Source organism: Phocoena phocoena, chromosome 11 (genome assembly GCF_963924675.1).
Source record: "Phocoena phocoena chromosome 11, mPhoPho1.1, whole genome shotgun sequence".
Taxonomy (NCBI): Eukaryota; Metazoa; Chordata; class Mammalia; order Artiodactyla; family Phocoenidae; genus Phocoena; species Phocoena phocoena.
Window position 1 is genome coordinate 38,976,164 of NC_089229.1, and position 1,153,433 is coordinate 40,129,596.

The following is a 1,153,433-nucleotide window of genomic DNA, read 5'->3' on the forward strand; positions in this document are numbered from 1 at the left end:
AGCAGGCAAAGGCTGGCGGCTCACCCACCGTGTGCCACCTAGGCAAAACAGGTACTAAGTAGGAAGAAAGAGTTATGTTAGGTAAGAATGTGACTCAGGGCTCGCCTACTTTTTGCAAAATGGTGACCAGGCATTTGTACCCTATGACAGTGATGTGCCCTGGCGTTACTCGGATACAGTGACGTCTGTCTGCTCAAGTGCTTGACAGCGGCAGTCCACCCAGCCCTGATCCAGAAATCGGAGATGACTTGCCTCTGAAGATAAGATTTACCCTATGGCGTGTCAAGGGTAGAAGAATAGAGACAATCACCGCCCCAGCTCATATCAAATCAGCCTCAATGCAGCTTTAGGACTTTGGTAGGGAGTTTTGCTGCTAAATTCCCTGTAAAGAGGAGGTGTAGAGACAGGGTTAAGAGGAAACTCCAAGTAGGACTGGGATCGCCAACACAATACATTTTAAAATGAGCTTTAAAAATTTTCCCTGCAAGCCTAAGATAACAGTAAAGCCTTGATAATACACGTACAGTTGAAGTCTCTCCTTTCAGGCGACACGTTCACCTGAGACCACAGACTTAGAAGGAGGTGCCTGGGTTTCAGCCCTTTCCACTCTCCTGCTTGCCACCCCAGTACATCTGAAAAGGGGGCAGCGACTAGGAAAAGGGACGCGAGAGTATTTTTCCATCCTAGCTAGTCAGGCCCTGAATCATGCACTTTCCCCCTCAGCCAGCAGTATTTGAGATTTTCCCTGGAAGAATATGTCTTGTACTTAAAAGGAAGAGTGGTGGGAGACTGGAGAGGCGGAGAAGAGGAACGGGGAGAAGGGCGTGGAGGGCGGTTCACGCTCCAGCGTCGGAGGCGCCGGCAGGTCGGCCGCCGCGAGGTTGCGCGCCCAGGAATGTGCGGTCGCATCTGCTGGCGCGGGACTGGCGGCAGCAGCGGGCTGGACGCGGCGCCGCGCACCTGAGCGCCGGGGGCGGGGCGTCGGCGGGCCCCGCTGCCCCCACTGCGCGCCGCGCCCCTAGCGCGCGGTCTCGGTCCTTTCCGCCGGCGCTTCGGCGCTGCTCGGCTCCCCTCGTTCCCTTCCCTCCCCTCCCTCATTCCCTCCCACCCTCCCTCCCTCCCTCCTTCCTAGCCCGGGAGTGCCGCGGGCTCAGGACGGAGAGCTGGCCGCTGGTCCTTCCGCGCGGCTGCTTCGGTTCACCTGGGCGCCAGCACCCAGTCCCGCTCCTCGTCCCCCCAACTCCTCCCAGGTAAGGGGCCGCCCGGTCGGTCCGCGCTCCACACGCGCACCCGTCCCCCTGGACTCGGCTGGACTGCTGGGTCGGGAGGCGTCCCGCCTCCTCCGCGAGTCGGTTAGGGGACTCCGCGCCTCGTCCCGGGAATGAGTGTGTCGGTCGCGGGGACCCCGGACCGGAGCGAGGGTTGGCCATGCGACGGGTCGACAGGTGGGGGGTCTGGTCCGGGTCCCCCGACCGCCGCAGGCTCGGACCCCGGCGAGGATGGGGCGGGCGGGCGGGCAGGCGGGCCGGGGGTGGGGACCGTGCCTCTCTCCACCCCTCGAGGGGCGGTGATCGTCCGGGCCAGCCGTGTAGGTGCGTCGGAGAAACTTTGCAGGGTGGGGACTCTGCAGCTCCTCGCCTGCGGGGCTGAGTGGGCGCGCTCTCTGTGGGACTCCGAGGGGCGCGGCCGCGGGGCAGACCCTCGGGCCGGGCGAGGATCTTACGCTTCCCTTCTCCGCCCCCTTTTGTGTTTCCCTGCAGACCAGCCGGTCCCTGGGGGAGCCGCGGCCACCCCCGCGCCCGGGGGTCGTTCCCTCGCCTCCTCCGGGTGGCGGGAAGGAAGAGGGGGCGGCGGCCGGAGTCGGGGCGGGCGGCCTGAGGTGAGAGCCCGGCCGGCCCCGCTGGGAATATGGCGACCGGTGGCTACCGGACCGGCGGCGGCAGCGGCGGCAGCACCACAGACTTCCTGGAGGAGTGGAAGGCGAAGCGCGAGAAGATGCGCGCCAAGCAGAATCCCCCGGGCCCGGCCGCCGCCGGTGGGGGCACGGGCGACGCGGCCGGGAAGCTCCCGCCGGGGCCCCTGGGTACTTCGGCCGCCGCTTCGGCCAACGAGCTGAACAACAACCTCCCAGGCGGCGCCGCCGCACCTGCCGCCCCCGGCCCCGGGGGCGTGAACTGCGCTGTGGGCCCTGCGCAGCTGAGTCGCGCCGCACCCGGCCCGCGGCGGCCGGAGGATGAGTCCTCAGCCGCCGCCGCCGCCGCCGCCGCCGCTTCGGGGGCAGCCCCCGCACGGGACGGCGAGGAGGAGCGGGACGGCGCCCTGGAGAAGGGCAAGAGCTCGGGCCCCAGCGCCAGGAAAGGCAAGGGGCAGATCGAGAAGAGGAAGCTGCGGGAGAAGCGGCGCTCCACCGGCGTGGTCAACATCCCTGCCGCAGAGGTGAGCTGGGCGGGGGCCGCGGCCGGACCCTGGAGGGCTGCCGCCTCCTGGTGTCTTCTCTCCAGGGCCCAGAGCTTTCCCCCTCGAGCCTGCACTTCTTAGCCTTTCACTGAGTTAGGCAGGCAGGGGGTGATGGAGTTTTACTCTCAACAAATGCTTGCTGGGAAGTTCCCCAAATCCAAAGTCGGACGCGTGCTTTTCAGGCTTCCCGGCTAAGATCTCAGACCCAGGATCCTTCTTTTCAGTGTTGGAAAGACAACTCGGGGCTCCAGAACTTGCCCACCTAGCCTTGTTTGTTTATGCTTGATCAGTTAGAAAAATTGATTAATGGTGATGACCACGTACTTTAGTTTCCCACGTGCCCGTCTCAAATTATCAGATAGTTTATCTCTTCTTCTCTCTTAACAGTGTTTAATAGCACCTGTAAAGAAAACGTGGCTTTAGCACTATCCCAGACAGCTTTATCTTTCAGTGAACCCAAGATAAGTATATCCAGTTGAGCATATGCTCTATTTCATATATAAACCAGCTTTTGGAAATAGTGCTCCCCAGCACACACACACACACACACACACACACACACGCACACAAGTTTTTTTCTGAGTGGTATTGTGGACATTAGGAACGCTGTAGCAACCCTCAATTCTTTTTGCTAAAATGCTCTCTCCCTGTATTTAAGTATTTGGCTCTGTGTATTCTGGAAAACATTTGTGGTAGGGTTGGGAATTTTTTGTTTTTTGGGTTGTTGTTGGGTTTTTTTTTTGGTATTTTTGAGCAGTCTCAAAAACCATTATGCAGGCAGCAGCATCTTCCCATTACAGAGTTACTGGTGAAACATTTCTACTTGGGGTATAACTGCACCCTCAACAAAACAAAACAATCCTCTAACAAGTATTTGGTTACTTTAATAGTAACTCACCGGTTTGGGGAAGTGATTCAATAACCTTGTTTCACCCAAAGTAGTTGCATCTTTTTCTCATTGGTTCTAGGTTTTACCTTTTTTTCTTGGCCTTCTAATTTATTCAACTTTGACACACAGTAAATAAATAGTAAGAATTCACCAACTTTAATTGTGCTTCAAGTAAAAGCATTTACAGTAAGTTAGGGTGTATATCAAACATACCCCAATTTTTAAGTCTTAATATAATTTCCATACCTGGAAAATCAGAGTTTGTGTTTGAAGGGTATATTTTTATGAGTGTTTCAGAGAGATTTTTATCAGCCAGCAAAACTGTCCTCTGTGGTTTCCTACTTGCACAAAAGATCTGTTACTCATTAAATTGCTTTAAAAGGAATTCATAAGAGTGGTAATCAAATTTCTAGGGTTTTTTTTTTTTAAGTTAAAAATATGAAGATTAGGGAGAAACTGAAGAGAAGGCTTTGGAAAAGCTACATTCCTCAACTTTCTTTTTAAAAGTAGCTGATGGTCCAAATAAAAGAATTTGTCATTTGCAATCTTTTCCTCATTGTTCATTTGACAGGGGTCTTATTTTGGGAAATATCTTGGCAGATGTTAAACTTCATTTTTTGTCTGTATGCTTGTGCTAAAATTGTTATTTCTCAAGTACCTTTTTGTTTTTGGTTTTTAAACAAGGGTAATGTTTACCGGTGGTAAATAAGTATGGTGTATCTTGTGAGATCCTAAGAAGCATCCTTTGTTAATATTCCTGTTTTGGGTAAGGGAACGTAGTGCTGAGAATGTAGATGACTCCCCACTACAATTGAGTCTGATACTCCGGAATGTTTTTCGTTTGGGTGTTGGCAACTCCTAAATTTAATCTTCCTTAAAAACAAACAACCCAGGGTACCATTTTTTTGACTGTGGAATTTGAACCTTTTTTATTGAATAGGGAATTGTGTACGGCTTTCTTTTTGTGGTAACTCCGGCTCTATCTGTTTAATGCTGTAGGACCCAACAAAACATGGTAATGTTTTACCACAGTATCTAATTAGCAGGCATATTTCTTGAGTGCCTCCTCCCCATATTTTCAGTTTTTAAAAAAAATTTATTTGTTTATTTTTTTGGCTGCCTTGGGTCTTTGTTGCTGCTCACGAGCTTTCTCTAGTTGCGGCGAGCTGGGGCCACTCTTTGTTGCGGTTCGCGGGCTTCTCATTGGGTGGCTTCTCTTGTTGCAGAGCACGGGCCTTAGGCGCGTGGGCTTCAGTAGTTGTGGCAGTCGGGCTCAGTAGTTGTGGCTCACGGGCTCTAGAGCGCAGGCTGTGTAGTTGTGGCGCACGGACGGGCTTAGTTGCTCCGCGGCATGTGGGATCTTCCCGGACCAGGGCTCGAACCCGGGTTCCCTGCACTGGTAGGCGAATTCTTAACCACTGCACCACCAGGGAAGTCCCCATATTTTCAGATTTTTAAAAACAACGTAAGTCTTTCAGATTGTTAATAGTGGTACACGTATGACACAAACCTTTTAAGGTGAATCATTTTCATATCTTTAAATTGTTTTTTTTTTAGAATTGTGTGCCATTCATTTCTCTTAGTAGTTTCAACATTGCGAATGCCAGTTGCTGTGGAGTTTCTTGTGTAATACAGCTTAGCACTCCTATTTTTAAAAGTCATATACTATTTAATAGAATTTTCAGGTATGAAAATACTATAAAAGCAGAAAATCATCAGTCTGTCAATACTCACAATTAGACTTGTATTATATATAGTGTTGAATAAGACTCTTATTTTCAGACAGTATTCCCATCTAAATTTATATTAGAAATTAGCATGTAACTTGTATGCAAAGAGTCTATTTTAGTGGTTGATAAACATTGTTTCTTCAAGACGTATTTATTAAGCATGTGTGACACATTTGTTGTGACCTTCATTAACTTATTTTACTAATTACAGAGTATTGTAAAGTTGTTACAAAAGAATATGACAGCAGCTAAAGATACCACTAGCAACTGGAAGATAGTTTTAGTAAGGAAGCAGTTCAGAATCTTAAAGTGGTGGATGATGATGGGATACTGCATGTGATGGCTGTAATAAATGCAAATATATAGATGCTCATTAATGAGATAAACTTTAGTTGTTCTTATTTACTAAGTTAGAGGTTTTTTTAAACTTTTTTCTGAATTTTTACTTTTTCTGTTTTTTGAGTCATAGCCCAAGTTGGTTAATTTGGATGCGACATACTTCCTGCTGATAATTTTTGTATGCATTTATTAGATGAGCCACATGTTTATTACATGTTGGTGTTCAAGACACTATCATAAGCACTGTGGAGAAAACAAGAAGAATAAGGCAGTGTATATTTTCAAGGAGCAAGACTGTAATCTAGGAAGAAGGCTAAGGCATAATTACATGAAGAAACTTAAGTACTGTACTGAGTTAACAGTTTAAAAACCATCTTAACGCAGCATGTAACTAATTGTTTATTAACAGTGTTGTCTGTTTAAAGGAAAGAGATGATGGGGCTAGGAGTAGCTGTGAGGTTGAGGGTCTTGAGCTGAGACTTATATTTCTTTACCTATATATTTTATATATTCACACACGTATACATACCTGTTTGTATAGTATTTTAAATGTCAGAGTGCAGTGGTTCTTAACTGTGGCAGCACACTAACATCACGTGAGGATATTAAAAAAATGCTCCCCCCTTGCTGATTACTTGTCTTCTACCTCCCTGACCTCCTTAGACTTAATGGGTCTGGGATGGATCCCAGGCATTAATATTTTGATAACCTCCCCTTGTGAGTCAGGGTTTAGAACTATTGGGTTTCAGTCTCGGGATACAGAAATGAATAATAGGACACAGGGCTTGCCCACAAGGGGCTCTCAAGTAATATAGGGAACTGTGTTAAGTAGTACAGTGCTAAGTACAGGCTATTTCCTGAGCAGGGTACCTAACTCAGGAGGAGGGGGCTATAACTTCCTCGACTGTTAATATCCACATTTTCAGAGTGCTTGTGAAGTTATTGCCATTGGGTAGGTGTGCATGAATGGGTTAACAGAGATGGTTTTCATAGAAAATAAAATCTTTCAATAGATAGAGGTCAAATGATGCTAAAGTTTGGATTTATATATAGAAGTTAACATTTATTGAAACTTAACTGTTTTCATAGTGGTTGGCTAAAGTGTTTTATGTGTTGTCTTGATTAATGCTCACAGCAATCCCATATGGTAGTTATAGTTACTCTTTTTATCCCCATTTCCAGAGGAGAAGGTGGAGGCTTGGAGAGTTTAAATGACTCAGGATCACATGGAAAGTGAATAAGTGGTAGAGTAGTATTTTAAAAGTATTTGTTTTTTTGTGTACATTTGTGTCTAGGGAAAGTGGAGTTTTTAATCTATGTTGCATTATTTAGCTTACATCCCTGGATTTTTTTCAATAACTTTTTATTAGAGGTTATCTTAAATGATTTGAACATCTGAATGGGGAAAACAATGAAAGTATGGAATTGAATAGAAATTAAGGTCAAATTTGTAGGCTCAGAGATTGCTTCTGAGCTTCTAGTCTGTAGCTTGCTTGGCAAAATTTTGAACACCAGATCATCAACAAATTATTAATCTGCTTTTGGCTAGCAGTCAGGAAATGTGGATCTTCGATTTTACTTAAGTGATATGTTGTTTTTCAGTCAAGATGGGGTTATAACACCTACTACATACTTTGAAGGAATATTTGATATATACAAACACTTTTAAGTGAACACAGTTTAAGTCATAATTATTTAGCATATTTTTTGACCATTATATAGGACAAGTTCCACTTAGTAAATCTTATAAATCCAGATAGATTAAGAAATGCCTTTTAGTATGCCAGTTATATTCCAGACTGTCTACCTTTCTTTGTGATGAGTCAGGAGAAGAACTAATAGTGATTCAGAGTTGGAGAAAATTGGACTTGTGAATAGGGTAGAAACAGCATAAACACCTAGGTTCCTTAATAATATTTTAGTCGCAGCTTTCCTAAATTGATAAAGAAAATTGAAATTTTAATATTATCAGGATTTGTAATGAGTTTTCTAAGCTGAGAGGCCTTTTTACATAAAAATAATTTTTATGTAATTAAAGTAGATGATATTTATGGTGTGTTTATTAAGTGCCAGGCACTGACTTAAGCACCTTACGTATATTGGTGCATTTAATTCTCTCTACAACCCTATGGGAAAATGGGGCAGAAAGGATAAGTTACTTGCCAGAGGCCATATATGTGGTAAGAAGCAAAGTAGTCTGTCTTCAAAGCCTGGTGCTTAATAACCATCTTATTATATTTCAGTGTATTACATACTATATACCTAGTTTAAGAAATACAAAGATTATTTTATAGGATGCTAATAAATTACTATAGAATTTGAAAATAACCCTGTTATAAAAGGCAGATGAAGTGGGACTTTAGTGGAAGAATTTGAGAGCAAATAAATATATAAACAGTGGTATTACAATTCTTGTTTAAAATCTTTGTCAAGCTAGCAGCCTTATTTATGCTCTTTATTATTTCTGCACTGGTTTTCAGCATCTGTGATATAGGCCAGAAAATAATTATGCTGTTTAATAGTAATGCTGATATAATGTCTTATAAATTTAAAATTACTGGAAAATACTAGTTTGAAATTTTCTAAGAGTTTTTTTCTTTTTAAAAAGTGAGATATAATTTACGTACCATAAAACTCACCCTTTCAAAGTGTACAGTTCAGTGGTTTTCAGTGTATTCACAAAGTTGTGCTCTAAGTGCTTTTACATTTTCATCTTAATGTTTTTATTATGTTCCTAGAACCTGTGGTACCTAAGTTTTAGCTCCCTACTCAGTAAAGTGCAACAGTATTCAAACCATGAGAAGCTATTAAGTTAATATAATTTAATTTCAGCTTTTCCTGCATTTCACAGAGAAATGAAATGGTAGAATCTCCTCAGTTTTAAGTTTCTTAAAAAACTTAGACATCTACTACCACTTGTTTTTACTGGAATTTAGTATAAGAGGTACTTAATTTAATTGAGTGTAATATTTTCAACTTGTTTAAAATTTTACATATCTTTCATGAGATCTGTAAAGCTCTACCATCTAAACTTTTGGGAACTTTGATTCAGAGTAAAAATGGAGTTTTATGCCATTAATGGCTTTAGTCATACATTACTTAAATCAGGGTCCTAAAAGATGTGGCTGGGTTGGGGTGGGGGGAACCACCTGTACCAGTATCACCTGTGTTATTTATTTAAAATGCAGATTTCTGGGATCCACTTTAGTCTGCGGGTGGGAAGGAGTTACTTAAGACATCATTTTAACATGTTCTTGAGTGATTCTTGTACATACTAAAGTTTGAGAAGAACTGACTTAAATGCTCTATACTGGTTTACTGATCTGTGAAATGAAATTGATACTGATTATTTAATTCATATAATAATCCTGTGAGATAACGTTTCTGAAAATGTTCTAAGAATGACCAAATTATAAATTATAGTTACTGTGTAGGTTACATTGAAAGGTGGTTGTTGATGTCTAGTGGAAATTTCTTACTGGGATATTAAACATTCTTATTTTTCCCTTTTAATTAAGAACTTTATAGATATTTTAACAGAGACAACTTGAGGTACTTGGAAATTCAGAGTATCTTAAACATTTATGTAATGTCATATATTTAGTACAAAATGTTGTCTGCCTTGCTTCTTGCAGAAGCCTAGCCTACAGAAGAAACCTCTAATACTTCTAGTGTAATTTGAACTGTACTTTTACTCATTTTTCTTTTCTATATTCTTTAAGGGAAAGTGTATGTTTGTAAATATGTTTAATAATTAGTTCATACTCTTAAAACAGGTTTTGTCTGTCTTGTCAAAATAGTCTCAAGTGAAGACTTTTCTCCTTTTGTTTACTACTCTTACATATTAGACCTGTCGGTGTCCTTAGCTAGCCAGTTGATTCTTAACATAATTGCTTATTGCTGAGGCAACTTTTGGTGTAAGTCTTATCCATTTTTTAAAAAAAATTATTTAATTATTTTTGGCTGAGTTGGGTCTCCGTTGCTGTGCGCGGGCTCTCTCCAGTTGCGGTGAGTGGGGGCCACTCTTTGCTGCGGTGCGGCGGCCTCCCCTGTTGTGTGGAGCATGGGCTCTAGGTGCGCGGGCTTCAGTAGTTGTGGCACACGTGCTCAGTAGTTGTGGCTTGCAGGCTCCAGAGCGCAGGCCCAGCAGCCGTGGCGCGTGGGCCCAGCTGCTCCACAGCATGTGGGATCCTCCCAGACCAGGGCTCGAACCCGTGTCCCCCACAATGGCAGGCAGATTCCCAACCACTGTGCCACCAGGGAAGCCCAAGTCTTGTGCAGTTTTGTTTATAGCTGTGTACATACTGGTGTTAGAATTGAGCCTCAGCTATTTATTACATTCTCCTTGGGTTGCTTAAAAATATGCCAGGCACCATGTCTGAATAAAATTATAACAATATTTAATTTCTAAAAGCAGCAAAATTATATACATAAAGGGCAAAAACAGCTCCAGTGAGTTCAAAACTAAGCATGTGAATTGGCTAATAAACGTTTATTTGGTGATAGTCTTTAGAAATTTCCTTCACCAAATTTTTATAGGTTACAATGTGGTTTTCAATAATAGTTTCATTTGCTTTATAAGTTGAATTTAAAGAAAAAGGGCTGTTGTGTTCTGAAAGTGAGTATTTTATTAGAATTTTGCTGAAATGAACAGATAGGTGAGAATTTATGTTGTAGATTACAATTCTGTGACAGCTAAAATTTTGTTTGCAGGCTCTTTTTATAAACTGTTAAGAGACTAATTGAATAATAAATAAAAATAATAAAATACAGTTTGAAAAACATCTGATAAAAACATGTTTTGTAATAAAATTAACTTTAAAAGATACCTTTTAATATTCAGCTTATCTATGGGCATGTAAGTGAACTACTTAATCTTATTTGAGAAATTTTCAGATTATATGAAGTATGAAATGATTTTCTATTACTTTTGGAATTCCTTGCAGAATACTTTTAGTAGTATTTAAAAAGAATGGAAATCTGAGTTATGAAGAACAAAATGAACATTCAGAAGATGGTACCTGAGGAATATGAATAGAAAGTATTTTAGCTGAAATAGTCAAAGAAGTTACTTTAGGTCTCAAATTCTTGACAAGACCTCTTGATATTCTGTAATGCCAGCAAAAGTTGATCCAAATCAAATTTATATCTTAAATATTTTTTTTCTGCTGGTAAAAATGTGTTAAAACAGTAATGTATTCATTGTAGTTCCCTTGTGTAAATACAAAAAAAAGATAGAGAAACCAATCATCTGTTATACATATTAATATTTGTTGTAGTCCTTTTTCTATCTACATAAAAAATGGAACCACACTATACAGATTTGTGTGTATATTTAGTCATTCATTATGAATATTTTTATGGTGTTGTTCTTCAAAAATAGGGGTGGATTTTTAAAAAAAATTTTTTTAAATTTTTGGTTGCATTGGGTCTTGCGCGGGCTTCTCATTGCGGTGGCTTCTCTTGTTGCAGAGCACGGGCTCTAGGTGCATGGGCTTCAGTAGTTGTGGCACACGGGCTCAGTAGTTGTGGCACTCGAGCTCAGTAGTTGTGGCTCGCGGGCTCTAGAGTGCAGGCTCAGTAGTTGTGGCGCACAGGCTTAGTTGCTCCCTGGCATGTGGGATCTTCCCGGACCAGGGCTTGAACCCGTGTCCCCTGCATTGGCAGGCACATTCTTAACCACTGCACCACCAGGGAAGCCCGAGGGTTGGATTTTGTTTTTTAATCATGGTAAAATACCCATACATAAGATCTTAACCATTTTTAAGTGTACCTTCAGTGGTATTAAACACATTCACATTGTTGTGCAGAAATCACCACTACCATCCCCATAACTCTTTTCATCTTGTAAAACTGAAACTATATACCTATTAAACAATAACTCTCCATTCTACCCTCCCTCCAGCCCCTGATAACCACCAGTATACTCTCTGTCTTTAGGGATGGATATATTTGTGTTTTTTGATGTTACAACATTTCAACATTGCTTTATTGGCCCTACTGCTAAACAGCTATTTATTCCTTTTCATATATTGTGTTTCCTGAACCATTCAAGAAATGTGTTTGGGTCATTCAAAGCATCTTATAGGTACTGGGACCTTCAGATAATTATGAAGGATGCCCAGAGTTTTTTTTTTTTACCTCCTCTGTTGCCTTTGATTTTGGTGGGAAATTCGTGATTAGAGCTGCAGTAATTATAAGTGTGTGTAAGCTATAACTCAACATACAAGTTCATAAAACTCAACATGGTATGCAAAAGTCACATGATTAAAAACCCCAGGGTGTATGGAAAAATGGAGTTTAGGGGCAGAACACTCAAAAACTTTGTCAGTGACATGTGAAAAGACAGAAACCTAACGAAGGCTAGCACAATTTTATACATGTTAAATGGTTAAATATAGAAGTACTGCAATAAATATGACACTTTACCTTGTAAAAGGCCTGAAGTTTGCTTACAGCAGTGGGTGTCAAAAGGGTTGCAACTTGTGAAGCGGTGGAAGAAGGGCTATCTGAAATTGGATTGAAAGTTCAACACCAGATATGGATGGGTATAGCTCATAACACATGCAGTGAGTGAACTGAGCTACCTGGCAGAACTTGTGGTGTGTGCGTTTTGTGTGTTTCTGTGTGGCTGGGTAGTGTTTTCTCTGCTCACCTAGTGTTTCTTGCAGTTGCACAGAAGCAAATGTGAAATTTGTGTTATGCTCAACTTGCTCCCTAACATATTAGTTACTTTGGAACAAATACAGTTTTCTAAACAAATGCTAGAGTGTATATGTATATGCCCATACATACATACATATCTATGTATCTATCTATATCTGTATTCATATCCACATCCATATATCCAAAATATGTAAAACAGTGGCATGGGAAGATCAATCCAAGTAGTGAGGTAGAGAAAGATCTAGGGAGCAGACAGTGACTAGAGCTGAGAATACTCATTTAACCGTATACTAATACTGATTGCTAGGGCAGTGCTGGTAGAAAAGGAAAGCAGTGGATGGATTTTAGAAGGTTTTTCTTTGGTATTAGAAAATTACATAACTGGGTGTTTTGAACTGGAAAAGTCTTTAGAGATCATCTAGTCCATTATAAAAAAGTGTTAACTTGGTTTTCCCAGACTACTTTTATCTCAGAATTTAAGTTGTATTTCGGCCTCAGCCTTCTTCCCTCTAGCTGAGTGTTGCAGTCCTGCCTCTCCCCCACCACGCCCCCACCAGGCTAACTCTCCTGATTACTATCTGGAATCTCGCTTATTTTATTCCTTCTTAAATACTCAGCCTTTCTCTGTTGGTTCATCTTGCCATGAAGGAATGTTCCCTTAATTCTGCTTCACCTTCAACTTACTTTTCTTTCCTTAATTGCTCAACTTAAAGGCATTGTTTTCACCTGCTAACTCCCATTTCACTGCTCAGTCCCATTACTTTATTAAAATTGATCTTGCTAAGTTTGCTTATGGCCTCATAATTGCCAACGTGACAGCTTCTTTTCTATTTTCATCCTACCTGACCTTCTTTAGCATTTGCCCTTGTCACTCTTCTCCTTTGGGTGCTTGCGACAGCACTTTTGGTAGATTCTTTTTTAGTTGGTTTACTCAAAAACATTTGAGTGCCTTCTCTGTGCCCCAGGCCCAGTGTGCTCCGTGATACAATGAGTTACATTATCAGCAGTCTTTAAGGAACTTAAGGTTTTCTCTTAGAGAAAAAAATAATGTCTTGGTTTAGGCAGCTATAACAGAATATCATAAACTGGGTGGTATATAAACAACAGAAATTTATTTCTCAAAATTCTCGAGGCTGTGATCTTGGACTCCCAAGATCAAGACAGCAGCAGAATCTGTGTTTGGTGAGAGCCTGCTTCCTGGTTCACTCTGTCCTCACATGGTGGAAGGGGTTGAGAGAGATCTCTGGGGTCTCTTTTATCAGAGCACTAATCCCATTCATGAGGACTCCACCTTCATGACCTAATCTCCGCCCAAAGGCCCCATCTTCTAATATTATCACATTGCGGTTTATGATCTCAACATAGGAATTTTCTTTTTTTTTAGCCTGTTATTTTTTTAACATCTTTATTGGAGTATAATTGCTTTACATGGTGTGTTAGTTTCTGCTTTATAACAAAGTGAATCAGCTATACATATACATATATCCCCATATCTCTTCCCTCTTGCGTCTCCCTCCCTCCCACCCTTCCTATTCCACCCTTCTAGGTGGTCACACAGCATTGAGCTGATCTCCCTGTGCTATGCGGCTGCTTCCCACTAGCTATCTATTTTACATTTGGTAGTATATATATGTCCATGCCACTCTCTCACTTCGTCCCAGCTTACCCTTCCCACTCCCCATGGCCTCAAGTCCATTCTCTAGAAGGTCTGCGTCTTTATGTCCTGCCCCTAGGTTCTTCGTGACCTTTTTTTTTTAGATTCCATATATATGTGTTAGCATACGGTATTTGTTTTTCTCTTTCTGACTTACTTCACTCTGTATGACGACTCTAGGTCCATCCACCTCACTACAAATAACTCAATTTCGTTTCTTTTTATGGCTGAGTAATATTCCATTGTATATACGTGCCACATCTTCTTTATCCATTCATCTGTCAATGGACACTTAGGTTGCTTCCATGTCCTGGCTATTGTAAATAGAGCTGCAAGGAACATTGTCGTACATGACTCTTTTTGAATTATCAACATAGAAATTTTGGAGAAACACAAATATTCAGTCCATAACAGATAACAAATAATTATAATTTGATGTTATAAAAACTGCAATATAGAAAAGAACAAAGTACTGAACTAGCTCAGAAAAGGGAGCCACCAGTTACATGAGGGAGTCAAAGAGAGCTTTATACTTGATGAAGTGGTATTAAGCCCTGAGACTTGACTGATGAAGACTTCCCTAGTGCAGAGGGGGACACAGTAACATTCTAGATAAGGGAAGGCACAGAACCAAGAGCTAATAGCATTACATTGCATGCCTACTGTGTGCACAACACTGTGCTGGGAACTTTCTGTGCATTATTTCTGATCTTCACAGTAACTCACAAGGTAGATTTTTTTTTATTTCTCATTTTACAAGATGAGGAAGTTGAGCTTCATAGAAGTTGTGACTTGCCCAAAGCTATACTGGCAAACTTGGACTCCACATTTGTTTAGGTGCCAGTGCTCACACGTTGGTTATCATTGTTGGAAAGAGGGAGGGATATGTTCTTACAGAGGAAACTGACATGCAGAGAATTCATGATTGGGAGTGAATGGAGAACAGCTAGATAGGAATGATACGGACCAATTGTGATGGATCTGAATGTCATGCCAGGGAATTCAGACTTTATTCTGCTGTTCTTTGTTAGTATTATTGGCTAAGCATTTCCTTCCTTTGTCCATACCTATTTATACAATAACTCTGACAGCTTCCAGAATGGAATAAGTTTTGCCTGCCTAATTTGAAGTCATTAAGGGAATTTTCTTCTTCAGAGACAGGTACCTATTCAAGAATGTTAAACAATATAAAATCCTGTAAAAATAATATGCATATAATAGAATAAATAAATCCAGATTTTCACATGGGTTAAAAAGAAACGAGAGGATAGGCCCTAAGCAAAGTTATACCAAAAATAATTATGTACTGAAGATTTAGGGGTGACTTTTTAGGGGAACGGGATGGAGTGGAGGTGGGGGCTCTGGTGATATTAAATTGTCAGATTCTCTTCTGAGTGTAATCAAGAAGAGGTGTATAGCTTAATTTTGTCCCTGGGTTTAGACTTTTTCCTGTATTTGATATGAAAACAGGTGTTAATTCCACTCCCAGATTCTTTTAGTTCATCTTGGAATACAGATGCTTGGAATACAGGTGCTAAAGGATAGGCATTGCCTTTGACTCTTTTCCTGCCTTTATTCATTCAGCTTCTACAGATGTTCCCTTCCTCCCTTCCTGTCTCCCTTCCTTCTGCCCTCTCTTACTTAGAGGAAGTTAAGTGCTTCTCCAAATCACGTATTAGGAATAGTGTTTATTTTTGATGATTTAAAGGCAGTGCTTTCTCATTGCAGAAAATTTGAAATTAAACAGCCAAAACAGGATTGTGCAAACATCAGCTATAGATTACTGCTATCGATTTGACATACATTCTTTCATTTTTATTAATTGGGATTATATTCTATGTACATTTTTATAGCCTATCTTTATTTTTTAAAATTTTATTTATTTACTTTTTTTGGGCTGCGTTGGTCTTTGTTGCTGCTCATGGGCTTTCTCGAGTTGTGGCGAGCAGAGTCTACCCTTCGGTGCAGTGTGCGGGCTTCTCATTGCAGTGGCTTCTCTTGTTGCAAAGCACGGGCTCTAGGCATGCAGGCTTCAGTAGTTGTGGCTCGCGGGCTCAGAGCGCACGCTCAGTAGTTGTGGTGCACGGGCTTAGTTGCTCTGCGGCATGTGGGATCTTCCCAGACCAGGACACCAGGGGGTGTCCCCTGCATTGGCAGGCGGATTCTTAACCACTGCGCCACCAGGGAAGCCCCTATAACCTATCTTTAAGCTTGATATTATATCATGAATATTTTTTCCTTTTAAACTTTTTTTGAAAGTGGAGATGTTAATTTTTTGGTTTCATAAATGTAATTCCCACTGTCCAATGATAACTATTACTTTTTAGTTTTAGTGTACAATTTTTGAGGATATTTTTGGGCATACACCTAAAATAAATATATAAGTCCAGAAATTTAGTCATTCTACAAATATTATAATCTTTTTGCTCTTACTATCTTATGATCATCTTTATATGTCAGTGAATATATATATAGCTGTGTTGTTATTCCTTTTTTTTTTTTTTTTTTTTTGCGGTACACGAGCCTCTCACTGCCGTGGCCTCTCCCGCACAGGCTCCGGACGCACAGGCTCAGCAGCCATGACTCACCGGCCCAGCCGCTCCGCGGCATGTGGGATCTTCCCGGACCGGGGCACGAACCCGTGTCCCCTGCATCGGCAGGCGGACTGTCAACCACTGCGCCACCAGGGAAGCCCCTGTGTTGTTATTCTTAATGGCTATAGAATATTTAATAATTTAGATGTTCCAGTAAAGCTACAACACATTTGCTACCTTCTTAGTATATATTGCATATTAGACACTGAATTAGGCCTTTTGGGCATCTGAGTTGCTATGTCTGTTGTTACCAGCATTGCCAGGATTTGGACAAACTCTAATTCATGTTTTTTTCCTTGAGCAATTTAAAATCTAATTTGGAGAAGTAAGATAATTTTGAAACATTTTAAAAAAATGTGTAATAAAGTGGTAAATAATGCCATACTCTTAGTACAGAGAAGTGAGAGTTCCGTAGAGGACTGAATAGTCCAGGAAGTTTCACGGAGGGAGTGTGAGATTTGAGCTGATCTTGAAGGACTGATAAGAAATGGGCAGGTGAAGAGGAGAGTCATATTTCAGACTGAGAGAGAGCAGAGTGGGCAGTGGTACAAAGGTGGGAGTTAGCAACCTGATTGAGATACAGGGATTATTTATTTATTTATTTATTGGCTGCACCGCTGGCTTGTGGTATCTTATTTCCCCAACCAGGGATAGAACCCAGGCCCCTGGCAGTGAGAGCGCCGAGTCCTAACCACTGGACTGCCAGGGAATTCCTGGGTTAGAGGGTTTATATTAGGAGATATACCTCAGCTCTGAAACCCATAGAGTAGAAGGATACAGGTATTACAATTGGTAGTTTGCTTTGATGCTACCTTCAGAGCTCTACTCTGTAGATCATTTGAAGCACTCAAATTTGTTCATAGTAATATTTCTTTTTAATTTATAGGCATACCTCAGAGATGTTGTAGATTTTGTTCTAGATCACTATAATAAAGTGAACATTGCAATGAAGCAAGTAACATGCACTTTTTGGTTTTCTAGTGCATATAAAAGTTACGTTTGCACTATACTGTTGTCTATTAGCGTTATATCTAAAAAAATGTACATACCTTAATTAAAGAATACTTAATTGCTAACCATCTGAGCTTCCAGCAAGTCATAATTTTTTTTGCTGGTGGAGGGTCTTGCTGGATGCCTGCTGACTGATCAGGGTGCTGGTTGCTGAAGGCTGGGGTGGCAGTGGCAATTCCTTAAGATAAGACAATGAAGTTTGCTGCATCAGGTAACAACTCTTCCTTTCACCAGTGATTGCTCTGTAGCATGCAAAGCTGTTTGATAGCATGTTACCCACAGTGGAATTTCTTTCAAAATTGGAGTCAGTCCTCTCAAACCGTGCCACTGCTTTATCAACTAAGTTTATGTAATATTCTAAATCCTTTGCTGTCATTTCAACAATCTTCACAGCATCTTCAGCAGGAGCAGATTCCATCTCAAGAAACCACCTTCTTTTCTCAACCATAAGAAGCAGCTCATCTGCTCAAGTTTTATCATGAACTTGCAGCATCTCAGTCACATCTTCAGATTCCACTTCTAATTCTAGTTCTCTTGCTGTTTATACCACCTCTGCAGTTACTTCCTCTACTGAAATCTTCCATGGGGGTTGGGATCACCTTCTTCCAAACTCCTGTTAATGATGATATTTTGACCTCTCCCCATGAATCATGAATGTTCTTTTTTTTTTTTCATGAATGTTCTTAATGGCATCTAGAATGGTGACTCCTTTCCAGAAGATTTTGAAATTACTTTGCCCAAATCCATCAGAGAAATCACTGTCTATGGCAGCTATAGCCTTACACAGTGTATTTCTTAAATAATAAGACTTGAAAGTTGAAATTACTCCTTGATCCATGGATTGCAGAATGAATGTTGTATTGGCAGGCAAGGAAACAACATGAATCTCATTGTACATCTCCATCAGAGCTCTTGGGTGACCAGGTGCATTGTCAGTGAGCAGTAATATTTTGAAAGGAATCTTTTCTGAGCAGTAGGTCTCAGCAGTGGGCCAGCTATGTTGTAAACAGATGTGCTGATATCCAGGCTTTGTTATTCTTTTTATGGAGCACAAGGGCCCTAGGATTTTCAAAATGGTAAGTGAGCATTGGTTTTAACTTCAAATCACCATCTGCATTAGCTCCTAACTGACAAGAGAGTCAGACTGTCCTTTGAAGCCAGGCATTGAATCTCTGCTTTCTAGTTGTGCAAGTCCTTGATGGCACCTTCTTCCAATATAATGCTATTTTTTTTCTATCAGTACACTGAAAATCTGTTTTTTTAGTGTAGCCACCTTCGTTAATGATCTTAGCTAGATCTTCTGGATAACTTGCTGCAGCTTCTACATCAGCACTTGCTGCTTCACCTTGTACTTCTATGTTATGGAGATGGCTTCTTTCCTTAAACTTCATGAGCCCACCCATGCTAGCTTTAAACTTTTCTTCTGCAACTTCCTCACCTCTCCTAGCCTTCATAGAATTGAAGAGAGTTAGGACCTTTTTCTGAATTAGGGTTTGGATTACTGGAATATTGTGGCCTGGTTTGATTATCTATCCAGACCACTAAAACTCTCTCCATATTAGCAGTAGGGCTATTTTGCTTTCTTATCATTGAGTTCACTGGAGTAGCACTTTCAGTTTCCTTCAGGAACTTTTCCTTTGCATTCACAACTTGGCTAACTGTTTAGTGCAAGAAGGCTAGCTTCGAGCCTGTCTTGGCTTTCAACATGCCTTCCTCACTAAACTTAATCCTTTCTAGGTTTTGATTTAAAGTGAGAGACTTGGGACTCTTCCTTTTGCTTAAACACTTAGAAACCATTGTAGGGTAATAAATTGGCCTAATTTCAATATTGTTGTGTCTTAGGGAATAGGTAGGCCTGAGGAGAGGGAGAGAGATAGGGGAACAGCCGGTCAGTGGAGCAGTCAAAACACAGACATTTATCAGTTAAGTTGGCTGTCTTATGTGGTTGCCATTTGTGCCACCCCAAAACAATTGCAATAGTGACATTAAAGATCATTGATCACAGATTACCATGACAAATAAAATAATGAAAAAGTTTGAACTATTGCAAAAATTACCAAAATCTAACTCAGAGACAGGAAGTGAGCAAATGCTATTGGCAAAAATGATTCTGAAAGACTTGCTCCATGCGGGTTTATAAAAAATGCAATATCTGCAAAGTGAGATAAAGCAAAGCACGATAAAACGAGGTGTGCCTGTAAAAGACTTTGTTAGAGTTGCTTTAGTTTGTAGAGAAATTGAGTAGAAAGTAGAGAGTTCTCATATACTCCCTTACTCCCTAGTTTCCCCCATTATTAACATCTTGCATTGGTGTGGTACATTTGTTACAATTGATGAACTAGTATTTATGAACCAATATTAAGTAAAATCTGTAGTTTACATTAGGGTTCATTCTGTGTTGTACAGTTTAAAAAAAATTTTGTTGAATGCATAATGTCACTGTATCTACCGTTACAGTATCGTAGGGAATAGTTTCACTGCCCTAAAAAATTCCCTATGCTTCACCTATTCATACCTCCTCTCCTTCCCCTGGCAACCACTGATCTTTCCACTGTCTCTATAGTTTTACCTTTCCCAAATGTCATAGAGTTGGAATTCTCCTATGCAGTCTTTTCAGACTGGCTTCTTTGATTTTAGCAACATGCATTTAAGGTTCTAAGATTTCATTTTTTTAAAATCAGATAATAATGGTATTAATTAACCTAATCACCTAAGTTTCCCCAGATGACCTGGGATGATTTTTTTTCAAAGCATCATTATCTACCCTCAGATGACAAACATTTGTTACCAGTAAGGAGTTATAGCATAAATGAGGTGTTGAATCAATGTTTATCGAATGAACAGTTGTTCAGAAGAGTATGCCAAAGCTTTAATGGAAATATCAAAAGAGGAGCACTAAAAAATATTTTGGTTAATGATACTTTCATAAAGTGTGTACAACTTCATAAGGTGTATAGAAAGCCTTGAGAAGGTCCTATTGCTTATTTGATCATGTCAGTTAGAATATGTTTTATGTTAAAATATTAATCACATTACTTTCTAGTCCACATTTGTAGTTTTTTATGTGGTTTTCCACCAAATATCTGATCCTGTGTTTGCACAAAGAAACAAATAAAAATCTATCTTTGACTTTCCAAAGATCCTTAGAATTCATTTTTTATGAATTCTAATGATCCTTTAATTAATTTTTTTATTGATTCAGTGAAATGTCAGAAGGGTAAACATCTAGAGCTTAAGTGCTTTCTTTATGCCTGGCTTCATTTCTAGATGGCAATATATTTGAATTCAGAGAAGTTACTTCCACCTTCAGTATATAGAACTTAAGGCCTGTGTTTCTAGCCTGCTGATTAAAACCTTTCCTGCGTCAATGAAATCTATCCACAGACTTCTCCCAGAGAAGGGACTCAATCTTGAGATTGGTGGAATATTTAGATGGTAAGTTGATTAGAGACAAGGAACTTTAATTACATTCCTCAAATTTTTATTTTGTTGAATTCAAGGTTAAAAGGGTGAATGCAAAACAACTTTAAGCTATACCTGGTTCTGAAATAATTATTAGAATGTAATGTTTTCCTTTTTTAAGCTTAGCTTTCCTTGAGACTCCACTTAATATCCTCAACACTTAGCTCATTGCTTGCTATGCAGAATTAAGACTGTATTGAGAATGTGGCAAATGTGGCAAATCTGAGTAAATGATTTCATTTCTAAATTATATTTTCTCCTAGGTTCCTGCTCTAAAATCACAAAATCTTGAAGTTGACTTAAAATTGGAGTTAAACTTATGATATCTCCTTTTTATTGTGAACTGCAGTTGGTAATATGGTTATCTACTCCAGTGAATAGTTGAGGATAACAAATACTAGAAAACATCTGCCAAAAAATTTGTGTGGGCATAAGAAAGAGTCAGTTACAGTAACTGCTGTTATTTTGTAAATTACTCCCTTTGCAATACTTGTGTCTCAGGAAACATCTTTTTTTTTTTTTAATGTCATGGAATTTTTTAGAATGAAACTGTATGAGAGACATTTTTAGCATTTTGTAACCCACTGATTTTTCTATGAAGAATTTTCAGTGTTACTGACTGGAATTTTTTGTTCAAGAAAAAATTTGTAATAGTAACACATAAGATGGGCATGATAATGGTAAAATGTTTTGCCCATTTAATTTTATTTTGGCTCCAGAAACAGATTTGACAGTTTTCTTTTTTAATAGACCTCAAGAGCAGTTTTAGGGTCACAGCAAAATTGAGTGTAAGTTGTAGAGATTCCCCACATCTCTCCTCCCTCTACATTGTGCATAGCTTCCCCCATCATCAACATCCCCTACCAGAGTGGTATATTTGTTAGAACTGATGAACCTACACAGACACCCAAAGTCCATGGTTTACATCATGGTTTACTCTTAGTGTTGTACATTCTGTGGGTTTGGACAAATGTATAATGACATATATCTATCAATATAGTACTGTACAGAGTAGTTTCACCACCCTAAAGATCCTCTGTGCTCTACCTATGCAGGCTTCCTCCTAACCCCTGGCAACCACTGATCTTTTTACCGTCTCCATAGTTTTGCCTTTTCTAGAACATCATATAATAGCAATCATACAGTAGGTAGTCTTTTCATATTGGCTTCTTTCGCTTAGTAATATGCATTTAAGGTTCTTCCATATCTTTTCATGGCTTGATAGCTCATATCTTTTTAGTGCTGAATGATATTCCATTGTCTGGATATACCAATTTATTTATCCATTCATCTACTAAAGGGCATCTTGGTTGCTTCCACGTTTTGGCAGTTACGAATAAAGCTGCTATAAACATCCACGTGTAGGTTTTTGTGTAAACATAGTTTTCAGATCCTTTCGGTGAATACCAAGGAGCATGATCAACGAATTATATGGTAAGAGTGTGTTTAGTTTTGTAAGAAACTGTCAAACTGTCTTCCAAAGTGGCTGTACTATTCCCACCAGCAATGAATGAAAGTTTCTGTTGCTCCATATCTTTGGCAGCATTTGGGGTTTTCATTGTTCCTGATTTTGGCCATTCTAATAGATATGTGGTGATACCTTGTTTGTTTTTTTAAAAATAAATTTATTTATTTATTTACTTTTTGGCTGTGTTGGGTCTTCGTTGCTGTGTGCCGCCTTTCTCTAGTTGCAGCGAGTGGGGGCTACTCTTCGTTGCGGTGCATGGGCTTCTCATTGCGGTGGCTTCTCTTTGTTGCGGAGCACAGGTTGTAGGCATGCAGGCTCTACAGCGCAGGCTCACTAGTTGTGGCGCACGGGCCTAGTTGCTCTGCGGCATGTGGGATCTTTCCGGACCAGGGCTCGAACCTGTGTCCCCTGCATCGGCAGGTGGATTCTTTTTTTTTTAAAATACTGCTTTTTATTTATTTAATTTTATTTTTATTTATTTATTTTTGGCTGCGTTGGGTCTTCCTTGCTGCCAGCAGGCTTTCTCTAGTTGCAGTGAGCGGGTGCCACTGTTGGTTGCAGTGCGCGGGCTTCTCGTTGCAGTGGCTTCTCTTGTTGCAGAGCATGGGCTCCTGGTGTTCAGGCTTCAGTAGTTGTGGCACGAGGGCTCAGTAGTTGTGGCTTGTGGGCTCTAGAGTACAGGCTCAGTAGTTGTAGCGCACGGGCTTAGTTGCTCCACAGCATGTGTGATCTTCCCAGACCAGGGCTTGAACCCATGTCCCCTGCCTTGGCAGGCAGATTCTTAACCACTGTGCCACCAGGGAAGTCCTGTGGTAGTACCTTGTTTTAATTTGCATTTCCCTGATGACACATAATATGGAGCATCTTTTTATATGCTTATTTGCCATTTGTATATCTTCCCTGATGAAGTGGTTATTAATAGGTCTTTGGCTCATTTTTAAATTGGGTTGTTCATTTTCTTTTTGTTGGGTTTTAAGAGTTCTTTGGATATTTTGGCTAATAGTCCTTTTTCAGATCTGTCTTTTGTAAATATTTTTTCCCAGACTCTGTTTTGTCTTCTGGTTCATCAACTATTTCTCTTCATGGATTGTACCTTTGGTGTTGTACCTAAAAAGTCATTGCCAAACCCAAGGTCATCTAGGTTTTCTCCTATGTTAGTTATCTTTAAAAAAAAAAAAATTATTTATTTGGTTGCATGGGGTCTTAGTCGCGGCAGGCGGGCTCCTTAGGTTCGGCAGGCGGGCTCCTTAGTCGCAGCACGTGGGCTCCTTAGTTGTGGCATGTGAACTCTTAGTTGCGGTGTGCATGTGGGATCTCGTTCCCTGACCGGGGATTGAACCGAGGCCCCCTGCGTTGGGAGCGAGGAGTCTTTATCTGGGCACCACCAGGGAAGTCCCAGTTATCTTCTATGAGTTTCATAGTTTTAGGTTTTCTATTTAGGTCTGTGATCCATTTTGAGTTAATTTCTGTGAAAGTTATAAGCGCTGTGTCTAGTTTCATTTCTTTGCATGTGGATGTCCAGTTGTTCCACCACCATTTGTTGAAAAGACTATCTTTGCTCCATTGTATCGTCTTTGCTCCTTTGTTAGTTAACTGTATTTATGTGGATCTATTTCTGGGCTCACTGTCTGTTTCATTGCTCCTATTGGACTGTTCTTTCACCAGCACCACAGCATCTTAATTACTGTAGCTTTATAGTAAGTCTTGAAGTTGGATAGTGTCAGTCCTCCAACTTTGGTCTTCTCCTTCAATATTGTGTTGGCTATTCTGGGTCTTTTGCCTCTTATATAAATTTTAGAATCAGTTTGTCGATGTCTGCAAAATAACTTGCTGGAACTTTGATTGTGCTCTCATTGAATCTGTAGATCAAGTTGGAAAGAACTGAAATCTTGACAGTGTTGAATTTTTCTAACTGTGAACTCAGAATATCCCTTTATTTATTTAGTTCTTCTGATATCTTTTCATCAGAGTTTTCTTGTTTTCCTTATATAGATGTTGTACATATTTTGTTAGATTTATACCTAAGTATTTAATTTTGGGGGGAGCTATTGTGTTTTTAATTTCAAATTCCACTTGTTCATTGCTGTTATATAGGAAACTTATTGATTTTTAAAATACTAATCATATATTCTGCAACCTTGCTATAATTCCTTATTAGTTCTGGAGGTTTTTGTTGATTCTTTCAGGTTTTCTACGTAGATGATCATGTCATCTGTGAACAGTATCATTTCTTCCTTCCCAATCTGTATACATTTTATTTCCTTTTCTTATTGCATTAACTGGGATGATAGTTTCATTTTTTAAGTTTAAATTACCTGATTCCGTGGTAAACTTTGAGAATAGTTTTGAAAACAAATAGTAAAACCCTTTTGTAATTTGTTAACTTTCCATGCATTTTTCTTTTTTAGACCTTGCTTACATACTGTCATTGAGTTCTTTAAAATTTGTTGTTAAAACTGTTTACATTGTTAAAATGGGGAAAAATAATAGAAATTTGCTCTGGTGCAAGGAGTGAAACAGTGTGATTAACAACTTTTATTTCTTTCTTATTTAAAACCAACACCTATCTTTAGCTTTTTATGTACCCATAAGTTAAAAATATTGATGTTTTTTTCTCAGAAAAGTAATCCATTAAAAACAAAGAATAACTGGTATTCATAGAGTATAACTTACCAGTTTCAATATACTTTTCCATTTATTATCTGATTTTTTTTAAAAGAACACTTGAGAGTTACTCAGCTAAGGATAGATTATCAAGATGTTTGTTAGAGTTGCTTCTTTTGGAGGACTTGAAAATGAAGCATAATTTAAGATGATTATTAGATGGGGAGATGTTATTTAAATATGTTTCTTAGTTATTTAAGTTCCATGGATATGATGACTGTATTTTGCAAACCAGTAATCAGGATACAAGACCTGACGACAAGATAGGATATTTGAAATTTGGATGATCCTGGAAAAATAGACATGGCCCTACTCTATGACATGGCTTACTCTTTCTTATCATGTGGGGAAAGTTTTGAGATTTGTGTGATTCATAAATCTGTTATGCAAGTTACTTAAAATTCTGTTAAAATCATAGTACAAGAAACCCTCAGTGTAAGGTTATTGGTTTTATATCCTTGATCTTTACATAGCCTCATTGGGTGGGGAATCTCATCTGTAGCCCAAGCCAGTAACTTTTAGGGCTAGTCTTTCAACACCTCCAGGAAAACCAAAATGTGAAGACTAATCAAAGTCCATATCTGAAATAGAAAAAGACAGGAGTGAACTTATTTTAACGTGCACTCATTCTTTCCTTCCCATGGCTCTGTTTTGAACTTTTTCTTCATTTCAGGGTCTCGGCTATAGCACACAATCAGAAATGCATGTGTGTAAGCATGCTGGTATTTGTTCTATTGGGATGAGACTATATCCTTCTAGTGTGAAGTTTCCAACTTGCTATACTGATTCCTCTCTTTATGTTTGTCCTCTCTATAACCTTCCTTTCTTACCAGTTGTCCTTTTTGTTTTTGCTTTTGTTTTGATACTCTTGGAGGCGAAGGGTTCAGAAATAAAACGCTGGAAAACCAAAGACATACTGTTCAGGGCTGTCTTCTGAAGCAGAAACCGCACATCAGGCAGTTTAATGGGAAGAAATACTGGTTATAATAGCCTTTGGCTTAAGAGTAAATGATAATGATTCAGCTTACCTACAGAAATAAATTTTTTCCTAACTTGAATCATTAAAAAACAACTACCTTTATTATGGAAAAATCAAATGAACAAAGGTGAACAAAATAGTATGATGAACCCTATGTATAAATGTATTTTATTACCCAGGTTCAATAATATTTCATCTCTTTTCCCCAATTCCCATTATTTTGAGGTAATTCTAGAATCATGTCATTTCATTGTAAATAGTATAAATTTATAAAGATAAGGACTCTTTAAAGATAACCACAATACCACTATTACACGTAAATAATAATTCCTTAATATCAAATATCCAGTGTTCAGATTTCCATGATTATCTCATGCATGTTTTTATATTTGCCCAAATAAAGTCTATACACTGCAGTTGGTTGCTGTGTCTCTTAAGTTGCTTTTAGTCTTCACATTCTTCCTCTTTTATTCTTTTGCAGTTTATTTTTTGAATAAAGTTGATTGTCCTGTAGTATTCTCTACAGGCTGGATTTTACTGATTGCATTCCTATGGCGTTGTTTAGTGTAATCCTCTGAACGTTGTATTTCCTGTAAATAGGTAGATTTTTATTTAAACTAGATGTTTGATCAGATTCATGTTCAATTTTATTTTCTCACGAATACTTCATAGGTGATATTTTGTATTTCCATCAGGAGGATTAAAACTCCGGTCGACTCTTTTTCTGTGATGTTAGCAGATGCTGATGAATTGCCTAGATCAGCTGTCCCCAGGCTTTTTAGTTTCAGGACCCCTTTATATTCTTAAAAATTATTAAAGACCTAAAGACCTTTTGTTTATGTGTAAATGATATTATATCTATTGGTGTTTACCTTATTAAAAATTAAAACTAAAAAAATTCAGAAATATCTGTTATTTATTTGGAAATAACAAAGATAAACCCATTGCATGTTTAAATAAATAACATTTTTGTGAAAACTATTTTCCAAAACAGAAACTTAGTGAGAAGAGTGGCTTTGTTTTACATTTTTGTAAATCTCTTTATTGTCTGGCTTAAAAGAAGACAGCTGGATTCTCATCTGCTTTATCGTTTAGTTTGTTGTAATATCACGTGTCAGGTAGCCTCTGAAAACTTCACGTACACTCATGAGAGCGTGAGGGGGAAAAAGCGAGTAACATCTTAGTATTATTGTAAAATACTTTTGACTCTGCAGATTCTCTGAAAGAGTTTTGGGAACCCACCCACAGGGGTTCCTTGGACCATGCTTTGGGGTCTGTTGGTCTAGCTCCATTTTGTTAAGGGTTGCAAAATGGGATACTCTAATTCTGTCATTCCCTTGTAATTTATTAGCTGGAGTATTTTATAAAGAGAACTTTTATCAACTATTTAGTTACCTTAAGATATGGCCTGTACAAATAAGGTAGGCTAAATGCTTGGTTCTTTCCCTTTAGAGAGATAGAAGCTTTATTGCATTTGTTTTGCCATGTGAGAAAGAGAAAGAGAGGGCCATGAAGCCCACTTTGTACTAATTGAAACCATGTCTTCCAGTTAGAGTCTCCTAGAAGGGAAGGGAAGTCTCCTCTGCTAATACATTTGAGTTGCCTTCCTAAATTATTAAAGTGCAGTTTGTATCTTACAGGTTGCTTATTTAGTAGTATATCATATAACATTATAATCTCTTTAAGAAACTACTTGGAGAGTCTAAAAAGGATTGAAAAGCTTCCAAGGTATCTGGTGCTTTTACCTATCTGCTTCCTTATAGAAATTTTGTAAAGATTAACAAGATAATGTCTGTGAATAGTTTAAAGCTCTTGTATATTGTGAGATGTATTACTGTTAACTCCATAGAAGGAAGAATATAGGCTCTCTTATGGGATGTTAAGTTTTGCTGCAGTTTGATTTTAGAAAACTGAACTTTCTAATCTACTTCCAGAATTGCTTCCAAAATTTGAGCACTCTTGAAGCAAGACTGGGAGTTGTAAGCTGTCATAAATGATAAAATCCAGAAACTAAAACTTGGAATGGAATGAAGTTTGGAGAGAGGAGATGTGTGTCAGAGAAGTATAAGCAGTAGATTAATTAGGCATAATAAAACTTAATTTCTTGTTCTTAAAAACAAATGAAAGGGGAAGGTCGTCCTAGTTTCTTACTCTTGTGTACTTGAGATGAAATGTAGACTCAGTTTTCCTGTACTTAACAATTTTTATTTTAATTGACTTTTGGAATTTTTATGATACAATAGAAATATGTTGAGATGAGTTTATTGAGCCAGCCATCTATAGATCTTAAAATATTTGGCAGTTTAAATAGTTATTTAATGTGGGTTAGAAGTGAGAAAGGATGTGAGTTGAAGGATGGAAAGAAACTGAACCAAATAGAATAATGTCAGCAAAATAAATCTTTTCCAGTTGGACTTAATCTCTTGTTGTTTTTGGACCTGGTGAAAATTATTTTAGAGATTAGAACTTAATAGCATAGTTTTGGCTTGAAGGTATCTATTTTAGCTTTATTTGTAGACTATAAGAAAATTTTTAAAATTTGAATAATTTTTGCATTTATAAAATTTCTTTGAAAAAAGTTACAATTTTGGAGAATCTTTTGAATACCCACCATCATTCCATGGAAAAATATCTGTTTGGAGAAGAAATTAAATCTTTTATTGTTTTAATCTTTTTTTCTCATACATATTGGGGGTATTATCAAACCTCTTCACAGTTGAAGCCCATAATGTAAGTATTGATTCTTCGAAAAATATTTGGTTAACTGTCCCTCCTTCCTGGAAATTGAAGAAGAGTTTTCTAGTTGTTAATGAAGAATGCAGTGACTGAATGTTCACTACGAAGTTAAAAAATTTTTTGGTTTACTTAAGGTAGTGATAGATGCATATTTACTATGTTTATACAATTATCAGTATGTGTTTTGTTCTCATTCTTTTTTTTTAAAGTATAAACTTTGGAGCTTTATGAAAAAAATGCTTACTTTGACCTTGAAATAGTTTGGTATTGCACTTAGGACTTTAAAAAAATTATTTATTTTATTTATTTTTGGCTGCGTTGGGTCTTTGTTGCTGTGCACGGGGTTTCTCTAGTTGTGGCGAACGGGGCGGTGGCTTCTCTTGTTGCAGAGCACGGGCTCTAGGTGCGCGGGCTCTGGAATGCAGGCTTAGTAGTTGTGGTGCATGGGCTTAGTTGCTCCGCGGCATGTGGGATCTTCCCAGCCCAGGGCTCGAACCCATGTCCCCTGCGTTGGCAGGTGGATTCTTAACCACTGTGCCACCAGGGAAGCCCAGGACTTTCTTTTTACTATTACATTCAAAAGCATTGACTTTCTGAAAAACAATATATGACCCAAAACAAGCTAATTCATGGGTTTAAAAACATAAATAAAATATACTTTCAGGGTGTGTTCCAGTAAATATAGATTTAGTGTAAAAACTTGCTATTATAGTTTAGGATAATTGATGATATAAAAGCACGACATGACCGTAAAGGGCCAAGATTTAGAGAAGACTCTTAAGGCAGTAAAGAAACCTTCTTTTTGAGTTTTTAATTTAAAATTATATAATTAAACATTTTTATATTTATTTATTTTTGGCTGCGTTGGGTCTTCATTGCAGTGCGCGGGCTTCTTGTTGTGGAGCGTGGGCTCTAGGCACGTGGGCATCAGTAGTTGTGGCTCTCGGGCTCCAGAGCTCAGGCTCAGTAGTTGTGGTGCACAGGCTTAGTTGTTTCGTGGCGTGTGGGATCTTCCCGGACCAGGGATCAAACCCATGTTCCCTGCTTTGGCAGATGGATTCTTAACCACTGCACCACCAGGGAAGTCCTGAAATTATATAATCTTTTTCTTATCGGGGGAGGGTTTTGCAGAGGTGTAGTGAAAGAGTAGGATCATTCTGGTCTTCCTTTTATAAAATCTCTATATCCTTTTGAGTAATGAAAAGTCACTTCAAAAAAAATTGGGGACTAGTTAACAGCCCCAAACCTTTGAAGTGGTAGCCTCTAGTGACTACTTTAAGGACTGTTGTTCGCTTTGTACAACTTTTATGAAAATAATCATTTATGTATAATAGGTAAATAGTCCTACTAAATTTCCTACCAGGTCTAGTTATTTTTAATAGGCAATTTTTTGTTTAGAATGTAAAATAAACTACCTTATTGTAAGCTGCTATTGACCGAATGTTTATGTCCCCCCTCAAATTTTTATGTTGAAACCTAATCCCCAGTGTTTTGGTATTTGGAGGAGGGGTCTTTGGGAGGTGATTAGGTCATGAGGTCAGAGCCCTCATGAATGGGGTTAGGGCCCCTATAAAAGAGGTCCAAGTGAGTTACCTTGCTCCTTCCACCATGAAAGAAAAGCAGAGAACTCCATCTTTGAACCAGGAAGTGGCTCTCACCAGAATACCCAATCTGCCAGTGCCTTAATCTTGGACTTCTAGCCTCCAGAACGATGAGAAATAAATTTCTGTTGTTTGTAAGCTACCCAGTCTATAGTATTTTGTTTATAGCAGCCTGAAGAGACTAAGACATGAGCTATTAACTCCCTTTGACAATTTCATATTTACCAAGACTTAGTACTTTTTCTGGAATGTATATTTTGCATGTGCTTTGTAGTTGGATTTATTTTTATTTATCTTTATTTATTACATTACAAACACATAGCCTAGTTAATTGCTACATATAGTGTAACTTTAAATGTATTTCGTTTGTTGGTTGCTGTGTCAAAAGTTCACACTAGCCTATTTAAAACAAATTTATAAAACTTTATTTGCCAGAGAATTACTAAGGGAGATTTAGTAAGTCTAGGATAGGACCCATGAGTCTGCATTTTAAAGATTTCACCAGATAATTTTGATGAATGTGGACCATCAACAATACCTTTGAGAAATATTGATTTACAGAATTTATTAATAGCTTCATGTTAGCTAAAACAGATTACTCAATTTAAATCTGTGGTTTATTTTTTCTTGGCTTTCATTTTAGAAGTCCTACTTTTTTGAAGATTTCGTAGAGTTATTAAACATTTGGTATTTTGCCTGTAAAGGTAGAGTAAGGAAGCATTGAGAAAATGCTATTTAAAAAATGCTAAGCCCTAATCATAAGGAAATAATGAAAATGATACTGTGTTGTCATTGTAAATAAAAATAGCTACCACTGGGCTTCCCTGGTGGCGCAGTGGTTGAGAGTCCGCCTGCCGATGCAGGGGACTCGGGTTCTTGCCCCAGTCCGGGAAGGTCCCACATGCCGCGGAGCGGCTGGGCCCGTGAGCCATGGCCGCTGAGCCTGCGCGTCCGGAGCCTGTGCTCCGCAACGGGAGAGGCCACAACGGTGAGAGGCCCGCGTACCGCAAAAAAAAAAAAAAAAAAAAAAAAAAAAGCTACCACTTATTTGAGGACTTTTACTTGACAGATATTTTAGATAAACACATTTAATTTATTTAATCCTGAATTTGGAGATAGGCTAGTCAATCTCCATTTTATTCATGAGAACTCTGCACCTGCTCAATTTTACACAAGTAATAACTGATGTCACCGAGATTAAAATCTAGGTGTATCTCACCCCTGAATCCATCCTTCTTAACCATTAACATCATTATTAATTAACAATATTCAATAATACTTATTAAGAATTAATATGAAGAATAAATGTTAGGAATTAATAATTCTTAAAGATCAACATTACATTAACAATAATTTGTATAATGGGAAAATGATGAGTGGATAGTTGTTTCGTAATGTGAGGCTTGCTGTCTTGGAGCACTGATCACTTACTCTGTATTTACCATGTATTTCACATGGGGTATGGAAATCTGCTGAGATTCTTCTTGGTGCCCTGCCCATTATTCCTGTCGCTCTCATGATTTTAAGTGTTGATTCACACATTTTAGAATTTATCTTCTGTCCTCTAGGAATAGACTTGATGGGAATGGGTGCCATTTTATGACTTGAAGTTTGCAGATGCATAAATGGGCTTAATGTGATTTGGTGTAAGCCTTTGTGGATTTCTTACTCTGGAATCTGTTAAGAGCTGGGTTCTTGCTTTGGTCTTTATGTGTGAATGATGCTTTTGCTTTGCAAGAAAGGATAAAGGGAAAGAAGCTGAACTGAATTCTAGTTTGCTTTGACAAAGTGGTAGGTCCATTAGTGAATGGGCCAGAATGAGGATGTGAATGGAAATAAGAGTTTAGTAATCCCAGGCTATCTAGATTTACCCATGTGGAGACACAGAAGAAAGGACTAGATGCATTAGAAAGATACAGGGTAAAGACTAAAATATTTTTTACTTCTACAGCTTTTACCTAACTTCTCTCATCTTTGATTTCTTTATTTGTTAGAATACATCTTAACGTAGTTGTTCTAATATCACAGCCTATTTACAGGACTATTGTGAGATTCAAATGAGAGGTTATCTATAAAAACTGTTTTGTGGAATGTGAAGTATTATCCCTACAAATGTTTTTTTATCACTCTCTCCTGTCTCAGATATCTGGATTTTTTAAAGCTCTACTGTACATATTGACTGAGATTTTTCTATATTTCAGGTAACATTTACTGCATTTCAGCTTCTTTTGAGAAGGCTGTTTTTTAGTTTGAGAATCTTTTCTAGCATTTTTTTCAAGTGGCAACATTTGGGTTTTCATTTGAGATCTTTTTATTTGTTTTTACTTTTTATTGCTTTCCCATTTTACTTTCTGAATATGATTAAGCAGGCTATAACCCTCCTACATTATAATTCCCTGAATCCTGTCACCTCTGAGCCCTGCTTAAGGTGGTGTGGCCCTGTTTGATCATATTATTTTTGTTTACTGATGACACATGGCTTTTCACAGGTTCTTAGTGAAAAAAATGTTTATGGAGATAAAGGGAACACGATGAAGGGAGGGGCCTTTGGTTTAATGTAACATAATGATGCAAAGGCAGCATCAAACTTCACAAATTTCCTAGTTCTAATAGGGCTTTAAATTCAAGTGTTACTAATATAAGAATTTTTTTAGAAAGTAAATAAGGAAACTATCTTCTTATAACTAAAAGTGAAATATTACCTTAAATGTAATATATTAATTTTTAAAAGTTATATGCCCATGATAAAATTTCAAATGGTACAGGCAGCCACTGTTATTTTTTTGTGTACCTTCCAGAGATATTCTCTACTTTTGCCAACAAATATGTATGGATATCCCCAGAGATTCTTTCTTTCAAGGCTGGTGATGAACACTGTCATGAATTTGAAATCTTTTGTTAGTAACTTTCTTGTTAGAAATATTATGGCTAAGAGTTTGAAATACAACAAGTTCTTAAGGACAGATTTTTTTCCTTAGCTGTGAGTATATAGTTACTATTTATATTCTCCAGTTTGTATGATTTCATCTTTTTTCAAAGTTCAATAAAATACTTTTTGACAATCTTACTAGACTGTGTCTGGATTTTAGGGAAGAGGTCTGGCCTAGAGATAACAATTTGGAGCTAGTCAGTCTGTGGCAGTGGTTCTCAAGTTTTAGTGTACATCATCACTTGGAGGACTTGTTATACACACGCTACTGATGTCCACCCAGTGTCCAATTCAGTAGGTCTGGGTTGGTGTCCAAGAATTGCACTTCTTACTTGTTCTCAAGTGATACTGATGCTACTCTGATTCCACACTTTGAGAACCAGAGATCTGTGCTGTTCAAACCTATGAGAGTAGATAGATTGAGTTAGCTTGGGTGTGAAAGAGCAGACAGAATTCTGAGGGCTGGGTACCTTTAATTAATGGAGGCAAGGGGTGGGGTGAGGTAGGGTGAGGTCCTGCCAGGAGAAGGAGAAAAGTTCAGGTAGTTAAATAAATTTGGAAGATCTTTTATGTTGCGTCACTCTCTTGAAAGTTTCAGAATACACACAAACATGGTAAAGGACTTAAATTCCTGAGGAGAGAATTACAGGTTTTTTTTTCCTTTTATTTTTATTAGGGCTTTCCAGTGGTTGGTTGGTAGGGGGCAAACATTTCCAACATGTTTTAAAACAGTGCTTTATGGGTTTTCATTTAGTGCTGACAAAGGATGGACACAAAGCAATAAGATGTCTTAACAGAGGTCGATCAGCAAATCAGCAACAACTTCAGGACTGGGACACTTATCTTGATTTACAATCTGTTTAGTCTACTCCATTCTCTTGATCACTTTTTTTTTTCCATTTTATTTTATTATTTAAAAAATTTTTTATTGGAGTACAGTTGCTTTACAATGTTGTGTTAGTTTCTACTGTACAGCAAAGTGAATCAGCTATATGTATACGTATATCCCCTCTTTTGGATTTCCTTCCCATTTAGGTTACCACAGAGCATTGAGTAGAGTTCCCTGTGCTATACAGTAGGTTCTCATTAGTTATCTATTGATACATAATATCAGTAGTGTATATATGTCAATCCCAGTCTTCCAATTCATCCCGCCCCCCCTCTCTTTCCCCCTTGGTATCCATACGTTTGTTCTCTATGTCTGTGTCTGTATTTCTGCTTTGTAAATAAGATCGTCTATACCAGTTTTTTCAGATTCCACATATATGCGTTAATATATATTTGTTTTTCTCTTTCTGACTTCACTCTGTATGACAATCTCTGGGTCCATCCATGTCTCTACAGATGACCCAATTTCATTCCTTTTTATGGCTGAGTAATATTTCATTTTATATATGTACCACATCTTCTTTATCCATTCCTCTGTTGGTGGACATTTAGGTTGTTTCCTGGCTATTGTAAATAGCATTGCAGTGAACACTGGGGTGCATGTGTCTTTCTGAATTATGGTTTTCTACATGTTTTAAAGAACAGTTCTGTATATCTGCCTTGGGGGCAGAAGGAAAGGGTTGCAGTAGAGACAGTTTACCATTTCCCGGCTGGCGGGGGTGGGGTGCGGGGGGAGGTGGGTGTGGCATGGAAGCTGGGGAGGTATCAGCAGTTACCAAAAGGAAAGTCATCCAGGTTTATTACAGAGAGGATGTGGTACCAGCAAAAAGGCCCTAGAGGAGTTTCCTAATTCTGAAGTCAGTTTGCCTGTGTTTGAATTCCAGCCACGTTTGAGAATCACTGACTGATCCTATTTGTATTTTTTTTTAAGATTTATTTATTATTTATTTATTTAATTAATTTTTGGCTGCACTGGGTCTTAGTTGCTATGCGCAGGCTTCTCTCTAGTTGTGGTGCACAGGCTCCAGGGCGCGTGGGCTGTGTAGTTTGCGGCACTTGGTCTCTCTAGTTGAGGCGCGTGAGCTCAGTGGTTGTGGCGTGCAGGCTTAGTTGCCCCGTGGCATGTGGGGTCCTAGTTCCTTGACCAGGGATTGAACCAGCGTCGCCTGCATTGCAAGGCAGATTCTTTACCACTGGACCACCAGGGAAGTCCCTTGTATTTTTTTATAGATTAATGTTACACACAGTAGGTACTCAATTAATAAATTTTAACTTTCACCAAATGGTCTTTTTTGGTTTCTGGTTTGTTGATATAGCATAGAATGTTTTCAGTTTTGCTAGTGCAGAGATTTATACTTTTTGTACTTATTATGTTGAATTACTCATACCTTTTTTCATTAAATTTCACAGTTGTATTCTGATATATAGTAAAAGGAGAGGAAATAAATAAAGTTTTTCTCTTTTAGTTGCTTTAGCAGATTAGGTAGGCATGAATGTCAGGAATTTGTAGCCTTCAGGCCAGGGAAATTCTTTTTTTTGTCACCATATATGGTTTCCCTATCCAGAACAGAGTCACTACCACAGGTGGCTGTTGAGCTCCTGAAATGTGACTAGCCTGAGTTGAGATGTGCTGTGAGTATAAAATACATACATACTGGATTTTGAAGACTTTGTTTGAAAAAATGTAAATATTAAATCATTAAAATATTAACCATTCATATATAATGTTTTACATGAATTACATATTGAAATGATACTTTTTTGAGTTATTGGATTAAATAAAATATATTTTTAAAATTAATTTTACCTGTTTCTTTTTCCTTTTTTAAATGTGGCTACTAGAACATTTAAAATTACATGTGGCTTACATTTTATTTCTATTGGACAGCATGGATATGGGGGAAGAAAATTAAAATAGGAACATCCAACTTTTAATACTCTGGCATTTGTCAGTGGATGAAAGGGAAGGGAAGAGATGAACTAGATAGTGAATCATATAATGTTATGAAAAGATTAACACACATCTGTTATCTTTAAATTGCTTGGCAATATCAATTTGCATATGTATTCTAAAGATAAGGTGGTAGAGAATCTTCTATAAATGTTAATTATAAAAATGACTTTGGAGAGAGAAAACTATTTGTTACATGTGCCCTTTCCTCAAGGAGGTGGGCCATAGTTTTTAAAAAACAAAGCAGACATTAATACTAATTTATATAGATAGGGCTTAACAGTTTGAAGAAAATGAATTATCTGATTTGATCATATTGACCTCATTTTTGGTAATTGTACAAACAGATTTAATGTTATGCTACTAATAGGTTTACATTACAAACTGGTGTACTCAGACTGCCATCAAATGACTCGGGTAGGAGAGGACATGGTTTATATCCCAAGGGGCTCGAGTTGTACTAGTATGGTTGCCCAGTTCTTTGACGTCTTCTGTACTGTTCTGTACTATTTAACTTTTCCCCCAATCTTTGAATACATTTAGTACTTTAGGAATAGGTCATATATTAACTATGCCTCTGCATATGAGGGTGTGTGTATTTCCAGGAAGGGTATATGTACCCTAAAATGAGAAACACAGCTTCAAAGAAAGTGGAACTACATCAGATCAAGTATTTCTTGAAGGCCTCTTTTATGAGTTCTGGATATAATATAGGAGAAGATGATGCCTCTGCTTTCTTTTCTCTTTTACACTACCTTTCTAACTATTCTTAATTGGAGGTTAATTCTGTTAAACAGTGTCTCTGCCCACCCCCACCACATTTACAAAATCTTTTCCTGTAAACGAGAAGACTGAAAACTATAAGGTTTATAAATCGCAACTTTTAAAAACAAAATTTTAGTTAACAGTACTTTGAGTATAGATAAAATAACCAAATACACAAAGTACTTAAATAGTTATAGTAATTACAGATCCCAGGACTTAATCTCTTTTAGCTTCAATTTCCTTACTTGTAAAATGGGACTAATATTCATCTTGGTGTTGATATATGGATTAGTAGTAATAATGGTGATGATGATAATGACAATAGAAGCTAGGTTTTATTGCTAGACACTCTTCCAAGCCCTTATGTGGTTGGTATTATTATTATTACTCCTGTTTAATAAAAGAAGAAATTGGCTTTATTTGGAATTCAGATCCATGCACTACTGTGTTCACTGAGTTTACACATTAATGCCCTTGACCACCATGTTATTTAGCACACGGGGAACTCATTAAATGGTAGGTTAAAAATAAGCACAAAACAAGACAGCTATAACAAAAAAACTGACGGAATGGAAAAAATAACAGTTAAGCAAGAGGCTCAAAGGCCAAAATATTTGCCCAAGGCCATTCTACTCGGAGGTGAGGTGGGAAAAACTGAGATTTGAGCCTAGGTCCATCTGACTCTAAAGGCAAATGATTTCATCACTTACAGCCTAGTTTACTTATCTCTGAAATGTAGAGAATATTATCTGGAGTGGTTGAGTAAATGTAACTGCCTAGTGTTAGTGTCTGACTCATAGATACTTAATGAATTTTAGTGATGATGATTAAGATTATAGATATCTAATGGTGGTATATCCATAACATATTCTCTTCTCCACTTGAATTTATCACTCTTGCTGTTTAAAAATACCATCTTTTTAATGATATAAAATACTCATTGATTTTTCTTCTTTTACTTCTAACTTTTTTGCTTTTTCTGCCCTTGTCAAATTTCTTTGGCTTATGACCTCCCTATGAAATTAGATTGATGGCCAGTTACTGCCGTTCTCATTAAGACTTGGGCAGTTCTTGTAGCAAATACTTGGACATTTATACTGTGCTTTTGTTTTCTGTGTCTTCATACTTTTCTCTTTCAATCTCCCTCCCCGCCGCCATTCACTACATTCCGTGTTTTTCACAATGGTCTTTATTCAGTGAGCAGTATTTGGAGACTATGATGTATTTGGCGTTGTGCTAGGTGATAGGAATACAGTGATGACAGTGATGGGTTTAACAGAGTCTTTCCCCCACTCCAGATGATAGGTATTAATTAAATAAGTGAACATGAGTGGGTTGAGTCTTACCAAAGGGTAAGTATAGGGCAGTGCTTCTTAAAGTGTGGTTTTTGGGTCTAGCTTTATCATCACCTGGGACCTTGTGAGAGATGCAGATTCTTGGGCTTCATCCCAGACCTGCTGTTGTAGCAAGCGCTCCAGGTAATGCTGCTGCGTTGTAGCCTAAGTATGAAGGTTATTCCCATGAAGCGTTTTTTAAGTTCTGTTTTCTTTCATTCTTCTCCTCTTTTTTCCTTTTTTCAATGCCTGCTCCCAGCACTTCTGCTGCTTGTTTTTATGTCTGTCATCTTGAATTGTCCTGTGGTACTTAATAACGACTTTCATTCCCTGTTCCTAACATGGTCAGTTGATCAGGAAAGGACCAGATTCCTGTCAATGCCACACTGAAGTTTACCCTAGGAAAAAGCATTTTATCTTTGCTGTTTCCTGTTTCCTTCATTTCATTTCCTCTGGCTACTCCTGACTAGGATAAATTGATCAGAGGCTGCTCACCACAGCTGATTGCAGAACTCCAGGTACTTGCATTTATAACCCAGTATGTCTGTGGTGGATTTGCTTTTAATGTCTAGCTGTGTCTCCCAAACTGTTATGGGCCTGGCACTAAACGTAATGAGCTATTGTCTTCAGGTTTGTTTTTTTTAAACTATATTTGTTGCAGCCGTGTCTAATAAAATAGTTGGTTAAGAAGAGTGAATCTTTTCTTTCTATGCCCACCCCCGAACCCCTGCCTTTACTCTCTCTTCTTTTGCACAATTTGTAAAACTGCTTGTGGGGAGTAATGTAGTCTTTTAAACCCAAATATTTTCTTTTGTTAAATATCAGAAAAGAAAAAAAAAAAAAGGAAACAGCATGGGCCGCAGACAAAATCCTTTCTAAATATCACAGAAAATAATTCTTTAGAACTTCTAATGTTCTGTCTTTCATTGGTAAGTTTTTTTTAATGAATGTCTGGTCTCAAGCTACTATAGGTTATTTTCTTCCTCTTAAATTATATGTTATATAAGAATGTAATTGATGTTCTGAATGATTACAGATAGAAATGTGCATAGTTGTAAAATGGGATTTACTGTGAAAAAATTTTTTTAACTAAAGACGGATTTCCTCTATAATTCTTTCGTTTTTCTTTTTTTTTAAAGGCGAATTTAAAAAATTTTATTTAGTTTTTGGTTGTGTTGGGTCTTTGTTGCTGCACACGGGCTTTCTCTAGTTGCAGCATGCAGGGGCTACTCTTTGTTGCGGTGCACGGGCTTCTCATTGTGGCTTCTCTTGTGGAGCACGGGCTCTAGGCGCATGGGCTGCAGTAGTTGTGGCACGCGGGCTCAGTAGTTCAGTGTTTTTAATTTTTTATAAAGATTTTAATTAAGCTTCATAGTCATAAGCAGTTTTTAAACTTAGGCTTCGTGATCCTTTTGACTTCGTGCTTTCAAATAGAATGATTATCTTCAAAACATGACAAATTTCAGAATCCATTAAAAATTATTTTATTCAAATTATGTTTTCCAAAAGAGAGGGTTCTGTGCTAGTCGTCTTTGAAAGTTTTCGTACCATTTCAGAACCACATTTGCCAGGATGAACATTTCAGATGGACTTGGTGTCATCTGGGCCTGAGAGACAGCCAATGATGAAGCAAAATTGTAGAAGTTGTCTAACATCTTTTGTGTGAACTGAGTGAGTCAACTGAAGACACAGCAGCATTACCTACAGGAGTCTGCTGAGCCAGACTGTCCAATAATTCCACTGAAATTCCAATCTGAGCAACAGATGGATTTCGGACAATATTCATGGCTCCAAAAGGGTGCTGGCTTCCTTCTCCAGATTTAAGACCTGAAATTTTGAAGATGGCACTTGGTTTCCCATTTGTGACAAATCCTAGGAGTTGCCATACTGGCATTCCATTTGAATCAGGATAGGAAAAGTAGATAGGCTCTAGAGTGCAGGCTTGGTAGTTGTGGCACACGGGCTTAGTTGCTCCGTGGCATGTGGGATCTTCCCGGACCAGGGATTGAACCCGTGTCCCCTGCATTGGCAGGCAGATTCTTAACCACTGCGCCACCAGGGAAGTCCCACTGTGAAATTTTTTTAACATTTTAGTCTTATTTAGGGATTGGTTGGTCTGGACAATATTGTGAACTAGTGGGCTTTCTCCAGACATTTATTACTACTGTACAAATGGAAATGAAGCTAGTAAGATGAGGTAGAGAGCAGGGGAAGTGTTTTTAATGACAAGAACAAAGTCCGCCTCTGTTTGTGAATGATACACGTATTTGGCCTTCTACATTGGCCTATTTTATCCAATATCTAAAACGCCCCTGCTGCAAAATATTACAGAGATTTTTAGCTTGAGTTTAGATTTTTAAAAGTATGTTGATAGTCAAGAGATGTAACAGATTGAATTTACTAAATATTCTGAAATGAAACAAAAAAAGTTATAAAATATTCTATCTCTGTAAAAATTTAAAAGAAGCAATTAAACATAATTACTTTTTGGTATTATTTATTTTGAAGGATGACTAGTTTGGTCTCTTGGAATTTTAGTGTTATATAACATAGATAAATATGCATTTGTTTTGAAGATTGTTCACTTAATTTAATTTACTGAATTAAATCCTTATGTGTGCTGATGATGTGCATCTGTATGTAAACATAAATTTTTATTCTGACATGAGGCAAAAAAAATCTTGTTCTTCTTGGTTGGCTGATAGGAAGAACATAAATAACCCTATTACTCATTAAAAAAGAAAAACTGAAAGAATTTCAAGTATTTAGTTTCCTATTAAATTTAGATGGGAAGATAGGCCTCCAAGTTGGACTTTCACTCATGCTTAATGAGTATATGCATTAATTACTGTTAGCTTGATTCTGATTTGATTTCCTTTAAAGACTCAATTAAGGACAGTTAATTACTGTTGTTTATATTGAATGTAGCATATTAGTTAGGAGGGTGCCAGTGCCAGATGAAAAATAATCTATTAGTATCTAGGATTCATGGTTTTTCTTAACTGTCAAGCCTTAAATAATTTTTTTACTATATTTCTTAGTCTTTCTAGTTAAAATAACAAATTATTGGATCAAGGATGACTGTCTTGGTGCTCCTTCTCCTACACCATGCCTACCTCATAATATTCTTCTCTTTTGTACATTGAACATTTTTTAGGCTTTATCTTAATTTGACATAGATTGCTCTTTCCTTTAAAGACTTCTTGAGGGAAAACTCTTTTTCCTTTGCTTCAATTATGCTACACTCTGCAAGTTTTTCCTCTAATTCTTTGAAAACTCCTTCACAATCTCTCTGCTTTATTACTTCTTTAAATGTTGGTATCCTTTATGACCCTTTCCTAGGCCTTCTTCTCAATCTGTGTATAATTGCTCAGCAACCGCAACCACCCTCATAACTTCAGGTTCTGTGTATATGCTGATAGTTAAAATTTTTTTTTATTGAGATAGATTGACATATGATAAACTACATAAATTTGAAATGTGCAATTTGACAAGTTTTGACATGTGTGTACACCCATGAAACCATCACAACAACCAAGATATTGAATATATCCATCACCCTCAAAAGTTTACCCGTGATCCTTTGTAATTTCTCCCCCATCCAAGGCAACCACTGACCTGCTCTCTGTCACAATAGGTTACTTGGCGTTTTCTAGGATTTTATATAAAGGTAATCATATAGTGCGTACTCCTTAAAATCTGGCTTCATTGAGCACAGTCATTCTTCTTGTATCAGTTTCCCTCTAATCCTTTCAGATGCATTAGCCTTGGGGTGCTTCCTCTGTGCCTCCACTGGTCCATGCTTAGCTTAAATCTAGAGAGGGGGCCCTTTCAGATCTCTGGATATTTTTGTGCAGCTTTCTTCTCTTCAGAATTCGGTCCTGCATACTCTAGCTACCTTGGCCTTGCTGGGCTCCCATATCCACTTCCTCAATTCAGGGAGATTGCTGGTCTCTGCCCAGGTTCTTTCTCACTGTGCTGCTGTCTGGAAACTCTCTCTAGGAAGTAATTGCAGAGTTTTTAGTTTTCTGTCTCTCAGGATTCATTACTGTGTGCTGATAGTTATTGTCTGAAAACCATTATTCCATGCATTTTATGTATTTGTTGTTGTTTCAAGCAGGCAGGTAAATCTGGTCCCTCTTTCTCCAACTTGGCCAGAAGTGGGTGTTACTACTGTTAATTTACGAATATGTATTTCCAGTGCCTATTTTCCTCTTGAGCTTAAGACTTGTGTGCCAGTCTGTCTACTGAACATTTCTGTTTTTTTCTAAAAATTTAGTCTTTTCTGCTAAACCTTATTGCTCTGGTGTTCCCTAACTTGTGAGTAGTATGGCCGTCTGCTTAGTTTTTCCAAGTTATTGATATGAATGTCCTGACTTACATGAGTATCTGGCATATTTCCCTGCCCCACCTCCATGTCACATCTATTCATTCACCACATGTTGTCAACTTTAGTTCCTAGATACCGTTCAGATTCATCTACTTCCCTCATATCCTCATTACTACTATACTATTTCAGGCCACCGTTATCATTCATTTGGCTCACTACAGTAGCTCCTAATTAATTTATCTGCCTCCAGTATATTATTCATCTTGTTACAGCTAGATTTCAAAACACAAATCTATTCATACAATTTTCCTCTTGGAAAAGGAGTTAGGAAGTCCAAACTCTTTAGTTAGTTCAACACTTTCTCCATTATCAGAAGTATATTCAGATTTTGAGTTGCTTTCATTTTCCATTCTCAAGTTTTAAAATGTTTGGAAAGTAGTGATACGCAGTTAGGCATGGGGTTAGTTGGGGATGTCAGCCTGTCAGGTGTGGCACTTTAGACCAGGACACCTCAGACTTAAATCTGTATACAAATCACCTGAGGCTTTTGTAAAATGCAGATTTTTTTGAAGGATCTGGGGTGAGGCCTGAGATTGTGCATTTTAGCAAGATTAAATGCATTAGGAAACTAGTAGAGATGTTAAGGAACTTTAATGAAAACAGACGTGTACTTCCTTTTACTTCCTTGATTTCCCCTCAGAGTATAGTAGCAGTACTTCACAAGCTGAAATGATTCCTTGATTGTTACCGAACGGAAAAGAAAGGGCATTTAAATACTGCAGTCCCCAGTTCCCAGGTGGTAATTCCCCCACCCAAGGGGTGGTAAAGCATCACCAGAACTAGGCTTTTTGAGCAGCTTTCCATCTGCAAACTCTCCCAGAGCCTTCCTTAGTTGGTTGATTTATGGGAAAGAGGAACACTTTCCTTTTGCACAGAGGGACATGAAGGCTGTCTTTTGAGCCATTGTCTTAGAATTATTGCCAAGCTTTGTCTGTTAAATGGGACCATATCCTCTCTTTTTAATATGTTGATTACAGGTACTACCTTATTACTATTACTGTTGTTATTATTTTTGGCCATATTATAACTATTGGATTGGCTAGTCCATGTCTTCCCCCTCTGCACACACCTTCTTTGCTGGTGCTTTAGTGGAATAGTATTTGTAATTAAGATAAAATTTAAATGTAGTCATATTTAACCAAACATTATTTATGCAAATAGTGGGTGCTGCTGTTATGGGTAGACTTTCATCCATTATTTTAATCCCTATTGTTGTGCCAGTAAGAATGTTATTTCCCTGAGTCATAGGACTGGAAGATTCTTCCAGCATTATCACAAGGATGTTTTTGGTTTTCCCCATTTCTATTCTTTAAGGACTGTCAATTTATTTTTGCTGATCTTTTCTTCTTGTTCTCTCAGGTTTATTGCAGCTATTCAACATGTTTGACTACTTAAATTAAGCTTATTTGACAATTTGGCTCTTACAGGAAGAGTGCGTATCATTCACATAGTACCTCTAGTAGTACTTGCGTTTCTGTGATTTACACTACATATAAGGATCCTTTAGAACAGTTTGAGTTTTTAGGCCTAAACTAAAAGTTGCAGAATTAAATTAAGTGCCTGTTATCTACAATTAAAATAATTTGTCAAACTAACATTTTAAAAAATAAACTAGAATTTGAAATTTAGAAAAAGATAGAGTGATTTTTTTAAAATAAGCACGGTTATATTCAAGTGTAAAGTGTTTAAGGAGATTGAAATTGCATCAATTAAAAAAATTATCCTACTTTCTGGTAGAGAACTCTTGTTCTTCGAAGTAGATCAGTTAAGAGTTTTTAAATGATGCAATTGAAACAGGATTTCCTGCCTTTGGAATATTTAATTTAGTTCCTTTTTTGCTTAAAGCAGAAATGTGATTTCAAATACTGTACTGTGGTGGACAGATAAAGCTAACACAATAATGAGTAGAAAACTACCAAAGGATAATTTTAATTGAAATTCTTTGTTATTTTGTGTCTTTGCTAATAATGGAGGAAATAAATGTGAAAACTCATGATAGAACATTTTAAGTTCCTCAGAAAAGAAACTCTTTGTCAAATCCTAAATCCAATTCTTTGCTTTTAAGCCAGGTTTCCGTCCCTCACAAACTAATTTAAATCCTCCCAGGAATGCACAGTGTCCCTGCCAAAGGTTTTCACATGGTGATTGATGAAAAGATTTGCTGCATTCTTTGTAAATACATTTCAGGAACAGGTTAATATAGAGGTTGGAAAATGAAGTAAGCGCATGATGGTCCATATTTTTGTCTTCTTTTATGATTGAACTCTTTCCAAAGAGCTTTTGAAAAGACATTCCCTACAGAATCACAAATCTGAAACTATTTTATATAAAAGATTTAAAGTGACTCCTATTGAAAGTCTTTCTTTAATCCGCTCAAATATTCACATTCGTCAGGTTGTGGTCTGTATTACAAGGTATATTTAGCCAATGAGTATCTGTATTACTTAATAAATTAAATATTTAAATACCACTAATGCTCTTGAAAGGTTTTCAGGGTCTTAGCTGTTGTGAGCTTAATTGTTTTTATCATTCCTTTCCCTTTTTTTTATTGTGGTAAAATATACATAACATAAAATTTACCATGTTAACTATCTTAAAATGTACAGTTCAGTGCATTAAGTACATTTACATTGTTGTGCAACCACTTTTCATATTCCCAAACTGAAACTCCATTAATGTAACTCCCTATTTCCCCTGCCTCCCTGCCCCCCACTCCTACCAGCCACCATTCTACTTTCTGTTTCTGAATTTGAGTATTTCAGGTACCTCATAGAAGGAGATTCATACTATATTTGTCCTTTTGTTACTGGCTTATTTCATTTAGCATAGTATCTTCAAAGGTTCATCCGTATTGTAGTGTGTGTCAGAAGTTCCTTATTAAGGCTGAATAGTATTCCACTGCTTACGTATACCACTTTTTGTTTATCCATTCATGGGTTGAATGACATTGGGTTGCTTCCTTTTCTTTCCTTTTATAGCATAAATTCAAAATACTGATCTTGGGACTTCTCTGTCAGTCCAGTGGTTAAGACTCCACGCTTCCACTGCAAGGCGCTTGGGTTCCATCCCTGGTCGGGGAACTAAGATCCTGAATGCCCCGAGGTGCGGCCAAAAAAATTTAAAAATAAACTAAAAAAAATACTGATCTTATCAGTCCCTTTTAGTGTTTACAAAAATGGTTTAGAAATCCAGTATAAAAGGGGACTGAGGGACTTAAGCCTTGGGACTGACTATCCCTTCCTCCTTGATTTTTATTATTGTCACTTGAGTCTTTGTTTTGTTAGTCCAGCCTGGATATGAGAATAGCCTGATCCTCTAGCCAGATCTAAGCTGAGATACCACATGAGACAGCTACATTGAGAGACTGAGCTGAGATAAGGAAGACAGATCTGGGAGCCAGGATTCAGGCCTGGAAGGGAAAGCTTTAAATGCAAATTATATATGTGCCGAAATTTCTGTAACCAGTTCTCTTTTGGTTGTAATTTGCTTTTCTTTGAGAATTGTACATGTTTACTTACTTACATACTGAGTGTTTATGTTTTCCGAATTGCCTGTTCATGTTTATGGTGTATATTCTATGCAGTCACTTAGTGTAAAAATTTAAGTGTGAAGAAAGAAAACTACTTTAAATTTCAGAAATGTATTTTGCTTTACTTTAAAATTTTATTTCTTATGATTATGCTTTATTCATTTCCTAGGCACCTAAGTTTCTCTGTTCAAGGTCATTTACTCCAGTATCCAAATAGATTTATTGATTGCAGATTCATTACTGTAAAATGTGTTTGTATAGGATTGTTTCTTCCCATGCCATACTGGCCTTTTTCACACTGCTGTGCAGTAATACAAGGAAGGATTGCTGTGACATTAAAGTTTGGATTGGGTCTCACAAGCTATCCTTCCCTGAGAGCACTGGTAATGTATTATAACTTGCAAATTGAATGTTTGCATAATCAAAATGGAAAGTATGGAGTATAAAAATAAGCTTTTTGTAGTGCCCAAGCTAGAGAACAACATCTAAGCCTGTTGACTAGTTTAGCTAAATCTTAACTCTGGCTATGGACTCAGTTGGAAACACAGTAAAAAGGAATGGATGTTGATAATGTTTAAAGTATTAGTTCAACCCTTGAGTTTAATGTGAAGGGATAATTGAGATAATATGATCTCCCATTGCTCTATGTAACAAGGAGATTTTTAAAGTTAAATTGGATTGGCTTCCAGTTAGGGAAGAATGCTCATCTAGAGCCAGTGGTATTTACCAACTGCGCCTGTGAAAACATTCCTTTTTACCCTCAGATGCTCACTCAGCCTTCTGTTTTCCAAGTGACATTATTATAGCCTTTAGTAGTCAGAAAAATTAAGAGCACATTTTAAAAGCATGAATAGCAGAGTCTCCCTTCAGTTTTACAAAATTACTGCTTTTTATGATAATGTAAATATGGGACGATTTCTGAAAACTTAAGAGAAGTTTTTTAACTGCTAAGCATTCTTTGACATTTTTTTTTTTTTTTTTTTGCGGTATGCGGGCCTCTCACTGCTGTGGCCCCTCCCGTCGTGGAGCACAGGCCCTGGAGCGCAGGCCCAGCCGCTCCACAGCATGTGGGATCCTCCCGGACCGGGGCACGAACCCGTGTCCCCTGCATCGGCAGGCGGACTCTCAACCACTGCGCCACCAGGGAAGCCCCATTCTTTGACATTTTAAGGACACAGATCATAGAATTATAAAGCATATGGCAGTTATTTTTGTTGTTGTTTGGTTGGGCTGCTCAGTAACGTCTGACTTCGTTTAACTGAATATTGGAAATGGGACCATTTAAGAAGTTTTGGGCATTTTTTTTGCTATGTCTCTTCTTTGGCTGAACCAGCAATGTAATTAAGTCCTCAGCTAGGGTAAGATGCACATGATGAATCTACTCTATCAAATTGAAGTTTTTTTCCTGGGTACAGTATCTCTGTGGAATACATCTAATTTATTGGCCATTTGTTTAACCACTAGTTTTTAGTCGTTTACTTTGTGGATTTTTATAAGGATTTCCGAATGTTAGGAATGTGGAAAACTATAGTATTGGGAATTTAATTGTGATACTTAGTTGATTATCAAAGATTTTTCTTCCCTTATGTCACACTTTTTCCCCTTCAGCTACCCCTCTTTCCCCCAACTGGGACCATAAGTAAATTACTTAACTTCTGAGTCTTAGAATTTTAACCTGTAAAAGGGAGTTGTGTAAAGACTTCCTGTTTTGATTGGCTAACTCAGTGCCTAGTACACCGTAGAAGCTCAATAGATGGTAGTTTCTATTAATATAATTTATAATTCTCCTCTACCTTGTCTAACTGTTCTTATTCATCTAATCTATTATTCTATTTTTAGAACTTTAAATTACTATTGCTCAAAGAATACTTTTTACCTAATGTTGTATCTTGGGAAAATGTTTCTGAAAAAGCATCTCTTTGGTCAACCTACATTATGTCAATATATATCCAGAAAACATTTGTTTCCTAAAGTATGTCTATTAAAAATATTCCTAGAATCAGAATTGAAGGGATCCTTGGAGTTTGAAGTAATTTTCGTTTACCTGGCCTTAACTTTACCATCCAATTTAGTTATCGTCTCTGCAGTAGTTTGCCTCAAAGTTTAGACATTTACATACTACTGCCATTTCTGCAAAATACCTGTGTTAATATTTTCTTAATATTTTTTAAACTTAGCCTTAGCTAAGCAATACTAATTTTGAAATTATAGGTTCAGTAAACTAGCTATATTGTTTCTAATGTATATTAAAATAACTGCATGACATTTTGTGTACTGTTAAAAATTGTATTGAATTACCTCTTTATTCATTGCCTAAAGCTTCCCTGACAAGATGGTCATCTAGCCTCTAAATATCATTCCCATTCTTTCTTGTTTTTCTCCCTTTCTATATAAACTTGAACTTAATAAATCTTTTTTTTAATAGTGAAATACGGCTTTTTGGTGAACAGGAACCATTATAAATAGCTACTATATATAGCTATCTCTTAAGTCTGAAAATATGGGGAATGTTTAGTATCTAAACTTTTTTCATTTTGATGTTTTGAGATGCACTTGGGGAAGAGGACTGGAAATACCACTGTTTTATACATAGACGTTCACTCCTTGTTTCAGTATGATCCTTCCTCACCTCCACCCTTGACTATTACTGGTGTCTCAGAGTCCAGCACTTCTTTGGTTCAGTATTTGTAGAGAGTAAACCTTGTCCATGGGGATAAGATAGTTGCCTGACTGAGGAGGGTAGGGAGTGAGGTGTCCTAACTTCCTCTTTTTTTTTTTTTTTTTTGTGGTACGCGGGTCTCTTGCTGTTGTGGCCTCTCCCGTTGCGGAGCACAGGCTCCGGACGCAGAGGCTCAGCGGCCATGGCTCACGGGCCCAGCCGCTCTGAGGCATGTGGGATCTTCCCGGACCAGGGCACGAACCCGTGTCCCCTGCATCGGCAGGTGGACTCCCAACCACTGCACCACCAGGGAAGCCCCTAACTTCCTCTTATGTAGACTTTTCACCATTCCTCCTGTTTTTGCCCACTCCTCTCCCTTGCCATTAGGCACTTGTGAACTTTCGGTTCCTAAGCCTCTTCCCCAATTCTTTGGTATAATTTTTTCCCCCTTTTTTTGCTTGACGTGTAGATTTCAGCTTTCTTTGCACTGCAAAATCTGCAATTGTTCATCTACTCTTTTTTTTTTAAGTTAATTAATTTATTTTTGGCTGAGTTCCATCGTCGTTGCCACGCCGGCTTTCTCTAGTTGTGGTGAGCGGGGGCTACTCTTCGTTGTGGTGCGCGGGCTTCTCATTGCAGTGGCCTCTCTTGTTGCGGAGCACGGGCTCTAGGCGCACAGGCCTCAGTAGTTGTGGCACGCAGGCTCAGTAGTTGTGGTGCACGGGCTTAGTTGCTCTGTGGCATGTGGGATCCTCCTGGACCAGGGCTTGAACCCATGTCCCCTGCATTGGCAGGCGGATTCTTAACCACTGCGCCACCAGGCAAGCCCCCATCTACTTTTTATAGACAGAATTTAGCTGTCATCTCTCACTCTTCTGTCTCAAGTTTTGTTGATATGTGCTAATATCTTTTTAACATGTCTTCGTTGTCATTTTAGTGGAAGGGAGCTGAGATTAAATACATTAATTATTTCCCAACTAGAATCTAAGTTCCATGAGGAGAGGGTTTTTTTGTCTTGTTTTTTGCTCTGTCGCTATTTGCTCATACGGTGCTTTGCATGTATATATTTGGAAGAATGATGGATCCATTTGTTTGTATAATAAGTAATATGTTATGAAGTGCTTAATAAGCATAATTTCATTTGAACATTCCTAAATATTGTTATATAAATAAATGACCCTATTTATGGTTGAGGAGACCATAAATAGGTCAGGAGGTAGAGGGACTTGCTTAAAGTTAACGGTAGCGGAACTTGACTGCTACCCACTTGTTCTTAATTGAGATCCTGCGCTTGGTACTACTGAAAGCTCTTTGAATTGCTATAACTAGATCAACATGGAGCTGACTTCGTGTGCCTTCACATTATACAGAGAAGCACTATTGTTGGCATAACGAGGATATTGATATTTCAGGATATGGCTCTGAAAGTATTTTGGAGAATTTTGTATAATATTAATATTGGTACTGTATATATATATATATATATATATATATATATATATATATATATATATATATATATAGTTACCAAGACTCATGAGAATTTGTTGAAGAAGTTTGGCCTTTATCATAAGAATGCTATGTAGCTCTCTTTCCTAAGTATGGAAAAAGGAAGATGAATTTGTGCCAGCCCAAATGAGGACTGAGGAGTATTTTACCCCAGAGACAGCTGAAGAGGGACTAGACTTTAGGTAAGAGCTGGACTTCAGTTAAACAAGAGGGAGGGGTGGAGAATGTTCTTTGAAAAGGTGATGACTTCAGACATTTGTAAATAGAGTTATTAGAGCCTACACAGTAACTTTTATATATGGTCTTTTGAGGATAATGTAGTCACTTAATGTTTCGTTAAGTTTAGTAACAGTCCCAGTGGCATTTCATTTTATACTCTTATCAAAAGGTTCCCAAACTTTCTCAATTCACCACACCCTTAGTGTGCCAGTAATTCCTTCATGATGCCCTTCGATCCAAAGAAATACCAAATAACTCCATTTACTTAGGTCTAAACGACTTAAGTATTTATGTTCTAACAACTTGAATAAATAACACATATGAATTCTTTGACTTTCTTTTTTAAAATAAATTTATTTATTTATTTTTGGCTGTGTTGGGTCTTCGTTGCTGTGCGCGGACTTTCTCTAGTTGTGGTGAGCAGGGACTACTCTTGGTTGTGGTGCGCGGGCTTCTCATTGCAGTGGCTTCTCTTGTTGCGGAGCACGGGCCCTATGCGGACGGGCTTCAGTAGTTGTGGCATGTGGGCTCAGTAGTTGTGGCTCGCAGGCTCAATAGTTTTGGTGCATGGGTTTAGTTGCTCCGCGGCATGTGGGATCTTCCCGGACCAGGGCTTGAACCCGTGTCCCCTGCATTGGCAGGTGGATTCTTAACCACTGTGCCACCAGGGAAGTCCCTTTGACTTTCTTCTTTGAAGAAATTTTTTTTTTTTTGGCTACCCCACGCCACATGTGGAATCTTAGTTTCCTGAGCAGAGGTCGAACACATGCCCCCTCCAGTGGAAGCGCATAGTCCTAACCACTGGACTGCCAGGGAATTCCCCAAGAAATATTTTATTCTTAAGTAGCTACAATTTTTTTCTAATGGGATGTGTACAGTTTATACTATGCAACTTCATAAAACTTGGAATGGAATCAGATGGGAACTTCTACTCTTCATTATGTATTCCACATTTATGTTTTGTTTTGGCCATTTTTTTTTCTTGTTTTGAAAATTTTAAAATTTAGTTGCAGAGACTTAGTCTTGCGAAGATAATGAGTGCGTATAAAGGAATGCAGTAGGATCTGATTTTGAAACTGAACTGCCTTGAGCCTAGTGGCTCATGCAGTGTTCCACAGATATAAAAAATTATTTGTTTCCGTTGGAGGAGCCTCTGAGTTCACTCTACCTTGGTGTACTGTTTGGAAACCATCATCCTTATTTAAGAACTATTAGGGATAGAATGTATAAACTCAAATTTATTTGAAATGTAAGTTTCAATTTGAAATCCTAGTTTCAGTTTAGACTTCACATAAGTTGTATTTTCTTTACCTTAGGTTTCTGGTCGTTAAAGGGAAAATATATTTACAGATAAAAATAACAAAAATACAAAGCTTCCTCTCTTTGCTCACAAAACGTGAATCATTGTTGTAGGTAAAAGTTGTTTTTTTAAACTTTCTGAAGAAGGGCAGTATTGAAATACCAGTTATTTGATAAAGGGAATAAGAAAACAACTAAGGCAAGGAGAAATGGAATTTTTGTTACCTAGTGTCCTATTTAAATCTCTTATGTAAGTGATTTGGTCAATAATAAATGCATTCTGAACACTGAAGGAAGGTATGTAAATGAATACTTTATGCTTGTAATTGTTAGGCATATAATTTGATCTGAATTATGTAATGGGAAAGGCATATTATTATCATTCTTTAAAAGGCTTTGAAAAGTAGGCTACACAAGAGCATTTTTCAGTAAATGAGAATTAAGACAAAATGAACTTATTGTTTACTATAGACATTTTGTTTTCTCTCTCATTATAAAAGTCTTGTTCATTTCTTCTGACATATGAGATCAAGAACTTTGGATCCTTTTAAAATAAACTGAAACTCAATGATATGTGATTTTGGCAATTTAAACATATGTTAAATTTCAATTATAAAGAAAAGAAACCATATACATGTTTGTACTGAAGGAATGTTTTCCTTTCTAAATAATAAGTAACTATTGTTTGTTAATGTTCATTAATTCAGATGTGTCAAATTAAAGTAGTGTTATTACCTTAACATCTGCTTTCATACTCAATGGTCTAAATTTATAGAGAAGCGTGGACACATCAAATAGTAGACCAAAAATGGTCCACCTTTGTTTATGTTATCTGTTATTCAGTCCAGTGCGATTGAAATATTTTTCATATGGTTAAGACCGCAATGAAATATTTAAATATTGCTTTCCTTTTTTGTTCTTTTTTTGCGGTATGCGGGTCTCTCACCGCTGTGGCCTCTCCCGTTTGCGGAGCACAGGCTCCGGACGCGCAGGCCCAGCGGTCATGGCTCACGGGCCCAGACGCTCCGCGGCATGTGGGATCCTTCCGGACCGGGGCACGAACCCGCGTCTGCTGCATCGGCAGATGGACTCTCAACCACTGCGCCACCAGGGAAGCCCCTTGCTTTCCTTTTGATATTCCTTGACAGTTGAAATAGCAGAATATTTAAGAATATTTCTTTCATATAGATCTAGCTTACTCTATGCTTCCACTTCTCCCTTGTAGATTTGGAGCCACAAGAGAATGTAGATGATAAATACTAAATGAGTTGACTACTCAGTGGATGGTTTCTGAATATCTGGGGTTTAGAGTAGGTATTATATGTAAATGCTGTGTTTTATGAAGGCCTTTTTTTGGGGGGGGATAAAATGTAAAAATTTCTTGTTGAAACTGTAGAATCAGCTGACTTCAAAAGCCAGCTTTTGAACTAGTAGACTTCCTGGCAATTACATAGGCCCATGAGCTCTGAAAGGTCTTTTGAACTGTGTCTGTTTCTGCTTTCAGATAGCATTTAAACGCTCATTCGGGGGGGCTGGACATTGTTCGTAAGATTTGCTTGCTTTCTACTTTTATGAACTGTGACATGAAGCTAAGAATCAGCTGAAGTCTGTGATAGACCTTAAACTTGCTGTTATCTTTATACGTTTCTTGAATGTTAAGCATTTTGGTTCAAGGAATCTGGAGGGTACAAAACTGAAAGCAGATAAGAGTTTAGAGTACTGTACCCTAAATTGATAATTATCTAACTTACTTTCTTCCTTCTTTCCTTCTACTCTTCCTACCTCTGGTATTTGTTGAGTCGCTACTATATGCTAGGCACTTTGTAAGGTGCCAGTGAGTCAAAGGTAAATAGTGGCTCTAATTCTTAAGTAATATAGAGAATAGTGTGCAAAAATTGCCTGAAAGCAAGACCTTCCTTTGTAATATAAAATGTGAATTGATTCTAATACAAGAATGTAGCAAAAACCAAAAGTAAGGACACTTTATGGAGCTTAAACAATTTTCTAAAATCCCATAGAGTAAATTATTTTAGTCTCAAATGAAGAGCTCTTCTGTTTGTTTGTTTGAGTTGTTGATCCTAATGCAGAAATAACTTGTGTTGAGTACTATTACCTCAGTAGTGTCTTGCTATAACAGATATGATGTTTTGTATTCCAGGGATGGATCCCACTAAGATCAGCTATTATATGTTGTTAAGGACTGAATTTTGTATCCCCCTCACAAATTCGTACGTTGAAGCTCTAACCCCCAATATGACTGTATTTGGAGATAGGACCTTTAAGGATGTAATTAAGGTTGAATGAGATTGTTAGAGTGAGGTGTTAATCCAGTATGTTTGGTGTCCTTCTAAGAAGAGAAAGAGACACTAGGGCTGAAAACACACAGAGAAAAGGCCATGAGAGGACACAGTGAGAATGCAGCTGTCTGCAAACCAAAGAGAGAGGGCTCAGTAGAAACCAAACCTGCTGATACCTTGTTCTTGGACTTCCAGCCTCCAGAACTGTGAGAAAATAAATTGCTGTTGTTTAAGCTACCCAGTCTGTGGTGTTTTATTATGGCAGCCCCAACAAACTAATACATATGCCCTGACCTAAGCATATGTTTGGTAAACCAGTTTATCATGTTGTCCTGATGTTCTCTACAACCACAACTTAAGCTCTAATCATATGTTGTTCTCATGTTTTTAAGTTCTTCCAAATATGTGGATTCCCAGAATGATACAGCAGATTTCAAGAAATGCTAATAGTCTTTTACATGGTCTCATCTTTTATGCAACCATGTATTAAAAGTGCCCTTGATAAGTGACTGTAGTTCATTGGCTTAGTTATACTTTGTTCACTTTTTATTTAAGGGTATGTTTTAAACTAATGGTGTATTATAGTTTGGCAGAATTTTCTTTCTCAGTGGCACATAAAATAATGGTATGTTTTCAGTCAATGGCATCTTTAGATTCAATGAAATATATTTTTCTGATTATCTGCCCCCAACCCTAGATTCGCCCTGTAGCATCTGAGGTAAATGAATGTTTATGATTCCTTAAAATGCTCAGGAAAGGAGTTGTTTTGCAGATTCCCTTGGTAAATCATTAGGCTTTCTTAATCCTGTTAATAAGCATTGTATAAAATATCTGCTGTATTTGAGACCTTTTTTTTTTTTTTTTAACAGTGAAAGTAGAGAACAAGCTAAGTCACCCCAGAATGGTAAATATAGCCTAGTGGTTAAGAGCCTAGACTCTGCAGCCAGATTGTCTGAGTTTAAATAACAGTTCCATCACTTTTTAGGTGTGTGACTTTAGGCAGGTTGCTTAACTGCTTCCAAATTTGTAAGGTGAGGATAATAATAGTGCCTATCTCATAGGGTGGTTGTGTAGGTTAAAAGAATTTTGCTCTGAAAAGAATTAGAACAGTGCCTGGCACATAAGTGCCGTATAATTGTTAGTGTTCTTGTCATTATTATATTTGAATTAATATCAATAGTATTCTCTCTAAAAACATTTTTAAATTTTTGGTTAACTTCCTTTGTATAATCAGTAAACCTGAGAATTAAGGGTACAAATAGAGTTCATTATATAATGAAAGTTAAAGCAAAATGAACCCATCATTTAAAGATGGGTGTTATATGGTACTTAGACAAAATTGAAATTACATTTTTTGTTCTCTTTTTACTATCTTTATCTAGCCACTGCCAGTACAATTTAGTTATTTCCCCTAACCTCACTCTTAGATGCACATACACATAATACTTACAAACTCTCATTCAAGAGTCCCACCCATCAAACCATTCCAGGATTGATTTTCTTTAAGCTGCATTCCTGTCCTCCCAGCTGATCAGTTCTCTCCTAGTTCCTTTCTCTTCTTCATACCCAAAATGTGTATACCCAAAGTATTAAAGAGCTTGAGAAGTTGGAATTTTGTGGTCGTACAGGTTGGATTGCTTACTTGGCTCATTTTATGATTGGAAGCCTGGGATAAAGGGAGAAGGTACAGCGTGTAATAGAACTGAGTCCTTGATTCTTGGGCCAAGGGACAGGAGAGAAGTGAAAGATTTAAGACTAAGGGAGTGCTACGGAAAGACCCTTGTTGGGTGTGGAGCATGCTATGCTCAAGCAGATTAATTAGTTTACTTGTTAAGTTGTTCATTCATTTATTTAATATTCAGGCATTGGTAGTGTGCCAGCCTCTGTGTTAAGTGCTAGCTTACATTCAAGATCGGTTTTAATTTTTTTTTTTAATATAGACAAAACTTTTTATTTTTCTGTGAGAGGAACTGTTCTTAAAAATGGAAGTATATATTAGTATGAATGATTTGTATGATAAGTTTAAATTAAATTACTTTCAGATTGACTATCTGGGGGATGAGAGGATATGCACAGGGGACGAGGAAATTTAAACAGAAATGTAAAGCTTCTTGAGAGGGGCTAGACAAATGTTCCTAAGAGGGAAAGAGGACTGAAAATGAAGTTTACAGACATTAGACCAGAAAGGTATGTCGTCCTTAGGACCTCTACAGAGCTTTAGCTGTGCGTGTGGACACCTTAGCAAAATTATGAGTCTCCACATAGTCTTCTCCAGGATCCCTTTTCCTATATAACCTTTCCTTATTTAGTTATTTCTTTTTAGTACTACTTGACCATTGGTGAAAGGAGACAGAGAAGCTGTTTGGTGGTTTTGTTTCTCTAAGCGTAAAAGAGATTCCAGGATAATTGCTCATTTTCAAAGGATTCGGTGCTATCATTCTTTTTGTTCAAGTATGTATACAAATTATTCTGTCATTATGTTTATCCAAATATTTCTGAATTCTCAGAAAATGTGTGTTACATTGGGGAAATCTCAACGTGTGGTAGATTGCCTTCTGTTCTATAATCTTCTCTCTCCCTGCTGCCTAAAATCTCAATAGGTGGTTTGACTATAGGAAATTCTGAGTGTTTTTATAAATAAACATTTCCACAAAAACTGGTAAGATAACTTATTTTAAAAGTTTCAGGGCTTCTGCCTGCAATCCTTTTAGACTTGACTTAGTTTCAGGTCCTCTGAATTTATTAATTACTGCTTTTCATTCTTTCAGGGGAGGGGTTTGAGGCTGAAAGTGATCCACATTCATTATATAAGAGGGAAGTTTTGCTTGTTTATTGCTGAAGAAACGAGGCTTTACTGCATTTATATAGTGTTTCTTAAAGCATGCTGTGTATGAGAGTTCTTGAAAATCCTGTATTTCTTGTTAGAATCTATAATGAAATTGACTGGGATAAAATGGGAGGTAGTTACCAGAAATTATTTCTGTGTACATGAGGATTTTTCAAACTGTATTTTTTAAGCAGAAGGAATGTTTTTGAATAAATATGCTGTTAAAATGATTTAAAATTTATATAGGACAGTCAGGAAATATCAAATTAGGGAATTTGCATGTGTTTATTAAGTTCCCATTGTGTAGATGTTACTGACAAGAAACTGAAGGATCCAGAAATAATACTGGATGAGGTTTCTGCCTTTGGGAACCTTGAAACCTAATTAAGTAGATAGAATTTGCAACATAAAAGAAGGGACCAGGGACTTCCCTGGTGACACAGTGGTCAAGAATCAGCCTGCCAATGCAGGGGGCATGGGTTGGAGCCTTGGTCCGGGAAGATCCCACATGCCACGGAGCAACTAAGCCTGTGCACCACAACTACTGAGCCTGTGTTCTAGAGCCTGCAAGCCACAGCTACTGAGCCAACGTGCCTAGAGCCTGTGCTCCACAAGAAGAGAAGCCACCGCAAGGAGAAGCCCATGCACTGCAACGAAGAATAGCCCCTGCTCGCTGCAACTAGAGAAAGCCTGCAAGCAGCAACAAAGACCCAACGCAGCCATAAAGGAAGGAAGGAAGGAAGAGAAAGAAAGAAAGAAACGGAAGAAAAGGGACCAGTGCTATATAATATGTAATCAAGAACTGGAATGAGTTAAAAATTAAGAAATGGAGAATTTATAATCTCATTTTTTACATTTGGAATAATCAGACAAGGTTTCATTCAATTAATAAATATTCAGTAAATACAAAGTGCCTACTCAGTGGAAGAATTGGATACTTGTGGTTGGATTAGCACAGAGGAGTAAGGAGAAAGCAATTCCAGTTGAAACAGCATTGACCAAAGGAATCTATACTAGTACCTACCTGTGAGGATTAAATGAAATGATCCAAATATAGTATTAGAATAATGCCTAGTACGTTGTGTCTGGTAAAAGTTAGCTGATGTTATTATTAGCATGTTTACTTGTACATCTGAGTGTTCATTGATGGGAGTTATAATGATGATAATAAGTTGCTGTGTGCATCACTGTTCTTAGCTTTTTGCATACATGGTTTCCTTTAATCCTTAAAATTTTATGGGACATATTATTGCTGTCATCCCCATTTTACGGATTTAAAAAAAACCCTGAAGCATAGAGCAGTTACATATATTGCCCAAACATCTAGGAAGTTGAAGAATAACAATCATGGGATTAGATTTGCATCATTGGATGTAGTTGAAGAAAGGCTGTGAATACTGGATTGTTTAAATCTGATAATGGTTGAAAGCTAAATATAGGTATTTTGGGTTGTTTTCTTTGATTACTCATTGAGTCTCTAGGAGTATAATCAATAATTTGTGAGCCGTTAAGCTTAGGAGTGTGATGTTTATTTTTCCACCCTCAGCACTATGCTTATTTAAGAGCCATCATTGATACATCTAAGATGCAATATATTTTACACATTTGTCTCTTGGTAGTTCCTTCTGAAGATAGTCTGTTTCCTTACACTAGTGCCTAGTTTGTTTCCCTAGCATTGTTTGTGTGACTCACGTTGAGGAATTTTTATGTTGTAAATACCCAAGCCTAGTACTTGGGATTGCTAAGCATTAAAACAAGTATAATTAGGTTGAGACCTGGGCTGTAGATAATAAAAGAAAGTATAATATAAAACCATAGAAAGAATTTTCATCTAAAATCAGTGTGGTTCTGGAGTCTAGTGGGGGAAAGTCAGATATTGATGGAAAATGATAATTAACAAAGTTTTTTTTTTTTTTTTTTTGCGGTATGCGGGCCTCTCACTGTTGTGGCCTCTCCCGTTGCGGAGCACAGGTTCCATACACGCAGGCTCAGCGGCCATGGCTCACTGGCCCAGCCGCTCCACGGCATGTGGGATCTTCCCGGACCGGGGCACGAACCCGTGTCCCCTGCATCAGCAGGCAGACTCTCAACCACTGCGCCACCAGGGAAGCCCTAACAAAGTTTTTATGTTCAAGTATAATTGCACAATTAATATCCCGCTGGTGAAGACTTGCTTCTGAGTTACCTGTTTGAACAATTAGGGATATGGGGAGACCCTCCTCCTTACTCATTCCAAAAATAATTAGACAACTTGCTGAAAATATTTATAAATAAGTTTCTCTACTAGAGTTGGACTCATAGCAGTAATGAGCTTTAAATTAATAACAGCTGATATTGGTGCCATTTTGAAGTCTTAGGGTTTTCCTTCTGAGCTGGACCCTCAGCACTTGTCTGGAAATCCTTTACATACTTTTATTTTCACTCAGTTTCATATTTCCTACAAATATGTATTCTAAACTTTTAATCAACCTACACCCCACTACCTTATCCTAAACTTTTACCCATGTTTGTCAGCAAAAAAGCACAGTTACTTCTCAGAGAAGTTCGAGAACCCTCTGTCAGAGTTCTCTCAATTTTTGTTTGCCTGTGTCGTCTAACTTACCTACATTTAGAGCCATCTTGAGAGTTTTACTAGAAAAGGTTTAGCCTTTGATCTCTACCTTGGTCCTTCCTTTCCTTGAATTATTTGTTTATATCACACAAGTATTCCAAATACTCAACACCAAAGACCTCATTGTTTCTCCTCTCTTTAAATTATCTGCATGCAAGAATGATACCATGAACTAGAAAACTAAGAGTCATCTTGTTACTGCTGCTTACTGCTTTTGACTCTCTCAGTCCGTTCAGATTCCACTGCTGTTTGCTATGGCTGTCCACAGTCCATATCTACTTTCATTTCCTTAGTTCTAACTTATTGCACAACCTTGTTATGTGGGTACTGCTGTTCCCATTTTACAAGATCACACAGCTAATTAATGTTGTCGGTAGTCTTCTCCAAATAATTTATACATTAATTCAAATGTATTGAAATAATTATTCCATTGTACCAGGAGAATTTGTTGTCTGGGAATAGCCAAGAGAGTTGAATAATGAATAATAATGAAGGAAACTGTTAGATACCACTAGATACTATTAACTTTTAATGATAAAAATAATATGATTTGAGCATTAATGTAAATAGATCAATGGAACAGAATAGAAAGCTAAAACATAGCCATATATAAAAATATAAAGATGGCATTTTGAATCAGTGGTGAGGAGATAGGGGTTGCTTAAGAGTCCCTAGGTGTGAACCTGGAGGGGGTGCTGAGCTCCTCCCAGGGCTGTTACTCATACAGCCTCCCGCCAGTGTTGCAGTTCTGGGTTAGTCCATTTCTGTGGCTAGAACAATGGCTTACCCTAAAAAAATCATTAGATTCCAAACTCACTCCCTATACAAGAAATTAAATATGAGATGAGTTAAAAAAAGTGAGATGGTAAAAGTTAGAAAGTATGTGTGTTTATTAGATTTTTAAAAAATAGGAATATCCACGAATTCCAGAATTCATGAACTTTGGAATTCATGGACTTTTTTGTTTGGCTGCACCGAGCGGCATGTGGGATCTTAGTTTCCCCACCAGGGATCGAACGTGCGCCTCCTGCAATGGAAGTGCAGAGTCTTAACCGCTGGGCCACCAGGGAAGTCCTTGTTTATTAGATCTTAAAGTAAGAAAAACATTTTCTTAACATAAAACCACAGGGAGTAAATCTCAGAAGGAAAACTTAAACAGAATTAAAAGGTGAGCTAGAAAAAAAAATTGACAATAAAGGTTACCATCTTACTATATGAAGAGCTTTTGGACATACTAAGGAAATAAATAAACCAGTATAAAAATTGAGAGAGGATATCAGTGAAGAAAGTGAAGATACATAAAGAAATACATAAAGCCAATAAAAAGAGAGCACAAGTTCATCCTGCTCACCTAGGATTCAGTGAAACCATTATTTGCCTAATATGTTCGGAGAGGGTTAAAACAATAATAAGGGTGAGACAACATTAACCTTCTTGGATGAAAATTTGGCAGCATGTTTATAGAGCCATAAAAATTAGAGATAGGCACACAAATTTATATGAAAGGCTATTTAGCTTATATGTCCTACAACGTAGATCTGATTAAACAAATCTAGTATCATACTATGCAACTACTAAAATTTTTGTTGAAAATGAAGAGGCCATATAAATAGATCTCAAAACAGGATGCCTACAATTATATGGATTTAAAAAAAAAGAAAGAAAAAGTTGTACTAGAATGATTTGTACCAAAGTGATGACAGTTGTTTATTTTAAGATAAAGGATGATTTTTAATTTCTTCTTTTCTCTATTTTAAAAGTTTTCTTGTACATTAATTTTGTAATTAGGAAAATCTCATTTTCTGTTTAAATAAAAAGTACCCAACTGTAGTTTTTAAGTTATTGTTGTTGTTGAGATTGCTGAAAGTGAGAATGCTGCCTGCCTCTCTAATCATGAATATTGTTGCTCTTTAGAGAACTTGACACTGCTTAGCCCTGAGATCTGATGGGATCCCAGCACGAGGTTGGATTGTCCATGGCTGAGTCATATCTGATAGTATTGGTGTAGAATTTAAGGTGGGGAAGGTACTTTAAAATTATGGAAGGATGAAATTCTGTTTTCATTTCCTGTTTTTTTGGAGTGTTATATTTTCAGATTCTTTACAGATAAGGTTTCATTTTTGTCTAAAATGCTAACCTTCGTGCAAACTCAGCTTTTAAATCCATGAACTCAAATTAGTATCAATATATTAGCAAGTTGTTAGCCTAATTCAGTATGATAGATGAAATTCATTGCTAATTTACAAAGTTAATCAGGATGTTTAATAATTAGTCTGGAAAATTCATACATTCTATTTTATTTTTAAAATAAATTACTTATTTATTCATTTATTTAATTTTTGGCTGCATTGGGTCTTTGCTGCTGCAGGCGGGTTTTCTATAGTTGCTCAGAGTGGGGGCTACTCTTTGTTGTGTTGCACGGGCTTCTCATTGCGTTGGCTTCTCGTTGCGGAGCATGGTCTCTAGAGTGCAGGCTTCAGTAGTTGTGGCGCATGGGCTTAGTTGCTCCGTGGCATGTGGGATCTTCCTGGACCAGGGCTCGAACCCTTGTCCCCTGCATTGGCAGGCGGATTCTTAACCACTGCGCCACCAGGGAAGCCCCATACATTATAATTTATCCCACTTAGTTCCCAAACTTTCTAGCTTAAGGCTGTGTGTGTGTGGCAGTTTTTAAGCATTGTGTTATATGTGTGGCTTTTTCAGCTATCTAATGAGAGGAGAGCAGTCATTTGTTTATTTTGCTCAGTTCTTTTCACATAAAGATGCTTATTAATTTGATCTTACTCTTCTTTTTGTTAATGTTGTAAAGTTCCTTTTGTTTAACCATTTCAAAAGAAACCTCTTGGCTTAGGAACAGGGAGGGAAGGTAAGGAGTAGCTTGGCAGAGGTTGAATGATGACAGAGTGGTATATGCTAGATAAAGGACTAATGGAGGATGAAAAGGGGTATTACCAGAGGGGGAGGCAGATAAAGCAGCAGTAGTACTGATAGGATGGCATGGTCTCTCTGAAGAAAACGAGTGGAATCTAGCTTAACTCCCCTAATACCTTTCACGGACACAGTAACTTTTCATTTTGCAAAGTACAGGCACTTATCCACATTCATGGTTTGTAACTATGTGATCCCAAATACAGACTTTTTTTCCCTCTCCTGGAGCTGTATAGTTTTTTTTCTCTTCCCTAAAAGCCTTGCTAAGATTGCTTAAAATGCAAAGGGACATCAGCATGCTTTTAGAGCCACATTTATATGATTTATTGTACATAAATACAATTAAACTTACTTGGCTGTTTAGTTTTATTGTAATTCTGTTCCTCATTTTGATTCATATGTTGAAAATATTGTGCTATTCCCTAGTGTTAGAGTTTTATAGAGAAGTAATTATACTTTGCAAAAATTTACTGAAAAACTGAAACACCTAAGGAATTTGTGTGGATTCCTTATATTAAAATCAGGTGTTCATAGGTTACAGAGACAGGCATTTGGGAAGAAGAACATGATATTACACTTTTGGGGAGGGATTCTGAAAATTAAGGGGACTAGTATTTTTGAATGGATTTTATGAACTATTGTTAATAGTGTTTGGAGATGAATGAATTGTTTAATTCATTTGTAAGACTCCTCACTTATGAAAGGGAACACATGTGAAAAAAGAAAAAGGAATGTGAAGCAATGTCTAGCTGAGCTCTTCCAAGAACTAGATAGTATACCACACAATTTATTCTAGTTATGAAAGTGTCAAAACTTGGCTTCAGCATGTATTTTATTAAAAATTATTTTTAACAATTTTTAATGCATTTGAACTATTTTTAAAAATTGTATTTTCTTTAGTTGTGTGTGCATAGTTTCAGGTAAATAGTAGTTGTGAGTGATGATTGTCTGTTGAGGCTTACTTACTGTCGAAGAATTCTTACTACGTAAAAAGTTCTATGGAATATGCTCTTCTCCATATATTAGAAGCATTTAAAAATGTTAATACAAGTTGTGTTTAAAGTAGGCAAATGGGATGTTGGTTGCTTTTTCTGGATTCCTGAATTTTGTGGAGTTCTGCTTTTTCAAATTAATAGGGAAAAGCTACCATGAAATGGATCCTGTTTAGTTATTTTAGTCTATGAACTTATAAAATGTTGATTATTAAAAACCTTTTTTTGGACTGATAAAAGTGTGCTTTATTAGTGAGTCAAATACCACAAATAGTTTTGCTGTCAGTGACCTTTTCCAAAATGTTGAGCAACTTAAAAAAAATAAGGCTACTAACAAATGAAATATCATGTTCTCTGGATTTAAAGGGTAGTTGTCTTCCTGGAAAAATCTGTATGTATTTTAAAACTCTGGAACCTCCACTCCCCCATCCCCCTGCCCCCCCGCACCACCACCCCGTAAAATATGTTTAGACTCAGATAATTATAAATAGATTTTTCACCTGCATGACTTTTTGGTATTACATTTTACATTTGGATGGGACGTGGGTCAGTTCTGTCTTAGAGGGACTAATTTTTCAAATGCAAGGTATCCATTTCATGCTTCCAATCCATAAACAAGTAATATTTCTTAGTCATCAATATGACCAAAAATGCCACCACAAAATTCCATGCCTTGTAGGGAGTGGTATTGACTGAATAAGAATCATTGGCCTAGAGCATTGTGGCCAAAGGAGATACTTGCTCCAGAGAGGTAGTCAGAGAATACACTAATCCTACCACCAGGCCCAAAAGTATGAAAGAACTTCAAAAACAAATAGCTTCCAGTTGAGTGAGCTACAGGGGAAAGGGCTTTTTCAGGGAGCCAACTAGGTTTCATCCTGTAGCTGAGGAAAGCAAAATGTTAATCAGCAGGAATTCCAGAGGGCACACAGAGGAGTGATTTGGAAGGGAGAGGAGGGACACAGGATTGGGTCAGATTAGGGACCGTACAGAGTGGTATGGAAATGAGAGTCTGTACAAGTGAATGGGTGAGACCTGGGGAAGTTTGGTCTGCTGTCAGTGACTGAAATAAACATGGAAATGAGACCTGGTAGAACCTAACAGTCCCTTTAAAAATGGGGGAAAAATATTAACATAGAGCTAATACAGAGTAAATGAACCCCCCCTTATATAACTGTCATCCAGCTACAACAATAGTGAACTCCTAACCACTCTTTTTTTTCCTGTAACTTCCAGTAATTCTGTGTTCTGCAAAGTGATCCAGGACCCTCACGAGATAATGTGAAACCAAAGTTTCACAGAAAAGTGCTCACTGATATTTTCTGTTCTGTTCCTTTTCTTTTTCTTCAAATAAACTCTGGGTTGCAGAGCACTAAATGGATTTCGTGACAGATGAATAGGTTACCAACTGGTAGTTGGAAAATTGAGGTTGAGGTTTGCAGTTAGGCTGCTTGGGTTGGAGTTCTGACTGTACCCCTCAACAACTTTGTGTCCTGTTACTTAATTCTAATCCTCACATCCCTCTTATATAAAGTAGTACCCACCTCCTAAGGTTTTTGTGAAAATTACCTGTATTTGAAATACTAGATATTAGAGCTTAACAGTGCTCTACACACCTAGAAAATATTCAGTTACTAGTAGATGCTATTACTATTTTAATTGACCAACCTGGGATTTGAATCTAGGTCTCTCTGATTCTAAAATCTGAGTTCTTATATTTTTTAATCTAAAATATAACTTATAGACAGTTATAAATTTAAAAAAAGAAAATCTAGAGATAATGTATATTTTTCTTTTTATCATTCATCATAGTATTTTTTCCCACTCTACATTAAATTGCAAACATTTCCATTTCTTTGAAAACAGTTTTCAAATAATATTCCACCATTTTGTTCTCTAGAGGCAGAAGTGTTATGCTGCATAGGAAAGATACTTACCTAGTTCTAGTTACTTAGTCAGTGCACAGTCAAATTTTATTGCTACTTTTAGAACTTTATTGTGAGAATTTTGGTCAAATATAAAAGTCATGAGAATGGTGCAGTGAAGTCCCCCATGTCCACATCCTTCAGCTTCAACAGTGATCAACTCCTGACCAGTTTTGTCTTACCTATACCACCACACACTACCCATTCTATCCCTATGTTATTTTCAAGCAAATCTCAGATGACTTATTATTTTATTCTTAAAGATTTCAGCATGTCTCTAAAATATAAGGAATCTTTTTAAAACAAAACAATATCACTGTCAAACCTTAAATATAGTTCCTTAATCTCATGAAACTCCTTAGACGTAATTTCAGATTTCATCATTGTTCAAACTGTCTCTTAAATGATTATTTTAAAAATAGTTTCTTTGAGTAAGGATGCAAATGAGGTCAATATATTGATATTCATTCATATGTCCTTTGAATTTCAAATTTGTGGCTCTCTTCTTTTCCCTCTCTCTTCCCTTCTTACAATTTATTAGTTGTAAGAACTGGTCATTTGTATTTTATAGTTATAACAGGGATCAGCAGAGGCTTATTTCTATATGATGGAGAGCTGAGAATGGTTTTTAAAGTGTTTTTTTAAAGCAACAAACCTTATGTAGCCCCAGATGACTGTTTGCTCTGTGGTCTTCTATATTCCCACAATCTGGATTTTCATGATTGCATCTCCATGGTGTTGTCTAATATACTGTTCTATTCCCTCTATTTCCTTTAGTTGGTAGTTGGATCTAGAGTCTTAATCAGATTTAGGTTCAGTTTTTTTAAAAACTCATTTTATTTGTTCAGTACCTCCATGATATTTCTTTCTTTGTTAAGTCATATTTATTAAGGTGTCTTTTACATATAATAATATGCTACTGTCTTAAGAGTGTGATTTGATGAATTTTGACAAATATACACAACTGGGCAAACCACCATGAGAATCAGGTTGTAGAACACTTCCATCATTCATTCTGCCCCTTTCTAGTCAGCCCGCTCCCCTGTGTCAGGCACAGCTTCTGACAACCACTGATCTGCTTTCTGTTACTATGACTTTGGTTTCTCTAGAATTTTACAGAAATTGAATCACACAGCATATAGTCCTCATTTCCTGGTGTCTTAGCATAATTCTTTTGTTACTGAGTATATTCTGTTGCATGGCTGTACTACTCTTGGTTATCTGTTCACCAGTTGATGTGCATTTGGACTATTTCCAGTTTTGGGCTATTATGAAAACTGATTTTTATTTTATTTTATTTTTTATTTTATTTTTTTTGTGGTACGCGGGGCTCTCACTGCTGTGGCCTCTCCCGTTGCAGAGCACAGGTCCCGGACGCACAGGCTCAGCGGCCATGGCTCACGGGCCCAGCCGCTCCGCGGCATGTGGGATCTTCCCAGACCAGGGCACGAACCCACGTCCCCTGCATCAGCAGGCGGACTCTCAACCACTGCGCCACCAGGGAAGCTCTTATTTTTTTTTTGTTCCAAGTTTTTGTTTAAGGTTTGAGTGAATATGTTTTCATTTCTCTTCGTAACTAACTAGGAGTAGAATTGTTGGGTCATATGGTAAGTGTATATTTAAATTTATAAGAAACTGCCAAGCGTTTCCCTGTATGACTACGCCACTGTTCGTTCCTACCAGCAATATAGGAGACATTCGGTTGTTTCAAATCCTCATTAACACTTTAATTTTAGTCGATATTTAATTTTATTATTCCAGTAGGTATGTAGTGATAGCCCATTGTGGTTTTCATTTGCATTTCCCTAATAAGTACTGATATTGAGCCTTTTTTTCATGTATTTGTCACCCCTATATTTTCTTTGGCAGAGTGTCCAAATTTTTGCTCTTTTTTTTTTTTTTTTTTTTTTCCGCGGTACGCGGGCCTCTCACTGTTGCGGACTCCTGTTGAGGAGCACAGGCTCCGGATGCACAGGCCCAGCATGGCCGTTGGGCTCAGGGGCCCAGCCGCTCTGCGGCATGTGAGATCTTCCCGGACCAGGCAAGAACCTGTGTCCCCTGCATCGTCAGGCGGATTCTCAAGCACTGCGCCACCAGGGAAGCCCTTGCTCATTTTTAATGATGTACTGGAATTTATCCTAGTATGTGGAATAAATCCAATTTCACATTAAAAAATATATAGTTATCCAGTTATCCCCAAACCATATGTTTTAAAAAAAGCCCATTCTTTCCCACCAGTAAGAGTTTCTACTTTTATTGTAAACACAATTTGTCTATTTAGATCTATTTCTGAACTTTCTGTTGTGCTCCTATGAAGTACAGTTTTTTGAATCCTAACTAATAGGACTTAATAAAAAATCCGTTTTCTTTTTGTTTGGTTACTTTGTCAGATCTAAGCAATAATCTTACATGTTATAAAAAATTATTCAAAGTAGCTTCTTTTTTTTTTCAGTGTTGATACTTTGTTATTAGCAATGAAAATCATACATTTCCTTTTTTGTTCTGAGGTTTTATTTGCTAAAATATTAACACTCTAAATGTACCTTTGGGAAGAGCAAAGAGCTTGATGAGAATTAGTGATGCTTATTATTATCATTTCATAAAATCTGACTTTTTGGTTTGTTTCAAATAATTGTTAACTCAGTTCCCATGCAACTTCCTCTCTAATCTGTGTGAAAGGAGAGATTAACTTTTACATGTTTACATTTATCTATAAGTGAGAGCTGAGAAGAGAGGTAGGAGATTCAGTCCCACATTACTGTTGTAAGTATACTATAAAATCAGTAGCTATTTTCTTCTCATCTTTTTATAAAAAGCTTATAATTCATAGAAAGAAGCTTTAAAAAATATTTAGGGTTCTTTTTGGTTTTATTTTTGCTAGTACTTATTTAAAGACCAACTCTCTCTCTCTCCCTTGAGGATACCAGCCAGCTTCTGTGCTTAGAAAATTATTAATCTTTACAAGAAATAGAATAGGAGATGTCTTTACCCACCTTTGTCAATTAACTCAGTTCCTTTTTGCTTTCAGTTTTTTCTTATTTCTCACCATTTCTACCAAATGGTTCCTCCAGGTGTAGTTATCCCCCGTTAAGTAAGATAGTTTAAGGAATTTGTAAGATGCTTGTTGCTAAAAGAACTATACTGGTTTCTAGAAGAACTTTGGAGGGAAATTGTGATTCATCAAGTAATCCCTATTCTAAAAGCTTCCTGGAAAGTAAGATGTACACACTCTCCACAGAGATAGTATGTGTGATAAATAGGTTCCCAGGTCAGTGGGTAAGAGTGTTGCCAAGAAAAAGAACATTCAGAATTTTAACTTGGGATGCAACAGTCCATCTCCCTAATTTGTCTCATCTTGGTAACTCATTTATCAAACATTTACTGAAGTTTATTTTTTCTGCTTTCTTTTAATGCTGGTGAGTCTGTGTTACTCTATGATTTAAGAATTCATGCTACTGACATTTGATCCTATGGTCAGGGATTTTTACAGCCCAGGTACCAGAGAATGATTGCTTTCACAGAGTAGAAGGCTAGATGAGACCACTTTTTATTCTTTCTAGGTCTTATAGTCTTGCTGACTCTTGTCTCAGTACTATGTATTGAAGAATTTCTGTACTCCATTCTCTTTTCTGTTCTAGTATCTTTATCACATAGTTTTCGGTGTTGTGGTTTTATACATTTTAATGTTAGTTAGAGTGAGTGTTCTGTCCTAACTCTCTCTTTAAAAAGTAATTTTTCTGGGTGTCTTATGTAATTATGCATCCAGATGATCCACCCTTACTTTCCAAGTAAATTCAACTTATGAACTGATTTACAGATTATTGACACCTTCAGTATTAGTTTTTTTTCTTAAGAAGAGATCTTAATTTATACCACTCAGTAAAGTTTTATAGTTTTTTCATAAAGTTTTTTTAGTTTATTTTTATAGTTACTCTTAAAATTATATAATCTAACTAGCTGTTGATGTTACTCTGAGAAGCTAGCTATTTCTGTGTGCTTAATGAAAAACCATCTTAAGGAACTGTAGTAATTCTAAAATATTTTTGACAAATTTGTATCATTTGAAATGATGAAAATTTGCCTTTCTGATGCTGAAATCTCTTATTCTTCTTCCCTAGTTTTACCAAATAGTACTTCCAGAGTGATGGTAACCACCCTGTTGATAGTGGACATCAGTGTCTTAAGTCTGGCTTTGCTTCTAAATTTTGTTGATATTTTGGCGTAAAACATGATACTGTCTATTGGTTTGAGAAAGTCTTTTTAAAAGTCCTAAGAGAGATTCGTTTTCTAATCAGGACTAATTTCTTAAACTTTGGCACCCTTTACTAGATTCCTTTTATTGATTCTGTTTCCACCTAAGATACATCTTTTTTTTTTTTGGAGTGGGGGGCATGCTGAGAGGCTTGAGGGATCTTAGTTCCCCGACCAAGGACCAAACCCAGGCCCCGGCAGCAAAAGTGCTGAGTCCTAACCACTGGACTGCCAGGGAATTCCCAGATACATCATTTTTCATAGGATCCCATTGCCTACTATGTTGTTTAGTCTCTCCACTTTTGGTCCCTGTTAATCAGAACTCTGAATTGCTGTATACAGGTTCCTTTCCCCAAATCAGTTTTGATCATGTTTTACTTATATTCCAGGGAATTGTAGCACTATAACATGTTTCAATGTTACGTAATGAAAAGTCTAGACTTCTTAGGCTATTTATTATCTGTATTTCTTTGTGATCAGAGCTTATGCCTTTCCAATACTCACCTCTGTCAAGGACTTTGAAGGATCTGAGATCTTACCCTGCTTACAAGCTAACGAGTTAGCCTGCTATGGTTTCATGGATCCTGGCAGAAGACACTAGTCTCCTGGGAGTCAAGAACAGTTTGTTACTCACAGCAAAGCAGTAGCCACAGTGTTATCATTTTTCTTGCACCAGTTACCTAAGCCCCAGTTCCCACAGGGTGAGAAGAGGGCCAGGTGACACCTGTACACATAGTTAGTTGCATTACAGGAGAGACCCTAAACATTCTCTGGAATCTCAGCCTACTTGTTTCTTTAATTCATCCCTTCCATTCTGTCCCCCAGCTTTCCCTCCACATCATCCTGATTTAAGACTCTATATCAAACAGATGCTTTCTTCCATACCCCCTCCCCCCCGCTATGGACCTTGTGTCTTTGAATGTGCTGCTTATTTTCTGTGTTCTCCTATTTCAGATACTCCAGTGATCCTTCTTGGTTTGCACAGTGGCTTCAGCCTTTCTTTTCTCTTTGCACAATTTGTAAATACTATTGTCTTTCCTGCTATTCTGTGCTTTGGTCAGTGTCTTAGTGTTTACAAAGTGCCTGAAGAGATATTATTTATTTTTTGTCTCTTACAAAACACACACAGGCAGTGTATTGGTTAAGAATGTGTTCAGTTACAAGGAACAGTTGACCTATTTTACAGTGGGTGTAATGGATAGAGTTTAGTTTCTGTTTATGGGTTGTTGGTTTTGTTTTTTTTTATTAATGTAAAAAGTCTGGATAGATAACACAGGTGGTGTTATCGGTTTTTTAAACAGCACCCTTTCATGTAAGCTTTTCCATATGCTCTTCCCATCATCTGAAATTCTTTTTTTAATATCTGCAATTCCAAATTAAACACATTTGTTAAATTGTAAATTCTTCTACAGAGTGTTTGTAGAAGACTTACTCCCTAGGTGAAGATACTTATAGGCTACTAAGGTAGAAAATGGCCTTTAACGTTAAGTTATGTGCGCACGTACACACACACACACACACACACACACACACACACACACACACACACACACACACACACACACACCCCTTCAGTGGCTTTTATTATTAAGTTATCTGCACATGTACACAACACACCCCTTCCCGTTAGACTCTATATTCCATGTCTGTGTGGTGTGTCTTTTGTTACCTTCCAAAAAGTGCTTTAAGGTAGTCCATTTACTTGAAGATTGAATGATGAAGAAAGAGTGAACCCTACCTTTAAGCAAACCTTGTCACTGGTAGTTAGAGCCTAGAGCCTAGAAAGATGTTCACAAGGGTGTGAATGTGGAGGTTTGGGTTTTAAGCAGATAATTTAGTTTATAGGAATTAAATGTACCAATTGTTGAAAGGAACACTTTTATTGTGTAGTTTCTGAATGCTTAGTATTTCTTAATGCTATCAAATGTATCTTCACGTACTATCAAAACATTTTATTAATATTATATAGAAGTAAAATGGAAACTATTCTTTCTTTCAGTGCTTAGATGAATATGAAGATGATGAAGCTGGACAGAAAGAGCGGAAACGAGAAGATGCAATTACACAACAGAACACGATGCAAAATGAGGCTGTAAGCTTATTAGATCCAGGAAGTTCCTATCTGTTACAAGTGAGTATTTAAAAATTCTAGAATGTCACTAGCTATTTTAACAATTTTTAAGTTACTGTTAATAATTTTTCCAGTTTCATTTTGGTTGCATCAACTCCATTTAAGTACTTTCAATGGATTTAACCAGTGATTTTCCTTATATCTAAATACTTTTTGACGTAAGCAGTATTTGGTCCTTAGTTCCTGATCAGTGAATATTTACTGACTAAGCAGGTTTAAACAGTATCTGTTGTAAAAATAAGCAGGAAAAATAATTACCCTTTTGCTCTTAAAAAAGTAAGGATTAGTGAGTTTTAAGTGAGTGGAGAGTTCTGTTCTAGGCTGATATTTGCATTAGAATTATGTAGCAAATAAAGAGTTGAATAACAAGTGTCTACCGAGTCAAATGTTTCAACATAATAATAAAACACAACATGTAGTATTGTGAATTGCCAGAAACACCCATATTTCTGTGTAATTATAAAATACTTTTTAAAACAAAATTTAAGTCAGTTTCCAATTAGCTGTTATCTTGGCTTCTTGTAGCACAGAAAATTGGGAGTTGTTGGCATTGGGGTGCCTGAGTTTAAAGCAAATCACTCTTCAGAATCATTCCATATAAACTGTACTTTAGGAATTATCTTGATATATCTAATCTTAAATTAATTTGATGGCATTTTGAGATCGTAAACTACTGTGTTGTCTTTTCAGAGTTCCAGCTTTGACTTTGTAAGTGCATTTTATTATGATACTACTCTAAAAGGAGTTTCCGAGCAGTACACATATCTCCCTGTTTTACTGATCAAAAAAATGAAATGTCAACTTGTCTATTAATTTGCAAGGTTATGATAGAAGGCATTTGGCAGAGAGAGGCAAAATATTTTGAAATGGTTTGGATGTGAATGCAAAACTTCTTTTTCCTCTGCTCTTTGAGGCAGATACATTGATGCGAAGAATGGTAATGGGGGTTTGTCTGTGCCCCTGTACTGCAGTTGCTACTGCTAGAATACCCTGTTATAACATAGTGTAAGCTAAGCAGCAGTGCTTCTCTCAGCACCTCTGACTGTTCATAATCTAAAGTATCTTTGTATCCTTTGTTTTTGTGTATTACAGCAAAGTTGAAATTAAATCTGTGCCTATTCCAGGTGAAGAAATAGGCTTAATTTATTGGGATAGAGACAATATAGCATTTTGATTGAGTCTAGAACTGGTTTCAGTTCTTGGTCATGTCACTTAACATCAGGCAGCAGCTTTTGGAAAGAGGGCTGATTTCTTTCTGTTCCTTACCCAGTCAAAGCTGAGGAGCCTAGTGTTTAGTTTATTTCCAAGTTTATACCCAGATATGTAGCAGTCTCTGCTGATCCGGGCTCTCTGAGGAGCTTTCTGCCTTATCCAGTTTATCTTCTTTCCTGTAGCTTTTCTAATCTCTTCCTAGGTCTGCCCTTCATTTCTCTCATTTTTGTTTATTTGTTTGTTTCATTAGCAATTAGGATGTAACTCACTGATGATCTTGGTTTTAAGTATGTATATTCCAGGCTATGTGCTTAGGATGAAAGTGAGGCAAAAACTCTCCCGTGGATCCCAGATTGCCACATTGAAGTTGGAATGGGAACAGGAACTTTTCTGTCTACATAGTTGACCTCTCTCTGAGTTACTACCTAAACTCACATATTCTATTACTCAGATAAGATATAGACTTTATTTATAACTCCAACTTCAAAAACAACAAAAAGAAAATATTGGCATCATTGATTGTTTTAAGGCTTTTCTTGAATAGGACAGAGAGATTTTGTTTTTTAGCATTATGTATGTGAATCAGTTAAACAAATTTTTTTAAATGAAGAATGAAATGGGAACATGAATTTGGCATAACAGTAAGCTCTGTGAAAGGTTAGAGTGTTTTAAGTTTCTGTTTGGCATTTTTCAAATAATATGGAGTAGTGGTAATAAAAAAGGAGCCTTTATATTTTTTTCTTATATTTTTAGCTATGATTTTACACATTTTTAACCATGTTTTTTTCCTAGATAATATGCCAGTTTTTAAAGTAATATATTAATTCTCTGATTAAATAATACATGATCAATTAGAAAATTTGAAAAAAATGAAAATGTAAAAGACAGGGGAAATTACCTAGTTTGGTCTCCTTATGTATTTTATGAACTGTTTATTAAATTTTAAACTTTAGGCTTAACTAATTTTAAAAGAAGCATACAGTCACATGCTAAAAAATGGAAAAAGCATAAGAAGGTGTATGGTAAAAAGTCTTCCTCAGCTACCTGGTTACCTTCTTTGGAGGCAACTAGTGCTTTCTTTTCTTGCACATCCTTCTAGATCCTTCTTCAGGTAGTCCATAAACAAATTTATGTCTATATGTGTGTATATATATGTCTATATATGTATTCACTAATTTTTAGCACACTGTTTTGCATCCTGTTCATTTCATTTAATATTGTGGAGTACATAAAGAGCTTCCCTATTATTTTTTTGTAAACACAGAATATTCTATTTTATATATGTATCATAATTTTTCTAACTAATTTCTGTTGATGGTCATTTAGGTTATATACAGTTTTTGCTTTTACAAACAATGTGGTGGTGAAAACCTTTTAATATATGTTCTTTTGCATATGTGTGTGTAAATCAGTAGGATAAAACCCTAGCACTAGAATTGCTGGGTGAAAAGGAATGTGCATTTGTAATTTTGATGGTATTGCCAAAATTCTCTTTGTAGGTGTTATAGCATGAACATTGTTTTCCATGTTATTCAAAATTCTTTGTGTATTATTTTCAGTGGCAAAGAATTTTCTTTTTTAATGTGTGTAATAGGTGACACAAATTTCCCATTAATACAAATCCTCAGTGGTTAAACGTTTTTACTATTGTAAGTCATACTGGAATTAACATCTGTGGAGATTAAATAAGCTTTTTGTGTTTTGAATTATTTTCTTTGGCCAGATTACCAGAGATGAACTTATTGGGCCAAAAGCCATAAAGCATTTTAAAATTTTTTATTTATTTATTTTTTGGCCGCATCTTGCAGCTTAAAGGATCTTAGTTCCCCCAGGGATCGAACCTGTGCCCCCTGCAGTGAAAGCACAGAGTCCTAACCACTGGACCGCCAGGGAATTCCCCATAATGCATTTTAAAGATTTTAAAAATTTCTGATACATATTGCCTAAAGTACTTATGAAGAAAAGTTTATCAGTTTATGTAAACAATGGCATTTTGTGAGAGGACATTTATGAGTTTTATTTTTCTCCTTTCTTTGATTATTTTTTGATTTGCCTTTTAAAACAATCTCAAGTTTACTGAAAAGTTGCAAGTACTGTACAGAGAATTTTTTTCCCTTAAAATGTTTGAGGGTAAGTTACTAACTTGATGGCCTATTACCCCCAATACTACACTGTGTGTTTTCTACAAACAAGATCTCCTACATAACCACAACACAGCTCTTAAAAATAGGAAATTAAAATTGACACATTCTTTTACCATCTAACATATTCAGCCATCATCAAGTTTTGCCAGTTGTCCCAGTCATGTCCTAAATTATAGCAAGAGGGTCTAATTCAGAATCACATGTTCTATTTAGTCACTATATCTCTTTAGTTTCTTTCAATCTGATACAGTCTTTCCTTAACTTTCTTAATCTTAACACTTTTTAAGATTATAGGTCATTTATTTTGTGATGTGACCTTCAGTTTGGGTTATCTAATATTTACTTATAATTAGATTCAGGTTGTATGTCTTTGTCAGGAATATCACAGAATTGGTGCTATGTTTTTCTCATTGTGTATCCTATCAGGTGACACATGATTTTAGTTTGTTCCATTGCTGATGATGATCACTTTGGTCGTGTGACGAAGGTGGTATTTGCCAGGCTTCACTGCCTCTTCTTAATAAGTATTTTGTGGATAAGTGCTTTGAACCATGTAGATATCTTAATCTCCATCAAACTTTCTATTTATCTCTGTCCATTTATCTATCATCTATTTATATCTGTATATCTGTATCAACTCACTATTACCTATTTTATCTGATGGGTTTTACTTACCATCAGTATTAGTTTTCTATTGCTGCTATAACAAATTACCACAAATTTGGGATCTTAAAATGACACAAAATTATCAACTTACACTTCTGTAAGTTGGAAGTCTCATTGGACTAATAAAATCATGGACTGAAATCAAAGGCTAAAATCAGGGCTACATTCCTTTCTGGAGGCTGTAGGGGAGAATCAGTTTCCTTGCCTTTTCCAGCTCCTAGCGGCTACCTGTATTCCTTGTCCCTCTTCCTCCTTCAAAGTCAGCATTGTGACCTTTCTTCTTTGCCATATCTCCCTCTGACCTTCTTCTGCCTCTCTTCCACTTTCAGTGACCCTTGTGATTACACTGGGCCCATTAGATAACCCAGTATAATCTCCCTATTTAGTGGCGTTGATTAGCAACCTTAATTTCCCTTTGCCATGTAGCCTAATATATTTGAAGATTACAGAGATTAGAATGTGAACATCTTTTGAGGGTCATTATTCTGCCTACCACAGCATCATTATTTATTTTAATAGTCACATTATCCCAAATTTGGCCAGTGAGAGCCCCTTTAACCTTTTGTATCCTTTGCTACATCTCCATCATTCTTGGAATACTTCTTTGTTTTCTGGCATAATAAGATAATGCAGACTCATCTTGAGCTTCTTACTCCAGTCTTGGAAGCTAGCAGCTACTTCTCTAAGGAGCCCTGATTCCTTTTACTGGAAAATGATATTGTGAAGCCAAGATCTGGGCTGTAGTTAGTTCATGTTATTGAGATGTCACCATTTGTAGTCCCTCTCTATGTACAGACCTACTGTGTGTGTCTCTATGTACATGCATACGTATACATATCTGTTTGTCTGCTGCCTGCCTACCTACCTAGGTAACTACGTCTATCTGTGTAGATACTGAAACTAATTTATACCAATATGGCCAATTCTAATCTAATATCACAAGGCTTAAATCTAGTATTTGTAACTCCCTTTTGTGACACTGAGGAACCTGTTTCCCGTTATCCGTAATGTGCTTTCTTATTTAGTCAATTCCCCTATATGTAACCTATTTCCCATTGCCACTCCTTCCCCACACTTATGCCCTCCGTACCGCGAGTGGGTTCTGACATCATACGTTGGCTTTACCTTGTGCATGAACACTCTCCTCAGTTTCTTCAGGCTTGGGCATACCTTGTGAAGCTGCAGGTTGCCCTCTTTACCCTGCTTGAGTTGTGACTCCTCACACCAGTTCACCCCCTCTGTGGATTCCGTCCTTACCCTGCTTAGCTTCTCCATCCTGTGACAGGCTGCTCTTCCTTAGGGTCTTCCTTTGTTCCTGCTCAGACTGAGACCTCATGCTGGATTACTCCTCCATGGGGACCCCTTATCACCTGATTGGGTTTTGACACCTCCAGGCCAGGCTGCCACTCTGTGGACACTCTCTTCATCCTATTTGGGCTCCAGCACATCAGCCCTGCTCATGCCCTACAGAGATGCTCTCCACACCTTGCAAGGGCTGTGAATTCTTCATGCCAGGCTGCCTTTTTTTTTTTTTTTGCGGTACGCGGGCCTCTCAATGCTATAGCCCCTCCCGTTGCGGAGCACAGGCTCCGGACGCACAGGCCCAGCGGCCATGGCTCACAGGCCCACTGCTCCGCAGCATGTGGGATCCTCCCAGACCGGGGCACGAACCTGCGTCCCCTGCACCGGCAGGCGGACTCTCAACCACTGCGCCACCAGGGAAGCCCCAGGCTGCCTTTTTTGAGGGAACATCTTCTTTACCCTTCTGGGGCTCTAAATCCCCATTTTGGGCCCCCCTTATGAATGGATGACCATCACACCCTGCTTGGGGCTCTCAGTATCCCTTCCTGGGACTCCCTTTCTGACCTTGCCTCAGGCCTGATAACCTAACTTCCCTTTCATGCTTTGTAGACCCCCTCCTCATTCTGCTCAGGCTCTGATTTCTCATGCCAGGCTAAGTCCCCCTGCTGTATGGATGCTGTCCTCAGTTTTCTTGGACTCTGATTCTTTTTGCCAAGCAGCTCTTCTTCATGGAGTGTTCCAGTATTCTGATACCCTGGTTGGGGCCACCTTGTTTCCTCCCCACCTTGCTCTGCCCCACCTGATGGCTTTAGGACTGAGACATTCAGGAAAGGAGGGGAATAATGAGCTTTTCCTTTTTTTTTTTTTTTAATTGAAGTACAGTTGCTATACAATACTATACAAGTTACAGGTATACAATATAGTGATTCACAATTTTTAAAGGTTATACTTCATTTATAGTTACAAATATTGGTTATTATTCAGTTTTTCCTTTTAAAATCTTTGTTAATTTGATAATGTCCTTATTTTATTCTCATTTTTAAAGTTACTTTTATCAATTGTACATTACAGATATTCTGTTCTGCATTCATCTTCAACATTGTATCTTAGTATATTATATATACCAGTATAGGTATTTTAAAGTTAGTCCTGAGGGCCAGTTACCATGGTATGCCATAGTTTACCAAGGGCTATACTGAAGTTATTCAAGTTTATTTGAATAACTTCAGTATTATTTTACTATATTCTACTGGGCCTGTATTTGTCTGATCTTATTTCACATATGCTTTTATATTCGTTTATACTTTACAAGTGCTGATCTGCCACTGCACCTGTAAAGACAATGTTCGTGGAATTTCCTTATTGACCATTCTAAGATTGAATGAAGCAGAATGTTTTATTTAAACTCACATAAAACAGTTCGTGCTTTGCCAGCATTTTCTAAGCTCTACATAGGTCTTTCCCCCTCCCTTTTGTAATATAAACCATCCCATTACAAGAAAGATTATTTCAGGAAAAGTATATTTTAAATCAGTTGTATAATAAACTTTAGGGTTATTGGAAGGTCTAATTACATAGTCTTTGAAACTTTTAAGACCAATATAGTCTTAGCATTCATATTTTTTACAAGCAATTTCAGTGATACTGAAGGTATTTCTTCTCCCCCCACACACTTAGAATGGAATTTTCAACTTTCACAGTTATAGTAATTATGAAGTTATCACTCTTTGCTTGGAAGTCTTTGCGGTCACAGAAATATAGAGGCTTCTAGTTAACAAATCTAAGGTTTATATTTGTGTAGAATTTTGTATTAATGTAACAAGAATTTTCCTCCTTAAAGTTATAAGGGACTCTTTTACTGCACTATAGGGGCTGATTTTTTTTTTTTTCTATCTAACATTTCAGTTTCCTCTTTTTGGCAGGGCATAAATTCCATCTGTAAATGTGAGTCTTGAATACACATGAGAAGCAGGCTACCACCCCTCCCAATCTCTGCTAATATTAATATAGTCTATCCAATTTGGGGAACATTCCATTGTTAAGCAATGGAATTTTTTATATATATATATACATTTATTTTTTATTTATTTATATTTGGCTGCATTGAGTCTCCGTTGCTGCACGTAGGCTTTCTCTAGTTGTGGTGTGCGGCCTTCTCATTGCGGTGGCTTCTCTTGTTGTGGAGCACGGGCTCTAGGTGTGCGGGCTTCAGTAGTTGTGGTACGCAGCCTCAGTAGTTGTGGCTCGCAGGCTGTAGAGTGCAGGCTCAGTAGTTGTGACGCACGGGCTTAGTTGCTCTGCGGCATGTGGGATCTTCCTGGACCAGGGCTTGAACCTGTGTCGCCTGCATTGGCAGGCAGATTCCCAACCACTGCACCACCAGGGAAGTCCCTAAGCAATAGAATTTGATTACTAGAGTCACTGTGAAATAACATTTTAGTTACAAAATGTATAATCTAATAAAACTGTATTCAAATCTGACCAATAAACAGTAAGCTTAAGTGTTGTCTAATAAAAAGCATATTCACATCTAACCAATAAACAATAAGCTTAAGAGTTGTTGGTCTGCTTTAGAATCTTAGCTCTTGAATATTAGTTATACAGAAATAGGCTTAAATCTAATTGTTTATACATCTTGGACATGAGCATGGAATAATTTGATCAAGTATGTCCGAGTTGTAATTTGATCAATTGCACCAAACTAGCTGTAGAGAAAATACCGTAAAAGTTGACATATGTTTTAAGTCACTAGTTGTTTAAAAAAAAAAGCTGCGAGAAACGTAGAAAACAGATATTATACAACTTATTAGTATACTTAAATGGAAACTTACCTGATAACTGACTTTAAGTCATTTATAGTTGGGTCAAAGTATAACATTAGTATAATGTCACGATAGTGTAGTGTTGCTGAAAACATCCTCCATTTCACCTTTCTGTATTTATTAAAATTCTACTCTAAATGTGTATTACTCTTAAGTTTTATCATGTTAGGGGAAAATGCCTACTTTAAGCCTCAGAAATATTATTTATTGCCAGGTTGTTTCTACCATTACAATCAATATATCAGTTACCCACAAATCAGTAAACGCAACAAGGGCTATTCTTATTTAGCAATTTTGCCTATTTCATTGCAGCAAGAGATAGTCTGGATAATCAAGCTGATGTCATATTTTGAAATATTTCATTTATAACCGAAGTGAGAGAGGTGTTATGTTTTGGAACTTAAGGCATTATTAGCATTTTTTCTAATGCATATTAGACAGATATCATTCAAGGTCTGTGCCTTAAGTTTTAGTTCATATAGAATAAGATTAGGGACTTTTATGAAAGAAAACCTTGATAAAATGTTAGTTGGAGTACTGTTTGTGAAACTTAAGGGGAAAAGTTCCATATGGAATCATTATTATCTACATTCAATAAAATGTACTTTGAGTGCATACACATAACCTTAGTATTTCTTTCTGCTTTATCTAAATAACCAGTGATTAAACATTTAAATCTAGTTCCTGTGGTTTCAAAAATAGTTTTAAAGGGACTTCCCTGATGGCGCAGTGGTTAAGAATCCTCCTGCTAATGAGGGGGACACGGGTTTGAGCCCTGGTTCGGGAAGATCCCACATGCCGCAGAACACCTAAGCCTGTCCGCCACAGCTACTGAGCCTGCGCTATAGAGCCTGCGAGCCACAACTACTGAGCCTGCATACCACAACTATTTAAGCCTGTGCGCCTAGAGCCCGTGCTCCACAACAAGAGAAGCCACTGCAGTGAGAAGCCCGCACACCACAACAAAGAGTAGCCCCCGCTTGCTGCAACTAGAGGAAGCCTGCAAGCAGCAATGAAGACCCAGTGCAGCCAAAGATAAATAAGTAAAAATAAATAAATCTATAAAATAATTATTTAAAAAAAAACAATGGTAATTGTTCCAATATTCTCTGTCAGTAGTTTTATGGAATACGGAATTGTGTGCTTATACACATACCCAAACTGATATGTCATTTTTTTTTTTTTACTTTACAGGAGCCATCTAGAACAGTTTCAGGCAGGTACAAAAGGTAAGAATCCTTAAGTTATGACTAACAACATATCGTAGACATAAGTATAATGTCTTCCTGACTGTGGCTTAACTAACTAGAACTGTTTCAAGCAGCTGTTTGAAAAGTAAGAAACCTTAATATTGTGCTCTTAAAAAGAAATTACATCGTAGGCAGGAGTGTAATGTATTTCTGACCATGACTTATTCTGACATACTCTGCAGTCTTTGAATACTGCATACACCATGAATTTGTAAGGGTTTGATGAACTAGCAAAAGAAAAACTGAGTCATTTTCCCTTGTGTATTTAAACACTGAAAATACAGATATACCATCTGTATTAGTCAGCTTGGGATACCATAACAAAATACCATAGACACGATGGCTAGAGCAGAAATTTATTTTCTTACAGTTCTGGAGGCTGTAAAGTCCAAGATCACAGTGTCAGCATGGTCTGGTTCTGATGAGGCTTCTCTTCCTGACTTGCAGAGAGCTGCCTTCTTACTTTGTCCTCAAATGGTGGAGAGAGAAGGGGTGGCTTCCCTGGTGTCTCTTTTGATAAAGACACTAATCCCATCATGAGGGCCCCACCCTCATGACCTCATCTAAACCTAGTTACCTCCCAAATGCCCTGCTTCCAAATATACCATCACATCGGGGTTAGTGCTTTCAGCATATGAATTTTGGGAGTATCCAATTCATTCTGATCTTAGTTCATTCAGGCCACTATAACAAAATATCACAGACAACAGAAATTTATTTCTCACAGTTCTGGAGCGTGGAAGTCAGAGATCAGAGAGCCAGCAGGGTCAGGTTCTGGTTGGTGAAAGCCCTCTTGCCATTTGCAGACTAACAGCTTCTCACTGTGTGCTCACATGGTGGAAGGGGCTAGAGAGCTCTGTGGGATTTCTATTATAAGAGCACTAACTCCATTCATGAGGACTCCACCATTGTGACCTAGGCACCTCCCAAAGCCTCACCTCCTATTACCCTTACATTGGACATTAGGATTTCAACAGAATTTTGGGGGGGGACACAAACATTCAGACCCTAGCAAGTCCATAGCACCAGCTATACACAAGGAGTAATGCTTTTATCAGAAAATGTGTTTGAGTGTGTGTGCACGTGTATAGGAGGAAAATCACAATTAAGTATAAGTTGTTTAATGGAGATGACTGAGATATTAGCTTCTTTCCCTGTTGAAGCCATGAAGGTTGCAGAAGGTGTGGTCATGCTTGTGCTAATAATTAGTGGAATAATGGTAAATCTTATCAAGTGCTTATAATGTCCAAGAAGCTTTACATAGAGATCTCATTCAATTCTCAAAGTTATCTTGTAAGGTAGGTACTGTAGGTATAATATTTACTTTTATTTTATAGATGAGTGAAGTGGGATAAAGAGGTAGAATCATTTCACTATGCTTACAAAGCTAGTGAACAGAAGAGTCTGGATTTTAACTCGGGCAACCTGACTCCAGAACCCACATGCTTGCACAAGACAATCTACCTAGATTTATACATATAAAACCTCTGTCTTCCCCTACTTTTATGTGTTAAAGTTTAAAATATTTGGTTAAAAGTTGTGTTTATTATAATTTATCTAAAATAAAGCATTGATTAAGAAGAGCTCTAATTTTTTTTTTTTTTTTTTTTGCGGTACGTGGGCCTCTCACTGTCGTGGCCTCTCCCGTTGCGGAGCACAGGCTCCGGACGCGCAGGCTCAGCGGCCATGGCTCACGGGCCCAGCCGCTCCGCGGCATGTGGGATCTTCCCAGACCGGGGCACGAACCCACGTCCCCTGCATCGGCAGGCGGACTCTCAACCACTGCGCCACCAGGGAAGCCCAAGAGCTCTAATTTTAATACTAAGTTATTATATAGATAAAACTCAATGTTTAACTTTTTAAAAAATAAATAAATTTATTTATTTATTTTTGGCCACGTTGGGTCTTCGTTGCAGTGTGTGGGCTTCTCATTGCGGTGGCTTCTCTTGTTGCAGAGCGTGGGCTCTAGGTGCGTGGGCTTCAGTAGTTGTGGCGCAAGGGCTTAGCTGCTCCATGGCATGTGGGATCTTCCTAGACCCAGGCTCGAACCCATGTCACCTGCATTGGCAGGTGGATTCTTAACCACTGCGGCACCAGGGAAGTCCCAGTGTTTACCTTTTAAAAGAGATAAGAAGGCCAAGGTAATCAACAATTGACTAAGTAGGTCTGATATGTTTGCCACTGCTGCTGCTCTTATTTTCATTTCTGAGTAATTTCGATGTAGATATAATGAAACTTGTGCTTGGTAATTTTTACTTAACATGAATAGTTTAAACTGGAAAGACTCTTTTTTCTTTTGCTAGCAAGCATTGCCAATCAAATAGCTTTGATTTGGCCTATTTCCAGGCCACATTTTCAAACCAAAAGAGTTTTTATCATCAGTTTTTGGTTTGGGGAATAAAAATAAACTTCAGTAACTTACCAAGTTTGCTGTATCATTCATACATATTTAATCCTTATTAAATTATAAATTAAATTATAATTGGCACTTTTCAGATTTGCATTCTTTAATTAGAATCATTAGGGGAATAACTTACAAATCCTCATCAAAAGCTTTATTTACATATTGTGTTAAATTAGGTAGAAAATTGATTTCACATGATGTATGTTTTTATTTTTAAGCTTTTTTTATTGGAGTATAATTACTTTACAATGTTATATAAGTTTCTGCTATACAGTGAAGTTAGTTAGCTATATGTATACATATATCCCCTCCCTCTTGGATCTCCCTCCCTTCCCCATCCCACCCATTTTTTAGACCATTATTTTACTTGTGACCTGTTCATATACTTGTTACTTCTTTTATTTTCATAGCCTAAATCACATGGTTTGTTACTTTTCAGCTCTCAAAGGTTTAGCCATGTTTAATACTGTTATAAAACAAACAACAAAAAAATTTTTTTTTAAAGTTTCTAGTCATTATTCATGGACTCATAGCAACTCGTAGTTGAACACACACCAAATAAAAACAAACACAAAATCTAGATCTGAAATTATCAATTCCTTATCTAGAGGAATTTGTTACATTGTATATCAACAGTTCATTACTTTCATTAATCTGTCAGCAAGTTGTAGCAAAGACTGGAGAATGTATGTTTTTTGGAGAAGGGTGTCTGCTGATTAATGGGGGTGAAAAAAGGAGGAATGGGCTAAAGGATAGAAATTTGGCATTATATGTTAGAAAATATTTTCAGCAAACCAAATAACTTATGATATATATACGACTAGACAAACTTAAAAAGTCATTAGAGGGTACAAGCCACCCACAAGACTAGTTTGTGTGCTCTTGTAAATTGTGGATTAAATATTAATTTTTTTCTTACAAATATCAAGGATGTACTTTTTAAGCATTGAGTTTGTTAAGCAGTCATTGTAGTTGAGCTGTATTTCATTGAATCAACTCCTGTTTACCTAGAACGTCTCTTAACATAGTCACTGAACTCCTTTTTAAAACATGTTTAAATAACTTTGGATAATTATTTGGAGGGGGGAGTCTTGAAATTTTTGAAACTCAAGGTTTAAGAAGGATGGATCAGTGGTTATGTATTTTTGGGGTTTTTTTCCCCCCCAATGTGTAATTTTCTTAGTGGAATGTTTACTTGGTTAAGTTTATAGTGATTTCTTTAGGATAATTCATTATACTTAACACACCAGAAATGAACAAGTATGATAGCCCCTAACTGGAGAAACTTAAATTTCTAACAATGAGATAGGTTATAAGCTATAGCATATTAATATAAAGTTACAATACAGGCATTAAACTGATTCTTTAGAAAACCGTTAATTATAGGAATTAATAATTATAGGAAAATTATTACCTATTTATGTTAAATGGAGAGAGGGAAAGCATATTACGAAGAGTATGATATAAAACAACATCTGTCATAATATATATAAGCGTTCTTAACTTGAACTCTTGATAAGCTGCTAAAATTCTCTGTAAAAGAATATCATGGTTATCTGGGAGAAGAGCTATATTTTTCATCAGATTTTCAAAGAGATCTGCAATACAAAAAGGTTATGAACTACTAATATGTTGTAGAATATAACAGCCGTTATCTCTGGGTTGGTGGAGTTACTGGAGATATTGATTCATGTTATCTGTTTCCCACAGTGAATATGTATCACAATTTTAATAAAGAGTCTGAGAGATGATTTTGATCTTTAGTTGTTGCTGTGTGTGTGTGTGTGTGTGTGTGTGTGTGTGTGTGTGTGTGTGTTTAAAGGGAGAAGAGAGAGAAGACCTACCCAGAGTGAGGGACTGTTTGGGACAGTGGTGGTGGAATTGAATAAGGTAGTGAAACATTAAAAATATGGAGACCAGTCATGTACTTCTTGGTTATTTAGTAATTCCCCGACTTACCTAATACTTCTAAATATTTGGTATCCATTCTAAAACTAGGATTTGACTCATGGGTCTTGTATTTCTTCTAATTGCTAAGGTTTAAAATATCTATTTTAGTGGAAAATTCCTTTAGCTGTAATCTCATAATGCTGCCAATCTTGTTCTCGTGATAGTTTTATCCCCCAACACAACACCTTCTAGTCTTTCCACAGAAAGTACGAAAATTCCCAGAGGGGGAAATTTTTGGTAAATGGTGGTATTTATCTTTGATGATACTGTTTATTCTTTTTCCTTTTCTGCACATTATGGTTAATACTTTGTAGCTAAAGGCAAAGGGGGATTCTTTTTGGAATTGTATTGGTTAGAGATTTGTGTTAACATTTCTGAATAGAACGTTACAATCTTTTTGGAGTTAATAAAACAGTCTTTTATTCTGGGTATTTTGCGCTGTACATATCCAGCCCTCAAAAATAGGTTAAAAACATTTCTGTTTTTATTTATTTTTTATTTTTTTGTGGTACGCGGGCCTCTCAGTGTTGTGGCCTCTCCCGTTGCGGAGCACAAGCTCCGGACGCGCAGGGTCAGTGGCCATGGCTCATGGGCCCAGCCGCTCCGCGGCATGTGGGATCTTCCCGGACCGGGACACGAACCTGTGTCCCCTGCATCGGCAGGCGGACTCTCAACCACTGCGCCACCAGGGAAGCCCCTGTTTTTAAAATAAACAGAGCTAAATTTGGTAATAAGATCAAGTTAACACAGTTATTCACAATTATGACAGTGTTCTTTACAGACCTAATACCTAATGGGGATAAATCACTGATTATGTTTTTTCAGTAATAATTATTCCTTGTTTTGAGTTTGGATGATATTATCACTTGTGTATTGACAGGCCTAATTGGAAGGATTTTTAAAATTGTTAATAGGTTAAACTTTTTGAAAGGCTGTTTTAAGCTTGTACATCAAGCAAACAAACATATTAAGGGATATCCACATTTTTAGGTTTTCGTTTGTAGTTGTCAGTGTTGTGGTTTCTACTTGAATAATCTGTGGTTGATGCAGATAAGTGGACTTGTTTTTAAGTGAAAAGAGGTCCTTTAAAATGATTCTAATGCTCTTTTATAACATGATAGATAATGGCTTACCCTCTTGATTTTCTTCCTACCACTTTGCCAATATTTCCCAGTTTTTATTTGTAGTTCGTCCTTTCCTGTACTTACCCTTTATGTGTTGATGTTACTCAGCTCTTTGTCTTAGACTTTATTCTCTTTTTTTCTGTGTATTTGTTCTAGAAATTTCTTTCACTCTGGTGACTTTGGTTACTGTATATACCTACGTTGATGATTCTAAATCATTAGCTCTATATCTGTATAACCAACAACTTTCAAATATCTACTTTTAGATATCATAGAAGCATCTTAAACTCAGCATGTTCAAAAGTAAACTTGTGAAACTTAGTGGATTTCAGTAGTTGGTATCAAAATACATTCTTGCTCAAGTCAGAAATCTGGACACTGCTTTTGACTCTTTCTTTCTTCCTTCCTTCCTTCCTTCCTTCCTTCCTTCCTTCCTTCCTTCCTTCCTTCCTCCCTTTCTTCCTTTCCTTTCCTTTCCTTTCCTTTCCTTTCCTTTCCTTTCCTTTCCTTTCCTTTCCTTTCCTTTCCTTTCCTTTCCTTTTCTTTCCTTCCCTTCCGTCCCCTCCCCTCCCCTTTCTTCACAACCTCACTTAAATTCAGTCATTGTAGCTCCAGTGCCAACCCACCAATCTAGGACACCATCATCTCTTTTTTTAAATAAATAAATAAATTTATTATATATAAATATTTATAAATATAATTAATTAATTTTTGGCTGCGTTAGGTTTTCGTTGCTGCATGTGGACTTTGTCTATTTGTGGCGAGCAGGGGCTACTCTTCGTTGTGGTGCCCGGGCTTCTCATTGTGGTGGCTTCTATTGTTGCGGAGCACAGGCTCTATGTGTGTGGGCTTCAGTAGTTGTGGTGCACGGGCTTAGTTGCTCCGCGGCATGTGGGATCTTCCCAGACCAAAGATCGAACCCTTGTTCCCTGCATTGGCAGGTGGATTCTTAACCAGTGCGCCACCAGGGAAGTCCAGGGACACCATCATCTCTTACATAGATGATTACAATATCCTTCAAACTGGTCTCGCTGCCTTCAGTTTTGCTCATTTCCAGTGCATTTTATTAAAATGATTGTCACTTTCCCTGCTTTAATGACTTCCTTTTACCTTTAAATGAGTCTAAACTGGTCTCCAAGGCAGGGTGATGCACAAGATAATGTTAGGATGCAGGAGGGAAATATTAGATCTTCTGTTTGTATTTACCTTTTAATCTAAAAGACAGTAAGACATTTACAGTCATCCCTTGATATTCACGGAAGGGGGATTGGGTCCAGGACCCTGAGGATACCAAAATCTGTGGATGCTCAAGTCTCTTATATAAAATGGTGTATTTGTGTATAATCTATGCACATCCTCTTGTATACTTAAATTATCTCTAGAATGCTTATAGTACCTAATACAGTGTGAGTGCTATATAAATATGTTTGGCTTTTTGGAAATTTCTAGCATTTTTCCCCCCTGAATATTTTCAGTGTGGGTTGGTTCAGTCTGTGGATGTGGAACCCACAGATTCGTAGGGCCCACTGTATACTTAATAGCTAGCACTATGTACTTGTTATTTATTCCCTTGTTCTATGTATCAGATGATTATTTAGTATTTGAGGTATCCTGAGGAAAGTGTGCTTTGTTCACTTTCTAAATGTTGCACAATAGTGTAATTTGAATGGTTAGATGGATTTATGAATTATTATGTTGTTTAACTAATACAAAATGGATAGGTCGGGGGGGAATTTACGGAGAATATAAAAACAAGTATATAAACGCAAAGGTGACCATGTGGTTGTTCAGTTGGCAAGATACATAAAATCAGATCTGTTATTATAAATTAGGAAAAAATTTTGATGCTTGCTTTGGAGTTTTAAGTGAAAATGTAAAAAACTTTAAATTCTTACTATGAGACATCTCTTTCTGCTGTTACAGACATTAAAAATCAAATATGCATGCTCATTTTAGAACTACACCTTCAAATCTCTATATATCCCAAAGAGTTAAAATAAGTTCCTCAGAAGTAAATCATATTCAAATTATACTTGCATTAAAAATACTATAGTCGGGTTTCCCTGGTGGCGCAGTGGTTGAGAGTCTGTCTGCCGATTCAGGGGACACGGGTTCGTGCCCCGGTCCGGGAAGATCCCACATGCCGCGGAGCGGCTGGGCCTGTGAGCCATGGCCGCTGAGCCTGCACATCCCTGGTCCGGGAAGATCCCACATGCCATGGAGCAACTAAGCCCATGTGCCACAGCTACTGAGCCTGCCCTTTAGAGCCCATGAGCCACAACTACTGAGGCTGTGCACCACAACTACTGAAGCCTGCCCGCCTAGAGCCTGTGCTCCACAACAAGAGAAGCCACTGCAATGAGAAGCCCGTGCACCGCAACGAAGAGTAGCTCCCGTTCGCCGCAACTAGAGAAAGCCTGCGCACAACAACAAAGACCCAACGCAGCCAAAAAAAACAAAGATGTACATTTAAAATTCTTTTCACCCCTTTATGTTATATATTTTGTGATACAGATAATATTTTAACAATATCGTATTATAAATCATATTATTTGATTTACATATATGTTTGTATAATAAAGTATATATGAATATGTAATATATAACCAAAGATAATGATATTGTAAATCGATTATAAAGATAGTAGATAAATATACATACCAATGTGTATATAATGAATAAATTTGGAGACCATTAGTTGAAATTCTTCATAAAAGAGCTTTCAGGTCTCCTGCTTGCTTTTCCAGTGTCATATCTTGCTTTCAGGTCTCCTGCTTGCTTTTCCAGTGTCATATCTTATCACCCCTATATTTACCTTTCATGCTTTAGCCATATTGGATTTTTCTGTTTCTCAAAGGGCCACGTACTCTTTGTTTCTAGATATTTACACATTCTTATTCCTCTTTTAAGTCTGAGTTTAAACATTCTTTAGTATAATGCTGCTCAAAGTGTGGTCCTTGAACTGTTTGTAAGTAATCCATGACAAGGTAAGAATAAAACTTGAGAGTAAATGTTTAGAAGCCTGAATTGCATTTTAACATTGTCATCATCACACCTAAGTGCATGATAAGCAGAATCCTTTCAGAACAGGATATCGACTAGTTCAGGTGCTGTGGTACATACGTAATTTTTTTTTTTAATTCAAGTTTTTAGCGCAAAATTGAGGGAAAGGTACAGAGATTTCCCATATAAACCTGTCCCCACATACGGATAGCCTCCCCATTATCAACATTCCTCAATAGGGAGGCACATTTGTTACAATTGATGAACTTACACTGACACATCATAACCACCCAAAGTCCATAGTTTACATTATGGTTCACTCTTGGTGTTGTACATTTTGTGAGTTTGGACAAATGTATAATGACATGTATCCATCACTATGGTAGCATTTTAGTCTCTCATCTTTCTATTCTCTCCATAGTTTTGCCTTTTCCACAATGTCATATAACTGAAACCATACAGTATATAGCCTTCTCAGATTGGCTTCTTTCACTTAGTAATATGCATTTAAGTTTCCTTCATATCATTTCATGGCTTGATAGCTTATTTCTTTTTAGTGCTGAATAATATTCCATTTTCTGTAGTTTATTTGTCTATTCACCTTGAAAGGACATCGTGGTTGCTCCCAAGTTTTGGCAGTTGTGAATAAAGCTGCTATAAACACTCACGTGCTGGTTTTTGGGTAGACATATGTTTTCAGCTCCTTTAGGTCAATACCAAGGAGCATGATTGGTGGCAAGAGTATATTTAGTTTTATAAGAAACCACGAAACTGTTGCTGAAGCGGCTGTATCATTTTACATTCCCACCAGCAGTGAATAAGGGTTCATGTTACTCCACATCTTCACCAGCATTGATCCTGATTTTAGCCATTTTAATATGTGTACAGTGGTATCTCATTTTAGTTTGTATTTCCCTGATGATATATGATATGGAGCATCTTCTCATATGCTTATTTGCCATCTGTATATCTTCTTTGCTGAGGTGTCTATTAAGTTCTTTGGCCTATTTTTCAATCGGGTGGTTTGTTATTGTTGAATTGTAGAGTTCTTTGTATATTTTGGATAACAGTTCTTTATCAGATGTGTCTTTTGTAAATATTTTCTCCCAGGCTGGCTTGTCTTCTTGTTCTCTTAACATTGTCTTTCACAGAGCAGAAATTTTTAATTTTAATGAAGTCCAGCTATCAGTTTCTTTCATGGATTGTGCCTTTGGTGTTTTATTTAAGAAGTCATCAGCATATCCAGGGACTTCTACATTTTCTCCTATGTTAGTTATCTTCTAGGAAATTTTTTAGTTTTGCGTTTTTCATTTAGGTCTGTGATCCATTTTGAAGTAACTTTTGTGAAGGGTATACGGTCTTTGCCTTATTTTTCATTTTTTTGCATGCGGATGTCCAGTGTCTTATTTTTCATTTTTTGCATGCGGATGTCCAGTTGTTCCAGCATCATTTGTTGAAAAGACTGTTTTGTTCCATTGTATTGCCTGTGCTCCTTTGTCAAAGATCACTTGTGGGTTATTTATGTGAGTCTCTTTCTGCTTCCATTGCTGTTCCATTGCTCTATTTGTCTCTTCTTTCACGAGTATTGCACTGCTTGATTACTGTAGCTTTATAGTAAGCCTTGAAGTTGGGTAGCGTTAGCCCTCCAACATTGTTCATTAATATTGTGTTGGCTATTCTGGATCTTGCCTCTCCATGTAAACTTTAGAATTAGTTTGTCAATAGCCACAAAATAACTTGCTAAGATTTTGATTCGGCTTGCATTCAGCCAGTAGATCAGTGGGAAATCAAAGTTGGGAAGAAGTGACATCTTGCCAATATTGACTCTTCCTATCCATTAACAGGGATTATTTCTCTATTTAGTTCTTCTTTGGTATCTTTTATTTGAGTTTTGTTGTTTTCCTCACGTAGGTGTTGTACATATTTAGTTAGATTTATACCTAAGTATCTCATTTTGGAGAGAGCTAATGTAAATGTATTGCGTTTTTAATTTCAAATTCCACTTGTTGAGTGCTGGCATTTAGGAAGGGGATTGACTTTTGTATGTTAACCTTGTATCTTGCAGCCTTGCTATAATTGCTTATTAGTTCCAGGAATTTTTTGGTGTGGATTCTTTCACATTTTCTCCATAGATGATCTTATCATTTGTGAACAAAGACAGTTTTATTTCTTCCTTCCCAGCCTGTATTACTTTTATTTCCTTCTCTTGTCTTATTGCAATACCTAGGACTTCCAGTAAGATGCTGAAAAGGAATAGTGGGGGGGGGGGGGGGGGGACATTCTTGCCTTGCTCCTGATCTTAGCAGGAAAGTTTTTGAGTGTCTTACCATTTCGTATGATGTAGGTTTTTTGTAGTTATTCTTTATCAAGTCAAGGAAGTTCCCATCTGTGCTTAGTTTGTCCAGTTTTTATCATGAATAGATGTTCGATTTTATCAAATGCTTTTTCTGAATTTATGTGTGATCATGTGATTTTATTTAGCCTGTTACTGTGATAGATTACATTAATTGATTTTTTAACTGTTGAACCAGCCTTGAATAAATCCTACTTGATTTTGGTGTATAATTCTTTTTATACATTCTCGAATTTGATTTGCAGATATTTTGTTGAGGATTTTTGCATCAATGTTCATGAGACATCTTAGTGTTTAGTTTTCTTTTCTTGCGATATCTTTGGTTTTGGTATTAGGGTAATGCTGGCCTCATAAAATGAGTTAGGAAATATTCCCTCTGCTTTTATCTTCTGGAAGAGATTTTAGAGAATGTGTATAATTTATTCCTTAAATGTTTGGTGGGATTCATTAGGGAATCCATCTGAGCCTGGTGCTTTCTTTCTGTCTTGCAAGGTTATTAATTACTGATTCAATTTCTTTAATACATACAGGCCTATTCAGATTGTTTGTTTCTTGGCAGATTGTATCTTTCAAGGAATTGATCTGTTTCATCTAGGTGATCAAATTTGTGGTCAGAGTTGTTCACAGTATTCCTTTATTATCATTTTAATGTCCATGGTATCTTTAGTGATAGTCCCTCTTTCATTTCTGACGTTAGTCGTCTGTGTCCTCTCTTTTTCTTAGTTAACTTGGCTAGAGGCCTATTGCTTATATTGATATTTTCAAAGAAATAGCTTTTGGTTTCATTGATTATTCTGTGTTGGTTTCCTGTTTTCAATTTCATTCATTTCTGCTCTGGTTCTTGTTATTTTTTTATTCTGCTTACTTTAGATTTAATTTGCTCTTTCTTTTCTAGTTTCCTAAGGTAGAAACTTAGACTATTCATTTTAGATCTATCTTCTTTTCTAATATATGCGTTCATTGCTATAAATTTCCCTCTAAGCACTGCTTTTACTGCATTCCACAAGTTATAAGTTGTGGGTTCATTTTCGTTTTGTTCAAAATATTTTAAAATTTCTCTTGAGATTTCTTCTTTGACCTATGTGTTATTTAGAAGTGCACTGTTTAATCTGCATGTTATTTTGGGGCTTTCCAGTTATCTTTCTGTTACTGGTTCTAGCCTAGTTCTGTTGTGGCCTAAGAGCAGATATTATATGGTTTCTGTTCTTTTAAATTTGTGAAAGTGTGTTTTATGGCTCAGAATATGGTTTATCTTGGTTAGTATACCATGCAAGCTAGAGAAGAATGTGTATTCTGCTCTACCTGTGTTATTTTTATGTTAGTCATTTGTAACCCAAGATGTGTAAGAATTGAAGAAGGATTTATTTACCTTAAAAATCATGTGTTAAATTTAATCAGGCATATTCTTGTTTCATAAGTAAAATAATTAAAAAGTAAATATATAATAGTTAAATCAAAATAAAACAAAAAATCTTTTTTATTCTTTTCAATTTCTGCTTTTGTTAGTATTACCTAAATCTAGGAAGTAAAATTTTTTTTTTTTTTTTTGTGGTACGCGGGCCTCTCACTGTTGTGGCCTCTCCCATTGCGGAGCACAGGCTCCGGACGTGCAGGCTCAGCAGCCATGGCTCATGGGCCTAGCTGCTCCGCGGCATGTGGGATCTTCCCGGACCGGGACACGAATCCGTGTCCCCTGCATCGACAGACGGACTCTCAACCACTGCGCCACCAGGGAAGCCCTAAAATTTATATTCTTTATTTTCAATCTTAATTTACTTATGATAAAAGAAGCTTTCCTAGATTATTTTTTTAATAAAAAAGATACATCTTTTCTGAATGTGACAGTAATACTAAACCAAATGATGACGATGGAAGTAATTTCAAAGAGGTACAGACCAAAAGAGTTTGTACTAGTTTTGTTGGGAAGTATCCTCCCTCCTATATTGAGTTCAGTTTTTAGCCATTATTGATGGGAAGTGCTAAAACCACTGTGGGTTATTTGCAGTGATGTACTGGCTGCTAAAACAATAAAACCATCAAAATTTAAGTGACATTTACATGCATGACATAATTAAATTCACAACCACAAATGCCTTATTTGAAAGAAGAACTATTACAGTTAAGCTGACAGAAGAGATCTTCAGGATTTCATATGTATTCAGGATTTCATTAGTATTTTGTGAGTTTCTTTTACAGTCTGACTTCAGGTTGCTAACATTAAAAAACTACACACAAATGACAAGACAAAGATGTTTGCTGGAAGGTGTTGGATGAATCTGTAGCAAAGAAGGTAGTTCATGTAATACTTCCCAGCAACACTCATAGCTTGGTATATTTAGGGACAGTTTTAGTCATACAGAAGACCAACTCTTAGACAAATCAGGATAGCAAAGGAATTTTTGTGACAATATGATCAACACATTGATTTTGCTCACATGACAGTAATGTGAAGGAAGAATTTATTTTTCAGCTTCCTTGCTGACAAACAACAGCTTGTCTGAAGTATATAAAGCTTTGAAGAGTTACCAAGTCAACAAGTGTGGTTTGGTGTTTTGCTTTGCTTTGCAGGAGTATGTTCTGTATTATATAGACAGTGACAGGGAAAAAATGTTGAAACTTGTGCCAGAATGTAAATCAACTTCCTGCTTGTTTCATTGAGAAAGTCTTGTTATGTCAGCTGAACTAAATAGTGTACTTGGTATATCAACTAAATTAACAGTTCACTAAAAGTGTGAATTACTTAAACACTAACACATTAAATTTGAGGTTTTAAAAAAAACTAAGTGATAGTTTGGAAGCTGAGCCAATCAGCTGTTACCATATGCTGAGGTATACAATAATTTTTAAAGGGAAATTTTCAGGCAAAGTATTTGACCTTTGGCATGAACACTTCATGTTTTTACAAGATAAAAAATCAGGTTTTGTAAATCAGCTATACTTCAATTTTTTAAAAAAAGAAACTAGTTTAGTCCCCAGCTTTTGAAATATGTGAATTAAGGTTATTTGTCTGATAGCATCATTCTTTTTTAAAAAATGATCTTAATTAGCCTTTCGTGCAAGAAAGAGATATCAAATGTTTTCAGTGTTACATAAGGTCAAAGGACAAAAATGAAAGTTAGAAATTTGGGGGAAAAGATTCTTCAAATTGTTATGATGGGTTCCACAATTTATCAGTAAGTAGGTGATGATTTTAATATTGCACTGTTGCAAAATGTTATAATCATATACCTTACAAGTTTGATAAGACTTTGAATTTTATTTTCCATCAAAAGAAAACCCATGCATAGGAAATTAATAGATCAAGAATCTATTATTTTTCATCAAAAGTTATTTTAGATTTAACTATACTTTTGATGGATAAATTTTTGGAACTGGCTACCAATAAAGAATTGAGGACAAATTTTGAAAAGTGTCATTTTCTGCATATTGGGTAAAAGTTAAAACTGAATATCCTGAGCTTGCTAAAATTGCTTCAAAGTCTCTTCCCCTGTTTTGGTCAATATACATCTGTGAAACTAATTTCTCTGTTGTGAGTGCTACTGAAACAAATCATAGAGGTAGTTTAGATATACCTTACCCCTTGTGATCAGCATTGTCATCAGTCCAACCTAGATTCGGTAGATTAGCAAGAATGATGCCAGCCTCCAAAAGAGCCCCCAGGAAGCTCTACCTCCTGGTATTTTCACCTTGTGTAATCCCCTTCCACATTCAACATGGGGTTGATGTGATAGTATGTCACTTCTGAGTTTAGGTTGTAACAGAGACTGCAGTGTCTGTCTTGGTTGTTGTGTCGCTTTCTCTCTGGAAGCCAGCTGCCTTGTCGTGAGCAGCCCAGTAGAGAGGCCCTCATACTGAGGAATTGAGGCTTTTGGCCAACAACCAGTGAGAAGCTGATGAGGCCTTTTACCATCAGCTCTGTGAGGCAAATTCTCCAGTCCAGACAAGCCTTCAGATGACTGTAGCCCTGACCAACATCTTGACTAAAACCTCAGAAGAGACCCTGAATCATGAACACCCAGCTAATCTGCTTCCAGATTCCTGACCAACAGAAATTGTCAGATAATAACTGTGTTGTTATGTTTTGGCATATTTTTTTATGCAGTAATAGATAACTAATGCAAAAGCAAGAAGCAAGCTTATTTGTTATATTAAAAACTTTAAATATTGACATATGCTATTAGTTCAGAATGTGTGAATTGGTGTTTAATATGAAGAATGGCTATTTCAGTGATAACTTTTGGTTAAATAAGAATTATGAAATGACAAAAGTTGCTAGTGCGATAGCTGTTTTCTATAATTACCTATATGCATACTTCCAGTGAAAATTACGCAGTTTTATGTAATTCTTTTCTTTTTTGTTTATCCTGTTTTTGAAATATAACCACATTATGGGTCTGAATCTAATAAAACATTTAGGCTTGTATTTTGTATGGCCTTTTTTACTTTTTATTTTTCCAGTTCATTTTTGTTTGATCTTACAAAAGTATTGGTCCATGGGGACTTCCCTGGTGGCACAGTGGGTAAGAATCCACCTGCTAATGCAGGGGACACGGGTTTGAGCCCTGGTCCGGGAAGATCCCACATGCCGCGGAGCAACTACTGTGTGCCACAACTACTGAGCCTGTGCTCTAGAGCCCACGAGCCACAACTACTGAGCTCGTGTGCTGCAGTTACTGAAGCCTGTGTGCCTAGAGCCTGTGCTCCGCCACAAGAGAAGCCACCTCAATGAGAAGCCCGTGCACCACAATGAAGAGTAGCCCCTGCTCGATGCAACTAGAGAAAGCCTGTGTGCAGCAGTGAAGACCCAGCACAGCCAAAAAAAAAAAAAAAAAAAAGAGTGTTGGTCCATGATGGAATGGAATTTAAAAATAAAAGGAGAAAGAAAGTGGTTCTTCACTACAGATAGGCTACATTAGGTCCACTCATAGTTCTCTGAGTACCTTACACTTACCTTATTGTGATAGTTGTCTTGCTTTATTGTCATTGGTTATATTCCTGTACACTGAGAGCTCTATGAAAGTCAGAGTCCATGTTTGCACATCTGTGTTTCCTGTTCCATCTTCAGTACTCATAGCAGTGTCTGGTACTTAGCAGCTACTCAGGAGATACTGGTCAAAAGAATTAATTAAAAAAAATTTTTTTTTATTGTGTTGGAATAATGATTAACTTCCATAATTATAAATAAGTTGGCTATTATAACCATGTGTCCTCAGGGGAATGATAATTGTTTAGGGTGAATAGAAAATACTCTTGGCACTCTTCTTGCTGAATATTAGGTATCTTTAAAAATTTGGGGGGCTTCCCTGGTGGCGCAGTGGTTGAGAATCTGCCTACTAATGCAGGGGACACGGGTTCGAGCCCTGGTCTGGGAGGATCCCACATGTCCCGGAGCAACTAGGCCCGTGAGCCACAACTACTGAGCCTCTGCATCTGGAGCCTGTGCTCCGCAACAAGAGAGGCCGCGATAGTGAGAGGCCCGCGCACCACAATGAAGAGTGGCCCCTGCTTGCCACAACTAGAGAAAGCCCTCGTACAGAAACGAAGACCCAACACAGCAAAAATAAATTAATTAATAAATTCCTACCCCCAACATCTAAAAATTTTTGTATCTTTTTTATTTCCATAGCACAACCACTGCCTCTGAAGAAGATGTCTCAAGTAGATTTTCCCGAACAGACAGAAGTGGGTTCAGCAGGTATAACAGGGATGCAAATGCTTCAGGTAATTTGGTCTCAAGTAGCACATTGGAAAAGAAAATTGAAGATCTTGAAAAGGTATGAATTACAAATTATTTAAGATTTATGAAATTAATATACCATTGGGATTCCTTTTTCACTTTCATAGCAGCAGAGAGAAAAATTGAAATGTGTAAGGAAGAGACAGTGACAAAAAAGGGAAAAGAATGAGGGGCACTAATGGAAGATACCATTAGCGTTAATCGGTACTTCCATGTGTAGTCAAATAAAAGCTTTGAATCACTCTTAATTATATATTTTCTAGATGCATAATGGCTAAGCATTTTCTGATTTCCTTAATACTTTTCTATCGAGTTCTGTTGATGTTAAAACTTTTAGAAATGGAGCCAGCTCTTGAATTGGTTAATATTTAATGGATACTCTCATTTTGCCAAGTGTTATCTTTAATATATTGAAAATAGTCTTTGCCTTTGAAATGGTTAGAAGTCTCTGCTAGCAGTATGTACTACTGTGTGTTTATTATATTATCTGTACAGATTGTAGACTTTCTTCTGGGTTGTGAGTTAGAGCCTAGAGCCACTGTGGTGTTTGAAACAATTTAAAGCATAAACAATTTTAAGGAGTATCTTTGAGAACATCTCAAATGAATATTGGCATTAATTTATTAACCATGGGGTCTCAACTTTGTTCTGTAAACATTAAATCCCTAAAATTGATAATGGTGCTGAATTACTTTCTGATTGTTGAAAATGTGTTTTATTTTGCTGAACTGAAACTATTCCTTGTGATATAAAAATTGTTTTAAGTAGAGATTGAATTTTAAAAATTGTTTCTTTTTATAATATTATGATTATTTTTAGTTCACATTTGAACTTTAACCCTAGTTTCTGTGAGTTTAAATTAAAAACTTTAAGGAATACATAGTATAATAGTTTTCAAGGGGGTTCTTCAGAAGGGCTTTTAAAGTTCCACAAGAGTTTGGATTGAGTTCCTAGCAGTTGGCAGCAGCTGATTAATGAGGCCGGCTGGCTGCTTTCCTCTGAGGGTGAGTAAGAAAGAAGCCAAATTCTATGTGAGACCTTTTCAGTTCTGCTTCACTTTTGCCCCCAAGGTGGCTGACCCAGCATAAAGTCCTGGCTTCTGATAAGATTTCTTTGGAAAAGGTGTTGCATTGTTTAAAGAAAAAAAAAGTTTAAAAACCAGTAAACGGTTTCAGTTCCTTCATTTTATCCATTGTCAGTTAACTGGCAGAGCCGTAAGTAAAATGGAGGATCATTATTTTTCTGTTTAGAGTTTTCCATAGAGCCATCTCCTTTTCTTAAACTTTGTATTTTTTATTAAAATTTTGAATTTTCTTCAACAGGGTATTAGTCATTAAATGTTAAGATATTTTATTACTAATGGTGGTGATCAACTAAAGAGCTAAAGTCATTGAGTATTGGTATTTGTTAAAAACTTGGGTAAACATAGATTTAATCAGAAGTATATTTTACAACTCCTGTATTCCTCTCATTCTCTGGTTCTTTTCTGGGATGGGGTCCTCCTTTCCTTACCAAGTGACTTAAGAAATTCATTGGAAATCTTCATGTATCTAAGGTACTTCACCAGACTTAGCAGATGTATGCTATTTAAGATTATAAACAACTTGTTACTTCCCAATTAATACTTTGTAATTATATCTACCAGGAAGTGGTAAGAGAAAGACAAGAAAACTTAAGACTTGTGAGACTAATGCAAGATAAAGAGGAAATGATTGGAAAACTCAAAGAAGAAATTGATTTGTTAAATCGAGTGAGTATTCACATATTTCAGTTTAATGGTTTCCTTTTTTTCTGTCAACTGGATGAAAATACATAAATATGAAGAAATTATTTAATTTTATTAAATAATAATATGAACTAAATAGTTCATTCTTTTGTTAATGCGATAGTAATTTGTGGTAGCCAGAACCGTCATTTCATTCCATAAACTGATTTCCTCTGGCCAATTACCAGTCAGTTGTATTTACTTAATATTGTTCTTTTGGGGATGGGCCAGTGAATGGATTTGTTCTGTGTTTTGTTAGAGTCTGGAGGTAAGAGGCAGCTTGGTCAGCGCCACACATAAAATGGTACTGGTACAGAGTTGCCCCACTGAAGAACTAAAATTGCTACTGTCTTGCCATAAGAAACTCCATATGTCCTTGTCTTTGTGGTATTTTCACCACTTTTTTTTCTTCAGTTATACATATGCATCCCCAGCTTTAGGTTTAGCCTAAACCTAAGGTCTCTCTTTTTTTTTTTTTTTTTCTCTTTCAGCCCTAGAATTTACTCCCTGCTTAAGAAGCAGGTATTAATGCTAGGCCATACTTAGGTAATGGTAATGAGGAGAGATTTCATAGTTTCCCTTTTTCGAAGGCTTTACATAAGATGGAGGAAAGAAATAAACTTGCTTCAGGGAAAAACGGAACAAATTCCTAATCCAATCTTAACTCTAATTCTAAAAGAAGAGAAAATGGAAAGCTTCATTATGTGCAGACTCATTCTAATACAGCTCTACAGCATTAACTGCAGGGTGTGGATGAGGACACTGAAACTCAGAGTTTAACTTGCTCAAGGTCATATGTAGTAATCACATAGTTATCTGCTGAGCCAGTATTTGACCCTCAGGTATTCAATAGTTTTAGTTCTAAGTAAGCTCTTCCATTCTTATAGACTGCCTTTCATCTTGGTTTGGAACACGGGCATTCCTCTTTTGGTTCTAGAATATGATTTAATAAAATCTGGAAATATTTTTATGTCTGTGATGTATTCGCACTGTCTTAGGCAGTGTGTTCATTAAAAAGAATAATAAAACACCTGCCCTTACAGAGTTTGTAACCTAGTAAACGATATGTGAATGTATTTTATTATTTAATTCTAAATCTTAGGTAGGTCTCAGTTGTAGTGATTTTAGGAATCCTGTATCTTTATTATTGTTAGTTTCAACAAATTAGTTTCCTAATATCATTAATTTAGTTTGTGAGTAAAATACAAATTCTGTGTTTGTACATTTAAAACTCATTTACCTAATTGTTCAAAGACAGTATACTAAATGTTTCAGAATTTTGCTATCCAGTAGTACACTTAGAATTCAAATTGATTTCTCCAAGTTTAGTATTTTGAATTGCAAGGATAAAGCTCTAAATGTTTTCTTTTCCAACCATCAGTAAATAGTCTACCTTGAAATAGTCTTTCTTCAAACTAAGACTTATAGTGGATTGCCTTTGTATTTACCAACTGGTGTTTATATGGTACTAAGATTAATATAGGGAACATAGAGCTAGAATCAGATAACTTTAAAGCACCTAGTTTAGTGGCTTTCACATTGTTTTAAGCTCGAAACCTTTCCTTTAAACAAAATGTCGTAGAGAAGCCTAACATAAATTGAACCAGATCAACTCTGTAAGCCCCAGACCTCCTTTTCTGTATACCTCAGTTCTATCACCTCCCCAAATTCTACCCCCCTGCAACATGCATACTTGTCAAAGATCACCAAGGTGGTAGGGGTACATCTAGAACTTGTACCTGGATCTTTTTGATGCCTAATTTGACACAGGGTTGCAATCCAAGGCCCCAAACCTCATATTGACTGCATATGTATTTAGCCCTCAGTTTGGGGAAGGAGGGATTTGTTTTTAACTAAAAACTTAAATTATTTATAGTGATTAAAAATTGGAAGATTCACAATAAAGAATTCTGATTTCTGGCTTCTCTTTAAAAACTGAAAGATCTGGCAAGAGCTGGCCTGCATTATCATGATACCAGTGAGGAGTCTAAGTAGTGGATGCTGCCTTTAGGTGGGGCATATTCCTTCCAAAGTTGTTTTCAGAACTAGCCCTCGTTTGCAGACTAATTGCTTGTATGAATTATCTTTGAATGTATATTTTTGAAATTTTTTTTATCACCTTCAGAATACTTTTAAGTGTTTTAAAAACTTACGTATTATTTTCCTTTTTGTTTCCTTAAGGACCTAGATGACATAGAAGATGAAAATGAACAACTAAAGCAGGAGAATAAAACTCTTTTGAAAGTTGTTGGGCAGCTAACAAGGTAGAAGATTCAAGGCTCAGTGTGGAAAAATATTTTAAAACTACTGATTGAATGTTTTGGGCACTAGGACAGTATTCCTATGCTGTAATACATTAAACTAACTAAGTGTGTATATTTATTTCTAGAAAACAGTGGATGTTTATTTTCAAAATATTTCTTTTTCATTATCAGTTTCAAAAAGTATCAACCTTTTAGTTCACAAATAAGTAACATCTTTTAGTTATTAAACTGGTAGGTTATGCCTCTTTCGGTTTTGTGTGGTATTCAAATAATATATGGTTTAAAGTCACAACCATCTGAATATATTTCATCTGTGGTAGTGTATTTTCTCCCTAAAAGAATATACATAGTCTTTGTTTACATGAATTCAAATACTTTTTAGGGAGTTACCTGCAAATGCCTTATTACTGATGTGTGCAACCTTTTATATGTTGATGATTTACTCCTAAAGGTCTTTATCTACTGTCATTTGTTCTCTCAACTTATTCTAAGCAATTTAGAGGAACATAGAGTCACACTCTTTTGTATAACAGTCATCTTTAAAAAAGGAAAGCTATTATAAAAAGTCAGTTAATATCATATACTAGTTGGCTAAATATAAAATTTAAGAGAATACTTGAATTATGCTATAGTAAATTAAAATGTACTATTTTGTATTCAAATATTGAAATAAATTTAAAATCACTTTGACTTCAGAAAAACATACAATTGTAATTTTAATGTAAAATTTCTTATGTAGGTACTACTTTTTTTTTATTATTATTCCAAGGTTTATAAGTGAACATGGGGTATTTTAAAAGTTGTTTTATTCATCAAGCCTAGAGAGTGTATACAATTTCAGTGTAGAAGGGAAAAAAAAATCCATATTTTTAATTATCATATGCATTAAAATCAAAACCAAAATATTCACATTTAAAACATTTGTACTTACTGTAACAAAACAGTACATAAACAGAAATAGTACTGAAATACTTTGCTTAATTTCTAACTTGGAGGATAACACTGTGACACAGTTGTTCCCATATGAGAGAATTATTCCCCTACCTCAAATTTAAGGGATTGTCTTCCTAACATTGGATTTATAAAAACAATTATTTTGAAGAATTATACAAATTTTCTCTTTTATTAAGTAACAATATTTAGAATTATTTTATATTATTACATTCTCATGTTGAGTAAGGAAACCTTCTCCTTTAAAATACATTAAGAAATATCTGTCTGAAGTTGAATCTCAAACAGTATACTGGTACCCTTTTATCCAATTAATGTACGTAAATGGCTTGAACATAGTAAAAACCCATTTTGGGTACCCTACTGATTCTTTTCCTTTTATGTACTAAGCCACTTCATTATTCACTGTTAGAAAAATAGGGAAGGTGAGACAACTGGGAAAAAATGCAGAGTAAATGATAAATATCAATGTTGAATTCTAAAACTCTGCAATTTTCTAGATCGTGCCCTCTCCCCTCCCCCATGCCCCCAATTCAGAAGTTTCAACCTTGACTAATCATCAGAATCATTTGGGTTGCTTAAAAAGAATTCTTGGGTTATAGCTTCTAGATAGGTTTAGGTTGAGACCCTGCATAGAATTTTTAAAGCTCAACATCTAATGATTCTGATCATAACTTAGATTTGGAAACAGCTACCCTTGCCTCTTTCCTCCTATATCTTCCATTGAAAACCCTGAAATTAACATAATTTTAGCTATTAGCATTTTTTCACCGTTTAGTTTATTTAATAATTAACTTGGTCACTGAAGAAGTTCACATATGTCCATATATATATTTAGCAAAAAGTTCAATGTTAGATTACCAAACTTGATAAAGTTGTAGAATTACTGCATAAGGGCATCCTTTTTGGAGAATAATCCCAGCATGGGAACAGTGATCTGCTGCCCACATGTCAAAGTGGTATGCCAGGCTCAGTCACCATCTTTGGGGGTGAAGTCCTCATCTCCCTTTGTTTACCCTTAGGCATATGGCAGAAATATCGGTGTTGCCTAGTTTCCCATCCATACTTTGGATGTTGTGAAAATGGTGTTAGTATCCAGCCTTAAAATGTATTAGTGTACTCGTTTTTCAATAAGAGAAGTATTTTGAATTTTCTGTGTAATCCATTTGGAAGTAAAGGAATATTTCATTTCCCCCTTTAAAATTATACCAGGTATTAATGCTTTTAAAGACTAAGCTGTTTTAAAGTTTTTCCTTTATTTCAGTTTATCAGGAGCATTTCCAACAATGATCTTTTACATAACGGTACCTAGTGCAAATATGCAGGAGCCTGACAACTTAGGCAAAGCAGTTCATTTGCAGTCCTCCCTCCTGTCCTTAAAATGTATATTTATATCACATATAGATTTTTACACTGAATATTGAAAAATAAAGTAGAATCTGCTACAGTTTCCCTTTAAATTTTATAAAAAGCACGAGATTTTAAAAAGGTTACTTAAATACATGTGCATGACCTTAAAAAACTTGGCTATTGTCAATAAAGTGCTAGTATTTGTGAAATTATTAGTCCCGTTCAGAAATAATATTTCTTATATCTCTTGGGAATTTGTGGCATAATAAAGCATATCCAAAGTTCTAATGTGTTTATGATATTATTTTCAAAACAGTAAGTTTATCATCTTTAAAATGAATGTGACTCTCCTCCTTGATTTCTGACATGCATAAACTTTTGAATTACTGTAGTAATATCTGTTTCATCTTTCTAGAATTGTTACTAATTTTATTGCACTATAGTTACCTTTAGAGAGGAAGAGGAAGGCTTTAGGGTGTGTATTTCTAAGGGAATTTATTAAATATAGTAGATTAACACTGTAATACTTGCTCAAGTAGTTTATAACAGAAGGTTAAGTATCAGGAGCAGATATCTGAAACAATGTGTTTTTAAAAATAACTTTCTAGTTGCAGTAGAAAGCAATGTATTCTTAAGGTAAAAAACCTACCTCAGTTACATGTGGTTTCTGTTTTCTGGATTACTCTGGATTTTTATAATTAGAAATTAAAATGCAAGTTTTTGAGTCCACTAATACTTTGTGGAAAATAATGCAAGTCAATGTAGTAGCACGTCCGTATGTTCAACACCAAAAGACAAAATAGGAAGGACCTTGGGTTTGATGATTAATCTGATGTCCTACACAGTATTCATATGTATAGTGATAGTTATCTTTCATCTTTTTTGTAGTTCTTTGACCTTGACTCAGTACCTAGTAAGTTCATGCAATGTTGGCACTTATTTAATAACTATTCATAATGTTGTTAATAACCTGTTATAAGATTCAGGCATATATTTTCATCTTATAATACGAAAAACCAAACACATCAGCTTTTCACTGGGGAGAATATATTAAGTGAGAAGGAACTAACATTCAGGAATCAGAACTTTAAAATAACATGTTAAAGTCAGTGGTAAATGTTCTCTTATTATATCTAAACCATTCCTAATATGTAACAGTAAACTTGACTTCTTTTGCATTGGAACTATGCTCTCATAAATAAAGGACATCCCATTGATTAGGATTGTAACTTGTACGACTTATCTGAGAACTAGTGACACTTTTATTGTTTCGATAAACTGAAAACATAGTACTAATAAGACAAACATTTTGCTCATCAGGTCCATCAACAAAGGCACTTCCCCCCATCCTGTTAGGTTTTCTCATTGATGTATAGAAGTTGGTCGTTTCATTCTCAGTGTAGACTTGAATCATAGTCCAAGAAAACCTGAGCCCACGTTGTTTTTTTAGTTTACTTAGCTAGAATCTCACAGCATATTAAAGTCATATCCCCATCCTACCCCCCCAAAATAATTATATGTGAGAAAAATATGGTTGAGGGGGTTATGTTAAATTTTCATACTTATTCTTTTAGCAAGTATTTATTAATCAACTGGGTATACAATTCTAGATATTACAGAAGTTTCCAAAAAATGGACATGGACCAGCCCTTCTATCTAGCATTATACAATCTGTATAGTGTGTGTCAGTGCTATCTTAAGAGTGCTATATCTTAAGTAGCATTAGCCAGTCTAATCTGAATAGTTCATTCAAAAGTATTCTTTTTGTATTTATTATCCAGCCATTGTATTTTAGGTCTGGTTAATAGGTACTGTTTAATTGCTGCAGCATTTACTAAATGGTGGATGAAAGACCTGATGCATTTTGGGAAGTATCTTACCATGTTTCTTTAAGATAATTATGTATTATGAAAAGAACATTTTAAAGGCATTTGTAGCAGTGGTAAAGTAAAAAGAATTCAGTTTATGTCAGATACACCAAACTGTTAATGGTATTCAAATGTAATTTTAAGTTAGTTTTTCTGTATACATTATTGATTACTGGTTTGTTTTAGGTATTTAAGTCTAATAAACAGTTCACATATTGGCAGTCACTTTGGTAATAATAGAATGTTAGTGATGATCACTTGATGGACATTTATTACATGCCTGTTTTGTTTTGTTTTGTTTCCCCCTCTGGATACCTAATAGATGTATATTACCTTTTTTTGGTGAACTTGTTTCTTGAAAGTTTTGACTGTGCTATTCAGGGTTTTTATTATTATGCTTTTCTGCTAAATTTAAGTATCAGATGTCTGCTGTTACCAGTAAAGACCATATGAAAGCTAAAATTACTGTTTTGTTGAAAAATCAGCTAATTCAGGTAATGCAAATTTGTAGAGAAACATCTGGATCATTTATTGATCACATTAGTATTGTGTAGACAGCTTTCATAATTCCCATTGCGTAGGTTTTCACTGGGGTAGTCAACGTGATATAGATTCACTTTTAATATGCTTTGCATGTAAAGTAATAAACACCCAATAAAAAGTAAATTTTTGTTTAATTTTTAACACTGGTTAATTATTTTTTTCCTTCCTGTACTATCGGTGAAACCCTGACCATGAGTTTTATTTTCGAAGTTAAAGGACAATGTTAATATTCTCATTATGTGCCTCTTACTGAAACAGTATGCAGTACTTTAAAATCTTTATTAGTATATTATTGTAGAAGGAATTGTATTTTAAAAAACAAAAATATGGTATTGATAAGATCTGAATACATTCGTGGTGGGGCTTTTTGAATGAGGAAGTGTACATGTTCAACCTGACTAAAAATTTTAATTGTTTTTGTGTTTTGAAACTGCACAAATAATTTCTTAATCCAAAATTGGCTCTATCATCCACTAAATCTGATGGTGGTCAAAGAATTTCAGGTCCCTCATACTTAGAAAAGATAAGTAGAGGTCTGGGAATGTAAAAATCCAGTCTGTGTTTTTTTAGTAAATGGTTTACTTAACCTCTTGCCTAATGTGTCATTCTTCATACACCTGCACAGGCTAATCAGTCTTCTTTACTTCTAGAACTCTAAATCTTCTCAGTAATGTCATACATGTCTAACAAGTGAACAAGCATCTTTCAGTCAGACTGTTTAGATAAAGTCTCAAGTCATTATGTAAGAATGTACTCCATTTACAAGTTTATTGAAAAAATTTGCAAGGTCTCCTAGTCTCAACTGGAACTGGATCTCTTTATCTTAGACTTCATCAAATCCCTATTTTTTTTTCTCCTTCTAGATTCACTCTGTGCGTGCACACAATTCTATGAGTAGCTATAAACTACCCATATGATTTTTTAATCTCATGCCTCTAGTTTTCTCTTTTCACCTCTACAAGAGGTTACATTTTACTCCCGGTCAGCTTCTTGGAAAGAATTATGTAATATTAGACCTTCATGTTAAAGAGGTAGGGCTGGTTATAATACCCTTTACAAACCTTTTTTTTTAATGTCTAACGATGTAAGGTTAAAAAGAAAGCAAAACACTTCTCTCTTAATTCTGGACCAAATGCACAATTCAATTCTCACTTAAAAAAAACTGCTCTGACTGAATAAAGATGCTTTTAATAAAGGAGAATGCTACTTGGTGTCAGATAGTTGAGCAGTATGAAAAAAAATTAATATGAGCTAGTTAGGAAAGGTAGATTGGACTTTGACTTTATACATGTGAAAGAAAAACGAAATAAGGGTTTTGACTGCTAGGTATGTTTTTTCATGTTGAAGTATGAAAAATTATTCAGGATAAATTATTGTCTTAATCCATATATGATCAGCAGCTATACCTGCTTAGATATACTACGGGACATGAAATTTACAGTCTATATTACATTACAGGCTTTTATCCAGGGAAATGTTTTCATTCCTTTGAAATGTAAACTATTTACTGTGGTTAAACAAAGGTAGATGATGTCATCAGTGGACATTTTAGCTTTATGGAAGCAAAGTTGTAGGAAAAGTAATAGAAAGGTATCTGACTCCTTTTATTATTCTTGTAGTGCAAAAGTGTAAACAAAGCTATCAGTCAAAGGCATAGGAAATTCCATTTGAAGAACCTGCAAAACAGTTTTGGTAAGAATGCATTCATTTGATACAGTGTTAAGAAAAGTAGGAAAATTATTAGCCTTCTATAGCAGATTGAAAGTTTCATGAATGGATAATTCAGGATAGTAAACAACATCACTAATCTAAAGTAAAATTATGCCAGTAATTTTCATATTAACTGTATTCTTTATTATGTAAAGTAAATCAGTTAATCAGTGAAAATTGTAATTGGATGAATAAATGTACACTTCAGAATGGTAATTAATGATCATAAGAAGACTAAAAGTACCTCTTGTTTCTTGTAACTCTTTTGAGATCAATATATCTCAAGTTCAGTTAAGCATAGTGACTCAGTTAACAGTATGAACATAACTTTAACCTTAATTTCGTATAGCGTAAAAGCATTCAATAATTAATAATTCAGTAACCACATATGCCAGGTATTGTGTTAAGTGCTTTAAATATTGTTTTTATTTGATTCCTTAAAACCTATGCAAGGTACAGATTGGGAGGTTAATTTGCCCAAGGTCACAAAGCAATACTTTGTGCCTTTTGCTATGACATACTCACTTTCATGACATAATTATTGTCCTATTAAATATTTTCCCAGTGGTTCTCAAAGTGTGGTCCCCGCACTAGTATCATTGGCTTCACTTAGAAACCTGTTAGAAATACAAATTCGTGGGCCCCACCCAACAACAGAATGAGGCGAGGCCCAACAATCTGTGTTTTAACAAGCCCTTCAGATGATTCTGATGCAAGTCAAAGCTTGCAAATTTGCATTATGCACTTCTATTTTTAAGCAAAGATCTTGGTCCTCCTTTTGTCTTTGGACATTATATAAGTAATATAACATGAACTTGTAAAAAAAAAAAGTGATATTTTCATTGTTGCTTACATTGCAAAAGATTGTATCAGGAAAAGCCTCAGCATGGACACTGGCAGCTTGACATGACCCCATTAGTTTAGTATTATCTCTGGAACTCAAATGAATTCTTAAGTCCAAGAGTCTGTGGAATGAAATCTTTGTTTTTCTGTGTTAAGGTCGATCTCTGTTGTTGCCTGAAGGTTTTTGGTAACAGAAATGCATTTTTGTCAAATCTTAAACCTTGATGGGAACAAATAAATGTATGTTTCATCAGAGTTATAGTTTTGTTTTCATTTTTTTGTATGTATAGACACTGTGGGGTGGTCCATGGGGAGACTGAATTTTCAGTTTACTCTCTGTGCACTCAGAAATTCAATAGCATTTTCTAGCTAATTGACCGGTGAGGATAAAGCCACAAAGTTGCATCCCAGTGAGTAAAGAAAAACATTAAAGTCTATTTGGGATCATTATTTTCTTATATGATGAGATAGTTAAATAATCTATTGTTTTGTGTTTTTTTACTTTTTAAAAACTTTGGAGCAAGTTTCTATTACAGAATTATTATGAAGATGGTACAGAGAGTACTCGAATACCCCACACCCAGTTTCCCCTGTTATTAATGTCTTACATTAATGTGGTGCGTTTGTGATAATTAGTGGATCAATATTGGTACATTATTATTTACTGAAGTTCCTACTTGGTTCATGTAGCCTCACTTTTTCCCAAATGTCCTTTCTCTGTTCCAGGATCCACTCTACGATACTGCATGATGCTTAGTTGTCATATCTCTTTACACCCTTCTTAGCTGTGAGTTTCTTAGACCTCCCTTGTTTTTGATGACCTCGACAGTTTTGAGGATTATTGGTCAGGTATTTCTCACATCTTACTATGGATGTTTTCAGATATACACAAAAGAAGATAAATTACCCATATTTTCCCAATCTTAATTTATCCCCCATTTGCTCATTTTTTGCTGAGGTATTTTTACAGTTAAATTTCAGTCATCCTATCGTTTTACCTGTAAATACCTGAGTATGTGTCTCTAATAGATAAGGCTCAAAAAATAATCACAATATTAGCATCCCCAACTCATTTAATGCTAATTTCTTGATATCATCTGTTTAGTTTGGGTTCTGGCAGGCCCGCAAGAGATCTACGGGGGGAAAACACATGTGAGGAAAAATGGGGCAGGAGCTAGGGCAGGTTGGGAAACCTCAGCATAGACCTGACTGCTGTGAAGCAGAGAGGGAAGGAGGATGATTGAGCGGGAAGTCTTAGTCCACAGTGCAGTCTGAAGAAAGTCTTAGCAAGTCTGTAAAAGTCCTCATGCCAAAGATGCCCATTCATCAGAGTAGTCCCACATCTTGCAGGAATGGGCTCGCCTTTGTACTCCTGCTATGCTCCTTTGTTGGCAGGGAGTAGCCAGCAGGAAGCAGGGCCTTAGCTGTACACCATGGCAGATTCAAATCACAGCAGCTGTCAGTTAACTACCCACCCCACAGTAGGAGCATGGAGAAGCCCGTTTTCATGGCTGCCGCATCCTGTAATACTTCGTGTTCAAATTTCCCGACACCTCAAAAAATGTCCTTTTACTGTTTATTCAAATAAAGATCCAAATGAGAGTCATTCATTGCATTTGGTTACTATGTCTCTTAAGCCTTTTTTAACCTATAAATTACACCACCCCCCCCCCCAATTTTTATGCCTTTTTTCAAATTGAAGAAATTAGATCATTTGTGCTGTAGAATTTCCCACATTCTGGATTTGGCTGATTCTATCTTTAAGATGCTGTTTAACTTGTCCCTCTATCCCCCCTATTTTCTATAAATTGTTAATTAGATGAAGAGACTTTACTAGATTCAATATATGTGTACCTTTTGGGCAGTAATTTATAAGTGTTGTGTATTTCTGTTGAATCACATCAGAAGGTGCATAATGTCTCACTTTTAATGATGTTAAGATAGGTCAGTAAATTCAGATGTTATTAGTTTGATTGCTCTATTTAAAAGTTCCACATCAACCTTTTATGTAATGGTTTTAGCAAATATTGATAATTATTGCCCAGATCTATTATATCATTAGGTATTGCAGTGATAATTTTCAAGTTCTATCATTCTGTTTACATTAGTAGTTGGAATTCTTTAAAGAGAAGCTCTTCATCAATTACTTGGTTTCCCTAAAATATAAGGAAGATAAGATCACATTCTTTTCCTTTATTTACCAGTTTTACGGTAATGGGCCAGAGCCCAGGCTGCCTCCAAAGGTAAGTCATATGTTTGTTTTATATGGTTAAAGTGTTTTAATCCATTGCAGTCATTATTTTTTTATGTCCAGATTATCTCATATGTGGCCAGTGGGTGCCCCTTCCAAGTTAGCTCCTGTGTCCTTTTGGTCATGGATAGCCTCCTTGTTTTCTGGCATTAGGTGTTCCAGTCTCATCTTGTACATTGCCTTTTCAAGACCTGGAATTAAGAGCTACCTTTCTTTGTAGAAAATGAAATCCTTGATAACCATCTAAATTATCAGATGAAATAAAAACCAGAGAGCACTTACAGAGTTCTTCTTAACTATAAAAGCTGTAAGGACTTGAAACATTTTCCAACTCGTACTTTTACTAGAAAATCTTAAAAAGATGACAGAAAGCTGCTGTTGCTTTGTGATTTCTCATTCTCTCACTCATTTTCTGTGCAAATAAATGGTAAGCAGATCTTACATATCTTGATTTGAAAAAAATGTTAATCTATTCATGCCTGTTGAGAACCTCAGGAGATTGACCATAAAAGTCAAGATTTTTTCTTTTTTTTTTTAGTAGTTAAATCACAGTAAAGTGGTGTTCAAATTAGAATGCAGCACAGAACTAACGTCAACATGTATAGATAGACGTTCATTGAGTTGGATGTGAAAAGACATCAGAGAGCTTATATAATTTAATTAAGCTAATAAAACCATAATTAAAAAGTGGTGCACAAATTCTCATTCCTCACCCCATTAAAATTTGATGCAAACTCGGAGTAGGGGTTTTAATAGATGCTAGACACTTCCGTCTCTAGTCACATATGAATGAGGGTCTATGTAGAGGTGCCAGCCAAGCAAGTTTTCACAGCTGGTTGTGGGGCAGTCCTGGTGAGTAGGAGGTGGAGTGTTGGATGACAGCTAGAGGCAGGTTGTGAAGTCGCCCTGTGACTGAGCCACCACGAGTTCTTGTGGTGCTTAGAATAAAGCCTGGTTGCTGGCAGCCATCGACTAGGGGACCACCTGATAATTAACATTGACAAAACCTTTCTTCTCTTCCTGCCAATATCTCCATCCAGAAAGAAGGATCCCCTCTTTTCTTCCAGAACATGGAAACCAGCTGTAGCCTAGAATTCTTGTGTTTTGCATCTTGCATTAGTTCACAAATACTCCTTGTATACTACTTTGTGCTAGGCTCTGGTTCTAGGTACTTGGTATATCACAGTGAACGAAAAGACAAATCCTAGCCAACACCATTTTATTCTCTGTTGCCCTAAAAAGAGTGTTGGCACAGGGTGGTTGCTTCTCAGAATGTCCTTTGGAACTTCCCAAAAGATGAGAATTGAAATTCACTTCTCTTTTGACAGAGAGAGTAGCTTCATGGCCATAGTTTGTGTAGCCATATAGTAGTGTCATGGGCTATAGTTTGTGTCATAAGCATGCTGATAGGTCTAATGTTTGGAAAAGGCAGATTTATTCCCCTAATCTTGAGAAATTGGGCATTTAGAGCATAAATTTGTATTTCCATTCATTTAATTTGTTACATGGATTTTATTTTTGCCCCCAAATCATGTCCTTAATGGCCAAGGCTAGTAAGTTCTTAGTGGAGGTCAGGATTCCACATTTTCTAGTACATTCTGATCATCTGAAAGATCTGTAATTATTTACCATTTCTCTGCTTAATTTTATAATGGATTCCCAAATATGGATCTATGGATCTATAGCTCATAAAGTTCCCAAAGTCACCCATGGTTAAATAAAACTTATTTCTCTGTGTGTTTTTCTTTCCTTCTGAGCTCTGCAATTGAGGTGGAACTAAGTACAGTGTACTTTACAAGCTTTTGGTGTCTAGTTACTTGAGAAACACTCCCCCTATGGTGAAATCATCATCCATTTACTTTTTTTTTTTTTTTTTTTTTGTAATTGAGTGGTCAGGACACTTTATCCTTTTCCTGTGAGTTACCTAAAGATTTATTTCTTTGGGGAAGAACATATGTGGGGGAATTAGAACCAGTTTTGAGGATTTACCCCTGATTCACTTATGAACTTAGGATAGCCCTTTCCCTTTTATACTTAGATTATTTTAAACTCTTAAAAGTAACTTAAATTGGTAAGAATTATTTCCCCTCCCCAGGGTACTTGAGAAGTTTCTCTTATTTGGTCTCAAATAGGCTTATAACATCTTCATAACTTAAAAAAGCTGAATATCTCTGCGTTGATGGGGAAATAAGACCGAGAGGAGTGTTTTATTTACCCTGAGGTCACATAGTGATGTAAACAGAATCAGATATCTTACTAGTACCTGAAAATGGAGGTGTCTGACCACTAATAAGATTAGTCGGCAACACTGACCTGTTTAGAGAAAGGTCAGAGATTAAACAATACTATAAAACCATAAGATATAGGAAATCATAAAAATTATTTGAGTGGAGGGAGAGTGGAAATTAACTTTTATTTTGTTCGTGTCTCTTTAGAACATGATTTCAATCCAAAGTCACAAAGAGCTGGAGGCAGTGTTTCTTTAAGTGTGGTAGTCCCTCTACCCCTGCCTCAGAATCACCTGGAGTCCATAGGGACACCCAAATGAATCAGACTGTCTGTTTGTTCTCAAAATGCATATACATGGTTAAGGATTAGACAGGATGTGCACAAAAAAGAGGAGGGGGAGATTAATTCCTTAAAGGACTGAGGAGACACCTTTAGGACCTAGAATTTGAGGCAAGTTTGAAGGAACTGGGGAGGGAGGGCTGGTGTCAGTCATAGTCAGGAATATTTAGGAAAATAATACTCAATGTCTGATGAGCCATGGTATTGCACCCGAGAGTTGCAGCTAAGGTTCTTCATACACACACCACCTCATGAAGTGCTGGCTTCCAAGTTAGACCTACTCAAATTCAGAGCCTGGCTGTACCACTACTAGCTGAGTGACCTTGGACAAGTTGCTTTATAATTTCATCTGCACCCAGGACAAAATAGTGCCTAACTTGGTTGGCTCATTGTGAAGGATAAATGAAAATGTGACGCCATGCCTGTTCATAGCTATGATGGGAGAAGAATTTAAATGAAGTACCTTTTCTCGTGTGAGTTTTACCAGTGAAGAAGTTGAGAAGATAATGATTGTCCTCCCCAAAATTAAACAAAAAGTAATCAGGAAGCTCTGAGTAATAAAACTGCCCTCTGGTCTTAAATATCTGCTTTGCTAGGGAGACTGTCCTCAGAAGTCCAATTGAAGCAAGTCTGAGCTCTGTCCGGAAAGAGGATGCGCTATGTGTTGATATTAATGTAACATAATCTCTATAGCCCCTGGAAAATTGTGGCTACCCAAGAAACACTGAGCAAAATCTTGGTTGAAGGCAAACATATTTTAGAAAGAAAGAGCTTCTTGATTTAGTTTACTTGAGAAGCTCAGAGTATTTCTCAGTTAGCTTTCTCTTCCTTTCAAATCCCCAGGCTCAACCTGGGCCTGTTTTCCTACTGAGAAATGTCTCTGCCCGGACTCCTGAACAAATGTATTCCAGAGCAGTATCATTAACCGGGCTGATACGGGAACTAAACAAACAGGGTGAATCAGCTTGAATTCATGAAGGCTGGCAACGAGTCAGTTTCTTTCTCTACTTCTCCACTTGTTTTTTCAGTGTACCTGATTACTAGAGACTGGTATGTCCTGATAGCAGAAAACAGGAAGCATATCAAAGCAAGAGGTGGTTTGTCTCCTGACCTGCTCCTGTACAACAAGAAGCAGTTTCTGTTGACCTGGATACACGTGCTATATTAGGCAGCAAAGCAGAGGATGGCAGTTACAGGTGTCAGTACTAGGGATGATTTTTTTTTTTTTTTTTTTTATCACTGAGGCAGGGTACCCCAGTGGCAATTGAAAGGGCTAGGACTTGTTTTTTCCCCTCCTGAATTGTACAAGTTTAAAAGTAATGTTCGTCTTCTGACCTAGAAAAAGAATCTTAACTGGAATGTGGACATTTTATTTGTCCAGTTATATGTATTAATTTGAAGTTGTACACACAGTGTATCTCCTTTTGTTGTATTTTCTCCTGAGATATCTTAGATCTTACACTTGTCCATTCTTAGACCTTACATATGCATATCGCTCTAGTAGGAAAATACTCTGCTCAGCTTAAACATGTGTATTTTACTTGTTATATGAAATTTGTGGAGTATAAGAAAGTTTAATCTCTGTTTTAATTAAGTTCAGAAATAGTAGGAATGTTTTTTTTCCCATGAGTGAGATTGATGAGAAAAATTAAAGCAAGCGATAGACTCTTTTTCAACCAAAAATATTTGGAACTTCAGTTTAAATTGGTGGAGGTTATGAAAGGTAGTATGGATTTAAAGAGAGAGATGGATTTTCTTAACATTTAAAAGATAGCTGACTAAGCTGCTAAACAGAAAAAAATGTGAAAAAGGCATCTTTAAAAAATACAATTCCCAATGAAAAAAATTAATGTACAAAGAAAAAGCCTATTTCTAAAATCGTGCAGTGCTTCTATCTCCTAGAAATAAAACTAGGACATCCCTTCTCTCTTCTTTCTTGCACCGTTTCTGATGGCTACTCCAGGACTACGCTGGTGGGGATAACGTTTTCCAGGACTGTCAGCTAACAGTACGGAAATGATTGGCATTTGGCGTCTGTGTCCATTTTCCTTTCAAAGGCCCACCCGTAGGAGGTTTTCAGTTACCAGTTAAATAAGTGAATACAAGAATGAATGAATGAGTAAATGGGAGACCTTGGTTGCTACTTTAGCCTAAGCCTGACCCTTATTTATTATGTTTTGTGACCTTTAGCAGGTTACTTTACTCATGGCTCTGTATCTGTAAAGTCGAGTGAATGACACCTACCATGTAAGTACTTAATAAATGTTTATTGAATATTTGAATTAATCACTAGATTCAATTCAGATATACTAGATCCAATTTTCTGGAGTCTGGCGTCTGGGGATTTGCCCCTTTAACAAAATCTGGTGGTGGTACTTTATGCAGCCAAAGTTTGAAAACCACTCTTTTAAACTCTACTGTTTACTGGGCAGGGCACTGTGGTATATGCTGAAGGCAGTAGTAAAATAAATCAGACTGTCCCTGTCTTCAGTAGGTTTACATATAGTTAAAGGATAGATATAATGTGAACAAGCACAGAGGAAGGAGAGATTGCTTTGAAGGACTAGTGAAACTCCTTAGGGATCTAGCAATTTTTAAGGGATTAAGATTTTTTTTTTAAATGCCTAAATCAATATGTATTACATGGTAAATGCAGAACTATTAGTATTGTTATTTCTTACTAACCTGTTAAGGACAGGGTCTGTATTTTTCAGTAGCTCTTCTCCAGCCAATTTATACCTTCTTTGGGTGACTAGATTACCTTTTCTGAAAGATTTTTGTGATTTTTTACAATTTTGTCCTATGATAGAGATCTCACAGGCGTTTTTCTCTTTCTGTAGGCCAACTTATGCATTTTCTTACTTTTAAAAAAATATTTATTTTATTTTATTTTTTGGTTGCGTTGGGTCTTAGTTGCAGCATGTGGGCTCTTCTTGAAGCACGCGGGCTTCTCTTTAGATGAGGCATGCGGGTTTTCTCTCTCAAGTTGTGGTGTGTGGGCTCCAGAGCATATGGGCTCTGTAGTTTGCGGCACGGCGGGCTCTGTCGTTGATGCACGCGAGCTCAGTAGTTGTGGCATGCGGACTTAGTTGCCCCGTGGCATGTGGGATCTTAGGTCCCTGACTAGGGATCGAACCCGCGTGCCCTGCATCGGAAGAGAATCTCTACCACTGGGCCACCAGGGAAGTCCCTGTGCATTTTCTTATTTCCATTTTGTGACTCTGAAAATTTTTTCATGAAAATAAAATTCTAATACAAACTCACATTGTAGCCTGCTGAATCCTTGGACTCATTATATGATTTAAGAAAGCTCACTTTTGGGCTTCCCTGGTGGTGCAGTGGTTGAGAGTCCGCCTGCCGATGCAGGGGACACGGGTTCGTGCCCCGGTCCGGGAAGATCCCACATACCGCAGAGCGGCTGGGCCCGTGAGCCATGGCCACTGAGCCTGCGCGTCCGGAGCCTGTGCTCCGCAACGGTAGAGGCCACAGCAGTGAGAGGCCTGCGTACCAAAAAAAAAAAAAGAAAGAACGAAAACTCACTTTCTAAACTGTAGAAAAGAAATCCATTTAGTTAACTCTCGTTCAGTCAGGTTTTTCTGGCTTGTGGATTATTCAGATTCTTTGCTCCACATTTACAGCTTGCTTTTTATCTGTTGTTTTGCTTGTTAGGCATGAATAGAGAAAGAGAAAGAAGCAGATCTGGTAAGATTTAGCATGGGAACTGATGGCTAAACTAAGGCTCAGCTTAGAGAGTTCTGTTGAATTCTGTCGAAGAGTTCTGTCACAGTTTTATCTTATTAGCAGAGGTGTGACCTAGTGATCCTGGCACGTTAGGATATCAGGCAGAGATTTTGACCTTTGATCCTCCTACTCACTTACTGTGTACCTTGTGCAAACCAATCAGTCTAATCGTGTAATAGGGAAAATGCCTACATAATTTTGGATTCATGGTCCAAAGGGATGTCCGTAAAAGGAATTTAAAGAATTCACTGATTGTGATTACAATATTCTAGATACTAAACAAGAAACCTCAAAAAAATGTACTTTCTCTCCTAAGATATTGCTGAGCTGAAACTGGAAATGGGCTTTTTTCTCTCCCTTTTCAGAATTCATGTAACAGTAACACTAGGTACTATATAAAATATTTTAGAATTAATGATTTTGTTCTTCTTATAAATTTAAAGGACACTTTTTATACACATTTTATAGTGTGTAAAACTGTCACAGAACTTGACATAGAGGATTAATTAGCTAAATAATGCTGAAATGAGGACTAAAAGTTTTTCTGATTTCCTGTTCACCAAAATGACATGCTCTAAATAAGAGCATTTTTGTTCTATTTATGGAAGTCTGATATACCTATAGTCTACTGTTATCATGTGTTTAATTTTTGTTTTTAATTCAAATGGGGCAGATGGTATGTTGTTAAACAAAACTAAGCAGGAAACTTCTGAATCTTAAGGAGGAATTCTTGATGTGTTTGTAGCATAACAGAGTCCCACTTGCTAGCACAAACAGCCAAAAGTTTAAATTTTAAACTAAACTTAAATTGAGGAAAAGTAGAAAAGCACACTGATCAGATAGTCTTAAGATTTGGATTCACCACCTACTAAGTGACTTTGGATGTGTCATTTCCCCTACTTTAGCCTCCACTTCTTAATCTACAAAATACACTATTACATAGTAATACCTCTCCTATTACATGAGAGTGATTTTGAGGGTCAAAAATATGGTGGAAGTTTGTAACATGAGCTATAACAATATTAGTGATTTATCACTATTATAAAGCCATATGTAGCTGCTATACTATTAGCTCTTATATTGTTAGCAAATGAAATTGACTTTATCTTTTAGAGGTAAAACTTGACTTCAAAAGGAGGTTTAAAAATAAGGTCTAAAATCCTTGAGATTAAAAGAATCCAAAAGTCATTTCTTGCCAGAATCAAAAGGGAAGTTTTTAATTCAGCTTCTAAATTATCAAAAGATAGAAGCAGGTAAAACATGAAGCTTCTGTTCACAGATTTCACAATACACGGAAGGAATACTGAAGACAGAGGGGAGACAGGCTTTAGTGCAGACCTGGACACCTGGAAAAGCAAATAGTCTCCTGAAGTCTCTTCTACTATTGTAAGGTCCATGAGTATACAGGGTCTGATTGTATAATAAATGCTCAATAAATATTTGTCGAATAAGTGGATGAACGAATGATAAGTAAATACAAATGCATCTACTTCTCCCTTGGCTGCTTCTCCTGTTGGAAGGCTTAATCTTTTAACATTGGAATTCCACAAGAAACATCTTAACCAAGTCATGTGTTTGGGCCAATCTGTTTCCAGGCTTGTTTGTGTTTTTCACATTCTTTTTTTGGCCTGCAATATTATTCTGTGACCTCTTTCTAGTAGGTCATTCAGTTGGGCCCCAAGGAAGTTAGTAAATTAAACTTGATTTGGAATGGAATACTTATAGGGTGTGTGGCTTGGATTGGAATCAAATTAGGTCTGGCTAATCTTATTTTGGTTTAATCTATGTGGGAAAGAATAGAAATAGAGGAAAAACAAACAGAAAATAGTGGAAACTATTCTTGTATAATGATAAGCAGTTTTCGTAAGGAATAGTTCCGAGGGCCAAAACCTAAATTATTTTTATGAAAAGTTTGGGGACGAGATTCAGCAACGGAAAGATTAAGTTCGCCAGTCGTCATAGTTGGTGTTTACTTTTCTAGCTTTCCCAAGCCAGAGAATCTCTAGGCTTTTAAAATGTGGATACTCCATACACAAGGCATGTTACTTAATATAGTGCATGCTTTTTAATCTTCTCCAGGGCTCTGGAAATGGAAAAGCCCAATCTTTGGGAAACCTCAGCTACTAGGGAGGCAAAAAAAGTTTCTAGTCAAATCATCCAGACTCAATCTTGAGTCTCTTATGCAATTCTATGGTGAAGAAATGTTGAGAAAGTGCTCTCAATTCCTGCACTAATAATTTCTTTAAAGCTGACTTTTCCCCCTTCAGTCACTTCCAACTTGCAATATATTGGACCACAGAAGACTTAACCTTGGCGCTCAGAGTTCAGGAAATCCCCTTTCCGAACTGGCTGAGAGCATTTGAAAAAAATGGGAAACTTCTTCAAAGCTACCTGGGAAGGGGGAAAGCAGCAAGGAGCAAGTGAAACCTTCAGAGTGAGAACCCTTTTGTTTGGAGTTCTGACTGGGGCCTGGGGAGTCTGAATGGGATCGTTTCTTGAAGAGAATTTCATGTGATTGCCTAATAGGTTCTTACAAAGGAGAGAATCAAGATTTACCATTTGGAGTTTCTGGACTGTAATAATATTTGTTCCTGACAATTGAATTTCCCCTCCCATGGAAGTCAGTATTTTGTTCATTTAATAAAGCAAATTAAGTTTTCACTTTAAAAAGTGGGAAGAGTGACTACATTATTTCTAACTTTTCATATTTGACCTGCAGATTAAAGGGGTGAGTTAAGGTACTGAAACATGGGGGAGATGATATGGAATTTTTTCAGTGCTTGCTACAGGGTTTTAAGTACCCTGTCTCCCCACTTAGTTGCCTGATGTTGTTGAAGGTTTCACTTGCCTGAGTAGAGGGTAATAATAATGGGTTTTTTCTGTCTAAAGGAGACGACCAGACCAAATGATTTTATACAGTTCTTTTAAGAACTCATAAATGATTCCAAAGCAGCAAATGAATTTTGGTTTTGGTTAATTTTCCAGGAGCAAATCTAGTTAGTGGCAATCTTCTAAAAGTATAAAGGACTTTTGGCTGCTTCAGAAATACTTAAGTATTTTAAAAATTATTTTGTTATGTGGTATTTTCTGCATGTAAAATTATGCATATATGTTATGTACAATTATTCCCACACCTGTAAAATACATATTATACACTGTTGATATAGGTTTGAAGATAAGAAAATGAAGATGCCAGTACATACAGACCAGCTAAAGCAATAATATATTCTGTACTTTTTTTCTGGAGTTACAGAGGTTTTAGAGTAAATGCTGTCCCCCCAGAAAGGACACCATGATTTCATTTTTTGTTTTAGGAAAAAAGAGAGGGTTACCATTTCATTTGTTCAGTTCTGATTCTCCCTAATAACTAGCTTTTTTGTTTTTGCTTTTAGATGTTGCATCTTAGAAATGTAAACTTACTAGCTCAGGCACTGTTGACAACGTTTTGCTTAAAGTAGTTGTTGCTAATGGTTAAATATGCTAATTCTAATAAATGATCTTTTTTAAAGGGTTTATAAAAATATGGACAGACATGCAAATGCCTTAAATCTTTTTTGAAACAAGGCGATGTATGAATAAATAAGATTTTAAAGTGCTCACTTAAAGTTTAAAAGGGAGAAATATACAGTTGCATATCTAGTATAATCACAACTACTTATCATGGCAGGAAGAAGAATTAAACATTTGTCCATATCTCTGGGTGGTATAATTCTCTTTCCTCTTTTCACTGTCATATTTTCCAAACTTTGAGCATATTTGTTCTTATAATGGAAAAGTCTCTTTTACTTTTATGAAAATAAATCGATTGTTGCTGCAGTTTCCATGATGCCCAAGAGCTTATTCTAGTTGCATTTCTAGTATGCTGCTGCCACCTTGTGCTTTCTGCAACCCATTACAGTGAACAGAGAAGAAAGGAAAATCCTTAGGAAGGTGGGTATTTCCTCGGAGATGAATTTTCATAGTGTAGGAAGATGAGAGGGAAACATGTTTCAGATACATGAAAGATACATTGTGTGTGTGTGAGAGAGAGAGCGAGAGAGCTTTCTAAAGGTTTGGGGGATTGTTTACTAGATGATATCTATTAAAATTATATTTTATGACTAGGACTTGCAACCTGGCAAAGGAGAAGAGGAAGGACCTTGGTTTCAGTGCTGATAACAATAAACCCCTTAGTAAGGGTTTAAAATACATTTTGATACTTTCTATCCTTGCCTGGTTTTTAAAATGTATTCCCTTAACTTGTGCCTAGAAAGCTCTAGGTGGCTTGTTCAATGTGCTTCTTTAAATTAAATCTCCTGCTGTGTTTACATGACTGTTTTTCTGTTTTCACATTATCATTCCAGACGACATTCCATTTGTTCAGTGCCTCAAACTATTTATATGGTCTGCTGCCCTGGAGTTATGCTGAGCTCCTGAAAGGGGTGTCTTACCTGGAACTTTGGCCTTCCTGTTGGAGCGTAAACAAGCCCAATTTGGTAACTTGTCTGAGGAGCTCTCAGATCTTTCTTTTTAGGAATTTATTTAAATACATTTGATTTTGAAATGGTCTTTACAGAGCCTGGATCCAGATGACTTACGTTTGTCATTTGGGCAAGCACCTATTTCTAGGATGATAGCGGAACAGTGTTTCCCAGCTCTCTTAAATACTGCCAGCACCAGGCCTAAGGCAGACTTTTTTTTTTTACCCTTTGGACTCCCACTTTGCCTTGAAGAATTATGACTGTGACTGAAACCACAGTTACAATCTCAGAGGGCTTGAAAGGTACAGAAAACAAGTTTATTGAGCACCCACTACAGGGCAGGCCTGGTACAAGGCTTTTTTTAACCTATATAGTCACATATAGCCGTGAGTAAAAACTGTGAGGTATGTACTATACCCCTCACCCCACATTTGAGGAAACTGAGATCAGAGATGAAACAGCTACCCAGGGTCAGGCAGCTTGGAAACGGCAGAGCAGGCATTGAACTCAGGTGTCTCTGCGTCCCAGCTCCGTAGCGGATGCAGAGCAGACTGTCTTTCCAGGGCAGGTGGTCAGGCTCTTTATGGTCGGGGTGGTCTGAAAAGCGAAGGCAAGTCTGGCCCGCAGCAGAAGTAGGGCCTCCCTGCAGGGAGGCACGCCGCCGGCAGGCTCAGCCCCGCCTCTTCAGGAGACCGCATCTCCGCTAGGGTTGGCAGGGCATTCCAGGGAGCCTGGAAGCCCTTCCCCAGTACCTTCCAATTCTCCCTACACGGTCAGTTGTGACTTGTCTCAGTGCAGTAACCTCCTGACTAATCTCCCCGCCTCCATCCTTGCTCTATCTCCAACCTGCTCTGCACTCGGCATTTGGAACAGCCTTTCTGAAGAACACATCAGATCTTGGTGCCCCTGAGCTTTAACTCTTTCAAAGGTTTCCTGTTATAATTTGGACAAAGTCCAAATTCCTTACCTTGGCTGGTTAGCCCCTTCTACCCCAAACCTCATGTCTCTCTACTGCCCACCACAAACGCTGCTTCAGCTCACGGGGCAATTCACTGTTTACCCAACTGTGCCGTGCTTTCTCCCCTCAGCACCCAGCTGTTCCTCTGGTCCTTGAGCGTTGCTCACTCTTTCTCCTCTGTCCCTCTTCCTACTTATCCTTTTTTTTTTTTTTTTTTTTTTGCGGTACGCGGACCTCTCACTGTTGTGGCCTCTCCCGTTGCGGAGCACAGGCTCCGGACGCACAGGCTCAGCGGCCATGGCTCACGGGCCCAGCCGCTCCACGGCATGTGGGATCTTCCCGGACCGGGGCACAAACCCGCGTCCCCTGCATCGGCAGGCGGACTCTCAACCACTGCGCCATCAGGGAAGCCCCTTATTTATCTTTTATGGTCTCTGCTTAAAAGTTACTTCTTTCAGAAAGCGTTCATCAGACTGCCTTATAATTACTTCATTTTATTGAGATATAATTCACACCCCATAAAATTCACCCTTTTAAAGTGTATACAGTTCAGAGGCAGTCATCACCACTACCTAATTTCAGAACATTTTCATCACCCCAGAAAACAGCCCCACACCCTCTGAGCCCCTCACTCCCCTCCTCCCCCATCCACTGGCAACTACTAGTCTAAATTCTATCTCTGGGGATTTGTCTCTTCTAGGCTTTTCATGTAAATGAAATCATACAATATTTGTCCTCTGGCGTCTGGCTTCTTTCACTCGGCATAACGTGTTCAAGCTTCATACACGTCGTAGCATGTATCAGCACTTCGTTCCTTTTTATGGCCGAACATTATTCCATTGTTTGGATACACTACATTTGTTTGTTCATTCATCAGTTAATGAACATTTGCATTGTTTTCTCTTTTTGGTCGTTATGAATAATGCTTCTATGAACATTTCTGTACAAGTTTTTGCCTGATCATGTTTTCAGTTTTCTTGGATATGTACCTAGGAGGGGAATTGCTGGGTCATATGGTAACTCTGTTTTCCACAGTAGCTGTACTGTTTTACATTCCCACCAACAGTGTATGAACATTCTAAATTCTCCAAAGTTTCGCTAGCACTTGTTATTTTCTGGTTTTGTTTTGTTTTGTTTTCAGTGGTGACAGCCACGCTTGTGGGTGTGAAGTTATAATTGACTTTTAACTGGCTTGTTTCCCTCATGACTAAACTCTGTGAAGGCAGTCTAGGCTAGATCTTGTTTATTTATTTATTTTTTAAAAATTATTGATTTATTTCATTTTATTTTTTGGCTGCATCGGGTCTTAGTTGCACGAGATCTTCGTTGTGGTGCGCAGGCTTCTCTCTAATTGTGGCCCGCGGGCTCCCGAGCGGGTGGGCTCTGTAGTTGCAGCAACGCAGGCTCTCCAGTTGCTCTCGCATGCTCGTTTGCAGCGAAAGGGCTTAGTTGCCCCGTGGCACGTGGGATCTTAGTTCCCCGACCAGGGATTGAACCCCCATCTCCTGCACTGGAAGGTGGATTCTTAACCACTGGACCGCCAGGGAACTCCCTAGATCTTGTACTCCAGTGCCTAACACATCGAACAGTTGCTCAATTAATATCTGCAAAGCGGGTGAGAGGACCTAAATCTTACCTACTTTCTTTGCTTCTATAAATTCAGGAAAGATAGGGGCTGGAATGGGAAAAGATGTTCTGGCTGCCAGTCCACACACTCTTCACAAGGGTGCTGTGGGATTTTAATAGCCACACTAAGTAGATGACTCCATGGCTCTAATAGTCTTACCTGAGAAGCTCCCCACATGGAGAACGGCATGAGTGCTCATTTCACCAGCTCAGAATGGGGAAGAACATACTCAACTCTGCTGGCATTTTAATCTGTGATTCCGGGGAGTCTTTCTACTCCAAACACATTTTCTGAGGGCATGTGAACGTTGCCTAATGAGAAAGCCATTCTTTCCAAGTGAAAGTGGAGAATAAAAAAGCAGAACACAAGTTACTTTCCTGGAAACAGGACACATCGATTATACATTCAGAATAATATAGATTGAAGCCCAGTTGTCATGTTCTGAAACAACTCTATTTAGCCAAGTTACAGCTGGGATCTCACCTACCGTTTATCCTTTCCTAGCTATCTGTTGTTGTTGTTTTTTTTTTTTGTCCCCAAATCTTGGACTTGTAAAGGTGAGCTGAAAGCAAAGAAGTGCTTGTTCCCTGATTTCCTGGGGTGGGCAACATCTTGTAAAGAAGGTACCTGTAAGAGAAAAGGCCATGATGCCTCCTTGGTAATGTTCATGGGGTGTGTGGGTGATGAGGGCCACAGGTGCCACCTGTAAAACTCTTAAATCCATCTCCACCCTTTGTCAACATTCTACCTAGTTAGGTTTTGCTCCATTTTCTTCTATCTTTGTTTTTATGTGCTTTTTTTCTCTATTTGCCTGCTGTGAAACACAACGTGGGCCCAACCCTGGGAGCTTCCTGTTGAAATGTCATCTTTAAATTTTGGGACTAGTTTTCAGCTCCCATCTTCCCTTCAGTGCACGTGGATTTGCGGAGTTACAATCCCCACCTGACTCATTTCAATAAACTTCTCTATTTTATTTTTCCCCTCAAAAGCATAATATGGACTCATGATCCTTTGAGGGAAAAGAATAGGAAAAGAGAAGGGAGACCTTTGAGAAAGTCTTAGGTAAATAGTACTGACCTTGTGTAAAGAGTGTTAATGTTATTATATAGCAGTGAAAACAAAAGATAGGGAAAAAAACATAGCAATCTTTGTCCAAATATGGCCCACTTGAACTCTGGATGGTATTTCAGCATGGTAGGAAAATTCCAGATATCCCTCTGGCTGCAAATGTTTCACCTTATCTGCCTTTGCTGATAAACTGAAGATGAGTTTGATATCAGGAGGTACTGGTTGTCTAAGGAAGTACAGCACCAATGTTGGGGCAGCGATATCCATGCCCATGTTCTAGCCCTTACCTGATTCCTTTAATACTCCCTGATTTATCATTTCACCCAGACCTTCAGTCAGTGGGTTAGTTTGCATGGCTTCTTCAAATACTAATCTCGGAGAAGTCAGATACAAGCCTGTCCCCTGGGCCTGGGAGCACTAGTGGAACTCACAGGAAGGGGAATTCTGCCAAAAACGCCCAAAGCTTCTAGCAACTTTGTGTTTTTGGCACATTAACTAGGACCAGATCTACTGGGTCCCAGTTCATACTCCCAGTGCCTCCAGCAGAGAGTAACGTGTGGCTCCTGGTCCCCATGTTTGCACACACGACTAAGCTACTAATCACTTCTGACCAGTTGGGCAACCTTGCTTTCTGAGCAAACCAAACACTTGTAACTTGAACATGGAAACAAAACAGAGTTTTGTAAAAAAAAAAAAAAAGGCTGTGCAGGATCCTTCAACTGTTCATTCCTTTGAAAAGTTCCTTTTGCTCCTGAGGGCAGCATATGAGAGAAATTCCAGAATTCAGGCAGAAATTCAGAAGGACGAAAATGCACGTTTAAGCTCGGGCTTTTGACCTGTGCTACAGTTGAGCAAGACTGTTACAGATAGACCGGAAGCTTTGGCCCAGGCAGCTCATGCTGTGCTGTGCTGTGCATCTGGATGGATCCACCCCGAGGTTGTTTATTTACAATGAGAGTGGAAGGAAAAGTTCTGAAACATCCTGTCACAGGATGTGTGCCTGGGCCTGCCTGAACACTGCAGCCAGAGGAAACCGGGAGCCGTTTTCAGGGGATCAGTGACGACACTGCCCTCTAGTGGTGTGTCTGAGGCATAGCTGAATAAACTGCAGGTGTACCCAGTTCTCCGGAAGATTTACCCCAATAAACTCTCAGGTGGTGTGTGGGAAAGAGAAAGGAGGTGGAGGGAGAGAAAGAGACCAGAAAGGGAGAGGATTTTTGCCGACGGAGCTCATCTCTGAGGCTCTAGTGACTGGGCTACTGAGGTACACTTAGGGCCTCAGTGAAAACTTTTTCTCCCAGGGGTTCCAGCAAGTGATACTAGCGAAAAATCTTGATTAAAATTTTATATTAGGGCCCTGGGTTCCTTTCCAGCCTCCAAAGCTTTGCACCAGCTTCTGCTGGCCCACGTTCCTTTACAAGGTAAGTCCCTAACCAGGCTGAGCCGGGAACCAAGGTGCTGCAAATTCTCCTCTAGACCAAGCTCCCTCTCTGGCACCCTCCACCCTCTCGTGTGTGTGTGTGTGTGTGTCTGTCTGTCTGTCTGTCTGTCTCTCTCTCTCTCTCTCTGTGTCTGTCTAAGGCCTCCCTGTCGTCCTCCCAAATACTTTGGCTGCCCTGTGCACTTAGCTTCCTTCTGCCTTCCCACAGAACTGCGGCCCCATTCCTCAGGTGCCTTTGGGCGGGAATGTTTAGAGAGCTGTCGCAGCCCTTGGGGAATGCCAGGAATGCTGAGAATTTCAGGCATTTCACTTTTCAGACCCACGGGAAAGAAAGTTTAGCCTCAGAGGGAGGGGGAGGGGCTTTCTCGAAAACACCTCGGATCACAATGACTTCAGGCTAGGGAACTGGTTCTGAAGTCAGAGTCTCCTCTTGGAGTCTTTTCATGGACCTGGGAACTGATACCTCGGGGCAAGGTGGTGACCTAAGCGCAGCAAAGGGCGCTGGGATGTGAGAGAACAAAGATCCCCATCCCACCCTCCAGCATTTAAGATTACTGGGTTTTCTAGGGGTGTGGGCAATAGAAGGAAGAAGACCTTTGAATAGAAAATGATTGTAAACTAAAATGAGCACTACTGAGTCTTAAGATTTCAATGACGCTTTTAATAAATTGGGAGTGACACAAGGTATGGAATTGGGCTGAGACGCCATTAAGAGCGCTTACAGGGACTTCCCTGGCCGTCCAGTGGTTAAGGCGAGCGTTTACAATTCCGATGTAGGAATGGAAGCTGGCAATGCCTCCTCTTACCTGCCTGCTTCTGGTGAGGAGGTCTGTACTCACCTCTCCTTTCTGTAGGTTGTGGCAGCTTATCTGGCCAACACTGATTGCCCTTTGCTGTCTGAATGCAGTTTCTCTCTTGGGGCACATGTGCTGGTTCCTCAGTGGGCTTTCCAGGCTACCCCTGGCCATGCTCCAAGTGGAGATCTCTCTCAGGTGCAGTGTTCTCGTTTAGACCATGGTATGCTTAGCTGCCTGGGAAAGCGTGACGGCTAAAGCCCAGTCACCTTCCTTGGATTCTGTCAGAGCCAAGTGGAACCCTTGTCTTCTTGCTGCTCCAAAGAGGGCAACACAGCCCGCCTTCTAGTGCTTCCCGTCAGCTTCAGCATCTCTCTTCTGCTCCCCCCTCCACTCTTGCAAGGATCAGGTGCTGTGCCAGACCAGTGACTTGCCAACTGTCAGTCCAGAGCCCATCCCCAGTCCTCAACTTAGCGGTAGTGGTAGGAAGCGACATTTCGGCCTCAGTTTTATCGTGCGGGGATCCCAGCTTGAAAACTAACCTTCTAAACAGTGAGGGGCGATGGCAGGGATGGTTGCCACTCTGCAGAATGCGTTCCTCCCAGAGGTACCCCCTGTCTCTCTCCCCTTCTCTCTCTTGCGTCAAAGAAGTGGGTCTGCTGGCAGGTTGACTGTCTCCAGTTCCTGCATGAAGGCATCTGTCCCCTACACCCGTGACCTCTTCAGACATGGAATATGGGTGGGATTTTGTTCATAGCTATAGAACTTCCTCAACAATTCTTGAGATCTAGCGGCGACAGCTGTCTATTATACAGTCATATCCTGGTTCTCAGCTCTGGCTTCATACTAGATTCAATCAGTCTGGAAGTGGGACCTGGGTCTTGATAGTTAAAAAGAAAGAAACCAAAAAATCTAGTTCACAGTGAGGGATAGGAACTTGACATGACCAGTGGAGGGCAGAACAGGATCCTGAAGGGACAGCATGTAGAATTAATTCTCAATTGAGAGAGGGTAGTATAGGAAAAATATAGTTCTTGAGCTGCAGCTAAAGAAAGCAGACTTTTGTAGAAGAAAGCAGGCTTGGGCTTCCCTGGTGGCGCAGTGGTTAAGAATCCGCCAATGCAGGGAACACGGGTTCGAGCCCTGGTCCAGGAAGATCCCACATGCCGCAGAGCAACTAAGCCCAGGAGCCACAACTACCGAGCCTGCGCTCTAGAGCCTGTGTGCCACAACTGCTGAGTCCGTGTGCCATGACTACTGAAGCCCGCGTGCCGCAACAAGCAAAGCCACCGCAATGAGAAGCCCTCGCACCACAACGAAGAGTAGCCCCTGCTCACTGCAACTAGAGAAAGCCCACGCGCAGCAACGAAGACCCAATGCAGCCAAAAATAAATAAATACAATAAATAACTAAAAAAAAAAAGAAGAAAGCAGGCTTGAGGAATGAAGAATTTGGGGGAGGGGATCCTAGCATAGCACTAGTTCACCCCAAATCTTTCTTTCTAATCATTTTGTTTTTCTCACCATCAAATACCCAATCTCACTCCTTGAAAAAGATTTATTTTTTAAAATAAATTTATTTGTTTTTATTTTGGGCTGTGTTGGGTCTTTGTTGCTGTGCGCGGGCTTTCTCTAGTTGCGGCGAGCGGGGGCTACTCTTCATTGCGGTGCACAGGCTTCTCATTGTCGTAGCTTCTCTTGTTGCGGAGCACAGGCTCTAGGCAGGCACGCGGGCTCAGTAGTTGTGGCGCACGGGCTTAGTCGCTCCGCGGCATGTGGGATCTTCCAAGACCAGAGATCGAACCCGTGTCCCCTGCCTTGGCAGGCGGATTCTTAACCACTGCGTCACCAGGGAAGCCCGATTTATTGGGTTTTTTGCTCTTGAACTTTTTCTGAGCACTGTTGATTGGGCTATACAAGGCACTGTGCCTGAGGCCTTGTCCTAGACATGGTCCTTGCCCTAATACAGCAGAGAGTAGGGATAGAAGAGATTTCTGCAAATAGTTAACAGACAAAGCAGCCAGCCTCTTAGAAGTGGCTCAGCTCCTGCCTGTAGGAAGAACGATTGCTATTTTCTACTATGGTATTTCAAGTCTCTCTACTCAGATATCTAGCTTTTTCTTTTTTCTGGGCCTTCTTTTTCATCTGCTAAAATAGGGCCTAGTGCTTTATAGTAAGCCCACTGGGTAGGTGTTTGACCCCAATGTCCAGAGGAGGAGTGGGAATACCTCTTTTTTGTTTCTCCTTTTTAGGAGTGAGAAAACTTTCTGCTTCTTTCCATGTCTCAGAGACCAAGATTGGCTCCTGTGTCCATTTTAAACCAATGACAGGCATGGGATTCTTGTGGGCGGATAGACTATTCATGTGGAGTAGAGACGATATTGGAGAGTCCACCACCAAGAGCACTTCACTCTGCTTATCTCTCTTACAGTACTTTTCACACCATTTTTGTAGTATTCTCTTCACTTGTCTGTTTTCTCTAATAGGTCAAGGACCTTGTCTTGTTGATCTTTTTCTTTCCATATTCTCCTGGAGTTTATAATCTGGTTAGAAATATAATACCCACCCACACATGAAGCACACACACATAGACATTTTGAGTACGTTCATACCACACGTAGTGGCACAGTTTTTTTCCCTGAACTTGGGCACCCTAAAGGAATCAGCATTATAAACGGCTGTTATAGCAAAGTCCACTGGAAATGCATTTCCACTTGGTAGATTGGCAGTCGATTTTCCAGTCTCTTCAGATCCCCTGAAGTTCTGTTGGGTCTCCAGCAGCTGTATTTTCCTTTAGCTGCATAGTCGTGCGATGGTTGGTCAATCCGCCATAGACGCAGTAATGTTGATGAGGATGTTCGTAAAGTCAGAGGACTTCTGAGTCTCTCACTGACTAAGGAACTTCATTGTCTGTTTCCTTGGAGGTGCCTGGAGCTGCAATAAAGCAGGCATTTGAGGGTCTCCTGTGCTGCTCTTTCTTGCTCCATTTGGCAGGTACAGCACCGTCATCTGAACAGCTTTTCTCTGGTGTTATTGATCAGATCTGTTTGCCAGAGCACAGAATCAACAGAGAGAGACCACACTGGAATAAACAAGACACTGAACTCAGGGCAGCATGGTGGAGTTCTCAGTGGCTGAGCGAGTGTAGTGTACCTGCAGCATTCAGGGCAGAGGGGGAAATATGCAGCTATAAATTATGTGGAAGACATAGAAACACTTATTTATAAAATGCTTTTGGAAAGTAATGCAGACAAGTGGGCTTAAAGGGAGTAGATGTAGATGCTACATGGAATGACATTAAATAAGTTAACTGTGTCCTAATATACCAAATGGTAGCATAATTAACTAGTTTGGGGTGCCTGGTCCATTCATATCCCCTTTTTTTCAGATGTAAACCTATAGCCCTGCTGAAAGGATGGTTTAGGTGGCCAGGTTTGTACCATGGAACCCACACACCTGTCCCCCAAAGGTTGTTCCAGGGGTGTGGAAACCTGATCTAAGCTGAAGTAATTAGATTTTCTTAGTTTCCTAATGACCCCAAAACAATGGTCAGGTGATGTTGAGTTAGGTCCAGTGTCCCAACTGGGTTTGGCTTTGAGGAGTAGAAAGCAAAAATTATAATTCCTTAACAAGATAGAAATTCACTTTTTCCTCACATAAATGTAGGCAGTCCAGGGCTCCCATGGCAAGGTATTTCATTACCATCAGGGACTCAGGCTTCTTTTGTCCTATTGCTCTGACATCTTCAACACACACTTCTTTCTATCCAATGGTGTGCTGGTAAACTGATCCTCAGGGCTGGGGGTGATGAGTGGGAGTGGAAAGGCTTGATTTGTAACATTTGCCTGATTCCTATGTTGGAAACCTTCCCAGCGTGGCCAATTTCAAGCTACCAGTGCTTTAATCACTAGTTTGCAAAATTCCTGAAGGTTCAACAATCTGCTCCCCTGAGCCTGTGAGCCAGTTCTAGCATACCACTGCTTCTTCCTCATGGTCCGAAATGGCTGCCTCATTTCCAGCCATTAGTACTGCATTTCAACCAGTAGGAATGAAGAAATCAAAAGGGAAGAGCAAACTCCCTCACTCTTAAGATATCTTCCAGAAGTTGTGCATAGTCCTTCCTCTTAAATCCCCTTGGACAGAACTTAATCACATGACCACATCTACTTGGGAAATATATTCTTTATTCTGGGTTTCCATGTACTCAGCTGAAATTTGGGTGTTCTGTTACTAAGGATGAAGAGGGGAATAAATCTGGGGGAAAATTAGCAGTCTCTGTCACTAATGGCAACATCCAGTTCCACATAAATTTCTAAGTTAATGAGGAGCCAGAAGCTCAAATAAAAAAGAAGTTCATTTTCAGAGGGAGAAGAATTGGAGTGGATTTACAGCAAGGATGATAAATATGTAGCTCCAGTTAGAGAATTGCTTCTCCTTATTTAGATTGTTATAGGGTGACCAGTGATAATACCCTTTTCTTTCTCGCCTGAGTTGGAACCAGCTGATGGTCAGATAAATAAGGCAGCTGGAAATAAAAGTGTCACCTTAATCTGTTTGGGTTGATTTCCAACTTCAACCCTGCAGTAACAAGGGGCTCACTAACTTCACCCCAAAGTAAACTTACCCACCTAGTCCAAGCAGAGTTGGAAAACTGCAGTGCTGCCCACCTCCCTGCCCTGGGCACCTGCCCTTGAACGCTCCCTACAGAAGCCTGCCTCCCCCCACAAAAAAGGAGAATAAGGGGCTACACTGAGCGTGTACTTCCTTCTCCCAAAGTCACCAGTCAGACAGTTAACTGAGATTGATTGAGGGGTAGGGAGAGAGGACAGGATATGTCCATGCATATTAAAACGTGAGGAATAAGTGTCCCTGTCTACTACTTGTGACCTTTCACACCTGTTGAGGTTTAGCTAATCATCCTGCAATTGGGTTACATGAAATCTCTCTAAATCCTTACAGCTATCTCCGTTTATTGAAACAAGCACAGATGGTTTCTCTTACAACAAAACAGTCCCTAACTAAGAAGTGTAATTAAAGGCTATCTTGTATGGGTCAGGCACTGAATGCTATAGGAGTTCACAAGAAAGTTTATAAGAGATGGTTGGAGTGGACAAGGGATTTTTCATGGAAGTGGTAAAACTTGAACTTGTTCTTAAAGTCTGGGAAGGATTTTAATAGGCTGAGGGAATGGAAGTGTTTCAGTTAAGGGGAATTTATTGGAAGAAATGAACAAAGGGGAAGAGGCATAGTATGGTCAAGACACGGGGGTGAGGGGTGGAATATTAGCCATAAAAAAGAATGAAATGATGCCATTTGCAGCAATGTGGGTGGACATAGAGATGATCATACTAAGTGAAGTAAGTCAGACAGAGAAAGACAAATATCATATGATATCACTTATATATGGAATCTAAAATATGATACAAATGAACTTATTTACAAAACAGAAATAGACTCACAGACATAGAAAACAAACTTATGGTTACCAAAGGTGATAGTGGTGGGGGGAAGGGGAGATAAATTAGGAGTTTGGGATTAACATATACACACTACTATATATAAAATAGGTAATCAACAAGGATCTACTATATAGCACAGGGAACTATACTCTTGTATAGTATACTCTTGTATACTCTTGTATATATCTTGTAATAGCCTATAATGGAAAAGAATCTGAAATAGAATGTGTATATATATGTATATATAAACTGAATCCCTTTTGATGTACACTTGAAACTAACCCAACATTGTAAATTAACTCTCCTTCAATTAAAAAAAAGACACGGGAAAACCATAAAGTTTCTAGCAGCGGTACCTGTTGGAGAGCAGTGGGAAATCAAGTTAGACAGATAGCTTGGGACCATGGTATGGACAACCCTAACAGAGGAGTAGCTGATGAAGATGGAAATTTGCAGCCGTTGAAGAAAAGCAAAACATGGTGTTTTCCCCAGATTATTCTAGAGGAGGAATTACTCCTTGAACTTTCAAAATTATTTATTTATTATTTTTTTAAATTCTAGTTTTGGCTGCGTTGGGTCTTCATTGCTGCCCGTGGGCTTTCTCTAGTTGTGGTGAGCGGGGGGCTTCTCTCGTGGAGCATGGGCTCTAGGCACACGGGCTCATTTGCTCCGTGGCATGTGGGATCTTCCCGGACCAGGGCTCAAACCCATGTCCCCTGCATTGGCAGGTGGATTCTTAACCACTGCACCACCAGGGAAGTCCCCTACTTGAACTTTTTAGTTGCATAGATGAACAGATTTCCTTTTTTGTTTAATCCAGTTAAAATAAATAGCCCTAATACATTCCACTTACAGGATATAGGGAAGTGACTCTCAAACTTTTGTGTGCCTGGAAGACTTGGTAACATACAGGTTGCTGGATCCTACCCCCCACAGTTTCTGACGCAGTAGATTTGTGGTGGGGCTCAAGAATTTTCATTTTTAGAGGGTCCCAGGTGATGCTGCTGCTGCTGGTCCTGGGGTTACACTTTGAGAATCACTGGGATGAATGCTGGGCTGGGATGAAACCTGTCTGGTTTTGAATGAGTGAATGAATGAATTCCCTAAATCATAAAATGAGAGCTTAGATGACAGGATCTCTGATGTTTTTTGAGTCTATGCTTCTTCTAAACTACAGGATACCCCCATTCATATTTTTTTCCCATATAGTAAAAATTTCAGTGTTTATCAAGATTACTTTTATCCTGTGTGTGAATTCATTTTACATTCTACATGAAGGCTCATATCATTATATAGGTGGGAATCTGAAGGCATGTGACTGGACCTGAGATGCCTTCTCCAGAGAGGATACCCGCTTAACACGGGCTTCCGACACTTTCACACTCAAGAAAAGGTAAAAGGAAAAATAAAGTAGCAGCTATCTCAAATAGTGTCCATACAACTTTAACAGGTAAAAAGGGAAGGGATGAGACTTTTTCTCTAAATGAAAATTGCCTTTGACCCAGAACCTGAAGCTTTGAAGAGCATTCACTCAAACTGCTAAAAATGTTCAGCCTTATGAAAATATTTACCTGATTCGTAATTGTCCAAAACAACCAGCTGGATGTCTGGCCCAAGGGGTCAGAGGCTTCCTAGCTCAAACTCAACACAAAAGACCATGGCAGGCTGATCCAGCCACAGGTGGAGGGACATTTGTCAACATGTGCAGCAGCAGCAAAGCTCTCCCTGCTCTAAGTGGCGTTGGCTGAGTGAAGGTGGCCTGAGCAGTGACAGCTGTGGGCAGCCATAGGGCGGACACTACCCAGACTGGGGGATTTCCAGAGTTGCACTGTGAGTGATCTTTACATGCAGCCCCACATCAGGGAGATGAGGGAGGTGATGTGTCCAAGGCAACCAGATGACGGGAGCATGCAGCCCTTGACAGAAGAGGCAAGATTCTGAGGGGTCAGCAGGATGTTGAAGTTTCTTCTCTTTTACAAGTAAGATGGGATTTGTGGTTCCAGTAAATGAGGAAGTGGTTACCCTCTTTGCTGAGAACTGCCTCACGTGATATTAGCTGTGGGTGAATTTTCCCGTGATCAGGAATTTTTCCATGATAAGTTAGTAAATGTAGAAAATTTAAAAACCCTTGAGTCTCCTCCCTGAGCCGGGAGAACCTGACCTTTGTTGAGTGGGGTTTATCAGCAAATTGGAAACATGAAGGTGGGGCAGAAGACAGTCACGCCTACCCACTCAGTCTCCTCTCACTCAGGCAGGACTTGGCAACATTGACTTAGCCACTGGATAGTACTTTTATCTTATTTTTAAATTTTTATTTATTTATTTTGGATAGGATTTTAAATGATCTATGCACCGTGACTTCCGTTTTGGGAGCTGGGCTAACTTTATAGCTGGCTTACTTTACAGCCAGTTCACGCTCCACTCTCTCTTCTTAGTCTTTATTCTCTTATGTTCTGTGCATCCATTTCTATTTCCGTCCATTGTATTGTGAATTGCCTTGTGGTCGGGCTGTTTCTTACTATTCATTATATTCTACACAGTGAATTGTCCATCACGAATGTTCTCAGTCCATATATATATTCTAAATCTGAGCACTGGGGCTTGTCAGCAGAGTTTCTAATCCCTAAGGTCAGGGTTTTCCAAAGGGGAGAGAGAGGTAAGTTAGAAACCAAGCTGCCAATAGAATGCTTTCAATCCCCCCCTACCCCCCGACCCCTTACTCATTTTGATCCATTGCTTTACAACGTCCTTTAACCTCGACTGCTGACAGATTCTTATTTATCCTTGAGAACCAAGCTCAGTCATTGCCTCCTTTGTGAAACTTTCTCTTTTTTTTGGGTATCAATCTGTCCTTTAAATAATCTTGTAATTATTTCATGAATGAAAATGAATTGTTTGCATGTTGGTGAACTATGAACTAATTGAAGGAAGGGCTTAGTTTTGAAGTTTTGAAGTGAATTTATTTAATCACACAGTAGGCTAAGCTGGCAGCTGCTGTCTGTACAATTTCATGGGTTCAGGAGAAACTCCTCATCTCCCTACATGTTCTCTTGTTCTTGAAAACATAGTCTAATTCAAAGCTTTGATCCCTATTTGTAGGTCCTGGAGAAAGGTCATTCTGGAAGCTTCTAGCAGAGGTTTATTTTAGTGCTAAGGAATTCAGATCTCTTCTTTAGAGGCTGTTTTGATAAGGAAAGAACTTGAGAGCAAAACAGGGACAGAAGCGTGGGGGAGTGTGGAGATGAAGTGTTTATCTTGGGTCACCAAAGATAAACTCTGCCTAGTTTCTGATTTCACTAAGGGTTGAAGCCTTCTAATGAGTTAGTCCAATGAAAAACCCAGTGTAAAGTGGAGCCCAAATTTGACTTCTTGAAGCTGGAGAAGGGGCAATTGATATTATTACCATCAATCATAGATTAAAACTCAGTCTGAAATGGCTTTAAAATCTTTAGATGGCAAAGTGGTGGAAGCCTTGTAGCTGTTTATGTTGAGTGTCGCTCTGTTACCAGAAACCATGTTAAGTTTTGATGCTTTGGAGACCGCAAGTTGCAGTGTATTAAATCCTAAGAAAAGTTAAAATATTTCTAGACTTTTCTGGGAGAGATGATTAACTTCCTTTCTGCACCTGTTCTCCTGGAAGCTGGGCCAATTCGACATTGATTAGGTCTTGATTTGATGTTGCTCATAACAATTGGCAGCTTCATGAAGGATCTTTTCCCCTAGGCAAGGCTTGAGAGATACCAGTTAGTGAAAAACATTCTTTTCCTTTTAAGAAAAGTCAGTGCTGCCTCTGCTAGTTTCCATGGCTGCATTCTATGCATCTGGATATAGGAAATCATTTGCTTTTAATCGTCTCATTTCGGGGTCTGACCAGAATGAACTTTGTGTTATGTATTTGTAATTTTTATACACGTCATGGTGTCTACTGACAGAGATGCATCATTTAGAAAAGAACATTGCTGAACAGTTGCAAACCTGCAATGGAAATAAAAGAGGTGGGAAGATGGGCAAGAAAGCAAGTAAATCATCAAACATTGATAGGCCCGGGATTCATATTTAATTTTTGGAGATTAACATATCGAATCTAAATAAGAATAAAACACACTTCATTATTCTGATGTTCTGTGCATGTTCTTACAGGCTGTACTCTTGATGGCCTAGTTTCCCCAGCTTTCTCAGTCGTCACGTAGGTGACACACCTATCCTGAGTTGCCTGCCTTCCCCGTTTTTCCACAGAGTGGAGCTGTAACTGCACCGAGATGAAGCAAGCAGAATTCCAAAGATCAAAGACTGAGTGAATGATAGTAAGAAAGACCACAAGTGTCTGTTTATCAGTTGACAGGCGAGGGGAAAAAACTCATCAGGTTTCGTTTGAAGATCTCAGGGTGTGGAAATTAGACTTTTAGAACTTAATCTAGTGAGAATGAAAGACAAACTACCTCTAGTGTCTGCTCATGACAAGTCATTTCTCTACTCTGGATACGAATCTTATCCACAGTGGTCTGCAATATTCCTTTCAAAGAGATAAGTTGTTTGTTTTTCAAACGACGGCACCTCACAGGTGTGCTCATTCTCGCCAGACGCTAGCATGTGGTACGTGGAAAAGAAGATCCTTTTTTCGGTGGTACTCAGTTAGTTGGCAAATATTTATTGATGCACGCTTTGTGCCAGGAAATGTTCTAGTCCATGTGGGTAGAGCAGAGAACGTAAACAGATGAGTCCCTGACCTTAAGGAGCTTCCAACTTTAGTGGAAGGAGACAGATAATAAAATCTAACCTTGAAAGAATAAAATAGGGTCATGGGTTAGAGAGTGGCTTAAATTGGTCAGGAAAGATGTCGATTGGTCAAAGATGTCAAATTGGTCATGACATCTGAACTGAGGTCTGAATGTTGGGAAGAAAGCAGCCATTTGACAATTTTGAGGGAGTAGGGGCTGAGCTCAGCATGTTGGGTAGAAACGAGGCCAGTGGATTGGGACGTGATGAACGAGGGAGAAGGGAGGATGAGATGGGAGAGGGAGGCAGGGGCTGGGTATGAAAAGCTTTAGAGGCCACGGTGAGAAGTTTGGAGTTTACTCACGGTGCAGTGAGAAGTCATTGAGTGTTTGATGCAGGAAAGGGATGTGGGCTAATGTAATTAGAATAGACAGTTTGGCTGCTGTGGAGAGGATGGACAAACGGGACAAGTGTGGTGGAGATGGAGACCTGTCAGTGGGCTTACAGTCGGGTGGTAGCAGTGGGGGGAGGGAAGATGGTCAGTTTAGAGTTATTTATATATTATAGTCAGAGCTATCAGGGCCTATAGACGGACTGGCTGTAGAGTGTCAGAGAGAAGAATCACAGGCGGCTGCTAAGTTTTTGACCTGCGCAGTGAGTAGTAAGTGGTAGTGCTGTTGGCTAAGCCTTCTGGTGGTGTTGGGGAAGAGGGGGATTTGACAGAGAAATGATTCTCTACAGAGTTCTTTTCAGATCTGTGTAAAAGAATTAGTCATTTTTTGCCAAGCTACTCCATTGATGTAATGAGAGAGCTGCATCAATACTTCTAGCCTATAGGGGGCGCTTTTAGGTGTTAGGTTGTTTCCTAGTACTCAGTGGCCTACGATGTATGGCCTGGGTGAAGCATCAATACCGGTAACATGTGATTTCTGTAGTTAGGTTTTTCCCCCCAGTCTAAAATGGTACTAAGGAAGTGAGCTGGAACTCTAATTAATTCTTTAGGCAATAGAGGACTACCTTACAAGTTTATTTTCAATCAAATGGTTTGCTTATTGACTCCAGGGGCTTTTGGAATGTTAAATGAGTGATAAAAATTAGCCTTGAGGATAAGACAGTAAATACAAGTAAATTCCTCACATTCTTGGGGCCAAAAACTCCCACTGAAAAGAGCAACCAGAACTAAAATGCCCGGTTTTGTTGGGCTATCAGATAGAGATAATAGATAGATAGATAATCTTTTTTTACTGTGCATATTTCCTGTGGGGGGGAAAATATATATATAATACACCTATATTCACAGGAAAAAAATTTATCTATCTGTCTCCTCCCCTGCCCCCTTCCTGTGAATATGAGATAGCAGAAACAGTCACAATTTTGAATCAAAACAACTGAACAGAATCTTGTAAGAATGTCTCATTCTTCCACTTGTTTCTTCTTTCACTTTTTCAGTTTTTCCGTCAGTCAACAAGCATCTACTGTATTCTAAGGATTCTCTTAGCCTCTGTGGATACAAAGACATAGTCTGTTGTTACTTACTATCAGTTACTATGCACGCTTGATGGATCCAAGATGGAGAATTTTGTTCCAGATCCTGAAAGGGGGGTAGACAGCATGTTAAGGGGGTTATCTTGAAGGCAGTGGGAACCATTGAAGGCTTCTACATGTGGGAGAGACTTGATCTAGCTTTGCAGATTAGAAATATTGCTATAGCAACAGTACAAAGATGAAAAGTAAATGAGTAGGTATATCCATCAACTGCCCCCAGATCTTTGCCCTCCCTCCCAGGTCACTCCATGTATATAGGCTTGTGACTTTCCACCATTAATTAGTGTATTCTGTGCCTCTTAGGAAAGACAGATTCAAAGTATGTGCCTACTTGAAATTCTCTGCTTTCAAAGGAGCTTACTGCATTGCAGTGGTTCCCGTGGTGTCAATAAATGTATCAGTAGAGTTAAATCCAATATAATAACCAGCAGTGGTTTGAAACACTCTTTTGAAATGTCCTGGGGCTGGAATACATAATGAATCATTATTATGAAGTGGTAGGTCCCTGGGGAGTATGACCTTTGGACCAGCCAGAGATGGGATGAAAGGCATTTCTGGTTACTGTGGCTGTGTGAGGAGACAGCACCTGTAATAATCCAGCCACATCTCAGCGTCCGCGACAGGGGACAGAGCTGCTGCCTCTCCGATGTATACTGTACATTCCCAGTTCTTAGTTACTATGCTGTGTATCATCTAAACCCTACTGAGTTTTCCTCTTTGGCTCTAATGAACATTTTTCTCCAAAAGTTGTTGACCACTGTCCCTCCCACAGAGTTGTTAACAAATCTTACAAGTTCAAGGCCAGGAATGACAAACCATTTTTCAAGCAGAGCTGAAAAAAATATTAGAGTCAAGTGACCATGAGTTCGCAATATTTTTGTTTTTGTTAACCTTCAAAACATCATGGCACGCTTGCAGCCTATTGGGATACTAGAGGACTAAGATCTTAGCTTTTGGAAGCTGGGAGGTAAGCTTTAGTATTGAAGGGAACTGTTCAGATTTCAGGTCTGGAAAAATCTAGAGAATTCAGAGAGACCTCACCAAGAGAATTTTTAAAAAAATAGGCTGGGGGCTTCCCTGGTGGCGCAGTGGTTGAGAGTCCCCCTGCTGATGCAGGGGACACGGGTTCGTGCCCCGGTCTGGGAAGATCCCACATGTCGCGGAGCGGCTGGGCCCGTGAGCCATGGCCGCTGAGCCTGCGCGTCCGGAGCCTGTGCTCCGCAACGGGAGAGGCCACAGCAGTGAGAGGCCCGCGTACCTCAAAAAAAAAAAAAACAAAAAAAAACCGCTGAAGGTAAAAATAGAGTGGGAAGAGTATGGCTTTGAGTAACAGAGGACATGATGGCTTGTGAAGGACAGTTTTCTTTGGGAGGCGAGCATGATGAGTGGAAGAAGAGGCAATGGTTGAGGCAGGTCTCTTTTGATTCTTTTTCAACATCTCTGTGAGGTAGGTTTTTAGACTCCCACAGTATATACTATTTCCATTTGCAAAACTAATCGAATTCGAAGTGAGGTGAGTGATTCAGCTTACAAGCACGCGCTTAATAGATGTGCTGTAGTCCCAGGAAGAACACAAGCTTTCCAGCTAGATCTGCTTTGGAATCCTGACTAGGCTGCTTGGTGGATTTGTGTGATCTTGTTTAAGTTACTTCATTTTCTCATCTGTACAATTGACCTAGGGAAGCCGGGGCTGTTACTGAAAGACTAAGTGAGTGACTGTATGGGAAGCACCCACACACATTAGCTTTTCACTAAATGGAAACTATTATGATGACAAAGTTACAGAAGAAGGTTGTAAAATCTTTATTTTCTGAAGATATTGAAAAACCAGACAGATGTTCATGAAATTGTAATATTAAGTGTGGTCCTGGAAGAGAGGATTTGAAAACCTTCCGTACACTCCCAACAAATACATCTTTTTTTGTTTTTTTTCCTCAATGCAAAATAATGTGGTGTTGATATGATGATTCAAAGTATTTACTAGTATATAAAGTAAAACTGTACTGCCTCTAATTCTATGCCCCGAGGTGATCACCATGAACAGTTTGACCTATAGCCTTTCATATCTTTCCCTGGTTACATGAAAAAAAATAAAAATAAACATACAGATATACATATACACTTTTTAAAAATAAAATGGAATTATATTCTGCACATATTTCTGCAACTTTTTTTTTTTAGATAACAATGTATTATGGACATCTTTCTATGACAATTCATGGAGTTCTATCTAGTTTTTATTTTATTTTTGTTTAAATAGCTGTATAATATTCCCTAGTGTGGTTACGTCGTTATTTGTTCAGTCAATCTCCTGCTGTTTGACTTTTGGATTGTTTGGTTTTTTTTGTCATAACAAAGGATGCTGCAACGCACAACCTTGTATGTCTTATTTCTGTAGGATATATTGCTAGAAATATGCATGGCTGCGTCAATTCATATTTGATATTGTAGGTTAGTTTTCAGAAGACTTGACTAGTTTCAGGTTAGAATTTATTTTAACTGAGTTTAAACCAGTATGTATGGCTTACATTACTGAAAAACAGCTTAAAAGAAATGGCCTATTGACCAATGAGTTCAATGGGACATCAAGTGAATAAAGTTGGAAGTAGATGTTTATTTCTCTTGGACTCTGGCAGTTATAGGATTGTCTTCTTCCCAGAACTTGTTGCAGTAACTCTGATCCCCTGAGAACAAAATCACATCTTTGGGAGCTTTGGGATTTGCTGAAGAGGAATGTCCTTAGATGTTTTATGGCGATACTGGTGGCTCAAGTTAGATCATTAGTACCTTTTTGTCAACAGTGTCAAAGAGGTGGGGGAGATGCAGGTTGAACTTTGTTCATATCCCAGAGGAGACTGTCAAGATAACCATGGCAATTTTCTCTTGTACTTTTAAGAGTGAGATCAGTTTGGAGAAAGTTGGTATCTTACTTTTGGTATCTTACTTTAGTGGGAGAAATGCAGCATGCTTAGTTATCCAACTCATATACCTGCCACCTATTTTAGCAAAATGGAATCTGAGAGCATGTGTCATTTGCATTGTCTGGAGCGAGAGGAAAACCGGTTGTACTGTAGCTGGGGGATTTTTCTCTTTCTTTGCCCTCCAAACTCCCTTATCTCCTTCTATTTCAAACACTTTCACTGCCAAAAGCCTAATCCACATCTGCACAAAGAGAAACTACTACACTGATAGCACCGGGAAAAGCACTGGGGCCCTTGGCATTCTCCCCTGGTTAAAAGCACTTCTATTAACGTTTGTTGATTTGTCTCCGAGAAAGAGTCTTATTTTCTCTCTGGTGGCTGTAGAAGAGGAAATTAATTTCTAGTTTTGAATTCATTTTCTTCTTTATGTGAATGTTAAAGCTTTTATCAAAAATAATGCATGCACATGGTTTAAAAATAAAATAGTGCAAAAAGACTTATAATGAAAAATAGTTTACCCACTCCTTCCCACCTCAGTTCTGGTCACATTTTTAACTTCTGTTTCTTCTGATGACTACCTCCATCCCTCTAAATAGAATTCTTACACTGCTACTTTTCTTTTGTTAAGAAATCAATTATATACATACATATATATACATATATATCATAGATATATACATATATATAATCTTCTGCTATTATACTTGAGAATTTACTCTTTTTTCCTTCCTCCACATTTAAATCATCATTTTTAGTTCTGCAGTGAGTTATCGTATTTAGGTTGTTTTCACTTGTAGAAAGAGAAAATCAATTCCAAATATTTAAGCAGTAAGGAAAATGTATTTTCCCACAATAAGATGTTCCAAGATAGGTTAACTATAAGGTTAATCAATTCAGATAATGTCTAGAACAATATGAGAGGCCGTTTCTTCCTTTATATCTTTCCCAGAAGCTCAGTGCCGATTTTTGCCTCCTGTCTCTTTGGCTAGAACCAGCCACATACTCAGCACTAATGACTGACAAGGGGTGTGCAGTTATCACGAGTTAGATCAATCATGATTTACCCTTGATTGTTCCTGAGCACATGATTCCAAAGAATAACGTGGGCACATGAATAGAACCTGGGCTCTGCTAACAAACAAAATGCAGGGGGAAAGGGAGAGAAGGGGAGGTGGCAATAGGTCAGGCACCAGTAATGTCCACTCTAATTACCTTGGTAACGTTAACGCATTTATACCTTTATTTGCTCCTCCGTAGATTCCAAATCCTTCCCCTCAGCAATCTTCCCTCCCTTTCATTTGTTTATTTATTTATTTATGGCTATGTTGGGTCTTCGTTGCTGCGCGCGGGCTTTTTCTAGTTGCGGCGAGCGGGGGCTGCTCTTCGTTGCGGTGCGCGGGCTTCTCATTGCGGTGGCTTCTCTTGTTGCGGAGCATGGGCTCAAGGCGCGTGGGCTCCTGTAGTTGTGGCGCGCGGGCTCAGTGGTCGTGGCTCGCGGGCTCTAGAGCGCAGGCTCAGTATTGTGGCTCACAGGCTCAGTAGATGTGGCTCGCGGGCTCTAGAGCGCAGGCTCAGTAGTTGTGGCGCACGGGCTTAGTTGCTCTGCGGCATGTGGGATCTTCCCGGACCAGGGCTCGAATCCATGTCCCCTGCATTGGCAGGTGGATTCTTAACCACTGCGCCACTAGCGAAGCCCCTTCCCTCCCTTTCATCTGCCAGCATTTGTCATTGTACATTTACATCATTTTCTACCATTCACATTCTGCTCTGTACATTTTTTAAGTTTTTCAAGTTTTATGCATAGATTAACTTGCTAAAAATCAATAATCAGTGTTTGCATTATTATGGTATATAATTCTCTTTCAAAATCAAAATTGTGTCTTCTACAGCTGCTGCTGTGCCTGGTGCATAACAGACACTTGTATTTGCTGAATGAATGAATGTGCCAAGTTATTTACAAATGGATTCTACCTGTAATGTCAAGTCCAATAGGGAGGAGAGAGGGAGGGGGAAGGGTGAGGAAAGGGATGTAGGAACACGCCTACATTTGGGAACCCAACCTTCTCTTGTTGGGTTCTGATAACGAAGGTAGTTAAAGCTACTATAGAAACAAAACCTTTGGCCTGGGGGAAATCTCAGCTTGCATATGTAAATTGCAATACTCTATGATTCCTTTTTTCTCTGAGAATTGGAAGAATCTTTCTTCCAAAGACAGTGATAGGGCATGTGTTACTGCCAGCTGGGGGGACTTTGTCCAGTTCTGGACTGGTGCCTCTGTGTGCAAAATAATTTCCTTTGTTCAGGGCTGGAGAACGTACAGCTCTCACACAGGAGAACATACAGGCTTTCAATTAGTATTTACCTCAACAGGCTAGCTCCCTGTGATAAATGACCCACGGGGAAAGACAAATGAAGCCCGGCACTGGGCAAGCTGTTCTCTGAGAATAACTCTGCTCTCCGGGTATTGTCAATGAGAATTCCTGGTGAGGGGCAATGGATTGTGTCCCAGGGAGTAAAAACACACAGGAGTGAGTATTGCTGTGAGGACTGTGGGTGAAGTGGCTCTAAGGAGGAGTCAATAACTGATGGATGAAGACTTAGAAATGTGAGATTTTATATAGGAAATCTGTAGCTCTGATTAGAATCAGAATATGGATTCTGCTCAGAAGGCACCTCTGAAATACTTGCCACTCCATTTCACTATTCATGCAATTCACATGATTTAGCATATCGGTGGGCAGAAACCCTGATTACAATGACGTTAATTAGAATGTCTGTACTCACACCTAGTGGAACATTTCCCTGGCTTTGCATCTCAAGTAGTGAACGGAAGAGGGAATTTTAACGATGCCCTATTAAGGCAGCTAAACAGTGCAACAAATAGTTCTCACTTCCTCAGCTGGCATCGTTAAGATAAACAGTGCAACAAATAATTCTCACTTCCTCAGCTGGCATCCTTAAGAAAATAATTTGTTCTAGTAGAATTCTAGTTCCTTAACAATTGAGGGTTATTGTTGGTTCTCAAAGGACCAACGATTCAGATACCTTTTTGGATGGGTGTAGGGGAAAAGGTAGAAAAGGTTTCTTTGTTTGCACAGAGGAGAGGAATAATTTTATTTCTCTCATTGACATTTTTTTTCTTATGATAATTATTTTGGAATACTTTTCTCCCACCACGGGCCAACTTAGGGTAACTGTGGAAATTGAGTTACAGAGAAGTGGTAAGCCAAAATTCCTGCATCATTAAATTTAGTATCGGATAATAATATGGGTTCTGCTGGCGAGTAGCCATATTTAAGCAGCCAGCTCCTATTTCAAACCAAAAAAATTTGGCCCTGTTTGGACTGACCCTTGAGATTCAGGGCTGTTAAATCTGGGTCTCAGAACCTCTCTGAAATGGACACACCTCCTCCCTGCCCTGCCTTTCGCTTCTACCCTAGGATGAGCCCATATTAACCCCTGGATTACTAACTCCAACCTGGGCCAGTCTTCTTGCCTTTCCTGAACTCCAGACCTGAGTCTGTGGGTGGGCTGCTCGCTGGAATCTGATTGGACTTAGTGGTGGAGCAGCAGGGCTGGGGTGAACGCTATGATTCACCCCATGTCAGGTTCTTTTCAATATCAGATTTTTCACTCGGAGTAGCTGTCTCCCTTCTCTTTGTGCCTGTTTCTTCGTTCACCTTTTCCTCCTTTTTGTTGGTAGCCCATGCCCTCCACTGTCAGGCCTCACATCAAAGAGCTCATCGCATGATGGTGAGGGCTGCATCTTCCTGAAACAAGTGGCCGAGGCTGGCAGGAGAGCTGGAGATTTTGCTCATCTGACATGGATGGGTTTGAAACTAGTTTCTCTTGCTCTAATTTCTGGCTTAATCTCCTCTCCTCTTAGGACCCATCTGGGGTTTTAACTTCTTATGCCTTCTGGTTTACTTTTTCAGTCTTTCTTCCTCCACTGGCTTCTTCCTTTAGACCCTCAGATGTGTTTAGATTTCCTTATAATTAGCCAAACCATATTTATTTCTGTATATATCTATGTATTTATCTGTATCTCTATCTGCATTTTCTCAGCCTGAGACTCCACCGAGCTATGGCCAGAATTCTTGAGTGGAGTCAATATTTCATTACCCATGTACCCTTTGACCCTTTTAAATCTGTCTTCTCCCCACAATATTTATCTGAAGTGGCTTCCTTCAAGGTTGCTGGCCACTTTTTATATTTAAAATTTTTTATTACAGAAAATGTCAAACATATATAAAGGTAGAGATAAGGTTATTCTCTTTGAATGCCTGGTGATTTCCTTTCTATGATACTTTCTTTTATAATCAGCACTCTCACGCCTATCCCATTCCCACTGTAGGCCAATTATATAAGTTAAGGTAACTAATGAAGTTGAACTCTATGTCTTTCACAGAATGGTACTTAAAAAAATATAACCACCATATATCACACCTAACAAAATTAACAATTCTTCGATATCATCTAATTCCCAGGTACCTATTTTTTTCTGAAACTAATTATCTTTTAATTGCCAAAGCCAATGACCTTTTGTCCTTATTCCTTTGACTTAACAGTCACAGTAGACCATTTTAGTGTGGTAATATTAAACTCTGGGTATAATAATCTCCTTACCTCAACTCCCACTGTCATCATTTTTCCTTTTCTCAAGTGAGGATTGAGAGAATAGCCTAGATAGTCTCTTAGACTCCTTCCAATTCAGCTGTACATCTCAGAGTCTGCAACATTTCCTCAAGGAAACCTTCCCCAGCTGCCTCACCTCACCTCACCTCACCTCACCAGGTCCAATTCCAAAGCAAATGTTCCTTGAAAAAAAAAAAAAGTATATATATATATATATATATATATATATATATACACACACACACACACACACATCTTCCTTGGAGAGAGATCTGTATCTATATATATCTATGCATATCTATATCACCATCATTTCTACAGATTCCTGAATTTGTTATTTGTTTAATTGTCTGTCACTCCTGGACAAATGGCCTCATAGTCATTCTCGTATGCCTAACGCCTAGTTAAATAGTACTGAACTCAACTATCTAATTAATTCTTTTTTTAAAATAAATTTATTTATTTATATATATTTATTTTTGGCTGTGTTGGGTCCTCGTTTCTGTGCCAGGGCTTTCTCTAGTTGCGGCGAGCGAGGGCCACTCTTTATCGCGGTGCGCGGGCCTCTCACTATTGTGGCCTCTCTTGCTGCGGAGCACAGGCTGCAGACGCGCAGGCTCAGCAGTTGTGGCTCACGGGCCCAGTTGCTCCACGGCATGTGGGCTCTTCCCAGACCAGGGCTCGAGCCCATGTCCCCTGCATTGGCAGGCAGATTCTTAACCACTGCACCACCAGGGAAGCCCTCTAATTAATTCTTAATATTAACATTACTATTACTGATATGTAACAGTTATTGATCACTTACTGTATGTTAGGTTGTATGCTAAGTGCTATACATGCTTTATTTCATTTGATCCTGATAGCTCTTTGAATAAAGCCCCATTACCATTATTATTACTTTACAGATGAAGAAGTGGAGGCTTAGTGAGGTCACTGGGATCAAGGTAGGAGAAAGGGTGCGACAGGGACATTGTATGGCGTAGAGGTTTGAGTCCCAGGTCTGCTGCTCCTTGACTGTGAGATTATGGGCGAGGTTTGCTAAAAAAGGCAGGCCTCTGCTTCTCCACTGGCAGCATGAGCATTGTGACAAATCTTTGCCTTACAGAATGGTGAGGACTAATGGGATGATGCATTTGAAGCCACTTGAAAACTGTTAGGTTTGTGAGAAAATCGTGCACGACCTTTCAACTATAATTTACTGCTCTCATTTGGGAATAACTACCTTCTATTCTTTCTCCCTAGTCCTGTAATGCAGAGTCGTAATCATAGCATGCATTCAATTTCATGGCCTACTTGTCCAGTTATGGACATCATTATGTTGCTATATATTTTTTCTTTTTACTGTGAAGTGTATCACACACATAGAAGTGTGTATAAAATACACATGCACATTTTAAGTAATAATTATAAAATGAAAAGTTGTAATACCTGAAGTAGATTAAAACATTACCAACACTTTAGAAATGGCTCTGGGTCCCTCTCTGATTGTACCTACTTTTAACCCTTCTAGAGGAACCACTGTACTAGCTCTGTGTTCATTGTGGTGTTTCTCTTTATAGATTTATCACCTATGTGTATATCCTTCAACAACATAAGCACAAACCTAGCTGTGTAAGGAAAAGGCAATATTACCACCGATGAAACATAGAAAATATAACTTGCACAGAGTCACTGGGTCATGGCCTGGCCTCAGCTTTCCTGCAAGTTTTTAGGAGCCCCTTTTTGGGCAGTTGGGGGGCACAGTTAGGAGTGAATCCTGGGACGCAGGGCTTACCACAGTTGGGGCATCTGGCAGGAGTGTAGATGGGCCAGGTACTGGATATCTAGCAGGAATAGGATGAAGGGAAGAGACTGCTTTGTATTTTCCACTTTTAAGCTTGCTATGGCCTAGTTCAAATTTTCAGGAATAGATCAAAGCAAAACATTTCTCTAGAAAGAGTTGAGTACTCCCAGCTGGTCCAAGAGTCAAGGTGTGCAGTAGAGAAGAGAATCATCGAGGCATGGTTCAAATAAGCCAAGTGTGTATGAGAATCTGGTCAGGCTTTATCTGGGCTTTCAATCCTCAGATTAAAATGATGGCAAAAAGGCAGGAGGATCTTGCTAATGGTAATTCTCAGCGTGTCAGTTTTTTGAATAACACTGTTCTGGTTGCTCTTCTATACTTGTTCTGTAACTACCTTCTTGGGATCTTCCTTCACATTCCTCCTGGAGATTCCATATGCTTTCCTTTACGTTGGACCTCCCTCCTGTTTTCTTAGACCCCATGTTTTTCTCTTTGTTGGTTTACGTCTTCATTTTGGTGGAACTCATTAGTCAGTTTTACTCAATAATGGGTTAGTGGGAGATAGATTTTTTTTTTTTGAGACCATGAGTGTCTAAAAATGCCTATATTCCATCTTCCCACTTGTTTGATAGTTTGATTGGGTATAGAATTCTAGACTGGCTGTCATTTGAAGCCATTTCTCCATTGTCTTCTAGCCTCCAGGGTAGCTGCTGAGATGTCCAGGGTGATATGGATTTCTTCTTCTCCTTCCCCATCCTCTTCCTCCTCCTTCTTCTCTCCCTTCCCCTCTCCATCTCTCTCTCTGAAAACTTATAGAATCTTTTCTTTGCTCCAGTGTTTTGAGATGTTACAATAATGTCCATCATTCTAGGTTATTTTCATCCACTGTACTTGGCAGTCAGTGGACCCTTTCGATCTGGTATCTCAGTTTTGGGGAATGTTCCTTAATTATTTTGTTGATAATTTTGTCCTGTTTATTTCTCTGTTTCTGGAACTTGTACTACTTAGGCATTGGATTTCCTGGATTGACTCTCTTATTTTTCTTATCTCTTTCACTCCTTTCCTATATCTTTGTCTTTTTTATGTGTGAGTGTGCCACCTCTGGGAAATTTCCTCAACCCTTCTATTTTTTATTTTTAACTTTTGTGATCACATTTCTAACTTATGAAAGCATTTTTTTCTTGTTCTCTGAAAATCCCTTTTAAAAATAGCATTCTGTTTTTGTTTTATGAATGCAATATCTTATCTGATTAATAACAAACTGTTTATATGTTTTCTCTTTTTGCATCTTCTCTATTTCTACTAAGTGCTTTTTTTCTTTCTTTTTTTTTTTTTTTTTTCTTTTTTTCTTAATTTTGTGCTTTGGGTCTCTCTATTCTACACAGGATTGAGCATATTTTCATGTGGTTAAAGGCATTTGTATTTCCTATTCTTATTACTATCTTTCCATATCCAATGTTTTAAGATTGGCAATCATTAGTATTGGAATGCAAAACTCTTGGTGGAATATAAATTTATAACACCTTTTTTGGAGAGCAAGTAGGCAGTATCTCTCAAAATTCTGAAATGTACGTACACTTTGATCAAGAACTTAGCATCAGAGAAATGCAAATTAAAGCTACATTGAGAGGTTTCTGTATGAGAAGAAATGAAGGGACAAGATTTACTTTGTTCCCTTAACTGGAAAACTGGACAAGATATACAAAACAATAATTTTCCAACATTGGATCATAGGCAGCAAGAGATATATTCCTGAGAGAAGGAAAACAAACACACAGAACTTGGTATGACTGTACCAGCTTACTGCCCAGAGGCAGTTTCCAGGTCACAGCACAGGAAGAAGGAAACTGGCAGTCCCAGTTAATCGTGGAGACAGAGATTGGAGTCTGGGGAGGCCAAGATGGCAACAATTTGTGGGTCAGAGTACCCTAGAGAATGGAGCTGCAGGGCGGGCAGAAAGGAGGGAGACAGGGAGGGAGTGAGGGAGGGAGGGAGCAGCAGTGGGTCCTTCTGAGACTTTGGCCCAGTACTGAGTGTGAGAGGGGAACTCTCTGAGACCAGAAAAAACAACCATCAAAAAGAAGTAGGAGGAACAATTACTGGGATTCAGACAGGCTGGGAATAGCTCATGTTCCCACAAGCCGTAGTGGAAAGACCTCATTATATACACATTGGGTAGAAACCTCCAAAGAATATTATCTTAGTACTGGAACTAAATTAACCCTTGACTAATGACTGCTTGGATACACCCTAACAAAGCTTAAAAGTAAGTCTTGAAAGCATTCAGCTTATTCCAGTAACTTATCTGTGTGCCAGGAAGATATCCAACCTCATTGAAAGGAATACAACAGACTGCAGAGATGACAGAACCGGCAGAAAAGGATGTTAAAACATCTATATACATACACGCTGGGGCTTCCCTGGTGGCGCAGTGGTTGAGAGTCCGCTTGCCGATGCAGGGGACACGGGTTCGTGCCCCGGTCCGGGAGGATCCCACATGCCGCGGAGCGGCTGGGCCTGTGAGCCGTGGCCGCTGAGCCTGCGCGTCCAGAGCCTGTGCTCCGCAATGGGAGAGGCCACAGCAGTGAGAGGCCCGCGTACCGCCAAAAAAAAGTAGAAGAAAACATGATGTGTTGAGGAGAGAAGTGGAACATAGATATATATTCCAAAAGGAACTTTTAACGATGAAAAAAATACCATATCTGAAATTAAAAATAGACCAGGTAGACATAACAGCAGATGAGGCACTGGAGAAGACAAGTTCAGTATACTTTAATGCAGTAACAGAAACCATCCAAAAGAAAGCACAGAGAATAAGGAGCCTAAGAAAAAACTTAAATAGAGCAGCATGCTCTGTAGGACGATATTAAGTAGCCTGAACGCTACGTAATTGGACTCCTAGAGAGAAAGGGGAAGAAGAGAGAAAAATATTCAGACAGCCCTGACCATTCCCAGTTATTGGAGGAAGCTTGGAAAATTTCAGAGGGGCTTTTGGTGACCAGGACCCATGTTGGACCAGGTCCAGACTTGGAGTGCCCTGCTTGGATGACACTGCTGTCTCTGGCAGGTCCAGGCACGAGACTTAGAAAATTTCAAGGAAGGTGTTCCGGAGCACAGGGATCCTTGAGTGGCAAAATGTAGGACAGGGGCCCCACTTGCCAGTCTAAGGGTGTGATTGTATCTACACTCATATTCATCCCAGGGAAGAATGCAGCAGCCCCCTTCCCTGAAATGCCCGTTTGCATCTCTGCTGCTGACGGCACGTGATGTAAGTAAGGGAAATGAACTTTTATTGTATTAAACCCATGAGATTTCAGGACATGTCTGTTATAGTAGCTATGCAGTAATTACCTGAATTAATCATCCCACCTCCTCCATGTTTTAATTACCTGTGAACTTGGATAACCTCCAGAATGGCTAGTATCACTGCAGTGGTCTTTTTTCCCCCATACTCTTTTGGGTTTCCTCCATCGATCCACTGCAGTGTGATTTTTATAGTTCAGGAATCTCACAACATTTCTAGTCTGCTGATGGCACCTTGTTCTAGTTTCTTTATATCATCGCTGACATTTTTGGGATTTGGGGCTAAGAAAGTACTAGATTTGTGTGCTTAATCCACCATCTTGAGTCAATCGTCCTCTCGTATTAATTTGCATTTTTTGATTCCTAATAAGACTGAATATTTTCCCATATGTTTGTTTCATAATTACTTCGTAATTTGTGATTTTGCTTCTCATGTCCTTTGCTTCTTTCTTGATTGCAATATTTAGTTATTAACAACTGAGAACTACTGATTTCAAATTTATTAATTCTAAAATGTGCCCTGTGCATTCCTATTCCCTGTATTTACTTATGTTGGTCTAGATTTGAGTTATTCGCTCTTCTCTCTCCTCTGCTTGTTTAAATTGGATCCTTCACAACATTTCTGAAAGACTTCCAGTTCAGTTACAGACCCAGTCTTCAGTTATCACTCCTCCAAATTACAGGCATACCCCATTTTATCATGCTTTACGTTATTGCATTTTACAGATTCTGCGTTTTTTACACATTAAGGTTTTGTAGCAACCCTGTGTCAAGCAACTCTATTGGCACCATTTTTCTAACAGCATCTGCTCACTTCGTGTCTCTATCACATTTTGCCACTTCTTGCAATATTTAAAATCTTTTCATTATTATTATATTTGTTATGGTGATCTGTGATCAGTAATCTTTAGTGTTACTATTGTAATTGTCTTGGGGCAAAGAATTGCACCCATATAAGACAGGGAACTCAACAGATAAAGGTGTTCTAACCGCTCCACTGACTGGCTACTCCCCATCTCTTTACCTCTTCTGGGGCCTCCCTGTCCCCTGAGACATATCGATATGGAAACTAGGCCAGTTAATAACCCTACAGTGGCCTCTAAGTGTTCAAGTAAAAGGAAGAATCACGTGTCTCTCCCTTTAAATCAGAAGCTAGAAGCTTAGTGAGGAAGGCATGTCAAAAGTCAAGACAAGCCAAAATCTAGGCCACTGGTGCCCCTTAGTCAAGCTGTGAGTGCAAAGGAAAACTTCTTGAAGGAAATCAAAAGTGCTACTGCAGTGAACACACAGATGATAAGAAAGAGAAACAGCCTTATTGCTGATGTGGAGAAAGTTGCAGTGGTCTGGATAGACGATCAAACTAGCCATAACATTCCCTCAAGCCAAAGCCTAATCCAGAGCAAGCCCCTACTCTCTTCAGTATTATGAAAGTTGAGAAAGGTGAGGTAGGTGCAGAGAAAAGTTTGAAGCTAGCAGACGTTGTTACATGAGGTTTAGGGGGAGGAATCATCTCCATAACATAGAAGTGCAGGGTGAAGCAGCAAGTGCTGATGTAGAAGCTACAGCAAGTTATTAGAAGATCTAGCTAAGATCATTAATGAAGGTGGCCACACTAAACAATAGATTTTCAATGAAGACAGTATAGCCTTCTGCTGGAAGAAGATGACATCTAGGATTTTCATAGCTAGAGAGGAAAAGTCAATGCCTGGCTTCAAAGCATCCAAGGACAGGCTGACTCTCTCGTTAGGGGCTAATGCAGCTGGTGACTTGAAGTTGAAGCCAATGCTCATTTACCATTCCCCAAATCCTAGGGTCCTTAAGAATTATGCTAAATCTACTCTGCCTGGGCTCTATAAATGGAAAAACAAAGCTTGGATGACAGCACATCTGTTTACAAAATGGTTTCTTGAATATTTTAAGCACACTGCTGAGGCCTACGGCTCAGAAAAAAGCTTCTTTTCAAAATGGTATGGTTCATTGATAATGCATTTGGTCACCCAAGAGCTCTGATGGAGATGTACAATGAGATTCATGTTGTTTTCATGCTGCTGACACAACATCCATTCTGCAGCCTATGGATCAAGGAATAATTTTGACTTTCAAGTCTTATTTAAGAAATACACTATGTAAGGCTATAGCTGCCATAGACACTGATTCCTCTGATGGATTTGGGCAAAGTAAATTGAAAACCTTCTGGAAAGGAGTCACTACATACATGCCATTAAAAACATTTGTGATTCACGAGAAGAGGTCAAAATATCAACATTAACAGGAGTTTGGAAGAAGGTGATCCCAACCCTCATGGAAGATTTCATTGGAGGAAGTAACTGCAGAGGTGGTATAAATAGCAAGAGAACTAGAATTAGAAGTGGAATCTGAAGAGGTGACTGAGATGCTGCAAGTTCATGATAAAACTTGAGCGGATGAGGAGTTGCTTCTTAGGAATGAGCAAAGAAGGTGGTTTCTTGAGATGGAATCTGCTCCTGCTGAAGATGCTGTGAAGATTGTTGAAATGACAGCAAAGGATTTAGAATATTACATAAACTTGGTTGATAAAGCAGAGTCAGGGTTTGAGAGGATTGACTCTAATTTTGCGAGAAGTTCTCGGGGTAAAATGCTATCAAACAGCATGGATGCTACAGAGCAATCGTTCATGAAAGGAAGAGTCAATCGATGCAGCAAACTTCATGGTTGTCTTATTTAAGGAATTGCCACTGCCAGCCCAGCCTTCGGCAGCCACCACCCGCTCAGTCAGCACCATCTACATCGAGGCATACCCTCCAACATCAAAAAGATTATGACTTGCTGAAGGCTCAGATGATGATTAGCATATTTTTAGCAATAAAGTATTTTTATATCAAGGTATGTACATTGTTTTTCAAGACAATGCTATTATTGCACACTTAATAGACTACAGTATAGTGTAAACATAACTTTTATATGTGCTGGGGAACCAAAAAATTCATGTGACTTGCTTTATTGTGATATTTGCTTTATTACGGTGCTTTGGAACTGAACCCGCGATATCTCTGAGGTATGGCTGTATTTATAATGGATAATATTTATTGTGTACTTACTCTTGCCAGAATCAATACTAAGCATTTTACGTATGTTATCATATTTCTTTTTTTTTTTTTTTGCGGTACGCGGACCTCTCACTCTTGTGGCCTCTCTCGTTGCGGAGCACAGGCTCCGGACGCGCAGGCTCAGCGACCATGGCTCACGGGACCAGCCGCTTCGCGGCATGCGGGATCCCCCCGGACCGGGGCACGAACCCGTGTCCCTTGCATCGGCAGGCAGACTCTCAACCACTGCGCCACCAGGGAAGCCCCATATTTAATTCTGTAAACAACCTTGTGGTAGTTACAACTATTAAATCCATTTTACAGATGAGGAAACTGAGGCATAGACAGGTTAGGTAACTTGCCTAGAGTCACAAAGGTGGAGTGAGATGGAACAGGGACTCAAGCCTATTCTCTCTGTTCACAAAGCCCTTAACCAGGACACCCTGTTTATTCCTTTGAATTCCTGTAGTTCCTTTGACTGTGGCACTTGGGTGCAGCAACTTAGTTTGTGTATCATTATTTATTTTGCTCTTATATATGTCATAAATTTCCTATTCAGTTGTAAACTTTTTTTTTTTATAAATTTATTTATTTATTTTTGGCTGTGTTGGGTCTTCATTTCTGTGCGAGGGCTTTCTCTAGTTGCGGCGAGCAGGGGCCACTCTTCATCGCGGTGCGCGGGCCTCTCACTATCGCGGCCTCTCTTGTTACGGAGCACAGGCTCCAGACGCGCAGGCTCAGCAGTTGTGGCTCATGGGCCCAGTTGCTCCGCGGCACGTGGGATCTTCCTTGACGAGGGCTCGAACCTGTGTCCCCTGCATTGGCAGGCAGATTCTCAACTACTGTGCCACCAGGGAAGCCCCAGTTGTAAACTTTTTATGGTTACATACTTCTGCCATAGAAATGCTTTTTATATCCTTTGTGTGAATCTCAGTGATAACAAACGATAGGCCTTCAGTGAAGTTTGTTAAATGTATCAGTTGTTCAGGATTGCTTTGGGGTTAATTAATTACTTAATGGAGATTCTTTTTGCATGCAAAGCTGAGAGGCACCTTCTTTGTAATTTATCTCAGATAATTCTTGTCGCATGTTAAATATCACTCCTCTTTAATATGCTTCTTTTTTTTTTTTTTTTTTTTTGCGGTACGCGGGCCTCTCACTGTTGTGGCCTCTCCCGTTGCGGAGCACAGGCTCCGGACGCGCAGGCTCAGCAGCCATAGCTCACGGGCCCAGCCGCTCGGCGGCACGTGGGATCTTCCCGGACAGGGGCACGAACCCGCGTCCCCTGCATCGGCAGGCGGAGTCTCAACCCCTGCGCCACCAGGGAAGCCCCAATATGCTTCTTTTTATGGCAGTTTATTTAGGAAGTCGTTAAGTGACAACACTCCTTCAGCACTCCATAGAATTCCACTTGTAATTATTATTATTTTTAAAAATTAATTTATTAATTAATTTTTAGCTGCATTGGGTCTTCATTGCTGCATGTGGGCTTTCTCTAGTTGCAGCGAGCAGGGGCTACTCTTCGTTGTGGTGCGTGGGCTTCTCATTGCGGTAGCTTCTCTCGTTGTGGAGCACGGGCTCTAGACGTGCAGGCTTCAGTAGTTGTGGCCTGTGGGCTCTAAAGCGCAGGCTCAGTAGTTGTGGCGCACAGGCTTAGTTGCTCCACGGCATGTGGGACCTTCCTGGACCAGGGCTCGAACCCGTGTCCCCTGCATTGGCAGGCGGATTCTTAACCACTGCGCCACCAGGGAAGTCCATCCATTTGTAATTATGAAGAACTAATACGCATAGAAATTTCCAGAAGTGGGCTTGATTTTCTTGGCCCTTTTTCAGTCAGGTGAAACTTCTTAAGGGAGTCTGGATTCTGTCTCATCACTATTCCTCAGGTAAAAATTTCAAGTCTCTTTAGTTACTTTTGAAAATTGCAGGGCAATTTGCAACAATGGCAAAGCAGCCAGTCTTCAATAGAACATCAAGGGTGGCTTAGGTTATTGCCTTTCCATTCTTACATAGACTTACAGAGTTCAGTCATATCTCTCTTCCCAGTCACTGACTCTGTCTAAAGAAGAGAAAAAGACTACAATGCCATCAAGATGATGATAATACTCAGCAATTTATATCCCCTTCATTTCCCCACATATTTTAGAGCTATCCATTTCCCAGCATTCCCAAGGCCAGTTGAGCTGGGAACTGAGATGGAGTCAGATTTTCTCCATTCAAAAAGAACAAAGTAGAATTAAAGATGTATATCTAGATCATGGCATCCCAACCGAAGATAATGACACTTAAGGAAATTGATAGTTTTTACAAAGGATGAAATAAAATTGTCACTACAAAATTTATTTTCATTTACTTAAATTATGAATAGAACTACATTTACAAACAGAATTTATAGAAGGTGATTGCTACGACATTAAACAAAACTAATGGTTTTGGATTCTTTGACCAATATTCAGGTTTAGAAAAATCTTTGCAGACCACGTGTACATTTATTTCTAATTGCTGACCTACAGCAATTTGCAGTGTGGAGCTTGCAATGGTTATAAATACATATGTTTTTATTGTTTCATATACACTATATGTACTGTCAAGAAGGGTTTGAGGTGATGTACAATAAAAGTACAAGAATAATAAGTCTAAAACACAACTCATTGCAAGATAAAAACTATGGGAAATGTGATCATAAATGTGACTCTTGGTTACGAATGTGTTTGGTCAAAATTAAGAGAAAATATGACAGACAATGGCTTAAACAAGAAAGAAGTTTGTTTTTCTGAAACAAAAAAAACGTTCTGGAGCCCAGGGCAGCCCCATAATGCCCTCAGCCGCCTAGGCTGCTTCCATCTTGCTGCTCCACTCTCCCTAGACTGTGGCTTTCAATCTCATGGATGCAAGATGCTGGCTCCCCCTCAGGTGTCATGACTGTGCTCCAGGCAGGGGAGAGGGACAGAGGAAAAAGGCTGTATGGGTACACCAGCAGAATTTTCACCTTTTAAATAGCTTGCCTAGAAGCCATACCTAGTTACTTCTGCTTAGATCTCATTTGCTAAAACTTGGTCACAACGCCACAAAGGGATGTAGATTAGGTGCGTGTTTGTAGCTGAATACTTTGCCACATTGAACAAAAGGGATTTGTTTTGTTTTGTAAAGGTAGAAGGGAAAAATGGATATGAAAATATAACTCACAATGTTTGCTACAGTAACTGATTTTAAAAAGAGGTATATCTAAAATCTGTATGTTCAACTAAGGGTTTTTAGAAAAAAAATTAAAATTACACAAGAAAAGCACGTGTTACTTTAAAACAAGATTTTCTTGTTATATATCAATTATACCTCAATAAATTTTTTTCCAATGTTAATAGGCATAATTTTTTTTTAAAAGGCTTCTTAGTCAAATTAGTTTGGGAATCCGTAATTAAGCAGCAAAGAGCTGATAACATAATAGAAATATGCTTTGTAAATCTCCAGGGTGGAGAATAGGATGAAATAGTTCCTAAACTTTTTTGGCCACAGAACTCTTTTGTTGGTTTATGTTTAAGACTAGTATAAAAGGGATCTCAATTTGAGAAACGCTGAGTAGAATTTTTTATCTTGTGACTGACCAAAAGAAATTCCTCGTATCTCAGCTGTATCCAAAAAGCTTTAGTTAAACCTATCCTTAGGGTATTTTTTTTATGAATAATTTTACCGAAAGGAATTCCAAAGATGTTTCGAGCAACAGCAACTTCATTGGAATCCTCCCCTTCACACACACACACACACACACACACACACACACACACACACGCAGGGCTTATTCCTTAAAAAACCAGCCGTATTAATTTCTATCTTCTTGTTCTGAATTATCATTATTTTTAATAACACATACCCCTTCATTAACTCTTTCATCAAAGATCTCTATGTATTAAGCTCCTACAGGGGTCATAAACAGAGCAATACTAACTTCCTAAAGAAAGGGCGGTGACTTACAGACTGATCTGTGATCCCTACACTGCCCCTCCCATCCCCTACCCCCATTTTACAGAGTTGTTCATGTGGTTTGTGTCTACTGTCTGGGGGAGCAGGTTGTCCACAAATGCATAGGTGAGATTGAAATATTGAATGGAAAAAGAATAGTTGATAAAAAGTGCCTCAGGGATTTGGGGAGACTAGAACCAAGGCCCTGGCACCCAAGGCAGTTAGGAATTAGTTAAAACAACATTTATCCAGTGTCCCCTATATTCCCGGCATTTGTGAGACTCCTGGATGCAAAGAAACAAAACAATCCCTTCACTTTAAAATCCTTTTGGGAACAAATTATATCTCTTTTGCTCAGGTTATAAACTTAGCTCCTGGCATTTTTAAGCACTCAATAATTGCTTTTATTGAATTAAAGAATGGATGAAAAGACAAAGTCCCTGCTCTCAAGTTCAGTTTAGAGACTGTGTGGTTTTTCTCCTGGACGTATATTTGTGGAGGTCAGGATTATATCAAGAATGACTTTGGCTGCACTGCGCGGCTTGTGAGATCTTAGCTCCCTGGCCAGGGACCAAACTCACGCCCTTCACAGTGAAAGTGCGGAGTCCTAACCACTGGAAGGCCAGGGAATTCCCAAGAATGACTTTAATACAAGATGAAAATATGTAAAGAGCATTTAAGTACTAGTGAGTCCAGAGTACTAGTGAGTCCACACTGCATCAGAGTGGTTTTCACTTTTGCTCCCAATACATGTGTCTTCTATTTACTTTGTTACTTTAAAAAAGTTTAATTAATTAAATTAATTAATTAATTTTTGGCTGCATTGGGTCTTTGTTGCTGTGCACAGGCTTTCTCTAGTTATGGCAAGCAGGGGCTACTCTTTGTTGCAGTGTGTGGGTTTCTCATTGCGGTGGCTTCTCTTGTTGCAGAGTATGGGCTCTAGGCGTGCCGGCTTCAGTAGTTGTGGCACACGGGCTCACTAGTTGTGGCTTGTGGGCTCTAGAGCTCAGGCTCAGTAGTTGTGGTGCATAGGCTTAGTTGCTCCATGGCATGTCAAATCTTCCTGGACCAGGGCTCGAACCCATGTCTCCTGCATTGGCAGGTGGATTCTTAACCACTGCACCACCAGGGAAGTCCCTACTTTTGTTATTTTTAAATTTCAAAGTGTAGTCATATAAAAAAATCTAGGTAAAAAGGGAAATAATGTACCCTTTATCCCACTATCTCAAAAAACTAAGAGTAGAAATTTGTTTACAAAAAGTATAATCAATGAAAACAACAACTGAATGTCCTACAGAGAGAGAAGAGAGAAGGCAAAGAAATAAGGCAGAGGAATTTAGAAACCGAGAAAGAGAAATCAAAATCTCTAGGGGCTTTGGACTCTAGACTAGAAGTTGTGGGTTTTTATTTTTATTATTATTATTATTTTTGCGGTACGCGGGCCTCTCACTGTTGCGGCCTCTCCCGTTGCAGAGCACAGGCTCCGGACGTGCAGGCTCAGCGGCCATGGCTCATGGGCCCAGCCGCTCCGCGGCATGTGGGATCCTCCCGGACCAGGGCACGAACCCGTGTCCCCTGCATGGGCAGGCGGACTCTCAACCACTGCGCCACCAGGGAAGTCCTATTTTTTATTTTTTTAATCGGTCTGTGCTATTACTCAATAGAGAAGGTAGTCATAGAGAAGGTCGGGTTTTTTCCCCCATCTCATGTCTCGGTGGATGTTAACTAGGAACCTCAAACCCCCTGCATCCTGCTTCCGGCTGCTCTTGCCTCCTTCTTGAACTCCTTGCTCAATCGTCTCCCCTCACATGAGTATTTCAAGGAGTATCCGTGAGTATCTTTCATGTGACACAAATCAATCTAGGAGCCCACCTATTGGTCTCTGCCTCTCTGAAGCAGCACTGCTTTCTGTATGGGATCAAAATATGCAGTTCAAAATTTGACATCACCAGCTCCAAAAGCATTAGCAAAAAGAGAAATAAAGTTGTACAGTAATAAGAAAATATAATGCCCCGTTCCTGTTCTTCTTAGGTGATAAGCAATTAGTTTGCCTTCTGAGACTCTTGATGTGACAGGAGCCTGAGACAAGCAGGCCCCTTAGTTTGCTAACTGAAGCTGTCAGTTGGGAAGGATGTTCTGTTTGACAGTTGATTAGGGGTTAAATGAACTGAAAATATCAGTAGGTTTTGGCGCTTTTCCATTTATTGTAACAGCAGTTATCTACATTTTCCCTTGTCAGTTCTAAAGACGAGATTTAAACAATTATCCACGTAAGAAAAACTGATTTTGAGTGGCAAAAGGGCAACTAGGATTTGAAACCACTAGCTCTTTGAAGAATGAGATTCTTATCTGAAAATTGGCTAAGGTGGCTAACTCTTGAAAGATGCATTTAAAGATCTGCTAGAACAAAACAATACAGTTCTGAAAAACATATTTAATGCATGGTAATCTAGCTCATTCTTAATTATTCAGCCTAACATTATGAATTCTTTCTGAGTCAATTAGTTTATATATTTATTGAGCACCTACTATGTGCGAGTCACTATTCTAGATGCTAGAGATATAGGAATGAACAAAGCAGTTGAAAGGCTCAGTCCTTATGGATACATTTCTTTGAGCAGAAACAGCCAGCAAACAGATAAACAAGAAAATATTTAGTGTGCCAGCTGGTGTTTCATGGAGAAAAATAAGGCAGGGTAGCGGGAAAGTGTGAAGGAATGAGGATGGTGAAAGTCGGTGTTTGATTAAGGACCTAAAGAAAATGAAGGAACGAGACATGGGGTTCCCTGGAGAATGACTGCTGAAGTAGAGGGAACAGCAAGTGTAGTAGGTGCAAAGGCCCTGAGGTGGGAGCATGTTTGGCATGTCTGAGGAACAGCAAGGAGGCAAGTACAAATGAGTGGTGTAAGCCAACCAGAGAGTGGTAAGTGATGAGGTCAGAGCAGTAGCTGGGGTCCAGACCATGCAGGGTCTTGTGGAACATAGAAGGAATTCAGTTTTTCTTTCAACTGAGATGGAAAATCGCTGGAGAATTTTAAGATGAGAAATGATGTGATCTATGTGTTTTAACATGATAACTTTGGCTGCTCTATTAAAAATAAACTGAAAGGGAGAAGGATGAAATTATAGAGGCAAGTTATGGGGCTGTTGAGTTAACCATGGTGAAAAACAAGGGTGGCTTGGACCAGGTGGGAGGGTACCAAGAATGAGCAGAAACTGGATGTATTTCACAGGTAGAACTGACAGAACTTGCTGATATATTGGATGTGGGTCAGGAAACCAATAGAGTAGTCAATGTTACCTTTGAGCTTTGGAGCCTTACTGAGATGGGGGAAAACTATATGAGCAGCAGGGTGGGATGGAGAGTGGGATTGGTGCTGGGGAAGAACAAGGGTTCAGATTGAGACATATTACATTTGAGATGCTATTAGGCATCCAAGTGAAACATCAAGTAGGTAGTTGGGTATATGAGACTACAGTTCAAGGATGAGGTCTGGGCTGAAGATAAAAATTTTGCAGTCATCAGTGTGTAAATAGCATTAACGTCATTAGGCAGGATGAGATCACCCAGGATGAGTATGGAAAGGGAAGTCTGAGCCCTGAGCCTGAGCCGCTTCAAAGTTTTTAGCACCATTATTGAGTTGATTTATAAATTTTGACAAATCTCTTGATCTCTGTGTTTCTCAATTTCTAATGTCATACTGTCCAATAAAAATATAATGTGAGCCACAAAAGAAGGCCACATAGGTAACTTAAAATATTTTAGTAGGCACATTAAGAAAAGTTTAAAAATTGAAATTAATAGTTTCAATAATATTTAAATAACACAATGTGATAGGGAGATTAATGGCCCCAAGGATGTGCAAGATCCCTGAAATGTGAATATGTTTGTTACATGGCAAAGGGATTTTGTGATATGATTACGGTTAAGGACCTTGGGATGAGGCGAGTATGTTGAATTATCCACGTGGGCCCAATTTAATCACGAGTCCTTGAAAATGGAGAACCTTTCCCTGACTGTGGTCAGAGAGATGGGAAGAAGGAGGATGGGTAAGAGGAGATACTGCTACATGGAGCAAGGGGGCCACCAGCCAAGGAATGTGGGCAACCACTACAAGCTAGAAAAGGCAAGGATATGAACTCTCCCTTAGAGCCTCCAGAAGAAATGCAGCTCTGCCACAATGTCGATTTTAGCCCCATGAGACCCATTTCTTACAAGGACACCAGTCAGATTGGATTAGGGCCCACCCTAATGGCTCATTTGAACTTAATCACCTCTTTAAATCTATATCTCCAAATACAGTCACATTCTGACTGGGAGTTAGGGCTTCAACATATGAATTTTGGGGAGGACACAATTCGGTCCATAACAGGACCCCACTTCAGTCCAGTCTGCCTGAGACTCCCAACCAAAGAATTAGCACTTATTTCAGAGTAAGTATTGAATAAATATGTAGAGATGGTATATCTCTTCCTAAAGAGCTCCTGGTGAAGTAAGAGAATCTTTTCATGGTAAAAATGCCGGCTTAGGTGATGGGTCCTGGGGGTTGGGAGGCAAAAGAGGCCATGTGGCTTCTTCCTGGCCATGGGACACATGCAGGGATCATCCCGGCTAGAGGCAAAGCCAGAGTTAATGAGTCACTCAGCCCGTAAATTACTGTCCCGAGCCTGTCTAATCTGGGTCACCTGAGTCTGAGTTCCGGCTCTAAGAAAACAGCAGTGCAGATTTTAGGGGAATGTAAGAAAATGAGGCAACTGTGACACTGACAGGAAATTAGTCAAGGACCGATTGTCCCATTCCTTTTTATAATTTATAAATCATCTGACTGTCTCACATTTGCTGGAGGAAGCAGTGCTTTAATATTCTGAAATATGTTCATTTTCCCTTGAATTAAAAAAAAAATCTTCAGTATGTTCAAGGAAAATGGTGAGTCTTTCAGGCATCGTTACTCTAAAGATTATGGTTGTTTGCCTAACGGTTGGAGGCATGTGGGGCTCGTGGGTGGCTGGAAGAACACAGGACTAAGGAACTAAGCCTGAGAACCTAGGCTGTGCTTCACAGAGACAGTGCATTGGGAACAAAATGTCACATCTCTCTCCTTTCCCAAATTGCCTGAGTGTCTCCACAGCCTTCCTTCCCTTCCCACGTCACTCACCAACCTGCCAGATTGTGTCAGGGAACTTCAGGTGGAGGGGACAGCATCAGTGAAGGTGTGAGCCGGAAGAGCACGTGGATTTGTTCAGAGAATTGTGTAGCTGGGATACGGGGCGGGGCTGGCAGAGGGGCGTGGTTAATATCTGGAGACAGCTTTGAATGCCACGCTGAAGAATTTAAATTTAAGTCTAAAGGGAAGAGGAAACAGGGGAGGCTTTTTGTTTTTTCTTTTTTTAAAAATATATTTTATTTATTTATTTTTGGCTGCATTGGGTCTTTGTTGCTGTGCGTGGGCTTTCTCTAGTTGCGGCGAGCGGGGGCTACTCTTCGTTGCGGTGCGCAGGCTTCTCATTGCAGTGGCTTCTCTTGTTGCAGAGCACTGGCTCTAGGCGTGCGGGCTTCACTAGTTGTAGCATGCGGGCTCAGTAGTTGTGGCTCAAGGGCTCTAGAGCACAGGCTTAGTAGTTGTGGTGCACAGGCCCAGTTTCTCCACGGCATGTGGGATCTTCCCGGACCAGGGCCCGAACCTGTGTCCGCTGCATTGGCAGGCAGATTCTTAACCACTGCGCCACCAGGGAAGGCCCAGGGGAGGTTTTTAAGAAGGAGAGTGATGTGACTTGAAGCTAGTCCACAAACTGCAGCCATTTGTATCTGTATGGTCTGTGAACTACAAAAGGTTTTTACATTTTTAGTATATGTGCTGCCGAAGCAAGTGCAGGGGGTTTTACATCTTTAAAGGGTTGGAAAGAAAGGAGGGATGGATGATTGTCAGACAGCCAGAAGAAGAGAAGATGCCACAAAGAACATATTGCCCACAAAGCTCCCCAAAAGCTTTTTTTACAGGTGAGGTTTACTGACACTGAGCTAGATTCAGAAAGACCATAACTACCTTTTATTGAATGCTTATTTTATACCAGGTTTTAATATCAATTATCTTTTATTTGCAAAAGTAGGTGGCTTGTCCAGGGCTATGTAGCTTAGTGATTGGAGCAGGATTTGAACGCAGGCTGCCAGCTCTCAGGGTGGTGCTTTGTCCGGTCTGCAGTGAGAGCTGGAGCCGGTGAGGCTGGATGTTGGGAGGGATTGTTGTGAGGCTTCTGTGACACTGATGGTAAGATAAGATGCAAGCCTGAACGAGGGGTTTAAAGAAACACGGAGGGACCGGAGAGACTCCCCAGCGCTCAGAGTCCCTGGATTTGTTGGTGAAGGTGAGAACGAGGCAAGAGCCCCATCTGAACCCTCCTCATCCTGGGCCTTCTCTTCCTTGAGATTCTCGCCTGCTGTCCTTTCTTTTCAGGCTCTTTGCCAACCTTTTACTCCTGCCATTGATTTTCTTTAGCCAAGCTGCCTGGAGTAGTGAGGAGGGCAGTGGCCCTGGAATGGAAAGACTCATATTCCAGCTCTGGACCTTTTATCACCGAGGCAACGTGACCCTCTACAGCTGTCAGACATTCAAAGCATGATGACCACAGCTGGGAAGGCTGTGGGAAAACTGGAGCACATAACACCAGTAGCAGTGCATTTTGGTGGGAACTTCCAGAAACCAAATTGGAAAATTCTGGAAACTTATCTTGAGAAAATAGATAATAGTAGATTAACAGAATAATAAATAAATAAAATCTTCACTACAATGTTATTTATATAAGAAATAAATTAGTAACAACTTAAAATCTGCTATTGGGGAAATGGTCAAATACATTTTTGTTTGTCTATCTGAAGAAAAGTCAGGTGGCCGTTAAAAATAAGAATTACAGACTGTGTGGCGACAAGACAAAAATCTTGTGTTTCACGTTAAGTGAAAGAAGTTGATACTAAATTCTATACAATCACCATCTAAAGGGTGATTGTATATATGGACCAAGACAGTCAGTCCATTTGTAAAAACAAGAAAGGTATGTAGAGTGAATTTTTCCTATTTCCCTTTCCTCCTGATAAGTTTCTATAATAATAACAAATTCTTTTTACAAATTCAGGAATCTAAAGTTGTGTTAATATCTCAGTGCTTTTCAAAAGAGGCTGCTTAAAATATATAGCAGTTGACTGGTTTTCCTGGCAATAAGTAGGAAGGTGAACACGGATGTTTTCAGGTGGTTGAAAGGTGGTGCATACTTTCAAAATTTCCTTCCTGATAGTGCTTTTGGTCAAAAGGAAAAATGACTAGGCTACTGCCGTGGCTGAGTTTGTACCTTCAGCTTTCCTCCTCTTGGGGCCGAGGCGAACCAGGGCCAACGAGTAGATGCATGTTGTTTTTGTCTGCTAAGTACCACTTTTCTTCCTCGGTAAGAGCACTTCGATTTTCCTTTGAGTAACTATCCTGGCTCCATCTCTGTGGCTCTTGGGCTGGGACAAGACCTCGGCTTGGCCAAAGTGCACACTGCATCATGTGGCCACAGTGGTTATTTTAAGGAGGGCATGTGCCCCAAGCATGTAAGTCAGGTCTGGGAACTTTAGCGACATAATTGTGAAAGTGGCACTCTCTGCAAGCGTGCTAAGCTGGAAGAATAGAAGTTTGGAGGTGCTAGGGGCCATCATGGAGTCACTGGAACTTGACAATGAAGTAATACTGGGAACAGAGTTGGACAGGGGTGGGGGGGAGGGAGAAAGAGAATGATGACATTGTGACCCTTGATCCAGTTGTTTCTGAATGGAATCATAACTTGAACTTCCTGGTTAGATGAGCCAATAGTTCCTCTCTCTGTCTCTGTCTCTCTCTTTGTTTTGTTTTTTTGCGGTACGCGGGACTCTCACTGTTGTGGCCTCTCCCGCTGCGGAGCACAGGCTCCGGACGCGCAAGCTCAGCGGCCATGGCTCACGGGCCCAGCCGCTCCGCGGCATGTGGGATCTTCCCGGACCGGGGCACGAACCCGTGTCCCCTGCATCGACAGGCGGACTCTCAACCACTGCGCCACCAGGGAAGCCCTGTCTCTGTCTCTCTTTGTCTCTGTCTTTCTCTCCCTCTCCCTCTCCTGGATCTCTTTCCCTCCCTCTCTTTTTCTCCTTAACCCAGCTTGAATTGGGTTCCTTCCACAGGCAACTCAAAAAATCCTGCCTATAAAGGATGTCACCTCTTTGCTTCACTTCCAGGCCAGAGGAGGTAGGAAAGTGACCAAAGTAAAGTGGACAGCTGAGAAGGAAGTGAGCCCTGACTTGTTCAGTACAAAATCCCTTTTAACCTTGTGTGTGCTCTGGCGAGGGCAAGTCCATTCTGCACAGGGAAAAAGCCTTTGCTGGCAAGATGGTTACTGTTAAAGAAGAAGGATGAGTGTGGGAACTTTGGGGATATGTATTGGTCGGGGAGGGGGAAGGAATCAGTATGGCTGAAATGCAGACTTTAAAATGCAGGTAACTTACAGGCAGCCTCAGAACTTGGATCATACAGAAATGATCAGCAGGTTTGCATGGTGCTTTTATTACTGCTCCCTCTTGATGGTTCCTCCAGCATAATTATTATTCTGTTTGCTTTGGAAAATTTCTTTGTACATTTAGTATCAGGCTATTTCTCATTTTTATTTTCCTGCTTTTTTGACCTTCTTATTCCAAAGTCACCGTCCGACTGTTTTACAGTAAAGATTTGCGTGCAGCTCAAGTCACTTGCGACACATCAGAGGGTCCTGTGCGCACGCAATAAAGTCGCGTTGCAGGGAGTGGGTAATGACAGTCTTGGCTGGAACTTTCAAATCTGTATTAGTCAACCCTCTGCATAAATGGAAGACTGTGATTTCTTGCACCTGTTTCATCAGGTGTGGCTCGGATAGGAACACCTGAATCCTACAGGGAAGAAACCAGAGCATTTAGAAAACCTGTGCAGCTGCTAAAAGTTTCCTAATGTTATGGACTGAATGTTTATGTCCCCCTGAAATTCTTATGTTGAAATTCTAACACTTAAAGTAATTGTATTAGAAGGTGGCATGGGGGACTTCGGGAGTGATTAAGTTACAAGGGTGAAACTCTCATGGATGGGATTGTGCCCTGATAAGAGACCCCAGAGACAGCTCACTTGTCCCTTCCCCCGTGTGAGGACACAGCAAGAAGACCACCTCCCACCAGACACTCTATCTGCTGGTGCCTTGATCCTGGACTTCCCAGCCTTCAGAACTGTGTGAAATAAATATTTGTTGTTTAAATCACCCCGTCTGTGGTGTTCTTGTTTATAGCGGCCTGAATGGACTGAGACACCTAAAGTATTGGTCATTTGCCTGCTTTTTCTCCACCCTCATTCCCACCTTTCTGTGCTGGCTCTGTACGCAGTGGCCGGCTCTAAGACCTAGCAGGCTACTTCCTGGACTCCCTCCCCAGCTGACTCTGATTAGGTTATGCTGGTGGGAGGCCCAGGTTGAGCCTCCAATGGGGAGCCTCTTTGTTGGTTCCAACACCAGCACCCGAGACCCTTTGGTGGTTCCATGCTAATTCCCACAGGTTCTGGCCCCTCCTCTATGGTTCTGGGCTGTGTTAACATCTCTTCTCCATTTTGTTTTTCCAGCCTTAGGGGTGATATTATGGGCTCAGTTACGCCCCACCCCCAATTTATATGCTGAAGTCCTAACCCCTTAATACCTCAGAATGTGACTGTATTTGGAGATAGGGTGCTTAAAGAGGTAATTAAGTGTAAATGAGGTCATTAGGGTGGACCCTAGTCCAATATGACTCATGTCCTTATAAGAAGAGGAGGTTAGGACACAGACACACATAGAGGGAAGTCCAGGTGAACACACAGGGACAAGATGCCACCTACAAGCCAAGGAGAGAGATCTCAGAAGAAACCAACCCTGCCAACACCTTGATCTCAGACTTCTGACCTCCAAAACTGTGAGAAAATAAATTTTCATTGGTTAAGCCCCCAGGTCTGTGGTATTTTGTTAGGGCAGCCCTAGCATATAATTACAGGTGGTATCTGTTCACCTCTGGGTTAACCTGCTGTCTCTGCTTGGCTTTCTCAGATCTTTTATGGGGCCAATTTCTTATATTAAATTCCTTATTTGAAATACAGACATTGAAAAAAGTATATGGTGATTTTTCTTTTTGGTACTTCATTAAGAAACATTCTTTTTGTAAACTAATGTCAAGAGCTGTTTAAGGAAAACAAAATGCTCACCATTGAAAACTGAACAATCTTACTTATAATGCTGATTTTTTTTTTTTTCCGCTTCTTACCCTCATGGGTCTCAAATTTTCTTTTCTCAACTTACATTTAGACCTCTGCCAATTGTTTCCTCAGAAACAGTAGTTAGGTGGCCTCTTCCCTGGCTGTCTAAGCCGCTTGGGCTTAGTCCTTACCCTTGTTTGGCAGGGCCCAGTAAACGCTGCTGAAGGGAGTAAGATATAGGCAGCTATCAGAGACCTTATCATGAGTGAACCTTAAGCCTTGTTAAATGAGATACATGTTGCCACAATCTTGCCCACTCATGTACTTGGATAACTCCTACCAGTTCCTTTAGGATTTCCCTCTGGTATTGTATTCTCTAGAAATCTTCTCTTCCTATCTCTTCCCCCAAAGACAGGGATCCCAGGGTATGGATTCTGAGAAGGAGTCTTATTGGCGAGCGCCCTTGGGAGCGCCACCCGTGAAGGAGTGAGGACTACTGACGGGGCAGAGGGAGAAGTCGAACAGCACTGCGGTTGCACAAGCACCGTCAACTAACCCCCTCGGCCATGACAGCGCAGGAGGTCCACTGTGGGCCACCGAATGTGAGCTGTACCCCCTGGGAGGACGCGTGACCTCAGGTAAGGCAGTCTCCTTAGCAGAGGGCAGAGGGACAGGGCTGTGAGCTGTCGGCAGGCAAGGCTTCTAGCAGCTTCTAGGTGCTGAAGGGGAGTGAGGGTGGCACACCATCGTGTCCACTAGGATTGGTCTGGTGAAAGTTCTCAGGGACTCAGGGTGTACCTCATAGCATCTTGGGATACTGCATTTACATGTCCGCCTGAGACTGTGGGCTCTTTGGGACCAGGTGAATCTTATTACATCATTCGTTGTATCTCCATCACCCAGGAAAAACACGGTACACAGCAGGCACCTGATGAATGTTGCATTTAGTGGGGGAAAGATGTTTACTTGTTTTACCTAGTAATTGTGGTAGTCAGGGAAGTTAATGTGTCATGCTCTCCTTTGAAGACTGGCTTTAAAATATCTTATTTTTAATTCCATTCTGGAGAGGCTTATGGGACTCAGACTCTAGAGTATGAAAATCCTGGAGGACACATTTTGGGCAAAGCAGGAAGCCTGTAAGTGTGCCTGGTGAACTCATCATAAACAGGAACAGAGAGACACATGTTGAGAAAGACATGCCCAGGAACACTGGGCAGGAATGGCCAAATGCTCTCTGGGCATTGTTTTCCCTCCAGCCATTCTGTCTTCATAGACATGACTCAGAGGTTGGCATTCAGTGCAAGCTTTTGTTTAGTTGCCCCTGCTTCCAGCAGGCTCCAAAGTCAATAGGCCATGGACTCCCCACCAGAGTCAGGTAAGAAAAAGGGTTGAAAGGCAGCAACATCAACAGGAAATAAAACATTTTTATTGAATATCTGTGTAATATGGTAAGTCATTTTTAACAACAATCAGAAAACTCCTGTGGAATTCACTACACGAAATGAAACAAAATTTCAACTACCTCATCAAAAATGAAGGTAAAATACAGCTAAGGAGTTGACTCGCGGGCCACGAGCCATATGGCAGAAGAAAACACCCCAACATTTCTACAAGATACAGAGAATACCCACACAGAGAAGCACTCAAGCAGGCAGTAAATATACACAAAGGCAACTAGGATCTTTCTAGAGCATCAGATTCTAATACTTTACACAGCTTTGTCAGAAAGGTACATGTGGCTTATTGGAAGATGAATCTTGGTCTTAAAGCAGGTTCGGTCACTCACTTGTGACAGGTGGCGTAGTACCAACTAATTCTATCGTGACAATATCCCATGTCTGGCAGTGTTGCAAGAGAATGCGTTAATCGTGCTTTAATGCAAGAAATGATGTGTATTCGGCAGCTCGAACCTGCTTGTTTCAAAATGTTTGTTTCAGCGCGAACAACTTAAAACTGAAATATGGTGAAATCAAATGTCAGTTTCTGGTATTCAAGGAATTTTTTAAAAAAGTCAATCAACTCCCTCTCTTTGGTAGGGTCTGATCTTTTAAGTTGGAAGGAGTCTCATTTGAATCTTCTGTTCAAACTGGTATTTAATCTCACATCGTGACTTGTGCATTTTCTATTATCTACCTTTTGAAAAAAGTATGGACCATCCATGGAAGAGGGAGATGTTATTCTCCCTTTGTCCTCTAGGTCTATCCCAGTTCTAAGGAGTTTGCTACGACTGGGCTGAAAGGCCAAAGGGCTTGCCTCTTCTTTGATGAGGAAAGAACAAGACAGGAATTGTAGTTTTATCAGGAAACAGCCAACCCCATGTTTGAAGCTTCCCATCAGCCCTTTTTGAATTCTCTTTGCAGTTGTAAAAGCCATGGTGCGATATCTGAAAGTCTGAACGTGAGGCTAATGCTTAGTTTTCCTTCATTTTGTTTTGGTATTTTTGGAGACAAAACTTTCACTTCAGAGCATCACTACTCTCTGTGGCCTGCGAGTGAAAAGGGTCACAGAGGTGAGTGGGAGAAAAGGCTACATGCAGTGTGAGATCACGGGCTGCCTTTCGGCAAAGCGGTGGTCTAACATAGTGGCGAAAAATATGGAATATTGCACAGTGCTTGACGAAATGCTGTGTGTTCCACCCCATGCTTTGTATCTTTCTTGTCCTATGCATAGCTTTTCAGTGCTGAATTGGTCCTTTGTAATGAGAACGGTTTGTGCTACACACACCTTGGGCAGTGCAGTAGGAGGGAATGGCAGTATTGTTACAATATCACTACGGAATAGATTGAGTGCTATCCACTGAGGAAACTACATTACGTGTCTAAGCACACAGGGCAGTCACAGTGTTACACAGAGCAGTCCTTTTAGACTCTTATGGAATGACTAGTAGCTTTGTAATAGTGCCAATTACTACATAATAACACTGAAAACATTTAAAAACTCCTCCTAAATCAAGCATCTAGTATACATAAGAGGTTGCTTCAGTTTTCTAGAACTTGTTCTTGGTTTTGTTTCACCTTTTTTTAAAGGACAAATTAAAACTTATTTATGTAAAAAGAGCATATAAAAAGATCACTAGCTGTCTGTTTTGGCTTAATGGAAGTGCATTCAGAACTATGGCTAATTGTTTTATTTTTTCCTCTTTTGATGGGATTACAATACCGTCTGCTTACCACAAAGTAATTTTGTGTCATAAGCACAGATTGCTGTGTTAAAAATATTCTGCATTCCTTCTAATCTGGTTTTGTATAATAAAATATTTTGTTACAAAGTCTGATGTGCAAACCTTTTGAAGTTATAGTAGGTGTGAAATCTGGAACAGAATTCACAGGATGCACATTTTGTATAAAGGTGTTAACGGAGAGCTACTTTTTTCTTTTTAAATAGTCAGGCAGTATTTCAGAAATGCTGACTTCTTCTCCCCTCAGCTTTTTTCCCACCCACCCCATCCCCAAACAAATGCACGCGTACACACACACACACACACACACACACACACACAGAACACCATCGTGTCATTACTCTATATGCAGTAACGTGAAATCATTGACCCCTGTTCAGTTGCTTCCTCGAATGTAAGAGTGAAGCATGACTTGAGCTCTGTAGATACGTACAGACAGATGCTGTTCTGGTTTGTGGCTCTACTTCCTGGAGGTCAGGCTGGATGCTGCTCAGATCATGCTAATTTGCCTGTGAAGAAATTCTACAAAATTGGATTCATCCACCAAATATGTGGTGTCAGCGTATCTTGGTGCTCATATGATTCAACAGAAAGCTCAGGTTTAAGTTGTCCTTTAAGATGTCAGTTTCACTGTACTAGTGCCTTACAAGTTGATATTTTTGCTGGAATGCAGACGATACTATATTTACCATATAATATATTATCAGCTCTCCTATGTCTCAGTCAATTTACATAGTTTAAAATAGAACATCTTATTAAAAACATCTAGATATACACAGATTAGGAAACGCTTACAACATACAAATACACAAACTAGAAATAAATCTTTAGCATACTGGTATATACAACGGTGTGATACAATAAATAATTTCAGTCATGCTCTATCTACACATCATATTGCTTAAAAGAAGAGTAGATTTGGAGAGCAGTGGTATGACGAAGGGCTTAGGGGCTCTCTACGTTTAAATCTGTGCAAATTAAAACAGGATTTGAAGTACCACTGAATTGTGTTAGGAATGCATGGCTGGAAAAATGAAAGGACCCATATTACTGAGGTATTTACAGATACTGGCTAAAGAGCACTACGTGGGCAAATGCAGAAAGGCTTCTTCTTCCCTTTACTTCTTGACGGCCAGCATGGCGTCAACTTCCTCCTCTACCTGTAGGGTGTGCCATTGGGCAATGGGTCGCCTGGGGTTGGCCAGCATATCTGACCAATGTCGCAGCTCCGCCCCGGTGCTATTGTAGCCCACAAAGACTTTGCCGATGGCATCGTTCTTGCCAATCTTGTCATAGTCCAAAACAGTTACCACCACTTGCACTTTCTGAAAGAGGACACAAAATAAACATTAATCATCCGGCTCTAGAGATAAAGCCCTACTACCAAGCTTCCTTGCGATCAAAGCAGTTGGAAATAAGAAGACCCAATCTCCAAACACCAGGACAAGGAGGAAAATGACCTGAACATGAAAACCCGAGTCCAGTCCCTGCCATTATTACATCATCATCATCTCCTTCGGCATCTTCAAAATACTCAGTAAATGTTAATTTTGGCACAATTCTAAGTCTTTCATGTGAACTACTCAGTTACAATAGATCCTGTTAACATTGACATGATAGAAGATGCTGAAGCTCAGAGAAGTTAAATCACGTGCCTGAAGTCATGTAAGAAATGAGTGGTTTGGTTTCGGGAGTCCATGTTATAAAATACCATGCCCGGCTGCCCATGTCAACTTGTATTCATTTTTTTTTTTTTTAAGTCTTTATTGAATTTGTTACAGTATTGCTTCTGTTTTGGTTTTTTTTGGCCGCAAGGCATGTGGGATTGTAGCTCCCCGACCAGGGATCGAACCCGCACCTCCTGCATTGGAAGGCAAAGTCTTAACCACTGGACCACCAGGGAAGTCCCCTGTATTCACCTTTAAATCCAGTTGTTTCCACTGTTTCATCAGCAAAATTTCTGGCGTTAGTACTCAGATCATTTTTGGTTTTTTGGTTACAATTTTCAAGGCAACCATGTACTGCAATCCTATTTCAGGTGGGAAGAGCCAGCATAGTTTTACATAAAACTAATATAGAATTTCAGCTAATCACATGATTATTGTGAGTGTAAAGTGTGACAACAGAGTGAAAGTCTTAAAAAAGTAGTAATTAACTAAAGATAATTTTTCTCATTCATATATTCTCTCAATAAGCATTTATTAAGTAACTGTGTATCCAGCATTGACATCAACTGGAATAACCCTTTAGGCCACACAAGATTTACTCCAGTGATTCCATTAGGTTGTGAGGGTTTATTTAATGCCTTACTTTTTTGAACTGGTGAAAGCAAACCCATACCATTTTGACACAAAAGAAACACTTTTTAAAAGTATGTTGTAGTTCTTCCTAAGTAATGAATTGGCTTAGTCAAAATAGGCAATGGCTCCAATCTAGAAACCAAGGGAAAAGATAAAGGGAAAATTTAGAATAAAGTAGAATGTGTAGCATTTGGTGGCCAGAGGCGAAAGAAGCAGAAAACGTAATGATGGAAGCCAGGGCCAGATGAAGATCCTGCTCAGTTGTGGCCCTTTACTGGGCTTTGTACTCTGAGGACTGCATTATTGGACGAATGTGCTGAGAGAGGTCACCAACATACAGCTTCAGATCAGAGAAAATGATCACTTCTGAAAGTGGAATTTAGAATGTCAAATGCAACACATGGGCAGTAAAGGAAACAAATTTCCATCTTCCCTTGTGCAGCCTTGGATTGATTCCATTATCAAGGGAATTACCGATTCACTGGATGGCATTCGAAGCCAAGAACAGAATCACCTTGGTTCTGAGCACCTTTCCCAAGCGAATTCATCTGGATGCAGTCATATTGCAAGGAATGAGGGACAGGGACAGTAGGCTCGTCACGCACAAAAGTAACAAGGATTTTGGAGGTTGGAGTGAATAGTTAGAGTGAATTTTGATTCTTTCACCTAGGAATGTATTGATTAGTAGCAATCAAGACAAAATATCCTTATAAGGGCCTTGGGTTAATTTTTTCAGCTGCATATGTAGTCTATACATTTTTTGGTGGGGGGTGGTTTGCAACCTTTTCATATGCTTTTGGAAATCAGCATATTTTGCTTCTCTCAATGTATTTCATATGGATAGAGACAGATAGAAATACAGACAATCGTATAACCTCAGGGTAAATAAAACCTAAGCCCCCCCCGCAAAAAAACCTAAGCCCCTATTATAGCATGTTAAATGCTCAATTATTTTCTCTAGGGAAATGCAAAGACTAGGATAGCAGCCTATTGGGGAAAAGAAGAAAGAAAAGAACAAATTGACTTTACGAGCGGTGAAGAAGGGATGCAGTCAAAGGCATACTCATTATTTCCATGCCTCATGGACTCTGTATTGGGCTGAGGTTCTCTCTGTCCTGACAAAATGTTATCTTCTCTGAAAGGCTGCCCCAGAAACCCAGCATACATCTTGTTTTTAATGTGCTTCATTTTCAATATATTTGCATTTGCTGGAATTTATAGTTGAAAAGGGACATGTATTTTTTTTTTTAAAGGTATAGAATTGTAGCTCAAAGGAGAAGATATACAATAGGATTTTTCATCTCAATGTCCTGCCTCATATTGTTTTGTGGAATTAAAACACAAAATGCCAGGAGGTGTTAGTTTCCATAGGAATAATGTCTCAGAACTCAAAAAAGAGTTCACTGAATAAATATTGCAAAATAAATTGTTGGAGAAATTGGATGTCTTAAGTTGTCAGTGGGTCCAAAGCAGTGAGCTCACTGGTTCAGGCTAGTAAACAAGTGACTGGGGACAGGGAATCAGTGTCTTCTGCAATGTCATTTACTTATATAACAGCTATTGAAAGTAAATAAGTATGTACAATCGGCTGCCATGTGAAAATGTATATAAGAAAGGTTATATAAAAACCATGAACTAATGTGAGGATGGCAGGATTACTGATGATTTTAAAAACTGCCTTATATTATACAGTAGCTACTAGCCACATGTAGCTGTTTAAATTTAAATAAATTAAAATTAAAGTTCCTTGTTTATATTAGCGGCTGAGGTGCTCATGACCTACCTATGGCTGGTGGCTACCCTATTGGACAATACCGATGAATTTCCATCCTTGCAGAGTTCTATTGGAAAGTGCTGATTTACATATTGTTTTAATCTTATTGTTAGATCCATTTTCCAATACATAAAATGTTAATTTGAATAAAAGACAACAATAGCATCGTGAGTAAGAATGATGGGAAACATTTACTGAGCGTTTGTATGTACTTAGCACCGTTCCAAATGCTTTTACATGCATGGTCTCACTTTGACATGGATTCTGTTATTATTCCTATTTTATATATGAGACAATTCTAAGCCTCAGTTCCCTTATATGTATATAAAATTGGGGTAATAATGGTACCTTGCTTATAAGGTTATTGTAAGGATTCAATGAGATTTTGCAGGTAAAGTGCTTACCTTGGGCCTAGGTACGAAATAAATATACAATAAATGCAGCTATTATATTAGCTTTCTTCATGGAATAAAGGTGTGATTCATTCCTAAGGTACTGTATTTTAAGACTAGGTTAAAAATAAAAATATGCAAACGAAGAATATTTGCTGCATTTTGTTATTCTGGACCATTAGAAGGTTCCATGCTGTAGTTTTGATGCCTACCCTTCATCTCTCCTTCAAGTTATGAGCAAACTTCTATAGGACTGAAAAGATAGACCCACATCAATTTTTTTATAAAGTGTAAAAATAGTGTTGCTTTAAGAAATTTGACTCTCTGATACCCATTAAAGATTAGCAAGAATAGGGCTTCCCTGGTAGCGCAGTGGTTGGGAATCTGCCTGCCAATGGAAATCCGCCTGCCAATGCAGGGGACACGGTTTCGAGCCCTGGTTCGGGAAGTTCCCACATGCCGCGGGGCAACTAAGTCCGCGAGCCACAACTACTGAAGCCCATGCTCCGCAAAAAGAGAAGCCACTGCAATGAGAAGCCCGAGCACTGCAAGGAAGAGTAGCCCCCGCCCTCGGCAACTGGAGAAAGCCCACGCACAGCAACGAAGACCCAACACAGCCGTAAATAAATAAATAAATATTTTAAAAAAGAAGAAAGATTAGCAAGAATAGCCTATAATTAATGGATGCGAACTTTGGATCCAAGAGCCTAACTATGAATATGACGTAAGAAAACCTAAAAATATTTAAGAATGACTAAATAATAAGATCATATGCTATCACTGTGTCTACATGTAGCATCCTATTTTGAACATGTTAACCACAAGGTCTTTTAATAGGATAATTCCTATCATAACAAATATTATCTAGCAAATTAAGGTTCTGTCTTTACAAAAATAACCATCCATTCCAACTCAGAAACAGGAAGCTGAATTTAAACAATGAAAAATACAACTTAGCCTAATTTTTCTACTGTTAATTATTTTTTAATAGTGAAAGATTAAAGATGCTGCATATTTAGCATCAACCAAAATATTTCCTTTATCACTACATTTTTTTTTTTTTTTTTGCTACAAAGAGGTGATAATGAGAATTACATATTGTGGCCTGGGAGTGAAGAGTGAAAGCTTATTTCCTCTCGACCTTTTAACCTTTGTGGATGTACTTTTTGAATTAGGAGAGCGGTTCTGTCGATGTCCTTTTTCCTACTTTATTTCTGCTCAACAGAATGACAGCTGTTTTTGGCTGATGAATCAGCACATCCTGTGCTGTATATTTTATCATTTCCCTCTTGATGTACTTTGAGCATTAAATGTGCATGGAATGAGAATAGCAGTTCTAATGGAGGCATATGCACTGATAATTCACAAGATCTGTGTGTTTAATTTATGTGATCTGAAGAAATGAAATTGAATGGGAAGAAAAAATACGTTTGACATTACCTGGATTTGCTCGAAGGGTACTTCAAAGCTGAATGACTCATTGTAGTAGGGGTTAAGGGTGTTCTTTTTAATCGTTGTCTTTTTCTTCTTCAGCCTCTTGCCATTCTGCATCAAATGAATCTTCACATAAGGGTCTGAAAAACAGAAACAAAACCTTTAGGAAATCAGAGACACATATTTTTATATTATAACTTAGCTTATAAAAAGTCCAAGTATTCCTGACAGGAAAATAATTGTGTAGCATGTAGTTAGTATTTTTTTTTAAATTTCAAGCGTTTTTTTATTGAAAGATTTTATGTAACCTATGGGCCATGTTTTTTTGCCATGATATCTCAATATTTATGGTTGGATTTAGGAGATGAGAGGATTGGTGTGCTGGTAAACCAGCTTTTTGGGAAAAAAAAGTCTTGACCTGTAGCATTTGCTAATGTCCATGGTATAAATACTCTCAGCATGGCTGATTTCAAGCTAACAGTTTAACAATTGGCTCACTAAATTCCTGAAAATTTAACAATTGGCTCTTGTGAGCTGGCAAAGAACTGGCTTCAGGATACCACTGCATGGGAATTAAAACTCTTGACAGAGAGAGGACAAAGGAGGCATTTCATTCTTTCATTTATTCATTTGCTCAAACAATATTAGTTAAGCCCTAGGAGTATAGCTGTGAACAAATCAGACCATCCCTGTTTTCAGGATGGAACTTCAGACTTGTGGGGGAAATAGACAATAAGCTTGTAAAGAAAAGAAATACATATGAAATTCTAAGTTGAGAAGAGTGCTCTGGAAGGAAAGGGCAGAGAGATGTATGATAGAGACACCCAGAGGTATGGTGAGTCTAAGGGAAGAATGGAATTCTTATACTTAGATCACTCAGGTAAGGCCTTTCTGCAGAGGTAACATTTAAAGTAAGATGTGCATATTGAAGGGTGACAAGAGGCCAAGAGAGGCCACATGTCTGAGTGTGTGTGTGTGTGTGTGTGAGTGTGTGTGTGCGTGTGTGTGTGTGTGTGTGTGTGTGTGTATGAGACAGAGAGAAAGAGAGATAACCAGGATCTGTGCCAGAACATTTCTAGGTAGAGAAGAGCTTCAAGGATTCAGGGAAAAGAGAATAAGCTGGTAGCACACACAGAGGTAATGAGAAAAGGAGCAGAAAGATTCCCTTAGCAGTTTCCTCAAAGCCTCATTAGGTAAAGTAATAAGTAAGTCACTGGAGGGGAAAGACGATTCTCATTACTAACAGATCAATGACCTCCCTTCAGGTTATTAAGAACCAGTACCCAGGTTTGATAGTAAAATCTACTGTTTTCTTCAACATTTTTCCATCGGATATGTAATACATGTTTATTATAGAAAAAATATCAGGAAGCAATGATAAACAAAAAGAGGAAGAAATTTAAAATCATCCATGATTTTACTCCCCTAAAATAACCACTGCCAAGCCTTCCAAAATTACTTTCCTTTCTTTCAGAATGTGTAGAGCTGGGAGAAACTTTACAGATAATCTAGTTTAATGCCCACATATTGTACTTTTAGAAGATAAAACTGCAGACCAGCAAAGGCGGTTTTTATCTCCCTCTTCCTATCCCCTAGTAGAACATAACTCCTGAAGGACAGAAACTTTGTCTGTCATATTCACTAACTGAATTTACTAAACAGTACCTGGCAGTACACAATTTTTGTTGACTGAATCAGAGGAACTTGTTTAGGGCTGGCCTCATAATCTGGGTCTCCTTATTCTTAGTCCTGTCTTCTTCCCACTGCCCCAAAGCCCACATTACTTGAATATGTGTTGTTTGGGGTTTTTGTTTTTAATGTTACATCCAGTCAAGGGGCTCGTAATGAAGATTTTCATCAAAATGAAGAATATCTTTAAAAGCCAGACCAAGTGATGAGAAACCAAGCCTATCAACTACATAGTTGATCAGTTAAAAAAATGCACTGTAAATAATTGCAAATGAAGGGGAAAAAAGGCCCTTTTTACTGATAATCCATCTTGCTGTTCACAGGCAACTCTGATTTTTGGTTCAGAGACCTTGTCTGCTTACGAAGCTCTCTGGGTCCTCCATCCCTGCCCCTTGCACTTTTACAAAGATGGTCAAGTCTCCAGTTGCTCCTTGGCACTGACAAAATACCCAAATACTAAATACTCACAAATCAATGTTTATGGCTCCTGTGTTCATGTGTTGAAACTTCATCAACTTAACTAAGGCACAGGGTTTTGCAAGAGAAGCACGGTGACTATTCATTTAACACAGTATATGACAAGAAATTTCCTTGTGCATCTGCCATGTGAGCAAGCAAATTAAAAACCCAACAAGATAATTTCAGATTTCGACATGAACTCTGATGTGATGTGATCAATGCCTGGGGGAGAACAAGGTAATTTAGAAAAACTGATCAACAAGGTTCTCACCGAGGAGGCCAGGTTTGAGCTAAAAACCGAATTACAGGAAGGAGTGAGTCATTGGTAGATGTGGTGGAAGCTTGAACCAGTCAGAAGGAGCAGCACATGCAAAGCCCTAAGGTGCTTGTCCTTCTGTGTGTCTACGGAACAAGAAGGCAAGGTGGGGAGAGGTAGGCAGTGAGGTCAGAGAGGTAACACTGCTGGCCTCCCACTTTCAAAAGCAGAATCTGCCACTTCTGACCATGATTCGGAGATATTCTATAATTTCATGATACTTACAAGAGGGGACAGGGGGCTGGAAAAGGAGCAGGTATGGGGCTGCTATGAATGGGAAGAGTTAGTCTTTGCTTTTGCAGATCCATCCTGATACAGGTACCAAAGCAAAATTGGTCTTAATTCCCGTCTTAATCATAACCAAGACTGACAGTAACTTAGAGCTTATTCTTTCCTTTTCCTCCCCATATTTATTGAGATGTAATTGACATGTAACATTGTGTAAATTTAAGATGTACAGTGTGATGATTTGATATACATATATATGTGAAGTAATGACCACCACAAGGTTAGTTAACACATTGATCACCTCACATAATTATAGTATTTTTGTGTGTACAGTGAGAACATTTAAGCTCTACTCTCTTAGCAACTTTCAAGTATACAACACAGCACTGTCACCATGCTGTACATTAGATCCCCAGAGCTTATTCATCTTATAACTAGAAGTTTGTGTCCCTTGATCAATGTCTCCTCATTTCCCTCACTCCTCAGCCCCTGGCAACCACTATTCTACGCTCTTTTTCTATGAGTTTGGATAGATTCTACGTCCACATATAAGAGAGATAATGCAGTATTTGTCTTTCTCTGTCTGACTTATTTCACTTAGTATAACACCCTCAAGGTCCATCCATGATGTCAAAAATGGCAGATTTCCTTCTTTTTTGGTGGCTGAATAATAATCTATTTTATATATACCACACTTCCATTATCCATTTATCTGTTGATGAACACTTAGGTTGTTTCCATGTCTTGCCAATTGTGAATAATGCTGCAACGGACACATGGGAATGCAGATATCTTTTTGAGATAGTGATTTCATTTACTTCTGATGCATACCCAGGAGTGGAACTGCTGGATTATATGGTATCTCTACTTTTAATTTTTTTGAGGAACCTCCATACTGTTTTCCATACTGGCTGCACCAATTTATGTTCCCACCAACAGTGCACGAGGGTACCCTGTTCTCCACATCTTGCAAGCACTTGTTATCTCTTGTCTTGTTGATAATAGCCATTCTAGTAGGTTTGAGGTGATATCTCATTATGGCTTTGATTTGTATTTCCCTGATTATTAGTGATATTGGAACATCTTTTCATGTACCTGTTGGCCATTTATGTATCTTCTCTGAAAAAATATCATTCATAACTTCTGCCCATTTTTAATGGATTTTTAAATTTTTATTTTTATTTTTTGCTGTTGAGATATATGAGTTTCTTATATATTTTGGATATTAACCCCTTATCCAATATATGGTTTGCAAATATTTTCTCCCACTCCACAGGTTGTCAGATGTCTTACTCTTTTTCAACTTTTGTGCCTGGATAAGTCTTGACTGTCTAAGCCTGATAGGTTATGTACCCAAGGTGGTCACATCTGAGCATCTTCTTGGTTCAGCCATCCAGAGTCTTACACTGTGTCTCCATTTTCTCCAGTCTTCTCCATTTTCATCTACTCTTTGACTGGCTTGATTTCCTAAGTGTCCTCTGGTTGAGTCTTGCGCTGAATTCTGGTCCCTTTGGAGATGGCCCTAATCCCTTGATTAGTTCATTAGTAACTTCTTTGGGGATCTAGACCTGGCTCCTGTCTCCCTAACTATGGCTGAGTCTTCTAAATGGAAACATACCCACCTAACTATGAGATACCCATCATGCTTTAAGTACACACACGTTTTTTATAGTAAGGATCGCCTCTCCTGCAGAGTAAGACCCTGTATAATTAAATTTGTTCTGTTTTAGGGGCTGTTCCGCAAAGCAAATCCTTGTCAATTCAGAGTTTCTTAGTGACTTAGAAATCCTGATCATTGCATAATAAGACATAATTTTATGGAAATGATAAATAGGCTGTAATGAGACTTCCTAATGTTGTTGCTTTTCCTGAGTACAACTGCTGGACACCATGCATGGCATTCAAACATCTGTTAGGTTTTTGTAAACATGTAAATAGCATGGGGAAATATGCAAGCTACAAAGTTGGGCTACTGTCCTCAGGGACTCCGTACCTCTTTGGCTGCACTGCTTTATTCTGTCCCCAAAACAAGCACTCATGGAACCTTTCATCATCTAAATACTGACAACCCTTCTTCAACACCATTTAGATAATCCCTGTTGCCACTGAAACAGGTGCAAGACTTGGGACAGTTTGCTTCTTTTATTTGTTTAATTTATCTTAAAAAAGGTTAGCGTCTTTTTGTTTTTCAAACTGTGGTAGAAAGGAAGGGCTCTTTTCCGATGTCCATCTAGTCTCTAATAGTATATGAGTGTAACTTTTCAATTCTGGAAAATGATGGACTGGCACCAGAAAGAAGGTTCTTTATTCCCAATAATAAGCTACAGGTACAAAGAGTGCAGATTCATTGCCTCATTTTGGATGATTTTTAGGTCTATCATTTGGTTTTGTTGTCACTGTGGTACTGCTACCTTCACTCACCATTTGTCGGCTCTCTTTTTGTCTGAAGCCAGCCTAACTGAACTTCATCTCCTTTCTGTCATAATAGCTGTTATGACTTGGTGGTATTTTAGGACACTGTAATGAAGTCACCCTCAAACTTTTATATGCTGACAAGCCTCTTTAATAGACAACATTTTTTTTTTGTCCCTAACGTTCACAATTATGGGAGGCAGAAAAACAGCTCTCTCAAAAGATGTCCACATCTTAACCCTCGGAATTTGTGAATATGTTACCTTATATAGCAAAAGGGACTTCGCAAATGTAATTAAGGTTAAGGATCTTGAGATGAGGGGATTACCTAAGAGGGCAAAATCTAATCACATGGGTCCTTAAAAACAGAGAACCTTTCCTGACTGTGGTCAGAAAGAGATGTGACAATAGAAGAAGGGTAAGAGACAAGCTACACTACTGGCTTTTAAGATGGCTACACTGCCACAGAATGCAGTTGGCCTCTAAAAGTTGGAAAAGGCAATGGATTCTCGCCTGGATCCTCCAGGAAGGAACACGACCCTTCCGATACCTTGATTTTAGCCCAGTGACACCTGTGTAAGACTTCTATAGAATTATAAGATAATAAACATGTATTGTTTTTAAAATTAAGTTTTTGATTGTTTAGCATGGCAGCAGCAAAAAACTAATACAACAACCAAAGCTGAAGAGATGATTCTATTGTTTATCTAGCAAGGTTTGATGATGAAAGTCAAGTTTAAATAGGTCTAGAAAAACAATCTTTTGGGAAAAAATTGGTATTTTTTCCCAATCTTCTAAAAATTATTACATTGTTCCTCAAAACAAAATCCTTCAAAAAAGTATTTTTTAATTCAAAAAAGTTGACACAGAGCGTGCAATCAGAAGATAAGAGTTACGTACAGATGTTTCAGGATCCGTGGTAAGATTAGTCAAAATGGATGAAACCTTAGCTGAGAATAATTTTTACAGTCAGATCCATTACAAGGTTTAATATAATAATGTTCCTTTATGTTTGTAGAGTACTTTAAGATCATATACATATGTGTAAGGTATATATATATATATGTAAATTATATCATCTCCTTTAATCGTTACAACAATTCCAGTGAGGGAACTGGGGCTTGGAAAGGCTAATTTTTTTCCCCAAGAACTCAAACCAAGGTCCTATGACTCTGAACCTACTGCTCTTTGTGATACGTTGAAGAAATAATTTAGTATAGTGTTTATAAGTATAGACTCTGGAGCCAGATTAACTTGAACCTCAGCTGTACTGCTAGCTGTGTGGTTTGGGCAAGTTATTTAAGCTCTGTGTGCCACAGTTCCTTCACCTTAAAGTGGTGAGAATGATAACATCTTGCTCAGAGAGTTGCGAAGATTAAATTGCGTTTCTACGGGGAAGGTGCTTCAAAATGTGCCCGGAACATATTGTTATTAATGATCAATGTTTATTATTGTGTCATGAAAGGGCTGAGATCTAAGTCAGCATCTACGTGTCAGACTCTCCCCCAACTCACGTTGCAGAACTGGTGCCCACCATTAGCAAATGGGAGGAAGTCATTCCATTGGCTGCAGGAATAAGCCAAATTGCCCCAAATGTCAGATTTACTTCTGGAAAGAAGCAAACCCATGCTAAGCAACTGGTTCATTAATGAAGAATTTCATCATGTATGGTATGAAAGAGAAGGGAAGGGTTTCTTTCATTTCTACCTGTATAAGTGGTCTCGAGGTGTGAGGTGGGAAACTAACTCAGCATCCTGTATAGTTTCCTCTTGTTCCTGAAGTCAAGACATCAGATTACACAGAGCTGAAAAGTTAATCTGGAGAGTTCTAAGTGGACTCTTATTACTGAGGCTCTAGGGTAGTGTGAGTCAAAACTATGATTTATGGAGATTTCTTTCCAGATATTGAGGCCAGCTAATGTGGATATACTTGGATATTATGTATGTAGTATCTACTTTCCTGATGCTGCTCAAAATGAGGAAACAGAAAAGGAGGCCCTCAGCTTTGAGATTTATTGTCGTTGTTGGGAATATAGTAATGCCTATTGGTTGCTGGAGGGAGGTAGTATCTATACCTCCTCCCTTTTTCTGTTAATTCCTTTCTATCGTGAAAAAAATTTATAGTCTGGTTTCTTCCTTCTGCTTCCACCTAGCCTTAGAACTCCTCCTTTCTTTTTTCCCACTCTTTCCAATCCAGAGCGAGGGATAGGAATCATTGTGTTAAAGCTACAGTGAGATGATTTGCTAAGTCACTTTTTACACCTCACCTCCTGGGCAGTGGAGGCTAGGGAGCACTGACTTTGCCATGTGAAAGGAGTGCAGAGGATCCTAGGTTGGCAGCCAAATGAATACTTTGGTCTCAGTGCCCATATTCAGGGATGAGGATGTAGACTGCCTTTGACTGGTTAGGTGATTGCTTGTTCAGCTCCAGCTTATGAGCAATTCTGAAGGTGAAAGCGCCATTTTCTGCCAGTTGGGCAGCCTCTTCTGAATATAATTCGTGGGGTGGACAGACTATGGTCTGGTGCCAATCTTTTTCTTTCATTTGGTCCCTATTCAGGCATTAATTTTGAGTGGAAGACCTCTCACACACACACACACACACACACACACACACACACACACACACACACACACATATATATATATTTTTTATTTATTTATTTTTGCGGTACGTGGGCCTCTCACTGCTGTGGCCTCTCCCGTTGCGGAGCACAGGCTCCGGACGCGCAAGTCTCAGCAGCCATGTCTCACGGGCCCAGCCGCTCCGCGGCATGCGGGATCTTCCCGGACCGGGGCACGAACCTGTGTCCCCTGCATTGGCAGGCGGACTCTCAACCACTGCGCCACCAGGGAAGCCCTCACATATATTTTTCACATTAAGTGGTAGGAGTTTTCTTTCTGAAGGATTTCTTCCCACAACCAATTCCTAGTAGTCTGATCTGGCCCTGATGCTCCAATATTTAGCTCTAGCTACCACCTATACATAGTCCTTTAGGCATTGCATCCCATCCCACTCATCTCCATCTGATCTGCCCTGGATGCACTGAATCCGCCATCCTCTTTTGGTCAGGGAGTAAGGAGAGTGATGACACATATATGCCCCTATTTTCTTGCTTTTCCAGACTTCTCCACCTTCCACCTTGCTGTACAAAGGCTTGGTTGATTTGATGGCTTTGTCTATGGAAGGGATGGAAATGGGGAGGTTGGGTATGGCAATCAAAAGAGGGTGGAGTCTTATAAGAAGAGACATAAGAGAGATGATCTTTCTCTCTGCCATGTGAAGATACAATGAGGAGAGTTGTAAACGAGGAAGAGAGCCTTCCCTAATAACCCAACCATGCTGTTACCCTGATCTCTGACTTTCAGCCTCCAGAACTGAGAGAAATAAATGTTTGTTATTTACGCCACCCAGTCTGTGGTATTCTGTTATAGCAGAGCCCTACCTGTCTATCTATCTATGTATCTCCAGACTAAGATAGCTCTCTTCCCACTAAACTCCCCCTTGGTCCCCTCTTTTTCTCTCTGACCATTACTGATACTTCTTTATTTTCTCCTCTCCCTTCATCTGCCCCAAGACTCTCAAGTGTAATCACATTTGATATTATTTTAGCACACATTTAATAGGATTTTTCTCTACACTACTTTTCTCAGACACCCTGCAGTACAACCTTATGATTTCAATATTACTGCCACCTCAGTTAAACAGCTTCTGGCCACAGAGTCTGGCACTGGAATGTAATGTTTTCACCAACACTGGTGTCCCTGGCACAGTTTCAACATGTAGAGATACATTCCCAAAAAAGGACATAGAGTAACCTTGGAGGAAGACTTTGGAACTAAGTATGAAATTCAGTAAGTTGTTTTCCTTCAATTATAGGGACACCATGTTGGGTGAGCTTTGCAGAAACGTAAGTGCAGCCCACACGCTGTACTATAAGGCCATAACTATAACTCCCTCGGCTCTTTTATCCTTGGGACAGAAACCTACTGAGCTCATTACCTCCGCTGTCGGCCTGTTCTTGTGTCATGAGTCCAGCCTGATTTGGGGCCATCTTTGATTCCTCCCTTTCCACCTCCCATGAAGAGTGAGTCACCACATCCTGCCAGCTTCCCTTCACCTTGTCACACTTGTTGGTTCTCTCTAACTTGTCGCCACATCTCGAGATCAGAAATCCAATCTCTCTTGCTACCATGCCATCAACATCAAACTAGTCTTCCTATAATTGCTAAAATGACATTTGATCACACCAGCTCCCTCATTAAAAACCTTTAATGACTTGCCAACGTAAAAAATCTCCAAACTCTACCATAGCATTCACAGCCCATCCTAACTTCCTCATCTCATTTCCACAAACCCTGTGCTCCACTCCTGGTCGATACTCACTCGTCCTCACAGAGAACTGAATGCCCCGTCTTTGAACTGCCTGTCCTTTAGCCTGAGATGCTTTCTTTTCCCATTGTAAATGTGATTTAAAAGTCACCTCGTCCCTGAAGATTTTACTGATGATTTTCTCAGTCAGAACCTTCAGACAAACCTTTGTCTGCCCTGCAGCATTTTCTTTTGTACTATTGCAAAGCATACATCTCTTTCTTTTCTGGTATTGGAGGACTTCTCTGGTTATCTAATAACATAAAAACAATATTCTTGTGGGAAAATGTGTTTTGAATTCAGAACTATTGGCTTCAGGATGAACTCTGGGAAGACTATCTCCTTGTAACAAGGGGGATCCTTCCATTACTATTCCATACTCTACTTTAATACCCAAGAACATTGTCACCCCCTTCTTCCCTTAGGCAGTTCTAATGTCCAATTATGCTAACTTCATAGAAATAGAATTGCAAAACAGCTGGCTGTAAGCAATGATCCTTTTGTGTGAGATATAAAGAGGCCACTAAAGGCTTTTTGTATTTACAATGAGAACTAGAAAGCAGCAGTTCAAAGCCGAATAATGCAAGATGCCTGCAGTTTTCATCTTGACAATTTTGCATAATTATACTGTCTTCTTTCTTAACTACCACAGTGACCGTGGGCCCTTGTAACCATGGCCTTTCCATTTCAACCAAAGACTTGTTATGAAACAGCCTCATTTCAGTTGTTTTGTTCAATCCCTTCTGAGCCAGTAACCAGCTTCTGAGTAACTTTAGGTATCATTCCTTTCACCTTCCCGCTCCCCCACCCCGCCCACCCCATGGATAATGTTCAGTAAATTTCAACTTATCGTGTTGGAAGAGGAAAGTAGCAGTTTTATCAAGTAAGGTCCCAAATTTCAAGTGACTGAAAACTCATTTCAGTCCACCACATATGGTGGAAAAGTCCAGAAGTAGGGCTGTGTGGCAAAGATTAATTGTCCCCTAAAATCCTTTTCTCCCCTCTTTTTATTTTTAAAAGATGTATAAAATTTATTTATTGTTTTTGGCTGGGCGGTGCAGCTTGAGGGATGTTAGTTCCCCCACCAGGGATTGAACCCGGGCCCTCAGCAGTGGGAGCATGGAGTCCTAACCACTGGACTGCCAGGGAATTCTCTCCCCTCCTTTTTTTTTTTTTAGCAATGAAACTCCTAAGTTTTACCTGGGCACCATTTCATCCAGCTAGAAATATTTCTCCCAGACTCTCTTACAACTCAGTATGGCCAAATAAGTAACTTTGGCTATTGGAAGTGAATGGAAGTGTTGTGTGTGAACTCCATAGCATATCTTTAAAACAGTGGCTCTCAATGGAGGGGCTGTTTCATCCCCCAGACATTTTGCAATGTCTGGGGAGATTTTTGACTGTCATAACTTGGGGAGGTGATATGGGCCTTAAGTGGGTAGAGGCCAGGGATTCTGCTAAACATCCTACAATGTATAGGACAGCTCTTAACAGTAAAGAATCATCACCTCCAAAATATCAATAGAGCTAAAATTGGTAAATCCTACCTTAAAATAAGCTTCACGCCCTCCACTTTTCATTTCTTTTTCTTGCAGCTGAAACATGGACGATATGGGAGGGCAGTGAACCAGCTTTTACCTTGCAACATGAAGTCAGTACTCCAGGGGAACAGGACAACAAGGTAGGAAGATCTTGGGTTCCTAAATGACCTCACAGCCCCAAACTGCCTACCAATCTTGCCCACCCACCCACCTATGGACATGAGGGAGATAAAGAATTTCAAACATCAGTTGTATCTTTCGGAGCCTCTTTGTTACAGCAGTTCAATCTGCTCCCTATTTAATACAGAGTCAACAATATCATGGTCCCAGGTTTGCCTGTGTCTCTACTGTTTTCTACAGAGTCCTCTGCAAATTCCACACGGTGGCCTCCCCAAGATATCCTAGGCTTTTCTCTTAAGGATGTAGATGACTGTACCAGCTTCAAGTCTCATATCATCACACTATACCATCCAAAGGAAAGAGAATCTATATAGAATTCCCAGGAAAAGTCCCAAGTTCACTCTGATTGGACAAACATAGATGAAATGTCAACCCTATATTAATCCCTGTGTTGAAGATGATGTGATGAGCTAAGACTGGCTTAGTCCCGGGTCATGTGCCCATCCCCAAACCAATCAGGAGTGCCAGGAATCCTACCTTTGGAGTTGGGTGTAGGTGCAACTCTAGCCTAAGTACAAGGCTAAGAATAGAAGAATATGGTAGTTCCTCAAACAGGAATTAGAAGGCCCTTACCAAGAATGCTGGGAATAGAAGTTGGGAGGCAACCAATCAATGTTTATAGAGTTTCTCAACCTAGGGTCTTGAGGATTCCATCTCTGTCTAAACTTGAAAGTGTGCATGCAGTTATTTTCAGAGAGCCATTCCTTTCCACTTGAGATCAAATTCCTAGGAATGAGCCATTAAGCGCTTGTAAAAAGTGGTCCATGACATGAAACTTACTTTTTTTCCTAGAGGAATGCAGAAAAGTATATGTTTGTATATCTTACAGTAGACAGATAAATCTAATTATCATTGAATTAAACTGCCATATCAGTATTACAAAAAAAAAGTGGTCTAGCAGTAGCAGAGACAGCAGAGTTAAAACATGACAGATTTAGGATTTAGAGTTTCCTTGCCAACTGCGGCTTTTTCTTGTACACTGACGGAGTATTTCATCAGTAAGCCAATCATTAAACAGTATACAAATAAATAGTAATAGGGTTCACAGAGCAGACAATTTCCATTTCCATCACTGGCAGTTACAACATTTACTTGCGGGGGTCTTTATAAATAATTTACAAGTACTTAGAGAAGACTACATTGGAGAACTTATGTGTCTTTATAGTTGAAAATGCTCCCTGTAATGTTATAGTAAGGATGCAGCATTAAAAATATATTCCGGGAAAATTTTCCTCTGAGCCCACAATTTAAAAATGAATTTACATTAGTTAAGTTCAGTGTTTGCTAGAAGAAAACAACATGACACAAGTGACTGCCACGGAGAAAAGCAACCTCATTGTAGTGAGACATTATAAAATAGCAAAGGCTGATTTAGCTCATTAATGGCGGCAGAGTGCTTTGATGAGACAAATACATAAGCGCAAAATGCTATTGTTATGAATTAAGTGGAAAGCATTTTTGGTCGTGGTAGAGGAAGCCACTGAATTCCAACAGTCATTTTTGTTGTTGCCAAAGTGGACTGTACGTGACCGCCAGCCTCTTGACTAAAAGTGTGGGAATGCATGAACAAAACCTGTGGAGTAGGACTACAGCCAAGAAAGATTTTCCAGATGTGGTGCGTTTATGGGCAAGTAAAAGAACAGTGTGAGGGTTTGAGCTCCACCCTTGGTAGAGGAAGGGGTTCACTATGTTTGCAAAACCCAAATCTTTCCTTTTCAGTATTGAAGGTGAAATTCTTCATCGTAATTCAACCCTCTTCTTCCTGAACTTTGGAAAATCTTTTGGGAAGGGCAAACACATGAGACTAGGAACCGTAGTAATTATGTTTGATTCTTTCTGGATGACTACAAAGAGTTTCATGGAATGACCATGTATAAACTGTTTGTATGAGCTGATAGGAAAAACAAAAACAGTCCAAGGATTCAGCAAAGCAAACAAAATTGCAAACAGCAAATTTGACTTTTTTCTTTTTCTTTTTTTGGACATTTGGGCTTAGCCTCTTATTTATGCCAGATGAAAGATCACTAGTAAGATACTTTCTTCCTTTCTTTCTTTCCTCCTTTTTTTTTTCTTTTTTTTTTTAACAATTATTAGACATTTCTACTTGATGAGATAACATTGGTAACTGGATAATATTGCTGGGATTTTTTTTTTTTTTTTTTTTTGCGGTACACGGGCCTCTCACTGTTGTGGCCTCTCCCGTTGCGGAGCACAGGCTCCGGACACACAGGCTCAGCGGCCATGGCTCACGGGCGCAGCCACTCCGCGGCATGTGGGATCTTCCCGGACCAGGGCACGAACCCGTATCCCCTGCATCGGCAGGCGGACTCTCAACCACTGCGCCACCAGGGAAGCCCCCATTGCTGGGATTTTTAAGCACATGTAATATGGCAATAAATGGATGCTACTCCTTATCCACATAGAGAAGGTTTCCAGGCAGTTCAGCCTGAGTTCAAAACAAAAACAATGTGAGAACAGAGATGCTCTTACACTTAATATGACTGAACAGGGTTTGTGCTCTGTGGTGGGGTTACTTCCGCTTCACCCAGTTCTCACATTGGTTCAGCCAGAATGGATTTCACTCTCATTAACTCCCTATTCCTTGCATGTACTTGCTTTAAAATATCTATGTGTCTTCTAGACATTTTGCAGTCCAAATATTAGAAAGTTTATGGACTGAGCCTGTCTAAGGATAATGGAGGGAGAGATTTGGAAATGTTTCCATAGGGAGTGGAGGAATCTCTCTCCATGTCCTCACTTTGAATTGCTTCTAGAACTTGTCAAGTGCCTGGGTCTGTCTCCTAGGGAGTGGGGGAAGGCCCCTACATTTTCTTCGTTGGAAATGTCTCACTGCTTCTTTCTCTGCTTGAGAAAGGAGATGAATTCATGATCTCAGGAAGGTTTCTTTTTCCTTTTTGTCCCCCTCCTGCCTTTAAGTGACATTGTTAAGCATGCCGACCTGGAATAGGATGAACAAAGTGGCTTTCATTTTTCTTCTACAAAGGAGATAATGGTTTTTAAGACTCAGAATACTGCTGATGATAACTCATACTTTCCACCTTTGGTTTGAGATTTTACAGTATGAATAATGCATGCCCTATTTTAAAAAGACACAAAACTTTGAACACCATGGTTGGCTTGTTATTAAGTTTCTTTATGTAAATATTGATTTCCTTTATCCTTCTAGAGAGGTATTTTATTTTGGTTCATTGATGGCCAAATATGGTTCTATTTTATAAAGCTGTGAAACTCTGTTCGAAATCAGCTGGTGCTCTGCATGTCAGGAAGATAGGTAGCTTTGCAGGAGAGATCAACTTCTACCTTGGTAATCTGGTTTTCTTACAATACTGTAAGGAGAAAATAAAAATAAACTATGACTTCAATATTATACTGCATATAGGAAAATAACAAGGAGTACTATAATTCTGTGGTGATTTTACGCTTTTTATGAAGCAAATTTGTGATGAAAGTCTAGCACAGCATATCAGTATTTCAGATCTCAGTAAAAACTCACAATAATGTTATTGTACATACTGATTTCTATGGAATTGACAGCACCTAAGATTCTTCATCCCTAAATCTGGGAGAAGTGAGAGTTGGGGTGTTAGAGTTAGTCAAATTCTTTATATAGAATATTTGGTTTCTATGGATCAGTTAATTCTTTGCAAGATTCCAGAGCCACACACTAAATAGCCACGGAGATGGCCCAGAGGTATAAATGTTAGGGCTGCTCTTATTTTCCCCACATTTGACATTTTCTTTTTAATTTGTTTACTCTTTTTATATATATATAAATTTATTTATTTTATTTATTTTATTTTTGGCTGCATTGGGTCTTGGTTGCTGTGCGCTGGCTTCCTCTAGTTGTGGCGAGCGGGGCCTGCTCTTCATTGTGGTGTGCGGGCTTCTCATTGCGGGGGCTTCTCTTGCTGCGGAGCACAGGTGCTAGGCGCACGGGCTTCAGTAGTTGTGGTGCATGGGTTCAGTAGTTGTGGCTCGCGGGCTCTAGAGTGCAGGCTCAGTAGTCATGGCATGTGGGCTTAGTTGCTCCACGGCATGTGGGATCTTCCTGGACCAGGGCTCGAACTCGTGTCCCCTGCACTGGCAGGCGGATTCTTAACCACCGCACCACCAGGGATGTCCCTGACATTTTCTTGAATCATAGATATTCTACAGGCTGACATCTTTTACTTTGATGACTTTTGGTTTAATATAACTTAAGTGGTTATTCCACTTTTCTTGATATTATTCCTTAGTTCTGTGGTACAGAATTCACTCATTGATGCATCCATTCATTTATTCATTCACCTGCTCAGTCTCTCATTTACTGAGTGCCTATTATGTGCCAGGCATTTATCTTTTAGCCAGTGTCCCATTCAATCTTGTACCCTCATGCTTGACACAGAGCCTGGCACATGGTAGAATCCAGTAAATATTTGCTAAATGATTGCATCAGTCAGTGAGGTATAAATATCTGTTGAGCAAACTCTTAGGGAAGAGAGTGAGGGGATACAGAAAACTATAGAACCCAGTTTGTTCTTCAAAGAGCTCACATTTGGCTGGGAGGAGAAGGCAGAAATTCCTGAAAAGTTAAGTTTAAATCAACTCACATCTTTTGTATTAGGAAAGAAAGCGTAAGACAGCGTATGTTTTCTTGCTAAATGATTTGTATGGCAATGACAGTGAGAGGAATTTGGAGCAGATGGACACCCTTCACTCGGTTGGAAACGCTTAGTTTGAATTCAAGGCTCTACACTTAGGGAGTCCAGATGAATGTCACAAAGAGAGAAGTAACCTTTTGTTAGTTCTAAACAAGACCAGCTCTTATGTCCTCTTTTCATTCCACCTCCACATATAGATGTACAATTTCACAAAACACCATACAGTGACATTTGGATGGTGTTTTTGCTTGTGTAGAGAAGAAAAGAGGTCACTAGATGGATTGCCTTTCTTTGAACTTGTGTTTTTTCCCTTGGCCTTATCCAGCCTTCCCAAGCATAATGGAATTTCATGGTTGCCCTAAAGTGATTTTCATAAATAGGCAACCCATACATCTTAAGGCGGTTTAAATGAAATGGAATTTTGTGTGGTATGCAGGATTTTATAAATAATAGGATACATATATACCTGCCTGTAACATTTGCAGGGCCCAGGTTAAAACTTCAAATGCAAGTTCATATACCATACGTCTAAATTGTTAAATGTTATAAACTAAAACACAAACTGTTAAAATATGTAGTTTCTATTCTCATACCTTAACACATAATAACCGGGAAGTCCAGCTTTAAATCAAGAGTTCTCAGACTCCTTGGGGTTCAGCAATGGAAACGGCCCCCTTTTTCTCCTCGCTAAACTCCCACGCACACCATAAGAAGTTTCACATACACCCATGGGGACACCCCAGCCTGCATGTGTCCAAAAACTGCTCTTTAGCCATGGGGTATGCACTTGGCTTCAGGCGGTCATATCTGGGGGGAAAAAAATCTTCAAAGACCTCGTGAATAAACTTGAGATCATTTTGGCAGGGAACATTGGATCTGAGGTACCCAGAGCCCGGTCTAGAATGGAGAGTTGGGTGCAGCCCCTAGATGAGCATGTTCTGTTCTGCTGGTCTTGAGGATTCTTCATCCCCTGGAAGGGTAGATAGAGGAGGACCACAGTAGGATCTCTAAACTCTGGGTTCCAGGGCACGGTCCCTTCTTGCCCACATCTAAGGCCTGTACTGCATATTCTTTCCGATTGAAAAAAAATTCTTAGCAGGCACTTTATTTTTCACTCTTTGTATTTTATCTCACTTATTCTTCGTGGCCACCCCGAGAGAGAGGTTCCATTACCTCCATTTTAAAGCTGAGGGACCTGAGACTAAGTGACGGGTCCGTGGTCAGACAGTTAATATCAGTGATCATAGAAACCCTGCGACTTTGAACATTCATCCTAATCTAACATTCAGAAACTTGATCCGTTTTAGACTCTATACATTGTGCAAGGAAGGATGATTAAAACATGATATAACTCCTTACATGGTTTTCAACCCAGTCATTATACCGTAAGTTTAATGTTCACATTTCTTAACTAGACTAACAGACCCTGAATGGTCTGGCTCATACCTACCTCTTCAGTTTCGTCTCTCAGGGTACTCCCCCTGCTGCTCCAGCCCTTTCAGCACCTTGAATACACTGTTTCATCCCTCTCTGGGGCCACATGCCTGAAATGCCTCCTCTTCATGCCCCTACCCTATACCTCTGTAAGTAAGCTCAGCTCTATATCATTTCTTCGTGGAAACTTTTTGACTCTCCATTTTAAAGCAGCTTCTCTTTTTATAATCTTCACTAAGGATGGCTATCAATCACTAAAAGGATGGCAAATGGGACTTGGTGAAAACAGCCCATTTACCCAATCACCCTTTCCCCAAGCTTCTCATCGGAAACACTCTAACAGGTGCTGCTCTGGATTGAATAGAACTTGACAGAAATGACCAGCTGGAATAATTGTAGTGAGTAAATCTCATGATTTGCGTCAGGTCACTAGCAATGTAGGACATGAGTTTTCTTAGAGCAGAGGGAAGAAAGTCATGACTCCAAGACTCCAAAAGTCTCCTTTTGGAGAAAAGCTATTCCATATCATCCTTCAGAAGATTTTGCCTTGTTTGTAAAGCAAGTTTATCTAGCAAAAGGCCATGAGATATGTTTTTTCCCTTGAATAACCACCTGTGGTATGGATGAGGTTAGAACATTCTGTTCTCATTCTTCCCAGTTTAGCATCAGGGTGGGAAGGATGGCGAGTGTTAAACGTTAAGAACTGTCATCTCTAGGAGTGAAGATTAGGCACAAAACAAACATTCTAATGCAAGTTCATGATTTGCCTTGAAAGGCCATCCCAGAGAATGCAGAGTGGATTAATTTAGTGGCATTGTTGGGCAGAGTCAGAGGTCTGATTCTGAATCTTTTTGGAAATATTCTGGATGATTTGGATACAAGCCTAGATTCAAAAGGGTTAATTCTTACCAAGCAGCGCTGGATGTGCAGGTACTTCAAACAACTCACGACTTGTTACTTCGTCTGAAAGCCATTTTAAAGGGACAGTTAAATATCTTTATTGAATAGATGAATAAGAGGGAAGACATTATGTTCTAAGACCATTTACGGTCTCTGAATTAAGTAGAAAATCTCTCTGTGTTTTTAATGCCTCTTTTAGGACATGGCATAAATGAGTCAAAGGCCATACACCAATAAGCAATGTTAATGCTTTTTCGGTAAAACCGTTCCTAACAACTGTTAGATGGAGAGAAGTCAACATTTTACAGGATCAATTTGAATAATATAGTGCTAGATTTTAGGAGATAAAATTTAGCTAAGGAATTATTCATTAAACTATCAGTGTATTTCCCTCTCCAAAATATTGAAAGAGAAAGAGTTATATTTAGTCAAATGGAAGAAAATTTTCTTACACTGGCATTTTCAACATGGCAGTCAGAACAGTCCAAAGAATTTAATTAGGTAACTAATATGAATTTGATATTTGCCCTCAGTTCAGAGTGATGCGATTTCAGGCATAAGGACAGGTCTACAGTACAAAAATTGAAAATAGGGCCTGAATGAGTTAATTGACCTTGACTCAAGATCCTCTCTGAAAACAGACTTACTGCATATTGCTTAAAAAAAGGAGATCCCTACATAATCTTGCTGAACATGAGCAGATGAAAACTGAGTTGGAATGTAAAAAGGTTTTGGAAGTTCCTGGAGGGCAAATTATATGATGAGTCAGGTTTATTGAACATTCATTATGTGTCCAATGCTTTGCAAGATGATCTGAGAAGATGGTGGGAAATATGGACACGTTGTTATTACCTTGGAGGAAGCTACAATGAGTGAATTTTAACCTGAAAACCTAAGAACAAATATTAAATTTGGAACTTTAGGTCTATTGGTCCTATTTTGGGTAATGCTTGGTTTACGTTGTTTTTTCCTGTGTCTTTGATCGTAATAAAGTTTTAATATTTATCACTGGAATTTTTTAAGGTCCACATTAAAGTAGTACAAAAATTTCTCCAAAAAAAAAAAAAAAAGGCAGATGAAGCATTAATGGATAGTACAAGGATAATGATTAATGAAAAACACTTAAACTTAAAAAGTCCAATCTGCCTATAATCACAAACACTAGTTTCACGGAAGAATGGGAGACCAAATAGAGTTAGAACGCAGACTTTGTGGCATAATTCTGAGGAAATCAAAACAGCAGCTCTAAGTTTATTTGGGAACTATTAACAGTCAATCAATTGGTTTGTAAAAATCAATCCTCACCAATCACCTGTCAGCCACACTCCAGCACCCCTAGAAAATCCTCAAAAAACAGAGCCTGAGCAAGAAAAAGAAACTGGGCAAATGGAAACTATGTTAACACTGATGAGAAATCAATACAACCATGGCCACGCATTTCAAATTGTAGGAAGAGAGAAGATGTCTATATGCTTATTCCTGCTGTGGTTTTTACTGCCTTCTTTGCTCTTAAAGCACGTAAGCACAACTGCCATTCCACAAAAATGTAAATCCTAATTATGGACAAATCTACACCAAACACACACACACACGCGTGCACACACACATAATACATCACATCTATGGCATTCGTTTGTAAAGGCACTTCCAGGGAACGAGCATCATTCCTCTGTAAGGCTCTCTCTGTGGTTATTTGTTTTCTGGCAATGCAGAAATTCCTCTAAATAGGTCATCATAATACTGATAATCATCTCCAAGGTAACCAGCTTTCAAGGCAACTGGCTGAGAATTACATTTCTGGGTGGGGGAAATTACATTAGAGACATGGTAGTGACCCAAGAAGATGCAACCTAGTGCCGTTGAAATTTCCTTTATCAAATATTCTCCTCATAATCTGAGTTAAGTATGATTTATTTGGGAGACATTTGTAGGTAATGGTCAGTCTCTTACTGTACACAATAAAAGGCACAAGTGTTTGGTTATTTCTTTGACTGTGTAGGTTCAGCAAATAGGTCTAGGTGCTTGGGGTTTCTCATGCTAGCCCAGAGCCCATATCTTAGCGGAAGTCTAGAGGTAGGTATTTATTCTCACTTCCTGTCTCTGCCTGCTACTAACTGTGTAGGCGTTTGACATACTCAGAAGAGAGATTGGATTCTTATGGGATTGTGCAAGAAAAATCTTGAGCATAAGGTGTCATGAAATTGAAGAGCTCTTCTGACAAATGTGTTCCCTAGATATGAAGGAATCCAGAATAACCAACTTCTTAGAAGTGCTCTCAAGTTTAAGTCCTTGAAATGTATTTTAGCCAAGAGGAGCTGGCATACAACCCAACCAAACCACTTCAGCTTGATTTCTTTTTTTAAATCTGAGTCTTAAAGTATTCAATACTTGAATAATTACGAGGAAGGAGCTATTCATGGTAATTTTATATTTGCAGACCACAGATAGGATATTTAGTTAAGAGTTAAAAGAACAAGTTGAGGCCTCCAGCTGAAGGTGATAGAGTGAAAACAGGTCATAGAATCTTCCATTTTTCTCTCACAACTAAAAAAGTGAACGCCAACCCCAAGAAACACTAGCTCTCTCCTTCCAAACAACAAACCAGCTACCAAATTAAGGCAAGGAGTGCCCCTTACTAGTATGGACACCGAAACAAAACAAAACATGGGCATGTACACACGCATGCAAAATGCAGGCCAGGAAAAGAGAAGATTCTGGAGTGACACAGTGTAGCTCCTAACCTTGACCTTCCTCCCTGCCCCTCTGAAGCTTCACTGGCGAATTTGATGAATTTTAAGCCTTCATTATTGCCCTCAGATCTACAGAAAATTGAACTGAATGACTATCCTTATTTTTTTTCCTCTCTTTTGACTAAGGGGTGGTGGAATGGCCATTAGGCAGAAGTGGGCAGCTTCTTCTGGATACCACGTTGTATCAGTCAAGATACCACAATGAATATAAACTCACAAGAAAGGGGATTTTTGTCTCATTTGTTTCCAGTGCCTAGATTAGAATAGTGCCTAGTAGAGAATAGGTACTTGATAAAAATGTGTTGAATGATTGTGGGAAAAAAAATCCCAGAGTGTCCCCCTTCAGGGTGGATATGAGTCCTGATTGTAGGGAGGGGTTAAAACTTAGTTCAAAATGCCTATCAAATCCCAGAGAGAGCAGAATCCAGGAGTTCTAATTCACACAGATGTCACACAGCTTCCCTTCAGTCTAATTCACACAGATGTCACATAGTCTTCCCCTCCAGTCCCCACAGGAAAGTGGGTGGTATTCAATACCAAGTTCTCAAACCATAGCTCAGTGTGGAAACAAGTCAGAGTCAATGGACATGGAGTCAAGGAGAAGTCACGTACACTTGGTCAGAACAAAGAGAAGGTCCGGATAGAACAGGGTTGGGGGGAACAAAACAGAGACAAATATCCAAACATGCTAAGGCAACGCTCCCAAATAAAAACAAACAAAACCAACCAACCCTTAAAAGAAAGGAACATGGCACGCAGAGGAATGATAAAACCCTCACTCTTAAAGAAAACATAATCCAAAGCACAAAACAAAATTCCTCAGCAGCGCTTTGTACTATGAATCAAGTTAATGAGAACATGCACTCAGAAAAATGAGCTCAATGACGAGATGAGAGAACAACAGGAAGGTTACAGAATTAAAGAAGGTTGAGGACAAAAGCAATATTATAGAACAATAAGTAAAGGTGACATAGCAAGGAATGAAATAAACATGGCTGCAAATAAAATTACTGACCTAGAAGAAAGGCTTGTGAATACAAGAGGAGCAAAGGAATTAGAAGGTAATAGATTGGAGTTCCAAAGCACTTAACATAATTGAGGATCCCTGAAGCAGAGGATCCAATAAATAGAACAGGAAAAGTATTTGCAAATATCATAAAAGGAAGTATCACTAAAGACAAAGAAGCCTACAGATTGAAAGAGTATACCATGTTCTAGGACATATTGATAACAGAATGCTCAACACTACAAACATATCCCTGACTGAATAATTGAAGTTTGAGAATACAGACATTCCTTAGGCATTGAAGCAGAAAAAAAGTCACAGACCGGGAAGCAAAAATTAGGCTGCCCTCAAATATCTCCACAATAACATTCAACACAGAAGCAATGTGTATGCCAACCAACATGTCAAGACAGATATTCTATCATGAAAGAATTTCAGTCAAGGATAACATATAATTGGGTCTTGTGAATTTCTGGTTTCAGTGATTCGGGGTGATGGTGTAGCCAACCTTAGAATATCTATCCTTGTATTTTCCGAAGTGTGTCTTCTGAACTCTAATCCTGTCAGGTGTTTCACAGAAAAGGGAACTGTGGTCAAACCACTTAGAAACGCAGAATTGCCGTAGAAACACAGAATCGCTGTAAGTCGTGCCTTATAGATTTATAATACATATCAGCAAATAACTGACTCTGAGAAACTTATTCATTAGAAAAACTTGATTTTCCTGTAGAAAACATTCTTCAACCCAACATTTTTACTGACATAAATTGTACTCCCCAGAACACCTATTAACACTTTGCTAAAAGAGTATTTGATAGATTCCATTTGGAGAAAGTTTGATCTATGATAATGGAGGGGGAGAAGATTTAATAGCTCAAAACAGTGGTCAATCCAAAAGCAAATCATATTTATTTGCCTACTTTCCCCCTTAAGGACAGTAATACAATTTTATCATTCATTTTAAAGTACTGAAATTTTAAAATCCAGTTCTAGGAAGGAAAAAGTACTCCCAGCAGAGGGGTGAGAGTAGGACCACTTTGAAAGTACTAACAATAAACCCTCCTCTAAAGCAGCCATTTTCAATCTTTTAAGCACAGCTCAATTTCATATCTGCTTTGTTGAAAGGATTGCATCTTTGAAGGCTGCATTCCCACCATGGAGCTCTGGACATGGAGAGACTTCAGCTCAGTATAAATGAGAGAAATTCAAGGAGGTGTATTGAAACTGAGCACTCTTTTTCTTCCTTAGGGAACCAGCAACAATGTAACTAAGAAAGCAAAGGAGTAAATAGCTTCTATTCCAGAAGAAAAACAAAGCCACCACTGCTTTGCAATACTTTTCCCTACTTCTCAGCTATTTTCCAATTTACATAAACAGTTTCTGACAGTGTGCAATGCCTTCTAATTAGGTTACATACCACTGTTTCAGAACTGTGGAAGACTTTGCTGTCCACTCACATCCTCTCTTAATGCTACTTTGAACTGGAATGAGTATTTTAATTCAAGACTGGCTTGCCTGTATTTCCCTCCCATCCTGTCAGGAGACAGATACGTGCCAGGAGCGTGGAGTGAAAAGTGGGAGGGCGCTTTCAGCTTTCAGATGGCGTTATATTTGTCCGTGTGAGATATCTCCAGGGAGCTGATGGAGGTAAGAAAGCGGGTTGAGGAGTAACTAAGAGAAGGTCGAAGGATTTCAAGGAGTGAAGGAAGGGACCCATTAACTGTAATGCGGCAGAAACAGCAAGAATCACCAGGATATGCTGCCCCCTGCAGGATTGTTTGGTAAAAACACACCAGTTAAAATTGACTACTTAAACGTTAAACAATCTCAGTGTTGACAGGATGTGAGCAATAGAAATGCTCATATTCTTCTGGTAGGGTGTTATTTGGTAATGTCTAGAAAAGCTGAAGATGTACATTCCCTACATCCCAGAAATCTCACTCTTACGTAAACATCCTAGAGATACTCCCCCATGTTTGGATAAGGAGACATGTATAGGAGTGTCCCTTGTTGTGCTATTTGTGACAGCAAGAAATTGGAAACAACCCAAATATTCATCATCAACAGAAAAATGTAAACCTCAGTTGGGGTATATTCCTACCATGAAATGCTATACAGTAATTTAAAAGTAACAAGTTCACATTAACCAACATGGATTCATCTCAAGAATATAATTTGGGGCTTCCCTGGTGGCGCAGAGGTTGAGAGTCTGCCTGCCGATGCAGGGGACACAGGTTCGTGCCCCGGTCTGGGAGGATCCCACATGCCGCAGAGCGGCTGGGCCCGTAAACCACGGCCACTGAGCCTGTGCGTATGGAACCTGTGCTCCACAATGGGAGAGGCCACAACAGTGAGAGGCCCACGTACCGCAAAAAAAAAAAAAAAAAAAAAAAAAAGAATGTAATTTGGAGAGACACATTCCTGCATAAGGATACATAATATGATACCACTTGTATATATAAAGTTTGAAAACACATAAAATACACAGAGTACAATATCATTTATATAACTGAAAACATGCAAAAACAAAACTGTATGTGTAGTAAAAACATACTTAGGAATAATGAACAAAAAACTTGAAACTAGGCTGAGAATCACAAACAGCAAATTTAAGATAACAGTTACCTCTGAGGAGAGAATGGGAGAAAAAGGATAGGAAAGGGTACCCAAGGTATTGTGATTAGATGTGCTAGGTTTTGTTTCTTTTGCGTACTGGGTACATGAGTATTCATTATATTATACTTAATATCGTAAGGCCTGAAATATTTCATTAAAAAAATTGAGTGGGGGCTTCCCTGGTGGCGCAGTGGTTGAGAGTCCGCCTGCCGATGCAGGGGACACGGGTTCGTGCCCCGGTCTGGGAAGATCCCACATGCCGCGGAGCGGCTGGGCCCGTGAGCCATGGCCGCTGAGCCTGCGCGTCCGGAGCCTGTGCTCCGCAACGGGAGAGGCCACAACAGTGAGAGGCCCGCGTAACGCAAAAAAAAAAAAAATTGAGTGTCATACAGAGGCAAGTAAGTCAGAAGGAGAAATACAAATACCATATGCTAACTCATACATATGGAATCTAAAAAAAAAAAAAAAAGGTTCTGAAGAACCTAGGGGCAGGACAGGAATAAAGACGCAGACGTAGAGAATGGACGTGAGGACACGGGAAAGGGGAAGGTAAGCTGGGACGAATTGAGAGAGTGGCATGGACATATGTACACCACCAAATGTAAAATAGATAGCTAGAGGGAAGCAGCTGCATAGCACAGGGAGATCAGCTCGGTGCTCTGTGACCACCTAGAGGGGTGTGATAGTGAGGGTGGGAGGGAGACGCAAGAGGGAGGAGATTTGGGGATATATGTGTATGTATAGCTGATTCACTTTGTTATAAAGCAGAAACTAATGCACCATTGTAAAGCAATTATACTCCAATAAAGATGCTAAAAAAAAATAAAAATTGAGGACTTCTGATCTTGATTCAACTAAAATGTCTGAAGCCCCTGCCATGAGGGCCCTTTCACATTTGGTAGCATGATCGCCAACACTGGAGTAAGCTGTGCTTGTGAATAAAGCCGAATCCCACCATCTTGAAACTCCCGCATGGTACCTTCAGATGCAATCAGTGTGAACCCCACCTGACTTGCCTGTCAATCAAGTTCCCATCTGACCTCCTACCAGATGCCATGAGCTTACCTCCATGACTGATGCGTTTGTGCAGAGAGGGTGCAGGTGGAAAAGAAGGGAGGCAAGGTAGGTTATTAAGACTTAGAAAAAAGGGAATTTGGAACTTTCTGTTCCAAATTTGTTCAAATTCTGTTCCAGATTTGAATCCAAATGAATTCAGCTTCCTTCTTTCGAGGGCTCACATTCTCTCTAAATTTACCAGTTCCTTAATGGAAACTGAGTGATGCGGGTGCAGATAAAGAAATTCTCATTTGTAACATCATGAGTGCCTGCTGCATGAAGAAGAAGGTAAACCGTCTTGGATTGGTTTTATTTGGGCTACAATGGACAAGACTCACAAGCCGTTAGTTGGGTGCTTAAGCTGAGGCTAGGCGTTCAATTTTGAGGCCCCTGTGGGGCACTTCAAGCGTCCAATGTGAAGACACCCTCTACCAGTGGCTGTCAACACTGGCTTCACATTACAATCACCTGGAGAGTTTTAAAAACTACTGACTCCTTGGGCCCAGCCCCAGACGTAGAGAATGGACTTGAGGGCACAGTGGGGGAAAGGGAAGCTGGGACGAATTGAGAGAGTAGCAATGACACATATACACTACCAAATGTGAAATGGATAGCTAGTGGGGAGCAGCTGCATAGCACAGGGAGATCAGCTCAGTGCTCTGTGACCACCTAGAGGGGTGTGATAGGGAGGGTGGGAGGGAGACGCAAGAGGGAGGAGATGTGGGGATAAATGTATATGTATAGCTGATTCACTTTGTTATACAGCAGCAACTCACACACCGTTGTAAAGCAATTATACTCCAATAAAGATAAAAAAAAAGACTGAATGAGAATGTGTGTTCCATTGTTCTCGTGCTGCCTCAAATTGTACTACAGACACTTTGGATGACTGATAATTGATACAGGCTTTACATTTTAGATTAAGTTAAAAATATATTGCTGTTGTACAGTTTCGCAGGAAACGAAGCACAGAATGATTACGTCCACACACGTATACGTATATCTTCTGATTTTTGTTGTGTTTTTACTGTTTATGACTACTAAGTCATAAGCATGGTTTCCTTAGTGGCCAACAGAGGAGCTGTTCTTTCCGTTTCTCGCTGAAGGTGTAATCATTTTCTGGAGGATATTGTGCCTCTTCTCCCTCCTTTCTTCATCAACAGCACATGTGTAAAAGAATTCGTTAGTCCCAAACTTTTCTTTAAGAGCAGAAATAAATTTCCAATTGTTTGTTGTTTGAAATATTAACGTGGCTGATGGTTTTTTACTCATTCTCTTAACGAAAATAAATTGGACTCAGTCTTTTGCCTTCCATTTTTACATTTAATCAATAACATAAATGATGTATGAGAAGGCTTAGTATATAATTAACTGCATTTTAAAAAGATACTTGACAAAACGTGAAACTGAATTACCAATGCTCTCATTTTTCTATCATTCACGTTTGTGTTTGAAAATGTGATTATCTCTTATTTTATCACAAAACCATGCATATAAACCCCCAAGTCTACTTAGAAGAGGATTTATATACATAAACATCAAATGGTAATGAAGATGAAGCTGTATGTTTCTGAGAAGTATTTGAACATGAGAGAGAGGAAAATAGCAGAAGTGCTGAACTTCTTGTCTTTGCCATTCAGCCTTGATGCTGAATCCTCCTCGAGGGGCTTTCGGGCAAATATCTACCAAACCTTTTCTTTCCGGAGAACAAAGTGGTCGTAGGACTGTCTCACAGTTCCTTCTTCAATTTCTTGACCTTGCCTCCCTGCCTTGTTTCTTTCTGTCTGCCCTCCTGACGGCTCAGACTTAGCCTTCACAGCTCCCTCCCTCTTATTGGTTTACTTTCTCAATAGAATTTTCCCTAGGTTTGGAATGAAAATCCTTTAATAGGTGTTTACACTCCAGAAAGCGAAAACAAAAATGGTTCTTAATGTAGGCGGCACCATACCACTCCCGTTTAGCTGCACTACTCAGGCAAACTGCCTGGGGATGCCAAAAGCTCAGAGAACCTTGAACTTGCATGCATGGCTGGGATCCTGATTGCGAACAGGTAGGTTGATCTGAAGCTTGCAGAACTGGTTCTGTGGCAGCTTAGCTCAGCACTTTCTCCAAGCAAATCCTAAAATATACAGATTGTCTCTACCATTGACTTGTAAATTGGAAAAACGTCTGGGGAGAGCAGTTTGGCAACATTTTATGGCAACATTTTATCAACGTTTAAAATGCACGTTCCCTTCCACTCAGGGATTCTGCTTGGAAGATTTTATGCTCTAAATTCCTTTTCCTAAGGATGCAAAGGTACATGTAAAAAGAGATTCAAAAAGTATTGCTTATGAAGGCAAAATCACTACATACAATCTCTATATATCTACTACTACAGTACGATTTAAAAATTATGGTCCATTCACACAGTGAAATGGTAGGCAACTCTTCTGTGCTCTCATGCAGAGATGCCTAAGTGGTAAAGCCAAGGAATTTCTGGGTGGTGCCTTACTGTTCCTTACTTTCTAGCACAAACCTTTCTTTGATATTGACAATTGATATTTTATATATATATATATATATATTTTTTTTTTTTTTTTTTTTTTTGCAGTACACGGACCTCTCACTGTTGTGGCCTCTCCCGTTGTGGAGCACAGGCTCCGGACGCGCAGGCTCAGCGGCCATGGCTCACAGGCCCAGCCGCTCTGCCGCATGTGGGATCCTCCCGGACCGGGGCATGAACCCGTGTCCCCTGCATCGGCAGGTGGACTCTCAACCACTGCGCCAACAGGGAAGCCCTTGATATTATATTTTATATAAAGTGTATTACAACAGAGCTTCAAGACCTTTTCCCAACCAGATTGCCTTCCTCAAGTCTCTCCTATATCAACATTATAGAGCTATCACTATAGCAGAATTACATTTTTAAAAAAGTATGATAATATTTATACATAATATAGATTCTGTGCTTATATATGCATGGAAAATTTCTGGACAGATACACCTGAAACAGTGGTTATCTCTGGATAGAAGGGTTGGGTATGGGGGTGGAGAAGAGACTTTATACTTCTGGTCTGTTTTTACTGCTTTTTCATGAACACACATTACTCTTAAAAATTGAAAAATGAATTTTAAACAATTTTAAATTTTAAACAATTTTAAACAATACACAGAAGTACATAAAATGGAAAATTAGTAAAGGCCATTGAAAAGGGGCAGTTATCTAAGTCCTTCAGATGCAGGCACCCTAACAAGGCCCTGCAAAAAACAAAACAAAACAAACAGGCCCTTGTGTTTTCTGTGGTGGTCCATGAAATCAGAGACTTGTCTATTTTGCCTATCACTGTATCCCTACTGAGGAAATGGTTCCCTGCAGTCCTACTGCTACCCGATTCTTCGGGACCCTAAAGGTTTTGCCTTACATCTGGCTAGGGTAGAAAACATCCCCTCTTCAGAGAAGCCTTCTGTGATTCTTGTAGCCCTCATTGGTCCCTTCTTTTCACTCCTATTACAAAAAGTTCCTTGCTTTAGGGTTGGTGCCTATCTGCCTATTATTTATATTGACTGAATTCTTTTTCTCCCCAGGTGGTTGATGGTAGGAAGCAGTCTTCAGCACAATCACAGCTGCTCCTATCATAGTGTTTCCTCTGTTACCCTGCAGATTGCTGATAAGGAATAAGAGTTTTACTTTTCTACCAAGATTGCAGGTATCTTCTTTGTGCAGTAAGGTAAAGGGGAGAAGCTCACACAGAATGTGCCGAATTGCATATAATGGGACATTCCTGGACAGTAGCTACAACTCTCCTGGCGTGTTACTGCTTCAGGACAAAGTCCCGACTTCTTAGCCTTAAGTATGAGGATCCATATGCATGCTCAGCCTGCCAACACACACACACACACACACACACACACACACACACACACACACACACTCCCAATCCTCGTCTGCGGCCACTTTCTGGTACACACCCATACTCCAGCTTCTTCCTGGAATGCACAATGTGTTTGTATACCATGATAATAATTTATCCCAACTGTGGTTCAGTGGCATCCAGAATGCAACTAACCCATATTCATTTTCTCCTTCCTTTGCATTTTGACTTAACAATGCTTGACTCTAAATAATTTCTCCCATAGAAGGAGAAAAAAATAGTCCAGAAAGACAGTTGGAGGATGGGCAAACCCCAGCCGTGTCTTACAATCCTATGAGTTTGTAGTGTTCGATGTTACTGCCCATTAAATTTTCTCTGGGGTGTGCCCCATGTGAGTCACTGTACAACGCCTAACCTAAATTGTAAACAACAATGAGTGTTTGCTTTCCTTACATATATGGATGAGAATCCAGCTGTTACAAATTTAGGTAGGAGATATCCTATCTGGTATGAAAGTAGTTAGCAGACAGACCTTGTGGTTTGCTGACTACCTGAATTAAATTGGAGACCCTCTGAATATTTTTACCTGCCGCTCTGCTGAGATAAGAGCCTGACAGTCAGCTCAAGGGAATGACTGGGCTGGGAGAAAACTCACAAATCACATATGAAGCATTGTCCTTTAAGCTCAATGTGGACCAAGATCGTGGTGGCTTCTTCCTTAAACAATGAGGAACAAATTGAGGTACCTTACCTGAAGTGGCCAGGTGGCATCGTCATTGAGTGCCACTTGAAATGGAAGGATAATCTCTTCTCTTATGTTGCCATTCATGAGCAGGCATGACTTATCTAACAACCAGGGACTTGTTCCTTTCAGTTCAAAGTTAGTATTTCCAAATTTGAGTCCATGAACCTCTTTCTCTCATGTCCTATCTTTTCACAATAAAGAAAGCTAAATCTAAGGCAGGGGGAAATATTCCACTTCAGTAGTCTCATACTTTTTTTTTTTCTTTGCGGTACGCGGCCTCTCACTGTTGTGGCCTCTCCCGCTGCGGGGCACAGGCTCTGGACGTGCAGGCTCAGCGGCCATGGCTCACAGGCCCAGCTGCTCCACGGCATGTGGGATCCTCCTGGACCGGGGCACGAACCCGTGTCCCCTGCATCGGCAGGCGGACCCTCAACCACTGCACCACCAGGGAAGCCCTCCACTTCAGTAGTAATCAAAGAAATCCAGGGACTTCCCTGGATTTAGTGACAAATATATTAATTGCAGTGTGGTTTATAATACAGAAAAATTTGAAATGACTAAAATATTTAACAATTGGATATTGGTTAAACTATGGTATAATCGTATAAAGAAATAATCTATAGTCATTTAAAACAATGTTGAAAAGATTATCGATGAAGAAAGATGTTCACCATATCATGAACATCTTGTTAAAAAAGCAGATTAAAGATTAGCATGCTTTGTATATTCCAAGTTTATTATGGAAAGGTGTGCATAAAGATAGGCCTGGAACTATGTACCAAAAAATTAACCCCACTATTTCTGGGTGGTGAAATTTAAGATAGTTTAAAACTTTTCCTAATTATCTGCATTTTCAAAGTTTTTATAATTTATATATATATTTACATTAGTGAAGCACAACAGCTACTTCTAATTTAAATGAATCAATATGAATATGCATGGAGAAGCTAAGTCATCCATGACCCTGACAATGATAGCAAGTCAAGGAGCCTGTGAATCTATGATGGAGACTGTGTGTTGCCTACTCCAATATCCACTTCACCCCTTTCCCTTAGCTTTAGCACCCCAAGTTTTAGCTGGGCACACTGCTGAAATAAAAGACTACATTTCCCAGCTTCCCTGGCAGGTCAAGACTAGATTCAGACCATTGAGATGTAAGTGGAAAACTCATGTGAGACTTTAAGAACTTTCACTAAAGGGCATGGGTTTACTTCATTTCCCCCTTTTTCCTTCTCACATGGATGTTGCAGCTGCCACACGAGTCCATGATATGGAAGCCACATGCAGAGGATGGCAGAGGAGAAAGACAGCCATAGGTTGCTTGTGACAGATGGAGACCCCATGTCAGCTCTGGACTGATGGCCTTCACAGTACTTCGTATTATAGAAACATAAATTTCTATATTCTTTAAACCACTGTCATTTTGGGATTTTCAGGTTTTTGTAGCCACGCCCAGGCCTAACTAATATACAGACTAATTGTGTTTGTAGTTGTTGCTAACTGATCAGAACGCTTTCAGAAGGGCTTCTAAGAATTAGTTGTCCAGAAAAAGAAAAGATATGGAGCATCATAAAAACGATACTTTCAGGGACTTCCCTGGCGGTTCAGTGGTTAGGACTCTGCGCTTCCACTACAAGGGGTGCATTCGATCCCTGGTCCGGGAACTAAGATCCTGCAAGCTGCGCCGTGCGGCCAAAAAAACAAAAAACAAAACAGAAAAACACCCATACTTTCAAATGTATCTACACTAGCATGTTGAATTTCTTGAATTTCTGGATGATTCATTAGTTGATTTTTTTTGGGTTTTTTGATGCAGCGGATAAGCCCATCTAGACATGATCCCAAATGTTGATACAGCCAATTTGGAGGCAATAGCCACCAAATATAACTCTTAATTACATAAAAGTTAAACGTTAAATGGATGCTAATTATGATGAAACGAGTGACGTTTTTACACCAGTGCAAATGTGGCTTATTAAAGTACAGAGGCTTTTAATAAATACGTTTAGAGAAAAAAGAGCCTACTGCTAAAGGAAAGTTTGTCATCTGGGATGTATTGTTAGAGGGATTTTTACCAAATGAATATTTCTGTGAGCTAACCTATAACTGAGAGAAAAACTGTATTGACCTCTGAAACAATCAATACATGGATTCTTTAAAATTGAATCTCATTGCTACAAAAATTAGGAGGAACAGTATCATTTGTACAGTGAATGGACAGAATAATCTATTACTCCCTTCTGGGGACATGCAACTTATTTTCCCAGATTTCATCATTATGAGGCTAATTTAGAGAACAGTGTTATTGGGTGCTTCGAGGATTTAAACCTTGATGACGCCGAAAACTTTCTTTTGTTAGCACTGCTTCTATACAAACACTCAGGCATTTCGAAACGATTTTTGAAATGGTCTGATAGTACAGGCAATTAAAAAACACAAAGTTAATTCCTTCCATCCCCCAACTGTAAGACATTAGAAATGAAAGGGGCCTGAGTTAAAAAAAAAAAAAAAAAAAAGGTTTTAGAGAGACATCCTCTTTTTCTTTCTTTCTTTTTTCTCTTTATCAGTGCAAATGTTCATGTTTTCATCTCTGTAGGATTCTTTCCTCACTGCATTCCACAAGCCCAGAGAAACTCGCTGGAACTCATACAAAACCCTCTCCTGCTACCATATTAGGAATCAAAATGTGTAGCAGAAACCAACTGCCAAGTCGAGATAATCAACAGGGAATGTCTGTGCCTTCAAGCCAAATGAGTGCAGAAAAATGATCAAGGCAGCAAAATAAATAATAAAACTGAGGACTGGCTTTAGATTATGGTCTTGTTATATCCCACACACTAATAAAGCTGTGTTGGAAATTTCTGTACCTCTTGGCCATTCAGGTACCAGAGTCAAGTTCGATCTAATTTTATTGTGGATATAATTCACTCTAGGTCACAAGTGGAGCAAAGTGAAATAATATATCTCTGCCTTATTAACTACATCAAAAATTGTGGTTTGCATATCTCCTAAATCTTCTACCTTAATACCAAACTGATTCTGCAATACTTGAAAATTTAGATTTTTCTTTTTCCAACTTTTGGAAAGGGTCTATAAGTATATGGAAGTTACCAGAAAACTTTCCGGCTATTTTCACTCCAGGTGAAACTGGTTATGTTTTCCTAATTTATATGCAGCACTTGATCCATCATGTACTTGACTGGAAATACATTTTTAAATAGTACATGTGACAATTTCAGAGATACTTCAAACCACAACACAGTGGTTCTGGAGTCCTAGCAAGGGGCAGGATGGGGATTATACAGTGAGGGCTGAGCCATTATCTAGTGAATTAGACTATTGTGGAACTAGCTGCCTGCTTTATTAAGACAGTAATGATTACACCTGAGAATGTAATGCTGGCAGATGAGAAATTTGACCTTGCAGCCACATTTCAGAAGTTTGAAAGGAGGCAGGGGTAAGAAATGAGATCAGAGGACAGAAGTTCTCATAAATCAAGACAACAGATGACAGGAGCCTGGGTGAGAGCATAATTGTAGACTCAGGATGAAGCAAAGAATTTAGAGCTATTACAACGTGATTTGTGTGCCGTAGCTCTCTGGGAATTTATAATTATCAGAGAAATAATAGACCCATGGTCAAACAGCTTCTGGCCATATAACCTGGATGGAAAAAAAAAAAAACAAAGGAAAAAGAAAGTGGTCTAGGACATTTGGAGGTGCAGGGACAAGCCAACAAAAATGCCTTCCTCGTACGTTTATAGCATGTCATAGTTTACATGGTTTTCCTGGATCTTATCTTATTTGACGCTTTGTGAAGCCTGCGAGGAGGCCCCCCTTACCCTCTTAAGCCACATGAGGCCACAGGTTGAATCAATTCTGCTAAATCACTTGCTCAAAGTCACCATAAGATTGTGCACTAGGTCTCAAATCCTTTCCCAGCTTCCACTGATGCCAATCTAAGTAGGAGCATCTGTGCTTTCTGGGGCTCCTCCTTCCCTTTGCGGTGAGAATTAGTAACAGCTCCCCCACCTTGCTCATTTGCTTGTTCAGCCTTCCATTTGAGCAATCTTTAGCCCTTCAATAGTTGTGGAGTCCACAGCTTGGCTCTGGTGAGCAAAATTATGCCCTGAATTGACAGACAGGAAATACCCTTTGTTAGGAGGACTGGAGAAGGATGCCCAGATACCTTTGCCGCTACTGCCATCTCCTGTTCAGAGTGGCTCACCCAGAACTGCCTTTACACACATTTGCTGTAAATTCAAGTGTCATACCCAGGCCAAACTGATTCCAGGTGAGAGTCAGGAATATTCCCCCATGCATTTGAGCATCCCTGTCAACCTGTTCTGGAAGCAGCATCTTTTGGTGGCCAGTGTTAGAAGGTAGTGTGAACAGGATTAAGGAAGTGAAGACTGTTGTTTGCAGAAAGAGGGAACTGGAAAGAAGAGATCTCTGTGAGGTGGAGACATGGTCAAAGACGGAGGAAAAGAAGACAGCAAGGTGCATCTACTCTGAGTGTCCTGCATGAACCACCACTCTGAAACAGAAATCTCAGTGCAGGCCATGTGCAAGAATCGAAGGAACGTAGAAAATCGGATCCTCTTCCGATTTCAAGAGGAGTCATCAAAGAAGCCTCAGATGAAGCTGACTTTTCCAGATAAAAAGTTATGGGTATCCTTGTTGTATTATATATCTCACCATCCACCAAGTCTTGGAAATAACTCACAGGTGAATTCAACCTTTTTGCTCCTGATGCTGTAGATTCCTTTTTTTGTTTGTTTGTTTAAATTTGTTTATTTATGTTTTGGCTTCGTTGGGTCTTCGTTGCTGTGCGTGGGCTTCCTCTAATTGCAGCGAGTGGGGACTTCTCTTCCTTGTGGTACGCAGGCTTCTCATTGCCGTGGCTTCTCTTGTTGCGGAGCATGGGCTCTGGGCTCGCGAGCTTCAGTAATTGTGGCACGCGGGATCTAGAGCGCAGGCTTAGTAGTTGTGGTGCACGGGCTTCGTTGCTCCGTGGCATGTGGGATCTTCCCGGACCAGGGCTCGAACACGTGTCCTCTGCACTGGCAGGCAGATTCCTAACCACTGCGCCACCAGGGAAGTCCCAGTAGTGCAGATTCTTAAAGGGCCTGGTGAGAGGCATGGCCAAATACACTTACTAACCAGTGTATTTGCAGAGGCTAATGTTCTGAGGGTGAAGAGGATATTTTGGGGCCAAGTGTAGCATAATCTAAATTTGATTCTTGCTCAAAAGTGACCACTTAGTTCTATTTCTAGTTTTTTATTTTTAAGAGGGAGAGGAGAATGAATTTTATGAAGATCAACCATTCTAATTTAGTCTGCCATTCATGGGAATTGCATTAGGTAACTGGCGGCCTCCAGCCGGACAGACAGCTATTAGACTGCTCTCCTACTTGATAAATTAGCTTTATCGGGTCCCTATAGCTTTGCTTTCACCTTGTGAAATCTGTATTCAGAGGCCAAGTCCTTTTGCAGTGTTGTTATCACGCTTATCCCTGGAGCTCTGGCTTCAGTTCCAATTTATAAGAGTAAAATGGATTTCAAGGCCCTTTTATAAAATATGACTCAGCTTCATATTTAAAGAAAATACAGGTTAAACACTATTGACAGCCACATTGGTTGGAAAATTTCTCAGGTGGTATTGCTCTTATAATCATGAAACTTCTAAGATAGCTGTTCTCAAACTGTAGCCTTCATTGGGATCACCTGGAGGGCTTTGTTTAAGAACAAATTGCTGAGCCCCACTCACAGATGCAGTCGATCTTGGGTGGGATCTGAGAATTCGCCTTTATAACAACTTCTAGGTGTTGTTGATTATGGGCCTGGGACCAGGGGTGGAGAATCACACACGTTTATTCTTTTTTTTTTTTTTTTTTTTACCAACCTCTCTCCACCTCTTTCTTTCTTAATCTCTAGATCATAATGATACTCGTTCAGGCCTGTTACGGGCCGAATCATGTTCCCCCAATTCGTATATCGAAGACTTAACCCCCGGTAGGACCCCAGAATGTGACTGTATTTGGGGATGGGGTCTTTAAATAGGGAACTAAGATAAGATGAGGTCATCGGGGTGGGACTACATCCAATTGAAGACCATCATAGAAAAAGGCTGAGCTTGCCTAGGGAAGAGGGAATTCTGCCGGTGGACTGCAGAGCGGCAACGTCAATCCTGCCCTGGTTCTCCAGCCTGCTGCCTACCCTCCCAACCTGAACAATTTCGTGAGTCACTTTCTTAATTTTTCTCTTCCTGTTTGGACACACATATCCATCCTCTTGGTTCTGTTCCTCTGGAGAACCTTAATACAAGGTTTCATTCCCCTTCAAGTTCTGCTTGAAGTCTGAGGATAAGTTTTTTCTTATGAGTATTTTCCAGTAAATATAAAGCACTGGGAAAATGGAACTTACTGGCTTTTCTCACATATACCTATCACCTAATGTCTGATCGTCTATTCAGATGTATTGAATATTTACGGTGTGTGGGGGCTGCTGTTTGCTCGAGACCCCAACAGGCTTTCCATCACGGGGACCATGCTCTGAGTTGCTTTTTTAATAGTCTTGTTTGTGGTCGATGTTACAACAAAACTATCTCCCAAGTCTGTGACTGTTCATCTGGACTGTGGTTTAACTAGAAGAGCTAGTTCAGGCCCTTAATATGAGCGGTGAGTGGTGTGGAATTTCCTTGGAGTATCCGGAATGCTTTACAAATGTGTCGGTATGAGTGGATGTGGTGTCTTATTATCTTTATTTTGACTTTTCCCGAAGTCCTGCCTCACACACTGAGGATTTAATGAGCTTTCACAGAGATTTCTATATCAAAAGAGCCCTTGCAGAGCCATAAGCTTTACTGAGCTTGCTCTTATCTTTTGTTTCATTTTTTTTCCTGCCTCCGGCATCAATGCGATTGAACTTGGGCTATTTAGGTTTGCAGCACAGAGGAGACACCTGTGAAAAATCTGCCTTTTGAGGCTGCCCATCCAAGAGGGGTCGTTCTTGGGCTGCCTTGTTTTCAGTTTGCTTCATGAACAGAAACTAGAGCTCTCAGAATGGCTCAATCCTAGATAACCACAGTGAAAAAGACTTCATCAAACCTGAAACCCGGGTTTTATCTCCCAAAGCTGGAAACCTTGAACTTGTGTGTTGGGACTGGAAGGGAAAATCACACATGTTGAAATGGCAGCACCTGCTGGTCAAGTGTGATATGGCAGCTCGAGAGAAGCGGCTGAGCTTCAGGCAAGCCGGGAGCTAGTCCCAGGGGGTTTGTCCGTTGCCTTGCGGAAACTTTCCGCGGGAGGAATTCTTATCTGAGCTTGTGAGGGGTGGAGTGTAGATTGACCCAAGCTGGAGGGTCAACGCCAGTGTCAGAAGGTTCTGTGAAGCCTCCCGCCGTTCTGAAAGTGCCACAGTACTCGTTCTGCAAACAGTGCTATGAGTATATACCAGTCGCCCTTCTCTATCTTCTTAAAAAGTTCACAATTTATTTTTAATGGCTTGCTTTCATGTGGTAATCTCCTATTGAACAACAAAATAAAATTGGAGAGTAAAATTCTTTTTACAGAAATCTGCTAGCCAACAAAAGTTCTCAGAAAAGACATTTATTCCAGAGTGGAAGAAGGGACCAACCTGGATTTTGTCTCAGGCTATATCATCAAGGGGTTTATATCACTAGCTTCCTGAATGCCAAGTGAAAGCGTAATGGGAATTTTATGGCATGTTCTTGATATGTGGTATATATGAAAGCTGAGGATTGACTGCTAGCTAATAGGGTTCACTCAAATTACCCATCAGTATTACATTTGCCCATGTTTGACTTCTTGAAGCATTTTGATATAGCATAATCACAATAAAAAATAGATTAGCCAGGCGGCGTTAGGTCCATCTTCCAGACGGCGGGGGGGTGGGTCACAGACACAAGAAACTGAAAAGGTTTATTGAAGCTCACGTTGTTTGTTAGAGCTGGCACCCAGATGGCATGTCCCTAACGGCTACTGTGGTGCTTCTCAAACTCGATGGGATGATGACTTGCATCCATAGATTATTGTGCTCTTGTCTAAAGCAGTGGTTCCCAACCTTTCTGACGTGGGACCAGTTTCGTGGAAGACAATTTTTCCATAGACCAGGGTGGGGGAGGGGATGGTTGGGGGGGTAATGGGAGCGATGAGCGATGGGCAGCGGCAGATGAAGCTTCGCTTGCTTGCCTGCCACTCACCTCCTGCTGTGCGGCCGGGTTCCTAACAGGCCACGGACTGGTATCGGTCTGCAGCCCGGGGGTTGGGGACCCCTGGTCTAAAGGAGCGAATGAAAATATAAGGAAGATATTTGTTCCACTTTCGGATTAAAGGTTTAGTTCTTCTAGGTTCACACATGGACTTCATGGAAACCAAATACACTAGGGCATCCTATGGATACATGGCAATGGCACAGACAACAGCAAGTTAGGCAAGGTGAACAAAGTTAACACCTGCCTTTCAGCGGTGTGCCCTTGGTCTAAAACTTGGTATCAGGCATTAGGTGGTTGCATCTGTTGTGTTCTGTCAGATGGTATGGTTACCTATAGATAAGTTGTTCAGACAGGTGATGAAAATGGCCAACAGGTTCTAGAGCTCTGATTTCTGGCCCTCTACCTTCCCGCGAGCAGCAATCAATCTACCCCCTTTGTGTTTCTTTGCTTTCTGAAAAACTGAAAACCCTGCCTAGCCACCTTCATTCTCCTACTTTCTCCCTGGTACACTCTGTACAAAGTAGAGTTGACAAGGAGATTAATGTGATGACATGTAGGGCCCAGAAGTTCTAGAAGGATGGAAGGGAAACTCGTTTTGCAGGCAGTAGGAAAGAAGACCTCCTGTGTGCTGGGTGTAGTGCTTACTTCTATTATCATTTCTTTTAAGTCATCAACAGTAGCCAGGAGAAGTAGATGTTTATGTTTTGATGGAGAAATCATGGCTCAAATGGATATCTTGCCTCGGGTCCCTGTGCCCGCTTCTCTCTCTGACATCACGCTAGGTCGGTAGACATTAAGGATAGTCAGGCATAGGGGAATGAGAGTAGAGTGGGGAGTTTGAAGTCGATGGAGGGTATGACTAGTGTCTTCAATATTTGAAGAAGTGAGGCCCAAGAATAGGAGAGAAGGTGGGGGACTAGGTATGTTCTACTCATCTTGGCTTTAGAGAGGAATGTACTTGGATAAACTGTTTGCTTTCATTCAAGTCATTGTGGTTTGTCCAGCAGGGCATTTTGCATTTCCGCATTTTAACTGGACCTCCTTCTTTACTCTGTAATATCTACTATGTGGGAATTTTAGTCTTTCCTCATCTATACATGAAAAGGTGTCTTTAGAAACAAACCAGCAGCAATCATCAAATGTGCTTGATAAGACTTAATCTGCTTTCTCTCCTAATAAGTAATGGAAGATGAGATAAATGTAATACTAGGAACCGTCTAGTTATTATAAATACAGCCATTGAAGGTTTTATTTTTTCCTCTTTGGCAACATATTTGAACAGTTTAATTCTAGAGAAAATATAATTTCTAGATAGAACATCACATCTGAATTTTTACTTTATCTTTTATCATACTTTCTTTGAAATTATCTCCTGAAGACAATGAAGTTTTAAAAGGCCAAAAAATTATTCAAATGACCACAGATCACTTGTTAAAATGTCCTATGACATTCATTTAAAGATAACAATATCAAAAACCCTTCTAAAACTTAAAGACCAAAGAAAGGATCAATATTCCTTCTCATTTCTGCCCTATCCCAATTCCCTAAGAAAAGAAATATCTTCGAAATTATAGGATTTTAAGATTGCAGGATTTCAAAGGAGACCAAGCATGGCAGTACTGGACTGTGTATTAATGTTGCAGAAATTAAGTAGGCAGAAATACAGAGAAGACTTTCTGAAATTACATGCTTTAATCTGCATGTTGAGCTAGACAGTACTTTGGAGTAGAGGTCTGGAGAGAGACCAACTAGAAGGGCTGTGACGGAAATATTAAGGGAATCGTGAAACAGAAAAAATGGTCTTCCTGGCTTCCAGTATCAAGTTCTCCCTTCTATTCAAACTTCATTGTTTATAAAACATGTCCTTTTCTTTTTGAAATACTAATTTAGGCGAGTTCTCCCAGAAAACTTTCCTCATCCATAAAGCCTATTTGCAAGTGTTTTGGTACATGTTTGTTATTGATGAAACTTTATACATGTTGATTTATAATATATATTAACATTGATTCAATCATATTTTAAAATCTATTCTCGGCTTCTGGAGTAGAGGGACTGTATTGTATTAAATGTGTTCTGTTCAGTGGATGTTTACTGACTTCCTATTGCATATTTTGCACCATGATAAGGCATTAAGATGCATGTGCCGTATGACCTGATCTCTGTCATCAGAAAAATTAAGTTGGGTGACAATACAAAGCCAAGATAAGTTAAGAGGTAAGTTAAGAATTGAACACAGTAGTGCAAAGGATTTTTTTTTTTAAGACAGTACTTGCTGAAAAGCCACATCAGTTATTAAATACAAGGTAGTGAGTGCCATGAACTCAGAGCATAGTCCTTAGTATTCTTTCCACCTAAAGTGTGAAATTCCTTCAGTAGCATTTGAACAGATTTCCCCTGGTAGTTGAGAGGGGCTCAGCCTCTGTTGTAGCAAGGGCCCTCCTACCCCCACGTTCTCCTTTTCTGTGGATCAGACCGACCTTGCATACTGATCGCTTTCTGAGGTGTAATAAATGACAAATGGAATATAATTGATAGTAACAGGAAAATACTTCGTATTTAGAAATTAATTCAGTCAGGTCAACTTTCAGCTTTAAATCGCCATTCAGAATCGAATGTTGCGTTAACATAACCTCATCCACCTCAACAATTTTCTGGTACACACCAACTGGAGAGATTTCAATTCTATGTAGTAATACAGAATTTACAGTTGCTAGTAGAAAATATTGTGTAAGCTTTTCCTAGATTGGAAGCTGTTGGGATTAGAATGTCACATATACTTATAAAAAGGAACCATCCTGATATATTTCTCTATTAATCGTATCCCCCCACCTGGCCACATCTTTAAGACTTGTAGTATGGTGTTTCTGATCTAAAAGAATGATGAAGAAAAATCATTACTTGAGACAGAGGATCAGTTAGAATCTTCCCAGTACCAAGCCACCATCATCTTGGTGCAGTGAGGATGCTGCCCACGGTTTTGACCCCCTCCGCAGACCCTGTTCTAGAGGGTAAGCAGAACAACATTCCAATGTGCAGGCAGAGCTCATCATTGTCTTTTTTTTTTTTTTTCTTCACTGAAAACCCTTTTATGGCTAGCTCCCCAGTGCAACTGAATGCAAGCGAATACCTTCCCAAGGCTTCTGAGCTCCTACGAGAGCTGGTTCCTGCCTGTCTCTCAGACCGAATTCCCTACACATTCTCAATGGTGTGCCAAGATCCAGCCACACCAGCCTCTTAGATATTCCTCAAACACACAACATTTCTTCCCATCTCAGGAACTTGGCATTTTTCTTGTTGCTTGAAAAACTTCCTTCCAGATTTTCAAATGTCTCTGTTCACCAGAGCTGTCAACCCTCCACATTCACCCTCTACATTATTCTGTTGGTCTTCTTCCTAGCACTTACTGGTACCCCAACTTATCTTACTCTTTTTTATGGTTTTGTTTAATTGTTATTATCTCTCCCTACCAGAACATAAGCCCTTAAAGGTGAATGATCATGTTAACTTTTCTATTCCGGGTATCTATATGATAGTGCCTGGCACTAAATAAATGCTCAGTAAGTATTTGACAGACTGTCTGAAAAAAAAATCAGCCTTTAACCAAGCGACGCAAAGAATTGATATTTTAGCTACGATTTTCTCCATTTAATCTGTGATTATGTCCCATAGCCTGGATATATATGAATTTATAGAACTTCTATTCCTTGAGCTCTATCCCTTTATTCTCAATCAGAAAAAGAATTTAATCTGGTTTTGTATTAGATTAGTATCGACTGGGGAAACCTAAAAAAAAAAAAAATCGTTGCTTCCTGGGACATTCAGCTGACTGTTTCTCTTGGGATAGAGCCTGGGCATCTATAGTTTAAAAATCTAAGGTGATTCTGTACTGAGAGGATTGAGAAAGACTGGAATAATATTCAACTTAATATTTAGATATTTACTTTAAATATGCTACAAAATTATCAAATATATTCTCCTAGCATGTATTCAAGTGAAAAAGTATCAGTGTAGGGCAGGAACCACAGCAACCAACCTTCCTGTACTAGGGTAATCTAGCCATCAGTATAAAGATCCCTTAGTGTTACCTGGAAATCTGTTAGCATACGATTTGGACCCTATAAAGTGTTAAACATAATAAATACCTCAGTTTCTAAAGTATTAAAATATTTTGTTTAGAAATGATTATAAATAACTTTATATCTGAACATTAACCTGTTAAAAATTATATTCCTAGATATAGTAACCAATTTAGTGTACAAACTGTTATTCAGTATTTTCAGCCATAATATAACAAAAATTGTCAGTGGTTGACTTGTGGACTATAACAGTAAGTCTCCCTGAATTTATTACTAAGGATTAATTTAGGAAAATCTGTATACTTGTTTTCTTTACCAAGTGTGGTATGGTAATAAAAACTAGGTTTATTATAAGGTACTTTATTTTTGATATGATACGCATCAACTTAAATGGTTTTTCTCTCCCTTGGTATGCTTCCTGTACTTTTTCTCCTTTCATTATACTCTAAGTGTATACTATATATAGACTAGGAGAAGAAATTTCTTTACTTCGTGAATCAAAGATTACTACTGAAGTCTACAATAAACGTGGGGCTCTCTACTTTAATTAAACAACTAAATCATTTAGAGGAATTTTTGATCGATCTCTTCTCTATAACCAGTCTTCTCTACATCTTTTTTCTTTTCTCTCATTTGACAGATGTATTCAATGCCAATTATGTATTTGGTCCTTTAAAATCATCTTGGCATTAAGAAACGATGTAAAAAACTGAGTGGTGTGTAAGTAGTTTTAAAACATTCAGGTTATCATGAGATTAATCTATTTAATCTTAATTCTACTGATAATTATGGAGGTAATTTTATGTAGACAGGCAGTCCATCTAATGACTAAATACACTCAATAGCAAAACAACTCTTGTGTAGATATGTCATTGGTAAGATAAAATTTATAGTCCAGATGTTTTAGCATTTGAGTAAGAGGGAAAACATCTGGTTTTTTGAAATGATACAGTAGAAATCTGTTTTGATGAATTCTAGTTAGGTATTACAGTTTATTGATGTGGGCTGAAACAAGTTTTCTTTAACATAAGCCAAATAGATTAATTCCTATCCTAATAGTCAAGCATCTTTAAATGTATTAATTCTGAAATGTGTTAACCTCTTGAGAGGAGATGTGAGAATTAAGGGTGGGTTATGTGTCATCAACTTCTGATTGGTATTGATCTTTGAGTTTAAATGGGTTCATATTTGGATACTGAATCATCCTGCAGACTGTTTTATATACTGTCATAGCAATCTATCTTTAACCTGTGTAGGCAATTGATAAACACTGATAAATCTTACTTACTGTGTGAGTTTCTTCCTGTAACTTTCTAGTTGCATTTTTACTCTTTTCAGTCTTTTTTCTCCTCAGTAAAAGCAATATTATTTCCATTTTGACAGCTGCCTTGGTGATATCCCCAATCATATTCATATCTGCGGGTCCATTGCAATTCACGTTAATACCTAGCTATATACCCCTAGCATTTACCAGTTGGTTATCATCCAGCTATCTGGGCTACATCGACAGTTTATGTATCTGTCTGATTTTAAATAATACATGTGACCAGATGTAAAGCATGAGAGCAGATTGCAGCCGAATAATACGTCACCTCTCCAATGCAGTCCCTGTTATAGCTTTCAGGTTAGTCAGAAAGAAGGTATACATTGAAATGGCGGCTGGTTCTGGTTCTCGCTCTCCCAGAATGACAGAATAGAGAGATGTTAGGGTTTGGCAGAGGGGTAAGTATCCGGGGAGGTGGTCAGTCTTTGTTCCTTCCCCAAAGGGCAGAGGAAATCAGAGAGGGATGGGGTAGGGGAGGATGGAGGCTGATAGAGAAGTCTAAAGAAGTGCTTTCAGGACTGTCTATCCAGACAGGGTCAGAGTAGATACACTTGGATTTCTTTAACTAGAGAGACTAAAGTGAATCATCTCTTTATTTTATGTACATCATACATATATATGTATATATACATATACATATGTCTTTTAAAATTTTGTGTCAGCTTACATTGGTTTATCTCTCTTGATATTCTTTCTCTACCCTTTGTTCTTCATACTCCAAGTAAATTGTATGTCACAGATGGGGTCAAGTGGGGAGTAAAGAATTATTCTCCATCTTCTGTCCTCATTTGCTGTAAACCTGTGAATATTCTCACTTATGTATCAGCAGTAAGCATTATTTGCTATGTTCTTAAAATCTTTGTACAGCTGATAGCTTTACTATAAATTATGAACTCTTTCATTATTTTTCCTATTACGTGTAGTTTTCCCACAATGGCAAAAGTTGATGTGGTTTTTGTAGGTATGAGAGGAAACAAGGATTTTTATTTTAGAAAATGGTTTGTAACTACTAGTCTTTCAAATTGTTGTCCACAAGTGTATTCCCATGGAAACTTGCCTATCTTGGGGTTTTCAAACATACATTTTAGAAAGATTGAAAATGTGGCGGCCATGGAGATAGTCTCACGAAACAGTATCTAAGCTGTTCCTTCTTTGGAGAAACAGTGATTAATAGCATGCTGTCACGTCTCGTATGTCCACTCATTCTTCAAAGAGCGTTATTTCTGCGGTGACACATGCTGTTCATGCTGTGTGGACGTGGCACATTTGGAGAAGAATTTACAATGTATACAAATTGCAGAGCTTTCAACAGTGTATTGATATTTGCCATATAGCTTACAAACTTGCTGTATTGATGGCCTTATTTTTCGTTGGTCCCTTGTCTCCCAAACCTCGCATGAAGGTTTGTGCTCCTTGGTATTTTAAAATTCCTTGACTTCTGATCACAACAAATCAGCCATCCTGAATAAAAATAAACCCATTAATTTCTTTCTCTCATTTTCCTAAGTGGTGCAATCGTGTAATTCTTACTGTCTACTCAAAACTGTTGGGGGATTAGCTAAAGATTCTATTTCAGTGGTTACAAAAGATAATGTCTTTTCTTTGCTCTTGGCAACATCTTTCCCACATTCAGAAAATAATGAAAATGGGCCATGTTAGCTCTTCGCCATCTTACTAATACATCCTTTGGAGTTAATGACCTATGGACTGTGTCATTCTTTATTAAACTAGGTTTTTGCACTCCTAGGGGGCTTTTCAAAATTTTTGAGTGCTGTGATTCTGGCATCCCCAGATATATACATTTTAGAGCTGGGAAGGAATTTTTGAAACCTTCTTTTACTGTTTGTTTCCAAAAACCACTTTGTTTTGTGTTGTATGTTTTTAAGTTAGTGTTTCTCAAAGGGTGATTTTTCAGGACTTTGCATTAGAATAACCAGGAGTTGTTACATGCAGATACCTGATTCCCTATCCCAGAGATGCTGAGTCAGGGCACCTGCATTTTTTTTTTTATATAAATTAATTTATTTCGTTTATTTATTTATTTCTGGCTGCGTTGGGTCTTCGTTGCAGCACACGGGCTTTCTCTAGTTGTGGCATGTGGTGGGGGGGCTACTTTTCGTTGTGGTGCGCAGGCTTCTTGTTGCTGTGGCTTCTCGTTGCGGAGCACGGGCTTTCAGCACATGGGCTTCAGTAGTTGTGGCACCTGGGCTCAGTAGTTGTAGCTCACGGGCTCTAGAGCGCAGGCTCAGTAGTTGTGGCACATGGGCTTAGTTGCTCCGTGGCATGCAGGCTCTTCCCGGACCAGGGCTCGAACCCGTGTCCCCTGCGTTGGCAGGCGGATTCTTAACCACTGTGCCACCAGGGAAGCCCAGGGCACCTGCATTTTTAACAAGTGTCCCCGGAGGTTCTAATGCCCTCTGCTGATGGAATACAACTGTTTAACCTCTGGGCCTAGTGACTGTGACTGATCTTGAAAGTAATGACAATCACCTTGCTCCTGGTGACATAATTTGCACTGGGTGACTAGGGTGAAGCACATGAAAGACTGAATTCAACCTATAGAACTTGGCAGTCAAGCTAAATATCCTTGGATACTTCCAGAGTTACATATAAAATTGTGTCCTATGACACGTGCTAGAGGTGGGAGTTGAATCTCTTCTACCATTAAGATAGGGTGGCAGCGTTTTATGGTGAGATAGCAAAGGAAAGCTGAATATAAACAAAGCTAGGGTGCAGGATAGAATGATTAAGGAGCCAGACAAACTTGACGTCTAGCTCCGCCTCTGTAATCGTGGGCAGTTACTTAAGCTCTTCAAGTTTCAGCTTCCTCATCTGCGAAATGATTAGAGTACTTACCTCACAGGGTTGCTGTGAGGGTTAGATGGGTTTTTCTCTGTAACACTTAGCACAGTGCCCGATTCATATCAAGCACTTAGCAAATGGCAGTATCTTAGATTACTTAAGTTCACTAAAAATCACTAAAAATGTTCTTCGTATTCATCGGCTGTCTAACTTAATTTAGGGCTTTCTAGATCTGTCAGAGGACACGTTGCTGGGAAGAGTATAGATATGTTGTACTACTGATAGAATTTTTACAACAGGATGATGATTCAGTGTCTTTATACAACAACTATGGTTGACATCGTGTTGCTGAAAGTTGTGTGTAAGATTTTCTATAATCTAATAAATGTGCCTTGAGTCAGAGAACTGATTTCCACATTTTTATTTCTTGGCAGGGTGTGCAAATGTGAATGGAAATAACTTGATTACGCAATTCTGTTGCAAGTAGAGAGTCATGGAGAATAATGGACAAGTAGGATAAATCTACTGACCAAGCATATTTTTCTAAACACAGGATAGCCAAGTTTCAAGTATTGTGAATACATATCCTTAACAGCATTCAAAAATGAGCTCCTTTGGAGTTTGTTAAATGGCAAGATTTAGGTATGTCATAGGCTCAGCAAAAGAGGACTGAAATTGTGAACATCATCTCCTTTGTATAGTTTTTATAATATATTTAGTGCTGGAAATTGGGATTTGAAGTACCCCTTTCTTAAGTTTTTCTATGAATAGAATATAGATACCCTTCTTAAAAATGTCTACCACTGCAAAAATGTATATAGTTTCAAGCATATAATCCTTCCCCTGAAATCAGTGTTCCTTATTTATTTTTTTAAAGAAGCAAGACGAAGTACTGATGTGTATATGTTGAAGAGAAAAAAAGACACAGGTAAAGTGTTGAAAGATGGTGACCGAGGAACTGGAAAAATGTTACAAGTGCACTGCAGATATGTTCTGACCCCACCCCCTCTATAATCTCCCTACAGCTATATGTACATGTGTTTAAGTATTTGTACAACGTAGAAGAAAAAGTGTGCACAGGATGTAGAGGCTCTTTTGTTTTAATGTAACAAAATGACATTAAGTGTTCATGAGAATTTAATGGTGAGCTGTCAAAGATTTTTGGATTAAATATATCACCTAAAAATGCTCATATTACAAAAATCAACTTCCCAAGAAAAGGGTTAAAATATGTCCATTTAATTGCATGTATTGGTCAAATCATTCTAATTCCAGCAGTTACTTGGATATTAAGCATGAATAGTCTGGATCTATACATAATTAGATAGTGCAGATATTATAGAAATTTCCAAGACCATCTCATAGGCATTTTAGCCTCTCTCCTAGCAACTATTATTTGGGCATTTCTTAAGACTGTATTGACATTACAAACAACCTTTAAAGTAAGTTAACTCGAAATTGGCATCCCCAGTAGAATGCACATAAAAAGAAACATTTGTGCATCATCCTTAATCAAATGCACATAGAAAAATAATAGAATAACACAACAGTGATTAAGCTTGGTTAGAAATATTCCAAAAATGTCTGCACAGCTGACATAGCTTCGTATTTGAAATCATTTCTCTCTTGTTTTTACTCTTTATAGCAACTTCATTTGATAGGCCAGCTTCCTAAACCTTATTTAACTAAAAAAAGTAATAGAATCATTGATTTTAAAAATGGAAGCAACCTTAGACGTCAAACAGTTTAATTTTTTTTTTTTCATTTGAGAAATTGATGGCTGGACAAGTTGTGTGACTTGCCCATGCCTGTGGTTTGAATTGTGGTATAATTGTGACTAGAACTCGGTTTAGTGCTTTTTCCACTGAGCTTAGGTAGAAAAAAGAGGCAGATGTTAACTAATGAATTACCACTAATTCCCAGCGGCTTCTCTGGGTCACTGCTGTCTCTTCAAGCAAAAGCATATAATGTGCAAATATATTCCTTTTATAAAGGATACTAGTTAGATAAAATATTCAAAGGTTATAAGATGGGTAAGAGGGTGCAGATAGCAGAAGTGCTGGAAATGGAGATAAGATAAATACAGGTTGTCTTAGTTTAAGATATCAACCATGATTGTCATTTCTAATAACACCTATGTCTCCCATTACACATGCACTTCCTTTATCCCCTACAGGCAGGTTGACCGGGCAAACATCTTTATGTCAACTGCATTCAGAATGACTTTATAAAATGTTGCAATAGGTTATTCTTCCAATAGACTGTTTTTCACATATGTGAGGTTAATGTTGGGAGAGAAATCGAGAAGAATGAGAACAAGGTAGAACTACAGAAACATTGACCATGAACAAGACAGCAGGGGAAGAGAGGGAAGAAGGGGATGGAGAAGCTGAAGCAAGTGTGAGGATATTGCAGGGGCACCCACAGACCCAGGGTTCATGAGACTGGACACGGGTGCCTAGAAGCTACTACAGGGAAGGGCACTGAGAATTTTTGTAAATCATTATTAGGTTTCAGAGATTAAGATCATAATAGATATTTAAAGACTCAAACACTAGGGAATTTCAGGAATGTAGAGTAGTTATTAATATTTTCAACAAAAGTACAATGGGTAGGAAGATAGTCCATGCAATAGAAAGCAAATAAAAAGGGGAGAAAAAAACCCCAAAGACAGATTTGGGGGAAAGTGTGGCTACTTCCAAAGGGATCTTAAATTTGTGAACCTTCTTTGGTTAGAAATTTATTATTTTCAAATATAAATATATATTTATATTTTATATATATATATATATTTGGTTTGTCAAGAATCAACTAATTCTCTGAAGAGGGATGTGGTACCTTTCTTTGGGAATGGTTTCAAGCAGTGTTATCTAATAGCAAGGTAATGGACTGGACAACCCTTACGGGTTAACTAAAGGCCCAGGATATGTCAGTGTTGATTTAAAGTAGCAGTTCTCATAGCACAAGGATAGTATCAGAGACCGTGGCAATGACGTTCACCTGCCCTACCTTAATCTTGGGCGAGCCTGAGTTTTCCTAACAAAGTTTGTTTTCCTTTTGACTGCAGGATTTTTCTAGCTTGGTTCATTTAATGATAGACCAGTCTATCCAGTGAACTGAAAAGAGCAGGAAAAGCAGCAGTCTTTGGAGAGTTATGAATCACCACGTATGTTCTCACCTAAGACCACTCCAGTGGCACATTCTATACATGACTTTATTTCTTTCATTTATTATGCTTACAACACATTTTTCTGAATTAAAAAATAGGTAATTGGGGGCTTCCCTGGTGGCGCAGTGGTTGGGAGTCTGCCTGCCGATGCAGGGGACGCGGGTGCGTGCCCCGGTCCGGGAGGATCCCACATGCCGCGGAGCGGCTGGGCTCGTGAGCCATGGCCGCTGAGCCTGCGCGTCCGGAGCCTGTGCTCCGCAGCGGGAGAGGCCGCAACAGTGAGAGGTCCGCGTACCGCAAAAAAACCCCCAAAAAAACCCCCAGGTAATTGAATTAATACCCACAGTTGATTGATGCTCCCCTCGAATTGGTAACCTTAGCCTAAAACACTAATTTATTCTAAAACCCATAATTGCCTGCATATGTAATTTTGCCCTGACACCATTTTGAACTGTAAATCCTGGCATTCTGCCACCAGTAATTTTGGTATCATGACTTTAATTTTAATTGTGGGTGACATTTGGGAGGGGGAATGAGCATAAAGATTCAAGCTACATTTTAAAGGCTAATCAGACTTGAAAAATCAATGAATATGCATAAATCTTGATTGAGCATCTACAAATAGATAGAAAACAAAATATACAAACAGTCCTGAGAATTTACTTCCAATAACTAATTTATATAGAACTGATTTTGTCTCTGTAGAAGTTTTGGGAAAAAAATTGTGTTTGGACATAGCTTGTTCCACACTGAGTCCCAATTACCAGCCCGCCCCCAGCCCCATCAGCTATTTATTATAAATTGCTTGGTGGGACTAACTCTTAGCTGAAAAGAATAAACAATCAAACAATAATACAAAAGCTTCGGTATTAAACACCTATATATAAACAGATTAGGAACATGTCTATGTCCCTAATACATATGTCTATGTAATTCAGGAGAAAGCCAGTTAAATCTATCATATAATAAGTGATTTCTTACATCTGCCCACAAAACTGAATCAAGTTTCATTTTTGTTTGCTCTTATGCCTATGTTCAAAGCTTGAAATGATGGAACTATAAATTAAAATCATCATCATGGCTCTAAGTATACGGTGCTCCCGAGATCCCAGGATAGTGTCAAAAATGTTTGTCAGGGCTTCCCTGGTGGCGCAGTGGTTGAGAGTCCCCCTGCTGATGCAGGGGACACGGGTTCGTGCCCCGGTCCGGAGAGATCCCACATGCCACGGAGCGGCTGGGCCCGTGAGCCACGGCCGCTGAGCCTGCGCGTCCGGAGCCTGTGCTCCGCAACAGGAGAGGCCACAACAGTGACAGGCCCGCGTACCGCAAAAAAAAAAAAAAAGTTTGTCAAAAGAGTCATGCATCTCAGTGCCATAGCATCTTTGCCCATAACCCATATGGTTAGGCAATGTGAAGCCACTTAAATTTTTTTCGTTGTTGAACTCACAAATTTTACATGCCAGCGCCAAGCTGAATATTTTTTATACTTATTCCAGATACAGGCCAATCTGGTTACAGGTCCCTGTAGATAATAAATTCTACTTATTTTAATACTAACCTGTTCAATTAGTCTTGTTTTTGATACCCAAACATTAGATAATTATAGACATGTAAGAGGTTGTCTAAAGATTATTTTTGTCATACAAGTCTAATCCGATAAAATTCGGTTTCAATTTTGTATGTAAAATATGTGCTATAAAGACATTTACCCAAAAGCTTATTTATTAGCAGTTGCACTTAACATATGTTTAAGAGGTGGTTATGGTAAATAACAATACTTAAATCTGCTAGATATTTTCAAAGCTGGGAACTTTTCTTCATTTGCTGTGTTAATTGTATAGATCAGCACTCAATAAGAGATAAAAAAGGATGCCTATGGAGAATTTGCCTCAACTACTAAAAACTCAATTTCCTTTACTTATGAAAAATCTTCCATATTAAAACGATCACCTCTCAGCCTACCCTCAATGTTAAGTGCTCCAGAGGAGGGTAAACCCTCTAGTTGTATGACTACAACACAAATAACACTTCTATATATTCTAGTTTCCACAGAGATTTCCCAAATCATAAGTATGATCCAGAAGAGGTTATATTCTTGGGGCCATTGATCACAACTGACTTTTTACAGTGTTCTAGAAATGAATTCACCTTGTTAGCTCATCAAAATAATAAAGAGGGATTCGCATCTTTTAGAAAGGCACAGGTGTTTTACATGATGAAGAACTGAGAGGTGCAATGTAAAAACTCTAGTTAAATTTATTTTCACGTGTCTGAGTAATCTAGGGATTTACTCCTTCATAAGATGAAAGAATCAAAGCTGTTGCAACCACAGAAAAACCTAATTAAATTCTGATCATTCAACGGTGTGTTTTGTTTAACTCTGTAAATTCTGTGAGGGACAACAGCAAAATGTTCATAAAGGGTAGTTAGAGAAGCACAAAGTTTTTTGTGTTAGGAAAAACACTTTTTTTGAATTAAAAAAAAACACTTGGTATCTTTTTTTTTTTTTTTTTTTTTTTGCGGTACGCGGGCCTCTCACTGTTGTGGCCTCTCCCGTTGCAGAGCACAGGCTCCGGACGCACAGGCTCAGTGGCCATGGCTCACGGGCCCAGCTGCTCCGTGGCATGTGGGATCTCTCTGGACCGGGGCACGAACCCGTGTCCCCTGCATCGACAGGCAGACTCTCAACCACTGCGCCACCAGGGAAGCCCCAACCTGGTATCTTGAATAGCCATCTGTACCATATGAATTTAGTTTGCTCTTGTGCCATATTGAATAGGATGAAGTATAGTTAGGGAAGAAATGGAAATTTGTGTCTCTTCTGCAAGGCACATTAGGACCTCTATTCTAGGAATAAACATTGCAAGAGCTCTGTTTAGGTGTGGCTAAATTTCCCTTAGACCATTCATAGAAGACAAGATACCAGGTGATCAATAGTACCAAACAGCACACAGTCTACTGGGGAGAAAAATCATATTTTACAAGCAGTCCAGATGTGCTTGCATTTCTACAATATCTGAATTTCTTTAGTAAGTTAAAGAGGGGACTGCACTGTGGCATTTATACTTCATCACAACCCAGGAATCTCTACTCAGAGCTGGAAGTAGCAATCACTTGCCATAGTGTTAAACCATTTTTTTCTCTGAATCCTTATACTCGTAACAGGGCTAAAAAGTGTTAGAACCATATCATTTTAATAAGACAGATCATTTCCAGAAGGGCAGCCCATCTGTACTATTCAAATTTTTGATAAAGCTTTATTTCTTTTACTTCCTTTTCTTCTCTGAATTCTCTAATTTTCTGTTTTTTCCTTCTATAGATTCTTTGCTATCTATAGGTAAATAACAAGGAGAATTACCACCACCCTTTTCCAGGTAAAATCAGTTAGGGTGTGGGGAAAGGGAGGAGATTCTCAAGAGGATGTGGAAAGAAACAAAGCACATGGATTTGTGTACTTTTGAAAATCCCCTGAGGTCAGAGTACCTTCTAAACATTATCCAGAACTGTGTAGGAACTTCAATCCAAATTGGTAGGGGGAAAATAATCTGTCGGGGAATATAAGTGTAATAAACAATCTGGCTCTCTCTTTCACACTAGGAAGAAACAGAGCATGATAGTCAAAGGCATCCTTTTCAGGAAACAACTTGCACTTCACCCTGAGAACAGTTTCTTACTGTTTAGTCCTTTCCCTGAAGTAACAGACACCCATGGCTGAGAATCACTGTGTCATTTCCATAGGAAGCATTTCTTTAACCAGAGTTGGGTACCTTGACAACTTGATTGAAAAACATGTTGACTAAAATGTTCTTAATAAGCATGCCTCATGACCTTCCTCCCCTGTGGTCTCATCAGAGGTCAATAAACTAGACTCATCATCCTCAAATCTCGTGGAAAAACCTATCTGTCAGAGAAGTAATTACCTAGCTAGATTTATGCCTCTCTGAGGTAGAGCCCAGAAATCATTATAATACACTGTAATTAGTGTTTATTATTTTATCCGTTCATGTCACTGGTGGTACCAAAAAAGTGCCCCTCAGCTAGACATTCCTATCATAACAAGACATAGAAAATATTCACGTAAAGGATTCTCATAGTCTGCATCTTCTTTCCATGGCAACTTAAAATCAGCTTGCTTCCAAGCAATTTGTGGCTCCCTTGACCGCACACAGCAGACCTGGCATTTCATCCAGGAGTATCTAAATCTTTAGCCTGACAACAGGTGTTGTTATTATCTTGACAAAGACCTGCATGATAAGCTGCTCATTTTTCTCCATGGGGACAAATAGTACATTCAGGACTTGTTCTTGGCAGATGTTATTGTAACAGAAATTCAGAATTCAAATCCTTCGAACCCCCTGCTATGCTGTGTGTTAAGATGGGGAGTGAAAACACAGAGCTGCTGCATTTCAATGCAGTGCTGTTACCTGGTCTTTGGCTTTTGTTGTGCTGCGCTGCTTTATAACCATGCTGGTCCTTCTATCTTCTTCAAGGGGCTCTGATAAGGAATATCTGATCTGATGACAACTTGAGACAGTCTCAACTACTTCTCAACTGTAAAGATGACGTATACAGTTTTACCTTTGAAGGAAGGATAAGTTCCTTCTGGGGAGAGCAACATAAAAGCACCTATAATCCTTTAAAAAAAAATTGACACTGTTGTGTTTTAAAGTAGAAATCAGGGAATTCAGAATAACGGTATTGTATAATACAGGCCATTGATCTTCCATTTTTAAAGAAATAAAAACTTAAATCCTGCAGTAGCTAAGGGCATGAGCTTTAGCTGACTTAAGTCTCTAAGCCATAGTTATCTCGACTGCAAAATGTTGATAATGATAGTATATATTTCTCAGAATTGTCATACGAATCATGGGGTAAAGATTGTCAAGTGTTGAGCATATGCCCAGCACACAGTAAGCTCAGAGTACGAGTCCTGCTACCTTATTCAGTCAGACCACATGGTATTACACACGGCTGCTAATCCTCTTTTGTGGGTTTCGCATTCTGGGGCACATACTACACTCCTCTAACATGGGGATCCTAAATATGGGATTGCTCAAGCAGGTCCAGGAGATTTGGGGTTTCACATTTGGGTGTCTTTCAAAAAGGCACAAGTAGGTGTTTCTAGGAGATAATAGGATTGAGAGGGAAAGCTTTGGCAAAGTTCCACTTTACAAATTGCAAGGGAGGCTGCTTATAGTTCTGCTAAATAAGCCCTCTTCACTTTTAGGAAAGTACTCTTGACACTGGATGCAGAGAGAGGAGTGACAGATGTTTACTGATTGGCTGATTGAATAAGGGGGCCATGTGAATAAACATGGTCGGGGGCGGGGGGAACACATTTCAAATTGTGTCTTTCCAAAGAGTGTCTCTGAACTCCATATCTGACTTCCAGAGTATGCTAATTAGTTCCTGCTGTTACTATTGTCTCAAAAGCTCCAAATGACAGGTGCTGTTACATCCTCCATTTTCAGGGGAGTTGAAGGATTGTTACAAGAAAAGCCAAGATTAGAGTCAAAATCTTAGTTTAAAAGATTCCATCTGCTATGAAAATTAAAGTAAAATAGGTCAACTCGAAAAGAAGTTTTCCAAAGAGGTCATATTGTTTCTAGAAAGGGGTTGTAGATTTGTAAGTCAGGAGACATCCAAGTAGAGTTAGAAGGTGGGGTTTGGATTACTGGTTCAGTCATTTCACTCTCTGGTGTGAACCTGGCAAGGTATTTTATCTTCCTCAGGCCATCTTTTCAGGGTAAGTAGTACATGTCTCAGGTATGTTGTGATGAGATGCCATACTACATATAAAGTATTAAGCACAGCAAGTGGAAGATAGTAAACCTTCAATAATATAGCTATTTTTAAAAATTATTATATTTCCTTTGGGTAATTTTAGTATTCTCTTAGTAAACATGTTTTTCAAAGATAGAGTTCCACTAGATGATGACTCAGTATGCAAACATATCTATGATTACTATATTAAGAGGCAAAAGACACAACAGAGAGGTTTATTTAAAATCACAGCTATCCAGGGGTTTGATACTGAGCTTGGAAATAAAAGTTTCAACCAATCCAAAAGCTTGGGCTAACTAGGACTTTCCATAAAACATCAGGAGGCTTTATGTGGCTTTACTATATTATTGTGTAGCTTAGACTGCTCTTTGAGATTTTAAGATAATTAACCAATCCCTTATGTATTTTCAGAGTTCTCTGAGGACTCCCTGGAAAGGTACACAGCTGGCACCTTCTAGTAACCTTCAAAAGGGCCAATTTTCTTTATTCCTTGAAAATGTACATGTCATTACCCAGAATATTTTCAGCTGAGGTTTTAAAAAATGACAGGGTTTCATTTCGTGGCAGTCTTGCTAACCTAATTAACTAATCAAGTGATTTGTTATTTCAAGCATATCCCATTGTCTTGCCTGCATTTTGATTAACTTGCTAAAAAAAATATTATCTGCTGATAAGTTTATTGGGTCTGAGGACCATTTACTAAACCATAATCTCAGAACTGAAAATGAGAATGTAAATCATCAGAAACACGACAAGGACACTAGAAATAAATGCACTTCTTTTCTCAGGAGGAAATTTCCATGGAAGGATATAGAAGGTAACAGATCCCCAATTCGTACCCCTATTTTGAAAATAAACATTTTGACCCAAGCCCTGTTTTCAAACATACACTCCTTTTTGTTTTGACTTCAGATCCTTTCAAAATATATTCAGAATCTGACTACTTAAACATTTCCATCTCCATTTTTCTCCTAAAAACTTATTATCTAACACACTTTGTAGTTTACTCATTTATCTTGCTTAGTGTTTTTCTCACCCTCTAGAATATCGGTCTCATGAAGGAGGGTTGACTTTTATTCGCTGCTATATCCTTAGCCTCCAGAACTGACTAGGACACAGGTGTGCTATACGTTTTGAATCAATGGGCAAGTAAAACTATTCGGGAAGAAGGGGCAACAAACACTAAACTACATTTACTCAATTGATTCAACAGCTATTTCTGTTGAATATTCAAGTGTTTAAATCTTGTCTATATAGTATATATTTCACCAAAATGTTAAGTCATCCTCAGGATTTTGGATAAAATCCAGACTAAATATATATATATCATAGACTACATATACATAATATACATATATTCATAGAGTATATATTTATGGCACTGAATGAATATATCTCTCCCCACTTATTTGGGTTAACAAGTTAGTAACTGCAAATTTATAAAATCCTGGGGATCTCATCACATTTGAACAGAATTTTCTTGGAAATAACTCATTTTCAGAAATAGAATTAAACTGTTTTCTCACATACACTATTTTCTGCTTAATTTTAGTCAAGACTGGAGTGATGACAAAATAGGTGTTGGAATGTAATTATAAGCTCTCCTGAGAAAATGACCGGGTTTTTCTAAATAACAGATTTGGTATGTTGTGTAAATTGTATATCGTTTTAGCATCCTGGATATTCTCAATTTATAATCAGTCTTAAAGGACTGTGGAACTAAAAGGGAGAAAGGGAACTAAGTTGTTTATATAATAATGGCGATAGGGCCAACGTGAATTTTCAAAAGTAACGCTGTCATATAAAAAAAACCCTACATTTTATTGTTGGCTAAAATATAAGCAAAGACAATGCTTAACATACAATTATATCCCTTGTGTACCAATTCTAAATGTGTGTAATAGTATTTTTGTTAAAGTCACACTGAGATATTAAAACTCAAGGTTAATTGATTCATTTTGTATGATTGTGGAGTAAAATTTATCTTGAGTGAACACTTTATGACAGGCTTTTGAATTTTTGAAATGTATTTTCCACTATATGTGTGACGTACACCTTTTGGTTGCAGAAGTATATGACAGAACATTAAATATATTTCATTTAATCTAATAAAGGCATTTGCTCTTGAAAAAAAAAAGTAACACCATCCTATGTAAATGAGGTTACATTTCAAGATGCAGTTATGATTACTTGGAAAATAGAAGGATGACAGAAGCTGAAGATCATGCTTCTTAAAATCTGTATGGCTTAAACAGTCCTATGAGTTTCTTTATATTTTATCCTATCCCTAGAAACTGTTAGACTTTTTCTAATTAGGCCATTATTACCCATACACATAATAGGAAAAATAAAGTGGTGAAGAATTCAGCTCTTTAGAAAGTAAAAATGTCAAACGTGTTCCATGAATATCCCTAAAAGGAAAGATTTAACAGTGCACGGCACATAGTAGGTGCTCAGAAGACATTCATTGAATGAATGAACTTGAACAATAAGAAACAATTTGAGCAAAACATCAACATGGATTTTTGTTGCTTTCTGGTTTGCTCTGGAGCAAGAGTCCTAGAAATCTGGTCATTAGATAAATCATACGTATACAATTTATAATGTGTTATGGTATCAGGTAGTGAAATATGAAGGACTTTTGGCAATTTATAGGAGGAAGGATACATCATTTGGATCATTCATGAAATGGGCCACTTGTCACCTTATTTCTGAGTTTAAGTTAAAAAGTTAGCCCGATGCATTGTGCTTTGGAAAGATACTACTTCAAGTTTAGTGCAATATAAACTAGAAAACTGCCTATTTAGATTAAGAAAATTTCTTGAAGGAAAGGCATCTCAGTGGAAGAGGGCGGGGGGAAAGCCATGCACCAAAATGTAATGTAATTAGAACTCTCTCAGAAAAACAAACTTATTATGCATAAGATAGTTGTATAGAGGATGATTAATCATTTTTCTCTCAGTGCCTTTGTCCCAAGTTTTAAATAAATGTTATAACATATTTATCCTTGCAAAACAAGAAGCATGTATGGACAGTGATAGAATGACAAGATGGGAGAATATTGGCTTTGACTTGTTTCATTTATTCCTTAACTACTTTTGTGTACCTGCTGTAAGACACAATGCTAGGCACTTGGTGTACATTGGTAATGACATGTTTCTGCAAGCTAGAGGGGGCATCAGTCCAACAACCAGTTAGTGACTCATATTGTCAGTTGTGAAAGCATGTGCAGCAAGAGAAGCAAATAACAGAGAATAGCAAATGCTAGGGGAGGGATTATCTTTAGTTTTCTTTCTTCTTTTCCATTATAGTTTATTACAAGATACCGAATATAGTCCCCTGTGCTCTACAGTAGGACCTTGTTGTTTATTTTATATATAGTAGCTTGTATCTGCTAATCCTAAACCCCTAATTTATCCCTCCTCCTGCCTTTCCCGTTTGGTAACCATACAGCTCAGAATGGCCATCATTAAAAAGTCTACAAATAATAAATGCTGGAGAGGGTGTGGAGAAAAGGGAACCCTCCTACACTGTTGGTGGGAATGTAAATTGGTGTAGCCACTATGGAGAACAGTATGGAGGTTCCTTAAACTAAAAATAGTTGCCATATGACCCAGCTAATCCCACTCCTGGGCATATATCTGATAGAACTCTAATTTGAAATGATATATGCACCCTAGTGTTCACAGCAGCACTATTTACAGTAGCCAAGACATGGAAACAACCTAAGTGTCCATCTACAGATGAATGGATAAAGAAGATGTGGCACATATATACAACGGAATATTACTCACCCATAAAAAGAAACGAAACTGAGTTATTTGTAGTGAGATGGATGGACCTAGAGAGCATCTTTGGTTTTCGGATGAAGGGATTCAGAGTTAGAGGGACAAGAAGCTAGTTTGAAGTTGTACGTGTGGTCAGTGGCAGAATGGGGATCCTAGCCCAAGTCAGACTGACTGCACAGCCAGAGCTAGAACTGACATTCTAGAATTCCCCACGGCTGATCATTCCAACACAAACTCCCTGCTTAGACCCCTCAGTGTCACCCTAACACCCCCAGAGCATAAAAGTCGATTCCCTCGATCCTGCCCTGCCTCCCTGTCCCCTTCATTTCTCACTCTTCCCTGCGGCAGCAATTTCATATGCACTTGCCCATTAGTTTCACACAGACATGCCTTTGCTCACACTGTGCTTTGGGCCCGTCCTCCTGAGCTGCATAGCCCCTCACACCGTTCCTTCTCCAGGAAGCCTCCGTGACACCCCAGTAGGGGTTACCTACCCTTCCGCTGGCCTTGGGGCTCCTCAAATTATTGCCTATGGACCAAATCTGCCTGCTGCATGTTTTTTTGTGGGCATGAACTAAAGAGGTTTTTCCATTTTTAAAAGTTGGAAAGAAAAATGGAAAGAATAGTCCACGAGATGTGAAATTATATGAAATTCAAATGTCAGTGTCCCTATATAAAGTTTTATTAGCACACCATCACATCTATTCTTCATATTGTCTATGGGTGTTTTCGTGTTACAGAGGTAGAGTTGAATAGTTCCAAGAAACCAGGTGGCCTACAAAGCCTAAAACACTTATCTCATTCGCTAATTGATAAGTTACAATGCATTGTGCTTCTGGGTTCATAAATAAGTGATTTTTTTTTTTTTAAGGAAGGAAAATTGAAGCAACATGATACAATATCTTTCTGGCTGTGGTAAGAGAAAAGAAAGGAAAAGAAAATGTAGTATGATTGGCAGATTTCTGGGGTATTAACTAGAAGCCTTGAGTCTTCTGTGGTCTTCAGTGTGGAGTTAAATATTCTCCATGGGGAAGAAAATATTAGAATTTCTGCTTTATTTTTTTCTTCTAAAAATAAGACCAGATTAGAGAGTTGCCACGGTCTGAGGTACAGAACAATGTGGCGTCCTTGTCTGGGCATTCACAGGCGGTGTTCAGGGGTTGCTGAGGGGCCGCGACAGCACCACTGCCCGAGGGACCCTCACTTGTTTGCTTTTTGTGTTTTGCTATGTACTGCAGTTTACGTGAACTAAGTGATATGTATTTCTGGATTATATTTAGTTTTAACCAAACTAATCCTCACGAAATGAGCATGTTGCTTAAAGTGATTGCTGAAAAACAACGGTGGCTTAAAAGCCTGATAATGCAAATGTATTTCACACGAGTGAAAAATAAGACTGACAGAACTGACTGTTTCTCGAGTGAGCTCAGTGTCAGACGTGATCAGAAGTAAAAACGATCTATTTCAGGTTAGAGAAGTGACTGAAAATCTTTTTAAAAACATCAAAAACTTCAGTCAGTGTGATCTACTGATTTATATTTACTGTGAATCTCAATTTACAGTCAATATCGTGCCTTTGTGAGGTATTTTTTTTTTAATGACACTTCTTTTTAGAACTAAGTGAAATAAACTTGTGAAGTGCTATGTCACAGGGTTAAAACTATATGTTCAATGATGCATATTTACTAACACAATATATTAATAACATTGGAAGGGAGAATAACATTTTCGTCATTCATAAATGTAAAATGTGTATTTTACTTTTGCCATAGGCTTTACTTTTTTTTTACTCTTAAAGAAGTTCATGATGTCCATTTTATATTACTACAACATTAAATGTACAAAATTTATAAACCTGCAATAAACATGCAAGGAAGAAGGTGCTCCAAAAGTTTTACTGATCAGAGATCTTCAAATTGATGTTCACTTATTTCATCATCAGACAACTGTACGCTGCTTAAACATTGATTGTAAAGAAGCGATAGCTCCCCCCTCAGCCCTGTCCTCACTTTGATTTTCACAAAATGTTTATCTGGCTTGTAAATAACTTTTTTGAGAAGAGACAATTTTTGAGAAGAATTGCCTGTAACTCCTAAATCAGAGTCCATATCCATCGGGTGAGGGAAACCTCCTTTAATTTCATGTCCTGTTGATTTTTTTCTAATACATAGGGTTTTAAATTATTTTTATACTTTGTTTGGTCTTTTTTGAGACTGTAGGATCCATAGCAGGACAGACTATGTCCATCTTATTGACTGAATCTCGAGTACCCAATGTAGGGCTTAACTCAGATGGTGATTGACTTGCTGATTATCTCTGGCTTTAAAAACCAGTCAATGAGAAGAGAGGAGCGAGGTGATGACCTGATGGTGATGGGACTTCCTCTCCCTCTGGGATGACAGCATATCTTGGACCAAGAAGTAGACTTAGCCTGGAAAAGGAAATTTAAAATCTACTTGTTTTGAGGAATCCTCCTGTATCATCAATAGTGTAATGTTAGTTCATGTTACTTTATACATCATTTGCTTTTTCAGACAGACTGTCAACCTTCCAGAGGTTTGTTCTACATTTCCTAGCCACTCTTTAAATACACAGTGATTTAGACTGTGTCTGCCATTATGGCCTCAGTTGAAAGAAATAATTATAATATTATGCCTAAAGGTATTGCCCTTTCTATGGTAACATAATAGGTAATGCTAGGAGTATCATTCATTAGAATCACAACGTCATAGTTGGGCTGTGCTAATCAATTTCTCTATAAGTGTAAGTGTAATCTGGATAATTTTATTGTGACATAATGTATTTAATTCAGTTCCACTTAACTTTTGATTGGATTCATTTCAATTCAGTTCATACTTTAAGCCCAACATGGGGGGATAAAATGAAATATTTGTATTTTCATTTTATTTCAACCCTTATGGGGCCCTACTTTAGGCAGTGCTAGATGATGGCCATGCAAAAATGAATTAAGTCAGGTCTCTGGCAAAAGGAACTCAGAAGGAGCCACAGACACCTACAGCATGTGATAAATCACGGGAAGGGATAACTCCAGTGTGCCGTGGAAACACAGAAAAAGGAATAAATAGGGTGCCTGGCAACCCTGACGATTAAAGAACTCAGTCTCATGAACGAGGAAAGGCATTTATAGGACACGATCAAAGAAAGACAAGCCTGTGATCCAGTGAAATACGTGGACAGTACAAAGGTAGAGATGAATGATGATGGGACTAAAATAACGGAGGAATTTTCCCGGGGAAGCAAATACTTAAATTGCTTCCAGGTTCTTTTGTTTTGTTTTTCTTGCTACTTTGTGCCAAACTGAAAAAAGGAGGAGGAAAAAAGAAAGGCAAGATGTTAGGAAGCTTTTTAGCTTACACCTCTTGAGGCACGACTTCGGAAATGATTAAAGGAAATTAAAATTGCCCAGGAACTCACTGGTTGCATGTGATTATCTTCCCACTGGGAAGCCACAGCTCACTATTTCATGGCTGCTCTTTTTTTGTATTATGTAAACTTGTAAACGCTAATCTCCTCGCCCCTTGCCCCCTTCCCTCTCTCTTTTCTTTTTAGTTGTTGGAAAGAACATAAGTTCGTTCTGGACATTACTTTCCAGCAGAAATAAGCACACGGAAAAAAGAGCAGTTTTTACTCATTAGGGCATTTGCTGTTTACCTATGAGGTCGCAGGCATTTGCATGTGTTGGAATTTGCAGGCACAGTTGGATATCGTTACCTTGTCACGGTAATCTATAGAGGGTCTTAATTGTGAGTCCACTATCATTTTGCAGCTCAAAAGCATTTATTATCTTCTACGGTTGAGGTTTCTACGGTTTGGGGATTATGGCCAATTGAAATTACAGTGTGCATCGTCTAGACAGTGGAATGTAGTGGGTAATCAGACAGGCTTAGGTAACAGACCCAGCTGGAGCGAGGAGCTGGGACCTGCCATTCATTCACTCTGTGACCTTGAGCAAGTCTCTTAATTTTTCCAAGGCTTCGCTTCCTCATTTGCATATGGGGATAATCTTGACTTCATGGGATTAAGGTGAAACAAGACTTACAGTATTGTCGTTGTCGTCATCGTTATCGGCAATAGTCTTTCATCCTCAGTTTTTATCCCTACTTGGTGGGGATAAATCTGTCTTTAATAGACGCGCTCTTCCACGTGCTAATACTAGCTTCAGGCTGAGCAGGATCCTTTAGAGCTTTAGTTCTCACCTAAAATGAGACCGTCTTAGGAGATCGGAGGCACTTAACAGGTTGACCCCCTAACCTACAGCGGTGAGTAGAGCACAATTTTTAACCCAGTGCGTCTGCTAAGCTCGCCTCTAGCCTTTGCTTAGGTACTGAAATGGAAAGAACCAAGTATGGATCTGCAGTTGAGATCTTTAGAGTGAAGAGTAAGTTCAATTCTTTCCCCACGTATTTGCAGGCAGTTACCATCATGTCCTCTCTAAGTCTGTTCTTTCGTAGCTTTAGCATCTCCAATTCCTTGAACAGTTCTTCCAGTGAGACTGGATCTACCCTCTGCATGACCCTGATTTCCCTCTGGATTTGCTTCAGAGAGTTAATGTCTCTCCTCTTAAGTGTGTTTCCAGAAACGAATGCAATATTCCAGACTTCTCAGTGTATAGAAGCTCTGTTGCCAGAGTCTCATCTTTGAAATGAATAATTTCAGTTGGTAAGATTTCACTGCTGTTTTTACCTATCAGATCAAATGGAAAAGCTAGGGAGGCAATGGCAAGACCCATCCACACCAGCAGCAGTCAAAGAGAAATAAAAATCGTTGTGCTCATCAGCCCACCCAAGATGAAAAAAAACATCCCATTCCTGTATCTTGCTTGCAAGCAAATGTTAAGTTCTAGTAGCTTTAAAAACTAGGTCCTCTTACAGCGTTAAAGATGGCTAGAATAGTTTACATTAAAAAAAATTTCAAGTGGCAGTTATAAGGATCAAAATCTATATGCTATAATTATGTGGGTATGTTAATTTAAAAGATGTATCTATTTACACATGAAAATCTGTATATCTAATTTGGTTTGAGGATAGCATCTTTAGCTTTGGGCTAAACTTACGTAATACTTCTCTTGGGAATATTACTCCAGGAATACTAAAGATATATCTTGATTTTAAAAAATAAAAGCAGCCTTGATCGCAATAGGTTTGAAGAGTTTTTTAAATGTGAGGATCAAGCTGGAATATACCTCCTAATCTCGTGTTTATATCTGCCTTAGAATCCTGTGAAGCTCTGACATTTATCCCTGGAATACAGATAGTCTTCAGGTTCTTAGCTTCACAGAAAATGCTTCCTAAGCAATTGGTTTAAACTGGGGTCAGGCTGGCTAGTTTGAGAGAGACACACAGTTCAACATTACTGATGTAGGCAAAATTAGCAATTAGTTGAATAACAAATCAAAGTGACATAGAGGGTTCATCTCTGCTCTAGGGCACAACAGTTTTTCACATATCTTCCCCCAGAGTTGCTCTGGGACCAGGCCCTGCCCCTTCTAGTCAAATTAACAAAGCAACACCAGGTTCCATCTTACGGTGTTTTCATTTTAGAGAGAGTTTATCCAGCTTCCAGGCATGGACTTGGTAATTAGGGTGAGAGAGGTTCTATTCTTTGTTCCTATTTATTAGCCCAGTCTTGGGCCTGTGATCATAAAGAACCACTTGGGAGAGAACTCTGGTATCTTAGAAAATTCATATAACTTAAAGTTGAAAATGGTAGAAATATATCCTTGAGAAATACACTACTGGTCTTATTTCTTGTAAAATATACAAGGTCTTGTGGCCAAGAATGAATGGATGAGGGGAGCAGGATTTGTTAGCCTTGGGATGTTCTCCTAGAGTAGGTGAGTCCAAGCAGGTGACTGCCATCCAAATAATGGGGGTGCATTCTTTAAACATACACAGTATGAGCCATATAGGACTATATTTTCTAGGAACCAGGAGATGGTGAGAAAAATAGTCAACCAAGAACTGTCTTTGGCTTAAAAATAACCAACACTTAACATGGTGCTGTCAACTCAGAGTTTCCACCTGACATTAGTTCATTTGCTTACGTGAAAACCTTGCTGTTATTAATACCCCAACTGTATAAACAAGCAGACAGGATCAGAAAGGTTAAAAGGCTTCAGATCCAGGTTTTCCAATGCTGGCTACTGTTCCTTTCCCACTGCATCCTGCTGTCTCTCAGGAGAGGGTCTGTTTACGGCTGAGTTGCAACTCCACTGGAGGCCAAGGAGGCAAGGACAAATGCTGGTTTTTTCAGATGGGTCTTTATTATTAGGCTTTGCCCTGTAATAACTGTTAAATCATGCCTAAGGCGTGTCTTTTGGCAAGGTCAGGGCACACATAAAGCCTTTCTATAAAGTTAAATTCCTATTGGGAGGCTTTTAAGGTTTTTATATTTTAATGGAGTTATTAAAATGAAAGTTCAGACTTGCATAATTCATAAGCATTCACTGCCTCTTTTAAAATCTCTGCCACAAAACTCTTCTTAAAAATTTTTCAGTGAAATTCTTATATAAAACATGAGCACGCCTTCCGGTTAAGATTAAAATAGGTATCTAATTATAGTAAACTGAAGCTTCCCTATAATATAATACAGCTCTTTAGGCTGCTTTCATTTATAATGTTTTCACTGCATGTAAAGAAGATACTATAAAACTCAGGAGTATTTTCTACACCTAGAATTGGCAACTTTCAGTATAAGTAGCTTTCATGTGTTTAAGTAGTTTTGTAAAATCTAGAACTCGAGAAATTGTCTTAAAAATATTGGTTTTGACTTTGTAAAAGTATATATTTTTACTTTGACTATAGTGACTGTCACAGATATCTCCAACTTGCTATCAAAACAATGCTGCTGGACTAAGTGTGTTAAAGGATTCAAACGCCTGCAAATATAGCTGATGAAAATCTGAAAATGTACACGCTAATGACCTGATTTTTTTTTTTTTTTTTGTATTCTTTGCAATCAGTAAAGGTTGTCTTTTTTTTTTTTTTTTTTTTTTGGTACGCGGGCCTCTCACTGCCGTGGCCTCTCCCGTTGCGGAGCACAGGCTCCGGACGAGCAGGCTCAGCGGCCATGGCTCACAGGCCTAGCCGCTCCGTGGCATGTGGGATCCTCCCGGATCGGGGCACGAACCCGTGTCCCCTGCATCGGCAGGCGGACTCCCAACCACTGCGCCACCAGGGAAGCCCTCACAGTTATATTTATAAGGGAATTACTAAATATATTATGGTGCACCCAAACAAAGAGATGTCATACAACTAGTAGAAATAATGGCACATCTATACATACTGTCCTAGAAGAATCTCTATTATATATTGCTAGGTGAAAAAATATTAGCGTAATATGTTTTATGATCTCATTTTTATAAAATGCGTATATTATATATGCACATATAATTTATATAAATCAAAAAAATCTTGATGTGAAGTTTCAAATTGTTTCCTTGAGACACTGAATTATCTCTGAATGGAAAAGGATTACAGGGAGTAGTTTTGGGGCTTAATTTTTTTTTTTTTTTTTTTTTTTTTTTTTTTTTTTTTTTGCGGTACGCGGGCCTCTCACTGCTGTGGCCTGTCCCGTTGCACAGCACAGGCTCCGGACGTGCAGGCTCAGCAGCCATGGCTCACGGGCCCAGCCACTCCGCAGCACGTGGGATCTTCCCAGACCGGGGCACGAACCCGTGTCCCCTGCATCAGCAGGCGGACTCTCAACCACTGCGCCACCAGGGAAGCCCGGGGCTTAATTTTTTACCCTCCATTTGAAATCAGTGGTGGGGTTATAGATTATTTTAATTTTATTGAGCTTCTCTATAATTTGAAAACTAAAAATGGAGGGAAAGAGTTTAACAGTGCTATGTGTGAAAGCATTTGCTTCCTTAATTAGGATATGAAAGTCCATAATACTATGAACAAATGGCAGTTGTAACAACTGTAGATAACTGAGACATCTCACAGTTCCATATGTGCGCGTATGAGCTCTGCAAGTGTGCTGTCACTAAATGCATTCACCTGTTTTTGGTTCACATGGGACAGTTAATCACACTCATATTATTAGCTGAAATCAGTAGTTTGAAGTCTAGAAGTTAAGTCAGTCACCATGTTGCTTTAGTTTTGAGCAGAAGCAGTTTGAGCTTTCCCAAGGAGATCAAATAATGTGCTTATCTCATATTTTCAAGTTACAAAGTTAATTTCCTAAGTAAACACTTAAAACCTTTTTTTTTTTTTTTTTTTTGTAGAAGATAAAAGTTATAGGAAACCTCCTAGTTTTCCTGGGAGCCCTGAGAATGATATGTAGCAAAAGTTAGGCCATTAGGAATTGAAAAAGGCAGCCAGCTGCTCTGGTCTCTTGACTTTTATAAGGAGTTAGTCTATAAAGCAATGAACAAGTAAGATGCTGAGTCATTGCCTTATCTGTTCATGCTGGGCTAAAGATGTCACTAGGGGACCATTTTTGTCTTTACTTCTTCACTGGAAAATGTCTTTATGACCCTCATTGAGGAATAACTGTAGTAACGTGTGCATTTCTGGGTTACTCTTTTCCTTTATTTCCTGGAGATGATCTGTTTCACTTTTTTTTTTTTAAACTATCAAGGAAGTGGGGGAATAAAGGAAAAAAGAAATCTGAAAATGACAGCTGAAATCAATTTCAATAACTACATGTTATGTTTCTGATCTTGTTTCTTAGTTGCCATTTCTGTTATACTATTACAACTCTATGATGCCAAAAGGATTTCATTAAATGGAAGAAATTAAGTCAGATCAGTTGGAAGGTGAAAGCGAAATAACCAGTTAGATTGGCAGAATCTTAAAATCTGTAACTGGTTGTTTAGGCAGGGAAGCTGAAGTATGTTCCCCTCACATAAGTTCCAGGGCCTCTGAGAAGGCAAACATATGTAGACACCATCTCTGCTCTCAAGGTAACTCTTGGTACAAGCAAGTGGCAAGGCTATAAAAAGGAAGGAAAAAGAATGATTAAATTTATAACAAATCAGGAATAAGGGATTAAGGGACCAAATACAAACAATATATCCTTGTGAAAGTAGAGGTGACTATAATAAAGTATGTAATTTTTTTAAAAAAAGATTGTTTTTGATGTTTCTATTTCTCTGAGCATTGTTGTGGTGTTTCAGACTCAACAGTATTTCCCCTTTTTGTTACCTAACTGTTCCAGGCTGAATGGGAAACTGGCAGTGTCATAAAAGGAAGTGAAAAATGGCAAAGATATTTGCAATACTTTTTTAACTTCTGAAAGTTTAAGTATAGTTAATTTATAATGTTGACACAAATGTGATATATTTTTAATAGTTTTATTTTAAAACATTATCAAATACATATAGATAATAAAATCTCTTAAAGCCCACCAAATACAGTTTTAAAAACAGAAGTATTTGGGGGCTTTAATCCTGCCAGTGCAATTACCTATTAAATCTGGCCTTCCCTATTCCTTTCTTACGTACTGAATGGAGAGCAGAGGATAGAATGGAAACTCAAGGATGCAAATATAGCCATTCTGGGTTGAATAGCTAGTGAACTTTGCAGTTGTGGGGTCTGTTTCTGATGGTTACTCATGGAAAGGCACATGGGGTCCTCCAAGACAACATACAATAAAGGTTTAGAGATGTCCCCTTTCAAGCCTATAACTCAAAACAGACCCATACATTGATCTTAACCCACTCCATCTCCTAGAACAAGTTTTACTACTGAACTGTAAAGTAGCAGAGAAAATTTGATGAAGAATTTGAGCAGAAAGGTGCCTTTGAGATGATTCTCGATGGCCCTCCCTTTTATCTATTCTCTTTCAAGCATCAAAGTCACTTCCTAATTTTAGCATTGTGGGATGTGATAAACAGGTTGGTCTTACTCTGGCTCTACCTTTCATGATTTTCAGACTCTAATCATATCTCTGCTCAGCTTTCCTTTTCCAGACTACAAAGTCGCAATTTTCTTAGCCTGTTCTCACACACAGCCTCTTCATCCCTGTTCTAGCCGCCTCTCTGGCAGCTGGGCCTTTAACCCCACTCTCTTTCCTAAGGTCGGACTGTAACCACAGGCTCTCCACACGTGAATGAGCTTCAGTTTGGCACAAAGGCAGGGCATTTTTTCCCTGTTGTGTTTATAAAATCCTCCACGACAACACCAAGCCTCTTTGGTTGTAGTGGCACACTTGATAAATGTCTTCAATGGATGGCTCTATGTGACTTTTCTTGGCTTATAATAGACCCTATTATTTTATACTCTTAATTTTTTTTTTTTTCCTTTCAATATATTACTTCTAAGCTTGACTACACTGAAGCTCATCTATCACACTTTGGATTACTCAGCCTAGCAAGGTTTGTTTTTTTTCTCTTTATTTTGGATTTATTCACTGAGCTTGGAATTTCAGTGGCTGGAAACATGGATGTTACCTTCAGAATTGGACTTTCAAGGTGACTAGTAAAAATTCAGATTTCTTTGGAACTATTTCCACTTCTCCATATGTGGATCTCATCAACATTGTCCAGATGAGCTCTATTTTCCTGGTAGTTGTCTGTTGCAATTCACGTTTCTTCAGTCTTATTATTTAAATATGTAATATCGGCCCACAGAGTCCCATAGCCCTTTATAGGGGCAGTAAGCTCTTGTACTATTAAATCATATCTCCCGCCCATCCCAATCATATCATACATACTGTCATCCAGAATCAGCCCTTGATATTTAGTAGGTAAAATTTTTCTTTAGTCTTCCTCTGCCGCCTAATAGGCACTCAAATCCTTTAGACTTGGGCTTTCTTCCATATTGTTCTAGCAACATCCCTGTGTCTCTACCACTGATACAGCTGAAACTACACTGTTTTGTATTTTGTCCTCTTTTGTGCATAAAGAATCAGTCACTAAAATAACATACCAGTCTGTACACTGAAACTGACGTGGTCCTTTCAGACTGGAAATCTATTAGTATTTGATCTCTGATCTTATGAACTCATTGATCCTGTCTTTGCCATCTAAGTAACCAAAACCTAATTGAACAATCAACCAGTGAATTTATATTAGTGGCCTCCATGATCTAATTTTAGTTTGGGCATGAAGGAATTTTGGAATCAGGTAGAATTTTTGGCCATCTCTCAAACTATAACAGGTAGTTAGCCATCTGTCATCCAGATTGAACCTGGTGAGGAAGGATAATGCCTGAGGAGTCGAGTTTTATTCATGGAGTCGGAAGACTGCTTGGCTTGACATTCTAAATCTGCCAAATACTGATTCTGTGACCTTGGGAAAGTTACTTACCTCTCTATTAAAAATAGTATCTACCTCATAGGGTTGTAAGTGTGGGTTAAATCACTTAGCATATGTAAAGCATTTAGGAGGATGTCTGGCTCACATCATGCTACGTGAGTGTCTGCTGTTATTTTTACTTGTTTAGCCAAGGACTGGCATAGTGCCTGGCGCTGAGTGGGTATTCAAATGTTTGTTGTATGATTTGATATGTACCTGCCGGCTAAAGGACTTATTTAGGAGTTTTTGTGCTGTTCTGAACGAATGTGTTTCAGCCAATCATTCATTTTTTCTGATATCAAATCTAGCCCACATCCCACATCTCCTCTTCTCATTTCATCCAAACCACTTGGTCCTTCGGGTGTAGCATCTCTCTCTATTCTGTGGTAATTGTGGCTGGATCTCACATTGCAGGACGATCCAGTTTAAGGATTTGTCATTTCTTTTTCAGATCAACTTGTTCACATCTTAGGGATTCAGACTATTTTATCAATATTGTAATTAAGCCTTTCGAAGTGTCACAGAATTTTATATTATAACATTCAAGCCTAAAATTAGGATGAAGCCATCTGACATCATGGCCAACTTATTATGCATATTCCTATCTCGTTAGCTCAATAAGATGCCAGTTTATTTGCATGTTATTGCTTGACCCTGATATCATGGCCAATTAATTTGCATATCCTTATCTAATTGGCTCAGATAAGTTTTTGCCACTTGATTTGTTGGCCCAGCTCCCAGACTAGTGTCTTTTAGTCCAAATCAGTTGAATTTGGAGTGGTTTTCTTTGTCATGCTTTCAACACCAATGGAAGGACAGTTAAGAGTGGTGATCATGAATGTATAAAGGAACTGCCTATTGCTTTTGTTTCTGGTTGGAAAAAACCGAAGAAGAAAAGACAGTAATTTAGATATGTGGGCAAGGTATTTTTCAGGGAAGAGGATACTGAGCTGATTTAAAAAAAAAAAAAAAAGGACTTCTTAAGGAAATTCCAGTGGACGAAGCAAAGGATGTATTCTATATCACTGATAAAAATTATAACTTGGAGTTGGGCTGACCTGGACCTCAGCTAAAAAATTACGATGTAGAATTTAAGCCTCTAAAACACAGTTTTCTTTCTTTTTTTAAAAAAGAATTGTGACATAAATTGACAAACATTGTAAGTTTAAGGTGTTCAATGTGTTGATTTCAAACACATATATTGCAATATGATTTCTACCCTAGCTTCCTCTAACTCTATACATTCCCTATAAAGTATAGTTTCCTATTAAGATGCATAAGCATAACATGGGGGAATATTTAAAATGCAATTTCCAGGTTCCCACCTATAGATATTCAGTTATGGTTTGGTCTGAGGTGGTCCGTGAAATCTTAAATTTTAACATGTACCTGGGATGATTCTGACGTAGGTAGAACATCACATCTTGCTGACTAGTGCTTGAAAGAACGATAGGTCTGTGCTCATTCATGGTTTCTATGTGTGGAATCTAGTGATTCCCCAGGGTTGGGTGAGTTGCCCTTTCCTAGATAACTTCCAAAATTTAAATTGGGTCTCTTTTCCAAATTCTATTTCTAGGACAGTAGAAATGACAAGACAAACCCTTGACAAATTAAAAAAAAATTACATCTTGAAGAAAGGAAAGCAGTGTGTGCGTGTGTGGGGGGCGGGGCCGGCTGGGTGTCGGGCTTGTCCACACACTGGCAGTTTGCTGTAAAGCAGTGGTGACTTCTTTACCACCGTGTGCCTCCTTTCTTCCTCTGCCATCCTCTCCCTCAAGTAGTTGGTGCCGCTTGTGAAATCCATCGCCCTGTCCTTTGGAACTTAGATGCTTTGGGGGACCTCTCTACTCCTGCTCTTTGCTTTTCACAGTATAAATCCCATAGTGATGAGACAGGTCTGGGGACGGCCAGGAAGAAGACTGGAGGTAGGACTTGGTGTGGAAAGTGAAAGGGAGAAAAGATGGTAAGAGAGAACAGTTTCTATTCACAATAGGCAAGACATGGAAAAACCTAAATGTCCGCTGACAGATGAATGGATAAAGAAGGTGTGGTACATATATGGGATGGAATACTACTCAGCCATACAAAAGAGTGAAATAATGCCGTTTGCAGCAACATGGATGGACCTAGAGATTGTCATACCGAGTGAACTAAGACAGAAAGACAAATACCATATGATATCACTTATATGTGGAATCTAAAATATGGTACAAATGGACCTATCTATAGAACAGAAACAGACTCACAGACATAGAGAACAGACTTGTGGTTGCCAAGGGGGAGGGTGGGTGGGGGGAGGGACAGAGTGGGAGTTCGGGGTTAGCAGACTATTACATATAGAATGGATAAACAATAAGGTCCTACTGTACAGCACAGGGAACTATATTCAATGTCCTGAGATAAACCATATGGAAAAGAATACAAAAAAGAATGTATATATATATATATATATATATATATATATAGGTACAATGGAATCACTTTCCTGTACAGCAGAAATGAACACATTGTAAATCAACTATACTTCAATAAATAAATAAAGTAAATCAAAAAAGAGAGAACAGTTTCCACCACGCTCTCTCCAACCAGCCCTCAGGATGTCTCTGACCTGATCCTACCTTGTAGTTACCTCTCCAGGTCCTAGACCTTCAGCAGACTGCTGGAATTAGGGGCATATCATTTCAGTCCTTCCTATGTTTTCCCAGCATTCTCTCGCTGCCAATGATTGGCATACTTTTGATGTTCTCTTCACAATATAGGTGAACACAAACCATATCAAGGGGGCAGGGCTGCAGATTTTTACCTTGATTTACTTGCCATGGTTCCTAGCAGTATAAACATTTAGAAAAATTTCAAAAGAATTCTGTCCTAGCTTCAGGGAAAGAGGGAAATGGAACAGTCTTTGAGATGTTCTATGTTGCAGAATTGTAGGCCCTGGACTTCAGTCCCAGCTCTACAATCTACACATTAGGTGACTTTGAATGTCAGTAACGACAAGAGCAATGGCCTGTATTGAATGCCACGTATGTGACAGACGTGGAGCAAGATGATTTACGTACGTTGTCTAGTGTCTCTAAGCTTCAATTTTCTGATAATATCACCTTCAGAAACTACCTTACAGGTCTATCTTGAGGACCACATGAGAAAACCAAGTTAGAAAAGGTTTTCTAAATTAGTAGAGTGTTTAATAAGTATGTGCTAATGACTTCTTAACACTTGAAAACAATTTTCAGATTAAAGTTGAAAATTAGAACTTCTCCCTAATACAGAAACTTAAAAGCTTACTATCACTTCCGTTTTTCTTGGTTCAGAAGTTTTGTCTTTCCTTCTTGGAACAGTTATGTACTTGTTGGAAAACTTTCAGAATTTTGTTTAACTTGTGATATATAAAGCCCAAACTGAATTTAGAGTCTTGACATTCCTCTTTAAAGCTGTACTCAGAAGTCTCAAATTTCTGGGATGACCAAAAAAAAAAACCTGAGAAGAGTAACTGTAACATATCCAGGGACAAGAAATTAGGAGCCGGGTATCTAGTTATTTCTGACTTGTGAGTCTACATGGGTAGAAATTCAAATATAAAAATTATACAGCTAAAAAATGCAAGACATATATAGAACCTCACACCTTTAGGAATTCTCAACTTTTCTGATGCTTTCAATTTCTTAGACCTCTTTTCTATAGACTGAATGTTAATGTCCCCTTAAAAATCATACGTTGAAACAGGGTCCTCAATGCGATGGTATTTGGAGGTGGGACCTTTGGGAGGTGATTAGCTCTTGAGGGTCGAGCCCTCATGAAAGAGATTCGTGACCTTATAAAAGAGACCCCAAAGAGCTCCCTTGCTCCTTCTACCACGTGAGGACACAGAGAAAATATCCATCTGTGAACCAGGAGGGAGGTTCTCATCAGACACAGAACCTGTTGGCACCTTAATCCTAGATGTCTCAGCCTCCAGAACTGTGAGATATTTCTGTTTATGAGACACCCATGTTATGGTGTTCTGTTATAGCAGCCTGAATGGACTAAGGCACTCTTCATTACTCTACCTCAATTTTTACGAAAACATTTATTTGAAGGGAGATTTACTCCAAAAGTGCAGATGTATATTAAGTTGTGGTTACTAGGCCGAAGGCTTGAGTTTTTTCCAAGTACAGGGCACAAAAGCTGCTCATTTCCCACCGCACATACTCGCACCTGACGAACAGCCTTGCAGCCTGCAGGACTCAAGATTTCAATACAAATAGCTAGACTCAGAAACCCTCGCTGGTGCTCAAATACTTGAGCGCTAGAACAGGAAGCAACACAGCTCAAGTGTCTACTGTAGACATGTGAATGGTCCAATCAAATTTGTCACTGTAAAGTAAGAGTTGGGATTTGCATGGCTTGTTATATTGGGTATATGATAGAGGCAAAATCTTGGAGCCATGCTTTTTGAATTCATACAGTAGAAAAGAAAGAAACTGTGTTGAGGAGTAGCAAGAAATTATTTTTAAAAATGTTCCTATTTCTTCTTCAACATTTTTTGTTTAATCCCACATATTGTCTTAATTTGATATTGGGACTTAGAATACAGGTGTCTACTGATATTTCTTTGTCTGAATTAACCAGCCAATCCCATCAAACTTTTTTCCCACTAAATCAAGGAATTGGTTAAACTATCCATCGGTTGCTTTCACATTTTGCATATTTAGCCCAAGATTTGATAAGGTTACTAATAGAAATAATTACAATAATAGTCAGTAAGCACTTTAGTGAGCTTTCATTTATTTCTCACAATAACCTTATAAATAAGATTCTCTAATTATTTCCACTTTACAGATAATGCAGCTGAGGCTTAGAAAGCTAGATAACTTGTCCAATGTCAAACTGCTAACAGTGGGAGACTGGGATTTAAACACTGGCAAAAAAGCCATTTTGGTTCCAATTTACTAGCCATTTCCAGCAAATGTAGTTTGGCATTCAAATTACCTGGAAGGACCTCATTATATAATTTTGGTCTCCTTGGACATAGGTCAACTTACTTTGAGACAGACCATCCGAGTGCTTAAAGTTATTTTAATGGTAAGTAGGGTAAACAAATTTGAAAGGCAAGACTTGTTTTTTCAGGCCACAGCTCCTCTGTAAATAACTGATTATTGATTCAGCAGTTCAGCTCAGTGCTACCAGTCAGTGTGGGCATGGGGGGATATGTAAATATAGAGCACAGTCTAGTGAGAGAAGCGTGATGTTTGAAGGGTGTAAACAAACTCCTGGCGTTTAAAAAAGGAAAAGATTTGTTCTTTTAGGATGGATCAAAAAAGCCTTCATGGAATCCCTCCACGTATAATGCTGTCTGTCCCAGGCACCCCTATGGCTCACTTCTTCACCTCTTCCAGGTTGTTGCCAAAAGGTTACCTACTCACGGGTCTTTCTCCAACCACCCCATTTAAAGCTTCTCCCCAACATTCCTTATTCTACTTCCCTGCTTTGCTTTCTTCATAGCACTTATCACCTCTTGGTGTACAACGTGCTCTTCTTATTTATTGGCTTCCTGTCTGTTTCCACACATTACAATGTAATCTGTATGAGGGCAGGGTCCTTTGGCTGTTTTGTCCACTGATGTAAACCTGGTTTCAGAACAATGCCTAACATAAAGTAGGGACACAATACATAGTTGTTCAATGGATGGAGGAAATAAGACTTCAGCTGGGCCTGAAGAATGGATAGGGTTTAGCTAGACCTTGGTGGATGGAAGAGATTCCAGGTGAGGGAAACAACTTAAGCAAACAGTGGAGGCAGCAAATCCCATCGCTTGTTCTGGGGACCAGTGTGCTGGTCAACTTGGTTCAAATATAGAAATATGGTGGGGTGTAGTCTGGAAGTATCTATATTATGTAGACCTGAGGGATTGTGACTTAATTTTACAGGCAGCAGGAAGCCCATATGATTAGGACTCTTTAAGGATATTTCAAGGCTAAATATCCTTAATTTAATATATAACTGTTCAACCAAATCATTCCAGGTACTTCAAATTTAGGGGTGGAACTGGGTTGCGTGGGTCGTGAAGCTACTATAATTGTAAACCCTGGCAAAACAGCCCACTTTGGTTCCAGTTAACTAGCTATTTTCAGCAAATGTAGTTTGGCATTTGAAAAAAGAATATATGTTTTTCTCTTTTATAGAGTTACGAAGACTGAATTAGATATGACCTCTGGCCTTGCCCCTTCCATGTCACAGTGTTGAGTTAGCCCAGTGGGTAGTAGTAGTCATGCCAGGAGCCCTTCCTTCACTGGGATACCTAGCAGTTACCCAACTACACATGGTTATGACTGCAAGCCACAGAAATAATGTCCTGCTAGACCCAACTTCTCAGAGCTAAACCTCACAAATGCCTGTAGCATCTCTGATACTGCTGAACAACCAGAGAGATGGATGATGGAAGAGGCGTGAGAGTGTCAAGAGGCACAAACTGTGATTAACAAATTGTGGGTGAAATATCTATCTGTGACCATGGGGACTCCTTTCTAGGACTTTGGGAGGAGACAGAACAAATAAGGGACCCTGAAGTTACTGGCTTCATGGTAGAGTTGGTTCTGGAACTCTGATGAAGGGTGTTAAGGTGAATGGGGAGGAAGACCAGGAGAGCACTGGATAGAGGTGATGAGGAGGTGGCTGGCATAGGAGTCTGGAAAGAAGTGTGGGAGAGAGGATGCAGAGAACTAGATGATGATAGATGGCTATCGAACCAAAGGAAGCGGAAAGGTCAAAGGCGTCTGAAGTCAGACTTCAAGATACTAAGTAGAATTCTGGGGGTAAACTGTTCTCGTGCCTAAAAATTTCTCTGCACATTAAATACTCTTTTGTTTTAGGTTTAAATACATTGCATTTATTATCATTACTGATGTTCAAATGATCACATCTTTGGCCAGTGGAAGCCTCTTCAAGGTGACTCTTAAGCCTGTTGACATGACTCCCTTAGTCTTTGATAGTTTCCTTGCTTTCTGGTATGATGAGATGTTCTAGGCTTGTCTTGTACACCTTCCTTTGCCACACCTGGAATCTACCATTTCTCCAATAAGCTCCAGCTTCTTCTAGTGAGAAATTGTATTTTCACACCATTTCTGGTTCTGGGATGGTCGTGGCTACTAGGTCAGTCTTTGTTTCTAGGCCTTTTTACTGGACAGAGCCAGGAAAAGGTGGATGTGTATAGATACATACATAGGTGTATGCATGTATTTTGCATCTTAGGCACAGTAAATACTCTACATTTTTGAAAGAAACTGCTTATTGCTTTAAACTTGCTCTGTTAATGCCATTAGGCAATGAAAGCAGCAAGTTTTTAAATGGGGTCTTAGTGACATGAAAGAAGTCGTGCAGATTCCCCAGGCAATATATTTATAAAGAGAAGTAAATGTAGGCACCAGGAGAATTTGGTTGACAAATTAGTGGTTCAGTAAGTGGAACCTTAGCTTTAGCATATTTCAGCTGTTATACTTTATAATATAAAATCACCATGCTGCATGAGGGTGACCTTTTGAAGTTTGCAATATTTTTATTAGAGAAAGCACTGAATAACCAGTAATGTTGGATCTAATTCCATAGCCACGAACAATGACAGCTATAGTCTATTTTTGACCCTGTGCCATATCAAGAAAATTCCTCACACTTTAATTAGTTACTAGAAGATCAAGAATATAACTGATTTAATCACACAGAGAAGAAAATAGAAACAATTGTGTTCTGCTGTGGAAATGACAAGTCCTTCATTTGACTTTGCTTTTGAGCAAGTATAATGGACTTGAGGACATGGGGAGGGGGAAGGGGAAGCTGGGACGAAGTGAGTGGCATGGACATATAGGCACTACCAAATGTAAAATAGATAGCTAGTGGGAAGCAGCCACATGGCACAGGGAGATCAGCTCGGTGCTTTGTGACCACCTAGAGGGGTGGGATAGGGAGGGTGGGAGGGAGACGCAAGAGGGAGGAGATGTGGGGACGTATGTATATGTATAGCTGATTCACTTTGTTATACAGCAAAAACTAACACACCAATGTGAAGCAATTATACTCCAATAAAGGCGTTAAAAAAAAAAGAATATACTTTACTCACTTAAAAAAAAGAAAAGAATACACTTTACTCACTTTTTTTAAAAACTAAAATTGGGCTTTACAGAACTTTAAATCCCCAAATTTCCCCATCCCCAACACAAGCTGTAGAGAATAAATGCATTCCCATGAGGATTCACCCTCAGATTTTATTGTTCACATATATTTGAAATGCTGCGTGTTCACACAAAACAGTATTGCTAAAAACTATCTTAGGCTATATACTTACCTAATATTTGTCTTTTATTATATAAATTAAGTATTAACCTAATGAGTCTCAGATAAAACAGTATTTTTCATATCATAAATGAATTTTGACCAAAAAACAAAACCAGAAAACGGAACAAAATTATAATTAGTCATAGGTGTTGCCTTTCAAAAGAGAAGCAGTTTTTCAGCTTTCAGAGCTATAGGATTGCCAATTGATACCTGGGCTGTGAAGTGGGAAAATAGGTCTCATCTTCTTTGCTAATTCTAATAAACTGAGAGTGGCTTCCTGGGTCTCTGTGTTGGGATGAATTCTGAAACTGCTTCCAGGTTCCATGGGAAAGAGAACTGTGACCAATTAAGGAGTGGGGCATCGTGGCACGTGTGCTGTGCATTTGGTATCCACGATGAAACAGCATCAAAAAACACAGTAAACATCAGACTCACCGGACAAGCCACCTACATCCATCTTCTTCAGGTTCTTTGCCTCAAGAATGACAACAGTCAGTTTGCCAGCAGTAGGTACGTAGCGAAGGGAGAAGCAGATATCACCCAATTTCTCTTGCTATGAAAACCAAAAAGAAAGTATACGTAATTTTTCAAATAAAGGTGAATGTGGTTTGTACATAAACACTGTAAACTCCTCAGGGAGGGGGATTATGACAATTAGAATTTGAAAACTCTTAACATTCACTGGCATTTACCCAGTGGTCTTTCATTCACTAAGGTATCATCAAGAGTGACTGTAACTCATTTCAGTTTTTAAGTAGCTCATCTACACTTTAACATTCATCAAAATATATCCATAATTCAATGGTTCAGGAGATGGGACCAAGATGACTTTTTTAGAGACTGTTTTCTGAATAGTACTGCAAAACTCTTGGCAAAAATTCATAACTTGATTAAATAGCTTTGAAAAGAGCCTAACACTTTTTTGGTAGGCTCAACCTACCTACTTTTTTTGTCTTTTGACATTTCAAATAGGATTATGTGTAATACTTAGACTTTTGGGGGAAAAAGACTTGGCTTTCGTGTTCCATTTAAATTCTATTTATTGATGAGAAATTGTAAATTCCTAATAGCAGAAAGGCAAAAAGGCAAAAACGTATATAAGTTTTTGCACTTTTAGTTTTACTCATTTCAAGTGAGGTCTTTCTTTTTCCTTATCCTAAAATTTATAAAAATCTAAGCGGTGGGTCAAAAAAGTGAAATACACAGTAACACAAAGTTTCTCATATACCCTCACGTTATTTCACTGGTATCATATTTTAGTTTCAAGAACATTCACCAATCCTATATTTGAGCATCTCTGAATAACTGAAGAGTTTAAAATGTTGACGCTATATAGAACTTTTACCTTTTTCAGAAAAGAGGCCTATGGGTTCTCCCACCTTAAGTGTTTTACTCTTTAGGATAACTAAGAACTTGGGTAATTGAACATGAAGATTTTTGCATTCATATTAATGCATGAGAGAGGGGGCAAGGGTGTGCAGTTTGTTGTATTCTCAGATGCTGGAGGTGCTAGACTGCTCACTGACATATGGGATTAAGTATATGTATGGCAAATCAGGGTTTATGTCTTTGCATCTTTTCCCTGCCCATCCCCCCTCCAATAGTAATTCCGAAGAAGGTAATGGTTGTGCCAGACTTTTGCAGATAGATTTCTAACATAGGAGTGAGGTACAGAAGGCCATATCCTCAGGTCTTCTCCTGTTGTACTCCTAATATGGCTGTTTTGGGCCTTCTCTGTATCTTGACGTATGTTAAATTGGCTAAATTAACTGCCTAGATGTAATCCAACAAATTAAGAAAATGCAATTCCTTTTTTGGGGGGTACTCATTAAATCCATCTTTCAAAAAGGAAAGGGTATCTACCTGTTCTATAATTTATCGATAGGTGAGAAGTAATATATTCAATGTCTGTGTGTGTGTGCGTGTGCGTGCACGTGAGAGAGAGAGAGAGAGGAAGAGAGAAATGGTACTTTCTGCTTATGCAATGCTTTTGAAAATATCACCACATGTGTGTATAGCCATGGTTCTTTCATTTCTTGAGTTCCCATAGCACCTTACCCACATATCTCTTACGTTACTAAGGGGACTTTTTTTGGTCTTACTGTGCATGTCTTAATTTCCCCACATGACTAAAAACTCCTTGAAGACAAGGTCCTTCCCTGAATGATCACTTTCCACATATTTTCAAAAAGTAAATATATGGAAATTGGAGCTAATTCCCCCATTCTGAATTATCTAGGTCATACCTCTCTTCCACTAGTGTAGATAATAGTTACTTGTAATGTGCCTACTCACCCCTAGGAATTAATGTACACATCAGGAGAGTCTAGCGGACTAGATTACATTTCATAGTCTCTGAAAATACAGAACGGGCCTCGATAGCACAGAAATTAATACAAAGGACGGACAAATTCATCTGAACCTTAGGAGACAAGAGCAAGGTAAATGAACAAAACTGCTGTTCAGAAATGCTCATCAGAAGGGTTCTTTTTGCAGGAGTCTATTTGCCACAGTAACCTTCCTGGGGAACTGCTGGAGAACCAGGCCATTCTAAGCATCCTAATCACCTGTCCTCTCTTAAATGACACCGTTCTTCGCGGCCCAGAATCTAATTCCACACTTTATAGGCATCTCAGGTGTTCTAAACAAAGAGTTGTCATAACTTCTAGTATACTTTGATTCTTCAATCTTAGGATATCTAGGGGATCTTTAAGATTTTACATATTTAGTTTCAGAAGAAAGCAGTTGCAGTTTGAAAAACCATACCTCAAGTAGAAGAAATATGTCAAGTTACCTCTAATTTTAAAGCTATGGGATGGAGGAAGAATGAGTGACCGGATTTCAAAGTGGATATTTTGGGAGAAAGGGAAATAGAGAAAAGTACTTATCTTAGCACCTTTTACAGATCTCCATCTAATTCATTAACTTAGGAACTTGAACATGTAAGATTTCATTTGCTCATAAAACCATCATAATTGGTATGCCAAAGTAAGCATGTATTTTTATGTTAATCAGCTGAAGTTTCTTTTCAGTGCTTTAAAATTTTTAAACTCGGTTTACATAAGGTTACCTGATGTGTCAGCATGGAGCTAATGCTCAAAGGCTTTTGACTTGATCCCGAGTTTTCTTTTTTTTTTTTGTTTTGCGGTACACGGGCCTCTCACTGTTGTGGCCTCTCCCGTAGCGGAGCACAGGCTCCGGACGCACAGGCTCAGTGGCCATGGCTCACGGGCCCAGCTGCTCCGCGTCGTGTGGGATCTTCCCGGACTGGGGCACGAACCCGTGTCCCCTGCAACGGCAGGCGGACTCTCAACCACTGCGCCACCAGGGAAGCCCCTGAGTGTTCTTTAGTGTCAGACTGTCATCTGGAATCGTAGAAACTAATATTCCTAACTGACAGCCCACTAGGATATTCTCCTTTCACTTTTAGACTGTCTTAGTAAATGGATGTTTATCAGCAAACCCTCCCCTCAACTGTTTGCCTTTTCAACACTCTTACCTGTCAGGGTCGCTAACTCATCTGTTTCCAGTGGCCACCTTACCTTTTGTTTTCCTCTAGTCATTCAGCCTACAAGTCTTGACATTTCTTTTTTTGGGTAATGTATCTTCAACTGTATTTTTTCTTTCACTTTTTTCTACCACCATCATCAGCATGACCTCTACCCTCACCACCTCCACTTCCAATATGACCTGCATCTCTACCATTTTCTGCCGTTACTATCATCACCTTACACCATGGCCTCCACCACTACCTCTATCCCCTTCAGCTCCATTTCCACGCTGTGAGACTATGCCCTAAATACTTCTGTCATCTCTTTTGAAATAGTCTGAGCAAAGATTTCTTTAAGTCATAGTCTCACCAAAGTCCAATGTAGACCACATACTAATGCCAAGCTAATCTTTCAACGGTCCAAACCCATCTTCCTGGCTTTCAAGAAGCTCTATACTTTGCCCTAACTATCCAAATCTTTTTCTTCAACTTCACTACCTACTCAATCTTCAGAATATATTTTGAATTTGACCGTATCTCCCCATTTATAGGGCCATCATTCCAGTCCAAGAAGGGTGACCAACCACCCTCATTTGCTCAAGACTCTACTGGTTTAAGCCTCACAAGTCCTGTATACTGGGAGACTTCGATCCCAGGCAAACCATGGCTATTGGTAACCTTAAGTCTAAATCATCACATAATTCCTGACCTAGACTTCTCTAATAGCCTCCTGATAGCCACTCTGTTTCAACTCTTGCTCCTTTCTAGACTCTTCCTCACATAGAAGGCAGACTGATCCTTTTAAAGTGGAAATCTGGTCATGAGACAATCCTACTCAAAGCCCTTCAATGTATTCCCATTTCACTTAGAATAATCTGTATTCCTTACACTTAAAGGCCTTATAGATGGGGGTCTCACCCCTCCATCTCCTACCATTATACTCCCGATCTTACTTCCTCTCCTCCAAACCCGTTAGGTACACTTCGACCTCAGACTCTGCCTATGCTCTTCCTTCTGCCTGCAATATTCTTCCCCCAGATACTATCATGGATTGTTCTATTAGTTTGCTCAGCTTTCTGCTTTACATGTCACCTCTTTAGAGACCTTTTATATGGCCATGCTATCTGAAGAGGTTCCATCCACTCCTAAACAGTCACACTACCTACCCCCATGCCCTGCTTTTTTTTCCATCCTAGCACATATTGCTTGAAGTTCTATTTTGTTGAGGTTTTCCCCACCAGAGTATGAGATCCACAAGAGATGGCTGGCACAGAGCAGAGCCATATATGCCTATTGATGGAATAAATGCAGATTCCCTACTATCAATTATAGTCAATGTCCTCAGTATCCACAGGTTGGGTTCTCTATGGAAGCAAACTGATTTGCAAATGGGAGATTGGGATGTGTCCTTTGAATCAACACCTGTGGGAGAGTGCAGAAAGCAGGATGGCTCAGGTGGAGAAGTTGGGCTCTGATGCAGTCACACCAAAGGCCTCAGTCGATCCTATGGGAAGTTCTGGAGCTAAGATAGCTCTTCAGAGATGTTCTAAATTCTGAAGAGATGAGTTTTATGCTCCTGAATCCACCGGTCTTTGGATGTGGCCTTTCCCCACATCTTGGACCAGGGCCTCCTCAGCTGTGAGGGAGATTCTAAGAAGGAGCAACTCAGTTGTTACGAGTGTCAGCCATCAACACTCTTGGCCAGTGGAATAAATGCCTTCATCATGAAGATGGTGCAAGACTGTGTGTGTGTGGAGGGGTCACCACAGCAATGACTACGTCTCTGAGCTATCTTCCTTCCCATCACCAGATTTTTGCTTAGTCAGGAAATTCATCTACAATGTCTGTCTGTAGTTCCTTATTATGCCTAATTAAATTACCCCTAGCCATTAAGCCCTAGTCCAAGTTCCATATCTTTAAGTATCTCCACAGTGCACAAGGATTTCTACTAGTAATTAATTGCTTTATAGCCAGTAGTATGGTGCCCAGAGATATTTCCCCCATTCATATTTGTGAGTTCCCCTCACCCTAATCTCCAGAAGAGGGATTGTACTTGATACTACCTAATAAGGCACATGATAGGGGCTTAGAAATGACGGTTGATTGCATTGAAAAGAGAGCCTCACCAGTCTTGTTTTGTAAACAGCATGGACACTAGTACTCGATATATCAACAGTGTTTCTAGTTAATCAACAAGTCAACTAACGAATATATTCAGAGGTCTTTCTTTGTTCCTAGTTCTGTGGACATGGCTCAGTTAGTCCTTTCATGAAACTGGAAACGAAAACATTCCTGGAAGTGCGGTTTTTATATGATAATTTCAAGACCCTATGGGGTTGCAGCCGACAGATGAGTGCTTTTGCTGGTATGATTAGCTCATGAAGGGACCTTACTACTATTAGAAATCTCAGCTTTATGTATAATTTATTTTCGTCAATTGCCTTGATCACTAGGTGGAAACTGTCAGTTAGTGTTAGAAAGTTCCAACTGTGAGATTCAGAGAAATTAACCTGCTCTTTTAGAATATGGAGCTGACAATCAGAAAGCACCTTTGTTCTGAGCAGCTTGATAATTCTGATATTTTTTTAAAAGCATCCACTGAATAGAGTAGACATGAATTAATGATTTAATATAGACAACTACAGTAATACCTTTCCTTTTTGAAAAGCATTATAGATACTAGAACAGAGGTCATCTCCATTGGGTAAATAAAAAGCTTGATTAAAATGAATATATGCTGGTTTTTATAGCACCATCCATCATTTTATGTGTAAAGAGAGGTGTTCACTTTAATGATCTTTGCAAATGGGGCTAAGTTCACACACTTGTTGGAAATGCTATACTTTTGAATGAGTTTGAAAAAGGTACCTGAATTGACTTAATGCGGTGACATTTTAAAAGGACATATTCTATTTATGTTAATCTTTAGATTTTTCTATGTGCTAAACTGGAGATACTCTCTCTGAATAGAAGGTTTTTTTCTGAGGTTGGGCATCTATTTAGAGGTGACAGACAAATGGCAGTCCAATCTCTCAAAATGAAAATCTAGACTATTTGCGTATTCTCCACTTGTAAAAATACAAAGATATTATTCATTTATAGGAAAGGTCAATGTCAGGTTTTTAATTTTAATAACAGATAGGGTGGCTTTAAACATATCCTTTGTGTGGTAGTATCTTTCAAATTCTTTTTATTCCCATAACTACTCTCCTACCCCTGAAGTATCTGCAAATCGGTATTTACATCTAATGGTCCAGATGGTCACAGTGTGAAATGTTGCTGTGGATGTACCCAGGCTAAAAAGACTGAATCTGGCCTAGCGTGCAAATGGACAGTGAATGGTTCAGGTGAATGAGACTATGTTATTTCTTTTAATACTTATTTTTGTGAGGTTACCATGTAATTGATTAACTTCATATGCATTCAACTATTCATTTCTTATTAAGCAATGATTAAGTTCCATCATAAACTCTTCCAGGGTCTAGTCTAGGCTCCATAGACACCTAGAGGAATACGATGACTTTAAACAAGTTCAGAATGTAGTAGAAAGACAAATCTAAACAGAACAACAATATCATGTGTTAACTGCACTGAACAGGTGGCACAAATACTCTGGGGGCAAAGAGGAGAAGGTTGAAACTTGCCAGGGTCTAGTGATAGAATTAAGGAAGGAAGACTTTATTTGGAGATTTATACCCCCAATAATCAAGGATAAATTTTTCCAGCCACCCCAAATAAACATCCTTTGTAAAACAAATGTGCTTGCCATGCAAATGTAGCTTTAGGACAAGTCTTCCAGCTTTCCCCTTTCAGCTAGAGCTAGTATATATGGGGGGTTGGTGACATGTAAGTGTGCTTGAAGAGAAAATACCTGAGCTGAGATGGGAAGATTCCACAGGAAGAGTCAATGTGAACCCCTTGAAGGACAGGGCAAGAATGTTCCAGGCACAGGGATGCACGGGCAAAGTCTCTAAGCGCTTAAACAAGTTACTCTTCTATAAGTATAAAATGTATGTAATTTAATTAAGGACAGATTTCTATTTATGATTTATATCTTCAAAATTTTTTCACTATATCTTTAACTTCTACTTTGATGAAGAGATACACTTGTAGTCCTATTAGAAATAAGAATTAACAACAGAAAAGTGGATATTCTGAAGTGCTCTAAAAATGATGAAAATAGAAAATCAAAATGCCTATAAAAATACAGTGCAGTACAGAGTGATGGAGAGAGTACTGGACTGAGACACGGGCATTAACTATTTGTTCATCAAACATTTATTGGGCTTCTCCTATGGGCCACCACTGTCCTAGATACTAGGACACAATAAAGCATACAAAACCAAGGAACAAAATAAACATGGTAAAATACAAGGCAAAGTAAAGTAATTAGAAGAGTGCTTGGCACATAAAACGTACTATGTGAGCACTTGCTATTATAACAAAAATCCTATTTCAACCACCTTCTTCCCCATACATAGTGCCATATATAGGGAAGAGGGTGGTCGAAATAGGCACTATCTAGAGAAGCCAAACTTCTTGAATGAATTGTCTACAATCACTGTCCCTATTTGTTCATGTTCTACTGATTTCTCCATTACTTTATTGAATTGAAATGGTTTCTGCCAAGTTTTCAAATGACATCCATCTTGATAAGTCATAAATATTTTTCAGGTTTCATTAACCTGAACTCTCAGCAGGATGTGTTGACTTCTCTCTCTTCCCTGGATTCTGTAATTCTGGGGGCTTTCTTGATTTATCTGCTCTCTGGCCACTGATTCTAGTCCAAGCCCATTTCTTTTCTTCTTAAACTGATATTGTCCCAGTCTATGGCTTTAGTTACAATCCGGAAGTGATTCCCAAGATTGTTTCTTCAGTTCAGATCTTTTATCTGGACTCCAGACTTATATATCCACTGCTTACTTGTCATTTCCACATTAGTACGTTAAATAAAGATCTTAGACTCAAATGCCAAAAACTGAATTGCATTACATTTCTCACAAGCCTGGTTCACTCTATTTCAGTATTGGTAACCGCCTCCAAACAGTTGCTAAAGCCAGAAAACTGGGCATTATCACTGACCATTGACTTCTTTAGAGATCTGATTTTACCTATTAGAAATCTCTCAAGTGGGTTCACTTGTTTCCATCTTTTTTCCAATAAATCTCTAATATTTCAATATTAGAGTGTTTACCCCCTAATCCAATCATCTGTCACCTGGGATATTCTAATAGTCTCTAAATTGTCCTCCTCCAATTTACTCCTGGAATATAGCGGGTAGAGTCGGCCTCTTAAATAACAAATCTACTTAAGATCCTCAAGTAGGTCTTCTGTCTCTCTTGGGATAAAGATCCGCAACTTTACCACCAGTTAAAATATTCTTCAAGGTCTTGTTCCTGCTTACTCCTCAGCCTCTTCTTCATATCGTGAAATAAGTCATGCTAACTGTACTCTTAGCGCCACCGTATGAACAGTTCCTTTTGCTTGTCACATTCTGTCCTTTCGTTATTCTCCCTTTTATGTAAACTTCACTCCTCTTTCAGACCTTACCTCAACATTTTTTTTTTTTTTTTTTTTTTTTTGCCGTACGCGGGCCTCTCACTGTTGTGGCCTCTCCCGCTGCGGAGCACAGGCTCTGGACGCGCAGGCTCAGCAGCCATGGCTCACGTGCCTAGCCGCTCCGCGGCATGTGGGATCTTCCCAGACCGGGGCACGAACCCGTGTCCCCTGCATCGGCAGGCAGACTCCCAACCACTGTGCCACCAGGGAAGCCCCTTACCTCAACATTTATTTAGAGAAGCCTTACCTGACTCCCAGACTAAATAAAGCCTTTCTTAAATATTCTTTAGTGGTTCCTTATACTCTTCTTTAGAAGTTCTGACTGTAGTTACCATCACTACAATCATGCCCAGGAATTGTAATGATATACGGCAATCGGATATTGATTTGTGTGATTATTGGCTTGCATCTCACTTACATGAACTTGACCATCCTTATACAGTACCCTTTTAATCTGTATGCATAGTTCTGGCATATAGGACATGATTAGCACATATTCATTGAGACAAAGAATGCATACATATTTGAGTGCTCAACTCTGACAGAGACTGCTAGTTGTTCGTCAAAATCCATTCTCTTCTTCCCGGACACATAGCTAGACTACATTTCTCAGCCCTCCTTGCAGTTGGATGAGGTCTTGTGATTGGATTCTAGCCAATGGACCGTGAACATTGGCTAGAAGTGAAGTGTGCCCTTCTAGACTCAATCCCCCGTAACTACTTTGTATGATCTTTCATCTCTCCTATGACTGTGACAGTGACCTCTGTGACCTTCGAAGCCACGTGCTGTAGATGGCAGAGGTTCAATTTGCCAGGATCCCCAAATGGCACAGTAAAAGAACCCTACCTGCCAGTGTGGAACCACTTTGTACTACGGAGTGAGCAAGAAATAAATTTCTTTTGCTGAACCATTACATGTTTGGGCCAACTTCTTACTGTAGCCTAGCCTTACATAATTAATAGAAATAAATGAATGAATTCTAAACAGTATTTTCAAAAGTATGATTAGTGATCCATTTCACTTTCTGTGGTTAGTAGAAAACGAGCAATGCTTATACTTCATTAATTCAGTTTGCCAAATGCTTATTTTGTGTTTTCAATATGTCAGTCATGGTGCAAGGTACTAGGAAGAATGGATGATGAAAACTTGTCCTTGACCTTAAGAAACTTATTCTGTGTTGAGGGGGACAAGCATAAAAACAAAAGTTCAACATAAAATGATTAGTGCCATTTTAGAAATATATATTTGGAAGGACCAGTATAGAGAAAGTAGAGGAATTTGTTGTAGTTAATTTCAAATGAGAATTTCGAGTGGCGGATAGGGGAATGCGACCAGAATGTAGAATGGAAAGTGAGTCCTGGCAATGTCCTTGTCAAAAGATTCTTCATTCTGTAGTGTGCTTTGGGGCCTGAAATTCCACCATCCATTCCCTTCCCCTAAAGCTTTAGATCTCTAGGAGCCCTTTAAAATAATATGAAACACTGTTTTGCCCCCTAGAGGATGACATGGCAATCCATCATGGTATTAAATTTTAGATGACAGTTCTTTGGGTTATGGAAGATTTATCTAAGTGAGTGGAGACGGGCAAAAACACCAAAGATGGTGAGTATGTCTCCATAGCTAGGGATGCTGCCTTAGTTAGTCAGAGAACCTAAGTAGGAATGCAGGTGAATGACCCAATTGTATGAGGACATGTGAAGCGAAGGGAAATAATGCAGAACGTTTGTGGAAAGTATCTAAAGAGACCAAGTTGCTTTGTCCCTTTAACATTCTCTCTCTGTTAACTACATGTCCTTGATTTTCTAGGTCAGACCCAATTTTAAATATTCTATTTTCTTGTCTTCATGTGACTTTTGGGGCCTCTTCCAAATAGTTAAATTTGGATTATGGGAACCAGCGTTATCTTCTTTTAAACCGGAAGTGTGGCTACTAAGTAATTTTGAAATATGAGCAACCTATTTCTACATAAAAATGCAAATTTGACCTAGGCAATTATAAAGGAAGCCATTGTAAATAAATAATATGCCAGAAGATGGGCCATTGGTGCTGGAGCAGTCATGAAAAACAATGCCAGGTAATCCTTGGAAGGCATAGTTTGGCACTTTCAACTCTGAGATGTGTCATTTTTACTGGCAGAGATAAGCATTTGAATGATTTATACATAGTCTTTCTGGTAGAGCAGCATTAAATGTTTACTAATCATACTCAACAACTGCAAAGACTTAGTATCCTGACCTCTGTCACTCCATAGCTACGTTTACTGGTGCATCCTAACTAACGTGAAAGGTACCATGGGGGAATAGGGTCTTGACAGAGAGAACTCAGAAGCCAAGTTGCTGTTTTATCCAAAGAACACTTTCCCTTTTTAGTTCTGGGGTGGTGACCAAGAAATCCAGAAGGAATGGTAATACCACACAAGTAGGAGACACCATTGCCCCAGGAAGGTTTTCCTTCTTCTCAGGGAGGTCTGGGTGAAAGGGAAGGTAAATGCTCCGTAGACTTGAGTTCTGCCACCAACCACCTCAGGGGGGCACTGCAAGCAAGTTCTTCCTGCACCATTAAAATAGATGAATCGTGCCTGCTCTTTCCTTCCGTGAGGATTACATAAGACCCACCTGTGAGCCAAGAGGAGCTTACAATCATGGAGAAGAGAACCAAAAAGAAGGCAACAAAAGGAGCACGCTATGCACTAGGCTAGTCACACAGAAGCTGGCAAGGGGAGAAAAGCCACTTAAGCAAGGTGAGGGAGGTCATAGGGGCCAAGTCCAGCTTTTCCACTTCCGGCTTCAGCTTGCCAAGGGGGCTGCCCATAGCAAATGGGAGCCTTGAAAAAAGAGAAGATGTGGGGGAAAAAAAGCCAATAAATTGAGGTTGGAGAGGCAAGGCAGTGGAGAAAAAATAGAGAAAGGAATAGAGGAGAGAAAAGAAACTTGAAAAAGAGAGTAAGGAGTCAGGGGAAAAGCCAGTTTGTTTACTTTATCTTCCAATAAAGTGCAAGTACTTGACAATGAAGGGGGAAGTGAACATTCCTGAAGGGATTGGTCTGGGGGTTCTTGATACCCATCAGTAGGGGAAGAATGCCACAGGAGTGGGGGATGGATTTTTGGAAAGGGATGGATTATGGGTTAGATGTGTGAATGTGTAGCAGGGGAAGAAGAAGACCAGCTTTTTGACTGTTCTGGTGCTCATCTATATGAGCAAGAAGAACTGGTGCTCATCTATATGAGCAAGAAGAACTAAGAGAGCAGAAGTAGGAGGATTCAGGTTAAACACAACTGCCCTTTTGACAGACTCTTGGAAAGGGTGGTCTCACTTGAACAGATTTTTGAAAATACAAAGGACAACTTATGAAGATGACACCAGAGCAGAGGACGAAGCCCATGGACATACAAAGGAAAATGATAAAAGTATTATATAAAGAAATAGCAAAGGAGATGCACACTTATACAACAGAAATGTTACTACATGAAAGCAAATTCATCTTGGATTGCAGGCAACAGAACAAGAACTATTGCATGTTGTTGATTGCACCATGTTCTTTTGCGCTTTCATATCTTTGGACATCTGCTTCCTTTAACTCCCTCCCTTTGTTTTACTACTGGATTCCTCTTAATTCTCAGCTGTCATCTCTACTGAGTCATCCCCTGGCCATTCTCATGAATGGCTTTTCTTCCCTATTTTTGTTTCAATGACACCTTTTTAAACTCTCAGTATAGCTTATAATATTATACACAAGATGCCTGTTCCCTATTTGCCTCTTTCATTAAACAAGGCTTATATTTTCATCACTTTTGCCTAACAAAGTGTCTGCCATGTGGCTAAAAGTTGATATAAAGTTACAGGTCAAGAGCCATTGTGTCTTACTGTAGAAAAGGGATAGGACAGAGGAAATGCCAATTTTTAGTTTTTGTGCTATTGTAAGAAAAATTTGGAATCAGTTGGCCAAGACTCTGATGGGGAAGAAATGAAAAGCTATGCTATATGCACTAGTGATGTAAAAACAAAAAACAAAAAACTGTCGAGCACATAGCTGACAATAAAGTTTCTTTAGAGTTAAGATATCATTTGGGTTTCTTATTAAAGGCAAAGAGAATATGGACATGGAATCTTGGGGATCAAGCTTTCTGAGAGAGTAGACATGCCAAGGACAATGTATAAATATCATTAGTGGAAAAACTAGACAAGACAAAAACATAAAAGAGCCAGAGAGAAAACAGTTACTGTTTGGGAATAGGTTTTAAAAATGATACGCGAGTAACACTGGGAATTTGGCTAGTTTGGTTGGAGAGAAACTCTAACTAGATTTATATATAATAATTCAACTACATTTTCTAGTAAAGAACTGGTAAGAATAAAATGAAATCAAAGAAAAGAGCTTTGAAATACTAAACCTGTACATGAGATGTATTAATATCATTTTCTTACTAGGTTAATATCAGTAGAATAACCATTTTTAAATAGTTTCCACTACTTCATTATTTATTAGACATTGAGTAGCTGGCTCTTGTAAAGATGCAAAAGAATCCTCATTACTTGATGATATAACAGCTGAGGTGGAATATTTGAATTTCTGAATAGGTACAAATCCCAATTATGACTATGGCCATTTCCAGGGGCGTTGCAACCCTCCATAGATGGAATACGAGGAGACCTGTAAGGATTATTGAGATAAAGAGAAAAGTACAGTCCATCTTCTGTACCACAAGTATGTTGCATCTACTTGATAGTTTCAGTGTCACTGTGAAAGTAGTAATATAATCAGATTGTGGATAATGGAAACAAAATCTTTCTCATGAACAGCCGAGTTAATTCAGCTTTCAGATAAAGATGAAAATATATGGAGTTGCAAATTATATGCATATAGATTAGGCATTTGAATTTATATCTTCATCTTCGCTATGTAACTGACTTGAAACAATGTGAAGAAATTTGCTTAGCTTGAGTTACCCCCTTCACAAAATAGATCACCAATCTCAAAGGTGATAAGTGAACACCTCTAACAACATCTACATTAATCTCAGTTTCTTAGTGAAACGATCCCATCTACACATTACTACTTTATCAGAGTTTGGCTTTTCTCTCTCCAGTGGTGATCTTCTGTTCTCATTTATTTTTCCTTAAAGGTTATGCAGATAATTAGTGTATTTCTCATGTAGGCCTTAAATGCACTGCGTGTTGTGGCAGACTTACAGAGGAAGTCAAGATCATCTCTAAGTATATTTGGAATTCAATTTGCCAACATTTCACAAATTGTTCATTTTGCAGAAACAATTTCATTTCCATCTGGTTTGCCTAGGGGAAAGTTCACTGGTGCTCATCGTTAAGAAAATCAGATCATTAGGGAATTCAATGGTCCCTTGCATGGAAATGGGGATGTCACTACATCACACAGTGCAAAAATAGTTTATCTGCAAATGGGTGTGATGTGAATTTGCTTGGAAGCTATGTCTTCAGACAAAGAAAGCACATAGGTATATCTTATTTGCTTCATTTTGCATGTATTCAGACTGACAGCTGGAGTGACCTGCTGAGATGTCAGGGTTTTGTTTTTATTGTTATGTAAAGGACATCACAGACTAAAAGAATTTTTAAGAATGTGTGTTATGCAACTGTAACTCAAGGCATTTTAAACTGTCATAATTTTCCTCTTTTATTTGTAATGGCATTCTGGTTTTCAACTTTGAACATCATACTTTTAATGAAGGAAACTTAGCTTCTAGAAAATGTGACTGAGAAAACGGACCCATAAATTTCTGGCCAATTTCATCAGGTGATTTTTTATCATTTTATTAGGATTTAGTTTTTATCTACGGTTTTCATCTCGGATTTTATTATGTGATATCCTGTTAATGGAGATCAATATAAAATTTTAAAAAATTTATTTATAAATTTATTTATTTATTTTTGGCTGCATTGGGTCTTTGTTGCTGCGTGCAGGCTTTCTCTAGCTGCTGAGAGAGGGGGCTACTCTTCGTTGTGGTGCGTGGGCTTCTCGTGGTGGCTTCTCTTGTTGCGGAGCACGGGCTGTAGGCGTGCAGGCTTCAGTAGTTGTGGCACGCAGGCTTAGGTGCCCCACGGCATGTGGGATCTTCCCAGATCAGGACTCGAACCCATGTCCCCTGCATTGGCAGGCAGATTCTTAACCACTGTGCCACAAGGGATGTCCCAGTATAAAAATTTAAAAAGAGAACTTTTTCACATTTGAAATCCCATAAAAGCATGTTTGCCAACACTGTACCTTAAAGTAGTTTGCAGATTTCCATGAACTCTTTCTTAGAAAAGTAGTAACCATTATTGTTCAATAAATTCTGCAAAGGGACAAATTAAGAGCCTGAGGTAATCCTTATTTCCATTGCTTTCATGCGTATTTTTGGCAAATAAATAAAAATGACATAAATTTAAAAAAAAATCACCATATATACTTCAGATGACCCCCCCAAAATCTTTTGACTCGGAGAAAGAATATGTGAAATCTAAGGGACATCATTTTGAATTTGAAGCTAAAAAGAATATGTATAAAATTGTTATGTAGGGCTTCCCTGGTGGCGCAGTGGTTGAGAGTCCGCCTGCCGATGCAGGGGACACGGGTTTGTGCCCCGGTCTGAGAAGATCCCACACGCCACGGAGCGGCTTGGCCCATGAGCAATGGCCACTGGGCCTGCGTGTCCGGAGCCTGTGCTCCACAAAGGGAGAGGCCACAACAGTGAGAGGCCCGTACGGCAAAAAAAAAAACCAACAAACAAAACCCAAAAAACTGTTATCTGAAAAAAGCCTTTAGGCAGTCAGAGTCCTTGAAATATTTGAAAAGATCTGTCTGAAGATAATGAATCATAGATACATATGACTACTTTTTGAAGATAGAGGAGTCTTATAGGTTTAAGCTTATGGGAAAAAACACAAAAAATGTAAAGAACGTATTGTACTATAAAGGGTTACTTTCAAACTTATCCAGAGTGAATTAAAGGCGGAGAAGTGAGCCAATGATGTCCCTTGTAGGTGACAATGGTACAGGGTCAGGTGGGAAATCTTTCTGAAAGACGTTGTTTCTAGTATAAATTAAGAATACTCGTTTGTGTGTGAGGGTAAAACTGAACAGCTTACAGAGGTAACCAGAGACAATTTTTCATGGGGTCATTGAGAAAGAGTTTCCTATGGTTCCAAATAAGGTACATCAAGAAAGGAAAATGGACTGGAGGTTAAGCTTTTATTCCTAAAAGGTATGAGGTTCTCAAAACTGATTTTTAGAGACAGTTAGTACCACAGTTAATACTGTAGTAAGGCTGCCGAGTCCAAATCTTGACCTGTCACTTACTTAGCTGTGATCTGGGGGCATTCTTAACCTTTGTGGGACTCTGTATCCTTATCAGTAGAATGGGAATGATAATAAACTAAAGGACTGTTGTGAGGATTAAAGAGTTAGTATACACGTGCTGTGCATACAGAAGCTGGCACACAGGAAGTGCTCAATAAATGTTAGTCATTGTTAATATCGGGCTTCCGGGCTTCCCTGGTGGCGCAGTGGTTGGGGCCCGCCTGCCGATGCAGGGGACGCGGGTTCGTGCCCACGGTCCCACGTGCCGCGGAGCGGCTGGGCCCGTGAGCCGTGGCCGCTGGGCCTGCGCGTCCGGAACCTGTGCTCCGCAACGGGAGAGGCCACGGCGGTGAGAGGCCCGCGTACCGCAAAAAAAAAAAAAAAAAAAAAAAAAATCGGGCTGCCTTTTACAGATCAGCTTCTATGTGTTGGATACTTCATATAATTTATTCCATATCTTCACAGCCATGAAGTACAGGTTATCATTGTCTCTACTTCATAAATGGACAAACTGAGGCTCAGCCCTGTGGAGTAACTTTGTTAACGTAACATGGTTATTAGAACCCAGAACACAGGCTTGTTAAGCATCAAAGTCCATGCTTTTTCTTCTATGTGGCAAATCTCGTGAAATTTTAATTTTCTTTTTATATTGGGTAATCATTGTTCAATAGTATCTAACACTAAGCCTGTAAGATACTATTAGCACAAGGTGCTGAACTGGAAAAAAATGTCACATGGCAGCATTTCCCTGGTGGAAGTGTTCATAGCCAGATTCTTCATCTCTAATATTGCGCCCTCTGTTAAGCCATTTGCAATTGCTTTCATGTCTTCCTGAGCGCACAGGAGTCAGCAGGCTACAGTTTCTGAATGACCGTCTCAAGGTCTTCCATGTATACCTGCAGACTATTGAGATGAAAGGTTTCTCAGAGGAGCAGAAGCACGTCCCAAACACAGGCTCCCCGATTCTCCTTTCCGTTCCTGAGGTTGCCTGAGTTAAATGTATCGACTAAAAGGAGATGTATTACATCATCTTGAATCAGAAGGGGTAATCAATTATATTCTTCTCTCCTCACAGGGATTTGGTGAGGTCAAATAAGGAAAAAGTGGGTAGAAGGATAAGCTTTCTGCAAAAAGGAGGATAAATAAATGCAAGAGAGGGATTATTGCAAGCAGTGACTTAGAAAAATATAAAAGCAAGCCACATTCTCTAAACACGTGATAAGTGCTGTATTCTCTGTTCTCACGTGGCCAGAGGTCAATGGATACGGTGTAGGGATGGATCTGTGGCTGAAGTACCTGTTGGGCTACAGGTAGCAGAGGTTTAGAGCTGGAGTCTAAAGTCAGACAGACCTAGATTTGAAACCCTGGTTTGTCACTTCCTAGCTAGGTGACTTAGGGTAGGTTGTTTCATCTCCCTAAGCCTCAGTTTCCTCCTGGATAAAATGGGGATAGTGATAGTACTGATCTCAACTGGTGGCTGTGAGGATCAAGTGAGAGGAGATACATCAGGTGCTTAGAATGACGCCTAGAATATGGTTTATGTGCACACTGCATGCTCGTTATTTTATTCTTAGCATTTCTATCCATCAAAAATTAAGATTGAGTTTTTACAAAATACAATTATATCCATCTTTGTGTGTTCCTTACTCAGCTGGTGTGGGGTACAGTGTCTGGCACACAGACACTCATATTTTTGTTGTATTAATGAACAGAAGGACAATGTCATATGAATGCTGATACAGAGTTCTCGCTCAGTCAGCCCTCTTACGAGTTTGTTCTTGGACACACAGAAGAGCTGTGGACATGGACAGCCAGCTGTGGGACCTGGTAAGATGTCTATGTGGAGATGCCCATCTCACTGCACTTGGGCCCCACCTGAGGTCCTCCTGCAGGGTAGCTCAGGGTCTCCTCACACGGTGGGTCTCTCTGAGTTGAAGTCCACTGAATCCTATCCTTGGGTAAAACGTGGCTTGGATTTTGTCCCCCCCACTTCACCCCTCAGTGACCTTGAGCTTGGATCAGCACAGGAAGGAGCAGGTGCTTGTAGTGGTTTATTATACTTGTCGGCTAACTGGGAGGAGTGGAAGTTCCTGAGGAAGCTAGAAAATGTACTAGCTTAATGGCAAGGATGAAGGTTGTTTTCTTCACTTTCTGTTCGTCAGGACATTTTTTTCCTTGGGAGGTTTCTTTCCTTTGAAGAAAGGACATGACTTCTGGCTTTATTTATAAGCAATTTAGAAAAATACTAGACGGTTAAGGAGATGATGGAATCAGGAAAATTTAAGCAATGCCGGTTGATGCTGGGTAGGGTACTATATAGGAAAACAAAATATGATATATAAAGCACTTAAACAAGTTTGCGATGGGGGAGAAGTAGGATGTTAATATGATCTAAAATGGAAATGAATTCTGTTTTTTTTTTTTTTAATGAATTCTGTTTTAACCAACATGTCCAAAATAGAACTTAATGTTTATCCTTAAAATTAATGCATCTTTTGTAATTTCATTTATTGCCCTGTTTGCTCACTTCTCAGTTAACCAAGCTAGAGTTGGAATCACTTTCAATGGCTTTCAAGCCCTCACTCTTCTGTCTAATTGAAAACAAGTTTCTATAAATCTTATCTTAAAAACCTTTTCAAATTTGAGTTCTTACTTTCACTGCCATGTAATTTCATGAACTCTGCCTCTGGAAGCAGGAGCCTTCAATTCATCGTCATGCTGCCAAAGGATTAGCTTTCTAAGCCATAGAGCTGATACGGCCACTGGCAGCTTTAATACCCTCCTGGTTGCCAACTATCAGAGTAAAATGTTAACTTCCAAATTCAAAGCACTAAAATATTACCCTTATTTATTTTTGTGGCTTAGCCCCTGCCTCCATCATTCTCCTCTCACATGCATTACATTGCAGCCAGACATTATTTCTCTCCGAATGTTTCAGATGCTCACCCTTCTTCCCCTGATTGGAAATCCTTATTCTTGACCTGTTGAATTCCTAATCATCCTTTATAACCCACCTCATTCATATCTAATCACCCCTTCTGAACTCCTCACCTCCAGACAGCATCATCCCTTCCTTGTTGCCTATGAACTCCTTGAGTGGAAAAACTGTATCTAATTCATCTCTGTATCACCAGGGCCCAGCATAGAATGATCTGTAGATATGTTGTTGAATTGAGGCATCAGATTAATGAAAAATCTTCCACCAAGGAGCTATTTCCTTTGCTGATGTGTTTTCGTTTGGGATAGTTAAATGTAGAAGGTACAGAACATAGTTGCTTATATAGGAAGCCTTTAGTACATACAGTGAATTGATTGCTGGAAAACAGGGCAAGGGTTTTTATGGTTATATGTTAACAGGAGCATAGGCTCAGACTGACTTGAGTTAAGATGCAGACTTGGTAACTTAATGGGCGTATGACTGCGGGGACTCCCTTTACTTTTCCTTTATAAAATGAGAATACTTCCAAGAGTGTGTAGGATGGCTATGGATATCAAACAATGTGTATAGCCTAGAATACAGTGCTCTTAATTTTATTGAAATAAAGAAACTTGTATATACAAGTTTAAAAATTGGGTGGTATATCAATAGTACTCCTGAACAGACAGGAAAAAAAATGTGTTGACAGATACATGAAAGAAATGTAGAGACTTATTACTCTAGGATGAGGCCTAGACTGAATTGTCAAGTTTATAGTAAGAGGAGACACACAGCTTCCTTAAACTATTATATAGCTCCTCCTTAAACTATTAAGTTTATATATAAACTATTATAATATATTAAATAAAACTATTATATAATTACATAATATAAACTATTATATAGTTCCTATCTATAGTAATCACTTAACAGGAAAATCTTCATTTTCCTTATAATTTGATTTCTGGTTGCAACCCTTGAACTATTAGAGCTCAAACAGAAAAAGATAAGATACCACACCAGCTACGTCGGTCATACTAAGATCTTTTCTTTCTGGGTTCAACATGTGTCTTTTAACTCTTTGCAGACAGCATATTTATCTGTGCCAGTGGCAGGGTATGTGTGTGGGGATCTGAAGAAGTCTCTGAAATGAACACAACCATTAGGGCTTTAAAATGCCACTTGACGGGTTATTCATTTAAAAGCTATTACCAGTCAGCTGCCTCTTGCAGGCAGAGGGAAAAAAATATCTGTGGTTTGAAGACACTTGAAATCAGAGATTAGCAGGAAGATGCTCTCTCATTACCAAACAGGGAGCCAGGATGTCAAACATCTTTAGTTTCTCTAAAGACACAATCTCTCTTCCAGAATTTTCGTAAAGGGCAGAATGAACTAAAACAACCCCTCCCCCCACGGCGTCACGTCTGCTGTAATAATACCCTGCATCTCTCTGCCTGCGCCCCCAGATGCCTGCAGTGAGCGGCCCTGCTCTAGTGAGCACATCTCATTCTGCTTTACCACTTGGCTTTCTCAACTCTTGCCTTATCATTTTTGGAAATGTCATTCACATTTATATGCAGGCCAGTGCACAAACCAAAATTAATTTAACTCACAAAGGCATGTTACTATTATTACTTTTGACACCATGGAGAACTTATTAACTATAGCTTGTCACAGGCCTCTCAGCCTGAATACGTTCCTTCTCCATGCTGTAGTCCGGCTAATCCGAGCTAAAGGTTTTCTGGATTGCCAGACACTGTAAAAAGTCAAAATAGTTGAGTTTTTCAATAATTAGGCTAGACAACTAGGGCACCTACCAGGCACCTGTAGGGGACCATGGACACCTAAGGGGACGGGAGGAACCCCCAGTGACTGGGTAGGATGTGGGGCATGGGGGCAGTGAGGGGGAGGAGAAGTGGAGGCGGGATGGGACTGGCACCCCTGAGGGGCGGCTGGGGGAGGGGAAGGGATCCCACACCCGAAGAGGGAAATTAGGGAACCATTGGGAGGGCAGAGGATCAAAAGAGAGTGTGGCCAGGTTTCCTCTGCCCACTTGGGCCCCCGGGAGCCTGTTGAGATCCCAGACCTGATTCTCTGCCCACTGAGGCCCCCTCCAGCCGCGTGGGTCCTGAGGGAGTGGGAGGGAGGGAAGGGGGAGCAAAAGTAAAGGCCAGACCTCCAGGACAGCACCCTTGAGGGGCGGCTTGGGGAAGCGAGGAGTTCGTACACCCAGAGTGACCCACCCATGGTTAGGGGTCCAGTGGTGATGGGGGGACCCTGGGGAAGGTGTGAAGGAATCAATAGCAGAATCACTGAGGCAGAAGAAAGGATAAGTGAGTTGGAAGATAAAATGGTGGAAATAAATGCCAGGGAGCAGAATAAAGTATGAAAAGAATTGAGGACAGTCTCAGAGACCTCTGGGAAAACATTAAACACACCAACACTGGAATTATAGGGGTCTCAGAAGAAGAAGAGAAAAAGGAAAGGGTTTGAGAAAATATTTGAAGAGATTGTAGTCAAAAACTTCCCTAACATGGGAAACGAAATAGTCTATCAAGTCCAGGAAGCACAGAGAGTCCCACACAGGATAAACCCAAAGAGAAACATGCTGAGACACATATTAATCAAACTATCAAAAATTAAATACAAAGAAAAAATATTAAAAGCAGCAAGAGAAAAGCAACAAATAACATACAAGGGAATTCCCATAAGGTTAACAGCTGATCTTTCAGCAGAAACTCTGCAAGCCAGAAGGGAGTGGCAGGACATATTTAAAGTGATGAAAGGGAAAAACCTACAACCAAGATTACTCTACCCAGCAAGGGTCTCATTCAGATTTGATGGAGAAATTAAAACCTTTATAGACAAGCAAAAACTAAGAGAATTCAGCTCCACCAAACCAGCTCTACAACAAATGCTAAAGGAACTTCTCTAGGTAGGAAACACAAGAGAAGGAAAAGACCTACAAAAACAAACCCAAAACAATTAAGAAAATGGTAATAGGAACATACATATCGATAATTACCTTAAATGTAAATGGATTAAATGCTCCCACCAAAAGACACAGACTGGCTGAATGTATACAAAAACAAGAGACCCACTTCAGACCTAGGGACACATACAGACTGAAAGTGAGGAGATGGAAAAAGATATTCCATGAAAATGGAAATCAAAAGAAAGCTGGAGTAGCAATTCTCATATCAGACAAAATAGACTTTAAAATAGTGACGATTACAAGACACAAAGAAGGACACTACATAATGATCAAGGGATCGATCCAAGAAGAAGATAAAAGAATTGTAAATATTTATGCACCCAACATAGGAGCACCTCAATACATAAGGCAAATGCTAACAGCCATAAAAGGGGAAATCGACAGTAACACAGTAATAGTAGGGGACGTAAACACCCCGCTTTCACCAATGGACAGATCATCCAAAAATGTAAATAAAAAAACACAAGCTTTAAATGACACAGTAAATAAGATGGACTTAATTGATATTTATAGGACATTCTATCCAAAAACAACAGAACACACTTTCTTCTCAAGTGCTCATGGAACATTCTCCAGGATAGATCATATCTTGGGACACAAATCAAGCCTTGGTAAATTTAAGAAAATTGAAATCATATGAAGTATCTTTTCCAACTACAATGCTATGAGACTAGATATCAATTACAGGAAAAAAACTAAAAAGTACAAACACAGGGAGGCTAAACAATATGCTACTAAATAACAAAGGGATCACTGAAGAAATCAAAGAGGAAATAAAAAAATACCTAGAAACAAATGACAGTGAAAACACGACCCAAAACCTATGGGATGCACCAAAAGCAGTTCAAAGAGGGAAGCTTAGGGCAATACAATCCCACCTCAAGAAACAAGAAAAATCTCAAACAACCTAATCTTACCTCAGGCAGTTAGAGAAAGAAGAACAAAAAAACCCCAAAGTTAGCAGAAGGAAAGAAATCATAAAGATCAGATCAGAAATAAATGAAAAAGAAATGAAGGAAACAATAGCAAAGATCAATAAAACTAAAAGCTGGTTCTTTGAGAAGACAAAAAAAATTGATAAACCACTAGCCAGCCTCATCAAGAAGAAAAGGGAGAAGACTCAAATCAACAGATTTAAAAATGAAAGAGAAGTAACAACTGACACTGCAGAAATACAAAGGATCATGAGAGATTACTACAAGCAACTATATGCCAATAAAATGGACAACCTGGAAGAAATGGACAAATTCTTAGAAAAGCACAACCTTCCGAGACTGAACCAGGCAGAAATAGAAAATATAAACTCACCCATCACAAGCACTGAAATTGAAACTGTGATTAAAAATCTTCCAACAAACAAAAGCCCAGGACCAGATGGCTTCACAGGTGAATTCTATCAAACATTTAGAGAACAGTGAATGCCTATCTTTCTCAAACTCTTCCAAAATACAGCAGAGGGAGGAACACTCCCCAACTCATTCTATGAGTCCATCATCACCCTGATACCAAAATCAGACAAAGATGTGACAAAAAAGAAAACTACAGGCCAACATCACTGATGAACATAGATGCAAATATCCTCAACAAAATACTAGCAAACAGAATCCAACAGCAGATTGAAAGGATCATACACCATGATCAAGTGGGGTTTATCCCAGGAATGCAAGGATTCTTCAATATATGCAAATCAATCAATGTGATACACCATATTAACAAATTGAAGGAAAAAAACCTTATGATCATCTCAATAGATGCAGAAAAAGCTTTTGACAAAATTCAACACCCATGTATGATAAAAAACACTCTCCAGAAAGTAGGCATAGAGGGAAACTACCTCAACATAATAAAGGCCATAGATGACAAACCCACAGCCAAATTGTTCCTAATGATGAAAAACTGAACCCATTTCCTCTAAGTTCAGGAAAAAGACAAGGTTGCCCACTCTCACCATGATGATTCAACATAGTTTTGGAAGTTTTAGCCACAGCAATCAGAGAAGAAAAAGAAATAAAAGGAATCCAAATTGGAAAAGAAGTAAACTGTCACTGTTTGCAGATGACATGGTACTATAAATAGAGAATCCTAAAGATGCCACCGGAAAACTACTAGAGCTAATCAGTGAATTTGGTAAAGTTGCAGGATGCAAAATTAGTGCACAGACATTTCTTGCATTCCTATACACCAATGATGAAAAATCTGAAAGAGAAATTAAGGAAATACTCCCATTTACCACTGCAACAAAAAGAACAAAATACCTAGGAGTAAACCTACCTAAGGAGACAAAAGACCTGTATGCACAAAACTATAAGTCACTGATGAAAGAAATTAAAGATGATACAAACAGATGGAGAGAGATACCATGTTCTTGGATTGGAAGAATCAACACTGTAAATGACTCTACTACCCAAAGCAATCTACAGATTCAATGCAATCCCTATCAAACTACCAATGACATTTTTCACAGAACTAGAACAAAACATTTCACAATTTGTATGGAAACACAAAAGACCTCGAATAGCCAACGCAATCTTGAGAAAGAAAAATGGAGCTGGAGGAATCAGACTCCCTGACTTCAGACTATACTACAAAGCACAGTAATCAAGACAGTGTGGTACTGGCACAAAAACAGGAATCTGGATCAATGGAACAGGATAGAAAGCCCAGAGGTAAACTCATGCTCGTATGGTCACCTTATATTTGATAAAGGAGGCAAGAGTATACAGTGGAGAAAAGACAGCCTCTTCAATAAATGGTGCTGGGAAAACTGGACAGCTACACGTAAAAGAGTGAAATTAGAACGCTTCCTAACACCGTACACAAAAATAAACTGAAGATGGATTAAAGACCTAGATGTAAGGCCAGACACTATCAAACTCTTAGAGGAAAACATAGGCAGAACACTCTATGACATAAATGACAGCAAGATTTGTTTTGACCCACCTCCTAGAGAAATGGAAATAAAAACAAAAATAAACAAATGGGACCTAATGAAACTTAAAAGCTTTTGCACAGCAAAGGAAACCATAAAGAAGACAAAAAGACAACCCTCAGAATAGAAGAAAATGTTTGCAAATGAAGCAACTGATAAAGGATTAATCTCCAAAATATACAAGCAGCTCATGCAGCTCAATATCAAAAAAACAAACAACCCAGTCCAAAATGGGCAGAAGACCTAAATAGACATTTCTTGAAAGAAGATACACAGATTGCCAACAAACACATGAAAGGATGCTCAACATCACTAATCATTAGAGAAATGCAAATCAAAACTACAATGAAGTATCACCTCACACTGGTCAGAATGGCCATCATCAAAAAATCTACAAACAATAAATGCTGGAGAGGGTGTGGAGAAAAGGGAACCCTCTTGCACTCTTGGTGGGAATGTAAATTGATAAGGCACTATGGAGAACTGTATGGAAGTTCCTTAAAAAACTAAAAATAGGGCTTCCCTGGTGGCGCAGTGGTTGAGAGTCCGCCTGCTGATGCAGGGGACACGGGTTCGTGCCCCGGTCTGGGAAGATCCCACATGCTGCGGAGCGGCTGGACCCGTGAGCCATGACTGCTGAGCCTGCGCGTCCGGAGCTTGTGCTCCGCAACGGGAGAGGCCACAACAGTGAGAGGCCCGCCTACCGCAACAACACCAAAAAAACTAAAAATAGAACTGCCATATGACCCAGCAATCCCACTGCTTGGCATATACCCTGAGAAAACCATAATTCAAAAAGAGTAATGTACCACAATGTTCATTGCAGCACTGTTTACAATAGGCAGGACATGGAAGCAACCTAAGTGTCCATTGACAGATGAATGGATAAACAAGATGTGGCACATAGATACAATGGGATATTACTCAGCCATAAAAAGAAACGAAATTGAGTTATTTGTAGTGAGGTGGATGGACTGAGAGTCTGTCATACAGAGTGAAGTGAGTCAGAAAGAGAAAAACAAATACCATATGCTAACATACATATATGGAATCTAAACAAACAGACAAAAAAGGTCTTGAAGAACCTAGGGGCAAGATGGGAATAAAGACACAGACCTACTAGGGAATGGACTTGAGGACACGGGTAGGGGGAAGGGTAAGCTGGGACAAAGTGAGAGAGCGGCATGGACATATATACACTACCAAATGTAAAATAGATAGCTAGTGGGAAGCAGGTGCATAGCACAGGGAGATCAGCTCGGTGCTTTGTGACCACCTAGAGGGGTGGGATAGGGAGGGTGGGAGGGAGATGCAACAGGGAGGGGATATGGGGATATATGTATGTACATAGCGGATTCACTTTGTTATATAGCAGAAAACTAACACACCATTGTAAAGCAATTATACTCCAAAAAAGATGTTAAAAAAAAAAAGACTAAAATTAACTGTCTACGAATGGCAAGGAAATCTTGGTCCCATTTTGTTGGACTACCCTTTAAAAAAATATGACACAATATGATTTAAGCTTTATGTATTTGTTCCCCTGTATCAGTAAATATGGTCTTTGTATTTGAAAGAAGTAGTAGGGAATTTAAGTAACACAATTATTGTGTAAGTTATAATAGCCTAAGAGTGTAGAAGGAGAAAAAAAGAAAGGAAGCTGGTGTTCATTGCATGCTTACTGGTTCTGGATGTTTTCACATGTAGCACCTTATTATAGTAGTCTGCGATGAGGGTTTTTCTTGAGGTATAGTTGCCATTGTGATAGGGTTTTGTTGTCTCTATCTTAGGCATAAGGAAATTAAAGCACAGAGAGGTTAGCTGAATTCTCCAAGTTTGCACAGTCATGAATAGCAGAGGCAGTTTGAACCAAGGTGTACCTTCTTGATCCATGAGTCCTCCCTGCAGGTATATAAATCAGTATGGAAAGAGGGAAATCATAGGCCTCACACGAAATGGACAACCTCTCCTCTGTCTTCCATGAACCGTAGGTTTCATGAAAATGGTTTTATATACATTTTGAATTTCTCAAAGCTGGCATTAACAAATAGACCTGAAGTTGGCATTGAAAGGGCAAGCAAGGTCAACAAAGTTATATCTTTTTGGTATGAAGCTAGGTGCATAACAGTATTTATTTTCCTGTTCAGCACCCAATGGTTTGTTTTTCCGCATCTAACAAGAATAAGGGCATATGCTTTTTTTTTTTTTCCCTCTAGGCCATAACATTGCTTTTCCCCACCAAGGAGGTATACTACATCATACTCTGTCTGAAACTGTGATTTAGAAAATGACATAGTAAATACTGGGAAGTCTCATTCCCTGAGCTTCTAGCAGGCCAGCCAGGAAGTCAAATCTCCTTAGCTGTCAGAAGCAGGTCAAAGGTCATGTAGAAATGAATTCATGGTTCAGTCTCCCTCAGTCTCAGGCTCCCCCTGTAAAGATACGTAACTGGGATTCAGATATTATAGAAGAATATCCAAAGGTTACTTGGTTTCATTGCAGTGGAACAAACCTGCTAACCACCACAGTTTCTGGAGGTAGCCAGGAGAAGGTTATGAAAATTTGATGGCTACTTAGAATAGAAGTTGGCTGGCATGAAAAATGCAAACGCTTGAAAATCCGTGCTTCAAGGAAGCATTTTGATCAATGTGATTGTGTGATGGCATCTCAGTGGCACTGAAATTTTTTACCAATATAGTTTTTGCCGCATTAACCCAAGGTATAAGTCTTGATCTTTTTATTTTGCCCCGTTCCTTTGTAGGGCATGGAAACATTCACCACAGAAACTTCTCTTTGTCAGTCAAGATTTTATTGCAGCCACACAACTTTTCATAGCCCTTTCCAGATTTCTCACTTTGCCAGTGACAAAACACATGTATGATACTGCACATCTCAAACGCCACAGAAGCACGGCAGGGGTGCTCTCTCTTATTTTTAAATGTTAATCTATTTTCGCCTTCCTATTTTCTAATTACTTAAGGGTAAATACGACATGCTTTTGTGGAATAATCTAGGGGAAAATTTCTGGGGCAAACTCATTTGGAAAAAAGGAAAAGGAAAGACTTATTAGCTGAATATAAGTTAAAATGGAAACCTATTCAATATGTGGGTATTGCAGCTGGCAGGGGTCTTATGAGCAGAGAAGTGAATGAAGGAGGGAACATGTGGGTTTACCTGCATTTTCTTAAAACTCATGGTAGAGCACTTAAAAAAAAAAAAAAACTTGTACAGAAAACAGAATATACTAGACTGAACTTTGAAAAAGTGGATATTTGTTATATCAAATGTACATGTGTGTGTGTAATTTACATTTATATATGTACGTTAAAAATTGGACCAAAAATACTATCTTAGCATCCTAAAACAATAATCTCATTTTCATAGATCCCCAAATTATCTTTTCCATATGCAAATATTTAAAAAACCCTACAACACAAGCATATGTATCTATGTATAAAATTTTATATTTTGCTTTTTCTGCCTAACATATTAAAGCATTTTTCCATATAATTATGTCTAATGCCTAATATTCCATTAAGTGGTAGTGTAATTAGCCACTTTCCTGTTTTTGAGCACTAAGCCCATTTTAATGTGTGAAATTATAAGTTAAAGTTGGCTTCCATGAATATGAATTTCTATGTTCCATACATAGGATGGCCAGAGGCTCCGCTTATTACTGCTTCTGTTTGCAAGAACTCTACAATGTGAAATCTCATCTCTGGACAGAATATTTTGCTGTATATAACTGTCATTAAAAATAGATTGTTAGGGCTTCTCTGGTGGCGCAGTGGTTGAGCGTCCGCCTGCCGAGGCAGGGGACACGGGTTCGTGCCCCGGTCCGGGAAGATCCCACATGCCGTGGAGCGGCTGGGCCCGTGAGCCATGGCCGCTGAGCCTGCGCGTCCGGAGCCTGTGCTCTGCAACGGGAGAAGCCACAGCAGTGAGGGGCCCGCGTACCGCAAAAAAAAAAAAAAAAAATTGTTAAAAAACTGGTACTTTTTTTTTTTTTTTTTTTTTACAATCTACCTGGTAGAAAAGTCAACACGATATAACTTCTGTTTTTATTGCGTTTGTGTAAGTTTCCACTGAAATTTTGCTGCCTATGGGCACTTGCCCAAGAAAGTTAGCCAGGGGCTTATATTCGGAAAGCCACTCTGCTAAATCAACTCTCCAAATCTATGACTGGAGTCAGAGCTTCAGGAATCAGTTTCTGCTATTTTTCACTGTCAAAAATTGACTACTTTGAAAGAGACTAAAAACCTAAGTACTGATACCATTGTTTGTCAAAGTAATTGTAGAGGGTATGTCCTACTGTGATAGGTCTTATGAGAATGCAGGCAGAGATTAGAAGTTAAAAAAAAAAAAAGAGAGAAAGTACATGTGAGCCTTGATTTAGATTGATGCTACAGCTCTTTTTCTTTCACGGTTTTGCTTTTTAAACACCTTCTTTGATGAATCACCAGGCTGCTAGATCCCATGAGAGATCGCCCTGTCTGTCCCCTTACCCTGAAGCAGGACTATAAATCCATGCCCCAAGGCTTATTTTTTGTTTGTTTGTTTTTTGTTGTATGCGGGCCTCTCACTGCTGCGGCCTCTCTCGCTGCGGAGCACAGGCCCCGGACGCGCAGGCTCAGCGGCCATGGCTCACGGGTCCAGCCGCTCCGCGGCATGTGGGATCGTCCCAGACCGGGGCACGAACCCGTGTCCCCTGCATCGACAGGCGGACTCTCAACCACTGCGCCACCAGGGAAGCCCCCAATGCTTATTTTTAAAAAACCCTCCAGAGAGGTAGGCTCTTTGGGGTAGCTGTTTCAACACTGCACCCTGCCTGGAGGGGTAGCTTTGGTTTCCATGCCACATTTAAACGCCTTTTTATTTAGGCTTTAGTCGCTTCAGAAGGTCATTCTAAGCTGCCTCAAATGGGTATCTCACCCCCAATTAATGGACATTGATTATTCAGTTCTCTCAGAGAAAGATTGTGGTTCTTCTATTGTAAGAGCCCAAAACAGGCAACTTCCATAGATGCCACAGCCCTGAGACTTGAGGGGAGAGAGAATTTGGTTTGGAAACACAGGGCTGGTTCTCAATAGTCTCTAGAGCACACGAAAGCATCACACAAATGTAAAGCAATATTAATAATATTTACTGTTAAACTCAAAAAAACAGATAGTGTAAATCTTACTTATCACCTATTTAACCTACATTTTGGGGGGGACAAATATGAACTAATAAAAGCTGAAATATATGGGACACAAAAGATAATCCAGGATTTCCCTGGTGGTGCAGTGGTTAAGAATCTGCCTGCCAGTGCAGGGGATATGGGTTCGAGCCCTGGTCTGGGAAGATCCCACATGCCACCGAGCAACTAAGCCCGCGTGCCACAAGTACTGAGCCTGTGCTCTAGAGCCCGTGCTCTGCAACAAGAGAAGCCACTGCAATGAGAAGCCCGCACAACGCAACAAAGAGTGGACCCACTCGCCGCAACTAGAGAAAGCCTGTGCGCAGCAACGAAGACCCAATGCAGCCAAAAAAAAAAAAAAATTAATTAAAAAAATAAATTTATCAGAAAAAAGATAATCCAAACAGATGCAGCATGTTTAAAAGTAAGAAAATAATCTCAGACTTAATAGGAAGAATAAAGCATAGAAGATGTTAATTAGCAGTTTCCATTCAGGGATATATTAATCCTTAATTTTCACAGTCCGAGAGTATGTTTGAAAAACTGACGCTTGAAACTCTGAGAGATTTTAATTTACTGCGTACAAATCTTTGTTTAGGTGTGCCAGAACTTGCATTTGGGAAATGAACCATTTCCATTCTCGGTTCTGAGCCCAAGTGCATATGATTTTATGTGGAAAGGAGGCACCCAGAAGCATTTTCTTAGAGAACATTGGCGGGCGAGTATGCTGAGAATGGGAAGGGCAGTGGGCATATGGCAGGTCAGGACATCAACACCCAGAGAGAAATAATCCACCACACCCTCCCTGTTGGGCTCCCAGCCTTTCTTTCTGTCTTCTGTCCTGACACTCTAAAGGCTGGGCAGTGGCTTCCTGCTTCACGTACAGGAGATTACATAATGTATCAAGCACTATCTTCCTCTAGAAATGACATATGATGAGCTGGGTTTTGCTCCCAGTTACTTAAGTTCTAGCCCAGGGCACTGAATTCGTTATGCGCTGGACATGAGGATCTGAAAGGGGGTTTGATCCTTGTGATTGTGTACTGGGTTCTTCCATGAAATCGTTTGCTGGTGACTTGTATAGCGGTACATCCTGGTAAATACTTATCTCGGACTCAAACCAGAGGCCCCGAACAGCAGCTCTGGCCTAAATCAACCTTGTTAAAATGCAGCTGTCTCATCTCTTTTCTCTCTTGAGGTTCAGCACTGTTGGATATGAAGTCACAGTCACTGGGATAAACAATTTTCTTTCCTCCAGCACACCAAAAATGGAAGAAAAAGAATTCAAACTGCATGTATGCTATTTAAATAGGCACCCTTCTGATCCTGATTACTACTTCGGGAAAACCCTTATCCAGTTTTTAAAGGTCACCACTGTCGCACGCTACATTTCTTTCCTAAGTGAATTACCAGGTCCCTTTATACGTGGCTTGAACCGTTCCTAACTCTCAACCCCAGGAATCTGACGTGGAGTCCCTGCTCCACTTTGGAATTTAAAAATAGAATAAATAGTAATTAACATGGACTTTACAGCAAACCATTTAAACGTCTGGTCGTTACTTCCTAGTTATGTGATTTCAGACAAGTTTCTTAGTCTCTGTGAGTCTTGGTTTCCTCATATGCACATTTAGCGTAATATATAGAACACAAGACTTAATTGAGCTAATGTGTTTAATTATTTCATATATAAATTAAATATGTAAATTGTTTTACCTCCCAAGGGAATGGATCAGCAATTCGAATTACAAAGTCAGGAGAGTTTTGGAGAGAGACCATAAACCAGCAGGTGGAAGAGGCTGGGGTTTTGGGGTGGTGGTGAGAATCAAGGTCTCTAGAAATCCCCCGATAGAGATGATTTCCTTGTGCAGGAAACCAGGTCTGCCACCAACTGATACGAGGTTTTTGGAAGTCATGACTGACAATGACACCAGCCGCTGCTCATTTAATAAATGCTAGTTATCCTGCTAAAATTCAGACCTAACATAAAAAGTGTTTAAAAATTTGGCTAAGGTATATGTGAAATTAATTCATATAAAGATGACATAAATTTCCAGGCAGGAATGCTATGATTTTATTCTCAAAATATTAAATATTTGGATTTGAAGAAAGGCTAGATTGGAAACTGGATGACAGGCACTTAGTAATCATCCGGTTTGGTGAGAGGTAGCTCATGCATTTTCTTTCCCTCTTATTCTTTCTCTTGTAAGAAGTAGAGTTTTGAAGTGGCAATCTAGCAGGTTGGTCAGTGCCATGTTTCAAACTGTAGCACCTCATAAAGGAATCAGCCCTTTCTGGCAGATTCATTGCTCTTTAAAAATTATTTCGGGAATGACAAAAATATTGAGAAATTCTACAGAGCTCAAAATCTTCTGTATAGGGTGCGAATAAGGAGCTTCTCTTGTTTTGTGATACACAGGGGCTTAGGAAACTCTAAGCAGACAAAGATACTTTGTTTTACAAAGAACTTTCTCTTAGATTCAAGTATACCTTATTAAACACTGTCTGGAGAACATGAAAATGTTTCATTGATCTTTGGTGTCCTAGGGATAGTTACAAGGCAGATGTCCAATTCCAAGTTCACCATTGTACCTGGTATCAGGAAAGGTGATGAAAGAGATGGAAGCAATTACTTCCTCCTGCCGGGAACTTGAGATAGGATGGAATGAAACAGATGGGAAGATGGGGAATAGGGAGACCTGGAAACAGAAACATGTGAATCCTATGTGGATCTGTCACAGATGGATCCATGTCATAGAAAGATTGACCCAGAAACCTGGGGGACAGCTAAGAGGGTTGGGAATTGGGATTGGTGTTGAACTGAGGCAAGCTGTTGCAGCCCTCTTTGCACAGTAGGGTGGTGGCCTTAGAGTTGAGAGCATAAGAGTAAGAGAAGCAAAGTACAGAGCGCGTGCAGAGCGGGTGTGTGTTTGCAGACTAAAACATCATCCCTAACGCAGGCCTTGTAACCTCTTTTTCAGTTAGAGGCAATCCCATGTGATGGATGATGTGTGTCTGGAGTCGGACCATGTCTGAAACCCAGGCCTCCCGTTAGCTGCATGGCCTCATGCTATTCAGCTTCTCTGAGTTTCAGCTTCTTTGTCTATCCGTTGGGGATATGGAGGGTACGTACCCCAGAGTGTCACTGTGAGGAATCAATGAGCTAACACACCTAACACGCATCTGCCCCCCACACAAACTCAATAGGTGGGAGTTTAAACACAGTTAAGCTAAGTTTGTGCTCTACCTGGTTTTTCTAGCTAATGGAGCTTTGAAAATACTGTCTACCAAAAAGAAAAAGAGGGCTTCCCTGGTGGCGCAGTGGTTGAGAGTCCGCCTGCCGATGCAGGGGACACGGCCTCGTGTCCCGGTCCGGGAAGATCCCACATGCCGCGGAGCGGCTGGGCCCGTGAGCCATGGCCGCTGAGCCTGCGCATCCGGAGCCTGTGCTCCGCAACAGGAGAGGCCACGCCAGCGAGAGGCCCGCGTACCGCAACAACAACAACAACAAAAAGATAACATAATTTCCCCTAAAATTAGGCAATCCTACTGTGACACTCAGGTTCCATAGCCTGGATGTAATTTTCAAATGTGGCCTCAATATAAACAAAGCATCAACATGATGGGACTGGGAAAGCCAGTGACCTCAAGAAGCAGCACACATCTGTCCTCAAATTCTAAGTTAAACATTGATGGTAAATTTTTTTTTTTTTTTTAAATCAGGCAAGCATTTCAAAGGCTGCTGTCTACATTCTCTCTTTATGACTTAGGCTATCCAAAAATATGTTCAAAAATCAAAACACAAAACTCCAGACTCTTGACCTATTTGAATATTCTAATCTCACTCTATTTTTGCTTTCTGACACTGAGATACAATTAAGAACAGACAATTCCTGACACTATGCTGGTTCCTAAAAGACAGTTCCCCTCCTACACTAGCAGAAGGAGAAAATTCAGGAAAGCTCCTTGTCGGAATATTGATTTATACATGCAGAAGTAACACCTTAAACTGAAGAGCAGTTGGTTAACTTTTGCTAAATAACCTCTCACCACATTCCAGAGTGTTTGCAGCTTAGAGAATGAGAAGACATGACTAGAAGTATTTTTAAAACAAAAATTTTTTTCCCTTTTTTTAAAGGGTTTTTTTTTAATTATGTGTAACACAGACAAAGTTATTTAAGCCAATAAATTTTTAAGGAATTTCACACGTTCTGATTCTTTCCACTGCCAATCACCTTAGTTTCTCCTAACTCATAATCTTCAAGATAAAACAGCCCTTTCAAAAATAAGTTATCCTGTGAGTCAGCCCACAATTCTTTTAGTTAGGCTTCTTTGATCTCCAATGAAATATGGACACACTTCAAAATTCCCCACCTGTAATCTTTGGGATCCAATTTCCTCAAGCGATTTACTTTAGGACCATGTTCAGGGTCAGGAGATGGATCTGCCTCGTTCTGACAGGCAGAACCAGGGTTTTTTAGAGGGTTTGACACCCTCTAAAAATGTATTAGGTTCAAATTATATTCACTCCTAAGCCATCACACCCTAGAACAGTACAGATCATTGGGATATGCCAATACCTAAGGTAAAAAGTTTGTTAGGTTTTTTCATAGTTTACTTGGCAGCTCTGTCTTGTAGTTCTTTCCCACAGATCTAACATGTAGTTCTATGAGTAAAGGAAACCACACAGTTAATCTATGAGGTGTTTCCAATGATGTAGGTTTACAGAAAAAGCCCCATCGGGATAGACCTCAACTTTTTTCCCTTCTAATAGAATTGTCTGTAGGGCCTCACATTTCACTCACAAATCCTCATCCCTACACTCCAGTGTTATCTGAAGGCCAGAAAATTGTTCTTGCATATAAACTAATTATGTTCCACCTGAAAACAAAAATACGGATTTAGAAGGTACTTTCAGAAAGGATGTTGAAAGGAGGGGCTCATTTTAGAATGAAGGGCATTACCCCTAAGAACACTGTTCTCTAAGCGTTTTAGATGGTTTGCCCAAGGCTGGATTCGCTGTGCTCTGGGTCCTCCTACTGCCCGGTGCACTCCTGTGTTTTCCAAGCTGGACTCCCGCCAGCTCCTGGGGGCCAGGTAAGACCCTGTGAGCACCCTGACATACATGCCTGCTTCACAGTCTTGCTGTGTTCCATCAGGGAGAAAATAACTGCATGTTATTAGCAACTTGGGGGACATTTAAAAGGGAGCAAAAAAGCAATCTCAATGGTTTATTTGTTCCCTGAGTTCTCCTGAAGAGATAAAAAGAGAGAAGACAGGAGATAAGGCTGGCAGGGGATGCCAAGGGGCAGAAGTTTTGTTTGCAGTAGACTGACAGAAGCCTCCCATCAGTCTTCCCAAAAGCTTAGGTGCCATTCCTCTTTGTCTTCAGGCACTTGAAATCTGGAAAGAGTGGACAGGAGTGAGTGAAAGAGACACTGAGACTGTCAGTGGTGCTATAGTGAGAGGAAAAATACTCCTGAAACTGCTAAATGGTACTGGAAACAATGACTCTCCCCCCACTCCACCCCCATAGAGCAAGTGATTTTCTACTCAATGTATCTGTTTACTTTAGGAATTCATTTGGCATCAGACAGAACTGGGTTTGAAAAATAACTTTTTTTAAAAATAAATTTGTTTATTTATTTTTGGCTGTGTTTGGTCTTCGTTGCTGCGTGCGGGTTTTCTCTAGTTGTGGCGAGCGGGGGCTACTCGTCCTTTCTGTGTGCTGGCTTCTCATTGTGGTGGCTTCTCTTGTGGAGCACAGGCTCTAGGCGCGCGGGCTACAGCAGTTGTGGCTCACGGGCTCTAGAGCGCAGGCTCAGTAGTTGTGGCTCACGGGCTTAGCTGCTCTGCGGCATGTGGGATCTTCCCAGACCAGGGCTTGAACCCGTGTCCCCTGCATTGGCAGGCAGATTCTTAACCACCGTGCCACCAGGGAAGTCCAGAAAAAATAACTTTTTAAAGGCCACATAATGTAGAATTACATTGATAGGCAGTGTCTAGAATAGCCATCCATAGAGACAGAAAGTAGATCAATAGTGGCCTGGGGATGAGGGCTGGGAATGGGAGTGATTGCAAATGGGCACAAGGTTTCTCTTTGGGGTGATGGAAATGTTCTATAATTAGGTTGTTCTGACAGTTGCACAACTCTATGAATTTTCTAAAAATCATTGGGAAAAAAACAAAAATAAATTTCAAACACCTAAGTACATATCGTTCTACATTTTTCAACAGCATTTTACATATAAGGAAATGAGGCTCAGAGAGTTGATGGGATTTGGAGCCCGAGTTCTGTCCTCATTTGATCCCTGCCACATGTTCTCCTAAGAGCTAACTACTGTGATGTGCAAAAGTAGTAAATACTTTCCTTACTTCCAAGGAGCTTATACTCCTGTAGACAACAGAACAGGTAAACAAGGCATCTTTTTATGTAACAGCACAAAGCGGCTTGGCACTGACACTTAGAAAACAGGGATGTGTGTCATGCGGTGCCAGTCGTACAGTACAGCGGAAACAATACGCTGTGGGTTAGAGATCAAGGTGATGCTGAGCATTATCTGGGCACTTAGTGAGAATGAGGAAGAAAAAACTATAGAATCCCATTAGAGTAAGTATCAGTGCATTCCTGTATAGACACCAAGATGCGTGTGGGACTTCTTGGGGGTAAAATATGTTCTGCGACCTGATTGGAGTGGTGCTTATATTGGTGTATACAGTTGTGAAGACACATTGAACTGTACACTTCATATCTGCATTTTATTATATGTCGAGTTCTACCTCCATTAAAAAAAGGCATGACGCTGCTAGTCAAGGCACAGAAAAGAGCAAGGAAATAACTGGAGGAATCTCTGGGAATCTACCGTAGGAAGACAGACTGCAAAAGGGAGTGGGTAGTTCTAATATTTAGAACATTGTTCTTGTGTCAGGACAAGCAACCCTAAAGCTTCTACCCTACGAGAGAGTACGCTAGTAGAAAATGGCTTTGGAATCAGAAAAAGGGTGTCCGAATCCTGAGTTCTCACTGGCTAGCCACATGGCCTGAGCCTGGGTTCTTCATCTATCCAAGGGGTCTTAGCATTGACCTCACATCAAGAGGTGTGGTGGTGAAGAGCAGGATCCTGCAGACACATGTTCTGATTTAAAGGGAGACTGGAATATTTTGAGGAAATATCCCTCAACTTTGGAAACAGTATTGGGAGAGGATTCCCAGCATACATCAGTTCTGTTTCAGATGGAGCCCCAGGTCAACCTAGAACACCATGCTTCCATGATTAGGGTTTCAGTGCCTGAAATGACACTTTTTTAAAAACTGCTTTATTGAGGTTATACTTCACCTACTAGAAAATTCACCTTCTTGAAGGATACAATTCAGTGGATTTTAGTAGATTCAGAGTTGTGTTAACCATCACCACTATCTAATTTTAGAATACTTTCATCAGCGCACAAAGAAACTCATACCCACCAGCTGTCATTCCTCATGCCTCCTCCTCTACTGCCCCCCACCCCACCCTGCAACTCCCAGCCTTAGGCAACCATTAATCTGCTTTCTGTCTGTGTGGATTTGGCTGTTCTGGTCTATCCATGTTGTAGCACGTATCAGTGCTACACTCTTTTTTATGACTGAATAATATTCTATTGTGTGACTATAGCATGTTTTGTCTAATTATTCATCAGTTGATGGAAATTTGAATTCTTTCCACTCTTTGGCAATTGTGAAAAATACTGCTACGAACATTCTTCTACAATTTTTTTGTGTGGAAATGCGTCTCCACTTTGGGGGGCGAGGACAAACCTAGGAGTAGAATTGCTAGGTCATATGAATCCTCTCTGTTGAACATTTTGAGAAACTGTTAAACTGTTTTCCAAAGTGGCTACACCCTTCAGAGCTGTGTGAGGGTTTCGATTTTGCCACATCTTCACCAATACTTGTTACTGACAGTCTTTTTGACTTAGTAGGGCCTGGACTTTGAATTCTTTTTTTGTGGTGTCAGAGCATAGAGAAGTGCGCGGTCATTGGGGCCACGCTGTGTTAGTGCCATCTTCCACTCATGCGTGCTAAGCCTTACCCTGGATTGGCCTTGTGACCTCTTCTCCATGTCACCCACAGTCTGTCTTCATCCACAGTCTGTCTTCATCCACAGTTTCTCACACATGGGGGCTAAACTCGGATATCCCGTCTTTCAACAGAACTGTATGCTAATGTCCTCTGAACCCTAAGGCTGTCTCAGTCTCCTCACAAAAGAAAGTATATAAGTCTAGTGGTCAGAGCAGTGCTTTTTCAGTGGCAAGGAAATAAAGGCTCTGATCAGTGTCTTCCATAATAAGAAAACCTAGTATTTATTGTGAGTTTATTAGGTGCCAAGTATTGTTTAAGTGCTTTAAATGAATTATCTTTTAGAGTGTATCACAACTCATGGAGGTGGGTCATATTAATCCCATTTTACAGAAGGGTTAAGTAACAAGCCTAAGGACACCAATAGAAAGTGGAGTCATGGTTGGATACACGTCGGTTGAGTCCAGGCTCAGAGCTTTTATCTACTTGTGGTACTGTCTCATAATTAAATTATAATTGACTACGCTTAATGGGTCTGTTTATCTTCACCACTGTTTTTCTAGAAGCTAGTACAGTCCCTGGCTCACAAAAGAGCCCTAAAAAATATATGTTGAATAAATGAAAGAATGAAGGAATAAAAGTAATTTGCAGTATTTAAGGCCTCTTGTTCACAATTGGAAAGAACCTTAGCCACGTGTAAAACAAGTAGGTTTGCATGTGTGTATGCGGGCTCCCTCTCTTTCATGCTTTAATTATTTAAGTTCTTGTTTATCAGCAAGTCCTCCTTCTTCTCCCTTATTCTTTAGTACAAATAGTACAACTGAATTGCTGACATTTCATCTAATTGCAGGGTAACAGACTATAATGGATTAAAGATTTCACAATACAAACATTTGGCTTGCTCAAAGCGAGGCAGGAGTAAAGCAGAAGGTGAAAACATTTTATTTGAAGAAGTCACAAACAAGATAATAAAAAAAATTGTTCCAAAGCATATGATGCACCACCAGAAAAGATGACATTGTAAAAGATCCAAATGTGTGGAATTGGAGGACAGGACAGAACGAGACATTGTCCTGCATTGATGACACTGCTTCCCACTCAGAATCCTCTTTGCTATTTCAATAATAAAACAACCAGATACAGGCAAGATTGCGCTTGTCTATATCATTTTTCTCACTCTTCTTTTGTTTTCTATTCATTCCTATTTCAATTCCCACTCCTCACTTTTATGCTCCTCCAATCTATATTCATGAAATCCATGCTTCTAAACCACTTTGCTGTATTTAGAGTTCGACTGAAAACTCTCACTCTTTATTCTTTAAATAAAAAAGAAAACTAACACCTACACTAGTTTCTATTAAAACAGATTTCCTTGGCACTACATGTATCCAGAACTTATATCTCTTGATGATTTTTCCTATAGTGACCCATTTGAGAGACTATATAATGACGTTATTGCTCAAAACATTTTGGTCAGAGTCAGAATAGAAGTCTCACAAGAATGTCCACTTCATTACTTGATCATAATAACTAAAACTATTTTACTCAGTTGGATCATCACCTTACAGGCCATACTTGGAAACAGCTTATGACCATTTCAATCAAACTTACCTTTTAAAGACAGGCCACAACTGAGGACAGAGAGAAGACTGTATTGTATACTGAGAAAGACTTTTGGAGAGAGGGGCTGGAATTCACAATATGTACCATATAGGCAGTACAACTGGAATAACTGGGTATCCTTCAAAGATGACTTCTCTGAAGGTGGTATGACTCATGCATGTTTGTAAAAGAAAATTTTTATTTTAATTTGTCCAACCGATTCACTTGGAAATACTTGTTTAAGCACTTGGGATGTTCCAGGCACAGTGCCAGGCACTGGGGATAAGAAGAGAAACAAGATTGGCAATATCCTTGGACTCACCTAGTGTTAGTCAATTAAGTAGCAATATGGCAGAGGGGAGAGAGAATGGGTTTGGGAGTCAGACCTAGGTCTAAATATTTATTCTGGTGCTTACCTTCTGGGTGCACCGGGCCAATCCCAAACAGGGATCTGAAGAATGACCCCATAGGACTACGCCAAGGATTACCTGAGATCATGTGGGAAAAGCACTTACTAGAGTGCTTGGCATAGAGGTGGGGCTGGCTTTCATATTCCAGCTGTTGTCCTTGGGAAGAACAAGTTTTACGAGCTTTATTCAGCGTCCTGAGTTTAGGTTGATCAGTCTGACATTGTAAGGGACAAACTGTCACTAAACTACTTCATTCAATCTTATTTCTCAGGATATCTGTTCAAGCTTTCACTCTACTTCTACCTGGGCCTGTCATTGGCGGTCTTAGCTCTGTCAGTTGGCTTTCGTTCACCTCTTAACTTTTGTAAGGCACTCTTAGTTTCCTTCTGCCTATTCAAATTCTACTCAGTTTTAAAGACTAGCTCACTTTTTTCAACTCTTCCACGGACCCTCCCTGTCCGTACCTTTTCTTTGCGCCTAAAACATACGGTGCCCTGTAATTTATACTTCAGATCTGGCTCTTTACAAAACTGCTTTTGTTAATTTGCATTACGAAATTTTGCTACTATTATTGACCATTTCCCATACGTGAATCTTAATCTTCCATTCCATGCACTTTACAGTGGTAATTTCACAGATATTCAATATGTTCTGAATAAATGAATGGGAATTTAAATTCTATTTAATGAATTTTTTTTATTGGAAAGCAAAATCCCTCTGCCTTCGTTAAATTCATCAGCAATCATAAGTTAATAATAACATGTTTGTGTTAATGAGTACCTTTGAATTTTAGGGCTTTGTATCCTGGACAGGACCTTTGAATTTTAGGACTTTGTGTCCTGGACAGGAATTCATGCTAAGTATTTATGAAATATTATGAAGAAGAAACAAAAATGCCATAGCTATTTACTGTTTTTTTTCTTTTGCTGTGTTACATTTGCAGTGTATTAAAATATTTGAGAGGGAAAATATATATGTAGATTTTAATCAGCTGAATGTTGTCAAAGAAAATTGACCAAATGTTGAAATTCCAAAATAAACAAGCCAAAGCTGAGGTATCAGTTTGGTTTTGCTCTTTTTTTTTTTTTTTTTGCACTTAAGTTGAGTTTATAGCTACACTTGGAGGCTAAAGAGACTGAGAGAGACTGTTTAAAGCAGATGGTATGGTGAAGTAGAAAGAGTGGTGAAGTAGAAAGACCGGTGTTTGAAGTTTAGCTCTGGCATTGGTTGTGTGAACTTGGACAGACTACTTAGACTTTCCTGGGCTCAGGTTTGTTTTTCGCCTCGTTTTGTAAAACAGATTTAATATGCCACTTTTGAAGACTGTTGTGAAGTTTTTTTGTGGGCACACAGTAGATTCTCAGTAAACAGTAGCTCTTATTATTATTGGTGTTTATAATTTAGGTAGAGAAGTTAAGGGAAGCTTTTAATAAGATGAATTTTGGAACCGAGGGAGCTGGGTTGGAAGTCCAGGTCTCTGGGCATGACAGCCGTGAAGGGGAGGGTAATGCAGTAGGTTAAGGTATGATAATGGGGGAACCATGGGAGGTCATCAAAGGGCATTTTGAAAATGTCCAGGGTCTCTCCCTCCGCTTAATTCTTTAGAGTCTAAATTTATTTTTTCTAGGGAATTCACAGTAAAAAAAAAAAAAAGGGCCAACTAAAGAATGTCGCTTGCTGTCTGGTTCTACAAGGATTGAGTCATTAGCTACTGGAGTTGCTGACCTTTAACATACCCTGAAAGGAGCTCAGGGTGGAGATCAGGAATGAGGTACTCTGTGCTCTGGGAAAACTGGCAGAACAAGGCTTTCAGATAGTTACATATTTTCAGGAGAAAATCTTATGAACCCAAATTCTTGCATCTTCCCATACTTTAAAGCACTAAAATCATTAACTGAGATATCTTTTCCTCGTGGCTATTAGCAACCTTCTACAGAGATGTGCGTTTGCTTGCCAAACCTCTTTGCCAAGATCACATATATACTAACCTCCCCCCTTATGTCCTCCTGAGAGCTCCTTGGAGCTATCTGAGAGGCTGTCTCTGGGGCTATAGTCCTCAGTTAAGTCCCCAATAAAACTGAAGCTCACAGTTCCCACGTTTTTATTTTAGCATCCAAATGATACCAAATTTTCATTTAGAATCTCAGTGAAGTGAGAATTTGTTTTCATCCGTTTGTGCCTGAAAAGGCTTTTTAACTAGAAAGGCAATCAAATTACAGTCCTACACACTAGAAGGATATTTCCAGTTATTCTTTCCTATGATGTTTTTAGAGACCACATCATGAAGCCGACAATACTTACTATGCATAGCAATACAGTTATAATTGGTGATTGAAATTCTGACCAAACTCAGATGCAAGTAAACCACAGCTATGGCCAAAGACATATCAAGAAATCAAATGCAACTCTACTTAGTTTAAAGGGAAACTATTATGTTGCACGTACCACAAAATGGACACATAGATACTAAGTACACTAAAATATATCATGGTCTTAATATAATATTATTGAATTGTTTTATATCTATTTTATTATAAATCTGACTAGCAACAAATATTCTAGATACAATAAACTTAGGTTTTGTTCATATTCTTGGACTTCTCCTTGGAATTGATTCTTTCCCATTTCCCTCTGGGTAAAATTTCCATGTTGCCAGCAGAGACTCAAATCAGAGCTTTAACTAAATCTTAACTTTAAATAAAAGTTAAATTAAGCTGGGCCACAAGCTCTCCGTGCATCATGGAAACAGGATAAAAAGGTTTATAGAGAGGAAAGAGATCCTGAATAAGCCTTTACCCCTCACCTCTCCCCAAAAAATTAGTGAGAGAAACTCATCATTTTCATGACCATCAACAAAAACAATTAGAATGATTTTGCTAAGCATCTAGACTGCCTCCCTTTGATATTAAAAGACTGAAAAGACAAAAGGGTACTAAATCACTTTCATTGTTTGGTGCTAAGATACTTTATTGATGGTTTTTCAGAATACTTTAGACTTCATTTGTAAAATAAGAACACAATTACCATAACATGGACTTTAAAATGGAAGTTTTGAAGCATCTCTTATGTATAATAAGCAACTCTGCCCCATTCATTAATTCGAAAATATATTTCGAATATATATGCTTGCCTCTGTGATTAAACTTGGTTTCACAGTTGGGAACAATCTGCCTACAGTCCAGTGGGGAAGACAGACAGTGAAGAAGTAAAAATAAGTATACCTTCCTGGAATGCTCTGGGTCAAAATGAGTGTCTTTGTTGCATTTCTCTAATGTGATATTTTGTGAGTGACAAGGTAGATTCTTACTGGCTTCCATATTAAAGTTCCTGCACTTAACCTTTTATGAGGATTTCGTTCAGGGCACTAATTTGTTGTGCAGAGATTCTTGGAGGGCGTGAGCTACCATCTGACTGCTAAGTATACTTAGAAACAGCATCAGTTCTTTCATGATCCTTGGACAAAAGAGATGCCATAAGGAATAATGACTTGAACGCATTCCAAAGGAATATCAAGTAACTTATCATAAGCTTAAAAAACTTTGGATTTTTGATTGAATATGTATTCTCCAAATGCTTTTCTGTGAATTAAATGTTTTTCTAATTAGATTTAAAAATGTGAAATTTTCTTGCAAAACTGATTTTCTATTAAGGCACTAAAGTGGTTTCTCTTCCCTTCTGCTTGGGTCCTAATTAAATTATGTCCCAACTTGTTTTAATTCAGCAATCAGTTTTTTTCCCATTTGTACTAGATTACAGAATCTCATTTAAAAATCACTCTTTAACGAATTCTACACAAAGCAGAGGTGATGGACATTTTCTAATGGAGACAAAATAGTACTGGCCAAGTTATGAGACAGGCTCCTTTAAAAAAAGGGATCCAGTTGCATTCTGGTGGTATTTTATGCTGTTTTTAGGGATTAAAAAGTAGTAGTGGAAGGCATAGGGATGAATAATTAGGAACGAATGCTAAAATAAAAAGGGTCTAAATGCTTTGAAGATGTACTTGATGCTGGGGTACAGGACTGACTGATACAGTTGCTGCAATGATCATAAAATTCATTAAAAAAGAAAATGGAGTCTTACCTATTGATCATAATATTTGAAGTAATTAAGTGAAAATATTAAAAGAATGGATTACTCCAAATATCTGGAGGTTGGCTTCAGGTTTGACTTATGGATGACATAAATATTCTTGAATGATTAAAATGAAGAAAATCTTAAAAATTCACCAGGTAGCCTGAGGCTATACATGTTAGAAGCCTTTTGCCAGTGGTAGAATTGTATATACTGATTATAAAGGATGATGTTTGAGGCCTTAACCTGAAGAGGGGGAAAATTAAGACAATGGTTTTATGCGTAACCATCTCTGGAAACTCAAAGGACTTCTGTTTTAAAGAGACAAAAGGAAGAGAAAGGTTTAGCTGTCTTGCAAGGTCAGATTCCATCTTCACCTGTTAGCAGGTGGAAGGAGAGTGGGTCATCAGTCATGCAGCATTAAACAAAAAAAAAAGGCAAGCGAACCTGAACTACTAGTAAGGGAGGGGACTTGGATTGCGTTAGTCATAAAAACATCATAAAGTCAGGATGGAAACTTCAGCACAGAGGTTTTCTCCACGGGCTAGAATCTAACAATGGGATTTGTGTGCTTGCTGAAGCTCTTCTGGCCTAATTTCTCTCGTCAACACCCCTTGTGTTTCAAACATGTGCTTAGTAACTTTTAGATAAGGCTCCTTTCCAGTTTCTCCCCAATTGCTTGCGTATTTAATTGCTTACTAAGATAACACATAATCCTTTAACTTACGTAATTGCTTCATTATCTTATGACTTTTATATTTTTTAACTTTAAACAACAAAGCCTACCCCATGCTATCAAAACCCTGGGGTTGGATCCTAGTGGGCTGTATTTAACCCGTTTAAATGTAAGTCTCTCCTTGAACAGACTATTAATGACTAGCGGTTCAGTTTCTAGATTCCAAAGCTGTTTCTTGAATTCCTTTTTCTCGCTTTCTTTGGTATCTTTCACTCATTATGACATTAAAAAGAAGATTTAACACTTTAGAGGAAAGCAAAACAAAAATCTTAAACAAAATTGCTCATATAAAATGGAAAAAGAATTTTGTTTGAAACCGTGAGAACTAAAGTCAATCTAAGACTTCAGTTTATTCAAACAACTATAATTTTCTCTAGTTAGTGAACAGTAGCATGAAAAGACAGCACGTTATCAGTGAGAAGTAATTCTTTAGACATAAAATGTAATTGGAATCTTATTTATTAGGAGAAAGTTTATACCTGAATCTAGTTATCCAGAGATACTTTGTAAGCTAGACATCTGTTTTATAAGGTTTCCTATATCATGATAAAAGGAAATAGTCACTCAACTGAAAACCAAAAATTATTCCCAAGTAGATACCAAAGAGGAAAGGCTCCAGGGTTTAAAAGTATAGTTATAGAATTATTTCCCATTAAAAATCTCCAGAGCCATTCAGTAAGTACAGTGGTGGTGAGGAAAAGAGTAGAGCAATACACATAGAGGAAAAAGAGTAGAACAAATAGGGAGATGAAAGCACAAGAAAGAAAGGACACAAAAAAGATTGGTCAAGAAGAAAGAATGGGAGATCTCTTGCTTGTTGAATATGTCAAATAGCAGGCTCCATGCTAGGTACTTTATACTCTATCCTATTTAATCTGTAAAATAAGATAATGTTAGACCACTTACTAGATTAAAAAAAAAATCCTGAAGTTTAGAGAGCATAAGTGACTTGTCTAAGGTCTCTGAGCTAGTAAATGGATCTGTAGGGATTGGAACCCAGGAGTGTTTGATCTTAAAGGCAAGACTTTTACTAGAAATCAGTCTAGCTGGCAATAAGCGAGGCAAAAACTGGAGTGAGGGAGGAAAGTGAGGCAGCACTAAACTCCATGAAAGCAAGAGCAGTGTCCAGAGCAGTGTCCACCCTTTTCACGTTTCTTTTTTTTAACACCTGGCACAGTTCTAGGAATATAGCAGTACATAATAAACGTTTGCATGGTGAATCTTTTTTTTTTTTTTTTGGTACGCGGGCCCCTCACTGTCGTGGCCTCTCCGGTTGCGGAGCACAGGCTCCGGACGCGCAGGCCCAGCGGCCATGGTTCACGGGCCCAGCCGCTCCGCGGCACGTGGGATCTTCCCCGACTAGGGCACGAACCTGCGTCCCCTGCATCGGCAAGCGGACTCTCAACCACTGCGCCACCAGGGAAGCCCTGGTGAATCATTTTGAGTAAGTTGGATCACAAAAAAAATCTTTCATAGGGAGAGAAGATGAGGAGGAAGAAAGTTATAAAAGAGAGAAAACGGGCAATTCAGGGGGTGAGAATAAAAACGTGATTCGTTTTGGGCAGTCTACCTAAACTTGTAGGTTCTAGCGTCACACCTGTCAGCTTAGTGTCAAGTATCAAACTCTGCCCGTATTCAAAGAAATTTTTAAAGAAGGAAATGGCTTGATGGATTACATTTCCTAACACAGACAAAAACATTTACCAACTTTTCAGAAGCCCAGGGGTGTAGTCTTGGAATCGCATACCACTTGATAGTGACTAGTTGGAGGGGAAGGACATGAGCCATGCCCTCTGGACAGGTGGGCTTGTGAAGGACAAGTGGGTCCTATCTGGATACTCGACCAAGAAGCCAACCAATAATCAATTAACAAAAACCTATCAGTTAATAATACTTGTTATGGTCCCACCCCTATCCCCCAGCCACAAGGAACTTACAAAGTCAAATATGTCAATAAAATATAAAAATTCAGTGAAACAGCTCACTACTTTGTTAAATGACTAGCAACATTATGATTAAAGGATTAAATGTTTTTCACACAGATGTTGCATTTTAATATAGATATTGGTCTACTCATAGGGAAGAACTACTTAAATAAGTTGTAAAACTTAAAAACTCCATATTATCCTTGGGTGGTTCTGTCCACAGGGGCGGTAAATCTATTTCAATATCCAAGAATTTAAATTTTTTTTTTTTTTTTTTTATAAATTTATTTATTTATTTAGGCTGCATTGGGTCTTCGTTGCTGTGCGCGGGCTCTCCCCAGCTGTGGCAAGTGGGGGCTATTCTTTATTGTAGGTTGCAGAGCATGGGCTCCAGTAGTTGTGGCTCACGGGCTCTAGAGCGCAGGCTCAGCAGTCGTGGTTCATGGGCTTAGTTGCTCTGTTGCATGTGGGATCTTCCCGGACCAGGGCCCGAACCCCTGTCCCCTGCATTGGCAAGCGGACTCTCAACCACTGCGCCACCAGAGAAGTCCCCAAGAATTTAATTTTGACTAAACGTTTTCCTTCCAAAGAAAAAGCAGAACTTATCTCAAATAATTTTGACTCATTTTTTTTACAACGAAGTAATAATTTTAGAGCACTAATAAACTTCAATTTCAGTATAGTAATAAATAAACCTGTTCTAAAACCTCAATAATAATAATGGTTACAGAAAACCTTAGGTTGAAAGGATTCCCAGGTGATGTTCTTGGCTGAGTTTCTCTGAAGGCTTGGGTTACTTTCTGATTTCCCTGGTGGCCCCAAAGTGACTACACCTTACAGAATCCAAGGCGTCTAGTGATCCTAAATGACAAAGGCTGTTGGCAATCCCTTGGGTAATTATAAACCCATGTTAGGAACAAAAAAAATGGCTGGAAAAGGAGTTGCTTTAGGAATTCAGAGAAGCTAAGAATTGTTTGCCTTTCTGGTATTGGCCTGTTGAGACACTGGCTCAGAAAAGCGCTAGTGTCAGGCTGGCATAGCATAATCAAATAGAATTGATTATTATGCCGTTTAAATGCACTAAGGCTACTGAAATTCCCTTCTTTAAATCACAGAGAAATCCTGGGCTAACCTATTAAAAGTGGGGCAAAACAATGTGAAGAATACTGTAAAAATGTGAGTCACTTAAAAAGTGGATTTAATATCTGCCTTTGTGAATTTTATTTGACATTTTACCCATTGTGCTCTGATATCTTTAGAAGAAACAATGAACTGTCTGTAATATGCAGAAATAATCAAGGAAAAGGTGCCATTTCATTTCTATTTAATAGCTATATAATCTATGTAGAAAACAAAATCTTTGTGGAAAAATACAAAGGGAAAGATGACTTTTCACTGTCCTTTTAAAGAAGCGGATTGTGTGTGTGTGTGTGTGTGTGTGTGTGTGTGTGTGTGTATGTGTAATATTTTCTAAGCTTTTAGAAGTGGTGTGTGTGTCTGTCCCCTCAACCCCAGGGAATTATCTGTAGAACTGCACAAATCTTTGTTTTCTTTCAAATAAGACCCAGAAGATCAGTATACTTTTTTACGAGGTTATGCAATCCCCTGACCCTATTTTGCTCACTGTCAGAAGCTGGAGGGCCACATGACTCACGTCACCCCAGCAGCTCTCAATAGGTTAGTATGAGAGTAGCAACTGGCGAGTACAGCTTGTCACATTAGAAATGCTAATGTTTTTCTTACCTCTTCCTTCTCTGCACTTTGCAGATCACGCCACTCCTCAGTTACGTGACCGAAATCCACTGTGTTCATGGGGACTTTAAATTCCCCAATGATGTCATGCTTGGAGAAACGATCAAAATCATAGACAGCCATCACCAGAGTTTTGCCACCCAATTCTGAATACGGCACCTAAATAAAAAGATGAGGACAAAATATCTGGTCACAAAAAATGCTTAAAACATGTTACCTGTTTATAGTCTTTAATTTTAATATTTATGTTGGATAAACAGAACAGGGAGATACTTGTGCTTTTGGGTTTTTTTCCTTAAATTGAATCATTTAACTAACTGCTTGGGGCTTAAATTACTTGGGAGAAAATGAGGACTTATCATAGTGATTTATCACTTTATCCCAAAGTTCTAGAAGCTGTTAGTATTATTAATAATAGCTCATACTATTAGTCAGGCTAGAAACACTTCAAGATTAATATAAGAATAAACCAAGCCAATTGCACTTGACTATATAAATAAGTTTTCCTTGTAGAATATTTTGTTGTTATTTTTATGATAAGTTATACTGTCAGGGTGCAACTTAATCGGGTAGATAAGTTGTTTCAAAAGTTCTAACTCTTTCATTTTTAGAAAAAATTTTATTGGAGTATAATTGATTTATAATGTTGTGTTAGTTTCAGGTGTACAGCAAAGTGAATAAGTTATACATACACATATGTCCACTCTTTTTTTAAAATAAATTTATTTTATTTTTGACTGCGTTGGGTCCTCGTTGCTGTGCACGGGCTTTCTTTTAGTTGTGAGCAGGGGCTGCTCTTCGTTGCGGTGTGTGGGCTTCTCATTGCGGTGGCTTCTCTTGTTGTGGAGCACGGGCTCTAGGCCCAGGGGCTTCAGTAGTTGTGGCACACGGGCTCAGTAGCTGTGGCACACGGGCTCAGTAGTTGTGGCACACGGGCTTAGTTGCTCCGCTGCATGTGGGATCTTCCCGGACCAGGACTTGAACCCATGTTCCCTGCATTGGCAGGTGGATTCTTAACCACTGTGCCACCAGGGAAGCCCCCCACTCTGTTTTTAGATTCTTTTCCCATATAGGCCATTACAGAGTATTGAGGAGAGTTCCCGCTCTTTCAGGCCATTTGGATGTCATAGTTTAATGGAGCAGTGACATATGAACAGGCATGCTAGGAGTCTGCAAGGACTTGAATGAAATTCACAAGGTGCCTCACCTATTCCTTAAAATAATTTACTGATTGACAAGAGCTGACTGGAAAATTGCTGTTTTGAATATCAGACATGCATTATAATCTAGATCTTGAAGTTCATTCTTAGGTACGACACTCTTTTTTTTTTTTTTTTTTTTTTTTTACGGTACACGGGCCTCTCACTGTTGTGGCCTCTCCCGTTGCGGAGCACAGGCTCCGGACGCGCAGGCTCACGGCTGTGGCTCACGGGCCCAGCCGCTCCACGGCATGTGGGATCTTCCCGGACCGGGGCACGAACCCGTGTCCCCTGCATCGGCAGGCGGACCCTCAACCACTGCGCCACCAGGGAAGCCCGGTACAACACTCTTTAGGATGAGCAGTGGCAAAAGGCCAAGAACTGATGAATTCTCCAGCTGTTCAAATATAACTGGGACAGATGCTATGGGTTGGGATATTTATTAGTGACATTTTTAATATTCAGAGAAAGCAGGGCAATCCAAGTAAGCTACACTTCAGTAACCCGGAAGAAATGCCTAATTAAGAAATTGTTTATACTTGTACTGAAGGTTTGATCAACTTTCAGACACTTGCTATTATTTTATCAGTGTAAATAGTTGTGTTATGCTCCAGCAAACATTTCTCAATTAACTCTGTATATTAAGAAGGAAAGGAGAAGGAAGACTATTTGACTGCATATATACAAGAAATTTTGGTTTTTCCAAAGAGTTTTTATTTTATATCATTTGTCATCTATTTGGAATCAGATTAAAATACTATGATTAAAAACTAGGCACAACACATTCTCTACTTTAGAGTGAAAAAAATAAACCCTTCCAAAGAGCCAATTTTGAAAGGAAGAAATAAGGAATTTTAGAGTAGGGATGAACTCTTGAAAATTTCATCTTATTTCTGAAATCTCTCTAGATTTTTTGGTGATTGTACTGAAAGGGCATTAGTCAAAAACTTGAGCTTGAGGTCAGACAGGTCTGGGCCTGGGTTCCCCCTTTTTCCCACTGATGGCGCTGGGACAAGTAAATAAACCTCGGCTTTTTCATCCATCAAAAAGTGATGATAACAGTGTGTATTTCACAGGGGCTGGTTGAGGCCAAACGAATACATGTAAAGCATTTAGCACAGTGCTGGTACACAGTAGGCACTTAATAAGTATTTACTGTTTGAATGATGAGTAGCTCTTTCAAATGGTAGTTTGTTGTGGAGAAAAGAAGGAGCATTTCATTTGGGGCATGTCAGGTTCACGTTCAGTGGATTTGAACTCAATTTTAAAGCCAATCCTCTTTAAACTGTTTTGCTTCCATTCTTGTATCATACAGCCTATTGGCATTTAAGATGCATAATCTACAAGGCCTACAAGGAAAAATTAACTAGTTCTCTAGAAACGGTGGTATATTTCTCAAATCTATCAAAATACATTGTACTTTGGATTGATTTATGATGTGATCAACACTCCTGAAGTAAAATGGAACCTATTAAATTTTATAGGCAATTTCAGAATCTCAATGATTATAATTCTTGAGGTTATAGACATTACTAAAAATTATTAGCAATACACTTTTTTAAAAGAAATAACGTATAGATAACTCAAAACAAAAACAAAACCCCACAATATTTCAAATAATTTAAGAATGTGCTGACTAAATTGTGGTTAGAAACTACTGACCTAAATTAAGATCAATACATAGTCAAACAGAAGGATTGTAATTACCTTTTGCAATATTTTTTTGTTTTGTTTTCACTGTATGTCCCGTGGTATATTGACCCTAATGATTAGTTCTTCATAAGCTGGTTTTTACTGCTACTCTACATTAACTGTCTGGGTTTAGAAAAGTATAGATTTTAAACAGAGTTGCTGACAGTAGATGAGGGAATTTTTTTGTCTTAAAAACTCTAATTTTAGAGTGAATAGAAAGATACCGTTTTTACAAAATTGGAAACAAGGTTCATGGGAATGACTCACGCCCTCAGTTTCATCCATTTATTTCATACCAGGATGTTTGCTAGTGTCAGGTGCGTGCTATCGCTAAGGCTGACTGGTAGACAGGTGATTCTGAGTCTGCCCCTTGGCATATTCACAGACATGTATTGTTTTAAGTAATGCATTTCAAAAAATGTCACGTGTTAAACATATCTACCAAAAGACTGTTTTTATGCATGACTTCAGGATGAGAACTACAGAGACTACTCGTATATGCAGAGATGCCTGAGACCTGCCAGGCACCTTTTTCTGCTGAGTTATTATGTGGCCAGAATTCCTCTTGTTACTGCTTGTGAACTGAGGTGTCTCAACAAGATGAAGAACACCAGGGAAGAGCCAAGAGTAAGGGAAAAATGCTAGAGATGGAAAAAAACAATAGGTTCATATTCTTTTTATTGGTGGGTTGAGCAGAATGTTTTAGAATACTTAAATTTCCCCTGTACACAAAAAATTTTGCAACAGGAGTAATACCTCATCATACCATTTAAATAGTGTTGCACAGCTTACTTTATTCTGTGGTCGTGATTTATTTTCAGGAACTTGGAAACCTGGAAAAAGTTTACAGTTCTTTTGGCTTTATTTTAGAGAGGGGGGAAACGTTCAGGTCCACAGACACACTTGAAGCTGAGCTCACTTTTTAGATACGAATGACATCCTAGCTCTATCCCAGTCCATATTCTTTTCTGAAATAGCTGAGCTGAATCCTATTTGGACCAAATTTTAATGCAATAGAGAGTCCTCATTACATTGAAGGTAAGAATCTTAAATATTCTGAATAGAATCATTTGTGAGTCTCTGAACAAGTGGTCAAGTGGTCTCTATATGTGTCAGGATGAGATCAGTCTGTTATCTAGAACAACAGAGGACAAGTTCATTAGTAAGTACAAAAAAAAAATTACCTTGAAAGTAAATTGCTCGTTGAAAACAGGATTAAGGGTCTTTCGGTGGACTTTTGTCTCAAATTTCTTCTTTTTATCTGGCAGCAGAAACACCTTCACATAGGGATCAGATGTGCCCCCCATGTCTAAGGCGGGCAGCTCGGCAGCCTGGATGATTCCTACCAGCAGCTGAAATGAGAGGCAGGATACAGCAAACACTGGCATTGGTGGACATGTTGGAAAAGATTGATGTGTTCACACTGCCGCATATTGTGCTTTTTCCCTTTTGTTCTTTGCTTTGAATAAACTTTTATTCTCTTCTGAATCTGAGCACAGAAGGCAAATGAAGTGAGCTACATAGACTTCAGAAACCCAATTATGACAGATGCAGGCTCTAGGAAGCCTGGTTTTAAACACAAAAGAGGCTTTTAAAAGGTTGCTGATTACAGTCAAATATGGAATTCATGTTTGCAAAAGGGTTGCAATCAAATAACTTTCCAGTTCCTAAAAGCCCTTGTGCATTATTTTTCTTTCCAGGGCATGATTTGTAAGTGGAAAGAAACTGTTAAACAATCACAAGCTTGTAATTATAAAGTAGGAAATTCTTATTTTGAACCAAAGCCCCAGAGCAGCTAAATAGAAATTTTCTTAGAATTTGGTAGCTTTTTGAGATAAAAATAAGATTTTCAAGTTTCTATCATATTGGACCTTTACTTGGGTGCTGGCTCCTTCTTGTTTTAACTTAGAGTAAAATGATTATTGTATATTAAATTCGGTGTTAAATATAGGACATGGGGTCAAAGAAATATAATTTTAGCTCCATATAGAGGAAGGGGAGATTACAGTTATTGTTTTTAATGCTAAGTGACTAAGTTTCTGATATTTTTCAAATACAGCAGAAATCTCTGCATTTCTTCACGTCTGGTTTTCTCAGTGATACATTCCTATCTCTTATTATGAATGCGGGTATTGGCTGGCACTGATAATGTTTTTGCAAAGGAAACAGAAGGTGTGAGCAGACTCTTCTGATGCCCTGCCATCAGACGTGCTGTGTCAACAGACTGGTTTAGATCCATATGGGAAACAAAAGTAGACTCCCTTATTTATTGTTATTCAATGTATATACCCTTCAGAAAATGCAGTCACATCATAGCTGTTCACATCAGGGTCTGAAATTTTGAGTCTGTACCTTTTTCACCAATAGAGTGGAAAAGCAAGTCACCTCCTTGAAAAAGTCACATCCACTTTCTACGAAATGGACCCACCATGTGCATAAGTGCACTTTGGCTAGTTGGCTCAAGTTTTAACCTAGACCAATACTCTTAAAGAGTGTTGTTTCCATCTTAATGCTTCAATATCTTTGTGACTTCATCATACAACAGCAGCAATAAGAATGCTGGATTGTAGGTATACAAAACGTAGACAGATGGTCAAAGAATGGTTAAAATAGACATCAGCTTATAAAGACGTGATTAGTAAAGCAAACAGTTCGTCTCTTGGTTTGCCAAGTTGGTATTTGGAATTTGCCTTTGGATAGCAATGTGAATAAGCGAGATTATATTCTCTCCTCACTTTTTGTAATACTTTTCCTTTGGGGCAGGGAAAGCACTAGTGATATAGCCTAAACTCTTTCAAACTTGATCATCTGTACTTTAAAGATCTGGGGGTATCTTGTTGATAGAGGTGGAATTACTTCTCCCAACCCCCCTCTGACTTCTGCTTGAGAGAGAAGTATCATATTTCTCTCCACCATGAGAGGTTCTTAGAGGACTTTTAGGATTGTCTTTTAGTTTTGGTAAGCAGGTGTGTATATTTGATTACAGCCTTATCTACGAAATTCCTCAGACTTTATCTTCCATGACTCATAGGAATCATTTTATAAATCAGATTAGCGGAGAACGTTTGGAAGAATAAAAGCATACTATTAAAACAATTTATCAGGTAGAACACCCTAGATCCTCTGAATGAAATACCTTCTAAAATGGGTTTGCTTGAAAAGGAAGAGTAAATGCATTTGAATTATATTTGAGTAAAAAAAATTCAGTGCTGTATCCTTAAAAATACTACCTTATAAAATGTTACTTAGAGTACTCAAAGCCAATGTAGAAGTTTCAAAATTATGACTAACCAAGATGAGATCCACTAGATTTCTACTGGAAAATATGAAAGTAGAATAAATTAGTAGAAAATTGTTGGCTACATATATAAAGGCAAGTTATATTCCTGGAAAAGATGTTTTGTGTTAAGATAATGTAAGTTGACCTTGACCTTCTCTAGAATACATAAATAATAGGCAGTTTTGCTCTCAACCAATCTCTAATGATCAAATTTTGGTAGAAGCGATAAAAATGACCTCAAGTGCCCTATTTAATTAACTAGAAATGGTATACCTATAATTCTGTATAAATCCATACCTATTAGCTTGTATCTATAACCAACATGCAGTTTTCTGGAATGTATTATAAAATAATGAGCCAGGGCTGTAATGAAGCTAACTAAATACAATTATTTATTATATGGTGGTATGTATCAATATGTTCTTTTTGAGGAACCCTCTGGACACTTCAAGAAGTGAAGACATTATTTGAACAGTCAATTCCTAAATAAAGTCCAGAATTTCCGCCATTGTTTAGAGCTCACAGTATTACTGACTTTGGACATAAGTCACCAAAGCTGAGTATTGGTGTTTGATTTATTTATTGTTTATTCCTCATCAAACTAGACATAATTAACACATGCTGCATTAGGTAGTAACTGTATTTACATCTATCAAGTTCTTCCCCACCCTGAAAGGTCAGTGAACTGATCAAACTGGAGAAATCGATTTAAAGCTCTCCTAGTCGGAAGAGAACTGTGTCTTATAGATTTTTAAGAGCCTGATCTCTAACTCAGCTAATTCTTATCTAGCTTTTAAATTTCTTGAACAGTTCAGAAGGTAAAGAGACATCTTCATCAAAGTCATGGGTCCTAGAAGGTCTTTTTGTTGTTGTTGTTGTTGGTACGCGGGCCTCTCACTGTTGTGGCCTCTCCCGCTGCGGAGCACAGGCTCCGGAGGCGCAGGCTCAGCGGCCATGGCTCACGGGCCCAGCCGCTCCACGGCATGTGGGATCTTCCCGGACCGGGGCACGAACCCGTGTCCCCTGCATCGGCAGGCGGACTCTCAACCACTGCGCCACCAGGGAAGCCCCTAGAAGGTCTTTTTAGGTAGAGTTTTTTTTTTTTTTTTTTTTTTTTTTAACATTTATCTTGGAGCTACCATTATAACAGGCAGTTAATAAAAGCCAGCTAGTATTATCATTCATCTAGGTGGCACTTCACGGCTTTTAAAGCAGGAAGGACTGTTTTGATGCAACCTTTAGTTCCTTGTCACTTTTCCGGAAGCAGGGCAGCATGCAAAGGCATTAGAAATCAAGTTGATGGTCTTTCTACTTTTCTAGAGCTGTTAACTCATTTGTGCTAGGAGGTTTAGCCAGTATCATATTACATAAGGCATTCTTGTCCTTGAAATTTATGGAAAGTCAATTTTTTAATCTTTGATTCCTCATCAAATGGTTAATTTTTGTTTGAAGACTTTGGCTTAATTGGTGGTCTAACTCAAAGGTCCCTTGCCCTGTTTGGAGCTAAATCCATGAATTCCAAGGAAGATTGTTGTAGCTCAGCCCGAGGGATCTGTGACTGGGAGCTCTCAGAATCAGACTGATGGCTTCAAGTTAATTTGTATTCTGCCTGCCTGCTGTAAGTGCCATAAGTAGATGTAATCGGCTGAACACTGTGGATTCTAATTACCAGAAGTTAAATTAGCAAGTAGGGGACCGCCTGTACTTAGAAATGATTTCATCAATAGCTTTGATAATTGCATTTTCCCCTCATAGCAAACCAAATGTTTTAAGAAGTCTCTTGTTTCAATTTCTAGTTGGTAATTTCAGAAAACGTAATGGAATTACAAGACATTTTCCCCCTCAGACCTGGTTATTCTGGAAATCATAATCCAGTGAATATTGAAGTTTTCCCAATTTCTCCTCTTCTTTGGGTTCTTCTTTTTCTTCCCCATCAGTCAATCCAGTTTCAGCATCATCATCCTTCAGGGCCTATGAGTAGGGAAATGGATTATATGTGAATTCAAATGAATTTTCATCAGAACTCAAATGACACTGGGCCTGTGGTTATACTTCCAAGCTGTTAGAAGCAAGCACTGAGATGCTGTAAATCTCCATTTGTCTGACACACATTCACATCTGCTGCTTACATATTTTTTTAAAATTCCATTTGTGCACGGAATTTTTCCCCCCCAATCAGCAAGCAACATGGAAGCAATGGAATAGCCCCTCAGAATATTGCAAGCAAAAAATGTAAAGTTGTTGCAAAGAAAACGTCAACTTTGTGTTATATTTGGCTCTGATAAAATCGCTTCTTTCGGAGGTATGATGAACATGCTATTACCCAGGCCAGTTTTCACATTCATGTAGTTCAAAAGAGATCTTAAGCATCATGTAAAACATCCTTGTTACATGCAGTGGAGTAATTTATATGAAATGGGTAGCCTTTTCTTGCCTTGTTTCCTATGAAAAAGATAGTTGAGTAAGTGATTCTTAGAAAATTGTAATTTCCTGAGTTTTGCGTATACGTTTGTAATGGTTATGGGAAAAGAGGAAAAAATAACATGCCACCAGCAAATGCATGTTTAGAGAAAAATCTACCCCGGTTCCAGTTTAAGTTTACTGTTTTACTTTCATAACAGCTCCACAGAAAGCTAGGCTGAATTAAATTGACTTACGGGTCTGTTTGATACCAAAAGGTAAAAGGAGTTATGTTTGCAATTCTGTCAAACTGAAATTAGCATAAAAATTAATTTTGTGGTAACAAGCAAAAATCATGGCACAGAATTCTCAAAATTGAGTTTAAACCAACTGAATGTTCCTGATAACCTAAAACTTAAGTGTAATATAAATTGAAACACTAGAAAGCTCATAACTTCATAAAATTCATTCAAATGTTCCTCTTTATTAAAAATAAAAATATATGATGTATTTTCCCAATTAATGCAAAAAGTTTGCTCAAAAAAATCAAAGGTTATAAAGGTTATAAATATTAGAGGTTTTGTTTCTAGGGGGTGTGCATTCTTATTGCTTTAAAGAATTAGAAAAAAATTAGAAATCTATAAATAGTTATTGTTCGAAATGAAAAATGATAAAATGTTACGTTTTCCTGAACACTATTGAGGTTGAAAAATTTAAAAACCTTTATATGAACTATTTGTATTATTTCTTCTGGGGACTACCTGTGTAATAATCTTTTATATAATATGTATATATAATACATCCTTTGCTAATTTTTCTATTGGGTTGTTTGCCTCTTAGTGATTTGTAGAGACTCTGAATTTTAGTGGTCTCAATCTTTTTGTTGTTATATACCACAAATATTCTCTCCTAGGTTTTGGTTATGGTATTTTCATTGCCTTTCTTTGTGTGTGTGTGTGTGTGTGTGTGTTACTATAGAATCTCACAAAACTAAAGATAAGACATATGAGTGGTAGGCTGCTTTATATCTCTGACAAAGCAAAATAATTTTTTTTTTTTTTTTTCTGCGGTACGCGGGCCTCTCACTGTTGTGGCCTCTCCCGCTGCGGAGCACAGGCTCCGGACGCGCAGGCTCAGCGGCCATGGCTCACGGGCCCAGCCGCTCCGCGGCATGTGGGATCTTCCCAGACCGGGGCACAAACCCATGTCCCCTGCATCGGCAGGCGGACTCTCAACCACTGCGCCACCAGGGAAGCCCAAAGCAAAAGAATTTTAACTCCTGTCAGTGATCAAATTAAACCTGAGAAATCTTCTAGAACTCAAATGCACAGAAGTATAATCAGGCTTCAGAAAGGCTTCAGAGTCATTAGACTATAGCTCTACCATCCAACCTCCCACAACTCCCAGATTACATGGTTTTTTCCCTCTGCTCAGAGAAATCTCTTCTGTTCACTTATCCATTCATACAGAGACCCGCAGTGGTGCCTCAAAATGATACCCTCAGTCTCTGAACTGACAAGACTGCAATTTGGCTCTAGCCATCTAACTCTAATTTGATCCTAAAAAACAGACTTGGCATCATCTTACTAGAACTCATTAGGGTGGGAAGATGATAAACAGAGAGTTGAGCTGAAACAGAGAGTTGAGTTGAGCTGTAGTTGGAGATGCCTCCCATTTTGTTCTTCCTGAAAAGTTTCAGGAGCCTACAATGACTTTGGAAAATTGAAAATTGCCATTATTACATCTGTGCAGAAACCTTTTCAAATCTGGTGAGCCATACACCATTTAATTAGGAAGTTTATACTTGGATGTTTCCTTGAATAGTAAAATGTTGCTTTACTGATAGCCACAGGCAGGAAAACAACATAATTATTTAAAAATTAATATTAATCTTTTAACTTGGGGTGTTGCTAATAGAAAAATGATAGTAAAGTGACAGGAAAAGACTACTGAATTTAAGGGGAGGACTTTGAGGCAGTGAACCCACATTTCCCTTTCAGAACCTCAGCTGTGCGTCAGTCTTTAATAATGTCTGAAAAGATGTGTTGAGAAAATGGCAATGTAGGTAATTTGCCTCCTGTAAGATTTTAATTTTTTTTAATAGCAAACTATTTAACGCACATTTTTGTCTGAAAAATCTTCACTCCATCATTAAAAAAATTTTCATGGATTAAAATACTTTTTCAAAATCTCTTTCAGAACTGACAATTTACATATGTTTCAGCTCAGTGTCATTTGAAAGACCTGAGCTATTAAATCGCCTTCTCTCTGAGTGGTTTTTGCCCTAATGAAAGGTGCATGACCATTTCTGCAATTATTCTGCATGGAATAGGGCTAAATTTTTGATAATTTCTCAGCGCTACTGTTTTATCAGTGAAGTGATTAAGTCTATTCTTGTCCCAAAGGTCGAGCTTAAGCAAGACATTTTCTGTACCATTACATTAAATTAAGACCTATTAAATCAGCAGCTATTATAATATCTCAAGAGCAGTAGTCTCCCCACCACACGCACCAAGGAACAAAATGCAGAGGAAAATGCATGTAAGCCCAGCAGTTCTGAGAGTTTGATAAATTGTAGTGGGAAAAGCTGTGTTGGGAAAAAGACCTTGTTTTAAATTTCAAAAATTTAGTGCACGTGCTTCTGGCTTGATTCAACGTTCAAAAGGTGTTTAGTTGTACTTGGATAAACCATCAGAAGGTGCATTTGTTCATTCTATGTTAAATTGTTCAGATTTGGAATTGATAAGGCATGCTAAAAAGGGAGCATAAGACACTACATTTTCTTTCTGTGCCCATCAATTAAAACTTGAGCTTTCTAATACTGTTCTATTTAATCAGTAATCTTAAAATGAGAACCCTTTATCTTAAAAAAAAAAAAAATCAATTTAGTTCAGCCTCTTGATGTGTGTCAGAATGGTACACCCTCAGCTGCGGAGCCCCGGCTGCCAGGCCACTAAATGTAGTTGAGCGTTGACTAAGGGTGTCTCATAGCAGAGGAAACCTACCGCAAGGGACAGTCCAGAACAGTCATGAGACATAATACAGATAAGGAGGACACAGAGGGAAGAAATAAAAATTTAAATATCCACACACGTTAGTAAAAACCGTGGAGAAATGACCTTTCCAGACCTCTGACTTTGCAAGTTGATATTGCCCCTCTGTATTTTTAGTGCTTTTAAGTTTTAAGCCATTACAAAAGTCTTAAATATGTATCCTTTTCTGTATACAAATATTATATATCATTACCATTTTGTTATTGCAGAATATTTAAAAATTCTTCCTTGGTTATAAAATCTTATCATAGAGACATATAGTCATGAATATTGAAATTTGAATTTCTGTTAGTTCTTATATGGAGTGAAATGGTAAAACTTACTGATTTCTGTATTTACTATTTTTGAGATCTTGGTCATTTATCCATGTCATAATAGGGGTAATAAACACCGCTACTGTTCTATAAATTAGTCTTACATCATACAGAACAAATTCCACAAAGAAAAATACAAATTGCTTGTCCTAGGAAGAAATGCTGTAGTGATCATTTAACATTATTTAGTGTTTTAAACTGTTAATTCTAGCAAACGTGAAAACCACATTTGAATTTTAATGTAGTTATGAAAATGATAGTATTATATTTCCAATGTTTCATAGACATAGCTCAAATTCACATACAAATTATTCAGTACATCCATGTACATCTAGAAAGTTATTACTACTGTTATTAATCTCCCAAATATGTTGTCTAAAGAAATCTGTATCACGTCCTGCTCGTTACGGAAAATGCTGAAATAAAACAAGACATGGTTTAAAGCTTCAGTTTCTATGTAACAAATTAACTGAAAAGAAAAATCCTTATTAGACATCTGTGGTTGAACACTGGCACCTGGGCTTCTGTGGCTGTGATTAGAAACTTTGAGAAAGATATAACCCTTGATACTCTGAGCTCGGGATGAAGCTCTCTGAGTGTGAGTGCAGGCATAGCATTCATTCTACAGCTCTGAAACCAAGCAAAAGTTCAAGTGAACAATGAGCCTATGTGAGATGGTTGTCAAGAGACATTACAGCGTCTTTGAGCAAAGTGTTTAAAACTCAGGCTAGGGAGAGGGATTAGTGTCCTGAGTGTGTGGATAACTACACAAATGTACTAAAAATACCTTCCTTAACTAAATTGTTCTTAAGGAGATTCACATATTTAAGAGTTCAATTAATAGTATAATAAGAATTTATAAAACTGCCTATATATGTTGCTATTAGGGAATAAATAGAAATTTTGAATTATTTGAAGGGAAGCATTGATAATTGAAAATGTTATTTCTCTGAAAAATCTTCACATTTACTTTTTTTAAATGTATATTTATTTATTTATTGGCTGCGTCGGGTTTCTCTAGTTTGGCTTTCTCTAGTTGTAGATAGCGCGCTACTCTTTGTTGCAGTGTGCAGGATTCTCATTGTGGTAGCTTCTCTTGTTGTGGAGCACGGGCTCTAGGCACACAGGCTTCAGTAGTTGTGGCACACGGGCTCAGTAGTTGTGGCTCGTGAGCTCTAGAAAGCAGTCTCAGTAGTTCTGGTGCACGGGGCTTAGTTGTTCCACGGCATGTGGGATCTTCCCAGACCAGGGATCGAACCCGTGTCTCCTGCATTGGCAGGCAGATTCTTAACCACCGTGCCACCAGGGAAGTCCCTACATTTACTTTTTATATGAAATAAGTTGTTCCTTAGAAATATCCAATATGAATATGATTCCAATAGAGAAATGAAGAGACATTTAATTATTATACTTATTAATAGTAGACTTTATTCTGAACCAAATCACCTAGCCCATTTAGGAAAGATAGATAACAGTGTAAAGGACACTCAGATTGCTTCCTTGGGCTTGGGAAGATAACTCAGCCAGATGGATTTTTATAACTTGCATTATGGTTCTAATTGTCCCTAAGTGAAGAGTTTTGCCTTAAAATTCTACCCCATTCTTTAGAACCAGCTCATACTTCTCTCACTTGCCTTGTATAACTCATTATTCCTGAGCGCTCATAACTGAGCTGGATGTTTGTATAGGGATGGTAGCTTTCAAGTGTGATAAATAGCTATAAGACTCAGTATTTAATAGTGATTATGAACAGTGATGATGATAAAAAGATGTCCCGCCCAAGAGGAAGAACAGATACTCTTTATTCTGTTTCTCTAGCTCTAGGCACAATTAAGAGAGGCTAAACAGATATAATACAAATGTTCAGGTATCATTCCAATACGCTGGGCCTACCAATTTGGCCTTGATGGTCATGGATGCCCTTTCCTGGTCTATGTGCTTAGGAGACTGGAAAACCCTAACCACACGTTTCCATTGTACTTTGGGATGTTGAGTAATGACTGAAAGGACTGCAAAGCATTTCTAAAACTATGACAAGTGTCCAGATATTGTTTATTTCTATATTTATCTGGCATAAACTAATAAACTGTCTATTCTTAAATTTTTGATAAAATAAGAAGAAACATGGAATGAATACATTACCTGATCTTTCATGGTCTTCCCTAAGTCTTTCACATCTTTCATGTTAATGGCATTCTTCCCTCCCTTTTCCTTTCCCTTCTTTTTGTTTTTCTTTTTGAACAAGCATTTCTTACAGATACAAAAGCAGCACGTCAGGACTAAAAGGACTGCGACTATGGCTATGGCAATTAAGGCCCACGGTGGCACTGAAAGAAAAAAAATGCAGAGACTATTAGTAATAAAGCATTTACATCTGCAAAACCTTTAAATTCATGGGCTGTAAAGATAGCTGTTCACTCATTCATTCGTATTCATTGAGCTCTAGGCACACTGCTTTATCCATGTGGTTTCCCCAGCCTAGAAGAGTGTTTCTATCTTTTCCCCCTCGCCCTTCCAGGCATGCCAAATGTCATCTCCTCCCTACAGCTTTCCCTGCCCCTCCAAGCTAGATTTTCAACGATCCACTCCTTCATTTCTTCAGAGCTTACCTCTGGAGTCTGGCCTTTGAGTTCAAGCCCTGGCTCCACCATTTTACTAGCTGTGTGACCTTGGGCAAGTTGCCTAACCTCTCTCTGTCTCAGTATCCTCATCTCTAAAGTGGAGGTAAATTGGTGGGTATCTGATAGTCTTTCTGAATATTAAAATAAGATGCAGTACCTGGCACATGGCAAAAACTTAATATTAGCTGCTATTACTCACCTATCAAATACTATAGGTTCTATTAATATGCCCTGGGCACAGTGGAAGGGGTAGATATTAATCAAAACAACAGAAAGACAAATGTAAAGTCCTAAAAGTAGTGAAGATTAGGAAGAAGGACTTGGTGCTCTGAAAGTCGATCATGGGGAGATTTACCCATGCAGGGTCTCTGGAGGTAGGGCAGCGGTTATAAACCCAGGCTTAGATTCAGGCTTGGCCACTTACAGGCTTCGTAACTGGCCAGATTACGTGTGTTGAATTGCTGTTTCCCTCTCTATAAAATGAAGATAATAGTGGTACCCGTTTCATCTCTTTTCAAGGTTAATAGACTAAAAATCTTAGAATGGCATCTAGCACACAGCAAGAATTCAATTAATATTAGCTTTTTAAAAAAAATATTCGAGGCATAGGGCTAAGTACTGTGGGTGATACAGCTCAGAGTACCTATGGGGGCATAAAAAATGCACATCAATAAATACATAAAAAGAAAGAGGTGAATACACTGAGAGGAGTTTGATGGATATGCTAAGAAATTGAGAGGAGGAAGAGAGGATTTTTAGATAAGAGCATAGACTTCAGATTCACAGGGTCTGTTTAATAAAGCATACACAAATAAAGACACTCAAGCATTTTTTTCTATGACACGTTGTCCAGCTACTAAAAGTAACTCTTCTTTTCTCATTTGGCATCCCCTACACATGTGCTTATAAAAAAATCAGGTCTCATGGAAACATGGAGGATTTCAGTTTGCCTAGAAAGTCATTCAACTATTGAGATTAATCACGAGAAGCAGTAATTAGATTTGCCTGTTGTAATCAAAAAAGACATTAGTTACTGAAATGGTAAGAAAAAGTGCTATTTTCTTCTACCTACATAAACATCATTAGTATCTACGATTGCTGAACACAAGTAGGAGTACTTTGATGACGTAAAAACGCCGAAAAATTAACTTCAAAACTGAGAAAATCCGCTCTCTTGGCTCCTTTTGCATTTAGCTTCATAGTGAGGAAGACTTACTATGCATATTATTCTAGCTTATGAAAGATGACTAGATGTTACCCTAAGGACATATAAAACCATAACTGCTGAAATTGTGTTTTCAGCCAAAGAAAGATTTGTGTGAAAGTTACAGATAAGCCCATACCCAAAGACATGCTTTCTTATAGGTCTCTAATCTCATTAAGCAATCATATTTTTAAAAAAATGTAAAGGGAGCTTATGTAACCAATGATAGCATTCACAATACTTCATTTAAAAGCTTCTACCTCTTTTGATCTAGTTAAAACCCTGCCATGCGTGAAGGAGAGAGCCTGTGTATTCACGGTGGGTGAGACAGTAGAATAATGACCCTTCATTTTGAACCTCGTAAATTATTCTCCTAGTTGGACTTGCGTGATAGTCTCTCAGAGAGCTACATAAAAGTCTCTTAAATTACACAGGGCAAGACAGAGATCATTTGACAACTTAACAAAAAGAAAATAGACAGTGACAGCACAGGAACATTATTTAAAGGAGGTAAAGAGATAGGAACATAGGATTACAGGAAGAAATTTGAAATAGTGCAACTTGAAGGTGAATTATAATCACTGAAAAAAACTCTTATTTTTGACTTCTATTTCCTATAGTGCTGCTGTCTTCTAGATTCGCTTCCAGCTGATCTTCTGAATAGCTTAATTTTAACTTTGAATATATGAAATTAGCAAAAATTTCCTCACAACTTACTGGTACCTTTAGATGGAATTTTTAAAAAGCCTTAATGCTATCATTTTGTGTACCCCAATGAAAACTGGACTGAATAGTTAATTATAAACCAGCATTTTAAATTAAATGCAGTTATTTAAATTGAATTTTCGTGCTAACAATCTTATTTCGTAGGGCAACTAAATTTCGAGAATTTTGTAAGTTTAGTCAGAAACACCATCCACAGTATTATTACTTTGTAGCATTTATAGAAATAAGTTTCAATATTAGTGAGCAAATCTCGTGAAATATATTTTGGATTACGCTAAAAATTTATTGAAGACCTACTTATTACGGGCCAGCAGCTGTGCTTTACATACATTAAATCTCATGTAATCTTCACAGAAGTTTTGTTCATTAGCCCTTCAATTTTATAAAGGAAAAACTACAGATTGAATAGTAGGAGAAACTGAAATATATATTTACATCATTAGGTTAAAAATATGCATATTATACATGTATACAAAGGAAAAGTCCTTGTGGGGCTGTGAAGCCTATTTAATAGGACATTTTACTTTTGAAAAAAAATGGAGAAAATAACAGCAAAAGATGCTGCTAAGAGTGATTTCTTTATTTTATTTAAATATAAAATATAGTTTCAATCAAAAATAGGCTCATCAAAATACTGCTACTGGCAGAAAGCTATCAGCTTATTGTTATTGCTACCCAACTATCATTAAATGGAATTTTATAACATGAATTTTAGCATTTAACTTAAGGACCTTTCAACAGAAAATAATAGACTAATGTAAAAGCTCTCCATTAAAAATGTTATTTTCATCTTCTAGTTAATGAATTAATCTCACATATCATTTAACCTGAAGGTAAACCGGTGCGTAAGAATTAAGTCAAAGTCAATTCTGCTTCTGATGTTTTAACTTAGATTCTGTGGTACACAGAATAATGAGTCCTCAAAAATGTCCACATTCTGATCCCTGGAACCTGTGACTATGTGACCTTACATAGCAGAAAGGACTTTACAAATGTGATTAAGGATCTTGAGATGGCGAGTTTATCCTAGGTTATCCAGATGAACCCAGTGTATTCACTGTGGTCCTTCTCAGTGAAAGAGGCAGGCAGGAGTTTCAGAATCAGAGCGATTTGAGGATTCTGTGCTTCTGATTTTGAAGATGGAGGAAGGGACCATGAACCAAAGAAGGTAGGTGACCTTTAGAAGCTGGAAAACGCAAGGAAAGGGACTCTCTCCTACAGCTTCAAAAGAATTAGTTCAGGGTTTCCCTGGTGGCGCAGTGGTTGGGAGTCCGCCTGCCGACGCAGGGGACGCGAGTTCGTGCCCCGGTCCGGGAGGATCCCGCATGCCGCCGAGCGGCTGGACCCGTGAGCCACGGCCGCTGAGCCTGAGCGTCCGGAGCCTGTGCTCCGCAACGGGAAGAATTAGTTCACATAGTCATTATAAAAAAAAACAAACAAACAAACTATGGAGTTTTCTCAAAAAAATAAAAGTAGAACTACCACGTGGTCCAGCAATCCCATTCTGGGTATTTACTGAAGGAAACAAAAAATCACTCTCTTGAAGAGATATCTGCACCACCACGTTCACTGCAGCTTTATTCACAATAGTCAAGATATACAAGTAACCTAAGTGTCCATCAATGGATAAATGGATAAAGAAAATAGATGGATAAAGAAAATAGAATATTATTCATCCATAAAAAAGATTCCTTCTGTCATTTGAGACAACATGGATGACCCTTGAGGGCATCAGGCTAAATGAGAAGTTAGAGACATAATTCATTCAGACAAATACTCTGTGATGTCAGTGAAATGTGGAACCTAAGAAGTTGGAACTCATAGAAACAAAGAGTAGAACGGTGGTTACCTGGGGCTGGGGGTGGGTAGGGGAAATGGGGAGATGTTGGTCAAAGGGTACAAACTTTCAATTATGAGATGAATAAGTTCTGGGTGTCTGACGTACAGCATGGTAACTGTAGTTAACAATACTGTATTGTATACTTAAAATTTGCTTAGAGAGATCTTAAATGTTCTTACCACATACACACAAAATGGTAATTATGTGAGGTGATGGGTATGTTAAATGACCTTATTGTTGTAATCATTTCACAATATATACGTATATCAAACCATCATGTTGTACAACTTAAACTTATACAATGTTATTTGTTAATTACCTATCACTAAAGTTGGGAAGAAAGAAGGAATCAGCCCTGCTGACAATGTGATTTTAGCTCAATTAAACACATTTTGGACTTCTGACCTCCAAATAATAAATTTGTGCAGTTTTAAGCCAGTGATTTTGTAGTAAGTAATTACAGCAGCAATAGGAAGCTCAATAGAGACAAAGCAGACCTCAAGAGATTTATAACATATGCTGCATATAGATGAGTATGCAATTGGAATATTAATGTGGGCTATTTCTGTATATGTGGTGATCTTTTCTTCTTATTCACTGTTTTTATCTATGCCTTCTGCAACCATTTTCATGATACTAACAGTGCACTCAAGAGTCTCTCAGAGACAACCAATGATTTTCTTCTGGCTAAACCCAAACTACATTGTCAGTGGTATGAAAAAGTCTTGATCATGTATTCCTTCTTGAAAATTTCTTCTGCTTTTGTTTCTACTACCCTTACCAGCACCTCCTTCTGTGGCTCGGACATTTTCTTCTCTTTCCTTTCCTAATCCCCAGTGTCAGATGGAGTTGTTATTCAAGGCGCTTAGCTCTGTGCTCATCTTCACATTCCCTCGTTAATAAGCACATCCTTTCCCACGCCTTAAACTGTAGGTCAGTTACTGTCCCTTCCCTCTGTTCTCTAGAACTGTGTTCCCAACTGTCTAGGAAATGTTCCCTATGAATCTTTCATCATCTTCTCAAACCAGTTCTCAAACCAGCTCTCAAACCAGCTATGTGGCTTCTGTCAGTGCTTTTATAATTTCCTGCCTTAGACATTGGAACCACGTGGAAATTCTAATTCCCATTTCCAACTGATTGGCAAGTCTTGTAATTTCTTTGATACATTTTATGTTTTTTTTTTTTTTAACATCTATTTGACTTGGAAGGTTTGGGCCTGACATTACCTCCCATCTGATCTCCCTTCCCATCAGTTATCTCTTCTCTCCATTTTACCCATCCATTGTCATTGAACAAAACTTTCTTTTTTAGAAAATTTTATTGAAGTATAGTTGAATTACAATGTTCTGTTAATTTCTGCTGTACAGCAAAGTGATTCAGTTATACATATATATCATTCTTTTTCGTATTCTTTTCCATTATGGTTTATCACAAGGTATTGAATGTAGTTCCCTGTGCTACACAGCAGGACCTTGTTGTTTATGAGCACAGCTTTTCTCATACATACTTTTCAGTCATTTTGTGCATAGCTTTCACAGTCCTCTGTGTTTGGCCCACCCCACCTATCCACCTTTCTTTCTCACTGTTCTCCTATACCACCTGTAGTCCCGTCAGACAGGGCAACTCATTGTACTTTGCTCAGTTCTACCCCCATGTTTTTCTAAAGCAGATTCCTTCTTTTTTGAAATGGCTTTTCTTCTTCCTCTTTGGTCATTTAAATAATACTTACTTTTCAAGGCTCAACACAAGTCTCACTGAGTGTTGACAGATTTTTAAATAAAAATATTGCATATATTTGCTAAAATTTCCCCCTCCCACCCAGTGGGAAATGGGGACTATGTGGTATAATACATTGGGTGGTTTGTTAGACTGGCATAAAAACGACATATAATGTAAAAATAAAAAGACAAACCTGTAAAAAATGTATAAAAGGTATTTAATAAACTCCTTCCTACACATGAAATTCACTTCTTGCTGATTTAAAACTCAGCTCTTTGTAGATTATTCATGACATGAAGCACGGATGTTTAATGCAAACACAATAAAATTAATTTGGAACCAGTTAGAAATAAATTTTCATTAGCTGGTCTTCTGTTGGAAAAAACCCAAACAACTGTTTTCCCTTATCAAGAGAGGCTGTTCTTTCATGGGAAGTCGGCAGTTTAAAAAATTAATTATTTAATCGAACACCTATTTATGGAGCATCTACTGTGTGTCAGGCATGTTTCTCCGGTCTGGGATACAGTGCTAAGCATGGTTTCTGCAATCATGAAGCTTTCTATCGACTTCCCAGGTATTAAATCTAGGTCTAATTTACTTTTTTAAAAAAGTAACTTTTCGTATTTGCCAAGCTCAGTACTCAGAACATAACATAGTACATTTTCAGGTAGAAACTACATGGCTTAACACGCCCCTGTGGACAAATTTAGAACTCCAGGGGTATGTTTATTGATGAACTCAGCAAGTAAATATTCTTCCTACAATAAAGATGTAACTCTCAAACTGAAAAGCCTCATTTCCTGCCTCACCCCCCCCCCCCCCCCAGGGAGTTTGGCAGTAAATAAATTTCTTAGATTATTTACTTAAGGGGCCCTGACATATATGTAAAGAAAAAGTAGACACTCTAAATATCCTTTTCTTTAATAGAGCAAGAAATATCCTTTTCCTTAATATATGGTGAAATCAAAGATAAAAGTCTCACCAAGAACAAGAGTATTTCAGAGAGTACGTTTATAAAAGGGAAAATTTTAGCATTACTGATAGCAGTCATGTGTGTCAACCTTATGCTCCCAGATCTGAAATCTACTCATCAGACATGCGTTGTGCCTCAGACCTACAGAACGAGCAGTTGGCGAGAAGAGCTGTTTCTGATTTACACAAAGTGCCCTATGGCTGAGGGGAGGCCTGCTCGAGCTCTTCTAATTCTAAGCTCTCACCTCCAAAGAGACTTTTCTTTCCCCTCTCTGAAATGCCTGACTCGGTACTGTCTGCTTAATGGTGCTCAGTAAATGGCTTGAAAGAAACCCACATCCCCACATTCTTGAGCTCAAGTAGGAGAGAAGTGGACAGTCTCTGAGGCCCACCACCCTCCCACGTGTGTCTTCTGTGGGTCAGCTACTCAGTCCCATGTCCTCGGCTCTGATCCTCTCGTTCCTCATTCCCAGTTAGCTACTGCAGTCTCCTAGGCTGGCAAACTTTGGTGGATTTACTCATTGGGTTCAAGGTTTAATCGAGGACAAAACTTACTGTTTTTTGTCTTTCTGCCTTGATTTCACTTTCTGGAGCAGCTCTGCATTATCTTTCCATGTCATTCCCATCTATCATATTAAGAAACAACCTTAAATTCATAACTCTTTCACAAGACGAGCCATATTTTCCTCTCTGAGAAATGTAAGCTTGTACTTTTATATCAATTCTTATTATGTGAGCCAAGAGCCTCAAGATACACAGGTAATATCATTGCTATGGCCACTGCAAAAATTCAGCAATATCTTCAAGCATTTTCTACCTTTGATGTCTCTCTGTTTGTCATATGAGTGCCTCACCACTGCACTAAGGTATGTGTAATTCATTTTATGAATAATTTATATAAAAACTTAATTCTTACATTTACTGAAGATTTTTGCCAACTTCCAGTTTTACCCCATACAGTCCATCTTTCTAGATCATTATACGTTGATGCAAGATGCAGAATACAATAGAAAAACAATAATTTTGCTCTTAACCAGTAGGAAAAATAATCTGTATGTCAGAGCTTTGCTTTTAGACTGTTTATAAATAATTATTAAAAAACAGACAAGGATAATGATTTTTCAAAAATTGGCAACAAAAAGAAAAAAAAAGAAAATAAGCCTTGCATTTTAAAGCGTTTTCTAAATTACGGAATGCAAATGGAAAAAAAAGTTCTGCAAATATGTGGATTAATACACTCATTAACCACCTCTGGAGACAGACTGTTAAATGCAAGATTTGAAATAGTGTATGAAGTAATTCAGAATATGGCTTAAGATTAAACCAACCAGTCAAAGGTCAGAATGAAGAATTTCTCATTATAGACCGAAATGGCTTCAAAGACCATGCATTCTTGGCTTCTGGGTATTAAACTTATTTTTCTTCACTATTTAGAATGGTAGTTCTAAGCCCCCTTTGAATTGTATGCTCTTTTTAGAATATGACAAAAGCTATGGGCTCTTGATGGGAAAATGTGTGTATGTGTGTGTTTGTTTAAATTTCCACACAATTGGGAGTGTGTGGCACTCTTGTGGAGATTACAGTTCCCTAGGTCTAGAAGACCATTGGATTCTGAAGTAAAAACTCCTTTCTGAGAGCATCAGAGTAAAATTCAAGATTAGTGAGTTAGGGAAAATGTAGTCTTTATTTGGTCATTTAACCTTTCACTTATTTCTTCTGGGCAGTCTGCTGTGTGCTTATTCTATGCTGGGGGTGGTGGGGAAACAGAACCCAGAGAAGATGGGCCCCTTTATCTAGAGATTATGAAGACTTAACTCCCAGGAATAAACTACAGGAGACAGGAGGCAATACAGAGTTAAACACAGAATTCAGTGGAGTAGGTGGGCTCGGCAGGTAGCAGGTTAGAGAAGAGCAAGATAAAAGGTCCTAGAGTTCAAGGAAGGCTTCATGGAGGAGGTGAGTCTTGAGGTGAGCTTTGAATCCTTGCTTGGTACACAGTGAAAATAGTGTTTTGGGGACTCCAGTTCTTTTCTTCCCTCCTTCCCTTCCTGACTCCCTCCCCTCCTGCCTATCTGTCTCCCTCCTTCCCTTTTTTCCTTTCTCCTTCCTTTCCTTTGTGTTTTAGACTCCTTTTAATCTAACTTATCACCCAGTGACAACCTTGCTAAACAAAGCTCTCAATAAGACACGGACTTATGAAAATCTACATTAGATTTTTTTATCATAGTAAATGGAAAGACATTTCTTTGAGGTAAACACACGTGGCCTTCCCTGAATACCCTTCAGAATTACCTTCTTAAGAACACATTTCACATTTCCTCTAATGTAGTTCTGTTCAGTTTTTCAATATGAGCCCCTGACAGAAAGCAAACTGGAAGATGTGTCTGTATAAATATGCTGTAAAAATGATCCAAGTCATTGACTTGAGTCAGCTACTCGTGGCTTTTTAAGGTGGATGGAGTGCGTAAAAAATAATGTAGGAGAGCGGCTCGCTCATTCATTCATCCATTTGAATGTCTATTTAACACGCTTATGCTCGACACATTGGAGGAATAGTGAAGTTTGAAACAATTTTCTTAATCAGCTTCCAGTCCAGTTGGTCAGATTTGATTAACAGACATGCAGCAGTTGTGAACAATACCAGATAGCATGTTAAATGCCAAATTAAATGGGGCCTTTTGTTAGATTCTAATTCTATATAGTCACAGCAATCTTATTCTACTTGTCCCATGAGCACTAGTTTAGAATTATTTTTAAAAACCTTAAAATTTAATAAAGTTAAAAAAAATTTAATAAAGTTAACACATAAAAAGACTTCAGTAAGATACACTGCTTTGATATGCACAAAATCACAGCCTATACATTGATACATTTTTACCAGAACCTCTATCCCTGCTGAATAACTTACTACGGTTATTGATGTTTCTGGCTGAATGCAAGGATCAGTCTTGGTAACAAAAATTAGTCGACTGAAGGCCATTTTATCTGCACAGCACAGGTATTAACCAAATAATTAATTTTATAAAATGTCTGTAATAATCGTCTGCTTTCAACGATAAGGCCAAGTCATCCATATCTTCACAATATTGGAATGTCTGAAACTTGACATGGAAAATGCCATTGGGTCTTCAGGCAGAGATAAGCTCCCCTCACAGCTTTCGGAGGATTTAGATAAGGCTCCAGAGTTGACTCAGGAGCTTGCTCTCTGCAGCCTCCAGGGAGAAGTGTGTTGGTAAACATAGAGGGATGCCAGGTAAGTGGGCAGAGATGAAGGCAATTCACTCGCTAATCAGTGCTGAAGCTCTTGGAAATTTGTAACAGTTTTCAATCATGCTGTGGACGACACAATTTTGTGGTTAAAGGGAAATCCATTTATCCTGTAACATTTGTAGCATGTCTCTCTCGAGTTTTGATTTCTACGTTCAAAACTAAGAAAAATTATGTCTCGGGTTTTTTCTTCCCAGAGCGGAAGCTAACTTTCTTCTTGACTTTTGTTTGCTAAGGCTTCAAATTAAGCATCTCTTGGATTCTGATCCAATTAGTATTTGGTTTTCTTTTGATGCTTTGAATTTGGTCAACTAGGTCTTTAATGTGTTGTCTGTTTTTGGCAAAGATGGCCAAGAAAAGAGAGACTTTTCCAAGCATTGAATATGGCACCCGTTGTTAACTTTGGAATAATTCAATAGTTGAGAGTCTACCTGTTTCTTTACTAAGCAATTTAATGTTATTAGGAGGAAATCCAATTATGATAAAAGAATGTCAGGTAAATGCGCAGATATACTCCCTGCTTCCCTATGCTCTTTTGTAACAGAAGAAACAGACAAACAAAAAGGCCATTTGGTTTCATTACCTGCTTTTTGGAAGGATTTTTCTCCCCTGTATTTCCTGTTTATTATTCTGGGAGCAAACGATGCGTTTTCAGAATTCCCTGTAACTTGGAGAGATCTGATTGTACTGACAGGAGAACTGTGTGGTTGCCGTGCATGAGCGAAGAAGGGCAGGACATTCGAGTCTTTCCAGTCATGAAAGGGAAGAGTCAGGTTCATTAATTTCATCACTATACAAAGTGACAGGCGGACAACAGTGAAAACAAAGCCGCTCACTTGTCTAGCTATCCACGGGACACTTTTCCTTGATGATCCAACGGATTGCTGCTGCTACAGACCCACACTTACGAATTTTCCTTTCCAACTGTTGTTGTCTCTGTTTATCTCAGTCTGTTTCTCTCCTTGGCAATTTTATGTGTCCAATTCACAATCTGTAGCATCATTTCTTTTTTTTTGTTTCCTGGTTCTTGGATGTGAACTTTCATTTTTAGTTTACAGCTCCCAAGATCCTTGATTTATTTCCTGTTCTTGCTTTTGACGGGGTCTCCCTATGCTGGTCAATCTTGTATATGGTGACTTTTTCTTTATTTTTTGTTTTTCCTGTTAAATATTATTTCTCTCTTGTTTAGAGCTTGTGCTTCTGAGCACCGCAGCAGTGGGCATGTGACCTCAAGGCCCTGCACGTCTTGTTGGTCTTTGTAGATTCTCACAGATCTCCGCTAAGAATGTAGAATTCCTTTTATTCTCTTCTCTTTGTCAAACTCAGTTATTTCTTCCTTTGAATGACTCCCAATGGATTTCCTCCAAATGTCTACCTGAGTAATACCACGCAGGAGCCCTTTGCGTTGTCTCTCATCCACATTCATTTATGCCTTCTGACTTGTATTATCGCGTATTGATCCTTGTTTTCTAGTAGCTTTGTGATTTGTCTCTTCAACATGAGGAGGCTATCTGAAGAGGGATACTGATATCTTCCTTTCCTTTGCCTTCTATGAAGTATCAGTTGGGTTGGGTACAAGGGTAAGTCTTAAGTAAATGCTTATTGAATAAATGAAAGTATAATTAGAGGCAGAGACAGCCTTCTTCAGATACTGTTTACACACAGGGCCTGGTTCCTTGGACACCTTGTTGAAACTAAAACGTACACTTAAAAAGAAATACTACAGATTAAATCATGATAAACCTTCATACATACATCAACTTTTCCAGATTATTTAGAAAATCTGTGCAAGCATCCCTTATTTTTTATTCCAGATAGACTATGGAAAAGGCAGTAAACTGGCTTATTTTTTTCTGTCAATTATTTTTTCTAAATGATTTTTATGTCATACGTCTCCTTAAAAGATTCGATTAAAATCGTACTAGTAATGCTGATATGCCTTTTCCTTTCTTATATCCAGCCCCTGCAGTATTTCCTAACTCAATTTCTCATTTATATGGTTCTTTCATTTTATGACACCCTTTCACATTACCTCAACTGATTTGACCCTAAAAGCCCAATTGTAGAGTAGCTAAAGTGGATACCATAATCTCCATTTTACAGATCAGAGCACTGAGGATCTGAACTATGGTTCCTGTAATGTGATTCCTTTTAGAGTTGAGATCAGACCTAAGTCTTTGGGGTTCAATTTTCATGTTCTTCTTATATATTGTGGCATTCTCTCGTGTCCACATTGACAGATGAGCAAATGTTCACTAATTATATCACTTCTAAGAAGAGTTTAGTTTTGCGAACATATTTGTATATTACTGTCAGGCTTCTCTTAACTGAAATAAGTTTTAATTGTTTATGCCAAATCAATGAAAATCATTTGTCAAAAAATATTATTGATAATCGTAACAGGGCAACATCAGATATAATAAGGATCATGGATCTTGACTCCAAGTTCTGCCACTTAAATTGCTAAATCAATTTGATCAAGTTATTTAAACTTTCTGAACCTCAGTTTCACCCTCTGTAACAGGGGAGGTGGGTGAAGCAAGGAGATAATGATATAAACTCTGACTTGCGATATGTAAATTTATGACATGCAGAGTGCTTAGAATGGTAGATAACATGAAGGAAAGTTTTAAATGTCAGTATTATTTGCCAGCAATTCCGATGAAATTTCACAACTTGAAAATGCTTAAAACTTGGCAGAAAAAACAAGTTCTGAAAGTTACGTGGATAAAAGATGAAATACAAGCAATTTTGTATGTACTGTACAGTTCCCAGTATGCTCAAAGTGTTCTGCCCTAACAATATATCTGAATGTCAGGGTAACATTCTAAAATAAAGATTGCTGTTTAAAAACTGAAATGCAGAGCATTTTGGTAGTCATCAAGCTATTCATGGATAAATAATTGAATAGATCAAACTTTGGGGGAACATAAATAATTGTCCCTCAGAGTTGCACTGGCCAACGACTGTTTATGTTATTCAAATAATGCAAGCAGCATTAGAATAATATTAAGTTTGTATTAATGGAAATAAACATGTACTGCTTCGTATTTTCAGTAAGTTTTCAGCCCAGCTAACACTTCCTGAGGTAAACCTTTTTATTAAGCAGTAAAGATATTAGTGGAAAGATTTTACTCTTTCTACTGGCAAAATGGTAGATTTTGCTTGAACACGGTCCCCGTTTCATGGTGCTTACGCATTAATAACAACATGCTCTTGATGCTGTTTTTTTTCCTCCTTAAAAATTGGCCAAGTATTATAAGAGACTGAAAAGCTATCTTGAATTCAACATTTATTGTTCAGTGACTATTTACATACACATTTAAGTTATAATGATCAATTTTTATTAAGAACCAACTTTGATTTTATACCATTTGTTTCCATTGAATAATTTATAAAATAGTTGGGTTTATTATTTCATTTAGATAATATCCTCATTCACAGATGGTAAACCTAAAGTACCAAAAATAATGACTGTCCTAAGATTCTGGGGAAAAAAAACATGGCCCAATCTTGAGCTCAGTCTTTTGAACATCAAGCTCTTTCTACTAATCCAATTTCTGATAATTCCTGTTTCAAATCAATCAATGATGTTGGGATTTAAACTTATCTAGGATCACAATTTTTGGTTCTTTGCTATTTAAATCATTCCAATGTCATATTCATTTACAGAAAACCTTTATTTTCTGCTGTCTTTGCTCATTTTCAAGAAAATTAAGTTAGGAGCCTATAGTTTTCTTTTGGTGGTTTTGACTAGGATTGAAACAGTAGCTGAAATTTACATTTGAATATGATTTAGTAAAATAGTGAAATAGAGGATTTTCTTTAAAGATTGAAAGCTATGAAACTTAATGGAAGGGACAGCTGTTTTTTCCCCCAGTAGTTTACTTATACGTAACCATCAAAGTCAAGAACCCGGCTGCTGCACAGATATTGTAATATTAACATGTATGCTTGGAGGATCACTAAATCCAGATATTGCTTGGAAGAAATAGAACTGTCTTACTAGACTAGTGGCCTCCTAATATTCTTTGGAAAAGGATAGTAGATCCATTTCTTAACATACTGAGGCAAATGCCTTTCAAGTAATAAAAAATTTTATATTTGAAGTTCATCTTAATGATTTTAAATGAAATAAAAAATGGAGAATTCAGTGAACTGATGTGGGTAAATCTTTTTGACTAAAGGTCAAACTATTATCTCTGAAAAAGATGTTTACTTTAAATTAAATATTGATGGACAGAAAGGAAGAAAATAGCAGAGCACTCAACATAAAACAGGTTATCAGAAGAAGGATCTTGAGGGGAAAAAAAAAGAATGGAGAGCGCTATCTCCTATTGAAAAAGCATTCCACTAACCTCAGAGGATAGCTCGCTGACCTAAAAGCGGCAACTGATTGTAGTAAGTCATTTCGTTAATCAGTGCTCTTTGAAGTCCTACCATGCCTTTGAGACAAATGGAAGAAAAATAAGGACGCATTCTATGGACACTTCAAAAGGGGCAGTAAGTGACCCTATGTTTATGTTGACCTGGGTCAGCTCCCTCCTTGAACCCAGGGTTCCTAACATCACTCCCGGTCCTTCTTGAAGCACATGGTGCTGCCTTGTGCCTTGGTTTTCTCTTTTCCATTCACTCTACCACCTCTGTGGGCTGCTTTACGCATATATGATAATGTGGGGGAGTCAAGAGAGGGAAGAATACAGTACGGAGTTTGGGGAAGCCATTTGGGGTGATACGTTCTTTGGCACTTTTTCTGATCGTCTCTGAGCAGTCATCTAAATGGTGAAACAGGGAGGGGAGGTTGTAAGTGGTCTGAGGCTTGCATACATTTCCAGGAGAAGAAGAGTTGAGACCTATCTCAGCTTCAGCAGTGCTCACAAGGATGCAGAGAAAGCATTTGTCACCACCAGGTTCCTACCTGGTGAGAAGTGTGTCAGGTGCCTTATTTAGGGATTGAAAGGGTGAGAATCTCAGGTAGAATCTCAAGAACACAAACGTGAAAATGATTAAGATGAGTTTAAGGAGGTAGATTGTTTTGTAAGGTTCCAGTCACCTGTGTAATTGGACATGTGGAATGATTATGTAATGTTTAATGTAAAAAGTGATCTTTGCTCTAGCCCTCACCCCAGTCTCCCCCAATCAACACCAAAGATTTTACAACAGCAGATGCTGACACCTACGGCTGGAAAAATATTAGGGGAGAGTCATGAGGTTGGAGTTAGAAGTATTTTCCTTCAGAAAGACGGGATAAATACTGTTCGTTTTAAGTGATTTTGTAATTTTCTAGGCAAAAGTCCAACTATGGCATAAAACAAAATAGACTTCTTGGAAAAAAGCGCAAAGTATAAGGAGAAAAAGTCTTGTTAACACAACTGATCAGAATCATAATTAATATACAGTAATGGAAAATAAGTTTCTAAAATGGCTGAAACATAATTATTATTTGGTTATTGTTCTAAAGCAACACTTAAGAGTTTTACCTTTCTAGAAGGGAATAGATTTGGATTAATTTTCCTCATAGAGCAGTTATTTTGGCATGATGTCAATATAATTTGATTTTTAGTAAAGGTAAATGTTTTTGTGTGAATTTTAATAAATTTGAAATTTAATAACTGAGACAGTAAATTCATAGAAAATCAATTATAATTCTATATATTACTTCAACTCATCGTGGTATACTAAAAGGTAGTAGAGGTTTGGAGTCAAAGAACCCTGAGTTTAAAGCGCAGTGAGTCTTTTTCTTCTTTGAGCCTTTATTTCTCTCCATGAGAAGTGGGAATAATAATACCACAATAATAATTGAGAGAATTCCATGAGGTAACACATCTGACACTTGGCAGATAGATGAGATTTAATAAATGCTAGTTCTCTTTCCAATTTTATATAAAATAAATATATATCAAATTCTGTTCTAAAGTTTAATATTTTTCATCCTGAAAGTATTTCTTGGTAACATATTTAAAATGATTAGACCCAAGCAATAAACTATATGAAACCTGCTGGGTTTCCTCTAGAGCCCTGGTTCTATTTGCCTGTCAAAACTCAAAGGAAAAGAAAATTGGCCCAGTGTAATTGCTACAAGTTGGAAGGAATATAGATAATTTGGCATTAATCCAGCATCAAGTAAAGAAGACCTTTAAATCTTAGCCAGTGGGACCTATAAGAGAATTAAAGACCTGTTTTCTATGAAGGGAGAGTTAGCAAAAATAAACAGAGTATAGCAGAAGAGACTGAAAATATTGGGGGCAGAGAAGTAGAAATCTCTTAATTTTAAGGATTGATATGTACTGAAAGAATTTTTTAAAAAAGAGCAGATCTGGCATAGTTCATGAAATCTTAGAGGCAATGAAGCTTGGCTGGCAATGATGCCTGGCCATCACTTACACTGTCTGACTGGGTTTTAAGCCTATGGTTTTAAAGTATATTAATTCCTGTTTGAGAAACCTGCGTATTAAAAAAAATTTTTTTTCTTGAAGTATAGTTTATTTGCAATGTTAATTTCTGCTATACAGCAAAATGATTCAGCTATACATACATATATTCTTTTTCAAAGTCTTTTTTCTCTTATAGGTTATTACAAAATATTGAGTATATTTCCCTATGCTATACAGTAGGCCCTTGTTGGTTATCTATTTTATATATAGTAGTGTGTATATGTTAATCTCAAACTCCTAATTAAATCTGAATGCCTTGTTAAAGTAGCCTTACACTCAAACGGAACTTTATTGTATTTGTGGTCCTCTGAGGGAGCACCTTGGGCATCAGTTTCTGAAGGCATTTTGGTGCGCATGTAGGTGAAGTAAAGCCACCAATAAAAATTTCTTCTCAGAAGGTTTCTATAGTATTATGACTGTGCCTTATTAAAGGCAGGAGAATAAGAACAAAGTCTTTAAGATTGTTTTTCTTTGCAGTTCAATGAAATAGCCTTTTTCTCTGACTGCTTATTTACTTCCACCAGTCCTGACAAGATATTCATTTAGAATACCTGCCAATTTCAAAGCAACCAAGAGAGCGTGACTGAAATTGATCAGAACGAAGTAAATGCAGCAGAGCAATAGTAGGTAAATGAGAGGTTCTACTCTGAGTTTTAGCAAAACAACCGCTGCATTTGAATTTATTCAAGGCCATGGGAAATAAGGAACAGTTACATTAGAACAAAGAAGAATCTTTTTGCCAGTTAGACTCAGCAAGTTTTGCTTTCTGGCTGGGAATTCCTGTGGGAAAAATAAGTATTTCTAAATCTTTATAAGTATTTCTAAATATTTCTGAGGTGTGTTTGCTCCTCGTCACATATATCTCCATGTTATCAAGTCCCTTTGGAAAAGTAAAGCTGAGTTTTTTTTCTAATGTCACAGTTATGATAGAAGTGAGAAATTCTCCTTTTATTTAATCGTTGTCTTATTTTGCATGTCTCAGTTAAGCTTTAAGCCTACAGGTGTGAGAGTACATCAAATTCAGGATGTGCAATAAATAGGAAATTCAACTGAATGCCAGTTATTGTTTGTCATATTTAAAAACTGTGGATGCACTTTCACCTTGCTTTAAATTTAGAGCTCTGAATTGTGTTTTCTTGTAGAACTCTGAATGTTAACTCCAGATGTTTTCAAAAAAGGAAGAATTTTTCTTTAATTGAAAGAGTGTAAAATGATGGGGTGAATACAGGGGAGAGGACGAAGAGAAAGCCAAGGTTCAAACTGGTTATATACTGAATATTTAAATTGATTTATACTGAACATTTCCTTTGTTTTATGTGAAAGAAGCTTCCATTTGCTTCAGGTTCTATTTTCCTTTTCTTGATCACCAAACTTTCAAATCATATGTCTCAGCAATTTCCATGCAAATGGCTCATAATTCTATTATTTTATCAAGTCACCTCTTAACATTTTCCCTTCTTATCCTCATTTATACACGTATATTTACAGTTGCCTTCACAGCACATGCAATTTTGTATTCAGCTTTTTTCATTATGAATGTTCATATGATACTACATGGACTTTGATTTTTTCAGACATTATTACAATTTAAGTCAAGCAAAAAGGAATAAAGTGTGATGTCCATTTACCTCACACCAAGCTGAAGAACTAAAAGATGATGACTGCTGAGGCCACATAGGACCACCTCTGATTGCATTTCCTGTCTCTTCCCAAGATGTAAACTCTGCATGAAATTAAGTGTTTTTAATGTCTTATTCCTGTGCATTTCCTTATGCTTTTACATAAGTGTTCTTAGGAACTTTGTAGATTTAACTCTTCATTCCTAAGAGAACCACAGCACACATTACAGTGAAATCTTAACAGCAATTTGAACTTTCAGTGTTAAGAGTCAAAATGGCCTCAGCAAAATAGCCACAGCAGAGCAGTCAATGCACCGTCTGTGATTTGTCTCTCAAATTACCTAAAGACATCCCACATGCCCAGAAATCCATGCTTTGTGTTTTCTGTGTAGTTCAGCAGTCACTCTGTCTATCCAGGGAAGCACTATCCTAGTTAACAAAAGTGATGCGGTTCTGGAGTCTCCTACCTCCATGCCTTGTCTACTTGGCATCCTCACTTCATTTGGATTGTTTGAAAGTCAGGATGCTAAGTCAGAAAAACAAAAGAAAGGAAACATAAAACCCTGCCTTCCAACACTGTCACAATCATTTTGAAACCAAATAAATCAGACTCATTATTCCGTAGTGTTCTTTTTTTTTTTTTTTTTTTTTGTGTTACGCGGGCCTCTCACTGCCGTGGCCTCTCCCGTTGCGGAGCACAGGCTCCCGACGCGCAGGCCCAGCGGCCATGGCTCACGGGCCCAGCCGCTCCGTGGCATGTGGGATCTTCCCAGGCCGGGGCACGAACCCACGTCCTCTGCATCGGCAGGCGGACTCCCAACCACTGCGCCACCAGGGAAGCCCTTCCGTAGTGTTCTTAAATGTGCAATTCGTAGGGATACGTAAAATAAAGGTGTACTTTAAGCTGGTCGTCTTCTGAGAATGAGATGTGTTGTTTATTTTCGAAGCAAAACAAAATAATCTCTATTTCTATTAACTGTTTAATTTGCTTCCTCATCTGAGAAGTTGATCTTTTTCTCCTTTAAGTAGTCTCACCCTTAGGGAAATAAAATGCTAAGCATCAGAGGAAATTCAGGTGTCATTGGGAGGCATCTTAAAACATTTGAGTTAGCTTTCTTCCTACTCTTTTGACCCACTATGTACACAGCAAGGGATTTTCACTTCCAAGGCCATAACCCAGGCTATCAGAGAGGATATGGATGTGAACATCCATTTCCAAAAGTATTTGAGGTTAATAGTGAGATGCTTTTCTTTCTTTCTTGGTTCACTTAACAGTAATGTTCCAGTGGGATGATGATAGATCCCTGGTTTCTGTTTGTTCTGCACCAAAAGTGTGACCTCATTGCAATAACCATTGGCAAGATGATAATTTAGTTAGTACCAGCCATGAAACTAACACATAATTTAACCTTAATACGTGACTGCTAATCAAAGTCAAGTGTCCAACCATCAAACATGCCGATTGACAGTTTTGGAAGGATAGAAGTTGACTATTTTTCCACATCTCAGTTAATATACCTTTGTCTACAAAGTTGAAAGTGAGTTATTGTCTTATTCTAACTTTTAATATATTTTCTTCAGTTTTAGATAAAATTGAATTTTGATACATGCTGCTAAATGTCTATTAAGGTGAAATTTAACAAAACTCCCTCTGTTGCTCTACATCTTCAAGGTCGTTTATCTCAGCTATGGCCACGCAGAGACTCTGCTAGCAAGTTGATAGAAGCTATTTTTGTTAGTAAAGTGGTCTCTGCTGGAAAGAATACTAAAGTTTATATTAGCAAGCTTAGGTTTGCGATTTCTTAAAGTTAATTTAAAGGTGAATCATGGATACATACAGGGAAAAAGTACAGTATCCTAATATTTAAGTTTTGTAATGTTGCTACTCAGAGATGAAAATTCAAGTGTAGGATAAACAAATAAGAAACAGATTAATGAATAGCACTTTTCTTCTGCATCAGGCAGAGTAATTGGCATTACAATTTTGGAAGGATTCCTATTGTTAGGAGTCTTTTGGAAGGATACCTACTATTAACAGTGGTAGAGATCTCTTGGTCAAAAAAAAAAAAAGATTTGGATTTATTGACCAGCCCCTTTTAAAGATCTTGGAACTGGAGCATGAGAAAAATACACATTTCTACCACTAGACGTGCTCAAAATATTCAGTAGAACTCTTGAAATTGTAACACAAATAACTCAGAAGTCACAAGTGTCGGCAAGACATTTGTGCTTGAGATGGTAATGGTTTAATAATTTAAATGCTGTTCTAAAGTAAGCATGATGGCCAAGAATTAAAAAAAAATTCCCCAGATACATTAAAATCAGCCTGCAGCTATGGGATTCTGCAGGCCACCAGAGCCTGTGATTCCTTTTTGGGGCTCCTATTTTCAACACTAAATGGGTTTGCATTCCAACATTCAGAGGCAATTAAATATACCTGTGCTATTAGAAATTGGAATTGCAAATATTAGTGAGGAAAATGTGTGCTACAAGGCGGAATTTATTTTGCTGTTTCTCTTGCCGTTCTGCGTGATGACGTTTTGGAAAGACGTGGAGGTCACCAACTTTTCGCTTTTACCTGGAATCCATGCTTTTAAACTGTAAATTGTGGTTTTTTTCAAAGCCATAAGGGGGTTGGAGAGTCGATCGTCATTCTCTGGTAACCTCTTCTCTTCCTACATTTCTCACCATAGAACAAAATAAGCTGCTATGCATTTTGTATTCTAGGATATATTTTAATTCAAGAACGGCTTAATGTTGGGATAATCATAATCTAAATAATTAGTTCATGTAACACCTTCTCCCTATTAACATACTTCAGTGTCCACCAAATTATTAGGTGTCTAACAAGCCTCTTTAGAAATCCACACTGTCCACCGAAATATGCAAGCAGAAGGGTTTACCAGTATACCTCAGTCTTCTCAGTAGACTTGAAATCCTCTCCGGGGACAACTTCATTGACTGTAAGTAGGTCATTTTAGAAAGTCATTTTAAAAAGTCCTCTTTTAGTTTTACAAGAAGTCTTGTAAAAGGCCATTGCTCTTGGGAAAGATACTCTTGGTTGCTTAGACAAATAACCATTCTTCTTCCTCACTCTCTGCTAAGGAATACCGATTCTGTTTAGGTATCATGCAGGGATTAGTGTACTCAAGAATAGCAGGCCCCTTCCCCAGATTGATGGGATGAATTACGGCTGAATTAAATCAGTTTTGTAATTCCTTTTTTTTTTTTTTTGGTCACTAATTGGTCTAGAGTTGGACAGAAGAGCCAGTACTGCCCATAGTATTTAAGGGGAATCTGCGGGAGACTACTGGGCAAAATGTTTTCCCTGATAAAAGAGATAGCACCAAGGGAAAAAGACCCCTTTTGCCTTTCTCCCCCACCATCTCCTTCTGGACTGGATTGTTATATTGATATGTATGGTGTCTGGAGCTGCCACAGCCATCTTGCAATTATGCAGAGACGGTCAAAGGAAACTCAGAGTTCCTGGCTGTAAACTAGCTCTGGAACTGCCTACCCCAAGACTTTATTTTATATGAGACACTTAAATGCTTCATTGTGTAAGTTGCTTGCATCAGTCAAGATGTGTTTGATTATGCAGCAGTAACAAACAGTCCAAACCTCAGGGACTTAAAACAACAAAGGCTTATTTCTCGTTCATGCTAGAGGCCTCTGTGCATCAGCAGGGGCTTCTGCTTATTGTAGTCACTCAAAGATGTGGGTTTATGAAGCAAGTACATCTCCAAAATTGCTGGTTTGGGTTCCAGAAGGAAGAGTTTTGGATGTTCTCACATCTGAATCAAATGTTCTAGCCCAGAAGAGGCACACGTGACTTTCACCCACAACCTAGCCTCCCAGAACTAGTGACACAGCTTCACCTACAATAAGGTGAGGAAGTACAACTATACAAGTGCCCCTAAGGAGGACAGTCAGTACTGACGATACCTGTATCAGCTTAAGATGAGAATCCTGTTACGTGCAGGAAAAAGCATCCTGAGTAAGATGAGGATAATGATGACTAAAATTACTGAATGTTAACTATATATTAGCTGTTGGGCCGAGTTCTGACGTCTGTTAATACCTTTAATATGTACAGCAATCTTATAATGTGCTATTACTCTCATACTCTGAAAAACTGTTTCAGAGAAGATTCTTGCTCAAGATCATTTAGTAGCTTAATGCTGGCGGCGTCATGATGTTAACTTAGGCAGTTCAGCTGCAAAAATCAACATTCTTAACCATGTCATAAATGTCTAATAACTTTGCTTTTCAATACACACACACCCCTATTATCTGCCTATCATCTAGCATGTTAAGAAAAAATAAACAAGTACAACTACCGTTACACTACTGTTGGAAAAAATAAGTATTTCCTAATGAAGTTTTATCTTATCAGTTACTATCCAGTTATCTGGAGTCAGTATATTAGACAATCAAATTTTGAATCAATTTTCCCAAAGCACAGGGGGCAGTTTTTCTTCCATGACACAGAAGAGCAAAATAAATTTTATAAATTATGAAGCCTGAGGTCTCAATCACTAATAGCTTGAGCTCTCCTCACCTGGGGTGAGACAAAATTGAACATAACTTCCACCGTCCGTGGCAAGACGGAAGGACCCATAGCCCATAGCTATTCACTGGGTGGATGTTGAAATTCTCTATATAAATAAAACTTCAGACAGTGACTGAAGATAGCTATTATCCTTGGAAGTGCGACTCTACCCCATGTACTCTTCATTGGAAGACTATTTTCCTCTCAGTGCTCATGGACTAAACAAGGAGGCGTCTAGACTGGATGATTCTGGAAGCTTAATTTGACTCAAAAACTTTATCTGAGCAAGTTCTACTTGTTTTCAGAGGAGATTTCTTCATCTAAACTCCCTGAATTTGGATTTTGGAGTTTTAATTGAAAAAATGTCCTCCTAGGTTTACATTTGTTGTTTGGTAAAAGCACCCCAATTCTTCTTTTTTAGTCTTAAGGTGATTTGAATGTTACTGATCCTGTCTTCCCTTCTTTAAGCACGGGTTTAAGTCGTAGGTCTGGTGAACGAGAACATTCCATTCCCCCAGAACATAATGATTGCGGCGTGGATGGACACATGGTGTTGAAGTAGTTATACCTGGAACTATTCTTACAAATAGTAGATCTAGAAAAGATAACACAAGGGCAAAGATTTTTCTCTCTTCTTCACTGACATATCTCTACATTTAGAGCAATGCTGGTACATAGTAAGCACTGAACATGTATTGATATTTGCTGAATGAGTGAAAAAGTCACCTATACTGAGCGTTGCTACACTGGCTGAATGTTAGCCGTGAGCTGCTGGGCAGCTGCCATGTGGACAATGCCGTCCTAGGAGGGAAGTAAAAATTGAAGAAATCCATGCTAAAGTTTGAAAAGAGAGAAACTGAGTTCTGATGACATCATTTGAGCTTGATGTGTTATGTGGGAGCCAGGGTAGGTGGGTATTTGTTAGTTCCAAGAACCAAAAACATCACTCATCATGTACACAAATTAGCGTTGGGTTTCACCAAAAGAATGCTGATCACCCAATTCATTGTGTGAAGACTCTTCTAGTTTTGGACTATTATGGAATGACCCAAATTGTATTACTCTAAGTCACTGACTTGTACATTTCATTCATAAATTTTTTATTAGAAACTATATATACTGCAGCAATATAGACATCTCCAGAGATATATCACAGTTGTGCATGAGAATTGCTCTCAAATTTAAAATACTTGAAATGACTCAAGGGAGTTGATATACTGATATATAAGAGGACTTCACCTTGAGTATTCCAGAGGAGTCCTTGATGGCAGTAGTAGGACTATGTTTACATACTGGGATTTTATTAATTGATAAGGGTTTGTGAGAACAGGAGCTAAGAGCTCTCATACTGGGAGGTAACTTATCCTGGAAGGCAGACATACTCAGCAATGGCCTTTTCTTTCTTGGAAGGACTTCTAGGAGGAGTGTTGTTATAACAAGTTCATTCTTGTTCTGAATCCTCCTTTTACCCAGGCAGTAGCCTCTTTTTGTCACACACTTACGGATTTTGTATCCTCCTGGCTACATACTAGCTGCATAATTTTAAGCAAGTTAGTCTTTTCTAAAATGGAAATAATAATACCTATACTATAGGATTGTATAAGGATTAAATAAGGTGATTCAGGTAAAGCACTTAATAATTACTAAATTAATGGTAACTATTTTTACTATTAGACGGTCTAGACCTTCACCGGTTTCTTGTTTGGGGGCTTTAAGGAATTCCAGCTATCTATTAGCCTTATTCTGATTTGGAGATCCACTTCCAGAGTCTGGCCTTCAAAACCTTAATATTTAACATTCTAGTTCAATTTCTGTAATGGGGTTTTATTCTTCTAAACTGCTGTTGTGATGAAAAGTCTTAAGCTCCAGTTTTTCCAGGGTTGGGGACCTAATCTCTTGTTGATCCATCCAGAAGAGTGAGATCATCCCTCTGGTTCCGCTCTTGCTAACACCTCCTCCTTCCTGGAAATACTTACCACTTAGCTTTGCTTAGTGTTTTGCTGGGCGTTTGCCTAAATAATTGACCTTTGATCTTTTTCCATCTCTCTGATTAAGCACCAAGTCCCTCATTATAGTTGCATATGTCTCCTAGGATCTGTCTCCTCTAGATGGCTTTGTCTTCTCACCATCTATACTTCCAACTCTTTGGATGGAAGACTTTTGGGAAAACAGGAGGAAAATAGGGGATAAGTTGCATAGCTGTCACCCTTCAACACCTGTGAGCCTGGAAAAGTCACATAGCTCCAGGGAACATGCTTGAGAGACGGACAATACAAAAGATATATACATAAAATGAAATCAGTTTTTTCTGTCAAGGATCTTCTACCTCTGAAAACAGAATTAATTGATTTCATGAATTCTCGCTAGATTCACAGATTTTTTTTGTACAATCATTTTTATGTTAGATTTGATCCCATTAACTACCTTGTTTTTGAGGCTTACTCTCAACTATGATTTCCTATATGTCAGGGGTCTCCAGCTGACTTCAACTTCTGACCCAAAGGTGTTTGTTTCAGCAATATCTGAAACCAGAAATGTTCCAGAACCAAGCCTGTCTTGCCTGTCTGTACCCAACCTGAGCTGCTGTTCAAGTTTTTGCATTTTGCTAAACATATCATCACTTCATCATTCTTCTAGTTTTATTCTTGGGTTAGTTTTGCCTTCTCTATCTTTTTTTTTGCCAGCCATTTTGGCATTTTTGAGACTCCAGACTTCTTCATTTTTACAAACACCATTCTTCTCCATGCCTTTGATATTTCATACCCGAATTGCTATGATGATTTCTAAGCAAGAAGACGAGAGAAGTCTCTGGCTTACACATTCTTATTCAAATAATTTTTATTTTCCCAGTATGTATGTTTTCCCCTTTTAAGAATGTCAGGTGCAATGGAGGTTCTCCATCAACTGCCCAATCCAATTTCTCCCTCTACTGAGTCCTTGTTTCTTCATAACATACTTTTTAAGAAATCTAATCTTGCTGTACTCTCCATCCATCTCACTCCTCTCATTATTAAAAATGCTACTCTCCATCAATGGAGAATTTACTTTGAGTATTTTCACAGAAATGTCATTAGTCTTGCACCATCCTTTTCATGTGATTAATTCACTTGCTACAACGAGGGGCATCCTGAATGGGATTAAAGTGTCCTGTGATACTAACTGGGTCAAATGGGCTTGGTTTAGCCTCAGTGAACTTTAAAAAATGGATTCAACCAGTCTGACTACTTTTTGCTATTTTCTTTTTAACCAATAAGATCCTTATTGACCTTCACTTTCTGAAATCCCAACTCAAAATGTACTTTCTCAAGAGGAACATTTTCAGCCTGCAAGATGGTTCTTAGTACTTTTCTATTGTGTGCCCTTTCAGTGCAAATTCATGCTTTTAACTATAGTTTCCTATGCTTTTTTTGATCCCCCGCCCTGGAAAGTGTTCTCCAACTCTTTGAATGTGTGTTTTTTTCCTTGTATGACTGTGAGCCTTTTGAGTATCTATGTCTATGTGTGCTAAGCATCTGTTGTGCTGTGACTCTCCCCCACTGCCATTGCTGTGCATTCTTGAAGGTCACTGAGCACACACCAGGCACTCATTCAATACTGAGTGATCAACTGCCAACGTGTAGGTGGTTGCAAAACAATCTGCCATGTGTGAAGGGAATGTATGATCTAATTTTTTCCATTTGCCAGTGAGATGGTAATAACCCCACTGTCCTTAATAATGCCTCATAAATTGTTTCTCTCATAGCAGAGTTGTGAGTCCTTGACTTTGTGCTATGTTTCATTATACCCTATACATCTCAGCAGTAGTATGTTCTGTTTATGCCAAGAATGTTCAAAGACAACGTTGTAAAGGCTATCTATGTGAAAAGCATTTCTACTCCATAAGTTGCACCTCAGAAGTTGTTATTTTGCAACTTCTGATATCTTTTTAACAACAGTGAACCAGAAGTGCTGGTAAATGGAAGAAATGAGAATGCATCTGGTTTATAGCTATGCGAAGAGGCCTGATAGCCCTTGACTTTGGAACACCTTTTCTGAAGTCTTAATATCTTCTCTATAAAAACAATACTCTGGAAGTTCACAGGTGATAAATAATCACTATATTCAATTATCTTCACTTTACCTTATCTCTAATGACACTTGGAATTAGGGACAGATTTAAAATTTTTAAATTAAAAAAAAATCCCTCCTTTGAAACTCTTGCTGTTATTCTTTGACTTTCCAGCATGTGTATATTGCTAGTTCTGCACTTTATCCACATAACACCACCAGCAAATACTGTCACCCTTATACTGAACCCTGACTTTCTAGCCACTGGGCTGGATAAGGGTGATAGACCGAAACTAAAGCATCATCTCAGTCTTCTAGGAACTCACAATAGTTGAGATAAGAGGTCAACAGAGGTGACTATGATAAAAGATAGAATTAATAATAATTGCTTTAGAGACAAAGGTAAAAAAATAAATTCAGAGAAATAATAGAAGAAAGTATAGAAGAATTGGAATGGCCTCATTATGATGGTATCATGAAGGCTGTGCAGAATTCACACATTTAGAACTGATGAGGGAATGACCGCCAACATGAACCAGAGAATGGGGGCAAAAATAAGTACCAGATTGGAAAAGGGGATAATACATTTTACATGTATTTCCTTCTTTGAATTTCTATTTCTACTAGTTAAGTCAGGCTCTTATTACCTCCTGCCTAGAATACTTGGCTCACCTCTTAATTGATTCCCATTCTTCAGCCTCTCCCTTCCCCAGTTCATTCCAAAACAGAAGCCTAGAGGAAATGGCATAAGCTCTGGCCAGGTTACTTCTCTGCTCAAAATACTTCAGTGGTCCCCAGTGACGCTTGGAATTCAAGGCCATCGATGACTGGGCTCTATTCATTTTTATGGTCTCATTTCCATTTCCCATTATGGAATACATGCTCAAAATTTCCAGTTTTTAATCATTGCTCCCCCATTCTCTCAACTCTCCCTAGGCCTAAAGTTGTAATCATCTTTGATTTTCATTGCACCTTTAATTTTCATGCTTAAAACAACTGCCATGTTCTAAAACATCTATTGTACCCACTACTCGCAACAGGATCCGTATCTTTTGGGATTGACCAGTAATACGTCTTCTGGTCTCCAGAATCTATAGTCTACTAAGTTTTTGCATAGTTTCTATAAAATACCATTTTTAGTGAAACTAGAGACTAGTTCGAGGTTTCCTCCTGAATTATTCCTCAGAAAAGTTTGTCTTAATCTTGGTAAGAATTAACAAAATTTCAAAAGCTTGTTATCATTTTCATAATTATTTTCTTTTTTTTACTACAGTTTTTTTGCAGCTATATTTTTCTTCCCATGAACATGACCTCTTATAAAACTCTGCACAAAAATATAAAGTTCTACTTAAGAAATCAAAGGAAGGTTAAAGGTTATTTATTTATATTTGAGTTTCCAAGTAACGAGAAGGTGGCATTTTTTTTAAAGCATGTCTTCTACACAGAGATATAACAGTTTGAGTCATTCCTTTGCTGAAAAAAACTCATTGCTTACACTAGATTTTGCAGTTACATCAGCTATCACTCACTGGAAACAATTTCCAGGACTTACATTTCCTTGCTAAGACTGCCACCTACTTAACAGACTAAGTTTTAGAATAACTTTTAAAGTGCTTTTCCATTTTTGCCACGTAAGAAAAGAAACTAAAGAGAGAAATCTCAGTTTAGAAAAAAATCTTTTCAAAGTAAAATTAGAAGCCCAACAAGAATTAGAGTGAAATATGTGAAAACTTGGGGGGAAAGGTTAGTATAGATCCCTTTAGTTTTATGATCAAAAATATTAGTGTTTTCTGCATTAGTATATAGGAAATGAGAAATTCTATGAAGAGAGAATAAATTGCTAAAGGACTGTGTAAAGGAAATCAGGCAGAAAGTTCTTGAGGATCAAGGTTACCAAACAAAAAAAAGCTTTAGCAAATTGTAAAAATAATAAGGGGGTAGCAATGTGCAAAGCCAATGATAGTGATGAAGGTATTAACAAAGGCACCTTAATTTTAGGCCTGGAAAAGAGCAGAGAACACTGCTAATTATCAGTATGAAAGCCTTCACTGCAGTACTTCAAATTGCAGAGAATGGAGTTGAAATGAATTGATCAATTGTTCTACCACATTTGAAAATGTGGTAGTAGAGTCCATGGTGAAACTGGGTAAATGGATAACTGATTCTTTTTACTTTATGACAGAGCATGATATACCATCATGCTTTTACATCATAAAAGCTATACTAGATTCTTAAGCTTTATTAGGTGTAACTTTACTCCCTGCCCCCATTTTCTTCCCCTCCCCTCTTCCTTTTCCATGCTAACTAAATCTGTAAAGTTGCCTTTCCTCCCACTCCTTGATGGCCCTGTTAACTTTGCTTTCCCTTTCTGAGATAAGGATACATAGCACTTTTAGAGAGTAGACTTTTGATAATTAATACTTCAAGTAAAGTCAATCATTAGAAGCAACAACGCATGCCATTCTGGGATGGGCTTAACTTCAGAGACCTCCTGCTTGGCGCTCACAAAGCGATCGCTGAGTTTGGAAATGGGGAAGAGGGATAAAATTTTCTGCACTGCATCTCCAATATGTGCAATCCTTGTTCCTGAGTAAGGTCCTCCAATGCATTCTTGCTGCACTGATTTTGTTTTAGAATATTTTTAATAAATAGAGACACAAGAAGGATTTAACAAGTTTCTTAATTTACCAGAACAGTTGCATCAGTGTGAGAAAAATGCCCACTGCCTGATGTTGTGCTTGATACTGAAATGTGAGCAAGCACGTGGTTATACTTGAGTAATTTACGAAATTCCATTTAACAAGCTTAAAAGAAAAAAATGTCATGGAAAAATGAAGAAATGGGAAACTGATTGTCTTCAAATTTTGGAGACAAGGGGAAAAGTGGCAAATAGCCTGTCTTAGTGCGTTCAGGTTGCCATACAAAAATATCATAGACTAGGTAATTAGTAAACAACAGAAATTTGTCACAGTTCTGGAAGCAAGATCAGGGCACCAGCAGATTCTGTGTGTGTGGTGAGAGCCCACTTCCTGGTTTATAAACAGCTGCCTTTTCACTGTATCCTCACATGGCAGAAAGAGCAAGGGAGATCTCTGGGATCTCTTTTATAAGGGCACTAATCTTATTCACGAAGGCTCCACCCTCATGGCCTAATTACCTCCTAAAGGACCATCTACACATACCACCACATTGGAATTAGATGTCAGCATATGAATTTTGGGAGGATGTATATGAGCACCCTCATATACAAGTTACTTATTACGCACAACACAAGGTCTTATTATGAGTGTTTTGGGAGGAGAGAGTAACTTGCAAGAGTTAAGAACCTGGATGGATTTGGATTGGGCTCAAGTTAAAAGCCAGGCTTAGGTTTGAATCCTCTGTTGCTACTTAGTAGTTGAATGACCTTGGTTACTAATTCTCCCTATCTTTCATTTCATAGACATTATGAAACCCGTTGATGTGAACTCATTGTCATTAGCAAAATATAACCTTTGAAAAATTTGCTAGACTGAGCGTTCTGAACAGCAAACTGCCTTAGCTTTCGCACTCCCTTTAACATTGCTCAGATACCAAATAATCTGCACTGAAACATCTCAGCACTTTAACTCTGCTGCTGCTAACCCTGTTAAAATATACTATATTAGTGGTCATAATGGAATCTGCCCCCCCACCCCGCCACCAAAGAAGAAATGGACAAAATGAGAATGAATGATGCTTTCCAGTTCAAATCCTCTTAATTTTGTAAAAAAAAAAAAAAAAAAAAATGTATATAGTACAAATAGATACTACAGAAAAGGAAATATCTATTGCTTTCTCATTAAAGAAAAATTATTTTGCTCTCTCCTAATGCTCTGTTTCCCCTTCCATATCTGTGCGGGCAGAATTCTGAGATGGCTCCCAAGACGTCCCAAATTCCTCTTAGCACTCCTTACGAACACAGCCTGTAGAATTCCCTCTTCTTGACTGTGAGCAAGACCTGTGATATGAAGTTACTTTATATGGCAAGGGTGAAGGGATTTTGCCAGTGCAATGAAGGTCCTAAGTCAGTTGATTTTGAATTAATCAAAAGCAAGATTTTCCTGAGTGTGTTTGACTTAGTTGAAAGCCCTTCAAGAGAGACTAGACCCTTCCTGAGGTGAGAGAGATGTTCTTCCACTTGCCTCGAAGAAGCAGACAGCCTCTAGGAACTGAGAGTCTCAGTCCTACAACTGCAAGAAATGGATTCTTGCCAAAAACCTGAAGGAGCTTGGAAGAGGGGCCTGAGTCGCTCTTCCGGAGTCCAGGTGACACATAGATTGCGATCTTGTGAGACCCTGAATAGAGGATTCAGTTAAACTGTGCCTGCATTCTTGACCCATGTAAACTGTAGGATAATAAATGTGTATTGTTTTTAGCTACTGAGTTTGTTGTAAGCTTTCATGCAGCAGTAGGAAACTAATATATCTCTCTGCAAACCAATTTTTTGCATGTATTTATAATAGTGAAACAGACTCCAAAATTAATTCAGTAAGTGAGTATTTAGTATCTACAGGAGCAATATATATAAGAATGTCCATTTCTGCCTCCCCCCACCAAAAAATAATTTTAGACTAACCTGGAAGAATAAAACAAATAGCTCTCACATAAGAACAAAATTGGCAAGTGCCGTAGCATGAGGTTTATGGAAAGAACAGGAGAAGGGAGACTCTGATCAATGAAGTAGGAAAAACAGTGCAAACATGTTGGCCTGTCGTCTCGGCAACACTTTATAATCCCAGTGAATTAGTCATTTGAATGTATTGGGAAGAGTTTCTAACACTGAAGCTCTCAGTGGACTGTCACCAACTTTTCTGTCCCAGGTTTACAAGTAACTTCTGTTGCAAAAAAATTAGGAGAGATGTGTGATGGGGTGTGGATATGTGGTGGCGTTCAGAATGAGCCAGGAAAGAGTTCACTTTGCCTATGGTAATGACAGTCTCTGTCATTTCATCTCATTCTACTCCCTGCCTCAACACTTACCCAGTTCCCCTTCATCCTGCTAAGTGCACGAGCCATCATTCTGTTGGTCCCATCACGGGAGAGAACAGTTCACACTCACTGCTTTCACTTTCTCACTCCACTTTCTCACTTCTTAACTCCTCACCTCACACCCTGCAAGCCAGCGTCTGATGCCAGCTGTCTAATGAAACGGGGCTTTCCAAGGTCAACAAAGAGCTCTACATCCACTGACCTTTTCTCAAGCATAAGCTTCCATGATCTATTTGCAGCATTTGCCATGCCTGGATGTTTATATCTGTTATTATTTCTTCTGATCATCAAGAAAGAAAAAAAAATTAGTTGGACCTACACTCTATTTTTTAAAATCTCATAAAGGTTTATGGTTTGCAGGATAAAGTATGACCTGTTTAGCCAAGCATTAAATATTCTAAAAAAATGGAGTCACACGATTTGCATCAACGTCATTTCAATGTGTCCTACAATTCAGTCACACCAAACCAAACTGTTAACCATCAAACTCTGTGATGGCACTCACGACTCATGTTGTTCAGTATGAAATGGCTTTCTGTCCAGTTCTTTGCTTGTATAAATCCTCTCTTTCAAGGCCTAATTCAAAAGGCACCTCTTTCTTAACTAACTCCTTCTGTTGCTCCTATACCATTTCTCCTTCCTTTGTGCTTTGCTTACTTGCACCCTTCTTTAATACTTATTTCATTATGCCCTGTACCAGAGTACATTTTGCTTAATATCTTTGAGATGCTTTACTCCTTTATAAAATTAAAATCATAAATACATACCCAACAGGGTTGTTATGAGGAATAACTGGTCAAATAATAATTTAATACATAGGTGAGGTCCTGTATTAATCACTCAAAAATACTGGTAATGATGATGACGATGGTATCTGCTCCCTCTCCCCCACTATATTGAAAACATGGTAAGGGTAGATTGCATGCTTTAGTCATTTTTGTTTTTCCAAATTTCAAGCAGTACATTCAATACATTTCTTTTGAACCAGATTGGCTACTGTTTCTCAGAAAATTTTTACTTAGCTTCTATGACACTCTGCATTTCTGCTTTACCCACTGCTCTCTGACAGCTCATTTATCCCGCCATCAATTTCATTACTCATCCATGAGTTTTACATTTTAAGAGTTTATCATTGACTCCCCCCACCCCCATGCCACACATTCTTACTTATGTCAACTATCCACTTTCACAACCTAAATTTATATGTGGTCAACTCTCCAAACCTCAATTTCCAATGCTGAACTCTCCCTTGCTTTCCCCATTCCCTACAGGGCATCACTGGGGAATGATAACCCAGATACTCTGGAATTATATTTTTTCTTTTTTTCCTACACACCCTCAGATCCAGTCGCAGTGTCTGTCAACTGCATGTTCACAGAGTCTGAACATCTGTGCCTTCCTTTCCACATCAATTTATACTTTCATTATCTCTACTGTTCCTTCAGTTTGCCTCCTTCCTGCCTGGTCCATCTCTCCAGGCTCTCCCCTCGTAATCTCTCCTGCCAACACACTGCTGTCAGATTGATGTTCCTAAAACAAGACAATGATTATGTTACTTCCATGTTGAAATATCTTGAATGGTTCCTGGCTCCTCTTTAACGATTTAATAAAGTCTAAACTCTTTAGCCTGATATTGATGGCCCTCTCTAACCTAATTCCAAATTACATTTCCAGGCTCATCTTTGATGACTCCTCTACACATTTCTACTGTCTTACACTGTTACTGTCTCTATGCATATCTTATCTCTCCTACTAGATTACAGGAATGATAATTTATTTTGTATTCTACAACCAAGCAATTCATCCACGCCACACACATTTATTGACTGCCTATCCTTTGTAAGGCACATAGCACGTAGTCTAAAATATGAAAAAAAGGGTCAAAGTCTGAGGCTATCTTCTAAGAACTTAAAATCTAGTAAGGAAGATAAGATATGGGCATAATACTACATGGTAGAAGATAAGTATAATGAAAGAGTAAAATGGTTATTCAGGAGGAGCAAGACGGAAGAGCTGGCATTTGAATTGAGCCTTATCATTTAGGTTAGGAAGGCTTGGATATGCAGAGATGGGGGTAATGGCATTTCAGATGTAGGAACACCATGGACTGAGGTACAAAGGCAGGAAATGGAGGCATGTCTCTGGGGAACAGTGAATAGTTCAGTTCAAAGAAGTTGGAATGAAGTTGGAAAAGTAGGTTGGGGCTAGACTACAGAGGGTCTTGGAGGGCAAATAAAGGAGTTCAAAAATCAGCTAAGGGGGAAAGTACTAAAGGTTTCTGAGCAAGGGACTGGTGTGTTCAGAGCTGTGCTCTAGGAAGAAACAACTGGAAGATTTATGTACAGTGGATTGGCCAACGGGGGAAGATAATTATGGGAAAATCTCTTAAGAGGTCCTAATAACTGTAATACAGATGGACGGCCCAAATAGAGAAGCGGCAGTGAGAATAGAGAGGAGAGAAGGCAGAGACTGAGGCAGTAGAACTTGTTACCTGGTTGGACAATGGGGACAAAAAGTGGGAAGAATCAACAATGATGCTAGGGTTTTGAGCTTCAGGGTAGAGGTGTGTGTGTATTTTTTTGGGGGGGAAAGGAGGTGAGTTTAGTTGGGATATACTAAATTTCAATTTAGTAAAATATGCAGATGGCATATACAGATGAATGGATCTTAAAGAGAGCTTTAACAATGAAATTCATTGTAGTTTTAATTTGCATTTCCCTAATGACTAAAAATGTTGAATGTAAATGATCGTGCAATTGATCCTTACATGAATTTATTGGTCATGTATATCTTCTTTGACTGAATATCTGTTCAAATCTTTGCTCATTGTTTTATTGGTTTGTAAGAGTTTTTTAAAAAAATATATTCCAGAAACAGCATCTTTGTCAAATCTATGTATTGCAGATACTCTAGAGCTCTCAGTCTATGATTTGCCTTTTTATTTTCTTAAAAAAAAAATAAATTTATGGCTGTGCTGGGTCTTTGTTGCTGCACGTGGGCTTTCTCTAGTTGCGGTGAGTGGGGGCTACTCTTTGTTGTGGTGCGCGGGCTTCTCATTGCGGTGGCTTCTCTTGTTGCAGAGCACAGGCTCTAGGCGCGCGGGTTTCAGTAGTTGTGGCTCATGGGCTCTAGAGCGCAGGCTCAGTAGTTGTGGTGCACGGGCTTAGTTGTTCCATGGCATGTGGGATCTTCCCAGCCCAGGGCTCAAACCTGTGTCCCCTACATTGGCAGGTGGATTCTTAACCACTGCGCCACCAGGGAAGCCCCCTGCCTTATTTTCTTAGTGCTGCATTTCAAAAAAGCAGTCTTTACTTTTGAAGAAGTTTAATTTGTCAACTTTTTCTTTTATTGTTAATGGTTTTGATGTCCTTTTAGGCAGACTATTGCTGGGTAGGAGAAATGGGGAGTTACTGGCCAAAGGGTACAAACTTCCAATTATAAGACAAACAAGTTCTGAGGATCTAATGTACAGCATGGTGATTATAGCTAATAATACTGTATTATCTACTTGAAATTTGCTAAAAGTAGATCTTGAATGTTCTCAGCCCCAAAAGAAATGGTAATTATATGATGAGATTGAAGTATTAACTAATGCTATGGTGGTAATCATTTTGTATAAAATCAACACATTGTACAGTTTAAATTTATACAATGTTATATTATTGATTATATTTCACTAAAGCTGGGAAAAAAGAAGAATTTCGCCTGTATCAAGACCGTTGAATTATCTGCTATGTTTTCTAGAAGTTTTACAATTTCAATATTTATGTTTAGATCTAGAATCTATTTTGAGTTACCATGGAAGTGCACATTAAAATTATAGTGATATACTCGATACCTGTAATACAATGGCTAAAATTTAAAAGACCAACAATGCCAAGTGTTGACAAGGGCACAGGGCAATTAGAACTCTCATACGTCACTGATGTAAATACCACAGTCATTTTAGGAAAAGTTTGACAATTTTTTTTTTTACATAAAGAAAAATAAATTCTACACTACTACTCAGCAGTTCCACACCTAGGTACTCCCCAAGAGAAAACATAAACATATCAACTCAAAGACTTGCACAGGAATATTTACAGCAGCTTTATCTTATGAGTTCCAAACTGAAAACAACCTAAACTTTCATTAATAGATGAGCAAATTGTGGATATCTATACAACAGAATACTGAGCAATAAAATGAAATGAATTACTGGTATATAAAAGAACATGGATGAATCTCAAAAACACTAGGCTCAGTGAAAGAGGCCAGATGCAAAAGACTACACAGTGCATAGTTCCATTTTCATGAGATGCTTGAACAGTCAAAAATAATTTATAGTGGCAGAAAGCAGATCAATTATCACCTAGAACCAGGGCAGGAATTTCTGGAAAGGGACTAGAGGCATTTTTTTGAGGGGTGATTACATTTCATATACTTGTCAAAATGCACAGAGCTGTACATTTGCAGTGGGTGCATCTTATTGTATGTAAATCATTCCTTAGTAAGCTTAATTGAACAAAAGGGGAGAGCTCAGTAAAGACATCAAGACTGGGGATTGAGTTTAGAAGTATGATTTACATAAAGAGAATACTGAAAGTCCTGAAATTATGAAGAAATCATAGCAGTAGATGAATGCCAAAGGCAGATCCTTGGAAAGTACCTATCAGTGATTGAAGGAGGCAAAGAGAAAAAGAACACTCAAAACGAAAGAGGATTAAAGTGTCAGGAACCAAGGGAGAAGAGAGTATCAGGAAGGGTAAGGTACATGGCACTGGGTGTCTGAGGCACATGGCACTGGGTGTCTGTACAGACAGGTCCACTGTCCCTGGCTGAATGAATGGCCAAATCAGGGAATCCAGATAGAAGCAAAGGTGCATCGAGCTCCCTTGGAGGATAAAAGCAGCAGAACTGACTTCGGGAAATGATCCGTCTTCCAGTAATTGAGGCACTGGTGAAATCACGTGGTGCTCAACTTTTAGAAAGATCATCAAACTCGAACTCTTACGAGAGTTCCTGGGCTTTCACATCAGTAGCGTTGCTGTTAGAGGTGAAGGCTACGGAAGGCAAAGTAGCAAAACAGAGTCTCTACTGATGAGGACTTGAAAGACAGCCAGGTAAATCACATCAGAGCCACATTAACAGGTATGGAAAAGACAGGTTGGATGGATGACAGCAGCCGTGGAAAGGTGAGGTGACATGGAACAGTTCCAGTTAGTGTGGGCAGAAGATGGCTGGCAAGGCCATTCTGAAGCACCATTTCAAATGATATCCACCGTTGTGGCCTCATCGGCAGCAACAGTCCCCCAAAGACCAAAGGGCTGTGCTTTGTGTGGCTGATAAGTGAAACAGGGAGACTCATACAAGTTTCCTATGAACAGCTACTCTGCAGAGAAAAGCTCACAAAAGTACCCAGTGTGGTAAAAGCTGCCGTAACACAACACTTAGCGATACCTTTGAACTCTCTCGGTGAATGCACAGGAAACCGGGCTGTGTGGTTCAGCAATCGTTGAGAGAAATGAGCTCATCTTGTTTCCTGGGCATTGCAGGACCGTGCACTATTTTAAAAACTAAAACATGAAACTGGTATTAAGTCCCAGGTCTCCACTTGAATAAAAATACTTGTGGGGAGAGCTGTGTACTCTGAGGACCGATTGGGTGGCGGTTTGTATCTCAGTGATGAATCAGACTGGGCTGCCACCAGGCCAAAGAGAATCAAACAGTTCCTAACATTTTAATACAACACAGGCAAGGAGGAAAGAAAACAAAACAGCAGATGGCAAAGGCTGAGCAAAGGGAGAGAAAAATCAAAGGTGAGAAAAGATGATTGTGAAAGGCTGAGTGGTTGAGGGGAAAGCAAAAGGGATCTGGAGGGTGGCCCATCTTTAGTCCAGCATAATGTTGAATTTCACATTTGATTATTATTATTACCCCTTTCCAGTGACACCCATTTGGAAGCCCTTTTTAAAATAGATATATAATTGACATATAACATTATATTAGTTTCAGGTGTACAACATAATGATTCAATACTTGTATATGTTGTGAAATGATCACCCCAGTAAGTCTAGTTAACATCCATCACTACACACAGTTAGAAATGTTTTTGTCTTGTGATGAGAACTTTTAAGATCTCCTCTCTTAGCAACTTTCAAATATACAATGCAGTGTTACTAACTATAGTCACCGTGCCGTAACTTACTTCCCCATCTGTCCATCATGACGGATTGATTTTATAACTGGAAGTTCGTACCTTTTGACCCCCTTCACCCATTTTCCCCACCCCACCGCCTGCCTCTGGCTTCTGCCAATCTGTCCTCTGTATCTATGATTGGAAGTCCTTTTCTTGTTAATATAATTATGTAGGATCTTTTGAGCTAAAGGAGAATAATAATTCTGCCTACTATGAGCCAAGTTTTGTGCTGAGGTTGGAGACACAGAGATGAAAAGACAGTGTTCTGATCTCACGCAGACTGGTTCATATTAAGAGAGAAAACACAAAAGTAAAATAGAAAGTAAAAATTATGAACATATGTAAAGCACAGACTTATTACAGAGGGAGAATTGCTGATGAATATTAGATTATGGGATTGGTAGCATGAGGACAGGAAGACCTTTAAAAAAGAGTTGCGTCCTTAGGCGTAACTAAAAGTAGTCCAGCTAGACAAGCAGTGGCCAGCAAGCAATTTCAGGCAGAGGACAGAGTCTGTGCAAAGACCTGGAAGCATGGGACAATGTGCATAGTACATTCAGTAACTCTAGGAGTCTCTGTATTGACGAGACAAACCGTGTGAGGGTGAATAATTGCAGATGAGACCGGAATGTATGCAAAACTCGTATCATATCTTACAATACTGTTGATGTCTTGCTGAGACAGTTTAATTTAGAGGTCCTTCTGGTAGAAAGATTCTGAGCCTGTAATGCTACTGAAGCCAGAAACAAGTTAAAATGATGTGCTTTAGGTTAGTTCCTAAGCATGGCATACTCAGCCTAGCACACAGTGGGAGCTATAGAAATAGGCATTAGGAGTTTATGAATTTTGAAAATGGCCCATGTTCTCTTCCAGACAATGTTTAAAGCACTTTATGTGTATTAATACTTCACTGCTCACACCTTCCCAGAGGTAAGTACTATTATTATCCTCATTTTACAGAGAGATTAAATGATTTGCCCAAGGTCATGTAGTGGTAATGGCAGAATTGGGACTTTGAACCAAGGCAGAACAACTCCAGAGCTCACCCTCTGGCCTTTTACTGTAGCAAACAATGCTCCCCTACTGCGGGTTAATAACTAATACTGGGCCAGAGCCTCTGAGTGACTAATTTAGAATTATGGTCAAAGTCTTAACACTTAAGGCTACTGAAGTGTACAGAAGAATTTAGGGGGTAATATTTATATAACAGCAGTGATTTTTTAATTAATTTATTTATTTATGGCTGTGTTGGGTCTTCGTTTCTGTGCGCGGGCTTTCTCTAGTTGTAGCGAGCGGGGGCCACTCTTCATCGCGGTGCGCGGGCCTCTCAATGTCGCGGCCTCTCTTGTCGCGGAGCACAGGCTCCAGATGCGCAGGCTCAGTAGTTGTGGCTCACGGGCCCAGTTGCTCCGCGGCATGTGGGATCCTCCCAGAACAGGGCTCGAACCCGTTTCCCCTGCATTGGCAGGCAGACTCTCAACCACTGCGCCACCAGGGAAGCCCCAACAGCAGTGATTTTAATCTACTGCAATAGTTTACTGATTTTAAAGAATCTGATCCAAATCCTTATGAAAAACAGTTATTGCAATAAAATTTTACTTGCAAGGCATTGAACCAGGTAACTCTATCAATTAAAGTTTATTACCATGAAATCCTGGCTCTTTTCTAAGTTTTTGTGGACAGGTACACACTCCTTTCCATAAATGGCATAATTCTTAGTCAAATATATTTCTATTATTTGTAGCTTACTGTTGCCTTTAAAAAAAACTTGTATGTATGTAAAAAGCTTGAAAGAGAAAAAGGCAGAGGGTTGAAGTGATGTTGAGATTCCTCCAGGACAGCGGTTTCAATGAAAGTGTTGCTTGGTGAGGAAACTTTTAAATGGGCCAATATCTTGCACAGGCTCAGTGGCCATGGCTCACGGGCCCAGCCGCTCCGCGGCATGTGGGATCCTCCCGGCCCGGGGCACGAACCCATGTCCCCTGCATCGGCAGGTGGACTCTCAACCACTGCGCCACCAGGGAAGCCCTGGGCCAGTATCTTCTTAATCTTTATTTCAAAGTTATCTAAGTTCACTTAAAAGGCAGAGTGAGGAGGCATGTGGACTGAGAAGAAAACAAGTTCAAATCTCTTTATTATAGTATTCTCAGAAATGAAAATCAAAACAAAGAAAAATTAAGACGAGTGCTAAAAAGATAATGGCACATCGCATAATTTCCCTCTGGTTTCCGCTTCTAAATTCTTTATCTAATTTAATAGAAACTGGCACAAACCTGACAGGTCAGCAGTGCAATAAAAAATCTACATAGTCATTAGAATAGGAGAAAATGGCAGTCTCTCAGCTTCTTTCCTTTTGCTGTTTTTTTAAATAGATTTGCATTTATAGTCAGACTTCCCTGAGTGAAAATGTAGCCTGTATTTTGACATGCAACTGCTATGTGGTGAGAAATAGATGTTTAAAATTATTTTTAAATGTATTTATCTATTGGTACAGTATTTCAGCAAGGTGATTCCTGAGCTTTTTTTTTTTTTTTTTTTTGCGGTACGCGGGCCTCTCTCTCACTGTAGTGGTCTCTCCCGTTGCGGAGCACAGGCTCCGGACGCGCAGGCTCAGTGGCCATGGGTCACGGGCCCAGCCACTCCGCAGCATGTGGGATCTTCCCGGACCGGGGCACGAACCCGTGTCCCCCGCATCGGCAGGCGGACTCTCAACCACTGCGCCACCAGGGAAGCCCTCCTGAGCTATTTTTAATATATGTCCAAAATATTGTTCACTCCCCTTATTTTTCTTAGGTGTGTTTACTTAATATCTTTGAAATGCTAATAGAATGTAGCTAAATAAGGTTTAGAAACTTCGCTGAGATCTTAACTTCACTGGGTGGCTTAATGTGCTTACTGTTACTCTGTATTACCCATGCTTTGGAGGCTTATAAAATCTCACAACACTAATTAATTTTAAAGGCGTGAATTTCTTGGGGGAATTTTCTGCATAATAGGCTTCCAAGAGGGAAACAAAATTCAAGGACACATTTAAACAACCTTCCTGAAATACAGCATCTGTAGCCTATAATTTTGTTAGGTTTATACGTTGAATATAGGATGTTGATAGTCAGATTACACACTTGCTCTTTAAAATCAGTAGTATAATGAATATTTTATAACAATCCTTTTACTCAGAGTAAATAATAGATAATACAACATACCCACATAAATTTTACAAATGAATAAAATGTGCTAACTATAATATAGGAGAAATAATAAAGTAATTTGTAATGAAATAATTCACAGTTCACTGTAAAAATCTTCAGACAAAACTTTACTAGAAGACACGATGAAGTAATCAAATGCTTGCAACCGCTAAAAGGGATGTTTGGAATTAATGAAATAAGACAGAAGATTTGTGAGAAGTCAGGAGCAAGTGAAAGTTCAGAGGTTAGGAAAACATTAGAATAAAAGCTAGAATATTCAGTTTATATCAGAGCCACGCAGAAAACACTTTAACATTTTATGTCAAGTCATTCTAGGTTCAGATAATTATAAACAGGGGCTCCTTCCATATGCACATCCCAGGGAGATTGTGAAATTTGTGCAGGATGTGGAACAACTTTTCATTGTGTGAAACTGTCTGACACGTTGGAAGATGTGTAGGTTCCCGGGCCCAGGGCCTCTAAATGCCAGTAGCTGCCCCTCATGCTCATTTATCAGCACAATAAAAACGGCCCAATGAATATTCATAATATCCTATAAGGGGCAGTGCCAACTCGAAATTTTAAGAACCAAACTGACTTTCTGCCCTAGGATTAAGTTTTTCATGGTAACTCAATACACACACACATTGAATTCACATTGTATTTACATATACACGTATGCATTTCCTACATTTTGAATCAGGTAAACTTGAAAAATGATATAAATAAACGAAACCATTTACTGAGTGTAAGCATGAATCATTACATTGTGCTGTGAACTGCAACCCTTATGTCTAAGTGTCCTTGTTCCAAGTAGATTCCTTCAGCATTGCACTGATGAAGTAACTCAATATTGCAAAGCACTTGCTCTGAAAATAACACTCACCAGCACTGGCTTTTTTCTCATAGATATTTCAATTTAGTAGAGGTTAACGATGAAAAATTTCACTTAACATTTTAGCCAGTGCTTTTCTGAAGTGTGAGAAGTACAGAGTCAACAGAGGAGAGCAGAAGCTGAGTCAGTGGATGATATTTGAGGAGTTCATCTATACAATGCAACAGAATCTAACTCTTAGTACTTAGGTAGTAATGGATTATTTATTCACATGACAATCTGTTAGAGTGAGTCCAATAAAAGAAATGCAGAAGCATAAAGTGAATAAACACTTGCCTTTCAAGCCAAGGAGAAACTCTGAATTAGTACTAAACTTGTATTCCAAGTATTCACTTAGTAAAACAAATAACAAGAGATGAACATCAAATACCAACCGGTATCTCTGAACAGGCACATAGAGCCCTAAGAGTTTCAAGTCAGTGGAGATAAGCAACAGTGGAGGTGATTTGCAGTCTTTGTGATATTTTGTGAAGGCAAAAAAAAACTGCAAAAATGTTCCTGACACGGCCCTGCACCTACAACCTGCACCATGTGTGCCTTACTAGGCTCAGCTCTCTTATCTGTAAAATGGGGAGAATAATTATTCACACCTAGTAGAGATTTTACAGGGCAGAATGGAGGCTGATTTCACAGAATGCACAGCCCACGCTAAGTGCTCAATGAACACTGGCAATCGCTACAATGATTATTGTTCTCCACATGCTATGTATTACTGTATGTTCCTAAGGGTTCTCTTCCTACGTTTCTTGAAATTATCTTCTTGAATTAACATTGTGTTCTTGACACTAACACATGGCAGTAGCATTATATTCATTCTGCAGCCCCATGAGGGAAAACAAAGTTACTAGACTGCATTTTTCCTCATGGATGAATATTTGCTTATGCCATATTTAACCAATTATATCACTACTGGTTGTTGAGTTTCACTGGTTATTGCTGTGAGGGATAACATTGATATATCTACCACTTGTTGAGGCCACTGCCTTCAAACTGTGTTCCATACAGCCAGGTGTCTTTGTAGCTGCTAATAAACCTTGGGAGGGTGAGTGAGGAAGATGCGTTTACTCACCAAGGCAGCTCTGACTTGCTGTACATAGGTTTCCGTATAATATTTTATTTGAACAAAGGGATCCTTGGCTAAAATGTTTGAAAACTATTGCTTTCTAGATCATAGTTTCTCCAAGCATGGCACAAGAAGCACAGTATTTGGTGTAATGTTAATATTTGTAATATGGTAATACCTATAGTATAGTTTCTAGCACGGTGGCAGATACTTTCAAATTGGGCACTGGGGATACGAATGTGTGTAAGAAATTGGCCCTGCCTCTGAAGAGTTTACATTTCAGTGAGAAAGACAGATATAACCAAACAAAACAAGGTAACCAAGACAAAGATTTTAATGAAGAGCTTTGAAGGCTGGAGGATGACTCAAACAATTCTGCTTTGGGAAATGAGGCAACTTCTCATCTAAATGGTAACGTCTGAACTGGTTGAGTGATTTAAAAAAAAAAAAAAGAACGTGTCAGGGTTAATTGGGTAAGGGAATCCAGGAAGAGAGAAAAGCAAAGTGCTGGCTGTTTTGAGAGGTTTTTTAGGAGGAGATTTCACAGGACTTAAATGAATGCGGGTATGGAATTGGAGGTGCAATAGATGAGGGAGACAAGGATAATAGTGAGATTTCCTATCTGAATAGCCAGGGGAACGAGATGGTCCAGGGAAAGCATGGAGAATAAGATTGCAACAGGATTAAAAATGGAACCCTGGAAACCATGACATCTACCACTTCAGGGAAGGAAAGATAATGAAAAGGGAGGACCAGTCAATGAAAGAGAATAAGGAGGGAAGGAAGCAAGAGGAGGAAATGAGAGTAGACTCCTGGAAATCAAGATTTTTCAGATGATGACCGCTGGTCATAATGACGACACAGAAATACCTGACCAAATGAAGGTTGACAATCACCCTCATAATTGTGCAAAAGGAAGTACCTGGTGACCCTTTTAATAGTACTTGACAATGCAGATCAGAGCAGAAGAAGCTGAGTTGTTAATGGAAGTTGAAGAAATAGATGTCAGGATCTAGGTTATGGTTTCCAATCAGTTTGATGTAGATACGAAGGAGGAAGTGAGAATGGTGGGCGATGGAGGAGGTAAAGGAAGAAGAAAATCTTAGAGCATGAAAGAAGGAAACTGACATTTCTGAATCACCTACGATGCATAGAATTTCACTAGGCACTTGCAAATATGTGGACTTTTTTGAGCATACCTGTAGGCTAAAAGGAATGAGGGAGTAAGAAAATGAAATTACAAAGGAAAAAAAGAAAATTAGACGTGATGGGAAGAGGAAACACCAAGAAGGAATCTGTCTTTCCTAGAACAGGCATCCTTGGAACGTGTTTAAAGAAGGCAATGCTTGAATATTTGGCTGCAAAGTTTCTGGAATTTTCTCAATTTGGGTGTCTGACCTGAATAGAGGGCTTTTCTGAAAGAGAAATACACTTGTTAAAAATGACAACTAGACTCTAATAATAGCTAACACTTATAGGATGCTTACTCTGTGCCAGACACTCTAAGCACTTCCTATGCATTGATGCCTTTACCCAACTACCCGATGATGGAGATATTATTTTTAACCCCCATTTTATACCAGCAGAAACTGAAGCGCAGAAAGATGAAATAACTCCCAAGAGTTAGGGAGTTAGGATGCTAACAGAGCTGGGATGTAGCAGAGCTAAGATTTGAACACATGCAGTCTGTAACCAAAGCTTGTGTTTTTAATCCCTGTTTAAACTGTCTATCCAATAGTATTTCTGCGCAAATCACATAACTACCCTTAGCCCACTTGCTCTTATTCTAGACTCAAAGTCAAGTTCCGGCTATTTGGTTTTCTGCTGTGCTTCAGGAAAGTTGCACTTTACTTCAAGAAGCTCATGAATATCAAAACCTTAATCACAGCTATTTGGATGACACAAGTTCATGCTTTACAAACCAACCACGGCCCTAGTCATATTAAAATCAAAGTTGCAAAATAAAGAAACATTCTGAAAAACCTTGTCTGCTTCATTTAGATAACAGTGTGCAGAACGAACTGAAAGATAAAAATGCTCAGCATTTACCATTTCCTTTTCCTTTTTTTATTTGAAACCCCTGTGGTGTTGTGGATGATATCATCAGGCAATTTGGTTTGAATATGCTCCGTGCTGGACTCTGCAGATTACCCAACTAATGACATGCACACTCCTTGCCATTGTGACACCTCTCTTTTCACAAGTGGGAATTTCAAGTGACAGACTAAAGCTGTTTGCTATCAATTTTGCAAAAAAAACACATCTGCCAGAGAGCCAAGATTTAGTTCAGAGACGGAAATCAATTAATATTCTAATTTGTTACCTGTCATTAGCATCACCGTATTATGCCAAGTCAAAAGTGATAACCGTTATATAACATACGCTCCTAAAGGAATTTGATTTAGGGATCTGTTTCATTTCTGTTGAGTGTTGCTCTCTGTGTATAAATCCCAGTAGAAATTTCAATTACACGGGCAGTAAAAATTGTGATGGATTAAAATGAAAGTGTAAAATATGCCGTTACAATATTTATCATAAGCCTGCATGGCTGTATTTAGTTTTCCTAAACTTATTTACCAAACCGTTTAAAAATTTTAGGTATCTCAGTTGTTTCTTCCCATTAAATCAAGGAGAGAGCCAGCAACATAATATTTCTAGAGGTGTTACCTAGATCCTCTGACATTCTATTATTTTAGGTTGCTGGTCAAAAGCAGATCTCCATGGAGGAAGGCTGACTTCCTGGTCTAATTCTCAGTGCCCAAGAAAGAAACACAGGAATGGGATAGTGGCTTGGGAAGAAGGAAAGAAATAAGATTAGCCAAGGGAAAGAAAAAAAAGAAGGGAGAGTTGCATAGATATTTTTTCCCAGCTGATTCTTTTCCTGCTGATACACAGGGAGGAAAGTATAAAGTAATAGCTGGCACTAAGTGGAGAAGGCTAAATGATGGAGTTATGACTATAAATATGGAAACAACTTGTTTTCTCAATGTGAATGACACAGTCAAGCATTGAAATGATGCTTTCTTTGGTGTTAGAAACTAAATTAAAAAAATTTATTGTAGTTGATTTGCAATGTTGTGTTAATTTCTGCTGTACAGCAAAGTGATTCAGTTATACATATTTATACATTCTTTTTCATATTCCTTTCCATTATGGTTTATCACAGGGTATTGAATATAGTTCCCTATGCCATACAGTAGGACGTTGTTGTTTAAATTTTTTCGTATGCTTTAAATTTTCAGCATCTTAAGGCCTGAAAATCTAAGAGTGGGTGGTTCAGGATATAAGTTAAATCAACATTGATTCATTCATTAATTCACTCAACAAATAGATATCGAGTGCCCCGTATATATTAAGGATCACCAGGGATGAAACTATGCATAGAACAGACCCAACTTCTTGCACTCATAGAGGTTACATTATTTTGGAGAGAGCCAGAGCAACTGAACAACAGATAATAAAATACATAGCATTTCAGATGGTGCTAAGTAATACAGTGAGAAATAAAGCAAGGGAGAGCAAGGGAGAGGACAGGAAATGCTGGCAAAGATTGGGTGGGGTAAACGGGTTAGAGTTTTAAATAGCATGGTTGGGGAAGTCCTGATTAAGAAGATGCTATTGGGTGAAGGCCTAAAGGAGATGAGAGAATGGGTGTGTGGATACACGGGGAACATTAAATCTCACTGCCATTGCTTCCCATATTGTTTACTCTTCCAGAGAAGGAAATGGTGTTGAAGACAAGGCAGAATACGCGTTTGATTTGGTGGTGTTCTTTTCTATCTCTGCTTCCCTCTAACACATTTCTTTTAGAGCAAGCATTTCGATAAAATATTCAAGTGTGAGTTTGCCCCCATGACAGATGCATTTGGCTTTTGCCCTGTAGTTATGACTTCAAAGTCATATCAGAAGATACCCAAATCAGTCCATCAGCTCAGCAGCAGAGCAAGGAAGAGGACCTGAGAGCCTGTGTTTTCCATCCTAGGGAATCGCTCTACTGGACCATCTCCATCTTCCCTAGGTTATGGAGCTTCATGCTGGGAATGGAAATTACTGACAACTGAGCTAAGAGTGTCTCTCAGATGCACTTGGATTTGTTAAGGGTGGACAAACAGATGAACAAGTTGTTAATTCCTGGGAGGATAAGAAATTGATTCCCTGTAGTTTTCATTTAGTTTCTCAATGTCCTTATAGGATAACTCTTATAACTCTGGTAAATCTCTCATCTAGATGATCGCAACAGCCTGCTTTATCTTCTGTCCTTGCCCCTCTAAGCACATTTTCAACACAACAGCAAGAGTGATTTTTAAGAAAAACCTATGTCAGATCATGGGATACCTCTGCTCAGAATGTTGCGAAGCCATTTTATTTCACTCGGAGTAAAACCCAGCTTCCTTGGAACAATTCACTAGGCTCCATATAACAGGGCCTCAGGTTTGTCTTCTGCCATTCTCTACCTTGTGTTATTCTACCGAAGGCACGCTGAGCTCCTTGCCATTCCAGACAGATTCTTGCCTAAGGGCCTTTGTATAACACAGGCTTTAGAACTTTCTTCCCTACTTCCTCCAGGTTTCCTTACAAAGGAAATCAGCTCAGATAATCCTAAAAAATAATAACCTTTTATCCTCTACCCCCTTCCCTTTCCCACTTACTCTCCTTCTGTTTCCTTATATTATTCACCATTTCATGATGTACCATAAACATTTGCCTCCTTACTGATTATTTCTTTTCCCCCACTAGAATAAAAGCTTTGTGAGGGCCAAAACTTACTTCCCCAGAACCTAGAGAAGTGTCTAGCGCATAGTAAATGTTCATCTCGGAAGAAAAAAGACAAACCTGTAGTTTATGATTTAAATTAAATGGCGCTGGTTGGACTTAGTGCTATACCCACACAAATAAACTTAGGTCCAGGTTATTGTTTCTTTCCCAATGACAACAAAGAAAATGTTAAAAAGTGTGCAAAAGCTTTTGAAATATTAACAGATGAGTGAAAGAAAACCAAACTTGTAATAATGGGAAAGTACATTTTAGCTATTGCTTAGGAATAATCTTTACAATGGAATGATTTCATCAATACAAATCTAAAATACACAACACATAAAACGTTAACATTCTCTGGAGAAAGAGACATTGAAGAAGATTAAAAAAAGAGCCCACCTACGTTCAACACAAGATAGTTTTTTTTATAAATTGGATTTTCATTTATTAAGTATATTTAAATCCTTAAGAAGAATATTCCATTTCCAAGAATATTCCATTTTATTTTTGGAATACTACCATTCCAATAATAAAAAAATCAAATGTACGCTTAGGTTAAGAGGAATTCTTTTCCTCCCAATGGGTACGTTGATTTTCAACCATTTATTTTTACTCAAGTAACAATCTACAATACTCACATGGAATTTTATGCAACTCATTCATAAACTTTTCCTTCAGCTTAGAAAAGCCATCCTCCTTTCCTTCCCCGGGACTGGCTGGCTCTGTGGCATTATTTGGTAGAACAGTCGCAGCAGTGGTGATTGGCGGGGCTGCCAGGGCCTCATGGTGACTCTCGCTCACCATTTTAGGTTCAGGTGAAACTGTGAGGGGAAGGAAGCAAAAAAAAGAACAATTCAAAATGGTTTAACTGACCCCACATCAGATCTATTCTAGAGATGAGAAAACATCAGAGGGCACATCTGCTCTCTGGGTAAATAGCCTGTCATTAGCATATTACTTTATGTTGGTTCATGAAATATTTATGCAACCACAGAGAAGGTTCTTCCCCAGAAGGTAAGACCAGACATAGTTATTGAAAGCATTTTCTCCTAACAGTAAAATGAAACTGTCAAATCTATTAGTTATACAGGCAATTACTTGCTATATAGATTTAACTTTTTAACCCATATCCTACTGAAATGTCCATGAAACAATTGCTGACAACATACATGCTCTATACTCTAAATGTTTTGCGTTTCCGAAAAGGAGAGACCAAATATTTATATTGGAAGTGTTGATAAATTATAAAAGGTAGCACATTCAAAATGTTAGTAAATTTTAAAATGGGTGTAAAGAATACTATTGTAACACTGATACTCTAAGATTCCTGAATGTTATACAGAAATTAGTTCTTGAATCTCATTTATTGATAGCATGCTTTCTGCCCAGTTATTTTTTTTTGACATTTACTGTAGATAATACTATGATCAATAATTCACTTGTCTTGCTGGGTGAATTTTTTTTTTTTTAATTCTTTATTGGAGCATAATTGCTTTACAATGGTGTGTTAGTTTCTGCTTTATAACAAAGTGAATCAGTTATACATATACATATGTTCCCATATCTCTTCCCTCTTGTGCCTCCCTCCCTCCCACCCTCCCTATCCCACCTCTCCAGGTGGTCACAAAGCACCAAGCTGATCTCCCTGTGCTACGCGGCTGCTTCCCACTAGCTATCTATTTTACATTTGGTAGTGTATATGTGTCCATGCCACTCTCTCACTTTGTCCCAGCTTACGCTGAATTTTTGAAGCCACTGTAAATGTGGCATGATTGACTATATAGACTAAGGTGCTGATGATAAAACATGACTTTAATTACTTCAGTTTATTTAGTTTGATTATATTATTGAATTATATAATTAATAATATAAATTGTTAAATTTATTCAATTATTTAAAATGTTATCTTCAAAATATTAAAAAAAATGAATCCTTAAGGTAGTCAGTGAAAAAATCTTAGCCTTGAATACAGAAAACAGTTCTAGTTTTCTTCACTAGCTAAATGAAGTTTGACAAGGCATTAAACTTCTTAATTGATACATCTTTTGAAACATGAAGACTCAAAACCTGCCCTGCCTAGATTTTTCTTAGTACCTGTGAAGTGCTGTATAAACGTAAGGGAGGTCTTCTAAAGGGGTACAAATGAAGTCATATTCTCCAATCTAAACGTATTCTGGACTTAAATACTTTTACTGTGTGATGTAAGTTTTCAGACTGTGCTGGTGAGAGTGGACATGATTTGGGGCAGAATTAGATAAATACAAATAGGCCTGGGCCTAACTTCACAGTCTCAGCAGGAAAGTTGATGGACCCATAAAGCCCTTCTGAGTTGCAAAGAAATGGAAATAATGAGCAAGCAGATAAAGGATTTTTATAGAATTCAAACCTTCTGTGCATTAATTACGCCTACTTACATATTTAGTGAAAGTAGAATGATCTCAAATGTATGGGATTTATTAAAATCTTAATCAAAATCTAGAGACTTTGGGTCTCCTGAAAGGAGATCAGGGATGAGGCTGTGATACATAGATAATCAAATTTTATAATAGATTAGTTCTCTTTTCAAAGCCTTGAATTTTTCAATAGTAGCCACTAATACAATCCTAAGGGGTAGAATGAGACAGATAGGGGTTCAGGGCTTCTCTGTTCTTGAGTTTCTTCATTTGTAAAAGGAGAGTAATCATACCAACTATGTAAGGTTTTAATCCATGCAAAGAATTTAGCACAACGTCTGGCATGCAAGTTTGTTCCTTCTATTGATTAATCAATCGATTGATTGATCTATCCCTCCCTAATAGCATTTGGCAGCTCAGACTGTGAAAACATTTTATTTTTTCTAACTCAGGGTCACTTTCCAGAAGCTTTCCCTGATTTTCTGATTCTGTTTAGCGTTGGCTCTTGTCTCCCTGCAAAAATCTGGAGTACTGTTCGCACAACCTAGGTGAAGCTATCGATATTGATGATGCCTTCACTCATATTTCATGTGACTTAGCAAGACTACAGTTACACACTCACAAACACATACATATGCATAAAATATCTGTGTGTATTAAAAAATGAATTTGTTCCTCTGCTATGAGAATCACCAGATGTGATTATCATTACTTATCTCCACAGGATAGTTGAGGAATTATGGTTTGCTGTGGGATTTAAAGGAAACGATCGTGCTAAATAGAATAGCTAAATACAACAGTGTCATCCTTAAATTAAAGGTATATTGTCTGTTTCAGCTCAATTTCCGTCATGTTCTGGAAGTGGGATATCATTGCTGGGATGAGCCTGGTGTTCGGCTGCTCCCTCCAACTGGCTACACAGTTGTTTGTAGCTTTTGTGCCGGAGATGTTTGGGTCCTTTCTCTTGGATCGTGAAATATTTTCAAATTTTCCAAGTTTATTTTGGCATATATATAAAACATTTGTATATATAAGTTGAATGATCTAAAAGGCTTTGGGAAAAATAAGGCTTTTATTAAACAGAGTCAACATTCAGAAGAGGCGCTTGAAGCTTACGTAGTATTTGTTGTTGTTGTGAAGGAAGCAAAGAATGTTTCTGTAATTTCCAGAAAGAATCCTCCTCAGACATAAGGTACAGCTTGCAAGGTGTTTTATCAAAAAAGGCAAAATCTATAAACTTGGAACTTACTAGCCAATGATATTATCCCTACCATTTCTGATTGTTTTAAAAATCAAGAAAAGATTATGTAAGAAATATACAGACAGTGCTTCTTTGACTTAATGTATACCACTGTGAAATTAAAGGTCTTTCACAAATTATAAAGAGATAATGGGCAATTAAGGATCTAATATACTGACAAAGAAAGACCAATTGCTGAATTTATTTTCATTCCTTTATATTTTGAGAGATAGTGTTTGTAAATAACAAAACTAAGAACAGTTACATGGCTCTCGAAAATGCATATTTATGGAAATAAGATGCTTATCAAGAAGCATCATTTTGCAGGTGGAAAAACTAGCTAGTTATTCAGTCCTGACTAATGTGATGACTTTATACTCTCTTACGTACTTTAGTGCAGGTGGCATTGTTTGTTTATTTAGTAAAAAAATTTATGTTCTACTCAAGTCTTGATAAAAAACAGCCAACAGTTATTGAGGATCTGCTAAGTGGCTGAGATATATGAAATCATAGAGTTCTCACACCATTCTCATGAGAGAGGTATAATTAGCACCCATTTTACAGGTGAGGAGACTAAGGCATACAGAAGTTATGCAGTTGGTTCAAAGACAGATAGCAGTAATTAGTGGAGTTGAGATTTGAACCTAGGTGTCCTAGCTACTAGTATAAGGGACTTGTACGCTATGAGACTAAAATCTAATAAAATAGTGGGTTTTTTGAAGAAGTTTTGGACTATGACCCTTAGTAAGAAGTACATTGTATTGTGCTCCAGTATACACACTCTCCCCCCTATGTTAAATATGGAACACATTTCACATAAAGAAACTTGCCCTTACTATGTGTGAGATATTCTGATACATTCCATTCTATTCTGTTCTGTTTTAGTAAAAAATTCTAGTTATATTTATTAGTTTCACAAACAACTATTGGTTTGTGACCTACAGTTTGGAAAATCACTATGCTAAGGGACCTGTTAAGATACAATAACATTAAATGAGGCTAAGAAAAACTAAAGATGCCATTTATTAAGAACCTACTATGTGCCAAAATGCTGGCATTGATATTCAAGTATAATATCCTCGATTCTCATTACAACCCTGAAAAGTAACTTATCATATTTTACAGGGAAAGAAAATGGTTGTGGAGAGGTTAAGCGATTTGTTCTACACAGATTTAGCCTGATCCAAAGTTCCTTCCACTAGTCTATTCCAGTAATAACATTTAAGTATTATGAAACAATTAAATCAGCACTGGAAAGGTATTTATGATTTTCTTTTGAATTGGTTTAGCAGTAAATAGAAAATACAAGTCATCTTACTAATAGGAAAGAGACTGCCTAATTTTGAGGTATAGTCATTGAGTTTGTTAAAATGGAATTTAACATCTTGAATATGCCAAGAGAAATATTATTGAATAGAAAAATAAATTCCCGCCTAGAAGAAGGTTGGGTACAAATTCTAAAAGAAATTTGAACCAAGCAATTCTAAAAGAAAGAAATGCAAATCCCTCCTACCAAAAAAAAAAAAAAAAATGTGTTTAATTTAACAAATAGTCAAAAAACTGAAAGTTAATATATATTAATTGTAAATGAGGATAAATATAGATGTGAAGGTGAGGATACAAAAAACTTGGCAATGGGTAAAGACCATAGTTTTGAAAAATACTTTATCGAGGCCAAAGTAAGAGAACATGTTAAAAGCTGTAGAAGCACTCATTCTTTTCCTAGGAATTCACAGTAAAGAATTCATTTAATATAAGGATGTTTGTAGTAACTTATTTATAGTATTAGAAGACCAGAAACTACCTAACAGAGAGACTTAAATTGTGGTAATCCATAAAATAATGTTATTAGAATTATTTTAAAGATAAATATTTACAAACCTGGAAATACATTAGAGAATTAGATGAAAATGCAAATTATGAGACATTATATAAAGTATGTCCAATTTCTCTAGATAAGATCTTTTGTATAAAAGAGGTTGGAAAGATACACTTAAAAATGTCAACCTTGTGATAGGATACTCTGTTTTTTTCCCATATGTTTATATTGTCAGTATATTATAAACCTGAATTATTTAAAATTACACAGAAGAAAAGCCTTTAAAACAGTTTTGCTCTTGAGAAAACTATACCTTCCAGAAAGAGATTTCTTAATACCAGATTAAAAAAAAAAACCAAACTTTACGATGTAATGTAAAAAGCTAAACTGCAAGAAAGAAGGATTCAGCTGCATATCTAGCAAATATAATATGCAAAATGGCCACTGATTAAAATAGAATGTAGAAGAAATTTTAAGGTATCATAAAAGTTAATACATTTGTGGTATAAAATGAGGAAAATCAGGATTTTTTGTTGCCATGACAACTTCCCTCTGTCCCTTACATTTATTCTACTTAGGAGGACTTTAATTATGTCTATCTCTAGGTCCATAAATTGATATGGATTTCTTGGATTTTACAGGGAGATAGTCTATCATACTGCATACACATAATGATTTTTGTTGAAAGAACTATTTCCATCTCTATTTAAGCATTGTACTTTATCATAATAGCATGCAAAATTAAAGAGCAAACAGGAGAAGAAGGTCAAAGAAATATTGAAGAATATATTATTACTAAGAAAAAGTCTTTGAATGCAGGAATGCCCCAAACTGAAAGTAATTCTTGCAGAAATTATTACAGAGTCCAGGAGATATCACAGAATGTGTTATAAAGTATTTTTGAGATGAAGGGCAGAATGTAGTCATTTTATTCCATCAGAATTTCCCTTGACCTTCTGTAAGTGTAGGTGAAAACCCTAAGAAGATGCCCTGTGCATCCTTCCCTCCCTTTCAGGAATGAGGCCCTCAGTCTCAGGGCCCTCTGACAGGTCACAGCTTAGGAGTCTCTCCTAAAGAATCACCCTTGGTTAAAGGGAACTGCTTTGTCCAAGGTTAAACCCACTTCCCCAGGGACAGCCCACATGCAATGACTAGGATGCTGGTGTAAAGGCACGTCCCCCTGCCTTAATTTGGTTAATCTCTGAAGACCCCTGTAGGAGCAGCTGAAGGTTGTGGTAACTGCATCTTGCCTAAACCTTGCTTTCTCCACTCCCTTACGTGAAAAGCATTCCCCAGTAAGCTACCTCTGACTTAGAGCAGCTTCCCTGGGAATCCCACCTATGATACCCACTCTGAAAGATTTTGGGGGAAAAAAAAAAAAAACCACTGTCAAAAGTTTCATTTAAATTCTTTCCAAACCCAAGGATCCTTAGGCAGTTAGTGAACTCTAGCAGCATGATCAGAAATCCTCTATGAGTTTGCAAATGTTGCAATGTCAGGCTTGAGGTGTAGCGTCTCTTTGGTTTAAGATAGTTTCTCTTGCTGGAAGTAGGAGGACAGCCAGAGATTGTATGGTCCCTGTCATGGCAGGAGGAAGCTGACTTCTGGTGTTAGTCCCAGTAAAATGGAGAGAGATGAAAGGTTGTTTATCAGACCTTGGAGCAAATGGAAGCATAGCACGCAGCCTACCTTTATGAAACCATAAAACATACAGGCTCCTGAGCCCTTTATCTGCAATCTATTGATTCAAAATAGATCTAGGTACCTCCAGATTTTACCCCTTTATCTCATCACAAAAGTCTCCTAAAGAGGTACAGCGAGAATTCTGCTTAAGAGTATGGTTCTCAGCCAGTATCTCTCATAGATGCCTTTGCAAATCAAATACAAATGGGCCTGCTTAGCTTTACTTTGCAAAAAGAATCAACATTCCTCCCCAGTCCTACAAATATCACAGTACAAACCCTGAAGAGGTGTAGAGGTTATTATGCTGAAGGTGTCTTTGGAAAAATGTGAGGAGGGAGGAGTACTGAACACTCACCAGCTGCATCTCCTAAGAATCCCTTAGGAGATACTGAATGACTGGGGTATGGTTGATATACAAAAACTGTACATATTTAATGTGTACAACTTGATGAGCTTGGAAATAAGTAAACGCCCATGGAAACCATCACCATGGTCTCCCATTCCTGGCCCCACAGAAGGTGCTGTTATGTGTTCTCTGTCCCTTCTTCCAAGCCTGTCTCTCTGCAGCCTCCTACAGCTATGTTGGTTTTCCTTCTCCTATCTTTCTGCCCCCACCCCCGCCCCCGTCTCTCCTCTCCGATCGACACCCTCCTGCTCTCCTTAGTTTTGTCTTTTCTTTCTTTCTTAGTTTCTTTACTTCCTCCGAAGGGGAGAACCATACTTATTTACTGCTATGTCTTACTTATCCTGTACTGGGTACTTGATGCATGTTATGTGTGTCTCCTGAGTGCTGCGCCTTGTGTGGAGTCAGTGAAAAGGAGAGTAAGATGCCAATTCACACCACTGAGACAGCCCCTGAGTTTCTCCTGGCTGCCTTTTCCTGCCATTATGGAAACTCAAACAGACCCCAGGATGGCATCTCTTGACACCAATAGTGGTAAATTACAACTCACAGTTACCTTCCTGACATAGTTAGATAACTGGAAACAGTACTCTGATCGCCAGGGAGCAGGTGGCAAAGCGTGTATAAGGAGTAAACTGTAGGACCAGGAATTAGGAAATCTGGGTCCAAAAGGAGTAAGCAGAGAGGGGTACACATGTTAGGGGCTCCAAAGAGCAGAATAGCAACATTTGTATTAAAAACCAGAGGTCAGACTTTTAAATGGTCAGCTACTCCTACTAGACTTCGGAATTGACTACCAACTTCTGGTTTTCATATTTTCAGTGTGAATTATTTCCTATCTTTATCTTATACAATTTAGTTTTCCAGGTTGTCCAGTGTTTACCCCCGTCCATTCCTGTCTCCCCAAGACAAGCAAAAGCAGTTCCTCAAGATTTCTCTTCCTTAAAGGTGGAAGGACACTGGCAATAATAAGAATTCAGTTATTTTCCTGTCTTACTCTAATTTTCATTGTTTAAAAAAATAATAATGTACTTTGGCAAAAGTGTCATTATTACTAGGGCTTATTTCCAAGCTGGTCCAATTTGTTCAAAATCTTTGTATCTATTAAAATTTTTTTTCAACTGTTTTTTCTTTTTTTCTGAGGAGAGATCTGACTGTGGATCCTGTAGATGGTGGTGGGAGATGTACTTAAGATGTGAATGCCCATCCATAGCCCCTTTCCACTGAAATTGTCCTGCTTACAGACTCTAATGATGGAAAAGAGTCCATGTAGATTGCATGATCGCCCCCCAAGAGCCATGGGCACAGCAGATTTAAGGAGGTATGAGTATCTGATTCAAGGGCACCTCACTTAGATGCTGGCCTGAGGCCACTGACACTGTTTAGCATGAAAAGGTGAGTGAGGCCAATAAGATTCTCTCCTTCAGGAATTGAAGCTATGAAATACCCTAAAGAAACTGAAGCATAGAGAAGAGAAGAAACATGCTCATTGTCACAGAGTTAATAAGTGGGGGGACCAGGGCTCCAAATGCAGCTGATCCCAGGGCTCAAATCTGTGACCACCATGGCAGCCGCATCCCTCTGGCTGTCCTGCTTCCTTTGGCTCGGTTTTCAGTTCTGAGTTTCAGTACGTAGTATCTTGCAATACTAATATTGATAGTAATCTGAGTATCTGTACCTTGTAATCAAGAAAGCACGATTAGAAGTAAAACCTGTGTGGGTTCACTAGGCTTAGTTGTTCCTGGAATATCTGAATTTATAGCCGGAGGTGGTGAATTCTGTTACTAAGTCTGCTCTGCATTCATAACTGGGTATGTGTGTGAAGTGAAAGAACTGATGATGTAGAGTGATGTGGGACCCCTATTGTGTAGGTTTAGAAAAATGCCATGGTGACTCAATGATAGTGGAGAGATTAAAACATTCAATGCTGAATACACGTTTTTTCCACATTACATTTTCCCCCATGTTTTTACACCTCTGAGATGAGGATTTATTTGTCTTATAATACATGGCATCTCACTATCACTGTCAGCCAGGCCTGTGTACACTCAACTGTCTTCTTATTCCTATTGATATCCCAGTAACAAATCATTTAAAGGTCATTTGAGGAAGGGATCTGAATCCTGGCTGTGTCTGAAGCTTTCTACTGTAAGCTTATACGCTGAAAACTAGCAGAATGGGAGTCAAAGAGCTTGGAAGATTTTAGAAGCACTAATGGAACAATATTTAAAGAGATGCTTTATCGAACACTATTGCTGGCACAAAGGAAAATGGTCTGTAAGAAAAGATGGGCATCATCAACTATGAATTGAGGACAGATTTAGAAATCTTTGCAAGTTATTAACCCATCTCTTTTATTTTCCTCGTTTGTATGCACAAAAATGACACAAAATAAAATCTAAGTCAATGACCTTTCAATAAGTACAAAATAAAAATTCAAGTAGGAAACCATTTTTGGACATAGTTTAATTTGCAGCATTTTTTTCTTAGTGGTATATAAAATCATGCTGCATCCTGTAATTAGTGGTTTCTTAGAGTACACGAAATAGAGATTTCCTAAAGAATGAAGAGAAAGCATGAGCATTGTTTACAAATAATGTATTATAAAGTAATAGACTGTATAAAATTTTAAACAAACTGAGTTTCTCACTCCCAGAAGATCAATCACCGCAATTATATTCCGCAATTATAGTCAACATAAATTTCAGAAGAACTAAAGTAAAAATGAGTCCCTGAGCCAAATGAAAACTATATTCATTGCTAGATTATTTCCCCCCTTAGACCTATAATATAGAGAATAAAAGAATGGAAACAAAACATATCCAAGTCAAGACTCAAGTACTGAAATACTGTGATAATGATACAGAAAAACAAGAGTTCTTAGACAAATTGAAAATTTCCCACCTATAATAGGGAAGGAAATCTTGGAAACTGGGATATCAGAGATGTTTCTAAAAGCATTTAATAATAAATTCACAAATTTAACATTGTTTTTCTAGTAATCCATTTATTGTACACCCATTTCTCTACTAATGCAGTTTCAAAAACTGTAATTTATTTTCAAAGCACCACTCAATATTGGAGAAATTTTATAGCTTTAAAGGGCCTCCCAAGATTTTGGTAAGAATGGCAGGGTCATGATCAAGAAAAGATTGCAAAAGAGCTTTTTCAGATGCATTAGAAAGACTTCAAGTGCATTTTGTAGCATTTTTAAAATGATACAGTGTCAAAGTCTCCCTTTTTTATTTTTTGATAAAAATGGTAGATACGAAAACCTAGAGATGGAATGGAAATCTTACATGGATCAGTTTAGCATAGTTTTCATCAACGATGTCATTGTGTACGATATTAATTGAAGTTACTTCTTCTGTACAGTTTTGTTCTTTTGTACAGTAAGATAAAACTAGATGCTTTTGGCAGTTTTGGAAGTGGTACAGGTTAGCTGGATCAAGCAAATTGACTGTCAAAATGTTTTCTATAGCAGCAACAGAATAATCATTTGGAATTCCCATTCTCCATTGCTTTGCTGAAACCCAGCTCTGAACTCTTGCTGTTTCTGAGCTACAGGCACTTGAGAGAAAATTAAGCTTGCGACTCAAAGTCCTCTTTTATCAAACGGTGTGCAAACTGTCGTTGTTTTGTCACACAGGGAAGCAAAACTTTAAAATCAGTCTATACACTGTTCAGATTGTGGGAAATATGATGGAAATTTCTGCAATCTCCAGTTAAAAACAGTAAATGAATAAAATAAGAGCTTGAAACGTAGAAGCTCATTTAATGTTCACAAAATAAACCCACGAGTCAGGCAGTACTATCTGTCTATCATAGATAAGGAAACTTACCAAAGGTTGTACAGCTAGTAAGTGTTGAAGAGAGGATTTGAATTGAAACAAGCTGGCTCCAGGGCCTGTGGAATTCTGCCTCGTTAATAAATGAATAAATACAGATGGTTAAAATCCAATGTGATATATGCTCTAGTAGAAATGATTATGAAAGACTGAACTGAGAGAACACACCAGGTAGAAAACCACCAGGATTTAAATGTCTGAGTATAGTTGGGCCTGAAGGCTGTTTACACGCTAAATATGTCAGATATGAACTATAAAAAGTGATTTGGCTTATTCTTCCTGAATTCCACCTTCTGTTGTGTGCTAATGAACTAATTTGGGGACAGGAGACTTGAATGAACAAGACATACAATTTACAAAAAAATAATAATATTGTAGGTCAGTTGCTTACCTAACAGCTATTCCTTCCTTCTGATTTCAGATAAGCCATATTTTTAGATATGCATTTTTAGATAAGCAACTACTACTCCTTATCCCCCATTCATGGGTACATTTTATTAGTCTATATGTCAGTCCTGGTAATTCCATACTTCTTCCCAATGGTTGGTTTGAGCAATGCCATGTGATCCAGTTTGGGCCTGTTGTGGTATAAGAGGAAGTCTGCCGGCTGATGTCTGGGAAAGTTTTTCTAACTCTTGAAAATACATACACAGGAAGTGATTGATTTCTCTTCTGCTGGTTGGTGTTATATTTGTGTGTGGCAGCTAGAACTGCCTGTAACTGTGTTGTGATCATGAGAGAACTGTTCAGTGAAGGAGAGGCTGATGTTTTACGGATAAAGGAGCTGAAAGTTGGGAGTAATCATGACCCTGAAGACGGTTTGAGTTGCTGTACTGTTTAACCGTACGACCACCATGCCTGGGAACTTCTTGCAATGGGAGATAAGTGTTTCTTACGGTTTAATCCATTTTGTGTTGCATTTGGTGTTGCCTGCAGTCAAAAGCTGGCATACACAAATACTTTATAAGATGATCTCCACAATAACAAAAATAAAATTTTTTCTATCGGCTTATTTTCTATTATGCTATGTCTAGCATAGTAGTAGAAAAGGGTATTGGCTGCTTGCTAATACCCTTTACCTGTGTGTGCATTTGACCTCTAGTTTTTTTTTTTTTTTTCGCGGTACGCGGGCCTCTCACTGTTGTGGCCTCTCCCGTTGTGGAGCACAGGCTCCGGACGCGCAGGCTCAGCGGCCACGGCTCACGGGCCCAGCCGCTCCGTGGCATGTGGGATCCTCCCGGACCGGGGCACGAACCCGTGTCCCCTGCATCGGCAGGCGGACTCTCAACCACTGTGCCACCAGGGAAGCCTACGAACCCTAGTTTTTGACGCTTAATAAGTCTATGAGACACTCATTACCTTTTCTCCTATTCAGAACAGAGCTGTATCTTCCCTACATCCTATGAATTATGGTGAAGATCATCGCCCAGCATCCTAAAGTGCTAGATTAATACAAATTGAATTTATTCAGAATACCAGAAAATTGGCTTTGTGATTGGTTCTATCTAATTTAGAAGATTTATAAGGTTTAGGTAAGGTTCTAATTTTGTACATTGTACTCAAATTGAATACTCTACCTTTTAGTGTGTCCATAATTAATCAAAATGTGTGAGTGGCGGGACATTGTACAACTGTGCCTTCATCCACTTGGAGCACTTTGGAAGTAAATCAGGGGGAGCCAAACACTTGGAAAGGATGTTTGAGAGGCAGGTACCCTATTATGTCTATAACATGGCACACTCTCCAAGCATTTCTTAGTGGATTCCTTTTCTTTGGCTTCTCCTCCTTATCTCACATTTAAGCATCACTGTGAAAAATATGTCTGTGATGAAAATCAGTATCCGTAGACTTCATTTTTTTTAAACTTACATTTGGCCAACAATTGGACTTAATGCCATTTCCATTTGAGTGGCTCAATGATAAGACAGATGAATATATAGCAGTTTACATTTCAGGTCTTCAAATAAAGAGTTCAGCGTAATAGTTGGCATTGAAAATCACGATCTGAGGCCTTCCCTGGTGGCGCAGTGGTTGGGGGTCCGCCTGCCGATGCAGGGGACACGGGGTCGTGCCCCGGTCCGGGAGGATCCCACGTGCCGCCGAGCGGCTGGGCCCGTGGGCCATGGCCGCTGGGCCTGCGCGTCCGGAGCCTGTGCTCCGCGACGGGAGAGGCCACAGCAGTGAGAGGCCCGCGTACCGCAAAAAAAAAAAAAAGAAAAGCACGATCTGTAAATACCCTCTCATACGCATAATAAACAGGCATTCTGGCTTAATGACAGCAATATATGGAGTCAAATTGCCTTTACATTGTAGATTTAGTAATTACAGACACTATAATTGCATCAAAATAAAGTCATTCTGGGGCTTCCCTGGTGGCGCAGTGGTTGAGAGGCCACCTGCCAATGCAGGGGACACGGGTTCGTGCCCCGGTCCGGGAAGATCCCACATGCCGCCGAGTGGCTGGGCCCGTGAGCCACGGCCGCTGAGTCTCGCGTCCGGAGCCTGTGCTCCGCAACGGGAGAGGCCACAACAGTGAGAGGCCCGCGTACCGCAAAAAAAAAAAAAAAAAGTCATTCTGTAGGTAGTCTTATCTCGTTAGGCTTTTTTCCAAACATATGAATAATTTGATATTATGACATATTGAAAGAAAACAAAAGTGATCTAAAGTACTTGTCCTGAATGGCCCATCTTCCTCTTCGAAAGTTGTTTGATGACCTTTAATCTCAGAATGCCATATTACCACAATTTTTTAATATTCTTAAGTAGAAAGCATCTCTACCTTACTGTGAAACAACAGGTACAGGGAAGATTTGCAACTTGCCCCATTGTGTAGCTCAAGATCATTGATGGTTAGAACTACATGTTTTATTTCATCAATCTGGTTATAAACGATGACGCATTTACTGGGAGAAAATGTTTATATTTAGCCAAACTTTTTTTCTTCCATGCCATTAATATGCAACTGCTTTTCCTTAAAACAGGTAATAGCAATAGCTGAATCGCAATTAATATCCAACTGACTAAGGAGACATTTCAGAGTGAGGGCACACTCTTACTGATTCATCACTGAATATCATATTACAGATAAACTAACACTTTTACTAAGATAAAAGTATACTGATAGCATGAATAAAATATGAGTGTTGATTTCAATCAACTAAAAGTCACCTTGTATTCTAGAAGGTGAAATACAGAATCAAATAGGAGATATGACTTAATATCATTCCACTTGTTTACTGCAGATTTTGATTGTAGAAATCACTCAGGGGCTTTGGCATCAAAGACAAAATCAGGGAGAAAGAACGCAACCAAAAAACCCCCAAACCAAGAGGACCGTGTGAAAGTTTTGTGCCTAACAAAGAAAGAAAAGGTAGGAATGCCAGCAAAGCACCACTAAAATTAACGGAGTAAAATTATAAAATCAAACTGAAATATGAGAAGGATTTCTACAACAGCAACTTCAAATCACAGAATTATCAGGGCTAGAGGCAGAAAGAACAGGCAAAATATAGTTCTACGAGAAACTTTAAAGCTACACAGGTGAAATACCTAAAGGAAAAATAATTCATAATGAAATGTAGGAATTAGGGTATTAAAAAACAAAGAGATAAAATCCATCCGGGGAGAGGAGCCTTTCACAAGGTAAGTGGTACTGTTAAGGACCTTGTGAGCACACATGAGCTCTAGGATGGCCAGTTTGAGAGGGATCTCAGTTCTGTCTCTTGCCTTTTTTAGCTGTGAAAACAAGAGCACATTACTTGCATTCTGAGCCAGTGTTTCCTCACCTGTTAAAAAGGATAATAGTATACAACTTATATATTTATTATGAAATTAGATAAAATGTGAATAAGCACATTGCAGGCACTCAGTGGTAGTTGATAACAATTGTTTTAATGCAGTGTTGATGATGATGATGATGACGGTCAGCATCATCATCATCATCTTGTTCCTGTAGCAAATATTGATATATCCCTATTACAGAGTTAGATGCAAGGAGCTTCTCCTGCTCTGATTCATGAAGTTAACACAGTATTATTTGCATGTAGATTTCTCTGCTAGGAAAGAATGTACAGGTAAGACATGCCTAGCTATCTAGTCCCTGAACAAATATTGGCATTCTAGTTTATACATTAGTCTCTTGTGAATTGGTTAGTGTGAGTCACACTGAAAGATAACTTTCAAAATCATTTTCTAAGTCTATCACTTTGAAGGCCAGATCCTGGAATATGGCCAAATTTTTCTGTTTACCTCTCCACCCTCTGCTCCCGTAGTAACATCAATTAGACTCAGACAGAAATGAAAATTTTTTGTTCTGTTTCTCGATGGAGGTTGTTCCCCTTTCTCTATGGAGTAGGAGCTAAATATATATTTCAGATTTATCAAATTTTCAATAAAAGGGCAGCTGCTACCAAAGGAATTTTTCAGGATTCTGTGTCAAACTGGTTAAAATTTCTGAAGCTCTGTGGCCCTGACAAGGTGTTATAGGACACTGAGAGGTAGGCGCCCATTTAGAAGCTCCAATTTCCAAGTCGTACATATATGGGAATCACCCTTTCCTAGCACTAGCAATTCCAATACAGCTGTAAGAACATTAGCCCAAAAACCATGAGGCTTCTAGAGGCCCTGCTGCTTCAGAAACTAAAAGTTTTGAGAATCAGAAAGAGCCAGGATCGGATCTAAGGATGACTTCATGGAATAATGGCTGGTCCATGTGGTAATGCTCTGGTTCCAAAATACATTTCCTTGATTTTTTTTTACCTCTTTAGTATCTGTATAGGTAGCTGTTTCACCAATTGAATATTTGCCTGACACTAAAAAAATTCACTTCAGTAATTGGAAATATGACATAGGTGTGGGGGGCAGGTTCTGTTACTAAGTTAGGTATCCTGGGCCAATGCATATCTAGACCAGTTATGTGCTAGATAAGAGCATAGGCTCTGAAGCCAGAATGTCTGTGTTTGAACCTCGTGTTGATTAGTATTAGTGACTGCTATGGATTTCTTCTAAATTGGGCAAGTCTCTTTTCCGGTTAGCCTCTCCTCTGAATGGAGGGGTTGACCGGGAGCTCAGTGCACCTGTTTGGAGTGTACTGATGGTCAGGCTTCTCTTACAGATGCCTGGGCAGCAGGTAGGCTAGGAGTGACCTCCTTATCAAGGTGATGAAGGCATTTCTCTGGGAGTGGACCATGTTTTTTTTCTGACAGAGGAGCTATTCCTGTTCTTCTTAATATCCTTTTGAGATTCAGAGTACCTGGCTCTGCTTCTGTTTTGGTCCTAAACCCTTCCCAGACTTCTCCCCACATTACTCAGCGTGCATTCCAAGTAGCCTTATTTACCTCTGTATAAACTAGAGTCAGCTGCCCAGCTGTGAGCGGGCAGTTCTCCACTAATAAATGACTCCATTGCAATTACTCTCTAGGCAAAAGTGCTGGATCAATTTGTTAAAATATCTAGGGCTGGCTGGGGAAAATGGTTCCTCTCTCTGGACTGTATTTTCATCAAGTACTTCCGGATTACAGTTTTCTCAGATCTGCTGTCTTGATCGATTACTATGAAATGCCTTCTATCCTTTGGAAGTGTCTCAACTTCTGATTTATTAACGTACTCTCATGTTGCCCATAGTTTTATATACTTCACCCCTTTCTTTTCATATCTTTTCTACCATTTCAATAGCTTTTGGAAGTAAGCATAAATAATCTCTGTGGTTAATAAGCCACCAGGAACAGAAATCCTGTCTGTACTTCTGATGAAAACACCCCCCCTTTTCTTCAATATGTAAAAAGACTCCTCTACTTTATGTTGGAAAAGGGAAAAAATGAGGACTTTAGTGCATTTTTATTGCATTTCTAGAATTATGTCATGATTGTCTGCTTATGTATGCATTTTTCCTACCAGCCTCTGAGCCCCTTGAGTTTTGGGATAGGGTCTTATTCATGTATGTATTTGCAATATTCAGCACAAAGTCTCAATCGCTACCCCAGTATGGTAGAAATTTGATTGTTTTTAGGATATATACTTATAACATTTTTATAAATAGATACTTCATTTTCCTGGTATGAGGGAGTGAACCATATCAACTTAGGTAAAGTTAGGTGAATTTGCCCACCATTCTTCATTTTTCTCTGGTGTCACAAGCAAGCTCTGGATGCATTTCTGAGTTTTGCATGTTAGATCAGATTAAGTTCCATTTTGGAGAGAATTGGGATTAGCAGAGGTGACATGGCATTTGAACAGTACGAACAGGGGCCTGCTTCAAATCCTGAGCGAATGTAAACCCTACACAATATTAGGCACACTTTGTCACTGAATCTTTTTCATCACAAAATGCTGACAGTGAAGAGAGAAGGCAGCTGGTAGACAGAAAAAGGATAGGGAGCATTCAGTGTTGAAAGAGAGAACATGTATCTACAAAATCATGCTGTTATTCATGATAACAAGTAAAGAAGCCAGACAGCATTTTGCAGAGGGTGTTAGAAGAAAAGTCTCTGTAGAAATCAGCGGATTCAGATGGTACTTTGTAGAAATCCATCATCAGAGACTGAATAGCTTTCTGAATGAGAAAACAGCATTCCAGATGAAGTAAGAAAGGTGTGGCATTGAAGGGGATAAATTAGGAGTTTGGGATTAACATGTACACACTATTATATATAAAATAGATAACCAACATGGACCTACTGTATAGCACAGGGAACTATACTCAATATTTTGTAATAACCTATATGGGAAAAGAATCTGAAAAAGAATATATTGAAAAAAATATGTAACTGAATCACTTTGCTGTACAACTGAAACTAATACAGCATTGTAAATCAACTATACTTCAATTAAAAAAAAAAAACTTAGGCAATGACTGGAGTCTATACTGCCCTTGAGACTTTTCCCTTGGCCGTGCTGGTTAAAGATTATAAACACTGCCCTAGTGAAAAAGCCTGGGAATCGATATCAGAATGTCATTTGGTTTCAGAATGTCAGTGTCCAAGGTTTGTGGTTCCCCAAACTCATGCAGCCTTCCTCTTTCTTACTGTGGTCTGTCTCCATCATGTCTGGGCATTTGCTCGACTGCATATGTAATTTACAATTTAGGCCTGAGTCTTCTGCTTTTATCAATCAGATTGAAAGAAAAGGACTGATGTCCTTAAATTTTAAGTATTTTCCTTTAAGAATAGGAATAAAAGAGAGAAATCTGTAGCAATTTCTTCCCACGTGAACCTCACACGTACATCTTTTTTCTCGAACCTGTTATCTACACAGTCCCTCCCCTGACGTTCCACTCAGAGACATTCATTACTACTGCAAATGACAAAAAAACTCACATAAATTAATGTTCAACTTGATTTAGGCATGAAATTCTAATACCGTCCAGAGAGGGATCATGCTGTTTCAAAATAATCTTTAATGTAATTCTACAAATAAACCATTTATATCAATAACATACTTGTTTTCTGTGTATTGCATGAAATCAATTTATCTTCAAATATTTGGCTACTGCCAAATCCATTTTTTAAAGAGAGCTTAGAAACAAAAGTACCGTGGAAGATTAACTGTGAAACATTTTGCTCTATGAAGAATAATAAAACAGAAATTAGAATATTAACTAGATAGCAAAGCAATGCTGACAAGATCACTTTCGTAGCTGGGGGCCACTTCTAAAAATGTTCTACTACTGTTCTTGCAATCGATGGATTCTTTTTCTCCCTGCTCTTGATTTACTTATTCATTAACTAGAGGGATTAATAAAATTAGTTAGAGCACGAAAGTTGATGTGAGTACTAAAACACCACAGACAAGGAGCTGGGAATATCAATTTGCTTTTCTTCTTAGTTAATTTCTAGAATTGAATTACAAAATGGAATTTTCTAACACATTTCTACCAGATTTTTATTTAAAGGTTAGGAAAACTTGTGTGAGATGAGATGAATTCTTTCCTGTTTTGGTCTAGAGATAGATTTAATATTTAGAGTTAATTTTCTCTGTTAGTATTACCTTGTTTTCTGGGTGATAGTGATATTATTTGCCTGCCTTATTTCTTAGCTGTCCTATTTGTTTCCATCAGAGTTTTCAGCAAGAGATTATGCATTCATCAAAGTAACAGCGCTACCTTTTAAAAAATGTACATTTTCTCTGAGGGATTAAATTTGCGTAACTCTAGAGCATTATTCTCAGAATGTGTTTGGGTTTTAAATATTATTACATACACACATGTTAACATCAATAATTTATTTACTCATTACTGAAGTCTGAACAAACTAGTAGATATGTGAAACTGATCAGGGATTTACATTCTGGCCTGAGGTAGCTTTGATGATTATTAAGTAAGGATAAGAAAATCTCCAAGCTTAAAACTTGGTAGAATTATGGCTTTAAACTCCTTCTTATATCTTGCTTTAAAAGAAAAAGAATTTGTATTACATTTATTGAACATTTTGCTTATTTCACTGTTCTCAATGAAATGTTCTTGACCATTTTTATTCCTTTCTGTTGTCTCATTCCCTGGACCAGAGGGATCCTAGGCTCAGACTTGCAGATTATACTGCATGCGATATAACTTTAAGTTCACTTGGAGCTAGACCATCACCCTTGGCCCACCTGATTTCTACCCCTAACTTGAATTTTATACCATGATATTGCAACAAGGGCTAAATCTAGAACTCTATGTGAGGATCCCATCAAATTACATTACTTCAAGTCGTCTCATGTTTTCTTGGTTGTATTTGCATCAATCTCATAAATTTTAGAATACTCCTACACATTGCAGTTTTCTAAATACAAATATGAATTAAATATGGACCCCAAAGGAGACACAGCAGGATGCACTGAATGATTGGTTCCTGAAATTTCCAACCTAAGACCCATAGAAAGGGAGTCACAGAATTGCATTCTTAAATTAATTAATAACGCTGAGCTTTTCAGGAACACTTCAGCCACATCATGTCAAAGCTAAAACCAGCAGCCTTCCAAAACCATGAACACGACTGGTTTTGACAGTCTATTTATTAATTGCTGCCAAATTATAATTGTTATTGCACTAACGTAGCCTATCTTCAGAAGAGCAGCGACCGCTAAGCATCTGCCTCTGAAATTTGAATATAAATTTATTTCTTTAGGTTTCATCACTGATCTTTAATGTTCTGAATATTTTCAGGCAATTTCATCTACAGCCTCAAATAAATTGTAGAAACTGGAACTAATTGTTCCCCTAATTGATTGACTCTCTTACCTCCTGTTGTGTGTACAATGCATGTCATCCCGGGGGCCGCACACAGCAACAGGAGGGAAGCTATTAATCAATCATAGAACAGTTCTGATGTGAAGATTTCCCCCCCCTCGGTTGAAAGGGAAAATAACCTCCTCAGAGGTTAAAGGGACACATTTCTTCTCTGTAGTTGTTGCTGAAGGAAAAAAATATATAGATTAGACTGATTGTTTTTCCACACGTAATTTTAATTCTTCATTAGGGTTCCTTAAGTTTGCCAGGAGCACCCAGACATCATGATTAGTACCAGGACATCTTGATACACTGCATGATAGGCCCATGAACTTCTGTTTCCACAGTCAATGCATGTTATTGCTATGAGCAGTTCCTTGGTATACTTTAACAACCAGGCCAAGCAAGGGGTGTGTGTTCACAACTCTATTTCCTGCACGAGTCACCCAACACGAGTCATATAGAAGTTGCTAAATAAATATGTGTTGAATGAATGCATAAGTAGAATTTATTGACTTCAAATATAAACATTGCGAGCAATTTTAGATTTTTCATGCCACTGAAGGCAGTTCCCTATAAGAAATCCATAGGCAGAGCAATTAAAGTAAGATGTGTTTTAACTTTGTATTCTATAACTTTACATAGACTTATAAAAGGGGGAAAAGTAGGTAATTTGATTTTTTATATTTAAATTTTTTATATCATATTTATATATTTTCTACCTTAGTTCCTTCCAAGTTAGACTACAAAACAAGGTAGGTCACTTGATGAAGTTGTGAATTTGTCATTTTAATCTGTTATATCTAAATCTTTACTCTGAGTCTTTCCCCATGCTACTTAAGGCATCCTCTTCCTTCCCCTTAATCAATCCCAAAGCCTGATGATGACAGTGTGATAATCTTCTTGGTTGTCAAGTAGTCGCCACGTTTCCAAATTTTTATATTCTCACACTCCCCTAACCCAGCTTATTTGCATTGTATTCTCTTATTTCAGGGTTATCTCTCTTTTTTTTAGGTATATGATGGCACAAAGGATAATTTTGAATTAAGACAATTGGAAGACTGAATGTAATACTGAACTCAACAAAATACGGCATTTATTTTTTAAATAGTGAAATCAATATAGATACGATTTTCATTTTGGTGGAGTGAAAAAGCAAGTTAAAAATTTTGGACTTTGAAAACAGATTATAGACAAGTATAGGAAAAAATGAGAAAGTTAAGAAAGGAATGACAGGGTGACAGCAAGCACTTTTTCAAATGTTTTCATAGTTTCTCCAAATGTAGGTAAGCTGCTAGCAAAGTCACATCAGGCATCTACATCTAATGTAACAAGTGGAAAAGGCAAAGTCAAAGACCTAGTACGTAGAGAATAGATTTCATTAGTCTGATATGCCCTTACAAATTAAAAGGGATAGCAATAAATATGCAAAATGGGCTTAGTTAACATTAGGGATTTCCTCATTTACTTGTGTTTAAATCAGGGCTCCAAGGTTAACAGAATTTGTGTTATTAAAGTTTAGCAAAGTAGCTTATTGAAATGCCACTTTTATATCTATCTTCCTGACATTAAATCAACCCAGGCAGGATTCTATTGACAATTTGACCTCAGCATTTAAGGCATTCCCAGCAGCTGAGAATTGGTTTTGCCAACTTTGCACATCAAAGCAGCTCTATAGGGCAGAAGTGGTTATATTCACTACTGAAAAACAAAGAAAGGATTGATAGATGAAAGAATATAGTTGGCTGAATGACGCACACATACAGGGCATCTTTTAATTTTTTGGAATAGAAAAGAGTTTTATCTGAGCCAAATAGAGGACTATAGCACGGGAGACAACAGATTCAAGAAGCACTTGAATTGCGTTCTGCTGGGCTACAAAATGCAGAAGGCTTACATAGGCAAAACCCAAAAAGTTGCATAAGTTGTTAAGAATTAGGATTGGAGCTGGCCAGAAGTAAGGATGCTTGCTTAGCAAGGACTGACTGGGGTCCAAAATGCTTGCATAGTTACATGGGAGAGACCTTGAGACCGTAAGGTTGCAGCTGGTAGCTGCTAGCAGATTTTTTTGTGTGTGTGAAAATGGCTGCACACACGGGTATCTTTAAAACACACATACACGCCCACCCACACACCCACACACGGACACAGACGTGAGATCCCTGGACCAGCAGGATCACCATTACTGGTAACTTGTTGGAAATGTGAATTCTCAAGCCTTACTCTATACCTACTGAGGGTAGAATTCTGCAAACTAGTTCAACAGAAAACTCTCCAGGGGATACTGATGCATGGTTATCTGTGAGAACCAGTGCAGTGGCGTTCTAATTAAACATAGGTGACATCAACCATACCCACTCAGGAAAAAAAAAAAAGCAACAATTCAATTTTTTCATACAGTATGGCTTCTAACTCAGGGGATTATTTCACCTCAGTCTCTCACCAAGAACAGTGATCTCTTTCAACGTTGTGTTAGATTTACTGAAAAACAGGAAAAAGCAGCCTACTGAATTTTATGGTAGGCTTATTTTCAAAGGTCACTTAGACTATAGATAATTTTTGCTTCATATGCTCACTCTGCATAAGACACTACCCTTCTGAATGAATTTAAATGACAAGTTTCACTGGTCAGCAGAGACTTGAAATCCAGGGTTCAACAGAAGTTAGAAGATTACCATAATAAGAGTCTATACATTTTATAGCCAATTACATTTCTACTTAAATTCCAGTTTTTAAATTAATCTGGGCATCCGATAATCCCAACGTGCTGTATGATTTATCAGCACATAGGGATTTAAAAATACCTAAGAAATAGAGAAAAATAAAACAAAAACAAATTGAATCCACAAAGAGCAAAAACGTTCTGAAATTTGATGAAGAAATTAAATAAGAAACATATTTAAAGTTAGCATCATCAATTTTTCAAGTATTATACAAAATAAGATATATTTTGGTCATGATGTCTTGATGGATCTTAATAACAGTAAAAAATGAAAATATAGAAATAAGTAATTTAAAGTAAATACTTTAGCGAGAATTTAAAGTAAATTCTTGGTGTGAAACACCCCTGAATTTCTGCTCTGTTAAGTAATTTACCTCCGTTGCAGCAAATTTTCTACCTAAACTCTGCCCCCATCTAATTCTTTACTATCTGGATCTTTTTAATGCTTCAAGTTTTAGGTCAATTTCTTCTCTGAGCCCACCCAGTCAGAATTCATTTATTTCCCTAGTGTGTCTCGTATGTTCTACTGCTTAGTACATATTGGTTTGCACATATTCTTCTTATACTAGATTGTAAACTCCTTGAGAGTCCAGTAGTGGCATCATTGCATCTTCTTAGGTCTAGAACAACCCCTGGCATAAAGAGGATGTTTAAAAAAATCTTTTCTCGGGCTTATTTCATTGTCCTATGTTTTTTCTGAAATTTGTTGGAAAGTTATAGAAACTCTTTCAGGCTACTAAGAAATTGTTTGGGGTCCTTAAGGTAGTACACTGACTATGACATTGTGTAGAATGGAATGGAATGTAAAGTCACCTGAATAGAACTAACTTTAGTTCAGATATGATTTGCTAGTTTGAGAGGCCACAGTTTTGAAAGGAATTGGTTCCAGAGAATCCATTTATGAGAAGCACAGCTACTGATATCAACTTATTTGAAAGGAAGGAAGGGCAAAAAAAAAATGCTTACTTTGATTCTCTTAGAGGTCAGTGAGTCTTAATATTTGAATGAATGATAAATGGTAATGCATTCACATTAGTCAGTTCTTACACCCTGTGGGTGATGTTGGGGGCAGTTACTTTGTCCTTCTAGGAATGGTGAGAGACACTCAACAAGGCTGGCCCCTGAGCAAGCCAGAATGATTTTGCAAAATACTTCACCCATAAGCAAGATCACTCAGCTTAGCTGTGGGAGAAAGGCCACCTTTGCCACCATTAAAACAGGTGCCTTGTCCTCTTTCGCATCCCTTTTCTCCGTATACTAGGTATTAACATTAGGAAACTTTAAGACCATCAATAACGGAAGCATTTCTTACTTCATCTTCTTCTCTTGAGACATGAGCTTCTGAGCTTGGAACGTCTTACAAATGAGATCAGAAGACAGATTCTCCCCTGACACTAGTAAGGTCAACTCAGGCAACAAATAAACTAGACTGCCTTGGTGGTTGTATCAAGGGAACATTAAACCATAACTTTCCTTCTCCCCCACCTTCTTATTTGTAACTGATTAGGAATAAGGTCTTTCTTATTTCTATCTTTCACAATCTCTCTTTCATGAAAACACATAGTCCTTGTTAGGTCCTTCCCATATTCTCCTACCTTCTCTCCCTTTTTTCCTTGCTCCCTCATCTTCATTTCCCATTTTGCCAAGGTATCATTCTTATCTCGTTTATGTTTGTTTACCACAAGAATAACATTAGTGATACACGTCTAAAGGGAACAGGGAGTCATAGGATTTAAAGTAACATTAGAAATACCTTTTTTCCTCTCAGGTCTGATGGTAATGTTACCTTTTCAAGGAGCTTTTAAAAATTTCTTCAGATAGAAGGAAACTTTCTTCTGCACAGCTATTGTTATACGTCTCTGTACTTGGCTTATAGCAGTCATCATTTTATGTCTTAGTTGTAGTCATGCAGGGCATATGTCCCAGTTTCCTTACTAGATCAGCAGGTCCCTCACAGGTTGCTGGGAGGATTAAATGAGGAGATCGTATGTATAGGCGAAGTTCCTGGGACATAGCAATGCCCAGGAAGAAAGAAATAACTTAACACTCATTTTTGAAGTCAAAATTTACCTTAAAATCTCAACCAAATATCTCTACCTAATCACCCTGGTGTAATGAAACCCACAGATCCTCATGTATAAGTGTATTGGGAGGAAGAAGAAAAGAGAAAATGTTAATTGCATTGCAACTAAGATACAGGATGTCATACTGTAATTAGAAACATTTCTAGGAATCATCAGTACAAGGAATCGTCTCTTCTTTATTCCCAAGGCTCCTCACGTACTAGAATCTACTGCTTCAGAAGAAAATTTCATGGTGTGCCTATAAACAGCAAAACAATTAGATTGTTTTACACATGTTCTTGATAAGTACAATTTAACAAGTGAAAAATCCTTTATGTATGTGGACTTAGATAAATGTAGGTATTACTGATCCCTATCTATCCTTCCTTCCTTCCTTCCATCCATCCATCCATCCATCCATCCATCCATCCATCCATCCATCCCTATCATCATTGCTTTTGCGAAAGGAATAGTAATATATTGAGAGATCCTGTGACTAATTTGAATTTAGCAGTAACCGCTGCAAGAGTAAACAAATAATAGGATACTTAAGAAATGGAGCAATGAGTTTACATATATTCAGTGCAAATTAGGAGCCAATGATACGTGTTACACAAGTAAACAAATTCCTGATCCTCTCTGTTCCAAGACTTATATTTTAATAGTCTCATTGCTAAGTGAAAGGGTTCACAGAACTTTCAGTGCAAATTAGCACAAGGAACATAAACCTTTTGGCTTTTGTAAATACCTGCTCTCATTACAAAGGGAATCAACACATCCTTTTAGATAGAAACATGTAATAGATTATCAAAAGAATGATTGTGGGACACAAAGTCCTGGAAAAAGGAGCAACTGGAAGTAAAATAATCCAATGCTATAAAAATTAGCCTTGCAGGGCTTCCCTGGTGGCACAGTGGTTGAAAGTCCGCCTGCCGATGCAGGGGACAAGGGTTCATGCCCCGGTCCGGGAGGATCCCACATGCCACGGAGCGGTTGGGCCCGTGAGCCATGGCCGCTGAGCCTGCGCGTCCAGAGCCTGTGCTCCGCAACGGGAGAGGCCACGACAGTGTGAGGCCCGCGTACCGCAAAAAAAAAAAAAAATTAGCCTTGCAAACAGAACTGATGAAAAGCTAGGCTTTTTAAGTCCATCAATCCAATGATATTAGTGAATGATGGCTGTGACTGAATGAATATAAATTGCTTCTCAAATGAAGCGAAGCGCATATATCTAAAATAGCTGAAAGTCATTTCTCTGAAAGAAGGGAATTAATCTGGAGAATGAAACAGATGTTGTTTCCCAGTGCAGTGAAGTGTTGCACCATGAGGATCTGGTGATTGAAATGTAGCAGTTTCAAATGTCTTAATTGCCATCATCTATGGAAAACAATGGTGTTAAAACTCTGACCTCTGACTTCTTATATTTGAAATGAAGGGGTGTGTGTGTGTGCTTGTGTATGTGTGTGTTGATGCAGTTTTTTCTGTGGGGCTCTTACAGGCCTATCAACACTAGTTTTATCTAGCTTTAGGTGAATTCCAGGCTAGATCTAAATAAGTCTCTGAGATTCCCAAGAAACTTGGTCCTTCATATGTGAAAGGAAAGGATGGAGGCGAATAATGAGTCGTGATTTGAAAACACTTTTTGACTTTATGGGTTCATAGCCTCATAAAAGTCCACTGGCAAGTTTGGAAGAGAATTAATGTAAATCAAATAGGGATTATAAAATGATTGAAGAGATGAGAAGGTTTATTTTTATTAGGATCTAGTGCTGCATTTAATTAGGGTTTAGTCATCTAGATGGAAGGCAGAAGGCCTAGAATGGAAGGCAGGATAGCACAGTGATTAAAAGAGTGAACTCTGGGGAAAAAACTGTTTGCCGCCACCACCTCCGGTACCTTTTTTTTTTTTTAACTTGTGTGAAGTGTGATTGTCTAAGCCTTTGTTTTATCATTGGTAAACCAAAGATAATTGTATCTTCTACAATGTGTTATTGAGAGGATTAAATGAGATTTACAAATGAAGGACTTAATCAATGTTTGGCACATAATAAACACTTGATAAACATCAGCTATTATACAAATATCTAAAATCATATTTACATTTTTCAGTTATGCTAACTGTTTAATGTATCTGTGGTAACTTGAATTTAGCTCTTAAAAATCAAATAATAGCTAAAAATTATTAGAATCTAACTAAGTACTTACTCCATTTGATGTAATTCCTTCCAAGGTAGGCACTGCAATCATCTCCATTTTAGAGATGAGAAAAGTAAACCATACACAGATTAAATAGCTTGTGTAAGATCACACACCTAGTAGAGTAGTAGAGTTCAAGCTTAAATCCAAGAAGACTGTTGCAGAACCATTAAAAAAGATATTGTTGAGCTTCCTAATTTTAGAGGAGGAAAATACATTCAGAAAGGCACAGCTGCTTCCAAAAGTCAGAATGCTAGTTAGTGGCAAATCAGACTAGACTTGGATTTTTGGTTTCCAACCTAGTCATCTTTATATTCAGTTACCTTCTTTTTTCACTCCGTCAACTGTAGTAAAAATTAGTGGAAGTTGATGCAGCCATCATAGAAGGAAGAAGTCTGACTGAGAAAGAACTACTTTCAAAGTTGGAGAATCAAGATTATAAAATTTGGGTTAGAGATTGAATACTCAGATTTTTGGTTTTCATAAGAATAACAAAATGGGACTTTCCCTACTCCTCCATGCAGTTTTCAAAGACTTGGAAAATACCCAGCGATATCTCCTAGATATCTATCTCACATTCATTACTGAAGTTCTACCATTAGTGATTCATTCATTTGGGTTATTTCCTTTCTTTAACTCTCTGGGGGATGCGGGGAAAGCAAGTTCTCTTTGAGTGATGTTATAAGATAATAAGACCCTTCTTTCAAGATAGAAAAAGGAGTGTTAGCTAGAAAGCCACACTGCATCTATAACAGGAGATGTAGAACTGAAAAGGTGAAATGGAACAAAGGAAAATGAAGCCTTATTTATAGCTCTGCCTAAAGTTCATCCTTGTAAAAGAGTGATAACATATTCATTCCCTGCTCCATGAGGATGCAATGGGAATAAAGGAAGTCAGCATAAGTGAAAACAGTGTAAGTCCTTAGAAAAGGGTTAAAATCCAAATTACACCCTTTCTTTCTCCTTAAAAATCAATTCAGCATGGCTATTTTCAGAAAAAGGAAAGGGCTTTTAAATCATGGATCTGAATTCTAAAATAAAATAAAAAATCTTGCACTCAGATGTTCCAGATACATATTTTATAAGTTTCAAATCCATTTTTCATAAGGCCTAAAATGGAAAAATCTGTCATTTGTAGAATGTCTCCATTCTAAAAATGTTTTCTATTATTTTGGGCTTTTCACTATATTACACACTATACAATCTTATAAAACTCTCTGGATGAATAAGGGAAATGGAATAGAAAATTCTTGTAAAAAACAGCACAGTAAATATAAAAGTTACAAGACACCTATACGGTATGAAAAAAATTATCTCCAATTGTCTGTTTTGTTTTTTTTTTAAGATATAGCTCTTTCCCAATGTGATTTTGATATCTCACAGAAAGAAATGTGGAAATAATGAAACATGACATACCCTTTAAATAATACAAATGGAAAGAACTGGGGGGAAAGAGAAAGTAAAGATTAGCTGGTGCCTTACAATTGGTGAACATTGTGGCTGGCTGTCTTGGGGGAATCAAAATTAGATATTCTCACATATCAAGGAGATTCTTGGTGGTTTGAAGTTTTCCTTTTGTTCACTACCAAATACATTGTCTTTGAAGGGAATTCTTGTCTGCCCTCTCAGGAAAAGAAAAAAAACCCAAAATCTATTAGAACAGTGAGAAAGCTATCTGTAGGGCTCCTACTAATCTTTTATGAAGCCTCCTCTGCTGTCTCCTTTAGAGACTAAAAATAACATGGGGTGATACATGAATATGCAATGAAATACTAAAGCTGTTTGCCCAACTTGGGGGAAGGTTCTCACTGTTACAATTGGGAAATTGCCAAAATTAGTGTGAATTTATGAAATCCTGAAGGAATTGAACCCCAGGTGCCTGTCAGCTGTTGAGATTGAGCGATAGGCATAAAAACTAAAGGAGAAAGTGGAGGTTCCAAAAGCATTGCTTTCCGCCTGTACCTGCAGCATGCTGATGGGAGAATTATTCCAGTGCTCCCAGAGCAGCTGCTGCTATGACCTCCTTATTATTTCCACTGTTATGCTCAATGACTTTTCAAAGGCTATTTTGGGTGCAATTCCTGGGCTCTATCCAATATATATATTTTTATTCCTCACTGGTATATTGCCACTTGAATGGCCTCAGAGAGTTATGTAAAACAAGCCAGATGGCAGCTGCTTGGGGTTTGAGATACCTTGTGCTGTAAGGGGGTGGAGAAACAAAGAAACAATAAAAAATCTAAAACCAAGTGTAAATAAAATAATGTTTAGAAGAGGTGACTATATTTCTTGTATCTAATTAGCAAAACACTCCTAAAGTTATACATAGAGAAGACAAATGTTAAGTAAACTTTTAAATGAGACCAGATTAGATGATATTTTAAGGAGGAAGACAATAATAATATTTATGTTTATCATCTCCAAGAATTGCTACGTCAGCGTAGCTAGAGAGCCTGTTAAGCATTGTAACATAACTGCTTTTGTCTTTTGCATGGACTAAGAGAACATGAAATTGACATTCACTAATTATTCATTTGCAATGAAAATGAATCTCAGACCTTAATTGTTTAGTCCTTAGAAAATGACAAATTACAATTTCAGGAGAAAGCTGGTAGGAGGAAGTGTATACCATCACTTATGTATGGTGTGAGAAACCAGGGGGATGGGAGTCCACTTTCTACGTGGCTGCTTATTGGACAATTAGTCTCTGGGGAAGCAGCCACTCAGAGACATTTTTACTAATTGAAATGGACTTCATGAATAAAATTACTTCCTTTCTCTCAAAGAAAGAATTCTAAAAGTTCAATTTCTTTTCTAGAACTGGGGAGAGTAAGAAATTAGAGGGTACATGAATAAAAAACATACACATCACAGTAAGTTCTGGGAAAATGAACACAATTTCAACATTTCTATTCTATGCTTGAGGAAAGAAAGTGCTCTACAGGATTAAAACCAAAGTCTCCTATGCAGTCTCCACTGTACTGTAAAAATAGTCTTTACAAAGAAATAGTTTATGTGCGGTATAAATAAAATGCAAACCAACTATAGGTATGATGCATGTAAGGTGAAATCAATACCAGGGAGTTTGAATGTGCAGAACTGATAAAGTGAGTAACTGAGTTTCATGAATTTTATACTTGATGTGTAAAATCCAGGAGATACTAGAAAATTACAGGCAAAGAAAGACAAGAGTAAAGTTTGAGAAGATGTGAATATGTGGGGATCCTTGAGCCTCAAGAAAATCTTGTAGTTTCATGGAAAAGAGGATTGGAAGGAGCTTGTTGAACAAAGAAAGATGATATGGAAAATGCTATAGCAGCAAAATGAACTCTTCTTGAGGACTGAAATGTTAGAACATAAAACACTTCAATTCCTGACGTACTGCAGGATTGCACTTAAGTTTTCATTGGCCAAGAATGGAAATATAGGATGTACTTTATAGAAGAAGCATGTATAGTTAACTTTGCTATAAAATACCTATTAAATGATAAATTACTTGGTTAGGTGGAACTGGTTCATAATCGTGGGTATTTTCAAACCATTTCTTCTATATACTACTTTTCTACATCTTTAGTTCATACTGCTTGAAGATAGCTAGTACTATGATGATTTGTAGTAAATCACATTTATAGCAAATTGATTTGCTGTAAACCATCATAGTATTTTTTGGAGTGGGTTATGTATTCTTTTACATATCTTTTATATCCAAGAAAGGTGTCAGCTTCTTGAGAATCAGACCATTCCTTCCACAGTGCAAACCTGGATAATAAGATGTAGCCTGCCTACTTGTTATCTGGGTATTGTGAAGAAATCTAACCCAGAAGGGATACTGGAAAGGTGGGCTGGTGATTCTGTGAAATATCACATGGAGAATCACTCCAACGTGCATCCAACCTCAAAAGTACCTGATGGAGGGCTTCCCTGGTGGCGCAGTGGTTGAGAGTCTGCCTGCCGATGCAGGGGACACGGGTTCGTGCCCCGGTCCGGGAAGATCCCGGGAGATCCCACATGCCGCGGAGCGGCTGGGCCCGTGAGCCATGGCCGCTGAGCCTGCGCGTCTGGAGCCTGTGCTCCGCAACGGGAGAGGCCACAACAGTGAGACGCCTGCGTACCGCCAAAAAAAATAAAAATAAAAATAAAAAAGTACCTGATGGAGGTGGAGATTTTACCATACTCAACAAGAGTGCCTAGGAAAATGGTCTGGATACATTGAAATGCAAGTGGATAGGTGACGTGTAAATGAAGTAGTGTTTAATTTCATTTTAATATTCCCTCAGAACCTAGTTATTTATCAGTCAAATGGGTTACTCTTTATAAGCAGTGGTGATTGACTTCTTGGGAGCAGAGGTAATTGGAAAAATCACAGAATTCAGAAATGATGTCCAAGTTCTACTCCAGCCAGCCACCCACAAACGTGTCTCTCTTCTTGCTCTGGACTAATACATCATGGGGTTTTCTAAAAACGAACGACATCACTCTTGATGGTCAGTAACTACGGACCAAAATGCCAGGTCATAGTGGATGGGACCTGGCTCTCCATACCTCTCTTTGGCTGGGTGACATTTCTGTTTGCTAGTGAAGGTGTTCTTGCTGTAATAACAGAGCTCATACAGTTTTAGGACAGAAAAGAAGACACATTTTGAGATGGGAGACTTTTCAGAGAAAATATTCGACCTTTACTAAAAAGAAGTGTTTTATAATGTATTAGTAGTTCCTCGTGAATCTAAAATAGATGTGCATGTTAAGAAATTTGGAACCACTGGGGTAAAAATTACATCTCCACTCCTATACTTCTATGCCTACAAAGTGTAATTATTTCACTAGGGGAAAAAAAAAAGCTGAAACACAGAATTTAAAACCCTACTTAATTTTGGCCAATTCAGACATCCTGAATATTGGATATCATGTCTTAGATACAGTTTAGGGTAATATTAAGTTGTGTCTGTGGAACCAGAAACCACATTCAAGATAACCATCTAGTGATGACAGGAGCAATGGCAAATAGCTTTGTAATACGCGAAGTAATCACGTTATAATCTCTAGAGTCTAAATGGTGGGATGACTTGCTGATGGCATCACCAGTTTCTGGCTGTGTGACCCAATTCAAACCCAGGATTCTCATGCCAGATACTAGCTCAACTTATTTATTTAATGCATTACTAAATCCAGCCCTTGAAAGGTTAAATGAGTTATCTAATGTTATATAAGTAGTAAAAGTATAAATTCCATCCGGAGTTCAACAGTTACGTGACTTAGTTTATACCTTGCCATAGAGTTATACAGGTAAAATGATGACATTATCATCTATAACGTTTAGGCAGTATCTAAAGGAAAGGAAAAACGCAAGTGAATTTTGGACTAACAACCAAGGCCCCTGTGAGTTTTCTACCATGTGAAATATAACACTTCTAAAGAATAACATGATTAACTTGCCCTTCTATTCATGAATTAAATAATAACTTCTTAGTTATTTTATAGAAGCATAACCACTGTAGGGGAAAAATAGTGATCCATGTAGGCAAAACTGCAGAATGTTTCCTCACCCTGGGAGGTTTGTTGCTTCTGATATTTTAGGAAGGTAGCTAGAAAAATGGTGGCTGATGGAGACTGATTTGGCCCTGCTGTGAGCTGCTGAGGGCACAAACACACCAGAAAAAGATTGTAATTTGTAGATAGCGCCTGTGCTTCCCATTAGGAGATTTTTAAACTGAAGTTGTTTTCTATAATTATGCCCAGCAGGCACAGAACTTACCTTAGTGCTTGCTCGAAAACTTTAGCAAGCATTGATTGACCCTTGAGAACAGCCCAGAAAGTACAGATCTCAGTTGAATATTATATGTTTTCCCATGGAACAAAAAAGATCAGAGAAATAAACTTGAAGGGAGATCTGTATGGTCAGAAGTAGGAGAAAGGCTGTGGAAGAATGTGGTTTATGTCCCTCTTCTAAGAGAGAACCCAAGCCACATGAGCCCTTTTGCCCAGAGCACGGTTTCTCAGCCTTGGCACTGTTGACATTGTAGATGGGATAATTCTTTGGGAGGTTGTCCGGTGCATTGTAGGAACCCTTTCCCATCAGCTTGGGCAACCAAAATGGTTGGCTCACGTTGCCAAAAGTCCCCTGGGGCAAGATCACCCTTAGTTTTGAACATGGACACGATGAACAGTTCCCCTTTATAGAAGTTAAATATCTTCCTAGCTGCCCAATTTAGTGGGTTCACTAAAGCTGGTACACCCCATACAGCACCACCCACTGCAGGAAGGACAGGTATAAGCTACAAATACCATTCCATCTAAGCCATTCTGATTCATTCAGATGAAATGTATATGCTCTCATGGCAAAGATTTTTGTCTAGATTGAATCCCTAATGTCCTAATAGAGACTGGCATATGATTGGTGCCCAACAAATATTTGCTGTAATTTAGGCAACGGATGTGTGATTAAATATTGCCTAAGTTCCTGACTGAAGGAATGTGACATTTTTGGTTTTTATTCTGAGTGATTACTATAAAGACCAGGTTACATCAGAAATTGACCTATGTCAATTGAAGCTGTAACGGTATTTTTATTGTAGAAAAAAACCTATTCAAAATGTTTAGGTCTTTAAAAATGGAGAAACAGAGCTGATTTCTAAAAAGTAATGGATGATTATTAATGATTTAACTAAGGGCAGTTTAGACATAGTAATATGATGCAGGTTGCTTTTGGATATTAGATTGAAAGAAAATCTTTTCAGCAGAAAGGCTAAAAAGAAGGGTTAACATTTTATCAATATTTTAAAATTATAGTTCGGACCTCTGCTTTCAGTCAGTTAAAAACTGTTGTTGGATATATAATTACCTGAGAAATACTGGCCCACAAATATTGTGATACATACTGGCCCAATAAATAGACTTAGAACTACATGGCCCATTATCTGAACCTATATATACCTGTTGCCTATCTATTATCTGCTTCCATATAGTTCATCTGAACCTATCTATATACCTATAACTCTCAGGCTTTGTGCAATGAGCTCCCCAATATGCATTCTACCATTTTCACAATCCAGGAAACATCCTCATGTGTGGTCTTCCAACACATTGTTTACCTGATGAACTATTCAAATAAACCTTATGGAAGACTTTTAGGAAATCCCTAATGTTAGGAGTTGGGACAAACTAGTGAACAAGAGGGAGAGGGAATGTTGAGGAGGAAAACTGGTAACAAAGAGTCCAGATGATCTCAGAAAGGGAGTTTGAAAAGGAAATCAATCAATAGCGCCAAACATTGAAGTGAGCTTAAGAAGGATGGAGAACAGTAAGAGACTACTGGAATTAGAGTTTAGAGGTCACTAGAAACTTTTAAAAGAACATATTCAGTGAAGTGGAAGCCAGATTACAAGGGCTTGACAAGAGAGTAAACAGAAGCTGTGATTTTTAAAACAGCGACTTTAAGAATTTTGCTATTGAAAGGACAAGAAAACGTAACAATCCAAAGTTAAGAAGGCGAAGAAAGCTGTTGTTAGAATGTGTGAGTCCTAAGCATGTGTGGAGACAAAGAGAAGTTGCCAGAAGACAGAAAGATTTAACAAATTGTAAGCTGAAAAGGAGATGATTTATGGAGCACAGCTCCAGAGGAAGAGTGCAGGTGTGTGGAGGTGAGAAGGGGAGAGTTAGCCCGCAGGAAGAGTGAAAATAAAGATGTTACAAGGAAGGGAGGATAGAATTGGTATGAATACAAATTGAATGCCCTTGGTTTTCAAGTAAAGTAAAAACCAAGGTCATCAGCTAAAAGAAAAGGTGTAGAAAGGTGAATTTCAGACGTCTGGAGAAGGAAGTACTGCTGAGTGGCAGTGAAAGCCCACTGGTGTCACAGGAGGGACATCTATAGTGGTTCAGTCACACGAGTTGGTCTTCCACACTTTGTGGCCTGGGAATGGGAACTAAGAAATCAGATTGTGAGATCTTAGGAACTGTTTAAATAGAAATATTAGAAATCTAGGAAGGTATAAAGTTGATACAGAGACTGAGAACCCTAGAAGAAAAATTAAGACAGAGAAGATTACATTTTCAGTGAGAGTAGCACATATACTATACAGATAGTCATACTCCAAGAAATAACTGTAATGTACATTCAATCATGTTTATGTTGCAAGTACTTCATTTTCTTCTAATATAATTCATAAAGATCAATCTCTGAGATTTCTTTTCACTCTAAATTTCCATTACATGAATTATTTAGTTTTATTTTTAATTAGTCTAAGAGAAAAATAATCATAAATACTACAATTTCAAAATATACCAGTTGTCCAGGTTTGTCTAGTATTATAGTCCTTCTGTTTCTGTGGATTATATACATCTGCCACCTATATAATTTAAATTTGAGTTTGGAATCAGGAAGTGGGTGTGTAAGGAATTCTTATAGTTCTATAAAATTGTCAATTGTTTATTATTTAAATAATTACCGTTTTCAGGGAGAAATAATGATTTGCTTATTTTAAGAAGTACAGTGATGGAAGTGAAAAATGGCACGGTATCTATGGAGGGGAACTTGGCACTATTTGACAAAAGTATCCTTGGTAACCCTTGCTTCTGTAATCCCACTTCTAGGAATTTATCCTGAAGGTACACCTTCGAAAATACAAAACAAAATAGACAAAGTTAGTCACTGTGGCATAATATTGGGGAAGAACCCTTAAATGCCAAATTATAGGAGATTGGTTGAGTAAATTCTGATGTATCCATAACATGGAGTACTATAACACCATCAAAAAGAATAAAAGATATCTCTATGAACTGATATGGAGTGCTTCAAGATGCACTGTTAAGTGAAACACCTTAGTGATACATAATCTAAGGACATAAAAGAATAGTTTAAAAATCTTGAATCTGACAGCAGGTTTGTTACTACTGCTATTGGTGTAGTAATTCTGAAGCTTTTGTGTATTGTAGGATAGAGCAAATGAGAAATATGTGGATGATGTTAGAAATTGGTGTTCTCACAGTGGGATGTGGGGATATGCATATGGAATGGAAAAAAGTACAGAAGAATCCTGTGTTGTTGAACTTGACTTAGAGGTGTAAGTTTGAATGCATTCTTTTAAAAAAACCTAGCTCTCTCCACCAAAAGAGCCTAGAAGATGATATTCCAGTAAAAATTAGTATATTTTGATTTCTCAATAACTTTACCCATTGGGGAGGGAAGGCAGAACGGATTTCTTGTGTTTAAGTTTGGGGCAAGGAAGGTACTGGGTGGGCCTAGAGCTCCTCATTGTGTAAGAATGTAAGGATACGCCCCATATTGGTTGGCATGTGTCAGAAAGACACGGAGCTGCTCTTTGGGGCCCTTACTGGCCACAATTGGCACAATGTGGATGTGAAAAAATAAAATAATTGTAAAAAATTATTTAAAAAGTCCATGAACCCAGGGTGATACTATTAAATAAAAGGAAAAGAACTTTCTTCTTTACAGTAGAATGCTGTCTCAAAATGTAGAAGAAATGGCAAAATTAGAAAATCACCTTGTTTTGCAATACCCAGCATAATAAGTTATTTAGGCAAGAATTCGTAGATGTTAAAAACATAGCATAGGGCTTCCCTAGTGGTGCAGTGGTTGAGAGTCTGCCTGCTAATGCAGGGGACACGGGTTCGAGCCCTGGTCTGGGAAGATCCCACGTGCCGCAGAGCAACTAGGCTCGTGAGCCACAACTACTGAGCCTGCGCGTCTGGAGCCTGTGCTCTGCAACAAGAGAGGCCAAAATGGTGAGAGGCCCGCGCGCCCCCGCTTGCCACAACTAGAGAAAGCCCTCGTACAGAAATGAAAACCCAACACAGCCAAAAAAAAAAAAATTGCGTAAAAGGTACCTGGGGATATTCATTGTAAAAGTTGAAGTGTACCTTTACAAGAGAGCTATTGAGTGCATTTTTGGACAATTGGGGAAATATAAATTTAGGTATTATATTTGATAATATTATTGCACCAATGTTCAAGTTTTTGGCGTGTGATACTGGTATTGTGGTTAGGTAGGAGAGTATTCTTGTTTTTAAGATACACAGTGAAGTAACTTAGGGATGAAGTGCCTACAGCTTATTTTCACATAGCTCAGCCAAAAAAAGTGAACACACACACATACACAAAGCAAGTGTGGCAAAAAGTTATCATTTGGCATAAGCAAAGAGTATATGTGTGTTCATTGTACTATTCTTTCAATTGTTTTGGTAAGTTTAAAATTTTTCCAAATGTAAAGTTTAAAAAATAGTAACAACAACCAAACAACCAAAAGTTCATTGCATGAAGAAGACTGTAGAGTGGTAGAATTTAATATTGATAAGTAGTATGGAGTATGTAACTGCATGAGTTAAGATCAAATGCAATAACTCGTATGAACCATAAAGTTTTCTATTTTGATTGTCGTCATCAGTTTTGCCTCGCAGTCTGGGTAGCATTTGATCTCTTGCTCCCCCAGCCCTGAAAATCTGCAGACGTTGCCATCGTTTATGTCAATACCGCCTTCTTCTCCAAATCAATTCTGTATTTTCTGAACTGAATTTAAGCAGTCTAAGGACAAATAGTGTGAAAATAATCAAATGACAAATGGCTCCAATCACTTTCAAATTGAAATGATTTAAAATATCGCATCAGTACAGCATAGTTGACTGTGGTGACACTACCCCTCTAGGTCTTTAGAAACAATGTTAGATATTAATGTACATTTTTCTAGGGTGGTTTAGTTATGTTTATGCCTACCGATAAAGGCGTAAACCAAAGGGCCTTTTCATAGCTTCCCACCAGTGAACTGTTTAGTGATTCCTCATACAAACAATGATAAAGATGATGAAACTGTCTCTATTCTTGCCTTTGCTTCATAGAAAAATAAAGTAGCTACCTCATAAAGCTAATTTACCATGGAGATTCAAATAATGAATTTTTGTGGCAAAGGAGAATTTTATTGCCAAATGTTTGCATATCCCAAATAGGATGTCGCTAAAAATTACTTTAAGATATATGTTTAAAGAGATGTGCAATGAATTTGAAAGCTGTGCTTTTACAAAAATTTTGAGAAGGGTTCCTGCTAATGGCAGCTCGATTTATCCTACTTTGTTAGCAACCAAATGAAAGTCTCCCCGCTAAATTTGCCCAAGTAAACGTATAGACAAACTGAGACTACATATAAGTCAAGTCAAAGTATGTACCATATTATTACTGTACCGATGAACATTCTGTGAAGGATATAACCCAGAACACCAATAAAATCATAGCAGAAAATATCCATTACTTTCCTGTGTTCAACCAGGCCTATGTCGCAGATGTTATTTTCCATTGTGTTTCTATTAGGACTAAAATTGAATACAGTGTAAGGCCCATTATTTCATGGTTCTTTATTGCATTAATTTCAATAGAAGAGAGGCTAAATCATGTTTCCTAGAGCATAACACATACAGAAAACAAGCTGGGTGTAACTCTATTATCTTAGAAGTAAATAACAAATCAAATCCCTCCTCTGTGATTTTTGAAGATACAATAAAATGCTTTTCATAAAAGCCTGCTGAAACTTAGATGAATATTCACTATAAAATAAAATATATTCTTAAAGAGAGATGGACAGTATCTGTGAAAGTAACCAAACTAACCACTGGATGGCATCGTGACTACATTCGAATGTGTTGGTGAGACCATGTGTCTGTCTCTCAAAATTCCCACATTGGTTGTTAGCAGCAAGCGCCAACAGGATGATGCCAATGCCCATTCCTAATTGTAAGGTGTTGAAAGACTATAATTTTTCAACAAGTGACCCGGCAATGCCATCCCAGAGGACTGAAAATGATCAAATTATGCTACCTCCTGTACTGTCAACAGGTCCCTGGAGCTTCTTTCTCAAACCGTCGTTTCCTTAATCCTTGCTATTGATAATGCCCGCATCCTTTTTCCTATCTAGATTGCCCCTCTTCCCCAGGTCACTTACACTCTGGCCCATCCCCTTATTACTGTGTCATGCATAGTATGTCAGTTGAGTGCCTGCCTTTGATTGCACCTTGTAATGAATCCTCAAATCTTTCTTCTAAACTCTTTCCATCTTTTATTAACTGAAACCCAGCTTCCCCCTGAGGCCTCTTAGTCCCTTATTTTCCATAAGGCCAGGAGAATTTATTTCAATACTAATTCCAGACAATTAACTACCAGCAGTTTCTTAAGCCACTTATATTTTCTGTACTTATGCTATTTAATGCTTCATCACTGTCACCAGGACTTCTAGGATGGGCGTCCATCTTCCTCCACTGGCTTGTACTGCATTTCGCTAACATCCTTAGAGGCATTCTTAGTGATTTCAACGTCCATTGATGATTCTCTGCCATTTGGCTCTCGAAATTCCTTTATTTTTTGATTCTAATGATTTTTGTAATTATGGTTTGGGCTTCACCTCTGGGCAGTGATCCACTTTCCATATTATACATTCCAAAATTCCTTTCTTTCCGGATAGCCTTCTGTCTTCTTTCCCCTATAAATCTGTTCATTATTTTCCTCATTTACTACCCATTCTAGTGTGTGATATAGGTGCTGGTTTCATTTACCCAGCAATTGAGACTGACCCTCACAATATCTATTTAATAATATACTATTTCCATAGAATGTTACATCATCTTAAATATACACCGCATGTGCTTGCTAATCTTAAACACCTTACGATGACTGCCTATTTCTTGCCTCTTAAATATTAACAAAGTCTCAGGCGTTCGAAGTTCATTAAAAATGCACTTCAGTGTCAACTGTGATGGGTCTTCTTCTCTGATGCTTGAAAATTCTTCTAGCTTTTTCTTTAGGACTTACTACCAGCTCCTCATGGTAGCTCCGTTCTTTCATCTTGCCTATCCAACTGATACTCCTTTAAAATGCATATCCCCAGGGCTTCCCTGGTGGCGCAGTGGTTGGGAGTCCGCCTGCCAATGCAGGGGACGCGGGTTCGTGCCCTGGTCTGGGAGGATCCCACGTGCTGTGGAGCTGCTGGGCCCGTGAGCCATGGCCGCTGGGCCTGTGCGTCTGGAGCCTGTGCTCCGCAACGGGAGAGGCCGCAGCGGCGAGAGGCCCGCGTACCGCAAAAAAAAAAAAAAAAAAACAACAACAACAAAAAATGCATATCCCCAGTACTATCTACTCTCTGAATTGTTTCCTAATCATTCCAACCCTCTGGACTCTTTCTTCTTTGAACCCCTATGCATGTTGTCTCCTTCAGGACAAGAACACTTATTTTCACTCCTCATACCCCACCAAGTGAAGGGGGAATTTCCATAGCACTCTTTCAAGGAAAAAATAAAGGAGCGATGTTTCTGTCTTTTTGGCTTCCTCTCTCCATCCGTCTTCCCCAGGGGAGGAATGCCTGGCCCTATTGATAAATGTGAGAGAAGGAATTGAGCATGCTTGGCCCAGGGTGTCTGAGGTTCTTACTGTACACCTGCTTTCCCACAGAGAGGTGCACGCTCTTGGACGTGCAGTGAACTTACAGGGGTACAGTCTGCACTTTCAGGGAGCATTGTAGATTTGAATTGCAAGCTCAGTTCAAGGAACCACACTGAGGCCACACATTTAAGCCTCCTAATGCAGTTAATGTGCTCCCTAAAGCTACAGTAGTAGCTTGATTCCTCAGCCTACCTCTCTTATGTTTCTTTTTAGCATCTTTATGGAGTATAATTGCTTTACAATGGTGTGTTAGTTTCTGCTTTGTAACAAAGTGTCTCATATGGTTCTGAATTCTGGAGGAAAAAGATACTTACGCCATTAACCAGTCCCCTTAAATCTTAAGAGTTGGTATGCCTTTTATGCCACATCGCTTTACTCCTTGGGCATCTCTAGTTGCACAACTCCTTTTCTGACAGCAAGAACTCTTACTGACTTGTGTTATACGTAGTAGCATATTGATACATATTCATTGAATTAGGTACCTGGGTAATTCATTTTGAATCTTTCAGTTTTGACAGTATTTTCCTCTATTACAGAAATCAAGAAAAGAGATACAGGTTTGCATGGTGTAGTAATAAAATATACCTTAAAAATAAATGACCTCTTTCAAGCCTAGAAACCTTAATAATTAGCATTTACTGAGTGTTTGTAATACCAAATATTGTCAGTGCTTTCTTGACAACTCTATCACTTAATCTTCTCATTAAAATAAGAGGGGAGACATTACATTACCCTGATCTTACAGATGAGGGGACTGAGATTAGGAGAGACTAAATAGTTTATTGAAGTCACACAGCTGCTAAGGAGTATAGCCGAGATCTATACCCACCGGGTCCAGCTCCAGACCCCGTGTTTCTCATCACTCTGCTATCTTACCCCTCTTCTGGAAAATCATGCAATGGTTTTGTCAGATTAACCCTCTATTGAATGAATAGTTAAATTCTGGAGGAAGTATATGAAATTAGTGAGTGGGAATTCATTTGAAAGACCTGTTTTATAAACAGCAATGTGACTAATATGAAGGTCAAATGATTCTTCCTCTTCTGTGGTTATTTAGTAACAGCAGGAATCATCTTCACTAATTATTGATCTTCTTCTGCCACGCTCCTTCTGAGAAACATAGATGGCAGATGCCAGAGTAGCTTTCAAAGACAGCTGCTTTATCTCACTCCACCAATAGGTCAGATCTGCTTGCAGCCCTGGCAGACGAATCCCCCGAGCCCTCGCTGATGCTATCCTCTTCCAGAAAGGCCTTTAGACTTCTGTTTGCCTCACTGCATCTGAGGGGCCTCTAAATTGTTCTGCTCACAGATGTGAGTGACAAAAACAAGCAGGTAGCTAAATAACATTGTATACATTTCTGTTTTTCCCTGTATGAGTTCTTATATTCTCTTTAGATTTTAAAACCTTTTTTTATACCATTTTTATTTAGACTTCTAGAAGTCAGGACATAAATATTTTGTAGGAGTCCTCCAATAACCAGTAGCATATTTAATGCCCTTTATACAATTTGAGAGTTTATGTATAAAGTTGGCTACTTTACTGACTGTTCTTGTGTGAAATTCTGAAGCCATAAACGTTCTCACTCATGTGATGCTTGAGGTCATAACTAGCTATTGTTTACTAAACGTTCTCACTCTAAAAAAATAAAACAAAGGAATGAATTTAATAAAACAGAGACAGACTCACAGATATAGAGAACAAACTCGCGGTTACCAGCCGGGAGAGGGAGGGGGGAAGGGCATAAGAGGGGTAGGGGATTAAGAGATGCAAACTATTGTGTATAAAATAACTAAGCTACAAGGCTATAGTGTACAGCACAGGGGATAAAGCCAATATTTTATAGTAACTTTAAATGGAGTATATCTATAAAAATATTGAATCACTGTGTTATATATCTGAAACTAATATAATGCTGTGAACCAATGATACTTCAATAAAAAATTTTTTAAAAATAAGAATTATTAAAAAAAATATTGAGGCACTGGCATTAATGGGTCATATCTGTTGAGAGCTAAGGATGCCGTGTTTTAGAAAGACATTTTCAAATGCAGAAAATCACAGACTTCCTGCTGTCCCTTGATTCATCCATAATTTCATCGGGACTCTCATTTTAAAGTATCTACATTGTTGAAAATCCATTTAATTTCCCATTCACAAAAGCATTCCACTGGTGATTGCTGCAGACACGGAAAATTGCTGCTCAAGTATTCAAGATGTCTTGAAAAGAATATTGAAAACTTTAAAGATGAGGGAACTAATGGCCCAAAAGGGTATGGGAAAGCTGTTTAGAAACTTGACTTCTGATTATTATCATTGAGGCCAAGTTAAAGTAGAAAATGGTATTTGCTATGTAAGGCAAATCTATTGATAATTAGCCTCTCATCTCCCTTTATCTTATACATGTTTAGTAAACAATAGCTAGTTATGACCTCAAGCATCACATACTTGCTAACCTCAAATAACATGATAATATACCCAAACTCACATATTTCTGAGGATAAAGCACTAGTCTGAAACATTTCTTTCAGTGAAAAAGAATTTAGAAAACTGTGTGCTATTTTCTAACCATAACAAATACTGTTACTTTGTCTTCCTAGTGACTATATTGAAAGCATTTAAAATGTGAAAAAGAGATGTCTTTATTCTGTAAATACTAATGATTCACCAGTAAGAACTCGTAGTATTCTGTGGGAAAGAGAAAGAATAATTAAATTTAGAGCAAGGTGTGCCATCTTTGCCAGACTGAAACATCATTTGTTGTGTTTATTAAAATTGAAGATTCCATTTCAAAAAACCCAAAGTAGAACTACCATATGATCCAGCAGTTTCACTCCTGGGAATGTAGCTGAAGGAAAAAAATATTAATTTGAAAAGATACATGCTCCCCAATGTTCATAGCAGCATTATTTACAATAGCCAAGATATGGAAGCAACTTAAGTGTCCACCAACAGACGAATGGATAAAGATGTAGTGGATACATATATACACAATGGAATACTACTCAGCCATAAAAAAGCATGGAATTTTTTCCATTTGCAATAACATGAATGGACTTGAATGGTATTATGCTAAATGAAATAAGTCAGAGAAAGACAAACACTGTATGATATCACAATATGTGGAATCTAAACAATACAACAAGTGAATGAATGTGAAAAAAACAGACACAGGTATAGAGAACAAACTAGGGGTTGTCAGTGAGGAGAGGAAAGGGGGGAAGGGCAAGATAAGGGTATGGGATTAAGAGGTTTAAAAAAACAAAAAGGAGATTCCTACTTGCTGAACATTATTGCTTACTTCTTAAACTCCAAGCACTTGTCTGGCACAGTTTGGGTCACTTTTGTTCACTAGAATGCTGAATCTTATCACAACCTAACAAGTTAGAGCTTTCCTCATTTACAGATGAGGAAGCTGAGGCTCAGTGAGACAACTTGACACTGTCACTCGAATAAGGCTTTCCACCAGATCTTACCGACTCTTCTAAGCTCCCTGTCTAAACAAATCACTAGAAGACTAAGAAGCTAAGTGTATACATATGTGTTAGACCTTAACATAATGTTTTTTTTTTTTTTTTTTTTTTTTTTTTTTTAACATCTTTATTGGGGTATAATTGCTTTACAATGGTGTGTTAGTTTCTGATTTATAACAAAGTGAATCAGCTATAAACATAATGTTTTAATCCTTTGTTTTAATTCTAATATATTGGGCTTTGGGGAATGTATAGCTACAAATATTTGGTACCTGACAATTTAGTCTTTTGACGTTTATATTTCGTAAAAATAAAGACCTGTTTCTATGTAGCAGGTGCAATATGTTTCAATGATACATCCTGGTACAAGTCTCTTGACATTCATTTTATGCTTCTTCATAGCATAAAATCTTGAAGTTTCACAAATGAATAAGGTTGTCGAAGGAAGGGAGGAACGATACGTTTACACTCTTTTGTAGTATACATTTCAACTTCATTCCCACCCTCCCCAACTACTCCACACGTACACTCATACACTCCCACAGATCAGGGCATAGGACAATATTTTGTACACAATTAATTCTCAAACAAGTACTATTGAAGCTAGGTGACAGATTTAATCATTCAAGTGGCTTATAATGTGGATACATTTTTAAAAATTTCCTTTACCTCTTGTAGAGACTCAAAGTATGCCTTACTTTCTTGAAATGGTAAGATGTTCAAGTCCAGGACTTGCCCACCGTTTCTCTGCCCTCTGCTTAGGGACACTGAGATAGTCATTTGATAAGTACTTAATAAAGAACTCACTTCAGTTGCCTAGTCTTTCTAAACAGATATTCTAATTAAACAATTTACTTTGTTATAACCATTACTTTGCCTTCGCTATATTTAATAAATAACCACTCTAATAACAATATACCAGTATCGTGCTTCATTGTTTACAAAGCACTTTCATTATAGGTCTTATTCTGTTTGAAGGTGATTTACGAAACAGCACTGTGGTAGAAATTAGTTTACTTGTTTTACGTATACAGAAGTGAGACTCAATTTTAAATGATTTGCTCTAGGGAACAGAGCTAGTAAAACTAAGATTTTTTCCAACACTGAATCCCAGTATCCTTCTACTGTGCCAAAGCTGTCTCTAAAAAGCCTTCCCTTAGAATCCGACTAGCATTTGTATAGCATCTGTAGTGCTTTCATGTACATTATCTCATTTGATCCTCACAAGACCTAGAGAGGTATAGGTATTTTTATAGGTACTTTGATTCAATTGGATTTCTAAAACTGGAGGAAGAACATGTTATCACCCAGGATTTAGGGCTGCTTGTGATGCTATTGAACCATTAGTAGGGCATTGCAAAAATAAAATTAAATGAAATTTTGGTCTAACCATATGACCTAGATGACCATGCGACACCCTGATGTTTCTCCCTAAAATATTCTTTTTTAGAATAGCATCTCTGTCTCCCAGATAGCCTCCACGGTTTGTACATCAATATAGAGCTTGGTCTTCCCTACATAGAATAAGAAGTGACCACTATTAAAATCAGCTACTGAATTCTGTTCTATGCATTGCATTAAACTTTTATGCTCATTATTAATGCATTCTATTGCAATTATTATGGTAGAATTGACCAGAATTGAATGAAAAAATCCTAATTACCAGCAGAACTTTTTATAGATTCTGACAACTGGTATATATTTCAAAATCCTAAGTTGCCTTCTGAAAAATTATCTGTACCAAAATGGTGTTTTGCAAAGACAGGTCTCATGGCTCTTAAGTTCCAGAAAATGTAAAAGTGTAACTTTTTTCCAGTAAAATGTTTTTGTGTAAGAAGTCAGGTAGTCAAAATGATGAAAGGTAAGGAAAACTTGATGAGTTCAGTGGGTGAACTTTTAGTAAATGATTAGATTTTAGCCTGAAGCAGCCAAAGAAACTTTCCTATAATATAATTGTTTAAAAGAAAATGTTCTTTGGTGCTCATCCTATTGCATATGTATAATATGTATCTGTATAAACAATGGAGAAGGTGGACAATTCAGTTTCCACTTAATATAAACTCGTTAGCTCATAGAATAGGCTAGCAAAAGATTAAGTTGTATTGCAAGGATTAAACAGGCAGATTATTATTCACTTATTTAGGAACGGGACTCAGGTCTTCAAATGGTAAGTGATTGATGATAAAAGCTCTTGGGTTATTATAAGGATAAATAATTGCTCCAAATTGCCATCTTCCAGTGCAATCAAGATAAATTTCTTATGCGTCTGTTCAAAGGATAGATTTTCAGTGAAACACATTTTAATAGAAGAGTCTTCACCACCATATAAAATCAGCAACCATAGCCTCCTTCAACGATATAGAACCTTAGAAAATTTGGAATAAGTTCAGTGAGCAAAACCTTTCCCACATTATTCTAAATCTGAGTTGGGATGGTGCCCAGCCCATAGAAAAGCTTTTATTTGTGAAGAATCCTCTCAAGCTACAAATACGTAATAAAAGTGGCTATTTAAATACCATGTAAGCTATATAATTAAATCAACAGAGGTGTTTTATTTTTCTAACTGTTCATTTACAATTTTTAACCGTGATATAAAGAAAGAGTTAAAAATTGTTTCTAAAGAGAAATGCAGCAAAAATTTCAGGCCGCCCCATTTCCGTGAAATGAGCTTAGATGATGTCTGAGGAAAATTACATTTCTCTACACAAATGGGATATCCCTGAACAAAATTTTTGAATGTGATAGAAAACCTATTATTGCCGTTCTCCCACTTCCACAAGGATCCAGACACAAGATTCCTCAGTCCCTGCCTCATACCAAAATTTGTGGCCAACTCCTTTACGAAAGGCTAATGGTAGTCATCAGGTCACTCCTCTAGACATATGCCTTTTGCTTTATAGCAACGTCTTAGAAAGTAAAGGGGTAAGGTAAATCTCTATCAACATAAATTTAGGTATCTACCAGGATTCTGTCTAGATCACCACTTCCCTCTGTGCCATTTCTCGTTTGTTAAATGTAAAAACGGAATATTTCTTAATCCACTTAGAAATGACATTTAAATCTAGTTCATCCAGTTTGTGACTCAAACAATGATTGCTACCACATACCTCCTCTCATGAGAAACAAATAGTTTGACATATTAAAATATGGTTAAACACTAAATTCCCAAAGAGAAAGCAAGGGGCTCAGTGGAGATTGCAGATACTGAGAACAGTCATTCCCAAGGATTTCTCTTTACATTGTGTTCCTCTGGGCACGCTCCAAAGGTAAAGAGACCCGGTTCCTTTCCGTACTTCTCGCATAGCTTATGACAGCTAACGATGATGTGGGGAAATCTGTGAATATCTATTCATACATACACTTTAATTTACTGATGCATTTGACATAGCTTCTTGCGATGTTTTTGCAAAACGAATGGAAACATGAGGGCTGGAAGGACAGTCTAGTTTAGATGAACCAATAGTTGGGGGAACAACAGAAAGCCAAAAAAGAAGGAAAAAGGAAAGCACGCTGTAAATTCTCTGTGAATGCTTCCAAGTTCAGTGGTTCTCCACTGCAGTGTCTTGCCATACTAGTAATTCACCACTGATAGTAAAGTACCAACATTTCTTAATTATCCACTCTACAAAATGTAACTGGTTTGATTATGTGATTATGTTCATAAACAGGCACCAGTGTTAATTCTACTCATAGGCAGTTTTTCTTTAGCCTGCATGGTGTTTAAAATGATGCATCCTATCAAAAGTGGACGGTTTCGCCTAGCATTTTTTTTTTTTTTTTTTTTTTTTGCGATACGCGGGCCTCTCACTGTTGTGGCCTCTCCCGTTGCGGAGCACAGGCTCCGGACGTGCAGGCCCAGAGGCCACGGCTCATGGGCCCAGCCGCTCCGCGGCACGTGGAATCCTCCCGGACCGCGGCACGTGGGATCCTCCCGGACCAGGGCACGAACCCGCGTCCCCTGCATCGGCAGGCGGATTCTCAACCACTGCGCCACCAGGGAAGCCCTTGCCTAGCATTTTAAGTTCCCACCTTCCCTGAAAAAAATCTGGAGATTTGGCAACACAAGACTTTGAGGGGTTGCCACCTTTTTAGATGGGCTTTTACTCTGCATTTTGCCATAGTCGCCGCCATTCTCTGTTGTCCTCAGCACTGAATTCAAGCATCTTTTGCTCTCATCTCATTACGTCGTTGTTTTCTTATGGTAGAGAAATATTTGTTTCCATGTTTCAATCAAAAGTGGGAAAAATGAAAATAAAGAGGACCACATTTTTTAAGGAAAACTTTTTTTTGTAGAAGTTAAGAATATATCTTCATAGTCAAAACAAGGGTGCAGTGTCAAAAGCAGACAATTCCAGATACCATTAGGGGTAGATCCAGCTCAAGTCTCTGAAACACATTACTTACTTGTGTCCTCTCTGGGCATTTGGATTTGTTACATGTGCTCTGTAAAGAAGAGGAGCAATGTTTGACAGTGACATGAAGATGGGCTTTGTGTAGGCTGGGAGTGCATTAGGAAGCAGGAGAGCTTGCAAGCAAGAGCCTTAGATTCAAATCCCCACTCAGCCACTTCCTAGATGTGTAACCCTGGGAAAGATACTAAACCTCAGATTTTCCTCATTTTTGAAATGGAGATTTGAGTTTCTACCATGCAGTTATTTAGAAGTATTATAAATATCAAATGTGAAATAGCTCATACATATAAGCATTCAATAAATCATAGGCATTTTATTATTAAATAATGTCATTTCTTATTAAATAATATTATTTAGGATAAGATAGAACTATTTCTTCCACCTAAATGTAACTTTTTTTAAAGTTCTATGGTTGAATTGTTTCTACCATCCCTATTTTTCTCTTGGCAGTCTTTTATACCACAGCAGCAACTTTCACTATGAAGAGATGACTCTCAAATTTATATCTCTAGATCTGACCCATCTCCAGAAATACAGACTATACATTTTTTTTTTTTTTTTTGCGGTACGCGGGCCTCTCACTGTTGTGGCCTCTCCCGCTGTGGAGTACAGGCTCTGGACGCGCAGGCTCAGCGGCCATGGCTCACAGGCCCAGCCGCTCCGCGGCATGTGGGATCTTCCCAGACCGGGGCATGAACCCGTGTCCCCTGCATCGGCAGGCGGACCCCCAACTACTGCGCCACCAGGGAAGCCCCAGACTATACATTTTAAACTACTCTTAGGTCATTTTCACTTGCATATCCTGATAGCACTTCCAACACAGCACATCTAGAATTGCAATTTTTATTCCTCTTCAACCAAACTGCTATACTTCTTAACTTCCCATATCACCCAATGGAATCATCTTTCTCCCAACCCTTAAGGATTATCAATATCAAGACTGAGGAACTTTATCTTCATAGTATTTCTTGAATCCATCTCCTTTCATTTATTCCTAAGGCTTTGCCCTAGTTCAAGCCAACATCACCTCTTGGTGAGACTTGCTGTAAGGTGACTCCATCTACTACCATGGTGTCACCACATCACTTGGATGCTTCCTAAATCAATTTGTCCAAGCCTGTCCTGTTTCCTAAGCAGGAGCCAGGCACTGATTCTAACTACCTGCTGACATCCCCACATGCAAGTCCTATTTTTATTTCAACCTCAGCATGTTCAGAGCCAAACTCATGATGTCACAGACTAATATTTTGATCTTTTTATACTTGTCTTAAAAACATCACCTCGTCAGCCTTCTTAGACCTTTAATGGTTATCCTTAAAGCTCCTTCCCTCCCTTTCTGCATTCAGTAGTACAACAAAGCTCAACAAGTCTATTTTTAAGAGATCTTATATCCAATATCATTTCTTTCCCTTAGTCACTACTGCCGTTTACTCTCAACATCTCCATTATATTTCTACATACCAATATTCAATAAGTATTTATTTGTTCAATGAATTTAGGTTCCAATTAACTCAGTGACTGGGATCAGTAATTAAGCCTACTTTTGCCTGAGTCATTATACCACCTTTCCTAGGTTCTAAGATGCACTCACTCCTACATTTTAACATCTGTGAACTTGGAACGCATTTTATGATAGATGGTGTTTAATTGTAGGCATTTTTATTTCTTAGTATTTCTTAAAATCATGCACTTTAAAATCAGTGGTGCCTTGGATTTGATGAAACATTCTAAAGATTTTCTGAATACCTTCCCAGCCTCTCTGTTTCCTCCCTCTCCAGTGATTTTTTTGTAAGTAGCCAGAACAGTGTCTTAAAAACAAAATGCTGACTATGACATCTTTGTATAATCCCTAAGCCCACCTAATTGCCACGTTGGACTTTTTCTATCATTTGATCAGAATCCACAAGCCTGCACTTCAACTTAAAGTTTACTTCTCCTTACCTACTTTGGAAATCTCTGCTGTCTCTGTATTGTTCATAGAATGAAAATTCAAACTTCTTCAGCATAACATAAAGGGCCCTTCCCCATTTGTCCTAATGGAATTTCCCTGCCTTTCTTAATTTCTCCCACGCACTTTAAATGCCATCTTTACAAACTGTATCAATGTTCCCTGAACAAACTGTCATGCTTCAGTACATGCTGTATGTTTTGCCTTGAAAGACCGTTCTTTGACTAAATTCAACCTGTCTTTAAGAGTTCAGTTCTAACATCATCTCTCAGAAGTATTTCCTGGATCCCCTGGAGAGGGTCGCTCTCTATTTTTAGAGTTCTACAACAAGGTGACTGAAATTGTGGACTCTGGAGCCAGGTTGCCTGAGTTTGAGTCCCAGCTTCAGCCCTTACTAGCTCGATAAATTAACCTGTCTGGGCCTCATTTTCTCCATCAGTAAAATGGGGATGTTAACAGCAAATCCCTAAAAGGTTGTGTGGGGAATTATATGAGTTAATACATTTAAATCACTTAGGAGAGTTTCAGGGTTATAACAAAGGTACAGTTTTTAGTATAATGCCCTATAATTGTTTGTCTTCCCAGTTAAAGAGTAAGTCTTGCCCTGACAGGAACAATATCCTGTTATTCTTTGCATCTTCAACATGCCCCAATCTAGTTCATGACATGCGTCTGCACTCTACAAGTACTTACTGAATGAATAGTGCCATCAGATAAACATTGACTAGAAGAACAAATTTATCATATGTGGTCAACTGGGGAAGTTTTTTTTTTTGGTCGTATTTCAAGTACAGAGAGAGTTAAGCATGCTTAGAGTTTCATTTAAGTGGGGGATTTCTTGTCACCTACTGCTTTGAACAGGAAATCTTAAAATACTGGTGGGACTGAGGCTGTGCCTGAGGTAGCTATTTTGGTTCTCTCACTTCATGCCCGTCTGTCTTTTGCGGTTTTTAATTGCCCAAGGAGTGTACCTGGTATCATAACTCCAACCAGACACATCAATGCAAAGGGTGAATGATAGTCATGCCTATAGAACATTGTGCTATTAAAGGTCACAGCCAAAAAGTTTCCCTTGCAATAAACTGTAAGTAGGTCACTCTGTCTTGTGGAACAAGCTTGCCTGACAGTGGAAAGGACGGAGTCCTAAGCCCAGTGGGGTGCAGAGGTGGCAGGAGAAGGAATGATGGCTGTGCTCCATGATCATGCTAGTGGTCCTACTTGAACCCTTCATCTTCTTCTCAGCACCTTCCTCTGACGCCACTCCCTTTGCTTCCTCTCCATCAATCTCTCTCTCTCCTGTCTGAGCCAATCTTGGAGGTGATGCTTTGGACACCTCGTGCCTGTCTTGGTGAGGGGAAAGGTGACCTGGAAGTGTCTGTTCGTGGCAATTGGCTGTAATGCTTGCCAAGGAGGACCCTTTTCTGAGTGATGTCAGTGATTGCATCCTATCAGGACTTTAAGATGTGTTCATTTTTTTACTATTTTTAATTAAGTAAATAAACAAATGAATTAAAGAAACGGAACAGCCTGTATTTTTCATGCAGTTTGGGGTGAGTATGGCCTCTGAAGGCAAACTACCTCAAAGCAATGAACACACCCACAAATAATGACCCTATGAAAGCAAACTGTGTATCAAGTGAGTACCTAGTGATTTTCCCTGATAAAAATGAGGCCATGTGGCCTTGTGCACGGATCATGGGCTTTATAGTTAGACCTACCTGAATTAGCCTCAAAAAGAATTTCATTTTGTAAGACCCTATTGAGTCTTGATTTTGTCATTTGTAAAAAGACTAATAATGGTACCCATCTTGCCCAAGCTTGTTCTTAGTATGAGGTCATATGTGTGACACAATTGGCACACAGTACTTGATGTAGGTGTATAATGACCAAAGGTTGGACTCACATGAATTTTAATATGTGGTTCCTCTGGAAATGTTGGTTAGAAACTGAACATATGACTGGGTAATCTGCTCCATACATATAACAGTTGATGATTCAGCAACCGAATCAAATACTCAAGTTACATAATTGTTAGCAAATTCTCATCAAGTGTTAGTTAAAAATGCTCATTAAATCCTACTCTGTAAATAGGGAGTTCTCAAAAGGGGCCGGAAGGCAACAGAAGAATTCCATTTTGGTTTTTTTTTTTTCTTCTGAAATTACCGCTAAAAGTTTGCCAGAGAAAATGATTCCATTTTAATACCTAGTTTTAAAGCTGAACTAAATATTTCTAATTTTTCAAAAGAGTGCATTAACGGAATCGTTAACTCTGATAGGCTATTTCCTGATACGTAAATTGCATTTAAAACATGATTTGTATCCTTTAGAGACATCACCTGGTGAATCGAGGACACTACTAAATTATTCACAGATTTTAAACAAAATATGTACAGTTGATTTGGTGCCTAGATAAAGGCATCAGATGCCTTAGATGAAAAGAAAGTTTTATTCTGTTTTAAAAGAATACAGTGTCAACAGAGAAATTCAAGCATGTTTGTATTGTTGATGCCTCAAGACAATGTTTATAGCTAAATATGGATTTTTAAATTAAATAGTGGGATTCTAGGGAGCCTTTACCTTTAGACATCTCAATTTTTAATCAATAAGGATAAACAGCATCACTTCTGATATTCAGAAACAGAGGCTAAACAACTCCTCTTGGCGGCCCATTCTAATGCTTTATTATCTTTTTGATTAAACAGTTCTTCCTTTGAAAAATTACAATCTTGCTTTATTTTCATCTCTCTTGCATTTGTTTGGCCCTCCGTGGCAATAAGTACGTTCTTTAGTATGTCCTTTAACAAGACGTTACATATTTTAAGTAGAGCAATCTCATTTTTCCATTTAGTCAAATATTTACTTTTCCTGGCTTATCAGATCCTGAGCATAAGAGCTTGGGGGAGTGGAATGGAGGTGCCATGGCCATATGGCTGTTTTACGTGGGAGTAGAGAGAACTTCCTGGCTCTTTTGTAAGTTTACTGGTAAATGGATTCAGTAATGAGTACGTCCAAGCTTACAGGGTAACTTCAGTGGTACAGAAGCAGCAATTTTCTCCCCACACCTTGGTTGTCATGTTGATTCCAAGGGCCCAGATCCATATGCCTTTTCTTCTGAATTTATCATCACGAATTCCCAAATGAAGCTATGAAGCAATTTGTCTTCAGGGACCCTTCTTTTTCTAGGCATTTCAAATTGTCTCCCCATTGTCACTAGGTGGCCACTATTTTGATATCACATGCTCCGACAGTAATATCTTCTCAATGATTCATTCTACACTTTTTCCTGTTTTCCACCAAAGTGTCCTATATAAGTACGTAACTGGACGAAATGTTAGGATCTTTTTCCCTCTTATCCCGACCCGAGAGTCGTATAGAGCGTGGACTCAGGGGTCAGACCTCTTAGCTTATATTTTACTATTCTGTCCTTCAGATTCCTCATTTGTTAAAGAGGAAAGAAAAAAATGTACCTATGACATAGAGTTATTCTGAGGATTAGATAAATTCCTATCTGTAAAGTTCTCAGAGCAATGTGGCAAGCACTCAAGAAGTGTTAACTATTATTTCAAGGTAACACTGAAATAACCTAAAAGAATAGTTTTTTTGGGGGGTAGTTTCTCAAATCGTAACCTTTCAGTGGCTCCGTAATGTCCCTTTGAGTATTTTAACTCTGACTAATACCAGAGAAATTTAATTATGAATCAGGTTAGTATTAACACAAGCCTGTAAATCCCAGTCATACTAATGATTAGGAGAAGGTAGTTGAAGACTGTATAATACAGTGAACACATACTGGACGTGAAGTTCTTAAAGTCAGAGGCTCAATTCTCAGATTTGCCACTTAAAATCTGCCTGGCCTTGTAAGTTCTTTAACCTTTTTGAACATCAATTTCTCTTACTGTAAAATAGAGACAATATCATTAGCCACGTTGATTTACAGGTGGTACATCTTTTACATTCAGTTGATAAACATGCAACTTGACTTCACGTCTGAACCTCAGATATCTAACTGAATACATGGGTAGACCCCGGGAGAGAAATAGCACCATCATGATGACTCATTTTAAATAAAGACCTCTGAATTTAAAAATTCCCTAAGAAACTGTGGTGACAACTGAATGATTTTTTTTTTTTTTGCGGTATGCGGACCTCTCACTGTTGTGGCCTCTCCCGTTGCGGAGCACAGGCTCCGGACGCGCAGGCTCAGCGGCCATGGCTCACGGGCCCAGCTGCTCCGCGGCATGCGGGATCCTCCCGGACTGGGGCATGAACCCGCGTCCCCTGCATCGGCAGGCGGACCCCCAACCACTGCGCCACCAGGGAAGCCCCTGAATGATTTTTTTAATGCCAGAAAACAAACTTATCATCTGTGAAGTCCACCCATTTGAAAGTCACACCATTTCAGAGAAAGAAGGATTACCAGTGCTACAAAGTTTGCATCAGCATTCTCCTATGGCGGGATAATTTATACAGAAACATATCATATTCTCTCTTCTAGGCTTAGGTTTATTGTTCCAGTCATAATTAATGTGTCCCTATTGTTCATAAATTGAGTTTTTAATCATAGCCATACTGTGACATAGATGCATTAGGGTAGTCTATAAACCACTAAAAAGTGTAGCTCAATTTTTCTTTTAGATAGTAAAACAGAACAGAATTTTCCTGTATGTTCAATGGATCTTTCCCCCAACCGTAATTCTGATGAAAGTTAGCCAGAGGCATAAATTTATTGTTAAAAATTTGAATCCAGGAGAATTTGGGTTGATTGGCATCCTACTGATGGAAGGGGTCATAAAGACTAGTTTAAAGCTTCCATTTTCCAGATGACAAAAACTGAGGAACCTGGGAAATTAAGTAATTTGTCTAATCCCCAGACCCTGGGCTGGAACCTAGCCCCACCTCTCCCAATCTCCACCAGTGAGGCTTCCTTTTAAGTTTGCACTATAATTTATGTTTTGTGTTGGGCCATTGATCAAGACTTCGGACATAGGTGCTTGTGGTTCATTGTCCAGATAAATGTCCAGATAAATGTAGTTTACCTTTTAAGGTAAACTACAATTACCTTTCTTGAATTTTCATGTATACAATTGTTGAGGAGAGTGTTAAGGCTGGATGATACTGAGTATTTCTTCAATCACGAAAAAAAGTAGATTTTCCTTTTTAAGTTAACAATATTACATGATATTGATCCACCAAAATTCTTCTCTTTCCTACATGGAAAATTTCTGTGGGCTCCCCTGCTTTGATCATTGGAGCTTGCTTAGTTTTTCTAAACTCCTACGTTTTTTCTTTGGATCAAAGTGAAGTGCAAACCAGAAACATACTGATACTCTTTTAAACTTCGTATTTATAAAATGTGATATTTTTACTTGCCTAAAGTTTGGAAAATTCTTTTTTTTTCCCCCTTTAGGAGGTTTAAAAAATAGGGAACACCAGGAATACTTATAGGAAAGGCTGGGGATGGGGGAAAGGCATTTTACAATCACTGAAAAAATTAAAACCAAAAAATAACCTGTAACTCAATTTGGGACATCCATTTCATGCCAGAAATTCAGTAAGGAAGCAGTTGTTCAACAATTTCAGGCAAAACTGTCCCTGAGAAAATATAGCCTAGGAGTATTCAAAAGGTAGGTAATGTCATATCCTCCAGAAGTTACATAAGCTGTTCGTGAAATTATTCCTGTCCTTGCTAAGAACAAAACAATCTTTGGAGTAAAAAATCCCCAAGAATATGTTTATTGAGGTATGTCCTTTTTAAAGGACTAAGTCATGAGGTCTCACCAGTGAAATTAAGTGTATATATACTTACTAACTAGGGTGTTTAGCCACAAACAGTTTCCAATTTCTGAAAACTGAACAGGAGGTAAGGATTCAGAGAAAACGATGAATTTAAAAGGTTGTATACGTGGCTTCCAGGTTCTGTGGGCTCTGCTGATCTTGCAAAATTAGCCTCCTGGTAAATTTTACTTAAGTGTAGATGAAGGCCATTTATCAAGAGGCAGCTGTAGGAATGAAAGACTTCTGTTACAGCAGGGAGGCGACTGGAGTATGGTGTCACGCTGAGCTTTGGGGAAGTTACTTGACCCATCAGGTCTCAAGTTACCTTACATATAAATGAGCAGACTAATATGGCTGGATGAAACCTAAGGCTCCTCCTAGGTCTCAACTTCTCTTACTTCTTTTTACATTTTTTTCCTGCTTTTTGTAAACGGTCTTTAGTAAATTAACATCCATAGTTGAGGCCCAATAGGAAAGCTCTTTGCAAAACTTAACCATGTAAGTGTTCCACTTACCCTGTCAGCTCCCCCTTCCCCTCTGCTCTTCCAATATTAACTATGTTCACTTCTGCACTCAGTCTTCCAAACTGTGTCCTCACTGCCACCAGACAATTCCTCTTATGGAACAGAGATTCTGCTATATAATTCCTCATAGGATAGACATCATAGAGATTTAGATAATATGAAAATAGATAAGTCCTTACAGAATATTCCTCACAAAATAGACAATTACTTTCTTGCCTATTTTCTCTCAGAAAAACAGAGGCAAACAAGCAATAATTTCCTTGACATTTTGCACTTTTTATTTACTTCTTCCTGCTCTTCACAGACGTGAAGTGATTCTGATTTCAAAAGGATTCTAACTTCCTTCTCTTCTGTGTCTATCTGCATTTTGTCTCTTTCTGCTTTTTCTCGCTGCCACAGGCTACCATTCCTTTATCCTTTATTTTCTCTTCAACCTCTTGTCCTCTACTTTCCCTTCCCACCCTCCACAATATTAACTGTTCCAATCTCCCCCCATGAAGCAGCAATGAAAACAAGATCACTTGGCTTCCTTGATCCTAAAACCCGTTTAGAGGCCTGAGTGTCTGTCTCCCCTTCTGATTAAACTTTATATATAAAGTATCTATTTCATCACCTAGAATTCTCTTCTTGACTCACGGAAACCTGGTTCCACACCTCCTTCTATCATAACAATTCTTTTCTCACAGGTCATCTAAGATCTCATATTCAAGATTTTCCAAAATCTAGTTTCCTTGCCAGGTATTTATTTTTGTTCAAATTTTCCAAAATCTGTTTTACTTGCTTATTTTTTTTTTTATCACATCTGACACAGTTGACGTTTGTTTTCCTCCTTCCTGAAAATTTTTCCTCTCGTTTTTTCTGGGATAGCATTCTTTACTGTTCTTCTAGCATTCTGCTCACTCCTTCTCAGTCATCTACAGAACTTCTCTCTCTGAATGCACAGAGTTCCTTTCTCAGCCCTTTTACTCTCTGTGCATTTCCTGGGCTAGGTCTCATATACATGCCTCAAACCTCAACTTTACTGATGAGCCCCAAATTCCTCTCTCTTGTGTTCTAGATAATTTTCTCCCTTCTTGCAGGAGCACACTCCTCAGATTTTTGTCGTACAAATGATAACGTGATACCTCCTCCTCCCCTCTCAATCCTCCAGGCCAACCAGAAACCTGGGAGTTACCTGAGATTTCTTTTTCTTTCACCATGCACATCCAAGCATGATGGTTCTATATTCTAAATAGCTCTCATGTCATCAGTTTCTTTCTATTCTTATTATCTTAAGTTCAACTTATTATCTCTTGACTGCAATATTGCTCATACCTGGGCGACTTCCCACTAGTTTGTTGCTATCCAATCCAAACTTCTATTACCATTAGGGTGATGTTTATAAAATTTTAATCTAAACCTGTAATTTCCCTAATTGAAAACCATGAATGGCTGACTCTTCTCAGAATCAAGTTGAAACTTATTAGCTTGTTATATGATGTCTTTCAACCTAACTCTCTTGGTTAAGTAGCACATAAGAAATCTAAAGTTACAAGAAATATTGCATTTCTTACTTCTTTTTTTTTTTTTTTGCGGTACGCGGGCCTCTCACTGTTGTGGCCTCTCCCGTTGCGGAGCACAGGCTCCGGACGCGCAGGCTCAGCGGCCATGGCACACGGGCCCAGCCGCTCTGCGGCATGTGGGATCTTCCCGGACCGGGGCACAGAACCCATGTCCCCTGCATCGGCAGGTGGACTCTCAACCACTGCGCCACCAGGGAAGCCCCTTAATTTTCTTAAATGTACTTTAAACCTGGCTCTAGGCTTCCATCCTTCCTGGCAGGTGGGGATGTCAAGTTTAGTAACTATGGACTTTATTGCCTCAAGGCTATTCCGAAGTCCTGGGGAATTGCAGAACGCCAAAATCATGGAAGTTCCTCTGCTCGTGATTCATCTGCTCATCCTAGTCACCCCTGCGAGGCCCAGTGTTTCAGCCAGTATGGTCTCTCAGTGGGTTTCTTACCCCAGTAGCTCTCTGTTCTCCATCCCATGCTTCAGGCACAGGAATTTCTGGTGAAGCTGGCAGCTTCTGGGTCTGTGGTACAATCATTACCGTCAACCTAAGGTACTGACAAACCAGCTTTCCTTATTTGTCTCAAGGAGTCTCTCTTCTTACTCTCTCCTTGTCTTCCAAAGCATGGTCCCCTTATGCTCCTTTTTCTGGAACTAAGTGTATTTCTTCGATGTATTTATATTCTGACCAAAAGCAATAAGTGCTATTGACTTCTGGCTGTTTTTCTTTTCTTCCCTGCAAAGAAACCCTCTAGACAAGGAGTGGGTTACTTGCTTGATGTGGAGAAAAATGTTAAGATGAAAATAAAAAATATACTGCATCACTGTAATTTCGCATTTCTGTGCATATTCTAGCCATTCCAGATGACTGCTCTGTACTCCTTGTCACCTCTGTACATTTATATGTGTTATGTCCTCCCTCTCCATATTCTTCTGGACTTTCCTTTACGGCTTAGTTGAGTTGTCACTTAAAAATGGTCTGGGGCTTCCCTGGTGGCGCAGTGGTTGGGAGTCCGCCTGCCGATGCAGGGGACATGGGTTCGTGTCCCAATCCGGGAAGACCCCACGTGCCGCAGAGTGGCTGGGCCCGTGAGCCATGGCCGCTAAGCCTGCGCGTCCGGAGCCTGTGCTCCGCAACGGGAGAGGCCACAACAGTGAGAGGCCCGCGTACCGCAAAAGAAAAAAGGTCTGCTCTGGGTTAAATAATATAACATCCTATTTATACCTTTCATTCATTCATTCATTCATTCACTCTCATTCATTTATTCAACATGAATGCATATAGCAGCTATTACATGTCAGAAATGGTGCTGGGCATTGAAGATGCTATGGTAAACAAGAAAAAAGATATGGGTCCCTATAGAGTTTACGGTCTATCAGGAAGACAGATTTGAAAAAGTAATTGCCATACAGAATGCGGAGTACTTTTTAATAGGGACAATTTAGTGTGCTCAGGTAGTATATTATAAGGGGATAAACCTAGTTTAGCAGTCCCTGAGGCAGTGATGTTTAAGTGCCACCCTTAGAGCAGTCATCATACAATTTTTCAATTTGCCCCTTGTCCATCTTTTCCATTAGATTATGGGTTCTTCAAGGACCAAGGCAAGATTTTTCATCTCTTTCAGATTAAAAAAAATGTGTTGTATGTTGCCAGTATCCAAGAGAAAGTCTATTTAGAAAATTATTTTATGCTTCTTAAACTTCATAGATATAATTTAGAAAAAATATCATGAAAGCCTTAAAATGTTATAAAAATGGGTCGTTTTGCTTACAGAAATTATACATAGCTAACGAGTCTTAGTAAGAAACTTCTTCACCCAAAGTTGAGTTAAAAATCATTGACAGAAAAAAAAATCTGTGTTTTTGTCATTCCATTTGAAATTTCACACCACTATCTTTTAAGTAATACTTTCAAATAGCAATAAAACAGTACTCACTTTCAAAGATAAAAAACAAACAGACACATTCTTCTTTCATAATAACATCTTTTTAGGTTAGAAGGGGTTTATAACTCAAAAGGTCAAATAGAAAATGTTAATGAAAACAGAATGTAGTCAAGTCAAATAAAAAAAAATAAACCAAGATTTTGCTTCAGGCATTGTAAATCTGATTTAAACAATCTTCTCAGAAGATTAAAGCTGCTATTTACTGAAAGGTAAAGTAATGTTCTTATACTTATTTACAAATAGTTCTCCTTTTTAACGTCAGGATGTAACATTCTTCCAGATAATAATCTAAAATTATTTTATTTGTAAGAAATAATTTAAATGATTATTGGGAAGCTAATTTAAAAACCTGGATTTAACAAATAGGTTAAAAAAACCTTATGAAATGACTAATTACAAGTATTTAATAAAGAAAGCCAATGGGTAATTTCAATATTAATGTCTTAGCATCAAATTACAGACATTTCAGCAGTGATTGAACAAGTCTATGATCATTATTGTTTCAAAGCTGTAAGAATTAATTTAACTTTTTGCAAATACAGACCCAGCACAACATGTCTTTGGAAACTATAATGCATCATTTATAAGGGCCAAAGATCTGTTTCCATAGAATAATGCCCACTTACATTCCTAGGTGTGCACTGTTAATCACAGAATTCTTGGACCCGTGAGATTCCCAACAATATAACACCAGGAACATTAACATACTCTTTATTTATGTGAAACTGTGTCACCTCTTTATTACTGGGTTGGCCAAAAAGTTCGTTCAGGTTTTTCCGTAACATCTTACCAAAACCCCGAATGAACTTTTGGGCCAACCCAATAGTTACCATGAAGCATGTGCTTATTAACTGATCTTTAGTTGGACAGGTCAGGGATAATTAGGGAGGATTTATCTCCTGGAATTAAAAGTATCAATTGAAAAATCAAGTAGCAATTTAACAGTAGAATTAATTTTGCACAGTTTTATGGAAAAGAAGATTATCACTAAAAAATATTTCCATTGTCTGCCCCGAATTGATTGTATCTCTCTCAGGGTCTCTAGGCTTTCATAAAGGTTTTAACAGGAGATTGCAAGGAATTTGCTGCCCACTCATGATGATGCTTCAAAAAAAAAAGGTTCTTCAGAATGGTTCAAAGGCTGTAATTTCCATGCCATTTCTGTCCAATTTTCTTTTCTCCTAATGTTTTCATTTTTGAAATGGCTATGATTGCAATCCAATTTTGCCCACACAGCACTGCATGCCTAAATGAACCATTTATCACAAACTTTTTGTCTTTTCGATGCTTGAGATTTTTATTTGCTTAGAAATCTTTTTTTTTTTCCCCATTAATGTTTACCATTCAAGCTGCATTACAATTGCCTTCAGTAATTACTACCTGTAGCGGCTTATATTATTCTATTCTCCAGATGTGGCATCAAAAGCTCCTATTTCAAACCAATTATATGGTAGTGCTGGAATTCACTGCAACTTCACCAAATAAAGATTCCCTTATACATCTCTGAAAGACTATAAGTTTGAGTCATCCTGACTTACAAATACTAAAACTTTAAAATCCCTAGGATTAATATTTCATGTGGATCTCACAGATTTCCATGAACTCATTAGATGTAACTGTTCCTTTCTGTAAGTTGACATTTTTGCATTTTTGTGATGGGAACATTCAGGTTAAATATTGTAGCTACTAGTATACGGCACTGAGCCACATATTCTAAGAAACATAGTTATTAGTTGACAAACTTTTGAATTTAAGGCCTTTTAATGTGGTTTAACTTTACAAAGCCTACTTAAAATTGTTCAAACCTATGTTATAGTCATTACAATGAACGTTATAATAATAAACTCTTTCCCCCACTTTCAGCACTCACAAAGATAGAAGAAAAATCAGTTTAAATTTAGAGTGAAGCAGGTGTAGACTTTAAAGTACACACACTTCAGCTCCTTTCCTTGTCTTTTAATTTTCATGGAAATCTACAATTAGGGGAACACTAAAAGTATATTTGCTAAAGGCCTATGTTTTCAAATGCTTGGAAAATAAAAGAGGTAATTGTTAAGAATAAGTGTGAAATTAGCTTAGATGTGCAAGAGGAGAACAAATAGGCAACTTAATTAGTTATGTGTGGTGATGATTGTAAAGGTTCATCTTATAAACTATATTTACACTCTGGAGATTTATGTATTTTTAAAAAGATAATATGCTATTTAGTCTTCCTCTCTCCTTTACATTGTGGACATAAATCACAATTAAATTTTTCAAAAACCCCAGGTCAGATCTAATAACGTTCAGAAAATATTTTCTGGTGAATTTCGACAGGCTCTGACCATTCTTCTACCTTATACTCCATAAGGCCATATTTTGAAGTTTATTATTTTCCAGAATTGCTGAAGTGGAGACACTGATTTTCATTATGGGCATCTCCTACTGGCTTTTGTGGTGCGTCTCTGGAGTATATTAGTCTTTTCTGTACTGTGGCGTGGTGATGTCATGGGCTTGGACTCAGAACCCGGTTTAAATTCCAGCTCTTTCATAGTCATCTGTGTGGTCCTCAGCAAACTACTGAATTTCTTTAAGCCTCAGATTTATCTTCTATAAAGTGATGAAGATTACAGGAGATGGTATATGGAAAAGGCCTGGCATATAGTTTATAATCTCTACATGTTAGTTCTGATAGTTCTGATGAACTGTTTCCTACACATAGGTTAACTTACATCCGCCTGTAACTTGCTTTGCACTTTTAAGTGTGTATATGGGTACATGTATAAAGTGTTTTTGCTGTGAGTGTGTTCAGTCTCTTTGTGGGAATATGTGTAGGGCTACAAGGGTGGTTAACGTACTGGGCTGTAAATTCTCTCATGATTAAAAGTTCTTTGAGGTCTGAAGTGTTTTTCATTTGTTGTGGTTGGTTGTTTCTTTTGCTATTTGCTTTTCCATTTTTTCCAGGACCTAAAATACTATATGTGTAAAGAGAGGCAATGTAGATAGCAAAATTATTTAAATCTTGGGCTCTGGAGTCCAATTGTTTGAGTTTGAATCATTGGCTTTGTGAAGTTGGGAAAGTTACTTAAACCTTTTCTGCCGCTCTTTACTTATCTCCAAAGTAGATCTGTTGATAATGATGCCAATCTCATTGGGTTTTTGCCAAGAGGAGAAAATTTTAATACATAAAAGCATTAAGAATAATGATGGCCAACAGATGAATGGATAAAGAAGATGTGGCACATATATACAATGGAATATTACTCAGCCATAAAAAGAAACGAAATTGAGTTATTTGTAGTGAGGTGGATGGACCTAGAGTCTGTCATACAGAGTGAAGTAACTCAGAAAGAGAAAAACAAATACCTTATGCTAACACATATATATGGAATCTAAAAAAAAAAAAAAAAGGTTCTGAAGAACCTAGGGGCAGGACAGGAATAAAGACACAGACGTAGAGAATGGACTTGAGGACATGGGGAAGGGTAAGCTGGGACGAAGTGAGAGAGTGGCATGGACATATATACACTACCAAATGTAAAATAGATAGCTAGTGGGAAGCAGCCACATAGCACAGGGAGATCAGCTCCGTGCTTTGTGACCACCTAGAGGGGTGGGATAGGGAGGGTGGGAGGGAGACACAAGAGGGAGGAGATATGGGGATATATGTATATGTAGAGCTGATTCACTTTGTTATAAAGCAGAAACTAACGCACCATTATAAAGCAATTATTCTTCAATAAAGATGTTAAAAAAAAATAAAAGAATGATGATGGCATCTTGTACATTGCTGGCACGTATACCTGTTACTTACTACTAATTCTTAAATGACTTATGTTCAGTATGGCTAAATAGTTCTTGCCATAAACAAAATGATTTAAATGAATCTGTTAAAAAATAAAGCATTAAGTATTTTTGATAAGTTCTGTGAGATAACCATCTTTAAAATTTATGTAAAACAAAATGATAAGGTATACTAAATCATATTTTTAAAAAAGTTAACACTCTAAATAAAGTTAGCAAAACAGATTTTTAATGAATATGAACCAAAGCCACATAGATTTAGAACACTGGATAATGTACTATTAGGCATGTATAGTACAAATTATAGAATTTGTTAATTTGTTACTGTCTAAAGCAATTTGAGGTAATGAGCAGATAAGGTCTTGATATTTTTTTAGAGTGGAGACTGTGCTGTAAAGTCAATTAATAAATTGATGAAATAAATATTGAGAAAAGAACTTCCAAAAATCCACAGTGCAGAAGCCACAAGCAACTTGGGCACTGGAAAATATGCAGAAAAACCAGCATAGTTGCTTTTAGTATTGAACTTGTTAAATACAGTATAGTTATTAACATTAAAACAAAGACATGTCGTAAGTTGCATAGTAAACACTACACGTTTATTGACTAGTGACTATGACTAGAATTTTCCTATTTAATAAAGATATCTCCTATGAAACTTAAATATAAGGAATTATATCAGTCAGTCTTTCAGTCTCCAGACATCAACAGCTGTAAAGATATTTAACCTAAATGATGGATACTTGACTTAATTGACCTGTTTAATTATTATTAAAGAAAGAGTCTGGCTATTATTTCCTCAATGCCAAGCCATTTTCCCTTCTTGAGGTATAATTTAACTCATTCCCGCAGCACCTATTTCCCTGCTGGGTGCTCCATTAAGGGAATGGAGTTCCAATGGTAAGAAATGACTCACCAGGAAAGCCAATACATTTTGTCCACCAATATCTTTGTTAAGGGCAGTTTGGGAAAATCACTAGCTGTTCTTTAGACATAGATGAACGAAAGGTAAGCTCATATTTATATTTCTAGGCCATTCATAACCATGCAAGGAATACTGAAAAGTGAAGATGTACATAGATTAATTTATCAACTGCTTAAACTAATGGGCATTTTATCAGAATAAAATTATGTCCATCTTCTCATTCATTTCTTCACTTGTTCAATAAGTATTTATTGTATAACTATTAAATGCCAGACACAGTGCTAGACACATAGCAGTGAGCTGAGATAGGGTAGTAAATAAGGCATATAGGTACTCCCTTCATGGAGCCTACAATTTAGCTGAAGACTCAGGAAATACACAAACAAATAATTACATAATTACCTTTGTGATGGATTATATGAAGGAAAAGCATAAGGTCTTATCAGAGCATTAAAAGGGATGAAATCCATGCAAAGTAATTTATAGGAGTGCTCATTAAGTAGGCTTATTTAAAAGTCTAAAGTACTCATCTGGAAGTTGACATGGGAAGTTTGCTAAAGAAATATGAAATTGATACTGCAGTGCAATGCTAGGGCACTTGCAAGAGTAGTTATGACAAATGGTTCCAAGACGGTAAGAAACAGAGTGAGAAAAAGAAAGAGTAATTGAAATGAAGAAATAAACACCAATAAAAGCATAACCTCTGTGGCGCGGCTTATAGAAATATTTCTTTCAGATGCTATTAATAGAACCTCTGGTGATTCTTTGGGAACTTAGGTAGTTTTATTGCTTATTTTGTGGCTAGCTTTTATGCAGCAATGTAAAAGTTGAGTTTAAATGAATCTCCATTGTTAAGTTTTGCACAGATAAGTTTTGATTTAAGAAGTTTCTCTAAAAGTCTTATTTTTTTTCTAATTTAGTAAAATTTACTAGTTTACCTTTGAAGTTCAAGAGAGTTATTGCTTTTATTTCAACTTGCTGTGTGAGAAGAGAATGCAATATAACATTTATTGAGCAACTACTATGCAAAACACTCAGCTATGTGATACTGTTGTGGCCTCTCCCATTGTGGAGCACAGGCTCCGGACGCGCAGGCTCAGCGGCCATGGCTCACGGGCCTAGCCGCTCCGCGGCATGTGGGATCTTCCCAGACCGGGGCACGAACCCACGTCCCCTAGCATCGGCAGGCTGACTCTCAACCACTGTACCACCAGGGAAGCCCTCCAAAGGAGCTTTGACACAGTGTGCAATGTGTGTTACATCTGTGTTCAGGAGTCCTTCTTTTATACACTGCTGTGAGGATCTAAAAGACATACGTGAGATTGAGAAGTATAGAAGATAAGTAAAATAAGGACTTGGCAATGCAATGAAAGGGATAAAGTTAAATTGTCTTCTGAGGCAATTTAATTAAAAGTAGAAATTGCAAAACCTTACACTAATAAACAGTAGGGACTGCAAACATTGTATTACAAAAGATGTAAATAAGCGCTGGTGATTTGATCAAAGGAGAACAGTAAGTGAGAAAAAATCTTTAGGAAATCATGAAGATTAAAAAAAAAAAGACTAGGTTGGCCATCCAGTATATGGAAGTCTGAGGGGCAGAATTACAAAGTTTGGAAGTACTCAGGCTCATAACTAAAAATAATAGAACGGAATGAATGAAAATATAAAATTTGGTCTATCAGGAAAGGTCTTTGACAGTAAGAGTTATTGATTATGAGAGTTTTTCAAGGGAAGCAGAAGCTGCTTCACCATTACGACATTAGAGATGAACACTGGACAAAACCCTAAGGGGTGGGCAAGCAGAACTGATGACTTGTTATGCTTTAAAAATTTTTGGTTTCTCTGACTTTATGATTTTTATACATTGCACTACTTAAATTATGACCGACAGTGTTCTCGTTGCCTCTTGTAGCAGTAATTTTTTTTTTTACCAATATATTTGTTGTCCCATGGGTATCTCCTTTTATCACCCACCTGGAACTTGAATTAATTTTAGATTTCAAAGTGAAGTTTCATGAATGATAGTCACAAAGAGAAGTGAATTGTAAAATAAGCTCAAGTAAAACTGATTACAATTAGAGATATTAGTCCGATTTCCTTCCAACCAGCCCTGCAGATAATGTAGAAGCTATCCTCTCTTTAAGAGCTTTGATATTCCAGATACTGTGCTGGAATATGCATTATTTAGTTTAATCCTCATTAATACTCCAAGGCTACAGAGTAAGGTTATGCTCTTAATTTTCTATATATGGAAACAGAGGCTTAGAGATTTGCTGATATCAAGGCTCTTGCTCTTTCTACGATGATAGGGAAAGCAAGTTGTCCAGGGCAAGGTCAGACTCTGATACTCTTGATTACTAAGACTACCAAGCCCTGAATACAATGGAGGACACTGACATGATATAAAACTTAGAAAGTGCCTTCAAGCTACAGCTAAATGGGATAGAAAAGTTTTTTGATTTGGCTGGTGCAGGGAGATATGAGGCTATTTCCACCCTGGAAAGGTAAAACAGAGTTCTCGCTAGTTTAAAATGAAGGCCTATTGGAGGCTTATCCCATGGATAACTCCCTGGGAGACAAGATTCTCAATGCAAAATGAACCAAGCTGTGAAGAGGGTTAAGGAGTATTCTGGTGTTCTCAGTGCTGGGTTAGCAGTTGTCATGACTATGCAGGTGGAGGGGTCTGGTGGAAGGATCACTTCTTGGTTGCTGTCTAGCTCAGTCATTTGTAAGTGGAATTGTGCCACGTGGGCCATGGATGCCTGGGGTCGGTATTCTTGGAAAGAGAGACAGTTAGAAGCCCCCTTCCCTCATCCCAGTTTGGCCTGACAAGATTGTTAAGCCGTGCCCTCCTGGCTGGTGGGAAAATGAGGGAGTGTCTCACTAAGGAATGTCACGGAAGAGATTCGTGTCTGGGGGCCCATATCTCTGTTCTCTATGTCATTTAGGCAGTATTTTATGTCAGCTGTTGGATGTATCAGCCTTGTCAACAGGTGTTATTGCCTCTGCTTTGCTGTTGGCTTTTGGAATTCAGGGGAAATAACTCTGGTGCCCTGTCTATTGTATAGTTGCAGTAACAGATAGCAAACTTTATTGACAAAAATTGAAAAGGAATTTGATCTATAGTAAGCGAAATGAGCTAATTTTGGAGGAAATGGTATGTCAAAGAGGTGATGATGGGTGTGACATTAGCAGAAGCCTACAGTGGTCAAGTGTGGTGTGCTGTATCTTCCACAATACCCCTCCAAAACTCCCAACTTACAGTATTTCAGGGTATCCACAAGCAATGCACAATTTCCCAACCAAGACATGGGAACTCTTCTCTCAATTTGTTTCCTGGCAATATGTTAACACTTTACATCCTGAATTCAGACTTCAAGCTTTTGATTTTAGAGAAATCTGTAACGTGAGCTAGCATACTCTTTGAACAGTAAACTATGGGCCTGTAATCAGTACCTGTGTAACGGAGTCTTATTAACTATACTTTTAAGGGAAAACGTAGAAGAGTATTTCTCAAAGTTGCTTGAGCTGAACTCTCTTCCACTTGATCAGAATTTGTGATTTTTAATGAAAAATCCAGAAGCATATTTTAAGGAATTTGAGGATGGCTACTTGTTCTGATTTTGCATTTTCAAAATAATACTCAAGATTATGAGGTTATGGGTAAAGCGTGACTTAAATCTGTAGCAGTGCCAAAGTTTTCTTTGATTTTATTTGATTATGGCATCCCATCAGGGCTGAGCACCCACCACTGCTCTGATTCAATGTTCCCAATAAAAATGACAGTTGAATTGAGAATATTAAAGTTTTTTTCTGCCTTATATGCTGAAGAAAGATAAAACTTCAATGTAACGAAGTGAGTGAGAATTTAAACTAATAAAAGCTGGCAGTGGGCAAATTGACTCATGCTTGCCTAAAAAAGGGCTTAATAAGTTGTACCACACACACAAATGCTGCAAAAGACAACACTATAAAATTCTAAAGGTATTTTAATTAAGTTACTTTTGAGGTTATGTGTGTGTAAGTGATGCTTACTAGTACCATTGTTTCTATGGTAACAATTCTCCTAGCAACATGAAAAGATCTTAATAGGATCTGCTCTTAAGAATCCATTTTTGGAGTATCATCAGAGAAAACGGTATGTTACTCTCTATATCCAATCATCCATCGTTTTTGTAACATAAAATTTTCTCAAAATCATAAACCCATAAGGTTACACACAAAAAATCTAGTGCTTGAAGTATTGTTATTTCTGCTTCTTCCTTGTCTAAGGACAACTTGAGTTTGACCTCGTCTTAAAATGCACTTTAAGTATAGGAATACATCCTACCATGCCTATTTCAGTTTTCTGTAAGCAAAAGTGACATTCCTCAAGCAATCTGTGGCTGACACAAATCAAATAAATGATTCTCTGATTCAGAACCTGGACCTTGAACTCATAACACAGGTACATTCAACAATAAGTGATAAAACTCTGAAAAGAATTCTGGTTCTCAAGTGATTAAAACAGTGACAGTCATTTTATTCTGCTTCTCAAAAGACAAATGAAAGTCCATATGAAATTGTAATCTGCTTATAGTGTCATTTCTTCTCATTTTACTAATGTTCACATTTGACTGTTTAAATTTGTCTCCACCTCCAAGCATTTTGCCAAATGGAAACATTCTATTTCATCTGTCTTAGTAAGTGTCTGTTTCCCTGGCATGGGAGATTAATAAAAAATCGTATTGTTAAGTCTCTCACGGTTGGTCTACATTGTAGGTTGTTGATTTGTTTTTCTTTATTCTGGCCACATTTTCAGTATACTTAACCCAGCCAGCCATGTATTTATTTCCATCTTTAGTACGCTCTAGAAAATGGACATTTTTAAGCCCTCTCATAAAAAGGTGAATAATGTAAATCATCAAGTGGTAGGCAAAGAAGGGTCTTAACTTCTCAATGATTTTTCAGTACTTCACGCTAGTAGAAATGAAGGTGAGATGCTTACCTGGTACCACAGGGGCTGCTTTGGAATTCTGCATAAGTGTGCTGTAACGTGAGCAAGCTGCGGGCCCCAGATGCAACACTGATCTGCACTGTCTGTGTGTTCGTCACTCAACAATGATCCTGACATTTCCTTTCCTGAGATACCAAACTAGACAGAGTCACGCAGGATTACCGCCTGGAGCCTGTTTCCTCTCTGGCTCTCAGCAATTCTGCTCAGGCCTCACACAAGGCAGCCATTCCCTAAGAAACTATACTATATGCTAATTCTCTATCTCAAACTGCCGCTAGCTGAGCTGGGTCCTGATGTACTTTGGGAACACCCTGAAGAAAGAAACCCAAGCCAATGACATAGACTGTTTAACCTAATGAATTATGTAGACCAATGCCATGTGTTCCTAGAGACCCATGATACTCCTTAGAAAGTATGGGATCCATAAACTACAAAAAATCATGAAAGCAGTAGAAGCAATGAAAATAACCTCCTGAGCCCACCTTAATTATGTTAAATGAAATATTTCTAAATAGCTTATATTTTTAAAAACTTTTTTAAAGAGCAGTTTTAGGTTCACATGTGCTGTTCTTTAAATAGATACCTGGTCTTCCACATTCAAATAATCATTACTAACCTAAATATTTTCAGTCTTTGCCCCAATTACTCAATGATTTCTTTTTCATCAACAATACTAGAACATTGGTTTTACTTGTGCTATGAAGTGCAAAATAATTGGAATAAATTGGGAGATTGGGGTTGACATATATACACTAATATGTATAAAACAGATAACTAATAAGAACCCGTTGTATAAAAAAATAAAATAAAATTCAAAAATTCAAAAAAAAAGGAAATGCAAAATAATTTAGCATATATTCCTCATGTTTTTCAAATGTGTTACCCTATATAACCACAGCAGTATTAATGGAAGTAAACAAAATAGCTTATTTTAGTTAAGCCATCCATTCTAGCATGTCTGTCTAATGTCACATGTAATATTTCATGCATCCAAATAATAAACTGAAGAAGCAGCAAAGATACAAATATGTTATTTGTACACTTTCAAAGGAGTACATTTTTTTAAAGAAATGAATCTATAGGGTGTCACAAGATACTAAAATATAAAATTCCTTAGGCCTAAATTAGGAATAAAATGAAGCGTAAAGAATAGATTAATGTGCCAATGCACAGATTGAATCTGATCACAGAAAACTGGTACATGGAAGGGGAGATGAGGATGAAAAACATCATAAGGAGGGGTGAAATAAATATTTGGTGCTGAATGAAAAATACAGACCTTTGGTATCTGCAAGGAGACAGATGGCAAAACATGCTGGTTTCCACAGATAAGAATAGGCTTTATTTTAACAAAACTCAAGAGAGAAGGCAAGGCGAAAAAGCTGGCCTACTTTTTTTCAAGATGAACACTTAGGAAGTTGACTCCTTTGACCCTGACTGTCAGTTCATTATGATATAGGCAAGCTGAGCTTAGCTTGGGGTAGTGACTAGAGTATATGTGTGTGTGTGTATATATCTATATCTATATCTATATCTATATCTATCTATCTATATATATATAGAGAGAGACTATATGGGTTTTTTGAGGGACGCAAAGACAGTTGTCACAATGGTACTGGTAACATGTAAACCTACAGACTTCTCCTAAGATAAACAGAACTTCAAATCCTAAAGGAGTCAATGCAACGAGGATGCAAATCAGTGATGCACTAACTTTAGGGTGCATGAGTCAAGTGGGAGCTCAGAAAAATAACAATTCTTTAGCCCCACCCCCAAACATTATAATTCAGGAGTAAATCTAGGGAGATGCCCAGTAATTCTGCATTTGATAAGCATTCCAATTGACTCTAATGCATGGTAATGAAACACACAGTCTTTTATAAATTAGGTATGCCTGGGTCCAAACTCATTCATTTGCTCTGAGAACTCAATAGGCACTTAACTTTGCATGTGGTAAGAACTAAATATATTTCAGAAAAGTTAATCTGTTGTTATCTTCAGACCAAACTGTATGTGGAAACCACCTAGTTAAAGTGTACTAAGTCTGTATCAAGGAGTGTTCTAGAAAATGGTTTTTGGAGATACCAGAATTCTAGAGGCAGATATACTGTGAAGGAAACCCGACTCTGCTTTCTATACCAGAAGCAAACGTGAGCTTCCTGGGGAGAGTTTGCAGAAGAACCTGAAGAGTCTATAAAGTCTGTAAATATTCCCTTAATGGAAGCACATAGGTTATTAGCCTATGTCTCCCTGGTGTCGTAGACTCCATATTTTGAAAGACTGTGGCATAGAAGAACTTGGCTGTATTTTCAGCGATAGCAGGGCCTTCCCCAGATGAAGTGAGTCTCTGGCAGCTGTGTGCCCCTCAGGGAAGCCAGGGGCAAGAGGAAAGCCATATGCTGCCTATCTGCTCCCGCTGTGGGGAGCCACTGCGTTTCCGTTAATTTCAGAATTCTTGTTAAATAAACCAGGGACTTTCTGTAGGCTCATGTGGTCTTTTCCTGCCATCCATAGCTCACCTGAAATGCTGCATACATGGCCACATTAACTACAGATACGTTTTGTGCACAGTTTGGTAACTGAGGGATAGAAGCACCGTCACCTACTCATTCTACTCCATGGCTTGGTTAATCTGTTTCCTGGGTTGCCTACTGGTGATACAATTCTTTCCCTTGGGGTAAACCGAAGAGAGCAATGTGTCTTGTCTCAGTGAGAGAATCGGTCAAAACCAAGTCACATCAAGCACTAACTTGGTCTACAATTTGGCTTTAGTAGAGGCTGATTTGAATATTTAGGAATAGGTGCAATATGAAATAAGAAAACATTGTAGAAAGAGGATGTGCCATTCTCATTTTTCAAAAGCACTATTAAAATCAACTCTATGCCTACATATGCTGAGTACTTAGATAACTGTAATTCATCAAGGCATCCCCCCCCCAAGTCCAACAGAAAGGAAAATAACTATGGAGTACTCTGTTATATTCATAGGCCTAAGAACCAGAAATGTATTTAGTGCCTCCCCAAATCGTTATAGAAACATGTCATAGTCAGAAATCATTCTTGGATGAGGAAGTTGAAGCAGAATGAGCAGAGAGACAGTAGTCTGTAGCCTTTTCAAGGTTGGCGAGTTTTAGAACAAAAGCTCTCTCATCACTAGATCTCTGTGATGCCCTGCCCTCTCGCATTCTTGATTTCTCAAGTTCTCAGCTCATACTTCAGCCTGTATTCCTATCTCCAGTTTCAAGCCTTAAACCTTTCAGCTTCAAACTGGGAAAAAAAAATGAGGCTGTGATGAGCTACCTCATGCAAGAGGCCCTGGAATAAAAACACAGACATGCTGAATATTCTCTCTACGGAGAGGCTGAGAGCTCGGAAACATGCTTAGGTAATTCTGGTGAAAGCAGTGCTGGGCTGAGCCATATAAAAGCCCAAGGCAAAGGAAAGACCAGTGATATTGATTTTGCCCTTACTTAATGTTTTGATATTTTGTTCATCATGGAATTTCGATAAATTCTTATTTTTAAAAATTGCATTAAAATATTATTTACTTGATTATGTTTGTTTTTTTTTTGCATCATCTTAAGTTTTGTACATGAAGCAAGTGCCTCATTCTGGTCCCACCCTGAGTGAAAGCCTTGCAAAGTACAATGTATTTAACAAATTATATATATAGTGTGTGATACAGAGGTGATAAGGTATAGGGTAAAGTATAACGTATATTTATACATTATACTTTAGAGTATACATATACTTTATAGTATGTGATAAAGTACAATATATTTAACAGATACGTACCTAGTATACAATACGTATATGAAAAGGAGAAAATGGGAGGGAACTCACGCTTATTGAGACCCTACTACATGTGTGGCAGGCATTGTCTGTGTGATATATATATGTATATACACACACATATATATATAATCATATAATATCTATTTCCTGATAGATAGTATTTAATGAATATATTTATCTCAACAAATGTGACATATATAATGCACACACACATATTTTCATTTAATCCATGGATTTATTTTACGTGTTAAAGATGAGGAAAAGATAGCTTGGAGAAGTTAAGTAACTTGCCCAAAGTTGCAGATCTGTGGTCAAAAGGAAGAAGCGAATGAAAGTCAGAGACAGTGATCTGTTTGTAAATTGGAAAGTAGGTTGTAAATTCTAACAGACTACTAGTTCTTAGTATTATTGCATTTAGGAAATACCACAAAATATTATTTATGGTTTTATTAAAGAGTAATGATGTTTATGTCTCTTTCACTGAGACTGAAATATAAATTTGATGTTGAAATGTAAGTTCCTAGTGATATCTTTTTAAAATCTTAAAGATTTTTTGGCTTCAGTTGATTTCTTAAGTTCTTAGTTTGAATTACTGTTTTTTGGTAGTTTTTTTGTGTACCTCAGTAATATTTAGTGATCTATGAAATGGAAGTTAAATATTTAAACGCCGGAGAGTTTCAGAGGTAAAGTGTTTCCCCATCAGTCTGTACCAGTGAAAGCTGTATGGGTTCAGGCAAGATCAGGGAAATCAATATTAATTATATATGTTGCTCTTCTTGTCATGATGAAATAAGTATCTATGAATGATGTGATGGTTAAATCTGTATGTGTTAGGGCTTGAGAAAGGACATGCATATCTACAGTCATATTTTTATGCATTATTGCTTGCAGAGTGGAATAAATATCTGCTAACAACGTGACAGGAAAGAGATTTTGTGCAGGGGTAAAGACAGAAATGTCTACAGTTAATACAAAAGCATGATCCTCTACATAAATACCAGCGCTGGGAAAGGTCAGCCATGCTAACAAAGGGTTGATAAGATACTGAATATATAAAGAAACAAATTACAGAGTTACAGTTAACTTTAATTTTTATTCCCCTAAGATCAAAGGATATCTGTTAAAATGTTTATGAAGTGCAAACCTAAAATGAAACATGCTCAAGATCTTATTTTTACAGATAGTTTAATTTTCAATATTTTCAAAGGTATCTTGGAGGGAGCATGGTGATAGGCTAAAAATTTAGTGCCAGGATGCAGGCAGGTTTTGGAAACAGCTTTTGTCACTTCTCATTTATGACTTAGGAGAGTTATTTAACAATTCTGATCCACAGATTGCTCTTATATAATTGTGGGTAATGATAACTACTTTATGGGATGGTCGTGGATATTAATGATACAATGGATATAAAGTGCCAAGTACAAAAAAAGTTCTAAGCGTGGTACCTAAAACATATCAGTCATTCAATAAATGATAGATCTAACTCGTTGTTATTGATGTTTTTGGATGCAAAGTAATAATACTTTGGAACAAGTATTTGATATGACCTACAGAAATGACTAGCCATACCTCACATAGGTGGAATAATGAAAATAATTGAACATTTTTCTTGTTTCCCAGATACGTAATAGCTGCAGAATTAAAAATGTAGAGAAAAATCAATTTTAATATGTAGAGGGAGACCATATTTAAAGTTGATCAGTGCCATTATAATTAATGAAAAACATAAGAAACATGATTTTCTATAAATAGAAGAGATTTACCATTTACATGTAATAAGCTCATTTATAGATTCTTTTCTTTTAACAAAAGCAATAAATTATTGGCTAAGAAGAATTATTTATGCAAAAACTGCATTAGATAACGTTAAAAATGAAAATTACAGAGGTACACTGGCCATCTTCAGTAATAATTGTCATTATTATAGTGTTATTATTAGAAGCAGTGGAAAATAGTTTATCAGCAATGTGTGGTATTAAAAAAAAATGCTTGGAGAGTAGAGGTCTTGTATGCAGTCAGGAACTAATTTACCTAGCACATTCATATGTAATACCTGAAGTTCACTGCTGGTCAAGTTTGGTAGTACCAGGTAGTAGTTAACAGGATGACTTCGGGGTCAGCATATTTGGGTTTTAATCTGAGCCCCACCTCTTGTGAGGTGATGGATCTTGAACGAGTTACTTAACTTCTCCAGGATTTTTTTTTCCTTTGTAAAAATGGGATGGAGTACCAATCTATAATACGGTGTGAATTTAACCAAGATAATGCTGTCAGCAGATGTCTGGCTGCTCATAAGAGTTCAATAGGCAGCAGCTGAAAGGATGTCTACTCATGAGAATGACACATTTAGTTTTATAATAATGGAAAATTAAGTGATTTTCCGTCTAAATGTTAAACTTAAACATTCACCATTTATTCTAAATATAGACATATTTTCCAGTCTAGACTGAACTCAACCCAAGTCCTTTTAGGCATTCAGGAAATTTCCAGACAGTGTTGTCTCAGGCTACCCTTCTGGGCTTCAGAGCAATGATATGACTTGGAGTGAAAGCTTGCCACATCGATTTGCTTTCCTCAAGTTTAGATACCAAAAGCTTTTAATTAAGAGCTTGTTTTAATTGCTCTTGCTAGGATCTTATTTGTTCAGAAACTCAGCCACTCCAAAAGACACCTGAATCCTGCAATCCCTGACTTCTGCCAAGAGGATAATCAGCCACTGACCACCACCAACCCGTGTCCTGTGGCCCTAAAAGTAAAGCCATGGAGTAGGATAAGCTGATATTCCCATAAGTGTCTTTGTCGATCAAAAGCAAGATGCTCACGTCAACCAAGGAGGTATCTGCACCCAACTCTTAATCTTCCTTATCACAGAATAGAAAGTTGAACACTTATGAGTATCTACACCTGCTTCCCCAGTGGATGTTAATTTCTTCCGTCTTAAAAGTCCATAATGCTCAGCCTTGCGGTAGGCACATGGTAGATACTCACTGAACAATTGTTACTTATTTACTGGTATCTTGAGAAAAGCTCAGAATAATTTTATGCTTACAAAGAAACAAAGATAGAAAAAATACCTTCAAATTCAAGGTATGAAATTTAATGAGTGTGACATATATATTAACCAAATAACATACTATTAAAAAGAGTATATATTAAAAAAAAATCTTGCATGCAAAATAAAGGAGCATTCAAGTAGAGTCTAGTACAGGCGATGTCTCTGAAAGTTCGATTTCATACTTTCATGAAGCCACAATCAAATCTTGCTACGTCCCAATCGTAAGTGTGTGCTGAAGTGCAAAATCGTAATCGTTACCCTGACATTTTCACTTAGCTTCTGCTGAATACCCAGTCAATTCTTCCGATATTTAGAAAAATATTCCTCAGCATTTACCTTGTCATCCTGATGATGCTATACATCCCACAATCAAACAGAAATTGTCAGGTCTCCTTTCCTTTCATAGTAATTCAAACATGGCTTTGCAAACCTGAATTCCTTGCATTGATTGGTGAAGATGATTTATTATTATTTTTTCACATTTCCATATTGCTCAGGGAAAGGAAGATGTAATTAATCAATTTACAAACGCACAACACTGTTTTTAAAAACTTTTACACTTAAAGTGAAGGTAGATTTGGGTTTGACACCCTGCAACAAGGAAAACGGTGTATGCGATTTGAGGCAATTTACTGAGTGACAGCGAAATCAGAATGTGGACTTTTTTATTGGAAAGAGTGGCAGCATTACTGGCACTTCCAGATTCAAGAATAAAAGCGAATTTCTGATATCTGAAGCCTGCAGTCTGTGGACACAGATGACTACCAAATCCATATTTCTAGCTAGGTCTCTTTCCTCAATTCTGGCCTGTTCGTTAGGGATTTATACCACGTGGCCTGTTATCTCTTCAAATTCCACCTTTCTCAAGTTGTGCTCATAATTCTTGCTTTCAAAACTGGTTACTCTGTTCAACTTTCCTGTTTCTATCCAAGTTGCCATCATTTCCCCAGTCACCGAGATGCATTGGTTCAAGTGTTTCTGCACATGAATCAGCCATCGGATTGTTTCTTTTCCCATATTGCCTTTTATACACATCTCTTTTCCATTCTGGCTTGTTCCTCCAAAGTTCAGATCCATCCCTTCATCTTTGGGGACAGCAATGCCAAGCCAGAGCAAAAGAAAACTTTTTGTTCAAGGAAACATTTATGTTCAAGGAAACCTTTAATTATGATTTTGCTAGTAGGGACAAAGGCTACTGTAGTAAACCCATACTCCAAATTCTTGCAGTATTCAACTATATGACCTTAAAAGAAACAATAGGATCCTCAACTCAAAAGGAAAATAAGCTTCAAATAATTATAATAGTTCCATATGTATATATAGTTAGCTTTTCTGCCTCTACTTCTCTTCTTTACCCCAATTCGTTATACTCCCTTTCATCAGACTAATAGTGCTGTAATGCATCAGTGTTTCATGTCTCTGATTGATAAAGTCAGCATTTCAAAGTGGTTGTTGTTTATAACTCATTTAAATAGCAGTCAAAAGAAATAATTTTATCAGTGTAGGTTTATTTTAGAAATTGGACTGTATGGCACTTGCATTTTGTAAGGTCAACGAGGATATGTTCCCTCACTGTTGGTCTTCTACGTGGTTGCATTTAGCTTCCAACACGTTGCGGTATCCATGTGGTTTTGTTTCAATTTAAAAACTAGTTTACACTTACATGAAAAATAAACCAATCAAGAATTCTGGAGTTCCCAAATCTTCTTTGAAGAATCCTGGGATTTATCAGAGCATAGTTATGGAAATATCTAGAGTACACTGTCTCTAAGGAGCTTCTGCATGCTAATATTCTGTGAGTTTTAACACATATGCCATATAGCACATATCATATGTACATAAGATGCATCTATAAATCATGTGGTGGGAATGAGGGACAGAGTTATGGACAGACTGAAAGAATCACAAATGCAAATAATTTAGAATCAGAAGGACTTGAAAAGGCCACCTCCTTCCTCTGACTACTTTATGGATAAGAAAATTGAGGACCAGAGAGAAATGGAGTAATTTGTTCTTTCACTCAAAAAGGCTGTAGTCTAGTGGGATTAGCAACTTATCTCTGGACCCCTGTCCAATGCCCTTTCTAGGACTCAGATTAAATATTATTATCACAATGGTTATTTGTTTTGCTCTTGCCCTATCCATGTGTGTTAAAAGCTATGAAGTGGCTGAGATTTTGCCCTACTTGTAAGTGAACCAGTTAGCCATCTAAATATCCATGGATACTGGCAGAAGACATGAAACTCCAGGGCCAAAGATAGAGGACTTTTATTTGTGGCACAGCAAGCAGCATGAGCTTCATATTTGTGTCAGTTCTCCCTGACGGTCCAGGTCCCACGAGGATTATGCGGATGTTCTGCACATATGGGCTTTGTGTCACAGATGAGGAATCCTAAGCTTAGAAAACCTGAATCTTTTGTAATGATATGCAAGCTAACCAGCCTTACTTTTGCTCTGGATCTCTAGCTTCCAAAGCTTTTGCCACACAAACATTCTTGAAAAGACTGAGAACCAAGGCAGCTGGTTCCTATGCTCTCCAGATGTACAGAAACATGACACCCATGAACTGTCTTGGAGCAATAATGATGGGTCTCCACTGGGTTGATGCTGGACAATATAATGCATGGGATGACAAATGATTTCCAGGTAATGGCCATTATTCCTAGAGTGAATGCATTCCAGTATGCATATGGCAAAGCCAGGTATAGATCAAGCAATTCCTTTTAATTTGGTTTAGCACTGCCTCTAACTCTCAACAGTGTCCTACTTTAGTATGTAAATTGTATAGTCACCTATAGTTCACTATGGGTGAGAAATCACTCAGTTTTTGAAAAAGCATACCTTCCAGATCATGAAAAATTTTCATTGATTGCTATGACTATATACACAGGAATTCCTGATGAATCTTAGCAAATTTCCCACATTTTTATGTACCAAGAAAAATTTACTTCTTTATATATGGATTTCTGAGAAAGATCTGCAAACTTTTCATCAAAAATGTTACTTGAGTTTTGTTTGTATGTAATTCTTTTCATCTGTCCATTTGCAGAGGTCTGTACCCATTTGCAAAATAAAACATCTCTGAAAATGTTTATAATGTACACACATTGAATCATCTTTGATATAGCTTTACATTCCATCCAAAGCCCTGTGACTTAAACGGAATTTTACACATTTATAGTTAGATTCACGTATTAAAAGCCACTGTCTCCATCTGGTTATGGTATTTTGCTAACAGGTGTCAGTAAATCTCCTGATCTAAACTGCAAAGTTTAACCCAGAGATTCCCAACCATTTTGTATTTTTAGCACACTTTCAGATACTAAATTTGTAGAAACTCATACTCAAATATGGTGAATGAGGCAGTATATTTTACAATATAATTCCTCCTAGAGTACATCAATGTTCCTTCGTGGATTTAGGAAAGCACCCATGTCACTGCACTATTCAATTCCTTCAGTAGTGACTCTTCATTTTCATACAGTTTTCATCGACCTGACTGTGCTCTCTTACAGACCCATGAAGGGAAGTTTTACGGGTCTATTGAGTATTTGCCTTGACATGCATCTGTGCTTTTTCTCTCTTACTCATAGCAGATTGTGTCCTGTTCTCCACTGTACCTCACGGCCTGTTCTGCTTAATGTTTCATCGGATCCGCGTGACCTTAATAGCACGTGTGTTTGGTTTTAGCAAAAAATTAATATATACATTGCTAAAATAAAAAGAAAACAAAAATTGTAAACAGTTTGTGTTTCAGACCACACCAACTGTTGTGACCCTTTGATTGACAATGTACTTCTAAAATTTTCAACCAAAGTGCCCATAAAGACAAAGAGGAAAGAAGGGATACCATCAGGAGAGTCTAGGGGATTGTAACCTAAGGCCACGCTTTTCTAACATAAAAACACACGAGCTTTTTTCTAAAAAAAACCCTATGTATTTGTACCTTATTTCATTATACATTTGGATTTTTGAAACAAAAACAAAAACTTCCTCCCGAATACTTGAAGATTATAGAATTTCTAGGAAAATGTAACAGGTTTTTCTTGTAATTTGAGTACACCATGCTGCAGTCTGAAGATCACAGGTTTGAAACATAAGTATGCTTGGCTGTAATTCAAAAGGGAGATAGGCTTCTAGGAATTTCCCTCTTTACCTTGAATTCCATACCGTGATGTTTCTCATACCTCATTCATACCATAACATCCATCCATCCATCTATCTATCCATCCATCCAACCATATATGATTTCATCTTTCTGAGTCTATTTGTTACCTAACCATCCATGCATATATCTACCTATTTGTCTATCTGTTCGTCCATCCACCCGTGTATGATCCTATGTCTCTCTTTCCATCCAAGCATTAATTTACCTATGTGTCTATCTACATCTTTCTGTCTCTCTACCCGGCTAGATAATTCATTTCCTAAATAGCTGAATTTAAACGATATTAAATAATAGCAGTCACTCCTGCTAACATGATTCAACATTTATTCCTAAGAAAAGGCCTCTTCTATTGCTCTTAATAAATAAAGACAAGGTAATCATTATTTTCTAGGTTTCCTCTCAGCTTTTATTCTTGTATGTGGCAGATTAAAGACAGCTGGAAACAGAAACAGCCATACCAAGGCAGGATTTTGGCAGCACAAGAGAGTACCAGGGACTGGATCTTTCCCAAGTGAAGGGAGAAGAGAAGGAAATAGGCATGTTGACCTGCTCCATGAAAGTCATTTCATGCCCATTATTCTTCCCAGTCGTCATGACAACTTTGCCCAGTATTTACCCAGTATCCTCACATCAGTTCTCTGAGCTAGGTGCTGTCATTATTCCAATTTTATGGTTGAGAAATCTAAGCTTTAAAATATTAAGTAGTTTGCTCATATTCATATGGCTGTAATTCTCAGATTCAGATATAAGACAAACCCGGCTAGCTTCAAAGCTCTTGCTTTTAAACATTACTAAACTCTTGACCCTCGATTTATTTCATGATAGAAACTGTCCTTCTGATTTTGTTCATATCTTTCTTGCAACCAGTGCTAAGTTAAGGCAAAGTCAGATCAAGGGTAGGTTAGTCAGGCATTTTCCAGAAAACCAATGCGTAAGTGGCACTAAAATATATCTTTGGATTGTAAGAAATGGAGAAAATTGTACTTATAAAAATTTGCTTCTGTCACTGGGAAGAATACTCTGAACAGCTTGGGTGATGGGTATGAGGCTCTAAGGGATTAAGGGATTATGATTAGTAACAAATGTCATTTGACTACTTTTAAGGGAAGGTAGGTCTGGATCATTCTCAAGTCTTTGTTGAACAGGATATAAAACTTTGAGAGCCACATCTTAACTGTGTGAGATAATAGATTCGATGCTGAGAGATGCCACCAGCAGAATTTCAACAGCCTCCTCCTGGTGAGGTGTGGTCCTAGATGGGGGTCTCCCATGAATCTGAATGACACAAAATTGTAATCAAATAGCTTAGGTGATAATTCTCAAGTTGCAAGTCCAAGTTTTAGTGAATTCAGTACTAACAAACACCACAAGGTTGACAAACAGAATTCATGTAATTGGTAGGCCCTACCTTAACTACAATCTTGAGTCCAAGATATGGTCACAGGGTCACCATTCCTGTATTTCTCGCTCTAGTACCGCTCCATACCAGTTCACCCAGTAATTCAGGACATCTGGGGCCCTATCTTATTCTGAGTCTGAATATATTTTTACCAACACCATCTTGAAGCTGTCCAGATAGACACCCTAAATGAGGTCATTTGACACTGCATATAGCCTCCAAAGTGACTTTGTCACTGGAGTTACCTGAGTGACGATTCCAGCATGTTATACTTTTGGTAGTGCCATTCTCTCTCTCTCTCAATATGTGTGTATATATACACATACACATTCTCTCTGTATATATGTATATATACACATATACACACACTCACAAGGACTACATAATAAAGATATAAGCTCTTTATTTTAAATGTGCTGATATTAATTTTTTCCAGTCTCTGAGACCTAATCAGGCCTTTGCTCCTTCAATAGTTCTTTACGTTCACTAATTTAACAAATAACCACTGAATTCCTCCTTCATGCCATACAGTAGTGAACCAAAGAAAATCTCTGTTCTCATGGTGCTTACATCCTCATGAGGTGAGAACAACGCTAAATAGATAGATGTCACATGGTGATAAGTGCTCTGAAGAAAATAAAGAGAAGGTTGGATAAGAGGGTAGCAAGTGATGGGGTGAGGAACTGCTGCCTAGGAAGAAGATAGGAAAGGTGTCTTTGATAAGGTAGACTGAGCAGAAACCAGGAGGAATCTGGGGCCTGCCTGTTCCAGGAAGAGTGAACGTTCCCAATTTAGGAATGCGGCATGCCTATTAACAAAGTGATAATGATATTGGAGCAGTTGAGAGAAAACGATTTTTTCATATATAAGCTGAGGACTCTGACTAAACATTTTTGTTACTTTACAATGTCTGCCAAAGAATGGAGTCCTCAACTGGGAAGAAGAAGAAAAAACGATATGTGATTTTTTGCTTACGCAGTTTTTAATAGTTTCTACCCATTTTTTCTTGAGGTTTCTGTGTTGTAACTTTCTGAAATAGAGCGATCTGCTAAGCCCTAAGACACACACCGTAGAAGGGATGGATTACTCTTCATCAGAGGTAACAAGAATCAAGGTTGCATATGTCAATGCTCTAATCCCTGTAAAGAAATCACACAATGGCAGAGAATAAAGAAGAAATAACGAGCGTATTTTCTTTATTCCTCTCTCTCAATTATCTCTTCTTCTCCCTCCTTTCTTTCCTAGAGTAACCTCAAATATTTTTTCCCCTCAGCTTCACCTGAAGTGAATTAATACTTTTAATTTTACTCAGACTACTCCATACTTAACTTTTCAAATCTTTATATGATGGACATTTGATTGATAATCTAGAAAAAAAGAATAGGGGTATCATTGTCTAGTCACCAAGTATGAAATGACAATAATATATAGTTTTATATATATACAATGTATACAATTACTCCATGGAGAAGTCTTATTCAAGTCCTTCTTATTTTCTGGTCAAAGAATCTGAGAAAGTACCATCTAATAAAGATGATGATGATGAAAAAAATTATTTCATTGGGCTCTTACTTCCAGGTTATCTATGGCTTATTTAAATTCTTCCTCATGATAATTTCTTGGTACCCTTTTTTTTTCAGATGAGGGAATGGAAGTTCTGAGAGGTTGTGTATTGTCTCCAAGATCATAAAACAAGAAAGTTGCAGAGTGTATTCAAACACTGGGTGTCTATGCTATTCCCATTACATCATATCTGTGCTGGGGAATTCTTCCCTAAGGCAGGCCACATAATTTGAAAGGCAATAGACTTCTGGCTATGCATAGGGCAGAGTCAAAAGTGTGAATTAGAGATGACCTTTTAGAATGGGAATCCTGGTCTTCTGTATAAGCGAGAGCTTTGTTTGAAAATTTCACTGTGATGTAGTTCCTGAAAACCTCATGGGCTTGTTGAATATATCAATGTAGGTTCTTGTCAGAGTGTCTGGTACATAGTATGTGCTTGATAAGTGTTAATTAAAAATACGACAAGAGCATCAGCGAAAAAGAAGGAAGGCAGGCAAAGCTATTTCTCCCATTGGTATCTGAAAGAGTCCTTCATTAGTCTCCTCCTCATTTTAGGGGAAGAGTAGAGCTATTCTGGACTTTTCTTCCTGTTTTTTCTTAATTTACTGGTCAAGGAAATAAAGAACTTTTATTTATTTATTTATTTATTTTAACATCTTTATTGGGGTATAATTGCTTTACAATGGTGTGTTAGTTTCTGCTCCATAACAAAGTGAATCAGCTATACATATACATATGCTCCCATGTGTCTTCCCTCTTGCGTCTCCCTCCCTCCCACCCTCCCCATCCCACCCCTCCAGGCTGTCCCAAAGCCCCGAGCTAATATCCCTGTGCCTTGCGGCTGCTTCCCCCTAGCTATCTACCTTACTACGTTTGTTAGTGTGTATATGTCCATGACTCTCTCTCGCCCTGTCAAAACTCACTCTTCCCCCTCCCCATATCCTCAAGTCCGTTCTCCAGTAGGTCTGCGCCTCTATTCCTGTCTTATCCCTAGGTTCTTCATGACATTTTTTTCCCTTAAATTCCATATATATGTGTTAGCATATGGTATTTGTCTTTTTCTTTCTGACTTACTTCACTCTGTATGACAGACTCTAGGTCTATCCATCTCATTACAAATAACTCAATTTCATTTCTTTTTAAGGCTGAGTAATATTCCATTGTGTATATGTGCCACATCTTCTTTATCCATTCGTCCGATTATGGGCGCTTAGGTTCTTTCCATCTCCGGGCTGTTGTAAATAGAGCTGCAATGAACATTTTGGTACATGACTCTTTTTGAATTTTGGTTTTCTCAGGGTATATGCCCAGTAGTGGGATTGCTGGGTCATGTGGTAATTCTATTTGTAGTTTTTTAAGGAACCTCCATACTGTTCTCCATAGTGGCTGAACCAATTCACATTCCCACCAGCAGTGCAAGAGTGTCCCCTTTTCTCCACACCCTCTCCAGCATTTATTGTTTCTAGATTTTTTGATGATGGCCATTCTGACTGGTGTGAGATGATATCTCATTGTAGTTTTGATTTGCATTTCTCTAATGATTAATGATGTTGAGCATTCTTTCATGTGTTTGTTGGCATTCTGTATATCTTCTTTGGAGAAATGTCTATTTAGGTCTTCTGCCCATTTTTGGATGGGGTTGTTTGTTTTTTTGTTATTGAGCTGCATGAGCTGCTTGTAAATTTTGGAGATTAATCCTTTGTCAGTTGCTTCATTTGCAAATGTTTTCTCCCATTCTGAGGGTTGAGAACTTTTATTTATTAACTTTAAAAAACCATTCCTGTTTATTTGTTTCAGGTTTATGGGGAATCACTAATTGGAGCTCATTGAGTTCTAACACCAAAAATGGAAAACTAAATCTTTAGACACCTACTGCCATTTAAGGAAATGTAAAATGCTTCAATTTTATTTTAGCCAGTGGAAAAAAATATAGTATGATTATATGCACAAAAGAACTAGATTTATGCAGTAAATGTGCTTCTAAAATGTAATTGAACAAAACGTTTGTGTTACCATAGTGCAGTGCTGTGATTTCAAGCACAGGCTTGAATAAGTTCCTCAATCCCTGTGAGCCTGTTTCCTTATCTATAGAGTGGGGATGCTGTTAGTATCTAGAGGATCAGAAGAATCAACCATTCGGTGTTATTATTTTCAACATAATTACCTGTTTGTTTTTCTATAAGATTCTCCATGCCCCCCTCCCTTATTTCTGAAGTGATAGCTAAGGAATCTGAAAATCAGTTCTATAACTTCGTTAATGGGACATTTATTCTTTTCTATTTTCTCTCTTGCAACTACTCCCCGCCCCCCACCCCGGCCCCGACACACACACAGTGCTTTGAGATGGATGCCTTCAGCAACAGTGGCATGGCCCAAAGAATTGAACTGGATGATGGGACCTGCAATGCTGAGGCAGACAACTTTTTAGACAGATGGGAGCTTACGGTAGGAATCCAAGAGCTCCTTCTCTTGCTTAATGTTAGAGCCTATTGGAAACATGGGGATTAAATGGCAAGTTGATTTGAAGCTTTTGAAGGATATTTCATTCTTTCTCTATCATAAGTGAATTAAACACACATTGGGTGGCTCTGTAGAACTTGTCTCCAAAAGGAAGGGTGAAATACTCTCCTGTAAAACTAGGCTCTCCCCTCATCATAATTCTTCATTTTCAGTCAAACTGCTTATAAAAATGATGGACGTTAATGATCACCTTACTTAGGAGATGTCATCATTTATTTAAAAAAATAGAGCGAGTTAGATTAATAGTTAGAATGATTACTGGGAGGCTAGGGAAATATGGGAAGATAAAAATAATCTTTCTCAAAGTAATTGAGAATTTATTATTTACTAAGAACTTGGTGGAAAAAAGAATCACTTTAAACATCATCATCCTTCAGACATTTTCATATCTGTCTCTCAAACTTACCAAACTTAATTAATTGGCAATAAAATAATGGAACATCCCCACCAATAGTGCAAGAGGGTAACCTATTTGCAGGGCGGGAATAGAAACACAGACATAGAGCACAGACGTGTGGACACAGGGCAGGAAGGGAAGGGTGGGACAAACTGGGAGATTAGGTTTGACATAAATACCCTACCATGTGTAAAATAGATAGCTAGGGGGAACCTGCTGTATAGCACAGGGAGCTCAGCTCGGTGCTCTGTGACAACCTAGATGGGTGGGATGGGGTGGGGGGGGAGGGAGGTCCAAGAGGGAGGGGATATATGTATACATATAGCTGATTCACTTCATTGTACAGCAGAAACTAGCACAACATTGTAAAGCAACTATATTCCTATTAAGAAAAAAAGAAAAAAAATGAATGGAACATATATATGACCACAAAAATTTGCTTTACTTACCACGTTTGGATGCTAAATTAGCTATATTCAAGTTCAAAACAGCCCAATTTATAGGAAAGTCTTCCAACTGAAAAACTTCCCCGGAAATTAATTTTTAGGAAACTAGTTAAAAATTCATACTTATTTGGAGTGTGAATCTTTTTTTTTGTTTTTTGTTTTTTTTTTTTGCGGTACACAGGCCACTCACTGTTGTGGCCTCTCCCATTGCAGAGCATAGGCTCCGGACATGCAGGCTCAGCGGCCATGGCTCACGGGCCCAGCCGCTCGGCAGCATGTGGGATCTTCCCGGACCGGGGCACGAACCTGCGTCCCCTGCATCGGCAGGCGGACTCTCAACCACTGCGCCACCAGGGAAGCCCGTGAATCTTTTTACTGACCTTTTTTCAAAGAAATTTCTAGTCTTTTATATCTAATTATGTGAGTGATGATGGGCTTGAAGAAAGAGAATATGCTTAAGACACATGCTATAGTTCTATAAGTTGAAAGAACTTAAAAATCTTGCAAGGAAACATGATAGACAGAAGACATCTACTACAAAAAGTGCTGAAAAGCAGTGACCAGAGGGGAACAGTTTCATTAAAGTGTGTGGCTAAAAATGCAGCTTTTCTAAGTTCCCCTTTACCAGGGCAAGCAGGACTTTTGATTTTTGTTTATGTCTGGCTATCATGTATTAGGAACTCAATAAATGCTAGTTGACTTGCATGGCATCTACTATGTTGTATATCATTTCAATACCTTAACAGGTAATTACTAATTAAGCAAATATAAGGCTTGACTTCTTCTCTCTACAAGGTGTCTCTTTGGGGTGTTAAAAACACTACTTGAGCTCCAGAAAATTTTATTGAAAGCAGCTAATAAGAACATTTCCTTTCTAGTAGCATCTCAGGTGGCTAAGTTTGCAAGTTTAGCAGACTCATAAACGTGACCTTAAAGCTAACCTAAGGCATAAATTGCCAGGGATGGGCATGAGAGGAGCTTGTGGGTGATGGTGCAGGCGGAGAGTGACTATGGGGTTAACGAGCCCTGAGTGGGAGGAGAAAAGTGTAAAATTGAATTCACCATGACAGAGGCCCTGCTTCTGAAATCAACAAGAGGCTAGCAAAATCAAATAGCGGTCTACCTTCCTTTTTAGATTTATTCAATGTCACTTAAAAATGCACTCTACATTTTATTCCAGATTGTTCTAGGATGTTAGAAAGCCCAACAGACAAAGTAAGTTTTCATTTGCAGTTAACATGTGAGGCTGCCTATTTCTATAGACCAAAAACATTCCTACCCCAAGTCTGGGAAAGAGGTAACTTGAAGCATGTTTCCTGGTAGCTAAACTCAAGCCCCACATTTTGGGAGTCAGGTAGGGCAGTGAGTGGTGTGGATGTGAACAACGGGATCCTCATGACTGGGAAATGGGTTTGCCAGAGGAGAAGGAAAGGAAAATACAGGCTAGGAGCCACTGCAGGGAAGAGAAACTGACCCCAACCGTGGAGCGTATACAGAAGACAGTGTGACAATATGGACCTAGGCCCCACTCTCCCATAAGGGATAATTTGAGATGACACATAGATGATTTCTGCTGATTTGAAACATGATAGCTCACTACTCTAAATACCGGCTCACACTCCTAAATCATTACTTTTTGAAAAAAGGAGGAGTTTACAAGGTCCAGTAGAACTTCCTCCCAGGTCAGGGAACTTGGGATTCAAGGCTGACACTGGCCATGCAATCACGAGTGAAAGACTGAACTGCTGCTATTAGCATCAGATTCCCAGCTGCAAAGCAAGGAATCTGGATCAGATGATGCCTGTATGGCTTCTGAGGTATAAGAATGAAATGTTTAAGGAAATTCTCTTATTGGAATCACATATTTGATCACATGAAATGTCACATAACTTTGATAAATTTTTCATATTGAGTCCTTTGTTTAATGTGTTGATTTAACTCAGCTAGTGTATAAGGGGAACATACATAGGAAACAGAGTAGAAAGAATAGGGAAACCACTAGTGGATATTTGGAGGAGGAAGTGTCTAGGAACAAGGAAGGGAGGATATCTTAGGCAGTTGGGCATTTGGGTCTGAGGTTTGGGAGAAAGGTTTCAGTGGGAAATAATGGATTTGAGAGCAATTGGAGTATATAAGCAGCAATTGAAACCCTGAAAAGAGATGAGAGCACCCAGGAAAATCATGTACTGTAGCAAAAGACAGTACTCAGGACAGAAGCCTGTGGAGTTAGAGCATTTAAAGAGCCAGCAGGACACATTCGTTAAATTACTTAATTCTCTGGAAACTCAGATAACTACTTGATTTTTGTGTTGTGAAATTTACAGACGATAACACACGTACAGTGTTGGACTCAACTTTGATGTTCGCTAAATTCTCCTTTTTCTTTCTAATTTCTACACGAGGGCTGTTTGCTTTATTACATAGCAGAAATGGTAAACTCGATTATGATTTTAAACGAGAAGAATAGACAGTATGCCATTTGTTTTTGCGCCACTACTTACACAGGAAAATTGTATGTAGACTTGAATCAAATGGCTTGTCGATTCAAATTACATGAAAAAAATTTCCCTTGACATTTCACTTGAAAAATGTTTACCCTTATGATGTACAGTCAAATTTTGAAAAAACTCCATGTTGTGCATACATTTCTAGAAACATCCACTTCTTTACTAAAATCATAATTTTAGTCGGAGTGTGACAATACATAACCAATAATAAGTACACATGTGAAATAGCAAAATGGCTTATTCTAACATGCAATTCACAAATGCAAGGTGATAAGGTAAATGATAATATAGTTCAAGAATAAAGGATCTTGTCAAGGATCGTTTCTATAATCATCAAATTATTTGATGGGATCAGCATATAAGGAAAGTCAGAGGCAAGAGGAGGGAGGTCAAATGGACAAAGGTAAAGCTTTCCTGGCTCTGGGCCAAAGACTTGCTATCGCATGTGTCCATCGCAATACAAATTCATTTAGTAAATACAGCTTTTTTTTTTTTTTTGCAGTACGCGGGCCTCTCACTGTCGTGGCCTCTCCCGTTGCGGAGCACAGGCTCCGGACGCGCAGGCTCAGAGGTCATAGCTCACGGGCCCAGCCGCTCCGCGGCATGTGGGATCCTCCCAGACCGGGGCACGAACCCGTGTCCCCTGCATCGACAGGCGGACTCTCAACCACAGCGCCACCAGGGAAGCCCGAAATACACCTATTTTAAGTTGATGATAGCGTTTGTGGAAAATTTCTGAACATTTAGGCTCTAACCCCCTAACCATGAAAATTAGAAGTTTTAGCTGTTACCCTGAAAGTTCTATAATTTTTTCCAAAAATAAACATAAGCATTTATGATATCTGGCTACCACCAATCATGCTGTAAATATGACCTAGCTCTTACATGGGATGAAGACTGGTTTGATAATCTTCCCTGTGCAACCTATATATTTTCCCTTACCTTTTCTATAGCTTTTTTTTTTTTAAAGATAAAAATCCCGTCCTGCATTAGAGGTAGATAAGCTGTCTGCATCTCTGCACCCCATGGGCAGAAAGTGGGGTCTCCTAGGCCCGCAGCTGCTGCCGCTGACAAGGGACTGATCGCATCCGTGCTCACACGGTGGGAGCTTTTTGCTTGAGTGCAGCTTGCTCCTGAAGAGAGATGGTGCGGAACTGCAGTCGGCAGTCATCCACTGTGGAGGTGGTCGCTCCTTCTGAGATTGAAAAATTGGCTGAGGGAACAGTGCTGAACAGCATTTGGTGAACTTAACATTGAGCACTGTGGGTTCACGTGGATAGTGACTGCATTATACGAAGCACAGAAAAGGAAAGGGAAAACCCACTTAACAATATAGTATCTCTCCATACGCATCAAGGCACCAAAAATGTCAACAGACATTTTATGTTTTAATTGCAGTAAAAGTGCGCGAAAAGGGAATTTAATTAGCCTAGGAATGATTTTACTGGAACCCCCATCTCTTGCTAGTCTGTCCATGTACTTTGCTTCTAGATTAATCTTTCTAATAACAGGACTTTCGAGAAGCAACTCCCAAGCTCAAGAATTTATCCTTAGTCCGGAATTGAAACACTTTAAATTTTATACCCTGGCTTTTTCATTAGTCTTTATTATTCACCAATCTCTACGTGCCCGTTTCTCCATTTACAAGAGGTGCTTCTGGATTCTAAAGGAACCCAGAGGGAGGCCTAGTTGCCACCCTCCCTGGAGTGGAAAGAAGTGACCCGCCCACCAATCCTAGAGGTGGAACTCAGATTCGAATATAAGGCCTTAAGATACAGAGATGCACAAGAAATTCTCTTTGACCTCCTGGAGCTCAAAATTCAGTAGAAAGAGACAGAATACAGCAAATATTTATGCTGAAATAAAATGAGTATAACATACAACGGGAGTTAAAAACAGGCAATGACTAGGAGGTTGGCTGGCTGGGGAAGAATATTATGGGCAGGACTGGTGTCCTAAAAGGCATCTGGTATAAGCAGATAAAGCACTGACTTTGGACGCAGAAATCCTGGGTTTGAGTCCTTGTTCAATCATGTTGGGTATGTTACGTTAATACCCTGAGCCTTGTGTCTCCACCTAAGGTGGGATACTTATGAGAGGGTTTTCTGCTTTGCTAGCGATTTTGTGTGCCTCTTAAATCAATACGTGGAGGAAACACTTTGCTTTCTTACTAGTCTCCCAGCGTTTCCCCCACTGTACATCGTGCACATTCCAACCACTTCTCTGGGGGCACTGATACCAATCCTAAACTCCTCTGGGCTTTTTGGCCTTCGTGCCCCATCGTTCCCAACAGACACAGTAATACTAACAACAAGAACACCAGCGATGATAGAAAACGATAACTGCAGACATGGACTGAGGACCAGCGTGTCCGGCTGCTATTTGCTTTCCATAAATTATCTCAATCCGTTTCTCCCTCTGAGGTGGGCAGTATCATTCCCATTTAAAGGCCAAAGGGTCTGAAACTCAGACAATATAAATGATGTTTCCAAGGTCAACTAGCTTGTTGGTAACAGAACCAGGTGTCAAACAGATCTTTCTCGCGCCAGAGGTTGTACGCTACTATTTTCGTATCACTAGCGTCCACCCTCTGCTCCTTGTAACTTTCAGAGTATGGGGAAGAGAGAAACTTCATAGGAATTGAATACAGATTTGACTGACAAATACACGGTCTCAGAACTGTTCTAGAAATCCTCAAAGCAGCCCTAAATTGTGGATGGACAGTCTCTAGAGGAGAGCCTTGATGGTGTGCTGAGTGACAGAGGAGAATAGTACACTATGATAAAACTTTAGGGGACATCTGGCATCTCCCAGATTCCCAACACGCTTTTAAATTACAATTTAAGAAAACCACTAATATCCTCTAATGTCAGTGGAGGAAAAGCTATGCTTACTTTATGGTTTCTGTGGGAATAACAAAATGTTTTTGTGCAGAGGGTAGATTATCCTTCCACTCTTAAGATATTTTAAAAATCCTTGACGTAGAGGTGATTAAAAATTTGTCTAGCCAGTGCTGTCTTTTAGACAAAACGAGAAATATCAAGGCAAATAAATGAAAGGGTTTTCAAAAGCTTATGGGGGAAAGTCATCGACAGATTTCTTTACTTAATTTTGTGGTTTTGTTGTTGTTCAGAGACCATTCACTTTTATTGACATGATAGAATGTGATTTTTTTTGGAGAATTTAGCTGAATATAAACATAAGGAGACATTAAGAATTGTGGCATATGGAAAAAATATTTGTCTCTCTATAAGTGTAATTGAACCCTGTAGCTAACAAGAATAATTGTTGGACCATCTCTTTAGATAGTTTTTCTTTTCTGGAATTATTTGCAACTCAGTCCTGCCCAGAGGCAAGGAAAATGAGTTAGACATGTTTTTGAAACTCTTTTCAGAGTTGTAATTTTATAATCTTGTAATAAATTCCAAGAGTGTGTTGTTTTACACAAGCATTTTACTGCTCCTATGAATCTGAAATAATTGGAGATAATTCACTGTTTTATGAAGCATAACAGAATAATTACACCATTTTCAAATTTAAAGAGAAAAGAGTAGGAGAGGTCTGGTCAGGATGATAAATGATTCACAGCCTCCTGTGACTGTTTCCTTTTGAAAATGTAGAACCAATGCATATAATAACATATTCTGGTCTCTCGTTTTTAAGACATTTTCATCTTCATTTTATTAGAGTGTTACCAATTTGGTGTTTTTGAGTTTGTGTGAATAATACTGACATTTTCAATTTTAGGTACTCTTTGCTTTTGCTCATTTGTGACATATACATTGATTTCACAATCCAGTAGACCTTCCTGTGAAAGACAAATCAGTGTTTCGACAAGAAATGAACATCCATATAGGCTTGGCCAGCAGTATCCTAACACATCTCCTATTTAGTGGACATACTTCAAAGAGCTATATTCTGTCTCAAAGAAGTGTTTCTGGTCTTGACTTATGGTTGCCTTCATGACTTAGAGTCAAATGCTGCCTGAAGGAACTTCTCCAGGGTTGGACAGAACCACAGAGGAAGCACTGCAGGAGGAGTTGTTGGTTAGCTGGATGGCTCTTTGTAGCTCCAAACTTAAATCACGGTGGGCAGGTGGGGGTGATTCCAACATTAGCTTCTTGCCTCCAAGTAACAGCAGTTACTTAATCAAGGGGCAGAGGGTCAAGCTTCTCAAAGGCATGATGCCACCTCCTCTCACCTTTGGATTACCCTACAGGTACCAAGGTTTGAATCGTCTCTACTCTTCTGAGAAGGGAAATTCAATAATAAGAAAGATTTTCCCTTGGGATCCATACTGCATGGATGGAGTGAAGTACCACATTTACTTTTTCCCTAAAAGTCAAGCTCTCCACACCAAGGCCTTGCATGACAATCTTCCTTATCTCTCACTTATTCTTCAGATTTCAGTTTATTCTCAGCATTTAATCCACTAAAGCGGTATGGATGCTCCTCATTTGTGTTCCCACAGTGCAGGTATTTTCCTTAGAAACATAGCAGGCTCTTTTCTTGTCTCTTTCTTCCACTATTTTAGTGAAGGTGAGGGCCATGGGGTCTGTATACCATTTATCTCCAGAATATATCATGCTCCCCGTCGTGGAGTCAGAACATAGAAAACATTGATCAAATGAATGGATGGAGGCAACAGAGTTGGGGAGACAAAATCATCAGAGATAATGTCTTTTCTTTCTTTTTTTTTTTTTTTTGCGTTACGTGGGCCTCTCACTGTTGTGGCCTCTCCTGTTGCGGAGCACAGGCTCCGGACGCGGCAGGCTCAGCGGCCATGGCTCACAGGCCCAGCTGCTCAGTGGCATGTGGGATCTTCCCGGACTGGGGCACTAACCCGTGTCCCCTGCATTGGCAGGCAGACTCTCAACCACCATGCCACCAGGGAAGCCCCTAATGTCTCATTTTTGAGGCAGGGCTAAATAGGACTATGGGGACCCCATGAGCACCTATGATAAATTTGAGCACCCCATGGGTTGACTCAGACCAGAATGCCAGTAGCTTTTTTGGGAAGTAGCGTTAGTGGTGAGCAGATCTTTCATTAAAAGTTCACATTTTCCAAATATGTAATGCTGTCTTCTTTGTTCGCTGGCAATATTTCCTAAGGTCAGCATGGAATATGAATAGATACGAAAGGAAAATAAATAGATTATATTTATCACATAAGATTGGAAAGCACTGGGTTGAATACAGTTAAATAGGTTTTATATTTAGGCAGGATATATCAGACTTTACTATGCTAATATGTAGTTTGTATCTCCAAAGAAAGAGACATGCAAATTTCCAAAATGTAATTGACAATAGAAAATTTCTTTCTTTTGCAGATCATCTCATGGCATTTATAACACAGAGAGTTTTGGGGCTACCTAATACAATATAGTTTGTAAGCCATATCTCTTGAGTATAAAATCTCTATCATGAAAGAACTATTTATTAAATGTCCGTAAGTGCACGTTTCAATGGTGTAGCACTAGGACAAGTATCTTCTTATTCTATTTGATAAAAGCATCATTAAATCTCTAAGGCATGTTGGGATGTCAGTTGTTAAAGTCATATTTAGTAATACATATTAATACAATTAAAATAATAATACATAAAATATTTTGGCTAACTTATATGTGAAACACAAATATCCTAAAAATGACTCCTTTTGAAAATAATAATCAAAAGTGACTTGACCTTCCTGTGAAATACATTTTGGAACTGAAAGATAATCTGGGCTTGCTCATTTATCAGTAGTTACCCTAGACAAGTTCATTATCTCTTTACATACTTCTGTTGGTATTCATGGATGAGTCTAAAGAAACCCTTTTATTAGTCTAATTTACATGCCCTTTCTTTGTCTGCACCCTGCCAGTTTAGATGTCACCTGTAATAACTATGAAAAATTGCTGTGTGCTTCATGTTCTTCTTTTTCTTTTTAAATCTGCAATAGAACTTCTCTACAACTACCAAAGGGAGTTTCGTTCCAAGAAATAACAAATCTAATTTAACTGTACTGAGTTGCAATCTCTCGCCCTGATAGGCTTTTTTAGTATGAAAACTCATCAGTGGGGACGCTCTTAAAATTGTTTCATCTATTTTCAGGGAATAAAAGAATGTGTTCATTTTAGATCACCTAAATATTTTCTGTACTATAATGGTGTGACTAAATGACGCTGCTCTATCATCCTTAGCTTTGAAAACTTCAGTTTCTTGCTGCATCCTACATACACCAGGTAGATAAATCTTTACAAATCCCACCTCGAGTGATGTCATTCTGCTGCTCAAAATTTTCATTGGATCACCATTACTTATCAAATTATGAATTAATTCCTTAGTCTGGCATATAAGGTCCTGACACTCATTCTTTTTCACCCATTTTCCCCCTTTAACACTCTAATCAAACTAGTTCTCTCCAAAACATGCCCCACATGTTTCTATCTTGTAGCTTTTGTCTAATGTCTCCATAGCTCCCAGAATGACCACCTTTATCCTTATTCTTTGAAAGTCAACCGGCTCTCTCAGCATCCCCTCAGTTTCTACAACTTCCATGACTCTGTTCTATTTTTTTTTTTAAAGGGGAGGGAAGAACTTTTTTTTCTGTTTTTTAAAAAAATTTTATTTAGTTTTTGAATTTTATTTATTTATTTTATACAGCAGGTTCTTATTAGTTATCTATTTGTATACATATTAGCATATATATGTCAATCCCAATCTCCCAATTCATCCCACCACCACCATCACTGTCCCCGTCACATGACTCTGTGCTTAATTCAACCCACTGGATATCGCTTTCTTTTGGGAGCCCACAATCCCATTTTAAAATCTTCATATATCTAACCCATTGCATGAAGCTTGGCACATAGAATTAGTTATTTAATTTGTCCGATGAACTACTGACTCTCTTGTAGCATCTCTTTCTTGCCTTGAGTTAAAATTATTTGCATTTTTCTCTAATCCTTTCAACTAAACTTTTAGTTCCATGAAGGGCAGAGATTGTCTCTGTTATTTACTGACTCTATGCTCTGTAATAAACAGTTACTGAATTGAAGAAAACTCTTATTTTGTCCATTAAGCTTGAAATGTACAGTTAAAAATTTCTGTGGCATGCTACCACTTCAATGTAGTAAAGTTTTTCAGGGAGTGAAATTTGGTATGCCAGAACTATACCTCGTACTTTCCTAGGAGACTGATTTCTTGTCTTAGTTGTAAGGCAAACCCTAATGGACAGAGTCCAAAGACATAAGCTTCAGTCTCAGTTTTGTTTTGTTGTAGCACTTGTGACCTTGGACATGTTTCTTAACTTTTCTGCATTCTGGGTTTCTCGTTATTTAAAAATAAGAATATTACACTCAGCACAGAGGTGTAACATGAAAATTAAATGGGGGAACACATGAGAAAATACATTGAAAACTGGGAGGTGCCTTGAAATATATTTGTTCACTCAACAAATACGTTTTGAGTGTTGAGTCTCTGGCAGGCATTGTGGTACTCACTTGGGATAAAAATAATAGTTGTCTTTTATTTTTAAAATTTATTACTACAGTAAGATGAATGAAAAACTCATTGTCTCTGCTTGGAAGGATATGATGGACTAGATGGACAAACGTATAAATAAAGGATTAAAATACTGTGTGTGTGTTAGAGGGAAAGGGAGAGAGAGAGGGACGTGATATGATAGGAAAGAGGACAGGGTGCTATGAGCACGAGGAAGGACACCCTAACTGAACAGGTAGGCTTCCTGGGGAAGGTAACATGTGAGTGGAGACCTGCAGGATAAACTTAGCCATGAAGTAGGGTAGAAGCAGAAAGCATGTTCCAGGAAGAGGAAGAGTATTTGAAATGGTACGTACATACGTAAGGCATGAAAAGAATAGGGAGAAATACTGGAATTGGGAGGTGGGGTGAGCATAGTATAAAAACAGCCCTCTTGGATTCTTATATATTCCTCTAAAGGTTTTCCCTTCTTTGCTCCACAGCCTCCTATCCCAAATTTTGTTAGGAATACTACTGTAGACCATGGAGTCACCTCAGGATTTTCTTTGCAGTGAGACTAGTATTTTTTAATTTTAAGAGAGGAGGATTTAAATTCACAATATTCTTATATTTGATCGCTACACTATAGTGACTATTTTAAAAAACAAGTAAGTAAAGTACCCATAGTCTGGATGAGTGGTAAGGAGTACTCTTTGTAGAGTTAGACCAATGGGAGTGTAGTCCAACTTCATCACTTTATCTTTGCATGTCCTTGGGCAGGTCACTTAATCATTTGACTTAAAAATGCTAATTATTTATAAAATTTTTGTGAGCATTAAAGGGAGTAATACTTGTGATAACTAAGTCATCTGGCACTTGGTAAGAATTTAACAATTGTTAGCTTTATTATTTAAGAACCAATAACTAGCAAATTTCTCTGTGCTCTTCTATTTATACTTTATTTTCAAGTGCATACACGTTTAAAGCTGGGCCTCTCACTGTTGTGGCCTCTCCCGTTGCGGAGCACAGGCTCCAGACGAGCAGGCTCAGCGGCCGTGGCTCACGGGCCCAGCCGCTCCGCAGCATGTGGGATCTTCCCGGACCAGGGCACAAACCCGTGTCCCCTGCATTGGCAGGCGGACTCTCAACCACTGTGCCACCAGGGAAGCCCCTAAAGCTCTTCTTTGATATCTGTATCTATAAATACTGGTTAAACCACACTGCTAAATCAAGCATTAAGGTTTATAAAATTAAAAATCCATTTTATTAATCAGTGTTTAAGAAGCAAACTTCTGATATCAATAATTAGCTTTAGAATTGAAGTATAAATGTATTATACCTGAATTCACAATAAAATATTTTCTAGATTTCCACAGATTCCTATGATTTAAAGTGATTAGAGTCTCCAACTACTCAAAGGAAAATAAGATCTAAACCCCATAAAATCTTTATTTTAGAGAAGGATAGATTTCTGAAGTCTTTATTCATAGGTTGCTACGGAACTAAAGGAGGCTACTTCTTGTTTTCAAGTTCATTTCTGGTTCTTACTGTACCTTATCACAGAGAAAAGGCAGGAGGTAATATTGGAGGTCAGCCCACTTTTGTTTTCCCCATTGGAAAAATTGACCTAGATCTCTATTTCTTGTGTAGGACTCTGTACTCATGGCAGTCTTCCTTCAATCTTGTTGTCATAAATGGAAAAAAAAAAAGGTTTTAAAATTTTAGTCACTTCTTGTAAAATGGAGCAGAAGTCAAAAGGAGACAACAAGAAGAACATTTTACCCAGATGAAATTAGGGGGCAATGAGGTATCATAAATAGAATGTAAGTCAACCAAAATTTAATTAAGGTCAGAAAAAATACTTGTCTGTAAAGTGTTCACTACATCTTTAATCACAAATAGTTAATTTCTTTTCTCTCACATCTCATCGGGGTCCTTTGGCAGTAGTAATATATACTGGAAAACTTGCTACAGATACATTATTATTATTTGCTGCATCTAAAGTCTTATACACAAAGACAGCTTCTGTGGTTGGGATTGGTTGGTCTGTAGTAAAATTCTAACTAGCAACACTGGGTGAACAATGCTTCAGACATTGTACTCAACAAAGAACAACAATTTCTCCTACAAAATAGCATAGATTTTTTTTAAAAGAACAGGGAAAAATAATTGATGACACTAAGAAAGATACTTTTTAGAAAGGAACCGTTATCTAAATACTTAAACTAAACTCCATTTTTTCTACAGTCATGTTTTAAATTTACAGAATTTGCTGCTCAGAGCACTTTCATATATATCACATCATTTGGTTTCACAACACTGCCAAGTGTTATTATTTTCATTTTACAGCGGAGTTGAGAACATTTTGGCTCAAGTAAGTTACATGACCTCTCAAAAAAAATCCCAAGCAAGCAGTCTAGCAGGGCATAAGATCCTGGCATCCCATCTCTGGAGTCACAGTGCTGTCCTGCACATTTACGTAACTTTTCTGACACTTAGTTTTTTTATCTGTAAATTGGTAAAGCAATAATACCCACCATATAGGGTTTGGTGATTAACTGTGTTCATACCTCTGAAGAGCTTAACACAGTACCCAGCACATGGTAATGTTAAATATTTTGACTACTACTAATATTATTACATTTATTACTATACCTATCACCCAGCAACCCTATGAGAAGAAATTTGTGTATTTTCATTTCAGTTACTAGAATATTATGAATGAACTTACTGGGGAGAGGAATTGAGGCCATACCCATGTCTGTCACTCACAAATAAATTAAGAAAAGCAGTGATTTAAGAAATCCTAATTAAAATATTAAAATCCATATTAAAAAATCCTAATTGCTGAATTTACATTAAACAACTTTATTGATTTTTTTAAAAATGCTTTTTATTTTTCTGATTATAAAAGTAATAGGTAAATAGTGTAGAATATGTTAATATCGTACTATTTAAATGTGTAAATACTGTAGGAGTTAAAAAAAAATCCGCAAATATGTGAGCTGGAAAATCAAAATCCATTGTGATCTCACAGGCAAGATTTCTGCTGACCCATTTACATTCCTACAAGAAGAGTCTGGGAGGGCCTCTGTCACTCTACCTTATCAGTCATAAATATTAACATTTTAAACCACAAAATCAAAAAGATAAATAGGGTATCTCTATTTTGTTTTAAATTTATTTTGTTACTTACTAATGATAGTGAACTTTCAAGGAAATTTCTTCTTTTGCCAATTATCTAGTAATATTAAAGTTTCTACTAGAATAATTTAGCATTATTATTGAAATGAAATATATCTTTATATATTAAACATACTAAACATTCATTATATTCATTTAAAATATTTCCTTTTTTTTGTTTTAATAGGATCATTTTTTATTGTTTTAATAGGATCTTTTAAAAATTGCAAATTACAGTCAGAAGAAAGTGAAAATCATTCCCACTAAAAAAAAATATAGAAACAAAGAAAAAAAAAAGCCTCTCCCTTCCATCAAGTTCTTTTAATCCCGCCCTCAAGATATTAGTATTGTTATCAACTTGGTGCATGTCTTCATTTTTGCTCTCTAAGAAAATCATTAGTTCTTATCGTACACAAAAAAAGTGATGCCATTTGATTGTAGTCATTTTTCTATCTTATTATTCCAGATGAATGTTAGAACCATGTATCAAATTCTCAAAAATATTCCAATGACATATTACCAAAGATTGCATTAGATCTCTAAATTTAGTTAGAAGGAATTCATATTTTTACAATATTTAAGTTTCCCATCCAGGAGCCCATCTAGTACATCTTCCTATCTAATTTTTTTCCTTTTTTATCTCTAAATAAAGCTTTATAGTTTCCTTGACATAGTTGCCAAAAATTTTTAAGGCTTATTTCTGGATACATTTTAATTTTTTCCTAGTTGGTAATTATTTCTGTCTTGTAACTACTCACTGGTGATACAAATTCAAGTTGCTGTTTTTCAGGTGTTTATATTATACCTAAATTCCTGTAGCTAAAGTCTTTAAGAATATCTAATAGGTTTTTAGATAATTTTCTGGGACTAGTCTATGAAGACAAGCATGTGCTCTTTAGAGAATGACAATCTAGCTTATTCTAAAATAATGGAGGGAATAAGCATGCCGCGTTTCTGATTTTAACGATAATACTTCTAATGAGAATGTAAAATTTTATCAAATTCACTGATTTAATTAACTTAATTTTTTTTGAAACAAACCTATCTTCATCATAATGGATTACACCTTTAATGTATTACTGGTTACTTGTTAGTAAATTTGTATCCAACTTTGTTAATAGCTGAGGTTTCATGCATTTTTGTTGTATGTTTATTCATGTTGATCAAATTTTGAAATCAAGAATAACGATGGATAACTATTTTACTCTTTCTATATTATAGAAAATAATATAATACGTTATTACTTGAATGTAAAAATTCAATTGGTAAACTCTCTTGGCTCTGGAATTCTTTGACAATAATAATAACTTCATCTGATTTATTGCTCTATTTATGTTATATATTTCTTGAGTTAATTTTGATCATTTTTAGTTTTCCACATATTTATTTAATTGACATTTTCAGGTTTATTAACATATACTTGGTCATAGCATGTATTTCAATATTTTATATCAGTTCTATTTTTAAAATTTCATTCATAATTTCATTTATGTAAATAAGTCTGCCTGTTTGAAGGAGAAAAACTTTTTTCCCCTATTAACTTGAATTCTGGTCTGCAAAACACAATGTGAAATATGGGGGTGAACAACTAGTGATATGAAACAATCTATATCATTTTAATTTATACTTGCTGATTTTGTTTATACCTTGTTTCTATCATAATTAAAGCAAGGGGAGAGGTGTAGCAGTAAGAAAAAAAAAAAAAAGGCTTTTGTGATAACACCTCATATATTATGCATTCCTAATGCCACCCTGGGAATTGAGTCATTTAATGAGGAAATAATTTCATCACCTTTAGCTATTACGTCAAAGGAAACTTTTTTCATGCTGTTGACAGGACTTGTTTTCTAGGTAGCTATTCAGCTAAGTCTGAATATTTCACAATTTCCTTAAGAAGTGCTTCTATATTTTAGAAATGGAACATTTTAAAAAAGACCTCTGTATGAGGACTTTGTAAATAAATTAGATATATACAAGAAAAAAGACAAAGCTCAAGAATTTTACATCATTTTCATGATGAGTGAAAAGCATTACCAACAATTTTTAAATTAGCTTTTTTGGCATCCTATAAACTAAATATCTGAATAAAAGTGTTTAAGTTCATTATTTAGGTATTAGTTACATACAGCAATTGACATGTAGAATCTGCTCATTGTGTCTACTGGCTGTCCTTTGTTCATATGGATCCCTCCCTTCCCCGTCTCATTCCCAGACTCATTCTTCTAGTTTCTTTAGTGAAAAATATTCAGACATTGGGACTATGCCCTTACCATCCTTTTCTTTTATCTCCATTCTCTCTTGGCAGAGCTATCCTGCCAGCATTCAGGGCTTCAGCTACAATCTGAATGTTGATGATACTCTAACCTACATTTCTAACTAGTGCTTTCCCCTTTATTTTTGTTCTACATTTTCCACTGCTGGCTGGGTATCTTTTGGAATCTCAAACCAGTGTGCCCACAGCTGAGTCATCTTCTTCTGACTCAAACTGGGTCCTTTCATTGCCATCTCTGTTCAGTTATTCTCTCAGGCCCCCAGCCTTGACACCTGTACTCATTCACTTAGTCACAAAGTCCTGTCAACTTGACTTCTGTAATGTCTGCAATACTTTCTCTTGCTTTGGTCTCTATTGTGGGAGTAATTAAACTGCTTCTTAACTGATTTTCTACTTCTGTATTTCCAGTATCCAAAATATTCTGTAAACAACTGATCTATCAATCTTTCAAAAGCCTAGCACTGAGACATCACTTCCCTGCTCAAAAAACATTTCACGATTCTTTCCAGCTTAAGGAATAGGCTGGTGTTGCACATTCTGCTTATTCTGGTTTCAATTATATTTGTAGACTTATCTTCCCTTACTCCTCCTCATATGTTACAGTCAAGCTGGACTAAACTGTATTCCCCCAAATGCTCTAAAATGGTCACTTTTATTAGTGCCAAACACTTGGCTAAGCCTTTTACAATACATTATGCCTATTAGTACTCATTACAAATTGTAAGGTAGGCATCATTGTTATGTTTGCATAAAGATGTGGAAAGTGAGGCTTGCAGAAATAGGAAAGTTGGCCAATGCTAACAATTAGAAAGCAGAAGAGCTAGATCTTGAAGGCAAGCCATTTGCTTCTAAAGTGCATGTGTGTTCAATGGCTAAGCCTGAATCCTTTCTGGGCTCATGCCAAATATTTACTCAATATTTTATTAAAATCTATTTTAATATTCAGGTTACTCACTTATCATTTATTGAGACATATTTCCAGAAAGTCCTACCTTGAAAAAAAGGCCCTTTTCTCCCCTCTTTTAGCCAACTCATTCACTGTGATATTATCCTATTTTATTGTTGTAAAGAATTTATCGATATCAGAATTTGTTTACTAGAATGAATGAGAGCTGGGATCTAGTCAGCTTTATTCAATCACTCTGCCTAGCCTTAGAAAAAGTGCATAATAGAGGGCTAATTTTTTTTTTTTTTTTTTTTTTTTTCCCCTTTGAGGTACATGGGCCTCTCACCGTTGTGGCCTCTCCCATTGCGGAGCACAGGCTCCGGACGCGCAGGCCCAGCGGCCATGGCTCACGGGCCCAGCCGCTGGGTGGCATGTGGGATCTTCCCGGACCGGGGCACGAACCCATGTCCCCTGAACTGGCAGGCGGACTCCCAACCACTGCGCCACCAGGGAAGCCCGCCTAGAGTGCTAAATTAATAATTGTTTAATGAACAAAGAGATCTCTATTAAAAGCTTACCAACCAGTCAGTATCTAAAATAAAGCCACCACTTAAAAAAAACAGTGAACTCTGCATCTTCACTATTATTTCCCAATCATACTGGTTTATGATCCCTCTTTTCTTTGAGAGGTCATAACTTAGCACTTTGTAACTATTAGGGAACATGCCATTTACATTGTATATATTGCATATTGTGTCTTTTAAAATCCTACTCCACAGCTAGTTTGCAAATTCCTAGAGCGCAAGTATGGTCTCCTACTCAGTTTTGTAAGCACCGTAACTCCTTATTTATACGTTTTTCTGTAGTTTCTCAATACATCTCTATTAAACTTTAAAAAAGAACTCTTCATAGTTTGAGGTATCTTTGGAGATGAATATTTTATAGTGGAATAGACCAAACTACAAAAAATTTATTTTGACTTCATTGAATGATGTCAACACAATATTTTTGATAATAACCTATCACATAACATTGTAATATATTATAAACATGAACTATTTCCCAATGACAATAGCCCAGAATAATACACCAAAACAACAAATCCTGGGTAGCTATTATTAAAATTTTTAATTATTTTTCACTCTGGCAGTCTTCTTGTATTCTTTTCTATTGATATTTGCTGTCTCAAGTTATTTTTTTTTTTTAATTTTATTGAAATATAGCTGATTTACAATGTTGTGTTAATTTCTGCTGTACAGCAAAGTGATTCAGTTGTACACATATATATTCTTATTCACATTCTTTTGCATCATGGTTTATCACAGGATATTGGATAGAGCTCCTTGTGCTATACAGTAGGACCTTGTTGTTTATCCATCCTATATATGATAGTTTGCATCTTAGATTGAGTTCTGTTTTTTACACTTGAACAGGATGAGTCTTATTTATTTATTTATTTATTTTGGGGGGCATTTTTTTTTTTTATTCAAACAGAAAGTCACAAAAATTATAATTATCCTCATCAGTTCACTCAGTCCCATGTAATTAATTTTCTTTTCATCTTGATCTTTTGTTAGGACTTTTATGAATTCATCAGTTTTCCATCAGAGTTCTGAAAATGCTTATTCATTCAGTTCAGCAGTATAGTCAGTTACCAGAATCCTGTACTTGTCAGAGTCTTTTCCATGAATTCCTTGAAGATGAAACCCTTTTATAGGAACATTTTTGCAAAGGCATCAGAGTACACCCAGAACTGTCTGTAAATGACAAAAGACTTAATAATGACCACGGTTAAAGATTTGATGAAAGTTCATAATAATGCAGTTGACAAGGAAATTTAGTTATTTCTGAGATATACATTTTAAAGTAATAACTAGAATGATGACATAACATTATACCAGAATATACAAGATTTTAGAAATTTCATGTAATGTCTGAAACATTTATATTAACATATTTCCATACAGATAACCCAAAGAAAGTTTGGTATTAGTTGTTTTTTGTTTGTTTGTTTGTTTTTTTATACAGCAGGTTCTTATTAGTCATCAATTTTATACACATCAGTGTATACATGTCAATCTCAATCACCCAATTCAGCACACCACCATCCCCACTCCACCGTGGTTTTCCCCCCTTGGTGTCCATACATTTGTTCTCTATATCTGTGTCTCAACTTCTGCCCTGCAAACCGGTTGATCTGTACCATTTTTCTAGGTTCCACATACCTGCGTTAATATACGATATTTGTTTTTCTCTTTCTGACTTACTTCATGCTGTATGACAGTCTCTACATCCATCCACGTCTCAACAAATGACTCAATTTCATTCCTTTTTATGGCTGAGTAATATTCCATTGTATATATGTACCACATCTTCTTTAGCCATTCGTCTGTCAATGGGCGTTTAGGTTGCTTCCATGACCTGGCTATTGTAAATAGTGCTGCAATGAACATTGGGGTGCATGTGTCTTTTTGAATTATGGTTTTCTCTGGGTATGTGTCCAGTAGTGGGATTGCTGGGTCACATGGTAATTCTATTTGTAGTTTTTTAAGGAACCTCCATACTGTTCTCCATAGTGGCTCTATCAATTTACATTCCCACCAACAGTGCAACAGGGTTCCCTTTTCTCCACACCCTCTCCAGCATTTGTTGTTTGTAGATTTTCTGAGGATGCCCATTCTAACTGGTGTGAGGTGATACCTCATTGTAGTTTTGATTTGCATTTCTCTAATAGTTAGTGATCTTGAGCTGCTTTTCATGTGCTTCTTGGCCATCTGTATGTCTCCTTTGGAGAAATGTCTATTTAGGTCTTCTGCCCATTTTTGGATTGGGTTGTTTGTTTCTTTAATATTGAGCTGCATGAGCTGTTTATATATTTTGGAGATTAATCCTTTGTCCGTTGATTCGTTTGCAAATATTTTCTCCCATTCTGAGGGTTGTCTTTTCATCTTGTTTATGGTTTCCTTTGCTGTGCAAAGGCTTTGAAGTTTCATTAGGTCCCATGTGTTTATTTTTGTTTTTATTTCCATTACTCTAGGAGGTGGATCAAAAAAGATGTTGCTGTGATTTATGTCAAAGAGTGTTCTTCCTATGTTTTCCTCTAAGAGTTTTATAGTGTCTGGTCTTACATTTAGGTCTCGAATAAATTTTGAGTTTATTTTTGTGTATGGTATTAGGGAGTGTTCTAATTTCATTCTTTTATATGTAGCTGTCCAGTTTTCCCAGCACCACTTATTGAAGAGACTGTCTTTTCTCCATTGTATGTCTTTGTCTCCTTTGTCATAGAGTAGTTGACCATAGGTGTGTGGGTTTATCTCTGGGCTTTCTATCTTGTTCCATTGATCTATGTTTCTGTATTTGTGCCACTACCATATTGTCTTGATTACTGCAGCTTTGTAGTATAGTCTGAAGTCGGGGAGTCTGATTCCTCCAGCTCCGTTTTTTCCCCTCAAAACTGCTTTGGCTATTCGGGGTCTTTGTGTCTCCATACAAATTATAAGATGATTTATTCTAGTTCCATAAAAAATGCCATTGGTAATTTGATAGGGATTGCATTGAATCTGTAGATTGCTTTGGGTAGTAGAGTCATTTTCACAATATTGATTCTTCCAATCCAAGAACATGGTATATCTCTCCATCTGTTGGTATCACCTTTCATTTCTTTCATCAGTGTCTTATAGTTTTCTGCATACAGGTCTTTTGTCTCCCTAGGTAGGTTTATTCCTAGGTATTTTATTCTTTTTGTTGCAATGGTAAATGGGAGTGTTTCCATAATTTCTCTTTCAGATTTTTCATCATTAGTGTATAGGAATGCAAGAGATTTCTGTACATTAATTTTGTATCCTGCAGCTTAACAAATTAATTGATTAGCTCTAGTAGTTTTCTGGTGGCATTTTTAGGATTCTCTATGTATAGTATCATGTCATCTGCAAACACTGACAGTTTTACTTCTTCTTTTCTAATTTGTATTCCTTTTATTTCTTTTTCTTCTCTGATGGCCGTGGCTAGGTCTTCCAAAACTATGTTGTATAATAGTGGTGAGAGTAAACATCCTTGTCTTTTCCTGATCTTAGTGGAAATGCTTTCCGTTTTTCACCATTGAGAATGATGTTTGCCGTGGGCTTGTCGTATATGGCCTTTATTATGTTGAGGTAGGTTCCCTCTATGCTCACTTTCTCGAGAGTTTTTATCAGAAATGGGTTTTGAATTTTGTCAAAAGCTTTTTCTGCATCTATTGAGATGATCATATGGTTTTTATTCTTCAATTTGTTAATATGGTGTATCACATTGATTGATTTGCATATATTGAAGAATCCTTGCATCTCTTGGATAAATCCCACTCTATCGTGGTGTATGACCGTTTTAATATGTTGTTGGATTCTGTTTGCTAGTATTTTATTGATGATTTTTCCATCTATATTCATCAGTGATATTGGTCTGTAATTTTCTTTTTTTGTAGTATCTTTGTCTGGTTTTGGGATCAGGGTGATGGTGGCCTCATAGAATGAGTTTGGGAGTCTTCCTTCCTCTGCAATATTTTGGAAGAGTTTGAGAAGGATGGGTGTTAGCTCTTCTCTAAATGTTTGATAGAATTCACCTGTGAAGCCGTGTGGTCTTGGACTTTTGTTTGTTGAAGATTTCTCATCACAGTTTCAATTTCATTACTTGTGATTGGTCTGCTCATATTTTCTGTTTCTTCCTGGTTTAGTCTTGGAAGGTTATACTTTTCTAAGTATTTGTCCATTTCTTCCAGGTTGTCCATTTTACTGGCACAGAGTTGCTTTTAGTAGTCTCTTAGGATGCTTTGTATTTCTGTGGTGTCTTTTGTAACTTCACCTTTTTCATTTCTAATTTTATTGATTTGAGTCCTCTCCCTCTTGATGAGTCTCGCTAATAGTTTATCAATTTTGTCTATCTTCTCAAAGAACCAGCTTTTAGTTTTATTGATCTTTGCTATTGTATTCTTTGTTTCTATTTCATTTATTTCTGCTCTGCTCTTTATGATTTCTTTCCTTCTGCTAAATTTGGGTTTTGTTTGTTCTTCTTCCTCTAGTTTCTTTAGGTGTAAGTTTAGATTGTTTACTTGAAATTTTTCTTGTTTCTTGAGGTAGGCTTGTACAGCTATAAACTTCCCTCTTTGAACTGCTTTTACTGCATCCCATTGGTTTTGGATTGTCGTGTCTTCATTGTCATTTGTCTCTAGGTATTTATTGATTTTCTCTTTGATTTCTTCAGTGATCTCTTGGTTATTTAGTAGCGTATTGTTTAGCCTCCATGTGTTTGTGTTTTATATGTTTTTTTCCCTGTAATTCATTTCTAAACTCAAAGCATTGTGGTCAGAAAAGATGCTTGATATGATTTCAATTTTCTTAAATTTACTGAGGCTTGATTTGTGACCCAAGATGTGATCTATCCTGGAGAATGTTCCGTGCGCACTTGAGGAGAAAGTGTAATCTGCTGTTTTTGGATGGAATGTCCTATAAATATCAATTAAATCTATCTGGTCTATTGTGTCATTTAAACCTTCTGTTTCCTTATTTATTTTCATTTTGGGTGATCTGTCCATTGGTGTAAGTGGGGTTTTAAAGTCCCCCACTAGAATTGTGTTACTGTCGATTTCCTGTTTTATAGCTGTTAGCAGTTGCGTTATGTGTTGTGGTGCTCCTATGTTGGGTCCATATATATTTATAATTGTTACATCTTCTTCTTGGATTGATCCCTTGATCATTATGTAGTGTCCTTCCTTGTCTCTTGTAACATTCTTTATTTTAATGTCTATTTTATCTGATATGAGTATAGTTACTCCAGCTTTCTTTTGATTTCCATTTGCATGGAGTATCTTTTTCGATCCCCTCACTCTTAGTCTGTATGTGTCTTTAGGTCTAAAGTGGGTCTCTTGTAGACAGCATATATAAGGGGCTTGTTTTTGTATCCATTCAGCAAGCCTATGTCTTCTGGTTGGAGCATTTAATCCATTCACGTTTAAGGTAAGTATTGATATGTATGTTCCTATGACCATTTTCTTAATTGTTTTGGGTTTGTTTTTGAAGGTCCTTTTCTTCTCTTGTGTTTCCCACTTAGAGAAGTTCCTTTAGCATTTGTTGTAGAGCTGGTTTGGTGGTGCTGAATTCTCTTATCTCTTGCTTGTCTGTAAAGCTTTTGCTTTCTCCATCGAATCTGAATGAGATCCTTGCTGGGTAGAGTATCTTGGTTGTAGGTTCTTCCCTTTCATCACTTTAAGTATATCATGCCACTCCCTTCTGGCTTGTAGAGTTTCTGCTGAGAAGTCAGCTGTTAACCTTATGGGAGTTCCCTTGTACGTTATTTGTCGTTTTCCCTTGCTGCTTTCAATAATTTTTCTTTGTCTTTAATTTTTGCCAATTTGATTACTCTGTGTCTCAGCGTGTTTCTCCCTGGGTTTATCCTGTATGGGACTCTCTGCGCTTCCTGGACTTGGGGGGGCTATTTCCTTTCCCATGTTAGGGAAGTTTTCGACTGTAATCTCTTCAAATATTTTCTCGGGTCCTTTCTTTCTCTCTTCTCCTCCTGGGCCCCCTATAATGCGAACGCTGTTGTGTTTAATGTTGTCCCAGAGGCCTCTTAGGCTGTCTTCATTTCTTTTCATTCGTTTTTTCTTTACTCTGTTCCGCAGCAGTGAATTCCACCATTCTGTCTTCCAGGTCACTTCTCCGTTCTTCTGCCTCAGTTAATCTGCTATTGATTCATTGTAGTGTAGTTTTCATTTCAGTTATTGTATTGTTCATCCCTGTTCTTTAATTCTTCTAGGTCTTTGTTAAACATTTCTTGCATCTTCTCGATCTTTGCCTCCATTCTTTTTCCAAGGTCCTGGATCATCTTCACTATCATTATTCTGAATTCTTTTTCTGGAATGTTGCCTATCTCCACTTCATTTAGTTTTTTTTCCTGGGGTTTTATCTTACTCCTTCATCTGGTATATAGCCCTCTGCCTTTTCATCTTGTCTATCTTTCTGTGAATGTGGTTTTTGTTCCACAGACTGCAGGATTGTAGTTCTTCTTGCTTCTGAAAAAGTCTTTTTTTTTTTTTTTTTGCGGTACGCGGGCCTCTCACTGTTGTGGCCTCTCCGGTTGCGGAGCACAGTCTCCGGACGCACAGGCTCAGCGGCCATGGCTCACGGGCCTAGCCGCTCTGCGGCATGTGGGATCTTCCCACACCTGGGCAAGAACCCATGTCCCCTGCATCAGCAGGTGGACTCTCAACCACTACGCCACCAGGGAAGCCCAAAAAAAGTCATTATTTTTAAACAGTAAGATTGTTCACATAGAAATTCTGAGATAAACTCCTTATAATTATTACTACTAAGAGAGATCAGTAATGTTGCTGAAGGTCAGCTTTGCTTATCCCTGGGCTGTAATCCAGTAACCAAAGTCACAGGGTCATAGAGCTCCTGGGAAATCATTCTGAAGTCTAGAAGTGTAAGATCAATGTATCTGCTGGTTTGGCTTCTCCTGAGGCCTCTCTCCGTGGTTTGCAGATGGTGCCTTCTGGCTGTATCCTCACGTAGTCTCTTTCTCTGGGCAAGTTCATCCCTTGTGTCTCGTAGCGGGGGCTTTTGTGTCAGAAAGACTTAGTTTCAGACACTTGCTGTGTGTCTTTGTGGATGTGTGACCTTGGACAAGTTGGTTAACCTTTTGCAGATTCAGATTTATGTATAAAACTCCATGCTAGGGGCTTCCCTGGTGGCGCAGTGGTTGAGAGTCCGCCTGCCGATGCAGAGGACGCGGGTTCCCCAAAAAACTAAAAACAAAAAAAACCCCCGAAAAACTAAAAAACCCCAAAAAACTAAAAACAGAAAAACTCCAAAAAACTAAAAACCCCAAAAAACTAAAAACAAAAAAACTCCATGCTAATATCTCATTCATATAAGTAACAGAAGAGGAGATGAAATAAAGAATGTAAAACTCCTATCGTTTGGCACATCCAAGAAACTTATTAAATGGTGGCTAAGATGAAACGTAAGCCCAGAGAGATTAAGTAAAAACATAACCAAACAAACTTTTGGGAAAGCAAAACAAATTTTAAAAGATCATGGACTATCTATCAGATTTCAGGTGTGCATATGTACACACAGACACACACACACACTAAAGTGACTAACCTTCTGGTCTCACCCTGAAGGAGGTGAGGAAAACAAGGGTCTTCTCTACTTAGTAACTAGCAATGTAACATTTTTTTTTTTTTTTTTTTAAATCCACCAGCTGCCATCTGCAAGCTGGAGACCCAGGAAAACTGGTGGTGTAAATCAGTTGGAGTCCCAAGGCCTGAGAACCATGGAAGCCCAGGGCAGAAGATAGATGCCCCAGCTCAAGCAACTGGGTAAGAAGAAAGAGGGAGGAATTTCTCCTTTCCCCACCTTTTTTGTTTTTTATGTATATGTATAGCTGATTCACTTTATTATACAGCAGAAACTAACACACCATTGTAAAGCTGTTATACTCCAATAAAGAGGTTAAAAAAAATCAACACACAGACACACAGAAAAAAGCAACATAACTTTGAAAGTCCTGCTTTTTGATTTCTAAGTAGGATCCTTGAAAGTTAAAATTTCCATCGTTATTAAATATACAGTAATAGTTGTGATACGTTTTGACATTATTTTTTGGAGAAGGCAAATAGGCCATTTTTCAGAAGTCAGAAGGAATGCTTTCCTCCTTGAATATGGCTGGGTAAGGCCTTATTTGACAAGATCTTAGCATTATTTTATGAGCATTTTGATTTTCCAGAGGGAGTTAGATTGCATAGTATCTTATAGTGATACCAGCTCCTATGGGTATTCATAAGAAAAGGAGAAGTATATTTCTGCAGCCCCTTGGCAAACTGCTTTCTAAGACCTCAGAGGTTTAAACCTTGTGGCTAGATGATATCAGCGACCTCTGGCTAATGGACTGTCTGGCAGTCTCATGCATCATTAAAGGATGAGAATATCTTACTTGAATTTTGTAAACCAGGGAATATATATTTGAGATCTCTCAGAAGTATGGCTGACATCCCTTAGACTAATTTAGAGGAACCAGGCCCATTCAGGGGCATTCTACCTTGAGTCACTGCATCCACACCTATGACTTCAACCTTTCTGCCTATTAGACTCCCAAATATATAACTCAGCTTAGCTCACAGGATCCTTATACTCAGCACTTTCAGAATCAGCTATATTATGCTCCTCACGCTGATTCAACCCCAGCCAATATCTTTTATTCTCTATTTTGGTTAATGGCACCTGGGAATTAAAACCTTTACTTCTGCTTTCTCCCTCATCCTGCCCTCCTGCACTTTGTTACGAATTGATGTGGATTCTGATTCCTGTAACTCTCTTGATTCCATCCAGCCTCTTAATCCCCTTGACTCCGTCCCACCTCACTCTGACTATGGCCATAGACTTTTATGTGAACTTAGTACCTATGTTAATTCATCTTCCATACTGTTACGATGTGATGATGGCATGCCTCTGCTCACAGTCTTTTAACATCTGCCCAGCCAGCATCTGGTCCCTCACCTTTGACTACTCTTCCTTCCAGTCCCATCTAACTTCTTTTCTCCAAATGGATCATATCATTGCCTTCCTCTATTCCCTTTATCATATTGCTTTTTTTTTTTTTAACCTAAAATGCCTTCCTTCATTGGCAAACTCTCACTCATCCCTGAAGATTCAGCTAAATATCACCTTTGCAGTGAAATATTCCTTGACTGACCCAGAAAAAGTCAAAGCCCTCTCCTCTGGATAATATCTATTGAAGCATGAATCACACTTAATAAAGTTTGTTTATGTATCTTGTCTCTCAGGAGTTTAGAAGATCCTTGTGAGCAGGTATACCATACACCTAGCAAATATAACTTTCATGAGCTCCAATACTGCTTAGGCTTCTCCAGTGGTCTCAAATACTCAATTATGAGGGATCACTGGGTTGACAGATAAGATAGGAAAGTGTGAGAGGTCTTATGGGAGATCAGAATAGTAGGGGAGAGGGAAGAAGGAAGAAGAACAAAGATGGAGGCAGATAGTTTGGAATGATGGGCACTTGGCTGTAAGTGGGGCTAGCGGAAAACAAAATGGTATCCTACACCTCTAATCTGATTTATCGTTATCAAAGTTTGAACAGTTTGTACCAGCTTAAAATGACATCTAGTCTCACATCTTTAAAAAATTTTTAAAGAAACAGTTTTACTACAACAGAAATAAATTTTTTTCAAGTGAAAAAGAACTTGTTCTACCTTCAAGAAATCTATCAGTCACTAAAAGCAAGCAGGAGGTATAATAAATACACTCTTACTGAAACGACAAATCTCAGAGAAATGTAGAGACACACCTTAGGCTATCTGTCCTACCTCACTGGGGTGTAAATCCACAAAAGACAAGCTACAGAGATGATTTTCAGCCCCATTCTTTCACACTGTTGTTGTTGGCATAATCGCATGGGGAACAATCAACGCCATACAAATGTTTTGATACAGATGCGTTTTTCTCTGAGTTTTGAGTGAATTAGAGTAAAGATAGATGAACGTGCACAAGGAAGGAGAAACTACATCTGTGTATTTTTCTTCAAGTAGACCAGGGTTCAATTTGACCTGGAGTTTAGTAAATTAAATGTAAGAGACACGATGAAATGTTGCTCTTGACTCTGGTATGAGGCAAAATAAGGAAGTAGCAGGATGCTAAGAGTTGTTTGCAGGATGTGGAAGTGAGGGTTCCCCTTCTTTGTGGTGCTAAGCAGATATCTGGAACTTTCTCAGCAACCCCAAGCATGAGTGGTTTGAATTTATACAACAGCAGACCCAGGAAACCTACAATCTCAGCTCGAATTTCTGTATGGGCACAAACCATTTCTTTTCAATTTACTTCCACAATTACTGAGTACACACTATGTGCCAGGCACTGTGCTGGGCAGTGATGACACAAAGGTGAACAGTGTACCAGGGAATTTATAATCTAGTGGGAGAGCAAACCACATAAACGGTTAGCTCAATATAATATGATAAGCATGAAGATCCTTAGCTCAAATTGTTTTGAAAGTTTTAACTGTTGCCAATCAACTAGTAAATGTAGCTTAAATTGTTCACCCTAGCAGTCCATGCGCTGATCACTTCTTTCCAGTTCTAATCCTCATTACCCGATTCTTCCCTGATTCAGAGCCTAACAGTCTTTCTCGTTTCTGAGTCTTATTCCCACCTCTCACTTTGGATGTTCAAGCCATCATAGTATCTTTCTTCATTTTATTTCTATTCATCTTTCCTAACCCAAGTCAATCCCTTGGTCTTTTGCAATACCATATATTCATCAATTTATTTAGTGTTAACTTGTTTAGAATTGAAATCTCCATTTTTGCTGTCAGTTGTCTTCCTCATAAATCTTTCTCCGTCTCAAGAAATGCCAGCTTTGATCTACCTGCTTAGGCCAAAATTCTGGAATCTACTTTTCTTGAACACCATGTATCCAATCCATCAGTGAATTCTGCCTGGTAACCCTCAAAATATACCCAGATTTTGACCACTTCTCTCTGCGCCCCTTCATCACTCAGCCCCCCCCCCCCACCACTACTGGCCCAAAGCCACCATTTTCTGAATAATCTTCTACCGGGTCTACTCTCTCCATCCTTGCCCTTCTTCAATCTATTCAATGTGTAATTCATTCAAAGCATAAGTTAGATCCTTTTTTTGCTTAAAATTCTACATTTTTAGCATACTTATAAATTCCTATGCAATGTGTGCCTTTCCCTCCTCCAGCAAATCTTTCAACTTCATTTCCTTTTACTGTCTCCATTTGTCTGCTCTAGCTACACTGTAAACTCCATGAAAATTAGCTTTTGTTCACAATGAGCGTTTAAGACAGTATCTGGCATTCTACTACTACTGCTACTAGTAATAATAACTGGCTTATATAACACTGATTTTGAGCCCAGCACTGTTCTATGTTACTAGCATATATTATTTATTCCTCGTAATAATCTTAAGAGAGAGGTATGATTATTATGCTAATATTACAGATAAAGAATTGAGGCACAGAGAGGTACTATGCACTCGATAAATATTTGTTGAGTTATCTCATTCAGGTAACAGTCACTGAGTGCGAACTCTGAGAGCCAGTTTTCTAACTTATAAAATAAGATAGATATTGGTTTGCATACCTCAAGGGAAGAAATGAGTGGGCGAATACGTAAAAGTGTTGTTTAAACATAAAGCCCCATACAAATTGTTCGGTTTCCCTAATTCAATTCCATTTTACTTGGATCCTTTTGGTTAACAAACTTCCCATCACTGCCTGTCATCATTTTACCTTTTTTTTTTTTGGCGGAATCTTAGTTCCCTGACCAGGGATCAAACCCATGCTCCCTGCAGTGGAAGCACGGGGTCTTAACCACTGGACCGCCAGGGAAGTCCCTACCCCTTTTTGTCTGGCTCAGAGGTCACTTTCTCCAGGAAGCCTTCCTTGAACTCCCATTCTCTTCTGTCGCCCCTATGCCTGGTACACATTACTACCACTGGGCTTTGATGCACCACACACATTTCTTGTTTACTTTTCTTCTTCCTTTATCAGACTAGGAACCCTCTGAGGACAGAAACTTTGTGCCATTTGCCTCTGAATTCCAAAAGCCAGGCACATAGCAGGTGCCAAATACATGCCTATTAAATGAATGGATCACCCAACAACACACATTAGGACTAACAATTTAAAGAAATATAATATTTGAACCTAAATGGGCATTAAACGACATATCCAGGAAGAAAATAAAATTTAGATTGATTTGCTTAGATGAACTAAAGTAAATGTCCTATTCAGATTAATTACCACAAGCTCATGCTTTTCATAAAGAGACTTGTGATAACTGTCCTTCTGTTGTTTTAGTAGCTTTTCCATAAACCAACACTGAAGTTCCATTTGCAGTGAAAGTCAGAGAACATCCAGGAGCGTTACAGATTTTGGAGACAGGTTAACTGCTCTGTAAACATAATACCTACAACTTCATTCAACACAAAGACATAATGTAGAGGTAATGCAGAGTCCTAAAACTAGAAACGGCCTGAGCTGTGCACTAACACAGCTGTGAAGGTACATTTGCAGAGTTGGTTTTTGGCGTTTCATTTATTTCTGACTGTAGTAACTCTGGTTTTTTATACTTCAGTTCAATCCTATCAGGCTATTTCATGCTTGTCAGAAAATAAAGTCAAAAGAGTATTACAGTGGTGATTGGAAAGAACATAAGATTAATTTGAAGTAGAAAGAAGGCATTTTACAAATGAACATGAAATGCCTGGAGGCCTACCAAGAACACCCGGCCATACACTAGTTTTTTAGCTCAGATTTTCTGCACACAGCATGCCGTGGCCTTGGGAGAAAACCCCATGTCAAATGTCACTGGAAGCTGCTCAGCCAGGCACATAGAAAGGCACATTGCATCAATGATATATGACAAGCCTGGTGGTGATTCTTCTGCTTCAGTGGCCAACTCATCCAAAGTCTGGACAAGCTAACACACAAATAGTTCATAAAGAACTAGGCTGTCAGAATCATCTTTACAAGGCAATGACTAGGACTCTTCTTTTAATGAACATTTCACATTCCTGTGTAGCCAGGAATGTCTCAACCACTAAAATATCCAGAGAAGCAGATACAAAACTACTGGGGATGGAGGAAAGTTTCTCACAAAAATACCGTTAGCTCAATATTCATTTTAATCTGCAGAAAATAACTTTCATCAGTGTGTTTTGAGGTTGCTATCTCATTCATCATTACCTTTTAATATAATCTAACAGCTTCTAGAGCCTAATATAGAGTCAATATCTTGGCATAAAAGTAGGAAAATGATGGAGGTGTAATACACACACATCTTGTGCCAGGCAACTGCTAGGTTTTTTTTTCATACATTTGATTAATTTCATAACAATAATGATGATGATGTTGGTGGTGGTAAACTGATCAGTAGGTTACTTTATTGATCTCTTTTTCAGGTTCCAGGCACTGTTCTAAGTGCTTCACATGCATTATCTTATTCAATATTCACAATAACACTATAAGGTAGGTTACAGGGAACTAGTTTTATACCAGTTAGTTAATTCGCTCAATGTAAGACAACTAGTAAGTGGAGGATCTGAGATTCAAACTACGTTGGCCATACTTTGGGGCCCACAATTTTCTCCTTAATTAATTTAACCTTAGAATTCATCTTGTCCACTAATTTTTTCTGACTTATCTCTGGATTGCTCCAAAGTGTTCCTGGAGATGTGTCCAAGAATTTGGGGAGAGTTCTCAATGTCCCCTTTCCAGGCAATTGACATATTTGACTTTGGCTTAAAATTTTAAGTAAACAAAGGGGTCTAGGACTTAAAATACATTTGAAAACTACTTCCATGCTTTTGCCAATGCTTCCATTATATTGAAAGAAAAGCTGAAGCCTGGAAAAGGTGAAGCTCAGGGTTCCCTGGTGTGTTACAGACCTCCTCCTGGTGAATGGTAGTTGTGTAACTGGGACCCAGCTCCCCTGACTTAGGTCAGATCTTTCCATGCCACCATGAGCCCTCAGAAAGGTTCACACCACTGACGGAAAGAGGATATAACACTTTAGTAGCCTCTACAGGGAGCACTTGAAGAAGGCTTCTGCCCTGGGACATGGGACATGGTTAGCTGCATTTTCACCACATATAAACTTATTTAAAAATGAGAAGAGACTGGTGTAAGGGTTTCAAACATAAGGTTCATTGTTGCATTATTTTCATGTGTGTGTGTATGTATGTCTATATTTATTTCATATTAAGTCAGTAACCTATTGTCAACTAATTCACCTATACCAAATTCTATAACACACAATGTAAAACAGCAAAAAAATCATGCTTAAGGTTAGGCAGTTTTGTTCTTAAACTTTACCTGCATTATACTGTATATGATAATTGAAATATTGACACCAAAGTATGTATTGGCCTTTCTTTGAGCCTTAGGAAGTATCTACTAGTATGCAGAAAGGTAACACAGTGTAGAATTATGGTTCTCAAACATTTTAAAGCTGCCATAGCCAATGGAAGCCCAGTTTGAATATCACTGTAAACAAACGAGTTTAGGAGTCAGACGTCGGCTCTAATCTGGACCTCACAGCTCTCACGAGCTTGGAGATTTAGGCAAAACACTGAGCCTCTTAGGACCTGGGTCTGCTTACACAGGATAAGAGTTGCTGTTGCCTGGTTATTTGGAGGCTTACAGGTAAATTATGGGAAGTGTTGGAGCCTAGTGGATATTCAGTTAATGCTTGTTATTAAATTCCCATATCATTCCATTTGCCCTCACAATATCTTCATGACATTATGTGTTTAGACTGGGAATTTTAATAATATCTTGATGAATGAATGGACTATGTCAACGTTTCTGGACCATTTATTCTGGCCACAGTGCCGACTGTTTTATATATGCTACATTAGTACATTTTGCTTCACTATAATACCATGGAAGTAGATTCCATTATTATCTTCACTTTACAGAGGAAAACTTCGATTCTTTAAGAGGTTAAATAACTATCTGAAAGATTCAGGTCTGGTAAGTGGTGGCTCTGGATTCTTTCACACCTGATCCCAAAGCACACCACCAAGCCCCTGTCCTCTTCACCTCTATGACATTTGACCTTTCAACTCTACCTTATTCCTTGAGAAACTGTGGTTTTTCTTCTTATTAAGAGGTGTGTCTGTGAATCTCCCACAATAATCGTGATTTCATCAAATAAAAATAATATTACAAAGGATGTCCGCCTCCGTGCACAAACAGATGCTGACATGCTGACATCTCTGTGTCAAGGTGCTTTCTCATTCAGTATCAAATGTTACACATGTAGCTAATGACTGTCCCATTCCGTTCCCCCCTTCCTTCTCAGCTGTAATCACTTTCCTGACATTGGTAGATGTATGCATAATTTTTTAAAATTTTTATTGGAGTATAGTTGCTTTACAATGCTGTGTTGGTTTCTACTGTACAGCAAAGTGAATCAGCTATATGTATACATATATCCCCTCTTTTTTGGATTTCCTTCCCATTTAGGTCACCACAGAGCACTGAGTAGAGTTCCCTGTGCTTACACAGTAGGTTCTCATTAGTTGTCTATTTTATACATTGTATCAGTAGTGTATGTACGTCAATCCCAATCTCCCAGTTCATCCCACCCATCCTTTCCCTCTTGGTATCCATACGTTTGTCTATTTCTGCTTTGTAGATAACATCATCTATACCAATGTTTTCAGGTTCCACATATATGCATTAATATATGATATTTGTTTTTCTCTTTCTGACTTACTTCACTCTGTATGACAGTCTCTACGTCCAGTTTTTATATTTTATAAAATATGGATCTCTATGAACAATACATGTTATTTTCTACATTTAACGTTTTTATATAACGTTTTTTTATAAATGCATTTTTTACGTTGAATACATTTTGACAAGTTCAAATCATTTAATACTTTTAAAAAATTCAACTTGGTGTTTCAAAATCACCCTGTTTATTGCAATTTATTCAGGTCAATGTATGTAAATTCATTTGTTTTCATTTTGGTTCACTATCCTACCGTGTGAACAAAGTTCACTTTGTTCATTTATGTAGTGAAGAATAATTTATTTATGTAGTGAAGAATAATTAGGTTGCTGCTATGTTTCACTCTCCCAAAGGGAGCTGATCTGAGCATCTTTGCATGTAAGTCCTTATAAAAGTGTGCCAGAGTTTCACTAGGGAATTCATTCATCTAGTAGGAAAACTAGTGAATCAGGGCTTGTGAGCATGTTCAAGTTTACCAGGTGTTTTGAAGGTGCTCTCCTCTGTAGTGGTACTAATTTCTACTTCAACCAATAACGTCTGTGAGTCTTACCTTTCTACATCTTTATTACCACCTTGGTGTAAGATTAATTGGGGTCAGTATCTATTAATTAGTATTTCAGAAGTTACTAGTGAGCTTTAATATCTTTTGATATTTTTATTGGCATTCTAATTTTCTCTGAATAAAATGCTTTAGGCCATTTTTCTTCTAGGCTATTTGATTTTTTTAAAAAATATACTTTCTTCATCTGGCTTATCCTTTTACTTTTTAAAGTTTCTTTTTTATATAAGTTTTTATCCTAGTACAGTCATGTTGAATAATCATTTCTTTCATGGTTTTTGCTTTTTTTATTTCGTGATTAAAAAAATCCTTCTTGCACCCGGAAGCTGCTCAAGGCCTGGGGAGACTGGTAGACCCAGCAAGGACCACTCTTGCAGGCAGCCTTTGCTCATCCACCCCGCAGGCCAGACTTTCACCAGAATCTACCACATTCATTGGGGCCTCCCTTCAGGCCTTTCCCCACTGGTCCTTGCCTCTTCCTTGGTTCATGAAGCAAAAATTCCCCCAAGTGCTCTTTCTTTCAAGGCTCTGGCAACACAGGAAGCCTAGGTAGCTGCTTGGGTCAGATACAGTAGCAGCAAGGGTAGCAGGGATATATTCAAGCTATCATCTTCCCATAATAACCCAGTAGTTATTCTCTATCATTGACCAATTTGTTTCTTTCATTGAGCTTATTTTAAGGTGTGTGCTTATACGTGAAATTTTACTTGTCTTCTCAGAATTCCCTAGCAGTGATTCTCTTATCACAGCAGAAATGGTTTTTTTTTTTTTTTTTACAAGGTGCTTGTTATTTTCTCCTCTTTTATTGTCTGACTTCTCTGTTCTGTCAGTTCCCTGAGGCTAGGAACCATGTCTGTTCATAGTTACACTATGGTACTGCTGGGATAGAGCAGGTATACAAAAATTTGTTACGCTGATAAATGAGAGATTAAATTTCCTTGCAATATCTGGGAGGTTGCTATTCTCTGATGCTAACTGAAGCTACTTCTTGCGGACCACTAAGCTGAAGATGGGTTTATAAGCCTTTGTGAATATTGATAAACCAAAAAGTATACATGTCTGGATAAAAAGCCATGTGACTTCCACTCTTAGGTAGTGTCTACAGAAGGGTCAGAATCTGCCCTCCCCACCAGATCTATGTTGAATCTCCACCAGCATTCCAATATATTTGAGGCCCAGCTTACTACACTATTCATCTTGGCCACAACAGTTTCAGTAAGAGAAATTTTAGTGACAATGGATACACTATTTCTATTTTGTAGAGACGATTGAGATACAACGAAACTAAGGTTTTACGGTCACACCATCAGCCAGCTATAGTGTAAGAAAATAAGAAGCTTATAATGACAAACACTCCTTTACAGTGAGATGAAATAAATGATAAAGCAGTCATTTGTCATCTTAGAACCTCCCAAGGAAAGCCGGCAGATGCACTTGAATTGACAGAGAATATGCTACATCAGAGAAACAAATTACAGAAGGCAATTGATAATTTGATAGGGAGAAGGAACTGCGGAATAAAGAGAGAAATCAGGACCGGTTACCAGATACAGGAGAGTAGGCGTCATATGTAACTTGGACAACAAGTGAATTTGTGAAGCATAACAAGGTCCATATTGCATCATATAGGTAGAAATGTAGTAATATACTTTTTTCTTTTTTTGTAGATTTTATGCACAGGCTTTAAAATGTTTGTAGCTATATGGTCTTCCCTGGAAGGGGAGTTGGAGTGAGGGAGTTGAGGAAGAGGATGCGACAGGTTACGCGATAGGTACACATACGTTATGTGTACAGGTTTGCACAAACACATATACATATACATGCATACAGTGATTGCTTTTGACATGATACATAGCTCTTCCAATCTCTCTTATGTTTTAATCGTTTCAGTCCCAAACTTTGTCCGTTCCATTCCTACCACACTCAGATTCCTCACTGCCCAGATATACAGCTCTACTATCTAAGCAGCTTGGCAGCATGGTTCCAAATCCCCATTTAGTTGCATTCACTTTCCCTTCGGTCTGCTCTTATCATAAAGCTACAACCTGACACCTTCTCATCTCATGCCCATTGGCAAGACTCCTAAATTCCCTGACCCATCTGTCATCTTAGACTATTTTGACAAAGTATTGACAGTGGAAGAGACCGATTCGATTAGTCTAACAGCATCCTTATGGCTGCTAGGTTGCCTCTCTGGAGCTGTGGTACCCAAGCAGAAGGCCTGAGTGGCTGTGTTAAGATCCCAAAGGCTTTAACAGAGTTTAAGTCTTGCCTGGTGTCCTTGCTGCTCACTGATGTGGGAGCCAGTAAATCTTTCTCATCGTTTTCGCTTGTGAAATTTAGCCTGTGAAACTTACATATATTTAATTCACCATCTTTTTTTGTGATTTGTTTTGTCTTAAAGATCAATATACGTACATCTACCGACATCAATTATGTTTTCTTTCAGATACAGATTTAGGCAACAGCTTTTATTGTAGTGAATGGCTTCTCTTTCTGTTTCACAGTAGAAAATTATCTAACTTTCCTTGGAATTGAAGGTTAATAAATAATCATTAAATCTGTTTCTCTTAGGTGCCAAGTCATTTAGATAAAAAATATAATGCTTGCTTAATCATATTAAGTTTAGTGATGGTCAAACATCCGGATGTCTCAAGATGTTTGGTACAACATAAAAAGAAACAACTGATTTGCAGAATTCTCCCTTTTTTGGCCCAAATATAATGATTTTATATAAATGGGTAAACGTCTACACACTAAACCCTCTGTCTGTTTTTCCGTAGGACCCAATAATATAATATTAAATTTAAAATGAGTATTACTGAAATGCTCGATCTCATTGAAACAGCAGGAGATTTATTTTTGAGGAAGTGAAGGTTTTACTTTTGCAACGATGACTGACATATGAGGAATAGAAAAATATTGTACTGTGAATTTAAGGTTCTCTTCATCCATACCAATCAGCTAAACACAAGTAATGATCTTGTTTATAAGATATTCTCACTGAGTTGGCAAAGAGTACAGACAGCCCATTTTTCATGTCTCTGGATCTGTTCAATGTTAATAGCAGTCACTATAACCTTAAGATCCAAAGTCTGTTTTATCACTTTAGTGTGTTTCATTTTCGTGCATATCAACAGCGAATAGTTCTTTGAAATTACTGTGGTCTTTCAAAAGGATAAGGTTATTTATGTTTATGTTTATAACATACATACATATTCCACAGTTTCTGTAGCTGATAGAGGACACTGCTATAATTAAAAACAAATTCAAATATCTGAAAATGTCATTTCTACTATCATACTCTGATACATTAATTTTATTTGATATATCTAGGTAGTTAACTCAAATAACATACAGATCTCAATTTAAAGAAGATGAAAATCTGTATTAGTGGGAATTTAAATTTAGCTAGATAAAATTTCCCATTCCACATTCTAAAAAAATAATCCCACAAATACATGCCAATCATCTTATAAAGTTCTAAGCTTTTCATACCCTGGACTCAGGGCCTTTGATATATCTAATACTCCATACACCACAGGCGCTATTTAAATCACTGTTTTTAATATGGATTAGGTACCAAAATAAGAATTATCACTCTATTAATCTCTGCTGTAGGGAGAGGTTAAAATCAGTTGGAATATCCTTCTCATGTTCTTTACAGCTTATGACAATAGTTTCTATATTAGTCTTATTTTTTTTTCACTGTGATTTTGTGTTAAATATTTTCTATTCTTTCTTTTTTTCTCCAAACTTTGTAGGGTATTCCAAAAATACCCCAAATCAGAAGTGTTAAATGTGCTGGGGATTCTGAGGTGTAGCCTAAATCAGTCCCCTGTCAGAAAAGAATTTTTAGGTGGATCTTGTGCAGTCTTTTAATTCATGTGACATTTTTTTTTATTATCTCTGCATTCTTTTTATTTTCTTTTCTTTTGGATGTGGACCATTTTTAAAGTCTTTATTGAATTTGTTACAATATTGCTTCTGTTTTGGTTTTTTGGCCGCAAGACATGTGGGATATAACTCCCCAACCAGGGCTCGAACCCGCACCCCCTGCCTTGGAAGGCGAAGTCTTAACCACTGGACTGCCAGGGACGTCTCTAATTCATATGACTTTTTAATTCTACCCCTTCACATAGCTGAGTTTACTTATCACATTGCATTGAGTACAGTTGACTCTCTGTGAAGTTGTATCATGTGGTTTAAGTATCCATTAGCTTCTGGGGCAAGCCAATGCATATAAGACCTTTGTGAAAATCTAAACCAGGAACCAGGAAATAACTCCCCTCTCTTTCCCTGTAGAGGTATGTGTATATATATGTGTGTGTGTGTATGTATATATATATATATATATATATATATATATATATATATATATGGCTTTCATATACAATATAGTTACATCATATATTTATATTATATAGTTTACATAATTATGCAATATATAATTATATTTTATAATGGGTTTTATATATAATAATATATATAATTCTGAAAAAACGTGATTCTGGCATAAAATAGAATCTTACAGAATATTTTGTCCCTTAAAAAGTAGCCATGGGTTCTACCTGTGAAAGACAATTTATTACTATTAGATAAGATAATGGAAAGCATGAAAGGCTTTTAATAAAGGCATGGGTATAATTAGAACAGATTCGAGCATTGCATTATAACATCTGCCTCAATTACTCCAGATATATATAATTAATGTTAGTTTTTAATAGTTTTTTATTAAGCTCCTACTGTGTGTCAGGCAGTGAACTAAGTGCTTTATATATATTGTCTATTTTTGTTCTCACAATGACCCTCAAATAAGAAAGACACTGACATTCTGACTATTTAGAGATGAGAGAACTGGTGGGCTAGCTGGGGTAAGATCCAGGAGTGGAGTGGAGGTAGGTGGAGAAGCCAGAATTAGCTGCCAACTCTGGCTGATTCTGCAGTCAACATGCTTTTCCCATCAAATGATGGTCATTAAGTTAGAACTGCACAGTGGTCAGTGAGTTAAAAAAAAAGTGCAAGCTTAATTTGATGGTTCTATGAATAGCTTATCGAAATCTTAGAAAACAATTCTTTCATGGGATACAACAGTTTTAAAAACCATGAATACAATGCTCAATTTTAGTTTTAAAAAATTTTGTCCTATTCCTACTAATATACCCATTTGTACAGAAATATGTCAGAAAATGAACCAGAAAAAAAACGTGATAGTACTTTTTAATGATTTGAAATTTACATACAATTACCAGAAGAAAGCATGTAATTTTTAAAATGAGCATATTATTTCTAAAAGGGCCAGAAAGATTAAAGTGATAACGTTGAATGGCCCAATGCTTATTTTGATGTGTCATTATTTTCAACTAGCTTTTTAAAAGTCCCCTTCAGCTAACAACATGTAGGAAAAGCAAAAACAGATTGAAAAGCAAAAAGTACATAACGCTCTTGTCAAAGTTTATGTCTTTTTCTAAATCTCATTTATCTTTGCAAATACAGCATGGTCGACCACCTCAATCCCTTGCTTAATACCATTTTATTTTAAAAGAGGAATATTCATAAACAGTCTTGATTACTTTCCCATTGAATGTCCAAGTTATTCATGAATGGTTCAAACAATTATGTACTTTCCCCTCCTATTTGGAAATGTCAGAATGGGTCAGAGTGCTATTTCACCGACAAGAGGCAATGGAAACAGATATGGACAAAACACTGAAACCGGAAAGCAGACCTATCCATGGGGCTGTCCTGCGTAAAATGGCAAATCTCTGTGTGGTTACTGTGGGTGTTGCATTACTGTGGGCCAGTTGTGGAAGAACGAGTTCAAGGTCAAAATAGCTGGATGGCAGTGTTGCGCCTTTGGGTGAGGAGCCCATTCCTGGAAGGAACACGGTAGTGTTGTGGGAATAAACAGCTTCTTGTTCTCTAGAGGTGGGGCTGACAAGAGCCAGTGAGGCCAAGGCTTTTTCTACAGGGGCTCAGGTCTATCGGGAACTTGAAGCAGAAACTCTATGGTAAGTCAATGCAGTGGCTAGAGCTGGGCAACAAAAGCAGGACTAAAACTTACTGGGCATATTAGTAAGACATTCCAGACCCTATGCACTGCTGGGTTGAGGCTGACTATAAAACATTTGCACTGCCTCAAGAATGACTCAGGAATTGATTGATAGGGTAGATTCAGCAAGTGAGAGAATGGAGAAGACAAATCCACTGGTGAACTATGCACATTTATTCAGAAAATTAAGAAATTACAATTAATTTTTTTAAAAAAAGCTATTCCAATTATTTGGGACCTCCCAGACAATGTGACTGGCTGAGTGTTCACTTTCAAATAAGTTTTTAAAACATTATTAATGTATAGCTATTCCTGGAGTGTGAGTTTTATGATACAAATATTCCTCACACTTAATAGTCTTGTAAATAGACACACTGAATGTTTCACACTTAAAGCATCCACTATGGAAAGCAAAAGCAGAGGAATAGGAATCACGATTATGTTTCATCTGATCTGCTTAACTTGAAAACTGTGTATGTAACTCACCTCCAAATAAAGCAGTAAAGAATTGACAGAAAATAAAAAGGTAACAATATATAAGATGTCACAGTACATCTTCTTAGGAAATTTTAGTAATCTCTCTGTTCTTAAAGCTGATATAATTTGTGATTTATAATTATCAGATATATATTCATTTCCAATTTGCATAGTTTACCTCTTCTTATGGTTTTCTAAAAAGGAGTATATGACTATGAAGGTAGAAATCCTGACATAGCAAAATCATGCCTGGGATCATTTTTGTTCTCTCTGATTCCATAGACTTGAGTTTTATAAAGAGGAGAGGCTCTGCCGAATGTGATGAATAATTGCATTACAGACCGCAGAGGTGGAGGTGACCTTGGAGATCACATAGCCAGTATCTTACAAATGAGGAAACTAAGACTTGGGGATTAGGTTCACAGAACTAATAGTAGATATTTTAGATCTAGAGCATAAATATTAAAGCATCAGAAGCACTTCCCCACAGCAAAAAGGACAGTTATGTGTTTCATCTCGAGACCTAGTTAAACATGGCTCTGTTTACTTACATGCGGAAAGGTTCTCTGGCTAAGCTCTGCATCAGACTTCAGAGACAGACACTTGCTGGGAAGAAAGAGCTGGATGTTGGCCTGACGCAGACAGAAAAGCCTGCTTGGGCTAGCACAAAGAGGAAATGTTCTAGTGGGTGTAAGTGGAAAAACTCAAAAGAGATGTAAAAAAGGTGGAGAGTGGGTCCATAGACCAAAAAGAGAAATTCATTATGAAATTCAACAAGCCTTGATGATTTTGGCCAGGAAGCAAAAGATGGCATGAATTGAGAGGGAGAAAGTCATGTTATCTTTTTTGCAAGAGTAGGATTAGAAATGTTTTAAAGTTCTAGTTTCTGCAAACACAGGGCTCTTCTAATGCCTGGTTCTGAAATTACAGAACAATATGTATATGGTGTCTCTAATTCGTGATCCTTGAGATGTGAGATATTTAAAACATTTTTGATTTGAAGTTCAGAGTAAAGTATGTAGTAATGTTGGTGTTATTCTTACTTTGGAAAGCAAGAAACAAGGAGCAATATCCAACCAGTTCGATTACTGGGCACAAAGGGGGGCGGGCTTAGCTTATGCCCCAGTGTCCTGGTCCTGCCACATCCAATGAGGGCAGACAGGGATAGCAGCCGCTGGAATCACATTCTTTTTTTGTTTGTTTGTTTTTAGTTATTTCTGAGATATACATTTTAAAGTAATAACTAGAATTATGACTTATAACATTATACCAGAATATATAAGACTTTGAGGAATTTCATGTAATGTCTGAAACATTTATATTAACAAATTTCCATACAAATAACCCAAAGAAAGTTTAGTATTAGTTTTTTCTTAATTTTTGAATTTCATTTTATTTATTTTTATATACAGCAGGTTCTGATTAGTCATCAATTTTATACACATCAGTGTATACATGTCAATCCCAATCGCCCAATTCAGCACACCACCATCCCCAAGCCCCTGTGGCTTTCACCCCTTGGTGTCCATACGTTTGTTCTCTACATCTGTGTCTCAACTTTTGCCCTGCAAACTGGTTCATCTGTACCATTTTTCTAGGTTCCACATACATGCGTTAATATACGATATTTGTTTTTTTCTCTTTCTGACTTACTTCACTCTGTATGACAGTCTCCAGATTCATCCATGTCTCAACAAATGACCCAATTTCGTTCCTTTTTTATGGCTGAGTAATATTCCATTGTATATATATGTACCACATCTTCTTTAGCCATTCGTCTGTCAATGGGCATTTAGGTTGCTTCCATGACCTGGCTATCGTACATAGTGCTGCAATGAACATTGGGGTGTATGTGTCTTTTTGAATTATGGTTTTCTCTGGGTATATGCCCAGTAGTGGGATTGCCGGATCATATGGTAATTCTATTTTTAGTTTTTAAAGGAACCTCCATACTGTTCTCCATAGTGGCTGTATCAATTTACATTCCCACCAATAGTGCAACAGGGTTCCCTTTTCTCCACACCCTCTCCAGCATTTGTTGTTTGTAGATATTCTGAGGATGCCCATTCTAACTGGTGTGAGGTGATACCTCACTGTAGTTTTGATTTGCATTTCTCTAATAATTAGTGATGTTGAGCAGCTTTTCATGTGCTTCTTGGTCATCTGTATGTCTTCTTTGGAGAAATGTCTATTTAGGTCTTCTGCCCATTTTTGGATTGGGTTGTTTGTTTCGTTAATATTGAGCTGCATGAGCCGTTTATGTATTTTGGAGATTAATCCTTTGTCTGTTGATTCATTTGCAAATATTTTCTCCCATTCTAAGGGTTGTCTTTTCGTCTTGTTTATGGTTTCCTTTGCTGTGCAAAAGCTTTGAAGTTTCATTAGGTCCTATGTGGTTTTTTTTGTTTTTATTTCCATTACTCTAGGAGGTGGATCAAAAAAGATGTTGCTGTGATTTATGTCAAAGAGTGTTCTTCCTATGTTTTCCTCTAAGAGTTTTATAGTGTCCGGTCTTACATTTAGGTCTCCAATCCATTTTGAGTGTACTTTTGTGTATGGTGTTAGGGAGTGTTCTAATTTCATTCTTTTACATGTATCTGTCCAGTTTTCCCAGCACCACTTATTGAAGAGACTGTCTTTTCTCCATTGTATATCCTTGCCTCCTTTGTCATAGATTAGTTGACCATAGGTGCGTGGGTTTATCTCTGGGCTTTCTATCTTGTTCCATTGATCTATGTTTCTGTATTTGTGCCACTACCATATTGTCTTGATAACTGTAGCTTTGTAGTATAGTCTGAAGTCAGGGAGTCTGATTCGTCCAGCTCTGTTTTTTTGCCTCAAGACTGCTTTGTCTATTCAGGGTCTTTTGTGTCTCCATACAAATTTTAAGATTTTTTTGTTCTTGTTCCGTAAAAAATGCCATTGGTAATTTGATAGGGATTGCATTGAATCTGTAGATTGCTTTGGGTAGTAGAGTCATTTTCACAGTATTGATTTTTCCAATCCAAGAACATGGTATATCTCTCCATCTGTTGGTATCACCTTTCATTTCTTTCATCAGTGTCTTATAGTTTTCTGCATACAGGTCTTTTGTCTCCCTAGGTAGGTTTATTCCTAGGTATTTTATTCTTTTTGTGGCAGTGGTAAATGGAAGTGTTTCCTTAATTTCTCTTTCAGATTTTTCATCATTAGTGTATAGGAATGCAAGAGATTTCTGTGCATTAATTCTGTATCCTGCAACTTTACCAAATTAACTGATTAGCTCTAGTAGTTTTCTGGTGGCATTTTAGGATTCTCTAGGTATAGGATCATGTCATCTGCAAACACTAACAGTTATACTTCTTTTCCAATTTGTATTCTGTTTATTTCTTTTTCTTCTCTGATTGCCGTGGCTAGGTCTTCCCAAACTATGTTGAATAACAGTGGAGAGAGTGGACATCCTTGTCTTGTTCCTGATCTCAAAGGAAATGCTTTCAGTTTTTCACCATTGAGAATGATGTTTGCTGTGGGTTTGTCCTATATGGCCTTCACTATGTTGAGGTAGGTTCCCTCTATGCCCACTTTCTGGAGAGTTTTTATCAGAAATGGGTGTTGAATTTTGTCAAAAGCTTTTTCTGCATCTATTGAGATGATCATATGGTTTTTATTCTTCAATTTGTTAATATTGTGTATCACATTGATTGATTTGCATACGTCGAAGAATCCTTGCATCCCTGGGATAAATCCCACTTGAATTATGGTGTATGATCCTTTTAATGTGCTGTTGGATTCTGATTGCTAGTATTTTGTTGAGGATGTTTGCATCTATATTCATCAGTGATACTGGTCTGTAATTTTTTTTTTGTAGTATCTTTGTCTGGTTTTGGGATCAGGGTGATGGTGGCCTCATAGAGTGAGTTTGGAAACGTTCCTCCCTCTGCTATATTTTGGAAGAGTTTGAGAAGGATGGGTGTTAGCTCTTCTCTAAATGTTTAAAAGAATTCACCTGTGAAGCCGTGTGGTCCTGAACTTTTGTTTGTTGGAAGATTTCTAATCATAGTTTCAATTTCATTACTTGTGATTGGTCTGCTCATATTTTCTATTTGTTCCTGGTTCAGTCTTGGAAGGTTATATCTTTTGAAGAATTTGTCCATTTCTTCCAGGTTGTCCATTTTATTGGCATAGAGTTGCTTGTAGTAGTCTCAGGATGCCTTGTATTTCTGTGGTGTCTGTTGTAACTTCTCCTTTTTCATTTCTAATTTTATTGATTTGAGTCCTCTCCCTCTTTTTCTTGATCATTCTGGTTAATGGTTTATCAATTTTGTTTATGTTCTCAAAGAACCAGCGTTTAGTTTCATTGATTTTTGCTACTGTTTTTTTTTTGTTTCTATTTCATTTATTTCTGCTCTGATCTTTATGATTTCTTTCCTTCTGCTAACATTGTCTTTTGTTTGTTCTTCTTTCTCTAGTTCCTTTAGGTGTACGGTTAGATTGTTTATTTGAGATGTTTTCTTGTTTCTTGAGGTAGGCTTGTATAGCTATAAACTTCCCTCTTAAAACTGCTTTTGCTGCATCCCATAGATTTTGGATCGTCATGTTTTCATTGTCATTTGTCTCTAGGTATATTTTGATTTCCTCTTTGATTTCTTCAGTGATCTCTTGGTTATTTAGTAACGTATTGTTTAGCCTCCATGTGTTTGTGTCTTTTCCATTTTTTCCCCTGTAATTCATTTCTCCTCTCATAGCGTTGTGGTCAGAAAAGATGCTTGATATGATTTCAATTTTCTTAAATTTACTGAGGCTTGATTGTGACCCAAGATGTGATCTATCCTGGAGAATGTTCCATGAGCACTTGAGAAGAAAGCATTATCTGCTGCTTTTGGATGGAATGTCCTATAAATATCAATTAAATCTATCTGGTCTATTGTGTCATTTAAACCTTCTGTTTCCTTATTTATTTTCACTTTGGATGATCTGTCCATTGGTGTAAGTGAGGTGTTAAAGTTCACCACTAGTATTGTGTTACTCTCGATTTCCTCTTTTATAGCTGTTAGCAGTTGCCTTATGTATTGAGGTGCTCCTATGTCGGGTGCATGTATATTTACAATTGTTATATCTTCTTCTTGGATTGATCCCTTGATAATTATGTAGTGTCCTTCCTTGTCTCTTGTAACATTCTTTATTTTAAAGTCTATTTTATCTGCTATGAGTATAGCTACTCCAGCTTTCTTTTGATTTCCATTTGCATGGAGTATCTTTTTCCATCCCCTCACTTTCAGTCTGAATGTGTCCCTAGGTCTGAAGTGGGTTTCTTGTAGACAGCATATATATGGGTCTTGTTTTTGTATCCATTCAGCAAGCCTGTGTCTTTTGGTTGGAGCATTTAATCCATTCACGTTTAAGGTAATTATCGATATGTATGTTCCTATGACCATTAATTGTTTTTTGGTTTGTTTTTGTAGGTCCTTTTCTTCTCTTGTGTTTCCCACTTAGAGAAGTTCCTTTAGCATTTGTTGTAGAGCTGGTTTGGTGGTGCTGAATTCTCTTATCTCTTGCTTTTCTGTAAAGCTTTTGCTTTCTCCATCGAAATCTGAATGAGATCCTTCCTGGGTAGAGTAATCTTGGTTGTAGGTTCTTCCCTTTCATCACTTTAAGTATATCATGCCACTCCCTTCTGGCTTGTAGAGTTTCTGCTGAGAAGTCAGCTGTTAACCTTATGGGAGTTCCCTTGTATGTTATTTGTCATTTTTTGCTTGCTGCTTTCAATAATTTTTCTTTGTCTTTATTTTTTGCCAATTTGATTTATGTGTCTTGGCATGTCTCTCTTTGGGTTTATCCTGTATGGGACTCGCTGTGCTTCCTGGACTTGGGTGGTTACTTCCTTTCCCATATTAGGGAACTTTCTGACTGTAATCTGTTCAAATATTTTCTCGGGTCCTTTCTCTCTCTCATCTCCCTCTGGGACCCCTAAAATGCGAATGTTGTTGGGTTTAAAATTGTCCCAGAGGTCTCTTAGGCTGTCTTTTCATTCTTCTGTTTCTTTACTCTGTTTCGCAGCAGTGAATTCCACCATTCTGCCTTCCAGGTCACTTCTCCGTTCTTCTGCCTCAGTTATTCTGCTATTGATTCCTTGTAGTGTAGTTTTCATTTCAGTTATTGTATTGTTCATCTCTGTGTATTTGTTCTTTAATTCTTCTAGGACTTTGTTAAACATTTCTTGCATCTTCTTGATCTTTCCCTCCATTCTTTTTCCGAGGTCCTGGATCATCTTCACTATCAATCATTATTCTGAATTCTTTTTCTGGAAGGTTTCCTATCTCCACTTCATTTAGTTGTTTTTCTGGGGTTTTATCTTGTTCCTTCATCTGGTACATAGCCCTCTGCCTTTTCATATTGTCTATCTTTCTGTGAATGTGGTTTTTGTTCCATAGCCTGCAGGATTGTAGTTCTTCTTGCTTCTGCTGTCTGCCCTCTGGTGGATGAGGCTATCTAAGTGGCTTGTGTAAGTTTCCTCTGGAATCACATTCTGAATTGAGTTAGCACACTAAGAACAGATCCCCATGCTGGTGCTCAGAGGAAGTCAGTCTACCAAGCAAAACATGACTTATGTCAGGAAGCATGACAATAGCAGGACAAAATTCCAAGTGAAAAGTCAAGAAAGGGAGTTGAGAAGTTGATTTGGGATGTTTTGGCTCCTGAGTGAGCAAACCTCAGGGGTGAAGGATGATTAATACTCTGATATTTTACTCAGAAAATTGTATCAGTAAGCAAAATGATCTCAAGAACCAGGCCAGAGATTAGAAAACAAGTGTATTTTAGAAGCGTTAATAACAAGAGAAAGGTCATATTCCAGGCCTCTAGGGGCTGGAATATTGGGAAGCTACCAAGTCAGAGATTAAGACACAAGAATGGGGGCAGAACAGGAACACAAATGCTGTACAAGTGTCCCTTGGATTGAGAGCTATTTAAATCCCTGGTATTTAAAATGGGGGCCACTGCTGAGTCCACCTTTTGGGGCCACAGAGACCACCTCCATGTGGAGAGAAGGGTCAATTTGCAGTGTGACAATGTCTAATGGAGGCCAATTTTCAAAACAAAGAATGAGATGAATAAATTTGGGCATTAGAATCCCAATATGTGGTGTTATTTTGAAGGTTAACCAACTGCTAGTAAATCCACAGGGTTTGATGAGAGGTTTCATTAAATAACAATACTCTCTGTGTCTTGGTCTCTGCTGCTAAATGTGTGGAACTCTATAACATACTTACAGAATATGAATACATTATTATTTATAGGTGGAAGCTAATGACTGTAATGAAAGCAGAACACTTTAGTTAAATAAGCAAATGATCAAAATTGACAACACAAGTGTAAATAAGGCCCAGATTAAGTTCCTCATTATTTTTCCTTGTAGCAGACATTACTTTGTGTTGAGCCTCTCCCTCTCTCTGTATATATATATATATGTCTTACACATAGACACACACCCACACATGCCTTTGTAGAGAGGCAGAGATAAAGAGAGGAACAAAGAGACAGAGATGGACAGACATACAACTTAGTGTCCTATTTTGAGTAATGCCAAAGAATTCGTTCTGACTCATAATAAATTCTGAAAGGGCAATAAAAATTTTGCCCTTCCCGTTGCTCCCTCTGTTCCAACATACAGGACTCTTGGTTCCCTGGGAAGCCTACAGTATTCCAACCTCAGGGATTTTTACTTACTGTCTCCTTAGCCAGGAAAGCTCTTCACCCGGGTAGTGGTGTAGATCACACCCTCACTTCCTTCAGGTCTCTGCTCAAATATCTCCTTCTTGGAGGGACCTTCTCTCTGATAAATGTAACGGTGACCCCGTATTCTTGCAGCATCCCCAATTCTCCTAACATTACTTTCTTTTTCTTCCCAGTATTTATCATCTATGGCATACTACTTTTTGTATGTTTATTTTCTTTCTCCCTACCTTAGGACTGTCAGAGTTAGCAAATAAAAATACAAGGCACCCAGTTAAATTTGAATTTCAGATGAACAACAAAACACTTTTTAGTATGTGTGTCCTAAATATTGTATCAGACATACTAAAAACTTATTACTTGTCATTACTTATACTGAAAACTTATTCATTGTATAATTATTCAAGTGTCCCAAATATTGTACTGAACATACTTATACTACAAATGTATCCGTCGTTTACCTGAAATTCAAATTTAACAGGGCATGCTGTATTTTTTCTGATGACACCTCTCGGCCCTCCCCACCCCTCCTTCCCCCTCCCTCCCACCCCAGAATTTAAGCTATTTGAGGACAAGAACTTGGAACATTGTGTTCACTGCTGAAATCCCAGGGCCTGGCAAAAAGCAGGTTCTCAATATATATTGGTTGAATGAATTAGTTAGTCATTCTCTTTTCCTGAAATATCCACCCTTGTCCTGTAGTTCTCATCCTGGTGAAATCTCTTAAGGCCCCTATTTATATAAATAAAGCATATTATAGTAATAATATGGTCCTTGGTGTCATGGCAAAAGTCTTGTTTCTCTGCAGTGTCCAGTAGATAGTTTGGAATTTGCTGAGTACAATAAGTTTATAATAGTCAACTACAGTACACAAAACGCTGCAAATATTTCTGTGTACCATTTGCACCTTCTGAGAGACTGTAGGAAACTCAAATATCACAAAATAGTATATTTTCAGGTTGGACGTGCATTATATATGTAAATACCTTTTAAAGGTAAAATCTGTCAGTCTATGTAAGCATTCCTGCTTATGTGTCATACTATGTTCGCAAAAATTTTAGATTTTTGTTGTATTCAAATGACTGCCAGTGAAGTTACTCCAGGAGGTCATTTAGTACCCTTTCTCGACTGTGGGCAAGATTTCATCATTTCACTTCCTTAGTTTACCTATTTCAATAAATCACCAGTGAGAGTCATCCCACAATAGCCACAATAAGTCTGTATTAGAGAGCCATTGTTCTTTTCCAGCCCTATCTTTAATTGCTACTTAAATCTAGTTTATCTTTCTCCTTGTTCAGAAAGAGAATCCTCTTCAGCTTTAAAGACAGAATAGGAAGTGCTAGAGATAATAATGAAATACTGAGAGCTGTATGTATAAAAGCTCATATACATAGATCTGCAAACTGTAAAAAATTGATGAATTATTTTATTGTCTGATTTTTGAATGAAACCACTATTATTTTTTAAACCAAGGAGGACAAGTACCTAATGTTTTAATGAGTATCTAGTGTCGTGTGTTGAATTGTTTCCCCCCAAAAGCTTTGTTGAGGTTCTAATCCCTTGTACTGGTGCATGTGACCTTACTTGGGAATGAGGTCTTTGTAGATGTCACTAAGTTAAGATGGGGTCATAATGCAGTTAGGTGAGCCCTAAGTCCAATATGACTGGTGTCCTTATAAGAAGAGGGGGAGAGACAGAGACACAGAGGGAAGACAGCCATGCAAAGACAGAGGCTGGGATTGGAATTATGCTGCCACGAAGCAAGGAATGCTTAGGGCTAGCAGAAGCTGGAAGACGCAAGGTGGGCTCCTTCCTGAGAGAGTTTGGAGGGAGCAGGGCCCAGGTAACTCTTTTTGTTTTAATTGATGTATAGTTGACTTACAATGTTGTGTTAATTTTGGCTGTACAGCAAAGTGATTCAATTATACATATATATATATACATTCTTTTTTAAAATATTCTTTTCCATTATGGTTTATCACAGGATACTGAATGTAGTTCCCTGTGCTATACAGTAGGACCTTGTTACCGGCTAACTCTGATTTTGGATCAAAGAACTGTGAGAGAGTAAATTTCTGTTGTTTTAAGCCATCCAAATTTTTGATAATTTATGGCACTCCTAGGAAAGAAATACAGTAGGCATTTAATTAACATTGGTTCTCTGGGATCCAGTTTTCCAGTCTGAAATATTTACTGTCCACAAAAGTAATTATTTTTTCCCTTGTATTCTCTTAGCACAGGTTTATTAGAGGGTTTTTTTGTTATTGTTTCCTTTTTCCTCTCTCTTTCTCTCTTAGACTGAGCTTTTTAAGGGAAAGGTTCATATCATTTATTACCATAATTCCAGTGCTTTTAATAGGGTCTGGCATAAAAGATAGTAAATAAAATGTTGTGAATTAATCAACAAATTATTTTTTGAATTAATCAACAAATTATTTTTTAAATAAGTAGTACTGATTTACAAAGGTTTCTCTACACTTCAGCCCAGTAATGTACTGAAGAGGAGTCTGTGGCTTTCAAACACCAACCCAAAGTTGAACAAAGACTGAATTCCCTCTACTTTTACATTGTTTCTCTAGCTAGAGTTCAGAGGTAGTATCTTTAAAAAGGGAGGATCAGGATTTCAAGTCACATGTTGTCTTCTGTCCATAGCTCCTCACTTTTGAGAGGCAAAACTCTCTTCCTGTATTCTGACTGTGCTCTGAGGGGGACCTAGGTTTGAATTATCTACTCTTCTGTTCACAGAGCTTGAAGAATACTCCTCACTTGCAACTGTTATCGGTGTCAAGTTTTGACTAATTGAAATACGACCAAGCAGTTTTTTAATACAACTCTTTAAATTTTCTGGAAGAAAATAAAGCTTGGGGAAAAAAAGAGGAGAAAAGCATAAAGAGCTGTTAGTGATGAAAATAGGAATTTAAAATAGGAATTTAAAATAGAAGTGTAATCTCAAGTACAAGTATAGGTTTGCAGTAACAAATGATGCCAAATTCCTAAAATAATAAAAAAACTTAAAGTTAAAAAATAAAGTGCAATCCAAATAATCAATCAGACTTAAAAACTTGAGGCCAAAAACCTTAATCTGACTTTCTTTGGCCTTGGGCAAATTAGAGATAGCCAAGAGTTTTTTTTATCATAAATTGTCAGTAATAGCAAATTACCTCTTGGGGTGTGGTTAGAATTTCTCGAGGCCTGTAAAGCATTTTGAAGACAAAAATCCTATGACTAGACAAATTGCTCTTCTTGCACTGGTGTGTACTTAGCTTCCTAAGTCTGTCCTGGTCAGTTTGGATGTCATTCATTCTGTAGGTTGGTAGGCCCATTATATAAAATAGCAGGAATTGGTGATAAACAGCTTTCAAAAGATAGGCTATAGTTAAAATGGAAGCATAATTATTTATTTATCTATGACACCTTAAGTATATTTTGAAATATTTAAGAGGATGAAAATAGAAGGCATATTGAAAATTCTTACAACCCTTCAAAGCATTATGGTCAAGGTTATATTTGAGCCTCTCTTTGTATTTATTTTTCTTATTTATAATTTATTCAATCTGTTGGATAATGAGATATTTAATTCAGTTCTTTCTGATTTTTCCATTTGGCATGTCAAACAGCAGCACATGCTGCTGGAAGAGATAAAAAGTAAAAATTATCCTTTCACGCAGGCATTTTTCTCCAATTAAGATATAAAGAGTTACACAATACTTATGTTTGCCAAGAGGACTGAGTTCCAGAAAGGAATTTTAACATCTGACTAAATCCACCCTTGTATACTTTTCTGTCAATGCCAAGTCACCTACAAATGGTCTTTAGTAGCCATCATTCTACATAGCAGGAATTTTTAGATTCCTTTTTACACTTTATTGTTAATTTTTAATTACTATTAAAGCTAATGTTATAATGTCCATAAAAAAGAAAAAACTCAGTCTTAACACTCAAACACAGTTGTGGAAAAACAGGAATGTGCAAATAATAAAAATAGGAATTCAAAAAATTTAAAAAAAGAATTCATAAATATAACACTATGTGGAAAAATGAAACGTTTCTTAATTTTTCAAAAATACATTTTATTTAATTTTATTAAAAATATTTTTATTGGAGTGTAGTTGCTTTAGAATGTTGTGTTAGCCTCCACTGCACAACAAAATGAATCAGCCACACACATACAGATATCCCCTCCCCGTTGGACTTCGCTCCCATTTAGGTCACCACAGTGCATCAAGTGGAGTTCCCCGTGCTATACAGTATGTTCCCATCAGTTGTCTATTTTATACATAGTATCAGTAATGTATACATGTCAATCTCCCTTGGTATCCATACATTTGTTCTCTACCTCTGTGTCTCTATTTCTGCTTTGCATGTAAGATGATCTATACCATTTTTTCTAGATTCCACATATGTGCATTATTATACGATATTTGCTTTTCTCTTTCTGACTTACTTCACTCTGTATGACACTCTTTAGGTCCATCCATGTCTCTACAAATGACCCAGTTTCATTCCAAAAATACATTTTAAGTAAGCACTTAAGTCTGCATTATGGTTTTACTTATGTATGTAATATATTTTGTAAAACCTAAAAAAAATTAGGAGGACAACAGTGTTTAAAAGATGTTCTTGATTACTTTGTTTATGAAGCTAACATTTTTGTGGTTTATACATTTGTGAAACCCTTAACAGGTATATTATCTGTGCTCTCGTTTTCACATTACTCATTGTCATTTATAGATGAGCACTGGTCACCTCTATTCTTTCTCTTCTGAGAAACACATTAATTCACTACAACAGTATACCCATAAAACTGTAATGATTAATTGAAGTCCACAGCTTTAGTTTTACAATACTCTTTGGCCTAAATATGCAAGAAGATTTTGAAATGGTTCATATTTGTATTTTCTCTCTGACATGGATGGGCACAGGCAAGATTTATAAGTTAAATTTTCTTATTTGATTTGCTAGATAGAAACATTAAAAAGAAATGAGTAGGAGCTTAAAGAAATAGCAACATTTTTACCTCATGGCATTTTCCTCCATAGTCCATGAAAGACAAGATTGGGGAAAATTAGTCTTCATGCAGCTTAAGAGCCTTTATATTAAAGATAATTAAAGATAGTAACATTTAGGAGCAGAATACAAGCAAAATAAGCTGTCGCTCCAAATGAGAAATTTTAGGTTAATTTTCAGAAAGGATTTCTATTGTTGAATCTTAAAAAAATTGAGAATTAGTCTTTAGGGGATGATATAATATTGTTTTTAAAAGATTTTTTTCTATTTGTAATTGGTAAAAAGTTACATTGTCTTGTGTAAATATTAGGATGTGAGGTAATTATCTATATTTTCCCAGCTTTCATATATTATCTTTTCCATGGAGCTTTTCTGATGGAAAGCTCTTCATAAAACCCTACCTCACAGACAAACCAAATTGTATTTAGCATTTTTGCTTGATTTTTTGTGAATGTGGCATTAAAATGTCGGTTGAAAAAAGCTATTTGTCAAATAAAAGCACACTGTACTGGCATATAAAAGGGACAAAGATATTACGACACCACGCTTCATGGAACTCATTAAAATGTATGTAAACCAGGAACAAAAATATATAAAGGAGAACTCAGGGGCCTGGTTAAAACTGAGTAAAACGAATATTAAATGCATAAAAGAACAAGTATCATCTTCGCTAAGAATCATTTGAGCAAATACTTGCTCTTGCTTTGGACGCTTATGTCGGCTCCCAATGGTTGGTCAAAGAAAATTTTCCATAACAAACAATGATACAATTCAAACTCAAGAGTTTATGACTAGATATTTTTTACATCTGGTAACACGTAGGGTTTGAAGATCATTAACGCTTGTGAAAATAGCCAAGTGCAATCTGGAATCTGAAGAATTAATTTAAAATACTGAGGAGTCCATAAAATATTCTATGGTAGTGCAGGACATGGTTTTATAAGCACAAGTCATGCGCAGGTGTCTTTCAGGAAAAGAAAGAAATCTATGAGGGTCCCTCAGTGGGGCTTGAAGACCCTGTTTGAGAAATCATGACTTAACAACTGAAATTATATTGTATTAAAATATTTTTCTTGTTTGATTGATCACTGCCAAGTAGCTGTTTTGTATTCATAAGTGGTAATACGTATACACTTTAAAATTATTATTGAAATGAAAGGACGGGATTTCTTTTAGAAGTCTCATGGACCCTCAAGAAAATTTGTTACTAGGGTCCCCAATGTAACAAACCTGAAATAGTTTAAAAAAAGAAAAAAGGTGAGATTTGGAATTACATAAGCCTAAATTCAATTCCTAGATCTTGCCCTTATTAACTCTGAAAATCATTCAGTCTCCCTGGACCTCTCCTCCTCAATCTGTAAAAATGACACATTCCTTATAACATTATATTTTTAGAACAAATGGGATAATGTGGGTAAAACTCCTTAGTACAGAGGTTGATACGACACATACATTCTCCTTGTCTTTATTGTACTAATGTAATGATGACCAGAAATGCTTTGGATAGAGTAGGAGGAAAATAACTTGTCCATGTGCAATGAACACATTCAGACAGAGGGCCCTTTTTTCCTATGAGGCATTTATTTGTTGGGTGATGTTTATAAGGTTTTTAAAGCGGAATATTATTAAAACCAGAAAATAATTCCAGAGCACAACTAGCACTCTTGAGCTCTGGAAGAATTTATCTACTTCACATATGTGAACAATTTATCGCTAGAGTATGTTTTCTTTTCACCCTCCATCACCAAAGGATTATGCCCAATTATAATTAATTCTTTAATAATGAAATTGATACCATTTTCAAGCATTTAGACCAGATAGTAGATTAGAGTACACTATAAAATATGCTTCTAAGTAATTATGACCTAATTAATTGTTTTAGACAGCTTTTAAAAGTTTGATTTACTAATTAGACGCTCTGAAATTGAAAGCAGGAAATAGAGCTGTCCAGGCCACCAGAGGCTTCATCCCGTTTGGCACAAAACCAGAGTAAAAGTTGACTTAATTTGCACCGTTCTGCATGGTTGGGTTTGACAAGTGTGTTTAGGTTTCATAAAATAATCAAAGGTCATTTGTGGCTTGGCTTTTTGCAACTACAACCCAAATTAAGAAGAATGAAATCCAAAGCCTGGCAGGGGCTCTAAGAATGATGTGAAGTCTTGCCTTCCTCTTTCAGACTTGCCTCATGGGTGTGTCGTGGTGGAAATAAAAGTGTAAAGGCAATAATGCCAAATGATGACACTCAACCCTGAAATAGGCAGGTACGTAACATATTCTACATCAGTTTGTACTTGGTGTGTGTGGTCATGAACAAATATATTCTCCGAGTCTCAGTTTGTAGCCCAGGGCAGTTTGATCCTAGAGGAGGATGTAGGCTAGCATAAAGAATTGGGGACGTTTACGTGAACCTTTAGCCCAGGACCTGGCGCCCACATCCTTACTTCTCCTGTCTGCCTTTCTACACCACTGAGCATGAAAGTACAGCTGGTATTTGATGTTTTACCTGGAAACCCCAATAAGTCTATATTACAAGGTCTCCTTACAAACTAACTAATGAGAGAATCATCTGGGGCCTTGCTTGGGTTCATACCTTGTTAGCTATTTGCTTCGAAGTTCACATAAAGCCATTCAGAACACTATGGTTTTTATATGATCTTAAAATTATAAGAAATTTTTTCCAAGTAAAGAAGCTTAAAGGTTAAAATTTTAAAAAATGACTTAGAACTGACTCTTAAAAATGCCTGTGTATCAATATAGTTTCCTAATACTTTTAATATTCAAATGGCATTGAAATGCATATTTCCAAATTCCAATTCCACAGTTCCACGACTCTATTTTTCTACTTAATACAGGAAGCAGAATTTAAAGTCAACTATGAGAATTCAGTACACATAAGAACTCTATTTTTGTAGGAGGGACATCTGAACAAATAGTCACGAGCTAGATGATTTTAATTCCATACAACTACCTTTAACCAACATCTATAACATTATCCTCTTCTTAACACTTCAAAGAATTTTTAAAAATGCTTTCTTTTAAAAAAGCATGTTGATTTTTATGAACTGGGTGAATCTCACAATTTAACTAGCTTGTCATAGCAGAAGGGTTTCTCCAGTGCACGGATATATGATCTAAAATCATACGCAGCTGACTGCCTTGAGGAAATATATACGTAACACTTACTTCGTGTGTATTTCTGAACTACCTTTGAAAGTTTTAAAGTTTTATTCAGATTTCAGAGACAGATTAATGTGGACTAAGTAGTCTTTATTAATATTTCTTAGGACACTAAAAGGTGATCAGATTGGAAAATGCAATTGCTTTATTTAAGGTCTAAGCTAGTAGATTATATGAGGGAAATCAACCAAACCAAGAGCAGCTAGAAATCTTTATAATGAAGGCAAAATTACGCCTCGCCCTTCTCCATTTTTTTTTTTAAAAGAGCACCTTTTATGCACCAGGCATTGTATTAGGTGTGTTACAAACATTATTTCACTTATTCCTCATCAGGCCAGTGTTATTATTCCCACTGTATGAATTCAGCATTAGATAAGTACAATCCACAATATTTAATTCAAGGGAATGCAATATTGCTCATAACTCCTTGGCACTGACTCTGCTTTCTCACGCTAGATGGTCACTGAATTTGCTTTAGGAACCCAAAGATATCTGAAGCATATAGACTGTAAATTTAAGATTTTCTGGAATGATACTGTACAGCACAGCAAAGATAGTGGAGCTTTACAGATCTGGTCGCATGGCCAGTCCTAGGCAACTGTGAGCCCCGCCCTCCCCATCCTTGCCCCCAGAGCACTGAGGACCAAGGGAAGCCACTATGAGATATGGGAGCATAACTTCGTTGTGTCTGTGTGTGCTTGTGAGGAAATGAGCAAGTGTGCTAGCCTGTGCTTTTGTGTGTGTGTGTGGATGATACAGCTGAGGCGGAGTCTGTGCATGTGTGTACATCTTTGTGTGTGGTCAGTATATCACATGTGTGGGTGATGTGTACGTGGCTGTGCATATGTGTGGTCTTTTCCCTCCAACCCATAATCCAACTCGTTTTTGTGAAATATCTCTTTCTCTATCTTGTGAATAACTACTTTGTTCTTTTGTAATGTTTGCAACCCTTGATCTTTTTACTCTTCCCTTCTCCCCTCTTTTTTTCCCATCTTTTTCAATTTTCTGCTCATTACTCATTGAAACCATAAGATAATGAACAGAGGAAAACTTCAAACCAGTTCACACAGCATCTTCTACGCCTATAAATGCACACAAAGACTAATAAATATTCCTTTCTCATTGTGTAATATTTGACTGACCTATAGATTTCAATAGATACTGGGGTATGTGTTGGCCAGATCTGATTTAGAAGTTAGGAAGTGATTATAATACATTTCAAGGTACTATTCAAAAATCATCCTTGATTTTCTTTTTCTCAAGATTGTTTAATCTTCTTGCCTTCCGTGACTGCTAACTAACTATTGTTCCTGGGATATTTGTTTTTGAGTAGCAGAGAGATAGGAAGAAAAATAAAACATCGGCTTTTTATTTAATACATTGTCTGTCTGCCCACAAGTATAGCAAGAATTGGAATCAAGTCTCAATCATTAAGCGGAGCAATGTGTCTTATGCTCAACGCTCTATCCATGAGTTTCTAGTTGTTGGAATGTATGAAGAGCAGTAGAATGGTAGCATGCAGCCCCTCAAGGCCTAGAAGTGCTAGAAAAATCAGGAGTTTTCTTAGGATTGATGAGGGCAGGGCTGAGAAATTTTAAAAAGGAGAAAGTAAAGCTACAGAGCGCCTGAGCAATGGTGTTTCCTTGGGGAGTAGTTAGTTCCTATTAGGAGCACTGGTATCAATTAGCATAATCAGTCTCACAGAGACCAAAAAAGAAAACCCACTCACCCGCACACATGTATATGGTGGATTTTGCATTATTTAGGAATATTTTAATGCAGTAATTTGTAGATTGGGAGATAAAATTCTTTTGCCTTCTTATTTTATTTGTTACGTTATAAAAACATATAAAATTGTCTGTTTCTAAAATTTGTTAGCTAAGGAGTGAACAAAGACCTTGTCATAATAAAAGTGGAAATAGTAATAAGAAAAATAAACTTCCAAAATAGTGGGAAAACAAATGATAAGATCTGACTTCTAGTCCTACATAAAACTCATTTCCCTCATCCCCATTGTGAGTTCTGAATGACTCTGAAATATTTATTTTTTCAAATAAATGTCTTTGCTGAAAAAACTCTTTTATATGAAAACCTACGTGATAGGTTAAATCATTACATTGTTTTTTTATACCTTCCGCCTTCCTTCCTTCCCCTTCCCTCCCTCTGTCTCTTTTTCCTCTCTCTCATTCCTCCCTTCCCTCCCTTCTTCACTCCCTTTCTTCTCATATTCCTTGAGGATAACCCTCAGAACTAGCACAGGGTCTGGTGCCATAGAATCCTCTGCTGTGTGCTGGGCATTGTGCTCAAAGTGCTGGACTGCTCTCTGGAATGATGGGGGTGAGGAGGTGGCAAGGTAACCCTACTGATGGCTGACTCTGTTGCCATCCAGCAGACCCGAGCAGTGCTGTGGTAGATGCTCTGGGGATATAGATGAGACGGAGAAACTCAGCATAGGAGGAGGTTAGGTCAGGAAAAGTGGGGACGGACTCTCAAGCCAAAGCTCTTGTGTTTGAAAGAATAGGGAACTTTCTGAAATGATGAGTAGAGTGGTTTTGTGGTCCATGGGGGACGGGAGATAACAGGTGGCTTTAATTGTTTTATTTTTTCTTCTATTTAAACTTTTTTTATTTGTTGTTCCCACTACCCAATTGGTATTTTCCACCCTAAGTTACGTCAGAGAATCTAAGGTCATTGAGTTTTGGAACTACTAGTGATGAGACAGAAATGTACTTAGTATCGATTTTCCTGTAACATTATCCTTGTGTAATACTGTAAGGTGTCCTTTCTCTCTCTGTGCACTTGTCTATTTCCTCCCCCTCTTCCCTATGTCTATTCATGTATATGAATGAATAGGATGCTTTGGTTCATATGAAGATATGGGAACAGTCTGCATAGACTGGAACGTCTTTAAATGGCAAGGATGCTGTGGGCTGGGATCTTGGTAGGAGACAGTAAAAAACAGCAGCTATGTATATAATTTTTACACAGATTTCTTGGGCAGAGAATTATGGTCTCAAAAACACTATTATGCTTCTGCTTTAGGCAGCTATTGTCTGGGTAAGCATAATCCCCCAAATTCTTCAAGGGTATCAACAGGCAAGTTCTCCAGCTGCCTTCTCCACTGATAAAATACAAACATAAGCTAGCAATGGTAGAAATGAAGCTATTATTTCAAATGATGCTAACTTAACAAAGGGTGATATTTCAGCCCAAGGAAATTCATAATCCATTTCAGAATCTGGAGCCTTAAAATGGTCTTACAGAGAATAAGACGAAATAGAAAGTACAGATACCAGTTTTGTGAGGTTAAAAGAGGTACCGTATGTGAACTGCCGTGCAAACTGTGAAGTGCTCTACAAATCCAAACACTATTAATTACTATCATTTTAGATACTAAAAGTCAAGCATGATTAGAGAGAGAGTAGTGATTATTTATTATTATCTTGGGCAAGTGACTTGATCTCTCAGAGTCTTAGTTGCCTCATCTGTAAATGGGGCAATGATAACCTACCTTGTAGAGTTGTCAAAATTATAGATAACATGTGAAAATTGCTATGCACAGAGCTTGGCAAGCGGGAGGCATTCATTAAATGATTGATAGTTATTTTTATTATGATTATAACAGACATTTCTAACCATCCACAATTTCAGAAGAATCGAAAAATAGGTTTCTTTTAAAATTACTAACAAAATATGTAGTTGCAATTCAATATACTGTGGATTCCAGGTGTCCAAAAAAATAAGAAAACACCTATGACTTTCTGTATCAATCAAGTTTCACTCATCATGGGGGATTTCTAAGAATGAAGTTTAAAGAATAAGAGGAGCATTGGAATGTCTGAAAGAAGAAAACAGGGAGAAGAAAAAAGAGTGACAGAGAAAACGCAACTCCGTAATGGCAACAGCCTAGGACAAGTGGGTGATTTCAGAATGAGAGTAAGCACACACCACCCCGTGACTCAGGGCTGCTCCAACTTCACGCACAGTGGGGAACCTTCTATGCCCTTCAATATCAAATTGTACATGCAAGTTATTTGTAACAGAACATTGACAAGTCAATGAAGGCAAACCTGGTAGGCAGCTACTGTCAGAAAACATCTGAATCAGTAGGACACTATCAGAATTGTCTTTTCCAAGCAAAACACAAAACTGTATTAACCAAAAGCATGACAGCACTGTGAAATTTCCTCACTGCGGTAACTTAAAGCAACACAGACCTTGGGAAGCAGGCTTTAGTGCCTCGCCCAACAGGTCAGAAAATAGCAACGAAAGGTTATTACGGATCATACTGTCGAGGATCACCCGAGAGAAGGGATGGTTCTGAACGAAAGCCAAGGTCATACACTTAAACCTTGCCTCATTTCTAAAATGCAAGAACATTAACAAGCTAACAAAAATTAATCTTTTTTAAAAAAAGTGTTACTATTACTAAGGCTTCTACAGAATGAGAGATTAAGCAGAAAAATAACAACATTAGAAAAATGGTTTTCCACTGGCTAGAGATTAACTTCAAACAAACACTTGAACTTGACCTTCATGATCTCATTACATCCTCAACCCTAACCAACCATACCATGTGCTTAAGTAAATTCTTTGGCAATCAAAGTGGAAAACCAGCATGGAAGCAAGCCATGCAAGGTCAAGATGGACTGCCCTTTATTCTGTAAAGTTTTTCAGGCGATGTTAAGCCATGGCCAACTGGATTCCAAGTATTTCTTATCGTACTATTATGATGCATTTTAGAATGTTCACCAATTCCACTGTAATGTGAATTACTCCAGGGTGGAGATGGTGTCTTGCCCTGCATATAACACCATGCACGGCATGTAGAGGGGGGACAGTGTGAGGTGGCAGAGAGCAAGAGCCATGCATCTAGAATTCCAACTCGGCCACTTACTAGCTGTGAAAATCACTTGATATATACAGCTATAAACATATGTGTGTGTCTCTTGCATTCAGTAAATGCTAGCTGTAAAAATAGTAAGCACATAAGAAACAGTTGTTGAAAACATGAAGGGATGAATAGATCATTTCTTTCTTATTGATTTAAGATTCATCCAGTAATTCTTGAACAATATTTCATAATATACAGATTAGAAGTTAAATGGTAGTATTAAAAAAGTTGAAGGTTATAAATTTGCATTCCTATTTTGAATCAACAATCCTCTGTTTATTCTTAGAGAAATGGCAATTTAAAAATACCACTGGCTTCTCAAATCTTCTAAAGAAAAGTTGATGTGTAAAAACATCAGATAATCAGATGAAGACTGGCTAATTCTAGTTGGAGCAGTTAAAACATGGCATATTTATGACTCAGACACCCTAATTATCTTAAACTCATCTATTTCTTTTGCTGATTGCCTATATTCAACTAGCGTTCTGTGATTAATTTTAGAGTTTATGACATAAAAGGATAGCTGTCCTAGAAGTCACAAACTCATTGCATTTCTATATTTGCATCTTAAGTTAGGAAATGGCAAAAAATTCCACATTGGACAGCTACATTATTCAATAAATTATAGGATAAATGGATAAACAATATGTAGCATATACATACAATGAAATATTATTCAGGCTTAAGAAGGATAAAAATGCTAACGCATGCTATAACATGGATGGACCTTGCTAAGTGAAATATGTCAGACACAGAAGGACAAATACTGCATGATTCCACTTATATGAGATTCCTACAGTAGCCAAACTGATAGAGATAGAAAGTAGAATGGTGGCTTCCAGGGGCTGTGGAGAGAGGGAATGGGGAGTTATTGTTTGATGGATATGGAGTTTCAGTTTGGGAAGATGAAAAAGTTCTGGAGGTACATGGTGGTGATGGTTGTACAACAGTGTGAAAGAACTTCATACCACTGAACTGTACACTTAAAAATGGTTAAAACAGTCAATTTTATATTATGTATATTTTATCATAATTAAAAAAAGGTCAAAATAAATGACAAATTTGTATAGGGCTAAAGATACAACTCTTGAAAAGAAAACCTTATTGCAATGGAGTGTTTGGGGATGTGGATTAATCTAGCTTTGGTGAGGAAAAATAAGAGAAAAGAAAATTTTCAATAAAGCCACTACTATGATAGATCTGAGTAAAAAAGTCATCAGTTTGGTTCAACTAGCACTGAGCACGAACTCTGGCACAGAGTCTGGGACACAAAGATGATTCGCCGACCACACTCGAGGAGTTCACCCTCTCATGCAGAGAGAAATTCTTCAAACATTGTTTTGGTATAAGTCTGAAGTTTGTCTGTTTAAGAGTACGGGTTTTAGCACTATATAGACTCGAGTCTGCATCTAGCTCAAAAATTATAAGATATGTTACATTAAGAAAGTTAGTTTGCCTCTCAGTTTGCTCGTTTGTGAAATAGGGGAAATTACATGTAAAGTGCTCAGGGGGAAGTAAGCGTTCAGTTAATGGTGACCACCGTTGCCGTCAGTCTGAGGACAGAGGCATGGGCTGGCTTGGCCTCACTGTGCTACTTCCATAACTGTTGATACCAGCACAGAAGGAACACAGCATTTGTTTCATCATTACTAATTATATTTACATCCAGAGTTAGTTATGATACAAATTGAAAATTAAAATTTAAGCGCTACTTTCTTGATCTGAGTCGTCCCAATAGAATGGTTGGTATAGATGGTTGCGATGGACTGAAAGTTTGTGTCTCCAAATATCTCCACCCATACCATCTGAGCTCATCATTTCAGGACCTCACTGTGTAAAATCCCCTCTGTCATTTGCTTTTTGAGTTAACACTATTGTGTGTAGGGGATGGGGGAGAGCAGAGAGAATGCAGGACCAGTGCGAGTACTTTGAGCCGGTTCCTTTTTTCTTAGGAGCTTCCCTATATCAGCTGCACTGAGGAGTGCTGAGCAAGAGAAAAGTGGGGTTAGGAAATTAGAAGCTGAAACCGCTTTAAAGAACAGGCATCTCAAGAACATTAGGTGGGAAACATAATTACATCAGGAAAAAAGCAAAGGTCAGAAAGAGATAAGGCAGTATGGAAAGCCAGCTTTACTTATTTTTCAAATTTTGGGCAGGGTCAATTCAGTGTCAGGAGAAATGGAGAGACATTTTGCTGTTGTCCCCCTTTCACTCATGCCATCCCCACTCCCAATGCTCTAAATACTGTGGCTCAGTGGAGACTGTGGCTTTTCATGGGTTTGTTTGTGCAATGACTCTGAGTAAATACCTATCTCATGAAATAGAAAACATAACTTTCATAGGTGGGGGACTGCCTGTTTTTTCTCCATTTCTTTAGCTGTCTCAATAACAAATTTGGCTTTGCCTTTCGTGAACTATATTGACAATTGTTCAAATCTCATCGTAATTGGAAACAATGGGCATATTAATAATTACACAATTATGCAAACCCATCTTTTTCTAGAATTATGTTAGGTATAATTCAGATGAATTTTAAAAAATCATGCATTCTAGAATACAATGATATTATAAATACTATCACATATAAAATGCTCTAAGACACAATGGGGGGGCATTATGAAAACCTTCTCTAAAGTGAGGAAAATGTATTTTTAAATACAAAAGAGAAGGAAAATTCAAGGCTAAATAATGTTCAAATATTACATAGTTAATAAATAAATAAGTACTTCCCAGGAGATGTTAAAGCAAACGTGTCAATGCTACATGCCAAAATAGAACGGATAAGCAAAAACCCCGAGCAACTGGCAAAACTGCTAAGAATTATTTTTTACATTTCAGACTGCTGAAAATTCATATAATACCACTTTGGGGGTCATCGAGTTAGGAAGCCAGTGCACTTTGGGCATTTGTTTAGAGACTTTCCTTCCTCAGTCTGAAACATTTTGTACCAATTCATAAACATAGGCTTTGCCAGGATACTTTAGAAAGTGGAAAATAAAAACAATAGCAGGGTTAAGCACTCATATTAGCCATAAGGAGACATAAATTGCTCAAATGTACAATGGAGCATATGCTGAACCAGATTTTTTATATCTTAGAATAGGAAAGAAATAAAATCGTGTGTAGTTTATGTAAGGATTAACTTTTAAGGAGAAGAGAAAAATAAGATATTTACCGTGAATTACATTCTGGTGATAAATGAATCCTTATTACTAAGGCTGGGATATACCTGTCTTTAGAGGCAGAACAGGATTCGACATGAAAAGGAGAGTGGTGTCGGTATTGATACTCCATGTCAGTATTATAAAGGGATTTTTACGATATTTGCAAAAGAATGACAAACAATAAAGCAGATTAAAATGGTAGATGTGAAATTTACTAACAACATAGGTGAGGTACTAAAATGAGGAGAAACCCAGTTGATTCCTTAACATGGGGGAAAAAGCAGCAAAATAAGAAGTGCTGTTATCTGAGATTTCCTTGGTGAAAGAATAATTTTGCGATTTCAGTTTTACATATATCACATACAAAACTTTATGTAACTTTCTTTAAAGGAAGAGTGTATCATTTTGCTATGCAGTGGCATAAAACTGCCCTTCACTTTACAATGGTGCCTGTAATAGCATGTGTTAGGTATGATTTATTTCTGGAAACCTGCTCAGCCTACAGTTGGGGTTAGGGTTATTTTCTCTGGAGAAAATGACCCCATTTGTGACCCCAAAGGAAGGCATTTCTTGGTAGGGTAGAAAGCCTTTTTGGTACCCTTCACAACAGGATGCATGCTGATTTAGCTTACTTGTAGAACCATGAAGACTGGCAAAATGTCTCAAGTCTTACTTTTGACCTCTCTGAAAGGGAGCCATGCGATTGGCCTTGTCTAACTTCAGTGGCATAAGGAGGAAGAGGCCTTCTAGGAGAGGGCTCATGGTAGACTACTACTGTATTGAAACGAAATTTCATCTTGCATTCAGGTTTTCTAACCAGGCTTCACTAGTCTTCGTCCTTTGTACTTTCCTTCGTCTTTATTCCTTGCAGACTTGTATGTGGTTTATGATTTTTTAAAAATGCCCCTTTAATATTGCAAAGGAGATATCTTTAATCGCAAATATAACAACGGAAGTACTATCTGCTGATGCTACTGTATTAACTTCTGTAATAAACACTTAAAAAACGTGTACTGGAATTCTCATATGAAGCCTATAAAATAGGATTTATTATCTCCATTGTAATATATGAGGACATTGAGGCAGAGGTTAAATTGTCTTCCTGAGGTCATACAGCAAGTAAGTGGCAGAAAAAGGACCTGAATGCAGTTCCTTCCTCCACTGCCAATGTTCTTAATTACACAAATGAATGCAACCCACGGTAATGCCCTGGTGCCGACAAATCTGTAAATAAATCTCCATGTTAGAGCAGATCAAAATTAGCATTAATCACTCGGCTGAATCATTTGTTTTAAAGTCTTATTAACTTTAGACTTCACATATCTCTTTTAGACTTCACATATCTCTAAAACCATATTGCTGATTTGAAAGCATTTCCCTTCTCTTTTGTAACTATACAACTTATATTTGAGTCATGAACGATGATAAAATTTTCAGAACAAAATAAAGACTAATTTCAATAAGAGCAGCCAAATCAAAGCTTAATGTTTCTAGAAATAAAAAATGGACTGAATTCTATCAACTTCTATTGAATGAGTATAATAGCTAACTTCAGTGTAGTACCTACAATCACGAGGTCTACTAAATTGCCCTAAATCCCATAGCTAATAAGCAGTGGAGCTGGGATGTGAATACAGAGAGTGAGTTTCCAAAGCCAGTACATTGCTATAATATGATTATAGAAGGCTCCTTCTTTAGTGTTCTAGGAAATGCCCTAAGTCACGAAATTTGTTTAGCTTTGCTTTACAATGAATAGTAATGATTGTGGGAAACCCATCATACCCAATGTCCCAAAGAAAGCAACAAAATTCTCAGTCACCTAGTAAATAAATACATAAAGTGATTCTGACCATGGTTAATCATATGAGAACCTTAAATTACTGTAAGTCAAAGTACTATTCTTTTTATAAAATAGACATTCCAGTATTTGTCATTACTCTTAATATAAGCCACCTGATGGCAGAGGCTGTGCTTTGGTCACTTCTGTATCTCTAACACCTGGGATAGTGTAGACGGTAGGCACTCACTAGCAAATATTAAAGATTAATGAATAAAGGGATAAATTTCTGAAGTTTTACCAATGATTTTAAAGGGAACAAGTCCAGATAATAACATAAGCATAGAAATCTAAGAAGCACATACTGTGAACATCCATTTGTTAATTTCAAACAAAAGTAGAGTAAATATAGTTCTTTCTCTTTAGGTGATCTTTTACACTTATGGCTATCATTCGTTTAAATTTTGGTTCTACTTTTTCTATCTAAAGATAGCTGTCTTTCATAATTAAATTCTCCTATCATGGTTTAATTTTAGCATCTGAAGGACAAATAGGCATGATGCAAGCTAATGTTTATTGACGATAAGTGATAAAGTAGTATTATCTGTACATCAAGTATTCTCATAGACAAATCACATTTTAAAAAGTGATATATTCTTTACTTCCACCTCCTCCCACCATGCCATCATGCATACAGGAGAATGAAATAGGCTTTGCCTTCACCCGTTGTTAAATGTTTAAGAGTGATAACTTGAAAAGGGGTAAATCAGACCTGAGTTCAAATGATAAAACTTCTGCTTACTAAATTAGGTTAACTTTATAAGGCTTTCAGTTCTTATTTTCATTATCGATGAACCCATGATAACATAGGAGGAGTACTTTTGACAATCAAATGAAATTTAATTGTATAATTAGTAGAGCATGTGACACAAACTAAGAGCCCAATAAGTGTTCCTTTTCCCTTCCTAACACTCTTCCTTTTTTATAAGAACTCTCTTAGGTCTATGTGTGAGAAAGGCTGATCAGGATTAAGGGTAAATTATAAATTCAAGGAAAAGGGAATTTTTTTCTGGATGACCATTATTGTCCAAAACAGACGTCAATCAATAACTGTGATTTCATCAGCAATGGACTGTCGTTGTAAAATGAAATATTGGATTCCCAAAACAGTAAAGTCAAATTTTCACACAAAAGGAACTTGTTTTTCTTATAGTAACATAGTATAAGATTTTATAAAATAATGTAATAACATCACTACAGCAATCTAATTAGCTCTCAGAGAGTCTCAGGAAGCAGACTGGACAGATTTTTTTTTCATCATCTAGATAAAAAAAGTAGAGAATCAAAGAGGTAATTGCTTAACTTTTGCTGATGGTAGATTGTATGTATGTATTATTGTTATCCAGTAGTAATTTACCTGTGTGATCTTGAAAGTCATCACCTTCCCCAGGACTCTTTGCTATGAGAGGGGGAATAGATGAAGTCAAGATTCAAACTCAGATTCTCTAACTAACTCTAAGTCTTTCCACTATAAACGTCATCCTAGTGAGCCATATCACAATAAAATTTTTGGCAGGTAGAGAGTAGGCCATGCTATTTAAATAACCTTTTGTTAGAGTTTTGGTTGAATGAAGTTAAAATTTTGAGAATAGGCTTCTTGAACCAACCTGAAACCCTCAGTTTTTCTATAAGCTCTTTCAATTAATACTACAGATAGGAAAAACAGTGGGTGGTTAATGAAGCCAGAATTTTTCTTGATTCTGTCACTAGATACAACAGCTTGGATAAATGTCTTGTCTTACCTGGCCCTCTATAAATGAGCATATTAAAGGAGGTAATGTCTATAAAATAAGAACTCTAGACCAGATAGATAAGTTTTATCCCTAGCTCTATGCTACTACTACACACACACACACGTCTATACTTTTTGATTACAGGGACTTAACTACTTCAAATAAAGAGAGGTTTGACTAAATGAAGCTTGAGCAGAGCATTTACAAATAATGTTTATTCTCCAGTGAATCACAAACCCTTTCCTAGTTAAAATCTGCTTTCCATTAGGACCTTTCTTACTGAAAACTTCTTGCTCTATTTGGTGTGCCAGGAAAGCAAGATTGTTAATAATAGTCATGCCTTGAGTGAGCACATCAACTCCCAATAGTATTTAAAGAGGTTTAGTAAATCTAGGGTAATGTGAATAGTTTTTCAGAAGCATCCTTGAGCACCTGAATTTTTAATATGTATCCTCTTTCTTTGTTATTATTTTCCAGTGTGTTTAGAGTCTATAAAGTGCTGACCCATTGAGCTCTTGAAAGCACCACCAAGTGTTCAGCAACTGAGAGGAAAATTATTAATATAAAATACAATATCCAATGGTCCTCTTTCCTTATTTTCCTTATCTTTCTTAAGCACAAAAAGTTTTTGTGCAATATAAGTGCAATGTGCTCTAAAGATCTGTAGTAATATTTTAATCACCAAATCATTAAACAAATTTTTTTAATATATATATATATTTTTTTGAGGTGGACCATTTTTAAAGTCTTTATTGAATTTGTTACAATATTGCTTCTGTTTTATATTTTGGTTTTTAGGCCATGAGGCATGTGGGATCTTAGCTCCCTGACCAGGGATCGAACCCACACCCCCTGCATTGGAAGGTGAAGTCTTAACCACCGGACCACCAGGGAAGTCCCCACCAAATCATTCTTAAGCTATGGGCTCTGAAGAAAAAGTATAGGAGGTCTGTATGGCTTTCCTTTGCTAAAACATCTTTCATTTGTAAGGTTTGATTCAAATAAAAGTTGTAAAAGCTTATTTACTAGTCATGGGTGTATAATACAAGCATGTATTCTACAGATAAAGACAAGAAAAATAGTCACTTAATATCATGCTTTACTCCATGCACTGACACCCTTAAGACATATATTAACACATATTTGACAACATCATTTTAATTCAGATTATTTCTCTTCATGAATATTTTATAGAATTTTAAAGAAATATGTTTTTTATTATTCAGGCTTAAATTGAGTCATTTTTTTTGAGGAAGGAAGGAACTAAAGAAAGGAGGAAGGATCCAGTGTGGGCGGAGACAAGATGGCAAAGTAGAAAGACATGAGCTCACCTCTTCCTACAGAAACACCCAAATCACAACTAATTGCTGAACAACCATTGATAAAAAAATGCTGGAACCTACCAGAAAGGATACCCTACATCCAAAGACAAAGGAGAAGCCACAGCGAGACAGTAGGAAGGGTATAACCACGATAAAATCAAATCCCATACCTGGGGGGTGGGCAACCCACAAACTGGAAAATAACTGAACCACAGAAATTCTCCGACAGGAGTGAAAGTTCTGGGCACCACGCCAGGCACCCCAGCCTGTGGGTCTGGCAATGGTAGGAGGAGCCCCCAGAGACTGTGGCTTTGAAGGCCAGCAGGGTAAGATTTCAGGAATTCCACAGGATTGGGGGAAGAGAAACTCTACTCTTAGAGGGTGCACACAGGGTCTTGTGAGCACCAGGACCCAGAGAAAAAAGCGGTGACCTCATAAGAGACTGGGTCAGACCTACCTGCTAGTATTGGAGGGTCTCCTGTGGAGGTGGGGGTGGCTCTGGCACAGTGTGGCGACACTGGTGGCAGTAGTTCTGGGGAGTACTCATTGGCATGAGCCCTCCTAGAGGCCACCCCTTCTCACCAAGACCTGTCCCCACCCAACAGCCTGTAGGCTCCAGTGCTGGGATGCCTCAGGCCAAACAACCAACAGGGCAGGAACACAGCCCTACCCTTCATCAGACAGGCTGCTTGAAGCCTTCCTGAGCATACAGCTGCCCAATAAACACCCTGTAATATGGCCCTACCTGCTGGAGGGACAGACCCAGCTCCACCCACCGGTGGACAGGAACCAGTCCTTCCCACCAGGGGGCAGACAGCAGAAGCACAAAGAAATACAACCCTGCAGAATGGAAACTGCAATCAGAAAGTTAGTTAGACAAAATGAGACAGCAGAGGAATATGTCCTAGAGGAAGGAACAAGATAAAACCTCAGAAGGGCAACTAAGTGAAGTGGAGATAGGCAATCTACCTGAAGCAGATTCAGAGTTATGACAGTAAAGATGATCTAAGATCTCGAAAAAGAATGAAGGTACAGATTGAGAAGATGCAAGAAATGTCTAACAAAGAACTAGAAGATATAAAGAACAAACAAACAGGGATGAACAATACAATAACTGAAATGAAGAATACACTAGAAAGCATCAATAGCAGAATAACTGAGGCAGAAGAACAGATAAGTGACCTGGAAGACAGAATGGTGGAAATCACTGCTGCAGAACAGAATAAACATAAAAGAATGAAAAGAAATGAGGACAGTCTAAGAGGCCTCTGGGACAACATTAAATGCACCAACAAATGTTGGTGGCATTATAGGGGTCTTAGAAGGAGAAGAGAGAGAGAAAAGACCTGAGAAAATATTTGAAGAGATAATAGCTGAAAACTTTCCTAACATGGGAAGAATAACAGTCACCCAAGTCCAGGAAGCAAAGAGTCCCTGATAGAATAAACCCAAGGAGAAACATGCCGAGACACATAGGAATCAAATTGACAAAAATTAAAGACAAAGTATTAAAACCAACAAGGGAAAAGCACAAACATACAAGGGAATCCCCATACGATCATCAGCTGATTTCTCGGCAGAAACTCTGCAGGCCAGAAGGCAGTGCATGAAATATTTAAAGTGATAAAAGGGAAGAACCTACAACCAAGAATACTGTACCTAGCAAGGCTCTCCTTCAGATTCGATAGATAAATCAAAAGCTTTACAGACAAGCAAAAGCTAAGAGAATTCAGCACTACCCAACCAGCTTTGCAACAAATGCTAAAGGAACCTCTCTAGGCAGAAAAGAAAAGGCCACAATTAGAAACAGGAAAATTACGAATGGAAAAGCTCACTGGTAAAGGCAGATATACAGTAAAGGTAGGAAATCATTTTCACACAAATATGATATCAAAACCAGCAACTGTGAGAAGAGGAGAGCACAAACGCAGGATATTGGAAATGCATTTGAAATTAAAAGACCAGCAACTTAAAAACAATCTTGTTTATATATAGACTGCTATAGCAAAACCTCATGGTAACCACAAGCTGAAAATATACAATAGACACACACACAAAAAAGAAAAAAGAATCCAAACACAACACTAAGGTTAGTCCTCAAATCACAAAAGAAGAGAACAAAGGAGGAAGGGAAGAAAAAAGACCTACAAAAACAAATCCAAAACAATTAACCAAGTGGCAATAAGAACATACATATCAACAATTACCTTAAACATAAACAGAATAAATGTTCCAACCAGAAGACACAGACTGGCTGAATGGATACAAAAACAAGACCTGTATACATGTTGTCTATAAGACACCCACTTCAGACCTAGGGACACATACAGACTGAAAGTGAGGGGATGGAAGAAAGTATTCCATGCAAGTGGAAATCAAAAGAAAGCTGGAGTAGCAATACTCATATCAGACAAAGTAGGCTTTAAAATAAAGACACTACATAATGATCAAGGGATCCATCCAAAAAGAAGATATAACAATTGAAAATATTTATGCACCCAACATGGCATTTGCCTAATATACTGAGGTGCTCCTAACAGCCATAAAAAAGAAACTGACAGTAACACAATAATAATGGGGGACTCTAACACCCCACTTTCATCAATGGACAGATCATCCAGACAGAAAATCATTAAGGAAACACAGGCCTTAAATGACACATTAGACCAGATGGATTAACTGATATTTATAGATCATTCCATCCAAAAGCAGCAGAATACATATTCTTTTCAAGTGCACATGGAACATTATCCAAGATTGATCACATGCTGGGCCAAAAAGCAAGCCTCGGTAAATTTAAGAAAATTGAAATCATATCAAGCATCTTTTCTGACCACAACGCTATGAGATTAGAAATCAACTACAAGGAAAAAAAACCCGTAAAAAACACAAACATGTGGAGGCTAAACAATACACTACTAAATAATCAAGGGATCACTGAAGAAATCAGAGGAAATCAAAAAATACCTAGAGACAAATGACAATGAAACCATGAAGACCAGAAACATATGGGACACAGCAAAAGCAGTTCTAAGAGGGAAGTTTATAGCAATACAGTCTTACTTCAGGAAACAAGAAAAACCTCAAATAAACAACTTAACCTTACACTTAAAGCAACTAGAGAAAGGAGAACAAACAAAACCCAAAGTGAGGAGAAGGAAAGAAATCATAAAGATCAGAGCAGAAGACAATGAAATAGAGATGAAGAAAACAATAGAAAAGATCAATGAAATTAAAAGCTAGTTCTTTGAGAAGATAAACAAAATTGATAAACCTTTAGCCAGACTCATTAAGAAAAAGAGGGAGAGAGCTCAAAACAATAAAATTAGAAATGAAAAAGGAAAAGTTATGACACCACACAAATAAAGAATCACAAGAGACTACTACAAGCAACTATATGCCAATAAAAGGAAAACCTAGAAGAAATGGACAAATTCTTGGAAAGGTATAACCTCCCAAGACTGAACCAGGAAGAAACAGAAAATACGAACAGACCAATCACAAGTAATGATATTGAAACTGTAATTAAAAATCTTCCAACAAACAAAAGTCCAAGACCAGATGGCTTCACAGGTGAATTCTATCAAACACTTAGAAAAGAGTTAACACCTATCCTTCTGAAACTATTCCAAAAAATTTCAGGGGAAGGAACACTCCCAAATTCATTCTATGAGGCCACCATCACCCTGATACCAAATGCAGACAAAGATGCCGCAGAAAATAAAATTACAAGCCAATATCACTGATGATCATAGACACAAAAATCTTCAACAAAATACTAGCAAACGAAATCCAACAATACGTTAAAAGAATCATGCACCATGATCAAGTGGGATTTATCCCAGGAATGCAAGGATTCTTCAATATATGCAAATCAGTCAATGTGATACACCACATTAACAAACTGAAGAATAAAAACCATATGATCATCTCAATAGATGCAGAAAAAGCTTTTGACAAAATTCAACACCCATTTATGGTAAAAAAAACTCTCCATAAACTGGGCATAGAGGGAACCTACCTCAACATAATAAAGGCCATATATGACAAACTTACAGCTAACATAATGCTCAATGGTGAAAAACTGAAAGTATTTCCTCTAAGATCAGGAACAAGACAAAGATGTCCACTATCACCACTTTTATTGAACATAGTTTTGGAAGTCCTAGCCACAGCAATCAGAGAAGAAAAAGAAATAAAGGGAATCCAAATTGGAAAAGAAGTAAAACTGTCAGTGTTTGCAGGTGACAGAAAATCCTAAAGATGCTACTAGAAAACTACTAGACTCATCAATGAATTTGGTAATGCAGGACGTAAAATATAGACATAGAAGTCTATTGCATTTCTATACACTAACAACAGTAGTTCAGAAAGAGAAATTAAAGAAGTGATCCCATTCACCACCACATCAAAAGAATAAAACACCTAGGAATAAGCCTACCTAAGGAGGCAAAAGATATGTACTCTGAAAACTTTAATATGCTGATGAAAGAAATCGAACATGACACAAACAGATGGAAGGATATACCACGTTCTTGGATTGGAAGAATCAAAACTGTCAAAATGACTATACTACCCAAGTCAATCTACAGATTCAATGCAATCCCTATCAAATTACCAATGGCATTTTTCACACAACTAGAACAAAAAATCTTAAAATTTGTATGGAGACACAAAAGACCCTGAATAGCCAAAGCAATCTTGAGAAAGAAAAGTGGAGCTGGAAGAATCAGGCTCCTGGACTTCAGACTATACTACAAAACTACAGTCATGAAAATAGTATGGTACTGGCACAAAAACAGAAATACAGATCAATGGAACAAGATACAAAGTCCAGAGATAAACCCATGCACCTGTGGTCAATTAATCTGTGACCAAGAAGGCAAGGATATACAATGGAGAAAAGACAGTCTCTTCAGTAAATGGTGCTGGAAATGTTGGACAGCTACATGTAAAAAAATGAAATTAGAACATTCTTCAATACCATACACAAAAATCAATTCAAACTGGATTAAAGACCTAAATATAAGACCAACTACTATCAAACTCTTAGAGAAAAATAAAGGCAGAGCACTCTTTGACATAAATCACAGCAAGATCCCTCTCCTAGAGTAGTGGAAATATAAACAAAAATAAACAAATGGAACCTAATTAAACTCAAAGCTTTTGCACTGCAAAGGAAACCAGAAGGAAAACGAAAAGACCATCCACAGAAAGGGAGAAAATATCTGCAAACGATGCAACCGACAAGGGATTAATCTCTAAAATTTACAAACATCTCATGTGGCTTAATATTAAAGAAAAAATTTTAAAAATGGGCAGAAGACCTAAATAAACATTTCTCCAAAGAAGACATACAGACGGTCAAAAAGCACACAATAAGATGCTCAACATCGCTAATTATTAGAGAAATGTAAATCAAAACTACAATGAGTATCACCTCACAATTTTCAGAATGGCCATCACCAAAAAGTCTACAAACAGTAAATGCTGGAGAGGGTGTGGAGAAAAGAGAACCCTCATATGCTGTTGATGGGAATGTAAACTGGTACAGCCACTATGGAGAACATTATGGAAGTTCCTTAAGAAACTAAAAATAGAGCTACCATATGATCTAGCAGTCCCACTCCTGGGCATGTATCTGGAGAAAACCATGGTTCGAAAGGATACATGAACCCCAATGTTCATTGCAGCACTATTTACAGTAGTCAGGACATGGAAGCAGCCTAAATGTCCATCGACAGACAAACGGATAAAGAATATGTGGTACATATATTCAATGGGATATTACTCAGCCATTACAAAGAATGAAATAATGGCATTTGCAGCAACATGGATGGACCTGGAGACTATCATACTAAGGGAAGTAAGACAGACAAAGACAAATATCATATGATACCGCTTATATGGGGAATCTTAAAAAAAATGATACAATTGAACTTATTTACACAACAGAAACAGTCTCACAGACTTAGAGATTGAACTTATGGTTACTGGGGGGAAAGGATGAGTGGGGAGGGATCAATATGGAATTTGGGATTGACATGTACACGCTGCTGTATTTAAAATAGGTAACCAACAAGACCTACTGTAATGCAAGGGAACTCTGCTCAATACTCTGCAATAACTTAAATGGGAAAAGAATTTGTAAAAGAATAGATACATGTATATGTATAACTGAATCACTCTGCTGTACACTTAAAACTTACACAACATTGTTAATCAACTATACTCCAATATAAAATAAAAATTAAAAAAAATAGAAGGAAGGATTAGGGCATAAGAATTCTGGAACCATTAAATCAGATGATATGTATCTTAAAAAGAGTCACTTTTTCCTTACAATTATTTACGAGTAGTTTAACATGTTGTTGTTAAATAAAAGACAATTAGAGACTGAAGGGAAAAACTGCCCTATACCACAAAATGCACCAAGAAAAGGCATGATTTTTTTCTTGGAAACATACATTATTTTCCCTAGGATTATTCCAAATGAGCAAAAGATGTCATTACTTGAATCAGGTCCTTCCAAAGTATGCCGTACTAAATCCTATTGAAAATTACATTTCAAATCAAATCACTTATATAAGTCACACTGAATAACAGACCAAATAAGTTATAGATTAATCAGATCAGATAAAAAGCCACTGATAGCTTTTCACAATAAAATTATAAGAAGATGACTAAGAAATTATGAGAGGCTAGGGTAGGTATTATCTGGCTCTTGTATAAAGACCTTAAAACAAATATGCATGGTTCTTTCATTTAAAAATCCAACCTTTTCCCCAATAAGTAATGTAAGGAATTGAAATTATGTTTAAAAACTGACTTAATTACATAAAAACACAACTTAAAGGGAAGCTAGACTTCTTGTGGGACAACTTCTAGGTGTTATGTTTTGGCTGAATTACTCAGTTGACTTTCTCTGGTCAGTAAGATGTTGGCAATAAAACATGTCAAAAAGAAATTGCCCATTTATTTCATATTCTGCAGTTCACTCGAATTGGCAGCACTTTTTCTTTTTTTTAACCATGATAGAAAAATCTAATTCTTAAATTATCCTTCTTATACCCAAGACGATGTAAACATATTATGTCACCTCAGAAAAGCAATTCACATATTTGGAGTTTCTTTTTTAAAACAAGGAACAGGTTTTGAAAGTTCTGAAGTTTGAATTTTGTAAATCTCTGATTAAAATTGAAAGTGTATAGCCATCCATAACCACAGCAAAAAGTGAGGTAAATTACTTTGTATAAAGTGAGGCAGCACAGGGATAATATTCAGATAGGTAAGTAAAAGAAAATCCTTTTCTTCCTGCTTCTCTCACACTTCAAAAGTAAAATAAGTTTAAGATAAATTGCATATATATCATCACTACCATGATTAATTATATTTAATCATTTAATGCATGAATCACATCTTAAAGTTCTTTGGGTGCTAGAAAATCTTATTATGTGTAATTTGTATATATCCTAGAAAAATTATTCATGAATTTCTTTTTTATATCATATTTATAGCCTTTCCATTGGACTTTATTCTATTTTGATATATATCAAGATATAGATCTATCATTTTGCTAATTCACTACATTTTACTTCAACATTTCCGTTATGAATTTTAGAGAAGTGCATTTGAAAACTCATTTCAAAACTACTGTGGTATTAAAAGTGATATACCATGGGTCACCAAAGTGGATTTTGCTTTCCTATATTTATTTTACTATTTTTTGATATTCACATATTCAAAATTTATAATTATTTACATTATATGTAATTGTTTACAACTAGGAAATCATTACAATATTACTAGTTTTACCAGAAAGAATTATATCAAGAATGCACTTAATTTTGTTTAATAAAAACAATTATTACTAACAAATAATAGCTATGTAAGGAAATACACGTCATAATTAAGTTGTGAGAAGATTGGAAAGAAATGTACTAATGAGATTAAGCTCTGTTTTAATGCCTGCAGATGGCTGCCATTTTTTAATAATTCTAATTTAATGACTATAAACAAACCAAGCATATTGATTCTGCTTAAAGTTTTGTATAAAGTGAAAAAAAATTTGTATCACATACAGAGAACGTGAGGTACTTTGATTAAATTTTACTTACTGTTTTTCTTCTATAGAATTTAAAATGATATGATGCTAGTCAAAAGATATGATGGAATCAACATAAACATTTTCTGCCACATATATGTATCACAAGGATTACCCTGGCCTCTTATCTAAGAGGATTATAGGATAAATGATTTTCAGTTTGCTCCAGTAAATTGAAATTGAGTTTTAGAAGGCTCCATTTACTTAGTATGTTAGTTTCTTATCTTAGAAAATAGAAAGGTGAATATTTCTATAAAAGAAATTTGCAAGGTCATAGAAGCTCTAGTATAATCATTGTCTCATTAAAGTACTTACTGTTCTTTAGGAATTCTCGGGTATTTTGTTCTTTGTTTTCTTTCTTGGTATTTTTTTTCCTAAAAGGAAACAATATGCGCAATGGTTAGGTGAGTACACATAGTTCAGAATCATTTCATATTGTCATGAATTATAACTGATTCATTTTATTATTTAATATTTCTACTTAAACATCTTACACTATATACATCCAAATACAATACAATATCATATATATACTTAGTAGATATAGTATAAGATAGATAGATAGGGATTTTAAAGTTGAAGATTTAGAGATCAACGTTCTGTGCGTAGTTTATACACTGATTTTGTGGAAGTTCATTATGCTCCCTACATTATAGTTTTTCCATTTGAAAACTGAAATACTACTAAGTTAGGCAGCCATTGTTAGAGAAGATTGCATTATTTTATTCATTAAAAAGGAATCATACAATTATTAGTCAATTAAATGCCTGTTGATTCAATATATTCTACCTATTTGCCTATTTTCGGAGCCATATCAAGGTTCGGATATAACCTAAAACTATTCTAGTGTGTGTGTTTATGTGTATAAGTACATACACATACATTTATACACATATATACTATATATATAATATATGCACACATATATATAAAATCCCGTCAGGGATAAAGAGAAAAATAATCTCACGTCATCACAGAGAGCAGTACAACTTTCAGTTTAGAGAATAAGAAAATTAAATCCTTCCCAAGAGTCAATACCAGGAACTGCTTTAATGTTATAAAGATATCAAGAATTTCTGATTTGGTATGATAAGTTAGCAACTCACAAATGAACAGTTTCACAGTGCTAGAGACAAGTACCTTTTTGTTATAAGTTCTCATCAGTTCTGGTCATCAAAAAATTTAAGTGGAATGAAAATCAAGAAGGAATGAAATATTTAAAAATAGGTTGATAATAGGCACGTTACTCTGTTTAAAGAGTTCTCACAGTGTCTATTTTCAACAAAAGTACAAAAATATTATAATGACAGCAGCTCTGGTGATTGGCTTACATAGGTACTCAGTGGAAAAGATGTGAAGTGACAGCTGTATTTCCAAAGCTGCATTTACTGCATCTGTTCAATGGTTAAGACTCCAAGGTCTCCTTTCATTTTAGTCCTGCTTGAAACTCAACTGTTTTCTAGCAAAATCCACTAGAAAGAGCAATGTAAAAATGCACCTTAGATTTACCTGCCTGCCTCTTAAAATCAATTTAGATAAGAGCCACAATCAATTTTAGATAAGATTTCCATACATGGTTTCTGCCTACTGACACTTTTCTTATTAAAACAAAAGCTACAACAGAATTCTATGGACGTACATATTAAGGTAACAGAGTGGCATAAAGCTCTTTATATGAAATACAGGGACAAAAATCTGTTAGAAAAAACGAAGGCTTTCTACTAAAAAACTAACAGAATACTTGACATTATACATATTGCATGTTACTACTAACCAAGGGGCAGGCTTCCCAAAGGGATGCAATGAAAGGATTAAACAGTTTTTGTGACTTATGAGCCATCTGCAGGGATTTGGTTTCATTTTGGTTTTGCATGCATATCTATCACAAGGATGAATGGGCAAGCCTGTTCTACTGTAGAGAACAGACAATTATTTTATTTTTAATCTACGTGCTGAATATGGATGTGCATAGTATTTTTCTGGTAGCTAATTTGTCTCTTGCATGTATAAACATCTCTCTCTCTTTTAGAGGGAAAACGTGAAAATAACACGGGATGACTCTGCACCTCCCGTCAACCATCTGGTTTTTCAGTAGAGTAATTGCTACTGGTAGGTCTGACTCAGTTTCCTGGTACTTGGTACTTTTGCCTGTTTTTACAATACTTAAAAAAAAAAAAAAAAAAGAATCTGTTTAGGTAGGTAGGTTCATATAATTTTCACAAAACATGATATGTATTCATAGTCAGTAAAACCGATGGCTCTTTCACGTTCTTTTTATCTAGTTTTAGAAGCAAGCCTGACATGGAGAAAAAAGAAAATTGTCTGAGACTTAGGTATCACTATTGCTCGACAGTGGCTAGAAATTGCTGTGGAAACCTTGTAGCCCTAATCATAATTCTATTTACAGAACTAAGCAAAACACTGCATGCTTTAGGCATCATAAATACTACAGATCAGTGTTCCTTGTTTTTTTTGGGGGGGAGGGAACTACTTGTATTCATTTTAATGCTAGACATTTAAAAATGCACAGCTTTTTTAAAAAAGGGGACTTAGATTAAAAAATGACAAATAACTAATATTTACATCCAAACTTTAAAAAATATCTCCAGTATTTCATTTTGATGAAAACATTGATTTTTACTAAGCATTCACTAACAGATCATTGAACTAAATATTTATTTAGGGTTGGATTTAAAGTCTGCACTGTGAATCTGTGTGCAACACGGCTACTTGTAAACATTACCCCTTGACTGGAATGGCAACAGAATCTCTATTCCAAGATTTAAATTTCAAAACTGCAAAATGTTGCTTAACTTAGAGTTCTCTTTACTGTCTCCTACTGAAATGCCAAAACTTGTCATCACAACAGGGTTTCAAAGTTGTCGTGCCATTTCCGGCACAGATAACATTATTCCTAAGGGATTTTGTTAGACAGCTTTTGGCTTAAATTCCTATTCTTGGAACAGTAGTCAGCAAGCAGAAATTACTTTAAAAAGAGACACTATCCAGGTCATTAGTGACTGAATGCAAGCTTTTAAACAAAAAAGTAAAGCACAGCATGACAATTAAATGGCTTACATGACTCTAGATTAGATCCTGGACCAATGGGAAAAAACAATTAGCCGTTAAGAACATTATTGTGACAGTGAATGAAATTTGAATGTGGACTATGCATTAGATAATGGTATTACATCAACGATAAATTGCCTGTGTTTGATTCTTGTTCTGTGTAATGTAAGAGAAGGTCCTGTACTCAGGAAATACACTGATATATATGCTAAAGTATTTAGGATAAGTCACACCATGTTTCCAACTTATTCTCAAATGGTTTATGAACTGCGTATATACACACACATATGTAACATATATAATATGAAGAATATATATATCATTTTTTATGAGACAGAAAGAGAAACTGATATATAGGATAAAATGTAAACAGTTGGTTAATCAAGGTAAAGAGAATATGAGATCTTCCTGTCCTATTCTTGCAACGCTTTATGAGAGTTTGAAAGAGCAAAACAAACACGACCAAAAAAGAGAATCTAAAACTATCTTTTAAAAAAATTAAATAAATATAAAATGCCATCTTTCAGTATCTCTACAAAACATTACACTGAACTGTGGCTATTCTTATTTTGATCACTAAGCACAAGATGCTTTTATTCTGTCTATAGCTACAAAAGATAAGACAATGACATTTATCTGGGTAACTATTAGAGAATATTAGGTGGTAAAAGAAAAATATTCCATCAAGTAATAGAGTAAACAAACAAATGTTCTGTAACTAAATGCAATCACTATTGTTGCTGGTAGGAACAGTAAACAAGGCAATAACACAGAATATGGACTTTCCTTCAAAGGAAGGTAGAAGGCCAAAAGATTGTACCTCATATTAGAGGAAAGAACATTTTCTATGTTTTGTGTCTAACCATTCACAGTCACTTAAGAGGCTTAAGTCTAATAAGCCTGTCCTCATTACAATAGAAGCAAATATTTACCAACAAAGAATGAAATGGGTGGGTGGGGGGAAGGATGAAGGGTTTGCTTATTTTTTTGATGTGACACTTTATTATACAAGTCAAAACATACTATAAAACAGCTGTTGGCAGTCAGAGTTATAACAAATCACATACTGGGTTCAACCATGTTTAACATTTTCATTATACTCAAAATAATTATTTTAGAATGGAGGCCTGATAATGAGGCAGAATGGCACTGAGCCAGGAGAGAGCCAGTGTGTACCTTGAAAAGGAGGATGGGAATTAATTAAATGAAAAGCTTGGGAAAGTTAATTGGGACTGAGTGAAGATAAAGACACTATCAATACATGAAGAAATAAAACAATTTTTTAAAAAGGTATAGCAGGAAGCCACAGTGAGCACAGCAAAGGGAGAAGAAACCCAAAGAAACATGAGCCACAGGACCAGAATTATGCCTAGGGGAGCCTCTGTTGGCCTTCAGCTCCTAGAATTGTTCCTATCACACAAATAAATGTTTGTTGAATGAATAATATTGAATATTGATAAAAGTAAAATTAAGTGTCATATAATCCTAGTCTGTCTCTGTCTTATCTAGTGTGTAACTTTAGGCAAATCCCTTAATCTATTTTAACCTCAACGTCATCAGCCATGAGAGTGTGGAAAAAGGTGATTCTCTAAGGTGCCTTCCATTTCTAAGTATTTCTGTATGTGGTTCTGTTTATTAAAATGGGTAACTGTGAACCTTTTTGTAGAAGAGAATAGCCAGATATGAGTTTTAAATGAAGACAAATGGAGGGTGGAAAAGAAAAGATGAATAAAAGAGCAATGCATTGATTCAAGTAATGGGAAATAAATCCCATCGAAAGAGACTTTAATATAGAAGAGGGAAGGCAAAATGTGCTTTATGGCTTTGGCATGTGTGAAGTGACATTTACATATACTACTGATAGAAGCATGCAGATGTAGAAATCTTTATCTTTTTATTATTATTGTGACACTACACACTCTGCTTCCACGTCTAGAGTTTGCAAGTGAATAGAAATGGAAAGTGTTCAAAAGAAGCCACGAAATGGCAGGAGTTTATAGAAATATTCTGTTACTACATGGTCATAGAATTGTTACTGTCCATCTTAGAGAAGAAAAAGCTGAAGAAAGTCTTAGGATCTATATTTAATTCCATGAAGAGTTATTTAATTCAAGACCCACCAGGCACAGTTGCAGATACCTCCATGATGCCTTTGATGATCAACACTGGCTTCCTACTCTTTACAATAGCCAAGACATGGAAACAACCTAAGTGTCCAGCAATAGATGAATGGATAGAGAAGATGTGAGATATATATATATATATATACACACACACACACACACACACACACACACACACACAAACACAATGGAATACTACTCAGCCACAAAAAAGAATGAAATAATGCAGCAACATGGATGGACCTAGAGATGATCATACTAAGTGAAGTCAGACAGAGAAAGACAAATACCATATAACATCATTTATATGTGGAATCTGAAATACGACACAAATGAACCTATGTATGAAAAAGAAACGGACTCACAGACATAGAGAACAGACTTGTGGTTGCCAAGGGGGAGGGTGGTAAGGGAGGGATGGATTGGGAGTTTGGGATTAAAAAATGCAAACTATTATATTTATGTATAACTGAATCACTTTACTGTATAGCAGAAACTAACACAACATTGTAAATCAACTATACTTCAATAAAACAAATTGAAAAAAGCCCCCACTAGCTTCCTCATGTTTTCTTTCCTACAAGCTTGTGGAGCACTTACATTCAATAACACATAACTTAGCCCTTACTTATATATGACCTCATTACTTTCCCCAGTCCCATCTATGCTGATTTTGAATTGACTACTAAAGGAGGCATGTGCTATGCATTGTGTTTCCCTACAATAAGGTGGTACTTAAAATGAGTAAATGCATGGTAAACACTCATCTGTTGATGGAGATGGGCAGAGTATATTTTGAGCTCAGAAAATGTACTGGAATACTGATTGGCAGATACCAAAAAATGACTTCTTGGCCATTAAACATGGTTGGTGATCCTGGGACTTCTGTGGATCCCCTACCTTGCTTTCTTATCAGCACCTATTCCTCTTGGCATTTTGGGGAAGAAAGGCCAAGGACCTATTATAGGTGGATGAAAGGTATACTGTTCTTTAACTAGAAAGACCTAGTCAAATAGCCTGAAAGGCACCTGAATCTATGACTTGAAATTAGTTTGCCAATTCAGTCTGATCTATTAGAGAGGTGAGAGGGGCCACTTTCCCAGCTTTGTCAGAAGAGAGCAGAATGTTTCTTATGGTTCTATGTTCAAATCAAGACCACTGATGGTGATACCACTATAAGAAAGCTGGAGGGTCGTTGATGGCAGAATTAGTGTCTCTGTGGGCAGCCAGGGGCACAAAAGAGGAGGAAGGCACAAGGGAAAGAGAACACAAACGAACTGGACTATTTTCAGAGGGTTTTGATTTCTCTACAGATTCTGGTGCTGCAACAATTAGAGACTGTGGAGAATATTTACATAACATAGATGCTGACATAATTGCTGGAAAAGGAGAAGCCAACCAAATATCTTTACAAAGGGCTCTAAGGTAGCTATAAAAACCACACCTGTCCTAATAAGACATGATGAAGTGACAAGCAATGAAAATAAGTTGACTCAACTTTCCCAATATTTTGAGGTTGGGTAGGGGGAGTGGGGCATCAATTCTGTATACAGATTTAAGACTGAAGGAGAGAAAATGATATTTAAACCTGGATTTGCTGCAAATTCAAGCCCAACAAAGTTCAGTGACCAAATAAGTGTGATGTTGGGATACGGCGTGAAATCTGTACAGGTCTATGCTGATTGGCTCAAATTCTGTTGTGTTTTGAGTTTAGTTCAGCACCATGGGAAAGAACCAAGCTGGAAGTTCAGGGCCAGCTGTGACAAAACCATAGCCTAGAAGAAGTGGTCTTCAGTCGCTTCTATTTAATCGGGGAAAAATTGTACAGATAAAATAGAAAATTAGTGATTTCTCACATTAAACTAGTTCTCAAGACATTGTCTTATTTATCTCTTTCTTACTGGTACATTAAAAAAAATCAACACAAATTTGCTTATAGTATCCTGGGCCTTTATATTCCCATGAAAACTGCCCTCTTCAAAGATTCATTGTCGGGGTTTGTATGCTTATTTTTTGAGAAGCAGCATGATATAAAAAAGTAAGTATAACTGCTATTTACTTAGTTGCACTCAGCAAACTGCATATATTTATCACATTCATCTTCACAAGGACGTGGTGAAGTAGGTGTTAAATCTCTGCATAAGAGCAAACTCAGGTCACAACTTCTTTGGAATTAGTAAATGGTAGAGTCAGTATCTACATTCAGCTCTCTATCTGAATCCCATCTTTCCTTTGCAACAAAGTCTCTGTAGTGTTGGAATGGACTTTGAGAAGGTAAAAAGCCTATTTTCTAGACATTCCTCTTCTACTTATTCAGTGTGTATCACCTGAAGCAGTTCACATGCTTTCTGCATCTTAACTGCTTCATCTGTAAGATGGGGTAACACAATACCTACCCTAAGGAAAAAGACTAGATTACTTGATTTATTGAGGTATCTTTGGTTTCTAAAAGTAATTGAATATATCTAATCTCTGAAGCGTTAAAAGCCTTAAAAGTAGAAGTCTTTTCAAGGAATGTTCAACATGTAACCTTTGTAAAATTCATTACTACTCCTGGAACTTTTACCTGAATCGCGTTATTCCTACATTAAACAAAAGATTTCTAAATCAACATAATAGTTTCATCTACATATGAGGATTTACTATTGTGGGACTACCTTCAAGGATATATTTATGAGACGCATAAAACATTTGTCCTACAAACATCTACACAGTTCACATCGAATTAGGCAGGAAGTAAAAGTCGCATGCTCATGGATGTCTAGAGATACATTTTCTAACTAGAGTCAACCAAATTTGAGTGAATACCTAAGTTAAGAGCTACATACCGGGGGGATGGCTAAAAGACGTTATGTGATGACCCCAAAGCACAAAGGTTTGTGTTAACTCAAACTCTCAACTCTTTAAATGGACAATGCTTATTTAATTCTAAGAGGTTTAGAAATTAAAAAAAAAAAACAAAACAGAAAGCAAACAAACAAACAAAAAAACTTTACTTGGAGAAAACACATTTTAAAAACTAGTTCTTAGAATTAGATGTGTGGGTATTGGAAATGGTAAGCATTTCAAAGAATAGAATGGGATCTCCACTCCAAAAGGGAATGCACATGAAGTCAGTTTCAGAACACCAGACTCGAGATCCCCCAACAGTGGATGAAAACAAATTGATGAATAGAAAAGACCAAAGGGGAGAAGAAATAAAATAAGACACTTGCTATAAGAACAAACCACTTAATTCTGATAAAATTATTTTTCTCAAAATAACCATAAATGCAATCCTATAAAATTCTGAATTAATGATTTACTCAGAGAACTCAAAGATGTTTTCAAAACCTAAATATACTTGAGAGAAATGAAGAATGTCCAACAAGTTACATGGGGAATGTATAGTTAAGTCACACTAAATTTTTCACTAGAGAAAGCAGTTGAGTGATCTAGCATTAGAAATTTGGGGGAGAGTTCAATAAAATTTTACTTAAAAATTTGACACTATTTTACTTGGGTTTGAAAAAAGACTTTCATTTCACCCATGAAATGATATAATGAATGGAATAACAACAGGTCCAGTGAGGCAATAACATGGGTGAGCTGGTTTCCCAGCTTCTATTCTTTGATCTTTTAGGGGTCTAATGTGGATGGCGACTAATTTTCACTGACAAAAGGAATACGATCAAGATTAATTCCTTAGAACTAATTCCTTAGAACAGGGAAATTCCCTTGGAGGCAGGATTCTAGGCAGGGATTATAAGGGCCTGAGCTTTGGGCCCACTGATAGAAAACTCAACTGAAGAGAACAACCTTCAATTTAAAATAAAAATTCTTTTGGATTTAGATGTTACAGCAGGTGAACTTTTACTGTGTTTCTCAGTGGTGTTCTGGTTTTTGCCATAGAATTCCCCAGCATTGTAATTTCCTCTTTAGTTATAGTTTAAGGTCATGTCATTTTTGAAAAGAAACTGATTTTATTATCATCACTTCCATCTCTTTGATATAGGGGAGACTCAGAAACTAATCATGTAATCATTCACTTTAAGAGACTTCAGTGAAGTCTATGAAGTATCATCTACCACATGTGGATTTCTAATTTTACTAACTATCATAACATGGACTAAAATGTCAACATAATGAAATCATTTAAATGCTAATTATATTAAGAATAGTAAACTTCGTTGGCAGAGGTTGATGGGAAGCACAGACCTTTTCCGATTTGAATACAAATCACAGTCTTACTGTCCATGTACTGGAGGTGGCCCCAAGTCAAGTCACAGTTCCATCTCTCTAATCAGGCAAATCTCAACAAATGTCCTTGTGTTTCTGTAGTACCATTCCAGGAGTTGTGTGGAACAAAATGAAGTAGAAGAAAAGGTCTCTGTCCAATAGAATGCCAATTCATATCTGTATCATAGCACTTAGCACATCACGTTAAAGTTTTTGAGGTTGTTTAACTCCATGACAATGTACTTGGAAGCACCTAGTACATTGCCTGGCATATATGAGGTTCTAAATAAATGTCTGTTGAACTAAACAATTGAAGAACCCAATCAGTCTCCCTTCTCTATGCAGTACCCTCTCACTAAAAATCTAGTTTGCCAATTTGATGGTGCGGTTGTATCATATACTCCAGACATTTCAAGTGCAGAATATTGTATCTTATTCTATACTATTCCACACCACATTCTCTCTCTCCCAGGTAGAAAACTACTACCTCTCAAACCTTATTCTCTTGCCCATTATCTGTGTACTTGTTCACTTTTCTTTTAGGTTCTACAAGAAAAAGCCAGGTTAGTTCTGTGATGTGTCTACTATGAAAGTTACATGATAGGGAACTAACATGGATCATCACCTTAACAAGGGGTGAGAGGTGACTGTCTTGGTGAATTAGGGACATTCAAGCCTAAAATATAAAATTCTGCATTTATTTGATTAGCTATAACAGATTATTCATGGCCCTAAGAGGCCGTTTCTATGTTGGATGGTCTTCATGCTCCTTTATTGAAAAGAAGCAAATGCCAAGAAAAGAAGTCAACATAGAAGACCCAATCAACACATCGGGCACAGTGTACCACAACCTCAAATTTAATATTATTTAAAATTGATGATCAGAAGTATTTGCAGGAGGTATATAATAAAATTTACAAGCTCTCTAGGTCAGGAAAACGTTCTTAGCGACTTTTTTTTTTTTTTTCACGGTACGCGGGCCTCTCCCGTTGCGGAGCACAGGCTCTGGACGCACAGGATCAGCGACCATGGCTCACGGGCCCAGCCGCCCCGCGGCATGTGGGATCCTCCCGGACCGGGGCACGAACCCATCTCCCCTGCATCGGCAGGCGGACTCGCAACCACTGCGCCACGAGGGAAGCCCCTTAGCGCCTTTTAAAATAGACTCTTAACATGGGAGGAATCAAATAATTGTGCCATTCATAGTTAAATTCATTGCAAATGATACTATTTTGAGATTATTTTAATTCATCTCTCTTTTATCAAGGATTTATTTAGTAGGTGTCATTTATGTAAATCAATCCTTAAAATTGGATGAGCATTTATTCTGCTATTAAATACAAATATTTTATTCTTTCTGGAATAAAGAAATTATAAATAAAGATACATACATATATACATATATACATGAGCAATAGCTCCAAAAGTCTAGATGGTGATCATGGGAGGTGAGTGCAGACTGGAGATAAGAATTGAAGCAACAATACTGGAGACATGATACACATCTGAAGGAAACTCAACCTGTTTCACTTAAAGCAAGTCATTATTTAAGGACAATGTAGGTGTACTTCTGAGCTGACACTATCACTTTACCCCTCCATTTAACTTAAACATAAGACTGTTTAAACAACTATTCTTATTTCTTTCATTCTGTGAGAGCCTCACCAAGGCAAATGATGCAATTCCTTCATGATATATTTTCATTTAATGGATTTTGCTGATGGAATACTTTGGGCAAGACACCTGCCCAACACTGTGCTGAATACAAAAACGGAAATCCCAAGAAATTTCTATCCAAAAGGTAGGGTGGGGGAGGGAGCGTTGAACCCACTCATAACTCTTACCTGAAGCAGACTATAATGAGTTCTCTTTGTATGTAAACTAAAATCCAAAGGAGTAGCAAAAGCCCTAATGGCTTAGGGTACATGGAAGATCTATTCTTTGCTTGAGTTTTGATAGGGAAAAGTGTCTCAGAGGGACCAGTTATGGAGAAGCAAAGCGATGGAGGAGGAAAAGCACTAGGCATCTTTGTTTTCTAGACAGTAGGCTGGTATGGCAGGAGAACCAGGTGTATGCAAGGACAGAGGAATAAGGCTGGAAAGGTAGGTTGGATCATATTGTAGACAATCTTAGAATGAGATTACAGAAGGCAACAAGAAGCCAATGCAGGTTTCTCAGAAGATCAGTGTAGCAAAGCAATTGGGTAGTAGTCTTCTGATTAGGTAATGCTTTATTTCACTTTGTGCTATAAAAATATGAGTAAAATATAACAAAGTATTGTTAGGCAGTCTTGAAAGTGTATTATAAAGTGTGCAAAGTTTTTGTTTCTTCCATGAAAGTGTTCTTAACACTGAAATTCATGACACATGGAAGAGAAAGACATTACCTGATTTAACAAAATGTCCTATCATTTGTTCCATGTGGCATAGACAATCTGTACCCAGGAGGGTAAAAGAAAACTACACGTAGACAGTGAAGCAAGTCTGATACAAAAATTAAGCACGGGCTTCCCTGGTGGCACAGTGGTTGAGAGTCCGCCTGCCGATGCAGGGGAAACGGGTTCATGCCCCGGTCCGGGAAGATCCCACATGCCGCGGAGCGGCTAGGCCCGTGAGCCATGGCTGCTGCGCCTGCGTGTCCGGAGCCTGTGCTCCGCAACGGGAGAGGCCACAACAGAGAGAGGCCCGCGTACCGGAAAAAAAAAAAAAAAAAAAAAAAAAAATTAAGCACAATGGCACTTAAATGTATTAGAATTTATACTATGCAGGTTAGAAACATTGCAACATTCAGTTAAGGTTATTCTTCTACACATGGTTGAGTAAAGAAGAGCATTATCTTGATAACACAGTTGGCTATAACATTATCTTTACTTGCAAAATGTTACCATAGGAATTCTTAAAGAAACATTTATTACAGCTATAATTAATTAACTTACAATTACCAAGTAACCTCCTCTGTTCACACTTAGCACATCTATATAAATAAAACTTCATTTAAGGTTCATTAGCTAGAGAAAAGCAATGAATGTATGGAAAATGTTTTAGTTTCATTGATTTCACAAGTGATGTTACATTAATCACCATGTCAGAAGTCACAAGTATTTCTGAATCTGGATGGTAGGAAGAGAGCAGCACATATGTTTGGTTTCACAGTCGTTTTTATTTACTTCCCTTTCTCTTGCTCAATTTTGAGAAGCATTCAAAAAGTACATTTGCTCCCGACCTAAAACTTTCCAGAACCAACTTTAATCATTCAATTTTTTTTTTTTTACTGATTTGTACAGTGTAGTACACTAGCACAGTATGTAGATTTCCAAAAAAAAAAAAAAAAAAAAGGAAAAAACAATTTGCACCGTTGATGTTGATGTATGGAGTAATTTTCTCAGACTCTTTCAATGCAATCTACAAACGCATTAACAAAGACTATAAAACAAAACCAATCTGCACTACCCATAACACACAGGGCGAGATATTGCAAAGTATGAAAGCATAATTGATATCTGCATTAGTAGAAATTACCTAGGAAGGAGAATGTATCCTACTACCATGTAGGACTTCCAAAGCCAAATATATCTTGTACAGCTTCCTGAGTAAGAGAGAAACGTTCCAACCACTGAATATAGGAAAAAAAATATTTGTGCGACGATTGTTAACGTAAAGAGCCCTTTGAAATAATGCTCTTAGAAAATCTATTACTGTTATTATTCTACAATGACTGGCAGGTACCCCACATGCATTTTCTATTTCTTATTCCCATTTAAACTACTCTGTTGCTCTGGAGACAAGGTCAGCACAAAATCTTCACTGAATTACCCAATGATCATGCTCTATCCATTAGTTTAGCTCTGTCCATATTAGTTTATTTATGTGTTTTTGGATTTTGAACTTCTAAAGCATTAGGCTGGCCAGGAACATGTATTATATTACAGAATTTACACTTAAATTCTCAGATTGTTGTCCTCAGAAGGACAACAATAATGTGAGAAGATTATGTTGAAAAGTGTATTTTTCTATTGGAGTAAAGAAATATCTGCTAAGGTCTGACTGGATGATAGATCACAAATAACTCCACAGAAAGGAAATTTGAAGTGGCTTGTCAACCAACAATGCATTATTTTGCTGAAGTTTTCTAACACATTTTTCATGGAGACATCTTTGAGATGATTAAAATAACATGTATTTCTATAATATTACTTGAAGAAGCAAGCAGTAATCTCATCCTATGGATTTGGTGATATTCAATATTCCTCTTTTGCTCTTTTATCCTGATCAAATACAGAGATCTTTATCAATTCATACTATGCCTATACAAAGAAATGGGCAAACTCAAATAAATATAGCCTGGGAAGGTATAAGGAGATCTCGCCATCCACAGACAGGCAATCTGACCATTAAAACTCGGCCAGTAGTTGATGCAAATCCCATAGCTAAATTGGTCTCTATTTATTTAAAGCAATTACAAAATAATAAAGGTATGTTATGCCATGCCGTTATATTAATTGTTGCAAATAGAATTTATCTTAATAAAGTTTCTTTTTTATGCTTTTAAATAACAATTCTTTTGTTACAAGTTAAAATAACTAGAGCATATTATGTTTTAGTTTGCCTACTTCTTGGGAAAAAAGGAATTCATTTTTTCGGATACTTTGGGTATGGTATTATTTAATCATAAATTGGCTTCAAGTGTGTGCGGTTGTCACTTGCCTAAATCTTTTGGTTTTCAACTTGCTTTCTACATTGATTAAGCATGGGTTTGATACATATATAAGTATAAATATATATATAATATATATAATATTGAGAGCACCTCCAATATGACAGGCACTGTTGAGAGAGGTGAATATAGCACACAAGATCCTTATCCTCATGGAATCAATAAGAAAGTGAATCACTACAACTCCAGGTAGTAATAATGGCTATGAAGAAAAATATAGGTAGGCAAGACTTAAAAGAATCAAGCAGAAAGCAGGCTGGAGAGGTTATTTTAGGTACGGTGGTTCCAGAAAGCCACTCTGGAAAGATATTTGAACAGAGACTAAAGTGAGGAAGACAGCTGTGTGGGCAGCCAGGTAAGAACCTTCTGGGTGGAGAGAATTGGAAGCACCATGTCTGAGGCAGGGAAAGTTGGTTGTGCTCAAGAAACAGCAAAACAACAAGAACTTAAGTTCCCTTAATGCAGCAGAGTAAAGCATTTTCCAAATAGTTTTCCAAATTACATGGAGAATTTCAAGGCATCTACTAAAGGGTGTAAAAGGAACACATCAGTGTTCAGTGCTGTGTGGGTTTTCAAGCAGCTTTAAATACATTCTAATAGCTGAAAACAAATAATCAGGCAAATAAACTAAGTGATTCCAATAAAATAAAGGCACAGTGCTTTTTAAATTTAATAATGGCCTCTTGTTTTTTCCTAACCGCAGAATGGCATTTTCTTTATCAGGGAAGAACACGTTAAAAGGATGTGAATGGGCAATTTTTTCTCAGTAATCAATATACAAATGCATTGAACACTCACAGAATGAAACTATCTCTGAGTGTTCATCTTCCTCATTTCTATAACCGGGACACTAAAGTCTCCTTGATCGGGAAACAATAATAACTGCATACTTGAAATATGTTTATAGAACAGACATAATTCCTATTCTGAATGGGTTAATAACTTTCTTCTTTCTTGAAAGTGTTCAAATAGAAGCATAAATGCTGTAGCCAATCTGTTAACTTACAAAAGCAAGCAATTTTACATGCTTGAATAGTAGTATTTCCTTAAGAAAAGAGAAACTAAAATAAAGCATGCATAAAATTAACAAATCAAGATTTTAAATACAATTCTTCACCATAAGATTATTATGCCACAGCATTTATATTTCAAGGGTCTTTTTAAATATCTATTTTCAGTAGCTGACATCTACCACTGAGGAGGAAGATTCATTTTGAAGCAATTGCACCCTCATATGTAGACATAAGCTACTTCCCTTTAGCAATATCACAATACAATTTCCAACAATGTACATATGCATCAATACTACCAACCTTCTCAAAAGGTCACTTACACAGGTACAGTGTTTGGCATTTAAAAAAAGAAGGAAAAAGATCTAGAGTCAGATAGTCTTTATCACTTTCTACTGCTTAATAGCTCTTCTACACACAAATGTATATAAACATATATATGTGTATACATTGCATGCGTGTCAGAATAAAACAGCCTGTATATACATGTATATTATATTTATGCATAAAAACACATAGATGTACCAGTATACACTTATTTCATACGCATGTTGTATATATATGTGTATACGCATGTGTCTATGTCAATGTGTGTGTATATATACACACATACACATATTATCAAGAAATCACATTACATTTTTTATTTTACAGTGTAAAATAATACACAAAGTATACTTCAGGTTTTTCTCTCTAGATTTGAGTCTAGAATGACAATCCCAAAGCAAGCCATTAAACTTAGTTACTAATGATTGTAAAAATGGACATTAGAAACTCCAACGTTCAATATAATTTAAGCCTCATTTCCAGGCTTCCCAATGCTTCTATAAAGCTTAACAAGCAAATATCATTATATTTTGGCTTTGAGTTGAAGAGTTTTTAGAGTGAACTTAGAGGAAATGGAATCATGCTGATGACGCACGTGATTCACATTGAAGTAAGAGTAATGATGGCTCAGATCATTTTTTTTTTTTTGCCTCGAAGTAATTTTAAGGGAAAATTACTCTGAATTCAGGCTTGAATGTTTAGTACGTGTACCATGTCAAAATACTTCTAGACAAATCAGTGCTGCCTAAATGGTAAAACCACACAGAGAACTTTGGATAGAAAACAACACTCACACTTGGTATTCATAAAAATCAATTAGTGTGCATACATGCGGGCTTTAGCTTATGAATGTATGAATTCTATCTGCCTAAAGAAACATTTCATAAGCATATTTTATTTATTTTAAGATCTTTATTGGAGTATAATTGCTTTATAATGGTATGCTAGTTTCTGCTTTATGACAAAGTGAATCAGCTATACATATATATATATGTATCCCCATACCTTCTCCCTCTGCGTCTCCCTCCCAGTCTCCCTATCCCACCCCTCTAGGTGGTCACAAAGCACTGAGCTGATCTCCCTCTGCTATGCGTTGCTTCCCACTAGCTATTTTACATTTGTTAGTACATATAAGTCCATGCCACTCTCCCACTTTGTCCCTTCCCCCTCCCCGTGTCCTCAAGTCCATTCTCTATATCAGTGTCATCATTCCTGTCCTGCCCCTAGGTTCTTCAGAACCGTTTTTTTCTTTTGGATTCCATATATATGCGTTAGCATACAGTATTTGTTTTTCCCTTTCTGACTTACTTCACTCTGTATGACAGTCTCTGGGTCCATCCACCTCACTACAAATAACTCAATTTTGCTTCTTTTTATGGCTGAGTAATATTCCACTGTGTATATGTGCCACATCTTCTTTACCCATTCATCTGTCGATGGACACCTAGGTTGCTTCCATGTCCTGGCTATTGTAAATAGAGCTGCAGTGAACATTGTGGTACGTGACTCTTTTTGAATTATGGTTTTCTCAGGGTATATGCCCAGTAGTGGGATTGCTGGGTCATATGGTAGTTCTATTTTTAGTTTTTTAAGGAACCTGTTCTCCATAGTGGCTGTATCAATTTACATTCCCACCAACAGCGCAAGAGGGTGCCCTTTTCACCACACCTTCTCCAGCATTTATTGTTTGTAGATTTTTTGATGATGGCCATTCTGACTGGTGTGAGGTGATACCTCATTGTAGTTTTGATTTGCATTTCTCTAATGATTAGTGATGTTGAGCATCCTTTCATGTGTTTGTTGGCAATCTGTATATCTTATTTGGAGAAATGTCTATTTAGGTCTTCTGCCCATTTCTGGATTGGGTTGTTTGTTTTTTTTGATATTGAGCTGCATGAGCTGCTTCTAAATTTTGGAGATTAATCCCTTGTCAGTTGCTTCATTTGCAAATATTTTCTCCCATTCTGAGGGTTGTCTTTTCGTCTTGGTTATGGTTTCCTTTGCTGTGCAAAAGCTTTGAAGTTTCATTAGGTCCCATTCGCTTATTTTTGTTTTTATTTCCATTTCTCTAGGAGGTGGGTCAGAAAGGATCTTGCTGTGATTTATGTCATAGAGTGTTCTGCCTATGTTTTCCTCTAAGAGTTTGATAGTGTCTGGCCTTACATTTAGGTCTTTAATCCATTTTGAGTTTATTTTTGTGTATGGTGTTGGGGAGTGTTCTAATTTCCTTCTTCTACACGTAGCTGTCCAGTTTTCCCAGCACCACTTATTGAAGAGGCTGTGTTTTCTCCATTGTATATTCTTGCCACCTTTATCAAAAATAAGATGACCATATGTGCATGGGTTTACCTCTGGGTTTGCTATCCTGTTCCATTGATCTATATTTCTGCTTTTGTGCCAGTACCAGTATGGCCTCGATTACTGTAGCTTTGTAGTATAGTCTGAAGCCCAGGAGCCTGATTCCTCCAGCTCTGTTTTTCTTTCTCAAGATTGCTTTGGCTATTTGGGATCTTTTGTGTTTCCATACAAACTGTGAAATTTTTTGTTCTAGTTTTGTGAAAAATGCCAGTGGTAGTTTGATAAGGATTGCACTGAATCTGTAGATTGCTTTGGGTAGTACAGGCATTTTCACAATGCTGATTCTTCCAATCCAAGAACATGGTATATCTCTCCATCTGTTTGCATCATGTTTAATTTCTTTCATCAGTGTCTTATAGTTTTCCGCATACAGGTCTTTTGTCTCCTTAGGTAGGTTTGTTCCTAGGTATTTTATTCTTTGTGTTGCAATGTGTTTCCTTAATTTCTCTTTCAGATTTTTAATCATTAGTGTATAGGAATGCAAGAGATTTCGGTGCATTAATTTTGTATCCTGCTACTTTATGAGATTCATTGATTAGCTCTAGTAGTTTTCTGGTAGCATCTTTAGGATTATCTATGTATAGTATGATGTCATCTGCAAACAGTGACAGCTTTACTTCTTTTCCGATTTGGATTCCTTTTATTAATTTTTCTTCTTTTATTGCTGTTATTTGGAAGTTTTAAAACTTCCAAAACTATGTTGAATAACAGCAGTGAGAGTGGGCAACTTTGTCTTGTTCATGAACTTAGTGGAAATGGTTTCAGTTTTTCACCATTGAGGACGATGTTGGCTGTGGGTTTGTCATATATGGCCTTTATTATGTTGAGGTAAGTTCCCTTTATGCCTACTTTCTGGAGGGTTTTTATCATAAATGGGTGTTGAATTTTGTCAAAAGCTTTTTCTGCATCTATTGAGATGATCATATGGTTTTTCTCCTTCAATTTGTTAATATGGTGTGTCACATTGATTGATTTGCATATATTGAAGAATCCTTGCATTCCTGGGATAAATCCCACTTGATCATGGTGTATGATCCTTTTAATGTGCTGTTGGATTCTGTTTGCTAGTACTTTGTTGAGGATTTTTGCATCTACGTTCATCAGTGATATTGGCCTGTAGTTTTCTTTGTGAAATCTTTATCTGGTTTTGGTATCAGTGTGATGGTGGCCTTGTAGAAGGAGTTTGGGAGTGTTCTTCCCTCTGCTGTATTCTGAAAGAATTTGAGAAGGATGGGTGTTAGATCTTCTCTAAATATTTGATAGAATTCACCTGTGAAGCCGTGTGGTCCTGGGCTTTTGTTTGTTGGAAGATTTTAAATCACAATCTCAATTTCAGTGTTTGTGATTGGTCTGTTTATATTTTCTATGTTTTCCTGGTTCAGTCTTGGAAGGTTGTGCTTTTCTAAGAATGTGTCCATTTCTTCCAGGTTATCCATTTTATTGGAATATAGTTGTTTGTAGTAATCTCTCATGACCCTTTGTATTTCTTCAGTGTCAGTTGCTACTTCTCCTTTTTCATTTTTAATTCTATTGATCTGAGTCTTCTCAGTTTTTTTCTTGAGGAGTCTGGCTAGTGGTTTATCAATTTTTTTTATCTTCTCAAAGAACCAGCTTTTAGTTTTATTGATCTTTGCTATCGTTTCCTCATTTCTATTTCATTTACTTCTGATCTGATCCTTATGATTTCTTTCCTTCTGTTAACTTTGGGGTTTTTTTGTTGTTGTTTCTCTAGTTGCTTGAGGTGTAAGGTTAGGTTGTTTATTTGAGATATTTCTTGTTTCTTGAGGTAGGATTGTATTGCTATAAAATTCCATCTTAGAACTGCTGCATCCCATAGGTTTTGGGTCATCGTGTATTCATTGTCATTTGTTTCTAGGTATTTTTTGATTTCCTCTTTGATTTCTTCAGTGATCTCTTGGTTATTTAGTAGTGTGTTGTTTAGCCTCCATGTGTTTGTATTTCTTACAGATTTTTTCCTGTAATTGATATCTAGTCTCATAGCATTGTGGTCGGAAAACATACTTGATACAATTTTAATTTTCTTAATTTTACCAAGACTTGATTCGTGACCCAAGATATGATCTATCTTGGAGAATGTTCCATGAGCACTTGAGAAGAGAGTGTATTCTGTTGTTTTGGGATGGAATGTCCTATAAATCTCAATTAAGTCCGTCTTGTTTAATGTATCATTTAAAGCTTGTGTTTCCTTATTTATTCTCATTTTGGATGATCTGTCCATTAGTGAAAGTGGGGTGTTAAAGTCCCCTAAGGTGATTGTGTTACTGTCGATTTCCCCTTTTATGCCTGTTAGCATTTGCTTTATGTATTGAGGTGCTCCTATGTTGGGTGCATAAATACTTACAATTGTTACATCTTCTTCTTGGTTTGATCCCTTGATCATTATGTAGTGTCCTTCTTTGTCTCTGTAATAGTCTTTATTTCAAAGTCTATTTTGTCTGATATGAGAATGGCCACTCCAGCTTTCTTTTGATTTCCATTGTCATGCAATATCTTTTTCCATCCCCTCACTTTCAGTCTGTAGGTGTCCCTAGGTCTGAAATGGGTCTCTTTAGACAGCATGTATATGGGTCTTGTTTTTGTATCCATTCAGCCAGTCTATGTCTTTTGGTGGGAGCATTTAATACATTCAGGTTTAAAGTAACTATCGATATGTATGTTCCTATTACCATTTTCTTAATTGTTTTGGGTTTGTTATTGTAGGTCTTTTCCTTCTCTTGTGTTTCCTGCCTAGAGATGTTCCTTTAGCATTTGTTGTAAAGCTGGTTTGGTGGTGCTGAATTCTTTTAGTTTTTGGTTGTCTGTAAAGGTTTTAATTTCTCCAACGAATCTGAATGATATCCTTGCTGGGTAGAGTAATCTTGGTTGTATGTTTTTCCCTTTCATCACTTTCAATATGTCTTTCCACTCCCTTCTGGCTTGCAGAGTTTCTGCTAAAAGATCAGCTGTTAACCTTATGGGGACTCCCTTGTATGTTATTTGTTGTTTTTCCCTTGCTTTTTAAATATTTTTTCTTTGTATTTAAATTTTGATAGTTTGATTAATAAGTGTCTTGGCGTGTTTCTCCTTGGATTTATTCTGTATGGCACGCTCTGCCCTTCCTGGACTTGATTGACTATTCCCTTTCCCATATTACGGAAGTTTTCAACTATAATCTCTTCCAATATTTTCTCAGCCCCCTTCTTTTGCTATTCTTTTTCTGGGACCCCTATAATTCGAATGTTGGTGTGTTTAATGTTGTCCCAGAGGTCTCTAAGACTGTCTTCAATTCTTTTCATTCTTTTTTCTTTATTCTGCTCTACAGTAGTTATTTCCACTATTTTATCTTCCACGTCACTTATCCATTCTTCTGCCTCAGTTATTCTGCTATTGATCCCTTCTAGAGAATTTTTAATTTCATTTACTATGTTGTTCATCATTGTTTGTTTGCTCTTTAGTTCTTCTAGGTCCTGGTTAAACGTTTCTTGTATTTTCTCCATTCTATTTCCAAGATTTTGGATCATCTTTACTATCATTACTCTGAATTCTTTTTCAGGTAGACTGCCTATGTCCTCTTCATTTGTTTGGCCTGGTGGGTTTTTACCTTGCTCCTTCATCTGCTGTGTGTTTCTCTGTCTTCTCATTTTGCTTAACTTACTGTGTTTGGGGTCTCCTTTTCGCAGACTACAGGTTCATAGTTCCCATTGGTTATGTTGTCTGCCCCTAGTGGCTAAGGTTGGTTCAGTGGGTTGTGTAGGCTTCCTGGTGGAGGGTGCTAGTGCCTGTGTTCTGGTGGGTGAGGCTGGATCTTGTCTTTCTGGTGGGTAGGACCATGTCCAGTGGTGTGTTTTGGGGTACCTGTGACCTTATTATGATTTTAGGCAGCCTCTCTGATAATGGGTTGGGTTGTGTTCCTGTCTTGCTAGTTGTTTGGCATAGGGTGCCCAGCACTGTAACTTGCTGGTCGTTGAGTGGAGCTGGGTCTTAGTGTTGAGATGGAGATCTTTGGGAGAGCTTTCACCATTTGGTATTACATGGAGCTAGGAGGTCTCTGGTGGACCAATTCCTGAACTCAGCTCTCCCACCTCAGAGCCTCAGGCCTGACACCTAGCCGGAACACCAAGACCCTTTTCCTTCAGCGGCACCACCTCTCAGCAGGTCCTGAGGAGACCAGGCTTCCGTTACTGTGGACTTGATGCCTGTCATCCCAGAGCCGGGGCCGTCAGCATGGCCTCGGCCCTGCTTGTTCCAGAAGCCAAGGCTCCAGGGGGTCCTGAGGAGACGCAGCTCCTCTCAGCTGCTGGGGCAGAGCCAGGTCCCTCATAAGCATATTTTAAATAAGGGTATTCTGGGGCTTCCCTGGTGGTGCAGTGGTTGGGAATCCGCCTGCCAATGCTGGCGACACAGGTTTGAGCCCTGGTCTGGGAAGATCCCACATGTCGCAGAGCAACTAAGCCTGTGCGCTACAACTACTGAGCCTGTGCTCTAGAGCCTGTGAGCCACAACTACTGAGCCCATGTGCCACAACTACTGAAGCCCATGCTCCACAACAAGAGAAGCCACTGCAATGAGAAGCTCGCGCACTGCACTGATGAGTAGCTGTTGCTCGCTGCAACTAGAGAAAGCCCATGCTCAGCAACGAGGACCCAATGCAGCCAAAAATAAATCAATAAATAAATTTATTAAAAATAAATAAATAAAAAATAAATAAGGGTATTCTGCTTTGCAACTGACTGTCAAAAAGTCACAATAAATGCAGGGTTAAGTAGCTATTATCCTGGAGCTATTAAAAAATAAAATATGTAGCAAACAGCAGGACTTCAAGAAGACAATACGTCACCACAGTGGAAAAAAGCTGGACTAAATTCTCCATTAGCTTCATTCTCTTAATCATTACAGCATAAAAACTATAGCACAGATATAACAAAACATCTTTGCAGCATCCCCCCTGCAGAGATAAGCTCAACAAGGACAACAGAATGCACCCTAGAAAGTAACTAACTAACTTCGTGGCGAGCAGGGATCTTGGCCATTTTCGTCAAATACTATTTTCCTAGCACCTAGAAAGTCTGGCACATAGTACTTCTCAGAAAGTATTTGTTGAATGAATAAATGAATGAATGACTGAATGTTGAGACTGCAGGAATGTATTCCTAGTCTAGGACTTTACAATGTATACATTTAGTTAATATTTGATAATTAAATGAATAAATGTCTCCATAGCTCTAGAATGGTAAAGATATGTTACAGATACATACTGTTAAGCAAAATTCTGGCTTTGGATATTGATACAGCAGCTAGTCTTGGCCACTGAGCGTGAGCGATCTCTACCTGTTGAAGAAGCACAGCCCTGGTTTCCTCAATCAATTCTGACAATAAAGAGAAAGCACAACCAGGAGCCTGTGATAGGTGCATTCCAATCTGTGCTTAAATTTGCCTTGCTGTTGGTCGGCTAGGTACCTCTTTCAACCCCATTTCCCAGAAAATAAATCTTTGAATTGTTCTTCAGTGAATGAGTCCTTTCTGTCGCCAATCCCAATTTCCTAGAATCCTTGCCAGTCACTCAAGGCTGGGTTAGAGATCTGCGCATTTCCATCTGTTCCCCCTTCATACTTCCTCTCTCAACCCTTGGGAGATCAGCATTTCTACCCCTAGGTGGGGTCAGGATGCCCTTCTTGGGAAAAATGTGAAACAATTCCAGCTATAGATTAGGTGATACTATGATAACAATGAGGAATTTCCTGATATTGGTAACTACACTGTGGTTATATATGAAAATGTGCTTATTCTTAGGAAATACACATTAAAGTATTTAGGGATAAAGAGGCATGATGTCTTCAGCTTACAGGCAAATGGTTCAGAAATAAAGTGTGTGTGTGTGTGTGTGTGTGTGTGTGTGTGTGTGTGTGTGCGTGTGCATGCGTGCGCATGGAGAAAGACTGATAAAGAAAGGGTATGATAAAGTAAATGGTACAGCATAGACATAGTTGCTGAATCTTAGCAAAGAGTGTATGGTAATTCTTAGTGGTAGTCTTGTAACTTTTCTGTAGGAATGAAATAATTATGTAATAATAAATGTATTACTATGAATTATACCATATACAATAATAAAACATTTTAAAATTACTAAAAACAACTCCAGGCTGTTTATTCAATACCTGATCCCAGAGGAAATGCTCACCATACTTGGCCCTGTCAACTTCTGAGTCCAGACTGCTCTCAGTGAAGTCTCTTCACGTTCCTCCATCTGAGGCCTGAGCCAGTCACAATATCCTACGTTCTGGCTTTTCCTACTGTGGGCCAGGCATCAACTGCAGGGCCACAGAGACTCCATCATGTGAGGAACTTCAGATGGTCTCTCTAAAGCCCCTTTTCTCTAGGTTTCAGGCTAGAGGGAAGCTGTGTTTTTCCTGCCTCCATAAAGACTCAGCATACTAACAACTATATTTAAAGAAATTATTCAGTTTCCAACAACCTGGCTTCTCCTACTTTGACCCTTTTATTTCATCCAGGTAAGAGAGGTATTGTCAAACTAATTTTAAAAATTGTCTTTGAAAGTTTTATGTAGATTACCGCCCCTCACTTTGGAATGTGCAGGGTTTATCACCTCTCATTTCCTTCTTGGCCTTTGAGACCTTTGCTAAAACTAAGTCAAAAGAGTTAGATTTAAACACCTGACTATAGTGACAGTTCATAACTCAGGACCTCCAAGAAAAGAACAATAATTACTGATTTCTTTCTAGGATAAGTTAAGTGAAAAAACAACATGGAAGCAAAGTTTTATCTGAAAGTCATTTCTAGCACTAAGACTGATGTACACATAGATTTTCTTGTCCTTTGAAAGACAGGTCCTGGGTTGTTTTGTTCAATGAGGAGGCTTCATCTAACATAATGGTTCTCAAATGTTTTTAGTCTCAGAACTCCCTTATACTAAAAAATTATCAAGGATTCCACGAGATCTGTTGCGTATGTGTTACGTCTGCATATACATAACCTATTAAAAATTAAAAGAAATGTAAAATTTTATTAACTTATTAAAATAACAATAAACTATAACTCGTTAATATAGTCAACATGTTTAAAAAGTAACTATATTCCCAAACAAAAAGATTAGTGAAAGCAATGTCATTGTTTTACATATTCACAAATCTTAAAAAATCTCTATCTTAATAGAAGGTAGCTGAAGTGTCATGTCTGCTGCTTCAGTCAATTTGTTGTGTTGCAATACGTCACATAACCTCTGGAAAACACTGTAAAATCATTAGGCAGTGAGATTGAAAAGGTATAAAAATAGTTTTGATCTCATAGACTAGGTCTTTGGGCCTGCAGGGGTCCCCAGACCAAATCTGAGAACCACTAGTCTAGAACACCCAGCATTTGTTTTTGTAGTAAAAATCCTGATTTTGAATCTTAGTTGTGCCTCTACATGGTTTTAAGGCCTCAGTTGAATTACTTACCCTGTCTGAGACTTAGTACATCATTTAGGAAATTGAGATAATGCTTCTTCACAGAGAATTAAATGAAATAACATATATAAAGCTTCTCCTACTAGTTTAGCACAGATCAGTCAATAGTTGGTGTAAGTAAGTTTCCTCTCTTATACTTCCTTCTACAAATTCATTGACACACAGGTATATTGTCATTGTCTGTATAGGTTGGTTTGTGATCGTGGTAGGGTTATATTTGACCTCTTTCTTTCTCAGTGTCCTCCGTGAGGGGGGAAAAAACAAAATACAGAAGATATGAATAGCTACCTTATTGGAGAGCTATGGTGACAAAACAAAATGGCAGATTTTGAGATGCTTTGAAAAAGCAGAAGAGACATTAAAATATAAGAAATGCACTTATATTGGCAATAGAATAAAAATGTTAATGAATAAGTCTGGTACTTAGACCAAATTCAGCTCTTTGAAAGATAAAATAAAAATATGAGTTATGGTAAATTATTTCCTTAAAAAGTCTAGGTTCAGGAACTATACGTTTTCTAAATCCCTCATTTTATTGTCAAGTTGTTAAGCACACTGAAGAGTAAAATGCTTTCCTAGGGGGCAGACGATGGCACTCTGTCTGTTCTCTCATCACTAGATAACTTTCTGATTTGGAGCAAATCAACCTCTTTGGACAGTAGTTTTCATCTTTAAAATGATTTATTGAGGGGTTAGATCCATCTTTTCAGCTCCCAAATTGTATAACATTATTATTCTCTTTCTATAAAATAATCATTGGATTTTATTTAAAGAAAGCAGGTGTTTGCAAAACGTCAGGCTCATCTCATCACTACATATATATGCACAACTTTAATTAAGGGCCACTGTTCATGGAGGAAACCTACGAGGTGTCTTAATAATGACCATTCTCCATACAAAGGAAAATAAACCAGTATTAGAGAAATTCACCAGAAGAAGTAAAAGTTCCTATTTTATGGGCTCACGATAGAATCGCGAACCTTTCTTTAGCTCCATTTCTTTTCTCAATAGTCCAAAACGAATTTTATAACTCAGTTGTCTCCCAGCTAAATGTGCAGCCTGCTGCAGAGATGAGTTTGTGAGGCTTAACCATACAAAATGGTATATCTAAAGAGCACCCGCATATATCTGTAGGGACGTTTTTATAGTTGAAAGGAGCTTTGCTTCAGTTTGTTTTCCCTTTTCTCCTTTCTCCTGTAGGCTTACAAAAACTATTAACAAAAAGAGATCTATCAAGAATAGAACCTGGAGAAACTGAATTGGACTAGAAAAGCTAAGGTTTACATGTGCAACTATATTAAAAGTCCAGCACGCACCAATGTTGACGGAGGATGAGAAAATGTCAGAGTTTCTAATCTTATTAAAGCATTATTGCAAAACTGCGTCAATTCTTCATGAAACCAGTTGGAGCCTTTGTCATACCGTGTTTCTACTTTACCACCCATTAGGTTGCCTTGCTTAGCCATAGCCTAGGAGGAATTAAACACTGCAGGTTTCTTCAAAGGGTTCATGAAGTAAATGATACGTAAACATTAGAATGATGCATTTTCTTCTACGTGTTTCCTCTCCAAAGCACAGGAAACACAAATCTGTTGCTATGGACAGGTAAGAGCAGGTCATATTAGCATTATGAATTGATGATTGTGTCCATAATCCATCCATTTTTCTATAGACGTCGAAGAATTAGGAAAGGATGCCTGGCACATACACTATAACGTGGAGGAAAAAAATACACACACAGACCCACACACAGACCCACACACACACACATATAATATACATAATACAAACAACATATAATATATATTGTATATTTTTATGTGTAATTTTCCATTATTTATATTCATTTTATGCTAAGACTTTGTGTTCTGAAAAAAAAGGAAGTTGACTTCATTTTAACAGTACATAATATTTTCTTCTTTTTCAGAGAGGAGGCAAATTCGTGCATACTTTCATTATCCTGACAGGGAAATGTCCTGGGTGTCCTGTTAATTGAAATGGACAACTTCCTAGGCTCGAAAATCTGTCAGGTGGTCTGGTCGTAGCAACATAATGCTAAGCACAGGCACAGACGAAATGAGTCACATTTACAACATGCTGCTGGGTAAATGGATTCAGGGAGATAGAAATTCCACGTTGGAAAATAAACTGATGATCACAGAAACATACATTAAAAAACTGCTAACTCATGCCGATGAAGAACATTCTTAGTGTTAGACTTCATTTTCATTCAAGGTCACAAATGCTGTGAATACCCAAGGTCAGGGAAAAAAGATAGTGGGCCTTCCAAGTAACTTATTTTAGATTTGAACTGTCAGATCCTAAATCAACTTGGAATGTAGTATTCATTTTCTTGCCATAGAAATCAACACTGCTTTTGTTTCTCAAAATGAGGTTTTGCATCAGCTCTCTGAGTAAGTACCCTATGGTGCAGTATATTACACAAAAGCAATTTGTAGAGGTGTGGAAAGAAAAAAAAATTAATGTATTTTTGCATCACGGGAAACACCTACTTGTTAAATGGGTTGTGAAAATGAAAGCATTTTAATGCATATTGCAAGAATCTATTAGTATTTTGTTTGACCTCACTTGCAAATTTGGCTTCTGGTTTCTCCAGCCAGCAATCTTCTCTTTCTCGGACATGAATGGAGTTTAGTAAGAAAAAAATGCTGAAGGTTGTTTCCCCACTTCTTAAAAACACCCTCAAAACCCTAAATGGCATTTTGCCTAGCAAAGTTAAAACCAACAAACATGGTACTACCAACCAGATGCTTCATAGAAAAAAAGTCTCTCGGGCTTCCCTGGCGGCACAGTGGTTGAGAGTCCGCCTGCCGATGCAGGGGACACGGGTTCGTGCCCCGGTCCGGGAAGATCCCACATGCTGCGGAGCGGCTGGGCCCGTGAGCCATGGCTGCTGAGCCTGCGCATCCGGAGCCTGTGCTCCGCGACGGGAGAGGCCACCACAGTGAGAGGCCCGCGTACCGCAAAGAAAGGAAAAAAAAAAAAAAAAAAAAAACAGTCTCTCGTGTTGGCTACGCTTGATCATTACGTCTATACCAATACCAACTATTAATAGGTACAATACCAACTATAAGGTAGACACTCTGAGTTACAATGTTTGCATTTATTATGAGTCATCACTGTACAAATTTATTTATGTGGCTATATCTTCTAACTTTAGCTTTGAATCTTTAACTTAAATTCGATATGAAGATTTCGGAATATGTTTTCAAGGAGAAGAAATATTTCCACCAAATACAGGCATGACATAGAATGGTTAGAGGGAAGAATTCTAAACACTATCCTAAATGGTATCAAGTATTTGAAAAGAGTTCTAATCACACTTGAGTGCAAATTTTAGGTTAGACTTAAGAAAAAATACATGGTACTTATCATGAGAGTTATTTCTGATTAAAGTATCTGAATTGATTTTTCGCTAGAAGTTGTCAAAATACCCTAGATTTGTTTTTTCAAACAAAATTGATATAGTCATGAATCTCATTTGTATATGAAAAAAACAATGTACTATTTAATCTTCTAATATATTTTGCTGGCATTTCCATTCTATAACTATCTAGAAAAAAAGGTACTTTTTCTTATACTATATCAAGAATTGATCTGAGGTTTTGGTTTGTTTCTAGAATTGGGCCTGACTGAATGCTTTACTTGGACCTCCTGGAAATGGGCTAGGTGTCGTATGGGGAAAACAAGAAACAGAAATGGAATATGCCCAAGTTGCTTGCAGATAAGTTGGAGATGAGTTCGGAAGAGCTACCACTTACACAAATGAGTGATACAACAGCATCTCCTTGGAAGAAAGTTGCCTAAAACTGAGAGCGCATGTTGTGTTTACAGCTCACAAACAGTTAAGCCATCTGTGTCTTCCTGGTGCCTATTACTGTGTCCAGAACATAGCAAATACTGAATAAATATTTGATGAACCCACTGGATGGACTGAGATCCTACTCTGAAATACTCTGACTTTCTTCAAGTTTTTTACACTCTTCATTCACGTCTTCAACAAATATTTATTAAGTACTTACTATGTGTAGACAATGTGGTATGTGTCACATATACACACACACTGTTTCTGCTTTCAGTTTAGTTAAGGAGACATTAAGCATATAAACCCACGAAGGAGTATATACAGTAACTCTCTGAGAAAAGCACCCTAGGAGATAGAATAATGTTGATAAAACTGACCTTGACTGGGAGTCAAGGTACGATTCTCTAAGTGACTCCCGAGCTGCCATGTGAAACAGATGAGTGTTAGTTAGGCTGATGTGGAAGCAAGCAGAGACGGCAGGGGTCTTCAGTCAGACGAGAGTGCATGGAAAGAGGTGCCACGTGACCATAAGGCATATGTGTCATCCTTAATGAAGCAAAGAAAGAGGGGAGATGAGTCTGGAGGTGAGTTGGGGCATGTCCTATAGAGCATGGTAGGCCTCATTAAGGAGATGACTTCATCCTAAGAGTGATGAGAAACCATGGAAGGAAAATTAGCAATCTGGCTGCAGAGCAGTGACCACCTGGGAAGAGGCACGGGAGCAGCTAAAAGGTACATTCTGTTTTTATCAGAAGGAATGAACACTTGTCTACAGAAAGCTATCGGTTTTTGCCTACGTACTTCACAAAGAACCAGGAGATATTATAACATTTTTTTCTTGACTCCTTCTGAAAGCAAGAGCTATATAATGGTGACTTGACTCCATAGATCTCAGAAGTGTCACAGAAACAAATAAGAGAATAGGAAAAGCCCAACTCCTTTCCTTCCATACTGAAAACTCTGCATACACTTGTGGTTTTATGAACAATGAAATGTGGCTTGCCATTTGTATATCACAGTAGTACGTGCTCAGTTATGCTTGAATGGGAGACGGCTTGAGCTAGATGTGGCCAGAAAGTAAGATACCCTCCAGGTGATTGGATCCAGTCTTCTTCTAAAAATTAAATCCATATCTAGTCCATAATATTCTATAACAGATAATGTTGTCATACAACTTTAGAGTGCTGCTTATCCATGTATGGTCCACCTACCCCTGAACTAGAATCAACCGGACTGATGCCTGCAAATGAAGATTCTGGGCCTCTTAGTTCTAAACTTTCCAGTTCCTAAGTGTGCCCAGAGAATCTGCAGATAGAAAACATCGTAGGTGATTCTCAAGAAAACCTATGTTTAAATCTTAGGCAATGATTCCCAAGCATTCATAAATATAGGAGTCGCTGGGGATCTTATAAAATGCAAATTCCCAGGATTTATACCAAGAAATTTTAATTCAGGAGATTTGGGGTGGCAACTAGTCATAGATTTTTTTTTTCCCATAAAGCTCAGGTGAATTTTAAGTGCAAAGAGCCATTGGTCTAGAAGTTTTCCCTAGTTTATTTGAACTATTTCTAGTAAGGTCTCTCAGAAAGCATATACACGCCTGTATTGTAAGTTCTTTGAGGTCAGGGGCACTATCTTTTCAACCTTCTCTCTTTAGCACTAGGATAGGGTTAACTCTTACTCTTCTTTAACCTCAAATGAAACGTAATTGCCTTCTTGACTAGACGGGATGTTCCTGCTACAGACCCACAAACCTTTGTAATTTTTCAAATCACTCATCACACTTCTTTGTAGTAAACTGATCATTTTTCTTCTAAGTTATTAGTAAACTCCGGGAGACACTGTCTACTTTATGCTCAGTAGAACTGTTAATATCTAGCAGAGCACCTGGCCCTTAATAAATACTTACTGAATGAAAAATATATGCAGTAAATACTAAATAAATGTTTCCATTACTTGAAGACTATGATCTCTTTTAACCTCCTCTTTACCAGTGAAAAGATATTTCATTTAAGGTTTCATATGAGATCCTAAAGCAACTTTTTAGGCTAATGTTAAGAAACAGACATCAAATTCTGGTAGGACTTCTCAACAATGACTGGCATCACGGCCCAAATCTGGCCACATCTCACCCTCTCTACAGCCGCAATCCTAGTCCAAAATGCCTCCATCTTTCCCTTGAAGAGGAAATCAAGTAGACTTGGAAAATAAAGGCATCCTCATGCTAGCAATCAGGAATTAGATGGGTGTTAAATAGAGGGTACATTCAGAGGATCTAGCTTTAGGAGAAAATTGTCTTCAGAGATTGAGATAAATAATGAAAATTTAGATAATAAAGTAGTTAGGATGGGGTCCTGAAAAGAATCTGAGTATCTACAGGAATGGCTTAACAACTGATTGCAGAACAAGACTTTGTAAGTCTATATTGCAGAAATAGAGCAAGTACAGGTGAGAGTAAAATGATCAGGATCTGGGCGTCTTGGAGGCATTAAAGGAGATACTGAATTTGTTAATCAAGAATCCAGATTTAATAAAGAATATAGTAAAGAATAATTCAGTGGGCTTTGATAAGAGGGGTTTCAAATATGGATGACTTTCCTCCTCACTTTTATATCAAGAGGAGTAGCAAAAGGTATGATCTTCACGAAAAAAAAAAGGCAGTGGAACATGTTATTATGGACAACTTATTTCCTGTTTTGAACACATAAGGGGACATGATTTTGAGAGGAGAGTTTGTTCAGAATGAAATGGAGCATTTCAGGGAAGGCAACCAAAGTGAGGACAGGATACATGTGAGATATTCCCCATCTTCTATTTTCTAAGAGAAGTGAGAGACATCTAGTCTAATCTTCAACTTAGACTGGAAAAAAAAAATCATTCAATTTGTTTCTGTCCAATTTTCATCTTGTCACAGTTTCTTTTCAATTCTAATTCTATTGATTTTTCTACCTCTTTCTCCATAGTACTAGAAAAATATTGAAAGAACGGGGTAAAGAAACAAACTACTGTAACAGGAATGCCATAGTATCCATTTAGCAAAAGAAACCCATAAAGCCTCTGGTAAGACCTCAGACTCCACACAGCAGTATTCCACCCAGAGACACCGAAAGGCAGGTTAAGAAATCTTGGAAATACACTTGGAGCTCAGGATTGCGAATCCAGGAAAGAACATAGTGACAGCAATGGCAGTAAAGTGTCATGAAGTACAAAGAATGCCTTCTCTGGGCAGAGCTTTAAGTATTATGGAGTAAAGCACTAAATCTGGGCTAGGGAGAAAAGATGATAGCGAAAGAAAGGTAGAGTAAAAGGATAAAGAAACAAACAGAATTGATAATGATGGGAAACGAAAATGAGACACAGGTTAAAGTATAGACTCTCAAAATGTTAGAAAATATAAACCTTTAAAGTTAACCAAATTATAAAAATAACCAAAATATCAGCTGGATTGACCTTCTTATGTCAATATGCAATATACCTTATAGTTGAGAGTCTGAGTTGTGGACTTACATTGACTTCAGTTCTTTTGATTGACAGCTAGGTGATCTTAGGCACAGCCTTCACTCTTTCTAAGTCTCAGCCTTTATCAGTAAAATGGAGATAATGATGCTTCTTACTTCATATGGTATTTACATTGATTAAATGAAATAAAACATACAAGTGTTTATCATGGTGCCAGGAAGCAAGTAAGAACTTAATACATGTAATTTAGTATTAATAGCTATGATTTGCTTTGCCGCCTTTGCTAATACTCATCAATAATGAAGTGTGCAGGCAACCAAAGTTTATTCTGGGTGTCAGGGGAAAACAGAAAGTAGGGTTGCCTAGTGCTTTAGACAATTCACAGGATGGACGGCTTTGCATAAACTATTGAAAGTTAAAAAAAAATCAGAGGGATCTTTACATAAATGGTAAAGATAAAACCACTAAGACTTAAAATATTGTTTTAGAAATACGTAAGTGTTGATAGATATTGGTTTTCTCATGGAAAGTACTAAAAACTTATAAAGGTTTTAAAATGCCATCTTGTATTTCACACCAGCCACAACAGAAGTTGTCACACGGTAACCAGAAAAGTAGTCTTCGTGTAATTTAAACATTTAATGAAAGCGAGCAATTCAGATTTTAAATTTGATGTAAGGTGTCTAAATGGAGTAATAATCTTATAAGTAATCTTGGGAGCATAAATATATTTAAAGCAATGCTAAAGTTTCTAAAAATTTCACCATAATGTTTTTCTTATAGAAGAAAATTGTTCTTGAATAATATTTTCTTGTTCAAGTAGTGGAGAAAATAAATCAATGGAGTATTTATTCAACTCCTACTATGGTAAACACTACGGACACGAATAAAATGGGGCAATTATCCATGAGGACATTATCTGAGGAAATGAGGCTAGCAAAAAACAGGAGTGAACAGTGGGAGATGGCACAGTCATCAGTTGGAACACCTTATGCATCCAACCTGAGGCTGAAGCTAGGATACTATGAATCATCTATGATTCCTTTCTTTCCCTTAATCTTTATATCAAACCTACCTATTCCACCTCCACAAAAGTCCAAATTTGACTTCTCCCCATCCGCACAGCCACAATCATAGACCACAATACCTTCATCTTTCCCTTGGATAAATGCTTTTGTCTCTTAACATCACTCCTTTCTACCTACAGAAAGGAGTCTATATTCTATCCAATAGCCTGTATAAGCTTCTCGAATATAAACTTGGTCATAGCATTTTTCTGCTTCAAATTCTTCAGTGGCTCCCCATCACAATTAGAATGAAATCTAACCACTTCTCACGCTTATAGGATCGTACATCTTTCCCCTGCCTATTTCACCTAACACTCTCCTTCAGCTTGCACTGAACTCCTCGTACGTTTCTTCTTTCTGCCCCTAGAACAAACCAAGGTCGCTCTTGCCTCGGGATTCCTGTATGTGCTGAACCCTCTGCTTAGAACCCTCTCCTTCCAGATATTCCAGGATGGTTATTACTCTTTAGGTTTCGATTCAGAGAGAGGCCTTCTGTGACGATTGTATATAAATGGCCGTTCACCCTCAAGTCACCACTCACTCACGACTGCATTTATGTATTTTTTCTAATCACAGTCATAACTATTTATATGTATGTGGGTATATCTTCTTTTTTACTTCACTAGAAAATTCCTTGAGGGCAGGGATCTTGGTTAACGTATTTTTGCTGTATCCCCAAGTACCTCCTTAAACCAGTGCCTGACGTCTAGTAAGCATTTGTGAGTTGAATGTTGAAAGAATGAACGGGACCATTACCCACATCAATCATCCAGGTACATTCCCAATCTCTGAAGCCATCTCCTCCCAGAATTCTTTTCTGTCTTTGATGAGCTTTTGCATTAAAAATCTCTCCTTACCCTTCTAACGAGAATTGAACCTCTCAATCTTCTATTCACCTTCTCCCAAAACCTTTTCTTGACACCTCCCAGGAGATGAAACTTGACATATGTAACACACAACAGTATAAGTATTATCTACTTTTTCCCCTCCACTCCCAACTTGACCTTCAACTACCTTCTGAGTTCAGATGCTATATTAATTTAAGAGGAAGAGAACTCTTAAATATGGAAACATAAAAGTCCTTAGGACATCAAGTTCCTGCAGTACTGTCACTGCTTATGTGATGGTTGGTGGCCCTGGGGACTGATCTAGGCAATAATTTCCTAATAATTGTAACAATGCTGACTGAAAAAAATAGAACCACCACATAAAATATGTTTTTTCCCAACTCCTGGAAAATAGTTTCATGTGCCAAATGACTAACTGACACATAAACTTATAAAATACATCTTCATTTTCATTTCATAACTACCTGAATAAACTGAGCTATAGAACTGCAGAGGACAGGGAGGTCATCATGGCCTGAAGTAATTTAAAAAGCCTCATGGAGGAGGCGGAGGGACTTGAGATGGGCCTTGAATTACAATTGGATTTAAATAGCTACCATACTTAATTGCATAATTTGCCCTCACCTAACTGTGAGGGGAAATTTGCATCTCCTCTATGCTCAATTTCTCCTGGCTGGCTGCCGTGCCTGTCAACAGTAGCAGCCCTTTTGCTGAAAAATGGCCAACAAGGTAACTGTGAATAATTTCAGGCTGAAAACACTTGAAATGTCCACAAACTGAAATTTTAATGGGTAGAGCACCTTAAGAGTATATTTGTGTGGACTTCTTTTGTATATTTGTATGGATTTTGTTTTTTAAGATTTCTCTTGGCAGCTTTAAACAGGTACAAAACAACAAAATAGCAGGAGCTATAGATTTACTGAAGTCAATCATCAATGCATAACATCTTAATTACTTGCAACCAAACTGTGCTTCAAAGTTATTAACCACAATGATAATGTGTTTCACCATATGGTTTGACGTGGCTCGTCATGGGTAAAGTGGGAACCGTGTTGCAGGACCTCCCTCTTATCCTCCATTAGAATCAAACTTACCAAACAAAGCTCTGAAGCTTTCCGAGAATATCTTCTGTGAATCTCTAACGATCCTATATAGTACATTTTAGATAACCCAAAACAAAACAAAACAAAAGGAAAAAAAATACAAACAAAAACAGGTGGGAGATACGTCATTTCAGGGACTCTCAGAAGATGGCACCAAACAGTCATCCTTACTGATTGCCAAAAGACAAGAAAACCCAAACATCCAAGCCTGCAATGCCATCATTCCCAGTAATACGACTAGTTTTCCAAAAAGAGCACCTGTTGCCTGGAGCTCATTCACGGTCACTGCCACTTTTGCCTTCCCTTGTCCCCTCATGGCACACTCCAATTACAACTTATTATGGAAACCATTCCTTGCATAATAGCCACCCTTTGGCCTTGGCAACTTCGGCCAAACAGGTGCCAGCTGTTGGCAAACTGCTGCATTGGCCAGTCCTGACTAAGTGTTCCCTTGATGACCCAGAATCGAGTACTTTAATTCCCATGCCTTATATAAGTGATCTTCATACATCGGCACAAGTAGACCTGCCTGAGAGAGAAAATCCTAAAGTAATGAATGCCATCACTTCCTCTCCAAGCTAGAATGGGAATTGATATTTCTAGTCAATTTCAAGAGCTTGGTCTTCCCTGGAAGAGGACCTTGAGTAAAAAATCTTCTAGGTTTTTTTTTTACCCACAGTCACAACCATTTCTTAGGAACTAAGGTGTCTAATCGTTTGGCATCCTAAAAGGCATACCATCACCCTTCAAGGCAAACCAATTAGAGAAAAGGAAGGTAGGCAAACAGAGTGCCTGTCAAAACCACAGCACTACCCTAGATGTCTGATATTAATCCACCAGGGCTCAGGTGTGCCCATGGTGGGAAGAGCAATTTGAAGATGTGGGACTGGATTGGGACATGCATGAAATGCATACCTTCGATGGGACCAGTTCTCAGTTTGGAATGGTTTTTTAAACTGAACCTTTTGGAACTCTTGATGACTTTAATCCTCTTCCAGCATAGTAATTGGTAAACTACACGGCCATGCTTGTTTGCCTATCTTTTCAATCCATAACCTCTATGTCTAAGTTGAGGCCATGTCTATCTGCTCTTAAGGATCTTGTATACAATCCGGTATATATTAATAATAATGCTAGTAAATGAACAAAATAATTTCTGAAGTGTTTCCTATGGAGCAGATACACTGTGATTTACATGTATTATCTCATTTAATACATGTTAATGTACAAAAGCCCTGTGAGACAGATACTATTTTTAGCCTTGTTTTTCCTATAAAGAAACTGCACATTAGTGGGTTGCAAAGACTTGCTTAGATCCAGAACTAGTAAAAGGAAAACTAGGACTGCGATCTAGGTTTGTGTGACCTTAAACATCCATGTTTTTTAATCTTTGTGGGTAATCCCACAGAGATAATCCATGTTTATTATCTATTCATAAACATTTGTTTAATTGATTTCATAATATGAATAAAACATTGTCATGTTGAAACATTAAATGGGTTCAGACATATTGTGACTTCATTCATGCTCCCTTTCTAAAGTCTATAGCTGGCCTCTAACACATAAGGTTGGCTGGGACCCTTGAAACAAGGGGTTCTGCTGACCTCATCATGTATCGCTGGGGCAAGGAAAATTATCATAGTTTTAGAGGGGGCTTCTTGTTTGCTAGAATGCGAGGGCTACCAGAAAGTTTTGTTGTGCTCACACAGTGAGGATACTAGATTCTTTTATGAGATGCCGTCTATCAGGGTTTTCAAGTTATGTTCTAGGAAACCCTTCTTCTCATGGAAGTATTATACATGCAGAGTTAAGCTTCAGGTTTCTGTGTAAGTTCTCATTCGAAGTTAAAATGAGCATATGAACATATTAGTCACCAAATCAGTGTCATTATTGAGTGGAGAGAGTTTTGGAGTCAGCTACTTTGAATTATTATTTATAATCAAGTGACATTGAGTAAGTTACTGAACCCCTTTCTGCTCTATTTTCTTCATCTAAATATGGAAATAATTTTTTCATTATAATATTGTGGTGAAGTGAAATGAGATAAAATGCTTAAAGGAGACGGGACATACTAGATACCTGTAAAATTCCCACATCTGTATTCAAATTGCATTCTGATTTTCACCCTTGTATTAAGTGCTACTATCCTATTGAAATAAACCAAACCAATAGCAACATCAAATACTTCTCTTTATCTTTAGCTCCAACCGAACAAAACAACTTAATCGTAAGATATTGAAATTTTACCAAAATACAATTACTTATACTAACTAAAGTAAACAATAATAATGATAAAATTTGTATAGAGCTCAGTATTTCTAAGTGCTTTATATCATGGAATTTATTAGGCACATAAGAGAAGTCAGTAAGAATTAGCTAAATTAATTACGTGTTGTAATTATTAGAGAGAAGTTGCAATTGTCATCACCTTTATATTTATGATCTAATTTATTTATTTTCATTAAAAATTTAAGTTACTTTTAAATGTCCAAATATATTACTTTGGGAAGTTTAGACAACTGGTAACTTTCACCACAAATAACTATAAATCAAACTAAATGAATATAAGCATGTTTTCTTCATATTGCTTTGTACATATATAAATTACATGTGATTGTCTTTTCTTGATTAGAATATGAGGTTAAAAAAGCAGGGTTATTAGATATTTGAAAGCATAGAAAGTTGAATACTTGGTGGTATCGCAGTTGCTTTAAAGATGACGGTTAACTATTTTATTACGGTTTCTGCGCAGGGCAGTCTTTCCACATAACTGATGCTTTTTAAGATGCTGGCAATCGTTACTTTAAAATTGGAACAAAAGAAATTAATCCTTTCAGAGGGAGTGCTGATTCAAACCTGCCAGATGAAAAAAGAAATAGCTCTAATCTGACTTCAAAGCAGAAGAGTTTGTATAGAATTATAAAAAATGAAAAGGGACTGTCCAGCGTACTAATGAATGGAGAAGATTATATCATCAAAAGATAAAATGTGAGTAGGTCAAAAGTTTTGAAAACGTCTAGTGTATCTTCAAAATGGAAAATGAAATATATATACATGCTTTTCAAAATAAATTCATCTGTAGAATGAGCACTATCATTCAGGACTTTGGAAAGATCTACAATACAATGTAAATGAAGGTAGAGCCTTTTTATTAGGAAACAAAGAAACAACAACCCCTCAATGACACATATTACGTCTATTCACTTGGCTTCACTGAATCTCTCAAAAACTTTCTAATTTTGCACTGATGTCTTAAGCTTGGATCTATTTATATTTACTTGAAATTAGAAAAATCTATCTTACCACCTACAACTTTGACACCTTGGGTTTTAAATAACACGTGCATTACACTCCTAACATTGGCTAGGACTGGTGACATTTGCAAGGAGACCTGACGGTGGGAACCCAGGTGCATTAGAAGAGTGGACATTGGAAAGTCATTAAAGGAATTTTTTTTTCTCGATCAGTTCTGGACTAGTTAATTATCAAGGGACTAGATCCAGGAGATGTCACATGTGATAAACACTAAAATGACAAGACACTGATCATGGGTCAAAGGCACTACTGTGTAATGTTTCAGGGAAAGATTGGAGTGTTTGGCCTGAATGTCCTGGCCACATTCCAAGTTGAGAGACTGCAGTCTGCTTTTCTTAAATCCCCCCTGTCGTTTCTTTTGGAGGCTGTACTCTCATTCAATTCCTTTCTTCAGTGATTCTGCAGTATTGTTGTATTCTGTTAAACAACTGCTCTGTTCCACTCCAGTGACGGAAAAAGTAATTTCTGTGCTCTGTATAGAGTCTGTAACACACTCCTTAGGGGGTGAAAGGGGCAGCACAAATGTACCTTCTACTCATTTTAAAAGAAAAACAGATATTTATGTTTTAAAGCCCAATACTACAGGTTTCATGAAATCATTTTCCAAACAAAGTGAATAAGAGTTCAAGCTGTTTTTTTTTATGTTGGATCCCATTTTTTTCTCATCTTGCCTTACTTCACCATGATAGAAGAATCCCAAAGGAGTGACTGAGTGAATTTGAGATTCAAGGAATACACAAATGTAATGTACTTCGTGATGCTAAACTAAATTCATAGTTTGAATAGATATGGAATATAAATGAAATAAGCTCAGGGCAAGAGTTAGGACATCTCAATAAACACAGCATGAGACCATTTTCTGCGTAGCTCACTTGCTACCTGGATACTGAACTTGAGAGGTCCAAAAGCCAAATTTCATTCACCTGAGAAAACTTTTAAAACTGTGAAATGATGAGACTTTATTCTAAACGAAATTTCCCCTCATAATAATAATTAAAAAAATGACAATGCGAGAAAAAGCCAAACAAGGAATATTTCCTCTTGCATTCACAAGTGCGTTGTTATTCTTTCTGCCAAAGACATTTCAACTTAAGGTAAACAAGTTGTTCATAAATGAAAATCATTATAAGTGACCAATAAGCACACGCCAGGATGACTTTTAATTTATAATTTTTCTGGCCAGGAGGGAGCACACTGTACTGACGTGCTTCCCTTGATCCCCTTAAATTTATCACATCCATGCCTTTCTGCCATTCTTTTTAACTAGTGAAAGATTATGGTAAAAAATTACAGTAAAATCTCTTTAATTTTTTGAAAAGTATAAGGAGGAAAAAAAAGGTATACATATTTCTATCCTTTTATTAAAAAAAGGATCTGCAAACATCTCTATGCATCCTGCAACAGCAGTTTTTTCCTTCAATATTTTAGCGATTTTACCATGCAGATGTTTAACGCAGAGCACACTCTTAAAATGGAATTAGAAAACCTTGAAATTACTAAAAGCAAAACCTCTCAGTTAATCCAATCACTGAAATAAATCCACGTACTCTGTTTACGTTCTTTTAATTTTGAAGCAAGTGTCAAAAAAAAGAACATTTATTTGGATGAAGACAGTTGAAGTGAAAGTGAATGCACATGATAAACTTCACATGATGAAAAGCAGATGATCACGAGCACTGTTGTTCCCTCACTATCCTGGGGGATGGGTTCCAGGACCCCTGCAGATACCGAAATCCAAGGATGCTCAAGTCCCTAATATAAAATGGTACAGTATTTGCATAAAACTTACGTACGTACTCCCATATACCTCAAATCCTCTCTAGATTACTTAAAAGACATATGTAAATACTATGTAAATAGTTGTAAATACAATGAAAATGCTATGTAAATAGTTGCTGGGGTGCAGAAAATTCAAGATTTGCTTTTTGTAACTTTCTGGAAATTTTCAATCCACATTTGGTTGAATCCTTCACATTCGGGACACTTGGATATGGAGGGCTGACTGTATTTGAAAATCCACATCACTTTGACAAAAATCTTCTCATCTGAAAAACAGACTTTACATTGTGCGGTTCTCTCAGGCATCATTGACACCAAGAATAGACCGTAAATTGGTAGTTTAGAGTGCCTTTCAGTTTCGGTTTTTCTAAAAGCACTTCACAAAGCAAATTAGTCAGATAATGGTGGTGTGCTCACTTCTTTGCAGCCTTTTTGTAGCCACTAATAGCACACAATCTTTCCAACCGATAGAATGGATTGTAGGGATGGCAGTGTAACATCTTTAGTCTTCTCAACTCTGGTCACATTCTCTTCTTAAATAACATGTTTGTACTTTCTTCTTATTCGTAAAACAGCTTAGAGTTAAAATGTATACTAATAAAAAAATCCCTAAGCATTGGTTTTTTTAATCTAATTAATCATAGGATCTACAGTTGACGTTCTTTAAATTATCTATGAATGATGAAACTACAGAAGGTTTTACTGTCACTCTAGCAGTGGCTTTGTTAGTGAGATTGGGGACTTTTTTTTTCTTTTTAACTGAAGTGAACTTTATAAAGGATTTGTAAAATATCACCATTTTAGTCTATCCAATATAACACGTAAAAGAGAGGAACTGATTATCATACTGGCAGCTTTTAGCTATTTTAAGGGTTAAATACGAATTGTCCGAGAGCCCCTTAAACTTACTGTGATTTTTATACTAGAATAGTAATGAATTAAGGTGTAGACAATAGTGGTATTCTGACTATTAAAAAAGGATACTCAAAGGCAAACACATTGGAAGTCTTAACTTTTAGAATTCTTTAATATTCAGTTACATAATTTATTTGAGATGATTTCTGTTGCTAATTTGGCTAAGACAATTTTCTGCTTATCGTTCGCTTTTTATTTTCAAGTAAAGACGTATTTGGGAATTTAAGTTGGCATTTCTTGGAGTGTCTCAGTACATGGACATTTCACCAACGGACATCGAAATAAAGGTCCAACAACAGTATTTTCAATTCATGAAAAGATGATGACAAAACGTTTTATATGGAAAACAAAATACTGATTGGAATCTTTTGGCCCCAGGATAGCGTGTGTGACTAAGGCATTATTAGACAATCCAGCATCAACCTTGATAGTTTCAAGTGTAGACACAAAGTATACTCTTCTTTTAAGGACAGAGACCTTCATATCTTCAAAATGAAGAAATAGTTAAGGCAGTTCTAAAAAGTGATTTTTAAAAAACCACCTATGTTCAAAAGCAAGAGAGGTATTTTGCTTCCAAGGAGTAAGTTTACAGTTTTTAATCTTTCCACTGCTTAGCTGAAGAAGAAGAACAGCACTCTCCTTTCCATTTTGCTTTGCATCCGAATCACAGCTTGGTAACGGTGAATAAATCTTGAATTACTTCTGAAGTAGACTCTGTCCTGTATTTTAACATACCCTAATCCAATTTAATATAATCTGATCTAACATCAGTAATGTTTGCATTTATTTCACGTTTCAAATATTTTGTATATTTTCACTAACCTCACTGATATGTTTAAAATAGTCAGCGTTTCTCAGTATGAAATACCCAATTGTATAATCAAAATCCTGCCACCTATTAAGTGCAAGTACTTACTTAAAACGTGTGGTGATTAGAACCTTTTCTCTCAAATCACATCTTGTTGAAGTTGATGAATTCTCTGTAGGAATATTAACCAGCTTCTACATTTCAGTGCTGATCCCTTCCCCACCTTTGCACTAACATATTGAATACGTTAACTACTAACAGTGACTGATTCCTGAAAAATCTCTGATAAGGTGGCAAAGGACTGCACTGGGCCCTGCATGATACATACCTTTCCTCTTCCAAACACACAAGTTTAAAGTTTGAATATGGGATTATTTTAATTTAGTTGCTATTAAGTACATATGTTCTGATAGATGTAAATTTAATCCAGGTTAGACTATTTCTGCCAGGGTGGAAGGATTATAAAAGCAAGGGCAGTACAAGTCAGAATTGAACTTGTCCTTGAAAGGGCTGTCAGAAGCAGTTTATACCATGGTTATCCTGATTTTGAGCATTGCCATTAGTCTCCCATTTGTAGACAAAAAATATAAAAGCATGTCAAAGACTTAGACTCTTTAAAGATAAACTCCAGAAAAGGAAACCATAGGTACACAAAACAATCTCCCTTTAGAAATCATACCATCATGCTGCTTCCAAATCACTTGCTGCTCTTCTACGCGGGGAGTTACAAATGCAGGTTCCAAAACACTCACAGTCACAGCCAAGAGCATGCTAATGCTTTTCAATCACGCCAGTGTTGGAAGAAAAACAGCAGATATGAATGTCTAAAAACCCTTGGTGAATCAGAGCTTCCTGTGTGAATATTTTATAATGTATTTATTGGTGAATTGATAGAAGAACTATATAAGAAGCCATTTTCTGTCACATAATCATGGAGCCTTGCTGCTCTAGAAATTCACTGTTGTTAGCCAAGAGCAGGACCTTTATATCACCTCTCTTTATCGCACGCATCCCTTGATGAGTAATAAATGTAACAGAGTGAAATTTTCTACCAACACTAAACTCAAAGGACTTACAAAATTTGATTGGATTTTGCATATAACTACACATGACAACCTGCTATACTTAATATTTCTGAGTACTCATTGTGTAGCAGGAAATATGTTAAATGTTTTATGTGTAATAGATTTATTTTTAAGAACTATCTCAGGAGGAAGCTATTATTATTCCAGTTTTGCAGAGAAGGAAACCGAGTTCACAGAGGTTAAACAAATCAGCAGAGTTCACAAAGCTAGAAAATGGCGGTCATGATTAGAATCAATTCAGTCTAACTCACTCGAGGGTCTTCGTTCTTAAACACTTTGCTAATTCTACACTGCCTCCCCGCATTTCCCCAAGGTCACATTGTTGTTTAGACACTGCTTCATGATGTAATATCTTTTCAGCACATGCTACTCAGTGCCTCCATGCTAGGTGCTGGGTATTCAGTTGTTACACAGAAGACATGGTGGCTGTCCTCATGGAGCTTCCAGTCCAGTGGCCTGGACAAAGCAAGCAGAACTCTTCCCTGACAAAGAGTGGTGACTTTGGGTAAGGAATAAGGATGGCACTGAATTCACACATTTAGGGTTACCTGCCAAGGAGAGCAAATAAAAGTTGCTTCTTAATGAAATTCTGACCCCTGTGCTCTTGAACTCCTAACTCTCCCTTCACCTAATTTAAAGGTCAATATCCATAAAATATCTCCATGCTCGGACTTAATTTCAGTATTTTTATTTCTCATAGGCAAACAAAATAAAATGACTTCTAATCAAGGACAGCACCGGGTAAACTATGAAGAGAGCGAGGGTTTGGGGCAGGCTCTCAGATCCTGCTCTTTCCCCCACTTTTCCTTTTGGGTTGTTATAATTCTCCTGTTCCTCTCCAAGTCTTTCAAAACTTGGTCTTGGGCAAAAGTTTGATATGAATCAGTTTCTAACTTGTTTTGAGCTTAAATCCACTTGGTCCTTCCTTCTTAAATGTGGACTGAAGGCCCTGAGCTCTTGTAAAGTCATTTTAGGCATTTGTGGCACTGAAGAGAGGGGCGGGGTGGCTGAAAGGACTAGCCTCAACTGTCTAGAACTATTCCTTGCAGCAGCTGCTTCCTCTACCTCTCCATTAGGTTACTGGGCGAGGGAAGCCACGGAACATGGTGTCCTCTGCAAGGCACACTCTCTTCTTCCCCATTCTTTCCTCTGTCTTCTCTTTCTCTTTCCAAAACAGGGAACAAGAAAGAGGAAAAGAAATGTAAAGTGATAGGCTTAGGGTACAAGTCAGCTTCTGGGAAGAAAGAAGGTCATCTCGGTACACATTCCTCCTCCTGCGTTCACTCAAACTCAAGAGGGAAAGGAAAAACCGCCCATTCTCAAGATTGTTCATGCTTCTACTTTTCACAAAGCAAAACATGACCACCTTCTCTCAAGGCACAATTACTTAACATTAGCAGTCACAAATATAAGACAATTTAGGCAAAATAGAAAGGCCTGAGGCTTCAGGAATAACACGATCCACAGATGTCCCTGTAATTTGAAGATCTCTTCTTTTTGTTTTCAGGACTCTCTGAAAATATTCATAATAGAATCCTATTATGGATTACCTGTCTGGTCCTTCCTAGTTGAGAACAACCACACTGTCCATAGGAATGACTCCCAAGGGCCATGTTTTTGTTCCAAGAACAGCTTTCTGGGCTATTGCTAATTAACACAGGATAGGCCCTTTACCTCAAATGGGAAAATCAAATTACTTTCCTGCTAATTTGGGAGTTAAACTGTTGGGCCTCTAGGAGAATTCTAGAAGCCCGGAGAACGTATTCTTGCCCCTGAGATCTCTGTCGATACACTGGATTCCGCTCTCCCTGAGATGTGAAAGCTTAATGCTTCCTTGGATACTGTAGATACCCCAGTGCCTTTCCTATTGTATCACTGAGATTTATGCCAGCTCAAATAGTTTCTGTGGCTTGCCATTCAGAGATTCTCACTTAATACTGCGACGAGACCTATATTTATCCTGTGAACAATCTAATTCCTGTTTCTCTGACTTTCTTTTAAGCACTGCATTTCCAAAGCCACTTGTGTGAGTTTATGTTTGCTCTTTATCTTTCTGATTTATTTGATCCATTTTCTGTGTTTTGCCAAACTGGATTTGGTTGGGTAGGGTAAGGCAGACAGATGGAATTTTAGGGTTTGATATATGACTCTATAGCATCCTCAACTCTTACTGTGCTTTGAGGTTATTCTTACATATACTGTTTGATGTAGTATTTAGAAACCAATCTCTTGACCATCTAAGAGTGTCAATATGGTCCTTCTGAATTCTGAGGCTCTTCAAGAATACCCTATACTATTAGCATCAAAACTAACCACTAAGGGAAGTTTAAAGGTCTTCCCCAGGGGGCTTCCCTGGGCTTCCCTGGTGGCGCAGTGGTTGGGAGTCCGCCTGCCGACGCAGGTTCGTGCCCCATTCCGGGAGGATCCCGCATGACGCAGAGCGGCTGGACCTGTGAGCCGTGGCCGCTGAGCCTGCGCGTCCAGAGCCTGTGCTCCGCAACGGGAGAGGCCACAACAGTGAGAGGCCCGTGTACCACAAAAAAAAAAAAAAAAAAAAGGTCTTCCCCAGAGCTTTAATAAAGTTGTAGTAAAACAGAACTTTCAGAAACCCAGCAGAGTTCCCATTCATGCCTTCTTCTTCTTTTTTTTTTTTTTTTTTTTTTTTGCGGTACGCGGGCCTCTCACTGTTGTGGCCTCTCCCGTTGCGGAGCACAGGCTCCGGACGCGTAGGCTCAGCGGCCACGGCTCACAGGTCCAGCCGCTCTGCGTCATGCGGGATCTTCTTGGACCGGAACACGAACCCATGTTCCCTGCATCGGCAGGCGGACTCTCAACCACTGCGCCACCAGGGAAGCCCCATTCTTTCTTCTTAATTGGTATCAATATAGTATAGCTTTCACTAAAAAAGAAATGTGTTTTTGCAAGGCTCTCCTATATCTTAGAAGCAACCTTTCCCTCAGGTGGAAATCAGTGCTTAGTCACATTTCCCTAAGCCCAAATCATGGCTGTAGAGGTGATCAAGGGATTCTCTTGAAAGCAGCTGGACTTTGATATAAAACAGAAAAATTATATTCACTGAAAATTACTATTAGTCTATTTTTTTACCGAATGCACTGAGACAGAGACACATGAAAGTAACAGCAAAAGCTGACAAAGATCTTCCAATTCTCTTAAAATAAATGACATTAAGGTAGATAGGGGTAAAATTATACCCATACTTTTATCTGTAGACCTCTCTGTAACAATAATGGATGGAGAAAGACCTGGATTATTTGTGAAACTGACAGATGATAAACAGTAAGTTCAGTTCAGAAATTCAGGCAAATTTTTGATTCTAAAAGTGTATAATGTTACATAGTAAAAGAAATCTTTCTTTCTTAACAGAAGAATGTCCATGTAAATTAAGACAACACAAATAACAACACAGTTCATTCAAACAGCAATTAATTTGGGGATTGGTTACATGTTTGGGGCTACTTCTTACTCCTTTTTTTTTTTTTCTTTCTGGGGAAACTTGGTAGCAACTGCAGGAATTGTGCACAGAGTCAAAGGAGATTGGGTAAAATCCTCCATTTGGCTTTTCCAGTCTAATCTACTTGGGAGAACCAGCAGATGTAGATATTTAATAGAAATTAATCTTTTCCTGTTATTCAGTCTTCCAATGCTTCATTCTAATACTGGCTACACTGATGTCCTAAGCTCTGCTGGCAAAATGCTGCTGTAATACAATTTCTTTGCTGCTAGAAATGAAAAGCTCTTGAGATTGTTCTTGCTTACATAGCTGCTTCAGGTGATTACATCTTTACACAGATGTTAATTACTCTTAGGAAAGCTGCCCAAAGTGTCAGGTGTGTAAGATAATCTTGCAGTGGATCCCAAAGAGTGACTTCAGGGCTATTAGATATTATGGATATAATTTCTCACTCTTGTTGAGATCTGAACTCCTCTCTGATAAATGTAGGGCAGGTGGTAAAACCTTTATAAAGTAACGAGCTAATCATCAGAATGGGTTACTAAAAGAAGTTATACACATTAGCTTTTAGCTCATTCCAAAGTCTGGACCAGCTTCAATGAGACTAAAGACACATAGCTAGCTCGACGCGGGAACTCTTATGAAAACTTTAATCAGTGGGTCTCAGACTTCACTGTGCATTAGACTCCCTCTGGGAAATGTTTAAAAATATTAATGTCCAGGCCTCAGTGTAAGCCAATTAATTCAGAATGTCAAGAGCAGAACCCAGGCGTCAGTATTTTTAAAACTCCGCAGGGGATTCTATCGTGCAGCCAAGGTTGAGAATCACTGCCATGGTTGCACCGCCTTGCTGTACTCAGTCTATAGTTTGGTAGCATCAGCGCAGCAGTGGCGGGTGGGATGGTCATTTGGAAGAAACAAAACGAGGAGTCTCTGAAGGAAACAAAAGCCCTGCCACACTGGATAGTGATGGGAGCAATCATTTCAAAAATATCAACCACAGAGCAAAGGACTCCCTCCAAACAAAACAAAACTGAACCCAAGAATAATGCAACTTCTAAAGTAAACGTGAGAAGAACTAGAAATAGCAACAGACAGGCCAGGCAGTGACTATCTTACAAAGAGGCAAACTACAAAGATATCCACTCATTCTCACCTCAAAAACGAAGAAACAATAACATAGGAACATCTGTAATATTTTATTGATTGTGGCTGGTGCAATTAAAACGTTAAAGAGCCACCTTAGTGCTTTGTGAATGCTTCAAGATGCAATGAGACTTTAGGTGGTTAAATGCTTACAGTAGATCATTAGTATTTAAAGATCAGGGACAGATACCTAGGAAAGACTAAATGACACTGGCAGGTTGATTGGAGAGAGTATCTACTCAGGAGGAAATAAATATAGGGACAACACAGGAAGGGGTTTGATGATTCTAATAAGACACTGAGCCCGTATTTAAGAAAAACCACATACCTTAATGGGCTATCAAGTTCTGTGTTACTTTATGAGTGAAAAGGAGGATATAACTTTATTTTGCCACCAGTCTACTAGCAATCAGAAAAAATATTACATGATTCTTAAGCATCTGTCGGCTTTATCTTTGTCTTTACCACATGCCTGGTGCTCTGAACATAGTTGGAACTGAGGAAAATATTTACTAAATACAAGAATGAAGAAAAGCATCAGCCGCTATCTCATGCTGGCTGAACTCAGAGTCTGGCTATTTAAAAGGAAATGTAAATTGAATATAGGATATTGTCTTTTCAAACATAATATTGAAACTGCCTGAACGAAACATTGATAGGTCAAAATGAGTCAAAGGGCAGTTTTATATGGTTAAAGAATTTGTGGTAACCTAAATGAACACAGTCTGTTTAGTTTGAAAGCTTTTCTTTCCAGAAGCTGGATGCTATGGATGTTCAACTGCTCCTAGAAAAACAACGGTGGGGTCCCAGTGGAACAGCTGAATTTCTGACCAGGCAACCACATCAGCAAACAATATGTAAAGCAGCATTACAGGACCTGATGTCAAAGGCTTCAAATATTCAAGGATGGCTGATTTGATGCATGAAACTGATTTCATTAGGAAAGTGGAAAATGATTATTCTGAAGGGAAAAATATCAAACTGACAGCAAATAGAAGTACAGGTATTTGAACATTACTGTCCTTCTTTGCAAGACATACCGTGCCCAAAAGATTAAACAGCTTAGTCAATATTCAAGCACACCTGCTTGTTCTGATAAGAAATATATTTTTCCTGTGATTATATGTTCTTTCAGAGTTTGGGGTCCAGGATAATTTAGGTCCAACAGTTTCATATGCTGTTTTAGGAAACAGAGAAATCTAATACAGGCTTTAAGTCATTAGATAGAGTGCTATCAGAACGTAAGAGTTTTGAGTTGGTGCACAAGGATTTATTAGCCCAAAGGAGCCATCGTGGGGCTGACACAAAAATGTCAGAGAACAAACATCAGAGTGTGAAGAGGAAACAAATAGAGAATTCTCTCTGCAGTAGTCTTAGCACCACGGATTTTGAGGAAAGGTGCCTAAAAGCGGTTCTTAAGTAAACCAAATAAGAATGCACTAATCTATCTGCTTTCTTCTCACAAGCATCCAACCGAATGGGCATGGTGAGTTTCTAAATACCACCTACACATGGACATCTACAGCTCAGCTACTTTACTTAATGCAATGACATCGGTAAGAAATACGTTTTATAGCACAATTCAGTCACACAATGCAAATACGTAACTGAATACATAATTGTTTCACAAAGCAATATTAAGCCTCACTGCATCTGATGTAACTTACACACTTTTAATTTTTGTCCTATTTTATTCCATTTAAAATGTTTGTCACAAACCACTAATTTGGTTCCATGACCCACTAATAGGTCACCATCCACCATTTAACAGGCACTATTTTAAGTTATATCTTAATAGAACCTCACGCCACTGATAAACTAGAAGTCAGAATAGTTTGGAGAACCATATCTACCTTCAGTTTTTGTCTTTGGAATGATGTTGGGAGGACCCTTTTAAATTACTGCATATAAAGGACATTATTATGTTGAGGAAAGTTCCCTCTATGCCTACTTTCTGCAGGGTTTTTATCATAAATGGGTGTTGAATTTTGTCAAAAGCTTTCTCTGCATCTATTGAGATGATCATATGGTTTTTCTCCTTCAATTTGTTAATATGGTGTATCACGTTGATTGATTTGCGTATATTGAAGAATCCTTGCATTCCTGGAATAAACCCCACTTGATCATGGTGTATGATATTTTAATGTGCTGTTGGATTCTGTTTGCTAGTATTTTGTTGACGATTTTTGCATCTATGTTCATCAGTGATATTGGCCTGTAGTTTTCTTTCTTTGTGACATCCTTGTCTTGTTTTGGTATCAAGGTGATGGTGGCCTCGTAGAATGAGTTTGGGAGTGTTCCTCCCTCTGCTATATTTTGGAAGAGTTTGAGAAGGACAGGTGTTAGCTCTTCTCTAAATGTTTGATAGAATTCGCCTCTGAAGCCATCTGGTCCTGGGCTTTTGTTTGTTGAAAGATTTTTAATCACAGTTTCAATTTCAGTGCTTGTGATTGGTCTCTTCATATTTCTTTCTATTTCTTCCTGATTCAGTCTTGGAAGGCTGTGCATTTCTAAGAATTTGTCCATTTCTTCCAGGTTGTCCATTTTATTGGCATAGAGTTGCTTGTAGTAGTCTCTCATGATCCTTTGTATTTCTGCAGTGTCAGTTGTTACTTCTCATTTTTCATTTCTGTTGATTCGAGTCTTCTCCCTTTTTTTCTTGATGAGTCTGGCTAATGGTTTATCAATTTTGTTTATCTCCTCAAAGAACCAGCTTTTAGTGTTACTGATTTTTGCTAGCATTTCCTTCATTTGTTCTTCATTTACTTCTGATCTGATTTTTATGATTTCTTTCCTTCTGCTAACTTTGGGGTTTTTTTGTTCTTCTTTCTCTAATTGCTTGAGGTGCAAGGTTAGGTTGTTTATTCGAGATGTTTCCTATTTCTTAAGGTAGACTTGTATTGCTATAAACGTCCCTCTTAGAAGTGCTTTTGCTGCATCCCATAGGTTTTGGGTCGTCGTGTCTCCATTGTCATCTGTTTCTAGGTATTTTTTGATTTCCTCTTTGATTTCTTCAGTGATCACTTGGTTATTAAGTAGTGTATTGTTTAGCCTCCATGTGTTTGTATTTTTTTACAGATCTTTTCCTGTAATTGATATCTAGTCTCATAGCGTTGTGGCCGGAAAAGATACTTGATACAATTTCAGTTTTCCTAAATTTACCAAGGCTTGATTTGTGACCCAAGATATGATCTATCCTGGAGAATGTTCCATGAGCACTTGAGAAAAATGTGTATTCTGTTGTTTTTGGATGGAATGTGCTGGAAAGGTCAATCACCTTGTGCAGAGTCACACGGAACTGGCAGATTCAGGTGTAGATATAACCACTTCTAAAACTTGAATATTCCGTCCATCTGCAGTGACTTTCGGGTGATATTTGCTGTTCGTTGCTCTGGAGCATAGGTAAGAAAGAGCTATTCGTTTCTTTTCCCTGTAAATGAATGTTCCTGACTACAAGGGTGACTTTGAGTTGGGGAAAGGGCAATGGTAAGAACAGAACAATGACCTTGGTGAAGAGCCTGGTCCCTAAGTCTACATTCTGGGGCCCCAAAATTAAGGTTCCAGGAAATAACGGCTCTTCACAAAATGACCCTCACTACAAAATGATCAGTCTTTTCCTCCAACAGTAATCCACAGACAGCCAAATCAATTTGACACAAACATACTTATCCACAAAACAATTCAGCATGATTTTATAAAATCTATAAAAAGATTCAGTGCTTATGTACAGCTATCAGTTTTATAAACAGCACCCCAAATGATGAGATCAAGAAAACTTGTTAATCTGAGAAAGAGTTCATAGAAAGGGCAAGGATGAATGTCTGAGTTTTTCTAATCACATTTGAAAATCAAAATGTTTCCTCTAGAATTTTCTTGGATAAAAATGTCGGTTTATGATTTTAAATAAATGATGAAAATCTTCTTTCACATAAAATGATTCAAAAGGACTAACTCTGCCTTTCTTCTAATTACACATCATTGAATTTTGCTTTCATCTGTGAAGTCCAGAGAAACAAAATTAATTATCTAGGGGTCCACAATTTAAAAATATCTACATTAATTAACTACAGTGTTTTTGGTGTTAGCTATAGACCCAAAAGACATGATACTCTACTACTAATTTTCTAAGGAAAAGAAAACTTAGGGTTACTATAGAAATAAAGCATTTGAGTTAGATAGAAGGAAGTGTTTCTATAAGATGTAAGGTTCCCTTTTTAGAAGGCCTTTACTAATTTCAAAACTGCCTAGAGTTAGGCAAGAACTACATAACTTCTTGGCACTTCTTTTTTTTTTTTTTTTTTTTTTTGTGGTACGCGGGCCTCTCACTGTTGTGGCCTCTCCCGTTGCGGAGCACAGGCTCCAGACGCGCAGGCTCAGCGGCCATGGCTCACGGGCCCAGCCGCTCTGCGGCATGTGGGATCTTCCCAGACCGGGGCACGAACCCGTGTCCCCTGCATCGGCAGGCAGACTCTCAACCGCTGCGCCACCAGGGAAGCCCTTGGCGTTTCTTTTAATACTATGTTTTCCCTCAAATATTTTTTAATTTGTTAATTATTTAAGATCTATTCAAATGGAGTAAATGGAGCACTAAGGGGTAATGTCTCTTCTCATTTTCATGTCATTTTTATTCATAAATTGTTAGGTAAGAAAAATGCTGTTGTTCTGAAGTCAAAGGTAACGTAATACAAAGGGACACATTCGTGAAATTATTGTACCTAAAAGTCAAACACAGATCCTCATAAGACCGCTTTCACGTGCTTTGTTTCAATAATTTATCCCTTCACACATTTGTCACAGACGTGCTGTCCCTTGCCATTGGTGTCTGTCTTTGATACCAGTGAGACTGAGTTGCAACATGCAGCCCACGTTTCTCCCCAATATTAGTTTGATATAAAAGTTGGATGTATGCTTGAATAGCGAGTACATGTGGCTGTTCCTTTGTGTTTTCCTTCTTTATTACATTTTCAGAATCAAAAGCAGATAAGCTCTTACACCAGCCACTGTTATCAGTATCAAGTAGACATACACAAAAGATATGTGAACAAAATGAAATCTGACATGTCAATAAGAGACAGACTATTGTAGGGAAGTACCAGATAATTAAATTTAAGAAAGAGCCTAAATTTTGGACTTCTCACAACACAGTGTGATATGGCAGACAGAGATAAGAATTTGTACTTAAAAACTCATGTAGATATCAACTCACATTGTTTTTTTCTGTAATAGAACAAATAGAACAAAGTAACTGTAAGGAAGGACACTGTAAACTAGATATACATGATTTAAACGCCAGTGGGTTGCTTGGATTACTTTTTGACATCAGAAAGAAAGAAAAAAAAAAAAACCACCCTGCAATAATAGGAAATTGTGGCAAGTATATTTTATCACGTTGCTTATTTAATACTTATCTCCCAATCAGAGATTATGACCTTTTTGAGGACAGTGGTCTCTTTTATTTGCCTCTGCCAGGGTGCTTGGCATATGGGAGATTCTCAGTAAACAAACGAACAGTTAATACCTATAAACCCTACTCATAGAGGCGACAGGTGAGGCAATGCTCACAGGCCGCATAACACAGTCACGTACACAAGCTCATGTTCAAATAGTAGCAGAGACCCTCTACTAAAGGTGCACGAACCCAGAAACTTATTTTCTGGAATTCAGTTTCTTCCATTCTCCTGTAAATTTTCTAAGTCTCTTCCCAGTATTTCTGATTGTCTAACAGATCTCTATATCCCCCCTCTTAGGCTGATTTAATCTCTCTTTTGCCTACTGATTTCATTAATTTTCCAGCACAGTCTCTGAATCAGATATGTTTACATCTGAGCTCTATTTTTTTTTCCTCAGAAAACTTTCTTTCCCTGGGTCTCATTTATCCTAGACACATCCTGTTCTCCTTCCTGTTTATTTCACTTCACACACTACCTATAATCTCCAGCTAGGCTGTGGAACACTCAAATGCCTTAATCACATCTTATTCATCTGAAAAATTCTAATATCGAATTCAGTTACTGTCACTTAGCAAAGGCAATTCAAATAATCCTTGTGATACTAGCTACTCTTCCTCTCTATATTCCAATTTATATCTTTGAGACCTGTAAGCCCAGAAATATAGGTACAGTTTTTCCCCAGGAAATTTTTCATTTATATCTTGGTTCATAGGCCAATGATTAATTTCAAAGTTATAAAAACAAAGTATAGAATGTGGGCCACTGTTAAGACATTTCATTTCCAAATTAAGAGGCACTGGAGCACATAGGTTAAGAGCCTACAAGTATAAACATGAATATGCACATAAATGATTACTACCGTATGAAAAAGTTTCACGATTGGTTCCTCTTGCACTTAGTGCCCACTTTAACCAACTACTATGTGTAAGAAAACACAGTCATGTACTTTTATTCATCCTATATTTTGAAGTAGAAAATGTGGATTAAAAGGAAAAAAGTCTCTCAAAGAAAGAAGCAGGTCAGCTAAGTCACAGGCACTAATAGAACAGTGAGTTAAGAATGATTTCTAGATGTAATTTATTTTCCTGATCAGGGAAAAAAAAAAAAGCTTCCAACACATGTCACTCAAAAAAAAAATCTTCTCAGGAATCACAGAATATAAATGTTATATGTATTCTTAAAGATCATATAGGCCCGTTATTTTCAAAGTATCCTCATTTACAGATGCACAAATGGATCTTGACTGAGTATGTACCTCATAGCACGTGCTGTCATAGGTGCTGAGAGCCCATGGAGAAGAAAGCAGACGTCCTTGACCTAATTAAGGGTGGGGAAGAAACATCTTATAGGTCCAAGCAAAAATATATACAATGTTCAGTTAGGGATAACTTCTGTGCATTAAAAGCAGTTATTTAAATATGTATTAAATACGGAGGGACTTGGTACAGGTATGGCTGCCCTCAGTAAAGTGGTCAAGGTAAGAGGATCTAAGAAAATGACATTCTCATCCAAATAATGAGAACTGATTGGCCCCGTAAAGATCTAAGGGAGGTGATTTCCAGGTAGAATGGGCAGGGCAAGAGCAAAAGCCCAGAGATGAGACAGTCATGGTTCATGAAGGTAAAATGACTGTTATCCAGATCTGCTGAATTTAAGTCCACAATAAATATATGTAAGATTATGATATTTTAGGCTGTGGTTTTCCCTAAGCTAACAAGAAACATGAAGTTACTGGAAGTCATGGTGTGTGTGTGTGTGTGTAATTCTCATCTGTGATGAGAGATAATCCTCATTACAGCCAGCTTAAGTTTGTTGGGTTATGGTTTTCTTTCCCTTCCAGAAGCAACTAATTTGTAGGTGATACTCCAGATTTTGTTCTTCCAGTGGCCATTTAAAAAAGGGTATTGTAGAGAGAGGGTGAAATATTTTGAGTGTACAGTGGATATATTTTTGGTGACATCATTTGTCCTGATTTTAAAGCCAATGTCTCTTGTAGTAGACACGGATGGTTACCTTCCTTAGACAGCCTAGCTTTTTAAAAATTAATGATGGAATCTTGGTTATAAGAAATGACACATTTGTCTTATCAATTTAGATAATACTATTTCCTTTTGCAAGGGGTGGGCATTTGATATTGCTCTGGACAAGAGACATGGGGGAATCTGTTGGTAATTTTCTGGAAAAAATTTTGCTCCCCAATCAGAAGAGAGAGCTAACTTTTTGGCTGTACATTCTTCTTTCCTTTACCCTGCTTCCTCTGTTGCCACTTGAAGACATGATGTTTGGATGGCTGCACTGACACTGCATACCTGGCGGCCAGGCCAAGAGACTCTCATAGAGGCTGACCCAGGGTTTTTACAACAATTATCTGCTGAGTTATCTAACTCTAAAATTAACCTTAATAAACAGACATGGTAAAGTGACAAAACAAATGTCAGTAGTATTTATTTTTAAGCAGCTTCTGGTAAGGTGTTCTTTAATTTGCTGCTGAGAGCATCCTAGTTAATACAAATCTTCTTTTGATATTTCCATCCCAGTCACTTCTCCTGGGGCCCTGCCTCCTGCACCTGAGCCTTTTTGTCATCCCTTGAAAGTCCAATGAGAATCTCAAACCTACTATGTAAAAAATAAAACTCTATTTATCCTCCCTTATTGGATCCTGTTTTGGATCATCCCCATCATTGTAAATGACTTTACCAAAAATCTAGGATAATTCTTAACTTTTTTCCTCTTATTCTCCATAACCAATCTATCAACAGGTCATGTAAGTTCTACTTTGAAAATATGTCTCAAGTCTTTTTACTTTTCCCCTTTATACTTCCATGAGCCTAATCAAAGCCACTAACCCTCTGATAGCTTTCTCACCTGCACTGCTGCAAGAACTTCCTTCTGGTCTTTCTGCCTGTACTTTTGACACCTAAATATACATTCTCCACAGAAATAAGAATGAATTTCTAGAATAGTCAATCACTGCATGGCATTTTCCCACTGAACACCCTCCAACGGTCTTCCATTACACTTGGCATAAAATCCAAACTCCCTGCCATTTCCCACAAGGCCCTCCCTGCGTGACCAGGTTTCCACCTAACTCTTCAACTTTATCACCAAGCACATCCCTTCTCTCACCCTTCACTGGCCTCCTAGTTATTTTGTTTCCTTGTTCCTTCTACCTTCTCTTTTCCAGGAGATGTTGTCAAGACTCTCTCCCTTGCATCCTTTGGGGTTCTACATAAAGTCGTCTTCTCAGTGAGGCCATCTCTGGACAACCTATGTACATTTCACCCCCACATACATGTTACACTCACATTTCCTCCTTAACACACGTCACTAACATGTTTTACATCTTATGTGTATATCTTGTTTGTTGTCTGTTTCCCCAGTAGAACGTAAGCTCCCCGAGGGCAGGAGTTTGGTTTATTTTGCTCACTGATACATTCCCCAGTACCAGGTATAATGCTTGACACCTTGTAGATGTTCAAGAAATACTTGTTGGATAAGTTAGTTGATAAGTGACTGACTGAATGGGGGATGGTAACTAGTCTGACTTCTCGACCACACAGGATAGTACTCAGAACAGTAAACTTTGGTTGAATAAATAAACAGTTTGTAATAGAAGGTGAAACATCCCTCCACAGTTCCATTACCTCTTTCACCTGGCATGATAGCTCATGGGCTGGCTCCTGTTGAGGATTTTTGCATCTCTGCTCACGAGAGATATTGGTCTGCAATATTCTTTTCTTGTAATGTCTTTCTAGTTTTGGTATTAGGGTAACGTGGGCCTCAGAATGAGTTAGGAAGAGATTTTAGAGAACTGGTATAATTTCTCTCTTAAATGTTTGGTCAAATACACTAGTGAACCCATGTGAGCCTGGTATATACTGGCTTTTTAGGGTCCATTTTATAAATCCCTAATGCAAAGTGAATATTAAACAGTAATTAGGTATGCAGAGTACTATAGGCTCTGGTAAAGTTTTATATCCCATTAAAGACCAGTAGCAGGGGCAGGTCATGTATAGTCCTATGGGTTCTAGTAAGGACCTTATATACTTGTCCAGGATAAGGATATAACTAAATGATGTAATAAGAAGTGAGTAAAACAATGAGCCCATAATCCTTCATCTAGCCTGAAAAATCTGTGTTTCCTGATTTCTTTTTTTTTTAATATCTTAAAGAATCCAGTGTTCTGGGCATAGCCTAAGAAGTTTTTTAACCAACATGTGATCTCACGATTCCATCAGCCTCAGATCCCTCCTCCTATGTGATAGATATATCTTTCTGTCCAGAAAAAAAGAGTACTATTTAAAATAAAAATATAATTTATGAATGCCTATTTTGCTTGAAGAGGGCACAAACTCATTAAAAGAAACATCTCAGGTCAAAGGAAGCACGGAAAGTCATTCTGAGTATCTTAGGGCTGTAGACTTAGTGCTTTTGAAAAATGTAAATAAATATATTCACAAAAGCAAGAAAAAGAAAGAAAGGAAAGAAAGAAAGAAAGAAAGAAAGAAAGAAAGAAAGAAAGAAAGAAAGAAAGAAAAAGAAAGGAAGAAACATACATTTCAGAAAGTCTGCCTTCACATTTGCCATGATCATGTGACTTTAAAGCCAATGTCTCCTGTAGCAGACATGGATGGTGTCTGCCTTCCCAGTGTTCTTTGAGGAATGCTTCCTGGTGCACAAACTGGCTCTAAAGACAGACCCCAAAATGTGTTAACAAAATACTTTGAAGAGCAGCAGCATTTCTGAAATCCAAGGTGACCACAGTGAAGGACGACATTCATTTGAATATAAATTTCAGTACATGAGCTTTTTTGAAAAAAAGTTTTGTTATTTCATGATCACACTTTATAAAATTTTAGTATTTATTCATTCTGCATTGTGGTTTTTTCTGAAAAAAGAAATATCAGAAACACTGAGGCAGTTTTCCACCTATATTCAGAGACTGATAATGCTGATGGCATTTTTGGTAAAAAGAAAGCTATGTATTTAATCCTTCATGTGTGTATGGAAAACATGAAGGAAAAACCACTCATCACAGTCCAGAATCTTATTATAAAGAGACATATGAACAAATATATATTCAGTTTCGTGAACTAAATTTCTGCATTCATACCAAGCAAGTGGATGATTTATATTCCACAAGCTAAAAAATGTAGTTTCAGGATATGAATAGAAAGCCTTTCTTACTGTGGAAGAGTGATTTTTCCCTTTTAGAAGAAATCTGAATTTCATTATATATAAAAAAGAACTGTAAGTATTAGAAACCTAATAACTTTTACTCTTCATAGAACTGTTAATCAATACAATTAAATTTTACTTTCTGAACAATAAATAACAGGCAGAGGCAATTTTTAGTCATTACAATGTGTTAGCTGAAACTTTGCAAAAATTGTTGTAACCATGTAATTAACTATTTGTTTCATTTTTTAAAAAAAGAAGAAAAACTATAAATGTAAAAAAATTTTGGAAAAATACAATAGATTTATTTAAACTGTCATATGTTCTAAAGTATCAAAGATCTACAAACTAAATGGTGTATTAGAGATACACAAAAAGAAACTGGAATAAATGATAGCAATATAAATTCAACTTTATGGGAAAAACAAAGATTATTTTTATAAGGTCAGATGTATGCATATAAATCATCTTCCCTATTCACCAGAGACATTTCTTTCAGTATAAAAACACAAACTGGGCTTCCCTGGTGGCACAGTGGTTATGAATCCACCTGCCAATGCAGGGGACACGGGTTCGAGCCCTGGTCCGGGAAGATTCCACATGCCATGGAGCAACTAAGCCTGTGCAGCACAACTACTGAGCCTGAGCTCTAGAGCCCACGAGCTACAACTACTGAAGCCTGCGGGCCTAGAGCCCAAGCTCCGCAACAAGAGAGGCCACCGCAATCAGAAACCGGCACACCGCAATGAAGCGTAGCCCTCACTCGCTGCAACTACAGAAATCCACGCTGGCTCAGCAACAAAGACCCAATGCAGCCAAAAATAAATAATAAATAAATAAATTAATTAAAAAATAATAAAATAAAAACACAAACTGTTAGGTTTTTGGTTTGAAAATTCTTGCCTGTACAAAAGAAACTGGTGGGAAAACACTACCCTGCCCATTCACAACATAATGCAATCAGAGAAGATTAAATAAGTGTAAGACAGTAGTCCATGTGAAAAGCAGGCAGGAGTCCATATAATTTTTAAAGTTTTATGTAATCTTTCCTCCCTTTGTGTTCTTTTAAATTTTCTCCTTCCCCCAAAGGTGCTTTTATAAAGAAAAGAACGAGGGTGTCGGTAAGTAAAAATAGATTAATGTAAATTTTCCTAACCACAGAGAATTTCTATTGGATGAACATTTTTGAAATTATTTCCTTTGTTGATTTCAGTAGATTCTGTAAGACATTCTGCATCCAAAATAAACTTGAAGCATAATGACCATATATCAGTTTATAAGCCTTATTCAAGGGTCTAAATTATAAAACAATTTCCTTACATTTATACTCAGAAGTAAAACAGCAGTACATAAAAACCTCCAATAGTTTTAGAATTAAAGATTCTAAAACAACATACAGAATTTATTATCTGTCCTCCACCTGGAATGTTCCTATTTTATGAAGGGGGTTTGTGAGGGATGGTGAGCGGATGACTCTATCTCTGTAGGAGCACTTCCTTGAATACCATCACAGAATGATCATTTCTCCTTCTATACAACATCAAAACAACCACGAAATCCAAACGATTAATCTGGTCATTCTCTGGACTTGGCTGCCATCTTGACAGGAGTTATTTTGGAAACAGATTTTTTTTGTGGGGGGGGGAAGATTATGTTTTTGGACTCTCCTGTTGCTCATTCAATGTAATAACAAAGTCATAAAATAACTTATCACCTAGAAAATTGTAATGTTGCGCTTCTACTTCAGGAAACCTTTGGGTTGATTACCCTAAGCCTTCCAAATACAGTGTCAAAACTTATCAATATACATATACGAGAATTGGGAAGTGTTATAAACATGTATTTCTTTACTGTCAGGCAGAACTGTATAACATTTTTCACAAAAGACAAATTTCTGTCTTTTCAATAAATTCAAGAACAGAATTTCAACATTCTCTTCTGTAGAACATCACATCATCTCAACTGCTATTCTTTCCGACAATTTAAACACATTTCTCCCTTTTGGGCCTTGGTGTCTGACCTTTCTTGTAATGGCCTATATTTACTTTAAATCCACATCTGACGCTTCTCTTTTTCTCATTTTAACATCCTGAAATTTCTTTAGTCTTTTCTGACAAGGTGATGTCTCAAACCTTAAATAATTTTAGTTTTGTTGCTGTTTCTCAATTTCTTTTAATTCTTTTATTTTTAAATATATTTTATTGAAGTATAGTTGATTTACAATGTTGTGTTAGTTTCTGCTGTACAGCAAAGTGATTCAGTTATGCATATATATTATTTTTCATATTCTTTTCCATTATGGTTTATTACAGGATAATGAATATAGTTCCCTCTGTTAAATCTTTTTTTTAAAATTTTTATTAGATCAGAGTTGATTTATACTGTTGTGTTAGTTTCAGGTGTACAGAAAAATGAATCAGTTATACATATAGATATATCCATTCTTTCTTAGATTCTTTTCCCATATATGCCATTACAGAGTATTGAGTAGAGTTCCCTGTGCTATACAGCAGGTCCTTATTAGTTATCTGTTTTATATATAGTAGTGTGTATATGTCAGTCCTTGTATTAGTTCTTGATGTTGTGTTTCAACTATGGATCTAAATTAGAACTAGGCTCTCTAATACAGTGATCTGTCCAGCATTATTCTTATGTTTCTATTTGAATATCTTAGAATAATGCTGGTTTTTAATAGTAGCACATTGCCAGCTCTTCAGCTGTTTTAAACCAAAAACTCCATCTAATTTTCTACATATTTGATAGCAAATTTTAATTCGTCTTTGTAGTATGTTCCTTTCATGAATATGTTTTAATACTCTCCTATTAAATTCATCCTTTATGTTTCCTAATTTCTGATCATCATAATAAATAAACACATTAGCTTCAAGAATTAAATAGAATGAGAATGTTTATATGTCATTGTACGGATAGGATGCCCTGAGTTTTTAATTATCTTAGTAAATTCTGTCCAGGGCATAAGAAAACATCACAGGCACAAGTAGGGGTATAATTGACCTGTGAATGTTTTAGCTAATTTAAGGGGTAGATAAGTTACTAATGCAAATTTCTTTGTCTTAGTATTTGGTCTGTCTCTAGTTCTTAAGGCTTTGTCCTGGGTAAAACCACACTCTTGCTAAACCACTCAGTCATTAGGTCTGTTCCTATGCTAGTTCCTAGTGCCCTTCCATCTTCTTCACAGAGTCACTTTATTACATGAAGAAGTTGTTAATTATCATAAGCTGTCTGGCAAGAACTTACTCCAATTACCCCTACAGTCTTTTTTATCTCTAGCTCAGCTATTCTATAATTACTAAGTGTGCTTGGCACAAAGATGGTTTATAGGTTTAACTATTGATTATTTATATATCTCTCACACTATTACAGAATAGTTGAGCAAGATAAGCATTTACATGTGTACACATTCAAATGTCTGGATGTGCATTTTGAAATGCAATAGTTTACATTTAATGATGGGTCAAGAATGATAACAATGATTTTAGGAGAACATAAAGGTTTTACATTTGAAGTTCCTGTTCAGAAGAATGGCAATGTTACAGACTAGCTAACTGAAGAAGTAAATGATCAGGACAGTGCAGTTTCTGTATTTTAGGCCACTTAACTATCTATCAAAAAGGCACCTCTCTTATGCTATTAAAATTTCAACCTTTTGACACATAAAGATATGTCAGCAATGAACTTGGTCTGTAACAATACGCTACTGATGATGTCTTTTCAAAAAATTATTATTTATTTATTTATTATTTATTTTTGTCTGCGTTGGGTCTTGGTTGCTGTGTGCAGGCTTTCTCTGGTTGCCATGAGCAGGGGCTACTCTTCGTTGTGGTGCACGGGCTTCTCATTGCAGTGGCTTCTCTTGTTGTGGAGCACAGGCTCTAGGTATGCGGACTTCAGTAGCTGTGGCACGCAGAATCAGTAGTTGTGGCTCGCGGGCTCTAGAGTGCAGGCTCAGTAGTTGCGGCACACAGGCTTAGCTGCTCCGTGGCATGTGGGATCTTCCCAGACCAGGGCTCGAACCTGTGTCCCCTGCGTTGGCAGGTGGATTCTCAACCACTGCACCACCAGGGAAGCCCAGTGATGTCTTTTTAGTTTAGTGAATCCTAGAATAACCAAGTTTTCAAGGCTGAAAACTAGGGTTTCACCAAAATGCAGATAATATATATTTTGTTACTCAAAATTATTTATGAGTGGTGAACTTCTTTAATCATTTTCTGAAAAAGTACATTGATTTTGTTGTCATTATTGAAAAATAATGACAGCAAAATCAATTCATAGTTTATATAAATATGGAATATAAATATGGAACTTGCTAGTTATTTCCCTTCAACACATGAAATTATTTTTTGCCCTGTCGTCTTGTCTATTGTAGTTGACGAGATATCTATTATTTTTTCCTTGCTCCTTTATATGTTGTTCGTTCTAATTGATTTTTAAGATCTTGCACTATCTTTGGAGTTCTGTGGCTTTGTTAAAATGTTTATGTTTGAATTTGTTTTTCTTTACCTGATTAGTGGCTGGGAATGATTTTCTATATGGTATTAATGGCTTTCTTCAAATATGGAAAATTCTCGGCTATTATCTTGTAACTAACCATCTAGAATTCCTAATAGATACTGGTGTGCTTTCTCATTTTATTCCTCTATGTCTCTTAAGTTTTCCATCTCTTAACATTCTGTGCTCATTCTAGAAAATTTCTTCAGATGTAATTCACAGTCCATTAATATCATCTTAGGTCATTTCTCTTTTCATCCTAAAAGTTTTTATTAAATTTTTAAATTTGAAAACTATATTTTTCTTTTCTATGAGTATTTGGTTCTTTTTCAGATCTGCTAATCTGTTTTCATAGTGTCTTACTGTTGGCTTCTATTTCTTCCTTCTTTACTTTTATAATTTTTTAAATGATTAGTTTCTGCTTTTTTTCGTATTGTTAAGCTATCTCAAAACTTTAGGATTTGAATGTTCTTGCTTATGGTGCCTCATTATGCTCTGCTATGTTGGATAATTCTCATGTGTGGTTTTACCATTATTCATTTAATTGTAAACTCATTTTAGTTTTTTTTTTTCTTTCTTAAAGAGTACTGTGTGTCCTGGTTCAGACATGTTTCCATACAGAATTGTAGGTTCCCATTAGTTTATATAAATTACATTTGGAGGATTCATGCACTGTGAATAACATACATTCAAGCCCCATACTGACATATGCCAAAGCCTGGTGTTTCGATTTGTCACAGTAGGACTATTTTTTTCCCTGTATTTCATCTAGGTTCCTAGGCAGATAAGCTCTAGTCACTTCCCTGGATCAGTGGGTGCATTTTCTTGCTGCTTCATCAAGAAGCAAGCAGCTCTTCGCCGATCCTGAATTTACGTGAGAATTTCAGTTCCAGATCTCGAACCTGCTTAGACCCAAGTCCTGTAGTCATTAGAGACTTGATAAAGGACCGACCTCTCCCTACTCAGTCATGACATCAGCTCTTCGTCTTTCTACTCTGCCTTCGAGCTCTCTTTCTTTTCTGACGCTTGAGGATTTTCAGGGTTTTAATGTGTTGTTGATCTACATATTTAGAAATATTTACAGTGATAATACTATAGCTATGTATGTATGAACAAGAGGTGGTAAATGCTCCATCTCAGATATGAAACGAATTAGTAATCAGTGATTAACCTAGATGCATACAGTGAAATGAGACAATGCTTCACATAGTTCTGTGTGAATTTCACAATGTTAGGAAAAGGATAGCTTTCCGGAGTTCATTATTATTGCACCTGAAACAATTTTATGTCCTTCAACATATCCCCCTGTGACCTCACATTCTTACTGGGTTTTGAAAATATCCTTTCATCTATTTTATACATTTCCTTCTGGTTCAGTTTTTCTAGAAGATTCTATCAAGTTCTCTTCGATGCTCCTGTGAACTGTATTATTCTCCTGGGTATATATGTTTAAGATATGTTTAGCTGCACATTGCTTGGGGAGTTTAATGTATGGCAAAGTGAAGATTCTTTAAATGCCTTAAAATTGGCAAAAATATGTTCAAATATAATCAACCCTAAATAAACTAATGAGAGCAACACAACTTTTGCTTTTATTAAATTACAATGAAAAGTATTAACTTCTCCATAAAACATTTTTAAACTGAAATAAGTATCAGCATAAGCAAATATAAAAATCATTTTTATTATTAGAGTGGTTCTTCTCTCATTAAATATTGCATTTTAATGTTATTAGTTTATTTTTAAGTGATAATAAGTGTAAAGAAAATTGTTAAGAATGAATGTCCAATTTCTATAACTTTTTCAGCCTATTGGTTTATCTCTTCTTAAATAGTGCATCATTCTCACAAATTGCTATGTATTCTTTCCTTATCATCTATTTCCTGAATTACATCCAATATCTTCAAGTAGGTAATTTTCCTTCCTATTACCACAATGAATTCTCGAAAGTCTATTCTTTTATATTGACCAGATACACACACACAATCCTTATTGAATTTAAAAGTGGCTAGTCCAATTTCATCCATAGTGAAGTTACTTTGCCAGATAGAACAACAGAGCAAAAGATTTATTCTGATGTATCCCAGAACAGGACACTTAGTCACTGGGAAATGTAATTAAGAAAAATCTCAGGATCAGAAATGATGCCTTTGGTGGCCTGGGTTGTGGGGTATTAGATTCCATAATGGCCACAGTGTAGCCACCGTGGCATTACTTAGGCCTAGCTTTATGGATTAGATTTCTCAGGCAATATAGCTTTATCTAATATGCAAATTTATACATTTCATTTAAGGAGGTATAAAGACTAAAAAGACTTAAAGTAAGTGGACCAGACTGATTTTAGTGCATAACTGACAACAGTAAGAATCAGTGAGATTAAAAAGAGTAGGATCACTGACTGGAAACAACTTGGAGGAAAAAAATGCAGAGAAGAATATGATTAGAGTTACTGGATGATCACTATTTTAGTGGGTCTGAATATTTATGTGTTTGTTTCTTGTGTCTTGTTTGTTTCTCCACTAACATGAAATCTCCATAGAACAGGGGCCTGGACACACGGCTTGGAAGACTGACTGGCATGGGAAGTGCTGACTGGCATAGGAAGTGTGAACCCAGGCTCCACGATGAACAAGGTTTGCTGGGCTAAGGGAAAGTAGAGGATGAAGATATACTGATTGAAAACCTAAGTGTAGGAAACATCAAACAAGCTTACGTGTGAAGATAACTGGTGATATAGGACTGGTCAAGCAATTCTGAAGCATCACTTCAAAGGGATGAGGAAACAAAAGCAATTGGGAAATTCAAACAAGGCTGAGTGGCAATACCATTGTTGTCTCATTAAGCCCAGGTTTTCCTAGTAGTTTTTGAAAGCTGTGAAGTAGAGACTGAGATAACTCAACCCAGGCCCTATTGACCATTCCTGTCCTAAGACTCATTTGAATGTTGCCAATACTCCATATTACCCTTTACTCTTGTTTCTTGAGAATGGAATGGAAAAGAAGGGTGCTTTACATTTAAAAATATCTTTAAAACTTTCTTCAATGGAAAATGAACCATTTTTTTTTCCTAGTGGAATTTCCAGAGTGAAGAGGGATTTTAGGAGCCTACATGATAACTTCTGTTGTGCCTCGACCTCAACGGTAATAGAGATTCTGGAAACTTTTCTTTTAGACATTTTATTTTACTAAAAATTAGAACTGATGAAGTATTACAGGCCCTTTTTCTAGGAAAGGTATCTAACTTCTTGTTTCTTACACTGAAGATTAGCCTAGTAGTGAGGCTTGACCAAAACAAGAGATGTTAACTATTACAGGCCTTTATTTTGAAATTATCAATTTTTCTTTGAATGAAGAGTTTTAGTTTGTTTGCTTTTCTACCTCTACCATTTGTTCCTTAGGTTAAATGAAGGTAAAGGGGACTCAGAGCTGCTAAGACTTCCTTGACATCCAAAGAACAGAGGAGGAATGAGACAGATAAGCCCTTACTTGGGCCTCATTCCCTGGGCTATTCAGACTCCTGTCCTCCACGCCAGGTACAGGTGCTGCCTGTTTTTTCAAACCATCCAAATTTAATGAATAGAACGAAAGAGAAATAGTAAAACAGAAAATACTAAAATTCAAACGGAACAAAATATTTTTTTTGGTCTGATGTCTGGGCTAAAAGTAGCAAATTTAGCAAAGTGCCTAAAACACAGTAGATATTCAAGAAATATTTGGCAAATTAAAGAAACACCTGTAGGGGTAAATGCAGCAAATAGGTAAACTTGATCCAATTGAATATGATGCTGAACTTTTCGAAAAACACAGAGGATAGAATTCCTTAGAAAGTGGGGTACAATAAAACCCTGAGTGGCGACTTGAGTCATTCAGAGAAAAAGCTGTTGGTAGAAGGCTATGAGATCACCAGTTCTCTCTTTCCATCGTTCCCTGGTGTCCATTGAACTAGCATTCATGCTCGCTGTCTCTGCTTAAACACTTCCTCTATTCATCTGCTTTCTAAATGAATGTGTACCTACAATATGTATCTATTCATTTAAAAATAACTGAATGCACCTGTTTCCTTGAGCTATAAACATGAACATTAATGAGCATCCTGTCTCTTTAATAGTTTAATACTGCTTGGCAACCTGTATTTGAGACCACTTGCCCCTTAAGCTCTATCTCCAGGCTGCACCTCTTCCCTCCATCTACTTCTCCTCTGCTCAAGAGAATACTGCTCATGTTATAACCAGTTTCTCTGTGTTTTACAAAAACACCCTACCCTCTCTTTCAGTTTCTCATTTACTTTATAACCAAACTTGTTTTTCTTTAGTGTCGATATTCAAAGTAAATAAGAATTTTAAAAAATATTTTGTTCAATTGGTTTACTTTTTAGAATCCCATAGTATTGTTTTCTACTATTTTCCACTTTAGAGCTCTTTTTTTCTTTTTTTACAAATCATATAATTTGACTATAATTTTGTGGATTAAAAAAAATTGAATGTGGGGCTTCCCTGGTGGTGCAGTGGTTGAGAATCTGCCCGCTAATGCAGGGGACACGGGCTCGAGCCCTGGTCTGGGAAGATCCCACATGCCCCGGAGCAACTAGGCCCATGAGCCACAACTACTGAGCCTGCGTGTCTGGAGCCTGTGCTCCGCAACAAGAGAGGCCGCGATAGTGAGAGGCCCGCGCACCGTGATGAAGGGCGGTCCCCGCTTGACACAACTAGAGAAAGCCCTCGCACCGGAACAAAGACCCAACACAGCAAAAATAAATTAATTAATTAATAAACTCCTACCCCCCAACATGTTTAAAAAAAACTGAATGTGCATCTAACATCATTTATAACATCGTTTCTGTGTGAAAACATTTTGGGTTCTAAATATTTAACTTATAAATTAAACTTTTGAAATAAAATCCAATTGAAATTAGTGCCTGCCTGTATTGTAAATGTGATTTTTAAAACCAGTTGAAAACCGAGAATATTTTTATTTATAAAGAGATTCGTATGAATTTGGAAGACAATTATTCCAACTATTTTAGGACACTTTTATAAAGTAAGTACACCTGAAAACCTAAAGATTTTGAGCATTTTCCCCTTTTAGACCCTTGTCTCAGTGGATTCTACAAGATAGGAAGCAAGAATTAATTTTATGGGTCAAACAGTCTCTGCAGTTTTCCTACTAAATCTAATGTTACTTTTTGCCCTCATTCAGTGCCAGAGGTAATCACAATATTCTGTCGTTTCATGGTTCAGAAGAAAGTTCTTTGTCCCTTCTAACTTAAATGTATACTTCAGAGTTTGGCTTATTAAGTTGGCAAACTGTCTGACATTTTTGCACTAAAAATAAAGCTATGAGGAAATTCCCTTACTAAAATTAGATAAAAGAAAAATATTCACTTATGAATAAATGGGATACCCTTAGCCAGAAGGTTTTACTTAGCTGTACCAATAAATTATCTTTTGAAAGTTTGACATCCACAGGACTTGTATGAGTAGAAACCATAACAGAAGTACAGGCTGGAATTCTTAAAGAAGTGATGCTTACTAGACATATCTAATATTGAAAGAATGACTTGATATTTAGAAACCTTTGTAAAACTAAAGATGTAAATGTGAAAATAATTGTAGAAATTATGAATTTAATACCCTTTACTATGAGATCATTTATTATTTGGCAACTCTGGGAAACTTTTCAATTGATAGACAGTCATACCCTTAACATCTTTAACATTTAATTTTTAATTTCAAAATATTTACGACTCAAATGAAAGGGGAAAGAAACAGTCTAAAGTCCTTTGTACACACCTAGGAAATAAAAATATGTAGGAAAAAAGTCAAAATCCTAATTTATTTTCAACATTTTTATATTAATTATATGTCTATAGCTTTAAAATGTTTTCCACTTGGCTGTTTCTTTGCTGTCATATTATATAGAGTAGTGGTTTTTAAACTTTGAAGTGCATTGGGATGATCTGATATACATATTTAAAATGCTGGTCCTAAAGCCCATTCACAAAGATTCTGATTAAGTACGTCTGGCATGGAACCCAGGAATAGAAATTTTCTTAGGTTGGCTTCAGGTTACATTTTGAGATGTTTCTCAAAATATTTGCAGAGTAGAAGATGAAACTGTTTCTAAAATACAAAGTAGAAGAGTATAAAATGGGAGCATTTTAAGAACTGTATGGTAAGAACCACACTGTCAGATCATCAGCTGTGCCTTTCACTATAAAATGATTGAAATAACCATTATATATTAGCACTGACAATTATTGCCTAAGAAAGAAACTTTTGATTCTAGGTAATATGCACTTTCAGAACCACTTCATTTGTTTTAATAATCTATGTAAGGAAATTATAAAAATTAGCAAAAAACATGTTTCAGCAATAACAACTGTGATCCTGTAAAATCATACTGCATCAGAGATAAGAGGAACTTCCAGCATTCAAATGGTTCATTCCCCAAAGGTGAAGAACTGTGTTACAACACAAGCCTACTGGACAGATTTATTTAATAAGATGGTGAATTTATAGGAGTGTATAGTTGGTTTATTTCTGTATGATTTTAGGATCAGAGACCTACTATTGTAGCCAACTTCCTCAGGAAGAAACTAAGATGCAGATAGCAGAATAAAGTTCAAGACACGGCCTCATACTATAACATTATTTCTCCTATATACAATGAGAATCATGTGAAAGACGATTCTTTAGAAATCCAAAACTTCAGTAACATGAGACTCCCAATAATGATTAGTGAGATAATTTAATCACCTCCAATTTACTTCAGAGAATTGTGGTTATGCCGAGGGAAAGGGTGTTAGAAATGACAGACCAAAGAAGCAATTTGATTGGTTAATGAAGAGTCTGAGAATGATAATTGAATTTGATGGAATTCATTAGTTGGGACATTCAAGCAGATACTTTACAACCCCGATTATGTACTCTAACATAGGTAACAGTCACAATGTGATATATGTACTTCATTGTTGAATTAGGCATATAGGAAAGAGTAAAGGCATAGTATGGCACAAAGAAACATCAGCCTGAGACAAACCTGCCTCCACTCCCACCCCTTACCCAATATTGTTGCTAAAATATCATCCGTACAGCAGGGCACAAAAGCACATAGGCAGATGCTATGGCATATTCTTTTAGAATGCAAGGCTGCTCAAGATCATCTACAGATAATGAACCATGACAACTTTGGATTTGATGAAGTACAAAACGAGAGTGGGAGAAAGCAAAATGTTATATAAGTGGCCAGTGCCCCATCAACTAAACTAGCACGTCAAGGGCGTTAATACTAGTAATAATTTCAAAAGACATGACAAATACTAAACATTCTTTTGAAGTAAGAGATACAGCCCTCCAATTTTCCACACAAATGCATTCTTCTTCCACATATCACAAGTTCATCAGCAAAACATATCAAAGTTTCTGTTTTTTTTCCACGTACCTTAGTTAGTTGCAGTGAGATTTCCAGGAATGAAGCAATAGGCAGGTGAATGGTCTCCAATTCAAAGCCAGGCGTTTGTCAAGCTCTTGCTAGTTCTTGTTTTCCTGGTTTCCTTTGAGAGAAAGAGGAGAATGGAAAAAAATTCATAAAAATGCTGGCCTGCAACTCTGCACCCGCCTTTGCTACTGAGTGTGTATATAGACTTTTGCTGATGTGGCCCATTCATTATTCACAGCCAGCTCTAGCTTCCTCATTTCCTGGTTGCACTACGTGCTCCAGGCTAAGAACCAAGAGGTATGAATCATGTGGACATAAAGAAAAATCTAGAAGAAGAAATGTTTCAAGAAAGCAACTTTTACCCTCTTTCTTCCGACGTAGCCTGTTCTATGGCATTGCTCCGTAGAGGAGAAAGAGCACGTGCCGCCACAGAAGGCACCCAGTGGAATTACCGCCCGGGGGGATTATCTCTAAGCAATTCATACTTTGCTTTGCTAACCAGACTCCTTGTTTAGGATACTGGAGTGCTGTCCTTCTCTGGCAGTGTTCCCCCATATTTTAGAATTATTGAATAGCTAACTGTGTCTATTTTGATTTGTGAACCTCTTTGCAAGCAACAGCAGCGGCAGCCGTGCTAATAAAAAAGAAAGGCATTGTATGTACCTAGGAAGGACACTGAAATACTGCACATACAAAAACATCTGCGTTGCGGAGCAGGTCTATCAAATATTCTAATAGTTCCCTTCCTTCCTTGCTTCCTTTGTCCTTTCCTTCTCCCTCCTTTCTTTTCCATTCTTTTTTCTTTTCTTTCCTTCTTCCTTTTATTCTTTCTGTTTTCTTTAATATACTGTTTTATCGTATTTATTTATTCTTAGATACAGGGCAACCTATGGTATTATCTTATATTTGAGATTTTTAAATAATGATTTTAGAATACGGAATCTCAAAAACACTAAAGTAACAGAATTCATCCACGAATGCAGAAACTCACAGAGGGAGACTTCAAGTTATCAGCTGCATCTTGCAGCTCCAATTAAGAATGGAGGCTTTGCAGATTCCAGCAGCTCTGATACTAATCAGACCATTCTGCTCTCTTCACAGTTGAAGTTTCAGTTTTCTGGAGGAAGCTAATATGGCAACACCCTGTTATCTGAGGATTCAAGCTTTCCTACTTCAAGATAAATGAACACACAATCCCCCGCAGCTTTCATTATATCCTGAATAGAATTTTACAGTTCCTCTGAAGTTATTATGGAGTCCTCTTTGCCAACTAATGGACCAGAATCGTTCTGGCATAAATCCATGTAGGAAAATCTTTTGGGGGTTTTCTGGGTTTGGGAAAACCTTAGTTGTTGGTTTAAAGGAGAAGATGCTGCATAAGACAGTGTAATTCCCTGAGTGGTTTCTGAGCTCCATTTTGCCTGGCTGAGATAGACAAGGGAAGGTTGACTCCAGCTCAGGCTATTTCCATTATAGGTACTTATTTATAATCTGCGATTCATTCAATGAATATTAATTGAGTGTCTATTGTGGACCGTCTTTTTGTTGGCCAGGTTTTGGGGATAAAAAATGGAAGTTTCTTGCTTCTAAAAGAATTGGCGAGACAGGTAAGGAAATAAATTATTACTACACATAGATAAGTGTCACAATGGAGATGTAGGATGTGGTAGGCATCGATAAAGATTCTTCCCATCCTCTAGGAGTATTCTAAGTTCTCATGTGGAATGAAGCAGAAAACATCACCAACACTGTGTTTATGCACATCTATGTGTGTGCCCTTCACACACATGTGAAGTAAGAGGATAAAACAATAAAGTCCTGATCTATGTCACTCCCTGGAATTTTTTAATAGTTTACACAACTGTGGCTTTTCACAATTGGATCTTCTTTCAACAATGGTTCCAAGCATAAAATGGCTTTTCCCACCAGAAAGCATTCAAAACCTCTTTCCCATGGCTACAGGTCCCAGAGAGTATCTGATTTCTCAGAGCACAGCCCGCAGGGTCATTTTCTAAATGTTGGTGAGAATACATGAGTTAGTAATATATACCCATTTTGGAAGCCAAATAGCAAAGATTAAAAAACATCTGTCATTGGGATTGTGAGCCTACAAGCAAGCAGTAGACTTCCAGCAGAGTCTGTGGCAGGAACAGTATGTAACACAGATTTAAAAACAAAAGATTCAACTAGATTTAGCTCAGTCACATGGTTTAAAAGGATATTACCAGCTCCCACCAGAACCCACTTTGCAATGTGTTACATAAAACTATGGGTTGTAAACCTAGGACATTTTTTATAGAAATTCATTCTTTCTCTCAGAAGTGATTTTCTAAATGCTTATTCGTGTCAGGCAGGGTGCAAGACACTGAACGCTCACTGGCAAAGGAGACAAACGGCTGCCTCTAGTGTCCACCTCACCTCGCCCCACGGAGACTGCAGGCTAATGAAAGAGAGAGATGATGAAAACATACATACAGAGCATGTGTCATTACACACTTTACATGTAATAAATTCCAAAAAGGACAGGTAAAGATGCTGGGAAAGTGAGAGCAGGGGAGCTTCATCCAGAATTGGCTTCCTTGCAGAAATCCCATTCAGGAATTAGCTGGATTTACGGGTAGGATGGGGTAAAGGGGTAGATTCAAACTATGACAATATATGTGTAAAGTCCTGAGCTCTGTATGCTTGAGAAACAAGGACGACACAAAGGGTCAATGTGGTTGAAATGTAGTGAGTATGGAGAGGCATGGGCGTATCAAGGCTGGAGGCAGGCATGGGGCAGCCTCTGATGAGGGTTCTAGGTGAGGGGACCCTGGAAGCCACTGAAGCATCGACTCCCTTTAGTGACTCTTTGGAGAATGGATTGGGGTGAGGATATTTATCACTATTAAAAAAAAAAACAACTTTCTTTTACCTATTCATAGGAGTGAAATTTATCGTATTGATTTAAAAATTAATTTTCTGACTCCCTGACGTTGAATAGGTCTAGGTTTATTTGTTTTCTTAACTTTTCAGTAATGCTGTATTTTTCTTCCCAGTACTTATCATTACGCTGCATATATGCTTGTCTGTTTCTTCCTGGCACCACGACCACCTCTTCAAAAATCTGTAAGAGCTCGAGGTTTTTTCAGTTTGGTTCACTGATACATATCTAGTGCCTAGAACACCATTTGGCTACTATTCTATACAGTCGTAGCTCAACAAATACATGTTGAATGTATAAATGAATGGATAATTTAGAAAACTGTCTCCTGCTGCTAGCAATCATTTACTATTATTTTTATCCCTAAATTACTTTCATGCCAGGTCAGCTTTGCATGTTAATGTAGAGCTTATTAGACTAATAAAATGTGCTTCTGGTGATTCGTCATTAAAAACAGTATTTGTAAATATATGAAGAGCTCATACAACTCAATAACAAAAAAGCAAACAACCCAATCAAAAAGGGGGCAGAAGACTTAAACAGATATTTCTCCCAAGGAGACATACAAGATGGCCAACAGGCACATGAAAAGATACTCAACTTCACTAAGTATTAGAGAAATGTGAATCAAAACTACAATGAGACATCACCTCACACCGGTCAAAGTAGTCATCATTAAGAAGTCTATAAGTAATAAATGCTAGAGAGGATGTGGAGAAAGGGAACCCTCCTACGTTGTTGGTAGGAACGCAAATTGGTGCATCTACTACGGAAGACAGTATGGAGGTTCCTTAAAAAACTAAAAACAGAGTTGCCATATGATCTAGCAATCCCACTCCAGGGCATATATAAGGAGAAAACTCTAAATTGAAAAGATACATGCACCCCAGTGTTCACAGTACCACTAATTACAGTAGCCAAGACATGGAAGCAACCTAAATGACCATCGACAGATGAATGGATAGAGAAGATACTACCGTAACAACTGAGTGGAATACCACTCAATTATGCAAAAAGAATGAACTAATGGCATTTTCAGCAACATGGAAGGACCCAGAGATTATCATACTAAGTGAAGTAAGTCAGGAGGAGAAAGGCAAATATCATATGATATCACTTATATGTGGAATCTAAACTATGATACAAATGAACTTATTTACAAAACAGAAACAGACTCAAACATAGAAAATAAACTTATGGTTACCAAAGGGAGTGGGGAGGGATAAATTAGGAGTTTCGGATGAGCAGATACAAAGTACTACATATAAAACGGATAAACAACAAGGTCCTACTGTATAGCACAAGGAACTATATTCAATATTCTATAATAAACCATAATGCAAAAGAATATGAAAAAGAATATATATATGTATACACACACACGCACACAAATATGTAACTGAATCCTTTGCTATACACCAGAAACTAACACAACATTGTAAATCAACTATACTTCAATTTTAAAAAAAGTATTTATAATTGTAGCTTATGGAAAAGGTATAAATAAACCTATTTGGGCAAAGAAAATGAATAAAAAAATAAAAGATGAGGAACCTAACTTGAAAGCAAAATATATTTGTCCTAACGTACTTCTCTTAGACTTTAGGTTCACTCATTTTAGGGTAAGAGTCAATCATTTTTCAGTAAATTCTCTTGGTATTTTCACAAAACTCTAAATTCTTTTAGTTATCAATTTAGAAATGGATATAGATAAAGGGCTCTCTGGTACCATTTATTTGACAGGGGAACTTAGAGGAACTAACCAAATATATGTACTTCAAATTTTGTAATAGTAAAAGATTATATTTTTATGATATAGATGAATTCATAAAAGCTCATAGACAAAATAAAATATCTAATAAGTTAGGAATTTTAATAGACTGCTTCCACAGAGTGAGATGTTTAATTTATCAATTATTTTCTTCCATTGAACACATGTACTATAAATTTTACTGGGTTAGATACAAATTGTTGTAACACAACAAACAGCTTAAATAATCTAGAGGAATGTGCTTAAGCTACAGTTTTCCCAAGAAAAACTGCCCAACTTATTTGCTTACGGTGCCCTTAATTTTTACTTATGTAAATCCACTTTTTTATAGTGTAATTGAAAAAGGTTAATTTGAATACTGCTTTAATATGAAAAATTTAATGTTGCAGTAGTCAGTGTAAGTTAAATGGTTCAGTGAACCTTGGCAAAGAAAATATAAATGATTAGTTTATGATGTATTACCAACAGGGGTCAGGTTTTTGACCTTATGTATAAGCAAATCACAGACAATATACCAGCCAAATTACCTGAGACATGAAAATGTAAAGAATAATTACATTTGAATATCCTTATGCCAAGATGCCCTGTAGGATAATTGCATAAGAAGAATCTTGTTTGCAATGTGCAAAGGCAAAAAGTGGGGGAGAAAGCAGGAGAGGTAGGCTCTTGCACCATTCAAAAATTTTTTCCCTGTTAAAAAATAGTTTAAGACAAAATGTTTACAAACTGTATTCGAAACATAGAATGTGGAAGGACCTCAGTTAGAATTAAAATTTATTTGGATTTTTTTTTTTTTTTTTTTTTGCGGTATGCGGGCCTCTCACTGTTGTGGCCTCTCCCATTGCGGAGCACAGGCTCCGGACGCGCAGGCTCAGCGGCCATGGCTCACGGGCCCAGCCGCTCCGCGGCACGCGGGATCTTCCCGGACCGGGGAACGAACCCGCGTCCCCTGCATCGGCAGGCGGACTCTCAACCACTGCGCCACCAGGGAAGCCCTATTTGGATTTTTTTAAAGCAAAAAAATGCCAGGGAGAAATCTTTTACTATATTAGTCAATGTGGGATAAAAGCTACAAAGAATTTTATATCATTATTCTTTGTAAATTGGACAGAAGAAGGAGTTTGAAAAGCCTTGGCTCTCTTGTCTGATTTAATCCACAAAACAGTGCATCTGCTTTCATCTTTTTCTTTTTTATTTCTAAAATTTCAACATAGAACACACTGTGAATTTTAACAACCTGTTTTTGTTCAACTGATTGCCTTCAGTTCCCCTATTCCTTTGTTACTGAGGACAAATGAATATATTTCTTTTTTCTTTTGTAAATGTATTTTCAGGTTTGATTTGAAATTATTCAAGATACGTTTGGACCTCTTTATAAGATAAATTTAGTTAGGAAAGGAATCTAGTCTAGAGATTTGCTAAAACTGGCCATGATGCACATGATCCATTTTTTTATGCCATCATCTATTGACCGTTGTTAGTGGTATGCTAATTACTAGATAACAAACTAGCAACACTAGCAATACTTGACCACTGTGGGAATTTAGGTGAACTCTGATCTGAAGTGCAGGTAAAAGTCACTGGGAGAACAGATTTAGGAAAAACACACAAGCATGTGCTCCGAGAAAAAAAAAAAAAAAAAAAAAAGTTTTTTTTTTAGTGATATTTCCAGTAAAGGACTGAATTGAGCTTTCACAGACTGTTATTTCGGTACGCGGGCCTCTCACTGTTGTGGCCTCTCCCGTTGCGGAGCACAGGCTCCGGACGCGGAGGCCCAGCGGCCATGGCTCATGGGCCCAGCCGCGCCGCGGCATGTGGCATCTTCCCAGACCGGGGCACGAACCCGTGTCCCCTGCATCGGCAGGCGGACTCTCAACCGCTGCGCCACCAGGGAAGCCCAGACTGTTATTTTTTGGTTGTCACTGTGTTGTCTTTAGAACTTCCTGGTTATAATCCTCAATTCCTTCATCTAAAAACACAAATATAATAACAATAATTATCCAGTAGTGCTATTGTGAGGATTGGATAAATTAATTTACTTGAAATGTTAGTGTATAATAAGCTCTGTTGGGTTGGCGTTAATGTTACCATTACTGACATCATTATTCTTTTTAATATCAAGTTAACACAACTTCAAATTTAAAAACACTTCAGCCTAAATCCCATTCTTGAACGCTGAAGGCACATTTAATTATGGTATATTGGAGGGTACATCACTGTATTGTTATTCTAGTTTTTACGCACATGTCGTATTTCCTTATCTGGCCTCTAAGTCTCTTCAGGACAAAAACTGTCTTACTAATTCATCTTTCCCTTTCTCTTGTCCTCTATCTCTTCTCTCTTCTCTCCTTTACATTAACATATTTATAGAGCACCTACCTTGTGCTAGACACTTTTGTAGGTCTGAAGTTACAGAGGCAAACAAGACAGATCAGATCCCTGCTTTCATGTTGCTTAAGTTCTTACAAAATTCAATTAAAACTCTGTTACTACTGTATTTGCTAAATTCTATACCAGTGCCAATGTTGGAGTGCCAAATACAAAAATAAAGACATGAACAAATATATACATAGTAAATATTTTAGAAAATGTATTTAAAATGTAAGAAATTGTAAAAGGTGTAAACTTTCATAAAAAGACAACAGAAGAAATGAAAAATTAACTGTAGTAACGAAGGCAGAGTATACTGACCTTGTTTGAATGGCTCTGTATGATTATCAACTTCAAGCTTTTTTCATGTAAATAAGTACTAAATGAACCAGGTCACAATAAAATTTTTTATAATTTACAAAAGAGGCTTTCAACTTTGATGAGAAAAGAGCCTATCAATAAACAAATAAATGAAGTAAACTGTAAAAAAACTTTATGGTATAACAGTTTATTTTGCACAAAATATTTAGTCCCACATTTTTAACATCACATTGTCAGTGTCATAAGAGCCCAGATATGAGAAAACCCAGACTTAAGCAAGTACGATGCAACAGAATAAGGAAGCCTCTATTGAAATAGCTTGTTCATGTAATAGTAACCATAAACTTCTCATTCTAAACTTTATAAATTACCTATATTTAAAAAATAATTACATATCTTCTATGTATGATTTGGGCAATAAGAAGATAGCATAAGTAGAAGCCAACTGTATCAATCTCAACTGAACAATTAAATAAACATTTACCTGTTTCTTAAATCAGACGTAAAAGCACATAATTTACAACAACTAAAGCTACCCAAGAATCACTAACATTTTGAGTCCATCAGTTATATGGGGGAAGGGAGAATAGGGTACTTATTTTTAGTTCCTAGAATTATCTTGTATTTCTAAAAACATTATGTACTAAAGAGAACAACTCAAAAAAACGAAGTTAGAAATTTTATAAAGTTTAAAACCAATTTTAGAATAACTAAAAAAATCAGTCTACTTTATTTTCATGTTCTTTAAAATATGTACATGTAAATCAGTGAAATATGTTTACTTTGGAAACTCTCAGAACTTTAGGCTCTGCAAAGTAAGAAAATTTATAAAATCATCTAAAGCTACTATATTAGAATATACCCATTTCAGTCTAAAGCATAGTACTCAATACAGTGTCTTGTATAAAGAAAAACAATTGGTATCTCTTGGTAGAGAATCTTGGATGATGAAATTATCTAGTGATGTCTTTGATCTGCAAACCTTGGGTTTCTCATGTATTGTTGACGGCTAGTTGGTAGTAAACCATTCATCAAGTCCTTTCTATCCTATGAAAATGTTAACACTTTTATCCCCACCTCCAACTTCATTTCTCCACACTTTCCTTCAATAAGGAGCCAAATAAGTCAAGCTACTCCCTCCAATCCTCACTTGACTTATTCCTATTTCAACTCCTTAACATGGCTCGTAAGTCTTTTCTGGCCTCATATACCCTCCTCATCTGTCTTCCTCAGTCTATTCTAGACACACTGGCGATTCCTCCAGCTCAACAGACCATGTTCCTACCCAGGGCCTTTGTTCTCTCTACCACACATGATCTTTCCTGGATATTTACATGGCTCATTTCCTCTGTTTATTCCAGTCTTTTATCAAATGTCACCTTTGTAGGGAATTCTTCCTTTGCCACTATACCCACCCCCGCCCCGTATATTTTCTTTATAACACTTATCATGACCTGATATTATAGACTTTTGTTTATTTGTCCATTTGTTTATTTTGTCTCCCTCTTGCCACAATGCATGAAGGCAGACGTTCCTGTCTTATTCGTGCCCATAAGACCAGCACCTGGGATAGTATCTGGCTCATATGGGCACTCTATAAACATTTGTTGAATGAATGGATTCTTCATGTTTTAGCTCAAATAGTTTGTCTGCTAAGCCATTACTGAATCCCACATTGGCATGGTTCCACTAAATTCTACGTTAGGTGTCCTGCCTAATTGTTTGAGTCCACCCTGCACTATGCCTGGCACAGATTGGGCAAGTGCTCAGTTATCTCTTACATAATGTGTACAGTGATGATCCTTTTAGGTCTATTTTCCTTTCAGAATTCAGAGTAAATTAAGAGATGATATGAGTTATTCTTTTCAAATTTGTTTAAAACATACATGGAACACTTTGAGATTCACAGATGAAATTTTCAATGAAATGGTGTAGAATATACATCCTCTTGAATTAATTTCATCCTGCTTCCTTGGGTATTGTCCATAAAATCTTCCCTCTGTGTATTTCAGAGATTCCAAAATTTATTTTTGGGAGGTTGCAGTGAGAAGTAGAGATCCTTATGAGAATCTCATGACTCTTCAAATAAAAATTTACATACACTCAATATTTTGTTTATGCTTTTAAGAGAACAAAATCAACCTGAAGTCCCAAATAGACTCCTACTCTATGGATCTTGAGTTAAGAATCTTTCTTCTTCTTCTTCTCTATTTTTGTTTTTTACTAGTTTATAAACAAGTTCATTTTTCTCCATACTAAGCCAAAATATTACTTTTACATCAACTACCCTTCTACCCCTTACTCACTTTTCTCCTCTTTATTATAAAACTTTCATAGTGAACTTTTCTGCATTTACTTCCATATATCTATTCAATCTTCAGCAATCCGACTTCCTCATTCATTATACTAAAGTCATCATGCATCTCATGGCTGTCAAATCTAACACCTACTTCTCAATTTTCAACTTCTCTGCATTACTGAGATTGTTAAGCACCATTCCACCGTTTCAAAACTTTGGTTCTGTGTTAATGCCCATACTTTTTGGGCTTTGTAGTTTTTGGTTTTCGTAGTTTTGTGGTTTTATTTATTTTTAAAAATTATTTATTTTTGGCTGCATTGGGTCTTTGTCGCTGCACACGGGCTTTCTCTGGCTGCGGTGAGAGGGGGCTACTCTTCGTTGCAGTGTTCCGGCTTCTCATTGCGGTGGCTTCTCTTGTGGAGCACAGGCTCTAGGCTCGCAGGCTTCAGTAGTTGTGGCACACGGGCTCAGTAGTTGTGGCGCACGGGCTCAGTAGTTGTGGCGCACGGGCTCAGTAGTTGTGGCTCGCGGGCTCTAGAGTGTAGGCTCAGTAGTTGTGGCACACAGGCTTAGTTGCTCCGTGGCATATGGGATCTTCCCGGACCAGGGTTCGAACCCGTGTCTCCTGCATTGGCAGGCAGATTCTTAACCACTTCCCCACCAAGGAGGTTCCCGTAGTTTTGTGTTTTATTGTAGTTTCTTATTTTGCTTCCTCCTCACTATACTCTAGACCCGAATTTCCTCCTGCTGGCTATCTACTTATAGATGTCCTACTGGTATATTAAACCCACAAACCTCAAATGAAATGTTGCACATTTCCCTTATGCTTTTTCTTATTTTGTGTTCCCTGGCACATTATCTGATAAGAAAACTGAAATTCATCTTTGACTCCACCTAACTTCCACTCCCACATCTGATTAAGTGTCACATATTATTGATTCTTCCCCTGAAATGTCCCTGATATTCTTTCCCTTCTACTCTCTCAGTCCACTGACGAATCCAGACTCTTATCATGTTATTGCCTATATGTGCTTTAGCTTCATAACTGATGTCTTCCATTTAATATCCTGCCACTTCATTCCAAGCTCCACAGTGCCCTGCCCTCTAGCCTTGCTCTTTTTACAATACCAGAGTATTTTGTGTTGCTATTAAAAGATGTACTTTTTTCTTCCAGATACTGCAGTTGATTACATACAAGTCTGCTTTTGCCATCAGATTATGAATTCCTCAAGGGGAGAAATGATATTCTAGCCTCTTTTGTACCCTCCATAGTGACCCCTTGCCCACAGTATGCACTTAATAAATATTTGTTAAATTAAGCATAAGATAATGTGAGAAAAAACAGTTCAGAAAATATGTCATCACTGTGCTAGTCTGGCTAAGATGCCCTTCTCTACTGTAACACAAGAAAATAAAACTACATCATTGTCCTTAATAGTTTATGCTCAAATATTAGCTCAAATATCTTACTTGTTATCCTTGATATTTAGTTTTTGAACAAGGAATTGTTCAATAATACACTGGAGAAATTAAAGAGAGTAGAAGCATATATTGACTTAATGGTCACATGTTATCAGAAGCCAATGATTATTTCACTTAAATTTCTCTCAATAGTTATTAGCAAGACAAGGTGTTTATGAATATTAACTTTTTTGAGTGTTATATGTATAAAAAGAATGCAGGAGGAATAATACCTTCTCCAATATGATATCAAAAATATAGGGGATTAATTCACATCCTTAAGTTTTTGACTCATACCTCTGGATTCTGTCTAAGCTTCTGTAAATAAACAGATAGGTGACTTACCTTGTCAATGTTTTTATTCTGACTTAATCTGAAACAAGTATTATGACAGAATGCTTGACATATATGTTGTGAAAAGCTAAAACTATGGTGTAAGAGGAAACTATTTTCCATAGATTGTCAGGCAAAGTAAATAGGCAAGATGGCATAGTAAAAAGATTGCGGGTCCTTAGAATTAGACAGGTTTGGAATTAAATTGTGACTTTAACATGTACCAGCTCAGGAATCTTAAGAGAATTGTTCAAACTCCCGAGTGGTGATAATGGTACCAGTCTTAGAGTTACGAGGATAGAATGAGGTGAAGTATGACACACGAATGATTAAGGTATATAAATGTTTCCTGCTTAGAAAATACTGGTCCCTTCCCACTTCCCTGTCTTCTAACAGAACATAAAATAGACACAGTCAAAATGTAAACTCTGAATTAATAAATTAGGGTTCATTCCATTCATTTAGTTTAAGAATATGTATTGATGTTCTACCAGGTTCCAGGAAACACGGTATCTTTGGCAGTGACTCATACAGAAAGGGCCTGAAGAACAATCTTGGTCCAAGTGTCAGCTCTAGGACTTATGCTGTGGGGTCACTGGCAAGTGGTTGACCAATGCCACACCTGTGAGACATTCAAAAAGTTGTTTCCCGTAAAATGTAATTGAAGTAATGTTCAATTTACCAGGTGATTCTTGTAAAGATGTTAAGTGTTATGAGGATTGGACGTAGATTTGAGGGGGAAGCATGTTCTTGTTTTGGATTTAAATATCTTGTATTGGAAATACCAGGAGGCCGACCAAGTGCACAAATCTAGTGGGAAGCTAAAAAGAGGATTATAGACTATATGCTCCAGGAGAGCAGGGGTCAGGTCCTGTTTCCTTTGCTCAGTATTTTATCTCCCTGCTCATGCTATCTGCTCAATCAGTAATGACAATGACAGCACAACACATCTAACAGAGCACTTATTAATAGAAGACTTATTATGTGTCAGGTTCTATTCCAAGAATTTTACATATGTAGTTAACTCTCACAGCCATACCATGGAAAACGAGAAATTGGGGCACAAAGATATTAAATAACTTGCACAAGGTCACCTGATAAGTAAAGCTCACATTTATACCCAAGCATTTTGTCTTCAAAGTCCACACTCTTAACTACCCTCTCTAATTTGCAAAACTAAGGAATAAAAAACAAATTTGGGAGCTGAGAATAGAGATTTGAGATTGTTTGTAGAGATGTAAAAACAAGCTAAGGGAATAGCTGAAATCTCTCAGCGAACACATGAAATGTAGGAAGAGGAAATGGCTGACTATCATTGAAGAAAACCAACACTTAAAAGATGGACAGAGAAAATGCAATATACCCAAGAATAGGCAAAAGAAGGGAGCAGTGTGTCGAAAGACAAAGTAGAAGAAACTTCTAAAAGTAGAGTGTGTGGTCAAGAAACCAAGTAAGTTACAGATTCAAAGTATATCTCTTGACAGTGTTCCTTCAGAGACAAGAGTGAGAACATAGAATGGACAATGAAATAAAATATAATGATATACAATAACTCAAGAGAATAAGCATAGTAATACTATTGTATGTGCACTTCTAATTGTTACTCATATTAGCAGTGTGGGACATTTCAGGATGTTTAGGTACACAAACCCACGTACACCAACTAGCATCTTCATAAACTAAAAAAAAAAGACATTTCTTAAAGGCTTAAAAGAGTCAGACAATATTTAATTTCTATTTTAAGAAGTAATTCAGACAACAAATATTCTTTTTCAAGATGTGTGAAACTAACAAGAGAGATAAAAATGAATAATGAAATCTTGAAAGATTTAAAATTATGAACAAATGTTTTAAAGTTTAGGAGTAAGATTAGGAATAATTTCTCATTTCTAATTGGGTCTCACTTCTATTTAGTGCACATAAAATAAATCAATTTCCTCAGTAGCATACAGAATGCATTGACATTACTAATAGTTAATAAAAAAGTATTACTCATATCAATAGTTTAGAATTGTACAGTATTCTAAATTCTTCACATTCATTTGGTCACAACCACCTTGTTATACAGAGAGTAAAGCTCAGAAGTTTACCTTTCTTTCTTTTTGCTACCCTAAGAATAGAAGAAAATTCAACAGCTTCTGGAGCCCAAACACTTTTTCTTTCAAAGGAATTCTATTTACTCACAGTTCCTCATTCTAATCAACCAAGGCTGCTATGAGAGGGAACTTGGGCAATTGCAAAAGCTTATTATTGTAAAGCTTCCATGTATGGTTTTTCTCGTTTTAAGATTTTTTTTTTTTTTACTTTGTTATCTCTGTCTGCTATAGTTTCACAATATCTTCCTTAGAGCACAAATTATAAGACAGTTTTTATATCATGTACAGCATATTCACTATTACAATTGTTACCATTCAATATAGGTTTGATACATGCAGTCATTCCATTTTTGGTGAGCTAAGTTTTGGACCTGTTCTCAAAATCTTCCAAAATTCTAGAGAGAGAATGTATTACCCCTTCCCCCTTTATTAATGTATTAACCCTAAATCTGAAAAGAATATACTAGCAGATAAAAGACTTTTTTCTCTACTAACATGGTGAGAATCTTTTAACAATTCAGATACATGAATGTGAATCCAAAGAAGGGAATATTTAAATTGAGTTTGAACTTTAATATAAAGTGACATAAAGGGAAAACTGCTAGTGCAAAAAATGTCAAATTATCCCTTATTACAATGCTTCTGAGAAAGTACACGTTCCATTAACCATTCACTTTTTCATTTATGCTACCTATATTTTGGAGCACTTATTATGTGCCAGGCGCTGTGTTGAGATCAAAATTAGAATTAAAAATTACTTGAAAAAAAAAAATTACTTGAGCAAGGCCTGTAGGGAAAAGCATTCCAGGGGGGTGGTTCAGCATGTGCAAAGTTTCTGACGTGTCGAGCCCATGACCAGGCCCACTGAACCACAGAAAGCACACTGGGAGTGAGGAGCCCTAGGCTGGGAAGGTAAGGAGGATTCAGATCCCAGAGGTCCCTGTATGTCACAGCAAGGACTTTGGACTGTTTTTCTTAAACTTTATAAAATCATTAAAGAGCTATAAGTGGGGCTTCCCTGGTGGCGCAGTGGTTAAGAATCCATCTACCAATGCAGGGGACACGGGTTCGAGCCCTGGTCTGGGAGGATCCCACATGCCACGGAGCAACGAAGCCCGTGTGTCACAACTACTGAGCCTGTGCTCTAGAGCCCGCGAGCCACAACTACTGAGCCTGTGCGCCACAACTACTGAAGCCTGTGCGCCTAGAGCCTGTGCTCCACAAGAGAAGCCGCCGCAAAGAGAAACCCGCGCACCACAACGAAGAGGAGCCCCCCCTCGCCGCAGCTGGAGAAAGCCCGTGTGCAGCAACGAAGACCCAACACAGCCATAAATAAATAAATAAATAAATAAATAGCTATAAGGAGGGTAGGAGGGGGCAGTAACTTAATCAGAGCTGAATTTTCAAAACACCACTTCGGCTGTGGTATGGTGAATAGATTTCAGAGAAACAATAATAGAAGAGTTAAGCGACACAATTATTTATTACCAAAGCTTATGAAATAAATTCATTGTTCCTATAAGCCAATTCTTTTAAAAAGTTTGAATGACAGCTTGCTTTCAGAATATCCTATATAGATTAGGACTGAGAACACACACAGGCCAACTCCCTGCTTCCTTGCCCCAAAGAGACTCACAGATGCCACATTTTCCAATCGCTTTACAAAGCTGGCATACTTGGTTGATGTAATATTTAGGTCATAGACTTTGAGCTAGTTTTCTAGTAGTGTTGTTCAGTTTTTATTGATCATTTATAGGCTACCTAGGATAAATCTGCTTGGAGAAAAGTAAAGGTAACTGACCTATGGAGCGATAATATTTAATTATAATGCCCTAAAAAGAATGCTACTGAGTGATTACTGTGTGCCAGGCAGTTCTCTAAACACTTTATCTTGTATTGTTATTTAATCTTTGTAAGAATCCTATGAGATAATACCCTAAGTGACCCAAGCTTCTTGCCTAGACTATCCGTATCATCACAATCAAAAAGTTTGAAGAAAAACAAAATCACACTAATGAACCTTAAAACCAAAAAAGAAGTAAAAGCCCTACAGAAGAACAAAAAACACAATCCAATATTTTATCTCAATACACTTTTGTTATAGTAGGTTATGTGACATTAAAAAACACTACAGGTATATAACAATATTACATCTGGCCTCTGGTTCTATGTAACTCATGAGTCAAAGGTTTTACTATGAATTTGCTCAAGTATAGCATCAGATATGTAGTAAATGATTATGTTCACTTACCAAAATATGACACATCAAGCAGAAAAGAAAGGGATGTAGTGTTTACCGGTTATTCCAGTTCAATTACAGAGCTTCCATCTCCTGGAAGGATGATCATTTTATCTGGTGCTAAGTGTCATTCTAAGTATTCTCAAGTTGCCATTAGTAATGCATAAGAACTGCTCATCATTCAGGCAGTGCCTACAACTACCTTCTCATTTCTCTTATATGACATACTGCTTGTGATTCAGAGGGAAAGCAGGCTGCTACAGGAGACAGGGTTGCAAAGATAATATCTCCACTTAGGAAAACAAAGGGGATATAATCAACTTCTATGAAGACATGAAGGCATCATGTTGATTGGGTCAACATGAACTTGCTCATAGAAATCTTGAATCACTAGAATTTACGGGAGTAACAACGGCTTAAAGCTTGAAATAGCAAACTTAAGACAACAAAACAAATATTAAATAGTCCACAAAGTGGGCCTTCGAGTATAGAAATGCACACTTCAGAGAGGTAGAATGAAAAGATAAGTTTCTTTAAGGAAAACTTTATATAATTGATGGATTACAGATCCATACTGGGCTATTAGAAATAGAACTGCAATAGTTTTATATTCTCCACTGTACGTTCCTTTGCCAATATGTAGGCATAGACCATGAGCTGAAAGAAAGTTTTATAGTTCAAGTATGAGCTGATGTTTTTAATTCTACAGGGAAAACCATGGCAGGCTCCTATTCACATCTCTCAGAAGCCATCCTTAACCCCACTGATCTATGTAGAATCATCTCTGTGTCCCCCAGAGCAACCCATGAACCTCTCTAAATGCGACACTAATGTATTTACTCTGTTCCGGCATCTTTACTTTCTGTTTTTTTCCGATAGACTGTGCTGTCCCAGGCAGGCAGCACATTAAGACATCTGTCCATTACACCTGCTTCACCAGTTGATTTCATTGGTTGCTAAAGGAACTTCTTCTTTGAGATGAATAACTAGGTGAGAAAAAATTGAGTCAGAAGGGTGTTTCTATTTTCCAATGATTAAATATGCTTTACCTATTCACTCAAGAAATGAACAGGTCACTGTATTGCCAGATTCTGTATATATTTAAATTATAGCAGAAAATATTTTGAGAATTCCTAAAATTCATGCCGTTACTTAAAATGCTTGTTAAGAGAAAATCTAGAAAGGCTAAAGGTTAGAAAAAACTCTCAAAAAATGGAGTTGAACAGGGTTGAAACACGAACTGTTAAGATTTTCTCTTTTACTTTCTTCTTTTATTTTCTTCCATGACAAGCAAAACTCCCCACAAAGCATGGAAGTAGTGAAGTTGCCTTTTTATTGTTTTTTAAAACTAAGATATTAACTATTAGACTGTAAAATCAAGTATATATGAGTTTAAAAATATTTAAATTACTCTGAAATCATGTGCCATTTTTAAACCACTCTGGAATGCAGTTCTTCCTAACTTTAGCTTTACACGGCTTTTCAAAATCACCAGTAGTGTTTCTCTGTTTCTTGAATCCTGTAGTTCAGATTCTTTATAACTACCTTTAGAAACAGAATCACTTCATGCAGCCTCCCTGCTCACGGCATAACATTCAAATGCACTTACAATTTCAAAGGAATTGAAAGCATTTCTGATATCTCACTTTCCCACTGAATTCCTCCCTAGCTTACATAGCTGGCATTGCAACTGTGTTTTTATTAGTTTCAAACAGGGTAGAACTCAGCAGTATTCTGTGATGGGCACACATTTTCTTAAGAAGCCCTGACATCTGTTGTTCTGTAATAAGAGCTAGAACCTATATGTTTGATTGATTGTTTCTTTTTAGGGGCCTCTTATAAGAATCATCCATCAGAATTATTGCATCTATTAACCTCTCTCTTTTGTGTTCATATAGAAAAGAAGTCCTTCTAATGGAATACACCCTCGTTTACATATTAAGGTAGCACAAGCAACATGTTTGTAATAACAGATGGGGGCAGAAGGATTAAAGGGTGTTTGAAGCATATTAAAACCAGTATTTTCTTGTGAGGAAGCTTTTTGATTATAATTGCTCTTAAGTAAGATTATAATTTTCATAATTCTAAGCAAACATCTTAAAATATTGCATTTTTAGTTACATATAATTTTATTCCAAATATATTCGTAACACAAATATTTAATAAGAAAATCTTTCTTCCAACTGATTCAGTACTTTGGAACACTGCTTAACCTCCACACAATACTTATACTAGTTAATATATACAGCTTTCTATCAGTTTGTTAAAAAAAAAATTAACTAAATAAATTGAATGATTTGCTGAACAATTAAGAGACTAAAGTTCAAAATTAGCATATTATAAGAATAAATGTTTACATATAAAATAATTTCAAATATGTTATACACAACAGACTCTTTGGTCCTATAAATGTTCTTCTCAATTGATGTTAAAGGGATCTTGAATGTTTTTCACACTGGCACAAAAGATACAAAACGATATCAAAGCATAGTGCACTTTCCTTTACTTAAATTATAGCTGCAAGTAATAAAACTCAATCACTAGAAAGAATAATACATAGTATTTTGAATGATCTTTGGTAAGTTCCTGAACTTGCTTGGTAGGGGCTAGGTACAAATTCTAACACTGGAATGTAGAAACAGAAAAATACAAACAAAAATATGGCAAGGAAGTGATCAACAAACTTCTGCTGTATTTGGATTTGTAAACTAAATTAAAAAGAGAAAGTTGAAGTATCTATTGCATCCTTGGTTTCTCAGTGACAGCTCTGTATGCAGGGCTCTTGTGGTTTGGAACTATCTGGGCCTCAGAAGCATAATCCATTTATTAAAGGGTACTTGGAGAAGGGAGATCAAACTTTATCTCTAATTATAACTCTCTTCACAAGGAAAGATGAAAAGTACACTCAAAAATGGCTTTTCTTTTCCTGAAAAGTTACACCTTGAATAGAATTAGAAGAAGCTATGATCTCAAGTGAAGCTACGTAAGGATTTAGGGGATAAGAGTAAATTGAGGGAAACGAAAATTATGTGAATGCTAGAATGTAAATAAAAATGCAGGTTGACTAAATTGACTTTAAATTTTTAGATGATTTCTTAACCAAATAATATGGTATAATGGTTACTGCTTTGCCACATCTTGCAGGATTTTCATATTTATTTGGGGAGTATTATTTGAAATACCTTACAATGTTAAGATCTTCAGTGTTTTGTTATTTTATCCATTGTACATATGACTCATTTGAGTCAAAGAAAACGTGTAGTCTATTTGGGCCAGCTCAGAGTATTCTGACTCCCAAAGAAAAGCAAAGAATACAGGCTTTTCATGTGGAAAAACACAGGATCCAATTCTGGTCTCTACCCACCTACTGGCTGTGTGACCATGAGCCAATGACTTAACATTTCTGAGTCCCTTTAGATGCAAAATACAATTAATAAAATCAACCCCACAGAGTTTTCTTAGTTGAAATGAGTATTGAGCTCAGTGCTTGAACACAGTTAGTGCTTCAGCAGTCATATTACCCAGGTGTAGGCAATGTCAATAATACAATTCTCTACACTAGTTGTCAATTTCCATAGATCTGAGCCACGTCTAAGGGATGACTGTCCTTTATTGCCATATAACTGATGGTACCTCAATTCCTAGGCTTCCCACCATTGTGCCTTTACTGCAGGTCTTACTATCAATTTTATTATGCCTTAAAATTAAGCACAGTAAAGTAGAAGGAAATTGAAATGGACTGACACCTTTTCATTTAGTATGATTTGTTCATCTAACCACCATTTACTGACAGCCTGCTCTGTTCCAGGCACTGTGCTAGTTATGAAGGGGCAGTTATGAAGGGGCAGTTATGAAGAGAGAGATCTCTTGCTGGTCTACAAGCAGGTGACACTCCATGGAGCAAAGACAGTTTAATTAAGGGTATTTAAGCGGTTACACAGTACAAAATAGATTTACTGTTAGCACTAGACCAATGAGTTCAAATGCTGTGTAATCAATCGTGATCAAGGCTGGCTATCAAGCTTACTTAAACTGATATTAGTATTTAGCAAAAAAAAAAAAAAAATTACTCAAGAAATGATTAGCTTTTTACCATAATGGACTTCATGGTCCTGAACAACAATAAAATCTTTTAAGGTGTCTGTCATTAAGAAACAAAACAAACAAAAATCCCTCCAACTTTCTTAGTCCAGTAAACTGTGATGTTAAGACAATATTTTCTCCATGAATATCTGAAGGAAACTCACCATAAAAGGCAAATTTTGATTCTGATGATAATCTGTATTTTTCAGTGTTCTGTAATTATTCTTTACTGATTAATTTATCAACTATATAAGAGGTCAAATCTCAGTAAGTAACACAGGCAACTTGGAGTAAGCTGCTACTAAAACACAAAGCCTATGCATAAATGTCCTTGCCAGTGGTTTAAGAAACACATTTTTTCTCCATTTCTGATAGGTATTTTCAATTCTAAATGATTGCCACCATTGTTTTGGGTATTTAGGATACATCCTTTAAAAACACAAAAAAAACCCCTGAATTTTCCTTTCTAAGGAGAGGAGGGAGTGGGATATTAACTCACTTAATCCTTAAGCCGATTTAATAATGTAGCTGCTGTTATTATCCCCATTTTACAGAGATGGAAACTGAGGTGCAAGTAGGTTACATAAGTAGCCTGTCACAGAAAAAACAGGTGGAGCAGCCAAGATTCAAACTCAAGCAGTATGCCTCCAAAATCTTTGCGCACTTTGCATTAATGTTTGTATTAAATTGTTCCAGCTGTCTCTCAGAATGTCATTTCACATTTGTTAAACACATACAAGCATACACACAAAACCAGTCCTTCCAGCAATGTTAGTACTCCATGATTACCAAGGAGGCACTTCCTCGCAAATCCCTACACACCACATCCTCATTCAGAAAAATAAGACCTAAGTTCAAACGAGTAAAGCAACTTCATCTTAACACAAAATTTCTCATATTATAGGAGTTTCCATTCTGACTCGCACCACTAGTCTTACACCACCCCATCCTATGCTGATCAACTCACTGATTTTCAGCCAAAGAAAAATATTACTCTTAATAGATGTTTGACCTTGAAACTTTGAAAGACATAAGAAGATGCAATTTATCTGCTAGGTAACCATAGAGCCAACAGACATTGTATTTCAGTGTTTCTCACCCCTGCCCTCCCCCCACCCCATCCCCAGTCTTTACCTACATATACCCACACAACGTCTTGGCAGAAAATAAAATGCATGGTCCCATAAAACTTTTAGGTAATGGTCAAGTAAAGATTATTTTCTTCCTGGTCATTATAAAGGTATAGTTCATTGACACTAAGTCTACTAAAGATACTAAATAAACACCTATACAACCAATAAGCATTTATTTCTCCCTGAGGACTAACCAGTATTACCCCACTCAAGATATACTGACATAACCTGAATGGTGGACTTGAAAATTAAATAAGCAACACTTTTCTTATCTTCTGAATTATGATCCTGCTAAGCATCCAGACATCACCTTAATATGTATAGCGGCTAGGCAACTCCTAAAATTACTGGAACTCCTATCTTATTGTTAAACAATTGGAAAAGTAGGTTTTTCCCTCTTAAAGTATTTCAAAATATTTTAGAAACTCTGTTGAACTGTCATTTTAAGTGAAAGCAGTATTTAAAGATAACAAGAACTACTGCTTTTATAGGAGAAAGTATAAAAAAACTAGAAATTTTATACTATAAAATTGAAAAGAAAATCTCAAAAGGCATATGAACTCAGTGCATGCATTCACACAGCCTTCCCATCTTCAAGGTTCAGATAAAGATTTTAATTAGGCCTCTTGAAAACTGCTGTTAACACTAAAATAAAAATTCCATCATCACTTCCTTTTCACATAGTACTCAGGATACCATGCCTAAAAATAAAATTTAAATTCCTGATTAACATCACAATAAAAGGGTAGAGAAATATAAAGCAGGCCATACTGCATTTGTTTAAGTGTATTTTAGCAGATATGTCTTTAACATTTAGCATTCATTATTATACACTTAGAGATGGGTTACATTACTTCTTTTCCCTCACCTGCTAATATTTTACAAAAATCCCAAATGATAAAATACATATATAAAGTTATTTATAATAACAAACATGCCATTATTGAAAAAAATGCTCCAGGGCAATTATCACATGTACAACAAACTGAGGAAACTCAACTGGGTTCAATATTAAGAAGATATTTACATATGTTCTCTCTCTCTCTTTTTTTTTTTTTTTTTGCGGTACGCGGGCCTCTCACTGTCGTGGCCTCTCCCGTTGCGGAGGACAGGCTCCGGACGCCCAGGCTCAGCGGCCATGGCTCACAGGCCCAGCCGCTCCGCGGCATGTGGGATCCCCCCAGACCGGGGCACGAACCCGCGTCCCCTGCACCGGCAGGCGGACTCTCAACCACTGCGCCACCAGGGAAGCCCTCTCTCTCTCTTTTAAAGCCTCTATTCCATGCCTATACCTACCATAATAAAAGGTGGACCGAGTACATGTGGGACTATTTTTAATCATTATCTGCTAGTCATTTTGATAATTATTAAGCTATCCTCAAATATAAAATGTATGTTAAATTAATAAGTAAGCAAAATGAAAAATTTATTTATCAAATGCATGTTCATTCAAGTTGGAATACACAAGTAATGGAAGATAACGTTTGATTTCATTCTGAAGCTGTAATTTGCAGGAGCCTTATTTTCATGGTCAAGGTGACTTCTGGATATACTGAGTGAATCCTTACACAGAACTGTACCGAAGAGAAAACAACATGTGTCAACCCTGTGGGTGGTGACATGCAGTTTAAAATGTCTAATTACACGTTTCACCTTAGCTAAACATCCTGAAAGATGACATGATCTAATTGCAGATTAATGCATTATTTCTCTAAGGCTACAAATGAAGCAGCTAGAGGAAATCTCTCTCTGATTCTCCAAGTAGTCCAAGACTTTTATTAAGTACCTTTGTTTGCCATGTAAATCTGAATAATCCTCCTGGATAGCACTGACTCTAAAATATAACTAAAATATTATTGAAATATCATTAAGGATTGCTTTTGAAAACTGAATAGGTAAAAATCATCCCTGGTTAAGGGTCCAAAGCAAACCAGGCTAGACCTAATGAAAAATCTGATCCACTGTCTTCACTCTTTCTGGTTCTTCCCTCATATTTCCTACTTCTTTTTCTCCCTCTCCATGCCCCACCTTCTTTTCTTCTTGAATTTTTTTTTTTTAAACATCTTTATTGGGGTATAATTGCTTTACAATGGTGTGTTAGTTTCTGCTTTATAACAAAGTGAATCAGTTATACATATACATATGTTCCCATATGTCTTCCCTCTTGCGTCTCCCTCCCTCCCACTCTCCCTATCCCACCCCTCCAGGCTGTCACAAAGCACCGAGCTAATATCCTGTGCCTTGTGGCTGCTTCCCCCTAGTTATCTACCTTACTACGTTTGTTAGTGTGTATATGTCCATGACTCTCTCTCACCTCTTCTTGAATTTTTAATGAAAAATTTCAAAAACCTTTTTTTCTTCTGGCAAAGCCTATTTGAGTTTTTTTAACTTCATACTGCGGTTCAAATTTTCAAATTTCATCAAAATTTGTGTTTGCTGGATGCCTATTCTTTTAGACACTGCTTCTGGTGGATTATACAATTTGTCTAACTTCTCAACACAACACCTCAATTCTCTTTAAACTGGGAAAGACTTTAGCATTTGATGATAATGATATTGGGTGTGCACTGGTTCAGTCCATCCATAAATGCCCTCTGAATACTCATTCACATGCCACACTCTGTGCTAGGAACAAGAAGATGAACACGCTCAATCGAAGCACCCCTAGGAGCTATAACAGTTAAATGCGCCGGGTGCCATAGCTGCACATGAGCAATATGTGCTCTGAGGAGGGGCTGTTCATTCGGAGGTTGCTATAGATTGAATGTTTCTGTCCCCCAAAATTCACATTTTGAATTCCTAACCACCAATGTGATGGTCTTTGGAGATGCATCCTTCGGATAGGTGATTAGGTCATGAGGGTAGAACCCACATGTATGGGATTAGTGCCCTTATAAAAGAGACCACAGAGAGCTCCCTGGCCCCATCCACCATGTGAGGACAGTGAAAAGGCTACCATCCGGTGATTTGTTGTAGCAGCCCGAATGGAATAAGATAGAGGCAGACTCTTAGGCTGGATAATTATGTATCCTTTTCAACTCTTCTCTAAATCATACTATTTCAGTCCTATTCTTATACTTTACTATTTTTTCTAACTTTCTCCAGCCTCCCAATGATATAGTCACATAACTTGTCTTCTAGAATCATTCATTCCTGCCACTAATCTTTATTATGTCCCTACTATGGGACATAGTTAAAGGTGGAGGGTGCAGAGATGAAAGACTGTTCTGCTTTTAGGGAGCCTAGGGGGTGAATTAAACTTAATATCTATTTAATTGCAATTATTAAGGACTAAGCAGGACAAGTAAAATTTTCTGTCCTCCTGGTTTTGTCATTTAAAGTTAAATTTTTCTTTCTTTCATCTGATTCTGATTTTTGTTTTCAATAGTTAGCTTAAAGAAAAATAAAGTACCTAAGGAGACAGAATGTGATTCAAGAAATCTATAGTGTCTCCTTAGGGAAAACCACGAATGTTGGTCTCTTTTCTTGATAGATAAAGGGTTGTGTCGTGCTGAGCAACCTCATATGGCAATGGCCATTTTAGGGGGCCAGAACCTACACAGTGTTCATTAAGCCATTGATTGAATTTTGCCCTGTGAAGAAAATGAACATAAGGAAACGTAGGAGTAGAATGATTTTACGGGGCTGAAACCTGAGAAAACTGTAGTCTAGGAATATTCTAGAACTGCCAATAAATAAATAGTGAAAAACTGTGCTTTTCGGTATAACCGCTATACAGTATTCATCTGAACCAAGCATGAGTCATGGCATCCTGACAATCCACGCCACATTTGAAACAAATTGGAACTACAATTTATAGTACAACAGAACCCAAGACAGAGGCACATGTAGTCCAGGCTCTTTAAATATTCTATAAATAATAGCTAAGAGAGGCACAATTGACAATGAGCAGAGGCTGGATGATGAATCATCAAGTAGTTTAAGTAAAACCCTGCCCGATTAAATGCTTTGTTTTTAAACCACCTGCATCAGTGTCTGCTGTTAGCAGGACAGATCAAATTGTTCTCGGGCTTTTTTCAGAAAAAAAAAGCAGACGGGCTTACAACTGATAAATTTTATTATATTATGAAACTGCCGCCCAACTGAAGTGCTGAGCATTGTATAATTGCAATTATCTACATTTTGGCCCAGGATGGAGTGCCAGGCAATGCCAAAGACAAGGCTGATGTACATGATCAAGCTTCTATGGCTTTGGGTTGATGGCTCGTAATTTCATTTTGGTCTTCGTGGCCTGGAGAATTCATTTTTCCTTCCTTCACTTTAGGAGTCTTTTTTCTTTATCCCACCAACCAGTTACCAGATGCTGTATTGACTAAGTTAATTAGTGGAGTCTCCTTTGGAAGCTGGGGCTTGCTGAGGGTGGTCATTAGGACAAACAGACGTGCAGAGGCTGGGGACATCCTAAATGACACATGAGCTCTGGCAAGCGCTCTAGTAGCCAAACCACTAGGGGCTGCAATGGCGGCTGTGACCAGATGATGGCAAAAGGTCCACTCAGGTGAACAAAAGATCTGGTCATTCATTTGGTTTTGAACACGATGCCAGAAAGGGGGTTGACTAACTTGTTCACTGCACTGACTCATAACACAGACTAAAACAGTCTTATTTTAACGTTAACCAGACGTTTTGTTTATGTAGTTACAAACTGACATCACATATTAAACAGTACTTTTTAAACTAGTCGTTCCCCCCTTCCCTGGGATTATCCTAATTACTTAAAAAATTTTATAATATTAAATCTCACAATATTGTTGTCCTGAAACCTTATTTAACCCTATTTCTCATATGTCTTCTGTATTAGGACCCAAAATCAGCACTGGGCTCTCATTTTACTTTGTATCATACTTTGTATCAATTCCTTGCTCATGTCCCTTCCCTACTTATCACACTGGTAGTTGCTGGAGGAATGGAGACATGAACTCTCTTTCTAATTTATTTTGATATCACTAGAATTCAGCACAAATCCAGTAACAATTGCTTAATAAATCAATGAATGAAGTTCCTGGTTCCATAATAGAATGACCTGTAGATAATTAGGAGACAACTTTTTATCCAAAAGAAAAATCTTTGTCTTGTATTAAAAAAAAGGTGTATTTGAGTCTTTATGACACCAGCAGGATTATACTGAATTAGGGCAAAGAGGTAATCCATATATTGAGCATCTGGACTTCACTATTATTCTGGATGAAATACATTACCTATTTACATAGAGGATTATCTCATATCCCATTAAAAACAACCACCTCCAAATTAGTATAAAATTGTATTAGATGAAAAAACTTTATCCTTTGATGTCCATGAGTGATGTTGCTTTATATTTAAAATATAAAGATACAGAAACCCATCAATCCTCATGACACTATTTGTAGGTTGGTACTTTGGTGACAGTGGAATGGCTCCTCCATTTTGGTCTAAGCAACAAGGTTTCCTGGTACAGATGTTAGAGGAAAAAAAGAATGGCACAATTTTGTTCAATAATTCTCTTAAATCCAGGGCTCTGTAGTTAAGGAAAACAACTTGAGAATGAAACTCTCTCACTAAAAGGTCATGATGAAATAACATATTTTTCTCACAGTTTGTTGGCATGTCAAGGACAGGGAATCAGTCAGACATAACTGGTTTTGAATATTAGCTTTGTCATTTACTAGCTCTGTGTCTTGTTTGTTTTACAAAACATATTTTAATTAAAAATGTTGGCTATGGGTTTATTATTATTGTCATTTAAAAATGAATCAGTAAATAAATTTCTCAGTTTAGTTTCTAATACATAAATATTGATGTATTAGATTACAATCCACACAAACAAAATATCCTTAGAATTCTCAATAATTTTTAAGATGTAAATGGATCCTGAAACCAAAAAGTTCATCTCTGGGCAGGCCTTCATTCCTGTATGACATGGGAGGGACACACTACCCATACTTTTTGGATATCTTTTCTTGACAGGGTTCTTCTGTATTTGGCATGCCTGTACCCCAGGGGCTGGGCGATAACTGCATACCCACCAGTTTTCTGGTTGAACGACTGGGTAAGTTTTATATATATATTTTTAATTTTATTGGAGTATAGTTGATTTACAATGTTGTGTTAGTTTCAGGTGTACAGCAAAGTGATTCAGTTATGCGTATACATATATTCATTCTTTTTCAGATTCTTTACCAAACCAGCTGTGTCTTGCAATAAACTTTTTAACCTCTCAGAAACACACTGTTTTGTGCTGTGAAATGAAGCTTATGATTTCTACATCTAAAGGTGGTTGTGATTTCATAAAATACTATGAGAAACTGGCTGGCACTTTGAATGTTCTCCACTGAAGGAAGTCCCTTCTCATCACTGGGGTGGATCAGAAACTGTGTTAAAACCTAAATTACACTAGAATTTATGATTGCTTATATTATCATATTATGAATATACTTCAGAAAGGGATAGCTTCAGTGAATTATGGTGCATCCATTTAATGAAACATGGTAGTGTCAAAACTATAAAGTAGGTTCCTATGTATTCACACATTAATTTATACCTTATATGATTGAGTAAAAAATTAATCTACAGAAGGATATTACAGAAAAACCCATTAATGTAAACGTATATATTTGCATATTGTCAAAAGTTTGAAAGGATTCACACCAAACTGACAATTTTAGTTACTTTTAGGAGCTACCATTCCAGAAAGGCTTTACTTTTTTCTTTGTGTTTCTGAAAATTTTGAGAATTATGACTTCCCAGAAAAATGCTAAAACATTTCTAACTTTTGAAAACATAATTTTATTCTGTCACTATGCACAAATATTGATTATAATCTTCATGTACATCTACTCTGTTCCTATGAAAGTAGAGGCAAATTCATATCCCAAAGGTTTTTATAGTTCAGATTATTCAATGTAATTTAGGTTGCCCAGTTCTACCTCTGTACCCTGTTCAGGCTAATGGGAGGGAAACTCCCTATCTATTCTCTCTGGCATCTCTGTTTTCCTCAAATCCTTCCTTTTCAATGTGAGGCATATGCCTCAAAGAGAGATCTGAAAGTCTCTTGTATTTTCTCAAAAATGCATTTCCCTACCTGGTTGCTTTTAATTCTCTTCTTTTAGAGAGACTTATTTCTGCTGTATCTCATTTTAGATATTTTCTTCAGCAATCACTCAGAAACACCTGCCATTGTCAGTCAATCTCTGGAATACAGACACTTAAAAGTGAATTATAAATGAAATGGTGTTGTGATTGAAGTCTCTCAGACTGGGTATTACTTAAGGTTTTGAAAACTTCGCTGTATTATTTTGTGACAACTCACACCTTCTAAACTCACTTGGAACAATCTTGAAACCAGTGGATACATTTTACTCATTATCATAGCTCTGCAAATATTACTTGGTGTTATTTTACGGAAATAACTTTACTTCACATTCATTATTAATGTAGAAATCTTGACTATTCATTCAATCTATTTATGAATATTCCTCTAAGTATTCCATAGCAATTCTGTACTTCCAAAAGGATCCTCTACAGGAAAACTATTAAGCATTCTTTTTAGTATTTTTATGCCTATGGTTCCAAAAATAACTGTTCCCATATTTGTCCAGGGATATACCATGTCTTTCTTATTACTATAGTCCTTGGTTTGGAGACGTCATAGCCAATCACTAGCCACTGGTATAAAGAAAATGACTGAATTCAGTAGGACTAAAAACGAAAGAGGTGACCCTATTTGAGAATCTGGAATTTTACACCTGCTACACTATAATGTAAGGGGTCCTGCTATCCATTACAGGAAAAAGAGATTTTAACTAAAACTGTGCAAGAAACGTAAATCTGAGACACCAAACTGGAGATATCATGCTTTAAATGTCAGTGCATGCATGCTATGGAAGCATCTCTCTGTGGACACTATACAAGTCTACGTCTGTCTGTGGACACTACCTTGCTTTTGGCACAGGGAGCATGAAGGGAATGGATACTACCTAAAATGCTAACGTGTTCAGTCTAATTTAAAATGCTCATATGTCTATGATAAAATGAACGGGAAATAAATTCTTGACCAGATTAGAATCGTGAAGAAACTGTCAGTCAAACGCTACTTGTCATGCCTTGAGTTGATTAAATTCATATAATCCTATATACACATGAATATAATGAATGCAAATTTTAATCCATGAAGCCTAAATTAATAAACAGAATGAATATAGCTTCATTTCATAGAATTATACAGAACAGACATAAAATGGACAGCAATTCATGTATATTATATCTGTGCAATGTTTATCATTAATAACAGTATATTTTCATTGAAATGTGGGTTATGAACTATGCTAAATACTGCAGGCATCATTAATTTTCTGTCACAGTATATTATAAAATTTAAAAAGGCAGTAATTAATCTGACATAAGTCTTTCTTACAAGCCAGCTGTTAATTTCTAGATGAAATAATATATTCTCTAAATTATATTTTGATTATGAGTAAAGAAAGCAATATGACTAAATAAGAAAATTAAATGTCATTAATTGTAGAAAATGTTATTCCATGACTAATTCCCTCATTTTGAGAGCCTTTAATATAGTGAGTTGTAGTAATATTGACTTAAAAAAATTATCTGAGAAATAGTGTTCTTACTTTTCTTAGTTAGGTGGTTAAAGTAAGTTGCAGGACCTTTCATGTATTATATGTGTATCCTTTTCTATCACTACTGTTGGATTTATTCATTTTTTACATACAGTATTTCTACGGTTCTTTAAAAGCTCTGAAAAAAAATGAACTTGAAAATGTATAGCTGGTATTTTAAAACACTACTTGACTATGAGGATATTTTATTAGATTAAGTATTTACTAAGATTGTTTTGTTAAGATTGGTTTATATAAAAAGACCTACCCTAATTTAGTTATTTTTCTCTTATCCATATAGGGACTAAAGGTCTTTAGTGCTATCACTCTTTAGACAATATCTCTTGCAACAAGTCCAGGCTCTCCTACGTTAATAAAAACGACCCAAGCAGTTTTATAAAGAACAACAATAATTTGAATAAAACATAGAAACAAAAACCAAACAAAATCCCTGTCTCCAAAGCTACACCGGCTGTATCAAGCCTTTCTGTGGCCTATTAGCACTGAGAAATTATCAGCCTGAACAACAGTAGTTTTAGTACATATTTAAAAATTGTAATCTCTTACCAGCCGTTTTCTGTTAAGTGAATCTGTTTTTCTTTTCTAGATTCAGTCAAACTTTTGCCAGGCACTGTTCCATCTGTTTGAATTTGATAGCCTGTGTGAACAGTCCATGACTCTAACTTAAATTGGCTGGTTTCACAGAAAAGTTCCAATTCATCAACTGCTAGGTTTCCAATTCCAGGTCGTGGTGTATAATCTAGCCTAAATGTGAGTGATGTTTCTTTCAAGAAAAGAAAAAATTTCCAATGCAAAATACTTTCCTCTCCGTCTTTCGGCATATTTTCACTTTGCCAAGTTGTGCCCAAAAGAGAGACTAAAGTACTGAGCAGTACATGGAGACATCGCCAACTAAAGCACCTTCTTGAAGGTTAATTCCTAAATCTATAACATTCCTGCTGTTTGCCAGGAAACTAGGGCTCCAGGAGAGGGGAGAAAGAAACCAAGCTGATGGGGTAAACTAGTTGCAAACCTTTCAGGAATAGTAAAAACAACAACAACTAAAACACCTTAAGTGGTAGTCCATCACAATATACAAACAATTCGTAGTTAATAAATAAATGTCACGAAACATTTTGGAAACAAAACTTGCAAAGTTTTTTTTTCTCTCCAGTAGATGTAAATAATTCTTATACCCTTTATACTAAGAGGCAGATTCATAACAAATAGATATTTCTCTTCTACATTTTGATCAAACCCAGTGCTTTTGTTTGTTCACTCCAAAGTGGAGATATTTTAGCTAAACATGTAATGGCTTTCCAGTTTGGTGAGGAAATGTATCATTAAAGTACTTACTACATGTTTAGTGTAAGATGTTATGGGCACTATAGAATTACTGAGTCTAGTGGTTTTAAGGGTAGCTCCAGTTCTTATAAATACAAGCTTTAACCCTTTAAGTATTACTGGATAAAGGAACTTTGTCCTCCTTTTCCTACTGTATCTCCAGTGAGGAGATGCCTGGCACATACAAGACACCCAGCAAATTCCTGTGGAACGAATAAATGTGTTCCCTCCTTGTAAGAGAGATTATCTTTTGGGAAATATTTTTTTCAGATTTTAAATATTTTTAAAAGGACATTTTACTGAAATATAAATAAAAAGGTTTTTATGTTAGACTCTAACATATAAATATACAGATTTCTCTAATATATAAATATAAAGCTGCTGTAACATTACATACCTGAGTTACAGCCTAAAACTTTTGTCTGGATACTACTTTAAAAAAAGAAAAAAAAAGGATCTGAGTTTCTCTTTGAACAAGTCCAGTGGTGACATTAAAGAGGAAACTGCATATTTTGAACTAGACTTCTTCTATTCCTCCTCCTCCTATCTTCTCCCACAAGGCTAAGAAATATTAGAAAAAGTAGAAAAGCCAAGAAAGGCTGCCTCCAGTTTCAGGTGGGATATGGGAGGCGTGTTGGCTGTGGGAGAGTGAACAAAGGATTGAATAAGGGCAGAAAGAGCACAGTTATCCACCATTTACTCTCTCTATACAAACAGAAGTGATTCCCCATTAATATCATTAGATTTGTGCCAAACCCCACATTATTAGTGAAGTACAATGCTAATGTGACTAGATGAGCACCAAAGGCTGATGGTTCCACGTGCGTTTCTCATAAGCACTGCTGATCTCATTTCCTGAACAGAGGAGAGAGGCTTGGTAACATTTGCCTAAGTATATCACTGAATGAACTGAAATTGTGCACATTAAAAAAGAAAAAATATATCAACACATGATACATAGGTTAGATATGTAAGACTCTATATGTATGTACACATATGGATATTATATGCATATTATATTAAGTCCCTTATTTATTCTGAAACAAATCCAACAGCTGAATTGTCTCTGTAACATCTTTTGGGGAATTATAAGTTTTAAATGCTGAATCATGTCCCAAGTCTAAGGGGGAAAAAACACATTTACTTCACAATTATTCTATTTTAATCTCAAGTACTTTTTTTTTTAACATCTTTATTGGAGTGTAATTGCTTTACAGTGTTGTGTTAGTTTCTGCTGTATAACCAAATGAATCAGCTATATGCATACGTATATCCCCATATCCCCTCCCTCTTGCGTCTCCCTCCCACCCTCCTTATCCCACCCCTCTAGGTGGTTGCAAAGCACCGAGCTGATCTCCCTGTGCCATGCAGCTGCTTCCCACTAGCTATTTTACATTTGGTAGTGTTTTTATGTCACTGGATATTAATCTCGGTTATTAGGATGGAGGGCTACATTGTCAACAACATATATGTGTGTGTTTTAAAACAGAACCTTAGCCAAGAAAAGCGCAATTCCTCCAAAATTATATTCAAAGGAAAATTCAAATACTGAGATAAGGTAAGCTAGTTATAAATAAGGTACATTCTTGTTTTGAATATATTATGAGTTATTTTTATTCCTTTCTGTATTTAATATAAATTAACTTTATTTCTCTCACATGTTGATCACAATAATACTTTACTTACTGTAGTAAAGAAAATAACTTATCTTTTAAACAATTATTTAAGGGGTTTTGATCAGCTGAAATTTTTTTTTCCAGGGAATTTTGTTGTTATATTTGCATTCTGAACTGCCAGGATAAACAAGCTTAAAGTGAAGTCCACTTACAAATATTAGATGGCACACAAATAAAATTAGAGTCCCGAGGCTGAGTTAGTTTTTTTTTACTTTTTAAGTAGAAACTATGCTGTTTGTGATAACTTACTTATCAAAAATATTTCCATCTTTTACTTGGTGTTTATCTCTAGGGCAAAGACAAATGAAATTTAATCTCTTTAGTAGCCAACAAATCATTCCTGTATTACACATCTCGGGGGAGAAGACGGTGTTTGCTGATATTACTGTTATTTAAATATTTAAAAAAGAAAAAACATCCTCTGGGCATTGGATAATGTGGGCTACACTGAAAATTAAGCATCTGTTGGCATATAACCCTTCTCAAAGATATTTAAAATTCTGAAATCTTTGTAAAAATGAACTAAGTTTTCCATGTTTCTTATCAATGTAAAACCCCCCGAAGATATGGGCTTCTAGAAGACATAACTCGCCATGTTTATAAGATATCATCATTTGAAGAAAAATCTATATAATTATGCAAAATTTACAACTTGAGGCAACCAATGAGACAGGAAGAAGGTACATCTTCTGATTTCTTATGAGGTTCAAACAAGATGAACCATGTGATGGAGCTTTGTAAATGGTGATTAACAAGGTGAGTTTTACATAGTTTATTAGAGAAATATCCAGGAAGGCACAAGAACCATAATGATGAGGTGTAATTGAGGTGTTTTGCAAAGGCTTTTCAAAGAAACTGTGGCATTGTACAACTTGCCACTAAAACTTAGAAGTCTGTTTTTTCAAACCTGATATGCCATGCTTTTTATACTAGTTTTAGTATTTGCCATAGGCTAAAGATGTGGTCCAGAAGACAGAGCTAGTGGAGAAATCTAATCACGGATGTGATGAAAAGAAGAGGTAGATGACTGAGAACTGTATCCTTAAGTGGATTATTGACTCCTTAAAAATTATTGTGCTCTGTTAAAAAAAAATTAGTAAATATCCCCTCCTTATTCAATGAATATTAATGAATATTTATTGAATGTCTACCAGTTTTAGCCTACTATAAAGAGAGTGATATGGAAATAATAAACATAGAACGCCCTGGCCACTTTTCTGATAATTTCATAGAACACATACAAAATTTAACACATCATTTTAATCGATGTCCTCATTCTCCTGTTACATACATATGCAATTGTAGTTCAGTAGGGTGAAGTGGTAAGTCAGAAAGAGCTCATTAGAGGTAGACATGGAACTAATACCCTATTTTACTAACACAGTAAGCTGGTTCTACCTTTTAGGCAATTAAGGAGACAGATAAATTTACAGTTAACCACAAAACAAGGAAATAAACGCTTTCAAACAGTGGAACCCAATCCACAGAACTTCTGAGAAGAACACAGACACTTTCATATGGCGTGGTCACAGACTACTGGCCATTTGGATCTTAAAGGAAAGTAGTTTTTTTTGTGGGGGAGGGTAGGACACAATTGACAGAGGCCATGAGAATAGCTTAGAATTCTTGAAAATTAGGCGTATTTGGAGAATTGCTGGATCAGTTATAATCTTGCCCAAGTAACAAAAATTGTCTAGAGACAAAGGTTGAGGGCCAATTTTGATGGTCTTTGAACACCAGAAATAGGAAGACTGAACATGTGGCAATAGGAATCAGTGACTGCATGGATTAATGTGGTGCTTTAGGAAAATTAAATAGATAATTACAGGGTTGAAGAGCATGGAGGTTGAATGGAGGGAATGGGGGAGAGAGAGAAAGAGAGAGAGATTCATTCTTTTCTTTGGACTTGAGCTTTGATGATGTTTGTTGAGTGAAGTGTCGGTAAAATTACTTGGGATAAATTGATGGGTTCACCATAATGACACTGAAGCTATACACAAGGATGCTTGGGTTTGGGGGTCAAAAGGAAGATAGGGAGCCAGATTCCAGTGTCCTCAATGATTAGAAGACAGTGTGTCTGGGATGTGTATGCAGAGTAAGGGTCTTGCAGACAAAGAAAGTGATGGTATTTGAATGCATGGAAATTTAGAATGTTATTCCCACTTTCAGCCCTCACCTCCCCACTCCCCCATCCCCTTCTGGCTGTAGCGGAATGTACAGCCTCCACTTGAGTTGCCTTTGTTTCTTGGCAAGTGAAGGAACTGGAAGTTCATTAGCTAAAGGAAGAAGAAAGAATATACTGTAAAGAAATGTGGAATGTAGGTCAGAGAATAAAGAAAAGAGATTGTGAAGACAGCTGGTTGTAGAAATAACAATTGATGGGAAATATCTTCTGTAATAGAAATCTTGTATTTTGACCACTAGTCAAAGACAGCAGGATTAAAGGAAACATAAAAAGTGTGAATAGGGTGCAGTTCCATATGGTGGCCCAATAATGAATATTGATGAAAAGTCCCCTTTTATTTATTTTTTTCAAAGCATGTAGTGATTGTAATACATTGTTTCCCTAAAACTTTGTAGATGCCTTGGACTAACCCACTAATCTAACTTGACACGTTACTTTACAATTTGTGAATTCTACTGATTTACCAAAAGCTTCAAGAACCATGGCCTTTTTCTTTAGGAAAGTGTACCTAACAAATAAAATTGAACTCCAAGAGGTCATCTAAAAATCTTTTGTTGTAGACTAACTTCGTCACGTTAAGTTTTACTTGAAAAATGTGGAACATTAATGGAACTTGGAAATATTTGTTTTATTATGTTCTTACAATATTTGATCTCTATAAAATAAAAAAAAACAAAGACGCCTTAAAAAAGAAATAAAGAGAAACATAATGTTGGAATAGAGAACTGAAATCAGCCAGGAGACTCAACACTTCTCATGATTGTCCTCACCTGCCCTGAGGACAGAACAATAAAGAAAAACTAGCTTCGACCGGATTTAGAAGAAAAATATTAAAAACCAGCATTTGCAGAGTAATGACTAAGTACAGAGCATTGTGCTAGGCTCTGGCAACTAGCATTCAAGGACTTCTCATTAAGGTGCAGAGATGTCAAAAGCTACTTTATACAGCTATCTATATTCATTTTATAGATTTATGTATATATCCTAAAGCCTTACTAAATATAGGTACCAAAAGTTAAATAACCAACAGATATGGAGATTAGTAAGATTTTAGGGAGGAATAGCACTTGATCTGGACTTTTAAGATATGACATGAGAAACACTAAAAATGACAGTCATTTTAGCCATCACTGCCTTCCATCGATTATCTTGCGATTGCAGAAGGCTATTGTATGATGCTTACATCGTCTTTATAATAATCATAATAATCTCCTTCTGAACACTTATTACCAGGCCACATTTGCAATGTTCATAGTAAGTGCAGAAAATAAATCTAGGGTTCCTATTTCTTTCATGTAACCTGAATGCCTGTGTGGACGTTGGTTTAGACTAGAGTTAGTTTCTCCTGGAGGAAAGGGACTGGATTAAATATCTGGAGATCCTTCCAGCTGTGTCATTATTTTGTATCGATTTTAATTATCCACAAAGCATGAAACTGCTGAGAGCTCTGATTCCAAAGGTACGACCGAAGTGTTCCAGAGTCCTACCCTTTCCCGTGCTAATTCAGTTCCCCTGTCTTTACAGGAAAATTAATGCTGCAGATAAAGCTTTAGGTAGCATTTGTCTTTTAACAGTGAAAATAAGGAACTTAAATCCTTAACAGTAAGATTTAAGTTTAGAAGCTTACTGTGTAAGTTCAAAAGGTGACTTTGATCCCAGGTGTCTAGAAAAACAAGAATATGAAAAGTCACATTCTCTTTAATAATGCATAGTTTACATTTAAATGAAATATCCTTTGAAATGCTTTCTTTTACATCAAACTATTCAACAGTTCATTTTATAGAGTAGGTTTACTTTAAAAAAAAAAACCTGATTAGAAGTTTTAATCTATGTTAAGAAATTCAGCAGTACCACAGATCTTAAGGCTTTCCATATGCACATATGTCTACCTCATTTGGCAACTGCATGATGGATGCTCCCCTGAAGCAACAGATGTTTACACACAAAACATTCTTATTCTATAAATCCTGAGATGAACAAAGAATAGCATTAGGCAAAATACTATTCAGTTTTAGAGATTCTTCAGCAAGGCCTCCCTGATTTCTGGCAGTTTCTAATCTGCTAATTGGTTTTGTCATCATTAGGGTCTACAAAAACAACCTAGGTGTGAGCTCCACAAAGATAGCAGCTGTTCCCGTAATGTTACTGTACAGAGTTATACTGCCTGGATAGCTTAGATTTATGCCTCTGGTCCAATCTGTCAGCTTCTTTCAAGATTATTTTTTAATTTGCGTTATGAATGAATCATGAATGATGAATCACAGGACTTCACAACATTTACTTTATTGATGAATTATTCTTTTCTATAATTTAGTATGCCCAGGATGCTTATGTGTGTGTGAGTCTGTATGTACATTTTAGGACCTTTTTTTATTTCCTTGCACCTGTGCAAATAGATGGAGGGTCATTATCCTAGGTGATATGTCCACAGAAGTCAAAGAGTAAAAAAGGCATTATTAATAGCAGTGAAACACTCCAGATGTAAATCCTGTGACCTGCTGCTAATTCATAGTTTATGGTGATGTTTCCTTATCAGTAGAGCCACACTTCTCAATTCCTTTTCCACGACTAGCTTTATCCTATCAAACCCAGAGGAAAGGTAGTCTTCAGACATGGCTTACTGAATACTGGCATGATTAGGACCTGCTGTCTGATGGTTGTTTGACGTTATATATTCTTTCAGTGTCCTATTTACTTAAAGAGCAGTGCTAAAGGAGAAAGAAATAGAAGGAAAACATTGGAAAAGAAGAGTGAGGAGAGAGACCCCAAGAATTCAGCTGCTATAAGAATGGCAGAAGGAAACAAAGAAAGAAGAAAAAAGAGAAATAAAATGACTTCAAGCCCTTGTTCTGATTCTTTCAAATATAGTTCAAAGACTCCCAGTTCCAAATCCTTACATCTACTGTTAACTGCCTCATCTTCACATCCCCTCACATGGTCAGCATCACATTACACCATAAAATTATGATCTCAGCAATCCCAGTCACACCTGCTCTTTCCCCAATAACTGGAAAATCATATCTAATTACCCGCAACAGCATTCAAAAAATAGGTATTAGAGAGCTTTAGTTTTCAGAGAATTAAGAATTAGCTAGGTAGTTCTTTTTTTAATCAACATTTTTATGAGTTGTTTTATTCTAAATAATGTTTCAGCATTATAGGACTATAGAATTTTCCAGAAAGTAAGGCTTTTTGGTTAAGGTTCTGAAGGAGGACGAGAATTTATAATTATCACTGTCCCCTTAACAGAATGACATAAAAACACTTTCTCTTTTAATTCCAGTTTGAAGGTAAGAAGCTGCTAGTATAAGAATAAGGCTATTCTGCTTAAGTAATTGTTCAGCATAACTTACCTAAATTTACTTATCTTTATAGTATAACATCTCTTTTTTATGCATCGTGATGGCTAAGTTCAACACAAGTACTAAAATACTACTACTAATCGTATTTCTATGATAATCTATGCAATTCCAATAATTTATTTCATTATTGTTTGTTACTAGAATAAATATCTAATTTCTTCTCAACTTATAAAATTTAAAGGCCCCAAAGGCAGCTTCTCAAGACATAAATAGTTGGTAACAGAGTAAAGAAGGGTACCAAAGCATCATCCCTATTGTTCCTTCCCCTTTCCAGAAGTCCAAATGAGTCACACCCAGAGGTCCACAGTCAAAGAACCTTGGAGAGGAAGTCCAAATTATAACATAATCATGACATAATATATTGCTCAAGTTGGTCCCCCTCTGCTTGACTAAACTTTAGTTATCTTCCTGACTCTAAGCTCTTGATCTCTCTTTTCTTAGAGCATTTACTTTAGAAAACATGTCATTGTAAAATCCTTCTCTGCTCCTTTGAAATGTAAATATCTTTCAAAGGCCCTTGCCAGTTTTACAACCCACAGATGTCTTTCTCAAAGACCCGAAAGTCATTCCTTTGAAATGTAACCATCCAGGAAGACAGTACTTCCATCTTTCAGTGTCTGTAGGAAGGTAGAAGTCTAAATTTGATAGGTGCCTTGCTCCAAGTTGTAAAACTATCTTCCTTTTCCTGTAGGTAAATCCAATTAGCAAACAAAGGCGGACTTAGAGGTCTCCATGCACCTCTTAAAACTCTCCTGCCCAATGGACAAATTCTTAGAAATGCACAACCTGCCAAGACTGAATCAGGAAGAAATAGAAAATATGAACAGACCAATCACAAGCACTGAAATTGAAACTGTGATTAAAAACCTTCCAACAAACAAAAGCCCAGGACCAGATGGCTTCACAGGTGAATTCTATCAAACGTTTAGAGAAGAGCTAACACCTATCCTTCTCGAACTCTTCCAAAATATAGCAGAGGGAGGAACACTCCCAAATTCCTTCTACGAGGCCACCATCACCTTGATACCAAAACCAGACAAGGATGTCACAAAGAAAGAAAACTACAGGCCAATATCACTGATGAACATAGATGCAAAACTCCTCAACAAAATACTAGCAAACAGAATCCAACAGCACATTAAAAGGATCATACACCATGATCAAGTGGGGTTTATTCCAGGAATGCAAGGATTCTTCAATATACGCAAATCTATCAATGTGATAAACCATATTAACAAATTGAAGGAGAAAAACCATATGATCATCTCAATAGATGCAGAGAAAGCTTTCGACAAAATTCAACACCCATTTATGATAAAAACCCTCCAGAAAGTAGGCATAGAGGGAACTTTCCTCAACATAATAAAGGCCATATATGACAAGCCCACAGCAAACATCATCCTCAATGGTGAAAAACTGAAAGCATTTCCACTAAGATCAGGAACAACACAAGGTTGCCCACTCTCACCACTCTTATTCAACATAGTTTTGGAAGTTTTAGCCACAGCAATCAGAGAAGAAAAGGAAATAAAAGGAATCCAAATCGGAAAAGAAGAAGTAAAGCTGTCACTGTTTGCAGATGACATGATACTATACATAGAGAATCCTAAAGATGCTACCAGAAAACTACTAGAGCTAATCAATGAATTTGGTAAAGTAGCAGGATACAAAATTAATGCACAGAAATCTCTGGCATTCCTATATACTAATGATGAAAAATCTGAAAGTGATATCAAGAAAACACTCCCATTTACCATTGCAACAAAAAGAATAAAATATCTAGGAATAAACCTACCTAAGGATACGAAAGACCTGTATGCAGAAAATTATAAGACACTGATGAAAGAAATTAAAGATGATACAAATAGATGGAGAGATATACCATGTTCTTGGATGGGAAGAATCAACATTGTGAAAATGACTCTACTACCCAAAGCAATCTACAGATTCAATGCAATCCCTATCAAACTACCACTGGCATTTTTCACAGAACTAGAACAAAAAATTTCGCAATTTGTATGGAAACACAAAAGACCCCGAATAGCCAAAGCAATCTTGAGAACGAAAAAAGGAGCTGGAGGAATCAGGCTCCCTGACTTCAGACTATATTACAAAGCAACAGTAATCAAGACAGTATGGTACTGGCACAAAAACAGAAAGATAGATCAGTGGAACAGGATAGAAAGCCCAGAGATAAACCCACGCACATATGGACACCTTATCTTTGATAAAGGAGGCAGGAATGTACAGTGGAGAAAGGACAGCCTCTTCAATAAATGGTGCTGGGAAAACTGGACAGGTACATGTAAAAGTATGAGATTAGATCACTCCCTAACACCATACACAAAAATAAGCTCAAAATGGATTAAAGACCTAAATGTAAGGCCAGAAACTATCAAACTCTTCGAAGAAAACATAGGAAGAACACTCTATGACATAAATCACAGCAAGATCCTTTCTGACCCACCTCCTAGAGTAATGGAAATAAAAACAAAAATAAACAAATGGGACCTAATGAAACTTCAAAGCTTTTGCACAGCAAAGGAAACCATAACCAAGACCAAAAGACAACCCTCAGAATGGGAGAAAACATTTGCAAATGAAGCAACTGACAAAGGATTAATCTCCAAAATTTACAAGCAGCTCATGCAGCTCAATATCAAAAAAAACAAACAACCCAATCCAGAAATGGGCAGAAGACCTAAATAGACATTTCTCCAAAGAAGATATACAGAATGCCAACAAACACATGAAAGAATGCTCAACATCATTAATCATTAGAGAAATGCAAATCAAAACTACAATGAGGTATCATCTCACACCAGTCAGAATGGCCATCATCAAAAAATCTATAAACAATAAATGCTGGAGAGGGTGTGGAGAAAAGGGGACACTCTTGCACTGCTGGTGGGAATGTGAAATGGTTCAGCCACTATGGAGAACAGTATGGAGGTTCCTTAAAAAACTACAAATAGAATTACCATATGACCCAGCAATCCCACTACTGGGCATATACCCTGAGAAAACCAAAATTCAAAAAGAGTCATGTACCAAAATGTTCATTGCAGCTCTATTTACAATAGCCCGGAGATGGAAACAACCTAAGCGCCCATCATCGGATGAATGGATAAAGAAGATGTGGCACATATACACAATGGAATATTACTCAGCCTTAAAAAGAAATGAAATTGAGCTATTTGTAATGAGATGGATAGACCTAGAGTCTGTCATACAGAGTGAAGTAAGTCAGAAAGAAAAGGACAAATACCGTATGCTAACACATATATATGGAATTTAAGGGAAAGAATGTCATGAAGAACCTAGGGGTAAGACAGGAATAAAGACGCAGACCTACTGGAGAACGGACTTGAGGATATGGGGAGGGGGAAGGGTGAGTTTTGACAGGGCGAGAGAGAGTCATGGACATGTACACACTAACAAACGTAGTAAGGTAGATAGCTGGGGGGAAGCAGCCGCAAGGCACAGGGATATTAGCTCGGTGCTTTGTGACAGCCTGGAAGGGTGGGATGGGGAGAGTGGGAGGGAGGGAGACGCAAGAGGGAAGACATATGGGAACATATGTATATGTATAGCTGATTCACTTTGTTATAAAGCAGAAACTAACACACCATTGTAAAGCAATTATACCCCAATAAAGATGTTTAAAAAAAAAAAAAAAACAAATGCCAATGTTCATGCTGTTGAACTTATTTATGCTTGTATTTCTTTCAAAAATATATTCACATATTATATTTGGAAAATAAAAATATATTTCACAAAAAAAAAAAACAAAAAAAACTCTCCTGCCCAGCTTCGCGCAGTGGCAGTATCGTAGCCAATGAGGTTTATCCGAGGCGTGATTATTGCTAATTGAAAACTCTCCTGCCCTTTTTTTCCCCTGGAGTATAGCTCAGATTGAGTTCCGGTCTCTCCCTCCTGTTGCAATAGCTTTGAATTAGGGCTTGTTTATGCAAAGTTACCAGACTGGGCTACATTCAGAGAAAATTATTTTCCACATTCACTAATAAATAAAGAATTTATATTTCTTATTATTTAGTAAACATGAAAGTTTGCCTACTTTATAAGGAAAAATTGTAATTACACGTATCTTCTAATGCTAAATAATCTCCTAAATAATCTAAAAAAATAAACAGGCATATCTGCAAAGCCAATTCACAAGAATTATATTGAAAGCTGTTTAAAATATGTAACATATATGTAATGATTTAAGAAACCTTAAATAGCCAGGTCTAATTTCCCAACTAAATAATAGAGAACATACAAGTCATCATTTGAACTTGACTCCTTAGGGTTCAAGTCCAAAATCATAGTGTTCAAGTTATTAGCAAACTTAGAGATATTGCTGATTCAACTACCATTGAAGGAAACATGAATACTTTGTCCTTATCTAAGTAAACATTCCTAAATAGAATATGTTCTATTCATCAGTTAACCTTTTCTATATTAGAATTATCCTTTTAAATTGTACATTCTTAGAAGAAAATGTTTAAATTTTCTCCTAACTTTACCACTCTAAAAGAAGTGATATAAATACAGTGAAACTCAATAATTGATTTTGATGATAATGAAATAATTTTCTTCCAACTTTTCTTTATCTTATATCCGAAACCTTACCTATTTACTGTGTCTCTCTTCTTTAACATCAAAGGGAATTTGAGACTTTATACTTTGAAATATTTTATGAGGCTACTCAAATACTGGTTTCTAGATGATATGATCTAGATGGGCTTACTCTGTTCTGAGATACATATATAGCTAAGGTGGCCACAGAAGAATACACCCATTTCGAATGACTTTACAGCAAATTTCGTAATTTATGTATACTCTTACCTCTAACAATTTGCTCTGCTAGGAAAGATTGTCTCTTTTTTTGTTTTGACCCGTACAGATTTCTCTTAAATGCTATCTAAAAGCCTTCATTGGCAAATGACTAACTGAAGCCAGTATATAAAAGCATGTTAATCTCAGAAAGGATTAACATCATGGGAACACCTCCCCCAACCTCCATTTAATTACCCATATAAGAGCGATTAATCTCATATTTTTATTTACCCAGACTGAACGCACACTTCAATTTCCAGTCTTATGTATTTGCCTCCTTTTATGGAGGCATCCTACTTCTGTTCTGTTCTTTTCTATAATATTTAGCCTCCCTTCTCGGAAGTAATGTTATCTTTACCAAACAACAAAATTTAGGTTGCACCACACGTGAGCCATGCCTATGTAGTAGCTGTATGGCCTAGCATACCACTGGCTCCTTCCAGGAACTCAAAAATTTCTTAATTGAATGAATGTTTCAGTAAATCAGTGAGACCCAAAAACTTGCCTCTCAGAAACTTATCAGCAGAGAGTCTGCATCAGACTTTAGAGCAACGTTCTAAATGTGACCATTGACACCCAGGGGATGAGGTGTCTCTGATGTCATCACAAGAAGCCTAATTTCCCCATGGCTGCCCTTCTGTTCAAAGACAGAATTCAAATGATCTAGGCCCAGAATGTACCACCTTTAGGTCTTACATTTTAAATTTGTCTAAGTTCAATTTTAGTCTTTTTTTTAATGCTTGCTGCCCTTAATTCACTGGAAAAGGATCCAACCAAATCTAAAGTTACAAGTAAGGCGTGATTTCTGTGGAGTACAAGCCAGAGTGTATGGTCCTTTGTTTTTTCACACCTCAGTTACCAACATGTGATGTGACCTGTTAGAATCCACAAATTCTATTATTCTAAACAGAATAATTATATTTTATTATTAATAGATATAATAATAATATCTATCTAAATTCTAGATATTCTTTACCTCCAAGAATTTGGGGGTCCTGCAGTTGCTCCCTGTGCTGGTACTATTCTCTAAAGAAAGAGGTTGTATACCAACTTCATCAGAGAGAGTCTTGGATTCTTTCTGTAGTAAATTTCAGTGGACCTTTTCCAAAAACAGCTCAAATTTAATTATAATTAACATATTTAGTGCTTTAGATTTTTCATTTCAACATCTAGTTTTTTACCATGTAAACAATTAACCTATGTTTTGACAGGTCTTCTCACTTCCAGATGTGAGATAAAACCAGTGGTTTTAACATCTCAATTCCTGCTTGTTCAGATGACTCCTAGGTCTTTCAACAACACCAGAAAGAGATAAAATATTGCTTTTACTCAGCCCAAAGGATTGCCGTAAAGATCAAACAAAAATATTTTATAAATTTATAGATTTTATTCAAGCCTATTTACTCAATACAGATGTATTAAACATTCTTTCATTGGGGAAACCATGGCCCATAAGACATATAAACTGCTTCCCTTAAATATAGATTACCCTCAATTTCTTCTAATAAATTTCCTGTTTCTGGAAAGCACCAAACACACAAACCAGGCATGTTTCTTTAAATCTTAATTCCATTCCCTCTCTCTTCCCTTTTCTCTCTTAAAGAGGCAAAACAAGCATATAAAAAGACAACTTGCCTTGCAGATTTAAGAAAAAGTATCTGTGATCGAAGTTTATGACAAGTATTCAGAAAGTATTAAACAATTCCTAAATTGGATTATCTCCCAGGGGATCCAAAACATGAAGTAGAGGATGTTTGACCTGCATCTCTACTCTTTCAAATGGAATGGATTTAATAATCTGTATTTGAAAAATAGTAATATTCTTCCCCGTGGTCTGAACTTGACAAGTGGTTTAGGTTGTAAAGAATCTGGCATCTCAAGAAACTGGACATTTAAACCTAAATCAAAATAAAAATTTTTTATATTGCTGGATTCAAGGATTTAGAAGCCATAAGAATGGTTTTCCTGGGCTACTCTTGATGATATATGACAAAATTTTTATTTAGGAAGTTATATGTATTTTTCAACCTTTCTCACTTTCCCTCCCCAAACTTTAGTCTTCCTTCTTCAAATTAGAGTTTCTTAGAGACTCTATAGCTCAGCCAACAAATTCTTTGAGAACCGCCAGACTCACAGAAGTTGACACACTGGGGTCAAGATGGTTCTAACATTCGTCACACAGATTCACTTAAACCATGTGCATCTCAACCCACAGAGGTGGTAGAAGACAGATGAATATATTATGTATGACCTAGATATATCTTAACAGGCATATCCTTTTGATGCAGAGAAAAGTAAGTTAAAAATATTACTGAACTTGACTGGTTAAAGGATTTCCTCAAAAATCAAACAAATAATTTCCAAGGCTACCACGAGTGATGCCTGATAACCTTTATAATTTTGGACATCTTGATATGACAGATATTTGCTTTATAATTTTGGACATCTTGATATGACAGACATTTGCTTTACGTAGAATTAAAAATTTTTTTACATGGATAAGACTTTTTCAATTTTTGTGTTTCAGAAGGCTGTAAGAGTTTAGTAGCCTATAACTGAAGTGAGGAAATAAAATGAATCAGTTTTAATATAAAAACTGTTTTAGCAGAATTCAATGGACTGCCTCTTATCCAAATGAATGTTTGTATAATTTTGTATAATCTTTGATTTTTATTGATAAGAATTGATAGGAGTTAAATAAGCTCTAAGTAGAGCTCTCATATTGTTCCCTGAAGGCAACTAAAAAGAAAATTACAAGAACAGTCAGGTAAAAAAAAATGGTGGCTATAAAACTGTACAAAATGTGATTTCCATGTGATGTTAGCATTTACACAAAATTTCAAAACTTCACATAGCAAACTTGAAGTGGATTTTCCTCTTTTTTTTTTGCTAGTATGATAAACTTTATTTATTTTATTTTATTTTTAACATCTTTATTGGAGTATAATTACCTTACAATGGTGTGTTAATTTCTGCTTTATAACAAAGTGAATCAGCTATACATATACATATATCCCCATATCTCGTTACATCTCCCTCCCACCCCTCTAGGTGATCACAAAGTACCGAGCTGAGTTCCCTGTGCCATGCAGCTGCTTCCCACTAGCTATCTATTTTACATTTGGTAGTGTATATATGTCCATGTCACTCTCTCACTTTGTCCCAGCTTACCCTTCCCGCTCCCCGTGTCCTCAAGTCCATTCTCTGGATTTTCCTTTTTAAATAAAACTGAAATCAAAATACTTTAAACTGACAGCTTAATTATAAACCTCATTACCACAGGGATCCTTTTAAAATTAGTATTTTTATGAGTAGATAATTTGGGGGACACAAATAGCTTTGTAAGTGTTTAAAAATACACCTAATTGGCATTCAATATAATCCTATGAGATAAATAAAAAAATACTGACATACCTCCCACGAATATATAGGAAGAAACTGAGGTACAGAGAGCATAAAGGCAGCAGGCATATATTCTCCTAGTTGCCGCTCTCAGGCTAGGGTACAAACTACAATTATTAGGGAAGTCATTATGGTAATAAACAAACAAAATAAATATAAGAGGAAACCCAACCCAACCCAACCCTAAATTTGGATATTCAGATTATATTCTGAAGATATTTAGATTTGGAGGAAAAACCAAATTTAGCCTCTCATAATTTCACAAACAAGGGCATAAACCAAAATACCACTAAGGATGAAAAGGAGACATACTTTGCAGCGAGGGAAAGTGGCTGTCCAAACACACCGGTAGACTCAGCCACGCACAGATTCAGACATGATAATGTCTATCAGAGTCATCCTTGTCGAGCCATGTCAAATGCTAAGAATTCTTATAGAAAGTGGCTCTTGTGCTAGCTATTCCTACGTGGACAGGAGAGGTGGCTACAGAAAAGATTCTGCTTTTACCAACACTACCTCTCCTGACTGTTTAGTTCTCTACCTGGTTAGATCAGGGAAGTTACCTGCATGATAGGCACACTTTGCCCCCCAAAGCTCCTGTCTTTTCTGCAGAGGCAATATCAGATAAATTGGCCCACCTCTGTTGACAGAACGTACGCAGCAGCCAGAGACACAGAACAACTGAAGCTGGTAGAAGTCTGTTAGAATTCTCAAAGGAAAACTATGAAAATAACTCCTAAGATAGAAATAAATAAATCCATCATGGCCACACACGCGTTCACTCACTCCTAAGTAACCAACTGGAATTCTCAAGACATGGATTGAAGTCCTCAATTCTATGGGCAGAAGCAAGCTCGAATCGGGATCTGAGTTTAGATGTCTCACGCGACAACTTATGCCTTAGCTTTACGTGTTGATCATTTTAACCTTCGGCCACTGAAGAGATAAATCGAATTCAGTAGATCAAATCCTGGTTATATCACTTAATTATTTTCAAACCTTAACCACTCTCCAACCTCCAGCTATATAGCATAACTAACTTGACAGTCCTAGAAAAGATTTTCATTCTGTCCTTTAGTCACTTTTAGCATGTAAGAGTGCCAGAGCCTCAATCACCCTTCCCAAATCTAATGACCATCTTAGGCTTCACAGCTTAGTGCTATTTCTAAAAGTCTCTTAGTCATTAGCTCTATCTATTTTTTCCCCCAATTTCTGACTTTTTTGTTTACCATGTTAATTTTTCTTTAATTCTCTCCTCCCTATTCCCAGGGCTGCATTCTGTCTTTTTTGAAAACGTGTTCTGATATATTTCCATTGTATTTTTCCTTTCACCTCCGCCTTCAGTTTTTCACTGTCAGTTTTCTTTATAGGATTTTGTTCTTTTTTACAAATAGGTCTACCCAATATGTCTCTCTCTGAATTATCAATAAGTACCTATAAGTCAGCATAAAACTGTACATATATAACTACCAAAGGTATCTTGATACTTGACCTTATAAAGTACTTTTTCATACATTGCATTTTGATATTTTCAACCACCTTTTACCTTGGTAATTTTATTATCAATCACATTTTACAGATAAGAATAGAGGCTCAGAAGAAATATATGACATCTACCGAGTCACATGGCTAGACAGTTGCCATGTTTTCTGACTATAAATTCTATGACTTTTCATTACATCATTTGACTTTTCTATAAAGTTTAGCTTTTGAAAAACTATCTTTTCCTAATCAGGTAATAACTGCTAATTGATAACCACGCACTACAAAGTTGTTAAATTAGAAAGTAAAATTACTGAATAAAAAGTCTTCCTACCCTCTCCCAAAATAATTGCTGTTAATAACTTTTTGTGTATTTATACAGATTCTTTGGTTTATTATTTTTATTAATTATTTCAGATACAGGATAAAAGCATATATTATTTTCTGCAACCCTATTTTAACAATTTTTTTAGTTAAAAATCTTAAATTTCACCTTAAAACTACCCTGTAACTAGTAGATACTACTTGAATCAATAGAATGGAATGGAATGGAATGGAATAGAATAGGATAGGATAGGATAGGATAGGATAGGATAGGATAGGATAGGATAGGATAGGATAAAATAGAATAGAATAGAACTGAATTAGAAATAGGCTGGGATCTGGCCCCAAATGGTCCCTCTGTGTTGGCACTTTATTGGGCATTTAAGGCAGTGTCACATTCAAGTTACAATGTTCAGATTATGGAAAGATCAATTAGAACTATTATGGTAAAATAGCACCAGATTGTTTGACAGAATCCAACTGATAACATTGTTTAATTATTCTTCCTGCAGTGCAGGACTTCATAGCATCTTCAAACTCTGGGATTCTGAAGGAGAACTTTGGTCTGATGTTAGGTTCCTTGTTCATGCTGATAGAATTTGACCTTCAACTTCAACAGCATTATTTCCATTTTATTCCCTTCTCATACAGGAAATTTTGGATTAAAACTATCTACCATATATCCAGATGATTACAAGAGAAATCAAATACTAGCTTTCATATTTTTTGTTCTCAAAATGAATGCATGTGCTATATTGGGATAATTCCAGTCAGCCAAACCCGAGTGATTGGATTCATGATTCAGAATGTGTTAGAATTCACTATATAGTTTAGTATAACTGTCAGTAACAACATGACATGTCTTAAGGATAGTCTCAGATTTCCTGTGATTGCCCTATTTGTGGTGTCATTTCTATGTCCCAAATTCTGGATTTTTAAAAAACTTACGTTTCCTGCTGTTTTTTGTTTTTGCTGTTTAATGAAGTCACAAACTTTTCTAAGGCCATAGTTGTTCCTCTATGATCTTTACTTCAGTTTTTAAAAAAGCTGCATTAAGTGGTGAATATATTAAATTATTTAATTGATCCAAAGGTAAAAGAAGCCTAGAAACAAATATAAAATCATCTATATTGCTAAATCATACGATCTCTTAGCAATGATTAAATGCAGGGGTAATGATTTATACACAGAGGTAAAACATTGTATGCTATATCTTACACAAATTATTCCCAATTGGATATGAATCAAATATTTATACTTTAAAATGGAATACAAATGACTCCTGCAGTAGTTACTAATGAGATGAGCTAAGAAGAGAAAATATCCCAAACTCCTTCATTGCTATGATAAGTTACATCTTTCTAAGCTATCACTTTGTCCCCATCTTATAACAACAGAATTTTTAAAAAATTGTGTGCCAATAGGTATTATTTACTTCAAGTTCAAAGGCATACTTTCGAATCCCAGTGAGGGGAAATAGGGAGAAATGCTGAAAAATGAGGTATTGAGAAATCTGTAGATTTCTGAGCAGAAGCATGCAGAATAGTATTGGCATAAATGAACACAAAGGCAGACAGAAGCATCCTATCAAGGAGGTGCACGGTGCTATAGATGCCTGGTTGGCTGGAGGCTATGGATGCCTTATTCCTAATGACAACCACAAGATCAGGTGAGACAAAGGCAAGCTTTGTAGCAATGGGGGGCTTAAATTCTGCCATCTACTACAAATCTTATTGTAATCAAAGTGGAAAAGCTAACAAATGTTTTCCTCGCCCTGCTAACAATTTTATCTAGAGAAGGAAAAGAAAGTTGTTAGGATAATTTCTCTTCAATGCTTAATTCAGACCAACAAGAAGGGGAAAGATAGCAACTAGTTAGAAACATACTGTAGGCATTTGGAAAAGGCATTTCAAAAAGGCAAAGAAAATTTAGGCATGATCCCATGGTCAGAATTATGGACTGGGACATGGCTCACAATGAACGCAAGATACAAGATTTAAGAAAAATCATGACCTGCAATAGTCTTAGAGCAAAACATATAGTTGTATTATTGAGGACAATGAAACCAATTTATTATAAAAATAACCTTACACAAAGATTGGGTCTCTAAAGCATCCCAAGAAATTCCTGGGGTTCAGCATGCAGCTGGAACCCGAACGCAATCTGGTGATGATTCTTGGAAGTTCCACTTAACTCACTTATTTCTTGAGACATGTCTCAGGATTCTTTATTTGTTTCAGTCCAATCTAACAATTATTACCTTCATACAGAATTACAGCTTTGTTTAGGGCATCACTGAAATGAGGTCTTACTGTGATATGTTTTCTACATAATTCCTGCAATAACATTATGGTTATCCCACAGACAGTAAGCATATTCTTCTCTTTTAAGGAACAAAATAGGCCACTGATTAACTGGGTAACTAAACACAATAGTTTTTGTGATCAGCTGTGATAAGGATATTAACATAATCTGTTCCTAGTAAGATCTAAAATATGAAATGTTGAGAAGAATTTTATTCACACAATTGCTTTCCAGTTTGGTTTCATAGATGGGAGGAAAATGCATGAAGTATTTGAGGAGTGTGTAAATGAACAAAGGTAAAGCAATATTATTAAGTGAATAGCTAGATGGGACTTCCTGGAATCTAAATAGGTACCAGGTCGTGTGTAAAAATCTAAACATTTATAATCTTATTTATTCCTCAAAAAAAATCTATGAAGGAAGAGGGGGTTGGGATAACATTTCTCTGAATAGAATTTCTGGTAAAGTTCTAATTTTTGGAAATGGTTAATGTTTTACATACTTAAAAAAAGAAAATGGACAACACTTTGGGGAGGGACCCAAATCTAAAAACCCAAAACAGAAACATGAACAGAGTCATGTTTTTATATCAAATGAATAACATAGGCACATTGGGCATGGTGGCAGAGGGGGAGAATTCAGGTAACTTTTAGACTATTTGGACTTTGCATATTTGGACTATATAACCTCAGTCTGAAGACACAAAGAACTCTAAACAATTATTGAATTCTACATAGCAGGTATCTTTTTTCAGATTTATTGGTTAATACTTCTGAAACTACTTTCTATGTATTCTCGGACTGAACAAATAAATAAATATATTGTGGATAATGAGATCTAGGTCTTGTACTGTCAGAGAAGGGAGTTACAAATGTGGGAAAGAGGAAAGATATAATTAACTCCATGATGCTGGTTGGAATTGAAACCAACTTGAACTTGTTTGAACTTGAACCAGTTTGAACTTACAACTTTTATGACATAGATAGAAGGAAGGAGGGTAGGAAGGGAGGAAGAAATTACATATATATATATATATATATATATATATGTATATATATATATATATGTGGTGGTACATACACCCATCTCTGTGTGTGTAGCCTAGTTCTAACTGCTAAAAAGCCTAGAAGTAATGACATTCAGTAGCAACAACAAGTCCACCAGGCTCTAAGATCTTGCTTTCGAAATACCTTTCTTTTACTCCTATAAACTGAAGCATTTTGATGAAATTAATGATTCCAGGAGGTAGTCAGGGAAGATAAGACCTGAGTCTGAAGTGACTTCTTATGCCAGAAATTAGGGATGTATTCAAATAATGATGGAGTCATGTCAAAAGGATATAAGGGTCAGCTTGAGGGGGGCTCTCTCTACTCAAATCTGGAACTAGAGTATCCAAAAAAAATAATTATATGAATTTATAAGCTTAACTCGAAAACATGTTCTTGGTAGACAGAAACTTACTTAAGTGACTAAGTGATCTAAGTTATTATCACCATAATGGCCCAACGTTATGGGGCAAATGGACATCATATGCCTCCTGATATGATGCACAGCAAAGGACATGTCATAGCTTTCTTATCCCTAACGAAAGTGCACAAGTACATCAAATTATGAGGAAACAAAGGACAAACCTAAACGGAGAGACAGTCTGCAAACTAACTGGCCTACATCATTTAAAAAACATCTATGTCATGAAACAATATCAAGACTGAGAAACTGTTTTACAGTAAAAGAGATTAAAGAGACATGAAAATTGAATGTACAGCATAAGATGGTATTTGCTTTGGATATAAAAGACATTATTGGGACAACGGCTGAAAACTGAATAAGGTCTGTGGATTAGATAATAGTATTATGACTAGTAACTGTTAATTTCCTGCCTTGTCTAAGATAATGTCTTTATTTTTAGGAAATGCACACAAGTATTTAGTAAAAGGAAAGGGGAGTCATTCCTGCAACTTATTCTCAAATGGTTCAGGGCAATAATCATACACAGAGAAAGACAGAGAGAGACAGGGAGAAAAAGAGAGAGGGAGGGAAGAGGAGAGAGAGACAGAGAGGAAGGGAGAGAGACAGAGACAGAGAGAAAAAGTAATAAACTTCGGGGATTCCAAGTGAAGTGTACACAGGAATTCCTTGTACTATTCTTGCATTTCCCCCTGTAACTCTGAAATTATGTCAAATAATTTTTTTTCAGTTTTTAAAAAGCTCAGTGATGTAATTTAATTACTGCCCTGATTTAAGGGTAAGTCAACTCCACACTCTGAGTCACACATTCAGCACGACAGCCGACATTTGAGCTCAAGTCGGCTTAACTTCAGCCTCTAAATTCTTAGCCACTACTTGGTTCTGTCCTGCCAGGCTCCATTCATGGGAGAGTGTCTCACAAATATATGCCAGCTGTCATATATACCAAGGAGGAAAAAAAAAGAGAAGCATTGATTTAGAACCTGAAACTGCATTGTTCAACGTGTGGTCACCGCGTAATCACTATCTACATCTACCTATTTAAACTTAAATTATCAGAATTAAAAATTTGGTTCCTCAATCACACCATTCACGTATCAATTGCTCAAAAGCCAAAAGTGGCTACTAGCTACCATACTGGACTGTACAGATATAGATTATTTCCTTCATCTCAGAAAGTTCTATGGAACTCTGCTGGTCTAGACTCCAGACTGTTATGGAATTTAATAGGATGCGCCTTACAACCATCCACAGTTGCATGCAGGGAGCAGAGAAGATTCCCACATTCCACTTCACCTGGGGAGGGTGCACTGTGCTGGTTAGGAGTATGGACTCAAGATTGTCTCCATCCTGACTGTCTAGGTTCAAGTCCAGGCTCTACAACTTCCCAACTGTGAGTCACTGGGCAAGTAACATTACAATTTTTTATTTAGGTTTCCTCATCTCTTAAATGGGGATAAACATAGTGTCTACCTCATGGAATTGTGTGCGGTTTAAAAGTGTGGAGTAAAGTACTGAAAATATCACTCCTTTATAACTCAGAGGGAATGTTTTGGGTCATATCAGGGGCAGAATGAAAAACCCCTTATGTATAAAATAAAATATGCATTTCATATCCATTACATCCCTGTTTAGGAAGAAAATCAAGTACCAGTGGTGTGGTTGAACTTAATGGCTTTTAAGGTCTCTTTCAATACAGAGACTCTATGATTCCACGATATTAAGCCATTGTCATTCTGCCTTAGAAATGGCTTTATAATGGTTAGCATTTATAATTTTCAAAGATAATTTACATGTATCTCCTTCATAGAGACTAGGGGAATTGTTTTTAAAATTTTACAGATACATAAATTTACATTCTAAAATGTTAAATCACTTGCCCAAAGCTAAATAATCAGCAAGTGGCAAAGCCCAGGACTGAAGATAGGACTTGTAATTCCAAGACCTTTATGCCATGTAACTCCATTAGTTATGCATTCATTATATATTTGTTGAGAACATAGTATGTACTGGACATGCTGGTACATACTGGGAAAATGATAACGAACATGGAGAACTGTCTCCTATGGTCAGTATAAGGGACAGTCTAGTTCAAGACCTCCAAATTAATCACAGAATCTCAGTTGAGAGAACTTCATTTGATTTAGGATTGCACAGAGAAAAGTCAAGTAATTCTGTACCTCTCTGGGTTTGTGTAGTCCTAAGGAAACTTTTATAAAGAAATATTTAGATGTAATTTTTTGATGCAAGATAAAATATATTGAAATTTCTGCAGTGATAGTAAAAAATGTTTTGATTTCAAAATATTATCCCTTATCTTCTCTTAGACCTAAACTTGTTCTAATACAGTTTTCATGAACTACAGCGACATGTAAAAAAGATGTTCTTTTGCTTATTTATAAAATCCAAACATTATTTATTTAAAGTTTTCACCTCATTCTCACCATCTTTTATTTTTTCCTGACTGTCTCTGCAATATTTTGTGATTCAAGCCATAGCAGAAATTCCAAATAAAATTAATTAAATAACATTGTAATAATCTCAGAAATACCACGTAAACATACTGTGTATACATATAAATTGATTCCAAACACCGTTCATTGTTAAATATGACTGTACCATGGTAGAATACCCAAAAGGAAGAAGTCTGGTCAGGTACATCTTTGTAAGTAGCATTTTTACTTATTCTATCCACCCTGAGCATTAGAATCATGACCTGAGCTGTACAAAACACATTACTGAAATGTTTCAGAGTCTTAGGAATTTTAGTGCACAAAATTAGAATTTATTGTATGGATAAAAATCCATTTTAAGGATTCAAAGACTCATCAATGACCATAAATTTCAGTATTCTTTATTTATGATATATTATTAGCATTCTCTCCTTAAGTATTTTTTGATTAAAAATAATAGCTAGCTTCTATTGATTGCTTTCTACCGGATACTCTGATAAGTGTATTTTTGTTACAACAGTCTTAAATACCATTTCCATTGTAATATTCCCATTTTATGATTAGATAACTGAAGCCATAAATAAACAGAGTCATAAAGTGAGGGAGAAATAATTTGAAATCAGGTATGTTTGACCAGAATTCCTACTCTTAACTATCTCTTATGCTGAATTCTATTTATTACAGCATATTAGGAAAACATTAAAGTAGTAAAAGAATGAAATTAATTACTTATAATCACACTATGTAACAACTATACTGAACATTTTGATTTGTTTCCTTTTAATCTTATTTTGTGGTCATCATGGTCTTACGTACCATGAAAGTTATATTGCTAAATAAGATGGATGCCTTTCCTTTTAAAAATTAAAGATCCAGAGAAGAAAATATATATTCAATTAATAGCGCAGGGATTGAAAGTACGGACTCTAGAGTCAGACTGCTTAAGACTGAATCTTAGTACTTTATTTATAAGCAGCACAACTTTGAACAAATTAGCTATCTGTCTAAACTTTGATTTCCTAATCACTAAGGGTTCATTATTATCGTTATTCTCATCGTCATATGATGCAAACTTAAATGAGATAATACGGGTAAAAGCAAAGTTCAGGGGAAACACGGAGGAGAAGGAAGAGAATTAATTTCAACTGAACAAATCATAGAAGGCTTTGAATTGCCAGTTGAGACTTCTTTTATACATACAAAATAAAAACAATATTTAATGGGATCTTTCCCCCTTTCCTCAATGAAAACAATATTCTCAAAGTGGTTATGTGGGACTTTTAATTAAAAATGCTTATTCAGAGATCTTTCGGTTGCAAAGTTTACAAAAATACATCTGACTGCATAAAATTAAGAAATGAAAAGCATCTGAATTTTTGAAAACTCAACAGCTTCTTGAATTTGTATTAAAGTAATCTCAATGTGTTTAAGCCATTCCAATATCCCTTAGCACACATTTATAAATAATATAGTCATACATTTATCTATGATGTATATTCTGCCTTTTCATTTTCATCTGTTGAATGTCATCTATTAGCTCATAAAACAACTCAGTGGCAGGTACTACAACTATAACTTTCTTTGTGACCTTGTAAACCATCTTATAAAAGTGCAGTGAACACTCTTATTAAATATTATTGTTTTACTAGCAAGACGTGGTCACTACATTATTAACCTAATCATGGATTCCCATGACTTTAATTTAACTGACATTTTTCTTTTGAGTCTGTTAATCAGAAGACAGGCTCCTACATATCCCTCAAAAAATAAAAATATTTGTATATATTTTTAAATTTGGATTTTGGCAGTTAGCTTAGTAGTTCACTCTGCCTTAGTATTTCAAAAGGACTAAATTTCATAGCTCTCTTGAGCAAAAAACATCCTGATGGTACTCTACAGTATATTGACACTAATATATGGTGTCTGACGCTGGCAATGCATACATAAATCGTTTCATGTGTTGGTCTCCAGGAGAATGCATTTCTATTATGCCTGAGCTACATAATACACATTACTGAAATATTCCAGGGTCTTAGGAATTGTGGCATACACAATTGGACTTAATTGTACAGATAAAAATCTATCTGAAGGATCCTATTTAAGGCTTTTAAGCATCTCCAGAGAAATATTAACACAATGTTTTACTAACTCTTCCAACATTTGATGTACAGAACATTTGCTACTACTTAGCATCCAAGAAGCTTTCTACTGGAGGGAGGTGACAGAAATCTCAAAATAAGAGGTGGGTCTCCACCTGAAGCCAAGGGAAGCAGAGAATAGCCATGCAGGGCCCTGGAAGCTTGGGCATGGACACATACTATGGGTCAAGGGCCACTAATATACACCATCCCAACTTGGACTTTTGTATCTTAACAAAGTGAGGCAAAGATGTAAGGAGAGTTAGTGATTATTCTGGGCACAGGAACAGAGGTGTCAAGAGACTATGGCACATATCACAGTCCAGTGACAAAGGTCCCAATGGAAGAATTATAAGCAGACCATCCCCTTGTTCTGCCTGATCCATTTCTGCATTCAGCTGTCCGGGCTTCGCTTGGTATCCTGCTTCCCTTGACATCTTTCCCAATCTTGGATTCAGCAGATTTGGAGAGTTCTCTGATAATCTTCCAACATATTCTTTTTTTTTTTTTTCAAGTTCCCTAGAGCTGGGTTCTGTTGTTTAGAACCTGGAAACATTATTTTTATACCCGTCAAAATTGTTTTTAAATTATCCATGCTTTTATTACAAAAGCAGTAACTTTATTGTCTGTGTGTTTGCACAACACATATAAGCACAAATAGTGAAACTAAAATAATCAACAAGTCATCAATAACTCTCTACCCTCTAGCAATAATATTCTAAAATTTTGTTTGATAATCCTTCCTATCTTCTGTTTCCACATCTCATTCTCAATTACTATCGCTCTCCCAGTACATCACTTATGCATTTTAACAAGCTGCCACCATAATACTGCCTTAAAATTTGAGTTTTGATTAAGTATCTCATCAACTTTTATAGAAATTGAAGGTTCTTCTTTAACATCACACAGGATGCATAACATTTCCTTGTATGGATGTCCTATAATTAATACTATAATTTCTGGCCATTCAGACTGAATCCTTTTTCCTTCCCATTCTAAATAATTCTACAAGGAACATCCTTTATATAAAATTTGTTCCCAACTAATCTCTCTCTCTATTGTTTTGTTTGTTTGCTTTTGTCTAGGTGGTGCTCTGATGAATAATGCTCCATGAATAACGCACCTGCTATGAGGGTCATTTGCACTGTTCAGGAAAGTACTGTCAGTTTAGCCAGTAAGGCCTTTTCTATGTTACCAAGAGTTTTATCTCTCAAGCTTGAAAAAGGACCAACCAGCTCATGAGGCCACAGGAAAGCCCTCTTGTCCCAGAGCCTGTAGCTTTCAGTTCTCTCAATCAGTCAACCCTGCCCTAATATAGCTCCCCAGAAAAGCAAATTACATAGGCTTGCTGCATGAACTGATGTTGGCAGTTTTACAGGTAGGAATGAGGCTTTGGCAGGCAACCAGCCCGGAATGGAGAGAACAGCAAGCGAGAGGCTCTTCTCACATCAACGCTTTCTCAGTCTCTTCCCTGGAAGAATCAAGCCCACTCTGAGTACCTATGGCATCACTGTCTTACTTAAGCAAAAAAAAAAATCCATGTTATTATTGTACATTTCTGAGATAAATTATTTTTTATAGCATTTGATATGGGAGCACTTAAAAACCTTACAGAGGACTTAAAAATCTCTTAATGTATGGCTTTTAAAAGTTCTAAAAGATTTGTTTAATACGAACATGAGTTCTTAAGATGTAGCTACTCTTTCTTTGATCTATCCAACAGTTGATGCTTGTGTTCTATCTCAGGCCCACATTCTAGTTTATTTTAAATTTAATATGAGCCAATGTGATGAAACAATCATTCTGGAAACTAATCTGATCAGATGGGTAAGGGTATGTGTGGCTGGGTATCTAGGGGTGTTAATGCAAATACATTCTCAAGAACAAAGTTAGTGTTGGTCCAATTTTATTCTGTGATGCCAGGGTCCTACAGTCAGCTTTGATTATAAAGATTAATTGGGATTATACTCAGAAGACAGGATGGTAAAGAGATCAAAGACATGACTCATGAAAAACTGCCTGGAGCAGAGATGGTATAGAAGTATGAATATAACCATCTTCAGATACTTGAAAGGCTGTTGCATGGAATATGATTTGTTTTGTCTAGCCACAAGGGGTTGAGCTATAGGTAGAAATATAAGAAGACATTTCAACTCAATATAGGAAAGAAGTTTCTAATAAAGCACGGGGTCAGTTACAACTGCTTTCAGAATTTATACTGAGACCGTGAAAAGGTTTTCAAGTTTAAATCACTAGAAAAGAAATGAGGTGGCAAAACAGTAATTAAACACTATGTTTTCATAAATAGTAAGGCCAGAGACTTAGACAGAGAATAGAGTTCTAGTTGTAATTAAAAAGGGGTTTTCATAGTTTCAATAGATACAACTAACTGAGGTACTTATAAATAAAGAATACTATGCTCCTTTTCTAGGTATATCAAGAGTAAAATAAAACTGTATAGATCAAAGAGACAGTACAATACTAAGCAATAAACTATATTTGCTGGCCCATAAACGAAAAGGTAAGATAGCAGGGAAATAAATGGATTTAACTGGGCTGAACTCTGGAATAAAAAAAGGAGAAATGTCATCAGAAGAATGTTGGTTTCTGTGCATTAATTTTGTATCCTGCTACTTTACCAAATTCATTGATTAGCTCTAGTAGCTTTCTGGTAGCACCTTTAGGATTCTCTATGTAGAGTATCATGTCATCTGCAAACAGTGACAGCTTTAATACTTCTTTTCCGATTTGGATTCCTTTTATTTCCTTTTCTTCTCTGATTGCTGTGGCTAAAGCTTCCAAAACTATGTTGAATAATAGTGGTGAGAGTGGGCAACCTTGTGTTGTTCCTGATCTTAGTGGAAATGGTTTCAGTTTTTTACCATTGAGGACAATGCTGGCTGTGGGTTTGTCATATATGGCCTTTATCATGTTGAGGAAAGTCCCCTCTATGCCTACTTTCTACAGGGTGTTTATCATAAATGGGTGTTGAATTTCGTCGAAAGCTTTCTCTGCATCTATTGAGATGATCGTATGGTTTTTCTCCTTCAGTTTGTTAATATGGTGTATCATGTTGATTGATTTGTGTATATTGAAGAATCCTTGCATTCCTGGAATAAACCCCACTTGATCATGGTGTATGATCCTTTTAATGCGCTGTTGGATTCTGCTTGCTAGTATTTTGTTGAGGATTTTTCTGGCATTCCTATACACTAATGATGAAAAATCTGAAGGTGAAATTAAGAAAACACTCCCATTTACCATTGCAACAACAACAACAAAATATCTAGGAATAAACCTACCTAAGGAGACAAAAGACCTGTATGCAGAGAATTATAAGACACTGATGAAAGAAATTAAAGATGACACAAATAGATGGAGAGATATTACCATGTTCTTGGATTGGAACAATCAACATTGTGAAAATGACTCTACTACCCAAAGCAATCTACAGATTCAATGCAATCCCTATCAAACTACCACTGGCATTTTTCACAGAACTAGAACAAAAAATTTCGCAATTTGTATGGAAACACAAAAGACCCCGAAGAGCCAAAGCAATCTTGAGGACGAAAAATGGAGCTGGAGGAATCAGGCTCCCTGACTTCAGACTATACTACAAAGCTAAAGTAATTAAGACAGTATGGTACTGGCACAAAAACAGAAAGATAGATCAATGGAACAGGATAGAAAGCCCAGAGATAAACCCATGCACATATGGTCACCTTATCTTTGATAAAGGAGGAAGGAATGTACAGTGGAGAAAGGACAGCCTCTTCAATAAGTGGTGCTGGGAAAACTGGACAGCTACATGTAAAAGTATGAGATTAGAACACTCCCTAACACCATACACAAAAATAAGCTCAAAATGGATTAAAGACCTAAATGTAAGGCCAGAAACTATCAAACTCTTAGAAGAAAACATAGGCAGAACACTCATGACATAAATCACAGCAAGATCCTTTTTGACCCACCACCTAGAGAAATGGAAATAAAAACAAACTAATGGGACCTAATAAAACTTAAAAGCTTTTGCACAGCAAAGGAAACCATAAACAAGACCAAAAGACAACCCTCAGAATGGGAGAAAATTTTTGCAAATGAAGCAACTGACAAAGGATTAATCTCCCAAATTTACAAGCAGCTCATACAGCTCAATAACAAAAAAACAAACAACCCAATCCAAAAATGGGCAGAAGACCTAAATAGACATTTCTCCAAAGAAGATATACAGATTGCCAACAAACACATGAAAGAATGCTCAACATCATTAGAGAAATGCAAATCAAAACAACAAGAGATATCATCTCACACTGGTCAGAATGGCCATTATCCAAAAATCTAGAAACAATAAATGCTGGAGAGGGTGTGGAGAAAAGGGAACACTCTTGCACTGCTGGTGGGAATGTGAATTGGTACAGCCACTATGGAGAACAGTATGGAGGTTCCTTAAAAAACTACAAATAGAACTACCATATGACCCAGCAATCCCACTACTGGGCATATACCCTGAGAAAACCAAAATTCAAAAAGAGTCATGTACCAAAATGTTCATTGCAGCTCTATTTACAATAGCCAGGAGATGGAAGCAACCTAAGTGTCCATCATTGGATGAATGGATAAAGAAGATGTGGCACATATACACAGTGGAATATTACTCAGCCAGAAAAAGAAAAGAAATTGAGCTATCTGTAATGAGGTGGATGGACCTAGAGTCTGTCATACAGAGTGAAGTAAATCAGAAAGAGAAAGACAAATACCATATGCTAACACATATATATGGAATCTAAGAAAAAAAAAGGTCATGAAGAACCTAGGGGCAAGACAGGAATAAAGACACAGACCTACTAGAGAATGGACTTGAGGATATGGGGAGGGGGAAGGGTAAGCTGTGACAAAGTGAGCGAGTGGCATGGACATATATACATTATCAAACGTAAAATAGATAGCTAGTGGGAAGCAGGCACATAGCACAGGGAGATCAGCTCGGTGGTTTGTGACCACCTAGAGGGGTGGGATAGGGAGGGAGGGAGGCGCAAGAGGTAAGAGATATGGGAACATATGTATATGTATAACTGAGTCACTTTGTTATAAAGCAGAAACTAACACACCATTGTAAAGCAATTATATTCCAATAAAGATGTAAAAAAGAAAAAAAAACAATGTTGGTTTCAATAAGCAATCTGAGCCCTCCTCAAGTATTTGTTAAAAAAAATGTTTTGAATGAGCTTATTTGTATTACCTGTATCATCACTTATTTCATATAAGATTTTTGGTCTTGCCATGATTCCAATATGATTTAATAGTAAACCGTACATTTGGCTAAGTAATTTATTCAGACATATCAGTGAAACTAAATAAGAGAAAATCCTGGCTCAACAAATGGGTCCTATACCTGATTTCAAATCTTGTGTGGCTAGTTCACCTAGAGAGCTGAGCTGCTTTATGTTTAAAAAAAAAAACAACAACTGAAACCCAAGTCTTCCATTGGGCTTCTTTTCTTTTAGCTTTTCCTATCATTTTTAGCACCATGTACCATTTAATTAAAATAAGACTGGATTTCGTTTAGACCCAGAAACATCTAATTAAACTCTACAATAAAACATCCCCATAAACATGGCATAATTAAATACCAATATGTTAAACGTACATTTAAAAATAAATCAGTTTCTATTGTTATGTATTTGGGAATCTTAATAAAAATATAGAGAATTTGAAAGTGGCTAGCAAAGCCTGGAAAACTGTTTCAAACATAATGTTTTTCTTTCATAATCAGCTGACATTATTCTTTCTAAAAGTATCTATGGTAGCAATTTAAAATATTCGGTGCAATTGCAAAAGGCTTAAAATCTTAAAATAACTTCAGAATTATTGTCAGCATGAGTAGAAGGAAGAAACACTTTTGAAACTTATTTTGACAGAATTTGTTGTGATGTCAAATGAGGAACAAAATGGTAGGAAAATAGATTAAAAATGCTCTATAAATATAGTAACAAAACAAGACAGAAAAATTTCCACGAGTGCAATTCACAAACTGCAAATAGTAAAACTTGTCATTTTGAATGTTGGGCAATTATTAACAGCTAAAATACCTTCTATGGCATTCCTACATTTGTTTCTTTTTTCTCCCATTATCTTAATTCTAGTTTCTACTAATAAGGCCAGAGGGTTTATCATTGCAACCTGTGATTCTTAACCTTGGCTATGCATCAGAATCACTGATGGGTTTTCAATATTGTTTCTGGGGTCCTAACTAAGACCCACTGAATCAGAGTCTCAGGAGGGACCTGGAAGTTTGCTGTTTAGAACATCTCTGCAGATGCTTCTGTAGCAGGGGTGCTTGGGAACCGGTGCTTGGGAATCATGGACCTATTATTAAAATAGTCCCCTAACTGTACTTTTATCTGCAGAATCATCCCCTGTGTTCTAATCAATATGGCTCAAACCACCACTTCAATCTTCTTAAAGCATTTCTTTAATGATAGTACCTTCTGATTCTAAAACTTCCAATAGCTCATAACTGTTGTCCAGTCTGCCTTTTTCAAGAGATTATCAGTCATCTTTCAACATACAGCTCAAAAGGCACTTCCTCTAAGATGCCCACCTTCACAACTTTCGATAAGTCATCACTCTCTATTTGGAACCCCCATTCATTCTGTATCACCCACGGTGTAGTTATAACCTTCATTTTTGTATTATAAATATCTGTGCATGTTTTACTTTTACATTAGATGGCATGTAAATTGAGGATAGGTACAATGCATTATGCACACATCTCTCACAAAAGTAGATATTCATTTGTATGAATTAACGCATGAAAAGACGTAGAAAATAGCATTCTTGACTCAGAGTTAAATTCAGAGGTTTCATAAGGAGAAAAATAAGAAATGTTTCTGGTACAGCATTTGAGCTCTATACTTCTTTAGCAGACATCACAAGGTGTAGGGACCCATACGCTATTGCACATCAGACTCAGAGCTGTAATTCATACGCCTATTTAAACTTATGCAAATGAGGACATTGAAGTGGAAACGTATATATAATATGTGCATCAATAAAGGAAAACAAATTACTCTATAATTTGTTGCTGTTAAAGTAGGCTTAACTCATTAAACTGCTTGGTGGCTAAACACATGAAAACATCTGCTGTAGACGGTCACAGGCTATTATCAGAATAGATTCCAGGGACAAAACCAGGAAATAGAAGTTCCTTTTCACTGTGTTTCTAGTCCCCAATTATGCGCCTCACTCTTCAGTATTAGCACAACTTCTTTCTTTCCACCCACAGAAGTACTTTCCAGCGTATTCTACTGAAGTCCCCATTTCTCCAATGTCAAAGTCCCACAATCATTTTCCCAAAACCTTTTTGAAAACTGACCCATATCTATTTCCTCAGAATTTTACTAAGGGATGGATTTGATAGGTGAGCAAAAGAATAATTAATTGAAGATTAATGCCATTTTTCTATTTAAAAAAAATCACATATGTTATCTTACTTGAGTCAGAACAATCTGTATGATAAGTAAAAACTAATATCTGCATTTTGCATATGAAAAACTAAATAAGATGAAAAACTGATTTTCCCAAGGTAAGTCCAATTTAGTGCCCTTTCCAAAATACCCAGTTTTCCCAAAGACATTTAAAGTTTTAGGGGACTCCTAGAGACACAATTAAAAATTTTTAATAGGAATATATTACACCCTTTCAATCTCCCCACTTATGTGACCAGCGATGCAGAAGGCTAATTTGTTCATCATCTAGATCACTGATAATTAATTTCAATTATTGTCAGTTTAATCATTTCCTATTTACATCATTGTGAGTCAAATAAATCATCTATTTTACTGGACCAAGTAAATATTGCAAAAGATTTGATTATTATTCAATGAAAGCAAAAAACCAAACAGCAACAACAGCAACAAAAACCCCTAACAACTCACATATTGGTAAAATGTACTTAAAGATTTCTTCAGAGCAAGGAATGAAGGAAGAATTCTGCATTTTATAAAAATCATAACTATCATCAGCTGAGGAAACTTTTCAAATAATCTGGAAAATGAGCATAATAGAGCATTCTGCAAGCATGTATGCACTTGAAATTATTATGAGATCTAGAGAGAAAGTACAAAAAGTTTCTTAAATACCAATGAAGTATCTAATATTATATTAAGTAGAAATTTGATACTTTTTTGAAGAAATATCATTCTTCAAACTTTAAGGCTCTACTCAAGTGTTTACTCAACTAATATGGAAAAAAAGAGTGTGTTTGGCTTAGTCTAACTTCTGTTTTTTTTTTTTGGGCGCACCACGCGACATGCAGGATCTTAGTTCCCCAACCAGGGATCAAACCTGTGACCCCTGTAGTGGAAGCGTGGAGTCCTACCCACTGGACCGCCAGGGAATTCCCTAGTCTAAAATTATCTAACAATTCTGGGTCACTGTTAGATCTCACAGTAAGCAGAGACTGATCAAAAGTGAGTATGATTAAAAATTATATTAGAAAAAAACAAAAGGAAATACAATAAATAAATAAAACATATCTTTAAAGGATAAAGAAATTTAGAATTGGGTTCCTTAAAAATAAGCTATCTCTCTAAGATTTCTATAGGAAATCAAGAGTACTGTGTACATTTGCTTATGACAAAGTTGAGATGTTTTACTTACGTCTTCTGAGAACAGACTCAACAGCACATACTGGCAATGAATAAACTTAAAAGGATTTCACTTACAATTAAAAGTAAAATTTAACTTTCCATTCTGATGTAAGTAAATATAACTAAATAGATTTGTAACATATTTTCAACCAATCAACTTTCTCACTTGTCTTTATCAATCTATGGCATATGTTAGAAATTTCCGGTTACTGAGTGGGCCTTCCCAAGAAGTATTTGAGAAAATGTTTAGATACCTGAACAGTAATTCTACATGTGTTTTATTTTCTTCTGCCTCAGTATATGTGTGCTTGGATGTCCTACCAACACCTGATACCTAATAAGCCCCCAATTATACTTTTATTTATTAAAAATATCTCCCTCACAATGTATCTTGAATGTAAAGCTCCTTTTGACTCCAAATTGACTGCCTTTCTCTGTGACATGCTCTCAGGGATTACTGAGACTTGAGAATACTTCCATGGCATAATGCATCTTGTTTATATTCATTTCCCAAAATCGATGTCTAGGATTATTACGATAACCAATGTCTCTTTATTTTTAGACCTGTGCAGAACTTCTAGGATAATCTCTAAGTTTTATTTTCTTAATAACGTTCTATTCATCACTGTATCACAGCCTTGCATTCAAAAGTATTTATCACTCCCATTCTCTTAATCCCATTCTCTTCAATCTTATCTTGTTTATTCTGACATAGCTATTCTGTTTTAGCAATTTCAGTGTACTTATTATCATTTAACTCTTCATTTACCTTTACTATTTATCAGCTAGTACTCTGCATATTACAGAAGAATCATTAGGTGTTCATTTCTTAAAGAGAAGGAAAGAAAGAAGTAAAAGGGGAAGTAAAGAAGAAAGGAAGGAAAGGAGGGAGGGAGGGAATGGAGTAAATGTATAAAAATAAATCCATTTTCATTTTCTGAGATATCACAACTGACCCATACCAAATATTCCATCCCTGATATTACCTTTCTTATGTACCCCAATTCTAAATTCCATTGCACACATTCTACAGAGGAAACTTACAGAAATATCATAGAAACTCACCCAGATATTCATGGAAATAGGAAGTCAGACATAGATGTCATCAATTATGTTGTGCTTTGAGCCTTGGGGAAGACTTTACGATTCTATTCATACAGTTAGTATAGTGAGCAAATATTCAGTACTTTCAGTAATTTAACAAAGTGGGGATACACTCTAGGACTCCATTACTGACTTGTTTAGAATAAAGAGAGAACAGGAAATAAGGCAATGGCAAAAGTGTTTCCTGGGAATTAAGTCACCTCACTTCCCCAGGAAGTCACCAACATCATCATCACAAAGCATCAGAGAGGCTAAAGCTGTCTATACTTATGTCCATTTTAACTTTCACTTACTCTTCACCCATCATTCTGGCATCTGGTCTCCTGAGTCCATTGAAACAGTTCTTGCTGAGATTCCCAGTGATTTCCACTGTCAGTAAATCTAATAAACATTTTTCAGATTTTAGATGATGTCACAGCAGTTTTTGACATAGACGATGTCTCCCCAGCCTTTCAAAACATATTCTTCCCTGGTCATCTGCCACATTTGTCTTATCATACTCCTTCCTCTGTGCCAGCTCTTTGTTACTTGTGGGTTCATTTGTGTGTATATAGACACTTATAACATTTATAACAGTGGAGTACCTCGAAGTTCAGACTTAGGCTTGCCCTATTCTATGCTCTCTTCCACTTCCACAGTTTGCAATATGACCTAAACACAAATGATTTCTTCTGAGCTCTAAGCCAATATATTCAATTTCCTATAAGACATCCCTTCCAGGATTTATTTCCAAACACACATTCATGTCCAAAATAAAATTCACAATCTTCCCACCCACTAGGTGCATTTTCTATCTCGATAAATAACACTCACACCCATCTAGTTGTACAAGTTGTACAACTCATCTTGACAACAAACTAATTTATCCACACCCAGCTCAGTGTCCCTTTAGTTCACTCACAACACTGCAGCTTGGATGATCATTTAAAAATGAAAATCTGATCACTTCCCTCCCTTGTTCAACACCTCTCAGTGGCCTCCCATCACTCGTGGACAAATCTTGACATGTCCTATAAGCCCTATATGATCTCTCTCTGCTACTTTAATCTTTTCTTAGAGCATACTCTTAGGCATTCCCTGTACTTTAGCAGAGTGGCCTTTTCAGTCCCTTGTCTGCCCTTTCTCAAGAATTTGCCTGCATTCTTTCCCCCATATGCATCACCAAGTTAATTTCCAGTTTGTCCTCTAGATATCAGCTCATGGGTACCTTATTCAGGAAAGCCTGGCTTACCCAGTAAGGCAAAATGTCCTTACAATAAGCTCTCAGAACACTGTATATCTTACTTTCTCTTGTAGCATTTTTCAGAGTTGTAACTTAACATTTTCTGTGATCATGGTGTAATTACTCTTTCTCCTTTTCTAGACTGAAATTTTCATGAAGGCAAAGGCTGTACTTGTTTTTGCTCCTCTTTGTGTCCCAAATGGCCAGCAGAGAGCAAGAAATCAATAAACACCACTTGAATAAATAAACATTTAGTCAAGTAAGATAAACATTTCTCTGTAATAAAATGTAGTTCCCAAGTTTTCTTTGTCCTGCAGAGATTATGAACATTTTGGTTGATTGAAATGGCATTAATTATATATTAGTAAATTGTGTTCTGATTTTTTTTTTTTTTTTTTTTTTTTCTACACACGGGCCTCTCACTGTTGTGGCCTCTCCCGTTGCAGAGCACAGGCTCCGGATGCGCAGGCCCAGTGGCCATGGCTCACGGGTCCAGCCGCTCTGCGGCATGTGGGATCTTCCCGGACCAGGGCACGAACCCATGTCCCCTGCATCAGCAGGCGGACTCTCAACTACTGCGCCACCAGGGAAGCCCGTGTTCTGATTTTAAATCAATTCTTTGTGAAAATGTTCAATATTGATCAGTGTACTAGAAACTGATCATTCCTAAGTGAAGTATCGAAACTGATTTCCTAGAAATGCCAGGTAAGAGATTCAACCCAGATACGTAGAGATTCTTCTAAAGGCCAAAATAGTAGATTCTGCCCTCAACCTGTCCATGAGTCCTTCTTTATCCGTTATAGTTCCAACATTTTCTTAAGCCTATTTTATTTACAGAAATAAGGAGTAAAATAGGGTAAACTGGAAACATCAAATCATGATTGGAACATGGCACGATTATGCTTCAGAGATTAGGGGGAAAAAAATATGGCTTTAAATTCTTATCAGTAGACCAAAATGATTAACAGAAATTCTGGTCTAAAAATGAACTGTTGAGTTCTGTTCAGCTTTCTATTGTTAAGATACGTAATCATCAAAACTGGAGACATGGTGGTGTGAGTTTATGTTATCTCTGAAGCTGTACCACATGGCCCTTACGGTAACATTGTATTTAGAAACAATATAACCGGTACTCAAAAACGTCTCACTGATCTTCAAATTCTGCAAGTTTAAATACAATATTTCGATTAGAATAATGGAATAAGAAAGATCCCATAGGCTTGGAAATTATAAATTCCATGAATATTAATGAGTAAACAGAATTTTGGATACTGTGGATATGAGGAAACTGAGGCTAAGTGGGGTGAAGTGATTTACTCAAGACTGAGCCACTAGCCTGTGAAGGTCAATCCAGAGAACCTTTGACAGATTCTTTTCCTTGAGTTTCTGAAAACTCTGGCTTTCTATCACTTGCCAGGGACACAGTGAGTTTATAAATATATAAAGAGAGAGAGTGATTTATACAGAAGGGTATGTGTCTTTGTGTAAACAAAGAGATGAAGAAACCAGAAAAAAAAGACTAGTGTGATCTAAAATTTTCTATTTCTAATAAACCCAATTATTTACACCTTTTGGGCACAAAATGTAATTTGCATATTTTCTATGCAACGACACGGCTGCTGGCTGGCTGAGCAGCTCCAAATATTGCAGAGTCAGACTTCAGGAAATGGTAGGAGAAAAGACTTTCTCCCCTCTATACCTGAGCAGTAATTCAAATTATTCCTTCCTTTCAAAGCATCAGACAGAGAACTAAATCAACGTTTTATGTAAGCAACCATCTTGATCATTTTGCTTCTGTTAAGTCCCAAGAACTTGTGGTTTTGATAACGCTTTTCAGGTTGTAAGCCGTATGCAAACTCACATTTTTATTTCATTTGACAAAATAAAAAGTAGCTTCATGACAGTAATAACTGGGAGGTAGATCAGAGTTTTTGACCTAACTACACATGGCATTTTAAATTTTGGCTTCAGACAGCTCGTCTTTTGAGACTTCCATCGGTACATAAAAGGAGAATTTAGTAGTTAAGGCTCTAATAAGTATGGAACTTCTGGAAAGGAGGACTTCTTTGAGGATGTAAATCTGTAAGCATCATCACCTAGACTTGATCACTTTGCTTGGAAGAGCTCCATCTCTTGGTCCTTTCTTAGAGAAATGTTCTGAATATATATACACGGCATTATCTTTTGATTTAACACATCTTCACATAATTTTTTTTCCATATTATACATTCAATCATGATGATAACAAACTACCAAATGAATCTCTTTCTTGGGGTGGCTTTTGTATACATCATGTTCTGACAGAAAGTATGGAGACTTTGGATTCAATAGTCTTTCCTGCTTCTTGCTTACCCCATGAACTTGGATACCTTTTCTTTTTTCCTTTTCTTAAAATAAGAATCATAATATCCAACTCCTGGGAATATTTTATTGATTTTATGAAGCCCCTACTCCAGAACCTAAACACGAAAAGGTTAAATTCCCATTCTGAGAGCACTTTACCATAAATACATACTCGAATGAATCAAAACATGAAAATGTAGTCTCTAAATAATTTAAATCAAAGAGTTATACCAGTAGTATTATTGAAGTGCCAGAGTTTGAGCTTTTCATGTGCAGTTATGAGGTCTTCATCATTTTTGTGTTCACAAGATACAACACACTCCTGGCATAGCAGGTGCTCAAATCGACGTTTCAGTGGTGACATGGAATGAAATGGCAGAATGATCCATATGACCTAGGGATACTGTGTGCTCTGGCAGAGAGAAGACGGATCCCAGAACACTGCTTTCCCCTGGTGAGACTCTCTTGAAGAACACTCCCAGTCTGATCACTCCCTGTGTGAAGACAGGCAGAACTAATTCTGTTTGCTCTAATTTCACTTCTGTGTCATTCCTCTTAGTTACTGTATGAGTAGGTGGCCTGGGACAACTCACACTCCTGCTGCTGGTAGGTCCTTCCCCCCTATTTCTTTCTCAATAGCACTTTTGCCATCTGACATGCTCAATATTTTATTTTTTATTATATCTGTCTGCCTTCCACATTGGAATATAAACTGCATGAGGACAGACATTTTTATCTGTTTTATTTACTGCTATATCTTCAGCACTCAGCCTGGCACTTTGCAGGCACCCAGAGCTATTGGCTGAATGTTTGAATGAACTTCCATTCCTCATGAGGAAATGTATTTTTACATGGTAGCTCCTTCCTTTTCTTTGGGATATATACGTAAGTGCCTAGAATAAAATCAGTTATCAGCACTTAATATGAGTACTATTTTTTTCTAGAGTTTAAAGGCTTTCTTAATATTACTGAACATAACTGAATCCATCCCCTCCTTCTATTAAAAGAAACATGTTCTATAATTGTACATTCTAAATATACAAATTTCTTTATTTAATTCATATCTTTATTCACTGGCTTGACTGAGAGTATGCTAAAAATACTGCTTTGATTTCTTCAGATTCCTTGAATACATGAGAAGGAGGAGTACTCCTCAATTATGAATATTTTTATCTTACCTCAGTAAAGGAAAAACTCATCAGTGTTTAAAAATATGACAAACCTCTCTGGAGGAAAAAAAACAAACTTCCCTGATGCTACATCTCATATAATCACAACTATTTTTCTCCGTATTAGAGAGTTAAGTAAGGTTTTGTGTCGTTTACAACATTTAATAGCACTGTAATGTGCTGTAATTTCTGAATCACTTAAATAGGTCAAAGAACCTATTTTTCCTTTTCCAAGGTTATTTCCCTTAAAGAGAACAGGATTCCTACATTCAGGTATTTATTTATTTTACTGAAACTGAAATTAAAATAAACAGTAAGCAGAGCGAAGCTAATGTATGGTAGAAGATATACACATTAAAAGGTCAGAGGTATAAAAATGAGTGGTTTATCCTTTTCCAAATTGTTCCTGCTTTGAAGATTTTTAATGCACAAGTCGTTCTTTAAAAAGGTTTCAGTAATTAATAACCGACAATAATATTTGCAGTTTGTTTAGAAAATACAAGTATAGGGCTTGAGGCATTTTATGCTTAAGTATAACACATGAAGCCTAGAAAACTTGAAAAACTATTTTCAAGCTCCTTGACACTGGTTATAGCAATGATTTTTGGGGTTTGACACCAAAAGCAAAGGCAACAAAAGCAAAAACAAACAAGTGGGACTACATCAAACTAAAAAGCTTCTCCACAGCAGAGGAAACAACCAACAAAGTGAAAACACAACCTACCAAATGGGAAAAAATATTTACAAATCATATATCTGTAAGGGGTTAATATTCAAAATATATAAATAACTCATTCAGCTCAATAGCAAAACAAAATTAATCCAATTAAAAAGTGGGCAGAGTCTGAATAGACATTTTTCCAAGGAAGACATACAGAGATGGCCAACAAGCACATTACAACATGCTCAGCATCACTAATAATCAAGGAAATGCATAGCAAAACCACAATGAGATATCACTTCACACCTGTAAGAATGGATATTATCAAAAAGACCAGAAATAATAAGTGTCAGCAAGGAAGAAAAGGGAACACTTGTGCACTGTTGGTGGGAATGCAAATTGGTGTAGTCACTTTGGAAAACAGTATGGAGGTCGCTCAAAATATTAAAAATAGAACTACCATATGATCCAGCAATTCCACATATGGGTATTTATCCAAAGAAAACAAAAACACTAACTCAAAGAGATATACGCACTCCCACGTTCATTGCAGCATTGTTTAAAATAGCCGAGGTATGGAAACAACCTGTGTCTATCAATGGATGAATGGATACAGAAAATGTGATATACACACACACACAAAGAGGAATATTATTCAGCCATATAAAAGAAGGAAATTTTGCCATTGGTGACAATATGGTTGGACCCTGAGGGCATTATACTTAGGTAAAATAGGTCAGATAAAGACGAATACTGTATGAGCTCACTTATATGTGGAATCTAAGACAACAACAACAAAAGCAAGCTCATGGATACAGAGAACAGATTGGTAGTTACCAGAGATGGCAGGAGTTGGTGGGGGAGTGGTTAGGTGGGCGAAGTGGGTGAACGGGGTCAAAAGGCACAAATTCCACTTATAAGATAAATAAGTTCTGGAGCCATAATGTACAGCATGGTGACGATAGTTTGATAGACCATTTTAACTACAAAACTTTGAAGTCTATTGCACACTTTAAGCCTTTTTGTCTCTTCGTTCCATAACTTAACTATTTACTTGTGTAAAATATAGTTGTACATATATATTAAATATGTATTACTATATACAAATATAATTTCTTCAATTATCCAAAATTATTTTCTTATGGCCTCATCTCAATATGGGGATGAGAGTGAATAATGTCTCTATTTATGTTATACAATCTTAATCATTTTCTAAATATTCATAATATCTCCTTCCAACTTTTGTGTTTCCAGGATGGATCCCTAATCTTTGGAGGTTCTGAATTAATATTTACATGTACCATAAGTCTAACTAAACTCTCTGCATTAAAAAAGTTGCCTTTTATCTTAAAAATATTTTAGGTCCACTTTAAAAGAACAGATATTTTTCTGTGAGCACAATTGTTTCACTTAGGGACCCCACCATTAACAATTTTCTATCCAGGTAAGTTTCTATCCAGATAAGTTATTTTTAAGCCACTTCTGCTAGAGCAAAGCATCTACTCCAATACAATAGCGACTCAGGTTTTGCTTTTTGAATTAAACAACCTCTGTGTGAAACCTTATTGTAGGCTTTGTAAAAGTTAACTTAACAGGTAGGTTAACTTTAGATTTCATTTAGGTCCTGCCAGATAATACTGCTGCTGTGGAAGTGAGCATATATCAACAATAAAAATTATTTACATACAAGCTTTATCTTGCAAGTCTCAAAAAGCATATTTTTAAGCAAGCATATTGAATATTCTTGCATTTTCTTCATTAACAAATTTTAATAACATAGATACAATTTCATTTATTTTTTGACAATTATAATTTCAGGTAAGCAAACTTCCAAAGAATTTGATGCTAAAAGCTGATCTACAGAGCAGTTTTCCGGGGCCATGTGAATGGTTACAGAATTTATCACCTTGTATGAACAAGTGGCCTGTGCAACGTTCTGTATTAAGAAGCTATCCAAGTATCTTTTAATGAAAATTTAGTATAATTTGTGTTTTGTTTTGTCATTTAAATATTTTTTAAAAGTACTTAAAAACCTGTGAAAATAATACTTTTATATTTACTCTAAATTTCATCACTGATGACAATACAAAATTTTTGGACTTAAAATGCGTTAGCTTAGAAGGTATTATTCAAAAATCTTGATTATAAAGGCAAGTAAAATAAATTTTTTAAATGTCAAAAAAAAAGAAACTATCAAAATATCCAACACTCTTACCTTCATCAGCTAAAATTTGACATTTTTTTTAAATTAAGAAGATTCAGAAGTAGGGGATGCTGAATGATGGCTCTAGTTTCCCAGGAGAAGCTAAACAAATATTTGTGGTACTTAAAAAGTAACTACCTTTGAGAAAACTATTGTTCATATTTTACCTGCCCTAAGGCTTAAAGTTTTTCCAGAATTCACAGGACAGAAAAGAAATTTAATGCCTAACTAATAGATTCAAGGTCATGCTGAACCGAAACCACTATAAATTAGTGATAACAAATTTCTTTGAAATCTCCATTATGTTTTACCTTTAAATATTGAAAGTAGATTTGTTTTACTTATTATTCCTATAATTAACACTTTATTTAGTCTGTTTTTAAATTGAAAATAGAGAGCAATTGCTTCCTCTATTATGGTACTTAAGTTATTCACTTTGTAGAGAAATAAGACAATTAACATCTTTTCTATTATTTTTAGCCTTATTTTGCTACGTATTTGCATTATCTCATGTTTTTCTTTCTTGTAGAGAAAGAAAAAATGAAAATTGTTCCACTGATTCTTCCATTTTAATAATGTAAAAAATCTGAATAACCCATAATCTCCCTTTAATAAACTACTTAATATACATACTACATTTTGCAAGATTTCATTAGTATTCAAGGAGATTTACAGAAAGATTTGTTCCAAATTTAAGAATGTAAATAATTTTCAAATGTCCGATAAGAAATTATTTATAAAACATTTAGCCAATCTGGTGGAAATATTCTTTAGATTAACATATACAAATTTAATTAATTGCAATGTATGAATATCACCCTAATTTCGAAAACTGGTTCAACTTTACTTCTGCATGCTTTGTCTCATGTATTTATTTGTCTCGTGTATATGTGTATATATCTATGTAGATATAGATATATATCTGTCATATAAAAAGTTCTGGGCAGTAGTGAGTATAGATATAGATATATATCTGTCATATAAAAAGTTCTGGGCAGTAGTGAGTTTAGTTCAGCACCTGCTCATGGAAAGTGCTCAATGAGCCAGCAATACTCATATTATCTTCCTTACTTAAAACAAATAAAAACTAAAGAGTTAAAATACAATTCCATTTAAGCTAAAACTCTTTTCTTCCAACATTCCCCAAATATTTGTGAAATTCTGTATGCTTTTCGGATGAGAATTAAAATTGAGTAGTTGTAGTTCCTTATCATAGCATTGCACACACTACCTTCTTTCACTTACAGTTCTTTAGAATAATGCACACTATTAAAGAAATTAAGCATGTCCACATTTAGATTCACTGAGTCTATTTACTACAGATCCAATATATTGACTTCCTCAGAATAGGTGGACATTAAATCCTTAGAGAGCAATTAATTTTTATATTTTTTATGGGGTAATGGTGGCTGTCTTCAATACATCTAACTTTGCATAAGCTTTCTAATGGATGAATCACGTATGAAAATTAATATACAATTATCTTAAGGGCTCAGTCACCTACAGATAATGACTGATTTGATATTTTATAATACTTAATGGCAAATTTCTCTAAGAAAAGATAAATTAAAATATAATACACACTAGTATTTCTAGTTTGCTTTTCAAACTGTATCGTACAAAATAAAGATTGATAAATTTGATTTATAATAATTTTAATTAATTGGGATTCTGATACTCTTATGATGCATAATTATTTAATTTATTGTTATTTTCTGAATACACTAGTTATTGGTTCCATTAATCAGATAGATCAAGTTTTGTATCATATAGATTCAGAGGGTATATCTTGTGATCCTTTAACAGGAGTAAAGATAAATTGGTATCTTTATTGACTCCCGGCTTAAAGAATACAAAGAACTGTATGGTTTGGAGACTCTAAAAAATTCATGACATTTTTATATGTAAATATATGTATAACTATTTACATTATATATTTCATTAAGTTACAAACATAAAATGATAGGCTATTTATCATACAAGATTATGAGAACTGTAAATGTATATGTTTATATATACCCATAATCTACAAGTAAACATATACCTGTAGTTCAGAATATCCTAAATATCATTTTCACTCGGCAATTTTTGAAATTGTTATATCTGTGTATCCTTTTAACCAATTAAAAAATTTAACAAATGCAGAAGTATTAAAAAAGCACTATATCCTATTTATTCTGCAGCACAAATATTACAAATAAAATATTAAATATTTAGAGACGCTTTCCTACCTTTTTGACATAAAATGCCAAAGATATATCCATGTTTACCTTGAATGATTGATTTGAGATTTAATAACTTTATATTATACTTCCAGCTTTGAACTAATACAAGGTGTAATATAAATGACTATTATTGGTTCTTTGAGTTTAAAATTGATTCTGTACAATTGTGGCTAAATTCAGCTGACAATATTTTAACCCCAATTCAGCTCCTAGCAACATATATTACTAGGGTTTAAATAGTAAGATCTGAATTTTAAGGCCCCTGCTTTATCGTACAGTCCCACCAATTACTTTCAGAAAACTGGAAACACCAAATGCTGTATACTGGATACATCCAATGTTTTTTTGAGACTTCAGATTGTCAATAACATCGTGTGATGAGTCTTTCAAAGCAGGCTACAAATTCCATGACCATCAGAGGACAGAATATTATTTCTCCAAAGGGTCAAGATGAAGCAAAATCACATAACTACCAGTGAAATAATCAAGTATTTGTAGATGAAAAATAAATTTAAATTTCTCATATATCTTTATTTGATATCTACTCAATGATGTTTATTTGGTTGTTAACTAACTCATGGTCTTCTACCTTTTAGAAAAACAGAAAATTCCTGGGGAAAAAATAAATAGCAATATTCATTAATGATACTGCTAATATTCAGTAAGTGACAGCTATTATAACTAAGAAATTATTTTTACTTCCATAATTTCAGTTTGTCTACCAACTTGTATTATCTATGTCATTTTTCTTCACAGTTCATAAATAAATAACACCCTGTATATAGTCTTATGAGCTATTTGCTTGATGTATATAGAAGTTACAGAGATATCCCTAAAGTACTCTTTATGGTTTGACTACTGTTATATGTTGAGCTTATCTTCAACTGGGTCCTTAAAAATCTATGTAAGGAAATGAATTTTCTTTTTCCAAGAATCAATGGGCATAGTTACATATGTAATGTTAAGATAAAGTATCCTTATATGATCAAAGTTAAAGATTGGTTATAGCATACAGCTAAAACATAAAATAATTCTTAAGATGAAGAAGAAAAGAAGCAGCACCCACATTTCTGCTGTTTTAAAGACACTGTCTCAAGCACATATGATGGGATGTGATCACATGAGTGTTGTGAAGGCCAAACACTCAACAACAACCAGTTGGTGCCTGGGAAAGGGAATTAGCTTGGTCTGATGATCACCATTTTGTTGACAATGACATGAACAAATATTTGGACATATTTTCACAACAGCAAATTATCTCCTTCAATTACCCTCCAATTTGTACTTGGGCTACTTTTAACAGCTAGCTTGTCCTTTTGCACAAATAATAATGGCCTCAACCACTAAAATGAAAATCAAAAGGAGACAAAAGCTTAGTTCTATTAATGCTGAGGCAGAAATGTTAATTATAGAGGATAATGAAATATAAAAGAACTCCCTTTGCTGTCTCCAAACCCTTTTGAACTTCTCAGGGGTTTAAATACAGTGTTTGCTTGGCAGTTATTCATGTCTGGAAAATAAAGAAAAGGAAAAATGCTATACCAAAATAAAATCTCTAACCAATTCTAATCTTTATCAACCAAGGAAGAAGATTATCGCCATTGGGCAAAAATTCTTTTAAGAGGTCCAAATTCAATTCAAAGTTTCTGTTGCTGGAAAATACATAAATTTTATCAACATGAAAAATGTTGATGGTAAAATGGTTGAACAGAAAAACACTGTTCATGACTATCCTTCCTAGAGAAGCAATGAATTAATATCATGTCAGCTAGATAGACACACTTATGCATATACCTTTAAAAATAATGTGTGACGTTTCTACGTAGGAAGGATATAGTTAAATAAATGGATTAGATATTGTTTAATTGAAATATTATAAAAAAAACTTAAAATGCATTTGTGAAAATGGACAAAAAGGAAAATAGTATGTCAAATGATTTTAATTGCCTTCTAGTGTTCTGACAAACCACATTAAATTAAAAATTATGTGCATTTTGACAGCATTGAGTGTTTAAATTAAGAAACAAGACTGCATTGCCAACAGGGATCCAAATGTATGTGACTTTAAAAAGTATAAAACAAATATTCTTTCACATAAGTTTTTTTTCTAAAATTATAAAGAGCCTGACACTATGCTGTTTACAATACTCCACTGCACTTGGAGTACAGCCCAACACTTTTTATAGTTTCCACAGGGTGTTACTTAGAGGTATCTAGCATCCTCTCCCCTCCTTTCCCTAGTTCTACATGCTCCTGTCAAATGTGCCTTCTTTCCATCTCTCAAACACTCCCTTAGGGCCTTTAGCTCCTCTGCCTAGAGCATCTGACACAGGGCTGGCATCTCCGCATCTCAGTTCAAATGAGACTTTCTTGACTACTCATTCAATATTAGCTGCATCTGTCCACAGTCACTCTCTAGCCTATTTTATCTTCTTTTGCACTTAAAGCTAACAGATTTCACCATATGTATTTACTTATGTACTTAATAATATCTGTCCTGTCCTCTTTTTTTTTAAACATCTTTACTGGAGTATAATTGCTTTACAATGGTATGTTAGTTTCTGGTTTATAACAAAGTGAATCAGCTGTACGTATACATATATCCCCATATCTCCTCCCTCTTGCATCTCCCTCCCACCCTCACACCAGTCAGAATGGCCATCATCAAAAAATATACAAACAATAAATGTTGGAGAAGGTGTGGAGAAAAGAGAACCTGCTTGCACTGCTGGTGGGAATGTAAATTGATACAGCCACTATGGAGAAGAGTATGGATGTTCCTTAAAAAAGTAAAAATAGAAAACGACCATATGATCCAGCAAACCCACTACTGGGCATATACCCTGAGAAAACCATAATTCAAAGAGTCACGTACCACAATGTTCATTGCAGCACTGTTTACAATAGCCAAGACGTGGAAGCAACCTAAGTGTCCATCAACAGATGAATGGATAAAGAAGATGTGGCACATATATACAACCATAAAATGAAACAAAATTGAGTTATTTGTAGTGAGCTGGATGGACCTAGAGTCTGTCATACAGAGTGAATTAAGTCAGAAAGAGAAAAACAAATACCGTATACTAACACATATATATGTCCTGTCCTCTTGAATGTAAGTTTCATGAGAACAGTATGTTGTCTAGCTTGTTTCCTAGTCTAGCCCTGGTAATAGAAGGGTGCCTGGCAAAATGTCCAGATTAATATTTGTTGAATGAAAGAATAAAATAAGTAAATAACCATCTTTTCAGTTATTTTTCGCCATCAAAACATTTTACCAGAAAACTACCAAAATACAGCTACTCTTATCTACTGCCTCTCTTAATCACCACCAAAGGGTCTATTAGCAATTTTCAATGACCAATTATTCGATTAACCTGTTTTGTCATATTTGTGTTTGGTCTTACCATACTATAATTACAAGGTAATGACATTTTTAATTTAGATAAGGAGCCTGTCTATTCATATAATTTTCTTAATTTGTGTTTCTAAAGGTATCAGATAAAAAACTAGGAGCTAAATTCAATTATGTAACAAAATTAATGACTTCCTTCAAAAGGTCTTCCTATTGCAAGAATATTCTGTTTTACCTATAAAATAATCTAAGTATAAAATTTTTTGAGCCTCGTTAAAAAAATCAATAAAAAATATAAAGCATATTGAATTAAGCATATTAGAGGGAAAGGTTTCACATAGTGTTTTAAAAACCAGGTTCAAAAAAATCCAATTATGTTAAGTTTGCAGATTAAATAGAGAGGACAGAACATTTTTAAGAGCTACATTAAATTTCAAAGACAAAAATCATCTTGGATTAAAAAAAACAGAAAAATCTCTTTTGGGGAAAAATGTTAATATTTCACAAGTATACCTTAAAAACTTTAAAATGGTGTAGGTTGTATCCATCTACACTTACAGAAACACATTTTTTTAACCAAATAATACATTAATATATGTTTAATATATAATAAATGGAAAAAAATTTATCTGGAGAATATCACATAGATTTTGAAATTAAAACAGTTTTTCCCAGGGTTTGTAGCTTTTCATCATTACCACAATTCTCCTAACTGACATTCGGAATTATTTAGATTTTCATATTTATTAACTCAATTATTTACTGCATTGTATATTTTAACTTGTGCCAGACACTGCTCTAGCTCCAGGAATACACTGGAGGATAAAGCAAAGTCCTACACTAGAGACACTCATGAGGAATTCATTGATAGCCTTAAATATAGAGTTAAATGAGAAATGTAATCTCATATTTTATATGAACATGGAGATATTTAGTGAGCATTATTATCTAGAACTAGCCTAGCATAAGAAACAATATCACATCAGAATTTGCCAACTCAAAACCAGCAACAATGAAGTGAAGGCGTCTCATGTTAAGTGCTGGGCACACAGGAGGCACTATGTACTGAAGAGATGAATGAAAGGAATGACTGAAACGTTTCAATGTCAACAACTATATCATTTTGTATCATTACTGAATCTGCAGTTAACTATTGGAAAACATGCTCTGTTATAGATACCCAGGTTTTTTAGCTGATAATTTGCTAGTATCCATTTGGAAAGGATATATATTTAAAAACTGCATTTTTTCAATGTTAAAGTTATAACTTCACTGCATATGAAATTGCTGTTAAATATTTTCTTCCTTATTGTAAATTGTGCTCGAATTGGCCTGCAGAATCAAAAATATCTGTGCTCCTGTTCTCCAAAACTCAGAATGCAGTGGAAAGCCATCTGGCAGGGCCCACTGGCATGATGCCATTCTCATCTGCAGTTGCAATGCCGTCCTAGGGGGAAAAACAATCATGCATTCTGTTTAACTAGGGCCATAGAATGACATTTGTTTCTTGATGGACTGTGGGTCTATTACTAAGACAAACTAGATGAAAGCCATTTAAATCCTACTTTCTGTGACTCTGTGAAGATCAGAAGGCTGAGGACGTTTTGAGAATAGCGATTATGCTGTTTATTATTCTTTAACAAAATGATTAAACAGCCAAACAGAAAGTAAAATGAGTTCTGGCACCAAATCATTATTTGACTAACATTTCCCCCCTCAAGTTGACTGAATTCTCTTGGCCTGGTATAGGATCAGCCTGTATATGAGAAAATAACAAAACAATAACAATCACAGTAATTGACAGTTATTGTTACCTTTTTCGAGGCACTGTTCCAAGATTATTGGTGTTTATTAACTCACTTAAATCCTCCAGACAAGCCTTTAGGTAGTACTATTCTTATGCACATTTTACAGGTAAGAAATATGAGACAGGAAAGTTAAGTAATTTACTCAAGGTTGTATAGTTATTAAGTACAGTTTTAGTATAAGAATTTTACTCCATATAACATTTTTTAACCATACAGACAGGGTAAAAGATTTATGAACTATAATCACTGACATTCAAGCATTCATGAATGCCTTAAGAAATTCTTGGTTAGTAAGGTTAGGAGTTAGGTTAGTAAGATTTTTCAGTCTGAGGTGTTCCACCCCTTTGGGAGCTAAAGATGAGGAAGGATACCTAGCACAAGGTACAAATGAACTTTCATATTATATGTAGTTCATTTCCTAACTTTGGAATTTCATCTCTGCCCATGCAGAAGTGTTTTGGGGACTAACTCTATAAAATAAAATAACATCACTTATATGTGGAATCTAAAAAATAATACAAATGAATGTATATACAAAACAGAAGCAGACTCACTGATACAGAAAACAAACGTGGTTACCAAATAGGAGAGTGAAGAACGGAGGGACAAATGAGGGGTGTGGGATTAACAGATACAAACTACTATATATAAAATAGATATGCAACAAGGATTTACTGTATAGTACAAGGAACTATACCCATCATCTTGATATTACCTATAAATGGAATATAATCTACAAAAATACTGAATCAGTATGCTGTACACCTGAAACTAACAAAATACTGTAAATCAACTATACTTCAATAAAAATGTAAATAAATTAAAAATACCAGCTAAGAGAGTTCAGCACCACCAAACCAGCTTTACAACAAATGCTAAAGGAACTTCTCTAGGCAAGAAACACAAGAGAAGGAAAAGACCTACAATAACAAACCCAAAACAATTAAGAAAATGGGAATAGGAACATACATATCAATAACTACCTTAAATGTAAATGGATTAAATGCTCCCAACAAAAGACACAGACTGACTAAATGGATACAAAAACAAGACCAGTATATATACTGTCTACAAGAGACCCACTTCAGACCTAGGGACAGATACAGACTGAAAGTGATGAGATGGAAAAAGATATTCAATGCAAATGGCAATCAAAAGAAAGCTGGAGTAGCAATTCTCATATCAGACAAAATAGACTTTAAAATAAAGCCATTACAAGAGACAAACAAGGACACTACATAATGATCAAGGGATCAAACCAAGAAGATAAAACAATTGTAAATATTTATGCACCCAACATAGGAGCACCTCAATACATAAGGCAAATACTAACAGCCATAAAAGGGGAAATTGACAGTAACACAATCATAGTAGGGCACTTTAACACCCCACTTTCACCAATGGACAGATCATCCAAAACGAAAATAAATAAGGAAACACAGTCTTTAAATGATACATTAAACAAGATGGACCTAACAGATATTTATAGGACATTCCATCCAAAAATAACAGAATACACATTTTTCTCAAGTGCTCATGGAACATTCTCCAGGATAGATCATATCTTGGGTCACAAATCAAGCCTTGGTAAATTTAAGAAAACTGAAATTGTATCAAGTACCTTTTCTGACCACAACGCTATGAGACTAGATATCAATTACAGGAAAAGATCTGTAAAAAATACAAACACATGGAGGCTGAACAATACACTACTTAATAACGAAGTGATCACTGAAGAAATCAAAGAGGAAATCAAAAAATACCTAGAAACAAATGAAAATGCAGACATGATGACCCAAAACCTATGGGATGCAGCAAAAGCAGTTCTAAGAGGGAAGTTTATAGCAATACAATCCTACCTCAAGAAACAGGAAACACCTAAAATAAACAACCTAACCTCGAACCTAAAGCAATTAGAGAAAGAACAAAAAAATACCCCACAGTTAGGAGAAGGAAGGAAATCATAAAGATCAGATCAGAAATAAATGAAAAAGAAATGAAGGAAACGATAGCAAAGATCAATAAAACTAAAAGCTGGTTCTTTGACAAGATAAACAAAATTGATAAACCATTAACCAGACGCATCAAGAAAAAAAGGGAGAAGACTCAAATCAATAGAATTAGAAATGAAAAAGGAAAAGTAACAACTGACACTGCAGAAATACAAAGGATCATGAGAGATTACTACAACCAACTCTATGCCAATAAAATGGACAACCTGGAAGAAATGGACAAATTCTTAGAAATGTACAACCTTCCAAGACTGAACCAGGAAGAAATAGAAAATATGAAGAGACCAATCACAAGCACTGAAATTGAAACTGTGATTAAAAATCTTCCAACAAACTAAAGCCCAGGACCTGATGGCTTCACAGGTGAATTCTATCAAATATTTAGAGAACAGTTAACACCTATACTTCTCAAACTCTTCCAAAATATAGCAGAGGCAGGGACACTCCCAAACTCATTCTAAGAGGCCACCATCACCCTGAAACCAAAACCAGACAAATATGTCACAAAGAAAGAAAACTACAGGCCATTTTCACTGATGAACATACATGCAAAAATCCTCAACAAAATACTAGCAAACAGAATCCAACAGCACATTAAAAGGATCATATACCATGATCAAGTGGGGTTTATTCCAGGAATGCAAAGATTCTTCAATATACACATATCAATAAAAATGATACACCATATTAACAAACTGAAGGAGAAAAACCATATGATCATCTCAATAGATGCAGAGAAAGCTTTCAATAAAATTCAACACCCATTTATGATAAAAACCCTGCAGAAAGTAGGCATAAAGGGAACTTTCCTCAACATGATAAAGGCCATATATGACAAACCCACAGCCAACATCGTCCTCAATGGTGAAAAACTGAAACCATTTCCAACAAGATCAGGAACAACACAAGGTTGCCCACTCTCACCACTATTATTCAAAATAGTTTTGGAAGTTTTAGCCACAGCAATCAGAGAAGAAAAAGAAATAAAAGGAATCCAAATCAGAAAAGAAGAAGTATAGCTGTCACTGTTTGCAGATGACATGATACTCTACATAGAGGATCCTAAAGATGCTACCAGAAAACTACTAGAGCTAATCAATGAATCTGGTAAAGTAGCAGGATACAAAATTAATGCACACAAATCTCTGGCATTTTATACACTAATGATGAAAAATCTAAAAGTGAAATTAAGAAAATACTCCCATTTACCACTGCAACCAAAGTATCTAGGAATAAACCTACCTAAGGAAACAAAACACCTGTATGCAGAAAATTATAAGACACTGATGAAAGAAATTAGAGATGATACAAATAGATGGAGAGATATAACCTGTTCTCGGATTGGAAGAATCAACATTGTGATAATGATTATACTATCCAAGGCAATCTACAGATTCAATACAATCCCTTTCAAATTACCACTGGTATTTTTCACAGAACTAGAACAAAAAATTTCACAATTTGTATGGAAACACTAAAGACCCCGAATAGCCAAAGCAATCTTGAGAACGAAAAACGGAGCTGGAGGAATCAGCCTCCCTGATTTCAGACTATACTACAAAGCTACAGTAATGACGACAGTATGGTACTGGCACAAAAACAGAAAGATAGATCAACGGAACAGGACAGAAAGCCCAGAGATAAACCCATGCACATATGGTCACCTTATCTTTAATAAAGGGGGCAAGAATATGCAGTGCAGAAAAGACAGCCCCTTCAATAAGGGGTGCTGGGAAAACTGGAGAGGTATATGAAAACGTATGAAATTAGAACACCTAATCCACCTGCCGATGCAGGGGACACGGGTTCGTGCCCTGGTCCGGGAAGATCCCACATGCTCCGGAGCGTCTAGGCCCGTGAGCCATGGCTGCTGAGCCTGTGCGTCCAGAGCCTGTGCTCTGCAACGGGAGAGGCCACAACAGTGAGAGGTCCGCATACCGAAGAATAAATAAATAAATAAATAAATAAACTCAAAATGGATTAAAGATCTAAATATAAGGCCAGACACTATCAAACTCTTAGAGGAAAACATACGCAGAACACTCTATGACATAAACCACAGCTAGATCCTTTTTGACCCACCTCCTAGAGAAATGGAAATAAAAACGAAAATAAACAAATGGGACCTAATGAAACTTAAAAGCTTTTGCACAGCAAAGGAAATCATAAAGAAGACAAAAAGAGAATCCTCAGAATGGGAGAAAATATTTGCAAATGAAGCAACTGACAAACGATTAATTTCCAAAATTTACAAGCAGCTCATGCAGCTCAATAACAAAAAAACAAACAACCCAATCCAAAAATGGGCAGAAAACCTAAATAGACATTTCTCCAAAGAAGATATACAGATTGCCAACAAACACATGAAAGAATGCTCAACATCATTAATCATTAGTGAAATGCAAACCAAAACTACAAGGAGATATCATCTCACATTGGTCAGAATGGCCGTCATCAAAAAATCTAGAAACAATAAATGCTGGAGAGGGTGTGGAGAAAAGGGAACATTCTTGCACTGCTGGTGGGAATGTGAATTGGTACAGCCACTATGGAGAACAGTATGGAGGTTCCTTATAAAACTACAAATAGAACTACCATATGACCCAGCAATCTCACTACTGGGCATATACCCTGAGAAAAACCATAATTCAAAAAGACTCATGTCCCAAAATGTTCATTGCAGCTCTATTTACAACAGCCAGGACATGGAAGCAACCTAAGTGTCTATCATTGGATGAATGGATAAAGAAGATGTGGCACATATATACAATGGAATATTACTCAGCCAGAAAAAGAAACGAAATTGAGTTATTTGTAGGATGGACCTAGAGTCTGTCATACAGAGTGAAGTAAGTCAGAAAGAGAAATACAAATACCGTATGCTAACATATATATATGGAATCTAAGAAGAAAAAAAAAAATGGTCATGAAGAACCTAGAGGTAAGACGGGAATAAAGACACAGACCTAGTAGAGAATATACTTGAGGATATGGGGAGGGGCAAGGGTAAGCTGTGACAAAGTGAGAGAGTGGCATGGACATATATACACTACCAAACGTAAAATAGATAGGTAGTGGGAAGCAGCCGCATAGCACAGGGAGATCAGCTCGGTGCTTTGTGACCACCTAGAGAGGTGAGATAGGGAGGGTGGGAGGGAGGGAGACGCAAGAGGGAAGAGATATGGGAACATATGTGTATGTATAACTGAGTCACTTTGTTATAAAGCAGAAACTAACACAGCATTGTAAAGCAATTATACTCCAATAAAGATGTTAAAAAAATAAATTAAAATAATAAATTAAAAAATAAATTCATGATATCCTTTACCTCTATAACTATCTTTAAGATTTTCCAAGGAGCCTATGGAAAATCAAAAAGATTTCATATTCACTTTAAAAAATATCAATGGGAGAAATAATTTGAAAAAAAGAAAAAAATACCAGAGCCTCAGCACTATATTCTCTGATCAACGTAATACTCCAAAACAACTGAGAAGATAAACCTTCCCCCTACCAAATATTTATTTTGTAGTACACACTTATCCACAGGTTAAGTATGATCTTTGTGAGCTGATAGATGAAAAGCCCTACTATAAGTTTTACCTTGTGGCACTTGATAAATTATATGGATCCTTATTAGTTATACAGAGCAAATCAGTGGATGGGATCTAGTAAAATCATTAATAAAGCATCAACTGTCTACTACTTTTTTGTGCGCCACGCGGGCCTCTCACTGTTGTGGCCTCTCCCATTGCGGAGCACAGGCTTCGGATGCGCAGGCTCAGCGGCCATGGCTCACGGGCCCAGCCACTCTGCGGCATGTGGGATCCTCCCGGACCGGGGCACGAGCCCGTGTCCCCTGCATCGGCAGGCGGACTCTCAACCACTGCGCCACCAGGGAAGCCCAACTGTCTACTCCTTTTAAACGATCAAGACAAACTGCTTCATATGCCTCTAGACGACAGTCTTGAACTGTCATTTTTTCAGGCTTACAAATTTTTATGCAATGATGAAGATCCACCTCTGGGATTGAACAGCATCCAAGACCTGGTCTAATAAAAAAGAGTTTAACTTCTAGTCACTAAACATTTAATCCTGCCCGAAGTACTCTGAGGATAGTTTATTAAGTAGTATTTCTATGTTGATACCATTGAAATACAAAGAAAGGAAAGTAGCTTTTCTCTTAAGCTCAAAAATCATTAATAATATCCTGATATTTGACATTTGATAAAAATAAATTAGCCTGAATATTTTTCAAATGATATTTCATAGAAACAAAGTATAAAAGCTATTTTATGGTACATTTTAGATTAATCAGTATGAAGGTATTACATACTTAAATGCATGGTCTGCTACTTCTGTAGTTTATATGTAACAAATTTAAGAAAAGTTTAAAATAAAATTTTAAACATCTTGTCTTTTAGTTGACTGCTGACACTGTCACAAATCTATTTAGATATTACATATAGATATTGTCATAAATCTAGATATTATACATAGGTCAAAAAGACTAAAGTGCATTATTGTGAGCTTCTAAGATTTAAGGAAGGTAAATTTTCTAATTATACATTTCTGTTAATTGAAACTAAAATTTTGTAGAAAATATTTTTTATATATTGAACTCTAAAATTCCTATTATCCTTTGTAAAATATATAAAATCACTCTTTTTTTCCTTTTTGTGTTCATCAAGGAGAAATGAAGCTAATTCAAAAATACCTTCTTTTCAAACAATTTTTAATATGTAATATATTTTATACTGTTTTAAATTAAAACAGAATTAAATGACTTTGGTATCTACATTATAAACAATTAATAGAAGTTGGGAGACTGGGATTGACATATACATGCTACTATATATGAAACAGAGAACTAATAATGACCTATTGTATAGCTCAGGGAACTCTACTCAATACTCTGTAATGGCTTATATGGGAAAGAATCTAAAAAAGAGTGGCTATATGTATATGTATAACTGATTCATTTTGCTGTACACCTGAAACTAACACAACATGGTAAATCAACTACACTCCAATAAAAATTAAAACAAAAAAGAAATATCATTGACTTCTAAATACTGTAAAGTCTCTATTTACAGTATTTAGAGGATATATAGTTTGGGGACATTTGCCCTTCAGGGAGAGTGGTTGCTGTTCATTTCAAATTAAGTTCCCCCCATCTGTGTTTCAGAATGTTTTCATCTCCTATATTAAGCATATGTTTCAGATAAAATTTTGGGTTGTCTCAGATAAATTTCTTCTTCCAGGAGATTTATACTTGTTCCGTTGACCACATTTTCTTATTTGTTTAACAAAAAAAGCTAAAATGTTCTTCTTCATCATTTACCCTGAGACATTTCCCTAGTTATTTACTGTGTGTTTCCATATCTCTTTTCTCTCAAGCACATTTTTTCAATGTATTTATCTTATAATTCCTGTGAAGACAATACTCATTCACTAGTTAGCACGACTGTTGAAATAGACAATTCTTTATGCGAACAGGGCAAGTAGCAATTAAAGTTAGAAAAGAATAAATGCAGTTCTAACTTTACACTAAATGCTTAGGAAAAAAAGAAGAAAGGGATTTTGTGATACTTAGAGTTGGACTTCTAGAAACAAATTCTTTCTTTCATCTATGTATATGGTAAAATCACAGACTATACTCCAGAAATTGATCTAGGTGCTTTATGTACATCTACCTTTGAAGTCAGCATAATGATTTCCATTTTATATATGAGGAAAAGGCTCAAGGGTAAAGAAATTGCCCATTGCATGGCAACCAAATAGCTGAGCTTGCCTCCTGCCCTTAGGTTTCTTTTGGCCATTTTCTTTCTCCTATACCATTACATTTTTCACAAGGTCCCAATTATAGCAGGAGGCCTGATTTCTTTACCTTGGAACTCCAAACAGTCAAAGAGGCTATAAACTGCAGTGGTGTCCATAGATCCAAATACAGAGTAAACTTAAGAAAACATTTGACACAGATAGTGTTGCATCTTTTTTTGTCCTTAATAGACTAGAATTAGCTTTCATTATTCAAATACTTCGCACATATCACAATCATTCATTATTGTGTCCTGTGACTTCAAATATATGCCTTATTTAAAATATTTTCGAATCAAAAACATGGATTAACAAAAAAAGCAGTATTTTTATAGAATACCTTCAAAAATATTTTTAAAATAAGTCAATCACAGAGAAATGAAAATGTTTCTGTGATAACATATTTTATTTTTCAAATGAAAATGCCATAGTTCAAACCACCAAATGTGTTTTTTTAGAGTCTGTTTATTATGTGGGAAGTACACAAATGCCAACTCTTTAGTAATTGCTAAAACTAACATTATTTTACATTAAGCACTTAGAATAAATATTACATCAAAGGATTTTTGATTGTTTTACTTACCACGTTGATTACTTAATCCTAAATGTCATAAAGTAGTTTTACGAAGAAACATTTTTTGTCTTTTCTCATTTTGTATTTCAAAATGACCCTATAGCCTGAAATAATCAAATCTGTTATCAATAATTCATGTCAGTACATATTTATTTTCACAGTATTTTATGGGATGCTATGGAAACCTAAAATTTTTACTTAAATAATCATAATTGTAAGAAATAACTCATGAGTTTTTACTATTGTCCAAGCTTTCTAATAAGCACTTAATATTAATCATCTCATTTACTCCTGACAAGTCTATGAGGAGAATACTATTATTTTGATGCCCATTTGATAGTGCGGGACTGAGTTCCAGAGGGAGCAAGAGAATGAGTGACTTGCCTGGTGTCACACAACTAGGAAGTCATGAGGCTTGGGAGTGAGTCTCCAAGAGTCTATTAGGCTGGAGCCAATTGTTACTAGATTATGTGGGTGGTGAAAAGCAAGAATAACCATACACAAGCCATAAATTAAAACTAACACTGAAAATAAACAGGCTCAAAGTTCTATAAACAAATCAGAACACTGGCATAGAAGAAGAGGTGTGTGGAATAGGCTTTGAATATTAGGTAGGATTCTAACAAGTAGGGATGAAGGGGAGAGAGATCTAGGCAGAGGTAAAGCATATAGGAGCAGTTCCAGGCATTGAGTTTCCTGACATTTATACAATTCTGAGGGCCCTTTTGAAGAAAAAAAATCACAAAAGCAATAGGAATACAAAGTTAGGTGGAAAGGACAGAGTTATCTCACTAATTATGGTTAAAATATTTTATTTTTACAAATTTTACAAACAAAACATATCCACTGCTAACCTCCCTATTTCCCCGGGATCTCGTGTGCACGAGAGGCCCTGAAAACTGAGATCTGAAGAAGAAACATAGAGGACATTTTACTATGTTTTGTATCATTACTTTGGTGATGACAGAAATGGGTATCTACATAGTATGCATTTAAACTCATTTCTAATTTATTAACTTAATGCATCATGGTTTTTGTTTATCTGTTTGTTTTGATTATCTATATAACAGGAGATAAATCCAGTCTTTAACTACCTTTAGGTTAGGTTTAGTTTCACTTCAGAGAAGTTTGTTCTCTGCAACACATCATCATCCACTGGTCAAGTTACAGCAGAAATCATAGGATCAATATATTAAATTTTATTCAGGTAGAAGGCTAAATATTTTTGACTCAACTTTTCTATAATATCCGCTTTTAAAAGCTTGGATTTCATGAGTATCAAAATTATCAGTCTTTTTATTTTTCAGGTATTCAGTGAATGTTGGTACTTAGATTTGCTTCCTCTTCGATAAAATGAAGAGGAATGTATGTACCTAGATGACCTGGCTTTGAAAATTATGCTTAGTATTGAAAACAAACCTTGCAAACTTTAAAAAAGTTTAATTTAGAAATATGCATAGTATTCTATTCAGAAATAATGTTATTGGTCTAGATGCTAACAACTTTACTGTCAGTGTTAATCTATAAGTTTTGATAAATTAGCCAATGGAAAGTCAAAAAAAATTAAGGCAAGAATCATTATTAGTAGCTTGAAAGAAGTAACCTGTCATTAACTATTAATCACACTTGCTTTCGATGTTGCAACTGCCTGCGAACAATGTGGAATGGTTTCCATTCGTATGCTCATGCTCAGTGTGCTCATACTGGCTACCATCATGGCGGGCAGCCATTTGTCTGCACAATCCTCATAGAGCTTGGTAACCATTTGTGATGGCAAAGGTCATCAGCAGAATAACCTTGTTAGGCAACTAAGTTACTAGGGAACACAAATCATAATAAGAGCATCACGATGATACTTATATGGACTATTTTTTCAATTTTAGAATTTGACTTTGTTTTTTCTCAAAGTGATTTTCTCAAACTAGGATTCATATGTAGTTATCTTTAAAATATTGCAGAATTCTCAAAAATAACTTTCACCCTAATTGTTTATATATTTGTCATCAAATTCTTTTCCTTGGTATAATTTTTGGAGAGAAAATATGTTGCTAAATCAAATATGCATTTGTATCCTACAAATACCAAATACGCTTGATTCATAAGCACTAAGGCTAAAAAGAATACACGTCAAGAGAAATAGAATGGAAAACTGCCAATATATAAAATTATTATTATTAACCTGTTCGTAGTTTTCTTAGACTTTTACCTCTTGATTATTTGTCACACAAAGGAGGATTTATTTGAACAATTCTCAGCACTTGAGCTTAACGGTGCTGGCTTTGTGGATCTAAGAAGACACACATGAAATGACATGCATCTAAGTTTGAGGTTGGTTTATTTTGGTACCCACTACCTAGCTTTTGAAGAGAGGAAAGATTTCTTAATGGGTATCCCTAAAGGAGTGATTTGTGACCTTCCTCCTGGGCACAATTCAAATTGTCACAGGTTTCTGGTGATAATACCGACAAAGTTTCCTTTTATCCTACATGTTCTGAGATATCTTATAAGTTTTACACATTAAAAAGCTGTCAAAAATGCCTCCTTCCATATATAAGTAAATTTCAATTAACTGTCATTTCATGGTGGACACTTTACAATTCAGCAACATCTAGAACTTCTGTTAGTTATCTTGACAAATTTGTTCCAGATCTATTGCCCTTTGAATATTAGAAACTATTCAGTCTTTTAACTTTCTTTTATAAAATGCAGCCCTAGAAGGCAGCTATGTTAACATGGAAAGCTGGGTATAGAGCAGACATTTTGAGTTAATGCTCAGGTCAGGTATTCACTAGTTTCCTATTCCTGACCAAGTCTGTTTCCTTATCTGCAAAATGAAGATGATGATACATAATAGTGTTAGTAAATGAGATAAAGTATGTGAAAATACTTTGTATGTACAGTGTAAATTACAATGTATGTGAGTGTTGATTACATGCCATTCTCTCCTAAAATCTTGCCTGTGTTTTAAAAATAGCTATACGTAAAGAGCCCATTTTGTGCCTAATGATCTGACGGATGAAAAACACAACAAAGCAAACAAACAAGAAAACCAGGAATAGGAAACCTGATCCAGCCAGCAAAAAGATTTTGGTTAAGGTGGAAAGATAAGTAACATATGTATATGTGAAAAATCAGCAGGGTTAATTCTACACAAATCCAAACAGAAAACATAGTATAAAACAGGGTACTATCTACATACCTAAAATCTAGAAGTATTCATGTTAGGAGCATGATTACTATTGTATAGTTCTTATTTAGAAACACTCTAGCTGATGGTTTCTCAGTTAAGCCTTGAAGGTAGGACAATATTTACCTTGATGGAAAGGAAAAACAGTCTGACTCTGGATAGGAGATCCGAGGCAATGGAAATGTTAGTGGAGAATGAAGATGAAAAAGATGGTATAAGAAGAAGATGAAGAAAGTTTTCCGGGAAGAAGGGATTAATTTTGGGAAGAATGAGTGACTTGGAGGATGAAAGACTGATTGCACTTGAGACACTGCAAAGTTTGGAAGGGAAGGGAAAGAAAAGGAGGATGAAGATGACGTGAGTTGAAGGAAGAAGAGGGTCATGAGCGGTCCAGTTTAAGATGCTTAATTTTGAGATAGTACTGTGATATTTGAGTACAGATGTCTACACTCTTAAGCCATGAAATTTGACCATTTTTTTCCTTCTAATTGGATAAAACAGAAGCTTAGAAACAAAATGCACTGGATATATTTAAGAAAACTAAAATATTCAGTCTAGGTCAGTGTAAGCTGCTATAATATAATTTACTATTGAAGAACTGTACCTCATGTCTTTGTGAAATGGACCATAGTGTCTTTCTTAATGACATATCATGCAGATCATTGTTATTTTACAGAAAAAAATCTTGAGGAATATTTAAGGTTTTCAGAATCTGAATGTTTTTAAGTCTAAGGAAGATTAGCTAAAAGATGATCTGCCATGAATATTTTTACTATTCAACATTTTAAACCATGGCAATTATTAATATATCATGTACTCAACAACACTTTTATTTATAAACAAATATAATTCAAGTAGGCTCTTCATTATCTTCCCAGACACTCTAATCAATACTACTAATTCCAAGGACTTGTTCACTCCTCTCTCTCAGGTTGAAAGTCCCATAAAACTTTAAATAACTTATTTCTAAACCCAGATGAAGTCCCAGTTCTTCCCACCAATTTATTTCTAAGTGATTTTTCTCTTCTTACCTATTGTACTATATACTCTTCACCCTTATTTTTATACTGTCATTTACCTGTTAATTTCACCTGTATTGTAAGCTCCTCAACCAGAGGAATGTGTTTAATGCATTTTTGCCTCTGTCGTGGGTGAATCTTGATCTTTTTGGCATCTTCACCCTTTGACAATCTGATGGAAACTATGAGCTTATTCCCCAGAAAAAACATAACTGCAAACATGCACACCACGTTTTCCACATAATTTCAAGGAAAATATTCTGAAACCCTTGAGGCAACATGGATGCCAAGATAAGATATCCTGAATTAGTGTTTAACAAACATCCCTGGACAAAGTAGTAATTCAATATATGCTTTTCAACAGACTAACTACAGGTAACCAAATCATTTTTTATTGGTTTAACAAGATAAACTGGACCAGGCACTCGGGGAAAACTGGGGCAGAAAATTGCTAACAGTCAGCTCAAGGAGGGGAAAGAATGGGAGATTTAGGAAAAAAGAAAAGCTTTGTCCTTAGGTATTAACCTAGCTACAGCGGTCTTTTTCTAGTAAGGATTTGTTACCAAGTACGCATTTCTTATAGAGAAGCAGGTAGTAAATCTGTGGATGCGGGAAACCTCAGAATACAAGATAAGCCTTAAAGAACCTTGTGCTCCGAAGTAAAAATAGAAGTGACAGTGAGAAGGAGGAAGGAGGAGGATATTCTGGGATGCAAATCACAGCCTTGGTTTCCTGATAAAGCATGACTCAGAAGCTACCAAAGATATGAACCAATCACCAGGCAGAGGTATACTGAACAATGTAAAGTGAAGAAGAGTTCAGAAGGTAAACGCAAAAAGTGATCTCCGAAGCATTTCAAAAGTGAACAACTCCAACAAGATTAGTAAGAATAATAATAGCAATTATAGATATCATTATCATTTATTGAACATTTCTTTGTGTCAAAAATCACTAATATGATTTTGCCATACTAATCACTTTACATGCATTATTATTAAGTTGAATGTTTTATTATCTCAGCAGCTTGAATATGTTTATTAAACCTACTTACACCTACTTTACAGTCAGGTATGTAGTCTTCTACATACAAGGGCAATATGTAATCTTTGTAAATCATAAAAATTGAAACAAAACCCCTCTATTTAAAAAAATGATTTAAAAATATTTTTATATTGGAAATTGCACTAATTTATACTTTTTATTACTACTACTAATGATACTAATTAATATTTCATTTTTCATATGTAGTAAGTTTGATTACTAACTATAATCTCAACATAACTTAGTTTAAATACTCTACTAATAATAATTTGTGGGGGGGGTAAAATTTAAGCATGCCTCTTTGGAAATAAAATTTAGTTAATTTTAAATATTCCATCCAAAAAGGTAAGCTTTTTCTCAATAAGCCAAGAATATCACATTTGGGAAACATAATCAGTGCTCTCAAGCAAGCAATAATCTATTTCTCCTAATGAAAGTTCTAGATATTGAAATTATGTTTTAGCATCTTAGGGGAAAGCACATACTTCATTCAATTAGTAAACTTTTATTGAATATCAACTATGTGTGAGATATTGTTTGGGATATAAAGATAATTAAGATATCTTCTCAACTATCAAGGAGCTTATATTGTAATAGGGAAGGGAAATAATGTACACAAACAACTATATTATAAGGTATAAAGTACAAGTGTCATTGGAGATACCTCCTCAATTCCACCCCTTGGCATTCCCAGACCACATGACTAAATAGCATTTATAGATCACGGAGTCTTGTTGAATGACTTAACCTTAAATAGCTTATATCTGTTTATCCACCATGTCTTTTATTTAAACATTCATTTTCTCCACTTCAGCAAAAAATAATATACTGTTTTATATTTTTCCCTGAAAGTATTTTGTGGGTCTTTCATAGCTTTTTAACTATATTATAGTCTCCTTTTAAAAAAGTCTTTAAAAAAATCTAGAATATCTGGCTGAATGCTCATCTCATAGTAAGCAAGCAAAGGAAAACTATTTGCTGATGGTATACTGAAACACCAGGAGTATGTACTGACTAAAACACAAATCAACTTAGCTATAAGGGTTATAAATATCTTTTAATTCTGAATTTATTGCTACGAATTTGACTATGATAAGCACTATTTGGATGATGGCTAATTTTAGAGAATTATATCAAATGTCTTCTAAGTCTCAAAATCGGCCTTCAGTAGGGTGGGTATCATTTGGAATGTTGATTTATTTTTGTTTAAGATGAAATTAAATGTAAAATATTGAAAAGCAAAAGAATTTTGTCTAGAAAAAATTTTCTTGAAAAGCAATGCCAATCCAATCTTATGGAAGACAGCTTTTAGAACTAATTGCACTCACTCTATATTCATGAACCCTTAATGCTTCTCTTCCTCTAATATTTGAGAGTGCATTAGTAAGTCTTTCAAGCATAGAAAGAATAAAAAAAGATTTTCTCTGCCACTTTCCCAGATGCCTTGAAGTTAGACCACCTTTTATCTGCTTGCCTCAAAATAAAGATGGCTGGGAAATGCATGTATAAAATGTTAAAACAAACAAACAAACCCCCAAACAAAAAAACAATGTTATGATAACCTTCTATGATGGAAATTAAACCCATTTTTTTCATAAACATTCTGTGGTAACATATTCCTGAGCTTTCCACCGCTCTCTTAATGTACTTAAAGGCCACAAAATCTAGGAAACAGAGAGAGAAGGTGCAGGCAATTTCATTTCAAATATAAACCTACAAAGAGCATATTTTCTCCTTGCTTCCACCCTTAACCCACTCAGTCTCTTCTAGCAAAAACATTCTACTCAAAAAGATCATTAAAAATCCAAGTTGAAACATGTTACCCTTATGCTCAAAACCCTCCAATGGTTTTTCCATCTCATTCAGCATAAAAGCCAAAGTTGACCCAGCACTCTACTCCATCTGCCCTCAAGTTACGTCTCTGAAATAATCTTCTGGTGCTTTCTCAGCCTGTTTCACCTGGGCCACAATTGCCTCCTTTGCTTTCCTTGAATCACCAGGCATGGTCCCACCTCTCACCAAAGCTTAATTCCTCACCTCCTTCAGATCTGTGCTCAATTATGACCTTCACTGAGGACCCTATCTAAAAATGCATTCTGCCTTCATCTTCCCCCACCCACCACAACCTGGCACTCTCTGCTCTCTCTCCTTGTTTTTTTATCTTGACTATTTTGATAGTACTTGCCAAGATAAAACATACTACCAACAAATCCCTCTCTTCCTTCTTCCCTTCCTCTCTCCTTTCTCCTTTCTTTCTTTTCTCCACTTAACTTCTTTTCTGCCCCCCCTAAAAGATAAGCTCTTGGAGGGCTGAAAGTTATTGATACTGAATAATTTTGAACTAATGCTCAGAGGTTTTTGAATTAATGACAGAATAAATAATCTAGATTCTACTGGCTTTAAAGCCACCCTCCCCTCACATGGAACTGAGTCCCAGCTATAACACCTAACAGCTATGTGACTGTAAGCCGACAGCATCATTTCTCTGACCCTTAGCTTTCTCATTTCCAAAATGGTAATAATGGTACACACCTCACAAAGAGTTTGAAGTAGTATTAAATGAGTAAATACTTAGAATAGCAACTGGCAGTAATTAAAGCTCTCTACATGTAAGCTACTATTATTAAATCAACATATTCTGTAAAGACCCCTAAAAACTTCATATTCCTTCAAATATTTTCCATATCCTTTCTGTTGTAAAATACTTGTCATGCACCCAAAACAAGCAAGATCATTCTTAATGTTTTACATTTTGAAATATTTTAAAATCCTTAAGATTAACATATTGAAGCCCCCAAAGACATAATAAACGTGATTATAAAATGTTATTTATAATAGTGTCTGAACATTAAAAATACTACAGAAGATTATGCTCTCTAATGATAATTATTCATTTTAAACAAGATATTATAATATCTGTTGACAGATACTTTGCAATATGAGACAAGTAAAACTTTATAAAAATCCTTAAATATGATCAAATCTATAAAATCATTTAATATATCTAATGTGAATTGTCACAATCATCACAAATTATACCAGAAAATACTTAAAATTATAAAACTGATTTAGCTTAAAGTTAAACTGAATCACTTGCAATTAACATATTTTATAGAATTAGCTCCTGTTACATTAACCAAAAGTGTTAGCTATAACTCTAACATGTAAAATATATTATGTACATTATGAAATAATTGTATAAAATAAAATATTATCCAACATAAATAAAATTATATAATAACTTAAAATGTACAGAGCATTGTGTATATAATGGAACATTAATTTTAAATGTGATGTATGTTTGCATACAGAGATAATATTTCTGCTAGGGGATATAAGAGGTTATTAACAATGGTTGCCTTTGGGAAGACAACAGTGGTTTGAAAGGAGACTTACTTTTCAATTCACGTATTTTTGGATTATTTTAATATTATAAATATTTTTAGGGAATACTTTTTCATTTAAAAATCAAGTTAATACTATATATAAAACAGATAAACAACAAGGTCCTACTGTATAGCACAGGGAACTATATTCAACATCCTGTAATAGACCATAATGGAAAATAATATGAAAAAGAAATATGTATATATATGTATAACTAAATCACTTTGTTGGTGTATACCAGAAACTAACACAACATTGTAAATCAACCAACTTCAATTAAAAAAAAAATCAAGTTAAAATATTTCTTTAAAAACATTGCTCTTTACTAGCAATAATCCATAATTTTCTAAAAAATACCAGTTTCCAATGTAGAATATTAAACATATATTTAAAATCCATACAGAAAGAATTTTTTTTTGCTTAGTAGTAGAATTCTTCTGTGCTTTGAATGCAATAGATATTTATGATAAAATTGAGGAAATGGTTAAAAAGAGAGAAGGAAGAAAAGGTGGAGAAGAGATGAAAGGGAAAAAGTAAAGCAAAAGACTGATTATCTATTTCAAAGATAGTTAGCGTTGACCCAAATAATCCACAATAGTGGCCCCATTAAAGTGGAACTGGAATAAATTATATGTTTTTACTCTTAATTATCTATACATTTAAATTAGCACACATTCATTTGCAACTTAGTAGTGAGCTACTGGGATGATTTATTATAGAGAAGTAAAGGCTGATTAAAGAAAGTAAGTCATATTTCACCTTGGATGAAATAAGAGTCAACTATAACTAATTCCAGTTCATGAAGATTCATTACCAAGGCTAAACATTAAGTTGGAAGAAAAATATAAATGCGTGAGAAACAAATGAAAAAAACACCAACAAGGATGATCCATCCAGCAATGTCCACCAAAGATTTTTAAGTTCCTACTTAGTAAAGTGCTAAGCACTGCTAGGTCAGTTGACATTGAAGATATAATTGGAAACAATATGATAAACATTAATCTTTATTGCTATAATTTTATAACAATGAATTACTGTTTGAACTAAAGTACAGAAATATACACATAAATATAAGAGATTTCTTAACACAGTCAATCTCAGAGATTTTTCAGTCTCAGTAATCAGAGTAATCTCAGTAATCAGAGATTTTAAAGATTTTTAAAATCTTTATTTTAAAATTTCTCTTATAGTCTCGCTATTTTATCTTTAGCTAGATTTATTTTTCACTGCATTTTTTCAAGTATTTTCTAAAAGTGTGTTTTCACACCCAGAGGATGTAAGATCAGAGTGTTCCCATTACAAAGAAAAGAAACAAACAAGAAAAAACTCTATGATGGCATGATTTGGAAGAAACATGTTCTCAAAATAATTGGAAAAAATCCTAAGGTTAAAATTCTGGCAGTATATATTTAAAGCACTGTTCTATATCCCACTGACATTTCCTTCAATTAAATTTCGTTTCATCAGTATCCTCACCTGTAAGATTTGAATTTATAAATACAAGAAAGCAGCTAACTATTCAACATCTTCAAACTTATACTCAGGGTTTCCCAAACCATAAAAAAGTTTCAATTACTGTTCAAATCCCTTTCTACCACACGGTGATTGCCAATTCTTGACAATTCTGCAGTAATTTTGAAAAGTGACATATTCATACTCATAATATGAAAAAACCGAACACTTACTCTTGTCTATAAAGAATAAACATTTATTTTTAAAAAGCTGGCCAAACTTTATTGCTGGGTTTACATCATTAGTGTCTGCCAATAGTAAATACAGTCCACAGTAACCCAAGCATAGGGAGCAGCATGTACTAGGGCCCTGAAGCAGGAAGGAGTTTGGAATATTAAAACTTGACAGAAGGCCAGTGTGGCCTGAGCATGAGAATGAGAGAAACAATATGAGAAATTAGGCTGGTGAGTAGGAGGTGCCAGAAAATGCATGCACTTGAAAGTCAACATAAGAACAGTAGAATTGAGAAGGCAAGGTTGGTTTGATTATGGTGTGGCAATGGAGATAAAGAAAAATAATGAGATTTAAAAGATATTTATAAACTAAAAATAATAAAGATATCATATATTTTAGACTTGGGGTTAAGAATGAGAGACATGAAAACAAAGATGACTCCCAGGTTTCTAGATAACACAACTAGATGGATGATGGAATCATTCATTAGGATCAAAGACACTGAAAGTTCAGTTTTTCCACAGTAAATATGAGGTGTCTTTGAGACATCCAAATAGATTTGTTAAATTGACAGTTGTATTATACATCAGCACTCCTAGTACGACAGAAATGATTTAGTTCATCCACCAAATTTACCAGGAGTGCTGGCATTCTTAATAAAACACATATCCTGTGTTTGAGATTCAGGCTAAAAAAAAAGAGAGAGAGAGAGAAGATTTCATTAAAGAATAAGCTAAGCATCTTTCATGATAATAGAAAGGTCCCTCAGAGTGCAGCCCGTGCATCACCTCCTCTGTGAAGCCATAGCTTCCTTGACTAACTGATCATTCACTCTCATGTGCTTTCACTTTTCTGTTGCAGCTAATAAAAGAGGTTTCAAGAACTTGGCAATATCCTCTCCTTTCAAGGCCCAAGTTGGGGTGGAGGGTGTTATACTTCCTATGCCCTTGTAGTTACAGGCCACGTTGGCTGGATCTGGCAAATGGTCTCTGACCAGAAATTGCATATGCCTCTTATAGGGTCAAAGTAGTTAATTTTCTCACTGGATGGTGAGAAACTGTCCAGCGCTTTCCTCCCAACTGCAATGAATCCTTAATGTCATTGTATCATTAATGTCATTATGTTGAGATGACGGTGTTATAAGTCATTGAAGCTCTCAACATTCTGGGTCCCTGAATGACTTCAAATCAGAGGGTCTTCTGCCACCCTTCCCCTCAAATACACACATACTTTTCCACAATGATTACATAGTATAAGCAAGAAATAAGGCTTAGATGTTTAGGCCACTGAGGTTTTCCTACTGTTTGTTACCATAGCATTTCCTACCCTATCCTGATTATTTCACAGCTCACATCTGAATATATTATCACTACTTGCTTATGATGTCTCTCGTAAGTGAACTACACTTTTCTATAAGTGGCTGACAGTGCCTGAGAGTTTGTACTCTTAAATATTTTTGAGCAGCTTGATGAATGACTGAAAGATTGAGGACATAATCTCCACCTTATCCACTATCATGAGAAAACTCACATGGATAGTAGGAAAGCCAAAGAAGCATTACTGGGCTGAGCCACTTGAATGTCTATTACCTTGCAGAGAAATATCATGATCAATTACAGATCCTCTCCGGTTAGCACAGAAAGGTATCAGAGAGATCATACTGTAAAATCGCCATATCATAAACTTAGTGACAGATTGAGGGTTTTTATAATTTTGCTTGTTTTTATATTTGAACACAAAAATCTAAATATTTATGCTCAGTCTTCATTGTCTGTTGGTTCCATAGACTAGTTCTGTATTCACTACTTTAAAGAACAGATATCATCTCCTATCACATCTCTGTATCTTCCTCTAGTCTATAAAAAAGTTTATTTTAACTAATGGCTATTAACTGAATTCCTCAGAAGGCAGCAGACCAACATAAATCTGCTTGATTGAGAATGACCAGTAACAGCATTGGCGCCAGATTCATTGTGGGTTTAAAAAAATACAGGGTAAGTTCACACGAAATCACCTGTATGTGAATACAGCAAGAGCATTTTGGTCTGGGAATTCTATTAACTTTCATTCATTTACAGTATGATGATACTTCATGTTCCAAATAAGGCACTGCAAGTTCCTGTATATCCATTATATTATACTTATGTGTGCTTAATGGGATCTTAAATATACTTTTTTGAAATTGGTAATACTTTTTTAGGAAACTGTTTTTAAAACTACAGATTGTTATCCATTGGTATGCTGTTACATTAACTTTGTTGGTCATGACCAGTATTTTTTTAATAAATTAGGTAGGGCTTCCCTGGTGGCACAGTGGTTGAGAGTCCGCCTGCCAATGCAGGGGACACGGGTTCGTGCCCCAGTCTGGGAAGATCCCACATGCCGGGAAGCATCTGGGCCCGTGAGCCATGGCCGCTGAGCCTGCGCTTCCAGAGCCTGTGCTCCGCAATGGGAGAGGCCACGGCAGTTGAGAGGCCAGCGTACTGCAAAAAAATAATAATAAATAAATAAAAATAAAAAAAATAAATTAGGTAAAAAAGAGAATTGAAAAGGAGGTATCAGAATACAACACCAGTAAGAAATACTTCATAGAACTTTTGTTCATATAGTGTGTATGTGTGTTTGAAAGCATACAGTGTTTGGATGTCATTCAAAAACATTAGAAAATATAGATTTAGTGGATTCATTCACTCATTCAACAAATATTCTATGGAATGCTCTCTTCCTAATGTTTGTCAGGCACTGCAGAGTCAAAAGATGATAAAAAATATACATACATCATTGCAAAATCCTGAAAAACTTGCACTTAGTGGAGTGATCACATAATTAAAAATTTCAAATCTACTATATATGCAAATATATATATATATATATATATATATATATATATATATATATATATATACACACAGATGTAGAAACACATAAGATATTTAGGATACAAAAGAGCCTGATTTCCACAGATAAGGAAAACAGAGTTTATCACTTACTGATGAGAATGGTCCATTATAACACTCTTGCTATATTCACATACAGATGATTTTGTGTGAATTCAGCAAAGAACACTCCCTTTACAAAATATGTTATTATCAGCAATATAATGTCTATGGGAGTCTGAGGGGAAAAAAGAGGGCCATTTAAGATTGACACTGTAATTATTACTTCATTACTGCTACAGCATAGGGAGTGGTACTGCAGCACCACTCGCAATGTTAATATGCCTGTGTAAGCACCTAGTTTACTGTCACAGAGTGACCGAGGTAGACTTGGGTTACTGAGTTCTTGAAACCAGGATATGAAACCAGATAGGGGAAAAATAATTTCCGGTTAATGCTCTGAGACCCATGTTGTCTAAATGATAATCGACACAAAATGAGTTGTTTCATTATGCTTTCAGTGTTTATCTACTCTTGTTTCAAAATCTAAATTTGAAGTTTGTTGGATATAATCAAACATATACTCAAAAGGAAATTAAATTGAGGAAAAAAACATTATTGTGATAAAAAACCAAGGTGTTCACTTAAATTTTGAGAAACAATAAAATTGACGGTAGGCTGTGTGTTCAATTCCCTTAGAAAGGAGGGCAAAAGGAGAAAGGTTATTAAGATTTAACAAAAGATATACGGAAAGTGTCTAAGGAATCTATGTCATAAAAGCAAAGAAGTTACCTTTCTAGAGAAATTGGAAGATAAAAATATATGCCTGTAAGTCACCTGAGAGTGCCTTTTGAAAGTCAGGGTGGAAATAGTATGTATTCCATGACTGTAATCATAAAATGTGTAAGCATGATTACATAGACTGGAAATGTATTACACAGAAATAAGATACTACATATATTTAAATAATGTTGAGGTGACGTGATCAACTTGTTTGGAAAATTTCCTTAATAATGTTTGTAGTTTGCTTTTAGTTAAAATATTAAAGCAGGGTTACACTCATGAAGCCAGCATCTTTACAACTTCAGCTACATTTGCTTTTTTCTCTTCTGTAAGTAGAACAAACTCACCCCCACTGCCAAGCTTCTGCACTTAGGATTTCTGCTGTCTACTGAGCTCTTCCCCTGGTGTTTACATAGCCGGATCCTTCTCCTTTCATGCCTCAACTTACATAGCTTTGGTTTACCAGAGTCCTTGATTTTACTGTTTTATTAGGTTATTCTATTATGTAGTAGCATTTCTCACTATTTGAAAACTACCTTAGTTACCTTTTGTTGTTGTTTTTAACTATTTTGTCTCCTTCCCTAGAATGCTAGCTCCCTAAAAGCAAGGAACTTATCTACTACATTTGCTTCTATATTCCCAGCACTAAAATAGCACCTGGCATATAACAGGCATGCCCTGGTGCTTACGGAGGAAGTGCATTATTCCTAAATAATTCCCTTTCAGTTTGGGGTATAGCAAGGAAAAATGTATAGTGTTTTTGTGCAAATTTATTTTATTGTATCTGTAGTAATACATAGGTAGTTAGGGTAATCATAAAATAAAACTCTATAAACTCCTGAAAATAACCAGCCTTACTCAAAACCAACAAAAATGTGAGGTATTGACATATACACAGGTGGCCTTGTACATATCTTTAGTTGGCAGTTCTCAGACCTACTGAGCTCTGAATCTAAGAATCCTCAAATCCTATAAGTATTTTCCCACTGCATTAAAAAAGAGGAGGCCAAAGCAATAAGGCAAGGACCCAACTAGAGTTAAATGACACTCAACTCAGCCCTCAGCCCCTGATAGGCAGCCTTTTCACACTGCTATAGTCATACCAGTTGTTTAATTATTGACTACATCCACACCTGTTTGTAAATGGCATTGCTTCAAGCCTTCTGAGGGCCACTCCTTTCCACATCCTCAACTACTATGGACCTTCCCCTAGAATTCCCTGGATCTTACCCCATCAACTAAGGGGTTAGTGCCAGGAAAAATAAGGGCCCTCCAGGAGCCTGCTCCAGCATTAATGCCAGCAGGCATCCTCTCGACCGGCAGTGCCCATACCTTATGAGCTAGGCATTTGTTGTTTTGCCTGCTCTAAATCTAATCATTTCCCTTCTTTTAACAGCAGAACTCTCTTTCTATGTAGTTGAGTGATGCTTTGTACAACTCTCAAATCCAGGGATGACACAAGGCTCAGCTTAGAAAAATATGATATTTCACAGCCTTCACCATAGTGATGAGTTTGGGGCAAGTGACTCAAGTTGTTCCAGTCAAGATTATCCTAGAAATTTTTGGAAAAAAAGATGCTCTCTTTACATGGAGATTTCTTATGTAAGCCTGTTCCCTGGGAATATTCTTACCACTGTAAAGAAAGAGCCTGATTCTAAATAAAGCAATGGCAGGGAAAAGTAAAATTAAGGAGGTAGGGATGGGTGGGAGGGTGGGGGGCGATAGGCCTGGTCTTGATCATATAGCTTGATTTCCTATTTCCAGCTATGATGAAATCCAGAATATTCCTGGATTTTATGGTAACATGAGCTCTAAAATCCCTTTTCTCTCTAAACCATCTTGAGTTAGGTGGCATTTTTGAAAGTGAAAGAGTTCCTGACTAATAAAAAAAGGGGGCAAGAGTGGTCAGATCTGCCATTTATTAACAGAGTACCAGACAATTTGCAAACATTTCCATTCCTGGTGAAATGAAGCTTTTAGTAGTGAAATATATTACTGAAGCTCACCATGCCAGAGTAGGTCTTTACACCCAGACCTATGAGACTCAAGTTTCAATCTTTTAGCACATTGCCATGATGGTCATATTGACTCAAACTATGAAGTACAGTTTGCTTATGACTGTTCAATTTCTTTTGATCACTTCTATCTGTTTGCTTCCAACTGTTCCGCATCTTCTACCACTGAGGAGTTTAATGATCATGATTTCTTATGGTTGAGTGTTGGCTCTAGAAATAGACTGCTTGGGTTTGAATCCAATTCCCTCTACATAACAGTTGTATGACCTTGGCAAGTTACTTTTGCACATTTTTCTCATCTAAAAGTTATAGATAAATTAGTACCAGTCTCAAAAAATTCTTGGGAATATTAAATAGAATCGTAGTAAGAACACGAGAATATGATTAACTTGTGTTTGTCCAAAAATCCCCATAAATACCTGTCTTCTGTTCCAATTAATCTTGCATTCTTTCTATAAGCCTTTCCCAATTAAAACTTCTGTTTCCTTCTATCAGATCAGCTAGAAAGTCAATTACGATAATCCACATTGCAGTGTGTATACCTACTGGCAATCATCTCCAAACGTGTTTGATTCTTAACATAAAGAATTGCCAATTGATGGATTTCACATTAGGGCTGGATAATAATTGGGGCTTGAGTATGTTCCCTGCTTAGCCCTTTCTATCTTGAAATAGGAGAGAAAAAGCACCAGTAGATTCAACAACTTCCATTAATGTCAGGTTCTGGAAACAGTGAGAAGTTTTATGTGTAAGTACCAATGAGAAAAATAATGAGAGATGAGGTTGGAAAGCTTCTAGTAAAGCTACAACGTTCATTTTCTCATCACATCTCTGTGTACTCTAGGAGGTGGCTTATGACTCCGTAGTTTCCAAATAAGGAAACAAATGAGGTTAACATCTAACATCACAGTGATACAGCAATGACTAAAGGCCAACTAAGCCTAGTGACTCAGGATTGGTGAATTGTCTTATGGATTACAGAACTGTTCCTTGAATAATTTTAAAATACAATTTATTCCAAAGTTAGAGTCACAGAAGTAATGACAGTATATTAAACTGTCCTTCTCTTTTCAATGGGAAGAATAACAACTGTATATCCAATATTCAGTGAAGATGTTATATTTTTGTTTTTATTTTTGATAAGAAATAGCAAACTAGTTCTTATATAGCGAGGAAGTTTAAAAATATACTTGACTTTTTTCTTGATTAACTGCTGAGGCAGTATGATTCAGCAGGTGAAAATTATAAAAGCCTTCCTAAGTGTGTAATTACAGCCAGGTAACTTAACTTCTGAGTCTCCTTTATTGCACCTGTAAAATGGAGAATCTCTCTATTATCAAAATCAAATAAGGCAACATAATATTTTTTAAATACAGTGAGATACAACTGTTGTGAAAACAATGATGTAAAAGTTACCACTGGAAGAACAAAACAGAGAAAAAAAGGTGCCTAAAAGTACATGCCGTTTGGAATTTTAAACATTATTGTTTTAACTCTCTTCAATCCATTTTGTTCTAAAAATTATCAGTGGGCTAGTCTTTACATGTAAGGTCTTAAAAACATTCAAATCACGGCACATTCCATTTAAGTGTGCCAACTACTTAAACAAATTAAGAGGATGCTCCCTTATTTATCTATACAAACCTTTTGTGAAACTAACCTGAAATGTATACAGACTAAGAGTGAAATTTCTTGGTTACTGACAAAAAATAAATTCAGCATGTGGAGATTAGTAATGGGGCCTAGAGTACCAAGCTCCCAGTGATTCTAGGGGAAGATGATTTGTTAGGAGATGAATAAGAAAGAAAAAAAGGAAGGAAGGCAGAAGAGGGCAGGAAAAAAAGAGATGAGAAAGGAACAAAATGGTGGGGAAGGAAGAGAATGCAAGAGAATTGCTGTATCACGCTCTTAGCTGGAGAGCTGAACAAATCCCTTCTACCCTGGCAGTGAGTAGTAACACGCTCCAACACATATGGGTCTAAAAGTCCAGAAGTCAAAGAAATCAAACTGTTGCTATGTGTTCAATATCTAAATGATGAAACAGATTCTCCAAGGCTAACAACTTGTCTACTCCACTCTGTCCTGAAGGAGTCGGCTCTGTCCTATCATTAATATTCATTTTGTGGTATCTAGGAATGGTTCCGAAAGTATCTATGATTCCACAGGAAAAAAAAAAACAAGACAAAACTGGAAACTTGCATATGAAGTACTTTTTTCCTCCCACAATTTAAAAGCAGGGTGGTGTTGGAGAATTTAGGAATATGTTGGCTTTTTGTTGAAATGTCACTTTCTTGAATTATTAAACTCAACTGTTTCTCAAGGTGATTGTTTGGCATTTTAAATTTAATATTATAATTTAATAAAAACACGAAAAATAGGTAAATTACTTGTACAGTCATGCTGTTAACTAAGCTTTCAAAACAAGAATTTCCTGTACACAGACAGATAAAATTCAAGCATTTTTAGGCATATAATGGTCTGGTTTATATTTATATATAAAACTTTTAGTGGCCTTGGATTCTGGACACCGGCTAAAATAGGATAGTGATGTTATTCTATTTATAAAAAGATGCTAGTGCTCTAGAAATATGGTCTCAGGCCCAATGGTTCACTTTATTCATTTCTCAAATCTGATAAAAATGCTAGGGATTAGGCAGAAAGCCAGCCTTGTAAACAAGGATCTGCAGACACTCCAAGTCAGACAGAGATTCAGAGCTTTGCTACCTTGCCTTTCTCCTGAGAAGCTGTGTCAACTTTTCTTAATAATCTTGCTAACGCAGAGCCTGCTTGCTAGAGGAGCTTAGCTAGGCCTCAGTAACCTGTGTTATATCATTTGTCCTTGTTTCAAAAGTCATTTGTCCAAAAAAACATTTGTTAATGACTTTCCCCACAAAAATAAGCAGCTTCCATATTTCATAGGTGGAGAACAAGGACCTATTTCGCTGTTTATAATACACAGAATGCTGGGGGGCAGAACATCATCAGGAAAAAATATACTTAATCGACTCTTTCTCCTTCTCAAGGAAAGAGCAAACAATTCCAAATTGACATTGTAGTGAGTGTAGTCTGCTGCTGTGATGCTATATTGTTGTTTACACTTAGTTACATTCACATAAAATTATGCCTGAAAAAAGATTAGCAATAATCCATCCTAAAAGAACCCCTATGTGACGTTTCACAATAATATCCAGTCTGTAGATGTACAAACCAGTTCTCAATTATCTGTGATGAGCAGGATGAGGTATGTAAATGTTTAAGGGTCTCCATAACAAGACACAGGTGGATTTTGGAAGTATTAAAGCCAATTGAAGGATTTGAAATTATTTTAAATAATTATCTCAGCTTTATCCGCTGGTGCTAATAAGTTAAAAAGTTATACGGGGCTTCACGGTTTAACAATCTCACCTTTTGCTTGGATCACTTGTGAGTAATCAAAAGAAATTCCATGAAAGAAAACTATGTTATCAATTATCTAAATCTTATATAAGATTCAGCATCACATTTGAAAAGTGTTAACACCAAGTTTGTTACAGCTGAGTATGTTCTGTCTGAGTATTTCCGTGTGCTTTTGCCCTCACGTTGACGAAAATATGCCAATAAATCTCAAAGTAGCAATTCCTAAATTCAGTTAATCTGCTTTCAGCTAGAGTAGGGCCTGGGCTGATATGCAAGGAGACCGGCCCGGAAGGGAGACGGGCCTCAGGTAAAAACAGGAGGCTGTCCCCTGGAGGCCACACCCAAGGAACTGTGCCCAGAGGTGTGAGGTGGGTTTGCCTGCTCTCCCCTTCATTTGCTTGCGACAGAAAAGTTGGCTGTAGTCTGGGAGGGTGTAGAAGGAGGACAAGAGATAGTATGTCTCATTTAAACAACTGCAGTATCAGAAGTTCTCATATTTAAGTAACTCTCCGATTCTATTTGTGTTTAAGTGCCTGTGTGCATTTTATCCTTGATTAGGTGAATGATTTAGAAAGAAAAGGAAAACATTCATCTATTGCAGGAAACAACACTTAACTCTTTTTAATTATAAGCAAAACTACATTGAGCAAATAGAGAAACAACAGGTTTACCGGGGTAAGCAAGACCAAGTTTCAGTACCATCCATAGCTGGATTTGATTAAATGCCTATTTCGACCAAAATTCCTTCTTGACTGAGGCACTTAGCTAACTGTCTTAGGCATAGTTTTGGGGGCTGCGGTAGGGGGGTTGTAATCCAGTATTTCCAATGAAATGTCTGACAGGGCTGCTAGGAAATGGTATTTTAACCAAATTATTTCAGAAACCACATTATTTCACCAGATTCTCATACTAGCTGAGAAAGGCCATTCTCAATCTACATGGAAAGTTTCCAGCTCCCGTTCTGTACAGACAGCTAAAATACAGAAGGCGTTTATTATCTTCATAAGCTTTCCAATTTTCCAGAGCTCCTCTTCAACAAAATGACTCCCTATGTGTATAACTAATATGTTCAACATACTACATGTGAGACCAGTATAGGAACGATCGGTATCTTTCCTTTTTATCTCCACAATAGCAGTAACCAAAAATGATGAACTCTGACCTCCTCTCATTTACATTACTGGTAAGTTAAGGAAACCAGTGTGTCACATCCCTTCCAAGCACTGAGTGTATTTGTAGAGACGAAACAAACCCAAAGAGAATCAGAATTAGTTCTAAACAACTAGAAGTTGTGGTTTAACTAAATACAATTACAGAAATTACAGAAACATTTTTTAATCTGCTTTGCATTTTTCAAAGACAGCAGAATACTTCCTTCTAACACAGTCATAAATGTGCTATTGTTATGCTAACCTAGGTTTCAGTTTGGTTTAGAACTCTTTTAAATATTGTTTTTAGATTTAGAAAGTGGATATTTTAAAAGGAGGCTTCTTTGCAATAGGATCTCTATAATTATTTTTTAAACTGCGGAAATAACACCCCCAGTGCTTACTCCTTCTATAACATAGCAATAACTTCGCGTTGTACACTTTAAAATAAGAGCTTCTCTTTTTTAAACAATATAGCAAAGGTTGAAGTTTTATTCATATATAGCAAGAAAGGACTGGGTGCTCTCTTATTTCCAATAGATATACTTGCAATATTATTTAAAATACATTTCTTTTATACTAACACATATGAGTAGAACGATGTTCATATGCCCTGCTATCACAGTTCACCTTATAGTCAATATAAAAGTGGCTCTTCAAGAACTCTCCTAAAATGACAGAGAAGCTAAAGGAAAAACACTGTTTTCTTCAGATTGGAAAGATTAAAATCTTGCTTTAAAAAAGTGGCCACACTGAATGGAGAGATTTGAATCAAATTTATAAAACTATTAGGAAAAATATTGATCACTCCTAAAGGAATTATTTAAGATACCAAGCTAAACCCCCTTACCTGAAAAAGCAATGATAATCATGTCGATTATGTAAAAGATTAAGAACAAGTTTACCTTTGTGCAAATGCTGAAAGAAACACTGAAGAAATCTTAGAAAGATAAAAACTTTAATGCCCTGTTATGTCCAAATCATGTGAAAATGTGACTTCAGTTTGTTACCTGTATATAAAAGTGCATCTTGCACTGAGAGGTGTTTTTTTTTTTTTAATACATGATTCATATAAAAATCACTTCTTCCCTAAGCCACAGAAGGGCTGTATAAAGGAAAAGATCTAGACCTCCATTAATTTTGCCTCTGAGTACTCCTGGTCTTTTCAACCAAAGAAATATTAAAAGCATCCCCAAGACATTGTCATCTTTCTTTAAATGGTACTTTTTACAGGAGTACTCCCTAGTTTCAGCAGATTACATGCTACTGTCCATTAGTCTCAAATCCTTTTAGAAAATGTTACATAATTAAATATGTATATATGTGTACACACGTACACATATATATATACACACACATACGTATATATATATCCTTAAATGCTAGTTGAAATTATGTTTTACACAGCCATATACTTTATCCCTATTTAAATAGCTTTGATCAATTTCGATGGCAAACAAATTCAGTTAGAAAGAATATCATATATTAAACTTTTGATACGGATGTATTTATGACAAGAAAATCATTAAAAATTATTTTAGGGGCTTCCCTGGTGGCGAAGTGGTTGAGAGTCCGCCTGCCGATGCAGGGGACACGGGTTCGTGCCCCGGTCCGGGAAGATCCCACATGCCGCGGAGCGGCTGGGCCCGTGAGCCATGGCCGCTGAGCCTGCGCGTCCGGAGCCTGTGCTCCGCAACGGGAGAGGCCACAGCAATGAGAGGCCCGCGTACCACAAAAAAAAAAAAAAAAATTATTTTAAATTACAAGTGTTCCAGGTATTTCATTTTAGAAAGCATTCGTTTTTAGCAAAACACTTGTAAAACCCACACCTATGTCATTCTAATGCCAGAAAGTCTAACTTTGGTCTTGGTTTTCTGTAATAGTAGACCAAATTTGCTCCATTATGTAATCAAACTGTTTACTTTTACTTTCCCTTCCCCAAATCATTTAATCACTACCATTAGGAAAAGAATTATGATGTTCCAATTTGGAGTTAATGGTATCTCTTCCTAGCTATTACACAAACTGGAAATCCTAAGAGGTATAAGTATTTCAGGCTCACATAATTGTCTGTGTTAAGTGTGAGTTTTTTAAGATTAGATGACTGTAAAAATCTGTTTTGGGAATTCGCTATAAATTGATTTAGTATATTGAACTCAAAAGAATGAATTGATATTATGTCCATGGTGTCATTAGGCAAACAGGAAGTTTGAATTAGCTTTTAGATCTAACACATTCTGTATTTTATTTATTAATCATCCAGTTCATTTTGTAAGTACAGTTAAGAGAAGCTACTATATTCTAGTTTTATTTTCAGTTAGCACCAAGTCTAATGTGCAAATCTTGTACATACCATGCTAACCATTTTCATATTTCTGAATTAGAACTCTCCGACAATTTGACCAGACAGAATAACTAATATTCTCCATTATGAAATAAAGTTCAAAACTACTCTGTAACAACTCTCTATCATGTGGTATTTTATGAAATTAGCATTTTAGGATTTCCTCTGTAGGGTAGCAACCTTTAGTTCTGATAAAAATACATTAAAGTCTAATTACCATATTTGTTCTGAAACATTAATAAGATTTACTAAGATATTCTTTTAAAAGGAGAAAAGATGAAGGCTGTATGAAACTGTTACACTAGAACATTTTGTGGAAAGACAGGGTAATAATTTCCCATAATATATCATTTAAAGTCTCACTTTAATCCACTCAATATATATTGGAATTAGTTCTGACTTCCGGTATATAAAGGCTTAATTTTTTTGTATGTGAGAAACTCAATACTCATATGCATGTCTTTTACATGTCATTGTTATAATTAGCATTTGTTAAGAGTCCTGAACATAAATGTCACAAACCAAGACCAAACTTTTACCCTTCCTAAGACAGTGGAGAAATAAGCAAGTAAAATATTTTGCTCGCAGTGAAAAGCAGTTGGCTTCCTTTTTCTATATCTTTTCATGTCTAAACTTGTTAATTCAGTTGTACACACATAAGGCAATTAAACGATTGTCCTTTTGTCCTTATAACCAAAAGGTGGCACCACTAAAAATAAGTTTTAGCTTTCAACAGAAATACTACATTAAAAAGAAAAAAGAAAAGGCACTAAATGTCAAAGGCCTAGAAAGAAGATCTTGTTTTTGTGACTCGAGGCAATTCTACTTAGATAGGAAAGATAAGTGTCTCAAATGGAAAATGGTTTAGAAAATAACATATATTACGTTGATGGTAAATGAAAGCAGCTCTTCTTTAGGTCAGTGTATAAACTTGTCCACTGAAGATATGTGGTGAAAAAAATACTTTCTGGGGTACATAGATTAGTGTGGAAGATCAGGCAGAGTTAAGAAGGCTCCCTTTTCTTATCCGAAGTGGACACGTAGAAAAAAAAAAAAAATGTAAGACTTGGCATTTCCCCTGATAAATCAGAGGAAAAGATTTATCTGGACACTAACATCTGCTGATTTCTCTGCACTCGTGTAGCATCCACTTGGGATGCTTTCCCATTACATTCAGCTAAGCACTTCTCTCTATCTCCTCCCATCTGACGGTCATCACTTAGCTGAATAATAGGAAAGGAAAGCTTATACCATTGATGATGGAATTAGAAATTTCTGAGGCTGCTGTCAAGGCTCTGTCCAGCAAGACCCTTTCACTTGACCTATCATGCAGGCAGCCAGGGCACACAGTTCTTTTGATACCTTTCTCTGTATTATAATAAGACATGAAAGTAAAAGCATTTTCCCCTTCAAGATTTTTTAATTTGACGCTATCTTCCTACCATTACTTCCTAAACTTTGTTCCAGTACAAGAGGATTCTTGGCCAACTGAGCTTCCACGTACCTTCTAAATCGAGTACTGAAATTGTATAAGCATCATGTGTACATCTATTAAATATACTTATTAAAAGAAAATAAGGCAAGGCATGAATTCGATACCTGGGCAGCAAAATGCAAACAGCAGAAAGGTACAATGAAATCACAATTCATATGCAAATGCAGCTTTAACACAAAAGTTAAATGTTTGCATTATTTCAGAAGGTTAATATTCAAGAAAGTCAAAATCACCATGTACACAAAGCTAACTAGATTAGCTTTCTCAAAGTAGAAATCCAAGCCTCCTAATAATACTGGTGTCACTAACAAATGTTTTGAAACTTTTTTTTTTTTTTTGCCCCTCAACATAAAGGCCATGCCAAAGAACCTCAGGAAAGTAATAATCTGTTTTTAAAATTTTTTCTCCACTCGAGAAACCTCTCCAAGTTCAGACATTACCAGTGATGGATAAGACCAAATAGTCAGCCCCGCAGGACAAATGGAACCAGGAAAAGTCAGATGGTGGGCACTTAAAAGCAACAACAATTAAGCAATTGAAAGTGGGTTGGATCGGTGGTTTATTTTTGTTCCATTTGAAGGAATCTAGTGAGAGACACAGCCCCTTGCAAGCAGAAGATCAAGTCAAACTTGACACTTCCCCTCTCTGGCAGCTGGGGCTGCATGGCTTGTCTACTTCCTTTATTCAGTTTAATTGCTTTTGGTACTCTAATTTTCTATCTTGTATTCTATCTTGTTCTTTCCCCCTGGGTAGAAAGAAATCTTTCTCCTTTCATCACTACCCCCCTCTTTCCTCTGAGAAAAGGCAATCTTTTCCAGGAAGAGAAAGAAACACTGTGCATGCCTTGGATGGGAGGAGGGAGAAGATGAGAGATTTGAAAGGGGTTGGGGGGGAGGTGAAGGATAGAGATTGGGGGTGGGGGACGGAGGAGAGGAAATGAAAGAGGGAAAGAAGAAGATGGGGGATGACCAACATCATCAACTCCAGGCTCTAAATCACGGGCGCTGTGCAAAGTGCTTCTCCAGGAGAGGCACATGTGGTCTCATTACATCGCTCACAATAGGCCACCCGGGGCTCCCTACCCAGGTCTCAGTCTCCCACCGCCAAAACCTAAGTGTACCGAGAACAAAATCTTACGAACGGATTCAAGCAAATAGGCACAGCTGAGGCTGCTGTGCCGCCAGTCCCGGCTGTCTTACCTGGAGGGAGAACCAGGAGGTGGTGCCGGGCTCCGTCCCTACTGCTTCTCCGTGCGGACCGGTGCACACACGTCCTCTTGCTGCCTCTGCTCTTGGAGGGGCAGCCTGCAACACAAAAGGGGGGTGTGGGTGTGGGTGTGTGGGAGGTTTTCCAGGGCCACCAGCTGGTCCCAGCTGGCCGCCCCCACCCTACACACACACCTTCGGGCACTGAGCCCCCCCCCTCAGTTGAGCACCACCCTGGGGGGGCTTGCCCTGGGCGCAGTCCCAAGTTGCCGCTGCCAAGCGCTGCTGCCGCCGCTGCAGGAAGAAGAGGTGGAAAGACACTGGGGGCAGTACTCGGTGTAGAGCATCCCCACACTGCAGCTTCTCGAGGAATCCCTCCAGTGAGGAGGCGGCCGCCCATCAGCTCCCAGCCCCGGCCGCCTGATTGGTTCCACCTGGGGTACGCTGCGCCGAGGAGCCAATCCTGGCGCACTAATAATAGGTGGATCCGCTCAGCCAACAGCGCCCATCCCAGTTCTGTTAGTGTCTCTCCATCCCCACAGCGGACAGGGACCTGAGAAGGGGGGTTTGAGAAGGGTTGGGGGGGGGACTACGAGGGGTACAGATGCCAAGGAGACGTAATCAAGGGCACCAGATAAACCCTCTGGGTAGTCGCAGGAATGCCCCGCAACCTGTTCAGCAAGCTGTAAGCACATGAGAGGGAGACTGCATAATACAAAGCTATTTTTTCTTTCTTTCTTTTTTTTTTTTACTTTCAATCAAAATCTGCCTTGATACTGAGCATGCCCGGACTGCAACAGCACCCTTGGAGTTCCGATGTGTGTGGGTTTGCAGGCTGTGGGGTTTTGAAAATGTGGGAGCCGGGAAGGAGAGGCAGAAGTTTGTCTTTGGACATTCGACCCGCTGGAGTTGTGAAAGCAAAGCAGGGCGGGGAAAAGAAAGGATTCCGCAAGAGTGTCCTCAAACTGAGGACACAGGAAGGTGGCCCTCTGGGCTGTAGGAGGCTGATAATATTATCGTGTGGGTGCAGGGGTGGAAGCGGGGGTAGAACAACCTGAGCCTTGCTAGGTACCTGGAGACTTTTCGTAAAGGGTGCGGTGGATCGGAGATGCAGGGGAAGCTCCTTCCCATAGGTGGGGCCGGGAAGCGCGACTCCACCCAGCAGCCGGGGCTGTCAGGCAGCGGAGAGTGCACTGGGAGTTTCTACTGTGGCGACCAATAAGTTTGTAGACTTGGGTCAAGGGCGACGTTGTTGAGGATGCAGTCTCTGCCAGCCCCCTCCCCCATCTCTCCACCCCCTGCCAGCGCAGTGACGACTAAAGCGTGGGTTCCCTCCCTCCTTCCTCTCTTTTCCCCGAACGATTCTGCTCGGGAGTAAGAAGCTTTTCCCCTGTGACAGCGGTGCTGACCTGATTGCCTCTAAGCTCTAGGGCAATTTATAGCTTGGTAATACCGAGAGATACCAAACTGGGAGGTTCAGCGTGTGGGGGGCAGGGAGAGCAAGCGAGGCAAGGGGCGGAGCGGAACCTGGCTCGGGGTCGGACCAAGTCCTGGCTCTGCTCCACAGGTGCAAGTCTTTCAAAACGCATAGAAGCATTTCCATCTCTCACTCACTGACCTTGTTTACCGGACTTTGAATCTCTGATTTGTTTTGCTTAGAAATACTTCCAGTTTGTGTAAACTTGATCAATAGCTACAAATGAGAACTCTCCTAACTGGGTTCTTTATTTTACTGAGAAGATGATCACGGCATCTCAGTTAAGGAAATAAATAGCTATCTCAATTCCCCAAACCCATCCACTTTGAACTGGAGTTTCATTAACACTGGTTTGCAAAGGTAACTGTATCAAGAATTCAATTAACAGTAACACATTTCTTCAAGTTTTAATTAAATCTCTCCAATTTATGTAATGTTTAAGATTAAGATCCTTATTCTAAGTATACGGGAAAAGAAGACAACTTGATATAAACTAACCCTTTTAATGACAAATACCTGTGTATTCTCCAAAATTGTAACTATATGTATCTCCCATTGTCTAAAAATATTCCTCAAATCTTAGAATAATTTCATAGATGGAGAAAGATAATAGATGTTAGTTTAAAATCAACAAGTATTTGATGACGAAGAAAAAGAATGAGGAGGTTGAGGGGGGAGGAGGAGGAGAAAAAGAAGAATCAATTACCTAACACTTTCCTAGTAAACGTCCTCACATGAGGATCATTACATTATCCACCTAATAGAGATCTTTATTCTAAAAAATACTCCTAGCACATTCTCTAGATTCCATTAAAAGCTGCTTGTTTTTAAAAGCTGTGTCCAATAGCTGCATGTAGAAACGAGTAAACTTATTTTAGAAGAAATTAGTAAGTAGAATATGATTCCATATTAATCTGTTCCAGACTCTGATCCTATTATCAGCGTTTTAGCCAATTTCTCTTCCTGTCTACCTCATATCCTACCCAATAATCAACTCTCTCTCAGTGGTCAGAATCCTAAACAACAGGATGGTGTTAGATGTTTACATCCCAAAGTTCCTTGCAGGAGACTGCTGGCTAAGATATGAATGGGTTTCACAGGTATATTGTGATTAACTTTGGAATAAACAGCATTTCTGATCATGAATATGAGGAAGACTGCACTTACATACTGGATATATATACGCTGTAATTTTTACAGAACTAAGATTTTTAATTCTCTCTCCTATTCCTATGTTCTCTCCAAACTCTGGGAATGATCTAAAGACCTCCACCTGGGCTCACATATCATGCTATTCTGTTGCAGAGAGTATATATCATCTCTTTGACTTTATAGTAGACTCACCTCCATTAAAAGAAAGATCAGGTCAATAGTCTTTTGTCTTTATCCAGTTCCTCAGGTACTTTTAAAATCTAGAAATGTCTATGTCTTATGCTACTGAGATTGAACTCATCCCTGGGTTATCCCGTATTTTTAAAAAATATTTGCTATTTTCAGAACTGTGTTTATCTATTTTGTTCAAAATTTTGCTTCCTCATTCTTTGCTTAAAAAAAAAAAACCTTTGTTCATTTTTTTCTTCACATTTTTTGCTCTGAGATCTCATCATCATTTTCTTTATTCCTTTTTCAATAGATTCATCTATCTACTACTTTAATGTTCCCTTTGCCATCTATTTTAATAGGCTACAGGATCAGAATAGAAATTAAATTGGATTGAGGCACTGAGGAGAAGAGTGTGTCTTAGGGCAAGAGTGGGAATTAGAGACTTTAGAAACTAGAAATTCATTAAGTGCAAACTTAGCCAAGGTTTTGTATAGACCACAGAAAGAACACACAAGAGAGGTATCAAGAGAATTCTCCACATTGCTGAAAAGGCTTGTATATGCTAGTTGATCAATGGTACTGAAGAGTTCCATTGAATTAACACACTCATATATCATTAAAGTTTATATCTTTAATAACCACACTAATTGGTAAAATCTATTCATAAGTATCATTTTTCAAGGTTGTGAAAAAATGAAAAAATAACCAACTTTTCCATATTTTGCCTGTATAGATTTATTTTGTTTCTATAAATTCATATTTTCTTTTATAGTTATACATTTTCTGCCATTGCCTTTCAAGATACAGCTTTTTTTCTCCCCTCTTTCCAGGATACAGGATTGATTAAATGTTTGTTTTCTGGAGCAAAAATCTGTATAGAATTCCAGCTTCCACACTAATTGTCTATGTGATCTTGAAAAATGTACAAAACCCCTCCAAGCCTCAATTTTCTCATCTATAATATGTACAAAAGGACACAGCATATATCTTAGGGTTTTTTGTGAGGATTAAGTAATGCAATGTATATAAAGTGCTAGTTCCAAGCACACAGCAAGGATTAATGACATTAGCCATTATTATTATTTTATCATTATCGTTCCTCTTGCCATTGTTTTTGTTTTTCAGATTTCTAGGAGGTGGGACTTCCTCCCATAATCCAATCCATTTAAGCCAACAGTGAGGTGGACACTCTTTACGTATGAGCATTGAAGTTAGAAGAGAGTTAATCCGTGTTATAAAAACTTGTTTATACATAAAGCATCAACAGTCTTCTATCTTGCATGTGTTGGTCTTAGACTGTAAGCTTCTAGGAGATGAATAATTTTTAGAGAATGTGCACTTAAGTATTGTTTTGCTGTTAACATTTAGTTTATATTACTCTTTAAGAAAAATCTATTCTAGTGTTAAAAATATGAAGACTGGTGTTTTTGGTTTTTAGGAGGCCAGTGGAACCAACCACATGTTTTCAAAACACTTAAAGACAGTGGAGTCATCCATTTTGGTTTCCTGTCTCTCACAATCATTTGGCCTGATAGTACTGCTAATCATGTTATAGCCAACTGGTAAGGAGAACACATCAGAGCTGTTTTAGAATTAGATAAAAAGAAATTAACCACATGGATTTTTAAACTGGACACCCAAAGTTTTAAATAAAGAGAATCTAGAATTGAAAGAGGAAAAAAATAAAATGAATACATGGGAGTCAAGTCAAGTCTTAGTCTCTAGGGCAGAGAGTAAAAGTTCTATAATTGAACTACAATACCTTACAATTTTCACAGAAAAGAAAATAAAGAGCTAGAAGTATTCAATGTGGCTTTACAAAAGGCTTTTCTTAAAGTTATGGCTAAGAAAATATTGAAAATGAAAAGGAGAACAGTGACTCAGAAAGTAATATACTGTGTCAGGCTGTTGAGGTTAGCAAAAGGAAAATAATATTTAAGTGACTCTATCTCAAGAGCAAAATAAAAAGTAGTTTGAGTTAGTGTTAGCCAAAGGTTTTAGAAGGAAAACAAGTGATATATTTTTCAAATACCCTATCACACCAGAAATACACTGTAGCAAAAGCAATTTTGCTAATAAATCAAGAGGAACATTAAATTTTATATTAATTCCCTTTAAAATCAGAGGGAGGATTCTATTTAACTGAATACATAAGAGAATCATAGCTCAACTACTGCCTTCAATTTATGTAAAAAAAAAAAAAAATGTGTGTCCAGAGGGATTAATTACTTATCAAAAGCCATAGAGAGAGTTAAGGTAGGTTGAGGCTGTGGAAGGGGAGAAATAGTCTGTGCTTTCAACAAGCTAAAATGTTTTAATAATGTTTAGGAGAGAAGCAGGGCAGACATTCAAGACTTCAAAATTTGATTCTGGAATGCTGCTCAGTGCTTTGATAGAAGGCAGGAAAAACACAAATATGTTTGATTCATTCTAGTACACTCCTGGGAGGGTTTTTGTAGAACTGACTCTGTGTGTGTTTCAACAATTTATATGCAACCTGGTCCATTTGTTTCTAATTCACCTAATACTAAATTAAGCATCAAAACTGGCAGGCTTTTGAAGGAAAAGTTCATTTACTGGATACTGAACAAAGAGGAAAGATAAGAAAGACACAAGGTTCTCTACTTCTAACCCCAGAATAAAAGTCTCTCATAGATCTGGCCATGCTTCCCTTTTGGATATTGAAGACTTTTGACAGAGGTAACAGAAGCCTGAGTGATTGGTCTCTTGGTCTGTGAGTATGCTTAAGCCCCACTGTAGTTGAAACCTATTGTGGATGCCATGATGATATCTCCTGGACCATGGTTGTCCATTTTGTATGTCCCCGTGTTTTCTATCTTAAGAGTAGAGGAATAGATTTGAGTATCAGGAAGTCAATGGGATATAAATATTAAAAATATTTTTGAGAAAACTGAAACAGAAATGTTAATTTCTCCAACATCACACAGCACATCTCAATCCCCAAGACATGACAATCAAGAGAAATTTAAGATATATTCAAAATAACTGTGACTATTTCAAGAACTCCAATCCTTTTCTACTAGGCTCCAAAAATACAGAGTAAATTGAAAGATTTATGGATTAAGGAATAGCTTAAATAACACATTAATATAACTGTCTCATCATCACCAAGGGAAATGCATGGAACCAGAAAAGGGATATTTTGCCAGCCACTCTTCTTAATGAATAAGGTTACTGAGTTTTAGCTGTTGGCTTTAGAACTCTTAGAAATGTTCATTAGGAAATAGTATGAATAGTTTAAATGTTATTAATAAAGACACCAGTATATGCACCATCCAGCTTCAGAAATTAAGTATTGAAAATTACCTTTGCCATCATTCATTTGCTCTTCCTCATCTGATACTCTCCTACCTGCACCACCAAGGTAACCACTATCCTATATTTTGTGTTTACCATTATCTTGCTACTCTTTATAGTTTTACCACATATATATGTAACTCTAAAAATTGTCACTTTCAGTTTTTCCTTTTTTTGGATTTTTACAAATGGACTTATGCAGTAATATATATTCCTTCAACACACTTAGTTTGAGTACATTTTGGGATTCATCCATGTAGCTGAAGTTTATTCATTATAACTCATAGATTGTATTCAATTGTATGAATACATCATTTTTTAAAAAATAAATTTATTTATTTATGGCTTCATTAGGTCTTCATTGCTGCGCGCAGGCTTTCTCTAGTTGTGGTGAGCAGGGGCTACTCTTCATTGCTGTGTGTGGGCTTCTCATTGCGGTGGCTTCTCTTATTGGGAGCACGGGCTCTACGCGTGTGGGCTTCAGTAGTTGTGGCACTCGGGCTTCAGTAGTTATGGCTCACGGACTCTAGAGCACAGGCTCAGTTGTTGTGGTGCATGGGCTTAGTTGCTACGTGGCATGTAGGATCTTCCCAAGCCCGTGTCCCCTGCACTGGCAGGCGGATTCTTAACCACTGCGCCACCAGGGAAGTCCCCATCATTGTTTTTTACCATTGTTGTTTTGTCTATAGATATTTGTATTGTTTTGCTCTTACATATGGTACTGCTATAATTAGTTTCAAACATGTCTTTTGTTCTGCATGTGCATGAGTTTCTCTTGGGTATACACCTAGAATAAGAAATGGACCCAGGTTTTATAGATCTGAGGTTTTTACAATTTAGGGACCTTATTTTAAAATATAGCCCCAAATTAGGAATTGAAGTGTCTATTTATTTGGAATGAAAAAAGTCACAACAAATTTTTTTATTGACAATATGTCCCACACTGTATATTTCATAGCTGTGACTCATTTTTAACTAGATATCTGTACCTCTTAATCTACCTCAACTATTTCTCTCATCCCCACCACTCTCCTCTGCTCTGCCAACCACCTGTCTGTGCTCTAAATCTGTGACTCTGTTTCTCTTGTTATATTTACTCATTTGCTTTATTTTTTAGATCCCCCATATAAGTGAAATCATACAGTATTTGTCTTTCTCTGTCTGACTTATTTCACTTAGTATAATACCCTACATGTCTATCCATGTTGTCAAAAATGGCAAGATTTCATTCCTTTTTGTGGCTAAGTAATATTGTATTGTATGTATACCACATCTTCTTCATCCATTCATTTACTGATGGACACCCTTAGGTTGCTTTCCTATCTTGGCTACTGTAATTAAAGCTGCAGTGAACATAAGGGTACACATATTTTTTGAATTAGTGTCTTTGTTTTCCTCAGATAAATACCCAGGAGTGGAATTGCTGGATCATATGATAATTCTACTTTTAATTTTTTTAAGGAACCTCTATACTTTGTTTTCCACAGTGGCTGAACCAATTTACATTCCCACCAACAGTGCATGAGGATTCCTTTTTCTCCATATTCTTGCCAACACTTGTTACTTGTTGTCTTTTTACTTGTTACTTGTTGTCTTTTTAATAGTAGCCATTTTGACAGGTGTGGGGTGATAGCTCATTGTGGTTTTGATTGGCATTTCCTTGATGATTGATGATGTTGAGCACCTTTTCATGTGCCTGTTGGCCATATGTATGTCTTATTTGGAAAAAAATGTCTACTCAGGTCCCCTACCCATTTTTTTTCACCTGCCCATTTTTTAATTGGGTTGTTTGTTTTTTTGATGTTGAATTTTATGTGTTCTTTGTATATTTTGGATATTAACTCCTTATTAGATACATCATTTGCAAATATTATTAACATCTTCTTCCATTCAGTAGGTGGTCTTTTCATTCTGTTGCTAGAAGCTTCTTAGTTTGATGTAGTCCCATATGTTTATTTTTGCTTTTGTTGTTTCTTTTGCCTGAGGAGACAGATCCAAAAAAATATTGCTGATTGATGTCAAAGAGTATACTGTCTATGTTTTCCTATAGGAGTATGGTTTCAGGTCTTACATTCAGAACTTTAATCCATTTTGAGTTTGTTTTCTTTGTGTGTGTGTGTGTGTGTGTGTGTGTGTGTGTATGGTATGAGGAATTAGTCCAGTTTGGTTCTTTTGCATGTAGCTGTCCAGTTTTCCCAGCTGTTGAAGAGGTTATCTTTTCCCCATTGTATATTCTTGCCTCTTTTGTTGTAGATTAATTAATCACATAAACGTGGGCTCATTTCTGGGCTCTTTATTCTGTTCATTGATCTATGTGTCTGTTTTTGTGCCAGTACCATACTGTTTTGATGACTGTAGCTTTGTAGCATAGTTTGAAATCAGGGAATCTGATACTTTTAGCTTTGTTCTTCCTCAACGTTGTTTTGGTCATTCAGGGTTTTTTTGTGTGTGTGTTTCCATACAAATTTTAGAATTATTTGTTCTAGTTCCATGAAAAATGCCATCAACATGTTGATAGGGATCACACTGAATCTGTAGATTGCCTTAGGTAGTATGGTCATTTTAACAATATTAATTCTTCAAACCCATGAACACAGTATAGCTTTCCATTTGTTTGTGTCCTTTTTAGTTTCTTTCATCAGTGTTTTATAGTTTTCCAAGGGCAGGTTCTTTATGTCCTTAGTTAGATTTATTCCTAGGTATTTTATTCTTTTTGAAGTGATTGTAAGTGGGACTGTTTTCTTAATTTTCTGATAGTTCATTGTTAGTGTTTAGAAATGCAACAAACTTATGTATATTAATTTTGTATTCTGTAACTTTACTGAATTCATTGATGAGTTCTAGTTGTTTATTTTGGTGCTGTCTTTAGGATTTTCTGTGTATAATATCATGTCATCTGCTATTTAAAAATAGCCTCAAAACAGGAATGGAAGTGTATTTTTATTTGGAATGAGAAAAGAATCCCAACAAATTTTAAAAACAATTTTTCTTATTTGGTGGAGATCAATGATATATCTTTGAGTTTTTAACTTGTATTTTTCTGATTACTGAGAAATTTGTTGAGAATAATATATGTTATTGACCATTCATATTTCCTTTTCTGTGAAATGCCTTTTCTAAATCATTTCCCCATGTTTTATTTTTGGTCTTTGATTCATTGGAGTTCATTATATATTCTTTGTATTAATATTTTGTTGGTTATATGTATTGCATATATCTTTTCTCAACTTGTGGCTTGTATTTTCATCTTTTTCTGTTTTTTTTTCAATGAAGACAAATGCTTAATATTAGTGTAGCCCAATTCTATGATTCTTTCACTTCATATTCTCTATATTTATAAAATTAAAAATATTTTAACTTTTATGTTTGAGTCATCAATATAACTAAAATAATTTTTGTATATACCTTGAGATAGAATTTATTTTTTTCTACTGATGACCAGTTGTCCCAGCACAGTTATTGAGTGCCTGTCCTTTTCCCCATCAACCTGCAATGCTAGCTTTGTCTAGATCACTTTTTCATTTTTGCATATATGCTTCTTATCTATCTCTGCATCAACAGTACACTGTTTTAATTATGTAACTTTATAATAGATTTTGATATCTAAAAGCATTCCCCATTCCTCCTCCTATACTGTTTCTTCTTTCTCCTATTCCCCAAGTGTCTTGAATGCTCACCTTAAGCATGCTCATATAATTTAGAATTCCCCTGTAAATTTCCATTAAAAAAACTCTGTTAATATTATTGATAAAATTTATTATATATTTTACTAATTTGGGAAAAAATTGGTAGCACTATGACTTTGACTCTATCTAAGACATTATACACTTTTTCCCCAGATTTAAGTACCAGTTTTTATTGTTTGAGGCAAATTCTACCACTTAAAACTTACATTTCCTCATAAAAAATGAAGTTGGCTTTTGTAGCAAAGCTGCTAAACTAATTAATAATGATAATTTGGATATTATTTAGATTTACTCTGGAGACAAAAATCTATGAATAATGACAATTTTCTCAACAGCTATCATTTTCACTTCTTTTGCCTGATTATTGCATTGGGTAGATGATCCACTTAAGTAAAGATCCTTATTATTTTAACTTTAAGGAAAACACTTTTAATATGTTACCAATAAGTATTTGTTTGTCATAGAGTATTTGACAAAGTCCTTATAAGGCAAAGAAGTTCTCTCCTATTTCTGGTTTACATTTTTATTTTTTAATCATAGACAGATGTTGAATTTTCTCTAGGTTTTAATTTGTTTTTTGCATCTACTGAGAGGGCAATTTCCTCTTAATATGTTAATGTGATTTACATTAATATGTATTTTAATATTGAATTAATCTTGCACTTTTGACATAAATTAACTCTAATATAAATCTAATTTTTAAATAAATTGCTGGATTTGGTTTCACGATATTCTGTTAAGATGTTTGGATTTCTGTTGTTGACTAAGATTAAGTTATAATTTTCCCCTTCAGCTATACTTCCTGGTTTTGGTATCAAGGTTACTAAAGCATCAAATAACGTGTATTGGGACTGTGTTCTTTTTTCTGTGTAGCACAACCTTTCACATCACACCTTTACGGATAGCTTGTTTTATGCCCTATCTATGAAATCTTTGCTCACTCTAAAGTTATGAAGACAGTTTCTTGTGCTTTCATCTAAGAGATTTGCTTGTTACTTTTAACATTTAAATAAGTAAGCCATCTGGAATTGATTTTTATGCATGGTGTCAGACTGGGAGTCAGTATTCATTTTTCTTCTATGTGAATATATGGTAGATTCAACTCATTATTTTTACTATTCTTTTAGTGTTTATATAACATATACCCTTTACTTATTGCAATCGCATACACATTATTTACCACTTTCTCAATAATGCTATAATTTAGGAACATGTAATTCCATTTATTCCTATACCACCAGTAGCATAAATCTGACAATTTATTCTAATTATACAAATATTTTAAATCTACATTATCATTAGTTTTGTACAATATTCACTTATCTTTAGCCACAAACTTTTGCTGCTCTTTTTCATTGTTTCGTGCATTTCTATTTTTATCTGGGTTTTCCTCCAGCCTGAAAAACATCTTATAACTTTTGTTGTGGTACAAGACAGCTATTCACAAATTCTCTGAACTTTAGTTTGTTTAAAAATGTATTTAATTTCATCTTACTTTTTGAAGTATATTTTCACTGAACATAGAAATATAGGCTGATAAAATATGTGTTTTTTCCCCAGGACTTTAGAAACATTATTGAATTATCTTCTGGTTTGCAATGGTTTTGATGAGAATGATTTTTTTTTTTTTCTTTCTCGGCCTGCATAAAATATGTTCATTTTCTCTGACTGCTTTTGGGATTTTCATTTTTCAAATCAATTTCAATATGATTTGTTTGGTTTTAGTTTTTTTGTGTGTTTATTTTGCTTGGGATCATTGAGCTTCTTTAATCTGTAAACAGAGCTTCAAACAAATTAGGGAAAATTCTGAAAATTTTTAAAATATTTCTTCTCATTCCAACCACATTTCCTCTTTTCTAGGATTCCACGTCTGTATATGTTAGACTGCTTAATATTTTTCCACAGGTATCCAAAACTCAGGGGTTTTCCCTCCCTTTTACTCTTTTTGCTTCTGTGTTAATAGTTCTATTGCTGTGTCCTTATACACACTTTTTTTTCCCCACCCCTCGGTATCTCATCTGTTATTTAGTCTATCAATTCTCATTTCGAATATTGTGCTTTCAGCTTCAGAATGTCATTTGTTTTATATCTTCTGTTTCTCCCTCTGTTATGTTTATATTTACCTTTAAGCATGAACTTATCTCATTTGAAATCCTTGTTAATTCTATCATCTATTATTTCTGTATTTTTTCTTATTGATTTATTTCCCTCATGGTTATGTGTTAAAGTTGCTTCCTTCTTTCTAGTATTTTTTTATTGGATACAGGACATTGTGAATATTACATTGTCGAATGTCTGAATACTACTGTCTTCCTTTAAAGTGTGCTGAAGTTTATTTTGGCACGCAGACTAATTTCTCTTAGACCAATTTGTTCATGTTAAGGTTTATTTACAACCCAAGGTCCAACTGCTTTTTGTAAATAAAATTTTATTAGAATCCAGCTACACCCATTTGTTTGTCTGTTGTCCATGGCTGCTTTCACATAGCAGAGATAAGCGTTTGGTACTCATAGATGTTATGTGACCTACAAAGCCTAAAATATTTGTGATCTAGTCTTTTACAAAGACAAGTTTGCTGATTCCTGTCTTAGGCAAGTATGTGGATCTGAGTGAAGTCAGTAATAATGACATGTTTAAGATGAGACACATTTGGGAGATGTTTAAAAACATGTATTTAAAGGTTTTCCAGGTCAAAGGTGGTAGAGAGGGAGGAATTTAGACAAAAGTCTAGATATCTGAGCTGGTTAATTGAATAATATTAGAGTAATTGACTGGAGAGCAAATACAGAGAAAAGTATGCTTTAAAAAGAATGTGAGTTCAGTGTGGGGTTTTAGAGTTTAAGTTGCCTATGGAAAGGAGATCTGGTGATGTCACTTAAGTCAGTAATTCTCAGGTCTGCGAATTTGGTCAAGGTTAGAGATAACAATTTGGGGACAGTTATTGTTGATTTATGATTGAATTCATAGAAATAAGAAAAATTCTCACCATTTCTATTATTTTGCTAGCATATGCTTTTAAACAAGGGAATAAGCAAGCATACTGATATCACAACAACTTTAACCCTGTTTAAAAAGTTCCTGGGGGCTTCCCTGGTGGCACAATGGTTGAGAGTCCACCTGCCGATGCAGGGGACATGGGTTCATGCCCTGGTCCGGGAAGATCCCACATGCCGCGGAGCGGCTGGGCCCGTGAGCCATGGCCGCTGGGCCTGCGCATCCGGAGCCTGTGCTCCGCAACAGGAGAGGCCACAACAGTGAGAGGCCCACGTACCGCAAAAAAAAAAATAAATAAAATAAAATAATAAAAAGTTCCTTAGATCTTAATTTCATATAAAGAATACCAAGAAGAGATACCTTTACTTATAATAAAAAAATATTGAATAAGTAAAAAGTTTATTTGTAAGGCAATTGTTTGGAAGTTAAATATATATATTTAAGTGGAAACACTCTCAAAATACTCCTCTAGAGAATTCACAAAACTTGTAAAATCTATTACAAGCTCAAAGTTTAGTAATATTAATCCCATGTTTAGTATTCCTAACTGCCACTTTAAATATGGTTTCTAAAGGAAAAAAAAATCAGTGCTGTATCTCAGAATATTAAAAAGATATTTTCAAAATTAGCATATTTTATAATAGTAATACATTGGGTTTTATAGTATATTTTTTACCCATATCATTTTAGTGTAATAGTCCTCTGATGTCATTCCTATTGTTCCCACTTAACAGAGGATGAAAGAGGGTCAGATTGTTTAAAAGGCTTGCAGTTAAAGGTAATAGGGAGTATAACCTGATTCTACCAATGCAATGTCTTTTGTTTTACCCAGTCTCCCTCTTTACTTTCTGCATTGGTAGTGGCAGAGCACACATTGAAACCGGGCAAATCTAGAATGGAGTGTCTAGGGCTAGTTTCAGGGTATATCAGTAAGCATGAACAAAACATGGAGCAACTAGGTGAAGGTAGCCATTTTCATTCAATGATCAAAAAAGTTTTTCCCAAGAGATGAAAGTACTGTGGTGATGTTGGGTTAAAGATTAAGAATTTAACATCAGTGGTGTTGAGATGAGCAGATGGGAAGCAGATTCTGTGCATGTCTAATAGATCAGAAGATTTTGAAACTGACTAACAGAAGGTGAAAGAGAAAGAACATGGACTGCTTTGAAAACAGGTAGCAAACAGCCAGTAAATAATGGCAATTTAACCAAGCTTGAATTGACCTAAAGTTTGGGAAATTAACTTTGCTGTGCTGCCTGTTCCTAAGGCAATGTTAGATATTTGTTCATAAGAGAGACTGTAGTAAAAATTAAAGTGTACAAAATTGATATTTCTATGATTTGACTTTGTTTAAATAATGGTGAAGGAATTATGAACTCCATACAATCTATTCAGTAATTATTGCTTATAATTGTTTTATTTTTTTTTTTAAATATCTCCATTTCCCTGGTTAAGTACGGGTTTCTCAGCTGAGCAATCCAGGTGTTTATACTTTCCCTTAAACTGCAGAGTTTTCAAAACATTTTAAAAAAAGGAACTGGAATTTTAAATTAATCTCAATTAGAATAGATGTATTTAATCTCAAATTTAACATATAGGATCTTAAGTTTTATACAGTACTTTAAGTTTTTGTAGCATTTATCTGTTTGCAAAGCACATATTGAACACTGCTAAAATAAAAAATGATTAAGCAATCTACACTGTTAATATCCCCAGAAATGGAAAGAAGTTTAACTTCTAAATACAAAATAAACTGTTTACGGTTTAATTATAGTGGTTTTTTTCTTTAAATAAATGTCTTAAGTATTTCTTTATCAACTGACTCAAGTCTCATTCTGATATTTTCAGGCAACCCATCATAAGTTAGAAACTTATTTCCTACCCTTTCTCCATTAAAAATGTCTTCCTCTGAATGCCTCACAATATTTTTTGTTGTTTGTTTTTTGAAAATTTGTTAGTGGTTTAAGTTATTTATCCTTTATAATTACAAGCTTAGGATTTCAGAAGGATTTAACAGATGAAGTTTATGGAGAGACTGATGGAAAGTTGTTGCCTACTTATTATTTCTATAGGTTTGCAGCCAAGGGTCTGGTTATGGGTCTGTGAGCATTATTGAGAAGAAGAACTGGACATGGAATAGACAGAACAAACTAGAAACTGCCAGGTTCTTTCTGTTACATGTAATCTGCCAGGTTCTATCTGATACCACATCTAAGCATGAGGACCTTCCGAGAACAATAGATACAGCTTCACTTATGTCTTCCATATGTACACAAGTACCTCTGGACCAACTCTATTTAGGCATTATACATAGAAGAAGATTCTGGAAAACGGACTTCTCATCTAACCACACTGACACAGAAATATGTGAGAAAGATTATATATTATGAAATTTTAAAATCATATATATGGAATTTAAATTACATACGAAATTTAAAAATCAATATCATTATTTGCAAATTACATGTTTCTATATGCAGAAACTGAAAAAATCTAGTCTTAGAATTAATAAATAAATTTATCAAGTTTTCTTCATAAATGATCAATATACAAAAATAATTTCTGTATCTATTAGAAACAAATAATTAGAAGTGATATTTAATATTACATCATTTACAATAACATCAATGGATATTAAATACCTAGAAATAAATCTAGGAAAATATGGTTATGATCTCTACATTAAATATTATAAATATTGATGAGAAAAATTTAAGAAAACATAAATAAATGAAAAAATATCATATTCTTATATTGGAGAAATAAATAATAGGATGCCAAAATCTCCCATATAAATTTATAGATAAAATTCAATATCAATTTTAATGTAAATTGACAAGCTGATTAAATATTTATATGGAGCTAAAAAGGTTTATAGTTTCTGTGAAAGTCTCAAATACATTTAACAGAGTTGAGAGTCTTACAATAGTATATATGAAACTTATTACAAAGCCTCATATTCAAAACTGTGCGTTACTGGTACAAGAATAGACAAATAGTCCAACAGATCTGAAAGCAGAGTCCAGAAACACTCTCACATATATATAGTCACCTGATCTGTACCAAAGGCACATTGCTAATTCAGTGGGGGAAAGGATTTATTTTCAACAAATGACATTAAACCAATTAGATACATTTATCCAATGGAATAATTGGAAATAGATCATAGACCTAAATGTGAAAACAAAAAAAGTAAAGCTTCTGGAATAAAGCATGGAAGAACATCTTCATCAGCCTGAGGTAGGCAAATAATTCTTAAATACAACACAGAAATAGCTAGCCATTAATGGAAAGATTGACATAATGGACTTCATTAGATTAAGAATCTCTGATCATCAAAAACAACATTCAAAGAATGAAAAGACAGAACACAAACTGAGAGAAATCATTTGTAATGCATATATCTGACAAAGGACTTACAATTAAAGAATTCCTAGGCTCTTAGAACAAACTAATGACTATAAAGGAAAATATAAATTAAAGTTCATCAACATTAAAAATCTCTTCAAAAGAAACTTAAGAAACTGAATAGGCAAGCCACACTGGGAAATATTATTCACAAACCTATAACCTGTTTGTGTCCAGGATATATTAACAATTCTTACAGCACAATAAAAAAGACTGCTAAACAATTAAAAAATGGTGGAAGAGTTCAACACATGCTTCACATAGTGTGAATGGCTAATAAGAACATGAAAAAGTGCTCAAATCATTAGTGTTCAGAAAATTAAAAGCACATGAAATATCCCAACAAAACCTGCCGACAAGGAAAAATGCAAGAGCAGATCACTTTACTGGTTAATTTTACTAAATTTTTAAAGGATTCTCTCAAATCCTTCTCAAATTCTTTCAAAAACCAAAAGAGGAGGAAACACTATTTTCACACATTCTTTGAGGCTAGCCTGGCAAAAAGCCAAAGATACCACAAGCAAAGTACTGACCAATATCTCTTATGAACATAGATGCAAAAATCCTGGATAATATACTAGCAAACTGAATCTAATAGCCTATATAAAGGATTAAACACCATGACCAACTGGGATTTATTCCACAAATGCAAGAGTAACTAAACATGCAAAAATCAGTATAATATAACCAACTAATGAAGGAAGGTTAAAAAAAAATATGTTCATCTCAATTGAGCAGAAACAGCATTTCACAAAAGCCAACCCCATTTCATGATGATAACATTCAACAAACTAGGAATAGAAGGAGTCTTACTCAACATAAAGGGGTCTTACTCAAGATAAAGGGCATTTATAAAGAACCCACATCTGACATAATTCTCAATAATGAAATACTGAAAGCTTTCCCCTTAAGATGAGGAAAAAGAAAGTGATTCCACTTTTGCACTGCTATTGAACACTGTACTGGAAGTTATAGCTAGAGAAATTAGGCAAGGAAAATAACTAAAAGTCACCCAAACTGGAAAAGAAGAAATAACAAAAACTATATTCTCAGATAACAGGATCTTATGTATGGAAAATCTGAAAGAATGCACAATACAACTATTAGAAGAATAAACGAATTCAGAGGGCAGACAGCAGAAGCAAGAAGAACTATAATCCTGCAGCCTGTCAGAGGAAAGCCACACACACAGAAAGAGAGACAAAATGAAAAGGCAGAGGACTATGTACCAGATGAAGGAACAAGATAAAAATCCCAGAAAAACAACTAAATGAAGTGGAGATAGGCAACCTTCCAGAAAAAGAATTCAGAATAATGATAGTGAAGATGATCCAGGACCTCAGAAAAAAGAATGTTTAACAAAGACCTAGAATGTTTAACAAGAAATGTTTAACAAAGACCTAGAAGAATTAAAGATCAAACAAACAGAGATGAACAATACAATAACTGGAATGAAAAATATACTAGAAGGAATCAATAGCAGAATAACTGAGGCAGAAGAACGGATAGGTGACTTGGAAGACAGAATGGTGGGATTCACTGCTGTGGAACAGAATAAAGAAGAAAGAATGAAAAGAAATGAAGACAGCTTAAGAGACCTCTGGGACAAAATTAAATGCATCAACAATTGCGTCATAGGGGTCCCAGAAGGAGAACAGAGAGAGAAAGGACCAGAGAAAATATCTGAAAAGATTATAGTCGAAAAGTTCCCCAACATGGGAAGGGAAATAGCCACCCAAGTCTAGGAAGCGCAGAGAATCCCAGGCAGGATAAACCCAAGGAGAAATATGCTGAGACACACAGTAATCAAATTGACAAAAATTAAAGGCAAAAAAAGGATTAAAATCAACAAAGGAAAAATGACAAATAACATACAAGGGAACTCCCATAAGGTTAAAAGCTGATTTCTCAGCAGAAACTCTACAAGCCAGAAGGCAGTGGCATGATATACTTAAAGTGATGAAAGGAAAGAAACTACAACCAAGGTTACTCTACCCGGAAAGGATCTCATTCAGATTCGATGGGGAAATCAAAAGCTTTACAGACAAGCAAAAGTTAAGAGAATTCAGCATCACCAAACCAGCTCTACAACAAATGGTAAAGGAACCTCTTTAAGTGGGAAACACAAAAGAAGAAAAGGACCTACAAAAACAGACCCAAAACAACTAAGAAAATGGTAATAGGAACATACATATTGATAATTACCTTAAATGTGAATGGCTTAAATGCTCCAACCAAAAGACATAGACTACATGAATGGATACAAAAACAAGATCCATATTTATGCTGTCTACAAGAAACCCACCTCAGACCTAGGGACACATACAGACTGAAAGTGAGGGGATGGAAAAAGATATTCCATGCCAATGGAAATCAAAAGAAAGCTGGAGTAGCAATACTCATATCAGATAAAAATAGACGTTAAAATAAAGAATGTTACCAGAGACAAGAAAGGACACTACATAATGATCAAGGGATCAATCCAAGAAGAAAATGCAACAATTATAAATATATATGCACCCAACATTGGAGCACCTCAATATATAAGGCAAATGTTAACAGCAATAAAAGAGGAAATCAACAGTAACAAAATAATGGTGGGGGACTTTAACACCTCACTTACACCAATGGACAGATCACCCAGACAGAAAATTAATAAGGAAACACAAGCTTTAAATGACACAATAGACCAGATAGATTTCATTGATATTTATAGGACATTCCATCCAAAAACAGCAGATAATGCTTTTTTCTCAAGTGCACATGGAACATTCTCCAGGATATATCACATCTTGGGTCCCAAATCAAGCCTCGTTAAATTTAAGAAAATTGAAATCATATCAAGCATCTTTTCCAACCACAACGCTATGAGATTAGAAATCAATTACAGGGAAAAAAATGTAAAAAAACACAAACACATGGAGGCTAAGCAATACATTACTAAATAACCAAGAGATCACTGAAGAAATCAAAGAGGAAATCAAAAAATATCTACAGAAAAAGGACAATGAAAACATGACAATTCTAAGAGGGAAGTCTATAGCAATAGAATCCTACCTCAATAGAGAAGGAAGGTCTCAAATAAGCAATCTAGGGACTTCCTTGGTGGTGCAGTGGTTAAGAATTCACCTGTCAATGCAGGGGACATGGGTTTGAGTCCTGGTCAAGGAAGATCCCACATGGCACAGAGCAACTAAGCCCATGTGCCACAACTACTGAGTCTGCATGCCACAACTACTGAAACCTGAGCGCCTAAAGCCCGTGCTCCACAACAAGAGAAGACACCACAATGAGAAGCCCATGCACCTCAACGAAGAGTAGCCCCCACTCTCTGCAACTAGAGAAAGCCTGCACGGAGCAACGAAGACTCAAAGCAGCCAAAAATAAATAAATAAATTTTTAAAAAGCTACCTTTTAACAAAACAAAACAACAAAAAACAATAAAAGCTAACCTTACACCTAAAGGTTAGAGTGTAGCCAGACTGCTCAAGAAAAAGCCAGAGAGGACTCAAATCAATAAAATTAGAAATGAAAAGGGTGAAGTTACAATGGACACTGCAGAAATACAAAGCATCATAAGAGACTACTACAAGCAACTCTATGCCAATGAAATGGACAACCTGGAAGAAATGGACAAATTCTTAGGAAGGTATAATTCTTAAAAAGGTATAATACTGAACCAGGAAGAAATAGAAAATATGAACAGACCAATCACAAGTAATGAAATTGCAACTGTGGCAAATGGATAAAGAAGATGTGGTACATATATACAATGGAATATTACTCAGCCATAAAGAGGAAAGAAATTGGGTCATTTGTAGAGACATGAGTGGACCTAGGGACTGTCATACAGAATGAAGTAAGTCAGAAAGAGAAAAACAAATACCATATATTAATGCATATATGTGGAATCTAGAAAAATGGTACAGATGAAACAGTTTGCAAGGCAGAAATAGAGACAAAGTGTAGAGAACAAACATATGGACACCACAGGGTGGGGAAGTGGGTGGTAGTGCTGGCATTAACTGGTAGATTGCGATTGACATATATAAACTAATATGTATAAAATAGACAACTAATAAGAACCTGCTGTATAAAAATAAATAAAATTTAAAAAAAATCTTGCAACAAACAAAAGTCCAGAACCAGATGGCTTCACAGGTGAATTCAATCAAACATTTAGAGAAGAACTAACACCCATCCTTTCCAAACTCTTCCAAAAAATTTCAGAAGGAGAAACACTCCCAAACTTATTCTACAAGGTCACCATCACCCTGATACCAAAAGTAGACAAAGATACTACAAAAAAAGAAAATTACAGACCAATATCACTGATGAATACAGATGCAAAAATCCTCAACAAAATACTAGCAAACAGAATCCAACAACACATTAAAAGGATCATACACCATGATCAAGTGGGATTTATCCCAGGGAGGCAAGGATTCTTCAATATATGCAAATCAATCGATGGGATACACCATATTAACAAATAGAAGAGCAAAAACCATATGATCACCTCCATAGATGTAGAAAAAGCTTTTGACAAAATTCAACACCCATTTATGATAAAAAACTCTCCAGAAAGTGGGGATAGAGGGAACCTACCTCAACATAATAAAGGCCATATACAACAAACCCACAGCAAACATCATTCTCAATGGTGAAAAACTGAAAGTGTTTCCTCTAAGATCAGGAACAAGACAACGATGTCCACTCTTGCCGCTATTTTTCAACATAGTTTTGGAAGTCCTAGCCATGGCAATCAGAGAAGAAAAAGAAATAAAAAGAATACAAATTGGAAAAGAAGAAGTAAAATGGTCACTGTTTGCAGATGACATGATACTATACATAGAGAATCCTAAAGATGCCACCAAAAAAACTATTAGAGCTAATCAATGAATTTGGTAAAGTTGCAGGATACAAAATTAATGCACAGAAATCCCTTGCATTCCTATACACTAACATTGAAAGTTCAGAAAGAGAAATTAAGGAAACAATCCCATTCACCATTGCAACAAAAAGAATAAAATACCTAGGAATAAACCTACTGAAGGAGGAAAAGACCTGTATTCAGAAAATTATACGATACTGATGAAAGAAATCAAGGATGACACAAACAGAGAGATATACCATGTTCTTGGATTGGAAGATTCAATATTGTGAAAATGACTATACTACCCAAAGCAATCTACAGATTCATTGCAATCCCTATCAAATTACCACTGGCATTTTTTACAGAACTAAAACAAAAAATCTTAATATTTGTATGGAGACACAAAAGACCCCGAATAGCCAAAGCAATCTTGAGGGAAAAAAACAGAGCTGGAGGAATCAGACTTCCTGACTTCAGATTATACTACAAAGCTACAGTAATCAAGACAATATGGTACTGGCACAAGAACAGAAATATAGATCAATAGAACAGAAGAGAAAGCCCAGAGATAAACCCACACACCTATGGTCAAATAATCTATGACAAAGGAGGCAAGGATATACAAAGGAGAAAAGATAGCCTCTTCAATAAGTGGTGCTGGGAAAACTGGACAGCTACATGTAAAAGAATGAAATTAGAACACTTCCTAACATCATACACAAAAATAAACTCAAAATGGATTAAAGACCTAAATGAAAAGCCAGACACTATCAAACTCTTAGGGGAAAACATAGGCAGAACACTCAATGACATAAATCACAGCAAGATCTTTTTGACCTACCTCCTAGAGAAATGGAAATAAAACCAAAAAAAAAAAAAAAACAAATGGGACCTAATGAAACTTAAAAGCTTTTGCACAGCAAAGGAAACTACAAACAAGATGGAAAGACAACCCTCAGGATGGGAGAAAATATTTGCAAATGAATCAGTGGACAAAGGATTTATCTGCAAAATATTTAAACAGCTCATGCAGCTCAATATTAAAAAAAACAAATCCAAAAATGGGCAGGAGACCTAAACAGACATTTCTCCAAAGAAGACAGACAGATGGCCAAGAGGCACATGAAAAGCTGCTCAACATCACTATTATTAGAGAAATCAAAACTACAATGAGGTTATCACCTCACACCAGTTAGAATGGGGATCATAAGAAAATCTACAAACAGCAAATGCTGGAGGGGTTGTAGAGAAAAGGGAACCCTCTTGTACTATTGGTGGGAATGTAAATTGATACAGCCACTATGGAGAACAGTATGGAGGTTCCTTAAAAAACTAAAAACAGAATTACCACATGACCCAGCAATCCCATTACTCGGCATATACCCAGAGAAACCATAATTCAAAAAGACACATGCACGCCAATGGTCATTGCAGCACTATTCACAATAGCCAGGTCATGGAAGCAACATAAATGCCCATTGACAGATGAATAAAGAAGATGGAAAAAGAAGCTGTGGTACATATATACAATGGAATATTACTCAACCATAAAAAGGAATGAAATTGGGTCATTTGTTGAGATGTGGATGGACCTAGAGACTGTCATACAGAGTGAAGTAAGTCAGAAAGAGAAAAACAGATATCCTATATTAACACATATATGTAGAATCTAGAAAAATGTTAGAGATGAACTGGTTTGCAAAGCAGAGATAGTGACACAGATGTAGAGAATAAATGTATGGATGCCAAGGGGCAAATGGGGTGGGGTGGGTGCGGTTGTTGGTGGTGGGATGAACTGGCAGATTGGAATTGACATATATACACTAATATGTATAAAATAGATAACTAATAAGAACCTGCTGTATAAAAATTAATTAAATTAAATTTAAAAAAGAATAAACAAATTCAACAAAAGTTGGAAGATACTATATCAACACACAAATATTATTTGTATTTCTATACATTATCAATGAACAATCAAAAAATTTAGCAAACAATTCCATTTATAAAAGTATCAAAAAGAATAAAATTCTTATGAATAATTTTAACAAAGAGTAGAAAACTCGCACATCAGAAATGATAAACTTTGCTGAAAAATAGAAAAGACTTAAATAAATGGAAAGGCGTCTCATGTTTGTGAATTGGAAGATTTAATTTTGTTAAAATGGCAGTACTTCCCAAAGTGATCTACAGAATCAATGAAATCTTTATCAAAGTCCAATGACCATATTGCAGAAAGGAAAATCTGACCGTAAAATTACCATGGGACTGCAAGGAACCCGGAACAGCCAAAATAGTAATCATACTTCCTGACTGCAAAACTAACTACAAAGCTACAGTAATCAAAACAATTGCACTGGCATAAGGGTAACATATAAACCAATGAAACAGACTTGAGAGTACAGAAATAAATTAAATACCTATGGCCAACTAATTTTTGACAAGGGTGCCAAGACCGTTCAATAAGAGAAAGGACAGTCTTTTCAATGAATGGTGCTGGGACAGCTGTATAGCCATTTGCAGAAGAATGAAGTTGTACCTTTACCTCCCACCATATATAAATTAACTCAAAATGTTTCAAAGGCCTAACATTAAGAACTAAATCTCTTAGAAGAAAAGAGGTAAATTTTCATGACCTTGGACTTGCCAATAATTTCTTAGTTATGACAAAAAAAGCATAAATAACAAAAGATAACAGATAAATCAGATTTTATCAGAATTTAAAGTTTTGTGCATTAAAAGACACTATCAAGAGAGTTAAGACAACCCACAAATGGGTAGAAAATATTTTCAAATCATATATCTGATCAGAGTGTTTAGTATCCAAAATATATAAACAATATTTACAACTTACCAACGAAAAGACAAGCAACCCAATTAAAATATGGACAAAAAAATTCAATGGACAGGGCTTCCCTGGTGGCGCAGTGGTTGAGAGTCCGCCTGCCGATGCAGGGGACATGGGTTCGTGCCCCGGTCCAGGAAGATCCCACATGCTGCAGAGCTCCTAGGCCCGTGAGCCATGGCCGCTGGGCCTGCGCGTCCGGAGCCTGTGCTCCGCAACGGGAGAGGCCACAACAGTGAGAGACCCGCATACAAAAAAAAAAAAAAAAATTCAATGGACATTTTTCCAAAGAAGATATACAAACTGCCAAAAAGCACATGAGAAGTCTTCAATATCATGGGTCATTTAGGAAATTAAAAACCACAGTGACTCACCACTTCATACCCATTAGAATGGCTATCATAAAAAAAAAAAAGTGATAATAAGTGTTGGCAAGAGTGTGGAAAATTTTTAACCTTCACACGCTTCTGGTGGGAATATCAAATGGTGCATCTGCTGTGGAAACAGTTTGTCAGTTTCTCATAGGTAAAACAGAGTTGCCACATGACCCGGCAGTTCCACATTGAGCACAGATATTCAAATAAAGACTTGCACAAAACCATTCACAGCAGCATTATTCACAATTGCCAAGATGTACATACAACTCAACTGATTTGCATTTCCATTAACTGACGAATGAATATTGTGGTATATACATACAATGGAATATTGTTCATCCATGAAAAGTATTCTAGTACTGATATATACTGTGACATGAATAAACCTTGAAGACATTAGGCTAAGTGAAAGAAACTAGACAGAAAAGACACATATTTTATGATGTTATTTATATGAAATATCCAGAATACTTAAATCCATACAGATACAAAGCACATTAGTCATTGCCGGAGGCTGAGGAGAGAGATGAGTAGAGAGTTACAGCTTAATAAGTATAGGGTTTCCTTTTAGAGCACTGAAAACTTTCGGGAACTAAATAGTGGAAATGATTGAATAACATTGTGAAGGTACTAAGTGCCACTGAATTGTACACTTTAAAGTGGTTAAGATGGTGAATGTTATGTTATATGTTTATGTTGTTATATATATTTTGCCACATTTTAAAAATCAGTGAAAAAAATACAGATGATCCCATGTGCCAAGAGGGAGAGAGAGTGAGATAAGAGAATGACACTATATGTTTTATGTGTTAAGAAAGTCACTTTTGATGGCTGGGTGTAGTATGTTTAAGAGGGATCAAGGAATACTTCTGGAACATGCATAACTGAATATTGATGAGGAGCTGGCCTGAAGTTTTTTCTTTAAGAGAGCTGTTTGCACTTTAGCATCTACATAGGAAATTTACTGATTCATTTTTATACTGAATCTAACTTATCTGACCCTGTAGTTAAACCTGAGCCATTTTCAGGAATCACAGTAGAGATGCCCCTCCTCAATAAAATATCAGTGTATTCCCTCAGTCTCTACGATATTAAACAATTAAGTCTGAGGAGGAACACTGAGGTCTTTTTATTCTGTTTTTGTTTGTTTGTTTTACATTATAACCCTGTTTGTTTAGCTTCCTCTTAAAATCCCTTAATCACAGAGTCCTCTAAATTTTCTATGTGCTTTCAGAATTGTAGTGTCCAGCACCTGTGCAAGCTCTGACTACAGCTAAGTAGCTACTAAATCCAAGTCAGTTTAGAACATTTGCTTCTGGGTTGTTTTAAAGTTATTTTTAAATTAAACTATTGCAAATTCTCTAGATTTATAGGTTCCAGCTTTACAGGACGATAGAGATGGGAATTTTGTATTTGGCGAGATTCAGGAAAAGATGGAGGAACATACATATGCCAATTTCCCTGTGTAACTATAGGTTCATTTTTAAAGCATGACAATAATGTCTTTTCTATAGTCTTTCAAAATGCATATGAATGTTTGTACTGAAGAGATTTCATTGCTCTCAAACATATACTACTGCTGGAGTTCACTTCTCTTGCTTTCATTCCAATGGATTGTAGAAAGTTTTCCAATTCAAAGTCATTATGAAAGTATTTCCTAGTGTAAGATTTTCAGGCATGTTCTTTAACAAGTTGTTTTTCTTTGTACACTAGAAAAACTTCTGTTGTTAAAAATATTGATAAACTTTCTCATTTCTTCACTGCACATTTCACATAAATGCCTTTTCGGTATGTGTCAGAGTTTTAAAATAATATCAATAATACGATTAATTTCTATTTCCACCTCATTTCATAGAAAATAAAATTCTGTGTGATTATGATACTTGAAACTGTGCACTTTTTATTTACGCTCCCAAATAAACAGAGCTTCAGTATTTAATCATCTAGCAGCAATAGTAAATTTACAACTTAGCATTATTAAGTGATGATACTATGCACTTTTAATACATTATTTCACTTTATAAAATATCAGTATAACCTAAAGTGGAAGATATTGATATTGTAAATTATTTAAGAATTATAAAAATAGAGTAATAAAGCCATGGTCTTCTAATGGGTACTTTTATTTGAGTGTGGAAAACTTCACTTACAATAAAAAATTTATGGAATTGGTTTAAATTGGTAAAATCTAAAGCATGACAATTAAAAACCCTTTGATAAACATGTTCTTCTACTTAAAATTTTTTAAAACAGAGAAACTTTTTAAGTTGTAACACAAGATGAGGAAAGGAGCTAGGTTAGAAAAGATAAAAATAAAAAAAAAAACATTTTCAGGAAGAATAGTAATAGCAGAAACACTTCAAATATAAATAACGTAATTTTAGATTTTAAAGGGATATAACACTCTAGACATTTCAATAAAAGATTAAATGGGTGTTGTATAGGGAAAAGAAAATCATACTTCCATATAGCAATTGGAATAACTCATTTGTCTCATATAGCATTTTGGTTTTCTCTAAAATAGTTTAACCAATGTTATTTAGACAGTTTTGATTATTTAGAAATTGCATAAATAATCAAACAAAATGATTACCTCATGAAATCAAGACGTTTTCCCTCCTCTATATGTAAGAGAAGGAATTCACTTTTAGATAATGGATAACATTCCTTTGGACATAAAGACAATGCTCCAAGGAACTAAAATTAAGGTGCCTGAATGTCAACAAAGTTTTTAGGCAATATCAACAAGGACAAGAGAATAAATTTCATGGATAGAATTCTGAACTCCATTACTGACTTTTATTATTAAGCCTTTTAAGAAGCAACTCAGAAGAAAATGTCACAGTGTAGAAAGTAATTTTCTAAAATTATCTGGAGTTAAAAATAAGTGAGAAGTTAAATTAAATGTTAGTTCATAACATATAAGGAGACTAAAATCATATCAAGCATCTTTTCAAGCACAACGGTAAAAAACTAGAAATCAATTACATGAAGAAAACTGGAAAATTGAAAAAAAATATGAAGATTAAACAACATGCTACTGAAGAACCAATGGGTCAAAGAAGAAATCAAATGGGAAATTAAAAAAAAAAATCTTGAGACGAATGAAAATGGAAATACAACATACCAAAACTTATGGGATGCAGCAAAAGCAGTTCTAAGAGGGAAGCTCTTAGCAAAAAATTCATACATGAAGAAACAAGAAAGATCTCATAAAACAATATAACTTTACACCTCAAGGAACTAGAAAAAGAAGAACAAACTAAGCTCAAAATTAGTAGAAGGAAGAAAATAAGAGAAATCATAGTGGAAATAAGTAGAGTCTAAAAATGCAATGAAATTAAGAGCTTTTGTTTTTTTTTAAAAAAGGATAAACAAACCTTTAGCTAGATTCCCCAAGAAAAAAAAAGAGAAAGTACTCAAGTAAAATTCAGAAATTACAGATATGTTACAACTGATATCACAGAAATACAAAGATCTTAAAAAACTACTATGAACGATAAAAGCTGAACAAATTGAACAAGTCCTTTTGTTCTTCTATGCAAGTATAAGGAATGGCATCTGTTATTATTAAGAATAATTCTGGTACTTTATGTGCTTGTTCATAGTTTTCTTTTTATTCATAATAGATGTAATAAAAACGTTTTTAAGTAGAAAATTTCAGTACTCCTAGAATTCTTTCAAATGAATAATCTTTGACTTAACTTTCCATTACATGCAAAGTATTCTAAGAAAATAATTTGATATATGTATAAGGATACATGTGTAAGAATCTTCATCATAGACATTCTCTTTCATAGTGAAAAATCTGAAGTGCTTTGAAAGTTTATCAAGATAGAGTTGATTAAATAGACTCTGGTATATGTACACATGACAAAATACACAGTAATAGTATAAAATACAGTTATAAGATTTTATAGTATGTTACATAAAATACTATGTATTAGTTGCTTTACAACAGCTATATGAGGTAGATGGTGCTATTATTTTCCGATACAGACATGAGTTTCTATAGAGTTATGCAATTGTCCTATGTTCCATAACAACTAAGTGGCAGTCAGGCAATCTGAATTGGGAAAATGATTTTGATCACTAGACTACTGAAGTCTCTCTACATTTATTGACATGGAATATATTCTTAATATTTTACTTAATTATACCAGTTATTCAGGATAAAGATTGGGAAAATGAAAATATATAGCTATATCTTAAAATATTTCCAGTAGTTATGTCTGAGAGCAACGATTTATAGTAATTCCAATTTATTATATTTTTCTTTCTTTTCTAATTTTCTATACTATTTGTATTCAATTAAAGATATAAGATTTTTAATATATTGGAGAATAACTACATGAGTGAGGAAAAATAAAACAGAGAAAAACACATATACTCATATAAATATATCTGAATGGTCATTAATATTAAAATATTAATAGGGTTTATATTTAAATGCTAGGTTACAGGAATAATTCTCCTAAATTCTTTCTTATCTTTTATATGTATACTTTATTTTTTCCTTAGTAACAATATTGTTACATAAGCAATAAAAATGTAATGAAAATTTAAAACAAAAAATATGACACAATTTGCTTTGCTTGCACTGAGTACCCAGTGTTTATAGGCAATGATGGTGGCAGGATGGAAACATAACTGTGAGCCTTTCTATCCCTATATCAATGTAAACTATTTAAGTAGTACACAGATAATTTAAGAATGATAGAGTCAATGTTCCCAGAGTAAGCAATTTTCATTCCCTTACCACAGCTACATAGAGGACAACTCTCAACCACCTGCAGAAATTTCTTTAAAATATGTCCTAGGAGAATCTCAGCATGCAACTTAGCAGCTTTCTCTTTAAATGTGTGTTTTCACAGAGTGAAGAGAAATAGCCACCCATTGGACTTGAAGGTTTTAAGAATCTATATTGTGGAGGAAACACTGTTTTGAGTTAGGTTAAGCTAAGCTCAAAATCTGTCTTTGTGAGTGATCTGAACACATGACCCTAAGACAGGAAATTTATAAATAAGAATAGATGGCCTATCTATTACTCTTTCAATCCCAAATCAAATCTCACCCTTTCTACCTGTATTCTATTTGGAAAGATCATAGACCTGGATAATCACAATGACATGAAACGAAAACTTTAGATTAGCTAATTAAATAGCTTATCTTTAAAAAAATCTTGTTAAATCTGGTCTAGTCTGTGTTCCCTTTGTCACTTTTCTTACTAACACTAGAAAAATATATTAATAATTCATTTTGAATTGTTTCTCAGAGGACCAGAATCAATGACTGAAAACTCTATTACTACACAAAGTCAAAAATGTCTTTGAGTGACTGTGATTTCACAATATTCTTGATCATGTTTATTAAAACATCCATTAAAAGTCCATCATGTTGGGCTTCCCTGGTGGCGCAGTGATTGAGAGTCTGCCTGCCGATGCAGGGGACACGGGTTCGTGCCCCGGTCCGGGAAGATCCCACATGCCGCGGAGGGGCTGGGCCCGTGAGCCATGGCCGCTGAGCCTACGTGTCTGGATGTCTGGAGCCTGTGCTCCGCAATGGGAGAGGCCACAACAGTGAGAGGCCAGTGTACCGCAAAAAAAAAAAAAAAAAAAAAAAAAAAAAAAGTCCATCATGTTAATTTAACTGGGAAAATCTAACAGATTGCCATTGGATAGCTTCCACTAAATTAATATAGGAGAATTATAACCAGAGCCTTAGCTGCTGTCATTAAGAAATAAATAAAAACTCTAATGATGTATTAATTACAAGCAGAAATCAATATCATTAATGAGTGAAATTAAATCTTTATCTAAGACAAAATTTAGTAAAATTTTTGGTTCTCATTTATTTTTTTCTTGTAATTCATTGATATTTTGACTTCAGTGTTATATAATGCATCTCACTCATTATAACTTAGACTTGTATACACTAATTTGAAGTACTGCAGGGGTAAACCATTCCTGTTTCCTTCCTTCTGAATGTGTTCATAAGATACCACATTTTGTCCTTATTCCTCTGGTGGCAGACTCTTTTGTAGGGGTGGCTGGCTCAATGCAAAACTTCTCAGTTGGTATATCTCTCTATTTCTATGGGTTCAGTGAGCAAAGCAGTTTTGATTCTTCCATTATGTCCTTCCTCTTAACCTTTATCAGCAGTAAGGGAGATACTTTGGTTCTCCATTTGCTGGCCTGTTATCTTGCCTCCCAATTCATCTAGGATACAGGCAGTAAAGAAGGACACTCTTTATTTGGTTTCATCAAGGAATCTAACCTAGAGCATTTTATGCATTGAGTGTGTCAAGTAAGCCATTTTATCTTCATCTTTCCAATGGTGAATATTTCATATTTAGGAAAAAAAATGATTAGTAAGCAGGAGAAACTCAATTATTTTTTGAATGAGTATATGATTCAATGAATCAGCTAACAGCACAAAAGGTAATAGTATATGATTTCCTATCATCAATCCATAAGCATTGATTAAGTGCTTGGCATTCTGTGAAGTGCTAGCATAAAAACAAATAAGACTTAAGTGACATCAGCAAGAAGGCAGAAGAGGAACCCCTGGACTCACCCACCACCAGCATACAAATTCAACAGAAATACACAGATAAATTCCCTTTGTGAGAAATCCAGAAACTAGTTGAGGGGCTCCTGCAGTCTGGACAAGTACAAAAACCAGCTACAAAAAAAACTGGTAGTAAAATTGGAGACATCCTCTTGCCATAATCCCTTCCCTGAAACAGTGTCATGCTGTTGACAGGAAACCCCCAGCTGCCAGCTTATCCATGAGGAGAGAAAGAATTAGACCACACATATAGTATCCCAACTTTTTTGCATGCTGTCCACAGGACTGGCTTCTATCTCATCTCTTGCAGAGTGCTGACAGGATCAACATATGCTAGATTCCTGGGAGCACAGAGAACAAAGGCAGCAATTTAAACTAAAATTCATGCACTCAGCACAGCTACTCAAGCCTAACACAGAGCTAGTGGGGAGAAAGAAAAAGCCACCCTAACTCCAAGCTTCTCCCTAGGGAGGAAAAGATTTGGATCACACATTCAGTGTTACAATTTCTCCAGTTACCACCAAAGGAATTGACTTCTGTGACTTCTGTTTAGGGGCACCTAAAAACAAAAATGGTGATTTGGACTAACACAAATGTTTGAGAGTACTACAGAAGCTCTAACTGGCTTGACTGGTGAATATCATCTCTTGTACAAGGCCAATGTGCAAAGACTGAGAGAGCTGGTCTTTTTCTTCTGAGTAGCTAACAACACAATGAGTTAAAGGAAATGAAGAAATATGGACATATGATTTTAAAAAAATGGAACAAGGTAAAATTCCAGAAACCAGCCCTAATGAAGTGAAGATATATGAATCACCTGACAGATAATTAAAATAATTATTATAAGAATGATAAAAATGCTCGAGAATAATGCATGAATAAAGTGAGAATTTCAACAAAAAGACAGAAATTTATAAAAACAGCCAAACATTAATTTTGGAACTTAAGAATACAATAACTAAACTGAAAATTTCAATAGAGGAGTTCAACAAAAAACTACAGCAAGCAGAAGAAAGAATTAGCAACTTGAAGACAGGTTATTTGAAAGTATCCAGTCAGAGGAGCAAAAAGCAAAAAGAGTGAAGAATGTCTAAGGGATATATGGGATACCAAAAAGAAGATCAATATATGCATTATGTAAGTCCCAGAAGAAGAACATAGAGAGAAACAACCAAAATCTAATTCAAAGCAACAATGACCACAAACTTTCCAAATCTGGGAAAGAAAATGAACATATAGATGACTACGAGAGACTCACTTTACATTTATGGACACGCATAGGCTGGAAAAAAAAAAAAAGAAGAATGGAAAAATTTATTCCATGCAAATAAAAACCAAAAGAAAGCAGGAGTAGTTACACTTATATCACACAAAATAGACTTAAGTCAAAAACTGTAAGGGACAAAGTATATTAAATAATGATAAAAGGGTCAATTCAACAGGAAGATATAACAATTATAAATATATATGTACCCACCTAAATACATTAGCAAATATTCCTGAATTAAAGTGAGGATACAGAGCAACACAGTAATAGTAGGAGAATTCAATACCACACTTTCAATAATGGATAAAACAACCAACAGAATATCAATAGAGAAACAGCAAACTTGAACAACACTATAGACCAACTGAACTTAATAGTCATATACAGAACATTCAGCAGAATAACAATCTTCTCAATCACATGTGGAACATTATTCAGGATAAATCACTAGTTTGTCACAAAACAAGTCTGATCAAATTCAGTAAGACTGAAATCATACAAAGTACCTTTTCCAAACACAATGGAATGAAATGATAAATCAATAGCAGAGGGAAAAATGGAAAATCAAAAAAACATGTGGAAATTAAACAACACTTTTCAACAACCAATGGGTCAAAGAAGAAATCAAGAGAGAAATTAGAAAATATCCTGAGAAAACGAAGTGAAAATACAACATACCAGGGTTTCCCCGGTGGCGCAGTGGTTGAGAGTCCGCCTGCCGATGCAGGGGACGTGGGTTCGTGCCCTGGTCTGAGAAGATCCCACATGCCGCGGAGCGGCTGGGCCCGTGAGCCATGGCCGCTGAGTCTGTGCGTCTGGAGCCTGTGCTCCGCAACGGGAGAGGCCACAGCAACGAGAGGCCCGCTTACCGTTTAAACAAAACAAAACAAAACAAAACAACATACCAAAATTTATGGGTTGCAGCCAAAACAGCACCAAGAGGGAAGTTTTTAGTGATAAACCTTTAAAAGGATAAAAAAGAAAAAAAACAAAGATCTTAAACAAACAACCTAACTTTACACCTCAAAGAACTAGATAAAGAAGAAAAAACTGAGTCCAAAATTGGCAGAAGGAAAGAAATAAAAAAGATTGGAGCAGAAATAAATAAAAGAAAGAATAGAAGAGAAAAAAATCAACAAAATAAAGAGTTGATTTTTTGAAAAGATAAACAAGATTGACAAACTTTAGCTAGATAACCTCAGGAAAGAAATACTCAAAAAAGTAAAATGAGAAATGAAAAGAAGAGGTGGTTTGCTCATTTTAAGAACTTTGAGGATTAAAGAATGAATATGTCTAATAAGGATTTTAAGTCTGGGCTATATGTTATACCTTTTCTTCTCCATCTACCCATGAGATAAATCTTCAGTAAAATATCCATATTTTAGTATGTTAAAAAAAGAAATTAGGGACTTCCTTGGTCGCGCAGTGGTTGAGAGTCTGCCTGCCGACGCAGGGGACACAGGTTCGTGCCCCGGTCCGGGAAGATCCCACATGCCACGGAGCGGCTAGGCCCGTGAGCCATGGCCACTGAGCCTGTGCGTCTGGAGCCTGTGCTCTGCAATGGGAGAGGCCACAACAGTGAGAGGCCCGTGTGCCGCAAAAAAAAAAAAGAAAAAAAAAAGAAATTAGGATCACAGGCACAGGACTTAGTTATGAAGGAGAAATTATAATTTATCAAGGTAGGACTACCAGGTATAAAATCTGTACTGAAAAAGAAGGGCAATTGTGCTGCTTGGTTTTTACCAAAATGAGTTGAAAACTTAGGCCCACAAAAACCTTACACATGAATATTTACTGCAGCTTTATTCATAATTTCCAAAATTTGGAAGATGTCCTTCAATAGATGAACAGATATACAAACTGTAGTACATCATACAATGGAATATCATTCAGGAATAAAACAAAATGACCCATCATGCCACTAAAGACATGAGGAAATCATAAATGCATATTGCTAAGTGAAAGAAGTGAATTTGAAAGGCTAGATACTGCATAAATTCAATTATATGGCATTATGGAAAAGGAAAATCTATGGAGAAGGTAAAAAGATCAGTTATTGCCAGGGGTTGGAATGGAGGAGAGATGAATAGGGGGAGAACAAAGGACTCTTAGGACAGTGAAACTATTCTGTATGACATGATAATGGCGGATACATGCCAGTATGTATTTATCACAACCCATAGAATGTACAACAAAAGTGAACCTTAATATAAACTATAGACTTTAGTTGATAATAATGCATCAATATTGGCTCATCAATTGTAGCAAGTGGACCACATTAATGCAAGGTATTAATAATTAGGGAAACTGGAAGGAAGGGAAGGGAAGGCAATTTACAGGAATTCTCTGCACTCTGCACAATTTTTCTGTAAACCTAAACCTGCTTATAAAGAAGAGATTACAACTGATGTCACAGAAATAAAAAGGATCATAAAAGACTATTATAAACATCAACAAAGTGGATAACTTAAAAGAAATGGATAAATCCCTAGAAATATAGAACTTATTGGAACTTAGTCATGAAGAAAAAGAAAGTCTAAACAGACCTATAGATAGCAATGAGATTGAAAAAGTTATCAGAAACCTTACAACAAGAAAAGCCCAGGACCAGAACACTCCACTGGTGAATTCTATAAGAATTAATGCTAACCCTTTTCAAACTCTTCCAAAAAATTGAAGAGGGGCAAACACTTCCAAACCCATATCATGAGGCCAGCATTACCTTGGTACTAAAGCCAGATAAAGACAACAAAACATAAGAAAATACGGGCCAGTATCACTGATAAATGCAAGGATGCAAAAATCTTCAATAAAATTGCAGCAAACCAAATTCAAAGCATATTAAAAATTTCATACACCAGGACCTAGTGGAATTTATCCCTGGGATGAAAGGATGATTCAACATATGAATGTCAATTAATGTGATATACCACATTAATAGAAAGATAAAAATGACATGATATTCTCAATAGATAAAATGTTTTACGAAATTCAACACTTTTTCATCATAAACACTCAACAAACTAGGAACAGAAGGAAATTACCTCAAAATAATAAAGGCCATATATGAAGAGCCCATAGTCATTGTCATACTTATTGGTGAAAAACAAATTTGTTCCTCTAAGATCAGGCACAGGCAAGGGTGCCCACTCTAGGCAATTCTATTCAGCACTGTACTAGATGTCCTATCCAGACCAAGTAGAAATGTAAGGCATCCAAATCAGAAATAAAGAAGTAAAATCACCCCTTTTTGCAGATGACATAATCTTATATATAGAAAACCTTAGAGAATTAAAAAAAAAACCCTATTATAACTAATAAATGTATTCAGTTAAGTTGCAGGATACAAAATCAACAACAACAACAAAAGAATCAGTTGTGTTTCCATACACTAACAGTGAATTATCTGAAAAGTAAATTAGGGAAACAGCACCATTTACAATAGCTTTAAAATAATAAAATACCTAAAAATAAACAAAAGGAAGTGAAAGAGTTGTACAATGAAACTACAAAACATTGATAAAGAAATTAGAGAAAATACAAACAAATGGAAAGACATCTCATGTTCAGGGACTGGAAGACAATATTGTTAAGATGTTCATACTATTCAAAACAATCTACAGATTCAATGCAATATCTATCAAAATCCCAATGTAATTCTTTTACAGAAAAAGAAAAAACAATTCTTAAAGTAACATGGAACAACAAAGGAACCAAAATAGCCAAAACAATCTTAAGAAAGAACAACAATGCTGGAGGCATCTCATTTCTGATTTCAAACTATATTACAAAGCTACAGTAATTAAACTGTATGGTACTGGCAAAAGGACAGACATACAGACCAATGGAACAGAATAGCGATCCCAGAAATAAACCCACACATATATGGCCAACTTATCTTCAACAAGGGTACCAAGAATACAAAATGGGGAAATGATAGTCTATTCAATAAAGGTGTTGGGAAAACTGGAAAGCCACATGAAAAGAATAAAATTGGATCTATATATTACACTATACCCCCAAATCAACTTAAAATGAATTAAAGGCTTAAATATAAGACCTGAAACTGTAAAATTCCTAAAAGAAATAACAGAAAAAAGCTTCATGACATTGGTCTTGGCAATTATTTGTTTGATATGATACTAAAAGTACAGGCAACAAAAGCAAAAATAGACAAGTGAGACTATATCAAACTAAAAAGATGCAGAGCAATGGAAACAATAAACAAAACAAAAAGGTAACCTATATAACGGGAGAAAATATTTGCAAACCATATATCTGATAAGGGATTAGTTTCTAAAATATATAGTCAACTCCTGCTACTCAACAGCAATATTAATAACCTAATAACCTGATTTAAAAATAGACTAAAGATTTGAAAATACATTTCTCTGAAGAAGATATACAGATGGCCAACAGACATATGAAAAGATGCTCAACATCACTAATTATCAGGAAAATGCAAATTGAAACCACAATGAGTTATTACCTCACATTTGTTGGGATAGCTATTATTCTCCCCTCAAAAAAAAAAAAAGACAAAAAATGTTGATGAGGATATGAAGAAATTGGAACCCTCTACACTTTTGATGGGAATTCAAAATAATACAACTTCTATGGAAAACAGTATGGAACTTCCTTAAAAAGTTAAAAATAGAACTACCATATTATCCGGCAATCCTACTTCTGGGTACTTATCTAAAATAATCGAAATCAGCATCCTGAAGAGATATTAGTACTCCTATGTTAATTGCAGCACTATTACAATAGTCAACATGTGCAAACAATCTAGATGTCCATCAACAGATGAATAAGTAAAGAAAATGTGGTATATATATATACATTCAATGAATATTATTCAACTTTAAAAAGAAATCCTGCAATATGTGACAGCATGGATGAACCTTGAGGCCATTATGCTAAGTGAAATAAGTCAGTCACAGAAGGACAAATACCGCATGGTTTCACTTACATGAGGTATCTAAAATAGTCAAATTCATAGAAGCAAGAGAAGAATGGTGGTTGCCAAAGGCTGAAGGGATGAATAATTGGGGAGTTGCTAACTAAGGGGTATATGGTTTCAGTTATTCAAGTTGAATAAGTTGTAGAGATCTGCTATTCAACATTGTGCCTGTAATCAATACTTTACATGTACTGTATTATACATGTAAAAGTCTATTAAGAGGACAGATCTCTTGTTAAATTGTTTTTACCACAATAAACTTTTTAAAAAAAGAGTCAATCCTTGCCCTCAAGAGATGTCAGTCATAAAGGACAAATTATGTGAACTCAAGAGAAGATATTCCATTCTCCCTATAAATGTAGAGCTAGAAACCATTTTTTGGGGTGTTATGAAACTTATGTAAATGCTGAAACCAATATGAAGTACTATAATTGTATTGGGTTGATTCTTCTTTAATATAGTAATCATTTCTACTACTCTCTCTTCCTCTGTTTGCTTTCCTTTCAATACTCCTTTTACTTTACTGACCTATAAGTGTTCTTTTTCCATCACTCCTTTAGTTAATCTTCTTTATTTCTAAGAAGTTGATATCTTTGAACTTTTCAACCTATTCCACTGCTTCCTTTCCTGAGAATTGTTCCACAATTCATAGGGAGAAGACTGACTAATCTCAATTTAATTATCATTCCCTGGTGAAGGCTGATTAAACCTATTATACTAGGGGTAGATCCTTGATCCAATTGGGTTAAACAAACTCCTATGATAATTTGAGATTAAAATTCAGAAATCCTAGCCAGTCTCTGATGCTGATTATACTGAGTAGATGAGAAAGTGGAAGCTGCAAGAAAACCAAACTTCTAACCAGAATCCAGTCTGCAGAAAGCAAAGAATGAAAAAAGGGAAGAATGGAAGAAAGAGTCCTTGACACTGTCAGCTTTCCAGTTTCGGGTGCTAGTCCTTGGGAAGACCTGGTTGAACTTCCATGTCTTGTGTTCTCTGAGATACTTTTGTATCTTTATGACATATTTTCGTCTTAATTAATTACAACATAGTTGTGGTGAGTGTATAACTTTCAGTCAAAAGAATCTTGACTTGGAATTTCTTTTTCTTTTGCCTGTTCTTCTAGCTTTCTTTTTACTTCCCCACTTTGCCATTTCTGATTTTTTTTTTTTTTTTTTTGGAGGACTGAGATAATCCTCTCTACTGACATTTATTTTTCTCTTCCTTTCCCTGTTGCCTTGTTACTTCTTTCTATTGAGTAGTTATGTCTCTTTTTCTACTTCTCTCTCTGTGTTTTCCTCCTCATGGTACTTTTGACACTTTTCTGCCCATTCTTAACATAATTCTCCTCTATCATTTCTAGGTCTGTTCTCATTTCATTGTTTTCCTTCCCTTTTTTACTCACCATTTTCCATTCTTGAATCTGATGTGTTTCCAATTTGAGGCTTGTACATGTACCTAAGTCTCTGTTTAGTTGTTTTAAGCTCTGAATCTTCCCATCTATGTGAGATTGAAACTTACAATGCTGTATTATTTAAAAAGAAAACTAAAGGAAAAATGCTGTTTGATCTCAAAATATATAAACATGCTACAAAAAAAGATATGTAAATATTCTATGAATTTTTCTCATCAAGACAACTTACCAAAATCGATTTTATTTTTCCTTTCAGTGAAAGAAAATTAAACAGTCCTCAAATGCTTTGAGGTCAGTGTGTCATGTTTTCACTATAGTATACAGACCAAAATTAGCCTGCACTATGTGAGAATCTGATAAGTAAGGTTTAATCTTGTCCTCAATTAAAAATACCACCACCTAATTATCATTTGTTCTGTTCTCCTTACAGAAGCTGAAAATATGCAAATGAGTGAAATTTCCATGAAGGTAATGTTTATAGTCATTTCTGGGTTAAAGAACAAGATTTATTTTACTTTATGGGAATGTATTTCCTGACATTTGTCCTGCTGCATTATGATCAAAAAGCTAAATATGGGAACTTCTCCAGGAAGGCTGACTGTAAGTGATTATGTAAAGGTCTAAGCAAAGGCAATCTCCATCATGCACCCTGACTGTCAGAAATCCTTTGCAGGTTACATATTGTTGAATATAATAGGTTTCTCTCTATTGGAATTCCACAGGAGAAGTTGGATTGTTTTATAAGTATAAAAATATAGAGGTATGCTGTTGCCAATAATTTGAACCCAAAGAGATGAACATGTTTGAATCATACCCATTGATGTTGATTTTCTTTTATAAACAGATTATGAGGATTTTGCTAACAAATATATAACCAAAATTGTTTTTTAGATCCATGATCTCTAACCTACTAGACAAGAAAACTGGCCTGAGTAATCATGTAACTCTCTGAGTCATATTTCGAACCTCTCATATGTGAACCAGTGAGTTAAATATGCTTATTTTGCTACTGTTAATAAGGAATAATGTTATAAATTCTTTATGCTAAATGCTTGCTGGGGAGTGACTTTAGGATGTGACATGAAATTATTTAGGTTTTTTAGTTTATTGATTTTCCTTCCCTTCCCCATATAAAACTAAAAATATTCAAAAAGACCTGCAATAAAAAGTTTTATGCACTAAACTTTATAATTTAATCATCATTTCATCTAGGTTTCTATTCAAATATATCCTCAGAGAGGCTTTGCAAATTCAGTTTGTCTTAAAGAGAACTTCCCCATCAACATTTATACCCATATCTTATCTTAGTGTTCTTTAAAGCACATGTCATTCCTTTAAATGTATGTAGAGTTATCTGTTTATTGCTCCTTTCCCAGCTAGGACATTAGCTCCACAAAGGTAGGGATTCTGCCTCCTTTGGTCCCTACTGTTTCCTCTGGCTAGAAAGGACTCTTACTTGGTGAATGAACAAACCATAGCACTAGCTATAATGATAAAAATAAGAGAGAGAGAGAGAGATGAAAGTAAACTAAATGATCCACAATAGAAGGACTGTTGAATAACCTAGTATATATTCATAACTTAAACCATTAACATGATGTATATTTTATAGCAAAGAGACTTCTTTGGTAACATTATATTAATAAACAGGACCTAGAATTTTATATGCAATACGATCATCACAGCGTAAATTATACCTAGGGGGGAAAAAGACTGAGAAGAAACACCCCAAATATTTCTAGAACATGTTTTTGGATGAAGACATCATGTATTTTCCTTATTTCAAAATATTTTGTGAATATTTTGGTATTATTATTGGTATATAGGTATTGGTATTATTATTGGTATATTACTATTGGTATATTTGGTATTATTATTTGGTATATTTTGTTATTATTTATTACCTGTGCTCAGAAGAAATGAGGCAAAACGGAAGAAAAAACATAGTAGTGATTGAGAATTGAGCATTACAGATTGATAGATTAGCTAATATGCTAAGGCACTGTAATATGAAAACTTTAACAACTAATAATAGTACATGATGTTTTTTAAGTACTCAGATATTGTTTGAAGTCTTTACATAAATAAAAATTGCCTAATGCTCCTAATTACCAAATGAGGTGGTATTATTATTATTATTATTATTATTATTATCCCCATTGTATAACTATAACCCAGAGAGGTTACACTACTTCCCAAAGTTATTCAGCTAAGAGATTGTGGGCCTGGAATTCAAAGACTTGTTTGATTCAGGGTCCGTAGTTTTAGCTTCTGATGAAGAATAAGAAAGGGAATAACTGATTCTAAAATAAGAATAAAGAACAAAATATCATTTAATTCATAAATTCTCATCTTATTTTTTTTTTTAAATAATGCAGTGTAAAATATGTTGTTTACTATTTAAAATGGCTCATTCAGGGTTTAGTCAAACATATAGAACAATCTTGAATATTTGGACATAAATGAGCAAGCTGCTCCTAGAATGTAAACTGGTGAGTTACAAGACACATGTTATATATTATAGTCTTTTGGTAACATACCAGGCTACTATGAACAGCAAGTGGCCTTAATAACTCAGAAATCTTTATGTAAAGAAACTTTATTAAGTCTCACTTTTTTAACATATACAATACTATTACGACTTTGTATCTACATGCCATTTTGAAGTAGTCTGAAAATTCTTCTTTCTATTTTTAACTTTATAATGTCCATGCTTTCTATAAACATTAACAAAACACCTTTAACTCAAACATCATGTAATAGAAAAATATATGAGCTTTGGAATTAAATTGGTTTGGGTTTGAACCTCAAAAGAACAATTTAGGATAGTATTCATGAGGCACAAAACTCAGTATAGAATGAATAATGGAAGTTCAATTAAGAGGTTTTAGTATTTCTCTAGTTCAGAATATAGGCCACGGCAGTTCCATAGATCTAAATAACCCAAATTTTCATTTTCAAAATTTAGAATTCTGAGTATTTATTACTTATTAATTATAACAAATGGGTTAATTATATAACTAAAAAAGTGACTGAAGTCACAGCTGACAGCTGAAAATGTCTTTACAAAACAATAAACCCGATTCTGTTCTCAGTGAAAACAGTTCAGGAAATTGAATTTAGGATGCCAGGTGGCACAATAGGTTATACATTAACTTGTCCCCTCTGGAAAATTAAATTTGAATTTGGCTCTGGTCACAAATGAAATGAGTCATTTGGTACATGCCACTAAGGATACTCACAAAAAACCAAAATGACATTTCATTGAAAAATCACCTGTTAAGAAAAATGTCTGGGGAATTTTCAAGAAAAATAAACAAGTGCATAAGGCGAAGTGAATGGGATCTAAGGGCTGTTGTAGATTATAGGCTTGCTGAAAATCTGGAGGAAGGCAAGTGCTATAAAACTTATGAGCTGATATGCAGACAGAAAGTCTTAATTTTTAGCCTGTACTTCCTATTTTTCCCAGTTTCTAGATCCTAGGAGATTATTCACTTATTTTCCAAAGAAAATTTGCTTTTTTCCTTGTCACAGGTTTAGCCAAATGTCAGTTTGTATAAAATTGTCAAGGATTACTGAGCTCACTGCAAGGAATCATCTAATTGTGAGTTTGAGCCATATGTTTGGATCTTCCTGTTCTTTAGGTAAATAAACAATATAATTATAAACCATATTATCTCCTTATTAGGAGACTAAGACAATGTACAGTCGACATACTTCAAAGATAACCTTAGTTGAATTAATGCTTGTTCTTTCATTGTTACATTCTTGTCCATGTAATAATCACACAACAAGAATGTAGACAGATGGTGAAATTAATGAGAACAATAAAATTCCCAACACAAACAATAAAAGCCCAGTCCTTTCATATTCACTATTGGAAAAATATAGTAAAAAGTATTAAAATCACCTTAATTGCTTATATTTCAAGTGCTTATTACTGGATTCTAAATAGACACTGTCAATTCATTGTTTGGGGGCCTCCAAACTACTTCTTTCTGCTCAAAGTAATATCCAGACCATACTTAGTTGTTCCATGATTGTTTTCAGGCCTCTTTCTGATAGTCGACACCTTCAAGGTCTAAGTGGTCCTGAGCATCTTAGCTGTCAGGCCTGAGTGTACAGGGGCAAACTGAGGTAGCCTCTAGCTTACAGTTATACCTCAGCAGGCAGATCTCAGACCATTCCACTCATCACTGAAGAGAGGTTATGATAAAAATTTATAGCATGACTAGGTTATGTTAATGACCCAAATTTATTCACAGCATCCCTAGATTTTATTCCCAACAGTACTTGCTAGACAAAGGTCCTTGCTTAGCAATCTTATTCGATGTGAAACAAAGGGACAAACCTCACTTTAAGTAGATTAAGACAACAGGGTCCTGCAGCAAGATCTACAAAAAAAAACCCCCAAAAATCCCCATAGGATTTGCATATGTTAACTCATCCTTCCTTAGTGCAAACATGTAAATGTATTTTTACAGAAAAGAATGCACTGACCTTCTGGCAAAACTCACTTAGGAACAATGGCCCTAGATTTATTAATATTCTCTGTTCACTTAGAAAGGAGAAATCATTGCAATTGGGATGATTGAAAAAAAAACCCATAATAGCAAATCACAATAAACATACATAAAAATGAATATATCCAACTCTTCTACAAAAAAGAAGAACAAAGCATTATAAGCATAGTTTCTGTCTTTTATATGGCCTAAAAGAAATTTATCTTCCTTGTACTCTATTATCTGCGTATTCTTTTATTATCTTGGGAACCCTAAAACCTAAAAATTATTGTTGGCTTTATGTGATAACATCTAGACCTAGATTCTCGAGGAAGGGCTCAATATATACAAATAACAAGGAACTCTTGCTGAAATTTTCAAGTATAATGGGTGAAACTGCTATCTTGCTTTGATTATTTTCAGATATTAAAAATCTGACAAGGAGTCTGACAATTATGGAAACAATAAAAGACAGAATTGGCAATATGTATTGATGTACTGTCTCACTTCTAAGAGATAGGTACTGAGAGTGAGCCATTGTAAATAAAAATTTTCTTAGGCTCCTGCATCACAAACTTCTATCTTAGTCTGGAGACAACTACCACTTTTCAATGATAGATATAAAAACTTTCAATTTACTATCTAGATATTTTTTTCAACTAACAAATTGAAAAGCAATTGGCAGTTTTGCTAGATGTTAAATCCAGTCTTGCTTTTTCAGAACTTATTTTGTTACCTTAAAAATAGAGTTCCAAACATATAACCAGAACTTGTGAAAACACTGTCAAAATCAACAGTGAATAGAAAAGTAGTTCTGTGGGGCTTTCAGAATATATTTCCTTAGTCACACCATTATAAAAACCATTTCTCAGAATTGGAGAGACTATATATTATGCCTGAGTTGGGATTATTTGAAGTTAGCATCGTAATGAGAACACAGTATCACTATATTGTGTTTTTCTAATATCTAAAATTCTCTGAGATTTATGGGAAATTTTGAGACATTCTATCAATATATTTAATCAATTTGTTTCCATACACTTCTAATTTGTAAAATACACTTCTAATTTTAGTTTTTTAAAACAGGTTATTTGGCTTATTTTAATACAATTGGATCATGTATTTCATCAGCTTAAACTCCTTCAGTGAATACCTATTGCTTTTAATAGGTAAAAAGCATTCACATATTTCTTTTGGGGTTCTTGGTTATAAGCACCAAAACAACTCTATTTTAAGAAAGAAAAGTTTTATTTGTTGAAGTACCCATGCTAATAATGGGGAGCTAAAGGAAAGACCTGGAAGGTACACAGGTATAAGGCAAGGCTGGAAGTACAAAAATCAGAAAGGACAGAAACCATCTTTTATAAATGACAGCCTATAGAGGATGCAGAGCCTACTAGTTAAGAATATGGACTCTGAAGCTAACTTAGCTGAACTTGAATCCTGTTTCCTACTGTATGACCTTGTGTAAATTACTTAACCACTCTGTGGTCGGTTTTCCCTATGAATGGGAATAACAGTACCTACCACATAGGAATTTGTATTAGGCTAGGGAAAGCTATGCTCTGGTAATAAACAACCCCCCAAATCTCACTGACTTTAAAATATTCATTTCATGCTCATGGAACATGTTCATTATGGTTTGGCTAACTGACAGCTCCATCATCTGCACTCTTAAATCCAGGCTGAAGGAAGAGCCATTCTCTGGATTATTATCAATGGCCACAACAAAGGTGAAAGAGGACTGGAGGGTATCTTATTGACAACTAGTTGGTAGGCCTAAAAATGACACACATCCCTTCTACTTAAAACTCCCTGGCGCAAACTGGTCACTTGGCTACACCAGAAGGACATCAGAGAGTACAATCCTACTACAAGTCCAGAATATTTGGCAGAGACTAATATAAGTTTCTAAATGAGTCAATATTTGTAAAACACTTAGAGCTGGACTTGACACATAGTAAGACCTATATGTATACTTGCTAAATAAATAGCCAGGGTATTTCTGTGTCTGGACACAGTCACAGCTAACTTTAATAAATACCAACCATCTTACTGCCTTTACATCATTCATTTCAGATACAACACCCAAGGCTGAGCTGTAGATACTTTTATGTATATTTGCTGCTATTAGGTGCCATTTCCCTCAGTCTCCATAGTGAGAAATGAAACAGATATTATACATGAAGTTTCCTTTTTTACCAGTAGAAGGAGGGGTCAATGTTGATGGTACCCCAAACCATGAAATGTTTACAAAATTACCCCCTTGGCTACCTCATTTCCTCATATATTCTAACTATATTACATTTCTAAAAATAATATTCCCCCATAACATAATCAACCTTAAAACTGCAAACATACCCAATTCCCCCCAGAAAGGCAAACAATCCACAAATCTCATCAGTTATTGCAGACAGCTGTAAGAGTTTAGGTGTCTAAGCCCAAGATTTTTAGGTGGCACCTTTTATTTCCTTAAGTCTATTATTATCCCATCTCAATAAAAATGATCTATAAATGCTAGTAAAACAGAGAAAAGAATGAAAAATACAACCATAAACAATCTATTCTCTTTCTGCAGGCATGATTCCCTTTTGTCATGGGGCCATAGTTGATATTCATGGTTTTTAACTCTTTTGCCAATTCATTATTACTTTTGCCTTTAGCCAGAACCTTGACCATGTCTGTTTGTTTCAACTTTGAAGGATGACCCAAAATATTCTCGTGGGATGTGAGCTTTACAGTAATCGTACTTGTAATGGATTGCAGTAGTCTTCCATTTCTTTTATAATGGAACAGTTGAAACTAGGGGAGTCTCTGATTCTATTCATGCTTCAATTCTCTCAATATATATATATATTTAATAACTGATACATTCTAGGCACGGTTCTATACAGTGGAAATCTTTGGTAGACAAAAGAAGACAAAGATCTCTGTCCTTGAGTCACTTATATTTAAGCATGAAGTGATATATGATAAACACTGAACACTAATGAGTAAATTTTATATGTTAGAATGTAATAAGTATGAAAGAGAGAATATGTAGAGAACAAGAAGGAGGGTTGGAATTCTTGGACTGTAGGAATTATAACCCAGTTTTTCTTAAAACAGATCCACTGCCCATATCAACTATATAAACTTCCATTTGGGATTGCTCAGTAAGTGGCATGAAGAACCCCAAAAGGCCAAGTAGCAGTATCAGTTTTTAATTGGTGGAGATATTGGTTCAGTTATACAAATAAAAACAAAAAAGCACACAAGTGGATCATTTGGTTTCCTAAGGGCAGGCTCCATGTCAAATTCCATGCTAGGAGACCTGACACTTGAGTTCTGGTTATGGGAAAAAGATGACAAAAATACAAACCATTTACCACATCCTCTAGGTATGAGATACTGTCCAAGCCTAAAAATGATTTGACTCCTTTTGCTGGAGAAATGTATTTTTAATAGAAATTTTATCATGCTATAATGCCAGCTGCTTTTTGATGATCAGTTAACTGATAAGGTTTTGAATTTTACTTTTTCCATAACATGATTTCCTTAAAGCAATGATACCATCATGCCAGGAGAGTGGATAAGGCATTTAGCAAGCCCATGAATGTTTGTGCTGGCATAACATGACGAGCAAAGAAAACAAATCTCAATCTAGAGTACAGGTCTCTTCCAAGCTTCCTTCAAATGGAAGGTGTCCAACGTCATAAGCTTGATACCAGGTATCCAGTTGGCTGCATCCTTTGTTGTATGTTATTGAATTGGGGGTTCAGGGGTGGTGGTTGTTACTGAAAAATTGGGTTCTTATGTGTAGGTCAGCACTGATTGAATGGAGAATTGTGATGTTGAGCTGATGAATATTGTTTATTAACCCACTGGACAAACATCAGGTGAACAGAATGTGACTGAAGGATATACAAATACCAAGTACACTCATGTGGCTGATTAAGTCTTCAGCAGAGAGGGGCTTTCAGTAAACATTAACAGAACGAATTTTTCTGCACTGTAGGCTTATTCTAAAAGTTTCAGGAGCCCCAAACCTCTCTTTTTTTTTTTTTTTTTTTTTTTGTGGTACGCGGGCCTCTCACTGTTGCGGCCTCTCCCGTTGCGGAGCACAGGCTCCAGACGCGCAGGCCCAGCGGCCATGGGTCACGGGCCCAGCCGCTCCGCGGCATGTGGGATCCTCCCGGACCGGGGCACGAACCCGCGTCCCCTGCAGCGGCAGGCAGACTCTCAACCACTGCGCCACCAGGGAAGCCCCAAACCTCTCTTTAAAATCCTCTAATCTTGCTCCCTGTAAGTTCTTGGAGTAACCCTGTGCTGTCTAGTTGATCTTTGTGTAATGATGAAAACAGTTTGTACAACTGTCTAATATGGCAGCCACTAGACACATGTAACTACTGAGCATTTGAAGTATGACTAGTGTGACTAAAGCACTAAACTTAACTTAAGCTTAAATAGTCACATGTAACTAGTGGCTACGGCTTTGAGCAGTGAAGCAGCCAAACTGTTAACCACATACCTTGTTTGTATTTCCGTCTCAAGCTCTTTAATATATCATCAAAAGTTTTACTCTAGGAAGATTTCTTCACTTTACTGAGCTTGAAGTCTCCCCTGTTCCACCCCAGGCATATTGCTAGTAAGTGGAGGAGCTACTTACTTACCCAAGGTATGTCATCTACAAAGTGATGAAGCCAGGATTTGGGCCCAAGCAGTCTCTGGAGACCATGTTTTTTCGCCCACTGCTATCCTGCCTGTAGCCTACCCACAGGCTTCATTCAGAAGCTCCAGCGTCATCCTGACTTTTCTCTGTCTCTCATATCCCACACCTACTTGATCATATACTCTTGTCCATTATGATTCCAAAGCTGTCCCAAATCTTCATTACCTCTGCTTCCACTATTTCATGCTTCACAATTTCTCTCCTGGATTTAAAAGTAGCTATCTCTTCATTTACGCATCAATATAACCTATCATGCCTGGTACACAGGAGGAGTGGACGCATGCCTCCAAATGCTTTCTATATGATCTCTATAACTGTCATACTGTTCCATCTCCAATTCACCCTCCAGTTGCCACCAGAATAATTTTCTGTAACAGAAATCTGATTCTGCATCATTCCTTAGAATATCACACAAGTCCTTCACTATCTAACTCCAACACTTCACCTCTCTGAATTCATTCTCTGTACTCTTTTCTCTATTCAGTCCACCTACTAGCAGCTTGTCAACTGTTCCTTAGGGACCTAATATAAAGGCATTCTATTATTCTAGCTTATGCCATTTGTGCTTTTCTTTATCTGGAACATCCTTGACTACTCTTACTTGAGTTTAAGACTCTGCAAATAATCCTAACACTGATCGCCATTTTACAGAACAACTACCATATACTAGACCATCAGCCAATATATTAAATCCTTGCAACAACCATTCCAGTAGGTATAACTCCTTGAAATGTATGAGGAAATTGACACTCAGAGAGTTGATGTCACATATCCAACTTCACACAGAGCTGCCAGATTTGAATCTCTACTCCAAATTTAGCCCATTTTCTGTACCATATCTGTTTTATTTTTTACAGAATTTTTCCTGTAATTGCTATCTAGTCTTACAGCGTTGTGGTCAGAAAAGATACTTGATACGATTTCAATTTTCTTAAATTTACCAAGGCTTGATTTGTGTCCCAAGATAAGATCTATCCTGGAGAATGTTGCATGAGCATTTGAGAAGAAAGTGTATCCTATTGTTTTTGGATGGAATGTCCTATAAATATCAATTAAGTCCATCTTGTTTAATGTATCATTTAAAGCTTATGTTTCCTTATTTACTTTCATTTTGGATGATCTGTCCGTTGGTGAAAATGGGGTGTTAAAGTCTCTTACTATGATTGTGTTACTGTCGATTTCCCCTTTTATGGCTGTTAGCATTTGCCTTACGTATTGAGGTGCTCCTATGTTGGGTGCATAAATATTTACAATTGTTATATCTTCTTCTTGGATTGATCCCTTGATCACTATGTAGTGTCCTTCTTTGTCTCTTGTAATAGTCTTTGTTTTGAAGTCTATTTTGTCTGATATGAGAATTGCTACTCCAGCTTTCTTTTGATTTCCATTTGCATGGAATATCTTTTTCCATCCCCTTTCAGTCTGTAGGTGTCCCTAGGTCTGCAGTGGGCCTCTTGTAGACAGCATATATACAGGTCTTGTTTTTGTATATATTAAGCCAATCTATGTCTTTTGGTTGGAGCATTTAATGCATTTACATTTAAGGTAATTATCAATATGTATGTTCCTATTCCCGTTTTCTTAATTGTTTTGGGTTTGTTATTGTAGGTCTTTTCCTTCTCTTGTGTTTCCTTCCCAGAGAAGTTCGTTTAGCATGTGTTGTAAAGCTGGTTTGCTTGTGCTGAATTCTCTTAGCTTTTGCTAAGACGATCTGAATGAGATCCTTCCTCGGTTGAGTAATCTTGGTTGTAGGTTTTTCCCTTTCATCACTTTAAATATGTCCTGCCACTCCCTTCTGGCTTGCAGAGTTTCTGCTGAAAGATCAGCTGCTAACCTTATGGGGATTCTCTTGTACGTTATTTGTTGTTTTTCCCTTGCTGCTTTTAATATTTTTTCTTTGTATTTAATTTTTGGTAGTTTGATTACTATGTGGCTTGGCATGTTTCTCCTTGGACTTATCCTGTATAGGACTCTCTGTGCTTCCTGGACTTCATAAACTATTTCCTTTCCCATATTAGGGAAGTTTTCAACTATAAACTCTTCAAATATTTTCTCAGTCCTTTTCTTTTTCTCTTTTTCTTCTGGGACCCCTGTAATTTGAACATTGGTGAGTTCAATGTTTTCCCAGAGGTCTCTGAGACTGTCTTCAATTCTTTTCACTCTTTTTTCTTTATTCTACTCTGCAGTAGTTATTTCCACTATTTTACCTTCCAGGTCATTTATCCATTCTTCTGCCTCAGTTATTCTGCTATTCATTCCTTCTAGAGAATTTTAAATTTCATTTATTGTGCTGTTCATCATTGTTTGTTTGCTGTTTAGTTCTTCTAGGTCCTTGTAGAACGATTCTTGTATTTTCTCCATTCTATTTCCAAGATTTTGGATCATCTTTACTATCATTGTTCTGAATTCTTCTTCAGGTAGACTGCTTATTTTCTCTTCATTTGTTTGGTCTGGTGGGGTTTTACCTTGTTCCTTCATCTGCGGTGTGTTTCTCTGTGTTTTCATTTTGCTTAACTTACTGTGTTTGGGGTCTCGTTTTGCAGGCTGCAGGTTCATAGTTCCCGTTGTTTTTGGTGTCTGCCCACAGTGGTTAAGCTTGGTTCAGTGGGTTGTGTAGGCTTCCTGGTGGAGGGAACTGGTGCCTGTGTTCTGGTGGACGAGGCTGGATCTTGTCCTTCTGGTGGGCTGGACCTCATCCGGTGGTGTGTTTTGGTGCGTTTCTGACCTTATTATGATTTTAGGCAGCTTCTCTGCTAATGGGTGGGGTTGTGTTCCTCTCTTGCTAGTTGTTTGGCATAGGGTGTCCAGCACTGTAGCCTGCTGGTCGTTGAGTGGAGCTGGGTCTTAGTGTTGAGATGGGGATCTCTGGGAGAGATTTCACAGTGTGATATTATGTGGAGCCAGGAGGTCTGGTGGACCAGTGTCCTGCAGTCAGCTCTCCCACCTCAGAGTCACAGGCCTGACACCCAGCTGGAGCACCAAGACCCTGTCAAGCACGTGGCTCAGAAGAAAAGGGAGAAAAAATGAAGGAAGGAAGGAAGGAGAAAGAAGAAAATAAAATAGTTGTTAAAATAAAAAGTAAGAAATAATTAAAAATTTAAAAAAGTTTAATAAAAAAAAGAAAGAGAGCAACCAAACCAAAAAATAAATCCACCAATGAAAACAAGTGTTAAAAAGCATACTAAAAAAATATACAAACAAAAAAAAAAAAGTAGAGAACCCTAGGACAAAAGGTAAAAGCAAAGCTATACAGACAAAATCACACAAAGAAGCATACACATACACACTCACAAAAAGAGAAAAAGGAAAAATATATATCTATAAATAAAAAAAAGGAAGAGAGCAACCAAATCAATAAACAAATCTATCAATGACAATAAACTCTAAATACTAAACTAGGATAAACATAAAAAGAGAAACAAATTAGATGCAGAAAGCAAACCCCAAATCTACAGTTGCTCCCAACGTCCACCACCTCAATCTTGGGATGATTCGTTGCCTGTCCAGGTAATACACAGATGCAGGGTACATCAAGTTGACTGTGGAGATTTAATCCCCTGCTCCTGAGGCTGCACAGAGAATTTCCCTTTCTCTTCTTTGTTTGCACAGCTCCTGGGGTTCAGCTTTGGATTTGGCCCTGCCTCTGTAAATAGGTTGCCAGAGGGTGTCTGTTCTTCACTCAGACAGGACGGAGTTAAAGGAGCAGCTGATTAGGGGGCTCTGGCTCACTAAGGCCAGGGGGAAGGGAGGGGTATGGAATGTGGGGCGAGCCTGCAGCGGCAGAGGCCAGCATAATATTGCAACACCCTGAGGCACGCCGTGTGTTCTCCCGGGGAAGTTGTCCCTGGATCACAGGACCCTGGCAGTGGCAGGCTGCACAGGATCCCGGGAGGGGAGGTGTGGATAGTGACCTGTGCTTGCCCACAGGCTTCTTGTTGGCTGCAGCAGCAGCCTTAGCGTTTCATGCCTGTCTCTGGTGTCCACGCTGATAGTCGTGGCTCGCACCCATCTCTGGAGCTCGTTTAAGTAGTGCTCTGAATCCCCTCTCCTCATGCACCCCAAAACAATGGTCTCTTGCCTCTCAGGGAGTTCCAGACATTTTACCAGACCCGCTCTGGCTAGCTGTGGTGCACTAGCCTCCTTCAGGCTGCGTTCACGCAGCCAACCTCAGTCCTCTCCCTGGGATCTGACCTCCGAAGCCCAAGCCTCAGCTCCCAGCCCCCACCTGCCCCAGCAGGTGAGCAGGCAAGCCTCCCAGGCTGGAGAGTGCTGGTCAGCACCAATCCTCTGTGCGGGAATCTCTCCGTTTTGCCCTCTGCACCCCTGTTGTTGTGTTCTCCTCCGTGGCTCTGAAGCTTACCCTCCCCAACCCGTCTCTGCCAGTAAAGGGGCTTCCTAGTGTGTGGACAGCTCCCTCCCAGAGGTGCAGGTCCCATGCCTATTCTTTTGTCTCTGTTACTTTTTTCTTTTGCCCAACCCTGGTACGTGGGGAGTTTCTGGCCTTTTGGGAAGTCTGAGGTCTTCTGCCAGCACTTAGTAGGTGTTCTGTAGGAGTTGTTCCACATGTAGATGTATTTCTAATGTATTTGTGGGGAGGAAGGTGATCTCTACATCTTACTCCTCTGCCATCTTGAAGGTCTCCATATCTGTTTTAGACAATGATTCTCCTGGAAATGTTCTCTTACATGTCCAAGTTCTCTTAAAATTATGGCATTGGCTTGCCTATATTAAGTGACCATTCTATATTCTCTACAGTTTTGTGCTTCTTTTTATAATTCTATTACATTGTATTGTAATTATTTTATTTCTTTTCTAAGCAATATCTTAACCTTTGTATGTTTGGCCTCTATTAAGGACTCAATCAATACTCACCAAATGATTAAATCAATTAATGGAATTCACAATACCTACATTCCAAATTAGCTTCTTTCTATTTTTAGATCTATAGTAATTTTTTCTAGCATTCCCACACCTTTTTGGATACTAAGAGGCCAAGAAAATGGGGTTTAAACTTTCTATTACTTCACATCATTTAACTCTTTTACATGAAATTTATCTCTTCTTTATATTAACTTAAATTTTCTAATATTTTGCTTTTCTATAATTGATGAATGCTAAATTATTTACTCCCTTTACTCAATACAATACTGTAATGTAGAGATTTTTATTGGGGATTATACATTGTATGAGAGCAGTATCTTTGTGTTTCTATGTCACTAGTATGTATTCAGACCTACAGCTCTGAAAATGTTTGGTAAATATTCGTTGAAGTTGGAACCATAAAAGACCCTGAATAGCCAAATCAATCTTGAGAAAGAAGAAGAAAGCTGGAGGCATCATGCTGTTTGATTTCAAACTATATTACAAAGCTATAGTAATCAAAACTGTATAATACTGACATAACCACAGACACATAGATGAATGCAACAGAATAGAAAACCCAGAAATAAATCCACACACATATATATTCAATTGATTTCTGACAAAGGACCCAAGAATATACAATGGGAGAAAGACAGTTTCTTCAGTAAATAGTGCTGGGAAAACTGAACAGCCATATGCAAAAGAATGAAAGTGGAACACTACCTTATTCGAAACACAAAATTAACTCAAAATGAATTAAAACTTAAATGTATGACCTGAGAACATAAGACTCCTAGAAGAAAACATAGGCAGCAAACTCCTTGACATTGGTCTTAGTGAAGATATATATATATATATTTTGATTTGACACCAAAAGCAAAAGCAACAAAAGCAAAAGTAAACAAGTGGTACTACATCAAATTGAAAAGCTTCTGGACAGCAAAGGAAACCATCACCAAAATAAAAAGGCAACCTACTGAATGAGAGAAAATATTTGGAAACCATATATCTGATAAGAGGTTAATATCCAAACTATATAAAGGACTCATACAACTAAATAGGAAAAGAATTTTTAAAAAACCCAAACAATATGATTAAAAAATGGGCAGAGGATCTGAACAGACATTTTTCCAAAGACATGGCCAACACATGCATGAAAAAATCCTCAATATCACTAATCATAAAGGAAATGCAAATAAAAACCACAATGAGATATCACCTCACACCTGGCTGTTATCAAAAAGACTAGAAATAACAAGTGTTGGTGAGGATGTAGAGAAAAGGGAACCCTTGTGCACTGTTGGTAGGAATGTAAATTGGTACAGCCATCATAGAAAACAGTATGAAGGTTCCTCAAAAAATTAAAAATAGAACTACCATGTAACTCAGCAAATTCCACTTTTAAGTACTTATCTAAAGAAAACAAACAAACAAAAATCTCAAAAAGATATAGACACCCCATGATAACTGTAGCATCATTTATAATGGCCAAGATATGGAAACAACCTGTGTCCATAAATGGCTAAAGAAGATGTGCTTTATATACACAATGGAATATTATTCAGCCTAAAAAAAGAATAAAATATTGCCATCTATGTTAACATGGATGGACTTTGAGGGCATTATGCTAAGTGAAATAAGTCAGAGAGAGACAAATACCATATCATCTCACTTATATTTGGAATCTAAAAAACAAACAAAAAATCTGAGCTCATGGATACAAAGAATAAATTGGTGGTAGTGAGAGGTGGGGGATGTTGGGGGTATGAGTGAAATGGGTGAAGGACTCAAAAGATTCAAACGTCTAGTTATGAAATAAATAAGTTAAGGGGATGTAACATACAACATGGGGACTATAGTTAATAACATTCTATTTTATATTTGAAAGTTGCTAAGAGAGTAGACTGTAAAAACTTTCTTCACATGAAAAAAATTTGTAACTATGTATGGTGACAGATGTTAACTAGGCTTATTGTGATCATTTCACAATGTATACAAATATTGAACAATTATGTTGTACACCTGAAACTAACATAATGTTATATATCAATTATATCTCAAAAACCTGGTATATAAAGTATATACAATCAAAATATTTTAAACAGTGACCAAATGTAAAAATGAATTAGAGGCAGAGATGGAACTGCTGACTTGGGGTCTCTGCCCTCCACCGTCATTGAACAGCCCCGGAGCCTGAGGGGAGGGAGGCCTCACTGAGGATGCTGGTACTGGAGGGGCCCCAGCAGCTGAAGCCGTGACAATCCTGGGGACTGCAGGACGGATCACTCATCCTGGAGTAAGTGAGCTGCCATGTCATGAGGACACTCAAGCAGCACAAAGGAGAGATCCATGTGGCAAGGAACTGAGGCCTCCTACCTAGAACCACATGACTGTATGGATGAGAGGCTCTTGGTGCTCCAGGCAGGCATCAGGGCTGTGCCTCTGAGGTGGGAGAGCCAAGTTCAGGACACTGGTCCACAAGAGACCTCCCAGCTCCATGTAATATCAAACACTGAAAATCTCCCAGAGATCTCCATCTCAAGAACAAGACCCAGCTCCACTCAATGACCAGCAAGCTCCAGTGCTGGACACCCTATGCCAAACAACTAATAAGACAGGAACACAACCCCATCCATTAGCAGAGAGGCTGCCTAAAATCATTAAAAGGCCAAAGACACACCAAAACACACCACCAGATGTGTAGTTGCCCATCAGAAAGACAAGATCCAGCCCCATCCACCAGAACAGAGGCACTAGTGCCGTCCACCAGGAAGCCTACACAACCCGCTGAACCAACCTTAGTCACTGGGTACAGACACCAAAAACAATGGGAACTACAAACCTGCAGCCTGCGAAAAGGAGACCCCAAACACAGTAAGTTAAGCAAAATGAGAAGACAGAGAAACACACAGCAGATGAAGGAGCAAGGCAAAAACCCACCAGACATAACAAATGAAGAGGAAATAAGCAGTCTACATGAAAAAGAATTCAGAATAATGATAGTAAACATGATCCAAAATCTTGTAAATAGAATGGAGAAAATAGAAGAAATGCTTAACAAGGACCTACAAGAACTAAAGAGCAAACAAAGAGTGATGAACAAGACAATAAATGAAATTAAAAGTTCTCTAGAAGGGATCAATAGCAGAAAAACTGAGGCAGAAGAACAGATAAGTGACCTGGAAGGTAAAACAGTGGAAATAACAACTGCAGAGCAGAATAAAGAAAAAAGAATGAAAAGAATTGAGGACAGTATCAGAGACCTCTGGGACAATATAAAAAGCACCAACATTCGAATTATAGGGGTCCAAGAAGAAGAAGAGAAAAAGAAAGGAACTGAGAAAATATTTGAAGATTATAGTTGAAAACTTCCCTAATATGGGAAAGGAAATAGTTAATCAAGTCCAGGAAGCACAGAGAGTGCCATACAGGATAAATCCAAGGAGAAACACGCCAAGACACATATTAATCAAACTATCAAAAATTAAATACAAAGAAAAAATATTAAAACAGCAAAGGAAAAACAACAAATAAAATACAAGGAAATCCCCATAAGGTTAACAGCTGATCTTTCAGCAGAAACTCTTCAAGCCAGAAGGGAGTGGCAGGACATATTTAAAGTAATGAAGGAGAAAAATCTACAACCAAGATTACACTACCCAGGAAAGATGTCATTCAGATTTGATGGAGAAATAAAAACCTTTACAGACAAGCAAAATCTAAGAGAATTCAGCACCACCAAACCAGCTTTACAATAAATGCTAAAGGAACTTCTCTAGGTGGGAAACACAAGAGAAGGAAATGACCTATAATAACAAACCCAAAACAATTAATTAAATGGTAATAGGAACATACATATCAATAATTGCCTTAAATGTACATGGATTAAATGCTCCACCAAAGACACACACTGGCTGAATGGATACAAAAACAAGACCCATATATATGCTGTCTTCAAGACACCCTTTTCAGACCTAGGGACACATACAGACTGAAAGGGAGGGGATGGAAAAAGTTATTCCATGCAAATGTAAATCAAAAAAAGCTGGAATAGAAATTCTCCTTTCAGACAAAATAGACTTTAAAACAAAGACTATTACAAAAGACAGAGAAGGACACTACATATGATCAATGGATCAATCCAAGAAGAAGATATAAATATTGTAAATATTTATGCACCCAACATAGGAGCACCTCAATATATAAGGCAAATGCTAACAGCCATAAAAGGGGAAATCAACAGTAACACAATCATAGTAGGGGACTTTAACACCCTACTTTCACCAATGGCCATATCATCCAAAATGAAAATAAATAATGAAACACAAGCTTTAAATGATACATTAAACAAGATGGACTTAATTGCTATTTGTAGGACACTGCATACAAAAACAACAGAATACACTTTCTTCTCAAGTGCTCAAGGAACATTCTCCAGGAGAGATCATATCTTGGGGCACAAATCAAGCCTTGGTAAATTAAAAAAAATTGAAATCGTATTAAGTATCTTTTCCGACCACAATGCTAGGAGACTAGATATCAATTACAGGTAAAATTCTGTAAAAAATAAAAACACATGGAAGCTAAACAATACACTACTTAATTACCAACAGATCACTGAAGAAATCAAAGAGAAAATCAAAGAATACCTAGTAAAAGATGACAATGAAAACACGATGACCCAAAACCTATGGGATGCAGCAGAAGCAGTTTGAACGGGGAAGTTTATAGCAATAGAATCCTACCTCAAGAAACAGAAAACAACTCAAATAAACAACCTAACCATACATCTAAAGCAATTAAAGAAAGAAGAACAAAAAAACCCCAAAGTTAGCAGAAGAAATCATAAAGATCAGATGAGAAATAAATGAAAAAGAAATGAAGGAAACAATAGCAAAGATCAATAAAACTAAAAGCTGGTTCTTTGACAAGATAAACAAAATTGATAAACCATTAACCAGACTCATCAAGAAAAAATGGGAGAAGACTCAAATCAATAGAATTAGCAATGAAAAAGGAGAAGTAACAACTGACACTGCATACACATATGACACATATATATAGAGAATCCTAAAGATGCTACCAGGAAACTACTAGAGCTAATCAATGAATGTGGTAAAGTAGCAGGATACAAAATTAATGCACAGAAATCTCTGGCATTCCTATACACTAATGATGAAAAATCTGAAAGTGATATCAAGAAAACACTCCCATTTACCATTGCAACAAAAAGAATAAAATACCTAGGAATAAACCTACCTAAGGAGACAAAAGACCTGTATGCACAACATTATAAGACACTGATGAAAGAAATGAAAGATGATACAAACAGATGGAGAGATATACCATTTCCTTGGATTGGAAGAATCAACATCATGATAAGGACTCTACTACCCAAAGGAATCTACAGATTCAACGCAATCCCTATCAAACTACCACTGGCATTTTTCACAGAACCAGAACAAAAAATTTCACCATTTGTATGGAAACATGAATGACCCCGAATAGCCAAAGCAATTTTGAGAAAGAAAAAAGGAGCTGGAGGAATCAAGCTCCCTGACTTCAGACTATACTACAAAGCTACAATAATCAAGACAGTATGGTACTGGCACAAAAACAGAAATATAGATCAATGGAGCAGGATAAAAAACTCAGGGATTAACCCATGCACATATGGTCACCTTGCCTTTCATAAAGGAGGCAAGAATATACAGTGGAGAAAAGACAGCCTCTTCAATAAGTGGTGCTGGGAAAACTGGACAGCTACATGTAAAAGAATGAAATTAGAACACTCTGTAACACCATACACAAAAATAAACTCAAAATGGATTAAAGACCTAAATGTAAGGCCAGACACTATCAAACTCTTAGAGGAAAACATAGGCAGAACACTCTATGACATAAATCAAAGCAAGATCCTTTTTGATCCACATCCTAGAGAAATGGAAATAAAAACAAAAATAAACAAATGGGACCTAATGAAACTTAAAGGCTTTTGCACAGCAAAGGAAAATATAAACAAGACGAAAAGAGAATCCTCAGAACGGGAGAAAATATTTGCAAATGAAGCAACTGACAAAGGATTAATCTCCAGAATTTATAAGCAGCTCATGCAACTCAATATCAAAAAAACAAACAACCCAATCCCAAAATGGGCAGAAAACCTAAATAGACATTTTTCCAAAGAAGTTATACAGATTGCCAACAAACACATGAAAGAATGGTCTACATCATCAATCATTAGACAAATGCAAATCAAAGCTACAATGAGATATCATCTCACACCGGTCAGAATGGCCATCATCAAAAAATCTACAAACCATTAATGCTAGAGAGGGTGTGGAGAAAAGGGAACTCTCTTGCACTGTTGGTGGGAATGTAAATTGATACAGCCACTATGGAGAACAGTATGGAGGTTCGTTAAAAAACTACAAATAGAACTACCATACAACCCAGCAATCCCACTACTGGGCATATACCCTGAGAAAACCATAATTCAAAAAGAGCCATGTACCAAAATGTTCATTGCAGCTCTATTTACAATAGCCAGAGCATGGAAGCAACCTTAGTGTCCATCAACAGATGAATGGATAAAGAAGATGTGGCACATATATACAATGGAATATTACCTAGTCATAGAAAGAAACGAAATTGAGTTATTTGTAGTGAGGTGGATGGACCTAGCGTGTGTCATACACAGTGAAGTAAGTCAGAAAGAGAGAGACAAATACCATATGTTTACACATATATATGGAATCTCAAAAAAAAAAAAAGTCATGAAGAACCTACGGGCAAGACGGGAAAAAAGATGCAGACCTACTACAGAACTGACTTGAGGATATGGGGAGGGGGCAGGTAAGCTGGGACAAAGTGAGAGAGTGGCATGGACACATATACATTACCAAACGTAAAATAGCTAGTGGGAAGCAGCCGCATAGCACACGGAGATCAGCTCGGTGCTTTGTGACCACCTAGAGGGGTGGGATCGGGAGGGTGGAAGGGAGGGAGGGAGATGCAAGAGGGAACTGATATGGGGACATATGTATATGTATAACTGATTCACTTTCTTATAAAGCAGAAACTAACACACCATTGTAAAGCAATTATACTCCAATAAAGTTGTTAAAAAAGAAATGAATTAGACAAATATGTGGGAGAAATTTGCCTGCATTTACTTGAATATAATTAACATTTTCTTTCCCATAAGCATTAGAGAAAAGAAAACTCTCCTCTAAGTTGGTGGGGGAGTGGGATGATAGTTATATTCAAGAATATGAAAGGACCAAATGTGTCAATTATCACACAGTGTCTTGAAGCTTTCTGCCAGCTTCAGAATCTAACTCTTTGCATTTACATATTATGTTTCTTTTCTAGGTCTTTCCCTTAGGAAATTCATTAAAAAATGTCAATTCTGGTAAGTAATCTGTTATGGAAAATGCAGTCTTTTTCATTTGAACTATGTAATGTGTGTGCACTTACCAGTCCCAGTTGTTGAATGAAATTTTTCAGATTTTCGCTAGATTTAGTTTAATTATTAGACCCATCTGAATTCATTTACAACATGCTCTGAAGAAAAAGGCAGAGCTTACTGCACTTAAGTATTAAGTTTTATAGGAGGATTTTCTTATTTGCATTTTGTTTATGTATTTTTTCGATTAATCATGGAGATGATCTATAGCATAAGTGATACTTTAGATACAAATTCAGGCCATAGGAGTTAAATTTTATTTAAATTCATTTAAATTATTTATTCGTGCATTTCTTCATTCAGCACATATTCACTGAGTTCCTACGATGTGCCAGAAGTAATGGTGTCAGCACACAGTGGTGAAAAAATATCGAATTTTAAGAAAAACTGTGACTAAAATCAATTGATATTTAATATTGATACTTGCACTAAAATTCCTAGAAAAAGAATAGCGTACCTCTGATATGTAATAAAAATCATCCACATGAACCTTAATATTCATTTTATAAAGTACTCATCACCTTTTTCCAATTTGCTGGAAGTTTGTACATTGAAGTTTCACTCAACACCTCAAAAACTGTTAAAAGTATAATTATAGCATTTTAGAGCTGTAGCTAATCTTAGAGATGATTCAGTCACAAAACTCAAAATGGAATTTCACCAAAGTTTAATGATTTGCCTATTTACTCAGATGTTATAGGTGGAGACAGCATAGGGCCAGGTATAATGAATCTTAATTCATCTTATTCTTATGACACCATAACGTAGGTATTTTCTACCACAGAAACTCAGCTTTTTCACTTAACATCATTCAGATGTTAAAATACAGCACAGAATTGATTTCTATGTCAGAGACTGTGGTTTACTGAAATCCATTTGCTCTTCTTCCTAGGCACGCAAATTGAGTACATGCCCCAAACTTCTTTGCAGTTAGGTGTGAACATGTCACTGAATTATAGGCAGTGGGATAAAATGGAAATGCTATCTGCCATATCAGGGACAAGGGTTAAGAAGATGGGTGGCCGGTTGCCCATTCTTTCTTTCTCCACTGACTGGCTGCAAATGATAACAAGAATCCACCCTATAGTAGGAACACAGATGAAAGAACCCTGCGTCTCCTAAGTACTACTTAAAGAAGAACTGCTTAAAGATCAAGATTCACCGCCTTGAACTGCTAAATGAGCAAGAAATAAACTTCTCTTGAGCTTTAATTGCTAAAATTTGGTTGATGGATTTGTTTCTGCAGTTTTTGCATCCCACCTCATTAAAGATTCTGATTTCTTGGAATCTGAATATTTAAGCACCCAATCTGAATATTCCCATGGAAATTCATGCAGGTTTCATTCATTCTCTCTTTTGCAGGGAGAGTCTAAGTGAGAAAAGAAAACTGATTTTCATATAAAAAATGAGTATATAAGTGTAATTTTAAGTATAGAGATAGCTCTATTTAGACATTAACTATTTTATGACTAATTTGATAGCTAAGAAGTTTTAAAGCCATACTTTCATATAAGAAGTGCCAGTGTACATCTATGAAGTTACCTTTTTAAAAATTTGGCCCTTGTCAACTTTAACAAAACTGTCAATGAATGTCTGCCAAGAAATGAAGAAGAGCTTTAATTCCATGTCACAAAGAATGAAGGATGCAATAAAATTACGTTTCTCGTTTTGTAATCACATGCATTAAAAAAGCAATGGGCTAACACTGATATACTCCAATGGTTTTACTTCATAACTGTTTTAGTCTATTTTTCTTCATAAACTGTAGTCATTCTCTATATGCCACATTTTTCTTCAATGGTAGAGATAAGTACTTATATCAGCAACCTTTAAAAAATTATTTACCACTATTATAATGAGCAATGAAAGTGTAAAAAATACATATGTACATTTATGTGGAATATACTATGGTATATATACCATACAAAATAAAACACATATATGTGTGTCTGTGTGTATACATGCTACAAGAACTTCCCTAGGCAGAAATATTTTGCAGTACTTATTCGTAATCACACACAAACATGTTACAAGAACTTCCCTAGGCAGAAATATTTTGCAGTATTTATTCGTAATCACACACAAACATGTATCATGTTGTTTCATCCTCATATTTTAAAAATTCATGAAACAGTAATAAAAATAATAAAATTTAACATGGTTATTAATGTTATTATTTTCTTTAAAAGATATTCTCTTGAAAATTTGGAAAATAGAAATAGAAACTTCAAATATACAATATCATCTTGAAATAAATATACATGTAAAAAATAATATTAGGTTATTGTTATTGTTATTTGAGTCTATAAGTAAAACATCAAGGTTTTTGAAAACGGCATTTTTCTCCATTGAACTTACGATACACAGAATGAGATGAGTAATAAACCCTGGTTCACTGAACATACTCATCGTTGTCAGTACTTAGCACACTTTTGTTTGGTATTTATTATATTTTAACAATGTTAATAAATTTAATAATGTAATAAGCACCAGCAAACTCATCAATGAAAATCTGAGTCATCTTGCCAATGTTTTAGTTTTTAGCTGTTTTACTGCCTTTTTAATATTTATTTTTATATTATAATTTTTCTTTTAACATCTTTATTGGGGTATAATTGCTTTACCATGGTGTGTTAGTTTCTGCTTTATAACAAAGTGAATCAGTTATACGTATACATATGTTCCCATATCTCTTCCCTCTTGCGTCTCCCTCCCTCCCACCCTCCCTATCCCACCCCTCCAGGCGTTCACAAACCATGGAGCCGATATCCCTGTGCCATGCGGCTGCTTCCCACTAGCTATCTACCTTACGTTTGGTAGTGTATACATATCCATGCCTCTCTCTCGCCCTGTCACAGCTCACCCTTCCCGCCCCCAATATCCTCAAGCCCGTTCTCCAGTAGGTCTGTGTCTTTATTCCTGTCTTACCCCTAGGTTCTTCATGACATTTTTTTCCCCTTAAATTCCATATATATGTGTTAGCATACGGTATTTGTCTTTCTCTTTCTGACTTACTTCACTCTGTATGACAGACTCTAGGTCTATCCACCTCATTACCTCTTTTGTTTCTCTTCTTTTGGGTATATTCTATAATAATTACAATTATTTTTCCTGATGAATGTTGAATTCATTCATTCTGATGCTTCCTACCATTTTAATACATATATTTAAGGCTATAAGATTTCCACAAAGCATAGGTTTTGCTGAATTCTACAGGTTTTTATAAGTACTGTTTTTATAATCATTCATTTCTAGGAATATTATATTCAGCCTAATTGAGGTATACTCTGCACACAGTAAAATTCATCAATTTTAAGTGAATTGCACAGTAAGTTTGGGGGCAAATATATGTACTCATATAACTACCACTGCAAACACTGCAGAGAACATTTCCATCACCCCAAAAGTTACATCATGCCCTTTTGCATTAAATCCTCTCCACACATCCACCCTAACCCCAGCAATTATTGATTATTAAATGTGCCTTTTGTGGAATTTTATATAAGCACAACTATATAGTTTAAGATTTTTTATCTCAGGTTTTTTTTAACTAAGCACAATTTGTTTACCCATTCACCAGTTGATGGACATTTGGGTTGTTTACAGTTTGTGGGAATTAAGAATAAAATTTAATGAACTTTCATGTACAAGTCTTTGAGTGGAAGTATATTTTCCTCTCTCTTGCATAAATACCCTAGGATTACTAGGTCATATGGTAAGTGTGTTTACCTTTATAAGAAATTGGCAAAGTATATTCTAATGAGGAAACCATTCCAGCAATATGTGAGCTTTCCAGTTGTTCTGCATTTTCACAGATACTTGTTATCATAAGTTTCCTTCATTTTAGCCATATTAGTGTATTTATAGTGGCATTTCATAGTTTAATTTGCATTTCCCAAATGATTAATGGTGTTGAACATCTTTTTATGTGCTGACTGGACATTCATATAATTTCTTTTGTCTATTTTATTTAAATGTAAATTGACTAAAATAAAATGAAATTTTAAAATTCAGTGTTCTCAGAAATAGACCCAGAAACATAGAAAACAAACTTATGGTTACAGGGAAAGGGAAGAGGGATAAATTAGGAGTTTGAGATGAACATATACATACTACTATATATAAAATAGACAACCAACAAGGACCTACCATATAGCACAGGGAACTAAACTCAATATTTTATAATAGCCTATAAGGGAAAAGAATCTGAAAAGTATACATACACATATATATGTATAACTGAATCACTTTGCTGTACACTTGAAACTAACACAACACTGTAAATCAACTATACTTCAATTTTTAAAAAACTTAAAAATAAAACATTAAAAAAAATTGGCTTTCTAGTCACACTTGGCCACATTTCTAGTGCTTAACAGCCACATGCAAAAATGCAAACTATAAACTGGGAGAAAACATTTGAAAACAAAATCTGATAAAATATTTTAATATTGAATATATAAATAGCTCATAACTCAGTAAAAAATGAACCAACCTAGTTTAAACAACAGGAGAAGTTTTGAACAAACATTTCACAAAAGAAGTTTTTATTCACACCAATTTCTTCCTTTTGTAAGTGACTTAGTTTCTTTTTCTTTGTTTGTTTGTTTGTTTTGTTCTGGAGGCATAGATTTATTTTGATATATTTTGGACTTGACCCTTCCAGGTTAATTTTTCTAGGTACAAAGATAGACCTTTTTAGTAGAAAGGGCAGGTCCGCTTTTATGTCAGAAAATTTTTAATATTTAGCTCGGTTATAAAGTTCTGTTTTGTTTTTATTAGATCTTCCCATTCCAATTGTATGTATGTATGTATGTTGGATCTCTGTGCCTGCCTTCTTTTTTTCATAATTTAATCTTTTTTTTTTTTCAGATTTCATTTTTGTTCTTTTACTTTCTGTATCTATCACTGTGTATTGAGTCATATTTTTTTCTCCCTTGGATACTTTTTATCTCCATATTTATTTCTGAGTTGATTTTCTGTTTTTCTTCAATGAATAATTTTTTTTCCACTTCTCAGTTTTTGAATTTCTGATTCATCTGGTGTACCTTATCTGTGACAATTATTTAATTAGGTTTAATTCATATTGATGTTATGTACCAGTTTTTCTCTTTGTGGTTTGGAGTATTTCTTCAGATGAAAAATTTTGATTTTTACTTTATCTTTTCTTCTCATACTAGCTTTTTATGACTAATGGGTTCCTTTTACTGTTCTTGATAAGCTTGGTAATATTTTTCTGGACCAATAATAATGAATTATTCTGTGGATGGAGGATAAAAGAGTTTGGGTGATTTTATCTATTAGTTCAAGATTACCTTCAGAGTGAAGGACAGTTCATTTAATAAATGGTGTATTGGGAGAGGTTGTTTTTTTATTTTATCCAGTGAGCTCATTTGCCCTCCGTATATCAGCTATTTGTCAGACATGTGGGAAGGACATGACAGATCCAAACAGCTGAGGTATAGAGAGCAAATGAACCCCTAGGATGAAGACCCAGAGTCATTAGAAAACCACTATTCACTCTTTACTACCTAGAATCAGAAAAGGCTTACACTTACCCTTTCTCCCAATAAGACAACATTAGGAGGAGACCCTCTTTAGAGTTTATCAGTCCAGTAAGTTTAGAAAGGAGGGGTGGGGAAGCCCTGCCTAAAATTAGTTATTTTAATCTATTTTATCAGGTTCTTAAATACATAGGGCTTCCGATTTTACTCCTGACAAATCCTGAGAGTACCCTGAATCATTACCGATGTGAAGCAGGCACCGTTTGCCCAAAATCATTGGCAAAGAGAAGCAACAACATAATCCCAGCAGTTCTTTGTACTATTTTATCATTCTGCAGCACAGCAGTGCCCCAAGCCAAAAACTCTACTCCCTGCCTTGTCCCCCAGTCCTTACACAGGATGTACATACTAATTCAAAACAGAACCCTAGACACTTTGTGTTGTTGTTTTTTTCATTTATGGGTGTTTTCTATTTATCACCCCACATTGACCTTGTGGGAGGGAATCAGCCAAAGTACGAACACTAAAATAGTGCTCTTACAAAGTGAAAACTCTGAGTCCCTGTAACATTTATGAAGAGTTCCTGCAACTAGCATAATTCTGAAACTTTTATGCAAACAATTTATAAGGATTTCTTTTAATAAGAGAAATTCATAATGGAGGTGATCCTTATAAATTCTGGAATTTTCATCTTTCAGATGAGTTTAGGTTAAAAAGATGTTTATTTCACTAACATACTTGCCTTAGTAGGTAAATAAGTTACCTACCTTGGCAAATAAGTTTAAAATTGTATTTTCCTTTATTAAATAATGGACTGAAGTTTTAAAAGTACAAGTAGAGGTAAGAAAAAACAATGCTTTTAGGAGACTTTGAAGTTAATAAATTTTGTTTTACTGAGGCACTAAATGCACCACAAAACAACTGCTATTACTCTTTATGTAAAAATTTGTTTAACCGGAGATTTTAAATTTGGATCAAAGTTTCAAATAGGAGTGCATCAGGCATAAAGACATATAACCACATAGTTATTCAAACTCAGATTTGTTCAAGGTTTCTTAAGAGTTTTCTCACGCTTGGTTTCTTCTGGATGCTATTTAAAGGACCTAAATCCTTTGTTTTGAAAATCAAACATTTAGAAATATAAATGTAATAAAGGATGGCAGTACTTCAATATATGTGCATATATGTCATTTTCCTCTTATATCCATGAATGGTGAATGAGAAAATACTATTAGCATGGTAAGTTGGGAGACAGGAACCTGGCAATGAGCCGTACAATGTACTAGAGAATTTACCTAACCATTCAGAATCTAATGTACATAGCAGAGATAAAACCATCTCTAAACCTCCCGGGTAAAATTCTTGAATAGAAAATTTCATTAAGAGAGTAGTTGTCATTATCTTAGAAGGCTCCTCAAGGTCAGTTTACGTGGAATTTTGTACGAGTAAATCAGGATGGGTTGAAGCTTTTCAATAAAGTGAAGATTCTTTTCTATAATCTTCTATTCTGAAATAGAGAGCTTTGATAAAAGACTGGAGCAAGTATAGAGCTTTTATAGACCCTGGTGCAATGTCAGCTACCTTGCAGAGAGCCATACATCTCTATTTAATCATCCATTCTCTAAGGGCCTTGGGATTTCAGATAAATTTAAATAAATCAACGTTAATTTTTCAGACAGAATTAGAGAACCTCTGATTTATGGGCCACTCAAACTTGTACCTATAACAGTGCAATGACAAAGTAGGAGACAATTTTAGATAAATGTCAGCTAAGATTACAGTTAAAACTCATGCTCAGTTGGGTCTTGTTATGTGATATATTCTTTGTAGCTTTGTTTTATCAATGTATCAAAAGGCACTTATATTTTACAGAACCTTTCAACATTTGTTACTTTCACAAAGGGAAATATATATATATAAATTGAAAAAAGTTCTGTGCACTGATTTAAAGCCCATACTAAGGTTCCAAAGGTAAAATCAAAATATTATTCTATCTTGTGCTCTGTCAACCTTTTTTAAAAAAACTCTTTTTTTTTTTTTGGCTATAGAACTGGAAACCAGTAACTCTTTCAGAGATTAAAATTTTATGAACATGGTCTTCATACTGAAATACTCTGAAGATGACTGGTTACAGTTTTTACACCATTGTTTTTTCTACTCAGTATGTGCAATTTTCAAGTGGGGATATAATTGAGAGAAAATGGAGTAATTAGTTTTTCCTCAATTTGTAATAGTAATAAAGGTATTTTGCTGTATTTTCCATTCTTGGTAGAGTACTAAAAGGTACATTATTGTCTCAGGGCATAATATCAGATCAGATATGAATGAAGTAAGGCAATGACTTTTAATAATTTAAACTAAATACTTTTAGTTTCAAAGATAAATCCATTATTCAAAATATATTTTAAAACGATTAAATGCATATAACTTGTAAAAATTAATATATATTCACCATAGAAATTTTGGAAAATAAAGAAATTTATAAGGAAGAAAAGCAATATTATGACTAATCTCACTTTCCGGCTCCCAACACACTTAGCATATAGAATATTATTTTGGTGTATTAATCTCTGGCAATTTTATATGTATAAATTTATATATAAAATTGGAATTATGATTACGTAAGTTTTATATCCTGCTTTTGGCCATTTTAGATGATTTAAAAAATATTTTCCCTTGTTACTAAATATTCTTCCACAGAATTTTAAGATCCACATAATAGCCTGTGAAATATATGTAGCATTATTTATTTCTTTGTTTATTATAATAAACATGATTCTCCTTCACTAGACACAATGTAGTGAACTAAATGTGAATATCAGTTGATAAAGGTACAGCTTTTGCTGGAGAGTCAGACATCTGAATAAATAATATGACAGAAAAAAATGAAGAAAAACATGATATGAAAACAAGAATTGGAAATCAATGATGGCTACAAAGAAATAAATTTAAAAGTCCCAAATTAAAGAAATTAATGTACCCATGTTGCATTATTTTACTACATTGAGTTAGAATTGAGTTTTTAAATATTCTTTTAATTTCCCAAGTAAATACTTACTAAGGTTAAGCCATATATACATATTTTCAGTATTTCAATTTATTAGTGTTTTTTTATTCAAATAATAAATCTTCCATATGGTTATGTAATTTTTATTGCATTCCAGATGTGACATGGAAATTAAAATTACTTTCACACTATACTATCTAGACATTAATAGAGAAAACCTATATTATTTTCCATTTTGTAGCTCTCATTGAAAGATGAAAATTTTAAGAAAAAATTAATTTCTTTTAATAAATAAGTTTCTACCAATTAAGATTGCCTTTTCAGTTAAATAACATAAGGATATAGAAACAGTACTTGATCTAAAGTATGCAAATTCACTCTTAAAAGCAATGTGAAATATAGCTGTATATGACAGAAAAGAAATTAATCTGGTACTGATGAGAGGAGGAGAGAATAAAATCTGTTCATACACTTTATTGGAAATTTCATGAGATGTTGGTTCTTATTTTTTAGTTTTTGGGGTTGTCAATACATTGTATCACTGAAAGTCAAAGAGTAATTATAAAGTTTAAAAAAAAAAAATATATATATATATTTAGCAGATGAAGAAAATATATCCATAATTTCCATTAATCACTGAAGTACTTTTCCCTTTATCTTTCTTACTGATATCATCATATCTTGTACCTTTGTTTTGTTGTTGTTGTTGTTGTTGTTTGGTGGTACGCAAGCCTCTCACTGCTGTGGCCTCTCCCTTTGCGGAGCACAGGCTCCAGACACGCAGGCCCACCGGCCATGGCTCATGGGCCCAGCCGCTCCGCGGCATGTGGGATCTTCCCGGACCAGGGCACAAACCCGCATCCCCTGCATCGGCAGGCAGACTCTCAACCACTGCGCCACCAAGGAAGCCCTATATCTTGTACTTTTAACCTTAAATAATTATATACACCTCCTTTGATTTTTTGTAAGGTAAGCACAAATATAAGAACTAATTTTAAAATTTAAATATGTAGTTTAAAAGGATATATAGCTTCACTTACACCAATGGATAGATCATTCAGACATAATTAACAAGGAAACATCAGCTTAAGTGTCATGTTAGACCAGATAGACTTAGCAGTTATACATATATATGTTTCTCTCCCCAAATGGCAGAATACATATTATTTTCAAGTGCACATGGAACATTCTCCAGAACAGATCATGTGCTAGGCCACAAAACCAGTCTTAAACATTTTAAGAAGACTGAAATTATATCAAGTATTTTTCCTGACCTTAATAGTGTGAAACTAAAAATAAATTACAAAAAGAAAACTGAAAATTTCACAAATATGTAGAGATTAAACAACATCAAACTAAACAACCATGGATCAAGGAGGAAATCAAAAGAAAAATTTTAAAAACTTGAGATAAAAGAAAATGAAAATACAACTCACCAAAATTTATGGGAATGTAGCAAAAGTAGTTCTAAGAGGAAATTTCATTGCAATACATGTTTAGCTCAGGAAACAAGAAAAATCTCAAATAAACAACCTATGTTTACCCCTTAAGGAACTAGAAAAAGAAGAATAAATAAAGCCCAAAATTAAAAGGAAAGAAAAAGCAAAGATCAGAGCAGAAATAAATAAAAGAGACTAAGAAGATAATAGAAAAGACCAATGAAACCAAGAGCTGGTTTCTTTGAAAACAAACAAAATTGACAAACCATTAACTAGATGGTTAAAGGGCTAAATGAATAAAATCAGAAATAAAAGAGACATTACAATTGATACCACAGAAATACAAAGGATCATAAGAGACTACCATGAACATTTATATATCAATATTGAGCTTTGTAGAATAAATCATACATTCCCAGAAAACTATAGCCTTCCAATTGAAACATAAAGGAATAGAAAATCTGAACAGACTGATTACTAGTAAGGAGATTGAATTAGCAATTAAAAAAATCTCCCAACAAAAAAAGTCCAGGACCAGACAGCTTCACTCATGAATTCTACCAAACATTCAAAGAAGAATTAATACCTATTCTTCTCAAACTCTTCCAAAAACAGGAGGGAACACTTCCAAATGCACATTACAATGATACCAAAACCAGACAAGGATACCACAAGAAAGAAAATTATAGGCCAATATCTTTGATGAATACAGACTCAAAAATCCTCAACAAAATATTAGCAAACTGAATTCAATGATACATTAAAAGGATCATACACTATGATCAAGTGGGATTTATTCCAGGGATGCAAGAATAGTTCAGTATCTGCAGATCAATCAACATGATACACCACATCAACAAAAGGAAAAATAAAAATGACATGACCATCTTAATAAATGCAGAAAAAGCATTTGACAAAATTCAGCATCTATTTATGATAAAAAACTCTCGATAAAACGGATATGGAACAAACTTACCTGAACATAATATAGACCATATATGACAAGCTCACAGTTATTCATACTCAATGCTAAAAAGCTGAAAGTTTTTCCTCTAAGATCAGGAAGAAGACAAAAATGTTCACTCTTGCCATTTTTATTGACACAGTACTGGAAGTCCTAGACAGAGCAACTTGGAAAGAAAAAGTAATAGAAGGTATCCAAATCAGAAAGGAAGAAGTAAAGTTTTCACTATTTGCGGAAAACATAGTATTATATATAGAAAACCCTAAGGACTCCACCAAAAAACTGTTAAAACTAATCAATGAATTCAGTAAAGTTGCAGGATAACAAATCAGTATACAGATATCTGTTGCATTTTTATACATTAGTAACAAACTAGAAAGAGAAATTAAGAATGCAATCTTACTTACAATTGCTTCAAAAAAAAAATACCTAGGAAAAATTTATCCAAGGAGGTGAAAGATTTATACACTAAAAACTGTAAGACAATAAAAGAAATTGAAGAAAATACAAATATATGGAATGATGTTTGGTGTTCAGGAGTTGGAAGAATTAATATTGTTAAAAAGTCCATACTACACAGTCTACAGATTCAATGCAATCCCCATCAAAATTTCAGTGTCATTTTTCACAGAAATAGAGCAAACCATCTCAAAATGTGTATGGAACCACAAAAGACCCTGAGTAGCCAAAACAATCTTGGGAAAGGAGGACAAAGCTGGAGGCTTCATGCTCCCTGATTTCAAACTATTTTACAATGCTATAGTAATCAAAACAGTATGGTATTGGCATAAAACAGACATATAGATCAGTGGAAGAGAATAGAGAGCCCAGAAATAAACCAACGCATATATAGTCAATTAATTTATTAAAAAAAAAAAAACAGCCAAGAAAATACACCAGGAAAAGGATAGTCTCTTCAGTAAGTGGCGTTGTAAAAACTGGACAGACACATGCAAAAGAATGAAACTGGTACAATGTCATATATCATACACAAAAATTAACTCAAAATGGATTAAAAAATTGAATGTAAGATTTGAGACCATGAAACTCATAGAAGAAAACATAGGTGGTAAGCTCCTTGACGTCAGTCTTAGTGATGATATATTTTTTCGGATTTGACACCAAAAGCAATGAAAGCAAAAATAAAGTGGGGCTATATCAAACTAAAAAGTTTCTGAATGGCAAAAGATACCATCAACAATGTCAAAAGGCAATCTTCTGAGTGGGAGAAAATATTTGCAAATCCATATGTCTGATAAGGGATTAGTATCCAAAATATAGAAAAAAACTCATACAACTCAATATCAAAACAACCAATCCTATTAAAAAATGGGCAGAGGCTCTGTATAGACATTTTCCCAAGAAGACATACAGATGGTCTACAGACACATAAGCAGATACTCAATATCACTAATTATCGAAGAAATGCAAATCAAAACCACTATGAGATATCACTTCACACCTATCAGAATGGCTATCATCACAGGTGTTGGCAAGGAAGTGGAGGAAAGAGAACCCTTGTGCACTGTTGGTGGGAATGTAAACTGGTGTAGCCACTATGAAAAAAGTATGGAGACTTCTAAAAGTAATTAAAAATAGAACTACAACAAGATCCAGCAATTCCACTTTGGGGATTTATCTGAAGAAAAAACAACACTAACTCAAAAAGATATAAGTATGTCCATTCATTGCAACAGTATTTATAATAGCCAAGATATGGAAAAAAACCTGTGTCCCAAAATGTGAGATTTATATATATATATATATATATATATATATATATACATATATATAGAATATTACTCAGCCATAAAAAAGAATGATATCCTGCCATTTGCAACAACATGGATGGATCTTGAGGGCATTATGCTAAGTTAAATAAGTCTGACACTTTGCTAGGAATTATGAGAGAATTCAGGGAATATTTCTGATTTCTTAAAAACAATACCTTATAAACTTATCAGCTTACAAACTATTTTACCAAATAAAAAACCAAGGCTCAGAGGAGTTAAACACTTACCCCAAATGAGACAGCTGGAATGTCAACTCCAGAGTATGAACCAGGATCTGAACTGAACTCCAAGGCTATTATTATTGAGTTCACTATTCAAGACCCTTTAATCAAATTGGAGAAATAGAAACTATGAACATATGAGAGGAGCACTGCCTCAGAGCGGGAGATCTTAAGCATGATGAAGTTTCTTTCATTGTATACTCTTTCTACCGGAAGAAGGGCATTTCCAGTTACCTTATATCTGAAAATGAAATCCACCTTGTTCAAATGCTTTTTTAATGAACTTATTTACTAAGATAATAAAATAAACTCTGCATGTAAAGTCTGTCGTTCAATCTATCTTTGATTAAAAGTATATGGAGGTTCAGAATCAAATCTATATATCTGAGTCACTTTGAACATAAACACATTTTGTCCTTGTAACTCCCCCAACTATATTCTCTTTGAGCAATGAACGGTGGTGATGGGTTAAGTACAATCCTTCCCACATATTTAATATGGTAGGTGCTTTATAAATCTTACCAGTTGTGAAACTGTGCACAAATTTGAGTGTGGAATAGAATCTTTCTGTATGCACAGCTGGATTCATGATGCATGGATATTTATAGGTAACCTGGATACACAATGCATAGATAATATATAGATAATCTGGATATGTGAAACTTAAGCCAGTGACCCAAGCAGCAGCATCATACCCAACCAGTGAAAAGTAATCAGTATCCACTATAATCTTCTGGGTCAATTAAATAAAAATATATTATTTTGATCAGTTTAGAAAGGCTTTTTTTTTTTTCGTTACAATAAAGTCTTCCCATGTGACAAAATAAGATTTAAGCATTATGATACAGAGTCCAGAAAAAAAAGTAATGTTTTATTCAAAGGAATAAACTTAATCATATGTTGAGTAAAGAAATGTTTTTGTATCTTCAGTTGTTTATATGTTGCAGACCATTTGGAGAGTAGGTTAACTGAAAATTCATTTTATTCAGTCAACTTTTAAAGTACAGTTAATAATTTATATTTGAAAACATTCATAATATATGAAAAACAAATTAGCCCTAGAGCTCCCCAGCCCGCATTTCATCTGCTCGGTGGAAAGCCTGTTGGCATCAATTCCTGGGGATGGTTTGCAGAAGACCATCTTAAGTCCCTAGCAATCACTGGGATTGCTCCAGAATCAGCCTTAATTTAAGCATGAAGGAGAATTAATGCAGAGGTTCCCTCCAGCTCCTAAACTCTGAGCTATTTAATCACTGCTTTGGCTCTGCCCAGGGCAATCAGCGCATCAGAGCTGTGACTCATTCCTGGGTAAGCCTGAGTCTGGTATGGACCTGGGTGGATGAGAGCTTAATTATACATTGTCTTTTTCACAGCACAAACAACCGGTATATTCAGAGTCTTCTGCACTGCCTGAGATCATATTTGATCTACTGACCTGAAGATGAAAAACTTCCAATGTGAATTGCTGACTCATGTAATACCTAGTCTCTCCTTTTCTCTCCATCTCTTTCTATTGTTATTGGTGGAGGGTAAGACCTCATCTTAAATACCTCTGATATTTTATTTTCAGTTCATGGAAATGAGATTTTTCTCTCTTGCTTGATTTTCTTTACATCTTAGATTCCCTCAATTTCTTTTTGAATATGAACTGATTAAATTTCCTGATTTTAGGTCAATACTACTGTTGATACTAGAAATCAGCTAGTTCAAGCCATGTAACTGTCAGTGAAATTTGTTCCTTCAAGGTTTACTATTGGTACCTGGCCACCCTGAAAATTTGAGCACAGGTTATTAAGAGGCATATGTTAATTTCCCAGCATAGTACAAGGGATTTCTACAGTGATTTTACAACTAATCTGATGTTCTCTAATGAGATTACAACTTAATCCATTGTAATTTAACTTTTATTTTTGATTTGTAATAAGAATAGCGGCATCTCACATGTACCAGGCACTGTCCTAAATAACTTTTTATATTATTTCAATCCCCACAAAAACTTCTATGAGATAAATTTTTGTTATCTCCATTTAATAAATCTGAAAAGAAAGACTCTGATTTTATGAGATTCGTCCAGGCCCAAAAAGCAAGTAAGTGGTAGACCACAGAGTGAATCTAGGTCAGTCTGAATCCCTGTCCCATGATCTTAATCAATAGTATATACTACTTCACAAAAAAACTGTACAGATTAAAAGCTATAAAAGTATTTAGATAGACTGTCTTTGAAATAGTTAACTTCTCTAAAACTGAAATGTATTTTCTATGAATCTGAGGCAATCCATTGAGAGTTTTTAAGAGTTTAGATCAACTGTAATCTTTTATATGAAGAGACAGATCTTTAGCTGAATCAACTTTTATCAGACTCTGTGATGATTTGACCATGTTCAACACAGCTAAAATAATACGGTCTACCAAAGATCTTTAGTCTGTATTTGGAAAAATCTTTGTTAAATGTGAGACTACAGTCTTGTAACATAAATATCGTACTGGGATCCATTACTTCACACATTGTCAAATGGAAATCCTGGTGAATATTTTACTCATTAGATTTTTCAACATAAGTTTTCAAGATATTAAGCAGTCTAATTATTTTTAAAAGTAGATACATACAGTAACAGCAACAGGAGTATAATTTTAGAATTAGGCTATTTTCACATTAGCTCTGTAGCAGACTTCAGAACACACTTGAAATGTGGAACTTGTAAAAACACTTATCAAAAATTAAATAAGGTGGTGTCTACACCCACACTTGTAATGGAGAATTCCCAAAAGCATTCTGCTGCTAGTTGGACATTTTCTCCCACATGTAATTATTTTTTAATTCCATCAATTTCGCACTGTGATTGCTTTTTCCATGACCAAGTCTCCTGTCAGAACTAGGTATATATTCAACTTGATGACTACTTTTCTATGTTTATATTTACCTGTCCTTTCCTGGACAGCTATGGCCCCTCTTTTTGTATGTAAGCTTTCATGTATAATAAAGGGAAGTGGGCACATCAAATAACTGGAGGCTCTGATTCATGGTATAGGCCTTAGACACGAACCTGGCTGAGTGGCCACTTGCCTGTCTTCAGGACCCCAAAGAACCTGAGTCTTTAAAGCTTTCACATCTTCCCATCTTGCTTCGTGTATAGCCTCAACTAAAATAATGACAGAATAGTGGACTGTCCTATGAAGAATGTAGCCATAGTCAGAAACAAGTGCTGCTGTACACATTCCTGTGTGGTAGGGCTCACAGGCCTTCACACAAGAATAAACTATCTGACTGTGTCTAAGAAGTATTAAATCTTTCCACCTAGCCTTAAACAACCTACCTTGGGAATTATGTGTTTATAGCTAATTGCAACCAGGTATAGAACTGGTGGCTGGGCTGAATTCACATGAACAGCCAAAGGGGATTTAAATATTTGTGTTGTTGAAGAAAAGGGCACGCTGATATATTGATATAACACAATTTTCAATATTTATCCAAACCAACCAAAAATTTCTTTGTGTAATTGAACCATTCATCTCATCCCAAACAAATCATGCTACTTCCTGTATTTTTCACCACTGTCACCCCTTTGAGAAAGAGATAGAAAAACTGAAGGCATAACAGTTATCATAATCTATTATTTCATTTTAATTATGTACTAATTTAACCATGACTCATGCTAGCAATAGGATTCTTAATACCATTACTTTGGGGAAGTAGATTATGATTTTTCCCTAAACCACTTGCTTATTCTTGTCATCACTCTTTTATTATTCCGGTGCTTGAAATTCTGATACAAAGATGTATTTTTAAGCGTTCTTGGAAAAATATCAGTAGGCTCCCAGCAAATCTCTTAGAGCAGTGAAACTGCATTCAGATTTTGCATTAAAATGGTAGATGAAAGGAGACAGACACCGCCGATGCAGTCTAGGAGCAAGGCAGCCAGGTGCTTAGTTAGGATTATGTTTGATAATTTAAAAAGGAGGGGGAAAAAAAGCTGTGCACATCATCAGTCTAAAACCAGGAACAGAAACCCGCCGAATTTAAGCTGTGTCATTTATTCCATCACTGCCGTGCACGTGCCACCTTCTCCTCCTCCTCTACTTTATCCTTCTATTTCTTCAGTTTCCACCCACATGGATTGTTGCTACCACTTATTATCCTCCAAGGGAGATAGGAGGATGGACTGGCAGCTTTAGCTCTCTGGAGAGCTGGTGCAGCTCCAGTTCTGGAAATCAGCTCACTGTGAGTGTTGGACGCCTTCTGAGCACTGAAATTTCACACTTTGCTAACATGCTTGCAGTTCCATATTTTAGGCTCTGTGTGATTACAAATGTTTAACAGGCTAGTAAGATCACCCACCGGAAATGTTTGTAGAAAGTATATTTCAGAACGATTTCTAAATGTCTTTTTTTTTTCTTTCTGAAAATCAGGATAGGATTGAGAGGCTGTTCACTTATAATAGGATAATGATAGAGAGCTGTTTATTTCTAAGGCTGCTGGATCAAGCTTTTAAGGAGAGCGATTAAAAATGCATCCATGGCAGAATAAGAATGTACACTGATAGTATGAAGAATGCGATTTTATTTTATTTTCCTACACTCCAGATATGTACCAGGCCCCTTACACCATCCTTTCCAAGGTTCTCTGAAAGACATTCTTTTAGTTGCAAAGTGCCTTACCGAACTTAAAAGGTGTGACAGTAAAATAACAAAGACAATTACTAACAAGTACCACAATGAGTGTTTACCTTCTAAGAAATCTCTCTGGGAGACTACGTTAATTACAATGAAGCTACCATGGCTTGAAATCTTTCTGGAACTCCTCTTCTGGTATTGTGTTCAGAAAGCCTTTTTTTACAAATCACCTAAGAAAATGAATTTTGTACCTTGTCTATTCTTACTGCTGTGAGTGCACTCAGGATGAGTTTCAAAACTGGGTTGTTTCATAACCAGTTTGATTTTGATGGGAGAGCATTTGTCACTGATAGAACTTACCAGTTTCTGATTTTTTTAAACAGAATCTCTCTTTTCAAGTATTCATGAACTGCTTATTGAATTTCAAGAAGTTCATGAATTGTTTAGCATCTAGAAAGATTGATTAAATAATATAGACCATTTCCATAGAAATGGGCTTATTATTATTACTAACTTCCAATATTTTTACATGGCAAGTCAAAAGAGAATAATGTTTTACAAATTCATGAAGAAGTATGGTTCTTGAGTTTTCAGAAGTTCTAGAAAATGAGACTCTCACCCTGGGGTGAAAACTGACAGTTAACTTTATCAACTTCCAAAAACAAAAAAACATGAAACGCACAAAACTGAAAAGACTACAATTAAAAATAAAATAATAGCTTTGTGGGTTTGACTATAATAACCACAGTAAAGGAAAATAAAATTTGATTCTTCAGTTGCATATGAATAACTCAATCATAGCAACTATAAATAAGGTCCTTAATTTAAAAGCAATAAAAACACCATTTTTAATACTTTTTTCAAGTTTATATATGCTTCTTAAAAACCTTGATTATATTTATTATTAGATAACTATTGAAGGAAACTCAACACAATTTTTAAAAGCTACATTCACTGAAGTACCAATATAATGTAAAATCTGTCGTAAAATTAGTAATGAGTTATTCTAAATAATACTTGAATACTGTTATCAGCTATTATCAAAATAAATATCCTTCTAATTAAGCAAAACAATTTAACAACATTTTTAAGGCACAGGAAGTAGGCCATGAATGAGTTATATTCCAAATATTTATACACTAAAATTACAAAATTTAACTCACAGTATATCTCAGATATGCAGGGGAAGAGTAAATTATTTTTCTGTATTTGATCTGGTTTTTCTCATAAGTATCTACTTGATACCACGATGTTACTAGGCAGGTATGTGTCTGTATGTGCAGGGGGAGCGACATCTAATGAAATATCTAAAAACTTGCAAACTTAGTTCAACATAATGATTAGGCAATCCCATTTAATCATGCTTAATTTCTGTAGGAAACAAGAAAATTTTATTTCTTTGTATTTTATCAAACTTGAATATGCAGAGAATTTAGAATCCAAACAGCAGAAGGAGAAGAACATAAGCATTATGACCTTAAAAAGAGGGTATTATTTTTATTTTTTTGTGTATGTGTGGTACGCGGGCCTCTCACTGTTGTGGCCTCTCCCCTTGCGGAGCACAGGCTCCGGACGCGCAGGCTCAGCAGCCATGGCTCACGGGCCCAGCCGCTCCGCAGCATGTGGGATCTTCCCAGACCGGGGCACAAACCCGTGTCCCCTGCATCGGCAGGCAGACTCTCAACCACTGAGCCACCAGGGAAGCCCAATGCTAGTTTTCTTAACATGTAGACACTACTGACTTCTTTAAAAAATTTTTCAGAGTTTGTACTTGGTTTCTTATATTTTGACCTACGCAGCTTTAAAATTTAGCAAATATCTTGAGTACAAACTGACACAGTATTGACATCATTCTCTGCATCACCCATCTGACTGAGATCCTGGCCCCTTATGGTTTTTCTGTTTGTTTGTTTTTTGTCTTTATATCCCCTGAAAGCAGCCTAAAGCTGTGCTCTTTCTCTGCCTATTAGAAGAGGCCTTTTCTCTGGGTCCGTGCTGTGTTCAGTCTTCTGCCTAATGTTTAGAATCGTAAGAAAAAGAAAGAGCTGTAAAATGCTGGTTTACTTAATCTTACACCTGCTTATTTCTCAGGGATTATGTCCATTAAGTCCTCAGCTGTTCTCCAGTGCCTATAATTTTTAAATATTTGGGAATCATAAGAACCATGTTAAATTTATCTTCTCTATCAGATTTCATTACCTATAAATGTCTTTACTCTCTCACTAGCTTGTTCCCAAAATGAAATGGCACAATATTTGTAAAGAAGATTTTAAATTTCAGAGACAACCATCAGTTATACTTCATTTCCCCCATATCACACTAACAACTGCTCCACAACCAATTTTCATTGAAAAGTCCAAGTTAATCAGAAGAATGAAAAGCAAAACTAATGAATAAAATATCTTTCTGGTTTCTACCAACAATATCCATCTTTCCCTGTATTTCAACTCAGTTTTGCTTAGGCTGTAGGAACATGGGAAGAATTGATTTACAATGACTGAACTACAGCAGTGGTGCAGTGATAAGGGGAAAGAGTTGATCCAGCCATTCTGAATGGTCCATTGGATTTTATAAAACAACGAAAGACCTATTTAAATTAGTGACACTTGAAAGATTTCTGATTTTAATCATGATGGGCGATCACAGTGGACACAGTGTTTATACTAATTCTTCTGCTTGATTCCTGGAAGCTTTCCTCCCCTCCCCTCTTAGGTCACTGGCAATCTGTGAAGAAGAAATAGTTGTCCTTCACGGATTTATACCCAGTGAGAGCTGTATTTGCATAAAATAAGAGTTCACATTCAGCTTATACTTCCACTGATAAAGATAGTCCTTGAAGCAAAATAGTCCTTGATAGTCAAAATGGAGGACTATCAAGAGAAAAAGTCATTTTTATTTCTACTGAACTGAAAATTATAGTCAGATGATGTGATCCAGACATCAGTAATTTCTAGTTTTTCAAGAAACAAATTGATTAATTTTTAAATAAGTGAAAGATTAATATGAAAGTAAATCTTTCATTGATATAGTATGCTTCAGAATCTTTTCATAACAAAAATATACTTCGCTGATTTTATTTTATTTTGTTTATTTTATTTTATTTTTTTTTTGCGATACTTGGGCCCCTCACTGCTGTGGCCTCTCCCATCGCAGAGCACAGGCCCCGGACGCGCAGGCTCAGCGGCCATGGCTCATGGGCCCAGCTGCTCTGCGGCATGTGGGATCCTCCCGGACCGGGGCACGAACCAATGTCCCCTGCACCGGCAGGCGGACCCTCAACCACTGCGCCACCAGGGAAGCCCTACTTCGCTGATTTTAATAAATATATAAATTCATTTTTTAATCTAACACACTTTTACTCAGAATCTATTATACTGCAGTGAAACTAGTGATCAGTTAAAACAAGCAAAAGTATGTATCTGTTTCAAGTCTTTAGAATTGTTTCTGAAAGCAATGCTCCAAGTATGTACATATGATATCAATGTTGGGCTACCTAATTTTTGTCTAGAAATATAATAAAAATTTTTTCCTCTTATTATATAAAGTCAAAATTTCAAACCATATATTCCTTGATGTAAGTTGGAAAAATGTTCACATTATCAGTATTTTATTGCCTTTCTATGTGTTTAACTACTGATATTATGTATTTAACAAAGTCCATACTAATTCATATATACTTTCCAGTACTCACATATACCTTTGCCTAAATCACCAAACATTGTTTAGTTAGTTATCTAAGCTCCATAAAAACTTATTGTTAGAAAATATAACCTCCAATGCAGATTGCTTTAAAAGATAATTTTACATAACTAAACTAGTTTTCTATGTATAGTTACTTTCATCAGAAATCTTATTTCCTAATTTCCTTTATTTTACTTAAGGATTATTTGGAGTAAAATTAGAATAATCTCTTTTGATTAGCATTTTTTTTCTGTGTGATAAAGTTAAAAATGATAACTAAGTGATTTAAAGCATCAGGCGAAGGGCCATTAGAAACATTTTCAGGCATGATAAACATGGTTTTATAAGGGATGTAATAACAGTAAATGAAACTTATCTCATGATGTATTTGTTCAGGTGAACCTACTCTTCACTGAGCATTTTTGAAGCATATATGAGAATAATTGAAAAAGGAGCAACAATTTTTATATGAAGAAAAATGAACCTTGAGAGATATAACAAAATGTTGATAATGAGCTACCTCAATTAATGAGGGATAGTCTAAGAAGTAGCTGATTTGAATTGAAACACTAGGGATTTAACTGACATACAAAGATATTCCCTGATGATGAGTATTATTAGTTACTGGAATGTGTTCCTAAGAGTTCTGCTGGAATTCCCACTTTTTAAAGTGGGCACAAATAACTGGGTATCACAGAAAGTCCCCAATAGTATACTTATGAATAGATGGGTTCTCTCTTACTCTGAAGAACAGTCAGCATTATATTTAAATGCAACTCTGAAAGCTTTCTTACAATAATTTAGTTTAAGAAAAGGAGAATTACCAGTCTCATGTTTTATTAAGTCAATAAGCCACAAATCAGATGTATTAGTTATTACTTTTAGAAACTTGACATCACTGTCATAAATACTTGAAGACAACATGCTTTTCTATGTATTAGAACTAATGGGAAATCAAAGTGCCCAGGTACAAAATAAATATACCAAAATAAATAACTGCCCTATATAACAACTAGAACAAAAAATATAAAATATTCAGAAATGTTTTAATAATATGATGAAACTATATTATAAAATTATGAAAAAAAAACAAACTCTATGAGAGAAATTTTATAAAGTCCCCATAGTTAGAACAAATGATATAAATCTCCAAAGTCTTCTCTAATAAGTTTAGGAAATTTTAAGCAAGATCTCAAATGGGGAAATGTTTCTTTTTTTGCAGGAATGACTTTGAATATTAACTATATAAAATAGATAAACAAGATTAGCCAATCCATTTTAAAAAGGAGACTGAGTAGCACTTATCTTGTCAGATCTTACAAATATATCATAAAAATAAAATAATTAAAAATTCATAATTTAATTATTGTGTAAAATTTTGTGAGTAGTAAAATGCACAGCTTCTCCAACTTTTTCCTCTAAGATGCCATGAAAAGATAGGAAAAGAAAATTACCACGTTGAAAAGGAAAGACTCAAAGTCAATCTACTGACAGATTCTGTGAAGAATTTCCAGTAACCACAAAGCCAATAAATTTTAATTAAGAACAAATTGGTACTGTGACCTAAAAAGGATGCAAACATTTTCACCTTAAAGAAAGTAGAGATGCCTTTCCCTTATTTTCCCCAGTGATTCTAACGTTTTGTCCATAAATATAAGATTTGGAACAAAAATGTTGGAGTAGTAACTGTATTGTGATTTTTTTCACCAAACCGTTTATTCTATCTCCACAGTTCTACAGGTACCTATTTTTTTTATTTACCCATCTAGTGATTATTTTTGTAAATGTAAGAAAATATGAGTACATATATTAGTATATTTCTTGCACAAAGGATAACATACTATGTATATTGTTTGGCATCTTCCTTTTTTCATTCCACATTATGTCTTGGACGTTGCTCCATATCAATTTATAAAGATATTCTTCATTCCATTTTGCAGCTGCATTGTATCTGATTGTGTAGGCAGAGAATAATTTATTCAATCAGGTCCAAACTGATGGATATGTCGGTCATTTCCAATACATTTCCACTACAAATAAGACTACAAAGAATAACTTTTTGCCTAAGTAATCCCCCCCCTCCACCCTCAGCCACGCAGCATGTGGGATCTTTGCTCCCTGACCAGGCATCGAACCCACGTCCGCTGCATTGGAAGCGCAGAGTTTTAAGCACTGGACAGCCAGGGAAGTCTCTTTGCCTAAGTAATTTTATACTTGTGCTGGTACATCTTAGGAATAGAATCCTAGAAGAGGGACTATCAGATGAATTAGTAAATGCCCAGCAACTTTTCTATGTCTTCCCACATTCTTCATTGTAAGTGTTGAACTATTTTGCATTCCCATCAGCAATGGCTAAACCTTCCTGTTTCCATACAAGAGTTTGTTATCAAATTTGTAGATTTTTGCAAACGAGCTTAGAAATATACTTTTAATGTTTATTTTCATTATCATGAATAAGGTTTTCTGTCTCTTCACATATATAAGAGCTATTTTCATATCTTCCTCTCTGAATAGTTTATATATTACAACAATTAGCCTTTTGTGTATATTATATGCCTCAAATATTATTTCTCAGTATGTAATTATAATTTTTATTTATTTTTTAGTGTTTTCTAGAATGCAAGTTTTAATGTACTCAAATTTAGTAATGTTTTGAGACATAATTAAAAGTGTTCCCTTTTCTCTAGTTATAAAACAATTTACCCATGCTTTAAGTACACGTTGGTTTAAGTTTCCACATTTTCATCTCTGATCCACTTGGAATTTATTGTGCAGTACGGTGTGACATGAATCCAATATTATCTCTTTTCAGATGACAAAGTAGCAACAATCTTTAGCAGAAAGTTCTTATCTCCTCACATATTTGAGATGCCTCATTCTTCATATACTGCATTTCCCCATGTATTTGTATCTATTTGTGGATTTAGGAACCTGTTCCACTGTAGGTCTGCACCAATAATAAACTGCTTTAATTATAGAGGTTTTATAATATGCTTTAATATTTGGTAGGGTTATATCCCCCAATATTGTTCTTCTTTGGTGACGTTTCCTGGTAATTCTTATCTGTTCATTTTGCTACATGAATTTTATAGTTAATGTAGAAAAATAAGGCTATAGACATTTTTATAGAAATCATGCAAATTTGCAATTTAGGAAGAGATGGCATTTTCATGATGTTGGATTTTCATATCCAAGAATAATATATGTTTTTATTTTTTGTTTAAATCTATTATGTGTCTTTTGGGGTATTAAACTTTTCCTCATATAGTTATTGCACAATTTTAATTTTTTGTGCTTAGGTATTTTTTTTGCTTTTTTGTTATTCTTACCACAGAGAACAGAATTTTCTCTGGCATATCTTATAACTGGTTTCTTTGTATTGATTCCTATATGTATACTTCCTGCTATTTTACCACATTCTCTTATTGTTTTGTAGTTTTTCCACTAAATTTCTTTGGTTTTCCAGTTATATAATCACATAAACTGTAAAACTCCTTTCATTTTTTATTTTATTCTTCTGACTGCATTCCTTTATCTAAATGCACTAACACCTCAGCACCATGTTAAGTAATAATGATAATAGTGGCATACTTGTTTTATACTTTGAAGAAATGCCTCTAATATGTTCTCAATATATTAATTTTTCAATATATCACTCAACTTTTTCTACAAACAGCCCTAAAATTAAATGGTTTTCACAATAAACACTTATTTCTTCTTCTCAGCTTGATGGGTTGATTGTGGCTTTGCCTGACTCCTCTGGTCTCAGTCTGGCTTAGCTCTGTAGGTTGACTTCAGGTCTGCTTCACATGTCTCCGCCTGCTAGGATCCAGGTTAAAGGAACAGGAATTAAGGCAGCAGTCCCTAACCATTTTGGCACCAGGGACCGGTTTTGTGGAAGGCAATTTTTCTACAGATGGGGTGTGGGATGGTTCAGGCAGTAATGTGAGCGATGGGGAGCAGCAGATGAAGCTTCGCTAGCTCGCCGCTTATCTCCTGCTTGCAGCCCAGTTCCTAACAGGCCACGGACCCCTGAATTAAGGGAATAAGGTTCCACTGCTTGGAACAAATTTTAATTTTCATGTTTATTGATATAGCCATTTAGTGCTATGAATTTTGCTCTGAGTACTGCTTTAGCATCATGCCATAGATTATGATAAATAACAATTATTAGTATTGGTTAAGTTTTACAATTTAATTTTGTATTTCCCCCCTTGGCATAAGAGGCTCTATTTAAAGGGTTTTTATTTTATTTCCTTGTGGCAGAGCTTGGATTCTGCTGCTTCTCCTTCTACATCTCCTTTTTCTCCTCGTTTTTTTTGGCCACACCTTAGGGCATGTAGGATATCTTAGTTCCCTGACTAAGGATCGAACCCACGCCCCGTACAGTGGAAGCATGAGGTCTTAACCACTGGACCAACAGGGAAGTTCCCTCCTTCACGTTATTCTTATCATTCATATTATTATAAAGAAAAAGTTAACAAATGGAAGTGATTAGAAGGAAAGAAGTAGTGAATATGAAAGAAGGAAAATGGAGAATAAACCAAGAATTATAAATGTGCAGGAAGAATAATAACAGAAATATTTAAAAACAGAAATGAGGAAAATAGTTTTCATTAAAATAGTAACTAAGTATACAGTTAAAAGGGAACCACTATGCTCCCACCCAAATTAAATAAGATCCAAATCAAAACATGTCCTGACTAAAGGTTTAAATTTCAAAAAGAGATGAGAACAAAAGCCTATAAACTTTGGTCAAAAAAGTACTTGTAAATTTTATACTCAAACACAATAAGATGCCAAAAAGGCACTGGAGTAACACTTAAAGGTATTGAACAAACATGTTTAAAACACAAGAATTATATAAACAACCAAGTCTTCCATGTCAGAAGACTATTAATTTCTCAGATATACAAGGGCTTAGAAAACATATCACCTATGTACTCTTATTGAATATACCATTAACAAACACACAACATACACACACATAAAACTTTAAGATTTTCTTGTTATTTATAACAAATATTATTTTTTAACATCTTTATTGGAGTATAATTGCTTTACAATGGTGTGTGAGTTTCTGCTTTATAACAAAGTGAATCAGCTATACATATACATATGTTCCCATATCTCCTCCCTCCTGTGTCTCCCTCCCACCTTCCCTATCCCACCCCTCTAGGTGGTCAGAAAGCACAGAGCTGATCTCCCTGTGCTATGTGGTACTTCCCACTAGCTATCTATTTTACTTTTGGTAGTGTATATATGTCCATGCCACTTTCTCACTTCGTCCCAGCTTACCTTCCCCACACCCCATGTCCTCAAGTCCATTCTCTACGTTTCTGTCTTTATTCCTGTTGTGCCCCTAGGTTCTTCAAAACCATTTTTTTCTTTTTTTTAGATTCCATATATATATGTGTTAACATACTTTGTTTTTCTTTTTCTGACTTACTTCACTCTGTATGACAGACTCTAGGTCCATCCACCTCACTACAAATAACTCAATTTTGTTTCTTTTTATGGCTGAGTAATATTCCATTGTATATATCTGCCACATCTTCTTTATCCATTCATCTGTTGATGGACATTTAGGTTGCTTCCATGACCTGGCTATTGTAAATAGTGCTGCAGTGAACACTGTGGTACACGTCTCTTTTTGAATTATGGTTTTCTCAGGGTATATGCCCAGTAGTGAGAATGCTGGGTCATATGATAGTCATATTTTTAATTTTTTAAGAAACCTCCACACTGTTCTCCATAGAGGCTGTATCAATTTACATTCCCACCAACAGTGCAAGAGGGTTCCATTTTCTCCACACCCTCTCCCGCATATATTGTTTGTAGATTTTTTTGATGATGGCCATTCTGAACAGTGTGAGGTGATACCTCATTGCAGTTTTGATTTGAATTTCTCTAATGATTGTGATGTTGAGCATCCTTTCAAGTGTTTGCTGGCAATCTGTATATCTTCTTTGAAGAAATGTCTGTTTAGGTCTTCTGCCCATTTTTGGATTTGGTGGTTTGTTTTTTTGATATTGAGCTGAATGAGCTGCTTGTAAGTTTTGGAGATTAATCCTTTGTCAGTTGCTTCATTTGAAAATATTTTCTCCCATTCTGAGGGTTGTCTTTTCGTCTTGTTTATGGTTTCCTTTGCTGTGCAAAAGCTTTTAAGTTTCAACAGGTCCCATTTTTAAAATTTTGTTTTTATTTCTATTACTCTGCAAGGTGGGTAAAAAATGATCTTGCTGTGATTTATGTCATAGAGTGTTCTGGCTATGTTTTCTTCTAAGAGTTTTATAGTGTCTGGACTTACATTTAGTTCTTTAATCCATTTTGAGTTTATTTCTGTGTATCGTGTTAGGAAGCGTTCTAATTTCATTCTTTTACATGTAGCTGTCCAGTTTTCACAGCATCACTTGCTGAAGAGGCTGACTTGTCTCTATTGTATACTCTTGCCTCCTTTATCAAAGATAAGGTGACCATATGTGCGTGGGTTTATCTCTGGGTTTTCTATCCTGTTCTATTGATCTATATTTTTGTTTTTGTGCCAGTACCATACTGTCTTGCTTACTGTAGCTTTGTAGCATAGGCTGAAGTCAGAGAGCCTGATTCCTCCAGCTCCATTTTTCTTTCTTAAGTTGCTTTGGCTATTCGGGGTCTTTTGTGTTTCCATGCAAATTGTGAAATTTTTTGCTCTAGTTCTGTGAAAAATGCCATTGGTAGTTTGATAGGGATTGCACTGAATCTGTAGATTGCATAGGGTAGTATAGTCATTTCACAATGTTGATTCTTCCAATCCAAGAACATGGTATATCTCTCCATCTGTTTGTATCATCTTTCATTTCTTTCATTAGTGTCTTATAGCTTTTTGCATACAGGTCTTTCGTCTCCTTAGGTAGGTTTATTCCCAGGTATTTTATTCTTTTTGCTGCAGTGGTAAATGGGAGTGTTTCCTTAAATTCTCTTTCAGATTTTTCATCATTAGTGTATAGGAATGCAAGAGATTTCTGTGCATTAATTTTGTATCCTGCTACTTTACCAGATTCATTGATTAGCTCTAGTGGTTTTTCTGGCGGCCTCTTTAGGATTCTCTATGTATAGTATCATGTCATCTGTAAACACTGACAGCTTTACTTCTTCTTTTCCAATTTGTATTCCTTTTATTTCTTTTTCTTCTCTGATTGCTGTGGCTAAAACTTCCAAACTATGTTGAATAATAGTGGTGAGAGTGGACAACCTTGTCTTATTCCTGATCTTAGAGGAAATGGTTTCAGTTTTTCACCATTGAGAATGATGTTGGCTGTGGTTTGTCATCTACGGCCTTTATTATGTTCAGGTAAGTTCCCTCTATGCCTACTTTCTGGACAGTTTTTCTCATAAATGGGTGTTGAATTTTGTCAAGTTTTTTCTGTATCTATTGAGATGATCATATGGTTTTTCTCCTTCAACTTGTTAATATGGTATATCACATTGATTGATTTGCGTATATTGAAGAATCCTTGTATTCCTGGGATAAACCCCACTTGATCATGGTGCATGATCCTTTTAATGTGCTGTTGGATTCTGTTTGCTAGTATTTTGTTGAGGATTTTTGCATGTATGTTTATCAGAGATATTGGCCTGTATTTTTCTTTTTTTGTGACATCTTTGTCTCATTTTGGTATCAGGGTGATAGTGGCCTCGTAAAATGAGTTTGAGAGTGTTCCTCCCTCTGCTATATTTTAACAAATATTTTAATATGATACTATGCATCAGATACTCTGCCAAGAGTTGGGATAAGCTGGTGACCAAAACAGAAGTGGATCCTGTCTTCATGGAGATTTACAGAGAAAAACACAAGAAAAACCATAACCTTAAAAAAATAGGTGGGGGGGGGGCTTTTAGATAAAAGAACTTTTTTAAGTTTTCATAAAGTTTGGTTTTTGACTTCAGGAAGTTGTTCAATTCATTAAATTTTTCTCATGTGGACTGGATAAATACTGGTTCTGAATTTGTATTTTCCTAAGGGAAAATGTGATTTTTGAGCCACATCCTTAATCCTACAATTCTCATGTAATTTCCTGTCTCTTTAAGAACCCACTTAAAATTACTGTGCTGAACGTAAAACAAACAAAAAATGTTATTCGCTGTCTCCAAAAAGGGAATCCTTGTCGAGATAAAATCTGTAAATGTGCCTTTATTGACCACTGTTAAAATCATATATGAAATAATCTCAACTATGTAAAGTAAAAGTCTTTATAAAATAGAAGACAATTCTTTTTTTTTTTTTTTTTTTTTTTTTTTTTTTTTTTTTTTGCGTACGCGGGCCTCTCACTGCCGTGGCCTCTCCCGTTGCGGAGCACAGGCTCCGGACGCGCAGGCTCAGCAGCCATGGCGCACGGGCGCAGCCGCTCCGCGGCATGTGGGATCTTCCCGGAACGGGGCACGAACCCGTGTCCCCTGCATCGGCAGGCGGACTCTCAACCACTGCGCCACCAGGGAAGCCCAAGACAATTCTTTTAAGGGTCTATTTTTTATAGTGCTGAGGCTACTGTAACTAATAAAATGTGATGTTAGTACACTTAATGTACAAAGAACTCTTTCAAATGTATAAGTGACATATTGGAACCTAGTTTTAAAAAAGATCAAAGACCTGAAAAGACAATTTATTAACACCAACTTATTTTATGAAATCATGCTCAACCTCACTGAGAGAAAATTAAAATTTATTCAAATGTTGAGATGCATATTTTAGCCTATCAAAATGGAAAAAAAGATTTGAATGTGCATAATTTTGAGCCTACAATTCTACTTCTATAAATGTTTCTTAGGCATTACATTCAGTAACGTGGATATAGACATTTCTACAAGGGTGCAACTAGAACATTGCATAAAATAAGTGCTTTTTGTCTGGATAGGCTTGTTTTTAGAATACAGATGGATATAACTCCCTCCCAGATTTCCACAGAAATGACCAAAAAGAAGAAAAAACATGGAGGAAAATTTTGTGTTAGAAAAAAAGCCAGTCTTTTGATGCTTTGGTGAATCTATGTTAGTTAGTAATGCCGGCAGAATGAGCTTCTTATATGAAAGCACAAGTGCTGGAGAAGCAATAAGGAAGACACTCATAACTTGATTACCACTGCAGATTCGAAGCAGGGGATGCTTGTTCTCGAGACCAGTTCATACAAGATATAAGAAGTTTAAACTTGCATATAATACAGCTCTCAGAATAAGAAACAGGATAGATTATTAGCAGTGATCAAATAAATGTAAGAAGAAAACACTGCTAACCTGAAAAAAGTCCTTGAACTTCTTTCTAAAGCAATTTTAACTAAGAAAAAGAGACCAAATCCTAGACAAAGTCTGGTAATGTACAGGATGCAGGCAAAACAAAACAAATCAGTACAAATACCCTTAGAACACAAATCAGTTTTTCAGCAGGCATCTGTGCAATATTGAGTATTTTTTAAAGTTTTAAAGTAAAAATGATTGTACATTCAGAAAATATTTATCCAACCAAATTGTCATTCTTCTCAAAGAAAATGCCAAGCCATTCTCAGATATTAGGAGGCCAATATACTTTCTTTTTAAAAAATAATCAAAGAGATACTTCAATTGACTGAGAGATAAATGACATGAAGAATGGAAGAATAAAGAGACTGTGATTTTAAAAGGATTTAAGTTGAGACACAGAAGCAAAGATTTAGTTTAAAAATTAATTCCTATGGCCAAAAGTAATCAAACATTAAATAATTAGTAGGAAAGTAAATAATTTAAAAAATATGAATGCAATGCACTTCTCAGAAAACATCAACAAAAATAGACTAAACATGCAGATAGACCAACACTGTCACTTATGAAAATAAATGGATCTAGATTTTAAAATATAGGTAAGTATATTAAAGCCCTGCCAGGCTGTTTACTGAACAAAAAAAAATTGTAGGAATGCAATGATTAAAATAGACTTTTTCATACTCCCTCTACTGAATACCATCTCGAGTTCATAGATTTTTAGTCGCTCTCAGATATTGACTAAAAACCTCATTCTCTAGTTTATAAAGTCCACTTTGATCTAAAGCAAAAGCTGACTTCCTTTTTCCTTTCAAAACTTCTTTTCTTCTCCCCTCACTGATGCCTGACTCAACTCACCACATGGAAAGGGGGTGGGTTCCAAGGTTTGGCCTCCTCCCCATCAAGCTAGGCCAGCCTCAGCAAGAGTGAGAAATCCCAAGAGTACACAACCTTACATGGCAGGTGCTACTGTAGTCTGGCAACCTAGAACCATGCTTGTATCAGAAATTTATATCTCGTTTTATTTGCTTTTTCTGCCCGTGAGGTGCTTTTGTGGGCCTTTTGGAGACCCCGTCACTGGACTGTCGCACCTGCAGCGGGCTGATATGTGTGGCGCTGCCTCTGGTGATCAGTTTTGGCCTTCCCGCTGTCTTGCCTTCAGGAGGACCTCACCACATGGACCCAATCACTGGGGCTGTTTCCCATCAGGCTTACTCTCACCCAGCTACCTTCCCCAGAACGTTCCACAGGAAAACCCACAGCCATACTGTGAACCTCAGTGTTTCCAGGACGTCTCCCTCCCCTCTGTCACACCAGTCCCCTCCAGCCAGCCTCTGGCCTTCAGCCGTTTCTCAGCCTTGATACGGACACCGGCCGCAGTGTCTTTCCAATTCCAGGACACGGATCAATCTTTCTGAACGTGCTCTTGGGAGCTTTCTTCCCTGGCTGGGAGGGAGTGACAGGTCTATGCCTGTGGGAAGGAGGAAGACACCAGTGCTCCATAGAATTCCTCATTCTCTTCAGAGAAACTATCCTCTCTAAGGAATGCTTAGCTCTTGCTCATTAAATGTGTGATGGGATACAGATTAGCAGTGGCAGAACCAGATGTGAACACCTCTCATATATGTCTGGCATGACAGTTCTATACCTAGAATGACAGGTTACTTTGCACTGACTGTTCTCAGATTTGAGGCCAGACTTCAAAACAGAGCAGTCTTCAATATTTTCTTACATACTTACTCTGCAAATCCAAAGGCCTTTGTTATCTGGCTCCTGTATACCCTCTAACCTCATTCCCACCTGCTCCATGCCATCCGGCAACAATGGCTTTCTTTCAGTTTCTAAATGTTACGCACCTGTTCTTTCCTCTTCCTAGAACACTATTCTCTTAAATCTTTGCGTCACTGGATCTTTATTCAGAAATTAGCAATTACTCAGAGAAAACTTCTCTGCTCACTTATCCCGAATATCTCATATCCCCTTTATCCCATTCAGTTGCTTTATTGTCTTCATAGTGCTTACTAATATCTAAAATATGATCTGCCTCTCCCACATGAAGGTAAATTTCAGGGAAGTAAGAACCTAGGATGTATTTCACACCACTCTATCCCCAGAGACTAGAGAGCTGGCTGCTTCAGGCTGTGTACCAACAGATAGTGACTGAACAGAATAAACAGTTAAAATAGAACAAACAATGTAGGATATAAAAGGATAGTATATTTTGTATAAAAGAGACAATCAACAAAGAAATGGGAGAAAGAAGTAAAAAAAATAAAATAAAAATAAAAGTATAGGTAAAATTTTACCAGGAAAGTACAAACTTAAGGAAGGAGAAGTGTAAATATTAAATTTTGAGAACTTACACTGAATAGGTATACAAGTAAAAGGACAAGCCAAAATTAATACAGACCTTTCATTATCTTTTAGTGTCAAATGTCAGCGCATCAAAGATGGTACCATGAGACTACAAAATGAGCTCAGTGAGAGCAGGAACTTTTGGATTTGTCTTTTTCATTAACTACTATATCCTCAGAACCCAGAAAAATGCCTGGAATATGATGGATATTCAGTAAATATTTGTTGAATGAATGAATGACTCAACAATTTAAAGCAAACACATTATAAACTCAATAAAAATTGAAGAAAAAGTGATGGTAGTTGAATTGTTCAAAATATCATTCAAATCATGGGCAGACCCATTAAGTAAAACAGATACATCGATGAATGTTTAAAATAATGTCATTATTATCAATGATAATATTCCTTTGCAAGTACCTTTAATTCTTTCATCCCTCTCTTTTTTCATGTATTTACCTGGAACAACCACAATCATGACATTTTCATGTGCTTTTTTGAATGAATTTTGTAAGAATATTGTATAATGAATAACTTATTAATATAATAACGTGATTTAAATTAAATATTTTACTTTGTAAGGAAAGAATATATATTTTTGCAAATATTTACAAACCTTATTATAAATCAGGCTACGCTTAATGAATATTTCAATCAGCTCCTAAAAGTCATATTTATACCGGTATAATATCTAATTACAGTGTAACAAACTAGGTATTAATGAAAAAAGTTTAAATAAGAAACATCCATTCACTGTTAAGAAAAGTCTGAAACAATTATTGTTTCAAAGGAGAAACCAAAACAAAGAATTTGAAAACATTTTAATAAAAATGTACAAAATATGTAGTAAAATCTGCAGTTAGGAACTAATTATATATGTTTAAATTAATATATTACTGAATAATTAAGGAAAAATATGTGAATAATTAGTCCATTCAGCATTCCATAGAAGGAAGCATAAATGGAAGTAGAGAAATAAAAACTTTCACTAACTTTCTTCACATTTATGTTTGTATATATTTTGCAATGTCTATTCATTATCTTGCAATTATAAAAGCAATATGTAGTAAATAGATGAATGAGTATGGGAGATCACTTTTTATATCTGCTGCATTCTAGTGTTTCTAAACCACTGTCCCACAAAGCCTTGTTTTACAGTATATTTATAGGTATGTTTTTGTGTGATGGTAGAAGTATCCATGTTCAAGTATGTTTTGGAAATTCCAAACTAAAAAAAAATAAGGAGATATTTTGACTCTAGGAATTTTCAGAAGATCTGATAGGTTAAGGCATATTGCTGATTTCTAATTTCCCTGTTATAATATGCAAATGTATTTTACTAAGGAATACTTATTTCTTGGCATATCTGTTATCAATTCCTGGATCCAGTATCTCCAAAAGCCCATTTTTAGGAATACTATTTTATGCTGATATACATTTTAAGATTTTATCAAATTGGTGATTTTCTAGGAAAACATAAAAGACCAAAATTGAAGATGCAACAAAATATACCAATAATAATGGAATAAATAAAAAGTTTGTTAAAGAACTACAACTGGAGCAGGCAATGTCCACAGACCATTTAGTAAATAACCTTTTTGATCATTTTAGATAAAAAGTCAATAAAATATTCCAGGAAATAGGAAATATTGGTTGTTTCTCTGTTAATTTTATAAACCTTGCTTACCACTGATACACAAATCTATCAGAGACCAAAATCTATCTATCTCTTTAGAGATACCCAATACCAAATAAAATATCCAGCAGTATAGTAAAAAAAAAAAAAAAAAAAATCCTTTGACAAAGTAGGATTATTTATCATACCTTTAAAGATTGCTTATGTTTTTATGAAATGTATTCATATAAATCATCCTATCAATGATTCAGAGAAAAAATGGTTTAGTAATCACATTTATTTAATCCAACCATGAACAATATCAACTCTAATGTCAGATTATAATTCCTGACATTCTCCCATGTGTCTTGTCTAGTCAATTTGTCATGACATACACTGCTTTGTAGTTTGCTCTGATCAACGTTTCATCTAGTTTCTAGAATTACAAGCATGAGATCATCTGAGGTACATTTTTTAATAGAGTTGCACAGGAAAAGGTTGGTGAAAACCTTTCTTTAGTTACTAAAATCTTCCATCTCCTTTACCTGATCTCTTTACAGTATTTCTAACTTGGGTGGTCATTAAAATTTTTCCCTTTGTGTGAACAAAACTAACTCATACTCGTGTGATGGACACTAAAATAAAGGACATGTGGACAAATAAGTAAAATCTGTATTCATTATTACCTTCCCAATGTAAGATTATCCACTGAGGGATTATGACCAAGAAATGTAGGAGTCAGAAGTGTTAACATTTTCTTGCTCTACCAAGATGGTGTCTTTGAAGTTTAGAAGTGATGAAAATAAAAGTTTGTCTTTAATTTTCCATCACAGTTTTGTGAGATGGATTTCATTCGTTTTTAAATATATCAAAGACATTTATCTGAGGAATCATAAGAGTCGATATAAAGTTCATGCTATGCAAATATGCTCTTCTATCTGGGCAGGCTGAAGCTATAAAGTTCCTGTTGAGATGAGCATAGGCTCAACATTTCAGAGTTTAAAGAAAGCTAGGAAGCAAGAAGACTGAACTATAATAAATATCAAAAAGGTCAATTAGAAACCTTGATCCAGTATTTTTCTGGAAGATTACTGCTCCTAAATCTCCCATTTGGCCAACTGGCATACTGGTAAGTTAATGTTTGTCATTACAGGGAATAGATTTTTGCTTCCTACATAGGAAGTTATTATTTAGGATCTGAATGTTTTTTGTCCTCCTAACTCATCCATCCAATCATTCAGTCAGTCAGTTATGATATCTACATGATGTACACACAGAAGAAAGAATGCATATGGCTGAATATGCAAAAAAAAAGTTGAAGAGTATTTATAAGTAATATTAAGGATAAAATATTGCAGATAAAAGACACCATACCATCCAATCTTTATCTAGTAAAACATAGCATTTCTCAATATAGTTCTGTTGGAATGGATAAGTAAATTGTAAATTAAAGAGCACTACCCCTGAGTATCAGAAAATGTAATTACACTACTTGAGCATACTGTGTACTTGTCTTTAATATAAAGGTGCTATGCTTAAATGTGGTACCTCTGTAAGAACCCATCAGAGAAATCTTTCTTTGCTGCTGGGACCAAAAAACTCACTCACTCACTTACATGTTCTCCTAATTATCTAGTTTCTTTCTCAGCATTATGGATGCTGTGTTCACTTTTCTTCCTTCCTTTATTTACTAGGAATCTCATAGCCAAATTTGTGGCTCCTTTAACATGGTCTTAGATTTTAATTTTTGACGTAGATTTTATTTTTCCTTACCCTTGATTTAATAATCTATTTTTATTCTATGCCAGTGTTCACATTTCTACAGCCTTTATGAAAAAGAGGTTTTTGAATGAAGTGTGTCAAATAAATAAATAAAACCGGCAGAGTCTTCCTATCTTTTACCCTCTAATTTCTCCTATTCCAGCATTATTATGTTATTTAGACCTTGCAGTAGCCTCCACACCATCATCTACTGAAGGGGTTCAGTAGAATTTCTTTATGTCATTCCCCCGTAACACTACTCCTCTTTTATCATCCTAATTCTTTTAACTTACAACTCCAATATTTAATATCTCTTTACTATTTTATTGCTAAAGGATATAATTACTGCCCTTCAAGGAGTTTCTAAATTACCTTTCTAAACTGATTTTTAACCAACTTTATGCTTCATGGAAAAAATATGAAAAAAATATACAGCAAAGCTAAAAATTGGGACACATATGTATTACCTTGGAACAAAAATATTTCAAGAATGGAGAAAAATAGTTTTATGAATACCAATTATTATCATTTTATAATACAGTGTGAATGTTAAATGCTTAAAGGTCCCTAATCAAGACTTCTCTTAGCCATCATGTAGTAACTAATACTAGACTTGCTCTTTTTCTGCAAACAACTATAAAACTGGACAGAATATTAGAGAAAACTGTTTACATACATCTTTCTCAAGAGAAGGGAGACACACCAGGTGAACTGCACATTTGCTCTTGCTTTCTGCCTGTGGTCTCTTTCTAGATTATGCTACCGGAAGATGGGTATAAGTGGAGCACAGAAGTCTTGCTACGCTGAGAGGGCAGCTATCAGAGATGCTGCTGAATTTATTGAGCAGGGCACTGAAAAGGAGAAAGCTGCACAGAGAGGTGGGCTCAGAACTCTGCAGAGAGGTTCCCCACGTGTGCTTGGCTGAGAGCTGTAGAACCTATGTACAGACGAGTAAAAAGAAAACAACACATACACACACACACAACATTCTGACAAGTTAAAATGAATTATCTGATAGTAATTGATCTGCCTAACTAAACAAAGTCTGATCTCTTTAAGTAAGACAACATTCAGATTGTCTACAGCATCACCATAATACCATAATATAATTTAAAAATATTATTAGAAGAAAATATGGCACAAAATAAAGACAAAAGCAGGTAATAGAAACATCTTTAAGATGACCTAGATGTCAAAATTAGCAGGCAAAGATTTTAATATAAGTATTATAAATACTCAAGGACTTAAATAAAAGATGGATATAATGAGTAAATAGATAGGAAACCTCAGCAGAGGAATGAGAAATATAAACAAGAATCAAATGAAAATTCTAGTACTGAAAACTCCGATATCTAAAAAAATTTCAGTACCTAATGGACTTAGCAGATTGGAAACTAAAAAATAAAGTGTTTTAAAGACAAATTAATAAAATAATTACATCAGAAGACCTAAGGAAAAGAAAGATTGAAAAAGAATACAGACTCTTATAGGGCAATGTTTGGCAGTCTATCATTACCTACTTGGGAGTCCAATAAAGAGAATAGAGAGAGATTGGACAGAAAAAAATATTTCAGGGGGAGGTGAAGAATGGGAAGTGACTACTTAATGGGATTAGGTTTCCTTTTGGAGTGATGAAAATATTCTGGAACTACAGTGGTGATGGTTTTGCCAACACTGTTAACATATTAAATGTCACGGTAAATTTTATGTTATATGTATGTTATCACAGTTAAAATAAAAAAGACTGCCAATATCAAAAGTTGTGGAACAAGAGGATATTTATATATTGCAGGTGAAAGGGTAAAATGGTGTAACCACTTTGGGAAACACTTTGGCAGCAATGTTTTGCTAATATTTGTAATAGCCAAAACTTGGAAACAACTCAAATATACTTTAACAAGATGGTGGATAAAAATTATTTTTATTCATAAAACAGAACACTAGTCAACAATAAAAGAAAATCTGAGCCACTTGTACATGCAACAACATATGTGCATGTCAAAAACAGTATCTGAGTGAAAGAAACTAGGCACAGAAGTATATATACTGTATGGTATCTTTTATATGAAATTCAAAAATAGGCAGTATTATCTATGGTGGTAAAAATCAAAATATGAGGAGAGAAATTTACTTGAAGGGTAGCAGAAACAAGCCTATTGGGATGATGGAAATATTCTATACCTTGATTGGGATATTTGTTATATGGTTCTATGTACATCAGTGAAAAGGCATAGGATTAAACTCCAAAGATTTCTATTTTGCACAGACACAAATTTTGCCACAATGAAAAAACAAATGAGTATGTAGAATACGATCCCAGCTTGTAAAAATGGTATATCTTTATAAACATGACTATGTTCGTTTAAAACAAAGTGGATCATAGACCTAAATGTGAAATTCAAAGTAATGAAATTTCTAATAGAAACATAAAACATCTATTGTACATGACCTTGGATTGACAATGAGCTTTTAAATACAATACCAATAGTATGATCCATGAAATTTAAAAAAATTAAAGATGTACTTCATTTTTAAAATTCTTTTCTACAAATGACACTGTTAAGAGAATGAAAAGACAAGCCACTGACTAGGAGAAAATATTTACAAAACACATACCTGATAAAGGATGTGTATCCAAAATATACCAAGAACTATTAATACTCATAAATTAAAAAAAGATGACTCAATTTTTTAAAAATGGGCAAAAGTTATGAACAGACATCCCATCAAAGAAGATACAAAAATGGCAACATAAGCATCTTAAAAATGTTCGACATTATCTGCCATTAGGAAACTGCAAATTGACACAGCAGTGAGATAATACAATGATCTATTAGAATGGCCAAAATCTAAACACACTGACAGTACCGATATTGGTAAAAATGAAGAGCAGCAAGAACTCTCATTTACTATTGATGGTAATACAAAATGGTGTAATGACTTAAAAGATGGTTTGACTGTTTCTTACAAAAGTGAATATAGTCTTACCATATAATCCTGCAGTTGTGCTTCTATGTATTTATCCAATTGATTTGAAAATCTATGCCTACACAAAAACCTGCAGATGTTTATAGTAAACTTTTCATCATTGCCCAAACTGGAAGCAACCAAGATGTCCTACAATAAGTGAACAGACTATGATGCATCTATACAATATCATTTAGCAATAAAAAGAAATGAGCTCTCAAGCCATACAAAACATAGATGAATCTTAAATGCATATTGCTAGTAAAATAAACCAATCTGAGAAAGCTGCATACGGTATGATACCAATTATATAACATTCTGGAAAGGCAAAACACACCATTAGTTGTCAGGAGTTCAAGGGATACGGGTTGCAATAGATGAAGCAGAGGAAATTTGGGGGTGATTAAACTGTTCTGTTTGGCACTCTAGTGGTGAGTACAGGACATTAAGCATTTGTCAAAACTCACAGAACTTTATAGCACAAACAGTGAACCTCAATGTATGCAAATATTTGTGAAATTATTTAGGGCTTCAGAGGAATCACGGGATGAAATGCTAAGTGTAACCAAAACATGTAACTATATTACAGCTATATGAAACCACCTCACTGAATGGGATGGGAGAAGTCCCTGAGCTAAGTAACTCTGGAAATGAGTGGAGTATGTTCCACTAAAGGCAAAGAGAGCTGTACATATGAACTGCATTCTAGTTGATAAAGTTATTTCCTATGGGCATATGGGTTTAACAACAATTCTGAACCCATTTTATATGTATACAGAAATTGAACAATTAAAGAAATGGAAGGGGGTGGGAGGAGTAAGGCTTCTCAATGTTGGAGTGGGAGGTTATAGATAAGCAGGAGGAATAAGCTAGAATGATCCGTGTAGTAACTGGTTAGACTTAGAGACATCAGTATCAACTCATATTTAGCTTAGTATAGATATAGGTGCCTAAATATAAAAACATGTGTAAATATGTGCTTATGCACAGGTTAGTGCACAAATATATATATCTCCATGCTCTGTCAGCTGAAAAGCCCTAGAAATAATGACACCCTAATAGCAACCGGAACAGCTAGCACCCAGACTTTGGACTTCAATAAAAGGAACAAGAGAAACGGCTGATTCTTAGAATGTAGAAGGAAGTATATAAACAAGCCTAGAGCATCTTATAATTCCAGAAAGTAAGAAAGTGCTAAAAAAAAAAACAAAAACCCACAATTATGAGGGTATGTCTAAGGGATACAGGAGTCATCTGAAAGAGTTCCCAACAGCCAAGCTGGAAAAACTTGAGAAACAAAGTAAACTAAGTAGTATTAGGTTATAATCCAAAGAATAAAATAAATATGCATGAGTCCATAAAGATAACTGGTGATTGAGTAATAAATGAAAGGGAAAAAAATACATAAAAACTTCCAAGTAACTCATATAGATACTCTGCCCTTATGGAAGCATAAAATCATAATTTCCCAGTCCTTAAGAATGGACTGAGCATAGTGACTTTCTTCCATTGGGTATATTATGAAAGGGAGGGGAAAAAAATACTACCTCAAGCAGGTGATCAAGATTAATCTGGTAGGAAGAATAATGGCCTCAGAGGCATACATGCTGTAGGCCCTGGAAAATATGAATATGTTATGTTACATAGCAAAGGCAAATTAAAAGTTGCAGATGGAATTAAGGTTGCTAATCAGTTGACCTCAAGATAGGGAAGTTATCCTGTAGTATTCAGCTGAACCTAATGTAATCCTTAAAAAGGGTCCTTAAAAATGGAAGAGGGAGACAGAAGAGGAAAGTCAGAGGGAGAGATGTGATTATGAAAGAAAGGCACTGAGAGATGCCACATTGCTGACTTTGAAGGCGGAGGAAAGGAGTCAAGGAACGTGGGAAGCCTCTAGAAGCTGGAATGGCAAGAAAACAGATGTTACTCTAGAGCTTATGGAGAAGAATACAGCTCCTCTGACATCTTGATTTTAGCCTAGTGAGACCTATATGGGATTTGTAACATATAGAAATGTAAGGTAATAATTTTTTTTTAATCTTCTAAAGTTTGTGGTAATTTGCTACAGCAGTACTAGGAAATGAATACAGGTAACAACAACAATGGTAGGTCATATTGATAGTACACACCTCTGACATTCTGTGATGAGGACGGCACCTTGTCTCTGGGGTTACCCGCCAAAACATACTACCCCACTCTAATCATGAGAAAGACATCAAACAAATCCCAACTGAGGCATAGTATACAAAAATACCTGACCAGTAATCCTTAAAACTGACAAGGTCATCAAAAGCAAAGAAAGTCTGAGAAACTCTTCCAGCCAAAGAGGAGTTTAAGGAGACACGACCATGTATGTAATGTAATGTGTTATCCAGGCTGAAATGCTGGAACAGAAAGAAGGACATTAGGGTAAAACTGACATGATGTACTTTAGTTGATACTAATGTATCGATTCATTACTTGTGACAAAAATACCATACTAATGTAAGATGTTAATAGTAGTGGGAACTGTGTGTAGAGTATACGGGAACTTTTTTTTACTATCTTTGTAATAATTTTGTAAATATAAAACTGCTATCAAACAAAGAATGGATTTTAAAAAAGAAGCCTTTGAGATGACTCCAGTTCCAGTCACTGACTTTTGTCAAATGAATGACCCTAAGGGAGAGAAACTTGACTGGGATCAATCAACCCCTGAACTATGAGAGAGAATATTTTTTTTAGATGTTGTTTTCAATACCATCAAATTCAAGGTGGTTTGTTTTGCAGCAATAGATAAAGGGAACAATCTTGAAACTAAGGAATCTCCTTTGCACCCCTTTCCCTGGCCCTCACTAAGCTTTCCTTTGCAAAGGTGGCCAGTAAGATGGGCTCTTTATGAGAGGCCTGAATTCTCTCACTCTGCACAGTCTCCTGATTTTTCTATTTTGAGGTGCGTGTTCTATAAACTAATTAAAAGCAATTCTGATTATGAGTAAGACATTACAATTTTTACTGAATGTTCTGTTTGAACCTTAAATAAAAGCCATCATCTTCTTATACATACAAAAATAGTAATAGTGAAAGCAAAGTGCTAATTTTGTGCCAAGTTCAAATCTTAATATAATACACATTATGACATTCAATCCTACAGCTCTATGATGAACCTGCTACACTGATAATTTTACAGATGATGAAACCAAGACTCAGGGAAATTAAGTACCTTATTAAAGTTGCACAGTGAGTCAGCACTGCAGGAAGACCTGTAACTAGATGATCTGACCCCACAATCCACGCACCTAACTAATACAATATACTTCTTACCAACAAACAAGCCATATTGAACCACCTAGACTACAGAAACACTGAAAAAATTTAAACCAGAATTCCTTTGGGAACTCGGAGATCAAGTCATCCTACAGTAGCCACATACCTCATCCTCGGATACCACATTAAATGCCTCTTTTCTTAACACCTATCTTTTCTTGTAACCTCATCCCCATATATTCTGTGCATCCTTTCCCTACTCCATTTTTCTCACTGTTCCCTTCCCTACTAACTCTTCCCTCTAGCCTCTGGAATGATGCTTTCATGGTCAACAAACTTTCCTACATACTCAACTATTTCACAGTTTGCTTACTCCAGTATCTTTCCTTGGCTGTTAATTACTTCCCATATTGTTGGCTCCATTCAGCTTAGTTTCTCTGATCAGAACTGTATTGGTGGTGATGATGGTCAGAATTGCGGTGGTGATGATGATAGTGGTGTTGTCAGTGTTCACCTAGCTCCTGTTCACCACTGTGAACTTATAACTTGATACTAAGAACCCTTCTCTTTTGAGATTTGTGATATCCATTGACATATATCCATATAACCTTGTCATCTCTCCTTGATACTGTTATTTACCATCCTGGTCAAATCGACAGCCGTTCAAGGCTGTGTCAGGCTGACCCAGAGTGTTTCTCTCCATCTCTAGCCTCTAGACTTAGAATTTCTTGATTTCCTTAACTCAAGAGCCAGCAAAACTTCTTTGCAGAAGTCACACATACCCACAGTCAAACGTTAGACACAGCTTATATTTCTCAGAAGTTGTACCTCCAAATTGTAAACTTTAATATTCCATTTTCTTAATTCCTTTTTTTTGGCTTCAACTACACCCTGCCACACTATCAATGACCCTGCTTCTGTTAGATCTTTTATAACTGCCTGGAAAAACAAAACAAACAACAACAACAATGCCCTAATCCTGAATCATTCTAACATTCTATTTTTTCCATCTTCTCTGAGATTCTCAGTACAGTTGAGAGAAAGTGCTTTAATCTTTTGTCACTGTAAATTTGTAGTCCCTCTCAACTGCTTGGAAATTTCTGCATATGACAGAGGTGGCTCCCTTTCCTATTCCTCAAGGCTTAATTATACCTGGATATAAACTAGATATTCTCTAAGGCCATCTAAAGTGCTCCTCAAAATGTTACAGATGCTCACAAAGAATTTTGATATAACCTACTATCTCTATTACGTAAACGAGGTGATCAGTAAACTTACCTGGAATGAATGATCCTAGCTATATATTTTCTTACTCATAGATAACTATTTTTAGACATTTTTTTTCAGATACTTTATATGAATTTCAACATTTAGTCATCAGAAGAGCCTATCAAGATATATATCATCACCATTTTCAGATGAGGAAAAAGGGTTAGAGACCATAGCTCAGGTCATACAGAGTATGAGAGTTCAGATTTGAATTTAGTTCTAACATTAAATTGATGCTTTGGTCCACCGTGCCTCTTGTCTGAGCAGTCTCAAATACATTGTCCAGTGTATTTTCATACTGGTCACTCCATGTAAGCATAGGGCTGGCTGAATTTCACTGCAACACTGAGAGCATTTTCAGGCCTGGGGGAAATCATTTTGATGTTTTCAAATTTTAGCAAAGCTTCAGACTCCACATTTTGTTTCTACGCACTCAGAAAATCATCCTCTGTATTTGTTTGAGAGCTGCACAGCTTAATCGAAACAGCAGAGGCTAGAAGTTTGCGATAGCCCCAGGGAGGCACAAATCTCCACAAATCTGACAGGAGACTGACTTTTTGAGCGGAGTAGAAGTTAGAAACTGGAATACTCGCCTTGTAGTCCCTCTTGTCCCTTCTGTTTTCAATGCCCTGATAATTCAATTAAGGTTATGTAAACCTCATCAGTTTAAAGTGATAGGCCCATGGCATTTACAGGGTCACTAAACAAACCAGATGTCACAGGCTAATGCATACTTTCCTTAAAATAAATTCTCTTATTTAGTTTTATGAACTATTGCTGAGGAGACAGGTGGCAATCTCACAGCATTACTGAGAAAAGTTTATATATTGGGCATGGACCCTTTCCACAAAAACTGGATTACATTAAAAAATGTGAAATGTCTGCCTTGCACATAAACACTGAGTTTTCTTTGGACCAACATCCAAAAACTTGAAGCATATGCTCCCTTGAGGTATGTATATATATATATTTTTCTTCACGTTATACAAGTTTAACAAAAACAAAAAACAACCAATGGTTTCAGAGAATCAGAATCCAGTTTTAGAGGTGACTGCTCTTCTGGGTTTTTTTCCCCCATAACATAATCTTTAGCACCTTTTCTTTTTTACATACATGATGAATTTATTACTTCAATATATACATGCTTATTTTTTTCCATATAAACTTACTATTTTCAAAGTTTGCATAGGCATATTCTCATTTAGCACAGAAGAAGCATACCTTGATTTGCATTTGGCATTCTCATGTGAGACTACAGTTATTTTCTATTTTAATTAACTTATCTTTTATTATATTAGGTTGTTTAAACATATTAGCTACTATGTTCATCTTTGTAAATTCCGATCTTTTAGATGACATGCAGAATTTAAAAAGAATTTAACATTTTATAAATTTTTATGTTTAAGCATGCAGCAAAGAGGCATTCTTGTCCTTGCTCTAAAATTTTAAAATCAGTTTTCCAAACTGATACTGGAAGGTTTTTGTCATTTGTAACTCTGATTCTCAAACTTCGGAGTGCACCAGAAATGCACAAAAGTGTAGGTATCTCCTGAGACTGACAGAGATGGAGACTGAGGCATTTATATGTTAAACAACCTTCACAGGTGATTCTGTGGCATATGAAATCTGAAACCCAGTGCACTGTCAGATTTTTTCAAATTAACCCTCTTCTCAACAACTTTGAGTTTATTCTGTGTCACTTACATTATGTTTTTTGGCAAATAAGTGAGAACAATAAATTCTGCGATAGCTCTGGGAAAACTTTTGCCTAAGAATAAAACTTGTAATGTGAGCCTGTCTAGTCCATTGGGATGGTTAGTCATCCAATGGTAACACACAGAAAGAGACTGACTGACAAAATTAATAGGGAAAGTTTTTATTAAAATTATTACTCTATTGCCTAAACTGATGGCAACATGTAATTTTCTTCTTTGTAGCCCTCACTATAATTTGCTTCATTTAGTTCACTGAGAGGAAAGTGATATTTTTCTGTGATCATTGTAGCAATATCAAAAGAAGGTGCTTTCAAGTGTTAAGCATTTTATAATGCCAGCCGGAAGGCACAGCCTTAGTAAGAAGAAACCAAAAGGTTAATTTCAATTATGATCATCCTCTGCTTGTGACCACTTGAGCGATTCTGCTTAGATCATACAGAATATACAAAACATACTCCTCCTACACATGCCAACCCATTAGAGAGATATCCTGCTCTTTAAATGTTCCACCCTTAAAATAGATATTTCTAAAGATCAGCCTTGGAACTCAGAATTCACAGTCCGAACTTTCTTGTAAAAAAAATTACTAAGATAACTCCCACTGTATTTATTTTTCCTCGAGTCCTTCGTATCTCTCCTTAGCATTGGTATGATGTCAAGAATATATTACTCTATTCCTAAACTCTGGATTTCTTCAAGGATAAGGGCAACACAACTCCTATAAAGAGAAAGTTGATTTCTGAGGCCATAAGATTCTCAAGGAGAGAAATACATCTTTTACCTCTAAATCTAGCCATTTCATTTTCCAACTTAAAATCCGTGTGCTATCCCCACAGTATAAAATTAAAGTTCCACAACATGGCTGACGCCTCTTTACAAACTTGTTTCTTCCTCCTTCTCCCACATCATCTCCTACCATTCCTGTCCTCCCCCTGAAAAGCCAGGGCCACACTAAACTGTGTAGCTTCCTGCACATTCCATTTTGTTTCTTTTCTCATTGCTCATACTCTCTCTGTGGTATACGTCCTCACTTCTTATATTCTTCCTGCCTGGTTCTGAAGCCTAACTTCCTTCTCAAATTTTTAGCTCAGAAAAGGCATATAACAAGAATCCTCCTTGGCTTTCACGCTAGGTTAGATGATATGCCCTATAGTTCCGTAATACTTTGTGCACGTTCTGCCAGAGTGGATTTAATTTTTTTTAATTGTATTTCTTTCCCGTTATACTGACCTATTTAAGGATAGGAAATATGTCTAATTCTTCTTGGAAATTTCTAGAAATAGTCTCACAGTTATCCCTTAATAAATGTTGAATAAGGGAATGAATGGATATTTCTAACTCCTAAATAGGAGATATATATATATATATATAGAGAGAGAGAGAGAGACCAAGTCAAAGACCTGAATATTTTTCTTGCTCTGAAATTTTGGTACAAGGTAATAATATTTTCCTTTACTTACTTTAGACGTATTTTAATAAATTGAAGATATATAGTTATACTATATACATATAACTCTTTGTTTATTGAATGTTTTTCCCATTCATCTATGAGGTCAATGACATTATTGGTTTCATATCCTCAGAGTGGAACATTCTTGGCTCACAATGGACATACAGTAAATATTAGTTAAATGAGTGAATGGCAAACAATAAAAATGTCTTGAATTTTGAAAGGAAGTTCAAAAATCACAATCAACAATTTTGACTATTTGTACAAAGTTGCACAGCTTTCCCTTAGCTGAGGGAGCAAGGAAATACATGTACCTGTACTAATCTGTATGTACACACATATCTATAAATATTTCTAAATGCAAGTAACTCCACTGACATTAAGTGGGATGTGCATTGACGCTGATGTCTCTGCTCTAATCCACAACCACGTGGGTCATTCTAGCCTCCTCCTCATGTTTTCATGTAACCTCTACTCTAGCAGCTACAAAACTCATTCCCACCATCCCCTTCCATTTACTTAATTGTTCAATTACAACATCTATAATGGTTTCAGAATTGTTAACCCACACCCCATAGGAACCAACTTTATCAACTAGGGTAGAGTGTTCATGCACAGTTCCTTTTGCCTTTAGTCATACAGACAGCACTCAGCTTGCAAAGTTACTTACTTAGGTCAGCACCTTATTCCCCCACTCTAATCACTGAAGCTGTTTCATACCTCTCTTACAGTTTCTTTTTTTTTCCTTTTGGGCACATCCCACATTCATCCTGCGATCCCTTAACTTCCTTAGTAGTTTAAAAATTTGCCTACATGAGAGTTCACCATTGTATAGTAAAGTTCTGTGGATACTGACAAATACACAGTGTCATGTGTTTTCCATTACTGTGTCATATAGAATAATTTCACTGCCATAAAAAAATCCCCTGTGCTTTGCTTATTTATTCTTCTCCCATCCCCCAAGCTTCTAACCACTGGTCTGCTCATTGCCTCTATGGGTTTGCTTTTGCAGAATTTCCTTTAAATGCAGTAATAAAATATGTTGCTTTACAGACTGGCATCTTTCACTTAGGAATATGTGTTTAAGATTTATCCATGTCTTTCTCTGTACTTGATGGTCCATTCTTTTTTATTGCTGAATAATATTCCATCATATGGATATACCACCGGTGGTATATCCATTACCTGGTGTAGGACATCTTGGTTGGCAACAGTTTTGGATGATTATGAACAGAGCTACTATAAACAGTTTCATGCAGATTAGTATACATATAAGTTTTCACATCAGTTGAGTGAATATCTAGAAGTACAAGGCTGGAGCATATATCAACACTATGTTTTGCTTTGCAAGAAAATGCCAAACTGTCTTCCAAAGTGGGTGTACTATTTTGCCCTCCCACTGGCAATGAATGAGAATTCTCCTTACCAGCAATTGGTAGTCTACATTTTTAAAAACTACCTTCTATACCTACTGGAATGGCTAAAAGAGTAGTGTTTTATCACTGCTATTTGATTTGCATTTTACTAACATGATATTGCACATCTTTTCATATAGTTATTTGCCATATTTATATTTACTTTGGTGATGTATTTTTTTAAATCTTTTGCCCATTTTTAAAGTGGATGGTTTGTTTTATTATTGTTGAGTTCTAAGGTTTTGGGGGTTTTTTTTGGTATATTCTGCACACATGGCCATTATCAGGTATACATTTTGCAGATATTTTCTCCCATTCTTTGGCTCGTCTTTTCATTCTCTTAATAGTGCTTATCAGTTTACAATGGCTGCTGAAACAAATTACTACAAATGCTTAAAGTAGCAGAAATTTATTCTCTCACAGTTCAGGAGGGCAAAAGTCCAAAATAAGTTTCACTGCCTGAAACCAAGGTGTTAGTAGGTTAAATCGACCTCTGGATGCTTTCTAGAGGGGAATTTGTTCCTGGTCTCTTCCAGTTTCTAAATGTTGCTAGAATTCTTTAGACTGTAGCCACCCTAGTTTCTGCATCTATGGTTAATTATATAGTCCTCTTCTATGTCAAATCTCTTTCCACATCTTTCTCATAAAGACACTAGTGGTTTCATGTAGGGCCTACCAAACAATCCATGATAATCTCCCCATCTCAAGATCCCTACATTAATCACATCTGCAAACATTTACATGTTTGGGGGATTAGGACCCTATGTCTTTGGGAAAAGATTACTGAGCCTACTACAAATATCTTTTACAGAACAGATAATTTTACTTTACTCCAATTTATCTGATTTTTCTGTCATTGATTGCATTATTGGTGTTATATCTAAAGACTCAGTACTAAATGCAAGATCATGTAGATCGTATCTTATGTTTTCTTCTAGAATTTTTATAGTTTGGCATTTTACAATCTAAGACCCATTTTGAGCTGTTTGTAAAAGAGGTAAACTTTTTGTCTAGGTTCACTTTATTTTTGGCACATGGATGTTCAATTGCTCTAACATCATTTGTTACACATATTAACCTCTCTCTATTGTACTGACTTTATAAATTTGTCCAAAATTAGTTTATTATATTTGAGCATGTTTATTTTGGGGCTCTCTCTTGTGTTTCATTGAGCTGTGTGTGTGTTTATTATTTTTCTATTACTGCAAGCTTTATAGTAAGACTTAAAAGCAAGTAGTAGAATCTTTCTGAGTTTCCTCAGTATTGTTTTGACAAGCCTAGGCTATTGCCTTTCCATTTGAATATTTGAATCAGTTTAAAAACTGTTTCAAACTACAAAAGACTTTGCTGGGATTCTGATTTGAATTACACCGAAGGTACAGATCAAGTTGGGAAGAACTGCCATTTTAATATTGAGTCTTCCAATCCATGAACAAGGAAATTCTATTACTCTTCTTTGATTTCTTTCAACAGTGTTTTATAGTTTTATACATATTCTGTACATATTGTTAGATTTATACCTTAAGTACTTTTTGTATATAAATTTGCAGCATAAACAACTCCACTCTCATACTCTCCTTAGCTCTTTAGACACAATTTCTTTTAGCTCTTTGAACATATTTAAAATAGCTGAATTAAAGTCTTTGTCTGGAAAATTCCTGGACAAGATGGCGGAGTATAAGGATGTGAGCTCACCTCTTCTTACAGAAACACCAAAATCACAACTGACTGCTGAACAACCATTGACCAAAAAAAATGCTGGAACATACCAAAAAAGATACCCTATATATAAAGACAACGGAGAAGCCAGAATGAGATGGTAGGAGGGGCACAATCACGATAAGATCAAATCCCATACCCACTGGGTGGGTGACCAACAAACTGGAAAATAATTATACCACAGAAGTTCTCCCACAGGATTGAACTCAGAATTCTGAGCCCCATGTCAGACTCCCCAGCCTGGGGTTCTGGCACTGGGAGGAGGAGCCCCCAGAGAATCTGGCTTTGAAGGCTAGTGGGGTCTAACTGCAGGAATTCCACAGAACTGGGGAAAACAGAAACTCCATTCTTGGAGGGCACACATAGGGTCTTGCGCAGATTAAATGCTCCAACGAAAAGACATAGACTGGCTGGAAGTATACAAAAACAGCACTTATATACATGCTGTCTACAAGAGACCCACTTCTGATCTAGGGGCACATACAGACTGAAAGTGAGGGGATGGAAGGGAAAAGGTATTCCATGAAGATGGAAATCAAAAGAAAGCTTGTGCAGCAATACTCCTATTAGACAAAAAAGACTTTAAAATAAATACTGTTACAAGTAACAAAGGACACAACATAATGGTCGAGGGATCAATCCAATAAGAAGATAAAGCAATTGTAAATATAAATGCACCCAACAGAGGAGCACCTCAATATATGAGGCAAACACTAACAGCCTTAAAAAGAGAAATCGGGCTTACCTGGTGGCGCAGTGGTTGAGAGTCCGCCTGCCGATGCAGGGGATGCGGGTTCGTGCCCCGGTCCGGGAAGATCCCACATGCCATGGAGCGGCTAGGCCCGTGAGCTATGGCTACTGAGCCTGTGCGTCCAGAGCCTGTGCTCTGCAACGGGAGAGGCCACAACAGTAAGAGGCCCGCGTACTGCCAAAAAAAAAAAAAAAAAAAAAAAGGAGAAATCAACAGAAACACAAATAATAGTGGGGGACTTTAACATCCCACTTTCATCAATGAACAGACCATCCAGACGGAAAATCAATAAGGAAACCTAGGGCTTAAATGACACATTAGACCAGACAGACTTAATTAATACTTAGAGAGCATTCCATCCAAAAGCAGCAGAATACAGTCTTCTCAAGTGCACATGGAACATTCTCCAGGATTGATCACATGCTGGGCCACAAGGTGAGCCTTAGTGAATATAAGAAAATTGAAATTATATCAAGCATCTTTTCTGAGCACAATGCTATATTAGAAATCAACTACATGAAAAAACTGTAAAAACCACAAACACATGGAGGTTAAATATTATGTTAATAACCAACCAATGGATCAATGAAGAAGTAAAAGAGGAAATCAAAAAATACCTAGAGACAAAAAGAAAATGAAAGCACAATGATCCAAAACCTATGGGACATGGCAAAAGCAGTTCTAAGAGGGAAGTTTATAGCAATACAATCTTACTTAAGGAAACAAGTAAAAGCTCAATTAAGCAACCTAACCTTACGCCTAAAGCAACTAGAGAAAGATGAACAAACAAAATCCAAAGTTTGTAGAAGGAAAGAAATCATAAAGACCAGAGCAGAAATCTTTAGCCAGTCTCATCAAGAAAAAGAGGGAGAGGTCTCAAAACAATAAAATTATAAATGAAAAAGGAAAAGTAACAACAGACACCACAGAAATGCAAAGGATCATAACAGACTACTACAAGCAACTATATGCCAATAAAATGGACAACCTAGAAGAAATGGACAAATTTTTACAAAGGTACAATCTCCCAATCACAAGTGTTAAAATTGAAACTGTGATTTAAAAACTCCCAATGAACAAAAGTCCAGGACAGATGGCTTCACAGGTAAATTCTATCAAACATTTAGAAAAGAGTTAACACCTATCCTCTGAAACTATTCCAAAAAACTGCACAGGAAGGAACACTCCAAAACTCATTCTATGAGGCCACCATCACCCTGATAACAAAACCAGACAAAGATACCACAAAAAAAGAGAATTACAGGCTAATATCACTGATGAACATAGATGCAAAAATCCTCAACAAAATACTAGCAAACTAAATCCAACAATACATTAAAGGAATCATACACCATGATCAAGTGGAATTCATCCCAGGATGCAAGTATTTTTCAATATCCACAAATCAATCAGTGTGATGCACCACATCAACAAATTGAAGAATAAAAACCATATGACCATCTCAATAGAGGCAGAAAAACCTTTTGATAAAATTCAACATTGTTTTATGGATAAAAACTCTCCAGAAAGTGAGAATAGAGGGAACATACCTCAACATAATAAGTCCATATACAACCAACCTGCAGCTAACATCATACTCAACAGTGAAAAGCTGAAAGCATTTCCTCTAAGATCAAGAACAAAACAAAGATGTCCACTCTCATCACTTTTATTCAACATAGTTTTGGAAGTCCTAGCCATGGCAATCAGAGAAGAAAAAGAAATAAAGGGAATCCAAATTAGAAAAGAGACACTGATGAAAGAAATCAAAGATGACACGAGCAGATGGAAAGATATACCATGGTCTTGGATTGGAAGAATCAATACTGTCAAAATAACAGTACTTTCTAAGGTAATATACAGATTCAATGCAATCCCTATCAAATTACCAATGGCATTTTTCACAGAACTAAAACAAAAAGTCTAAAGACTTGTATGGAGTCAGAAAAGACGCTAAGTAGCCAAAGCAATCTTGAGAAAGGAAAACAGAGCTGGAGGAGGCAAGCTCCCTGACTTCAGACTATACTACAAGCTACAGTCATCAAAACAGTATGGTACTTGCACAAAAACAGAACTATGAATCAATGGAACAGGATAGAAAGCCCAGAGATAAACCCATGCACCTATGGTCAATTAATCTATGCCAATAGAGGGAAGACTATAAAATGAAGAAAAGACAGTGTCTTCAATAAATGGTGCTGGGAAAACTGGACAGTTACATGTAAAAATATGAAATTAGATCATTCTCTAACACCATACACGAAAATAAACTCAAAATGGATTAAAGTGCTAAATGTAAGTCCGGATACTATAAAACGCTTAGAGGGAAACATAGGCAGAACACTCCTTGATATAAATTGCAGCAATATCTTTTTCAATCTGTCTCCTAGAGTAATGGAAATAGAAACAAAAATAAACAAATGGACCTAATTATACTTAAAAGCTTTTCCATAGCAAAGGAAACCATAAACAAGATGAAAAGACAACCCAAAGAATGGGAGAAAAAATTTGCAAATGATGTGATCTACAACGGATTAATCTCCAAAATTTACAAACAGCTCATGGGACTCAATGTCAAAAAAACAAACAACCCAATAAAAAAAAAAAGACAGAATATCTAAATAGACATTTCTCCAAAGAAGACATAGAGATGGCCAAGAGGCAAATGAGAAGATGCTCAACATCGCTAATTACTAGAGAAATGGAAATCAAAACTACCATGAGATATCACCTCACACTGGTCAAAGTGGCCATCATCAAAAACTCTACAAACAATAAATGCTGGAGAGGGTGTGGAGAAAAGGGAACCCTCGTACGCTGCTGGTGGGAATGTAAATTTGTGCAGCCACTATGGAGAACAGTATGGAGATTCCTTAAAAGACTAAAAATAGAACTACCATATGATCCAGCATTTCCACTCCTGGGCCTATATCAGGATAAAACCATGGTTTGAAAGGATACATGCACCCCAAAGATCACTGCAGTGCTGTTTACAATAGCCAAGACATGGAAGCAACCTAAATGTCCATCAATGGATAAATGGATAAAGAAGATGTGGTATATATATATACAATGGAATATTATTCAGCCATTATAACGAATAAAATAATGCCATTTACAGCAACATGGATGGACCTGGAGATTCTCATACTAAGTGAAGTAGGTCAGACAAAGACACACAAATATATGATATCGCTTATATGTAGAATCTAAAAATATATATATAACACAAATAAACTCATTTATAAAACAGAAGTAGACTCACAGACTTAGAGAATGAACTTATGGTTACCAGGGGAAGGGTTGGGGGAGAGACAGATTGGGAGTTTGGGATTGACATGTACACACTGCTTTATTTAAAATAGATATAGACATTTCCAAGACACTCATGCACAGTTCGGTCCTGAGCCAGGCTCCCAGCCTTCCTCCCTGCACAGCCTGTGAGCAACAGCCCTTCCCTTGCACATGACTGGGCCTCTGGGATGAGGAGATGCTGCACGAAAGGAAACCTGAGGCACAGAGAGGTTAACTGTCTCATTCAAGTTCACAGAACTAAGCTGTGAGACTTGAGCTTGTGTACTTCATGCATCACATCTTCCCCATCACTTAAGAAGCCATTGAGATACTTTCTATTTAGCTGTCTCCTACCTGCTGGTAACTGACAGGGTCTTGGTGCTCTGGTCTGGTGTCAGGCCTGAGGCTCTAAGGTGGGAGAGCCAAGTTCAGGACATTGGACCACAAGAGACCTCCCAGCTCCACATGATATCAATTGGCGAGAGCTCTCCCAGAGATCTCTGTCTCAGCACTAAGACCCGGCTCCACCCAACGGCCAGAAAGCTCCAGGGCTGGAAGCCCCATGCCAATCAACTAGCAAGACAGGAACACAACACCACCCGTTAACAGAGACGCTGCCTAAAATCTTACTAAGTTCACAGAAACCCCAAAATACACCACCAGAAGTGGCCCTGCCCACAAAAAAGACAAGATCCAGCCCCACCCACCAGAACACAGGCACCAGTCCCCTCCACTGGGAAGCCTACACAAGCCATAGAGCCAACCTTACCCACTGGGGGCAGACATCAAAAACAATGGGCATTACGAACAGACAGCCTGCAAAAAGGAGACACCAAACACAGTAAGTTAAACAAAATGAGAAGACACAGAAATATGTAGCAGATGAAGCAGCAACGTAAAAACTCACCAGACCAAACAAAAGAAGAGGGAAATAGGCAGTCTACCTGAAAAAGAATTCAGAGTAATGATAGTAAAGATGATCCACAATCTTGGAAATAGAATGGAGAAAATACAAGAAATGTTGAACAAGGACCTAGAAGAACTAAAGAGCAAACAAACAATGAACAACAAAATAAATGGAATTAAAATTTCTCTAGAAGGAATCAATAGCAGAATAACGGAGGCAGAGGAATGGATAAGTGACCTGGAGGTAAAATAATGCAAATAAATACAGCAGAGCATAAAGAAAAAAGAATGAAAAGAATTGAGGACAGTCTCAGAGAGCTCTGGGACAACATTAAACACAACAACATTCGAATTATAGGGGTCCCAGAAGAAAAAAAAGAAAGGGTCTGAGAAAATATTTGAAGAGATTATAGTTGAAAACTTCTGTAATATGGGAAAGGAAATAGTCAATCAAGTACAGGAAGCTCAGAGAGTCCCATGCATGATAAATCCAAGGAGAAACATGCCAAGACACATGTTAATCACTATCAAAAATTAAATACAAAGAAAAAATATTAAAAGCAGCACAGGAAAAACGACAAATAAAATACAAGGGAATCCCCCTTTGAAAGTCTCTTCTTTCAGCAGAAACTCTGCAAGCCAGAAGGGTGTGGCAGGACATATTTAAAGAGATGAAAGGGAAAAAACTACAAGCAAGATTACTCTACCCAGCAAGGATGTCATTCAGATTCGACGGAGAAATTAAAACCTTTACAGACAAGCAAAAGTTAAGAGAATCCAGTAACACCAAACCAGCTTTACAAAAAATGCTAAAGGAAATTCTCTAGGCAGAAAACACAAAAGAAGGAAAAGACCTACAAAAACAAACACAAAACAATTAAGAAAACTGTAACAGGAACATACATATTGATAATCACCTTGAATGTAAATGGATTAAATGCGCCAATCAAAAGACACAGACTGGCTGAATGGATCCAAAAACAAGACCCGTATATATGCTGTCTACCAGAGATCCACTTCATACCTAGGGACGCATACACACTGAAAGTGAAGGGATGGAAAAAGATATTCGATGCAAATGGAAATCCAAAGAAAGCTGGAGTACCAATTATAATATCAGACAAAATAGACTTTAAAATAAAGACTATTACAGGAGACAAAGAAGGACACTACATAAACATCAAGGAATCAATCCAAGAAGTAGATAAAACGATTGTAAATATTTATGCACCAAACAAGGGAGCACCTCAATACACAAGGCAAATGCTACCAGCCATAAAAAGAGAAAGCAACAGTAACACATAGTAGGGGACTTTAACACCAAACTTTCACCAATGGACAGTTCATCCAAAATGCAGGTAAACAAGGAGACACAGCTTTAAATGACACATTAAACAAGATGGACTTAATTGATATTTATAGGACATTCCATCCAAAACAACAGAATACACTTTTTCTCAAGTGCTCATGGAACATTCTGCAGGATACATCATATCTTGGGTGACAAATCAAGCCTTGGTAAATTTAAGAAAATTGAAATCGTATCAAGTAACTTTTCTGACAACAACGCTATAAGACTAGATATCAATTACAGGAAAAAACTGTAAAAAAACCACAAACACGTTGAGGCTAAACAATACACTACTAAATAACCAAGAGATTACTGAAGGTATCAAAGAGGAAATCAAAAACTACCTAGAAACAATTACAATGAAAACACAATGACCCAAAACCTATGGGATGCAGCAAAAGCAGCTCTAAGAGGGAAGTTTATAGCAATACAATCGTACCTCAAGTAATAAGAAACATCCCAAATAAACCACCTAACCTTAAACCTAAAGCAATTAGAGAAAGAAGAACAAAAAAGACCTCAAAGGTAGCAGGAAGAAAGAAATCATAAAGATCAGATCAGAAATAAATGAAAAAGAAATGACGGAAACAATAGCAAAGAACAATAAAACTAAAAGCTGGTTCTTTGAGAAGATAAACAAAATTGATAAACCATTAGCCAGACGCATCAAGAAAAAAAGGGAGATGACGCAAGTCAACAGAACTAGAAATGAAAAAGGAGAAGTAACAACTGACACTGCAGAAATATAAAGGATCATGAGAGATTATTACAAGCAACAATATGCCAATAAAATGGACAACCTGGAAGAAATGGACAAATTCTTACGAAAGTAGAACCTTCTGAGACTGAACCAGGAAGAAATAGAAAATATAAACATAACAATCACAAGCACTGAAATTGAAACTGTGATTAAAAATCTTCCAACAAACAAAAGCCCAGGACCAGATGGCTTCACAGGCGAATTCTATCAAACATATAGAGAAGAGCTAACAACTTTCCTTCTCAAACTCTTCCAAAAATAGCAGAGGGAGGAACACTCCCAAACTCATTCTACGAGGCCACCATCACCTTGATACCAAAACCAGACAAGGATGTCACAAAGAAAGAAAACTGCAGGCCAATATCACTGATGAACATACATGCAAAAGTCCTCAACAAAATACTAGCAAACAGAATTCAACAGCACATTAAAAGGATCGTACACCATGAACAAGTGGGGTTTATCCCAGGAATGCAAGGATTCTTCAATATATGCAAATCAATCAATGTGATACACCATATTAACAAATTGAAGGATAAAAACCATATGATCATCTCAATAGATGCAGAAAAAGCTTTTAACAAAATTCAATACCCATTTATGAGAAAAACTGTCCAGAAAATAGGCATAGAGGGACCCTAACTCAACATAATAAAGGCCTTAGATGACAAACCCACAGCCAACATCGTTCTCAATGGTGAAAGACTGAAACCGTTTCCTCTAAGATCAGGAACAAGACAAGGTTGCCCATTCTCACCACTATTATTCAACATAGTTTTGGAAGTTTTAGCCATGGCAATCGGAGAAGAAAAAGAAATAAAAAGGATCCAAATCGGAAAAGAAGAAGTAAAACTGTCACTGTTAGCAGATGACATGATACTACTAGAGCTAATCAATGAATCTGGTAAAGTAGCAGGATAAAAAATTAATGCACAGAAATTTCTTGCATTCCTACAAACTAATGATGAAAAATCTGAAAAAGATATTAAAGAAACACTCCCATTTACCACTGCAATGAAAGGAATACATTACCTAGGAATAAACTTGCCTAAGGAGACAAAAGACCTGCATGCAGAAAACTATGACACTGATGAAAGAATTTAAAGATGATACAAAGAGATAGAGAGATATACCATGTTCTTGCACTGGAAGAATCAACATTGTGAAAATGACTATACGACCCAAAGCAATCTACAGATTCAGTGCAATCCCTATTGAACTACCAATGGTATTTTTCACAGAACTAGAAAAAAAATTTCACAATTTGTATGGAAACACAAAAGACCCCGAATAGCCAAAGCAATCTTGAGAAAGAAAAACGGAGCTGGAGGAATCAGGCTCCTGGACTTCAGACTATACTACAAAGCTACAGTAATCAAGACAGTATGGTACGGGCACAAAAACAGAAATATAGATCAGTGAAACAGGATAGAAAGCCCAGAGATAAACCCACACACATATGGTCACCTTACCTTTGGTAAAGGAGGCAAAAATATACAATGGAGAAAAGACAGCCTCTTCAATAAGTGGTGCTGGGAAAACTGGACAGCTACATGTAAAAGAATGAAATTAGAACATTTCCTAACACTATACACAAAAGTAAACTCCAAATGGATTAAAGACCTAAAGGTAAGGCCAGACACTATAAAACTCTTAGAGGAAAACATAGGCAGAACACCCTATGACATAAAACACAGCAAGATCCTTTTTGACCCACCTTGTAGAGAAATGGAAATAAAACAAAAAAAACCAAATGGGACCTAATGAAACTTAAAAACTTTTGCACAGCAAGGGAAACCATAAAGAAGATGAAAAGACAACCCTCAGAATGGGAGAAAATATTTGCAAATGAAGCAACCGACAAAGGATTAATCTCCAAAATTTACAAGCAGCTCATGTAGCTCAATATCAAAAAGACAAACGACCTAATCCAAAAATGGACAGAAGACCTAAATAGACATTTCTCCAAAGAAGATATACTGACTGCCAACACATACATGAAAGGATGCTCACAACATCACTAATCATTAGAGAAATGCAGATCAAAACTGCAATGAAGTATCACCTCACACTGGTCAGAATGGCCTTTATCAAAAAATCTACAAACATTAAATGCTGGAGAGGGTGTGGAAAAAAGGGAACCCTCTTTCACTGTTGGTGGGAATGTAAATTGATTCAGCCTCTATGGAGAACAGTGTGGAGGTTTCTTAGAAAACTAAAAATAGAACTACCATATGACCCAGCAGTCCCACTACTGGGCATATACCCTGAGAAAACCATAATTCAAAAAGAGACATGTACCACAGTGTTCACTGCAGCACTATTTACAATAGCCAGGACATGGAGGCAACCTAAATGTCCACTGACACATGAATGGATAAAGAAGGTGTGGCACATATATAGAATGGAATATTACTCAGCCTTAAAAAGAAATGAAGTTGAGTTATTTTTAGTGAGGTGGATGGACCTAGAGTCTGTCATACAGAGTGAAGTAAGTCAGAAAGAGAAAAACAAATACTGTATGTTAACACATATACATGGAATCTAAAAATAAAGAAAAGAAAAAAGGTTCTGATGAACCTAGGGGCAAGGACAGAAATAAAGACACAGATGTTGAGAATGGACTTGAGGACACGGGAGTGGGAAGGGAAGCTGGGACGAAGTGAGAGAGTAGCACTGACATATTATACACTACCAAATGTAAAATAGTTAGTGGGAAGCAGCTGCATAGCACAGGGAGGTCAGTTCTGTGCTTTGTGACCACCTAGAGGTGTGGGATAGTGAGGGTGGGAGGGAGACGCAAGAGGGACGGGATAAGGGGATATATGTATACGTATAGCTGATTCAGGTTGTTATACAGCAGAAACTAACACAAAATTGTAAGCCAATTATACTCCAATAAGGATGTTAAAAAAAAAAAAAAAAGAAAACAATTCTTGGAAGTCTATCAGTTAGAAAGAAACACCATTTCCTGAATTGGCTTTCTCTACGAATTACCTCTGTAATTGCCCTTTCCTATTATTTTGTACCCTTGTAATAAAATATACCCTCTTAACTGGTGTCTCTACCTTTTGTGTCTCCCTTCCCCAGTCTTTATTCCATACAGCAAATAAAAAATTATGTTCTTGAAGCACAGAAAATAAGTAAATAAAATAAAATAGACAACAAACAAGGACCTACTGTATACCACAGGGATCTCTGCTCAATATTCTGTAATAAGCTAAAAGGAAAAAGAATTTGAAAAAGAATAGATACATGTATATTTATAACTGAATCACTTTTCTGTATACCTGAAACTAATATGGCATTGTTAATCACCAGTACTCCAATATAAAATAAAAATTTTAAAAACTTAAAAAAAATGAAGTCTTTGGGAATTCCAATGTTTGGACTTCCTCAGGAATAGTTCTTTCCTCAGGTGGAGATCCTATTAATTATTTTTTGTGTTTATGAGGCACCCTTTCCTGTTGATTTGCATATCTCATAATTTTATGGTGAAAACTTGACATCTAAAATAATGTAATATGGCTTTTCTGGAAATCATTGTCTCCCCTTTCCCCAAGGTTTGTTGTTGTTGCTACTTGTTACATTTGTTACTGTTTGTTTTAGTGACTTTTCTGTAAAGTTTGTATTCTTTATTGTCTCTGGCCACTGAATTTTCTGTTTAATCATTTGTCAGATCATTGGTCATTTGTTTAATCTTTTTGTTAATACTAGACATATTGTCTTCAATTCCTGGAAGCAGTACCTCTCCCAGTCTTCACCAGGGCACTCTGTGCTAGCTGAGGCATGCCTGCTATGCCCAGCCAAGCAGTTGACATCTCTGTCTTGGTCTTACTTCCTGCTTTCACTGAGCCTGGAAGTCAGCTGGAGGTGAGAGCTTATGGCCTTCTCAGATCTTTTCCTGAGCATGTCCACAGCATGTATATGACTTTCTAGATCCCTAGGACTATGTCAGAGTGTTTCAAAGCCCCTATGCACACATTATTCACCAGAATTTCCTTTTAGGCTTTTCAGTTAGTCTACTGTTTGCCCCAACTGTTATCCACCCCCTCATACAGCTATGAAGTTAGAATGCTCACCGTAATTGTTTTCAACAATTTCTCCTCTAGGAGAAAGGGCTTTTGGTATTGGGTATGCTCTCTGTTAGGTCAGATACAAATAGTCTTGCAAGTGGGATCTTCCAGGGAACCATTAGACAGGTTAAATAATGCAATTCTTTTGGAATAAGACTTTGAAAGAGCTCTATCTCTGATCTAATTCTGATTAGATCAGAATTAGCTCTAATTCTGATCCTTCAGGTGGCTATTTGAGTCTTTATGCTTAATTCACATTTCTGGTAGACAACAAAAAGGTCTTATATTTTTATCCACTTGGAAAATCTGTCTTTTAACTAGTACACTAAGATTATTTATTCTTATTTTAAGTGATTATCATTTTAGTTGGATTAATATCTACCATGTTTGTAACTTTTTTTGTTTCCGATTTCTCTGGTTTTAATTGAGCATTTTCTATATTAATCCACTTCATTTCTTCTCTTGGCATATTAATTCTATATCTTGAAAACTTGTTTTACTGGTTGCCCTAGAGTTTACAGCATGTATGTATGTGTGTGTGTGTGTATATATAATATGTGTATATATATGTGTGTATATGTATTTATATATATATAAATATATAATATATATATATATTATTTTTTTTTTTTTTTGCAGTATGTGGGCCTCTCACTGTTGTGGCTTCTTCTGTTGCGGAGCACAGGCTCCGGACGCGCAGGCTCAGCGGCCATGGCTCACGGGCCCAGCCGCTCCGCGGCATGTGGGATCTTCCCGGACCGGGGCACGAATCCGTGTCCCCTGCATTGGCAGGCGGACTCTCAACCACTGCGCCACCAGGGAAGCCCTACAGTATATATTTTTAACTAATCTAAGTTCATTTTCAAATAACACTATACCCCTTTACATACAGTGCAGTTAACTTAGAATAATATATTCACAATTCTTCTTCCCCATCTCTTGGGATATTGCTATCAGTCGCTTATCCATATGTTATAATAACCCAATACATTGTCACTATCATTAATTTAATTAAACATATATATTAGATAAATTAATAAAAAATAATATATTTCTAAATCATTACTTATTCCTTCTCTGGTACTCTTCCTTTCTTTATATGGATCCAAGGTCCTGATTTGTATCATTTTCTTTTTGCCTGAAGAACTGCTTTTAACATTCTTTGCAGGCCAATTCTACAGGTGATGAATTCCCTCTGTCTTTGTTTATAGGAGAAAGTCTTTATTTCTCTTTCACCTTTAAAGGATCATTTTGCTGTATATAAGATTCTAGATGCGTGAGTTATTTTCTTTGATCACTTCACATATTTCACTTGACTATCTTCTTCTTTGCATAACTTCTGATAATAATTCCACTGTGATTCTTATCTTTTTTCCTCTATAGGTAAAGTATTTTTCTTTTGTGGCTTTATTGAAGACTTTGTCTTTCTACAGTTTGAAAATTACATGCATAGGTGGTTTTCTGTGTGTATGTTTTTATTTTTGTCCTGCTCATTTTTCTCTGAACTTCCTGAATCTGTTGTTTGGAGATTCTCCAAGTTTTTTGGAGAGTTTTCCAAGATTTTTGGAAAGTTCTTGGCTATGCTGAGTCAGTATTTCTTTTGCCCCCTTTTCTCTTTCTTCTCCTTCTTGTATTCCAACAACATATTTATTATATGTTTTGAAATTGTCCCACAGTTCCTGAATGTTCTGTTCTATTGGGTTGGGCAAAAAGTGGCTTCGGTTTTTAAATAAAAATAAAAAACACGTTTTTCATTTTCACCAAGAACTTTAGTAAACAACATATTCACCCTTTTGTTCTACTACCTTCTGCCATTTTTCAGGCAACTTCATAATTCCATCTTCCCAAAACTTTTTGAGCAAAGAACTGTTCCTGGTGCCTTTTATAGTCTTCCAGGGAATTGAAATTTTTTCCATTAAGAGTATTTTGGAAAGACCAAACTCAATGGAAATCCAAAGGTGCAATATATGGTGAATACAGCAGATGAATTGGAACTTCCCAGCCAAGTTGTAACAGTTTTTGCCTGGCCATCAAAGAAACATGCCATCTTGTGTTAGCCTGATGGAAGATTATGTGTTTTCTGTTAACTAATTCTGGATGCTTTTCATTGAGTGCTGCTTTTAGTTGATCTAATTGGGAGCAGGACTTGCTGGAATTAATCGTTTGGTTTTCCAGAAGGAGCTCATAATACAGGACTCCCTTCCAGTCCCACCATATACACAACAACACCTTCTTTGGATGAAGACCGGTCTTTGGTGTGGTTGGTCGTGGTTCATTTCACTTGCCCCACAATCTCTTCCATTCCACATTATTGTACAGTATCCACTTTTCATTGCCTAACACAATTTGTTTTAAAAACAGGACGTTTTTATTACTTTTAAGTAGAGAATCACCTGTGGAAATATGGTCAAGAAGGTTTTCTTTTCTTAACTTATGTGGAACCCAAACATCAAAGCGATTAACATAACCAAGCTGATGCAAACGATTTTCAACGTTTGATTTGGATATTTTGAGTATGTCAGCTATCTCCCACGTGGTATAATGTTGATTGTTCTCAATTAATAACTCGATTTGATCGCTATCAACTTCAACTGGTCTACCCAACCATGGAGCATCGTCCAGAGAGAAATCTCCAGCACAAAACTTCGCAAACCACTTTTGACATGTTTAATCAGTCACAGCACCTCTCCATACAATGCACAAATGTTTTTTTGCTTTTCAGTTGCATTTTTATGTTTCATTTCAGTTGCATTTTTACTTTTCTTAAAATAATAAAGCATAATATGCCGAAAACGTTGTTTTCCTTCCATCTTCAATATTAAAATAGCTACACAAAAATTCACCAATTTTGATGTCTTTTTTTAAATGCACGCTGATATGATAGCTGTCACATACAATCGAACAAAATTGTTTCAAGTGAAGCTAAAGACAACTAAGTGCTACTAGAGCCACCTTACAGAAAAAAAACAAATGAAACTTTTGGCCAACCCAATATGTTTTCATTGTTTTTCCTCTTTGCATATCGGTTTGATAAGTTTCCACTGACCTATTTTCAAACTCACTGATTTTTGTTTTTGGCCATTCTAGTATACTGATGTGTCCAACATAGGTATTCTTCATTTCTGTTTCCGTATTCTTTATATGTAGCATTTCCCTTTGATGTTTTTTTTTAAGTTTTCATCTGTTTACATTATCCATCTTACAAGTTGCCTCCTTTTCCCATTACAAGTCTTAACATTTTAATCAAAGCTATTTTAAATTCTCTGTCAAATAATTCTAAAATCTGTGTCATATGTGAGTATGGTTCTGATGATTGTTTTGTTTAGTTGCTTCCCTTTTGGGGTACCTTGCAGTTTTTTGCTAAAGGTAAGACATGATATAGTAGCTACTAGTAACTGAGGTACATAGGCCTTTAAAGTGAAGATTTGTGGTAACCTGGCTGTGTTTAATGTTTGCCCTAGTCATAAGTGCCCAAGGCTTCAAATTCTCCCAATATCCTTGTTTTTGTTTTCTCTCCTGACTTCGGCCTTCTGTGATGAGGTCTTCTCCTCTTCAGAGTCTGTATCTTGAGTTTTTTCAGCTATGACTCACTGTTATTACAATGGATTCTTGTTGGTGTGGTGATATGGTTTGGAGAGAGGGATACTCCTATAACCTTATGATTAAATCTCAGTCTTTTCGTAGGCTTGTGCGAGCTGTGACTTTCAAAAATGTTTCTCCAGAGGTATAGAAACACCCCCCCGCCACTCCCATCCCTTATGGTATCATTTCCAATCTATTTCCTAGAGGCTCTGATCCCTTTTGACTATGTATCTTCCCCTTGCCTCTTAGGTGAGACAGAAAGGGCATGGAGAAATTCTCTTCTTCCAGATGAGATAAGGCTCATAAATTGTTTCCTGGAGGGCAGGCCTTTGTTATGGAAAAGGTACTGGATGTATTTCATAATAATTATTCTTACCCTCCCCTTGCCAGATCTAGGAGGGGATCTTTCTAAGATATTCAACAGGAGAACCTAGTGGGATTCCCAGAATAGAGGATCCCCCAGGAATTTCTCATTCTTATAACAGTCCACACTCAACCTCTAACAATTTGTCAAAATTACAATGTAAGTGTTCTACCAGTTAGTTTACGACTCAGTCTTCTGCTCCAAGTAAGCACATCTCAGATGTGATTCTCAGTGAGAGGGAGAGAGAGGGTGCTCTGTCCTTCCAGATTTCAGTGTTGGTTTGCCCTGCAACCATGGTTCTCTGATGGGTCCAAGAAAAGTCACTGATTTTCTGTGTGTTCAGCTTTTTTTTGGTTATAAGGATAAAAGTGAGGACCTCCAAGCTCAAGCTCTTTACCTGTTGAAACTGAAACTGAAACCTGAAACAGTCTCCTCTAGACCACTGTATTCTAATTTTTCTTGCTGTTTCTATAATTCCCATTCTGGCAAAGCAGAAGCTCATAGCTTCTCTTATTTTTTCTTATTAACTCCTTATTTCATGTTTTTTGGATTTCTGATAAAGCCTCAATTCTCATGGTTGTGTTGATGGAATAATTTTATGTCCTCAATGGTCTCTATGTCATTGGATTGTTATTCTTTTAAGTACTGGGGAAAAACAAACAAGCAAGCAAGAAATTCCACGATTTCTGGGAGTTTTTTTTACTACATCTCATTGTAGGTGTCTTTTATATCTAGGGGCATTTAAAAGTTGTCTCTGATGACATAAAGACAAAGATTTGTGCCCATTATAAATGCAATACAGATGCATACCTCTTCATTGAATTGATTCATAGGAAGGGTGTCTTCTACTCCAGTGTTTCTCAAAATGTGGTCTTAAGACCACCTGTAACAAAAGAGCCTAGAGGCTTATTCAGAATGGAGATTCATGGACCCAAATTTTATCCATTAAAACTGAACATCAGGCTGTGGGGCCTGTAATATGAATTTTCTTAGCTCTCCAGGTGATTTAGATATACAATACATTTTGAGAACTATTGTTTTTAATATTCATCATTAACTTTTGTTATTAGCTATAGTAAGTCAAGAAATAGTGGGCTTCCCTGGTGGCACAGTGGTTGAGAGTCTGCCTGCCGATGCAGGGGACACGGGTTTGTGCCCCGGTCCGGGAGGATCCCACATGCCACGGAGCGGCTGGGCCCGTAAGCCATGGCCGCTGAGCCTGCGCTCCGCAACGGGAGACGCCACAACAGTGAGAGGCCCGCGTACCGCACAAAAAAAAAAAAAAAAAAAAGAAATAGCTAGGCCTACCTTTCTCCAAGGAAGTTATTGTTTACTCAAGTATCAATCTGCATAACTAAATGATAAATGTAACCCAAATTATTATGGGCTGCATAAATCACCAACACAACACATTTTTTAAATCCTTTAATGTTTTAAAGATTTATCCCATGGAGCTATTTCTTCAACCAGGGCAGAAGTGTGAAAGATTTCTTCACAGTTCTTCTAATTATATAATCACATTATCAACCATGTAAAATGAATCGATACTGCAATGTTGTTTCAGTACACTGCTTTTGGAAGAAATGCACTATGAAGCTAGGCCATGTTGTCAATCTTAAAACAAAATTGAGTCTAGACTGAAATGAAACAGAGCATCTCAAAATCAAATATAGAATGTATCCTGCTTTTTTTTCCTCCTGCCATCCTCAGAAAGGGAGATACAAGAGCTTATAAGGGATCATTCAGTATTACTTTTAATATTCAAGTTTACTTTCTTTACATTTTAATGAGAAGTTATCACACAACATTCTCCTTATTCCATTAAAATCTATTTTAAAAATGAATCCTTGGCATTTTACAGTTTTCATTCCATTTTTGGAACATGAGTGTAAATAAAAATTGGGTTGAAATGTCGTAGTCTTACTTCATCTTTCATTTTTCGAGCCCAATCTACTTTTCCCTGTGATCAATCAAGGACTGTGAAGGAATAATGCAAGAGTCCGTCAAGTTCAAAATGGAAATTCTTCAAAAGAATTCAGTATAGACAGAACTTTGCTGAGAAGTAACATTTATGAATTGATAATGTTCACTTATTTCTTGGAAGGTCAGAGGATGTGGGTTACATGGAGAAGTTGTACCAAACTAAGTATGATCTTGTTTATAATTTCCCCACAACTGGCTTTTGAAGGGCAAGAAAGATTCCCACTGTAATTGGCTAGAATTTCAAGAAATGGAAGAACTTTCTACAACAAAAGATTATATTGCAATGAAAAGTCAAATGTGTTCACAAATATGATATTCCTATGATAATTAACACTGTTGTTTCAAAGAGCTACTGGTGATATTTGGGGTGTATTTGGAAAAGAAACTGTCCTGGTGCAAAATGCTATCTGAACATGGAATAAACCATTTTGCTAAAAGAGTAGGGAGGTAATAGCCAAGGAAAGATGGTATCCATGTTGGAATTTGCGTTTATTACATGCTGACAATGTGTCAGACTCAATTCCAGTGCTTTAAAACAATATTTGATTTAACAGCTATACCATTCTGGTGAAGTATTATCATGGAAATTTACAGATGGTGAATCTAATCACAGAATCAGTACTTGGCACAGAAAGAATCAGAATTCAGATCAATCTAATTCTAAAGTACAACCTCTTTCTTTATACTATACCTTAAAAATCATGGAGTTGCAGTCATTTTGACCTTCATTGTGTCCAGACCTTCCTGTCTCCAAAGATCACCAACCTCCTCAAACAACTTGTTAATTATGCCTGCCATTCTCTTTATTTCCCAATTCAGTATTTGTTAAGTTTTTGAACATAAGACTCAATTCTAACAGCAATAGTATTAAATACATTATAGTTCTCTTTGATTTGCAAATCGCTTTGACTAGAATAACATAAAATTGGTAATTAATAGCAATAGGGAATCCCGAAGTATATTTGCTTTGGTAAAAATGTTAAAAGGTCCTTTAACACCTCTAGAACACCTTAGTATTAAATGTTTGGAGCAATCTTATGTGGACCTAACAGATATAGCCTTATACACAACTCAGGGGTTATCTGTTCTTAAATTATTTATCTTATCAATGTAAACATATAATTTAATACCAATGCTATAATCCAACACTGTAAGATATGATAGAAAAAACATATACTTATTCTTCCTTCCGCCCTCAGTACTTCCCTTTTTTCCTTCCTTTTTTTTTTCTTTCTTTCCTTTTTTTCTCTCTCTCTCTCATCAAAGATTTAATGAATGTTCTCTGTGTTCCATAGCCTGTTCTAAAGCAAGGACATATAGTAGTAAACAAAAGAAAAACCCAGACTTCAAGAAGCTTTCATTCTAGTGGAATTTTATTTATATAAAAATAGATGTAGGGCTTCCCTGGTGGCGCAGTGGTTGAGAGTCCGCCTGCCGATGCAGGGGACATGGGTTCATGCCCTGGTCCGGGAAGATCTCACACACCGCGGAGCGGCTGGGCCAGTGAGGCATGGCCGCTGAGCCTGCGCGTCCGGAGCCTGTGCTCCGCAATGGGAGAGGCCACAGCAGTGAGAGGCCCGCGTACCGCAAAAAAAAAAAAAAAAAAAAAAAAAAGAGATGTAAATTTCTATTTAGACTTTTACTTTCAAATTTTGCATATTTTTTTCAGAAGATCAACATGCAAAATAAAATCTGTGAGTATTCTTAATAATACTGCTGTTTATATTGAGATAAACTGAAAGTTAAGTGTCATTATGTAAGGAGTGAGGTCTATCCAACCACCCTTGTTTTCTCAGAACATAGCATAGGTCATGGTACTTAGCTGGCACTCCCTAAATATATTCTTGAATTTAAGAGGTTTGTGTCTGGGATTGCACTTTCTAGTATAGTAGTCACTAGCTACATATGGTATTTAAAGTTATATTTAAATTGTTTAAAATCAAATAAAATTTAAAATGTAGTTCTACAGTACCATTAGCCTCATTTCAACTAATCAATAGCCACATTTGACTAGTGCCTACTCTATTGGACAGTGAGGAGAACATCGCTACCATTGCTATAAGCACCGGACAGCACTGCCATTGAATTCTACCACTAAAATTGATGTCTACTGTTGGTCCAAACAGGTAATTTTCACTCATGTTAGGAGAAATATGTTTTTAGAAACACTAGTTAATGGAGTAGGGAACAGATGTTAAATTTCATCAAATTAATTAAGATGATTATAGCTTTTTTGTGTGTGTGTGGTACGCGGGCCTCTCACTGTTGTGGCCTCTCCCATTGCGGAGCACAGGCTCCGGACGCGCAGGCTCAGTGGCCATGGCTCACGGGCTCAGCTGCTCCGCGGCATGTGGGATCTTCCCAGACCGGGGCACGAACCGGTGTCCCCTGCATCGGCAGGCGGACTCTCAACCACTGCGCCACCAGGGAAGCCCTGATTATAGCTTTTTTTAAAAAAAAATTCTCTTAAACTTCTTTGTATGATGGATTTAATAAGGTATTTTTTTCTAATGTTAGTCATTCTTGCTTTCCTAGCGCAAGTACAATTTGTTTGTGGCACTTCATTCTGCTGTATGAAATTCTCAAAGATTTTTCTGGGAATTTTCCTTCTATACCTTACAGTAAAATATAGTTTATTCTTTGAATAACATGTTAAGAGTGCATACCAAACCATTTTTAGCTTTCGAAATTAGTTCTAGGAAGACTTAATCTTTGTCAATGATATGGGACATGTCACATACCTAAATAAATTTAAAAATTTTGGTCTAGTACATATATTAGGATTTTTTTAAATGGTTAAGTGATGCAAACACATTTTCAAGTCAATTTTCATAATTTATACTTTACTAGACAATTGCCACATTTATTGAAAACTTCCCGATTAGAAGAGATTCTCCTTTTATCCTTTAAAAAACATTTTTGCATTTTGGTTATAATGTCTTTCTCATTCTTGATGTGTGACTTTAGGGGTGGCCTCTCACTTTCTTTAAATATCCTGCCTGAATTTGGGTTTACTCATAAATTCTAATGTACTTCTAATTTTAAGCAATTTTTAATTCTAATGTTAATGTCTTTTAAAAAAAAACTTTGGAGCTGAGTGCTTAGTTTGTTTCTATTATTTCATGTTAAATAACAGCATTTTTCACTATGAATTTTCCACATAAAATTCAGTTCTTTAGTTATATTAGTCATATTTCAAGTGCTCAATAGTAATATGTGGCTAGTGTCTACCATGCTGAACAATGCAGAGAACATTTCCATCATTGTGGAAAGCTCGATTAGAAAGCATTACTAACAATTCACTATTAAACTTGATGTCCACTGCTGCCCAAATAGCTACTCTTAATGTCATCTCATAAATTTTCATATGCAATGTTCTAAAACTAAATGAGTAGTCTGTTAGTGTAATTTGAAATTTAAAATGTTTTCTGTGATCAAGATTGTATTTTAAAAGTTTTGTAGTTATTTTTTAGTTAAATTTTAAAATTGTACTCTAGTGTTACATTACCATGGTCAGAGAATCTGGTTAAATAACAACTTAGGGAAATTTTCTAAACTGTTATCTCCAGCTTAGTACGAGATCTTGTTTTACACTTGCAGCATCAACATTTAAAACAATGTTCTATAAACATCTCTGTTCATAGAGTAGAATGTTAAATATTTTAGATATATTTCTAAAATTATAGTAGTATATTAAATTTCCCGATTATCTCATTTAAAGGCTCTATTATTCTTTTCTATTTTTTCCTAGGGTGCCTACAATTTTCTGAAGCTATATGTGAAAAACATGCTTTCTCTTTAAGAGCTGACTCGTTAGTATCTTGGGATATCTTCCAAGGATGGTGGGGAGGGGTGTGTATTCTGTTCCCTGGGACACTAAATAAGTAGCCAACAGTAAACTAAGGGCATTTAGAGGACTCATGACCCAAATATTTCCAATCCCCTACATAACCCACAATTTGAGAAGGCTTTTCACCTTCTACACTTTTAAACTGCAAAGCTCTCTTCAAATTTCTAAGCCACTTTTAAGCCTTAGTGGAAGGAGGCTTTTTCATTTGAAAAGGGGTAAGTTCCTAAAAGCTATTTTGTATTTTCTGCTTAAAAATAGAACATATCTTCCTGGGCTGAAATTGTTTCACCATCTTTTTATAATGATATAGTAGGTAGTCCCACATTAGGAGAGGGAAGGAAGTCTAAGATCTATTGTAATTATATTTATTCTGTTGCTTAATACAAGATAACCAGCTCACAAAGCAGCAAAGGAATAGGGCAGGAGCAAGATGTAGTCCTCCATGGGGAATTTAGCACAGAGTAGGCACTTACTCCTTTTTGTTAAGTGGATAGATGAACAAAACCAGGGAAGCTTTGGACCAACAGATGATATACAAATGAATAAATGATAAACATCTAAAGGTTGGGAAAAGGGAATCATAGCCGAGAGATGAGTATCTGTAAAGAACGTGGGGGAATGAGAGAAGCATATTTTCTATATCCATTCAGAGGTACGGTAGCTAATTGTCTCACTTTTCACTATTAATGTTTACATTAAACAACTCAAAATATTGTAAAACTCAACATTCTTCATTTTAGCCAAAATGCTAATATGTTGTATTTGCACTGATTCCTATAGTGTAAAAAAGTACTATAGGTATGTTTCTAAGTCTAGGGTAGTCTTTCATCTTCTCTACCTTTCCCTTGTAGTACGAAGAATGAAAAAGGCAGAAGGTAATAAGGAGGAATATCTATGAATGAATGTATTATCAGTATAGATCATTGATGTGTAACACTAATATTGAGGACTCATATGTTCCAGAGTTTATGCAAAATTACATAAAAATAAGTAACAACATTCTATCAGAAAAAAATTAAATCTTTGCTCTGGCTTTAAAGATACACAAAAGTCCATGAGATGTGAAGGCAATTTTTAACATGTCAGCATTAGATACTCTCTGTCATCTATGCCATACAGTAACTCCCGGAAAATATTTTTCTCTCCCCTCTCGTTCTGGAACTCCAACCTCTCCTCCCCACACTCCCTGTCTCCCACCGTGTGTGGTGTCTGTCTCTCACTCATTCTCATTCTCACTCTCACTCACTCTCTCTCTCTCTCCCTGCTTCTCACTCTCACCCATACTATTCTCCACATCACCTCTCCCTTCTACATACCTTCCCATAAAATGCTCCTGATTCTTTAAGCCAATTTCCCCCTTATTTCTCTTTTCCTTGAAAATTTTAGACACTATCTATACACTTGCAGACTATCTGGCATAAAACAGTGGGGAAAGCTTCAGCTCTCTTACAGGTATTCCTATACCTGGGTCCTGAATTTGTCTCTAATTGGCTGTGGGCTGTATTTTCCCTCTTTGTACCTTAGTTGCCTTATACGCAAAATGAAGGAAATGTATGTATGTAAATATCTTAGTGCTGTGATAAACAGGAGATCATATATATGAAAATATCTAGCACCTAGTTCAACAATTATTTTCCTCCTCTTTTGTCATATTCCTCCATTGTTCTAACAGACCTTCAGTGTCTAGAGAATATCATGGTAGAAAATCTCATAAAACATCAGCTGGTTTTAATGCAGTTCAGGCAATATTTTTTCTACATACATCTGCAGCAATAAAAAATGATGTTTAAATGGAAGACTTTTTTTTTTTTTTTTGCGGTACGCGGGCCTCTCACTGTTGTGGCCTCTCCCGCTGCAGAGCACAGCCTCCGGACGCGTAGGCTCAGTGGCCATGGCTCATGAGCCCAGCCGCTCCGCGGCATGTGGGATCTTCCCGGGCCAGGGCACGAACCCGTGTCCCCTGCATCGGCAGGCAGACTCTCAACCACTGCGCCACCAGGGAAGCCCTAAATGGAAGACTTTTTTAAAAATTCAGGATTGAATGTGGTTCAAATAAGTATATTATGATAAGCTTATAATGAGTCTATTTTGGACTTTACTACTTCCTCACTATGAAAGAGAAGGAAACTAAGCAGACTAGAACCTTTATTGAATTAATTTATTCTACTTCTAAAGGCTATTAGGGAATTCTATGCTGACTTCACACTGGGCTCAACAGTCAGAATAATAAGACTTCCTCTGAAGAATATAAAGAATGCCAGTCCATGAGGAGACAAGTGTGTTAAGTTTGGCAGATGTTATTGACTAATTTTTCATGAGAATTTCTTGTATTTTAACAATGAAAAATGTTATTCACATTGATGAAATAAAGTATATTTTATATAAAGTTAGTAAAAGAAATTATTAGAAGAGAGCAGCGTTTTCAGGTTCAGCTTTTTTGAGAGCTTTTCTAAAAAGGCAGCGTGGTATACTGGTTAACTGCACTGATGCACAAGTCAGACTTCAGGGGTCAGATAACAGTTCCACCCTTTACTAGGGTAGAGTATTAATATCTTTATGCCTCAGGGAGCTCAGTAAAAGTGGGGTAAGAGGTGGGCAAACATTAGAGATACTATCAATAAACTGATACAGCATCTAGTAGGTGTTAAATAAAATGGCCTCAGGGGCCATTGCAGTGGAGAAGCAGCGTGAAGAAACAGGCCTGGACCCATGCTGCTACAGCCGAGCTCTGAGCTCTGATCTGGCCAGGAACTTCCTGTGACTGTGCAAGCCTGGCTTCATTCCTCAGGGCCTTAATATTCTCATCTGAAATTAGCTCTAATTTTTAAAATTCCATGACCTATTGCATTTTTAACACTATGAGGAATGAGATGATTGAACCAAAATCGGATGTGTGTTCAACATCTGTTCTTAGAATCCACATTTAAAGGACTAAAATAAATTTGGAAAGTAATGGGGCTATAATAGGATTATATTCAGAAGAACATATTAACAAATACATTATTGTCTGGCAGAGGCTGAAATCTATTGAATGTTGAATAGAGATAAATAATTCTCACCAGTTTATATGCTAGTAATCATCCAAAAAAAGAGAAATATATAAAAATGCAGTTTGGGATATGCAAGGATAATTTTCTTGCATGGTTCTCTTTACATATAAACAACTTTGAAGCCACGTATGAAGACTAACTAGACTTTTGTTTTATTGCTGAGAAGAAATGTCTTACTCTGGTTTAAATTATATTGGGAGATGAGATCAATACACTGATTATAATAAACCATCTACATTTTCCAGGAAGGCTACTCAGGAATAATGTAAAGAAAAATACATTTAGCATAGATTTTTAAAAGGCTAACTTGGCACTTGCATACATTTACATATTCTGTTTCCATTCTGCTACCAAATTAGCAATTATATAAGCCAGAAGAAACCATCTAACTAAAGAATGGAACATAATCTGCGTTGTTACACTTCCCTTGGTCCTATTATAGAATTATCTGTGAAGATGATGAAATACTGCTCACTATTAAGTGATTTATGCCTGTATGGCCATTTGTCATTAGAGGTAGTTGTGGCTTGGTGTAGTGCCTGGAGTCCTAGTGTAATGCTGTGTTAGCAGTGGATCTTTCGAATAGTCTAATGTAATCCCAATAATATAGCCTTCCTTATGTCTGCCACCCTTTCACCCCATCTTTCTGGTGTTTTCCATCTTAATAAACGGAAACATTTATCTAGAAGCACAAACTGATGAGTCATTCCTGACACTGCCCTCCTTTATCGTCACCTCTCCTGTATTCAGTCTATCACTAAATCTTTTATATTTTATCTTAAATACTTCTTGAATACTCCCATTTCTCTGTCTCCAATGCTCCCACCTAACCCAAGCTGCCACTTGTCATCTATAACTACCTTTTCTTCATTCACACTTTTCCTAATCCAATCTCCACCTTTAAATTACTTTCTTTGTTCTTAGGCTAAGGCACAATAACCTCAACATGACTGATTCCCTGTACTAAAATATTCTCTCTCCATCACTTCCACTTCAGATACACACATCCTCAGGAATGTCTTCCCATTTGGTTACTTCCCTTTACAGTATTTATCTTACAATGTATTTGTATATTCATTTATGTAGTTATTTCATTAATGCCTGCCTCTCCATTAGTATGTAAATTCCCTGAGAGCAGCCATTGTGCCTGGTGTTGCTAGCCATTTTTTTGTCTCCACCATCATTTGTCCAAAGCACAGTGCTTGGAGCACAATTGGTACTGAATATTTTTTGAGTGAATAAATGAAGGAATGCGTGCCAATATTATAAACAGCTTTCTGGTTCATGGCTCAGCCTTTGACTAAGATATCTTTTATCAACTAATTTAGGGGGGAAATAGGAGAAACAATTGGACACATTTAAATAATCTGTAAAAAATATTTCATGTCATTAGATTATTTTCGTTTCGGTGTTTCCTTGCAGCAATATAATTAAGTGATTAGGGTAGATTTTGAGATAATGAAAAGTTTCATTATTTTTTTCATTATTTAAATCTATTTCCATTATTTAAATCTATTTAAATAATTTTCATTATTTAAATCTATTTCTTATCATCGTAATATAAGCCAAGTTTCCTCAGAAGTTGTGAGCTTTAGCTTAAAGCTCCCTTTAGGCTATAATGATGCTACTTTGTTGTATATTACAAAGTATACAATTTTTACTTAGACCTGGAATAACCACTGTTTTTATTTCTTCCTCCTTATGATCAAATTTTATTTTTCTTAATTTTTTCAACTGCAAGCTCACATTAAGGGAACCAAATAATAAATTTCCACTAGATACTTCACATATGTTCCTCACACAATATTACTCAAATACAAAGTTTCAAGTAGGCGTCTATTCTTTGGAGGCAGAACACTAACAGATTGTTGAGTCAAACCAAAAGCTTTATTTTCTCGCACTCCTTCTCTCTCATCTCTTTCTTATTCCCTCTTCTCCTCTCCCTTTCTTGGCTTTGCTTCCCCACCTCCTCCCAAACTGTTCTCAGAGAATCTCCTCACTCAATCTCTACACTTTTGCCAGTCTCCTCTCCTCCCTTCAACTTGCTTGGTACACAAAGACATGTCTCTCTGGGCTGCAAATACATATAATTTATTTTTCCTATCATTTTTCTCAATAGCATTGGACACCTGATCTGTTTTCCCTGGGTTCCTTACACATAGTTGTTATCCTCGCATTTCTCATCACACGCACCACGTATATTAGCCCTGCTCTCTCACTTACTGGTTATGTGACTTTTGGTTCTGCACCTCATTTTCCTCTACTGCCAATCAGATATCATAACATCATTCAGAAAGAGGGGCTCTGAACTAAGACCGTTTGAGGGCCACTGTTTAAAAAATAATACTGCAAAATTGAGAGTAAAAATTGGTGCAGTGTGGTTACTTATTGAGAATAAAGGAAGAAATCAAAGTACAACTTATTAAAAGTTGAGACCACAAATATCACAAAAATGAGGAAATAAAGCAATATTTTTATTCATTAACTAACACTACTTTTATAAGACTTTTTGCCTGAAAATTTTGGCTGCAAACTTACTGATTTGATGATGCCACTTTCCCATGATGGCAACTTTGTAAATCATTTTCTATAGAGAGAACTGAAAAAAGACCTCAGTTTTTCTACCAGAGTAGACTGAATTTTTTATTGATGGTTTAGAAATGATTGCTTTAGATTTATTACTGGCAATATCACATAGATTTTTAAGAATCACCATCTAATTTGGGAAAACATTTGTCAAGTCTCTTTCATATATGAGCTGTAAGATTGGAAGGGCTTTTCACAGACTGGCTCTGGCTCTGTATCTTTCCAACCATGTTCCTCCCTTACTCTCCACATGCTTCCGGGGCTGGAAGTCACAGGAGCCACTTATACCCTGATGCCATCTTTGGCCCTTCATGCAGGAAGTTATAGGTTGGGTACAGAGCATCTCAGATCACCTAAAATTAACCCATAAGTAACATGTTACGAATGAAATAAATTTTTTAAATGTTCTATCATGGATAACTAAGTCTATATTAAGGTAACAAGAAATATAGTCAAAGTAACAAAATGAAAAATAGTCTATTTTGTCTTATTTCAAGAGTCATTGAAAAAATATGTATGAGTATTCAGAATAGTGTAATAAATAACACTTACCTAGAGTTTACTGTGTGACAGGCACTCTTTTAAGCACTTTATATAGGTAATAATCCTTTCTGTTACCCTATGTGGTATGTGATTTTGCATTCCTTCTTTACAAATGAGGAAACTGAGGGTTGGTGATTTTTATCATATTTAATCTCTAGAGTGCATATTATTTTTCTCCTTTAAACTGAGAATTGTGAGAAGTCTATATACCATTCTACGTGAAGTAAAATGGTAAAAACCTACCTGAAATAATTTAAGAACACTTCCCCAAAGACAAAAGTACAGGTAAAATGACTAGATATGTTTCTCCTTTTTAAAATTTCTCTAAACTTCGAAGGTTAGACTTGGCTATACTTGGAAGCTCATGCCAGAAAAATATTACATAGAATTTGTTGCTTAAAAATAACCAGATATCTATAGTATGAATGTCATCCAGGAATTAGAGTCCCAGAGTGGGCTAATCTCTAGTCACCTTGCAGCAACCTTCCTCTCAACCACTCTATCTTTCAAAGAGCTTCCCTTTGCTTGAAGATCTAGGTCAAAGATTTCTTCTTTGCAACTTCTCTCTCCACTCACCTAAAGGAACTTGATTATGACTCCTTTAAACCATACCTGTATCTTGTATAGACAAAACTCAGCATAGTCATTTTCATTCAGTTGGAAGACTACTTGGTTATATGTGTTTTTTTTTTCCTGTAAATATAAACTGCTATAACTTGGGGACCATTTTTATTCATCTTTATATTATTAGAACCAAGCAAAGAGATCAACAATTAGATGTCAAATAAATCAACAAACACTGTAGGATAGCTTTGGAATTCAACCTTTCCAAGATGTAAAGCATTCTAGCTATTAGAAAATGGTGTGGTAAAAAAGGATTAATAATTTCACAAGAGAATTTGTTTATATTGTTTCTAGGATTGATTTATGAATTCTGAGATGACAAATGAATCCAACCTGACTCAAATAAGTTTTGCTAGAATGAGCATGTAAATTTGCACATTTGGAAGACAGATTGCTTTTTTTATTCTTTTCTACTACCTTTTTAAATCCTGTGCTTTTTAAACTCTTTTATACAGTGGTGACACCCTTTATGAACATGAAGATAACACAGACCTATTTGAGAATCTCTGTAATAAACTTCACATAACTTTAAATTCAATATACTGCTTCAAAAGTATCTTTGGAAAAAAAAAAAAGTATCTTTGAAGGTTTCTTTGGAGGTCTTTTTATGTGTCATAGACTAGTAATTATGAATTTGCTTTCTCTTTATGATAGTCCTGTCTTTTTTCACATCATTTACAACTTACAATATTGTATTTTCTTTTTTTAGTTGTTTCATATTTATATACAGATGTTACTTTAAAAGCTTAGAAGTCAACAGTCACATTACCCACTTCAGTTCAACAAAGTCACAGTGTTATAATCAGCTAATGAAAGATATTAAGCAGCACATAATACGATTGGGTTTATGTTTGAGAAGATCATCCTGACAGTTTATGGAAGGTAAAATCGGATGGGGCAAGAGACCAGTTACTAGCCTACTTAATTTAGTTATTTACTTATAAATTTTTATTGGAGTATAGTTGATTTAAAATGTGTTAGTTTCTGCTGTACAGCAAAGTGAATCAATTATACATATACATATATCCACACTTTTTTACATTCTTTTCCCATATAGATCATTACAGAGTATTGAGTAGAGTTCCCTGTGCTATACAGTAGGTCCTTATTAGTTATCTGTTTTATATATAGTAGTGTGTATAAAAGTTGAGGCTAAAGGTGATGAGTCTTGAACCATAGCAATTGCAGCCAAGATGAAAACTAAAAGGTGGATCTAGAGATGTTAAAAAAAAAAAAAAGGAAAGTAAAAAGAGATCTGGGACTGACTGCTTGGATGGTCTATTTTTAAAAAATAATTGGAGTTATGAAAATTTGAGTTTGGTGTTGGCAGGCTTTCGAGCTAACAGGTCTCAGCGTGCAGTGAAGAAATTTACAATCTGGGGGTCAATGCACAGAGGTCATCTTTGGTTCATTTGTGTAACCCTCAGTGACCAGTTAGATGTACAAGATGGGAGGGAGAAATCCTGCCAGGTTTCAGGTTTGGATTTCTGTTGGATCATGACACAATTTTGTATGTTCACTAGAAAAATTAAGGCCACTTTGTGGATGCTCAAAACTATAAGTATATATGTATTATCAATAATAGAGAGTTCAGAAATAAGATTTTAGCAGCTCTGAATGAATGCCTCTAGAACAATCGCTGGTATTATTGAGAGATTACCATATATTTAGCACTGCTCCAAAAACTTTTGATGTAGTCATTTATTTAATCCTCAAAACAACCCTATGAGAACAGTATACTAGAATCTCCATTTACATATGAGAAAGCTGTGAAAAGGAGAAGTTAACAGCTAGTAATTAATGTGGAGATACGTTTTGAGCCCTAAGCTCTTAGATGTAAAAATTTACCAGGTCCATACACAATACAGCTACAGTAATAAAAAAGGAGATGACTGCAACCAGGAGCAAGATGACACATTTACTGTGATTGAGCATTGTTAGTAACATGCTTCATTCAACTATCCATGAGTATCCACAGGCCTGGGTGCTACGCTACACGTCGAGAACAGAGAGCTATAGAAACACACTATCTATCTTTGGGAGAATTCTGAGTCTTACAAAAATAAAAAGATGATATACTCAAAAGTTTTCAAAGACCCACCATGCTCCAATCAATCATAAAAAAATCTTTTTATTTCCTGCAGCCTTCACTCATCATTTATTTAACACAAATGTATTGAATACCAACCATGAGCCAGACAATCTGCTGGATAGTGAGTATGTAGGAAAAACTAAGTTAATCAGGTTTTTTGCAAATAACCAGGAATTACAAAAAACAATGTCTACTTTTCTGGTTTTCAGATTATATAACTAAGGATCAGATATGTTAGGAAAATTCCCCAAGATCATTTAAGTGGTAAGGCCAGGAACTTGAATTAAGGTCACTAGTCTATAAAAGTCCAGCTCACTCACTCAGTATGTATTGAGAGCTTAGTATGTTTTAGACCGCAAATACAGCAGTGAACAAGGTAAAGAAGATAGACATGGGTCCTGTCTCTTGATACATACAGCTTTATCCATTGCCCCATAATCTAAGTATTAGTATAGGTCCAGACAAAAAAACTGGAAACTATAATGAAGAATTTAATATAGGACAATGACTAAACTTAGAGGGCTGAAAAAGAAGTGGGAGTTTCGAAAGAAGCTGGAGACTGGAACCAATTGCTAAGCAATGTACAACAGCTCAACATTGTTCAAGGATCAAAAAACAAACAGCCTTGCTGTCTCCCTCCGGTGCTTCCTATTAAGAGAATCTAACTGGAAACCAGGTGGCATAAGAGAAATGTAGTTTGCAGAGTCCCAGCCGTGAGCATCACAGAGCAAAGGTATGTAGTGATAGGTCTGGAGCTGAGAGACAACAGAGAAATGACAGACACACACTACCACCCTGTATCAGAGAGAATATCTTCAGAAATTTATGAACATTTGGATCCAGGTAAGGTGGTAGGAACTACCTAGTCCGACCTGCTTCTTTTTTAAATGAGAAAACTGAGGCCCAAAGGGATTGAGTGTCTTGTAAAAGGTTATAGTCTCTGTAAGCAACAGATAAGGATAAGAATCTAGATTTTCTTATTCTGAATTTCACTGAAATTTCTGCTATTCCGTGCTATCTCTAAGGACAATGAATAATTAATGGACAATGTTCTCAAAAGATGAAAAAGATAATCTACAAAGGATACAAGAGATGAAGAACTGATATAATGGAAAATTATTATTTCCTACCTATATCAAAATAAATTACTGCCTGCTGACTTTAATATGAAAGGAAACTGAGAATTTAGGGAACAGATGATAGCATGTCTTACCTGTGTCTCTCAAATTCCATTCTTTCGGTCTGGAGTTAAGTACCACTCAGTTTGAGATTAAGCTCCTATCAGGACTGATGAATGGCTTTAGTGTAATTATACATTTTTTGAGGCTATCCATTTGATACTTCAGTTCTATCCAGTGATTCTCAGGTATGAGACTACAGAACAAGGGAGTGCGTAAGGCAAAGAATGTTGAAGTAACATAGCCTGCTTCTTCACTCCTTAAACTCAAAGGATGCTGTGCTAATTGCATTGCCATGGACACAGCGTTGTTAGTCTGGGCATAGGAAGCTGTTTGACAAGCAACCGTGCTCTAGCAGTATCTCCTCCTTACTGAGAGTCAAGTCAGATCATGGGTTTCTGTGAGTTACAGCCTGTTTGACTAGCCCAGGTTTGTACAGTCTTGAAGGTCTGTGAAAAGGTAAGTTTTGAAAAGATGCATGTCTTGCATTGATTGTTTTCATAGGTAAGCTTTTGAATAAAGACACCTACACTTCAAGCCCTCTTTAATCCGTTTTCTGTTAAGTAAAAAAAAAAAAAAAAATTCCCAAAATACATTAAAATACTACAGTATGTTTTTGTCTTTTGTCAGGGCTTTTCAAGGATTTACTGATTCACATCACACAGTCTTTTGTTTGGGCATTTTTCTCAGTGATCCTCTTATGTCAAAGTCTTTTGTTTAATTTACTCAATAAGAGCGGGCTTGTCTTTTCAATGGTTTAGAATGAGGATGGCATTTAACTTTAGCACTTTATTGTCTTGGCATAAAGCTGAACTTTGGCAATTGAGAGAATGTTTTATCTTCAAAAAGCAGAAGAGTCTAGAAATTTAAGTAGTTGTACCACCTAATTTCATTGATAAAATTATACAGTTACACACTGATTAACTATTTTTTTTTTTTTTTGAGATGAGTTGTTCTGAAGCAACAATTAATAGTACCAATTTGGGAAGTTGCTCGGTTTCACAAGGTGGACTTTTTCCATGAACACTGATCATTCATAAATGATGTACTAAATATTCACATTAAGCTACAGAAGAAATAATCTGATTTTACCCCCTTGATTAAGGCATCAAGATGATGGTTATTGTAGAGAATATGCATTAGTGGATCAGCTCAAACTTTGCATTTAATTACTTGATTTAGTTATTTAGGTTTGATTTAAACCCTGTTTGAAAAGCAAAATAAAAATCAAATTAAATGGTAGAATCATAACACACTGGATCTCTTATTGTATGGTCTCTGGATTTTTTTTTTAAATAACAAAAAAAAACTAATAGCCTTAGAATCAGAAAAAAAATATCATTCTCACCTTGACATTCAAATCTTTTCCCTCTGGACTTATTCTCTAGCTTCTAATTAAATCTTATATTTATCACAGAGAGATGAATTATTTTCAGCATCATCAGAAACCCCTGGGTTGTCAAGATCTTTCCAAAGATAGAATAGTGCATTAGCTAGAATAGAGCATCATTAGGTGCTCAGAAATGTAAAGGTAAAGGAGAACTGTGGAAATGAGTAGGGAAAGACAGAATATGGGAAATAAAGCCAAGCCAAGTAGATAAATTATTATAGATGTTAAAGACAGTTATATGCCAGGTAAGAATAAGGTGAGCCTTCATTATTTCATAAATGAGTTATTCAATATCAAATAAATATTTATCCTATTAGGTAATATTAATCTAAAACAGTTATTGCAATTTGTGGGTATTCTCTTATTTTAAATATATTAAAAAGGAACATTATCTATGTTAGATACGGTTACTTTTTTCACTTTGAAACTAAAATATCCTTTTGTTCCTATTCAAAGCTTTTGGTCACTTTAATAAAAGAATATCCTGTGATTAAAAAATCTACTTCAAAACCGTTTCCATAAAGCAAAACTTATAGTGATGCAACAAGGATTTGTCTTGTAAATGCAAAACAAAATATAAAAAAATAATTTTGATGCCAAGGCTAAACGAATGCTACTATTGCCCATAGCTCTTAATTTGAAGGTATACTGCATCACTGTTGCCACAGATCTTTCCATTCAGATCTCATAGTGGTTTTTTATTCACTGAACACTTTTACAAATGGCTTAATGCTCTGAGCATAGATTTGGGAGTACAATTATGCAATTTATTAGTTCCATAATTTTGAAAAAGTATTTAGCCTTTTTGATATCTGTTTCCTCGTCTGTAGAATGGGAATAGTGATAGCACTTTCAGAAGTGCTGTGAGAATCAAGGTATTTAAATATTAAGTACATAGTAGTTCTTCTGATTATTGCTATTCATCAAATATATTATTTTCTTTCAAGGAGAAGGAGAGAAGGGTAAGTATGGAGACTAGACTGTAATCAAATTATTACAATGCAATACTGTTAGTACATTTTATTAAATTAAAGGTGATTTGATAATTAGTACTGTTTTACAGAAAGTTTTTTTTAGTAGACCGAAAATAATGTTTACTTTGGAGGTCTTTCTGCCAGAATAGGTTGTATAACACTTACACTTTCTTAAAGCTGCCAAGTGTAACTTTATAGATCACGAGAAACCACCTGGTCCGAGTGACAGCAATATGACCCAGTAGTAACAACACTGACCACCAACACAGCAGTGGTTACTGATATTTACTGAACATAATATGTGCCATGCACTTTTATAACTGCTTTATATTATCTCATATGATTTGCATAACAGTCTTAGGAGGCAGGGATAATTAGTATTGCTGTTTTACAGCAGAGAGAAGTTAAGTAAGAGACCTAAGGTGTCACAGTTAGTGGAGTAACAAAATCAAGTCTTGAATCCAGGGAACCTCAACTCTAGATCCTGCCTTGGTGTCCAAGGAATCACTGGATAGACAGCAAGACCTCCCTAACTGTGCCAGAGAACATTTCCAAAATAGACCGAACCAAAAAGGTCAGGGTGATAAGGACATAGCCCACTTTCTTGGCCTTAGATGCAATGGTTTTCTCAGGTAAACTGTTTTTGTGTACTTCATTCAAATTATAAAAAAATTCTAATAAAAAATATGTAATACATATTTAACTTCCACCCAACATCCCTTGATATTTAGAATATTTAACAAGGATTATGAAAGCAATCAACAGGCGAGTTGTGGAGGACCTACTGTTTCCCTCAGCAGCCCTAGATCTTGCTGCAGTCTTGACAGGATGGACAGAATGTGCTAGGGGCAGATACTGAAGCAGCTGAGGTTTGTGGCTCTTTTTCTTCCAGTTCAGAAATATTCATATATTTCAAATATTCTAATATCTGGAACATCTGGCATGACTGAAAATTGTGCGTATGGGCTAAATAGCAGCCCTGCTTTGTACATGTATCGTTTAGTCAAACTATGAGAATAAAAAGCTTACTGTTTATAAAATTGCATGATAAAGAATAAGCAATGACATCATTTGGTGAACTCAGGTGTTGCTGCTTTTTGAAAGATTTGAAAAAGAGAAAGAAGGAAACTCTGTAATCAAAAAAGAACTGCCTAGGTAAGCCAGCTGTAAAGAAAATCTATTTTTTAAAGGTTCCTTGGAGATCACAAAACTGCAATATGTTATGAGACACACTGCATCTGTAGTCTTTTTTACTACACTAACTACTTTACAATGCCTCTCTGGACTCGTAGGCATGTGTGGGATCAATGCTTTGTTTACGATCACATGCAGTCTAAATAAAGAAAATCATTGCTGTATAATACTTGTCACTACTATGATAAATTTCAGTACTAATATAGACAAAGCACAAAAAGGAAACATGATTGAAAAGAACAGTCTTTCTGGTGAGGGGTTTAAAAATCAATATTCCAATTAAGACATAAAGAGGCATAATAATTTAAAATAATAAAGTAACATGATTTTGTCTCTTGATTAAAGAGACCGATAGATGGTGTAGAGGTCTTAGAAAAGAGAAGATCACTGCATAAACTTAGAGGTAGCTGGGACTGTTAAGAAATTTAAAATTTAAGTTTTCAAAGTCAAAGAGTAAAAGACAAAACTAGCACTGTGTTAGCTTAAATATTTTAATAGTAAATTATGACTATTTTATGTTAGTATTTCATATAAAAACACATACTGCACAGAATCGTATACAGTTAAAATAACTGCAGCCCTTCACCTAGTTGCTATACTGTTTCCCAGAGAAAGCAACTCATCATCTGCTGTGCCTTTTATCCAGATATTTGTGTGCTCATGTGCGTGAGCACGCACGTGCACGCGCACACACGCGCACGCGCACACACACACACACACACACACACACACACACCACAAAGGAAGATTCAACCAAATAGAGCAAATTATGATGGAAACTTAAAGAAAGCACAGATAATATTAACATGTCAGAGGGAAAAACTCTCTTTATAACCCACATTATCTTTAATATAAATTTAATATAATTAAAATTATATTAAATATAATTATATAATTAATAGAATTATATTAAATATATAATATAATTAAAATTATATTAAAGATAACTGGGGTTATGAAGAGACTGATTAGCAGAAGGTCAAAAGAAAGAAATGTACAATATATAAGGGATTGCCAAAAATTTAATTCTTTTATCAAAGTCGATTTTTAAAAATATTTATTAAGAGCAAACAATTCAGCTAGCATTTTTTCACACATAATGGCATAAATCTCAAAAGTCTCTGCAAACTAGGTATTATTAGTCCTAATTTACTGATAATGAAACAGGCGTGGAGGACATGATGACTTTCTCAAGTTTGTACACTTAATGATGGGAGAACCAAGTTTTGAGTTCTATTTGTCTAATTCGTAAGCCCGTATTTTTTTCATTAAAATGTATTACTTTCTTGCTAATTTTAAGAGAGATAATTTAATTTTAAATAGCAAAGTAATTTCTTTCATTGGTAGATTTATTTTCCCCCTTTTCCCATACATCTATATACAGAGCAGTTTTTCAGCTAAAATTTTACCTTGATGTACTAAGTTAAAAATTATATCCTGTACACCAGAGTTTTTAAAATAGTTAAACAATAAAACCAGGGCTATTAAGGTGAAGAGACACCGCTAAAACTAGAGGAAATGTAAAATACAGTGGTGTACACGAAACCGCACTTTTGTGCACATGTTGAGAATTTCAGTTGGCCCTCCATGAGATTCTCTTTCTTAAAAATATCCAGAGAAAAGAGGAACCACTCACCCTCCAACTCATTCCTCATCCCTGTGGATTTCAGCAACATAAGTAGATTTTAAATTTAGAGGGAAAGAGATCTGCTACAGTGATTTTGCAAATATAAACAAATTACTATATTCCTAGAGAGAGGAAAAACAAAGTTACAGTGTACTGTGGAATATCTAACAAACTTTCTTGTGGGGTGGGGGGCAAATTGGCACTGGCATTTTGATAACTATATTGAAAGGGGGAAAGCCAGTAAGAACACAATTAAATACAACTGAATATTAGTCAGCCATAAAAAGAATGAAACAGTGCCGTTTGCCACATGGTTGAACCTAGAGATCATCATACCAAGCGAAGAAAGACAAAGACAAATACCACCTGATATCACTTACGTGTGGAATCTAAAATATGACATAAATGAACTTATTTACCAAACAGAAACAGACTCACAGACATAAGAGAACAGACTTATGGTTACCAAAGGGTAAAGGACAGAGAGGGAGAAATTGGGAATTTGAGATTAACAGATACATAGTACTACATATAAAATAGATTATCAGGAGGACCTACTGTACAGCACAGGGAACTATATTCAGTAACTTATAATAACCTATAATGGAAAAGAATCTGAAAAAGAATAAATATATGTATAACTGAATCACTTTGCTGTACACCTAAAACATTGCAAGTCAACTAAACTTCAATTTAAAAAATCTAAAGGAAACACAATTAAAAACAGAATTACCTAGAGTTATATAAATTCATTCTATAAAGTTGCTTTAATTAGAATTATATTTTGAGTAGCTTCAAATCTAGAGACAGAATCCCCTCAAAATGATATTAAATGTTTTTCTAGAGAAATGACGTAGATACAGAAGAGAATCTAGTACTAAAAGGCTGACTATACTCGACTAATGGGGACACAATTTACCTTAGCCACACGTGAGTAACTATTTCAGTGATTCCTGCAAAGGAGAGATTGGAAGTTACAACAGACTTACATTATATGGTATGTGCAATTTTGTATGTTACTGACATTAAATTAACCATTCAGTAAACTATATACTTCAGTTGTAATTAATCCACGTTTGTCTATCAGGGAAATTCTTCTCCCTCAGAGGGAAGATGTGTACTCAATTTGTTTCAGTTCATGAGGATTTATTCTATCAATGCAGGGAGAAGTGAGCAATCATGCAAAGCCATCTCAGCAATTGTATGGTCACTGGATACCACTCAGAGTTTCCATGACTTGAAGGTGCACGAGCATCAAGGAGAATAGAAATAAAATGTTCTACTGTGATTCAGGCTAAGTAACAACTCAAATGAACATATCATGTTCATTCTCCTCACAATCAAGCATCCCCTATCAACATCTCTGTATTTCATTTGAAAATCACAAGAGAGTATCCAGCTGGGTCATTTTAAGTCCATCCAATATAGACTGCACTTATTGGGCAAAGGCTATGACCAAGCATCCCATGGGCAGTTGTTATCCCTAATATCCAGCACATCCATCAGTGTGCTTAGCTTAGATACCACTCCCTGTTAGTGATTGCTTTTCATCCCAGGGCTGCTATTCCTCATCGTTCCTACTGATTCATCCCATATTTCATGGGTAAGATTAAGGCAGGAGAATACTGAGTGTCAGGCCATACAACCTAGGACAAGAACCACGTCTAGGCATAGTATAGAAGCAGGAGACCCCATAGCTATCTACAGCAAAGAGCTAACTGCCCCATCCTTAGCACAATGTTAAGTCATACTCTGTCAGTGCCCCCAAAATATCAAATATTGGCTGTTTTCAGGCTCTTTTATTTTCATCACATTGTCTGTTTTAGCGTTTTTCATAACTTATTTGTATTTATATTAAAATATGCTTGGTTATAGTATAATTTAAGTTATACATTTTCTTAGTGCATAGCTGCTGCTCAGCATTATCTTAAAAATTAATATTTTTCTGAAGATTCACACTTAAAATACTTTAGTCAGCTTAAAAGGATTTTTAGCAGACCCTTAAGGACTGTAATTCATTAACAGAGGGACAGATGGTTGTGGATTTTTGAGTTGTTCCATTTCTATCTATTGCCTTAAGTACAGCTGACCACTTTTAATCTTAGAGTCTAAGTATTCCCAACACAAAAACTGCATCAATAACAGCTTCAATAAGCAAGAAATTAACTGGATTTATTGAGGAAGGAACTTTGGAATAGAAACCAGAATTGTTAAACCAAAAATAGAAAAATAAAAACAAAAAACCCCAACTACTTTATGTACTGTTCAGAACAATAAACTTTCCCTTGGTGTAGGAATGTGAGAATTTTTACATATAATGTCTAAATTATAGTAAGTGAATTGATGAATTAGTTTAATTTCGTAGATCTCAATATACTGGGTCTTTAAAATTGTTTTTGGTCAGCCACATGATCAATACCCATTAGAGGAGTTTATTATTTGGAGTAAAGATACATACCTAAGAAATTACTACTGGGAGACAATTTTCCATGCATCTTTCATGTTTTTCCATATCTTCAGTTCAGAGGCACTGCCTTTTTTCCAGACTATTTTCCAGAATGGAAACAACCTTGGAAGATAAAGATAGTGTCTCCTTCCAGAAAAAAGGCCAGGCTCTCTTACTGCCCATTATAAGATATTTGGGTTACCTAAACTTAGGGTTCCTCTCCTGTAACCCAACACACTGCATATGCAAACATCAACTGGTCCGCTTCCTCTCACCCTGTGAGAACTGAGGCTCAGGGAACCAAAGCAGAAATTATACTTTGTCTACTAAGATTGCTGTCAGAAATAAACTAGCATTAGCCTCTGATCCAGGAATCTTGTGTATTGTACCAGCATTTATACAACTGTTGTAGGCTAACTTGTTACCTTGAAGGAGGGTAAAATCTCAGATTTTTCACAATTCTTGATAAATCTACAACTTTTATGAAAAGCTTCCTAGTAAATACTTTTTCACCAGTGTTTCCTGAGATTTCTTGACATATGTTTCATGATATGAACTGGCTTAAGAGCAGGAAAATAGTTATAATATTACTGCTGATAAATAATCTATAAACATAACTAGTGAAAATATTGTAGTTGACTAGTCATTATAAACTTTGAAATGGGGCTTTTAAAAGATTAATTTGAATGACCAAAGATAGACATTTGGAACATCTGTTATAATGTAATTTTCATGGGGAAACAATTATCTCCATAAAATACTTCAAATAGGACTTTCTGTTTAGTGGAAATTTTTCAAAACAATTTTTCCATATGATGTACACAGATGACTTAATACAGAAAGACAGAAAAAGTTGTCTAATAAGTTAAACTTAATTTCTGAAACTTTCCATGTAAACTTCTAAGGTCTATTAAATGCTTTAAGAGATTTAACTACATTATGATAAAAGTTCTCGGCTACAGAGTATCTCAAATGACTGATAATTCACACTTTTACTGAGACCTGCTGCTTAAAAAAAAAGAAGTTTCTCTTTAGTCCCTTGATGATTAGCTCCTGTTGTCAAAGCTTCAGTTACAGTTCGAAAAAAAAAAAATCCTAAATGTCAAGAACCATGCTGTCTGATAAATATGGATGACATTTAAGAAGAAAAGTAGGTAGTGTCTACAAAAGAAGAGACTGTTTTGTGCTGCACTTAGGATTAAAATACCTTATATCTCATTCACATAATTATTTGCTCTTCTATATGAATGACACATTCTGTTTATAATGAATGCTATGACCCCCTATTTCCCCTTGTTAAATACTAACAAGTTTGTAAGTAATACCTCAGAACTAGAAATAGGCTATTGAAAAGGAAAATTAGAGCATGTATAAGAAATCCTGTTTATTGTTTGGAGTCAGATGCAGACAGCTCTCTAAATTATTATTTTTTTCCTAAATTTATTTTATTTACTAATTGAATCCTTGAGACTACATTAGTGTATATTCATTAATTATTACACTATATAATTCAGGCCTGCCATTTGGGTGAGCAGCCACTTCAGACCAAATCAAAGGCTTACTAACAATTGGGAGATATATTGCTGAATTGAGTGATAAGCAAACAGCAGGCAGAGCACCTATGTAAAACTTGGGAAAAACAGCTAGCTGTGAATTTTTAAAATAGCACAGAATTTAACAACTTAATTCTCAAAGATATTCACCAACTCTAATTTGCACTTCATTTTGATCTGTGGTTTGATGCTAGCTTCTCTCTATATTGATCCTGCCACCCCTTACTAGAAAGTTATGTAAAACCATCAGTTATGCAAACTAACTAGAAATAATTCTGTTAGCCATAGACATAAAACACAGTATTTCAAGGCTTTAGGTTATTATAGTAAGGGAACACACACATTTAAGTAAAATAGACCCACAGCTATAAGCCATAAATTTGGGGGAGGGGGAGAGGGTAGAATGTTATGGACTGCATTGTGTTCACCCCAAAATTCATTTGCTGAAGACCTAATTCCCAATATGACTATATTTAGAGATAGGGTCTTTAAGGAGCTAATTAAGGTTAAAAGTGGTTATAAGGGTGGGGCCCTAATCTAATATGACTGGTGTCCTCATAAGAAGAGAGTTACCAGGGATGCTCACAGGCATAGAGAAAAGGCCATACAAGGACAGCAAGAAGGCAACCAGCTGTGAATCAAGATGAGAGACCTCAGGAGAAGCTTCATCTTGAACTTCTACTGAGACAATAATTTTCTGTTGTGTAAGCCACCCAGCCTATGGTATTTTACTGTGGCAGTCCTAGCAAAACAATATACCCCCCAAACTTTACTTTTTCTTCTTTGTAATCCCTTCCCAGCCTCTCACACCATTCCCAGTCAACCAATGATTTGCTTTATGCCACTATAGATTGTTTGTATTTTATAGAACTTTATATAAATGAAATCATACAGATTGTTCTTTTTCTGTTTGACTTCTTTCACTCAATATAATTGTTTTTAGATTCACTCATATTCTAGCTTTGGATCAATAGTTTATTCCTTTTTATTGTTAAGTTTTATTTTATTGCATGTATATATACCACAGTTTATTCACTCACCTTTTGGTGGATATTTGAGTTGCTTCTAGCTTTGTGCTATTACGAATAAAGCTGTGCAGTATTTTTATGTATATGTGCTTTTATTTGTCTTGGGTAAATGCTTACAATATAAATGGCTGGATCATATGTCAGAAGTATGTTTAATTTTTGAAAAACTTCCAAACTGATTTTCAAAATGGTTGAAATTTAAAGTGTGATACCATTTATGATAGCCTCAAAATATGAATACCTAAGGATAAATCCCACAAGATATGAAAGATCTGAAAATCTTAAAAGGTTGCTGAGAGAAATAACAGGGCTAAATAGAGACAGATACATTCTACGTGGGCTGGAAGATTCAGTAATTTAAGATGCCAGTTCTCACCAAACTGATCTATCAATTTCACATAATCCTAATCAAAACTGAATAGGTAATTTTGTAGAGATTGGCAAATAAATTCTAAAAATTATATAGAAATGCAAAGAGACTAGAATAGCAAATAAGTTTGAAATAATTGGAGGTCTAATATTACCTAACTTCTTATAAAACTACAACAAACAAGACAGTGTGACATTGGCGTAAAGACAGAAAAACAGATCAACAGAACAAAATAGAAAGTCAGAAATAGTCCCACACATACGTGGACCACTGTTGTCAACAGAGGTGTAAAAGCAATTCAGTGGGGAGAAGATAGTTGTTTCAATAAATCACGTTAAAACAACTGGATAGGGCTTCCCTGGTGGCGCAGTGGTTGAGAGTCCACCTGCCGATGCAGGGAACACGGGTTCGTGCCCCGGTCCGGGAAGACCCCACATGCTGTGGAGCGGCTAGGCCTGTGAGCCATGGCCGCTAAGCCTGTGCGTCCGGAGCCTGTGCTCTGCAACGGGAGAGGCCACAACGGTGAGAGGCCCGCGTACCGCAAAAAAAAACCCACAAAAAACTGGATATCCATATGCGTAAAAATGAACTTCAATTCACACCTCGCAACACATAAAAATTAGTTAACACAAAATAGAGCATAGACCTAAAGGTAAAGATAGAAGAAAAAACACAGGAGAAAAACTTTGTAACTTTGGACTACGCAAACACTCTTTCCTGAAATTTCAATAAAAATCATTATAGGGCCCATGATATTTCCTCTCAACAGAGAGCAAACGATTCAGTGAAGTTAAATACTTAATGTGTTAAGTATCTCACAGTAATTGTTCTAAAACTAATTTAGATGTTTTATTTCTCTGTTGAGAAATTATTTTGCTTAAATATCCCACAATATTTTACAATGAATTATACAAAAATAAAAATAGAACCTCTTTTCTTTACTCTTTACAACTATTTACAACTATTCTCTCATAGGCCTCATAGCAATCCTGTGGGGGAAAGTGCTATTGTTTTCAAAATATGCAGATAGACGGATAGTTATAGAGTGATTTGCCCAAGATCACTAGCAAAACAAAAGCCGTGATTCACACCAAATTTCAATGACTTCATTGACTCCAGAGTTTCTACTCCATCACTATACCACATGTGATATTTTTATCCCAACCTCCTACTCTTCATAAGCTACAGTCTAATAAATTGCTATTAGTACCTGTACATTTTCCTATAGAAATCAATTTTCTAAAGGGTAGGCGGGCAACTTAAATGCTTGGTTTGAATTCATTTATGTTTGCCTAGAAGATACTAAAATATATGAAACTTTCATCTCCATAGAAACTCTACTGCTGAATAGTTTTGGTTATGTATTCTCAATTACCTTGTGAACTTTTCTTTAAATTCATTAGATGTCAATGTCAAAAAACTACAATTTCCTACTAATTCAAATTATATATGTGTGTGTGTGTGTGTGTGTGTGTGTGTGTGTATACACATTCTTTTAAAAGTATACATTTTTAGAGGCTTAAGGAATTACCTTTCCATGAGAAAATACTCTATTCCATTCCATTTCTCTCCAGTGTATGGAGAACATTTCATTAAAATTCACAGCTTATTTATCAAATAATAGAAAAATCAAAGGAAGTAGAATATTTAAATCTAATCAATTTTACTTATCTTGTACCCAGTGCAATAGGTCTATAGATGGTGCTGCAGGAGGGTAAACAATTATCTTCCATGGAATACAATTACAATACAGATGAATAGGAAGATTGAGTATATAAAATAAAAACAAATTAAGACAGGATACATTACAGTAATATAGTAAATAAATGCTAAAGTAATTCAGAGACCAGAGAGTCAATATACGAACGCATGGTCTAGGAAATATTTATAAAGAAGTAGGATTTGACCCAGGTTATAGAACAAATAGTAATTTTTAGAAATGGCATATGAAGGCAGAGCTTACCAACACTGATTTTTAGTATTAGCAAATTATTATATCCATTTAAACTGACTAATCTCTTGGTAATAAGTTGCATGTCAATTCAAATAAAGAAAGTGAGGGGACTACAGAAACAATGGGGAAAGTAGCAATTATAATTTGTTAAGTAGTAGATGCTACCACCATAATCTTGTTGTAGTTATTCAAACAAGAACAATTCTTTAAATTCCATGTTGGAAAGGAGAGAACAGGGCATTTCAGGCAACAGGAAGTAAGCAAGGCATTTCATCAGTTCCTTCTTTATAACTCTCTAGGCTCTCAACTCTTCTTGTCTGGCTTATTGAAATAGCCATCTCAATGGCCTTCTAGTTGGTAAGATCTCCTGGCTTCCAGTCCATTCTATGCACAGCCACTGTGTTCATCTCCTCCAAACACCCAATTTTTGATGCCAATTTTTTGATCAAATGACCTAAGGCAGCAATTTTAGAAAATGTTACGATAGTTTGCGCAACGATAAAAGTTGTTCTTCAAAAAAGTTTTACAGTCAAATACATTTGGAAAATGTTTTAAAAAGCTACATGTTTGCGTGGAGTTTAAGACTTTAATGTGCTAATATATGAAATGAATCTTCAAACTGGTAATGAGAAAGGACGTAGGATGCATTGATTTTTGAACACCCATCTGGGAAAGGCTGACGTAAAATAAAGACAGTGTGGTGGATATTTCACAATGTATATGTGTTATCAAATCATCAAGTTGTACACATTAAATTCATGAAATTTTAAATGATCACTGTATCTCAAAACTGGGGAAAAAAGAAATGCATGAAGAATCCACAGAAAAGCAGAGTTAGAGGGTATAAAGTTAATATTAAAACATCTATTTCTATATACTAGTAATAACTGATGATTTAAATTTTAAAACTAATGGAATTAAAATACAACTAATAGAATTAAAACATAAAATTTGATAAGTATTTTTAATCCTTTTTTTTTTTTTTTTTTTTTTTTTTTTGCGGAACGCGGGCCTCTCACTGTTGTGGAGCACAGGCTCCGGACGCGCAGGCTCAGCAGCCATGGCCCAGCCACTCTGGGGCATGTGGGATCCTCCCGGACCGGGGCACGAACCCGTTTCTCCTGCATCGGCAGACGGACTCTCAACCACTGCGCCACCAGGGAAGCCCTTTAATCCTTTCATAATGAAAATACAACACATTGTTGAGAGAAATATAAAAGGATATTTAAAAAAATTGAGAGATATACCATAATCATAAATTGAAAGACCCATTATTGCTGAGAGGTAGATTCTCCACAGTTTGACCTACAATTCAACACAATCCCAATCAAAATCACAGAAGACTTTATTGGGTAGAAATTGACAGGATGATTTCTAAAATTTACATGTAAATGGAAGTTTTCAGGAACAGACAAACAATTCTGCAAAAGAAAAACAAAGTTGGAGGAGTTATACTAGCAGATTGCAAGACTTACTACTAAACTACAGTAATCTAGACAGTGTAGTACTGGTGGAAAAATAGATACATAGAACAATGGAAGAGAATCGAGAGTCTAGAAAAAGAGTCATCTATGTACTGCCAATTAATTTTGACAAAGGGGCAAAGGCAATTTTTGATGGGAAAAGAAACATCTTTTCAAGAAATAGTGCTGGAGCAATTGGTTCTCCACACAAAATAATGAATCTGGACCCTTACCTCATACCATATATAATACTTTACTTGAAATGAATCATATCTCTAAATGTAAGAGCTAGCTAGCATTATAAAGCTTTTCTAGGAAACACTAGAGAAAAATTGTGATTTTATATTACGAAAAGGTTTCTGAGAAAAACCACTAAAATATGAACCACATAATAACTGATAAATGAAGTTTTATCAAAATTACAGGCTTCTCTTAAAACCAGTTGTTAAGGCAATGAAAAGTCAAGCCATAGACTAGGAGACAATATTAACAAACAAATAACTGAAAAAGAACTTAAATCCAGAATATATAAAAAAAACTTTCACAACTCAATGATAAAAAGATACATATCCCAATTAAAATAATTAAATAGATAAAATCTTTGAATGGCCACCTCAGAGAAGATTTCCTAATACCAAGTAAACACAGGAAGAAAATGTTTAAGATCCGTAGTCATCAGTGAAGTGCAAATTTAAAAACACAGCATGATACCATAGAACACCCACGTGAAACACTAAAATTAAGAAAACTGGCCATAACAAGTGTTTGTGAGACTGTAGAGTGACTGGAACTCTCAGACTGCTGGTGGTAACAGAGTCTTACAAAACTAAACATAAAACTACCTTATGACATACGATTTCCACTTCTAGGTATTTTCCCTAAAGAAATTAAAGCTTATTTCCACACAGACTTGGTGGTACACAAATGTTCATGTGAGATTTATTTGGGATTCTTTATTAAAAGCTAGAAACAACACAAATGACAACCAACAGGTGAATCAAATCGTGTTCCATTGTGTAATTATACCACTACTCAGTAATGAAAGAGCGAATGATTCATATAACAAACATGAGAGATTCTCAAAATAAAAATGGTAAGTGAAAAATGCCCCATTATCTTCCCCCACATACATTATAAATACAATCGTATGATTGCATAATGGGAGTGTATGGTGGGACTAATAACCATCTTGACTACGTATGATTTCATTTATTCTAGAAAATACAAATTAACATATAATTGCAGAAGGCAGATCAGTGGTTATTTGCGGGTGGGGTTGTGGAAGAGTTGGACTGCAGAAGAGCACTGGGAAACAAAGAGTTCATGGAATTGTTTGTTACTTTACTTGTGGTAATGATTTCATATGTATACATACACACACATACATACTCATATATATGTTGAAATTTATCACATTTCAATATGTACAGTTTATTGGATATCAATTACACCTCAATAAAGCTGTTTTAAAAAGTAGAGAAGGGAATAAAGATAACATTTCTTAAACTGCAATTTATTTCTCTCTTCAATCTGATCAGTCCCTGAAAATACTCTAACGACAATGGCCCATACTTGCTGATCTGAGGTTTGAAGTTGGCCTGCCTAAATATTTCTTGTCCTTTGCAATTTTATTATGTTTTTGCCCCCTAGAACTGTGGGATTTTTTTTTAATCTTTAAAGTTTAGTTATTTCATCAAGATAGATCTTGGTGTTAAATTTTCCTAGAACATGATTTAAATATATACTGATCTAGGTGTTATTCGATTTCGGGAATTATTCTTTTATTATGTCTTTGAAAGTATTTTCTATACCTATCTGGGGACTGAATCTTCATTTTGTGGCCCTCTGTATCAACTACCTTATCATCTATATTGACCAAGACCACCTTAACCTTTCTCTCAGGTTGACTAAACTTTAGACAGGCATCTTCCTACCTCTGACCTCCCTCTCACATGCCTTACAAAATCCAGATAGCCTAACCACAGAGGCCTCTCTCCTCTGTTTACTTAGAGCATTTACTTTAGAAAACTTGTCATTATAAAGTCTTTCTCTATTCCTTCGTGATTTAAATCTTTTTAGAAGCATCTTGCTGATTTTACCACCTAAGACTGTTTTCTCTAAAGGACCTGGGATTCATCTCTTTGAAGTGTAATAAACAAGGGAGAGAGTATCCCTATCTCTGTTTCTGTAGAAGGGTAGGAGCTTAACTTGCCTTGTTCCAAGCTGTAAGACTATCTCTTGTGATGCAGGTATGAGAAGATGGTCTATGGTCCCCCATACTCAGCCCTTAAAAACTCTTCTGCCACTTCTATCCGCAGAATTCAGTTTAGACTGCATTGGCATCTTTTTCCCCTATTGCAGGAGCCTTGAATAAAGTCTTCTTCACCTATTTAACTTTGTCTAAAACAATTTCTGCATTGCCAATATTCATTTATTTTCCCTTTCCCTCAGTATAATACATATATTCCTCAAGTCTGTCTGGTAAGCTATAGAGTGAAGACTAATAAAATTCTGTTCTTTTTCAGTATGATTTTGAAATTACCTATTTTAATTTAAATATTCATTCTGATAGCTCATTCTCCAATGGATAATTTGGTATTTTGCATCTTACCCTTTCCTGTCTTTTATTAACCTGAAAGGGTAAAGCAATTCTTTCCTAAAATTCCAAAATGTGTTTAGGTAAACGTATTTACGTAAAATTCGAATATGTATTTACATATAGCATAGGTATCTTCTTTCATTCTGTTGAAGAATTATGGCACCAATTTAATTCTGCATTTATTTTTAATTTTGCCTTTAATAAAAACAGTCCCACTGAGGCCCGTCATTGTCCCTAAATGTTGCACAGAGATTCTCTCTTTTCTTCCCTACCTCCTATCATGGCATCACTTCAATATTCTAAATTGAAGGCCTTGATGTTATTAATATTTTTCCTTCCTCCAATTATTAGGGTTATTTAGCTTTGGGAGGGGTAAATTCTAAGGGAGACAGGGCACTCGGCAGCCAACTTCTTTCAGCTTTTCTTCCAGATTTATTGAATTTCATCCCCTATTGGCATGCATGGTCACATCAGTGTAGGTCAGGATGAGATCTTCATTTCTGGGCTTTTAGGAGTGAATACCATCTTGGAAGAAGTTCCATCTAATGTGATTTTCTATGGCTCATGGAGTTTTTCTATTGAATCTTTAACACAGAATGCCTTTGTTGACCCAGAATGTCTCCACAATGTTGTTCCCTTGTTTCTCCTTTGACCCAGCTATAATTACAATCTCCCCTTTTCCTTTTAAATGCAATAGCGTGGCTCTCTTGTGCGGTCAGAAGATCTCTTGCTAACCCCCGCCCTTCCTATTGTACAGAATGAGAGTGAGTCCACAAATATATCCCACTATTAACCTCCAAGCAAGAGAATTTAGTGGTACTCTTCAGAATGTTCCCATCCACAATCTAAACTCCTTATCATACTCAGGAGTATAGGTAATATCTACTGAAGCTTGGAGCACCTCATCTAAGTAGAAGCCGCACACTAGCCAGCAGGTAACCTACAGACTTTGAAGTATGGCTTTGTTGCCACTCTTTAGTTTCAGTATACATATGCAGTTTACATCCAATTCGAGGCTGTCTTTCTTCTTTGAAAGAATTCAAAAGAGATTAATGCCTTGTACACTTTGCCAACTTTCTTGCAAGTCTTCCCAAGTTAGCATTAAAATCACATTCAAATTTTCTCTGTGCAGCGAACGAAACATCTGATCGATTCAGATGAGACATGATCAGCACTCATTTGCCTCATCTCTTTTAATAATCTGACAGGTGATAACCTCCTAACTGGTCTCTCTGCTTCAGCTCTTGTTCCTCTCTTCAGTTTATTTTCAGCAGAGCAGCCAGAATTACTCTGTTAAAGTGAAAGTCAGATTATGTCATTCCTCCACTCAAAATCCTCCAATAGTTTCTGAGGTTCCTATTACGAATTATAAGGACCTTCATGGTCTGGGTTTCCTTTATGTCTCTAACTTCATCTCTTACAGTTTCTCCCTTATTCGCATGCGTTGACACACCCTGCTCTGTCACTGTCTCGTAGAAGCCAGCCACACTCCCCCTCAAGCCCTTTGCTTTGGCTCTTCCCACCATTTAGCCCTTTTAGATTAAGTCAATGTAAATTGATACAGCCACTATGGAGAACAGTATGGAGGCTCCTTAAAAAACTAGAAATAGAACCACCATACGACCCAGCAATCCCACTACTGGGCATATACCCTGAGAAAACCATAATTCAAAAAGAGCCATGTACCACAATGTTCACTGCAGCACTATTTACAATAGCCAGGACATGGAAGCAACCTAAGTGTCTATCGACAGATGAATGGATAAAGAAGATGTGGCACATACATACAATAGAATATTACTCAGCCATAAAAAGAAACGAAATTGAGTTATTTGTAGTGAGGTGGATGGACCTAGAGTCTGTCATACAGAGTGAAGTAAGTCAGAAAGAGAAAAACAAATACCATATGCTGACACATATATATGGAATCCAAAAAGAAATAAAAATGGTTCTGAAGAAACTAGGGGCAGGACGGGAATAAAGACGCAGATGTAGAGAACTGACTTGAGGACACGGGGTAGGGGAAGGGTAAGCTGGGACGAAGTGAGAGAGTGGCATGGACATATATACACTACCAAATGTAAAATGGATAGCTAGTGGGAAGCAGCCACATAGCAAAGGGAGATCAACTCGGTGCTTTGTGACCACCTAGAAGGGTGGGATAGGGAGTGTGGGAGGGAGGCGCAAGAGGGAGGAGATATGGGGATATATGTATATGTATAGCTGATTCACTTTGTTGTACAGCAGAAACTAACACACCATTGTAAAGCAATTATACTCCAATAAAGATGTTTAAAAAAAAGAGTCAACTTCTCAGAAGACTTTCTTAACCATCCTATCCAAAATGTCAACACCCTATATATCCTAACCTTCTTTTCTGCCTTTTATCTCCCTTAGCACTTACAGTCTATTTATTTTATTTATCTTGCTTATCATCTATCTTTCCCATGAAACTTTAAGCTCCACATGGGCAAGGCTTTTTGTCTGACTTGTTTATGCTATATCCCCAGTGCCTAGAGCAAAGTCTGGCTGTTATGAATGGAACATTTATGTTCCCCCAAATTCATATGTTGAAACCCTAACCCCGAAAGTGATGGTATTAGGAAGTGGAACCTTTGGGAAGCAATTAGGTTTAGATGAGGTCATGAGGGTAGAACCCCCCCACATGATGGGATTAGTGCCTTTATAAGAAGGGAGAGACACCAGAGCTTCTTCCTTCTGTCATGTGAAGATACAGCAAGAAGGCAGCCATTTGCAAATCAGAAAGAGGGCTCTCACCAGACACAAACACTCTGGTATCCTGATCTCGGACTTCTAGCTTCCAGAACTGTGAGAAAATAAGTGTCTACAGTTTAAGCCACACAGTCTATGGTATGTTGTTATGGGAGCCCAAGCTCACTAAGCTACTGGCCCAAGACAGATAATTAAGAGTTGAATGAGTACATAAATAGCTCAGGGTCTAGAAAGGAAAGACCCTGATAGCTTGTGTCTGGGGACCTTTTCTCCAAGCAGGAGAACTCAGCTGCCACAGACCACTAAGATGATCCATGTTATCCAAATTGGTGGTAAAAAATAAAACCAATGATCTGGAACTATTATTGACAGTGTTCAACTTAACATGTATTCCATAGAAACACTATAGTGTATTGATTTTAAACGCAGGCTGCAGAGCTGTAATGCGTGGGTTGGATCTTCAGCTTGACCACTTACTAATACCTTGTGCAAGTTACTTAATCTCTTGTAACTCATCTGTAAAATGGATAGAACAATAATACCTGCCTCACAAAACATTCTCTGACATAAGTCATACCAATGTTTTCTTAGGTCAGTCTCCCAAGGCAATAGAAATAAAAGCAACAATAAATAAATGGGACCTAATCAAACTTAGAAGCTTTTCACAGCAAATGAAACAATAAACAAAAAGACAACCCAGGGACTGGAAGAAAATATTGGCAAATGATGCAGCCAACATGGGCTTAATTTCCAAAATATACAAACAGCTCATACAATTCAATAACAAAAAACTGAACAACCCAATCAAAAAATGGGCAGAAGACTTAAGTAGACAATTCTCCAAAGAAGACATACAGATGGTCAATAGGCACAGGAAAAGATGCTCATCATTGCTAATTATTAGAGAATTGCGAAAAAAAGAAAAAAGCCTTCCTTGGTGGTGCAGTGGTTAAGAATCCACCTGCCAGTACAGGGGACACGGGTTCAAGCCCTGGTCCGGGAAGATCCCACATGCTGCGGAGCAACTAAGCCTGTGCGCCACAACTGCCGAGCCTGCGCTCTAGAGCCCGCGAGCCACAATTACTGAGCCCACATGCCACAACTACTGAGGCCCGCGTGCCTAGAGCCCACACTTGGCAACAAGAGAAGCCACTGCAATGAGAAGCCTGCGCACCACAATGAAGAGTAGCCCCTGCTCACCACAACTAGAGAAAGCCCGCGCACAGCAACAAAGACCCAACGCAGCCAAAAATAAATTTTAAAAATACATAAATTTATTAAAAAAATAAAAACCTACAATGAGGCACCACCTCACACTGGTCAGAATGGCCATCATTGATTCACTTTGTTATACAGCAGAAACTAACACACCATTGTAAAACAATTATACTCCAATAAAGATGTTAAAAAAAATTCTGCAGATAACAAATGCTGGAGAAGGTGTGGAGAAAAGGGAACACTCCTACACTGTTGGTGGGAATGTAAATTGGTGCAACCACTATGGAAAACGGTAGGGAGGTTCCTCAAAAAACTAAAAAATGAGTTGTCATAGCATCTAGCAATCCCGCTCCTGGGCATATACCCAGACAAAACTATAATTCGAAAAGATACATGCACCTCTATGTTCATAGCAACACTATTTATAATAGCCAAGACATGGAACCAACAGATGAATGGATAAAGAAGATGTGAGATATATATATATATATATATACACACACACACACACACACACACACACACACACACAGTGAAATATTACTCAGCCATTGAAAAGAATAATATAATGCCATTTGCAGCAACATGGATGGACCTAGAGATTATCATACTAAGCGAAGTAAGTCAGAAAGAGAAAGACAAATACTACAGGACATCACTTATATGTGGAATCTAAAATATGACACAAATGAACATATCTATGGAACAGAAACAGACTCACAGACATAGAGAACAGACTCATCATTGTCAAGGGGAAGAGTTGGGGGGAGGCAAGGGGAGTTTGGGATTAATAGATGCAAATTATTATATATAGGATGAATAAACAACAAGGTCCTACTATTCAATATCCTATAATAAACCATAATGGAAAAGAATATAAAAAAGAATATATATATGTATAAGTAAGTCACTTTGCTGTATAGCAGAAATTAACACAACATTGTAAATCAACTATACTTCAATAAAATAAAAAAAATAATACCTGCTTTAAAGAATTGTTTTGAGGATTACAAAACTTCAGATATTAGAGCATTTAGAATTTTTGGCACACATTTAGTGTTCAGTAAATATTGGATCATGTTTACTGTTGTGAAGTTGCTTGGCTTTATTCTAGAATTCACAAATAAGTAAAGATATGTCTGTAAGCCAAAGGGCTACCCTAGTTTTATATCCCCTTTTCTGATGAATAAACCTGTGCACAATGTCAAAATTCATTCTTTACAAGGAGGGAGCAATGCATTTTAACCTTCAAAAATAAAAGTCCATAGCTTCTTCCTGATGCTCCCAAATCTCTCAAAGGTCACAAATGCCTAGAGATGAAACCAGATGAAATGTGAGAACATTTGGATGGAACTTCCTTAGGTAATAAAATTATGCCTATTTCTACCCTTTGTAATGAGCAACACGTACAATCACACAGTCAGAATGTCTGAGGAATAGGAGATCATATAGGTCATACTCATTTTTTCTGATGAGCAAACTGAAGTTTCAGTAGAGAGTTTTCATAATAGATGTTTAATATACAACTCTTAGGGTTTAATCTAAATTCTATTACATTAAGAAGAAATAACTCAGAGCAGTACACTTTCTATTTGCTTAGACCCAAATTAAAATGGTTTCAGCACGAGTAGACTTAAAAATGCAACATATATAACAATACTCAAATGCTAGAGGATACTCAAACACTTGTAAATAGCAAGTCAAGTGAGTAAATCGCTCTTGAACACATGTGTTTTACATAAAACCCAATATGCCTATACATAAACGTGGTTGCATTTAACATCACGAGAACAGTACTTCACTTTTATGAATTAACTTTTTGCCTTTACATGCAGATCATCATCCCAAATAAAACTGAAAGTGGATATGGTTGTAGTTGAAATGACGGAAACAGTAGCACATGGTTTTTATATTAGGAGTACTTGGTAAAGCAAAATAATTTTCAAACTTCTATATCTTCATGCAACTGTAAGTAATTTAACATTATGATCTCTATGATTTTTCAGTTTTAACTAACTAAAATGAACCATCTAAACTGAGCTGTATGTAATTAAGTAAAGAGAAGTTATTTGAGGGTCTTTTTTGCACTGACCACTCATTACTCATAATGAGGGCCTACAATCCACTACTGACACAACTGAATTTCACAAAAACTTTTCTGCTGTTTCCCTATACAAGAACTTTGTCTCCAAATTTTATGCTGCTTACTTCTCTCACTTGCTTTCTTTCTCTACTCATGGTTTTCTCTCCCCTTGTAGGAATTGATAACCATAGGGTGGCAGTGCCTTTAGCCAACACACTACTCATATCCAAAGGAAATTGCTCTTACTCTTGTGAATGTTTGGCAAAAATACCTGCTAGGAAAGCTTATGTCCTTTTATCAGGATGCCTGAATTCTAAATAGTAAACAGCAGTCACTGAATTATTTTTAAATAGCATCACTTACATATTTCTAATTCTTTAGGAGACCTTAGAAATAATACAAGGCTAATTTTCATGCCAGAGATTTATGTATTCATTTTCTAATTAGCAGGTATCATCATTTGCTATAAAAACCCAAACTGATATGCAGTAGCATCTGATTCAAGTACTATCACATTTGCAAATGTCTATATAATATTGACAAGGCTAAAGTCAGTAGGTTGGTTTTTTAAAAACCTTAGTCATATTTTACATCAAGTAGGTGTAAGTGTATTTTTATATGCAGTAATAGCACTTAAGAATAATCCTCGATTGAATAAGCATCAACTTCTTCCTAGATTAGCTTAGCGCATGAGGCCTATTGAGCCGTTAGCTTTTACTGAAGGATAGAAGAGTATCAGTCCCTACAGAATAGAGAATTAGCTCTTGCCTTGTAGCAAAGCTTTTTCCTGGTTTCTCTTCACAATGGGATTCCTTTAACCATGCCTTTTTCTAAGGCAACCAGAGAGTAAAGTGGCAGTCAGAAGAAGAAAATTAAATCTATTGAAATGAAATCATCACGTGTGCTTGGCTTTAGCTTCTCACAGTAGAGTGATCTGACATGATTAATCTTCAACGATAGACCCCCTCTGGGGGTCCATGGAAATTCCTCTGAGTATTAAAGTATACACTTTCTGGAATGGAAGTAATAGCTGTCATTCATGAAAAGATTTTTTAAAATGTTACCTAAAATGATGTAATATCTGATACATGAATCTTATGATAGAATAAAATGTTCCTTCAGTCTTCAACTTTTTTCATTTAAGATAGTTTACACTTGTCACTTTACAGCACATTTTACTACTTAAAACAAATTTTTTAAAGCAGAAATAAAAAGATGTGGGAGAGATACTGTATAACTTTCCCTTGGAATTTAACAAATTAGCAACTCATTTAGAGAAAAGAAATAAAATGGTTAACTGGGTGTTTTCTAGCTGGGAAAGGCTAAATCTCATATTTCCATTTTGTTTTTTAAGGTAATTTTTTCTGAGATCTTTCAGAGTGAGTGTGCCAGGATTTTTACTTAGCATTAATTTAGGAAAATGGGGAAGGATGCTAAGAATATATGAATTTTTTTAAATCAGATGTTAGCAGAACCTCAGTATGTTCAGGACATCTAAAGAACCAGTGAGGAGGTAAGCAGTAAAGGATTTGAAAGATCTTTTTGCCCACAATAGAAGTTAGAAAAGTCGACACAAAATAAAAACCATACTTCTCTGTGGGATTAGGAAAAGGCATTTGCAAAGAAACCTTGATAAACTGAATTCCAAGGAGTTATCAGCCTTCATAGTTGAGCAGAGTATAATGACAGCTTCTACAGAGTTCCTAGAAAAGATGTATAGACTGAGAAGAAAGTTCTAAAATCTCTGATCCAAGTTTCCACCTTAAAAAGCTAGATAACAACAACAAAAAGACCAAACTGAACCCAAAGTAAGCAGAAGAGAGTAAATCATAAAAATAAAATCAGAAAATTATAAAATAAAAAATAGAGAAAAATCAATCACACTAAAAACCAATTTGTAGGAAAGAAGAACAAAATTGATAAAACTCTAGCTACAATGAACAACAAGAACAAAAGAGAAAATACCAATTGCCAATATCAGGAATAAAGAGGAAGTATTATTATAGATTCTACAGGCATTCGAAGAATAATAAGGAAATATTATGAACAATCTTATGTCAATAAATTTGACAATTAAGATGTAACCACCAAATTCCTTGAAAAACACAAGTTACCAAAACTAATCCAACAACAAATAGATTTTGAATAGCCTTACACCTTAAATCACTTGAATTCATAATTTAAAATTGTCCCACAAGTAAAACATTAGGTCCAAAAGACTTCACTGTTGAATTCTACACCACATTTAAAAAACTATATAGTCATTTCAATAGGGGTAGAAACAGCATTTGACCATATTCCATGCCCATTCATGATAAAAATTCTCAACAAACTGAGAATCTAAGGGAAATTCTTCAATCTGATAAAGGTCACCTTGAGGAAAAAAACTACAATCAACATCATAGTTAATAATTAAGTACTCTCCTTTCTAAAGGAAACAGGCAAGCTTGTCCGTTCTCACTACTTCTAATAATACTGTAATGGAGTTCCCATTCAGTGCAATAAAACAAGTAAAAACAATAAAATATAGTAAAGATTAATATAGTATTTTTTCATGGACAACATAACTTAGTCCATAGTAAATTTTAAAAATCTATTAGAAAGAATAAATGCTACAACTACTAAGCAAATTAGTAGTTCATAAGAACACTATACATTACATTTTTATAAACTACAAACAGTTGGATAATGAAACTTAGAAACCAATACCATTCTTAAAAACAAAAAAGTAGATATACTGAATAAAGAATATTTAATATCTCTACACTGAAAAACTATTAAAACACTGTTGGAAGAAACTAAGGAAAAAATAAGTTGAGAAATATTACAGTTTATTAATTGGATGGCCCAACCTTGTTAATATGCCAATCAAATTCCCAGCAAGCACTCTCCCTCCTTGCCTCCCTCTCTCCCTCCCTGCCTCCCTCCTTACCTCTGGTAGAAATAAAACAAGCTGATTCTAAAGTATGTATGAAATTATTAAGTGCAGAGGACATCAAATAACCAAAACAGTCTTGAAAGAACACACTTATGCTACTTAAATTTTAAAATTACTCTTAAACTACAGCAGTCAAATGGTACGGTGTGGTGTAAGGATTGCTACGTAGATCAGTACAACAGAATAGAGTATCCAGAAATAGACAAACACACATGGTCAATGGATTTTTCACAAAGTGGCAAAGCAATTCAGTGGGGAAAGGAAATTTTTCAAAAAATTATCTGGAACAGCTGGATATCCACATGGAACATAATGAACCCTAACTCCTACCTATGCATTCACAAAATTTCAAAACTAATAGGAGAATACATTCAGAATCTTGGGGTAGCAAAGATTCCTTAGAACTAAAATGGCAATAAACATAAAATAATAAATTGGACATCATCAAAATTATAAATTTCTACTCTTTAAAAGACAGTATTAAAATAAAAATAAGCCATGGATTATATATTTACATATCCATTATATATATATATAATTGTCTCACATCTCAATAAAGTTTCAAATAACTCAAAAAGTAGACAAAAGATTTGAACAGACTTTTCACAGAAGAAGTTGTATAATACAATAAGCACATAGAAAGATGCTCATCATCACTAGTTATCAGGGGAAATCAAATTAAAACCACAAATTAGGGCTTCCCTGGTGGCGCAGTGGTTGAGAGTCCGCCTGCTGATGCAGGGGACACAGGTTCATGCCCCGGTCCGGGAAGATCCCACATGCCGTGGAGCGGCTAGGCCCGTGAGCCATGGCCGCTGGGCCTGCGCGTCCGGAGCCTGTGCTCCGCAACAGAAGAGGCCACAACAGTGAGGGGTCCGCGTGCCACATAAAACAAAAACAAAACAAAAAAACCACCACAAATTAAAACTCACTAGGATGGCTAAAATTATAAACACAATGCAAGTGTTATGAAAATGAGAAACAACTGGAACTCTTGTTCACTGCTGGGAGAGGTGTAAAATCTTACAACTGCTTTCACAAGCTGTTTGGCAATTCCTTCCAAACTCAGACATATAACAAAGCATGTGAGCAAATAATTCCACTCTTAAGTTTCTACCCAAGAAAAATGAAAAGATTATGCCTACAGAAAGATTTGTATAAGAATTTTCACAGGAGATTTATGATTCAAAACTCTGGGAGTGGGTGTTGGGTAGGGGTAGAAATGTCCATCAACAGGTGGATGTACAAACAAATCTTGGTATATTTATATTCATCCAATGGAATGCTATTCAGCAATGAAAACTAACTGACTGTTGATACGTTCACCATCACAGATTAATGTTTAAAAGATGATAAGCAAAATAAGCCAAACACAAAATGTATACATTCATTGTATGATTCCCCTTATATGAAGCTCAAGAACAGGCCAACAATTATGGTGTTGGAAATCAGCAAAGTGGCTGTTTGGGTGGGGGATTGCCTGAAAGGAGCATGAGAAAAGTACAATGGAAATTTTCTTTATGTTGATTGGGGTGGTGTTTGTACTGGTGTATATATACGTTTGTCAAAACACATCATACTGTACAGTTAAGAACTGTGCATTAACTGTATATAAACACTACCCTCAAAATAAAATGTTTAACAATTCTGGTTAATATTCCCCTTTCCTTTTTTCATCTTCTACATCACTGAATACTCTTATAAAGAAGATAATGTAAAAAGTGAGTATAGAGTCAAATACATGTTCATAGTGGCCTCTCTCATTGCTTTCTCTTTCATTCTCTAAATAATTTAATCAGTGCTTAATATGTGCTGGGCTTTGTATTAATCACTAGGTATAAAAAGTCCATTAATATATGATTCCTACACCCTAAGTGTTTAAGGTCTGAAAATACACCATTAATTAATCCAAATACCCTCTACCCCACCCAGCTCACACCAGTTTGTGGATTTTAATTTTATTTAAACAGTGTGTCACTAACATCTCTTGGATTCTCAGCCAACAACTCCCAAATGATAGGTAGACTCCTTCCTTTGTCTCTGGAGGTAGTTTGGTATGACAGAAGGAATATCTCAAGTGTAATTCTTTGCACTGCCTGAATCTGACTGCTATTCCTTGTATCTGTATCAGAAACTGTCCTGTGACCTCAGGCTGATAAATATGGAGACTGCACACACATTCCAGTCCTGAGACTGGAAAGAGGCAAGGGCAAGAGTGTGTAACACCCACGCACTAGCCTATAAATATTTTAAGTTTCGTCATAAAAGCTATGTTGGCCATTACAATTATGTGTGTTGCGGGGGGGAGGCCATTACACTTTTTAAGCAGGAGAAAGACAAGGTCAGTCTTGCCTTATGAGACATCACTATGGTCACAATGTGAGGAAGACTTGAGGAAAAGATATTGAACATAGGGGGACCACTTTAAGGCTGTGAACTCACACAGTTCAAGAAGCCATGAGGTACTAAATTAAAACAGGGGAGTGGACTGGAGCTGTGAGAAATATTAAGGAAGAAGAATATGTAAGAGGTGATAATGGAGGTTACAAAGCAATTTTCTAAGATGTTTCCTATGTTTCTAGCTTGAATGACGAGTGGATAATAGTGCCACTTTCTAAGACAGAATGTAAAAAAAAAATTTTTTTTTTTTAAATCTGGGGAAGGCGTTCAGTTCAGTGCTGGACTATTTTCAAATGATTGTGGAATATCCCATCGAGGTTTGCATCAAGTAGCTGGTTAGTCCAAAGTATAGGAGAGAAAGCTGACCTGGAGATTGGTTTGTGTTGAGAATAACCTGCTTGTTAATGGCAGTTGAAGCTACTGAGATCATCCGAGGGGGATAGAGGGTATGAACAGCAGTGGGACAAGAAAACACCACCGAATAACTTGGACGTTTAAATGGTTAAAAAAACATAAGCCCACAATAACCATCCTAGAAAGAGCAGCCAATAAAGTAGGAGGAAGATCAGAAAAGTTGCTATAAAAGCCAACGGAGAAACATGCAGAAAAAGTTACTCAATTCTGCACATTGACTGATCAGCCTTCCCCAGGGACATTATGAAAGGAGTATCCATTCAGTCCAGGTCAACACTTAATGGATCACTCGGCAGGAACTGCTTTCTAGTAGAAAGTAGAAATGGAAATATATAATTTTTACCATGGCTGACCCTATACCCTTCCAAAAGCCTCCTTCTTTAATATTCTATTTGGTTCTATGGATAAGTTTTATCTTCCATATACCACCATGACCCAACAAACTGGGCAACTGCTACCTCCATTTCACAGAGGGCTAACAGAGAAACTTAATAAACTACCTAGATTTTAAGTGGCAGAGCAAGGCTTTAAAATAAGTCTAAGTCCAAGCCATTTTCTACTGTATCATGACACAGCATCTCTCTTACCTCTACCACCATCTTTTTAAGAGGAGGCGCTCAGTAAAAATAGTAAGTTTGGCAAAGGGGAATGCAAATATTTGAACCCATAAATCATAAGTCAAAATGTTAACATATGTTCTTCCTTCATAATAATAATAAGCCTTGGGAAAGGATACCAAAATTGATGTCAGCCATCTCTTTTTCCTTAAGAAAATCTGAGAAAATGTGTAAATAAATAAACAGCTAACAATTATTGGGTAATGGCTGTGGCCAAAATAGTTTTAAGTACTTTACATGTTAGAATCTCCTTTAATCCTCCAACGTGCTATAAGATAGGCATTATTACTCTTTCAGCCATAGAGGGGAGGACACTAAAACCAAGGGGAAGAAGTGCTGTGCCCAAGTACATTTCCATAGCTGCTGCCAAGTGTATGCATGCAGTGAACTTGGGATTCCAGTCCAGGCGGTCTAGATCCAGTGACGGTACTCAGAAGAGCAAAGTCATGCTGTGTAATGAGCATTTCGCGAGACCTGGGAGAACCACCTGAACTCATCTGCCTCAGAATAGTATCCAGATGTTGTACTACCTGAAGTTCATTATTAGAGCCTTGTTCCTTTGGGATAAGCTTTGCTTGTTCCAGACATCATCCACCAATATCAACTCACTTTTACCTCTGCGTGAATTAGATTAAAAAAGAGGCAGCTGGTGATGGAGCTAGGCAGTGATGTGTGGAACAGAGAGGCAGGAGAGGGATAAAATGGAGAGATAAATAATGTGAGATGTTTGCCTAGGGGCTTTTCTGGCTTAAACAGTTTCTCATAAACAGATAAGAAGGACGTGGCAGAGCTCAGCCCTAGAATTCAAGCTTCAACTTTAGCTGTTAATCTACCCAATAGAGCAAAACTTCTTTCCCTTTTTATTTGTCCTGCTGCTTAAGTTTCCTAACTGTGCGGCATACTTATTCATCTTAATTTAATATTCTGCTTGTGAGACTGGATTTTTGGCAAACCATGACTAATTACCTTTGGTCTCTAGGAAGCAGGATAACAGTGTCCATAGTTCTACAGCTTTCAGTTGCAAAATCAAAGGAAGCTCATAAAGTTCGGCTGGTTGTTTAGTTAACTAAGAAAGGAACTGGTCTAATTTGCCAGATAAGAAAACATGATCTGTCCCTTCAATGTGTATCTGTTAAAATAGAGCATGAACAAATCCTATTATCAGTGTTCTGAAAATGATTCAGCTCTATCCTTTATGCCTTTTTTTCACTCTTTTTGTCATTTTGGTTTTCTCTAGCACTCCTACTTAGAAAGAGGAAAGGAGAAAAAAAAAATCAAGATCTGAAACTTCAACCAAATCTTTTTAACAATTAATAGCTCTAGGAAAAGTTGGGTTTTTTTTTTTGGTTTGTTTGTTTGGTTTTTTGAAGAGGGTTAGGTAGAAACTGCAAATGTTGGTTTAAAATAAGTAAGACTGTTAAAGCTCCAAAATGCTTCTTCTATATGATATTTAATATCACAGAAACCCAAAAGACAGATTTCCAAGTGGATAAGCAAAATGTTTCAGGTTTGGGAAATGACATCTTAAATTATATCCTTGATTTGAAATTTTATTATATGTTCTAGTAAAATCATTGTGTTTTCCTCAAGGAGTGAAGATGAAGTTAAAGAATGCATTTGTTGGAGTCATAAAGTAGTAAAACTGACTGTAGCAGAGTAACCAGAAGATATCCCCTCATCAGAACTATTCTCTCCAATAGTACATGTACACTCCTTTACTTAATCATCTCTATCATCTTAATCTTTAAAGCTAATCTTTAAACCTTAATCTTTAAAGCTAATGGATCATTGACCTGTGCCTTCTTCAGCTTCCACAGTAAGACCAAGGCTACCTGGGCAACACAAGAAACGGGAAGAAGATGGTCCTGCCATCAGAGCAAAAGCTCTGAAACCATTTATATCTAGACAAAGGTGCATAGTACCCATCCTAACATTTCCCAACTTCCCCATGGAGTTAGGTTCAGATTTTCTGGCTCCATCTAAGCTGTTATTACTGTTAATGTTCTTGTTGATAACTTAGAGGGGCAAAGTTAAAATATAATGATGTGAAGAAAACAATTAAAAAGTGATTTCTAACTTTAAGACTGGTGATACCAATATTATAAATTGGAAGTCCACACAGAAACATGTCTTCCTCTGCTTAAAATCCTTCAGTGCCTCCCGTATTGCTTACAGAATAAAGTCCAAATTCCTTACCATGGCATTAAATGCTTTTTATAATCTATCTGCAACCACTTTTCCAGTCTCATCTCTTCCATCACCTTACACTGACTCTCTACTACTACTGGAGAAAACATTTGGTTCTTCCTGGAGTAGATCATGGACTTTTATTGTCTTGCCTTTGTACCTACCTTCTGCTAAATAAAGTCCTGTTGGTGAAAAGAAAAGCATCACCTGGTGATTAAACGAGCATGGGCTCTGCCATTAGACCACCAGTGTTTAAATGCTGGCCACATCACATGTTAGCAGTGTGACTTCGTTTGAAATCTACATCTCAGTTTTCTTATGTATAAAATTAAGGAAATAATTATGCTTCTTTCACAGGATTGTTAATTCTTATAAAGATCTCAGAAGGGTACTTCCCCCGTCTGTGACGCTTTTTTTGAATTAATGATTTGCTTTTCCATTATTTTATTCATACCTCTTTTATTATATTTTATTCATACATTATCAATTTGGACATTACTGGTGTTTGTGTCTTGATAACCTTTGTATCTACAGTGCCTAAAACAGATGTAACATACTTACATTGATTAATTTCATGCCAAATATAGCTGTAGTAACGTGTTATTTTTAAGAAAAAATAAAACCGTATTGTTAGGATTGTGTTATTTAAGGTATAAAGGGTGTGCGTGCCATAAAGAACCAGTAGGTTAAGTATCAAGTAATTTGGGATTATCTCAGAGTGATACGATGAGTGATTTTTATTTTCTTCTTTCTGGTTTTCTGTACTATGCAAATTATTTATAATACTGTTAATATGAAAATAGTAAAAATATCTTAAAGTTTTATTTTATCGTTAGAACTTAGTCATATTAGGAATACTTAACATGAGACCTTACCTCTTAACAAATTATTAAGTGTACAACATATTATTGTGGATTATAGGTACAATATTGTACAGCAGATCCCTAGAGCATATTCATCTTGCTGAACTAAAACTATATGCCCAGTGATTGGTAACTCATCATTTCCCCCTACCCCTAGCTCCTGGCAATCACCATTCTAGTCTTTGGTTCTATTAATTTGACTATTTTAGAAACCTCATTTAAGTGGAATCACACAGTATTTGTCTTACTGTGACTGGCTTATTTCCCTTAGCCTAATGTCCTCAAGATACTGGGACTAACATATATACACTATTGATACCATGTATAAAATATATAACTAGGGACTTCCCCGGTGGTGCAGCGGTTAAGAATCCGCCTGCCAATGCAGGGGACACGGGTTCAAGCCCTGGTCTGGGAAGATTCCACATGCCGTGGAGCAACTAAGCCCATGAGCCACAACTACTGAGCCTGCACTCTAGATCCCGCAAGCCACAAGTACTGAGCCCACATGCCACAACTACTGAAGCCCACGTGCCTGGAGCCTGCGCTCTGCAACAAGAGAAGCCACCGCAATGAGAAGCCAACGTGCACCACAAGGAAGAGTAGCCCCCACTCGCCGCAACTAGAGAAAGCCTGTGTGAAGCAACGAAGACCCAATGCAGCCATAAATAAATAAATAAATTTATATTAAAAAAATAGATAAGTAATGAGAACTTACTGTATAGCTCAGGGAAATCTACTCAATGCTCTGTTGTGACCTAAATGGGAAGGAAATAAAAAAAAAAGAGAGGATATATGTATAAGTATAGCTGATTCACTTTGCTGTACAGTAAAAACTAACACAATATTGTAAAGCAACTATATTCCAATAAAAATTAACTTTAAAAAAAGAACTAAAAAATAGGGCTTCCCTGGTGGCGCAGTGGTTGAGAGTCCGCCTGCCGATGCAGGGGACACGGGTTCGTGCCCCGGTCCGGGAAGATCCCACATGCTGCGGAGCGGCTGGGCCCGTGAGCCATGGCCGCTGAGCCTGTGCGTCCGGAGCCTGTGCTCCACAACTGGAGAGGCCACAACAGTGAGAGGTCCGTGTATCGCAAAAAAAAAAAAAAAAGATTCATCCATGTTGCTGCATATTGCAAAATTTCGCTCTTTTTAAAGGCTGGATCATATTCCATTGTATGTATATACCACATTTTCCTTATCCATTCATCCATCAATGGACATCTAGGTTGTTGCTAGATCTTGGCTATTGTGAATGGTGCTACAATGAACTTGAGAATGCTAATATGTATAGAATGAGAGAAAATATTTACAAACCATAAATCTGATAAGGGAGTTCATCTCCAAATATATAAGAAAATGGTACAAATACTGAAAATGTTTTAACATTCTGACTCATTGGAGCTTAAACTAAAGTAGAATCAAGTTAAAGAGGCTAATGAGATAGATGGGGGAATTGAGTCTATAATTTGCTTGGAACTGGTGGTCAGTCATGATTTATTATGCCTATTTCATTTCAAAATATGATTGCTCTGTTCCCTGAAGAAGGTATTTTTACTAGCATGACACTACAGTTTACAAACCATAACTACAGTAAAAGTTAGGCTTATGAATTGAACAAAGAAAGGAGAAACCATCCAAGCCAACAAGAAATAGTAAAGTATCTTCTGGAGCTAACTGGAAAAGTTAGAAGAGATGGGGTGATGGGGGACAGTGAAAAATTGGAATGCAATGATCTGTTAATGATGCAACATGTAGGGAAATGGAGTGATATGCAGTGGCTTCTGCCCAACAACCGTGTCTATTTTCTTTAATGATTTCTTTCCCTTGCTTCCACTCTTACTTTTTCTCATGTTTCCTTTTTCCTTTTTCTTCATGGAATGTCTTTGGTTTTTCTTCTTCTTCTACAACATTCTTATTCTGTCCAGTGAATACTCTGTACTTCTCTACTCTCCTCAAATCTCTGAATTTTCCTTCTCACCCTCAACTGATGCCACTGATTGGGTACCACCTTGATTTGTATTTGCTAACCCTTCCTTTATCTTTAACTATAATTTTTTTCTTTCTTTCTACTTACAATGGAAGAAATAACTCCTCTACCTGTGTTTGGAATACCATCTGTTTGTCCTCTCAAAAACTTTGTTGTTTCCAACCTAAATGTCCATCAACAGATGAATGGATAAAGAAGATGTGATACATATACAATGGAATACTATTCAGTCATAAAAAAGAACAAAATAATGCTATTTGCAGCAACATGGATGCAACTAGAGATTATCACACTAAGTAAAGTAAGTCAGAAAGAGAAAGACAAATACCATATGATATCATTTATATGTAAAATCTAAAATTCGGCACAAATGAACCTATCTATAAATCTGAAACAGATTCACAGACACAGAAAACAGACTTGTGATTGCCAAGGCGGAGAGGGGAAGGGAGAGGGATGGACTGGGAATTTGGGGTTAGTAGATACAAACTATTACATTTAGAATGGATAAATAACAAGGTCTTAATGTATAGTACAGGGAACTATATTCACTATCCTGTGGTAAACCATAATGGAAAGAATGTAAAAAAAGAATGTCTATATGTGTATAACTGAGTCACTTTGCTGTACAGCAGAGACTGGCACAACGTTGTAAATCAACTATGCTTCAATTAAAAAAATCTGTGCTGCTTCACTTACCGCTTCTCATATTTTCAAACCTGACCTTTCTATCAGCTCCTTCCAATTATCATTTTAACATGATCACATTTTACCTATATTTAAAAACAAATAAACAGACAAAAACTATCACTCACTTATCACACCATGGTCTTTTCTCCTCACTGCTCTGTTTATTTTTTCGTTAACAGTCAAACTTAGCTATAACCAAAAAGTTGTTTATGCTAAGTGTCTCAGCATCTTCATCCCTCGTTCACTTCTCTATAGGTTTCAATTCAGCTTCCCCTCTTTCTATTCCACTGGAACTGCTCTTACCGAGTTCACCAATGGGCTCCATGTTACTCAGTCAAATGGATATCTCCAAGGACTCATCACTTCAGAGCTCAGTTTCATTTGATGCAGCTGATCACTCCTTTTTGTAGTAATATGTTCTGCCCTTGCTCTCTATCACCTCTCCAGATTTTGTTCCAATATCTCTGTCATCTATTCCTTGGTCTCATTATCAGTTCTTCCTTCTGAACGCTACTATTAAATGTTTGAAAATATCAGCAGCCTCTTCTAGATTCTCTTCTTATTCTCCACCTATGGAATGCCATGCACTTCCAGGACTTCACGTATAATCTGAGTGCTGTATTTCTAGAGCTCTCACATTGCTTCTGATTTCAAGATTCGCATATCCAACCATCTGTTTGACATTTGGATAGCTCACAGTCATCTCAGATTTAATATGTAAAAAACCTCTACTCACTCTGTAAATGACACCATCTTCTACCCAATTCAAGCTAAAAACCTGGCAGACTCCTCTCTCTCTTCTACTCATATCCACTTAATCACCTAGTACTGATGATTCTACCTTGCAAATGTCTCTCAGTTGCATCCACCTCACTCTAGCCTCACTGCTAATAATATTTTCCAAGTCATAAACATTTCTATTGTATTACTATAATAGCCTTCTAACTGCCCCCAGAATTTTTCTTCATAACCCATTCCTTCTTGGGTATTGTCAAACTCCCGTGACTTCCATCAAACATGAAGCCCTACAATGTGCTAAATATGGTGCAAACGCTGTAGATACTACAGTGAATTCAATTATGAGCATGAGATCTGCTACAGATAAAGTTTTAGGCACACTAGGGATGGTGGAGAATAGTGGAGGGAGGGGAATGAAGAAGATAAACAGACAAATTACTTGACTAATACCAGTTTCACACCTAGCTCAATGTCTTGAAGCATAATAGTCAATGGCCTATAGGCAATTTTATTTCCTTCTAGATGTCAAAAATCAAACTCATTCTATTCTCTCTCCAGAAATACTAGCACCAGAATATGTATTATCTTATTGCATCTTTGTAACAACTCTGTTAAAAAAAAAGCAACAATTATCCAACCGTTTAAAGGTAAGGAATTAATGTGTGTAAAAGCATAAGACTGGAAAATTAACCAGTGCCTCATTTCATGTGAGTTACAATTGTCTCTGTTCAGAGCAAGAGCCTCCATCTTTTGTGTGGGTGACGTGTGTGGTGAAAGGGGTAGTTCACATTTAAAAACACAAAAACATTTGTGTTTTTAAGTTATGTGAAGTCTGGATGCTCATAATTCAGGTGGTGGTATAACATAATTTAGTAAAATTTTAAAAGCTGATCAGAACATGACGGTTACTTGGTCCAAACACTCCAGTTGGAAAGACAGGAAATTCAAGTTGAAAGGTTAGATGATTTAACTTGCCTGAGATGACACGATAAGCTTTTGAGAGAGCTGGGACCCAGATCTGACTCTCCTAACTCCAAGGGCAATCCTTGTTCAAATACATATGACTCCCAGTTTTCTTTCAGGCTTCTTGGCCTTAGAAAAAGGCTCTCCATACATTTCTTTTAAATTGCAAGCTTGTCATGTGAGCATTAAATACATTTAAATATTGTGAAATCCAACCTGAACTGTTTTAAATTTATCTTGGAATTTTAAGTGTTTATGTATGCAGAAGATGAGCACTGACAAACTCTTTCCATGGTGTCAGGAACAGATTAATGACATTAATAAAATAAAAAGGGTCAGGAAGTGATACTGAATGACAAGATCTGGCTGGGGCTGCTTGTCTAACTAAATCAAGTCCAGGCTTAAGGCAAACAAACAAAAGGCCAGGCCCAGAAACAGAGTGCTAAGTGGGTTAGAGATTCTGACAGAAAATGCAGTGCTCTGGCTAGCTGCCAGAGAAAGAAGCATTAGGGCACATTGAAAGGTTCCTCAGAGTGTCTGGATGACTCAAGGGGTCCTGTCTTTTCTGATATACCTCATGTTAAAGGAATCGCACCCCTTTTGTGCCAAAATGGAGTACTTCCAAGGTTAGTTCATCGATAATTTTGGTAAACAAGCCCTGAGAATACACCCTTTATTGTAGTCATTACACTGTTAACATTTTTAGAGAACACAAGAGTCTGATCAGATGATATTTATCCAACCTCTTCTCATTGGCCATTGCTCCTGTGGAAGACCTCTTTCATGGACCTGAAGCCAGCCTTTAGCTTAATTTGAGGTCCCTTCCCCCTATTCCTCTCCATCTCCCCTGAACAGGGAAAGGAGAAGACTAGAGACCTCAAGATGCTTCAAATCAGCAAAGAACAAAAGGACCAATAACGATCATCTTTGAGTCTTAACCGCTCTCATTCTCACAGATGTGGCAGTTGTCTCATGTTCCGTGACTCTACATAGTTTGTCTATTTCGCATGTATAATTCCTATGGCCTGAGTTTAGGACTCAAGAGCTTTGTGCGTAGAGGTGATTTAGTCGTGTTTGACAAGCTTGATGAGGAAATAATGGGAGTACATTATTGGGTACTAGACATTTAAAGCTTAGAGGCCTTGGGACTGATTGCTTTCTCGATGAGTACAGACACTACAAATTGGTTATGTGGTCTTAGTCACAGTAACACTTTTCAGAGGATCATATAGATAGACATGATCTTAGATGCTAGGATTTTCATGAATCTAATGTAATGGCCGTTTTCCTTCCTATGTGACTTATGTCTGAGTCAATAAATGGTTTAGGTAGAAACCATGTTGAGAGGCCTGCGTTTTAGTCATATATTAATTTACAATTTATTTAAAGTAACGGAGCTTCCGCACTACTGGCAGAAGCATGGGCGTCACTAGAACCCTGAGAAGGGGCAGCTGACTCAGCCTACAGGGTCAGGGAAGATTTCCAGAAGGGATTGGCACATGAGATGGTTAGATTCGAGAAAAAACACAAATAAATATAAATTTTTAGTGGAGGAGTGAATTGAACCATTGTACATTGACAATAGGGAGAATCATAGTTCAGCTTTTGATATGCCAAATAAAAATTTAGTTCCTTTGCTAAAGAGGATCTGACTTGTTCTTTTGATGATGATATCAGGATTGAAGAAAAGAGTCTGACTAAAACAAGACGTGAATTAGGAACTTGATCTATAATAATTTATTTAAAGAGATGGTGGAAACAGAAAATTTGGGGGACAAATGGTCAGGATCTCACAGCACTTTGAAATTAGTTTCTCTTACCAAGGCTTTCTCCAGTATGGAGGAGGTAATTAAGTTATAAAGTACCAAAATCAGATATAAATGCATAGTGGTTCATGGGACAAGGATTCTTAAAATGAGTAACGGTGTTGCAGTCCTTCAATTAGGCACATATTTTACTATAAAAATATGTAATTCTGTCCTTCCTTTAGAATAAATTGGCCAAAGAAGATTTAGATAAGACTGCTCAGCAAAAGTTATCTACAATAGTTCATCAAACAGAAAGCATATCAGAAGTCTTTGGATTACTTAGGGGGCTAGTCTGGAACAACATATGTAGATCTTCTGAGTATCTACGTTAAATATCTACATGATGACAATGATAAGGATGATGAATGTACACATGATGTACAACTATAATATTTTAAGAGTTCAGAACTTTAATTTTCTATATAAGAAAAAGTAACAGAACTAGTTTAAAGTGAAATATTCAGGGCTACATACTTTGATAGGGTTTAAGGAGCTACTTAGCATATCATAGACATTTATGATTGTGCATTTACTGAGTAGGTCATGGAAGGTGTTATACCCAGAGTGCTGATTGCAGATGATAATTGCATTAATCACTCTTACTTCTACAAATATAATTTCCTGCCACACTCATTGAAATAAAAGGTCAGGTATTTTCCACTATAAAATTCATCCATGCAAGAGATTTGTGAGGAAAAAAAATACCCAATTAAAGAAATAAAGAAAAAAGCAATCAATTTCCCTTCACGTAAAAATAGCCACAATTAATTCTTGGTGTGTATCCTGGTTTTCTATACATTATGCTTTGTTTTGATTAATGTTATATAAAGAGGATACTAGTATACTTTTTAAAATTTGTTGTAACATACGCATTTTATATATTATAGTATTTTCAATGAATATGATCAAGTTTTAGAGTTGTGTGAGATTACATCAAGAGGATGTTTATGCATTTGGTATTACTAAATATTTATGTTACCTCCTGTCTTTCATTTGTATAAATAAAGCTAGAAAACATCATGTAATTAATGCCTTTTCTGTACTTTTTAAATTTTTTTGGCTTAGAATAACTTTCTAAATATAGTCAGGGTGAAAGAACTGCCTTACAAAATATTTTCATTTAAATTCTAATCACTAAAATAGCAATTTTTTCTAATATATAGGAAAGCTGTTGAATTTGTTTATGACATTTTTCTATTGAATATTTTAGGCATATGCATATCACATGAAAAATAAGACACTCTTGCCTTTTAATTTCTAAAAGTTATACTTATTATTTCTATTTTCAGTTCTGACCATCCTATTAACCAGAGCTTCTAAATTATTGTTAGATAAGGTACAGGCAGGTATAGTGCAGAAAGATCACACATTTTGGCCTAAGAAAAGCTGAGTTTAAAATGTGAGCTTGATAGTAACACAGTAGAAGCTTGGCCAAATTGCAAAGCCCCCTCAGTTTCTTTTTTTCTTTTCTTTTTTTTTTTTAATAGGTAATATTAGCTATGTTAAAAGATACATGTGAGGATTAAAATAGATCTTTATAAAAGGCTGGCATGTAGATGTTCAGTAAGTGGTTACTTTTATTATTCTAATTATTGTGGTTTTGCTGTTGTTATTGATGTCTTTATTGGGATAGCCATAAAATATGGCAGGGATGACTAGGTCTTGACTATGGTGTAGTGGCGTTTGAGCAGTTGCTGCCCAGCCAGGAACTGTTTCCAAGACTTCTCTTCTACACATGTCCCTTGCATCTAGGTAGGGCTGGTAATGTACTTTCAGGCCTGGCCATTGAAACATTCCGTATACCCTCCACATGCACTATCTTACCACTCGCCATGTCTGGGCTTGAATGTTGATTCCCAAGGTGACCTGGAAACCACATGAAGATAGCAAAACCTTTGTCAGCCTGGGTCCTTGAATGACTGTGTCAAATAGAACTCTCGCTTTCTCTGCTGTCATTTGGCATTTATTTGAGTGAGATACTGTGTTACTGTGTTAAGCCTAAGACTCCACTTCTAGTGTTTATACTGATAAAGAAACTGGTATCAGAAGTGGTGTGGTACCATTAAAAGAACCCAAAAACTAAAGCAAGTGGCACTGGCTTAGTAGTTGGGTATTGGGTAACAAGGAAACTGATACTGGTGTTTGGAAAGCTGTTGATCCATGTTACGCAGTGACAAAACATTGAGTCAAACTGTCACTCATAATAATTTGGAAAGCAGCCAGCCAATCCCTTGTCTGTAGCTCTTAGGAAGGAGGATGAAAATAGAATAGACAATTTAGCAGGCATTAGATCAACGAGAGAGATCAAGAATTGGTCAGTTTGCAAATTTCATAAACCTCAAATGTTACAGGTGGCTACTCCACTTAGAAATTCAGCTGAAAGAAGTTTGCCATCTTCTATACATAGTTTCCATTTTCCCTGACCTCGACAAGTTGTTGAGAAGGGAAGTCAGAGGGTATATTGCATATGTGAGCTGGTCCCCTAACTAGGGGGATACGCCCAGAAGTGAGATAAGTCACTTCTACCAGGACTGGTCCAAACTTAGTCAGATGCCCCCTTCCCTTGATTCCATGGGGCTGTAAAATCAAGCTCTCAACTGGACAGTTGCTTCCCTGCAAAAACTCTACTCCAAGGAAAGAGAGTCAACATTTTTTCTGGACAGATAGCCAATTCCACCATAGCTATTAGCTTAAGCCTCTAATATTTCAGGATTTATCTGTTACAAAGACGGTGCTTAATTTAAGCAGTACACAGAGTATACTGGAATTTTTAATCGGCAAGTCAGTAACAGAGGGGATTAATTGCAAAGACAACTGATCTGTCCCAGCATACCATTACCAGTGTTGAAGGGAAAAGGATTGTGTCCCAGTGTTGATGGGGGCATGTTTCTATTTGGTAAAGGAAGCTCAGGTACCTGGTTCCCAATCCTCAGTTCTTCCTCTGTGGCGATATTTGGTTTCCTCATTGACTTTAATTGAGATTCTCCCTCTGGCTATGCTGTCTTTCTCGGCCCTCAAGAATCTCATAACCTGCTCATGCTGGGCTTCTACTTCTTCTCTATTTGAGCAGTCCCTTATAGATGGTACTCTCAATGGGTTTTCCCTAAACATCCATACTCAGATTTTGTAGTCAGACTTGGTGAAGGCAATAAACAAAAGGTCTAAGGGTAGGATGTATAAAGGAAACCAGGTTTTTCAAGTACAAGGTTTCCATGAACTTAAGAATCCTTTGTCAACCTTTTTCAAAGAAACGCGCTTCTATTGGAGAAAAACAAAAATAAAGCTCCATTAGGTGCCGTTGCTTTGACAAATTTGATAGTAATAGGCCTACAGACAGGAGACAGATGCTCCTGTACTCGAAATACACAGCTGTGTGCCAGAACTGACATCTTCCTTCTTTGCTACCCTTGGTTTCATTAACCTTCAGAACTCCTTTTATTCCTGTCTTAAACTAATCTCATTATTCCTTTAAGAGTCTGGCATGAGCAACAGAACATGAGCTACATCGATAATTGTGTTAACCAATTAGGTTATGCTTTAATGGAGGCCTAAAGTTTACCCCAAATCTTAGATATGTATGGAGGTAAAAATTGGAGGATTTCATCTTAGCTAATGTGACACAATTTCCCAATGTATCTTTTTCCTCATGTTTAGATACATTCTGTTCAATCTGCATGAAGCATATTGACATGATTCCTAGTGATGCTACCTATGTGAGCTTTCCTAAAAGCACATTGGAAAAATGGAATGGAAACCTCAATGTTTTAATCTCTCCTCCACAATATTATAGTGTTATCAAGGCTTAAAAATACGACTTAATCTATTAACGTTTTACATTTACAAATATGGCAAATTATTTACCATATGTACATAGGAATATGGTAGAGAACTAGGTAGGAAGTAAAACACCAGAAAGTACTGAAAGACCTCTGAGTACTCCGACTCTTTATTCACTCTGCTCAGTATTCTAGTCCTAATCCTTGCTTTCAAGTACTTTTCTAACTATTCTGAAAGTTCCTCTTTTCTCCCAATTTTATTTGCATAGTGGATATATCTCAATGGTGGTCAACAGAGTATATTATAAAATGGAATTAATGGGATCCAGTCAACAGGCTTGATCCTTAAGCAACAACTTGATGTATGCATGGAGAAACTGCTTTGTGGATGTCTCTGTCTCTGCCACCATTTGGCAGCAGCTGACTAGGTATTTTTGTTAAGAATGTGAGGTTTGGTTTTCTGGGGTTTTTTTTTTTTTTTTTGCTTGTTTTGGAAGACAATTTTCACAATGTAAAGTCTACATCTCACTGAGAGTAGGTCGGTAAACATCTTTATGAAGATCACAAGCAAGTTTCTCCCCTTTCCTAATAATAGAAACATGCATTAGAATAGCTGGGGACATTTTTTATTATTTCCTTTCGTTTAATTTTTCCTTTCATTATTTCCTTTAGTTTTTCTAATTCCTTTCACTTTTTTTTTTTTCTGTTCTCTATACTTGCTTTACCCTACATTTCATGCTCATAGCACTTTCCAATGTAGCAATGGCTACCATTTTCACTTTCCACTCAATAAAAATGTTCCTTTTATGATAGACAAGCATACCTCTGGGATACACTACCATAACCAATGAGTGCCCAGCTTTTTTAGCCCAGAAGTTCATTTTAATTCATAAGGCTTGTCATTTATCAGAAATTAATCTGGACCTCCTGAGCCTGCCTTTTTCCTTTAAAGAAAATGGAGGGATGGAGGGAAACTAAGTGCCCTGCATAACTCAAGGTTGTTAAGAAGATTAAATAAAACAATGTATTAACAAATAATGTACAGCTCTAATATATTCTATCATATTATTATTATTGCTTTATAGGCAAGCAGACCATGATAGTCCCAATTCGGGGGCCAAATTTACATATAGCTGGAGTAAGTCATCTGTTCGTGTCATATGATTTCTGGGATGCTGAACAGGGCCCAGGGCCCTGAAATATACTTCTCTCTCCTGTTCACTGGTGCCTGAAAGTAATTCCCTAGAGTGTCATTATTTTGACTTAAGGTTTCTTGGTCTCTGTTAACATGCAAACAGCCCTGGGAACACAAACATATTTATGTCGTACCTGTATACATGATAGTTTAGTACCATTCTTATGCCTCGGTTTCATTATTCAGGAATTAAGACCTTGAAGGACTAGGAAGGTTTAGAGCAGTTAAATACCGTAACACTGCTATATTTCAACAAGGTTATGTACTTCTGAAGTTTAGGATCCTGTTTCCTAGTGACTTATAATCTGTTTTTTATATCCATAACTAGTTATTGTACCCTCTGGTCACTAAATAACATAATTTAATTGAATGCAGAGAGAATTCCAGTAGGAAGTTAAAGCATTTTACCATTTCTTTAAGCTGGAAAGCAAGCATTATATTCAGATGCTAAATTGTGACAGACACTTCTAGTGGCATATGGCTCTTTGGAAGGCTTCCCTGTTTGGGAAACTGGCAGTTCTGAAGTCACCTCTGGTTAGTCACATGGCTCACTTGCTGATGGGCTGTCTAAAGCTTCCAGCAGACTTTCAGAATCATCAGAACACATTTGATTCACATTGAATCTCTGGTGTCACTCTGAGCAATGGTGTTACTTTCTTCTATCAGAAGTGCCTAAAAGCTTAGTGTGAGAGCTAGCTGAGTATTTTGCTTTGTAAATATCAGAGCCCTCCTCCCCAATTTCCATTAAGCTTCAGATATCCAAAGAGGATGGAGGTATCAAGACAGATTTCCCATCTCAGCTGGTGGTAACTGGGCTGAAAACTACTTCCCTCCTGAATCATCTCATAGAAGGACCTAAATAAAGCTTTCTAATTCAGCCCAACTCACTTCAAGAGAAGAGCTTTGCACAACTGTGTGGCTCCTGAGGCCCTGGGGACTCATCTGCACATGCTCAGTTTCTCTGTGCCCAGTCCGTCTGAGAAAGAGAAAATTCTGGAAGTATAACGTTGATAACAGTCAAAGTCTTGATGTATGATGTTTCTCAGAGGGTAATTTGTAAGCAGGTCAATAGACTTACCCTTGGAAACAAATGATGTTTGTTCTCATTTGCACCAAATGTTTATTTCATAATTTGCTTTATGACTAAATGTTGGGCTAAAGGATTAAATCAATGAGTAGGGTAAAGGTTAGTAGCAGTACACATAAAGCAGTGTGGCAAATTTTGTATTATTACAAATTGCTGACACAGGTAGGGTTTGGGGTTTTTTCCTTTATAAAAGAAAAATCTACTTTCTCATTTGCATATTTTCCCCCATAGAAGTTTAAACAGCTTTATATTCTTAAAATGATTAAAGGTCACTAAATCAGATTTTGTTGGTAAATTTTAGGCTTGATAAGTATTTACAAATGAAGTGGTTTCAGTGGAAAGAGTTACCTTGGAACATCAGAAAGAATGAAACTTTTAATAATTTTAGATGAGTTCCATAACTTCACTAGACCTCTGTTTATTCATCTGTTAGTTGGGTGTTGAAGTTATTAACTCAGGTTTCTTGGAAGACTAAAATAAGATTAAAGCAGTAAAGATACTTTTTAAGTTTTTAAATGTGATATCTAAATGTACATTATGTATGTTATACATCATTAGCAAATCACTTTTGATTATTTAATCAGAGATATGACTAGTTCTAAACCTAGTTATGCCTCTCAGATCAGATCTCATCTGCATCTAGTCTATGCATAAAAATAAAAGCACACCAAGATCTGCAATCAGAAAACCTGAGCTCTAGTTTCCAAGAGACTGATTTCCAGCTATGAGCCTTTATTCTTCTGAGCCTCAGTTTCTATCCCAATAAAAGTATCAGAACAGTAGCACCTGTCTCCCAGGGGTATTGTAAGGATTGAATGAGTTTTTGAATTGGTGTATAAACATATATACATTCACTATATTTTGTAACTTATGAAGTGTTATGCTAATTGTAATAATTATAATACCACTTTTAAAGTACCCACTCTTCAATATATTTCATGATGTCATGGTGAGAGAATAACAGATATAAATTCAACAGCAGCAGTTGAAAAAAAATTTAGCCTCCAGCTAACCCTATAGTATAGTTCATTTTCTGGCAATATTTTTAGTTTTCATTATATTTTAAGCCTCTGGGTTTGAAAATCAGAATTAGTTTACACAAATGTTCCAAAGTACCCTGATCTTGTATAAGTTTTATGTTTAAAACCCCATTCTGTAAAATTACAGAAAGAAAAAACCCATTTGAAGTTGATTATTACATTCAAGGGTATTATTTTTATTTGAAGCACATTGCTTAAACACTACCTCTCTGATTACTAGACAGACTGTAGATTAAAATCTTTGCCCTACTATGGACAAATACACATAAGAAAATACTATCTCTAAGTTTTCAGTAACTGTAAATTTTCAGTGGCTCACACATATGTTTAACCATCCACATTCCCATAAAGTAAAGTTTAATGCTGGGTTTTAATGTAAATGCTCTCTTTAAAGCTATGTAAACAAAATACTCTTATCAATGACAATAAATGATAGAAAATAAATTTTTTTAGCTAATTTTGTTCTCCACAATTTTCCCTCCTCTCTTCTATTCCTAGCCAGTGAGCAAGACCCTCTACTTCCTTGTCTCAAAGAATTATGCAGGACTGAAAGCAGCAGTGTTTTAGAAGATAAAAGAATTTTCCTGTCTGATAAAAGTCTATACTTAGTCCAAAAGAAGAATGGGGCGAGGAAAGCTTTGGGCACACGGAAAATAACCTCCTTATCCTGCGAGCTGCAGTGAAGAGCAACTGCTCTGGAACCACTCGGGGCCCCCAGGATTCACAGGGGACAACCATACTTGCAGCTGGAGAGTCAGAAGCCCGGGCATGGGAAGGTCAGACTCTGGCAGAGATGTCAGTGCCAAGTGTTAAGGTGTACTTACTGCTACTGATGGCACATTTTCACTGAGACGCTTATGCTTTCACAGCTCTTACAAAGAGAACAAAAGCAAAGACAAAAGAAGAAAAAACCACCACCACCACAAACAACCTATTTTACGTTTAAATGATTCATCAACACGTTACAAAATATATAATTATTCTTCTATTAAGAATTCTGATTTTATATGTACATATAGATGCATAGATACAAATATATTAATATATTTAAAGTATATTTAAATAAAAGCTTTTGGAAGATGATAGGGAAATAACTCAATTGTTCTACAAACCGGTCAATAAAAGAGGACTTTTATGCTTAATATCTTGTCTGGAGTATGACTTGGACATGAAGATTTTGTAAAGCTCCTTGGTGATGCAATTGTGTAGCCAAGTTTGGGAACCATAATTCTAGATACAACTGTCAGTTTACAGGATATCACAAAGTACAGAGGAACAAGGCAAATGACATCATGAAGATGAAATTAGCAAAATCCTGAATGTAAGATGCTCTACAGTCACATTTGCAAGTGTGGCCTGTAAAGCTCTGGCACTAGGTGGGAGGGAGCTTGTTAGAAATTTAGACTCTCAGGCCTCAACCCAGACCTACTGACTCAGAACCTGCATTTTAACAAGATTCTAAGGTGATTCATAGGTACATTAATATTTGAGAAGCCCTGCTCTATAAGGAACAAGAAACTGGTTTCTTTAACAGCAATATCAGGGAGGAAGTAAAGAGGAAAATTACCACAGGATACTTAAAAGATATATCAATACAAGAAATGTGGAAATTGGGATTCTGATTCCCCAAAACTAGCTATTTAAAGAGCACTTGCTTATTTAGAAATAACTGGGAAAATTTGGACTGAATGATGACATTAAGAAATTTTTGAGATGTTATAAGTTCTTATAAAATAGAGAACACATCTTTCAGTGATACGTGATAAATTATTTATGGATTAAAGTCGATGAAGTTTGGGACTTGCATCAGAATAGTTCAGAAGGAGAGGGGGAAAACAGACCGGGTATAGATGAAAAGATTAGACATGTTGGTAATAACGGACAACAGGTGATGAGTACGCGACGGAGGTTCATAATGTTATGCTCTTTGATTCTGGCTATTGCTTGAAATTTTCCATTATAGTAAGTTTCTTTTAAAAAAGGCTGTTGAATGATTGCTCTTGTTCTACAACAAAAAATTATTGACTTAAGAATTCAAATTAGGTTTGTTTCCCTGCAAGATCTGTGCTTGTACCTTTCTTTGACTTCACCGCATCCCCAGAATACTCAAATGCCTCTCAGTACTGCTTCACACTCATTCAGTGTGTATGATGTGTTAGCACTGCATTATGCTTTAGGTATACAAATGTTTACAGGAAGTCACAGTAAAGGAAAAAGAGAAAGATAAACATGATAAGTACTATAATAGAAGCATAAGCAGAGTCCTAGGACAGGTAAGAGGAAATATCTTGGCCGTGGACATACGCACGTTTCAGAGAAAGAATGGCATTTGAGAGGTTTTTCATTTGAATATTGGTAGGTATTATTTCCTAGATGATGGGATCAGCACGTACAGAAGGAGAAATTGTGAAAAAGCCCAGAATACTCTTCGATGGTAATAACCCCGTATGGAAGGAAAAGAGAACATGGAGATGAGCTGCTTGCAGATGATCATGAAGAAGTAATGGGAGCCAGAAGAAGGTAGATTGCAACTGTCTTGCTCATCATGGTACCCCAGGCCTCCAGCACAAGGAGTAGTGCATAGCAAAAGAATGGATGTTTTTATCCTGAGGCCAATCAGGAGCCAGCAGATATCTTCAATGCTGGTGACACGATTCTAGTTTTAGAAAAACAGCAATGACAACAGTGTGGGGAACAGTCTAGATGTATAAACAGCTGAGGAGCGCAACAGAAGGCTGCTCTAATAGGTTAGGGGAGTAATGATGGGTGCCTAAACTAGTGAGGTAGCAGTATGGATGATTGGAAGTCGGCTTCTAGAGATATTTCTGAATGGGAATTAGTAGGACGTGATGGCTGGATGTGACCATGACCAAAAGGAAATGGTAATTGATGATTCTGTTTTAACTGGTAAGACTGGATTTACAATGCACTTTACTGTGGCACAGGAAAGAACAAAAGCTTTTCCTTGGAAAAGTACTGATAAATTGTATTTTGAACAAGTTAAATCTGAGATGTCTGAGGTCAGCATTGGAATGATAAATCTGGAGCTATTTAAGGAAGTCAGAAAACTTGTGTGGGCAGCCTTTGCATATAAACAAATAATAATACAGAAAAGGTGATAGCCAAATTTCACTGAAGTCTTCTTTTGAGCCAGGCACTCAGTATATTTCATTTGGATGACAACTGAAGTCATGGGGGTGGACAGAAAATAAATCATGGAAGGAGAGAAAAAAGGAGCTAAGACAGGATCTTGAATTTAAAATTTCTTGTCCCTTACTACAATCTCCACAATGCCCCCTCTCCCAATTCTTCATGCTTACAAAACACTAGTGTCTCCTCTCCTTGTGGTCTCAGGTCCCTCACTCTCCTTTTTCTCCAAGCCTAAATCCCCTTCTAGCATTACTTGCCTCGTAACTTAGTTGGGTTTCTAGACATATCTTTTCACCAATGGGTCTGAACGCTCCTAAGAACTCCTCCATCCAGAGTCCTGAATACCTCACTTATTTTTCTCCATTTCCAAATACTAAAATGCTCACTACAAGAAAATGTCTCAGTACCATGTGAGTTTATGCCTTTATGTTTTATTCAGCTATTTTAACAAAGACCTATTAAAATTCTCCCATGTGCCAAGCTCTGTTACAGGAGCAGAAATACAGCAGGATCGAAATAAAGTCTCTGTTCTCATGAGAAGGAGACATTTATTACAGTCTCTTGTTCTAGGTGCCTGTTACACCCACTTACTAATTGTGCACATTATAAAATGTCAAAAGGATCTTTAGTACCACTTTCTTTCTCCACAATTTCCTTGTCAATTTTCATAATCTGTGTGGCTTCCACTTTCACCATAATGCCTAACATTATCAAAATTCAATTTTTAGATCTACTTTTACTCACAACTGAGTTCTGGGCCCCAACTATCAACCCCACGAAGGAAGTTTTTACCCGGTAATTTTGCAAGTTTCTCACACCCAACAAGTAGAAATGCAAAATGATTCTCTCTTTCTCGATTCAGCTTTCTTCTGGTTTTGCTTTTTAAATTATTACCCCCATTTTCTGAGTCACTCTGGATAAAGTCAAGTGCAATTTCCCTTCCTTGTATTACATTTACTTACATCAGTTTTCACATTTTAATGTTTTCTTCAGCTTCTCATCCAATGATACCATATACTCTTCATGTGGAGAATGGCAGAACCTTACTCTGAGGCAGAGGCAGGGTCCCAGGCATGGAGGGTCTGGGAAGTCATATGAAATCATGTTCCCTTTATCCCATAAGCATCAAGGAGCCATTAAAGGGTTTGGACAGGGCATGGTCCATTGCATGTTAAGTTGAAAACACTCTAGAACACAATAGTATTGACCTATTTAAGGGTAAACAGGGGACTCTTTTAATGGACAGAGAAGATGTGGGCTTGGTCTGGGAAGAAATAGTAAGCGTATCATTACCAAATGAACCATTCTGTGTCATTAACTTGAATCCCTGTTCCAAAACCATGAGTAGACCCTATTTTCCTTCAGAATAAATTGCAAAGAGCTCAGATTATCTCAGATTCATCTGATTCCATTCTAAGTATTAAGTTATAATTCTTACCACTGTATTAAGTATTCACACAAATTGACTCTTTAGTTTGACGTATCTATAATTTTCCAATTTTTCCTGCCTTTCTTCTGTCATTCTCATCATAAGGAATAACCATTAGTGTAAACTCCACTACTAGCATTTCAGTAATTCATCAAGACTCTGCTCAAATTCCACCCTTTTTAATGAAAACTTCCTTTAATAACCCTAAATGGAAAAAAAAAAAATCTCTTCCTCAGATGACTGTAATGTTTTCAGGTTTTGTTTTGTACTCTCAGTCTAGTTACTATTACTATTTTATTTATTGATCTATATGTTTAATCCTCCAAACTAGGTTATCATTTCATTAGAGGTAGCATTATTTCATATTCTCTCAAACCTAATTCAGTATTTTGCTCCTATGCAAGAGTCAAATAATGTTCGTAGGTTGGAATAATATTTATGAAAAATAGCACATTAAAGGTAGCTCAAAACAAGGATCAGGTATAAATATCATCACGTGAAAGCTAAAATTAAAACGGTTACACTATTTAGGCTTGTTCTACATCAATAAACATTTCTATGTGAAGTTCCCAAGAGAAAAATAATCATGGGGAGAAGTATGCACAGAATGTTGTTATTCCAAGCTGGGGCTCTATCTAGTGAAACAGATATTCTATTCCCTAGTGAAACAGATTTGCCCAAGTTAACTCGTTTGCCTTCTCAAAACAAACCAACCAACAAACACACAGGGAGGGAATGCAAATTAGACAGAGTGTTCCTCCCCCAGGTGGAGAGCAAACCTCCAAGAGCCATTCTATTTTGGAGGTAGTTTGGGAGTCAGAGAGTAGCAAGGGGGGACGGGGAGGACGAAGAGGGGAGGAGAGAAAGATACACAACAAAATAGCTCAGATTCTCAAAGGAAAAACAACTCCCTCTATCCTTTTTTTCTCCATCATCCTTTCAGCAATTGCACTAGAAAAGAGAGAGAAGAGAGATCATCCTCATGAACACCGGATTTTTTTACCCCTTAGTTTACACAGTTCAACCAATTACCATAGTGGCCAATAAAATCTCAAGAGCTTGGTTCATAGTAGTGATTGCCTTTCTTGGGGTTGTGTGAAAGGGATGGGATAGGAAGGGCTTCTCTTCTCAACTTGCTTTAATAAACTGAGATTCTCTACTTCCCCTTTACTTTTTGGGGGGACCTCAGTTCTGCTCTTATCCTTGAAGTTTGGGGTTTTCTAGGGCGAGACTCTGGATGGGCAATTTAGGAAGGCATTGGTCCTGTGTGTCAAGCAGTGTCCTTGTGGTCTTCAGTGACTGAGGAAGAGTTCACGTTACAAAGTTGTAAGGTGAGCGAGAGGCTGAGCAGAGAGTGACTGCAGTGAGAGTAAGCATTTATGTAAGATTTGGGGTAGTAAGTAAAGACAGAAAGAGTAGTTTGGACTTTGCATTATTGCTAGCTTTTCATTTTAGTCTTCTTGGTGATGAGACAATCTGAAATCCTCTGGAAAAATGTGATAAATATTCAACAGTGGTATCGCAAGGATATAGATCAATTACTTCAACCTCAACTCCAAGCTTTGCTTTAATCCTGCTTCACACAGTTAAGGAATACAGATTATTTGCCTCTGACTCTACTGAAATATTTTATTTTTCCAATTCTGATGCTCCCCCCTAAATTTTTCAAATAGGAATTGTGCCAGTAAGTCTTTTACCAAATAGGGGATTTTATAAAAATTAATTGAAGATTTTCTAGGTAATCTTTCTCCTATTGCTTTTTTCTTCGCTATGAGAAATTTACAGCATTTGCTGAGAAAAATCGGTAATATAAAGAAAGCAGGAGTATTTCCACACATTCTAATGTTTAACTAGCCTGGCCCCTGTTAGCCTTAGGTTTGCTCAGAAGTCAAGCATTTGAGATATAGAAGACTTAAGAAACTAGAAGAAATGTATTTTCAAAGACAAAAATACAAGACTGCTTTTCTTCTTTCAAGAAGCAGCTACTCAAGAACCCTTAAATTCTCTCTAATATAGTTGACCTTTAAAGCTTCATTTCTTGGAAAAGAAAATGAAAGATGTCTGCTTTGCAAATTTAAAAAAAACCATTTGGGGATGTGTGGGAAGCAAGTGACACATCAGGGCTCCTCTTACAGGCCTCAATGCAATGGGCTCCAAACTCCACGAGGAAGGGAGTACAGCTTTCCTCGTCACTCCCTCCATCCTCTATCCAGATGGTTTCCTTGTTGAGTATGAGAAAATTATTTTTCCTTTGCACTTGGCTAAAAATAGAATTTGCTACACAACTTTACCTTCCCCAGGTAAGATGGGAGAAAAACAGTTCCTAGGCTCTCCTGTGACATCACATTCAAAGTAGGGACCCATAAAACACTGAGTAAATTGGACATTCTTGAGAGAGCCATATGTGATGGGAAGTGGAAAGTACCAGCACCAAGCAGGGTTCATGGGACTTTCTGAGAAATCTCATAGCCACAGTACTTACAAGAAGAGTTTCTGATATATAAAGAACACATACAATTCAATAGCAAGAGAACAATCCAATTAAAAAATGAGAATATCTGAACAGACATTTTTCCAAAGACGACATACAGATGGCCAAGAGTACATGAAAAGATGCTCAACAACACTAATCATCAGGGAAATGCAAATCAAAGCCACAACGAGATAACCTCACACCTGTTAGAATGGCTATTATCAAAAAGACAAGAAAGAACAAGTGTTAGTGAGGATGTAAAGAAAATGGAACCCCTGTGCACCGCTTGGGGAAATATAAATTGGTGCAGCTACTACAGAGAACAGAGGAGGTTCTTCAGAAAAGTTAAAAATAGCAATTCTACTTCTGGGTATTTATCTGAAGAAAATGAAAACACTGATTTGAAAAGATATATGCACACCTATGTTTACTGCAGCATTAGTTACAATAGCCGAGGTATGAAAACAACCTAAGTGTTCATTGATAAATCAATGGATAAAGGTGTGGTGTATATTATTCAGACATAGAAAAGAAGGAAATCTTGCCATTTCAACAACATGAATTGTGAAGGCCTTATGCTAAGTGAAGTAAGTCAGACAGGGAAAGGCAAATACTGTATAATCTCACTTATATGTGGACTCTAACAACAAAAAAAAGAGCTCTGGCTACAGAGCACTGATTGGGGGTTGCCAGCAGTAGGGGTGGGGATGGGGGCTAGACAAAGTGGGTAAAGGGGGTCAAAAGGTACAAAGTTCCAGTTAGAAAATAAATCGGTAACGCAAATGCAATGTATAGGGTGGGGAATATAGTTAATACGATATTGCATATTTGAAAGCTGTTAAAAGAATAAATCTTAAAAGTTATCACAAGAAAAATTTTGTAACTTTGTAGGGTGACAGATGTTAACTAGACTTGTGATAATTTGGCAATTATAAAAGTATTGAATTCTTATATTATACCCCTGAAACTAATATAATGTTCTATGTCCATTATACCTCAATCTAAAGGAAACAAATAGAACAGTTTTGGCCTCCAGGCAGCTATCTATTCACCTAACAACAACGAAAAAACAAAAATTTTAGAGGTTTAATTAAAATCATTGATGAAAATTATTTTGCCACACTTCTCATTTTTTTGAAATGGGATCTTGCTACAGAAATCCTTAGTTCATGTTTCTAATATTTCTCTCAAAATACAGGCAATTATCTAGTTCACTGATTTACTGGTGACTTGCATTTGCAGAAGCAAAAGTCCTCTTATTAAGCTGTATATTGTACAGTTTGAAAGTTGAAGGACAAACAGCCTCAAGGAGCTGGGATTAGGATTGATGGCATCCTCCTATATGAATTGCAAAGAAGTCTTCCAGGTTTTTCTTGGTCTTTTGTTTTAGGAAGAAAGGTGTTTATGAAGCATATCAACAGGAGGTCACAGAGTGAGACAGCTTTGTTTAACATCTGTCTGTCAGCTAACCGCCCTACTGTGGGGAGACTGGCAGAATCTTTTGGCATTTAAGCAGAAGTCTTTGTGTTTGTCATAAGTAGCTTCCAGTCTAAGACAATTTTCCATGTGACTGGGATGCACACACTGTACCATTCTGAAGAAAACTTCTTACTCTTATCTTTTTCATTTTTTATTCTTTAAGAAACTTTGATTCTGAGTGTGTAGTCCCTGTGTGTAGGCTTGAAATTTTCCATTGCCATTTTGCTTCTTTTTCTTTTTTTAAACACTCTAATATTACAGTGTTTTTTAGTGTATTTCATTTAAAAGGATACAATGTTCTGGAACAAAACACGAAAGAAACAATAGACTAGTGTCTATTCTACCAGGAAAGATCTAGGCATTTAATTTTCAGGGCTGGCATTAAAAAGTACACAGAAAATATACTTCTGTTTGAGTTACCTTAAAAGTAATATATCCAGTTGTTTTGGGTTACTTTGAATTTTACTGTTAAATAAAATCTTATGTTTGGGAGTCTATGAAATTCTACCACATTCAAGAGCTAAATGAAATCAGCTGTTTCACAGTGTTCCTGATTAAAATTATCAGCATCCACATTCCCAGGAGCAGCTCTTAATTGGAGATTAATTTGTAAAGGATAGGATACTCATTGGTTCATCCAGATCACAGGTAGAGATGAAAGAATGTTGAATAATATTTTTAATTAATCAGAATTATTTCAGATTAAAATAACACTTGCTATTTCATTTCATTTATACATAAATTTTACCAAGTACTATAAATTTTACCAATCTATAAAGTATTTCATAAAATTTGTATATAATTATAACCATTTTACAAGAGAGGAATTTAAGGAATATCATTATTAACTTTTACCTGTATGAATACACAAAACTCACTATATAGTTTTGGGAAGTAGATCAGGAATAATCATGGCAAAGACCCATGCTCAAAAAGCAAACACACATGATAGGAAACATTTATCAAATTATCTTTCTATAATGATTGCCTTAGGTTCTGGTTCAAGATGGCGACGTAAAGAGATCCTGAACTCACCCCTTCCCATGGTCACCATTAAACCTACTGCTACATATGGAACAATATCCTCGGGGGGGGGGGGGAAATAAACGAAACAAAAAAAGCAAACCTAAGAAACTTGCAGAGCGCCTCCCTATCGGGCAAAGGATAAAAAAACCCAAACACATGTAAGTAGTTAGGACAGGCTGAGATGTAATCTCACCATAAACCCCATTGGCCAGCACTGCCAGGCACAATCAGGAGGGAACTCGAACCTGGAGCTCCTCCCTGAGGAGCTAAGGGCTCAAACAACACAACAAACACCTCAACTTTTAAGACCTGCACCTGAGAGACAAGCCCCCAAAACATCTAGCTTGAAAACTAACGGGGCTCATGCTCGCAAGACCAAAGGGGCTGTGGTGAACTGAGAAACAAATTTTAAAGGACTTGCACAGGGACTCACATGCCACAGGGCCTAGGGCAGATGCAGCTGTTTGAAAAGGGCCCAGAATTTATGAGAAAGAGGCTTATTCCCTATATATGGTGATGGATGTTAACTAGACTTACTTTGGTGATCACTTCACAAAATATACAAACATTTCATCATTATGTTGCACACCTGAAATTATACTAATATAACACTATATTATACCTCAGTTAAAAAAACTGGGCCTAAGCAACACACAGTAAATGGTAGAGCCATTTACTGAGACAGAAACAACCTGCAAAGAAAAGGCAGGATGTGATTAAGACTTCTTTTCTGAGTCGCCTACCAGGCATCAAAGTGGTAGTTAAATGAGTCCAAACTTAGAGAAGAGGTCAGAGACACAGTTATAAGTTTTGGACCCATTTTATTATTGACAGCATTTTGGAGTCATGGAATAAATGTTATTACCCAGGGAGTGAGCATGATAAAGTATGTACAGACATCTCTTTTAAGGATTTTTGCTATAAGAAACGCTCTCAGAAAAGTAGCTGCCTACACACATTTATTGAACACCTGTGACGCATGGTGACCTGTATATACTGATATAGGTCTCAGGTGATGGGCAAAGTCAGTTTTTGAAATGTGGTAAAAAGCTTTCTCTGTTAAGGAATGTAATAGCCAAGGCCAGCATCCCCAGCTCTAGTTTTTTATCCAATCATGTCACACAATTTTCTAACTAAACAAAATAGTTTCGAGTTCAAAATGGTCTCTGACGAGAAGATTCTAATACAACCTCTCTCAACTGATCACTAAGATATCCATGAAGTAAATTTTTAAAAAAAGATTCACAACCTTGGAAACCAAGACTGTCAGAAAACATGAGAGGAACTGACACTAATTATTAAGTAAATTGAACTAAAGTAGGGAAAACTCACAAATCACAACTGAACTTTATTCAAGCATTAAAATTAAATACAGAATGAGACCAAACTTGAGAATGCCCTGAACAGACACAACCATTTAAACCATGTAAGGAAAACTAAAATCTAGCTTATTTCATGAACATAAGCAAAACTTAATCTAGGTTATTTCTTTTTTTTTACTTATTAGTAACTTTTTTAAAAAACATCTTTATTGGAGTATAATCGCTTTACAATGGTGTGTTAGTTTCTGCTGTAAAACAAAGTGAATCAGCTATACATATACATGCATCCCCATATCCCCTGCCACCCTCCCCATACCACCCCTCCAGGTGGTCACAAAGCACCGAGCTGATCTCCCTGTGCTAGGCGGCTGCTTCCCACTAGCTATCTATTTTACATTTGGTAGTGTATATATGTCAATGCCACTCTCTCACTTCGTCTTAACTGACCCTTCACCCTCCCGGTGTCCTCAAGTCCATTCTCTATGTCTGCATCTTTATTCCTGTCCTGTCCCTAGGTTCTTCAGAACCACTTTTTTTTTCTTTTTTAGATTCCATATATATGTGTTAGCATACGGTATTTGTTTTTCTCTTTCTGACTTACTTCACTCTGTATGACAGACTCTAGGTCCATCCACCTCACTACAGATAACTCAATTTCGTTTCTTTTTATGGCTGAGTAATATTCCATTCTATATATGTGCCACATCTTCTTTATCCATCCCTCTGTTGATGGAAACTTAGGGCTCCCATGTCCTGGCTATTGTAAATACTGCTGCAATGAACACTGTGGTCCATGACTCTTTGAATTACGGATTTCTCAGGGTATATGCCCAGTAGTGGGAATGCTGGGTCATATGGTAGTTCTATTTTTAGTTTCTTAAGGAAACTCTATAATGTTCTCCATAGTGGCTGTATCAACTTACATTCCCACCAACACTGCAAGATGGTTCCCTTTTCTCCACACTCTCTCCAGCATTTACTGTTTGTAGATTTTTTGATGATGGCCATTCTGACTGGTGTGAGGTGATACCTCATTGTAGTTTTGATTTGCATTTCTCTAATGATTAGTGATGTTGAGCATTCTTTCATGTGTTTGTTGGCAATCTGTATATGTTCTTTGGAGAAATGTCTATTTAGGTCTTCTGCCCATTTTTGGATTGGGATGTTTGTTTTTTTGATATTGAGCTGCATAAGCTATTTATATATTTTGGAGACTAATCCTTTGTCCGATGATTCATTTGCAAATATTTTCTCCCATTCTGAGGGCTGTCTTTTCATCTTGTTTATGGTTTCTTTTGCTGTGCAAAAGCTTTTAAGTTTCATTAGGTCCTATTTGTTTCTTTTTGTTTTTATTTCCATTTCTCTAGGAGGTGGATCAAAAAGGATCTTGCTGTGATTTATGTCATAGAGTGTTCTATTTTTTCCTCTCAAAGTTTTATAGTGTCTGGCCTTATATTCAGGTCTTCATTCTATATTGAGTTTATTTTGAGGTATGGTGTTAGGCAGCGTTCTAATTTCATTCTTTTACATGCAGCTGTCCAGTTTTCCCAGCACCACTTATTGAAGAGGCTATTTTTTCTCCATTGTATATTCTTGCCTCCTTTATCAAAGATAAGGTGACTATATGTGTGTGGGTTTATCCCTGGGCTTTCTATCCTGTTCCATTGATCTATATTTCTGTTTTTGTGCCAGTACCTTACTGCCTTGATTACTGTAGCTTTGTAGCATTGTGTGAGGTCAGGGAGTCTGATTCCTCCAGCTCCATTTTTCTTTATCAAGATTGCCTTGGCTATTCAGGGTCTTCTGTGTTTCCATACAAATTGTGAAATTTTTTGTTCCAGTTCTGTGAAAAATGCCATTGGTAGTTTGATAGGGATTGCACTGAATCTGTAGATTGCTTTGGGTAGAATAGTCATCTTCACAATGTTGATTCTTCCAATCCAAGAGCATGGTATATCTCTCCATCTGTTTGTATCATCTTTATTTCTTTCATCAGTGTCTTATAGTTTTCTGCATACAGGTCTTTTGTCTCCCTAGGTAGGTTTATTCCTAGGTATTTTATTCTTTTTGTTGCAGTGGTAAATGGGAGTGTTTCCTTAATTTCTCTTTCAGATTTTTCATCATTAGTGTGTAGGAATGCAAGAGATTTCTGTGCATTAATTTTGTATCCTGCTACTTTACCAAATTAATTGATTAGCTCTAGTAGTTGTCTGGTAGCATCTTTAGGATTCTCTATGTATAGTATCATGTCATCTGCAAACAGTGACAGCTTTACTTCTTCTTTTCCAATTTGGATTCCTTTTATTTCTTTTTCTTCACTGATTGCTGTGGCTAAAACTTCCAAAACGATGTTGAATAATAGTGGTGAGAGTGGGCAACCTTGTCTTGTTCCTGATCTTAGTGGAAATGGTTTCAGTTTTTCACCATTGAGGACAATGTTGGCTGTGGGTTTGTCATACGGCTTTTATTATGTTGAGGAAAGTTCCCTGCATGCCTACTTTCTGGAGGGGTTTTTTTTTTGTTTTTTTGTTCTTTTTACTATTTATTTATTTTTGGCTGCGTTGGGTCTTTGTTGCTGTGTGCAGACTTTCTCTAGTTGCGGCGAGTGGGGGCTGCTCTTCATTGCGGTGCACAGCCTTCTCATTGCAGTGGTTTCTCCCATTGAGGACCATGGGCTCTAGGTGTGTGGGCTTCAGCAGTTGTGGCTCACAGGCTGTAGAGCACATGTTCAGTAGTTGTGGCACAGGGGCTTAGCCACTCCACAGCATGTGGGATCTTCCCAGACCAGGGCTCGAACCCTTGTCCCCTGCATTGGCAGGTGGACTCCCAACCATTGCAGCACCAGGGAAGTCCTGGAAGGTTTTTATCATAAAGGGGTGTTGAATTTTGTCGAAAGCTTTCTCTGCATCTAGTGAGGTGACCGTATGGTTTTTCTCCTTCAGTTTGTTAATATGGTATATCACGTGGATTGATTTGTGTATACTGAAGAATCTTTGCATCCCTGGGATAAACCACACTTGATCGTAGTGTATGATCCTTTTAATGTGCTGTTGGATTCTGTTTGCTAGTATTTTGTTGAGGATTTTTGCATCTATGTTCATCAGTGATATTGGCCTGGAGTTTTCTTTCTTTGTGACATCTTTGTCTGGTTTTGGTATCAGAGTGATGGTGGCCTCATAGAATGAGTTTGGGAGTGTTCCTCCCTCTGCTATATTTTGGAAGAGTTTGAGAAGGATAGGCGTTAGCTCTTCTCCAAATGCTTGACAGAATTCACCAGTGAAGCCATCTGGTCCTGGGCTTTTACTTGTTGGAAGATTTTTAATCACAGTCTCAATTTCAGTGCTTGTGATTGGACTGTTTATATTTTCTATTTCTTCTTGATTCAGTCTTGGAAGGTTGTGCGTTTCTAAGAATTTGTCCATTTCTTCCAGATTGTCCATTTTATTGGCATAGAATTGCTTGTAGTAATCTCTCATGATCCTTTGTATTTCTGCAGTGTCAGTTGTTACTGCTCAGTTTTCATTTCTGTTGATTTGAGTCTTCTCCCGTTTTTTCTTGATGAGTCTGGCTAATGGTTTATCAATTTTGTTTATCTTCTCAAAGAACCAGCTTTTAGTTTTATTGATCTTTGCTATCGTTTCCTTCATTTCTTTTTCATTTATTTCTGATCTGATCTTTATGATTTCTTTCCTTCTCCTAACTATGGGGTTTTTTTGTTCTTCTTTCCCTAATTGCTTTAGGTTCAAGGTTAGGTTATTTATTTGAGATGTTTCTTGTTTCTTGAGGTAGGATTGTACTGCTATACACTTCCCTCTTAGAACTGCTTTTGCTGCATCCCATAGGTTTTGGCTCTTTGTGTTTTCATTGTCATTTGTTTCTAGGTAGTTTTTGATATCTTCAGGGATCTCTTGGTTATTTAGTAGTGTATTGTTTAGCCTCCATGTGTTTGTATTTTTTACAGTTTTTTTCCTGTAATTGATATCTCTTCTCATAGTTGTTGTCAGAGAAGATGCTTGATATGCTTTCAATTTTCTAAAATTCACCAAAGCTTGACTTGTGACCCAAGATACGATCTATCCTGGAGAGTGTTCCATGTGCACTTGAGAAGAAAGTGTATTCTGCTGTTTCTGGATGGAATGTCCTATAAATATCAATTAAGTATATCTGGTCTAATGTGTCATTTAAAGCTTGTGTTTCCTTATTTATTTTCATTTTGGATGATCTGTCCATTGGTGAACGTGGGGTGTTAAAGTCCCCTACTATTATTGTGTTACTAACCAAACCAAGAAACAAACCCACCAATAAAAACAGGCACTAAAAACTAAACCAAGATAAACATAAAACCAATAACAAATCAAATACAGAAAGCAAACCCCAATTCTACAGTTGCTCCCAAAGTCCACCACCTCAATTTTGGGAACTTTCATTGTCTATTCAGGTATTTCACAGATGCAGGGTTTATTCAATCCGACTGCAGGGATTTCATCCACTGCTCCTGAGGCTGCACTGAAAAATTTCCCTTTTTCTTCTTTGTTTGCATAGCTCCTGGGGCTCCTGGGGTTCAGCTTTTGTTTCGGCCCCACCTCTGCTTATAATCTGCCCTCAGGCATTCTCTTCCCCACCCAGACAGGAGGGGGTTAAAGCAGCAGCTGATTAGGCCTCTCTTGCTCCCTCAGGCTGGGGAGAGGGAGGGGTATGGCAGTCATAACTGGAACGTGGGTTGGGGCTTGCCTGTGGTGGCAGGGACCAGCATGATTTTGCAACAGCCTGAGGTGTGCCGTGTGCTTTCCCCGGGAAATTGGCCCTGGATCACAGGACCCTGGCAGTGGTGTGCTACACAGGCTCCCAGGGGGTTGTAGGTAGTGACCTGGGCTTGTACACAGGATTTTTGGTGGCAGCGGTAGCAGTTCCTGCCCACCTCTGGGGTCCAAGATGATAGCCATGGCTCATGCCCTTCTCTGGAGCTCACTTAGGCGGTGTTCCGCCGTCTGTGGGCACATGGAGCAAAAGCCTCTCTCCTCACACATTCTGAAACAATGGTCTCTTGCATCTCCGGCAGGTCCAGACCTTTTCCCAGACTCCCTCCCGGCTAGCTGTGGCGCATTAGCCCCCTTCAGTCTGTGTTCACACAGCCAACCCCAGTCTTCTCCCTGGGATCTGATCTGTGAAGCCCGAGTCTCAGTTCCCAGCCCCCACCCACCCTGGCGGGTGAGTAGACAGGCCTCTCGGGCTGGTGAGTGCTGGTCGGCACCAATCCTCTTTGGGGGAATCTCTCTGCTTTTCCCTCTGCACCCCTGTTGCTGCACTCTCCTCCGTAGCTCCGAAGCTCCCCCCACTCCTGCCCCCACCAGTGAAGGGGCTTCCTAGTGTGTGGAAACTTTTCCTCCTTCACAGTTCCCTCCCAGAGGTGCAGGTACCATCCCTATTCTTTTGTCTCTGGTTTTTCTTTTTTCTTTTGCCCTACCCAGTTACATGGGGATTTTCTTGCATATTGGGAAGTCTGAGGTCTTCTGCCAGTGTTCAGTAGGTGGTCTTTAGGAGCTGTTCTACATATAGATGTATTTTTGATGTATTTGTGGGGAGGAAGGTGATCTCCATGCCTTACTCCTCTGCAACCTTAATGTCTCCCTGATAAAAGTTATTTTTAAAAAAGAAGAAAAATATAAAATACAATGATTGCCTTAAATAGATCTGAAGAGGACTCAGTTATTCACTGAAGCACTGTTCTTAGTTAAAAAAGAAAAAAAAAGATCAGAATTCTGTAAAACATACAAGATTGTGCCCTTTTCCTTTGGTTCCTAACATCTAGTACTTTGTTCTCCTAAAGGCCAAACTTTGGTCTTCTATTATTATTTTTTGTATTTTGAGTTAAAATGTCTTCATCTACTCTAATCCTGTAACTTACCACCTCTGTGGTAATTATGTAATTGTTGAGTCCATCCAGTACCTCTTCCCTAAATGCCTACCCAGCTTTTGTATTTGGACATATCACCACCATCACCTGTCTAAAGCTGAATTTACCTTCTCTCTGAATTCTTTTCTGTTCTCAAGCTTATTTTTCATTGTTCTTATTTTGCATGCTCTCCATGTCCTTCCCCATCACATTCTATGAATCTATCATGTAATATTAATTACATCCAATGCTCCATGTTTATTTCTTTTGATATCACTCTATTTCAGAACCATACCACATCAATGATTAATAATAACATTAAAATAATAAAATTAAAATCAAACTCTATTTTCAAATAACCTCTATTTCACCCTGCCTGAATTTGGGGAACACTCTTTAATCCTGAGGTAAAGAACATGTCATACTTCTGCTCAAAATGCTTCTCTTGCTACCCATTATATAAAAGACAGAATCTTAAATTTTCATGTTTTCATAGTTAAGACTTAACCTTACTTTCTGCTCACTCTTCCGTGAAATCTCTTACTTGAATCATCTACTTGGGTTGACTTGTCTTCTAAGGTCTCTGCCTAGATCATTTTACTTCCCACATTTTATTTATGCTTCACCTTTTTCATTCTCAGTATTATTCCCTCTCACCATCATGCTACATCTTCATATATATCCAAATGCAACCCAACCTTCAACCTCACGTAGTTTCTTCTTTAATCAAAACTATTTATTGAGCACATGTTTTGTGCTATTCATTGTTCTATGCTATGAAATAGTACCAATGAGTAAGATACCATCTCTGCCTCCAAGAAGCATAGAGCTGGTCAAGAATCAATTACAACAGTGTAAACAGTGCAGAAGAGGGACAGCAACCAACATTCATGGACCACCTGTATCAGCCAGGCACATTATGGGCTCCAGACAACCCTGTGAACTCAAGTTGGTTATCCTCACACTCGGAGAGGTGGAGGCTTAGAAAGATTAGATAACTTGATCACACAGCTAGCAACTGGCCCCCAATAGTCTGTGAACCCAAAGCTTCCCATTGTACTGTGATGCAATGAAAACTTCACATAGCAATCTTGCTCTCTTTTGATTCCCTACCATATTTTGTTTTGTGCCATATATTTGACATTTATCATGCACTGGATTAATGCTTATTTCTTATATTTACTCAGAAAAACATTGCTTAAATACCTGCAAACTGCCTGACATTGGACCAAGTGCTAAGAAATACAAAGATCAACATGATAAAATCCTTGCCTTCAAGAAGCTCCCCGTCTAGTGTGAGAGGAAACCTTCATCATATTTTAAATTGTGTATTCCACTTTTCTAAATTATATGATATATACTCTCCACATTATAAATGTATAAGAATGGGATTTTAGGACTTTTTCCCTGGATGTATATCAGGTGGTTCATAGTTTTTAGAAAATTATTCTCCGTCTCAAGCTATTTAAATGTACTAGTACACAACTTTGCCAATTGTATCGTTATTCATTTGATAGGGAGGGTGGGTGGGAGAGAGACGCAAGAGGGAAGAGATATTGGGATATATGTATAGCTGATTCACTTTGTTATAAAGCAGAAACTAACACACGATTGTAAAGCAATTATCCTCCAATAAAGATTAAAAAAAAAAAAACTACACCTTTTACAAAAAAGAAAATAAATTATCTCTGTATATCTTTACATAATCTATGTCTTCTTCATGTATTTTCTGTTTATAAATCTTTTTTATTAATTTGATTTTTCAGAGTTTTGCTTTTAAAGCTTAAAGAATAATTTTCTTAATTGCACTGAGTTTCAGTGTACTAATTCAGGATTTACTACTGTTTAGGACTTCCCTCTTACCATCCATGAAGCTGAGTTTTTAATATTCACATTCTAGCTTCCTTAGTTGAATACCTTTTCCATTTTATTAATTATGTATTTGAGGATTGAAATTTACTTCTATTTTTTTAAATCATGACATTTTCAAGTTCAGAAAAAAAGCACAGAGAATAACATGGCATGCCTACATATAATTATCATTCAGCTTTATCAGTTTTTCAATTTTTGCAATACTTGCTGTAGATAATTTTTAAGAAATAACAAATGACTGTATTAGTTTGCTAGGGCTGTCTACCAAGGTACCAAAAACCAACTGCTTAAAGAACAGAAATTTATCATCTCACCGTTCTGGAGGCCAGAGGTCTGAAATTAAGGTGTCAGCAGAGCCATGCTCCCTCTGAAGATGCTAGGGATGGATCTGTTTCATACCTCTCTCCTAGCTTCTGGGAGTTTCTTGGCCAGTGGCAGCATAACTCCGACCTTCACATGACAGTCTTCCTTTGTGTGTGTCTCTGAGCCCAAATCTTCCCTTTTTTTAAGGACACTGGTTATATTAGATTTGAGGACCACCCTATTCAGTATAACTTCATCTTAACTAATGACATTTGTAACAGCCCTATTTCTACTATTTCCATACAAGGTCACGCTCTGAGGTACTGGGGGTACAACTTCAATATACAAATTTGAGGGGGACAGAGTGCAACCCATAACAATGACAAATATCCTTGGCAACAAGGGGGTATATTGACTAGAGAATATAAAAAGAATTTTTTTAATGACTTAAATTTATTCTGCTTTTTATCATCATCATGGTCTAGCATTTACAAACAGCATCAATGAGATTGACCAAGAGGTCTTTAATGTTCCCCTCGGCTTGATTAAACCTTAGCCAGGTTTCTTCCTGACCATAATAAGCTCCTGACCTCCCTTTTCTTAGAGCATCTCCCCTTTGATGAAAATCTTCTCCAAACCTCTTGTCATTTTTACAACTCAAAAATGTCCTTCTCAAGACCTGAGAGTCATCCCTTTGAAAAGTAATCATCAAGAAAGATAGCTCTCCTCTCTTAGTCTCTGTGGGATGGTAGGAACCTAACTTTGATAAGTACCAATTAGCAAACACAGATGGCCTAATCACACTGACCAAGCTCCCCTCCACCCGATGCCTTTCAGTACTCTTCCATTAGCTCACTCGAGTGTTTAAAACATCTCCCATCTTTTGTTGCAGCAGAGTTTAGTTCAAGCTCTCTCCTTTACTGCATTTCTCATGAAGAAAATCTTCCTTGTCTGTTTAACTCTGTAGGGTATAATTATACTTTGACAGTTTAAAGTACTCTATTCCAAAGTCACCTGGAGTACTCTATGATTCTTATTAAATGAGATTACAGTCTAATCGCTGGCTGTGTTTGTCTTTCTTCAAATGAGGCAATCTCTTACCATTAGTTTCCAAGACTGCTGTTGTTGGATTTGGTATGTGACTAATGTGTTAATTTCCTACGATATATCCATTTATCTCTTCTTCCTTATTATTTAGTTGAGTGTGACAGTATTTCCAATTAAAAGATAGTACCTTGCAGGTAGCATTGGCCAGGTGGCTAAATTCCAGACAATGAGATGTAAGTGGAAGTTAGGAGGGTCTACTCCCTAACTTATCCTTCTTGACAGAACAAGAAACCCCACTTTGTTTAATCGGCTATATTTAGGTTTTCTGTTACATTCAGCTAAGCTTAAACTTTAACTGACAGAGCTTCCACGGCACATCTAATTTGCCACAAAGAATTACTCATTTAAGAAAAAAGAATTTAAGAAAAAAGAAGAAACAGTACTATTTTGTGGCAGATCGTGACATGAGTGGAGGCCACTGACTAGGACTCTCAATGATGCAGCTCCTCACCAGTTAGTCAGTATTCCTTCCCGGAGCTTACAAAGCATATCAACCTAGAGCAGAATTCACCAACAGTTTTTTTGAAACAAAATTAAACATACAAAGTAGCTGTAAATCTACACAATGACAGTAAAAAGAGAGAGACAAAATAATAGCAGAGTGGTATCTGGAGTGAAAGAAGAGGAATATCAGACTGACCCCAGAGTGGCACTGTGTACTGTAATGCAGTCTATTAGCTTGTAATCATATCAGCTCATTATCTTGCATTACAAGGTATTTTATAATGCTATTTTCTTTTTGGATAGACAGTAGTGCTTTCACTCAATTCCCTCTAGCAGTCACAGATGTGCAGTGCATTACTCTGCATGCTCAAATTTCCAACCATAAGGCAGAGCACTGAGAATAATTCACATGGACTAATCATCAGGTTTACGAGTATTTTCCCACATTTACTGGAAATATTCTTCATTCCAGGTCTTGGTTTCATATTTCATGGTTAACTAGCTTTCTTTCGATGTCTCATATATACTATCTGCCCTCAAATGAAGAAGTATTCCTTTAAATATTAAGCCTACTAATATTAACTAATATTATTAATTAGCAAGTACCAGTTACATATTTAGTGATCCAGAAGAATATTACATTTGTGGAAAAAGTAACAGTTACTGCTGACTGTTTGAAACTCAACTCAATTACTTCATGCTTACCAATGTAAGTATTTGGAGACAGCACCCCCCCTGCCCCCATCAAATTTGGTTTCTAATAGGAAAAAAAGCAACTAAAAATCATACATACCATTACTTCCAATTCAAACTTATGGATGTGAGTATTCTGGTGAAAATCTTTGTTTAAAAGATATTACAAACCAGAAATTTGGAATAGAATACTTATATCCTAATAACGGTATTTATTAATTTTAACTTATATTCCTAAAAAATCATATCCTATATAATGATCAGTGCTTCCTATAACAAAATATTTGATGGGAAAGTGTAAGTATCATGGAGAATATTTATGAGTCAGAATTTGGATTTACTAAGATACAGGGTAGGCCATGGTCTCCTGACCTTATTTGAGGATCTTATCTTTGTACCCAAAGACTCTCCCACATGCTCATATGATGCCATATTATTTGAAATGTCACTGTTTGCTGAAGGATAGCAAGTAGCTCACTGAATCATCAGGAGGACTAGAAAAACTCCCTAGCAGGAACAGAGGAAGTTAAGGTTCAATGAAGATTCAGCCACGGACATGTATGCTTAGGATGTGTGGCAGATTATATTACGTTCTCAATTCTCCATTCCCTTGTAATAACATTATACATTCATACCCTTGCCATGGTCTCTTGGTAGAAAAAGTGTTATTTCCTAGCTTCTTGACTTCGGGCTTAGCCATGTGACTTGCTGTGTCCAGTGGGATATTAGTGGTCATGATAAAGCAAAGGCTTGCATCATGCCTGGAATGTGCATGCACCAGGTATAATGCTGTCCCAGAAAATGTGAGCCACATGGAGAAATCCTAAATGCTAGGCATGGGCTGGAGCCAAGTCCAGCCATGCGCGGTCGAGACCAGCTGAGCCCCAGTTAACATGCAACGCATGAGTGAGAAGCAAATACTTTTGCTGTACGCCACTGCGATTTCTAGAGTAGTGTATTGTGCAGTATAAGCTGAGCAACACAGGAAAACAATGGCCCCATTACTACTGGTTACTGATAGCCACAGATGTTAAAAATAGCAATAAATATCCTTGTACTTTCCTGATTTTCCTCTTAAGTATTAAATTTCCAGATAAAAATAGGTAAGCAGGCATCAAAGGGTAATATAGCTCTTTCTGCTTTCATGGAAGTAGGTGAGGTCATTGCCCAAATATTTAAGGGTTATGCCAAAACAGGGAAGGTATTCCCACAATGGACAGCCAAAACAACAAACACGCTTGAGTTACTCAAGAGAAAGAGGTAGGCATGGAAAAGAATCCCAGTTTAGGAAAATAAAGGCTAACAGTACAGCATGTGCAAAAACTGTTGCTTAATACTTAATAAGTATTACACCAAAATAATGGTTCAATGTTTATTTTTAAAATCTGGAATACAAAAGAAAAATTGCCATCTTTCCTTCAGGTCTTCTCTGAGCCTTTAAAATATATATATTCATACAAACACACACACACACACACACACACACACACACACACACTTTGTGACTTTCCTAGGCAAAAGAAGGCATAGTGTGTGGCATTCCCCAAGTTTGACCAGTGACCTGTTTTTTTGGCATCTCATATGTGACTTGTTTTATTTGTCCCTGATAACACAAACTGAGAAATACTGTTAGAGGAAATCACAAAGTACTTTTGGAGTACACAGAAATTACCAATTTGACTAATTCACTAAATTACTCATGCGACTAAACTGTGTCTGCCAGGAGCTGCACATAGAGAGGGATGCTTAGGAGCAGAATCTAGAATGATGTGTAGGACTTTTCCAGGGAAACTTCTGAGAGAAGAGCATTTCAAGTACATACAGGAAAGAGAATCTACTATGAAAGACAGATATATAATGAAGTACTTGGGAATTTCAGTAAGTGATGCCCAACAAAGATCAGTAAGAATGATGGAAGTTTAGATGTTTGTGATGATGGTTATAGCAAAGGCAATAGAGGCACCGTGGTGTGGTGCTTAAGAGCATGAGCTTTGGCCTTCAGCACACCAGAGTAACTGGCCCTGTGAACTTGGGCAAAGTAAGTTACTTATCTCTGCCCCAGCTTCTTCAGTTATGAGGTGCTAAACTTGATGGCACATTCAAAGAATGCTAAGTAATTCAAATAGGATGTAGTGAAGCACAGGTGGAAGGGAAGGGTAAGTAAGGTAAGGCTATAGAGCCAGACGAGGAGCCAGATGAACATACACTGGGAAAAAACCCTCCAAATTATATAGCTGGTGTTTATTGAATATATACTTTGAGTCAGGTACTTTTCTATACAACTTATATATATAAACTCATTTATCTTCAAAATAATCACAAAGGTAGATACTGTATTTTACCTCATAAATATCTCTGGAGCCAGAGGTGTTAAGTAACTTACCCAAAGTTACACAACTTGTAAATTGCAGAACTGAATTTGAAGCTCTGGTCACCTTGTTCCAGAGTCCATGCTCTTAACCACTATGCCAGTGGCTTTCAAAGTAATTTTTTTACCTCAATCCACAGTAAGAAATCTCTCTCGTGTCATAAAGTAGTGTGTGTGTCTGTGTATGTGTGTGTGTGTGTGTATCTCAATTCCAAAAATTATGGTTATCCTTTATAAGTATGATTTATTTAGATATTTCTATTCTAGTATAGTCTATTTAATTTTTTTAGAACTGTTGCTCACAACAAAAGAGTAAATTTATTTTGGAACCACTAACTAACTGATCATAGCCTACTGTTTGGATAATACTGCACTGTGCCATAATTTGCACCCCTTTCTAAGGAACTTAGAATTTACCAAAAAAAAAAGTAAAGAACAAGTGAAGGACTTAAAATAAGGGACTAACCTAATCAGATTATGTATTTTAAAACTATCACTCCTGACAGTGTGGAGGTTAAATTGGAGAGAGACGGCACTGGAAGGAACAAACCTATTTAGAGATTTTTGTAATGCTAAAAAAGAAAAGAAAGCATGGAGAGCAAGAAACAGGAAATATAATCAAAGGACGCAACAGAGTGACTGATAAAACCTAGAAGGTGAAACAGAGGAGTGAATGGAGGACAACTTCTGTATTTCCATTTTCATTATGCAAGAAGATGAATGTAAAGATGAACAGCTGTGCTGTCTTTCTGTCATCATTTAACTTTATATCACCTTCCCTAAGCAATGAGTTTACTCCATCTTTGTTCTACTTGATCTGTAATTCATTTATTCATTCATTCAACAAATATCAGCACCTACTATAGGACAGGTATTGGTCTAGCTGCCTGATGGGAAAAATTACAAAGGGAAGTGGAATAGGGAGTGTGAGGATGGGGGTGGGAGCTCAAAATCTTAAATCCGATAGGGAGGGAGGCCTCTCTAGGAAGGTGAGACTTGAACAATAACCTGTAAGATGTGAGGTTGTGGGCCTTGTATTTTAGAATATTTTCTAAGTTTTACCATCTTTGATACTCCAATTTCCTGATTTTTTTTTTTCAGGCCACACTGTGTGGCATGCAGGATCTTAGATCCTGGACCAGGGATCGAACCTATGCCCCCTGCATTGGGAGCACGGAGTCTTAACCACTGGACTGACAGAGAAGTCCCCAGCTTTCCATTTTATTCATGTTAATTTTTTTTCATGTTAATTTTTATATTTATCTTTTTAGGCGACCCTTCTCCTTTTTGACCAAAGATGTTGAATATATCAAGTACCTATTATTAACCAGGCACTGAGATAATTGTTTTATAAATATTATCTAATTTAATCATCAAAAAACTTTGAGATGGGTAATTTTATTATTCCCATTTACAGATGAGGAAGCAGTTGCTTAGACTGCTTACATAACATGCTTGAACTCACAGAGCTGGTGTGAGAGGAGAATTTCGAACTCCGACTACTAAGATTTAACCATCACAGGTCTTAGCCATTATTCTATATATTAAGTTGTTTGTATAGGCATACCTCAGTTTTATTGTGCTTCATAGATATTGTGTTTTTTACAAATTGAAGGTTGGTGGCAACCCTTCATCAAGCAAGTCTATCAGTGTCATTTTCCAAGAACATTTGCTCACATGTCTGTGTGTCACATTTTGGTAATTCTCTCAATATCTCAAACTTTTTCATTCTTACGATTATAGTGATCTTTGATCAGTGATCTTTGACGTTACTATTGTCATTGTTTTGGGGCACCATGGACGGCACCCACATAAGATGAAAATCTATAAATATTGTGTGTGTTCTGACTGCTCCACTGACCCCATCTCTCTCCCTCTCCTTGGGCGTCCCTATTCTCTAAGACACAACAATATTAAATAACCAATTAATAACCCTACAGTGGCCTCTAAGTGTTCAAGTGAAAGAAGACTTGCACGTTTCTCACTTTGAATCAAAAGCCAGAAAGGATGAATCTTATTGAGGAAGGCATGTTGAAAGATGGGACAGACCAAAAGTTAGGCCTCTTGTGCCAGTTAGCCAAGTCGTGAAGGCAAAGGAAAAGTTCTTAAAGGAAACTACTACTCCAGTGAACACACACATGATAAGAAAGAGGAACAGCCTTCTTGCTGACATGGAGAAAGTTTCAGTCATCTGGAGAGAAAATCAAACCAGCCACACAACATTGCCTGAAACCAAAGCCAAATCCAGAGCAAGGCCCTAACTCTCTTCAATTCTGTGAAGGCTGAGAGAGGTGAGGAAGCTGCAGAAGAAAAGTCTGAAGCTAGCAGAGGTGGGTTCATGAGGTTTAAGGAAGGAAGCCATCTCCATAACATCACAGTGCAAGGTGAAGCAGCAAGTGCTGATGTAGAAGCTACAGCAAGTTATCCGGAAGATTTAGTAATGATTATTAATGAAGGTGGCCACACTAAACAACAGATTTTCAATGGAGATGAAACACCCTTATATTGGAAGAAGAGGCCATCTCGACTTTCACAGCTAGAGAGGAGAAGTCAATGCGTGACCTCAAAGCTTCCAAGGATAGTCTCTCTTGTTAGGAGCTAATGCATCTGGTGACTTGACGTTGAAGCCAATGCTTGTTTACCATTCCAAAAACCCTAGGGCCCATCAAAATTATGCTAAATCTACTCTGCCTGTGCTCTACAAATGGAACAACAAAGCCTGGATGACAGCACATCTGTTGACAACATGATTTACTGGATATGTTAAGCCCGCTGTTGAGACCCACTGCTCAGAAAAAAAAGATTCCTTTCAAAATATTACTGCTCATTGACAATGCACATGGTCACTCAAGAGCTCTGATGGAGATGTAAATAAGATTAATATTGTTTTCATGTCACACATGAAACTAACACAACATCTATTCTGCCGCCCATGGATCAAGGAGTAATTTTGGATTTCAAGTCTTATTATTTAAGAAATACATTTTGTGAGGCTTCTCTAGATAGTGATTCCTCTGATAGATCTGGGCAAAGTCACCTAAACCTTTCTGGGAAGGATTCACCATTCTAGATGCCATTAAACATATTCATGGTTCATCAAAATATCAACAGTAACAGGAGTTTAGAAGAAGTTGATTCCAACCCGCATGGATGACTTCATGGGTTCAAGATTTCAGTGGAGAAAATAACTGCAGATGTGGTGGAACTACCAAGAGAACTAGAATTAGAAGTGGAGCCTGAAGATGTGACTGAGTTGCTGCAATCTCACAAAAAAACTTGAATGGGGGCTCTCCTGGTGGCACAGTGGTTAAGAATCCACCTGCCAATGCAGGCGACACGGGTTCCAGCCCTGATCTGGGAAGATCCCACATGCCATGGAGCAACTAAGCCCGTGCGCCACAACTACTGAAGCTTGCGCGCCACAACTACTGAAGCTCGCACACCTAGAGCCGTGCTCTACCACAAGAGAAGCCACTGCAATGAGAAGCCCATGCACTGCAACAAAGAGTAGCTCCCACTCCCCACAACTAGAGAAAAGCCCACGTGCAGCAACGAAGACCCAATGCAGCCAATAAATAAATAAATTTATTAAAACAAAAAAAATTGAACGGATGAGGATTTGCTTCTTTATGGCTGAACAAAGAAAGTGGTTTCTTGAGATGGAATCTACCTGGTGAAGATGCTGTGAAGATTACTGAAATGACAAGAAAGGACTTAGAATATTACATAAATTTAGTTGATAAACCAGTAGCAGAGTTTGAGTGGATTGACTCCAATACAGAAAGAAGGTCTATTGTGGATAAAATGCTATCAAACAGCATTGCATGCTGCAGGGAAATCATTCATGAAAGGAAGAGCCAATCAATGTGGCAAACTTTATTGTTGTCTTATTTTAAGAAATTGCCACCCCAGCTTCAGCAACCACCACCCGAATCAGTCAGCAGCCATTAACTTGGAGGCAAGACCCTCCACCAGCAAAAGGATTGTGACTTGCAGAAGGCTCAGATGATGGTTAGCATTTTTTGGCAATAAAATATTTTTTAATTAGGGTATGTATATTGTTCTCTTATATGTAATGCTATGGCACACTTAATAGACTATAGTATAAACACAACTTTTATATGCATTGGGAAACAAAAAAATTCTTGTGACTCACTTTATTATGGTGGTCTGGAACTAAACCTGCAATATCCCCGAGGTATACCTGTATATATCTATTTGAAAATCTTAATTTATTTGTAAATTTCTTCTTAGTTAATTTGTATAACACTTCAGGTCTTACTAATTGAAAATATTTGTAATTGTAGAGTCAAAATTTCATTTTTGATCATCTGATATTCTTGAACTATATTTCTTTTAAGATTATCCAGGCAGAAGGATTATGACAATTTTTGTTAAAATATTTTATTGCTGAAGTCTAAGTCATGTTTCTAACTATCTTTCTTTGCAATTATGAATTTCACAATGATGTAGTCCTTTCCTGCTAAAAGACTCAATACTATGTAGGTAAGTAAGTACGGACCACTCTATAGTTACCCTGGTTAAGACCAGGTACAGTGAGTACTAAAATAGAACAGTTAAAAGTCTGATGGAAATAGAAGCTTATAATGCTGTGTATGTGTTCATGAATGTGTTACTAAACTATTGCTTGGAGATGCAACAGTGTACCTTTAACTCTGAAATTTAATAATCAGAAAACAAGAGGAGATTTAACAAGCAACAGCTGCTCTGGAGCTATGTCTCAGGTGTTCAGAATGAATCCTTACATCTTATAAGAACACTGTCTGAAAGAATGTGATAAAAGGTGCTGAAGAGTATGGTCACCACTTTGTAAATCAAGTAAGAAAAGTAAATTAATGTAGAAAAAAATCACAAAGATAAGGAAGGAGATTTTTTGAAAAGATAAACTTTCCAGTGCTGGCAAAACTGCCTTCAACTCCTCAGATAGGACCACATTTACATTTCAGTAATTAACAGTAACACTTGAAAAAATGTGTATAATGTGAAATATATAGAGTATTGAGACCTATAAATTCTTGTCAGTATGTAGGGCAAGGCAAATTTTTAACAACTTTCTGTTCTATATTTTCAACCATTCCATCTGGTGATAAATTATCATTTCATCTGTTTTTCCACTTGAATTCAGTGTAGAAGTTGCCTTCATTGTTTCCACTGTCTTTTGAAAATTTAAAGTAAAATCAAAATAGAGATGTATCAGATACTCTACTCTTAGTGGAATTAATAGTTTTTGAATGTCACTGCTACATCTGGCTCCTTTGTTAATTAGTATATGATTATTAAGAAATTGAGGATTTTTTTCCTTAAAGAAATACGGAAAGAAAAGTTCAGAAATCATCTCTGATTTCTGCATGAAAAGAAGAGTGTGCATGTGTGTGGAGGAGGGCAGACTAGCTACCCTGAAAGGCAGACATATTTACTGCTAAAAACTTGGCATGGGATGAGGTATGATCATCCACACTTGTTAACATCTACCTGGGATGCTTCTGCCACCTGACAGTAGGTATTGTGCCCCATTGCAAGATGTTCCTCTAACCTTTAAGAGCAAGATCTCAACAACATAGATATCATGCCTTAATTATGCAGCAGAAATAAAACTTTCAGGGAAGTTTTACCATGTTCAGAATTAAGGAGTGAGACTTAACAGATTCATTTTGAACTTTCCAGTGCCGGCAAAACTGCCTTCAACTCCTCAGATATGACCACATTTACATTTCAGTAATTAACAGTAACACTTGAAAAAATGTGTATAATGTGAAATATATAGAGTCTTGAGACCTATAAATTCTTGGGAAAGAAAGTGTTCATCTGAAGAAAGGTTCTGTGTTTACGTGTGTGTCTATTTAATTTTTTCCAGAATTTTATATGTATCTATTCAATTTAAAATGTTATCTTACCTAAATATACACAGCATAGCAGCCTAGGCTGCATTTACCCCATGACATGTATCCAGAATTTACTTATGAAAGAAGTAGAGAATGATATGTAAATGTTACTAAAAATGACATCTCAAGAACTATGGGCAAAAATTTAAAGAAAAAAGAGAAAACAGAGAGACAGGGTTCAAGATGGGAGAGTAGAAGGACATGTTCTCACTCCCTCTTGCAAAGCACTGGAATCACATCTAACCGCTGAAAAATCATCGACAAGAACACAATGGAACTCACCAAAACAGATACCCCACATCCAAAGACAAAGAAGAAGCCACAATGAGACAGTAGGAGGGGTGCAATCACAATGAAATCAAATCCCATAACTGCTGGGTGGGTGACAAAAACTGGAGAACACTTAAATGACAGAAGTCCACCCACTGGAGTGAAGGCTCTGAGCCCCACATCAGTCTTCCTAACCTAGCAGTCTGGCAACGGGAGGCAGAATTCCTAGAGAATCAGACTTGAAAGCTAGCGGGATTTGATTTCAGGACTTCAACAGGACTGGGGGAAACAGAGATTCCACTCTTGGAGGGCACACACAAAGTAGTGTGTGCATCGGGACCCATTGCATAGGTAGGCTCCAGTGTTGGGTTGCCTCAGACCAAACAACCAACAGCGAGGGGATCCAGCCTCACACATCAGCAGAAAAGTGGATTAAAGTTTTACTGAGCTCTGCCCACAAGAGCAACAGCCAGCTCTACCCACCACCAGTCCCTCCAATCAGGAAAATTCCACAAGCCTCTTAGATAGCCTCATCCACTAGAGGGCAGACAGCAGAAGCAAGAAGAACTACAATCCTGCAGCCTGAGGAACAAAAACCAAATTCACAGAAAGACAGACAAGAGGAAAAGTCGGAGGACTATGTACAGGATAAAGAAACAAGGTAAAACTCCAGGAAAACAACTAAATGAAATGGAGATAGGCAACTTCCAGAAAAAGAATTCAGAATAATGATAGTGAAGATGATCCAGGACCTCGGAAAAAGAATGGAGGCAAAGATGGAGAAGATGCAAGAAATGTTTAACAAAGACATAGAAGAATTAAAGAACCAACAAACAGAGATGAACAATACAATAACAGAAATGAAAACTGTGCAAGAAGGAATCAATAGCAGAATAACTGAGGCAAAAGAACGGATAAGTGACCTGGAAGACAGAATGGTGGAATTCACTGCTGCGGAACAGAATAAAGAAAGAAGAATGAAAAGAAATGAAGAGAGCCTAAGAGACCTCTGGGAAAACATTAAACGCAACAACATTTGCATTTTAGGGGTCCCAGAAGGAGAAGAGAGAGCGAAAGTACCCGAGAAAATATCTGAAGAGATTATAGTAGAAAACTTCCCTAACATGGGAAAGAAAATAGCCACCCAAGTCCAAGAAGTGCAGAGAGTCCCATACAGGATAAACCCAAGAAGTAACATGCCGAGACACAGAGTAATCAAGATGGCAAAAAATAAGACAAAGAAAAATTATTGAAAGCAGCAAGGGAAAAACGACAAATAACATACAAGAGAACTCCCGTAAGGTAAACACTTGACTTCTCAGCAGAAACTCTACAAGCCAGAAGGGAGTGGCATGATATACTTAAAGTGATGAGGGGCTTCCCTGGTGGCGCAGTGGTTGAGAGTCCGCCTGCCGATGCAGGGGACACGGGTTCGTGCCCCGGTCCGGGAAGATCCCACATGCCGTGGAGCGGCTGGGCCCGTGAGCCATGGCCGCTGAGCCTGAGCGTCTGGAGCCTGTGCTCCGCAACGGGAGAGGCCACGACAGTGAGAGGCCCTCGTACCGCAAAAAAAAAAAAAAAAAAAAAGTGATGAAAGGGAAGAACCTACAACCAAGGTAACTCTACCCGGCAAGGACCTCATTCAGATTTGATGGAGAAAGCAAAAGCTTTACAGACAAGCAAAAGCTGTGAGAATTCAGCACCACCAAACCAGCTCTACAACAAATGCTAAAGGAACTTCTCTAAGTGGGAAACACAAGAGAAGAAAAGGAGCTACAAAAACAAACTCAAAACAATTAAGAAAATGGTAATAGGAACATACATATCGATAATTACCTTAAAAGTGAATGGATTAAATGCTCCAACCAAAAGACACACCCTTGCTGAAAGGATACAAAAACAAGACCGATATATCAGCAAGAAACCCACTTCAGACCTAGGGACACATACAGACAGAAAGTGAGGGGATGGAAAAAGATATGCCATGCAAATGGAGATCAAAAGAAAGCTGGGGTAGCAATACTCATATCAAATAAAATAGACTTTAAAATAAAGAATGTTACAAGAGACAAGAAAGGACACTACATAATGATCAAGGGATCAATCCAAGAAGAAGATATAACAATTATAAATATATATGGACCCAACATAGGAGCACCACAACACATAACGCAACTGCTAACAGCTATAAAACAGGAAATCGACAGTAACACAATAATAGTAGGGGACTTTAACACCTCACTTACAGCAATGGAAAGATCATCCAAACAGAAAATTAATATGGAAACACAAGATTTAAATGACACAACAGACCAGATAGGTTAAATTGATATTTATAGGACATTCCATTCAAAAACAACAGATTACACTTTCTTCTTGAGTGCACACGAACATTCTCCAGGACAGTTCACATCTTGGGTCACAAATCAAGCCTCAGTAAATTTAAGAAAATTGAAATCATATCAAGCATCTTTTCTGAGCACAACGCTATGAGATTAGAAATCAATTACAGGGAAAAAAACATAAAACACAAACACATGGAGGCTAAAAAATGTGTTACTAAATAACCAAGAGATCACTGAAGAAATCAAAGAGGAAATCAAAAAATACCCACAGGCAAATGGCAATGAAAACACAACGATTCAAAACCTATGGGATACAGAAAAAGCAGTTCTAAGAGGGAAGTTTATAGCAATACAAGCCTACCTCAAGAAACAAGAAAAATCTCAAATGAACAATCTAACCTTACACCTAAAGGAACTAGAGAAAGAAGAACAAAAAAAACCCAAAGTTAGCAGAAGGGAAGCAATCATAAAGATCAGAGCAGAAATAAATGAAATAGAGACAAAGAAAACAATAGCAAAGATCAATAAAACTAAAAGCTGGTTCTTTGAGACGACAAACAAAATTGATAAACCAGTAGCCAGACTCATCAACAAAAAGAGGGAGAGGACTCAAATCAATAAAATTAGAAATGAAAAAGGAGAAGTTACAACAGACACCACAGAAATACAAAGCATCCTAAGAGATCTACAAGCCACTCTATGCCAATAAAATGGACAATCTGGAAGCAATGGACAAATTCTTAGGAAGGTGTAACCTTCCAAGACTGAACCAGGAAGAAATAGGAAATATGAACAGAACAATCACACATAATTGTGATTGAACTGAAATGAATTCAATAATAAAATGAATTTAATAATGAAATTGAAACTGTGATTAAAAATCTTCCAACAAACAGAAGTCAAGGACCAGATGGCTTCACAGGTGAATTCTATCAAACATTTAGAGAAGAGCTAACACCTATCCTTCTCAAACTCTTCCAAAAGATTGTGGAGGAAGGAAGACTCCCAAGCTCATTCTATGAGGCCACTATCCCCCTGATACCAAAACCAGACAAAAATACTACAAAAAAGAAAATTACAGACCAATATCACTGATGAATAGAGATGCAAAAATCCTCAAAAAATTACTAGCAAACAGAATCCAACAACACATTAAAAGGATCATACACCATGATCAAGTGGGATTTATCCCAGGGATGCAAGGATTCTTCAATATATGCAAATCAATCAATGTGATACACCATATTAACACACTGAAGAAGAAAAACCATATGATCCTCTCAATAGATGCAGAAAAAGCTTTTGACAAAATTCAACACTCATATATGATAAAAACTCTCCAGAAAGTGGGCATTACAGGGAAGCTACCTCAACATAATGAAGGCCATATACAACAAACCCACAGCAAACATCATTCCCAATGGTGAAAAACTGAAAGCACTTCCTGTAAGATTAGGAACAGAAGGATGTCCACTCTCACCACTATTTTTCAACATAGTTTTGGAAGTCCTAGCCATGGCAATCAGAGAAGAAAAAGAAATAAAAGGAATACAAATTGGAAAAGAAGAAGTAAAACTGTCACTGTTTGCAGATGACATGATACAATACATAAAGAATCCTAAAGATGCCACCAGAAAACTACTAGAGCTAATCAATGAATTTGGTAAAGTAGCAGGATACAAAATTAATGCACAGAAATCTCTTGCATTCCTATACACTAATGATGAAAAATCTGAAAGAGAAATTAAGGAAATAATCCCATTTATCACTGCAACAAAAAGAATAAAATACCTAGGAATAAACCTAGCTAGGGTGACAAAAGACCTGTATGCAGAAAACTATAAGACACTGATGAAAGAAATGAATGATGATACAAACAGATGGAGAGATATACCATGATACTGGATTGGAAGAATCAACATTGTGAAAATGACTATACTACCCAAAGCCATCTGCAGATTTAGTGCAATCCCTAGCAAATTACCAATGGCATTTTTTACAGAACTGTAAGAAAAAATCTTACAATTTGTATGGAGACACAAAAAACCCCGAATAGCCACAGCAGTCTTGAGGGAAAAAAACGGAGCTGGAGGAATCAGACTCCCTGACTTCAGACTATACTACAAAGCTACAGTAATCAAGACAATATGGTACTGGCACAAAAACAGAAATACATATCAATGGAACAGGATAGGTAGCCCAGAGATAAACCCACGTACCTATGGTCAACTAATCTATGACAAAGGAGGCAAAGATATACAATGGAGAAAAGACAGTCTCTTCAATAAGTGGTGCTAGGAAAAATGGACAGCTACATGTAAAAGAATGAAATTAGAACACTCCCTAACACCATACACAAAAGTTAACCCAAAATGGATTAGAGACCTAAATGTAAGACTGGACGCTCTAAATCTCTTAGAGGAAAACATAGGAAGAACACTCTTTGACACAAATCACAGCAAGATCTCTGTTGGATCCACCTCCTAGAGTAATGGAAATAAAACCAAAAATAAACAAATGGGACCTAGTGAAATCTAAAAGCTTTTGCAAAGCAAACTACAAACAATATGAAACAACAACCGTCAGAATGAGAGAAAGTAGTTGCCAACGAATCAACGGACAAAGGATTAATCTCCATAATACGTAAACAGCTCATGCAGCTCAATATTAAAAAACACAAATAACCAAATCCAAAAATGGGCAGAAAACCTAAATAGACATTTCTCCAAAGAAGACATACAGATGGCCAAGAAGCACATGAAAAACTGCTCGACATCACTAGTTATTAGAGAAATGCAAATCAAAACTACAATGAGGTATCACCTCATACCAGTTAGAATGAGCATCATCAGAAAATCTACAAACAACAAATGCTGGAGAGGGTGTGGAGAAAAGGGAACCCTTTTGCACTGCTGGTGGGAATGTAAATTGATACAGCCACTATGGAGAACAGTATGGAGGTTCCTTAAAAAACTACAAATAGAATTACTATATGACCCAGCAATCCCACTACTGGACACATACCCAGAGAAAACCATAATTCAAAAAGACACATGCACCCCAATGTTCATTGCAGCACTATTTACAATAGCCAGGTCATGGAAGCAACCTAAATGCCCATCGACAGATGAATGGATAAAGAAGATGTGATACATATATACAATGGAATGTTACTCAGCCATAGAAAGGAACGAAATTGGGTCATTTGTAGTGATGTGTATGAATCTAGGGACTGTCATACAGAGTGAAGTAAGTCAGAAAGAGAAAAACAAATATCGTATGTTAATGCATATATGTGGAACCTAGAAAAATGGTACAGATGAACTGGTTTGTTGGGCAGAAATTGAGACACAGATGTAGAGAACAAATGTATGGACTCAAGGGGGGAAAGAGACAGGGGGAGGGGGTGTGATGAATTGGGAGACTGGAATTGACATACATACACTAATATGTATAAAATGAATAACTGATAAGAACCTGCTGGATAAAAATATAAATAACAGGAAATTCAAAAAAAAAAAGAGACAACAGAATATACAGGTTTTCTCCATCTACCTATCCCATCCCTATCTCTTCCTAAAGACCTCTAGTAATACCAGAAAATACCCAAAACATAAATGGCACAATGAGGAAAACTCTCCAATAGTGAGCAAATTGGAGGTGCTAACCAGAGAGCTTCACTTGCGATGGATAAGTGTAGGGACTTGTTCATAATATGCATTGAATATTTACAATGATCCATTTTGAAGTTTTGAAGCTGCACCACTGGCTCTATAGCAATTGAGACTCACCATTGGATTATTTTTCAAAGGAGATTACTGGAAATGTTATATTATATATATATATATAATTTATATATTAAATCAACATATAAATTTATATATAAATTATATATATATATATACACATACACACTTACGTATACTTATATATATACACATACACCTTCAACTGGAATTAGAACCTTTTCAAAGTCTATCTATGCTATAAATTCCTAGGGGCAATGACCAGAATGTTTTGATGCTTTGTTCACCACTCTGTCTCTGCATAGTAAACTTCTCATAAACATGATGAGCTGACTTACCAAATCAGGCAGCATTTTGCATACATTTAAAAAATGCTTACTTTAATTGCTTATTTGCATTTTTTTGCATTATACTTTTAGAATCTTAAGCCTGAGGTTTGTGTCTTGTTTACAAATGTATGCCTAGTACTTAATAAGTATGCCCTTCACATTGTAAATTCTCAAAAACATTTGTTGAGTGACTATACCAGTAGCCATTATTTCTCAAGGTTATAGCTAGACATAGATGGCAGCGTTATCTCAAAGAATTTTTCCTGGTGGTTTGTGACCCAACTTAAAAATTTGGCTCTGTACTAGGCAGCAGCTTTCTTAGCCCATTTTTGTTTCATGGAGTGAGTAATTTTTTTATCTTATTTATTATTAAATAATTTCTATTAAAATATTTTACTTATTACATTACTTCAGATGAAATTTCACCTACTTTGTGAAATTTTAGCCACCTTCTTCCTCTGTCTTCCACACGTGGAATGTATTGTCTCCCTCAACCCTGTGTTCCTATGACACTTTAATTATCCCACTAGTATAGCATTTATCAGATTTTACTGTGGTTATTTGTCCCTATGGCTATTTCTTACACTAATCTGTTACCCTTATGAGACTTTTATTTTGTCATTTTTTTTCAGACTCCAGCTTTAACACACGGTTGCATACATGTGTTAGTTGTCTCCATAAATGTTTAATTTAATTACCAAAGGGCCAAAGACCCCTGGTTTGGGAAGAAGTGTGTCTTGTAAACTTTTTACTGTTCAATGGTGCAATGGTGGGCCCTGGCTTTAGGTTCAACAAGGGATATTGCCTTTAGGAAGCAGGTAGCTCTCAGCAGATAGAAATTCCTAGAGTATCATAGAGGACAACAGGGCATTCCTTGAAAGGTTCCTGCCAGTTGTAAAGTACCCATCTAAGGAGTTTGAGAGTCACTGTTATGCTCCCAGCTCCTTCTGAGAGCCTTCTTTTGCATGGTCACCTCTTATACAGAGAATACCAGAGTGAACCTAGAATTGGCATCTGCTATAAACAAATCTGGTGAGAGACTGGCCAGTACCCCACCATCTTTGCATACCTCCATGTGTGTTTTCACCTGTTTTTTCAAAGACCTATTTCCATGTTTCCCTACATGTTTTTCGGAATATTTGTTCCAGATGATATCAAGAGTTGTCACTTACAAAAAGCACTTTATGATTAAATGAATTTGGAGAATGAAAGGCAAATGAAGGGTAAAACAAAGGAAAGCAAAATAAAACAAAAAATGCAGGATTCTTGAATTAGGATTTTTCAAACCCTCTAATATCCAAATAAACACTGAATTTTCAGGGTAAATAATATGGAATGTTTTCCAAAAATTATTCAACCATGGAACTGTAATATTCTTAACTTTTGTGATATAACGATAGGAATATACTTTATGAAATATGAATCAATACCACTGAATTTTCCCTACTCCTAGGTAGCTTCATCAAGTGTTTCTCTTATCTGTATATACATCTCTTCCTTCATGACTCAGATATGGAGAGAAGACCAGGAACTCTTCCTCAACTGGTGCTAATGGCATTCTAAGACACGCCACATGCATACTCTTTCTTTAAGTTTTAAATGAATACGTCAGCTCAAAAGTAATTGCTGGATGCACAAATAAAAATTTTATGCTAATGTACAAATTCCAAATTGATTAGACTTTCAAATAATATTATGTGATTATAGTGATTGTATGTTCTCCTTTTATTCCTTTGTCCTTTTCAGAATCAATTTGTGACATCCTTAAGTATATACTCTTACCACAGTAAAAGTAGAAATTTAGAAATGTGAGGGGCAAATTAGCAAATGTATAACAAAAAATGTGGAATGTGCTTATGCTAAGGCATGAAAACTAATTTTGGCTAAAATCTCAGCTCTCAACTAACTTCTCAACACACAGGAAAAGTTAATGAGAGTGATTTCGGAATTTTGCTCTGTGAACAAGGATACATTACACTTATTATCCAAGCTACTGTGTGACTGAACTTACATTTCACTACATGCAGTTCTTATGTCTTGCTTTTACTCAGCAAGAATTCATATTCTTACAATTCTGGGATTGTTTCATATCACTGTTTGGGCTATATTCCAGAATTAGTGGCATACTAATATAATAAAATGGTTGATAAAACCAGAAAAATAGAAACATGACTAATTGCCAGAGATTTATTAAGAAAATCATATTTTTAGCAAAAAAGTAATATTTTATTAAGCAAAACCAAAAATACTGAGACAAAACCCATACCTTAGATACTGTACAGATATATGCGTGCATATGACAAAGTCAATGGAATTTACTGAAAATGTCAAATGAGTTTATTTGCTAACTTATTAACAAGGTGCTTGTTGTCTCTTTAAAAGGAGGTCTATCCTCTCTTTCATTGCTTAAGGTTATGTTATAAAGGAAGAAAAATATTATTCTTCAATGTTATAGTTTTAGAATTTGTCATAAATTAGTAATTTAATGTGTCAGTTTGGGATGCAGAAAAATATTAATAATAATTCAAATCCCAAGTTAACAGAATAAACCTTGAAATTGATATGTTATTGATATGTTAATACGTAATACTATATATTACTATATTTCCTTAGGCTTGCAAAAACCTACAGTACATTACATTTTCATTTCTTTTTTAGTTCAAGAATACTAGCCTCTTTTTTTTTTTTTTAAAAGAAATTTGCTTCCAAGCTTTGGTTGTTGGCATCCGTATTGATGGGTGTGAAACATCTCCATTATGAATGAGCAGGAGCCATAACTGCTCATATCCACAGCTGGGATGGAGCTGCTTCTATAAAAATGGGAAGTAGGGCTTCCCTGGTGGTGCAGTGGTTGAGAATCTGCCTGCTAATGCAGGGGACACGGGCTCGAGCCCTGGTCTGGGAAGATCCCACATGCCGTGGAGCAGCTAGGCCCATGAGCCACAACTACTGAGCCTGCGCGTCTGGAGCCTGCACGTCTGGAGCCTGCGTGTCTGGAGCTTGTGCTCCAAAACAAGAGAGGCTGCGACAGTGAGAGGCCCGCGCACCGCGATGAAGAGTGGCCCCCGCTTGCCACAACTAGAGAAAGCCTTTGCAGAGAAACGAAGACCCAACACAGCCAAAAATAAAAATAAATAAATACATTTATAAAAAAGATCTGAAACAGATCTTCATAAAGTGAAGGTCCGAAGGAAAAAAAAAAAAAGAAAAATGGGAAGTAGCAGCTGCAGGGAACATAAATTGTGCAACTGATTTGATTTTGCAAAGGAAATACATTCTTCGTGTTATGATTTAGCTTTCTAATTAGGCCTTCCATAATCAAAATAACTTTGGAAGAAAATAATTCTGGATTAAGCTCAACTTCTATACCTTCTGATATCTCCTTATAACATTTTCCATATTTTCAAGACCAGTATAACTCAGACTGAATGCCTTGAGCAACAAGAGGATAATTTGCAAATAATGTCCTTCTGGGTCTATGTGTCTGGTGTCAAACTCCTATTACAACTGAATAAATGGGGAAGTTGAATAGTAGAACATCAATCGACCTATGACACCTGGATCTTGAGAACTATGCAAACGTAAAGCACTGCATTTCCTCTTATTTTGTATCAGGTATCAGCAAACATTTTCTGTAAAGGGCCATAGCAAATATACTAGACTTTGTGTGCCATATGCTCCATGATGCAACCACTTAACATTTCCTTTTAGGGGGAAAGCAACTATAGATGGTATGTAAATAAATGGGTGTGGCTTTTGTGGCCAGTAAAACTTTATTTACAAAAACAGATAATGGATCAGATTTGCCAACCTTTGGTCTATTTAATTCTCAGAAATGAAAATCAATGATAACCTATGCAGTATCCGTAAATGTGACATCAAGTTGTCAAACCAACACTATGTCATATGTAACTCATATCTGATATATGTTATATATAGAGGTGATTTGCATATATGGTATGTATATATATGTGCAAATGCATACGTATATGTAGAGAGAGAGAAAAAGAATATATACAGAACACATTTTATCAACTGTGTGTGGAATAAGATGGGAAAATGGAAAATTATTATGGAACAAGCTGAACCTGACTAATGATGTAATAAGAACAACTAAGAACAACTATATGAGCAAATTCAGGAATTGTATTTGTTTATAATTTCTATGTAGGTGTTTAATCAATTGACATATATGCTGAGTATTTATTATTAGCTAACTCTTCTGATGTTAATAGAAATAAAAGAAGTAAATAATCATTCTTGCCTTTCAGAAGCTCAGGTTATAGTTGACATATATGCATATAATCTCATAACTAGGAAAATCATAATATAAACAAATATATATAATAAAAACATGAATGTATGTGTGTATATATGTATATCTCACATTAACAGTACAGACAACAAATGTCACTGAAATTGAGAAAGAATTGTGAGCTGGGTGATGGTACAGACAACAAATGTCATTGAAATTGAGAAAGAATTGTGAGCTGGGTGATGGAAATGAAAGGCCCTAAAGAAAGGCCTTTAGGGGCTTCCCTGGTGGTACAGTGGTTGAGAGTCTGCCTGCTGATGCAGGGGACACGGGTTCGTGCCCCGGTCTGGGAAGATCCCACATGCCGTGGAGCGGCTGGGCCCGTGAGCTACGGCCGCTAAGCCTGCACATCCGGAGCCTGTGCTCCGCAATAGGAGAGGCCACAACAGTGAGAGGCTCGCGTACCACAAAAAAAAAAAGAAAGGACTTTAGGCTTTGAAATGGACTTTGAAATATGAGTACATGGATTAGATTTATATTAGGGGGAGAGGATATTATTTTAGGTGCGGCAGAACACTGAGCACAGGTAATGGGTAGGAAATTTCAAGCTGGGCTAATGTGGGAGATAAGATTTTTAGAGCAGATCGGAGTGCAACTGGAAAAAAGCCTTGAATATCAGATAAAGTTTTAACTTTATTTTGTAACCAATGCAGAACCAGTTCTTGATCAGAGAAGCAACTGGATGAAACTGCTTTCCAAGTTACTCCAGCAGGGGGTTGTAAAATGTGATGAACCCAGAAGGTGGCAGAAGACAATGAGACTGACAGGGGAAGTGGTCCCAAAGTGAGTTGAGAGTTATTGAAATAGTGTGGTGGCAATGCCAGTGTTATCGCTGAGCTATTCTAGAGGAACTATCATAATAACATTTGGCATTTCCATTTGCTTAATGCAAATGTACTATTCTGAGCCAAAGAATATACTAAGCAGTGACATTTTTATTCTCGTTCACATGTTTTATCTTACAAAAAATAAAGATAGAACTTGCTAAATGATTGGGACTTTGACATGAAATGTCTAGGGTAACACACCAATCGTTGTTTAAGGAAAAACAGCCCCAACAATTTCAAAAGACAGTTTGGAATAAAACAAATTGGAGAAATGCTAACAACATTTACTAAAGATTCTTTAAAGCTGGACTTGTCAGAGCTTTCAGTATGCTGCTGTGTGTAATGAACCTCCACACCAGGAATGTTTCTGGCTCAGTGTTTCCGTATGATTTCCTTGGCACCTGGGATGTTCTCTGCTCAGCATCCATCCCTCCCTTCATTCAGGACCCAGCTCAAATGACTGTCCCTAACCACACATCCAATCTCAACTAGCCATTCTCCCCATTACTTTCTATTCTATTCTACTTTATTTTTTCACCATTTAAAAAACACTTTATAAAGTTATTTATGTTTTGTTTTTCCATGGTCTTTGGCTGTATATTCTTTGAGAATGGGGACCTTGTTTTACTTGATCGTTGCTGTATCTCTTGTACCTAGAATAGAACTTGGCCCATAGAAAGCGCTCAATATATATGCACTGAATGAAAAAAATGAATAAATTTAAGAGTAACTGGGCATGTGAATAGACTTGATCATCTCCTGTTACCACTGGCCCCACCAGTAGCCTAGGTCCTAACCACTTAGGTGGGTTAGGGCAAATATCTCCTATTTCTCTTGAGCTTCTAACCTCCCATTTCAAACAGCCCTTACACACTAAAGAAAGATATATCTTACTAAAACCCCACTTTGATCAAGCCAGTTCATATAATTGGATGTCTCCCCCTCCTGTGTGAGATAAAACTGATATTCCTCACCCAGGAATTCAATTCAAAGCTCTCAGGAATCTCACTCCACTTCAGCTATCCAACATCATTTCCCAAGACTTCAATATACATTTCTCAGTCAGGCTTCTTTCTTGAGGGTTGCCTGCAAACTCTAGAGACATTCTTGTCTTTGTGCTTTTACATGGACTGTTCTTAACACACAGAAGACATTTTCCATTCAAATCCACTCATCCAAGCCCTGCAAAGCATTCATGGACCATCTCAAGGAATTTATACTCTGTGAAATCTTCTCTGACCTTTTATACATTTTGTCTTCATTCCTGAGTTAAATACACTTGTAAAATATTTTCTGTTAAAATGTTTTATGGTGACTCTACACACATTTTGCCTCTACAGTGAATTTATAAACATCTCAGGTGAATCAATCTTTGGGAATTACAAGGAAAATATTTCTCTTATACTCTGCAAGAAATCTACCACAATAAATAGTGCTTCTTTATAAGTACTTCTTAAATTCTATTATAATTTAATTATTTAATTTTCTTTTGGTATGTTTATTAATCTGGGTTTTTTTAAAATACACACATTTTTATATGCACACATTGGAAGTTCAAAATTATTTCTGGTCTGCAAATTAAAATGTATAAGGAATATTCCTTTTCCAAGTTCTACAATTAAGAGTGCCGTTTGGGACACAGCTGCATCCAGTTTATGAGACATCACTACTTGCATTTTTGCCTCTTTGCCCACAGTGTGATCTCCTTCATTTTGTATTGCTAGAAGCAAATTGGTTAGTTTGCTCCTATTAATTGCCCTACAACTGTGCCATGTCATGCTACATGGCGCCACAGCAGGCTTTATCTTCTTTTGCTTCTGCTTCCCAAGCAACAAAATGTATCACTTCCTCACATATCATAGCTGTTTGAGAATTTTTTGACAATCTAGCCCCTGAACACATGCAACATAGTTGAGTTGCACCAAGTACTACAACAGTGATTATACACTGACTGTATTACTTAAAGCCATGTTGGGCCCTGTACTGCCATTTTATTGTACACAAGTCTTAGAATTTCTTTGGATGTTGTATGGCAAAGAAGTTTTATCAGCATCTTCTACGAGTCACACGCTATAGATAATCTCCTCCTCATTACATCTTTAGTTTGGTGTTCCCCTCTGTCAAAGATGCTTGTTTATGTTTCATACTTTCTAGTTTTTTTATAGCAATTAATCAGTCTCCTATATAGCAACATTTAGTGCCTTTTTAGATTGCTAGTAAGAATATGAGTGCCAAATTCCTCTGTTTAGCATGTCTCATTCTTAATTTCATGGTTTGTTGTTGTTTGTATTTTTTACATACATATTTTTTTAAAAATCATATCACATCCCTGCCCAAACCAAGTTTCATTCCTTGCTTACATCACTGAGTATGCTTACAACCCTCAATTAAATAGGACAAGATGTGCTATACGCACATGCTCTAATTCACTATATAACAGCAGATGACTGAACAGGGCTTCACTAATTCTGTTTTCATGGAAGAGTTTTCAGGCTTTCGAGTATTCCTCTAAAGACCAAACTGCTTCCAGAGCTCAAATCTATTCTTGATACAAGTCTATGAAACTCATGGATATAACTAAGAGATTTTTATGGTGCTCTTTACTTTTTATTGTAGAGCAAATATTACACTTTCTCTTTCACACTATTTTCTCAAGAAGTACTGTGAATCTGGAAAAATACAAGAACTAGGAAGTAAGGATAGAGATATATAAACTAAAAATCCATGTAATGGAGTGACTGATCCCCAAAGTAATTCCGCCAAGATTTTTCTGGGGATGAGAATTTTAAAATGGTATCATAGACTGGTAGGCCATAAGATAATAAAGGAAAAAGATTAAACATTTTAAGTAGCTTTTTCTCCTTCTTTTATACATTTTACTCAAAATTTTCAGGCAATAGAAAACATATAAACAATACCAAGAACACACCAGCCAGTTTACGTACAGAGTGTAATTCCTTCATTTCACTCCTTCCTCAGAAGGAAACACCAAACTAAATTTTTTTATCTGTAATTCTCAGGCACATTTTACTCTCTTGCTACTCCTAAAAAAGAATGGCTTTATTCAATATAGTTTATGAAATTCATCAGTGTTAATATATGTGGCTCTAGGAAATTTATTTGCACTGCTACACAGTATTATATTATGTAAATATGCTACACTTATTTATGACTATTATAACATTGCTACTATGGATGTCTGTCTCCTTGTGCAAAGAGTTTTCTAAAGTATATATCTGGAAGTGGAATTTCATAGGTTAAATTCATTTTTTATTTACCAGATAGAGTATAGTCAACTTTGTCTCAAAGGAGGCTATACCAGATAGATACCTGTCAGCAGTGTAGTTTTCCTTTATCTACCTTTTTAAATCACTAGAGTATTTATTTTGGCCAATTTGGTATAAAATCAGATATGATTGTGGTTTCAATTTGGATTCCCTTTATTATTAATGAAATTGATAAATATTTTCATAATATTTTGGGGTTTTGGGGTTCTCTCTTCCATCAAAATGTATCTTTTGCCCACATTTCCAGTGTACTTTTTTGTTATTAATTTGGAAATGCTTTTCATATCGTCTGTGCACTAATCCTTTGTCAGGTACATGTATTGCAACACCTTTTACCTGCTTCTACCTGTATCTGTCACATTTCCCAAAGAAGTTTTTAATATTAATGCAGAAAATTTAACTATCTTTTTTTCATGGTTATTGCTTTTTGTATCTTAATAAATCCTTTCCTAACAAAAGCCATTGTAATATTTTTCTACAAATTTTGGTTTTCATACTTATATTTTTAATCAATCTGCAATTTATGTGTGTATTGTAAGGTGGGATGCTAACTGTATTTTGTTTTCCATATGATTAACCAGTTGACTAACAGACACTTTTTACTAAACAGTCCATTATTTCTTCTTAATCTGTAGCGCTTCTGCTGTCACAAATCAAGTTTTCAGAGATACACAAATATGATTTACTCAAAATAAGTCTTGATATTTTATAATAAGTGTATAATAATAAATCTTAGTAACTGAAAACTCTCATCACCTTTTATTTATTTTCAAGATTGACACTCCCAAACTCATTCTATGAGGACACCATCACCTTACACCAAAACCAGATAAAGATACCACAAAAAAGAATATTACAGGCTGAGATCAGTGAGGAACATAGATGCAGAAATCCTCAACAAATTATTAGCAAACCGAATCCAACAATACATTAGAAGGATCACACATCAAAACCAAGTGGGATTTATCCCAGGGATGCAAAGGTTTTTCAATATCTGCCAATCAATCAGTGTGCTATACCACATTAACAAACTGAAGAATAAAAACCATATGATCATCTCAAGACATGCAGAAAACATTTTTGACAAAATTCAACACCTATTTATGTTTATAAAAATTTTTTCAGAAAGTGGGCATAGAGGGAACCTACCTCAACATAATAAAGGCCACATATGACAAACCTATAGCTAATATCATACTCAATGGTGAAAAGCTAAAAGCATTTCCTCTAAGATCAGGAAGAAGACAAGAATGTCCACCCACACCACCTTTATTCAACTTAGTTTTGGAAGTCCTAGCCATGACAATCAGAGAAGAAAAGGAAATAAAAGGAATCCAAATTGGAAAAGAAGAAGTTAAACTGTCACAGTTTGCAGACAACATGATACTGTACATAGAAAATCCTAAAAAGGCTACCAGAAAACTACTAGAGCTCATCAATGATTTTGGTAAAGTTGCAGGATACAAAATTAATACACAGAAATCTTTTGCATTTTTTTTTTTTTTTTTTTGCGGTACGCGGGCCTCTCACTGCTGTGGCCTCTCCTGTCGCGGAGCACAGGCTCCGGATGCGCAGGTTCAGCAGTCATGGCTCACGGGCCTAGCCGCTCCGCAGCATGTGATCTTCCCAGACCGGGGCACAAACCCGTGTTCCCTGCATCAGCAGACGGACTCTCAACCACTGTACCACCAGGGAAGCCCTCTTTTGCATTTTTATACACCAACAATGAAAGATCAGAAAGATAAATTAAGGAAACAATCTTATTTACCATCTCATCAAAAAGAATAAAATACTTAGGAATAAATCTACCTCAGGAGGCAAAAGACCTGTATTCTGAAAACTATAAAACACTGATGAAAGAAATTGAAGACAACACAAACAGATGTATGGATATACCACATTCTTGGATTGGAAGAATCAATATTGTCAAAATGACTATACTACCCAAGGCAATCTACAGATTCAGTGCAATCCCTATCAAATTACCAACGGCATTTTTCACAGAGCTAGAACATTTTTCAAAAAAATTTGTATGGAAACACAAAAGACCCCAAATAGCTAAAGCAAACTTCAGAAAGGAAAAACAGAGCTGGAGGAATTGGGCTCCCTGACTTCAGACTATACTACAAAGCTACAGTCATCAAAACAGTATAGTACTGGCACAAAAACAGAAATATAGATCAATGTAACAGGACAGAAAGCCCAGAAATAAACCCATGCACCTATGGTCTATTAATCTATGACAAAGGAGGCAAGAATATACAATGGAGAAAAGACAGTCTCTTCAATAAGTGATGCTGGGAAACTGGACAGCTACATGTAAAAGAATGAAATTAGGACATTCTCTAACACTATACACAAAAATAAACTCATAATGGATTAAAGACCTAAATGTAAGATGGCATATTATAAAACTCTTAGAGGAAAACATAGGCAGAACACTCTTTGACATAAATCACACTAATATCTTTTGGGATCGACCTCTAGAGTAATAAAAATAAAAACAAAAATTTAAAAAATGGGACCTAAATAACTTAAAAGCTTTTGCACAGGAAAGGAAACCATAAACAAAATGAAAAGACAACCCACAGAATGGGAGAAAATATTTGCAAGTGAAATGAACAACAAGGGATTAATCTCCCAAATATACATACAGCTCCTGCAGCTCAATATAAAAAAAAAAAAGACCCAATCAAAAAATGGGTAGATTTAAATAGAAATTTTTCCAAAGAAGACATACAGATAGCCAAAAAGCACATGAAAAGATGCTCAACATCGCTAATTACTAAAGAAATGCAAATCAAAACTACAATGAGATATCACCTCACACCAGTCAGAATGGCCATCATCAAAAAGTATACAAACAATAAATGCTGGAGAAGGTGTGGAGAAAAGGGAACCCTCCTACACTGTTGGTGGGAATGTAAATTGGTACAATCATTATGGAGAACAGTACGCAGGTTCCTTTAAAAACTAAAAATAGTGCTACCATATGATCCAGCAATCCCACTCCTGGGCATATATCCGGAGAAAACCATAATTCAAAAAGATACATGCACCCCAATGTTCATAGCAGCACTATTTACAATAGCCAAGACATGGAAGTAACCTAAATGTCCATCGACAGAGGAATGGATAAAGAAGATGTGGTATTAATTACATATATACAATGGAATATTACTCAGCCACAAAAAAGAATGAAATAATGCCATTTGCAGCAATATGGATGGACTTAGAGATTATCATACTAAGTGAAGTAAATCAGACAGAGAATAACAAATATCATATGATGTCACTTATATGTGGCATCTTAAAAAAAATGGTACAAATGAAGTTATTTATAAAACAGAAACAGACTCACAGACTTTGAAAACAAACTTATGGTTAACAAAGGGGAAAGGTAAGGGGGGAGAGATAAACTAGGAGTTTGGGATTAGTATATACATACTACTATATGTAAAATAGAAAACCAACAAGGCCCTAATGTATAGCACAGAGAACTCTACCCAATATTCTGCAATAACCTATATGGAAAAATAATCTGAAAAATAATGGATATATATAAATATGGCTGAATCACTTTGCTGTACACCTGAAACTAACACAATATTGTAAATCAACTATACTCCAGTATAAAATAAAAATTAAATTTAAAAAAAGACTGAGTTATCTCTTTTTGGCCATCTGCTCTCCCAAATATATATATATATCTTAATTTAGCTTCTCAAGTTCATGAAAAACCCACTGGGAATTTTGATTTGTATTGCACTGAAAAAATAATTGTCATCTTTAAGATACTGAGTTATGCTACCCTTTAATGTGGTATATCTCTACTTTTTTAAAAGGTATTTTTAACAACTTTAAATAAAGTGTTATTTTTTTCGCATACAGATCTGAAGCATCATTTGCATTTATACCTAGTTATTTCATATTTTTGTTTCTAGTGTAAGTGAACTTCACAAATTATGTTTTCTAAAAACTATGTAGAAAAGCCATTGATTCTTCTTTACCAACCTTATAAATAGCCACCCTGCTATATTCATATATTTCTAATATTCTTTCTAGATTCTTTTGAGTCTTTTATGTGATAACATATAATCTGTGGATGATTATAATTTTTCTTCGTTTGTAATTTTTATTCTCCTTCTCTATTCACCTTTATTTTTGCACTCACCAGAGTTTCCATCCAGATAGAATTAAAATGGAGACAGTAGACCTCATTGCCCTACTCTTGACTTTAAAGGAAATGCTTATAAATTTTGTCAGTGATATTCTTTAATTTTAAGTAGTTTTCCTTTAGCAGAGGAAGGAATTTAAAATTTCTTCCCAGTTTAATAGAATTTTATTACTAGTTTTATCATTAATTTTTAGTATTAATGAATGCTAAATTTTATCAAATGCTTTTTATCAGTCTGTTGAGATGGCCATATTGCTATTTGTTTCAATATCAATGTGGAGAATTACACTGACAGATATTCTAACATTTTTGCATTGTTGGGATAAACCCACCTGTGTCTGATACACTAATCTCTTTTACATATTGTCAGAATGAACTTAATACCTATTTCAGATTTTTGTATGTTTTTACAAATTATATTTACTTATAATTTTCTTCTCTTACATTTTGGCTTATCATCAAGATCACACTCATCTCACAAGAAGAATTGGTGAATATTACTTCTCTTTAGCTAATCTGTACTATTAGGCCTCTGTACTGTACACGTTTGTTAAAATTCATTTGTAAAGTAATACAGGCCTAGTAGTTTAATATTCATAGTATTTGATGGATAGATTTTTAGCTACTGATTAATCTGACTAAATTTCCTTAATGATTAAAAATATATCCAGACTTTCTTTTGCAGTCACTATTACATAAGTTACTTCTTTGTTTTAGGAAATGTACCCTTTCATATGTTTTAAAATTTAATGGTCTAGAGTTTTTCCTAATGTTTGCTTTAATATTTTTACTCTCTATCCTATCTGTAATTCTATCTCACTTTTCATTTTTAGTAATATTTATTCATATATTTTCTTTTTTCCACAATATTCTTGCCAAAAATCCATCTATTATATATCTTTTAAAATTTTAAAGTTCATGGTTTTATTAATCTTCTCTAATATTTGCTTTTATCTTTATTTTTCCAGTTCCTCCACTTTATTTGGATTTATTTTGTTGTTTTGTTTCTGAGTTCTTTGGCTGGATGCTTGCCTGATAATTTTATCCAATGCAAGTGGTTAGGTGTGTGTTTTCCTCCAAGCACCACTTCAGCTATATTTCATAAGTTTGACATACAATGTTGTAGAATTTAAATTTAATTGGTGCCTATATTGTTGCACATATTCAGAGAATAAGTAATTGCTTTGCACTGGTTCATGTGTAGTGGTGAAGACTATTTTCTTAACTGTTGAATGCTTTTCTTTTTTGGTTTTATTTTGTTATATTCTATGTAATTTTTTTAGATTAATTTTTCCAGTTCACTAATTCTATTTTCAGCTGGGTCTCATGCATTTTAATTTATCCATTGTGTTTTAATTTTAAAAGTATAGTTTTCATTGCTACTAATTTTCTTTTTTATTTTTAGATCCACCTGGCTTATATTTGTAGCTTCTTTTTTCCATATATATTTAATATATGACTTACACTCTTTTTATGTGATTTCAAATCATATGATACTCTTGTAAGTTTAATTATGCTTTCTGTTGCTTCTGATGATTTCATTCATGGTAGGTTATTTCTTTCCATGCTCTGTAATTTTCGTTTCTGAATCCATGTTTCATTAGGCTTTAACTGTATAAATTCTTTGAGACCTGGCATGAAGTTGTGCCCCTCAAGGAAGAATTTGCTTTTACTCCTGCCACATATCTCTGGGACCTATCAACTTGTGACCACTGCAATTTATTCATTTTTTATCATTTTCTGTATTTTGCAGGTAATATAAGCACAAACATCAAACATGCAGAAGAGCAGTACTATGGATTTTAATTCTCAGGCATTTTCTTTTTTCCATCTTGCAGATCAACACAAACTTGTTTTCTGGTTGCCTCCATAGGGCAGTAAATAAGATTTTTTTTCCAGTCCTTATAGCAATAAATAGACTTTTCTTCAGTCTTCCTTTTCACTGTAGGTGCCTTGCAAGCGTTTCAGGTTTATGTGGGGACCTCAGCTCTTTACCCTCCTGGTAGCTTCTACAATCCTAGGTTCTACGTTTCTGAAATCTGTTAAGGCTCTTGGGCAGACACAAGCTTCAGTTCCAATTGACAACTCTAGTTTCTGGACTCCTCTTTGATTTTGGACCCTGAGTATTTCCTTTACTTTCATATGAACTCAGCTGTGCATCTGAAAGAGTGTTTGTTATGTTTTACAGAGTATTACTAAATGCTTTATGGAGGAAAGAATTGTTTTATCCTGCCATACACAGCACTGGAGGAAAAAAATCACTTTTGAAGTTCTAAGAATGTGGGCTTTAGACCTAGCATCTATTTATAAAAATAAAATAAAGTCGTTTTCACTCTAACTCAAATGTTAGTAATAGCAAAATAATAATAACAAAACCCACAAAACTTTCGATTTGATCAGTTCCCCCACTTTAAATTAACAAATAACTCATCAATTTATTACATTTGCTTTATTACCTATTTTTATTTCTCTGAGATCAAGGATATGTTACTATTATCATACTATAAATTTACTTTCTGAGGAAGTAATCTTCTCTGATCATCGGCTTAAATATTCTGTCAGTAATTGATTCCTCAATTGCCAAAGTCTGCTTGATATATTTCTGAGATAATTTTACTCTTACTTTTACCAAAATATGTAATACACAGTTCTACTTTAAGTCACAACCTGAAAATCAGTTAATCAAATGCCTCCTTAGATTCTTAGGCCGAATACAGGCAACGTTACAAGTGACAAGAGCTAAATTTATTTTTTAAGCTTATTTTTTAAAGACCACTGTTAAAACCATTGTTTACTTCTTTGATTTTAGACAGTCTATCCAATGTGACAAAGTACCTGAAGTGAAACTTCCAATCTTCAAGCATGAAAAGATTTTACTGGACACAGAGATATTTTCCAGGCATTAATCTACCTACCAGATCAGAAACATACATGTAGATATTATATTTGACTATCAACTGAGTCACTAAGATTGTTTATATAAGAAATCTAAAGTTATACTGATCTAGAGGTATATTATTGATTCAAATGGAAATCTATTTTTATTAAAGGAGAGAACAATATCAAGTTTAGTTAGTAGAAATTGTCAAGTAAATTAAATCATAGAAAGTGGCACAGGTCACCAAAATATTGTAGGAAAAAAGCACAATAAATAGAATAATTATAGAAAGTTTGAAATCTTGCACTGGAACTAATGGGGCAAAAAAAGCATAGTTTAGCCAAGTAGAGCTAAGGTTTCAGTTACTGCTAATGTAAGTAGCTATATTTGGTTGTCTCAGCAATTGGACTACTCACTATTTCAAGGATATCATAATGAGAATACTCATATAAAATTGAGGAATACGACTGTTTCCACCACTTAGGGCAAACATGGGTAAACTATAGCCCTTGAGACAAATCCAACCTGCTGCCTATTTTTGTAAATAAAGGTTTGTTGGAACATAGCCACTCCCACTCATGTGTATATTGTCTTTGAGGCATTCATACTAAAAATGGCCAAGTTGAAAAGTTGTGACAGACCATTTAGCTTACAAAGTATAAAATAGTTATTATTTAGCCCTTTACAGGAAAATGTTGCCAACCCCTGGCTTAAGGAACATCTGTGGAAGAGTTTGCCTTTAGGCAAAGACAAGTTATATATAAGGAGTTAAATTGTACTTGGTTATATATAAGGAGTTAAATTGTACTGGTTTGATCCAGAGATGATAACTATTAACATTTACTGAAACTATTATTGATAATAAACAGTTGTATGTTCTACATATTAACATTATCATCATGAGGGAAGTTTGCACTTTCCCAGGTTGGAGAATAGAAAAGGTAAAATTATAAGTGGTGATGTTCTTACTTGACTGCTAATGTCATAAGCTGGCTTCAGGTTCTATGAGCCTGGCCAATGTTTAAACTGATTCTCTCACATGGAACATTTTTGTATGTTCTTCAGAAATCCCCCTTTGCTGGGGCCATTATCTGCATTTCCCTTGATACAAGTGATGTACTGTCAGCTCATTTTTTAGTGTTTCTGCAGTCAGTAGATATCTAGCAATACTAGTTAGAGTTCTTCCTCTTTGTACAGGATCAAATACAACCCATGCTGCTGTGCTCACTTATACATCTACAAGTGGTCTATGCATTATTTTCCACAACCTGGTAATAATGCAGTAGTAATTCTATTTTAGTTCTGCCATCAAATCACCTATATCTAGCTTTAAGTATCATTTTTCCCATTTTATTTTTTTTAATTGAAGTATAGTTGATTTACAATATTACGTTAGTTTCAGACATACAGCAAAGCGCTTGAGTTATATATATATTTCAGATTATTTTCTATTATAAGTTATTATAAGATATTAAATATTGTCCCTGTGTTATATAGTAAATCCTTGTTGCTTATTTATTTTATGTACAGGAGTTTGTATCTGTTAACCCCATACTCCTAATTTATCCCTCCCCCTCCTCCCTTTCCCCTTTGGTAACCATAGGTTTGTTTTCTATGTCTCTGAGTCTGTTTCTATTTTGTATATAGATTCATTTGTATCATTTTTTAGATGTCCCATTTAAGTGACATCATATAAAACTTGTCTTTCTCTGTCTGACTTAACTCACTTAGTATGATATTCTGTAGGTCCATCCATGTTTCTGCAAATGGCAACATTTCATTCTTTTTTAAAACAATCCTGAGGAAAAAGAACAAAGCTGGAGGCATAATTCTCCCAGACTTCAGTCAATACTACAGTGTTGACTACAGTAATCAAAATAGTGTGGTATTGGCACAAAAATAGACATATAGATCAACAGAACAGAATAGAGATCTCAGAAATAAACCCACCCACATACAGTCAATTAATCTGTAACAAAGGAGGCAAGAATATACAATGAAGACAGTCTCTTCCCCAAATCATGTTGGAAAAGCTGGACAGCCTCATGTAAATCAATGAACTTAAGACACTCCCTCACACCATATACAAAAATATACTCAAAATGGTTTAAAGACCTAAGAATAAGACATGACACCATAAATCTCCTAGAAGAGAACATAGGCAAAACATTCTCAGACATAAATTGTAGCAATGTTGTCTTAGATCAGTCTCCCAAGGCAAAAGAAATTAAAGCAAAAATAAACAAATGGGACTTAATTAAACTTAAAAGCTTTTGACAGAAAAGGAAACCATCAACAAAATGAAAAGACAACCTATGGAATGGGAGAAAATATTCGCAAATGATGCAATTGACAAGGGGTTAATATTCAAAATATACAAACAGCTTGTATAACTCAATATCAAAAAGCAAACAACCCAATCAAAAAAAATGCAGAAGACCTAAATAGATATTTCTCCAAAGAAGACATACAGATGGCCAACAGGCACATGAAAAGATGCTCAACATTGTTAATTATTAGAGAAATGCAAATCTAAATCAAAATGGAGTATCACCTCACACCTGTCAGAATGGCTCCCATCAGAAAGTCTACAAAAAAAAAAAGTCTACAAATAATAAACGCTAGAAAGGATGTGGAGAAAAGGAACCCTCCTACACTGTTGGTGGGAATGTAAATTCGTGCAGCCACTGTGTAAAACAATATGGAGCTTCCTTAAAAAACTAAAAATAGAGCTAAGATAGTTTCCAGCAATCCCACTCCTGGGCATATGTCTGGAAAAAGTGAGAACTCTAATTTGAAAAGATGCATGCACCCCAATGTTCACGGCAGCACTAGCCAAGACATGGAAACAACTCAAATGCCCACCAACAAACGATGAGTTTAAGAAGATGTGGTATATGCATACAATGGAATATTACTCAGTCATTTCTGGCTTTTAAGATTTTCCAAAGAGGATTCAGAAGACAAATGTTTCCTGAGTTAATCCTATGAAAGCCATTCTTTTTTCCTAGGCTTTTGGTAATGGATCAATAATTTTATCCCTTTTCTTTCTGGGAGTGGGGCTCATAGCATAGCTTACAAGAAAGAAATTCTTCTAAAAACAACTCTCACTCTCAATTATTTTATAACCTTGATATATGTGAGTAGTTCAGAATATTTAGTTCTCAGAAAACAATTTTGAAATTTATGCATAAGTCTCTGGTACTGACAGCCATCAAACCATGGTGGGTGGCTCAGACAAAACTGGATGAGTCTCATTCACACATACCATTTCACTGACCTAACTGTGTGACAGAGTATGTGTCAGTCCTGACCTCCAACTTACTGCCATGGTTGCTGATGATTTTTTAAAGTAGGAACTGCCTTCTGATATGGCTCTGTTATTCTTTGAAAAGTACCTCTAATTTAATTGTGAAGACTGTATGAGAACAGGTATGAAATCTAATTTTACAATGCCTGGCTTAGAGAGGGCGTATAATAAATGTATGTTTCTTTCCATAATGCACATAATTAACATGCCAAACCATTTTATCAGAAGTCTCAAATATAAAGCTTACCTGCATGATGATAATCTGCTAGAAGTTGGTATAAGAAATCCCCTTTTGACAAGGCCTTTACTCTTCAGATCATCAGAGTTTCCACCAACATGCCTCACACATTTCCTTATCTGGCCAGCCCAGATAGGTATTTGCATTTGAAAACTTCATCTTTATTATATTTTACAATAAGATCCAAAATTCCTTTTCTCTCTGCTCATTAATAAAAACACCATAGCAGTGTACTTGATTATACAGCTTGTGTCCCTGACAACCCCAATTACAACCTGCTCCTGGCTACCTCTGCCCTCATTTCTTACCTCTCCTCTATCTTTCACTGGCCTCTGCTATTCCTTGAACACAGCAAGTCAGAATCATCTCAGGATGTCTCACTTACTAGTGCCTCTGAATATAGCATACTTCTCCCAGATATCTGCCTAGTTTCTCCCAACATTTCTTTAGGTTCCTGTTGAAACAGAAGCATCACCTTCACAGAGAGGGTTCCCTGACCACCCTGTCTAAAATAGTTCTCCCTACTATTCTCATGCCCTGCTTTATTTTTCTCCAGAGTAGTTATTACTACTTTATCTTTTATTATGTTCATTTATTTATTTATTGTTGTGTGTGGTCCTCAATAGAATGTAAGCTTCAGAAGAACAGGCTGCTATGGACAGTACCCGGAATAATGCATAAAATCTAATAAGGACTCAATATATATATGTTGTTGTTTTTTATTGAGATGACTGTCATATGACATTATATTAGTTTTAGGTGTACAACATAATGATTTGATGCATGTATATATTACAAAATGATTACTACGATAAGTTTAATCAACATCCATCACCACATACAGTTAAAAATTGTTTCCTTGTGATAAGAACTTTTAAGATTGATTCCCTTAGCAACGTTCAAATGTACAATGCAGTATTATTAACTATAGTCCTCATGCAGTAAATTACATCCCTAGGACTTATTTATTTTTATTATTGGAAATTTGCAGTTCTGACTACCTTCAACTCATTTTACCTACCCCTTACCCCTCCCTCTGGTAACCACCAATCTGTTCTCTGTATCTGTGAGTTCAGTTTGGGGAGTTTTTTTAGTTTCCACATAAAAGTGAGATCATATGGTATTTGTCTTTCTCTGTCTGACTTTTTTCACTTAGCATAATAGCCTCAAGATCCATCCATGTTGTCAAAAATGACAGGATAACCTTTTTAGTGGCTGAATAATATTCCATTTTATATATGCACATTTTCCTTATCCATGTTCATCCATGATGAACACTTAGGTTGTTTTATTGGCTGATTAGCCAGAATTGAAAACACTTCATTGAATAATACAGAGACAACGTTAAGCATATGCGGTGGTTGTGATGAGGTGGCAGTGGTGAGGACTGTGATTCATGAGCCTGTAGTCAAGTCATATGAATTCAAAAGATAAGCCTTGGGGCTTCCCTGGTGGCGCAGTGGTTAAGAATCCATCTGCCAATGCAGGGGACATGGGTTTGAGCCCTGGTCCGGGAAGACCCCACATGCCGTGGAGCAACTAACCCTGTGCTCCACAACTACTGAGCCTGTGCTCTAGAGCCCACGAGCCACAACTACTGAACCCACGTGCTGCAACTACTAAAGCCCATGTGCCTAGAGCCTGTGCTCTGCAACAAAAGAAACCACTGCAATGAGAAGTCCACGCATCCCAACAAAGAGTAGCCCCCGCTCGCCACAACTAGAGAAAGCCGGCACGCAGCAATGAAGACCCAATGCAGCCAAAAATAAAAATTAATTAAATTAAATTAAAAACAAGACAAAAGATAAGCCTTGAACACAGTTCTCTCCATAACTTTTAATAAGGTCTAAAATAAGACAAAGAAGAAAACTTCCGACTTCTGTGATGGTTAATTTTATGTGTCAACTTAACTGGGCCACAGTGCCCAGATATTTGGTCACACATTATTCTGGATATTTCCATAAGGATGCTTTTTTGGATGAGATTAATAGTTTAAATTCATGGACTTTGAGTACAGCAGATTACCCTCCATCATGTGGGTGGGACTCATCCAATCAGTTGAAGACTGTAATAGAATAAAGACTTATCTCCCCTCCCAAAAGGAGATCTGCCAACAGACTGCCTTTGGACTTGAACTTCACATTGATTCTACCCTGGGTCTCCATCCTGCTGGACCACCCTGTAGATTTGGGGTTTGCCAGCCTCCATAACTTCATGAGCCAATACCTTAAAATCAATCAATCCATCTCTCTTTCTCCCTCTATCTCTTGCTCTTTCTGTATAAATATACATATATATACATATATATAATGAACAATATAGCTTCCAAAATGGAATCATCAACTTAAATATCTAGAATTAACATTTAAGACAAGAATCTCATATATTTACGCTCTGTAGCTCACATGAGATTTAAGTACCTTTGAATGACCGGCAAATGACAAAACAAATTAAGGGGGAAGAAGTAAAAAGAATCAGACTATGTTAATAAAAATAAGTCTATTCAACCATACAGATTAAAAGTCTCTATACTGAAACTCTGATTTTTATTGTAAGCTTTTTCTTGTCCTAAAATAATTTATTTCTCAATAACATAATAACAGTAGCAGCTATACTTCTGCATCATATTATACATTATTACCTGGTTTAAGAAGCTGGTGATTATATGTCTAAATTTTATGACCCATGAAGGGTCATAACATTAATTTCGGAGACCAGCAGGTCAATTCTAAACAATTCTATAACATGCAATACCTAGCATGGCATTTATTTAGAGAAATTAAATTTCTGAAATAAACCTGCATTCAGCAAATCGTCCCATGAAAGAAAAATGTTTGCGCTGACATGAAGCTAAGATTGAGGTTTTTAAGAATCACATTTATATTTTGAATTTCCACAAATTTTCTATTACTTTTATATCAAAGAGATTCTCCATCTTGCTTATTCCTCCCCAGAAATTCCTAGTTTATCTTGAATGTAATACATATAGGTTAAGATGAGGCTACTTCTTTCAGAAAACTTTACCTGAGCTGCTTCTGTGCTCACACACCACTTTGGTCTTGAATCAACTAGAATTTAAGTATTCCCCCAAACTGGAACAGTTTATTGTCTATTTTTGAACTCAGAATTTTTTTTTAATATTGACAATGAGAAGTATTGTTTTTGTTTGTTTGCTTGTTTTGGCCACAACACAGCTTGCAGGATCTTAGTTCCCCAACCAGGGATCGAACCTGGGCCCTTGGCAGTGAAAGCGCAGAGTCCTAACTACTGGACCGCCAGGGAATTCCCTGGACTCAGAATTTAGCTATGTTCCTGACATAGAGTAATTAAGTAATAAACATTTAGTGAAGAAATAAAAGAATGAATGATGATCAAGTCACTGGAAAAACAAACATAAAACATGCTACGATTGTTATATTTTGACTCTAGCTTGGGGCAACAAACTTACAGAAGTGAAACTCACAGTGAAGAATATATATGGAAAAACAGTACAAATTGAAGAGGGACACAAAATCAAAATTAACAGAATAGGGCTAAGGTTAGTCGGGGAAGACTTCCTGAGGGAAGCTAATTTCAAAGCTAATCGCAGAGATTTCAACAGGCGTGGAACAGAAGTATATGTGTACCTTTGGGAACAAGGAGAACATTCAAGGCTGGAGGAGAATGAGAAGCAGAATCTTAAAGCCAGTTTCTACCAAAAAAGCTATACAGAGAAAAGCACGCCAATCTACTTGAATGGATTGAAGAGGGCCTGTTTGCTGGTGCAATAGAGGCAAAGATCAGTTGGAGAGGACCACTGAGGATGCCAAGCTGAAGAGTTTGGATTTAATATGGTAGGCACCAGGGTGCTCTGCCCTAAGGGTCCTTGAGTAGAAACGACATGATGAAAATGGTGCTTGAGAAAGATTATTCTTGCAGCAGGGGGTCAATAGCCTAATACTCTAAAGGGGAACATTTACGCCTAACACATTCACCCAAACATTACATTTTGCCAACCTAACAGGCCTCAGTGATCACAAGAGACTATTTTTGGAAGGCCCTGCACTTTTGGTGGCATGTTTCACTCATGTTCTTTGCCAAGGGATTTCTTGTCCCTTCTTTTCTCTTATCTTTGTACTTTAACAAATACCCTGCCACTGGCAGATAGGATCCACGGTCATTTGTTTTCTGCTGCCTGTGGCAGATTGATGAAAACAGTTGCATTTTAAGCTACTTCTCTGTTTTTCCTTGATGGTGACTTCAGTTGTGACAGGGGCGTTAACCTTAGGGGTGAGGAAACAAGTCTTACTTCATGCTTTCTCAGTTCAGACCTTCTCCTTAGCAGGGAGAAAACAAATCACGTACGTTATTTGAAGCAATTTTGTGATTTATCCACTGGGTACTGACCTACAATCAAGTGAACTTTGCTTAAAACCTCCGAATGGATTTTTAACTGCTTCTGTGGGGCGAAGGGAGACATATTCATGCAGCCACCTTCTCAAAAGCAAACTTCTCTAAAAAATTGTCCAAAAAGCCAAGGAGTGCGCTGCATCTTTAACCTTAAATTGACTTATACCCAATTTTAAAAATAGAGCAAAATCTCACCTTATTTCTTGAAAAACAGATGCCAATTGTATAAGCATACCAAACACAAGGGAGAGAAGGTTCCTCAAATTCAGTTTTCTCAAAATTTATGTCAAAGAGTTAAACACTATTGCTATTTTATAAATGGAGACTAAAAATTAAGAAATATCAAATTATTTTCTATGTTGCCCAAATGGGTCTTAGTAGATAATTTGAACTAGAGGTGATTTAAGAAATCCACACCTTGATTACTGACTAAGTTATCAGATTATGATTCAAAGTATAGAGCTCTGTTTCAGTGACAGCTTATTTGGTTGAAACTTAGTGAATCAAATTGATAAGTTTAATGATTAATCAATTTTGTACTAATACATTTTAAATGAGAATACATTTTATCCTACCCTGCACTCCAACACAATGGTCTATTACCTTCTGGGAATTTACCAGTCTAGCACTCTTTGATCTCATGTCTATCTTTTACTCCTTCTCTACCAAAAAAAAAAAAAAAAAAAAAAAAAGAAAAGAGAAGAAAATTAAGTGAATTAAAAATAATTTTATTTTGAACTAAATTTTTTTTTTTTTTGCTACTTTGAAGATGGAGACCTTTTAGGGTGTCATATTACAGGGTTGACTGTCAGGGCCACTGAGAAGTGGCATAGCTACTTTACAGTAAGCTATTTCTGGGCAACGTGTCAGAGGTTGTCAGTTTCAGAGGGTGTCATGTGGAGTGGGGCCTGGCATTTGGTAGATGAAGAGGGAAACAGCTAGGACAGTGAAAAGTGACAGCCATATAATCCAGAATTGCTTCTCCGCATTGTCAGTGGTAAATTTTATGTTCACCTGTGTGACGGGCTAAAGTGCTGGATAAATGAGGACTTAACAAGAGCAGAAACACTATATAGAAGGAATACCTCATTCCTAACAATGCCAAAACGAATGGTTCCTGACCAGGAGTTCTGGTAAAAGGCATAAGAACTGGCACTGAATCTTGGAAGCAGCAATAATAGGTAACAATTATTTAGTGCCTACTATCTGCCAGATATTGTACTAATGGCTTCACATGGGTTATGATTCAATTCTTATAATCAACCTATGAGGGAGATATTTTATCAGCATCAGTTTTTTCTGAATAGGGAAACTGGGGTACAGAAAAATTAAGTAACTGGCCCTAAGATTATATCACCATTAGAAGATGGAGAAGAATGTGAAACTAAATATTATAAAATATAACATATTTACAGTATGTTGTAAAAATAACATGTGAATATTAAAAAGAATTATATGCATGAATATGTGTATTAAAATAGTCTGAAATGTATTGACAACAATAAAAGAGAAATTTATATACAGTATGATGATGTCTATGTACCAAATATGTATATTTAAATATATAGAAAGATATATATTTAATTGAAATATTTAACTTTATAAGGATATTTATATATAATATTAATTTAAAAATTAAAATACAGTTGACATACAATATTATGTTAGTTTCAGGTGTACTACATAATGATGTGAAATTTTCAAACATTATGAAATGATCATGACAAATCTAGTAACCATCTGTCCCCATATAAAGTTATTACAATATAATTGACTATATTCCTTATGCTGTATATTATGTCTCTGTGACTTAACTATTATATACCTGGAGGTTTGTACCTCTTAATCCCCTTCACCTATTTCACCCACCGCTTTCCCCCTCTTTCAGCACCCACCCATTTGTTCTCTGTATCTATGAGCCTGTTTTTGTTTTGTTATGTTTGTTCTGATTTTTAGATTCCACATATAACTGAGATCATGTGGTATTTCTCTCTCTCTGTCTGACTTATTCCACTTAGCATAATATCCTCTAGATCCATCCATGTTATCACATACGTCAAGTTATTTTTTATGGCTGAGAAATATTCCATTGTGTATATATGCCACCTCTTCTTTATTCATTCATTTATCAGTGGGCACGTAGGTTGCTTCCACATCTTAGCTATTGTAAATAATGCTGCAAGGAACACTGGAGTGCATAAATATTTTCAAACTAGTGTTTTTGTTTTCTTCAGGTAAATATCCAGAAGTGAAACTGCCAGATCATACAGCAGTTCTATTTTTAATTTTTTGAGGAATCTCCATACTGTTTCCATGGTAGCTGCACCAATTTACATTCCCACCAACCGCGCTCAAGGATTCCCTTTCCTCCACTTCCTAGCCAACACCGTTATTTGTTGTCTTTTAGATGATAGCCATTCTGACAGGTGTGAGGTGATATTTCATTATGGTTTTGATTTTCATCCCCTGATGATTAATGATGTTGAGCATCTTTTCATGTGTCTGTGGCCATCTGTATGTCTTCACTGGAAAGATGTCTATTCAAGTCCTCTGCCCACTTTTTAATCAGATTACTTGTTTTCTGGTGTTGAGTTGTATGAATTCTTTGTATATTTTGGATATTAACCACTTATCAGTTATATCATTTGCAAATAACCTCCCCCATGCAGTAGGCAGCCTTTTTGTTTTGTTGATGGTTTCCTTTTCTGTACAAAAGCTTTATAGTTTGATTTAGTCCCACTTGTTTATTTTTGTTTCTCTCGCCTGAGGGGACAGTTCCAAAAAAATACTGCTAAGACTGATGTCAAAGAGCATACTGCCTATGTTTTCTTCTAGAAGTTTTATGGTTTCAGGTCTTACATTTAGGTCTTTCATCCATTTTGACTTTATCTTTGTACATGGTATGAGAAAACAGTCCAGCTTTATTCTTTTCCATGTGGCTGTCCCAGCACCGTTTATTGAAAAGGTGGTCTTTTTCCCCACTGTATGTTATTGCCTTCTTTGTCATGGACTGATTGACCATATAAGTGTAGGTTTATTTCTAGTCTCTCTATTCTGTTCCACGGATCTCTGTGTCTATTTTTGTGCCAGTACCATACTGTTTTAATTACTGTAGCTTTGTAGCATGGTTTGAAATCAGGGAGTACGATACCTCCAGCTTTGTTCTTTCTCAAGATTGCTCTGGCTATTTGGGGTCTTTTGTGTTTACATACAAATTTTAGAATTATTTCCTCTGGTTCTATGAAAAATGCCATTGATATTTTGATAGGGATTGCATTTCATTCATCCCTGGGTTTTTTGTTCTTCTTGATGCAGCATATATATGGGTCTTGATTTTTTTTTTATTCATTCAGCCACTCTATGGCTTTTGATTAGAACATTTAGTCCACTCACATTCAAAGTAATTGTTGATAGGTGTGTACTTATTGCCATTTTGTTAATTGTTTTTTGGATCTTTTCATAGTTCTTTTCAGTTCCTTTCTTCTTCTTTTGCTCTCTTCCCTTGTGATTTGATGAACATCTTTAGTGTTATGTTGGAATTCCTTTCTCTTTCTGTGTGTTTGTATCTATTATAGGTTTTGGTTTGTAGTTACTGTGAGGTTCATATATAACAACCTAGATATATATGAGATTATTTTAAGTTGATCTCTTAAGTTTTAATGCAATCTAACATATCTGAATTTTACCACACTGCCCTACATTTGTTTTTGATGTCATATTTTACATTTTTATCTTGTGTACCTCTTAACTACTTATTGTGGCTATCAATGATTTCACTACTTTTGTAACACTTCTACTAGCTTTATAAGTGGTTGATCTACTACTTTCACTGCATGTTTGCCTTTACCAATGAGATTTTTCCTTTCATAATTTTCATATTTATAGTTGTGGCTTTTGTTTTCCTCTTAGAGAGGTCCCTTTAACATTTCTTGAAGAACCAGCTTAGTGTTGCTGAACTCTTTTAGCTTTTGCTTGTCTGTAATAATCTTTCTCTCTCCTTCATCTGAATGATATCCTTGCTGGGTGGAGTGTTCCTGGTTTTGAGTTTTTTCCTTTCATCACTTTGAATATATCATGCCACTCCCTTCTGGCCTGCAAAGTTTCTGCTGAAAAATCAGCTCATGTTCTTATAGGATTTCCCTTGTGTATAACTAGTTTGTTTTCTCTTTCAACTTTTAAGATTCTCTCTTTATCTTTAATTTTTTCCACTTTAATTATAATGTGTCTTGGTATGGACCTCTTGGGGGTACATCTTGTTTGGGACTCTGTGCTTCCTGGACCTAGAATTCTGTTTTCTTCCCCAGGTAAGTTTTCAGCTGTTATTTTTCAAATAAGTTCTCTGCTTCTTTCTCTCTCTGTTCTCCTGGGACCCCTATACTGCAAATGTTAACACCCTTGATGTTGCCCCAGAGGTTTCTTAAACTATCTTCATTTAAATCTTTCTTTTTTTCTGTTCAGCTTAGTTGATTTTCACTACTCTGTCTTCCAGTTTGCTGATCTGCTCCTCTATATCATCTAATCTACTATTGTTTCCATCTAGTGTATTTTTTATTTCAGTTATTGTATTTTTCAGCTGTTTGGTTCTTCTTTATAATTTTCTAACTTGTAAAACTTCTCCTCTATTCATCCATTGTTCTCCCAAGTTTGTTGAGCATCTTTATGACAATTACTTTGAACTATAATTGGGTAGATTTCTTATCTCCATTTCATTTAGTTCTTTTTCTGAGGTCTTGTCTTGTTCCTTCATTTTGAACATATCTCTTTGTTTCCTATTTTGTTCACTTCTCTGTGTTTATTTCTATATATTAGGTAGGTTGGTTAATTTCCTGATCTTAGAGAAGTGGCCCTATATCAGAGATGTCCTATGGGGCACAGTGGCACATTCCTCTCTGGTTACAGATGCTCTAGGGGTATCTTCTATGTGGCTGCATGAGCCCTTCTGTTGTGGTGGAGCCAATTACTGTGGGTGCACTAATATTCAAGGTTGGCCCCTGGCACAGTTGGTTGCCAGACCTTGCAAGCAGGCAGCCCACTGGTGGGCAAGGCTGAACCTCAGTGCTAATAGATTAGAGGAAGGGCTCCAGAATGGCACTTGAAACGCCAGTGATTTTGTGGTAGAATAAGCTCCTCAAAATGGCTGCTGCCAGGACCTATGTCCCAAGAGGAGTCCTAGTTTCCTATTGCCTAGGCCGTAGAGCCAGGAGGCTCTCCAAGATCAGCAGGTGGGTCTGAACCAGGCTCCTTTCAAATTATTGCCTGTGTGCAGGGACTTAGGGCATGTGAAATTTTGTTTTCATCCTTTAAGAGCAGAATTTCTGTTCCCACAGCCCTCCAGCTCTCATGAAAACAAGCCCCACTGGGGCCAAATGTTCTGGGTACTTGTCTTCCCAGTGCAGAAGCCCCAGGATGGGGAATCCGATATAGGTTTAGGACCCGCTCACTTTTAGGGAGGTACCTCTGTAATTGTGATTATCCTCCCATTTGTGGGTCACCTACCTGAGGATATGGACCTTGACTCATTCGTGTCTCATTCCCTCCTACCCATATTATTGTGCTTCCTTCTTAACATTTTTAGTTGTGGAAAATCTTTTCTGCTAGTCTTCAGGTCATCCTCATAGATAGTTACTCAATAATTGTAATTTTGGTAAACCCATGGGAGGAGGCAAGCTCAGGGTTTTTCTGCTTTATCATCTTGGCCACACATAAAGATATTTCTTCTTTTGTAAAGTGCCAAAAATTTGGGCTGCATTATTTTCTGCCGTTGGGTGGAAAGTGAAACTTTAAGTGATGAACTTGGATAATTAGCTAAGATTTCCTAGCAAAGTGTTGAAGATGCAGCCTGGTTTCTCCTTGTTTCTTATAGTAAATGTGAGAGAAAATAGATAAAATTTAAAAGGAACTGTTAAGCAAAAATGAATCAGAACTTGATGATTTGGAAAATTCTCAGTTTGTTCAGATAGCATGATCTGAAACAGGGCCAAGGTCTGACTGTACAAACTTTTGCTGGAGAAATTAAAGACATGCAACTCATGGATCAACCACTAAAGCAGAAACACTGCTGACTTGGATGGAAGTGGGCAGAGATGAGATGTAATGAAATAGGCTGTTGGAATTCTGGGACTCTACAGGCAGGATATGGGCCAAGAGAGCCACTCAGCTGTGAACACCTGTCTCCTTTAAGAAAATGAAAGAATAATGTTAATGTGGCTCAGAGGTCTGCAGGGCTACTGCTGTCAACATAAATCCAGAGGGTACAGGTCCAGGGTGCTGAGCCACCTCCTCTATTAGAGAGGACAGAGATACTACTGAGGAATCAGAGGAAAGGGCTACCTCTCAAAACTCAACTGAAAAATAGGCATGATATGCGAAGAGATATTACGCAAGAAAACATTTTGGATGGCATATATAAACATGGAATATGCTCAACATTATTGGTCATTAGAGAAATGCAAATCAAAAAAACAACGACCATCATCAAAAAATCTACGAACAAAAATGCTGGAGAGGGTGTGGAGAAAAGGGAATCCTCTTGCACTGTTGGTAGGAACGTCAATTGATACAGCCACTATGGAGAACAGTATGGAGGTTCCTTAAAAAACTAAAAATAGAACTACCATACGACCCAGCAATCCCACTACTGGGCATATACTCTGAGAAAACCCATAATTCAAAAAGAGTCATGTACCACAATGTTCATTGCAACTCTACTTACAATAGCCAGGACATGGAAGCAACCTAAGTGCCCACCGACAGATGAATGCATAAAGAAGATGTGGCACATATATACAACAGAATATTACTCAGCCATAAAAAGAAACGAAATTGAGTTATCTGTAGTGAGGTGGATGGACCTAGAGTCTGTCATACAGAGTGAAGTAAGTCAGAAACAGAAAAAGAAATACCGTGTGCTAACACATATATATGGAATCTAAAAAAAAAAAAATGGTCATGAAGAACCTAGGGGCAAGATGGGAATAAAGACACAGACCTACTAGAGAATGGACTTGAGGACATGGGCAGGGGGAGGGGTAAGCTGGGACAAAGTGAGAGAGTGGTAGTGTATATATGGACATATATACACTACCAAATGTAAAATAGATAGCTAGTGGGAAGCAGTTGCATAGCACAGGGAGATCAGCTTGGTGCTTTGTGACCAGCTAGAAGGGTGGGATAACGAGGGTAGGAGGGAGGGAGACACAAGAGGGAAGAGATATGGGGATGTATGTATATGTATAACTGATTCACTTTGTTATAAAGCAGAAACTAACACACCATTGTAAAGCAATTATACTGCAATAAAGATGTTAAAAAACACCACCACCACCACCACCACCACAATGAGTTTTACCAAGCCAAACTTAGTAGCACGGCTAAAACTAAAAAGATTGATCACACCCAAAGTTGATGAGGATATAATGTACCTACTGGAGGACTCAAGAGCCACAGAGGATGATGTGGCCATAGACACAAAGAGCCCAACTCCCTAAATGACTTATGGAGCATAGCCCTTCCTCTCCCAACTAATTTACAACAGTCCATGACACAAGAAAGAAAATACAACCTTATTGTATTAAGTCACTGAGATTTAGGAATAGTTTGCTATAGCAGTTAGCATATGGTGACTAAATATACCTCTGTTGTGTAGATCAAATATTAAATGAGTATGTATTTTTAAATGGATGAGGTTGGCCCTAAAGAGAATTACATAGCAAGTCTCTAAGACAAATGAAATGAATTTTGGTTCTACTTTTCACCATTTCAGGTTTTTCCTTATTCAGGTATTTCCTCTTATTTCAGTGCTATGGAAACATAAGAAGTGCATGTGGATGGATAGGAGGATAAAGGTGATATGAATACATTTGGCAAGAAACAATGCTGATTTTATAGATGTCAGGGAATCGATAGTTTAAAATGACTTGTAAAGCAGGAATAAACAGGAGGGGCACAGCTGTTGGGATGATATAAATAAGAGGTTAGACATGTTTAAAGTTATTTAAATGTTTATTTTCTCCAATTTAGTTTTGGTCATTTTATTGAGCTAGTTAGAATTCATTTAATTTTTATTACCCATGAAACATACTAATCTCTAGTAACTTCTATAAAATTCTACAACTGCCCTTTCAAAAGGACTGTAACATTCTCAAATATACATTATCACTTTTGTATTCCTAGTAACTTGGTTGTTAATTCTCATTTTCCACAGGAATACATGGTTTAAAGATTGAGTCCTTACTATTTGTGCCTTGTTTTTCTTAGTTGTTAGCTTTGCATAACACTCCAGTGCTCATACTGAGGTAATGAATTACCCCGAATGGTTATTTGTCAGTTGTGTGTGTTCACACAGTGACAAGGCCTGAACCACTTAGGCCTTTTAATTTCCTGATGCCTAAACATGCAATGTAGAGGAGCTTGGAATACAGTATGGGATTTTTCCAGAGAATTTCACTCTAGAAATCAGTTCAGGTACTCACAGGAATAAATGTGGTATCTTACAAAGGGCACTAGATCTTCCATTAAATTTAAGTTGGTGCCATTTACTTGCATGTAAACTTGGAGCAAGTTACTTATCTGGGCATCTTTAATCTCCAAGCTATAAAATTTTGATAATAACTTACAGAGTAACAGACTTACATATTTTTTAACTACACTGCTTAATAAATATAAAATATATAAGACAAATACTAGGCTTTCAGAGGAGATTGAATTACCCTTTTTCAGACATGGAAGAAGCCGTCTAAAACCTCCCTCCTTTCTAGTAGTCAAGGGTCTTCCATATCAGAGATACCGGAATAGCATGGGAGTCATCCAGTCAGACCCAATTTGGGCCCTGAGCATCACTATTAAGAACTGAGTCAAGACTAGCATCATGCTGGTAGAATCTGTCTCACAGACCTTCGTGCTTTGATGTGCATAATTTAAAAATATGTATTAAATAACACTGAATTTGGAATATTAATATGAAAATGACTATAATATTAAATTAAATAAATTAAATTTTAATGCCTTTGCTATATTAGGTATGTGATCCTTCCTGTTCAGAATCCCAATTCTATTAACTGTGGCCAACCTCACATATTCTTATTAACTGATTGTCCCCTGGACATATGTGGGTTTTTTCCTGTTAGAATAACCACACCTGTAATACCCAACTCACCTGCAATCAGCCCAACCCTTTCAAGGAACACATAAATTTTAGTGGAATCAGGAGTTGAGGACTGAAGGAGAAAAATAGTCTAGCATATTTTCACTACAGAAAATACTTGTTCATTGATCCAGATTTCAAAAAGGAATTTTTTTTTCAGTACTTAAAATAAAAGTTACGCTTGGATACTTAAATCCTTACTGTCAAAACAGCAATAAGCAAAAAATGTGCAGTCAAGTTGCTTTATACATTTGCTTGTACATTTGCAAAGATTTTTTTATTGATACTGCTTGTTTGAAGGATAATTTGTCAATAACAAAATTTGAAATGAGTATATTCTGTGACTAAAAGGAATCTATCTCACAAAATTATTCACACGTGTACATAAAGATATTTATATAAGAATGGGCGATGTACTGTCATCGATAAATATGAAAAAATACAATTGCATACTACTTAAGTGCCCGTTAGTAGTATGGTAAAAATAATCATTGTACATCACACTATGGGACATTATTCACAGCTATTAAAAACAGTAAGATAGATGTATATGTACTAATGTAATAAATCTCCCATAATATATTGTGAAAGTTAAAGGGTAAATTCCAATATAAATAAATAAGTGAATAAATATATATATATGCTGCATATAAAAATGTCTAAAAATATAATACAAAACATTCACAGTAATGTCCTACTCACTTTTTTCTACTTACTTTATACTTTTTGTTTGAATTTTTTTCAATAAGCATATGTTAAACCTATAATTAAAAAAATAAAATCCAATACCCATGACATTTTTCACAGAACTAGGACAACTGATCCTAAAATTTATATGCAGACATAAAAGACCCAGAATTGGGGCTTCCCTGGTGGCGCAGTGGTTGAGAGTCCGCCTGCCGATGCAGGGGACACGGGTTCGTGCCCCGGTCTGGGAAGATCCCACATGCCGCGGAGCGGCTGGGCCCGTGAGCCATGGCCGCTGAGCCTGCGCGTCCGGAGCCTGTCCTCCGCAACGGGAGAGGCCACAACAGTGAGAGGCCCGCGTAACGCATAAAAAAAAAAAAAAAAAAAAAAAAAGACCCAGAATTGCCAAAGCAATCCTGAGGAAAAAGAACACAGGGGTCATAACCCTCCCAGGCTTTAGACAATACTACAAAGCTACAGTAATCAAAACAGCATGGTATTGCACAAAAACAGACATACAGATCAATGGAACAGAACAGAGAGCCCAGAAATAAACCCACACACCTATGTACAATTAATCTTCGACAAAGGAAGCAAGAATATACAATGGGAAAAAGACAGTCTCTTCAGCAAGTGGTGTTGGGAAAGTTGGACAGCTGCATGTAAATCAATGAAGTTAAAACACACCCTCACACCATACACAAAAATAAATGCAAAATGGCTTAAAGACTTAAATATGAGACATGGCACCATAAAACCCTAGAAGAGAACATAGGCAAAACATTCTCCGACATAAACTGTACCAATGTTTTCTTAGGTCAGTCTCCCAAGGCAACACAAATAAAAGCAAAAATAAATAAATGGGACCTAATTAAACTCATAATTAAACTCATTAAACTCCCATGCATATACCCAGACAAAACTATAATTCAAAAAGATACATGCACCCCAATGTTCATTGCAGCGCTGTTTACGATAGCCAAGACATCGAAGCAATCTAAATGCCCATCAATGGATAAAGAAGATGTGGTATGTGTATGTGTGTGTATGTATGTATGTATATATATATATATATATATACACATACACACAATGGAATATTATTCAGCCATTGAAAAGAATGAAATAATGCCACTTGTAGCAGCATGTATGCAACTAGAGATTATCATACTAAGCGAAGTAAATCAGAAAGATAAAGACAAATACCATTTGATACCACTTATATGTGGAATCTAAAATATGACACAAATGAACCTATCTACAAAACAAAAACAGACTCTTAGACATAGAGAACAGACTTGTGGTTGCCAAAGGGGAGGAGGGGTGGGGGAGGGAAGGATTTGGAGTTTGGGATTAGCAGATGCAAACTATTATATATAGGATGCATAAGCAACAAGGTCACAGGGAACTATACTCAATATCCTGTGATAAACCATAATGGAAAAGAATATGAAAAAGAATATATATGTATAACTCAGTCACTTTGCTGTACAGCAGAAATTAAATACAACATTGTAAATCAACTATACTTCAATAAAATTAAAAAATAAAATAAAACCCCCAAAGCAAAAGAACAGAGAAATTATTTCACAATAAATTATTGACTTTAACCTATTTAATCCATTTAATTCAAATATCTTTATATATTTATTCAGGAACTACTAAGTATAAGAAAATGAAGAGAGAGTGATAAACAAGTCAAACATGGCTCTCCTGTGGATTTGCATCCTGGTGCTTAAAGTTGAATTTGGATTTCTCTTTCCTGGAAAGAGTTCAAGTATAGTCCTAACTTCTGCTTCCTATTATCTCATTAATTTCTAATACTGCCAAAAACAAAGTAGCTTATTGAAATCATATCTATAAAAAATTTTTCAAGTTTTCTTCACACCCCCCTAAATAAAGATTTCCTCAAAATACACCCTTGGCTCTCAATTTTATTTAGTCTCTCCTTTCTCAATCACCATGATTCAAATGCCTCCATAGTATTCATCTGTTACCCTTATTTCATGCAAAATTCAGGCTTGCCTGTCCAACTATTTATTATTAAACATCTAAAATATATCTCTGTCACCTTAAACACATACTTGAAACTAAACTTTTCATCTTTATTCAAAATATTCCTGTTGCCTTCCTTATATAGGTATGTTCTTTACACCATCAAATTCCCAAACCCCAGGTTCAAAACTAGGAATCCTCTTTGATTTCTTCCTTGACACTAATAGCGGATTAATTTTCAAATCCTGTCAGTTCTACCTTTGAAATACTTAATAGTCATAGCGTTTCCCCATTGCCAATGTCACTGCCTTAGCCAAGTTCCAATTACACAGCCTCTTGCAAACCCTTAAACTCATTTTTCCAGTCACCCGGTTTTCCTCATTCACTTTGTCTTGTCCATTGATATAAGATGTCCAATAATTTAAAATGAAAACACTTAGCATCTGGTTTTACAGGACTATACTTAGATACTGAAGAATTAAAGGCAAATGAATCACAAACCCAACCTTTTCAGAAATCTGACCTTGTTCATTCCCTTTCCCCAAAATATTAAAGACTTACTGACTTCTCCCTAAGTAGTCCCAATTCTTTCTTATAATATTCACTCCCTTTCATGCAGCTATGGAGGAGCCCTTTTTTCCCCTCAAACCATCTTTATTTTCAAATCTAACATTTGAAAGTACTAGGTAGATAGAGCAAATCGAATCTACAAGAAAGATAAACAGGCTTTCAGAGACACCATGGCCAGATCTCCTCCCCCCTTCCACCAAACTCTCTCACTTCCGCCTCCCCTGACCAGAACCAACTGGGCCCATTCTCAACTCAGCTGAGCCCAGCTCAGCCTCACTGCCATTCTCAACAACGCTTTTATGTTTCGGACCAAAAGTCTGGTTTGCTTTTGTCCACGTGCCTGAGGGAGACAACACTTAAGACTGGGAACATATTCACTACCTCTTAAAGCCCAAATGAGAAAAATTTTAATCTTAGATAAGGTCAGGCTCTTCCCCCAAGAAGAAACAAGGACCCAGGCACTGCCCTGCAAAATCCTCCTCCAGTCAGACTGATGTACCAGCTTGTAGCTATTCATACTTCCTGCTTTCCTAGTTTGCATCTTGACGTTGTTACTCCCTGCAGAGAAGATTCATTTCTTATCTGCAAGTCCAAATCCTCAAATTCAGCGCTCAAGGTCTACCCGCCCACCAAATCTTCCCTGATTACTCAATTGAATACTTTTTCCTTTGGCAATACCACACTTTTGCTGGCACCTTTTATATGGCACTTACAATTTTACATTGTATTTTAGTTATTTAAATACAAATCTCATTTCCCTAATCCACTATCAGCCACTTTACGGCAGGACTCACATCTCATTTTATGAATAACTCCTTGCATGTACTAAATATGTTTTTAAAGTAAATGAACAGTTTCCGTTACAAAATAAATTATATTTAAATAGCTTATTGAAAGAGAAAATAATTCATCTTCTTCCTCTCTAACATTGGTTTATCTTGCATTTTACTTCCTTCCCAACTAGGAATTGTGCTTAGTGACTGAAATTTTCCTATCACTTCCTAAACTACCCAATTAACCCCATTAAAATGATCAAAACCAAGACTTTTTTAATTCAAATTTTTGATATATGGACTTTTGATCAATATAAGGAATGAAGTTAGCCATTAATTAAATTAGAGTATAACAAGCATCTTCATATGAAGGCTTTGATAGTCAGCATTTTTGTTCACTTCTCAGATCTCTCTCATCTAGAATGAAAATTTTTTAATAAAGAGATGTGTCATAAAAGAAACTCTCCATCCTCATTTTTTAGGTCAGATATAAAAGAGATTTTCCTTCACTTTGCCTAATGGATAGCTAGTGAAGAAAAGAACAGTTTTCTGCTATCTCATTCCATTAAAAGGCTGGGCTCCCTAAGCAGCTTTGCTAAACTAAAGACTTGCTGTCATGAAGCAGCCTGAGTTTAAATTCTGATCCACCTTACTGGTTCTCATTTGTGAAACAAATATATTTCCAGCAGAAAGCTTCAGGCTTGTCCCTCTTTCTGAGCACCTCAAATAAAGAAGAGCTGTGAGAGAATTATTTTTGTGCCTGCTTCTCAGTATAACTGCTGCATATATCGTGTTGTGTACAAGAGACTCCAGGAATCTACACTGTTTTCTGAACACGTGACTTTATGCTCCTGGACCTCTAGGATGTAAAGTCACAATACGAAAGAGGAGATTTCTTATATGAGTGATGTTTCTCAGGCATCTGAAGATTTGAGGTCACCAAGCAGGCCTTGGTCAATTGTTTGGAAAGAAACAATATCTTTTTTAACAAAAGGGAAATGAGGCAGAAAGATAAAAGAGTTTTCCTTGCACTTGAATGAAATGTCATAGCAAATAGCTTGGGAGATAAACAAAGCTGGAATCGAGACCTGCATTTGTTGTACTACAAGTAAATTACATAATCTCTAGAAACTTCCATTTCTTCAACTGCAAAATGGATATAATCATGTCACCTAAATAGTGTTATGACAATTAAATGTGCTATTTCATATAAAGTCCTAGCACTTTTCTTGATACATTTCTCTAAACTATTAGCATTATGAATATTTATAATTTAGAATGGAAGCTTCTCACAGCAGACATCGACTACCTAAACAACCACTCCATTTTACGTTGTCCTAATAGATCTTGAATTTGTATACATTTCTACCCTCTCCCACAATACTCATATGGCTGAGTGAATCTGACATCATCCCTCAACTCTAGCAGCGGGTCTGCTTTGTGTAAGAGTAGTTCCCATCAAGCAGTCCAATGCTGGCCAATGATACTAACCTCTCCTCAGAGGTTATTTGGAAGCTCTGGAGACTGATCTTTCTTGCTCATAAAAGAGGTGCAGAAAGCCCCTCTTTCTACACCTCTGATGTGAACATGGAAGCATGTAACTTGTATGCTACCGGCAGCCATCCTAACACCATGAGGAATCATTCAGAGAACCAACCTCAGGATGAAGCCAAGGTTAAAGCATATAGATGGAAAGCACATTGTCCTTGATGATATCACTACATCACTGGATCAGTAAGCCTCTCCCTACCACTACTCCTTTAGTAATGTGAGTCAATACATTTCTTCATTGTTCAAACTATTTTGATTTTTTATTCATTGCCGCAGAAGAGTTCTAACTCATACACTCAGGGTAGAGAATCTCATTTTTAAGAAAATATTAAAAAGTGAATTCAATAATCCTTTTAAACAATGTGATCTTTTAAATCCATTTCCAATGTGCAGCCAGAGAATAAGGGAAAGATACCCTTAGTTTCTCTTGGAAATTATACCGCAGTAAGGAGGAAATCTGAAGGAAGGGACAAGTCAATTGCATGCCTCTTTGTGAACAAATATCCCTAACAATTTCTCTGCATCCCATAACTATTTACTGTTTATACAGATTTCTTAAAAGTAATTTGCTTGAGCAGCCTTAACACGTGAGGCACATAACTTTGTTTCCTACATGACTTTTCCCACAAAAATAAATAAATGAATGGCATTTCTATCGATACATGACTTTTTCCTGACTAATCCCACAAAAACAGCAAACAAATGAATGTTATTTCATCACTCTGCCAGTATAACATCATTTCTCCCATAGTTTTAGTTATTAATTATGCTGATCATTTTCAAATGTTATCCCTCCCCAGACTTCTTCTGAATTGCAACACTATACATTTATCTGCCTCCTGGAAATTTTTACTTGCAATTTGGCAACTTAAATCTAGTACCCAAAAGTTGACACCATTTTTTTTCCTCCAAAACTTAATCTCTCTTCTGTTATCCCCATCTTAGTGAATGCTATTGTTATTCATCTAGGCTCCCAAGTTATTTTATATTCTTTCCATATTCTTCCTTGTCACCAACCTCCAAGAATGACCAAGTACTGTCAATTATATCAGCTTATCATCTCTCATGGTTGTTTTCTTTCCTGCATTTCCACTGCTTCTACTTAAGTCAGGCTTTCATCATTTTGGGGCTTATCTATCAAATTATGCTTCCAATTTGTCAAATTGCTTCTAGGCTTTTCTCTTGCACTTATCACCCACAGTGTTGCCAACTTTTCATTCATCAAACAAGCTGTCATGACATTTTCTGCAGCCCACTGCCTGTTGAAAATATCTAAATAAAACAGGTTTTTAAAATGATCTATGCCTGGCTAACTTTACAACTTCAACTCTTACAGGCCTACACCATCTACCTTTCACAGCATTCTTTCTTAGGCCACAACTCTCTCTGATCGGGATCCTGAATTGCCCTCTATACCATTTAATTGCCTACCTACTCTGACTAGATCATGAGATCTTCTATGCATCATGAATATGTATTATCTAGCTGGGTGATGGCACAGAAGAGGTGGTCTGTACTTGTTCATTAAATTAATAATGAATGGACAACTTCCAAGATTGTTAGAAATGATAGCAAAACCCATAGTAATCAACCAAAAATGAGAAAAATTTGAGTAGTGTTCATACATTAATAAAAGAAAATTGATAAACTAACCTAAAAATTCGCACTCTAAAGGCATTCTGAAAGGGAATTTGCCCTTCCTGAGCACCAAAATCTTGACCACAACTCAGAAGTCTGATTTTAAGAATATATATATTGGTTCTTTTTCTTGATACTTTATGTACAAAGGAATCAAAGAAACCAAAAGGATTAGATGTGAACATCTAGACAATTGAGTAGTTTGTTTATTGCCAGATCACTTCTTTTTCCTTTTGTACGGGACTTTAAAAATTCTTTTTAAACTATGGACTCTAAAGACCAACTAAACATGTAAATGTAAATGAGAAGTAATTTTTACAGAATGCACTTCTGAGAGCCTAAATATCCAAATGATATTGATCTGGCAAAATATGTAACTAGGTTATTTTGCTTCAAACATCTATGGAATTGCCCTTTCAAAATTATTTTCACTGATGAGATCCCAACCCCTCAAAAAAACAGCATTATTACTTATTCCAGAAATCCATTTATTTAATCAGAAACCATTTTCTTTACATTCATTGAACAGATATCCTGTATTAATATACTCTGTGTCTCACTAGAGATAAAACAGTAATCAAAAGGGACAGAAATTCTTGGCTTCTAGATGTTTATCTTCTAATGATGTATAATATCTACCTCATCTCTTCTGCTCCGAGTCCACGTTAAACACACACACACATGCATGTGTGCAGACATACTGGGTGGGGTGTGGAGAGAGCTCTGGGTGATACTGATATTGACACCTTGAAGTTAAGAAAATCAGTAAATTTATATTGACTGATAAAATTTTATGATTTTTTTTTTTTTTACTAATCTAGCCATGAAATTTGAATTACTGCTGTTGTTCAACTTTAGTAATAGGTTTCCTTATGCAAATAGTATTCACTGTGACTAAGAGAGGTAAAAGAATAGTCATTTTTTTATCAATTGCTATAATCCTTCATATAAAATATATTTAAAACCTAATAGGTTAATACTTGTAACTTTTACTTTTATTTATGTTATAAATTAAAATATTTCACTACCCTAGAATGAGAACTTGCAGTTCTGGTGAGCCTGTGGTGCGTGATGTTATGTGGATAATACTGTCAAAGTCTTTCCTTACACATAAAAATGAGAAAGTGTACAAAACGCTTGGCTATTCTGTGGTAGTTATTAATTGCCTGTGTAATACAGTAGTTGGTCCTTTAACTGAAGCTGATTGAGTTAAGAATTGAACGTTTGAAATACTGATTCACCGCTGGCTTTCTCTATGTGTTTGAATTTACCATGGTAACCATAAATTGGTTTTGTCACTGTGTTGTATATTGCTTTAAATTAAACTGATGGGATTAATAACTGAATGGAAATTATAAAAGCTGTATAGCTGATGTTTCATTTTCTTGGTTATTTTCTATCTATTATGCTCACATACAGACTCTATAACTTCCCATCCGCCTATAACCATCAACAAAGCAATAGGTTATGCCTGTTAAACCTCACTTATCTTAATCAATGTACTAATGTGGACATCATTTTTACATTCTCATTATTCTTAATTCTAAAAGAGTATTTGAGAAGTTATAATATTGAAATGTGTATATTTATATAACGATATTAAAAATTGGAGTACTTTACTGTACTTTCACCATAATTCTTGCTACTTCATATTTTCTTTGAAGGGATAACACATTTATTTTGAAATACCACATAAATATATATATTTATTTTTCATAAAATAGTGGAATCACCTTGTTTCATGGGATAGAAAGTAGAGGATTAATTTTTTTTTAATTATTTGCCCCAGTCTATCAGTAACATATCAGAGAACAAGGGGAAATTTTTCTATTTGATTTACTTCCAGTTTACCTTTTGTATAATTTTTTCTGTCAGGCACTGCCAGAAAAATCTTCTGGAGGTCAAAAATTTTATCATTTCTGTATCCTATTCTAAAACTTTTAATGACTTTCCATTACCTATATAATTTCTCCCAGTCTTTGACCTGAAATTCAGAGCCCTACATAATCTGACCAATCCCCTCAATTTTATTTTTTTAAGTACATTGAACTCAAGTTCTACCTATAGCAAAAATATAAGAAGATGTATATTCTAAAAATAATCCTGTTATCAATATGGAGAATGAATTGAGGGAGAAACTTGAGGCAAGCAAGCTGGCTAGGTTCTACTATTAGTTCATGTGAGAGATAATAAATGGGGTTTACAGAGAGACAAGCAAACCCCTTTGGGACATGCCTCTTATAACAGCAGTCTTTAACTCTAGGGCTTAATATAGTAAACATTAAGGGGTATTAGATGTAATATAGCTAATTTATTTAAGGAAGTCATAATCCTGTAGTCACTTTATAGCTGGAGCCTCTTTGCTCTATGCCAAAAGACTATCCCTGTGAACACAAGTTATCTGGCAAATGTACATTAAAGGTAAAAAAAGTATCCAGCAAGAACAGAATTTATACACTGTACTATAAAACCAAGAAACATTTTAAAAACCTCACTATAATTTTATTGGTCAAAGTATATTAGAATTAAGTTTGTTTTTTGTTTTTGCGTGTCTGTGTTTCTTTTTCTTTCTTTTTTTTTTGATTGTTTTTGCTCCAAGTGCAAAATTTCAGGTGTGCAATTAAAGAATTATACTTAAGAAATCATGGTGAAGACTCCATAAATAACTCAATTCATTTCAATTAATTTCAACAAGTTATCCTTGAGGGCCTACTGCATTCAGTGCATAATTGACGGAACTGTTTTGACTTGAAAAATGAGATACTGAGTTGGGGGGGGGTGGAAGTGTTATAAGAGCTGACTTTTACATTTTGAAAGAAGATGTATTCTTTAATGTACTAGATCCTAAATGCAAAAGCAATGAATGAAAATTGTCCAAAGGCAACTGTCAGCTTAATATTAGAACGACTTAACAAGTTAGAAATATCTAAAGGTGAAATAGGTGATGGTGTGCCAATGTGTTTCATCAGAGAAAGAAAGGTCTCTTCTGCACACTTTGGTAATCTGCATTCTTATGTTGAGTGGAAGTTTGGCTTAAATTATTTCTAGGCTCATTCTATGCATGGTAACATAAGGCAGATAAGAGAACAGAAAACTGGGGGTTTGATACCAGGCCGTGGTTGTGATATTTACTAGCTGATTGAATTAGGTCAGGTACTTCAACTGTAAGCCTGAAATTCCTTCATCTCAGCAAAAAGAACTACAATCCTGAAGCCTGTGAAAAAAACCCACATTCACAGAAAGACAGACCAGATAAAAAGGCAGAGGGCTATGTACCAGATGAAGGAACAAGATAAAACTCCAGAAAAACAGCTAAATGAAGTGGAGATAGGCAACATTCCAGAAAAAGAATTCAGAATAATGATAGTGAAGATGATCCAGGACCCTGGAAAAAGAATGGAGGCAAAGATCGAGAAGATGCAAGAAATGTTTAACAAACACATAGAAGAACAAACAAACAGAGATGAACAATACAATAACTGAAATGAAAACTACACTAGAAGGAATCAATACCAGAATAACTGAGGCGGAAGAACGAATAAGTGACCTGGAAGACAGAATGATGGAATTTACTGCTGCAGAACAGAATAAAGAAAAAAGAATGAAAAGAAATGAAGACAGCCTAAGAAATTTCTGGGACAACATTAAACATAACAACATTCACATTATAGGGGTCAGAGAAGGAGAAGACAGAAAGAACGGACCTGAGAAAATATTTGAAGGGATTATAGTCAAAAAATGCCCTAACATGGAAAAGCAAATAGCTACCCAAGTCCACAAGTGCAGATTCCTATACAGGATAAATCCAAGGAGTAACACGCTGAGACACATAGTAATCAAGATGGCAAAAATTAAAGAAAAATTATTGAAAGCGGCAAGGGAAAAATGACAACATACAAGGGAACTTCCATAAGGTTAACAGCTGATTACTCAGCAGAAACTCTACAAGCCAGAGCGAGTGGCATAACATATTTAAAGTGATGAAAAGGAAGAACCTACAACCAAGATTACTCTACCCAGCAAGGATCTCATCAGATTCAACGGAGAAATCAACAGCTTTACAGAGAAGCAAAAGCTAACAGAATTCAGCACCACCAAACCAGCTCTACAACAAATGTTAAAGGAACTTCTTTAAGTGGGCAACACAACAGAAGAAAAGGACCTACAAAAACAACCCCAGAAATTAAGGAAATGTTCATAGGAACAAAATTATTGATAATTACCTTAAACGTGAATGGATTAAATGCTCCAACCAAAAGACAAACGCTTGCTGAATGGATACAAAAACAAGACCATATATATGCTGTCTACAAGAAACCCAGTTCAGACCCAGAGACACATACAGACTGAAAGTGAGGGGACGGAAAAAGATATTCCATGCAAATTGAAATCAAAAGAGAGCTGGAGTAGCAATACTAATATCAGAAAAAATAGACTTTAAAATAAAGAATGTTACAAGAGACAAAGACACTACATAATGACAAGGGATCAATCCAAGAAGAAGATATAACAATTATAAATATATATGCACCCAACATAGGAGGACCTCAATACATAAGGCAACTGCTAACAGCTATAAAGGAGGAAGTCAACAGTAATACAATAATAGTGGGGGACTTTAACTTACACCAATGGACAGATCATCCAAACAGAAAATTAATAAGGAAACACAAGCTTTAAATGACACAATATACCAGATAGGTTTAATTGATATTTATAGGACATTCCATCCTAAAACAGTAGATTATACTTTTTTGTCAAGTGCGCATGGAACATTCTCCAAGATAGATCACATCCTGGGTCACAAATCAAGTCTCAGTAAATTTCAGAAATCTGAAAAAATATCAAGCATCTTTTCTGACCACAATGCTATGAGATTAGAAATCAATTACAGGGAAAAAAACGTAACAAACACATGGAGGCTAAACAATACGTTACTAAATAACCAAGAGATCACTGAAGAAATCAAAGAGGAAATCAAAAAATACCTAGAAACAAATGACAATGAAAACACGACAGTGCAAAACCTATGGGATGCAGCAAAAGCAGTTCTATGAGGAAAGTCTATAGCAATACAAGCCTACCTCAAGAAACAAGAAAAATCTCAAATAAACAATCTAACTTTACACCTAAAGGAACTAGAGAAGGAAGAACAAACAAAACCCAAAATTAGCAGAAGGGAAACAATCATAAAGATCAGAGCAGTAATAAATGAAATAGAAACAAAGAAAACAATAGCAAAGATCAATAAAACTAAAAGCTGGTTCTTTGAGAAGATAAACAAAATTGATAAACCAGTAGCCAGACTCATCAAGAAAAAGAGGGAGAGGACTCAAATCAATAAAATTAGAAATGAAAACGGAGAAGTTACAACAGACACAACAGATACACAAAGCATTCTAAGAGACTACTACAAGCAACTCTATGCCAATAAAATGGACAACCTGGAAGCAATAGACAAATTCTTAGGAAGGTATAACCTTCCAAGACTGAACTAGGAAGAAATAGAAAATATGAACAGACCAATAACAAGTAATGAAATTGAAATTCTGATTAAAAATCTTCCAACAGGGCTTCCCTGGTGGCGCAGTGGTTGAGAGTCCGCCTGCCGATGCAGGGGACATGGGTTCGTGGCCTGGTCTGGGAAGATCCCACATCCCGCGGAGCAGCAAGGCCCGTAAGCCATGGCCACTGAGACTGCACGTTTGGAGGCTGTGCTCCACAATGGGAGAGGCCACAACAGTGAGACGCCCGCGTACCACAAAACAAACAAACAAACAAAAATCATCCAACACACAGAAGTCCAGGACCAGACAGCTTCACAGGTGAAATCTATCAAACAGTTAGAGAAGAGCTAACACTCATCCTTCTCAAACGCTTCCAAAAAACTGCAGGGGAAGGAATACTCCCAAACTCATTCTATGAGGCCACCATCACCCTGATACCAAAACCAGACAAAAATACTACAAAAGAAGAAAATTACAGACCAGTATCACTGATGAATAGAGATGCAAAAATCCTCAAAAAAGTACTAGCAAACAGAATCCAACAACACATTAAAAGGATCATACACCATGATCACATGGGATTTATCACAGGAATACAAGGATTCTTCAATATACACAAATCAATCAATGTGATATATTATATTAATAAATTAAGAAGAAAAACCATATGATCATCTCAATAGATGCAGAAAAAGCTTTTGACAAAATTCAACATTCATTTACGATAAAAATTCTCCAGAAAGTGGGCATACAGGGAACCTACCTCAACATTATAAAGGCCATATACAACAAAACCACAGCAAACGTCATTCTCAATGGTGAAAAATTGAAACCATTTCCTCTAAGATCAGGAACAACACAAAGATGCCCACTCTCACCACTATTATTCAACATAGTTTTGGAAGTCCTAGCCATGGCAATCAGAGAAGAACAAGAAATAAAAGGAATACAAACTGGAAAAGAAGAAGTAAAACTGTCACTGTTTGCAAGTGACATGATACTATACATAGAGAATCCTAAAGATGCCACCAGAAAACTACTAGAGCTAATCAATGAATTTGGTAAAGTAGCAGGATACAAAATTAATGCACAGAAATCTCTTGCATTCCTATACACTAGTGATGAAAAATCTGAAAGAGAAATTAAGGAAACACTCCCATTTATCAATGCAACAAAAAGAATAAAATACCTAGGAATAAACCTACCTAGGGAGACAAAAGACCTGTATGCAGAAAACTATAAAGACACTGATGAAAGAAATGAAAGATGATACAAACTGATGGAGAGATATAACATGCTCTTGGATTGGAAGAATCAATATTGTGAAAATGAGTATACTACCCAAAGAAATCTACAGATTCAATTCAATCCCTATCAAATTACCAATGGCATTTTTTATGGAACTAGAACAAAAAATCTTAAAATTTGTATGGTGACACAAAAGATCTCAAATAGCCAAAGCAGTCTTGAGGGACAAAAACGGAGCTGGAGGAATCAGACTCCCTGACTTCAGACTATACTACAAAGCTACAGTAATCAAGACAATATGGTACTGGCACAAAAACAGAAATATAGATCAATGGAACAGGATAGAAAGCCCAGAGATAAACCCACACACCTATGGTCAACTAATCTATGACAAAGGAAGCAAGGGTATACAATGGAGAAAAGACAGTGTCTTCAGTAAGTGGTGCTGGTAAAACTGGACAGCTATATGTAAAAGAATGAAATTAGAACACTCCCTAACACCCTACACAAAAATAAATTCAAAATTGATTAGAGACCTAAATATACGACCGGACACTATAAAGCTCTTAGAAGAAAACATAGGAAGAACACTCTTTGACATAAATCACAGCAAGATCTTTTTTGATCCACCTCCTAGAGTAATGGAAATAAAAACAAAAATAAACAAATGGGACCTAATGAAACTTAAAAGCTTTTGCAAAGCAAACTACAAACAAGCCGAAACATTAACCCTCAGAATGGGAGAAAATATTTGCAAACGAATCAACGGACAGAGGATTCATCTCCAAGATACATAAACAGTTGATGCAGCTTAATGCTAAAAAAAAATAAACAACCCAATCCAAAAATGGGCAGAAGATCTAAATAGACATTTCTTCAAAGAAGACATACAGATGGCCAAGAAACACATGAAAAACTGCTCGACATCACTAATTATTAGAGAAATGCAAATCAAAACTACAATGAGGTATCACCTCATACCAGTTAGAATGGGCATCAACAGAAAATCTACAAACAACAAATGTTGGAGAGGGTGTCGAGAAAAGGGAACCATCTTGCACTGCTGGTGGGAATGTAAATTGATACAGCCACTATGGAGAACAGTATGGAGGTTCCTTAAAAAACTAAAAATATAATTACCATATGACCCAGCAATCCCACTACTGGGCATATACCCAGAGTAAACCATAATTCAAAAAGGCACATGCACCCTAATGTTCATTGCAGCACTATTTACAATAGCCAGGTCATGGAAGCAACCTAAATGCCCACTGACAGATTAATGGCTAAAGAAGATGTGGTACATATATACAATGGAATATTACTCAGCCATATAAAGGAACTAAACTGGGTCATTTGTAGTGATGTGGATGAATCTAGAGACTGTCATACTGAGTGAAGTAAGTCAGAAAGAGAAAAACAAATATCGTATATTGACGCATATATGTGGAACCTAGAAAAATGGTACAGATGAACCAGTTTGCAGGGTAGAATTTGAGACACAGATGTAGAGAACAAACGTATGGACACCAAGGGGGGAATGTGGTGGTGGGTGGTGGTGATGGGATGTATTGGGAGATTGGGATTGACATATATACACTAATATGTATAAAATGGATAACTCATAAGAATGTGCTGTATAAAAAATTTTTTTTAATTCCTTCATCTATTAAAGAAGTTATTTCCCTTAAAAAAATTATTGGTAGTATATTCATACCTGAGAGAAAGAAAAGAATTCAGTTTCAAGAAAAAAAAAGCAATGAAAAAGGGTACTAATTTGCATATATCTTCCTGACGGATTTTTAGTAGAATACTTTTAATTATAACTGAACTATTCACAGATGACTAGCATTCTTTATACGTGACAAGCAATGGTATTATTACAAAATTAGTTTAAGCAATTCATAATTGGGTTATCTAAAAAGATTCATTTCTGTACATCCACATTTTGTAATTCCAGAAGGGCTTCTCATTTTAATAAAATATGGAATAAATTTATTTGATTGTATACATACATCCTTGTATATGTTAACTGGATTTATGCCTCAGGGTTCTCATCAAAGATCAATTAAAAACATTAACCACCTGATCTAAGCTGTCATCTAAGGAACATGAAATTAGCCTTTTCTCAAGTTCTTCATTTAATTTTTTTTACAACTACCTTTATTTCTATGGATTTATTTACTTAGCATTCATGCTTTCTGCTCCTTTGGTTCAGTGGAAAGATGATTTCTTTTAAGAATAACAGTGATTTCTCTAATCTCAGGCTATTCTCTAGGACTTGAGGGTGTTCATTCCAGAAATAAACAGTATTTGTTACAGTTCATTTCCCTGTTGCTTCTTTGGGGAAATGAATCGAACACTTCAATGCCAGAAAAGAAAAGGCTGTATGGGGAAAGAAAAAGAAAGAAAAAGAAAAAAAAATACATTTTCAAATGTCAGAGGCCTATATGGCATCTGACCTAGGAAGAAGCTCTAAAGGGAATAAATCTCCCTGCCCGCCTCCATCACTGAGCACTGACCTCCTGTGGCCCTGGCTGCTGTGTAGGTAAGGAGTGCTTTTGTGCACCTTGAGTGGAATATTTTGCACTGAAAACACACTGAATTTAACTCAACCTTAATCATCTAGAGCTACCAAGAGAATACTTTTAGAGTCAGACTGAGGAGAACAGACAGCTCCCAGATAAGAGTGATATTTGAGGCAATTATTTAACTACTCTGACCAACTCTTCTGCTGTAATATGAAATCTTTGATATATGCAAAACAAATTTCCTAATGCTTGATAACCAAGATTTATGGCTCTGTATTATTAATCAAAAGATAATGTGACTACTTTATATTTGTATATTGTTCATCAATATATTATCTTGACTTTACATACATTATCTTGATTTGTGCCTGTTGAAATGTTTTTAGTTACACAATAGGGTCTCAATAGCCTAATTTTTTTTGAGATCAAGAAACTGAGCCACATAGTTATTAAGTAAATTAGTGAAAGTCAAGCATTTTACTCAATGGCCAAACACGGACAGTAACAGTAATATTAATAGCAACCAATATATACTTTTTATTTACCATACTTGAAGCACTGGCTGTAAATCCTCATTCCCAGTCTTGATCAAGATGTGGCAATGAGATTTTGGAAAGTAACACCTTTTTTACAGTGTTATTTTAATAATGAAATTAAAAGACACAATATCTATCTATCAAGCTATCTCTCTATCCATCCATCCATCTATCTATCCATCCATTCATCCATGCCATATACTGGAAAATAAATGGGTCAGTCTTCCTTTCTAAACATAATTTTAATTCTTAGATTTAAATTCTTTAATTTTAAATATCAACCAGATATTTTAGTCACTAAAAGAGCAAAGGCACCACATTTTTAAAAATGTGATTATTTCAAAGAAGTGTCAAAATTCTTTCTTGTGCATGGAGATGAAAAAGATCTTAGCTGGATTTCCTTACACATATTTTCATGGCTTGGTATTGCTGGGCACTGTAATCTTTTCAGTTTAGGTCTTCTAAGTGACTTAATCTGGTCCTAGGCAAAGACTTTTATGTTATAGAAGAAAACTACATTTTATTCTAATTCTCAAATGCTAGGTAGATATATTAATGGAAATATTCTACTGGCTTGAATTTTGTTGAAAGTATTGGTTTCAATGTTGACCCACTGGCCCTCTGATCAGAGGGAATGTCCTGATTGGAAAGTATTTGTTGATTTTTACATCTGCTGTGGCTGATTTCAAGACGTCAACATGATGCCACTGAACATAAAGCTGGTCAGAAATAGATACAAACAGTCACCGACATGAACTCCTGCACTCCAGTGGTTAGAATACATTACTTATGAAGTTTTGCAATTCAAATATCTGGCAGGGTTATCAAAGTTATCTGCTTTACTTTCTCAATCGAAGCTAAATCCCTTCTACGGCATTCCCATCCACTGACATCAAATTTAAAGACTTCCAGGCACTGAGAGCACTGACTGTCCAAGGCAGCCAACTACTCAATTTTGGACATGATTTACTGACAAAAATTTCTTTCTTATAAAGAGCCAAATTCTGTTTGATAAGGCCTAATACCAATAAGTCCTAATTCTGGAATATTAATTCATGATTTTCAAAGAGATTTAACATATATCATTTGTTCCTCAAGAACTTCCAATTATAAAAAAGACACTGAAAGTTCTTCCATTAAGTGGTGGTATGTTCCCAGTCTTAAGTGTTCTCCACCCTCAGGCAAGTGGACAAAACCAAACCAGACTTTTGATCTGAAGCATGAAAGCGGTGTTGAGACAGGCAGCGAGGCCAAGCTGGGCTCAGCTGAGATGAGACTGGGACCCAGTTGTTTCTGGTCAGGGGAGGTGGAAGGGAGAGAATTTTGTGGGAGGGGTAAGGAGATCTGGCCATGGTGTCTCCGGAAGCCTGTTTATTTTTCTTGTAGCAGATTCCATTTGCTCTATGTACCTAGTACTTTCGAATATCAGATCTGAAAATAAAGATCCTTTGAGGGAAAAAAAAAGGGGGTTCCATAGCTGCATGAAGGGGCCTTTAATATTATAAGAAAGAATTGGAACTACTTAGGGAGAAATCAATGTCTTTAATATTTGGGGGAAAGGGAATGAACATGATCAGATTTCTGAAAAGTTAGGGTTTTTGATTCATTTGCCGTTAATCTAAGTATAGCCCTGCAAAAACCAGTTACTTACTGTTTTCATTTTTAATTATTAGACATCTTATATCAATGGACAAGATGAAGTGAATGAGGAAAAATGGGTGACCTTTAAAAATGATTTAAAGGTGTTGTAAGAGACCAGTGGTGAACATAATTGGGCTTTGGCCAGGGTGGTGACATTGGCAATAGGGAGACACTATGACTAATAAATATTTCAAAGGTAGAACTGAGAGGATTTGAAAACTGATCAGCTATTAGAAAGAGTTAAGAAAGAGATCAAAGATGATTCCTAGTTCTGAACCTGGGAGTCAAAAAATATTTTGGATTGAATTAGAACACAAATATCAAAATATATTTAAATCAGCTAAGATAGCACCTAGAAAAAAAACTTATACCATAAGCGCTTGTATCAGAAAATATGAAAGGTCTAAGATTCATAATCTAACTTCCCATATTTACAATCTAGAAAAAGATAAGCAAATTAAACTTAAAGCAAGAAGAAGCACTAAAACAGAAAACAAAAAAAAATCCAAAAGTTGTTTCTTTGAAAGAGCAATAAAATTCACATACCTCTAGCCACACTAATTTTTAAAAAGGAGAAAAGATACAAATTACAATACTAGAAGTAAAAGGGGGGATTATCCTTCCAAATATTACAGACATTATAAAATTATAATAGCAAAATATTTTTATCAACTCTATGTCAATAATTTTGACAATTTAAGTGAAAAGGACAAAATCTTTGAAAGATACAAACCACCAATGTTCATCCAAGAAGAAATAGATAACCTATATGACCCTGTATCTCTTAAATAAATTAGATTCATAGTTAAAAGCCTTCCCACATTGAAAAAACCCCAGGACTAGATGCCTTCAGTGGCATCTACCAAACACCTAAGGAAGAGATGATGCCAAATCTATGCAAACTTCCAGAAAACAGAAGAGGAGGAGATATCTTTCAACTTATTGTATGAGGTCAGCATTATCATGATGCCAAGGACATTACAAGCAAAGAAAGCAAAAGAACGATACATCCCTCCTAAACGCAGGTGCAAAACCCTTAACAAATTACTAGCAAATTGAATTCAGTAAAATATTAAAAGGGTAATACATTATGTCCAAATAAGTTTATTACATGAATATAAGGTTGTTTAACATTTAAAAACCAATCAAAATAATTTATCACATAAACATTCTAAAAAAATAAAAGCCTTATGCCTTTCCAAATAGGATCATATACTAAAAACTCATTTGCTAAAGTTCAATACCCACTTATGATAAACTTCTCAGTAAATCAGGAATATAAGAAACTTCTTCAACCTAAGAAAGGATATGTATGAAAACCTGGAGCTAACATCATATTTAAATGTGAACTACAGAATGATTTTCCCCTAAAATGAAGAATAAGGAAAGGAGTTTTATTCTCACCATTTCTATTCAACATTGTTCTGTGGGTCCTATCTAGTGCAATAAAGCAGGAGAAAGAAATGAAAGGCATATAAATTTGTATGGAAGAAATGAAATTGTCTTAATTTGCAAATAATATCAGATTTGAAGACGCTCCTAGGACATCCATAAAAAATTGCTAGAAACCATAAGTAAATTAGAAAGAACACAAGATACACAGTTGATATACAAAAAACAATTGTAGTTTCATTTGCTAGCAAAAAATTATAAAACATGCCATTTACCTTTTTTTTTTTTTTTTTTTTTGCGGTACGCGAACCTCTCACTGTTGTGGCCTCTCCCGTCGCGGAGCACAGGCTCCGGACGCGCAGGCTCAGCGGCCATGGCTCACGGGCCCCCAGCCGCTCCGCGGCATGTGGGATCTTCCCGGACCGGGTCACGAACTCGTGTCCCCTGCATCAGCAGGCGGACTCTCAACCACTGCGCCACCAGGGAAGCCCTGCCATTTACCATTTTTAACAAATAAGCAAAAATTCCAACAAACATCAAACACCAAGCATGAATTAACAAAATATGTACAACAGTTATATTTTGAAATCTACAAAAGATTGGTCAGAGAAATTAAATAAATGGAAGTGCATATCATGGTTATAGATTGAAAGGTGCATTGTTAAGGTATCATTTCTCCTCAAATTTATGTTTATATATATAAATAACACAACCCCAATAGTAATTCAATTATTTTTGTAGAAATTGAGAAGATGATTCTAAATTTTATCTGGAAGTGTAAAGGACCTAGAAGTCTCAAAACAATTTTAAAATGCAGAACACAATTGGAGGACTTATACTAAATTATTTAAGACAATAAAAGACACAAGGATCAAGACCATGTATTACTGAGCAACACAGGTCAGTTCAGAAACTGACTATACATATATTGCTTTATTTTACCTCTAGCTCAAAAAATATTTTATGTTTCTTTTAGTTTTCCTGTTCTGTGTTTGTGTGTGGGTAGGAGCTAGAGGGAATGAGTGTTGAAGTTGGCTAATCTTTTTAGGGTGGCATCATTTACCTAGATGACTATATGGTCTTCATTTACCATTAACTTTATACATAAATACATATGACTGAGGAGAATTCTGATCTTATTCCATTCTTAACAAGTGTCATCTCTCAAGCAGACATCCACGGATACATTGTTTCTGGGACTATGATGTTCTCACAGCGCTTTAGTCACTGATACTTTTGAAGGGCGAGTTCTTAGAAGTTTGGTTTTGTATCACTTGGAAGCATCAGGAAAGCAAAGCGTTAAAAGAGTCCTGCTGTTGGCCTCAGTCAGCCCTCCAAGGGAATCCCGTTTCTTCCGCTTACTAGAAGTTTGTCCTTGGATGAGGTACTTAATTTTCCTAAGCCTTATTTGAAACTTGAGGAGTCAAACCACATCTCACAAGTTTATTTTAAGAATTAAATGAGATCTTGAGATCATTCAGATAAAGCACAGAGGAAGGTATATAGTAAATGCTGAATGAATGATATTTATTTATTGTTATCTTTTTTTTTTTTTTTGCGGTACGCGGGCCTCTCACTGTTGTGGCCTCTCCCATTGCAGAGCACAGGCTCCGGACGCGCAGGCTCAGCGGCCGTGGCTCAGGGGCCCAGCCGCTCTGTGGCATGTGGGATCTTCCCGGACTGGGGCACGAACCCGTGTCCCCTGCATCGGCAGGTGGACTCTCAACCACTGTGCCACCAGGGAAGCCCTATTGTTATCATTTTATTGCTTCTACTGCTGCTGAAGAAAAATACCCAGATTCCTATAGGATTTCTAGATACAGTAACATCCATATCTAGGTCTGTCTATCCTTGCTTCAAACTATATGTGGGGAGAAGTACCCCACTTGTGACCAGAAGCTCACTGAGTCACTGCTAACAAGCCTAGGTGGTACTTTTGCACAAATTTCAAAAAGGGACTGCCTCTTGGATGACAAACCCCTAAGAGAGCGCTCATGCTTTAGCAAGGAAACTGCACACCGGAACTGATTGTGTATATGCTTGCCTATATGGCCAAGTGTCTTTGAACAAGGCAAGAATCTCAGAAACAGACAGATGGTTAGGAGGTGTCCCTCGTGGCAAAGTGAGACAAAATGGGCCAAAGCAAAACCCTTGCATTAGTCACTGCCTCTCTGGTTATATGCACATGTTAAAACCAAAAGGATCGCTCTTCTTTTTCATTTGAACACAGGGCTTTTGGCCAAAGGAGGACAAAGTTTCTCATGGGGAAAGGTGTTTTGGAAAGTGCAAACTTTCAGAAAGAGCTGCTTCCAGAAACTTCCAGAAAGAGCTACATTCTCTAACTTCAGAAGGTGGGAGGAGGCCAGGGATTCTTGAAGAAGCACTAGGCCCTCACGCTCGTTCCTAGTACTGAGGAGCAGGGCTGGGTGAGGGACATGAGGGAGGAGTAGAAAGGGAAGGATTCTGAGAGGGAGCAGAGTAGTAAGATTCCCATTTGGATGACAGTTCAGGAAATCTGAAGGAATCTGAAGAGCAAATAAAAAACACAGTATGTGAAATTTCTTGATGCTAATCTAGATTACAATTTATATTTTGCATTAGACGGTGTTATGTGTATGTACAGAACTTCTGTCATAACAAAATAAATCCTAGCTTTTCACATTTTATTGTTTCTTAAACAAGTTGTATGTGTAATATATTAAAAGTAAAATATACTTTTTTTCTCAGAAAAAGTTATTACTGATGCACCATTCATCCACTTGTGCCTAAAATTTTAAAGGATAACTACTGAAAAAATTAAAAAGACACAAATATATGTGTACAAAACTCATATATGAGACCATCTGTATTAAATCCAGAGGCATAGCAAATCCAGGATCCAACTGTTCAGCCCTTGTTTTTCTCACCCATCTAGAAGGTGATTATGAGGTAGCCCAGCACTAGTAGCTTCGAGTAGGAGTCTCTCACCGGACCTGGCTCTCCCCATAGGCCTGCAGTAATACACTGACTACTTTGGATTTGTTTCAGTTGCATTCGAATCTGCCCCAGCCAATCTCACTCTTCACTTTTTTTTTCTTTCATAATTAGAAGGAAAATAAAACTCTCTCCTGCCACTCTGATCCTGTCTGATACCACTACATGGTATTTTGCTCCCCATTAGTATCTACATTTACTTCTTGCTACCATGGCAACCAGCCACTTATAGCAAAATCCTTGATACCAGGTTTCTTATTTTCCATAGATAATCTGCATTGTGTACTTTTTCCCCTTCCCATTTCAGACCTGAAAATCTCAGTATAATCCAACTCATGCTTCTCTAACAGCATCTATTTCTTTTTTTATTTTTTCAACCTCTTTTGAACGACTGTAAACTTCTTTATAAAATAGCATCAAGTTTTTAAACAAATATAAGAGATTGCTAAACACTTCCACATTTTGCTTCCAGGAAAGCCAGTTCAGTAGCCAAGGGGTCCCTTGATTTCTAGAAACAGATACTTGGTAGCTTTCGGAAATTATACAGCTGTCTTTATATTTCAATAACATGTGGGCTTTTAAAACTAGCACTGTGACTCATTTTTGGTTTTTAGTTCACTAAATAACCCTACTCTGCTCTGTTGATATAAAAACAGGCCACTTAAAGATGGCATTTAATTTGTTCCATATAGGAAAACTTACACAATTTTCTCCAAAATTTTACTGAAATTCAACTGGTTTGTTATTTAGGTTTTATTTCAATTATCCAGATGCTACATATCTCATCTAATCAGGTATGATGAAATGACCTTTCACATTGCAGAGTCACTGTGTCCTACTATTTGACTTACAAGCTAGGATTTCAGTAGTTTTGTTTTCCAAGAAGTACAACAGTTTACCTTTAACTACAAGGGAGAGACAAGCAGAATTTTTCAAGAATGATGTGAGCTTTCAAAGCAAACCTCTTCTGAGAAAATGGTTTATATGGACAAGAGAGAAGATTGGATTTTTACAAAGAACTATGAAGCCATTTACTATAAAAGAGAAAAAAAGCAGGAGCACAAGGAAATTGTAATTTAGGTTTATATAATAAAATATAAAGGACAGTGAAGTAACAGATTAAACTTACACAAAACAATGCCAAGAGCATACCCTATATAACTAGGATTTGCTAACTTCACAATTTTTAATGTTCTCTAAAATTTCAGACAACGTTTAAAAGGGAGAAAGGTACCCTGAATTTATAAATATCTATTTCATCAGAAAAACACAATTTCTGCCAACTTTAAGTAGAGATTTAGACTACATAATCCCTAAATATCTAGATTCCTTTACAAATCAATGTTCTAGATGTTTTGCTTTGCTAGATGCCAAGCAACCTGAAGTTTCTAATTATCTTCAAGTATGGAGTATCTGTTTGCGGAAATTTCCTGCCCTATGAGGTTAGGGGTCCGCAACAGAAATCAGTGTGATTTGGCACACTTAGACTAAGAAATGACCTTCCTTGCCTGTCAAATCCTCAAACATTAATTACCAAGGACTCAGGAGTAATAAATGCATTTTTGTACCTTCTTTTATTCTAATGTATAATGAAAAATCCGTGCAATAACTACCTTATCTTCTTCCTAATAAAAAATTCAATTCAATTATTGTAAGTTTTTGTTTTTTGGGGGTTTTTTTTGTGGTATGCGGGCCTCTCACTGTTGTGGCCTCTCCCATTGCAGAGCACAGGCTCCGAACGCGCAGGCTCAGCGGCCATGGCTCACGGGCCCAGCCGCTCTGCAGCATGTGGGATCTTCCCGGACTGGGGCACAAACCCGTGTCCCCTGCATCGGCAGGCGGACTCTCAACCACTGCGCCACCAGGGAAGCCTGGTAGTTCTATTTTTAATTCTTTCAGGAATCTCCATACTGTTTTCTGTAGTGGGTGTACCAAGTTACAACCCACCAATAGCGCCTAGGGTTTCCTTCTCCCCACATCCTCACCAACACTTGTTATTTGTTTTCTTCTGGGTAACAGCCATTCTGATAGGTGTGAGGTGATATCTCACCATGGTTTTGATTTGCATTTCTCTGACGATTAGTGATGCTGAGCATCTTTTATGTGCCTGTTGTCCATCTGTATGTCTTCTTTGGAAAAATGTCTATTCAAATCCTCTGCCCATTTTTAAATTGAGTTGTTTTTTTCATGTTGAGTAGCATGAGTTCTTTGTATGTTTTGGAATATTAACCCCTTATCAGATAATATCATTTAGAAATATCTTCTCCCATTCAGTAGGTGGCCTTTTTGTTTTGTTGATAGTTTCTTTCACTGTGTAGAAGCTTTTTAGTTTGATGTAGTGCCACTTGTTTATTTTTGCTTATGTTTCCCTTGCCTGAGAAGACATATCCAAAAAAATTATAACTAAGATTGATGCCAAAGAGCATACTACCCATGTTTTCTTCTAGAACTTTTTTTTTTAAACATCTTTATTGGAGTACAATTGCTTTACAATGGTGTGTTAGTTTCTGCTTAATAACAAAGTGAATCAGTTATACATATACATATGTCCCCATATTTCTTCCCTCTTGCGTCTCCCTCCCTCCCACCCTCCCTATCCCACCCCTCTAGGTGGTCACAAAGCACCAAGCTGATCTCCCTGTGCTATGTGGCTGCTTCCCACTAGCTATCTATTTTACATTTGGTAGTGTATATACGTCCATGCCACTCTGTCACTTTGTCCCAGCTTACCCTTCGCCCTCCCCGTATCCTCAAGTCCATTCTCTAGTAGGTCTGTGTCTTCATTTCCATCTTGCGCCTAGGTTCTTCATGACCATTTTTTTAAATGGCCTCAGATCTTACATATAAGTATTTAATCCATTTTGAATTTATTTTTGCTCATGATGTGAGAAAGTAGTTTATCTTGATTCTTTTTTTTTTTTTTCTTGTGGTACGCAGGCCTCTCACTGCTGTGGCCTCTCCCGTTGCAGAGCACAGGCTCCGGATACGCAGGCCCAGCGGCCATGGCTCACGGGCCCAGTTGCTCTGCGGCACATGGTATCTTCCCGGACCGGGTCACGAACCTGTGTCCCCTGCATCGGCAGGTGGACTCTCAACCACTGAGCCACCAGGGAAGCCCTATGTTGATTCTTTTGCATGGAGCTGTCCAGTTTTCCCAACACCATTTACTGAAGAGGCTGCTTTTTCTCTGTTGTATACTATTGCCTCCTTTGTCATAGATAAACTGCCCATATAAGTGTGGGTTCATTTCTGGTCTCTCTATTCTGTTCCATTGATCCATGTGTCTTTTTTTGAGCCAGTACCATACTGTTTTGATTACTGTAGCTTTGTAGTATAGTTTGGAATCAGGGAGTGCTATACCTCCAGCTTTGCTCTTCTGTCTCAAGGCTGTTTTCGCTATTTGGGGAATTTTGTGTTTTCATACTAACTATAGAATTATTTATTCTAGTTCTATGAAAAATTCCACTGATATTTTGATAGGGATTGCACTGAATCTGTAGATTTCCTTGGGTAGTACAGTCATTTTAACAATAGTAATTCTTCCAATCCATGAACATGATATATCTTTCCATCTGTTTGTGTCATTTTAAATTTCTTTCATCAGTGATTTATATAGTTTTACAAGTTCAGGCCTTTTACCTTCTTAGTTAGATTTATTGCTAGGTAGTTTATTCTTTTTGAGGCAATTAAATGGGATTGTTTCCTTAATTTCTCTTTCTGATAGTTCATTATTAGTGTATAGAAATGCAACAGATTTGTGTATATTCATTTTGTATCCTGCAACTTTACCAAATTTCTTATGAATGCTAGTAGCTTTGGGGTGGCATCTTTAGGATTTTCTATATATAATATCATGTCATTGGCAAATAGTGATAGCCGTAATTTTTCATTACCATTTTGGATTCCTTTCATTTCATTTTCTTGTCTGATTGCTATGGCTAGGACTTCAAATACTATGTTGAATAAAAGCAGTGAGACTGGTTATCCTTGTCTTTTTCCTGATCCTAGAGGATAGGATAGGATTTTCACCACTGAATACAATGTAAGCTATGGGCTTGCCATATATGGCCTTTATTAAGTTGAGGGATATTCCCTCTATACCCACTTTGTTGAGAGTTTTTATCGTAGATGGATGTTGAATTTTGTCAAAAGCTTTTTCTGCATCTATTGAGATGATTGTTTGATTTTTATTCTTCAATTTGTCAATGTGGTGTATCACATTGTTTAATTTGTGGATAGTAAACCATCCTTGTGTCCCTCATATAAATCCCATTTAATCATGGCATATGATCCCTTTAATGTATTACTGAATTCAGTTTGCTAATATACTGTCAAGGATTTTTGCCTCTTTGTTCATCAGTGATATTGGTCTGCAACCCTCTTTTTTTGATCACTTCCTTTCTTTCACATTTATTCTTAAAATATTTATTGAGCCCCTACTACATACTAGAATTTTTAATATAGTGGTTCTCATCAAGATTATAATTTAGAATGGGAAAAGAAAGATATTTACATATAAATAAATAGTTAAGTATATGATTATGAATTGTGCTAATGAAGCTAATATGCAAAGAAAAAGAGTAGAAACTGACACAAAAAGCCTGCTTAGATCAGGGGTTAGGGAAAACCACAGTGTGGCTACAATACTTACACCAGGCCTGAAGGATGAGAGGAGACAGCCATGAAGAGAGCAGGGCAGGAGCAGCCCAGACAGAGAGAGGAGCCTAGACAGAAACCTGAAGAAAAGTCTTGAAATGATCAAGAATTTAAAAGACCCATGTAGTTGGAGCAAAGTGACCAAGAAGAAAAGCACAGGAAGTGATTTGGGAGATAAAGGCCATGTTAAGGAGTTCAACTATTCTAAAAGTAACGGGAAGCCCTTGAGCATTTTTGAGAGAGTTCTAATATCTCTGACTACACTGTTTACTTACTTTGGTATTAATAACATAGGTCTACAACTCCCAGAACATATCCATCACACTTTCCTTAGTAAGCCTGAGCTCCTTTAAGCTGTCTTAAATGACTAACAGAAACTGAATGAACCACCAGAAAAATACTAAGTGTTACCTCTATCATTCATTGGTCTATCATCAAGAAAAACTTGACTGCAGTAGGGAATTTAGCAGACTTTTCATTTTCTGCACCAATATTGCACTCCTTCAGTGTACAGAACAGAGGCATCAATATATTTATGTATGATGTGTGATATAGAAATTTAAATTATTGACCATATTTTTACTTCCCAGATATATGGTCCTAAGACTTTTCTGCATATCAGTCGCTATAGCCTCAACTCCTTGCTCAAGACTCAGTAATTTCCAGAATGCTAACCAGGACCACACATCATATTCTAAGCCTGATTACCATATTTTCCTTAGTAGTACAAATTATAATAATACTTATTAAATAGCAGTTATCACAGTTCAATTAAATTCTTCCTAACAGTAATTGCAATGAATAAGATATTTTAAACTTTTAAGCAAGCCATATTTTCTGGGAGATTTTACATTTATCCAAATCTTGAATCAGACTACAAGTTCCCCATAATTTTTCCCCAGATTGAAAAGTGGAAAAGACATCTAAACAGTTTATTTGAAATGTCAGAACAAATTCTCCTAGGGAAGGACAGATGGAACATGTCTCAGCAGGTTATAGGCCCTACCTACTTGTGAATATGTAATAATAAGTGTTAAATATAATTAAAAGCTAAAGTAAGACAAGTAAGAAAAATAAGATCTTGGAGTGAGGATCAGGAAAATCCCATTTTTTATTGCTGCCATCTGATCACATTTCCCATAGATCATGAAAACATGAAATACTTAAGCATTTCACTGTAACGTTAATAGATGATGTTCCAAACCTTGTCTCCTGAGGGGTCATGCAATCTTTAACACTGAATAGTTCTGCTTTTGTCAAATGGAAGTAGATCATTAGATAATTAAATGCATGTGTGTGCCTGCACCCAAGTGGGTGATTTATATTTTGTTTCCAACCTTCCCTGAATCCTTTTACATAATAGGGGCAGAATAAAACACATTGTAGTCCCACTGGACCATCCATAACACTCAATATACTACACTTTTCTAAGCAACCAGGACACTGTGAGACTGATTTGAACTGCTGTATTTGACCCCTTTGCAGAACACATGCCCTCGGGCTTCTCTTCATGTAGTCTGTGCTTGGTTTGTATTTAGCATTTAGCTGGGGCAGGCCTAACTGGCTGAGAATTGGGTAGAGAGCATTGTTCTTTATAGCTCTATGGCTAAAGACTGCTTTAAGAATCTCAATTTGGCTTTGACATTCAGACCTTAGAAAAAGAAGTAAATTCCATAGCTTTAGTCTTATCATGAATCATTCGATACTCATCCCTTTGGACCTGGTCCTTAAGAAGCCCTGAATGAGGGCTTCCCTGGTGGCGCAGTGGTTGGGAGTCCGTCTGCCGATGCAGGGGACACGGGTTTGTGCCCCGGTCCGAGAGGATCCCGCATGCCGCGGAGCGGCTGCGCCCGTGGGCCATGGCCGCTGAGCCTGCGCGTCCGGAGCCTGTTGCTCCGCAACGGGAGAGGCCACAGCAGTGAGAGGCCCGCGTACCGCAAAAAAAAAAAAAAAAAAGCCCTGAATGAGAGGCAAAAACAGATGCTTGCCTCACATCTCACTTGACTGCTTAAAGAAAGAAATATTTCACACAAGAAGTTGTTCAACGGAAAGAGATCGATAAAATAGAAGCATAAAATCTATCTCCCTGTTCAACCAAACTGCTACAATAATTAGCATGGGGGATTTAAGAATCCTGTTTTGCTTTGGAGGTCAAAAGAGAAGTATATGAAAGACTTTCATATTCTGAGGGGGGGCAGTCCTGTTTTGTGGTGAACTGACACAGAGTTTATCAACTGGCAAAAGATTGCATATGAAGCTCTGCAGTAGATTGAAAATACATATGAGAAGGGAACAAGATCTGCTGCCATATGAGGACAATGGTAACTTCAATGAAATTTTAATAAGACTGTTCAACGAGCTGTACGTGTTTGGTTGGAAGATTAGAATAAGAATTTTCCAGAAATTTTCCAGAATTGGAAAAAGCCATAGGGTAAAGGGGTCATTCAAACAAAGGGAAAATGCATCTCTATACTACATATTTATTGGCTGTTTCCTCTGAGAGCTTTGGTTGGATTTTCCAGCAAAACCATGCATGCTACGTTGGCAAAATGTAAAGAAGTAATAATGAAATTGAAACTTGAAATCTAAATATATTTTTCTTTCATTAGCAGGTCTAGAGGTTTACTAAGTTGCCTCAAGTCTGACTTCTAACAACCAGAAATTGGTGGAGGCCTCAGTTAACAACAGCCAACTCCAAGAGAACTTGATTTGTTTCTGCTGGTATTTGAAGTTAATATTTCCATCGCAAGGTAAGACAATTAAATAACTCTCTTTTCGATCTTAACCACAGAGGATATATTTTGTCCATAATCTCCTCATAAACAGAAGACTTACTTATGAGGGTAGTAGAAAAGTAAGACTTGATATATTTATATTTTAATTTAAAAGTTGGCCGGTGAATGCTTGATGTGCAGTAGGTACAATGCCAGGCACTCCAGATTCAAAGATGGGTTCTTGTATAAGAGATCACAGGAATCGAGAATTCTAATTGGTCTCATCTAGTAGCTAGGATCAGTGATTTAGAAAATTCACTCAACTAAATTTAAGAAGAAGCAGGTATACTGTAAGGATATATTTACTGTTATATGCTAATTATAAATTATATATAATATATATCCTTATTATACATTCCATAATACACTATACACATACACTCTGATACTTTTTTTTTTTTAAGAAGATGTTGGGGGTAGGAGTTTATTAATTAATTAATTTATTTTTGCTGTGTTGGGTTTTCGTTTCTGTGCAAGGGCTTTCTCTAGTTGTGGCGAGCGGGGGCCACTCTTCATTGCAGTGCACAGGCCTCTCACTATCGCGGCCTCTCTTGTTGCGGAGCACAGGCTCCAGACGGGCAGGCTCAGTAGTTGTGGCTCACGGGCCTAGCTGCTCCGTGGCATGTGGGATCCTCCCAGACCAGGGCTCGAATCCGTGTTCCCTGCATTAGCAGGCAGATTCTCAACCACTGCGCCACCAGGGAAGCCCCACTCTGATACTTTCTGATAGTGTATATGTGTGTGTATATATACATATACATAAAATATATATATGTGAACCAGGAACTGACAGAGGCAGCCCACAGGTCATCTCTGCTTTGCTCTCTCACTCTCCCCTTCCTTTCCTCTGCCTACTCTCTAAGCATATACTCTTTCATTCTCCCTCTGTCTACCGAAGTCTTTATCTTCTATTCCTCTTTCCTACCCTCTCAAATTTTTATGAGGCTTTGCATCCACTCACCCACACAACAAACATTTCCTAAAAGTATAATATGTGCAGGCACAGTACGTGAAATGTTAAAAAGGAAGTACAGGGATGTAAAACAGAAATTTCACTGGGTACATTAAAAAATGACAAGTATTATTTGAGTTATTGCAATAGGGGAGAGGACTTCAGTACAGAACTGAGTTCAACTCCATTAACAAAAGGCAGGAGAGTTTTTAAGCGCTGGGGTGGGGTAACTTTGAGCAGAGTTCTGAAGGGAATATGATTAACCCTAGGAAATATTGAAGGGAAGAGAATTCCAGGGAGACGTAAGAACAAGCACAAAACCCCTGAGTCAGGAGCATGCTTGATGGGAGTCCTGAGACAGAGGAGAAAGATAGTAGAAGATGAAGTCTGCGAGATAACAGGGAAGAGGCAGAACAGATCCTGTAGGGACACTGAGGTCCCCTGAGAGGGCTACAAAGGAAGGATAATAGCCTTTGACTAACTTTATAAAAGGATTACTCTGGCTACTGCGTTAATAAAATTATTGTTGGCAGAGAGAAATGCAGAAGCTGGGAGACATGCAGTTGGGTGTATCTAGGAGGCATTTGGAGTCTGGAGTTGAGGGTAGTCGTGTGAACTGGAGATTAAAATATGTGAATCATCAGTGTCTAGGTGTATTATAGAATCACCTGACTCAAGTATACTAACAGAGCCAGTACAGACAGAAAAAATAATCACCTTGATGCGTGAAGACAAGGAGAAAACAGAAGCTCCAAAGGAGGGTAAGTGGGGTAGAGGGCCACTCAGGTGAGTGTGATCTCCTGAAGGATACGTGAAGAAAGTATTTGAAGGTAGAAGACTTGACTACCAGTATAATACCTCTGAATTGTCAAGGAAGAAGATGACCAAAATTTAACTTCTGCAGTGGTGGAGTAAAAGCTTGATTACAGCGGGTTCAGGAAAGTAGAGAATTCTATGATTATATCTATTAGAGATTATTTTATTCCAGAAAATTTTTCCACAGAAGAGAGATGAGAAATAGGACAGTAGCTAAAGGGAGATGTAGATTCAGGAGAAAAATATTTATATATATTTAGAGTGAAGAAATTACAGCATATTTGTATGCCGATGAGAATGATTTATCAGAAGGGGAAAAAGATAAGGTAGGAGAGAACTGCTAGACTGGTGTTCTCCAATAAATGAGTGAGGCGAGGATTGAGTGCTCCAGTGGAGAGGTTGGCCTTAAGTAAGAATGGTCAGTTAGTATACCTGTGATAAAGGTAGGAAGGCAGGGTGTATGTACACAGATGGAAGCAGATGAGTGGATACGGAGGGGACTCATATAAGTACTCCTAGAAATTCTTTCAACTTCACTTTATGACTCAGTTCTTTCCAACTCAGTTTGGCAGGAGAACCTGTTCAGCCTATCTCAAACGTTCACACTTGGTATGCCATTGGTCCTAAGTCATAGATCACAGAGCATCCTTTGGATTTGCTGTCTTCCTGTCAGTTGGTCTGAAGATCTTGCCAGGAGAATAGAATTAGTGGTCCAAGTCATAGATCTCTATACAGCAGGGACTGAGGGGGAATAGTTTCTCTTGTTAGATCATATGACTGGCAGGTTCTGTGAATATGTCTTAGTGTACGAAGGAAGACAGATATAAACACAAATAGAGGTAACAAAGTACTGTGTGGGCTATAACATAGGATACAGAGCCTAAAAAAACAGGAGAGGAGAAAGTCACAGCAGAATGACACCAGAGCAGAAAAGAGCTGAGTCTGGAAGACTCAGTGGTAATTTTCAGAAAGATAGCCTAGAAATAGAAAAAAAATTGGAGCCAATAAATATAGATATATCATATTCTAGGAGCTGCAAGTTGCTCAACACAGCAGGTGCATGAGAGGTGGGGTAGGGCTAAGAGAATGAATAAGAAGTCAGTTTAGCAAGAAATAAAGAGGTGAGAATATAAAGAGCCTTAATACCCACTCCAAGGAGTTTGGACTTCATCTTGTGTGTGACAAGTAGCTAAGGTAGGTTTTTAGTCATATTAGCACTTTATGAAGAATTTGCACTCTCCAGAATCTGAATGGAGGTTAAATTGTAGGTGAGAGAGACTGGAGACTATTTGGAAAAGTCCAGAAGAGAAGGGATAAGGATCAACCCTGAAATGGTAGCAGTAGGGAGGAGAGTTGAGGAGTAATGTGAGAGATTTCTTGGTCAGGTAGAGGACAGGGTCTAGAATGACTGCATCAGTAAGGGCCTGAACCACATACATGTGCTTAAAATATGGTACTTCACAGAATAAACACAGTGACAGAAGTATCTAACCTGAAAATGTTTGCTTACCAAACAGAACTCACGATAGATCAAAAATTACCCAAATAAATCACTGTCTAGAATTTAGGCCCTAAATAAAAAATACAAGACAAGAAACCCTTGTAAACTCAGACAATGCTATAGACTCAATTATAACTAATCCTTTTGATATTAAAACAGGAAATACCTCATCAACGGGGTAATCCCTCAAAAACATGTAGTAATAATGATCATACTTAACAGTATTTTGAGCTGATATATGCATTTTCTCTTTCAGTCCTCTCTGGAGTAAGTAATGGTACTCCATTTTACAGGTGAGAAATCAGACACAGAGTGGTTAAAAAACTTGTTCAAGCTAATAATTGGTAGATCTAGTATTTATTTTCTGATATAGATACTAACAAGACTGAGTCCCAGTGTTTGAGCAACTAACTGTCTAAAAGGAAAAGACAGGTATATAAACAAATGAAACTATGCAAGGTCAACGCTAAAAGAAAGTACACGATATATATAGTAACAACTCAAGGAGGGATTATCTTAATAATATTTTAATAATACATGGAAAAAATATCAGGAAAGAGTTCATGAATCTTGGCCAAAAAATGAGCAGAGCAGATAAGAGGAAAGATAGATTAGATTAGGCCAGAGAGGATTAGAGGTATGGTAGGGCTGGAAGGTACGCTGCAACTTGTAGGGGATCTTATTAAAAGCTGAGACAGCAGTTCTCAAAGGATGGTCTATAGACCTCTGGAGTCCCTAAGACTCTTTCAGGGTGTTCCAAAATGTTGAAATGAGTCTTGTTTGGCAGGCATTTTCTTGAAAATGAACAAAGTGAACTTGTCATTGTAAGGAAAATAACTAATAGTATTTGTTGCCAATGACAAATTTCAAAGAAAATTAGAACTTTGGAAAACTTGTATCTGCCATCATGAACTTAACAGCATCCCAGTATACAACAATTTTTTTTTTAAAAAAATGAGATTTGGGATGGTATCAGTGAATGTGATTTCTTGATATTATATAGTGAAATGCATCAGCCTTTGGAATTTCTGTATAATGTAGTGAACCAATTTTTTCATATAATCAAAACATCACAAGATCACACATGGGTAAAAGTTCCTTTTAAAGTGCAAGTTAGACAAATAGATTTTAATTTAAATGTCATGGGCATCACTTGAGATCATACATTTCAACTACCCTGTAAGAAACTACCATTTGTTGAGATTTGGTGTAATACCAAAGAAGGATATTCACAATTATCTGAAAAAGACTATTAAAATATTCCTTCATTTTCCAACTACATATCTCTGTGAGGTATGATTTTTGTCACATTTTTCAAACAAAACAACATATCACAACAGGTTGAATGCAGAAGCAGACAGTTAGTTGACTTTTATTAAGCTAAACATTAAACATTTTACAAAAATATTAAGCAAGGCCACTCTGCTCACTATTTCTTTTTTGTTTAGGAAAATATATTATTTGTCATAAATATGTGTTATTTGTGTTAATATATAATAAATCCGTTGTATTTTAAATGAATTAATAATTGTCTCAATTTTAGTTTCTAATACAGTAAGTACATATAGATTTGACCTACAGAAGCAAAAGCTTTTGGAGATCATCAATCACTTTTAAGGGTGTAAAGGGCTTAGTAGATCAGAAAGTTTGGAACCACTGTACTAAGTAAGCTGGGAAGTTTTATTTATGGCAACCAATAGAGAAATAGATTTGTATTTAGAACATGACTCAGTAAGCAGGCTGGAAATAGACTAGGAGAAGGTTGGTGCCTTGGTGAAAGTTTATGGAGGTTTATCTTCTAAGTAAAACTTGGAGGAGAGGTTATTTTCTGATTTCAATTACTAAACAGATTTAAATTCAGTATGAAATGTTCCATCCTATACTGATTCTCACCCTAGTGTAAATGGTTTTGAAGGTTTTAATATATTCATTATACTTAAGAAAAAATAGTTAAGTAACAATAAAAGTTCACTGCAGACGCTCAACAGGGAAGAAATCAAGAAGGGTGGAAACTGTGTTCCACTGTCTTAAGGTTGTTCATGTGGAAGAAAGAATTAAACTTATCTGCTCCAGTGAGCATAATGAGTTCCAGTGGTCGGAATTCGCAGGAAGGCAAATTTCAGAACCTTGTGACAATGAGAACTGTTGAAAAACAGAGTGAGCTGTCTAATTTGGCTGTTAACTCCTTGAAAATAGCTACTATTTATAATGTTGACTTCATGCAAGCCACCCTGTTAGGCATTTGACATGGTATCAATCCATTTCATTCTTACAGTAACCCTAAGTGACAGGTATTACATCCCGAGTCCCTATTTTATAAATTGGGAAACAAATTTAAGAGTTTCAGTATTCACTGACTTACCCAAGGTTACTCAGCAAGCAGAGGACAAAGTCAGGATTCAAACTCAGGACTTCTGATTCTCCCCCTCGGGGCTTTTGCCACCAGCCTTTCCATGAGATATGTGACAGCAACTGTGAAGGATATTGTGACAGAATGGATTAAAAGCGCTCTGCAATTCCTTTTAAGCACTAAGATTTTTTTAACAACTTGGGGACGGGATTTTGCTATTTATCTTTATATTCTCAAACCTTTTCACAATGCCTGGAGCACAGTTTATTTTCAATTAGTATGTGTTAAGTTAATAAATGAAAATGTTATGATTGTAAAAGTAAAAGGAATGTAAAGCACTGTTTAGAAAAGTTATGTTCTTTTTAATCATCCTAATGATTAAGAGTTGTATTTAGTACATGTCAATATTACTTGGTCTGGCTAAGTTAAAAATGACTGAAAATCAGTAACAGTGTTGAAAAACCTTCAATTCTTCAGTTCTACATAGATATGACCTTGGGCCCAGGGGAAGTAAGTGCTTTATTAAATTGTTTTTGCATGCTGAACTGATTTGATGGAGTTTTGCATGCTGGAAAATCCAGAGCAAGCCTTTTCCTAATGTATTTTTCTCAGAAGCGAAGTTGTATGGATAACAAATGATTGGCTATTTTCAGTATCCATGAACAATCACTCAGCAGCTCCTGTGAGGTTCGAGAGGGAGAGATCTAAGTACTTGTAAAATTAATGTGGATTGTCTCCAAATTCTTTCCTTTATTGTAGTTATGGTTTATCATATTAAGACAATATGATGATAGAAGAAAAGTACGAAAATACTAAGTCAGAAAGAGCTGTCCAATTCTTTCTCTACCACAAGCCAGTATTGAACTGTGGCTACCAGATTAATTAAAATAGAAAATTAAATTGTTGGCCTCATGTACCTGTGGAAAAGGAGACAAACAGATCAGCAGAGACCTTTTCTGTCCATTTGTGCTTGTGTATATTATCTGAAGCTTAGTCCCCTGCTAATGGTTAAGAATGTTCTCACTCCTACCCGACTCTTCCCAAGTATCTTGGCACAACCAGTTGTAAATTTCAGATGTCCAGATATGACCACTGAGATCAAAGCGTTAAGTTCACGAAGTCACAATTTCCCACTTGAAGTTAAGACCTCTTTAATTCCATATGCAAATTTATGCATACAACATACAGATTTTTATGGTCTCTAGATTCTCTGACAATATCCGTAGTTCTATTGCGTAATGGCCACTGTTGGCGTGGGGTTTCACTGAGCAGATTTGGACAATAAAACCTGTGGCCAACATGTTGGCTGCCTGTCTGAAGTAATACCAGGTTATCTAGCCCTTTAGTGACACGTTTCTGAAGTTAGATCTGTCACTGTGAAGCATAAAAAAATTAATAAAATGATTTTGGGGGGGGTATGTTTTGGTGAAAGATAATTTGGCAAATATATAAATATATATTTTTAATTTCTGAGAAGGGAAAAATATTTGAAAGAGCACAGTGTCCAGCTGTGCAGAGAATGATGTACTTGCAATTTAGCAAAACTGAAAACAAACAAGCAAAAAGTCAGTAAAGATGTGCATTGTTCTTAGAATCCAGTTTGGCAGATACTTTTAACTTTGGTGACAAGGCTTTCTGAAAAGGCCCAAGAGACAGCTATGCACAGAACAATGGAACTTAGAGATATAAACTAAAGAAACAGGGGTGCAGGGAAGTTCTTCTCCTCTGTTGAAAGCTTTTGAGGCAACTACTTTAATTTCTGTTAAAAAATGCACATGCTGAGTGGTGTCTCAAAGCCTATCGAACAGTGTTATCAGATTGAAGGCACTTTAGACCTCTGCGTATCAACAGAACAGTCATTTGTAGCAAATTCCATGTTGCTTAGTGAAAAATGATGGTATATTTGGGGGAGCGTTCAGAGACTGGATCCCTCAAATTACAGATCATTTGGGTTAGAATAGATCCCTGGATGGTTCTTCCTAAGTCACTCTGCTGGTCACTGACCTCTTCCTCATACTGCAGTAAATCTCAGTGATTGGCTATGGAGAACAGTCTCAATCCCCTGTAATGCCCTTCCCCTTCAAGGCCACCCTAATTATTCCCCTGTTACTGCCTTCTCCACTTGCTTCCCAGGTGGTGTGTGCTCTCAGGTATGCTCTGATGCCTCCCTGCCATATGCCCACTACAAGTCAAATGAGCACTGACAAGACAACGTGGGGGACAACTCCTGAATCCTTATGGCACAGATGTGTAGTGTGAATTTTTTTCTCTTTCATCTTTTTTATTTTTTATGTTTCCTTATTGAAGTATAGTTAATTTACAATGCTGTATTGGTTTCAAGTGGATAGCAAAGTTTTTCAGTTATACATATATATAGTGAATTTTAAATACAGTCCAGCTTACAGTACTTCATTTTTGCAAGCTTTATTGTTCTAGGACAAACCTCTCTTCTTCTTTCAAACAGGGAATTCAATTTATGTCCAAAATGTCACTATCTGGCCACACATAGCCACATGACATTTTTATGTCATTTAGGGAATCTAGGATTCTAGGGGGAAGTCCACGAACTCACTTTTATTCTTTTATTGTCCTCTTTCTTTCCCTCAAATATCTCCAATGCATTGATGTTCCAATCTATGTAACTTTCATTTAAAACAAAAAAATCTGAGAGCTGGAACACATGTAGAAGCTGATATCCTGCAGTTGGCCTGAATTCAAGTACTGAGAAAAGAACTGAAGTCTAGACATTTCCCCTATCTTGTCACTAAAATCCCCATGAAACTGGTAGGCTTATTTCAGCATCTGTTGCAATAAAACTTGATATAATATAAAAGTGTTAAAAATGAATTTTTAAATAAGTAGTTAATGATGTTTGAGGAGCTGGTTATTCCAGTGAGTAGGTTTATAATGCAAGCATATTTAAAAGTGGTAAAGATATTTTCATATTTTTAGGATATTTTCCTATCCTAATTAACAAAAACATTCTCATTAGGACATTTACAACCAACTACCAAATCAAGGGGCATTGGAAAGACAGAGGCAGTAGGATTAGAAACTTGTCATACATTAAGACTTAACAATGTAGAAATTCAAATTTCTGCTGAATTTCAGGATATTTCCACCACGGTAAGAATGTCAATGGAGTTAAAAAATACTGTTTTCTTTTGGAAGACTCTGGCTGGGAAACTGGGCAAAACTGAAGGCAGACAATCTGGTTTCCAGCGTCTTATTTTGGATTTTTCAATCATTCCCTCCTCCTCTCATCTTCTCCCTAACTGTCTCTCTAAGAGCCTAGCCTTTAGTGAGTGTGTTTGGTTGGCACTAAAGACTCTTAACACGGTCCTGGTATTTGTTCGGCCATCCCTGCCACATGGGTCTATCTCTTAGTCTTCTAGTTGATACCTTGAGGGAAACCCCAAATACGATGGCACCTGATAGGCCTCCAAGTCCATATACTGCAAAACACCTTTACAATCCATGAAATCTGTTCAACTTCAACAGTGACTATTTCAATCTTCTCAGTTCTTTGAAACAGAACACGTTCTTACTAGAACCCCATCTGAATTTGTATATTCTTCAAATACGTGTACTTAATTTCCAGATGCTCAAACATTTAAAAGATACCTTGCCACTTCCCATTTCCACCTGAATTAAAATACTTAACATTTGTATAATATGTATATATATATATTTTCAAAGAGCATGGCCCCAATTAGCTAACTAGTGTTCAAAAACTCTTAGAAAGTGTTTTCAGATGTAGAAAATGAGATTTATCTAAAAATTGCTAGAAGATTCAGGAGTGATTTGGCACTCAACCTCCTTTCATTCGCAAACAGTACTTTTGCCATCATGAAAGAAATACTGACTTATTTTCAGTGAATGATGTTGAATATGAATAGGCTTCCTTAGACCTTTACAGGGAATGCAATGTGCTGTACATTCAGCCAAAAAGACTATTCAGAAATGATTAATGGTGACCAAAGTGTAAGAGCTTTTACAGTCTTCTGGAATAATATTTGTTCTGGAAAATATTTATTCATTCTTTCATCATATCCTTATTGAGCACCTACTATGTGGCAGGCACAATAACCTGCCAAAAGAATTTACTGTACTATGTAATAATAATCAGTACTATTTACGGAGAGTTTTAAACATGCCTCATTCAATCCCAACTTCAATCAGGCAAGGTAGGTTTATTAGTCAGGGTTCTCCCAAGAAAAAAAACCAATATGATATGATATGTATGTATACAAGCACACACACACATATGGAGAGAGGATATATATGAATGGGGGGGGAGGGAAGAAAGGAGGGAGGGAGAGAGAGAGAGAGAATAAGAATATATGAGATTTCACAGAACTGGCAAACAGCATTCTGTGGGGGTGATAAGTTCAAAAGCTTTAGAGCAGGCCATCAGGCTAGAAATCCAGGCAGGGTTTCTATGCTGTAGTCTTGAGGCAGAAGTGTTTCTCCTTTTGCAAACCTCAGTTATTCCTCTTAAGGCCTTCAACTGATTGTTTGAGGCCCACCCACATTATGGAAGGTAATCTGTTTTACTCGAAGTCCATTTGTGTAAATGTTATTCACATCTAAAACATGCCTTCACAACAGCATCTGGACTAGTGTTTGACCAAATAACTAGACACTATACCCCAGGCAAGCTGACATAAAGTTAATCATCACAGTGAGTATTACTATATTTTATACATAAAGGTGTTGAGGCTCAGAGAAATATTTACTGGGATTCACTCAGATAATATTGAGAAATTGGAAATTTGAGTCAGTTTTGTCCTAAAACCAGCATGTTTTCATCAATATCACAATATACAGTGGTGTGTTATAAAATCAAATATATTGTCCATAAATATTTTAAGTGTTTAGAATGATTTTTGGTGGGGGATGTCAAGTTACAATTTATTCTTTCATCCATCCAATGTATATTAATTGAGAATCTCCTATATAAAGGGCACTGTGCCAGGAGCTGCGGATAGAACAGGGAACAAAACAAGACAATGGCCCTGCCCCCTGGTGAGGAAAAAAGACAATAGATAAATATCAGATCAACCTATAGCAAATACTACAAAGAAAAATGAAACCATGTAAGGATGATGGGGTGACTCTCTGTGGTAGTGATATTTGAGCAGAGACCTGAATGAAGTATGACCATAAACCATGCATACGTCTAGAGAAAAACATTATTTTCAGTTAAAGGGAAAAGCAGATGCAACAGCCCTAAGACAGACAAATGCTCGGCATGTTTCAGGAATAGCAGGAGACTAATATGACTGGGGCAGAAAGGCTTAGGCTTATGGAGTAAGGGATTCAACATAGCACAAGCAGAACATAATTATTCTAAAGGCAGAGGGAATATAAGAGTGCTTAGTTTAGGAGCACCTAGTAAGGGAAAGAATCTTGAAAAGCGAGTTCAAAGCAGAATGTTTGAAATTAGCAAAAAAATAAACAATAGAAAAACAGGAATGATTTGGGTAAATGCACTGAATCTAGAACTACATCAGATAAAAATAAACATGAAGTACAATGGCTTAACTAAGACAGAGAATCTATGCTGTGGAGAAACCCTGTCAGTGACTGGAAGTCTAGGGATGATGGACTAAATGCCATCAGGCTAAATGTCTATGTTTATGCAGGTGTCAAAGAATTTAGTGAGAACTGATTAAAAGGAAGTTAATGGAAAACTCAAATACAGAGGCTCCAATTTAATTGATATTGAAGAGGTGGTCATTGTAGGTATCAAAATGGGAGGCCAATGCTGAAAAAAAATTCAAAGATAATTAATAAGAAAAATTAATAATTGAGTGCTTTCTGCATGTTAGGCATGTTTATATGCATCATTTCCTTTATTTCTTATGATAATCATTATGACATGAGATACTATTATTATCTATATCCTTGTTAGAGACAAGGAAGCTGAAATGAAGAAATATTAACTAACTTGTCCAAAGTTACATAGCTAATAAATAGTTGAGCTGGCATTTGAAGCCAAGCAATCCAGCTCCAGAGCCCAAGCTCTAACTAGTAGTGTCTTCCAAGGCCACTTACAACATGGCCTAGCAATCTTTATGGCACATAGTAGGTTCAAAATGATGTTTGCTAAATTGAAAGAAAATTTAATTATATTAAATGGGCTAAAAAAAAGTAAAGAAATTTGGATATAAAATACAGCAGTACTCCTGGTTTACAATGATGGTCTGAACCAATAAAAAAAATGTAGCCATGGACACAGAGAAAGAGGGGGACCCTATTTAATAGAACATGGTGATGGATTTGATTTAAAAGATAAAAGTGTGAAAAATTAAGGATAATTCCAAAGTTGGAAGTTTACAACAATTAGGAGATTGGCAGTGAGAAGAACACAATTGTTTATCATTTACTATATCAAACAAAGATTCAACTTCATTTAAGCCTCATAACCCTGCGAGGTTTCTAAAGAATGATTATTTCCATTTTATAAATAGCATAGGGGCAAGGTGGAGTCAAGATGGCGGACTAGGAAGAAACAGAATTCATGTCTCCGCACAACTAGGGCACCTACCAGGTACTGGCAGGGGACCACAGACACCTAAGGGGACGGGAGGAAACCCCAGCAACCGGGTAGGGCATGGGGGGGAGTGAAGGGGGAGGAGAAGTGGAGGTGGGACAGGACTGGCTCCCCTGAGGGGTGGCTGGGGGAGGGGAAGGGATCCCACACTCGAAGGGGGATATTGGGGGACCACTGGGAAGGCAGAGGACCAAAAGGGAGTGTGGCCAGGTTTCCCCTGCCCACTTGGACCCCTGGGAGCCTGCTGATATCCTGGGGCTGATCCTCTGCCTACCGAGGTCCCCTCCAGCCGCACGGGTCCTGAGGGAGTGGGAGGGAGGGAAGGGGGAGCGAAAGTAAAGGCTGGACCTCTGGGACCAGCCTCCCCTGAGGGGGGCCTGGGGGAGGGGAGGAGTTCCTACACCCAGCAGGACCCACCCATGGTTAGGGGTCCAACAGTACAGGGGAGACCCTGTGGGAGACTGTGGGGGAGGGGGGCGCAGAAGAACAGAATGCAAACAGCGCTCTCTCTGTCCACTTAGGCACTGGGGAGCCTGTTTGGTTCCCAAGCCCAATCTTCTGCCCTAGGAGCCTCCCTCTTGCTGTGCAGAGCCCAGGTCCCACCCCTACACCCTCACCCAGGGCTCTACCTCTACACTCAGAGACCCCCTCTTAGACCCCGCTAACTGCACTGGGCCTAAACCCCACCCACACACCCTCACCCAGGGACTTAACTTCCAAACTGTAGAACTCCACACTCCAGAGGCCCTCCTTTGGAGGTGCTGCCTCTCCCCTTCTGTGCAGGTCCTAAGCAGAGGCCCCACTCCACTTGTGAACATCTTCCCACCTAGGCCCTGCCCCCACTGCCTTTTCCATTGGCTTGGGTCCTGAGACTAGGTTGCAACCCACACCCAAAAGTTACCCCCCACCTGCCTAGGTCCTGCCCCACCCTAAACCCCACCCCTGTCTAAGTTCCACCCCCACCTAAACTCCACCCCCCATAGCCAAGGCTTTTGTTTTTGTTTCTTTTTTCTTCTGTTGTGGTTTTATTTTACCTTGTTGCAGTTGTTTCAAATAAATTTTTATTTTGCCTAATATATTTTTTATCTTTCTGATTTTATTTTGTTTTTATTCTTTGTTACTGTATTGCTCCTTTTTTACTTTTTTTTTTTCTTTTCTCCGCACCACACATCTTGTGGGATCTTGGTTCCCAGGCCGGAGGGTGGGCCTGAGCTCTTGCGGTGGGAGCTCCGAGTCCAAACCGCTGGACTAACAGAGAACCTCAGACCCCAGGGAATATTGATCGAAGTGAGGCCTCCCAGAAGTCCTCATCTCAGCACCAAGGCCCAGCTCTATCCAACTGCTTGCAAACTCCAGTGCTGGACACTTCAGGCCAAACAACTAGTAAGACAGGAATACAGCCCCACTCATCAAAAAAAAAAAAAAAAAAAAAGAAAGGCCAGAAAACTATGTTACAGACAAAGGAGCAAGGTAAAAACCTACACAACCAAATAAATGAAGATGAAATAGGCAACCTACCTGAAAAAGAATTCAGAGTAATGATAGTAAAGATGATCTAAAATCTTGGAAACAGAATGGAAAAAACACAAGGAACATTTAACAAGGATCTAGAAGAACTAAAGAGCAAACAAACAGTGATGAACAACACAATAACTGAAATTAAAAAATACTCTAGAAAGAAGCAATAGCGGAATAACTGAGGCAGAAGAATGGAAAAGTGAGCTGGAAGATAAAATGGTGGAAATAACCGCCAGGGAGCAAAAGAATGAAAGGAATTGAGGACAGCCTCAGAGACCTCTAGGACAACATTAAACACACCAACATTTGAAATATAGGGGTCCCAGAAGAAGAAGAGAAAAAGAAAGGATCTGAGAAAATATTTGAAGACATTATAGTCGAAAACTTCCCTAACATGCAAAAGGAAACAGTCAGTCAAGTCTAGGAAGTGCAGAAAGTCCCACACAGGATAAACCCAAAGAGAAACGCACCTAGACACATATTAATCAAACTATCAAATACAAAGAAAAAATATTACAAGCAGCAAGGGAAAAGCAACAAATAACATACAAGGGAACCCCCATAAGGTTAACAGCTGATCTTTCAGCAGAAACTCTGCAAGCCAGAAGGGAGTGGCAGGACATATTTAAGGTGATGAAAGAGAAAATCCTACAACCAAGATTACTCTACCCAGCAAGGATGTAATTCAGATTCGATGGAGAAATCAAAAGCTTTACAGACAAGCAAAAGCTACAAGAATTCAGCACTATCAAACCAGCTTTACAACAAATGCTAAAGGAACTTCTCTAAGCAGGAAACACAAGAGAAGATAAAGACCCACAAAAACAAAGCCAAATCAATTAAGAAAATGGTAATAGGAACACACATATCAATGTTGAATGTAAACAGATTAAATGCTCCAAACAAAGACACAGACTGGCTGAATGGATACAAAAACAAGACCGTTATATATGCTGACTACAAGAAACCCACTTCAGACCGAGGGACACATACAGACAAAGTGCGGGGATGGAAAAAGATATTCCGTGCAAATGGAAATCACAAGAGGCTGGAGTAGCAATACTCATATCAGATAAAATAGACTTTAAGATAAAGACTATTAAAAGAGACAAAGAGGGACACTACATAATGATCAAGGGATTGATCCAAGAAGAGGATATAACAATTGTAAAAATTTATGCATCCAACGTAGGATCACCTCAATACATAAGGCAAATGCTAACAGCCATAAAAGGAGAAATCGACAGTAACACAATAATAGTGGGGGACTTTAACACCCCACTTACACCAGTAGACAGATCATCCAGACAGAAAATAAATAAGGAAACGTAAGCTTTAAATGACAAAACAGACCAGATAGACTTAATGGATATTTTAGGACATTCCACCTGAAAGCAGAAGAATACACTTTCTTCTCAAGTGCACATGGAATGTTCTCAAAAATAGATCACATTTTGGGTCACAAATCAAGCCTTGGAAAATTTAAGAAAATTGAAATCAAGTTTCTTTTCCAACTACAATGCTGTGAGATTGGAAATCAATTGCAGGAGAAAAAAAACCCAGTAAAAAACACAAATACATGGAGGCTAAACAGTGCATTGCTAAATAACCAAGAGATCACTGAAGAAATCAAAGAGAAAATTTAAAAATATCTAGAAAAAAATGGCAACAAAAACACAATGATCCAAAACCTACAGGACACAGCAAAAGCAGTTCTAAGAGGGAAGTTCATAGCAATTCAAGCTCACCTCAAGAAACAAGAATAATATCAAATAAACACCGAAAGCAACTGGAAAAAGAAGAACAAAGAGCCAAAATTAGTAGAAGGAAAGAAATCATAAAGATCAGAGCAGAAATAAATGAAATAGAAACAAAGGAAACAATAGCAAAGATCAATAAAACTAAAAGCTTGTTCTTTGAGAAGATAAGCAAAATTGATAAACCATTAGACAGACTCATCAAGAAAAAAGGGAGAGGAGTCAAATCAATAGAATTAGAAATGAAAAAGGAGAGATTACAACTCGCACCGCAGAAATACAAAAGATCATAAGAGACTACTACAAGCAACTATATGCCAATAAAATGGACAACCTGAAAGGAATGGACAAATTCTTGGAAAGGTACAACTTTCCAAGACTGAATCAGGAAGAATTAGAAAATACTAACAGACCAATCACATGTAAGGAAATTGAAACTGTAATTTAAAATCTCCAACAAACAGAAGTCCAGGACCAGATGGCTTCACAGGTGAATTCTATCAAACATTTAGAGAAGAGTTAACACCTAACCTTCTCAAACTCTTCCAAATATAGCAGAGGGAGGAACACTCCCAAACCCATTCTACAAGGCAACCATCACCCTCATACCAAAACCAGACAAAGATATCACAAAAAAAGAAAATTATAGACCAATATCACTGATAAACATAGATGCAAAAATCCTCAATAAAATACTAGCAAACAGAATCCAACAACACGTTAAAAGGATCATACACTATGATCAAGTGGGATTTACCCCAGGGATGCAAGGATTCTTCAATATATTCTTCAATCAATGTGACACAACATATTAACAAATTAAAAAATAAAAACCATATGATCATCTCAACAGACGCAGAAAATACTTTTGACAAAATTCAACACCCATTTATATAAAAACTCTCCAGTCAGTGGGCATAGAGGGAAACTACCTCAACATAATAAAAGCCATATACGACAAACCCACAGCAAACATCGTTCTCAATGGTGAAAAACTGAAAGCATTTCTTCTAAGATCAGGAACAACACAAGGCTGTCCACTCTAACCACTATTATTCAACATAGTATTGGAAGTCCTAGCGACAGCAATCAGAGAAGAAAAAGAAATAAAAGGAAAACAAATTGGAAAAGAAGAAGTAAAACTGTCACTGTTTGCAGAGGACATGATACTATACATAAGAAATCCTAAAGATGTAACCAGAAAACTACTAGAACTAATCAATGAACTTAGTAAGGTTGCAGGATACAAAATTAATGCACAGAAATCTCTTGCATTCCTATACACTAACAATGAAAGTTCAGAAAGGGAAATGAAGGAAACAATCCCATTTACCATCACAACAAAAATAATAAAATACCTAGGAATAAACCTACCTAAGGAGGCAAAAGACGTGTACTCAGAAAACTATAAAACACTGATGAAAGAAATCAAAGATAACATAAACAGATGGAGAGATATAACAAGCGCCTGGATTGGAAGAATCAATATTGTGAAAATGACTATACTACCCAAAGAAATCTACAGGTTCAGTGTAATCCCTATCAAACTACCAAAGGCATTTTTCACAGAACTAGAACAAGAAATTTTACAATTTGTATGAAAACACAAAAGACCCTGAATAGCCAAAGCAATCTTGAGAAAGAAAAACAGAGCTGGAGGAATCAGGCTCCCTGACTTCAGACTATACTACAAAGCTACAGTAATCAAGACAGTATGGTACTGGCACAAAACCAGAAATATACATCAATGGAACAAGATAGAAAGCCCAGAGATAAACCCACGCACATATAGTCACCTTATATTTGATAAAGGAGGCAAGAGTACACAATGGAGAATAGACAGCCTCTTCAATAAGTGGTGCTGGGAAAAATGGACAGCTACATGTAAAAGAATGAAATTAGAACACACCATAATACCACACACAAAAATAAACTCAAAATGGATTAAAGACCTAAATGTAAGGCCAGACACTATAAAACTCTTAGAGGAAAACATAGGCAGAACACACTATGACATAAATCACTGCAAGATCCTTTTTGACCCACCTCCTAGAGAAATGGAAATAAAAACAAAAATAAACAAATGGGACCTAATGAAACTTAAAAGCTTTTGTACAGCAAAGGAAACCATAAAGAAGATGAAAAGACAACCCTCAGAATGGGAGAAAATATTTGCAAATGAAGCAACTGACAAAGGATCAATCTCTAAAATATACAAGCAGCTCATGCAGCTCAATATCACAAAAACGAACATCCCAGTCCAAAAATGGGTGGAAGACCTAAATAGACATTTCTCCAAAGAAGACATACAGATGGCCAACAAATGCATGAATGAATGCTCAACATCACTAATCAGTGGAGAAATGCAAATCAAAACCACAATGAGGTAACACCTCACACCAGTCAGAATGGCCATCATCAAAAAATCTACAAATAATAAATGCTGGAGAGGGTGTGGAGAAAAGGGAACCCCCTGCACTGCTGGTGGGAATGTAAATTGATATAGCCACTATGGAGAACTGTATGGACGTTCCTAAAAAACTAAAAATAGAACTACCATATGACCCAGCAATCCCACTACTGGGCATGTACCCTGAGAAAACCATAATTCAATAAGAGTCATGTACCAAAGTGTTCACTGCAGCACTATTTACAATATCCAGGATATGGAAGCAACCTAAGTGTCCATCAACAGATGAATGGATAAAGAAGATGTGGCACATATATACAATGGAATATTACTCAGCCATAAAATGAAACAAAATTGAGTTACTTGTAGTGAGGTGGATGGACCTAGAATCTGTCGTACAGAGTGAAGTAAGTCAGAAAGAGAAAAACAAATACCGTATGCTAACACATACATATGGAATTTACAAAGTGGTACTGATGAACCTAGTGGCAGGGCAGGAATAAAGACGCAGATGTAGAGAACAGACTTTGAGAGCACAGAGGGGGACGGGGAAGCTGGGATGAAGTGAGGGAGTAGCATTGATGTATATACACTACCAAATGTAAAATAGACAGCTAGTGGGAGGTGCATAGCACAGGGAGAACAGCTCGGTGTTTTGTGATGACCTAGAGGGATGGGATAGGGAGGGTGGGAGGGAGACGCAAGAGGGAGGAGATACGAGGATATATGTATATATATAGCTGATTCACTTTGTTGTACAGCAAAAACCAGCACAACATTGTAAAGCATTTATACGCCAATAGAGATGTGAAGTAGATAAATAAATAAATAGTTAGCATAGGTCAAATATATGCTCTAAAGCTACAGTGATAGCAAATGGCACAGCCAAGTGTAAATCTGGTGTGGTCAATACTTCAACTGTTTGAAAGGTCAGGTCTCAGCATTTACAGTGTTCTCCAAGTACTGCCATAAGATTGCCCAGATACTTAAGCCAGAAAGGCACTGAGATTCAAGGCTGCAAATGCATATTCAGGAATTAGTAGCAAACCATATAAGTCTATATGCTTACCAAAAAGAAAAAAAAATGCAGAAAGAAAGGCAGAGTTATATTCCAGAAATGATGCTGGGGAGTGGATGGTCTGGAGGAAATAGGGAGAAAAGTAGATATCAGCTGCTGATGGGGAGAGAAGACGGAGAAGCTGCTACTCTTTGACATACGAGTTCTTCAGAGCAACAAAATCCAAAACCTTAGCAGTGGAACAACACTTCCACCACGCAGTTTCAGCTGTGTCCCCTGCAAAAGCGAGCACCAACTGTCACGGAGGCGGAACAGTCATGAATTAGAATAGCAGTCCAGATTCATTTTTGAAAACTTGGCAGTGACTTTACATGGCAATGTGACTGAAGTTTGCAAGGATGTAAGAGCTTCCTTGTACTAGCCAACTTATTGTACCTCCTCAAACAGAAAACAAACAAAAATCCTGCCTAATTCACTGATTTTCTGTGGCTTACCCTAAGCAACAGACCTTCAAAATAATAACCTAGGCTCTAAATAATATATTCCTAATACTGATTTGGTATGATTCCATCACACATTAATTAGAGAGTTGCCTGGGTGTAGGGGATGATGGGGCATTTGGAGGGGAAGGTCTGACTCAGAATGTTTGTGGCCACAATCTGTTATGTGGTACATCCATATCTTTTAAATGGGATAATTTATTCTTTAGCATTTACTTCTGGCTTTGGAATATTCTACAACAGAATAAACCAAAATAAGTCATGCATTGAAATGTGACTGGAATTTCATGAAAACTGTTTGATCTCATTTCTTAAACCCAAAGAAGCCTAAGTTATGCATTCACAACAGCCGGACAGCTGTAAAAAGAGCAAATATTTATTTTCCTACTTTCTCCACTTTTTAGCAGCACAACCAGGAAGTATCTGGGGGGCCAAAAGTAGGCTTGTGTAAGGCACACACCCCGAGCAGCCAGCACTGGCTTGTCTAAACCCCTAACGTGCCATTTGAACAGATGGAAAATTCTACTCACCTTAGAAAACTACTCATCCATTCCTGGGGCTTAATTGTCCCAGATGTTGTGGCCATCTGCCAGACTTATTTACAACAAATTCTTGCTTAAAAAATGGGATACTGAAATCTCACAGCTTCCTTAGGACATGGTTAAAGAGCGTATGGAATTGGAAATTAAAGCTCAAATCTTATATCCACCACTCCTAACATGGGCAGTTTCTGCAACAGAAGAGACAAGAGAGATTGATAAGGCAGGGTGAGCTGTTGACACAAACTAAAAGTGAGAGAATGTTTCAAGGGTAGAGAGTGAAGAATTCAGGGATACATTGGAAATTGAAAGCTTAGGAAACAGCACAATTTTCAGAGAGAACGATTTATTCAATGTCTTTGGTGAGAACAAGTGGACATTTAGGTTTACATGAGCAAAGATTCCAGAGAAGTAAGCAAAAGGAAAGGATGATAATAAAAAGAAACTCACTTTTTTTACTAGCTGAAGTTCTTATAATACGTGAGTATTAAGTGTAGAATATTCTTGAAGCTGCTCACGTGAGCAACTTGTGCCATGGTGCACTGCCCACAGAAGAAGTGTAAATGCCTACAACACAATTAATTAACCAAAAGCTGTCATTTCAGCAAAGAATGTGATATTTGATTGTTCATGAATGAGCAACTTCATAATCCATTTTCAATCTTCTTTTAACAGAGCTAAGAAAACTAATACAAGCCCAACTATTTTCTATTTTTTAAAAAGAAAAAAGCTTAGTGGTTTTGAAAATAAAAGAGACTGAAATTAAAATTAAGAAAAATTAAAAATAAATAAAATTAAAATGTAAAACAAACAGTGAAACCAACCAAGTACTCTAATTCCATTAAGGAGTTAGACGGCTAACTATAAAGACAAAACTTGAAGCACTTAACTACCGAATATTTCTAAAAGAGAATAGTGTTTCTGTTTCTTTCTTTACTCCAAGTATTTTCCTCAAACAGCTCCCTCTTCTTCTTTCTCCCCAGAAACGGAAGACCTGGTCATATTCCAAAGTCAGTGCCACTTGATCCTTTCTGGTATTTCGATTTCTTGCTCTGCATGAACATTTTAAATAATCTCAGCTTTCTGCTTGAAGATGCATAAAACATAAATACTTCACGTTCCGACCTCCATCTTAGCTCAATCTTCATTTAAGATGTAATGAAGGGAATTCCCTGGTGGCACAGTGGTTAAGAATCTGCCTGCCCATGCAGGGGGCACGGGTTCGAGCCCTGGTCCAGGAAGATCCCACATGCCGTGGAGCAACTAAGCCCGTGCGCCACAACTACTGAGCCCATGTGCCACAACTACTGAGGACTGCGCACTGTAGAGCCCACATGCCGCAACTACTGAGCCCACGCACCGCAACTACTGAGCCCACGCACCACAACTACTGAGCCCACGCACCACAACTACTGAAGCCCGCGCACTCTAGGGCCCGCATGTCACAACTACTAGAGTCCATGCCCCGTGACAAGAGAAGCCACTGCAATGAGAAGCCCATGCACCGCAACAAAGAGTAGCCCCTGCTCGCCTCAACTAGAGAAAACCCGCATGCAGCAATGAAGACCCAGCGTAGCCAAAAACAATTTTTTTTTAATATGTAGTGAAAATTTTTTAATGTGAGTGGAATTTGTGCTCCCACCTCCGTCTTGCCACAACCTTCAGGGTGTGAAAAATTCTAACCCGATGAAGGTGGAGGGGTGGTACTAGCCTTGCAGTAGTTCCTAATTTTGTCCAGTTGTGTGTACATCAGCAGCTCCTCTGTCCTGTTCCTCTGACATATACATTCTCAGCTCATCACCGCCTATTGGTTATTGGTCCTCAGTTTAACAATAATTCAGTTTGGTTGTTGCCCAGTTTACTACCAGTCTTATCCTCAGTTATAGCAAACAAGACCTTATAAGGTAGCTTTCTACTACTTCACTGCAATAATTTTAGAGCATCTCCTAAGAACTCCCTCGCCGTGGTAAACTCACAGGAGCAGCTATACGTAGCATAGCTCTTTCAGGAAAATGACTGTTGCTTATGCAGTTTGCCTAGGAAAGCAGCCGTGTGGAACTATTAGGTGGGACCCACCCTTCCCACATTTCTCTTTTTTTGCACTTCGTCCTTAGATCCACATGAATTCCTATATACCCTAAAGATTTTAATAATAAGAATGATAAAACAGAAAACTCTCCCCTAGATTATGTGGAGGATATAAATTTCAGTGAAATATGGTCCATACCCCTAAAGGAGCTTAAAATCAATTGTGAAGACAGATATGCACACAATTAATAGGAGTAAATAAAGGTCAAAAGGGAGAAATTATGGAATGCTGAACTAATCTCAGCTGGCCTTTTGGAGTATTATTGGTGGAGAGTATATTTTTAATATAATACATAAAACCTTGGTATCTCAAACATTAGAAATTTTACTGTGCAAGAGCAGAGGCAGGTGATACTCATAGGTTATTCCAATAGCATAAAAAATAATAAAAATCCAATTTGGATCTGGGGGTCATAGTATGCCTATTATTCTTTAGAGCAAATTTCAAACTTGAATATGCAGAGAATTTAGAATCCAAACAGCAGAAGCAGAAGAACATAAGCATTATGACCTTAAAAAGAGGGTAGTATTATTTATTATTATTATTATTATTATTATTGCGGTACGCGGGCCTCTCACTGTTGTGGCCTCTCCCGTTGCGGAGCACAGGCTCCGGACGCGCAGGCTCAGCGGCCATGGCTCACGGGCCCAGCCGCTCCGCGGCATGTGGGATCCTCCTGGACCGGGGCATGAACCTGTGTCCCCTGCATCGGCAGGCGGACTCTCAACCACTGCGCCACCAGGGAAGCCCTATTTAGTATTATTTTAACAACAATACTGGAAGTTATACACCCAAATGGATGATGAGGCACTTCGAAGTAGCAAACTTGTAAGTCTGAAGACTGATTCCAATTCAAATAATTCCATTCAAATTGTATCACCATACACCTCTTTCAAAGTTATCTTTAGGTTCTAAAGCACGTTATTTTAAAATATTTCAAGGCCCATTTTCATCCACTCTGTGTGTCCCTATCTGCATAAGCCTTGTCTACCTACAGGCAACAATAATAGTATCTCTTCTTAGTTTGTGAATACTGAGAACCCAAACTTGCAGCATATCAAGAGCTTCATTACATTTCCCTCTAAGGATTGGAATTATGTTCTTGCCAATACTTTCACTGCTTCCAGCTCCTCTGGTATCACGGTAGGTAGACCTCCAGAGTTGTTACAGTTTTACAGATGAAATTTGAGACAGTCTGCCATATAGAAGTCCTGCTCCTGTGTCCCACTGACATATGTTAGACTAAAAATTGACAATGACCCAGATCTGCCTTGAGTTAGGTTTGACTTACCTGGCCTTCGTACTTCGGAGTTTAGATCTTTTTTTAAGAAATGGCAAGGGATTGGGCGGGGATGATTTTCTGTATTATACATTTAGGTCATACTGGATATTGTACTTTGGGAGTATAATAGATTGGTTTAAGTCAATAAAAAGTATTTTGACAAATTCTACGAATAACATATGTGACATCTTGGTAATATATTTTCGGGTCCCAAATATATTGCTATAAAATAAAACCTGAATTTCATGTGTGACTCTGATTCTGAAGGCATTCCCAAAGAGGAATTCACCAAATGTCTATAATTCCCAAAATGATTACTTTAAAGATCATTTTCAATTTAGAAATGTATTTGTTTCTTCCCAAAACATGACTTTATTGGCATATATATCCCAAAGTAAATAAGTATGCTAAACTATAGTGACAGTACTATCAGATTTATATCCATTATCTTCATTTAAAAAAAATTTTTTACAGGTCATAGGGTGTTCCAAGGTATACTTAAAACATTTTTCCCAAATTCATGTATACTGTTGAGGATACCAGAGGTATGAAATTAGCTTTTTTCTCTTTTCTACAGCTCAGAGACTTGCAAAATTAATGCAAATATTAATTAATGTACATATTAATAATTTATTTCTCTAATTTTAGCCTCAGTAGCTCATTTTTTATTTTAGGAAAGTATCAAGGAGATGCAAAGTAGAAACTTTATTTTTCCTTCAAAAAGCAAGGTAAAGTTTCTAAGTTTCCTCCCAAAACTATGTCTGCCCTAATTCTGTCCTACCTTTTACAGTAGGAGGACAGTTTGGTCTTCCTACCTATTAATTATTAGACTTGTTTGTGGAGACTGATAGTGGGAATGCAATCAGGACTTCTTTCAGTAAAAGTGTAATGATTGCACATGATGTTTTTACAGCTGAGAGACTTAAAATGTGAGACAAATGTACCATTAAAAAAGAAACTGAAGTCTTTCTACATTTTAATCACCATTCTGACTACTATGTGTAACCTGTAAAAACTTAACAATTCTCTTTAGCCTGGAAAGATCCAACTGTTGTAAAACCTCCTTTAAGAAATTCATCCCTTGTTCTATAGACTGTGGCAGGCTTCTTGGGAAATATGGTTCCAATGAGAATAAATACAGCCACTATCAACTTTCAGTGTGATATATTTCACACTGGCAAATGATTTAGTTAGTCCTTTAGCAGGTGTTCGGAAAGAAAATTAAATTTACAACATTAGGGGGCAAATAATTTCTTCCTCAAGCCCCATGGTATGCCCATGATAACTGAAGTCCTACAAATAATTCAGGCTGCCACAATGGCAGCCAGGATTCAATTTAGTAATATTCCAGGCAACTAAGGGGAGTAGATGCTCCCTGATAGCAGTGTAGAAACAAGGCCCTTTGCTGGCATCAAAAGATGACTTAATTCTCGTCCAATGGGCACACCTGCTGTGTATCAAGGCAAAGATGATCATTCTTCAAAGATCTTTGTCAGCAAATCTTTGCCTGAACTCTCCTGCCATGCTTTGTTAGCCCTTTGATATGGATTTCATTATTCCCTGCATCAGTTTCTCCAGCTGCCTACACAGAACATTTGGTGACGAGTTTATTTTGAACATGGCTATGTAGACGATGACTGTTTTAAAGGTCAGAATTACTGAAGATATCTTTCACTTTAGTTCAGATGTGACTGGTATGTTGGCAGATTACTACTTTTGCCCATTCCTCTACCTCTAGCCTAAACAATCTGAGATGGATTTGAATGGTCTTCACCTACGGAAGAATTAAAGTTTAGATAGAAAAACACTGAGCTTCTCAAGTCAAGGCTACCTGTGATATTTCACACCGAAGTTTCATAAGAGCTATACAAGTCTTTTGGGGGTCAGCTTGGACAGTTCTACCAAACTTATTAGAAACTCATAAAAACTCATAGAAAACCATGAGAGTGCCTCGTTCAAGTCCGAAAGAACAGCCAGAGAGGGAATGTACATAACAGGAGAAAAAAAAAAAGTCACAGGTAAAATATAGAGGCAGTGTTTTAAAAGATCTCTCCTGGAGTAAACTATACCTCCTTAGGAATAGAACTGAAGAAAGCTCTGTACTGAAAGCGTAGACCCTGAGCAGTGGCGGAGAGAGAAAGACAAGGATTCTAAATTGACATAAAAGCAAATAGCCATTACAAAATAGACAGTGGCAGAAGCCAGATTACCTGTTACAAATGCATTTTCATTGCCAAAACCCTATAGAATCTGCCCTTAGCAAGGTAATCAATGAGATCTCTGGTACTAAACGCAAAGGTTGCTTTCAATGCCTCAGTTGGCTTAAATTTCTTTAAGGAGAAGTCTAACTTCCCTTGAACGTGGGTCACTGGTGACTTACTTCTAACAAATAGAATGTGGCAGAAGGAATACTATGTAGCTTCCAAGACTATCACAAAAAGGGTACAGCTTCCACCTGGCACTCTCTCTGAAATGCTCACTCTGGGGGAAGCCAGCTACCATGCCACAAGGACACTCAGGCAGCTCTGTGGAGAGGTCCATGTAGAGATGAACTAAGACCTCCAGCCAACAACCACTGTCAATTTGCCAACCATGTGAGGGAGCCACCTTGAAATGGGATCCTCCACCTCAGTCAAGCCTACAGGAAACGCAACCTCATGAGAGACCCAAAGCCAGGACTGTCCAACTGAGCCCCTCCCAAATTTCTGACCAGAAACTATGAGATAATAAATGATTTTTCTTGTTTTAAGGGGGCAAAAAAGAGAGAGAAATCTAACTTCTTTAAAGAAAGTGGGATTTTCTCTATCTATCCTTAAGTCCCAGTGTTCCCAGAGTTCTGGCCTGTCTTCTCTCACCCTAAATATTCTCCATAGATTGCAAAGCCTCTATAATTTCCATTACTGTCTAAATGTTGATGGCTCCTTAATCTAAATGTCCAGCACAGAACTCTCTCCTGAGTCCAGACGGCTGTCTCAGTTTTGCTACAACACAGCTCCAACTGAATGTTTCACATATGTCCATAACTATCATTTTCTTCACACAGTTCCAACCCACCCCTTCCTCTGTGGTCCACACCTTGGTGAATGGCTTGTATTCACTCTACCAGCTGCTAAAGAGCTGCTGCAGTATACAAGACAGAGGTGGCCCCTGCCTTCCTTCAGGTTCAACCCAACAGTGAAGAATAAAATTTAACAAGAAATATACGAGGAAGAGTGCGTAGAGCACGCAAATGGGGTACTTAAAATTATTGAGAGTGGGAGTGGGTCATCACTGATTCTCCCTCTTGCTTATTATCCCCCAATCTAGCACCAAGTCATAAAATTCACAGCTCTTTCTACATTTTTATCCCTTAATTTCCCTCTAATCCCACTGTCCCCATCTTAGTTCAGGTCACTAGCATTTTGTACTTAGATCACAACAAGCAGCTCCTTAACAGGTGTGCATTCTTACCCTCCTTGTCTTCTTCGTGTTCTGCAGTGTAATAGAAGCTTAGAAAATGATTGTTATTGTTGTTATTAGTTAGACATACAGAGAAAAAAAAACTATTTTGGTTGTGATTGAAGAACCACCCTAAGACATTTCTGTCATCTGACTGAAGAACAGTTGAGTGTACCCCAAACGGCCAGCTGTTGACAAAAAGCCAACTGTCGTGCATGTTAACAAAGCACAGCACAACCTTCTCTGCCACACAAGCAAAAAAGAGAAACACTTAGCTGGCAGGAAGACAACTTCACACACCCACAATGTTGTCACCTCTCTGAGTTTAATTAGAAACTTAAATCTAGAATAGTATGAAACAAATTAGACTTTCCCATCTAAAGATGTCACAGTTGTCCCATATTTTAGTAACAGCAGCACAGAAGTTCGTTGTGAGATGAATCCAGATAGAGGAAACACCTACAGCTTGCTATATACAGGAATGCATGGAAGGAGCAGCTGTTCTTGTCTGTGCTCTAAATGCTCCCATTAAAGCCAAGGGCACTCTTGAATGTTACTGGTTGGAACCCGGCAACTCAGAAGACAGATGGGCAGTAGGCTGCCTGAAGGAGGATCACCAGTTTGTAAGTGGGACCTACCCTTGACTGCCCAGTGCACATCATGGAAGAATTCACCATGTGGAGTCTGGTGTTAACAGGTGAAGGGGTGTCTCCAGGAACCAGCTCTGATATTAAGAGTGTTAGATTTGATAAGCTTAGAAAAAGAACAGCTGGACATAGTCAAGAGTCATAGCAGCAGAGATTCCTTTTCCTTCAGTTGTTCCTTAAAAATTCTTTTCCTCAGGGATACATTTTGTGTACAAACTCCATAGAATGACTACTATGAACCCATAGCTACACTCAATTACTTACACACATTCTCTTTCCCAACCCTCTTTGCTAAGCTTCAACCTCCTATATGATGTTTATACCTGCTATTTACAGAAGAGTCTCTGGGCATTTGGTCATTTAGCTCACTTAGTATGTACTGAGTACCTACTACATTCCAAGTATGGTTCCAGGTACTGAGATAAAGAATTAAACAAAAGAGACATAGTCTCTATTCTCAAAAAGCAGACAATTCAGTTGGGAAGACAGACCGTAAATAATTACACATGTGATCATATTTAATCTTCAAAATACATTTTAAGGTAACTATTTTAAACCCCCCCCCTTTTTTTTTTACTAGTTATGAACATAAGATTTTAAGATATTAGATAATTTGCCTAAGGTCATGCAGCTGGTAGGTGGTAAGCAGGGCTTGAAATGTAAGTCACCTTAGCTTCACGGACTGCAATCCTAAGTCCTGGGTTCTACTGCTTTCTCTACAACAAACGATAGCTAGACATCTTGCCTTGAGTGCCTCAAAGCTACATCACATCCAACATATGCCAGCCTAAACTCACTGCATCTTTCTTCAGACCTGCTCCAAATTTCTCTCTCAGGACACAGCAACACAATCCATTTGGTTTCTAAGTGGTAAACCTGAGACTTACCATAGATCCTGCTTTCTTTCCCACCTCAACCATAAAATCACTTATCAGTTCTATACATATTTGCCTGCCTAATCTTCCACATCCTTTCCTTCCCATTCGTACTGCCATTCTTGCGTGTTAAACTTTCTTTCCTCCTCCCCTGAGTGATTGTGATGGCTTCCTTCTGTCTGGGCCTCCAAACAACCCTTGTCCTCCCTCCAAACAATCATCTACTGTGCTGAATGAATGAACTTCTCAAAATACAAATTTGGTCACATGTCACACTTCTGTGGGGTCTGCACTCCACAAACAAAAAAACAGATTTCTTTTCAGTCTGTCAGCCTCTTTAAAAGCTAACATCTGTCTGCCTCCTAGCTCAGCGCCTTCCACTCCTCCTTTCTCTTCTTTCTCTATTTCAGTCTCTGCAGTACCGCTATTTCCCCACATGTATTCTGTCTCTACATACCTCTGTACACATATACACTCAGTCCTCACTGCATGGAGGCAATCTCCCCAATCCTTTTCAAGTTAGAACTTACTTGTTCTTCAAAACTCAGCTTAAGAATCAACTCCTTCAGGAAATTTCCTTCTCATCTCAACTCCAAATATTATAGCTCCTTATCCCTTTTGGGTCTTTTATATATATATCATGAGTTCTATAGTAACACTGGAAATGTGCCTGTCTCCAATGTTAAACTGAGTTTTCTGAGGTCCGACTTAATCAATTTGATTATGAGACTTGCAAAAGAACAAAGTAGGATGCTGTCCAAAAGCTATGTGATCTGTAGTCAGAAAACCCATTTTCAAGTCCATGTTCTTCCCCTTAATAGCTGTGACCTCGGTCATCATTCAATCTCTTACTTTTAGCCTCCTTACCTGTTAAAAAATAAGTTGTATAAAAAAGTGAAATGAGACTTAGCAAATGAAAGTATTTTTATCTATAAAATGCTAAAAAACATTACTATCCTATGACCTTAAGAGCTCCTTGGGAGCAGACACCATGTTTTGACATCTTTGTATGATTCTTTCCCCTTCACAGTCAGACTTAGCTTAGTACTGATCTGGTACAAAGTTCAGGTTTGATTGAAAAAAAATACATGTCTTTGAACTAATAATGAGAAATGTAAGCTTTTTAACTTTAAAATTTGTAAAGACTTTTTTTTGCAAAATTTCATCAGAAAGGGAAAAAGCACTGTAAGAAGCATGAACACTTAAAAATTGAACTTAGCATATTAATTAAACTCCTGGAGAGTAAACAAAATAAAAGAGACAGAAATAATAAAATTCAATAAGGTCTACTACAATGTGTCTTCGTTGGCTTTTTTTGGAGGAGGTACAATTCAAGGAACAGCAATTTAAATTTCAGGACCTTCTTCTCAGAGCTTGCCCTGGGCATAGTTGAGAAGTATGCATTTTGTTTTGTAATTTTATCTAACATTCTGAGGCCATTTCCAACACCTGGAAACCCTTCCTCTCGTCTAAATGTTATTGAAGTCTTGCTTCCAGGTGTCTTCCTAGAACTGTCATTCCTAAAGATTTCTCATTATCTCTGACTGCCCCCTCTTACTCCCTCAGCTATTATTTCCATCAACTCAAGCAAAAACATCTGTTAGAAACACAGTACATACTAGATTTTAGGAAATACAATATAGGTAAGATACTGTCCTTGTTTGGGGGTAAATCTCCACACTATTTTAGATAGTACACACAAATTATGATATATGGTCTGATAAATACATCACAGGACACAGAGCAAAGCACTGTGAGAACTACAAGGAAAGGGCAGTTCACCATACTGCAGGATTTGAAGAAGGCTCCATAGAGGAAGTGATTTTTTTAAATTGAAGTACAGTTGATTTGCAATATTACATTACCTTAACGTATACAACATAGTGATTCAATATTTTTACAGATTATACTCCATTTAAAGTTGTTACAAAATAATGGCTATACTTCCCTCTGCTGTACAGTATATCCTCATTGCTTATTTATTTTACACATAGTAGTTGGTATCTCTTAATTCCCTACCCCTATCTTGTCCCTCCCCACTTCCGTCTCCCCACTGGTAACCACTAGTTTGTTCTCTACATCTATGAGTCTGTTTCTGTCTTGTTATGTCCATTCATTCTATTTTTCAGATTCCACATATAAGTGATAACATACAGTATTTGTCTTTCTCTATCTGACTTATTTCACTAAGCAGTGATACCCTCTAGGTCCATCTATGTTGTTGCCAATGGCAGAATTTCATTCCTTTTAGGGAGGAGTACTATTCCATTGTAGGTATATACTACCTCTTCTTTATCCATTCATCTGCTGATGGACATTTAATGTTGCTTCCATATCTTGGCTATTGTAATCAATGCTGCTATGAACATAGGGGTGCATGTTTCTTTTTGAATTAGTGTTTTCATTTTGGGGGGATATATATTCAGGACTGGAATTGCTGGGTCATATGGTAGTTCTAGTTTCAGTTTTTTGAGAAACCTCCATACTGTTTTCCACAGTGGCTGCACCAATTTATATTCCTACCAATAGCTTAGGAGGGTTCCCTTTTCTCCACATCCTCGCCAACACTTGTTATCTGTAGACTTTTTGATCATAGCCATTTTGACAGGTATGAGGTAATATCTCATTGTGGTTTTGACTTGCATTTCTCTGGTGATTAAAAATGTTGACCATCTTTTATGTGCCTGTTGGCCATCTGTCTGTATATCTTCTTTGGAAAAATGTTTATTCAGGTCTTCTACCCATTTTTGAATCAGATTGTTTTCCTGATATTGAGTTGTATGAGCTGTTTATATATGTTGGATATTCACTCTTTATCGATCATATGTTTTGCAAATACTTTCTTCCATTCAGTAGGTTGTCTTTTCATTCTGTTAATGGTTTCCTTTGCTGTGCAAAAGTTTTTAAGTTTAATTAGGTCCCATTTGTTTATTTTTGCTTTTGTTTCTTTTGCCTTAGGAGACAGGTCCAGAAAAATATTGCTACAATTTAGGTCAAGGAGTGTCCTGCCTATGCTGTTGTATAGGAATTTTATGCAAAGGAAGTGATTTTCAGCTAGGTTTTGGAGGGGGAGTGCAAATTTTTCAGACAAAGTCTGTAGTGGACAGGAAGGGAGCAAAAATATGCATTCCAGGAAGGGACTGCCTATTTAAAGGCCTAGGGACATGAAAGGGCACAACATATTTAGAAGAGAGTTGGAAAATTAATATGTTTTAAATGATTCTGAACCTAACCAAGGATGTCTCTAGTGGTAGAGTATTGGGCTACTTAAGAGAGTACAAAGGGGAAGTTTGGATTATGTCTATATGGAATATTTTTGGTCTAGGGAAGCCTACAACATGGATAACTGCTTAAACCTTTCCCCCTAGGTCATCTTCCTCAACCATCCCCCCACCTCTAGGCTGGAACATGTCTCCCTTGTCAATTTATTCTAGCATCATGGTCCATCTTACATCATAACTGGCTAACCTCATATCTGTCTCTTCCACCCTGTCCTCTCTACTGTGCCTAGCACAAGTTTATAAACATACATCAAACTGAACAAAAATGTATCTCATTTAATTAAACTTCAAGGAACAATAATATATGCTTTGCATTTAACATAGCACTTGTGCTTTATACTTATTAATCTTTTCAATACCCAATGAACTGGGTATTACCATCATTCTCATTGAATAGTTTGAGTAAACTGAGAAACAAAAAATTTCCATCTTGTTCCTTACAAAATAATCATATTAAAACACTATTTACTTCTATCTTTTTTTTTTTTTTTTTTTTGCGGTACGCGGGCCTCTCACTGCCGTGGCCTCTCCCGCCGCGGAGCACAGGCTCCAGACGCGCAGGCTCAGCGGCCATGGCTCACGGGCGCAGCCGCTCCGCAGCATGTGGGATCCCCGCAGATGGGGGCACGAAACCGTGTCCCCTGCATCGGCAGGCAGACTCTCAACCACTGTGCCACCAGGGAAGCCCTACTTCTGTCATTTTTAACCTACATTCCTATGCCAATTTATTTGAAAATAAGGATGCTCCTTTTCAAAAATATAAAACCACTTTGCATTTGTGAATGTGTGTTACGTTTTACGATGAAAATTATCTTTAGTAGTCACATTATACAAAATGATTCCTCCAAAGAAGAAAATAAATGCAAAATTTTTGAAATGATGATCATATATTACAAATTCCTCTGTGTTTGTTCTAGGAACTGTGAGCCATCTGTACCATGTAAGCAGTTCAGGTTGTGTCTGTAGACATACAGAATAGAAGGTACCAAAATGTGCAATTTGTTGTGACCTGCTTACAAAGTTTCTTGGAGCCAGGGATGCAGAAATTTCATGGCTGAGCTTCTCCTGAGAGTCATGGTAAAAGCCACAGACTCTTGCCTCTACTGTGATGTTTATTTCTAAGGCATTCTCTTTGCTTTACAGTACATGTATCAATGCATTACCATTTCATCAATGAGAACCACCTACTTAACTTTTTTGATTAATTAGAGTTCAGGCTAATGTTTAGGTTATCACAGAAAAAGATTAATAGGCATATTAATATGTTATAATTCCATCAATATTTTTCAAACTATGAGGGAAATTAAACTTTTTAATTCTAAATGCAACACCTATGTTAAATGTAGTACCTATATTAATTATAATTTACTCTCATCTGTTTGTTGAAACAATTTATTTTATAGAACAAATGTACTTTTTTTCTATAAAGGTCATATTTTATTAAATTTTTGATTTATTGCTTTATAAATTTTTATTTAAAATATCCTATAATTCAGTATTGTATTTTTCCTCAATTATCTAAATAGATGAGATATAACTTTGCTTTTAATGAAACTTATGTATGGTTTTATGGATTCATCATCATTATCCTCCTTAAAGTCTGGTAACATGTATCTCCCCTTTCAGTAATGACATGAAGCCCCTACTGGGCTTTCCTGTTGGGTAAATCCAGTTAATTATTTTATTCAACTTCTAAAACTACCTAGGGAACTTCTAAAACAGGCTTGTGTTTCTCTTAGGTATGTACCTATTCCCTGGAACTTTATTGTTTATTGAGAAAAAAGAGAGGAAGTACAGGCATTAAACTTGATGAGAATTTATGCAAATTTGGCAATTCAAATAGAATTAAATGAAACAATTGATTTGTTCTGTGGTTTAGGAGCTACTCAAAAGTTAATCAAAAATACTCCTGTCCTCTAAGTCCTACACTGTGAAAAATATTTATTCATAGGTAGATTAAAGAAACATGGAATCTTAAAGCTGAAATGGACCTTGGAGTCCTCCAGTATTAAACAACAAGGAGTCTTTATGAAAATCCTCCAATTGGTGATGAGCTCTTATTTAACCATCTTCTTTAACTACAGTCGGTGATGGGGAACTCATTGCTTCCTGAAGTGGTCAATTCCATGTGAAAAGCTCTGATACTGAGAGAGTTTTTCTTTATGTGCCAATCCAACTTACTGTTATTTTAAAGATAACTTAAGTGATTTGATTCGTTTCCACTCAGCAGCTATTAATGAATGAGGATACCTACCCTTCAGCACAAAGGAACATAACTGATAACCTCAAAATCTGTTTACTGTGAATTTGTAATTTAATAGAGAATCCTTCCCTATCTCAAAATATAATGTACCTATTATAAAGATAATCCAGGGGTCATAAACATATTGGTTTACACTGAAGAAAAAAATGAAAATCACATTTAAAATTTTAACACAGCTACTAAATTAATATAAAAGAAGCATCCCAGATCAATGGAGTGGCAGTTATTTAATGAATGGATTTGGAAGACATAGTTAGCAATCTAAAAAAGATTTAGTTTGGTTCTCTACACAGCATCATACACCAAAATAAACTGACTTTTAACCAAACAGCCTAATGTAAACTCTAAACTTCAGCCAGACAAGAAAAAATACTGTCTATTAAATATCTTCAGGGTAAGAAATTTCTTAATCTAGAAGCAAGAGGAGAAGGTCCAAAGGAAAGTGTCTACAGATTCAAATATATTAAAAGTGTACTTGTATGATAAAAGCATGCAAAAACAGAAACTAGAATTAAAAGCCAAACAACATAGTAAAATAGTGGCAGGAAATATGACAGACCAAAGGTTAATCTCTTTATCTAAAAAAACTCATAAAATAAATAGGAAAAAACTTAAAAGACAAACAGGCAAATAAATAAACAGATACTTTCCAAAAGCAGAAATACAAATACTAAACAAACATTTGAGAAAATGTTCATTCATACCAGTAATCAACACAAATCAAAATAACAAAAATAATTTTTTTCTACTAGTAATAATTAAACATTAGAAAACTTAAGTTTGGCAAAGCTTTTATTGTACATTAGTGTAATCCTTTTGAATTTGTATTTGGCACTATGTACTAAAACAATAAATATATGCATGTAGTGGCAAAATAACTCTTTTTTGAGATTTTCCTAAGGAAATAATTTAAATATGGGGAAAAGCAATACTCAGTGGTGCCCATCATAGTATTACTTATATTAGTTAAACCAATTTAAAAAATCCAAAATAAACCAGCGTAAAAAATAATTATATGATACGATACTATATATAGAAAACCCTAAAGACTCCACATAAAAACAACTAGAACTGATAAATAAATTTAGCACAGTAGCAGGACACGAGATTAACATATAGAAATTGGCTGCATTTTCTTATGCTGAAAATGAAATATCCTTTTTAAAACTACACCAAAAAATTAAAATACTTAGGAATAAACCTGACCAAGGAGGTGAAAGACTTATATGCTGAGAACTATAAAACATTAATAAAGGAAACTGAAGGTGATTCAAAGAAATGGAAAGATATATACCATGCTCATGAACTGGAAGAATTAATATTGTTAAAACAGCCATACTATCCTCAGCAGTCTACAGATTTAATGTGATCCCTATCAAATTACCTATGACGTTTTTCACCGAACTAGAAAAAACAATCCTAAAATTTATATGGAACCATAAAAGACCCAGAATTGTCAAGGCAATCCAGAGGAAAAAGAAAAAGGCTGGGGGCATAACCCTCCCAGACTTCAGGCAATACTACAAAGTTACAGTAATCAAAACAGCATGGTATTGGCATAAAAACAGACATATGGATCAGAATAGAGAGCCCAGAAAAAACCCCGCATACCTACAGTCAATTAATCTTCAACAAAAGAGGCAAAAATATACAATGGAGAAAAGACAGTCTCTTCAGCAAGTGGGGTTGGGAAAGTTGGACAGCTGCATGTAAATCAATAAAGTTAGAACACACCCTCACACCATACACAAAAATAAACTCAAAAGGCTTAAAGACTTAACTATAAGACATGACACCATAAAACTCCTAGAAGAGAACATAGGCAAAACATTCTCTGATATAAATCATACCAATGTTTTCTTAGGTCAAGTCTCCCAAGGCAACAGAAATAAGAACAAAAATAAACAAATGGGACCTAATCAAACTTACAAGCTTTTGTACAGCAAAGGAAACCATAAACAAAATGAAAAGACAAGTTATGGACTGGGAGAAAATATTTGCAAATGATGCGACAAACAAGGGCTTAATTTCCAAACTATACAAACAGGTCATACAACTCAATAACAAAAACGAAAACAAAAATTTTTTAAAAACAGTCAAAAAATGGGCAGAAGACCTAAATAGACATTTCTCCAAAGAAGACATACAGGTGGCCAATAGGCACAAGAAAAGATGCTCAACATTGCTAATTATTAGAGAAACGCAAACCAACATTACAATGAGGTACCACCTCACACTTGTCAGGATGGCCATCATTAAAAAGTCTACAAACAACAAATGCTGGCGAGGGTGTGGAAAAAAGGGAACCTTCCTACACTGTTGGTAGAAATGTCTATTGGTGCAGCCACTATGGAAAACAGTATGGAGGTTCCTCAAAAAACTAAAAATAGAGTTTCCATGTAATCCAGCAATCCCACTCCTGGCATATATCTGGACAAAATTATAATTCAAAAAGATACATGTACCACAATGCTCATAGCAGCACTATTTACAATAACCAAGACATAGAAACAACCTAAAGTTCCATCAACAGATGAATGGATAAGAAGAAACGGTATATATATATATATATATATATATATATATATATATATATATATGTATATATATATACACACATACATACATACACACAATGGAATACTACTCAGCCATAAAAAAGAATGAAATAATGCCATTTGCAGCAACATGGATGGACCTAGTGATTATCATACTAAGTGAAGTAAGTCAAAAAAAGAAAGACACATACTACAGGATATCACTTATATGTGGCATCTAAAATATTACATAAATGAACTCATCTTCGAAATAGAAACAGACTCACAGACAGAGAACAGACTTTGGTTGCCACGGTGGCAGGGGCAGGGGTGGGAAGGGATGAATTAGGAGTTTGGGATTAACAAGTGCAAACTATTATATACAGAATGGATAAACAACAAGGTCCTACTGTATAGCACAGGGAACTATAGTCAATATCCTATGATAAACCATAATGGAAAAGAATATGGTAAAGAATATATATATGTATAACTGAATCATTTTGCTGTACAGCAGAAATTAACACATTATAAATCAACTAGACTTCAATAAAATAAAAAAAATTATGAGTTGGTTTTTATTTTGATGCATAGATTAAATAAAGCTATTAAAATATGAGAATTGATTATAAAAATAAACATTTACTAAGGCCCTACTGTGTGACAAATACTGTTCCCAGATATTTAAATGTATCACTCGTTTCATTTAATTTCCTCACAGAAACTCTAGGAAGATAACCAAATTTGAGACGAGAAAACTGAGAAACAGAGTTTAAATGGCCTACTCTAGATCACAGTAAAAGTGAAAAAGTTGAAATAAGCAATCTGACTCCAAGTTTTGAGTTCTTAATCAACACTATACCATAAAAACTACTTATTAGTGCTGCAACAAGATTTACTGCTTCTTGATGTGACATTAAATTATTAAAACAATGCAAAATCATGCATAAAGTTCAAAAACCATATTTTAAACTATGAATTAAAAATTATATTATATGAATTAAAATGCCAATTCAGTTAGTATTTGTATGGTACATTGTTAGATGAGTTGTTTCCTTTTCTTAAATTTCTAAATCTTTCATAATATTTTTATGCTATTTTTATAAAACAATTGGAAAGAAATATTTAAATCCTATTTCCAGTAATATGATGAGCTAAGCTATTTCGACTATCCCTTCTGCTGAAAACAACTGAAGTGCTTTTAACATTGTTTTAAAAATCCTTTTTAAAGTTTTAAATATGTGGCAAGATAGTAAATCAAAGAGAAGGCAGAAACTAAGAGACGTAAGCATATCAATGAAACCACATTTACCTTGAAAGCATTCACCAAACTAGCAAAATTGAGTTTTCCTTCTGATAGCCTGCTGGAGAATGGGGGCCAAAATCAAACACAATCACTGGCCAAGCTTGGAAGTCCAAGAGAAGAGAACACTGGAATTCCAAATGTCTATACTTTAGCGAAAGAGTAAGTCAAAAATAAACGTTCCCCTACCTCCTCTACCACAAGACACTGCATGAAAAATCACCTTGGCTTCAAGCAAAGCTGAAAGGGGAAAAAAAATCCTCAGATGGTGCTCTGTGGATCTCTATGACAAAATGAGATCATGTATGTACTCAAACGAGAACAACAACAAAAACCCTAATGTTACACATTGAGTTTAATGAAGTCCGGAGAAATTGTGTTGTAGGTGCTTGTCAGAAGGAAATGCAAATACTCTCTGGGGTAACTCCCTGTCAAAACTAAGGACACAAGGAAACGACACTTTCTTTGAGAACCAACAGAAATAAAAGAGCTAAAAGTCTCAAAAAGATTTTAGATGTTGGAATTATCAGACACAGATTAAAGTACAGTACGCTTACTAGATTTAAAGAAATAAAATGTGAAAGTTATGTGCAGGGAATAGGAAACTGTACAGAGTGACATTTCCTATTTCTTAAAGTAGATTTTCAGAAATTTTAAAAATTACAATAATTAACTAATTCGTTCCACCATGGTATATCCCAGGCATCGTTCTATGCTTGGAAAATATAGTATTGGGTAAAACAGATGAAAAGCCTTGCCCTTGTGCAGACTACATTCTAGTTTGCAGAGAGGGAGGTAAAAAATATGTCAAATTTATGGTATGATGCATGTTGATAAGTGCTAAGGAAAAAATAAGGGGAAAGGTATGAATGGGCCACATGCGTAGTTTTAAGTTACAGTGTTTAGAAAGGTCATCAATAAAGAAATGTCATCAATAAAAACATGATGTGTGAGTTAAGACTTCACGGAAATGAAGACAACAGGCATGCAGATAGATTAAAGAGTGTTCTGAGTAGTATACCAATGAGTGCAAAGTGCTGACGTAAGAACAGGCCTGGCATATCCATGGAACAGAAACAACACTATTGTGCTGGAGTCTAGAGAACCAGGGAAGAGGACAGAGAATAAAGTAAGAGAGGTTACACACGGGGCAGAGGTGGGAGGAGACTTGACGGTCCTGGTCAGGACTCTAGCTCTTATCCTGAGTGAGTGGGATAGCCATTGGATGCTTTTGAGTCACAAAGTCATGTGGTCTGATTAATTTATACATTCAAAATTTTGCCCTGACTGCACAAGGGTGGAGACAGAGTTCAGTTAGGTTAGAGACTTTTAAAATAACCAAGTGATAGATGATAACAGCTTGAACAAGGGTAGTGGCGCTGAGGATGGTGAGATGTAGTCAAATTCTGGACATTTTGAAGGTAGAGACCAATAGACAGACTGATTGTAGAATCAGAAGAAAAGCAGGGAGGATGATACCAAGGTGTGTGTGTGTATGTGTGTGTGTGTGTGTGTGTGTGTGTGTGTGTAATTATGAAGAGAAAATTCATCAATAAAAGTTTATATTCACGACTTTTCAAATAATGCTCTTAGCAAACTTGAATAAAAAGAATATCCCTTAATCTGCTAAATAGTACCTCCACTGAAATTAGAGCAAATATCATACTTAACAGTGAAATACTGAGAGCTTTGCCTTTATATGATGACTAGAAATTAATTCTATCAGCAACATTTTCATTCAGCATTTACCTGAGAGGTCCTCACTACACAGCAGGGCAAAAAGGATAAACAAATAGACTAAAGATAGAAAAGGAAAAAACAAAACTCTCATTGTTTAGTGATGGTATCTGCATTTTGTGGTTGTGATCTGTATTATCAAAAGAATTTACAAGTAAATTTTTAGAATTAATAAAAGAATTTAGGTTGATAGGAAGAAAGTAAAAATATAAATACTTATGGCTTTTCTATAAATCATCAACAAGTATTTAAAACACAAAATTTTTAAATATACCACTTGTAATCAGAAGTGCAAAATACCTGTGAGTATATCTACAAATATATATATTATTTTAGTAAATAAAATTATAAAATTTAATTGAAAGATATTTTAAAAGACCTAAATAAATAGAGATATACCATGTTCATGGCAAGAATATCCAATATTGAAAAAATGTCGCTTTTCCCCATATTATTTTATGGATTCAATGCTATCCCAAACAAATTCCTTATTATTATTTTTTTTTTTTTGGTTCAAAGTTGACAGGGTTATTCTTTACTGCATTAAATAGTGAAAGAGATCTAAACAGCCAAGGCATTCACAAAGGAGAACAACGAATTGGGATGAACTGCACTAACATATATCAAGACTTATTATAAAAATATAATGTTTGGAACAGTGGGTTGATAATCCGGTGCTAGACAAAAGGAACATGATAGGAAGCCAAGAAACTGACCTACACATACAGAGACACACTATATGACAGAAATGTCATTGCAGATCAGTGGGAAAAGACAGACTTGTCTATAAATGTCCTGGGAAATTATGCATACATATGGAAGGAGAATGAAATTAAATATTTACTTCACACTTTACAGAAAAACCAGTTCCTTGTGGATTAAAGACCTAAACGTGAATAGCCCATGAGAATTGCAACAGTCATTAAGAGCGGTGCAAAGAAATTAGTCAACAGATTGTCTATCACCCACCAAGAGCCCAATAAATTTCTCAGATCCAAATAGAGAGAACCAAACAGGTCAGTTACAAAAACAATTGAGGAAGGTGCTTATAAGGTTCTGAAAACCTGACCCAAGGCAAAGTGTGCCCAAGGGACTCCTGAAGAGCCTTTCAGAATTTGTTTTGAGGACAGACTTATTCAGCTTATGCCCATATTCTCCCTATAGTATGTTTCTTACAGATTTACAATCTAAATTGAAAAGGACAGACAAAACACACAGTAGTGTTTGCAGTCACAAGATACGTTTCCACCAAAAGAAAGAGATTTCAAATCTGATCAAGAAACCAAAAGCCTCCCCTAAAACATCTTACTTTCTGGGATACAAAATAAACCTCACATTTGGAGCTCAAAGAAAAGAGATCGGGGCTGAGATCCACTGTGAGACTAATTCCACAGATCTCTGAGTGGGAGGCTCAAAGGACCTCTGGGAAGCACACTATTTCTGAATCAAGCCTCTTGGAACATGGCAAGGAGGAAGTCTTGAATTGATCTCAACGGGACTCCCCCAAAAGTTCCCCAAGTTTGCTGAAATCCCTAAAGCATCATCAGACAACCTGTTAGTAAAGAATAGCTAAATTTACCAGAGCCACTGCAGTAAGGGAAAACATTATCTCAGCAACGTCTTAGCAGTGACTGAGAAGGTGAGAGTCAGAAGAGGGCTATTTCTAGGATCTTGAGGTCTTGGCACAAGTAATTTAAAGTGAGGTTTTCCAGTCAGGAAACTGACTGGATTTTGCAAAGTGTGTGACATCAAACTTCCAGACTAGTAGACACAGCAAAGTGATGGTCCTGAACTGTCTTAAAGCAGTTGTCTCATATTTTTTGGCACAAGTTTTCTTAAGCAAGCAGTGGTGCTATTCATTGGTTCATAGTTTTATTTTTTTTTTTTTGAGCAAAGATTTCCTGGAACAAACAACAAAGTCTGCTGACAACACTTACTTCTTAGTCCTAATAGCTATGTCTGACGCAGTTTGTTGCAGTTCTCAACTCTTTTAGTAAAAAGAGTGTGACTAAAAAGAGTGTGGCACTGTTTATATAATGTTCAAAAGTAAGCAAAATAATTATATAGTTTAAGTGTTCATTCATAGGTTGCAGAATTACTTAGAACAACAAAGAATTAGTTAGAACAATAAAGAAACCAGGGTGGTGGTTACCTCTGGGATGAGTAGGAAGGTACTGACCTGGAAGGGGCAAAGTTTCCAGAATTCTGACAATATTCAATTTTATGCCTTTGGTGGTGTTTATACTAATATTTGCCTTATAATCATTCTTTAAACTGTACTTATATTTAACACTCTGCTGAACGTATGCTACTCGAACAACTGTAAATTAATTAAAATGCGTGTTCTAAGTTCAAAGTTATAGCCTTCTACTCCACTTGGTGCCTGAATTCCAGTTGTAACTCCCATCTCCTCTTGAGTCCTTTGTACCTGAATGACCTTGATAATGTTACTTGCCTTTCTCATCTTCATTTTCCATAAAAAGCGTGAATAATTAAATCACAATTTTATGAAGATTAAATAAAGTTTGTAACTTAAATGGTACTTGTTTTGTCATTTTCATTGTTAATAACAATGATGATGATGGTATTTCACCATATTTCTAACTATTCCTCTCTATATTCTGTATATTGATACATAGAGCTCTGAAAACATTTCTTTCCGTCTTTCTTTTCCATCTGTATATTGATACATAGAGTTCTGAAAACATTATTGTCACTTTTGAATTACTGGAGGTTTCTTCTGTATATGACTGGGAGTAATTTATCACTGAGAATATTACTATAATAATTAATTCTTCTACCTTACTAGCCCCTCCCTCCTAGGTTCCTTTGCTGGCTCCTGTTCATTTCTCCAACTATTTATTGATACAGAAGCATTGCAGAACTCAGAATTTTAGCCTCTTCTCTTTCATACCAAGATTATTTTTATCTAGTTTCCTGCCTTTAAACACTGTCTCTATAAGCTGATGACTTCCAAATTTATATATCCATCCCGGACCTTCCATTTCCTAAGCCTCCAAATATTGAAGTTTTAATTAACTTCTTTCATCTTTTTCATATACCTCATTAGATCCATCAGCAAATATCTCCATTTCTACCTTCAAAATATATCCAGAATCCAACTGTCTCTCACCATCTCCACTGTTAACCCCTTAGTTTAAGTCCCAGTTTTCTCTCACCTGGATTTTTTTCATAGTCTGGTCTCTATTTCTACAATCAGTCCATTTCAATTTATTCCTAACACAATGACCAAACTGATTCTGCGGTAGCATTAGGTCATGTCTTTCCTCTGCTCAAAACCCTTCTAAAACTTCCCACTTCACTCAAATTTAAAGCCAATATTTTAAAAATTACATATAATCACCACTGGATTTATAATTGCACCACCATACATATGCACACACATAAAGCACTCCCCATGCCCCATCTCTGATTCGTTTTTCTCCAACCTTACCTCTCTGACCACATCTCCTATTAGTTTTCCTTTAGCTCACTCTGCTACAGCCACACTGCCCTTTCCTCAATACCCGAGGCACGTTCGTACCTTATAACTCTTTGCAGTTTCATCTACCTGGACCTCTGATCTCGGATTTGCATATGGCTCACTCCCTCAATCTTCTTCAGTGACCCCTTCTCAACCAAACCTTCTATGACTTCCCCATTTATAAATGCAACGACTACCCCATTTATAAATGCAACTCTCCCAACCCACATTCCCAGCACTTCTCATTCCCCTTTTCTGATGACATTTTCTCCATAGACTATATTCACTATATCATACTATATGACACTACAATTTACTTATTTTTAATAAATTTCTATTTATACACAAACACAGAGTGCAAGGATTTTCACTTTTGTTTACTGCTATTTCCTAAGAATAGTAGAATACTGCTTGATACACAACAGGCACTCAATAAATGTTTCTTGAATCAACGAATGGATACATGAATGGATAGATATATCTAATCTAACATCTCCCACAACGTATGATGTTTCAATTTTATCTGGAAACATTTTCATATATATGGCATAGTCAAGATAAAGTCCATCACATCCAGAATATGTAGGTATGTCATCTGGCACCATGCACATTGTTTGCTGTTTATTTCCCATGTCCTCTTTCTACCAGAGTTCATAGCTTAACTGGGAGAAAATGGGGAAACGTTTGCTGTGCACTCTTGCCATTCAAGTTGAGTTTACAGCTTTACAACCCTTAAAATATCCCCTAGATTTGTCCTAATCGCATCATTCATCTTGTGTTGGGGATAGAAGCGGACTATCTGACTACTGTCAACTTAACTGATACTTGAAACATGCTTTCCTCCTTAGCAAATATACAACCTCCTGGAAACAGACCCATTCAGTGACTGGTAAAGAATAAAACAAAGACCATCAGAGCTTTAAAAGTAGCTAGTGTCTTAGTCTGTTCGGGCTACTATAACAGAATACCATAGACTATGTGGCTTACATACGATAGAAATTTGTTCCTTCACAGTTTTAGAGGCTAGGAAGTCCAAGAGCAGGGTGCCAGGATGGTCAGGGTCCAAGTGAGAGCTCACTGCTGGTTGCAAACTGCTGACCTCTCACATGGTGGAAGGAGTGAGGGAGCTCACCAGTGGTCTCCTTTATAAGGGCACTAATCCCAATCCCCTTCACGACAACTCTGCCTTTATGACCTAATCACTTACCAAACACCCCGCCTCCTCTGACCATCAGGTGACAGCCCTAGTCAAATGCTACTGTAAGTGAAAGTTTCCCTTTTATACTACTTGTGGCTGCATAATTTCTAATTTTCAGCACTGAGATAACAGACATGACACTACATGTATTATTTTTAGCGTTACAATTCTTTGTTTTCTCTATTGTAGAAATATGCATTTCTTCCCTAAAAACATGCATTCAGTTTGGGGGTGTGGGAAAGAATAACAACTGTGTCTTTATCCATTCACTCTTTAACACATTCCATGCATAGTTGGTGTTAGATACAATGCTTTTTACCTATTTTTTAATTAGATGGAATTTCTTCTTATTGCTTCACTCTCTGTGTTACCTTTGTCCATCTGTTTACTTATTATTACTAGTTGAGTTATCCTATCTTCCATTTGGTGATTTCTTTTTTTGTATTACTTCCTGAACCCACATCATTTCTAATATGTTTGTATAGTGAGAGTCTTTCAACAAGCCCATTCATATTATCTGGGGAGAGAGCACATCTTTTATTTAATACACTTATATAGAAGAAAATATGTCTAGCAGGAAGATTAACCTGTTCAAACCTATGCAGGTCACGGGTTATCAACATCTCTTAACAATTAGAGATTATTTCACTCTTTTATTCATTCAACGTTTATTGAGAAATAAACAAATGCCAGACACTCTGCTATATACCAGGGACGTTCCCATAGGTCCACATTTCTTTGAGGCTCTGCAATAAGACAACTATGAAGCAAATTATTATGTCAAATTTCGTATTTGCTCCATTTGTTCTCCAGAACTTAGGAGCAAGACTCCGCAGGCCAGATCCCAGGACTGCTGGCTCTTCCCACGAGAATTTGTTCATTGCCAAGGGTTAAGGTTGAGCAATTATGAGTAGCTACTAGTGGACCCAGGGATATCTAACAACATTTATATTTTTAAGTAATATACTGGACTTCATTCTACTAATCAGAAAATGAGACACCTAAATTTGTGGATCTGTCCTAGCCTGTGACTAACCTTTGGCTTTGCAGACCACTGAAATACTATTTCTTGTCACTCCGATTTTGATCCATAGATCTGCAACATCAGCATTACCTGGGACTTTTTCAGAAATGTAGAATCTAAGGTGATCCCCAGACTGATTGAATCATAATGGGCATTTTCACAAAAACCCCAGGTGATCTGTAGGTACATGAAAATTTGAGAAGCTGCTGTAAATCACTTTGACTTTTTGAGCCCTTCCTTGTAAATGATTAAAACTCTTTCCTCCACATGGTTATATTATCAATTTCGGCAAAAATTGAAACAGAGGGAAAAGAAAGAAAACTTTGAATCCACAAAGGCCAGTATCAGGCCTTGTTAGACACTGTAGATCAATCTAGGGCTCTAAGGGAATGGTGGCAAATATAAGTGGCAAAATCCTTTAAAAGTTTCACCACCTGTTGAGGTTATTGAAAATGCCTTCAAAGCAATATGAAATCCTCATACAAGAATAATGTAACCTGCCAGTTGGAAGCCTTTTGAACACCTGTAACTAATTGATGTTCACCCCTCCAGGCATCAAATGCAATTACTGTGCTACTTGGGGCACAATTTAACTTGAAGTTGACATATTGAATGCAGAGAGAATCACAAACACTAAAGGGATGAAGAAGTCCACTTAGAGGGACAGCATCTTTCATTTCTGGAGCACACAGGACACTGGTCCACTGACATGAATCCTGAATCATACTGCTGATCTGTTGCAAAGATGAAACAAAGAAACACGAAATCCTATGTTTAAGTATGTATGATGTGTGGAGAAGTAGCTTACAAAGGAAGTAATCCTGAGACCACACTAAAAAAATTTTTTTTAATCTAAAGTCTTATTTGTCACTATTTAATCCTAAGAAAAATAATTTGGGGCCTGTGTTTCATCAACTGCAAACATGGATGCTGGTTCTTCCCACCACATTTGTTAATTGCCCAGGGTTAAGGTTCAGCAATCATGAGGATGGCATGAAGATGGTATATATGTAGATGTTCTGTAGACAAAAATGGGTTAGTGAATCTGACATGACATTATTCATTAGACTTAGACACAACTATCACTTTTATTTTGAAATTTAACTTAATTTTTCTGTAAAATAAGTCTTATTATTTTAGAAATTACAGCCCAAACTGTGTAAACATCAGGCAAATCTATGTTATTTACTCCGCAGTTCTCCAGCAATGTATGTACCCACAGTAAGTTTCCTATATTCACTCAAAAGAATGTCTGCATTGATTTTTTATACTGTTTCCAGTTGCCTCAAAACAGAAATAGCATTATTTATATGACACGTAAATCACTTCTACCCACAAATCTCTTTACTTTTGAATCCTCAGGCAAGTGTGATTTAAAGTTCTCACGGCTCATTTTTTAGAAAAATGAGCCAAAACAATATATATGTAATCTTACAGTCTCTGCCTCCAGACTATAAAATAAATTTACTGAAGCATTGCCTATTGATGTCATATGGAGACATCTGAAAAGTGTGTGTTTAGTTATTGTTATGCTTTTAAAGAATATTCTATCAGAATGTCTTCTGTTGCTTTATATGTGCATGTATACACCTTGTATATGAATATAAATATAACAGCTAAAACTTTCTTCTTGCTATCTCTTGGTAGCATCACTTGTACTTAATGGGCAGAGACTGACTGCTTGCTCAATAACCCGAGTCCCTTTCCTCCTGGGCAGGTGGCTAGAATTCACTTCACAGACTGCACTGTAGAGTCAAATGTCCATCTGATTGAAGAAAGTAGAGTCTGTGTCAGCTTGGGCTCCGGAATGACTCCTGGAGCAGAAACCCCCTCTACTGCGCATACTTCACACATTGACCTTCCCACACACCCACTACCCACGCATCCTACCCTCACCCCCGATTCTCAAACTGCCAACTGCAATTTACATGGGCAAGAAGTAGACCTCCATTGTGCCCAACCACTGACATTTTGGAATTTACTTGGTAGTATCGCTAACACTACTTTCTCTAATAAAGAATAAGCATGCATCGAGAACAGCATTTATAAATCTCAAGAAACTCTTTCTTATCAGTTGTTTTCCCTAGTCTTACTCCCTCCCTACCGCATACAAATTTTTTTTTTTTAATCTGGAGGAAGAATGTGAACAAGAAAGGAAGAACAAAGAATAAGAGTACGGATATTACAGGGAAGAGAGATGTGAGTATAAAAAGGCTTGACCTTGTCCAGTGGGTGGCTAGGGGCAGTCTGTATGTCTGAATCTCGGTAAAGCTGTTTTATAATTAGACTCTTAATTTAGAGGCCATCTTCTGTTGCCAACACTCATGTGCTGCTCTCACTCCTACCTTCACTTGCCCAGTCTAGGTAGATGGTCACCAAACCCACTTCCCCCACCACGTAGCAACAGAACCACCTCCCCAAGTTCAGCTTGCACTCCAAAGGGCTGCCACTTCACTGTATCCCGTTAATGACATCTGTCTTGATTATAGTAATATTTTTGTGAGAAAAATTCAAGTTCAGTTGCTTTTAATCCTCTTGGGTCTGTTTCTCCACTCTTCCTTTGAGACAGTTATTTCTTCTATGCCTCTCCATATGATGAAATAGTGATTCAAGCAATTATTGAGTACCTGCTAATTTCTGAAACTATACTTGGCATTGGAGACTAGGGAAATAAGGCACATCTACCTGCGAAAAGCTCTCAGTCTACTATAATCAGCCAGGTATGAAAACTATTCCCTCCAGTACAACGTGCTGAGTTCTATCATGGAGGTTCATGCACAGGTCTATGGAAACTCAGATGAAGATAAAAAGTTATTCTGACAGAAGAATCAAGGAAAACTACAGGAGGTGATATTTGTGCTAAGACTTTAAAAACGGGTAAGAACTTGTAAAGCAGAGAAGAGAGTGCGAGTATATCTTGGGAATACGGAAGATCATAAGAAAAGGAATAGAGGCAAGAGGCCCAAGGTACACTCTCTTCAATCAAGAGTAATATTTATATGTGAGGAGAGGATTTGACTTGGCTCTGAAAAAAGTTTATGGCAAGCACGTTCAGAGCCTTGACTGGCATGTTAATAGAGCTCTGGAGGAAATGGGGTGCATGCTAAAGGTATGTCTTAGATTCTTCAGCATGGCAAGGTAGATAATGAGAGACAGGGTAAGAGGGTCAATTAGAAGTTGATTTCAACAATCCACAGAATGATGACAACATCACAGTCTATAATAGTAGCAGCAATGGGGTCAGTGGGGAGTGCACAGAGAGTATTTGTGGTATGGAACGGACAGGATATGTCCATAAAAAAGAGTCAAAGATGGCTAGGTAATTTCTACACTAGGCAGAAAATTAGGGAATCACTAGCAAAGAGTAGATGAAGCCATGGGAACTGATAAACTTTCTTCGAGTGGTATGTACAGTGAAAAGAGAAGGTCAACCAGATGTTCATCAGGAAGTTCAGAGTGATAGTAAAAAAAAAAAACCATTAGTATTCAATGAAGTGAAAAAAAAGTCTAAAAAAAAAAAAAAAGGGAAAGGATAGAGAGCACTTATATATGCCTAAGGTCAGACTTAAACAAAAAGAAAACATTCCCAAAATGCAGTTGTTCCGAAGTAATCCTTAATTTCTGCCTTCAAATCTTTGACACTACAAAAAGTTAAAATAAATTCTCTGTGTTCTGTCATTAATATCTTCATTAAATTTCTGAAACATTAACTTATTTCAACCAGACATTAAGATAATACTATGCTAAAGTACACTATAAATACAATGAAACAGAGAAGAATTTAAATCTTTTAAACATGTCAAGGAATAATAGGAAAGTCCTGGCAATACATCTCAGTAAATTTGAAGGTGATTAATGCCAATATAAACATGAAGGTGATTAATGCAAAAGCGGATCTAAAATCATAGTAAGTAATGAATAATATTTGAGTAAAAGATGCAATTTAACAATAGAAAATGTCTAAAAATGAGTGTAAATAGTCAAATTACAACAGATGAGATTTAGATTATAAGAGTTACAATGGTCATTTCTTGACCATTCCAATTTTAAACATAAATTGAAATTGTCTTCCAAGAGATATTTAAGAGAGTAGATGTCTCTGACTTAGGAATAGAAAACATGCATTGTAAGCATCTATAAAGTATTTTCCAATCAGATTTATCTGCTATCTAATATAATAATTTTAATACAATACTGTTCCTTCCCTATCCTAAACATTCCTATTCCTAGCTTATGTTGAACTGCAACTGCAAGCTTATCTAAAATTAAATTTTAAAAAACTCTAAAAAGAGAATATTGTTTTCTTCCCCAAAGAAATTCATAGTCCAAACTGTATTTCCCATTTCTCTTAGATTTTTTTCACTTGGATATTCTACTTAAGCTTCGGATTCAGTATATTCCAAGCTCAATTCCCTTTCCCCAATCCTGTTTATTTTTCTGGCTTCCTTAATTCTACTACTGATTCTAGGATTAAGTCATCTTCAACTCCTTCCTCTCTTTACCTTCAAATTCTAATTAGTGACCAAGTCCTACTGGATCTAATTATGAGGCTCATTTCCTTCTCATATTCTGCACTTATTTAGATTATCTTTACCATTCCCCCAAAATGTTGTCTTGGTTTCCCAACTTGTCTCATTCAAAATCTCCCCCATTCCAATCCACGCTAGATCTTATTGTCACATTAATATTATTGAATCTCCATTCTGACCTTATAAGTCTTTTGTTCAAAATTTCTAATAGCTCTCCTTTGAATACTAAACAGACCCAAATGTCTTTGCCTGGTATTCAACATTTCACAAATTATTTTTTTCCAATTTTATTCCCATTACTTCCCTTTATGCACCTCATTTCCCAGTTACAGCAAAATATTGCTCCTGATCCTTTGATTTATTGCTTCTGTGATCTGCTCATGTCTTGTGCTAGTAATGCCCTTCCTGCAGATCCATCATTAATCCAAAACCCATGAAATGTGCTGAAATACTATGTCCTCAACAGTTTTTCTCACTTTCCATCACATTCCATGCCTTTAGAAGTCAGCAATCTCTCCTCTGTATTCCAATAACACTTTTTAAATTTCTAAATTATACTCTTCAGTTTTACCATTATTTTATCAATATACCAAAATCAATTTTATCATTATTTTGTGCACCTATCTCACCTACAATAATGAAAACTCCTTTAAGAGAGGACATTTGATTCACCCTTACAATAGTGGATTCTTGGTATTTCCATATTAAATATGAATTTTATGTGAGGGCAAAATGACTTTTCTTCCCCTGCTTCCTATTTAAAGTGGAACTTCATATCACTTCAAGCAGCAAAAGTATAGTCATGAAGCAAGATTTGATGTCAATATTAGCTCATTTAGGATCTTAGTAGTAACAAGATTTGTGAAAAAAAAAAGGGAAGATAATTAGTACTCCAACTTTTGAGGGGAGAGTTCCCTGAGAAATGAAGTTAATACCTCAAAATCTCAGAGAATGAGCCTTGGAAAACACTGGTAGGTCAGGAATAATCTGTGTTCACTTTTGAGTTGCCTGACTTTAAATTCTTTCCACTTTACCTATGGTGAAGTGATCTAATTTCTTCATTAGCATCTGATGGAAGGAGAGACAGGTGGTGTTTGAGTTGAAGGTGGGAAGGGGGTCAATGAAGATTCTGAACAATCACAGACAGGAGTTTCTTGGGTTGACCATATATTCATTTCATTCTCATGACCCACTGAAGGTCTGCTACCTCTTGAGTAGAAATATGGAAACCTCCAAGACTGAGCCTTGGTCTAGAAGCTTTATCCATCCCTAGGGGAAGCATACCAGACTCAGGAGTGAAGGACGGAGGAATGGAGAGTCTGGGTGTATGATGCCATTGGTATCATTTCCTTTTTTGGTCTCTTACCCAAGTAAACAAACACTTTTATAGTTTCCAATAATGATATCATGGGATATTAGTGGATAACACTGCAATCAACTATGAATATATCAGAGTTAGGCTACAGATGATATTCTACAGCATTTTTCTCTGGCTCCTATTTGTGACTACTGTTTACTCTCCTTTACCTCTGCTATGGCACTATCGTCAACTCCATTCTTTGACTTCAAAAAACGATTGCAACCATAAAATAAAAATCAAAGGCAAACACTGAAACAAAGAAAACAATATTTACTAAGGTGTCTATGTGACTGAAAGTTTGGAGATGAATATGGTTTTACATCAGAGGGACAAAAACAACTTTAAATTGATTATTATTTCTTGTTCTTGGGCCACTATGAGATTTAGTGATTCCATGTAACCCATTCCTCCTTTCTCATCTCTTTCATGACAAAAGCAAAATCATACAGACATAAACACAATAATGACACTAAGCTACATTTCCTAATGCAGAGCAACTGAGCTCTCCATTCTGCTGTCAACTCTGGTCAGGTCTTCCCTTTACATGTCCAAAAATTCAGCAGAGGCTTTGAAATGACTACTTTGAAGATCCTGGTTAACTTCTTAGACCATACAAAGTGTTTCATCTTTTTTATGTATAAGCATCTGAGATAATGGGGGATTGAAGCCAAAGAAGAATTTTTACTTTGTACCGACACTAGTCTAAGAACTCTGAGTATATCAAGTAGTTTAATTCCACAATTCTCCTACAAGATTGGCATTATCATTACCTCCTTTTTGCAGACAAGGGTACTGAAACATGGAAAAATTAAAGAACTTTCCCATTGTTACCTGGCAAGAAAGTGACAGAATTATGAAGAAGGCAGATATTTTTTTAGTCAGGATAGGCTAGATTTTGCTACAGTAAATTAATTAATAAATCAGTTCCGAATTTCAGCAACTTGATCCAACAGTCCTTGGCATCAACTTATCTCCTCTGCATAGACATTAAATTGAAATAATTTGGAAACAGCAAATCATATTGAAATGTAAGCCTATATGAGTGAGCCTGATTTTAAGAAATCCCTATTATATGTAGCCACAATTTCCAAGGACCTGTTTACCTACCCATTTGAAAATCACTCTCTTATATAAAAGTAAAATGATTCTTAGTTTCCTTACCCACAGAGTCACTAGAGTATGGCATAGGATTAGCACATCAAAGCTAATCTAGTAGAAAAAAAGACTGTGCACAGGATTGAAAAAACTGTGTTGGGTTCAAATCCGAGCTCCGCCCTTGACTGAGGATGTGGCCTTATGTTAGTTATTGAACTCTTCTGCGTTTCAACTTTATCATCTACAAAATGAGGATCATGACGCTGTCTCAACAGGATTGTTGCCAAGAATAAATAAATTAAATAATATGTGCTAAGTGGCTAAGAAATTGCCCGGTTTGGGGTGTGCAATTGTCCTGGGTTCAAATTCTAGCTCTGACATCTCATGTGTATATGACATGAGGGCAGTTACTAATTTCCTAACACTTGAAATGGTAATAATAATACCGACGTGAATCTCATAGAGTTATGGGAAGCTTAGAGATAAAATATAAAGGTTATAGTTGAACAACTGACATATAGCAGGAGCTTAATATGTAGTTGATCTGAATAGTTAGTTATCATTTCTTACAGCTGTAGGAGACAAAGTCCACGATACTTCTAAATATTTTTCTGAGGTATTATTAATTACCCCTGACTTCAATCAGCTTAAACCTCAAATAAAATAATCACACATTATTCAATTCTTTTAAATCCCTTTACTGACTCACCAGTGCCTCCTGTACAACATTTTAATTCCTATCTCTAACATTTCATGTATCTGCACAGCAGGCTTACTAAGCAGCTCTCATTCCTTCCTATATAGGTTTCTGGGCACAAGGAGGACTCAGATCATTAAGGCAAAGAGTATGCTAGATGCTGCATAGAAAATCGAGAAAACCAGTTCCTGCAATTTGACTTCTCAAATTGACTTCGTTAGATAAAATAAAATTGATTGTTTAGTTCCCCCATCATTTTTTCCTTGGTCAGAAACTCAAATGCCCTACTTCCATTTTTCTCTCCCTTCACATTTTTATACAGCTGTCTTAATTGGAATAGCTCTGGAACTTAATTAAAACAACGAGCATCTAGTTTATACAATTTGTCCAGATGAATAATATAACCTTGCAGTGATTATTTATTGATGTGGGCGTTAAACTCGGGTACTCTCAACTGCAGAGGGCTAACAACATTTTCCCTTTTAAATACCTTGATATCCTTGTTGAAGGATTTCATTAATATAAGGAGACAAGAACAACACAACAAAACTCTGGGTCTGAACTGTTATACAGCCTAATGAGAAGGAAGAGAGAAGTATAACCTGTCCACATAAATCTGTGATGCACCCGCAGAGTATGAGACCTTTTTATTAAAGCATAGAGTTACTGAATATTTTGTAAAAGCATTATAGAAACTAAAATATGATATGCTTACATCTTATTTGTGTTGATCACTATAGTTAGCTGCATAGTGATCAGTCATTTTTGCAATGACTATTTTGAACTAGGAATTAACTAGTTACTGGGTTAACAGAAGAGGCTTTGAGAGAAGACTAAAAGATGAGAAGGAATTTTCAGGGAAGGGAGAAGAATTTTTCAACCTGAAGGGACATTATGGCCAAAGACCCTGAGGCTGAAATGAGGCTGGAATGGCAAAGAGTGGTTTGATCCCCTAGAACCTTGCGTTCCACACTTACGAATCTTGGGCTTTATCTTAAATGAAATGACGCTCTAAGTCATCCAGTAGAAAAGCGTCTAAAGGACCAGAAATCTCATAATTTACAACAAAATATGGCTATGAAAGTAAGGTGAGCTCAATATGCAAAAGGACCACAGAAAAACTCACCTAATGTCAACCTGGTGTAAGGAAATGATCTTCTGAGAAAGTGACTTTGATCCTAAGACCTGATGGCTGAGGAAGCAAGGTGGAGAGATTACGAGGGACATTTCTCATAGAAGGAAAACATGCAAGGACCTGGCAAAGGGAGAGCGGGATACATTAGGTCTGCAGCTGTGCAGTGGGCAGTGCCGGGGGCCGAGAGTGGAAGTCTGGTGAGCGGCAAGAGATGAAGTGGGATAGGTGAGCAAGGTTTGAACCAAGATGGCTGTTAACTACCATAGGTACTATTAAGTTTATTCTAGCGCCAGTGAGAACAATGAAGGGAATATCTTCTCTCCTGCCCTCACAGTTCTCTTCCATTTATGGTCAACACAGATAAGAAAAACCACTCTAACACACTGGATTTGCTTCTTCAACATATATTTCTTATTAAGCACTTGCTTTGTACTAGGCAGGGTATTAGGCAAGAACACAGGCAGTACACTCATTCCTGTCTTCCATCTGTTCAATTACTTTTTATTAAGGGTCTACCAAGTTATGTGGGCTAGGGATACACAATGGGGGAAATGCAGATACGGCCTCTGCTCATATGGAGCTTAAATAAGGCTGTGTGTTACTCTAGAGAGGGGTTTATAGTGCTTGGAAACAGAAAGGAGGGGCACCTAAGGAGATTTCTGTCTCTGTGCACTATCTATGGCAGGGGGTAGGGGGGAGATAAAAAGTATTGTCAAGACAGGTATTTCCAGTGGTGAACAGGAGAAAGAGAAGCTTTACCAGGACAAGGAGAAAGAAAAAACACGTGGAGGTGTTCAGGAACTGCTTTAAAGGACATCAACTTTACAATCAACTCTAGGACAAAACCTGTGAACATGGGAGAAGAGTTCAAAAAGGTTCCTCTCTACCTCACAGAAAGAACCAGATTGATTCCTTTGTTAAATATAAAACGAGTTACATTTTTAAAATTAAAAAAAAATTTTTTTTGAAGTATAGTTGGTTTACAATGTGTTAGTTTCTGGTGTACAACAAAGTGATTCATATATATATATATATATATATACACACACATATATACATATTCACATATATATTCTTTTTCATTATAAATTATTACAAGATACTGAATATATAAAACCAGTCACATTAATTGACATTAGGTTAAACTTGACAGGATCTGGGAACTGGAATAGGAGGCATTACTATTTTCATCTTAAATGGCTTTATTTCTATACCACTAACAGAGAGTAAATCAAAGGTTTATTAGAGTTCTGCAGCTGGTACAGGGAAGCGTGATGCTGATAACTCTTTTTATTTAAATCAATGTGTTGTATTCAGAGAGAATAGGGCAGGATGGTGCAGCTGCAAGAGGGAATTTAAAATTAGAGCAGCTTCAATAGTGCTGTTCACAATTTCATCCAAATTCCTGAGCCTTGCTCTATAGTAAGCACTTTTTTTTTGCATTTGTGGTGCGTGTGCATATGCATGCACACACATTTAATACATCATGGGAAATGGAAACTAAACTGCTCTGGAGTCTGAAAATAAAATTACTGTCTGTTGGATAATAATCTCTCTCTCTCTCTCCTTATGTCCATAGCTTCACAGTCATGTCAAAACTGCTACCTCAAAGCTGCTGCTTCTACAGATAAGCACCGTCATTCAACTTCCAGTACCTGAACAGATACTGTTTATTTCACATACAACAGAATTACAAAAACTTTCCTGCCGTGTTACCTGACCAAAAATAACCGCTGCATTTCAGAGTTGCTTATGTAACCCAGATGTCCTAGACTTCTCCAGGTTTCAAGGGTCATCTTTTCTTTTAAAGCCCAAGTAAGGAGAGTCCAAATCCTCACCCTGCTTAACTAGAGGGTTCTCTGGGTTTTGACTGGGTTTCCTTCTTCATACATTTCTGGGAATCTTCACAGATGCGCTAGGTCAGATAAATAATAATATACAGCCTTTCTTACGAGGGTATAGTCCACTTCAATGATAATACCATTGCCTTATATCTGGAGACCGTTTACAAAGCACTGGCTCATTCATCATCTCGTTTATCCTCACATTACCTTGGGCACAGTGCCACTCAGATGCTAACGACACACAGGTTTAATGGTGGCTTGGCTCCACGCTTTAGGATTCCCAATCCTGGGCTCAGCCACATACCACATTGTCTCAAGTCGAGTGAGGTCATTACAGTCAAATGAGCTAATACATGTGAGAAAGTACTGAAAAGGATAAAGTATGTTCCAAAAAGAATGTTGTTGTTTTACTTTGTTGTTGTGTTTGACGTAGTTAAAGGCATGCCAGGCCAGGCTCTCCCTTCTGTTTCCTTCTTTGGATAACCATCAGGTTAATCTCTCTGCATGTGGCATCTATTACACTGCCAAGCATACAGAGATGCTATATGCTGAAAATGCCTTTGCTTATAGTCCAGGGCATTGCATTGTGATAGTGTTTGAAGTTTCTTAGCTCAAGGGAGAACTCATGCAGCTGGACAATCCTGGCTGTGGTACCTATTTCTGCAGACTACCCAGCCCCCTTGGCCAGGCTCTCAGAATCTCTGGGGAGAGTAGTCCAGCCATTGGGAAACTTAGCAAAACAACAAGGCCAGTGATTGATTTGGGAAGTGACAAGTGCGTCAGGATTCCCCTGTGGGAAGCTGTGGAAGTCTGGCTTGTCCAAACATCTTTGGCAACTGTTACAAAGTCTTTTCAGTTGTGGTTAAGTTGTAGTCTGGTTGACTAATTCAAGAGGAACTCATACGTAGCCCAATTTTCTGCCAGCGGTGCAGAGAAACACCCAGTAATAAGCCCATGGAAGTAAGGACCACTTGCTTTACAGTCTCACAAAGGTCACAATTAGAATGCTTCCTTCCATCACAGTCAGGTATATGGACTAAATCACCCCGAGAGTAAAGGGGTGACTCTGTAGGGAACACTGGCAGCCCCGAAATGGCTTGGGTCTGGAAATGATATCAAAGGAAGAATTTGTCCCTAATAAATGTGCACTCAATCCTTCAGTGTATTCACTTTATGCCAAACAGTTTCTTCTTTAATGATCTTCGTCTCTCCAATGCAATTCACCTGTAGTTCTTCAACATATTCACACGAACCATGCTTCTAATTCTGACTCATGATTTTAGTCTCACTCCCTGCGTTTCATTAATGATGACCTAAATAATGAAAACTCTCTTCTGAATATCTTTCTTCAGGAAAGATTTCACAACAGTTTTTGGCTCAGTTCCATTTTACTTAAATGAGGTAAAAAAGAAATTATGGGGCTTCCCTGATGGCGCAGTGGTTGAAAGTCCGCCTGCCGATGCAGGGGACACGGGTTCGTGCTCCGGTTAGGGATGATCCCACATGCCGCGGAGCGGCTGGGCCCGTGAGCCATGGCCGCTGAGCCTGCGCGTCTGGAGCCTGTGCTCCGCAACGGGAGAGGCCACGGCAGTGAGAGGCCCGCGTACCGCAAAAAAAAAAAGAAATTATGAAACAACTCATTATTTACATGCACTTGATTTCTTTATAAATATATGTAAAGTATTTAAATGAACAATGTATGTATTTAAGAACTCTTTGTAAATACTTTATAGAGGAGAACTACTAAGATTAGATTTAAGTTAATGAAGGGATGAAAAAAGCTAAGCAGAAAAATATTATCATCCATAAATGAAAATATATAGTTCATAAATCATAACTAAAATGCCTACATTGATGTTCACAGTATATAATTCTACAGCTGTTATTTTCAATAGCTGCATATACTTTTTCTTTTTAATTAATTTATTTCTTTACACATAACTGAACTCTATTATCCTCTAATCTTACCAGGTGTGAAGGAGAGGGGAATATATTTTTTAATGTTTCTAGGGAGAAATAAATATATTAAAAGAGAGGTTGCTAAATTAGAGTACCTACTTCCCATAGCATATCAAAGTCTAGAGTTTTATGTTTAAAACTACAACTGGCTTGTAATCTTTAAGAAAACTTCTCTCACCGTTTACTAGATATTCAGATATAATCACCATGAAAACCATTATCATCATCAATATCAACCAATTTTCTGTCTTTATCCTACGTGAAAGAAAAATCCATGTTGCTTGAAACACTAAAATGTTCCAAAACCCGGCTAATTGAAAGACACAGAGCTACACTCTGATGAATCTGTCTGAGAGAAAAAAAAAAAAAAATCAATAATTAAGAATAAGGTAAAACATAAAAGTAAGATGATATGGCTTAGAAATTAATCAATGATTCCTAGCGGTCGTGTGTATTTGTCATGTTTGCTTAGCCACAAATCATTTGAATGACTTCTGGGGAGGCGGCGATTTCTCACACTGTGAGTTCTATCCTTCTCAAGGACTATCCCAGGACTCACTGCTAGGACATAGGCAGGTGACCTAGATTCTGTCGGTTAGACACACCTGTGTGAGGGAGCCAGCAGAAACAAGAGGACTGTTTATAAGACAAGCAGGGAAAAACAAGAAGTAGACATGTGCAGAGTCCATCCTTCAGTGAGTCATGGGGTCAGGGAGTAAGACCTTTCAAGAGCAGCAGCAGTGGAAGTCTGTGGTCTTGACAGTATTAACACCGTAGGTACTGACCATGTGGACTCAGAACTATGCTATTTGTGCAGGCTGGGGACGACAGTGATTTCTACCACAGTTCATGTGGCATAGTTGGGGATTTTTCCTGGCTAGTCTTTGTCTCTCTGGAAGACACTTTGGCTGACCTAACAAACTTTAATAAATTTCTACCTTGTTTTCCCCGGAGAACTTTGACGCACTAAGCAACCATTTTCTCACTGTGTTTGAAACTTCCCAGTCCACTGTTTAGTATAATCTTAAAATCATCATCCATGGGTCACCCTCTTTCATAATATCTGAATGCCCTCTTACCTGCTCTTCTTTCTTTTTCAAAGCACTAATCACCTTTAAGCAAAGTTTATTATATTTAATACTTTTTGCTTGTCTAACCAAATCTTCCTCTAAAATGTAAGTTCCATAGGGCCAGGGATTGTACTCTATTTGGCACATTGATGTATCACAAAAGGGTCAGGCACATGGTTGGGGCTCAGTAAATATTTTTGAGTGAATGAATTAACAGAATAAGTTAATCTGTCCTTGTGCTTCTAGAGATTCTATGAAGAGATTGATCCTACTGGCATTTTAAAATAAAAGTATGCTAGAATAGTTTCCTCATTTTTTCTCCAGATTCCTTGGCCTTTAAGTGAGCCCAGGAACTTAGATCAAGTGAATCTTAAATGTAAATGTAGGCGATTCCCCTCCCTTCCACTAATTTGCCCTAATCGGAGGAAAATCCATATTACTATCCTGTTTTTCCTCTGCTAAAATACTTTGCTATTATTATACAGATGCTCTCCTGAATGTCCTCATGCCTACCTACCAATGGTCTATATAAAAATGTCTTATTATCATTAAAATAGCATTATCAAATGCTTAGTATTCCAAATAAACACATTATTCAGACAAGTCCACTATTAGATCAAAATAAGTGGCAGGAAAAAATTTGAAGTGAGTTGACATCAAAACAACTAGGAAGCATTTACTCAATAAAACTGACTGAAAGTGGAAAGCTATTAAATATTTTAAAATTATGTTCAGAAGTAAAACATATGTTTTTTGAGGAAGTTTATGAATTTAGCCTCACTCATATGAACATGAAACAATTTTCTTTCAACATGATTCACAATTTGATCAGCTTTCTTTTCTCTTCCAATATAGAACGGAAAGTACTTTCCAAGGAATTGGAGAAGACATCTACCAAGTTTTCTGCCAAGTACAGAATACTGACAATTAACACAATTTATTTTGTCAAGGACCTCATAAGTTGGAGAGGGAAAGGAAACAGAAAAAAAAGGAAGAATATAAATATGTTTATTGATATCATTATGGGTCAGAAATTGTGCTAGGAACTCTATATATGTTCTTTTTCATCACCCTCATAGCTCCAAGAGAAAGGTATTATTATTATTATTATTGCTGATTGAGAAAACTGAGTAGTTGAGAATCATCTGAGTCCATGCAGCTAGTAAATGGGACACAGAAAAATCTGACTTTCAAGCTGTTGTTGTTTGAATTGCACTGCACTGACAAGCCAAAGATGAGGCTAATGAAAAACTGCCATTAGGGCCTCTCTTGCCTCTCATTGATGATAAGAGAAATAATCTCTTACATAGACTTGAAAACTTCCAAAGGACTTGAAGAAAACTACTGGCATGTTTTAGACATGGCAGCTGTCATGGCACAAGACCTACTAGAGGATGGACTTGAGGACACGGGGAGGGGGAAGGGTAAGCTGTGACAAAGTGAGAGAGTGGCATGGACATATATACACTACCAAACGTAAAATAGATAGCTAGTGGGAAGCAGCCTCATAGCACAGGGAGATCAGCTCGGTGCTTTGTGACCACCTAGAGGGGTGGGATAGGGAGGGTGGGAGGGAGGGAGATGCAAGAGGGAAGAGATATGGGAACATATGTATAACTGATTCACTTTGTTATAAAGCAGAAACTAACACACCATTGTAAAGCAATTATACTCCAATAAAGATGTTAAATAAAAAGGAATGCTGATTATTCAAATCCTAAGAGAATAAAATGGACCAAAAGTTTAAATTTAATTTAAAAACATATTTTTGTCCCTGGCAATCTAATTGCATTGTTGGACTTGATTCTTTTATTAATATAAATAGAAAATCAGGTAACACAACAAAAAAGAAAAGTGAAAGAATGTAAGTACATAACTTTGTTTACTTCATAAACATTATAAACTAGCTCCTAAAATTTCATTCCTTGGTAAACAACTCTCTTTTGGTTTTATGAAGTACTGCTTATAGACAAAATCTTCATTTGAATAACAAGTTCACCTTTATGAAATTTCCCATGTTAAGTCAAACTAATTTTCTCCCCAGAGAGACTTCCTGTCCCAGCATGACCTAAGCCCATAATATATATACACTCTTTTGGTCCCAAAGAGACTAATCAAACTGCATCAATTTGTGACATTCAAAATCTGACTTTCATGAGAAATATTTATAAATTTGTGTTTGCAAGTGTAATTAATATTATGGTTCATTTCCACTGAATCTTTAAGAAGTTGTTACTGAAGATGCTATTTAAAAAATACTCTTACATCATAGGACATTTTCCATAAAGCCTATATATTCCAAGAAATATATCAACAAAAGGAGAAATATATTCCATTATACAAATCTATGACTTTTAAGAATGTTTTGTGCATCAGTTCAAATACCCTTTTGTCTAAAAAACAAAAAAGGTACTCAGAGTATTCAAGTGTGGCTGATTTTTTTTCCAATTGACTGAATGATAGATCACACAATGTGTCACCAATATTTCAAAACCAAAGCATAAGCCAGAGATCGAGCTTATTACCAAAGCCTAATAAACTCCCTCTAAATTAATTTTTGACTAATCACACACACACACAAAAATAAATATATTAATTATATCACAAATTAGCAATATATTTTCTCTGTCATTAAAAATCAGCCATAAAACAGATGAACAACTATTTTAGGGTTTTTTTAACATAAAAGAAGAAAGAAAATGAAATTCATAAGAGACAAGATGTCACTTTTCCTGAAGGTCAATTTTATAATGTTTCATATGAACCTAAGTCCTAACCATCTCAGTGAACTATAAATATGTCTTTTGCCACCATCCACTTCATTCTAGTGTTACTGATTCTTACACATAATAAATAGGTGAGTTTCAAAGATCTATTTGAATAAATTATTTGAACATTTGGGAGCTATTCATATATGAATATATTAGCATCACTGGGAACATGAAATGGCTCTACTTCTGCTGGGATACTCCTACACACTGTCAAAGTCAAGTTCCCTACTGTGATTTTTAAAAAACACTCTTTAACTCCTCGACATTCAGTGTGTTCTGTGGAAGAGGAGTAGTACCAAACAGCTTGTTAGAAATGCAGACTCCTGGGCCCATTCCCAAATTACTGAACCCAAATCTATAATTTAAAAAAACCTCCAGGTTATCCATATAGACATAAAAGAACAAAGAGTATCAATTACTATGTAACTAGCCTCAAATTCTCTGGTTATCCCTGACAGGAAACTCAGAACCAGTGGAGAAATGCGTAGCATCAGATGGTGGCGGTAATGTGGGGGGTTGAAATTTGGGAAACAAAGAGCTTCCAGACTCTTCTTATTCCTCTTTCTTAAGTATACCAGTACCAATTTCGTAGATCGTTGCACTGTGTGACAGTCTGATCTTATAACTTAGGAAAGTTTACACTTTGATTATTGCATTTTATACATCAGAGTTGAGAGATTAAACATTTGGAAGTCAGTGTGGCAACATGGAAAGGCATTCTATCAATATTTAGAGTCAGAAATAAAGGATTTCGAGTTCTGAATCAGTATTTTTAATGGCTCTGTGCCAGCCGAATCCTTGGAGTTTCAGTTTCTGTGTTTGAAAAGTAGAAGGAAGCTAATAGCCTCAGCTCCTAAAGGCCAGTCTCTAGTTCTTGCCTTACAGGCCCTTCCAACTCAGTAAAGGAGAACCTGCCTCAGATCAAATCCCTCTCACACTATGAATATCCCTGCCTTCCTCATCTACCACGAGAGAAAACGCTCTGCCTTTAAAGAACTCATGTGATTAGACTAGGGTCAATGGATAATTTCTCTATTTTCAAGTCAACTGTGCCATATACATAACTTAATACATATATCCAGAGAAAACCATAATTTGAAAAGATACGTGCACCCCAATGTTCACTGCAGCACTATTTACAATAGCCAGGACGTGGAAGCAACCTAAATGTCCATCAACAGAGGAATGGACAAAGAAGATGTGGCATGTATATATACAATGGAATATTACTCAGCCATAAAAAAGAATGAAATAATGCCATTTGCAGCAACATGGATGGACCTAGAGATTGTCATACTGAGTAAATTAAGTCAGATAGGGAAAGACCAATATCATTGATATTGCTTATATGTGGAATCTTAAAAATGGTACAAATGAATTTATTTATAAAACAGAAATAGAGTCACCAATGTAAAAAGCAAACTTATGGTTACAAAGGGGGAAGGGGGGAGGCATAAATTGGGAGATTGGGATTGACATATACACACTACTATACGTAAAATAGATAACTAATAGGAACCTACTGTATAGCACAGAGGAACTCTACTCAGTACTCTGTAATGACCTACATGGGAAGAGAATCTAAAAAACAGTGGACAGATGTATATGTATAACTGATTCACTTTGCTGTACATAGAAACTAACACAACATTGTAAATCAACTATACTCCAATAAAAAGTGATTTTAAAGAGACATAATAATAAGAGTAAAGGAGATCAAATTCACAGATCCAAGGATTATGCAGGGTGTATTCCAGAAGGATGTGAAAACTTGGGGGACATCTTAGAATCCAGCCTTACCATACCAGACAGAAAATATAAAATTCTGCCCAAAATGTATCAGATTTTAGATATAAAATCTAAAACTACAAACTTCTTGAAGAAAACATTAGAGAAAATCTTCCCAATATCAGGGTAGGTAAAGGTTTCTAAGGCAGGACACCCTAAAACACTAACCAACTTTAAATTAAAAAAATTAAACTTTAATAACATTCTAAAATTCTGCTTTTGAGAGATATATTTAGAAAAATGAAAAGGCAAGCTACAGGTTGGAAAATTATATTCAAATTATATGTCTGACAAAGGTCTTATATTCAGACTATATAAAGAGCTCATGACAATAATATAAGAACAAATGTCTAATAAGAATATGAAAAGATACTCAGAATAATGATTTATAGTAATGATTTCATGATGATCCTACTACACACCCACAAAAAAGTCTAAAGTTAACAACACTGACAATACACAGTGTTGTCAAAGATGTGGAACAACTGGAACTCTCCTACTTTCCAGATAGGGATATAAAATAGTACAACCACTTTTGAAAACAGTTGGCAGCTTTTTATTAAAAAGAAAAACAATCACAGCAAGATCCTTTCTGACCCACCTCCTAGAGTAATGGAAATAAAAACAAAAATAAACAAATGGGACCTAATGAAACTTCAAAGCTTTTGCACAGCAAAGGAAACCATAATCAAGACCAAAAGACAACCCTCAGAATGGGAGAAAACATTTGCAAATGAAGCAACTGACAAAGGATTAATCTCCAAAATTTACAAGCAGCTCATGCAGCTCAATAACAAAAAAACAAACAACCCCATCCAAAAATGGGCAGAAGACCTAAACAGACATTTCTCCAAAGAAGATATACAGACTAACAACAAACACATGAAAGAATGCTCAACATCATTAATCATTAGAGAAATGCAAATCAAAACTACAATGAGATATCATCTCATACCAGTCAGAATGGCCATCATCAAAAAATCTAGAAACAATAAATGCTGGAGAGGGTGTGGAGAAAAGGGGACACTCTTGCACTGCTGGTGGGAATGTGAATTGGTTCAGCCACTATGGAGAACAGTATGGAGGTTCCTTAAAAAACTACAAATAGAATTACCGTATGACCCAGCAATCCCACTACTGGGCATATACCCTGAGAAAACCAAAATTCAAAAAGCGTCATGTACCAAAATGTTCATTGCAGCTCTATTTACAATAGTCCGGAGATGGAAACAACCTAAGCGCCCATCATCGGATGAATGGATAAAGAAGATGTGGCACATATACACAATGGAATATTACTCAGCCTTAAAAAGAAATGAAATTGAGCTATTTGTAATGAGATGGATAGACCTAGCGTCTGTCATACAGAGTGAAGTAAGTCAGAAAGAAAAAGACAAATACCGTATGCTAACACATATATATGGAATTTAAGGGAAAAAAATGTCATGAAGAACCTAGGGGTAAGACAGGAATAAAGACGCAGACCTACTGGAGAACGGACTTGAGGATATGGGGAGGGGGAAGGGTGAGTTTTGACAGGGCGAGAGAGAGTCATGGACATATACACACTAACAAACGTAGTAAGGTAGATAGCTAGGGGGAAGCAGCCGCAAGGCACAGGGATATTAGCTCGGGGCTTTGTGACAGCCTGGAGGGGTGGGATGGGGAGAGGGGGAGGGAGGGAGACGCAAGAGGGAAGACATATGGGAACATATGTATATGTATAGCTGATTCACTTTGTTATAAAGCAGAAACTAACACACCATTGTAAAGCAATTATACCCCAATAAAGATGTTTAAAAAAAAATAAATAAAATAAAATAAAATATGGGATAAAAAAAAAAGAAAAACATACACTACCAACTGACCTAGCAATCCCATTTCCACGCATGTTTGCAAGACAAATGGAAATACGTATCTACACAAGATTTTTACATGATTATTCATTGCAGCTTTGTTCATAATAACCCAAGCTGAGGGCAACTCAAACGTTCATTAACAGGCGAATGGATATTAATTTTCTATCGTAACAAATTCAGTGGTTTAAAACAACATCTCTGTGTTGGCTTATAGCTCTGTAGGTCAGAAGTCCAGGCAGATGCCAGTAAATTATTTGTAGAAGGCCAAAATCAAGGTGATGGCCAGATTGAGTTCTTATTCTGAAGGCCCTGGGTAAGAATTTCCTTGCAAGATCATTCAGTTTGTTAACAAAACTCAGTTTCTTGTAGTTCTAAGACTGAAGTTTTCATCAGCGAGCTGTTGATACAGGGTCCCTCTCAATTTCTAAAGGCTACCCACATTCCATGGTATGTGCCCATTCCATCTTTAAAGCCAGAAATGGCAAGTAAAACCTTCTCATGTTTTGAATCTCTAAATTCTGTTCTGCAACCAGCCAGAGAAAATCCTCTTCTTTTAAAGGGCTCCCATGCTTCATTTCAGCTTACCAGGAATAATCCCCTCCTGTCATATAATGTAATATAATTGTAGGAGTGATATCTCATCATATAGACAGGTTCCACCCACACTCAGATGGGGGTTGATTATACAAGAGAGAGGGTCATTGGGAGACATTCTTAGAATTATGCCTGTATATTTAAGTAAACCAAATGATAAATCCCTATCATGAAATACTACTCAGCAATAAAAAAGAACAGACTACTGATGCATACAACAATGATTAAACTATAAAAAACATTATGCACAATGGAAGAGACCAGATATAAAAACAGGGTACATGCTCTACGATTCCATTTATATGAAATTCTAGAAAACGCAGATCAAATCTATAGTGACAGACAGAGTATCAGTGATTGCCTGTGGAGGGAAAGAGGAGTGACTAAAATGGTATATAACAGACTTTTGGGGGTGAGATAAATGTTCCTTATCTTAACAGAGGTGGTGGCAAATACATATTCCATATGTTTCACATTAAACATATTTTACAATCATGTTTCTGTTTATTTTTACATAAATTGTCATGTGCTTTTGGTAGGCAGAATAACGGCCCCCAGAAGACCGTAACCTCATCCTTGGAATCTCAGACAAGGCAAAAAGGACTTTGCATACGTGATTAGGTAAAGCAATAGGCATTGAGATGGACTATTATCCTGGATTTTCCAGGTGGGTCCAATGTAATTATAAAATTCCTTAAAGTCAGAGAAGCTATAAGGATGAAAGCAGAGTGCCATAGTGATGCCACATGGATTTGAAGATGTTAGCTTTGAAGTGGCTTGCTCTGAACATGAAGGAAGGGGCCAGGAGCCAAGGAATGCAGATAGACATCATAAATTCTCCCCCAGATTCTCCAGAAGGAACCCAGTAGGCCAATATCTTGATTTTAGTCCAGCAAAACTAGACTTCTAAACCAACTGGATAATAAATTTGTGTTTTTTTAAGCCACTAAGTATGTGGTAATTTGTTATAGCAGCAATAGAAAACTAATACAGACATTTATAGACAATGCAATGCTCCCTTTTACATTTGTGGTGCACACGTTTCAATTATTATATATTTATTATATACCTTAATATCTGGCAATATAAGCTCTCTAGCCATATTTTCCTCTGAAATGTTTTTCTTGGTGATTTTTCTTCCTAATTCTTACACATGAACTTTATAAATATTTTGCAAAGTCAAAATTAACATTGCTATTCTAAGACAGCATTAATTAATTTAGGGGGAAAGTCTATTTTCACTATTGAGTCTTCAATCCAAAATCACAGTATGTCTCTTAATGTATCCAAGTCTTCTTTTACTTTAATCTGTGAAGTTTTACAGGGTTTTTTACTTGATTTTTTTCTCATAAATTCAATTCCTAATGTTATTGATATTATGAATAGCATCTCCCCAGAAATAAGTATTATCATTTACCTATTTTTTCTGCATATTAAAATATTAAAGTTGTCACAGAAAGCTCATAGTATTGTTTGTTGAGTTTTTTCTTTTAGATAATTTAAGCATTTTTATGACCTGCTTTTCCTAGAGTATGCTATATATAATTACATATATATAATATTTTTTCCTTTATTCTTTTGTAAACCTTGCATAGTATGTCATATCATGGCTATACCACTTTACATTTTGCCATTGAACATTTAAGTCACTTTTTTTGCTCTTATAATTTGTAGTGCTACGGATATCTTTGTACATTTCTTTTTACTGCATCAATATTTCCTTTAAAGATTTTATATTATTTTAAATTTAAATGGAAACTTCAAAAATTGCTTCCAAATTATTATTTTTCTTCATTTGAGACATTTAATAATCACACATTTTAAATCTTTTGTCAGTCTGATGGATTTTTGCCTTGCATTTTTCTTATTACTGAAGTCAAGTATCTTTTCATATTTTTATTACCTATTCATATGACCTTTTCTAAGAAGTGATTTGTCATTTTTTAGTGAGTTCTTCATCATTTTATTAGCCATTTAATTTATTTAACAAACACACATGGTAATTACTATGTGCCAGATACTGTTCTAAGGACTCTATAAATATGAACTTAATAAATCTTTATACCAAGTCGACGAAGTAGGTACTATTTTTATTCCCATTTTACAAAATGAGGAGACTGAACCTAGAGGGGCCGAAGGACTTTTCTAAAGGCACACAGCTGGTAAGTAGTCGAACTGGGTGGCTCCAGGGTTTGCACACTCATCTGCTCTACTGTTTGCAAAGTTCTTTACATGTTCTGAATACCAATACTTTGTTATGTGTACCACAAATGTTTTCTCCCAGTATATTTGTGTTTGAACATTATTTGTTTTTATTTAATCATATATATCAATATACATAATTATATATGTGTGTCCATTTTAATTTAGTCATGTATCAGTCTAAAATCACCATATATATAACTAGATGGATATATGATTAAAATATATGATTAAATAAAAACATAATAAATGTCCAAAGAAAAATATAAATAGTTTCATTTTAGGATTTATCTACTAAAACTCATAAAGATTTTTTTTCTCCAATGTTGTCACCTAATCTTTTTAGCTTTGCTATTTATATTTAAGTCTTTAATCATATTCTTTTGAATACTGTGACATATATTGATCTTTCTATGTATACTTTGTAACCAGCCAGTTTGGGGACTGTTTTACAATTTCTAAAAGCTTTTCAGTTAATTATTTTTGGTTTTCTATGATAAAGTTGTTTTATCTGCAGTGATAAAGGGGGGTATCATTTCTATTGCATTTTTATGGCATTTTATAAACTTCCAGAACAGTACTGAATAATTTTAGTGATAGCAGATATCCTTGTCTTTTTGCTGAATGTGTTGAAAAATGTTTAGTGTTTCAACATTAAGTATAGTGATGTTTGATATTCATCATCAATTTTAATATAGTGGTTTAATTAGTTGAGCAAAAATAAAACATAATTTTTTATCCCTTTTAAATATAACTCTTGAATTCCATAGTACAAAATAGTATGGAAGAGTTAATTGTGCTAAATAAAGGCAACTCATCATCTTGTTGAACCATGGTTAGGGGAGAAATCTGACCCAAATGCTGGCATCTGTATTTCCTGGTTTCCATTAAAGCACAAATCATCTCTTCTGGTCAATATTATTATGAGACACCACCTATTGCTACTATACTGTTTCAATATGGTCCAAGATCCTCTTTGTCATGATCCTCTTTATCATGATCCAGAGCTATTTGGTGTCTATTTTTAAAGACTCCACACGATAGTGAAATTGGGAGTATGTCACTCTTCCATCAGCAGGGATACCTCTATTTTCAGGCCCCAAGTAGGTCTAGTGTTTCTCTACAAGGTTTGTTGTCTTTTGGGCTACTCCCTGGGAAACCAGGTAGAGTCTGTTTTATTCTGTGAACTCCCTAATCTTCTCTGGGATTTCCATCACTTTGACCTAGGGTTTCAACAAGAAGAGGCAGGATGCTGAATATTTTTCAAAAACCTTTATGTTGAAAACCTAGTTTTATCTTCTCTTAATTTCCGTTCCTTCCTGTTAATTGATGAGATTCAACTTTTCTTTACTTTCCACCCTCCCTGCCTCCCCTCCTTTCTTTTTTTTCTTTCTTCCTCTAATGAGAAAAATAGCTTTTACTTTAACACGTATTTTTCCCTACTATATGGCTGTATGACTTTTTAGTACACTATGAATATCCTGTTTTCTATGGTATCCCAGTGTCTAGCACAAGGCCTAGTGGTTGATATTAAACAAGCATTTCTTGAATGAATTGATAAAAGGACAAATCCCTTTAACAATATATATCCTGTAATTTTGTCTTGGATCTACTATGTGTTCCTGGTGTGACTTTGGAAAAGTTATTTAATCATTCTGGTCTCTTGCCTCATCTACAAAGTGAAAATAATAAACCAGAACTGTTGCATTAAATAATTTAAAAATGAGAAAGTGCTTTTTGTAAACTGGAAAGCTAGACAAATATGAATCTACCTTATTATTACTACATATTCTTCCCAACAGTATTGCATGCTAAAGGAGCTTGCTTAATAACCCAAAGTATTGGATCTCTGAGACAGTATTACAGCAGAAGGATTTTAAGTCAGAGGAACTTTCCTAGCTGTCCCTCAGGTTTGTACTGTACCATTTTATTTGTGCTTACCCTGACTACAAGGATGTGTAGGCAAGCACTGACCAGTAGGTGGCATAAGGTAGAGTGGGGAAGATTTCTTGACTCAAGAGAAGATAGGAAGACTTACAGGCACTGCTATGGCCAGGATTCCTGCCATGTCCTTCCACTGATTCTGTGACTCCAATCTCTCTTCTTTCACATTTTATGCAGACCTGCTAGTATCATGGCAATTTGTTCCTACATCCTCCTCCATTCTTTTCTTGATATTTCCAGATCATTCTAGAAAAGATCTGTTTTTCTTATTACTGTGAAGGGAGTATCTTTCATGTTCAGATTAAGCCATCTGATCTGTGGTGTTTTCTCTACAGGTTTCTAGAATTCTTATACATATATTCTTTGAAAAGCCTAATGGGATAGAAAAACCTTGTACTAGAAGCTGTAAGAACCAAAGTCGTGTTGCAGTTATAATCTCTTCCCCTGTTCCCCTGACTCTATTTTTGTGGTGTCCACTCCACCATGTGTTCTTAATAAGCATATTTTTCCTACATATCTGAAGATGCTGTCCCTGTTGGTAAAAAGGGCATGCTAAGGATGCATGAATCATATATTCCTGATCAGTCTAAACACAGTTTAAGAGAAAAAATATAAAATTTTTTCAGGGCATCAAGGATTTATTAGTATGCTCTGTTGACAGACTCCTGTGCCTTCAGACAAATACAGGGATTCACATTAAAAGATGTGATTAACTATAAATACATGTTCAATAGCTGTGAAATTGAGTCTCTATGTATGTTTCCTGGGGTTTTGTACATTCTTGAAAGTTTACTTCTAAGAATGAAGAGTATACATCATACTGTTTTGTTCAAAGTACAAATTGTTCAGATATCCTCTATAGAATTATTGCTTGTTGTACATGCCAGTGTTCATGACAAAATATTTGAGAGAGAGAGAGGGCAGAGAGTTGAGAGAAGGAAGAAAGAGTCAGGCATGTTTGTGATAATTATTTTTCATAAAAGGTGTCTGTGAGGTCCATTATAAAATGGACACTGAACATTATTTAACAATATAAGGTAAATAATAACCAACATCAGTAATCATTTTTAAATTTGAGGAATTCTTTCAATCCTAGGTGTTCTTGTGTACTTTACAATTAAAGCCTCCCTCTCCTTACAATCCCATTGTAACCCTGCTAGAGTCCACCTTGCACACAAATATGAAATGGATTAATTGAACTAAATCAAGAGGAATCATGAGATTTAGCACTGGAAATATAGGAACACATTCCATACTGACTATAATGCTGTGTTCACTCTAATTCCCCTTGTATAAGGAACCTATTTTTACCCTATTCCATGATGTTTCTTTCCCTAAATCCTGACTGGCATACTCTGATTACTGTAAATAATTTAACTTTCACTAGCAAATTTGCTCCTTAATTTTATTACTTAGCATTCTCACTACTTATATAATCTCTGACCTAGACTGTCAACGGTGATTTGAAGTAGGAAATGCCACATATCCCTGGAAAATGGGTAGATACCTCTACTTCTCTTTCTTCAAAGATTTTAATTGTTCTGTACAGTTTATAAAATTCATTCTTCCACTTCTATTTGTTTTATTTGTGTGTTTTATGCCTGTTTCCAAGGTTGACTTCAAGTGGCCTTCTTCACATTTGGCAACATTTTTTTAATTGAAGTATAGTTGATTTACAATGTTGTGTTAGTTTCAGGTGTACAGCAAAGTGATTCAGTTTTATATATATATATATATAAAATTTCTTTTTCAGATTCTTTTCCCTTATAGGTTATTACTAATTATTGAGTATAGTTCTTTGTGCTATACAGTAGGTCTTGGTTGATTTCATACATAGCAGTATGTATACATTAATCTCAAAATCCTAATTTATCCTTCCCCCTGCTTCCCCTTTGGTAACCATAAGTTTGTTTTCTATGTCTGTGGGTCCATTTCTGTTTTATAAATAATTTCACTTGTGTCATATTTAAGATTCCACGTATAAGTGATATGATATTTGTCTTTCTCTGTCTGACTTACTTCATTTAGCATGATAATCTCTAGGTCCATCCATGTTGCTGCAAATGGCATTATTTCATTCTTTATTATGGCTAATATTCATCATTCATACACACACACACACACACACACACACACACACACACACCCCACACACACCCATATGTGGCAACATTTTATTTCTCACAACCATCTTGGGGGTTTGGTATCACTATGCCCATGACAGAGATTAGGAAATTGGTAATTAGGTAATTGAAAAGAAAAATCACTCAGCCGCTCTGTCGTCCAGTCAGGATTTGAACCTATGAATGCCTCACCCCAAAATCAATCCATTTCATGGGTGCTAAATAAACATTTGTTAAGTTAACTGTTCAAATGTATAAATGCCATTTACACACAAGAACACTGGAGAGAGCAATAGAATTATGAAAACATGAGTTATGGGAGGAAAGAGGATAATAATTAAAGGGAAATTCCACACTTGAATGAGACTGTGAATGAGGAAAAAGAGGAAGAAACTCAGGTGCTTCTGAATTCACTTACTACTTTCAATACTGGGCCACCACACTGACCTCTTTTCATAGGCCCCAGACCTTTTTCACTGATTTTGCTTTAGATCTACCGGCTGATAAGACTGTCACTTCTTTAAAAAATTATCAGTAATATATGATACTATAAGATAGTTACGATACTGCAATTATTTGACATTTGTATTTATAGATGCTAAATGTTAAGTTACAAATATATCAGATTTAAAAATATATTTCATCATCTGACAATACCTTCCCTTAAATTAAAATACTCTCAGGAAGTACATTACTGCTATTTACTTCAAGTGGACAAAAACATCTCACTTTGCAACCACTGTGAAATAAATACCTAGGCTTTATATCTGTGAGAGCTTCTGAAGGTTGCACTGTTAGGAGACCTATCACAGAAAACATCACCAGGAACATTTTTATATACTCTCCAATGTTTAGTATTTATCAATTAATTTAACAACCCAAATTTACCATTCTTTACCCTTCATTGAAGAACATATTGTATATCTCATCTTAAGAACTTTAAGGGGAATCAAATTCTTTCATTCCACAAGCGCTTATAATGTGGATATTATAAAGTAATTTTGAAACTAGCTTTAAAAACACATGACACACATTGCAGGGGGAGATCAGCTCAGTGCTTTGTGACCACCTAGAGGGGTGGGATAGGGAGGGTGGGAGGGAGAAGCAAGAATGAGGGGATATGGGGATGTATGTATACATATAGCTGATTCACTGTTATACAGCAGAAACTAACACAACATTGTAAAGCAATTATACTCCAATAAAGATGAAAAAAAAGAAATAAACTTTTAAAGAAAAAAACCACGACACTAATAAAGTAATTTGTACATTTCTAATTGGTTCAACAAACATGTGTTAACTAGCTGGTATATTTTAGATACTGGACTATGTACCTTGAGCACAAAAATAAGCAACAAATTCTATCCTGTACCTGTAATAGAAGGGAACAGGCGTTTCACAATGATAATGAAGATAATAAATATACTAGTCATATTTTACTTATATTTAATATATACTTAAGCCTAATATATAATTATAATAGCATAAATTAAATATATAATAAATGCTTTGTGTCAGGCACCATGATAATAATCTTAATAAGTTATCTAATTTAATCTTGACAATTCTGCAAGTCAGGAAATACTGTACACAAATCACCAATAATGGAAGTGAGACAGGTTAAGTTTTTTACTAAGATTGAAAAGTACAATGTAAGGTTTGTTTGGTCTCTGTAGTCAGAGTGCCCAGGTTCAAATCCCTACTCCATAACCAGCTTATGCCTCAGGTTCTAGATCTATAAAACTGGAATGACAAAAGAACATGAGTCTTGTAGGGTTAAGTATGAGGAATAAGTAAGCCATCACATGTAATGTACTTCAAGTGGGGCCTCACATGTAGTTAAGGGCTGAACAAATGCTAGCAGATATTATTTCTGTAACAAAAGCAATGGAAGTAATTGGGGTTGGTAAATGAGGCAAGAATGGTAATTACTGCATAGAACAAAAGAACTGTGAAAAGCTTAGTTTTTTTCTTTTCCTTAATAAACTATCAGGTAGTTAGGAAGGCCTGATACACAGAGATAAAGTAGATGAGGGAGGCATTGATTATAGAGGAAATTCACTGATCAGGGTACCATAGTTAAAGTTCAGCATGTGATTAGACTGTGATTTTTCTGTTCGTACCTTCCTCTATTCAGATAACAACAGAATTAGAAGTAAGAATATGGATAGAAGAGGGTCATAAAGAGAAGAGGGACAATTCTATTTTGCTAACTCTTTTTTTCTGCTAGACCCTTGCTTTCACTTTTTATTATCAGGAAAACTGCCTGTAGTTTATTTTCTCTATTAACTACAAACAGAAGTCATGTGTGCCATGGTTCCTGACTTATCTTACGGCTTCTTATGGACAAATAAAGACTCTAATCAGTTACTGTGGACTTTTTTTCATTAAAACAACTGAGAAGTGACTGTTTCATGGCCCATAATTAAGAGGTAAAACAAAAACACCCTTCACTGAATTACTTCAAACAGATTAATGAAATTTTAATCTTATAGATCACTGACCCTATATGGTAGCAGTATTTTGTTTGAGCAAACAGTTGTACAGAGAAGTGAACAAGGGTTTTGGAGCCAGACAGATTTTGGGTTCAAGTCCAGCTTCTGACATATACCTACTGAGTACTCTTGAGCAAATTGACTAATCTCTTTGATTTTTAATATTCTTATCTGTAATATGGAGATAATTTTTCCTTACTGTGGTTGGTTAGAAGATTAAATGGATGTGTGCAGGTAAGGTAACCAGATTAGTGATTATCAAGTAGCTTTCGCTTCACACATATTAGTTTCTTTCCACCACCTTCCAATAATTAGGGCAGGATTTGTTTTTGTTCTATTAATCAAAAACATTCTTCGGACATAAGAGCAAGGGCAAAAATTACAGTATCATAGGAAAATCAAAAGAAACACCATGAAAGTAAGCAACTGGTCTTCTTACAGTCAGTCAAGTTTATCTGATTACTGTATATGTGTATATGTATGCATGTGTGTGTAGAGAGAGATAAACAGAGAGACAGGGATAGGAGAGGAGGATGAACAGGAGCAGGAGAAAGAGAAGGAAGAGGAGAAGTTGTTTCTATGTGTTTTAAATGATCAGGAAAATAAAGAACTCAAATTTTAGAACAGCATCAAAGTATAGTCATCATGAAATACACCAATCTATCATTAACATAACTTTTAAAGGAAGATAAAGTCATCATAATCATCTTGTATTTGACTCTATGCCTTACTGCAACAGGAATGTATAAATAACCTAGGTAATCCACCATGCCTAGACTTTGGTTTTCTAAGCCTTCCATAATCCTGATTTACTTCATTGATGATTCCTCATGTTTACTAACCAACAACATGTACTTTTTACTTAAATGGTCCCACCTTTATCATAGTTCTGCAAAAGAGCTAGATTCTTCCTGGACTCTGTCTCTTCAAACATTTCATCCCTCTGTCCTGAAATGTCTTCTGATCCTTCCTCTGTTTACCAAAATCCATTTTGCTTGAGAAATCCAGTTCATTGTGTCTATAATGTCTTATTGGATCACTTCCAACACCAGCTTCTCAAACACTGATCCACGATAAATTTTTCACTAACACAGGACAAATGAGAAAAGCATCTTTTATGATGGCCCATGAATATAAAGACCTGAATAGTAAGGTTCTGATTTTCATTATTCTTTGTTATATGTGAATATCCAAAGTATGTTTACATATCAGGTTTTTAGGGACAAATCTAATTGCAAATATCTGCTATCCCCATAAGCCATTAAAATATCCTGAAAATTCCATTACTAAGCGCTTAACACTACCTCTCTCAGACAGCTTCTATGACCGAATAATAAAGCAAAAATAATTTATTGCAACATGGGTCCTGATTTTGATTTTGTAACATATGGTCATATATTTATATCACATAATATAGCACTTAAAAATAGAACTTGCACAATTTACATAGACTATCTTACATTTTTGCCAGTTTCTTCAAGATCTTTTGTACTGTCTCCCTTGTATATTAAAATGGTATTGTTTGGGATTCATACCTAGAGTTCATGTGGTGTAGAACAGACACACAATAGTTGCTTGCTGATTAGCTGCAAAGACTATTCATCTCATGGAATAGAAAAACAAAGTGACATTTCTATTAGAGGAAAGTTTCTTACAGACAAGAATTTGATGAATAGAGAGTTAATAAATGAACCATTCCAAAAATATCCAACTAAATTAACATAATAGAAAAAGACGAAACATCCATTCTTGATTCAAATATTTCCTAAAGATTTATGAATTACTGATGATCCCTACAGATGCTGAAAACAGTGTTTATCGGTGCAGACTTAGGAAAACTTTCTCCCCTCTGCACTAAGAAGTGACCACCTCAGTTTCTCCAAGCCTTGCACCAAATTGATAATATAGTATGCTTGTGGCAAAAAATGATTGTCGAGCTTTCAGAGCTACATCAGAAGTCTTTCTTTTCCATATCAAAAATAGTAAAAAACATAGCTTAGAAAATTGCTACAGAGCTGAAACAGCAACACCTTTGTTTATGAGGGAAAAGTCCAAGCGTGTAATTCTCTTGCCTTGCCTTGGGCCAAACACATTTACATGTTGAAAAGGGAGGAATCCTCTCTTCTTACAAAAATGTAAACCTTTGTACTGTGCCCTATTTAATTTCCCCTTGGATTACAGCTGCCTCCACACAATTTGACCATTTTCATTCAGCTACCTCCCATTCTTTATATATTTTTTAAAAAGTGAAACCAGTTTGTGCATAATGTTAAGGTCTAATGCAACATTCATTTTTTTGTATAATTATATAAAGTTGCTTATAGTTTCCTCTACATAAATAGTATATTTATCTTAATAATAATTCCCCAGATGTCCAAGAAATCCTAGTCTTTATTCCAAAAGGAGTATGTTGGTTTGAACTAAGACTAGGATGTGAAAGAACGATACTCTGTGGGAAATATTTTAGGGAAGCAACTTAGAAAGTTTTGTACTAAGATCATCAAGGGTGATCTGTAATGACTTTTACTCTTTAAGATCTATAGAAGTGCTTGTCATTTACTTACATTAAGAAAATGATTACCTGAATGCAGGAAAGCCAAAATCTTGTTTATTAAGTTCATGTTTCATATAAAAATTTATATTGTTCCCTTGTGGAGTTTAATAAGAACTTTATGATTAATACAACAAGGACAGAAGTTGTAAACAATATTAATCAATTAAATGGAACCAACTTGTTATGAAAATTTTAATGACCTCTTTCTTTCCTGTTGGAGGAAGAAAAAACTTTGTGAAGTTCTATACCAAGAAAAACAATCTGTTCCATGTCTAGTGTGAAGTACAATCGACCCTTGAGCAACACAAGGGTTAGTGGCTCCAACCCCCATGCAAAACTCTAACTTTATGCTTTGACCCTCGGTTATACATCCACAGATTCAACCAGCCAGAGATCGGATAGTACTGTAATACCTATACATTGGGGAAAAAAAAAAAAAACCCTGCACCTAAGTGGACCTGCAAAGTTCAAACCCCTGTTGTTCTAGGGCTAATTGTATACAGAAGATGCATATGAAATAGTTATCCCCTGCAGATCCAACTGAAGCACATAGCTTTTAAACTTGGAATGCATGACCCATGGAGTTTAATGTTTATATTTCACCCACATTTACCTGACTGATTTTTTAAAGGATGATACCTGTGCACTGAAAAGAAAGCTTCTCCTTTGAAATGAAGAAACCATGAATGCTTAGATTGGCCCAAATTAAACCAGGAAGCAAGCAGTGATGAAATGTAAGGTTTTGCCTCAACTGGAAATGAATGGTAAGGAAGCAGAAGTGGTGAGCTTCAAGAAGTTGTCCCAAGGATTACAGGAAGATAAGTTCCTTCAGGAAGCAAAAGAAGAAAATTTCTTTCTTTCTTTTTTATTTTTTTTAGAATTTTAGTTATTTTTTATACAGCAGGTTCTTATTAGTGATCCATTTTATACATATTAGTGTATATATGTCAATCCCAATTTTCTTCTCAAAAAAATTTAAAAGTAGAGAATATAATAAAGTTCAAATCAACACTTACTTACTTAATATCTATAACGTGCACATACTATCTAAAACAAATCAAAGCAAAATAGTTAGTTTGAAGATGGAAAAAGTTCCTATTAGTATTCAGACTCTAGATCTGAAGAATACAATGACTACAACTGAAATATTCACTAGAGATCAGTAGCAGCAGACTCTGTCAACCAAAAGAAAGAAACAGCAAACTCAAAGACAAGTCATTTGAAATTGTCTAGTCAGAGAGACATAAAGAAAAATAATAAAGAAAGCCCACAGAACTTATGAGATACCATCAAAGAGAACCACATCATGGGAGTCTCAGAAGCAGAAAAGAAAGACAAAGGGGTGAAAAGCTTATTTAAAAAAATAATGACTGAAAACTTCCCAAATCTGGGGAGGAGAATTGACATCCAGATTCATGAAACCCACAGAACTCCAAAAATGTTAAATCTAAAGAGTTCTACATCAAAACAAAATATAATTAAGTTGTCAAAATCAAAGACAAAGAGAGAGTTTGGAATGTAGTGAGAAAAAAAGTGATTCATCACATACAAGAGGACCTCATAAGTAGAATTTTCAGCAGAAATCCTGCGAGCCAGGAAAGATTGGGATAATACGCTCAATGTGCTGAAGGAAGAAAAGTGCCAATGAAGACTACTAGATCCAGCAAAACTATCTTTTAAAAATAAAGAAGAGAGAAATCTTTCCCAGAAAAACAAAAACTGAGGGAGTTCTTTACCACTAGACTTGCTCTACAAGACATTCTACAGGTAGCTCTTCAAGTTGAAATGAAAGAACACTAAACAGCAACACAAAAGTGCATGAAAGTATGAATTCATTAATAAAGATAAACATATAGACATATAGAGAAAAAATATTGTACTGGTATTGTATAAGTCACTTTTAACCCTAGTATGAAAGTTAAAAGACAGATACTAAGAATAACTATAACCATAAAGAATTATTTTTTGATATACAGCATAAAAGTAAGTAAATTCTGGCACTAATAACATAAAGTGTAGGGGAGAGTAAAAGTATACATTTTTTGTATGCAACTGAACTTGTTATCAGCCTAAAATAGACTTATAATTATAGGAAGTTTTATGCAAGCCTTATGGTAACCACAAAAACACACACACACATACAAACTATAGTAGATACAAAAAAGGTAAATAGAAAAGAAGTATATCACTATGGGAAAAACCACAGTAAGTCACAAAAGAAGACAGCAACAGAGAAGGAGAGGAACAAAAGAAATTCAAAAGAGAAAACAACAAAATGGCAATAGTAAGCTCTTACCTATTAATAATTACTCTATATGTAAATAGACTGAACTCACCAATCAAAAGATTTGGAGTAGATGAATGCATATTAAAAATACAAGATTGAACTATACACTCTCTACAAGACTCACTTTATTTTTTTCTTAATAAATTTATTTATTTGTTTATTTATTTATTTTTGGCTGCATTGGGTCTTCGTTGCTGCACATGACCATTCTCTAGTTGTGGCGAGTGAGGGCTACTCTTCGTTGCAGTGCGTGGGCTTTTCTTGCTGCAAAGCACTGGCTCTAGGCACATTGGCTTCAATGGTTGTGGCACATGGGCTCAGTAGATGTGGCTCACAGGCTCTAGACCTCAGGCTCAGTAGTTGTGGCACATGGGCTTAGGTGCTCCGTTGCATGTGGGAATCTTCCTGGACCAGGGACTGAACCTGTGTCCCATGCATTGGCAGGCAGATTCTTTTAGTTTGAATTTTATTTTATTTATTTTTTTATACAGCAGGTTCTTATTAGTTATCCATTTTATACACATTAGTGTATATATGTCAATCCCAGTCTCCCAATTCATCACACCCCCACCCCCACCACCACCACATTCCTCACTTGGTGTCCATACATTTGTTCTCCACATCTGTCTCTCAATTTCTGCCCTGCAGAACAGTTCATCTGTACCATTTTTCTAGGTCCCACATATATGCATTGATATACAATATTTGCTTTTCTCTTTCTGACTTACTTCACTCTGTATGACAGTCTCTAGATCCATCCACAACTCTATTTTTGACCCAATTTTCTTCCCTTTTTACAGCTGAGTAATATTCCATTTTATATATGTACAAAAGCTTCCTTATCTATTTGTCTGTCAATGGGCATTTAGGTTGCTTCCATAACCTGGCTATTGTAAATAGTGCTGCAGTGAACATTGGGGTGCATGTACCTTTTTGAATTATGATTTTCTCTGGGTATATGCCCAGTAGTAGGATTGCTGGGTCATATGGTAATTCTATTTTTAGCTTTTTAAGGAACATCCATACTGTTCTCTATAGTGGCTGTATCAATTTAAATTCCCCACAGCAGTGCAAGACAGTTCCCTTTTCTCCACACCCTCTCGAGCATTTGTTGTTTGTAGATTTTCTGATGATGTCCATTCTAACTGGTATGAGGTGACACCTCATTGTAGTTTTGACTTGCATTTCTCTAATAATTAGTGATGTTGTGCAGCTTTTCACGTGCTTTGTAGCCATCTGTATGTCTTCGGAGAAATATCTATTTAAGTCTTCTGCTCATTTTTGCGGTACGTGGGCCTCTCACTGTTGTGGCCTCTCCCGTTGTGGAGCACAGGCTCTGGACGCGCAGGCTCAGCGGCCGTGGCTCACGGGCCCAGCCGCTCCGCTGCATGTGGGATCTTCCCAGACCGGGGCACGAACCCGTGTCCCCTGCATCGGCAGGCAGACTCTCAACCACTGCACCACCAGGGAAGCCCCCTTCTACTCATTTTTGGATTGGGTTGTTTGTTTTTTTAATATTGAGCTGCATTTTGGAGATTAATCCTTTGTCTGTTGATTTGTTTGCAAATATTTTCTCCCATTCTGAGGGTTGTCTTTTCATCTTGTTTGTAGCTTCCTTTGCTTTGCAAAAGCTTTCAAGTTTCCTTAGATCCAATTTGTTTATTTCTGTTTTTATTCCCATTACTCTAAGAGGTGGATCAAAAAAGATCTTGCTGTGATTTACGTCAAAGGGTGTTCTTCCTATGTTTTCCTCTAAGAGCTTTATAGTGTCCAGTCTTACATTTAGGTCTCTAATCCATTTTGAGTTCATTTTTGTGTATGGTGTTAGGAAGTATTCTGATTTCATTCTTTTACATGTAGCTGTCCAGTTTTCCCAGCACCACTTATTGAAGAGACTGTCTTTTCTCCATTGTATATCCTTGCCTCCTTTGTCATAGATTAGTTGACCATAGGTGAGTGGCTTTATCTCTGTGCTTTCTATCCTGATCCACTGATCTATATTTCTGCTTTTGTGCCAGTGTCTTGATTACTGCAGCTTTGCAGTATATTCTGCAGTCAGGGAGTTTGATTTCTCCAGCTCCGTTTTTTTCCCTCAAGATTGCTTTGGCTATTCAGGGTCTTTTGTGCCTCCATACAAATTTTAAGATTTTTCTTCTAGTTCTGTAAAAAATGCCATTGGTAATTTGCCAGGGATTGCATTTAATCTGTAGATTGCTTTGGGTAGTATAGTCATTTTCACAATATTGATTCTTCCAATCCAAGAACATCGTATATCTCTCCATCTGTATCATCTTTCATTTCTCTCATCAGTGTCTTATAGTTTTCTGCATACAGGTCTTTTGTCTCTCTAGGTAGGTTTATTCCTAGGTATTTTATTCTTTTTGTTGCAGTGGTAAATGGGAGTGTATCCTTAATTTTTCTTTCAGATTTTTCATCATTAGTGTATATGGATGCAAGAGATTTCTGTGCATTAATTTTGTATCTTGTATCCTGCAACTTTACCAAATTCATTGATTAGCTCTAATAGTTTTCTGGTGGCATCTTTAGGATTCTATATATATAGTATCATGGCATCTGCAAACAGTGACAGTTTTACTTCTTCTTTTCCAATTTGTATTCCTTTTATTTCTTTTTCTTCTCTGATTGCCATGGCTAGGACTTCCAAAACTATGTTGAATAATAGTGGTGAGAGTGGACATCCTTGTCTTGTTCCTGATCTTAGAGGAAATGCTTTCTGTTTTTCACCATAGAGAATGATGTTTGCTGTGGGTTTGTCTTATATGGCTTTTATTATGTTGAGGTAGGTTCCCTCTATGTCCACTTTCTGGAGAGTTTTTATCATAAATCAGTGTTGAATTCTGTCAAAAGATTTTTCTGCATCTACTGAGTTGATCATATGGTATTTATCCTTCAGTTTGTTAATGTGGTGTATCACATTGATTGATTTGCATATACTGAAGGATCCTTGCATCCCTGGGATTAATCCCACTTGATCATGGTGTATGATCCTTTTAATGTGTTGTTGGATTCTGTTTGCTAGTATTTTGTTGAGGATTTTTGCATCTATGTTCATCAGTAATATTGGTCTGTAATTTATTTTTGCAGTGTTTTTGTCTGGTTTTGGTATCAGGGTGATGGTGGCCTCATAGAATCTGTTTGGGAGTTTTCCTTCCTCTGCAATTTTTGGAAGAGTTTGAGAAGGATGGGTGTTAGCTTTTCTCTAAATATTTGATAGAATTCACCTGTGAAGCCGTCTGGTCCTGGACTTTTGTTTGTTGGAAGATTTTTAATCACAGTTTCAATTTCATTACTTGTGATTGGTATGTTCTTATTTTCTATTTCTTCCTGGTTCAGTCTTGGAAGGTTATACTTTTCTAAGAATTTGTCCATTTCTTCCAGGTTGTCCATTTTATTGCCATAGAGTTGCTTGTAGTAGTCTCTTAGGATGCTTTGTATTTCTGTGGTGTCTGTTGTAACTTCTTTTTCATTTCTAATTTTATTGATTTGAGTCCTCTCCCTCTTTTTCTTGATGAGTCTGGCTAATGGTTTATCAATTTTGTTTATCTTCTCAAAGAACCAGCTTTTAGTATTATGGATCTTTGCTATTTTTTTTCTTTGTTTCTATTTCATTTATTTCTGCTCTGATCTTTATGATTTCTTCCCTTCTGCTAACTTTGGGTTTTGTTTGTGCTTCTTTCTCTAGTTCTTTTATGTGTAAGGTTAGATTGTTTATTTGAGATTTTTCTTGTTTCCTGAGGTAGGCTTGTATAGCTATAAACTTCCCTCTTAGAACTGCTTTTGCTGCATCCCACAGGTTTTCGATTGTCGTGTTTTCATTGTCACTTGTCTCTAGGTATTTTTTGATTTCCTCTTTGATTTCTTCAGTGATCACTTGGTTATTTAGTTACGTATTGTTTAGCCTCCATGTGTTTGTGTTTTTTATGGTTTTTTCCCTGTAATTCATTTCTAATCTCATAGCGATGTGGTAAGAAAAGATGCTTGATATGATTTCAATTTTCTTAAATTTACTGAGGCTTGATTTGTGACCCAAGATGTGATCTACCCTGGAGAATGTTCCATGCACACTTGAGATCTTTTAGGATGATCTTTTAGAATCTGCTCTTTTAGGATGGAATGTCCTCTAAGTATCAATTAAATCTATCTGGTCTATTGTGTCATTTAAAGCTTGTGTTTCCTTATTAATTGTCTGTTTGGATCATCCATTGGTGTAAGTGAGGTGTTAAAGTCTGCCACTATTATTGTGCTACTGTCGATTTCGTCTTTTAGAGATGTTAGCAGTTGCCTTACGTATTGAGGTGCTCTTATGTTGGGTGCATGTATATTTATAATTGTTATATCTTCTTCTTGGATTGATCCCTTGATCACTATGTAGTATCCATCCTTGTCTCTTGTAACATTCTTTAAAGTCTATTTTATCTGATATGAGTATTGCTACCCCAGATTTCTTTTGATTTCCATTTGCATGGAATATCTTTTCCATCCCCTCACTTTCAGTCTGTATGTGTCCATAGGTCTGAAGTAGGTCTCTTGTAGACAACATATATATGGGTCTTGTTTTTGTATCCATTCAGCAAGTGCTTCTTTGGAGCATTTAATCTATTCATGTTTAAGGTAATTATCGATATATGTTCCTATGACCATTTTCTTAATTGTAATGGGTTTGTTTTTGTAGGTCCTTTTCTTCTCTTGTGTTTCCCACTTAGAGAAGTTCCTTTAGCATTTGTTGTAAAGCTGGTTTGGTGGTGCTGAATTCTCTTAGCTTTTGCTTGTCTGTAAAGCTTTTGATTTCTGTCAAATTTGAATGAAATCCTTGCCAGGTAGAGTAATCTTGGTTTTGACTTCTTCCCTTTCATCACTTGAAATGTATCATGTCACTCCCTTCTGGCTTGTAGAGTTTCTGCTGAGAAATCAGCTGTTAACCTTATGGGAATTCCCTTGTATGTTATTTGTCATTTTTCCCTTGTTGCTTACAATAATTTTTCTTTGTCTCTAATTTTTGACTGTTTGATTACTATGTGTCTCTGCATGTTTCTCCTTGGGTCTATCCTGCCTGGGACTCTCTGTGCTTCCTGGACTTGGGTGGCTCTTTCCTTTCCCATGTAGGGAAGTTTTCGACTATAATCTCTTCAAACATTTTCTTGGGTCCTTTCTCTCTCTCTCTTCTCCTTCTGGGACCCCTATAATGCGAATGTTGTTGCATTTAATGGTGTCCAAGAGGTCTCTTGGGCTGTGTTCATATCTTTTCATTCTCTTTTCTTTATTCTGTTCCACAGCAGTAAATTCCACCATTCTGTCTTCCAGGTCACTTACCCCTTCTTCTGCCTCATTTATTCTGCTATTGATTCCTTCTAGTGTAGTTTTCATCTCAGTTATTGTATTTTTCATCTCTGTTTGTTTGTTCTTTCATTCTTCTAGGTGTTTGTTCTTTCATTCTTCTAGGTCTTTGTTAAACATTTCTTGCATCTTCTCGATCTTTGCCTCCATTCTTTTTCCGAGGTCCTGGATCATCTTCACCATCATTATTATGAATTCTTTTCTGGAAGGCTGCCTATCTCCACTTCATTTAGTTGTTTTTCTGGGGTTTTATCTTGTTTCTTCATGTGGTACACAGCCCTCTGACTTTTCATCTTGTCTCTCTTTCCGTGAATATGGTTTTTGTTCCAGAGGCTGGACTGTAGTTCTTCTTGCTTCTGCTGTTTGCCCTCTGGTGGATGAGGCTAAGAGACTTGTGTACGTTTCCTGATGGGAGGGATGGTGGTGTGTAGAGATGGGTGTTCCTGTGGTGGCAGAGCTCAGTAAAACTTTAATCTGCTTGTCTGTTGATGGGTGGGGGTGGGTTCCCTCCCTGTTGGTTGTTTGGCCTGAGGCAACCCAACACTGGAGCCTACCTGGGCTCTTTGTTGGGAATAATGGCATACTCTGGGAGGGCTCATGCCAAGGAGTACTTCCCAGAACTTCTGCTGCCAGGGTCCTTGTCCTCACGGTGAGCCACTGTCACCCCCTGCCTCTGCAGGAGACCCTCCTACACCAGCAGGTAGGTCTGGTTCAGTCTCCTATGGGGTCACCACTCCTTCCCCTGGGTCCCAATGCACACACTACTTTGTGTGTGCCCTCCAAGAGTGGAGTCTCCATTTCCCCCAGTCCTGTTGAAGTCCTGCAATCAAATCCCGCTAGGCTTCAACATCTGATTCTCTAGGAATTCCTCCTCCCATTGCCGGACCCCCAGGTTGGGAAGCCTGATGTGGCGCTCAGAACCTTCACTCCAGTGGGTGGACTTCCATGGTACAAGTGTTCTCCAGTTTGTGAGTCACCCACCCAGCAGTTATGGGATTTGGTTTTATTGTTATCGTGCTCCACCTACCATCTCATTGTAACTTCTCCTTTGTCTTTGGATGTGGGGTATCTTTTTTGGTGAGTTCCATTGTCTTCTTGTCGATGATTGTTCAGCAGTTAATTGTGATTCTGGTGCTCTCACAAGAGGGAGTGAGAGCACGTCCTCCTACTCTGCCATCTTGAACCAATCTCCCTGCAGGCAGATTCTTAACCACTGTGCCACCAGGGAAGTCCTGGACTCACTTTAGATTTAAGGACACACATAGGCTAAAAGGGAAATGATGGAAAAAATATTGCATGCAAATAACAACTGAAAGAGAGTATTGGGCAAAATAGATTTTTAAGTCAAAAACTGTCACAAGAGACAAAGTTTGTAATTACAAACTGATAAAAGGGTCAGTTCAACAGGAAGATAGAACAATTACAATATACATGTATCTAATATCAGAGCACCTAAATATATAAAACAAAGACAATTACAATATATATGTACCCAATATCAGAGCACCGAAATATATAAAACAAACACTGACAGATGTAAAGGGAGAACTGGAGAGCAATAGAGTAACAGTAGAAGACTCTAATATTCCACTTTCCAAAATAAATAGATGATACTGATAGAAAATCAATAAGGGAAATGAAACCCAAGAAACACTATACATCATTGTATAGTGGATCTAACTGACATATACAGAACATACAAAAGTAGTAGAATACACATTATTTTCAAATGCACACAGAACTTTCTCCAGAGGGAGCTTAAGCTAGGTCACAGAACAAGTCTTTACAAATTTAAGAAGAGTGAAATTATTCCAAGTAACAATTTTGACCACAATGGGATGAATCTAAAAATTATAAAGAAAGGAAAAATTCACAAATACATGGAAATTAAACAGCACATTCTTGAACAACCATTAGGTCAAAGAGAAAAGTCCAAAGGGCAATTAGAAAATAACACAAAACAAACAACAATGCAAACACAACATAATAAAACTTAGATGATGCAGTAAAAACAGTACTAAGAAGGAAGTCTATAATGATAAATACCTGCATTTAACAAAAGAAGAAAGATCTCAAACAACATCTATTTACACCTCAAAAAAACTAGAAAAAGAAGGACAAATTAAATCTGAAGTTAGCAGAAGGAAGTAAATAATACAGATTAGAGCTGAAATAAATCAAGAGAGAATAGAAAAACAAGAAAAAAATTGACAAAACTACAAGCTGCTTCTTGGAAAAACTAAAATCAACAGACCTTTAGCTGAATTAACTAAGAAAAAAGAGATAAGATAAATAAATAATATCAGAAATGGAAGAGGATATATTACAACTGATTCCACAGAAGTAAAAAATAAAAGGGACTGTTATGGACAATTATATTCCAAGTGACTTAGGAGAGATGGATAAATTTCTAGAAACATACAAACTATCAAGTCTAAATCAAGAAGATATAGAACACTTAAACAGACCATTAACTTATATGACCAATAAAGAGACTGAATCAGTAATCAAAAAACTCTCAGAAAAGAAATGACCAGGACTAGATGGCATCACAAGTGAATTCTATCAAACATTTAAAGGAGAATTAATACCAACCCTTCTTAAACTCCTCCAAAAAATATAAGAGGGAAAACATTCAAACTTATTTTATGAGGCCATTATCACACTGATACCAAAACCATACAAAGTCAACACAAGAAAAGAAAACTATAGGCCAATATCCCTGATAAACATAGCTGTAACTATCATCAACACAATATTAGCAAACTTAATTCAACATCACATTAAAAAGATCATACATAATGATCAAATGGGATTTGTCCCTATGATGCAAGGATAGTTCAACATACACCAATTAATTGATGTGATACACCACATGAACAGAATGAAGAATAAAAATCTTTTGCCATATCAATAGATGCAGAAAAATCAGCTGAAAAAATTCAACACCCATTCATGATAAAAAAACTCTCAAATTAGGTATAGAAGGAACTTACTTCAACACAATAAAGTCTATATATTAAAAGCCCACAGTTAGCATCATACCCAGTAGTCAAAAACAAAGGTTTTCCTCTTAGATCTGTAACAAGGCAAGATGTCCACTCTTGCCACTTCTTTCAACGTAATATTGGAAGTCCTATCTAGAGCAATTAGGCAAGAAGAAGAAATAAGAGGCACCCAAATCAGAAAGGAAAAAACTTATATCTGTCTGTTTTAAGACGAAATAATTTTATGTGTAGAAAAAGCCGAATACTCCAACCAAAAAAACCATTAGAACTAATAAATAGATTCAGAAAAGTTGCAGGATACAAAATCAGCATACAAAAATCAGCTGCATTTCTATATACTAACAATGAACTATCCAAAAAGAAAATTATGTAAACAATCAAAAGATAGAGTACTTAGGAATAAGTTTAAATAAGGAGGTGAAAGATCTGTACACTGAAAACTACAAAATACTGATGAAAGAAAATAAAGCAGCTACAAATAAATAAACATTCAGTGTTCATGGATTGGAGGAAATAATATTGTTAAAATGTTGATACTACCCAAAGGAATCTACAGATTCAATACAATCACTATCAGAATCCCAATGGCATATTTTTATAGAAACAGATAAAAGAATCCTAAAATTCATATGGAACCACAAATATCATGAATAGCCAAAGTACTTTTGAGTAAGAAGAACAAAGTTGGAGGCATCATATTTCCTAATTTCAAAATATACTACCAAGCTAAAGTAATCAAAATAGTATGGTATTGGCATTAAAAAAAAAGACATATAGACCGATGGAACAGAACAGAGAGACCAGAAACAAACACATGCATATATGATCAGTCGAATTTGGATAAGGGTACTGAGAATACACAATGGGGAAAGGATGGTCTCTTCAATAAATGGTGTTGGAAAAACAGGATATCCACATCCAAAAAAATTAAATTCAATGCTTATTTTACACAAAAATCAACTCAAAATTAATTAAAGAGTTAAATGTAAGATCTGAAACTGTAAGACTCCTAGAAGAAAATATAAAAGAAAAGCTTCTTGGGCTTCCCTGGTGGCGCAGTGGTTGAGAGTCCGCCTGCCGATGCAGGAGACACGGGTTCGTGCCCCGGTCCGGGAGGATCCCACGTGCTGCGGAGCGGCTGGGTCTGTGAGCCACGGCCGCTGAGCCTGTGCATCTGGAGCCTGTGCTCCACAGCGGGAGAGGCCACGACAGTGAGAGGCCTGCGTACCACAAAAAAAAAAAAAAAAAAAAAAGAAAAGCTTCTTGACATTGGTCTGGGCAATGATTTCTTGGATACGACACCAAAAACACAGACTTTCTTCTCACCTCTCTCAGCTATGACTCCACAGAAGATGTCATAAAACAAATCACAGTTTGTGGGGGGAAAAAAACATACAGATCACCATTAATTATAAGACTTTATTCAGAAGACCAGTGATTATATTTGGGGAAAAAGGCAGAATTTTTTATAGGTTTTTAGCAAGGGATTTATCTAAATTTCAGCTTATTTAAGGAATAGTGGGTCAAAATTTGTTTTAAAGAGGGAGGAATTGTTCTTGTACTTTAACAGCCATGGTTTTGGCAATTTGATTTATCAAGAAAGTGAAATAAACAATTAATAAGGTCAAGTTCAATAGGGGGTTGGGAGGAACAGCTACAGGTGACAAAGGCATGCAAGGGACAGAGTGGAAAATTTTTAACCCTCCCAGGTCTTTTTCAATTTACGTATTACAGCCCTGCTATGTACCAATATTATTTCCTTTCATTATATTTGTTTTCAGTTATTTGTATTTATAATTGTTTCTTGTGATAATAGACTTACAAGTTAGGCAGGAATTTTTATTTCTTATTGGATTTTATTTTACAATATATTGTAATTAAGTTAATAATTTTATTCTCAACATATTTTTAAATTACTTTGATGAAAAGTAGTTATTTTTTTCTAAAACTAAATTCTTGTAAAATTGAGATGCATCTTATATATTTCCTAAGCACTGGAAAATTATGAGAGTAGTTCATTACCTGGTAAAAACAAGTTAAGAAAAGCAGAGTGTGTAAAAGCTGGATTGTAAGGGCCCAATTAAAACGCTGGTAGTGAGGAAGTGGGGGCAGCAAGTGTAGATATTTATGTTAGGATATCTGATGAAGAAGGGACGGGAAGAGGCAGAGTAGTAACTTAAGGGATCAAAGGGGAATGTCTTATTTATTTACTTACTTCCAGTTTTATTGAGATATAAATGACATATAGCACTGCAGAAGTTTCAGGGATACAACGTAACCAACTGATTTACATACGTCATATAGCGACTGTCACAATAAGTTGGTGAATATCCATCATCTCATATAGGTACATACAAAATTAAAGAAATAGAAAAGTAAGTAATAAATTTTTTTTCTTGTGATGAGAACTCAGGATTTACTCTCTTAACTTTCATATGTAACATACAGCAGTTCTAATTATATTTATCATGTTGTACATTATATCCCTAGTACTTATTTATCTTACAGCTGGAAGTTTGTACCTTTTCACTGTCTTCATCCAATCACCCAATTCCCCCTCCCCTCATGGCCCCTCCACCCCACCCCTGTTTCTGGTAATACAAATCTGATCTCTTTTTCTAGGAGTTTGTTTGTTTTTGAAGTATAATCGACCTACAACACTACATTAGTTCCTGTTAAACAACATAGTGATTTGATACTTCTATACATTTCAAATTGATCACCACAATAAGTCTAGTTAAGATACGTCACCATACAAAGATATTAGGGAACATCTTTTAGAATAGAGAGAGTCTATTCATGTTAATTGGCAAAAGGAAAAAAAGATTTAAGCTTAGAATATTTGATAGAGTGATGTCTCAGTAGATGTGGGAAATAATGAGAGTGAGAACACAAACTGAAGATGATGCAATCCATGTCAGATAAGTTTCATCTCCTCGGGAAAGCTGTAACTAAAATCATTTGCTAAGAGTGAGAGAGGTGGGGAAGGGGACTGAATCTTCAGGAAATTGAGGGAATAGAGATTAGCAACAGATGTCCTTAAGAGTCCTCTGAGGAGTCTCACTAGCTCAAGCTGCACATTGACTGCCATCTCCTATTAAATAGGGAGCTGACAGAAGTAGACAGTAGGAACCTTTTCACAGTCTGGGAAAATAGTGTGTCAAGCAAATTAATAGAACTCTAGGCATGAAAACCTCAAACTTCTAAAACTGTGCTCAAATAGACATTGCAATAGACGATTGCATTCACTTCAGTTGATTCTTATAAGTTTTAAAACCTATGCAGAATCCTCAAGATCCTAAGAGATGTGAGTACAGGTTCTATTTCCCCCCATTTCTGTCAGCAGTACATCTACTTGAAGAAGGAGACATTTCTTCCATGCTTGATAGCTCCCACAAATCACTATGCCCCTTTAATCTCCCACTAAAGACAAAGACACACACATAAACACACATTGATTTTCATTATGTCTCGGCTTTTGTTTGATAAGTTTAAAAGGAACCACCTGGTGAGTTACAGCTTCAGTATATGTATATCTACTCAGGACAATATACTGAGTAATATCCTAAAAGCTGAGCCAAGGATAGTATTTATGAATCTTGTAAATACTAGAATATATAGTACCTTACTAAAATTATAAATAGCAGCATATTCAGGTATAAATGTAATATCAACAGAATGCAGAAATATGATGCAAAGTAATCACAGTTGATTCCGGAAGAGGTCACAAAAAATTTCAGAAAATAACTATGACAAATATTAAGGCACAAATACAGTGAGGAAAACTTGGGACAGGGGAGGTCAGAGTGGATATGAAATAAGTACTGCACCTCCTGTAATGTCTGAGACACAGAGCTTTCCTTGAGACATTGGCATGTGAAGGAGAGTAGGAGACTTCCACCATGGTATCAGCCTAACTCATTATGACCCCTTAATTTAACTCCTCAAAAACATGAAAGAGAAGCAACTAGGGAATCATGTTTACAGTACATAACCTTACCTCTATGTCCAAACTTTATTAAACTCTTATTATATATTTGATTCAACCTTCTCTCTCTGAATTTCTCTCCCTTGAGACTATAGACTTGTAAAATAAGTTCAAAGGTAGCAGATTTTTTTCAATCCTTTAAATGTGGTTATGCAAATGTAAGCCAGCCATTTTCCACAAACCACAGAGGCCAAGAAATCAAAGTAGTTCACCCTTGAGTGTAAAATAATACAACAGGTATACAGAGATAGACGACAAGATTTCTAAAGGTCAGCCAATTCCTAATTGTAATCCTTCTTTTTGAGACTTGAACCCTACCTTTGGGTTCATGAGGAATCTCTGTCCTGTACTTTCTTATCATAAATTTCTTCTATTCTTAATCTTGTTGAAGTTGGTCTCTCACACATGTCATCAGAAGGCCTGAATCTAGGGAGAGTTGAAAATCTAGAATAGTAGAACTTTTTATCCAATTAAAGATATGCCTTTCTGACATGTAGCCTGTGTTTGATTCCTGACTCAACCACTTACTAGCTCTGTATACTTTCTTTTTAATTGAAGTATACCTGATTTGCAATGTTGTGCTGTTTTCTGCTGTACAGCACAGTGATTCAGTACTTTTGCAGATTATACTCCATCGTGGGTTATTATAAGATGGTGGCTATATTTACCTGTGCTATACAGTATATCCTTGTTGTCTATCTATTTTTTACATCTAGCTATGTGTCTTTGAGTAAATTGCTTAAACTCTCTGTGCTAAAATTTCCCCTTCTGTAAAACAGCAATTGGTACTTAAATCATAAGGTTGTGATAAGAATTAATGAAACGAGTTAGCATACATACAGCACTTAGAAGGGTGCCTGGTATTTAGCAAGTGATTATTACATTTGATAAATATATACATATCTTAGTGGGTACAGATGGAGAGAAATAAACAGTTAAGCAGCATATTCAACCAATTAAGTTGTATAATAACATATTCTTATAAGTCAAAAGCTCTCAAAAGAAACATAGGCCTTTCAGATGTCTCTCCATGTTCATATATAATCAAATAAGGCAAAGTACTGGACGTGTTGGATGTGGTAAGACATAGATAAAATGCATTATGTCATTTGGCTAAATTTCTACAAACACATGGCTACTCTATGAGAAGATTCCGCTTCAGACCACTGAAAGATTCGGACTTGGCATCCTGAACGTACATGCGTACACACACACACACACACACACACACACACATACCCATTTTGAGTATATAAATTTCCTCATACAGGAATATGAAAGGAATGGGTCAGTGGAATGTTTTGAGAAGTGAATCTGATTTCCTAATGATATGATCATCATTTATTGCTTCCACTGAATGTCAAATTGTAGAGACATGGGCTCAGCAGGTTTAAACACCAAAATAGGCTTCAGATAAATGACTTGACATCTGTCTCCTCGGAGGCCATTAGGAGGACTGACAAGCACTTTCTTTCGGAAGAAATGCACACAGCTTATGAATCATCAGGGAACTGGATACAGAAGAGTTGAGAAAATATAAAAATGTTAAAAAAGAATTTTTCCACCGTTTCTTCAAGTTTATGGTAACTTTCATCTATGAAGTTATGATGAAAATTAATTTACTATAAAATTGGGAAAAGTTTAAAATAAGAATTTGGCTATTGCTTGTATGATCATCTTTTTGTCATATAATAATAATAAATGAAAATAATAAGAAGTAGCATTTACTGAGAACTTAATATATGGATGCCAGGCATTGTGCTGAGTTCTTTCATTTTGTTTAGTTCTGATAATGATTTATTTACTTCTCATTCTTCATATAATAAACAGTTACCCTGTGACAGACAGATTGGGAAATAAGACTTAGATTAAGTCACTTGCCTGCACTTAACTAGTAAATAACAGAGTTGGGATGAGAAGCTCACACTCTTCTAACTACTCTGCTGTACTACCATTATTCACCTTCAGAGCTTTGAACAATCAGTATTCAGTTTGATAAAAACACATACCACTTTCACCTCCATGTACATCAAAGTCCTACAAACTTCTCCAACTTCAATGTAACTTAGTGGAGTGGAACAAATCAGTTAATCCATGTCGTGTTCTGCTCAGTTTTTATGGCATTCACGTTTGGCATGTTAGCTTTATTTACTCTCTGCTTTTCTTACTGAAACCATTTCTCATCTTCAGACAGTTTTAAGTGGCTGTAAAATTAATCTTTCACAGTCCATTCTATGAAGAAACAGTTGGAAGTTAAGATACAGAAAGATGTATTTAAGTCACATACTATTTTCCATCTCTTCTGCTTTCAAAGATAAAACCCAGAATACAGGGATCTTCACCATTGGAAAAAAAAAATTCATATTCATATTCTTCTAAAATATCCATTTTCCTCTTCTAAAATGTTACTTTGAAATGCCAGCCCATAATTTCCAGACAGCATAAAGTACCGTAAAAATCAAAGGGAAGTTAGTGGGTTTTGTCTGAACAACACCTTCAATGTGCGATTTTAGTGCTTCAGTTTGGGATGTAGGGAGCTGGATATTCTGCATATTTCTTCCCTGTAATTCAATATGGCATGTCTAATAGTGTGAATAGTCTCTTTTTTGGATGGAGAGACAAGATGTGGGGGTAGGTGATGATGGTTCCAGTGACAGAGACTACATGCAGTTAAGAACACTGTGCGTAATTCATGCAATTCCATTTTTACTTTGCAAATGTGCCACAAAATTTCAATTGGGTGCTTTAAAGGGGAAAAAAAAGAAATGCTTCAAGAGGTATTTTTAAATCCTCAACAATTCCATTTCAAGTCTCTTAAGTCTACATCAATACCTACTATATTTATTGATATAGGTTCTATAAAATGCCTCCATTTAATCAACTGCTTTAATTGACCTTGACACTGATTTGACAACAAGCCTAAATTCCATTCCCCCTTCTTGATGTTCATGATAAAACTCTCATGCATTCGCACTATTCAGAGAGCTGGCAGGTCATTTTTCAATGTCATTTCATGCAGCTTAGTGTTAAAGAAGTCTGTCTCAGAGAATGATTCTGTTTATTTAAACCACTGATGAAAACTTAAAGACTCAAATGTTCCAGGTAACAATAACACAAATGGCAAACATCATGGAAAACAAACAAAAATGATTTTGATTATAGAAATTACTGAGTCACTCCCTTCTTCCCCCTCCCCAAACAATTCAATAAACAAACAAACAAAGGCAAGCAATGAAAAAACTGTGAGGTGATGGAGACTGGAGAATTCTGACTGGACAGGTGAAAATGACAGGAGTCTGGGGAAGAAAAAGCGACTGGTCAGTACATGATAAAATCTGGTCCAGGTAATGCGAAAAAAAAATGGTTGCTCAGTTTAGACAAAGGCCCACGTTAAAGAAAAGCAACACACAGGGAACCCAAGAAACAGATAAAGGCCTTACCTAGAAATGTAAAGCTGGTGTCTTTTGTGCCAGTGAGGGGAGGAGAAAAGATATGTAAGAGATTGTGGTTGGCCAGGGCTGAGTGATGCTGAAATAAGGTCTTACTTGGACAGTGTGACTGATGACCAGAACTACCACTTCCATGAGAGAATGAGGTTAATGGCAGCAGTAGGAAGCAGATTGTAACTAACCTACATAAAGTTAACTGGTCTGTGGAGACCCCCTCCTGGTTCCTAGCTCCCGTTTCAAGAAGGAGAGCCTTCCCTCTGAGGTAGTGTTACCCTGGATCTAAGTGTAGTTGCAGTGGTAATAAAAGCACCTACTATTTCAGGTAGCATATGATTTCCTTGGAAACCATATGGATTACATGAATAGCATGTGAGTTACTGAGAAAAGAATCCAAGTGTCAATTTAACCACTTAAGAGCGAGAAGATAAAGGACAGAAATGAGAAGTTGTGAGATGTCTCAAGTCATCTGCATGCATGTCCCCCCTTTATACACATTGTTTTAAAAACAACAGGAGAAATTTTGAAGGGTCTAGGTTCAAAACAGTCTTGTTATTAATTTAAGTATGTACTCTTTGCCCACTTTGGTAGTCATGAGAAACTGCAGCATTCCTGTGTTCTCTAACCTGCACCGAATCTAACATGCCCTAATGATTAGGTAAATGCCTAATAAGTAAATGCCTAATTCATCAATATATTGCACACAGAGAAGCCCAATCAATTCCTTTATATGGTTCTCAAACCTCACTATTGCACATCCAGCTCTTTCAAATGGCTCAAGAGTCACTTTAGTCTAGCTCAGTCTTCTCTTAAAACAGTTAGCGAGTCACACTGTAAGCAAAAAAGATGGGTTATTTTCCAGGCTCCTCTAGTAGCCAAAAAACCAAGGCACCTTTGTGGCCTAATTGTCAAATTTTCAGAGGGATGCTTGCTCCCAATCTAATGATCAATGGAGAGACTACATCTGAACTGTTCTGAGCTTTTTGATCTAAAGATGTTTAACTCTCTCACTGTCAGTGAAGGGGGTGGTGTGGGAAGCAAGAGGTAAAGCTGAAACTGAGAAGGACTATTAATAAAATTTCCCAGTACTCTTGGGGTTAAATCACTTTTAATTCAACGGGGTTTCAGGGGAATGAGGTAGCAGTGACTTCTGTATAATAGAGAATTGGGCATGAGTCACAGCTTCTTGAGTGCAAGATGACTCAGGGACCCAATGGTTAGTTTTCTCTCACTCTCTAGATACATCATAGAAACAGCAAGTAGACTGAAGCAAACTTTTCAAGAGTAAGAAGAGAAGCTAGAAGAGAACGGAAGAGTGCTACACGGTTCTGAATGAAAATAACCGTTAATCCTGAAAGGGAGTAAAATCAAGACATTTCAGAAAAACAAAACCTGGGCATTAACCAGTGATAGACCTTCAATAAAGGAACTTTTGGAAGGAAACTGAACCAAAAAGGAAAAAGTGAGATGCAAGAAGTAATAGTGGTCAAAGAAGATCATAGATGTGTAAGTAAATCTAAGCAAGTGATAACCACATAATGCAATACAATTAATGATAATTTGAAAGATAAAAATCAAAATTGCTCTTGTGGAATTAGAACACTGGAAAACAGTTCTATGGAAATTGAAAGAAAGTAATGGAAGTCAAAGCATTCTACAATGGCCCGTAAATACTATATTATTCAGAAGGAACACAGGGATATTGATTAACTTTAGTTTTTGTTAAATATGCACATTAAGTGTTTAAGAGTGACTATTAAAGAACAGAATCAAGGTACAACTTCCAAATCAGTATAGGAAAACACATACTTTAAAAATACCTCAAACATTTCAAAAGAAGTCTCTCTAATATGAAAAAAAAAGAAAAAGCAAGATAAACTGAAAACTAAATCTATTAAAAATAAGTGGAAATATATTCATAAACACAATAAATATAAAGTAATCCAATTTATTAGTTAAAAATATGTATTTTCAGGTTGTGCTAAATTTTCCTAGCTATATTGTTTAAAGAGAAATATAAAACAAAAGCACCCATAAATACTAACAATCAAGTCTGTGAAAATTTGGTATAGCTATATTACGATCAAGCAAAATAGACTTAAACTTAAAAAAAAGAAAGACACTGGGCTTCCCTGGTGGCGCAGTGGTTGAGAGTCCGCCTGCCGATGCAGGGGACACGGGTTCGTGCCCCGTTGTGGGAAGATCCCACATGCCACAGAGTGGATGGGCCCGTGAGCCATGGCCGCTGAGCCTGCGCGTCTGGAGCCTGTGCTCCGCAACAGGAGAGGCCACAACAGTGAGAGGCCCGCGTACCACAAAAAAAAAAAAGAAAGACACTGCTAAAGATAAAATAGGATGATGCAATATAACAAATAGTTTAATTAATTATGAATACATAAGAATTCGAACTCACTTTGTACTTAATAATACAAACTAAAAAGGACATAAAGCACAAAGTGAAAGAATTACTAAGAAATTAACAAAGCTAAGTTAAAATGAGGAAATTGTACATACTTGGATGCAGAAAATTTTTAAATACCTTTCTTAGGAGTTAATAGATCAACAGACAAAATAAATGTGTGAGTTTATAGAAGATTGAACCAATAGGAAAAAAACATATGCCCAGGTATCATATACATAGAGCAGCATTCAAAATTGGAGAATACAGATGTTTCAGGAACAAAGGGGACATTTATGATAATTTATCACATATTAAGCTACAAACTAAGCCTTAACCAATATAAAGACTCCCACATTAGGAAGTTATGAGTTTGCCACTCACCCCAAGTATTTTTTACCATGGTGGCCTTGAACGCATTAACAAAGAACTCACAAGCAAACTACTGAGGGGGAAAATAGGAGTACAAATGAACACACGCAAAATCATACCATTCACTAAAACAATCATATAGTAAAAATATAAAAACCTGTATGTGAAGTTTTGGAATTTAAGAGAAGTCACCTCTTGCAGATATTATGAGGAGTAGGGGGGACTAGGGAAACTCAGCTTTATTGTAATATTTCTTAAAACTAGCATTTTCACAGGTATTCATTATATTATTTTTATGTCATTTCATATGCCTTTGATTATAAAATTTCAATTTTATAATCAAAAATAAGCTAAAAAATAAATAACTTCTGTATATTTCTTACTGTGAGAAAATACAGTTTGTAACAAGTTATCTTTCTTGTAAAAAGGATATAGTAGTTCAATTTCTCAAAAATAACAAGAATGTGGAGGAGGATCAAGATGGCGGAGTAGGAGGACATGGAACTCACATACCCCCACAAACAAATCAAAAATACATCTACATGAGGAAAAATTCTCACCAAAATCCAGCTGGAAACTGGCAGAAGATCTCTTTCGCAACCAGAGCTGCAAAAAAGATCTCCATGTAACTACACAGGACAGAAAAAATAGGCATCTGGATGGGACTGGCACCGCTGGGAGGAATCTGTAAAGGAGGCAAGGTCCACAGGGGCAGGCCCTCACCCTGGGGAATCCCCTTGTCTGCTGAGAGTCTGCTGGGACAGACAGAGAGACTGGAGCAGCCTGGACTCTGCTCATGAGAGTGCACACATGCTGGCTTGCTAGCAATCAGGGAGCTAGACTGGTGCTGATGTCTGCCACCTTGCTGCACTACCCAGCCCAAAACACAGACCGTATCGGGCTACTAGTACATGCACTGACTAAGCACTGAATCTCCAGCAGATGGGCCCTGGGAGAGGACTTGATCTAGCTGCATGGAGACAACCCAAAAGGCCTGGGCTGTAGTCTGGGTCAAACCTCAGAGCCCACTGTCAGCACTCACACAGCAGGGACAGGTCCAACAGCAGCACACTTGGTTGGCATACATACTGGATGGCACCACAGAAACACATGTCTCAGGCAGACAACTCCTGGGAAGGAGTACTCAGTTGTTCATTCCTGGCAGGAGTACTCCAGTTCCATCCACCTCACACCACAGCTTGGAGCCAGCTCTGGGGCAGGCAGGTCCTGGAAAAGGCCTGACACAGAGGCAGCCTAGGTGCCTGTTGGCAGCAAAACCACCTCAGTTCCTGCAGCCACAGAACCCCAGACTCCAGCATCAGCCCACTTGACAACACAGCCTAGCACTAGGTCCGGCACAAACACAGTAAAGAAAGGGATGCAACCTTGGGCTGCTTCTGGGCAGAACCACGTGTGCCTGCACAGGCAGCACATAGGTTCACTGTGACCACAGGGGCCTCACTTGCTTCAGTGCTCACCTCCTTTGGGATAGAGCATGTACTCAAGGGCAATGGAGGCTTATCAAACCTGACCCTCAGCGCTCTACTCCAATAACTGGGGAGAAGACTTCAGCCCCCAAAAGGGCTGAAGAGAAATACTGAAAGGCCATCTCTAATCAGAAAAGAAGGAAGAATCTACAGGAAAGGGAAAATCACAATAGGAAAGGCAAATATATAAAAGGATTGAAGATCACTTAATTAAGCTAGTATATAGATTAAAAAACAATAAAAAATAAACCAGTTATAACTACAATGAAGAACAAAAGTATAACCATGAAGATGTAAAATAAGACATCATAAAAACAAAATGTGGCAGAGTGGAGTAAAAAGTGTAAATTTTTTAGAATGTGCTTGAACTTATATGACTATCAGTCTAAAGTAAGTAGATATAGCTGTGGGTCAACATACTTGAAAATCAGGGTAACCACAAATCAAAACCCAAATATATATAATGTATAGATTTACAAAAACCAAAAAGAAAGGAACTCAAGTATAATACAAAAGAAAAACATCAAACCACAAAAGGAAAAACAAGAAGAAGAAAGGAACAAAAAAGAATTAAAAAATCAACTGGAAAACAAGATTTAAAATGGCAATAAGTATATAAATATCAATACTTACTTTAAATGTCAATGGACTAAGTGCTCGAATCAAAACACAAAGAGTGGCAGATTGGATTAAAAGAACAAAAACCTACAATATGCTGCCTACAAGAGACTCACTTCAGGTTGAAAGACACACACAGATTGAAAGTGAGGGGGGGGAAAGATATTTCAAACAAATGCAAATGACAAAAAAGTGAGAGTAGCAATACTCCTATCAGACAAAATAGACTTTAAAACAAAGTCCATAAGGAAAAACAAAGAAGGGCATTATACAATGATAAAGGGATCAGTACAAGAAGAGGATATTACATTTGTTAAAATATATACACCCAATATAGGAGCACATAAATACATAAAACAAACACTAACAGACATAAAGGGAGAAACTGATAGGAATACAATAACAGTAGGAGACCCCCACTGTCATCCCACTGACATCAATGGACAGATCTTCCAGACAGAAAATCAATAAGGCAACAGAGCTCCTGCATGACACAGTAGACCATCTATCTACAGGACACCACATCCAAAAAAAATAAGAATACACATGCTTTCAAGCACACATGGAACACTCTCTAGGATAGACCACATACTAGGTCATGAAGCAAACCTCAACAAATTTAAGAGTACAGAAATTATTTCAAGCATCTTTTCTGATCAGAATGGCATGAAACTAGGAATCAACCACAGAGAAAAATGGGGGAAAAATGAACACATGGAGACTAAACAACATGTTACTAAAACCCCAGTGAGTCAATGATGAAATCAAAGAGGAAATTTTAAAAATACCCCAAGACAAACAACAATGAAAACACAACCATACAAAATCTATGGGATGCAGCAAAAGCAATTCAAAGAGGGGAGTTCATAGCGATACAGGCCTTCCTCAAGAAACAAGAAAAATCTCAAACAACCTAACCTATAACCTAAAAGAGTTAGAAAAATTTGTTCCCTCCCAAACAAAACTCAAAGTCAGCCATAGGAAGGAAATAATAAAGATCAGAGAAGAAAAATAAGAGATAAAAAAAGTAAAGATCAATAAAACCAACTGTTGGTTTTTTGAAAGGATAAACAAAATCGACAAACCCATAGCCAGGCTCACCAGGAAGAGAGAGAGGACTCAAATAAAATAAGAAATGAAAGAGGAGAAATAACAACTGATACTGGAGAAATACAAAAAGTCATAAGAGAATACTGTGAACAGTTATATGCCAACAAATTGGACAACCTAGAAGAAATGGACAGGTTTCTAGAAATATAAAGCCTGACAAAATTGAGTAAAGAATAAACAGATAATTTGAAGAGACTAATCCTAGAAGGGAACTAGAATCTGTAATTTAAAAAACTCTCTTCAAACAAAAGTCCAGGACCAGATGGCTTCACTGGGGAATTCTACCAAACATACAAAGAAGAACTGATACCTATCCTTCTCAAATTCTTCCAGAAGACTGAAGAGAAGGGAACCCTCCCAAATTAATTCTGTGAAGCCAACATCACCAAGATACAAAAGCCAGATAGACGTTACAAAAAAAGAAAATAACAGGCCAATATCTTTGATGAATATAGATGCAAAAAGCCTCAATAAAATATTAGCAAACTGAATCCAAGCATACATGAAAAGGATCATACACCATAATCAAGCTGGATTAATTCCAGAGTCACAAAGATGGTTCAAAATATGCAAATCAATCAATGTGTTACACCACATTAAAAAAAGGAATGACAAAAACCACATCATTATCTCAAAAGATGCAGAAAAAGCATGTGACAAAATATTCACTCATGATAAAAACTCTTACCGAAGTGGATACAGAGGTAATATATCAAGATAATAAAAGCCATTTATGACAAACCCACAGCCAACATAATACTCAACATTGAAAAGTTGAAAGCCTTCCTGCTAAATCCTGGAACAAGACAAAGAAGCCCACTCTCACCACTTCTATTCAACATAGTATTGGAAGTCCTAGCCAAATAAATCAGACAAGAAAAAGAAATAAAAGGTACTCAAATTGGAAGGGAAGAGGTAAAACTGTCATTATTTGCAGATGACATGATACTTTATATAGAGAACCCTAAAGACTCCACACAAAAACTATTAGAACTAATAAATTAATTCAGCAAGGCAGCAATATACAAGATTAATATATGGAAATCTGTTGCATTTCTTTACACTACCAAAAAAATATCAGAAAGTAAAAAGTAACAATCCCATTTAAAACCATATCAAAAAATAAAATACCTAGGAATAAATTTAACCAAGGAGGTGAAAAACCTATATGCTAAAAACTACTGGTAAATGAAATTGAAAATTATTCAAAGAAATGGAAATATATCTTATGCTCTTGGATTGGAAGAATTAATATTATTAAAATGGCAATACTACCCAAAGCAATCTACAGATTTAATGTGATCCCTATCAAAATACCCATGACGTTTTTCACTAAACTAAAACAAATAATTCTAAAATTTATATGGAACTACAAACGACACAAAAATATGTGCCACACATCCAATGGAATGTTACTCAGCCATAAAAGGAATAAAATATTGCCATTTGCAGCAACATGGATGGACCTAGAGAATATCATACTAAATGAAGTAAGTCAAACAAAGACAAATATTATATGATACCAATTATATGTGGAATCTAAAAAATAATACAAATGAATCTATATACAAAACAGAAACATACTCACAGATATAGAAAATGAATTTATGGTTATCACAGGGGAAAAGTATGGTGGAGGGATAAATTAGAAGTATGGGATTAACAGATACAAACTACTATACATAAAATAGATAAGCCACAAGGATTTACTGTATAGCACAGGGAACTATATTCAATATCTTATAATAAACTTTAATGGAAAATAACCTGAAAAAGAAAATATATATACACAACCGATTCACTTTAATGTACATCTAAAACTAATGCAACATTGTAAATCAACTATACTTCAATTTAAAAATAAGAAAAGAATAAATAAACAAGAGACAGTAAGACTTCAACCAGCCCTCAACTCCTTTACACCTACCTCTCACCTATCTCACTATTTTTTCTATAACCCTACACTGTGCTTTTGTAATGATGTATTTCTAAAGTTAAATTTTGAGTTGTAATTTCCTATCACCAATGATCACATGTTAATAGTTCTAATCAGATTTTTAAATTAATTTCATAAAGTATGTTATTCATCAGGAAGATTTTTCATTTTAGCAAATTTTTTTATTTCACTAAAAAGTTTTTCTTTTAAATACACTTTTACAGATATGTAGCAATACTTGGAAAGACATGAATAAAATAATTTTCACTTGCTCTGTAAAAAAATTAAAAATAAAAAATTTAAAAATAAAAAATAGTTTTCAATAAAAAGAAAGCAATGGAAGATAATTTTATGTTTGAGGATATAAATGAATTTTAAAAGGTGAACCAAAACAATTTAAAAGTAAAATTAGAGATAACCAACCACTGCAAAATATTACCTCCTGTTTGAATGTATTTGCAGAAATCTTCCATCATATTTTTCCCTAAACTGTACTATAACAAGCATTAATGGGCATTCTTGGTGAAAGTTTAGGAAACATTACACATTGTTTCTCTTCCTGGAGAATCACAAGGCATATTATTACATGAAATGGCTCTGAGAAACTACTGGCCTGTTTAATTTTGTTTAACTTCAATTTTCGCAAATTCATTTGCTTATAAAACCCTTGTTCTAAGGAACGTCTATTAGCAACTTTCAGGATATTAATGTCCCATTGAACACAATTTAGGAAATATTTCCCATAACCTTTATTTCCTAAAGTCACAACTAAGTGGGAAATACTTTACATCAACCATTTATATTTCGTTTATATAAAGAGTAAGGGTGTGCAATCATTCTTCAGGTGAAGTGCCTCAAATGATTTTTTTCCTTCCAATGCCTATTGTCATTTCTGTAGTTAAAATTAAAAGAGAAGGTGTACTAAATACAGAACAGAACTTGTGAACCCATCAAGTCTTTACTCTTAACGATTTACCAAACATCAGATATTTTTCATTCAAAATATTTTTGCTTCAGTTTTGTTTACCATGGATTGTAAAACCAAAACAGAAAACTAATTAAATACAAAAACAAAAAGGAAGAAAATAAAACTATCTGAAACACAGATATAACCACCATTATGGCTATAGAGCTTTGATGGACCTAGTTTTATATATATTTTTCTTAGTTATATATGTATATCTTTTTCTTAATGTACTTTCCCAAAGGACTTTGCTCAACTGAAGTGCTCTCTCCCTCCCTTATTCTCGTTTTCTTTTTCTCTCCTTCTCTCCTTCTCAAATAACCTGATTTCTATCCTAAAAATAATTCATAATATTCTCTGAAGGCCAGTGTTTTCATGATTTAACATATACCATCTGAGATGCAATCAATTTAAGTTCATCATGTAGACCAAACAGGCTTGATATCAAAGGCAAAGTCCAAGAGAAACACCTTCTGTTAGGCTTTCAGCACCAGGGTTAAATTTTTGCTTTACCAGAAGAGCAATTTAAGAGCTCCAATGATCAGCACTCTAGTCCTTTTATGGACTGTCATAAAAGAGCAGCCAGCAATATTTCCATTATTACTGTGTAGGCTTCATTTCATTCATGTATTTATGCACTCATTTATTCATCCACTTAACTAGAAACACCATACATTTAACTAGAAAATAAAGATTTAGACTCCCTTTTCAAACTAAACTGGATTATACAGGCCTGCTTGTATCATGGTAAATGTATAGGGAAAAGCGAGAGAAAACTCATTATTTCAATTTGGCACTGGCTCTCAAGTATAACTATTTCAGTAATCCTATATTTAGTTTAGCAAAGTATTATTTTGTGGAAGCAGAGAATATGATTGAAAGTTATATGCCTCAGTCCATGAGCAGTCCCACTGGCACAGGGACCTGCTGGGAAACCTGGTGGGCCCCTAGAGATCCTGAAATTAACCTATATTGTGCCCCAGCCTTTCCAGCCCCCATTCATAAACAGTCCAAAGTATCCTGGGAAACATGCCTGTTAGTGACCTCTGAGGCAGGGCAGCCAAATTCAGTCCAATAGCAACTCCTAAAATGGACCTTTGACTCAGCTTGAACCTCTCCCCGCTGTGGTCCACAAGTAGTCCACCTTTAGTCAGGCTTTCACAGACCCACCAGGAGACATGCTGGCCTGTGCCTCTGAAAGTAAGCCTGCCAACCTCAGTCCAACTGCAGATTCTACAACAGTCCTCTAACTTGGCTGCAGTCCCTCCCAGTCATGGTCAGGGTGCACTGCTGCCTGTCCAAGGACCTGGCAGGAGATGAGCCCATCTGTGCCTCCATAGCAAGGTGTGTAGACCTCAACCCTGGCTGTGGACCCAAAGTAGCCCTGGGTCTCAGTTCCAGGCCCTCTCAACCATAATCTGGATCCAGTCTTGCCTACTCAGGAACATATCCAGTGACCTGACAAGGAACCCTCCCAGCTACCCATCAGGATACCACCTGTCTATGCACCTGGTAAAAGGCCTGCAGTCCGAGGATCCCACTTCAGACCCAGAAGTGAATCCTTGTCCCAGTGCCACCCTACTGAACAAGGTCCTAGAGATAGTCCCATTCATCTAGGGATCATACAGGATTGAGGTGATCCCAAACCCCTTGTAACAAGCCTGCTAACCACTGATCCCACTGCAGACCCAACAACGGCTTCATTTAAAGCAATCATTAATAAAACTAAAGGGAGAAATAAACAGCAACACAATAATAGTAGGGGAACCATTACCCCACTTTTAACATTGGAAAGATCATCCGGACAGAAAATCAATAAAGAAACAATGGACTTGAATAACTCTACAGACCAAATAGACTTAATGGACATATTCTGTATTCAACAGAACCAGAATACACATTCTTCTCAAGCACATATGGAACATTCTCCAGGATAGATCATATGTTGGGCCACAAAGAAAGTCAACAAATTTAAGAAGACTGACTGCATATCACGATGAACACTATGGTATGAAATTAGAAATCAAGAACAGGAGGAAAATTCACAAATACGTGGAAATTAAACAATACACTCCTGAATGATTAATCAATAGGTCAAAGAAGAAATCAAAAAGTAAATCAGAAAGTATATTGAGACAAATGAAAATAGAAATACAACATACTAAAGCTTATGGAATACTGCAAAAGCAGTTTTAAGAGGAAAGTTTATAGTGATAAATGCCTATGATAAGAAAAAAGTTCTCAAATAAACATCCTAACTTTATACCTCAAGAACTAGAAAAAGAAGAACAAACTAAGTCCAAAGACAGTAGAAAGAAAGAAATAATAAAGTTCAGAGAAGATTAAATGAAATATAGACTAGAAAAGACAAAAAAATGAAACACAGAGTTGTATTTTTTGAAAAGATAAACAAAATTGACAAAACTTTAGCTAGACAAACCAAGGAAAAAGAGCAATAACTTAAATTAAAAAATTATAAGTGAAGGAAGAGACATAACTTCTCTTCCTTCACTTATAATAAGAGAAATATTTGCAAATCATATACCTGATATGGGTTAATATCCAAAATATATAAAGAACGCATACAACTTAACAGGAAAAAACAAAAACAAACCCAAATAATCTGATTAAAAATGGGCAAAGGGGCTTCCCTGGTGGCGTAGTGGTTGAGAGTCCGCCTGCCGATGCAGGGGACGCGGGTCCATGCCCCGGTCTGGGAAGATCCCACATGCCACGGAGCGGCTAGGCCCATGAGCCATGGCTGCTGAGCCTGCGCGTCCAGAGCCTGTGCTCTGCAACGGGAGAGGTCACAACAGTGAGAGGCCCACGTACAGCAAAAAAAAAAAAAAAAAGGCACATAGTCTCCTTCCAATTAATTGCTTACATTTTTGTCTTTTAATTCTGCCAAGCTCTTAGTCATGGGAAATTTTTATAAATTTAGGAAGAATAATTATTTTCCCCCAAAAGATAACTAAGTCAAACATGAATACCATTTTAATACTGCTTTCAAAGATAGGAGACCACAGATGTGAGAGTTCACATTTGCTTTTGCTAGTATTTTTATGAGTTGTTCAGGGGAATTCCCTGGCCGTCCAGTGGTTAAGACTCCGTGCTTTCACTGTCAAGGGCCTGGGTTCAATCCCTGGTCGGGGAACTAAGATCCCGTTCCTGCAAGCTGTGCAGTGCAGCCAAAATAAATAAATAAACAAACAAATAAATAAATAAAATAAAAAAGAGTTGTTCAGACAATTTCAGAAAGGTTTTAAAGAGGCAAGAGAAAACATAAATGAAAATCAAAGGAAGAAAAGTTCTAAGTGCAGACATAATAAACATGCCATTTGAAGCCTTCAGGAAAAAGAAATTGATCTATTTTTAGCAGCTGGGCATTATTTCTTAGCCATTTGCAGAACTAATGAGCTTAAAAGTTAATCCTCCAGTTTTTTCCAAATGTTAGCGTATTTAACCTAGTTTACAAAATGTTCTGAGGTCAAAGCTATCAACAGATTATTAGAGACTCAGTGACTTTTCTTCTCACTACTCTGATAGCACTGCTATAATCTCCAGCGTCTTTTATAATACAGAGATTCCAGTTTACAAATACAATAAAAAACAAAAACCAACCTCAAGTGTTCTATTGATCAAATACACGATCAGCTTAGTATATAATATATATGAGACAATGGTAAACAAGTAAAATTATAAATAAGTGACTTCTCTAAATTCAACCACAGATAAACGATTTTATATTCTGAAAATACATGAAAAAGACTATTCTTTGCAAAATCAAAAACGATTTAAGGCGGAAAAATGAGAAGTAAAACTCTTGTCTTTGACACCAATTCCATCTTGTTTTTCTCTTCCTGCCCCCCATTGCTACTCCTCTTCCTCTAAGTGCCAAGTGCTGACTCCCTGCAACCCTCCCCCACTCTAAGTCAATTTATGTCTCAAGATTTTCTTGATCCTCTCTACTCCATCGTCTAAGCTTCCCAATTTAAAATGCCATTTTCTAAATGTGTCAGCGTGGTATTTCATCAACATGTCTGAGAATCAGAATCATCTAGGTATTTTTTAAAAATATACACAGATCTGGCCCCATCCTAGATGTGCTGACTCCAAATATCGGCAGTAAGGCCCAGTGTTTGAATTAGCTTCCCTGCTGATTCTGATAATCAAGTTTGGGGAGGACAAGAGCTCAATCAGCTAAAACAGATGACAAATTTTTAAAATAAATCCAAAAGGCCGTGAATTGCTAAATGTATACTCTTCAGGATCTCACTTGCATTTTAACAGGCCATTCACTGGCAAAATTCCAAAAGTAAGCTGGCCATTTCAAATATTCTGGAGATTTTTTTTTTTTTTTTTTTTTTACTTATTCACCACTCACCTTTAGAATACCATACTGAGCTTCCCCAGTTACTGTACTAGGCAGTAGAGATATGAAAATAAATAAGGTGTTACCTTTGCAATAATGGAGCTATAAGTAGAAGAGAATAACAAGAAACAGATGAGTTTTAAGCACAATAATAGAAATATGAGCCAGAACTTTGGGAATCAAAAGAGAGTAATTTCTCCTTGGGGAGTTTGGGAAAATGCTATTGGAAAAGGTGATATTTGAGCTGGTCAGAAGATAAGGAGTTCACCAAGTACACAAAGACAAATACTAAAGGATGGAAAACGGGTGAGAAGTGCAGCCTGCCTAGGCAGTGGACTGTGTAGCTCTTGAGCAGAGAAAGATGATACTGAAAGAAAGATTGAAGCCTCATTGTAAAGGGATTTGAATGCCCTGCTAAGTGCTTTATTCTTAGTCTAAAGGCGGATCAGCTAGGAATATTTGGTTGCAAGGGATAGAAATCTCAAAGAAAACTGTCTCACGGGAGTAGCTTCCATAGCTGGTTGAACCAGGCGTTCAAACTGTGCTCCCAAGACTCCCACTCTGACATCTCTGCTTTCCTCCCTGCCGCTTTTTTCTCAGGCGCCACCTGGTGGCAAGAAAACTGTCAGAGAGCTGGAGCGATATTCTTTCCAGGTACTAATCCAAAAGGAAACAGTATTACTTTACCTTAGCTCTCCTCCAGATTTCAAGGTTCTTTCAAGTGGCCAGACTGCTACCAACCACTCCAGAGTCTCATCCTCCCAGGATCTACCCTGGGCAGAATGAGAATATTTCTTCTGTAGCTTATACTGCACGTTCCAAGAGTCAATCTGATTGTAACCATCTTGGCTTACAGTCCCATCCCTGAACAAATCACTGTGCTGTGAGTTGACAGGGGACAGCAGAGAGAGGATGACTGATCGAGACAGGCCAAATGCCCACCTAAAAACAATCCAGTGGTTAGGGGAGTTTGGTGCCCTCATCGAAAAGGCCGAAAAATGGGGAATTGAACGCTTAGCATCGAAGACAAACAAAACACAAACAGAAGGAATTCTGGTAGTGGACTGAAGAATCGGGGTGAGGAGAGATGGATAACGGAGTCAAAACAAAAGATTATAGCCTGAATTAAACTGATAGTGTTCATGAGGAGAAGTAAAGGCAAAATCATTTACTTAGTAGAATCTACTCGGCATCTAAAGGATTGGGTGTGGAAGGGGAGAGACAGAGGAGATGACACTAACTCTGGAGTTCCTACCTTCCACTGCCCCTAAAATTAGCATTTATATGCACAATTGGGCCTGATGTTAGAAATATTTTCAGTTTAGAACTCACACTTTCTCCAGATAATCTCTAGGCTCATAAGACCCAAATGAGTAAATGCTAAATCTCTCCAAAATACTGAAAACACTGAGAAACCTGCACTAATACCCCCTCACATAAACACACAAGCATACATTTTCTTGGATTTTAATCTATGTGCTAATTAATACAATGTAAATTAAAATTGTGAATTTGTGATACTGTTGTTGCCAATACAGCTGATTTTTCAGCAGAAACTTTTTTAAAAGTTATTCCTATGAGCCCTTGAGAAGAATATCTCTATCTAAAGGGTTTCTGTTATTTGATTTTAACTGTTTAAAAAATACCTTTAATTACAGCTTGAAAGAAGTTTCAGCAAAAGGTATTTTAAACAAATTGGAATTGTTAGAACAAAAATAATTCAAAAACTCTACCTGCTTGTTTATCTTTAAGAATAGTAAATATAAAATGTAATTTTAGATGAAGTTTATCAAAGGATTCTTTGGAAATGGATTTCAAGTCTTACCTACTCCATTAGTCTTTCAACGTGTTGCTCATTATTAAGAAAGATAGAATGTTTTACACACAATATGCAAGCAATTTAAATTACCTAAGTGAACCCCTTTAAGTAGCTGTCATCTGTTTCTGAACATTCCCTGTCAGAGTAATTCCAGACCCCATTTAACTATGCTACTCAGTATTTTACTGACACACCACTTTCATGATTGTCTACACACTTAAAACGTATTACATCTAGACTCCATTCAAAGAGCACAGACAGCAAGAGTCTCCTTTGTAGTGATCTGTTACGTAATATCTATTCTGTCTTGTGAGGAAAACGTGTTTAAAATGTGTTTTGTGTTGGTTTGAGGGCAACCACAAGAAGGCAGGGCAAAGCAGAACAAAGGAGGAGAGCTTTAGTCACGTTCTTCAGATTCAATGACTTAAAAGCGCAAGTAAGAAGGCGGACCAGCCAGGATGAAGGAACACTCCCAAAATCTGTACAGAAACAGGCAATACTCATCGTTATTTCATCGGGAGTTCCAGCTAGAAACAATCACTGGCCCATTAAGTACATCTTCATCTAGGAGGCGAGCATGACAGAGACCACAGTCCATGTAGACAAGAGTTCTGGGCCCTCAGCACACATGTTTCTTCTCTACCAGTGGGGATGGGAGAAACAGGGAGCTGGAAGCTCCAGGAAAGAAGCTAAGGGAAGCTTTTGGGCTTCAACTGTATAAATGTACAGCAGATTTGCATCTCAGCTGAAATAACTGTAAGCGCTATGACCTTGGACTTTCAGACCCCGAGCCTCATTTTTCTTGTTTGTGAAATATGATTAACAATGCCTACCTTCAAGGGTGATGGTCAAAATAGTTAGCAATTAGTAAAGTACAAGTTCCAACCAATCACCAGAGAACAACAGACAATTAGAACAGATAGGCATAGATGGTGAATGCCAGCTTAATATCTGCCCTCCTTCCCCCCACAAAGTTGATATGGTGATTAAATGATTTGGCTGTGAAAGCTGTAACAGCACAATATCAACAGGAGCTCCAAATGTTTATCTTGTTCTCTTGCTTCTTCCTAATCCCTGCCCTTCATTCAGGGCACAAGACTGACTCCAAGCACATTCTCTTGTTCTCAATGGCACCATTTCCAAAAAGTCCTACACCTGAATGAAGGTCTAAAAGGTATCTGCCCCACTCGAGGGACTACAGAGGAGTAATCTGTTGCCTGTAAGAAAACATAGGTTAGTTCAAAAGACTGTCGTTCAGGGCTTCCCTGGTGGCGCAGTGGTTGGGAGTCCGCCAGCCGGTGCAGGGGGCGCGGGTTCCTGCCTGGGTCCAGTAGGATCCTACATGCCGCGGAGCGGCTAGGCCCATGAGCCATGGCCGCTGAGGCTGTGTGTCCGGAGTCTGTGCTCCGCAACAGGAGAGGCCACAACAGCAAGAGGCCCGTGTACAGCAAAAAAAAAAGACTGTCATTCACTCTTATAACTTCCGTCTATGTTCATTCTTTTTAAATTCCCACGAATTACCACCTAAGTACTGATGATCCCCAGATCTAAGTCTCCAACCCAAATCTCTCCAACTCTATCTTTAAAAGTTCCATTTATGCCATTCATTCATTCATTGGACAAATATTTATGTAGCAACTGCTAGGTGCCAGGTCTCTGCTAAGCATTGGTAATTTAGTAGGCTTTATTTTTCAAATACCCCAACCAGACCATGTCCAAAATAAAGCCTCATCTTTCACCAGAATCAATTCATTTTCCTGTCTTGCCTAATTCAGCGAATGGCATCACCAATTAACCAGTTGTGCAAGTCAGGGTCTTGCCTGACACACTTAATTCCTCTTCCTGACTCTCCAATGCCCCACATGAAATCAACCTCATCAGTCATGACTGTGCCCTAATGAATATGTGTTAGGATCATACTACTCGATAAGAAAAGGGTTATTTGTGTTTCTATACCCTTTTTAGGGAATTTTTATTAAAAAAACATTTTTGCAACTCTTAGAGTATGGTGCTTTTTATTTGAGGATAAACTCTTTAAAAAATAAAAGCACATTTGCCTGGCAGACAGAAAGCTTTTCCTCTCTCACCTCTTCTTTCACAGTCCTGAAACATTATTGCTCTGGCCCTCTGTACCCTCCATGGTACCTTCAGTGATCATTTTGATATTGATTCCACCTTGAAATGTGTTCCACAGCGGTTGTGACCTCTGACTTCCCGGTTTCCCATTGAAATGTATATGTTTCACTCCTGCTAAGAAGCAACCCACGTTTTGTCTTTTGAAGATGAAGTCTCAGCCTAAAATTTTCTTTGCTATTTTACACTTTATATTTTATCAGCAAGAGGCAAGGTTCAGGAAGAGAACACTGTTCTTTTGGTGGTGGTATATTATATCCGAGTTTGCACAACATCTGAAATTGCAGGCTGAAACACTGGGTGAAATACATAGTAGCGACTGCTGGGCTTTGAAAAGCCTTTTTTCACTTCACTAAAAAATTCTGCAAGACCCATGCTGTCCTATCACAGTTACATTCTTTCTTTGAATAACTTATATTCAAACTTTTGCTTTATGTTATAGCTCTGAGAATTTCACACATCAAAGAAGGTTTAGGCAGGTCAAAAGAAGTCCCTGAATATCTAGGCCCTCAGATTGTCATTACAAGGTAAAGAACAATATAAAAACTAACATATACCCCATGATAGCAGCTGCATTTACTTTAACCTGTTATATCACTGCAGCTTTTGTGCTTTTCAGAGGTTTAAATCAGTACATAATCCTATCAGGGTTTACTCACTCATTTAACATATGTTTACTAAGATTATCCTGGGAGGTTGAACCAAGCTCTCTTTTAGCAAAGGGGAATATGAAATGAAGAAGTCAAGCGTATGGTGGGAAACGAAGAAAAAAATATGCATAAAGAGCTTATTAAATTTGTTTCTAGAAACACTACCATTCACAATTACCAAATTAAAATTTATCCTCAGTTTTCTTCTGGTCACTGCCTTGAATTTCATAGTAGAATATTGGAAACAGAATCATGCCTGGTCTTCTGTCATAAGGAAGGACAATCCCAGAGAAAGGCAGAGTCAGGCTGCACCACGAAATCTAAGTGAATTTTGCCACAGTCTTTTATTTCCTCACTAGTTCATTCAATGAACGTTGCATAAGTGCTTACAAGGTATCAGACACTGTGCTGCAGCCTCAGGTTATAATTGTGGTTAAAGCAAAGAAGTCTGTCCTCAGACAACTTAAGTTATGATGGAAGAGGCAGAGATTAATCAAGTAATATCTCAGATATCCAATTATTAAATGGGCAGACTTCTATGAAGAGATAAAGGACCTAATTTTGAGCCACATAATCTATGTTATGCCCTTCTTTTTTTTTGTCTACACTCATTATTGCTCTATTCTTGAAAGTAAAGCACCTTTAAGAAGATGGAAAGTACTGACTTCAGTCAGGGCAAACATTTATAGGGAAAATCCAGGAATGATCCATCTTTATTCCACGTACCCCTGCATAGTTTCATACTCTGAATACAGTCCTGTGAGAATGGGTGTTTCCAAAACTTGTAACTTGTTCGTTCTTTTTGGTTGTCACGTTTCATTTTACCCCCAGCTGTACACCATAATTGCTCATTCCTTCATTGTTGAGAAGGTAATTAGGTGTCATGATAGAAACACAGGTTTTAGAATAACAAATCTACCACTCGATAGTTTTAATCTCCCTGCATCTCAGTTTCCCTGTCTGTAACTTGGGGATATTACTTTCCCCTACAGGATTATAATGGGGATTAAATAATACAATTCAAGTAGAAGTCCATTCTGGTACCTAACAGACTTAAAATACCTTATCTTCCTGTTGTGTGTGTGTGTGTGTTTCCATGTGTTCTTTTGCCATAACATTCTCTAATTGATCTCCTTTGTCTATAGTTTAATCTCCAATGCAAATCATATACAGCTGCCCAGTTGAATCTCTACTGGGTTGTCTAACATGTATTTCAAACTTCATAGGTAGAAAACATCTTACTACTTAACACCACTTTCTGTGATGAAAATCTTGATAACAAGCCATTATTGTCTCTTATCATCTCACCAATTTCTCAGTTACTACTTTTGAGTCTATGCAGGAGAGTCAAACTGATTCTCCTTACATAGAAAACAGATATGCCATTCAACCATTCAGAACACTCCAATGAGTTTCCCATTGCAATTAGAATAAAAATCAAAGTCCCAACCACAACTTATGAGCTCTTTTGTGATCTGGTTCCTCTGGACCACCTCCATGATTTTTATATTTTACAAATTTTTATATTTTATTTTTACAAATCTCCCCTTTAATGACTCTATTTCAGCTATTTCACCCAGCTTGCAGTTTCTTAGCTGTACTTATTGTTCCCTCTGCTTGAAATGTTATTCCCAAAATACCCACTTGGCTCACTTAAAACTCATTCAGCTCTAAAACTGTACTCCATCACTCTGCCCTTCTGCTAACATAATCACTTAATTCGACTACAGTTAAGTCCCCTACATATGAATAAGTTCTGTTCCAAGAACACGTTTGTAAGTCCAAATCGTTTGTAAGTCCAACAAAGTTAGCCTAGGTACCCAACTAACACAATCGGCTATATAGTACTGTACTATAAAAGGTTTGTAATATTTTCACACAAATAATACATAAAAAATAAACACAAAAATAATCATCTTTAATCTTAAAGTACAGTATCTTGAAAAGCACAGTAGTACAGCACAACAGCTGGCATCCAGGGGCTGGCATCGAGTGAACAGGCAAGAAGAGTTACTGACTGGAGGAGGGAGAGGAGGTGGGAGATGGTAGAGCTGAAGGATCGTGAGCAATAGGAGACGGAGGGCAAGCTGCAATTTCACTAACACCTGATGGAATGCATGTTTGCATCTTTGAAAGTCTGCAACTCGAAGGATCGTATCTAAGGGACCTACTGTATTTAAAACCCTCTGCTAACTCCTTCCCTGACTTCAGAATACAAGTAAATATTTTTAGCAACACCATGTAAGAGGCTCTACAGTCTGACATCAGCATAACTCTTTAGACTCACCTTCCATCATCCATTCCTCTCCACATTTCACCTCACTTTGCTTTTTTCTTCCCTAAATAGTTTTCCCATGAAGGAAGTAAAAAAATCTCTCTGGGTTGTTATTACAATGCCTGAATTCAAGGCAACTCGATGCCTGTGGTTCTGCCTCTTTTCATCCATTGTTGGACACTGATCCAAAAAAAAAGAAAGAAAAAAAATTGTTCTTGTTCTGTTGGTGCATATTGACTTACTGTGTACACTGCTGTTCTCCACCACAACAATTCACAGCTATGCTCTCTTGACTGAAATTATGCTCCAGGATGTCCTAAGGACATTTTTTAAATTAAAAAAAAAATTATTCCCTTCTTATGTATTAATAATTTCTTGGGTATCTTGCTGTTATCTGCCCTTTGCCCACATCCAGTTCAGTGACATTCAAGGGCAGCAGGACAGGCTTCTCTGCTGATAGGCACTGCCATCCAGGATTCTGCCACTGCTGTTCCAAGTTTGCCATTTGATGACTCAGAGGTAACTGACGGAACTCGTCAGAAGCCTATTTTAAGTCACTGGCATTGAACTAAGAAATGTAGATGAAAGATAACTGATAAAAGCATCATGGATACGTACATTTCTTTAGGTTTATTTTTTTCACTTAAGCCCATGATAATTGAGTTTTATTCAGCTACATTTATGGCTCCTGTTTATTTCATCCATTTGGTTTCCTACAAAATATTTATTTATTATCAATTTCTGTTCACACACTGCTGTACCAGGGGATAATATATATGTATATATGAACGAAGCCCAGTGGCTGGTATTTAGTAGGCACTCAACAGTGTTTTCAATGAATAAACAAATTGACGACTGCAAAACACAGTCTTTATCTACAAGTGCACTATATTTAGCAGGAAGATTAAAAAGCAAACGCAACAGAAGGACACTGCCCCTAAGAAAGGTACAAAAAGCACGCAGAACAGTGCCTGGCACATCGCAGGCACCACATATTTGTGGAATGAATTAATATGAATGAGTTAGGAGGTACCCGTTATTGTGAGTTCACAGGAAATGAAACACCTAATTTTGTCACATAAATAGAGAAGGAATCACTGAGGAGGTATCATCTGAGACAGATCTGAAGTTTGTTTAGCTATCTGCCAGGTAGGCTAGGGAAGGCTGGCTTGCTGACTACATGAACAGTATGCGTTAAGTAGAGCTACATAATTTGTGGGACCTAGTAAAGAATGAAAATATGGCATCAGACCCTTTGTTTGAAAAGCAGGGAGGAAAGTGTTAAAGGTACTAAAATATAAAGCTTTTCCTTTCTTCCATAGTTCTCCACTGGTCATCATGTTTATTATTTGCTATTTCATGTCATTCTAAGTAAAATCAAAAATTTAAATTATGAGCATTAGTTGTACCATTCATCTTTTTTGTAATATCAGTTTTAAATGAAAATGTAAGAGCATTTAAGTCCTGTGCTGAATCACTGGATTACACAATTTGTACTCCGTAGCTTGCATGTGCATACATATTTTGTTCTTACCAGAACAATGCAAGTGCTGCAAAAATCTAACTCAACCGTTTTTATGTCATTCTTTGATATGCACACAGTCTACCAACACTCTCAGACTTACTGAAGGAAGGAGAAGGATTGGGGAAAAAAAGGACCGGTGGGTTGTTTTATCTTTCCCTTTTCCTCTAAGTCATCGTTTTCAGCATAAATAGTTGGCTAATACTGGGAAGTCACACAGGTAACAAAGGACATGATAGGATCCCTTGTTATTCCGAGTTCCTCACAATGCCGTTGTCTTCCTTTTCTGTTTAAAGCAAATTGTGTTTCAACAGGAAAGTGTGGTCTCTCAGGCTATCTGTGTCCCTTGTGACTCAGTTGTAGACTTAATACAAGTACTTTACTTGGAGTTGTGCTGAACTTTGACACACTGTGGGTCCACCAGAATCCTGCACTCATGGGACATCTCAAATCCTATGGGCTAACAGAGCAACAGGCGGAGTCAGATACACATACTGTATTAATTCTCTCCACTCGTGCTCATGCTCCCTTGTCTCTGAACTTCACTAATAAAACACACATTCAAAAATAACATTAAGGGCTTCCTGGTGGCGCAGTGGTTGAGAGTCCGCCTGCTGATGCAGGGGACGCGGGTTCGTGCCCCGGTCCGGGAAGATCCCATATGCCGCGGAGCGGCTGGGCCCGTGAGCCATGGCCGCTGAGCCTGCGTGTCCGGAGCCTGTGCTCCGCAATGGGAGAGGCCACAACAGTGAGAGGCCCACGTACCGCAAAAAAAATAGAAAAAGTGCTCCTCTCCTTCTAGTTCACTATCTCATTACCATAGTTTTTCGGGCTTCTGAAAAATTTTTTAGAATACTTTTTATTCTTTAAATCCTTATTTCATGTTTTACATATTGTTATTTAGCTTATCCTAGAATGTAAGCTCTTGTAATCAGGGAGTTTTTTTTATTCACCACTATATCTTCATCACCCAAAACTGTCATGAGCATCCAACAGGCACTTACTATGACAAGTATTTGGCTGAATAAATGATCAAATGTATGAAGAAAGTACCACTGGACTTTATTTTTAGCCTTCTTATTCTTTCCATTATAGTTTATGGCACTTTTCAGAAGTATAAGTGATTACTCATTTGACGTTCTAACTGATATCTGCCAAAGAGAGTTAATATTTGATCTGGTTTGGGAAGCTTTTGGTGTTTTATCTTATTTAGATAAAATGCACACCTGGAAAATAATCCAGTTCTTACAGAAGAATTGAAACAAATATTACAGGTTCAAGTGCTGCCTTAACTATGGAATATTAGAAACTACAGCTATAAACAAATCAATCTAGTGGGCAGAACTCATTCCTTCATGCTCCATTCTTACAAGGTCTTGCTCAATCTCATTAACTCAGTGAAGCGTCCCCAGAGCCCCCCATTCTTCTCAGTTAAATTAATCACTCATGAATCTACATTTCTATATCTACTTTCTATACCTACCTTTGCTGGAATAGAGAATTATATTTATCTGTCTCTTCTGCTAGAATAATCAGTCCTTTGGGACAGGGATCATAATTCATTTACCTGATCAGCCCTAGTATCTATCACATAGTAGAAATCAAAATTTTAAATTAATACATTAGTGGGCTTCCCTGGTGGCACAGCGGTTAAGAATTCGCCTGTCAGTGCAGGGGACATGGGTTCCAGCCCTGGTCCGGGAAGATCCCACATGCCACGGAGCAACTAAGCCTGTGCGCCACAACTACTGAGCCTGCGTTCTAGAGTCCGCGAGCCACAACTGCTGAGCCCGCGTGCCATAACTGCTGAAGCCCGCGCACCTAGAGCCCGTGCTCCACAACAAGAGAAGCCATCACAACAAGAAGCCCACACACTGCAACGAAGAGTAGCCCCCACTCACGGCAACTAGAGAAAGCCCACGTGCAGCAACAAAGACCAAAAATAAATTAAAATAAAACAAATTTATTAAAAAATTAAATAAATAAATTAATACATTAGTTAATCATTCTTTAAAAATGAAACGCATCTTTAGACTTTCACAGTCTGAGGACCTGAAGAGTCCTTAGAGACCTACAGATATGTTAATATTGTACTGATAGCTATATGGGAAAAAATAGCATTAAATTGGGTTTTGGAAGTAGAAAGTCCTGTTTCATAATCCAGATCCACACTGTGCTAGCACTGTGGTTTCCAGCACTTTATGTAACCTATATAAGACTCAGTTTCATCACTTTTAGAGCAAGAATTATAAACATTCATAAGGGTTATGAGGATTAAATAAGATGACATCTCTGAAGTGTTTACTACAATGCCTAGCACATTGTAGTCACTAAATAATAATGAAAACTGCTGTTACAGAAGCAGAGAAAGAGATTATATTTGAAGCGAGGAGCATGAACACAGGAGACTGTATTATAATTCTCTTTACTTCCTGTAAGAGGGACGTGTAACTAAAACTTCTGATATGTATTGAGGACTGTTCCTCTGTATATTAAGAGCTGATTTCATGGTCATCAGGGGTTAAAGAAATCCACAAAAGGCAAGAATTCTTTCTTACTATTATTTTTTGGGCCACTGAAAATTTTAACTTTTGCCAGATTGACTAGCAATAACATAGACTGTTCATACTGAATCCAATTTGTTAATATCTCAACCTATGTCCAGTTGAGTTTAAAAATGTATAGATCTCCATCATTAGTCTTTGCACACATCAGCTGTTGCCTTAGAACAGGTGGCAGCATCCCGGGGCTCAGCTCCTGGTCTAAATCCTGGGTTTTATACAACTAGTGAGCTAAGAATAGTTTGTACATTTTTGAATGGAGAAAAAATAATTAAAAGGGAGGATATTATGACGCTTGAAGAATTATGTTTCAATGTCCATAAATAATGTTCTGTTGGAACCCAGCCTCCACAGTATAATTTTCATAGAGTTGAATAATTGTGAGAGACCCTATGGCCAACAAAGCCTAAAATATTTCCTATCTGATCCTCTTCGGAAAGGGTTTGCCCATCCTTACTTGAAAACAAAGGATCACCTTTATTTTCACACCCCATAGGAAAGGATCGCTCTCTGAAACTTCCCTACCTACTCCGCACCGCACCCTGCCTCCCAAGCGTGGGGCCCCTTCGTACTGCACATCCAGACACCACACAGGAAGGAGACTATGTTAGCTCAGCTCATCAGCGTGATGCTCCAAAATAATGTCATGTTTCAGGGGCCAGATCCTAATTTGCTCCACTTGTAAAAATGCTTCAGAATCACTACAATGGACTTTAAAACTGCAGACATTCTCCTTATTGTGATTTAACTAATTTAACCTGACTTTTCAAGAAAATGAGCTATGTTGATAAACAGCTTGAAAGAGCACCTAATGCCTGTGCCAGATAGTGCACTGTTCCTCCACTTGATACGCATCTTGAAAGAAAGTCAATTTTCTTTTTAGCTTGGCTAAAAAAAGAGAGAAAGAGATGTATTTTTTCTCAGACTCCATGAAACACTGGAATGAGTAAGTCACTGTTATCACTTATTTGATGATAGACTTCAGGGAGAACAAAAATGTAATACTCAGAGAGAAAATTCGCATGTCATTTATTGGACCAGATAGCCCTCCTGAGATATGCCCGTGATTTTTGTTTGTGTGTGTGTGTGTGTGTGTGTGTGTGTAATTCTTTGACTTCCTCACCTCCATTTTCAGTGCCCAACGCAAATGCGAAAAAGTGCAAGTGCTTATCCACAAATGCACCCTCCCATTTCTCATTTTCCAAGTAAATCAACAAATTTGAACAGATGACAGAGCCAGTGAATTGCTACACAATACCACTGCTCTCAATTAGCATCTCCTCTGGGCAATCCAGCTGAAGTAAGTTACCTTTGGTCTCTGGGCGACATCTTAAGGAAAGCAAGGTGTAAACTGATGAAAGGGAGAGGAATCCTTCCGAAGGGGCTTGTTAGGATAACATCTAATCGGCCATCTTTTCTCTCCTATGTATCTCTTAAAAGAAGAAGCCAAGAGTCCTTAAAAGATTTCCCATTTGTTTTGAAGTAATCACTGTTTAGGCTGATTGGAAACACTGCTCTGTGATGGTGAGTGAACCTTGAGCATCGTATCCTGCGTGAGAAGTGAAGCACCACCACCCTTGCAAGATGAAAACAATTAAAATGCTCTTCCAGACACTGAAACAAATACTAAAGTCCTAAATGACAAATTCACCAAATACACACACACACAGAGGAGACAAAGGCATTTACACAAACATATCTAACTGAAGAACGCTGGATATTTGCAAACTAATCCCATGAATTTAGACAATCCTTTGAGTTAGTGAGAAGCGTAAAAATTAAAATGCTGCGAGTGGGTCTCTCCATAGCTTACTCACTCCATCTTAAGAGAAATGGCATTTAGACACTGTTTTCCTCAGACTTAGAACCAGGGGAGAAAAAGCACTTTACAATTTCCAAGCTGAAAATAAGAGCCACAGTATAGAGACAGATCAGCTGATAAAAGTAATGCTGACCAGGAAGCTTTTAACTTATTTTCAAAGTCTTTTATCAAGCTATAGCCTATGACAGAAAAGGGCGGCTTTTTAAATTGGATTTCCCTCAAGATGCAAGAGTGAGCTTGTTGTTCTGGCACTATCTCTTCTGAGGGAGCCCCAGGATTATTAACCCTCCACCTTGGGAAACACAGACAGTATCCCGAACCTGAGTTCTAAGCGGACCTGGTATCTGCAAACCTCTATTATAGAGAGCCTGGCAGAATGTGTGCTTCTTAAGTCAACCTACAATTATCGAGCGCTACTAGGTGCCACAGATACACCAGCAAACAAGACAAACAAAAACCCTTACCACCGAGGAGTTTAACTTCTAGTTGAGGGATATAGATAACAGACAATAAACATAGCAAATAAGTAAATAACACAGTATATTCAAGATGATCATTACCATGGAAAAACTAAAGCAAGCTGAGAAGGACTGAAGTGGAGGAGGGGTTATCATTTTAAAAGTAGGAATCAACAATGTAGGACTCATTGAGAAGGAAACATCTGAATATCTGAGGGGTCAATATCCCAGAGAAGAAAGATTCAGGCAGAGAGAACAGCCAGTACAATAGCCCTGAGGTGGAAATGTGCCCAGTATGTTTGCAAAATATCAAGGAGGCGGGGGGCAGGGCGGGTAGGCATAGATTGACTGAGGGTAAAAGTAGTAGGCAATGTACGAATTAAGGGAGAAGGGAGCAGATCATGTAAGTGTTTAGTGTAATAATCTGAAAAAAAAAATAAGGGCCCATTGTTAGATTTTGAGTAGAGGCATATTTGTGATGGAGTTGTAGAAGATACTACGTTGATATGGCATGAGTGTTTTAGAAGCTGAAATTTACTCTCATACGTGAAGCATGACTTGTCTCATATGAGATGGGGCACTAGAAGATATTACAGTTAAAACTCCTTGTTTGGAACACTGGAGAACTGACTAGTTCTAGGTTTGCTGTGTGGGAAGTGAGTCATTTAATTTCTCTATTCCTCCAAGAGGTTGTAAAGAATAATGTTACCTGCTACGTATGGTTTGCGAAACTGGGGAGATAATGGAAGAAAAAGTGTCAGATCAATACGGGGAGTCTTACAGCTAAAGAGTTGATGATGATCTTGTGTTCATTCTGGTTGTCACAACAATTATAGTCCTTTCTATCAGGAGCCAGAGTGTCTTATGCTGAGGCTGGAAAGTCAAATTTTCAGAAGATCATTATAGTTGTAAGAATGATAGGATATAAAGTATGTATAAGAATTTTACAGTGATAATGTAGAAGAGGTGCTGACAGGAGGCCACTATGATAGATGTCAGATCAGTCTATCAGATGCAAAACTCAGAAGTGGTATGTAAAACGCGGGAGAGGCTCAATCCTAAATCAAGTGTGTCACCAATCAAGCAGTGACAATGCTAGCTCCTGGGAAAGCTAAGTAAGAGAATAAGAACTGCCATGACGAAAAGGTCTGATTTGTCTCTTTCCACCCCTGCTCAGGCAGGAAAACAGACTTCTGTTAGCTGAAAAATTAAGCTGAATCAGATTTTTTTAATGTCAAAAATGAGTGAAATGTTTTCTAAGACAAAAATGATATGAAAAAATAGATCAGTATGCATAAATAAACGTGGCAGAATAATGTAGATGGCCTACAAATAGACTCTCTTATAGAATAAGATTTTTTGTATAACCAAAGTCCTGCAGGTCATACTTTATAGATTACAATTATGGAAGGCAAGTTTGCTCCATTAAGACACTTTCTCTGGGAAGCCTATGATTTTTTAAAAAGCAAATAAGTTAGCTGTATGTAAAAGCATTACCCCAACTCCCATATCGGAATAAAATGAATAGGTTTACAGATATCTTCTCCTAAAAGGAGGTCTGGTGGGATACTTACATAAAATAGAAACATTCTGATGCTAGAGGATAAAGACTGAGAAAGTATTTCCCAAAGTGGCTTGGTGATAATTTTTTGTTAAAGGATTATAGAGGTCTGCAGTCAAGTATTATTTGGGACATATCATGCTTCAAAAAAGGCCAACTAGGTAATAGGGTACAATGGTAGGACACTTAAAGGAGGGATGTAAGAACAGCAGGAACTATATTGTCCAACACAGGGAATAGAGCCAACATTTTGTAATAACTATAAATGGAATATAACCTTTAAAAGTTGCAAATCACTATGTCGTACACCTGAAACTTACATAATAATGTACATCAACTAAACCCCAACAAAAGAAAAAACAGTTCAGTAAAAGCGTCAATTCAAAGTGGCACAATGCAAAGGGACATAGAATCCCAAAGAGAATGTTCCTTATTTTATGGTTTTGCTGAAGATACACGTGTCATAGCTTATGGAAAAAAAACTATTTTGTGTTCAGTTACTCTTAAAGCATCTGGTCTCCTCTTTTGCAGCTGTATAAGCTGAGACTCTAAGAGGTTAAGTGATTTACCTCAGGCCATAGAGCCAAAATTGGGTCTTAAATTCAAGTGTTCAATCAAAGTAATATTCCTTAACTTCTAAACTTCTAAATAACATGAAAAGAATAAAAGATTCTTACAATAAATTTTTAATACTCTCCTCTCCTTTCTGACAAATTATTTCTAATGGCTTTTGTCATGGGAGTTGAATTTTTCTTCTTTGGAAGACAATCTCCCAGTTTCTAAGCAAAAAATTCTTTGTACCTACCAAGTGTTCTATACATACCAGTGGACTGAATATTTGATCTATGTTTTACTTTTTTACTTTCTCTTCTCATTTTCTCATCAATAAATTTTTATCAGCATTTATAGATCTGAGACAATTATAAAGATGATGTTAGGAAGATATTATGACAATATAGAGTGGAAGGTGTAGCTAGATGATAAATTTAGATCTGATATGAGAAATAAAGCATGAGACAATAATTCAAAGTTAACAATCTCAACAATGCGGGACAAAAATATGATACACAGATAAATACATATACAGATACACAGATGACTGCAAGTAAAACCTATGACAATCAAATAAGTTCTGCACTCTCGTTAACAGTATTGTACCAATGTCAATTTCCTGGTTCTGATATTGTGCTGCAGTTACATACAATGTCACCATTGAGGAAAGTGGGGTGAAGGATTAACAGACTGTATTATTTTTGCAACTTCCTCTGAGTCTACAATTAGTTTTAAATAAAAAGTTAAAACAAAAAGCGTAATTCAGAGGAGGGATCCATAGGCCTCTTCAGACTGCCAATGGGGTACATGGGACCAAAAAGGTTAGGAACCCCTGGCCTAATGCTTCTTGTTAAACATAAGAAGAAGAAAGGCCCAAGGACAGGCCTGAGCATTCTCCTTAGAGCTCCTCCCAGTTGACAAGATTCAAACTGATCAATTTTCAGGAATGTTTGAGAACCTTTCTTTATATGTACAGTGATTCATTCACAAGACCCACTCTGATCCAGAAGAATAGCAGGGAATTTTTGTAGTGTTTTTGCTGAATGTCTGCATATGAACCTCTCCCACCCCTATCCTCCCTAATTTTGTAAGGAGCTAAAGATAAATGAGATCAGGTCAGCAAGAGCCGTTTATACAAGGTGAAAAGAAAACAAATTTTTAAAATGTGATTTGTAGAAGAGCTGATCCTCTTCACTTTTTCCACCTTGTTAATTTATTAGTTTTTTCCAAGAGTAAAGAGAGAATTAGGAGCATGGCTTGTTATAGAAGATGTAGAAAGTATTTTTCTCCTTCATTTTATGAAAAAATATAAGTATTATATTAAGAAATGTGAATGGGTCACATATTTTACTTACTGATATGCATTAAATATTTTAAAAATTAAATGTTAAATCTCTAACAAATTACATTTAATAATTAAGTCTATTACTAAGGTAATGTGATCTGAGGAATGTGATTTTAAAAACTATTTTTGCAAATAATGCCAAGTATATAAAATAATGTTTGGAATATCTATGCATACCAAAAATGAAACTATGGACATGTGGATTGTTTACTCTTGAAGGAGTTGCAAAAGGAACCTAAATATCTTCAAGTAATTTTTGCTTAAGCTGCAACAACAGAGTATAGCTCTGTACTTCAAACATGAAATGTAACTTCTGGAATTGAAGCTTAGCTTATTTGACCTTTGAAAGAAAGAGAACAAATTTCAGAATCTCCACGATGAAATCATTCTACTCAAACAGATTCATATCCTTTGGTGTAAAATGGGATGCAATTTGAAAAGCATCTTGGAGTCTTTTTTTTTTTTTCCTAGTTAAAATTAACTGTGAATCCAGAGAACATTCATTAAGCTCAGAAATAGTCCAGGCTGGTTACTGTAACAATACCGCATGGAAATTGTATTAGTTTGCTAGGGGTGCCACGCAACAAATCACCACAAACTGGGTGGCTGACAAGAACAGAAATTTATTCTCTCACGATTCTGGAGGCCAGAAGTTTGAGATCAAGGTGTCTGCAGAGTTGGTTCCTTCTGAGGCTCTGAGGGAAAATTCATCCTTGCCTCTCTTCTAGCTTCTGGTGGCTGTCAGTTATCCTTGGCACTTCTCAGTTTAGGGCTACCTAACTGCAATCCCTGCCTCCGTATTTTGTTTTCTCCTTTTGTATCTCTGTGTCTCCAATCTCCCTCTAGCTTTCTCTTATGAGGACACCTGTCATTGTATGTACAGCCTAACCCAAATCCAGGATGGTGTCATCTCAAGACCCTTTTCCAAATAAGGTCACATTCACAATTCCAGGGATTATGACTTGGGCATATGTTTTTCTGGAGGCCCTAGTCAACCCACTACAGCAATGATCTATTTTAAAAGTAAACAGGGGGAAAAAATGGTAACCTCTGCCCAATCACAAATAATATAGGCTTAAGGTTTGGCCACATGGTAATAGTAGTATCACCCTACACATATGCAGGTCTTCTTAATAGTTTAAAAAGTGTTTTTACATTCACTTTCTCTTCAATATTTATAACAACTATTAAAGACAGTTTTATCCTTATCCTCATTTTATAGATGGCAAAGCTGATGATAAGAACAATTAATGATTTATCAAAGTCAAACCAAAAGAGGGTGGTAGGACATGTCAGAATTTAACTCAGCCTTGGAATCCAGGTTGTCTAATTCCAAGATAAATGCTCTAACCTATGAGAACCTGTCTACTTGGCATCTGATACAATGACAGGACATAAAAGAAGCTGGTGTCTTAATATGGTCAGGTAAGTGTTGCCAATAATAGAGTTTGAGCAAAATACAGACAAAAATCATTCAGAACGTTTCTTGCAATAACTGGATCATATTATGAAAAGAAATTGTGATCCATATCAACAAAATTGCTGATAAAGTCTCAGTAAAAGGTTCATTTTGTTATTTCTTTTTTTCTTTTATGTATTTTTTTTAATGTTAAAGTATACATAACAGAGAAAATGGTCTGCACAATTTAGTTCAAAAAGGCTGAATTACACTTTGCAGGGAAAAGCAGTTCTGTTCACCTCTATATTTCTACCTCTCTCTTATGCCTTGCTGCAGGATTCCTTCTTTACCTCCTGAACAAAGCTGATGCTATATTTATCACGTGAGATTCAGAAAAGAACCACAGATAACATGTTTTTGACACTTATAAGATTGTGTGAGATGTCGGCAGGATGAGATTTCAGTTTTTTGATGCTTTTGGAAATCCTGCATTTTCCATTGCAATCGAAATAATGGCCCTGGTGCCTTGCTTTATGTAAGGAGATTTAATGGTCAGGGACCTAGAATACCTGATTTCATGAAGTATGCCTTTTATCTCCCTAGAAATAGTGCCTTGCCGTCTCTGAAAGTCATACGAACCTGAGTTGTTCAAATCTTAAATTTGGACCTCTCTGGATCAGAACATTCCAAATAATATAATGAATCTATCTAAACTTGCACTCATCTTGCACACAGCAGGCTGACTAGATGAAAACACAGAAAGTATCTATCAAGTTCTGGTCTAGAAGCATTCTACAATGAAGTGAGTTCACTGGAGTTGATTTCTACAGTCAGCTACATTAATCACTAGGTTCTTGGCTGCTGTGTTCTGCACGCCTGCTGCCTAATATGTAAAAAAGGCTAGGTAAATCTCACCAGTTCCTTGACAAGCAGCCACAGTTTTTTATTCTTTATTACAGAATAAAAATCCCGCTGAGTAATGGATTTTTTTTTTATCACTCAATGTCAAGCAAGTCAGAAGTATTATTTCATAATGTACCTTTCACTGCTTAAACATTACAAATGGTGAGATGCAAAGCGATATGGAACACATTGTATGCAAAGAACAAGGTGAGAAACTTAACAAGGATATGGAGAGAGAAGTAGCCTCTACAGCAATGAGGAATTTGCCTTCCTTCCTCTTTCCTTCCTTCCTGTGGAGAAGGAATAATAATTTTCCCTCTTCCCATCTAGGTTTTAGCTGAGCCCCCTTCGAGATAAAAAGACATACTAACAGGAGAAGAAGGAACAGAAATTCAATTACATGTATACCTCCTGTTTATAAGGGAGAGACCAAGGAAAGCTGACTAACTCCTGAAATGGCCCAAGCCACCACCTTAAATACCATCTTCACCTAGTGACAAAAGAAAGATGTTGGGGGGCGGGGGGTTGGAGGTGGGAGAAGGTCTGTTAATGGGAGGTTATCAGGCAAAGCACAGTAAACAACGGTATGATTGTACATAGATTGAAGTCCATGCCTTCTCCATCATAAGAGTTCCTAGAGATTTAGTTGCCCTTCTCTCCCTGGAACTGAGAGGGAGACACCCTTGCAAAGGGAGATTTCCCTTACAAATGTAAATGTCTCTTATAAAAGGGTAACTTCTACTTGCTTCTCCGAGCTTCTCTCAAGTCTGCTGTTTTTAAAAACTACCCAGCTTAAAATAATCCTTATGCCAAAGAGGCATATTTTGAGGTGGCAAATTCTGCTTCCCTTCACCTCCCTCCCTCTGTCCCTCTTTCTCTCCCTTCCATCTCTCTTTCCTTTCTCCTTCCTTCCCTTCCTTTTCTCTTCCCTTCCTTCCTTCCTCTTCCTTCTTTCTTCTTTCATTCATTCTTTTTAAATTTCTTTCAAAGTAATGTAAATGTCATGATTTACTCTAGAAGTCTGCCTCTAGCCATGAGACATATGGAAATAAACCTGGATGATTCACATTCAATTGCATGATCCTTTATAGTTGTAAAGAATGTTACGATAATGTGACACTATTTTCATTCTTTTATGTATTCTTTCAACAATGTCTAGGATTACTTAACTATGCGTCAAACAGTGAACCAGACACTAAGGATTCAACAATGAACAAGATATTCAGGAAGCTCAGGCCCTATAGGGAAACCAGAAAATTAAGAAGGAAGACAACAAATTAAAAAAAGAAAATCAGATCCAGTTCTGATTTGAGACCTGAAGGAACAGTCTACTATTACAGAGAATAATAGGATAGAGTAGAATGACCAAATTTCCATACTAGAGTCAAATATATAGAAAATGCAATTTTATGCTATTTGGCATAAGAGAATAATGAGCCCAGGATAATCAGATACTCTAGTTGATGAAACAATTCTTTGAATGCCAAACAACATCAGTATCACTCACCTAAAGGAACATAAAGCCATATTCTAACAAATGCAGGTTAAATATTATTTATATGCAAAGTACTGGCTATTCACTATACATGATACAAAGTTGAGTAAGCTCTAGACTCTTTCATTTGTGAATTTGTAATTTAAAAGAGGAAACATACACAAATAACCACACTGCAAAAAGTCAACTATGGTAAATGTGCTATGACTAGTAAAAACATGGCTACAGAAGATGAAAGGAAAAATTGTTGTAGAGTATGAGTCAGAGTATGTCACTCCTCTGCTTAGCTTTTTCTTTCCTCACTCAGTACAAATGTCAAAGTCCTTGCAATGAACCTCAAGGCTCTACACATTTTGGCTGCTATTATATATTTGACCTCATCTCCTACTATTGGGTTGGCCAAAAAGTCCGTTCGGGTTTTTCGTAAGATATTACGAAAAACCCGAACGGACTTTTGGCCAGCCCAATATTATTTCCCCCTAGTTCACCCCGTTCAGCCTGTAAGGGTTCAGAGCAAGCCCTCCCAAAATGTGTCACTTTTGCATGAGGATTATTTTGAGATAAAGGCAACTGAGACCTTATGGGTCCAAGAGAAACTACTGCTCCTCCCTTAACTACAGAGAAAAATTTAAATTGGGGATTTTTCCCAGGAAAGAGTAATTACCTGAGATAAATTTTATGTAAGTGGCCTCATCTGTACGTCAGGGCAAACATCTAATTACCAAACATCTGCTTTTCTTATCTTCTTGTGAATGACCCTCCTGCCCTTGGAAGCCCCAGACCCCTAATCTATTCCTTAGCTCAGGATGGCATATATACCACATTTTACCTGCCTGTCTCTAATCTCTCATGTATGTGGGGTCCCCATATGTACAAAATTAAATCTGAGTTTCTCTTGTTAATCTGTCTCATGTCAATTTAATTCTTAGACCGGCCCAAAGAACCTAGTAGAGGAAAGTTATCTTCCTCTCCAACAAGCCACATAGGACTGCTTGCTGTTTCACAAATCACCAAATACAATCCCACACTAAGGCTTTGGAAGTCTCTTTCCTCCAAATACCCACATGGCTAACCCTCTCACCTCCCTCAAGACTTGGCTCAAATCTCATCTTCAAAAGAGGTCTAATGACACCCTTATTCAAAGCTGAGATACTGTCTCCAAGCTATCTTTTTCAAATTCCTCTGCCCTACTCTAATGTTTTCTTTATTCTATTGTAGTTATCTTCTGGTGTACTGTGAAAGTTACTAGGTATCATTCGTGCAGTTTATCGTCCACTTCTACCAACTAGAATGTAAACCCCATGTGGATAGGGATTTTTATCTGTTTCATTCCTTGATGCATTCCAAGCATCAGATCAATAGCTGAAACATTGTAGGTACCTAATAAATATCTACTGAATGAATTAATGAGCGATCAGCTTTGATTGGATGGTAAAGGCAGTGGAAGGAAATCAGTAGTGACTTAATGTCTGAGGTGGTACCTTGATAAAGAAGATAAAGATGATAAAGAAGACTTAGCTAGGAAGGGATGGTCTTCCTGACTCATCTCTTCCAATTCAGATTATTATTCTTTCACCATGTGGAGAATAGTTCTCAAACACAGATAAGTTCTTTAAATTTCTTTATGTAACTGGTACACTGGACAAGTATGATTCATAAGATGTGATCATAAAACAATTTTATTTTAGTCTCCCATTGTTTTGGGAATGTATTTAGTTGTTTCTTTTCTACCAAATAAAATCTCAATCTTATGATTCTTTTGGTCATTCGAAGAAAATGGTTACTTCAAATGAAAGTTACTATCTTAGTTTTATAAGTAAAATACGAAGTCCAACTTGATTTAATACTGACATGTATCCTTTCTTCCCACCCAAAAGATCCACTGTGGGGAGGTGAGGCAGAGAGGAAGAGGGAGCTAACAGTAAGGGAAGGAGGATGGTTGAGCTCCTCTCTTCCTTTTCCCAGTTGGAAAATATTCGTTTCTGATCACAGTACAGTTAAACCCAGGAAGGGCAGAGCAGAAAAGTGAAGACAGACCTTACTGTCCTGAGCCACACTCACTGGGCTGGTCAGCTGTCTAGAGCAGACCCTTACCCTCATTAGCATTTTCACTGGCTTTCAGGAACTTGCTCAATCACTGACAATCTTTCAGCTGTGGTTCCCTAAACCCATACAGAAGAATCTCTATTCTGAGGACCCAATTACTCTCTCCACCACCCACATCATCCAGATTTCAGAAACTGACACCTGTTCGTTCCTGCAGGCAGTCCTTTACACAAGATCTAAGATGATTCTCATGGACTTCCTTGAATTCCTGACCTACCTGTGGCTCATGGAAAACACTCAAGCATTCATCATTCTTTGCCACAACAAAAACAGCTTCTTGGCTCTAGCTATTAGAATAGTTATCCAGTCATTTTTTTCCCACTTTTAAGATTTTGAAAGTAGGAGTCAACTATCTGCTCACTCTGTATATCCCCCCAAAATTGCAGACGATGCCTATTAAAATATTGGAGTGGCCTTAAGACTCCCCCCCATTTTCTGTACTTTAGGTGAAAGAAAAGCATCCCTAACTTTCCCTATGGTAGGTGGAACCGAGGTTCACATTATAGCTTTCCTCTCCACTCTCTCTCAGTCTCCACTTAGTGAACCTTGTGTACTCTGGATAATCTTTTTTTTTTTTTTTTTTTTTGCGGTACGCGGGCCTCTCACTGTTGTGGCCTCTGCCGTTGCGGAGCACAGGCTCCGGACGCGCAAGCTCAGCAGCCATGGCCCACCGGCCCAGCCGCTCCGCGTCATGTGGGATCTTCCCGGACCGGGGCACGAACCTGTGTCCCCTGCATCGGCAGGCGGACTCTCAACCACTGCGCCACCAGGTGCAGCTTAAGAGCTGCAAACCTGGCTTGTGGCCAATTCCTGTTTGTTCTGTAGGGTGGTCTGTCTCACTGCTTATTTCAGTACCTGAAAGCTTCTGAAGAAATACATTACTGGAGTTGAGTGTTAAGAAGAACCACCTGATAATATTACTCAGGTCGCTTTGAAGTAGGACAAGACCAAGGAGCTGTTCATGTAGTAAATGTATAACATGAGAAGGCACGGCATACATGTAAAGGAAACACCACATGAAACACTGTGGAACTGGGAACTCTGCCTTTTTAAAAGGGTAAAAAGAAGAATGAAAGATACTCTGATTAATCCTGGATGACTGGCAGAATTATAATATAATTGTTTTGGGACCTCAGAAAAAGATGATGATTCTTAGTCTAGTTTGGACGTGTTAATTTAATGGGAAAAGTGAGGCACAGTTAAGATTTTCAGGAGGAAGACTGAAGCACTGGCAGCTTGAAGGGATGCTCTATGAAGGACGTGGATGGAGAACTGTGACAGTTTGTGACAAAACCCAGAGCAATATATAATTGTAATTCTATAATTTATAATAACTGAAAAACTATATGAAATGGACTTTTTTTTTAAAAGATACTGAACAAAGAAAAAGTAAGCAGCATATAAGAAAGCGTTTCAATACAAGAATACAGTCTGACTCGGTACCTTCACATTATCCTTAAAAAATAGAAGAAAAACAAATCAGTGAAACATTGTCCCTATGAAATAGAAAGAGATGACAAAGATGAGGAAAAACTGTTGATAAACAGCACACTTATTGAATTAAAAAACAAACACTTTAGTGTGAATCAATAATTAGCAGTCCTGACATCGCAGAAAATTTAATTAGTGACTTACAGGGCAGCACTTAGAATAAACTGAGGAATCCACAGGAAAAGGACAGAGAGGGTACACTGAGAGGGAAAATGAGAAAAATGGCAAGACAAATGCAAATGCAGCTTATATAAAAGAGATTTCCGAAAAGAAAGCAGACTAAGTAGACTGTAAACAATAATCAAAGAGAAATTCTAGAAAATTATCCAGTTTTTAAAAATCTGTGTTTTGAGATTGAGAGACTAGTAATGTTCCAAGCAAATTAATAACAAAAGCAACACAACAACAACAACAAACTAGCCTGATGACACTGGCAAATTCTAAGCATAACGAATGCTTCAAACACAGTAAAAGAAATAAATATGATGGCCCAACACTCCTTTCAAATAACAAATGCCCAAGCATGAGGGAACAATATCCCTAGAGGTTGAAGGGAAAGATTAAGACTAATGATTTCTACATTCTGCCTAGCTGCTCTTCAAATGTGAAGGTGATACCTGCATAAAGTGTCATAAAATAGACCATGATTTTGAAAAAGTTTCTCTAAAAAGATTCATTAAGTGATTGACGAATGTAACAAACAAGTGCGAGGATGGCAAACTGTGGGAGGAAAGTCTGGTGATAGGCATTGAAGAGAGTTAAACATACAGAAAATATTTATATTGAAATCATTTAATATGTGGCAAATGTGTTTGCAAAAATATTAGGCATGCACAGTTTTTATTTAAAGAGATTTTTAACATTGGTTTAACTGAATATATCACCTAAAACCAGGCTAAGTTTGAAGATAACAGAAGCTTTAAATTCTTATATTCCAAAATACTAAAGAGTCTTCATTCAACATGGAAAATAAGGTAGGTAGGTAGGTAGACAGACGGACAGATAGATAGGACACATTATTTAAAAAATCTGGATTAGAAATAAGATACTAATTTCAAAATATGTACATAATATAAAAGGCAACAAAGTCTGGGCTTCCCTGGTGGCGCAGTGGTTGAGCATCCGCCTGTCGATGCAGGGGACACGGGTTCGTGCCCTGGTCCCGGAGGATCCCGCGCGCCGTGGAGTGGCTGGGCCCATGAGCCATGGCCGCTGAGCCTGTGCGTCCGGAGCCTGTGCTCCGCAGCGGGAGAGGCCACAGCAGTAAGAGGCCCGCGTACCGCAAAAAAAAAAAAAGCAACAGAGTCTTCACAAAACAAAAATATATAAAAGGAAGCAAAAGTAAATAAAAGGAAGTATCAAAATGTAAAATAAAGGGTAAAAACTTAAATAACTATAACATAGAGTATTTTGTTATATGCTCTGCTTTCTTTGTGTGTGGCTTATCTCATTTAACACTTAAAATTACCACATGAAATATACACTACTGTTATTTTCATCATAACAGATGGAAAAGTAAAGTATGAGGAAGTGAGGTAACTTGCCCAAGGTCACGCAACTAGTATATGGTGAGGCCAGGATTAGAAGCACATGGTCCTGGTCAGAGTTCACTCTTAACCTCCAAATTATGCTCCCTGGAACCTACACACATGCACATGGTCAAACAAAACATATACATTCATACCGAACACACTCACACACAACCATATGTGCATTCATACATACATATGTTCATACAGACACATTTATATGTATATATATATAAACATATACATATACACACATGCATACCTAAATAAAATTAATAAAACATCATAGGTTTAAAACAATGAAAATTTAAATTTCTCTATAAAAAGGTAGAATTCTAAGATAAAACAGAAGAGTGAAATTTAATTCTAAGCTTCACCAAATTCAAAAACCCATGCATAACTTAATCATTCTTGCTTCCCTCCAGTTTCAAGGGAAGAGGTGTTACAACTTTTATCTAAAGACAATGCTCACATGTGCTCTGACATCCCTTTTTTTCTTTCGAAGTGACTTGTTTTCTAGATCATACTTTATTTCCCTCTTCTGAATCCTCCTTTTCACTAGTTATACATTCTCTAGTTTCCCATTTTAAGAAGGAACCTCACCGATTCAATCCTGCTTCCCCTTTCAGTTAGCTCAATACCACTCTCCTCTCTTCACAGCTGAACTCTGTCTTCAAACGTTTCTTCATCTCCTATTGATGATTCAGTCCTGCACTCCCTACTCCAAAGTCCTCTGGCCAAGGTCGCTCTATTGCTCCCCTCTTAAAAAGCCACCTACCTCCTTTGGATAGCCTAAAAATTTTATTCCTTGTTATTATTTTTAAGAATAATAAATGTTACTTGAGATTTCAAAAATAAATATGACTGGAAAGAAACCAAAACAAAGGAATAATGTGCTGTTCTTTTTTTTTTTTGGCTGTGCTGGGTCCTCACTGCTGCACGCGGGCTTTCTCTAGTTGCGGTGAGCAGGGGCTACTCTTCATTGTGGTACATGGGCTTCTCATGTTGCAGAGCACGGGCTCTAGAGCGTAGGTTCGGTAGTTGTGGTGCGTGGGCTTAGTTGCTCCACAGCATATGGGATCTTCCCGGACCAGGGCTCAAACCCGTGTCCCCTGCATTAGCAGGCAGATTCTTAACCACTGCACCACCAGGGAAGTCCCATGCTCTTCGTTTTAAACCATACATTCTCCACTCTTTCCATGGGCATTCTCTTGGCCCTAGGAATCCTCAACTCACTTTACCACCTCCACTCCTCTCTCTGCCTTGAGTTCCACTGCCTTAAATCCTTATATGTTGCCCCTCCCTGGGATTTGGTCTTAGAGCTTCTGTCCTACACACTTTCCTTGGATGTGGTTATCCATCCAGCCACAAGGCTCCAATGAATATCTACCACACATGCTTATGATGCTCAAATCCTGGTCTCCTGCTTAGGTCTCTTTCCTAAGCTCCAGACTCATATATTCAACCACTAACAAAATCTTCATTTAGATAAAATTCTTCCTCCTACATATCTCTCAAATGTTTCAATTCTCTCCATTCCCAGAGCCACCACTTAGCTTAGGGCATAATTACTTCCCTTCTAGATTACTTGAATAGCCTCCTACAGCTTTCCCAGCATCCCATCTTGCATTTCTCCAAGGCTTCTCCACAATGCAACCAGAACGATCTTCTCTGAAGTGCCACTTTCATCTTTTCATTCCTTTGAAGAAAGGCTTTGATTCATGGTTTGTTTCCCTTTGTCCTTAGTATAAAGCCCAACTTTTTTACACAGTTGAGAGGGTAATCATGTACTGTGTGGTGTTTACTGTTCTATTCCCTACCTGTTGCTCTGAGTTCTTCCTATTGTCCCCATTCTAGAAACCTTTTCCTACTCTTTCAATTCTACTTCAGAGACACATTGCATGTTTTCAAAGCACACAAAATTTCCCCATTACTATGCTTATCAATTGTACTATAATCATCTGTTTACTTATTTGTATCACCCGCTAGACTATAAGCCCTCTGAAGGCAAGCACTGGGCCGGTCTTATACACCATTATATCATTAGTACTAAACACAACACTGACACAAGAATAAATATTATTTGAGGGAATTAATGAATAAGTGGATGAAAGGAAATGATACAAAATGGTATGCAAATAGAATTAAAACTATGGGCAAATCTACATAAACAAACAGGATTTTAAAACATCAGGAGTGACAGTATTAATAATAGACAATGTGTGATTTAAGATTCATCAAATGTATAAAGTCACATTTTATAAATGAAAGCCATAATATAAATGAAGGCAATAGGGGTGAGTATTATGCTCATATTAAATGACAACAATGTATAAAATATCTGTATTAATTCAAGGGTAACGGATAGATATACCATACCACTGGCAGATTTAATATACATCATTATTTCTTATACTAAATAAAAATGAATAACGTGTTTTAACAATGTACTTGGTAGAACTGAGTTTATATATTTTTACCTTAAAAACACACAGTAAAAATTTTTAGAACCATGGAAACATTTTTTGAAAATAGATCAGATGAGAGATTACAAAGAAAACCAAAACCATTTCTAATGGTTATTTTTGATGTTATGAGTCACTTTAATGACTTTATGCATATTACAAAATTTTTTACAGTAAGTAGATATTATTTCTATTGACAAAGAAATTAAGTTTAAATTTTTAAAAATCTGGACAAAAAAGGCAAAAGGAAAGAAGCGTACAGAATGGCTAAGGCAGATAATGACAGATGATACTGTTTGATGATTAGGAGATCACTGTGATTTTTGAGAGAGAACATTAGAAAAGATGCCAGGTCACACGGCACTCTGGAATACTGAGAGAAAAGGAAGCAACAAGTCAAAGCTCTTCTTGCAACAAGTTTGGTAACTAAAGAAAGGAGAGGAGAGGAAAGCAGCTTGAAAGCAATCAAGGTTGAGGTAAGAATTTTATTTAGGATGAAGAGACATGAATTTTTTCCGACAGGCAAAGAGAAGGGGGTCAATATAGAAGGATAGCCTGGGGATGGAGAGAGGTCAAAGTCTAAGGAAGTGGTTGAAAACAAATCATGCTTACAGTTGTGGACTGTAGCACGAACAAGGGAGGGAGGCTTCTTCAAAGCAAAAGGAAATGAAGAGTGAGATTATACATATGAGAAATAAAATATCGCCTGCCATATCAGTAAACAAAAGATGTCCCAGTCATCAGCAATTGCAGTCACTTGATGGCAAGCCCTGGGGAAACTCAGGAAGGAAACAAAGAATACCTGCCATCTAGCAGCCATCAGACTGCAGCCACCCCAAGCGTGCAGCTTGAGAAAACTCAGGATGGGAAAACACTGGCCCCAGTGCTGGCCCCAGATGCTGGCCCCAGATAGCTGAGTGTGCACATCAAAGGAATGATTTCAGTGAGTCCAGACTCTTGCATCTTCCTATACATAGAAAAGCACTAAATTCCTTAACTTTTTTGGTTTTCTTTAATTAACAATAGTCTTTTGCCCTTCCGACTACCTGCCCTTTGTGGCAAAACTCCTTTATTTCCTAGCTCTCCCCTCACCTCCTCCGAGCAGTTTTCTCTGGTTACTTGAGATGCTGACTCTAAGGCTTTAAGTCCTAAGAATGTCCACCAAATAAAACATAACTCTCAACTTTTAGGTTGGACATTTTTTTCAGCTGACACATACATGGAGAACATTTCTAAGTGAAGGAGAAGGAAATAACTGAGAGCAGTGAAACCTGATCCATCAGACCATTCCAGTCTTCTGAATCAGGTGGGAGACAAGGTCACCGACCGGGTAAAAATAAGTGTTAGGGAAAAGCAGGGGAAACAAAAATGGAGTTAAAAAGTAAGGAAAGTAAGGGAATTCCGTGATTGAAATATTGATACAGAGTAAGATTTCTTATTTTTCACGTGCTCTTCCCTTTCATTTACAGATCTTTAGAATTAATGACATCATCTGTATCTACTTATTCCTCCAAGTAATCTAACTACTAAACTCACCACATCCCTGAACTTTTCTACATCCATATACAACCTTCCTCTGATGGGCACATTTCATTTTACCTGACTTTTCAGCAGCATGTGATATTGGTAAATACCTCCTCCCTCTTTTTTCAAACAGATGCTTACTTCTTCTCCTTTGACTACTCTATTTCTTGATACTCCTCCTCAACTGGCATCCAGGTAAATAAAGAGGCAAGTCAGTCTAGAATCATGGTGCTAAGAAGAGAGTTAAAGTATATAACAATTAAGGTACATAGATCACAACCAGAGAGGGGATTTTGATATTTCACTTCTTGGAGTACAGAGATTACTAAAATATATGGGTGGCTGAGATGGAAAAAGAAAGGGTAGTCTTTGGATAGAAGGAACATATTCTCAGAGGTTTCAGAAGTATCATCAAGATGCTTTGTCAGTTGTGTTGGGTACAGGCTAAGCTGCTTTTACAGCAGACCCCCAAATACACTCACGAAGTATACTGCTCCCTGAAGTGACAGACAGGTATTGGTAGGAGCTTAACTCCACAAAGTAAGCCAGAAATTCAGGTTCTCTCTATTTTGTTCCTCTACCATCCCCTAGGGTGTTTTCCTTTTCCAAATAGTCCAAGTTCTCTCTCCATCAGGATCATGAACCAGTTTGCAAGAAGCAAAGGGGAAGCTTTAGGCAAGCAGCTGATCTGGAAGTGGGGCAGCTCTTATGCTCATAGCTCACTGACCAGATGCAAGGAAGGCTGAGATATATAGTCTCTGGCTGGCTGACTGTGTTCTGGTAAATCTAATCAGGTTCTTTATTAAAAAGAAGAAGTAAAGACTGTATATCGGGAGTCTGCATAATTGGGAGATAATTAGAAGTCTCAGATACAAAGTCAAAATACAGGATAGAATAAAGGACTATGAAACAAATGTTGAAATCAGTGCAGAAAGAAGAATTAAAACCTTCTCTGGGAAGTAGGTAGGTAACTTCAAAATAGCAAAGAAAGTGCTATAAGTAGAGTGCATGAATTTTATTAAAGAAAAAAAATCCTAGGTTCTCGCTTGAGAATACTGAACTTTTTACTGATATTGTGAGGTTTAGTGACTTTGAGAAGAAAGAAACTCAAAAGAGGTAGTATCTGTGGAGAGTAATGACACACATTCATGGGAGAATGTGGACCCCAAGTTTTGAAAGGAAGGAGTTAGCACAGAGGGAATTAGAAGTAAACAGGAATAACTAAGTACAAAGGGATACCAGTTCTGGAGAATAAAATTAGGGAAAATGAGAAGGAATACATATCTACTTGTAGCACTCAATATCCAGGATTAGAGAAATATGGAGGAATCAGGGTAAATTAACAAAAAGGTAACTGAAGTAATATCCTCTTATACTATACATGATTTCTCACTTTTCTTTTTATCTCCATTTTAACAGTTCTTTGTAAAATATATTATAAGCAAACTTAACTCTTCGTGAATTTGAGTACAAATTATAAATAAATATATTCTAATTATATGAGACATTGGGCAAAATTTTATTTATGGGGTGAATTTGCTTAACCTGGACTCTTGGCATAAAAAAAAAAATGTACCTTAGAAACTGTCATCTCCCAATTGCTATCTCACTTTGATGGTTGCACCACTCCTCCTGTGTTGGGGGGACCAGTGTGGTGGCCAGCATGGCAGCTGGTATACATACACCGATTGCTTGCCCAAGTAATTTGCCCTAGTCATTTCATGGCTTCTTGTGTTGGATTTTATCCTCCTGGTAACAGTGATGGCTGCAGGATTTGAAGCAGTAGGTAACATGATTTGCTTTGCATTTTAAAGAGTTTACTGTGATGGCAGAGTGGAAAACTGATGGAAATGGAATTAAACTAAAAAATAGGGACAGCACTTTAGAAATCAGCAACATCAAACCAAATGAAAGAAGATACAAAAGGCATTACTGTGTCTTGTGGGCTGGTAAAACATCATTATGAACACGGCTTATGAATGTATAGAAATACAACTTAACTAAATGACAGACAATAAAGCACATACTTTGTTTCATAATGGGTTTGGAAAAAGCCAGAATCATTAAATATTATGCCCAATGCCACTAAAATATTTCCTAGATGGTAATATTTTTTATGTAAGTTCCCAGATTTTTTTCAAATGTCTGCAAGGTTGGTTAACTTTTACTACAACATGGAGGAAGCATGACCACAGCAATACGCTCATGAGCACGTATTTGTTAGTCTTATTTTGTTAGAAGAGCTTCAGTGCTATGCTTTTAAAAATACCGTACTTTGGTATGTCCCATCAGATTTTGCATCAGAACCCTTGAAAAATCTTATTTCTGCTATCAGTGACCTCTTGGCTATATACTAATAGATTTCCAATCCACTGAGAAGCAAACCTTCACAGACACTTTTCAAACTTTCAAAGGTCTGATTAAATGTGCCTTTACATCAAAAATCAATCTTTTTTAAGGCATGAAAAGGATTTGCTCTACAGAGCACAAACTAACATGTTAGACAGGCTCTCTTAGACTGTCCCTTGTAGGAAGTCATTGTTCTGGGTTGTTTATAAAGGGAGCTTTTCAAAGGCCCCAAACGTCAGTTAGCATCACATCCCTCTCATTTATACAGGATATTCCTGAATTACACAAAAGTTACATGCTGGAAATGTCACAATCAGCAATTAGTAGATGTACCTTTTGATACGTTGGTTGGTTAGCTAAACAACACATAATCTTTACTCTTTACAATCTTCCAAGCAATATATAGGAAATATTTTTTCAAGGAGTTATACCATTTCCATAGAGTAAATAATATTTTGCTCTCTGGAACTGTCATAATAATAAAAAAAAATACTAGAGGTGAATTTAGCTAGCATTTATTGAATTCTTCATATATAAAACATAGATAATTGATTTTTTAAATTTTTTAAATAATTTTAATGGTTTCTTATACGTGTTAATCTAGTCTCTCCTAAGAGATATATCAGCTCACTGGGCACAGGGATCCCATATTATATTTTTCTTAATTTTTCTACCACATTCAGCACAGAACTAGATGTTAGGAGGTAATCCTCAATAAATATTAACAAGAAGCCTTCAATACTAGAATAAGTCCAATTACAATTTATTTTTACTTTATGAGGTGCAAATAATTGCCCCATTCATCTCAATAAACAGAACAGTAGGTTAACAGGTTCTATTGTCATTGATCTGACATTATTAAATCGTTCACAGATTTTTGTTATGGCTGAAGCACAATATTGAAGCAGTCAGTAAAGTCTTTTCAGCAATTGTCCCAAATGTCATATTGACCTCGTATAGGCTTTGTGATGTCACTGTCTATCACATTTGCTTCAGCTGTATCATTTTGTTATTTCTTAAAGTTTCATTTTGTACCACTACTTCTTTACTAAATATCAAGTCTCCAAGTGGTTCCCCACTGTCTTTATGACGTTCCAATGTTTAATTATTTTGTTTAATTAATTTGCTAACGAGTCACAAAAGTAGACTTGAAATAATGAAAGAGGTCTGCACATGGTCACAGATTACTTGGCAGAGGCTAGGACAACATAGGACAAAGAAGACTTTGATCATTTAACAGCTTGCAGGAACTAGGTCCTGAAAACTCAGCAGGACACAACAGGAACACAGAGTAAAAATCCAGGAAAAAGGGATAGTGATTCACATTTCTAACACAATGATTCAGAGCAATTCATATTCAACCAAAACCGGACACGACATCTTTATTTCTATAAATCTGTTATAGTCGCTAGATTGGGGAACATACTTACCATACGTCTTGTTGTCTACGGCACCAACATCATTTCTTTTGCATTCTCACAGTCCACATTTAGTCAACAGGTACTACTGTTTCTGTCTTCTTGATATCCTTCCAATCTCTCTACTTCTTTCAATCCCTAGGGTCACCACTATGTAACTACTGTTACCCTTTCCCTAGTGTACCCCAAATCCTCTTGACTCTTTTCCCTGCCTCTAGGCTTGTCTTGCATCCTAATTCCATTCATTACCTTGTCTCCACCCTTTACTTTCCAAACTCAACCATGATCAAGTTCGTTTTTGGTTAAATATTCTCCCAGATCCCCCACAGCCTCCAAGATAAAATCCAAATTTCCTAGAAGGATATTCAAACCCCTTTATAATCTAGCTTACGACCCTTTCCAATCTCATCTCTCACCCCTGTCTCATTTACAGTGTCTGTTCCAGTAATCTTCCATTCTGAGTGCTTGTTTTTTGGACCATGTTATTGCACTTGGCTGCCTTAACTATACCCCCACTCCCTCTCCTTTACTTAGACAACTTCTACCTAAAAAGACTCTCACTCAATTTTTATGTTTCACCTCCTCCGGGCTTCATCCATCTAAAGAAACTTTTGTTGCCATACCTTCTTTTCCCTTGGCTAAAATAAAGTATGGAAGCCAAAATTCCCAAGAAGAATGAGCTGTTTTTTAATGACAAATAAAATGGACATTGAAATTTGTTAGGATCAAGAAGAAACAAAAATACAAGTTCTGCTACTTGGAAGTATCAAGGGGAAGGAAAACTGTCAAACAGAAATAGTGTCATATCATGTGCCAACTGACACATCAATCAAACATAATAATTTTCAAGCTGGGAACAGTGGACTAAGAGAGAATAAAAAGTCAAAACAGATGAATTAGTTTCCTATTGCTGCTGTAATAAATTACAGATTTAGTTGCTTAAAGCAATACAAATGAATTATATTTCTGGAAGTCTGAAGTCCAAAACTGTATCTCATAGGGTTAAATTAAGGTGTCAGCAGGGTGGTCTTCCTTTCTGGAGGCTCTAGGAAAGATTCTATTTTCTCACCTTTTCCACTTTCTTGAGGCTGCCTGTGTTCCTTGACTCAAGCTCTCCTCCCATCTTCAAAGCCAGTAATGGCCAGTCAAGTCTTGTTTACATGCAATCACTCTGACACTGACTCTTCTCTCTCTCTCTTCCACATTTAAAAGACCCTTGTAATGACATTGGGCCCACTGAATAATCAAGGATAATCTTCTTATTTTAAGATCAGTTGATTAGCAACCTTAACTCCATCTACGATCTTAATTTCCCTTTGTCGTGTAATCTAACTTATTCATAGGTTCCTGCTGGAATTAAGAGGTAGCTATCTGGGTGGGGGGTGGGGGCATTATTCTAGCTACCACAACAGATAATATCACAAAAGTGTACAGCTTTCTTCAAAGGAATCCAGATTTGTATACTAATTTGTGATTAATTAGGGAGATTCTGTAGCCAGAAACACCTGACTCTCCCACTTAGCTGGAAAATTATCAAAACTCCATATATGGGAGCTCCCTACTCTTGAAACCTTGGGATATTAAAGTTTTCATCTGGTAGTATTGTTAGAATACACATGCTTTTAAAACATACAGCCTCTTCTCACAATCACTATATTGTAATATGGAATAATAATGGAGTTATTTTGAGAATTAAATGACTCAAAATATGTAAAGTGTAAAACACATAGGCTGGTCAAGGTCCATGGCATGTTGGAAGAGCTCGATAAATGATAATTATGAGTATTTTATGTCTCAGTGAATGGTAGTGGTTATTATTATGAAGCTGGATGGAAAGTTGTTCTTTTTAAACCTACCAAGAGTTTGAGTTAGATGCCTTGGGAAGATACCAGAATTATTTTTAAACAGAGAACTATTCTTATTCAGTAAAACATCTAGATAGGCGCTTTCAGAATTATGAAAGCCAAGGCCTTACGGATGTGACCTAGGAGGATAGTAGAGTGCTCTGAAGAATAAAGAAACACATCTGGGAGTTTCCTCCAGGCAGCTGGAACAGGAGATAGATAGGTCAGACAAAGGCAGAGGTCAGATAAGAATACTGGTCAAAGACACATTATCCAACTCAGAGAAAGCTAAAAATCTTTTAAGAACCCTATCACAATTATAAGTCGTTCTTTGTTCACTAATGTGTGACAAATGCCCCTGTTATCTCCCAAATTTTAGGACAAGACGGTTCCCATCAGCAGTCTTGGTTTAGTGGTGCCATGAGGGATGATGCAAAAGGGGCCACTGTTTGGCTCAGAGCAAAGCAGCCTGAGCTTCAGTGTGCATGGTTAGACCAGGGAAGCAAGGACCATATGGGGAATGACTCATCAGAGATATAAGACAAATCTCTTTCTTTCCAAATATGCTACAGGGAGGAGAACATTTTTTTTCTTCTTTTTCGAGGAGCGGGAAAGCAGAGGGAGTTGTTCATTTCTGATCTCACATATTTTTTTGTTACAGAGATTAGAGCTACCCAGATATTATTCATGTGATGATAATGGTGATGATGGTTTTGTCATCATTATTACTTCCAGATGATCTACATTATTTTGGCATTAAGAAATATCTGAAAATTATTTTCAGAAGTACCATAAGGAATATTTAAGAAACCCTGGGGCACAAAAGAAGTACAAGAAGAATGAAAGTGTCACATCATAATTTTCTAAAAAGGAAATATTTTAATATTTCTAATAAACATTCTAGTATATAAAAAGAGGTCAACAATGCAAAATTTTTTTTAAAAATCTAAAGAGTATTAATTAATGATTTGTACTTTGAGTATATTTACTGAGTCACTGGGAACTTGAATGGATTCACTCTACAAAAGATGTCATGTGGAATATTTTTTTCTATTTTGAAAAGATTTCTAAGCTTTTCAAGGCAACTAAGAAGTTTCCTGAAAAGACAAAAAATTTTCGTCTAAAGCATAAATAATAATGTTGTCTTTTGGGATATTACATTAACTCTTCAGGTTACTAAGTTACAAGCACAGCAATATAACTAGTTCTCTAGATGTCCAAAAGATTTAACACATAGTCTAAAAATATCTAATGTAAATAAGACGTAATATTTCCCAGCCTGTTTGAATACATCTTACTTCCTATGGTAAAAATGTTCTAGCCTCTTTCAATTCTATTTCTATTATAAATGCAGAACATAGCTGATAATATTTTAAATCATGTTATACAGCTGCCAAGTATTTAAGAAAGCAGTAAACATACTCTCAATTAAACCAAAACCAATGATTTTTGAAAGGAATGTGTATCAGCATATGTTCAGGAGAGACTCAGAAAGCCCCAATCATTCCTGCCTCCTGGTACTCATGACCTTGTGCAACCCCTCTCCTTAGGTGTGATGGGACTACGCAATAGAACATGGAAAATGTGATGCAATGTCACTCCCATGATTATATTACTACATAAGACTATGACATCGGTCCAGCTGTCTCTCTCCTTTGCTGGTTTTGATGAAGCAAATGGATATGTTGGGGAAACCCACCTGGCAAGGTACTGAAGGTGGCCTCTGACTGACAGCCAGCAAAACTTGAAGCCCTTAGTCTAACAATTCACAAAAAGCAGATGCTGCCCATAACTACCTGAGTTTGAAGCACATTCATGCCAAGTCAAGCTTTTAGATGAGAACCCAGTCCTACCTGACACTTCGTCCTCCTGCAGGGGGCCAAGCTAGCTATTCCTGGACCCCTAACCCACAGAAAATGTGAGCTAATAAATGTGAATATTTACTTAAAAATTTATGTTGAGATAATTATAGATTCCCTTATAGTTGTAAGAAATACTGCTGAGAGATACTCTGTACCCTTTGCCCAGTTTTCCCCAATGTAAACATTTCTGCAAAGCTCTAGTATAGTATCTCAACCAGAAAACCGACAATGACACAGTCAAGGTACCAAAACTGTCCATCACCATAGAATCCTCATGCTGTCCCATTACAGCCACAGTCACTTCCCTTCCACCTTCAAGCCTTACTTAACCCTTGGCAACCACTAATACATTTTCCATTTGTATAATTTTGTCATTTAAAAATGTTATGTAAATGGAATCACACATTATGTAAACTTTTTGGATTGTATTTTTCCACTCAGCATAATTCCCTGGGGATTCACTCAGGTTGTTTCATGTCTTGATTTCACGGTTTGAAAGTACCACAATTTGTTTAACCATCCCTCCTTGAGGACATCTGGATTGTTTCCAGTTTTGGGCTATTACAAGTAAAGAGTCTCTAAACATTCAGCACAGGCTTTGGTGGACGTAAGTTTTCATTCTTCTGGGATAGGTGCCCAGAAGTACAATTGCTAGGTTGTATAGTAGCTGCATATTTAGTGTTTTTTTAACAAAATAAACTGCCAAATTGTTTTCCAGAGTGGCTGTACTATTTTACATCCCCACCAGCGATGTATGCATGATCCGGTTTTTCTGCATCCCTACCAGTGTTTAATGTGGTCATTTTTTTTAAAAGTCTGATTAGTGAGCAGTGGTATTTCTTTTTGGTTTTATTTCCCTAATGTCTAATGATGTTGAACAGTCTGTCATGTGCTTCCTTGTCATCTGTATATCCACTTCAGTGAAATATTTATATCCATCTTGCAGTTGCCCATTGCCAATTTTCTATGGGTTGTTTGTTTGAATGTCGATTTGTTCTTTATATATTCCAGATGCTATTCCTTTGTCAGATATATGGTTTCCTAATATTTTCTCCCAATCTCTTAAGAGGATGAAAATCCAAGCCACGGAGTCTTACCCAGAATAACATTTTTCATTTCGAAGAAGTCCAAATTATCTATTTTTCATTTTATGGATTGTGCTTTTGGTGTCAAGTCTAAAAACGATCTGCCTAACCCTGTATCCTGAAGATCCCCTCGTATTTTTTTTCTCAAAGTGATATAGTTTTATGTTTATTTAAACCCACGATCCATTTTGAGTTAATCTTGTAGATGGTGTGAGACTTAGGTCAAGGTTCATTTCTTTTAAGCCTTTTTTAGAACAGTTTGAGGTTCACAGCAAAATAGAGGGGAAGGTACAGAGCTTTCCCATATAGTCCCTGCCGCCATTCACGCATAGCCTCCACCACTGTCAACATCCCCCACCAACTGTTAGAACTGCTGAACCTACAATGACATGTCATAATCATTCAAAATTCATAGTATACCTTACTGTTCAGTCTTGGTATTGTGCATTCTATGGATTTGGACAAATGTCTAATGGCATGCATCAATCGTTATGGTATAATACAAAGTATTTTCACTTCCCAATCATTATGGTATAATACAAAGTATTTTCACTTCCCTAAAAGTCCTTAGTGTCCCACCTATTAACTCCCCAGCACCCCAACAACTCTTGGCAATTACTGATCTTTTTTACTGTCTGTCATCATAGTTTTCCAGATGTCATATAGTTGGAATCATACCGTATATGAAAAGCCAACCTTTGCATATTGGCTTCTTTCACTTAGTAATATGCATTTAAGTTTCTACCATGGCTTGATAGCTCATTTCTTTTTAGTGCTGAATAATATTCCATTGTCTGGATGTACCACAATTTATTTATCCTTTCACCTTCTGAAGGACATCTTGTTTGCTTTCAAGTTTTTGCAATTGTAAAGAAAGTTGCCATAAACATTCATATGCAGGTTTCTGTGTGGTCCTAAATTTTCAGCTCCTTTGGGTACATACCAAGGAACACAACTGCTAGATTACATAGTAAGAGTAGGTTTAGATTTATGAGAAACTGCTGAACTGTCTTCCAAAGAGTCAGTACAATTTTGCTTTCCCACCAGCAATGAACGAGGGTTCATGTTGCTCCACATCCTTGCCAGCATTTGGTATTGCCAGTGTTCTGGATTTTGGCCATTCTAATAGGTTTGTGGTGGTATCTCAATGTTGTTTTAATTTGTATTTCCCTGGTAACAAATGATGTTGGACATCTTTTTATATGCTTATTTGCAATCTGTATATCCTCTTTGATGAGCTATCTCTTAAGGTCTTTGGCTCATTTGTAATTGGATTGTTTTCTTGTTGATTTTTAAGAGTTCTTTGCATAATTGGGTAACAGATTTTTTTCTATTTTTTTTTCTTATTTTCAATAAATTTTATTGGTTTTTTGCTCTCATCTCTATTTCCTTCCTTATGCTTACTTTAGGGTTTATTTTGCTCTTCTTTTTCTAGGTTCTTTGGGGGGAAGGTTAGATTATAGATGAGACTTTTACTCTTTTCTAACATATTCATTTAGTGCTACAAATTCCCCTCTCAGCACTGATTTAGCTGTATCCCACAAATTTTAGTATGCAGTATTTTCATTTCATTCAGCTCAATGTATATTTTAAAGTTCCTCTTAAGATGTTCTCCTTTATCTATAAATTATTTAGAAATGCTCTGTTTAGTTTTTTAGGCACTTGGGAATTTTCCTATTTTTTCCTATCAATTCCTAGTTTGATTCCAAACTATATATCTCATAAGATATTGCTAGTATTCAAAATACATGAAGAGCTCTTACAACTCAACAACAAAAATACAGACAACCCAATTTAAAAATGGGTAAAGGACTTGGATAAACAGTTTTCCAAATATATACAAATGGCCAACAAAACACATGAAATAATGCTCAACATCATTAATCATCAGGGAAATACAAATCAAAACCACCGTGAGATACCACTTCACACCCACTAGGACAGTAGTAGTAGTAGTAGTAGTAATAGACAAAAACAAGTGTTGGTGAGGATATGGAGAAGTGGAAATGTCATACGTTGCTAGTTAGAATGTAAAGTGGTGCAGGTGACATGGAAAACATTTGGTAATTCCTCAAAAAAAATCAAAAATAGAATTACCACATGAGCCAGTAATTCCACTCCTAGGTATATACTTCAAAGAACTGAAACCAGAATTGTGTTCCAACAAAAACTCGCACATGAATTTTCCTAGCAGCATTGTTCATATTAGTCAAAGGTGTAAACAAACTAAATGTTAATCAACAAATGAATGGATAAACAAAATGTTATGTATCTATACAAGGGAATACACTTCAACCATTTAAAAAAAAAAAAGAGTGAAGTACTGATACATGCCACACTATGAATGAAACATTATGCAATGTGAAAGAAGCCAGTCACAAAAAAAC

The 1,153,433-nt window shown here is 37.0% G+C and overlaps 2 protein-coding genes, 1 long non-coding RNA gene, 1 other non-coding gene and 1 pseudogene across 5 annotated transcripts; 2 read left to right on the forward strand and 3 right to left on the reverse strand.

Moving 5' to 3' along the window:
* The first annotated feature begins 1,908 nt into the window (after positions 1 to 1,908).
* PAWR (pro-apoptotic WT1 regulator) lies at positions 1,909 to 101,684 on the forward strand. Its single transcript, XM_065888039.1, has 6 exons — positions 1,909 to 2,436; positions 71,553 to 71,684; positions 81,025 to 81,059; positions 97,541 to 97,688; positions 99,297 to 99,401; positions 101,598 to 101,684. The coding sequence occupies exons 1-6, from the start codon at positions 1,909 to 1,911 to the stop codon at positions 101,682 to 101,684; spliced, it is 1,035 nt and encodes a 344-aa protein (XP_065744111.1).
* Positions 101,685 to 170,880: 69,196 nt separating this feature from the next.
* On the reverse strand, positions 170,881 to 172,574 carry LOC136131574 (uncharacterized). The gene is made up of 2 exons (XR_010656353.1): positions 171,700 to 172,574; positions 170,881 to 171,607 (listed from the first exon to the last, which is right to left on the reverse strand). It is a non-coding gene; the product is annotated as an uncharacterized lncRNA (long non-coding RNA).
* Positions 172,575 to 172,832: 258 nt separating this feature from the next.
* On the reverse strand, positions 172,833 to 719,156 carry SYT1 (synaptotagmin 1). Of its 2 annotated transcripts, XM_065886932.1 has the most exons (10): positions 718,856 to 719,156; positions 603,510 to 603,621; positions 369,121 to 369,303; positions 320,535 to 320,719; positions 314,474 to 314,596; positions 310,530 to 310,697; positions 306,446 to 306,613; positions 257,957 to 258,074; positions 178,559 to 178,692; positions 172,833 to 173,977 (listed from the first exon to the last, which is right to left on the reverse strand). In XM_065886932.1, the coding sequence occupies exons 3-10, from the start codon at positions 369,284 to 369,286 to the stop codon at positions 173,771 to 173,773; spliced, it is 1,269 nt and encodes a 422-aa protein (XP_065743004.1). In that variant the 5' UTR covers positions 369,287 to 369,303; positions 603,510 to 603,621; positions 718,856 to 719,156; the 3' UTR covers positions 172,833 to 173,770. The 2 variants fall into 2 exon arrangements, with proteins under 2 accessions (XP_065743004.1, XP_065743005.1); XM_065886933.1 differs by lacking the exons at positions 603,510 to 603,621; positions 718,856 to 719,156 and having other exon boundaries at positions 173,771 to 173,977; positions 314,474 to 314,587; positions 369,121 to 369,286.
* Positions 292,525 to 292,655, reverse strand: LOC136131647 (small nucleolar RNA SNORA18). Its single transcript, XR_010656381.1, has one exon. It is a non-coding gene; the product is annotated as a small nucleolar RNA SNORA18 (small nucleolar RNA).
* Positions 645,527 to 645,602, forward strand: LOC136131642 (U4 spliceosomal RNA; annotated as a pseudogene).
* Positions 719,157 to 1,153,433: the final 434,277 nt, after the last annotated feature.

What these genes read in the sequence shown, in the direction of transcription:
- SYT1 (XM_065886932.1), bottom strand. Translation starts at nt 369,286, where the DNA reads ATGGTGAGCGAGAGTCACCATGAGGCCCTGGCAGCCCCGCCAATCACC. An exon ending in ATGATTTCCAGAATAACCAG is followed by an intron (nt 310,698 to 314,473) that starts GTCTGAGGGGGA and finishes CTCTCATTTCAG; the next exon opens with CTGCTGGTAGGAATCATCCA. An exon ending in AAAGTGCAGAGAAGGAAGAG is followed by an intron (nt 258,075 to 306,445) that starts GTAAGAAAAACA and finishes TGGTTTTCATAG; the next exon opens with CAAGAGAAATTGGGTGATAT.
- PAWR (XM_065888039.1), top strand. Translation starts at nt 1,909, where the DNA reads ATGGCGACCGGTGGCTACCGGACCGGCGGCGGCAGCGGCGGCAGCACC. An exon ending in GTTTCAGGCAGGTACAAAAG is followed by an intron (nt 81,060 to 97,540) that starts GTAAGAATCCTT and finishes TTATTTCCATAG; the next exon opens with CACAACCACTGCCTCTGAAG. An exon ending in AAATTGATTTGTTAAATCGA is followed by an intron (nt 99,402 to 101,597) that starts GTGAGTATTCAC and finishes TGTTTCCTTAAG; the next exon opens with GACCTAGATGACATAGAAGA.